Source organism: Globicephala melas, chromosome 18 (assembly GCF_963455315.2).
Source record: "Globicephala melas chromosome 18, mGloMel1.2, whole genome shotgun sequence".
Classification (NCBI taxonomy): domain Eukaryota; kingdom Metazoa; phylum Chordata; class Mammalia; order Artiodactyla; family Delphinidae; genus Globicephala; species Globicephala melas.
In genome coordinates, this window is record NC_083331.1 from 74,876,277 (window position 1) to 76,029,709 (window position 1,153,433).

A 1,153,433-nucleotide genomic window follows, 5' to 3' on the forward strand; every position below is an offset into this window, starting at 1 on the left:
TCAACAGTGAACAAGATACCGCCTACGCTCAGACCTTACTTACAGACAACACGCCTTTGTGTAGGCTCCAAGGAACACAGGAAGATAAGCTGGGATCCTCTAGACTCTTAGGAAGTGAAGAAAATGTTCAACCCAGTCTCTTCCACAATCCAAAAATAAGTTTGCAAATGCAATTTCAGCTGCTGTCCATCAAACTGCTACTTGTGGCAGAACTCGGAATGTGAATATGGACGTGGGAAATACCCAGGTAGACGTAGGGGATGATAAATGCCTAGAAGTTGTTAACCATATACACTGCAATTTTCTACATATTCGAGTGTTGCCCAACAGCCTCTGCAGTGGGCTTAAGTGCTTTCTGAAAACAGTTGTTTCAGTTCTCCTAGCCTATAAAAGTGAAATACTAGAATTCCCCCAAATTAACTATATCTTAGGGTTTTTTTTTCAAGAACATGGATTTTCGCATTCCCTTGCTTGAGACACTTCTGTGGATCTTACCGTATGAGATTCATACTCTAACAGGAAAACATATTCTTCGTCATCTTGCTCCTGTTGTCCTAAAATCCCTCCCCTGTCCTACACCATCTTTCAGCCATAACAATGTCTTCCCTTTTCCCTGGACACATATGCCTTTTCACACAACAGGGCTTTTACATGTGCTGCCCTATTTGTCAGAAATGCTCCATCATTTTTTTGTACTTGGCAAATTCCTATTCACTTTTTTAAACCTCTACAGATTATCCTGTTCTATCCTCTGTGACCTCACATACTTGCTAAGACCACTGACTAGAGTCCTGCCCAATTCATATAGTGAGGCATTGCCTGTTAACCTAACTGGACTTGAGTCTTCAGAGGCAGAGTGTTTTATTCGCTTTTGCATCCATAGCATATGTGGTCGAATCAAATGGATTGAAAGATTCAGGGTCTCTCTAAACTTCAAAGAGCAAATGTGATTCCAACAACAGGAGATTTTAAAAGGGAGAATGACTCAGGAAGGATGGGGGCTCTCATGACAAAATTGTGAAGATTTACTAACACACGACCTTACTAAGGAAAAATGATCTGTTTGAAGAGGAGTATGTAGTTGCCCAGGCTGTCCTCTAACGAGTTAAGATATCAGTGATTATGTATATAAAAAGGAAAAATAACTAGGTGCAGAGAAAAGATGGGGACTCGGGAGTAAGGTGATTCGTTCTGGGTCACTAGAATAGCCACAGAGCTTTTTTCTTCTGCAGGGAAGCAGGCTTCCTTCATGGAGAAGCAAGATGGGAAAGAAAAACGGCAAAGTCCACCAGACCACGGAAGATGAGCCCTGGGATGGTGTCACTATCCAAAGAGGCTGATTGAAGTGATGAGGTGTATTGATCAAGCAGGTAAAATTTCCTAGTTTCATGGGCTCCCAGTGGTATTAACTAGCATCCTTACAAGGTCTACAATTCAGGCCATACTTCAGTCCACATGGAGAAAGATTTGCAAAGGATAGACGGGTTACTAGAGCCACAACCAAAGGAATTCATGGAGGTCCTATCTCCAGCGAGGTACAAAGTACAAATCAGGGTCTGGGGAGGTCAGTTATTGGGCTGGGAAATTATAGAATGGGATATGAGGGTAAGTGGCTGTTGGGTGCTTAGAGATATAGGGGAGTGGAGAACAGAGGGAAAATCCCCACTAAGAACAAGAGATGCCAAACTTAAACAGCAAAATTATCTTCTCATAGGTGGAAGTGATTAATGTGTTATTGTCTGTGTTAGCTAGGGCCTCTGGCAGAGCGAGGTTAAGGAAGAAAAAAAGAACATAGGATCAGCAGTGCGACGTGGCCACTATGGGCTAACCCTCAACCCCAGTCTTCATGAATAAGAGTAAATTCATAGACATGTATTATCTAGAATAAAATATGTGATTACTACTTTTGAACTGTCATGTGCACACCAAGAATATCATATTATGTTTTCAGCGTGAAAGTTAAGATGGAGCAAGACACATGAACATATTGAAAGGAGGTTAATAGCCAGAATTCAGGATAACCACAAACTATACTATATAAATGCAGGCTTAATTTTTAGCCAGAAAAGAGAAAACCATGAATCATTATGGCACTGTTTAAATATGGAAGAGGGACCAACCCTAGAATTTGTGAAGCTGAAGCAATAATTTGAGGTTGGAGAGTTTACACTCTGTCGAAATGCAGACCTTTGTCCTTTTCTCCAGTAGCACAGCTGTCCGAACGAAACTGGAAAGGCCTCCCTCGTGCGACATGTACACACCAATCAAACATGCCTATTGGTGAGATATTTTGTTCAATATGCTGATAGGTAAGAAAAAGATTAGAATTTTTAACTCCGGGACATCTCTGACTTCTAAAGTCAAGTCTGTGTCATGGCAGACAGTATTGTGTGAGTATTAGGAATTCCTCAGGGGATAAGAGAAGGTGCATGCTGAGTCAATAGCAGGTATTTCCAGTTGGTTCTCCTATCAGCAGCATCTGAGTTTTATTTCTTCTTTTCTAAATTTTCTAAATTTTATTTCCTGTCTTTCTCCACTCTTTACAGTGAATAGAATTAGCAAGCACAGTCATGTTTGTCTCCTTGCTTACTTTAAGGGGAATTCTTCTAACATTTCTTCATTAAAAATTATGCCAGTAAGTGGGCTTCCCTGGTGGCGCAGTGGTTGAGAGTCCGCCTGCCAATGCAATGCAGGGGACATGGGTTCGTGCCCCGGTTTGCTACAATACCGCGTGCCGTGGAGCGCCTGGGCCCGTGAGCCATGCTGCTGAGCCTGCGCGTCCAGAGCCTGTGCTCTGCAACGGAAGAGGCCAAAACAGTGAGAGGACCACATGCCGCAAAAAAAAAAAAAAAAATTATGCCAGTAAGTGTTCAGTTACAGGAAATGGAACCACTCCAATTATTTTAAGCATAAAAACACTCTATTGAGTGTTGAGTACTGATAAAATATTTGAAAATGATGCAGTAGTGGAATCTTGAGTGTTCATCCAGGAAAATATATATATATATATTTATATTATAAGTATAATATATATAATTTATATATTATTTTATATATTATTTTTATAAAGTAGTATATTATATTTATATAATATTATTTATATTATCTCTCTCTCTCTCTCTCTCCTGACTTGACTTTCCAAAACATCCAGAAGTATAGCTTCCACCTAACTTCCACCTACCAGACCTCATTAAGTTTATGTAATTGAAGGAATTTAATTCACTTGCAGAACCCCTATCGATGAGAATGACTGGGAAATGCAGCTTTTAGATTTCAAGTCTTTGCAAAGGAACTCACTAGAAGAAGGCCAGTCCTGTGGTCCTCCACAGCTATACATACTCTCCCATGGACATTTGTGCTTTCAAACAGCATCATCCTGTTTACACTCCCTTAGAAGGGAAACCCATAGTCCTGTCAATCACTGGACACATCTCTGGATGACGTCCTTTCCTTTTCCAGGTAAGTCATAATCCCATTTTACTAGCCTGTAACCTAAGGAATTAAATGGCTAACCCCCATCAAAAGTTCTTTTTTTTTTTTTTTTTTTCCCGGTACGCGGGCCTCTCACTGCTGTGGTCTCTCCCATTGCGGAGCACAGGCTCCGGATGCGCAGGCTTAGCGGCCATGGCTCACGGGCCCAGCCGCTCTGCGGCACGTGGGATCTTCCCTGACCGGGACACGAGCCCGTGTCCCCTGCATCGGCAGGCGGACCCTCAACCACTGTGCCACCAGGGAAGCCCTGCCACAATTTTTATAAATGCTTTATGTTGCACTTGAGAAGGGTTTGTTTTATGTATATATAATGTGTGTGTGTATACAAATATATATGTATATATACACACATATTTTTAAACCAGGTTATATATACACAGTGTTTTTAGCTTTTAAAAAATTTTTTAAAAATAGTAAATACATTACAAACACTTGCCTTTAAAAACTTCAAGGCATGTTACTAAAAAGAAACCTTTTTAAACTTTAACACAGAACTTGTCCACAAAAGTTTTCAAAGTCCTGGAATCCTCTTTGAGATTTGTTGTTCTGGGACTCATGGATATCAGACACTGAAAGAAGTCTGTGTGTGGATGTGGATGTGTACAATGTTGTCACTGTCCCATACTGTTTGTGTTTGTTTTCTCTGCCTCTTTGTCCAGATAGTTTGGCAGAGAAATCTTTAGAGCATCCGTGCAAACTGGGAAGATAGGGATCCACTCTACACCAGGCGTGGAGGAGGTTAAACAACAACAGAGAATAAAGGTAAGGTGCTGGCTTTTGAAGGAGGGCAGAGGGGCTGAGCTCCCCTGAATCTAAAGAAAACTACGGGGAGACCATTTACAGACCATTGACAGAATGAGATGGAGCCTAGGACTCACTCCTTTCAGGCTCTTCCTTGTCTCTGCCAGAGTCTCTAAGAGAGAGAAACACATTCCAGGGCTGCCGGGGAGTCTGCACAGGTTAACCATTGATTAACACCCTTGCTAGGAACCAAGTCACGGAATCCTGCAACACTCCACCCAGATCGCGTAAAAATGAGCCCTGCTGACCAGCTTGAGAAACACCCCCTTTAAGTTTCCTAGAAGTCCAATGTTTGGTGTGATGTAGAGAACAGTGAGGCACCACCCCCTGCCACATGGCCTTAGAGGGCCCTTGGTCTGACGGAAGGTCGATCTTTCCAAGGCGTCACTAAACGTTTCACAGTGATATTCTCGACGTCATCTCTATGCCAGCTTTCCTGACAGTGCTCTGGATGAGATACTTACTCAGAAGCCATTTTTAATTTTAGCATCTGGAGGGCTGGGAGCCTTCCAAACTAGCAAGTCACGCTGTAGTTTTGAGAGCCTTTGCTTATTCTTGTCCTCACGCGTTTTTTTAATAGGCGATGGGAGCAATCAGGTAACACTTGACACAGCCTGGTCGAAAACCCCCTGGGATAAATCACCTGGTAAATTAGGTGTATTTTCTACCTTCCATGTACCTACAGGTGATGGTGTCATCCTTGTCATTTCAGATCATATCTCCGTTCATTGAATACAAGAGAGATTTTTGTCTCTAAAACCCCACATTAAGTTTCCAGGATTATCTCCTCAGCAGGTACCTCAATCCTCAATTAATCCTGTCACTTTCAGCCAATGGCCATATAAGATGAGGAAATGGGGTTGAGGAGGGAGGAGATGGGGGCGGTACACCAGGTAGGTGGATGATAAAGGGAGAAAAAAATCATGAAAAAACACGCTATGCCTGGCATAATGTTTCCAAGGGCCAGTGCAGAATCTAGACTAAATGCGTGATTTGCAGCATTCAGATCCTGCTTTATGTCTCAGCTCCACCCAGATCTGGCATTATGTCACTGTACGACTTGCAGCACATCTGTTGACCTGAGTCTCAAGTTTCTCTTCTGAGAAATGAGGATCGATCGTGTCCCTTTGGTTCTAAAATTCTGAGTTTGTGCTGCCTTTGGAAAACTTGTGCAAAGAATAAATTCGGCATTCCTTATTACCCTCAAAATCCAGGATAATCGATCACCTGTCAGAAAGCCCGTCCTCAGGGCCCCTCCCGACCCGAGACGTGGACAGCATAAACTTGCTCTCTGCATCATATCAGGATGAGAAATCGTAACTCCAGTAAGTTATCTGAAACATGGGCCATTTAAAAGGGAAGGAAGACAGGGCAAAACATCGGATGAATTGTGATATTAGATTGAGAAATTGAAAATATATATACATTTCCTATTTATATTTATTCTTATATTTGCTTTTATTCTGCAAACTGAAATATTAACCTCTGAGAAACAAAGATTTTTCTGTTGGTGATTCTGTTCATATGAGTTCAGAACTGGCACGTTCTTTAACAACCTTGTATGCTGCTAATTGTTTATTTGAAGAGAATAAGAGTGATAGAAGTATAATTTCGTGAAGATCAATACCTGAAGTCATTAGACAGATTAGTAAAATGTGTCACTAGCTGTGAGAACAGTCAGACAGACAGTGGCAATGTCACCGCATGGGTTCACCTCCCACCTGTCCTCATGAAGGTGGCAGGTAATGAACTTGCCAACTCTTCAACAGCTACCTCTATGTCAAGGCGATAATTTCTCGTGGAATTTGGTTGATTTCGTGACTACTTTTGACAGTTAAAGTAACGATATCTTTTGAACCCCTTACTATATTGAATATTAGCGTTTTATTTTTAATTTCATTAAAGTAAGTGATTTATTCAAGGTTACACAGCCAGTAAGTGATAGAACTGGAACCCTCATTTTAATTTTTTTCCACCACACAATGCTTGAGCATGTGCATGTGTGAACACACACACACACACACACACACACACACACACAACATTAAGAATGAATCAACCAATACAATAAACAAAGCTTTGAAAGTCAGTAACCCCAGAGGGTAACGTACTAATAATACCATCAACTCTTATCCCAGAACATGAGGCAGGGACCATACTAATTCCCACTTCCTTGATCCTGTCTATGCCCCACCATCAATTGCTTAATCTAGAAACTGACTTGGTTTTAGCCCAATTGTAGCCCATAATATTGCCTGCAATGGAGTGAGAAACACTTGAATTTTCTTAATTTCTTCAGAACATAACTCTGAAACATAAGAAAATTGCAGTGATGACTTAGAAGAATCACAGGTTATAATGCACTCAACTTGGTCAATCAATTTTATCAGCTTTATCCAAGCATGGTTGACCTACAGTGAAAATGACCAATTATAGATGCACAATCTGATGAATTCTCCAAATGTGAAGTCATTTAACCACCGTCACAATCATGATATTGAACATTTCTATCACCTCAAAAAGTTCCTTCGTGCCCTTTGGCAACCAATCCCCCCCGCCCCCCGCCGGGAATTACTGTTCTGCTTTCCATCACTAGAGTTTTGTTTCTTCTAGAAGGACATATAATTGGAATCACAGAGTAAGCCTTTTGTGTCTGGTCAATCAGTAACCTTTGAATATTTATTAAATTTAGGACCCAGGCAAATGCAAGTTCTCGGGGGCTTATTTAACAGAATGGATCACTTTACTAGCACCAGGAAGCAGTTCACCTAGAGATTATGTCTTTTTCGTGCATGCATTTTCAACCCTCTATGTGAAATACGACCTGGCTTCAAACAGTAACTTTCTGCAGCTCTGGAGGTTCGTGAGATGAAGGGAACACACTGTTGGTATTGGCAAACTCTCATTTAAGCCTTAAAAGATCACACAAACATTTATTCTACGTGTTAATGCAAAGGAAGCCAAAGGTGGTTTTGTGGACAAATAACAAAAGCATTTTGCTCTTGTTTGAGAAATCGTGGGAGAATAATATTACATAAATATCTGTAGGGCTGTTCCAATCTTCTTACATACTGAGATGTTATCAATTATTGTTTAAAATTTGTTTCTTTGTTTCCCCCAGTATTTGGTTTCATTTGCTGTCTGTGTTTCATTTGTGGTTCTTATTCTTTATTCATAATTGAACCAACGTCTATTTTATGACATACTGTCTCGGGCTGTGATCATAACCGTTAGGACAGTCTTTCTGGCAAGGCCAGCAAAACCGGAAGGGGTCATCTGAGGACCGAGATGAGGAGGGAACACATTCGAATAAAGGGTGGATTTTTGCTGTGCCTAAATCCATCCCCCGCCTCAATTAAGGACAAACCAAAGTCTCTCTATCCACTTCCCCCTCACCACAAGACCTGCATTTCTGAGCCCAAAGTAGGTTCTCCTTCTCTCAGACCCCGGGAATTTAGGGGAAAGGAGCCTGATGGTGTTAAATCACAACCTCAGGATTTATCAATCCAATCAGCAGACAAATGAGAGTCACAAAATGAAGCTGATCCTCTGTAGCGTTGACTGAAGGCCCCTCTGGTGTTCAAGACCTTGACTTTCTCTCGTTTATGTTTCTCACATATTTCTTAAGTTTATTTATGCACTGTACTAATACCTGGGAATTCAAAACTACAGAACATCATCCTTACCCTGGTGGGCCTCACAGAAAGAAGAGAAACATAAATGAGTACCTCTGGTGTTAGATGACCAGGACTACAATAGAGACACTTGTGTGCGTATGAATAGGAAGGGCCGGCTACTTGTGGACTCTGGGCAGATCAGAGAATGATCCAGAAGAGACGAGACATTTCAACTGAGACCTAGAGAAAAGACATGGCAGGAAGGAGTGCAGAAACACGAAAGCTTAAGGAAACTAATGAGTAATTCACTTCACCATTTTGCTACTCCTAAAACATGAAGAAGCTAAGTGTCCATTATATTCCCAAGCTAAAAGATGTGAGGTGATTAAAAGTGATTACAGCTCGTGCATCTGAAAAAGGAAACAAATTCTTAACCTATTTAAAATTATTATTCTTTCCTTAACTATCTCCAGTTAAATGTGCTTCCATTCTATGAAACCGGAAGCTTATGAAATTAATCAGCACATGTGGAGAGGCAGCGGACATCAAGGCGCTTTCTTCGTTCTGTTAGCGCTGGTCCTGCTGAGGGGCCTCGAGTGTGTGGTGCCCCTTTTCTCAACATTCCCTCCAGCTTCATTTTCATGAGCTTTCTCATCCTGCATCCCACAGTTGGCTACTGACATCATTTCCTCTTGCTTTTATTCTCTAATGAGGTCGAGGTCTGACTTTTGAATTCTTTGTTCCATCTATCCAATGTTAACATGCCGTGGAAGGTAGGGTTCTGATTAAGGGTCATTCATGATTAGGATAAAAATTTCCTTGTTATTTTCCCCTATCTTTTAAACACATAATGCCATTAAAGTACACTGAACTGTGTCCCACTCCCTTACAGCTCAAACCAGAAGATGATTCACGTGTGTCCCCAGATAGTCTTAATTTCAAGGACAAGTTCTTGTTGATGATAATTCAGAAGAGGGCTAAAGTGAACAGGAAAACAATTATAGCACCTAAAGTGATAGATAAGGCAAAACGAGACTCTTGTTCACAAATCATCATCACCATGCCCAAAGATTTACGGAGTGTGACTAACGTCTCTGCATTATGGTAAAGATATGGATATAAAACGAGACTCTTGAATTTGAAAAAGTTACAACCACAGTTAGAAATAAGACATTAAAATATAAGCCCTAATCATGAAGTATGTAAACAGTTGACTTTAATAGTATAAATACAATTAGTCACTTAATGAATTTTAAAAATAAAAATTATTGAGGTCCTCTGTAAAAAAGAAAAGAATTCCTTCAGGCTGACATGGAATGCACAAAATTACTACTCCCTTCCCTAAAACCTAGATTATCAAACACACAGTTTGCTTGTGCCTTGGAGTCACTGTCATTTTAGGTTGCCCCTAGCAAGTGTTCTTTTCTCCAACCATGATTGGGTCGAGCATGAGGGAAAACTAACACTGATTGAGACCATTCTTCAAGCATGGCATTGTGTTAATAGTAACCCAGTCATCCCTGAAATTCAGGTTAAATCGACTTAAAACCCATTTCAAATTCCTAAGGAGTTTTACCTGCGATTCCACTGATATTTGGCGGGACTGGAGAGGTGGAAGAGGGGCGATTTACAGCTTCATAAGCCTTCTCACTGCAAGCCCTTGTGATGGCCTTGGCAACTGGGCTCTCCTTCGGTCCAGTGTGCAGTTCAATCTGTGTGTCCTGGACAATGTGCTCTCCCATAAGGATGAGTCTCCATTAGAAAAATCTATTTCTTTCTTAAGGTCCTATATTCTGGTGTCTATCCTTTGCATTATAAGCCTGGAACGGCAGTGTGATGTTCTGTATTTTGTAACAATGCTGGTGATTTGCCACAGTATCTAGCAGACTTTACCTGATGGAGAAATTAACTTGTAGTAGGTCAAGTGACCAATATTTGGAAGTGTTACCACAACAAAGCCCAGTTAAATTCAATGAATGCTCAGAAGGTCAGCCTCAGATTTCCATCCTCACCTGCAACCGTTTCACCTTCCTTCTATCTTGAACAATTAGAGTTCTGCACCCATGGGCATGCTATATCCATCTTGCTCATGTGGCATTGTTCCCCGGAAGTCTTCCAAACTTTCATTGTTTACACAAACTCTCTCACGATACAGATATGGCATCACTTGGTCAGTGATGACTTCCTGAACCTTAGAATGGATTGAGTGCCATTTCACATCACCTGAGAAAGTCACCAACTGAGAAAAAAAACTCTACAATATTAAAATTATCTCTTTCTACACCTTTCTCTTCTATCAGGTTATAAGCTCTTTATATTATTTCAGATTTTTGTAATATGTGATTATAATATCTCAAGGGGTAGTCTCTGGGCTACCATATATAGGGATACTTTAAAAACCCCAAAGAGTGTGACATTTTGTCTTTTGCTTCTAAATTTGTGTCCCCAATCACCTTGCATAGTTCCAATAGAAAATGGGTGCTTAATATATATTAGTAGACCTGACTTGAATAATGAGCTATGTTATAATAGGGTTGTATTATATCAATAATTAAAGTTTTACTCAAATCCTGTGATAAAGAACAAGGCTTAATTCACCCTAGAAAGGGCACAAAGCCCTTGAAAATGACAAGATTAAAGGCTTATTAATATTGCAGAAAATGTGCAATCATTAACATTTATCTATGATGCCTCCTCGTTTTAATGCTATGTCACTTTAGGACTCGACAGATCAGCCCTATGAAATTCAATTTTCCACTTTTTTTGATTCTTATTGGGTGACCATTGGAGAAAAATAAGAGCAAATATGGAGCTTTGGGAACATACGATTTCTTCTCTAAAACAGCGTAATCCTGTAACAAAAGAACAAGGAATACAACAGAGCATCTATACATCAAACAAAATGTATGCATACTTGAGGGAAGAAACCTGAGTTAAAGGATACGTAACATACATTTAACAGAAATAGTCAAATAGGGAAATAATCTCTTAAAAATATCTAAAATCATGTTAATCATGGGTGAAATGATGAATGTGACCATAAAAATAACAACTGTTAGAAATAGGTTTTATAGGGAATTCCCTGGCTGTCCGGTGGTTAAGACTCCCGCGCTTCCACTACAGGGGGCGTGGGTTCGATCCCTGGTTGGGGATCCCACAAGCTGCACAGCCAAAAAAAAAAGAAATGGGTTTTATATAATGGAAAAAAATCTAAAAAAGGATATATATAGATATAGATATAGATATAGATATATATGTAATGTATAACAGAATCACTTTGCTGTACACCTGAAACTAACACAACATTGTAAATAAACTATATTTCAATAAAAAGTTTAAGAGAAAGAAATAGGTTTGAAACCAAGTCACCAAGATGACAACACATGTTATTTCCCTGCCGTCTGTTGTTTCCACGCAGCAGGATACTACCCGCTCTCTTGTGAGTGAAATGTAATTTATAGAACTCAAAATTCCTTTTCAGAGACTCCACTATGAGGATATAGTTCTATCAAGAGTAGGTGATAATTAGATGATTAATGAGGCACAGGATTGTTTTCACTACTTGTGTCTCTCACTCTGCAATTCCTGCTCATTTTGCTCTTCAAGGAGACATATTTCCCAAAAGCTGCTGATGGACAGGCCCACACTCAGATGCACATTGTACATTTGGTCTCCCATAAGCTTGTCGAGGAAAATGCTTCCTGCTCAAAGGGAGAATATGGTATTGAGCATATACTTTTATTAAAATCCCTCATCTGTTTGATATCCCATCTACAAAGGCACTCATTGAATTGCAAGGCAAAAAATACGTGGTGTTTGGGTAAGGATTTGTTCAGATCTTGGTCTTCAGAAATTATTTAACCTTTCACATGAAGCTTTCAGTGGAATCTTTCAATAATACAGAGCATTCTTGGACAGTGGCCTATGTAAGTTCATTATACAATTAATGTTTGTAATTTCTAGCTCAGGAAAGTAAACATTCTCAAATATCTACAATACTGCAAGGTGGGTTCAGTTTTTGACATCTGCACATATTACAGTGGGTTGGTTTGAAATATCACCGTAATCAAGAGAAAGGAGCAGTGCCTAGCAGGCTGACTGGCAGTTGGTAATTTAGTAAAAGCCATTACCGTGATCTCTCAGACTTTTCTCTGTGTGGCTCTGAGCTACATGCTCTAGATCTGTCCTCCCAGACAAATTCCTTTATAAGGCTTTTAGTAATAGCCCCACAGACAGGCCCCCATACAGTAAAAGGGAATCAGCATTAAAATAACCAAATTAGCCAGGTAGATAGAACACCTTGTAGAACATCTTGTAGAAAATCTGTGGAGTAAGCATATATGGGAATAAACATAAACTAATTGAAACACTAAATAAATATAAATAAACAATTCATACATGTGCAGTGATCTAAATCATAAAAGTAAAACGTAAGAGTAGTATTTAAATTACATAAATATTTTAGATGAATTCTTGCTAATTTAATATCACTCTAACATTTCAATAGAGCAAGTAACCTAAAAATAACTACCTGTTGATGCTTTTGTGAAAAGTTTTCACATGACACGACTCCATTCTTCTTTTAGATGCTCTATTATTGAAGTATTATGCTAATTCAAAGGGAACTTCCCTAGGTTTCCCAATAATTTATGAAGTTTTACTGTTCAAATAGAATGGTTGCTAGTGAGTGGGGTTATTAAGAGAACACAGTTTATAATCAGAAGACCTGGATGAGAGTACATCCTCCACCACTGTGTGAGTCTTGGAATGCATATTCGTATTGTCTGAGCCTCTCTTTCCTCGTCTGTTAAATGGACCCAATAATAAGATTTGTAGGGCTGTTGAAAAGATTAGATGATGTTTTTGTGTAAAACTTCACAGCACAGAAATAGCTGTTGTTACTATAGACCATTTTTAAAATCCAACTGTTAAAATAAAAGGTAATTATATTGTTAGTTTTATACCCTGAAGTGGCTCTGAGGACTTTTGCCTAATTGCTATGAAAGAAAGAAAGAAAGAAAGAAAGAAAGAAAGAAAGAAAGAAAGAAAGAAAGAGAGGGAGGGAGGGAGGGAGGAAGGGAGGGAGGAAGGGAAGGAAGGAAGGAAGGAGGAAGGAAGGAAGGAAGGAAAGAAAGAAAGAAAGAAAGAAAGAAAAAGAAAAAAAGAAAGAAAGAAAGCAAGAAAAGAAGGGAGGGAGGGAGGAAAAGAATGATCCCATTGTCCATAATCAAACAAAACTGATAGGGCAGGGGCCGCTCTACCCCCCCCCACCACAGTGCCCCCTGCTGTTCCTTTCTGGGGACGGCAGCTCTGCCCGTCCACCTCTGCCCGGCACCCTGGTCAGTCCAGCTCTACTGCACCCTCCTTCCTCACACACTCAGCTAGGGCTTCCCCTTTTTCCGAATCTATAATGAAATTCCTGACCCTCCTAACTTAATACTTCTAGATATGATCCTGAAGCAGGGAAAAGTGAATAAGCAGAGAGAAGGACTTAAGAAATGTCAACAAAAGAGAAGCAATAAACAAGACATTTAAGGAGTGTAAAGGAATCCAGAATTGCTTGGTGAGCAGAAAATCATTGTGGGTTCTCTACATACTTGTTAAAGGGGTAGGTGTGTGCTCACACGAAGAGTATGCATACAACACATGTATACTACATGTATACACAATAGTTTCTGCTGGGTAAATGCCCCACTAAAATGAGAAGTGTATGAACCTTTTTGAATAAGAGAATGATTTATAAATTCCCTTTGACCTCAGAAATTTAATAATCTGTCCAAAGATATCAATACTCCATTATATCAGAGGTTTTAAAGCTTCTTTAAGATGAACTCAGAAAGAACTAAGCAGTATTCAAATTGTCATTCTGACAATTTTTGCAGAATAAAGTATATTATGGGAAAAGTACACCAGTTATCAAAAGGAAATCCTGAGCTAATAGCATTTTTTTCAGAAGAACTGATTGCTGCCCAAAAAAGAACTAAGGTTCTTTTGTTTTCTTTTAGAATAATCTTACCTCATATATATTTTCCTAAATGTCTTTTTTTTTTTTTTTTTTTTTTTTTTTTTTTTTTTGCGGTACGCGGGCCTCTCACTGTCGTGGCCTCTCCCGTTGCGGAGCACAGGCTCCGGATGCGCAGGCTCAGCGGCCATGGCTCACAGGCCCAGCCGCTCCGCGGCATGTGGGATCTTCCCGGACCGGGGCACGAACCCGTGTCCCCTGCATCAGCAGGCGGACTTTCAACCACTGCGCCACCAGGGAAGCCCCCTAAATGTCTTTTTATTCCGAAGACATTAATATAATTTTATCTCAGAAAGCTTCCTTTAATACCTGGAGTTAGTTAAGAAATTAAAAATAATTATCACAGATTCCATCTTGAAAAGTGTGGAGAAGTTGCTGGTCAGAATTGTACTTGATTTTTCCAATGGTATGGGAAGAAATGAGTGCAAATAAGATAATCCAGTTATGAAAATAAGGCCTGGCCTATTTAGCCAAAACCTAAAATAAAATAAATTGGATTGGGCTCACATGAGCGAGTACAGTGAAAATCATGCTGCAGACCTAGAGGACTTGTGGCCACAGGTGAAGGAGGGATACAGGAAGGAAGACCGTGAGATCTTAGAACAATTTTCCCCCCAAAAAAGGCTTCTTGGATCCTCACGTAAACATCATGCCAAAATAGATCCCAGACAAATTCCAGTAAGACTCCACTAATCAAAACACTAAGTTATTAAGTAATCCATAGAATACTTTGAGGAAAATATAAGTAGGTCTTTAACAAACCTATTGGAGGAGGATCCCATTAACTTCCGCGTAACTCAAAAAGAAATCCCCCCAAATAGATCTATTTGGTGAAACTGGTTGAATCTAAGCTTGGATGTTTCCAATGGAACACACCAAGCCAACCACAAAGGTGGTTTACAGTGAGACTTGTTGGCTTCCTAGCACAGTTACCCATCCTTCTGGGACCACACCCCTGGGCCCATGTGCATGGGGCAGGACTGAGCCAAGCTCCGCTGTGGCGGTCAGGGGAGACTCCGATCGCCTTACACCAGGCAATGACGCCCCATTCCCTGGTCATAGCAGTTGGCTCAGGGAAAATCCAGAAGCCAAAGGAGAACAATGGGATGTGAGGAGACACTTGCTAAGGTCTTCTGGGAAGGGGCCAGTTCCTCTTCTCTCCACAGAAGCTATTAGGAGTGATCCTGTCTCCTCTTATGAAGTACATAATGTAAGGACTGAGGTCTGGAACTGTTGAGGCCCTTTTGCTGTTACATGAGGCGCGACTGCAGGGGAGAGTGGTGGGAGACGGCGCATCCCTTACAGGCTGAGGATGAAACCAGCACTGAGTGAGGCAGAGGGAAGAATCAGGATGAATCACGGCCCTGGGTATGTAGCTTGAGTTATTACATAAAGACTCTTTTCCTGATGCCAGATTTTTAGTTGCAAACCCAGTAAATTAACTTTGTCGTTTAAAACATTTTGAGTTGGGTTTTCTACAACGTGCCGCACAAAATATTCTAAATGATGCATATTTAAGTAGACATTTTCTCAAGGCATTTTTTGGAGTTTCAAGGAGGGTTTTTGAGTCATCCACAGAGAGCCTTAAACGTATGAAAAACAACAGGAATACAACAGGAAATAATTTCTCACTTTATAAAAAATTCATGATGGGTCTCTAATGAATGTAATCCACCCTAGTGCACTTAAGATAGAAACTGACTTATAAATATTTTATGTTCTTATTTTTTTTAGGTACAATATTATAATTTTTAATGTGCTTTAAAAAATTTTTTTAATAGATCTTTATTGGAGTATAATTGCTTCACAATACTGTGTTAGTTTCTGTTGCACAACAAAGTGAATCAGCCATATGCACACACATGTCCCCACATCCCCTCCCTCTTGAGCCTCCCTCCCAAAGTAAAAGCCTTCGTCTCTTAGGATTTTACAGTTTCTAAAGCTGTTTGGTGTGTATTATCTCACTGAATCTAGGAAACCCAAAGAAGCTTATGTTGGCCAAGATCCCAGGAGGGTACTTTTAGGAAGAGCTGATGTCCATCTCAACCCTTCTGACACTGATACTGACCCACTTCTCTGTTCTCCATCATCATGCAAGTACCATCCATCCATAATTACCACACCCTATCGTTCACCGGTCACCCATCTCTCACAAAGCAAACACACAGCATATTCTGTTTGATGGTCACTGGTTCAGTAGCCCTGTTGTCAAGTGGGAAGCTTCTGTGCTTATTGGGAGACACACTGCCCATGTGTACTAAGTGTACAACTAAGCTACAACATTTGGAAAAATCACTTAAACACTTTGAGCCTCTGCTTTATCACATGAAAGTGGAATAAGTGTCCACATCATAGACTTTTGAGTACTAAGCAAGATAATTCCTTCTATGTTCTTTTATTCTTCCTATGACCTGTCTTACCCTCTTCAATTCTCTGTTCATAAAAATTTGCATATTTCCCTGCTTTTAAAATTGATCATTTTATTCCCAAGCTTAAAATCTTTCAATGATTACTTGTTTCTAAAAAATGAAGCCTAAACTCCACATCAGGGCTTCCAAGATTACCCCTGATCTGGCCCTGGACCACCTTCTCACTTTCTGTCACTTGGTCACTCCAGGGTCTATGTGCTCCAGAGTCTAGATCCTGCCCTGGATGGCATGAATCCTGAATGTTCCCTTCCGTGTCAACAAACTTTAATCAGGCTTCTTCCTACTCTAGACCCTGACCTCCCTTTTCTTAGAGCATTTACTTTAGAAAACTTGTAAATTTTTTCTCTGCATCTTTGTGATGAATGCAAATCTTTTTTAGAGACTCTTGCAAGTTTTACAGCCCAGGACTGTTTTTGTCAAGGGCTTGGAGACATCTCTTTGAAGTATAAACGTCCAGGGAGATAGCACCCCATTTTCCAGTTTCTATCGGAGGTGTGGAATTAATTGGTGGGATTTGCTCCAAGTTTGAAAACTAACTCCTGTCACAAGGGTACAAGAAGGTTTGCTTTTTCTTTTGGTGAAGCTGATGAATCCTGACTTTGAAAATCCCCCTGCCCTGTTTCAGTGGAATTAAGGTCAGACTGAGTTCCGGCCTCTCTCTCCTATTACAATAGCCTGGAATGAAGTCGTGTTTGCCTGTCGACATTTGTCTGGTGCAATTTTTGCTTTGCCTATCCCCAAATGGAGCATGTGGTATGTTCACGCCTACCTTAGCCCGTGTTCTCTCAACTTGGAACCACTTTCTCTCTCCTACCCACAGCTCTTCAGGCATTCCTATGTCAAAGGATTTACCACACAGTTCACTGTGCTCGCTTCAGCACACTCCCCACTTGGGCGAGGAGCCTCTTGGGGACAGAAAGTGTTTCATTCAAATTTTTGTTCTTACATGTTAACCCAGTGTTAAATGCTCAGCAGACCCTCTGCAAATGCTTGGTGCCTACCAAGAAGAATAAACAACTTCTCATCCCAGCAAACTGGCTTTCAGCCTCTTATTTTATTGAGGCTGAAAAAGTAAATTCAAGTGAAAAAGGAAGTTGGAATTCAAAAGGAAATCCCACAGATAAACCAGGAACAAAATACTTGTATTGCTGGTCAGCAAAGATGTTGAGAAAACTAAACCTGTATGGTCTTTTTGTGCAGGAAATTAACTACCCTGGTCACGGGAAGTGGTGGTAAAAACAAAGACAGTTACTTTTCACGCTTCAAAAGTGTAGTTCCTTCCAAATAAAATGGAAATATCTCTTTAATGTTTCCATATAGGTTAAGACTTCAACACTTTTCCTAAGTATATTTTAGACATTAATAAAGCAGGTGTTGAAACAAGATTTTGGGTTGTGTGTAGGCAAAATCCTATCTTAGTTTGGTGACCATACCTAGCCTGGGGAACATAGATGCTCAAAGAAAAACAGAAGTGGAGTATACACACATTAAGCCAAAGTTATCAGCACTTCATTTACCTGTGCCCTAAAATATCTCAAAACTGAATAAATATGGATGAACATTAATTTTCTAGACAAACCACCTGTAATTTTTAGCAAAAGTGTTTTCAGATCAGCCACAACAGAATTTTTCTCCTCTAATTGAACATAAGTACATAGAATATTAACAGCAAAGAAAGTCATATTTTCCCAAGGAAAGGGCAATTCTACTCGTACAGACTTCATCCCAGTTTGAGAATGATGAGATCTGCAGAGGAAATAATTGCGTTCCTGTGGGGTGCTCTGACATCTCAGATTGCTCAGCACCTCGATATTAAATTACTCAGAGGTCCCACTGGTCACTGTTTGTTAATGCACATGGAGCCAGCAAGGGAACTGGCAACTGAAAAGTATTTTCCGAGGAAAAGCAAAGATACTCAATTAGAGTTTTAATAAGAAACCCAGGAAATCTCAACAAGAATATAGTTAAATTAACTTCAATTTTATTATGTTTAATCTTTTTCCAAGGTAGACAGGAAAGAAGCTTAGATGTAAAATAAATTAATTTTTACTGTTTTAGAGACTTCATGTAGATATTAGCCATGACCTTTAGGAGTCACATTGGTTTTATCTATTTTGGGATGACAGTAGCTAAAAGTTAAAAGCTAAAACTAATAGTGGGAAGGATAACTGAACTATATCCAATCACTTAAAATTTTTGATGTGAGGCAGGGACTACTGAGTCTAAGATCACATAACTAGCCTCTTTCATGTTACCTAATTGAGTAGAGAGTAGCCAGTTTACTTCTCAGTAAACTGTCCCCCACATGGAACACTTTGGGATAAATATTTTGAAATTTTTTCATGGTTATGTGTTCATATGTGTTTTAAAATAGTGTGAACTTTGGCAAGGACCATGTGCATCCCATTTATTGTGCTATGCATTTGCTAAATTGAATGGTTGATGTTTTGATCTTATATTATTGGACTTTTCTATAGAATTTGACACTTTAATGCTCTCCTAAAAAATGCTGTCTTCCAAATCCAAATATATATATATATATATATATATATATATTTAAATGTGTACTCAATGAACCCAAATATCTGTTTCTCAATCAGCTCAACTTCCTCTACTACTGAACTACTGAATTTTCTTCCCTTGCTCTTTTTTCCTTGCCAGGTTGAATTTGTGGTTCTACATTCCAAGTCTGGGACATTGTCCAACCTCCATCTCTTTTCTCTCCCATATCTAAGTTTTCTTGCAGATTTTTCATTGTACATCTCACAACTATTCTCATCCCTCCATCCCCGTTGTCAAGTGCTGCCTTGGGTCAGACTCTCATTATATGTTTTTCACAAGTCCCCCCCTGACATTATTACTTATCACCCATCCATCTACAATACTACTACCTGATTAAGCCTAAAATGTTGTTCTGATTGTGTTGCTATTCCATGTAAAACTCTTCAATAGCTTTCCATAACTTACACAGTAAAATCTAACTTCCTTGCAAGATTTTTTTTCCATTTTCCTTTTCATTATGGTTTATTACAGGATATTGAATATAGTTCCCTGTACTATACAGTAGGACCTTGTTGTGAGACCTTTAAAGATAGAGTATTGCCCCATTTTTAATATGCATTTACTTTCTCTCTTCTCCACCTGCAATTTATGCAGCAGTAATGCTGAGCTACTTATTTTGCAAATTCACTGTTACAGACTTAATATTAGTATACATTTAAAATCAGTATGTTGAAGCCCTTATCCCCAACATGATGGTATTTGGGGTGGGGCCTTTGGAAGGTAATTAGGTTTATGTGAGGCCAGGAGCGCGGAGTCCCCATGATGCGATTAGTGCCCTTATAAGAAAAGGAAGAAGCACCAGAGCTTTCTCTCTCTCTGTGCACATGCACCGAGGAACCTCCATGTGAACACACAGGGAGAAGGCAGTTGATCAAGCCAGGAAGAAGGTCCCCACTCCGGTCTTGTCAGTTTTATGGACATTATCCACTCTTACAGGTATGTAGTGAGATCACATCATTTTTCATCAAGTGTGATTTTAGCTGTGGATTTGGGGTAACTGTTCTTTGTCATATTGAGGAAGCCCCATCCATTCCTAATTTGCTGAGAGTTTTTATCATGAATCAGTTTGGGTACTTTTCAAATATTTTTTTCCTGCCTGTTCACAGAAAAATGGATAGGATCATAGGATTTTTCTTCCTTAGTCTGCTGATGTGGTGGATTATATTAATTAAACTATAAATTACATTGATTAAACTGTATCTTTTCACTAATGACATCCAAGATTCTAGTATGAAACAACTAGAATTAATAAGCACTTGAGGAGGTAGCTATATACAATATAACAACAAAAAATCAATTGATTCTATATATTTCATTGATGAGAACCTAGAAAAGGACACAGCAGAAAAAATTGACAATATGGAAAAAATTATAAAAAGTCTTAGGAATAAATTTAATAAGAAAATTATTAGACCTATATGATAAATATTCTAAACTATTTTTGAAAAGCAAAGAATGTTATTTGTTTTAGCTCTTCTGTATATCTTGCTTTCTCAAAGAACTTTAGAATCAGCTTGTCCATTTCTGCAAAAAAGGCAGCTGGAATTTTGATAAGGATTAGATTGAATCTGTTAAGAAGCAGAGAAAAGGAGAAATAAACAATAGAAACAGAACTACAGGTGAGCCAGACACTGGACTTATTAGATAGAGTCCTTGCAATAACTTATTAAATAGAGTGCTTGTCAGGTTCAAGAAGAGAATGACAACACGGAGAATTTCACCAGAGAATTATAGATTTAATGTTGGATATTTAGTATAAATAATTGTAGAGCATCTGTGTGAACACTTAGCTTTCGACAAGCAGTTGGAATAGAGAAAGATCCCCCTAATCCAACCCGGAATTAAGTTTTGCAACATGTGCATCTGTGTCTCCCAACTGAATATGATTTCATTTTCTCTCCAGTTTACGGCTGCAAGGGTATACCTCCTGGTTTTGAGGCAGGTTTGGGGCTGCAGAGTTCAGAGGTCATGGGTGATTTCTGGTTTGCATTTTCCTGAGGATGCAGTCCTTCTGGTATTCCAGCATCCAAGCTAAGAGCATGTAATGTTTGATAGGGTGCCTTGTCCTTGCAGGCCTGAGACTCAGAGTCTTGTCTCTAGCTCGTGAAACCTACGAACCCCTGCTTACTCCTCAGCCCCTGAGGAACCGGCCTCCCCAGTCCTAGCTGGTTTGGTAGCCTGAATTTCTCCTGGTGCTGTGAGATAGCCAAGCTCTGCGCAGTCGCTGCTCTCTGCTTAGATTTCTCCTTGGTTTCTCAGTTCCTGTCCAACTTACATATCAGCAAACACCTCAGGGGAAATGCAGCAAGGAATGTCAGGCTCGACTCTCTCTTCCCTCTCTGAGCTTGGACCCTCAATTTTGGCTGCCTTGGCTCCTTTCTGATGTCTCTGAACAGATTTTCTTTTGGGGGGTGGGTGTGGGGAGGTAGGTGAGAAGTATTGTTTTGGGTGTTGCTTTTCTAATTTTGGAGGATACAGAAGGCTTGCTTTGCTGGAATCTAGTCCCTCATTAGCTGGAAACACAAGGATCTGCTAGAATATTTTAAAGCAATTCCCAGTTACAGTATCATTTTGTCTGTAACTGCTTCAATATGTACTATTAGCAGATATGATATGTTTAAAGAGTTTAACACAAGTCTGTTATAAAAATAACAATAAATAATATAATCTAAATATCAAGTCTAGGTTCAAATGTTCAAAAAAAATTATCTCCTGAATCTGGAAGCAAATGAGGCCCAATCTTTGTATTTTGTTGATGTCTCTTTTTAGTCTATAACAATCCCCTGCTTTATCTCATGTTCATTTATAATAAAAAAGTAATCATTTTCATATAAAATTTCCCATATTCTGAATTTTGTTGATTGCATTCCTGTCATTGAACTTATCCTCCAATCCCTGTATAACTTGTAAATTGAAAGTTAGATATAGAGGTTTGATTATGATCAGGTTTTTAACAAAAATACTTCGGAGTACTCAGATAAGGTTTCACAAGCCTGCTCTGAAAGATGTCTTCCATTGATCAGTATGCCCAGGTGTTACCAGCACAAAACATTTTTAGGTGAAAAAAGACATTGCCAAAGACTTACAGTATACGCCAGTTTTGTAACTCCCCTGTAATCACGGTGGCTCTCTTTAGGTGATATTATCAGTGGCTTCATTTTGCTTAGTGTGTTTTACTTTTAGTTATAATTGCACTTTTATTCAGTTTTAAGGGACATGTAAATTCACTTCAGAATATTCAAGCACTGTTAGAGAAACAGTACCTGCCTTAGAAGAACTCACATGAGTAGAAAGAAAAAAAATAAGACACTATTTAACAGGGTAGAGTAAAAGAAACACCCACCGGAAGTCTCACCCTGACACAAGAAGAGTAAAGCGATGGCTCTCCAAGGGGTGGGACTACCCTTGGTGAGCATTGTGGATGGAATGTCATGTACCCCCTGCATGCATATGCTCAGATCCCAGCCCCTAGCGCCATGGTACTAAGAGGTGGTCTTTAGTTAATATCTGGATTCTCCTGAGTCCTACTCAGCTTCTGACAGCCTTCCTCCAAGAGGACGATCTACCCACTCAGCCTCCTCTTCTAGCCTGGACACAGGCTGTGCTACACGTGGACAGATCCCTCACACCTGGGGGTGCTTTGATTTCCTTTCCAGCCTGGGAGTGAAAGAGTGTACCTCCTACAGAGCTTTCCTGAACATATTCATTTTGTCAACTGTGACTTAGACAACCTGGTTATTGTCTTTGTAGCCATATTTTATAGCTGTTTATTCTCTCTCCCAAATTAGAAAAAAGAATCTCTGCTTGATTTCAGCTCCCTGTTGGCCCAGGGCTGCTAAGACATCTGGGTAAGAGGTGCTTGGGTCCAGCCAAGATAAGACAGGCGCCATACTAGCTGGACTTGGCCCCACTCCACCCTCTACGACCAGCCACTGATTCCTACTGGACGCAAAGGACGGTGTGAGGTAGGTGTGAGGTATTACCAGCTAAGTTTGGGAGGACCTTGAAGGTAAACAAAAGGTGGCTCCACCTCTGAAAGGAATTTACCACCCGGTTGGAGAAATCACGGTGACACCAGAGTTGACAATGCCAGGAGAAGGCTTCTCATCCCAGTGCTTTTGAAACACGAGCCACTATTTACCCCAGCCTCTCTGACAAGCCCCTGCCCTTATTTCTCCAACCTATCCATTCTGCCTCTCCTTTGGTCAATATTGACATTAGTCCAATAACCATTATTGACAGGGGCCTGGGAGATGGGGCTCCTCCAGGTTTGGGGAAACAAGATAAACCCACAGAAGTATAAAAGTGAGGGATGTATTCAGAGAATAGCCAGTACCCCACGGTGAGTAGGGTTTCAGGGAGAGAGACGTTAGTAGATAGGACAGTAATTAACTAAATAAAAACATTAAATCAAAGGTCATCTGTAAATCTCCTTACTCTTCCTAATCATCACACAAAGGAAAAATTATGGGTAAGTACAGATATTCTGTAAGCTCTGTCCTATTCCCCCACCGAGGGGTTATGTGCTCTGGCCACAGCACAGGTGGAGGTGATGGAGACCTCATCCTGGAATTAGATGGGCAGGGTGAAGCACAGGACACAGTAAAGACTGATTCCCTGGCTAATGCTCCATCCCGATCCAGAGCCTTCTCCACGGCCCCGTGTGCCCCTGTGACATTTTCTGTGCCCACACGAATTTCTCTTCTCTCTCCTGCCCTTACGTGTTACCTCTCTTTGCCCTACATCAGAGTGCTCTGATTCTTACCATTAAACTGCAGACCTCCTTGAAACCTCATTTTCTCTTCTAGTTTTATTCATTTCTTTATTTCTTACTGAAACACTCTTTAATGACCTAGTAATTTCTCCACCTTTTAACAATTACCTTTAATACTCAGGTATCTTTTCTGAAAACTCATCGTATTTTTCCTAGTCCTTTGAATTCTCATCAGTTATTGCATTTCCCACAATTAGCAGCATGACAGTGGTTCAAAGACTGGCCATTAGAGCCAGATGGCCTGGTTTAAAATTCTACCACCTCCACTTAGCAGCTGTGGAAACTTGGGCCAAGTCCCTGCCTCGGTTTTGTGGCCTGTAAAATGGACACAGTAATAATACCAACGGAAAGGTTGGTGTGAGTAATACATAAATGCCGCGTATAAAGTGCTTAGAACGGTGGGAAGCGTAGATTTAGCTCTCGATATAGTTTAGCTATTTTTATTATGATTGTCTTCAGCATGGTATGTTATCTCCATACTGAAAAGTTACTTTCATTGTTAGCGTGTACACGCATGTTACTTTCACGTTAAAGGTCGCGGGGCGGGCTCAGTCACGGTAAAAGGTGAAAGAACAGCGTGCTGGCGCTTAGATTGTTTGAGGCGATTCGGCCCTTTTGCGATATTCTATGCTGCCACCTGCTGGAACTCTCGGGAATTGTTCCCCTCAAGAGGAGGTGAACCTTGCCATGCTGTTTGAAATAATTTCACATTTACACAAAATAAAGGAAAATATATTACTCGAAGCATTCCGTCATCCAATATTCATCTGAGCAATCGGTCTCGCTGGGTGGCTCTGTGAATAACTAAATGTGATCTTAAAACGCTCAGAAAGGCATGTAGTCTGTGAAAAGAAGACACCAATGTGATTATGAGCATCTTCATAGTTATGATGACGGTAAATGCTCTCTTAGCTATAAGATCCACACTTCAGGGGACATTTTAATGAAAAGTGGAATGTGAGATAAATGTGACATTTAAAAGACTGTATTTTTTAAATTAAGTGAATTTAAATTATTGATATCATAAAACTGTTTTCCTCTTGTTATTTAGAAATACTTTAGTATAAAGTGAGGAAAATGATTAAACAAACAGGAGATACTGAAATAAAACATCAATAATCTCTATTCAGAATGTTAAGGAGAATATAAAATATATTAAAAAATTTTTTCCATTAGTTCCAGTAGTTATCAGATTTTTGTTTCACAGAGTCCAGGGTTCTGTAATATTTTTGTTATGTGCTATGGCTAAGCTATGAGCCAAAGTGAGAGACAAATCCATATGCAAGCGCAGAAAATAATATTGGAGAATTTCATAAATAAAGCTTAGAAAGTATAAGATCTCATGATTTTAAATTTCTTAACACCAAACAGAATCTTAGAACATGTGACATCTCTCATAAGCGCGTGAAGACAACGTGGTCCCTGTCCCTTGAAGCTCACAAATGCTAAGTAGTGGAGTGTTGGGACACATCTCTAAGACTTAGTAATATTAGCAAATTATCCTATATCCCCTAATAATCACTAAATCATTAAATACTGGATTCTGTCTAGAAGGAGCACAGGTGAGGGCCAAGAACACCAGGTGAGACGATGTGACAGCTCCTCTCCTAGCTTTTCTGCTGAAGAGGTGTGTGCATCTGGGCACACCTATGCCCCGCTCAGTACCCTAACCTATAGCCTGTGGGGTTTGTACCGCATGGTGGTTAATATGCTGGGTGTCAAGAATACAAGTGAAAGTCAGATGAAAGCTATGAAGCTCTTCCTGGAAAAATTCTCACGTCCATCCCTCACATACACACACACACACACACACACACACACACACACACACCACACACACACACACACACACACTCTTGCCAGATCCCTGAATAGATCTCTTTCTTAGATTGCTTAAGGGTAAAGAATCCATGACCGTATCATATGTAAGGAACTTTCCAGGACTAAAATCCAAATAGGAAGTGTAGGTATCGTGATGGCTAATGCTGTGTATCAACTTGACTGGACCACAGGACACCCAGACATTTGGTTGCACGTGATTGGGGTGCGTCTGTGAGGGTGTCTCTGGATGATATTAACATTTGAGTCAGTAGACTAGGAGAAGCAGATGGCCCCTCCCTGAGGCGGGCGGTCCTCACTCAATCCATTGAAGCCCTGAATAGAACAAAGAGGATGAGTGAGAGGCAACTTCACCCCGACTGTCTTCCAGCTGCCACATGGCTCTCCAACTGCTTTAGGGCTCGACTAGGACTGGAATGTACACCATCAGCTCTCCTCGGTCTCCAGCTTCAGAAGTGACTTCAGGACTTAGGACTTCTCAGTCTCCGCGGTGGTCTATATAATCTTTATAATAAATCATATACACATATGTGTGTATTCTGGAGAATCCTGACCCATGCAGGTATGTAAGAGGAGAACCCACACTCCTGGAACTGGGAAACTGGAAGACGGAGACAACTTAAATGTTGTGTGTGTTTCCCTCTGAAGCCTCAGAACGTCTACCTGGGGCATAGCAGGAGCACCTGCACCCAGGCATAAATGTGGCAACACACACGTTTGTCGGGAAGTACGTCTGTCCCACTCACAATTCCAACTTTGTCTGAGTCATTAAGTATTAGTTGGTACTTCTTATCCTTCACAGCCTCATTGTAAAATACGTGACCCCATTTATTCCCAACTTCCTGTTAGTGGTCTGCTGTGAATCCCCAATGCACCCCTGTACGTATGGCCCTTTTGGGTGAATTTCTAGACCAAAGGTGTACAGAGGGAGAGCCTGACTCCCACATCCTATCATGTAAGAGCACTCTGCCTTCCTTGTGTTTGATGCCTCAAGTTCATAGCCATGTTTATTTGCAGGTGACCTGGATCGTCATGAGGACACATGGACTGAGAGTGAGGGGAACCCCAGGACGGGCAGGGCTGCTTCTTCTCAGCAGGCACTTATCCTGAGCGTCAGGAGGCGTAGCTGACAAATGAGTGCAAGGTGTGCTCAAACTTATTATTATTATTTTAGTTATTTCTGATATACATTTTAAAGTAATAACTAGAATTATGCCTTATAACATTATACCAGAACATATAAGATTTTTAGAAATTTCATGTAATGTCTGAACCATTTATATTAACATATTTCCATACAAATAACCCCAAGAAAGTTTAGTATTAGTTGTTTTTGTTTGTTTGTTTGTTTATACTGCAGGTTCTTATTACTCATCAATTTTATACACATCAGTGTATACATGTCAATCCCAATCGCCCAATTCAGCACACCATCATCCCCACCCCACCGCGGTTTTCCCCCCTTGGTGTCCATACATTTGTTCTCTACATCTGTGTCTCAACTTCTGCCCTGCAAACCAGTTCATCTGTACCATTTTTCTAGGTTCCACATACATGCGTTAATATACGATATTTGTTTTACTCTTTCTGACTTACTTCACTCTGTATGACAGTCTCTAGATCCAACCACGTCTCAACAAATGACTCAATTTCATTCGTTTTTATGGCTGAGTAATATTCCATCATATATATGTACCACATCTTCTTTATCCATTCGTCTGTCAATGGCCACTTAGGTTGTTTCCATGTCCTGGCTATTGTAAATAGTGCTGCAATGAACATTGGGGTTCATGTGTCTTTTTGAATTATGGTTTTCTCTGGGTATATGCCCAGTAGTGGGACTGCTGGGTCATATGGTAATTCTATTTTTAGTTTTTTAAGGAACCTCCATACTGTTCTCCATAGTGGCTGTATCAGTTTACATTCCCTCATTGTCTTTTCTTTTTAAATAAATTTTTTTAAATTTATTTATTTATTTATTTTTGGCTGTGTTGGGTCTTCGTTTCTGTGCGAGGGCTTTCTCTAGTTGCATTGAGCGGGGGCCACTCTTCATCGCAGTGCGTGGGCCTCTCACTATTGCGGCCTCTCTTGTTGTGGAGCACAGGCTCCAGACGCACAGGCTCAGTAGTTGTGGCTCACGGGCCTGATTGCTCCGCGGCATGTGGGATCCTCTCAGACCAGGGCTCGAACCCGTGTCCCCTGCTTCGGCAGGCGGACTCTCAACCACTGCGCCACCAGGGAAGCCCTCCCTCGTTGTCTTGATCACTGTTTAATCCTCAGCATACACACCATGCCTGGTACACAGTTGGTGCCTGATAAAAATTTGTTAAAGGATATAAATTACTCATCTTTAATTAACTCTTGTGAAGAAAAATCTCTTCTTTAAAAATCCTATCTGTGGTTCACACTGAAACCACCTCTTCTGTGTATTTTCTACAAACCATAATATGGCTTAATCAATAGATTCATACTTCAATTTTAACAATTTAATAAGTCATATAGATTTCAGTTATTTTTCCTCCCTGAGTTTCTTCTCAAACACATCACAGCCTTTCTGACACTAGGACCCCATATTTGAACCATTTCTTTGTACTTCTTTGTGAAAATTCTTCCCTGACCTCCAAGACAGGATTAGATGTCTCTCATGTGTTCCTTTGCACCCTTGTCTCTCCATATACCCCTTTGATGTCAAGGCCTCATTTTGTCTTTCTGTTGAACGAAACCATGAACTCTTTGAGACAAGGACAATGTCTTATTTTTGTAACAGTAGTGCCTATCATATAATAGGCCCATAATTTATATCTGCTGAATTATTTAAAGACAAACATATAAATCAATGAATGTCAAAACAGCAAGACCAACAGAATGCATTCTTGACCAGTAGGTGGCAACAGTAGAAAAATGTCAAAAGAATGACCCCTGGGAGGTGACCAGGAAGCCTTTGGTGTGGGGTCTGAGCTGGGCTACCAGTTTTGCCAGAGGAAGTCACCTTATATATTAAATTTATTAATATAACTTTAGTCGCTCTTGTCCAGATGCCTTCCAAATTTGCTGCACCTTTCTCCAGCTCCAGAAATCTGAACTGGTTTAATTATTCCATTTGTAATAATATTTTTGTTGGACTTCTTTTCCGAGTAGCCTAACTTGTAAAATATTCATTTTCAAAGAACTGATAAAAGTGTTTATATATTTTTCTTATCTAATTAAGCTATAATTTGAATACATATATGATACATGTCCCGATTTGAAAGTATACTTTCCTATTCCTGAATATGTGTGGATTTGGAGAAATTCTGCCTTTAATAACAACCTGATACTGGAGGAAGATGAAGTTACCCAAAACAAGAAACCATTATTACTGAGCATGGAAGCAGAAATGAATGTGAACAATTTTCCCTTTAGGTTTAACCACGGTCCAAACATTCTAGAAGAAGGGGCACTCTGCAATAAAATTAAGAAAGAATGTTCCTCTCACATTTATTTACATAAATTCCCATCCTTCTAATAAAACTATTTAGACTAGTGCTTCTTTTACAGTGCAAATAAGTCACTCGGAGATTTTGTTAAAATGATGCAGGGAAGGGTAAGCTGGGATGAAGAGAGTGGCATGGACACATATACACTCCCAAATGTAAAATAGATAGCTAGTGGGAAGCAGCCGCATAGCACAGGGAGATCAGTTCAGTGCTCTGTGACCCTCTAGAGGGGTGGGATAGGGAGGGTGGGAGGGAGACACAAGAGGGAGGAGATATGGGGATATATGTATACATATGGCTGATTCACTTTGTTATACAGCAGAAACTAACACACCATTGTAAAGCAATTATACTCCAAGAAAGATGTTTAGAAAAAAACCCACAACAGCCTGGCCAGCCATATGACCAAGAAAAAAAATGATGCAGGGAGTCTGGGGTAGGGCCAGAGGTCCTGCATTTCTAACAAGCTCCCAGGTCAGGCTGAAGGTCCTGGACCATGGACCACAATCTCAGCAGCCAGGACCTAGAGCACAAGTATTTCCAGCACTTCCGGGACAAGAATAACCTGTGCCTTTATGTTAAGGTATCTGATGGCCTCAGGCTGAATCTTAAGGGTATGAATATTTCTTAGTTATATTTGACTTAATACACTTAGCTATTATGTTGATTCTTTTTTGCAAAGACAGTCATTCCCTGAAATTAATGTTAAATCTCTTCCGAAATTAATCCAACCTGCAATATTCTACTAATGCATAACAAACTCTCCCCAAACTCAGAGGCTTTAAACGACAGTAATCTCATTGTACCTCACAATTTTGTGCACCAGGAATTCAGGCAGGCATTGCCTGAACATTCAGTTAGTCTGGTCTCCAAGGTCCCAGCTGTCTTTATTTCCAAGTCTGGTGCCTTTAGAGCCATGGCTAGAAGGCTGAGCTCCTCTGCGCCCCTCTGCCATCCCCCAGTTTCAGGACATCTCTAGATGGTCTGTTCAGCAGGGCGACTGGACATCTTACACGATGGTTCAGGCTTCAGGATCAAGACGGAAAGTGCCAGTCCTCTTAAAAGCAAGTCGTGGCCTGTCAGGGCATCACTTCTACCGCACTCTGTTAGTCAAGCATGACAGGCCAGTCCAGGCTCCAGGGAAGGAGCAATAGGCTTTCCTCTGGACAGGACGAGTGTCAAGGAACGTGCACCCATCTGGACTCTCCCACAGCTGCCTAATCTCAGAGAACAGATGGACACCATGGAACCAGTGCACATCTGTGTGTTTGTGTTAAGTGGTAGGAAGAACTGGAATATTTATACTGTTTTTTTCCTCCTTATAATTGGTCATATATTCAAATTGAATTTCTTTGCATCTCTCTTCATTTCACTTGACTGTCATAAGATGGAACACATTCACGTTTGCAAATACATTTGTTAGTGTTGAGGTATGTATCTCTCTCTTGGTCTCAATTTTCTTCTTGTTAAACTGGGTAAGAACTTATGTGACTGCTAAGCCTCCTTCGAACTCCATGATTCCAAGATATTTAATCTCTTTTGTCATCTCGTGTAATATACTTATAGTAGTTTTTAAAAATATTTAATATATTTAATGTCTCAAAATTATACCAATCCAAACAAAAAAGTATGTACTTATATAATTATATATAATAATATTAATAATATATTATAAATATTATATACAATTACCTATATATATAAATTATATGTATATGAAATATATATATAATTACCTATTTATATCCTAACTCTCTGCCTCATCTTTATTTCTGGCAAGTTCTTCAAGAGCTTCTGCATAATTTAAGTATTGCTTACTTAAAGATTTACCACTTTAATTATAGCATCCTCCCTCTTTGAAAATCCTTTAGATGTTTAGGGAAATCTTACAGCTCATTCAAGCCCATATAATTTATCTATATAACATAATTTTAAAGCTTAACTAAAACCTTCCTCAGTTCAAATTATGATTGACTGTTTTAAATCTTTCGACCTTTTTCTATTTCGTATTAAACATACTCTTGCAGCTATAATTTCCAAAAAAATGTTAGAGCATAAAAAAAAATTGCACCCATTTACTACAACCTCTAGCTCCCTCTAAAACTGAGTGATAGTGAATCTTTGGATTGACATTCAAACCTAGAAAAAGGAAGAAAAAGAAGTTTACATTATCATAAAAGTATCACAGAATTTTCTAGATGTTTCTTTAAAACTGCTGGTATGTAGTGACTTTTCTAGAGAATGAAAAAACATGTTTGTAACTCACGCCAAAAAAAAGAAAAGAGCTGGGATTAAGGAGAACCAAACATCTGCAGATGCGTTAGGTTCAGGCAAAGAGCGAGATGCCTGATGAGAATACAATACAAAATAAGAGATGAAAGGTCAAGACGGAGAAGCCAAGGTGCAGAGGGAAAGGAGGCAGTACAGGGTCTGAAGATTCAAGGCTGATGCCAGCCAGGGGCCCGCAGGCGCCCTTCAGGAAAAGCAGGGACTTGCAGTTGATGTGCCCAGACTATTGTCCATCCCATTTTAGATGTAAAGTGGAAACACTTTAAAGATAGTTCTTAAATATACATGGTTTTATCTCCACATTTAGAAAGTAGCTGTTATGGGCTGAATTGTGTCCCCCCCCCATGCCAATTCATACGTTGAAGCTACCTTAGAATGTGACTATCGCTACTTAAAGAAGGGCCTCTAAGGAGGTGATTAAGTCAAACCGAGGCCCTAAGGGTGGGTCTAATCCAATCATACTGATTCTCATCTGGAGAGGATACACAGATAGGAAGACCCAGGAAAGACCAGATAGGCACCCAGGAAAGACCACCTGAGGACCTTGATTATCTGTCTGGCTGAGGTAGTGTCTCCCAGGTGTCTCCACCATAACATTACGCTTTTCCTTCTGTGTACACAGTAAGGAAACATTTCAACCACCCTGAACCTGTTTCTTACTGTTGTAAAATATGGACAAAACCCCCTCCCACTGTTTTGGAAGCAATTCTGTGGAATGATGTTTTCATTCTGCTGATGGACCCGAGCAGCATCTACTCTACACTTACCTTGAGCAGGACAGGGGAGCTGCCTGTGCTCACAGATTTCACACACACACACACACACACCCCTGCCCCCCAACCCACGCCGGGTCCAAAGCCAACAAGTGCCATCTGAAGCTCTCTCTTCCAGCCCATTCCCCATGAGCTGCAGCCCCCAATTTCAGATTCCATCCCCTTTAACACCTCTCCTCGTTTTCTTAGTCAAAGAAATGTTGAGTCGTAACAGTCATCACTTAATACAGTCTTCAACGGTACAAAAGTCTACCATACTCTCCCCAGTAAATCTTGTGGCCACTTCTATTCAAAAGTCTGGAAAATAATAAATAGCACTTTTTTTTTTTATCATCCCTTGTCTTCCTCTTCCACTGGTATCAGTTCCATCAGTTACTCATCAGCAACCTTATGGAGTATTTACTTAGCACCTTTTGGACACTCTTACTGTTTTTCATTCTAACACTACTAAGATAAAAATACAAATTTAAGAGTATAATAGCACATAATATCTAAGTAACTAATGATAGGAGTTTACTATATAAATTATAACTGAAAATTCCCCCCAAAATAGGGGTAAAAGATTAAATTTCCCTGAAAGAACTATTAAGACTACTACAGCTCTAGATAAAACAGAGTGCTTAAGTAACTTTTTTTTTTTTTTTTTTTTTTTTTAGGCTAGAAATACAGTAAGAGTTCAGAGAAAAGGAAAGATTAGAGAAGGCTGTTGTGAATGAAAATCTCACCTGCTATATCAGTAAACAAAGTATGTTGCAGCCCTCGGGTCACTGCAGCGGCCCCTATGGTGAGCCCTGAGGGGATTCGGGATGAGAAAGCACGGGATACTAACCCCAGAGAGCTAAGGTGCATATGAAAGGAATGATTTCAATGAGCCCAGACTCTTGCATTTTCTCATACACAGGAAAGCACTGAATTCCTTTACTTGAGATGTCTGGTTTTCTTTAATTAACAGCAATCTTTTGATGTTCCGACTACCTGGTCCGTGTTGCAAAACCCCCTATATATCCTGGTTCCTTCCTTACCTCTTTGGAGCCGTCCCTCAGAACTATCTAGGAGGATGCCTCCCGGGCTTAAGTCCTCAGAAAGTCTGCTGAATAAAACATAATTTGCAACTTTTAGGCTGTGTTTTGCTTCTTCAGCCGACAGTGTATGGAGCAGGTCAGAGTAGGAGTGAGCCACATAAAACACGATGGGTGTTTCCAGGCAGAGAGGGGGGTCAAGGGTGCTCTAACTCTGTGAACATAAGGAAGGGTGTATATAATAATGATACATAGATCTTTCCTGGTTTTTTACAGAAATGATTTATTATAGACTGACGGGCCACTGGGAAGCCTGTTGATTAGAACAAAGATTTCATGTTGAGAAATTGAAGCTTAATTTGAGCATTAAAGAGGAGGCTATGGTGAAGAGGTGATGGAGATTATTGATAAATAGAGAATGAAGGTTCCAGTGAAGATTCTTTCTTCCATAGAATGACAGGAAATGGCATTCTATGGTTTCTCAGTCCCGGGACATTATTTTTTCTAGTTGCCCTCTCCCTTCTAATTTTTATTTGTTGTCCTTAATAGGCACAATCTTCAAGCTAGATTTTTGATTAACACAGAAATGCTAAACTGTACTTGTCATTGAGCTCATAGTAGAAGTTCCTGAGAGAGGACTGAGGAAACCAAGAATCCTATGACTCTGGTACAATGCATTTGATATATGTTTCTAGCTTCATAATTTATACTTCCTATTATTTACACAAAGGACACCTGGTGAATTTTTACTTCTTATCTTACTTTATTCTGATATACTGTGCTACAAAATCAGTTCTTTGTTTAAAGAACGCAGAAGAATGTGTATGTAAGGTTCATTCTCATAATATTCTAGTAATTCTATTCTATTCAATTCTATTGTATTTAATTCTATTCTATTCTATAGTCTGGGCCCAGTCACTCTTTCCACATTAGCAGAAGGACTGGAGTGAGGGTCTGTGATACTACAGGCCCTATTTGGTATCAGCAACACCACCAATGAATTAGAACCAGATTATACCTAACAACTTACAATTAGAATAAAATATAACTCCTGCTTTCCCATTAGTAAAAAACTTGTGAAAGAATAAAGGAATCATTAGAAAGGAATCTGAAAAATTAAATCAGCCAAAATTTTTTTAAAAAAGGACATATCTTATGAATTCCACCAGGAGAGAAAAATAAGATTTCTGATTTCAGTGTTCAGTGTCTCATTTTTTTAAAGTTCATAACAATTTCATTTCCCTGGAACTTTTCCCTCAGTGCAAAAGTACTAAAAAATTTAGGAAAACACAAAGAAAGGGAAGTACTCATAATTTTTGCATTTACATATAATTGATGTTCATATTTTGATATATTATCCACAGGTTATATTTTTTTCTATGCAATTAAGTATTTTTAATTGCATACTGTTTATATCATTTTGTACACATTGCATGCTATGAAATCTTCCTCGATAATTTAATGTCTATCATATCATTATATGAAGTACTTCATTTTACTTACCCATTTAGATCGTTCCCCAATTTTTCTATTACCGATAGTATTGTGATAAGCATCCTTGCACATACGTCTCTCCATATATATGGAATTTCATATTGAAGAGTGATGTAACCAAGAATTAGATCATGAAAAATGTAACCTCCATTCTCACTATGTTCAAATAAATGAGTATGGTTAAAATTATGCATATCATGCCTACCTCTCCCATCAGGTATTGGATGGTAACTGATAATTAGCAACTGCTCCTACAGTGATCTCATTTACACTAATAACAAAATCAAATAAGGTTGAAACTTATTGTCCTGTTCAGTGAATCATGAGTCTGTCAGCTGCTCCCACCAAGGCTGGCGTTTGAGCCTGGCTATTAACAGACTGTCTGAAAAAGTATTTTGCTGATTACCTTGTAATGAACTTATTCTTTGGAGACAATAGTATAAGAAATACATAACCAGATTTCTCTACTGAAAAAAGTGTAAGCTGATTTTACATGAGGATTTCCTACACAAAAGGAGAGACTCCTTCAATTAATAAGCTTACATTGAAGGAAAACCAGGAAACTCTGGGGAACAGCCATTTTGAGATACCTTTTGGAGGAGAAAACTGTATCTTCTCCAGACATTTCCTCTGGTGATGTTGGCCAGAGAAAACAACACTGCTGAGTGGAGACTAAATCCATTTGGCGCCTACTGTGCCCTTTAATTTTCCATCTCATCATCTGAAATTACAAAGTATCCATTTTGAACAAGTCAGATCTTATCTTTTTATCTGTATTTACAATACAAGGACCAATATCTAAGGGTGTTCATTGTCGGTGCAAAAAAACAAGGAAAGAAAACAGTGGGTCTCTGTTGTAATTAGACAAGTCTCTTAGAATTAGCACTTATTCTTGAAAAACAAACACAAAGTATAGTTTGAATTTAGCTTGGCTATCGTGCCAAACATAAATGCCAGGTAAAATTAACCTTTATAAAAATGTGTCAAGAAAATAGTCAAGGCTTCTTCATCTAGGCTGTTTCAATGAAATAACATCCTTAACTCCAGTAATGTTTCTCCATGATTAAACTGGTATCATTTCTGTGCATTTTTTCAATAAATGAACAATCAAAACTACAATGAGGTATCACCTCACACCAGTCAGAATGGCCATCATCAAAAAATCTACAAACAATAAATGCTAGAGAGGGTGTATAGAAAAGGGAACCTTCTTGCACTGTTGGTGGGAATGTAAATTGATACAGCCACTATGGAGAACACTATGGAGGTTCCTTAAAAAACTAAAATTGGAACTACCATATGACCCAGCAATCCCACTACTGGGCATATACCCTGAGAAAACGATAATTCAAAAAGAGTCATGTGCCACAGTGTTCACTGCAGCACTATGTACAATAGCCAGTACGTGGAGGCAACCTAAGTGTCCATCGACAGATGAATGGATAAAGAAGATGTGGCACATACACACAATGGAATATTGCTCAGCCATAAAAAGAAATGAAATTGAGTTATTTGTAGTGAGGTGGATGGACCTAGAGTCTGTCATACAGAGTGAAGGAAGTCAGAAAGAGAAAAACAAATATCGTATGCTAACACATATATATGGAATCTAAAATAAATAAGTAAATAAATAAATGGTTCTGAAGAACCTACGGGCAGGACAGGAATAAAGACGCAGACATAGAGAATGGACTTGAGGATGTGGGGAGGGGGAAGGGTAAGCTGGGACGAAGTGAGAGAGTGGCATGGACTTATACACACTCCCAAATGTAAAATAGATAGCTAGTGGGAAGCAGCCACATAGCACAGAGAGATCAGCTCGGTGCTTTGTGACCACCTAGAGAGGTGGGATAGGGAGGGTGGGAGGGAGACGCAAGAGGGAGGAGATATGGGGATATATGTATATGTATAGCTGATTCACTTTGTTATAAAGCGGAAACTAACACACCATTGTAAAGCAATTATACTCCAAGAAAGATGTTAAAAAAAAAAGAATGGTAAAAGAATCTCCACCATGTCCTGCAGATTTCTTGTTTTATTCTGCTTAATGTATCTGAAAGATACTTCCCTACTGGTAAATACAGTAGGAAAGTATCTTTGCTTTTTTAAAAATAGTTTTATGTTATCATGGGCTGATATACCATCATTTATTTAACCAAACGTCTGTTACATTTAATTTAATCCCTCTCCTTCATTATAGTGTAATTTTGCAGTAACTATGCTATGCTTATAAATGTATGGTTTTGTATGTGTGTAACAACTTCTGAAAGATAAATCCCTGAAAATTCATTAAGTTGGCTAGAGTATAAATACATTTAAAATTTTGATAGATGTTGCCATTTCCCCCTACAGAAAATCAGTATATACACAATATAAATATTTGCATCAAAAAAGCATGAGGATAACTTTTTTTTCTCACATTCTTATGAGCACAACTTATTATCAAAGTTTTGGTTTGCAAATTTGATAGCAAAAAAAATACAACTTTAGATTGTCTTTGTAATGGATGGGGAGGATATCTTTTTATGAGTTCAAAAGCCTTGTGTTTTCTTTGACGTATCTTTGTATCTTTTTATATTTTTGAACAGTTTTACATGTAGTTTTATTTTTTATCTATTATCTAGTTGATAGCCTTTCTTATGGGAGCTCTTCATATAATAAAGAAAAAAGTCATTTTCCTGCTATTTTGGTACAAATATTTTTCCTGTGTCACCACCTTTGACTTATGGCAATCACTGTAGAGTATCTTTATCAATCATATAAATTAAATTTAGCAATCTTTTCTTCTCTGGCTTCTATTTTCATTTTTGTTTTCAATACTTAAAATACCCTTCTCCTAGATATGTATTATTTGTGTGGTTTTGTTTTCTTACTTTTAAATATCTGCTTTATCTGAGATGCATTTAAGCAATAAGAGAGGGTTTGTTTTCTAGATGATTACACAGTTGTCTCCAAACTACTTATTAAATAATCCATGTTTTCCCTCATTGACATGAAACGTCACCTTTATTAAACACTGAAGTTCACATGTGCGTCCATCAGAATTTGGCAAAGCCAAATCTCACAGCTAAGAATTATTTACCCCGGTATGTCACTACAGATACTTCATCCAGATTGAAGCTGAGTTAAAGATACATTGTTATTTAAATCTAGAAGTTAGATTCTACCTCCTAACAGGAAAATGGTCACATTAGGTAAAATCAAGAGCCATATTGAAATTTAAAGACATTTATTCTGTCAAAGGATAAAATTGTATTTATGGGACATGATTTACACTTCATACCTAGAGCAAAAAGCATACTGTATTATACTCAGTTTCTTGGTTTCTTCAGATTTTTGCAGTTCATTTTATTGTCTTCATTTTATCAGACCCAGCCCGAGTTACACAGTGACTCCCAGGCCAGAGAAAACCAGTTTATAAACATAAATAGTAGAATTTTTCTATAAATTAATTGTTTCTTTATAATAATTAAAATTGCATTATGGATTCTTGCTACTCCCCTCCCCCACCCCGCATACAGTGCTGTGAAATTGGAAGAAACTTACTCCTGTTTAGCAGACATATCCCAAAGCAAAACCTATAGTTTTCTTAGTCTTAATGAGCCAAGTTATATACAGTCACATCTCAGCCATTGAAAACTGGCTTAGGTCCTGATGCCCATCTTTCTCATTATAAATGTTCCAGCTTGTCAAAAATCACGCAGTGCCTCTTAGGCCTTTGAGGCTTGGCTGTGGTCATGAGCAAGGATCACAGCACGGTCTTCCAGAATGGTCATTAATAACACATAGCGTTTACATACGATTTTACATCTTCAAAGGACTTTGCAAACACTAATTAACCCACTTACGCTTTTAAAGGAAGAAGCGGGAATCAGCTTTCGTTTTATGAATGAAAAACTGGCTCGCAACAAAGCTGTGATTATGCACGGTCTTTTGGAGTTACTCATAAGTAATATAAGGTCTTCTTTCGTTACATTTCAGGTGACTCTGTCAGCCTGACCATTATTGACATTTTGGTCTGGATTGTAACTTGTCGGAGCTTTTCTGTTCGCAGTAGGATATCTAACGGCATACCTGGCCTCTGCCCACTCGATGCCAGTCACACCTCCCCCCCGCCCCCCCCCACCCCGTCTTGACAATCAAAAAGTCTCCAGATGTTGCCAAACCCCAGAAGGGCAAAAATCTTCCCCAGCTGTGAACCACTTCGTAGGAGAAAGGGCCAGAAAAAGTTTGGTAATGCCCATTACAGGGCTTTCCCTTACAAACACAGTTCTTTTCTCCAATTCACATTCTATTATTACCATGTATCACAGAACCTCTGCACGTATTATTTTTCCTTCTCACATTACGTACAAAAATAACTGATAAGATAGTGTTCTACACAGTCATAATATGTATGCACATGTGTGTGTGTGCACACACACACACACACAGGGTCCTTACAACCACCTGATAAACCAGTTACCACTATTACCCTATTTTATGCAAGAGGAAACTCAGATACATTTTCCTAAATGGGAAAAAATTTGAAAAAGAATAGATACATCCATGTGTTTAACTGAATCACTTTGCTGTACACCTGAAACTAACACAACATTGTTAACCCACAGTATTCCAACAGAAAATAAAAATTTAAAAAAAAAAGATCATGTTTGTTTGAGAAGTCAGGAATTCTACTATAAAACATCTTTAGATGAAATCATGTGATGTAAGATGACTTCAAAATAATTCAGAGGTCTATAAATATGAAAAAAGATTAATCATTGATAATTGTTGAGAATGGGTGATGTGCATGCAGGTTCATTATGCTATCCTCCTGGTTGCATTTAAAATTATTTCTATGATTAAAAAAATAAGTTACGGTTGGACACATTATGTTTGAGAGGCCCATGCGACTTCATGTGGAGATGTTATGTAAATGGTTAGATATGTGAACTAGAGTTAAGCAAAGAAATCGGGGCTAAAAAAAGTGGGTGTTATTAGCATATTTAAAACCACTGGGCAGGATGAGAACGCCTATGAATTGAAAGGAGAGAGAATGGGTCTAGTACTAAGAAACTGGACTCTCCAAGAAAAACCAGAAAGGCATCATTGCCAGAATTTTACAATGTGTCTCAAGTCACTGGAAAATACGTAACTATGAATCAGTAATTCCATTTCTACAAATGTAAACAACTGATTACAAAGCTCAGTAAAGAAGTGAGGGTGACTTAGTGACATAACCTAAAAGCCAGACAATAAGGGCCAGCTGGATACATTACAAACCAATCAATGGAATACTGTGCAGCAATTAAAAATGATGTAGATATAGTTTAGTGACCTGTAAATATTCTCACAATTTATTAGGTGAGAAAAGCTAGTCACAGAAAGCATTATAGCTTATTTTATATTTATTTGTTACACTGCAAATATGCATTTTGTGCTTTCCTTACCATCGGTAACCTAAAATAGATGTTATCTTTGGTGGTAAAATTATGCACTTTTCTTCTCACTACACATACCTGTATTTTGTAATTTTTCTCAATAGACATTATATAAAAATATACAAGTTTAAAAATTTTAATGAAGCTCATTCAGTAATATGAAATTCAAAGGACCTGAAATAGGAACTGACTTGAATCAAAAATTATATTAATATCATAATGTCTATTTGACTGAAATAACTATTATGAATTGTTTGAAAATAAAGATAAGAAATTATTTTAATAGTACATTAAATATTTTATTTAAATTAAGAAATATAACAAAATAACATACATTTGTTCCATGGGTTCGATAAAATTTTTAACTACTTACAAATAATCTACACACAGTTTCTCAGGTACCAAATTCCAAGTAGTTAACTGATGTCATAAAAACATATTTTTCAAAATGTACAGGCTGCGTTCCAAAATTTGGTATATTTTGGTATTTATATATTTGGTATATAAATCCAGACATAATATATATATATAAATACATACACATACTATACAAACTTTACATAACCTAAGGGTAAATAGAAGTCACTTTAAAAAGTCAAAGCAATGTACTTCTCTGTAAAGAAAGTTATAACACACATGCCATTCTGACACATTCAATGGGTTATACTTAAGAAAATCACTCTTTGTGGATACTATTTATACTGAAGTACAAATTCACATAAAAGTATTTTCTTTAAAACATGCTCTATTTTAGAAAAAACATTAAGTGTGGGCCAAGTACTTTTAAAATTGCAAGAGATTTTAAAACTCAAACTGATCCAACTTTAAGTTTTTAGACCATTAAATCTCATTCAACTTCCCCTGATTTAGCTAATGACATCACTAACAAGGTATGTATTCATGAGCTTGACTTAACCTTAAAAAATAAATTTGTTCACATTTCACATTTAAAAGAGGAATTTTAGCCTTCAACTTAAAAAGACATATATTTACAAGTCCAATTGTAACAATTCTGATTTTTTTCTTGCAATGCTTTTATTAGACAAAAACTATTATTAAAATTTTTATTTGACTTCAGAAAATCCTGTTAGGTCACTGTTTTTAATGACTCTAAAAGCTTCTAAATCTATTTTATTAATATCTGAGTCAAAATTCTAGATTTCTATAAGGAGACTGTTAACATTAAACATTTTGTTTCATCTTGGTTATAAAAATAATCAAACACTACACTGTTAGAAAATTTTCTTTCTTGACATTGGGCCATTGGGTGTCTTTTCTATATCAAAAGTTACGATTACTGTGTTTCTATATCTAATAATACTGTTTAAGCACAGATTTTAAGAGATTAAAATAAAATGTGGTTTAATGAGTCAGCCAGATCAGAGGCCTTCCCTCACTAGGAAAGCTAGCTTCAAAGCAAATATTGATTTTCCTCCTGTAATTCCCTCTTGTCTATTGATTCAGTTACCCAACGTTCTTGTAGGATTTTAAACTTTCTCTTAAGAGTTCTTCGAAAAGCTTTAAAGTCTGCAACCCGACTCTGATCCTCCCCAATGATGACATGAGACACTCCCTCAGCTAAGCATGAAACTACTTTTGCTCCATGAAATTGAAGCTCCAGGGCTGTGACAGCTAATCTTGCCCCCTCGATTTTAGTGCTTAAGTCATTAATAACAGTATACAAGTCCAAAAAAACGGTGTGGTGTCGAAACATGCTAAGAGGAGTGTTGTCCCAGGAATACCGGTGTTCCAAATCGGCAATCACAGGATCCATTTCCCCAGGAGTCTGTTCACCAGCATTTTTAATTCCCGAGAACACTTCCTTCAGTTGGTTCCAATCTGTATCGACAAAGTAACTATCCCCGTAGCGGTCGTATTCCCGAGCAAAGTGCTGTTTTGTTGACGGGCACATGTGAATCATGAAGCGAGGCTGCCACGGCACACAGCTTTTGGTCTCTAAACACTCTAACAGCCACTCGGGCTTGACAACATCGTGTTTATCAGAAGAGATGATGTTTTTCACTCGAATGTTCTCACACCCTGCGATCACACAGTATGTGTCTGGGCCTGGATTTTGGACTACGTAACCACCAAATTCTGCGATTCTGTTCTCCAGATCGGGCTTTGGATGGCTGTTGGTTCCACTCATGACACAAAACTCCACATCTTCAAATATATTAGAGACTTTGTTTACGTTAGAAAGGTTGGGTGCTTTGAGGTGCTCAATAATCCCAATAACTTTCTTCGTCTTTGGGGCAGCCTTCCGCTTTTTTTCTTGTGGTTCATCATCATCACCCACATAAAGGTGTTTAGACGCAAGCTTTCCGGAGGCTTTCCCTCGGAGTTGTTCTAAGTCCTCCAGAGACGTACATTCGTGCCATTCTTTGTTTTCTCTTATGTTCTCAATTCGTGGGAAACGCAACGTGCAGCCAGTTTTATACATGCCACTGGGGACAATCTCTGTGGCCTTAACCTGAATGATGACCGAGTTCCAAGGCTCGATGTAGACCTCTGGCTTCTCTGTTCCACACAAAATGCAACTGGGTGGGGCTTTCTTATGAAAAGGCTTCCAGTGTTGGGCCAACTTCAAACCCAGGTCATACAGTTCTTTCATGGTGTAACCTGAGCCAACGCGACAGAGAGTATGAAACACTGATGGTTTTTCACCAGGAGGTGGTTTCTCTGACACCGCACACAAAAAATGAGACATCATTCCACCCCGGGAACCTTTCCCCCAGTAGCCCCCCACGATTAAGATGTCCAGTTCATCCATCAGCCCATTTACATACTCTGGTTTAATTTTCAACCATCCTTCACCTCTTTTATCTGGCTTGTAAATGGACAGAGGATGTTTTATCATGATCCCCTCTTCTCTTTTATCTATTGCTTCATTCAAAGCATCAATTACTTCTTTCTTAGTATGAGCTTGTGTTTTTTGCACTATTTCTATTCTACCTGGTATTGGTGTAAAAACACTATTAAGAATTTCATACCTCTTTCTCAGTGTCTCCTGTCCTAGCTTTTTATCATTAACCATCAATACATCAAAAACACAGTAACAAGTGTGCAGATCAGAATCTTCTACCATTCTTTTAATATCAAACTTACTCCCCTTTTGCATAAAAGTTTGTGTATCAGGGTTGTAGGCCATCATCTCACCATCGAGGATGCAGTTTTGAACATCTGTTTTGAATGCATTATGGATGAACGGTGTCAGGGAACCTTCCTGTGGGGAAGAGCCAAACTGATCCTCATAGTTATATCCATTGCGGGAGAAGTACCGATACACGTCCCCATCCTTGTGCATCTGCATACGCTCACCGTCTAGCTTGGTTTCGATGTAGAAACTCTGGTGTTTCATGTCCTTCTCAATTCGCTCGATATCTGCTATAGAGGCCAGCATGGGTTTAAATGCAGAGAATAAAGTGATAGAAATGTCGCTGAGTCCAACTGAAGGATCATGCAGTTGCCTACAGACCTTTTCCAGATCTGTGGTGACATTATGCAACTCAGCAGCATCATTATGAAAGACAGAAAACACAGTTTGCTGAGTAAAACCAAGCTTCAAGTCCTTTACAATCATCCGTATCAGCCACTTTTGTTCAAGTGCTGAACTCTGAGTTATAAGCTGAAGAAGACTCTTCTTTACTAGGTCCTTCCTTTGGGCAGAATTATTGTTGGCAATGGAGTCTAAAAGGTCATTTACTTGCTGTATGGTTAAACTTCCCTTCTGTAAACATCTGGGTTTCAACACAAAGTATGCAATCATCGCAAAGTCTCCAGCATCTCCACGAGTTCCAGTAGGTGTTCTGTAGTTTAGAAGTTTGAGGGCATCTTTTCCTCCTCGAGGTAAGTTAAGCAACTCAATATAAAGCTTAGCAAGCATCGTTTCTTTGATGCCATAGGCCATTCTCTCTCTTTCCAGCTGAGGAAGAATAAGTCTCATGGCTGGATAAAAAGAATCTGTGACATCTTTTTGGTTCTTATGAAGGGCATCATGAAACTTTCTCCAAGAATCTAAAAATTCTTTGAAGTGTCTGATTTTTTCTGCACGTCCTTTACTTCTCTGTATTCGTTCTAAAGTTGAACATAAATCTGCAAAAGGAACGTGAGATGCAACAGTCTGTGAAGTTTGCGAGGCAGCCATGGAAGCGACAGCGAATCTTCTGGTTTATCTGATAAAGCAAAAAGAGAATAACTGTGAAGGATAAAATTCAACTAAATTTTAATGTAAAGACCTTACAGAAAGTGCCTGGTTCATAACAAATGTTTAATAATGTTTGTTAAATGAAAACAGACCAATGTTACAAACGATGTCTCTTTTCAACCTCTACATTGAATGATAATCAACCATTTTGTTTCAAACCCATTTCACTTCTGGGCTCCTGAGGTCTTTTCTTATATTTCTCCTCTTTTTCTTTCAGACCACCACCACACAGCACCAGAAACAAATTTTTTTTTTCAATTTACAAACAATTTTCCCCATTTTATTGTTTTATTTTTTATTGAAGTATAGTTGATTTACAATATTGTGTTAATTTCTGCTGCAAAGTGATTCAGTTATACATATGTATACATTCTTTTTTATATTCTTTTCCATTACGGTTGATTACAGGATAGAGAAGATAGTTCTCTGTGCTATACAGTAGGACCTTGTTGTTTACCCATTGTATGTAAAAAAAAAAACTTCCTAAAATCATGCTTTTAACAAAGCGCTAGCTCACTGAATTGGAATTTGGCTGAACTGCACTTCTACGTAGATAGGGTCCTTTCCCCCAAATAAGTACCCTCTTCTTCCAGACAAAGCCTATGACTATGTTTACTGTCACTTCTTCACTGCTATGACAAATCACTCTAGCATTCAAAACCCATATCAAAACATCCTCCCCATGAAATTCTCACTTTACCTATCTCTCTTTTTTTTTTTTTTTGTGGTACGCGGGCCTCTCACTGTTGTGGCCTCTCCTGTTGCGGAGCACAGGCTCCGGACGCGCAGGCTCAGCGGCCATGGCTCACGGGCCCAGCCGCTCCACGGCATGTGGGATCTTCCCGGACCGGGGCACGAACCCGTGTCCCCTGCATCGGCAGGTGGACTCTCAACCACTGTGCCACCAGGGAAGCCCCCGCGTTACCTATCTCTTAACTCTATTATCATAGTTACTTACAGTTTTATAAATTTAAATTCATTAGTGCACTTTTTTGGCCGATAATCCCATGCCAGTAATCCCCAAACCACTTGCTGACTATGTATGGGACATGCATTGTGCTATGGGCAAATACAGTATGTTTCTGCCTCAGGAGTACATTTTGCAATGAAAAAGAGATGTAATGGGAACAACTATAAAATGATAAGGGCTTTAACAAAAATATAGCAAAAGTAAAATGTCATGAGACAGAGCTTTTCACTGAAATATCTCCTGAAAGTCAAAGAGGAAATAATGGGGGCCTTATTCTAGACCCTGGACTAGGGTCTAGAATATTTGCTAAAGTGGTCACCACAAGCATAAAATTTCTTTGAAGTTTTAAATAATCATGCAAGTTCTATTAGAATCTATAAGATATCAGAACTAATATGGTTTAAATGGAACATTAAAATATACTAACTTCCAAAAAAAGATTCAAGTAAAATGTGTACTCTAGGAATTTAAGCCATGTTTTATCTTGTGGTTTCAGATACCTCCTGGCATATCCCCATGTAGCCCAGAGGGCAGGAAGTCAGAGCAGCTTCTGGGGAGTGGGGAGGTCTCTTGTGGTGCAGAGTCCATGAAATTCCCGGCCCAGCAAACGAAAGAGAATCACACAGTATTATCAGCACGAGGCTACACTATCTAGCAGGAGAAATCACATGGTTAACTACAACACCACGTTAACTAAACTGTCAGTCTCTGGAGGTTAGAAATCATGTTGTAATCTGTGCCACTAGCTCCTGGCACATAGTAGGTTGGTTTGTTGAATGAATTACTGAAACCTACAGTTGAGTTCCTGGAAAAGCACACTAGGGAAGGCCAGGAGCTGATCACTCACACACACACACACACACACACACACACACACACAAACACACGAGCGATGGGGTAGTTTGGTTAAAAACACCCAGCAGCTATGACTACTCTGGGGAAGGTTAACAAAATCCATTTGGGGGCCTATGGGGCAAAAAACCTCACCTCTCAGTCTAATTCCTGACAAAGGAAATCCAATTTCTACAGAGTCCATTAGGCCGAGATAAACCCAGGAGAGACCACAATCCTGAGTCTTTTATCTCTGAATACAGGAACTGCTTCCCCTTGCTGTGTCTCATTTGAATAACTGACTGCACCACCTGGTTAGGTCTGTTCACTCTCTCATCTCTCAAAACATGCTCCCTCAACCCAGTGCATTACAGTATATAATGCCCTGCTTACAATTCATATATAATAGATACCAAACGAAGTATGTTAAGAAATACTTCTTCGAATGTTCAAGACTGGTATAGGGTTTCTGATTTATCTGTAGATTCTATTACAGTCTCAAAGTCCAAGTTTCCCTGAACAAGTCTCAGGCAAAGGCTCAAATTACTTTATACTAATGTTGAAATCCACGTAATGATGTAAATATATATGCATCGTAAAACTGCTCCATAGATAACAAGGATTCCAAAATTAGTATAAAATGAATAGACTTCAAATATTTTTACTTATTAAAATAGTACAAAAGAGTCGAATATTACCATTTCCACTGCTTTTTACATACTCTTTTCATTTTATTTTCTGGATTCTGAGGACTTTGGCTGATGCTTTTGAATTGCGAAAAAGCAATACAAAGAAGTCTGTGGTGAGGGCTCAGGCTCTGGAGTCCAATAAATCTGAGTTTAAATGTGGAGTCTAACACTTCATAGCTGTGTGATATGGGGCAGCTGTTTAATTTCTCTACGTTTCAGTTTCCTTAAGTGTTAAGTGGGGTTGATAACTATGTAGAAATTAGGATGATGCCTGACAACTCACATAAGATGCTTAACACAGTACCTGGCATTTAATAAGCCCCTGATCGATTTTAGTACTATAATGCTTGTGAACCCAAAAGACACCGAACACATGAATATTACAAAATACTAAGCCGCTAAGAAGAGAGGGGGACGATTCATTTTGACAAGGATAAGCAAAGCTTTCAAGAGAATATATACGAATAATTGGTACAATAATGACTCATCATCTATTCAGCTGCTGCCTCTATACAACAAGACACACTAGCAAGGTTTTATTCGGTGACTATGGGAGATGATTCAATGCTCTTCTACTGGAGAGAAAGGAATGGCACAGGTGAAGTTTCCTTCGTGCAACCCTCGACAAGACAGAAGGGTTGACAGGAGCCCACCTTCCACAGCACTTCGTGATATTCTGGGAGAACCTCAGGAGAAAGAAATTAGTGGTGAGAAAAAGCCAGAAAAAGCTGTGGGAGGCAGGAAGTTAGTGAAAGACAAGGTGTAAGAAGAGAAACAAGCATACTCCCTCTCCGCAAAATCACTGGACGGTCCACACTACCCTCATCAGCGGATGCCGGGGGAGCCCTGGCCCTGGGCAAACCGTTACCTCTGAGTCCAGGGGTCTCCAGCTGGCGGGGCGGGCGCCGGAATCAGGCCATTCAAGCAGCCAACACGGCTCCTGAGCGTCAAAGGCGGGGGACACTACAGTCCCCTCGTCCCACGTCCCAGGAGGGGGGGTCCAGAGCAAGAGCCCGAACCGGGGACCGGGCTTCTAACGCGGCGGGTCGTCAGGGTGTCGGTGCCCCTCACCCGGGGACCCGATGAGGATGAACCGAAGGACGAAGAAGAAACCTGAACTCTTAAGACTAGCATTCCCTGCACTAAGAAGACGCTACGCGGCCCCCTCCTGTTCGGCCACACCTACCCAGCCTCCGCCTGCCCAGACTCCACCTCTGGATCCTCCGTGGAATCCGAGTCCCCTCCTGGGCCGTCACACAAACCGCCAACCGGGCCCGAAGCCGCTACCGCCGCCGCCGCCGCCAAACCGGAAGCGGGAGCACCGAGGGCCGGTTCCGCCAGCTGCTCCCTGCGCAGGCGCAATCGCTTCCTGCGGACGGAGCGGCCCTGACTTCACGCTGCCAATGTACGCGAGCGCCGTCGCCACCTGCGGGCCCAGAGGCTGTGACGTCAGGGAGATGATGTGCGCAGGCGCCGTACCTTTCCGGAGGCACTGGGAGGACCGCCCACCTTGGTGGGCTGCAGAGGCCCAGAGGGAACCGGGGTTACAGTGTGGTTACCAACACATCTCCGGTTGGCCTCAGCAGCAGGTGCTCTTTGCAAACGTTGGCCCACGAGAGTGGATTTCGTCGCTGAGGGAGACCCCCAAATACTTTGTCCACTGGCTCCTTACTGGGACTTTGAGCCTGAGCCTCTCTGCTTAGGCACTCTTAGCAAGTGACAACCTCTCAGAGTTCTGCTCCCTATGTGTAAAGAGTGGTACCATCACTCATTTCCGTGGTTGTGAAAGCACCCAGGGGAGAGGAGGGCATCTTCCCTCCCAAATCGTCTGCTGTTTCATTTAGGTGGAAAAATATGCTTTTGCAAAATTGTCTAAGGCAGTTCTTTCCTATTTGTTTTTCATGATGGTGCAACTGTGATGTCAGCTCTTGTCTCCTAACACAAATAATACATAATTCACAATAATACATAATTCATAATACAAACAGTTGCATACTCAGAAATCAACAATGGACTCCTAATTTCTATTCAAGGATTCAAAATAAAACTGTTCCACAAATCTCTCCTGAGCACCTACTATGATATTGTAAATTGCGCTACATACAGAGGATTGAGAAATGAAAACAACCCGAATCCTTTTGTGTGGCTTTCCAGGAGCTGTGGCTTTCTACCAGTATCTTGCTATGGCTTGTCCTCTTCCACCATGGAGAATTGAGAAATTATTCATAAACTGTAGGAAGAGACAACTTTTAGAATTACTTCATTTTAGCATAAAATATTATTGCTTTAAAATGAAAGTGAAATTTTGCTACAACAGGCTCTGAGAATACATTTTGGAGCTTTTAAGTGCCCTTAGGAGTTGTCTAATGTACAAAAGCCTCTTTTTACAAACTGACACACATTTAATCCACGGTACTAATTTGTAGTAAAGCTACACTTAGGGGTCCTTCTAGCTCAACAACAACTATATGTCACATCAGCTATGTTATCTGACTACTTTTCTAAAATAACTTGAGTCGTAAAGTCACATGGTACTGTTTTGTGGGTAATTTTTCCACCTACTAGTCAACTTAATTATCAATTCACTTTGGAGGAGCACCCAACAGTGTTAAGTTAGAGGACCCTCCACGTGCCCATCTTTTGCGAAGGCAGTTGTGTACATTTTTGTACCCTGTTCAACATCTACTGAGCTTGTATAATGTCGGAGATTGCACTTTGTATTAGTGATATAAGAGGGGAACAAGGAAACCAGACAAACTCCAAGTTGTTTCAAATCCCCATATCCAAGTTACCATGTTATTTTAGCCTTCTGATGCTTGGTTCACAGAGAATCGAGTTTTTCATTGAGTATCGTCTAGAGTTGCTTTGATTATTAGTTTATTTGTGTAAGTGGTCGGTCTACCATGGTGGGTGGTGCTTATCAGATGATGCACCACCTGATAACAATTTCTGATAAAAATAGGAATTATTATCAAGAGCCTCTCTGACCTGGAGCTCTCAATTTGGCAGCAGATTTCAAGCTTTAAAAAACATTGTTACATATCCTCTGTATATATAATACAGGGTACAGAGACTAGGGAATGACGGGGGTGGGGTTAGACATCGATAAACAAACAATTGAGTACAATTTGCTGCGCAAGGCGGTTGTCAGTGAAGGTAATGACACTCCAGCTTCAGGGTCCCATTTGTATGGTCACTTCCAAGGCCCTGGGAGGGGCCCTAGCAATGTCTTCACGGTCTTGTGCTTCTGTAAAATTTGCAAAAGTAAGGTAATGTTCCATTCTTTTTCTTTACAAGGGCCGTCTAAATGGTACAAGTTTCGGGCCTCATAAACCATGCATCCGCCCGTGACGGTCCACTCTGATAAAGGTAGGAGCGGTCTGGGTTGGGAGAAGACAAAAAGAGAAACAAAGTTAAGGAAGCGATTTAAGTGCCGGAACTCACTCCTATATCCTTAACAACCGACTGGGGCACACACCGCTTCTTCGGGAAGACATGCGTCCTACAGGCAGATCCGGCAGGCTCCGAGCTCTCACGCCGGAGGCCTCGGAGGCGGGGCGCGAGGCCTCCCGGTGATCGGAGGGAAGAGAGGCTACCGGACAACCCGCCGCTGGGTATCCGGCCCATCGCGAGCATGCGCGTGCCGGCGGCCCGTTCCCGCGGTATCTTGTCCGTCCGGGCCGCCGTCGCGGGTGGGGAAACTCCTCCGGCCGCGGTCTCTGCGCATGCCCGGGAGGGCGGGCCCGCTTCCCACTCCCGGGAGGAAGGCGAGAGCAGGTGATGTGGGAGCCGGCGGGAGTATTTGCCGGCTACACAGAGCGTGGGCCGGAAGTGGAGGAGCCGAGAGCGGCGCCGCAGGAGCTCCGGGCTACACCGTGGCGACGGCGGCGGCCCCTCGGCTGGAGGAGGACGATGAGGAGCGACGGAAGCGGCGCGGGGGGACGCTTCTCCGCGGCGCCGGGTTCCGAGTCCGCGGCCGACTGCGCAGCCTGCGAGCAGGTCTAAGTAAGTGCGGTGCGGGCCGCGGGGCCGCCGTGTCCCGGGGCCGCGGGGGGCGGCCGGCGAGGGCCTCCCGGGAGCGCGGGGCTGCGCGCCCAGGGCCGTGCGGGACCGGACGGAGCCCTCTCCGCAGCCTCGCCGGCCGAGGGGGGAGAAGCCCAAACAGACGCCGCTGTGGGAACCGAGGCGCGCCGATTCCCGACCGCCCTCCGGTGCGGCGCCGGGACGCTGTCCTAGAAGGTGTCTTAGAATTCGCTGTCAGTGGTGTTTCCAGTAACGTGTACAAACCAGCGCGTGGACACCATCCATCCCCAGCCTAGCCCTCCCCCGCACACAGGAAAAGTGCAGCGAAAATCCCAGCTGCCAGGTGTGAGACATGGAGTAGTCCTGGCCCACTCAGGTCAAGAACAGGTTTAGACCCTGCGAATTCCATGGCAGGAACTTTGGGGTGTTTATGAAACGGGGCGGGAGCACCCCATAGAATTAAGTCAGTTTTGCTGTAGAGTCTTGTCAACATGTGTTTTCTGCAAAATGCATTACGAGAGTTATTGCCCAAGGTATCAGAACCCCAAACAAAGTCTTTTATTCGATAGCTCTTTGGTTTAGGTTCACCATGTTACAGTTACTGCATAGAAAGGCACAAGAAGATGTGGGCTTTAAGTTTTGATGCTTGGCTTTTCATGGATCCTCTCCTGGTATCTTTCGGCACGCGTTAAGAACTTGTGCGCAAGCGTGGGTTAATCTCGTATCTTTTGCTGAGAGGTTAAGTTTTATTCCACGAGCTAAGAACTCGTGGTTGACCATCTAGTGGTATGTCATAATTGTCCTGCTTACGTCCTAGACTGCTCAATTCAGTAGTTGTTAATAGAGACTTACTGTGTGCCATGCATTGCTCTGTCGACGGAAAATACGGATTTGCATAAAATGATGTCACTGTCATCAAGGAACTCGCAGTCTCTGTAAAGCAGATGAATTACACTACGGCAGTGAGTGCCACCACATGAATTTGTACAAACTATAGGATGTGAAATGGTTGGCAGTAGGGAGTAGAGGACCAGGGAAGGCTTTCTGAAGGAGCTGCTACCTGAGCTGGGTTTTGACGGGAAAAAATAAGGCAGCGCCCTAATTCCTTCCTGTGTGCACCTACTCAGATAATCTCCAGTGAGTCCTACCATTATTTCATCCAGGTCTAGCAGACCTTCTAGTTGTACTTATTCTGCTCTAGTAGATAATAAAATGCTTTAACTTTTGTCTCGTACAAGTAGCTGCATGTATTAACATACTGTGTTACAGTTGATCGCAGCCGTGTTTCAATTACGTGTTTGACCCCCTTTTTACACACCAGGAGACATATATTTAGAAAGCTTAAGTGAGTTGGCAAAAGCCACCCAGCTGTCAACGTACGGAGCCTGAAAACACCCTCGTTCCCACAGCACGACGCTGCTTGCCATTGATAGGTCCTTTGGAATGATGAAAGTGAGCCAGCTTATGAATATCTGTACATACGGACCTTGGCGAGCCTCCTGGCTTCCCAGCCACACCTCAGGCCTGAACGAGAGCATTTACTAACCAAGCTGTCCTGGGTCAACATTGTGACTTTAGAAGTGGGTACAGGAAACAATCCAACCTAACCTTTTTCTGGGATCTCTTCTCTCCGGTCGCTTACCTCAGGAAAATCTACTTCTGTTTCTCTGTTTTTCTTTAATTTAGAACTTGGTTGTTACTCAGAGATTCTAAAACCTTTCTAATTATCGGTTAGTCACCTCAGGAATGTTTGAGGCCCTTATATACTCTTTTGAGAACAGACCTAAAAAAAAAAAGGGTTCTAGTTTTTCTATTTAAGATTTTTTCCCCCTCAAGTGATAGACTGCATAATAAATGATTACATTTTACGTTGCTGTTTCGTATAAGTCTCAACCCCTACAGCCGTATAGTGTACTGGAATTGCAAAGCTGTAGTGTATCCAGGGCGTGAACTGTGTGCATTTGTGAGCTGGCCTGAGAATCTTACTTCTCCTGTAACACTGATTGTATAAGCAAATAAATTCCAAGTTTCACCCGTTTAGTTAATAGTATTTAGAACACTATCCCGTCGTAAGTTGGAAAGGTCCTGAATTTCATTATCAGTTTTAATTCTTACGTCAGTGTTTGCATTTTTAGCCTTGTGGATCTATTTTTTTAACCCTTTTCTTTCTTTGATATTTATAATCTCAGAATAAATTGTGATTGACTTCCACAGTGACAAGAATCTGTTATCTTTGTTCTCTCAGAGTTGACTAGATTTGCGAAGTCTTCTGTGCTTCAGGCGAAAGGGAAAGCACAAAAATGCTACTAAGTTGCTGCCTGGTATAATGTTCCAGATGTCTGCTCGAGCCAATTGAAATTCCAGTTTAAATCCAGCATCTCCATAGGCAGTTACTGTTGATTTGTCCCATAGGACTATTAATACACACTTTTTCATTATTGATGACACGTGGGTAACCATTAGGGAAATAGATAATTCATCCTGTGGTGTCTCCAGCACACGGATAGTGGCTGTTTGTGTTTTCATTTCAGCTGTGCAGCTGGCATGGTTTCTTAACTTTCCAGTGCTTAGCAGAAAAGGAGATCCATTGATGCAGGAGGGCTGAATCTGCTTTCTCTGTTACTTGAAATGTGATTGGAAGCTGTGAATTCCCCCAGAGGATACCATTCTCCCCCTGTAATGCAGACGTTAGGTGTGACACATGAATTTGCTTTCCACTTTTTAGTCTTCCCTTGAACCTACACATGGTTTTGTCACTTGTCGGTATGTTTCTTTAATGTACGAGCAGTTTTTATTTTTAAACAAGATGTTCCTAAAATTATCAATCGAGATGGATATAAAGGCCTTTAAAATAATAGTACGTTTATGACTTCTTAAAATTGTATTTATAATTGGTTACTCTTCAGTCAGATTGTTTTTGGGGGAAGTCATATTTAATTCATGTATAGGTAAAACATCTTTTGTAGTTTTCAAAGACCTTTTACTGTTGGCAGAATCAGTAAATGAATATACACCGTGCAATACGATATAAACTTCCGCATTTAAAAAATAATGAGAATAATTAGCATTTACTTTTTTTTTTTGCGAGACAGTTCCAGCCTTCATTAAAGTATAATTTTATCTGCGATTGAAAGAGTAACATATTTGTTCAGTTTACTCTGCTAGTATTATTGGGGCAGTCATAATTAAATGTATCCATTCCCATAGTTTGAGCTTTAGTTCTTGATATATCTAAGTTGTTAATCTTTATTTATTTTAAATTTTTGGATAAAATATTGCTAAATGAATAAATAAGTGGCATAGACAGCTGTTTGATGGAAAGTAAGAGAAATTCTTAACCCTAGAGTTGTACTTTGTCCTGTTTTTTAAAAATTGGCAAAAATTTCCCCATGGTTTCTTTAAGTATTCAAGCATAATGAAATCCAGAGATTACTAAAATTATGTTGTGAAGGACACATAGTTAAGGTTTTCTTTTTCTTTTGCTCTATGTAAGGACAGTGTGATCTTTCTCTAATTTTCCTTGGCCCCTCTATAATTCAATTTATGTTAGACATATACAGTTACATATGCCCATGATCCCTGAGTAGACCGAGGGCTACTGAGTACATCATGAGCTACTTAGGACTAGGACTGCATACTTAACACGTTTTAAATAGTCTGTAGTGTCTGAGCACTATGATTCAGAGAGCAGGTGTCTGCAAGTATTGGTGGCGCTGTCTTTAATCTTGAAATACTATGATAAGATGCAATGGAATCTGATGAGGCTGGGAAACCAACCCTGGGACCATTTTGTGGTCTGGGCTGGGTTTGAGAACTCCCTTGGGGGACGTGTAGTTGTGTTCTGAGGACTCATATGATTGAAGGTGGGCATACGTTTGGTATTGATCTCTCTTTTTTTTTAAGCTTCAGCTTATTGAACAGTTATTTAAATATTTTTCCTTAGATATGGAACCATTTGCGATCCTCCAAGTACATATATGAGGGAGCACATAAGGTGATTAAAGGAGGTCAGATGCACATGTTCATCACTCACTCAGTTGACTGGTCACTCAGCTCACACTGTAACCAACATGGTGGTTCTGACAGCTTCACAGCTATAAATTGTTTATATTTTTAGCCTTAAATGGGTTATTGTATACTTATATGGGCTGATATTTAAAGATAGGAAGCATATGGAGCAATAAAGGTGAACAAAACAAGTTAATGACTATAAAATTCTCAAGATGAGCATCATCAGATTTCTACTTTTCATTCATTTGCTCAAAGTACTTATAGAGTATAAAAAGATACTACTAATATTTCAGAACCATTCTTTTAAAGAGAAAACAATCATAATTAGATTTACTTTGTCTATACATTACAATAAAAATTAGTCTTTTTTTTTTTTTTTTTTGCGGTACGCGGGCCTCTCACTGCTGTGTCCTCTCCCGTTGCGGAGCACAGGCTCCGGACACGCAGGCTCAGCGGCCATGGCTCACCGGCCCAGCCGCTCCGCGGCACATGGGATCCTCCTGGACCGGGGCACGAACCCGCGTCCCCTGCATCGGCAGGCGGACTCTCAACCACTGCGCCACCAGGGAAGCCCCTAGTCATGTTTTTAATAGATTATTTCTTGAGAAGTGCTCACTAATATCAGATGGCACCTCTAACCACTTCATCTAAATAAAAAGCACAAAAATTGTTTTTAAGGTTGATATTTTTTCATTCGGATATAAGATCTGTGCATGTTATAATAATGTACCTATTATTGATATTGTAACATAGTTAAATTTACTTTGCATGTTATTTTATATGTAGCCCTAGAATCAATTGTTTTTTAAAAAATATATTTGTTTACACATCATGCTTTTTTGTTCATAATTAACATAAAGCATGTAAAACATTAGATGAGGAGGATTTGGTTAGTTTTGGGTAAGTCTGTTGTTAACGAAGCATCAGGTACTCAAGGAACAGATAAATTGAGATTATCGATGGAGTAGACACGGAGAATGGGAATAATTCATAAACAAGTATGATGGTTGGAACCATGAGAAAGAATGAAATCCCTGAGGAAAAGAAAGGTAAATACACAGGGCCTTGGAAAATGCCAACATTTAGGGGTGGGTCAGAGCGAGAAACACAGGGATTTGATTATACTGGAAGCTGAGGAAGATTCCAGGTTTGGTGCTACTTAGGGGTACAGTGTTGCAGTGTGGATTGAGAAAAGTCCATTGGATTTATTAGTAAGTGAGGTTTGCTTTTTATGAGAGATCATCACAAGAGCTCATGCATCAGATCCTCTACTAGCGAGTAGTTAGCAGTTACTGGGGTGGTCGAAGCCATAGATAGATGGGCTTTAGAGACATTTGATATGTGAGAGCTGGTGTGATAACTTGGCAAAGGTAGAATTGAGAAATGAGAATAAGTGAGGTACTTATTTAAGACGTAGGCATAAGATTAGAAACAGAGTAATAATGTAGAAGAAGAATGGCAGATGAAGGATATTGGTTGACCGAGCTTCTTTGCTCTACAGGTCTAATGTTCTTTCCCTCTAAACAGCCTTTTTAATTAGTATAAACATTGATTTCACTTGGAGTACATTAAACTCAAATTTCTCTGTATTTATGATGCTGAGATGTTATCAGCAGGTGCATTGCAGCATGCAAAAGAACCTGGCAAATAACCCATCTCTTCTGGCAACACATTTCATAAATTTTCCTCATAGGATGTACTTTTTTTTTTTTGTTTTGCGGTACGCGGGCCTCTCACCGTTGTGGCCTCTCCCGTTGCGGAGCACAGGCTCCGGACACGCAGGCTCAGTGGCCATGGCTCACGGGCCCAGCCGCTCCGCGCCATGTGGGATCTTCCCAGACCAGGGCTCGAATCCATGTCCCCTGCAGTGGCAGGTGGATTCTTAACCACTGCGCCACCAGGGAAGTCCGAGAAAAGGTTTTGTTAACCCTTTATTCAAACTAATTTTTTGACAAAATAAGTGGAAAACTTACTGTTAGCTCTAGGATCTGTGCAGTGGACTGTACCGGCGGCAATGTTCATTTTTATTGATCATCATAGCATCTGGGTATATGTGAAGTTGTTTTTACATCTCAGCAGATGGCTTTAGTAATTGTACTTTGTTGATAGTTTCAGCAAATTTATCAAAAAAAATCCTTCCTATATTGTTTGATAGATCCAGTTCCATTAAGAGCATGGAGGTGTGATACAGAAGGAGGAGCAGAAATTATTGGCTAATTGGGTTATAGGAAAAATAAGGCAGTTCGTGCATGGAGGTCTCTTTCTAAACCGCCAATATGCCGTAATGTATTATAGAGAAGAGACACACACTCTAGAACAGTTTTTATTAACCTGTCCTTAAAATTGACATCCATTTGATATTCCTCAAAATGAATTGATTTTATTGACTTCCACAGTTTAACAATCCATTGCAAGATTACCTTTGTTTATCACAAAGTCATTTAATTAAGGCAGCTTTTCAGGAATGCTTTGTGGAAAACTGCAAGGTTAAATCCCTACTGTTCCTAACCAATAATGGACTCAGATATGCCATTTTTCTGGTGTCCAGTCTTAAATATATATGTCTGACGCTCAGAATGCAGTTGTGTTTTCTTAGAAATCTAATAATTCAGATACATTACTGGATTGTTCATTTAAAAAAAACATTTTAGTTTTAAATATATATAAAGTGCTGTACTACCCATGGGAATACAGTAGTGTAAAAGAAAAACACAGTTCCTGGCCTTACAAATTTAAATTCAATATTGTATGTTGAAAAGATTCTGAAGACGAAGCAGCTGTTATAGGAAATTACCAGTGATTTAAGAAGCATCCATACCATGAACATAATGAGATTCTAAGAGAATAGAAATAGATGCTTTGAAGTCAGAGATTAAGAGCTTTGGGTCAAAAAGGCTTGATTTCTCGTCTTGTCTCTAGCATTAATCAGCCTTGTAAACGTTAGCAAGTTGCTTCACCTCTCTACCTGTTTTTTTTTTTTTCCATCTGTAAAAGGGAAATAACATTACATGCTTCCTTAAGTTGTGAGGATTAAATGACTTAAATTGGAAAAATGAGTCAGCTGAAAATTAATGAAAATTGCTCAGACATTGTTACGCCCTCAGAGATGCCACCAGAGCATGAGGTATGCTGGGGACTGTGGTTCCTGACAGAGGAGCCCAGGAAGACGGCTGCTGTTATTCACTAACCATGATCACAGGGAGACCACACTTCTGTCCCAGCCTCACTTCACTTCGAAATATGTCATCTCAGCCAGTGAGCAGGTCTCTGGATATTGAGAGCTAGCGCATCAACAATTCCCTATTCCAGGGTTAAAATGCCCTTAAATATTTCTGTAGTTACAAATGGGAGAGCTGGTTGGATCAACAGTGAGATGCTTGAGCAGAACTTATTTCAGAAGCTCTCACTGATCATGGATCCTGTCCTGTTCCCATCCTCTGGAAGAAAGAGGAGAAGGAAGAGCCCAGTGCGAGAGACCAAAAGGCTGATCTCTGTACAGAGCTTGTGATTTCTGGGGAAGAGCTCAGAAACTTGTTTTCAGGAAATTTCTCAACAAAAGATTTGACTGTCATGTGATGCTGGCATTTCTCATGTTCTCAGGCATTTCTCATTATATGAGGTTAGATTTACTGTGTACATTATAGAAAGACCTTTAAAAAATAGATGTTTTGCCATAATTTCCTATGAATGATTATAAATATATGCAAGCAACTGTGTGTTTAAAAAAGCAAATTTATCTTTAAACATGTAGTTGCAGTTCCCAAGAAGGACAGAATGAAATAAGATGATGTAAAAACAAAGATGATGGTAATGATGACAGTCATGGTAATGACGATAATAGCTGTTTACTGAGCCTTTTCTGTGAGTGAAGTCTTGTTTTGGAGGCAGAAAAAAAAAAAAAGAGCCTACTTTTTTAAAAAAGATATTTTTTCAAAGTTTGAAAATCGAAAACTTTATATAGTTTAATCTATATAGGTGGTTTGAATTTCAAAATATGCCCTGTCCATGTATTATGAGGTTTATGTTTTATTTAGTGTTGTATTAGTTTTTTATAAGAACTTTGATGTGAAAACTTGAGTCAATTCACTCCTGATTATCCAGGTTGTAGGAGTGCTTTGCCATGCCCTTATCAAATTCCTATATATTTTTTTCTTATAGGTGCTTGGTAAGTTCTAATTTTTGATGTTAATTCAAGCAGAACATGGTTAAGAATGTAGTAGTACAGCCAGAAATACTAGTCACAAAAGCAAATGAAGTTAATATATCTGTAGCATTTGTAAATGCTTTTTTATTAATTAATTATTAATTATTTGATAATGCTGACCAGCTTTATAAATAGGCATTTTTAGAATTCTCATTCTACTGAAAAGGAAATTCAAACTGGAAATAACTGATAAACCCAAGATTATTAACAAATATATGGTAGAGCAGACTTTAAGGGTGATGGAATTTTAGTGTTTTTTTCCTACTATGTCACCAAATAAGTGATATTTGAGTTACTCATCTCTCTGATACTTCTGCCATAAACGATTGGCTTGACTATGAAAAAAAGTACATTTTTTCCCTAAAGAAATATCTTAAATGGTATCTTATTTTCCAAATGACACAGTGCCTTAGTATATTTGTATGTTATATCCCAAACCTTGTTAATCCTAATCATTATACAAAAATTATTTTATTTTGATGTATAAAGTAAATGCCAGTCTGTTTTCAAATTTTCCTAATATAACTTCCGGGTACAAATGAAAATCATTCTCTTAAAGAAATAAAATTAAGTAAGCATTAGATGAAAAATTTAAGTGCTCAGATGTGTTGTTCAGACTTATCCACTACAGTGAAGGATTATAGAGTAGCCCTGTATAATTTAAGCTGTTGATGAATAGTGGCCAGAGATTGTAAACAGCATTGATTATTGACCTGGAACAGTTATTCAGTATTCAGTGTAATTGGCTTATTTGGCTGCTGTAGTGTAGCCTCTTTCAATCTGGTTCTTATCCAGGTCTGACACCTAATGCTCAGGTATTGCTTCTCTAGTTGTTAAGCTTGGATTTTTGTTTTACCTCACATACCTGCTTTTCTCTGGCTTAACATAGTGCTTATTGTAATAAAACTTGCTGCAACTGGGTGGCAGTGTTGATTTTAGAGAAACTTCAGAAAAATGCTACACTGTTGGTTTATGTTCAAAGAGAGTTATTTGAACGCAAATTCAGATTCGAAGGTCCATGTTTAGCGGAATAGTAAAATATTTTTGATGAGATTATAATGAAAAATCGAATCTATTAAATTGTCTAACTCATCTTTGTAGCCAGTATAATTTAACTTGGTTTTCAGTGTTTAAATCTAATTTGATGAACTAAAATGCCACATTTATTAGCTTATGACATACAGTAAAATTTTATAAAGATAAGTCATTAACAATTATTTATTAAATTTAAGAATAACTTCTTTATGGTAGTTTTGTTAGTGAGTAAAAGAGAATGTAATTTTTAAAAATGGTAAATATATAAGTAAATGAGTACTACATAAGCAAAATTGTAACATCTCACCTCTTGTGCCTTTTTAAGACAACGCACATAAACTTTATTTGGTAACAAAAACAATGACTTCTGAAAGCTTTTCTTTTGTATTTTCTTTACATCAGTTATAGTTTTTAGCAAACTTTAAAATGATTTTTCTCCAGTAAGTCGTTTTCTTCATTTATCTCTGGTTCTGAAATAGAATTTCTGTGTCTTTGTTTCACACTTATCCCCCAAGTGTTCATGGCCTTATCAGTATACTGTAGCAATCTTTGTTGACCCGCTGGTATGAAATTGCAGTGAGGGCTCTATAAAAGATTGAGCATATTTCACAGTATTAACTATCTAAAGTTTCTTTTTAATCAGATATGAAAGACAAATTATTAGACTTTTTCTTAAAAATAATACAATATTAGAAACTAGTGTTCCATTTAAATTATTTTTTAAATTTAGCTGTGAGAACCTCCAAATAGAAGGGAACATATTTTATATTTTTTATTTTAGTTGAATTATAATTTTTTTCTATAATGTGAAAAAGAAAATTGACAATAAATTCTATTGGATTGGTCTTGATAGGTTAGAATCTGTTAACTACCTCTTTAATAAAATTTGCCCTCAACCTACCTAGCTCAGTAAAGTTGTTTTGGGTCCATCTCCTAGAGAAATGGAAACAAAAGCAAAAATAGACAAATGGGACTTAATTAAACTTAAAAGCTTTTGCACAACAAAGTAAATCATAAACAAAACGAAAAGACAGCCTATGGACTGGGAGAAAATATTTGCAAACGATGAGACCAACAAGGCCTTAATTTCCAAAATATACAAACAGTTTATACTGCTCAATATCAAAAAAAAACCCCAAAACCCTCAACCCAATCCAAAAATGGGCAGAAGACCTAAATAGACATTTCTCCAAAGAAGACATACAGGTGGCCAGTGGCACATGAAAAGATGCTCGGCATCACTAATTATTAGAGAAATGCAAATCAAAACTACAATGAGATACCACCTCACACTGATCAATCAAAATGGCCATCATCAAAAAGTCTACAGATAATAAATACTGAAGAGGTTGTGGAGAAAAGGAAGCTCTCCTAAACTGTTGGTGAGAATGTAAATTGGTGCAGCCATTATGGAGAACAGGATGGAGGTTCCTTAAAAACTAAATATAGAATTACTCTATGATCGAGCAGTCTCATTCCTGGGCATATATCCAGAAAAGACGAAAACTGTAATTCAAAAAGATGGATGCACCCCAGTGTTCATAGCAGCACTATTTACAATAGCCAAGACATGGAAGCAGCCTAAATATACATCAACAGATGAATGGATAAAGAAGATGTGGCGAGCACACACACACACACACACACACACACACACACACAGTGGAATATTACTCAGCCCCCAGAATGAATGACATAATGCCATTTGTAGCAACATGAATGGACCTAGAGATTATGATGTTAATTGAAGTAAGTCAGACAGAGAAAGACACCGTACGGTGTCACTTATGTGTGGAATATAAAAAAATTATACAAATGAGTTTATTTACAAAACAGAAATAGACTCACAGATATAGAAGGCAAACTTACGGTTACCAAAGGGGAAAGAGGGGGAGATAAATTGGGAATTTGGGATTAACAGGTATACACTGTTAGATAAACAAGGACCTACTATGTAGCCCAAGATACATTCAATATCTTGTAATAATATTATGGAAAAGAATGGAAAAGAATCTGAAAAAATTATATATGTGTGTGTGTGTGTGTATGTATGTATGTATCTATATATAACTGAATCACTTTGCTGTACACCTAAAACATTGTAAGTCAACTATATTTAAATTTAAAGAAAGAATAAAATACCAAGGAATAAATTTAACCAAGGAGGTAAAAGAATTGAACACTGAACACTATAAGACCTTAATGAAAGAAATTGAAGGATACACAAGAAAGTGGAAAGGTATTTGGTACTCATGGATTGGAAGAATTAATATTGTTCATACTGCCCAAAGCAGTCTACAGATTCAGTACAATCCCTATCAAAATTCCAGTGGCATTTATCTCAGAAATAAAACAAATAATCCTAAAATTTGTATGGAACTACAAAAGACCCTGAATAGTCAAAGTATTCTTGAGAAAGGAAAACAAAGGTGGAGACATCATGCTTCCTGATTTCAAACTATATTACAAAGCTATAGTAATCAGAACAGTATGGTATTGGCATAAAAACAAACACATAGATCAGTGGAACAGGATAGAGAACCCAGAAATAAACCCACACATAATATGTTAATTTATGACAAAGAATATACAATGAGGAATGGACAGTTTCTTCAATAAATGATATTGGGTAAACTGGGTAGCCACATGTGGAAGAATGAAACTGGACTACTGTTTTACACCATACAGAAAAATTAACTCAAAATGGATTAAAGTCATGAAATTTAGCACTAACTCAAAAAGATATATGCACCACCATGTTTACTATAGCATTATTTACTATAGCCAGGATACAGAGACAACCTAGGTGTTCATTGATGGATGAATGAATAAAGAAAATGTAGGATGTGTCTGTGCGTACACACACACAATGGAGTATTATTCATCCATTAAAAAGGAGGACATTTTGCCATATATAACAGCATGGATAGATCTTGAGGGCATTATACTAAGTAAAGTAAGTCAGAGAAGGACAAATACTGTATGATCTCACTTATGTGTAGATTCTGAAAACAAACAAAACAACCCCATACTCATAGATAGAGAGAACATATTGGTTGTTGCCAGAAGCTGGGGGTAGTGAGCAAAATAAAAGAAGTGGGTCAAAAGGTATAAACTTAACAGTTGTAAAATAAGTCATGGGGATGTTATGTACAGCATGGTGACAAGTTAATACTGTATTGCATGTTTGAAAGTTGCTAAGCGTAGATCTTAAAAGTTCTCATCACAAGAAAAAGATTTTGTAACTATGTCTAGAGATGGATGTTAACTAGATTTATTGTGATCATTTTGCAGTATATACAGATATTGAATCATTATGTTGTACACCTGAAATTAATATGGTATATGTCAGTTTTACCTCAAATTAAAAAGTTGCCCTCACCTTACCTAGCTGACCAGTGGGTGCACCAGGAGCATTAGAAGCATGCTGCTTGGTCTCCAGGCTCTTCTGTCTGCAAAGCTGGGACACGGCCAATCCACTTATGCTCCAGAGCGTTTGTTCCCTCATATAAAAAATTGGGAACGTGGCATCAACTTATTTTTCTGTCAAATCAAGGAGAATACATGAATGAAAGTACCTGCATTTTTTTTTAAGAAAATGAATATAGTTTGATGAATATTTGTGTTTCATATATACAGCAGTGGAGGGAGAAAGGAGACCTTGAGAACTGAAGGGATGAAGAAAATTAGAACAATCGATTTTGTGGATGGATTGATGTAGGTTTCCAAGGATTCACCTAGTACCATGATTTATTACATCATGGATCTAACTTTTAAAATAATAGATGTATGTTGAATTACTGATTCTCCCTATCTCTGTCTCTCTTCAGGACGCTTACGGAGAGCCACAATGGAAAAGTCCTGGATGCTGTGGAACTTTGTTGAAAGATGGCTAATAGCTTTGGCTTCATGGTCTTGGGCTCTCTGCCGTATTTCTCTTTTACCTTTAATAGTGACTTTCCATCTGTATGGAGGCATTATCTTACTTTTGTTAATATTCATATCAATAGCAGGTATTCTCTATAAATTCCAGGATGTATTGCTTTATTTCCCAGAACAGCCATCTTCTTCACGCCTTTATGTTCCCATGCCGACTGGTATTCCACATGAAAACATTTTCATCAGAACCAAAGATGGAGTGCGTCTAAATCTTATTTTGATAAGATACACTGGAGACAATTCGCCCTATTCCCCAACTATAATTTATTTTCATGGGAATGCAGGCAACATAGGTCACAGGTTACCGAATGCATTGCTTATGTTGGTTAACCTCAAAGTTAATCTTTTGCTTGTTGATTATCGAGGATATGGAAAAAGTGAAGGAGAAGCAAGTGAAGAAGGACTCTACCTAGACTCTGAGGCTGTGCTAGACTACGTGATGACCAGACCTGACCTTGACAAAACAAAAATTTTTCTTTTCGGCCGTTCCTTGGGAGGGGCAGTAGCTATTCATTTGGCCTCTGAAAATTCACATAGGATTTCAGCCATTATGGTGGAGAACACATTTTTAAGCATACCGCATATGGCCAGCACTTTATTTTCGTTCTTTCCAATGCGTTACCTTCCTTTATGGTGCTACAAAAATAAATTTTTGTCCTACAGAAAAATCTCTCAGTGCAGAATGCCTTCTCTTTTCATCTCTGGACTCTCTGACCAATTAATCCCACCAGTAATGATGAAGCAACTTTATGAACTTTCCCCATCTCGGACTAAGAGATTAGCCATTTTTCCTGATGGAACTCATAATGATACATGGCAATGCCAGGGTTACTTCACTGCCCTTGAACAGTTCATCAAAGAAGTAATAAAGAGTCATTCTCCTGAAGAAATGGCAAAAACTTCATCTAATGTAACAATTATATAATTTTTTTTTGATTAATGCACTGTATTTTAATTTGTGCAGAATGATAAAGAATGTTCCTTTCTAGAAGTGTGTTATATCTGTACTTGTCTGAAGAGTGACATTAAACTTTGAAAGGACTTCAGTGCTCCTTTAAAATGATCCAAATAGTTTTTTACATTTGAAGGACTATAATCATTGGGATTTCATACATTTTCATCGAACCTTTCAATATGGTTATGTATCCATATCTTTAGTTTAGTATGCTATCATAATAGCATATTCAGAAGTTTCTTGTTGCTGAAGTTGTGTAATCTACGTGACACTTAGATTAATGACTAAGTGTGGAAGGAGACATGTAAACAAGAAACCTTTGGGTATTATTCCTTTAGTAAATATTGGGACAATCATGGTAAGCAAACTTAGTTCTGTAATTGCATTTTTCACCTTAAAAATGAAATGCATGATGGTATTTTATTCCTTGACTTATGCAATGCAATGTTTTTAATGTAAATACTGGTCATATACCAATGTATATGGTAACCTGGGTTATATCTATTTTTATGTAAACTCTATTTTGTTTTTAGCAAGAAATGAAATTGAGGCCTATGTGCAGGTTGCCATTGAATTTTGCTCTGGTGAATGCTGAGATCCAGCTTTTTCTTACAAATAAATGGGACCCCATTTTCCAATATAAACGTACCGTGTTTTGTTAGGTACAGTCTGGATCATGGCATGTAAAAATAGAAATTGAGAATTTTACTGCAGCTTTGATGTGCATATTTGAACTTTTTAACATTTGTAATTTTGGTGGCAAAGAGAATTTTAGCTTCTGTCGATTTTGTAAGTCTACAGCTGAACCACTAATAGCAGTCATAATGAAGATTAGAATCTGTTTAAGAATTAGGAAGTCTTATCATTACATTATTGTACATACTATTTTACAAGAATTCCCACATTTCATTTTTAAGTCCAAGTATCTAGGTATATCTGTCCCACTAAAGCCAGGATATCATTTATTGGACTTTCTGAAAATAAAAGTTACAAAAACAAAAGTAAATGAAAACTATATTCTTTGGTCTGATATTTCAGTTATGAAATAGAAGAACTGCATCAAAAGACAGCTTTAGGAAGTCTTATTTATTTTCTACATGTGAGAATGTGCGGATAAAGGAACTCTAGAGCTTTTGATCACAGAACCTGTGACCACATTTAACAATTAAATGGCTGTAAGTGGGAAGTAGTATTTCGACATATAGAAGGTAAGAAAAATCTTATTTAAGAAAAGAGCCCCTTAATCCTTACAGGATTTACCTTAAGATATATAAGCTAAGTTGTTTCAAGCAGTCCTCAAAAATTAGATGTAATTGAGCTCTGTACGTTATGTCAGCTTTAACATATGATATTCTGAGTATTTTAGCTATATTTATTGGCTTTGTGCAAGCAGCTAGGGCAGAGAAATAATGGGTCAGTAATCTTGACCTTAATTGAAACTCTTTCCATAGAGATAGGGCTAGAAATACTTTTGCCAAATAACATTCTTATCATTCACTTTATGTCAGTATTTAGAAAAAAAATAAATTATAGCAAGTATGATTTCTAAAGGATAATGTTTTCTATAAATTGTAAAAACATCATGCGTTTTTAAAAAAAGTTGGAAACGCGTATCATGGAAGGTGTATTTTATATTTATAAATTCACTACAATTAAAGGCTACTTTTCATCTTGTCAATCATAGCTATATAGAATGACTATCCTAAATAGTAATGTATTAACAAGAACGTTAATACAACAAAATGTAGTGTATTTAGACATGAGTTTACATGGCACACCTTAGACTTGTATCATTCTTTAAAGTTTACAAAGTACCTTATGTTTTCATGTGATGGTTTAGTCTAGTACACTGTGGAGGAATTTATCAACTTTAGTTATAAATATTATGCTGATGAAGTATAAAACGCTTTTTCTTCATCAGTGTTTTGTTTTATGCTGCTTTTTTTTTTTTTTTTTTTTTTTAGTACTCCAGGTTTATTAACAATCCCCCCCTCTTCTTTTTGACCCAGGACTTCAGAAGTTGTGGAGTACATGTGTCCCATCCCTACCTTCATTCTCCTCTTTGGGTTGAGGAGCCTTTCTTTCTGCAACAAAAGGAAAAGGTGTCTAGGGTTGTAGCACATCTTTCCTTCCTAGTTTCCTTCTGTATTTGAGACTGGTTCCTTAGATGGGAAGAGAGTAGAAGACAAACTCCTATTATCAGGGGTCCATGAAGCCTGTGGCATCATTTTTTTAAAGCATGTCTAATATTGTGGCCAAAGCAATTGGTCTTAATAAAACATGAATTCTTCATGAGTCATACCTTCATTTTGGACTCATCTCTTAGTGGGAATAGGTGTGTGTCCATCTTGTTTATTAATTTCTGGCTCATTGATGTAAGAGCAGCTGTAGGAGTTTCTGAATGAGTTTTTAAGTTATTAAGCTACTGGAATTTGGAAACCCTAGAGTGATTTTAAATATGGCAAGAAAAAATCCGTTGAGATCAAAATCCATTATTTTAAAAGGGATTATTGGGGGTAAAATGGCAAAAAAGATCCTAAAAAAAGATATTACAAAATACAGGAAAAAATCATTTGTAACAGATAAAAGAATACTAATAGGATAGAAACAACTGGAAAGGGAAATGTGACATCGTTCTTAAATGTAGATCTAGGAAATAATTAGCTGGTGAGGTTGGTGAAAAGGAAGCATAACATGTAAAACAGATCATTTGAACTCAAGGTGTTTCTAACAGAGAAGGCAACTGGAGCACCTGATACTGCATCTACCCTATGTCTTTGCAAACACTTTGACTGTAAAATTGGTGGTTTCGTTAAAATGGTGTTCTGAAATTTGTTATGGGGCAGCTTAAATTTATCTTTTCATGACTGTAGACAGTTGAGAATAACCCAAATTCTACCTTTGGTAATGCGTCACCAGATTAATGATACCGTAATATTTATTGAGAATCATACCACCTGATGCTTTCATACTCATTTCTTTTGTTTATAAGATTTGGTTTGAGGTGGGTATGGGCTTGTTTGGTGGAATTAAAGAATGAAGGCCATACTCAGTTTTATATAAACTAACATGCAAGCCCAGCCAAAGTGTAGTTTTTGACTGAGTCCTGTCCTTGAGGTTAGGAATAAATAAGATAAACCTTAAAAGAGGGTGTCGCAGAAGTCACTTTTTAAATTAGACTATGATTGAGATATACTGAAAACCTCCACTGACCTCTCCCCTCTCTGTTTTTCTTATTATGTTTGACAGCAATTATGGAGAAGGAAATGTGAAAAGAATTAGTCATAATGCTTTTGGATTATCCTTAAATTTATGTATTTTCATATCACTCAGGTAAAGTTGGGAAATGGACAGAGCACAGACATATTTTTAAAATCGGAGTAGAAAATAAAAAGCACTTCTGTTGACTTATATTGCCATATGCGCACATCATCTCAGCTAATCAGAAATAGTATATTCATTTGTATGACAAAATAAATGCATTCATCCTAATAGTAGTCAACACATTTTGCCAGATGGTGCAAATATACCTCCATTTATATTTTGTATCTTAAAAATGTAGTTTAACAATAGGACTGTGTGTAAGAGACACTTTTTTTACGAAAAGTGTCATATATACATATGTAACAGGGATGAGTGTGTGTTGTTTAACATCATTTATAACAGAATTTCTGTCAGTACTCCATATACTGAAAATTCAAGTTGTTTTCAACTTCTTCAAATGCGTTCAGGATAAAATAAGTTAACCCAATTTCATAATGTAAATCATATTTTTGTTATTTGCCATATTTTATTTGAAGCAGTGATAAAATTTTATAACTCAAATCTGAATGTTATAGTACATTATGTGCTAATCATGGCAAAAGCGAACATTTACATTTGTGTTTTTACAATAAATTTCTTTTAAAATACACTTTCTATTTTTCTGTACTGACATATGCAATAAATTGATACATTAAAAGTTTGATTAATGTCTTAAGATAGTTTGTATTCAGTCTTTTCTATTAATCTAGATTATATGGTAGGACATTAAAGCTTCCTTAATGATCAAATAAACTCCTGAATTTGTTCAGAAATTAATTTTTATTGTACTAATGGTGTGAATAAAAAGTAGAAGTTAGATTTATTTTCCCTTTCCTCGTATTTTTCTCTCACATACATTTCATTTAGGCTAATATTAAATATTTTCTATATGTGAACTGCTGGTGAATGAATAGACCCAAAGCATTTGATTAGTTACATTAATCTAGGAATAAATAGATTTTAACTGTTCATGGTCATGTTGTCTTGAGATTTCATAAAGTGCCCTTTTATGAAATTATGCTTTTTTTTCTCTTATTATACTGTGTTAATGATTTGGGATGATTACAGAAATGGCCTAATATTCATTCGACCTTTAGGGGGCTGTAGCTTGCTTTCCTTAACCAGAAATTTGCATGCTTAAATAGTGTCACAACCAGCTGGATGATAGGAAATGTATGACAAACCTTAAATGGCCCCCTGTAAGTGCAGATGAAGAATTCACCTAGTGGAGACCATTTTTCCATGGGTAGATCTGGTGGGAAGAAGCATCCCTCATGTACTTCCCTGAGAGATCACCAACCTGAATCCTTTAGATAACTAGTTCTTATTTTCAAGTGATAATTTTTTCACATTCCTATTTCACTCTTCAACTCCTGCTTTACATCCTAAAGATGATGAGCAGTTGGATCTGGTTAGAGACTGTAACTCCTGTCTTATTAAGGGGAAGGGAGGGAAAAGATACCTTTTGAATACCTACAAGTGTAGAATGTGTTAATGTCATTGAACCCTCACAGCAAACTGTCTAGTAATTTACATATAAAACTCCCATTTCATAATAAACGAGCTCAGAGTGATTCAGTAATGTGCTCAAGATTACCCAGAATGGAGCTGGGATCTGAATGTATCTCCAGTTCTAAATCTAGGACAATTGCACATTCCCTCATTTACTCGGTGAAACAATTTGTTTTTATCCATGTTGGAGTTGATTTAAGACATTGAAATGAAATTAAAAGTGGCTATGTATAGAAAATTAGGAATATACAAGAAACTACACTTTTTTCAAAGTAGTTAAATATATGTTCCTGCAGGAAAATGTAGAAGTTAATTAACCTCATAAGACTTCTCATCCTCTTTCCTCAGCCTTTTATAGAAAAATTTAGGAGTCATCTTCCTCGTGAAGTGAAACTGATATATCTGATCTTGCTGTTTCTTTTTCCAATAAGATTTATTTTCCCAGCCTTTCCTCTATTACCATACCACCATACCAGTCTCTGGAATTATTTTATAATAGCTGACATTTTAATTGAATGCTTGTTATGTACCAGGTATTGTTCTGACTCCTTTTTGTCATTTATTCTTTTTTAAAAAAATTTTTGGCTGCCCTATGTGGCTTGTGGATTCTAGTTCCCTGACCAGGGATTGAACCCAGGTCCACGGCAGTGAGAGTGTGGAGTCCCAACCACTGGACCACCAGGGAATTCCCTGTCATTTATTCTTGATAACTGAATAGTCTATGATCTGGTGTCCAAATCCACTGACCCCACTCCTCCATGTTTGTCCTGTTCTAATTTGTCAGAAAAATCTGTATGCCTTTCCCTAAGAGCATTTAATGACTTCATTTCTCATTAAAGTCAAGACTTCTTGGTCTATAAGGTCCTTCACCAACTACACAATCTCGTTGTGAAAGAAGTTTTCTCTTTCTGTTTCATAAGCCAAATTCATTCCTCCTCTATGTGTTTACCCGTGTCCAGTGCTTTAACTGCTAGGTGGAATGTCCTCTCACCTTGCTAGGCTCCCAAGCTCATCACCCGAATTCAACATTGTACTGGAGGTTCCATGCAGGACAATTAGGCAGGAAATAAAAGGCATCTAGATCAGAAAGGGAGAAGTAATATTTACAGATGATGTGAGCTTGTGTATAGGAAATCCTAAGGAATCCACTAAAAATATGAGAACTAATAAATGAACTCAGCAAGGTTGCGGGATTCAAGATCCATATACAAAAATCAGTTTCATTTGTAGACACCATCAATAAACCCCCAAATGAGAGTTCTGTAGCTTGGATTATGTACCCCAAAAAGATATGTTGAAGTCCCAACACCTGGTACCTATGAATGTGACGTTACTGGAAATAGGGTTTTTGCAAATGTCATTAAGATGTAATGCAAATGAGATCCTTCTGGAGTAGGGTGTACCATTAATATAGTATGACTGGTATCCTTATCATAAAAAGAGAAAAGACATAGAAACAGACATACATGGAGAGGAGAATAACATGTGAAGACACAGCCAGAGGAAAGATGGTCGTGTGGCAATGAAGACAGGTTGGATTTATGCAGCAGCACCAAGGAATGGCAAGGATTTCTGTCAGCCGTTAGAAGCTAGGAGAGAGAGTATGGTCCTGCTGACACTTTGATTTCGGATATCTCTCATTCAGAGCTGTGAGAGAATGAACTTTTGTTGTTTACGTCACTTAGTTTGTGGCTCTATGTTAATGGCAGCCCTAATATATTTTTTAAACTTCCATTTACAATAGCACCAAAAATAATGAAATACTTAGGAATGTACTTAGCAATAAAGGCAAAATGTCTTCTCTGCAAACTACATAACATTTTTTAAAGAAAAAGAAGTCAAATAAATGGAAACTAATCACATATTTGTAGATTGAAAGATTTATTATTGTTAAGATGGCAATCAAGGGATCAATCCACGAAGAAGATATAACAATTGTAAATATTTATGCACCCAACAGAGGAGCACCTCAATATATAAGGCAAATGCTAACAGCCATAAAAGAGGAAATCGACAGTAACTAAAGTGGGACTTTAACACCCCACTTTCACCAATGGACAGATCATCCAGAATGAAAATGAGTAAGGAAACACAAGCTTTAAATGATACATTAAACAAGATGGACTTAATTGATATTTATAGGACATTCCATCCAAAAACAACAGAATACACTTTCTTCTCAAGTGTTCATGGAACATTCTCCAGGATAGATTATACCTTGGGTCACAAATCAAGCCTTGGTAAATTTAAGAAAATTGAGATCGTATCAAGTATCTTTTCTGACCACAACGCTATGAGACTAGATATCAATTACAGGAAAAAAAATCTGTAAAAAATACAAACACAAGGAGGCTAAGCAATACACTACTAAATAACCAAGAGATCACTGAAGAAATCAAAAAATACCTAGAAAAAACCCTATGGGATGCAGCAAAAGAAGTTCTAAGAGGGAAGTTTAGAGCAATCCAACCCTACCTCGAGAAACAAGAAACATCTCAAATAAACAACTTAAATTTACACCTAAAGCAATAAGATAAAGAACAAAAAGAACCCAAAGTTAGCAGAAGGAAAGAAATCATAAAGATCAGATCAGAAATAAATGAAAAAGAAATGAAGAAAACAATAGCAAAGATCAATAAAACTAAAAGCTGGTTCTTTAAGAAGATAAACAAAATTGATAAACCATTAGCCAGACTCATCAAGAAAAAAAGGGAGAAGACTCCAATCAACAGAATTAGAAATGAAAAAGGAGAGGTAACAACTGACATTGCAGAAATACAAAGGATCATGAGAGATTACTACAAGCAACTCTATGCCAATAAAATGGACAACCTGGAAGAAATGGACAAGTTCTTAGAAAAGCACAACCTTCTGAGACTGAACCAGGAAGAAACAGAAAATATAAACAGACCAATCACCAATTACAAGCACTGAAATTGAGACTGTGATTAAAAATCTTCCAACAAACAAAAGCCCAGGACCAGATGGCTTCACAGGCAAATTCTATCAAACATTTAGAGAAGAGCTAACATCTATCCTTCTCAAACTCTTCCAAAGTATAGCAGAGGGAGGAACACTCCCAAACTCATTCTACGAGGCCAACATCACCCTGATACCAAAACCAGACAAAGATGTCGCAAAGAAAACTATAGGCCAATATCACTGATGAACATAGATGCAAAAATCCTCAACAAAATATTAGCAAATAGAATCCAACAGCACATTAAAAGGATCATACACCATGATCAAGTGGGGTTTTTCCCAGGAATGCAAGGATTCTTCGGTACACGCAAATCAATCAATGTGATACACCATATTAACAAATTGAAGGATAAAAACCATATGATCATCTCAATAGATGCAGGAAAATCTTTTGACAAAATTCAACATACATTTATGATAAAAACCCTCCAGAAAGGAGGCATGGAGGGAACTTACCTCAACATAATAAAGGCCATATATGACAAACTCAAAGCCAACATCATTCTCAATGGTGAAAATCTGAAACCATTTCCTTTAAGATCAGGAACAAGACAAGGTTGTCCACTCTCACCACTATTATTCAACATAGTTTTGGAAGTTTTAGCCACAGCAATCAGAGAAGAAAAATAAATAAAAGGAATCCAAATCGGAAAAGAAGAAATAAAGCTGTCACTGTTTGCAGATGACATGATACTATACATAGAGAATCCTAAAGATGCTACCAGAAAACTACTAGAGCTAATCAATGAATTTGGTACAGTAGCAGGATACAAAATTAATGCACAGAAATCTCTTACATTCCTATACACTAACGATGCAAAATCTGAAAGAGAAATTAAGGAAACACTCCTATTTACCATTGCAACAAAAAGAATAAAATACCTAGGAATAAACCTACCTAAGGAGACAAAAGACCTATATGCAGAAAACTATAAGACACTGATGAAAGAAATTAAATATGATAAAAAACAGATGGAGAGATGTACCATGTTCTTGGATTGGAAAAATCAACACTGTGAAAATGACTATACTACCCAAAGCAATCTACAGATTCAATGCAATCCCTATCAAACTACCACTGGCATTTTTCACAGAACTAGAACAAAAAATGTCACAAGTTGTATGGAAACACAAAAGACCCCAAATAGCCAAAGAAATCTTGCGAAAGAAAAACAGAGCTGGAGGAATCAGGCTCCCGGACTTCAGACTACACTACAAAGCTGCAGTAATCAAGACAATATGGTAGTGGCACAAAAACAGAATTATAGATCAATGGAACAGGATAGAAAGCCCAGAGATAAACCCATGCACATATGGTCACCTTATTTTTCATAAAGGAGGCAAGAATATACAATGGAGAAATGACAGCCTCTTTAATAAGTGGTGCGGGGGAAACTGGACAGGTACATGTAAAAGAATGAAATTAGAACACTCCCTAACACCATACACAAAAATAAACTCAAAATGGATGAAAGACCTAAATGTAAGGCCAGACACTACAAAACTCTTAGAGGAAAATATAGGCAGAACGCTCTATGACACCTAAATGTAAGGCCAGACACTACAAAACTCTTAGAGGAAAACATAGGCAGAACGCTCTATGATATAAAGCAAGATCCTTTTTGACCCACCTTCTAGAGAAATGGAAATAAAAACAAAAATAAACAAATGGGACCTAATGAAACTTAAAAGCTTTTGAACAGCAAAGGAAAGCATAAACAAGACGAAAAGACAACCCTCAGAGTGGGAGAAAATATTTGCAAATGAGGCAACTGACAAAGGATTAATCTCCAAAATTTACAAGCAGCTCATGCAGCTCAATATCAAAAAAACAAACCACCCAACCCAAAAATGGGCAGAAGACATAAATAGACATATTTCCAAAGAAGATACACAGATTGCCAACAAACACATGAAAGAATGCTCAACATCCTTAATCATTAGAGAAATGCAAATCAAAACTACAATGAGGTATCACCTCACACCTGTCAGAATGGCCATCATCAAAAAATCTACAAACAATGGATGCTGGAGAGGGTGTGGAGAAAAGGGAACCCTCTTGCACTGATGGCGGGAATGTAAATTGATACAGCCACTATGGAGAACAGTATGGAGGTTCCTTAAAAAACTAAAAATAGAACTACCATACGACCCAGCAATCCCACTACTGGGCATATACCCTGAGAAAACCATAATTCAAAAAGAGTCATGTATCACAGTGTTCATTGCAGCACTATTTACAATAGCCAGGACATGGAACGACCCTAAATGTCCATCGACAGATGAATGGATAAAGAAGATGTGGCACATTTATACAATGGAATATTACTCAGCCATAAAAAGAAATGAAACTGAGTTATTTCTAGTGAGGTGGATCGACCTAGAGTCTGTCATACAGAGTGAAGTAAGTCAGAAAGAGAAAAACAAATACACACACACACATATATATATATATTCCATATATATATGGAATCTAGAAAAAAAAATAGTTCTGAAGAACCTAGGGGCAGGACAGGAATAAAGATGCAGATGTAGAGAATGGACTTGAGGACACGGAGAGGGGGAAGCGTAAGCTGGGATGAAGTGAGAGAGTGGCATGGACATATATACACTCCCAAATGTAAAGTAGATAGCTCGTGGGAAGCAGCCACATAGCACAGGGAGGTCAGCTCGGTGCTTTGTGTCCACCTAGAGAGGTGGGATAGGGAGGGTGGGAGGAGACACAAGAGGGAGGAGATATGGTAATATGTGTATATGTATAGCTGATTCACTTTGTTATACAGCAGAAACTAACACATCATTGTAAAGCAATTATACTCCAAGAAAGATGTAAAAAAAAAAAAAAATGATGGCCATACTCCCCAGTTTGATCAATGGATCAAAACACTCCCTATTAAGCCTGTCTCTTTTTTTTGCAGAAGTTAACAAGCTGATCTTAAAATTCATGCATAAATGCAAGGATCTAGAATAGCTAGAACGATCTTTTAAAGAAGAACATGGTCAGGGGTCTCATATATCCTGATTTTAAAACTTGCTAGAAAGGTATAATGGTCAAGACATACAGGCATGAGGATAGACGTATAAATCAATGGCCTACAGTTGAAAATCCATAAATAAATATATATTTACAGTTAACTGATATTTGACAAAAGTGCCAAGATAATTCATTGTTGAAAGGACAGTCTTTTAGCAAATGGTGTTGTGTCAACTGGATATTCACATGCATATGAATGAATTTGGACTCCTACATCTTACCATATAAAAAATTAATTAAAAAGGGAGTAAAGACTCATGTGTAAGAGCTACAGCTGTAAAACTCTTGGTAGAAAACGTAGCCACATCTTTGCGACCTTAGATTAGACAGTGGTTTCTTGGTATGACACAAAAAGCACAAAGGACAAAAGAAAAAAAATAGATTAATAGGGCTTAATTTAAAAAAATATTCCTCAAAGGACATTATACATTATCAAGAGAGTGAAAAACAACTTATAAAAAAGGGGGAAAATATTTGCAAATCGTATATCTGATAAGGAACTTGTTTCCAGAATATGAAGAACGCTTACAACTCAACGATATAAAGACAAACAACCCAATTTAAAAATGGGCAAAGGCACATTCTCCAAGGAAGACATACAGGTGGCCAATAAGCACATAAAGAGATGTTCACTGTCATTAATAATAAGGGAAGTGCAAATCAAAACTACAATGAGACACTTCTTCATATCCAGTAAGACGGGTATAATCAAAGAGACAGAAAACAATGTGTCAGCGAGTGTCAGCGAGGATGTGGAGAAATTTTGAACACTCACATTGCTGGTGGGAATGAAAAATGGAGTAGCCACTTTGGAAAACATCTAGCAGTTTTTAAAATGTTGAAAATGGAGTAGCATATGTCCAGGATCTGCATGACTGGGTATGTATCTAAGAGAATTGAAAATATATGTTCATACAAAAACTAGTACATGAATGTTCATAGCAGCATCCTTCGTAACAGCAAAAGAGTGGAAACAATCCAATAACTAATGATTGAATAAATAACATGTGATGAATCCTACAATGTAATGTTGTTCAGCAATGAAAAGAAATGAAATTCTGATAGATGCTACACATAGACAAACCTTGAAAACATGCAAAGTGAAAGAAGCCAGTCACAAAGGACTATTCGTTTGCAAAGTCCAAAATAGGCAACTCCATTGATATAGAAGGTAGATTAGTGGCTGGCTGAGTGTAGGGGTATTGGGTGAGGGGGAATGGGGAGTGACTGTTCATGGATATAGAGTTTCTTTTGGGGAAGATGATAATGTTCTAAAATTGTTGTGATCAATCTATCACAACTCTGTGAAAATACTGAAAATCATTGAATTGTACCTTTAAATGCATGAATAGTGTTGCATGTAAATTATATTCAGTAAAGCTGTTATAATAGGTGAGACTAGGAATATTCTAAGTAGAAACTCTTGGATTTAAATGATGGTAGTGGATCTCGAGAGAAGTGGATGGATTCAAGATACACTTGGTGTGTAAGCGATTGTCAGAGGTGCAGAAGACTGTAGAATGAATACATCTATATCTCTGCCTTTCATACCTGGTTGATTAAAAGAACCCAAGAATGTTCTGGGAGAAATATCAGGAGTTCAAGTTAAATTCGTAATGAGTTTGAGGTGTCTCCTGAAGAAGGTGTGAGCAGTCTTCATCCTTTTCAGCTGCCTAGCACCTGCCCTTTGCTTTGGCAAATGTTCCATCCGATGGGTCAGAGCTGGATGCTCCTCTTGTAGCTGTGATGACCCAGACTTGTCAACCAGGTAGAGGCTGGTGGTGTGGAAAAGGAAGGCCATTATCAAATCCATGCTAATGTGGCAGCAGCAGTGGAGCGCCAGCAACCAGATGCAGATTTCAGAGCGTCCAGCCCTATGCTTCTAGCAGTAGGTACCCAGAGCTATGACCGCAAGTGGTGGTCTGTGCCCAGCTGTAACAGCAGTGGTATTTTTAGGGGTTCACTTCTGTATCGTGATTGCGAGAGGTATATATATTCAATCCCCCAAACATGCTTAGGCATGATTCTCTAATTCTTTCCATAGATTCTGCAAGTTACTTTAAATCCTTTCAATGGAATCCTTTCTATCTGATTAGCTAGAGATGGTTTATGTTGCTTGCACCTAAGAGAAACCTGACTGGAATAACATCCAAAAGAAGATGCTGAAAAGGCCGTTAGCTTTGGGGAAAGAGATCGGAGATAAAGATACGAGTTTGAATAGCCATCAGTGATACTGTTGATATAAGAATTGGTGGTGCACAGCAGTGTGATTGTACCTAATGCACTGAACTGTTTATCAAAGGATGGATGAAATGGTACATTTTGTGTTATATGTCCACAATAAAAAAAAAAAAGAAGGAATGGATGAGAATGTTTAGGGCAAGAGTCTAAAAGGAAAGGAGAACGAAGGACCTAGGCTGAGGCATTTGAACCTTTAAAGGATAGGAGAAAGAGATATGTCCCTAGAGGAGAAAGAGAATGAGGTGTTTCATTCAGCTCTGCGGAGTAGCTGGCACTGGGTAGTCTGGAACAAGGTTTGTAGCCTTGTTCCAAATCTGAACGAATGAATGAGTTTACTCCTCAACTGGGGAGCTCCTGAGCTTGTTGAGTGTTAATTGCATCTTTAATTACACATGGGTTATAAAATTTGGTATATAGCATCATGGTGAAAAAGATTAGCAGTTGGGGTCATGGCATAGAACAGCTCCTTTTATTATAGTGCAGAGTCCACAGGAATCCAGGGTCCAGGACGGGGACTGGAAGACGCAGTACTGTTTACTCTGCACGTAATCAGAAGCAAGGCGCCATTGCCTGAAAACACTTTTATTCAGTCTTCACATACAGTCATATTCCCGACATACACTCTAATTCAGTTTATTGTTTCTCTGACAAGTGAGATTTCTTCATGAATGTGGGCCACGTTCTGCAGCTGTTATCAACAACCTTCACTACGATCGATTGCCACACCTTTCTTTACTTAGTAACATCCACTCCGCTAAGGTGGCAATAAAAATAATGACAAAGTTAAGTCTTATATTTTCTTTTTTCCCTTAGCTGGATACTTAGAGGTGGCAGAAGTGAACATATATATGTTTAGGATAAAGAGCAAGAAAGAGAGATGACGGCATTTAGGTTTAGATTTTCTGTTACTGTGAAATTTTAAGATTTGGAATTATAACCACTCATTGGCCAAGAGCAGATGAACAAGGCCGTTTTTGATAGTATTGACTCTGCTGCCTTTGTAGCAGCTGAGATACAGAGACAGACCAACACAGAGTTTCTGGCCTTTTGACTCTGTCCCATTGACTTCTCTACCTTTATTTCAGTACCACTCGCTTACCTATTAAAGCTTTCTAGAACGTTTTGAAATCGTTTCGTGTAAATCCTCAACATTTATTCTTTTTCAAGATTTTTTCACTATTCTAAATCATTTTCATTTCCATACGAATATTGAAATGTTATTTTCTTTAAAAAAAACCTTCAAATTGATGAACTGTTTGTTTGGGTCAAATAAATATCTTAAAAATATTCATCTTGAGGCGTTCTTTAAGTTCTCTCAGCATTCTTTTTAAATTCACAGTTTATCTTCAGATAATTTTAGACCTCTTCACGTGAAATTTGAGAACCTAAAAATGGTATGCTTATGTTCCTCCCCTTATTGCCTTTGTGCTATTTTGGTCATATATTTTGCTTCTGTATATGTTATAAATTTCACAACTGTAATTATTTTGTCATTAGTTATCTTTTTTTCTTGTGGTAAAAGTCACAAACATGAAATTTACCATCTTAATCATTATTGAGTATATGGTACGTTAGTGTTAACTATATGCTCTGTGCAATGGATCTCTAGATTCTTTTTCATCTTACAAAACTGAAACTCTCTACCTTTTGAACAACTTCCATTTCGCCGTTCCCCAAGCCCCTGGCAACTATAATTCTACTTTCTGTTTCTTTGAATTTGACTACTTTACATACTCCATGTAAATGGAATCATGCAACATTTGTCTCCTTGTGACTACTTCATTTAGCATAATGTCCTCAAGGTTCATCTGTGTTATAGCATAAAACAGGCTTTCCTTCTGTTTTAAGGCTGAATAGTATTCCATTGTATGTATACATCACATTTTCTTTATCCAGTCATCAGCCAGGTTGCTTCCACCTCTTGGCTATTGTGAATAATGCTGCAATGAAAATAGGTGTGCACATACCTCTTTGAAATCTTGTTTTCAATCCTTTGGGATATATACTAGGAAATAAGATGTGCTGGATGACATAGCAATTCTATTTTTAATTTTTCGAGGAACTTTCATACTGTTTTCCATACTACCTGCACCATTTTACATTCCCACCAACAGAGCACAAGGGTACCAATTTCTCTGTATCCTTGCCAACACTTTACTTTCTTTTTTCTTAATAGTGACCATTGTAACGGATGTGAGGTGGTACCTCATTGTGGTTTTGATTTGCATTTCCCTGATGATTAGTGATGTTGAGCATCTTTTCATGTGCTTGTTGACCATTTACAAATTATCTTCTTTGGAGACAGGTCTATTCAAGTCCTCTGCTGATTATTAAAGCAGGTTATGGGAGGATTTTTGTTGTTGAGTTGTAGATTTTTACGTATCCTGGATACTAATTCCTTATCAGATCTGTGGTTTGCAATATTTTCTTCCATCCTGTAGATTGCTTTTTCGTTTTGTTCGTTGTTTCCTTTGCTATGCAGACATTTTTAAGTTTGACGTGGTTCCATTTGCTTTTGCTTTTTATGCCTGTTCTTTGGGTGCCGTATCTAAGAAATCATTGCCAAATCCAGTGTCGTGAAGTTTTTCCTGTATGATTTCTTCTAGGAGTTTATAGTTTCAGGTCTTACATTTAGGTATCTAATCAACTTTGAGTTGATTTTTGTATATGGTGTAATAGAAGGGCCCCATTTTATTGTTTTTCTTGTGGATATTCAGTTTTCCTAGCACCATTTGTTGAAGAGACTATCCCTTCCCCATTGTGTAGCCCCGAAAACTTTGTCAAAGATCGTTTGACCATAGAAGTGAATGTTTATTTCTGTGCTGTCTCTTAAATGCTGTTCCACTGGTCCATGTGTCTGTTTTCATGCCAGTACCATACTGTAAATTTGTACTGTGTTTTAAAATCAGCAATTGTAAAGACTCTATAGTTTTTTGTTCGTTTTCCTGTGAAGACTCTAGTTTTATTTTTTGTCTTTCTTAAGATTGTTTTAGCTACTTGGAGTCCTTTGAGATTCCGTCTGAATTTTAAGATGGTTATTTCTATTTCTGTGAAAAATGCCATTGATAGTTCGGCATGGACTGCATTGAATCTGTAGATCGCTTTGAGTATTACGAATATTTTAACAATATTAACTCCTTTAACCCATGAACGTGGAATGTTTTTCTACTTATTTGTGTCTTGTTTGATTACTTTCAGCAGTGTTTTATAGTTTTCAGTGTACATGCCATTTACCTGCTTGGGTAAGTTTATTCCTAATTATTTTATTCTTTTTAATGCTATTGTAGATGGGAGTGTATTCTTAATTTCCTTTACAGACGGTTCATTGTTAGTGTATAAAAACACAACTGATTTTATATTCTGCAACTTTACTGAATTTATTTATTTTAACAATATTTTTGTGGAATCTTAGGGTTTTGTCCATATAAGATCATGTCATCTGTAAACAGACAGTTTTACTTCTTCCCTTCCAATTGGGAAGGCTTTTATTTCTTCTGTTTGCCTAATTGCTCTAGTTAGGACTCCCAGTACGGTTTTGAACAGAAGCATCAAAAATGGGCATTCTGGCCTTGTTACTAAGAGGGAAAGTTTTCAGTTTTTCACCGTTGAGTATGATGTTAGCTGTGGGCTTTTTAAAAAAATTTATTGAAGCATAGCTGATTTACAATGTTGTGTTCAGTTTTGCTGTACAGCAAAGTGATTCAGTTATATCAATACATATATGTATATTCTTTTTCATATTATTTTCCATTATGATTTATCACAGGGTATTGAACAGAGTTCCCTGTGCGGTACAGTAGGACCTTGTTGTTTATCCATCCTATATATAATAGTTTGCACCTGCTAATCCCACACTCCCAATCCTTCCCTCCCCCACCCCTGTCCCCGTCAGCAACCACAAGTCTGTTCTCTGTCTATAGGTCTATTTCTGTTTTGTATATAAGTTCATTTGTATCATTTTCTTTTAGATTCCACATATAAGTGATACCATGTGATATTTGTCTTTCTCTAAGTGACTTACTTCACTTAGTATGACAATCTCTAGGTCCTTATGTAACAACCTAAATGGGAAAAGAATTTGAAAAAAGAAAAAATACATGTATATGTATAAACTGAATCACTTTGCTGTACACCTGAAACTGTCACAACACAGTTAATCAACTATACTCCAGTATAAAATAAAAAGTTAAAAAAAATCTCTAGGTCCATCCATGTTCCTGCAAATGGCATTATTTCATTCTTTTCTATGGTGGAGTAATATTCCATTGTATATATGTATACAACATTTTTATCCATTCACCTGTTGATGGACATTTGTTTCCATGTCTTGGCTATTGTAAATAGTGCTGCTGTTTACACTGGGGTGTAAACAGACACTGGGGTGCAGATGCCTTTTTGAATTAGAGTTTTCTCTGGATATATGCCCAGGAGAGGGATTGCTGGATCATACGGCAACTCTATTTTTATTTTCTTGAGGAAACTCCATACTCTTCTCCATAGTGGCTGCACCAGTTTACATTCCCACCAGCAGTGTAGGAGGGCTCCCTTTTCTCCACACCCTCACCAGCATTTATTATTTATAGACTTTTTTTTTTGGCTGTGCCATGTGGCTTGTGGGATTTTAGTTCCCCAACCAGGGATCGAATCCGGGTCCTCAGCAGTGAGAACACAGAGTCCTAACCATTGGACTGCCTGTTTGTAGACTTTTTAATGATGGCCATTCTGAGCAGTGTGAGGTGGTACCTCATTATAGTTTTGATTTGCATTTCTCTAAAGATTAGCTGTGGGCTTTTCATATATGCCTTTCATTATGTTGAGGTAATTTCCTTCTATTTCTAGTTTGTTGAATGTTTTCAGTCATGAAAGAGTGTTGAATTTTGTAAGATGCCAACAGAAGCAGACCCTGCCATGACCATTTGATCAAAGAATCAATGAATGAAGCTTCTCTTTGGCTGTTCTAGAGTCACATGGTCTCATATCTCTGCTTCCTCTTAGCAGATCGACTTCTGCTCTGCTTGGACTTAGCCCATAATTGGTGTCACCAAAGACGCCTGCAACTCCCAGCCCCGTTATTGGGCTATGCATGGGGCAGATGGTCCAAGAAGGGGATGTGAAAAAGGAAGGAGGGCCAATTAGCATCTTTAGTACTAGTTTATTTCTTTGGAATGTATGAGTTCTGGGAGGATTTGTTGGTTATTATATTTTAAATCACAAGAATTTAATTTTTAGTGAAATTAGTATAGAATTAGGACTTTCTACTCCAGAGGTAGCTGGAATAACAGTTTAATTTGGTGTCAGTTTATAAACAATACACTGTTTTGTTTTTCAAGTTTAACAGGAACAAGATTTAAATAATTGATAAAATCTCATGCTGGCAAGAGCACAAGGAAGTGTTGCCAGCAGGATTGTGAATTGCTACACTTTGGAGACCAGATTGCATACATCTATGAAACATTAAGCTTTGTTTCATCACTTTTTTAAAAATTTTATTTATTTGTTTATGGCTGCGTTGGGTCTTCGTTGCTGTGCGCGGGCTTTCTCTAGTTGCAGTGAGCAGGGGCTACTCTTCGTTGTGGTGCACGGGCTTCTCATTGCGGTGGCTTCTCTTGTTGCAGAGCATGGGCTCTAGGTGCCTGGGCTTCAGGAATTGTGGCTCACGGGCTCTGGAGCTCAGGCTTAGTAGTAGTGGTGCACGGGCTTAGTTGCTCCGCGGCATGTGGGATCTTCCTGGACCAGGGCTCGAACCCATGTCCCCTGCATTGGCAGGCGGATTCCTTTTTTTTTTTTTTTGCAGTACGCGGGCCTCTCACTGCTGTGGCCTCTCCCGCTGCGGAGCACAGGCTCCGGACGCGCAGGCCCAGCGGCCACGGCTCACGGGCCCAGCCACTCCGCGGCATAGTGGGATCCTCCCGGACCGGGGCACGAACCCGCATCCCCTGCATCGGCAGGCGGGCTCTCAACCACTGCGCCACCAGGAAAGCCCCGGCAGGCGGATTCTTAACCACTGCTCCACTAGGGAACCCCCTGTTTTATCACTTTTAATCCAGTTTTCACTTTGGGAAATCTATCCTAAAAATATAATTAGATGAGACCATGTGTAAAATTATATACCAAATGCATTTATTTGGTAGTAGCCAAAACAAAGAAGCAAACAAACAAAAACCCTGAAAAATAGCTTGAAATTCCATCAGTGAGAAATAATAAAATAAGTTATAAAAGGAATTAAAATCTATATTTTTGATCTGGAAAAATACCTTTGATATATTTTATTGAAGAAAATCTGTTGCAGTGTAATGTGAACAGTATTAGTCCATTAGAAAGATATAGATATAATAATATGTATGTGTTTGTGTATATATGTATACATATAAAGAGAGTGGTGTTGGTATAAAAGTTGTTTGTATATGCTATCTGACTGTTTATATATTATACACAGTACATGCATTAAACTGTTGGTATTAATTACATATCAGGGAAAGATTGCTACAGAGGGGAGAAGGCAGGAAGAGATCATTAGTTGGTATAGAACTCAAAATTGTTTGACTTATACTTAGCATGCATTATATTGACAAAGTATAAGTGAAATAATTCTTAATAAAAAGGAACCTTTGGGGACTTCCCTGGTGGTGCAGTGGTTAAGAATCCGCCCACCAATGCAGGGGACAGGGGTTCGAGTCACAACTACTGAGCCTGTGCTCTGGAGCCCGCGAAGCCCCAACTACTGATCCCGAGTGCCACAACTACTGAAGCCCGCGTGCCTAGAGCCCATGCTCTGCAACAAGGGAAGCCACCGCAATGAGAAGCCTGCGCAGTGCAACGAAGAGTAGCCCCCGCTCACCGCAACTAGAGAAAGCCCTGCGTGCAGCAATGGAGACCCAACGTACCTTGGACAAAAGTGTGGGTTGTCATGTACTTAACACTGAAAAGATAAAGGAGAGTTTGTATATGATAGCTTTAATAACTTCCCCCTCCTCCTAGATCGTCAGCTGTAGCAAATATGCTTATACTTGTGAATCTCTAGATTCTCTGCATGTTAGAGGCACCTATCACCCAGGTAGATGTTACTACGAGAGCAGGTCTCAGACTGAATTCCTGTTCGTGCACAGACTCTAATTCACAGCCAGCGTGACACATTGGATAGAGGGGAAGAGGTTCTTTTCTCTGTCCTCTGCTCCTTCTAACACCTTGTATCAATGGGTCACTCCAACGTTATTTTTTTATTTTTTTGCGGTACCCGGGCCTCTCACTGTGTGGCCTCTCCCGTTGCGGAGCACAGGCTCCGGACGCGCAGGCTCAGCGGCCATGGCTCACGGGCCCAGCCGCTCCGCAGCATGTGGGATCTTCCCGTTCCGGGGCACGAACCTGTGTCCCCTGCATCGGCAGGCGGACTCTCAACCACTGCACCACCAGGGGAGCCCCACTCCAGCGTTCTTTGATAACGCTTTTGAGACAGGAGCAGCATGCTCTGTGGGTCAGCAGCTTAGCAGGATTTCTCTTGAAATAGAGAGACGCAAGGTTAGCAGGATCCATACTGCTGGGGCACCGTGGATGGCTGGGCTCGCCAGCTTCTTATCCGAGGACGTGCAAAGGCCGTGGGCCCTGCCGTACCAGGACTCACTAACACATATCTTGTAGTCCACTGATTTTGCCAATTAAGGATAATCTCTGACAATCTTTATGTTTCTTACCAAACCTAAGATGTAATACGGACGAGCTAACTCTTTACAATAATTACTCAACCTCTATTAACTAATTCTAATTAATTCACATATAGCACATTTGCCATACTGAGGTGTAAACAAATTACCAGAAATCCGAATGTATTGTCAACTGAAGACATGCTGATGAGATTTTGATATGGAAGAATGTTGAAATAATGTGAAATAGGGCAAAATAGCTGAAATGTTTATATATATATATTCCATTAATAAACAACTGCACACTTAGATAAACTAGCCTAAATTATTGATTGATTTATAGCCTAAATTATAATTATTGATTATATATAATTATACTATATATTGTATATAATGTACATAATATATAATAATATAATGGATATTATTTGTTTCATTAATTGTTTAAATGAATGGAGCATTTATAGTGTGTTCTGTCACTGTACTGTATTTTGGTTCCCTAAAGGCAAGCAAAACAGACACAGCTTCTGCCTTCATGGAATTTGGGAGATGAACAGTTAACAGGTAAATAAATATATACACATGCAGTACAAATAGTACATGTTATAATTAGAAAGAATAGATTTCTCTGAAAGAGAATGACTTCCTTGTACTTGGGAGGAGGAAAGATCATGTTTCCTTGTTTTTCTACATCAAATTAAATCTGACTCAGCCTTCACTCATCTTCCTGGCTGGATTGTTAATCTTGGTGATCAAGATGGTTCTGCTGTCAGGGTCCCCTAATCTCTTTCTTGAGACGGTTCTAGAGCCATTTGACTTATGGGATCTGAGACAGTTGGAGCAGTGCCTCAGGTTTTCAATATAATATGGTAACTGCTGGCTATTTAAATCTTGTTGGGTCTTTCTACTCCAGAGTTTGTTCTAAGGCGGCATCGTTCCTTCCACACCAGGCTCAGCCACGAGTCTATTTTCCACGGCTCCTAGGGACACTGTGTGTCTCTGGCCCTCACACAGACCCCCCATCAGAGGCCCTGCAGGTGGCAGATGCGGGTTTCCCTACTTGGCGGAAACTACCCCCTTTCCAGTCTCTGTCCTGAGTGCCGTTCTGTTGGAAACTGACGAAGATGCTGCATGATTTAAAAATCCAGAATCAGCAGAGCAGGTGATGGGCATAGATTCTGAAGGATAAGAGTACAAAGAAGCTGACCTGCCTTCTGGGAGAAAGGGCAGAAGCAAGAGAAAGTTTCATGAGAGCTCACACATCCTACTTTTTAGAAAAAGGACTGTTATGTATGTGGACGAAAGACAGAGGGGCCGCCTCCAATGTCTTCTTTTCACAGAACTTGTAAATAGAAAAAGGTGATTGACCTTTTGTTCCATTTGTGGGGTTACAAAGTTTTCATGCGTACGGAGCTATTGAGACAGTGGTAAAATGGATAACCGTTCACTTGTCACTTAGATTCAGAATTTGCTCATGTTTTTCTCCATATTTGCTTCACCTGTCAGTCTGTTACATCCATCAGATATCTATTATTTTACGTTGAACTATTTCAGAGTAAGTTGCAGGTACGATGACACTTTACCCATAAATACTACTGGATGCATCACCTAAGAATAAGGGTGTTCTCCTACGGAAGCACAATACCACTGTGACACCTAAGATACTTAACAACAAAGTAGCCAATCTGTATTCAGCTCCCCTCAATCTCTCCCCAAATTTCTTTGAGCTTGTTTATTTTTATTTTTTTTGATCCAGGATCTTCATCTGGTTATACATTGCGTTTGGATTTTCTGTTTTATATTATAGAACAAACAATAATAGATTAAACATATGCAAAGTCTCCTTAAAAAGTAGAATGTTTCATGGCACAAGACTAACAAATCCAAGAGGAAAACAGTGTCTCAGTTAGAGAGGAGTGGTCAGGAATGGGGCATGAAAAGTGGAAGTCACATTAGCAGTAAGTCTCCCACATGGCGGAGGAGACTGTGACCTAGAGAGTGGGATGTAAGGGCAGGTGTGTCCTTGTAGACAGTGTAGGTTTATTTTGCTAACATGGGTTGATAACAGTAACTGTGAAATTAATCCAAGAAATCTCCTGCTCAATTCCAAAACCTGTGCTTCTAATGTTGCTTCACTAGTGTATTTACACATGAATATCTGAGCATATTTGAGAAAATTTGCTGATCAATAAACAAGAACTGTATCTATAGTTTTTTTTCACATTGTTAATAGGTTAGCTTCTAAACGATTTTTTTAAATGATTTAGAAAATATTTATATTGGTCTTTGATCGGTTCCTGGTGCAGAGTTCCTAAAGCCTTTGGAATATCCTAGGTGATAGTAGTGTCTTTTGTTCTAATGAGGAGACTCTTGGTCACTGAATGAAGGGTGGTCACCAAAAAGACCAAGCCATGGTTAGAAGTTTGGAATTTTCAACCCCACTTTTCATTCTCCAGAGATGGGGCTGGAGCTGGAGTTAATGAGCAATCATGCCTGGTGAAGCTTGCAGGAAAGTTCCAGAAGTGTGGGGTTGGTGGCTACCTGGAGGTGCTGGGAGCATGGCGTCCTGGAGAGGGTGTGGAAGCAAGGTGCCACTTCCCACACGCCTCTTCTGTCTGCCTGTTCATATGTACCCTTTATCGCATCCTTTGATAACAAATTGGTAAACACTAATTAAACCATTTTCTTGAGTTCTGTGGGCAAATTAATCAAACCCAAGGATCGGGTCGTGGGTTCCTCTGATTTATAGCCAGGCTATCAGATGCACGGTGACAACCTGGACTTGTGGTTGCCATCTGAAGTGGGCTGGAGTTAGTCTTGTGGGACTGAGCCCTCAGCCTGTGGAACCTAAGACGAACTCCAGATAGATGTGTCAGAATTGAATTAAACTCTAGGACAGCCAGCCGGCCTCACAGAGGAGCGCCCACACTTTTGGTGTCAGAAGAGTTGAGAGATTGGTAGTGGTGTGACGGTGAAAAGATACATAGAAAGATAAAACAAACGGAAAACGAAATTAAAAAAGAAAAAAAATACATAGGAGGAAGATTGAGGTTTTCTTTACAAGCCTATTTGAGGAGATGTGCCAGTCAACGCACAAGAACTGTCTGTAGTTTTATTTCACATTGTAGATAAGTTAGCATTTGTGTTATTTTTTATTTATTTTTTTTTTTTGCGGTACGCGGGCCTCTCACCGCTGTGGCCTCTCCCGTTGCGGAGCACAGGCTCCGGACGCGCAGGCTCAGCGGCCATGGCTCACGGGCCCAGCCGCTCTGCGGCATGTGGGATCTTCCCGGACCGGGGCACGAACCCGTGTCCCCTGCATCGGCAGGCAGACTCTCAACCACTGCGCCATCAGGGAAGCCCTGTGTTATTTTTTAAAGTAAACTTTAAAGACCTTTAAAAAATGTCCATTGTTCATCACTAATCAGGGAAATGGAAATCAAATCCACAATGACATATCACTTCACTTCTGTTGGATGGCTACTATCAAAAAACAGACAATAAGAAGTATTGTCGGGGATGTGGAGAAACTGGAACCTTGAGCACTTTGATGGACATGTATCAATAAAATGGGTGCAGCCGCTACAGAAAACAGTATGGAGGTTCCACAAAAAATTAAAAATAGAATTAACATGTGATTCAGCAACTCCACTTCTGTGTATTTGTCCAAAGGTATTGAAAGCAGGATCTCAAAGAGATTTTGCACACTCATATCCATAGCAACATTATTCACGGTAGCTAAGATGTGGAAGCAACCCAAACTGATCATTGAGAAACCCAAGTTGATTAGCATCCATCATCGATGGATGAATAGATAAACAGAATGTGGTATTATATTAATCAGTGTTTTCCAGAACCAACAGGATGCGTAAATATACATGTATTCCAGTATGTGTGTGTGTGTGTACACACACACACACACACACATACATACATACATATTCCAGTACAGGTCTGAAGTCCTGAGAACCAGGGGATCTGGTATTGTAGGTTCCACTATGAAAGTTAGCAGCCTCAAGACCCCAGAAGAGCCAGTGTTTCAGTTCAAGTCTTGAGGCAGGAAAAGACACGTGTCCCCCTTAACAGGCAGGAGGAGTTCATTCTTACTCAAGGGGAAGTCAGCCTCTTTGTTTTCTTCAGGCCTTCGATGGATTGGATGAGGGCTGCCTACATTACTATCACAGGCAAACATACGTACATTGGAATATTATTCAGCACTGAAAAAGAATGGAATTCTGACACATGCCGTCCCATGGATGAACCTTGAGGACATAATGCTAAGTGAAATAAGCCCGTGACAGAAAGACAAATATTGTATGATTCCACCTATATGAGTATCTGGAATAGTCAAAATTATTGAGATAGGAAGTGGAATGGTGGTGACCAGGGCCTGAGGGAGGGGAAAGGGAGTTCTTAGTTCAATGGGTATGGACGTTCATTTTTGCAAGATGAAAAAGTTCTGGAGAAAGATGGTGGTGATGGTTGCACAACAGGGTAAATGCACTTAACACTACTGAATTGTACCCTAAAAGTGGTTAAGATGGTAGATTTTATGGCATGTGTTTTTAAACCACAATTTGAAAAAAAAAAAAAATCTAGGGCCACAGGAGACACTGTAGACAAAGGACAGTCCTGGGAATCAAAATGCCTTTCTCTGTACTGATTAGAGTGGAAGAGACCTGAAAGAGAAGTGAATTCCACAGAGGAATGAGATGAAACCCAAGGGTGAAGGGACCAAACCTAGACACGCAGCTGTAATCAGGACCCAGATTTTCCGAGTGTGGCCGGGGCTTTGTCCGCCATGCACTGCCGCCTTCTGGAGCCTGAGATGACGTGTACAGTGCCTCCTGCAGTCCTCTTCGTGTTGCAGATCCATGACCTACAGAAGTTTCCCCAAATGAGATATCTTTCCTTCTCTGGGATGGGGTGAGGATTATAAATTCAAAAGTTAACCATATTGGGACTTCCCTGGTGGTGCAGTGGTTAAGAAGCAGCCGCCAATGCAGGGGACACGGGTTTGATCCCTGGTCTGGGAAGATCCCACATGCTGTGGAGCAACTAAGCCTGTGTGCCACAACTACTGAGCCCGCATGCCACAACTACTGAAGCCTGTGCACCTAGAGCCCATGCTCTGCAAAGAGAGAAGGCACTGCAATGAGAAGCCCGCGCACCACAACGAGGTGTAGCCCCTGCTCTCCACAACTAGAGAAAAGCCCACGTGCAGCAACGAAGACCCAACAAAGCCAAAAATAAATAAAAAAATAAATAAATGTATTTTTAAAAAAAGTCAACCATATTAAAGAGAAGTTGAAAAGTGACTTCAAAAGGGTAACGTGGATACAAACGACTATATGTAAAATAAACAACAAGGACCTACTGTATAGCACAGGGAACTATATTCAGTATCCTGTAATAAACCACAATGGAAAAGAATCTGAAAAAGAATGTGTATATAGGTATAACTGAATCACTTTGCTGTACACCGGAAACTAGCACAACATTGTAAATCAACTACGCTTCAATTTAAAAAAAGGTAAGGTGATAAATTTTATGTTATGTGTATTTTAACACAATTTTTTTTAAATCGAAAAGATGTGGTACATATACAGTAGAATACTACTCACCCATGAGAAAGGGGGAAACTTGCCATTTGTGACAACATGGATGGACCTTGAGGGTATTATGCTAAGTGTGATAAGTCAGACCGATAAAGACAAATACTGTTTGCTTTCACTTACATGTGGAATATAAAAAACAAACAGACAAACAAAACAAAACAAAACTCAGATACAGAGAGCAGATTGGTGGTTATCAGAGGGAAAGGGGCTTGGGGGGGGGTGAAATGGGTGAAGGGGATCAATTGTACAGTAACAGATGCTAACTAGACTTACTGTGGTGATCACTTTGTAGCGCACACAAAGATTGAATTATGTTATACACCTGAAACTAACATAATGTCATATGCCAATTTTACCTCAATTAAAAAAACTCAAAAAGTGTCTACAGTTAATGGTTTAAGATTAGTGTTCTAAAATACTGAAGGATTTTAATAGTCACCAGCAGAGCCCAGTTTATACTTTATTTTATTTGACTTGTTATCCTTAGTTAATTATTACTAATACTGCTGGCTGATAAGTGATAGTGAAAATTTCACATGAATTTTGTACTGCATCGTGATCACTTCTCTTGAGTGTGGAAATACGAAAATGGGTCTGGATTGTGTTTAATTTTTGAAACTAGTAGAAACTCATTATTTAGTTTAAAATATGTAAACAGCTGTAGCTGTGAGATAACAGATTATGCTTTTGGTTAAAATTCTGGAAATCACCCTCTTTTTTTTATACCAGTGGTAGAAAAAAGAGGCTTATATTTAAAAGGAATAGACAAAAATCAGCAAATTCATTTTAAATGCAGTACATTCAGATGTAATTAACAATAAATGCAATTTATGAACTCTGACATATTAGACATGTTTTATGACACTTGACGATTATCTAATACAGCTTTTACAAAATTTCCTATAAAATTATATTTCTGTTGAGCAATCAGACTTGGTAATAAAACAATCTGAGATTAAGTGAGTCTTTATATTTTGAGTAGCAGGAAAACACAAGAAGAGAAGTTGCAGATTTCCAAGCCGCTCAGAGAGGGCTTCCCTGCTGGCGCAGTGGTTGACAGTCCGCCTTCCGATGCAGGGGACACGGGTTCGTGCCCCGGTCCGGGAGGATCCCACATGCCGCAGAGCAGCTGGGCCCGTGAGTCATGGCCGCTGGGCCTGTGCGTCCGGAGCCTGTGCTCCGCAACGGGAGAGGCCACGACAGTGAGAGGCCCGCGTACCGCAAAAAAAAAAAAAAAAAAAAAGTGACCATCCTTTCCTTTTTAATTCATCTATTAAACTGTTTCATTGGAAAATGATGGGGATCTCTTTTAGTTTCTAAGAAAACTTACTGCAGTTGAATTTTCTATTAATTTTTAGAACTCAAATTGTCCATCACCTCTGTTTTGCATGTTGGCAAGAGGATTCCTGTTTCTCTTTCCTTCTGTGCCTGTTCACCTCTCCTAAGCATCCTATCAGTTTTCTTTACTCACTCAACTGCTGGGAAACCAAGTCCTCTCCATCTGGATAAGCCGGCCTGGTGCCGGCAGAGAAGCTTGCCGTCTACTGATGAGACATGGGCGTTAGGGAGGCTTTCGTTTCCTCTCACCCCTTACGTTATCCCAGCTCCAGGGATGGGAGGAATACCTCCACTCACCTGGTTCCTCCATGCCGTCTCCAGGTCAAGGACACCTGGCACACTCATGGGGGGCTGATGGCCCCCACTGCCTGGGCCCACAGACTTCTGCTTTGCCATTTATTTGAAGATTCACTGAGACTCCAGTCCCAGACTCAATACTACCTAACCTTGCTTTGGGGGAAGAAGCCTCACATCATTTTTCTTGGTCTAAGAACTGTTAGAGCCCAACATCCAGCTGCCTATGGGTTCCTCTGTAGTTTGGCTCAAGAAAGATGGATAACTCAGAGCCTGTAGGAAGGAGAAGAAAAATGGATTCAGGCTGCATTTTTCTCAGAATACCCTGGGCTTCCTTTGGTTTTTCTTTAATTCGAGGTGATTCCCTCCTTACATGGTGACCCACAATTCTGATTTCCTATTTCCCTTCCTGAAGAGGTGACTGAATTTATTCTGGGTCCACATAGAAAAGACAGATCCCTTCAATACATCTCCACAGAATAACGCTTTTAAAGATGTTGTTTTCTTGTTTCCTAATTCCACTAAATAGTTGAAGTTATCAAAAAGTAACTTTAGAAATGGAAATAAGATTCTTCTTAGTGAATGAGCTAGTTTTTCCAGCAATAAATGCTAGATGAAATATAAAACAAAAATTTCTCTTTACATTGTAATTTTTAACATGAAGACATTTGGAAAAATTCGGGAAGAACATTCGAAACACACAGTTTTTGGGTTGTAGGAATATAAATATCCTCACGCTAGCAGAACTAGTTAGGATGTTTCGGGATCCATTAACGTCTACTCTTGTCTCAAATTGGCTTAAAGAATAAGGCAAAAGGATTACTCAGTATAAAACATCCCCAAATAGAGAACACGAAGAGTTGATTAATTCAGCAGTGCAATAGTGCAGTTAGAGACCCAGGTTTTCTTCCTACCCTCCACCTGTCGGCCTAGACAGCACAGCAGTTGGTAGATGGCCAGCACAGTTCTGTGTGGTCATATGTGAACATGTGGCAGTGCAGGAAGTATGTCTTTTTCTTGGGTTTCTCTTTAAAGATGATGAACTCTTTCTCATGAGCCCCCAAAGAGACCACCCCTCCCATCTGATTGTTAGAAACCTCTCTTATCCGTCCACTCTTAGCAATCAACGCTGATGCGGATGGAATCACCAGGACTGCGTTGCAGTGATTAGAATTGAAGCTTGCAGTGGGTCAGCATCCCACCAAAATGTCTATCTAAACAAAATCAGTTTCTAGATTTGGGGCAGGGAAGAGTCTGTTAAGATGGTAGAACAAGATTGGGCATACAGATGCGTCTGACTCCAGAGGCCATACGTCTCACCCCCATCATTTTACTTCTCACATTTAATAAGCAAAATTTCAAATAAATTATTAAAAACGTTTGCAAACTCTGCTTTATTCGTTTTTAAAGACAGAATTTCATAAGTAATGTTTCCTGCATGGATAGAATTAATCCTTTCTCCCAACATTTCTGAGATGGTCAAATCTGACCAGGTATTATTTGAGTGCCCTTCTGTGTCAGTGTGTATTGTCTGTGTCATGCATGTAAAGTAGAAAAATTAGTTGATGTATATGAAATAGACAGATGATCTGACACATATTCATCTTAATACTAATGAAAATATTCTCGTAAGTGTTATAAAGGTAAAGAATAACAAACTAAACTGCACTTTAATTGAAAATAGTATTAAACAGAAATTTCTTAAAAACACACACTTAAATAAACACTCAAGAGAATTAAATCTGAAAGCAGTTACACTGCAAATTGAGGACAATTCACAGATGAAACTGAATTCTTAGCGGCTTTTTTTTTCCCAAAACTGACAAAAATTAAGCTCCAGTAAATACATACACACTCCTCATTTGAATATAACTATTAAGAAATAAAAATCAGCATCGCAGGGACTGACATTATTTTTTGTATAAGAAATGACCAGTGTTGTCTATGTTTAAAATCACACCATTACTTCCTGGTTCAGTTTCACAGAGCAGATAGCACTTGGCCTTCCAACTCAAGTTTCACTATAATTATAATAGCAACTGACTGCATGTATATATTTCTACAAGGAAACAACATGATTTTTTCTGAAATTAATAATTATTTGCATCAAGCCATTTTCCATATTCTGAGCACCTGAGGAAGCCAGTTTTACCTAGGTCTATTTTTAGGTACATATGCATTTCTAGAAGAGCTGTTGTCTCCATGCTTGAGTTGTCCAAATCCTTATGAAAGACACTTTTTTCCTCAAAGAAATGGGTAAAGGATAGATTTCTCAAACCCGCCAATTCTTTATAGGATTGCTAAGCCAGAAGTTTAAAATTAAGCTTTCTGAATCTTTTTGAGGTTGTCACTATAAGAAGCAAGCCGTCAGAGTAGATGTTTGTTTTACGCTGTGTTTCATCCATCAGACAGACTCCTGACTTCAGTTCTTTTCAAATATACTCTCCCATGTTCCTATCTACTCTCTCCTGAATAGATGGGACAGGGAACGTGGGACTCCCTTTGTTTATTCAGTTTGTTTCAGCTCTGTTGCAGGAGGATGTTTTACACTCCAGTTGAGAAAAAAAAGTGGCTGAAAAGGAGCTGAACCGTGGAAGAGAAGTGTGGCTCAGGTCCAGCCCTAAATAAACATGAATGTGGTGAGCTAGTCAGTGACTATGGACGCGCTTGCTATCTGTTGAACAGAATTTCAGTTAAATTATTGTCACACCCTTTCCTCTGCAGGAAACAGATCCTTGATTGATGGAGTAATAACTTCCTTTTGTTCCTCTAATAAGAAATTCGAGAGCACATAAATGCCACTTCGTTTTCTACCTGTCTTCTGAGAAACTGCATCATGTGATGGCTGTGGAGGACATCACCCGGCCATGTCCAGTCTGGGCCAGCTGCCCTGCCGCCTTTGGTCGAGGGAGAACTAGCCCTCCTCTGCTGGGGCTGCCCGCTGGTGGTCCAAGACCAGCTCCTGGTTCCAAACTGGCCGCAGGCAGACTGCTCAGTGGCTCTCCCAGGAGAGCAGCTGAAGGCGAAGGTAATTCCCTAAAGCAAGTCATTCCCTCTCTCTTGAAAACTTTTATAGCAGAACACGGAGCGGAGTGGCCTGCCAGAAGGGGAAGAATGTCCACTCACAGAAAGAAGCGCTGGCTGCAGGTGTCCAGGGTGGAAAAGAGAGTAATTGGTTTCTAGCACTGCCTTGAATTCTTTTATTTCTCCATGTATTTAGGTACTAGGAAATGCACACACTTATAATCTGAGAGAGTTTCAATTACTTTCAGTCAGAAAGTAATCCCCAAACTAATCCTTTTGTAAAAAATTGAAATGTTACCTAGTATGTTTTACCGTGATGATCTGGAAACGAGGACTGTCACAAAGGAATTGTATTACAGTAAAGAGTCTGCACGCTTACTTATAGAAGACAACTTCCACCTGAGAACAGCTAACTGGGGGGACCACGGGAATCACTAAAACCTTTCTTTAAACAGAAAAAAATTTTAAAGTCATTTTGAAAGGTCTTGGAACTTGCAGATGCAAAGGAAAAAACAATCCCAAGAGGTAAAAATGAATAAGGTGGATGACATCGCACTTAGTGAGACAAGGACGAAACAGGCGGTCCTGGGAGGGAGCTCAGGAGACACCTGGTCAAGGTGACTATGTGCTCTTCTCCAGCAGCTGTGTGCAGCTGTGACCAGGGGACAGGTACAAAGACGTCTATTGCAGCACTGTTTGTAAGAATGAAAAAGATTCCATGGACTGAATAAATGAAACATTCCGTTCATAAAATGAAGGAATGAAATAGATTCCACATGATGAATGAATGGAATGAATGAAAAATGGGAACATCTTAAAGGTAGCTTGTTCTACATTCCTGTAAGTCTCCTTACAGCTCTCGGGGACAGTTATCACCCCATCCAACAGATGAGGACACAGAATCACAGGCGGGATTGGTGTCCTTACAGCCACGCCACGTCCAACAATAGAGATTTTTTTTAAAACTTAATTTATTTTTGGCTGTGTTGTGTCTTAGTTGCAGTGTGCGGGCTTCTCACTGCAGTGGCTTCTCTTGTTGCAGAGCACGGGCTCTAGGCGCGCAGACTTCATTAGTTGTGGCTCACGGGCTTAGTTGCTCTGCAGCATGTGGGATCTTCCTGGACCAGGGCTCGAACCCGTGTCCCCTGCATTGGCAGGCGGATTCTCAACCACTGCGCCACCAGGGAGGCCCCCAACAATAGAGATTTGAAACTAAATTCTGTCTGGGTCGAGTCGGGTCGTCTTGTATACAGGTTAGATTGGGGCAGAGTCGGCCTAATGTGGACGAGCAGATTAGCTGCTTTAGGGAAAGAGCAGTTAATGACGGGACCCAGGCATCTGGAGCTGAGCTAAGACCGATTCTCCCCCAAATGGTGTCAGACGGAGCAGGGACTTGCAGCTCCAGAGGTGGGGACGTCAGAGGTGGGACAGCTCCTGGGGACTGGCCATCCTGTGGGTGGCTGCCTCTCTAGCAGTGAGTCCCAGGAGGAAGAGGATTACTTAGAGTCCCTTTCAAAATGCATACACCTGCATATAGAGGATCCCCTGCACAGCTAATCTAAGTAGGTCCCCAAAATATAGGCACTTTCTTCTCATTCCATTACTAAGGTGATAGTGGGGACAGTACTCCCCGGCGGACTTTTATGCCTTGTCTAAGGACATTTCATTGTATTTCCCACTTAGAGACTGTTAGGAAATCACTCTCCAGCTGACTACAGTTCAATGCTGAAGTACTTAGCTTATCTGACCTTGGCATTCATTAATTTTATCACACCAGCAGGAACTTATTCGTATTCTTTTCCCCCTTCCCTACAAAGCCACGTGGCCCCAAGTGGACCCAGTTCTCTCCTAATGCCTGAGGGGGAGTTCCTTAAACACCTTCCTATCTTAAAAGTTGTCTGTAGTGTGCTGGTCCAAACCCCCAACTCCTTGCCGTTAGTAGATTTAAGGGGCCCTTTTGTGCATGAGTGTTCTGAGATGCCATTAAAATTCTTACAAAAACTGAAAGTGAAATGAGGAAGACTGATTGAGCAATCACATAGAAGGGCGAATGCCAGGAAGACCTATCATACAGTAGGGGCAGAGATGCGGCGGGGCAGAGAGAAGAAAATTCAGGAGAACTCTCCGGAGGGCGAGCGCCGAGCTGGGCCATGTAGTCAATGTAGGACATCAACAAACACAGATAACAGGAAATGATCCATTCTCTGTGGTCACTTATTCAAAGGGCCCGAACCTTCAAAGTTCAAGGAGGGAAATGGATGACTCCACAGGGGAGCAGTCACGCCTTTCTCGCCTTAAGACCAGAGACGAAATGAAACTGAAGGAGACAGTCTCCATCCTCCCCCAGAAGGAAAGCCCCTCTGTCCGCTTCTCCAAAGATGGAAAGCTGCTGGCCGTGACCCTGCTGCTGGCCCTGCTGTCCTGCTGCCTCACGGTGTTGTCCTTCTGCCGCCTGGCTTCCCTGCAAGCAGAGCTGGGAAGGCTCCGGGCGGAGCTGCGGGAGCTGCCCGGCGCCCCCCAGGCGGGAGCCGCAGCCCCCAGGGCCGCCCTGCGGGAGGCTGCAGCCGCCACCTCCGCCCTGAAAGTGAGTCTGCGGCAGCCCCAGCCCCACGCTCCCGCACCCAGACGCCCTGGCAATAACGGGGGCCTTTTCTCTTGGCAGGGGAGTTTTGCGCTACCAGCTCCCCGAGAAAGCAACTCCAGCCAAAGCAGCAGGAGTAAGCGTGGCCTGCAGGATGCAGAAGAAACAGGTATGTTGGGGGCACAGAAGCGGCTAGGAGTCAGGGATCCCAGTTCACAGGTGAGGAGCAGAGGGAAGCCAGACAGGACCTGGAAACTTGGACACTTGCCAGCTTGCCGTGCCAGCCGGGTGTGGCTCCAGGGAAAACCAAGCCCTGGCCGATGTGATAGGCCGACAGCACGTTTTGTCCTACGGTGAGCGGGTTTCGTGGGGAGAGGGATTTATCTGCGCGGCACTTTAAAAAAGGGGAAAGGGGCCCACATTTCCCCTCCAATAGATAGTTCACTCCTACGTCAGGAGCATCATCTGGCCGTGCAGGCACAAAGCACCACGTGCCAGTGTAGAATGAGCTTCTGTCAGAGAAGGGCAGCCAGACAGCATCTCCTGGGGGGCGTAGCCGCCGTGAAACCACGTGTAGATCACCCCGGAGGCAGGTGCGTGTTTGTGCTTCATTTGGTGTCTTGCTTTTTAAAAAAAAGCCTATTGTACACACACACTCACACACACACGGAGATTTTAATGCTTTTCTTTAACGTGTGCTTTTTCCTGGAGCTCCACACACGTTTATAGCCTCCTTGTAACAGTTCCTTAGCGATCGCTACCTTTCTTCCTGCTGCACGTGTCCCACAGAATTGTGTGCGTCCCGGACACCTCAGGTTTGGTGGGGCCTCCCAAGACGTGATTCAGCTCTAGTTCCTTCATCTCAAGGCTGAGAAAGAGCATTTGAATGGCGCTTACTAATATTGCAATTTAACAAATCCTTGGTGCTGTTTCCCTTTTATATTGAAGGAACCTTTTCTTGAGCCCCTAGAATGTGCCAGGCAGGCTTGTACTAGGAGAGGTATCGTCACACCTCCTGTTTCCTTTCATCTTCACGGTGAGTGTGAGGCAGACCCAACAGGTGTAATTATTTACATGTATTTGTACTTCTGAACAGAAGTGCATGAGAGACAGAATAGGTGTCCTATCACACCACACACACACACACACACACACACACACACACACACACAGGATGCTCCTTCTGTAAACTTATTTTTCACTAAATGCCTTATTCGTGGAAAAAATTCTTCCTCGTTTTATACAACTGTAAATTTTGTATCTGGTTATCATATCTTTGTGCCAATTATCAGAAACAATTGGGTTTAAAAATTTTAAAACTGGAAAACACTCATATTTTTACTATGCTTTAACACATCGATTATTTTCATGTTTTGCGTTTTATCGTCTATATTTTTTACATAATTGAAAAAATTCAGTGTATATACTGTGGTATATTTTTGTATTCACTTATTACACAATAAATGTGTTCCTTGTTTCTAAGTAATTCTCACACATCCATATTTATTTGTTATCATACAATTATTTATCATGATCATTTCCAATTTTTTTGATAGAATGGAACATGCCAAAATTTTTGTGCAGATCTCTTTGTTTCTGATGAATTTTATGCATATATTCAATATAATTTCCATACATGGAATGTCTGAGCCAAAGAGGATGAACATCTTTAGCACCCTTGCTACCTGTTGCCATACTGTTTTCAAAATGAATTACAAATGTATGTAGTCAGAAATGCAGTGTACAAGTTCTCCACATTCTTACAGCATTTTACCTTTAAAAATATATTTTGGCTAGTTTAGTAGTTGTAAAAGAATGCCTCATATTTAATTTTTTGCTTGCTTACAGATAAGAATTAACTTATTTCTGCATATTTTGATAACTTCTAATTTTATCTTCTACTAATTTTTATTTATAACTTCCCTCATTTGTCCTATTTTTAAAATAATTTTGAATAAACTCTATATTAGGCATCTTGTTTATCAAAATTTTGATGTAAATATTTTCACAATATTTTGCAGGTTTTTAAACTTGTACAGAGATTTTGCATCTGTATATTTAATGTGATACACTTTTTAAATTTTCTGTAATACATCAAAGCTAAAAATATATTTGTTCATAATCTCTTAAGTAGTTTATTCTTTTCTCTGCCATTTTGACTTTTTTTGTAATTTAGTGTTGTAGTTTGGTATTTAATCCATTAGTCCTGGAGTTTATTTTGGTAGGTCATGTCATACTAACTTCCTTTCTTTGGAACTTCCTTCCTTCCTTCCTTAACTTCCCCTTTCTTCTTTTACTTTTTCCTTCCAAACTATTGCTAAATATCTCGGCCAAATTCAGTAGATGATTCTTTTTAACTCATTTGCATTGGAATACTTACTATATTATATTAAGTTCCTCATTTATAGTTGAATCTATTTTGAGACTTTTTTTTCATTGATTTATTTCCTATTTATCTGTATTAAATATTTTAAGTAATTTTATAATAAAATGAGCTTCAATGCCTAGTAGGGTGAGGATGCCTCAATCTTCTTCAACCTTGTCTGCTAGTATTCCCCTGCCTCTAAATATTAATATTAAAACTAAACCCTAACTTTTCCATTCCAAAGAGGATATCGACTCATTACATCAGATTTAAGAAGGAAAGAATTGAGTAAGAAATCAGTAACTCCCTGAGTCCCACTTGACCAAAATATGTTCTACTAATATTTGAAAATTTCCTCCCATGTGAATATTTTTTCATATTTGTGTTACTATGGCATCCAAAAATTGTATACTGACAAAAATTTCCCCCCCCCAAATTTGCAATTTTTAGAAAGTTTGGAGAATAGCAGAAAGTTCTAACCAATGAATCAGAATGCACCGGGTTTCCATAGCCCAGATGTAGTCACTATGGTCATTATCATGGTTTGCCTCAGATTTTTATAAACCCTGATGTAGCATATATATGGTGTTTGTGTGTACATATATATATATATATATACTCTATAAATATACTTAGTACATATATATCTCTAAATCTCTCTCTACATATATTTATAACATTCATAGATCCCACATGAAAGGTTTGAAGACCAGAACCTTAGTGATAGGTAATATCAATTATTCCCGGTCAATGAAATTGGCTTGAATGTTGTCTTAGACACTATCCTTTTGTGCAGGGAAAATTTATTTTGTTTAGCCTTACTCCAAAATTAATGCATATATATATACCAAGAAGGTTGTCTGAGACTCCATGATTTTTGTTTGTTTTCTGTTTGGTAGGGTCCTTTTTTTGGAATTGAGAAAATTCTATGCAGTTTGAATCTAGCAACTTTCTTTGGTTTTGGTTTCCATTCTAGTTGTTGTGATTTATTTTAAGTAAAACTCAAAAGCCAGAGTTATCCCTTTTCCTTTCAAAGCATTAGTTTCTATTTTATTTATTCATTTTCTATAAACGTTTTTGTTGGAATTTTAGAAAAACTGTAACTCTGAAGAAGAAAATGAATTTTCACACTTTGAATTGATATATTCAAGAATTTTTAATATCTCTATTAAATACAGAAGTGTAAATTTCACAGTAAGACAGTTTTCCTTATATGGGTTTCACTATTCTTTCATAGTTAAATTAAAAAGGGTTTATTGCTATTAGGAGTCTTAGCATTTTCAAATAGCTTGTTAAACTGCTAAAAAACATAGAATTTGCAGTAAATGATTTAGTATTTGATCTCACGCTTATTTTTAAGCCACGTCAGTAGTACACTCAGTGGATCTATACTTAACAGATTTATAATATTATTCTAGACTTTGTCTAAAATACTCTGCTTTCTGTATATACTCCTCAACATCAGGTGGTCATTATTTTATAACTGTGTCAAAAAGGTTCACAGCTGAATATTGCTAAGTAACATACCAGAATGTTACTCGTTCTTATTTTTCTATAAACCCAACCCAGATTTCACCAGGCATCTCAATTTTTATTGTGTGGATATTCAGTTTGTAAGTAAATTCCAGTATGCCGTGGGCTAGAAAGTCGAACCTCCCCAGCACACAGCAAGCCTAGTTATTGCATTGGTATTTGATACTCATCACCTATTACCTAGGAAGGTGGTTTTCTTTTCATTTGTGTATACCCCGTCTGTTCAACTAAAGAGTAGAGACTTCTGTGGTCTGGTCCTATTTCTCCTTTTGTATATTCATCATGACACTTGCACCCTGTAGATATTCCACGAATATGTGTTCATCAGTTTTGGGCTCAATATCAAATAAGATAGAATGATTTGGTATCATTTTTAGGGGGAAGGGATTTTCCCATATTTCTTCATTTGTCAGGTTTTGATCAAAGGCCATCTTATGAATTTTTTTTAACTTGACCTTTAAAATAACTAATTAACCAAAGAATGAGCATGATCATAAGGCTGAAGTCGCAGGGGCAGTCTGGAAACCCCTTGCCTCAGACTCTGTTGGTGCACCAGGTAGAGGCACTGTTTGGGCTCATTGAAAAGTCATAGAGAAGCTCCCATATTCAGCAGCTTCTTTAACTATAATTTCCTGGGTTTTTAGCTTAATTCTTTAAAATTTTAATTGACGTATTATTTACACACAGAAAAGGGCATGTATCTTCAGGACACAGGTCAGTGAAATTCACAAGCTGAACAGCAGTAGGTGAAGGGCAGACATCACCGTCAGCCTACACACCCATTTAGTATTTCTTGCAGACCACCCCCGGAGTAAACGTGCTGCTTTGACTTCATTCTAGAATTTGGTGCTGTGGCTCCAGTTTTGTTTTTCTTAATTATGTTGTGTTTCAAATGAAAGTCTCAGTAAGTTTCATGTGTTTCATAAGATAATTTATGATTATAATATAACAAACAGAAATGTGGGGAAATCCAGGATTTAAATTGCCAAATGGCTTACAATAGCCAAAAATTCACTTTTAAGCCCATAAGTGTATTTGGAGATAGTCCCAATTAGAAAAAAAAACAAAAACAAAAACACTTAAGTGACATGGCTTTGAAAATATTGCGCATGAAAATTTCTTCACAGATGAAATCATGATGACCCACGTTTTGAACCTGCACTTAACTATAATTCTATTCATTTCAAGAATCTAAAGATAAGCATCTTCAGAGTCCATCAAGAAAGTGAATTCTTCCAAATGGGTTCCTACTGAATTAAAACAGTTTATTAATAAAATTAGGTGACCTTTCATTTTTTCCCTTGTTATTCAGTAGGGAATTTAAGTTATCAGAAACCCATGTATTTTAGATTATAGAAAGACAAAAATTATTTTTTTATTAATAATGTTTATTATACTCATCTCAACTGTAATATTAAAAATAGTGGTGAAAGGGACTTCCCTGGCAGTCCAGGCTTAAGACTCTGTGCTCTCAGTGAAGGGGGTGCAGGTTCTATCCCTGGTCGGGGAACTAAGATCCCCGTGCTGCATGGCACAGCCAAACAGCTAAAAAAACAAAAAACAAAAAAAGTCATGAAGTGGTGAAAGCATGAGCATTTCAAAGAAATATAAAAACAAGAGCAGAAAAATTTGCCCATATTTTATCTTTCAAATATTTATTGTAAAATTCTGACCAATCTACTTTATTTTTCTCCGTTTTTAAATAAACGTTTTAGTTTGAAATTATTTTAGAATTACAGGAAAGTTGCAATAACAGTGCCGTGAGCTGCCATATATCCCTCATGCCGTTTCCCCTAATGTTAACATCTTATGTTACCATGGTACCTTTGTCACAACTTAGAGACCAACATTAGGATTTAACTGAACTCCCGACTTTATTTGAATTTCACCAGCTTTTCTGCTAAGGTCTTACCATGTTCCGGGAGCCATCCAGGACACCAGAATGCATTTAATAGTTTTTAAAAATCAGAGTTTTGAATATAATGCACATAAGTTAACACCTAAGAGTATAACTAAAGTATTTCTCTGGGGTAAACATTTTTGTTGTTAAACATAAAGATATCAATACTATTAATATTTTTGAAATATTAATATTTCTTTCTTGAAATCCATAGTGCATTTCCTTTGCAAGAAAAGATGGGGTGTCTTAGGGGTTTGTAACATCCAGTCTTTGCTTCATCGGCATTTCGGGCTCAGCTGTAACTTACAAGGCTGTAAAGTGAGTGTTAAAAGCATGCAGTGTATAACTCAGCCATCCAGTTTGTCCCCAGATGAGGCTAACGGCAGCCTCTTACCCAGCAAGGGTGTGTTCCTTCCTAGAACAGAAACAGCTGGCTGCTGTCATGGTGACCTTTGACCAGAATCTTCCCTGAGTGTTATTTTTCTTTTCCCCTGCTTTAAATAAGGAGAGCCTTCTTTTCAGTGTTGCAAGAGCTGGATCCTGTTCAATTTCCACAAAAGTATTTAAAATGAAAATAGTGACCTGGTAACCAAACCTTTGAACCCTGTTCTTATCAAGTTTAAAGTTTTGGGAAACAGAAGAGCCAGGAAGCGAATCAACCAGTGAAGCCAGAGGCGATGTTGTATCTCTTCCAACCTTCCCTGACCTATAGGAGGTCCAAGCACTGTTCTAGTTGTTGGGTATTGATTATAAGACAAACAGATAAAAGTTTCCCGTGCATTGGAGATTACATTGCAGTGAGGTGGAAAGCCATAGAAAATAATCAATAAAAATAATTAATGAGGAAATTATAATACTAGAAAATGTCAAATACATTGCAAAAGTGAAAATTTTAGGACAGGGTTAAGAGAACCAGCAGAGTTAAGGGTGAAGAAGGGTAAGAGGACATGTCTGTATTTTAAGTAGGGAGGCCAGGGTAAGTCTTTCTATCTAATCCCTGAAAGCTCAATAATTCTTTATTGTTTCAACATTTAAAAAAATTGCAGACATTCCAGGTATTTTAACAATAAATTCATAACGTCGAGGGACGCATTCTCATTAATAGTTCGTAGAAATGGGTGATATTAGTTTTAACAGTTAATTATGCTTTTTATAGGTCAAGTCCTACTTACAGTATCTGCGTTGGGCAGCTGCTCTTTTGTTGTGGTGGGATTTTCTTTGACCTAAATAGACACTTCTCCAAAGAAGACATACAGATGGCCAGCAAACACATGAAAGGATGCTCAGCATCACTAATCATTAGAGAAATGCAAGTCAAAACTACAATGAGGTATCACCTCACACGGGTCAGAATGGGCATCATCAAAAAATCTAGAAACAATAAATGCTGGAGAGGGTGTGGAGAAAAGGGAACACTCTTGCGCTGTTGGTGGGAATGTAAATTGATACAGCCACTATGGAGAACAGTATGGAGGTTCCTTAAAAAACTAAAAATAGAATTACCATACGACCCAGCAATCCCATTACGGGGCATATACCCTAAGAAAACCGTAATTCGAAAAGAGTCATGTTCCACAATATTCATTGCAGCACTATTTACAATAGGCAGGACGTGGAAGCAACCTAAGTGTCCGTAGACAGATGAATGGATCAAGAAGATGTGGCACATTTATACAATGGAATAGTACTCAGCCATAAAAAGAAACGAAATTGAGTTATTTGTAGTGAGACGGATGGACCTAGAGTCTGCCATACAGAGTGAAGTAAGTCAGAAAGAGAAAAACAAATACCGTATGCTAATGCGCATATATGGAATCTAAAAAAAAAAAAATGGTTCTGATGAACCTAGGGGCAGGACAGGAATAAAGACGCAGACGTAGAGAATGGACTTGAGGACACGGGGAAGGGGAAGGGTAAGCTGGGACGAAGTGAGAGAGTGGCATGGACATATATACACTCCCAAATGTAAAGTAGATAGCTCGTGGGAAGCAGCCGCATAGCACAGGGAGATGGGCTCGGTGCTTTGTGACCACCTAGAGGGGTGGGATAGGGAGGGTGGGAGGGAGACGCAAGGGGGAGGGGATATGGGGATATAGGTATACGTATAGCTGATTCACTTTGTTATACAGCAGAAGCTAACACACTACTGTAAAGCAACTATACTCCAATAAAGATGTTAAAAAAATAAAAATTCCTCAAAGGACATATCAAAAAAACCCCAAAAGTATCCCCATTCTGAGAGTTAGAGAAGAAACAGACTCTTCTCAAAATAGAGGAGACACCTACTGTGCAAAGCTCTGAGGTAGGCTGTCCAGAATATGCAGAAAAGGGGAGAGAAATGAAATGAAATTAGCCGAGTACGGTCCATGTGAAAGCTCTGGGTTAGGCCCTGTGGGCCTATGATTATCATTTGCCCTCTTCGTAACCCTGCAGTGCTGGCATTATTGTCTGCATTTTAGGTGAGAGAACTGAAGCAGGCACAGCCAACCCCTCTTTTCAGAAACCCAGTACTGAGTTGGAGAAGTTTCAAAAAACTAATGTAAATTTCAAGATAATAAATAATTAAAAAATAACAATGTCTTTTGCCTTTACAAAACACATGCAAATTATGCCTTCAACTAATTCTCACAACACTATGAAATAGATAGTTTTTTTCAGTTTATAGATAAGAAAAAATATTTCAAAATTGTGTCAGTCTCATGATTAAATAGCTAATTGGTTTAAGAACTAAGGTTGAATTTATTATCTCGACTATAAATTCTGAGCTTTTTTGATCACGTGAGCTATATGTGCTTAATGTTCAAATAAAGCACCAGTTTTGAGAAAAGTTATTGGATCCTGGAGAAACCTAAATTATTATTATTATTATTACCAGTGAGAAGGATAGCTAGTTATGGAATCACAGGATGTCAGTAGTGGAGATCACAGACTGAAAGATTATCTAGACCATGGTCGAGAAGAGCTGAGCTGGGTTTTAAAGGTTGAGTAGATGTGGGTAAGAGGAGAGTGTATCCAAGGTATGGTAACAGTAATAAAACAGGAAATAGAAAAAATACAAGAAGAGACCTTATTATAGTAAGCGGCCATCTCCTTGGGGATTTTTGCAAATGTTGATTGATTGAAGTTCAGGCTTTCCTCTTCTCCTCTCCATCCCTCTCCTCTGACTATCCTGTGTCAGGTAGACAAAGAAATGGAAAATAACTGCTTCATGGTATCTGCTAACACAAGTTGTGAAGCTACACTTCAGCTCATCTTTTTTCTCTTCTATCTACTACCCTAGAACTTCTTCTGGCAACTAGAGAGTAAGAAATTCTAGAGAAATAGCACAAAACCATTTACTTTTAAAAATATTATAGCATGCTACAGTTCTATGGATGACGTTTCAAAAATTTATTGAGATTATTCGTTATGAAGAATGTTTTCCATAAAACCATGGACCCAAAGATTTATTGTTACAGAGTTCAGACATCATGGACATAGGTTTTTTTTTTTAATGGGACCTATTTTCCCTAAAACATTAATTTAATTTGATTTAACGTCTTATAAATTTGGATGTAAGGATGGGTTTTTTAAAAATTATTTGGAAAGGTTAGATGTTGGTATGATGTCTACTTTCTTTTCTAAATTGTTCCACAGATTTTTTTTTAATGTGCTGTAAATCAGACACTGCAAATTTGTAAATGATGGCCCTTAATATGAAGTGACTCACAGTCTAGGGATGGAAGCAGTTATGGAAACAATTAGTACATATAGTGAAATGTATTTCAATAGATGTACGTACAAAGTGTAATGGCATCAAATATTTAGCTAGAAGGATCAGGGAAAGATTTGATATGTGGCCTGAGCCCTGAAGCATGAATGAGGTTTCACCAGTTGGAAAGGTGAGGAATATTTAGCCGTAGGGAATGGCAGATACAAGGTCCTGGAAACATGAAGCCGACCTCCTGTTCTGAGAAGGTGTGTTTAAGTACAGCGGGGGTGGGAGAGGAGGGTCATGAGGCTGTGCAGGTAGGCTTGGATTTTGTGTGCAAAGAAATCCTTTGAAGGAATTATAAACATGATAAGGACAAGATAGGATTTGGGTTTAGGAAGATAATTCTGGAGGAAATGCAAGTGATGGACTAGGAATTGTAGAAAATGGAAGAGGCACAACTAGGTAGACTAAGGTAATTGTGAAGAATGGTGAGGGTAAAGATCTGAATTTAGGCTACGATGCTCTCCATCTTACCATTTCTCCCTCTTTCTCTCTCTGTCTCTCTGTCTCTGTCTCTGTCTCTCTCTCTCTCTCTCTCTCTCTCTCTCCTTCAGCCAAACTTGCCACCATTCAAAGAAGCCTTCCTCATTGGAACAGACATCTAGGCACTGTATCTCTCTTACAGTTGCAATTTTAATTCTGTTTTGGTGCTACTGATTCATGCCTGTTCTTCCCACTAGATTGTAAGCTCCATGGGGATAGGAATTATAGCTCCTTTTTTTTTGGTATCCCTAAGTGCAACATGTGACACAAATTTAGTGCTCAGTAAAATTGTTGAATGGATGAATGAGAGATGAAATCTTAATTGAACGAAAGTTAAAAGTTCAAACCATTAGAACTTGGTTATTAGTTGAATTTCAAGATTGAGGAGGAAGAAATAAGGCATGTTTATAAAGTTTCTAGTTTGGGCAACTCAGAGGACAGTTATATATCCACTAAGAGAGAAAACAGAGAAGGAGTGAGAGGTGAGTGTGTGTGGAGAAGATCAAGAAATAGATTTGAGGCAGATGAAGCTTGAGGTATCACTATGGCGTTCAGGTGGGAATGTCCAAGCGGGAGTTGAAAATGTAACAGCCAACTGTGCAATTTATTGCTACCTTTCTCCAGGTATTCAGGTGTATTTCTATTTTTGGTTTTACCTTCCTTGACTTCAGAGCTGTTTGCACGTTGTGTTATGAAACTAATGTCCTTCACTGGTAAGTTAGTGATACCCAGTGCCTTCTGAGTATGCGTCATTAATAAAGTGAAATATCCTGGGCTTCCCTGGTGGCGCAGTGGTTGAGAGTCCGCCTGCCGATGCAGGGGACGCGAGTTCGTGCCCCGCTCCGGGAAGATCCCACATGCCGCGGAGCTGCTGGGCCCGTGAGCCATGGCCGCTGAGCCTGCGCATCCGGAGCCTGTGCTCCGCAAGGGGAGAGGCCACAACAGTGAGAGGCCCGCGTACCGCAAAAAAATAAGTTAAAAAATAAATAAATAAAGTGAAATATCCTAAAATAATGCAAAGAAGTCATGACCGAAGAAAAAACATATCCTGTGGAGATGATGACAACTATAAAATTGGTAATTTTAAGTTAAAATATTTGATCATTTGCAAAATTAAACATTAGATGAAGATGGTATTTTTGGGGGGTTTTTTGCCTTTGTTACTTTACTCTTATGAGGCTATCCAGAGGGCTGCCTTCTTACATATCCTGCCTTACTTTAGTCATAGAACATGATTATATTATGAGTGGTACATGGCAACTTCCAGTTCACGTCAAGACTCTTTCTGTGCATGTATACACATAGAAAATCTTCAATTCAAATGTATTTCTTTACTTCTATCCGTTATATTTATTTTTACTTTATCAGCTTCATTCCAAGCCCTCCAAAAATTCAGCACCTCTTTCTCACTTCCCCAAGGCCATTATAGTGCTGCCATCTTTGTGAATTTCCCAGAATTGAAAACGTGCTTTTATTATTAGTTTTTAATTCTCCTTCAAGCACATATACTCATTAGTCAGAAACTTTTAAATTTTTTTCACAGTTTGTCTTGGGTGCTTCACTTATGTAATTGCATTTTAGACCAAATCACCCACATATTATATTTATTACCAGTCAAGAGCTGAACCGTGGCTTTCATTCTCCCTTTACAGCAGTTCATTCTACACATAGACACATGTATTGTCTTTCTCAGGCACAACATGTATCAGGCAAGCCCCTCTCAAGATTAAGAATTCCTAATATTTTTTCTATTTTCTAGTAAGTCAGATACAGACTTCTCAACCTAGCTCTCTAGAAATTCTTTCAAAACTCTCTCAATTCATTGTTTTTGTAAGTTACCAATAAGTAACTTAATAAATGTTGCCAGTTACACAAACTGCTTATCCCTGATCAAATAAAACTTTATAATCCAGTTTCCACCCCTAAAATTTTGTCTTCCCATTCCAGTAGAAATGTTTATCCTAAAACCATGATTTCTTTGATTTCTTCATAAATCTATGTCCAGCATTAGGTCAATATTTAGATCTGTAAGGGATTTCTCTTAACTAACTATTCCAGCCACTGATGATTTATTCAAAACTAGCTCAAGAAAATTCCAACTCCTACATTTGTCATGGCTTCCATGTACTGAATGAAAGCTCTACAGAAATGAAGAGAGGCATCATCTCCAGAGTCGTCATTCTTGAAAAAATGTACAATGTAATAAGTAAGGCAACAGAAAAAAGAAGAAAGATAAAAGAAGATGAAGGAAGGGCATCTCACTCAGACTGAAGAGCTTAGAAGAAGCTTCTTGAATGAGATGAGTGAGAAATATGGGAGTTAGTGGGTGTAGGTCATATGGACAGGACACGAGTAATGGGAAAAGCTCATGTGGGATGCTTTTCATGGGAACCACGCATAATCTGCAATAATTGCATTATTTACGGTAGTTTCTATTAGATTTAGCTTTGTGGAAATAATGTATAATAAACTGGATTCCAGTCTGAAAAGGTTTGGTTTCAACGCAGAAAACAATACGACAGATATTAGCAATTCCATAAACCTATAAATCTCTTTTCCTGATTAAAAGCCACTTTAAAAGGTGGCTTTCAATCTCAATCAGTCCAACCACTATTCTAATTGTGAAGTTGGTTGGATTTTATTATATCAAATATTGAGCAATAGAAAATGACTTTTGTCTAAAAGTTCTTATTGTAGGAATTCTCTTTTGTAAGCTAGTTTTGTCATCAATATAATGTTTTGTTTTTAGAAATATTTTTCACATGGTTTAATATGAGTAAATTTTCTTATGCTGTAAAAATGTACTTAAGATTAATTATCTGTGGTTCTCACATCATTATAATATGAGATATATATACATATATATATATTTAGAAATATGTGTCTCCCCATTGACACAGAAATGTTTTAATGTATGCTACTGCCTTGCTTAGTTAAAAAGATAAACCATTCTCAAACTCTTGTATAATTCCCCTCAACTGTAGCAGCAGGAAAGATGTGTGAAAGGCATTTGAAAACCAAACACAGTCAATTAATACTACAATTGTTATCAATATTATATTTCTTATATTAGACTATGCATTCGCAAAACTATTGTGGTTGGATATCTATGCTATTGGGAGATACAAAAAGAGTACTGCTCTCTAGGCCAACTTTTTGTGAGCAATAATCTATAGTCTAAAATCAGATCTATGTTGAATTGGAAAGAGAGTCCTCAAAGACTGAACTGGAGATAAGTTGATAATAGATATCAAATTTCCTTAAAAGGAAGAGTTGAAAGCTGAAGAGGTAAGTAGCACTGATAGGGTTGATGGGACCTGAACAGCATCTAATGAGGGCAGGATGGAAAGTCCTGTTCTTATTTCCAAGAACTTACCTCCTTGAAAAGCCCAGTGACTTTCTCTGGAATGAGGAAAACTAATGAATAGCACTAGCTTTAGTGAGTATAATTCAAACACTACTCTTGAGCTGTCATTTTAATATCTCATTTTCTTTTCTGAAGAGTATTTCATGAAATAAAAATTTCTCTCCATAGTGTATTTTCTTCTGAAAGTTAGATTTCTGCTACTATGTGATAGAATAGACCATAGTTTTTCAGTGTGTAGGTTGTGGCCAAGTTTTAGTTGGGCTTTGGAGATTAAAATTCAGATACTTTCGTATCAGTTTGGTAGTTTCCAGGCAGCACTCATTAGGTAAACCCCTTTCTGTCTAAATAGAAAAGGTAAGTCTCCCACAGGAGTTTGTGGAAACAGTCAAGGAGAGGGCTAATTGGAATAGTATTTCTAGGGACTTCCCTGGCGGTCCAGAGGTTAAGACTCTGCGTTTCCACTGCAGGGGTGCAGGGGGCAAGTGTTGGATACCTGGCTGGGGAACTAAGATCCCAGGTGCCTCGTGTGGCCAAGAAATAGTATTTCTAGTATTTCCTTGGGCCCTGTATCAGCTTCACTTGGTCTTCTTGCTCTCCTAATGTCCTTCCCTTGTGTTCCCAGTTTATTTGGTTCGATGCTACTAAGAAAAATACCACTAATAATAGCCAAGATTGACTTTGCAATTATTATGTCCCAAGTACAGTACTAAATGTTTCAGATGTATTATCTCACTTAATCTTTACAATATGCATGCACATGACAAAGGAAAGATGGAAAATTTGGAAATTTAACTTTGACTTTCGTCAAGATCCTCTTCTTTTTCATTGTGGAGGAAAGATTAGAGCTTTTCACGCTCTGATTGGCCCTTGCATCCCTCACAAAACTTATCATGGTGCCTTGTATGTAGTAATTCCTCAAGAAGTGTTTGTTAGAAAAATAGGTTTAATATGGTGACTCTAGACCTTGTGCTTTTCAGACTTTGGCTGCTTTGGATGTTCTGTGGTTCCTTTCTTTCAAGCTATCCTTATTCACAGCTATTCTGCCTGTTACGATGCTTTTCCATATTTTCTGTGGCAGAGGGTCTGCCATAGTAACTGCAGTGATGAGTCACATTTCCCTGTGGCATAGACATCGCTGCCATTGTTTTCCAGGTCAATAAAAGAACCACAAAGTGGCCAAAATGTTGTGCTCCTATCCAAACCATCATATTAACATAAAAATGTGTTAGAAAAGTCTCGTGGTTATAAAGGAATTGCAGTTTTTATCATTATAGTTCTACCTTTAAATACCAGGGAAGTTTCTTAGCAGATTTTCGTATGTGATCACTGCCTGTAACAGTATTCTTTTTAGGCCTATGCATTTGCACAGCTTCAGAATATTACATAATTATTACATCTGTTATTCCACGTTTTCCATTAGTGACTTGCAGCAGGAACTCTCCACTGTGTTAATAAGCTCCTGAAGTGTATACATTGCGAAGCATGTTTTTAAAGCATTACTTCAATGCAGAATAAAATACTTGCTATATAATAAACGACCTAAACTAATATTTTCTTAATTTAAAATAGGCATATACTTAGGTTCATGTTCCATATTTACCGTAGATCTTTGCTGCTTTGTTTCCTTTTCCTACAGGCAGTGTACCTATTTTGCTGTTACCCGAAGGCATTGTCTTTATTTATTAGCGTAGTTACGTATTCTTTGGAATACTCTGTGTTGTATTCTATATGTGATGTGTGATGTGAATTGATGCTTCCCAGAAGCTTTACTGGTGATGCAGTGTCAGGGAAATCTTCCATTTTATCCTAAAAAGACGTTGTAGCTCTCTTTCTCTTTCTAGTCCAAAACATTTTACCAAAAGCCTGACTTTGGTTCCACAGTGAAACAGGCGTGATTAAATTCTGGCCCTGTCACTTTCTATCCCTGGGGACTGGACAGGTTGTTTACACTTTCCATGACGTAGTTTCCAGTATGTAAATCTTGGAATTTTTGTGAAGTTGCCTGGATTTATATTAGCTCAATGCATTTTAGCAATTATTTTTATTTTCAGTAATGTTAATAGTGATAGTTTCAGTACTAGTGAGTTGTTACTTAATGTTAGATTTTTTAAAACAAAAAATCATTTTAGAGTAATCTGATAATTTGGCTTGTGTATTTGAGAGAATTGAAAAACAAATGACAGTGGCTAAACTTGCTTTCTATACAGGCATAACATTTTAGAATAAGTTAAGCTAAACTGTTCAGATAATATACTTACTGTATTTCAACAGTATATAGAGTTTTTCTAAAGCTTGAATTTCAAGTACATATTGTATTTCAAGTACGAGTTATATTAAGAACCTGTGGGCACATTTCCTATAGTAATTTTAAGAAGAGCATACAAGCAATATAGAAAGTATAACTGATTTGGTGTCACTGGAAGAGTGGGTTTACAGCTCTGTATTCTTGGTCATCTTTATTCCCTTACTATTTCTATTCAAGTAGCTAAAATGATATATTTTTGCTTTTCAGTCACTCAAGACTGCTTGCAATTGATTGCAGACAGTGACACGCCTACCATACGAAAAGGTAATAAAATATTCCCAAGAACGTTTCCACTTAGAATTCAATTCAGTCCAATTACCTGTACATTTCAAGTCTAAAGATTGTATTCAAACTCCATCTCAAATCACCTATCTGCCTCAAAATTTCTTACAATCAGATTTAAAATAATAAATTTATTTAAAATGATTGGGGAGTAAATATTTAGGCTAATGTAATAACCTAACAGAATTACCTTAAGGATACTAATACGTACAAATTTTAAATAAGTAGCACATGATAAGGCAAAATCAGTACTAAATCAAATTCAGTATTTTATTATTTAGAAATGATTTTGGCCTCTATAGTGCCTCAAGATCCTCTTCACAAACATTCATTCTCTGTTATATTAGGTTGTAGAATATTACAATAGGAAGAAGATAAAACTGAACATACATTTTATATTAATTTATCAATAAGTATATGTACAAATATAACATTTTTGTGACAAATCTCCAGTGTGAAATTGTTGCTTTATATTTTACATATACTGGTTAAAAACATACAGTGCTCCAGTTACTGTGTGGGTGTTGGGGCTCAGCAGTGTAACATATATATAGGTCCTCATTTTTATGGAATTTACCTTCTCATGAAGGGAAAACAGAAAAGCAAACAAATGAACGAGTAAAATGTAGAATGATAAAATTAAATGGTATGGAGAAAAATAAAGCAGGCGGGGGGGCAAGGGAATATTTGGGTTGTGAACCACAAGGGGGAGTTCAGAAGTGTCAGGAAGTTAAGCTGGGGGCCAGGAGTGGAGACACAAGAAAGATAATGAATTTGGATTGGCCTTTGCAGTGATTCCTGGGAACGCTACCTTTCATCTCTCTTTTTCTATGTGACTTTAATTATCCTAATGTAACCCAAATAATAAACTATTTGAAATTCTCTTATTATTTATTGTTCTGCATTTTCCAAAGTCATATGTTTGCAACTTTTATTAGGTAGTAAATTGTTCCCTAAGAATTAAAATAGAGCCAGAAGAAGACCCTAAGGACCAATTAAAAAATACAACTTGGAAAAGGTTTGTTTTACACATTTGGCCGAAACCAAAAATGCTATAAATCATGCAAAAATATGCAGCTGCTACTCCATTGTGAGCTTGAATTTCACAGAGTGTTATGATCTTCCTGGCGTGGTGGCTGCTCTACATTGATCCTCCTTGGAAGATCTGGGTGCTTATCTGGGTGCTTTGCCATTTGGGCTGATGCGTTGTGATGCCAGTAAACCTTGAACGTGTAAATGTTAGTGTGTGTGGACACTGCAGCAGTACTGCTTTACTGCATCCTATAAGTTTTGGTATGTTGTGTTTTCATTTTTATTTGTCTTAAGATATTTTTTGATTTGCCTTTTGATTTCTTTTTTGACTCCCTGGTTGTTCAGGAGTGTATTGTTTAATTTCCACATATTTGTGAGTTTTTCAAATTTTCTCCTGTTACTGATTTCTGGTTTCATACCATTTTAGTTGGAAAAGATGCTTGATATGATTTCAGTCTCCTTTAATTTGTTAAGACTTATTTTGTGTCCTAACATTTCATCTATCTTAGAGAATTTTCCTTGTGCACTTAAGAATGTATATTTTGCTACAGTAGGCTAGAATGTTCTCTATATATCTGTTAAGTTCATTTAGTCTGTAGGGTTGTTCAAGTATGCTATATCCTTACTGATTTTCTTTTGGGTGATCTATCCGTTGTTGAAAATGGGGTACTGAATTATCCTATTGTTGTTGTATTGCTGTCTATTTCTTCTTTCAGATCTGTTAATATTTGTTTTACATATTTAGGAGCTCCACTGTTGAGTGCATATATATTTATATTTGTTATATCCCCTTGATGAATTGATCCATTTATCATTACATAATGACCCTCCTTGTCTCATGTGACAGGTTTTGACTTAAAATCTATTTTGTCTGATTTAAGAAAAGCCACTTCTTATTTCTTGTTTACCATTCGAATGGAATATTGTTTTCCAACCCTTCACTTTCAGTCTATGTGTGTCCTTAAAGCTACAGTGAGTCTATTGTAGGCAACATATGATTGGATTTTGTTCTTTCCAATCCATTCAGCCACTCTGTGTGTTTTGACTGGGGAATTTAATCCATTTACATTTAAAGTAATTATTGATAATGAAGACTTATTATTTCCCTTTTGTTAATTGTTTTCTGGCTGTTTCACAGTTCATTTGTTCCTTTCTTCCTCTCTTAATGTTTTTCTCTGTGTTCTCTGATTATTTTTTGTAGTGGTATGCTTTGATTCTCTTTACATTTTTTGTATCTACTACAGGTTTTTATTTCTGCTGACCATGGGGTTTACATAAAACAACCTAGTGATAATAGTCTACTTTAAGCTAATAACAACTTAACTTTGATCTTATCCCAGAACTGCACTTTTACTTCTCCCTCCCCTACACTTTAGCTTGTTAATGTGACAACTTACATCAGCTTATCTTGTGTATGTATTAACACATTATTGTAGTCATAATTCTTTTTTAAAAAAATACTTTTGTCTTTTAACTTTTATATTTACTAGAGTTAAAAGTGATTTACAACTCATTATAGCCATTTCTCTCAGGTTGTTTACTGGAGATTTTTTTTCTTCCTTTGTGTTGTGTTTTCTCGATTCCTCATATTCCTTGTAGATTTGCTTTGTTGTCTGTGCATTTGAAGAAGCAGCTACTTCTCCCCATCTTCTTGGACTGATTTTGACTGGGATACACTTTCACTGTCAGCAGTGCTCAGTGTTAGTCACTCTAGGGCTGGGAGCAAAGCCCCTTTGCGTCCTTCCTTCCCTCCTGAGGAAAAGTATCAGTTCTCTGCTTTTCCACAATCACTGACTATAAGGGGATGCACTCCCCTTTTTTGTTTCTAACTGTCTCAAGGGACCAAGATCTTTGGTTGTTCAGTGCTCAGTACGAGGCAAGATAGAAACCAGTTCCTCAGAAGGCACCCTAGGAGGCCCTGAGGCCTTGTGCACAATCCAACCTCACCATCCCTCCATGCGAGAATCATGGGCTTGAGGCAGTCTTCTTGGGGTGGAGCTAAGCCTGTCTGGAGGAGGGACTGATGTGAGTAAATTGAAATTGCTTTTCTTACCTGTATAAATATGACTGCTTCTCAGTTTGTGCTCCTCTAGGCTGCTTCTACTTCTTAGTTGGATCCTGAATGTCTCTTCACGGTATTTTGATAACAATATTATTGTTAAATCAGCACTTCTGTGGAGGGATGAGAGGTAAGTCTCCCTACTCTACCATCTAACTGGCATCATTCAGAACCTTAAATATGTCATCCCACTGCCTTTTGATGACATAGTTTCAAGTGAGAAAACAGCTGTTGATCTTATGGAGCACCCCCTTGTACTTGAATTGCTTTTCTCTTGCTACTTTCGAAATTCTGTGCTTGCCTTTGTCTTTCAGCTGCTAGTTATAATGCATCTTGGTGTGGATCTCTTTAAGTTTATTCTCCTTGAAATTCATTCAGCTTTGTGGATATGTAGATTCATTCTTTCTACAAAGTTGGGAAGAGTTCGGCCATTATTTTTTCAAATATTCTTTCTGCCTTTTTCTCTTCTCCTTCTGGGACTCCTATAATGCATATATTAGTCTGAAGGAGAGTGTCCTATGGGTCCTTTATGCTCTTTTCACTTCCTTTTATTCCTTTTTATTTCTTCTACTCAGACTGGATAATTTCAATTGTCCTATATTCAAGTTTGCCGATTCCGTCTTCTGCCTGGTGAACTCTGCTGTGTAACCTCTCCAGTAAAAATTTTATTTCAGCTATTTTAATTTTTAGCTCCACAACTTGTTTTTAAAGAAAGAGTTTGGTTCCTTTTACAATAATTTTTGTCTCTTAACTGATAGTGTCTATTTGTTCATACACTTTTCTCCCAGTTTTCTTAAGTTCTCTGTCCATGGTGTCCTTTAGCTCTTTAAACATATTTAAAATATGTAATATCTTTGTCTAGTAAGTCCAGTATCTGGGCTTCCTCAGGAATGGTTTCTGCCAATTTTTTTCCCTGTGAATGGTCCATAATTTTCTGTTTGTTTGTATGCTTTATATTTTTCTTTGTAAATTGGACAATTTGAATATTACAGTGTGGTAACTCTGGAAATCCCATCCCCAGGGTTTGCTGTTGTTGATTGTTGTGGGCTGCAGTTGTCCATTTGTTTATTGAATTTTCCAAAATATTTTTTTAAAAAATAAACTGTACTCCTTGTTCTGTGTGGTCACTGAAGTCTTTTTTCTGTTATCTCTGCAGTAATCCTGTTGGGGATTCTTTTATCTCCAATCCTAATCCTGATAGAGATTTACTTTAATGCCAGGAACCAAAACCAAAACCAACAACAACAACAAAAACCAAACTCCCTTTTTCTGAGCAGATTATCTCTGGGTTGGGGCACTCCAACATTTAGCTAGGCTACCAGCAACTGTGCCTTAGACTTCCCATCCTGCTTGAGCAAAGAGCAAAGATCGACTAGAGATGTTAGCTTAGGGTTCTTTCAGGTGTTTTCTGAACATGCATCCTGCTCTGGTCATGCACAATCCACTGCAGATTCCTTGGTGTATGTGGTAACCCTTCAAAGCCCTTATTCCTTGAAGTATCTTCCTCCTTAGCCTCATCCTTCTCAGGCTTTTTGTCAGCCTGCTGCTTGCCCTGTCCACTGTTCCTTGTTACAGGTGGCTACAGGTAGTGTATTTCTGTAAAGCTTTGGACTGACACGAGCCTGAGGAGCTGCTCCCATCTAAATGGAAACTCCAGGCAGGTCAAAATCCAGAGTCACAATGTTTTGAGAACAAAGTGAGTATTGCACTTCCTGGCATCAGCAAGACACCAACTGGAACTCAGGCCACCATCTCCATGTCTGCCACTAAGCAGGAGAATGAGGGGTGGTACATGAGTAAGCAGAAATACCACAATACTTTCTTACTGAAATTTACACCTTTTGTTTCATTAAACACTCCCTTGGTTTCTATAAGTTTTTTACTAGATTTCATATATCCAAAAACATGGGTTCTGTAAGTTCTTGCAAGTTTAATTGCTGCCTTAGCAAAGGGACTTTTCTTTATCTTTTTTTGATTTTTGAATTTTATTTTATTTATTTTTTTATACAGCAGGTTCTTATTAGTTATCCATTTTATACATATTAGTGTATATATGTCAATCCCAATCTCCCAATTCATCACACCACTACCACCCCCAATGCCACTTTCCCCCCTTGGTGTCCATACGTTTGTTCTCTACATCTGTGTCTCAATTTCTGCCCTGCAAACCAGTTCATCTGTACTATTTTTCTAGGTTCCACATACATGTGTTAATATACAATATTTGTTTTTCTCTTTCTGACTTACTTCACTCTGTATGACACTCTTTAGGTCCATCCACGTCTCTACAAATGACCCAGTTTCATTCCTTTTTATGGCTGAGTAATATTCCATTGTATATATGTACCACATCTTCTTTATCCATTCGTCTGTTGATGGGCATTTAGGTTGCTTCCATGACCTGGCTATTGTAAATATTGCTGCAGTGAACATTGGCGTGCATGTGTCTTTTTGAGTTATGGTTTTCTCTGAGTATATGCCCAGTAGTGGGATTGCTGGGTCACATGGTAATTCTATTTTTAGTTTTTTAAGAAACCTCCATACTGTTCTCCATAGTGGCTGTATCAATTGACATTCCTACCAACAGTGCAAGACGGTTCCCTTTTCTCCACACCCTCTCCCGCATTTGTTGTTTGTAGATTTTCTGATGATGCCCATTCTAACTGGTGTTAGGTGATACCTCACTGTAGTTTTGATTTGCATTTCTCTAATAATTAGTGATGTTGCACAGCTTTCATGTGTTTCTTGGCAGTCTGTATATCTTCTTTGGAGAAATGTCTATTTAGGTCTTCTGCCCATTTTTGGATTGGGTTCTTTGTTTTTTTGATATGGAGCTGCATGAGCTGCTTGTAAATTCTGGAGATTAATCCTTTGTTGATTCATTTGCAAATATTTTCTCCCATTCTGAGGGTTGTCTTTTCGTCTTGTTTATGGTTTCCTTTGCTATGCCAAAGCTTTGAAGTTTCATTAGGTCCCATTTGTTTATTTTTGTTTTTATTTCCATTACTCTAGGAGGCGGATCCAAAAAGATCTTGCTGTGATTTATGTCAGAGAGTGTTCTGCCTATGTTTTCCTCTAAGAGTTTTAGTGTCCAGTCTTACATTTAGGTCTTTAATCCATTTTGAGTTTATTTTTGTGTATGGTGTTAGGGAGTGATCTAATTTCATACTTTTCCATGTAGCTGTCCAGTTTTCCCAGCACCACTTATTGAAGAGGCTGTCTTTTCTCCATTGTATAGCCTTGCCTCCACAAAGGGACTTATTTTTGAGCTTTGTACTCCATCATTTTTCATGATGTTACTCTGACATCTATAATTATATCTTTAGGTAATATATATTGATTGTCTATTCTGGTCTGTAATAAAATTAAATATGATTTTTCTTTATTTTCTCTATCATTCCTGTCCTCCACCATCCATTTTTTGGATAGTGGTATTACATTTCTTAATGCTTATCTGCATACTGTTACGATGTTTATATTTCTATTACTTGATCTCTCAACTTTATATGCTTTGAGCCCCAGCTGTTACAAATGAGGCAGTTGATGACTTTACTGTCAACATTTTTTTCTCCACTACTTCTCAGTATTTGCTAGTTATATAATCTCTACATTGTCATGGCATAAAACTGTTCTATTCTTTATCATCAAACCATCCTCTTTATGTGTTTTTACAGTAAATATGTTCAATACCCATTGCAAGTCCTTTTGCTATGGTTTCCTCATTCGTATCTTAGTTTCCGGGATTTTGTTTTCTACTAGTTTATTCAAAATCGCCACAGGAGAACAATGCTCTCTTAGTGTTTGCATTAATAGAGCTGTTTCCTTGTAGTTTTTATACTTTAAGGACAGATGCCTGGGTGTGAAATCCTCAGTTTACCCTTTCTTTACCTGGGTAGCTTGTAGGAATTTCTCCACTGTCTTTTGCCTTTGGCATTATATGCACTTTGAAGAAAACTAAAGTAAGAGAAAATTCCTTCTCATAAGTGGCTTGACTATCTTGCCTAGTTACACAAAGAAGTATGTATTTACCTTAAAGTTTCAGTACTTATTTTATTATGTATCTGAAGGTAGACTATTGTGGTGGGTAGAAAAATATTTCCTCAGACATGTCCACACTGTAATCCCTGAAACCTCTGAGTTTCTTACCTCACCTGGCAAAAGGGACTTGGAAGATGTGAATAAGATAAGGAATTCGGGCATATTATCCTGGATTATCCGTGTGGTCCCAGTATAATCACAAAGGTCCTTGTAGGAGAGAGTTAGCAGGGTCAGAGTCGCAGAAGGTGATGTGGCGATGAAAACAGAGTTCAGAATGTTGTGATTGCTGACTGGGAAGAGGAAGGGCCACAAGCCCAGGAAAGCAGGCAGACTGTAGAAGCTGGAAAAGGCAAGGGATGGACATTCCAGCGTCCAGAAAGAACACAACTTGCCAACACCTTGACTTCTGCCCAGTGAGGCTTCTGATGTTTCAAACGGGAGATAATAAATGTGTGTTGTTTTAAGCCACTAAGTTTGTGGTAATTTGTTACAGCTGCAATAAGAAACTAATAAAACTCTGAATCAACCTTCTCTGGCACATAATGGGCCTTTTAATTCTGCAGTAGCTCTAAGTGCTTGTTCTGCTTGACTTTTTGTTGTTTTTGTTTTGTCTCTCTGGGTTCCAATTATGTATATGCTGGTAATTCATTACCTATCTTTTATATTCTATAGTTTTACAATTTTTCTCAAATTCTTAACTCTTTTTTTAATTTCCATCTCATTTTGTTCTGTGTGAAACCTATTTTCCCTTCTGAAACTTTTACTTTCATTTAAGTGAGCACTATCCCCCCCTAATTTCCCAAATTCTTTTAGCTTACATTGACATTTGCTGTTTGTTTGTGTGTAGATTTCTGTGTGTGTGTGTGCGGGCCTCGTCACCTTTAGCGAGTTGATTTTGCTGACTCTGTGTGAACTTGGCTGTTCCAGGCCATTGACTATTTCCTTTGCTTCTTCTCTGCACTTTTATGCTCAACTTCAGTGTGATCTCAGTTGCTTTGGGCATCCCTTGCAGTTATTTTGGAGAACACACATCTATGTTTCTTTCATGGGATTTACAGGAGGTAAAAAAGGAGAGATGTGATTTCCACAATCACTGATAGTGGAAGTCTCTCGTTTATTCTGTTTTTCAACATAATTATTTCACAGAGGCAATGATGAGATTTAATCTCACAGTAGAATTTGACACTTGATGATTTCCCTCTTTTTGAAACACGTGCTTTTCTTGGTTTGTTTCTCCAACCATGTTCCTAGCTTTTTTGGCCACTGCTTTTTAAACTTCTTTGCAAATTATTCTTAAATTTCTTCAGTATTGATGTTTTTCAGACCGCTGACACAGTCCCATTGTCTTCGTTCTTATTTCTTTGGCATTCCTAAATCCTCCTGTGTTGTCACTTAACATGCATGTGTGACGGCTTAAATGTAGATCTTTAGCCCAGATGACTTTTCTGAGATCCAAGCCTATATATATACCTCTGTCTACTTAACATCTTTTCCTGAGTATCTTGGTGGCATATCAGCGTGAACTCTTTAGAACTTTTCCCCAAGTCTGGTCTTTTTCCAATGTCTCCTGTTTCAGTAAGTGCTGACCATGTCTTCAGCTGTTCAATCCGGAATTCTGAGTGTCATTCTTGACGGCTTCCTCGAAGTCAGTACGTTAATCTCAAAACTTTATCAGTGGTTCCTCATATGTATAATTTGAACGAATCTGTTTTTCTTCATTTTCATTTCACCATCCTAGTATAAACCACCATCGTCTCTCACCTTGGCTGGTTTCCTTGCCTCCAGTTTTGCACATTTCTTACCTGGTAACCACATAGAGATGTTTCTAAAACACAGATACAGTCATTTTCCCCCACTTCTCACAGCCCCTACAGGGCTTCTCACTGCCCTTCTGGTAGCTCAGCCTGCATGGCTCTGCCTGTCTGGCTTCTGTTTCTTTTGATTTTCCTAGTCCTGCCTCATCTACAGAATCAGGCATATGATTACGTGGATTTCACTGCTAAACTATATTTGTTCAATAAAAAAAATCCCTATTTCTTTTTTAAAAATCCCTATTTCTTAAATTGGTTTATTTAATCTATCTTCAAAAAATATTATTAGTATCTTCTCCCTTAAAACTATTTCCAGGAGTTTTAAGATAATAAAATAGAAAATCAGGAACAGTAACCAACTGTGATAGCTGTGATTGAAAGCTGCTCTCTGGAGCATCTATATTCAATTACTGTGGGAAATAACACTGGAGGTATAACTATCTGGGAGGAAATTTCCTATTCATAAAATAGAATAGAAAACAAATATTAATGAAATAGATCTGATTTTCCTATAAAAATTTCTTGTCCTAAAATTTATCTACAAGTCTTTCATATATATCAGTACAGGAAAGATCTACTCTTTCAAAAGCAGGCATTTTCAGAAATACATGTAAATTATTTTTACATTTAAACACTGGCATTATTTTTATTTAATTTCACATATTAATGTACACAGTAATTTATTAATTTTTCCAAAACATTTAAATACATCAAGTATTTAAAGCTGAGTGGAGCTGGGAAGTTCACACTTTATATACCAAGATATATCAGTATTTTAGCTGTTGACTAGCAAAATTAAGCATTAATACTCCTAGAATTTACCTCCACTGACTGAAATAAAAACACACAATATAAGATCTATGAGTTGGAGTTCATTCAGTGTCTTATTGAGGACTATAGCCCGGGAGACAGCCTCTCAGATAGCTGTGAGAAAGAGTTCCAAAAAGGCAAGGGAGGAACCTGGATATATCTAATTTTTTTTTTTTCTGGAAAAGAATGTTTAGTCGACCATCAAAAGAGTACTGCTAATCACAAAGAATAGACTCTCAGTTTAATGACTTTAGGGCTTTCCTGTGTGTGAGGAGAAGATGTAAGAATCTGTGGTCATTGAAATTTTTCCTTTCCGAATTCCTAGATACTATAAGGAGTGATTCACACTAGCTTAGATAAGCGTCCTACAGAGGAGTCATTTAGTACATATTTTCTTGTTAACATCTGTCTGTGGTCTAACTAGCAGGCAAAAAAACCTAAGTGAATTTTAAGATGTAGAGACATATTATAACATTTATGCTTAAGTTTATAACTATGCTTAAGTTTATAGCTTGTAATTAATTGTTCAGTCTGTTTTCTTAAATTAAAACTTCATGGAGCAGCACATGTTGATTGAGTGTATACTGTGTGCTAGGCTCCATTCTTGGCGTCTGAGTTTCCAGCTGTGACTACAGCATAGTCATTGCCTTGGCCTAATGGAGTGTAATCCGTGTGTGTGTGTGTGTGTGTGCGCGCGCGCGCGCACGCATGTGTGAGGCTGGGGTTGGGAGGAGAAACGTAGACAGTATATAAAGACAAGCAAATGTATACTCTCTCTCTCTTTAATAAGAATATTTCCAGCGAGGTATGATGAAATGCCGAAAGCAAAAGAGTAAATAAGAATACAAACCTAATAACTACTTGTTTTTCTTTCTATTGTGACAATACAGCAGTGGAATTTGGTAAGAACTGGCTAATTTTATAGATGTAAGTACTGTGTAAAGAAAGAGAGGATCAATTTCAGGTATGGCAAAAAAATTTTTTCACTCAATATCTCTAGTCAATATAAACAAGCAGTTTTAGAAATATGTGTTTTACTTCAAGAGTTCATATTACCTCTGTAGTGGAGGGTGTTTCATTTCCAAGAGTTTCAGAAACCAGGTAATAAAATGCTTTTAAAAAACAATCGAATGCTAGTGACTAATTGCCTAGCACCCCACCATTTTGAATTATTTTATGTTTAAAGTTGAATTAGTTAACTCAGTAAATATTTGCTGCATCTGCTGTGGGCCAGGTATCATTTTAGGCCCTGGGGAAACAGCAGGGAACCAAACAGAAACAGTCCCCAAGCTCAGAGAAATTAGAGTCTATAATGGGTATAGTTTTGAAGGGGAAGGAAAGCCCTTTGTGGTCAGAGTACCAAATAAGTATCACTTCCATGAAAACAATCACGTTCAGTCATCAGCTTACATTTTACAATAATAACAACCATGATATTAATTTTTCCTCATGGTTTCAGAACTCTACCTTAAAGAATGCTTTGGGCACGTGATCTTTATTTAAACAGAACTTAAAACTACGTCATTATAATCTTTTCACCGAAATAATATTTTATAAAAACAGGTGATGATGAGATTACCTCTGTTATTTGTAAATGAGGAGATCTTTATTCATGGACTGTCATTACCCAGTGTGTGGCCCTGGAGAGTTTTCATTTAAGGAAATGGTTTCTCAGAGACCGTCTTTGTGGACAGCAGATTGGGGGGATCAGACCTGCCTCATGTGTCGGGGGGAGCATTCACTCCTCCTGAGAGACGGAGCCATTCAGGGGAGCACAGGAGAGGAGTGGAGATCTGTGGGGTCCCCTCCTGCTGCTTCCTCTCTCCTCTCTCCACCCACCCCTCCCTCTCAGCTCCCTCCCTCTGTCTGTGGAATGTGATCCTGGAGGGCTGCCTTAAGGAATTGTTTCATTGTAACTTGAATTCACAGTATAGTGGCTTTGTTTGACCACTCAGGTTCTTAATTCCTCAGAAATATTCAGAAAATATGCGGTTCTTCCTCTGTATTCTTCCCTCGAGAATCCTATTTGGGAAAAGCTCAAGTAGGATGGTTTTGCCTTGGGGGCACCATTGAAGCGGGCTTGTCCACTTAGAAATTGTGTTTATGAACATGAAAGCATCGTCAACTATTGCATCCTAGGGCGCCGCCTTAGGAAAACCCGCAGGGGAACATTTCCTTTATTCTCAATCGAGGACAAGTTGTTCTTTTCTTGAGCTTCTGTCCTACCGTCTTGTAGACTTCTGAATTTTATTATTGATTTTGTTTCTTTTTTTGTTATGACCAAGGTGACGCTTGGGGACACATGTGATCCAACATTGCCAATTATATGGGAACATTTTTTATATGATTCTAGATGACCCCAGTTTCATTTTACTGTTTTTTCTTGTGCTGCCATTCCCCTAATCTTCGTTTCCCTGACTTTCTGCCATTTTATTTATACCCCAGATTTCCCAGCCCCTAGCCTCAGGGTCCACTGTTTACTCCACTATATGCATAACATGATGGTGGGAGCTCCAGTGACCTTAGCGTGTGAATTCACCGGAAAGCAGTGTTTACTCTTTCAGTGGGCATTCCGGCTCAGCCATCCGCACCCCTTTTGCCCATGCATTTCTTTGGCCTCTGTCTTCTCTCTGCCCCTTTATCCAACTCTTGAGAACCGTGGCTCTCCTGCCACTCCCCAAGTGATGTTTGAGGGATAGTGGAGGAGAATGGGTGTATTGAACAGAAACCACTTCAACCTGAACATTACGGATGGGTATCACAACATTCCTGGACCATTTCCTAGGAGAGGTTGCATCTCAGTAATTTCTCTCCCTCTCCTTAAGCTCTGTCTTATTGCCATGTTGGGGAGAGGGTGGCTTCCTCTCCATATTCTTCGCTAAACTCTCCACATACAAACTCCCTCCTTTCTGGGAACTGGAGGGGAGCAAAATTTGCTGCCCCAAAATGTGTCTCTTTGACATGAGGATTAATTTAGGCTGATTATTTTTAGCAATTATTTTTAAGAAGACGCGGGAAGTTTTTCTTGTTACCTCTCCCCTTAAGTTCCTAAAAGAATTTGGATAGAGGACTTGTTCCTAGAACAGAGCCATCCTGAGAGATGTCTGCAAAGAACATGGGCTGAGGGTAGTGGGGGAGACTCTGGTAGGGCTTAGCGACCAGAGTCCACTCTGTGTCCCACTGTCTCTGGTGGCCCAGCAGACATTTGTTTTGCCCACTTTGGGGGGTTACTCAGTCTTCCTGGGAGTCTCCCATGTATGCATATTATTAAACTTTTGTGTGATTTTCTCCTGTTGATCTGTCTCATGTCAGTTGAATTCTTAGACCAGCCAGAAGAACCAAGAAGGGTAGAGGAAAATCTTTTCCTCCCCGACAGAATCAAAGGAAAACCAAAAATTTCTCTTGCTGTGTTATTCAGAGACAGTTTGTCCATGTTTTTGGCCTCAAACTGTCCCATCCAGACCAGACTATATTTTGAAAATTGCTGAAATACAGAAGAAATCAAAACCCCAGACATTACATATGAAGTGTTTGCTTTCAAGTTCCTGTATCTGACAATTGCCTGGGTGAGTATGTAAATACGGCTGAGAAACCAGTGGAGGATTGTGATTTCTCTTCTTTTCCCCTTTTTTTAAAAGATGAAATTCTCCTCTAGGTTTCGGACTTAGTTTAGCAGCTAAGTGGAGGTGAAGAACTGCTTTTCTCAGTTTTTTTTTCTTATGAATGATTCTCTTCATTGTAGGAGCTTACACATTTGTTCCATGGCTTCTCAGCTTTAAAAGAGGAAGAGCGCTAGAAGAAAAAGAGAATAAAATATTGGTCAAAGAAACGGGTTACTTCTTTATATACGGTCAGGTAGGTTCCACCCTAATACCGCTGTCACTGTCCAGTGCCTCCCATTTTGTGCTGACTTCTGACAAAGTTCTTTGGTTTGTTTCTCAGGTTTTATACACCGATAACACCTTTGCCATGGGACACCTAATACAGAGGAAAAAAGTCCATGTCTTTGGGGACGAATTGAGTCTGGTGACTTTGTTCCGATGTATTCAAAATATGCCTGAAACACTACCCAATAATTCCTGTTATTCAGCTGGTAAATAATAGTTCTATATACATAGACAGAAAGACATTCCTCAATATACTGTGTGGTACTTACTATCTTGAATGATAACCTAGTCTGTGTTGATAGAGGCAAAATCATTATTAATAGGTTTATCATTTTTATATACATTTAGAAAGGGCAGTAACTTCACAGCAGTCCACACTAGAACAATTGTAAGCGGTGTTTTCTTCAACCTGTAATAACAATGCTGGAATAATACGAGAATGATAAGCGCGTGCCAGGCACTTTACCTGTGCCCCTTCCTTTAATCCTCCCTGTCGAAGGGAGGTGGGGTCTGAGGCACAGAGAGGAAGCACACATTGTCTTAGGCTGCACAGAACTTAGTTTAAACCAGCCAGTCTGACCCCAGTGGGACTCACAGAATCTCTTCTTCACCTCCTGCGGAAGAAGTACCTTTGGCTGGTTTGAGGGTCAGGTCCAGTGGCCCAGTGGCTTTGCTGGTGTCAGTGGACACCAGGTGGATGCGTTTGGGATGTGAAAGTGTAGGAGTGAGGCTGCATTTCAACTCAGAAAAGGGAAAGGGCAGGCTCGCTTCATTGCAGGTCTGTTTGGGCTGTAATTGCCATCGTAGCCTTCATCTTGTCTTGGGGTAATTTCAAATTAATCGAGGCCAGTATTTGAAAAAAAAAAAAATTGCCTTCGACACGTTTATTTCTCTCTGGTGATTTTGACAAATCCATTCAGGACCCCGAGGAATGTCTTCCCTTCCAGACAGTTAGCGTGAATGGCAGTGTGAACACGGGGTGCAGCTGGGCTGTGCGATTTGAAGCGCTATATTCCAAAGGCGTTTACTGACAAAGGCACGATGAAACAAGTGAGAAGGCAAAATAGTTCCCAGTAATGGAGACAAGTGTCATCCTGGATCCACAGCCACAAATAGCTTTGACAGGGTGATGAGGAAGTGTACGAAATTGGAATTCCCTAATTTTCATAGAGAATTGCTTCCCTGCAGCCAGTGGTAACCAGTATCTTGGTGTTGCAAAATATTTATAAATGGTGAGGTCACTTCAGTCTGTTATATGTATTTACATTAATTAGTACTTAGAGCTTTACAACACACTCCTTTTCAAATTTTCTAATCATCAGCCCCTCATGGTTACTTTCTCAGCCAGATTTCCTAGGTGCCTTACTTTTTAAGAGTAATTAACTTGACCTTTAAGATATTTCTCAGTGCTAGTAGCTTAGTATTATTTACGAAAAGTGTTTTCTAGGAGATTTCAGGTTTTCAATCTTTATCTGTTCTAGAACGAATTTGTTTAAAACCATTAAAAGCTACACATTGGTGTATACGTGTATAAAGTGCTTCCATAATAATCTGGAAAAAATTAAAATGGTCCATTTGAGGAGCCCAACGAAGCTGAATCTTATTATTTCATTAACAAATTGAATGTGTTTATTGTAGAAAAAGTTAGAGCTGATTGCTACACTCTGGAAGACTTGAACTAGCCAATAACCCAGTGTTGAAATTTTAAATAGAACCTACTTTGAAACGTAGTTGGTTCCCACAGACTTTATTTGGAGAGTTCCTGTTAATTAATGATCTGTGATCTATAGCCTTTGTCAAATGCTTAGATTATCTTTAATCTCTATGATAATGACTAATCCATTCAACAAGTAACTTCAATCTTTTTTTTTTTCTACTACTTAATGTAGTCATCAAATGCCTTGCCAATCCTAAAAGTGTACACTTTACCCTTAACAATACCTAGAACTATGTTCTTTTGTTTGTTGTCTGTCTTGGTCTATTAACAAAAAACAAGGTCCTTGTAGACAGACTCTTTGGTTATTCTCATCACTGCCCTATGAGGGCCTACGAAGGTGTCTGGTATATCTGAGGTGCTCCGTAAATAAATACCCGCTGGCTAGTGCTGCAGGACACCCAGGTGCTTTGGCTTGACAGTGGACTAGCGGTTAACGTAGATGTGTTCCTGTAAATACATTTTCATGGCATGTTAATGAAACAATGCAACTACTTTTAAAATTGTGAGTTGAACGTATTGACAATTTAGATGCTATTTCCTTTGTTATTTCGTTGGCTTTATTCTCTGCCCCTCCTCCTCTTTCTTTTTCTTTATCTTTTTCTTTTAAAATGATGTCAAGAATGACCTGATAGTATACTGAGTGTAGTTCCTGAGTTGTGTTTTGTATTCCTGAATCACAGGCTGCATTATTGTAAAATAGGCGCATGAATGAAGATTAGTTTATCAGTTTTGAGAAGCTAATTACCTTGTTGCTTTTGATTATAAAAACAAGTATGGAAACACAAATTATAGAGGGCTATAAAAGTAATCCAAATGACTTCTCATCCCGTAGTTTGTACTCTAGAGAAAGACTATGTTAGCAGATGTGCTTTGTGAATAAGTAGTGTTTTGTTTTTCACTTTTAAATAATTTATGCATTTTATATGCACATTTGAAAGTATATTTAGGACTATGCAGTATATATACGTGGGTGTGCTCATTTTTTTGTATTTTTATTTAACATTATTTTTTAAAAATTCCCATGTCAATAAAATGAAGCAAAACCATTTTTTTTTTTTTTTTTTTGCGGTACGCGGGCCTCTCACTGCTGTGGCCTCTCCCGTTGCGGACACGCAGGCTCAGCAGCCATGGCTCACGGGCCCAGCCGCTCCGCGGCATGTGGGATCTTCCCGGACCGGGGCACGAACCCGTGTCCCCTGCATCGGCAGGCGGACTCTCAACCACTGAGCCACCAGGGAAGCCCAAAACTACTTTTAACTATATAACATTCCATCAAGGGACGTGCTATGAATTCCTAAACTTTTTTCTTATAGTTAGATGTCTGAGTCCTGTTTAGATTCTCCATTTTACGAACAGTAGGTGATACATCCATTTATGTCTGTTATAACTCCTTCTGCTTATTTCTTTTACTTTTTTTTTGGGGGGGGTGGTGTTTAGGCAAATCATAACTGGTTTAGAAGTCCACTGGTGTAATTTGAAGGGTGAATGCCTACTGTTTTTTTCCAAAACAAAGTAGTTGTCTTTAATGTTCTCCCCTCCCCCTCCTTTCCGTGTACAACTGCTTAAAGTTCTTGCAAATCATTCTTTTCCAGGCATAGCAAAGCTGGAGGAAGGAGATGAACTCCAACTGGCAATACCACGCGAAGATGCTAAAATATCCCGGGATGGAGACGGCACGTTTTTTGGTGCACTGAAACTTCTGTGACCTACTTACACACCTTGGTGTGGCTGTTTTCCTCCCTTTCTTTGTACCTCTAAAGAGAAAACACTTAACTGGAAATACCAAAAGGAAAAAAAAAAAAAGGTAGTTACCATAGCCTGGTTTGCTGAAACTAGACCAAAACAGGAAATTTAACAGACAACCACAGCCAAAGGGTGTCATGTGAATTAAAGAACTAGAGCCCGTTTAAGGAAAAATAGAACTAGAAAGACTTTTCACTATAATGCCATGTTGAACACCTTAGTCATAGTTTCTTACCTTGCAAGAAGCACAGGATTCAAAGGGGCAGTAATCATTTCTTCAGAAATGGTATCCCACTGTTTGCTATGGGACAGCGCCCATGGCTGTAGGACATTAAGACATTTGGGGGAAACCTGAGGATTTATCCTCTATTTTTATGTTAAATACCCTTTCTCCATTTTCAGTTAATATTGAGGAAACTAAAAAAAAGAAAAAAAAAGTATAGAAATCTTTCATTCCATACATGAAAAAGTAACTAAAAGTTTAAATATCATTAAACAATCGGACTCAAAATAGGATATGGGTACTATTTAAGTCTTTTAGGTTTATTTCAAGTTTGCAGTTTTTAGCTCTAATATCATATATTACCTGCTGGAACACTCCTGGACATCTTTCACAGGAGGGAAATAATTCTCTCATGTGTTTACACTTAGGTGTATTTTTTATAGCTAATTTCAGTTACTTCAGAAACTTTTAATGTAGGGTAATTCCAATTCATACATATAAGCATTAATTGAAAGAAATAACTATAAGTGTTTTAACCTAAAAATAAAATCTGCCATAGAAGTTAGTAAGTACATTTGTAATAATGTAATATCATTTCCCTTTATTTCCTATCCTTCTATTTTAAACTGCTGGTATTGTAGTTCACATATCCCAGCCTTTAAAAAATACTCATGTTATTAGCTTTACAGAAGTTGAGGTTTAATGAAAGTTCTTGGCATCCTGAGTATGTTATATCCCATGTGCTTGTTCCAAAAATTATCACATGCCAGAAGACATTGTCCTAATTTTCATTTTATAAAGACTCATTTTTGAGAATGCTGTAATACTTATCTTTTATAACGTCATGTGTTTTGCTTATATTTTTAAATGTCATCAGTTTAAACAGTTTACTTCATTGTTTAAACAGATGGAAAAATAGACCCTGGTCTACACTAGTTTTCCCCAGTTTACATTAAAATATTTTTAAAGGTATTTTTTTCAAAACAAAATTATTTGTATTTTGTGCCTAAAATTAAACTTTGTTTAAAACTGATTTCTATAGTTTTGGCTTTTTGGTTAAAATAAAATACACTTTGCAGTTTATTCTGTTCTTCAATATTGTAATAAAAAAAGAAGTGATAGGTGAGGTAGAAGTTTCGATAATAGAAGGAAGTCAGAGATTTTCTTAGTGTTGCTGCTAAGTGGATTGCCAAATAAAAAAAGACACAGACACAGTTAGTGCCTTTTGCCTCATTTTTGGATTGTTTGTCTAACACTAGTCATCTTTTGGTTTCTCTCCATAACACTAAGTGTTGTCTTAAAAATTAGGTGCATGCAGGGAACTATAGTCAGTATCCGGTGATTAAACCATAATGGAAAAGAATATGGAAAAGAATGTATATATATATGTGTAACTGAATCACTTTGCTGTACAGAAATGAACACAATATTGTAAATCAACTATACTTCAATTAAAAAAAAGACTAAGTAAAATGATAAAAAAAATTAGGTGCATAAATTGTTGCACATGATAAAGTAGTATGTGTTAGGGTATGATATAAAGTATTTGAAGTCATAAATATTTTACATGTTTCAAAAAGGATTTGGTCACCTCGATACTATATATATGAAGTTATGGATTAAATATTTCTTAGAGCCCAGGTTAAACAAAGATAAAACTACATTGTAATAGGCTTGTGCCCTAATCTCTTGTGAACCTACAGCTTGCAACATTTTTCTCTCTAAATGGCTTAGCGTATTTTGTCAGCAGATGTAGAATTCAGCCACATAAAATGGTCTTAAGTCTTATTTTGCTCTCTGTTCAAACCAGCCTTAAAATGTGAATCTTATCTTCCTCGTCAGTGAAATGGTGAGGAAAATCAGACTTCGGTTGTGTCAAAGTTTATGCAGTTATCAGGAAGTTGAATTAAGTCAGAAAGAGAAAGACAAATACCATATGATATGACTTGTATGTGTAATCTAAAATATGACACAAATGAACCTATCTATGAAACAGAAGCAGAATCAGGGACATAGAAAATAGACTGGTGGTTGCCAAGGAGGAGGGGTGTGGGAGAGGGATGGGTTGGGAGTTTGGGAATAGCAGATGCAAACTGGTATATATATAAAATGGATAAACAACAAGGTCCTACTGTAGAGCACAGGGAACTATATTCAATAACCTGGGATAAACCATAATGGAAAAGACTATGAAAAAGAATGTAGATATATGTATAACTGAGTCACTTTACTGTACAGCAGTAATTAACATGGTGTTGTAATTCAACTATACTTCAATAAAAAATTTAAAAAAAGATTAGGTAAATATAGAGGTGTGGGGGGATGTGACTGCAACAGTGAGTGAGGTTGCCCAAGTTCAGCCTTTGCTATCTTTCCTCCAATTTATTTTAGCAGAAAATGGATGTTATCCTGGGATTTCCTACGAAAGAAAATTTCTAAGGTTTAAGTGTATGGGCCCAGGCCAGATACTCTTCTGTCTTAAATCCGAAGTCAAGATTCGTGATGCTACCTAATCACCCAGTGAGGGCCCTCAATGCATTAGCAGAACATCCTGAGGAAGTAATGTGCTGGCCTCACTGGCGCCTGGAGAAACGCCTCCACTGTCTGGTCACCGTGCAGAGAAGCTCCTCCCATGCACTCTGTTATGGGTACAATGACCTACTGATAGAAGGTCTTAATAAATCCTATTGTCATTCGAAGTCCAAACCAGAAAATATTACTCTGAAGATGTCCCTGCCCTAGGAGACCCGTGCAGCCCCCTGACGTGTTTGGTTTGGCTCCCATGTTGCTTCGCAATTTTTGAGTTCGTTTCTTTTTTCTTTTTTTGTATTGGAGTATAATTGCTTTACAATGGTGTGTTAGTTTCTGCTTTATAACAAAGTGAATCAGCTATACATATACATATATCCCCATATCTCTTCCCTCTTGCGACTCCCTTCCACCCTCCCTATCCCACGCCTCTAGTGGACACAAAGCACCGAGCTGATCTCCCTGTGCTATGCAGCTGCTTCCCACTAGCTATCTACCTTACGTTTGTTAGTGTATATACGTCCATGCCTCTCTCTCGCTTTGTCACAGCTTACCCTTTCCCCTCCCCATATGCTCAAGTCCATTCTCTAGTAGGTCTGTGTCTTTATTCCTGTCTAACCCCTAGGTTCTTAATGACATTTTTTTTCTTAAATTCCATATATATGTGTTAGCATACAGTATTTGTCTTTCTCGTTCTGACTTACTTCACTCTGTATGACAGACTCTAGGTCTATCCACCTCATTACAAATAGCTCAATTTCGTTTCTTTTTATGGCTGAGTAATATTCCATTGTGTATATGTGCCAGATCTTCTTTATCCATTCATCCGATGATGGACACTTTAGGTTGTTTCCATCTCCGGGCTATTGTAAATAGAGCTGCAATGAACATTTTGGTACATGACTCCTTTTGAATTATGGTTTTCTCAGGGTATATGCCCAGTAGTGGGATTGCTGGGTCGTATGGTAGTTCTATTTGTAGTTTTTTAAGGAACCTCCATACTGTTCTCCACAGTGGCTGTATCAATTTACATTCCCACCAACAGTGCAAGAGGGTTCCCTTTTCTCCACACCCTCTCCAGCATTTATTGTTTGTAGATTTTTTGATGATGGCCATTCTGACTGGTGTGAGATGATATCTCATTGTAGTTTTGATTTGCATTTCTCTAATGATTAATGATGTTGAGCATTCTTTCATGTGTTTGTTGGCAGTCTGTATATCTTCTTTGGAGAAATGTCTATTTAGGTCTTCTGCCCATTTTTGGATTGGGTTGTTTGTTTTTTTGTTATTGAGCTGCATGAGCTGCTTATAAATTTTGGAGATTAATCCTTTGTCAGTTGCTTCATTTGCAAATATTTTCTCCCATTCTGAGGGTTGTCTTTGGTCTTGTTTATGGTTTCCTTTGCTGTGCAAAAGCTTTGAAGTTTCATTAGGTCCCATTTGTTTATTTTTATTTCCATTTCTTGAGGAGGTGGGTCAAAAAGGATCTTGCTATGATTTATGTCAGAGTGTTCTGCCTATGTTTTCCTCTAAGAGTTTGATAGTTTCTGGCATTACATTTAGGTCTTTAATCCATTTTGAGCTTATTTTTGTGTATGGTCTTAGGGAGTGATCTAATCTAATACTTGTACATGTACCTGTCCAGTTTTCCCAGCACCACTTATTGAAGAGGCTGTCCTTTCTCCACTGTACATTCCTGCCTCCTTTATCAAAGATAAGGTGACCATATGTGCGTGGGTTTATCTCTGGGCTTTCTATCCTCTTCCATTGATCTATCTTTCTATTTTTGTGCCAGTACTATACTGTCTTCATAACTGTAGCTTTGTAGTATAGTCTGAAGTCAGGGAGTCTGATTCCTCAAGCTCCGTTTTTCGTTCTCAAGATTACTTTGGCTATTCGGGGTCTTTTGTGTTTCCATACAAATTGTGACATTTTTTGTTCTAGTTCTGTGAAAAATGCCAGTGGTAGCTTGATAGGGATTGCATTGAATCTGTAGATTGCTTTGGGTAGTAGAGTCATTTTCACAGTGTTGATTCTTCCAATCCAAGAACATGGTATATCTCTCCATCTATTTGTATCATCTTTAATTTCTTTCATCAGTGTCTTATAATTTTCTGCATACAGGTCTTTTGTCTCCTTAGGTAGGTTTATTCCTGGATATTTTATTCTTTTTGTTGCAATGGTAAATGGGAGTGTTTTCTTGATTTCACTTTCAGATTTTTCATCATTAGTGTATAGGAATGCAAGAGATTTCTGTACATTAATTTTATATCCTGCTACTTTACCAGATTCATTGATTAGCTCTAGTAGTTTTCTGGTAGCATCTTTAGGATTCTTTATGTATAGTATCATGTCATCTGCAAACAGTGACAGCTTTACTTCTTCTTTTCTGATTTGGATTCCTTTTATTTCCTTTTCTTCTCTGATTGCTGTGGCTAAAACTTCCAAAACTATGTTGAATAAGAGTGGTGAGAGTGGGCAACCTTGTCTTGTTTGTGATCTTAGTGGAAATGCTTTCAGTTTTTCACCACTGAGGACGATGTTGGCTGTGGGTTTGTCATATATGGCCTTTATTATGTTGAGGAACGTTCCCTCTATGCCTACTTTCTGCAGGGTTTTTATCATAAATGGGTGTTGAATTTTGTCAAAAGCTTTCTCTGCATTTATTGAGATGATCATATGGTTTTTATTCTTCAATTTGTTAATATGGTGTATCACGTTGATTGATTTGCATATATTGAAGAATCCTTGCATTCCTGGAATAAACCCCACTTGATCATGGTGTATGATCCGTTTAATGTGCTGTTGGATTCTGTTTGCTAGTATTTTGTTGAGGATTTTTGCATCTATGTTCATCAGTGATATTGGCCTGTAGTTTTATTTCTTTGTGACATCCTTGTCTGGTTTTGGTATCAGGGTGATGGTGGCCTCGTAGAATGAGTTTGGGAGTGTTCCTCCCTCTGCTATATTTTGGAAGAGTTTGAGAAGGATAGATGTTAGCTCTTCTCTAAATGTTTGATAGAATTCGCCTGTGAAGCCATCTGGTCCTGGGCTTTTGTTTGTTGGAAGATTTTAAATCACAGTTTCAATTTCAGTGCTTGTGACTGGTCTGTTCATATTTTCTATTTCTTCCTGATTCAGTCTTGGCAGGTTGTGCATTTCTAAGAATTTGTCCATTTCTTCCAGGTTGTACATTTTATTGGCATAGAGTTGCTTGTAGTAATCGCTTATGATCTTTTGTATTTCTGCAGTGTCAGAAGTTGTTACTTCTCCTTTTTCATTTCTAATTCTATTGATTTGAGTCTTCTCCCTTTTTTTCTTGATGAGTCTGGCTAATGGTTTATCAACTTTGTTTATTTTCTCAACCAGCTTTTAGTTTTATTGATGTTTTGCTATCGTTTCCTTCATTTCTTTTTCATTTATTTCTGATCTGATTTTTATGATTTCTTTCCTTCTGCTAACTTTGGGGGTTTTTGTTCTTCTTTCTCTGATTGCTTTAGGTGCAAGGTTAGGTTGTTTATTTGAGATGTTTCCTGTTTCTTAAGGTAGGACTGCATTGCTATAAACTTCCCTCTTATAACTGCTTTTGCTGCATCCCATAGATTTTGGGTCATCGTGTCTGCATTGTCATTTGTTTCTAGGTATTTTTTGATTTCCTCTTTGATTTCTTCAGTGATCACTTCGTTATTAAGTAGTGTATTGTTTAGCCTCCATGTGTTTGTATTTTTTACAGATCTTTTCCTGTAATTGATATCTAGTCTCATAGTGGTGTGGTCCGAAAAGATACTTGATGCAATTTCAATTTTCTTAAATTTACCAAGGCTTGATTTGTGACCCAAGATATGATCTATCCTGGAGAATGTTCCATGAGCACTTGAGAAAAATGTGTATTCTGTTGTTTTTGGATGGAATGTCCTATAAATATCAATTAAGTCCCTCTTGTTTAATGTATCATTTAAAGCTTGTGTTTCCTTATTTATTTTCATTTTGGATGGTCTGTCCATTGGTGAAAGTGGGGTGTTAAAGTCCCCTACTATGAATGTGTTACTGTCGACTTCCCCTTTTATGGCTGTTAGTATTTGCCTTATGTATTGAGGTGCTCCTATGTTGGGTGCATATATATTTACAATTGTTATACCTTCTTCTTGGATCGATCCCTTGATCATTATGTAGTGTCCTTCTTTGTCTCTTCTAATAGTCTTTATTTTAAAGTCTATTTTGTCTGATATGAGAATTGCTACTCCAGCTTTCTTTTGGTTTCCACTTGCATGAAATATCTTTTTCCATCCCCTTACTTTCAGTCTGTATGTGTCTCTAGGTCTGAAGTGGGTCTCTTGTAGACAGCAAATATATGGGTCTTGTTTTTGTATCCATTCAGCCAATCTGTGTCTTTTGGTGGGAGCATTTAGTCCATTTACATTTAAGGTAATTATTGATATGTTACGTTCCTATTCCCATTTTCTTAATTGTTTTGGATTCGTTATTGTAGGTCTTTTCCTTCTCTCGTGTTTCTTGCCTAGAGAAGTTCCTTTAGCAGTTGTTGTAAAGTTGGTTTGGTGGTGCTGAACTCTGTCAGCTTTTGCTTGTCTGCAAAGGTTTTAATTTCTCCATCAAATCTGAATGAGATCCTTGCTGGGTAGAGTCATCTTGGTTGCAGGTTTTTCTCCTTCATCACTTTAAATATGTCCTGCCAGTCCCTTCTGGCATGCAGAGTTTCTGCTGAAAGATCAGCTCTTAACCTTATGGGGATTCCCTTGTGTGTTATGTGTTGTTTTTCCCTTGCTGCTTTTAATATGTTTTCTTTGTATTTAATTTTTGACAGTTTGATTAATATGTGTCTTGGCATATTTCTCCTTGTATTTATCCTGTATGGGACTCTCTGTGCTTCCTGGACTTGATTAACTATTTCCTTTCCCATATTAGGGAAGTTTTCAACTATAATCTCTTCAAATATTTTCTCAGTCCCTTTCTTTTTCTCTTCTTCTTCTGGAACCCCTATAATTCGAATGTTGGTGCGTTTAATGTTGTCCCAGAGGTCTCTGAGACTGTCCTCAGTTCTTTTCATTCTTTTTTCTTCATTCTGCTCTGCAGTAGTTATTTCCACTATTTTATCTTCCAGGTCACTTATCCATTTCTGCCTCAATTATTCTGCTATTGATCCCATCTAGAGTATTTTTAATTTCATTTATTGTGTTGTTCATTGTTGTTTGTTTCATCTTTAGTTCTTCTAGGTCCTTGTTAAATGTTTCTTGCATTTTGTCTATTCTATTTCCAAGATTTTGGATCATCTTTACTATCATTATTCTGAATTCTTTTTCAGGTAGACTGCCTATTTCCTCTTCATTTGTTAGATCTGGTGGGTTTTTATCTTGCTCCTTCATCTGCTGTGTGTTTTTCTATCTTCTCATTTTGCTTATCTTACTGTGTTTGGGGTCTCCTTTTTGCAGGCTGCAGGTTCGTAGTTCCCGTTGTTTTTGGTGTCTGTCCCCAGTGGCTAAGGTTGGTTCAGTGGGTTGTGTAGGCTTCCTGGTGGAGGGGACTAGTGCCTGTGTTCTGGTGGATGAGGCTGGATCTTGTCTTTCTGATGGGCAGGTCCACGTCTGGTGGTGTGTTTTGGGGTGTCTGTGGACTTATTATGATTTTAGGCAGCCTCTCTGCTAATGGGTGGGGTTGTGTTCCTGTCTTGCTAGTTGTTTGGCATAGGATGTCCAGCACTGTAGCTTGCTGTTCGTTGAGTGAAGCTGGCTGCTGGTGTTGAGATGGAGATCTCTGGGAGATTTTCGCCATTTGATATTATGTGGAGCTGGGAGGTCTCTTGTGGACCAGTGTCCTGAAGCTGGCTCTCCCACCTCAGAGGCACAGCACTGACTCATGGCTGCAGCACCAAGAGCCTTTCATCCACATGGCTCAGAATAAAAGGGAGAAAAAGTAGAAAGAAAGAATTAGTAGAAGTAGAAAGAGAGAAAGAAAGGAGGGAGGGAGGAAGGAAGGAAGGAAGGAGGGAAGGAAGAAAAAAAGAAAGAGGATAAAATGAAGTAAGATAAAATATAATAAAGTTATTAAAATAAAAAATAATTATTAAGAGAAAAAAGAAAAAAATTAAAAAACGGACGGATAGAACCCTAGGACAAATGGTGGAAGCAAAGCTATACAGACAAAATCTCACACAGAAGCGTACACATACACATACACACTCACAAAAAGAGGAAAAGGGGAAAAAATCATAAATCTTGCTCTCAAAGTCCACGTCCTTAATTTGGGATGATTCATTGTCTATTCAGGTCTTCCAGAGATGCAGGTACATCAGGTTGATTGTGGAGCTTTAATCCGCTGCTCCTGAGGCTGCTGGGAGAGATTTCCCTTTCTCTTCTTTGTTCGCACAGCTCCCGGGGCTCAGCTTTGGATTTGGCCCCGCCTCTGCGTGTAGGTCGCCAGAGAGCGTCTGTTCTTCGCTCAGACAGGACGGGGTTAAAGGAGCCGCTGATTCGGGGCGGGAGGGGCACGGAGTGCGGCAGAGGCCGGCGTGACGCCGGCGTGACGCCGCACTCCGGGGGGGGGGGTCCGCGGTGTTAGCCGCGGCTCGCGCCCGTCTCTGGAGGTCCTTTAAGCAGCGCTCTCAATCCCCTCTCCTCGCGCACCAGGTAACAAAGAGGGAAGAAAAAGTCTCTTGCCTCTTCGGCAGCTCCAGACTTTTCCCCGGACTCCCTCCCGGCTAGCCGTGGCGCACTAACCCCCTGCAGGCTGTGTTCACACCGCCAGGCCTCTCCCTGCCTCCGACCAAAGCCCGAGGCTCAGCTGCCAGCCCCGCCCGCCCCGGCGGGGGAGCAGACAAGCCCCTCGGGCTGGTGAGTGCTGGTCGGCACCGATCCTCTGTGCGGGAATCTCCCCGCTTTGCCCTCCGCAACCCTGTTGCTATGCTCTCCTCCGCGGCGCCGAAGCTTTCCCCCTCCGCCACCCGCAGTCTCCGCCCGAGAAGGGGCTCCAAGTGTATTGAAACCTTTCCTCCTTCACGGCTCCCTCCCGCTGGTGCAGGTCCCGGCCCTATTCTTGTCTCTGTTTATTCTTTTTTCTTTTGCCCTACCCAGGTAGGTGGGGGGTTTCTTGCCTGTTGGGAGGTCTGAGGTCTTCTGCCAGCGTTCAGTAGGTGTTCTGTAGGAGTTGTTCCACGTGTAGATGTATTTCTGGTGCATCTGTGGGGAGGAAGGAGATGTCCGCGTCTTACTCTTCCGCCATCTTCCCGAAAGCTCTCCACCACTCAGCCTGAGTTGGTTTCTAAGATTCACTACATGAAACAGGACACTCATTTCTTTTAGAAGTACAGACGTTTTATTTTACAACCTTGGAGGGTGATATATAATATACGTACAATAATACTCAGAATCTTCAGGGCACGGTTTGGTGATGCATTTTTACAAAGTGGACCCCTCCTGAGGCCACCTCCGCAATCTCAGCACAGGACATCGCCAGCACCCCAAAGCCTGTCACGTCCTCCCTTACTTTAAGTAATCGCCATTCTGACTTCTGTCTTAAAGGAAGAGTTTTACCATTTGAACTTTATACAAATGGCACCTTACGGGATGTCATCTTTTGAACATCTGCTCACCACTTTGTGAAATCTTTCCACACTGTTTCCTGTAGGAAGCGTTCATTCTCTTTCTTTGCTGAATAGAATTTCACTTTGTGAATGTATCACAATATATTTGTCCATTTTACTATTGAAAGACCTTTGGGCTATTTTTAGTTTGGGGCTATTATGAGTTGTGTTTCTGTGAATATTCTCTGAAAATATTTTGGGGATCCTATGTACCTGTTTCCACTGGATCTATACCTAGGAGTGCAATTGTTACGACATAGACTGTGCATATGTCCGGCTTCAGTTAATACTGCTAAAAAGATGTCTGAATGATAATTTCCAGAAAATCACACAGAACCGGGCTATTCAAGGCCACAATTGGCAGGGCTAATTTTTCTCTGCCCACTGCAGCCAGACACGTGCTCTCTGCTTTGCTGCAGACTCCTGGGACTCTCTTTGCCCCCCTGTTATCTGTCTGGCCTGTGCTAGGATCCCGGGGATTATAAAGAGAGTTTACTCTGGATATCTGTGGGCTCGTTCACTTTTCTAAATTAATTTTGTAAATGTGCGTAAATCTAATTAACTTTCACAGATTCATCATGGTTAAAGGGGGTCCAAGATCTCTAGGTGTCCATCCAATCAGCTTCTCCTGTCTGGTTTCCCTTCTCCTGTGGAGGACGGGAGGACCCCAGGGGCTGGCATGGGGCCCTCAGCAACTCCAAACACTGGGGATGTCCCTGCTCAGCCATGCCCGGGCCATCAAGAAGCGAATGCAATTTTCTTTTAAGCTCCGTTTGAGGGTGTCTTTGATTTCCTCCTCACCTTCCCCATCGCTAAGTTGACTAAGTCTTTTGTTACTTAAAAAAAAAGGAAATAATGTTTAAGATCATTGAAAAAATGAAGATAATAAAATTGTAGAAGGATGTTAATAACAGTTACGAGTATCAATTTGTTGTTTATTTAGATTTATTTTACAATCTTAATGCTAGCATGAACCTCACCAAAAGTTAAGATCCTGTATTTAGAGTATGCGATACTTTTCCTGAATACTTAATTCTGTGCACGTGAAAAGATTTTAGGCATTTGTTTCGTTTTTGTTTTATCTTGTGTTTCTAGACCCTGCTACGATCACACACTGTATTTAAAACTAATCACAAAGGTGGGAACTAATGGGCTAAGATGGAGTGGGTAGCTCTGTGTGAGGGACTGTTAGGTTTGGTGTTATGATATGGAACTGTCAATTTAGATCTCCCAATGTCTAGTTAATTTGTCACTTTAAAGGACTAAACAAACAAGACCAACAACACAAAACTATGATATATCTGGAGTACAAGTTGATTAATTTTTCTGGGTCTTATTTTTTCCATGTGTTTAGCAACGATTTTTTTTCACAAATGAATGGGAAAACTCACAAAATCCATTTTAGACCACTTAGAGGGAAACACTGCTTATATTTTTACCTGTAGGCATGTATTTATAGTGGTAGAATATATTCTATGAGAATTTTTTGCATGAAACATTTTATTGTGTGTATATATATATAAAACTTCGATAGTCACTCTAGACCTTGTGCTTTTCAGACTTTGGCTGCTTTGGATGTTCTGTGGTTCCTTTCTTTCAAGCTGTCCTTATTCACAGCTATTCTGCCTGTGACGATGCTTTTCCATATTTTCTGTGGCAGAGGGTCTGCCATAGTAACTGCAGTAATGAGTCACGTTTCCCTGTGGCATAGACATCGCTGCCATTGTTTTCCAGGTCAATAAAAGAACCACAAGGTGGCCAAAATGTTGTGCTCCTATCCAAACCATCGCATTAACATAAAAATGTGTTAGAAAAGTCTCGTGGTTATAAAGGAATTGCAGTTTTTAACATTATAGTTCCACCTTTAAATACCAAGGGAAATTTCTTAGCAGGTTTTCATATGTGATCACTGCCTGTAACAGTATTCTTTTTAGGCCTATGCATTTGCACAGCTTCAGAATATTACATAATTATTACATCTGTTATTCCATGTTTTCCATTAATAGCAATTGGCGTATAGGTACTAAGTGCTTTTGCTTAAAAGACAGCCCCATCCTCAAACATACACATAAGAGGAGGGATTTGAACCAGAATTCGAAAGAAGGAAATAGACATGCACTATTCGGTTTTATTTTAGAAAAAAATATGAAAGTTAAATTGGAAGGAAATTGAGAAATCTAGTTTTATTATTTTGTTTTAAGATCTCTTGAATAGACCAGAAGTAAAGAAACCGAACCAGAGAGAAAGCAGCCCCCTGGGACTGGGAACACCTCTCCTGCCCTTCTTCAGCCCCATGGGAGCCTCCTTCTGTCCAGTAGTGCAAATGGAAAAGGAAACACACAGCTCTGACCACATCCTGCCCGGAGGCTACGTGTTTCCAGGGTTTAAGAGGCAGGTGGGGCGAGAGCTTCAGTGTGGAAGCGGAAGGTCGCCCGAAATTTAACTTGATGGAAGGAGTGAAAGGAACCAGGATTCAGGAGATCTGGGAGGAGTGGCAAGAAAGCAGAATAAGGGGGAGTTTATGAGAAAGAAAACGTCCATGGGAAAGAGTCTTTCCGGGGCCGGGGGCTGTCGTATGGGAGCAGCCTACAGGTCTGAGCTGGGGCAAGTAGGGAGATGGGGGCGTGGTCTGCTCACATCCCTCAGGACCGCCCCTACCTAGCCTCTCTCTAAGTGCTGAGAAAGGATTGATCCTTTTAAGGGGGTCTTGTCAGGGAAGAGCATAGTGTTGGGGTCCCTGGTCCCCCAGTGGAATAGGGGCCACACTCAATATGAACAGGACTGTGTGGGTAGAGAGTCACTTGGAAATGAAAACAGCCCACTTTCTCCTTCTGCATTTCAGAGAAGCCTATTGCATAATACATGACAATTTGACTCCCTTGGAAGTGAAGAAAAATTATTATTTTTTGTAAGTGTTAACTTCAGAGTTGACAGGGCTACTCTAAAAATCACAGTAAAAGTGAACAAGACATTTCTAAACAGCTTCCTGCCTGCGGAGGACTCTGCTCTGCCACTTTGGAAGGTTGTCATCCAGCCTCGGAGGAAACACCTCCAGAGAAGACAGCCTGCTTTAGTGCTGAAATCGCATCTCCTTCGGGAAACTAGGATGCAGTCTGTGCTTTCAGAGGTCCCTCTCCCCACATCCCAGGAGAGGAAATTCAGCACTTAGCAGAAGTTCTTTTTAACCCCCATTATCTGAGTGGATACGTCCAGCCATTTGGAGGAGTTTGCAAAGCTGCAAGAATTTTCATTTGTGAAAATTAAAACTAATTGGAGTTCTAGCTGTTGCTTGAGTCTTATCTCAGGGAATGGGTGGTCCACTTGGGTCTCATGTAGGAGGAAGCCTGCTTTTGCACATGAGGTGAAAGAGCCCCCGGATTTCCCACTGTCACCTGATAGTGAGAAATGTGGAAAAGGTCAAGGAAGGAAGTGTCAAGAAACTACAAATTTCTGTACAAGAGAAAAAAATGAAAAAGAAAGCCCCTGCCCCCAAAAGAAGTCAAAAAAGACAGAGAGGAAGAGCAAGGAAGGAAGGAAGGGAGGAAGGAAAGAAGGAAGAAAGGGAGGAAGGGAGGGAGGGAGGAGAAAAGGAGGGAGAGAGGAGGGAAGGAGGAAGAAACTTTTTCAATATTTAAAGAGGCATAACATGCTAGAGGGTAAAACTAGAATCAATGGATGGAACTTACAGAATTTTTTTAATTTTTATTTTATATTAGAGTACAGTTGATTCACAATGTTGTGTTAGTTTCAGGTGTACAGCAAAGTGATTCAGTTATACATACGTATATATATATATACACATTATTTTTCAGATTCTTTTCCCTTACAGATTATTACAAGATATTGAGTAGAGTTCCTTGTGCTATACAGTAGGTCCTTGTTGATTATCTATTTTATATATAATAGTGTGTATATGTTAATCCCAAACTCCTAATTTATCCCTCCTGGAATTTTTTCTTTTTTAAACAACTTTTTTAAGGTACAAATGACATACTATAAAATTCACCTGTTTAAAATACATTTGAAGAGTTGTGCAGAAAGTGACCAAATTTAATTAAAAGCCTTAGGAACTTGAAATTATAGTCTCAGGAAGGGAATGGAGAGGCTTAGAGAAAGATCTAAAAAGAAGAAGAAAAAGAATTTTCTGAGAAAAGATTTTGCGCATCCTCCTATATTAAAATGGATTTAGATTTACAGAAGGTTACAAAGATAGGATAGTGTTGTGTACACTCCTCACCCAGCTTCCCACAGAGTGTCATACATACGTGACATTGCCACAACCAGGAAACAAACACTAGTACGTTACTGTTAACTGAACTCCGTACTTCATTAGGATTTTATTGGCTTTTCTTCTGCTGTCCTCTTGCTTTCCTGGATCCAACCCAGGGCACTTCATTGCATTTAGTTGTCACACTCTCTTCGCCTCCTCTGATCTGCGACTGTTTCTCAGACTGTTCTTGTTTGCATGGCCCTGGCAGCTTTGAGGGTGTTTTGTAGGATGACCCTCAGTTTGGGTTTGCCTGATATTTTTCTCATGGTTAGGATGGAATCATGATGCCTTTTGGGAAAGAACACCAAAGAAGTACCCTTCTCATCACATCAAATCAGACAGAATCACCTGGCTAGGTAGCGCTTGCCAAATTCCCAAGAGATCCCTTGGAAATTCACGTTTCTCATTACTTTGGAAACACCACAGTGTCTTCCCTTTGCCTTGTTGAGATGTTGTACCCATGTACAACCACCAGAGGGAAACCTAGAACAACTAAAGTAAATTGTCTTTTCTTTTTTAAGTCTTTATTGAATTTGTTACAATATTGCTTCTGTTTTTTGTTTTGGTTTTTTAGCCGAAAGGCACGTAGGATCTTAGTTCCCCAACCAGTGATCCATCCCGAACTCCCCGCATTGGAAGGCGAAGTCTTAACCACTGGACTGCCAGGGAAGTCCCAAATGGTCTTTTTTTTTTTTTTTTAACATCTTCATTGGAGTATAATTGCTTTACATTGTTGTGTTAGTTGCTGCTGTATAACAAAGTGATTCAGCTATATGTATACATATATCCCCATATCCCCTCCCTCTTGCGTCTCCCTCCCTCCCACCTTCCCTATCCCACCCCTCCAGGCATTCACAAAGCAACGAGCTCATCTCCCTGTGCTATGCGGCTGCTTCCCACTAGCTATCTATTTTACATGTGGTAGTGTATATATGTCCATGCCACTCTCTCAGTTCGTCCCAGCTCACCCTTCCCCCTCCCTGTGTCCTCAAGTCCATTCTCTACGTCTGCATCTTTATTCCTGTCCTGTCCCTAGGTTCTTCAGAACCATTTTTTTTTTTTAGATTCCATATATATGTGTTAGCATACGGTATTTGTTTTTCTCTTTCTGATTTACTTCACTCTGGGTGACAGACTCTAGGTCCACCCACCTCACTACAAATAACTGACTCCAAATGGTTTGTTTTTAAATACAACTAAGTGGGTAGAGAAATACTGAAAATGATAAAACCAGGAACTGGACAAGCGTCTGTTTAATTTTAAAAATCATTTATATATATAACCGCACTAAGCCAATTTGTACACACTATCTAATTTTTAATTAAAAAAATTAATAGACAATATTTTTAGAGCAGTTTTGTGTTGGCAGAAAAATTGAACAGAGAGAGCCTGTCCACCTAATCATCACCACCTCAACTCCCCATGTTAGTAACGTATCGTATTTATGTGGTAAATTTGCTATAATCAATGAACCCACATTGATACACAATTATTAACTAAAGTTCTACAGTTTACATTAGGGTTCTTGGTGTTGGACAGTCTATGGGTTTTGACAAATGCTTAAAGCCATGTATCCACCATCACAGGATCACATAGAGTACTTCCACTGCTCTAAAAGTCCCCTGTGCTCCCCCATTCATCCCTCCACTCCCTTCACGCCCCACCCTGAGGCTCTGGCAACCACTCAGCTCTTTTACTGTCTGCTTAGTTTTACCTTTTCCAGAATGTCATAGAGTTGGAATCACACAGTGTATAGTCTTTTTTTTTAATGTTTATTTTTTTAATTCAAGTATAGTTGATTTGTAACATTGTGTTAGTTGTTTCAGGTGTACAGCACAGTGATTCAGTTTCACATTCTTTTCCCTTATAGGTTATTACAAAATATTGAGTATAGTTCCCTGTGCTATACAGCAGGTCCTTGTTGATTATCTATTTTATACACAGTAGTGTGTATATGTTAATCCCAAACCCCTAATTTATCCTCCCCCTTTCCCGTTTGGTATCCATAAGTTGTCTGGCTTCTTTCACTTGCAATATGACTTAAGATTCCTCTATGTCTTTTTGTAGCTTGACACTTGTTTCTTTTTACTGCTGAATAATCCTCCATTGTATGAATGATTGGCAGTTGTTAATCTGTTCACCTATGAAAGGACATCTGAGTTGCTCCCAATTTTTTTTAAGAAGATGTTGGGGGTAGGAGTTTATTAATTAATTTATTTATTTTTGCTGCGTTGGGTCTTCGTTTCTGTGCGAGGGCTTTCTCTAGTTGCGGCGAGCAGGGGCCACTCTTCATCGCAGTACGCGGGCCTCTCACTATCGCGGTCTCTCTTTTTGCGGAGCACAGGCTCCAGACGCACCGGCTCAGTAGTTGTGGCTTACGGGCCCAGGCGCTCCGCGGCATGTGGGATCCTCCCAGACCAGGGCTCAAACCCGTGTCCCCTGCATTAGCAGGCAGATTCTCAACCACTGCGCCACCAGGGAAGCCCGCTCCCAATTTTTGATAATTATGAATGAAGCTGCTATAAACATTTGTGCACAGAATTTTGCGTGGACGTACATTTTCAAATCACTAGGGTAAAAGTCAAGGAGCACAACTGCAGGAACGTGTGGTAAGACTATGCTTAGCTTTGTAAGAAGCTGCCAAAGTGTCTTCCAAAGGGGCTGCAGCGTTTTGCCTTCTTACCGGCCGGCAGTGAATGAGAGTTCCTGTTGCTCTGCGTCCTTGCCGGCATTTGGCGAGGGTCTCACTGTCAGTGTTCCAGATTTCAGCCGTTTAATAGGTGAGCAGAGTTGCCTCCTTGTTTTAACTTGTAGTTCCCTCCTGACACGTGATGTTGAGCACCTTTTCAGGTTTCTTTGCCATCTGCAGATCTTCTTTGCTGAGGGGTCTGTTCAGACCTTTTGGCCACTTTTCAATTGGTGTGTTTTCTTACTGTTGAGTTGTAAGAGTTCTTTGTCTGTTTTTAGTAGAAGTCCTTTGTCAGATGTGTGTTCTGTGAAGGTCCCCTTCTAGTCTGTCGTTTTTCTTTCTGTTCCCTTAAATCTAATTTAGTTTTCACCACAACCGTGGAATTGCAGGTGCTATTATTCCCTCTCTTTTATAGACGAGGAACTGGGGCCATATCTCATGCAAGGTCTCAGAAACTAGAGTATGTGCATCTGGACTGTGACCCCTGTTGGGGACAGGGTCTGCAGAGCCAACTGCTTCTTCACTTTCGTATTCAGTGTTTATTAGCTTTACACCCTTTTGTGCTCCATTGAGGTCAGTAGTGATGCTGAGACCCTGATATTGGTCCACTTTCCATTTATGTTGCCCTAGATACTGGTGCCTGCTTGGACATGCAGTGAGCTAGCAATAGTCAGTGTTTGAGAATAGACTTTGAAATACTGTAAAATCAAATCCAGCTTCCAAAAAGTTGCATTCAGACCAACAGCAGGGGTTTTTTCAATGTCAGAGAACAATGCAATGGTTTCTTGAAAGAGCAGGGAAAAATCCGCTATAACTTAACCCAGGGGATTTTCGTTTGGTCCTTGGTAGAAGTGAAAATGAAGCTTCAGAAGTCAGGCCGTGGGGTCAACTATCCTTACTTTTAATCACTTTGGCCTGGAAATTTCCCGGCAGAGGGCTAGACTATCCACTTCATCCAAACAGATGCATAGGAGAAAGGGTGGATGAGTAACACTGTGGGTATATTGTCGCCTCTACCGATCTTTCTTTAAAAAGAGAGAGAGAGAGAGAGGGAGAGAACTTGGGAGATGAGATGGGGAGGGCGGTGGAGGGCAGCACGAGTGGTACCTTCACGCTTTTTTTTTTTTTTTGCTGTACGCGGGCCTCTCACTGTTGTGGCCTCTCCCGTTGCGGAGCACAGGCTCCGGATGCGCAGGCTCAGTGGCCATGGCTCACGGGCCCAGCCGCTCCGCGGCATGTGGGATCTTCCCGGACCGGGGCACGAACCCGTGTCCCCTGCATCGGCAGGCGGGCTCTCAACCACTGCGGCCCCAGGGAAGCCCTGAACATACAAGTTTGAATTAATAATTGCAGAGCAGTGTACATACGTCTCTAAAATGGCAGTTGGGGTGGAATCATGTCCATTTTGCTTGATTAATTAAAAATTGAATACCAGTGTGTACTTGTCTAGGAATTTACTTTCTTTGCCATGAAGATTTTGCATTTCTCTCCATTTGGGAGTTGCTTAAGCCTTTTTCTGAAATGACACAGAACTTCATTTTTACCTGTTTGGTGTATCTTATTAAATTACCCTGAAAAGCAGTATAGAGTTGTGACAGGATCATGGGGTCCTTGGAGTCCAATGAACTGGTTTGAATTGCAACTGTGTTAATTTTAGATATGTGTTCTTGAGTAAGCCCTTAACTTTTCCAAATCTCAGTTTTTTTATCTATAAAACAGGGATAGGAATCTGTACAAAGTTGATGTGGGAACCAGAGATAAATTTATAAAACTTGGAAGCTCACTCAGTAGCTCAGTTCCTGCCCACGGCAGGTGTGGCAATGATCTCCATCCCACGTGTGCCTTTATTACCAGCTGATGCTGATCAGGGCAGAGGATGTCTCTGTCTTACCCACCTTTCTATCCCCCATCACTTAGCCCAGTGTTCTGCTCATAAAAGATATCAGCTTGCATTTCTTACTTGATAAATTAATTAAGGAATGTATTCACAGTAGCCAAGACATGTAAATAACCTAAATGTACATTGACAGATGAATGGATAAAGAAGATGTGGTACATATATACAATGGAATACTACTCAGCGATAAAAAAGAATGAAATAATGCCATTTGCAGCAACATGGTTGGACTTGGAGATTATCAGACTAAGTGAAATAAGTCAGACAGAGAAAGAGAAATACCATATGATATCACTTATATGTGGAATCTAAAATATGACACAAATGAACTTACAAAATGGAAACAGACTCACAGACACAGAGAACAGACTTGTGGTTGCGGAGGGGGAGGGAGAGTGGGGGAGGGATAGATTGGGAGTTTGGGGTTAGCAGATGCAAGTTATTACATATAGGATGGATAAACAACAAGGTCCTACTGTAGAGCACAGGGAACTCTGTTCAATATCCTGTGATAACCATAATGGAAAAGACTGTGAAAAAGAATGTATATATCTGTGCACTTAAGTCACTTTGCTGTACAGCAGAAATGAACACAATATCGTAAATCAACTCTACCTCAATAAAATAAATTTTAAAAAATTATTAAGGGCATGAAGCGCCTCCTAACCCCTAACTTAAGAAAATCTGGAAATCGGTGTCATGTCTACTTTCTTGCGCCTACATCAGTTTCTTTCCATATATTATGCCACTCTGTCAAGAGATGGAGGCCCTTTTATTGTGCATCATCTATGGTCTTACTGAGAGAAGCAAAACATTTTTGCATCTCCAGCAGATAGAGAAAGTGGAAATGCCCACAGAGAATTTGCTGAGGATGCTGTATTGTTTCCTGTGTCCACACAGCAGTTCAGTAGCACTTGTGGTCAATAGCTAGTAATAAAAATGACTCCGGCTGAGTGGCAATTCAGATAGCAAAGATTTGATGTAAAGTTGATATTGTTTGGGTTCCTTGGATTTAAACGCCATAGAAAAAGGCTAACTGGAAAAGTAATACAACTGTCTACATGTTTTAATGGAGAAACTGAGGGCATTTGCACCTGGCTTACTTTTCCCTCTGTAGTCCAAGCATCGTCTCCTTTGGAGATTTCTGATAATGATGGGAATTAACTGTTAGGGTGAGAATCGGAGAGCTCCTGTTGGCAGGAGTCTATCTTTCTCCTAAAAAGGACCAAGTCTCTACCAGACAAAGCCCTGGAAGGAAAAACTATAAAGACCAGACATGTACAAAAACTACCTGGAGGCCATGGGGGTGAGGAGAAGCCAGCAGACTCCAGGAGGAGAGCACACGTGCTTGAACTGGGAGGTGGAACTGTACACGGAGGCTTCTCTGGGGGGCTGGGGGGCACATGTGGAAACATCCAGAAGGATTTCTAGGAAATCAGAAATGAGCTGGTGAAACATGACTGTTGAGGAGTGTGGGGAATCCTGGAAGGAAGGCGTCTGAGAACGGATGTCCAAAATCTACCTCCCCATCTCTCTCTCTCTTTTTTTTTTTGCCCCACTGCTTGGCTTGCGGGATCTCAGTTCCCTCACCAGGGATTGAACGTGTGCCCCTTGCACTGGGAGCACAGAGTCCTAACCACGGGGCCGCCAGGGAAGCCCCTCTCATCTCTAATCAACAGATGCAAAGCACGAACGCTGAGGACAAAATATCTGAACTGAGACCCAAACTAACTGCTGAAGAAATCCAGTTTGTAGCCCAAACTCAGCTAACATGATTTTCTACAATTACTGACATTCACCTACCTATATACCTAAAATTATATATGCCGTTGTATATAAACACTATCTTAGTAAAAAAGAAACAATGAAGGTAAACTAGAAAAGCCTGATTTAACTGTAATTGAGAATTTGGTCTCTTTTGTGGGCTATTTTCAGCTAATTTAATCCTTTTTTTTTTTTTTAACAAGTAGCTTCAAAAGAAAAATGCCCTACCAGTTTATCTTTTTAGATTTTCATGGCAGTTTTCTTTGGTGGATTCATAATTTATGAAACCAATTTTATTTCTCTCTATATGTATTTTTTTACTTATTTATTGTTAACATTGTTTTTTCTGGAAAAAATTTAAACTGCACTTATGCTCTTAAATTTTGGTTTGATTACCTTCAGTGTCTTGTACTGGCATATACGCAATCATTTATCTCATTACTTAATGAATTAAACTTTTTCTGAGACAGATATACATCTGTTGAAAACGGACATAGTCTGGTGATGCGTAATTGCCATATCCTTTTGCGGGGGTGTCAGTGGTTTCTAACAATTAGAGGCAGGTACCTCTCTGCACCCCGGCAAGAGAGAGTATTGTGTTTTGCCTATAGTCACACGGTCAGTTCTCTGTCCTTTTCGGTACTTCACTAAGGACATTTAAAAAAAATTTTTAATTTCATTTTTTATTGAAGTGTAGTTGATTTACAATGTTGTGTTAGTGTCAGGTGTAGAGCCCAGTACTTTGCAAGAAAAGTTTCCTCAGATGCAAATTCAGCAATGTTCTGAAGGTGGATGTACCACATTTTTGAAGCTCTTGGTCACATGATTGACTAGGACTTTAAACCTTTGGCACCCTTTTGGAAAGTTAAGCTGCTTTACTCTCCAGGTTTTTCTACATGATCATGTAAAAGTTGAAGTGCCCCAAACATCTTTTGCAGCCATGCAGGGTGAACACCGCTCATTCCTCCCATGAACTATTATTTATTACATCTCTTATGTAGATTTACAGTCCTGCAGTGCAGAACGGAGCTGGCATCACAGGAAGAGCTGCGTAGCCCCCTGGAGGCTGGAATACCAACGAGGGTCTTCGAGTTGCCCGCCCGGAGTTTGTTTCCTGATTCCTCCTTGTTGACCCCCATCCCTCCCTTATGAACGAAAGGCAACTTGCACACACACATGTGCATCCTTCCGTCTGTACTGAAGTATATAAAGGAAATGATAGATGACATAACAACACTATCAGGTGAAATTCCCTGAGAACGCTGTTTTCTAGCACTTCAGATTTGATAGAAGGCTGACAGCTTGGGTCTGGAGCAAACTGAGGAAGAAGAGGCGAGGTGGCCACGGGCAACACTGGAGGGGAAGGGGTCACATTGACAGCAGGCTCCCGGAGGCGACCAGCAAGCACTGAAGATGCAGGGTGGCAGAGGCAGTAAGGCTGCTGCCAGAGAAGCAAACGTGGAAGGTGTAGGGCAAATAAAAAGTGAAAAGAAGAGGCATCATTCTACCTGTTAGAGATCAGGGAGGAGCTGCTTCCCCTCCCTTTTCTTAGAACATTTTCTTTAAAAAACTTGCAAGTTCTTTCTCTGTCTCTTCGAAGTATTTGTAAATCTTTCCAAAAGCTAAACTTAGGTTTCCCAGCCCGGGAAAGTCTTTCTCAAGGACCTGGGAGCCATCTCCTTGAGATGTAACATCAAGGACGGTAGGGCTCCATCTCCTGCCGTAGAGAGATCGGTGTTTGTTCTTCCTTTGTATAAAGTCAATTAACCAACACGGATGGTCACCCCAATTACCAGGTAGATTTAGGATGAATTACATGGGACACATGTTTCTGTCAAGTCCTGTTACTTGAGGACTAGTTACTGTTTATCCTGAGAACGTGTATCTAATGGGTCGCATCCGCTTGGTGACAGAAGAGGGCTTTCTGTCCTCGCAACCTCTTAGCAGACCACCTGCTACGTGCATCACATCACGTGCTTATTCAACAATAAAACTATTTTCTTTCTCTACTGACTTTATGGAGAGAATTTCAAGGTTGGAAGATTATTCTGTTTTAAATTATATTTCTCCACTAAAGGCTAACACTTGGGGAAAGTCTTCACGATTTCTTTGCTGTTTTTATTGCAGCACGATGATGACAAGGTGTTCTCCTCAAACGTTTTCTCTTTGTTTATAGGAATAGTATTTATTTTCTAGCAGGTGAGCATGTTGTAATGTGGTTGCCCCTTCATCTCTGATCAGTCTAATTCTTTTCCCTGGCTGAGCCCTGAGGTCTTTCGGTCCATCCCCCTGTGCTCATAGGTTGATCAATATTGTTTAGCCAAGTGTCAGCTGGGCCCCAGGATAATTTAGTCAAATCATAATGTTAGAGGTAATGATTAACATACAATATTCCTTGAATGGTGATACTTTTGGTGCCTCGCTGGAGTTTTGCACCTCTTTCTGTCTTTCAGTATTTCCATCGAATGTTTAGATCTTTACCGATAGCTTCAATTTCTTTTTTTTATAATTTTTCTCATTGATTTAGTTCTGTTTGTAATGCATTGAAGTAGAAAAAGAACTGTTCCCCCTCCAAAGGACATATCACAACATTAAAGCCCTAGAGCTAATCACCAGAAAGACTTCACAATTCTCCGTGTGTGGGTAGCTGGACTTCTCCATATTTCTGCTACTGCAAAGAGTGCACTGCAGTAATGGAAGAATATAAATTTTAAAAAAGCAAATTAGGAATGTGAACTAAGATAGTGCCGGTCATATCAGTAAACAAAGGGTGTGGCAGCCATGACGCCATCACAGGACAGGTGCCCGGATGGTGAGCCCTGAGGGAACTCAGGATGGAGACAAAAGGTCTGCCCACTGGCAAGTCCATCTAGCAGTCAGCTGCTGCAGCCACAGGATGAGAGAGCACAGGGTACCGGCCCCAGAGAGCTGAGGTGCACATCCAAGGAATGACTTCAGTGAGCCCAGACTCTTGCATCTTCCCATACATAGCAAAGTGCTAAATTCCTTAACTTGAGATATCTGGTTTTCTTGCATTAACGGTAACATTTTGATGTCCTGAATTCCTTGTCGTTTTATTTATTTATTTTTTTGGCCGTGCCACCAGGCATGTGGGATCTTATTCTCTCTTCCCTGCAGTGGTAGTGCAGAGTCCCAACCAATGGACCGCTAGGAAAGTCCCTGACTTCTTGTCTTTTGTTGCCCCAAACTCCTGTATATCCTGGTTCCCTCCCCTCCCCGCTTGCCTCTTTGGAACAGTTTCTCACAGTTTTCTGAGATGCTGTGTCCCTGGCTTACGTCCTCAGATTTGTCCACCGAATAAAACATAATTCTCACCTTTTAGGCTGTGCATTTTTTTCAGTTGACAGGAAGGAATAACATGGAAATCTTTGTCTCCAAAATTCTTAGATATTTAAGAAATCATCGTGTGAAGCACCGTACTAAAAGACAAGCGCATCACTGGAAGAATACTCATTTGCAGTTAGGCTTTTAAGCAGAACTTTCGGTTACTTTCGGTTCCATCACAGTGAGCCAAATTGCTTTGGCTAAATTGCTTTCAGCCTAATCATATGCGCTTTCTTAACACAGGGCCTTGTGTAGCTGCTACCAATTAATTGGAGTGATCTTAAAGGGCTCTTTTTCATTAGTGAGATTGTCTTTAGGGATAAATGAATCATTTGCTTGGAGTTTGTAAGAAAAAAAATCAGGACTGAGAAACAGTTTCCAAATTGCAAGACACTCCCGGTATTTTGTTGCTTTTGCTTGAAAAGTGTAAGCCTTTAGCAGCACCTAAACAACCAATAGGGTATTTACATAGACACTAGTGTTAGTAAAGTGTTAATGCCAGAACTTTAAATTCCTGCATTATAAAATTATATTAAAGATGCCTTCTCGGGCTTCCCTGGTGGCGCAGTGGTTGAGAGTCCGCCTGCCGATGCAGGGGACACGGGTTCGTGCCCCGGTCCGGAAAGATCCCGCGTGCCGCGGAGCGGCTGGGCCCGTGAGCCGTGGCCGCTGGGCCTGCGCGTCCGGAGCATGTGCTCCGCAATGGGAGAGGCCACAGCAGTGAGAGGCCCGCATACTAAAAAAAAAAAAAAAAAAGATGCCTTCTCTGAGAAGAGGGAAGAGACAATAAAAGGGAAGTCATGATTTATTGAGGCTAATCTTGAACTATGATGATCTTTGATAATTACCTCTCATTTAATTTAAATCTTCAAAGAAATACATTTCTTCCTCAAGTATCAGCCTTAAATTTCACTGGCTGATCATCTCACAGCTAAAAAAAATTAATACTTTTCCAGGTGGCTTACTTTATAAGAGGGAACAGTTGAAGGCACGAGAAAATTTGGCTTCAATCCCATCCTGGTCCTTGATCTTGAATCCAAAAAGCTGCTCTGTGTCTCAGCAGTGATGACCACTAGGTGGGATGCAGCAACAATGCCCGCTTCTCTGTTTCTTCAGTGGCTAATAATAGAAAGCATTTCTTCTCAGCAGCTGCAAAAACTGTACACTCAAATGCTCACATAACTGATAACCTGTCTTTTGAAAATGAGAGATCGATCATTTAATTGTCATTGAGTCCAGCCTCCTGTTTTACCAGTTCTGTGTGTGGATAGCCCTTTGCCCAATCCCTGCCCTGTCCTCTAGGTGCTGCCTGAGAAACAGCAGAAAGTGACCACAGTGCGAGGTAACCAGTGATGGCAGGACGCGGGTGGCGTGGGAGTGCTGGTAATTTGGGAAATCAGCACCAGGAGGGCCTAGAGTAATAATATCCAGATATTTTACCTACAGGCCAAAGAAGGGAAGCAAAGCTCAATGTTGATGTCTTGTCCTTGTTGCCAAGGAGATAAAAGGGAAAATGGAAATGGAGACGTGCAGGAAGAAACTGACATTTTTGGTTGACGTTGCAGAATCAGAATCGAACACTTTGCTTTGCTGCTAAGATGTCTAAGAACTGTCATAAAAGATACTGCGTGCCCTTGGGATAAACCAAAACTAACAGTTCACACTTATGGGTTCTGGAATGCCCAAAAGATAAAATCTTGACTATTTTGTATAAACTGGACTTCATAAAAAATTTTATCCCTGATTTTTTTTTAATGTGTTGGTGTTGGAACATAACTTTGTGGATATAACTGCTTGAGAATTGCTCCTTTTCCACCATGAGCAGAATAATATAAATGGACTAAGCTTGGTCATTTGCCATTGTTAAAAATATCTGTTGCATTTTATGTTTGGTGAGCCAGTCTTCTGAAGCCTGACTTTCCTAGAAGTCTTTGTGAAAAAACGCTTCCTCTGCTTTTTAAAGTGATTCTGCTTCTGAGTCTTCCTTTGACAAGACATACAGTGTGTCCAAAGATAAAGAAGAAAGCTTGCTTTTATAAATAACTTTGAGATCTTGACTAATCCACAGAATAGACGGTATTTCCATTGACCTCTGTAAGTCTTTTCACTACTTTTTCCAACCAAATAGTTGGAACCGCAGCCTATAATTATGTAATATCTTCACTGTGGAGCATTTTGCCAGTTGACCTCAATATCCATCCTCTCCTTCCTTCATAGCAACAGAAGTTTTCACCAGGTTAATTTCTTCTCAGAATAAATATTATGTTAATTAGCATCTCACACAAGAGATGGGTGGGGCCATTTAACTTAATTCTGGCCAAAAGAATGTAAGCAAAAGTACTTGGGAAAACTTTCTTAACAGGTAACTTGCTTATGCTCTTTGCCACTTTCTCCTTTGTCCAGTACTACTTCCTGCTAGCCGGAATATAGTCCTTATGGCTGGTGCTGCAGCAATAGTTTTGGTCCATGAGGTGAATTTAGGGAAAACATCCATGCCAAGCTGAGAAAAAATAGCTTGCCAAGCTGAGAATGTTATTGGGCAGTAAACCAGCTATTTACATAATATCCTTAGATTATACAAGAAATAATCAATTTCTGTCTTGTATAAGTCACTGTTATTTTGGATCTTTTATGGGTTGAATTGTGTCTTCCCTTCAAATTCATATGTTGACGTTCTAACCCCTAGTACCTCAGGATGTGATCTTATTTGGAGATACAGCCTTTACTAAGATAATTAAGTAAAAATGAGGTCAGTAGGGTTGGCCCTAATCTAGTAAGGTTGGTGTCCTTACAAAAAGGGGAAATTTGGAAACAGATATATTCACAGGGAGAATGGAATGCGAAGAGACACAGGAAGAAGATGGCCATTTACAAACCAAGGGGAGAGGAGTGAAAAAGAGCATCCCTTACAGCCCTGGGAAGGAACAGACTCTGTGGAACAGACTCTGTGGACACCATCCTGGACGTCCAGGTTCCAGGCTATGAGACAGTAAAGGTCTGCTGCTTAAGTCTACAGTCTGTGGGACTTTGTTCTGCCAGCCCCAGAAAACTAAGACAGGGTCTGAGAACCAAGGAGGATTTTGTCAGAGAAACAGAAATCACTCTCAGTGTTTCAAGGATTTAATATAGGGAATTGAGGTTATGGAAACTGCTAGAATGCCTGGGAGAGTGAGCCTTGATCACTTGGCTCAGGTGGTGTGTATCAGATTTCTCCACTGCAAAGTCATTGTTTTTTTAATCCCCTTGATGCTATATGCTTTGGAAGGAGATCACTGTTCAGCCAGTACCTCAGGAATGGAAGTTATGCTTCACCTTTTGAGGGTAGAGTATCTACACAGATTACTTGAAATTCTTCTTCATGGAAGATTTGTTTCTTCGCTCATATTCATTCAGTTTTTTATTTATAGCATATGGACTTATGCATGTTTACTCTATACTTCGGGTTATAATCCAATACTACTTGATTGCTCAAATGTTTTCAGCTTTGGCTACTGGAGGTTCTTTCAGTAGATTTCTTGTAGGCCTTTGACATGTCTCCATCACTGTGGGATTTCCTTACGTTCTGTTCATTGTGGGTTTTTTTTCAATAAAAAGTGTCTGGTTAAGGGGAAACTTACCTAGAATTGCACTTGAGATCTTTACCATCCTTACTGGTCTTTGGCCCACCAGCTATCTCTTGCACCAAGAGTGTGTTTCAGTCTATCCCGTGTCTTCCACAGTTTCTGTCTTATGAAGGAATTGTGTTCTTTAGAGCCTAGTTATTCATACCTCCTATATCTTAGTATAAAATGTTTAAAATAACGAAATGGCATTTAATTTATTTCATTTGCCGTTTTTAATTCCAATTCTGTTGTCTGCTCTCAGGATCAGTACCCTGATATTCTGTTGTTTCCACTGGCCTCGTGTATTTGCTTATCCTCTAGTTTGGCTTTGCTGAATCACTTTCTTTTGAGTGTGTCTCTTGCTTTGTGAACCAAATTTAAAATATTGATATGACTGATATGATTAGTTTCAGCTCTGTCACGTCATCTTTGTTGAATTTGTTGTGCTTTCCATTAATATTGTTTTGCTGCAGGCATAATATTTATTTGGTGCTATTTGTTCTTCTTTGTGATCTAAATAGTGTTTTGAAGGATGTGTAAAGTGGTTCAGAGTTAAGTGGCTGCCCGTCCCTCGGTTCCCTAGAAGTTCCCCACCAATATTTCCTTTTAACATTTATTTTGCTTTTCTTACGCTCCAGAATGCTATAAAAAGGCAGAATAGCTTTGAGATATCTGAAATGGCTACTATGGTTTGTCATACCCTTTTTGTAAAATAATTAACAGGACCTTGACTAAAGAAATTTAAATGTATCTGACATTTTCAAAAAGCCAGTGATAATAAAAGAGAATTGTCTACAGCACAAGTCAATTCTCTAAATATTACTATGTAAATTTAATTAAATTTACAATTTAAATTCCACTGGAATTTATCCAATTTGGAATTGGATAAAATGATCTTAAAATTCATATGGAAGTACAAATCTTTGGAGATAGCCAAGAAACTCTTTTTAAAACCTATCTGGCAGATGTCAACGAATACTATAAAGCCAGTAGAATCGACTCAATACAGTGTTGGAATACAGATAGATAAATAGATTAGTTTAACAAAGTGGTAAACCAAATAATTTTAACCAAAGAGAATCGAGAAATACGGTCCAGTATACATGTGATAAAATATTAGACATAAGTGGTGTTTTAGTCCGGTGAGGAAAGTGTGGCTTATTTAACAGACAGCGTTGGTACAACTGCTCATCCACATAAGAGAATATTTGAGGGGATGCGAGCTGAGTCCCACCAGTGACCCCACGTGTCGGTGTCTGTGGCCAGAAGGGAACAGTGAGGGGCTAAAGCTGGTGAGTGAGAAGGCTTTTAGACCATGCAGGTCTTTACACGTCACCTAAGGAGGGAAATTCAACCTTGTAGGAGAAGTGGGGAATCAGTTTTTCTATTAAGCAGAGGGAAGGCAGTTATGTATACGTGCTATAGGACAAAGTGGGCAAAAGTGTGAAGGATGTTGGAGGGGAGAAAATGAGAGTGTTGGAGGTGGCTAGGAAAAGAGGGCATGGGAGCCCAGAAGTGGAAAGACAGAAGCTTGTAAAAAGCAGGGGAAGAAAGAGCTCTGATAACTGGGCCGGCCGACCCCGTCATACTTGGCCTGCTTTACCATTTGCTTCCCCATGGAATTCCCTTGCCGTGTACATTTCAAATAGATTCCTGGTCTCATGTTCTATCTCTCCGTCTCTGTGGTTACAGTGATCCAGAGAGTGTATGATCTGTGTTTAGCCAATAGTTTCTCTAACACCATGGCCCTGCTTTGTCAGTTCCTGGAACCCCCTTTCATTATCCTGACCTCCCATCCTCTTTGCTGACCTGGGTTACAGCCTTCAGGTCTCCAGTAAAGTCCTCACTCAAGGGAAAAGGAAAATCTTGTGGTTCAAAACCCAACTGGAGTGTTCCCAAGCACAAGGGAAGGCGCACAATCGAAATATATGTCAAGAAGCAGTGGCACCAGCTGGCGGGGCTGAGTTTCTATCTGCAACTTGTAGCAGCTGTCAATTGTCTGAAGAGACAGGTGGAGCCCAGCTGGGACACAGCGGACCCACAGCTGTTTGACTAGGGTGGCTGAGGTGTAGATCTTTTAGAAAACAAAGCCTAGATTAGGTCTGAAGTCCCCTCAAACTGCATAATGCAAAAAGTCGTTGTGAAAACACAGGACATAAAGATGAAAGCAAGAGTGAAAATAAATGTCTTCATGTCTTCACGTTACATGAGGATTTCTGCTTTGTGCTTTACTGTCTATACCATGACTATTGCGTTGAAAGATTTGGGAAGCAGTGTCTTTTCTTTCTTCTTAGGTTTTTTGCCACTGCTGTTTTCTGTTATTATTATTATTATTATATATTATTCTGACGTTAGTTTATTCAGTAAATACTTTGTGCGAGGTATTCGAATAAGAGTATTTATTCTTCATTCTCAAGTCGTTTTATTCTCAGAACAATTTAATTTTATCAGCAAGATTAACTAATTTTTCCATAGTCACACATCCAGAAAGTGAAAAACTTGTCTTTTAATTCAAGTGTACACAAATACACTTGAATTAAATATGCTCTTTCTACATTATATTTCCAAAAAATATGCTCTTTCTACATTATATTTCCTCTTGATTAGGCAAAAGCAACTAGTTCGAATAGAGAAAGGTCAGAATCATTTTGGTAACTCTTTTTACCTTTCATGCAAGTTGCTTTTGTGCCTGCAGTCTTAATGGAGTAAATTAACCAGCCACTTTGATGTGAGCACTGAATCTGAAGAGGGTGAAACTGTTTCTCAGCATTTTTCCTTGTAGCCTTACTGACAGGGTTTAGAATCTGATAGTTATTAGATGATTATTTAGGATAAGTTTCTTAAATTTGCTGAACCTTGGTTTACTCATCTATAAAATGGGTTGTTCCAGACATTAAATATGAATATATATAAACACGTCTAGAGAATAATACTCACTAAATAAGTGACAATCTCCTTCCTCTCTATCATGCATCTCCTCTCTGCTCTATAGTGTCCTTAGACCCCTAAAAGTTTATACTTCATATTGTAAATAATGTTCTTGTGGTAAGGATGGCATTTGACCAAAGAAATAAATATGCGATAATTGAATTTTATTATTACAGTAAACAAGGAAAAATGATAAGCTGTAAGATCTTCTTGGAACATTCTCAAATCTTAGCAAATTGGTGTCTGTTTCTTTAAAAAGTACTGTGAAAATATACGTTTTGGCCACTATCCATTGACAAAGTTAGGCATTGTAAAATGGGAAGGAGCGTTTGAAAGGGAAAGAACAGGACGTGCACACAGATAGGTTAAGACAAATATTTTCCATATCAAAGCATACAAAAATTAAAAATGGTAAAAGAATAGTGAAGAAGTGAGAAATAAACCATGAAATGAACCATTTTGATAGAAAGCTTTGAATATTGCTCATGTTTAATATTGTCATTTTAGTCTCTTAAGGTCACAGTGTTAATGAAAATTTTTAAATCCATTTGGTTTGATATAAATCCACTAGTCACCATGGATTATCTCAGCCGGAGAAGCAAAGGGTGGAGTGAGACTAAAGGGTGACCTTCAATATGAAGGTGCAGAAGCTGGCTGCGTTCACCGTTCAAAGACAGCAGAACAAGAAGAGATGCAGAGAATGCAGTATTCAGGTTCTATTTTTTCTGAAAGCGACACATGAGCGTTGCAACTGTGTGCCAAGGGGAATTGTGCAATTCTTCCTCTAGAGATTCTGGCGTGGCTTTGCCAAAAAATAATGCATGACCCTACTATCACAGTTGCTCCCCTGGCCCTTTGGGGATATAATTCTTTATTTCAAGAGCCCAAGCTGCGTTCCGCTATGTTTCAAAGACTCTGGAATTCTATGACTGCCATGGGAAAAAGAATGTCATTGTGTTTTGGCAATTTGTCAGATTGAAAATAGAATTCAAAGTCTTTGTCAAGTTCACCTTTTTCTTAGATAATCCTCTGAGAGCTGTTGTATGTAAAGTTGAAACGGAGCGCTGGATGCATTGAACCGCTCCGTGGTGACTAAGAGCTCTCTCAGCTGAGCAAGGTACTTATGTCCAGAGTGATATACACGCGTATTCAAAACTGCCTCATGTCAAAGAAGACAAACTGTTGGAAGGATCTGGCATATTTTGAACTTTGTTTGACATACAGGAAATAGGGGAGCAAAAACGTCCTGTCATTGAGTCTCGGTAATTGAAGAATCACTGAGTTGAAGCCTGAATAGAAAGAAAGACAGGAAGATGAATTCAGCTTTTCTGTTCATCAGTGTGATATTGACAGTATAGCTCTTGAATGAAACATTGTAAGTAAGGCTGACAGATACACCGGTGAGGTCTGCTCTCCTGCTTCGTCCTGATGGGTTTATCTTTGGGGGGCACATCAGCTTTACTTAAAATATTCAATGGAAAGTTGAGATGCAGTAGTTTATTCTAAAAGCTTCACATGTCTCATTCCATCAACAATCATTGTTGAGTACATGCGAGATAGATGTCAGACTCACAGAGTTCAAGATGAAAAAGACATGGACCCTCTTTTCAAGGAAGACTGAGTCATCCTTTGGGGATGCTGGGTTCCAGCCCCCCAGAATGGAACTTCTGCACTTGTAAAATTTTAATCTAGTGAGTGATCAGCAACTAGGTTGCGATTCCTGTTGTGCTATTTGACTCTCACACGTTTATATTAAATCCTGTTCTGCTACAGATGAAACCAGAGAAGGGGTCATGGAGAAGGCAATATTCCTCCAAGGAGGGGGGTGATGAGCCCTTGCCCAGGCAATCAACACTCATTATTAATATTCCACTCATCTCGTGAGCAACAGAGTAAGATGCTCACAGGAAGGTCACCCAACACTTTCTTCAGCCCTTTGAGGAGCAGTTAGAGCCTAAGGCTCTGGGCAGTGAGGAACATCATGTACCTCCTTCTTTTGTAAGGCTGCTGTGTCAGTCACAGGGCTGTCGCCATGTGTGCATATGTCTGGTGTCCATCTCAGGGAAGGTGGTGTTTTGGCTTCTTTGACACTCCTCTTCTGTTTCTACTGTGGTAATAACAGATGAACGGATAACAAGAATCTACCCTCTTAACAAAATTTTAAGTGGAGGATATAGTGTTGTTAACTTCAAGCCCAATGTCCTATCTCTGGTCTCTAAGCACTTCTTTGTCGTCTTGTATAACTGAAACGCTATGTCCCTTGAACAGCAATTCCTCATCTCCCCCGCTCCCCAGGCCCTGAATGCCACCATTCAACTTTCTACTTATCAGAGGTATCGAAAATAGTCAAACTCATGGGAGCTCCAGATATTTTGGAAACATAACAGCTCATGACTCAGACGTGAAAAGGGACATACAGTCTATGTGTCTTTAGACTATTGAGTTAACTGATCACATGAGTGGATTCAAATATGAGTCAGCCTGTTCCTTTGCTCATTTATTTAACCGAATGTCCTCTCTTGATGGGCTGTTTTGGTGTTGCCTGTATAAAACCATAATCCCATGTCTTGCTATCTAGACCACAGCCCTTGAAGAGTCATCCTTAAAGCCCTGTAGACGAATGTGAAACGAATTTTAATTGACAGCCTGTCCCATGTCAGTCCCTGTTTTAGTTTTGGGAGATGTTGGAAGGAACAAGACAAAAATCTTCGCTCAGGGAGCTTCCATTCCAGTGGAGGACACAGGCAATAAGCAAGTTGAATACGTAAAGCAGACAGCGTATGCACCAGTAATAAGTGCTTAAGAGAAACTATCAAAGAGGGAGGTGGGGCTGTGGAGTGTTGGAGTCCAGGGAAGGAGTGGGTATTGACATTTTAGAGAGTGTAGACTCAGAAGGCCTCACGGAGAGAGTGACTTGTGAATTAAAACTGAATGAAGGAAGGAGCAGGTCACGTGGCTGACAGGAGGGGAGCAGGAAGGGAGGGGTGCCCGGCGTGTTGGGGAACTCGGCACCTGGAGAGCAGAGTAGCGGGAGATGATGTCAGACAGGCAGTGGGGGCCTCGTACGGGGTGGAAAGGGTTCTGCTTTTACTCCGAGATGGGACTCTCCTGTAGAGTTGTGCCTGGGGAGTGACAGTGTGTAACTTAGGCTTTGATAGGTTTGTACCGGCACTCGTGTTGAGAGTATACAGTAAGAAGCTGTGGTACAATCAGGGAGAAGTTAGATCAATAGTTAAACACAGGGTTCACGATGCCCTTGACCAGGGTGTCGGTCCTGAGGACAGTGAGAAAAGGCAACATGCTTTATTCCTGGAAGATATGTAGGATGTGAGAGGAGAAGCAGAGTTAAGGATGAAGGTTCGTAGCATAGAGTTCCCACTGCCTGAGACGGGGAAGACTTCGTGGGATAAGATCACATTCGTGGGAATATAGAAACTTGTTTTTAGATATAACTATTCTTATTTTTGCTTTATTTACTTTTAATTGAAATACAGTTGATTTACAATTTTATATTAGTTTCAGGTGTACAACATAGTGATTCAGTATTTGTATAGATTATGCTCCATGTCAGGTTGTTACGAAACAATGGCTGTATTTCCCTGTGCTGTGCAATATATCCTTGTAGCTTTTTTTCCTTTTCGTTTCCTTTTGTATTTTCTGTTTTATATTGGAGGCATATATTTGATTAACAATGTTGTGTTAGTTTCAGGTATACAGCAAAGTGATGCAGTTATACATATACATGTATCTATTCCTTTTCAAATTATTTTACCCTTTCGGTTGTTAGGGAATATTGAGCAGACTTCCCTGTGCTATACAGTAGGTCTTTGTTGGTTATCTGTTTTACACACAATAGTTTTTATCTTTTACTCCCATACCCCTATCTCATCCCTCCCCCTGTTCACTTTCCTCAGTGGTAACCACTAGTTTGTTCTCTATTATCTGTGAGTCCGTTTGTTTCATAGATGTAACTTTTTAATACTAGTAGGATTCTCAATGGAGGGACCAGTAGATGGGTGGACATATGGTTTCTGGAATTTGGGGAAAAGTCTGAACTGGAGATATATATTTGGGACACATCAACAGACAGGTAGTATTTAAAGCTGTGAAGCTGGATGATACCAACTAGAGAATTAGTCAGATTGTTTCCAAAGCCTCATCAGAACAGACAAAGAGGCAGAGATTGGAGCTGAGGCTGGCCCAGCCTGGGGTGTTCAGAGCAGGCCTGTGCTGGTGGCTGGAATGTCAGAGGAATTCCAGGCCCTGCCTTGAGAGCAGCTTCTAGTTAGGCTTCACAGTGCATCACTGACTTGCTTAAAGATTGACCTTGGCTTTGGCTGTTACATAACTGTGGAATCCGAGTCTTCATTGCATGGACAGGAGAGGGGTTGAAGTAGCAGAACTGTTCAGTCAGTAATTCTGCAGATGCAAATATTCCCTCACAAATATAAATAAACATATTCATATATTAAAATATTTTCCCCACAATTGAGCATTTTATTTTGTTCTTGTTTTATTCATTTACAATGAGATTACCAACTAGACAGTAAAGTGTTTTGTTTTTGTTTTTGTTTTTTTACAGAGAAAGGATCTATTTTGCACAATTCATAATAATGTTAGACACCTAGGAAGCCCTCAATGAATATTTTCTTGTTAGAGATAAAAATTTTATAACCATATTTTTCTTTTAGAACCATGATAATGGTCCTAATTTTAAACTATTGTTATAGGACTCAAGCAGAGATGAGATTCCTGAATGAATATGAGATTGAAATTGAATTCATGATTTCAATTTTCAGAAGTGTATCTTGGTGATTACTGATTGGCCCTCCCATCAAGGTACACTTGTCAACTGTGTTAGGGCCTATTACTTGCAGAGAGCATAAATTTTAGAAAAAGGAAAGAAACCCAATTCTCTTCTGAGAATCCCCATAATAATATTATCTTTTAACTATATTTTGACTCCTGCCTGCTGTATTTGGAGAGTGTGATGCTAAAAATACCATCTGGGACAGCTGGGTGGTAGATTACAGAAACTACAGCTGTTCTGGGGTAAACTTTTGATGGATGTCATCCAAGCACCAGTTGTTAAATACTACCATAGCAAAGGTTTTCTTTTTCCTTCAAAAAAAAAAAAAAACTGAAATGAAAGCCACAGAATTCGACCTCTCAAGCAGCATGGAATACTTTTAAAAAACCCTCACAGTATGATACTATAATATAATGAAGTATATGAAAGACGTGTCTGAATGGAGTGTTGCTAGAAGAATCAACAGCAGAAAAGCCAAATATACGTAGCACAGTTGCACAAGCTACTAGTGATGGATACAGACTCACCAAGACAAGGCAAACATGTGAAGCAGATCTGTAACTTGCATTTTTTACAAGGAGCAAAATACATGTGGCAAACACGAATGCTGATCATCCTACTGAATTGATACTGAATTGAACCGGGTCCTCCTTGAGTGCTTTCAAATAATACTATTTGCTGAGCACCGACTGTGGTCCAAGTGACATCCACGATCTCATTTAACCCTTGCAACAATCTTGGGAATGTGTATTGTTTTCCACATTTTACAGGTGTGGGGATATATTCTCACACAGGGCAAAGTACTTGCCCGAATTATCCTTCAGTTCTTGTAGATTCACAATATAAAATTAAGAGTTACAATTTAAAAGTTTAATTATAAGGAGTGCAAAACTAAGGACAAAAGACGTGAAGGAAATTTACATGGAGTGACCCGCAAATCCTCCCACAGCATAGCGGTGCCTCCAAGGGCACATCCTCCCAATGATAAGTCAGCGATGTCACCTACCTGCCAGAGGGACAGAGCATGGAAATGAAAAGTCTGCGATTTTAGAATCACAGGTGGACTGAAACTACTACGATTTTTGCCTCTAAATGGAGGTGACAATGGTACCCTGTGTAGCACATGATTAAGCAACTGTTTTTTTAACTGTAAAAGTATATACTTAGGGCTTCCCTGGTGGCGCAGTGGTTGGGAGTCCGCCTGCAGATGGAGGGGACGCGGGTTCGTGCCCCAGTGCGGGAAGATCCCACATGCCACCGAGCGGCTGGGCCCGTGAGCCACGGCCGCTGAGCCTGCGCGTCCGGAGCCTGTGTTCCGCAACGGGAGAGGCCACGACAGTGAGAGGCCCGCGTACTGCAAAAAAAAAAAAAGTATATACTTAGAAGGCATTTCAACCACAGCAAAACATTAGGAATAATAACGCTCTTTGTAGTGTGTCCATATACTTGCTCTGAATTAATTCTTGCTAGTGCTATTTTGCTGAAATGTTAATGAATTCAGTTAAGGCAGAGGTGTGATGCGGAATAACACAACGACAAGGATTTTCACCGAGCGTTCCTTCCTTTACTTCCTTTGCATCATCCCTAACTTTAATGGAATCGGTGTTCATGATGACAAATGTGAAGAAAAATAAAAACAGGAATCACAAAAATCGGTTTTCAAGTAAAAAGCAAAGCTCATTCTTGATCTGTAATAGACGGTTGACCTATAATTAAGGCTGGGCAGACACCTCCCTCATTGTCATCCCTCACATATGGGAACAAGTGTGACTTTGTGGGACAAGGTGACCTTGAGTCCTAAGACTTGACTTCTAGTCTCTGCTTTGTGCTGATCGGCTACATAACCCAAAGTCTCTACGGCCAAGTTTCCCAGTAAAAAGAAGGTAACACGGTTTATCTTGACTGCTTGTCAAGGATATTTGGAAAATCCAATGAGGGAGTAAGCGTGAGGGGAAGAACTCTGTCTCTGAGAGGGGTGAGTTAAGCAGGGGTTCCAGTCACCTGGGGTGGGGTTTTTAACATTCCTGAAGCTCCAGCCACTCTGCAGACCAATTCAATCAGAAACTTTGGGAGTGGGACCCAGGCATTCATGCACTGATACTTTTTGAAAGCAGCCCAGGGGAGTCCCCTGTGTAGTCTGAGAACCCGAGGGCTGGAGGGAGTTGAGAGCACCCCTAATGCACTGGAGCTTCTTCCTCATCCTGTGATGCGTCCACAGTCATGGGTGATGGACTGTTGACCCCAGATGATCACAATTGGGACGTATCATTACTACACCCAATGCTGTATCTCTCCCACTAGCAGATTGGCACAGATTTCAAGGAAAAAATGGGCTAACTAAAAACTTGAGACCTAAAGAGATGACCTTCAAAGGAGTTACAGCATGACATTTTGTAGACAGACACATTGTACAGTTTTTTCCCCAAGAGCCAGTACAAAATACAAATTATCTGAATAATGAAATGTTTCCGATCCACGGTAGAAATAGCCATTTATTCAATTTGTATGTGCACCTCAAGTTTCAATTTTTATTTTATTTAGACATTTTTTATTGAACTATACTTGACATAAATCATTGTATTAGTTTGAGGTGTAGAACGTAATGATTCTACATTTGTATGTATTTTGTGAAATGATGATCATAGTAAAAGTCTAGTTAACATCACCACACACGAAGGGTGTTTTTAAAAGATAATCATAAATTTAGGGAGTGGAGATAGTTATGACTTAAGTGTAGAATTTGAATCGTGTGGACATACTTATTACCATTGTGCTCTTACTAAGATAAGTAAATTATTCTTTGGATGACTACGGCAGGCTGTCTTTATGGCATTAGATGTTATGAAATTTTATATCCTGTGGGAAAAATTGTTTATTCACTCAATCCCTGAGTATCCACACGATCTAAGAAGGTTTAAAAAATGCACTTGAAAGAGACCAATTTATTTTTTTGCGGAGTCAGCCAGCAGCTACCTATTCATCAATGGAACAATTAACGTATAGCAGCCCCATTTTACAAGACAGGAGTTTTAACAAGACTATTTCACAGTCAGTCTGAACCACTAGGCAAAGCAATTTCAAAGTGGACTTTGATTTGCCCCCTGTCAGCGTTCATCACTTATAGCAACACTATTCATAGGAAGCGTATATACAGCATAAATATGACCAAAGAGAGTGGTCAGTTTCAGATATAGATCTGGTTGGAGAGGGTCTATCATTAATCTTTGAATTTTATTTTTGAGAAGGGTGAACAACTCAGTAATCATAGTAGCAAATGCTGAGTGCCTGAGACATGGTTTATACCTGTCCCATAAGAAGGGCAATGCGGGCTTAGGAGCTGTAATAAACCCATCTTGTATCGTGCACGCACTTGTCATTCACACACCTGAAACTCCTCTTTGCCCTGAGTTAATGAGACAAGTATAGACTCTAAACTTATTGAGAAAATCCAGATTCCCATAATTGAGGAAGTCTAAACTTATTGAGTTAAACTTAATAAACTTAAGTTTATTAAACTTAAACTTATTGAGAAAATCCAGATTCTAAACTTATTGAGAAAATCCAGATTCCCATAACCGAGGAAGTCTCTCTGAGTCCTGAGTTTTGTTTATTACTTATCCCGGTCACTTTGAGGAAACGGGTCCTAGCTTTCACCCCGTGGATCTGGTAACTGTTGGGGAAGCATGGGAAAACAAAGGCATTGGAAACCCTAGCTTTTATTCATCGCTCGAGAGCACAGAAGGGGTAGAGAGTGCTGGGATTTTCTATTAGGAGGAAGACTATTGAGTATTCTATATTTCTATTCCTAGACTACACACAGAGCTAACGAAATTTTTCTTCAATAACAAAATGATCAGGCAGAAAACGAGGCTGAGGGATTCTGAAAGACACTAGGGGATTCCAAGTGGGAGTGAAGCCAGTGATGGTGCGGAGTTGGCAGGTGGGAGGACCAGCTGAGGACACACATGAGTGGTTGGGGGTTGGATGGCAGGTCAGGGGGCTGGCAGATCTTGCACCTGGCACACTCAGCCCGGGGCAACCACACCAGTTGCTCAGCATCTTGGGTGGAGAAGAGCTGGCGGTGAGACAGGGCACATGAACAAACACCAGCCAGCTGACGTTTGGATTGCCATGTGCCAAGCACAGCAAGGAGTCCGAAAGATTTGATTCTTACTTATTTTACCTCTGTTTTCACTATACTAAAATATTTACAGAGAATGGATAGGCATGTATACATCAAAGAATATTTTAGGCTATGTGCTGATACAATACTATAGTTCCACAAGGGGATTCAGCAAATGTTTGAGTGGCTAAGTATCCCTGCATTCGAGTTTGGGTTCAAGTCCCCGCACGGCCACTTTCCCAGATGTGACAATCTCATAACCTTTCTGTGCTGAGTTCAATCACGTGGACAATAGGATTATGTTTATAACTACTTCATAGGGTTGTTGTGAATTTAAATACATTTGTTATGAAGAAAAGCACCAAACCAAAAACTAATAGCAGCTATTGTTTTCTCACAAGCCTTTTAACCAAGTGGACTAAAATATATCTTCAAGAAAGCACTGAATCATTAAGGTTTTCCATCCTAGCCACTTCACTGGGTGAACTGGCTCGGGGCAGAGGTATGGCTCTCAGAGTAAACTTCCATTATTGGGTTGAATTCATCTCATTACCAGGAATGCAGCGAAAACTTGAAAAGCTTTTTTTTTTTTTTAAATACGATTATAAGTACGTCAAACAAGTTATATGTATGTATAGGAAAGCGAATAGTGCAGAAGCACCTAAAATAAAAAGAAATTATCTCCTGATCCCATGTTTCTCATTCCCAGGCTTTCTTCCAAAGCAATAAATTTAAAATTTTGAATAATAGCATATGTGTACAGAAAAGGGCACAAATTATCAAAGTGCAAGGTGAATTTTTACAGTGAGCACACCATGTACCCACCACCTAGATCAGCTGTTGAGCTACCTGGTCCAATGCAGTAGCCATGGGCACTTACGACATACGATGTACATACTTAGGAGAACTGATAATTGATTCAATTATTGGACACTATTTAACTATATTTGGAACAGCTGTAGTATATGAATCTACTTTTCTGTCTGTAAAATTTACAAAATCTAAGTATCAGTCAAGAATTTCTGTTGAAAACTTAGTGTCTGAATTGAGAGCCAAACATGACTGCAAAGACACGGCACAAAAATTTAAAATATCCCAGTAAGTTTTATACTGATTTCCTGTTGGATTAAATAAAATCCACAAAAATAGTTTTAACTTTCTAAAAATGGGACTACTCAGTATTTTAAATCACGTGTACCTCACTTCGTGTATTTACTCTGGTCAGGGCTGATCTAGAACATTACCAGGACCCCTGACTCTGCCTTGCGTCCACGTCTAGCTAGTAGTAGTAGTTAGTTATCTTTATTGACCTTTAGCAGTCCATTGTTCGACAACACCACAATATATTTATTTATCCATTCTACTGTGAATGGTCCTTGCGGGGGGGTTGCCTTTTTTTTTGGTCTTCCTGCTATCTGGTTCTAGAAGCTAGGCTTCTGTAACTCTTCAAGGATCCAGTTTTTATGGAATTTCCCTATTCCTACAATTTCTGCACATGTGTTGTTCTCCAACTCTCTCTTGAGCTCACTTCTGTCTTACAATGTACGGCTAATGCAGCCCACTGCAACCAACATACACTTTTACATTCCGTTCTCCAGCTTTTGCATCACAGCTTGTACTTTTCCCAAATGTTTTTCTATCGCATAGCATGTATTCCCTGTGATCCGCCCCGCACAGCTGTTTCTTCACCACGACTCTTTTATTGCAATGCCAGCGCTACATACTTCAGATGTTTATTATAGCAGCATCAGTTTAAGTCAAGGTATCAGTTTCTATTTCAGTCAGAGGGTATGAACTGCTGGAAAAAAGCCCCCCAAATCTCAGTTTACCATAAGAACTTTGTATTTCTTGCACCCTCATAGCACTGGTTCAGTAGTGGACGGCTGGGGGGATGCTCGCCTCGGTGGTATGTCCCAGGAGAAAAGGAGTCATATGGGTAGTGCAAAGGTCTGTTAAACTCCCTGTGGGGTCTTCCTATTGAATTCATCTGCCCTTCAACTTTGGAGATGATCACATGTCACTCTTTGATAATTTATTTTCCCCTCTTTTGAAAAATTGCTATAAATTGTTAAGTTGTGCCTCCTGTAATGATAGTCTATGCCACTTACCTTTTCCTCTCATTTTTTCTTTTTCCTCTTTCATTTCTTGACTTTGTATGCACCTCCTAATTAAAGTTTTCTTTCTTGTTGTTTCTGTTCCTTGAAGTATATTCGTGGGCCATTTGGTTTTTTTCTTGGATTTTCCCCCTCATGTTATAAGGGTTCTTAAAATAACTGGTTCCTCATATTAAAGGAGAAGGTGGTAGAGAAGCTGAATAGAAACTCTGTGTTTGTTGGTGGGCTTATATATGGACAGACTTCACTCTGTGATGGTTGGAAAAGAGCCAGGACCCTCCGATATGAAAAGTTGGTTGTCCTTGTGCTGGGACTAAAACCGTCTCACTTCTGCTTGCTCTTCCCCCAAACTGTCTTCAGAGAATAGGTCCAACAGTTATCTACTGTGTCTTTTTTTTTTTTTTTTTAAAGAAGATGTTGGGGGTAGGAGTTTAGTAATTTATTTATTTATTTTTGCTGCGTTGGGTCTTCGTTTCTGTGCGAGGGCTTTCTCTAGTTGCGGCGAGCGGGGGTCACTCTTCATCGCGGTGCGCAGGCCTCTCACTGTCGCGGCCTCTCTTGTTGCGGAGCACAGGCTCCGGACACGCAGGCTCCGTAGTTGTGGCTCACGGGCCTAGTCGCTCCGCGGCATGTGGGATCTTCCCAGACCAGGGCTCGATCCCGTGTCCCCTACATTAGCGGGCAGATTCTCAACCACTGCGCCACCAGGGAAGCCCCTCTACTGTGTCTTGTTTATGCTTTGGGTGTTACCCAAACGCATGTGCTCTGTGTGCTGTTTCTAGAGAGTCTATTGGTTACCTTCTCCCCCTCGCCTCTTCCCACACTGAGGACCTCGCGGGGGCTCTGTCCAGCAGGTCGGCTGCTGCCGGTGCCATGTTGTCTTGATTAGAGTAGCTTTACAGTGAGAGTTAAAACTGAGTCATGGGAGTCTTCCAATTTTATTCAACAGCCAATCCAAACTTCTTTAAAGAAATAAAATGTGGTATGTGTGTTCTTCAAGTTTAGTTTCAGTTTTTTAATTTATGCTTTTATGGGGATTGGGGGCTCATGATTAGTTGTCAGTGAGTTAAGTCCCACCCTGTTTCAATTTTAGTACTTCCCCTGCATGGTCACAATATATGCATTAAGGAAGAAAGTATCAATTTGAGAACCAAAGTTTGTGAATACACCACAGTTGCACACTCTAAAGTTTTCTGGGGACACTTTGACCTCGATTTTCAGTTAAATAGGTTCATGCCGTGAAGGCTATATTATAGGACGCCCAGCCCCATGTGTCTCTGATAACCTTCACCTTCTAGAACCACCACATGGATTATACAGTTTTCGTACTCTTCAAGCTTGGCTACGCTGCCCTATTGGCTTGGGAAAAAGAGGTCAGCACAGGAATCATTTATAAAACACATGGATTTCCTTTGAAACCCACTGAGGGTCTGAGGCATGAACCCTCTTGGGTGGAGTTGCTCAGGCTGAAAACACAAGTGTCCTTTTATAGTCTCCACTGAATTGTTTCCACAGTAATTAATGGGAGGACAATTTCACTCGTGAACTACAGTGGCTGGATAATATGAGGCCGAAAACTGGTTGGAGAATGCATACAGTTTGATTTCCCGAACTATCACACCCTCCTTGAAAAATGTCTCCCTTGAAGCATTTACTGGCTAATTTGCGAAGTATATTTAGAGGATATCCGAAGTTGGAGCCTATTAAGTGACTAAAGAACTAGTTTATATTTTAAGCAATTGAAAGATTTTACAGCATTTCATTCAGATTTGTAATCCAGTTAGATGGGGTTTTCTCAACCAGGACAGTATTGACACTCCGGGCTGGGTAATTCTTTGTAGTGGGGGCAGTCCTGTGCATTGTGGGATGTTAGCAGCATCGGTGGCCTCTACCCACTGGACGCCAGTGGCTCTCCCCCTGCCTTACCTATTAGTCCTGACCATCAGAAATGTCCCCAGACATTGTTAACTGTCCTTGAGGGGTGGGAGCAAAACTGTCCCCAGCTGAGACTGAGTTAGACAATAGCAGCTGAGTAGTAACCTATGGTTGCAGAGAGTTAGTGACTTTGACTGGAAGCGAAGTTTGTTAAAGATAAAAAATCATGTTTCAGAAAACTTGTGTGAAAATCAGCACAATGAAGGTGAGCTATAAAATGCATTGACATCTATAATAAATGACATACTGAACTATCCCAATGCCATATAATTTCCTGAACACTCCAGTCTCTCCTTATAAGCATGGATGACATAAAAATCACATGTTGCCCATAAATGTCAAACTTATTTACATCTACGGGCTTCCCTGGTGGCGCAGTGGTTGAGAGTCCGCCTGCCGATGCAGGGGACACGGGTTCGTGCCCCGGTCCGGGTAGATCCCACATGCCGCGGAGCGGCTGGGCCTGTGAGCCATGGCCCGTGGATTATTTTTAGTTTTAGGTGGAATATCCAAAGGAATTAGCAGCTGAGCCTGCGCGTCCGGAGCCTGTGCTCCGCAACGGGAGAGGCCACAGCAGGGAGAGGCCTGCGTACCGCAAAAAAAAAAAAAAAAAAAAAAAAAATTATTTACATCTGCGATTTATTTTTGCCTTAAAATATTTACTCTTCTGTAAAGACAAGTTTATTTTTCTGGATACTGGCTATTTCTCTTTTATGCTGAACTCAACGGACTGTTATAGAGCAGCTATTTGTGGAATCATATCAAAAATATTTGAGTCATTTTATTTTAGAATCACACATCATCTTCATATTCAGTGCTGAAATTTTATGCAACTCACTTATGGAATTAATCTATTCTTCCAGTTATTTTGAAGTCATTTACATCCTTCGAAGTATCTCAGCAGGAAGTCTTTTATAACTGTTGTTTACTCTTTCTCTGTTTTACTTTGTTCATCTTCCTATAAGATTCTAGTCACCAGTCATGTAATGTTATCTCTTTCCCTCTCTCTTGTGTGACTGGATGAAGTTAGACTGATTTTTGTTAGATATAATAGGGAGACTAGAATTATTTGCTTGAGATAGTAACAGAAAATCTTTCATTCACGTTAGAGCTATTTAAGGGTATGATAAAAATGCAGTAGCATTATTAACAAAGAAAACATTTTAAACAATGCCGTAAAAATTATATACTTTAACATTTTCACTCCTAGATAAACCTCAGGTAATTTAGTAGTACTAATAAGAAATGTCTTCTTAACTTCAGAAAAGTACAATTAAAGTGAAATTTAATTATACTAAAAATATAATATTTTAATCAATTCTTTTAACAATTGTTTATTAAAATGGTATGGGAGAATTGGTAGCAAGATAAAACATTATTACACTGAAACTCCACCTAAAAATGGTTACTTCTTCCTTTGGAATCATGGTTAACAGAATTGTAAATACTGTGCTGACAGAGTCCACACTAGCTTTTTTTTTTTTGACCGCGCTGTGCAGCTCGTGGGACCTTAGTTCCCCCACCAGGGATTGAACCCGGCCTCTGGCAGCAAAAGCGTGGAGCCCTAACCACTGGACCGCCAGGGAATTCCCTCCACGCTAGCTCTTGTCACTAGAATCAGAATTCATCTTCCCCCAATTTTGGTGAAAGTGACTTTCAGCACCGTACTTAGACACAGTGACTTGCCCATTTCACAGCTCCAGATTTCAAAACAAAACAAAAACAAAAGCACACACCCAAGTAAAGAATGTCGTTTAGATCTCTCTTTTGCTTAAAAGAGTAGCACTAACTCATTCCTTCTTTCTGGTTACAGAGCTCACCAAAGGAGCCTGTTGGTGGCTGGGAATGATGACACCTTCTGAAGAGGCTGCTGAACTTTGAAGCCAGTGGACCAGGGAAGACACAGAACCGCAGGTGGGTTATGAGGGGGGTGTTTGGGGGGAAGCACTATGGGCGGGTGGAAGCCACGAATTCCAGGAAGCAGGAGGGACAGGGATTTTGAAGGTTTTTGTATATTTTAGGCCCACCTTCAAATGTTACAGTTTTAGGTGGAATATCCAAAGGGATTAGCAGACTTGAACAAAACTAAACTAGTCCCCAGAGATGACGACAGACACAGTTACACTTACACGTCCTGACAGACCTGTAAAAACATCTACAAATAGACGGGCTAGCACTCGCTGGCCACTTAGGTAGAGGCTTTACTGCCCTCACATTGCCCTCTCCTAGGTGCCCAGGGCGAAATCCAGAAATGTCCCAGGAAATAGGTGATCTTTCTTAACAGTCCGCATGGCACTCCCCTCCCCCTTAGTTCACAGCCAGTCGTACTGACTCTTACCCAGCATCCCACGATTTTCCAGCTGAAATACACAGGCTGGTAATCAGTGTAAGCGAACAGACTTTGCATTTTGCTTAGGTTTGGCAGCCTGCCTGTCACTGAGGTATGGGATAACATTGGGATGTTGAAAGGCCACCAGCCCTTCCTCTTGCCAAGGGTCAGTGAATTCCTTCATCCCTCCTCCACCCGCAACTTATGCAGACATTACCAATCAATCACTGCACTAGCCTCAGTGAGGGCTGGGCTCAGAGTCCTTCATCAAACAGTCCCCAGGGCAGTCAGTCTATTGCAGATTTACTAAGTTGGGGCTAGAGTTGAAACCTCTGCATCATCCTTATTCTAATTCTCTTATCTGTTGCCAACATTTGGTTTGACCATGAGCCAGCCTCACCCCTTGGCCTTGACTTTTTCATCTATAAAACACAAGGGGGCTCATTTTTCAATTCTATCATCATTAGCCTGATGGGAGGAAAGAAGGTGGAATATATAAAATTGAGGTTTCTTCAGATTCCCAGTTTTATCATGAAAAACATATAACATTAAATTGCCTGTGAGAATTGGAATATTCCACTTGCCTACCATGACCTACATGTGAGATGACTACATTAATCCAGGGTATCGTAGCTCTTGAGAAACATTTGTAACAATTCCGTTTATAAAGCAAAGCTAGATTATCACCCAGAAAGTATTTCTTGGTGCTAATAAGCAATTCAGTAAGTTAAGGCCAACTAACAAGAAAACAATGTCCTCTTTTTAAAGGACACATTTTTTTTCCAGCATTCCTTTCTGAAAATTTTCAAGTCTTAGTAATTAACTCTAGCTTCCAATTACTCTGTTTTCAGCACTCCGTGTTCACAGGAGAGCAATCAGACCAAAATTCACTTAACATATGGAGCCGCAGCTGTTACAGAAGAATGAGTCCGCGAGGCTCTCTGTTCACCTCCTAAGTCCCAGGTAGGGGAACTAAAATGCGAACTTCAGGGTTGCAATACTTTCCAGTTATGCAGTATTGAAAGAACTACCTTTGCTAGTGATTTGATTACGTAATAAGCACTCTGTTTAGTGATGCCTAGACTTTTGCAGGGAGGGACAATGCTGTGCTTATGAAGCACGAGGTCATAGTGCTGAAACCTACAGCCTCTGGAGACAGCCATCATGGTGCAGGCCCTTGTATGACTTTGTGTGACCTTGGGAAGCTGTGCAACCGTTTGTGCCTTGTTTTCACATGTGCAAAAAGGAGACGTCACCTATTACATGGTGTGCTTGTGTGCCTAATTTGGATAACATATGAACAGTTATTACTAACAAAGAAAATTTTTCCAGGTTGTTAGGTGTCCCCCACTGTGGACTGAGGCTTCCTGGCCCACAGCCATAGCGCCATAGAAAATAATTCCATGATCTTGTGTTTCTCCAAGGCTACCTATTAAATTTTGGCACCTGCATCAGTACTATCAGGGCTGTGCACACGTGTGGACCCATTTTTTTACTTTTTTTTCTTTTGGCTTACGAAGCATCTGCAAGGTTCAGAGTTTATGTCCCTTGGATATTACGATGGCATAGACCGGTCACTGGCACACTCCAGATGAGTCTGGAAGGCTGTGCCGTGGGAGATTTGCACACCCCGAGGCAGGGCAAGGATGGGGACGCTGCTGCTCTCCGTTCTCCTGTGGATCCTAAGCTCTCAGCCCTGGCAGATATCACGGTGCTGATGACCCGGAGCCGAAGGGATTCCCCTCCAGAGATGCACTCTGGCTGTTTGCTTTACTCTCTCAGGTGAGGCCTCCCTGCCCACCTCCCCCGATCAGGAGATCTGTAAAATAGCCTTACCCCATCTTTCCACTATATGACTGACACCCTTCTTCAAAAGAACCAAGCCGGGGCTTCCCTGGTGGCGCAGTGGTTGAGAGTCCGCCTGCCAATGCAGGGAACGCGGGTTCGTGCCCCGGTCCGGGAAGATCCCACATGCCACGGAGCGCCTGGGCCCGTGAGCCATGGCCGCTGAGCCTGCGCGTCCGGAGCCTGTGCTCCGCAACGGGGGAGGCCACAACAGTGAGAGACCCGCGTACTGCAAAAAAAAAAAAAAAAACAAAAAAAAAAACAACCAAGCCACTACCACTAGGCACAACTCAGGAAGTTTCCAATAATGTCTGATCTCTGGGCCAAGTCCTTACCTGTCACACTTGTCTTCAGGCCCCAGGGCCTACCCTCGATTCTGCGTCACAATGAGAAGGACAGGGGTCCTAGTTTACAAGCAGGAGACTGAACCTCGGCTTCCCTGACACACAGGCTGCACACCCGACCAGGCCAACCAAAACCAGAATCTCTGGCAGTGAACCAGTGCGTTGGGACTATTCCGACTTCCCCAGGTACATCCGATGAGCAGCCAATGCCAAAAACAACTTGCTTAATGTTTAGAACCTTGTTACCCAAAGTGTGATCCCAGTAGCCCCCAGGTTGACTGCATCAGAACCTGCATTTTAACATGATCCCTTGATGATCTGTATGCACACGAAGGTTTGAGAAACTCTGCTTCAGAATCTGCACTATAATTTAGCAGTTCTCGGTCTGCCCGCGTATTCAATCACCTGGACAGCATTAAAAGTCAATTTTTCTTTACGACTGTGTCTCTGGGAGCCACACAGAAAGAAGACATGTTTCTTAGGAAGGATTCTCACATTCCTGGTCCATAAATCTATTATTATTTAATAACTTTTAAACACGGTATTCATGGGAATTCCCTGGCGGTCCAGTGGTTAGGACTCAGTGCTTTCACCGCTAAGGGTGTGGGATCAATCCCTGGTCGGGGAACTATCCCCCATGGGGTCCAGCCTGAAAAAAAAAGAAGCCAGATTGCAGTGGAGCATAGGGTAAATGGTGCAGGGACTGGCCAAAGTGAAGGCAGACTCCTCTCTCCAGAAGCTTGGCTGAGAGAGAGAGCGATCATCTCAAATGCTCCTCTCAGGACACTGATGGCTTTTTTTTTTTTTTTTGCGGTACGCGGGCCTCTCACTGTTGTGGCCTCTCCCGTTGCGGAGCACAGGCTCCGGACGCGCAGGCTCAGCGGCCATGGCTCACGGGCCCAGCCGCCCCGCGGCATGTGTGACCTTCCCAGACCGGGGCACAAACCCGTGTCCCCTGCATCAGCAGGCGGACTCTCAACCACTGCGCCACCAGGGAAGCCCCTACTGATGGCTTTTGTTTGCTACATTAATCATAATTATCAATCATTTTGCTTTTTCTACTGCATTTGATATTGACCTGCTCCCCTTCCATATACTCAATTTTACTAAACCATTCACACATCTTCCAGGACAGGACTTGGAAGTCTTCTGCATCCCTGTCTTTCTGTGGTTCTAGCAACCAGTCAGTCACCCAATCTTGTGACTTTTCATTATAAATGCCTCCCCAATCCATTTTCCTCTTTCTGCCTGCACTGGCATGACCTTGGGCTATGCCCTCGTTTTCTCTCTCCTGGGTCGCAGATGAGCTTCCCCAGTGGTCCCTTGACACAGGCTGTGTCTCTCATCATCCTCTCCCCATCACCAACAGAGTGATGTTCCTAATCCAAGAACAGATTTGCAAGGTGTGGCATTGGGGGAAACTGGGTGAAGGGCACATGGGGTCTCTCTGTGTTATTTCTTACAGTTGAATGTGAACCTTCAATGATCTGAACGTGAAGTCTAAGGAAAGAGTACCACTTCCTCTTCCCTTATAAGATTTTAAAATATTTTCCAGAGTTTGCAGATCCCTTTCTGAACTGGCTTCTCTCCTTGTTCAGTATTACTTCCTGCTACATTCTGTCACTGTACTTCTCATTCAGCCAAGTAAACTACTTACAGATTCCAGAATCTTCTACATTCACTCACATTTTCGTCTTGGTAGACAATGCTTCCTTTGGCTTGGCCGTCCTTTGCAACTTGTCAGTTGCAAATCTTTGTTCAGATGCTGATTTCTCTATGGAACCTTTCTAGGTGGCCTCAAGCACACTTTAGGGAGTTTGAGATTGACACATACACACTGCTACATTTAAAATGGATGACCAACAAGGATCTACTGTATAGCACAGGGAACTCTGCTCAATATTATGTAACAACCTGAATGGGAAAAGAATTTGGAAAAGAATAGATACATGTATATGTATAACTGAATCAGTTTTCTGTACACTTGAAACTAACACAACATGGGTAATCAACTATACTTCAATAAAATAAAAAGTTAAAAAAAGTTTCATATTTGGAACTGTACAGCAATTTGTATATACCTCTACTTAGACAAATGTTGTGCTATAAAATAAATGTTTTTTTCCACATCTCCCTGTAGGCTTCCTGTGAACAGGAACTGTATCCACTTATCTCTGTATTTCTAGTAGCTGAAACAAAACAGAGCTCAATAAATATTTGTTATACAAATGAATGAATCCTCTTTCTTGCCTTGATTGACAGATTCAATATAAAATATATTGATATCCCTAAATGTTACTAAAATATTTATTATAATATTTCTGATGCTCTTGTCTATTCTGAAAATTATGTGTAAGTTTATAAAAAACAAACAATCTTTTATGCTTAAGATAAAAATGTGCAGATAAAAAGACTGCACAAAATATTATATATTCACAACATATCTTGTATTCTAAATCCTTAAGTTACATAAATCAATACCTAGCTGATTAAACCGTTTTTCATGAATATTTTATGTGAAAACTGTATCTTCTTTAGTATTTCCATTTTTTAATTTAACTTGAAGATTTTCCTATAGAATGATGAGATACAATAAACCAACATGTTTGTAAGCTGTATGCGTTGGTGATAAGAATATTGAGAATTAAGTACAAAAATAAGTAATACCACAAATTACCTTAAACAGTATTTAACATATTTAAAAGTATTAAGATATTTAAGTCTTTAAGCTTTCACTATGGATGAATGTAAATATTTGGTTAGTGGCGTAGGTGTAACAGGAGAGTAGGTAATGCAGTGCGTTATCTCAGCATCCTGACCTAAACCATTAAGATCACAAACTCCTCCTGCTGTAATTTGGTTTCCATGACATCCCACCTATGGGGCAAGGCTGATAATTGGGGAAGCCAAGTATCCCATACACCTGGTAGGTGTGTTTTTATGTAAGTGTGAGTTTCAGTGATGTCTGTGTGCTGGGACATGTTAGCCTCTGGGTGCATTAACCGTCAACTACCTAAACATGCGCAAGTGAGTACCAGACCCGGAACTGGGTGTTTATACTACGTTAGCTCCCCCCGAAGGACCCCTCCCTGGTGGGGTGACCAAAAAAGCTGTCACTAGTGAACCCTGATTTCTCCCACAAAACTTTTCTTTTAAGCAGAAATAACTGATGAGCAGACAACTACTGCGACGTTTTTATTGAGCAATCAAAAGAATGAAAGTGAAATTGAGCAACCAAAATTAAATCAAAATTCCCCCGTCACTTTAATTCAGTACCATCTCGTCCACATTCCAGGAGAAGATATTAGCTTGCAGTGGTTGTTTTCTTCTTCTTCTTACTATTTTAAACTTGGATATTAATAATGAATTATATCATGCATTAAATAGGAATTTTATAACTGAATACTTTGGCTTTTAGAAAAGGCAATTCAATTCAAATTAGCTTATATAGAATAATGGCTTTATTTAAATTAATGAAATCCTTCTATATATTTTAGTATATTAAAGCCATACATCATAAAAGGAATGTGTCAGATTATTATAATCAGTGATTGAAAATGAATTTAAATGTAACACATACCTTTAAAAGGCATAATAAATAGTTCTTTACAACATGTGTCTGAGTGAAAAACAATTTGTTGTGTTTGATGTTTACGTAAGAGGAGTTTCATATAGAATACTAAAATTATTGTGAGGGTTATTTGCAAAAATAAACCAACTTCTTTTTAGGACAGTGGCATACACATTCCTTTGAAAGATGCCTGATTGACAAGACTCCATGATATTCTGTTTAACGGAAGAACTTGTTTATTAAATGTACACACTGTATGTAACACACACACACACACACGTGTTACCACCAACCCAATGAAGGGTATTGAATAGATGGTGCTAAGTTTTGGATAATCAGAATAGTCAGTGAACTGAAAAATTAGGATAGATCACTGTTAGCTGAGGTACATGTTTTCACTTGCATGCCAGTGAAACAAAAAAACTAGACAAAATGACCTCAAAATATCCTGGGACTGGTTTGGGGAGCTTGATATTCTAAAATGGATTAGACACATATTAAAATAATGCAAAGAGTAAAAACGGCTATCCAGAATTGCATGAATAAGGCATGACTCTTAGCTAAATGTAAAATAAGCCCAAGATCTATCCCTTCATATCTCTGTGACTTTTACCTTGTTCTTTATCACCTCTGAGTCCATTTCTTCTTCTTTAAAGTGGAATACCCAGACTTCAATGCCTGAGACAGGCGTCTCTCTCAGGGAAGCCCCCTTGATCCCCAAAGACAGGGAAAACCCCTCCATCCTATCCTCTGTGTCTTTCAGATTTCTATTATTGTACTTGAAATTATCAAAGGATCTGGTACCTTTTCTATCTGCCATTCAACACACATACACAGAGCAAATAATATATAGAGAGAAGTATTACAAAACATATAAGAGCAGAAACAATGGAAGAACAAATTTACAATGAAGATGTAAACGTCCTGATTCTTACTCCAGAGATTATATGCTCCTATCTATACAGCTATAGGAAGGTAACATCAATGACTGAGTGATAATCAACAGTGCAGAAGGTGGCAGCAATGTGGAGCCCACATGACCTGCCCCAAGGGGAAACTAGAAACTAGACCAGGATTGTTGCTGGGGAAGAATATGAGCTCCGGGAAACCAATGCAGAGTTTTTCAATAAAACTGAATCCCCACATTTTTTATGGGAGCTGTCCCTACGTTTTCAGTATTGTGTGCGCCAAACAAAACATGTCTGTGGGCCATATGTGGCCCAGGAGAGCCAATATATAACATCATTCATGCACCAAATAAGGATGCATTAAATATTTATATCTGGAAATATTAGAAACACAAAGCCGTAATTACCATAAAAATCATATTTACCCCCAGACTTTGTCAGAACCAAGAGGCAAAACAAAAACAAGCCAACAAACCAAAAGCATATATATGTACACATGTACACAAATGTGAAATTGGGCCATAATCAATTAAGTTCTTCTGGATACACCCGTTTAACTCAACATTAGGGCATCATACATGAGATAAAATAAATCTTTTAACAGCAAAAAAATCATGGAGCAAAATCCTATACCCATTCCTGATATTTTAAAAAAGAATATTAGTTAAGTGGACCTGATGTTTCTAAGGACACCATCGTGAAAGTGAAAAGAAAATCCATGAAATGGAAGAAAATATCTGCAAATCATATACTTGATAAAGGAGTTGTATCTAAAACATATAAAGAATCTTACAACTCAACAATATAAAGAAAAACAACCTAATTAAGAGGAGCAAAGGCTTTAAGTAGACATTCATCCAAAGAAGATATACGAATGGCAAATAAGCACAAGAAAAGATACTCAATATCATTAGTCATCAGAGAAATTCAAATCAAAACCACAATGAGATACCACTTCACACCTACTCGTGGATACAGTAAAAGTGACAGATAATAAAAGTGTTGGCAAGTCTGAGGAGAAATTTAATCCCTCATTCATTGTTGGTGGAAATGTAAAATGGTACAACTACTTTTGAAAATAGTTTGGTGATTTCTCAGAAAGTTAAACATAGTATTACCATATGACCCAGCAATTCCACTCCCACATATGTCCAAGAAAATTAAAAAATTATGTTGATTAAAAAACATGTTCATGAATGTTCATAGCAGCATTATTCATGATAGTCAAAAAGCAGAAGCAATATAAATGTCCATCAGTGGATGAATGGATAAACAAAACATAGTATATACATATTACAATATTATTCAGCCATAAAAAGAAATGAAGTATTGCTACAACATGCATGAAAGTTGAAAAGAATTATGCTAAGTGAAAGAAGCCAGGATCTATTCTAGTCCGATTGTTGGTCAATCAAAGCAGAGACAAAAGATACCATTTAACTAAAAGGACACAACTTCTGAAGACTCCGACTTCTACCTCACCATGATTCACTACTGTTAGTTCACAGAAAGACTGTGGAAAGTTTCCAATTCAGTTGCATGTATGGATCAAGTTCAAGAAAAGGCCTTCAGATGTTTATCGAAAATAAAAAATAAACTAGGAACAGAAAGATGTTTCCTAAATGGGGAGAATTAACAGCAGGGGTTCATCTGCTTTTCATGCCAAGCTTCCACTAATACAACATTAAAGAAGGAAATGATATAGAGTGTTACCCGGTGGCCCACAGACTGTTTTGAGGGTACACACAATGTTTCAAATTAGGAAATCACCCTACTTCCAATCCCCCTCCCGCCCCGCATTGGAAAGACCTGAGACTCTGACAATGATCCCACATTCTTACTTTGATGCTGTTGGCTGGACAGAGTAGACCACATGGCAGCCACAGCCTTTAGGGGAAGCTTCCATAATTCCTTTCACTCCCTGTGCCTGTCACCCAGCCAATATATTCATTAATTTTATTTGCTTTGTCCCTTAGACATACATATTTATGACCTCTGTCGTGAAAACACAATAATGAAAGGAGCAGGAAACATGTTTGTCAAGAGAAATCCATAATTTCTGGAAGCCTGAACACGGTTGGAGGAGATATAACCAATGAAGTGGAGATGAGGAAGCTTCAGTCCAGAGTTGCAATTCTCAAATTGTCTCTGCTTTTAAAAAACCACCTATTAAAACACAGCTTGTAAGACGCCACCCCAGAGCTTCTGATTCGGTAGGTGCAGGGTAGGGTCTGAGAATTTATGTTTCTCTCAAGCTCCTCAGTGATGCTGTCACCTCATTCCACAGATCACAAACTGACAGACAAGTTAGAAAAGGAAAGGAATAAGTTATAGACAAGGACAGAGATGTTGGCATGACCCCAAGAGAGCAGTGGGTCTCAAAAATACCAACTTCAAAAGATCACTGTAGTAAGGCTTAGGGTATAAAATAGAGGATTGGTTGTTGGAAAGTCTGGTTTTAAGTCAGTTTACAACATCCCCTATCTCTACCCAGCACCCAAGTGCCTGCCCACCAAGCGAAACACTGTGTAGGTCTTTACTACAGAAAGTTGCCCCAGAACAAAGATGCTCACATTAGAGCCCTTCAGGTTACTTTCTTGCTTCTTGAACCGTTACCTAAGATGAGGATGTGAGTTGACAAGACTTGCCCGTACAAACAGAGCTTCCAAGCAGCTTTTATTGTTTCCATCTCAAATATGTGAACCATTGGATCACTTAATGAAATCCTTGTGATAGGAAAGACGCCAAGATTAACTAGGACAGCTGATCACGGAAGAAACTGATACTCAAGGAAACAGATGAGACCCAAAGAGAGAGAGAAAAATAATGTCTAGAGAGAGAGAGATGAGAAAAAAATTCATCTGTAAAATGAGAACAAGATAGTATTAAAAATTGAAAACAAAAGGACACTTGGAAATTAAAGCTATGATTTAAGTAATTTAAAATATCAAATAACAGTGGTGGGATTTTGAAAACCAAGGAAATACCCTAGGAAATTGAACAAAAATCAAAGGGGTGGAAAATGTGAGTGAAAAGATAAGCAAACTGGAAGATTATTCCAAGAAATTGAAACACAACTTTTTTCAGCAAATGGAAATACCGGGAAGAAAGGGCAAATAGAACAGGAATGAAAATAGAATGTTAAAATGGTTAAAAAAACAACAACACAAAATAGTTTCCCAGAGCCAAAGGTCAGGAGTCTGCAAATAAAAGAAGACTAACGGGGCTTCCCTGGTGGCGCAGTGGTTGAGAGTCCGCCTGCCGATGCAGGGGACACGGGTTCGTGCCCCGGTCCAGGAAGATCCCACATGCCGCGGAGCAGCTGGGCCCGTGAGCCATGGCCGCTGGGCCTGCGCATCGGGAGCCTGTGCTCCGCAACGGGAGGGGCCACAACGGTGAGAGGCCCACGTATCGCAAAAAAAAAAAAAAAAAAAAAAAAGACTAACAAATGTCCAACAAAATGAATGAGAAAAGAATACAATAATTATATCAGTGCAATAATAGAAAACAGAAAGTTTAAAGACAAGTTCCTAAAATTTCCAGAATAAAAATCACCACAAAGGGATGAGAATCAGAAAAGGATCTGATTTTTCCCATTAATAACAACAAAAACTTCCAGTTAAAGGATTAATACCTTCAGAATTGTGCATTATAAAACATTTTAACTTAGAATTTTGTTGCAGAAAGACTTTCAGTAAAATAAAGGAATTTTTGGATTACAAGGACTCATTTATTCCTACTGATCTTCACTTTAGAATATGCTCTTTGAAAATAAGGGATCATTCCCCAAAATGGAATCAATAATTGGATCCAAGCAATAGTAATCCCTCTTAGAGCAATGATGAAGGAACATAAAACAATAAGAGACAGGTGGTAGACACAGGAGAGAAAAATAGGAGACCAGAGAACAGAGGACTCCAAGAAAAAGCTATGCTGAAAAACATATGTGAGATTTTTGACACTCTATTTTAAAATTTGTAACACCTAATGAAACAATAAAGGCAGATAACATGAGGAAGAAAAAGTAACCAATCATGAAGTATATAGTTTTTGTAATAATTAGAGACAGTTCTGGAGAAACTAACAAATGCAGACACACCAGATGAAGATGAAAACTACGTCTCTAGATGATAGATAGATAGATGATAGACAGATAGATAGTAGATGATAGATGGATGGATGGATGGATGGATAGATGGATAGATAAAGATGAGTATAGTGATATAATTCAGAATTAGAGCAGCTTTGGAAAAAGAATACTGGTGAGCATAACAATTATTTATATATGGGAATAAGACTGAATACCTGTGAGAACTGTGGTTTTGAATTTCTTAAAAAATGGTTACAAACCTTAATAAAGCAGTAAAGTTATGAAAGTAATTATAGCTTCATGGAACTTTATAGAGAAAGAAATGTAAGTATGTTAATTTCTACAAGGAAATCAATAATGTCTGATATTGAAGCATAGTTTTAAAAAAGCCAAGAGAAGGACTCAAATTCTTAAATATTCTTGTAATACTTTTTTGCTTAGCCTTAATAGGATGGATTAGAAATCCATATCTCTTGTGGTAAAGGAACAATTATCTGAAGTTCAAAAATGTCCTTAGTTTCACTTTTTTTTCTTCTGTTAAATTCAAGTTATCTTACAAAGTAGCATTTTTATTAACGAATTTATTAGTAAAAATTCCTGGCTTAATAATTGTCAGATCTGGGATTCCACTTCTGAGGGATTTTATGTAAGGACATCATTTCCAATGCTTTCATCTTACGGAGCTTATTTCTAAAGTAAATTCAAGTCCAAGCCATCAGCCAAAGGGTAGAGGATTGAATTGCAGCTTGTCAGTGGTAAGGCATCTTGAGTGAAGAGGTTATAATTATAGAAAATTATTTGTCTTTTAGTTTAGAGGTCTTGTTTACCTTTAGTGTTTTATTACTCACCTTTCCAGATGGTAAAAACTTTGGTCCATCACATTCTTGTTTGATTTTTATGACATCACCATATTTTTTCCTATGACTCTTTTCTTCACTCAACCAGTTAATTGATTTAGCAATGTGAAAACCTAACTTCCAGTTTGAAGGTATTCATAAAGCTTCAGTCATGTAATGAAGGGTTTTGATCTAAAATGCTGATTACCACCAACTTAGTCACTTCAGCAGATCAATGGCAGGTCTGACTTTAAAAATATGATAGAGTTAATTGCTTGGCATTGTGATAAGCGCCAACCCAATCGCTTTACTGATTTCCCCCTTTTAAATTTGTTACATTAACGTCATGTTTTCCCAGACATAGAAAATTCTAGATCAATTTAGTCTTACATTTCGGATGTGTTGATACTACATTTCTGTACATCTAAAATGAAGCATAATAATACTTCAGAGATTTTTTAATACAAATTTAAATAGATGAGGAATTGAGTTTTCAGTAGTCAAAAGTCCAGGATGGAATTTATCTAATTGGTAGCCATTTGTTTTACTTGTAAAAACAAAACTCTGGAGATGTAAACTGCCATGCATTGGAACCAAGAAGAAATTAGAGCCAAGCACAGATTGATGCCATTTTAATAAAGTTACTTTTACACTGTCTTATGTTTCCGTCCAACTAGAAAGTTATACACACGTGCACATTTAGGTGTTTAGGTGTTTTCTGAGGTCAAAAATGCACATTATTCTATAATTTTAGGTAAGTGCAACAGTGACAAAAAACACAAAGACAAGGGTCCCATGACTCCTGTCTAATTCTGTTTAATTCTATTGAAAGTATCACATTGGTCAACAGAAATGCCACCAGTTGTAACCTTTGCTATCAAATGAAAGATCGACAAATTTGACTCCATAAAATTGTACAACTTGTGTATAGTAAGATCAGAAACAATGTAAAAAGACAGGCCTTCCAGATATGGCAATATGGCCAATCAGAAAAGCCATACAACATTACCTTTATAAAATGCTGGATAATACTTTCAGGCATTTTTTTTAATGCATGGCTAAACACCAAGTAAATACTAAAAGTTCTCAATTTTAAAGATTTTCAAAACCAAGTATGCAGAAAGGTGAGACAGCACCTTGCCTTGGAAAGGGCGCACATCAAATATTTCCCCCCAAATGCATCTGTAACCACAGGCTGTCCGTCCTGTTTCTATGGGGCCTGAATTCACACCACCTGTGTGCTTTTCATATTTTTTTGTGTGGGAGTATAAATTGTGCTAACTTTGTGGAGGTTGATTTGGCAAAAGCAACCACATTTTTTTTAAAAGTATGTATCTTTAGAGCCAGGAATTCAACTTCTAGATTTATCTACTCATAGAGGTGCACACAAAAATATCTTCAAGGATGTTTTTAAAGTAAAACACAAAGAAAAGAAACAACTGTAACTTCCAACATGTGAAGAACTAGAAAATTCTGAAACTTTGTGCTATTTGGCTTTGAGGAATAGCATTCAAAATCATTAAAGGCCGTTTGTAAACTGTGGCAATCAGGTTAAATAAGTTTGATTTCTGCTCTCTAGAATGAGCTCATTAATAAATGTATATGTGTTCTTCTGCAAATAAATAAGTTTAGAAGATTCACGCTATTTTAAGAGTGGTTACCTCTTAGAAAGAGTAGACTTCTCTTTGTAATGTGATTGCAATGATCATTTTAACAGTTAAAAAATACTCAAATCAAGATTGATGATGAAAATCACCTGTGCTCCATATACTTGTATATAGGTGTGTGTGTATACAGTTGACCCTTGAACAACACAGGTTTGAACTTCGAGGGTCCACTTATACCCAGATTTTTTTCTCCTTAGTCAATACTTCAGACCTACACAATCCAGGGTTGGTTGAATCCCCAATGGATGTGGACTGGTGGGCTTGGAGGAACCTCGAATAGGGAGGGCTGACCATAAATTATACTAGATTTTCCCTGGTGGGGAGGTGCAGCACCCCTGACCCCCACCTTGTTCAAGGATCAATTGTATATGAAAATATTGCATTCCAAGCAGAAAATAGAAAGTTCAACTTCATGTATTTTCAGGCTCTGAAGCAGTGTGTATATGCAGTCTTGTTGAGCATCGAGGCGATGGGGACGCCTTTCTACTCAACAGCCGACACAGTCATGGCAACACACATATGGCCCTGGCCCCCATGAGCCCAGTGGATATGCCAGGGGGCTCTGGGGACCTACAACCCCATAGCCCTAGGAACACAGACGTGATTTCCACATTAGTCGTGCCACCTGCAGGGGCTCCCGTATGGCAACCCAAGAGGCGTGGAGGCAGCAGAGACCCTGGCCAGGAGACCCTGCTCTCAGGACCCATAGATCTCACACCCCTTCCGGGTGTTCTGGGATTCCCCCACCCCATCTCCTCTCTCTCAAAGCTTCCCTCTTCTTAGGACCCTCCAGAAAAGTCAGGGTCATCTCCCCCATGGGTTCAGCGTTTTACAGTAGACAGACTGCCTTTGCTTTCGTGCCAGCCAAAATCTTGGGAGGAGGAGGGATTTATAAAATAATCACAAATCCTAGTTACTTGTTTGCAACAAGAAGAAAGAAAATTACAAGAAGTACCAGAACAATGTACTATGCCAATAACTTCTCTTGGCCACAGAATGAAAACCGATTTAAGCAAGTCAAATTTGAACCACAGTGAAAATGCTAAGGGCAAGAAAGCATCAGAGAAAACAAAGACTTGCTAATTCAAAATCAAATTGTAAATAAAACCATAACATCAAGTTAAAAGAGGAAGGCAAACAAGCCTTTCGAAGACCAGAAAACAAACTAACAGACACGGTAAAAGCTGCAGTTGAGCCCTGCTACTTCTCTGTATACAAAGGCGCCCAGCACTGATCCCTGCCCTGAGGGTCTGCAATCCAGTTGGAGACTCAGCCGCAACAAAGGAGCTGGGGCTGCCCTCTGCTCAGTCAGACGGGCGGGAAGCTGTTCCCAGCCCGCTAGGGATGCCCCAGTTCTCAGCGGGAGCCACTTGCTTAAACAGATCAGGTCCACAACGCTGACTCCTGGATTGACAGAGAGCAGGTGTTCCTCGTTACCGCCTTCTCCATCACGTTCGTTTTCAGGAAGAGCAATCATGTTTATCCCCACGTTGGAAAATATCAACCGGCATCTATAAGATGACTTTCTTTCACATCTCAGCACCCTAATTAAAAAATCAAAGTAAGCAAACAAATACAATTTATAAATACATTCCTGGAGAGAGTGAGGGCAAATGTCTCCAGGAGGTTTTGCTGAGAAGAGAAACAGAAAACTTGGGGGTTGAAACGAGACAAAGCGACTTTGGGGTTTTGGTTTTGTCTTTTTGTCCCGTTAAGAGAATTAAAAGCACGTATGTGCGCTGATGGGTAGGAGTCATAAAAAGGGAAAATGGATGAAGCCGAAGGGAAGGCAAGGGTTGCTGGTGTGAAGTCTTTGAAGAGTGGAGGGGGACCTTAGCCGGGGCTGCAGGCAGTTCACCCTTGTCAACGAGAAGACACAGAAGCATGCACACTGGTGCTGGGCGCTGAGAGGGGCGATGTGGGAGAGGTCTCTGCCATTTCTTTCTCTTTTCCTTGTGAAACAAGAAGTAAGAGCATCAGATACAAGCCAGAGAGAGAGGAACCTTCCAGCAGTTCCCCAGACGCCACTGCCTCCCATGTTTTATGAGTCCTTCACCCTTAACATACATGCCTCTTTCCCCTTCACCTTTAACCTCTTCTTCCCATTGACGGCCGTCTATAGAATGACATGTTTAAGTCGGCCTCCCACCCAAACAGCAACAGAAACAATTCTCCAAATCTTAAGCACTCAGGCTACTGCTCAGCTCTAAGCTCATCATTTGAACGTTGGATGAAATGATGATTATCTAGGAAAAATGAAAGATTTAAAGTTGACCTCAGAAAATAGTTAAGATCTAAAAGAGAAATTACCAAAGAAAAATTTTAAGAAAATAGGCAAATACCTTCCCCTGAGAAATAAATGAATACATGATAACAGATTAATATATCAAAGGAGAAAAGGCAACATCTTGATTGAGGCTGAAAATCTGATAAAAGTTTATATCATTCCTGATAAAATGACTTTTTATAGTAAGTCAGGTTATAATGCCTCTCTCTATAAATTAATCCAGTGGATCTCTTTTGCTTTTTAGAGATAATCTACCCACTGCTTCTACTAGCACGTGCACGTGCACACACACACACACACACACACACACACACACACACCCTTAATGAACTAGCCCTAGCCTGTCTCTCTATCCCTAACTTTGTACGTTTTGTTAAGCTTCAAGTGTGCTGAGGAGTTTGTGTTTCTCTGACCTTTCTATTTTCTCTCCATCACATTGTAAATGATGTCTTCTCTTGAGAAAGTCCTTTACTTCCTGTCTTCTTGCTAAATGCTTAACTCATCCTTCAAGACTCAGGCCTGGTGCCAACATTCATATGAACTGAAACCCGTCCTCATCGTAAGTGGTACACACTTCTATTTAAAATTTTATACTATCTTTGGGGATATTAGCACCATTCACTAGATTGAGTTCTTGAAAAACAACGATTTTGCTTTAATCATCCCTGTGTGCCCAGAGCAAAGCCCAATCCCTGGAGCTTGAAAGATGTGTGTGAAACAGAGGAAATTCGTCTTCATCTCTTGATATCTCCACTTTTGGAACTATCCTTTTTTCTAGATATCCAGGGCCCTCATATGGCAATTAGCTACAAAACATCCCATATAATTCTGTCTTGGGTAATTTATTTGCCTCTTCGAGATACTACGTTAATAACATCATCATCATTATTCCCCTAATGATTACAATTACATTGTAGCATGCCAATGGAATGACATTTTGTGGTTGATAGAATCTCATGCTTACCTCAAGCCATTAACTCAAATCTACTAGGTTTGCCTTGCCCACAGCTAACATTTACTTAGGTGATGGGAAAGGTGAAGGAAAGAGAAAGGGATGTCTTGGCGCAGAGGCAAGGACTCATTCATTGCTTCTATTGCTTATTTTTACTTCTTTATATCTCTGATGGGGGCATTGCTTTTGCATCCTCTCTGTTCACATCAGTGCGTTCCAGGTTGAAGAGTGAATTTTCCTGACAGGGTGGACAATACTTCTGATAAATAAGGAGACGGTTCTGTAAAGGTGGTACATTTTTCCCCTGTGGTTAGCGGGGATTGCTGTACATGGGATTTCTTTTTATCAGTAACACATTGACCCTTATTGTACTTCCTGTGACCACATCTGTTTGGTTCTCAGGGTAAGCTGAGTAAGGATAGCATTTCATAGTAACTATCCTGTTGTAGTCATTGCCTAATTCTTCCTTGTGCCGCGAGGGACTTGCAGGTTCTCATATATAATTTTCCCACTGTACTAGGCAGAAGAAATTGCCCAGTAAAGACAGAATAAACATACTCTTTAAGCAGAAGTGTTGTAGCCTAATTGATATATGTTAGTAATTTGCTTTTACTGATTTTGATCACCTATGCATACCCTTAAACAACCAGGCAAGTACTACTTAGGTTGTTTCCATGTCTTGGCTATTGTAAATAATGCTGCAATGAACATAGAGGTGCAGATATAGCTTCGAGATAGTGATTTTTGTTTCCTTCAGTTACGTACCCAGAAGTGGGGTTGCTGGACCATATGGTAGTCTTACTTTTAGTTTTTTGAGGAACCTCCATACTGTTTTCCACAGTAGCTGCACCAATTTATATTCCTACCAACAGTGTAAGAGGATTGACATGTTTTTCTGTTAATTCAGAGAAAACTATAAACAGAACAAAAGAGTAAAACCATAAAAAATGGGAAGAGTGTTCAAATATTGACAAAGAACATACTTGGTATTAATACCCAAATAAGTATAGTTGACTTGATAAGAGGGAAGTGGTATATTGTAGGATTTTTACTAATTTCAGAAGTTATGCCTGTGCCTTTTCTTTAAGAATTTAGCTAAATTAGTTTCCTCTCCTTGCAGAATTAGAATACATTATAAACATAAAAGAATAATTGTCTTTGACACAATAAATCAAATTTACATTTCTTTTCACTTGTTATTTTTTTTTTTAATTTTAAGATGAGGAAATATATGCTAAATCCTGGATCTAGGTTTACAAAAATTCTAATAGCTATAGACAGTACAGATTACAATAAAATCCCCATTTTTTCCCCCTGCAGTTTGTACAGCGGGCTGAACTACAGCGTTTCACATAAGACAGCAAGTACAACCAATCTAGCAAAAGCTTTATCAATCTCTGTATAAAAAGGAGCTGATTATATTGCAGTAGCTGGACTTTGATGTGCGAATGTTTTCTATAAACTTTAAAATCTTTGTTCTAATTCAAGTGAACAGGAAACTAGAAGTATCTTATCTAGTAGTAGGTACATGCTAACGTTTAAAGTGTTTCTTTTTATGTCTTTTTCTTTTTATCTTTTAAAAAATTACTTTGTAGTTAATATTTCAAATGCCTGTCTTGTTAAAGGTTGTAAGATGGAAATTTAACAATTTTTTACAATTTGTTTTAAATAATTTACAGTCATGCAAGTTTATTGAATCTTCTATCTTGCCTTCTGGGTCCCTGAGTAGAGCCAAGGTGAATATGCCCTTCTGGATCTTTCCCAGTGTGTTTACCAACACAACCCTGCTGGACTTGCGAGTCGCTGACCAGGTGTTTCTTGGTACTCACCACACCTTTCGATAAACTGATTCAACGCCAGTCATCAGGGAACTGCAAATCAAAACCACAATGAGATATCATTCTCACATCTGTCAGGATGGCTATCATCAAAAAGAAAACAAATAACAAACGTTGGCAAGGATGTGGAAAAAAGGAAACCCTTGTGCACTGTTGGTGGGAACGTAAATTGATACAGCCGCTGTGGAGAACAGTACAGAGGTTCCTCCAAAAACTAAAACTAGAACTGCCACATGGTCCAGCAGTTCCACTCCTGGGTATAGATCTGAAAAAACAAAAACACTAATCAAAAAGATACATGTGCCCCAAAGTTCATAGCAGCATTATTTACAATTGCCAAGATATGGAAGCAGCCTGAGTATCCCTCAACAGATGAGTGGATAAAGAAGATGTGGTATACACACACACACACACACACACACAAACACAATGGAATACTACCCAGTCATAAAAAAGAATGAAATTTTGCCATTTGCAGCAACATGGATGGATTTGGAGGGCATTATGCTAAGTGAAATAAGTCAGACAGAGAAAGATAAATACTCTATGGTATCACTTATATGAGGAATCTGAAAAATACAACAAGCCAGTGAATATAACAAAAAAGAAGCAGACTAAGAAATATTGAGAACAAAGTAGTGGGTGGGGGGAAGGCATAAACTATCGGGTGAAAGACAGGCTCAAGGATGTATTGTACAGCACAAGGAATATAGCCAATATTTTGTAGTAACTGTAAATGGAAAGTAACCTTTAAAAATTGTATAAAAATTAAAAAAAAATTTTTAATTCAGGCAAAATAAAGATATTTCATTAAAAATTTTTAAAAATTAAAAAATTAACTGATTCAAAGATAGTTTACGAGTACAGATAATCCCTGCTACCAAATACTTCAAAGAAAATGTCAAGGTGATAATTCAACAGAAGTTAATTGATTTGAGAAATGCTACAAATGAGCCCTGTAATTCATTTGGGCTCGAGAGTCTTTTCACTGCATAAAAATCATCATCATTTCTAGTACATATCCACAATAAGAAGGCTTGATTTATATCAGAATCTTCTGCTCTTCATGTGAGCAAACATAATAGTCACATAATAATGATTTACCACCAGGGTAAATCATGCAAAAAGCAGCATAACAAAAAGAGGGTCCAGGGGAGATTTGTTGCTTGGTTGGTTTGCACAGTATTTATTTATTATTGTTAAGACTGAGGAAAGTCATGCAGGAACTGAGGCGGAGACTCTGAATGAGCTGCTTCTGGGGTAGTAGGTGCTGCCTGAGCTGTAAGTGACGCTTGGGGGAGGGGCGGGGACACCCCTCACTTCCCCGTCAGTGGGCACAGGCTCAGACCTCCTTCCAAGGCAATGTAAGATTTTGAGGAAACACTTTGTCTGTCTTGTTCACCACTGTATTGTCAGTGCCTAGAGAACTGTTGGGAACATATTAGCCGCTCAGCCAATTCTGTGGAATTAATAATATCTATATAATATCTAAAATAACACCTATTTTGGACAAGTTAAAATGTTTCAATTAAAATTATTTTTGTCTTTCTGTTATTTAAATACATCATAAAGTCACTTGATAAAGAGCTGCTATGCACGTTCGCCATATTACTGAACATTTTGGCCACACTCTGCTTTTCTCTGTGAGCTCTTTTGTGTGGTTTAAATATTGCTAAGGCCTATGTGAAAAATCAACTGCCTTATGTTTGCCCCCCATTTTTCTTGAGTTTAGAGCTAGTATTACTGAAAATTGTATTCTTTTGAGATGTTTTCCACCCATTATTTTAAAAAGAACTCTTTTTTTCCCACACAATAGTATCTAGTTTTTTTGTACCCATGTAAAATCAATAGGAAATCAAAACTCCTTTTTTGTACATTGTATCTTTTACCCTTTTAGAACTTTTTTGTCTTTTGGCCGCACTGGGTCTTCATTACTGCACGTGGGTTTTCTCTAGTTGCATCGAGCGAGGGCTACTCTTCCTTGCAGTGCATGGGCTTCTCACTGCAGTGGCTTCTCTTGTTGCAGAGCACAGGTGCACAGACTTCAGTAGTTGCAGCACGGGGGCTCAGTAGTTGTGGCTCACGGGCTCTAGAGTGCAGGCTCAGTAGTTGTGGTGCACGGGCTTAGTTACTCTGCGGCATGTGGGATCTTCCCAGACCGGGGCTCAAACCCAGGTCCCCTGCATTGGCAGGCGGATTCTTAACCACTGTGCCACCAGGGAAGTCCCACCTTTTAGAAATATTAAATAAAATAAATTTCTATTCATTTAAAAATAAATGGATGGCTAATGCTTTTAAAAGGTAATTCTGATGGCTGAAACATATTAAAGCTGTATATATTTTCCTAAGATTTAATACTAGTTGCATTCAAATGGCCATTTTTGGATATATATGGTTTGTTGGTTCTAATAATGCTAACTTTCAATATTTCCTAATTCAGGGTTAGTGTAATCACTTAAATACATCTAGCTGGTGGATGCACGTGTATTATACATGCAAGAATTAGCTGCAAGGGGTTCTGGAAAACATGGTTTTAGCCTTGTAACCTTTATAAATAGAAGAAGCTGGGACTGGTATTCCAGAGAGACAATCCGGGCATCAGACACATTTGCCGATTGTTGACTGAAAGAGTCTGCCTCTACCTGTAGGCACTGCCTCTGTGTCCAAGACAAGATGAAAGGGCAAGGCCCAGTCAAGCTCACTCTGTCTTTTATTCATTGAACCAACACCACAGGGGAGATTCCCAGGAGTGTGATGCTTACGCCTCTGGTTCAGAAAGGTCTCTCAGGCCACATCTAGCTGCAAGGGAGGAAGGCAGAGGAGAAGAGTTTGGAAATACTTTACTCAGTCAACGTATAGTGTCTGCAAGAGGGCTGAAGTGTCAACAAGTAAGAAAGGACACTTTCAAACATTCATGCTTTTAGGGACTATGCATTCTTCTTGAAAGAAGATAAAAAATCTTTATTTGATAACAAATCCATCCAAGAGACGAAAGAAGATGTTGGAGTTAAAGATTAATGGTAGGCACTGAATCCATCTCAGTCCTGAACTAAAGGTTTGGGGCAGGAAGTAAATGACATAAATCACGTGACATCACATCAACCCAATCTGGAGACGGAAAGGGGAAAGGAGAGGAGGGGAGCCGTGTTCTAAGAGTCCAACATCTTTCATGGTGGGGAATCAAAAGAATTACCTAAAGCTGATAACATAATTAGTAGAAGTTTAAGAGCATAAATAAGTCCTTTGGAAAAACAAATTATGACAACATAATTATATTAGTGATGTAGGGAAGATGAAGGGAAAAGAGAAAGGAGAATAATTTATAATGTTTTCATTTTCTTATCTGGAAATTAAAGGAAACCAGATATAAATATAACTTTTTTTCTTATCATTGTTCACCAGTATCCCCTGCCTAAGTTTTTTTAGAGCATTGTGAACATGTTATTAACACTTAAAAAGGAATTTTCCATATGAAAAAAAAGCAGACTCTAATCCTTCTAAACACTCAGAGGGAACACACACACACACACACACACACACACCAAATTAAAAACACAAAGACCATGAAGTAAAAGAGAAAAAAATAGAAAAGTCATTCAAAAGGAAATGGAAAAGAAAATATAAGAAACATGGCAAAACTGAGATCAAACTTCTTGTCAAATCAACAGTTGTAAATGGGATAAGAAAAACTAATTAAAGCAAAATCTTTCTGGTTTGATCAAAAATAGAACCCTCATCTGTGTACACAAAGTGATGCATTCTAGAACAACCTTACAAAAACTTGCTGGACATAAAGAAAAGGAGAAGAATCACTGATAAACGTACACAAAAAGAACTCAGGGATCATGAAATTGTATTTGAATTCAAGGCAAAAATATTGGAAGACAGAAAGAGCTACTTTATGATGATTGATGCTCGACAGAGGATAAAGTCTAGAGCCAGCATGAATCCACGGTCACCACTATTGTTCATATTGCAGACTGTATTCCAAGCAAACGTCTCTTCCAAGGGTTGTGCCTTGGACTCTGATACAGGAGAGATTTTATTTTGTTGGCTGCATAGGGCAAGGGAGAAAGTAGATTTGGGCCACCCTAGAGTAGAAGTCTAGCATGAATCCCCTGAATAGAGCTGGCCCCAAAGTGTTAGCACACTTTCTATGAAAGAAAACAAGAAATAAATCTGCCACCCCAAAGGGGACAGGAAGGAAACTTACCTGGCATGACTTCAGCATCGAGTCATCACATAATTTGTCTCCAAAACTGGGGCACTTTTGGGAGGAAAGGTCACTGTTTCTAATTATGCTGTAACAACAGGCTGGGGATGTAGAGTCATTCTAAGTGGAAGGAAAAGGAAATCCTCTGAGAATGTATAACCACAACCCAGTTCTTCAGCCAGTTTTCAACATGAATTCACACTACCTACAAGGCTGTAAAAAACCTAAGCAAATAATTTAACTTAAAGGAGTCTCAGGATGGTAGTTATTCCAGGAGCCTGGAAAAACAAATGCCATTCCTCTTTGGAGAAATGTAACCTAAAACAGACCCCAGGGGATTTCCCAGATAAAGTGGAATACGAGATTAAGGGCAAATATCAGAAAACACATGAGGAATTAAACAAATTTTGAATGAAAACAGAAGAAAAACTCAACTTACGCAAACAATTAAAATAATTCTATAGAAAGCAAGACAAACAGATAAGTATAAAAGCTTCAATTAATTATCAATCCAGAAACATTGTAACTAATACACAAATTCAAGAACTGGTCATTTGCATAGCAGCCAGGAAGTAATTAGCTTAATCAAGATAAAAGAAACAAAATAAAACAACAATAAAGAGATACAAAATAAAAGAAAATAGTTATATGTGGTTACACTGCCAAACTCTAAGCTAATAATTTGAAAATTGGATGAAATGGTGATTATTTAGGAAAAATGAAATGTCTAAAGTTGACTTCAGAAAATATTTAAAATCTAAAAACGAAATTACAGAAGAAATTTTTTGAGAAAATACTCAAATAGCTTCCCCTTAAAATAACTGAATACATTATAACATAATAATGTATCAAAGCAGAAAAAACAAATCTGGATTGAGGCTGACATCTAATTAATAAAATTCTACATCATTGCTGATAAAAGTTACTAATAAATTAAGAATTTACAAGTGTGTATCTTAAAACCCAGCATAATGATTAATGGTAAAAGACAAGAAGATTTTTATTAAAGTCAGAAAGAAATAAAGAACCCCCAATACTACTATTGTTCCTTATAGTTGTTTGGAGCAACTAAAGTAATTTATTCAAGAGAATGAAAGTACATAAAATTCTAAAGCGGGAGTACACAATATTGTTTGCAAATAATAAAGGGAAATCCAAGGGAATGAACTGAATGTATTAAATGAACTTATAAGATAAGAAAATTTAATAACCTGGCTGGTTGAAAAATTAATATATAAAATCAATAGGCTGCATAAATACAAGCAATATCCATTTGTAAATATAGTGGATTAGAAGTTTTAATTTCCAAAAGCTATGTGAAAGCTAGAAGACCAGGACTGCGGCAGTTTTCCTTTTCACTCAGGGTTGGACATAAAAGTCATTTTAACAACCCTCCCGACCCTACCGCTTTACACAAGAGCAATTTGCAGTCCTAGGGTGGCTTACAGTGCCAAAGTCTCTACTCTCTCTCACCCCAGAGACAAAGTCCACCTGTAAATACCAATCCAGTGAGAAAAATGAGTTCACACGGCTATCGAAAGAGTGTACACAAATGTCACAGCATCTTTACTTATAGTCTCAAACTGGAAACAACCCAGGTGTGAGTCCACAGGCGAATGGATAAACCAGTATGGGATGTTTATACAATGGAATTCAACCCAGCAATGAAAAGGAAAAGGAAATAATGATCCCTACATGCAACACAGAAGAATCTCACAGAAATAAGGATGAGCAGAAACCTAGACGTAAAAGAGAATATACTCCTGGTCCTGACTTTATGCATTTCTGAATTTGCCGCAGTGCTCTCCAGGAGTGAAGATGTGTTCTCCTAAGGGCAACAGAATTATGTACCACTGTCCTTGTCCCTGGAACGTGTGTATATTTTATAAGTTTCTCTTTTAATTAAAACAATTTATTAAAATTTTTTTCATCTTTTAAAAGAAGAGAGAATATACTATACAATTCCATTTTGTAGTACGGATCAGGATCGGGCAAAACCAATATATAGAAATGAGAACAGTGAATGCTTTCAGGGTCCAGATGTTCACTAGGAAGGAGCGCCGGGGAATCGTCTGGTTGCCGGAAATGGTGTGTATCTTGATCTGCGTGGTAGTGATCTGAACATACACACACAAATACACACACATGCACACATATGTGTGGATATGGATGTCTGTGTGTGTGTGTGTGTGTGTGTGTAGAGAGAGAGAGAATAAATATATATATGAGTATATAATAGTGTGTGTAATACTATGATATATAAAAAGATATATATGTATATATAATATATAAAAAGATATATAGCTGATTCACTCTATACAGTATACACTAACACAATACTGTAAAGCAACTATACTCCAATAAAATTAAAAAAAAAAAGAAGGAACACAGCCCTGCCAATGCTTTGATTTTAGACTTATAAAACTCATTTTGTACTTCCAACCTCCAGAGCTATAAAAGAATAAACGTGAATTGTTTTAAGCCAAAAAAAAAGAGACATATATATGTATGTGTGTGTGTGTGTGTGTATATATATGAGAGAAAGAGAAAGTACTGAACATGTAGAGCTCCTGCTTGGCCCGCCAACTTCTCTGCTTCTTTAACCTACACCTGATCCATCGAAGCTCCCACATCTGCTTTTGCACCCACTCTTCTGAGCTGCAAATAAGAGTTTTGGACTTTTCAGTATGTATATATAGAGCATATAGTTTGCAAGCTCCTCCTGAAATCTCTTGGGTGACACTCTGCCTTTTTTTCTTTTGGTTGGGGGGTTGTTTAAGGATCCCCTAGTTTCACTGAAGATTGAAGATGAAGCTGACATTTCTGCTTCATGTTAATTGAAAGGCAATTAAATGATCAAACAAAAGGACTTGGTGACCAGTTGGATATAGAGGGCTGAGGAAAAGGAGAAATCGAGAATGGTGTGGAAGTCTAGTGTGGACAACCCTGTTGATGGCAGCCCCACTCAATGAGGAAGCAAAACAGAAAGATGGGAGTTTGGTGAAGGAGGGGTTGGGTTTTTCTGTGGAGCTTGTGGATTTTAAAGTATTTATGGGATATTCAAGCAGAGATGCTCAGAGGATATTTGCTCCTGAAGCTTAGGGGAGAGAATAATTTAACAAACAATGCCACACATCTTTTTAAGAGCCTACCGTGTGTTGGACTTTCTTTGGAAACTGGAGATAGATAAGAGAATAAATAGAGATTTGAGCTGGATCCAGAAATTTTGATGCCATCAACATATAAATCATATTTTAAAAAATGAGAATGTATATGACTGACTAGGTGAAGTATCCGGAAGGAGAACAGGAGGCTTTGAGCCAAGTCCCAAGGAACATCAACTACAGGGACGAGGCAGAAGTAAGGAAACAGCAAAGAAGGCTGAGAAGTGACCAGAGATGTAGAAGGAAAGTTAAAGAATGAGTAAAGTCAAGAGAAAATATATTTTCAAAAGAAGGAGATGGTAAAGTGCCGGATGCTTCACAGAGGATGGAAAAGAATTCATTGAATTTAGCAACAGGGCAGTTACTGCGAAACTCAGGGAGGGATGAAGGAAGAAGCTGGGGATCATGAACCTTATCTATTACTCTATCTCCTGCACCTGGAAGATTGTAGAAAATCAATAGATTTGGGGAATTAATAAACGAGTATATTGACAAACAGATTAATCTGAACAGAGCAGAAGATTAAGAGAGATTCACTTATTTGACAAAAAAATTATTGAGAGGATCTCTATGTGGCAGGATCTATTGTAGGTGTTGTTGTTAAAACAGTGAACAAAATAGAAAAAGCTCCCTCTTCTCAGGGAAATGCATGTTAGTTATGTGGAGCCAGAGGATGAATAAAAAATAAGTGTGTGTCATGTCAGAAAGGGATACACACTATAAAGTAGGGGGAGAAAGATCGGGAATGATGGCGGTAAGGATGGTATTTTTATAAATGCCCAGGAAATGACTCTCTGACAAAGCATCATCTGAGCAGAAAGGGAAGAAAGGGAAGATTGAGCCCCTGCCAAGGGGTCTGCAAAAGCAAAGGCCATGGGAGGATAACAAGAAACAGAGCGAGAGCTAGAGCAACGTGAGCGAATAAGAGACACTCCTCAGGGAAATGCAAGTTAAAACAACAATGAGATACCACTACACACCTGTTAGAGGGGCCAAAATCCAGAACACTGACAGCACCAAATGCTGGCAAGGACGTGGAGCAACAGGAACCCTCATTCATGGCTGGTGGGAATGCAAAATGGTGCAGACACTTTGGAAGACAGTTTGATGGTTTCCTACAAAACTAGATATACGCTTCACATATGACCTAGCAACCAAGCTCCTTGGTGTGCACCCAAAGGAGTTGAAAACTTACGTCCACACACACGTCCACACACAAAAACCCTGCACATAGCTTTAGTCATAATCACCAAACCTTGGAAGCAAGCAAGATGTCCCCCAGTAGGTGAATGGATGAATAAGCTGGGCTATATCCAGACACTGGAATAATATTCTGTGCTAAAGAGAAGTGAGCTATCAGCCATGAAAAGATATGGAAGAACCTTAAATGCATATCACCAAGTAAAAGAAGCCAGTCTGAAAAGGCTACACACCGCATCTTTCCAACTATATGACATTTTGGAAAAGGCAAAACTGTGGAGACAGCAAAAAGGATAAGTGGTTGCCAGGGACTGCGGGGAGAGTGGGATGAGTAGGAAGAGCACAGAGGATTTTTAGGGCAGTGAAACTACGCTGCATGACAACATAATGGTGGATACATGTCATTAAACGGCGGAGGCCATGCCTATCTGGGGCAGGGTTTATACGGGAAATCTCTGCATCCTTCACTCAATATTGACGTGAATCAAACAGTGCTCTAAAAAAATTAAGGCTATTTAAAAAACTCCTTTGACCACAAAGCACGAAAGTACTCAAACCAAAAAACAAACAAAAATTGTAGAGACCTGTCTGAAGGACCCAAGTGGTAGCATGAAGAGGTTCCTACTGGCTAAACCTAGAATTGGACTCTTTACTAAAGGACAAGCAGAACAAAACAAAAAGATTCTGCAAAGAACATTATTAAGACCTCTGACAAGTTTGAAATGTATCAGTATATGGTAGATTAGATTAAAGTGCTGTATCAAGGTTAAAGCTTTTGATTTGCATAACTATATGTGGTTACATAAGAAAATACCCTATTCTTAGGAAATACATGTTGAAATATTGAAGGATTGAAGGGTATGATGTGTCCATCCTAGATACCCTCAAGGAGACGTGGATGAAGTTACTTGGGAGCTCTGGCTATTATTGTCCAATTTTTCTAAAAGTATAAACCGGATTCAAAATAAAAATGAGAGAAAAATCCTTGTCTTCCTCTCCCGTGTTACAAAAAGCAAGTCACAGAATCCTCTCTGGTGGGGCTGAGCTCACAGTTTGCTGCGTCAGTGTGCATGTGTCACCAACACAGCACGTTGGTTTGTGCGCTGGGGCAGGTGCTGGGAAGCTGGGTGTGAGGTCCAGACTTTTTACGCTTCACATGCCAGCAGAGATGTTGCTCTGCTCACAAGACACAGCCTTGAAACTGATCAGAAAACCTTTAGCTTTTAGATGGAACGAAGTAAATAAACTAGTATAGAGCCTAATATCCAAAGGATGTGTGAGTGTGTGTTTAATGCTATTTTGATGTCTTCACTTACCCATGCTAAATGTATATCTAACCTGGTTAGAGGTCACCTTAACCTAGTCAACAACTGGTGTTTACCTGATGGCAGCTAACCAGAGATGCAGACAGAATAATAAAAAGAACTGAATTAGTCTTTCTACGACTCTTGGACAAATGCCAGCCCTTTAGGGGTTGCAGATGTGTCACAGTGATTTCTCAGAATCAAGCATTTTCTTGGCATCATCAGGTCAGTGAACTTGAAACAGGATGTGTCCAGGTTTTGCAGAGGCCCTAAAATCTGAGCGTTGTGTGAGAATAACAGTTACCAAGAGCACGCACACGCTAACAGGAATGCTTCGAGATTGTCAAGTTGCTCGGCCAGCCCATCACCCAATTCCTGGATAGAAAGGAGGTGAAATGGAAGATACCAGAAGTGAGGCAATTGTTGGAGCCCTAAGGCGTTTCCCTCCCGACCTGTGTGAGAGCGTAGGTGGGCTTCCCTCACCTCACGTCAGATGAGAGGGGCTCTGAAAGCATTTTGGGGAGCTTGGTACATGCCCCTGGGGTGTGAGAGTCATGGCACCTGACATCGGGCTGACACCCAAGAAGTCTAAAGCAAGGGGCTGGGAGGGGAGCTGCCAGCTGATGGCTCAAAATAGGGAGGGGATATGGGGATATAGGTATACGTATAGCTGATTCACTTTGTTACACAGCAGAAACTAAGACACCATTGTAAAGCAATTATACTCCAATAAAGATGTTTAAAAAAAAAGTAATCAGCAGCATATAAAGCAGCCAATAGAGCTTCCAATTAACATGAGAAAAATAGTGTTGCCTTTCGGAGAAGTTATAATTCAGCCTAAAGCAAACAAATTTGGTAGTTTTGTTCACTCAAGAATGTAATAAATGTTGGCACATTTATCAAAAAAAAAAAAAAAAAGCAAAGCAAAGGGGTTGCATGGGGCTGGCTCACACTTCCCCGGTGAGAGAAAATGTCTGAGTTCCAGGGGACCACATATGAGCCCTGCAGATAGAGGCTGGCTTGGAGTTGGCTAAAAAGGGATCCCACTCACAAGAGGGTTCATGGAGGAGGAAGGAGACCCCCAGCCCCACAAGGATGGGCCTCAGCATACCCAGGGTTGAAGGGGACGTTTCAAGCCATTAGTGAAAAAGTCTTGTGCCAAAGAAATGGCAGCTGGAGAACCCAGCTGGGCAAAGGTGCGAAAGCCAGGAAACAAGGCAACAGCAAAAAAAGACAAGGTGAGCTCTGGATGCATCCATCATACCTGCAGGGAACCAATGCCACGTGGAAGTAGGCGCTATGTAAAACGGTGTCTTTCCCCGTCCCGGAGGAGAGGAAGGTGGAAACCGGAAGCTGAGGGGAGGGGGCTGCGAGGGGAGAAGCTGCCAGATTCCTTTGTCCCTTGCCGACTTCCCAGCGGAAGCAGGCCAGGACTGGGCGGGGCGAAATGTAAATAGAGGAGAGTGTGGGGTTTTGGTTGTATTCTAACAAAGACACTTTTAAAGCCTAAATGAGACTGTGCTTGTGACTAAAGGCACCTGGGAAAGTTCTGAGGCTCTCCTGAGTGTTTTCCCAGGGCGGGAGAGATGGGTCTGCTGAGTGACTCTAATGGGCGGTGTGGTCTGTCTGCACCTCGGGAATCCAGCGCGTCCAAGACAGTGGGCAAATGCTCGGCGTCTTCACTCGGCAAATCCCACACAAATGTGAATATCAAGGTGCCCAGGCCTGAACGCTTCCCTTATCCAGATCTTCTCCTCCTCTTACCGTCCCCGTGACAATGAGGAGAACCGGTACCCCAAGCGGATGCAGAGGCCTAAGGGTGCACAGCACACGATTTTCTCCTTCCAGGCTGATGAAACCCAGATGAGTCGTGGACACCCCTGCAAGGCCCTTGTTCTACTAAAAAATCAGTTCAGGACAATTCTTTTTATCAAATCACGTATTTTTAGTTGAGATCCTGGGGCCCTTCATGCCAGACCCGATACACCTATTTCACGCGACCGCCACCCTTACGTCCCCTGCACGCAGACACCGCTCACTGCAGCCCCGCTGTCCTTCTTGGCGTCCCCAGTACACCGTGGCTCATGACCCAGGCGTCATACGTTCCGCTGGCTCTGCCTAAAACGGTCTCTCTCCCCTTCTTCAAATGATATCTCTTTTTTTGGTATTGAAGTATAGCTGATTTACAATGTGTTAGTTTCAGGTGTAGAGCATGGTGGTTCAGATATATGTGTATATATTTCAGATTCTTTTCCATTATCGGTTATTACAAAATAATATAGTTTCTTGTGCTATCCAGTAGGCCCTTGTTGTTTATCTATTATACACAGTAGTGTGTATCTGTTAATCCCAAAGTCCTAATTTATCCCTCCCCCCCTTCAAATGATATCTTATCCTACAAAACTCAGTTTAAGCGTGACAGTTTTGTAACCCTTTTCCTGACACTACGTTCTGATTGATGTGATCCAGCTTGGCCATCCCATCATAATCTGCAGTTGACATGACCTCTGCCCTTATCATAACCTTCCAGGAGAAATGATTTACTTATTCTCTCTCCCTCACTGTACTTAATGCTCCTGTATGTCTAGTTTGAGAAGCCATTCCCACACCCAGAGCAATGCTTGACACCAATTACATTTGCTAACTGTTGAAGAGAAGATTGAAGGAATAACGATGAACGGTTTTGTTAACGCAGTATATGATTATTATAGTTATTATTATGTTTAGCGATAACATGTTCAATAATGCCTTGTAGTTTGCAAGGTGTTTTCATATGCATCCATTATCCTATTTGTTTCTTCACCTTGTACAAAGAAAGAAATCAAAGTTATGAGAGGTTAAAAAGCTTACATAACGTATAAAGAAGTATTTCCTTTTTTCTTTGAAACAATCACAACTTTACAAAAAAGTTGGAATTACAACACAAAAAACTTTTTTTCCCCCAGGACCATGAGGGTTAGGGGCCAACCCATTGATTGCTCCAACAGCCCTTAATACTAGTGTTCCAAAAAGAAAAATAAAAAGTAAAACTCAACATCAAGTCAGAGTATTAATACTGATGCATTTCATTATTTCTTTAAAATCCTCAGGTGTCATCAGGATTTTGCCAATTGCACCAATAATGTCTTTATATCAAAGGATCAGAAGTGAGCATGGCAGTTGTCACAGTTTTTCAGGCTTCTTCAGCCTGGAAAAGTTCCTCAGTCTTCCTGGAATTTCATGATTTGCCCGAGTAGGGAAATCTATCCCTCTCTCCCATAACATTGAAAAATAAGTGGTTTACAAGGTAATTTCAGTAAACAGAATTTATGTGAAAGAAAAGCTTTCTGTGACAGATGGCAGGACAAGAGAAGCAGCCATATAATTGGGTTCTCTGATGTAGACACAAAGCCTCTTGAACACAATTCAGACAAACCCTTCTAACCTTGAGGTCTTTGCTGTGGTTGATGGCTCTGTCCAAAACAGTACACGTTCTACCGAATAGCAATTCATCAGAAAAGAACCCAAAGATTTCCATTTGGTGTGGCATTCTATTTCCCATTGAAATGAAATCTTATTCTTACAAACTGCCTTGAATAAAAATACATTTTTTTTTTTTTTTTTTTTTAGCGATTTCAACTGAGTATATTCAATGGGGTATACACAGCATCCTGCAAATAATTCTCTGATTTGGGTATGAAGATTTTTTTCTTTACTGAGTTTTTCACATAGCTTTTCTCCACCCCCTTAATTCTGTACAGGGTTTTCAATGCTAATTTTGTTGCCCTTCAAACAGCTACCTGCCATTTCTACACTTGTAGAAGCTAAAGGGCCTCCGTCCGCTTAATCTAGTGAAGCGTGAAATAGCCAGACGCCTTAATGTGTTTAATGGCTCATTTCAGGAACAACAAAATACTACTTAGGTTTTTCTTAAAGGGGTGTACAATCTGAAGAGGCTCACTCAAAGAATTAGTTACTTAAGTTATTTCCAATTTTCCTTTGATAAGTCGTGCTTCAACCAATATTCTTGTAAGAGAAATCTGATAATTTCCCTAGGATAAATTCTTAGAATGGAAATAAATTGCTTGGTCAAAGAATGAATATTTTAAAGGATATACATCTATGTCTTTAAAAATATTCAGTCTTTGAAATATATGCATACATTATTGCCCTAAAATTATACCCATTTTATTTAAAAATAGGTACAAAAGCAAAGCACTTCTTTAACCAACATAACTTCAGCACAAGATGGGGACTTGGTCCAGATGTAAGTTGATCATACCATTTGATGGTCAAATGAATCAAGTAAATAGCCTGATACTGAAATGTATGTTTATTTTTTTTGCCATTATTCAAACTGAAAACGGGACTCAGTCAAATGTGAACAGCTATGATATTTTTCTTATAAAAGTAGAAAGCAGGGCTTGTGATTTAAATCTTGCATACTCTCTGTTGGTGGGAATGTAAATTGGTGCAGCCATTATGGAAAACAGTGTGGAGGTTCCTCAAAAACTAAAAATAGAGCTACCATATGATCCAGCAATACCTCCTGGGCATATATCCAGGCACAACTATAATTCAAACAGATACATGCACCTCTACATTCATAGCAGAACTATTTACAATAGCCAAGACATGGAAACAACCTAAATGTCCATCGACAGATGAATGGATAAAGAAGATGTCGTATATATACACAATGGAATATTACTCAGCCATAAACAAAAACGAAATAATGCCATTTGCAGCAACATGGATGGACCTAGAGATTATCATACTAACAGAAGTAAGTCAGAAAGAGAAAGACAAATACCATACGATATCACTTATTTGTGGAATCTAAAATATGACACAAATGAACTTATCTACAAAACAGAAACAGACTCACAGAGATAGAGAACAGACTTGTGGTTGCCGAGGGGGATGGGGTGGGGGAGGGGTAGATTGGGAGTTTGGGGTTAGCAGATGCAAACTATTATATATAGGATGGATAAACAACAAGGTCCTCCTGTATAGCACAGGGAACTACATCCAATATCCTGTGATAAACCATAATGGAAAAGAATATGAAAAAGAATGTAGATATATGTATAACTGAATCACTTTGCCGTACAGCAGAAATGAACACAACATTGTAAATCAACTATACTCCAATACAATACATTTTAGAATAATAAATAAATAAATCTTGTGTACCCCGACGGTCTGTGTATAAGTGGCTCAACACCTCTCCTTGGACGACAGAGACTGTTCCTGTAATCATGCTCCCATATTTGCCTCATTCATCATCCACTTCTTGGCCACCGCATCGCATATCTTCTCAAGACAAAGAAAAGCCCACATCTGATTCATCAGTAAAACACGTACGTTTCTATCTTGTTTTAATATAAAGTCAGACAGAAGCATACAATTTAAGACTATAATAAGAGGGAGAGACTTGGTAATAAGTGCCAACAGATGCTGGTAAGAAGTTAGGAAAGCTACGGCTGTAAGCATTCAGGACAAAACTAATAAGCATCTCTCTCAACCAGGCTGTTTTGTGGTTGGAAATGGGATATTGCTCAACTGGGACTTCTGCCATGGTTACAGAAGACTGGCATCTTTTGAGATAGAATTATATTGGCTCGGGTCTAACTTGGCCCTGAATAAATGGTCTGTGAAAGGATTCGGTTCTCATGCCCATCCTGAAGCTGGGATGGACTCCACTGATTTGTCAGCCCATGAACCACTGGTTCTATTTGGCTTTCAAGTGTATCACAAGTTTCTCTCGATGGCTAAGGAATGCTAGCTGCTCTGTATTTTTGCCAAGTTTCTGCATTTTTTTCACCTAGGGCATTTTCTTTTGGAAACGTAACTATGTACTATTATACATGTAGTTGGTTGTTAATTTCTGTCTCTTTGATACTTGAATCGTAGATTGGAGTAGAAGCCATGGTGCCAGAGAAAGGCATCTTTCAAGCAGACCCGCTCCTCGCTGAAATTTCTATTACAACCAAATGAGATTAAGCCCACATTGGATTTGTATTTAGATAAACTTGTCACTTTCCATTACCCAATTCCAAATAGTTATGAATATGTGAGAGCCATCCTTGCCCTTCACGGGTCATGCCAATATCAGGGAAGTAAACACAGTGTCTACACTGAATCGTGCCATTCTCATGTTGCCTTCAGCAGATTCTATTCAAACAAGATGGATAAGCTAGTCTTGATTTTCTGTGGGATCAAGAGCAATCAATGAGCCTTCTTTGTTGTCATGTAGGTAGGGTCCACTCCTCTAATTAAATTGGACTTTGCAAATTGGAAATTTCCATTCTCCCATATGTAACTATGCTGTCTTTAACTGCACCCCACAGGTGCCTGTGCTCAACACAGCCATCTCCAGGAGCCAGGACCATTGTGCCACAGACAAGCAGGCTGTAAGAGAGAGCCTAGAGCTTATAGTATGGTCAGAGACCTGACGATTGCACAGCAGTGACAGCAACCAGCAATGGCACTCTTCTGTAAGCTCTGTGCAAATGCTTTGAAAGGTCACCTTTCCAAACAGCACAAACAATAAGGATCACAATCACTACAGTTCTGTCCCAATTTTGAGAGTGGCCATGTCACATCCCAAAAATATTTTAAAATAAGGCAGTAGTTTTTTAAAAATTTATTTATATTATTTTTAACATCTTTATTGGAGTATAATTGCTTTACAATGGTGTGTTAGTTGCTGCTGCATAACAAAGTGAATCAGCTGTACATATACATATATCCCCATATCCCCTCCCTCTTGTGTCTCCTCCCACCCTCCTTATCCCACCTCTCTAGGTGGACACAAAGCACCGAACTGATCTCCCTGTGCTATGCGGCTGCTTCCCACTAGCTATCTGTTTTACATCTGGGAGTGTATATATGTCCATGCCACTCTCTTACTTCGTCCCAGCTTGCCCCTCCCCCTCCCCATGTCCTCAAGTCCATTCTCTACGTCTGCATCTTTATTCCTGTCCTGCCCCTAGGTTCATCAGAACCGTTTTCTTTTTTTTAGATTCCATGTATATGTGTTAGCATATGGTATTAGTTTTTCTCTTTCTGAGTTACTTCACTCTGTATGACAGACTCTAGGTCCATCCACCTCACTACAAATAACTCAGTTTCATTCCTTTTTATGGCTGAGTAATATTCCACTGTATATATGTGCCACATCTTTATCTATTCATCTGTTGATGGACACTTAGGTTGCTTCCATGTCCTGGCTATTGTAAATAGTGCTGCAGTGAACACTGTGATACATGCCTCTTTTTGAATTATGGTTTCTTAGGGTATGTGCCCGGTAGTGGGATTAAGGCAGTAGTTTTTATAACATGCTAGCAGGGGTCGGCAAACTATAGCCTACAAACCAAATCCCAATTTTTTTTTTTTTTTGCATGGCCTATGAGCTATTAATGGTTTGTACAGTTTTAAATGGTTGGCATATATTAAAAGAAGAATTTATGAAACATGAAATTTATATGAAGTTTGAATTTCATTGTCCATAACTAAAGCTTCATTGGCACACAGCCATGCTCATAGCCTTGTGTATTGTCTATGGCTGCTTTTGTGACCGAAAGCGGGGTCCGGCCGCTCAAAAGCCAATAAAGAAGCCAGGTTGGGCTTCCCTGGTGGTGCAGTGGTTGAGAGTCCACCTGCCGTTGCAAGGGACGCGGGTTCGTGCCCCGGTCCGGGAAGATCCCACGTGCCGCGGAGCGGCTGGGCCCGTGAGCCATGGCCGCTGAGCCTGCGCGTCCGGAGCCTGTGCTCCGCAACGGGAGAGGCCACAACAGTGACAGGCCCGCGTACCGCAAAAAAAAAAAAAAAAAAGGCATGTTGGTGGAAAGGAAGGTTTGCTTTATTTCAGAAGCCAGCAACGGTTGCAGAGAGGGCAGATGCCTGTCCAAAGGCCGACTCCCCCGCGTTGACAATCACGGGGCAAGAGCTTTTATAGACTGAGGCAGGGGGCTACATGCAGAAACAGCACAGTCAGCTCTGACAGTCATCTTGATATTGGTCACTGGTGGTCTGACCAGCGTCATCGTGATTGTTTTAGGTACAGTTAATCTTCAATTCCAAGGTTGGTTTGTTCTCATTTCTTGGGGCCAGTTCTCGGAGTTGTGGCAGCTTGTGTCATGGCTACAGTCTGGTCATTATGTAGTTAATTTCTCCACCTGATGGGGTTTCAGTGTCTATAAGACAGCTCACAGGACATGGCTCAAAAGATTATCTATAGCCCTTGAGGAGGAACTAAAGGTCCTTGACTTCGCTTAATGACTAAACTATTATTATTTGGTCTCCTTGGACTGTTTTCCTTTGTTTCTGCATTTTCTCACTTCTCTGATTAAACTTATTCTTTGGCTAAAGTTTTTCCACAGACAAAAGGCAGGCTGAGGACATGGGCGGCATAGACCATACGGCCCTACTCCGTTTCACTTTCAGTCTACAAATGCAGGGGCTAGAACCAGTAACTGAATCAGTCTAGATCCAGAGCAAACTCTCTGAGATGGTCCCCATCAAACTTTGCCAAAAGACATGTCTGATCACCATTGTTTGCATTTTCATGATGAGTTGAGCTAAAGACCATGCCAGCTGGGTGGCTAATTAGTTACAGGGTCCCTTTGTGTCGTGACAACTCAGAAAATAGCACCAGGTGCTGGCACTCACTTGACCCAGATACAGAGGGAACGGCATCACAGGGAGAGGAGTTAATAGTGGCCATTACCATTAGAAACTGCCTTTAAGCCCTTTTTGTTATTAACAGATCACTTTCTTTTTTTTTTTTTTTTTTTTGCGGTATGCGGGCTTCTCACTGTTGTGGCCTCTCCCGTTGCGGAGCACAGGCTCCGGGACGCGCAGGCTCAGCGGCCATGACTCACGGGCCCAGCCGCTCCATGGCATGTGGGATCTTCCCGGACCGGGGCACGAACCCGCGTCCCCTGCATCAGCAGGTGGACTCTCAACCACTGCGCCACCAGGGAAGCCCAACAGGTCACTTTCTTAAAATTGGATGAGTAGTATATAAGGTCGAAATCCATATTTGCATGTTTGTTTTGGAAAGTAGTTACTCCTGACTCATCAGTCTTTCCTCAGGGTTACAGATACATCCTAAGCACACATCCCTCTGTGGTTGACAGTTTGACCGGGTGCTGTTAATCCTGGTCCAGCCTACATCACGCTGATGCATCCAACTAGTTTTAAGTGCATTTTCCAACTCACCTAAAACCATGGTCTGGTTTAAGGGGAGTGGAGTTAGGCAGAGATGAGCATATGCCTGGTCTATGACACATTGTGATACTGTGATTTATAAGGAAAAATATATATTTGGCCTTCATCCTTGTTACTGGCGCCGAGCTCCTAAAACCCTTGGAACTTCCTAAGCCTTGAGAGCCATAAAGGTGTCTTTTGTTAGGTCAGTGAGGTGACTTTTGGACCTAACCTAAGGGCTAACCTGTGCCAGGGGAACCAACCATCGATGGAGGGTTAGAACTTCCTGATTTCTGGGGAGGGGAGAGGGATTGGTGGTTAAATCAATCACCAGTGGTCATTGATTTAATCAGTTGTGCCTAGGTAATGAAGACTTATAAAAACCCCAAAGGACCGGGTTCGGGGATCTTCTGGCTTGGGGAATGGGTGGAGATCTGGGAAGAGCAGTACCCTCCAACAGAGCGTGGAAGCTCAGTGCCCTTTCCCTGTACCTTGCCCTATGCATCTATTCCATCTGGCTGTTCCTGTGTTACATTCTCTTATAATAAACTGGTGATCTAGTCAGTAAGACGTTCCTCTGAGTTCTGTGTGCAGCTCTAGCAACCTAATCGAACCCAAGGAAAGGGCTGTTGGAACCTCCAACCTATAGCTGGTTGGTCAGAAGCAGGTGGGACCCTGGGTTTGCGATTGGCATCTGAAGTGGAGACTGAGCCCTTAACCTGAAGAACCTGAGGTTGTCTCCAGGTAGATAGAGTCCTGGAGTTGAATCGAGTTGAATTGCGCGACACTGAGCTGATGCTGCTAGAAATTGCTTGATGGGGTGGGGAAAATACCCTCCCATCCCCCCTCCACACACACACACACACACACACACACACACACACACACACACATTGGAATTTGGTGATCAGAACCATCTTTAATATACACTAATCCCTAGAAATGACTTCTGGGGTCTCTGTACTTGAGGTTTGGATGCCAAGAGCAGAAACATACAATTCATGGGAAAGATTCAAATGAGGCATCCCGATTCCTCTTCCTTCTGTCGATGATCAATTTCTTGCCACTCTCAGTGTTCCTATTTTGATGGATTCCATGTCTATTTATAAGTTTCTAAATTTCAGATAGAAGACAAACAATAGAGGATCACCCAGAGATTACCCCCCAGCACACACACACACACACACACACACACACACACACACACACACACTCCTTAACAACCCAGTGCAAAAAGGAGCTCAGGAGCTTCCACGCAGCCTTTGCAGGATTTTTCATGGCAGAGAACTCAAGACCTTCCCAGGAAGCCCATTCCAGTTTCGTTATCTTTAGCTATTAGATCTCCTCCCCGCTTTATTTTACAACCACCTGGGTTTCCTCTTCTGTCCCGTGAAATAACACAATTAAGCATCATCCCTTTCCTAAAGCATGACATGTTAACATACACAAGGCAATTATTACATTATTACATTTTTGAAGCTTTAACTTTCAAACTAAGCACTCTCCTTTCCTTCAGCCTTTCCTCGTAAAGCCCCCTTTTCAGATCCCCCCGCAGCTGGACCCCCTCCTTTGGACACAACCCAGCCTGTTGGGTTTAGCGTGGAGTAGCTCAGAACAGAAATCCCTGTGCATTGATTACTGCAGGCTCTTTACAGACCCCACTGAGTATTTTTAATTACATACCTTCTCAGCACCTGTTTTCTTGACAAAACATTAAAAGTGAACACAAAGGCAGATCAAACTGGTACCTTTTTGGCACAAGATTTTTCTCCTAAACTCTTTGTTAATATACAGAGGAATCTGCAAGGACTTTGAACTCAAGCTTCAATATTTCCCAAAAACGTGGTACAAAGTACCTTGTAATTTGAAAACAAAATTCTTCTTTTCAAAGCTATCTCCTTCTGTGTAAGAAGATAAAGAAATGAAATTAGTTCAAAATTATGTGCTATGAAAGAGGCAAATACTGACAAATTCAACGAAATTATGATGTACTAACTTCAAGACATGTTATTATTGAAGACCTACGGGGATTAACACTGTACTGAATTTGTTATGCATCTTTATTTTTGGCTGGAAAATAAGGACAAACAGCAATGCCTTTGTTGCTTCTGAACTGATCCCAGTTTGGTAAGTGTTGTAAGTACCACCAAGGAAAGGAATCTAATATTTAAAAGGGAACAAGGGAAGTTAAACATACATATGGGAAATAACAAGGTAACGTTTAGCCTGAATAATTTGAGTTAATGGATCCAGAGACCAGCAATTCGTGACACCATCGATCAGCAGGGTAAGTGCTTAGAAGGTCATGGGCAGTAGTGCTGGGAAAGACCTGTTAGGTTGCAAAATAGACAGGGATTTGAATCAGAGAGAGGCAAATCCAGGGTGACTTCAGGCATAACCAAGGAATCATTGTACCCTGAGGTATTATAATTCTTCTGTCTGTCATACCAGTGAAGCTGGAAGGGTCTAAGTAGACAGAAATGAACTCTGCAACATTCAGTGTACCTCGAAGGCATAAAGATGTGATAAAATTTGAGAAGATCTAGAAATGTGAACATCAGAGGCAGAAAAGAACTCATTTAGCAGATATTTTAAAGGAACAGTGTCTACATGACGACTCTAGCCTCATACTTTTTGTGTGGTGGAAGAAATAGTGAAGGTATTTTTCAGGCAATCTTTTCCCAGGAGCACAATATTATGCGAATCATCTAATTGCATGCAAATGATAGATTCTGACTCAGGGTATGAGCAATTTGCATTCCTATCTCTAGTCGTGAAGCCTCCACTTGAAAATATTGGGAAGAAGTAAACAGGGAGGAAGACGGGTCGACTCTGTGTATTGGCAGTGTCAGAGTTTGAAATTCAGAAATGGCGTCTTATTGAGAATGCCTGTGTTTCAAGATAAGTGGTTTAAGTATTGTGCCTTATTTCAAATATATCGCAGCTTATTCCTGTTTTCTTTAACATCACCAGGCACACTGTACAAGACAGATGGCCTTAATGGCCTGCAATGCCAATATTCGAAATTCCCTGCCCAACTGTAACAATAATGTCCTTTCAAATTTTAATAACACCTGTCACCCAGGGGACCCATGACCCTCCTCCAGTTTCATTATGTGCAGCATTTCCATTAGCCTGGTTGTCTGTTTTGTTCTTCTCTACCAGGGAAGGATCATGTCATGGGTGTGCAAATTAGCTAACATTATGATTCAAATTAGTTAAAGTTTTAAAAATATCTTGTATAATAATTAGACTCACAACCCCCTACATTTTGGTTCAGAGTGCATCCAATAACCATGCTAATTTTTACTGACCAGCACCTTGACAATGAACGTATTTGAAGAATATAAACTCTAAATGAGCTTTGCCCTTCAAACATAAGCAAAAAGTAATGTCTTCTTATGTATTCATACTGGGCATGGCATTTTTATCATAAACTCTTTATTAATTTACAGGGGAATCTATAAGGACTTTGAATTTACTCTTTCACTGTTTCAAAAGACATGGTTACCTCTGTGAAATGCTGTCTCTTTGGAATCGAGAGATGAGGGAAATGGGGTAACCTGGATCACTCCCATGGGGGTATTCAGTGGGATCGTGGGTCCACGGATTCATTGAACAAAAATATTACTGCTGAAGGATACACAGGGCGATTTTGTCCCCCACCACCAGATGCCAGCTTCTCCTGTTCCCCTGTCGTCTCCCACTGCAACCTCACCCTTCCCCCAAAACCCTCAGGGCTTGTCCCTTCTTCTGTTCAGGATAGGCCATAATTGGATAAGGGGTCTCTTTGTAATGGTTAGAATTTATTTTGAGCACAACAAGCCCATCTATGTTCCAGTGATATGACTAATCTTAAGTTCTCACACAGCCTTAAATAGTAATGTGTGTGTGTGTGGGGGGGGGGGGGTGGTTTATCTAAGAGTTATATCACCAACTGGCCAAATTAGTTATTTCATTGCAAGTGTGTACAAAGTGACCTTGAGCCCTTGATGGGTTGGTTATATCACTTTTATACATGCAGCTAGGGAGTAGGGGTTGAGTGTTGGTCCGACAGGGTGGTTAGCAGTCTGGACTGGATTTTTTTTCCCTTACCAGTTCCGCAGTAAAAGCAACTAAACACAATAAAAAGGGCTGCTAACACGTGCACGCCCTTACCCATGCCAGGCAGTGACGAGCGCTAGGCCCATGTTAGTTTAGGGCACCCCATGAAGTGGGGCTTGTCACCAGCCCCATTTTCGAGGTGAGTAGACAGAGGTACAGAGAACCTCCTGAGGCTCTCACCCAAGGCACGTAGGCACCAGGGGGAGCCAGTGGCTTTCTTAAGGCTGTGCTGTGTCAACAATGGAAAGAACGTGAAACCAGGGGCCTGGAATAGCTGCATGGCTTGCAGGGCTCAGTGCAAAATGGAATAAGGGGCCCCTTGTCCAAATCTGATTAAGAATTTCATGACAGTGACATTGGATGGATAGTATAGAAGGTCGAAATCCATACCTGCATTTTGTTTTGGAAAGTAGTTACTTCTGACTTAACAATCTTGCCTCAGAATTACAGACACGTCATAAGCGTACGTCACTCCGTGGTTTATTGTTTTATACATTTACATACAATTTGGCTTCAGGGTCCTGAAGTTGCCTCAACTGACCCTTCGCTGTGCTCTCATGCACACACACATACAGACAGCACATTTTTCTCACGCAACATTGCCCTAGCCACATGAATCGGATGGTTCCAGCCCTAAGTACGTAGATTTTGCCTTTCTAAGGCTGATGGAACACGTATATCACCGATGCTGGGAACCTACAAGTGGTATTTATTCCAGAGTTTCCAACAGTTTATCTTTCTCAGAAACCCCAGTGACAGAGAACTGATGGTTTTCTATTCATATTTCTATTTCTTAATTTTCACAAATCAAGAACCTTCAGATTTATTCTTTCCTTGTTTCTTTCCTTGTATATTCCGAGAGATGCCATTTATCATTTTTTTTTCATGAAAAAGTGTTTATTTAGATTGGATGCTAGAGTGTGTGTCTGATGTCCAATTCAGATCTCACATCCAAAAAGTTAAAAGCGACAAGTGCTGCAGATTCTTTGCTTTCCACTTCATTTCACGGAGTCATGAATTCTCCAGCTGTCCCCTTGAACTAACCTTCCCGGCCACCTCCTACCAGTACAGTCAAAATACTGCTCACCCAGCTAGATTGCTCCTCTCGTGAGCTCCAGAAATAATAAGCATCACTTGCATTACCAAGAGTGTTATTTTGTGCTTAAACTTCCTTAGGTATCTCAGTTTGTGTGCTGAATAGTCTTTAAATAACGCCTCTATCTTAGTCTGTTCCAGTACAACACTCTTGAGGATCTTACCAATGTCTCTGCATCTGTTGTTTGACTGCTGCAAGTGACTTCCTTTAACCCCCAAACCCATGTGAATCTACTCCTCACCTTTATTCTATACCTGAAATTTTACTTACAGAGTTACAAAAGTAGTTAAGTTTGGTTGATAAACATCAAGATAAGGCAAATGTTCAACTTAGAATTAATTCACCAAAGAAGGTATTTGAAGAACAGCAAAACTCCTGAAGGATTTTAACCCTGATTTATTTTTTTTAGAATGAAAAGAAACAGGTGAGAACTCATTCCCCCTTGATAATATAAAGAGCAAATTTCAATGCAGTATTGACAAAAGCTGTTATTTTTAAAAGCATGTCCTTATTATTGGCTGCAGCAAACAGCCTCCAAGTGGGCCCCTCTTTGGTCAGCAGAATGCCCTCCTGTCTGTCTTTTGCCTCTCTCTCTCTCTTTTCTCTCTCACTCTCTCTCTCAAACCATTCAATGTGGTAGAAGAAGGCAGTTGCCATGTTGTAAGTACATGGCAAGTGCATGGCAGGAAACAAGTTTCTGGCCAAAGCTAGTGAAGAACCACAGACAGCCTCCTCATGACCACGGGAGTGAAATTAGAAGAAGATCCTCCAGTCTTAGTGGACCCCATTGCCTCAGCTGACAGTTTGACTACAACCTCAGGAGAGATTCTGAGCCAGACTAACCCAGTTTAGCTGCTGCCGGTTACATGAGCATAGGAAATGACGTGAGATAATAAACATTGCTTTAAGCTGCTAAGATTCAGGGACACATTTGTTACACAGCAATAGATAACTAATACACTGGCCCAATATTATTCTGAACAGAAAATAAAGAATAAAATCATATTTTAATAAATCACTTTCAATAAATCAATTTATTATAATCAATAAAATCATAATCAATAAAACCATATTTTAATAAATCATTTTTAATAAATCAATTTATTATAATCAATAAAATCACTCCCACTGAGGAGTTTCCTTTTGGCTTCTTTTTTTAGGGTTGTCTGTTTTCATTATTAGGAAATAGTTAAATCCAGAATGAATACATTGATATGGAAATAATTATATCCATGGCTTAGATATAATTTTCTTCATTATCCCAAAACTCATCAGCTAGGCTTTTCAAGTCTTTTTCAATCTTCCCCTGTCTTAACCTGTTTAACTTTGTTTTCCACGACCTCTCAGCAAAGTGCAGGGTCTGGCCATACTTTATTCTATACCCAGAAGACAATAAGTCACTCTCACATCTTCATCCCACCGTATAAAATCCTAATTCTCCTCCAAAATACTGTTCAGACACCACCCTGCTGGCCTGACCAGAGCGCCCTTCTTTGGACTGGATTACTCAAGTTTGCACCTGCTGAAAATCTGACCAGTTCATATGCTTTTCATTTAACATGTGTTCATTTTGATTTCTCTTTAAGATGATGGATTCCTAAAATGTAAGGATTCTGAGAGCAGCTCGCTCAGCACTCAATAGACTGGATGCACATAATTAAATTCTGGTAGATTAAAAGATGCGTTACGACCAAACAAGAAACACATACTGTGTAGTGCCTTATGGTTTGCCGGTAACTTTCACAAACTCTCTTTCACTTAACTCTCTTAACAACTCACTCAGCTAGGACATTGCCATGTGTCTCCCCCCCGCCAAATTCATATGTTGAAGCCTAACTCCCAGTACCACAGACTGTGACTGCATTTGGAGGTAGGGTCTTAAAGAAGTAATTAAGATAAAATAAGGGTATGGGGGAACCCTAATACAATATGATCAGTGTTCTTATAAGAAGAGGACATCAGGGCACAGACACACACAGGGGAAGAGCATGTGACGACACAGTGAGAAGACGCCCATCTACAAGCCAAGAAGAGAGGCCTCAAAGGAACACCTTGATCTTGGACTTACAGCCTCCAGAACTGTGAGAAAATAAAATTTCTATTGTGCAAGCCATCTAGTCTGTGCACTTTATTATGGCAGCCCTTGCAAACTAAGGCAGACGTTTCCACAGAGATGCTGTAACAAGGTTGACACCTTCTTACGGAGAAGTAGGCCTGGTCCCAAGTCCAGAACTACTGCCCCTGTTAAGGCCTCGGGCCATGTAAGAACTTTGAGCTTTAGAAACAGAAGTTTATTATGTTTTGCCTTTATTTTATGGTCTTGACTGTATGTTAACAGGCTCACCTTATAAATCTTTTGAAATACAGTTGATCCAGTCAGTTAGGGCCAAGCATAAAACCTTCCTAATTACTTCGTTCATAATGAAATGAATAAGGTTTGAAATAAGCAGATTCTGTAGGGCTTCCGTTATCTTTGAAGACTGTAGAGGGGAAAAAAATTTAACTGTACGCAATTTTTTACGTGGAAAATGATATGCAACCTTATAAGCCTAATATCTTCCACTCTGCTTCTTAATTCTAATCATCTTTCCAATACAGATTTATAAAAAGCAATTTATTTGGAACATTAAGAAGATGGTAAGGTTATCAGAGATTAAGTAGTGCGATGTCTGCTATTTGCTTTCCATGTGGGAGGCAGAAAGTGAGACTAGAAAAATATTAATAATAGTTCCAACGGGATGACAAATAGAAGGCATTCATTTGACTCTTGTGTATTATTTTATATAAGTTTCATATTTTTTCTAATGGGAAAATAAAGGAAATTGGAGACAAAAATCAGCTGTACAGTTGCTGACTTTAATATTTGGCAAGCTTAATTACCAGTATCCTGATGACCACAAATACAGAGAAACGATAGAGGTCCTACTTTGTTGCTGAGGCAAGAAGGGAAACTTGGGGTATTATCTGTCACCCGAGTAGGTTTCACCTACTTGCTAGACACGCTCATGAACTTTTTCTTCAACAATGAAGTAGTTTTCTTGGATAGGTCCTTCCCAGAAAATTAAACTCGTCGCTACTTAGACTCAGACTGTGAAGTGTGATGAGATTACTGGAATCAAGACAGGGTCAATGAGGAAAAAAATAACTTGGCAACAGCAGGTAAGGACTGGCAGTGGCTGGCTTGGCAGAGAATAGGGCTCCGGGCAGAGGGCAGCAGGCTCTGGGCAGGGGCAGCCATCCTTGACCTTACCCCTGGGCAGTCATTCCTGCAGGCGCGACACAGCAAGGGAACGCTATTCAGCTGTGATGGTATGGCCAGGTAGGGTGGTCGCTGTTGTGAAATCCATCTATAGATGACAAAATCCAAGCCTGGAGATTAAGAGAACAACTTCACCCTCTAAACAGGAAAGTAGGCTATGGATGTAGAAAGGATGACAGTGCCATGAATGACACATCCTGACCTGCGGCTGACACCTTATGCCATGGCTTACCGATCAGATCACTTTCCCGTCTCAGCCTTTTGGACATGATGCTCTTCCTGTCTAGAACCATGTTCTTGCCCTGGACATATGTTGCTTTTTGCTGCCCGTCTCCTCTTCTATCATGTTGCCTTTGGTAACAGCTGGTTTTGGCCCTTCTTGATTCAGCAGAAAGTTTACTAACATCACTAATACTGATAGGGGTATTTCTTATCGTGAGGACAAGACTAGTAAAATCAGGGTAAAAGGAAAGTGGAACTGAGGTCCATCGGTCAGACAATGTCCAAATAGGCTGCCAAAGTGAAAGGGAAGATCTGGAGAGACAAGTGATATTAAACAGCCAAGCACTGAGGCCACAACAGTGAACTGGGTAGGATCTGTGTCTTTAAGGAGTTTCCCATCTAGTGAGATACACAAGGAAATACATAATTTCCATGCAAAATAATTTTTAAAAATTTTTATTTATTCTTGGCTGCATTGGGTCTTCGTTGCTGTGCGCAGGCTTTCTCTAGTTGCAGCGAGCGGGGGCTACTCTTCATCGCAGTGCGCGCGCTTCTCATTGCGGTGGCTTCTCTTGTTGCAGAGCACGGGATCTAGGCATGTGGGCTTCAGTAGTCGTGGCCCATGGGCTCAGTAGCTGTGGCTCGAGGGCTCTAGAGCACAGGCTCAGCAGTTGTGTCACACGGGCTTAGTTGCTCCGCGGCATGTGGGATCTTCCCGGACCAGGGCTCGAACCCGTGTCCCCTGCATCGGCAGGCAGATTTTTCACCACTGCGCCACCAGGGAAGTCCCTATGCAAAATAATCTATAAAGAAATTACTGTATGGTGAACTTGAGAGAAGTTGATAAAAGGAAATCCTTGCGCTAAAGGCAATCCTGGTTATATCAAGGGTCTCTGCCATGACAATGCTGAGTACCAAGTGACTCTGGAGCACCGTAACTTAAAGTCACTAGTATCCATTTAGCTCATGACTTGGCAGGTTGGTTTAGGCTGGTCTCAGCTTGGCTTGCTCATGTCTGGAGTCAAATGGCCTTGGCTGACCCAGGATGGTCTCAGTTGGAGTCACTAATTACTGCCCCTCCTGTCTCCTGCCCTCCAGTGGACAAGCTGGGCGCATGCTCAGAGTGGTGGCAGAAGATGTTAGCAAGATACACTGAGCTTTTCAAACTTCTACTTGCGTCACTTTGCGAAACACTATTAGCCAAGAATGGGAGAACGCTACAAAGGACTGGAGAATCAGGCCATGGAGGTGGTCAGTCTACCATCCACCCTGGGGTACACTGGCCACCATCTTGGTTTTCTCATCAGCTCCCAGAGTGAAGAAAGGTATTCAATCCTGTTATCAATGAATACAGTATTTTTAAATATCCCTGTAAGGCATATTTAAATATTTAAATAGGCATATTTAAATATCCCTGTAAGGCAGATATAGATCTAAGGAGCTGGGTGGTCATACTTTTTGTGGCAGCCTAGGATGTATCATTTAAGCTGCAGGATCTCCCTGGGAGGTTCTGATATCCACTGTTTTGTGCTGATTTCCCCTTTGCCTCACAGCCGTCCCCAACATTGGATTCAACTGTACATCAGATCAGGAAAAGCGAAAGGTCAGCTGTGCCTGTGGGGAGGGGGGAGTGAGCAGAAAGGGCCCTGTCACAGCTGCCAAGGGCGCCATCACTGACTCATCTTGTAGCACCTTCCAGTCACGCAGGGACAGCGCTAAAAACCAGACCCAGCCAACCTGGGAGAATCGCACAAAATGACAGGCATTTCTCTGTAGCCAAGAAAAGAGCACTGCTATGACAACACCAAAGTAAGAGGGTGTCCTAGAATGCAGGGGCCCCTTATCGTCTGTAGATCCCATAATTAGCTCAAAGGAAACAGAGAATGAGAGGGCCCTGGTAAGGATTTATCAGAATAACAGACAGGTCCTTTGTTTCTTAGGGAAGATAAGCTGACCAACCATCTGTAAAGAAAGGTAACTGCCTGATCGCTCTTAGAATCAAAACCACATCAGTGAAGGGCAATAAGCATTTCAAAGAGTTACAGCTACTCAGTACGTGTAATTACACGTCTAAGCAGCAGTCCATATTTTGGATCCTTGAAATTATCATATATATGATAATTACATGCACTTAATTATCATATATTTTATATATAGTTGGAAATATTTTTATAATATATATTTATATTTTACACATCCATTTCATATATAGTATATACACATATGTATGTATACTCAGACATGTGTATGTGTGTACATACACAGACATATATTTCATATATAGAAAGTTCAATCCAATTAACCATGATTCTTAAAAATATGTGGATGAAAGAAACTAAAGGAAAACATAGTTCTCTCTCTCTCTTTTAAACAGATTAGTATGTCAGAGAAAAATCCATTGCCAATATGTAACTACCATAAGTGTGTAGGATAATGGTTAAGATAACGCTATGTATTTATCAGTTGTGTACACTTCAGCAGATTATTTTATCTTTCTAATCTACAAAATGGTGATATTAATTATACTTGGTTACAAGGTTCTTGTGAAAATTAAATGTGTTAACACGTAAAAATCTTAGCACGGTTCCTGAAACATTGTACCGGAAAGCACCGTTGTAGTCAAGAATCTTCTATTAACTTGGTGATTCTGAGGTTGAAATCCCCAACATTTAATTGAAATAACATTCCTGAAGTGCCTACTTTGTGCAAAGAAGTCTACCAGACTCTGAAGGGATAGAAAAAGGAAAGCAGTATACGCCCTGCTCTTTAAGAACTTACAAGCCCATGGAAGTTGCCCTTACATATATGAAAATGATGTAAAGTAATAAGATAATGTAAAGAAACAAAGCCTATGGAACCAGAAAGAAATGTGATCACTGCTGACTAGAGAATGAGGATGAACAGCTGAGAGAAGGTGGAACTCTGGCGTTCCTCAAGGGGAAAGAAGGGATTTTGAACAGCAACACCGGGAGAGAGAATTCCAGGCGGAGGAACAACTTGAGCAAATTTAGGGAAGTTTAAAAAACTCGTAGTACATTTATATCTTCGTGACCTCACTAAAAATCAGAGAAGTGACTTGTATGATATTGTTATAATTCATATCATATGATTCCCATACATAATATGGGAACAATCATATATAATTCACATATAATTAAGCAATGATTATGATTATTTACAGAGTCAACACACATTTCTATGCTTGGCTATTGTCTTCAGTAATAGTGAATACTGACCATAGTAAATGAATCCGAACGTCATTCCTTTATTAATTCAATTAACATCTATGTTGTGCTTACTAGGTACCAGGTACTGCAGTTGGGACTTAGATCACGAAGCAGGTGTGATGCAAGGTTTGTTCTCAAGCAGCAGTGGATAAATGGAGAGACAAGTTAATAGGCCATCAGGAGGCAGTGAGATGGTCTTGTGATCGCAGGATGCCACACCTTGGGGCTGGGAGAGATCCTAGGAGGGCAAGGTGGCTCAGATGATGGAGGGGTAGTGAGAAGGACAGAAATTTCTCCATGAGGCGACATATGGGCCCCATCCTCCAGGAAAAAAAAGGAATTAGATAAAAGTAAGGAATGAGGGGTCATTTATAGCTGCGAGTGGAATGTACACAAGTCTGGAGGCGTGAGAATAGCAAACTGCATGTATAATAATCTGTGGACTGCCTGAGTCAAATGAGAACAGAGGTTGGTAATATTTAAGCCTGAAAAAGAATCAAGGAACAGATAATTAAGACCCTTATATGTTATGCTAAGGACTTAGAATTTTATCCTGAAGGAACAGGAAATGAAGGAAGGGTTTCAGATAAGGCAGAAAAAATTTGCATTTAGAAAGACCACTTTGGCTGCACCATGAAAGCTGATTGGCAGGATCTACTGTAAAGGTGGGGGTAGCAGGGACTTCAGACTCCAGAAAGTGTTGCTTGACCTGGAATGCTGCTGGTCTGAGGATGAAGGGCAGTAGAGGACTCAGTAGTAATTGGATCTGGCTGGAGGGGTGAAGTGAAGGGTTTCTCTCAGGTTTTTACCTTGGTGTTTGTATCAGTCAGGGAAATTAACCAAAGCTTCAGTAACAAACAAGTCTAATAATGCAGGGCTCAACATGATACAGTTTTTGTTTGTTTAGCACTCATTTAGCATACAGTCTAACACAAGTGGGGCAACTCTCCACCAGGCTGTGTCTTTTCTCCTATAACAGGCCCTTCTAGAATTCTTCACTGTGGCCATGTGAGAAGTGTGTGTGGTAATGGGGAAAACCTTAGCACCAGGCTTGCGTGGAGCCTATGAAACTGCTCCCCATGGGCCTCTGCCAGAACTGTCTCAGGACCCCACAGTGCAGGGAGGACTGGAGAATAGGGCCTTCCTTTGTCTTGAGTTGGAAAAAGAAACAGTTTACACACAGCGTTGTCTGTGCCATCGTATCCTTTTTTTGAGATAGGAAACAACAGAGGAGGAACCAGTTTGGGGAATCAACTGAAAGTTCAGTTTTGAACTTACTAAGTTTGAATGACTCTAGGACATTATAGGTCTATAGATGGAGACATGAAAAATTAAGTCTTTCAGAAGCTCAGAAGAGGATTCTGCAATCATGTTACCCACTTAGGGATCCTCAGCTTATGTTTAGTGGAGAAAGCAGTTAGGATGTATGGGGGCACACAGGGAGAGCCCCGAAAGAGAGAGCCCTGGGGTTAACTTCTAAGGGCAGTGTAGGAAAATAGGAGCCCGTGAAAGAGAATAAACAAGCGTCTCCAGAGACTGCAGTGTCCCGAAGCGGAAGCCTGGATTAAATGATTAAAGAAGCAACAGAATTTACTAATATTTATTGTTGCAGAGAAGTGAAGAAGCTAAACCTGAAAAGTCCACTGGCAAGAGAGAGTCCATCAGCGTCCAGAGGGAGAGCAGCTTCTGTCAGTGTTGGGGGAAGTGGCCAGATTTCAGTAAATGGGGGACTGGGAGGTAAACCGTAGAACCAGAGGGATTAGATGACTCTTTCCAGTTTACCTGCTGCGTAGCTTGGGAAACAGGAAAGTTAAAGGGAACACTTTGCAGTTTTCTTTTCTGCCTTTTATTCTGTAAAAGAAGGGAAAGACCATAGTCATTTAAAATATTGATAGAAAAAATGAGTTGTAGAGAGAAAAGTGTTGAAAAGCAGGCCCAAATGGGATAAGTGATGAACTGATGACTTTGAAGACCCCAAGGAGAATAGGATGCTGAGGGTGAAAGGGCTGATTCAGGTGAGAGAAAGGCCATTTCCTTTCTGGGGAGGGGAGGAGGTGCTGACTGAGACCACAGGAATAAGATGCTCTGGGAAGGATAGGTCATCAGCTTTTCTAAAGGCCAGTACCCATCCTGTTTGGCTTTGCACAGGGCAGTGCGGAATTTAATGAAGAACAACTAGGAGACCAACACTGCTCTTCCCAACAGCTTTTCCAAAGGCAGAAAGAGACCTGCCTGCACAGCAGAAAAGGCTGGTTGTTGGTTCAATGAACCAAGTCATTTTAAAACTGTTTGTGAGTTGCAAACATTTGGTCAGTGACCTGTTTATCATGCATGTTGGACATCTGTAAGAGCAAGATTGGGTCAAAATTTATAATTATAAATGATAATTAACATAGTTAAAACTTTGGTAATTATGTTTTCAATTTTTTCTATGAAATTTTTACTGATGTTTGTGTTCACAGTAACAGTGCCAGCAACCATGGGGTTGTGAGTTCCTGCTTCTCCGCTTTGTCCATCTGGGATTTGATTTCTCTTTAAACTTTTATTGACAGTGAAAACTCATATCGCATTGTTACGTAACTGTATTTTCCTTCCTACTAGTAAAGGGAAGAATCTTTCCATACGTTCATTGGAATTTTAATTTCTTCTTCTCTGTATTATTTGGACAAATCCCTTGTTACTTTTGTATTGGATTATTCGTATTTTTTGGTCAATTTTTGAATGTTCGTTTAATTCTAAGAAAATTACCATTTACTCTTATATGAACGGCAAATATTTCTTCATTTCTGTCGTTTTTGTCTTTTATCTGTGAGAGTGGGTATAACTTTTAAAATCCCCCCCCCATGTGCTGCAAATTTCTTGCTAAGTTCATTAAGATATTTTAACCTCCCTTCTGGGGAGTATTATTGCAAATCTGATATTTTTCTTTCAATTAAAGCAGTATAGAGTGTTTTTGTTTGGGTATATTAATCGAACCAACCACTTTCTGACCTGGATGTAAGAGTTGTTACTGTATTTATTTTATTTGTGATTAATAGTTTTTTTTTTTATTTCATTCTGTTGCATTCAAGGTATAGAATTATATCACCTGCAAAAGATAACTTGGCCACGTTTTTTTCTAGTTTTACATTTTTTTTTCTTTTCATGTCTCTCTGAATTGACTAGTACTCCTGAAAAGACTATTAAGTGATGGTGTCTTGATCTGGCCTAAACCAACTGCTCTTAGCCTCTGCTTCAAGTAGGAAGCAGCGTGTGATTTCCCATGTGTTCTTCTCATCCAGTAAGGAAATAGTTAACTGCTCCTATTTCATAAAAATGTTTTTCTTTAATCAGGCACAGAGTTGGAATTTTTCATATGTCATTTCTGTGTCAACTGAAATGAAAAGACAGTATTTTCATTGTGATTGATAGCAGTATTTTACGTAATCTTTAACTACGATTGAATCCTGGAATAAATCCCTTTTGTGGCAGCCGTTGTTCTTTTCATGTATGTTGTATTCTATTTATTTGCAAGATATTCATCAGTAGCTGTGCTTTCTTTTTCACGCTGTAGAAGCTTCTTCAATCCTCACTCAGCCCTTGTGTTGCCAGAAACTTCCAGGGTGAAATAATCGTCTCTCTTTCTCCCTTGTTTTTCCCTGGACTTTTATATCTAGAGTGAGACCCTCTAACTGGTAAGCTTGAAAATCCTGTTGGCAAGAAAATACTGGAGAATGCAGTTCCCCAATTTTCCTCGGCAATGGAAATAAGATTTTTAGAACGAGCTGGTAGCTCAGGGGAAGAAATGAGAGACAATCATCACCATAGTTGTCAAAGAAGCCTTTCTTAGTTTTCCTTCTCTGTTTTACCTCCTTTTAAGTTTTAAGTTTCCAATTTACTGCCTTTGGTTTTTATATCATTAGTTCTTTTTTTGTTTGTTTTTTTTTTTTTCTTTTTGCGGTACGCGGGCCTCTCACTGTTGCGGCCTTTCCCGTTGCCGAGCACAGGCTCCGGACGCGCAGGCTCAGCGGCCATGGCTCACGGGCCCAGCCGCTCCGCGGCATGTGGGATCTTCCCGGACCAGGGCACGAACCCGCGTCCCCTGCATCGGCAGGCGGACTCTCAACCACTGCGCCACCAGGGAAGCCCTCATTAGTTCTTTTATCTTCTCCTTTTGTTTTATTCTAACATACTTTTCCTAAATTTTCAGGAAATGCCTTAGTTTAATTTAATACATTATTGTTTAATGACATAAATGTTTAGGTCAATGAATTTCATCTGAGCACTGGCTTACTCACATCTTAAAATTCTGTTACATACCAAATATAGTTCTCTTCCTCTCCTACAAATGCTACATGTCCTTCAAATTTCAACAAAGTACAACCAGTCACTACAAAAGGGATGAGGGGAAGCATTCTCTTTGTTGTGCCAGTGGGAATGTGAGTTGAGACACTCTTTTTATAATTTGACCATATGTATAAAATGCACTATAAATTTTATGTCTTTTAGTTCATTAATCACACTTGTACCGTATCCCAAGGAGATGATTAGAGATACACAAAGGGCCTTCTATAACAAGGATGTCAACCCCAGTTCTATCTACAAAATTTGGAAGCTGCAAAAATGTCAAACAATGGAACAATATGGTTAAATATAAGTTTTGGTAAAATCATGTGATGGGGTATTCATTCTGCAGTCAGGTATTTTCATTCTAGAAATGTTTACTAAACAACTAAAAGTTATCCTCTTAGAGAATATTGAAAAATAAAAATATATCATAAGAAAGTTCTTATGATATATTTTAAAGTGAAAACCGATGTTGCATCTCGTAAGAGCAATGTGTCTTCAATTTTGTAAGAGAATCATTTGTAAAATACGTCAGAATATTTACAATTATTATTTATGGGTGTTGAAGATATAGGTAGATTATATTTTAACTTTTTTTCCAATTCTCCACATTATTCATTCATAATAACACAGAAAAATAATGAACATTTTTCATAATATGTGGGAATAAATAGGCCCAGTTTAGGAAGCAACCTGGGCATACAACTTACTGTATAAAATTATCTGGAAAGCAGCCTGGTGCTGCTTTTATTTTTTTCTTTCTTTCTTTATTTTTGGCTGCGTTGGGTCTTCGTTTCTGTACGAGGGCTTTCTCCAGTTGCGGCGAGCCACTCTTCATCGCGGTGCGCGGGCCTCTTACTATCGCGGCCTCTCTTGTTGCAGAGCACAGGCTCCAGGGGTGCAGGCCCAGTAGTTGTGGCTCACGGGCCCAGTTGCTCCGCGGCATGTGGGATCTTCCCAGACCAGGGCTCGAACCTGTGTCCCCTGCATTGGCAGGCAGATTCTCAACCACTGCGCCACCAGGGAAGCCCCAATTTTTTTCTTTTTTAACATCTTTATTGGAATGTAATTGCTTTACAATGGTGTGTTAGTTTCTGCTGTATAACAAAGTGAATCAGCTATACATATACATTTATCCCCATTTCTCCTCCCTCTTACGTCTCCCTCCCACCCTCCCTATCCCACCCCTCTAGGTGGACACAAAGCACTGAGCTGATCTCCCTGTGCCATGCGGCTGCTTTTCTTCCAGAGCATAAAATCTTTAAATCTTCTAGGCTTCCTGTAGTGATCAAATATTTAACTTTCAAAATTATTCCTCAGCCTGCACATTGGATTGTTAGTTGAAAAGTTACACCAAGTTAATAGATTGTAACTGAAAGTAAACCAAGTAAATAGAAGATTTCTGGGCTTGTGTTTTATAGAAAAGAAAGCAGATGCCTTTTCAGACAGAAGAGAAGGAAATACCATTTCTTCTCATGATTAGCTGGTCTCTAAAATATTCATAGATATTATTCAGGGACCTGAATGATTGATAGGTAAGGTCAGAACCACGGGCCTAAGTTAGTAGGGAGAAGTTCTTCGTCAGATAAAAACTATGAAACCAATTTCAAGTTAGCATTCTTGGTTTTTCAAAGCTCAGTCTTAAAATTTTCTTTAAATTTTTATTAAAATAAAAGAAACCAGAAAAGTACTTAATGTTGAATCAAAGCTGCTCTCATGAATACTACACACAACGTAAACCAAAGAATAAATCAGTGCTTCTTTAGGACCTGAGTGGGTGGACAGGGTTTCTCTTAGCTTCTTGTAGCCATTTTGAGAAGAAAAAGAAGAAAAGCGGGGAAGTATTTTACAGTGTGGTTGAGTCCTATTTTTGGAGACTGTCTGGAAATTATTGATGCTTGAAAACTACTTTTTTTGTAAATGAAAACTAGATGACATGAATGAAATTTCTCTTTCTTGTTGAGAAATGTAAATTGTTTTTCAAAATCTAAACCACAAACAGAGGTGGCCTTCCCTAACAAACCTATTCAAAGTAGGTCTCTGCTGATCTATCAATCATAACTGCCTTCTTTTCCAGTCCTAAAAATTCTTAACCTTCCTTCCTTCCTCCCTTCCTTCCTTCCTCTCTTTCTTTCATTTCTCTCCTCCACTGAAATGCTTATTCTATGAAGGCAACTTGTCTACCTCTTATAAGGACTTACAAACTCATTACATAGCTATTTAATGAAAGAAGAAATGATATTTAAAATCTGTTCTCATAATCTCATGTATAACTGGATTACTTTAATCTTTTAACTGGAAAAGTAATTTCAATAACAAGAAAAAGAAAACTGGTTTTGAAGTAAACGATCTGGGCAGTATAAATCTTATTCTATTTTTGCCACAATGAAAATAGTCAGTCTGAGGCAAAAGACCTTGTATTGATCTGGAAATGGAATTATGAATAAAGTTCTAGGGGAGGATTGTTTATGATTCAGAGATGAACAGCTTCTCTTAGAGTCCTGAAAGTAGCAATACTTTTTATAATGTATTTTAAGAGTGATACTGATGGAGAAAGCAGTAGTGTGCAATTGCATTAATCTTACTTTGAAACAGCAAGTCTATTCTAAACTTCTCTAATAGTCGTTTTTGTTTCTTTTTATGAAACTAGTGCTAAAGCATGACAGAAATTATTGCTTCTAAACAGGGCTAAATGCACTTTCAAATGACATCTTGTTTAGAAGTTTAAGCCATGTCTACAGAAGCGCTGCATCTTGAGATTTTTTTTATCAATGACTCTAGGATTTCTAATAAAATTCCTTCTGTGTTTATCAGCTTGGGGTATTATTTAAGAGTGTGGACCTGATGTCCGACTAGCCCAGTTTGAAGCTGTGTGACTTTGGGCAAGTTACTTCTTTCTGTGTCAGACTTCTATTATAAAATGAGAATTAGCAACAGTGGCTGCTAATGAGAGGATTAAACATGGGGCACATTTGTTGGTACAGTTAGAACAGTACCGGTGCCTGGTAATGTGGCTGCTTCTGTGGTTGTGTTATGATTAGCATCTTTACCATGATTTGATTCTTTAGGAAGCTGCCGTTGATCTTGAGAGCTGACTAGATGGTCAAGGAGCATGTGACCAGGGCCATTCCTCTGCACTTACATCAAGGATTTCCCGTCTCATTTCTGATTTCCGTTCTCTCGCCTCAGGAAGTTCCCAGATCTGCACCTGTTCACTGATTTTACCTCTTCTGCCAGTAGAGACTATGGCAGCCAAGACTCAGTAGGAAACAAAATGGTCTTTTTCACCCAAATCATATTTCAAAAAGGGAGAGCTAGAAAAGTGAGACTATCCCAGTGGAAATGAAATATCTTCAGTAGTGGATAAATCGGCAGCAGTGGAACTCAACCTGAGTTTGTAGAGGTTAAAGGTCATTTTGGAGAGTCCAAGAATCCTGCAGTAATCCTGATACCAGTTTATATCCTTAATTTGCCCCAGACATGCTAGGAGGGCTTTACAGGTATTAATTCATTTGCTCTCTTAACAAACTTTCAAGGCAATTGCCATTATCATGCCCATTTTACAGCTGAGCAAACCGAGGCACAGAGTGTTTAAGGTACTTGCACAGGGACACTCTGATTTTAAGTAGCAGAAGTGTGGAACCACAGAGCATGCCATGACCAGTGTCCTGCAGCTCAAGGCATGCATTTACAAGCACTATTTTTATACAGGTTAACCCAGGGGCATCGTGACTTTTATTGGACTCTTGTGCTACTTATTTTTCTTCTGAGAGTTGGAAATCTCGGCCGTGCTTTTCCTCCACCGCACAATTGATAGTGTCTGTCCCTTCCATATAGCTTGACAGCTTCATGACTAATAGTTTATTTCTCAGTTTTTAAATGAATAGTGGTTTGAAGAATTTCTCAGAGTGTCATGCATAAGGCAGGCCACATCCAGAACTTTTTCTCTGACAAGGGGAACAGGCCTGAAGATGCAGTAAGAACTGAAATACAGAAGGAAGCCGGTGTGCCCATATGGCAAAGAATGCCCACCAGCTACTGCTGGGCACCTGCCGTCTCTCCCCGTAACTGCAGCTGCAGCACTTAAAAGGCAGCAATGCCTGTGAGCCCCAGGTTATCCTGAGGTTCCATGTAATAAAGAGCTGGGGGATCGCCCACCCCGTGTGGACCCCAGGCCCTGCAGCAGGTAAGAATTTGTCAGGAATGTAGGAGCCAAAGATAGCTCACACAGAGCCCACGCTTTCTGGATCTCCTGGGAGCCTTCATGCTGTGCACCAACCAGTTTGATTATAATGCTGAATGAAAGTAACCTTAGCTGCATTTGAGCTGTTCTTGTGGTCAGCCCTGGAACTGAAACCAGACTTTGTGGTTTGGCTATTTCTACTTATTTCTACTCTGAGTTGAATATAGTGACGTGTTCTGAAAACTGTAAGAAAGTCTTTAACCTACATGCCTGATGATCTGTTTAAAATTTTACTCTGCTACATTTGTTTTCATCTTTGAAAACAACAAGTAGCCCATTCCCCAAATGATTTTTGTCTATAAATGTAGAATAATGGGTTCTATCATTGTGAAATTAAAATCAGAATAATTGGATCACCAAAGCCCTTTTAAAGTGTCCCACATTAAAAAGTAAATGATCAGTAAAAGCAAAACTGAGCTGACTTTGGGTACATCAGTCGGAAAGAAGAAAGAGTCTGATGGCTTCAGCAAGTGGATCATCACTTTAGAGGAACGATTCTTTACATTTTGATAAAAAAAAATTCAGAGGAGTCCAAACACATAATTATATGAATTCTTTCTTGAAACTCACCGTTTTTTTTTGTGACTCCAGTCTAAAGGCGGTGGCCCTTCCTCATTCCTGACAAAAACGTTGAAACTGGGCTTCCCTGGTGGCGCAGTGGTTGAGAGTCCGCCTGCCGATGCAGGGCCCACGGGTTCGTGCCCTGGTCCGGGAGGATCCCACATGCCGCGGAGCGGCTGGGCCCGTGAGCCATGGCCGCTGAGCCTGCCTGTCCGGAGCCTGTGCTCCGCAACGGGAGAGGCCACAACAGTGAGAGGTTAGAAAAACAAAAACAAAAACAAAAACAACAAAAAAAACGTTGAAACTGGTTAATTGCAAAATAAATAAATTTGTAAAGGAAAAAAGTCACTGCATGGTCCCCTCTCTAATCCAGCAGTATCCATCTCAAGGGGGGTCCTTCTGAGACTGCTCAGAGACATTCATCTCTGGTTTTCTAGGTCCATTTCCTTCCCTAAACCATTAGCTACAGCTCAGCGGGGATGCAGAAGACTCTGCATCCCCTCAAGTTGGGAATGATCACCAAGTCCAAAGCAGGGGGGTGGCGTATTCAGGGAGTGACCTGGCAGATCCAGCTCTGCTCTGCACACCTGCCAGTCTGATGTCACTGTCAGGTGCTCCCAGCTGCTATTATGCATATTGCCGGTATTACGGACTTTCTGGCCCTCTTACTGCAGATCCAATATATGGCCTGGATCTTGCAAACCTCAGCTTCAACTTGCTGCAAATGTCTCAGAGTAGAAATGCCTACCGGAACTAGGATTCGGGGGTTTCATGCCAAATAATCACATGAGAGACTATTGAGTGCCTTGCTGAAGTCAAGATATACTACGTGATTTTGGCTTTCACTTTCTGTACAATAACATTAGTAAGAAAGGAAGTGATGTTAGTTTTGTACACCTTGCTTTTAGAGAACTTGCTTTGGTTCTGGTTTTAATGATGACTTCCTTTTTCAAGTAATCTGCTCCTGGGGAAGGAACTTGTTCCTCTCTACATATTGAAATCAAATCTACATCTTACCCTATGAGATCAGATAGGTCATTGTACTTGTGTCATTCATTCTTTTTTTTTTTTTACAGCCTTTTTTGAAAAGAGCAATTAAGGGGAATTTAAGAATCATTAATAGGACCAGACAATAGCAGTGTAATAAAACATTGCACTAAAAAAGGCCAAATATAATTAATAAAATAAAAGTAATTTCCAAATGACTAGAAGGAAAAACAATGCTGATTTTCAGCGAAGAGCAGTGTTGAACCCTAGTGGAAAACGTTCACTTTGGCATTTGGATTCGAAACCCTGTGAACCTTTAGAAAATATGGGTTTCAAGAAATAAAGAACGAAAAAACAAAACCCAAAAAACTAGGCTCAGAAAATGAGTGTTACCACTTTTGTAAATCTGCCAAGATTCTCAATACAACTGCCAAAGTTTTGATGTTCAGAAAAACGCAGCGGAATTGCTGACATGCATGCTGCATAAATGACTATTCATCGAATGAATGCTGCAACTTATATGTGACTGCTTTCCCTGGCTGACTAATATATCAAGCATGGTCCTTGTTTTGTGCTCTGACAAACTTTCTCCATTGCCATAGTAACCTCTACATGTTGGCGGAAGCTGATGTCATTCAAGGTATTATTCATTCCTAGTGAATTGATACTGAGTGCTAATAAGCCTCAGGGAGATAAAAAGAACTAAGTATACATACTGGTTAAACATTACTTAACCCTTTCACCCCACACCTTCCTCATATGCCCGCCGAGGGGATTCCTGAGGAAAGCTGAAAATGCCATCTGCCCGCGGGATGATTATACAGCAAGGGTCGCAGTTAAATTACAGCTTACTTTTCTCAGTAGGTTTATATCATGGTATCAGTCCGCTCAGGCTGCCATCACAAAATACCACACACTGAGTGGCTTAAACACAGAAATGGATTTTCTCACTGTCCTAGAGGCTGGAAATCCAAGATAAAGGCGTTGGAAATTTTAATTTCTGGTGAGAACTGTCTTCCCGTCTTGCAGATGGTCACCTTCTGGTTGTGTCCTTACATGGTGGAGAGAGAGAGTTCTGGTGTCTTTTCCTCTTCTTATAAGGACGTCAGTCCTGGTGAATTAGATTCCCACCCTTATGACTTCATTGAACCTTAATTATCTCCAAAGACAGTCACATTGGGGTTTAGGGCTTCAACATATGAATTTAGAGGCAAGGGACACAATTCCATCTTTAACAATTGTCCTGCCTCTTTTACATTCAAGGACAAAATCCTAAACAGCACATTTCTAGTGGATGTATGGTTTTCATTATTTTATTTAAATGGGAAGATAAGATCGGGTTCATGTATAATAAAGACCAAGATAACGTTGTATCTGAGCCTGAACACCAGGTTAGTATCAGTGTAAATATACCCCTGCATCTGTGTGTTGTAACTGTGTGTATACGTAAGTTTATGCTAGAAATATTAAAAATTCACTGGAATTAAAGACCAAAAGGAAAGAATAGCTACATTACATTTTGTTTTGTTCATTAATGTAAATTCAAACATGCTCTTGCATGAGTTTCAACTTAATTTAGTTTTACACTGGATTTGTCTCCATGTTAGATGTGTTTACTATAGTCTTCACAGGAACTTTAGGGGGGACAGAAGCTGGATTACCTTCCTACTGAAAATGTGCACAGACCCCATCACCAGTATATACCAGTTAATGAAGACCTGACCCAAAGTACACTGTGGGCAGCGTACAGAACAATAAGTAACACACAACCACAGTGATCCCCAGCTTCACTGAGTCATTCAGTAAATGTCTATACATTTGGTAAGTGGGCAATGACTTTCTAGGAAGGGAAAGAGAATATGTGAGAAATAGAGGCAATAATCAAAGATGAATTTCAGGAAAGGCAAGCAGTTGTCTAAGGTTGAAATAAAGAACAAGCATTAGAGACTGCTAAGGTCTGAATGTCTGTCTCCATTCACATGTGGAGACCTAATTCCCAATGATGGTATTAGGAGACCAGTCTGGAGGCTAATTCAACAGCCCCAGGCATAAACAAGTTCGGCTTGAACTAGGTGATGAGATGTGAGTAGCTTAAGAGATTCTGTCTGCGATTTGAAGGGAGAGCCAACAGAATTTGCCCCTGGGTTACATGTGTAAAAGAAAAGACCCCAGGTTTACTCTCAGGCATTTGGCCCAAGCAAGTGGAAAAAAGAGAGTTGCCCTGTACTTTGATGGTAAGACCAGAGATGAAACTAAACAAGCCTGGGTTACTGAAGAGGTTTGAGATGCTCAGGTAGCACCAAAGGTAGACATGGATCACGGTATTTTCATTCCTTCATGGAAAATACGTCTGCTTTATTAAACCTAATATCTGACTGGCCTGGACACTTCCTTCAGTGTTGGATAACAGACATTATCGAACAAGGGCTAAGTCTTGAACGATTCCCACCCCACAAATTACCATTTAGTCTTTAAATTACCACTCACAGAAAATTCACAGAAAAAAAATTCAAAACAGTTTAAACTACACATGAGCACGTATTCATTTTGTAAATTAAGTCCTCTAACGTTGGAGCTTAACAGCCATGTAAGGATTACTTTTTAAGGGAAAATGGGAATATTGTGGCATGCAGAGATGTCTAAACCTGCCTGCTTAGTTTTTCTGCCTGCCCTAGACTGCCTCCTGCTAAGAAACTGTAAATAACTTAAACAAGGACCCCTGTTTCAGGCTCTGCCTTTTTGGGAGCCTGACTTAAGACACATAAACACACAGACAGCTTTCTCAATCTTTCTGATTGTCTCAGAAAGCAAGCACTGCTTTTTACTGTATAAAATACAGATGACCAGAGGAGATAAGAATCACTTTAACCCCACTGCCCACAGATAGCCTCTACAGACATGTTTCGTATATTGGGTGTCTTCTCCACGTACAAAATGTATATACGATTAGATTACAACACTAACTATACTACTCTGCACTTGCTTATTCACTGAGCAATACACGTTAGACACCCTTCTCTCTATTACACATTCTTCTGGAGCTTCATGTATAAGGGCTGCATAGAATTCTATGATTTGGGCAATCGAAAGAGAAATCAGGGTCAGCCCGCTTTCTAAGCTGTGTATGAGATCGGCTCAAAATCCCCACATAACGGACGGGAGGAAGTTCAATGCCCTCACGAGGATTTCTGTAAGTCACTAGGGGTGTGATTTTCCCACCATCCGTCCCAAATGCATGTTCAGGCTCTTCTCTTTCTTTGTTTTGTTTTCTTTTATTTATTTTTTATACAGCAGATTCTTATTAGTTCTCTATTTTATACATATTAGTGTATATATGTCAATCCCAATCTCCCAATTCATCCCACCACCGTCCCCGCCCTGCTTTCCCCCCTTGGTGTCCATACGTTTGTTCTCTACATCTGCATCTCTATTTCTGCCCTGCAAACTGGTTCATTTGTACCTATTTTCTAGATTCCACATATATGCATTAATATATGATATTTGTTTTTCTCTTTCTGACTTACTTCCCTCTGTATGACACTCTTTAGGTCCATCCACTTCTCTACAAATGACCCAAATTCGTTCCTTTTGATGGCTGTGTAATATTCCATTGTGTATATACACGACATCTTTTTTTTTTTAACATCTTCATTGGAGTATAATTGCTTTACAATGGTGTGTTAGTTTCTGCTTTATAACAAAGTGAATCAGTTATACATATACATATGTTACCATATCTCTTTCCTCTTGCATCTCCCTCCCTCCCACCCTCCCTATCCCACCCCTCTAGTGGTCACAAAGCACTGAGCTGATCTCCCTGTGCTATGCAGCTGCTTCCCACTAGCTATCTACCTTATATTTGGTAGTGTATATATGTCCATGCCATCTCTCACTTTGTTACAGCTCACCCTTCCCCCTCCCCATATCCTCAAGTCCATGCTCTAGTAGGTCTGTCTTTATTCTCGTCTTACCCCTAGGTTCTTCATGACCTTTCTTTTTCTTTTCCTTTTTTCTTAGATTCCATATACATGTTATCATATGGTATTTGTTTTTCTCTTTCTGACTTACTTCACTCTGTATGACAGACTCTAGGTCCATCCACCTCACTACAAATAACTCGATTTCGTTTCTTTTTATGGCTGAGTAATATTCCATTGTATATATGTGCAAATCTTCTTTATCCATTCATCTGTTGATGGACACTTAGGTTGCTTCCATGTCCTGGCTATTGTAAATAGAGCTGCAATGAACATTTTGGTACATGACTCTTTTTGAATTATGGTTTTCTCAGGGTATATGCCCAGTAGTGGGATTGCTGTGTCGTATGGCAGTTCTATTTTTAGTTTTTTAAGGAACCTCCATACTGTTCTCCATAGTGGCTGTACCAATATACATTCCCACCAGCAGTGCAAGAGTGTTCCTTTTCTCCACACCCTCTCCAGCATTTGTTGTTTGTAGATTTTCTGATCAGGCTCTTCAGTTAAATTAGTTCCCCCTGAGAATCTTCCTGCCGTCTCCCATAAGACCTGCTCTGTACCACATGGACCCAGATATGAATTTCAGGTATTTTCCTTAATAAAAACATGAGAGGAAGCATTTGTGTGTGAGACTGACTGAGGATTTGGGGAGCTGGAGGGGTCCCCCTTGGGATAATGCAGACAACCTGATGCCTGACATCAGAAGTCACTGCTCATAACAAACATCCTGGTTGAGGACGTTTTTTTAAGTTCGAGTTTCAGTCTTTATGTTTCAGTGTTTCAGCACTTATCTCTCTTTCTTCCCCCTTTCCTTGCTTTTTCTGTGTGTTCACCTACTTTTCTGTCCCTTTTCTCTCCAGACCAACACCGAGTGTCTCCCTTTTACTGTAGGAAAACAGTTCATCTTTGGGACAGTAGCTTTCCTTCAGCTGAGCTGTGGCTCCTTCTTGGAACATTCTCTGACTTGGGAGAGAATCCGTCCACTTTTACTTCTTATTTAAACACTTATTTAGAAATCCTCCTGCTTTTACTTCCTATTTAGATGAGGGGTGTGTGTGTCACTTTTCCATTTACAGGATTCCTCTAATGTTGAATATTGAAAGCGTTTTCACTTTCTTGCCAATACAAGTTACTCTACGATATGTGTGTGTATATATATATATATATATATATATATATATATATATATATATATATATTTTTTTTTTTTTTTTGCCGTACGCGGGCCTCTCACTGTTGTGGCCCCTCCCGCTGCGGAGCACAGGCTCCAGACGCGCACGCTCAGCGGCCATGGCTCACGGGCCCAGCCGTTCCGCGGCATGTGGGTTCTTCCCGGACCGGGGCACGAACCCGTGTCCCCTGCATCAGCAGGCAGACTCTCAACCACTTGGCCACCAGGGAAGCCCCTACGATAAATATTTTTATGACTAAACCGGCTTCTACATTTTCAACTTTCTTCTTCCAGAGGCCTGGAATGAGGATTTCTATATGAAGTGTATGAGCATTTTTTAAAGCTTATCATACTTATAGGTAACCTGCTTTCTCAAAAAGCTTTACCAATTTCTACTACCATTAGTCGTGTATGTCTTCTATGGATGTTATTTTTTTTCCTGTTTAACTATCTGATGTTGGAAAGCATAATCTCACATGTTAATCAGTATTTCTTTCATTGCTAGTAGAGTTGAAAGTTTTTTCCCCATAGGTTTGGTGGGAATGTGAATTTCTTGTTTTCTGAACTGCTCTTGATTTCCTAGGAACTCTTTTTAAAATTTAATTATTTTTATTAAATTTAAGAGCTGTTTGTATATTTAGACCTTTAACAAGCTCTTTGCCAACTCCTCTATTTTTGCAGCCTGTTAAATGTCACACGTTTTCTAAACCTGCCCCTGTGTAAGCCGCTCCCATGAATACGGGCTGAACGTACGGACTTCTGATGAACAGAACATGGGAAAAGTGGTGGGATGTCTTTTCCAAGATTATATGACAAAATGCCTGTGGTTTTTGTTACTCTTCCTCCACCCTTTGAGGAAAAACCAGGAGGAAGCTCTATGGAGAGGCTGGGAGCTCCATGGGAGTGAATTTGGAAGTTCCCATCCCCAAATTGAGCCTTGAGATAACCGCATCCTGGCCGGCACCTTGATCGCAGACTCTGGTGAGGTGTGTTAGGACCACCAGGCTAACATGCCCAGCTCCTAATCCACAGAAATGGAGATGGTGCCTGCTTGTTGTTTCTAGCTGCTCAGTTTTGGGGATATCTGTGGCGCATCAGTAGATAAACAGTGGTTATCTTAACAAATCCTTAAACTCAACATTGTAAAAATCTCACCTATAATTTTTCCTACTTCTGTTATGATTTCATTTTCACGGTGAAATGTTTAACCCATTTGGAATGTATTTTTGCACTAGAGAGATTAGACTTTAAAGAAAAACAAATTATACGTTTTTTTCTATAAAGTTAGAATAACACTTTTCTATTTTCACTGGAGGATTTTGCATCAATCAAATGAGGAATTATTTGCAAAAGTGTTTTATAAGCATAATTTTTTAACATCTTTATTGGAGTATAATTGCTTTACAATGGTGTGTTAGTTTCTGCTTTATGACAAAGTGAATCAGTTATACATATACATATGTCCTCATATCTCTTCCCTCTTGTGTCTCCCTCCCTCCCACCCTCCCTATCCCACCCCTGTAGGTGGTCACAAAGCACCGAGCTGATCTCCCTGTGCTATACGGCTGCTTCCCACTAGCTATCTATTTTATGTTTGGTAGTGTATATATGTCCATGCCACTCTCTCACTTCGCCCCGGCTTAACCTTGCCCCTCCCTGTATCCTCAAGTCCATTCTCTAGTAGGTCTGTGTCTTTATTCCCGACTTACCCCTAGGTTCTTCATGACCTTTTTCTTTTTTTCTCAAATTCCATATGTATGTGTTAGCATACAGTATTTGTCTTTCTCGTTCTGACTTACTTCACTCTGTATGACAGACTCTAGGTCCATCCACCTCACTACAAATAACTCAACTTTGTTTCTTTTTATGGCTGAGTGATATTCCATTGTATATATGTGCCACATCTTCTTTATCCATTCATCCGATGATGGGCACTTAGGTTGTTTCCATCTCCGGGCTATTGTAAATAGAGCTGCAATGAACATTTTGGTACATGACTCTTTTTGAATGATGGTTTTCTCAGGGTATATGCCCAGTAGTGGGATTGCTGGGTCGTATGGTAGTTCTATTTGTAGTTTTTTAAGGAACCTCCACACTGTTCTCCATAGTGGCTGTATCCATTTACATCCCACCAACAGTGTAAGAGGGTTCCCTTTTCTCCACACCCGCTCCAGCATTTATTGTTTCTAGATTTTTTGATGATGGCCATTCTGACCGGTGTGAGATGATATCTCATTGTAGTTTTGATTTGCCCTTCCCTAATGATTAATGATGTTGAGCATTCTTTCATGTGTTTGTTGGCAGTCTGTATATCTTCTTTGGAGAAATGTCTATTTAGGTCTTCTGCTCATTTTTGGATTGGGTTGTTTGTTTTTTTGTTATTGAGCTGCATAAGCTGCTTGTAAATTTTGGAGATTAATCCTTTGTCAGTTGCTTCATTTGCAAATATTTTCTCCCATTCTGAGGGTTGTCTTTTCGTCTTGTTTATGGTTTCCTTTGCTGTGCAAAACTTTGAAGTTTCATTAGGTCCCATTTGTTTATTTTTGTTTTTATTTCCATTTCTCTAGGCGGTGGGTCAAAAAGGATCTTGCTGTGATTTATGTCATAGAGTGTTCTGCCTATGTTTTCCTCTAAGAGTTTGATAGTGTCTGGCCTTACATCTAGGTCTTTAATCCATTTTGAGTTTATTTTTGTGTATGGTGTTAGGGAGTGTTCTAATTTCATTCTTTTGCATGTACCTGTCCAGTTTGCCCAGCACCACTTATTGAAGAGGCTGTCTTTTCTCCACTGTATATTCTTGCCTCCTTTATCAAAGATAAGGTGACCATATGTGCGTGGGTTTATCTCTGGGCTTTCTATCCTGTTCCATTGATCTATATTTCTGTTGTATAAGCATAATTTTCAACATCTTTTATTGTGGTTATATGCAATGAAAGATAGAACCTTTTACATAAATGTTTTAATCTGCTATATACTGTATTGATCGTGCCTTTTTACTTTCTGTCTTTTTGATGCTTTGGGATTTGGGGGTCCTGAGGACCCTCGAGGGACTATTCCCCCCGGGGCTGGCCAATTGCTGGAGATCTCAGGGATTCCCCTGCAGTCTGCGCTGTCCCTGTCATATGCAAATCAGCCAATCCAGAACCTACAACCCCACCACCTCCTTCTTTGCCCTAATCACTCCAAGGCCAGACAGCAGACAAGTAAGGATGCCCCTACACCCCAGAGGATGCTGAAATTATTCAGACCAGCCAATCCTAAACCTGCTGCTGGCCTCCTCCATTTCTTCCTGCAGAATCCACAATCAAGGTTATGCCTTCTGACCAACCCAGGTGCTTCCCTCTGTGGCTCTTCCTGGCATGGTGTGCCCCCTCTTCTTGAGACCTGAGGTTAAAACAATTTATCTTTTCAACGAGTCATCTCCTGAAATATTGTCCTCACCATACCTGGATGATAATAATAACACCTATATTTTAAAACATTCATGTGTGTAACTATATATATCGTTGCTCTATTCCATCTTATGTATATGTATACACAATCACACATACACACGTACACATGTAAAATGTATATAGTCGCTCTTGCTAAAATTATTCCGTTAAGTTTATTTTGGGCCGAGAATTGTGCTCTTCTTTTTCGTATCCTCCATGCGAGGATGTTATGCAAACTGATTTAACTGGGGAAAAAAAGACAGTTTTGCAGAATGCACTATTCCTTTCTAAACCTTCTTTGGCAATGACAGGCCTCATTTGCAAGCTCATTATATTATTATGGACATCACTAGGTCCTCACCAGAGGATCCTGGATTGGAATACTACCTTGCTATCATTGTATATCATTGTCATTACAGCTTTTTTCACGGAAATTTATAGTGTTTCTCTTACGGGTAGTTGCCAGCTGCACCTTTTGAGCTCCCTGTAAAATGGTACTGTAAGCATCATTACTATCGTTCAACATTTATGAGCCGTGCCGCGGGAGGATGGGACCCCGGGGTGCAGCACTTTGCTGGGAGTCAGTCAGTCAAATGTAATATATTCTTCTGACTGTGATGAAGACAATCTGCTACAAAAATCACATAGGTGGGAAAACTTAGAAGATTAACGGACAAAAATATTAAAAAAACCCCTTCTGACCTATTGCATTTTTCCCACAAGAAGAAATAAGCACCTCAGAATGTATTTTTGACCACTTTGCTGATCCTACTGGAAATTTTCCTCTTATGTAGCTTTAAAGAGGGAAAGAAGGTGAAGTCGAAGTTATAGAAGAGATAAGTAAGGGTGGAGATTGTCATTAACTGGCAGCGGCGGGGTGGGGTGGGGGGGAGAGATGGACAGGAACGCAGGCTAAAGGAAGAGTGACCTCCGGAGAGAGAACGCGGGCAGCCCAGTGAGAACAGCTACTACTCTGGCCGTGACCTGGGAAGCGGGCTCAGAACAGGGAGTTGGGCGGAGTCTATCTCACCCTGGGGTCCCGGCGGAGAGCACAGTCCAGAAAGCTGCACTTACCAAGCGGTTCTTTTCAAGTTTGTCTTGTAAGGGGATGAGAGGGGACTTCTGGAGCAGAGGCCGGGAGAGTCTTCCCAGCCAGGCTGGGTCACGACGCCACCGGGTCGCCACCTCCCGCACCTGCTGATGCGGTGTCCCAGTGTCCTAGTGCATGACGAGGGGTCGCAGCACTCTCTCCGGGGTTGGCGTGACACTCTGGAAAGAGCTCTGGAATCAGGAAACCAGCCCTTGGTGTGACTTTATCATCGCCTCTCTAGCCAGCTGAATGGTTGCGAGCGCCCACTGACCTTGAGCGATTCTGTTTTATTGGTAAACTAAGATTAATAACAGTAATGCACAGCATGCGCATTAAAGAAGGTTGAAATTCCCCAAGGAGACACTTTAATCTGTAAATGGAAAAGAGCTACACAAGCTGAGAGTAGGGGAGTCCTGGAGATCAACAGGGCGCGATGGAAAACGTGACGGTATTAGAGGCAGGTCACCTCCCGCACACTGACTGAGTCAGACTCTGTATTTTCACAGGATTCTCAGGTGATTCACGTGCACATTCATGACTGAGGAAGAGTCTTCGAAATCACCTTGGTGGAAAGGAGACGCTCAGCTCGCTTTTCACACTCAAGAGAATTTCTTGGATAAATTATGTGCTAATAAAATTCTTCTCAATACCTTGAGATATACTTACTTCTGATCAAAATTCAGAAGAAAAACTTTTCAATGTAAATTAAAAATATAAATGATAGGTTTAGAATATAAGGATAACTTCATGGCTCAAATTCAGGAGAGGTGAATGAAAAGATCATACAATTTAGAATTTAGAATCATGGAACTCAAGAATTCGAGTCCTAAATCCTTCCCTCACCCAATTAGATCCCTTGCTCAAAAGCTTGAAGCCCAGGGACCTCAGACATAAAATGGGAGTAATGATAACCGTGGTTTTTCAAGAATGATAAGATTAAAAGACCAGTCATATGTAAAAGTGATCTGTAGGCTTTCTAGGGATGTACACATGTTAATTGTTATTTCTGTTGCTTCTATCTTGAAATACTTGAGATTTTCTAAACCTGGGTGCTACTACGGGTAAAGTTTGCTACAATCATTTTTTAAAAAAATATCTATTTATTTATTTATCTAGGCTGCGCCGGGTCTTGGCCGTGGCGTGCGGGATCTTCACTGCGGCATGTGTAGCTGTGGTGTGCAGGACCTTTAGTTGCGGCACGCGCACAGGACCACCAGGGAAGTCCCTGCTACAAACATTTTTAAACACTGCCCCTTAGATAACCTGGTTACATGTGTCTCTAAATAAAATGCCCCCATGGAAGTTATTTTTCCCAGACCAAAATAACAGGAAAAGAAAGTGTGCGTTCTCTACAGCAAATAGTACACATGTATCTGGTGAAAAATGCAAATGTTGACACAGACTATATTTACTTTCACTTTACTGCTTAGACTTAAGAGTGACGACCAGTTTTAGTGGGAATTCATGCTCACTATATTATTAATCAGTTATGCATTACAATTGCCATTCGGAAAACTTTACAGTACACAGGGCTGTGCACCAATAACTTCTCTCCTCTTACGGTTTTGCTTCTATTTGCCTTTGCCTTTAGTTTAAACCTATTCATCTCTTTCTACTTTATAATATTTCCCCTTGTAAGCTATCGGATGTCCTTTTGGAAGGAGAAGAATAAAAATAAATAAATAGATATCTCAGGATATTCATAAGTTCATAAGTTATGTTTGAGATAATTGTATTTCATATATATTTATAATTTATAAATTAGATTTATAAGTTTATAAAATAAAAATATATTTATAAATGTAATTATAAATATATAAATATGTATATATTTATATACATATAAAACATAGATTTTAAGATGCATTTTATGATGGAACTAAATTGAGAATGTTTAGTTAAGTAATTATCAGACAGCACAATTGTACTTGGTATTGATAAAAAGACAAGATGTAATTGTTAAAAATTCGAGTTTTGAACATTGTGGTTTCAGAGACCTATGATAGTTTGCTTTTATTCTTAGCAATTTTCTAATAATACAGGAATTAAAGAGCAACCACATGAAAATCTGATACTAAAACAAACCACTTTGGTCTCTAGGGATTTATTTGAAATGAGGCCTCAGTTTTTCTCTGGCAAATGTCTTGGAGCACAAAAGAAATTTCTAAAATGCCCAGAGGTGATGGCATTTACACAGTTGATTTGAAACAAAGCAAAATGATTGATTACAGAGATTTCAACATTGAGACAAACGGGGCCCCAGTTGCTAAGTGGCTTTCACATGTAAGATTTTAGGACCGTTAAGAGATGCCTGACCTTGGTTAAGAGTCTCGCTGGCCTCTGGTGCATCAGCCCTCAGGCAGGAGGTGGTTTTCTAAGACTCCTGTAGATGAGAGATGCTTTCTGGAGGAACGTCTCTCTGCCCTAGTCTCTTGACTAAGAACAAACAGGAAAATTCTAGAACCAGAGAAACTGGCTGTGGGAATCTCTAGCCTTTGTTCAGCTTGCTTCCACTTTTCAGTGGTCTCTTTTCTTCTCCACCTGCCCCAAGGGGTATCTCATGATTTCCAACATGGAAAAGACATTGAATCATCATTTACACTGATTCAAAGTGAATTTCCTGTCCTCTGTCGGCTCCAATGCCCTTAAACGTTTTTGTTTTTAAATATCTTCTGTTTACTTTTGGAAGAAATTGATTTCTTACTAAGAAATTTCAACTAATATGAAAGTAAACATTTTTTAGTCGGAGAAGAGTGATGGTCTTACTTAAGATCATATCATACTTAAGACCAGCCTGACACTGACCCTACTTACTTGTTTTCAAGGCTCCGTAAAAAGAGGAAGCAGAATCCGAAAGGTGTGCAGACTGCTGAGACAGTCTTGTTGCCTCCCTTTACCTTTCCTTCTTCTGCTTTCCAAACATGACCCTCCCAACCCATTTCTCCAAGCCCCCGAGACGTTTAATTTCAGAACCAGATCTTAGGATGCCTCTCAGCTGCCTGGTGCCTTTGCTTCCCATTCGTGTTGCTTCGCAAGAATGCTGTCTTTTCCTGGCATGCCCTTCCTACCATCTCAGCTTCGACAGTTTCTAGAACACCTGACATAGCCAGAGAAAGCAGGAGCGGTAGTTTAAGTGCCTGTCTGTTATGTATTTGGGGGACCAGGAAGAGGTCGGATAGACGCTCACAGATGAGCTTCTAAGATCATTGAAGACTCTAAGATCATGGTTAGAGGTAGGTTAGGAACAGGAGAACTCAAGACCTTGAAGAATAAATATCTAAACTGTTTTTGCCTTTTAAACTCTAGATGACAGAATTTTAAATAGAAGCTGGTTATCTATCATAAACCATATACCCTATTGAACTCATTTATAAGTGTTGTAATTTAAAAAAAAAACTGCAAGAGAGAAACTGAAAGGTGTTTGGTTACTAAAAATAATTTTAATTACAACAGTTTAGATGAATGTCTTACCTTTCTTGTCTAATGAGCATGAAACGCAATAATATCTACGTAAATCACTAGATCTGTCAGATTCAGCTGGTTGAAAGTGTTTTTTGCAATAATCAAGTCAGTATACGTGAACAATCAACAAGACTTGTTGGAATTGTAATAGGGTTGTATATTCACTTATCCTGGTCATTTAATCATATGTTTAAAAATACGAAGTTTTCACCGATGAGATGTGGAAAAGAGCCATGCTGTTTGGTGTGGATTAACAATACAGTCATAAGTAAAATACCCATGTCAGGGCAGAAATGAACCACAGAGTTATAGCTTAAGTGGATTTCGGAAAGATGGAGACAGAGTCAATTTCAACCCAACGACACTGATCTGGGAAGGAAGTTTTACTAGAAATAAAAACATGGTTCAGAGTCTTGGTTTGGGAAATGCATTTCATTTTAGGTCAGCAGGTAAAAATATGCCTATGAAAAGATTGGGGTAACTGAAGGAGTAATGAACCTGGAATCAGAGTCTGTGTGGTCATAAAGCCTGGATGGAACTGAGTCTAAGGTAGCAAGACCCAGGAGATGAGTATGTAGGACAGAACGAGGACCCTTGGAGGAAAAGGAGTCACTTTACGAGAAACATCCAGACTGCAGAGCTCATGTGACAAACACACAAATGGTGTCACAGTTCAAAACGCTTCCTACTCACACTAGGAAAGCAAACTGCCTTTTGTTTGATAAAGTGAAAAGTAGCTACATCTTAGACCCTTTGATGTAACTGAAATAGTTTTAAATGTAAACTCTATACTTTGTAGCAATGCTAACTTTTTTTTCTAATCAGGGAATTTAGCAGAAAAATGCAGTATCTTCTTTACTTCAGGAGTTTTCAGGACCACCTGACCACTGCCCTATTCTGACTCCTGGAAACTGAAAGGAGTGATGGTATAAAACTCATGGGTAATTATAAATGAAAGGTTAAATATATTTAAATCACACCTCTGTATAAATTGTAGTGGAACTCTTTTCGCTCCTGTAATAGTATATTACTGATTAAAATCTGTTCTTACCACTTGAAGAAAAATATTTAAATCAAAACAATGATACTTCAGAAAGTATTTTAAATATTTTAAAACTAAGAATGTTTCCAGATCATTCGTATGTTTATAAAATTGTAAACACTTTCATGAACAACTCAGAGATTTATAAATAGATTTCACCCCACATATGTGGTCTCAATAACCATGACACAAGGTCTGAAGTTTTCTAAGCCTCATCTTTTTGCCAATAAGCTCTGCATATACAAATGACATCGGTGTCTCCGTGGTAACTAATGTACCTTAATTATGGTTCCCAACTTCAAGGGTTCCCCAGGCGAAAGCTGAAACTGACACCCTCCTGGAGGGCAAGGAGACTGAGAAAGAGGCAGCCACTCCAGGCTGGTAGGTGGCAGGTGTAATAAGCAAGGAGACTTACCTACAAGGCTTGTCCTGGGGGCTGCAAGATGAACGGATCTCCGCACTTGCCCAGCAGAATCATAAAAGTTTATAGAAAGACCTTAACAGGGTTCAGGCACGTGTACCATCAGGGTGGTCTCAGCCACACAGCGCTCTCAGGACTGCATCCTTGAACACGGCTCCCACTGCCTGAACGGTGGGCAGAGCGGACATTCCAAGGGGAGGGGAGGGGGTGGGGAGCCCCCGATTCCTCGAGTGGAGCTCGAGAGTCAACTGGCGGTCACATCCTCTCCATGACCTCTTCCCACAGAATCACACTCTAAATGTAAAGGCACAAATAGTTTAAAAGTCAAAAGGTGGAATGAGACACCATGCAAACGCTAATTAAAAAATAAAGCTAGAGATATCAGATATCTATATCAGAAAAAGTAGATTTCATCTCAAAGAATACTAGAGGTAAAAAAAATCATTTCAAAATGATAAAGGGATCGATTCACCAGGAGTATATAACAATTTTAAACATTATGCACTGAAAACGGAAATTCTAAATGCATGAAGCAAAAACTGGCAGAACTGCGAGGAAAACTACAAAAATTCAAAATTATAGTTGGAGATTTCAATACCCCTCCCTCAATAATTGTTAGAAAAATGTCTTAGTTTGGGTTGCTGTGACCAATTAGCATAGCTGGGAGGCTTATCTACAACACAAATTTATTTCTCACATTTCTGGAGCCTGGAAGTCTAAGATCAGGGTGCCGGCATGGTTGGGCTCTGGGGGAAGGACCTCTTCTGGGTTGCAGAGGGCTCTCTTCTCATTTATCCTCACGTGGCAGACAGCAGAGAGCAAGAAGCTCTCCCGTTTCTCCTCAACACAAATAGCTTCCTGGGGGCTCCACCCTCATGACCTCATCACCTCCCAAAGGCCCCTCCTCCGAACACCGTCACTTTGGGGGTTAGGATGTCAACAGATGAATTTCGGGGGCACACAAACAGTTCATAGCAAATAAATAGAGAAACTGGACTTTCATACAAATTGGCGAAGCAGGAATTATAACTGTGCATTGATTTAAAAATGATGCTGTTTGCCAATAATATGAAAATTTCCTTTTGCTGTCGCATACTTTTAGGGACATAACTTTAATCTAGACATGTTGTTTTACAGGAAATGAATATCTCTGTTTCCCCAAAATGTTAAGAATTGGCAAATTTCCATTTTTAAGTTTCCAGTTCATTTGACAAAGGTATGTAAGAGGCACAGTGGATTATATGAGTGTAATAAAATACAAAGAATTCACCGCACACACTTTTCCATAAGATGAAGCTAATTATTTATGTTCTGAAAAGTGACAAAAACTTATTAGGATGTGAAAGTAGCTGTGTCGGGGCTTCTGTCTAAGGCAATCCTCTTTCACTACCATGTACCTCCTGGGGTTGCAAAGCTGGATAATGCCCGCTTCTGTGCTAGCAAAAGAATTGCTATTTCTAGAATCGGATGTTTCCCTGTAAACACAGTGCTTGCCAATGGTAAACCAGAGTTTATATCTCACTTTAAAGAGAAAAATTACCTCTGGGAACTGAACCAATATTGGCATTCTTAATAATATATTGCCTATATGCTTGGCTAGCAAAATCATTTTTTAAAACCTTAACAAAGTCAGTTGTGTACCTGAAGCCACTGTTATGACTACATGATGTAGAATGTGATGGGAATGGCTAGAATACAAATGTGATCTTGTTTACGATTTATGGGTTTTTATGTACATATTTTTCTTTTAGTTTCTTATAACTATAAGCTGCTAATGTAGAAACAGATATATGATAGGTACAAACATATAGCCTATATTTGAGAACTGTAAGGGTGGGTGTTGGCCGTACAGAGCATAAACGCTCATGCTGAATCCACGTTAGTATTTTAATAGGCCCCTCTTATTTGATGTGTATAGAGTGTAAGTGCTAGTTACCAGAGCTAACTTTTGGTAGGTTAGCTCTGGGGAAGGTTCTTCTACTATACAAATTTTACCATATGGAGAGAAATGGAATGGTTTCACATATTATACAACACAATAAACATAGAAATAGGGAACGGTCCTCACAGCCCACTTCTGTTTCTTGGTGCCAATGCATAAAAGGACAAGAAAACAATTAGGTGCTGAAATATCTTACTTTCAATTCATATTCATTCTTACTAGTCTACGTTATTCTTAGTACTGTTGTTAAATTGCTTTGACAAATTCAATGATTTTGTAAATTATTTTTGTAAGAATTAAACCTGACTCGGGCCTCTAATCTCGTCACATTATACAGGGAACGCATCTCCAGATAGACTCATGTAGTTACAAGATAAATGAATTCATTTCATTGATCCAATCTTGAAATTCAAAAACTGTATCTCAAATAACAGAAAAATATGAAATACGAGTGAAAATTAAATCGGTGTCTCAGAATCATTATTTAATCCTTTCCTGAACATGCAGTGGGATAATGTCATTTAAGAATGAAACTTACATTCCATGCAGAGATCTCTAGGTCTTCTATTCTTCATATACCCATGTATATGATTTATGCAAATATATCCAATAACTAATGATGAACACGGTTACGGTCTCATTGGAATAAACAGTTCTTGAGTATGTGTTATACACAAGACCCTTTGCTATTATGTATTATTATATATCTGTACATATGTTTTCATACACATCTGTACATATGCATATATATCTGTATATCTATGTATGCACACACACACACACATATATATATATATCTGTGTACATATATCACATTAACCCTAGAATTAATATAGAATATAGCGCTCACGGCAAAATGTGGGCAGTGAAACATGTTTACAGAACCAACCAAAAACAAGACTTTGGGGAGTGGGGAGGGAAGCTTTCTATTTTGTCATGAAAACTACACCTGAGAGCAGCTGCCTGGAGAAAGCCTTTTCCTTGCACGTGCTCGTCGTCCCACGCTGCAGTTCGTATTTTGGAGCAGATTTCAGGAGAATCTCAGAGGCTCTCAAGTACCAGAGGGAGAAGAGCTGTTATGGCCTCTGTATCTTTAAAAAGGGTCACTCATCTCCTCTGGTAACAACTGCCACAGTCCCCGAGGTGGCCTTTGTTTCGATTGGACTGCCCAAGGGGGATGCCCGCGCCAGGTCGCGGCTCTGGGCCACTGCGCAGGGGACCCGCGTCCGGGCCACCCCCTTCCCCTCCTGCTGCCTCGCTTCTTGGAAAGTCCGGACGGAAAAGTTTGCAGAGTGAGCCCCATTCTTACATTCGCAGCCAAGCGAGAGGCGGGAGAGCCCGAAGGGGAGGACCGGAGGGGCTGGGAGAGGAGAGAGAGGCGCGGCCTCAGCGCGCGAGAGCGTGGGAAGGAGGCGGCCGCCCTGGAGGGGCCGCCGGGCGGTCGCAGAGGGAGGCGTGAGAGACGCGCAGCGCGACGGCGGGCGGAGCGGCGCCCCCGGGAGCCCGAGCGCAGCCCGTGGCCGACGGGCGCGCGGGGAGGGGCGAGCGTGGCCGCGGACGCCGTGTTCCGACTGCTACGCCGGCCCCGCCGACCGGGCGGAGAGCAGTGGTCACTGGCCCCGCCGGCCGGGCTGCGCGCACCGCGCCCGCCCCGAGCGCGCCGCAGCCCCGGGCGCAGGGGACCCGCGCACCGCGCACCCTCGCGGGGCGCCCAGGAGCCGAGCCGCGGGGTCGCGGCTCCGGCGGACCCTTCTCCAGCAGGTAAGGGCGGCGGCAGGCGCCGTGCGTGGTCGCCGGCGCGGGGCCCTTGGCTCGGCAGCCTGGCCTCCGGGTCCGGAGGTCGGCGGGGCGACTCCAGGAGGGTGCGGGCTGCTGGCACCTGCGTCGCCGGGTCCCCAGCCGGAGTCCCAGGGCGGAGCGGGGGGCGTGGAGAGGAGGCTGGCGGTTGGTGTGTGGCCGCGGGCTGAGGGCAGAAACCCTCTGAACTCTGGACCCAGCCCCGGAAAGGACGAGGACCTGGCAGTTGAGAGGGGCTGGAAGCCTCTCGTTGCCGCGGGAGATGGGAGGGGCGGCGCGGTCCCCTACACGGCCACTCCTGGGGGGCGGCGGGGGTTCGTCCTCTTTCTCTTTTTCTTCGGGGACGAAAAAGAGCGACTACTTCAGAGAACAAAGATGTGGGAGTGAAAGAGGGCCCCCAGGCTGTCGCCTCTTCCACTGATCTACTGACCCCTGGCCGCGACCCCCGCGGGACAGTGTCAGCTCCATTGTCTTAGAGGCCCGGCGGCGACAGGGGGGGCCAAGTCGGCGGGTGGCGCGGTACCCGCCCCGGGCTCTCGGTCGTGGGTCCTGCTTCCCCCGCCGCTCCCGCCCCATCTTCCCTGGCTGGGGGAAACCAACGCGGTCTGTGAAAGCGCTGGGTTTAATTGGTCCCTGGTATACCCCCGAAAGGTGATGGAGATGATTTTCATCAAGTTCTCTTAGCGTTTCTGTCGTTTCTCGAAAAGCTGTAGCTACTCACTCGTGGCTCAGACCTCTGTTTGGGGGGAATGACCCAAGGGCATTTAAATTGGGTGTTCAGCGTTTGCCACTCGGAAGAATTGTTTAGGCATTGGGGGAGGAGGGGTTGTCTTTTGCTCAGCAGGGCCAGGAAAACTTAGCTGCTGTGAATTCGCCAGAGCAGTCAATGGGCAGAAAGGCAGGCGCGCAGGGCGGTCTTTATCCTCCCAAGTGCAAACTCTCCGGGAACCGCTGATCCTCCCTGAGTGGTGGCTTTCTTTGAGAAGCTCGTGAGATGTCTGGAATCTCTGCTCAGGTGAAAGTGAGAATGTCTCGCACATGTTTGCCTTCGGTTCTTGGGGGGTATTTATGAAGTCGCTACACTCCATCCACGAATTTCCTAGTGATGGCCTTAGAATCAAGAGGAAGAACAAGAGACTCCAAAGTTGTCCTTGAGATCCTGAAAGCAAAGCCATTGAGACTGGGAAGGGAGCAACCACAGACCCACCTGCCTCTTTATGGGATTACTGCATAGCGGCCAGAATAAATTAAATTTTGCTTTGGATATGTTTAAAGGCTTTGAAGGTAGTTTGTCATCCTTGGGTTAAGGGTCCTCCAGAACAGGTCTACTGGTCTGTGTGAAGTTGTTTACTTTATTCAAATTATACAAGCATATGCGACATGTACTTAACATTCGCTGCCATGGTCCCTAATCACGTGATCCACCTGTGTGCGCATGTGAGGTTAGAGTTGACGGACTTTTGGGAAACCAGAATGTATGCCATTGCTTTAAAGACAGTACTGATATGCCCCAGGGATATATGACTTGCTATAAAAACCATTCGGAGTGTGCTATTTATTTATTAAAGGAAAAATGAGCTTAATCAGTACGATTTTATCTAAAGTGCATAATAGTATGGTTGAACTTATCTGTGTCCTGTGAAAATTGGGGGAGTGAAATGATTTGTTTAGTACACACTAAAATAGCTAAAGTATTTTTTAAATTGAAGTATAGTTGGTTTACAATGTTGTGTTAGTTTCAGGTGTACAGCACGGTGATTCAGTTATATATGTATATAGATAGATAGATAGATAGATAGATTCTTTTCCCTTAAAGGTTATTATAAAATATTGAATATAGTTCCCTGTGCTATATAGTAGGGCCTTCTTGTTGGATATCTATTTTATAGATAGTAGTGTGTATATGTTAATCTGAAATAGCTAGTTTATTTTGCATGTGCAGTTAATACTTTAAAGATTTGTTTCCTCTGGTCCGAGAATGCTTGAAGATAACAGCTCCAGTAGCCACTGGGCCGGGCCATTAACGTGATCTATGGGTAAGTCAGCACTCCCGCAGATAAAGGAGAGTGTCCACTGAATATAAGCCCACTGCAAAGTATGAATGTTCTTGAGGGGGACTGAACAAAAGTAGAAACCTTTCCTCCTCCTTAAGAAATCAAGCAATGAAATCTGTTGAGTAAAACCGTAACACCTATAGTGCATATGTGATCGTGTATTATACATGCGTATATGTGCGTACCTATATGCACGTACGTGACTTGCAGATCATTAAATTTGTTAAAACATTGGCATACCTGACAAAAGATATTGCAATAGAACTGGGATATTTGAGTATGATGTTTCTTTGAATTTGAGCCTGTAGTTAGCTCAGTACCTCAAGTGTATCTGCCCCTTTGGGGTCTCATCATCAGGGCAAATCCTGGCCATTGACAGCTCATGTTTATAGAATGAGAAAACGCCGGGTGAGAAGGAACTTGTAAGATGACCTGCTCAAGCCCCAGTACTACAAATGAAAAACAGGGGGCCCAGAGGACTTGGGTCATTTTGCTCAAGATCACAGAACTCGATCTTGGCAAGGTTACTAGGCTTGCTCTTTCCACCGAACAGGAGTGTCCGTCAGGTGGGAAGGTAGGGCGTTTGTAGATGGTAAGTGTTTATATCAGTGACCTCCCTCTCCTCTCCTCCCTCCTTTGCCGTATGTTTATCCTTCTGCCAACCCTTCTTCTGGCCACTCCTTTGTTCTGTATTTTCCTCTGTACTAGGACTAACACACTCTTCTGTAGGAATTCCAGAGAGCAAAGAGTGAGCATGTCAAAAGAACAGGAAACCTTTAAATGAAAATTATTTATTTAGATTGAAAAGGCACACAGTTTACCCATGTGGGCCAGAAACAAAGACAAACACAAAATCCAAGTGGTAAAATAGGGCAGTTTTCTCCTGAAATGCATGGAGGTGAGGAAGCAGTCATAGGAAGTAAAGTGTCTTCTCCCTTAGAAACTGAGATACTCGTGGTAATAACATCTGATGGTTTTGTAGGAAGCTTTTCCACGGAAGATCTCCCTGGATCCTCACAACTGCCCCTGGAAGGGTGTGCGGTGGGCGTGGTCATTGATTCTGCATTTCCTATTGCAGATCTCTGAATAGCGTTCCTTGTCCCTTGTAGAGGTGCTCTTCCAGAGCTAACCTACAGGTGGGCAATTATGATGTAAGTTTGCCGTTCTCAGCTCTGTTTTCACCCTCCTGTCCCAATCGCGGGTCTGGGATGTGGTCCTCAATAAGAATTCAGTCAGTGCCTTTAGAATATATTGAACGTGTGAGTTTATTTAAACTGAGTGTTTATACTCAGCTGCCTTCTTGAAGCGTGGACTTTTTTCAAAGTCAGTGATTTTTAGACGAAGTAAAGTGGTAAATGCTTATTAACAGTTTTGTTGTGATGTCTCCTGAGAATGAGTGGCCTTTCGCGTACACAGTAACTTGACTTAGGAAGGAAGGTCATGGACCCCTAGGGACTAGGGTGACGTGCTAACTCTGGATCCCCCAGAGGTGCCTGTAAGAGTGGACTCCTTAGCCAGCCTCAGACCTGCAGAATCAGAGTCTGGGGTGGGACGTAGGGCTCTGCCCACCAGCCCCGAGGCATTTCCATGCCGACTGCCTTTGCCAGCCACGGCACAGTGGTCTTTCAGGAGTTCACACGGAGTCTCCTCGACCTGCTAGAGCCACCTCTTCCTTGCCTTCTATAGGAATCTGCAAAGATTTTCTTACTTGGTTTCTTTCATGTTTGATCATAGTAACCGGGAAGACTTGCCAATAAACCAGGCTATTTGTTTAAGGAAGTTTAGATTCACATTATCTAGTTGTAGCCAAAAGTGTGCATAAAAAAATATTGGTATTTTTGAAGAGATTATGAACTGTGGATGGCAGGATCTTATCAACCGATTTAGTTTAGGTCTTACACAGGATTACAATACCTTATGGACAATCGTGTTAAAAAGAACTCTTTTAAATAGCCTGGTCTTTATAATTTCTGCAACGTGTTTATTTCTGTGGATGTGGAAGAAACTGGGGCTGAGTGTCGGCACCACTCCACCCCATTAGAGTTCATCCCTCCACCCTTTGCCGTTCAGCTTCGATACAGGAGATGCTGCCGAACCTGTGCCCCCGCTTCTGTCCCGCGCAGTGGCCAGCGTTGGACAGCCGAGTCTCACCTTTCGCTGCCGCTGGTTCCTCCGTGTCTCCTTCCCTGGCTCTGCTTTCCTTGTCCATCTCCTCATGACGGTGCCTTCACGCTCTCCCTTTGGACCTTTGCTTCTCCTACATTCCATGTTGCACGAGGTTTCTCCTCCATTCTCTATGTGCGTGTGGCCGAGCTCCAGACCTGCAGCCCCGATCCCGACTTCTCTTTGTACTTTGAGACACATGTCTGCCTGCAGGACACCTTACCCGGATGTTCATCCTTCCTGGGTGTTCTACACCACATCTGACTTCACGTGTCCACCCTGGAGTCCACAGTCTCGCGTACTGTCTCCATGCCCGCCTCTGTGATTCCTGGGTTTTCTTTCCAGCCCCAGTGGTGGAAGCACCGTCCACAGTCTCCTCATTTATTCGCTCTTCCCTTTCCCTCCCCCAGCTTCCCACATCAGTCCTCAAGTCTTTACAATCTATCTTGTAAGTGTTGCTGAGATGAACCTTCTCCATTCTGACCTTTTGTGACCTTTTAGCCGGGGCTTCATCATGCCCCGCCAGGGCTAGGGATCAGTTTCTAATTCATCTTCCTGCTCTAGCCTGTCCCCTCACATCCAGTCTTACAGATGCCGGGGTGGTTTACCATAAATGTGAGTTTGGCCCTGAGACCTCCTGCTGAAAAGACCTCAGTGATTTCCTGTCACCCACCCTGCGGCGCGTGTGCTCCTCTGCACGACCTACATCATCCTTCATGACTCCATCCTGCCCACCCTCCAGCCTCCTCTCAACTCTCCTGACTCACGTCCCCTACCGGGACCGCACCGAGCTGCCTGTAATCCTCCACGTGGAACTTAGCATTTCTTAATGCACAGACTTTATTCATGCTGGGAATGCGCTGCTTCTCTCTTTGCTCAGCTGGAGTCAAATCCAGAACGTCTTCCCCCAGAAATTCCCGCCGGAGATGTCCCTCTTTTGACCTCTCCTTAGGCACATCTTGTGCTAAAGTAATAGGGAAGAACCTTTTGTATTCTGTTACAAGTTCATTACTAAAGGGATGTTGCCTGTAAGCTTAAATTCTACCTATGGGCCCGTCTCCGGGGACCCTGTCTCCCAGGTAATGAGCGTTAAGCTAAGATACCTCTGTTTGGCTCGCAGGAGACATCCTTACCAAGCTCACCTGTGAATGGCTGCAGGCAGGAAGAAATGAACACATCCCCTCCAAAGACTGATCAGGAAATGTTTGTTTGACTCTACTCCCTCCCCTTTTAGTATAAGAGAAGCCTGAATTCTATCTCAGGCAAAATGGTTCTTTGGGACACCAGTTCACCATCTTCTCTGTCGGCTGGCTTTCCGAATAAAGTTGGTATTCCTTGCCCTGGCAACTCATCTCTCGATTTGTTGGCCTGTCCTGTGGCGAGCAGTAGGAACTTGGACTTGGTAACACTAACTCTTAGTGCTACCCACTCTGGTTGAATGTCTGACTCACAGCTGTGCTGTGATTTAGACTTCCTTATTCATCTCTGTGTAAGTGTCTAGATTTTGTGGGTGTTACGTGAATGGGTATAAGCATTGCACGTGGCAGAAGGCAGGCTGCCTAAAAACACCCTTTGGAGATTCCAGCTCCCACAGCGCCCAAGCTCTGATCACGTGGACCCTCATCCCACTTTTTACTACAGCTCTCCTCTCTCCCATCACCCCACATCCCATTGATCTCTCTGACTCTCTGTCTCCTTCACCCTCCCATGAAAATCATCTGCTCATTTTACAGATAAATCAGAAAAGAAAACTCAGAGAGACTGAGTAATTTATTCAGAGTTGTACCGCTGGCTTGTGGGAGATCAAGTTGTATAGAAGTTTAATTATTAAACCTTGTGCTCTTATCAGTCAGCAAAAATCCAGGTTCTTTCTCCTTAAGAGAAAAAAAAAATTTTTTTTCCTCTTTAACAAGTGCCTTATAGGAAACCATCACAGCCAGGGGCAACAAACTGTAGCCCAAGGGCCAAATATAACTTGTGTCCTGCTTGTGTCCAGCCTGTAAGCTGGACACACTGTTTATGTTTTAAAGGATAGTAAAAACAAATAAACAAAAAACAATAAGCCAACAAAGGATGATGTGTGACCTACTGAGACCCTATGGCCCTTGTAGCCTACAATATTTACCATCTTGCCCTTTGCAGAAAATCTTTGCAGTGTCTGTTCTAGAGGAACAATGGGACCTGAAGTGTAATTAGTCAGATTTATATGGAAACTGACTTTGGTAAACCATTGTAATACCAGGAAAAACTAGACACATTAAGATAAGTTGATTTACTGAATTTTAAGAAGAAAAAATGAAGGCATAGCCCATACCTTATTCAGATGGTTGAGCTCGTGTATTTATTTCTTCAGCTTTTGATGCTTCTCACTTATCCATGAGTAACTACCATGATAGGCATCACTAGTATTAAGTAACGTTGCTAAATCAGATAAGTCCTTATAAGAATCACTGTGGGCATTTTTGGTTAAAAAATATGATTGTAGGTATGGATAAGGGTGAGTTTGATGTTCAAATTCTTATAAGCGGAATTGAATTATACATAAAAAGTAGGCATGTGGATATCCCTTTTTCTATAAATAAAGTGTTGAATGCATTCTTTTTCATTTTATTACTGGAATTAAAAATAAGCTTGGGAGGTTAAAGCCTCTAGCCTGTGGCACTGTGTGCCTTTAATGAACGCATTTGAAATACTAAATAATCCCTTTATGATGATAAAGTCCTATTCAGACTTACTCATTTTCTTTCTAATTTAGATTCTTGATTATAAGCAGCTCAGTAATATGTGATTGGGAGTCCCTGGGTAGAAATCATTTCATGAACTCCCAAATCTTCTTTTAAAAAGTGTATTAATATGCCTTTTATCTTTATAATTTGGAACAGCAAGTCATTCACTTTACATTTATTTCAGTGATTTAAAACTAAATGCAAAAGCAAGACCGAAGAACTTTGACATAAGGAAGAAAGAAATTCAGTTGAGCAGAGTACTGTGAAATATTTCATATGGTTTTAGGTTGCTATTTTCACTTTATAGCATGTAGAAAGGAATAACAGTGTTTCAGAGTGGACCTGAGATACATGATTTCTCAGGAAGGGGTTTGCTGAAGCTATAGATACATGACAGTTCAAATAAGGATGGTAAGTAGAGTTTTTCTAATATAGGGGGTAACAGAGGCATTGAGGCACGAAATCACAATGTAGTATAAATGGTCAGTGAGAGGGTGAATTTGAGGTGAACAAGCATGTGTTGGAATTCCAATTCTACTTCTACTTCTCTGGGACCATGTATACATGTGAAAACCCTTTTTAGGCCTCATCTGTGAAATGGGATGAGCAAAGCACCCGCATTGTAGGGTTAAACGTGGGATTAAATTAGATAAAAATGTCAGTATCTCCTTAGCTCAGGGCTTATCACCAAGCAGGACTTCGTGAACTGCAGGTGCTGTTAGCCTGCTGTGGAGAAGACTTTAATATATTAAGACTTCTGCGGAAAGTTTCATTCTGTGAAAGTCTAGGTTACTTAAAAAAGTTTGAGTTGCCTTCTAACAAGCTTATTGTTGCAAAATCTAAGTAATGAGAGGAAGTGCTATGGTGGATTTGATTATGATTAATAAATAAGAACTTGTTGGTGACAGAGATAATTTTACTTCTTCCTTTTCAATTTGGATGTCTTTGATTTCTTTTTCTTGCCTAATTGCTCTGGCTAGGACCTTCAGTACTATGTTGAATAGAAGTGATAGGAATAGACATTCTTGCCTTCTTCCTGATCTTAGAGGAAAAACTTTCAGTTTTTTCACCATTGAGTATGATGTTAGCTGTGGGCTTCTCATATATGGCTTTTTATGTTGAGGTAACTTCCTTCTGTTCCTAGTTTGTTGAGCATTTTTACCATGAATGGCTGTTGACTTTTGTCAAGCGCTTTTTCTGTGTCATTTGAGATGATCGTGTGAATTTTATCCTTTGTTTTGTTAATGTAGTTATTATATTAATTCACTTTAATGTATTGAAACATCTTTGCATCTCAGGAGTAAATCCCATTTATGCGATGGTTTATTATACTTTTAATGTGTTGTTGAATTCAGTTTGCTGGTATTTTGTTGAGGATTTTTACATCAATATTTGTCATGGATATTGGTCTGCAGTTTTCTTTTTTTTGTAGTATTTTTGGCTTGGTATAAGGGTAACACTGGCTTCATAAAATGTTCCCTCCTCTTCAACTTTTTGGAAGCATTTGAGAAGGATTGGCATTAATTCTTCTTTAAATGTTTGGTGGAATTCTCCAGTGAAGCCATCTGGTCCTGGGATTTTCTTTGTTTGGAGGCTTTTGATTACTAATTCAATCTCCTTACTAGGTAGAGGTCTGCTCAAATGTTTTGTTTCTTTATGATTCAGTATTGGCATGTTGTATATTTTAGAAATTTATTCATTTCTCCTAGGTTATCCAACATTGGCATGTAACTGTTCATAGTAGTCTCTCATACTCCTTTTAATTTCTGTGACATTAATTGCAAGATCTCCTCTTTCATTTCACATTTATGTATTTGAGTTTTCTGTTTGTTCTTAGTCTAGCTAAAGGTTTGTCAATTTTATTGATCGTTTCAAAAAACAACTCTTTTTTTCCATAAATTTTTATTTATTTATTTATTTTTGACTGCGTTGGGTCTTTGTTGCTGTGCGCAGGCCTGCTCTCTAGTTGCGGTGAGCGGGGGCCACTCTTTGCTGCAGCGTGCGAGCTTCTCACTGTGGTGGCCTCTCTTGTTGTGGAGCACAGGCTCTAGGCATGTGGGCTTCAGTAGTTGTGGCACGTGGGCTCAGTAGTTATGGCTCGTGGGCTCTAGAGGGTAGCTGTGGCACACAGGCTTAGTTGCTCCACAGCGTGTGGGATCTTCCTGGACCAGGGATTGAACCCACGTCCCCTGCATTGGCAGGTGGATTTCTAACCACTGCGCCACCAGAGAAGTCCCCAAAAAACAACTCTTGGTTTCATTAATCCTCTTTTTTTTCCCATTCTCTATTTCATTTATTTCTGCTCTAATCTTTATTATTTCCTTCCTTCTGCTAATTTTTGGCTCAGTTTGTGCTTTTCTTTCACCTTAGTTCCTTGATGTGTAAAGTTATGTTGTTGATTTAAGATCTTTCTTCTTTTTGAATGTAGGTGTTTACTGCTATAAACTTTTCTCTTGGTACTGACTTAATGCATCCCATAGCTTTGGTATGTTGTGTTTTTGCTTTTATTTGTCTCAAGGTATTTTCTAATTTCCTTTGTGATGTTTCCTTTGACCCACTGGTATTTCAAGTGTATGTTGTTCAATTTCCACATATTTGTTAATATTCCAGTTATTCCTCTGATATTGATTTTTTAGTTTCATTCTGTTTTGGTCAGAAAAGACAATTGGTATGATTTCCATCTTCTTACATTTGTAAGACTTGTTTTGTGGTCTAACATGTTCTAATATGTGATCTGTTCTGAAGAATGTTCTGTGTGTACTTGAGAAAAATGTGTGTGCTGCTCTTGCTGGGTGGAGTGTTCTGTATATGCCTGTTAGGATGTATTGGTCTATAATGTTCAAGTGCTCTCTTTCCTTGTTGGTTTTCTGTCTGGTTGTTCTAGCCATTATTGAAAGTGGGGATATATTAGTCAAGGTTATCCAAAGAAACTGAACCAATGGGATAGAAAAGGAGATTTTTTTACTAGGAATTGTCTCATGCAATTTGCAGGCCAAAGAGTCCCATGATACACCGTCTGCAAATTGAAGGGCCAGGAAAGCTGGAGGTGTAATTCGTTCTTAGTCTGCAAGCCTGAGAACTAGGTGAGCAGATGGTGTAAATCTCAGTCCGAGGGCAAGAGGAGATAAGATGAGATATTTCAGCTCAAACAGGTATGTAGGAATAAGGGATGAATTCCTTCTTCCTCTGCCTTTGGTTCTATTCAGGTTCTCAAGGGATTGGATGGTGCCCACCCACCCTGGGGAGGCCATCTACTTAGTACTGAGTCTACCAAGTAAAATGCTAATCCTATCTGGAAGGAGCTTCACAGACATACCCAGAAACAATGTTTAATCTGGGAACCCCGTGGCCCACTCAAATTGACACGTAAAATTAACCATCACACAGATATTGAAATCTCCTGCTACTTTTGGGTCACTCTTTTTCATGAAATCCTGTCAAAGTTTGCTTCTTATTCTGTCAAAGCCAGTGTCTCTGTGGGTGAATAAGGGCTGAGGCTTCTTGCTAATGTCACTGTCTTTCTAATGTCACTGTATAGACTGGAGTTTAGTTTGATTTTAACAGGGCATCCGGAAAACTTTCTTGTGTTTGACAGAAGGCATCATTGCCCTGATCGACTGTGGCCCTTATCTGTGAACAGGGGACCATGGTGAGGTAAGGGAGGTTGAACTGAGCCAGGTTGCCTGCAGAGCAAAATAGTTAATTGACTAGTGTCAGCTCTGGGCAATCAGAAATCAACTTTAATGAGACATAGTTGGAGAGATCTGATAATTATAGGAAAGATTCTAAGTAGAGGATTGATCAAGGTCAGATCATTAAGGAATAGGAGACGGAAACGGAAGTGGAATCCCAGACAAACATCACTCGTAAGACACACGTACAACCTGAAAAGAGCAGAAGTCACACTAATGCAGAAACCAGAGACACAGGTATGTGGCTGTTAGATAAACACCGCAAAGTCGGTGTAAATCAAAAGAAAAAAATGAAATAGTTTATATTCCCTCTACTCTATGGAAATGTACTCTTTTTTTATGGGAGTATCGTTGATTAACAGTGTTGTGTTAGTTTCAGGTGTACAGCAAAGTAATTCAGTTATACATATGTATATTATATATATATATATATACACACATGTATTCTTTTTCAGATTCTTTTCCATTGTATATATATATATATATATTCTTTTTCAGATTCTTTTTCATTGTAGATTATTACAAGATATTGAATATAGTTCCTTGCATTCTACAGTAGGTCCTTGTTGTTTATCTATTTTATATACAGTACTGTGTGGAAATGTACTCTTACACCTTGGTGTGTACCCCTCTGTAACGTTTTCTGTATGTATGGGTGTGTATGGTTATGTATACGTGTATGTGTGCGACGTGACTGCATGTAAATCACCATTCCTTTCACTCTTTTTTCCATTGCACAGTACGCACTTGGTTTGGGTACAGTTAACCCAAATCAAACTCTGGAAGTAGACCATGATTGGCTTTGGTTTCTCAGCATAATAATACTAATAACAGTGTTCCGCTTGCTCTGGTGGTTTTCCAGGGTTAAGAATGTGATCCAACCAAGTGTGGCTCAGGACTTTGCTTCCATTACTGAGAGCAAGAGCCCCACCCCCACCCCCCCCAATCCCAGACTCTTTCCCAGCCTCTCTCCCCCATGGACACACATTATCCCACTGTGGTCATTGTTGCTATCACGACAGAAATAGCCTATGAATAAAGCTACCACAAGACAGAGCAGAATTTGAATGAGCTGAGAAAGGGGCTTACACCATGATCAAACAGCACCTGAAACACACCCCTCACCACATACTACCTCTGACCTAGAATATTTGTGGGTTATAAAAGAATGACCATTCTAATTAATTCTTTTAATGTAGTCTTAATATATTTTGACAATTACAACACTGTAGAGAAAATGCATCTATTAAGAGTATAACAAATTAACAAATTTAACATACTTAACAAATTATTATAAGGTAAACTCACGTATCTAGAAATAAACTATTGTAAGCAACTCCGCTACTCACTGTCCGTCCTTTTATGGTATTTATTTCATTTCCTCTTCTGTAGAGTTTTATCATCTCTGCGCACCTGAACACTGTGGTCTTCTTCAGACTGATTGTGAACTTTATGTGAATGGAATCATTGATGTTTGTTGCATGAGTTGTAGGTTATTCAATTTCACTGATGGATATAAGTCTTCTTAGGAATATACCAGAACGTACTTATCCATTCTACTGTTGCTGGGCTTTGGAGTTTTAGTTTGCAGTTTGGGTATATCATGAATGGTTAGTCCTGGCATGTCTCCTACATGAATGGATGATGTATACCTAGGAGGGAAGGGCTGAGTTATAAAAATGGATATTTCAGATGATTTAGATAAACATTTTAAACATCTTGGTAGTTGATATTTGGGGCCAAGGTTGACAAGGGAGAATTTATCAGGGAGAATTGTAAGCCTTTTTGGTGGATTCAACATATCAATGGCACAAGTTTAGAATGTCAAAGACATGTCCTGACAACAGAACATTTGGAATAAATATGCGAGTGCTAGTTGTCTAATGCTCAACATATGAGCCCAGTGTCACCAGGATAAATGCAGATGTGCTATAGAAATTGAAACTAATATCTAATGTCCTAAGTAGATGCGTTCACATTCTGAGTAGTGTATTCATTGCCGGGGGTCTTATATAATTAAGGATTTGACAAGCTGGAACATGTACAGAGGAGATAAGCCAGATTGGTCAAACCTGTATAGAGCAATGGAAAAGTACATCCTGGGAAGGTTTACCCGAGAAAAGGGCAGGGAGAATGTTGTACCTTTCCTGTAGAAAAACTATTATTATACCTATTTTGTTATCTCTTGGTAGTCAACCTTGGACCAATGGAAAGGATGGAAGGAGATTGTATTAAGGCATACTCCACATGCCTCATCATTTAATGTAAATATGAGCTCTACTAAATCCAAGGAAAGGAAAAGACAATTTTCAAACATAGGGAGCTCGCTATCAAAAAAGTTTCAAACCGAAATGGGAAGAGCATCTCCCTAGAAGTTTCGATGTCCTGAATTTAGATGATGACTCTTTAAAGTCTTCTCAGTATATCTCCCTGTCAAAAGAGGCAGGAAAAATTCACAGCCCCCATCAGGGAAATCCTGGGCAACCTTAAATATCCTGCTGAAAGCATTTCTCTACAACTTGAACAGAGAGGTATTTCTTACCCCTGAATTATAGCTTCCATTTACTATGTGTAATGTGACTGAGACAGTTGCACCTGTTTTGTCTGTGAATAATTATTACTTGAAAAAGGGATAAAGTCAAAACAAAGGAAAAAGCAACCCCTAAGGATAGACACATAAAAAAAAAAGTTGTGCAAAATTGTATTCCAAAAGGAATAACCATTTATGGGACCTTCTTTAGAGCTCTATCTTACTTACCTCAGGATCATCTTGATTGATAGAAGTAGGAATTACAGTGGAGGGGGTTCGTATTGAGAAACAAGCGTGTCAGAATCCAAGATGCTTTGGATCTTGGTGATCCGAAGGTGAATATTTTTCTAAGTCAATTTAATAGAATTACATATTTCTATCAGGTCAAAGGATGGACATGAACTTAGTGATGGGACCTCAAATTGGTGTACTTAAAACAAGAAACACTATCCCTAAGCAGTTTGGAGTAGATTGCTGCTTCAAAAGTGTCAAGAAAATAGAAAGAAAAAGAAATCCTATTGCTTAAATATTTTTATATTCTCAAGATATCAGTAGCATAGTAAGTTTCTCAAATCTGCCTCAAGATCATCTTTCCAGAGGCAAGAAGTCCAGGTTTCGCACTGGTGAGCACAGAAGAGTTTCATCTTGCACAGCAGATGGCTCCGGGTCAGTGGCCAATAACAATTTGTAACACATCAATAGTGCTGTAAGGAAGCCGGCTCTCTCCTCGGAATGCAACCTGCTTTATAAAGACGAAACAGGCTGGTGACTGTTCTGTGAGAAAGAAATCTATCTCCTTCCTTCCTTCCTTCCTTCCTTCCTTCCTTCCTTCCTTCCTTCCTCCCTTCCATCCTTCCTTCCTTCCTTCCTCCCTCCCTCCCTCCCTCCCTCCCTCCCTTCCTTCCTTCCTTCCTTCCTCCCTCCCTCCCTCCCTCCCTCCCTTCCTTCCTTCCTTCCTTCCTCCCTCCCTCCCTCCCTCCCTCCCTTCCTTCCTTCCTTCCTTCCTTCCTCCCTCCCTCCCTCCCTCCCTCCCTCCCTCCTTCCTTCCTTCCTCCCTCCCTTCCTTCCTTCCTTCCTCCCCTCCTTCCTTCTTCTTTCCAAGCTCTGGATTTAACTACACTTCATTTATTCTTGCTTGGGTAAATATACTCCGTATATAAGCGAATTTATAAATGGATATCATATACAAATTTCAACAATGTAAAAAGTAGTAAAAATAAGATTTATTTGGCCAAAATAAGCAGTATGTAAAATCTTTCTCCTCCCCCCTGGCCTTTCCTTCTCCCTCTCGCACACACACATATATCAGGAAAAAAAACAAAACAAAACAACTTTTACCCAAAGGCCAAATCGTTTCTTAATAGTTAATAAAAGCTATGTCATAAATGGACATTATGTAAAAATAATAATGGGAAGACCATTTCTGAGATTCAAAGAAAATGTGCTAGGGAAAGGCTCTCTTCTCTCCTCTTTCCCTTAAAAGAAGGAACTGGCAATATTGGCATCACATAAATAAACTAAAAATACAAGTTGTGAAAAATTGAGCATCTGTACATTTTAGTACAAATCTGTTTTTAATAAAGAATTTGATTTAATAAACCACATCTAAAGGAAGCCTACCTTTTGTCCTTGAGTTTATGACTCTGGGACCATAAGTTTACAAGGTAGAACCTTACTAGAATTTTGAGAACATTGTCACTGGGGAAATAAGGTAAGTGAGAATAAAGCCTTTAACATATTCATTTTCACTAGTTTTCCATTTCTCCTTCCTTCCCTCTCTTCTATCTTCCCTCTCTCCTTTCTTCCCTCTCTCCCTATCTCTGTGTGACCTGGGGCCAGTCACTTAATATCATTGTGTGACTGTGTCCTACTTCAGAAAGTGCGTATCATAAGATCTGTCTGGTCTGCTTCAGTTTTAGTGAGAATCAAATGAAATGATGCATGTGAAAGTCATTTTCAAAACTATAATGTGCACCCTATGTACGCACCTATCTATATTTATTACTATTATATATCTCTATGAGTAAAAATATGCAGTTATAATCATAATGAATCCCTAGATCATTTTACTTGAAAAAAATATAATCTGTGTTTGTGAATAAAGATACTAGTAGACTATATCTATTATTTGGATATTCGAATTATTTTTTATATCTGCATTGTGAATTTGAGGTTCTTGTATTTTTTAAGAACCTTGCCAGTAAGCACTCATGTGGGGCAATTAATGATCTCGATGCCTTGAATTGATCAAATATGGCGCGCTGAACAAAATCAGTGTTTGTCAAAGAGAAAACTTAGCTAGTAAAAATCTATTGAGAATATGATACATTTTTACAATTCTATTAAATTGTAATATACATTGAAACTTTCCTCAGTCTCAGATACGTTTAAGTCGATAAACTTTTAACACACTCTGTGGTATGGACACGTTCAATTCATAAGCGTAGAAGACAAATTTACAATAGCCAAGACATGGCAGCAACCTAGATGTCCATCAACAGAGGAATGGATAAAGAAGACGTGGCACGTACATACAGTGGAATCCTACTCAGCCATGAAAAAGAATGAAACGATGCCATTTGCAGCAACCTGGATGGACCCAGAGATTATCATACTAAGTGAAGTAAGTCAGACAGAAAGACAAATTTCATGTGATATCACTGATATGTGGAATCTAAAAAAAATGATACAAACGAACTGATTTACAAAACAGAAATAGACCCAGAGAAAACATAGAAAACAAATTTATGGTTCCAAAGGGGAAAGGTTGGGGGGGGGAGGAATCAATTGGGAAATTGGGATTAACAGATATACACTACTATATATAAAAGAGATAACCAACAAGGACCTACTGTACAGCACAGGGAATTATACTCAGTATCTTGTAATTACCTGCAATGAAAAAGGATGTGAATCAGTTTGCTGTATATCTGAATCATTGTAAATCAACTATACTTCAATAAAAAAGAAGACAAATGAAACTTCAACCGGATAAAAGTGTGTCTTTTCAGAAGTTAAGCTATTTCAGAGGCTGTAAGCATTCTCTCTCCAGCGATCACTGGCAGCAGATGCTCTGACACGCCTCTTCCAGTCAGCAGGGGATTGGCGTTGATCAGGATCTGAGCCGATGGACTCAGTTTCCTCTGTGCAATGGGTGCATCCCCTGTTGCATGCGTGCTCCCCCGCCCTCATCTCTGATCCCTCATCCGTCCTCATCTTGCTGTCCCTCCTCTCCCTTCCCTGCTCTCCCCTCTCTCCTCCTCCTTCCCCCTTTCCTCCACTTGCTCTCTTTCCTTCCCTTTCTCCTTTATCCAGTGCCTGTAGCCCTATCGTGCCAGCTATGAGCTCCAACCAGCACGAGGCATGTTCTCTGACCTTCTGCAATTCACACTGTATACGGAGGGATGGGAAATGAGCAGAGGAAACAACAAGGCAACATAGGAGGATGTGTCCCAACAAGAGTGGGGTAGATCGTGAGTGCCAGAGAGACCCAGGTAAAGGGCAGATCAGTGAGACTGGAAGAGACCAGGGAGACTTCTTGGAAGTATTGTGGGTCTCCCGAGATGCGTGAAGGACAGATAGAATTAAGTTACATGGTTAATAAAACTGAAGTAAGTCAGAAAGAGAAAAACAAATACCGTATGCTAACACGTATATTTGAAATCTAAAAAAAAAATAAAAGGTTCTGATGAACGTAGGGGCAGGACAGGAATAAAGACACAGACGTAGAGAATGGACTTGAGGACACGGGGAGGGGGAAGGGTAACCTGGGACGAAGTGAGGCAGTGGCATGGACATATATACACTACCAAATGTAAAATAGGTAGCTAGTGGGAATCAGCCACATAGCACAGGGAGATCAGCTCAGTGCTGTGACCACCTAGAGGTGTGGGATAGGGAGGGTGGGAGGGAGACGCAAGAGGGAGGGGATATGGGGATAAATATATACATATAGCTGATTCACTTTGTTATAAAGCAGAAACTAACACAGCATTGTAAAGCAATTATACTCCAGTAAAGATGTTAAGAAAAAAAAAAGTAAGGGTTACATGATAAGATGTTGTCATTTACCAACTCTATTATGCAATTCAGTGTTAGGATGCAAGTAATGCAAACAATGAAACCTTTCACAGAGGATTCCTACTGAGTTTAATTGTCTGAAAGGCTTATTTCTAGCACAACTGTCTTTTCTAGGAGAGTCTTGTTTTTCAGTTTCTTCCATCTTACACATAATGGGCTGTAACATGAATGCGGTAGGTGTCTGCAGGCTGCTTTACTCCCATCACCTTTAGTGCAGCTGCCTGGTAAATAGCGCAATTCAAACTGATAACTGTCCTCTTTATGTCTGATAATCTGCCTCTGAGCCTGGTATTTGGGATCTTAAGTAGTTTTGCTCATAAATGTAATTATATTTAATGATCTGTTTCATATAAACACAATGGTGTTTCCTTTCTGTGAGTAGTCAACTGAATTTGAATGTGGACACAATAAAGGAAAGAAATGTGAGCATTGCACATTTCAAAAAATGTTCCTATCGTTGTGTATATTTTCTACTTTGGTCTAGATGTACGTTAAACACAATTTCACGATTATTAATCTCAAAGAACATAACTGTGATGCAGATTTTGATAAATGTTTCTTTGTAGTTTTTCCAACCTTTCTTCTCAATAGACTATACCCAGCACCGTATACAAAAGACGCTAAGTAAATGGTTATTAATTATTTTTAGAATGTATAAGCAAAATCAGAGTCACGAAGGGGAGAAGAAAACAAACACATACAGAGACTATGTTGCACAGTTACTGGTGACGTACTACAAGGATACTAATATAATACTAATACTCATACTGATGATATACTAAAAAGATGGCCTTTTTAGTCTGTGTGCTCTGATGTAGCCAGAACTGGGCCATTATTTTGAAGATGATCAACTTCTTTTCTATCCAGAAATCAGTGACTTTTCTGAACTATGTGATCCAAGTAACTCTTGCCCCTGGCAAGAGTACTCCTACTTGTTTAATGAATGAACAGATGAATAGATAAATAAATGACATTTAATATCTGTGACGTCTTTTCTCCATGGATTTAAAACTGTATTTCAGGAGTGTTCAGTTCTTGTATTCAGCCCGTAACAGTGTGTCCGAAAAGGTCCCCATCCTTTCTATGTAGGAATCATCGAGACAGAAGATGAGATTAAGTGCAGAACGTGAGACTTAGTAAGATGAATACTGGGATGTCGGGAGTCTCAGGAGTAGTGGTCATAATGATGACACAGCTGTCATGTCAGGTTGAGGAAAGTCGGGAAGTCTTTGCAGAGGAGATAGAATTTGAGAGTTGAAGAATGTGTAGGAATTCGTCTGGTGAACATGAACCTCAAACATACCTTTTCTGAAAGGAAGCTCAGTTTTCTAACTAAACTTGCAGCTGCTCCCGGATTCCCTAATTCCATTCATGGACCAGTGGAATCTGGGTCTTCTTGCTTCTGCATTATACTTACTTAGACCAGGAATCTCATAAACAACTTGTGTCTTTTCCCTCCCTTCCATTTCCACTGCTACTGCCCGGGGTCGGGCCTTAGTTCCAGAATGGTGGAACTGGTGTGGCTGGTGGTCTCCTGTGATACCCCTGAGTTTGTCATCTTCCCTTCATCATCCATCCTGTACCTCACTACCTGATTCAGCAGCTTGGTACCAGTTGGGTCATTACTCTACAGGCCCCAAACCTTCCATGTCTTCTCACTACCTACCAATCTTATTCAAGCTCTTTACCCCAGTAAGAAGTCAAACCTTTTCACAGACTGACCTCAGCCTACACTTCTCAGCTCAACATTCGGTTGGGTTAAGGAGGCTCAGCCTGGGAGTGGCCTTCAGAAGTCGGGGGATTTACCCTCTCCCCACCACGTGCATGCGTCCTTTGACAACATTCCAGCTGACTGGTCCTGCCTTATTTCTGTCCCTAGTTCTGGGAACTTTGCCGTTACACAGCTGACCTCTGTTCAGGACCGTTTCAAGCATGTGGCTGTGCTTTCCCACTTCTGCTTCTTTGTTTATACCAATGTTAAGTTGTCTTCTTTCAAGACACCTTCTCCCTTGCTGGTGTTCACCCCATCATTCAAGTCCTGGCTATCCTGCTACTTCCACTATGGAAAATGACTGTGGCAGTCAGATCATCGCACCTGAACCAAGGATTGTGCCGTGGTGACCAGGGAGGGACAAATGACCAATATAAATGGAATGATGGACTAAAGATTGAGATGGTAGTAGAATATAGGAAAATAAAATAAGTGGCATGTAGATGTAAAGTTTTTGTTGAAGGGTGACTGTTTTATGTATGATTTATTTTTGAAAGTGTGAAGGTGATTTTGAAAATCAACTTGCCTGTGTTGGATGATTTCTGATTTCAAGATCAAATGATCGCCCTATAGTTTATAATTTTAAAACTAAGTGAAAAAGTCAACCTGCTGTAATATGACTAGTCCAAGCACAGACATGAAATCATAAGAGAGGGGAGGTCCAGTGTGAGGACCACGGGTGCCCACAGAGCAGGCATAGACAGCACCCCTAGGTCCCATCGAGAGCCCTGATCAGAGCCACCTTAGGACACCAGGAGATAGAATGGGAATGAATTCAGGTGGTGCAAACCAGGCTTCCCCACTCCATTCACTTATCTCACCGATACATTTCACAGGGAGCATCGTTGCCTCAAAAATAGCGTTACTTAACATATATGTTAGGAAACAGCCTGACAGCTAATTTATTTGGATCAGCTAACTTTGAAGTAATCAGCGTTAGGCATTTTTTTGTTTATAATGGAAGTCATGAACTGGATGAAATAACACCTTTGACTGAATCGTGTGAAAGTTGTGCTCTGTTCACTGTCCTTAGACCGTATGGGGAAGTCGTCACGTTTTATGATTTCGTTTGAGCCTGAGTTTGAACGGTGTTTTGTCCCAGTCTCACAGTAGCCTTTTATGGTTTGTACTTTCCATCTAAGGAGGCCACAGGATGAGAGAGAGGCTCTCCTAGCCTCCAGTCCTGGCCTTGCCACCAGCTGGCCAGCTGTGGAACTTTCAGGCACACCCCCATCCAACTAGTGTTTCCTGATCCTATAGAAGCATCCCTAGAGAAACATAAGGTGGGAAATTCATTAGCATCTAGGATACCTACATCAGAGTTTCTCAACCTGGCAGGATCGACATTTTGGACCAGCTTATTCTGTGCTTAGGGTGCAGTGCTGTGCATTGTTGGGTGTTGTAGCAGCATCCCTGACTCTACCCTAGATGCTAGAAGCAACTGCCTCCTCCAAGTTTTAACGTCTTAGAAACGTCTCCAGGCGTTGCCAGATATTTAGGGTTCAAAATCACCCTCAGCTGAAAACCACTGATCTAGATATTAGCACCAACTCCATAATCTTACTTTCATTACACTGAGCGGCCAGCTCCTTTGTGGAGGACACCTGCTCAGTGCATCACCTCGCGATCGCTTTAGCGCGCTTCCTAAGTTTATCTTATTAGAGGGACTTTAACAAGAATCCTGAAACTAAAATCCACACGTTTATAATTCCTTCAGTGAGTGGATTGCATGTAACGCGTGATGGAGAATTAATTATTCTTTATTCATTTTACACATTTTCTGCGTGTATTGAGCAGATGATGCCAGTCTTTCCCCCTTTTTTAAAGTCTGGCCGCAGACACTAGTCTTCATCTTCCTACGACTGATTTTTCTGGGGGGAGGAGAGGGACAGGAGTGACACCAGCTGGTGAATGCAGAATTAATTACAGATTGTTTCCCTCAAAAAAAGACACACATGGATTACCAACCTCTGATGATGTGGGCAGCTGTTCCTGCCCTTTTAAGATTACCAGTAACTGAACGGATACTTTATTCTCTTTCTCCGAAGCGTATGTTGCAATTTGGGGGGATTTGGACACTGGAAGCTTTGTTGCAGATGCCACATCTAATGAAAATTTTAAACTGTACATGCAATTGCCTCGGAAACCCACTCTAAAATTCATTAATTCCTAACATTTTGGGAGTGCTTGAATTTCTGCTCAATACAAACGTATAAATATATTTCAAAAAAATACTGGATTAGTATTGAAGCATCTATGTCTTAAAAGTAGAAAATTTTCAGATAGATGAAGTATGATCTTTCCATTTATATTGGATTTGAAAAAGAGTGATCTCAATAATATCTAAGTGACCCTTAACATGTGTTGTGTTCATGGCAACATTTTTGGGGGAGACGTTTCCCCCCTCCAAATGCTGATCGCTTGCTTAATGGTTTAATTGCATTGAAGTAGAGTGTTTCAAAAAATGCAGATGGTTAAAATAAACAGGATCTTTGCTAAACTTATATTACTATATTAATAAATCTTATAAATGAAATTATTTTAACTTAAGTTGTATAGTTGAAAGGAAGGATACTATAGTCTTGAAAATGTAATCCACCTATACCATTTCCAGTTTTTCACTTCCCGTTTACTCCTCAATGCACCAAATTTGAATTTTGGTCAGTGTTTCATTAACTGGTCCATTGGACATTCCTGCGAATGTTCTATTTCACTTCTGCCTGCCTTCCCTAGTCACCATGCTGCTAATTTCTACTGTTAACATTCCCTCTAATATTTCACTTCTTTCATGAGGAAGCAATATAGTGTCAGGGTTAAAAGCACGAACTTACTGTCCAACTGCCTGGATTCAAATCTTCCTTCTGCAACAGGCTGGTCTCAGAAAAAGCCATTACAAGGTGTCGTCTTGTTCTCTCTCTGACAATTAAGGTCAAGTTATTAAATTTGGATGGGGTGACAAAATATTGTGAGATCACAGATGGTGAGTTAGTTATCATGAGGTTGGGGAATAAAATCAACCTTCTATGCCAAAATGGCTCATAACTTTAAGTGAACAAGTACAGCTTTCAAAGGCAAATGTCTAACAAATATAGCTTCTTATAACAAGCAACCAGAAATACAGTCCTTGGAACTTTAAAACTATCTAAACCTGTTTTTCAGTATCTATGGGAAAACTGTTTTTCCCATTACAAACAAACTGAGTTTCTTTAGAAATTCAAGTTTTCGATAGCAAGTGACAGATTAAGTGTAGAGTCAACTTGAGTTTAACCAGCAAGTAAATTTTGACAACATTTTTCTTATTTTTCAATAAGCTGTAATAGATAATGTATGCTTTGTTTCATCAAATTTCCTGCATCAATATTCTCTCAGTTCTTTTAATGCTTCCTTTCGAAACTATTAATTAAGGCCTGTAGCCTCTGGCTTCAGTTATAGTTTAGAGTAAACACCAAATCAAAGAATATGGGGCTTAAGTTTTCCATTTACACACTCACTAGAGAGATCATTTAGTACAGATTCCTGCAGGAGCTCAAAATTGTTTGGCAACTTGAATTATACTGTATATGAGTCATCAATCTAGGTAGCCTGGCTGCTCTAACATCTACGTGATAATAGTCTATGTCACGGAAAGGATTCTTTGAACAGGAGAGGGCAGTTTCACTACTTATTCATTTCATTTGTAAGGATTATTAACATAGGAATCAGTTCAGTAATAATCCTGTTTGCTTTGTCCGCTTTATTTAAAAACAATTTTTTTTCAGTCGGTTTTTCTAAAATCTTTGTGTTAACAAGTGCGCCAGTGAAAAGATTCTTTGAAACTGAGGGTGTTGGTTTTCCTAATTATTCATGGACTTCCAAAATATGCTCCTTGTTTTATGATTTCCTCGTATTCCATGTGTCTCTAGAGTAAACACCTCACTACAGTGACAGTCTACTCCTTGGGAACTGAGTCCATTACAGTTTTTAAAAAATTTATTTTATTTTTGGCTGCGTTGGGTCTTCGTTGCTGCACGCGGGCTTTCTCTAGTTGCGGCGAGCGGGCGCTACTCTTCGTTGTGGTGCGCAGGCTTCTCACTGCGGTGGCTTCTCTTGTTGCGGAGCATGGGCTCTAGGTGCGCGGGCTTCAGTAGTTGTGGCTCGCGGGCTCAGTAGTTGTGGTGCACGGGCTTAGTTGCTCCGCGGCATGTGGGATCTTCCCGGACCAGGGATCGAACCCGTGTCCCCTGCATTGGCAGGCGGATTCTTAACCACTGCACCACCAGGGAGGCCCCAAAACAAAAGATTCAAAAGAGTGTTTGGTCTCAAAAGGACAGGTCCAACTGGAAGGAGTAGGTTGAAATTGCAAGGTAAAGAGGACCTAATTTAGAAAGTGAGGTCCCTGGAAAAATGGAAGATATAGGATTCAGAGCAGCAGAGGCCAGGACCGTCGGCCTATGATTGGTGGAGAGATTCTTGCTTCATTATAGATGGAAGGAGAAAGAAGAAGAAAAAGAAGGTGCAGGTTGGTTTACAGATTTGTTGGTGGAAAGGTGAGGGGATTCCCATCTGATGCTTCCATTTTCCTTTTTTTTTTTGCGGTACGCAGGCCTCTCACTGTTGTGGCCTCTCCCGTTGCGGAGCACAGGCTCCGGACGCGCAGGCTCAGCGGCCCCACGTGCAGATCCCAGCGCCCTGTGGCATGTGGGATCTTCCCGGACCGGGGCACGAACCCGTGTCCCCTGCATCGGCAGGCGGACTCTCAACCACTGCGCCACCAGGGAAGCCCCATTTTCCTCTTAAATGATGAAGCATGGTTATCCGGTGAAAGTGATTGGGTATGCTGGTGAGGGGGACCCAAGGTTTGCAATGGAGGGGGCTTCCATAGATATGAGCAACTTATACAGTAAGAAATTTGGCCTGGACCAAAGAAAAGTCTGGTCTTTTTCCTGACTCCTGGGATGTAACCATTAAACCCTTGGAATTGCCTAAAAGATTGTGGTGTCTTGGTTTTAATGTCTTCGGTGGCCCCATGAGCCAGACCTGACGGTTTATGCTACTGAATGGCCACAGTGGGACTCGCCACACCACACAGACCCTGGGTGGGGACTGGCCATGCCAGAGAGACCGCCGTTTGGTTTGTGCTAGGGGCTTTGGGGATTAGTTCACCTAGAGACGGAGTTCAACCAGATGGGCAATAAGGTATCGATAGTGCCTTTGCAACGAAGCCTCAGTGAAACTCTGGACACCGAAGTTTGGGTGAACTTCCTGGGTTCTCCTCATGTACTTCTTATGTGTTGCACGTGGATTCTGGCCATGTAAGGTGTCCCCGAGGATGGTGGAAGCTTGTATGAGAATCCTCCCAGGCTCTGCTCTGTGCACCTCTTCTCTTGGGCGGTTCTTATCTGTATGCTTTCCTTGTAATAAATGTAACCATGAGTATAACATGTTTTAGTGGGTTCTGTGAGTCCCTCTAATGAATTGTCAAACCTGGCGAGGTGGTCCCAAGATCATCCTGGAGCAGGACCCTCATCTGGTGGGTCCCCATCGTCCAAGATGGTGGCTGCAGCTCCAGCGATCAGTCTTGCATTTCAGCTGTCCAGAGGGAGGCAAGCCGGGCAGAAGGCTACCTCCTGAAAATGGTATTCATCATTTTCTCTTACGTCCCAATGGGTGGAATTTAGTCCGGAATTTCACCTAGCCACAAAAGACAGTGGGACGGACAGTCTTTGTTCTAGGTGGCCATGTAGCAAGCCAGTACCGTATTCCAGAGTTGAATTACTTCACCAGAGTTTCGGTTTTTGAAGACCAGAGCTGTGCCTTATTCTTTTTTTCTGTACATCCAGTGGTTCCCAGCAAAACACTGAGCACACTTCAGGATTTTACGTGATGCTGGATTAATGGTTTGATTTGCCTTGATACCCTCTCTGTAGAACATTTGCAGTAAGAACCTTTTTAGAGATGTCAAGCAAGTACAGCAAAGCCTCACTTTTGTGGAACCCTGTGTGTTTACCACGTGTGTGTGTGTGTGTGTGTGTGTGTGTACTTTTGTTGAGTGCAAGAACATTGCTAGACTCAGCAATTTACAAGAACCAATGGCATCAGAATATACGGTGTAGGCCGAGTGAGAGAAGCTATTGATTAATTCCCTAGTGATTTCCCTCGGTTTTGCCGCAACTGGGTCAATCCAAGAAACCATTTGTCTTACTGTAACCTCTCTGGGATCAGTAATCAAAAGATTACAGCTGCCTTGTTATAGCTTAGAGATTTAGTTTTGCAGCTACCACACTGGACTTTCATAGCAGGAGGAGTTTATTAAATTACTGAAGCTGAGGAGGAGAAGAATTCGAAAATCGGCCTTCAAGAGACAGCAAACAGCTGAGAATATAAAACGAGTGGAATCCTTTTGTTTCTTGAAGCTTCATCCCATGGATTCTGGAGTCAGATTAGGGTTTGAATCTCCACAGTAACAATAACAAACTGGGCAACGTTGGTCCCACAGTCTCTCTCTGTCTTGATTTTCTCATCCACATATGGGGCCAATGAATGTATTATTCAGAGCCTTATTAATAATGAAAATCCGAGCTACAAATCGGTTAAGTTAACTACTTGGTAATAATTTTGGAGGAGGAGTTAATGAAGGCAAACTGAAAACTTGGAACATGCACTCGATTTTGTAACTTTCACACGTCTGATTTTCACTTTTTCTGTTATATTTATCAATAATTCAGTGCCGCAGTGAACACTTATAAAACTTAAGGAAGTAAGAAATTTTAAAAATCTAAACCTTTCATTTGGATGATAAAGGTACAGAGTGGTTGGGTGGAGTGGGATCCCAAGTAAATTTAACCGCAAGTCCATCATCACAAATAGCATGTTGACATTCCTGGGACTTCTGATGTTAACTCTTATGCCCTTCCTCTTTCTAATGGCTCAAAATGTCATTGTATATGGGAGATAATTTAGTCCATGAAGGTAGATAGAATAATATTGATAGTGTCATAGAGAAAAGGGCCAAGATAGGATCAGAAGAAATAATAATATTTTAAGAGTGGAAAGAATAAAAACAAATCTATAAAGTAGAGGAGAATTAGTCAAGAATTTAGAAAGAAAACCAGGAAAGTATAGTGTTGTGGGAAGAAAGATCAGTGTTAAAATTGTCAAATCATCCTTGGTGAGAAGTGAGCGGAATCCTTTACTTTGCCAATTAATTCCTTCCTGGTGTTTGGCATGAGAAATGTCATTGGTGGTAGGTGTGGTTGTGGGGTGGAGGCAGACAGAGCTGGAATTCAGTGGGTGGACGAGTGACCATTGGGGTGATCAAGGGGACACAGCACGTAGGGATAAGTCCTCAAGGAAGGCCTCAAAGGGAAGCAAGTGTCAGGAGCTAGAGGACAGTAAGGGTGACATTTTCCATGGGATCCTGTCACTCTGGGTCTACGAATTGGCGAGGTCCTGTTAGGCTTGATTCCTGTTGGTGCACTTGCCTCTGTCCAGCTCCATCAAAGGTGTGAAAGGATAGGTGCTGCCTCTTATTTATCCTCTTATCCCTAGAGCTGAGCACAGTGGCTAGAACACTCAAAATCTCTCTGTGGAAGGAATAAGAAGGTCTCACATGACACTTCAATATAAAGCTGGTTTTTGAGCCATCCCAGGAGCCAGTCCCAAGCTTGGATGTGGTCCCTGGTGTCTGTAAGAATATTTGATCTAAATTCCAACAAGAATGGACATTCGTTTTAAATGTTCATTTTTTCAGTTCTTTCAACTGGAAAGGACATGCCATCAAGTCCTGACTCATGCCCCTCTGTGCCCCTCTGTCTTCACGCTGGTGTTTTCCCAGCCTACGTGTATCACCTACAGCTTTCCTGCTACATGACCAGATTAAAAAGTATTATACACTATGCTGAGGTGTCATTTATCAGAAAAATGGCTTTTCAGTATTCCACATTCTGTACTTCAGTTAAGAGGAATGGATTTCATCAGTGTTTGCCGAAGACTCTCTTTCTAAGAAAATATCCTTCTTGACGTTAGTAATTTAAATGATGCACAGACAAATAATATTCATTAACTGTTTTGCAGAAGAGCAAGCTCTTTTATAGGCTAAGTCCTCACCGACGCACATCGCAAAGGAGAACAGACCCCCATTTCCCTGGTGTTGGTCAAACAGCAATCTGCTTGGATCCTTCTTTCAGTTCTCAGTTCTGAGTGAGCCGGCAATTGTATCCCTTGAGCAAATGAACGATGAATGAACTAAAATGCATATTAAGCATCATGGTTTATCCAGGAAACCAGGACAAGGAACTGAGAATTGATGATCTGTCTCCCCGCGGGTCAAATAACTTCTGATCCATCAAATAGTGAATGAAATGCTGTGGTTAAGAAGGAGTATTATGGTGGTTACGTGCAGACGTTTCTTACATTGAAAAATGGGTTTATTAATGGCCTGCTTAAAAAGAAAGTTCTAATCTGCGATTCTGGTACCATATTTAATTAACTAGTCAGCCGCTGAAGATCCATGAAGCTCAGATCTAGAAGTGAGTGATAATCAATTCTGGGTTTTGCTCTGTCCACGGCTAAGGAGATGGTTGCAGACCTCAGCAGGCTCAGTCCAAAGAGTAGATCAATATTTTATTTTGTCTTTTGTCACTGGCCATGTAGGGGGAGGAAATACACAAGTATTCTCCTTGCTTTTTTTTTGCTTTACACTTGAATAATTTTCAAGGAGGTGTAGGGCTGGAAAAAGAGGATTAGATCATTTGTGTCATTGTAAGATGATAGCTCCATGCCAAGAAGATGCAGCCAGTGTTTATCACTAAAATTCAGATTAATAGCACTGTGACAGGGGAAGTATATATCATCAACAGAAACTTCTTAAGAAAAAGATTCAAAAGTTTAGGAACAATGATCAGCTTGTTTTCTGTATGTATAGGACTAGCTTCATCCCTTTTCTGATACAACTCTTGAATTAGATTCTACATAAACGAGACTGTAATAAAGGACACAGGTGGGAAAATCTTTGATGCCGTCTTCATGTATTCACAGTCATGTAATGGTCAGCATGAATGGCAGAAATGCCAAGGGATTTGCGATGTAAATTTGGATTGCCTGTTTTTGTGGATTTTACTCTGTGGCAAAGCCAGTATTTTGAAGAACAATTAAATAACAGTAACTCTTGTGTAAAATGAGCATATTGGAAAACTTTCCTCTTGACCATTTGGAAGAAGCCTTTATTTTACTAACAATGGTGCCTGAAGATATCATCCAAAAGAAATGAGCTTGGCATGACCAAGAAACACCTTGACAGACCGTAGTCTATATTATAACTGACAGCTCCTCCCCACAAGAAAGAAATTATTTATAATTTGTATGAGTCTAAACAGTTATGTTCAAACCTCAGTTCTATTAAAGGCTAGGGAATTGGAGCTTTTTTTTTTTTGCCACTCACATAAAAGAGACATATAATAATTTTTGTGTTGCAGTAAAACTTCTTTAGTTAGGAGTATACCGTTCCCGTTTTTTCACCTATTCCTATATTCATCTTAACAGGAAAGTTGTAAAGAGTCTGTTTCCAAAGAGCGGCTCTTAGAAAGTAAAATGAAATGGCTTAGTTGGATCAGAAGTATATAAAGCTTTGTGTTGTTCCAGAAGCAGAACTATTGTAAGAAGGTAGCCTCCAAGTCAGTTAGCCAAGGAGGAGAAAGTTCTGTATAACAAAATTAAGCAAAATGTTAATCTTCCACAAGTTAAAAATAATAAAGCTTATTTGTATTATTCAAAATACACAAGGTAAGTGGAAATTTGAAGATTAGGAGAAATTTTAGGTGAGACACATACGGAGATAGAGGGTATGTTTTTTTCATTTGAGATCAGCTGGGACTTTACTTGCCAAGAAGACCACAGGATTTCCAAAGGAGAATTGGCATTATTGAATGCTTGTAACTGGAAATTCCTCAGCACCCTCAGATGACTCCTTACCACTGGCTATTTTCCACAGGATAATTCAAATCAAAATTGGGAAACTGAAGTAAAAATTCACACAGGTCCTTTAAGTGACTTTAAAGATCTCTGCTGTGTATATTGATTCATTATGCATATTTACATATATATTTGTGTCAATATTAAAATGAATACAGGCATATACACAGTATTCTACAAAGAATGCATTTTTTATGCATTGTAATATTCAATAGATAATCGATTTAGCTACTAGGCTATTTTGTTCCATACTTTTTATTTTATGCTTTAAAGGTCATGGATTCAACATTTTCTTTCATCTTCCTTTTCAGCATTTTATCATGAAAAAAATTCCAACAAACATTAAAATAGAGTTAATAGTATAATAAATCTTCTGATACTCTAGATTCAACAATTAATGTTTATTTCTTAATAAGAAAGCTATTGGGGTTTTGGGTTCTGTGACTTTCTTCAGTGCCTGAAATCCTGTAATATTCCTTGAGATGGGTTACATATACAGATTTATCCTTGGGATAAGTCTTCATTTTAAAACCTTATCTACAAATTCCCAGAAAGTAGTAAACAGAGTGAAGTTTATATAAATGTTACTACTGATATTTTGACAAGATATAGGAATATTTCCCATCATAGTATTAAAGAGAAAATTGATTATTTCAGATTATTTTTAAATAATATCAAAAAATTTAATAATATCTTGAGAAAGAGTTTTCTATGACTGGAGTAAATGTGTGAATTGGGGAAAATTATGAAGTTCATCTGGATTTTATGTCTTTATTAATTTTTAAATAAGCCATTAGTTGTTCAGTTAAGGTTTTATGTAACAGATGTGGTGTTTTCTTTACGATACATTAACACGTATCGTAAAGATGGTTGTGGACAGATAAAACATTGTTTTGTCTTCTACCCCAGAAATCAGATGTTTGATTTCATCCTAAAATATCATGCTTACTTGTTTTAATAAAAAGCATTTTTCAGTATCAAATATCACAAGCTTCTCTTTACAGGAAACATCGAATGAATATTTGGTAAAGATAAGCAAATTCATTATTAAAAGAATAAAATAAAGAATGATTCCTCAGAAAGGTTTGTTTGACGAAGGAGAAGTCTTCAAGTGTTTAAGGTTTAATTATCATAATCTATGTTTATTGTGATTGTAAAATGCATAAAATACCCAGTAAACAGTTTCAGCGTATTCTAAGGTTAATATACTTTTATAAAATAAGATCTTATTTGAGCAAAATAGAATCCCGGATTCTCTTCTTTGACCAAAGTAAAGGTACCAGGCACATTGTTTGCTGTTGGTTAATGCTTTTTATCACAAAAGAGAATGATACCTTCCTTAGTTTTTGGTTTTTTTACAACCCATGCTATACAATATTAGGTTTCAGTGGTTTGTAGGCACTTGTGTGTATTAATATGTTTAAATTAAAATTCCAATTTGTGATCGAATTTATTGCAGGAAGCATGCAGAAGTGAGTTCTTACGCTCAGTGGGTCTTCCTTTGGGCACAAGTCTTCAGAAATTTTCCAGTCATCTTAAACCTTAGCTATTAGATGAGAATACAAGGACTTGCTGGGTCATATTTTAGGTAAAGCAGCAGTGGAACAGGAACAGAGTTTGGTGTCCACCTTGGGCCAGTACCTGGCAGCAAGCAAGACCTTAACACGTGGGGTCAGGACCGAGTCTGGGTTCCAGTTTTGCCTCCTTCCCTGTGCTTGGCCATCTTAGTTTTTGTGAAATAGAGGCATCTACCTCACAGTTTCCTGGGGACCCCATGTGAAAATCTGTGGACAGTGTCTGCCACATAATAATCTTTCAGTATATGCCCTAGTCACTGACGGAGAAGGGTGCCGTGATGTTGAGATTGGGCCCTTGACCGTCGTGATACGATTTCCTTCTAGCTGTGCTGTGCCCCCATTGCTCTGCGTGAGCCCAGAACCGCTTGATGACAAGACACCCAGGCCTGACTGTGTTCTGTGTGTGAAAATGGCGGTACAGACAAAAGTGAGGTCAGGGGTCGCCTAGACGCGGCCTGGAGTAGCGGCATTTGGATGACAGTTCTAGGGGAGGCAGAGGTCACTGCTGGCCAGAAGCCCTTTGGGCTGCATCTGGAGCACCTAGTTCCCAGCGGGCAGCTGTCCATCTTCTATTCTGGTGTCTCGTTTTAAGAAAACTGAAACTGCCCACTTGGGGGGGACTGTTCTCAAAATAGGCTTTTCTAAAGGGCATTTAGTTTTAGTGTATTTAAAACAACATCAAGAAGACCTTGTAAAGTGTATAAATTGGTAGTGTAATATCAGATTTATCTTAGATCTCTCTCTCTCTCTCTCTCTCTCTCTGTCACACACACACACACACACACACACACACACACACACGCACACACACACACACACGGTCCCAAATGTAGCTTATTATAAAGCTTGCGGGCACTTACCAGTGCTAAATGTTTACTTCCCTCATTTGCTTTCTGAATGCTTAGCAGAGATAATCCTCACTGCCAGAGCATTTGACTGATATCTGAGACCCACAGAGCTTAATGGTACAAGATGTCAGAGTCTGTGTTTCTCCCATTAAAATACCAGTACAATACAGACCCCTCGATGGAGGTGGGAACTTGTGTTTCCACTTCTCATCTCGTTTGTATTTTTCAGTATAATCAAAATGATAGACTTTTGTGTTTGTGGTACCCATTTCAAAACTGATTTTCCAATCACTCAAGAGAATTCACGTGAGGTTGGTAACTGGTAACCATATCCTCGTCCAGAATAAAGGCAGAGAGCAGATATAAGAGCTGGTTCAGAATCCCTTAGCACTCATATGTCAGGGCTCAGAACAAAATTCAGGACTGTTGAACAGAAGGCCACTGTCAACTCACCTGTGTCTACAAGCAGCAGTGTCCATAATGCTTAACAATCGGCTCTTTCTGGGGGAAGAGGGGACACTAATAGTAGCATTTCCCAGCTCCTTAGGTACGCATAGTCCTACCATGGCTAGTTTCAAGCTACTGCCATGATGTCACTGAACACGGAGTTGGGAAGAGTTACACACCTCTTTGGATATTCAGTCAGTGACTCATTGGATCTTTATTTGGTTATTCCCAAGAGCAACACAATGCACTACAGCAGTTAGGAAGACGCAGAACATACACATACAGTATCTGTCATCCAAGAGCTTACAATAAAATTGGTAAACGGACGCATAAAAGGTGCACCATGACACCATTAGGCATTGGTTGTCCAAGAGTTGCCATACAAATGCCAAGGTGGGTCAGGTCATTCAGGGCTGGATGAGCAGGGCTTTGGCTAATAGAATTTAAACGAGTGGACCTCTCCCGTGTGCAGACTGAGTCACGAGGGCAGTTCCTATCCTCTGTTTCTAACGTGGATCATTCCTTGAGCTTGTCACCATCCCTTCTAGTTTCAGATACCACTTCATTTATACTTTCTGAGAGAGAGCGTGGTTTTGAGGAAGGAGTGCTGAGTCATCAAAAAGTCTAGGTTAAAAACTGATGCATTACTTTCAAACAGAAGGTGTTGGGCAGGTCCCTAAATGTCTTCACTGATCTGAGCCCAAGTTGTCTTCATATTCGAAATATACAAGGTAGTCTTTTAAAAAAAAATCTTGGTTTTTTTTTTTGCAAGCTTGTTTTGAGGGAAAATGATATATTCAAAGGATAAAAATAAGTTTACAAGTGGCCCTGCTGCTGCAACATAGGAAGATGGTATAAAGATGGTGATTATGATGTCGGTGATGGCATGGTGGTGTTGATAATTAAGGCAGTGGCAGTGATGATGATGATGACGGGAATGATGATGGGGATGGTGATGGGGATGATGGTGATGGGGATCTTAATAAATACCCTCACTCTGGCTGCCCACTTCAGTCTTTCAGATTCAAAATTAGCAAGTAGAGTTTCTTGTGAATTCATTAATTATTGTAACTAGTTGCACTAGTATAGATTAGTAAAATAAAATGGTCAAGGAATTCCAATGCATGCATTTCTCCTGGTGCTCAGTTACCAAGGTCCTGTTCTCCATTTTTTGGGAGGAAGCTCTGGTGGCATCAGGCCAACTGCAGTTTAATTTCATATAGAACTTGGAGATTCACCAACTTAGTGTACTTCTCTCTGTTCTTTGCCTTGGCCATCACTGGTGTGTTAAAATACTCTTGTAGGATGAAAAAGAAAGAAAAGGGAATTATCAGAAAAGAGATTCCATTCTATACAAAAAAGTACGTTTTGTAGGAAAGAAAAGTTATCGAATATTTACATATAACTTGTTCCTACCATTCCTAATATGGTTTCATGCCTGACACAAGAAATACTAAATAAACAGAATGTGGTTGAGAGACTAAGGTGCAGAAGGATGGTATTTAATGTCTGTAGTAAGTTTATGTCTATAAAGAGCTACACATGTCTTTCTTACCAAATAAGAACTTTGGTTATACTTTTTATGCAATGATTACACTTTATTTTCATTCCCTAGCACGATCTCATTTAAAAATTGTAGGTAACTACAATTTTGAAAATCTACCTTTTTTCATTAGAAACTTTTTTTTTAAATTATAGGTGATACATATTTTTAAAATTTTATTTATTTATTTATGGCTGTGTTGCGTCTTCGTTTCTGTGCGAGGGCTTTCTCCAGCTGCGGTGAGTGGGGGCCACTCTTCATCTCGGTGCGTGGGCCTCTCACTATCGCGGCCTCTCTTGTTGCGGAGCACAGGCTCCAGATGCGCAGGCTCAGCAGTTGTGGCTCACGGGCCTAGCTGCTCCGCGGCATGTGGGATCTTCCCGGACTGGGGCACGAACCCGTGTCCCCTGCATTGGCAGGCAGACCCTCAACCACTGCGCCACCAGGGAAGCCCTCAGAAACTTTTAAAAGACTAAATTGTATCCTTGTTACTTCCACAAGTGATGCCAGTTTCTGTTGGAGATGTGTGTACCTGGTGTCGCTGTGTGTGTGAGCTTGTGTGTGTATGAGTGTGTGTGTGCGTGCACACACTTACATACAGGCACTGTATCAACAATGATTCATTTCATTTGGGGGAGAATGGTAAAGAGGTAATCAATCAGAATCATTGATTGATACATCACAACAGTACTTCCAACGCCAAGTACACCCTATAATAGAAATCAGGTTTTAAATGCTTGCTTTTGTTGGCTAGGAATGGCTCAGAATATCTGTCTTCTTTCTTGCAAAGATTAAATGATAAGGTATGATGATTACTTACTGGTTCCAATTTATTTGCTGTCAGCTGGTTTTTGTTTGGTCAGATTTTATATTCTCCTCACGCAAATTTCCAGCCTTGCTGGGAAAGTCAGAGCTGTTTTGAGAAACTAATATTGCCTATTAGTAAATTCTGATATGTGTTTCTGGGATCAAATCAACCAAGAGTTCTATAGATATTAACAAGAAATTAAATATTACTTATTTTAATTATGAATTTTAGCTCATCTACTTACCTTAAAAACATTTAGCACGCCAAAAAAATCATTTCTCTTGGCCTGAAAGACCTCAGCATGAAAAGTTTCTTTATTTATATTTTGAGGCATAAGATAACTCATGGTCAATTATATTTTACGTAATATAATCTTTAGTATAATAGTATTTTATCTTATGTAATTTATAGTATATAAGTAAGCCTATAATTTTATGCTTTTTAAAATGCTATTTCAGTGTTATAGAGGATTTACAATACTAAAATTCCTGAAACAATGGTGTACACTTCCACTAGTTCAAGTTTACTTTTATGTCTGTCGGGAGTGTGTTGCAACTTTCCTCACAGATTTTGGTAATGTATTGTTATGTGTATATACACATACTCGTTCACACCTTTGTGAAACCTTTTTTTTCCAAAAACAATGGAGCATAGTACATTTGTTTATCATCTGTTTCCATAAAAAAATTATGTTCTGAGGAGAGAATTTGTTAGTTTTGTTCACCATTGGATCTCCAGTGCCATTAATGGTACGGGGCACATAATAAACACTGAAAATATACATTACTTAATTAACTAATTAATTAATTGAAGTATAGTGTCTGTACAGTATTATATGTTACAGGTGTACAATATAGTGATTCACAATTTTTAAAGTTTACACTCTTATTTATAGTTATTATAAAATATTGGCTATATTCCCCTTATTGTACAATATATCCTTATAGCTTATATCAAAACACACTTGAATAAATAAAAGATAGGCAAGCTTCTTCCCTTTCCCGAACCGTTCTCCTCCCAAACACATCTGTGCTTTCACACAAGGTCTTAGATGTTTTCATGATTGGTCTTTATTTATATTTAAGTTTATTATAATTGTCCCTGAGCAAATAAGTTCTAGAGCAGAAATTGCAGACTGGGGACTCATGGAGAATTTAGCAGACATCTTTGTTCCTCCCTGAACAAGTTTTAATAAGTCTCTTTTCAGTTGGGTGGTGCCCACAGGAACCCTGAGGTTTTGCCTGGCTTCCTGCGCCAGGACTCCCCACTCCTCACAGGCCCGGGCCTTCCTGCATACAAGCTCCCAAAGCCACAGGCTCTACTGTCCTTTGACCCTTCACCAGGATTCTTTTCCTAATCATTCTTCCCTTCTGGCCTTAGAAGGTATTTGCCCTTTCTGTCTGGATCCAGTGAATTTTCTGCATGCACAAGACAGAGAAAAACTGGCCTATATTAAGAGCTTACTAGGGGTCAGACAATCCTTGTAATATTATCTCATTTAATTCTCACAGTAACCCAGTAGGTCAGGATGTATTGTCTAAAACAACAACAAAACCAAACAAAACCCAGATCCGTAAGTTTCTTATGCTCTGTAGTAGCTGTAGCTTAATAATTTAACTGAATGCAGTCATTTTATTACTTATGAAATTAGTGGGGTTTTCAGCCTCTGAAAACCTTGTAAATTAATTTTTGAATATTATGTATTGACTCAAAACCATGTGTTTCTTGTGTCTCTTTTTATTCTCAGAACCCCGTTTAATTCTCTCTGCACTAAACGCACTCAATGAAGAATTGCTGGGGCTTATTCTGTGATAAAAGAGGCAGATGTGTGAAGCATTTTAATTCTCAAAAGGCAGTAAGTTATGATAAATATGTGGGTCACATCATGGGTGAATTTGTCCATTATATGACTTTTGAAGCAAGAGTTGTCCGGACATAGAGGAGGTGCAGCTATAGCGTAGGTGGGAAAGCACGGAGAGACTAAGCAAAGTTTGAACTTAACCTCAAACGAATGAGCCTGGCAAGTTTTCATGAAACTCGAGTCTTAGGTTGGCATCCAGGAAGAGGACTCAGAGTGGGAATGGATTGTACTTGGTGTGAATGAAACTACGGAAATGGAAGCCCAGGGTTCAAGGAGGCTCGTGTGTTTAGCCCTTCGGAACAGAAGGCAGCAGGTCAGGGAACTTTCACAAAGTACCTTTTTCGTCAGTGATCGATGTCTGTAATTCTTTATTACCAGCTCTGTCCTCATTCTACTGGACTTCTGTCTGACATCATCAAAGAAGCTTCCACGAGTAATTTATCCTCCACTCCTTCACTTCTCCTGAGAGCGCGTTTGTCCCCTGGTAGACCCTTACTTAGCCTTGGCAACTTGACAGCAAAATATGCATGAATATTTTCTCTTTAGTTTATCCCCACTGTCCAGCTTCTATGTCAAGACTCTGTCTTGTACCCAGACACAGCAGTTCCCTAGTCTCTAGTTTTCAAATCCACCCACCGCTTAGCTGTCACAGTCACCTGCTTTAAAGACAAATCATTCTCTCCATTTCCTAAAAATGAAATCACCGCCTTTTTAATCTGCAATGAGAAGAGACAGCACTTAGGCACTGCCCAGCCTTCCCACTGGCTTCTCTCCTCACCATCAAAGGTGGGCTGCGTCTAGTTTCTCCCTACAAACTGTTCAACCCTCCGCTCATTCCTCACCCCAATCCTTTTTTTTTTAAATTGCAGTACAGTTGATTGACAGTGTTGTGTTAGTTTCAGGTATACAGCAAAGTGGTTCATATATATATATATATATATATATGAATATATATATATATATATATCTGTTCTTTTTCAGATTCTTTTCTATTATAGGTTATTACAAGGTATTGAATATAGTTCCCTGTGCTATATAGTAGGTTCCTGTTGTTTAGCTCTTTTATACACAGTAGTGTGTATCTGTTAATTCCAAGCTCCTAATTTATCCCTCCCCCCACTTTTCTCCTTTGGTAACCATATGTTTTTTTTCTATGTCTATGAATCTGTTTCTGTTTTGTAAATAAATTCATTTGTATCATTTTTTTTAGATTCCACATATAAGTGGAATAAGATACCATAAGATATCATATGATATTTGTCCTTCTCTGTCTGACTTATTTCACTGAATATGACAATCTCTAGGTCCATCCACGTTGCTGCAAATGGCATTATTTCATTTTCTTTATGGCAGAGTAATATTCCATTATATATATATATATATGTATATATATACACACATATATATCACATCTTCTTTATCCGTTCACCTGCCCATGGACGTTTAGGTTGCTTCCATGTCTTGGCTGTTGTGAATAATGCTGCTGTGAACATTGGGGTGCACCCACTGTCCCTTATACAGTTGATTACTTTATGCAGTTGATTACTGTTCGTCCACTGGAAATCTGTCATTCACCCCATTACCCAGAAAGATCTGACTACCCTGGCATCCCCCCTTTTCAACTTTAATTATATGCTTCACTTTCATGATTCTGAAAAAAACCAATCAAGTATGATATATTGATATATCTATATATATCACAGCAATATCTTCCAACTGGAGGGCAGTATTCTTTTTTTTCTTTTTTAACATCTTTATTGGAGTATAATTGCTTTACAGTGGTGTGTTAGTTTCTGCTGTATAACAAAGTGAATCAGCTATACATATACATATGTCCCCATGTCTCCTCCCTCTTGCGTCTCCCTCCCACCCTCCCTATCCCACCCCTCTAGGTGGTCACAAAGCTGGAGGGCACTATTCCCGAGGACAGGAATTTGAGGAGTGTTTCGGCTGTTAGATTGCCATATGTGGTAGGCAGAACAGTGCTCCTCCAAAGATTTCCACATTCAAATCCCCAGAACCTGTGAATATGTTACCTTACATGGAAAAGGGACTTGGCATAAATGATTAAATGAAGAATTTTGAGCTGGGCAGATTATTTTAGATTATCCCAATGTAATCCTGAAGGTCCTTATAAGAGGAAGGCAGCAGTGTCAGAGAGAGAGAGATTAGAAGATACCACACTGCTGGCTTTGGAGATGGAAGAAGGCCCAGAAATCAAAAAATGCAGGCAGGACTTCCCTGGTGGCGCAGTGGTTGAGAGTCCGCCTGCCGATGCAGGGGACACAGGTTCATGCCCCGGTCCGGGAAGATCCCACGTGTCGCGGAGCGGCTGGGCCCGTGAGCCGTGGCCGCTGAGCCTGTGCGTCCGGAGCCTGTGCTCTGCGGCGGGAGAGGCCACAGCAGTGAGAGGCCTGCGTACCGCAAAAAAATAAATAAATAAATAAAATGCAGGCAGCCTCTAGAAGCTGGAAGAGGCAAGGGAACAGACTTTCCTCTGTGTCCTCCAGAGTGACCACAGCACTACTGACACTTGGAGTTTTTCCCAGTGAAAGCCACTTTGGCCTTCTGAAATACAGAACTATAAAATAATAAGTTTGTGTTGTTTTGCATCATTACATTTGTAATATTTTGTTACAGTAACAGTGAGAAACCAATACAAAATATATAGAGGAGAGAGTTTGTAAATATTTGATGTGGAAGTAAATGAATGATGGCATGGAGCTTATGATGGACATATTAGATTTCATATCAAGTGCATAAGAGGAGGTCAGTCCTTGCTTAGGGGATAGAAAGAAGAAGATATTAGTGGGGTGGTGTGAGTGAGGAACAGAGAAAGAAGACTGATGCTGGTAGGTATCTGAGACTGGAGACTTCCAGAATATTGAAATAATGGAAATAATATTAAAATGACAAAAAAACCCTTCCACTACACTAGGAGACATAACAAAGTGATTAAAGGTTAAAAAACTTTAGGACGTGGAGCAACAGGAACTCTCCTTCACTGCTGGTGGGAACGCAGAAAGGTGCGGCCACTTCCGGAGACAGTTTAGCAATTTATTACAAAACTAAACATCCTCTTGCCATACGATCCAGCAGTTGCCCTCCTTGGTGCCCCAAAGAAGTTAAACACGTATGTCCACACAAAAACCTGCGTACAGATATTTACAGTAGCCTTATAATCACCAAAACTTGAAAGCCACCAAGATGTCCTTCAGTAGCTAAGTGGAGAAATAAACTGTGGTCCATCCAGATCATGGAATATTATTTAGCTCTAAAAAGAAATGAGCTACCAATTCATGAAAAGACATGGAGGAACCTTGAATGCATGTTATTAAGTGAAAGAAGCCAATTTGGAAAGGTCACGTACTGCATGATTTCAATTATATGACAGTCTAGGAAAGGCCAAACTATGGAGACAGTAAAAAGTTCCGTGGTTGCTAAGAGTTGGGGGTGGGTACGAATAGGCAGATCAAGGAGAATTTTTAGGCCAGTGAAAATACTCTGTGTGAAACTATAGTGGTGGATAAGCATGGATAAACATCATTACACGTTTGTCCAAACCCATAGAACGTATAACACCAAGAGTGAACTGTAACGTAAACTATGGACTTTGGGTGATTATGATGTATCAGCACAGGTTCATCCATTGTGACAAATGCCCCCCTCCTGATAACGAGGAGGTGCTATGCATTGTGAGAGCAGTGGGGTCATGGGTGATCTCTGTAGCTCCCCCTCACATTTACTGTGAACCTAAAGCTGCTCTGTGGGAACTCCCTGGCGGTCCAGTGGTTAGGACTCTGCGTTTTCACTGCTGAGGCCCTGGGTTCGATCCCTGGTCAGGGAACTAGGATCCCACAAGTCACAGGGTGCAGCGAAAAATAAACAAAAACAAACAAATAAATAAATAAAGCTGCTCTAAAAATCTAGAGTCTTCATTTAAAAACAAAAAGTAAGAAATCTGACTTGAAGTAAAAGCTAGTTCTGGAAATGATGTAAAGCAGAAGCAACAACCCTGAGCCCACATTGCTTGCAGGAACTTTGGTGCAGACTCTCTGGTCCCTCCCTGGGCAAGAGACTTTGAATTTCTGTCTTTGACGGTCTCCCATGAGATTGGAACTGAATCCAGCTCTGTTTCGTGTCCATCTCTCTGATGGGGCCAGTTGGCTGGCAGACCGTGTCACTGTCTTTGTGCAGCCCCGGCCTACACTGCCGATGGGCAAGCAGTGGAGCATGTGAGCCGTGGGGAGAGACAGGCGACCTCAGGGACGGTTCAGCCACTGGCGACACCATGCCTCCCCCGTCTGCTGTTTGACAGAGATGCTAGGGGTGCCTCTTCCAGTGGCGTCAGCCTGTTGGCAGCTGTGCACAGGAGTCTTGGAAAGAACAAAAGTCTTTGCAGTTGCCTGTTAGTCCAGCTCCACTGTGCCTTTGAGCTTTTAACTCAAATATAACCTGTGGGCAAAGACACAGAGCACGTACGCTCGAGCGATGTCCGAAAATTATCCTCCAGCTGATGCTGACACTTTACTTAGACTTAACACCTTGGACCTGAATGTGGAGTTTTGAGTTCTTTAACGAAAGTATAAAAAGAGTTTTCCTCTCACCTGCCTAGAGTACAAACAAAATGTAAAATAGAAAAGCCAAGCTTTTGTTAGATCTGCCATTTATGTTGTCATGATTTTTAACTAAGGCAAATAATATTGAATCATTTGTAGCACTTAGAGGTTTATTTAAGTTATAATGTCAGTGGATATGTAATAGAAATAAACTAAGTTGAAAGCAATGATCATCATTTGTCTTTATTTTATTCTGCTTACCAGAGCTATCGTTCCCTTCTAAATTTGCTTTTTCAATTAAAAAGCATTTACTGAACCCCTGCTAACGCTTTGAAAATGAATTATTGCATTTGGGAGAAAGCTATCCCATTATTTTTCTCTTTTCTTCTTTGCCAGCAGAGTTAACTTGCTTTTTGAGAATGTGTCTTAAAGAGAAATACTGTATCCACAGCCATAACGCATGGCTAGAAATGAACCTAATATTTTACACATTTGATAAATACGACGTCAGGATGTCCACACTTTAGCACTTGGCATTGTGCCTTGCGCCTTTTTATGGAAACTTCTTCCTTGCCTTTTGTATAAATACCAAAATCACATTGTCACCTGTGATAGAGCAGCTCCTCCTTTCTTTCCCTTCACACGCTTATTTTTATCCATACTTTTCTTAAATATTGGGGTTCTAAAAAGCCATCTGTTCTTTATTCTGTTTTCACACTCCACAATCCTCTTGGATAATTGCATCTGTTCCCTTGGTTTCATCTTGCAACTATACCAGGTAACTTCCGTATCTCCTCTTCAGCCCAAGTCTTTCTCCTAAGTTTCAGACCCATCCACCCAAGAGTCTAGTAGACTCTGTCCTGTGGCCAGCTCCCGGGGTCTGAGACTGAACTCATCACGTAGCCCCTGACCCCCCAAATCTACTCCTGCTTCTTTATTCTAGCCCTGCCTGGCTGTAACTCTGATGCCTCCTTCTCAGTTCTCTCATCACCTGGTCCTGCTCACTTGCCATCTCTTGAGTCTGTTTTCTTGTCATCAGTCCTACAGTTAAGACTGTCACTTAGCCTTCTTTACTTCCCGCTGCAATTGTGCAGTACCATCTTAACTGTCCCTTCTACCTTGAGGCTGCTTCCCTTCCATTTCATTCTCTATAGTTATTCCAGAAGTATCTTACACAGCATCCCATTTTTGCTCTATGAAATCTCCCCATGTTTTTTCATAGCCTAGGGGACAAATTCTTCACCCTTAAGCTTTATGAATTGATCCCTGTCTATTTTTCTCAACTTATCTCTAGACTTCCCAGCTAACATCTACTATTCTAAGCACACTGTGGTTTCCTCATGGATACTATTGTTTGGGGAGTAAACCTGATGCAAGGGTAGCTTCCAAATGCACTGCTAGCCAGGCCATCCCAGAGGTTGCAGGGCATAAAAGCTGACACTCCAAATTAAAATGTCACTAACTTAATTTAAAACACACAGCAAGAGCGGGGGGGGAAGAGATGAGTGTGTTAATGTGGATAGAATAGTGTGCGGGCAGCCAGAGGACCGTACGTACTACTTGAGCCCTGGGACACAGAGGATGATGATGATGTGGTTATGCACCTGAATTGAAGGCTAAGCCCATGGATACAAGGTGCCCTGGGCTGATGCCACAGGCTTCCGGTTTTGGAGAACAGGTTCACCTGGCCACAGGTGTGGCTTGCTCATCAGCCTGCTGTCAGACGTGGGCTATCTCTGCTTTTCTAGGGTCTAGAGCACACTGAGGCCGGAAGGGGAGCATACTCGGTGACACTGGTGGGTGGCCACCTTCGGGGGGCCCAGAGCTGTCAGCCCGGAAGGGACAAGATCACGGTGTAGCTCTGCCATTGTTACTATCTATATGCAGTACTCCTATTTCTGGACACCGGTTTTTATTTATTCCGTCTGTCTTTGGCGCGTCTCACTCACACTTTCCTGGGTTCTGCCTGTGTTGCACTTTCCTCTTTACACATACCTGTAATCAACATATCCCCTGCATGTTGCCTTTATCTCTCAAAATGCCAGCTTACCTACAGTTTACATTGAACACTTTTTTTTTTTTAAAGGGCTTCAAGTGCTTGACTTTTTTTTTAATTAATTAACTAATTAATTTATTTTTGCTGTGTTGGGTCTTCGTTTCTGTGCGAGGGCTTTCACTAGTTGCGGCGAGCGGGGGCCACTCTTCATCGCGGTGCGTGGGCCTCTCACTATTGCGGCCTCTCCCGTTACGGAGCACAGGCTCCAGACGCGCACGCTCAGTAGTTGTGGCTCACGGGCCTAGTTGCTCTGCGGCATGTGGGATCTTCCCGGACCGGGGCTCGAACCCGTGTCCCCTGCATTAGCAGGCAGATTCTCAACCACTGGGCCACCAGGGAAGCCCCATTGAATACTTTTTATGAGTTTGTCCAATGTGTTTGTGTGTCTTGTCCTTCTAGCAGCATTGAACTCATTCTCAAATGCATAGGCTCCAATACTACACCATTCCAGCCTCGCACGATGATGTGTCTCCAGGCCCTCGCTCCTCCCTCCTGTCGTATCTATCTGCCTTCCATTTTCCAGGCTAATTTTCATTCACCCTTCAAGGCCTGATCTTGCTTCTCCTCCCTTCAGAAGCTTCCGTGAGCCTCCATTGCGGACCAAAAGTCCGGGAGATAATGCTTCCTTTCTCTTCGCCTGCTGTAGTATTTAATCACGGTTTACTGTAACTTCATGCTTACCGCTTCGTTCTCTCACGTTACACTGGAACAGCCTTGGGCAGTGATTTTGCCTTGTATCTGTTGGTATTCTGAGTTACGCCAGGCTGAGTTATTCCCGGGGTGGAAATATGAGGTGTGGGGTGGATAACTAACGGTCTTTCTGTATTTTCCTCCCACTCCCAGTTGCAAATATTCTGGTTCCACTTCAAGACTGTGATTTCCCCCAACAGTTTAAGAAATCCCGAGAGGTGTCTCACGTGCATTCACGGCACAGTCCTCTCAGCTGCCCCGTGGAAGGTGCCACCGCGCTTCTGCCCTCGCCTGGCTCCCCCATGTCATCTGCGGCCGACGACTCTAGTGCCCGAGGAAGGAGATGATACCTGTCCTCCAGGGTCCCAGAGCAGCTGTGCTCTCTCACTGTAGCTTCGGTTTCCTTCACGTGCCTTGAAGCTCCTTGGAGGGTCTCTTCGTTTGGTGGCAAATAGTCTCCTTTTACTTTATACTCTGTTCGTGGGTCAAGATCAGTGCTGTCTTCACTTGCCGACAATTATAGAAATTGTACAACGCTCTGGCGATACTTTTCCTTCCTGAAATGCTTGTAATCTGACTTCTGTGATCCTACCCTGTCATGTTACTCTGATTTCTTTTTTTCTTCGCTTCTTTCCCTGGGGCTTTTTGTTTTGCTTTTCTTTAACTAAAGCAAAAATCTGAGGTACCTGCTTATCTCCCAATCTTTTCTATAAATACCTGTCACAGAATTTTCTTCCATTCTTTTGCCTTGAGTTGCTACCTTCGCGGTGTTGACTCCCTACTCTAACTGATTAATTTTGCCATCTTATCCAAGTTTAGTCATGTTCTCATTATTGTCTGCTTGGGGGAGGATTTTAATATTTCCCAGATTCCACTGGCTTCTCCAATCTACATTAGCTGTTGATTTCTGTCCTCAAAGTGGGAAATGGTCTGTTTACTCTAAAACCTTAGAAGAGAAGTTTTCTATTATATAAGTACAATGGGTGAAAATATGTAAATAAATTATTCAGGAGAAGGAGTTGAAATGCTTACTCACTCAGCAATCTCTTTATCAAGGCAAGAGGGATTATGCCAGTAAAAACTTGAGTACTACACATGCATTTTCTCTCATTTAACTTTATTGCTAAATAATGATTAAAAGCATGTCTAAAATTGTATATCCATATATAAATATATAGGTAGATAAGTAGATAGGCAGATGAGAGATACACACACATACACGCATGTTATCACTTAGTAGGGCTACATGATAATTGGATTGAATCTAGCAACTAGCATCAAGTATCCCCTGAGAATAATTAAGGCAATCTTTTATTAAAGTCTCATTATTTTCATTTTTCTTAAAGAAGGATTCCAAATGTTAAGAGCCTTGCTGCAGTAAAATAAAAAGAATAATAATACTGTGATTTCAGTTTTCCACAAAGAGGGCTTAAATTATTCTCCTAGCAAAGATAATGATGGCAGGTGTCATAAACCAGTGGGTTCCCTCCTTCTCTATTCAAGGTGTTCATTGTACCAAGTTCGCCAGTTTTATATTGAGGTCAAATTGGCTTTGGCAATTCCTGCTGAGTTCCAGGCTCCCACTGATTTTTGCTTTTGGAAAAGTCTCTGGTCTTCTGCCCTCTGCCTTTGGGAGAGAACTTCCCATGGGCGTGAGCATCCTTGGTCCTGCTTCCTGAGCCCCCACTGTGAATCAGAGGCAAAGCTGCTGACGGCTGCCTGATATCCTGAGGGAGGGCCCCTCAACAGGGTCTTCTCGAAGAAAATTAGCAGCTGTGGAGAGAATTGGAGAGAATCGCAGAGTGGAGGGCTCTGCTCCGTGGGGTGTTTGCAGAGGAAGTGTGTGTCTGAGGGCAGTGAAGGGGGGCGGCATTCTTTGTTGTCCTGCCAAAGACACCGCCCACCCAGCTTCCAGGCTGGATTGTAGATGCTCTGCCCTCAGGGAGTTTTCCCAGCACCAGCTGGCAGAGCTGGTTCCTCCCTCTGCCCCGCCCCCCACTGGAGAGCTCCCACGTGGGTGGGAACCTGCTTCAAAGACTCAGGATGATGCCTTGGAGCGCAGCAATGTGCCAGAGGATGAAGCAGAATCCAAGGCAGGTGTCACCTCCGTCCCTTGGCATGGGCTAAATCATTTTCTCACTTGTTCCTGTATTGGTGAGAGCACAGTTGAGTCCTGTGCCGCCTGTCCACACGGGGCGGATGAAGCAGGGAGCTGATGAGACATTTGATTCTTCTTCACTTTGCATAAACGTTCCCTCAATAGCACCGTGGGGGGTTGAATTGTGCCCCCCCCAAGCTACGTTGAAATCCAATCCCCGTACCTCTCTGAATGTGACCTTATTTGGAAGTAGAGTGTTTGAAGAAGTAGTTAGAGCATCCCTAACGTGACCCGCCTTTGTAGGAGACACAGACACAGAGGAAGACAGCCTTGGGGAGACAGAGGCAGAGAGTGGGGTAGTGGCAGCTGCAAACCCAGGATGAGCAAGGATTGGTGGTAGCCCCCAGGAGCTGAGGAAGGCATGGAAGAGATTCTCCGCTAGTATACCGCCCTGCCGACGCCTTGATTCTGGACTTCCGGCCTCCAGAACTGTGAGAGAATTGTGTTCTGTTTCGAACCACCCAGTTTGTGGCACTTTGCTCCGGTAGCCCTAGGAAACTAATACAAAACACGTATACCGGGAAGATTCTGTAAGAAAAACAAGGAGCGGTACCACCATCATTTTAGAAAACTGCCTTTTATCTGAAAGTTTAATATTGTGACCTGTGATTCAAGCTGAATGCTAGTGACTGAAACATTGTTCAGGTAAACTACAGACCCTCTCACACCTGTCACAATGATAATACAAGTTAGCTCATGTTCTTTTCATTAGGGCTTTTAGAAGATTTTAGACAGGCACCGAAATGTACTCTGTAGCAAAAAGAATTAACCTTAAATTCGCTTTCCTAGTGCTGAATTACCACTAGTTGGTATTAAAATATCAGGCTAAGAGTGAGTGTAAAAGACCCATCTTTCTAGAAAGGCGCGGCAGTGCTGTTTGCAGGAAGCAGTTCACTCTCTACTGGGGTTGGAACAGCAGAGCTTGGCTGGCCTGTTACCATGTTGCAGTTGCCATAGCAACGTCAAACCAATGAATGGACCACCTCCCAGAGACAGGGAGGTGAGTACGTGTGAAATTGATTCCGTTGCACACAGGAATACGCTCAAGCCAAATTTGTCAGGATAGCATTTCTGGTAGGCAACTGCATTTTCAATTATATAGACATGATGAATATGATTTTAAATATTTACCTCGGATATTCTAGTAAAATGGTGTTTGAAAATTAAGTGTGCTATGGAAATTTTATGCTCTTTATATATGCTCTGCACTTGTTTCAGACAACACTGAATTTGTTTTCATTCATCTAAATTTGGATAGCTAAAGCAGAATTTTACATCTGAGATGAATCTTTTAAGTTATGTATCCTTGATGTTTAACTGCTTTTATTTGCTCATTTTAGATTAACATGTTTAGAGAAATGACTTTAGAAAATGTAAATGAAAGTTGTTACTGTATGGTTTTATTTTTAGATAACATCTGTAAAGCGTAAATTCCATTTTACATTGAACAGTGTAACATATAAGTAGTCTAAATCAGTGAAAAATAAAAGGTTTGCTATTTTAGTACTTAAGGAGCCCATGGTAAGGTTTTATAAAAATAATTGATTCACATGACATATTACTGAATTGTGTTCACACTCATTTTCAGCATGCAGTTATTAATATAGTGTTATTCTAGGTATGAAGTAGGTCTTGAACTTGGTCCATGTAATCCTTATGATAAATGCTTTATTTTGTGTAATCTGATAAAATAGACGTGGTTTGCTTCCTTTCATTTCTTACTTATAGTACATACTTGGCTTTGTCTCCCCGTAAGGTTGCAGAAACTGTACAGAACAGAGCAAGATCTATCTGTGATGTGGTAATTACTGAAATGCCTTTATTCAATGTGGTTCATATTAACAAAATATATTTATCAGGCATGATCAATTTGAAATTAGAACATGTCTAACCCCAGGGGCCCGGTTCATGCTAAGAGCTGTCTACTTTCCCATTAGTTCAACTTGGAGAACAGAAGAGCATGACTTGTTTACGTAACAGAAACCAATATTTGCTCTCTTTTATTCTCTTCTCTGCATAGTCTTCCAAGGGCAACGTGCGCCAGATCCTGGCAAAACCCTTGCTGACGATGCATTTCCCCTTGGGCGATAAAATGGAACTGTCTAAACTAAAACAATGCTGTCAGAATATTAGGACTTTCTAACAGTTCCATGTGGAGCCGTTGATTTTCCTTATGAAAAGATACAAGCGTTTTTTAATTCAAGCTGAGGTGAGGTATTATCAGATGTGTTCCCTTTTGCTTCATGATCAACACTGATATTTATTTGAAAGCACTGGCACACGAACGTGATGCGGTGCATCACACTGTACTTTGTACTGACACACGTGTATCCGTTCCCATATGAATGCTATTACCTATTTCTTGTGTGTAAACCCATTTAGACATTTGAGCACCCAGACTTAGGGGAAAAATGCATATTCAAAATACTAAATAAGACAAGCCATTCAAGCAGGTAAATCGAATAAATCCTCTGGTACAAAGTTACTTTGGGAATAATGGTATATTTTCTGGTACGAAGGTGGTAAGTAAGCACTGTTTAAAACAGAATCTCAGGAGACAAGAAAAATGTTTCTATATACAACCTCACTCCATCAATGTCTCGATAGCCTTTCTGAATCTGGGCTCTGTGATCAACCTTCTAGTTTTAATTGCCCAGGTAAGCTTTTTCATGGAAGGTACCCCGACTGTCAGAGAACATAAGGAGAGGTAGGAAGTGTAGAATAAGGGATTATTCATTTTGAAATCACTGTCACGGCACCCACTGGCATATCATTTGCTGCAGATTTTAAGGGTGTGACAATTTATTAGTGATGAGCTCCATTTCTGGGAGACTTACTGTGTATACTGCTTGAGATACTTGCATTTAAAAATGACATTCTAGGGACTTCCCTGGCGGTCCATTGGTTAAGACTTCGACTTCCAATGCAGGGTGTGCGTGCTCGATCCCTGGTTGGGGAGCTAAGATCCCACATGCCTCGCGGCCAAAAAACCAGAACAGAAAACAGAAGCAATATTGTAACAAATTCAATACAGACTTTAGAACAATAAAAGATGAATAAATAGAAATGACGTTCTAGACAACTGGGATAGTATTTTGGCATACTTACAGGGACCAGTAATGCTGACCCATGGATTTTATTGTTGCTGTTGTTGTTATGGGTCTGTAATAAGTACAGGCATCGACAGAATGTGCTTAGGAATATTCAGACAGTGTGGCGCTGCTGTGACATCCAGGGGACTGGTCAGGGGGGTCATCTCATCAGTAGGGACCACGTAGGGTACTGCTGAGCCTATGTGATGTGTTGCAGGTGGTGTGAGCTGCATACGTTAGTAGGACCACACTTTTTAAAGACCATTTTATTGAGATATGGTTGACATGGAAAAACCTGTAGATATTTAATGTCTACAGCTCTATGAGTTTGGGGATAAGTACCCATCCATGAAACCATCACCAAAATCAAGGCCATAGAGATATCCATCTCCTCCCAATGTGTCCTCCTGCTTCCTTTATTATTACTGTTGTTACCATTTTTTGTATGTGTGGTAAGAATACTTAGCATAAGAGCTACCCTCTTGGAAAATTTTAAGCATACGATAGACTGTTGTTCGCTGTAGGCACTATGCTGTGGAGTAGATCTCCAGAAATTAATTGTGTGGAACTGAAACTTTGTACCCTTTGACCTTCACCTTCTCATTTGCCCCTCCCCCTAGCCCCTGGCAATCCCCACTCTACCCTCTGCTTCTACGAGGTTGACTTTTTTAGATCCTGCCTATAGGTGAGATCATACGGTATTTATCTCTCTGTGTCTGGCTTATTTCACTGAGCATAATGTTACAATGTTTTCAAGGTTCATCCCTGTAGCATTGTAGCATGTCAGAACTACTTTGCTCTTTAACACTGAGTAATATTCCATTGTACAGATGTACCGTATTGACTTCTCCAATTACCAATTGATGGACATTTGTTTCTACTTTTTGGCTATTAAGCATAATGTTGCTATATGTAGTCATGTATGAGATTTTGTGCATGTAGGGTATCAGTTTTTGGGGGTATGTACTTAGGACTGTAACTTCTGAGTCATATGGTAGCTCCGATTTTAACATTTGAGGAGCTGCCAAACTGTTTTCCAAAGGGACAGCAGCATTTTAATATCCCACTAGCAATGGGTAAGGGTTCTAATATATTCATATCCTCACCAACACCTATTACGGTGTGAATCGTACCCATTTTACTGGGTGTGAAGTGGTACCTCACTGAGGTTGTAATTTGCATTTCCCTAATCACTAGTCATGTACAGAGTCTTTTCATGTGCCTGTTGCCCAGTTGTATACCTTCTTTGGAGAACTGTCTATTCATATCCTTTGCCCATTGTTTACTTGGGTTGCCCTTTTATTGTCAAGTTGTAAAGGTTCTTTTTATAGCGTTCTGGATACCAGTCCCTTATATGTTTTGCAAATATTTTCTCCCATTATGTTGGTCATCTTTTCACTTTATTGATGGTATCAACTACATGACAAGAGTTTGAAATTTTGCTGTAGTCCAAATTATCTCCTTTTTTTGCCACTTGTGCTTTTGGTGTCATATCTAAAGAAACCATTGTCCAGGTCAAGGCCACAAAGATCTATGCCTACATTTTCTTCCGAGAGTTTTATAGTTTTAGCTCTTATATTTAGTTCTATGAGCCTGTGATCCATTTTGAGATAATTTTTGTGTATGGTGTACGGAAGGAGTCCGACTTTATTCTTTTGTGTGTGGATACTAAGTTTTTCAGTATCATTTGTTAAAAACCTATTCTTTCCTATTTGCACCTTTGTCAAAATTTGACCATAAATGTGAGGGTTTGTTTATGGACTCTCGATTATATTTCATTGACCTTTGTGTCTGTCCTTATGCCAGTACCACACTGTCTTGATTACTGTTGCTGTTCAGTAAGTTTTGAAATTGCTAATGTGAGCTCTCTAACGTTGTTCTTTCTTTAAGATTATTTTGGCTAGTCTGGGTCGCTTGCCTTTTCATATAAATTTTATGATCAGCTTACCAATTTCTTCACAAAAGTCTGATAGAATTTTGATGGAGTCTGTGTTGAATCATTGTGTAGATCATCTGGGGAGTATTGCCATCTTAATAATATTTTGGCTTTCCATCCATGAACATGGAATGTCCATTTATTACAAGTTCTTTCAACAATGTTTTGCAGGTTTTATTGTACAAATCTTGGACTTCTGTTATATTTATTTCTAAGCATTTTCATTATTTTTGTTGCTATTATAAATAATTTTTCCCCTAATTTATTTTGATTTGTTCATTATTAGTGCACAGAAATGTAATCGATTTTTGTATGCTGATCTCATACCCTGGAAACTTGCTAAATTCAATTATTAGTTCTAATAGATTTTTTTTTTGTATGGATTGCTTAAGATTCTCTTTATACAAGAGGATAGCTTTTGTTGTTAGAGACAGATTTACTTCTTTCTTTCCAATCTGGATGCCTGTTATTTCCTTTTATTGTCTTATTGTCCTGGCTGGAACCTCCATTACAGTGTTGAATAGAAGTGGTGAGAGCAGACATCCTTGTCTTGTTTCGATCTTCAAAGGAAAACTTTTAGGTTTTCATCATTAAATATGATACTAGCTCTGAGTTTTTTGTGGATGTCCTTTATCGGATTGAGGAAGTTCCCTTCTCTTCCTAGTTTGTTGAGTGTTTTTAACAAGCATGTTGTTGGATTTTGTCAAATGCTCTGTGTCTGTTGCAATGATCATATGGCTTTTGTCCTTTATACTATTAATACGGTGTGTTGCATTGATTTCTTTTTACATGTTAAACCAACTTTGCATCCTTGGTATAAATCCTACTGGACCATGGTGTATAATCGTTTTTATATGTTTGCAAAGTTCATATGCTTATATTTTGTTGAGGATTTTTTTTGAATCTATATTCTTTTTTTTTTTGCGGTACGCGGACCTCCCACTGCCGTGGCCTCTCCCGCCGCGGAGCACAGGCTCCGGACGCGCAGGCCCAGCGGCCATGGCTCACGGGCCCAGCCGCTCCGCGGCACGTGGGATCCTCCCAGACCGGGGCACGATCCCGTGTCCCCTGCATCGGCAGGCGGACTCCCAACCACTGCGCCACCAGGGAAGCCCTGAATCTATATTCTTAAAACACTTGTCTGTAGTTTTCTTCTCTTGTGATGTCTACTATGTTTTGGTAATACTGGCCTCATAGAGTGAGTTGGGAAGCATTTTCTCTTCTTTCATTTTTTGGAATTTTTTGTGAAGAATTGGTATTACTTCTCCCTTAAATGTTTGCTCTAATTCCCAAATGAAGCCAGATGGGCCTGGGAAGCTAACAGTTAAGGCTAGATTTTTGTATCTCTTTGCCTACTTGGGTACAAGAGTCTGAAATACTTTGTAAGTTCCACCAAGTCCATGTATATGTCTGAGATGATAATATAGGCAGGGTTTATTTAACTGAGGACTTTGTGAAAATTTAAAAAATACATGGAGAATGCTCACATCTGTTTATGATTGTAAATGGCATGGTTATGGCTAAGAGCCTTGCCTCTTTGTTGATCTTGTATCCATTATTCTGTTTTGCAGCTAAGCTTTTCAGTGATCTTGTACCGAGATTAGGGCTTTCCTTTGAGAGGGCCATTATTTTGAATTAAAACATCTCTTGGGTCTATTAGTCACTTGCTTAAAGTTGTCTTTGAGGACAAAGCATTTATCAAAAACATTCTAAGGAGGTCTAAGGTGACGCTGACAGGTTATTGTAATTTTGGTTTTTGCTGTAAGTACATATGAGTAAGTCCAGATCTGATTATTTCAGGTTTTAATATTACTAAGGCAAAAGGGGGGAAAAAAAAAGATATAACGAGGCAAGCAGTTTGTGCTGTATTTCCCATTATTTTTTTTCTTCAGGCCCTAAGAAAATACTTCTTTGATGACTGAATCTCTGTGAGCTGTGGAAGTCTAGGAGTTGGCTCACCGGTTAAGGATAAGAGGATCCAGTGAAGATGAAAGCAAGGGCATCAGAGGATGGTTCAGAACTGAGGATTAGCCCTGGGAGGAAAAAGAGACAAAATTGTCAAGGTTGGTGAACTGCGGAGAGTAGAAAAAATAAAATCAGTGCCAAGCTGGGAAGCATTTCGGATGTTTAAGTCATGATATTGAAACTGATTTGAGAAATTTCTATAATAATAAAAGACTCATCAGGAGTGTTGCGGGGAATTATAATTTAAGGTTTTTGTTAGTCGTATGCCGAGAGTGAAACATATTTTAAAAGATTTCAAGTGTTCAGGACATGGAAAAATAGAAGAGGTGCAGCATGTAGGTTTTAGCTTCACACCTGCATAGAGGTTTGTGTATTTCAAAAGAAAACCAAGTAAGGTATCTAGTGCTTTTTTGTTTCTGAAAACAAAATTGGCTACTTGCAAATTCTTGTGTAATTATTTCTAAGTGTTTTCATTATTTTTGTTGCTATTGTAAATAGATGTCCTTTCCTAATTTCATTTTGATTTGTTTATTATTAGTGCACAAGAACGTAATTGGCTTCAGTACGTTGATCTTGTACTCGGCAAACTTGCTGAATTCAATTATTTAGTTCTTAAAGATTTTTTTTTGTATGGGTTTCTTAGAATTTTCTATATACAGGATGATGTCTTTTGTTGACAGAGGTAGTTTTATTTTTCCTTTCCAGTCTGGATGCCTGTTACTTCCTTTTAATGTCTGATTGTCCTGGCTGGAACCTCCATTACAATGAATAGAAGTGGTGAGAGTAGACATCCTTGTCTTGTTTTGTTCTTCGAGGGAAAACTTCCAAGATTTCACCATTAAGTATGATGCTAGCTAGCTCTGGGTTTTTTTTAAAATGTTCTTTATCAGAAAGTTCCCTTCTCTTCCTAGTTTGTTGAAAGTTTTTAACACGGAATGTTGTTGGATTTTATCAAATGCTTCTCTCTGTATGTTGCACTGATCATGTTTTTTGTTGTTGTTGTTGTTGTTTTTGTCCTTTATACTATGAAAATATGGTGTGTTGCGTGGTGTTCTTTTCATGTGTCAAACCAGCTTTGCATTCCTGGGATAAATCCTACTTGATCGTGGTATATAATCCTTTTTATATTTTTCCAGATTTCATTTGCTTATAATTGTTGAGAATTTTTTTGCATTGATATTTGTAAAACATCTGTCTATAGTTTCCTTCCTGACTGAACTGGAGAAAGTTTTAGTTGCAAGAACCAAGCATTCCTGGGGTATCAGTATTCCTCTGAGCATGCAGGTTCCTTGATGGGAAATCATGAAATAAACTTTAAAAGAAAGAAAGAAATTTTATCTCCCACTAAACTAAGGTTAAGTATACTTAGTGAAGACAGTGTCTCCTCTGTTGCTGGATGCAAATTCTGACGGGCTAGATGACTTTTCTAGTAACTCTTAAGCGACAGAAAGAGCCATATCACTTTAATTCTCAATAAAGTTTCAATTCATTAACTTAAAATGTCCAGGGCCAGAAAGTCATCAGTATTTCTAAGCTACCTTAAAGTTAAATCTTCTCCCTTCCTGAAGTTGGGCCCTGCTGAATGTTATTATATGAGAAAGAGAGAGAATGAAAGATTCTTTCTTTTCCCTCAAGAATTTCTTCTTCCCCAGTTCGTTAAACATAGTGTGTAATCACAGCAGGTGCTATGTCTGTGACTAGAGACAGGTTTAATTCAAGAATTAAAATACTAATAAGACTACATGTAACTGCCATTGGAAAAGTGGAAACTAGACAGTGAGAAACTCGTTTCTATCACAACTTTCCAGCTGCAGTCCATTTAACAGTTTAAACCCAAATGGGAATTATTACACAGAGTAAAATATCAAGGCAGCTGCCCATTGAAGACTTTGAGACTAGAAATGACCACTTAGAAAAGACATGTTATCAACGAGGTGCGTGACCTGTACGTCCGTATCTCTCTTTGTGGGATGGGTTCCGTTATAAAGCATTCGTTTTCTAAGAGAGCTGCCAGTGTTCCCACCAGGGCTCGTATCATCCAGAAGTGCTTCAAGTTTCCTACCAAGACGTCTGCTTGGATCAAACCTCTGGCATCCTGACGTCCGTGCAGTTTTTCACATTCAGCCTCAGAATGTGGGTGCTACTCGGTCTGGATGTTCCTCACTGAGAGCTCTGTGAGCTTTCATGTCATGTTCTCACAGTACCGCTCCTTTGCTTTCTTCTCGGTCCCCTGGCACGATTATCCTTCTGACTGTGTGTGTTAGGTGTATGTTTCCAGCTCATTGTATGTTTGTTATTCCAGCATCAGAACGTTGCAAACGTAGTTTCTGAGGAATCATATCTCTAAAGTTTTATTGCACGTAGGATTTATGGTAAATTCAAAAGGGGTTAATAATACTTTTTTTTTTTTCCTGGAGTTCTGAGGACTCTTTGTAACCAAAGTCTCATTTCCCTTGAGGTCTCCCTTAGTATGAAACATGCAACAATAATAAATAAAGCCAGAACCTAAAAACGTGGGTGGTTCCATGGCTTTCTAACAAGCAGTCTGACCCCATCTACTTTTGCTGCGCAACCGAATTCCTAAAATTAAAAAAAGAGCCGCGTGATGAAAATCGATAAGTAAGACTAAAGAAGGAGCTGATCTATACAACCTAAATGGAGCAAAAGCGTATAGAAGAGCTGTTTTGCTTTCTCTGAAGGAGTTCCTTGATGGAAGAGGAAACTATAAAATTACCTTCTTTAGGGATCCGTCTTTCTTTCCTCCCTCCCTCTGCATTATTTAGGGTTAGGTTCAGGAGCATGTGGTAGAGAGCCCCAAACTAGCCCGGTTTAACCAGGACAGACCTTTGTGACTCTGTCACACGCAAGTCTAGAAGAGGCAGCGCTGACTCAGAGCCACGGTCCTCAGGGAATATCTCTCCAGCTCACGGCCACGCTGTCTTCAGGGTGTGGCCCTAGTCCCGGGAACAGGGTGTACAAAGGATGAAGACAGACGGGCAAAGAGCAGGAACCGGATACTGAGTAAGGGAGGCCCTAGAAATCGCCACAGCTTCTGCCCCATCTGTCGTAACGTGGTCACATCTTCCAGCAAGGCGAGCTGCAAAGTGTGGTTTTGATGGGGCAGCTGTGCACAGGGGCACAAGGGCTGTCACCATCTGAAAAGCGAGTGTGGTCTCTGCCACCACTCTTCTCTTGGAGGCAGCGTGATTGTACTTAACGGCAGGGGTTTGAATACCGATTTTGCCACTTTTCTCTTGTAGCCTGAGGTCCTCAACCGTGAGGTGGGGACCAGACCTCATTCTCAGAACTACTGTAAGGTTAAAAGGCAAGGTCGTGTGTAAAACACTGAATACGGTATTATTTATTAGTAAATTATGGAAGTGATCATGTTAGCGGCTCGAGCCCATCTCTGTCATGCTTCCCTGACTTGCTGGTTCAGAGTGGTTTTCTCAGCTGCACTGCTTCCTGGTCCCAGTTCTGCATCCTCCTCCCTCTACCCTCCCTGTCTCCACCTGACCCCAGTCCCCTTCCTTCACCTTTCATTTTGCTCTCTCTCTCTCTTTCTCTTTCTCTCTCCTTCCCTCCCTCCCTCCCTCCCTCCCTCCCTCCCTTTCTCTCTCTTTCTCTCTCTCTCTCTCTCTCTCTCTCTCTCTCTCTCTCCCCCTCTCCCTCTCCCCCGTTCCCACCCGCCTTGCTCCTCCCTCATTCCATCCTCCTGGACCAACCACTCACTTCACTCCCTCTTTCTTTCCCCTGCCTTCCAGTTCTGGGGTAGTAACTATTGTGATGTGAGTCAGTAGAGAAAACAAGTAAAGCAGGATAAGGCAAAATACTGCCCTCCAACTGCCCACAGTGTGGAGGTAACCACACAATTACAGAATAACATGTTCTAGTTGTAGTCTCGGATCTGCAGGTTTAAATTCCACTCAGGGGTAGCCTTGCAGGGGGCAGGTATCACTCCAAGTGACGTTTGTGCTGGATATCGAATGCTGGATAGGATTTTATGCCCCCTGGTGAGGGGCTTGGGGGAAGGGGAGACAGAGGTCACAGTTTGCACAAATAGGTAGAGAAATCAAGGGAGAATTGAAGTTTGGACTCTCGGTCCAGTTACAATGGGAATGTAAATTGGTGCAGCCGCTATGGAGAACAGTATGGAGATTCCTTAAAAAACTAAAACTAGAGTTGCCATATGATGCAGTGGTCCCACTCCTGGGCATGTATCTGGAGAAAACTCTAATTTGAAAAGATACGTGTTCATAGCAGTGCTATTTGCAATAGCTAAGACATGGAAGCAACCTAAATGTCCATGGAAAGATGAATGGATAAAGAAGATGTGGTACATATGTACAATGGAATACTACTCAGCCATAAAAAAGAGTGAAACAATGCCATTTGCAGCTGCATGGATGGACCTAGAGATTATCATACTAAGTGAAGTAAGTCAGACAGAGAAAGACAAATACTGTATGATATCACTTATATGTGGAATCTAAAATATGACACAAATGAACTTATTTACAAAACAGAAATAGACTCACAGACATAGAAAACAAACTTATGGCCACGAAAGGGGAAAGGGGGTGGGGGAAGAATAAATTTGGAGTTTGGGATTAACAGATACAAACTACTATATATAAAATAGATAAACAACACATGTAGACAGTATAGACAGGGCTGGGTCTGAGCTGAATTTGGCCCATGGGCCGAGCTTACACTAACCTATTGAGAAACTCGTCGTTCGTCTGTCTTTTGTAAATACGTTTTACTGGCAAGCTGATACTCCCATTAATTTAGGTATTGTCTAGGGCTGCTTTTCCGATTTTGTAACAGAAACTGGGTAGACCACAAAATCCAAAAACCCTTACTGTCTGCCTTTTGACCTAAGAAGTTTTCCAGCCCTTGATGTAGAGTTTGGTCACTGGAAGCTGTGGCATAAGCAATTTGAGTTTCAAAAAATTATTTTGGAACCGTTATGGCAAACGTCTTAGAGCAAGGAAACTGTTAGAGAGCTTTGCGGTATAGATACTAGAGACTGAGGACGCTGGCTGTGTGTGTATGATTGCGGATGTAAGGAAGAATCAAGGTTCTGTTTTTAGGGGATAAGAGCAAAATTGACATTTTTAAGAAAACGGAATCGAGAGGTGTACATGTTCACTTGCAGTTGCATGTATAGAATTTTGCATGTATGGAAGTCATGTAATTAATCTATGTGGCAAGAAAACACATTCGATCAAAAATGATAACATCATCTGTCAGTTGATTAAGATCCAGTTTAAATCACTTTCCAATTGCCGTTCATTTAATTTATGTTTCTAAGCTGCAAAGAAACTGCATTTCTGCTGTGATATAGATACTTCGGTTTAGAGGCTAAATAACGTTACGGGGACGTATTTGAAATCAAGGTACACACACCTGAGCTTTCCACAGGCACTGGCTACAAAATTTTATGTAGTGGATGCCCTAGGATGCAAGTGTTAATATTCTTTTAAGAATCACGTGGTTGATTTTGACATAGAAATGCTGGTCTTGGCGGCTCTTTCCAGGAGCATGTTGTAACGCATTATTCCAGTTTTTCATACTCCTTCCAACGTGCTAGCAACCGCAGGCAGGATTTTCTGTCTGGCGACCTTGGTTTCAGCACCAGCGCCCTCTACCAATCTTCTCCCCCAGTTCTAGGGGTTATAGCTGCATCTTGCTGTTGCTACCTCTGTTTGATACTTTAGTATTTCCTTTTGATCTTTTCAGTCCTTGGATGTCTCATGACCAGTCCTTTACGTCTGATTGCCTGGAGACAGCAGCTGGTGTGGCTCTGTCTCCCGGTAGGCGCTGACCGACACATCCACCCTCTCTTGTCTCTACCACTTACGTCATGGGGCTGGAGGGGTGCTTGTTGGAGGGTTCTCTTACCCTCTTATGCCCCGTGGGGCAGGGGCAGAGGGAGAGGTTAGGATCTTTCACTGGGGCTGGAGGTCACTGCGCTCATGAGTGAAGAGAATCATGTCCAAGAAAGTCGTCAAAGCCAACGGCTTGAGTCAAGTACTGTTGAGGGTCTGCTAGGATGGGTCTGGAGAGCTCGTGCTGCCATGTGTGAAGAGCTGCAACACCTAAGAGATTGAGGGTTGATTTTCTGGGGGGATATTAGGAAATGTTCAGGAAAGTGCTATTCTCCCTCAGTAACTTGTTTTTGGGAAGCAGGGAGTACAGAGTCATGACGCCCAGAATAGTTACTTGTGGGAGCTGGGAGGCTAGGGAAACGCACAGGTGATATAACACAGCCCATTAGAGATGTAAAGGGGAGAGAGGTCCAAGGGGACCTGCTGGGCATCTTGGGACCTGGGAACACAGTGGTGGCCCATGCCCCATGCCATTCGTTATTTGCAGTTAAGACTGTGTATCCACATTGATGTGGACCTAACTTGTATCTTTTGCCTGGGTCACCTGAAGTCTTTCCACCAATCACCATTGCCTCTGAGACAAACTCAGGAACTCAAATTAGCAGCCATTGGACATTTAGTATCTACAAGGATAATCCCAAAGGGCAGTCAGTTGGAGCCTAGAAGAGAAGCCAGTCTTTATGCACCTTAGACTTAGGAGGATTCATGTGGCTAACTGAATAAATACTGAAGGCAAGTTTTCGGGGTCTCTTCCAAAGAAGAGAAGGCTATAAATTGCGTATACTGATTTGTATACATGAACATTTTGACGTAGGGCTTTCCTGAGCACAAGTGCACAGATTGGCAGCCCAGGTGCCTGTCTTCACTGAATCATACCCAGATTACATACCCTGTGATTTTGAGGTTTAAAATTCTTCAGGGGGCTTCCCTGGTGGTGCAGTGGTTGAGAGTCCGCCTGCCGATGCAGGGGACATGGGTTCGTGCCCCGGTCCGGGAAGATCCCACATGCTGCGGAGCGGCTGGGCCCGTGAGCCATGGCCGCTGAGCCTGCGCGTCCGGAGCCTGTGCTCCGCAACGGGAGAGGCCACAGCAGTGAGAGGCCCGTGTACCGCAAAAAAAAAAAAAAAAGAAAAAAGAAAAAAAAAATTCTTCAGGTCAGTCTAGAACTGAAAGACACACATGCAACAGTTTGAATGCAGAGTCTTTCTAGGTTATGTGAATTTCCCCTCAAGCATTAAAGTTGTTTGACCTCCAACTAACTGGACAGTATTCACTTCGGCAGCTTTGTGTTTGCAAAGTATTAAGCTTAGTTTTCATCATGATACCCCTATTAGTACCAGTTTATCTATTCATTTAGTTAAATGATGTAACCATAACAGGTACAAAAGGCACATCCGTATTTGGGACTAGGTCATGCACTCTTGGCGAGCTCCCGTCTCTCCAGGCGGACGGTGGTTACGGTGCCGCAACCGTGGATGAGGATGGTTCACAGAGGGCAGGGGGCCATCCCGTGAAGGGAGACCAGTTAACAACTTCTAGAGTAGCCACTTGTTTGGCACCATTTAGCCAGACAGAAAATAATGCATAAATGTCTTTAACATGGAGGCTGCATAGACAGTCTAAGAATATTGATGAACGTGAACGTATTTAACACACGTTTTTTTTCTAAAATGCATTTTAAAATTCTCTTTTCTATATGGCAGAAGATGTGAGTGGTATTTTCATCAAATTAACCTTCCATGGGCTGAAAATATAATTGCATCTTGATAAATACAATTAATACAATAAATGTAATCCTTTTAGGTCATCATTTTTGAGTACCTATTTCAGGTGAGTGAAAGATACACAAGAACTTATTAAGATTATTTATGATTCACTAGAGTCATGTGGCGAAAATGAAATATATGTTCCCTAACACACGTTTCTAAAAGTAGAATCACATCCTACTAATGAGAATATCATTAGAGATGTTGGTTGAAATTCTTTTGGACTGTTGGGACCCTAAGTTGTACACAGATGACATACCACGTATAATATGCAAGCTGAATTGAACAAAAATATTCAAACTCTGTTACTTTCTAATTCTTGTTCAAAGATGTTTTCCAGTAATTGAGGTGTCCTTTTTCTACCTATAAACCTAAACCTTTCTTCTTGCTTATTTTTGTATATAATGCCTGTATTTCTTATTATCATGTTCCCACTAGGGTTTACTCTTTTTCTGCCCTTTCTCATGGGGTAGCCCTGGGCAACATTCCAAAGTAGGCTTTAGTATGTCAGCACGGTTAGAATCAAGTGAAGCTGGTTAAACGCTTCCAGCATTCCCAATGTGTTTATTGAACTAATGCATATTCATTGTTTCCGTTTGAGAGACTGTAAATCATTTAGATACATTCAATAGTGTAGTTTCAGTATGTTTTCTGTGTACCATTAAGGCCATTCCAGGATAAGATGAAGACCTAAAGTTTTTACCTAATTTTTTTAATGTAAATTCGTTCCGATTCCCCAGTACTTTTCATCATGATGTTTTGGTTTTCAGGACTTGCTCTTGAAGGTTTGTGACTATTTCAGATTCAAAGAGATGACAGAACGTGGTGAAGCCATATTGAACTCAGTGATAAAACACCCGCTACGTCGTTTGTGCCTTACTCTTGACCTTGCATCTCAGTGAGTTTCCGTCCTGTCTGGTCCCACAATTACGCGTTCAGCCTGTTCTCCACGAGGCATTTGCACAGATACTGGGAGTACGAAGTGAAATAGACAAATGTCCCACACTTGAGGATTTTTAAGGAGAAGGAGGTTGTTCCAACCAGGAGAGGGACACACTTATTCATCACCCAGCCCCATCCCCAAACCCAGTCAGGGGAACCAGGAAGATATTTAAGCAGAAGATTTCAATTCATAGTGTAAATATTAGGAAACAGTGCTGTGGGACCAGACAGCAGGGACAATTAATTACCAAGCGTTCTTGTATGTCTGCGGTTTTGGGAGATTGCTTCCATGTCATGTGAAGGCTGAGTTGAATTTTGAGGACTGAAGAGGGACGGGCCAAATAAAGGATGTGAGCGTGTGTGGTGGGGATGGGGTCAGGGTGGAGACCAAGGTCCTGCATCCAAAAAGAAGACAGGCTTGCCTTAAGCAACATTATGGTGAACAGAGTCATTGCCTAAAAGTTTATGGATTTTTTGAGTGAAGAATGATTAAAATATTACCTTCTTTGTTGATCTCTAGAATTATAGGGTCATCTACCCCAAATGGGATCATGTATAGAAAATCGTTTTATTTTATTTATTTATTTTTTAAATAAATTTATTGTATTTTATTTCTTTTTGGCTGTGTTGGGTCTTTGTTGCTGCTTTCCCTAGTTGTGGGGGGCGGGGGCTTTCCCTAGTTGTGGGGGGCGGGGGCTGCTCTTCGTTGTGGTGTGCGGGCTCTAGGCGCATGGGCTTCAGTAGTTGGCTCTAGAGCGCAGGCTCAGTAGTTGTGGCGCACTGGCTTAGTTGCTCCGCGGCATGTGTGATCTTCCCGGACCAGGGATAGAACCCATGTCCCCTGCACTGGCAGGCGGATTCTTAACCACTGTGCCACCAGGGAAGTCCTGAAAATTATTTTAAAAACCACTAAATTGCAATAATTTTATAATGTTCAGCTTTAATGGTGGTATTTTAGATTCAGAAAATTTTATCAGTCAAGTTTAAGAGTAAATATTGGAATATTAAAGAAAACATTCAAAGAGAAATAATATTTGAAGATTGTATGGTATGTATTTTGGCTGTTACATTTTAAACAAAGTGATAGGGGCAAAAATGATTGTTTTGTTTTCATTTTTGCTTCTGCAAAAATGTAGGTAGGATTTTTCTTTTGCACGCATTTATTTTCTTCATATTTTTGATCAAAGAAGGTCTAGGATGTAATACAAGAGCTACTTTTGGGAGCATATCTGTAAATTATCCTGGGGATGGAAAAAGGACCCATAGGTCAAGTTGACAAGGTTGAAGGCATATTCCCTTGAATTCCTGTATTCAGATGCAAAGTGTTCTAGAAGAGAGATTACTCAGACAGAAAGCTTCCCTGTTCATAATTAGAATATTCTTTTGGGTTGCTAAAATTTAAATGTTAGTGCATCGTACATTTGAAGCCTGTATTTCAGTATGAATATCACAAGTAAGCAAAATGGACTTGAAATATTATAATCCAGTGATATATTATTATATTTGAATGGTTAGGAAGGTGGTATATTTTCTTTTTGTTACTTTTTCACAGAGACTAATTTCATAATTATTTTAAATGAAATTATAGCCTGTATTATTGCATTTACCTGGGTAAATATGGAAGAAGATTTAATGAATGAAAATGGATCTGTTGACAAAGTGCTGGGATGATGAATGATAATAATTTACTCATTTTTGGGTTTTTTATTCCTCTGTAATTTTTCTAAATTGCAAAGCCGATTCTGGCACAGTGAAGAAAACTTGGAAAACAACGGTAAGAAAAATGAAGGAATTAAAACCACTGTCAGTATCACAGTAACTGCTAGCTTTTTGGTACTTATCCACCCAGTCTTTAAAAAAAATTATTTTACATATAAGATATACATTAGATAATGTAAATATTGAATCATTTTTTGGTAACTTGCTTTTTCACATCATTTATTGTACTGTTTGATTTAATTAAAAATACTTTAAAATCCTATTGAGAAAACATTATTGGAACATAACAAATTAATGTTCAAAGCAAGGAGTGAATCTCTGAGATTTATTCTCTATTAAAATCAATTTTGAATCAATTTTAATGCATATAATTGGATAAAGTTGTTTGCACTATCTATGATTTCTGATAAAATATTATGTGAAGTCTGGTATATGTTCGTTAGAGCAACTTTAGACTAAATTTAGCGACTTACAGCTATAACAGTTATTACCATTACTCCTGACTTAAGTTTAATATTTTTATTTATTTATTTATTTATTTATTTTTATTTATTTATTTTTGTGGTATGCGGGCCTCTCACTGCTGTGGCCTCTCCCGTTGCGGAGCACAGGCTCCGGACGCGCAGGCTCAGCGGCCATGGCTCACGGGCCCAGCCGTTCTGTGGCATGTGGGATCCTCCAGGACTGGGGCACGAACCCGGGTCCCCTGCATGGGCAGGCAGACTCTCAACCACTGCGCCACCAGGGAAGCCCAAGTTTAATATTTTTAAAGAGTAATAATAAATTGAATTCTAGTCTTAGTGTTTGTCCAGTAGAGGTATAATTTATCAGTATATTTAAGGTGAAGTCTCAAATTCAATGGGTTTTCCCTCCTTTGCTCTGTAATAAATTGTTATTTAGTTATGAGCAAGACATTCATTTTCTCTTGTGGTTTATGTTTGAACTGAGAGTAATAGTGAACCCTTAGGAAAGTATTCTAGGGGTTGTTATTAATTGGATTTATTTGAGCTTAGATTTATATTTAGATAAAAATCTAAACAATTGTTTTCCCCAAATTATTGTGAATTAAAGGATGCAGCAATAATTCAGTTGCTATTTATAATAATGCTTAATCTTCAACTTATTATTTTAAACTTGCTGAGACTCAAACTGTAAACTGTAAACTGGATGAATTGTTGGAGGATTCAATAAGTTAATATAGAAATGTTTCTAGAATTGATCCTGGAACAGAGTTAACACTCAGTTATCACTATCTTAAATAATACTACAGTTAAGAAATGTAATAAGTTATGTAGTTGCATATGTGATATACACATTAAAACACACACACATACCCCAGATATACTAAGAAGAGATTATTTTTAAAATATGCTAATTTATAGTAAATGAATAAAGAACAATACATAGATTTGAACTAAATTAAAATGAGCAAAAATGTTTATAAGTAACCATTTTACACTGAAAGTGAAGAAATAACCTTTCTTTTTAAAATTTTTTAATTTAATTTAATTTATTTTTTTGTACAGCAGGTCCTTATTAGTCATCAATTTTATACACGTCAGTGTATACATGTCAATCCCAATCGCCCAATTCAGCACACCACCATCCCCACCCCCCCCGCCGCTTCCACCCTTGGTGTCCATACGTTTGTTCTCTACATCTGTGTCTCAGTTTCTGCCCTGCAAACCGGTTCATCTGTACCATTTTTCTAGGTTCCGCATATATGCGCTAATATACGATATTTCTTTTTCTCTTTCTCACTTACTTCACTTTGTATGACAGTCTCTAGATCCATTCACGTCTCAACAAATGACTCAATTTCGTTCCTTTTTATGGCTAATATTGCATTGTATATATGTACCACATCTTCTTTATCCATTCGTCTGTTGATGGGCATTTAGGTTGCTTCCATGACCTGGCTATTGTAAATAGTGCTGCAATGAACATTGGGGTTCATGTGTCTTTTTGAATTATGCTTTTCTCTAGGTATATGCCCAGTAGTGGGATTGCTGGATCGTAGGGTAATTCTATTTTTTGTTCTTTAAGGAACCTCCATACTGTTCTCCATAGTGGCTGTATCAATTTACATTCCCACCAACAGTGCAAGAGGGTTCCCTTTTCTCCACACCCTCTCCAGCATTTGTGGTTTGTAGATTTTCTGATGATGCCCATTCTAACTGGTGTGAGGTGATACCTCATTGTAGTTTTGATTTGCATTTCTCTAATAATTAGTGATGTTGAGCAGCTTTTCATGTGCTCCTTGGCCATCTGTATGTCTTTTTTGGAGAAATGCCTATTTAGGTCTTCTGCCCAGTTTTGGATTGGGTTGTTTGTTTTTTTAATATTGAGCTACATGAGCTGTTTTGGAGGTTAATATTTTAGAGATTAATCCTTTGTTGATTCGTTTGCAAATATTTTCTCACATTCTGAGGGTTGTCTTTTTGTCTTGCTTATGTTTTCATTTGCTGTGCAAAAGCTTTTAAGTTTCATTAGGTCCCATTTGTTTATTTTTGTTTTTATTTCCATTACTCTAGGAGGTGGATCAAAAAAGATCTTGCTGTGATTTATGTCAAAGGGTGTTCTTCCTATGTTTTTCTCTAAGGGTTTTATAATCTCCAGCCTTACATTTAGGTCTCTAATCCATTTTGAGTTTATTTTTGTTGTATAGTGTTAGGGAGTGTTCTAATTTTATTGTTTAACATGTAGCTCTCCAGTTTTCCCAGCACCAATTATTGAAGAGACTATCTTTGCTCCATTGTATATCCTTGCCTCCTTTGTCATAGATTAGTTGACCATAGGTATGTGGGTTTATCTCTGGGCTTTCTATCTTGTTCCATTGATCTGTGTTTCTGTTTTTGTGCCAGTACCATATTGTCTTGATTACTGTAGCTTTGTAGTATAGTCTGAAGTCCTGGAGCCTGATTCGTCCAGCTCCGTTTTTTTCCGTCAAGACTGCTTTGGCTATTTGGGGTCTTTTGTGTCTCCATACAAATTTTAAGATTTATGGTTCTAGTTCTGTAAAAAAATGCCATTGGTAATTTGATAGGGATTGCATTGAATCTGTAGATTGCATTGGGTAGTATAGTCATTTTCACAATATTGATTCTTCCAATACAAGAACATGGTATATCTCTCCATCTGTTGGTGTCATCTTTAATTTCTTTCATCAGTATCTTATAGCTTTCTGCATACAGGTCTTTTGTCTCCCTAGGTAGGTTTATTCCTAGGTATTTTATTCTTTTTTGTTGCAGTGGTAAATGGGAGTGTTTCCTTAATTTCTCTTTCAGATTTTTCGTCATTAGTGTATAGGAGTGCAAGAGATTTCTGTGCATTAATTTTGTATCCTGCAACGTTACCGAATTCATTGATTAGATCTAGTAGTTTTCTGGTGGCATCTTTAAGATTCCCTATGTATAGTATCATGTCATCTACAAACAGTGACAGTTTCACTTCTTCTTTTCTGATTTGTATTCCTTTTATTTCTTTTTCTTCTCTGATTGCTGATGCTAGGACTTCCAAAACTATGTTGAATAATAGTGGTGAGAGTGGACATCCTTGTCTTGTTCCTGATCTTAGAGGAAATGCTTTCAGTTTTTCACCATTGAGAATGATGTTTGCTGTGGGTTTGTCGTATATGGCCTTTATTATGTTGAGGTAGGTTCCCTCTATGCCCACTTTCTGGAGAGTTTTTATCATAAATGGGTGTTGAATTTTGTCAAAAGCTTTTTCTGCATCTATTGAGATGATCATATGGTTTTTATTCTTCAATTTGTTAATATGGTTTATCACCTTGATTGATTTATGTATATTGAAGAATCCTTGCATCCCTGCGATAAATCCCACTCGATCATGGTGTATGATCCTTTTAATGTGTTGTTGGATTCTGTCTGCTAGTATTTTGTTGAGGATTTTTGCATCTATATTCATCAGTGATATTAGTCTGTGATTTTCTTTTTTTGTAGTATCTTTGTCTGGTTTGGGTATCGGGGTGATGGTGGCCTCATAGAATGAGGTTGGGAGTATTCCTTGCTCTGCAATTTTTTGGACGAGTTTGAGAAGGATGGGTGTTAGCTCTTCTCTAAATGTTTGATAGAATTCACCTGTGAAGCCATCTGGTCCTGGACTTTGGTTTGTTGGAAGATGTTTAATCACAGTTTCAATTTCTTTACTTGTGATTGGTCTGTTCATATTTTCTATTTCTTCCTGGTTCAGTCTTGGAAGGCTATACCTTTCTAGGCATTTGTCCATTTCTTCCAGGTTGTCCATTTTATTGGCATAGAGTTGCTTGTAGTAGTCTCTTAGGATGCTTTGTATTTCTGTGGTGTTTGTAGTAACTTCTCCTTTTTCATTTCTAATTTTATTGATTTGAGTCCTCTCCCTCTTTTTCTTGATGAGTCTGGCTAATGGTTTATCAATTTTGTTTATCTTCTCAAAGAAGCAGCCTTTAGTTTTATTGATCTTTGCTATTGTTTTCTTTGTTTCTATTTCATTTATTTCTGCTCTGATCTTTATGACTTCTTTCCTTCTGCTAACTTTGGGTTTTGTTTGTTCTTCTTTCTCTAGTTCCTTTAGGTGTAAGTTTAGATTGTTTATTTGAGATTTTTCTTGTGTCTTGAGGTAGGCTTGTATAGCTGTAAACTTCCCTCTTAGAACTGCTTTTGCTGCATCCCATAGGTTTTGGATCGTCGTGTTTTCATTGTCATTTGTCTCCAGGTATTTTTTTATTTTCTCTTTGATTTCTTCAGTGAAGTCTTGGTTATTTAGTAACGTATTGTTTAGCCTCCATGTGTTTGTGTTTTTTACGTTTTTTTCCCTGTAATTCATTTCTAATCTCATAGCATTGTGGTCAGAAAGGATGCTTGATATGATTTCAGTTTTCTTAAATTTACTGTGGCTTGATTTGTGACCCAAGATGTGATCTATCCTGGAGAATGTTCCATGCGCACTTGAGAAGAAAGTGTAATCTGCTGTTTTTGGATGGAGTGTCCTATAAATATCAATTAAATCTATCTGGTCTCTTGTGTCATTTAAAGCTTCTATTTCCTTATTAATTTTCATTTTGGATGATCTGTCCATTGGTGTAAGTGAGGTGTTAAAGTCCCCCACTATTATTGTGTTACTGTCGATTTCCTCTTTTAAAGCTGTTAGCAGTTGCCTTATGTATTGAGGTGCCCTATGTTGGGTGCATATATATTTATAATTGTTATATTTTCTTCTTGGATTGATCCCTTGATCATTATGTAGTGTCCTTCCTTGTCTCTTGTAACATTCTTTATTTTAAAGTCTATTTTATCTGATATGAGAATTGCTACTCAAGCTTTCTTTTGATTTCCATTTACATGGAATATCTTTTTCCATCCCCTCATTTTCAGTCTGTAGGTGTCCCTAAGTCTGAAGTGGGTCTCTTGGTAGACAGCATATAGATGGGTCTTGTTTTTGTATCCATTCAGCAAGCCTGTGTCTTTTGGTTGGAGCATTTAATCCATTCACGTTTAAGGTAATTATCGATATGTATGTTCCTATGACCATTTTCTTAATTGTTTTGGGTTTTCTTTTTGTAGGTCCTTTTCTTCTCTTGTGTTTCCCACTTAGAGAAGTTCCTTTAGCATTTGTTGTAGAGCTGGTTTGGTGGTGCTGAATTCTCTTAGCTTTTGCTTGTCTGTAAAGCTTTTGATTTCTCCATCAATCTGAATGAGATCCTGGCTGGGCAGTGTAATCTTGGTTGTAGGTTCTTCCCTTTCATCATGTCAAGTATATCATGCCACTCCCTTCTGGCTTGTAGAGTTTCTGCTGAGAAATCAGCTGTTAACCTTTTGGGAGTTCCCTTCTATGTTATTTGTCGTTTTTCCCTTGCTGCTTTCAATAATTTTTCTTTGTCTTTAATTTTTGCCAGTTTGATTACTATGTGTCTCAGCATGTTTCTCCTTGGGTTTATCCTGTATGGGACTGTTTGCGCTTCCTGGACTTGGGTGGCTATTTCCTTTCCCATGTTAGGGAAGTTTTTGACTATAATCTCTTCAAGTATTTTCTCTGGTCCTTTCCCTTTCTCTTCTCCTTCTGGGACACCTATAATGTGAATGTTGTTGCATTTAATGTTGTCCCATACATCTCTTAGGCTGTCTTCATTTCTTTTCATTCTTTTTTCTTTATTCTGTTCCACAGCAGTGAATTCCACCATTCTGTCTTCCAGGTCACTTATCTGTTCTTCTGCCTCAGTTATTCTGCTATTGATTCCTTCTAGTGTATTTTTCATTTCAGTTATTGTATTGTTCATCTCTGTTTGTTCTTTAATTCTTCTAGGTCTTTGTTAAACATTTCTTGCATCTTCTCAATCTTTGCCTCCATTCTTTTTCCGAGGTCCTGGATCATCTTTGCTATCATTATTCTGAATTCTTTTTCTGGAAGGTTGCCTATCTCCACGTCATTTAGTTGTTTTTCTGGGGTTTATCTTGTTCCTTCATCTGGTACATAGCCCTCTGCCTTTTCATCTTGTCTGTCTTTCTGTGAATGTGGTTTTTGTTCCACAGGCTGCAGGATTGTAATTCTTCTTGCTTCTGCTGTCTGCCCTCTCGCGGATGAGGCTATCTAAGAGGCTTGTGCAAGCTTCCTGATGGGAGGAACTGGTGGTGGATAAAGCTGGGTGTTGCTCTGGTGGGCAGAGCTCAGTAAAACTTTAATCTGCTTGTCTGCTGATGGGTGGGGCTGGGTTCCCTCCCTGTTGGTTGTTTGGCCTGAGGCAACCCAATGCTGGAGCCTACCTGGGCTCTTTGGTGGGGCTAATAACAGACTCTGGGAAGGCTCACCCCAAGGAGTACTTCCCAGAACTTCTGCTGCCAGTGTCCTTGTCCCCACGGTGAGCCACAGCCACCTTCTGCCTCTGCAGGAGACCCTCCAACACTAGCAGGTAGGTCTGGTTCAGTCTCCTATGCGGTCACTGCTCCTTCCCCTGGGTCCCGATGTGCACACTACTTTGTGTGTGCCCTCCAAGAGTGGAATCTCTGTTTCCCCCAGTCCTGTTGAAGTCCTGCAATCAAATCCCACTAGCCTTCAAAGTCTGATTCTCTAGGAATTCCTCCTTATGTTGCCGGACCCCCAGGTTGGGAAGCCTGACATGGGGCTCCAACCTTCACTCCAGTGGGTGGACTTCTGTGGTATGAGTGTTCTCCAGTCTGTGAGTCACCCACCCACCAGTTATGGGATTTGATTTTACTGTGATTGCGCCCCTCCTACCGTCTCATTGTGGCTTCTCCTTTGTCTTTGGATGTGGGGTATCTTTTTCAGTGAGTTGCAGTGTCTTCCTGTCGATGATTGTCCAGCAGCTATTTGTGATTCTGGTGTTCTTGCAAGAGGGAGTGAGAGTGCGTCCTTCTACTCCACCATCTTGGTTCCTAATCAAGAAATAACCTTTCTTATGAAATTTCCTTATTTAGCTTTTTAAAAAAATATTTTTAGCTTTTTAAAAAAATGTTTTCTGCTTATAAAAGTTTCTCACCTTTATAACATTTTAACTTTAAAAAATATTATAAGAAAATAAGCTGGGTACTATTGAAACTGCATTTGACAGGGTGAGGCTCAGGAAGATTAAGTAATTTATCCAAAGAAACACAGCAAGTAGGGTTTTGGATTCATGCTGTCTGACTCTCACCTCTCTCCCTAGAAATAAATACAAAATTGCAAATATTCTCTTTCAATAGAATAATTACTCTTTTTTTCAAGTAATAGCAATTATATAACTAATGAATTAAGGTCCTGCTTAAGGCTCTCAGTTATCAGGGAAATTTGATAATTTTACCTGAAATTAGCAGACGTTGTTATGTTTCTACATTTTGAATTGAATAGCAAATTTTAGCAACATGTTTAGATACCATATTCCATAGTTTAGGAAGAGGATTTTAATTAAGGTTTAGAAGGTGCCCTTCATGACAGAGTATAAGGTGAGGTTAGTGTTTGCTAATTTTTGGTGCCCCTGAGAATAATGATTCACATGTAATTTTTGTTCACCATGAAACACCATACATACATAACCAACTTTTCATGTTAAGATTCTTGAAAGTGGACCTCCCATAGTACGTAACTCTATTTCTAGAACACCAGCTTATTGTAACCATATAATCCAGTGTCGTTCTAAATACAGCTTAAAGCCATAACATACCTGTGAGCAAAGATTAACATCTGAGCTCTGAGGTCAGCCTTCTCAGAGAAAGACAGATACATGTGAATATAGCCAGGACCTGAAGCATGCAAAAATTTTTTTCTAAATTAACAATTTAAATAAATACAAGTGTATCTGCAGAGTATCTGGAAAACAAACTATCTAAAGAAGGAAAAATAAATTTAAAAAATGGCCTGCAATACCATCGCTCAGGAATGACAACTTTTCAAACTTCTTTTTCAGAGCTTATGTATTTTACATGCCTATTACGTTTACATGGTAAGGGTCCAGCTGTATATGGAATTCTGTGTGTGTTCTTCTGATTAAATGCTACTCAGAGTCCATGTCTTGAAAGGAGCACCACCTGCACAATCACCAGTTGCTTGTTTGGGAAACGGATGTTTTCCTAATTTGTACTTTGACAAATGTGGCTCTTTTCCAGGCGGTCCTGATCACAGAGACTGCAGACACACCTCACTGCTTGCTGAGTGTTAAACAGAGGGGCTGGTGGAGAAACTGGCACGTGTACAATGTGGCTTGAGCTGCAGCGTTCTTGGAACGAGAGGAGACTTCTCTGCATTTATTAGCAAGTTATAAAAACAATACAAAGCGAGACAGAAATCAGAGAGAAGAACATACCTAAGAAAAGAAAGAGAGCAGACAGCCTCTCTTCCAAAACAACACACACCTCAAACTAGAAAGCTCTTTATGGCAAGAGCAAGGTTCGGGAAGATCCTGAGTGAGGAAGGTATTTTTATGGTAGTCATGAATGATTTTTTTGCAAACAGTTCCATTTCACCTCTTCCAGACACAAAGTAGGTCTGCACTTCCTAGGCCTTTCGAGGTTGGGTGGGTGGCCCCAGGTGGCGGATTTGGACAAATGAGATGAGACAGAAAGTGTCCTGTGTCTTGGCGTGGATTTCACAGCATGACTTTGTCCATTCTTACTCATAAGATGATTCAGTGTTTATGGGTTTTGTGTATGACCTTTTGGCCTAAGTATTGACTAAAAGTGCCCTCTTTCATATTCGATCATGGAGAGACCTAAGAAAGGTGTTCCAGAGCTAAGGCAGTGGCAGGTTAAGTGAAGCCAGGCACTGCGGTGGAGACAGTTAAAACAGTCACCACCCGTCTCGGGTTTGCGGGACAGTCCCTGATTGTAGCTGTTTGTCCCTGGGTGATTGTCATTGTTATTAGTAACCGTGTCTCCTCTCCAGCGTCCTGGTTTGGATGTTGAGTTATGTCCTGGTTCTACGGACATCACACGTTGACCTCTTCATCAATACCTGTTCTTGTTGCGTGTGTTGTGTGCCTTGTTGATTACTGTCAACCTGGTTGATCTGTTTGGCTACACGTCCCTGTTAGTACTCTTCACGTGTCGTTTTTATTCTGTCTCTTTCAGTTTCTAGCCCCTGCTGTTCTCATTAATGCCCTTTTCCTCTGGATGATTACATACCAGTATTTCTCTGGCTCCTTACTTTTCGCCATCTTGTAAGGAAAACCGTGAAATTCATTATTTCATAAAATTGTTATTACTGTGTAGCCAGTCGTCACGGTAACAACGAAGCAGATACCACCAATACAGGATTATCTTCAATCCGGAAAAGAAAATGACACCCAATATTACTCATTTAAGCTTTTCCAAAGTATTTTCTAGAGCTTCAGACTGGCTATATGTATTGAATACCTCATTCTTTCTTTTCTTTTCTCTTTTTTTTTTTTTTTTTGTCTTTTACCCAGAAATTGCATCAATCTATTTAAAAAATTTAGAAGTCATTCCAAGTGTTTTCTGAAATCGTGACTCTGGAAAATTGGGAACAGCTTAGAGGGAAGAGTCTAAATTCACTTTTGTCCTGTAGTCCCTTTGGAGCAAAATTAGGGCAAGACTCGAAAACGGTGTTAGGATATCACGAATGTAGTCATATTAACTTCCCAAGCTCAGATTTCTTCATTTTAATTCTCTCGTGTGCATTTTCTTCCTTAACCCTGTACTTTTATTTCTAAATGTCTGTAATGACTAGATATAGGAGTAACTATTTCATAACCTGTATTATGCCCATGTTAAAGAAATGACCAAATATCTATAATTATATGGATGAGAAACTTTTGGGTTCTGGAAGAGCATTATCAAAAAGCCTCTGTTTTTAAAACAGCGTATTTTTAGCACAGACTAAATTACCAGTATATTTTTCTCAATTCATGCTAAGAAAAAAGTGTAAACATTCCACTTAAAAATATGACACATTTTCCCAGAGCTATGCAATCTGAGTCTTATGCAGTGGTTCTCAGCCCTTGCCATGCACTAGAAATACCCGAGTTTTTAAAGACTTAGGAAGGCTTGGTTTTACCGGAGGGTCAGATTTGATGAGCGTAATTGTGAAAGCTCCCCAGGGGATTCTAATGAATCATCAGTGTGGAGAGAGACAGTTTTAGCAGATCCCAGACTTTGGTGTGATGTGCACACATTTTGGGTTGAATCGTGTCCCCAAGAAGGTATGTAGAAGTTATAACCCCTGGTACCTGTTGTGAATGTGAGCTTATTTGGAGATAGGGTTTTTGCAGATGTACTTGGTTAAGATGAGGTCGTGCTGGATTCGGGTAGGCCCTAATCCAGTGATTGGCACCTTTGTAAGAAGGGGGACATTTGGACACAGAGACACACAGAGCGGAAAATGCCATGTGAGGACACAGAGTCAGAGGAGACACGAAGCAAGAAGGCCACGTAGAGATGGATGTGGGGACCGGAGTGGTCCATCGACCACCCCAGGAATACTAGGGACTCTGCCAACCACACCAGAAACTAGAAGAAGGGAGGACCGGTTCTCCCCTGGAGTCCTTAGAGGCAACATGACCCTGCCAACACCTTGACTTTGTTTTTCTATAATTTAATGTTTATTTTCTTTTGGAGTACAGTTGATTTACAACATTGTGTTAGTTTCAGGTGTACAGCAAAGTGATTCAGTTATACATACACATATATCTGTTCTTTTTCAGATTCTTTTCTATTATAGGTTATTACAAGGTATTGAATAGAGTTCCCTGTGCCTCTTTGGCAGTAGGTTCCTGTTGTTTAGCTCTTTTATATACAGTAATGTGGATCTGTTCATTCCAAGCTCCTAATTTATCCCTGCCCCCACCTTTCCCCTTCGGTAACCATGTTTGTTTCCCAAGTCTGTGAGTCTGTTCCTGTTTTGTAAGTTCATTTGTATCATTTTTCTAGATTCCACATGTAAGTGATACCCTAGCATCATGGGTATCCAACACCTTGATTTTGGATTTCTCGCTTCCAGCAGGGTGGGCATGGATTTCTGCTGCTGTCAGCCACCCAGCTGTGGTGCTTACTTACAGCAGCACTGGGAAACTGAGACAGTCAGTGCACTGTGGCTACTTGTTGAATTTATTAAAAATAAAGAGGTTCAGTCCCTACCATCCAAGTACCTAAACCGAGTCCTGGGTGTGGGTCGCGGGTTCCTGAATTTTTACTTGGTTCTCCAGGCCTTGCATTAGGTGGCCAGCTGCGGCGACATCACCTGGGGCTTGGTGCAGGTCCTGAGCCAGATCTCTGGAAGCTGATCAGCTTTTGAACAAGACCCCTGCGTGATTCGTGTTGCTACACTGTGGTTTGAGAGGCCTTGCCTTGAGGAGGAAAGGAGGCGCCCCAAAGCGTGAGCTTGGTTGCTGTAGCCAAGAACATCATTTCTGAGATGAGTTAAGATCTTCAGTCTTCCAGGAAATGGACTTAGTGGATAAGAACAGTGTATTTTCCTAAACAGAAAGGAAAACATAGTTTAAAACTGAGTTCAGGGCTTCCCTGGTGGCGCAGTGGTTGAGGGTCCGCCTGCCGATGCAGGGGACACGGGTTCGTGCCCCGGTCCGGGAGGATCCCACATGCCGCGGAGCGGCTGGGCCCGTGAGCCATGGCCGCTGAGCCTGCGCGTCCGGAGCCTGTGCTCCGCAACGGGAGAGGCCACAGCAGTGAGAGGCCCGCGTACCGCAAAAAAAACCCACAAAAAAACAAAAAAAACACAACTGAGTTCAACAGAAAATATGGATTCACTTGCTTTGTAAATGAAAGTCTGGCCTTCAGGTTCATAAATGGTTAATGTTTCCAGCCTTGCGTTTTGAGTGCTAGGCTATTTTCTTTTCTTTTTCCTTTTTACCTTACAGTCAATGGCCTTTCGTAATGATTGGAAGGAAACATAGCAACAAAACCAATTGTGTGACTTATTTTTCCTGACAATACTGGGCAATGTGCTGTAGGGAAAAAAGAGCATTTGGATTTGTGTTTTGCTGTCGTTGAGCCTTCGTTCGTGTGTTCACCGCTTTCTCTTTCTTCTTCCTCGTCATTCTCACTTGTGTAAATGACCTACTTTGAAGTTTCAAATAAAAAGAAGTTAAATAGGCTTTTATTTGGCTCTTGATTCTGTCTTTTTCTAGCAAATTTGGAAAAGGTCCTGATGTTGAGTGTAACGTGGCTGAGTGTGGAGAAAAGAAAGAGCATTTCCTGTCTTCTTTTTTACTGGTCCACTCACGGGAACTTCTTTAGCTCCAAGGGAAAGCAGCAAACTTGCCAATATTTGCACTCTATGAATAGAAGTATTTGACGTAAAATATAAAAAATAAGAAATAAAAGATATTTACCCACTTTTTGAGACATAGGATAACAAATGTTTAAGGGAGCAAATCCTGTGTGTGTGTGTGTGTGTGTGTGTGTGTGTGTACACATGTACTTAGCTGCTGTACGGAGAAAAAAGAACTTCCCCTCTCCCCTCCTGAGTTCTTAACTGAGACCCCCTGTAATAAAAGACAGATTAACAAGAGAAAAACAAACAGAAGTTTACTAACTGTATACCTCTTTTATGCACCAGAGGGAAATTAGCAACCCAAAGAGGAGGCTTAGAATTCAGGATTCAATACCATTTTACAAGGGAAGGGGAGGGGGGTGGCCTGTGGAGGCCACAGGGGAGAGTGATTTTCTTAGGAAAGAGGAATGGGCCTTAGAAGAAGAAGTGGGAGGTGGGATAGTTTGTGACAGAGTTTGTCTGAGTGTGGGATCCACCTTCTCTGGCTGATGAAACTCCTGGGGCTGGAGGGTGAGGGGTGATTTATTATGACAGGTGAGTTTCCCTTGGAGGATCTGTCTTGAGGCAGATCAGGGGAGTTTAGAGAAAGCCTCCACCTGCAGCTGCTGTTCTGTAAAACAAGCGACAGAGCACAGAGGCACATTTTGGGGTGACACGTCCTGAACTGCGGTCACGTTCTGGGGCGGCTTACCGTGTTACCCTTCACTACATAGGATTCTTTCTACCTTCCATGCTTTGTTACCAGCGTGTGATCATTCTCAATAGGGTTTGATGGCCAAAGACTGTGTGTTTTCTTTTGTTTCTGCTTTTTAAAGTATTTATTTATGGGCTGTGTCGGGTCTTAGTTGCGGCACGTGGGATCTCTGGTTGCGGTGCACAGGCTCTTCGTTGCAGCGTGCGGGCTTCTCTCTAGTTGTGGCGCTTGGGCTCCAGAGCGCGCGGGTTCAGTAGTCGCGGCACTCGGGCTCTCTAGTTGTGGCGCGCAGCCTCTAGATCGCACGGGCTTAGTTGCCCCGTGGCGTGTGGGATTCCCAGTTCCCCGACTAGGGATCGAACCCATGTCCCCTGCATTGGAAGGCGGATTCTTAATCACTGGACCACCAGGAAGGTCCTGAAAGATTGTTTTTTAACAAAGACACAAAGTGTGCTGCTGTTGAAACAAAAGACTTTTATGTAATTATTTATTTTTCTGAATTTGTAAGCCATTGTACTCTTTTCCACAGGAAGTAATGGCCAGAAATCTTTCAGAATAAAACACCCCCTCTCTCCATAGAGTTTGCATCTGTCGTGGGCAAGACAAAAAGAAGGTCCCTCCTCTATCCTGTGTGAATACAGACAAAAACATGAGCATCCTTCAAGCCACAGGAATGAACCCCCCCACACACACAATGGTCAATATCAGTGATGCTGCGTCTAGAGCAATCACATCTTTGGTCTTGCCCCAGTCCTCCCTCCTAAGGGATAAGACTTTGGAGACCAGTCATAGAATGAACCCAATGTCCTGACATCATCTGATCCAGAGAAAAGCCCCGGTTCCTGGAACCCACTTCAAAATTCCCTAATGCAGGCCCCAATAGTGTAATGAGTCCTTCTTACTGAGGTGCCCCTCAATCCCATGGGGCATGCATTCCCCCTCCGTGCAGTGAGCGCCACCCAAACTTGCTCAACTTCAGGAGAATTCCTGGGGTTCCCGGCTGGAGGGCAGCACCTTTCTCTCCCCACCTTCACACATGCTTGTTTCCCTCGGCTTCTGGCTAATTAAGTTGCTTCTTGAATCCCAGCTGGTTTATTCTACTCTTCCCAGCCACGTGATCAGTGCCCCGCCATTTTCCAACAGACGTGTTGGAATCTGCACTGGGGAATTCCCCGTTCCCTGTTCCCCGATGGGACACTTGGGTGCTGATCACTTTCACACAGCTTTGGGACGCAGTGCTTGAGCCATCCCGCTGCGTGCAGCAGGGTTGGTCCTCTTAGGCTCCACCAGCCCTGTGTTGCGGAGCAGATGACCATTCCTGTACCATTACCTGTCTAATATATGACAGTCGTGAGCGCCTAGAAATATTCAGTCCTAGGCTGGATGGGATCCTTGTGCTGGGAAATTGGACCAGTGTTGGACCAGTCCTTAGTGAGCGCCCTTCTAAATCAAGATTCCTGTGATACTGTGACTCCTTTTCCTTGAGGAAAAGGAATCTTTTTTTGCTTCTTTGTGATCAGTTATGGACTGCTTTTGCTGAAAGGTAAGCCAGGGTGACTTCTAGATCGTATATATCAGAAAATAATTTATTCTTTTCTAGATTTTGAGCTCTTTTAAAATATATTCACTCTATATATTTCATGGATATCTTGACTGCGTGAACAATTCACATCTTGACTTTTCTTGAGAATTTGTTCTTCCTGCACATTTCATCTCTCCTTTTTAATCAACCCTAATTATTTTACACGTAGATATTTCTTTCTTTCAGTGACCAGAAGCTTGGATGGTCAGATTGGAAAACGATGGTTCACATTTTATTATTAATTTTGCCTTTATTAATTTTGCCTTGTTTTTTTCATAGGCGTCTCATAGGCTTGTTTAACTCCTTCTACAAAATGGAATGGATTTATGGAATCAGGTCAAATCTCCCCAGCCTGACATTCTAGAGAAAAGTCTGGATCTGATTCAGAGCTTGCGCTTAAGTTTTTTTTTTTTTTAAAGTTTCCTCAAAAACAGTTCTGAATATTATACAAGGTTATGCTCGCAAAGGATTAAAATGACGATTGCAGTTAAGGTGGCGTCACTCTTTCAGTGGAAACTCATCTGGTCTCATAAGCGCTGCTGCCCCACAGATGCTCCAGGCCTTGGGCTCTAATCACTGTGCTGTCAAAGCCCCTCTCCACCTGCTGGGGAGTGTTTTGACACAGAACAAGGACTTGGCCCTGGGCAGCCTCTGATCCCTCCAGCAAATAAAGCTGCTGATCGTCACACATCCACCTCCCCCCTCCAACTCCCCTCGGGTTCATTCTGCTTGACTCGTTTTACTGGTAAACCTTTAACTTGATTTCTTGTATTGATTTTGACGTTCATCAGGCTGGCTCCTTTGAGTGTTTCTAGAGATAAAAAGTAGTGCTCAAGTCAGAGTCCTTTGCCAAATTCAAGGCTTTAATGTTTTTTCTTACCTTGGGCACACTTAAGTCTTCTCTTCTTGTTATTTAAAGATCTGCACCATAATCACAAAAGAACAGTGGCCGACTGCTGTGGGTTGAAGGTGGGGCTGCCTTAGGTCAACCTGAGCTGCTTTGTTTTCTAGAATGACTTAAAAAAAAAAATTCAGGCTTTGACTTACAGGGATGGGCCTCATCGGCTGCCCGGAGGGAGGCAGGGAGGTGGGGTGTGTGGGGGAGGGCAGTCTCAGACCTCAAATGTGGACCAGATCTGCATGCGGAGACTAAGGAAATGCAGAGGAGAGATTTGCAAAGGTTGTGCTTTCCTTCTGGTCGGAGCCTCTCATCCACACTGTGGTAAGTGGGTCAACTCTAGTTCACGCTTCCTTTTAGGAGAGGAGGGAAAACCTGTGCAGAATTAACCCTGCATTTTCCACAAGCTACTTTTAAGTCCCTTATTTGAACTTTAGAATGTGTGTATTTCACTCTCAAACTTTTTTGTTTGTTTTGGTTTCTGTTTTTGCTTTTGCTTTTTTGATAGTTAGGTTCAGCATAGTTTAATGCAGTTGCTTTCTTGAAAATCTTACCTCTACCTAAAACTCAGAATAACAGCTGAATTCTGAAAGTCTTCCTGAGGGAATCATACATAAAGAAGGAGTTATTGGCAAAGGTCTGAAAGACAAAGAAGGAAAGAAGGTGATTTTCTCAGTAAAAAATGCTTTGGCAAATTCTTATGTGTAACCTAAGGTTGAAGCTTGTAGTGGAAAATCGTAACTTTTCTTCTTGGGGAACAAGTAAACGTACATTTTAAAGGCCACTGTAATGCATACAGTGCAACTTAAAATTACACACGTTTGTCTTTGTAGTCACAAAACATGGTGTAGTTTTTGTAGGATTCTAGCATCTACATTGTCTGAATGTTTCGACCTTGAAAATGACTTAAAAAAAAGTAATAGCTACCCTTTATTAACGCTTCCTATGTGCCAGGCTCTGCTAGTCCTTCATATGCATTGTCTCGTTACATACTCACAACAAACTCAGGAGTGAGACATTTTTGTTACTCCCTTAAAATATATTCATATTGAAGTCGTACATACCATGGTTAAAGTAAACCAAATGCAACTAAAGGGCTCATAATAAAAATCTGTCGTCTCTGGCCCCATCGTGTGTTCATCTAGTTTTGCACCCCAGAGACAACCATATTTATTTGTTTTCAGTTCTTGACGCAGTTACTTCCAGATTCCTAACAATGTACCAATATGGCAGTGATTTTATTCAGACACTGTCTGTTGATACCAGCTGTGATGGATGAGGGTTTAGTTCATCCCGTACCTTCCTTTATGCCTTCCTCTAGCTCCCTTTCGTAAATACATATATATTTATATGGTGTATAATATTTGTGTATATTGTGTATATTTAATATAAATATATATTCAACCGAGTGTGTATATATATTATATAAATATACGTAATATATATATTCAACTGAATATATATTATTTATTACTGAACATAAATATGTGTGTGTGCACATTAAAATTAACCATATAGATGGTTAATTTTGGTTTCTTTCCTGCTCAGTTATCATTGTAACCTCAAAAAAACATACTTAAACCTGCATCTATGGTTCTGTCGGCCATAGAGAATATTTCTTAACTGCCCATTTTATAAAATACAGTTGTTAGTTCTCTCACCCTTTCACGAGCTGTCATCCCTTCCCCCACTTTCCAGTCTCTACCAGCCACACCTTAATTTTGATCGGCTTGAAGCATATGAAACTGCTGACATGCCATGGCCTTTGACCTATAAAGATGGCAGTTCCATATGGTCATGTTCAGTTTGGCTAAAATTACATTGCACTTCATAACCATTGTTAAGGCTCCCATACTTACGGACGACCAATTAATATTAGGCATATTCTATGATGTTATAAACGTGTTTAGAAATAGGAACGCACAGTGTGAAAGATGAAGTCTTCCTTTTTACTAGCCCTCTACGTTCTTTATTTTAGAATGGTTTCTCGTTTGAAGGGTCCACTGTTTCCTTATCCAGAGATGCAGCTGCTCCACCTTTGAAAATACCATACATTTATTCAGTGCTACTCTCAGTACCGGCAAGGCTCGTCACTAGTATTTTGGAGACAGCTGTATCGGTGAGATAAATGAGGAAGGTGAGCCGTGATCAATATCGGTGTCACTTCCATTTACCTACTGTGCAGATACTTATGGAGCACCTAGGATGCACCAGACACCGCAATAAGGCAAAGAATAAATCAGACACAGGTCCCGGACTTCAAGGGGATGATACTCTAGTGTGGCCAAATTGAGGCATTCTGCAAAATAGCGGAGGGACTGTGTGTGTGTGTGTATTAAACTTAGGCTAGGATGCCATCCAGATTCGTTGAGATTTTAGAACTTGCTTAGGTTCTCCTGTGAGCTGTGACTTTTGGTTTTTTACCGAATGCTGATAGAGTACAAATAACTTTGTTTTACTCTAATAATAGTTGTGTTATCTCTAACACAGGGATAGTAAAATTCTCACTTCTATCAATGAATTGGTTCAGAAGGTGTCTCTGTTTCTATACATTTTTAAATTAAATTCCAAATTTATATAACAAACCCAAATTGAATTGTCTTCCTGTAGTTGAAAAAAATTTTTTAAAGGCTGCTATTAAAGTGATTGTTTAAGGTTATTTTTCTTACATTTTGTTTGTCTTCTTTAACTGTTCCTATCTTATATGACTTGTCAGTATCCATTTTTGTTGCTGGACCTGCTATTTCATTAAAGAAATGGTTTTCATGGCAAAATAGGCAGGAATGGACAAGTATGTTTGATTTCTTATGTGATTTGAAGAGACGCTTGTGATCTCCACTCACACTATTTTTACTCACTGGAACCTAAAACAATATTGCTGGCCGGACTTACACTCTGCCTTGAGAAAGAGAGCAAGAAATCGTTTACGTGATCAAGTGGATCATTGAACCAAGTTCCCTGTGGTTTCTTTGCTCCTCATGTAGCCATTTCGTTCTTATAGTGACCTTGGGAAGCAACAAGGGCTGTGCTTAGGTTACTGATTTGTAACCTCATGTCCATCATAGGACGCTGTCCATTTATGCCTAAGATGGACGTGTATCACGTGAGGAGCATCACGCATGTGGTAAGTGCTCAGTGAATATACTTGGCATCGGTGAATGAATAAAATGAACTGAAATCCCCCTCAGTGACCTAGGAAATCAAATGCCTTCCTAGAGATTTCTATGAATTCCTGGGGGACTAAAATGTTTATGGTTCCTTTTGGTTCAAGACCCCTTCTCACATCAATGGCTAACATTTTCTGATTGTCTCACAAAACTATGCATGTTTTCCCACTCTTGTATGAGGAGGGTTCAGAAATGAGATGAGACTCTTTCTTTGATTTCTCATACTCTTGTACATCATGGATGGAAAGGTCAACAAAAGAAAATGCATCTGTGATTATAGCAGACTTTATTCAAAGTTTGGGGACATTTTCTCAGTGTTTCTGTGCAGTGATGTGCCCATCCATTTGCAGTCTCCTCTGTCCAGGTGCCCGCCCCCCCAAGGACCTGCTTTTACAAACAAAATTATTCAAGTGAACAAAGTTAGGCCTTCTCCAATCATTCCTATTTACCCTAATTCTTGACTTTTTAAGACTACATTTTCTAGTACTCTGATTCTAATGCAGAAATTTTGGCAACATTGCCCTGGGAGTGTGGGGTTGCGGATTGAGGAACAAAAGTTGCTCAACAGTTTGAAATGATGTCCGACAGAACTGGGTTTGTACTTTGGCTCTGATGTTTACTGATCTTTGACATTAGTTAATTCGCTGAGCTTCTCTAAGCTTTATCCTCCTATAAAATGTGGATAATTATAACATTTTACCTACTTCGTAGGGCTGTGAACATAATGCATGAAAGGTGCATAGAACAGTGTTTAGTGCCTCAAAAGCAGCCAATAACTTTCTTTTGTTGCCATATTATTCATACCCCTGTTGTGAGCCCTGATTCACTTGAAGACTTTGTACTTGTTGAAGTTCTATGTTATCTTTAGAAATGTTCGCTACTATCAAACTTACTACCTTTAAAAATAGTTCCTTAGATGGGAATGAAGTAGCGGAACTGGAAATATACGTGTGCGTGGTGGAGAAAAAATGGTCCATTAGATTCCCATCATGATCGGACCACTTGCCTTTCTGTTAGAAATTCTAGTACTTTGAAGTAGAAATGCATTGAAACTCAGCAACCACCGTATCAACTGCAGTGCCATTTTTTTCTTTCATTTAACTGCTTTGAGCATTCAGTACATGGAGCCCATGACAGATCTCTGATGGTGAAATTGGTCTTACCTTAAATGCTGACCATTTACTCATTTCACTGTGGTTTTTATAAGTAAGTCAGCATTTTCAACTCTATATTTAACAGCAGGTCTTATTAAAAAAGGTATTTTTTGACTACTGGGAAACTGTGATACATTTTTCACTATCAGGTTTTTTTTTGTTTTTTCGTTATGGAAAGAAATATGGAGAGAGAAAAAAAGGAATAAGAGATCTTTTTCTACTTGAGCGGCTCTTCTTAGATGACTTTGAACTCAGTGTGTAGGTGTTTTGACCCATATAAAAATCTACAGGAAAAAAAGGAGCACGTTTTGAGAGGCAGGTCAGAGATAGTTGTGAATGTGTGCTTCCATCCAACACACATTTTCCCTTTGGAGATGTGTAGCCCGACTGACCATAAGCTTTCGAAATGAGTATCTGATGGACTTCAGACTGTGTTGTGAAAAAGTGGAAAATTAGAAAGCTTCCTAAAACCAAAGTTTGAGAATTGTTTTGCTATTTATTGCGGTTACACACCCTTGTAAGAGTAAATCCTTTGAGCTTTCAATGGGTTCCATCCCCATAGTCTTTTTTTTTTTAAACTAGTAGGCACATAACTTTGGGCTATATATATATATATATATATATATATATAACTTTTCCCATATATATGTATATGGAAGACTTCTTCCGTATTTAGAGAACTGTAAATCATATGGTCACCTAAAACTCAGTTTGGGGACTGGTCTTATTTGTTAATAATGGTTTGTGTCACGTGTTGGGGATGAAGGTGGGAGAAAGAGTTATTTTCCCTAATTACAGAAAATCCTGGACATACTTACATCATCGCAAAACGTTGTGATCAATCTCTGAACCCCTCAATGGACTGCTCCTCCTAATAGGGGTACTGCATGTGTTCTGAATGCTTATTGGCTCTGAGATTACTTATATTTTATTTCTAAACTGTGCCAAGGGTGGCAAAATTTTATGGTCTTAATCTATAATATTATTCCTGTAGTTAATATACAACTTCGGTGTTTTACTTTTTGTGATGTTAGATGTTGAAGGTTTTTTTTGCATTTTATTTTATTTATTTATTTTAAATGTTGAATTTTTTTTTTTTTTGGTGGTACGGGGGCCTCTCACTGTTGTGGCCTCTCCCGTTGCAGAGCACAGGCTCCGGACGTGCAGGCTCAGCGGCCATGGCTCACGGGCCCAGCCGCTCCGCGGCATGTGGGATCTTCCCGGACCGGGGCACGAACCCATGTCCCCTGCTTCGGCAGGCGGACTCTCAACCACTGCGCCACCAGGGAAGCCCTGAATTTGTTTTTTGTATTTTATTTTATTTATTTATTTTAGATGGTGAATTTTTTACTTACGTTATTTGAATTATTGACCGTCACTTCTGTTGATGTTTGGATTGGTCAATGTCTTTAAATTTAACTTGAAACTACTTATCATCCTTTGCTTTTAAATCATGCTATTAACTGATTTGGATTAATGTGTTAATTTCCTCTCAGCTTAAGCTCATTTGAATGGCTTATTTTGCACAGTACTGGCTATAATTTGCGATATTTAGTAGTTCAGTGGCTATGCTGGAACAGGATTAAAGGGACAGAAGCAGTTATTCAATCTTCTAACTAAACTTGACATCTGTTTTTATGCTATTTTCTTGTTTTTAACCCAAGCCTTAGTAAATTCCTCCTTTCCAAATCGTTTTTTTTTTTTTTCCTTAATCACTATGGATTTTTGACTGATACAACAGCTACTTTCAGTGAGTGTACTGAAGACCTACCTGTACTATGTGTAGTTTTTTAAGGGATACTAGAAATATTTTGGTGGAAAAGATTCCGTACCAAGGAGCTAACTCAGACTTTTTCTGGGAGGTCAGGGAGGAGTTAAAATACTAACTGTAACATATGGAAGAAGAATGCAGCAATAAGGATGAGGAAATGAAGTTAGAATTTAGGGGTGGATTGGTTGACATCTAGATGGATGCGTGGATTTGGAAGCCCTCAGCAGGACAATGCATTTTTGAAACATGCAATCCACGTATAAACGTTTCTACTTCTTCACGGGTTATCAGTGGACTATTCTGTGGAAAAGAAATCATGTCTGGTAGTAGTACTAGGGTTCTGGTTTTAATCAAATCTCTTGTATCCTTAATCATGGTCCTATATCATAGTTACATATTAATCTCATTTCTCAAAGGACCTACTCATTGACGCAGTATAGACTCCTGTGAAAGAATTACACTTTGCAGCTAAATATAGCCATCAGTGCCAAGAACATAATTCCCTATGTTTTTAAGGAGGCTGTCGTTGTAATATGTCTGAGAATATTTCCTTTTGTTTATGTAATAGGAATACTTGTCATCTGATGTACTCTATGTGCAGAAAAGAAATCCCTATGAATGTTCTAGAACCCCACTGTCCCACAGTGCTCTAATGTCTGACGGAGGATTGGTCCCCAGACTCCTAGATGTGTGATTCTGGCCTGAAAAAGCATTCCCCACGCCCTCACTGTCCCCCATGGAACTTTCTGGAACTGAGCTCAACATGCCGGCGTGTCCTCCTACTCTGGTCCACAGTGCAGTGGTATCAGACCCCGAGTATCCCTCCTCTGTCCTTCGTGGCCTCTGCTCCACCAGGCCTTCCCTCCTGGCTGTCCTCATGTGAGTGGGACCCTTTTCTTCCCTCCTCTGCCTTGCCCACAGTTCCCTGATCTGAAAGCGCTCTTCCTCAGCTCCATCTCAGAATGTCTAAAAACGGCCCAGTTTTGAAATAGCAGGCAGTGTAAACAGCATTAAGCTTCCCTTGATTTTCTCAGCTAGTCAGGATCTCTTTCCCACAGCACTTTGTAATTGTAATGATCGATAATTATCACTTTCAGTTTTGCAGATTTCTGGAAGCTCGGATGTTAGCTTCCATTGCTGGCTGGTTTGGAGGCTCCCTTTGACATTCGGAGTCCTGAGAGGCAGCCTAAGACAGTGTGTAAACGTGACCTTGTATCTACTGAAATCCATTAGGTGCCTATTTTCAGGCATTTGCAGTTCCTGCGTGACTGGCCTGGAACCTACAGGGATCTTACTTCCTCTCCCGCTGCAGCTGCCCTGGTGTTTTTTCAGCTTCTCTAGTAATAATTTGCCATTATCCTCCCGCTTGCCCGTGCCTTATGCAGCCGTGGAATTCACGCCGCGCTCCCACCTGTGCATCAAGCCCATCTCATCCCAAAGCCACTTCTCGTCCCCGCCTGGCCAGAGGCCCCTCCCCAACACAGTCCAGTCCAGCTACAGCTTCTCTGTTTGTTTTTTCTTTCCTGTTTCCTATTCTTGACCTTTATAGTATTTTCCACAAATTTCATCTCAATACATACCTACTTACCTGTGTATAAACCGAATAAATCTTTGCGCCAATTTGCCTATTCTATGCGGGAAACGGCATTTAAAAAATGACACCCTCGTCGTATGGACACCAAGGGGGAAAGTGGTAGGGGGTGGTGGTGGTGGGATGAATTGGGAGACTGGGAGTGACATATGTGCACTAATATGTATAAAATGGATGACTAATAAGAACCTGCTCTATAAAAAATAAATAAAATTCAAAAATTAAAAAATAAAATGACTCCCTCGTACCCAAAATCAACATGAGCAATGGAACCTGTGTAAGGAATTCTTTATCTTCATGTAGTGAAGGACCTTGAAAGGGGTCCATGGGTGGCCCCAGCACACTCCTCCCCAGCCCTCTTCCTTACTGCCTTGTTTTTCCTGATTTTCCCAGAAAGCAGTTGTGGACCAGCCAGGCAGTGCGGACCTTGCCCTGGGCCAGCCCGAGAGCTGTGTCTCTGATCGTGCAGACCTTGAGCTTCCCGACTGCCTCCGGGTCTTGTTTGTTTCCTGCTCTGCCCTCCTGAAGTTCCAGGAGCCTCTTTTGCCTTCCTGGGTGTCCTTTCCAGGGGCTGTGTCCCCTCCAGGCCTGGTCAGGCTTCTGATTCTATGATATAAACAGCTGAGCTGTGGGTCTCTCCATTGGGGAGAAAGTGCCCCAAGTGGGTGCACAGACAGAGGGACCCCTGGCCAAGAAAAGATGTCCGGGGATGCCCTCAGGACCTGGGTACCAGGTCCTTAATTCCCGTCCAGGTGGGAGACCGCAGGCTCCACAGGGCAGAGGGTGCCCAGTGGTGTTGGTTGATGAATAAATGAAAGAACAATTTTGAAGTCATTATGCTGTGGACTTGAGTGGCTACAGTACTGAACTGAGACACTAGAGGGAGATCAGAGAAGGACTTGAACACGATGGATACAGCAGGAGTCAAGTTTCGGCTGTGTTTGCTCAGATGGAAATGTCACTTCTCCTTCCTTGTCTTAAATTCAAATATATATATGGTGTGAAATCTGAACTGAATCTGATACAAATGCTTTCTCTGTTTTTAACACAGGCCACGATGACCCCTACCATCTGTAGAAAAAAAGGTAGGAATGCTGATGGACATTCTCAGATAAATACTCATCTGAGAAGTCTCATGAAATTACATCATATCATTAAACAGATGGGTTAGAATTAACACCACTAATAGTAATCGGAAATGACAAATGATAGACATGAAGGAATTCTGGGGAGAAAAACACTGGGCTTGAAAGGAAATCGCATAGCATGCCAGAAAATTGTGTATTTTAAATGGAAGGGTTCACTTATGTCCTCACAAATAAAGTCATTAACGTAATTCATAAAATAGATGGGAGAAGTAGGAAAGGACTTAGGATAAGCCTAATAAAATTCATGTGAAGCTTTGGGACACACTGCTATGCCCGAAACAGATATCCAGGGTTTCTTCTCTGTTTGACCTTGAACAATAACCTTTCTAGGCGCTGTTTCTCCATCTGTGAAATGGAGTATGTGTTTCACAGGGATTTAGTGAAGATAAAAGGAGAGAAAGCGCACATAAAGGCCTTAACCCAGCGACTGGCACCTGTGTCTTAAGAATGTTGTGCGTATGATAACTCTTGGGTGGTACTAGATACAGGCCTTTCTGTTCATGTACCGCATTTACTACCATTTCCCTGATTGGGCCATTTCCTCTCTCTGGACTCTGTTTGAATGATTATGCTGCGCTAGAAGTTTTTTGTTTTCTTGGACTGCTCCTCACAATGGTGCTTTTTGGGACTGTGAGTGTTTTGTAGGGAAGAGTGCGCTTGTGTTCTTTTTGTAATCCTCCCACGTGTTGGTTCACCTTGTGGAACAGACAGATAAGGCCTCAGCAGTGGTTTATGAATGATCGTGCAGAGCACTTCCATACAGCAGCAGATGCTGTAAGGAAGATTCCAAGTGTGTACGGAAAGATGCTGATGGGAGAGTTCTGTGTTGGAATTGTGTAAGCATTTAAGTTTCAGCTGCACTCACGTTGCGGCTAATAGCGAATCCTCCTCTTCTATATTTGCTTCACTCTTGGCTTCCGTTTTGTTGCATCTGGCAGAAGCTCTGATACGCAAATGGCTGTGCTATCCTCACAGGCACAGGTGACCTTGAGAAAGAAGGAAAGAGAAAAGCTGAGAGAGCTGAGTAGATGGTTGCCTCTTCTTTTACCTTGACTATATTAGAGTATTATTTTTTCCTCCATGTAAATAAAGATCTGCTGGAAGTTCATTTCCAGATGCTTCAGTAAAAAATTAAGTTGACTTATTTTAATAAAAAAAGATGATAGGAAAGCTCTGCAGTGGCACAAAAGCCATGATGTTTTGAATGATGAATTCTTACATGAACTTTAAAAATTAAAGATATCCACTGGGTATCACATATGTCATTTTGAAAATAATGTTGTATCTTGCATCTCAATTTGAAAGAAGTATCATTTCAGTGATCTAAAAATCCATATAACTTAGCTCTCCATAAGTAAGAATAAAACAGTTTAAAACATAAAGAGACACGAACATAGTAAAATCTTATAGACTTCTAGTTTCAAAGACCTGGGTGGTGGACCTCATCTGTTAGTTTTCACCTGCGTGCAATCACAGAAAAGAGACATACACACACACGCACACACTTTAAAAAGCACCAGTTCAATGAATCAAATTAATCATTTAAAAATTCTGAGTTGGAAAAGCACACTGAAACAAATAAGAAAGGAATTAATTTGGAACAACTAGAGAAATGACATGTAGCCAGTATTGGACTCAGTTCAGTTTAAAATCAGAACAACTTTTATATTTTACCATCTGCTTCACCAAGAGCCTTGTAAAATTTCAATACTACAATCTTTAGAGATTCCCATATGAGGGCAGTTTTTTTAAAGGCCATTTAAAGAACGCGAAACCAGAATAAATAATGTTGGTGCCTGTCCAGGAACTGAGGTTAGTAATTAGCGATCAGTGAAAAGATAAATCACATCTGTGAATTAGGGGCTCAAAAATTCCACTTGAACTTCTGCCCTCTACCAAACCTCACAGAAGTCTAGCAAAGGTCTTCCGTCCCATGTAACAGAGGAGCAAACAGAGACTGGGAGAAAGCAAGCAACTAAGTGACACTCATCTCACTTGAAAAATGCCTCAGAGCCGGAATCAAAACCCACAATTCTAAACTGCTGGTTTTAGGCGTAACACTTATTAAGCAAAATAGGCAAGCGGCATGGAACAGACTATATCTCTGTCTGCCAAGTTTTCATGTTCTAGTTATATATTCAGGTGAGCTGTATAGAAAGCAGGTGACATATGCTGATAAAGTATACGCTTTACTTTTTACCTAGACACAGGCAGGTATGTGTATGTAGAGGTTTTAATCAATTGTAAGTTTTAGTTTATGGATATGACTGAATGTTACAGTGTTTTAAGTGGCCGTTTAGTTAATTCTTCGGAAGCTCCCCCTGGACACAGAATGTAACTTATTCATCCTGCAGTTGTGTCTTGTACACTGCTTGTTTAATGAGTGAATGCATGTCTAAGGAAAGAAGGGATATTAAGAGAAGAAAAAGGGAACAGACATAAGCTGCTGACACCAGACAAAGAAGTACTAATATGCTTGAATCACGGTTTTATTGAAGCTGATCATTATATTAAAATATATGACTCTACGGGATATGGCATATTTGGGCGGTAGATACTGAGTTAGTTCTAGTTACTATCTGTGCGGTTTTGACAGAGGAATACCTTAATTTTTAAGAACTCTAGTTTGCTATTTACTAATTTAACATTTAACATGCACCAAGCACTGTAGTTAGGTTAAAATGTCAAATTAGACATCGTCCTTGTCCATGTGGAGTTCACAGAGGACTCCCAAGCAAACAGATAAATGGCATGTCAAGTGATGGATGCCAAGATTATCCCTACACCACACACAGGGGAGCTTAGAGAAGGGAGTCCTATCAGGCGTGAGGCAGCGAGTTTGGTTGGGTGAGGAGAACTGGGGTAGGCACTGAGCCATGACAGCTGATTCTGCAGTTCCATTCTCCCTTCCTCCTTAGTCTGTGGGACATGTAATGTAGGTCATCGGAAGTGATGTTTCATGTTCTTTTTTTTTTTTTTGGCGGTACGCAGGCCTCTCACTGTTGTGGCCTCTCCCGTTGCGGAGCGCAGGCTCCGGACGCACAGGCTCAGCGGCCATGGCTCACGGGCCCAGCCGCTCCGCGGCACGTGGGATCTTCCCGGACCGGGGCACGAACCCGTGTCCCCTGCATCGGCAGGCGGACTCTCAACCAGTTCTTGCTCCTCTGTTAGTAGACCCTATCTCTCCTGCTGAATGAGAGAAGAAACCAAGAAAAGTTAGCTCTTATTTTAACTAGGTCCTGAAATTAAACTAGGATGCAACTAGTAGAGAAGTAGCCAGGATCAGGAGAGGGGATGATTCCAAGACAGACTCTGAAGCAAGAAATAGGACTGCATATTTGAAGGTGATACACTATTTAGGGAGTGGAGCTGAAAGGGACCACAAGTGAACTTGACTAAAGTTGTAAAATAATGTTTACAGCTTGGAAAGGTGGGATTGATGATGGACACACTTAAAGGTCAAGAAAGTAACTTGGGCGCATTGTCTGAGAATGGCTAAAGTTCAATTAAATTTGATGAAAATGTAAAACTACTTGTTTTCAGCTTTTTCTAAATATAGTAGGACACATTTGGATGTCTGGGAAAATCTACATAATTTTTCTGGATTTGACATTCTGCCTGTAAAAACATTGGAAATATGTAAATGAATGATTGCATCCAAATGTGTCCTCATTTATGTATATTCTTGAGACATTCTAAAATTCATCTTTACTCCTTCCCTCTCTTTAATTCTTGACATGCAGATAGTTATCATGCCTGCCGATCATGTTCATGTGTGTTAGCTTTAATGTGTAACAAAACACCCTCAAAACTTAGCATCATGATAGAAGAGAAAGAAACACTTCCCTAATCATTCTATGAAGACAGTATTTCCCCAATACTAAAACCAGACAAAGACATTCCAAAATACTATACACAAACGCCCCTTATGAATATAAAAAGAAAAAGATTCAATAAAATACTAGCAAACCAAATCCAGAAACAGATAGAAAGGATTATACACCCTGACCAAGTAGGATTTATCCCAGGAATGCAAGGTTGGTTTAACACATGAAAATCAATCAATGTGGCATTAGTGGAACATAGGACAAAGACCACATGATCATCTCAGCAGACTCAGAAAAGACACTTGACAAAATTCAACAACTTTCATGATAAAAACACTCAACAGAAGGAAATGTCCTCAACCTGTTAAAGTGCATCTGTGTAAAACCCACAGCTAAAATTATATATAAAGGTTAGAGACTGAAAGCTTTATCCATAAGATGAGGAACAAGACAGGGATGTTTGCTCTAGCCACTTCAATCCAATAATTTACTAGAGGTTCTAGCCAGAGCAATTGGGCAGGAAAATGAAATAAAAAGGATTGAAATTTCAAAGGAAGAAGTAAAATGATCTATTCTCAGAATAACATGATCTTGCATATAGAAAATCCTAAGGAATCCCCCCACAGACACACACACATAACTAATACATGAGTGCTGCAAATTTACAGGATACAAAGTCAGTAAATGAAAATCAATTGTATTTCTATAAACTAGCAATGAACAATCCAAAAATGAATTTAAAAAACAATTCCACTTACAAACAGCATCAAAAAGAATAAAATACTTAGGAATAAATTTAACAAAAGAAATGCAAGATTTGTACATTTAAAACTACAAAGCATTGCTGAGAGAAATTAAAGAAGTCCTAAATAAATGGAAATGCATTTTGCATTTATAGATCAAAAGACTTAATGTTGAAAAGATGACAATGCTCCCCAAACGGGCCTACAGATTAAATGCAATTCCTGTTAAAATTACAGCTGCCTTTTTTTCATAAATTGGCAATCAGAGCTTAAAATTAATATGTAAATGCCAGGAGCCCAAACTAGCCCAAACAACCTTGAAGGAGAACAAACTTATAGGATTGATGCTTTCCATTTCAAAATTACTACAAAGCCACAGTAATCCAGACAGTGTGGTAGTAGCGTAAGGCTAGATATATAAATCAATGGGATAGAATGAAGAGTCCAGAGATAAACCCTTAGCTTTATGGCCAATTTTTGACAAGGGTGTCAAGACCATCCAATGGGGAATCAATAAGCTTTTCAGCAAATGGTGCTGAAACAACTGAGTATCCACATGTAAAAGAATGAAGTTGGACTTATACTTCACACCATATACAAAATTAAAATAAATCATAGACCTAAATGTAAGAGCTAAAACTATACAATTTTTAGCATAAAATATAGGGGTAAATCTTTGTGACTTTATTAGGCAATGGTTTCTTAGATATGACACCAAAATCAAGTTAAGAAATGATAAATTAAACTACATCAAAATGCATAACTATGTGATAGAAAGGGTACCATCAAAACAATGAAAATACAACCCACATATTGGGAGAAAATACTTGAAAATTATATATCTGATGAGGGGCTTTGCTCTAGTATATATAAAGTACTTTTATATATAACTCAACAATAAAAAGACAAACAGCCCAATTTAAAAATGGGCAACGAACTTGAATAGAGATTTCTCAAAAGAAGATATACAAATGACTAATAAGCACATGAAAAGATGCTCAACATTACAATAATTAAGGAAATGCAAATCAAAACTACAATGAGATATGCTTATCCGTTAGAATGATTAAAATCAAAAAGTCAGACAGTCAGACAATATCAAATCTTGACCAGGTTGTGAAGAATTTAGAGCTCCAGTACACTGCTGGTAGCATTGTTAAATGGTGCACCCACTTTGAAAAACAGTTTGGTTGCTATGAAGAATTTTAAATATAGGGTTATCATATGACCCAGAAATTCTACCAGTAGGCATATTACCCAAGATAACTCAAAAAATATGTCCACACAAAAACCTGTGCATAAACATTTATAGAAGTACTATTTATAATAGCAAAAAAATGGAAACAACCCAGATACCCGTCAGTTGACACAGGTAAGCAAAATGTTGTCTATCCGTACAATGGAGTATCATTCCACCATAAAAAGGAATATGTGTTGTTCCACGCTACAAACTGTATGAACGTTGACAACATTATGCTAAGTCTAGAAGCCAGACACAAAAGGCCACATATAGTATGATTCCATTTATGAAATATCCAGAATTGGCAAATCCAAAGAGATGGAAAGGACATTAGTGGTTACCAGAGGAATTCAGATTGTTCTGGGTTTAGTTTCCAGATAACCCAATCTGCAGCTATCTACATCCATACTGGGCAATCTGTTATAAAATTAAAACATGCATTTCCCTCTTTTCTGACCTGTTTATACTGTTCTGAAATCTGGACTTCCTCATCTTTCTTCCTTGCTTGGGAGATCCAAATAACTTATTTCCTGTTGGAATGCTTCCCTGAAAGTTCAAGAAGCAACCCTAAAACTGACCATCTCTGAAACTGAGCTCATCCTGATGTCTGTAGCCCTCAACCTGGTCCTCAGAGTGTCCTAAGCAGGCATGGTGATCTTGTTTTCTGTGATCTCTCAACCCACCGTCAAGGAATCCATCAAATTCTGGAAAATCTTCCTCCTGAATAGATTTGAGACTGCCTAATTTTCTCCTTTTAATTATATTTTTGAATGTGAATATCAAAAACCCAGAAAAGTTTATAGTTTAGTTTTCCCTGTTTGGAAAGTTATATTAATTTATATCATTACATTACTCAATGTACTCTTCTGTGTATTGAACCTTATTTAATAACATATAAAGTTCATCCATGTTATTGTATAGCTCCGTTTCATTAACTCTTCTGTTGAATAGTATACATTTGTTGAGTATATCAGTATTTGTCCATTCCACTGGGGCACAACTGATGCATTTGCCATTTGAGGCCACTGCAAACAATCTGCCTAGGATCATTCTAGAACCCCTGTCCTGGTGTCCTTAGGCACACATTTCATAGATCATCATAGGATCTGCATACCCTTAGCTTAGTAGATAATCCCAAATAATGTCATCTAATATTATTCATCCCAGTGTCAAAACCGAAGTTCAGGATAGCATCACCTCTCTGTAGACATACTGCTACACCTCCCCTCTTGGGTCATCTCTGTGCCCCGCCATGTGCTCCCACCCCAGTGCTGTCTTCACACTACAAGAAAGTGATCTTTCTAAAACGCGATTCTGTTCACTGTATTCAAATGCTTGAAATATGCGAATGGTTCCCCATTATCCCCCCAATAAAATCCAAACCCTACATACCATTTTGCCACCTGGTCTCTGACTAGATTCAGTGTCATCTCTCACTAGCCCACTCACCATGCTCCAGCCATGCCTAAGCTTCTTCAGCAACTGAATGAAACCTGGTTTTGTTCTGTTTCTCTTACAATATTTTGAATGTACTATTTCTCATGTGTTGCTCGTTTGTTTGTTTGTTGCCTAGAGCAGAGGTTCTCACACTTAATATGTATCAGAATCATCTATGAGACACCCCCAGAATGTTGGACCCTCACGCAGAGATTCTGATTCTGTACACGGGATGGGACTAGAGAATCTGCATTTCTAACAAGTTCCCAGGGGATGCCGATGCTGCTGGTCTGGGGACCACATGACAACCACAGGACTGGATGAGCCTTTCCTACCCTTTCCTTCCTTGCTTCACCTCTCTTCATCTTGCAGAATTCAGCTTAGATAACTCCCTTCAATGACTGCTGGACTGGGCAGAAGCCTTCAGTGTGCATCTCTGTACTTTTACACATTCTCTCTATGTACTTATCCATCTATCATTGTAAATGTCCAAGTACCCTCGTTTAAACTGAAAGGCACTCACAAGCGGGGGCTTTATCTATGCCGTGCTCGTACCTCAGGGCCTGGCACCTCGCCTCATAGTCTGGACCCCATAATAGTAGTTATTAAGGGATAAATAAAGGAAGACACGAGTGGAGGCCAGAATCCATATCTACTCCATCCTGTGTTCTCTCCAGCAGCAGCACAGGCCCTGTGCACAGCAGACACACTGTCAATATTTACTGAATTAACAAATGATGGTTTTATGGGGGTCAAAGGAGAAGACATTTTGAATATCTCCTAGATGTACTTTTTTATGGTATTGTGGAAATTAAAGTTACCTAGATTTTCTTACTGAACCAAACTTGGATCCACTCACCCACGTGCAGTAAAGACAGTCTGCTGACACCGTGTTGTGGTGAAGGAAAGTGTAGCGTTTATTGCAGGTGCCAAGCGAGGAGTCCAGGCAGCTGGTGCTTAAAAAACCCAGAGCTCCCGGGGCTTTCAGGGAAAGAGTTTTAAAGACAGGGTGAGGGGGTGATGGAGGGAGGTGGTGGGGTGTGTGATCAGCTCCTGGACGCTCTTCTGATTGGCTGGTGGTGAGGTGATTGCGAGGCAACATCATCAACCTTCTGTTTCCAACTGGTTTGGGGTCAACATGCTGATGGTCAGCATACAGTTAATTCCTTCTGCCTGGTGGGGGCTTGAGTAGCTGCAAAACAGCTCAAAGGACACGGCTCAGAATAGCACCTCTAGCCCTGGAGGAGGAACCGAAGGTCCTAGACTTTGTTTAATGGCTAACCTACTATTATTTTGTCTTGCTTGACTGTTTTCCTTTCTTTTTGCATTTTATCACTTCTCTGATGAAATTTATTCTTTGGAACTGGGAGGCAGCCTAGGAAGCTAAAGTTTTTCTACAGAAAAAGGCAGGCAGAGGACGTGGCGGGGTGGGGATGGAGGTGCGGGTCTGTCTCCAGAAGGTCCCTTAGGGTCCTGCTTGTTTACATTTTCATCCTCAGAGAATAACTTCTTGACTTTCCCCCCAACCACTCCTCCCTCCTCTGCTCTCTGATCCCACTCATGACCTCACTGAACAGCCAAGCCCCTCGAAACTGGTGGCCAGGCTTTCCTCCCTGCTCTGCTGCTGCCTCTCCCTTCCCATCCTGGCAACTCAACATCATTGCTTCCTGAAAATCTGCTCTGTCCCCTCTACCACGACTCTATTTCAAGCCCTCACGATGTCTGGCTTGGACTATGATAAGAGCTTTTAATTTACTTCCCTGCTGCTCACCTTATCTCCCTCACATCTGCCCTTCACAGAGTTTCAAGATTGAACTCATCTGTTTAAACTCTGCTAGCCACTCTCCATCAGCCTCAAGAGGGGTCTTTATTTTGAGGGTCAGGGACCCCTTTGAAAAGCTGTGCACCCTCTCCCGAGATTCTGTGGGAGTTTATGAGGTTCCAGATTCCATAAGCCTGGCTAAGATGATGAAGCTCTTTTTACCACCTGTGATGTCCTTTGTGATTTGCCCCTGTCCATCTCTACAGGTTCAACTCCAGCCACTTCTTATCTGCAGTGCAGGTGCCCCCGGAATACTAACTGGCTTCTACAGCAGCATCAATGCATGATGCCTGTGCCGGGGGGTCCCCGTATGCGAACAGTCTTTTCCAGGCTCCTTGTGAGGACCCTTCTTCCGTGAATGACATGCACCTCTGTGCTTTGATGATGCCCTGTGTGTAGTTGACCTTTTCATCGACCTTATTGTATTCTGACTGCCTATTTACCATGCTGGGAGATCACTCTAAGGGCAGCGACTGTTCTGTATTTGTAGGTATATGCATCTGTATAATATATGTAGCCTGTCAGTCCACGGTTGTTGAATGAATAAGTGTAGAGTGAGTTACCTTAGCTTTATACACCTTGGAAATCTTTCTTTTGCTATTACCTGTTGCTGCTGTGTTAGGAACTACATCACTTTCTCGGACACTTAAAAAGTTTGATGTAATTAGATAGACTCTTAGATATCATTTGGTTACAGTAAAACGCACAGATCTTACAGTTCAATAAATCTTTATATTTCTTTATATTTTTATATATTTATACTTGTATAATGACCATCCAGATCATATTGGAAATATTTTCATTATTCTAGAAAGTTCCCTTGGGCCCCTTTCCCATCAATACTCCAGTTTTAAAAACTTCTATCATCATAAATCAGCTTTACCTGCTCTTGAACTTCATGTAAAGGAAGAGCCATAATTTGACACCCACAAAATAACCCCCCATCAGCTTCATGTGAGACTTTTATTTCGCTGATGTGTCTTCACACCCATCACACTGTAACCTACCTTAAACCGCTTAGTTAACACCTCCATACTGGGGTCTAGAGATGTGTATCAACCTCTTCTGTGGTCTGGAAATAATTCTATGATATTAACAGCTTACGTATGATTTCCGGCATATATCCGTTAAACTGAAAAAAAAATTCTATTAAAGTTGTTACAGCTTAGCTGCTTCTTAAGAACCTAAAATTTCATTCCTCTACTCCCTTAATTCCCATATATAAAAATGTAGCCCTCTTTCCTCTATAAAATCGTACTTTCTATCTGTAAATCTTTTCGGAACACTTCTCTACGTTTATGGCTGACGGACCTCACATTGCAATGTCTGCCATGATGTAAGAGTAAACATCATTGTGTTAGCATCATATTAGCATTTTGAGAGAAAGCCCACATTGGACATAAATAAACCTTAATAGGATACAGAATCAGGAGGCATCACAGCAATAAGTCAGTGCAGCGCACCTAAGCAAAGAACAAAGGGGTGGGGGGCAGGGAAGGGGCGGCAGGTCACGCACCTATGGTTCTTTTTCGCTTATGTCCCCACCTCGTTTTACCCACCTTCCCACCTTCTCCACCTTTGCCTCTCTGGGTCACCCACTGGAGGAGTCTTGGTGATGAAAAGGATGTATCATCACCTTAGGGTTTCGTTAGCCTCACGCAGTATAGGCAGAATTGACCTGTTTTTATTGCTTAACTCTGAGAAGCTTTTCCAGTCATCCATAGGTGTGAAAAGGAGAGAGAGAGAGAGAGGGAGAGGAAGAGAGAGGAGGATGAAGGGGAAGAGAAGGAGAAAAAGAAGAGGAAGAAGAAGTAGGGAGAGGAGAGGAGAGAGAGATTCCGACAGGAAATACGAGGGGTCATGGATTATGGATCAGAGGACAGACTTTCTCCTCACAGAGCATCCTAGTGCTGGCTTTTCCTGAGCCTCAGTCCCCATAGAACAGTGCAGTGAAAGCCTCATATTACAGCGGGCACAGGAGAGGGAACAGAGTTAGAAAGCTCTAAGCTCTTATAGGCTCTTAGCACATTTTCCCATAGAGAGGGAGGGGGAGGGGGAGAGGGAGGGGAGGGGGAGGGGAGGGGGAGGGGAGGGGGAGGGGAGAGGGGAGGGGAGGGGGGAGGGGGGAGGGGAGGGGAGAGGGGGAGGGGAGGGGGGAGGGGAGGGGGGAGGGGAGGGGAGGGGGGAGGGGAGGGGAGGGGGAGAATGCAAACCTTCTCCAGAGAGGAGAGGAGAAAGTCACCAGCTCCGTCACCCTGAAAGTTAACCAGATGAGTCTGGGGAGGAGATAATTCTTCAAGATCTCCCCAGAGCTGTGCTATCTCTTGCCGCCCAGGCGTGTTTTTACACAATCATCCTTAAGCCAGGGTGGCCAATGCTCTTTGCCCGATGGTGCAGACTGTGTAGACATGTGAGAATAGTTACGGAGACCTGTCCCCCAAGAATGAGAGCTATTGCAACTTCTCCAAGAATGTGTAGCCTTTACGTTTGGGAAATAATTTAATGTTATTTATGAATTTGTATATTTCACTGTACATTTCTTTTTCCAAATCACTTTAAAATGCTGTTAACATTTCGTCCCTTCCAATTTAGAGACTGTACATTATCCTTTGAAGTCCAAAGTGAAATCTGGAACCAGGGAATTCATTTAGAAGAAGAAAATCCTTAGTGTTTAAACTTGCCCCCAAGTTGTCCTATGAAGCATATTAAAGGAGCCCTTCGTAGGGAATACTGAAAAGGCAAATGAATACGTTTCTTGCACCTACGCACTCAGATAAGAAGGCTGATCTTCCACTCCATCACTTGTCTCTTTTCCTTCTTTTTCAAGTAGAGTAAATTTTGTTTTCCCAATTGTTCAATAACCCTGCGTTTAATAAAATACTCCTCCAGACATTATGTGTAGTGCCCCAGAAGATGTTTTAGAGTATTTCTAATTCAGGGGTTCTTCATTTGATGACCCTTGAATATTCACTAATGTTTTGGACTTCATAGGGAATGAGAAAAGTAGAAAGTCTACACCTCAGTAAGTAATTATCTACTAAAAAGAGGCTTTTCATGCGATACGATTAAAGAAAAATTAAAGCATTGTATTATCAGATGCTAGATTGACTGGTACATGGAAAAGTGAATAGAGGGTTCAGTGCAGGCTAGGACTTATTTAGGCCAAAATTAGTCCAGAAGAGTTTGTAGGTTAAACGGGTTCAAAATGAATATCAAAGGATGCATACAAACTGCGTAAGTAACTTAGTGTGTATGTAGATAAGTGTATGGGTAGTTAGATTGTAGATAAGGACATGTTTTTTAAGAGACATATTATTTTAAAGGAATGTATGGGAATGGGAAAGTATGAAGGAGAGCCTCCAAATTGAATTGACTCAAAATTCCTTTCGTCCTCTTCAGGAAAATTGACATTATGTGTTAGGTCATTGAAATACTTCAGATAATTGTCTTCTAGTTGACAGGTGTGTATAGATCGGCCCAACCATCAGAGTCTTGTTTCCCAGCTCCATCTCGTTTCCAAGCTCTGTCTCTCTTAGGCCATCACTGATCGCTGTACTTAACCTTCATCACCGGTGGAAGGTCATTCATGTGTCTGTCCCACCAGTTACAGGAAGCTGCGTAGTCCTTCAAATGGATTGAAGAACAAAGCGGAGAATACTTCACTGTTTTCATACAAGCACCCATATTACACATATGCACACACACGTAGGTGCAGTCACACAGACATCCACTAGTTCTGTCCATTGCTTACTTACAGTGAAGGTATGAAACTCTTGTTTGCAAGGTCAGACTTTGGTGAGGCGAAACAGTATCTGAAAATCGGTGAGTCAGCCTAGATAGTTGTAACCTATGCTGGAGAGATTTCAAAGTGGTTGTTACCATTCAAGTGAATGAATTTGCAAAGATTTTACAAATTCCCTTTCTTAGAGACCCAATTTCATTGATACTCATTAGAATTCAAAGCATTTCATTTTGATTAGAGAGAAAAAAATTTGCAAAAGGAATGTGAGTAACCAGATGCCCTTATGGAGCAATGAGAGCGTCCCATTATAGCCTGCGTGTATGGAGACATCTCTGTCTATCAATCTATCTATCTGGATATATGCATATATTTCTGTATCGATACACATACATGCATATGTTATATTACTCTATCTTGCATTGCATAAAGAGTAATTTTAAACTTTTGTGGAACAAATTTAAAATTGCATTTTTTTTTACTTTACATTGCTGTTCTATGAAAATATTAGTATAAATGCTGATGAGTATTTTCTGACCCTTATATTACATATTCACATTGAGGCACTAAAGCAGTGCTCAGCTGAGTGAGTGCCCTCCCTGCTCTGCTGACACGGAGAGGGTGGTTTTTATTAACCTCTACTTTCTTTCTAGCCATGCAGATCAATATTATAAATTCCCTCCTCTGTTAGCCCCCCAATCGTCTACATCTAAGTTAAATGTCCACTTGTTCTGGAAGGAGACTTGTGAGGCTGTTTGAAGGTGAGGAGTCCTGTATCTGATAACCAGAGGTTGAAGAGTCTGGCAGAAAACCAAATCGGCCCCAACAGGCAGCAGGCTGTGGAAAGGGGATGTGATCAGAGAGGCCAGGATGGGATCAGTCAGGCAAGGCAGGCTTGATCCTGGTTCTGAGGCACCAGAGGATGACTAGTGAGGCTGCAAGTCTAGCAAGAACTGACTTTATTTATACCTTTTCTTCTTGACAACTCAGGATCAGTCCTTCTCTGCAGCCTTCAGGAAAGGGCCATTTAAGCCTTATAGAGTCTCAATGATTAAACCAGATTATTGTTCTCAGGAGAGAAGATCTTGACTCTATCTACTCAGAAGCATTCATTATTTGTGATAGGCGATACTATAAATTTAGTTTCCAGCCGTTCTGGGTTGGGGTGGATCAAGGTCCCTCAACCTGTATGTAATTTTCTTCATTAAAGTCTAATATTTCTAGGCCCCAACCCATCACCAGAGCAGAAGCAAAGACTACTTTGTCTCACGACTTGGAGTTGCTTTACAAGCAATTTGTGCATGTGATTTATAGCCTCATTTGGAATTTTTATAGCACCCTACCTAAACTGGTGGTGTTTGTAAAGTTGAGTTTTAATTCCATCATTTAATAAATTCTGAAAAAATGCAGAACTGTGAGGTTTGGGAATTATCTATCAAAAGACTGACGTAACAGATTCCCCCCAGATAGGGGTTGAGATGGAGTAGTATTTCACCTGTGAGCTTTCACTAGAAAAACTATTTTGAAGCTGTGTGTCACGCACATTCCATTTTTTTTTTTTTTGCTGTGTTGGGTCCTCGTTTCTGTGCGAGGGCCTTCTCTAGTTGTGGCAAGTGGGGGCCACTCTTCATCGCGGTGCGCGGGCCTCACCATCGCGGCCTCTCTTGTTGTGGAGCACAGGCTCCAGACGCGCAGGCTCAGCAGTCGTGGCTCAGTAGTCGCTCCGCGGCATGTGGGATCCTCCCAGACCAGGGCTCGAACCCGCGTCCCCTGCACTAGCAGGCAGATTCTCAACCACTGCGCCACCAGGGAAGCCCCACATTCCATTTTTAAAGATATTTAATAATCAGTGCTTGTCTGTCACCAGGATCATTCCAGTTTCATATTTTTTTTTCCATTCTGGAAATAATTCAGCCTTATTTGAAAAAATCTGGTGTATAACGATGCTAACCTTTAAAAGAAAAAAATCGTGTTTTTAATCAGAATTAGCGTGAATAGTGAGCAGCTGTTTGGTGTACAAAAGAGAAAAAAGAATTTCTTTATTATTCCAAATTGCTTCTGAAATATTGTGTGTGACATTCAGTGAGAACAATTGTTCATTGTAAATTCTGAAAGATAATCAAATCTTTGTGCTTTATTAGTGTGTATGTTATGTAGCAATGAAAAACAACTTTCAAATGCGCGATTTCGTTTTGCACTTAATGACCATAATCTGTGAAAAAAATTGTTAACATTATATCTAATCCAATCTAGGTCTTTATTGCTACCATCATCACCAACTCTGATGTTATATTTCAAGTATCAGATTCAGAGGACCCCAAACTGGTCCATGTGATGTCATAACACTGAGCTGAGTTTGGTAGAGTTGGGCAGAGATCAAGAAATTACAATCAATTGTAAATCACCATTAGTTTTCTACTTTATCAAGGGAGTGGAGTTAATAGAGTCAAAATTATTTTCCCTCAGTAATAATGCCTGCAATAGAAGCTACTTTTTGTTTGATAATGATGGAAAATATAAAGATGTATTTCTTTGTGGTTAAATGTAGTTCTTCCAGTGTTTTGAGCATGAGTATGTGGTTTTCAGAGACAAAAACATGAGAGAAACTCTTAATCTGGGGCAATTATATGCATATACAGTTCATGCATATGAACCAGATTCTAAGTATTTTGATAAAGCTAAGAATAACTTTCTGGGGATATAGCCTCCTTTAACCCTAAAGTGGATTGGATGTTGCTTCTATATACAGTCCTTGCTCTATAATTTTTATCACACTACACTGTGCTAAGCTTTGTCTATATCTCACCAGACTATAAGCAGTTTGAGGGCAGGGGTGAAGTCACCTTTCCCAGTGTACCTCCAGTAGCAAGAGTCAAAGACTTACCAAATGTTTGTGCAATGAATGAATAATAAACACTTTTGTAATGAGCCCTTGGTGTATGGGGAGAGATGTGAATTCTCACAAAGGACTTTGGTAAGAGTTCTTACACGAGGAGGGTTTAAGTTACTTCATAGTAGATTTTTCGGGCTCAAATCAATCATGTTTTCAATGGCGTATTTTCTTTGCCAAGCACACGTCATGCTTCTCTGACACTCATAACATTATTATTTTCCTCTCCATGCGTAAATGGTGTCATAGAACTCACTTGTCTGAAGATGTTTGTTGAGTATGAATTATATAGAGGTGTGTGGTAAACAAAGAAATACATGTATTTAAGGAAGGTATATAGATAACGTACCTATCTTTGTGTTGAGAGGAGGGGACAGGTGTACCTAGATGGATAGGACTTTCCCCCAAGAGATGCTGTACAGCATTCGCATAAAGTCATCATTACTGTGTGCATCTGTGAAGACTTGTATTGAGGTAGGAAGAGAGAGCCTTGTTGTCTTTTTCTGAAGCAGGTATAATTAGTTGTCTCATGGTTTTATTAGGAAACATTTCAAAACACAGGAAATCTTAAACAATAGACTCTATAATCCTTGTAGTTAGGGGGTATGTTTTAGACATATTTTTATTCCTGGAAAGCACTTAAAAATGGCAACTTGATAGCAATGACTGTCAGTAATTGACTGTGGAATGAATGACTAAACGAGGAATATGCATTGCTGATAATGGCTGAAAGTCCTCATTCTAATTCTTGGGAAGACAAGTCAAGGTGTCTATTGCAGTCGTTTGATATACAGCTAAGTATCATTTCCTTGTTACTGCTGATGGTACCTTTTTGTGGAACACCAACGATATCAATTAGAATTTGTATATGCATTTTTCTAACCTTCAGACTAAAGGTTAGGACTTGCACTTGCCATCTGTAGGTGAGGGAGCTGAGGCTCTCGGAGGCTAACTCACTTGTCCAGTTAGACACCGTGGTGAGGGATAGAATCTAGATGTGAACTCAGGCCATTCTGGTCCAAACCTTGAACTTGTTCTACGTCATACTGCAAAAATAGAACGACGCCTTGGTTAAAATTTAAGTCGTGGCCAACCCAATACATAGGTTTGAATTTTATAATCTTTGGGTTTAATAAAGGCATTTCTTTTTGAATTTTGCTTAGTAAGGGAAGCTAAGACCTAGGCTTCTATCTTAGAAGGATGTACATGGTTAAAACAGTGTTCATAGTTATCTTTCCAATGCCCTCAAAATTTGAAACACAACTTCTAGGCTATGTCAACTTGTTTTTTAGATGATCATTAAAAAGTATCAGTGTGTAAAAAAAATTGTCTTGCATTTATAAGCGACTTACCTATGACCTTTTCTTTGGCTAACGTGGCTGTTGCATTGTTGAGTGTACTTACTTTTGTTGCAGTAACGCTTGCAGACCGTACATTTCTTTCTTTCTGATTCCAGTTCGGTTAGAATTACTTTGCCCGCTTGTACAGTGAAATTCACTGCAGTCTGCAGAGGTAGCAGAAATCTAAATTTGTAAAGCTTTGCAAACCAAAAGCTTTTTGTGGAGCATTTAAGTTTTACATTCTGCTTAGAAAACCAAAAAGAGGTATTGTGAAGGATAATGTAATTTCTTCATTACGAGGGGCAGATCCTAAGACCTGGGATTCTAAGAGGTGGTTATTTTGAGATCCTGCTATCAATTTCCTATTCACACACAGCAACTGGTGGCAACTAAAAATAATCGGCTCGGGGACCAGCTAAGAATCTGGTCACATTCGGCTCAGGGACAACATGCAGAAATGAGATTTAGGGTCCCTCCTTCAGTCGCTTCTCTCCGGCCCCCTAATTAGCTAGTTTGCTGCCATCTGAAAGCTATTGAAAAGCCATTAACAGGCAGGACTCGGAGAGAGCCGCACTGCAGCACACCTCGGAGCCGGCAGAAGGTGGGTGCGTGTGAGCGCCAATTAGAGGGCACTATTCCCGGGATTGTGGCGCTAGGAGCCCTGTCAGTCAAGCGGCTACAATAGCACGTGCAGCAGTGGTGGCTGCAGACCCACGGGGAGGCTGATCTGAACTCCAGCTGCTGAATGAGAATGAGTTTGAAGCTTTTTGCACAACCGTGGAACAGAGCCTCGGTTCAATAATGCATCCCGAGGTAAACTGTTACCTGAGGAGAAGCTCTCAATAATGCATTTCCTGGGGACGACAGTTGTAGCTGAAGAGAATGCTGGAACCTGTAGCAAGATTTCTGTCTGAGATGGAAAGATGTCTCACTATCATTTTATCAAGTGCTGTAAGTAACCTTGCTCTTTTGCTCAGATGGTTATTTGTCTTCTTAAAATATTATTTTATGCAGATGCCAGCCTTAAGGCAGGTCTGCTGGCATGCCACATCTGCGTGCGTGACATAGAACGGTGACTTTGAAAGGTGTTTTACATGCTAAACGAATTTCCTCTTAATACCGGGTTCTGAAATAATTCCAGTGTGATCCAAATGCTGATAGTATAGAAATCTTTAGAACTCTGGCTTTTTAAGAAAAAGATACACACCCAGAGCAATTTTTAAAAACAATCCATAAAAAAGAATTTGATAAGGATATCTCCAGGTGTCAGCACATGTTAATGAAGTGTTTGCATACAAACTTAGTTCATTAATATATGACTGAGGCCATTCAGTTATTATTTTATTCTCGAGTTTTACTGCCTGTGTCTATGCCTAATGCCCAACTTGTAAGCTTCATCTCTGGGCTTATCCTTTACTGTAAACTTTCATCCTTGCATCAGTCACCTTGCCGTGATCAGGGACTGGGGTGACATCTGTACCAAATACTCTGCACTGATGCCAGTATGGTGAAAAATAGTTTGGCACTGGCTTTCCTCATGGGTCCATCAAGGATTTCTTCAATGCCTGAATTTTTAACAGGATTTTCTGAGCTAGACAAAAGCTGCATCTAAACCTTTTTTGGATGGTAATAATGAAGAGGGAGACATTTTTGGTAAAAATGGCTCGCTAGAGATGCATTTTTTCTCCTGTAGCACTTCTGCAAAGTTCTATACATATATGTCATTGTCTTAATGTGACAGGTGACATTGGTAGAAAATGGTTCCCTCCTAAGATGAGGGTTTTGTTGGCAGAGGACATAACAATGTTACCTTGGAGTAACATCATTCAGGGAACACATGTTTGGAAAGGATCTTGAGCTGTGCATGAAAAGGGAACCTACAAAAACCTTGGTAATCAAGAAGGGGACAAGATTCCCCTTTTTCTTGTCTTTTGTGGGGAATGCATATAGGAATAAAAACTCTATGATTAATGAAAATTAAAATTCCTTGCTCTTCAGCACACCCAGGAGAGGCATGTTTTTGGCTTGCAGGACAATTTTGACTCCAAAAAGAATTCCCTTGTAAAATCACTTGTTTGTAAGTTTGAAAATTAGCTCTCTAATTAATAAGAGTAATTTGTTACGAGGTGCAGCATATTTAGGAATTGTGAGGAGTCTTTGTTTTAACCCCAGAAATCTTGGGGTTCTCGTCGTGGTGAAATGTACCTAGGACCGCACTCTTGGCTGGTTTTGTGTTGGCCCTCATGTTTTACTGCACCAGCAGAATGTCATTATTTCTCCTCTCTGTGCTTGTGCAGAGGAAACTCCCGGAACCCTCTGCACCATTTCTACAAGGAACCTGGGTGCTCCTAGGCGGCGTGTACAAACCTGGTGGGAGGCAGCCGCGAAGCATGTGCCGAAGCAGAAAGGGACAGGGTGACATGAACTTGGAGGTTCAGGGAGCACTTGGTTGCCAAATATAGCATGAGACTGCCCTTTCCTGCCTTACTTTCGTTGCAGCCGAGGTATTTGAGTTTAGAATGTCAGAAAATTAGAAGAAGTGATGATGTGTGACCCAGGGAAGCATTTGAGAGAATTCTTGCAGTCCAGATGAAATCTAAAATTAATGAATAGTGACATGATCCAAATACCTGATGAATTTATCAGAGTGATTACCAACTTCTTACTAAAGATTCGACTGTGTCCTAAGTTCTGTGTTTGGCAATAGCTATAAAATGGAAAAGAAGCATGAATATTGTCAAACGCTAACTTCTCCTCAGGTGGAATGGTACGGCGTGCTGAAAGGAGTTCAGACATGATATGTCATCCTGTGCCACTAGTCAAGGGACATTGTGCAGTATTGACCTCGGTCTTGAAGAATGAACAGAACATAGAAGGAACAATGAGGGCATTTACAGCATCAGAAATGTTTATTGATAAGGATCATAATTCACAGTTTAATCATTATTCCTGATGCAGAAGATGTTACCATACTCTGTCCCCTTGACCTTGATGTTAGGGTGATGGGTTGGCGAGGTTAACTGGCTGCGCCGTTCTTCACACTCCATTCCTTCCTCGCATGAGCTCTGTGTCTTCCACGGGCCTGTCTTTTTTATCCTGGCCCTCGTTGGTCGCCGTATCACGTGTCCACTTCCAAGATGGGCAGCAGTACCGGAAGTGGATCAGTTCCAGGGAAGGAGCCAGAGCTTCTGAAAACGTTCAGCAACAGAGCCACATGGGATCCTAGGAAGGCAGCCTTAGGGTGGGATGTTGGGAGACCAGTGAAGAGTGCTTCCAGGGAACTTTTAATCATCTAGGGAAGTAGTCATCAGTCATCATTTAATGTTAAAGCAGGTATATACCAAAAGGTCTAAATGCCAATTTCAACAGTAGCTGCTAACTCTGCCTTATGGAGTGATCAGTTATTACAATTTAATAAACTGTAATTATAATTATAACTGGTTATTATAATTACAATTAATTAGAATCAGCCATCAGAATAATAATCACAGTTAAACATTTATACTTAAATATTTATATATTAATTATGACTAATTAAATATAAAATTCTTTATATGATAATTATAATTATCAGTTACTTTAATAAACTATTGTATATTTTAAAAACTGTCTACAATGGGCATGTTTTACAATCAGGAAAACAAAACTTTAAGACAGTATAAGAGACACTATTCAAAGACAGAAGTGGGTCAGACTCACATCACCACCCACAGTCCTTCTTGACTCCATGGGACCTGGCCTTATTCTAACGTGTACCATACATCTTATAGAGAAATGTTCAAAACTAGAGTCTAAAAATGTATTGTGGAAGCACTTCGTAGCAGGAAGGTTTAGGAACACCACAACAAAACGTGCTGGTGTTTCCTGTGTCTCTGTGGCCCGGAAGGATCTTCAGATGGGTCTACAGTGATACTGAGATAGTGAGATTCTGAGTTGTGCCTGGTGAGGGTGACCTGTGAACTTGGCCGGAAACCTCAGCTGAGGTCCAAGCAGAAATGAGAAACTAAGGAGAAAATGAGCTCTAGGGAGTCATGGGCTCCCAGAGTTCTAGTGCCTTGTGAAACCTTGCGCCCACACTTCTGGTTTCCTCTTAACGAACTGGAGCTGAAGCTTGAGGTGTGCCCCATGAAATTCCCTTCTGTGCTTGGGAATGAAAGTGTTGGAACAACTGCACCCGGCTTCTCTCTCTCCCGGTTCAGTTCTTCTCTAAGTATGTGGGGTTGGAGCAGCCCTCTTTGTGGTAGAAGGAAGGTTAAAGTTATTTAAAATGAATAGACCCCAGAACTTCTAATTCACTCACAGCAGCCGAGGAGGAATTAGACCAGAAAGGATGCTATTTTGCATATTAAACACGTTTTACAATATATCAAGGTCACCTCATTTTTGTTTTTCTGGTCACTCATTCTCGTAAATGCTACTTCTGCTAAGACGCTTTCCCAGATCTTGCATTGATTGTCCGTGCTCTTCACTTGTTTGAAGACCTCCAGCTCATTGAAACACCACCGTGCTGCTCCCATGCCTGCCTTGTCTCCCTCAGCCTGCTCTCTGCCCATCCCAGATCCAGGGTCCATCCCTGAAGCCCCTCCACTCCCTCGACCTCACCTCCCTTTGTTGCGCTCAAGGGACAAACGCCTCACCCAGGTCGAACGCAGCTTTCCAACTTGTCTGTCCTTATACCACAGCAGTGGACGATCCTTGATGTCAGAGCAAAGGCAGACAAATCTCATTTTAGTTCTAGACAGACGAGATCCTCCCACACTCTTACCATGCTTCCCTGCTTGGCATGATTGCTCAGACCTAGAGATTCCCTGGACCGCCCACCCTGAGAAAACAGAAACCGTCAGATGTTAACTCCTGCGTCTTCCCACCATTATGTCTACAAAGGTGCCAGCGTGTGAGTTTCTCTTTGCTCACTTCTGTTCTGTAGTCCTGAATTGTTCGTCCTTGTACCCAAAGCCAGTGTGCTCTGGACTCTACCTGGTTCCTCCCTCCTTCATTTACCCTTTTCTCTCCTGCATCACGGAGCTCTCTCCACTGCGCCATTTCCATCAGTTTGCAAACAATTGAACAGTCCCCCTTGACCTCCTGTTCCTTTCTGGCCACCACCTCATTTCTTTGTTTTCATGGTCACACCTTAGAGAAATGACACATATGACCTCTGACCCTCATCAATGTTTTTACTCTCCCAGTTGGTCCATTCATTACTTCACTGAATCCACTTTGGTTAAACCACCTTGATGTGGTTAAATCCCGCGGACGTTACTCCTTCCTCGCGTGAGTCAGTTTCTCACGTGGCTTTACTTCTTGTTTTACAGCTCTTGGGATTTTTCCCCTAAGTCCCTGGCATCTTTTCCTCTGCCCCGTTGCCAGCTTTCTCTCTTTAGAGTTTGGCCCTGACACTTTGCAAAATCCCTGGTGACCGCATCCGTTCCTGTGGTTTAAACACCATCGATATTTTCTCAAATATGTACCTTTAACTCAGATGTCCCCCCTTCTTCCTTAACAACATGGACATCTTTTCTGGCTAATGAAGATATATCTAAGCATTCTCTTTTTGATAGTTAAGTAACATTCTTTAGCATTTGTTAAACCATTTATTTATAAACTCTTTCCTTTTCGATAAGCATGAAAACTTACTTTAGTATTTTTGGCTTATATTACTAGAGTATTGATTCACAAAAGCAGGGCTGCTGAACCAAATGGCATGTGGATCTTTAAGTATTGTAGAAACTGCCAGATTTCTTTCCAAGTAGCTATAGCACCTCAGATTGCCACCACTAGCAGAGAATGTGCATCTCTGCATCTTTGCCAACCAGAGATGCTGCTGGTTGAAGATGCGTCTGTCTTCAAACGTTGTCAACTCCACGGTGGAAATACAGTTTCTGACAAGGCTCTGTTCTTATTCTACTGATAATGAAAAAGTTTCCCCCATTTTTATTAGGCTTATTTCTTCATATCTGTTTTCATTTTTATGTTGAATTATTTATCTTTTTCTTATCAACTTATATAAATATAATATTTTATATTAAGAAATATTCTTATTTCTCTGGATATGTGCTGAAGAGAGCCTTCCTATTTTTTTCTTTTGTCTTGGTTGGCATCTAATTTTCTTGTCATTGTATAGAAACGATGGCTCTCTTGTCTATTCCAGATTTTGGTTTTATTTATTTCTTTGGGTTGTCTGTTTCTACTGAAGCTAAGTGATTGATCTTTTCCATGTTATTCTAAACTTGAATTCTTACATTTTTTATTCTAATCCTTGTAAAATTAAGATGTTTGTGTGATGTAAGATGAGGATCACTTTTTTCTCGTTGCACTGATCCATTTGTCTAGTTCTTGGCCATACCCTGTTGGTAACTGTGTCTTGATAGTAACTTTAATATATAGTAAGGCAAGTCCCTTCTGATTTTTTTCATACCGTTCTTAGATATTCTCAAATATTTACCTTTCCTTTCAATATTAAAATTATTCAACCTGTCTTAAATTTAAAAAAATCCCTGATCAGGTTAAAAAAATTGCTCAGAAGTTTAAATGTAATAGTGTATTAGAATAAGGTCTGTAGATCGATAGTATCTATAATTCAATTAGTTTCAATATGTAACACAACTGCTCCAAATTTACCTTTAGAACAGTGTATTGATAATCTTTATATGACTATTTTATATATGTGTAAGAATATTTCATTATTTTTTCCACATTATTTTATCAAACATTTTTTAAATAAAATAAGTAAAGCTCTCATCTAGTGATAAATCTAGGACTCATAAAACCAACACAATTAAGAACAAGATAGAAATCACTAAATGTGCCGCTAAAGATAAATCTTTAGCGTAAGCTCTCTCTGTCTGTATCCAAATCTAATACCTCTCTACCTACCTACCTACCTATCATCTGCCTTTTATATCTATATGTATCCTTCCTGTATCATATCTATATCTATCCTTCCTGTATCTATCCTTCCTGTATCAAACCAGAGTTGAAGCCTATGTATAAAATGATAAATCAGTATAGTATATATCTATTGTTCCACATTTGACTGTACTGTTCACGTATTCCACTTTTATACAGACTCTTAGGAGTGTCAAGGCTCCGTGTGCCGGTCCATCCAGGATATATCTTTGCGCATTTCTGCAGTGTTGACCTTGCATTATTAAAGGCTTGTCATTATATCTGGAGGGTTCCACACCCACGTCCTTACCTGGCATCTGTTATGCTAATGTGATACGTTCCCTTCTGTAGGCTCTTTGGTGAATGAAAGGGGACTCTTTATACTTTCAATGGTTGACTCGCACTTAGTGTCCTTGAGGGGCATAAGCGTGCTCTGGCACCTAAACTGAGCTGGGTGGATTAATTTATTTTCATTTTCCTTCTGTCTTATTCATTCAGTAATTCAGATATTAATTAATTCAAGAAATATTTTTGAACTCCTAGACTTTTCCAAGCACTGATCTAAAGGCTAAGGATACAAGGAGAATAGAGCTAGCTCACATCCCTCACATTTTGAAATTCCCATGCCAGTGATGAGACAGAGAGTAAATAAGTAAACAGATGTAGATAAAAATGTTTGGGGGCTTCCCTGGTGGTGCAGTGGTTGAGAGCCCGCCTGCCGATGCAGGGGACACGGGTTCATGCCCCGGTCCAGGAGGATCCCACATGCCGCGGAGCGGCTGGGCCCGTGAGCCATGGCCGCTGAGCCTGCGCGTCCGGAGCCTGTGCTCCGCAACGGGAGAGGCCACAACAGTGAGAGACCCGTGTACCGCGCAAAAAAAAAAAAAAAAAAAAGTTTGGTATCAGCAACTGATGTGAAGAAAATTAAAAAGTTTAAAGATCTCATGGGTGGCCTGAGAACAGAACAATTTTAAGGGACAATTTTAAATAGGTGGTTAAGGGACAGCATCTCTCAAGAAGTGACCTCTGAGTGATTGAATAAGTGAGGAGGTGGGATGTGAAGATGTGTGGGAACAGTGTGCCCAGCAGAGGGAACAGCAGGTGCAAAGGCCCTGAGACAGGGATGAACGTGGTTCATGTGGTTGATTCAGAGAATCTAGGCTCTCAGAAATCAATTGTTTTGTTTAAAGTTTCATTAATACTTTCCAAACTTAGAAATAAATACTTTCAATGTTCTTATTTATTTTGATGTTCTTATCTACTCAAGTTAATATCCCATAATTCCACTTACCTCTACTTCCAAACTTCTTAAAATAGTTCTTTGTGTCTGCCTCTCAAATGTCTTGCCACCCAATTACTGCATTTTAGCTTCCATACCATCATTGCATTGAGATGTCAAACTCTCTTTTTTCTTCCCCATTTATCTGAGAATATTTGTCTAGTTCAGCTCAGCATGAGTCAGAGTTACAAGGATACTTTCTTTCAGGAGCGCAAAATGCAGGAAGACTTAGGAGGTTAGAGATGGTCACCTCTAAAAGGAAAAGGATAGAAAAGGCAGTTTGTGGACAGAGATGTGGTCTCAGAAAAGTCGTTTGCTTTTAAGATAGGAAATACTTGAGTAGGTTTTAGTTCACTGTATCTAATTCCTCATCTTGGTAAACTCAAATCCATCTATGCCTCCACACTTGCCGTCATTAAGGCTATGTGTTGGGGCTGTTTTGTGTTTTAAAATCTTCGGGCATAGTTTAATCGCTTGAGAAATGAAAATAATGATAACAACAACAATAATAACGTTGATGGCAATGCAGATTTAGAAGAGCTTTGACAGAAAGGAAACTTTGTTTTTTCATCAGTTGTCATAAATCAATTCATGCTAGAATAGTACCTATAGTATCATTGATTGTTACAGGAGAAGGACCCTTTTTGTGCCCTGCTTTGAAAACTTCTGTTCCAAACCACAGTTGCATTATGTTTTCCTTTCTAAGGAGAAAGCATCGTACAACTGCAGAGTCCATTTAAATGATTCTTACACTGTTGGGTTTTAAATTGACTTCTGTCTTTAGAAAACTACCCACAGCTGCTTATGGACAGTTCAGTAAATATGTTATCTCCACAGATAGTTGTGGTTAAAAAGGCTATTCAGGAGCTTCCCTGCATCATAAAGCGAGATGATAAAATGCAAAAGGGAAATTATCAGTAGCCCCTCTAGAACGGCCCTCAGTTCTGTTTAGTTCAGCTTGGAAAGGTCTTTTGCTCCTAGGATGTGGTCGAGGGAAGGATAAATAAGAGGCAAAAAAGCTTCAGGGTCTTTTGAATAAGGAAAGATGAAAGAAGCTTGAATTGTTTATTATCTGGAAATGAGGAGTGACAGGAGAGACAAATACGAATTAATGAATGGTTTTGTGGAAATCAGTTGACTGTTCTTCAATCAGGAAATAAAAGAGGAAACGCTCACTGAAGTGAGCTGAGAACAAATATGAGATTGATGAAGGGTGCCTCTTGGTGCGTCCTCTTTTAATCTTATAAAATTAAGTCAATTCTGTGGAGCATAACTGAGGGGAGAAAACCATTTGGAGGCTGAATCGTTTCCTAAATTTCTAGTTCATTGTTATTTATCTGAATAACTTTACTTATTAGGTTAGCTTTGGGGGGACTGAGTTGACACCATTTCCCCAGGGCACTCACTCATTTGTCCATCACGCATTCTTCCATCTCTGCTGTCAGCACTGGGTACTGGGTACATACATCCCTCGGTCAAGGTCAAGGCTTACCTACCCCAGGTCTAGGCTGGATCTGGAGGCCCTCAGGCAACAAAAGACTGATCCTTACAACAAACCTGGTTTAGGTTAAAACCAAACTTACATTAATAATATTGGACACATATTCATGACACAGTAATATTTGTTAAATGAAAATGAGTGATCAGTAGTAATCAGTTCACATAATGACTGTCATTAATATTCTGTAACAAAGCCGCCATGTTTTCACAATTTTTGTCTTTATTTTCCCAGTATCCACAACAGTCTTCTCTGCTGAAATGGCCTCCAAACCTTGTGAGGTTTAGTATGGACGCCCCTTATTTGGGTTTTTCTTGACGTTCAGGGATCTCAATCTTGCCCACCTTTGGTGAGATGTCCTTATACTACCTTCACCAGCAAACCTCCCACAGAATACGGGGCACTGTCTGAGTTACCAACAGTAATTCTGGGGGAAAGACCTCCAGCTTTCTGCAGTGCAGACACACCAAGTAACAAAGAACAAAGACCCACAGGGACAGGATCACAGGAGGACAGTAGCTCAGGAGGCTGGGAGCAGCAAAGAGGACGGGATTCAGCCCCAAAGGACAGTGGAACCCAACACTCCCCATCTCACCCTTTATCCCCTCTCAGTCCTTGCATGCCTCCACCTTGACCCCTGCTGACCACGTGAAGATGGAGGAACAGGAAAGGCAGAATCAGAGACTCTAGGCTTCCGAGTTCAGACTGAACAGGGCGCAGGGATCTGAGGGTTCAAGAGGAGGCAGGAAGCCCTTCTTAGGAGGGTTTCCAAGGTCGAGTACTCACTCCCAGCCTCACTGCCGCTCTGCCTAAGACTCAGGCTGACTGTACGTGACCCGTGTCCAGGGCTCCATGTATTTCCTGAATCCCCAGTTTGTGATGCCAAGTCTGTACGAGGAGAAAATGTTAGTTCCATGAAAGGAAAGAAGAAAATTAGAAAGAGGAGGGGCTTTTCTGTTTGTTTGCTTTGTTTTATCTGGGTTTTAGTGGCACATGTGAGGGAATTTTTGTTCTCCATCTTGAGCATAGCACATTTGGAGCACATACCATGAAGCTTTCTGAAGTTTGGAAACATATTATTGTAAAATAAATAATCTATAATAAATATCCAATATAATATAAAGTTGAACCTTTCCTCTACTGTGGAAATAAGGTGCACATTCATGGCAGAAGAGAAAGGAAGTGTATGGGTAAAAGGAATGTATCGTTTATCAGGAAGGAAGAAAAAATCTTCACGGACTAGTATATTTTATGAGTCTCTTGGTTGCCATCGACAGAAAATCCACTCGTAATAGTTTAAGTACGAAAGGGAATTCATTGGCTTTCATATCTGGAAAATGGCCCATATACCTGGAAAGTCTAAATTAAAGTGGCTTCAGGTACTGCTGGATCTGGGATCTGGAGATTTAACTGCTATTATTGACTCTCTCTGTCTCTATCTCTTTTTCACCTCTTTCTGTCTTTGCCTGTCTTTCTCTGCCTCAGAAAATATGAGCCGTATACCTACTTTCCAGTGAGTTGATATTAAAACAATGACTGGGTCTTTTTTTTTAAAAAAAAAAATCTCCGAGTGTCCATCTAGCAAATCTCATGGAAGGATCCTGAATTGTCCCTCTAGGACCGTATCCCCACACTAGAACAGTCACTGATCCTCAGTGTAGCGGCCATTGTGATGGACTCAACCTAGGTCATGTTTTCAATTCTGTGGGCAGTTAAATTGGACAACCTTTTTAATTCCCCACTAGGACCACATGAAGTGAGTTAGGAGAGTTGAAGCCCAGAAGGAGGGCTCCCAGAAGAAATGATGGGCCACGCTAGGTAGTTAATGATACTTTCAGATTTCATATAATGGAGTAGCCAGAAGACAGAAATGAAGATGGAAGGTATGTAAAAGTCTGGGGTTAATTTTGTACAAGGCATTAATTAGTAGTAATCTTCCATGGGCGAGGTGGAGCCTTTGATGATGGGTATATACGTTTTGACTAGTTGTAATAGCTATACCCTTATTGTGTGTTAGTTCTGAGATGAACATAATTTTGAAAAGTCTTCCCAGCAGGATGGAGCAGTGAGTGACCAAAGCCAAGGTTGTTTAATGTGATAACTAAGACTTGGGACAAGGGCAGTGATCATTTTGGACACACGGATGTTTATTTATGAATTGTACTCTTTGTTCTGACATAGGTTTTCAACTGACATTGAAGAATCTCTTTCATCTGTATATGTCTTACACATTAACGTGAAGGGCAGTGGTAATCACTTAAAAACACAAAATATAACCTAGAAACTTACTTAGCCTAGAAAGGTTAATAGAAATTTTAGCATCCGAATTTTCCCTAAAGTTTTCCCTTTAAAAAGAAAGGGGAGAACCAGACTCTATTAAAGCCAAAATTAAATATTAAATGTGAAACTCATATTTCAGGGTTGAAACTATTTTATACCAAAATAATGTCAGATATCAAATATTTTACATCAAACTAACATTTTAAATAGAAAAATTTGCAAGACTCAGGAAAATGATGAAATAAAAAAAATTATTTACAGCCATGAAATTAGAGTTGTATGGACACATACACAAGCTTTTGCATTAAAAAAAAGAAATTTAAAGAGGAGCTATTAACATTACTAAAGCACACATAACGTGTGCTCATTGATCTTGACCTTGAAGTACACAATGTTCATTTTAGAGTGCTGTTTCAGGACTCAGACTAAGGGCATCCAGGAAGCTGCATGACTGACCGGTGGGGTCCCTGAGCCAGTCACAGCTTCTGTTTCCTTAGGAGGGAACTCGTGTGTTGAAATTGGCAGGAATCCCATTCTAAGACAGTCTGAACACCAGGGAATTTGTCTATTAAACATATCACCTGGCAGGAATAGAGTGAGCTGAGCCTCTTCCGACCAGAATTGAAGATACTGACTAAGGATGAAATGTGTAGGTGTGGATTCAGAGCAGAAGACTTTTAAAATTTGAGGGCCCCAAAATGTGTAATTGGGGGTAAAGGGTCTAAATCTATTGTGTTGATTATGAGTCCAAAGAGAGCTTCTCTCTTGGGCTACACAGGCATTCAGCCTTCTCTGAGGCTGTTTTAATGTCACAGCATTGCCCTTTCTTGGAAGGGTTAGGGCAGTGATTTCAGTTCCAAATCTCGGAGAAATCCAGTGGCAGGGACATTCAGGAAAAGACAGGGTTTGTTTTCAGCAGTATGGCAGGGCGTTCCAGGCTTCTGAGAACAGTGTCAGTAGGCAGTTCTGATCTTAAAGAGGCTAGACTTCCCCAGAGAAGTTCTCATTAAGTGTATATGATAAGAGTTGACAGCCAGAGATGGGGCTGTAAGCCACCTGGCTCTGAAGATCCTGAGTGTAGCTGAGTTGTCTCTGAAAAGAAGCCTGGTCATTCAGTGCTCTAGGTATCAGGGTAAACCAATGTGCTGGGTATCAGCCCATGGGCATGATTGCGGAACTGTTGTGACACAGGACAAAGAATTCATGACATGGTACCCTCCATGAACCATGGATTTGATGAAACATGCAGGTTCACTTGGATAATGAACCAGGAACATCATCACCTTAGGGTGACAATCTTCAGTTTTATTATTTCCCTGGAACAAATCCTGAAAAGAATTATGACTGTAAACCTATTTCCACTGAAAAGTTATTTATCATAATCAAATCACTTGTTATTAAAGAAATATGATAAAAATATTAAAAGTAGAAAAGTATAGATTGGTGTGTAAAAAATAAATATACTTTAGAGTGCGCAGTAATTTTTGTGTCCTGTGTATTTGCTTCATTTCCATTTTCATTTAAAGAGAAAACATTTTTTCACATTCTTTCATTAGAAAAGTATGCCTTAATAATTGGATGGAAATCCCAGAAATGGCCTCTTGATACATAAATTAAAACATAAAATAGTGAGATGAAAGGTATTGTTGATTTTCTTGAGAAGAATTTAAATTATTTAAGTTTATTTCTCCATTTTTCAGAGAAGTGTTTCAGTGCAGGGTTATATGAGACAGGCATTGTCGACCTAAATCCTGAGATATTTTAGGGCATAACATCTATATCTTCCCCAAATATAACTTCTTTGTACTATTTTTTGCTCTGCAAAGAGCGATATGGACCTGCAGCTTGATTACTAGGATGTTAAAATCTAGCACTTTTAAAAAGACTTCCAAGCTTTAAAAGGGTGGTTTTTTAGGGTTCTGGGGGAGTATGTTGAAATTGATTATACTCTTGTCTTTGAAAATCCTCACTGTTCCTTTGTTTCATTGTCATTGTATATGCAGTAAAGATATCTCTGGAAGCATGTTATAACAATTGATTCTGAGAATGAAATTTCTGCTAGGAGAGTTGTTGGGTGCATAGATGTAATTGTGTGTGTGTGTGTGTGTGTGTGTATGTATGTGTGTCTGTGTGTAACACCTGTGTGTAAGCATGTTAATCTCCTTCCCAGGCAACTACCTTCCTGGAATTCGTAGAAAACATTTGTGTAAAGTGGAATCAACAATAAGTTTGCAAGTAAATTTTTCACAAAATACTTAAACTATGTGTATGTTTTTAAATCTCCTGTGATGCAGTGCTTTGTGTCATCTTATTCTCTCTCTTTTTTTCTACTTCTTTTATTGTGGTTAAAAAAAACTATAAAATAGAATTTACCACCTTAACCATTTTAAAGTATCCAGTTCAATAGTGGAAGCATATTCACATTCCTGTGCCATAGATCTCCAAAATGTTTTCGTCTTTAAAATCTGATTCTCTATACCCATTATACAACAACTCCCTCTTTCCCTCTTCCCCTAGGCCCCTGGTAGCCACCATTCTACTTCTGTTCCTGAACCTAACTTGGATCCCTCGCCCAATGTGCAGTAAAGTCTACCTACTGACACCAGGTTGTGGTGAAGGAGAGTATAGCCTTTATTGCAGGCGCCAAGCATGGAGAATGGGCAGCTCATGCTCAAAAGACCCAAACTCCCCAGTGGCTTTCAAGGAAGGGTTTTTAAAGGCAAGGTGAGGGAGGGGGTCTCAGGGTGCGTGATCAGCTCGTGGACAGTCTTCTGATTGTTGGTAGTGGGATAATTGGGTGGTATTTTGGGAGTTAACATCATTAACCTTCTGGTTCCAACCAATCTGGGGTCTACGGGCTTGTGGTCAGCATGCAGTTCTATTTTTAACTTTTTGAGAAACCTCCATACTGTTTTCCATAGAATCTGTACCATTTTACAATCCCACCAGCAGTGCTCAAGGGTTCCAATTGCTAATTGCTTCCACATCCTTGTCAATACTTCTTATTTTCTGGCTTTGTTTTGTTTTCTTTGGTAATAGCCATTCTAATGGCTGTGAGGTGATATCTCATTGTGGTTTTGACTTGCATTTCTCTGATGAGTAGTGATTTGGAGAATCTTTTTATTTGCTTTTTGGCTATTTGTATATCATCTTTGAAGAAAAGTCTGTTCAAGTCCTTTGCCCAGTTTTAAATTTGGTTATTTGATTTTTGTTGCTGTTGAGCTGTAAGAATTCTTTATTCTTTTTATATTCTGGGTATTAGCCCCTTATCAGGTACATGATTTATAGGCATTTTGTCCCATTCTGTGGGTTGCCTTTTCACTTTGTTGATTGTGTCCTTTGTTGTGTAAGAGTTTCTGTTAGTCCCGTTTGTCTATTTTTCATTCTGTTGCCTGTGCTTTTGGTGTCACATCCAAGAAATTATCACCAAGTCCAATGTCGTGAAGCTTCTATGTTTTTCTTCAATGAATTTAGTAGTTTTAGGTCTTACGTTTAGGCCTTGAATCCATTTTCTGTTAATTTTTGTATGTACTGAAAAATAAGGCTCCAACTTCGTTCTCTTGCACGTGTGTCTTATTATTTTTTGTGCCGCTATTATTTCTAGTTTTGAACACGTACATCATTAAGTATGCTCAGTGTGTATAGATTCTGTATCTATGAAAAAATTTTTTCCTTTTGGAGTAAACCACAAAAATTAATAGAAAATTAAAGTAAATATAGGAAGCCTCATATGTCTTAGATTGCATCCCCTAGAAGCAGATTCTGAGGGGGAGATTCAGGAGCACATCACAGTCTGTTGAGGGAATGCTCAGCAGGGAGAATCCATCAGGGAGTGAGGGAAGCAGGGCACGGAGCAGACAAGAGTAGAAAAGCCGTGTAGTCTTGTGTAAAGTCTGTATTCACCTCAATTCACTTTTCTCTAGGGTGTAAATCACATCATAGGGTCGTTTCCCCTTGGGTCAGCTGGACGTGTTTTTGGACCTCTGTGGAGGGCATTCAGCGACTATGGCTCATGGTATGTGGGTAGAGTCTTCCACTCCCTGGGAGACTGAGCCCAGCAGAGAACTCTCCAGGGAAGAGGACCAGCCAATACTCAGAGCAGCTGAGGATACAGGTGTACCAGCCAGGGAAGGGGACCTGGACAGGGCACCAGGAGCAGTGTAGCTTTCTTCTTCTTTGCCAGTACTGACTCGTGTTGACCGTAGTTCTGAACTATCAGTTCTAATAGCTGAGTCATAGAATGTGTGGGTTTTTTCTGTGTAGGTAGCAGTGTTTACAATGATAACTGATTTTTTCCTCCTCTTATCCATGTTTTATGTCCATTATTTCTTTTTCTTTTTTTCTATGTTGAGTAAAACCTTCATTTTGTGGTAGAATATAAGCGATGATAGAGGGCCTCCCTTTTCTAAATTTGAAACAGAAAAGAAACTGGCAACATGCATTCATAGATGTTTTAAGATCAGCCATCCTTTCATTCCATTAACAAATTGCACACCCCTGGGTTCACTTTGCTAATGTGCACACAGGCTATTTGCATGTGTGTGTATAATGAGATTGATCTATACCCCTTTTTTTGTGATGTCCTCATTTAGTTTTGATATCAAGTGTATGTTAGTCTCAGAAAATGAGACAGTTTCCATCTTTTCCATCCTCTAGGAGAGTTGAGGAGACATGCATGCTACCCATTCCTTAAAGGGCTGTAAATCATTTGGGCCATGGTTTCTGTTTGTTTGTTTGTTTAGTTTTTTTCTTTTGCTGATTAGATTGTAACGATTTAATGTAATGATTATAAATCTATTCAAGTTTGTATTTCTTCTTGAGTCATTCTTGATAAGTTATATTTTTCTAGATATTGTCCATTTCTCATGTCTTTCCTTATCTTTGTTCTTTCCTTATTTCAGTTTTATTCATTTATATCCTCATTTAATTATTTTCTTCTTTTTTGTTGAGCTTCTTTTATTGTTCTTTTCTAACTACGAATCAGATAGTTTTCTCATTGATTCTAAGACTGGATTCTTTTCTGACATATACATTTAAAGCTGTAGATTTATTTATATGAGCTAGTTTAGTTTCATCCATGAATCTGATACAGACTTTCTTTCATCAGTGGTTGGTTCTAAAAATGTATTATTTCTATCATGTTTTTCTACTTAAACTATGCTTTATTTAGAATCAGCTTTCAAGTTTCTTAATGGGAGGTGCGGCTTCATTTCTCTGGTTGAGATGGAGTTCTCAGCTGGTTAAGAAAATGCCTGTCTAACTTCACTTCTTCACTGTTTGTTGAAATTGGCTTTGCTTTGCTGCCTAAGACATAGTCAATTCTGTAAATCATCCATGAATTCTTGGAAAAAAACTTTTTTCCCTGAAAATTGGATGCATGTTTCTACTGATGTCCTTTAGATCAAATTATCTATGCCTTTACTCATTTTTTTTTTCTGCCTGTTGAATCGAGCAGTCATGGAGAGAGAAGCACAAAATTCTCCCACATTGAGTGTGCCATGGCCACGTGAAGATTTTGCTTCTAATTGAGATGAAAGCATTTCTGGTAGTTGTACAGTAGAATCATTTCAGGAGTTCATTTCCTAGTTCCCTTAACTTATTTTTTATATTTTTGGTTTGCTACAATATAAAGTCCTGAAGTCAACACATTGTGTGGGACCCTCCAAAGCCAAAGCACGGGGCTACTAAAGTTTTTAATAGATATTGCACATTTATTTCTGAATACAGATCTTGGCTTTTTCCTTTACGTGTTTGATCTGCTGGCTCTCAACGTTTGTCATATGGAGATGCACATTTGCAGAGTGGGGACTTCTGGCTGTGATACATGTCTGTACATTTTTATCTAGAATTGCAGGGCAGTCACATGTATAGGCTTCTCCTTCCCCACCCTCACCCCCAAAAAAGTCACATTGTAGAGCAGGAAATCCAATATGTGGTAAACTTGGCTACACTGTGTCTGACCAGATAATTTTGTGAGGAAAAACAATTAGATGAGAAGTATGGTGTCAGTGTAAAAACAATTAGATGAGAAGTATGGTGTCAGTGTAAAAACAATTAGATGAGAAGTATGGTGTCAGTGTAAAAACAATTAGATGAGAAGTATGGTGTCAGTGTAAAAACAATTAGATGAGAAGTATGGTGTCAGTGTAAAAACAATTAGATGAGAAGTATGGTGTCAGTGTGCCCTTCTGTAAGAATAGAAGTGATAAGCATTTATCTACTACACCTTGAATTCTGGATCTGGTCCTAGTATTATACATGATATTCCTGCCAACTGTCTAATGGCCCATTAAACAGTTTCATTTAACGACAGCAAAAATACTGAACATCTCCAGAGACTCAAGAATAAGCAGTGGATAAAACACCCCAAGTTCCTGACTTTGTGGTGCTTATAGATAAACGAGAAAATATGTACGTTTTTTAGTAGACAGCGTTAGTATTGGTATGAGTATACTATGTATTCTAAGTATAATAATTGCTATTGTAGAAGTGTAACTCAGACTGATAAGTACTAAAGGGGAAAACGTAGCAGCAAAGAGGAATTGGAAGTTTTATCAGGGGACATTTGCAAATAGATGTAAAGTGGGAGCCTGTGGGAGCCTCATGAAAAAGGGGGTTTTGAGTGCAGACCTGGGGGACAGAGGGTGCTAACTGCACAGTCTTCAGCTGTCAGAGCGAGAACATTCCAGGCAGAGGGAAGAGAAATGCAAAGACCTTGTGTCTGGAGAATTCCAGAAAATAAAGAGGAGAGGTATCATTGAAGCGCTTTGTGGGCAGTGCCTTTACCTCTCTCTGACTCTCTTTACACATCCCGTGTATGCAATAATTGGGGCGCATAGATCCTCATAATACATTCCTAACAGGAACAATTACCATCCATTGAGTCCTTTGTGCCAGACGTTGCTTTTTTGCAAACTTTCTCCTAGTTTTAAAATATCCCAGAAAGCCTGACTTATTAATTCCTTTCTATATACTAAAAGAAAAATCTTAGAAGTCTTGAGTACTTTGCTCCAGGACATAGATAGAAAATGCCGTATCTAAGATTGGAATCCAGTTTGAATTTCACTAGTTTTTGCACTGTGTAACATTGCCATCTATGAGCAGCTGATTTTGATGATTAAGCCATTTAAAGTGTATGGGTGTTTATCTACTTCCTATGGAAACTCAAACTACAAGTTGGTTAAATCAGTCAAACATCCCGAGCAAAGGTTATTACATATACGTCGTTATTTTCTCTTGAGAAGTGGGTAATTCTTGATGCTGTTTGCTTCAATCACGCCTTGGAAATCATGCTGGAATATCTTTCTCCAAGTATTTGTTTTTTCTGATGCACATACAACCCTTGATTCTCCCATGCGGGGAAGGTGCAGTGGTGTTCTGAAGCCGGCCTGCCCTGATTCTGGAGGGTCCCATCTCTGAGTTTAGTGATGTCACGTGGTCGGTTTTAATTGGCCATGCCCAGAGTATTTGTACCATGATGCTAGGCAAATGCACGATAATTCAAAGATTCCATTCCCACCCCACCAGAGCTGATTGTTAAAAATTCACCAGCTCTCCACTCGGTAAATAGTAATGGAGTAGTCTTCTCATTCAGAATTCTAGAACATTTTAATGTTTCCTTCATCACCACGTAGCACTGTGAAGAAAATAATTCCTCAATCAACAGCATCCTCTGGGTAGGGCGCTGCGGTTGTCACAGAGTTAAAACCCCAAATGTCAGTGGTTACACACAGTAGAAGTTAGTTTCTTGCTCATAAGAAGTTATGATAAGGGCTGATGCGTGGAAGGCACTTGGAGGAGCCAAGGCTCCATCACCGTCACCATCTGGGTAGGTGGCTCCCTCAGGCAGCAAGCTCCTGGGCACCAAGCTGGCAGAAGTGACGGAATGTGGCAAAAGGCATGTATTTGGGCATTTTTCATGAGCCTGGTCTGGGAAGCTCAAAAATGAAGTCCACTCACATCTAAGGAGAAGAGAAAACTGGTTTCAGCTAGTCAGTCTGCACGACAATGAAAATATGCCCTATCTTAATACATGCGTCTTAGTCATACTAATGAACTCATATTACTGTGAGAAAGAGGTTTGAATAATGTTGAAGTTGTATTAGTTCATGTGTGTTTTTTCCTAGGCAAAGAGAGTCAAAATAGTGGGATAAGAAGTAGGATAGTCAGCAGGAAGAGCCCCTGGTCAGTAACTGGGCAGGCGGAACCCCATCAACCCGTCGCACAGCTGGAAACCAGTGCCTGCCCAGAACTCCTGTCCCAGGAGCAAACTAGCCTGGCCCAGTTCAGACGCCTGTCCTCCGCCTGGGCCGTCCAGATTATCACCTGAGGAATTAGTTCTTGTTGTTCTTAGTGCCCTGGTGATGAAATTCTGTAGACTGAGTAGACTGCCTCAAAACTCTATTTCTCATAACTCTGCTATTTTTAGTGTGCTGTCTTAGAGATCCGTATAGCACATATACACGACATAGCTGATCCACCCATAATTAGCCAAAAGGAAGTCAGAGTGCCCAGTGCATTTTCAGAATATAAAATACATCAAAGTTTAGACCATTTAAAATCAAAGCATGTGGAATTATTTAACCAACAGTGTGTTAAACATCAATATTTTATATATGTATGGATTTGAAATTTGACAGCCCTGGCTTTTGATTTTCCAGATCATAAGAAAATTAATTTAGGAACAACCCTCGGTACTTCTGTTTGAGGGAGGAGAGGGATTGCTCAATGAATCACCAGCTATATCCACAGACGCCTCAAAAGTTAATTGAAAATTTCACCATGAGACCTTTCTTTAAGAGCGAAAAGCGAGAGGCCTGTTGGCTTTATTAGATTAACCTCCCTCTTGGACTGCACGCTGATAAGCACAGGATGCCCTGCGATGTCATTTGTTTTACCTCTTTAGGCTTTTCAGTGGCTCCAATGATTCCCTGGGCGCCCACTGACAAACCTGGAAAGTCACAGTTTCCTGAGCATTCAAGTTAATAAATCAAACCCAATGATATTTTCTAAACAGGTTTGAAAGTGGAGTGTATCTCCTTTCCATTATTAATGAGCCCTCACAGACAGTCATACTCCACAGCAATTTGTCATAATTTCAGAACCCCTGGTGTCCCTTTGTGTTCGGGTCACTGGGAAGGGAACGTTCTGTGAGTAGCTGTCTGATGCTTCTAACACCACTCTTGCAAAGACTGCTGAAGAGTTTTATGAAAACATATGATTCTAAAACACTGAGCTTTTGTCAAATGCTAATGAACAATGAAAACACAGTTCCCCAAGTCTGCTGCTCTCCCCTCTCCATATGTATACACATATATATGTAAAATCTGGCTTTCAAGAATCACTGTCTTTTATCTTGTCTTTGTCTTGAGCCTTTATGGGACATTTACAACTTTATCATGGTCTTGGACAAGTCACAGCCTCCCTCAACGTAGTTTTCTTTGCCTACAAAACAGGGATGGTTATGCCTGGTGTTTGCGAGAATAAAGTTTTGCCAAGTGTCAAGCGAAATAGAAATGAAAATAGCATTGTCACAATTTGCTGTGCTGTCAAAGGAATAGAGCATCTTTCCGAAGATGAAGTAGACCCTCATGGTACGATCTTTCCAGATGTGGCTTACAATCAGCCACATTTTTGTGCGTGCAGAGTTACTTTTACTTGCCGGAGACTTACATCAGATATATCTTAAGAGAAGAGCATACACACGGTTATCTGAACCTGTATTTGTGAGCCACATTCTAGAGTGTTCAGTGGTTCAACATTTATTTTCTGCCAATAGTAAAATTTTAATGTAGTGGTAAATATAGTGTTGTCAAGCCCAAGTTTGTGTGCCTGATGCCCAGTGAGGCCAAACAAGTCAGAGCTGGAGGAGCGAAGTGTTTATTGCAGGGCCAAGCAAGGAGAACGGGTGGCTTGTGCTCAAAAGACCCAGACTCTCCAGTGGGTTTCAGGGAAGAGTTTTTGTAGGCAAAACTTGCAGGGAGGTCTGCTGGGTTGTGTGACCTTCCTCTGATGGTTTGGTGGGGAGGTAACAGGGTGGTGTTTGGGAATCTCAGTCATCAGCCTTCAGGTTCCAGCCAGTGTGGGTTCCACATGCCTGTGCTCAGCCTCAAGGTACCATCCTCCGTCTCTGTGTGGGGGCTTAGTTCCTGTAGAAGAACTCAGAGATACGTATCAGATTGTTCTGTATATCCCCTCAGGAGGAACCAGGACCCTGCCCCATCCCTGCACTGTTCTTTCTGGACTGCCTTTCCCTTGTTTCTGCATTCCCTCACTCGTCTAGTTAGTAACTGCTTGAAACGCCCTTTGGAACTCAGGGAAGGTCTAGGAGGCTGAAACCTCTTTCCTACAAACAAGAAACAGGGGACACGGAAAGGCTTTTGTACCCAGTAGGGCCCCACAGGGTTCTGTCCAGTTTCAATACGAGTTTGTACAATTCCATTACAGGTGCTTTGGGTGGTGTTTATAGGAAATAGAAAGGGATGATTTTCAGGTCCAGGACAGACAACTCACTTTGCTAATCACTATATTCATAAGACAAAGGCTATGACAGCAACAATTCCATACACACAATTTTGAGTTGCCAAGAGAGAAATCTCTCTTCCATTGCACAGTCTTTATATTTAACCATCATTAGGTCTTTTGGGAATGCATGTCACTGATGACAAGGAAAAAGGCTCAGCAATAAATTGTGGAAAATGATCACTGTGTCATATAAACAATTGATGGCATACATATGTTCTGTTACATTAGGTTAGCAGAGTCATCACGACATGGAAAACCAATTTTATGAGGCTGTTCTCCAAAACTTGGAATGGCTTTCTGCCAAAATTTAGCATGTAAAGTTTAGTTGGCATTATTCAGTTAGAAGGGGCTTAGTGCCATGGTAAAGCATTTAAGCCTTTGGTAGAGATTTAAAGAAACAGGAAAGGATGGATTGTTAGTAATTATGTTGAGCAAAATTACCCATCTATATCTGTGTCATCTGTTTTACTACTATGCAGTCTTGGGTAGGACATCAACTCTCTTTGCTTTTCCTGCAATCTCTAAAAAGTGTTTGTATTAGTTGTCTAGCACAAAGAGGACTGAATGGGTTTCCAGCTTGAGTGATGGGCGATGCTTGCAGTGCTGCTATGTTGGCTGTAGCAGTAGGTCTAGTGACTTTTCCATTGTGTTTCTTTCAGGTTGCTTTCAGCTATGTAACATTTTTCGATCCCATGAAATGGAAATTGACCAGTGCTTGCTGGAGTCCCTCCCCCTGGGCCAAAGGCAGCGGCTGGTAAAACGCATGCGCTGTGAACAAGTCAAAGCCTACTATGAAAGAGAGAAGGCTTTTCAGAAGCAGGAGGGGCTCCTGAAAAAACTGAAGCGTGGGAGGAATCAAAAAGTTCATTTTAACCTTGCTGACATGATACAGGATGCGATTATCCACCATGATGACAAAGAAGGTAACGACAAGAAAATCGTTTTCTGATGTAGTGCTTCATATTTTTGGTTTGTTGTTTTTTGGTGGGGAAGTAGGAGATAGAATTTCTTTTAAATATTAGAGGTTTCTTTTAACTGTCTGAAGTATTCAAGAAAAAATTACTCGTTTCAGTGAACATAGTTAAAAGTCCCAAGTCTCCTCGTAAAAGTGAAAAAAAGGCGAAATTTTCGTAAAATCGTTGTATATGGTTTTTAAAGAATTACCTGCCTGAAAAGCAAGTTGTTGATTCAAATCGATGATGAAATTTTTTCCCAATGAAATTGTTTCCTTGATGATGAGATCGTGTTGTGAAATTTATTATTTCATACCTGGATTTATATATAGTGGTGAAGTCACTTCCCCCCAAAACTCTTAAGAGAGAAGAATCAGTCGGCTTATCCCTTAAAGTTGGTTGGCTTGTTGTATCAAATTTTATTAAGCATACTCAATCCAAATTTCAGTTGCCTTTACAAGATTATGAAGTTTCTTGATTTTTGTGTATCCTTTTGTATGAATTTTGTTTGTTTGTTTTTAGAATGTACTTTCCAAAGTTCTAATGTGAGAGACTTTCCAGCTGTAGGTATAAATGTAGAAAGCTTCAAAGAAGCAAATATATGTTAATTTATCTTAATTGGCTCTAAAATTACTGGTTGAGTTAATCGAAAGCAGATATGCAAAGAGTACAGACCCATGACCCATGAACTACATTTCAAAATCAAAATCTCTGAAAAACAAGGGTTTTTTTTGTAACTTGGGTGACAGTGGCAAAGTTGTCCCAGAGCTATTTATATTTTTAACCTGTCCAGTCTGCAAAAATAATAAATTTAGTAACATGGGTCCCAAAGCTTTCAACAGGAATTGTGGATCTAAGAAAACTGACAGCCCATCCTATACAATAATAGCAATAATAAGAAGACAAAAGTAGTTCTTTTTATGGTTTTGTGTGGGCATGCTCGTCAAACTAGAAGACTCTGAGAAGCTCTGAGATTTTTTTTTTTCTTAAAATGGAATGAGTGGCAGAGAATCTCCTGGCTGGAAAGGACCTAAGAGATCACGTCGTACAACCTCTCCTTTTATACGTGAAGGAACTGAGATGCAGCCAAGGTACCACATCCTCTAGAAAGCTGTCCCAGAGCACGTTTACCTCCTATTTTATTATTCTCTTCTCACTTATAGCTCTTCGTTGAATGGCCATCTGCTCTGTGAAGCTATAAGCCCCTCGAGGGGCAGGGGACTGTCTGTCAGGTTCACCACACCCCTTGCCCCTTCCAGGACTTTCCAGTAGTGTGGAGGGAAAGAGTGAGCAAGTTTACCCAGAGGTAAACTAATTGTTGTCTCTAACTGTCGGAGGAATCCTAAATTAGAACGCAGGTGGATTTAAGCCCTGTATCGATTTAACAGTAAAGAAACAACAAGAAAATATTTACAAAGTTATAAAAACTTCTGTGTAAAATAACTACAGGAGAAGAATAACACCTAAGTTAGTGTTAAAAAGAAATTAAGCATAGTAAAATAGTAAGCCCAGAGAACAAGAGGAATCTATTGTATATTATATTGTGTTATGTATTATAATATTTTGCAAAGACACTGAAGTCATAAAATCTGAGTTAATACTTTTTAAGGAGTTGCTATAGGCTTGGAACTGGGCTGTCACTTGGGTGACCAAAGAGCAGGAAGAGAGATGAATCCTATCTTCAGAAAGACTCCAGTCCAAGTACAAAGAGAGAAAAAAACCTCGATAAAATAGAAAACAATAAATGAGTAAAAATGAAGTCTGGTGGAAGTGGAGGAGTTAGGCAAAGTTTTTTGGTGACTGTGATTTTTGAGAAACTCTGATGTTGATGGTTGCTTAGAGCTTAGATCTTTGAAGGAAGGAAAGAAGAAAACCGTTGGGCAGCAGTGCAGGTGAACAGCTGCAAAGAAGTGAGAGTCCCACACAAGGAGGGTCTGTCTGAAAGGAGTAGAAAGTGAAGATATTAGCTGCAAAGGTGGTTTAAAGTAGATAACTTCAGTGGGGATGCTTCAAGTCTGGTCTTAAAGCAGAATGCAATGGGAATGATCGTATAGACCTGAGAAGAAAATTCATATGCTACAAATGGTTTTTAGCAAAGGTTAACCAGGGATCAATACCCGTAGGGATGCACTGAAGGGTGAGAATGAGAACCGGAAGCAAAGACACCCACTAAGAATCCATTGATGAAATGTTAATGGAGTGAGCTTGGTTGGGGTAGTAGCAGTGGGAATTGGGGCAAAAGAACAGACCCAACAGTCATATTCCATGGGAAAAGTACACTCATTCATCAGATATCTGCTGAGTCTTTCTTATGGTCCAGACAGCTATGAATGGAATAGACAAAATTGCTACCTACACGATGCTCAGCTGTCTTGTGTGGGTGACCACAAATAAAAAGATAAAGTTGAACATGTAGTTTGGTAAATAATGGTAAATGCTGAGGAGTCCACAGTTACCTCCTGAAGGTATATCAGGGAAGGAGCTTTTCAGGTGAGGTCAGAGCCCCTGCTGGAGAAAGCAGGGTGGTAGGAGCAGAAGGAGAAGAGCCAGACCACAGGGAGGCTGGGAGGGTCATCAAAAGGACTCTGGCTGTTGTCCCTAGTGCCTGCTGATGCCATTGGGAGATTTGAGCAGAAATCAGACCTGGTGTCACTTAGGAGTTAACAGAAGTAACCTGGCTGCCACATTCTGAACTGATTGAAGGATTTTGAAGGCAAAAGCAGGGAAACTGGTCGGGAGGCTCTGTTGATAAATTCAGCAAGAGTTGATGGTGGCTTGGACCAAAATGGAACAAGGATGTGGTGAGAAATAGTCAATTTGGGGGTATATTTTTAGAATAGAGCTGACAGGAAACGCTAATGAACTGGTGATTGGGAGTATAATAATTTTCTATTGCTGCCATAACAAATTGCTACAAATTTAGTAGCTGAAAATAACATAAATGTATTATTATATAGTTCCGTAGGGCAGAAGCCTGGTGTGGGTCCCACTGGGCTGAAATCAAGGTACCATCAGGGCTGCTCCCTGTTTGGAGTTTCTAGGGGATACTCTGTTTCCTTGACTTTTCCAGTTTCTGGAGGCCACCTGCATCCCTTAAATCTTTGCCTCGTCCTCCATCTTCAAAGTCAGCAACGGTAGATTGAGTGCCGCTCATGGTTCGAACTGTTGTTTCTTTCCTGTCCTTGCTTGCATCTCCCTGACCAAATCTTCTGCCTTCCTCTTCCACTTCTAGGGACTCCTGTGATTGCATTGGGCTCACCTGGATAATCCAGGGTGATCTCCCTGTTTTTAAGGTCAGCTCATTAGCGCTCTTAATTTCCTCTCTCCAGATAATGTAACATACTCACATGCATAATACCAGAGGGCAAAATTCTGGAATCAAAATCCTACCTGCCTTTTTAAGGAACCTCCATCCTGTTCTCCATAGTGGCCCAGCAATCCCACTACTGGGCATATACCCTGAGAAAACTGTAATTCAAAAAGAGACATGTACCACAATGTTCATTGCAGCACTATTTACAATAGCCAGGACATGGAACCAACCTAAGTGTCCATTCACAGATGAACGGATAAAGAAGATGTGGCACATATGTACAATGGAATATTACTCAGCCATAAAAAGAAACGAAATTGAGTTATTTGTAGTGAGGTGGACAGACCTAGAATCTGTCATACAGAGTGAAGTAAGTCAGAAGGGGAAAAACAAATACTGTATGCCAAGCTATATATATGGAATCCAAAAAGAAATGGTACTGATGAACCTAGTGGCAGGGCAGGAATAAAGACGTAGACATAGAGAATGGACTTGAGGACACGGTGGGGGAAGGGTAAGCTGGGACGAAGTGAGGCAGTGGCATGGACATATATACACTCCCAAATGTAAAATAGGTAGCTAGTGGGAAGCAGCCGCATAGCACAGGGAGATCAGCTTGGTGCTTTATGACCACCTAGAGGGGTGGGATAGGGAGGGTGGGAGGGAGACGCAAGAGGGAGGGGATATATGTATACATATAGCTGATTCACTTTGTTGTACAACAGAAACTAACACAGCATTGTGAAGCAATTATACTCCGATAAAGATGTATTAAAAAATAAAATCCTGCCTGCCACAGGGAGTGAGAGGTTCATGGGTAATATCAAGTTTGTTATGCCCTGAACAATCAGAAAAGCTAAATGCTCTTAACTGTGTTAGGGGTGCCTCTAGGAAGTGAGAATAAGAAAGGCGGTGTCGTGTTGGCTGGAGATACAAACTTGAGACACAGGAACATGTAAGCCCAACGATTCTATAATATCACTTAGGGAATGAGTTTAGATAACATTATAGGAAGAACAAGGACTGAGTCCCAGGGAATTCCAATATTAAGAATTGAGTGAGATGAGGTAGAACTACCAGAAGGGGAAAGGAGAAAAATGAGGTGAGGGTGCTTTTTTCTTAGAGCTAAATGATAAGAAATTTTCAAGGAGGAAAGAGTGATCAGCTATTTCCAGCGCTCCTGCTTAGTCCCACGGGAGGAAGACTGAGACTTGACCACTATGATTAGAAATACGGAGGTGATTAGTTTTGGTGCATTGTAAAAAGCAGAGATCTTAAAGGACTGAGTTCTAACAGAGGGGAAAACAGAAATGGACATGGAGAATATACAGAGCTCTTTAAAGGAGTTTTTTTTTTCAGTTGACGTATAGTTGATTTATAATGTTGTTAGTTTCAGGTGTACAGCAAAGTGATTCAGTTATACATATCTATATATATCTATATATATCTATATATATATTTCGAATTATGTTCCCTGATAGATTATTACAAAATATTGAGTTCCCTGTGCTATTCAGTAGGTCCTTGTTGGTTATCTCTTTTTTATCTAGTAGTGTGTATATATTTATCCTCAACTAATATATCCCTGAGGAGAGAAATGATAAGGGACCCCTACAGAGGGAAGAGAAATCAGGGGTCTTTTTAATGATGGGAGAAATAACAGCTTGTGTGTATGCTGAAAAAAATAATTCATCTGAGAGGGGAGAACCCGTGGCATCGGCATAGGGAAGAAAATTGCTGGAGTGAGGTCCCTGAGTTTGCAGATGCTGATGAGATCTGAGACCTAGGTGGAGGGTTTGCTTTAGCTAAGACCAACGATAGCAGTAGTTCTCAGCCCTGGCTGCATACTTGGGTCATCTGGGGAGATTATATTTTTAATTTCAACATCTAGGCCCTACCCGGAAAGATTCGGGTTCAGTGTGTTTGGAGTGGGGCGAAGGCAGTTTTCAAAAACGTCTCAGGTGTCGTGGTGCCCAGAGAGGGTTGAGAAGTTCCAGTCTAGGGTCCTGGGTGGAAGGATGTGGTGACGGGTGCTCATGGAGGCTCTTCCTGCATCATACGCTTGCTGATGGAAGAGCTGTGGCTGTCAGCTAAGAGTGGGGCTGGGGAGGAGGAATTAGAGCTTAAGGAAAGAGGGGAACATGGAAGAGTGGGGGGGATGAATGGACCAGAGAGAGACAGTATAAAAAAAGGACTTATAGATAAAATTAGATCTGAACAAGAAAAAAGAACGATCACGGGTTGTCACGGCCTCTCCATTTCTTAGTTTTTATTCTTAACTCTCTGATTTACTACCCTAAAATTTTCCTGTAGCTCCACGTTTTGCTTGGTCTAGTGACCCATGTATGGTATTCAGAGTGATGGGAACAACAGGAAACAGAAAAAAAAATCACACACACACCACAATATTCTTTGCACTCCTGCTATGCACGACGAACTGTAATAAACCCTTCCTATACGCTACCCTGTTTATTCTTTAGGGCAGAAAAACACAAGCATTTTCTGAAGATTCTTAGAGAAGAATGTCCTCCAATACAACTTACATAAAGTTATTTCTCCCAGGAAAGACTTTCTGTTACTGATGGAAGCAAAGATGATGTTCAGTAACTGAGGTCAGCATTAACATCAAATGGTGAAGAAATAGTTGAATGACTTAGAATTCCGCAAGAGTTTTAATTTGTAATAAATGATTAACATTTTAAGTATATACATTATTGCAATATAAAATAAAATTTCTGTCCACAGAGGTTGTCTTAGCTCAGGGCGCCATAACAAAATACTCTAGACCTGGTGGCTTCAACAGCGGACATTTCTTTCTCACAGTTCTGGAGGCTGGAAAGTCTAAGAGTAGGATGCTGGCCAGTTCAGTTCCTGGTGAGGGCTCTCTTCCTGGCTTGAAGGTGGCTACCTTCTTCTATCCTCACATGGTGGAGAGAGAGAGTGCTCCTGTCTCTTTTCTTTTCTTATAAGGGTACTAATCCCATCACGGCAACCCTATCCTCATGGCCTTACCCAAACCTCCCAAAGGCCCCCCAATCCTAATGTCACATTGAAGGTCTTCAATATATGAATTTGGGGGGGACACAAAAATTTAGTCTGTAACAGATGGTATATTCATTTCATACTTGGAGCTGACCCAAGAATGAAATATCTATCTATATCTATCACTTCTTTTGAGTCTCTTGTCTACCTTGGAAAATTCCACCTGAATACCAATATACCTCACTTTATCAGAGGAAAAATATTAATTCCTTGCAAATGGAAGATATTAAATTGCATTGAAGGGGTGAGTAATCTCTTCAGAGGCATTAAAACCTCTCTGGCACATGTTTTACTTTTTCTGGAAATGTATCCAGGACAAAGTTTTCGTTTAGTCATGGTAGTCATATTTTCATTTATTCTTAAGCTACCCAAATAGCCCAATGTACACATTTATACAACTGAGAAAGTTAAAAATATTGCCATAAGAAAAACTCTTTCCATTTAAATTATTGTTAAAAACTTTACAGAGTGTGTATTTGTATAAATTATTTTATCTCTTATTTTCAAGTTCTTTCACTGGCTTGCTGAGTGTAAAGGATCAAATGTACTTTTTCAAAGGACTACATGCTATTTGTGCTAAGGTTTATAGTATCTCATTAACAAGCAATTCACAGATTTTTGTTTAACTTTCTAAATGTTGCATTTTTGAAAGTGTAAATTTAGTATCTTCGACACTTTATTGTTCTCTTCTGAGAGCTGGTGATTTTTTAGTGTGAAATCTGTCATTTTAATGTACTCCATCAATCTAAAATGGAGTACATTTTAGATTCAATAATTGTTTTCCATCTAGAAAGGAAAATTTGTTCTAAATTGTTTTAGGGGTTTCAGTGTAACTGTCTTTGAGTTACACCACATTAGAGAGAGAGAGAGAGAGAGAGCGCGCGTGAGAGAGAGAGAAATTCTCTCTATATGCAGAGAATATTTAAATGAGAATGCAATTCCACTGTTAGAATTGCTACTCCCAAATATCATGTTTTACTAATTAGTCCACGATACGTTTTTATTAAAAGTAATATAAATGGCAATGGAGTGACTTCATTATGCTTTTACTATTTAGCATTCTACAGATGTTTTCAACACTGTCTGTGCTTTATATGATTTTAGTCACTTAATTCTTCCAGCAGCCGTATTCAGTAGGCAGGATATTCTCCCCGCTATGGGTGAGGATAATTAGCCTTAGAAGAACTAATTACCATCTCAGGTCTACACGAGTTGAGAAGCCATGTTTTTGTTCATAACACTACACTGTCTCTCACATTGATTTCTTTTTTTAAAATCACTTTATTGAGGTATGCTTGACAACAAAAACTTGTACACATTTGATATCTACAACTTGATGAGTCTGGAGATGTCTACCTCTGAGAAACCATCACCAGAATGAAGGCCATAAACATCTACCACCTCCAAAAGTTTCTTCCCACCCCCTTCATTTTCTTAATTAGATTTTTTTTCTTTTGTGGTAAGAGCACTTAATATATCACCCCTCAAGCTTATTTCTGATGCTAAAATGAGCTAAATCATCCACTTCACAAGTTGATTTCCTTCCATTTGCCGTTTGGAATTCTTGCTTTCTCTCGTCTAGTGGAGATTTCCGTCCACTGTTAAGGGGCCAAAGGCATGGACAGGTATTCTTTATGCTCTGGTGTTTTCCTTCCTCTTTCCCTGATCAGCTCCCCTCCCTTTTTTTCTTTTTACAATTTAAGATAATTTATTAATTTAGGTACCAAATATTTACCGAGGGCCTGTTTTACTCCAGATACACAAAGCACTTGCCAGCACAGTTACAGACCTGTAATGTCAAACTTCACTTGTACCTCCATTTTCCTTAAAATTCTGAGTCCTCACTTAGGAAAAGAGGAAACTATCAAATTAAAGCAATGTGAGACTCTGTTTCCTTCTCCTGTCTTTCCAACCCCTGGTCCACAGTTCCTTGGAGGGCTATGGTCTAAGGTCCATGGTCAAAACTCCGACCTTAACTCTTCTCTTCCTAACCATCCTCCCTGGAAGCTCTCACATTTCACCTACTCTGGTGATTCCCAAATCATATCTAGACTTTTCTCGTCAGCTCCAGATGCCACCATTCTGATGCCCTTACATTTCTAACTTATGACGTTCAAAATTGAGTATGTATCTCCATGTACTTCCCAAATCAAAACTTCTCTTCTGTTTTCTATTTCAGTTAATGTCACCACCATTCCCTTGATCTTATGGCCCAGAAATCTGGAGGTCACATTGATTTAGATGCACATTTGTAAAGTACTGAAGGTTGTACCTCCCCTGAATAATTTATGAGAAGTATCAGGTATCTGTATATTATCCTGAGCCTTCTAAGAATATGCCTAGACTGCAATGAATTCTTACCATATGTTGGATGATCTCCTGAGAGGCTCCACTTAGAATTTTGTAAGTAAATCGTTAAGACCAAGTGTGAAGCCTTGGGTCAAAGAATAGATTTCGTATATTCCTTAAGTGTTTTATATATGAAAAATTAAATGAGACTGTGGTTAACTTAAAGCTCATGAGTACTTAGCCCAGCCCTTTCCCTGCATTTACTAGATTGGCACGGAAGTTAAAATGATGAAGCGGTTGGCTACCACATAAATTTATTTAACTTTAAAATTTTTAAAATTTATATAGCATTTATATTTATTAGTATCTAGAGTATAAATGAAGAAGGAACTAATTATAATTTTTCACCACTACCATCTAACGATGCTGGCTTTATGAAGATGACACATGTGCTCTGGCACTGTTTCCCCAGTGGAGGCTGTGGGTTTCTACCAAATGCAGCCCCACTCTCTTTCCTAACCTCTCCATCACCAGCTGCACAAACAGGCAGGTAGAAAATAAGACAGTCCCTCAGTAAATTTAAGCTGATACCTACAGAAATTGATACTGAGACTCTGCCACCTTGAGAATAGTGATCAAATCCAGTAAGTAGGTACCCAACCCTTGTTCCCTACTTGTATTCATTCTGAACATAATTAGGTGTGATGTGGTTGAGTACTCTACAAGGATAAATATGTCTAGAACTCAAAGGAGTATATACTTGACATGGAATATAGGTAGACGTTCTCCAAAAGAGTTGGATTCAACCAATAGGAATGACTTGGGTATTAGACATTTGGGGTTGTAAAGAAAATGTAAAGCACCCTCTTGTCTTTAAGGAAGAAATAGGGAGAAAGAATATTCCCAGTGAAAAGACATAACAATATACTGTTGTCTGCATCTTCCGTGTTCTAAAGCAGTACCAAGCTTGGGCAGAGTGAGGGAAATGGGGAATTTATCAGAACCATCCCTGTCTTGTTAACTTCTCAGTGATACGGGAACAGACACCCTCTAAGCTAAGCTGAGAATGAACCTGTTCCTCTCACTTGAAGGGGAGTGGGGGTATGTGGGAAGATGTAACTCAGATAAGATATTTTCTGGGGCAGACACAGGAACAAAAGGACCACGTACAGATTTTAGAGAAAAGGGTGAGCTTTTAAGGTCCAGCTGTATGTCTGCATCAGAGATCTGGAAGGCTAAGTGTGTATAGCTTATGTCCATGCTGAATCCAGCAACCCCAGGCAGTTTTGAATTTCACAGAACTATGTTCACTGGACTGTGATTGTTTCCATGAAGGTAACAGCTGTTGGGTAATTAAAGGTGCCCTTTTCAAAACTGGTTATAAAATCATAAATAGCTGGAAATTAAGTGCCTTTACATTCTGTGGGATTCTGTATGAATTTAATGAGTGGCTTAATATTTTACCAATACTGAATTCATACTCCTGAGAATTATTAATTATTTTAACTGCCTGCTATGAAGTCAGAACTTTACTGGGTACTGAGAGTGATTGAAAAAATGTAGAGAAAAAATGTGCTTTGTAAGCACTTATAATCTAGGTGGAAAGATACACTGTTCTTTAAAAACCAAACCAGAGGGCTTCCGTGGTGGCGCAGTAGTTGAGAGTCCGCCTGCCGATGCAGGGGACGCGGGTTCGTGCCCCGGTCCGGGAAGATCCCACATGCCATTGAGCGGCTGGGCCCGTGAGCCATGGCCGCTGAGCCTGCGTGTCCGGAGCCTGTGCTCCGCAATGGGAGAGGCCACGGCAGTGAGAGGCCCGTGTACCGCAAAAAAACCAAAAAAAACAAAAAAAACAAACCAGAAGTCTATCCATTTAAAAGGAATTGCAGTGGGCATTTGTTGGAGTGAGGTGAGGAATGGGTGAATCTGAAACTCTTCTCTTTGGGAAATTTTTAGAGTCTGGTAAGAGGAGAGAAAAGGACTTTTTGGCTGTGAAAAACAGCTTGAGCGCAGGAACAGAGGCAGAGAAAAGCAGGTTTCTTACAGGAGAGCATCATGGTAGAAGCATTGCTGGAAGCTAGCACCAAGGGTTTTAACTCTGCTTTTGGAGGATGGGTTGGATCCCAACCTAGAACTTAGGAGCTGTGTGTCCCAGGTCAGGGACAGGCCACTTTCCTATTCTTACCTTCCTCTTCTGCAAATAAGGTTAAGAGGCAGAGGGGAACATCTCTCATAAGTGGTTGTGAGGATTAGTTAAATATTACATGCAAAGAATTTACATCCGTCATGTATCACTACCTACATAATAAGTAGCAGCTGCTGTTATGATTCGAAAGGGAATTAATAGATGCTATTGAAATAGGTGGAACACTCTGACCTCAGGACCTTTGACATCTCAAAATCAAATAGAAAAAGGCATTTCTTTTATAGGGAGGAGTCATCAGGGCTAGCAGGAACTTTCGTCGGTGGGAGGGCTCAGAGGGGGGTGAGCAGACAGCATGATGGGTGGCTTAACAGGACATCTTTCTCTCTGGGGGCCAGACTGTTTCTGGAATGAACTATCAGTAGAAGATGTCCATAACCTTAGAGTTGCTTAAACAGAATCAGCCAGAGTCCAGGGATCTGGGGAGAGAAGGGAAGGCTGAGTAGAGCTCCTAGATCTAGGCTGCCCTGGAGGTCTGCACAAGGGTTTGGAATTAATAATTAGCTGAAGAGCAAGTTGCTTTTCCTGATGATATTGTGTGATATTATACATGAAACATCAGGACCTTTTTCTTACGGTTGAAACCAGCCTCCTCACCTTCAGCAGATGTCATCCTACTCCTCTTAGTTTTTACAAAGAGATTTTAATATCAGTTAGTGAGTGGTAACCTGAGTATATCAGTGTTCAACATATCGAATTAATTAATTAACTCATTCATTCAAAATTAAGGGCCTATTCTTTCAAGTGTGTCCAACAGTGGCCTAAGTACTGGGGATGCCGAGAGAAATGGAGCCTCGTCTCTGCAGCCTGGCGGAAGGAGAGACGCTGCAGCAGACAGAGGCCGTCGGTGCTTAAGGTCTGCAGGGGAGGGTCGTTGGGCAGTGGGACAGTGGGGTCAGGGTGGAGTGGGAGGTGCAGGGGACAAAGGGAATGGCATCTCTTGGTTCTTCTGAGGCAGGAAAATAAGCTAAAACTAAAATTGGTCCAAGACCTGAAGTCCTGGAGGAGTGTACAATTTCAGAACTGCAGGCACTTGAGTATGACTGGGGTTGGGGAGCTTAACATTGGTCTTCAGAGACCATGGGCGCTATGCAGAGAGCTTGGGAGGTGGAAGAGACGAGACAGGGGATATTGGTCTGACCCAAATGTGTTTAACGGCAGATGAGCGCTTGAGACATTTATGAATCTTCACATTCCCAGTGTGCACAATGCCACCACTCTCCTCCCCCAGGACAGTGGCTTAAGGCTTTTCCCGGTTATCCGAAGGAATGGCAGCATGGCGGCAAGAGCATCAACATGGCAGCATGAGCTCTTTTAGGTGTCATTCCTTTTTTAAAAAAAATCATTTTCTTACATGAATATAAGAAAAACTGTAGAAGGGAAATACTGGATTTAAAAGCACATTAAAAAATTAACCCAGTAGTTTTCATATTTTAGCGAAGAAGAAGGCAGTAGTGAATTCTGGTATGTGCAGTGAAATCGTGTCTTATAGCTTTGCAGTCTCACTAGTGTATGTCCGTGTCTTGTTCCATATGAGGTTACTTCCTAGACCTGCTCTCTTCTGACTAAGGTCAATGTCTAATGAGAATTAGTGGCAGAACCCGAAATCTGTAATTTCTTACTCTGCCTACTCTCAAGTTTTAATTAAATTGAAACTGAAAAAAAAAATTTAGTTCACTGAATTAACGCTGTGGCTGTGGTCTTCAATCCATCACATTTTAGATAGTATTGCTGCCGCTGGTATAAACCAAGGGTTCTCTGAGTCATTGTGCTCAGAAAAGTCTATGAAAAAAGAAAAAAAAAATCACTGGTAATTTTCATAGGAAAAGAGCACAATCTGTCAGAGTCCCAGTCTGCTGCTGAGGGCACCAGACAATCTGTAGATCATATTTGGCTTTGACAGTATGACGGTTGTACGCTCCAAAGTAAAATGTTTTACAGGGAAAATGTAGATTTGCCATTTATAAGATCAGAGAAGTCATTTAGTGCATGCAGGAATGGACAGAACAGAATATATTATCAGAGTTTTTCTTGAGGATTTTCAATATGCAGGCAATTTCTAGGAAATCAGAACTTATAAATACTGTTTTGTAAAGCAGCTCTTTGGCGGCAAAGTCCAAACTCTCCCAGGAGACCCACTCCCTCTGGCCTTCTCAAGGTCATCATTCTCCCAGGTCCCCCTTCATTATCCACAGCACAGGATCATTTGCCTAGAAAAAAATACGTTGTAATATTTTCCAAAGTGATAAGAAAAGAAAACTGAACTAAGCCACGTCCCCTTCATTTCACTGGTCACTTTCTGACCCAAACTCCCAGCAATCCCACCAAGCCTGTACCTGCTCTTATCAACGGCCTCCTTGTTGCCAAGTGCACGGGAGGTTTCTAAGTCCCCACCAAGGTCATCTAGAAGCAGCAGATGCCATCCTCCATCATCCCTCCCTTCACTGGGCCTCTAGACCTCTTCTGGTCTCCTCGGTTCTCTCTCTACCTCACTGGTCCCATCTTCTCAGGCTTCTTTGCAGATGACTCTTCAGCCTTCCAAACTTTGAACTCCATAATTCCCCAAGACTTTAGAGCTTTTCTCTTTCTACCCGCCATCTCTAGGAAATCACATTCCATGCCATGTGTATTCTGTGGACTTTAATTTTTATCCCCAGCCAAGATCTCTTCCCTGGATGTCAGACTTCCTACAGAATATCCTGTGGCTTCTGGTACAACCTGCCCATCCCACACTCTTGGTTTTCCCTGACAAGACAGCCTCCTCCCCGTCTTTCCAACTCAGTGAATCACTCCATTTTCCCAGGTGTTCATGGCCAACTTCTTGGCATCTTTCTTGATGTCTCTCTTTCTCTCCTCCTCTACCTCTGAACGGCTTTCATAATTGGACCACCTCTCAGCACTTCTGCGGTCACTCTCCTCTAAGCCATCTTCATCTCTTGCCTGGATCATTGCAGTAGCCTCCTACAGTATCACCTTGTTTCAATCTATTTTTCCAGCAGCCGGAATAATCCTTCTAACACTTAAACTATTTTAGGGCCCCTCTCTGCCTACACATTTTCAGTGGCTTCTACGCTCACTTAGAAATGACATCTAAAACCCTTCCCACTGGCAAGAAGACCTTACAGCGTCAGCCCCCATCCTGCCTCAGTCCAATCAATTTTCTGATGTCAGCTTCTCCCCTTTTCCTCTTACACTCTCCTCCTGAGCCACTCTGGGCTTCTTATCTTTCCCCCAAAATGCCACACATGCTCCTACCTCAGGGCCTTTGCACCACCTCTTGTTCTAGTTCTGCATGGATCCTTCATTTAGCTCCCTCAGCCCTCTGCTAAAATGTCACCTGATCAGAGAGGTTTTCTCTGATCCTCTGACCTGAACCAGCCTCTCCCCATCCCTCTCACCCTCTCCACTCACCACGTTTCCTTCTTTTTCATTGCACTTATCACCATGCAACAAATTCCTTGTTTGTTTGTGTCTGTCTTCTCCCAGTGGAATGTAGGACTACATGAGCAAAAGCTTTCTTTGTTTCATTCACTGCTGTTCCCTCAGCTTCTAGAACACAGCCTTGCACAAAGTAGATAATCAACTGACATTTGTTTAGTGAATAAGTAATGAGTGAAGTCTCTTCCTAATACCTTTTTTTTTTTTTTTTGCGGTACACGGGCTTCTCACTGTTGTGGCCTCTCCCGTTGCGGAGCGCAGGCTCAGCGGCCACGGCTCACGGGCCCAGCCGCTCCGCGGCATGTGGGATCTTCCCGGACCGGGGCACGAACCCGTGTCCCCTGCATTGGCAGGTGGACTCTCAACCGCTGCGCCACCAGGGAAGCCCGACAATGGGATTTCTGAATGAAAAGTGTCAAATGTCTTTATGGCCTTTGGTCTCTTTCATGGGGTAATTTCCAAATTAGATTTTCCAAAGTCTGGTCACTATTCTAATCTTTCCTCTTGCATTTTTAATCAAAAACCACACAGGCATCTAAAAGTACTTACACCCAACAATGCCACCCTGTTTTTCTACATTCCCGTTCTCCTTGCTCACAGAAATGTCCTCCCCCGCCCTCTACATGCCCATTTGTCAATGTGTCATGGGTTTTTCCCGAATCTCCAGTTTGAAACCTAATAGTTATGTTTGATGTTTCCTGTCTAAACTGAACATGAGCCTTTACCATCCACTTTCCAGATCCCACTAGTGAGTTTCAGGAAAGGATTCTGTCCCCCTACCTGCATATTGTTCAGTTGCCGAAAAGGATTTTTACAGTTTTTACATCACTTCCCCTTGCTCTGTTGCCTGCTCTTCACTTCTGGTGTTGTATCAGCTCTCATTCGTTCATTCATTCGTTAACTTTTTTCATTGCATATAGATACCCAGGAGAGTGGTAGATGCTAGGCAGGTAAGAGTGAGCAAAGGTAGGCGGGGTCCTTGACTGATGGCGCTACGGCCCAGAAGGAGAATCCGTCCCCTTAGTCTTGATTTGTTAATAGGCCTCAGCTTTCTGCTTTCCTCTCATGGAGAATGTGAACGTGAGTTCCCTGTTATTACTCAGCCAGTAAGTGTAATGCAGTCCCACAGCGGTAGGATTTTATATATATATATATATATATATATATATATATATATATATATATATAGTGTTTTCTCATAAGAGATTTCTAAAGCCATCCAGGTGCTGTATGTTTCCTTCCCTTTAAGTTTTGAGTGGAGTAGCAGGAGTTCAGTTATAGGCATTTCAGAGACTCTCTCTCCCTATAACCTTGTTACTATTCATGGCCCTCCGTGATTTCGTCATTCTGATATTATTCTCTGTTTCTCTGTTTTGTGCGCCATTGACACACTACCCCAAGAGTGGTCCCGGGAGAGCAGCATCGCCCACATCTGGGAGCTTGTTAGACACATAGGCTGGCAGGCCCCGTCCCAGACCTGCTGAATCAGAAACACTGGGCTGGGGCCGGAAGCTGTGTTTTAAGAGGCCCTCCAGGGGATTTTGATGCCTGCTGAAGTTTTCCTTTGATCCTGGAGGTTCTCAACTGGGCATGTTTGTCACACTTAGTCTTGGGACTTACTGAAATTCTCTGTCCAGGAGACAGAGATGCTAAACATTGCACAGTCTTTGGGGCAATGACAAACAGATAATTGTCCTGTTTCAAACGCCCCCATCACCCCTGTGGAGAGCACGATGAACCTGGTCTAACAAAGATGTTGCCAGGTCTTGAGTATAGTGGCTGGCTTCCTGCTTCTCTTAATTTCCTCACTCTGTTTCTTATTTTTAACTCCATCTCCAAATGTCTACATTCTATTCATCTTTCAAGGCTTGAATTCAGTAATCTTCCCGGATTTCCTAAGCTGAAATAGTAATATTTCTCCTTGGCAATCCCAAAAAGCAATCTCCTTTGCATTTTATTCATGGATCTAGATTCTCTTACTTATATCTGCCTTCTAATATCATTCTTGATATAAATGCCTTATCTTTCCTCTTCTCTGCGACTCAGGACAAGGTTATGTCCTCAGTGACTTTCTGTTGCAAGCAGTGTCTGGCATTATGGTTTAGCGTAGAAACCTTCTCCCTTCCTTCCTCCTTGTAGTAGCCCCTGAGGGCAAGAATAGAGTGCTACCAACTTATTTAGCAATGTCTGGAAATACGAAAAAAAAAAAAAAAAAGGAAAAACCCACACATTACAATCCATGACCAAACTCTCATGGGAAGCAGCTACAAGCAAGAAATCTGTGTCTGATAAGTGAACCCCTTCATGCAGAATTGGCGCATGATATAAGAAGCTATAATTCCACCTCCCTCCAGCTGTGTAATTCTAGAAGCCATTTGTGAATACCCTGGGGCAACATAGATTTCTCAATTGCCTCTATTTCCTTCTCAATTGAAACTGATTCTATAAGAAAACAAGATTACCTTCTGGCTCTAATAAATTGAAGATCACAATTTGATGTCCAAGTTGAATTTTAGAAAGATAAAGCTTGATGTTAAACCTGAGAATTCAGGCCCTCGATGTTCATCCTCTGAATTTCCTATCCAAATGGGACAAATGGTAGGGAGCAGCATGCTCTCTGCCTTTGGAAACTCTGCAGGAGTTAAGATGAGTTGCCTTCTTCAAAACCACAGAAAGGGTACATGAACTGGATGACGAGGTGCAACTTGCGGAGGACTTTTTTCCTTTTTTTCACCTTGTGGGATTGTCTTAAGGAGGAAAGGTGTTGTATAAATCTGCTGGGGCTGCCGTAACAAAATGCTGCAGAATGGGTGCTTTAAACACCAGAAATTAATTGTCTTGCAGTTCAGATCAAGACGGGGTAAATTTGGTTTCTGGTGAGAGCTCGCTTCCTGGCTTGTAGGTCGCTGACTTCTCCTGTGTCCTCACATGGCCTTCCCTCGATGCCTGCAGAGAAAGTGAGCTCTGTGGTGTCTCTTTTTATAAGGACACCAATCCTATCAGATCAGGGCCCCAGCCTTATGGCCTCATTTAACTTTAATCACCTCCTTAAAACCCCACCTCCAAATACAGACACATTGAGTATTAGGGCTTCAACATATGGATTTTGGGAGGACACAGTTCTGTTCACAAGGGTGTATTTTGGTAGAATTCTTGTTTCAAGGAGGCTGTCTTTGTTCTTGGCCCACTGGAAGGTGGACACCGAGATGAAATTAGATGTGCCAGAGGTTTTGGGGAAAACACCAGCAAGAAGAAAAGGAGAAGGACCCAGAGGAAGCTGGAGGAGCTTTCAGAACACAATGCTAGTGTGACCCAGTTGTGTTAGTGTGCTCATAGCAAAAGACCACAGGCTGGGTGGCTGAATAACAGAAATGTATTTTCTCATAGTTCTGAAGACTAGAAATCCAAGATCAACAGGTCAGCAGGTTTAGTTTCTTCTGACACTCTCCCTGGCTTGCAGTTGGCCACCTCACTGTGTCCTCACATGGTCATCCCTCCATCCCTGTGTGTCTGTATTCTAATCGCCTCTTCTTATAAGGACACCAATTGTATTGGATTAGGGTCCACCCTCATGACCTTGTTTAACCTTAATTACCTCTTTAAGGTAATTACCTGTCAACAAATCCAGTCACATTCTGGGGTACTGGGGGGTTAAGACTTCAACATGAATTTTGAGAGATGCAATAACATCAGTGAAGAAGAGAAGGAAGCAGAGGAATTGGTGGGAGATTTTGCCTCATGGTTCTAAGAAAGTTCTCTAAGAGGCTGACAGCTAGTTCTCCAGTCAGATCTGTCCTTGTGTGGGAGGTGCATCTTGCACTACCAGACCTGCGTCAGTACCCCTGCTGCACATGGTCACTTTGCTAGGAGCAGACCATGAGCACAGTGGCCTTGGTGTGATGTGGGCACAGCAGGTGGGACCATCTGTCCGTCATGCTTCCTTCTGCAGGAGTTCTGAGTAGACATTTCCTTGGACACAGTAAAGCCTTCTGTCACATGTTAAAAAGAACTACAAGAGATTTTTAAGATAAAAGCCCAAAAGACTCCCGTCAAGAATAGTGATTCAGATAAGAATGTAAAGGTAGGAACTGCAATCAGCATGTAAGGTGAAGCAAAGTGAGATAGCACGTGTCCCCATCATGGGCAGACACGAGTAAAGTCCGACCTCAGATTCTGAGTACTATAAATCAGAATCAGAAAGAAGGGATGACAGTTATTATTACGAAAAACTGGTTACGGCCTAAACCAAACAGAGAACCAAGTTAAAGATACAATGAGATGTGTGCATCAGAATCATTCCCTAAATTTTAATGTTCATTTATGGTAAAGTCCTCACTTCCTGAAATTTTACAAAATCAATGTTAGAAATGAGCAAGAAGAGAACGGATAACAATTTGTCATGGGTGGTTTGGATATTCAAGTGCCTGACGGCAGTGGTAGTGGGGGAAGGCATGGTATATAACTGTGGGCTGGAATTGCCTCCTGGAATAGAACTAACTTTCTGTGAAGGAAATGGAGGTCGTATGTAGTGGGTGGTGCGGTGAGATAGGAGGAACGTCCAAGGTCAGGTAGCATCTTAGGAAGATACTGTGTATCCCATCTGCCCCCACCGGTCCTGTTACTTACTTGTGGATCTCACGGACGGCCAATTCTGTTGGTGATCCTGTGAAATTCCAATAGTCAGCTGTCCTTCACCAGGAACACTTGCCAAGTTGATATGGTCCAACCTTGGTTTAGTTGCTTCTTCTCAAATTTTAAAGTGAGTTATGTGATTTCAGGCTGTGTCCGGTAACACAAGTGCATATATGATGACTGAGTCTACACTCTGGAAGAATACTATGCAGTTAACTAAGGAGTTGCCTTAAGCATAAACATATGCACAGCAAAATAAAATTAGAATATAAATCCAGCTCCTCTGAGAATTTAGTAGACTAAGGGCAGTGTCCTACTTTGATAAACAGCTATGGCAGAAGTGAGTTAAGTCCCTGGCCTGCTCTGGCCTCAGGTGTTGGGTGTCCTAGATAATTGCAGTAATCACACAGACGCTTCTGTGTGTTCCCTGCAGATGTTCCCTTCACATGGAACCGTGCCAGGCTGGTCACTTCTTCCTAGAATCACAGTCTCTGTGCTCTTACACAGTCTCCAAGGTTCAGAATTCCTGCAGCTTCCTAGGAGCTTTTGTCCATGTAAACCAATTATTTTCAAGCTGCACTTTTCCTAAATTCATAGCTGGCATGAATGGCAAAGACCTTGAATGTAGAAAGAGAAGCTAAAAACAATTTGATGGATTTGAACAATGTAGTTAATCCACCAATAGGAAAATTAATAAGGGCAAATGTAGATTCCAAAATATCAGTTCATTAATTTGGGAGCTGTGGTTTGTTGTAACAATGTGATACGAGTCCATTAATAAAATGGAAGACTGCATTAACAGAAGCAGGGTTTCTAAAACAAGGGAAGCAGAAGGCCTGAGTGATATAATTTAATTTGAGGGCCTTGGTGCATTTACATGTAGAGAAGCCCATCAGGGACCATGAGAACAGGGAGAGACCTAAAACCATTTTACATGAGGAAGAGGCAGTGGGACTCAGGGTGTTTGGCTTAGAGAAGAGAAGCTCCGATAGGACAGAATAGCTCAGTTTGAAGTATTGCCACACAGAACTTACTCTTTTTTTCTTTTTTAATTTTTATTGGAGTAGAGTGGCTTTACAATGTTGTGTTAGTTTCTACTGTACAGCAAAGGGAACCAGCTATAGGTATACATATCCCCTCTTTTTTGGATTTCCTTCCCATTTAGGTCACCACAGGGCACTGAGTAGAGTTCCCTGTGCTGTACAGTAGGTTCTCATTAGTTATCTATTTATACAGAGTATCAATAGTGTATGTATGTCAATCCCAATCTCCCAATTCATCCCACCCACCCCCTTCCCCCTTGGTATCCATATGTTTGTTCTCTATGTCTGTGTCTCTATTTCCGCTTTGTAAATAAGATCGTCTCTACCAGTTTTTCCAGATTCCGCATATATGCGTTAATTACGATATCTGTCTTTCTCCTTCTGACTTACTTCACCCTGTATGACAGTCTCTAGGTCCATCCACGTCTCTACAAATGACACAATTTCATTCCTTTTTATGACTGAGTAACATTCCATTGTATACATGTGCCACACCTTCTTTATCCATTCCTCTGTTGACGGACATTTAGGTTGCTTCCACGTCCTGGCTATTGTAAATAGTGCTGCAGTGAACATTGGGGTGCATGTGTCTTTTTGAATTATGGTTTCTCCGGATATATGCCCAGTAGTGGGATTGCTGGATCATATGGTAGTTCTATTTTTAGTTTTTTAAGGAACCTCCCTACTGTTCTCCATAGTGGCTGTATCAATTTACATTCCCACCAATGGTGTAGGAGGGTTCCCTTTTCTCCACACCCTCTCCAGCATTTATTGTTTGTGGATTTTTTGATGATGGCCATTCTGACTGGTGCGAGGTGGTACCTCACTGTGGTTTTAATTTGCATCATAGAACTTACTCTTACAGCTTCTGTTTCTTCTGGCGACTTAGACTTGTTCACTATGGGATCTGATGGGTAGAGAAGGCCAGGGCTTCAAAACAGAAGTCAGCTCCACGTAAGGAAGTGATTTCAAGTCTTCGGAAGAAACTGCCTTGGTAGGTGGCGAGCAAGTTGGCAATTAACTAAAAGCTTTCAGTGCCAAGGTTTACTCATCTGCGATAATAGTACCTACGTTGTAGGCAGTGTGAGTGTCAGCCTGTAGTCTTGTTAGTATAGAGGCTACACCACTCATCAGTAGCCTTTTGTTATTATTTTGTGCATACTTGGATTGCTTGTTCTTTAAATTTTCGATATTATAGTGTGATTCTATAAGTTTTTCATAGGAAAATAATTGCGTTCTTGAATCAGAGCTGTAGGCTGCCGTCAGATTGCTCTAGGATCCTTGAAAACCTCAGGATCAAACCTCTCGTGAGTTTAACTTCAAATATAAGTTATTTTCAGTGCAAAAGTAGAAATGGATTTAAGCAGAGAACAGTCTCCTGTCTCTTGCTTTCTTTTCCCCAAACTTTCCTTGCAGGCTGGTACTTGAAGGGCCATAGGAAGAGGGTATAAAATTGTATAACTTCATTAAGGTGCTTTATGAAAGTATATCTTAGCAAAGGTGATAAGTTTTGGAATCAGCGGAGTGTGAGTTACAAATCTTTCTTGTGCTGCATGTTTATCTAACTTGATGGCATCATGCAAATCAACTTAACGTCTTTGAGTTTCAAGTTTCTTACCAGTTAAATGGAGGTAATACTGGTTTACAAGCTTGTGAGGATTGGACATTAGGTAGATACTGGTCAAATGGTAGCTTTCTTATTATTCGTCTATCGAGGGATCACTATAAATGTATCTTGTCATACTTATTACAACTCATAATTATTACAAGGAAAATGTGATTAAAATAATGCCATAAAATATTTTTTTGTTAACATCTTTATTGGAATATAATTACTTTCCAATGGTGTGTTAGTTTCTGCTGTATAACAAAGTGAATCAGCTATACATAAACATATATCCCCATATTTCCTCCCTCTTACGTCTCCCTCCCACCCTCCCTATCCCACCCCTCTAGGTGGACACAAAGCACAGAGCTGATCTCCCTGTGCTATGCAGCTGCTTCCCACTAGCTATTTGTTTTACATTTGGGAGTGTATATATGTCCATGCCACTCCCTCACTTCGTCCCAACTTACCCTGACCCCTCCCCGTGTCCTCACGTCCATTCTCTACGTCTGCGTCTTTATTCCTGTCCTGCCCCTAGGTTCTTCAGAACCATTTTTGTTTTAGATTGCCATAAAATATTGTGGCGAATTTAAAACTTTAGGTTATAAGCCTTAAGAGCATAGATTGTTGATTTGCCATTTGAAGAACTGAATTTTATTTTCATAGTTTAAATGGGTTTCAGAACTGCTAACCATGTCACGGTGAGTTAATTTTTAAAATTTTATGTTATATTACAATTTTTATCACAAATAACCTACAAAACTATATTGAGGATAACTGTAAATTTAGTTATTGCAATGTGTATGTATTTGCCTTTAAATGTCACAGTCAGACATTTTGTATCATACTTGCTAATTAAGTTAACAATTTTAATAGACCCCCAAATTTTATCATGAGACTATTATACAGTAGTAAAGATGACTTATTTCACTGAAATGCCTCATAAAGACTTCTTAGTGAGTAATAGCCATTTTTGATTATCTTTGGCATGATTCTATTTCATAAGAATTCAATAAATTTTCATTGTCAAAACATATCTTTGTTAAACCCAGACAAATAACCTATATCCTTGACTATTCTCTTTTTATTAACGGTCATTTCTTCTAAAGTGCATGAACGCACAAGTACAAAGAATCTCTGAAATCTGAAAGATAAAAAGAACAGTAGCAGCGAAGAAGTTAAAGTAGAAAAGTCCCCACAGTGCCCACCTGGACTTGGAAAAACCACCACAGCTAACATAGTTCTAGGTGCCTCATTTCTAGGAGAAAAGAACCAGTTAATTGAGGAGCAGAGAGACTAGCATGATGTAGAAACAATCTTCAAAATGAAAGTCAGTATTGAACAACCTGCAGTGGGGAGTGAGAACGTCACTATAGTTTCACAGAGTATAGTGAGTTACGGATGTGCCTGCGTGGTTTCACCAAGTCTGTCCATCAGCCAACTTGCGGCTCATTTTCTGCTGTTTTCTCCAACTGCTGTTTAAAACCTACACTTTTCAGCTTAGCAAGCCCAGAGCCTTCCACAAGATACAGTCCAATTCTGTTCATATAGAGGTCAAGCCTAGTGCCTTAGAACATGGATACGATGCAAAACAGAACAAAAATGCACTTTTATCGGAGCTTTTGTGAATGCTCAGTCTCTGGGGTAGCTTTGGGAGATGGAGTATTTCAACACTTACTTAGGTCTCTCTTCTTCTCGGCTTTTCCTTCTTCCTGCTCTTTTGCACAACAGTAATTAAAATAAATCCTTGTGGGCTTCCTTGGTGGCGCAGTGGTTGAGAGTCCGCCTGCCGATGCAGGGGACATGGGTTCGTGCCCCGGTCCGGGAAGATCCCACATGCCGCGGAGCGGCTGGGCCCGTGAGCCATGGCCGCTGAGCCTGCACGTCCGGAGCCTGTGCTCCGCGACGGGAGAGGCCACAGCAGTGAGAGGCCCGCGTACCGCAAAAAAAAAATCCTTGCTATTTTATTTGACAAGTTATCTACATCTTTTTTCCCCTACTTCCAAACTCACTTCCCACCCAAGAACTGGAAGAAGGGCTGCATGTAGATGTCGGACTCATTTTTTAGCCGGTGTCCGTTCTTTTTCATCTACCTCTATTTGGTGGAGAATCAGTCTTGCAGGATATCTGATAATCCCCTTGACTCTTTTTTACTAATTTATTTGTTTTCAGTCATAACTTAATGAACATCAATGACAAGTTGAAATAATCTAGGAACCGCCAGCTTATTGTCATCATTCTTATGTTTGGGCCACACTTATTCTGGAATGAGCTGGCCGGGCCGTAGTTATTACCGACCTGAACTATTCTTGAATGATTGTAATGATCTTCTACTGGGCGTTTCTACCTTCAGTGTTTCTTTCTTCCGAACCCTCACACACACCGATATATTAGTGTTGTTCCTAGAAGATCCTAGTGATTATGTCATTCTCACTCTCAGAAAACTGCCTGCCATTTTCCCAGAAGGATGAAGACCCTCTTCCATGTTGTGTACCTTCAAGGTTTGTGTAACTTAATCTTGCCTTGTTTTTCATCATCTGATTTCACTACAGCACAAGTCCCTGCTCTAACTCTTTTTTTTTTTTTACATCTTCATTGGAGTATAATTGCTTTACAATGCTGTGTTAGTTTCTGCTTTATAACAAAGTGAATCAGTTTTACATATACATATGTTCCCGTATCTCTTCCCTCTTGCGTCTCCCTCCCTCCCACCCTCCCTATCCCACCCCTCCAGGCGGTCACAAAGCACGGAGCTGATCTCCCTGTGCTATGTGGCTGCTTCCCACTAGCTATCTACCTTATGTTTGGTAGTGTATATATGTCCATGCCTCTCTCTCGCTTTGTCACAGCTTACCCTTCCCCCTCCCCATATCCTCAAGTCTATTCTCTAGTAGGTCTGTGTCTTTATTCCTGTCTTACCCCTAGGTTCTTCATGGCATTTTTTTCTTAGATTCCATATATATGTGTTAGCATACGGTATTTGTCTTTCTCTTTCTGACTTACTTCACTCTGTATGACAGACTCTAGGTCTATCCACCTCATTACAAATAGCTCAATTTCGTTTCCTTTTATGGCTGAGTAATATTCCATTGTATATATGTGCCACATCTTTTTTATCCGTTCATCCGATGATGGACACTTAGGTTGCTTCCATGTCCTGGCTATTGTAAACAGAGCTGCAATGAACATTGTGGTACATGACTCTTTGAATTACGGTTCTCTCAGGGTATATGCCCAGTAGCGGGATTGCTGGGTCGGATGGTAGCTCTATTCGTAGTTTTTAAGGAGCCTCCACACTGTACCTGCTCTAACTCTTTTCTCCAGGATTCTTCGGATGCCTCTTGCATTTTCTTGCTTCCCAGCTTTCTTCATGATACTGGTTCCAGTCAAAAGGCTTTCTTCTGTTCTCTCAACCTCCGATGTGTTCCCCCACTAAATAAAATTTCTGTAACCAAAAACCTTCCAAAATGTCCCATTACTTTCCTCTCTTTTCCTCTCTCTTTTCCCATCCATAGTCCAAAAAGTCCCCCATATATTCAAAAATTGTGAAATTATTTTTTCCTTGATTTGTAGACTTGTTTTCATGAATTGCTTTAGGCTAGCTTTATGAGTTTTCTACTGCTCTTTAACAAATTGGCATAAACTTAGCACCTTAAGGCACACACTTGGCATCTCTCAGTTTTTGTGGGTCAGGAGTCTGGCTGTGACATCACTGAGGCTGCTACTTAGGGTCTCAGGTGGCTGCTGTCAAGGTGAGGGGGGGCTGTGTTCTCCTTTTGGAGACTTGCCTGGAGAAGAACCCGCCTCTAAGCTGACTAGGTTGGCGGAATCCAGTTCCCTGTGGGTTAGGACTAAGGGCCCTGGCCTCTTGCGGGATGTCTCAGGTCCTGGAACCCCTCTTAGCTTCTAGCCACGTGGGCTCCCAGCTCAGTCGGTTAAGAGGCCAGATTGAAACAGAATCTCTAGAGTGAGTCTGTGGTCAAGACGGAGTCAAGGAACCAGTGTCCCAGCACTTTGGTTAGAAGTTGTCACGCCCAACCACACTCAAGGGGAGAGCGTCATAACAGAATATGAACCCCAGACGTTGGGTTACAGGGAGCACCCTAGGGGCTGTCTCCATCCATGATGCTGAGTCTTCTCCATGATTGGAGCCTGGTAATGAAGACCTATGTTTGTATTTCTGTCTCTTGTTCTCTCTCCATTTCTGTTTCACATACTCACACACACACACACACACACGCTGACCTTCCTTGATCACTTGAATTCCACATCCCTAAAGAGATTCATTTAAATTATTTCATTAATCTAAACCTTCTTTTTCATATAAAATTCCTTAAATGTATTTTCTATTAAATGACCTTAACTGCTAAATAGTTTTAAAAGGACCTTTCAGAATTAAGCAGATTAACTACAATTCACAGCATTTAAACTCTTACAAAATGTTCACGGTGTCGACTTTGAAGGAGAATTCTGCTGGCGATATATGTCACCCCCGTGTGCAAAATCATGGTCTTCACTGCATAACTTCTTTTCTTTCTTATTTCAGTAGTGATACGTAATTTGAAAACTTAAAATTAGACAGTTAACTCAGTTCATCACAAAGAATTTACAAGTATTCTCTATTATCCATGCAAACATTTATCCATGCTGTGGGTTATATTCTTATTTTGCAAATATATTTTAACTTAATTGTCCTTTCAATCTTGATTCTAAGTCACCTTTTTACTTTTTAAAATCTTTATTATAAAACCAAAGAAAATAGTTCTATTGAAAAACAGTAACTAGAAGATACTCTTTGTGAGATCAAGTTAGAAGATTAAACAAAAACTCCTTTGGGAGGAAAAAGAAAAAAATTAAAAACATTTTAAAGAATAGGCTAGTTAGATAAGACTAGAATGTTACACATGTGTTCCACGGGTCACCTTGACATATGAAATACATTGAACCAATTAGTATATCTGTATAACAGAAGATAATCACCTGTTGTTCTACATAAATTTTTCCTACATGTGTTCTGTAAATTTTGTTCTACATAATTAAGCCAATTTTTAAATTAAACTACTTGAACTGATGGCTCTGATAATCAGGGTTGATTGTAATCAGTGAAATGAAAATAATGATATTAGCAGAAAATACTGGATCTCTTTCTCTGTCTCACACACACACGCACACACTCTCACACTCACATAATCATGCTTTAAAATACCATGTGTGTCTGGCCTTGTGTGTGTGGGGGGGGGGAGGGAGGCTTGATCTTAGAGCGTTGCTGATGGAACATGCATTTCTTCTTCTCCACGCTGTAATCTGGGAGCTCCGTCACTTTGCTCAACAGCTGTACCATCTTGCATTTTCTCTACCTCTACATCTTATTGCCTCCCTGGAGTCATCTCAGCCCCTTCATTCCGTAGGGATGTCATTTGTCTGTTTTCTTTTAACTCACTCTTTAATCCCTTAATCTTCTAGCTAGCTGCCTATCTTTACTGTCAACTGTACTCTAGACTAAAGCTGCCAATGTATTACATGTCTCAAAGTTACTAAGTCTTTTGGATCCAATAAAAATAGAAAACATCATCTTTTTCTTAGTTTGGAGCTTAAATGTTTTTATTACACACATAGATATTTTATTATGAATTTTTATTATAAATCCCTTTTTCCTCAGTGAAAAGTTCCTGGGGCTGAAGAGCCAGCTGCATTGTTCCAAGCTGACTATTTTAGTGGCAGAATTTTGCCAAGGCATTGCCAGTTTCGGTTCCTCGACAAGCCTCATTCAACAGGGTCACCTTTGAATCTGTCAGCTACCTAGTACTCTTCCAATAAATATATTTTATGCTTCAAAAAATAAATCATTTTTCCCTAACCTCAGGTCTGTGATGATGATCTAAAAATACTTTCTGATGATTTGAAAATACAGGGGTCTAGTCTAGTCTAGTCTAATGAAACTTCTTACAACCTTGGGAACTAAAGTTTAAATCCAGTAGACAAAAATTTGAAGCAGTGATGAGCAATATATGTGTCAGGCCAAAATTCTGAACATTATTTAAGTAATTATAAAACGGTGTTTGTTAGAACTGAATGTACTGTTATCGTCTAAGAAAAATGAGATAAGATTATTTAACGCATGGGGCTGGATAATGGGCTAATTTGAAAAAAAATCATTTTGTAGCAACATTTATGGATGACTTAAGGTAAGAAAGGGAGAACATGTTTTATCAGATTTTCTTACAGGTGTTTTTCAAAGCACAACTTTCTTCCACTTTTGGATTTTTGTGAGTTCCTCTGGGTTGTGTGTTACCCGACATGCCTCTGCATAGCCACCAAAGTGATGAGAATGCTATGGGGCAAGAGAGCCTTAAATCACAGGGAGTTTTATTTTCTGCCATGGACTTAAGAGGCAGCTGAATTAATAAGTTAACTATAAAAAAAAATAGACACTTAAATATAGTTAGGTTTAACTGATTTCCTTTTGCGAAGGGCAGAGTTTTCCTAAAATAGAATAAATACGATTTAATATTTTTAAGTTTCTATCTCAAAGTTGGCAGTGAATCTCAGATTTATATAACAATTTGCATAACAATAGTCCATAGCAGGACTATTTTGCGTAACACGCAGCATCAATGTGGCCAAATGTCATATCACTACTATGTCTAAAATAGATAACTAATGAGAACCTACTATATAGCACAGGGAACTCTACTCAGTGCTCTGTGGTGACCTAAATGGGAAGGAAAAACAAAAAGGAGGGGATGTATGTATATGTATAGCTGATTCACTTTGCTGTACAGCAGAAAGTAACACAACATTGTAAAGCAACTATACTCCAATAAAAATTAGAAAAAGAAATTGCGAAATGTCAACTCATTCCACTTCTGTGTTAATAAATTATCGGGTTGGCCTAAAAAGTTCGTTCGGGTTTCTCCATAGATGTTACAGCAAAATCTGAACGAACTTTTTGGCCAACCCAATAATATTCATAACATACGATGTTTTTGAAAAGATTGAAAACTTTTATTGGAATTATTTTGTTTTTGAAAGAAAACACCATTTAACGAATAGTATCACAGCCCCAAACGACACATTCTGAATAGGTATGAAAACTGGTGGCCAGGAGAGTTTCAGTTCAGTTACACTGGTTCTTCACATTCACATTTTATCAACACCCCAATCACAGCTGTACTTAATGTAACTAAGCATTTTTATATCTCCTGAGTTACCATTCCCTCCTGTTTGTAAAATGATGATTCTTATTGTAATTGTAGATTTTGATTAGTTTTAACACAGAAAAATATTAACAAATTATTTACACAGGTTTTTCAATTTAGTTTCTCACATGTCCAAATTAGAGCCAACCTTTAATGTTTACCACAGACTTGCCGAATATTGGCATAGTTCTGTTTTCTGCATGTTTTCAGATAACTGTGGGCCACAGTAGATGCTTATGTAATCTAAATAGGGTGAGGCTTAGGAAAGTGTTTGACTTTACTTCATTTATTCCTTACAGAAAGAATCTATTTTATATGTGGTCTGACAATTTTTTACCTATTAGATGATATTTTAAATAACAGAAGGAAAAGCAGAAAACCCTCATGGTCTTGTCTGAGTAGTGTAGAAAAGTAGGGGAGGGTGGTGGAGATGGAGAGAGAGAGAGAGAGAGAGAGAGAGAGAAACAGAGAAGTCCTAGCACAGACCATTTCATCTTTTGGGTTTGTGCTTACTGTTGGTATGTTTTTATAAGGATTAACTTCATCTTGAGTCCAAATTGATGGAGGACGTACTTATTCAGTACTCCCTGTCACTTGCTTAGCCATTCTAATATCTAGCTAAATCAATTTTATTTTTGGTTTGAAGAGGGGTGACTTTTGCAGTCCACACTACTAGTTAGTTTTATAGTTGATGAACATGAATGGGCTAGAAAAAGAGCCAATACTATTACCACTGTCACATTTCTGAACTTTCAGGAAAGCATGCTCTACATGGGAAGAGACCTTTGTTTAGAGGCAGACGAGATGACAACCCAGGAAGTGCCCCTTTCAGAAAGATTTAAAAGCAGATTTATTATTTGTGTCTCTAAGTTAAAAGGCACTGCTTTCAATGACAATAGTTTGAAATATCCCTGAAGCCTGACTCATTGTACCCTTGCCTCTGCCTTTTTAAATTTTCTCCTCCCATTTAATAATGGATTTTTAAAACATAGAACATCGTGAATCAAATGTAAATGCTCAGTATAGATTTAAGCTAAATAAAGTCTTGGGCACCAGGAACAGATTCCTTTTCCGTACCAACTCCCCAAGGAATGATATCCATCGTTCATGCCTTATGTTTCCTTGATTTTTCATGAGACAGAAATGTCCTCAGCAGTTCTGGGACTAACAGAGATATTTGGTATTCATCAGAGTAATTGAGCCTGTGCACGTAACACGGAATTTCGAAGAGTGTTTAAGACACAAACTGAAATTGGTTAATTAAAGTGTGCAACATGCAAGGACATTAAAAACTGTTGATTTTGCATTTGTGGGGCAGTTCTTTAGTGCGAAGACCTAATGCTGATAGATTTTTCTGGCAGCTTCTGTGGTCATGAGCACCAGGGAGGGGGCGGGCTCACTCAATCTTGTTGAATGCTAAAGCCTCTGGCAGGTATTGAAATTGGAATTGATCATTTCCTAAGGGGCAGCATTTATCTCTCTTCCTTAATGTATCACCCTGTATATATTTTTCTACATGAGCTTCTCTGGGGACAACAGTTATAAATGCCTAATGGGGCATATGTCAGAGTATAAAAAAGAAAAATGTACTGATTAACAAGACTCAAAAAGGTAGGGGTGAAATAGTAACCTGGGAAATATCAGAGTCAAGTAACAACTAAGAGCATGTGGTTTATTTGATGCTGAGTTGAAAACTGTAAGAACTGGGGTCCAGGGAGCTGATAGGACTTGAGCAGCTCTGCTACGTCATTCTGAGTGACCAGAAACTATGAATTCGAAAGCGTTCTCAATGTTCATTCTTGAGGCTAAACATATATTTCAGCACATTGGCGGAACATTTTCCAAATGAATATTATACAGATAAGAAAGCTTAATTATCCCTTGAAACTGTTCCTTTCCTGCCTCAGAATTATTGAAAAACACAAATAAGATTTATGCAAATAAAAGTATTTGACATTAGATTTTCTGTATAGATAGTTTTATAAAACATGACTATAATAAAGTGTATATGGTTTAAGAAGGTTATAAAGTTTAAGAGCATCACAGTAGAAGGATTATAACTTTTTATTGTGATAAAATCCATCGAAAATAAAACTTCCCATTTTAATTATTTTAAAGTGTACCATTTACCTCATTCACAGTATTGTGCGTCCATCACCACTATTTAGTTTCAGGACATGTCGTCACCCCAGATGGAAATACTGTATCCGTTAGACAGTCACTCTCCATTTTCCTCTCCCCCCCAGCCCTTGACAACCACCAGTCTGCTTTCCATCTTTATGAATTTCCCTATTCTTGAGATTTCATATAAGTGAAATCACACACTATATAGCTTATTGTGTCTGGCTTCTCTCATTTAGCTTTTTAATGTCCATTTATGTTGTAATACATACTCCTTTCCTTTCTCATAGTTAAATAATATTCCATTATATAGATATAACTCTCTTTGTTTACCCATCAGTCAGTTGATGGACATTTGGGTTGTTTTCATCTTTTGGCTGTTGTGAATTGTGCTGCTATGAACATGTGTGAACAAGTATTTGTTTGAATACCTGTCTTCAATTCTTTGAGGCTTATATGTAAGAGCGGGTTTGCTAGCTCATATAGTTATTTATGTTTAACATTTTGAAGAAGATTTAAACTTCTACCGTGGTCACTGAACCATTTTTTCATTCCTACCTGGAATGTATGAGGGTTCCAGCATCTCCACATTTTTGCCAATACTTGTTGTTTTTCTTTATTTTTACAATTTACTGTAGCTGTCCAGTCATCCTAGCAACTATATTTGTGGAAGACTATTCCTTCCTCCATTGAGTGATCTTGGACTATCTTTGAAAATCTGTTGAACATAAATGTATAGGTTTATGGGTTCTGAATTCTTAGTCACATTTCATTGGTCCATATGTCTGTCTTAGGCCAGCGCCACACTGCTTTGATGACTATAGCTTTGCAGTAAGTTTTGAAGTCAGAACGTGAGTCCTCCAACTTACTGGTTCTTTCTTTTTTTTTCTTTTCCACTTCTTTCTTTTTCAAGATTGTTTTGGCTATTTAGAGTCCCCTATGAATTTTAGGATCAGCTTTTCTTTTTTCTGCAAAGGAAAAAAAAAAAAAGCTATGGGTTTTGATAGGGATGTATCTTGGCTTTTTTGATAAGAAAATGTCCTGGAGAATGAAGGAGGACTTTGCCATCTCATATCTTCTTTTCTCCCTTGAAGAGGTACTTTAGTTTTGTTCTCACTGTTATTAGTTTAGTGGGTCAATTTAACGAAGAATAGTCACTACTTAGTAACCAACATTTCTAAATTTTAGTATTTATTATTTATACAGTAATATAGGAAATTTTTCATTAAAATCTTTTAGTGTGAAATAAAGCACAGTAAACTTTGCAAAAATATGCAACTATGATTTGTCAAAAAGTGAGCAAGTAGATGAAAGAATAAAATAGAGTCCAGAATGAGGCCCACACATGTATAATCATATGATTTCCTACGAAGATGTAGTACAATGCAATGGCATGTGCAAAGAGCATCTCCAAGTTATGTAATAGAAATTGACAGTGGGTTATAGAGAAAGAAAATAAAAAGTGCAGCGTGTATGTATACTGTGTGCCTTCTGGATTTACTGTTTCCACATCAAGGTCTGAAGAAGTATGATGCACTTAAATCATGTTGTCATGAGCTGTCTCTCTGGGTCTGTTCTGGAATGTTTTGAGAGTTAATGATTTAGGATTGGCTTAGGTACAGGAGCCATTCCTGATTCCCACCAGACATATATACTGTAACATTGTAATATATGCTAGAATTCTATAGAACAGGTGAGTTTGATAATAGCATTTTTCTGAATATCTTTTCAGCTGCATGTCAGCAAGGTCCTTGAAGGAGGAACGGAGGAAATGGGTTACAAACAACATGTGAAGAAATAAGTGTCAAATGCTTTTCCAAAACAGATTCAAGATATTCAGCCACAGATTCTAGAAGGACTGCAAATCCCTCTAGTGTCTAATTATTTCTTATTTGTCTTCTGTCTTCTCCAGCCACCAGTCCACTAGATGATAAGCTCTGTGAAGGCAGGATTTTTTCCCATTTCTCCCCTGCCACACCCCAATTTCTAACATAGCACATAAAAGCACATAAAAGACACTCACTGGATTTTTGTTGCATTGGTCACAGCTGCATGACTGGGCTGGGATTGGAGATTTGGGTCACCCTGGCAATGGGGATCTTAGATCTCATGCTTACAATCTCTGGCCTTTTAGTCAGATCCAGTTTTAACCAGGTTGGGTAGGAAAGCAGAAATCTTAAGCCCCTTGCAAATAATATGGAATTAGTCTTAACTGCCCAAAGCCTGGTAGGTGAGTGTGGCTTAGGTGGGCCTCCACCCACTTGCTTCTCAGGCCCACCAAGCTGATGAGTCTGTAGCTCTCTGCTAAGTGTGGAACCCTACTGCAGCCCCGACCCCATCCCCCAACCTCAGTGGTCTCCTTTTCCAAGAGAGTGGCTGGTATAATCCTTGAGTGTCCTGATGATGCCCGTGGACCTGACCCAAATCAGAAACAACCACTTAAGGTGTGACTGAGCGACTCACCTGAGAATGGATTCGAGGCAGATACTCACCATGATCTTCAAAACCCATTAGGCCCTCTTACGATTATTGCCAGGCTGGGATGGAAACCAGCTACACAGTCTTTTGGATACTGGTTTCCACTGCTGCCTCTCTTCCCAGTATTATAATCGCTGAGATGCCCTGACATTAAAAATATATGTTTAGATGGGCACATCCTTGACCGACTGGACTTAAGAATTTGGTGACGGAACCTGGGCATTTATATCTTTTTTAAGTTCTACTAGCTGTCCTAAAGCATAGTGAGGGTTGAGAATCATTGCCCCAGGCTCAGGCTGTGTACTGACTGGAGGCCCCCCATCCTGACCTTCCTGACTGGAGGCCCCCAACACCCTGACCTTCTCCTCTCCAAATGCCCCCAAGATTCATGTTAGGTAGGCTTGGATAACTATGTATTTATTGAGAATAAAATTCTGTGTTCTGAGGAATACTGTGGCTCACCCAGCAGTGGGGACCAAGTTTTCAGTGGCCAATTCATGGGGAAAAAACTGCCATGAATTGTTCACTTTTCTACTAATTAATCCCTTTGCTCTAGTTGAGGTATTCAGAGGTAATTTGCTGAGGTAGTAGAATCCTAGCCGTCTTTTTTTCCTTTAGGAAACATCTTTAGAACATCTTTATGGGGACACTGGCACCAGAATCTCCTGGAGCGTTTCTTTAAAATGCAGAGTTTTTGATTTCATCCCTAAACTACTGAAGCAGAGTAACTGGTGGTGGACAAGGGTATGATTCTAAAGGGGGAAGAAACAGCCCGCAGAGGTGGACAAGTCGGTCCTTGAGGGAGAAATATCTTAACTTTAACGGGGGTCTGTCACCTTTGTGGGTCTGCAGTACACAGCAGACATCCAGAACGTATGTGGTTTTACAATTTCTTGGTGGAACTTAGTGGGAGAGAATAATGAAAAGTAGGTTGGAAAGCACTGAACCGTGAAAAGTGATTCAAAAAACCATCCTCAAGTCGTTCCTAGAGATCCTAAAATTCGAGTTCTCTGTAGGGCAGGGAATCTGCATGTTAAGCAGTGTTCTGTGCAAATAGGCATTTCTGTGGCATTGATAACATAGCTTCTCTATTCCTCTTTTTTGCTTCCCTTCTTTATTGACATATAACATCAGATGAACTTTTGCAGGCATCTCTCGGAAGACTGTCAATTGTCACGGAAGCTCTCTCCTACATTTTTAGAAGTCCTGACACCGATGCTTCTGTTATCATTGCAAGGAAAAAAATGACACTGGCTTTTTTTGTTGTTGCTATTCATTGTAACTTTTTATTTAGAAATGAAATTAAACTTACAAATCATACAAAGAAAGCCCATGTACCCTTCAACCAGGTGGACTGTTTGCTAACATTCTGCCACGTGATCTGTCCTTCCCTCTGTCTAAAAAATGCCTTTTTGCAGGGCTTCTAATGAGGACAAAATTTAGAGCCCATGGTTATGTTTTGTTTCACTCTTCCTTGGATCTGTTGATTTCAAACATGAAATCTTTGTGAATACTGACCCACTGTTATGAGAATCGTGTGAGAGCAGTCATAGACTGCTGTGCTTTCAGATGTCCACCGCAGCTCCTGTGATCGCCAAAGAGCTTTTACTGTCATCAAGTTGCTATCAAATTACTATCATCAGTGGTTGTCATCAACACAGATACATCACAGTCATATCTAGACACTTAAAGTGATAATTATCAGGTGGACCGCTGGGTTTGGTTATGGTTGGTGATGGTGGGGACATCGGGGAAGACAGCTGCAGATTCTATTAAAGATGATGTATTTTCATCCATTTTTACCCCAATAGCTGAAGATTTCGAGACTGAATGTTTCTTTTTAAATATCGAATCATGCCCCCCACGCAGACATTTCGACAGAGTTTCTGTGGCAGCCTGATGATGAAGCCACAAATATACAATAAATGCTGAATCAGTTCCAAGCAGCAGCCCTATAAAAGGAGGCTAAACTTCATTATTCTGTTTGGTCCCCAGATGGCTCTTTTTCCTTAGGCTGTTTCCTTGCAGATTTTATCGTAATGGAAAGACTCCCAAGTCGTGGTGGTGTCATTTCACTTGACTGTCGATTCCAACCGTGTGGTTCCAAAGTCGCTGTGAACCCATACCTTTTTGGAGCAAGTGTTTTAACCTAAATTTGGACAGTTTCCTACAAAATTAGTTATTGTGAGGACACTAACATAGATCTTGATTCCTGTTGTGGTTCCTGGGTTGAAGGTGACCCTTCAACTCCCTTGTGACATGAGAGGCAAAGTGTCCTGATGCTCTTCATGGTTAAGAACACAGTCCTTGGAGTCACACTGCCACACTGTTTTAGATCCACCACGCGACCATCTCATAATTTTTAAGCCTCAGTTTCCTTCGCATAATTTATCAGCCTTAGTTTCCTTATCAGTTGTATTGATACTAATACAATTATAGTATTTGTATCATAGAGTTGGGAGAATCGATGTAATTCTTGTACTAAAGTACTGAGAGCATGATCAGACCCTACGTACTTAGAAAAGCTCAGTGTGTACTTATTATGCAAGTGATATTTTCTTCGATATATTTTTACATCTCGGTACCTTAGGCAATGTCCCGTTTCTAACTCTTAGCAGAGACATAGAATTTAGCACAGTCTACAGTCTGTGTATGTGAAGAACACGTTTCCTCATTTAGTCAAAAGTTGATTTTGTCTTATTCTTGCGCTGCACCCATGGTATTTGGGGGCAAATACCGGTCTGTATCCAGTCTCCGGTTCTGCTTTAGTTCTATCTGATAGTGTGAACCATTTGTCAGAAAACAGTCTTCTACCTAGGAAAGGAAGATGCCAGATTCCCCCTCCTTTCCTCCTGAGGCTGATGTCTGGCTGGGTGAAGGAAGGGCTGGGGCTTATTCATCAGGAAGGGAGCTCTGCGGTTGCTGCGTACAGAGTCCTTCCTGGGCGCTCTTGGCCAATCCCCTAATCCACCTCGGGGCCACTCCCCGTACTGTGCTGGTGCTTTACTCTCATAGACCCTGAGAGCCGACTGTTGAAATGTCAGGAGTTCATGAATTGGTTGTAAAACGGTTAAACAAAGCCTGTATTAAAAACTAAAGTATAGCGCTTCCCTGGTGGCGCAGTGGTTGAGAGTCCGCCTGCAGAGGCAGGGGACGCGGGTTCGTGCCCCGGTCCGGGAAGATCCCACATGCCGCGGAGTGGCCGGGCCCGTGAGCCATGGCCGCTGAGCCTGCGCGTCCGGAGCCTGTGCTCCGCAACGGGAGAGGCCACAGCGGTGAGAGGCCCGGGTACCGCAAAAAAAAGAAAAAGCCACAGGATTTTAAAAAATAAATAAAAACTAAAGTATATAAACTTACAATTAAGTAGATTCTAATAAAAAACGACGGTAAAGCTCAAAGCACATCACTTCCTAATCAGTTCACTACATTTTTCTCTTCTTTATGCGCTTGAAGTTATTTACATCTCTTGTGTGTGTGTGATAGAAATGCCACAAAATTGTGAGCTGGGTCACATCTCCTCCCAACCCTGGGTTCAGTGGTGCCACATTGGTAGCTTGAGATCAACCACGGTGGGAGAATTACACCCCGAGAATTGGCCAGTGCCACAAACCAGGGCTTGATTTATTTATCTTCATGATTGTCTAGAATTAAAGGAGTGATGGAGGAAATGTTAATGATGCAGGTTATACTTAAAAATGTGTCAGTAGCCCCTGTACTGTGAACACCGCCAAAAATGTGGTAAACTATGGTTACGTTTTTCAGAAACTAATATCTGATTCAGCAAAGATGTCGCTCAGGTCATTGATAGATGGATGACGTTTTGACATCCTTCATTATTTCACTTTAATCTTACTCAGGAGTTAGGAAATCTTTTCTGTGAGGGTCAGATATTAAATATTTTAAACTTAGTGGTCACATACAGTCCGTGTTATACATTCTTCTGGACATTTTTGTTTTTTTTAATTATTGTTTTTCCTCACACACCCTTCAAGATGCAGAAATTGTTCTTAGTTCAAGGGCTATACGCTGGTGGCATTTGACCTCTGCCACTCATAGTTTCCTGCCCTCTGGCCCATACTCAGTAATGTCAATGAAAATATCAACCAAAACTTCAAGGTCACATTCATTAATTGTAACCATAGATTTGCTGTGGATACAGGAATTTTTAGTAAAAATCATCTAAATCATTCTGTAAGAATCAATTGGCTATATGGATATTACAATAAATTGTGGGCTGCACAGCCTTTATAGCAGTAAAATGTGTAGTAAATTCCTAAGTGCATATCCATCCATCTATCCATCCATCCATCCACCCATCCACCCATCCACCCATCCATCCATCCATCTATCCATCCATCCATCCACCCATCCACCCATCCACCCATCCATCCATCCTTCCATCCACCCATCCACCCATCCATCCATCCTTCCATCCATCCATCCATCCACCCACCAATCCATCCTTCCTTCCTTCCATCCATCCATCCATCCATCCATCATCTAAACATCTCCATCTCCATCTGCCCTTGAGCATCCACAAGCACACCACTGTGGCCCACCTGCTCCTGTGGAGATAACCCATGCATGTTCTGTGCTTTGTAAGTAGTCTCCCTGAACCAGATGGCTCAGTCCCACCTTGGCTGTCAGTGCTGCCACAGACCCCTCTTTCTGCAGTGGTGGCTCCGATCCCTGTTGTGTCCCAGGCTGGTTAGTCCATTTTGCGTCCTCTGACACAGAGCCATGAACCCTCAAGCTGCACTGAATCACCCCCCTCATCTGAGCCTGAACCTTTATTCAGGATTTAAACTACAAGTGGGAGCAAGAGACCCCCCTCTAGCCTTTGTGCTGACCTCTCTTATTGTCTTAGTCTGCTCAGGCTGCAGACTGACAAATATACAAATATACCAGAGACTGGGTGGCTTAAAAACAACTTTGATTTCTCACAGTGCTGGAGGCTGGGAAGTCCAGGATCAAGGCACCCGCAGATTTGGCTTCTGGTGGTACCCAGCTTCCTCATTTATAGATGACCTTCTTCTTTTGTCCTCACCTGGCAGAGAGAGAGTTCTAGTCTCTTCATCCCCTTATAAGGGCACTAATCCCGTCATGGGGGCTCCACCCTCATTACCTCCTAATCACCTCCCCAATGCCCCTCTTCCTGATACCATCACATTGGGGATTAGGCTTCAACATATGAATTTGCGGGGGGGGCGGGGGGGCACATACATTCAGTCCATAGCACTTACCTAAGGGATCTTTTCCTCCTTTGCTTAATATCCTGTGATCCTCTTCATTGGCCACAGAATGACTTCCAAGTCCTGTAGTGTGATGTAGAATATCCTCCACAACAAATTCCTCCAAGTCACACACAATCTGCCACTCCTAAGGGACTGTTCACTGCCCCTTACTCATCATTCTCCCACCATCCCCTGCATGGTCCTCTTCACCCTCTTTATCCTGCCTTAAACTCATCCTTCAATGAATATTGGTAAATGTGTGTTGCTTATATCCTACACTTAAATTCAACATTTAATAATCAAAAGGTTTTGAGAAAATTTAGAGTAAACCTTAAGATATGTGTTCAGTGGTATATTATTATGGGTTTCATGACTTATAGTAATTATGCTAATAAAAATCATTTAGTGAGCCTCACGCAGTGCCAGGAGGGTGAGTTAGCTTTCCCAGTGGGACTCGGCCTCAAATCTGTCTAACCCCAACGCCAGCGTGTCACAGATCTATATTATGTGTAATTCACCACATGTGTGCATGGTGGATTCTACGTAGAAATCTGACAGCATTTTAGTCATGTTTTAACTATATAACATAATCTTCCTCTCTATTTGTGATCACACTAGTACAGATTCTTTGCTGTAAAGAATACAGAGCACCAAATAGATATCAGCTGGTTCAAGATGAATGATTTCATTTGCTAAGCAAATAACTATTAGGGTAAAGGCGCTATTTTGATTCTGACAAAACCATTGGTAAACATAGTTAATGAACCTTCTGTTGTCACAAACAGACTTTTTAAAATTAAGGGTAAAAGTATGTGAGGGAACGAGATGCGTCTGCCCTGTGCCCAGTTAGAGCTGGGAAGATGGTGACAAACTAGAGATTGGAACACAGGGAAGATTTGGGGTGACGTAGGAAAGGGTATGTGTTCTGCCGACATTGCGGATTATGGAGAAAGTTAAAGGAAAGACAGTATGCTCAGTGAGGTATGAGTTTGAATCCGAACCATTTTGTACCGTTCTGTGTAATAAGGGACTAAAAGAGGAACTTTTGCTTTAGTTATTTGTGGACAAAGCATGAATGGCTTGTTATGAAAGCTACAATACTGCCGTTAACCGTGGAAACTGGGATCGTGTATTGGGGAATGGATGGACCTCTTGGAGCCCGTGGCAATTTGCAGAGAATGAGACATAATCCATCTCCCAAGGGCTTTCCATGTCCTACCCAGTCCACCTTTGCTGTTCAAATGGAAACATAGGTCACTTTCCAGCTGTGCTTTTATTCTGATGCGTAACATCTGTTTTGATTTGTCTGACATTACTAATTTAGATACACATGGCTTTGGGAGAATGATGGAAACAGGGCTAAGGGGTAATTGCAGGAAGGGAAGTTTAAACAGAGTGTGAACTTTTATTGTTTTAAGCCAATAAGTCCTAATGAGTTAAAAAAAAAAGTGAAGTGAACTAAAGCATACATGAGCCTAGTGGAGTCATTTCTTTCTTTTTATTTATTTATTTGTGTTCTATAAAGGGTGCACAAGCCAGGCACTTCAAAAAAACAAATGTCAAAGTGTGTTCCCCTTTCTGAGTAATTTGCATGGCTGTAATGGGTCCTGAGGCTGACAGACCAACAAGTAAGTTTCAATGTGAACAGAAACACCGCCGCTCTTAAATACACACAAAGGTCAGATGGCGATTCGCGCATCTCCTTTGGCTTTCATGGCTATTTGAGATTTAGATACTAATGAAGTGCTGCACCTTTTGATTCAGGATGTTGAAGAAGGATGCCGTGTAACTCTCCTCTCTCTCATTCTTCCAGCGCTGCGGCTCCTGAAGGAGGGGGCCGACCCGCACATGCCCATGTCTTCAGGAGGGACCCTGCTCCATCTGGTAAGAGCTGTGATGACCGGGTGAGCGTGGGTGACACCAAGTGGAAGGGGAACCAATTAGGGGCTCCAGACTCAGTAGCAAAATGCACGTGTAACTGATGATGATCAGAACGATGATGTGTTTCAAGTTAACAGGCTTGGATAATGATACATTAATATTTGTTAATTACTCACATTATAGTTCGTAAATAATGGAGTTCAAGTCTCTGCCCTAAAGAAGATGCTTTTGAACATGAATAGTATTCAACAAATAAGCAAAACAATGTTGTATCAATTATAGAGCATCAGGCAGCCATCCTTTCTTTTACTTTGACATCCTTTCTTTCACTTTCTTTATTGATCCAATGAGCTTGTGGCCCAGATCGTATAAATGTGAATAAAACTTTACTACGTTCTTTTGGAAACAAGCAGGGAACGATTAAGTGAATAAACAAGTAACCACATAAACAAATAAATACAGTAGTTTTACATGCAAGAACTTTTTGCTGATTCAGTTAAGGGCAAAAATGAAGTAAAAGGGGATGTCAATAATTATTCCATTTAGTGGTCTTCAGGGCTAATTTGAAGCTTAAAACTTGATTTTGAAAAACACGAATATTAACATAACATAAAAGCCTAATTGAGAATTGTCTACCAATATTTAAAAAATGCTGTATTTCCTCACATTAGAGCAATCCATGTTAAAGGAGGTCACGCATCGATCTGATGGAAGCTCCCTAATCTGGTATTGGGTCTCAGCCTTGTCTGCCCCCTGGAATCACCTGGGAGCTGTAAGATGTCAGTGTCTGCCTCCCAGCTCCCCCGCCAGCCTGGAGATTCTGACTCAATTTTTCTGGGATGCAGATGGAACATCGGGGTGGGGCACAGCTCCCCCAGGTGATTCTAATTTACAGCCAAGGTTGAGAACCACTGCCAACGAGAGAACCTTGTGTCTGCCCAAGACTGGAGGCATCTGGGGTGCAGGCTGTCATATGCATACAGAGGAGTGGAAAAATACCTCCGAATATTGATGGGGAACAGCATAGAAGAACGTCAGCCATTTCTCTCCAGCATTGATTGAGATGGAAAGAGAGATTTCTGGATTCCCTTTTCCTTCTCTGGAGTGTTTTGGTTTTGAAACCTCTCTCTTTTCTCCTCCGATCGTTACATAGCTTACCTGACATTTTCAAGGGCTCATTAGTCCTGGATCCTAGGTTTGGTTTTGACAAGCAATCTTAGACTAAGGACATGCTGTGAACAGCTTTCCATAGATAAAGATTCTCCTCTTGGTCACTCTCTTTGGAATCCTTACCAGGAGGTGCAGTACTTTATTAGGTAAGAAGCTGAGAAGTAGAAGAATTAAGCTCACACGGTAGTAGATAGTACTGGAGCTTAAACTCTGACCATCTAACTATAAATACTGTAGTCTTTCCCCAGTAAATTCCCCAGTGATACCTGGATTAAGTTTTCAGACAGCAAATTATTCCAGTTGGGCTAGTGGAAGACAGACCTTTGCTTTGAACAAATCATGTCAGTTCATTGTTGGTATTAACCAGAAATGTAATGTATTCTTACCCTGTGTGTGTGTGTTTGACAGAAAGAGAGAGAAAGGAAGAGAAGTATGGCCACTTCTTCATATATTGGACTGGCCAAAAAGTTCGTTCGGGCTTTTTCTGTAACATCTTACGGAAAAACGTTTTTGGCCAACCCAGTATATGATGTATCCAACTTTAATGAGCACCTAAACCTCAATCTTCCCAGTCAGCCGAGCAGCGGTTGCTTCCTTCACCTTAAATACAGCCAGAATGCTGCCGTCCCTCTTCACCTGGATAAACCACCCTCCCTCTTCCCGGGACCAGCAGCTTCTTCCCTCACCTCCCCAGCCCCGTCCCTGTGGACCCTACAGTCTGTTTCTCCCACAGCAACCAGATCGTGTCACTCCATCAAAATGCCCCAGGAACTTCCCTTCCCACTCAGGGCAAACGCCAGAGTCCTGCGACGGCCGCGTGGAACGTGCCCACACCTTTGTGCCCTCATCTCCAGGGACCCCCTCCTGCTCTAGCTGGTCCTTTAATATGCCCACCATGCCCCTGCCCATGTGCTTTCACCCTTATTTCCACTGGAACATTCCCTCGCCGAAATCTGCATGGCTCACTCCCCCGCTTGCTTCGCCTCTCTGCTCAAAAATCATCTAACAGAACAACGTTCCGGGGCTTGTCCCAAAGGATACGGCAGCCCATTCCCACCACCCCACCATCAGCTCAGCTTTTATCCGGTTGTTTGTCTCATTCCTTGTAACACAGTTGCCACCAAACAGATCATAGGCTCAGGTGATTATGTTCTGTTTCCCAGACTGTCAGCTCCAGGAGGGCTAGGACTTGGCCTCTCATCACTGTTATATCTGCAGCACTTGGGAGAGCGCCTGGCACTTAGTAGGTGCTCAGTAGATTTGTCTGATAGGCACATGAACCCGTTAACTACTTACTTAATTAATATATAATGCTGTGATAGATATTAGGGGCGCAAAGATGCAAAACACAGTCTAACAGAGTTTAGTTTTCTGAGGGAGAAAGAAAAGTAAACCATGGATTACAGCAGACCTGGAAGCAGGATAAGCAGGTGATAGAGAAAGAGGAAAATGATGAAACCACTTGGCCACCTTCAGAGGTAGTTCTGAAGCCTTTTCTCATGTTCCTGATAAGACTGAATTACTCTTGTATCTAAGGTCTCATGACACATGATCCTTGCTTCTGCTGTCGATCTTGTCACAGTGGATTGTAATTAATGGAGGATGTGCCCTTTTTCTCTGCTGCTGGACTGAATTTTCAGAAACTGTGATGTCTTAGATACTTTTATATCCTTAGCATGTGATGCATGGTAGATACTCAACACATCATAAATGAATGAATGAATGAGTGGATGGATAGATGAACTGTCAGAATATAAGGATCTTTTTGGCTAATGAGAAGGTCCAGGTAACCGAGTCTAAAGGCAGTAGAGTCAGAAGAAAGAAGAAATGAGAAGATGAAGGTGATGAGGTAGATGGGAAGTGCTGCATTAGCTCTGGGTCCAATGCAAACACACTGCATTTTTATACTGTTAGACTTTGTGAGACTAAGATAAAGTGGCTTTGAAACCGGAATACATGTAAGTAAACTTCCTGACGGCTACAGGAATGTGGGCTCAGCACTGAGCCTCCTTTTCCCAGGATTACTGGGGAAGGGTAAGCTGGGACAAAGCGAGAGAGTGGCGTGGACATATATACACTACCAAACGTAAAATAGCTAGCTAGTGGGAAGCAGCCGCATAGCACAGGGAGATCAGCTCGGTGCTTTGTGTCCACCTAGAGGGGTGGGATAGGGAGGGTGGGAGGGAGGAAGACACAAGACAGAAGAGATTTGGGAACATATGTATATGTATAACTGATTCACTTTGTTATACAGCAGAAACTAACAGACCATTGTAAAGCAATTATACTCCAATAGAGATGTTTAAAAAAAAAGGAAAAATTGCAGGTTGCCAGAGAGACAACATTACAGGGTTTCAAAATTCCTTAGGTACTGAAAAAGGCAATTTCGCCCTCAAAAATGTAAAGTGTGAGCAGCTCTGTGCTCACCCCACCTCTTGGGCATCCTGCAGTGTGAAGCCTGAGGCTTTATCAGCGCCGAAGCTCTAATTACATAATGTTAGAGCAGCATCTTTGAGAAAATGCCATCGTATGCGCATGCAGGGCATCAGGAATAAACTGTGGAAGTCGTTGAGATTCCCCAGAGTTTCGCTTGTTTAACTCAGTTATTATTCACTGAGCACCTCACTGTAAATGGAGGTCTTGGGAAGACTCCTGGTAGAAACGCCACAGTAACATTTAAGTTGGAGATTAATAATTCCCTCTGTATTAAAGGTAGACAATTGACAAACAGGTTTTAATATTTTTTCATCATATACAATCTGTAGTTTTATCATCTTTTAAAATAAACTTTCAACAGTAAGTCTGAATTTGCATGTTTATCTACTCTTCATTCAATAATTTATGAATCAAGTGTATCGCAAGTATCAGGTACCATTAGAGGGGAAATAATGCCAACAAGTAACAATATCTGCACCCTAGGATTTTAGTCTCTGTGAGGGCAATATAGAAAAAACTCAGCTGTAACTCTTTGGAAGGAACAATGCTATGTATGGAGTTGAAAACAGAATCACATGGAACTTTGCTAAAATGCTGTCCAGAGTTTTACATTATGACTTTTCATACATAAGCTATGAAGAAGGAGCTCCTGGTTGTAAGGAAACCCTCTTGCATGGAGTATGCAATGCGAGTTCTTTTGATTCTGTGCTGTGACAGCAGGAGACCATAGTGAAGCTTAAGTGAAATACATTAGAAATAGGAAAATCTTCTTTCTTTTACCTGGTGAATTTTCATTTTAACATAAAGGCAGGCATTTAAGCAGTGGAGTTCCACATCACTGATGAAAACAAGCTGCATTGGATGTGCAAATATGCCCAAGATATTTGGTAAATGTCACAAGCAGATTAGAGAATAGTATATATGTTACACTCAAGACAGGTAGACATGGTGGCAGGGAGGAGAGCAGAGAATCTTTTCAACAGCTGTGAAAATCTTGAAGAATAGACAAGGAATTTTTAACAGTGACAGGTTGGGGAGGAGACAAGATCTCATTTTTTACTCTTTTACATATAGCTTGAATGTTTTAAATAATAAGCATGTATGTTTCACATAATGAAAGAAATTACACTGTCGTGGGCCCAGGGTTCAGTCCCTGGTTGGGGAACTAAGATCCCACGAGCTGTGCGGCATGGCCAAAAAAAAGATGAAAATAAAACAAATGAAACAAATTAATACAAAATACTTCTTAGAACTATGTTTTTTTTAGAAGCTTAAATTCTAAAAGTTTCGATCACTATTCTATTCTTACAAGAATTCTGGGTCTCCAAATCGGGCTGTTCTTCGGGCTTTCTTCTAAGTTTCTCTGAAGTCTCAGGAGCTGTAAGAAGCAGAGATAATTAGCAGTTTACTACAGCAGCAGCAGTTCAATGGCTTCATATCTTTAAAATCAAACAGAAAATATTATGCTATGAAAAGAAGCAGAATATTAGGACTCTGGAGACAATGTTTAAAGGAATATCTTACTTTAGAAACCACCTAGGTATTAACAAAAAGAGTCCCTACGTGGAAGTTATCCATACTTTGCCCTGCTTGCCAGAGCGTCTGGGCGTTGACCATGTAACTCCTTTGCTTTCCCAGGAAAACAAGGGTAAAGGTTGCAGGGGTACCTTCTAGCAAAAAAAGGAATCCTACCAGAAGACAACATGCCCTCTCCAGGGGCTTTTCCTGGGGAGTTCCTTGGGGGAGGTGGAATGGGGGGGGAACATCCATCCAGGACAGTGCAGCAGAAAGAGAGGCAAACGAAGAGGCAAGATGGAAGTGAGAGGACGATGTCACTGAGAGAAAGAGAGCTGGGCCTTTCTGATGTCTGGTGAGACTGCAGGATGCTGCAAGGTCCTGGAATGGGAAGTAGAGTTGCCATTGGCTGTGAACAATGACTGCTTTATGTTTTTTCAAGGATGTGATTTAAGATTCAAATTCCCGACGGTGCTTTGCTTTTTTTTTTTTCCGTTACGCGGGCCTCTCACTGTTGTGGCCTCTGCGGTTGTTGAGCACAGGCTCCGGACGCGCAGGCTCAGCGGCCATGGCTCACGGGCCCAGCCGCTCCGCGGCATGTGGGATCCTCCCGGACTGGGGCACGAACCCGTGTGCCCTGCATCGGCAGGCGGACTCTCAACCACTGCGCCCCCAGGGAAGCCCTGTGCTTTGCTTTTTAAAATCCCACATGCTGCGGAGCGGCTGGGCCCCTGAGCCATGGCCGCTGAGCCTGCGCGTCCGGAGCCTGTGCTCCGCAACGGGAGAGGCCACAACAGTGAGAGGCCCGCGTACCGGAAAAAAAAAAAAAAAAGTCCCACATCTCTTTGGTCCATGAGAATCATGGCATCATAACTGGAAAGTCTGAGTCCAGGATGTAGATCAGTATCCAGCTGGATCCTGAATGAAAATCATACCTTTGTTCTGCAAACCGTGGGTGCATTTTTATTGTGATGGCCCACGTGCATGACCTAGGGGGTGAAAAAGCAATGGAAGAGCAAGCTGTGGAGATCCTTGGAAGGCCGTCAGAAACTGAAGGGAGTGACTTTTCCATTTTGAGTAAATAGATCACACAGAACTGGTTCATTCAACATCAATTATAAAGAAGAAAAATTCCCAAGTGAAGTTACTGGTGAGATTTTTGTTTTGTTCTGTTTTGTTTTATCTGTGCAACAATGGAATTCTATTTGTCAAGAATCAGAACCCTTTCTTACAGGGTGAAGGCAATTAGACACAGACTTCCTGGGACTGTGCTCCCCTCCAACAAAATTTTCAATCAACCAGCATTGAAACCACTGGTGTGGGTCTTTTTAGGAGAATTGGAGTGTTGCATCCTGAAAGGTTCTCCCTTAGGGAAGTATGAAACTCCCCCACTCAGAGAGGCCTTCCTTAAGCAAACAGTTCCAATCATTTAATTGACTCTCTAGACATGCCAGGTTTCATGAAATCCCACGAATGCCTATTTTCATCCCTTCTCAGTGTTTTTCAGACTGTTTCCTACTCTGGGCTCTCCTCTGAGGCAGCTCCCTGGCTGACTGGACTTGCGCATCTTCTCTCTCTTTTGACTGCCTCCTTTGACTGCCCCCTTGAATGTAAGCTGTTGATTAGGGAGGACATCTAGTTCATAATACCAACCCTCTGGCTTGGCGTATGGTGGGGATGTGGCAGGTCCTCAGTGGATACGTATTTAATCAGTGGGTTATGAATGTCTCAACCCCTGCCCCTTAATCCTCGTGTTCCCATACTTAATTGTCCAGTTCTTACCAGGCAGCTGGGGACCCTCTGACTCTGTAGAATGCTCTGTACACCCTCCATCGCATTGAACTGTACTGTCTGTTTCTCAAGGGTAATCACCATGTCATGGTCCTTTACGGATACATTGCCAGCACAGTGCCTGGAATACAGCATTGCCTAATAAAATCTTGGCGATTCACAGCGAAGCAAACCAGTGTTGCAGCTGAAGGAGCAGAGTGTACGTTCACGGAAAAGGATACCAGTGTTATTAGGAGTTTAAAATTTCAGGATGTGCATCAGGGGTACATCTGAACCCCTTTAGCAACGACCTGTTCCATAATTAGAGTCTGGTCCCATTGGCCGGAAGCTGTGCTGTTTGGAATGCCGGTAGAAATAATAACTGTACTTCAGTGCAGTATTCTGGATAGTTTATCTATGGCAAGGTCATCTGGAGTATAAATACTTACGAGAGAGAAGATACATGCAAAGCAAAAGTGATAAGAAGTATATTCAAGATGACACTGTAGTGAATATGATCCTTCAGTGTGATATAGTGGCAAAGAAATGGAAGTGACTTGGCACAGATCCAAGCGCTGGCTGAAAAGGACGGCCCATGGGATTGACCCAGAATGCACAGGACCATATGGAAGTTCCAGAGTGATGTCAAAAATTTTGGAAATTGCAACAGATTTGAATTCGTTTTGCTACTGATATAAATCTCTACCTCTCTGCCTCTCTGTATCTCTCTCCCCTCTCTCTGTCTCTGTCTCTTTCTCTCTGTCTCTGCCTGTCTCTGATCGTAGAAATGTTTTTGAACCACTAAAAACCCATAAACACAGGACAAGAAAATGGAACTTGGCTAATCCAAGTTGACTGTGTAAATCCTATTGCTTCTCCTCCCCCCAGAGCTGCCAGGCGGTGCAGAAATACAGTTTTTAATATTAGAACGACGCCTGGCACACGGTATCCACTCAATAAATGAATCTGCATCAAATTGGTTGTTGTCCTAGTACCTCTTTGCTGGTCTCCTCTGTCCCAACGGCTCTGTAATCAACACAGAGGCGGGAAAAAAGATACTGAAAATAGATAATCATCGAGAAAGCTTACGATACAGTAGATCTGACTCCAGTTTAAAAAAAAACAAACTGGCAACAGATAACTTACAGTTGTGAACCCTAGGATTTAGTGTGTGAACACAGTGTATATCGAATTTTTGATTTTCTGAGGGTAGATTTCAGGGTCGTTCAGGACATACTGCTCCCTAGCCAACCAGAACTAAAACATATAAAATACCCCTTATGATAATGTGGGGGGAAAAGACAACACATTTGAAGTTTAAAATTGTCTTTATTTGTGATTTGGTTTCTATAGTTTTCAGAGTCTTTGGGGCTGAATCGATAATTCGCATTGTAGTGGGTTTTTATACGTTGAGAAATACCACCTTTGTTTACAAACTTAAAAATGAGTGAAAGGATGCATTGCCAGAGAAATTGTGAACCACTGAGCTGGTGTTGAAAGTGTAAGTGGTCACTTTCTAACTGTGGTCAATTCCATGAACGTCTCAGAGGAAGGAGCTATCGGCCATGTTGTTTTCTAAGTGTACCCTAAGAGGCAGAATGGAATATTCCGGTCACGGATTGGGACTGCAGAATTTAATATTTCATCGTGGAGCTAATCTTGGTCATGAGGAATGGGCAACTAAAGTACAATGTAGGTGAAGATTCCTGAGTACTGGAAGGAAGACATTTTAAACTCTCGTATAGGGTGGGTGACCCAATGTACCTGATGCCTCATTGTTTGGTGGTGCTCAAAAGTGGAGCAAAGACCGTGGTCATGGTTCCTAAACCTTTGATGAAGCCTTGGACCAGGTTGGGGGAAGAGCATTGTATGTAAGGACAGAGTGAATCTTAGAAAGAAGCACGTGAAGGTGAACATGCAGTGATCTAGAAGAATCAATGATAAGCTGAGAAAATAATCCAGCTTCTTCAGGGTCCTAGGAAGGAATAACTTTACCTGCACAGGGGAAGGCTCCAGGAGAGATGTGGTGTTTCCAGAGAGATAGATTTCCACTTAGGTTCTCTGGACATTTCCAGATGAGGAACGTTTGCTTGAAATGGACTGTTCCAGAGGTCCAGTAGAAGGAAGAGTGTGTGGACATGAGGCGCCTGGGAGGCAGGTTGGTCAAGGGGCTTCAAAATTCAGGACAGGCTTCATGGCGTGTGCCTTGTACTTAGAAGGGCCCAAGCTTGCTTTCATGCTCTGCTATCGCCATCTTTAAATTCTTAGGAATATTTGAATAAAGGGCCCTCTATTTTCATTTTGCATAAATTATGTAGCTAGTCCTGCTTGGTACTTCAAGAAGGAGATGACAGTGACAGGAGGAGCTGGGGACTTGTCTCCAGGTGGAAATAACTGATGTTGTCTGAGTTCTGTTGAGGGTGACAGAGCGGGGCCTCAGCCATTCTTATGGTTCCATAAAGTGTCCCCAGAAATTGCTAAACATGGTGAAAAACTGCCTGAATTGGGAGGGAGATTTTCTAGCTTGATGAAAATTCTTTCTAGGGAGAATGAAGTTTACTATCTAGCAATAATACTGTAAGAACATTGTACCGGGAATATTCAGCCATCATCATCTTTGCAGACAAGTGTGATTAGAAGGTACTTATTGCTGTCAAATTATTATTCACGATCCTCTGAAATGTGAATCTAAAACTTACGTCACTTGAGAGGGCGGGTATCACTTTAAACACGGTATCTAATTAACTATGTTTGGTAAAAGACTGAAAGCTAAACCTTAGGTATGTTTGAATCATCACTGTGGATTTCTGATGTGCAGGTTGAGGACATCTTGACAGGCACAGAAGGATGAGGTCACATCTGGTTTGATTATGCAGGGAGCTTTCAAAACGAAAAAGAGAGAAGAATAGGAATTACTTGCATATGAATTTCTTAAAAGAAATTGGGTCCAGGCCCCAAATTCTAAAATGGATGTATTAGCTTTTATTCTCTGGTCCTCACCTTATCAGTCTTTGTACCCAAACCTGCAGTGAGTGTGGATGGGGTCGTGGTTCATATCATGAGGCCCTGATGGTAGGGACTATTTGTTATTGCTACACATGACATGGAACATCAGATACACAGATATCTTAGTTCAAAACTGAAGCTAATCCTTCAAAGTTCATGTGTTTGCCATTGCCCCAAGTGCTTCCATGTGTCCCCAAAGTGGCACCCCTCAAATCTCCTTCCATATGGAATGTGCACCATGGTTTTGCATTGTCCTTTTTGTACATTCTTGAGGGTACCAGCGAATGAAGAAAGATATAGAGATTCTTCAATGACTGTGTTATAATTGTGAACCACAATTCATGTATCTTTTTTTAAGTTGAAGTATAGTTGATGTACAATATTATATAAGTTATAGGTGTGCAGTATAGTGATTCATAGCTTTTAAAGGTTATACGCCCTTTATAGTTATTATAAAATATTGACAAAGTTCAAATCTTCTGCCTACTTTTTAAAATTGGGCTGTTTTCTAACGACTAATTATAAAGGTAATTAAATAATAACAAAACATACATATATCTCTGTAGTACCCATTTCCTGTGCTGTCAGTCTCAGGGGTTATCAATCAGTTTGAAGTTTTCCGACAACTCACTGAGGCTCCGTTCATTTATTTTGTCATTTTTCTCTCTGTGTGTCATTTTGTATAATTTATATTACTGCCTTCAAATGACTAATCTTGTCTTCTATAATATCTAGTCTATTTTTCTTTCCACTGTCCATGGATTCAATTTTCCTTTCAGTCTTACATGTGCTTCTTTCCTTGTAGGTTAGTTGGGGAACATGAATACATTCTTCCCCAGTTTAGCTCCACCTCCCAAGTTCAAAAATTGGCATTGAAGTTGTCTATCTATGGAAAGGAAATTTGGATTAGGTTTATTCCAAATAAGCCTATCATAGTTTGTTATCATAGTATACTTTCTTTTATTTCTTTTTTTCTTTTTTCAGTGTGCCCGGTATGATAATGTCTTCATTGCAGAGATCCTGATTGACAGAGGGGCCAATGTCAACCACCAGGACGAAGATTTTTGGACACCAATGCACATTGCTTGTGCATGTGATAACCCTGATGTTGTCCTACTGCTTGTATTAGTAAGTAAAGCAATTCAGTTTATTACCATTTGAAGATTTGATGGCATATAAAAGTCTGCATATTTAACCAATAATACTTCACAATATATAATACTTCAGGTGAGAAAAAAAATGTGTGTATATGTCATCACTTATTTGCCTGGAATTATAAGATAATTAGAGACTAAGGTTGTGGGTCACCACATAGTTCATAAAACAAATTGTGTAGATGTCACACCAAGCTCTGTTCCTCTTGCCTTTTTCTTGGAAATTATATGTCTTGATACCTCGCAAGTCAGTGCTAACTAAAATGGTTTGATAATTGTTGTTTTGTCTTTCAATTCATTCTCCTAATTTTTAGCCAGACTAGGTATATGATTGTAAGGCTATATTGGCCTATATTGGATCTTCTTCTCTTGTTTAAATCTAGCAAAGAAGTGTCTACAACTTTTGTTTACATGAAAGTGAAAACTCTAAGTATAAAAATCACTGGAGTTATTTGTCGTCATTGTCTTGAGTTACAGCTTAGACCCTGACATGGGTCCTCGCACGTACTATAATTATTTTAGAATTGAGATTCTTTCTGATTAGTTTATCTCTAACAAAGATTTTAAGAAATTATGCAGGATATTTTAGAAAGCATACTAGAATATAAGAGTAAGAATGCATGATTTGCTTTTTTTCCCTTTATTAATAAAAATTGCATAATTCCTTAATGATTTTGTATTACGTGCCTGGCTTTTCACATGAGCCCTCAAAATTTCACATACAAGCAAATTGTTGCTCAAAGATATTAAGCAACTTGCCATAGGTCAAAAAACAAACTATATCTCTGAACTTAAGGTCATTGTCCAAAGTCTGTCCTTTCTCCCCAGGGTCATGCTGCCTGTCTTAACAAATTACCACATACTTGATAGCTAAATACAAGAGAACTTTATTCTCTTACATTTTGGAGGCCAGGAATCTGAAATCAAGGTGTCGGCAAAGCTGTATGCCCTATGTCAGCTCTAGGGAAGAATTCTTCCTTGTTTCTTTCTAGCTCCTATGATCCCTTGCAGTCCTTGGTGGTCCTTGGTTACAGATGCATCACTCCAGTCTTTGCCTCCGTCATCACGTGACCCTCTTCCCTGTGTCTCTGTGTCCAAATACCCCTCTCTTTTCTTTATAAATGCACCAGTCGTAGGGTTTAGGGTCCACCTTAACTCAATACCACCTTATCTTACCTTGATCTGCAAAGACCTTATTTCCATAGAAGATCACTCACAGATAGTAGCCTTAGGACTTGAACATATTGTCCTTTTTTAAAAAACACAATCCCACTACACTGCTTTCTTCCCCCTTTTTAAACTCCTAAGCAGAAGTCGTTTAGGATGAAGACCATGAATGGAGATTTCCTTAATCTTGTAAGACGTTTAATTTGGTCTAGTTTAGTCTAATTTGTCCCTCAAGAATTTGTAAACTTTTTTTGTTTTTATAGTAGAAGTGTATTATATCACTAGAAATGTGTTCCTTTCAACTCCTGGAAGATGGCAGCTATAATAAATAAATAAGGAAAGGTAAAGGAAATAAAGACAATTTAGCTTGAAATAGAATCATTTGGGGGAACTAGTACTCTACAGGAAAACACATGAAAAAGTACTTAACTCATTTATAAGAACAAATCTTCACTTTATAGAACCTGAGCCTAAGAGGAATTAAACTAACAAGTCAGCACAAAGGCAGTGAGATCTACTTAGTATTTGCTTAGTATTAAAGGAAAATTTAAAACACATCTCAGAAGGGAACTCTGTGGTCTTTTGAGTGATACTGTGAAATCATCAACTGTGCACTTTTTGGAATTCTCAGAACTCATAGGACACCAGGCTAGATTTTTAAAGAAATGGCTTGGTCTATAGTAGTTGTTTGAAACTTTTTTGGGGGGTAGTTCAACCACTGGATGACTTGGGCGAAGCTGGGCTATAATTATATGAGAATGAGATAGAAGAGTTAGATTCATAGCTTTTGTGGTTTTCCTATGTTTTTATTTTTTTTTCTGAATATTAGTCGAGAGATTCAGAATATTAGTTGAGAGTCACTTTTTCAAGGCCTGTCTCCATTTAGTTTCTCTCAGTAATTATGATTAGTTACACCAAACCTTTGCCAAATTAGGCTTTCTATTTTCATTTCATTCATGCAATTCTCAGGAACCAATATTCATGCGACTGAGCTTGAATTCTTAAAATCCTTCTTCCATTTCCTCAGTGTACACTGCTGGATGAAGACTTCCCCTTCTTGAGTTCAGAGAGTTTGTCAGCCCTTAATTTCACTGCCAGCCAAGATTTCCTTCCTTCATTATAGAATATCTGTTTCTTATTTCTGATGGAACAGAGTAAGAGGATCTACCTTCTTTGTAGTGTCTGCGCTGAGTCCTGGTCTAGGCATCTCATAGGATTCTTACAATTTAATGTCACAGGGACAGCCAAGAGAAGGGCTCAGTACATGGCAGGGTTGTGATTTCAAGGTGCAGAAGCTATAACTACTTGCAGATGACTCCCCTTCAGCATATAGGGACTGTTGCCGGGAGTAGCATGGGTATCAGAAATACCACTGATAGACTAGAAGTAGCAAATAACTTGGACCACCCAGACGGCAGGAATGAAGCATGTTTATAACCAGAGCTGGGATTAGGGCAGCCCGTGAGGACTGGTACCTGGGGTGTCAATTACACTATAATTATAGAAATAAGTTAGACATATAGTGGCAAATTACTTAGGTCTTCCTTGTGACTCTTTGCGTAACTGAGGAAATATACATGTGCCTTGCTCCCGTTGAGGTTAAACAGTGTCTTCCTAGGAAAATCAATAAGCACTGGCACCAGTCCCATTTCCCAAAACAGATGCTTAGAAAAATAACAACAGTTTGAAGAAGTACTAAATCATTGTCCTGAACGGGGACACCCTCATGTCATTGTCAGACTCAATGATAGCTCCATTTTGATGAGGTGAGTTCTCTACACTCCTTTTTTTGTACTTTTATTGTATTCCCCTATTCTTTGGCATTTCCCCCCAGTTGCTGCTAGGATCGTCAGCATATTGCCTGAGCTCCTTTTTCTTTCACATTATCGTGTATGTTGTGCTTGTTTAAATACGATTTACTTTTCCCTTTGTTCTCGTGTGACACAGTTTCTGTAACTCCTACTTGTTCCCCTGGCAATAACTCAATTTTATTAATGGCCAGTTGCCTTTATAATAAATATCTCTTCTGCCTAGAACAATTTGATTTATATTCATTAATTATTTATCGAGCTTATATCAGTGGTGTTCATTAGGGAGCTCTAAGTTAGGCATTACCTAAATTATTAGCTTCCAGCAAGTCACAGAAGTAACTAGCTGGTGCATACACAGCTATTTGTTAAAACAGTGCCAGCACTTTATAGAGACTCAATGTATATATATCAGTACTTGCTGAATACATACACAAATGGCTGAAAGAATGGCAGGCCAATTTTTGGAAGTCAGCCTGAATTTAATATTGACATTATTAACTCATGTTATATCTAAAAAAGCCCTGTCTTATAGCCGCATTCATCTTCCTCCATATTCTAGAATTCTTCATCCTACTCATTCTACACTTGTATTTAGAAGTGCTTGCTTCAGCACACATGATCTCAAGGTCAGATGATATTGCTTTTCTTTACCAGGCGGAATTGAGAGCTAGAAACTGGATTTACTTCATGTGTAAACATAGAATTAAATCTATAATTGGGAAGAGGGTTATTAACATTTTCATGGTCTGCAATGCCCTATTTCTCACACCATAGAATAACCCAGCCTCATATGCAAAGTTATATATCTGCCCGTTGCTGTTATTCATTTACTGATGACTGTCTTTAATCATTAACTAATATTTATTGATCACCAACTATCTTTAACATAATTCCTGCCGTCAAGGAAGTTATTGTTTGTTCATTCATTCAGCAAATATTTATTGAGTGACTACTATGTTCTGGGTGCTACACAGTGAATAATAAGACATTTTACATTATAGAACAATGACAAAAACAAACCAAAGCAAGTAATGTACGTGTAACCACTGAGTAACTTGACTAATGGATTCAGCAAATCTGAGTAGCCTCATTACCACCATGTCATAACTAGCCCACCATCCGTCCATAGAAATAATTTGCTTTCAAGTAAATGTGGGTGAAATACATCATCATAAAAATCGTAATTACTATAGAAATATGTTCCCGCTAACAACCTCAAAAGAAAGATTTATTTTACTTCCAGAACTAAATGTCATCGTACGTTGTTCAGCGCTGCATGTCCAGTCTTCTTTCCATTTTCCAAACTGATGAGTAAGGGACACTGTGCAGTTACATATTTGAGTGCCTTCTGTTCTGCACTGAGGGGGTCAGCAGTGAATAAAAGAAGCACAAATCCCTGCCTCTTTGGAGCTTACATTCTACTGGGGAGAAACAGGAAAAAACACCTAAGTGGATGAAGTGTACAACATGTCAACTAAAGCGAAATGTTGGAGGCGCAAGGAGAGAGGGGTAGAGAGTCTTAATGGATGTCCTGATGGAGGGGTGACATTTGAGCTGTGAGCCTTGTGGACTGTGGGTGCATCGTGGGCTGGGCAGAGGCAACGGGTGAGGGCAAGCTGTGGGGCAGTGGCTCGTGTTAGAAGAAGAGCAAAGGAGACCCAGGCAGTTCTCTCATGGAGTGGACGCGGGCAGGGCAGAACGAGAAGTCAGAGAGGCGACAGGAGCTCATCAAGCCCCTTGCTTGGACGTTAGAATTTACTTTTACCCCAGGTGATGAGGGGGCCTGTGGAGGGTTTTCAGTGGAGAGGTGACGTGATATGACATCCATTTAAAAAGATCCACTCTGGCTGCTCTGTTGAAAATACACAAAGGGGCGGGGGGAACTCTTAGGGGACGCTGTCCCACTGTCCGGGCCAGACATGGTGCAGGTGGTGAGAAGTGGCCGACAGTGGGAGTATCTGGAAGGTCGAGTTGTCAGTATTTGGTGTGCGATTGGATTTGGGGCTTGAGAAAAGAGCAGGAGTCAGGGGGGGCCTCCACTTTGTTGGCCTGAGAACTGCAGGGTTGGAATCTGTGTTTGCTGAAATGGAGAAGGTGTTTAGAATAGCGTGAGGGGTATGGGGTTATGTTTAAAAAGGAATGAAAAATGTATTTGAATCACATTTTTTCAAGTTCTTCAGGAAAGCATTATCTGTAGAAATTTTCATTGATTTGCAAGGTAATTGTTTATTGTGAGTTTTTGTTAAGTGGAGATGTATGTGTGCGTCACCATCATATGCTAAACGGCATTAGATCGTTGCTATTTTAATTGAATCACAAATGGTTTCATGTTTTGGAGTAGACATAGCTACTGTGAATGTTGTCAGTACTTTTGCCAGATCTACAAAACTCTAGCAGATATTAATAATTAACTTTTATACAGCCCTCCCTATATGATGAGTGTTTTTCTACGTGCTTTATAATTATTAATTCACTTAGTCCTCACAGAATCCTATATGTATGTGCTAGCTTTTTCCACTTTTACTTTTTATAGGTGAGGCAACTTAGTGAGGCTAATCTACATGCTGAAAGCCAGTTGATAGTGGTAGAGGCGAAATTTGATCCCATGAAGGCCAGCTTCAGAACCTGAACCCTGACCGCTCTGATGTGCTGCCCTATTGCTTATGATAGAATTCACATGGAGCAACAAGTCCCCAAAGTGGACAAATAAGATCATTATTTCTATTGCAATATTATACATTTCCCATTAAAACACAGTTTTCTAACTTGAGTACTTAGACTATGGGAGGAAAGTTAAGAAGTATTATGATACATTGTAATACGTTATTCGTGGGGGTTCTGTTCTATAAAGTCATCACAGACACTGACTTAGTGAATACAAGACCAGGCTCCTAGGGGACTTACAGTGTTAGGTTCCTGCGTGCCTCTGCTCACAACATGTTCATCAACAGATCTGTACAGCTTTATTTTTTTACAACTGTGTTTTTAGCACAAACTTTATTTTTTGTGTGTTTCTGTTTAAAGACGCCTAATTTAAAATATGTTGTCGACTCATAAACCTTGAACTCACGGCAGTGACACTATAACTCGGGCCTGAAAAAAGCTTATGCAACACACATATTTTCTATTAAGGCTCATCACAGCCTCCTTGCCCATGGAAACACTAGACAGCACTTCTGCAGTACGGTTGGGGGCCACTTGAAACAGTGAAATCACCAAGAAAAAGCTCAAACACATGAAAAATGGCACTGAGTAGACTGCAGTAAGACCATTTTTTTACACTAAGAGAGCTGAAACAAGAAGACAGAGCAAGGCCTCATGGGACCTGAGCTTTGAATGGGCACCTTGGGTGGCTAGAATTTTCCACCACTCTGGGCATATGCACGGATGACCAGCAAAGTACCATCAGTGTTGATTTGGGATTACAAATTAATTCTAGCAAGTAGGCAAGTTCACAAATATAAAATCCATGAGCAATGAGGATTGACTGAATTTATTACTAAGTAAAACAATTGACCGATTTTAGGATTTTAATTGTGAAAAAGAAACCCAGTGTATTTTAGGAATTGGGGTGGCTCAAAAAATGATGGATTTCTACAGTATATTTTCAAGATTTAGACTTTTTAGTACCATTATTATTTTCACAATTTCCATCACATAGTTGAACAGGGTTTTGCAGTTTCCTAGAAGTTTCATAGATAGCTCACTGAGTATGTGGAGCACATCTATGACAAAAGCAATGCACTTAATATATTATCCCTATTTTTACATAAAGAAATCTAATATCAGAGAGGTTATGTAGTAGAATAAAATCTCAAATCTAAATGTTTTCATTCCCAGTAAAGTATTTTACTGCATTAATATTTTTATATTTAATGTAGAATTACATATTCATATAATTCTATATAATATACATTCTATTAAACAAAATTTGACCACAGAATTTTCACTTACCTTATTTTATTGAATATTTGAGTATCTCACATATGTAAGTTTTTAAATTTTTCATTCTACATTATCCAGTGTTTAAAATATTTTCTAACCAGTGCCATATTTGAACACCAATGCTCTATAACTCAAAATTTGTTAGAGTATTTTTTTAATAATTCTATAGTAATTTGCTATTTCTCAGACTTTAAGAAACTTTTCTGTTATCCAAGAGGAAATCACAAAGGCTGAAAAGTGGTTAACTCAAACCAGTCTTTTTAAAATTTTGACTTCCTATTTATTTCAACATGGTCGTAATATATGAAATATATACATATGTGTGTGTGTATATATACATATATATTTCTGGCATGTTGTATCAGTGCATCTATGCCTTGAATCAATACTTGTAAATATCAGAATCTGCTCAATCACTTGCCCGTGGAGAGAGGAACAATAGACTTTTCTTTGCTAGTTTGTACCATGTGATTTCACAGAGGATGGTTTCTTAATAGCATTGCTCAATTTTCACTTATTTACTGATATGACTTTGGATTACAGGGTTACATTTATCCGTGGCATGCTAGATCTGAATTTTCACATTTCATTTTCCGTTGTGGCCACAGTTGCTAAGCTTCTCTGTCCTGTTAGCAGTTCTAAAGCTGTGACAAATCTGCCTGTTTTAACAGCCCATTGCATTTTGGACCACAAGAAACAAATTAATTTTTATATTGATGTTAATTGTTTTAGAAGGAAAATAATTTATTTGACTAGAACACTGAATGATGCTTCTTTTGGGGTAAAATGATTACCTATGTTCCTGACTAACCATCTCAGGTTTTCCTCTTTTTTATTGAAAATTTTGGGAGGAAATGCTTTGATACTTCACATGTCTTAGAACCATTTAATAAACCTTACTATAAAGGGTATCTATAATACATGTCAAAAAATGACTAATAAATAACTGAAGGACAAAATGTTATTTAATTGTTGTATTTTTCTTAAGGGGTGACAGGGAATGGTGAATTGCTGAATTATTAGTATTACATATTACCAGGAGATCTTTTAAGATATTTTCACTCCCTGAAATCAGAACGTGTAGGAGGAGATATTAGCAAATCAATAGTCATTTACTAAGTGAGGCTCAGTAATATTAATACTATCATCGTTTCACTTCAGTACCAGTGGAATGATTACTTGAAATTGCAGTGAATGTTTTCTTCATCCTTGGCCTTTTGTGTTTGAACATCTGATGTTAGTAATTTCTCTGCCTGTTGGCTGGAGTGTGTCATGCTCTGTGTTTAATGGGCAGAGTGGGACTAGATCATTATAATGGGTGCTGCAGGCGACTGACTGCTGGAACCTAGCAATTCTGCCCTAAATGAAATAGCAAATGATGTTTCAAAAACACATATTGCTCACGTTGTGTCAGGTGGCCAAGTTGATAGATCAAAATTAAATTGTTCCAAAACTTCACTCATTCATTGCTTAGACTGTTTCCGGGTTAAATACTAGTATAAAATTTTTTATATTGTTTAGTTCTAAATTACCCTTTCCATCACTTTGATTTGTTAAATATTAGAACACAGGGTACCCTGCTGTTTCAGAACGTTGTACTCCTCCCCAGAAAATAAGCTAAAACTGAATAGTTCATGGTAAGTCTGATTTTCCAATAGGAACTGTGGCAGAACACCTGGGCATCACTCAACTTTTTATGTAAATGAGGACATGCACGCCGTATTTAATCTTTTTTTCAGATGTTGGGCTTGCCTTCAACCTCTCTGAGAAAATTGAGGTCTTCGGGCTTGAATGCCTTCAACTTCCTACTAAAAACTCTTGATTTCTTCCCTATATATATTCACTGGCTTTCTTCCATCCTTAAAGAGGTGTTTGTTCTCCTTTTTAAGCTAACTCCTTCTACATCCTCTTTAGATTCTGCTACTGGCCCCTTCTCCAAAGATTTCTCCTTCATCATTTATTGAGTTTTCATTTTCGTAGTCATTCCTGTATCCTTTTCCTTTAAATTAATTCATGGTTATGTTCTAGTGATTTCCATTAGTTAAAAAAGAAGAAGAAAAAAGCCTGATCAAACTTCTGTCCTCGGATTGTCACCCTGTTGTCCTCTCATGTTCATAGCCAAACTTCTCTGAAGGACAATATGCTTTTTCTGACCCCAATTTATGGCCCCTGTCGCCCCATCCAGACAATCTGGTCTCTCTTCACTCAGACCCCTCAAAATGGCCCTTTGCCGAGAATACTTTGACATTTTTGTGATGAGGTCAGTGGACACATTTCATGGTTTATCCTACTTAATGTATCTCACTAGGTCTAAAGCCAAGTTTGTCAAGAAAGGAAATGGGGCAAACGTCCAATTTTTTACCCAAGGTTATATTTTTGGGGCTAATCGGAGTAAGAATTTGAAGGAAGCTACTCTGGCTCCTAAGCCCTGTTAGTGACCATTGAACATTAAGAGGGTTTTTTTTTTTTCTTTTTTTCAGCTTTATTGAGGTGTAATTGATAAAACTGTATATATTTTACAACGTGATGATTTGGTATATTTTGTTAAATGATTACAACAATCAGGTAAATTAACACCTCCAACACCTCACAGAGTTAATATTAATTTTTTTTTGTAGTGAGAATGCTTAAGATCTACTTTTTAAGCAAAATTCAGGTGTATAATACAATATTATGAACGGTAGTCACCATGCTGTACATTAGATCGCTGGAACTTACCCATCTTATAAGTCAAAGTTGGTACCCTTTCAGCAGCATCTCCCATCTTCCCCGCCCTCCAGCCCCTGGTAGCCACCATTCTACTTTCTGTTTCTATCAGTCCACCTTTTTTTGTTGTTGTTGTTCTTAAGTCGTGTTTTTTTAAACCTATTGCTACCTAAACTTTCCCATCACTAAAATCGACGGTAAAAATTCATCCTATGTATGGTGAAAATTCTTACTCCTTATTCACAGTGATTAACACCATAAAAGTAGATTTCAGAAAACAAGCAATAAAGTGTCATTCGAAAAACGCATGTGGAGGATTTCTGGTTTCAGCTCAGACATGCTCAGACTGCTGTCCTTGCAATAAGGAAAAAGTTGAACCAATTGAAAATCAGTAACTTTTCTTGGACCCATCAGAGAGCTGAAGTTTCAGGGAAAATCCTATTAACCTCAAAACCCGGGAGACAGGTGAATCCAGCCAGTCAGAGCTAAGATTTGGGGCTGGATCAGAAGTCGCAGGAGGCATAATGTTTTTTCTTTTCCTGAAAAAAATTCCACACCAAGTTTTCCTATAAAAGGTCCCCACAAAACTATTTATCACATAGGATGATATCTATTTGTCAGTAGGGTGGACAAACTCTTACAAAGGGTAGACTTAATTTCATGAAGTAGTGATAAAGACAGGAATATTAAAATTCCTGTGGGAACTTTATAAGTGCAAATGTTACAGCCATTCTGAACCAGCAGAAACTGTAAAAGAGATTTCATTAGCCCACTGCTCAGTGACATTTAAGAGAGCGTATGCTGTTAAAGCTTGATCTGAGGTTGAGATTTCCATTTTATTTGGAAAAAAAATTGAATTTGTAGAGGAAAATAATTTTGTAAAGCAGTGTTCAATTTTGGGTTCTAAAATAAATATATCAGTCATTAAATTCATTAAAACACTAAATTACATCAGACAGTTAAATACATCGAAAAGGTTGATATAAGGGGTGTAAGAAATGGGACAGTACACCAATACTGTCAAATAAAACAAACAATAAAAGAGGCTTAGCAGCAATGATACGTAATCCTGCTTTTTTGGAAGGTTATATGTTTTGTATTAGTTAAATAGTCTTTCTCTTTGGAGTTATTTCTTTTCCAGAATGTCTTTATTGAATCATCCCTTAACCAAAACCATTAGGAGGCTTCTACAAGAGATCTACTCTTTGTAATATCTTTAACTCATATATATAGTCAAGGAAGCAAAATGGATTTTGAAGTAGATCTCAATAAAAAGCAGGATCCTGGAAATTCATTAGCTTCTTAAATTCTAAGACAATATAGAAACGATCAGTCTGCCACTGTAGCCTGCCTACGCTCTGAAATTACATTTCTGAAAATGAGTCCTCTTTGGGCCATCAGAACAAACCTATAAAGTGATAATTCACTGGGAGAGAATCAGGATCTCCATCAACTTGCACAAGGGTAATAAGAGTCACCTCCTTTTAAATTTAGCCACCTGAGTGGTTGCTACAAAATATATTCAAAAAAGAGAAGCTGTATTTTGAGAGCTGCAGAGCTTATGTAGTTGATGAAGTCTGTGTATTGGTGTTACAGGCATCACGTCATCTTCTTGGACAGTAATTGTATTTATATTATAAATAATCTTAAGTGAAAATATCAACAAGGATTTCTTGTGAAAGTCAATGTGTCCTGTTAGAACTGTGCTGTCACATCCTTCCCTGGTGTAGCATAAAGAAGAAGTAAGGAAAACATCTAAGAACTTTCTTAGGGAAGGAAACAAGTATTTACAAGCTGGACCTAGTCAATCAGAAAGAATAAATTCCTGATAGGTTATTGATGTAAATAGCTCTGGGCATCACTCAACTTTTTATGTAAAAAAGTTTTTATGTCTGATGGAAAGCGGCACTGACACACTGAACACTCTTTTTGAGTGTGGACAAAACTGCTAGTAAAGGCTTTGACCATGGTGGTCACAAACATAGGTATAAATATACCAAGAATTTTAAAGGCTTAAAGTGGAAGAAAGAATTAGAAGGAATGGTTCCTTGGTCTTAACGTAGGCGTAAAGCATCATGGCAACGATTTGAGCGTCAGGACCTCAAGTATAAGCCCTGACTAGTTCTCTCACTAGTTATGTGACTTCGGTAATTCCTTCATTACAAATAAACTCCAAAAACGTGGGAAATTTTTTCATGGTTCTGACCACAGTTCCTCCTGCAGTGGCAGTGGACTGTCACGTAAATTACTTACAAGTTATTTTTGAAGAACACCTGGATTTTTCAATTCAGTATTGCTCAATTCTCTCTTTTAACTTTATTTTTGCCACTTTTCTCATGATTGTCGACATGTATTTCCTTAAGTTACTGAGTGAAGTAGCCCATGCTTAATGACACCTCAGGGTATTCAGTATCAATACTGGATCAAAATGTAAAATGGTCCGTTCTGTTAAGATAGATTAAACGTGCAGGAATGTAATCAACCACAGCTGTGATTATGGCACAAAACTTAACACTAGATTCACAGTCCCTGGAAATGAAGTTTGTCTGGTTTCGAGCATGATTTTTGCTGCTCCCAGGGTTCTCTGATTGCATCTTTTACACAATAGGAATTGTTTCTACAAGAATATGAAAGACCTGCATTTGCACATATCATACATGTTAACTTGACTTTTCGTAACATACTGTTGTCACTAGTCAGCCTTTTCAGAAACTTCCACTGTTGATGATGAAGATTTTTCTTTTCTGACTAATGTCCGATAGAAGAAATACTTACTCTTTAAATACAAAAGCGTAAACTGAAAAATGTGTGCTTCATGGCATTTCTATAATTTTTACATAAAATTCTTTGAAGAACAGAAAAATACATACATTTTGTACATCTAATAGCAACATGGGTTTGTTAAGTTTAGGAAATACAGACCACCATCTGTGCTCAAGGTCTAAGGAAAACTTTCGTAGGTTTACCCTGTTTGATTATTTATGCTCCCATTTTTTGGTAAATTGTACTCCCTCTTTTCAAGTGTTTTTCATGATAAATAATATTTTTAATCTATATTTTAAGATAATTTAAAAAATCTAATAATTTACATTAATATTATAAAGCATTTAATTTGACTTCTGAATGTCTTTTTAGTAAGGTGTTTTCTTTTTCTGATTACATAAATAATGTTTGTTTTACAAGCATTGGAAAATACAGAAAAAAAAGAAGTCACTCATTAGCCCACTGGTCAGAGAAAAATCGGTGGTAACATTTTGATGATGTCCTAGGTGTGTATGTGTTGATGAGTTTTAAGTGAGAATCCGTGGCACGTGGCCAGATTGTCATGTGGAAATGATCTCCCTTTATGGGCAGGAGAGAAAGAATTGGAGGGCCCTAGTGGATCCTGTTAGCGATGTGAGGTTATTATTGTAGCTTAGGTCAGAGGAGGTGGAAATTTCAGCTGCAGTGATGATGGCCGTGAGCAATGGAACACATCTGGCAGATGGTCATAAAACAGACAGATAATATGATCCTGTTTTACAGAAAATAATATATTCATATGATCACATATATATATGGGTATTTGTACTTATAACTGTATATAGATATACTGTAGGTATTTTTATAAAACCAATATCATCATATTTGTATTATTTTGCAACCCAATAAATATATGTGATGGTGTAATATGACAACTTGCAAGGGTATACTAAAATTTACATAGCCCTTTGCTTATTTATGCTTTAAATTACAATGAGAATATTAAAATAGGATGCCCTAACAGGTGCCTTAGAGATTCTTGGAAATTTCTGAAACAGTGATTACTATACATATAAGAATAAAATTAACTTCTAATATTAACTTCAAAGGTTCCTAGAAACTTGTAATTTAAAAAGTGAGTTCTACCTATTGGGAAAAAATTGTGTATTTTAACGTGGCCCATTAAATAAAAAGGATTTTAATGTGATTAGTGCCAAGACAGTTCTGAGAGAAATGTGTAACATTAAACCAGTATCAATTAAGTGCCTACTCACTTGCAACCACATTATATCTGTGATACATTCAGCATGAGAGCAGTGCTTTGAAATGTCAGTCTTTGTTTACAGAATATCCCATTCCTAATGCAGGAAAATAATTTATAATAGGAGTCTCCAACACATTACTGATGGTTGGAAGGTGTAAATAGGTCAGACATATCTGTCATCTAAGATGGTAACGTCACACTTGGGGTTGATTTCATGATAAAATTAAAGTGTGATTATTTCAGTATTCAACTTAGTGCTGCTTTCATAGGCACTGCACCCTCAGAGCACACACAGGTGTTTAACACAAGGGAAATGCCACATCCCTGAGTCCTGCTAAAATAGCCAAGCTTCGATGGCTTGACCTTGCATTCAAATTGTATTTTTCTCAATTTTCATTCCCTGGAGGTTGCCGACCGGTGTCCCATGCACATTTGTCCTAGCTGTGTGTCCTCCAGGTAGAGCTTGTTTGTAAGTTTATATTTTCCCACCGATGACTTGTAGTGAACCACTTCTGTGGGAGACCCCTGTTATCAGGACCGCTTAGCTCTGAGGCTGTTTGGTTTTCCTAGTCCGTTCCGCTAAGGAGAAGAGGAGGGGATCAACTCATTCCCCTGTGTGCGAGCAAATGCAGAAACAGTGGTCTTTGCATTTCCATCATCAGAGCTCATTCCTTCATCCTGTGATTCCATTAGGGGAGCAGGTCCCCGCCATCTCACTCGCTGTCGGACGTGGGCGACTGCTCTTCTTTATTCAGTTCAGCACTTGTCCCAGGGAGCCGAGTGTGATCTCTGTTACTAGATAAAGCTGCACAAAATCAGAAACTTGTTCACATTTAAATTTAAAGAAACACTGAATCCTTAAACCACATTTGGAAAGTACTTTATTATGCCGCTGTAGTGTAAACTGCTCACTTATTTGGGGGCAACTCGGAAATATCAGACCAAGAACAGTGTATATTACTGAGTGATGCTTTAGTGTAATATCTTTGTCTCCATTTGTGATTCTCGACACCCTTATTTCTTTTTCAATATTTTATCTATTACCACAGCAAGATTTGGGTATTTTAATATTAATAGGATGTTAGGTCATTTATACTTCAGATATTTTATCATTTTCAAGGAAGATATTATGAGATCCATATTTTTAAAATAAGTTAATTTAGAAATCTCCAGCCAGGACTTGCCAAATGAAAATCACTCTTTGACAGATTTTGTAGGCTATATTCTCTTAATGATTATAGTCTGTGGGAAAAAAATAGTAACATCTAAGCCTTCTGAAGATTTTTACTTTGAGAACTGTACAACTTGCAGATATTTTAACGGAATTTCAGAATTCTATGTTAAAGTGTGAATAGTTAATTGCATTTATGTAGATGAAGCAGGAATTACTGTTTCATAAAATGCACACATTATGCCCTTGTTTTTATTACTATTCTGTACTTTTGATATTTGTTTGGTAGGCACATGTTGCTATGTACTCTTTGTCAAATCACTGGCAAGTTAAGACCCAGGAGAAATGCAGCAATCTATATATATATTACCTGGAAACTGAGAAAATGAAGAAGGTTATATGAAAGAAATGATGTGGAAAAGTGTCATACGACTACGAAATATATTTGAATTTAATTCAGTTTGACTGCCTTAGGAATTAGAATACACAAGGAAACTTAGTTTGGGAACAATTTGATAGACCAAAGTGCTTATTCCTCTTTCAGTAATAATAGAAGACTTTTAGTAAACACTTTGGGTTAAAACTTTAAAGACTGTAAGTCAGGTGGAAATGTATACATGAATAAACAATATATCTAGTAAAAGGTAAGATGATGGTTCTTTTTGGCCTGAGAAAGTAAATTTTAAAAAAAGCCAAGGCAAGATGGTGCCGGAGAAAACCCAGTTACCATTAGGGATTTTCTGTCAGCCAAGGAGAAGTGGAAGTGGAATAAATCTGTAAGTTAAATTTCTAAATATAACAGAGGCAAGAAAGACATTGATAGTCGTATTTATATGACTATAAGGTCGGTAGCAGCAATCAGATGACTTTGCTGGGAAAAAACGGCTGTAACAGCTGTGAGGTTGTCCAACATATAGTTCTCCTCTTGTGGGGCTGCTAGAAATACGTCCAACCTAACGTGCTCTTTTCCCTCCCTACAGCTGGTTTTCAGAATCAGCAACTATCAGTTCTAGGATTGCTTCCTTAATTCTGATACTCACCTGTCCTGCTGCCCCCGTTCAATGGCGACACAGTCATCTCCTGCTCCCATTCTTAAATACGTAAAACGGTAGATGAAAGGGGGTATCACAGAAAAGGGTTTCATGCATCTTCAGTCCAGGTGCATCCCAATGAGATCTTTCCGGATTGGGCCTGGTATTTCATTGTCTGGCTCAGCGGTGCCCAAAATATTAGGACAGGTTAGTCCCCATCTCAGCAGGACCCTTCCCAACATACAGAGGCTTCCCAGTGCTGTGATGGGTTTTGAAGTTCCAAGTAGAGTGTGCAAGGCTCCCCAAACACATTTGGCTGTGGACACCCCAGAAAAACATTCTTACAAGTGTAGTGAGCCGTAAAATGTAGATAAAAGCTGCTGAAACTTATCAGTGAAGCTGGGGACAGGCGAAAGAGCCCCTGCTTTGTGGGGAGTCCACTCTACCACAATCCAATGTCACCTTCTCTGTTACCAGAGATGAACATGTAGTGAGAATATATAAGGATAGAATGTTTGAGAGTTTCAATCTGAGGTTAGGGATAATTAATTGGAGAGTCACCAATAATGAGAAAATCTCAACAAAACATTTTAAGAGGCATCCACTTGCGTCTCATCCCAAAGTGAGGATGACACTTGATCATAATGATATTATTCCTTGAGTTTACAGAGCCAGTAAAGTTTCGGGGCTGGGGTTCACAGGGCTTTGTCTGTTTCCGTGTCTGTCCTTGTCTCTACCGTCTCTCTGGATCTACCGTCTTCTTTGTGCTGGTTGGCGCTGATGGGGATGATGTGGTGAATAATTACTCTTCAGGTCACCTGTAAACACCTTGAAGTTAGCTTCTTTGCCTTATACTTTTTATCTCACTTCTACATCCTCATCTGAGAACTGCAGACACTAAAATGCAAAAGGAGACCTCAAAAACGTAGAATTATGGGCTTTTAGAGTTTGGCAGGGATCTTGTCCCATGATCTCATATAAAGAGCTACTTGAACTGTCCCTGGTATGGCAGTGGTCAGGGGCCGGGTTTGGAGAGGAACCCATCTCTTCACCTGGCAGAACACCATCGCTAGATCTGCTCTGCAGTGGTCTTTGAATCCTGAGGGATTTAATGTTTTCCCGTGACGGTCAAATTTACCTGCTTTTCATAGATCCTGTTCTCTGAATTAATATAAATTCCAATGACTGCTTTAGAAAAAGAGATCGGTCCTCAATAAGTTGTAAGGCACACATTTTCCTCTCAAACTCAGGATAATAATGGAAACACTGTTTTCAAATGATCTCTGGTTAACTTACTATGAGAATCAATTCCTTCCTTCCTTCCTTCCTTTAACATCTTCTTTATTTGAGGGTCTGCTATGGGCCAGGTGCTGGGCTTGCTCCTGAGAATAGTAGGGAAAGTACAAAATGAGATTAAACACGAATTCATTACTTAGTGTATAATTATTAATACGTTTACATAAATATTTTTATGCATGTCATGCATCAAATCTTAGCTTTCAGTGAGTCCTGTGAGGAGCTAGTAAAGGGCACTCTGGAAACTCAAGTATGGAGTGTCTGATCTGGTCTAAGGCCTGGGCAGCAGTGGGGTAGACAGAAAGGGCATCTAATTGGAGGCACTGCCTTTGGGAGAACATTTCGTAAATCCCAGGTCAGGGATTGCGGGTTGAGGGTGGGAGCCATGAGGACAAAGGAAATAGTGGTGATATATTTTGAATTGAAATCAATAGTAATGTTGATTTTTCAAAGGTAGGCATTAAAGAAGGGGAGGGAATTTTAGAATGAACCCAAGCTTTCTGACTTGGGGAAATTGGGAGGGAGGGTGCAATTACAAAGAAAGCAAACACCAGCGGAAAAATCTTTCTACATAAGGACCATGCATGCCTTTTTGAATATATGAAGCTCAGGACCCACGGAAAGCATCCACCTGGAGGAATCTAGGAGGCAGTTGGTTCTGGAACTCAGGAGAGAGAGAAAAGTCTTATCTGCATGCACAGGGTAACAGAAGCCCTTGAGTAAATCAGATCAACCCATGAAAATGTGAAGTCCGAAAAAAAGAACATTTGAAAAAGGGTCCAAAGAAAGCTAATTAAAAGATTCCGAGAGAAACAGGAGGCTCCAAGGAAGACTGAGAAAGGGAAGCCAGATTTAGAAGGCAAACCAGAAGCTTGCACTGTCGTGAAAGTCAAGGGGAAAAATGCCTTGAGAGCTTCCCTATGGCGTTGGGGGGACTGTACTAATTACAGGGGAAGCTAGTCATTCAAACATGGAGAAGCAAACCTAAGAAATTTGCAAACTGCATCCCTAGATCAAATGTAAAAACATATTAAACCTTATGTGGTTTCCCTTGTGTACATACCTAAATATTACAGTGTGGAACATGAAAACTGTAATAGAATATTCTAGACTAAAGAAAGAAAAAGAGAGGTGCTGACATCATAAGGCACTGGAGATAAACACCACGCACGAAGGCCAGCAGCACAAAATTAAGGGACAGAAAGTATGAAAGGCCTGTATTTTCAGCTTATTGGTAAACAGACCCGAAAAAAGCTATATGTTCTCAGAGCAGGTATGAAGTGTTCAGATTAGTGAAACAGACTTTTTAAAAAGCAGAGTAAACATCAGACTGGTATTGGAGAATGATTCTGTAAAGGATGAATGAGGTGGGAGGGTCCTGGCTCTTTCATATAAGGTCTTAGTCAATAAGTATTTACTAAGTTTTGTGTGGTCCCCAAAAAACCTCCTATAGGAAGAAATGAGAGGCCTAGTAGGAAACGTGATATTTGCATGGGCCTTGAGAACTTACCCGAACCATACCGGGCTCTTTACTAACCCTAGAACCCGTGATTTCTTTTCTTAGCTTCTTTCTCAGAAATGCAGATTCAACAGGCTTGCTTACGAAATTGTATCTTTTAATTGGATGGCTGACCTTTATATTCAGGCCATGAATTGATTCAAATGTTACGTGCGCCAGGTCACTGGATAATTGTTAATTTGTCTCAAGTTTTACTCCTCACCCTGGAATTTAGTAGATTTGAAACTTGCCAGGGCCCCAAGAGAATGCTCATGTGTTTTCATCTTGTTTCATAGTTTTGTTCATTGTTTAGTTTGAAACACAGTTTTCTCAACATAAATATCACAGGTTTATTGTAGAAAATTGAAGGACACCCACAGATGTATAGAGATTTAGTATCACTGACAATTCCATCACATAGAATATATTTTGATGTATTTTTAAATCAGTCTCTCTCCCCTCTCCCTCTTCCCTACACGTGTGTGTGGGATCTTCCCGGACCAGGGCACGAACCCGTGTCCCCTGCATCGGCAGGCGGACTCTCAACCACTGTGCCACCAGGGGAGCGCTCATCACATATTTTTATGCAGGCCATTCAATTTTTTTTTCACTTTAGATTTTTACCTGTCATGCGTACCCATGTTTTTAAAAGCCAGATAGTTTTACAAGGCTTGTTGGAAGCTCTGTAAAACTCAGCCGTTCCCTTCAGCTCTACCCTTCGAATTTTTCTTCCCAAATACAACCACCTTCAACTCTTTTAGATGGTTCCTCTGACTTTTATATGTATTTCGTGTTAAATAACTATGTTAATATTGCTACACCTTGATTTTTCATATTCAGTCTAGAAGACAGGGATTCAGCTATTGTGTGACACTCCCAGCCCCCGCTGGATACACCCATTCTGCCCATGTGCCCGTCTTCCCCTTTTCATCACAGCAAACTTCTGTCAGGTTAGTATTAGAGGTTTCTTTAGCGTTGTAAATGCCATTCACACCCCAGTCCCTTGGAATTCTACAATTACCTTTTCTTTCTTACAGGTTTTCTTTTCTTGGCGTGGTTTGTTACTTAGCATGGCAGCCATGCTACACATAAATATTTATGTGCTCCCAAAGTAATAATTACTGACCTCAGGATGTTTGCAGAGGGGGCTGTAAAATGTGTTCCAGTATAATTTCAGCTGTTGTAAAATTTTAAATGCTTGTAACACAGGTTTTTAATTTTTTATTACCATAAAAAGTTGCAGTCATTAAAATCTCAAAGCACACTTTCATCATAATTAGCGCTGAATGCATAGTTCCTTAATGAACAAATGGATTCCCCAGCGGTATCACCTCCTATGTTATCTGCCCCAAAATCTAGAATCCAAAGGAAAATGACTTGCTCCTAGTTTTCTGTCGCTGCTTAAACAATGGAAACCAGTGGGAAAGTCTCTGCTTGGGACCAGAGATGCATGAAATTTCTGCTTCGGTTCACTAAGTTTTCATGATCTCAGGCAGGTAGCAGCTCAGCAGTCCTCTGGTTGGTCTGATTCAGATAACAGGAGGGACAGGAAGGCCTGTGCCCAGACAATGAGTCCTTCCTTCTCAGCCCTGTTCACTGGTGGCTGTCAGGGCTAGTTCACTCTCTTACAGGTTTCTGCTGGTACACGCCGTACCTGACAGCATCCCTCTGACTGCTGCAGGGATTTCAACTCTGATGTCTCAGCTGAGGTTTGGGGAAAGAGATTGCGATTCAACGGCTTGGGGTAGCCAGGTTTAAGTGTTTCTTCACCAGTTCCTTTTGGTGGCTTGAATATTCAGAATAAAATAACATTCTTGTCAACTGTCTATTTCAAGAATAATAAAGAGTATACAATGAAGCAGAGTAGAGAGGGCAGGTACTACACAGAAACGTGAGCATTTGTCATTTCTGACAGCATCTGCTTGCCCTTTTGGGTGATTATCTACCATCCTTTTTCTTCATGATTTTAGGTTTCAATTTTGGGGGACTCTTTGGGTTTGCTTGTCTTTTTTTTTTTTTTTTTTGCTTCAAACAGAAAGTCACAAAAATTATAATCATCCTCATCAGTTCACTCAGTCCCATGTAATTAATTTTTTTTATCTTGATCTTTTGTTAGCACTTTTATGAATTCATCAATTTTCCATTAGAGTTCTGAAAATGCTTATTCATGCAGTTCAGCAGTATAGTCAGTTACCAGAAACCTGTACTTGTCAGAGTCTTTTCCATGAATTGCTTGAAGAGCCCGTGAGCCACAACTACTGAGCCGACAAGCCACAACTACTGAGCCTGCGCGCCACAGCTACTGAAGCCCACGCACCTAGAGCCCATGCTCCGCAACAAGAGAAGCCACTACAGTGAGAAGCCGACGCACTGCAACAAAGAGTAGCCCCCGCTTGCCGCAACTAGAGAAAGCCCGCGCGCAGCAGTGAAGACCCAACACAGCCAAAAATAAATTCAAAAAAAAAAAAAAAAAAGTAAGCGGGGTGCAAGAGAGAAATCCAACCAAACCAAACCTGCCATCTTTAATATTTCAAAGAGCTCTGGGCTGTACGGTCCTATGTCTTCGCAAGTTTTTCATTCTGTCCCATTTTCCAGATTTTAATTCTTAAACCTAGCTAAAAACTGTGCTTGCCGAGAAGGATGGGTGATCTAATGGTTGTCTTTGCAAATAATATATATAATAAGATATTCTTCCTCTTCCAATTAATTATTAGGGTAGCTACCATTTGTTGAGTGCCTGGCCCTGGGCTGGGTACCGCATGGGCTTATACTGAAGATAACTCTCCTACACATTATAGACTCAGAGTTGGCTCCACTTTGCAAACTGAAGGGCAGAACTGGGTGGTTTGCCCTTGGTCGCAAAACCAGTGAGCCGAAACCCGGCACTCAGAGCCAGCCTTCCCTGAGGCCAAGCCAGATTCCCCCCATTTCTCCCGTTTTCCACCACCTCTAACCCACACCTCCCCATCCTTTGTGTTCCTGTGTTGCAGCTCCTTGTGTTCTAACGTTCCATTTTGTAATAGTTTCACCAAACTTTTTACCTTAATTAATGCAAAATAGTGGACAATACAGACGTACAAATTTACAGACTTCTTCTGTGTAAGAAACCCCATTTAGGTTTCTTGTTTTTATCTAAATATTTCCCTTTCTTTTGAGTGTGCATTGCTTGTAGGATAGAAAGTTTTCTTATTTAATATGAGACTCCATGAATAGTTCAGCAGTGAATATTATTGCATTTCCCAAACACAGGGTATTTTTGATCAAATGAATTGGAAAAATGTGGGGACAATTTTTAACTGGTTTCTTGGAGGTGATAAGCTAAATGTACCCCCAAATTTTATAGGGTATGGATTATAGTACAACGTATTTTACAATATAGTTTGCAGTCAGATTTAAATCAAACAATTTATGTAATGTGTCAGATGCTTATATTTGCGAAAAACATAATGAAAATCAAATTAAGTTGTATTAGCCCTTTTATTATGCCTGAATATGTAACTATGCCAATAGATTGGTTTTTACAATTTTTGCTCTTTCCTCCGTAGAGTTTGTGCTAAAATATTATAAGCACTTTAAAATATTAACAAAAATAATGTCCCAATTTTTACATAGCCGAAGCACTTGAATAGATTATTTAGAAAAGGGATACAGTAGCCATGAACATGTTAAGAAATAGATTTTCCTAGAATTAAAACTGCGAATTTTAAAAAGTTACAATTATACAATATATACCTATATCACATCATCACGTTGTACATCTTAAAATTACACAGTGTTCTATGCCAATTATATCTTAATAAAGCTGGAAAAAAAGAAAATAAATTCAAATAATGGAGCTCAAATTTTAAACAAGATTTTGAGAGCTTGTATTCTTCTGTGTTTGACATTCTATATTTTATTCTATTCCAAGGGTCTGCAAACTAGGTAGGCCCCATGAGACAAATCCGGCCCACTCTCTGTTTTGATGGCCTGTAAGCTAACATTTCCATTTTTAAATGGTGGAAAATATCAAAAGAAGAAGAGGGACTTCCCTAAGAGTCCAGTGGGTAAGACCCCACGCTTCCACTGCAGGGGGCACTGGCTCGCTCCCTGGTCGGGGAACTAAGATCCCACATGCCGCGCAGTGTGGCCAAAAAATAAAATAAAATAAAGTTTATTTTAAAAAAAAGAAGAATATTTTGTGATCTTTGAAAATTATGTGAAATTCAAATTTCAGTGTCCAAAATGAAAGTTTGATAAGAATAAAAAACAAAATGAAAGTTCTAACATTTCAAATTGTCAGTGATAAAATAAAAAAATATATAAATATAAAAAAATATATAAATACATAATTTAACAGTTTTAATAATTCATTCATTTATTTACTAATAATTGTTTTCTGAGCACGTAGAGCCTTTATTAGATCCCGGAGATATAGAAATATCAAAGTATTTTCTCTCATGGAGCTTGAAACCTAGTGTGGGATATTGTCAATAAGTACGTATGTGTGTGCTTAAGACATTGGATCATAATCATCACTGTGAGAAAATTAGAACAGAGTAAGGTGATGTGAAGTGATGAAGTATTGGGGGATGGGGACCTTTAAACAGCGATTCGATGAAGAAGCTATAAAGGAACAGCCATCTCAAGATGCCCAAGGGAGAAAGCGTTCCAGGCAGCTGGACCAGCAGGTGAAGGCAGTGGGAGCCGGGCATTACGTGAGGGACAGGAAGGAGACCTGTGTAGCTGGAGGGCAGTGAGCCAGAGGCCGGTGGAAATAAGGGGTTGGAGGGACGATGGGGTCCAGACGACGTGGCACTTGGAAGATGGAGGGAGATTAGAGACACTCTCTGGTCTCACAATACAATTCCCAGTGTCCTTAAAACAAAAACTTACAGGATGCCAATAGCATGTTCTCTGTCCTAAAATAAGTGCGTGTGTGTTATATATTAGTTTGGGATAACCTTTACCTTAGCACAGGAGTACAAAAATTTCCTATTCAAAGAAGAGAAACTCCTGGGATAAACAAGAATATAAAAAAGAATGTATAACTGAGTCACTTTGCTGTACAGCAGAAGTTAACACAACATTGTAAATCAACTCTACTTCAATTAAAAAAAGAAGAGAAACTCTCTGCAACTCAAAAGCACCAAATACCCACTCACATTTTTCTATTTTCCCTATCATGTTTGATGCCAGCATTTTTATATTTAAATGGAATATTTTGTGGCAGGGTGTTTGCAGACTGTAAATATTGTATTCCTCATCAGCGATTCTCCCAAACTTTGACCTTTCCAATGCTCCAGTATTTCCAATAGTTTTAGCATCCCCTGGTGACTCTCATCTGAATTATTACTCTAATGAATGCTAAATTCTAACCTTATCATTCCTGCTACATGTACCAGTTGGTGTTCTATCACAAGGAAGAGCTTTCTTCTCCCCTGTTGTCAGGGATTCATTTTGTTACTGATATCAGTATGAACCCATGGGTTCTCAGCTGCAACTTGACAGTCTAAAAACATCACTCAACCAAGTGATCAAAGTTACCTTCATCACCACCGGGATCAAGGAACATCAGGAGTCTTCTGGCACCTTTTTTTTTTTTTTTTCCCAAGCTGCCTATGTCGTTTATTTAAAAAACAAAAACTCTTCAAAGACCACATACCACTGGATCAGACACCCTAACCTCCTGAGGTAACAATATTCATGGGAAAGCTAGGATTCAAATACAGGTTGTGGTCCAAAGTCAATATACTTTCTACTACATTCTCTTCTCACCTTTACATCATAGTTACACCACTTGCCCTGATCCTGGTGTGCAAATTTTTCCCATGGTTGTCACTCATTCCAGGACGAGGGAGAAAGCCCTCTCCATCTTCATCTTCCAGTCAGACCACCAATGTAATGTCCCTTAAATCTTACTAAGAATAAAACCTCATTTAAACTAATTTTAGGGAAGAATTGACTAACAGGAGTAAAATCCAACTTCCAGAAGCAGATTATGTATAACTTACAGTAACATAGTCTGTTAGGAACTCTTTGGAAGAAAAAGGCACTGTTCCCTTTTTGTAAAAATGTTTTAGTCTTACGTGGCAGAAACGACTTTGCAAATGTGATTAAGGATTTTGAGGTGGGAGAGAGATCTGGGTGGGCCTTAAATGAAAAGGCACCATGGGAAGAACACAATATCCCCTCTGTGGTTGCCTGCCAAAAATCTCATCGGAAGGACCTATGAGAGAAGGTCTTAAAGAAGAAGACAGAAGAACTGTTTCAAGTGGAAGAAGGCTAAAGAGAAAGGAAAAGAAAATGCCCCAGGTAACCCCTCATTCTGTCCTGAGCCACGGGGTGATAGCGATCAAGGATGTCATTGAAAAAATTAATGAAACTTGGATGTGGACTGTGCTTTATATAATGGAATTTAGTGATGCCAGACTTTCTGATTTTGATAACTCTTACGCAAAAGAATATCCTTATTTTCATGATGTACATACTAAAATATTTAGGGGTAAAGGGACATGGTGCCTGTGACTCACTTTTACAAGATTCAGGAAAAATAAGAGAAACAGAGAAAGCAAAAATAGGGGAAAAGTGTCAGTAATTGGTGAAGTTGGGTAAAGGGTTTCCTAGCGTTGCCATTATGCAGTTCTGCAAACTGGGTGGTTTCAAGCAACTTGTTGTCTCACAGTTCTGTAGGCCAGAGGTCCAAAGTCGAGGTGTTGGCAGGGTCGTGCTCCCTCTGAAACTTATGGGAAAGCATCCTTCTGTGTCTCTTTGAGCTCTTGGTGGTCTCAGGTACTCAATGGCTTGTGGCAGTGTCACTGCAATCTCTGCCTCGATCCTCACATGGCTGTCTCATCCTCTGTGTCTTGTCCCCAATAACCCTCTTTCTGTAAGGACACCTGTCATTTACTTTACTCCAGAATGACTGCATCTTAGCTATTCTCATCAACAGTGGTCCTATTTCCAAATAAGTTCACATTCACAGGTACCAGGGGTTAGGGCTTCAACATTGCTTTTTGGGGGGATGTAATTCAACCCATAACAGATATGTAGGACTTCTTTGTACTATTCTTGCAACTTGGAGTAAACTTGAAGTTATATCAAAATAAAAAGTTACTAAAATTATTTGCATATAAAAAGTGGTATTTGTGTGTATAGTGTTAGGTAGTGTTCTAATTTCATTCTTTTACATGTAGCTGTCCAGTTTTCCCAGCACCACTTATTGTAGAGGCTGTCTTTTCTCCATTGTATATTCTTGCCTCTTTTGTCATAAATTAGGTGACCATATGTGCATGGGCCTATCTCTGGGCTTTCTGTCTTGTACCATTGATCTATATTTCTGTTTTTGTGTCAGTACCATACTGTCTTGATTACTGTAGCTTTGTAGTATAATTTGAAGTCAGGGAGCCTGATTCCTCCAGTTCCATTTTTCTTTCTCAAGATTGCTGTGGCTGTTCAGGGTCTTTGGTGTTTCCATGCGAACTGTAAAATTTTTTTTCTAATTCTGTGAAAGATGCCATCGGTAGTTTGATAGGGATTATATTGTGAGAGTAGCAGCGACATATATACACAACCAAATGTAAAATAGTTAGCTAGTGGGAAGTAGGCGCATAGCACAGGGAGATCAGCTCGGTGCTTTGTGATGACCTAGAGGGGTGGGATAGGGAGGGTGGGAGGGAGGCTCAAGAGGGAGGGGATATGGGGACATATGTATGCATATGGCTGATTTACTTTGTTGTACAACAGAAACTAACACAGTATTGTGAAGCAATTACACTCCAATAAAGTTTTATATTAAAAAAGTGGTATTTGCTTATTAAAAGTCCACCAGGTACCTGTCATTAAAATTTCAGTTTTAATGTGCTGGGGAATTATTACTAAATGAAACAATTGGCAAGTTTATTCATTGACATTAAATTGCTATGTAAACTAATAAAATATTTATTTACAGGAAATGTGCATTTATTTGTTCATATGTCATCTGACATGCAGTAAATAAGAATCCTACTTGAGAAGAATGAGGCATTTGAGTTCTATTTCCAATACTCCAGGCACAGAGTGTAGGACAAATTGGAGATGGGGTGGCCTTCCAGCTTGCATAATGAGAAAGGAAATGTATTCAGGGCTCCCAGTAGGAACTGTGCAGGCCTCAACTGCAAAAGCATTTGAGGAGTTTGCTTTTGCATAATATAACATTTACTTCCCTGATGAAACCAATCACGACGTGATTTATTTTCTTGAAGCCACAACTGAAGGACGTGCCTTAGTCTTAGCTCCAGAGGGACCCATTAACAACACATTACCTTCTGAGTTAGTCAGACTAAGAGTAATAATCAGCCATGAATCTTATCAATGGGGTTTTTGTATATATATGTACAATTTCAGAATTCTGAGTCAAGAAATACAGCTTTTTCAGGGGATCATGTAGATACATGTTTTGTGGCACGTGAATCAGCTCTTCTAGGGACATCTACTAAGACCAGATAGTTGAGTGGTGGGGGTAGAGCCACTGCAGCTGGGGTGTCTCACCCATGTCCAGTGGCAAGGAAAGAAAGAAAGGGAGGGAAGGAGGGGGGGAGGGAGGGGGGAGGGGGGGAGGGGAGGGAGGGGAGGGGGAGGGGGAGGGAGGGGGAGGGAGTGGGGAGGGGAGGGAGGGGAGGGAGGGAGGGACTGATGGAAAGGGGAAAGAGGGAGAAAAAGTCTCCCACAATTGTCATCCATCTAGAAAGAGTGAAGGCAGGAAACTTAAGTATGCATAGAGTGATTTTGTAATTTCATGTACATACTCTTAAAAATGAATGTCAGAAAATTTAGTTAAAAATAATTATCACGAAAAACATAATTCTTTGCCTCAATTTTTAGTAATTAGTTTAAGTTCAACGTTTGCTTATTTTTCAGTTTGTTTCAGTCAATTGTTTTTAGGGCCTAATAGGTCCCAGGCACCCTTGGGCATGCAAAGAGGAATGAGATGTGATCTGTGATTAGGGAAGTTCCCGACCCCCCCCAGGAAGGTCTCTACAGGAAATAACACCTGGTCATTCAGCAGCACAGACCAGTGGGGGATTAATGGGTTGAAATTTCAGTGAATGAACCCAACTAAAATATTCAGCACCGCATTTCAGTTTCACACTCTCTTTGAAAGAGCCTCATTACTCCTGAAAGACTAGAAAATATTCTCCCCCAGTGCCCCCTCTCCCTGGGCATCACGTTGCTCGCCTGTTTATTTTTGCTGTTATTGATAATACGTGACTCAATTATATTCACTGTCATCTGCCGCCCAGATGTTTGATATAGATAAGATCCTCTCTGAAACGTCTATGCCTTGGCAAAAAAGAGTAACCTGATTATCTCCCACCTCTTAGTGTTGAAATCAGCAAGGATGCCCTGTAGTTCTGTGTCTTAATTGATTCTTGAACCAGTGAAGCTGGGTAAATATGCAAAACGTTATTGTCCTGACTGGAGACGAAAGGAAAGGAATCATCAGCAAAGTCTACTTAAGACTGTTGCCTCAAGTAACTTCTTTTCAAACTCTGAATAACTGAAACGAAATGAAACGCACTAGGAAGATAATCTGAAATCTTTAGGACCTTGTAATGACGTTTGCCTTAGGTAAGGGAAATCTGAAATATCTAACTTGACCTGTTCAAATAAAGAAGTATCTTCATGTGGTTCTAGAAAATATAATGTGGTTCACTCTGGATGGTAAGGTGAGCGGTACAACTTACGTGGAGGGAATATGCTACCACTTCGACCTTTTTAATTTTCTTTTTACTATATTACAGCAGTCTTTTGGAAAACCTGTGCAGACTTGCTAAGGCATAGGAAAGCAGTATATAGATACACACACACACACACACACACGCACACACACACACACACGGCAAAACCCCACATTTTAATATATAAAGCTATTAATGTGATGTTCCTTTTTATGTAAAGTTATGAATTTGGATATTATATGAACCATATTAACTGTATCCACATTGCAATACAGACTCCTATTCAGGAAGAAGATAGGGTGAAACTTTCATTTGTTTGGCCTGAGTTTAGTGACAGGTTATTGGGAGGAGGCATACGGGAAATCTTGCCTGATAAATTTTATGGAGCTCATTAAAGAATGTAGAGCAAGGGTGACAATTGATGTGACTACATTTTTAAGAATGAAAGCGCGTCTATCATTGTATTTAGGCTGGGATGCGCCAAGAGTCAAGCGGTGGGCTCAGAGGTGCTTGAGGGAGAGCCCTTTGAAGCTAAAAGGTGTGTGATAGTCGTATGTAATATGTTCCATCCATTAATGTCTACAGATTATGCTTTTTGTTGGAAAACAGTTTTTGGAAAGAGGAAGACCAACCAGAAGCCATTAGCTCAGCCTTTATTAAAACGACTCGTGTGAGAACAGCTCTCAAATGAGTTTCTGTGGAGAGCAAGGAGCTTGAAGATTTAACAGGATAGTTTGGGGAAGACCAAAGTTCATACAGGAGTTCTCCGTTCAGACTCTGAAGGCAGGGCCACTTCTGTTGCGTTAGGACAACCAGGCATGTCTAGGGCAGCCAGCATAGAGGCGTGCCCAGTTTAGCAGCCAGGGATTGGGTACTCTGGGTTTGGCAAGGGGTGTAGGGAGGAGTGTACTGGCGGCTAGGGTCTTGCCTGTCAAGGGTCAGTTGAACCTTTTTGGACCATGAGAGTTTCTCACAAAGTATGTAATATAATTTGTCTTAAAAAATAATTCCAATTTGCTATGTGATCCTGCCGGCTGTATCTAATGTAAACTTTTCTGGGTCTGTTTCCTCAATAAGACAGAAATGAAAGTTTGGATCTGCCTTCTATGTTAACGGTATATATAATGTTAAATTTGTTCGGTTTCACTTACAGGCTGGAGCTAATGTCCTTCTCCAGGACGTCAATGGAAATATCCCACTGGACTATGCCACGGAAGGGACAGAATCGAGCTCCATCCTGTTGACCTACCTGGATGAAAATGGTAGGCAGATGCTTTGGAAAAACCATAGAAAGATAGAAGAAGAGGTAGGGCAGTAGAATTTAAGTGTATATATTTTAGGTGTGCTTACATGATTTCAGACGGACGTCGTTTCCCTCGATTGTGTGAAATGAGGTCTTGTTCTGTGCAGCGTTTCATAGTTGGTTTAGTCAATGCAGTTTTGCAAGCTGGCAGAAATCTGGAGACCAACCGTGCAGGGACATTTTAACAGGCATCCAAAGTCCATAATTAGCCGGACTGGGTTTGTAATTATAATCTGTTCTCCACTGGGAGGGGAAGGGAAGGGAAGCAGCACAACTGAATTTTAAGTTAATGAGCGTAAGGTCATGTGAAGTGTATTCTCTTAGGAGCATCCTGCCTCCGAAGAATCCCACTCAGGTGAGTGAGGACCAAAGTCAAGGGCAGTTTGCACAGCATCCCAACATCCACTCCTGGGGACACATGAAAACTCAACCCTTGTCAGAAGAGAGCCCCACGGTCATGGTGCCGGCTGAAACTATGAGGCTGGGCCCCCAAATGTGTTCGCTGACAAAGAACGTTTAATTGCACAGCCTGAGGGTATAATTTCACGAGTGAGTTCAGCCTTGGCGAAGTGTGAGGCGTTTGGAATCCTGAGCCCCATATGGCGTTAAACTAAGGGAGTATGCCCCGTCGTTTATTTTTCTTTCTTTCAGCTCTTCAGGTGTAAAGAACACCAAAGAAATTCCAGTTCCTTCAAGTATGATCTTTTGTCAGAGAAAAAGGTCAACCTATTTAAGAGGCACGTCGTGCCTGAGACCCTGTCCTTCTTGCCTCTAAGAAAAGCCTGCACGTCTGCCTCTTTGCTCTCTGTGCTCTGTACCTGCTCCAGATCACTTGTCTCCAAAGGTTTATTCTCAGGAGGGCTTAGAACAATAATAATTAGTGCTTAGCAGCCATGGGTTCTTAAAAAAAACTTGTCTCATTAATTCTGAAAGCAAGGTAAGCGATGTCATCTTCACTGGAGAAACTGTGAGCTGTGCCGTGGTTCTGAGGGTCACCAAGTCGTGGCCCCGGGTGACAGGCCGTGGGGTAGAGTCACTCCCTGGTACCCACTCCTACAGGAGGGACGTAGTGCTTTCTCGCATCTCGTCAGCTGTGACTTGTTGTTCCACTGCTGGGAAGGTTATCATTTGGATCTTTGCAAAACTTAACTTGGAGTGCGCGATTCTGAATCTGAGTGAGGAACGCGGCTGTCTTATTTATCTGTGCCAGTTCTGTGGGATCGTTTCCTGTTCTCATTGTTCTGAATTTGTAATAGCTACAGTCATGTATCTTTCCCTTTGGAAACTAAAATTAAGTATCTTTCTTTGCAAAAGAATGAACTTCTTCACCTTTCCAACTCATGGGAGCATTTTGTTTGCTAAGAACGCTGAGTGTTTGCAAGAGCAGTGTTACTATTCCATATAAAGAAAAATAAGTGTATTCCTTTAAGAGGCTGATTTAAAAATGATTAGGGAGGGCTTCCCTGGTGGCGCGGTGGTTGAGAGTCCGCCTGCCGATGCAGGGGACACGGGTTCGTGCCCCGGTCCGGGAAGATCCCACATGCCGCGGACCGGCTGGGCCCGTGAGCCATGGCCGCTAAGCCTGCGTGTCCGGAGCCTGTGCTCCACAACGGGAGAGACCACAACAGTAAGAGGCCCGCGTACAGCAAAAAAAAAAAAAAAAAAAAGAAAAAAATGGTTAAGGAAAAATTGAGAAGGAGATACTGACTCTGAATGGTTAGGAGAAAATCTGTCACGACGATGGCTGTCACAATCCGTTTGTGAGATACATGTTTGCCAGAACAAATGCACTTTAATATCTCTTACATTTTTAATTCTGTTTTCCATTTGTCCCTGCTGTTGCACTGGCCTCTGCCTTTCATCTCTCTGCACCTCCTTCACCCCATTCACAGTCTGGTTCCATTTCTGCCCACATCCTTCCTCCTTATCTGGATCAGCTGCCGTAGTTCCAGTAAATACTGTCTAATTCAATTTATTCTCTGCATCCTCCCCCGCCCCGTTGGTGCACTTTTAGAGTTATCGGTTGTGACAGCATGGGCTGATACTGTTAGAAATTTCTAACGTTCCAAGATGGGATTTTCATTACTTGGTGCACTGCGTTCTTCTAACTGGGCGGGGGAAAACCTTGAATTCTCACTCTGCATCGTTCAGCTTCAGATCGGAGTACTTATCACACTGTCACACGAGGACACATGTGGGAGAAGACAGGCCAGGTAGCGAGCACGCCGATTACATGGAAAATCGCTGGTCACAGGTTCTAACTGTACTGTCACCGCCGGCATACGCTGTACCCCTGGTCGCGGCAATTAACCTCAGCTCACTGCCTGAGCTTCCTGGGCCGGAAAACAAGACAGCAAGGAGTTCTGATCAAGCATCTGATGCAGATGAGATCTCCGGTGCACGACAAGCCAGCTGGCGTTCAAGGAAAGCCACTGATTATTAAATGAGCCAGCAGAGAAAGGGGAGAGCTGCGGGGAGAGCTCAAGGTGTCCAGGAAAGATGCTCACCACGGAAAACAACATATAGGTCTATGTTTCCAAGTCCCTGAAGAGTAAAACAAGCCCTTTTTACTTTGCCCTTCATATAGCATCACCCGTGGCCCTTTCTCCTGTCTTTCAAATCCATCCTTTGAGAAAAAGGGCTCATAATTCTTCTGAGTTCCTAATTTCCTCTCCTGAGCCCACTGAAGTTCTGCTTCCTCCCCTACCGATCTGGACACGTCCCTACGGTGATTGCCTCTGCCCTCGGCTGTCTATCCAGCTGTCACTTTTCTGCTCTCCTGCATCATCTCCCTGTGACGTTCAGTGACCTTGATCACACTCTCCTATGAAAAGGCTCACCTGCTCTGATCTTCCCATAGCTTTTCTCCCTTCTTTTAGTTTCCTTTGGAGGCACCACTTACGTAGTTGGTTGTTCGCAAGGCTTTGTCTTTGAGCATCTTCTCTCTACACACTGTCCCTGGTCATCTTCCCCTCTTCCTAGTGTCCTCAGCAGCTACCTGACCCCAGGGTTACTCTTGCAGCTTAGATATCTTTCAAGACCTTCTGCATTGCACCTGCAATTTCATTACGTGTCTTGTGTCTTTGACTTGTATGTCAGACGAGTTGAAATAACGTGTCCAGTGTGGACCTTCATGTTGTGCTTTCACACTCTCTCTGTATTCTCTTTACCTTTACACCCAGAAATCTGAGTATCTGAACATCACTTTTCTTCTCCTGAATCCCTCACGTCGAATTGTCACCAAATCTTACAGATTCTTTCCTTGACATCTTTCTAAGAAGTCCACATATCTCACCAGCCACGCTATTACTGCCCTAGTTAAAACCCCAGTCTTTCTATTTTGGAAGAGCCTTGGAAAATGGTCTTCTTAACTCCAGACTTAGCCCTCCCTCTGCATTTTTCAGAGACTCCCAGATTCATCAGTCTGCAAATGACCTTGAAGGTTTCTCCTGCTTAACAAAGTTCTTTCAAAATGCTGTTCCGTCACCAACCCCTTCAGAATCATCCCATTATTGGGGTGACAGTGATCCCGATTTGCCTGGGACAGTCCCACATTAAGCCTGTGGTCAGAGTTGGGGAACAGGATTCGGTAGAGGTTACAACACCATTTTGGCTTAAACTGGTTTATTTCTCTTTTGCTAGAACAACTTTCATCATTAGCCTGCTTAACTTTTTTGCTTCCCGTCAAGTCTTGGATCTCCTCGGAAGCTTCCCATAGTGACAAAAATTGAGATTAGATGCAATTCTCGGAGCTTAGGGAACCCCAGGGTACAACCATGGGGTGGGTCATGTCATAGCATAGTGATAAAATTATCTGTGATAGCGGCACAGAATACCCCGGATACAGGATGGATAATGGAGAAAAGGAAACGCTGAATTGTTACAAAACAATATTACCTTGAGAGGGTCAGTTAAGGAAGGTTAAGATAAGGTTCAGATTGACTTGAGATGTTAATGTACATTTATTGATATAATCAAATGTAATCAGGTAGCAGTAATTAGTATCACATGTAATAACTTGTGCATTTCAGGTAAATGATTGGTTTCTTATGTCCGAAATTAAACAAAAAATTACTAAATTCCTTTCAAAATAGTAAATCTAAGCAGGGCATGTATTAATTTTTTCAAGAAACAGTATGAAAATAAAACTGAACTTCTTTTCAGAAAGAGAGGATTGGCCCGTTATCCACTACAAAATAATAGATTTCTTATGGGCTGTAGTCATCTTGTTTGGCTTTTTTCCAGAAGCATCTTAAGAAATTTGACCAAGAAGTGAGGGAATTTCCATTCTATTGTCTTACCAAAAATAGATCTGTGGGTTTTTTTTCCCCGAACATGTCGGAAAAAATCTAAAACTCACATCTTAATCGGTATCATATTTGATTCAAAATAAAGTTTTAAAATAATGGGGTACAATGTCATAATATTCCCCTCATATCTTCACAACAGTCACCAGAAATAGATTGTTTCCACCTAATATGTTGTAATGTGCATGAGTCTGAAATGAGTGACAGCTAATCTCTTTTAATTTGTGTCTTTCATCTTTGAGCCCTATTCTTTTTTTATCACTCAATTTTAATTACATGTTTAAATAATTCTCTAAAAGATGCATACCACTTCAGTAAACACGCAATATTATAAAAGTTAAAATAATATGGCCTTAGAGTAGGGCAGCCATTAGGTTTTTCTGCTACTTCAGCATATGCAAAATTGAACACTGACATCTGAGAAACAGTGTTTTCCAGATATGACTCACGTGTCAAATTCCATAATCCTAAAAATAGGAATAGAGTGCCAGTTTCAGCTGGTTGTTTAGAAACCTCCAATGTGCCAATTAGGGAGATCTGTTAGTCCTTCTGCAATGGCTTCTGATGATGAGGAAGCTGAGATGTGGCTTTGGTGTTTCTCATTCATGTTTCACCTAAAATGGGTTTGCTTTGAACTGAGTGTTTGAAACAAGCTACACTATTCAAATACTGCATTTGGCTTTATTTTGTTTGGTTTTTCCCTGCCTCCTTATTGTAAAGAAAAACACTCCTGAATGTGTGGCAGGTGATCCATGTACCAGAAGGCTGACTGATAATGAAATGACAGGTCCCTTTCATTGAGTGCTTCCTGCAAGCTAAATCCTGTTTTATATGCTGTACGTGTTTTGACTCATTCTCACGACAACTGGTGAAATAAACTGTCAGCCCCTTTTGCAGATGAGGAAACTGAGGCAGAGGATAAGTTACCTGCCCCCACTGGCACAAATAGTAAGTGCAAGACACAGGCTGGGAGAACAAGGGATGCAGGGAGGCAGGCGTGGTGCGCTCTAGGGGGACATGACAGCCGATGGGCACCATGCTGCGCTGTGCCACGCAGACAGGTCTTGTAAACGCTGCCCATAGCTTTGTTCCTTTGGGATATGTATTATTATCTGAGTGACGGAGGATACAGACAGTCAGGCTAAGTCACTTTCCAAGAGTCACCCTGGGGAGGTCGGCCACAGACCAGGCACAGCCAGGAGGATCACTGCAGCCTTTTTGCTCTAGCCCACTGCTCTCTCTCCATGTTTGTGGCAAGGACTCAATCAGATAAGAGAGAGAAATTGCTCAGAAGTGTGGCTGGCTCATAGCAGACACTTGCTGAGGGACAGGTGTCATCTCCTCAGCAGCAGCAGAATCATCTCCATCAGCATCATTGATCTCACTATGACGTTATTATTACTTTCACTTGGAATGAGGTGGATTATTTCCCCTTAGTAAACACCTATTATGTCCAGGAGCCAACGTTAGGAACAGGGGATGCAGAAATGCAGAGATATACGCTACCATGGAGATTACACCACCATGAAAGCTCAGGATGAAATATATACTGGATAGAGGTATAAGCAGGTGAGCTGAACTGAGTCTTCTCTGCATAAACCACCCACCTCATTGAAGCCGGGCTATCAGTCTTCACTCAATTTTAGTTTATTTCTCCTTATTAACATTAAGAGTCATGAAACCATCATTTGGAACGTCCTTTAAAAAATAATTTGAAGGAAAGTTGCAAAAATAGTACAGAGAGGTCCCAGATACCCTTCATGCAGATTCCCCTAGCATTACAAATGTACACAGCCGTGCTGTATTCATCCACACTAAGAAGTTAACATTGGTACAATATTATTAAGTAAACTACAGGCTTTATTCAGAATTTTCCAGTTTTCCCGCTAAATCCTTTTTCTATTCCAGGACACTGCATTGCTTTTAGGAGCAGCTGTTTTAATGAGGAAAATCATAGGGAACAGAAAGTATGTCTTTACAACTCATTTCAATTCAATGCAGGTACTTTACCATACTTTGGGCAGTCTATGCTGATGATTTATACTAAAACAGAAATCCACTGAAAGCCTGCCATGGGTAAGGCATCCTATCACATTTTGGGATATAATAAGAGGAAAATTATTCAAGACTCTAGCTGGAAATAAGATTGCATGCCAAGAGAAACAATTACAGATGCTTTGAGTGAGAGTTCAAATTGGAAGAGGAGCTTCAAAGAGGAAGGAACACGTTGAAAAATATAAGATAAAATTAAATTTTTACCCCCTGCAGCTGAGGAGCAGTGTACATTCTGTTTGAAAAAGGCTCTTTCCCCCCCTAGGAGTGGATCTGACATCACTGCGGCAGATGAAGCTTCAGAGACCAATGAGTATGCTAACAGACGTCAAACACTTCTTGTCATGTGGAGGAAATGTTAATGAGAAAAATAATGATGGCGTAACACTGGTAAGTTCCACGCTTCACTAGGAGACACTGCTTAAGTTGAGAACGTACGTTGATTTCTAAAACATAGAATTATACACAATTAACTTCTAAATAATGTTTTTTATTTTTCTGATTTAAAAGTAATACATATTTATTGCAGAAATTTTGCAAAGAGGAAAATGCAAATCACTTATACCATCACCCAACGTTTATCTGTTGATATATTCTCTTTAAGCCTTCCTTGTATGCATGTTTTTCCTACAAATTTAGAGTAATTTTTATCCATTATTTTGTCAATGTGATTTTTGAGATGGAACTTACAGGAGAATGTTTTCATTTTAATTTTAAGCAAAAGAAACTGAATTACTCTGATGAATGAATTTCTAAATTCAAGCAAACTCCTGTCATTCCTTTTCTTTTTTTTGCTATCAGGCACAGCTGCAGAAAATTAAACACACAGCAATTAAATTGGGATTAATTTTAATGTAAACACAATGTCTAATCACCAAAATAAGAACGTTTGGTCCTATTGACCCATAAAAATTACCTGGGCTGGGCATGCTGGGGTTAAAATGAATGATTGTGGAAATACATAAATGTATTAAGTTTCAGGAAAGTAAATTAGGGCAGCAGAAGGGATTATGAGCTCTGAAGCATGGGGTGCATAGAATTTGGTTGGAACCAATTTTAGAAAGTGGTCCAGTTTCTACAACATGGGGAAAATATGGTGTGAGGTTGAGCACGGTAGATGAGGAAAGCAACGTAACCAAATGGATATGAATTGTGTGACACCTGACAGCTTTATAGACTTATTAAGTGCAAAGTAAGTGCCTTGAGACTTCTTGATAGAATCATCTTCCTAGATACTGATGTTGGCCTTTGGGATGTAAATTTCAGAAGACTATCAAAAATGTAACTCTAAGCTGTAGGAAAAGAAAACAGAGCATGTTTAGAGTTTATTGAAAAATAACACATTCAAATGGAAAAACATTCCAACTAGTTTATTGAGGAACTATTTACTGACCGTGACCTGTGAACAAAACCACAGAAGTCCTCTTGTCATGGGCTCACATTTCATTGGGGGAAGACAGGTAATATACAACATAAATGAGCTAAATATATAGCATATTACTAATAATAAATGCAAATGAGAAATAGTAAAACAAGACAGGGCATGCTGGGTATACAGTTGACATTTTGCGTAGGTAGACAGGTAAGTTCTCACTCTCGAGAAGTGTTCCGAGTGATGGCCTGAAAGAAGTCTGCACACACTGTAGGTGTGAAGGAGGAGCATTCCAGGCTAAATGGTGTAAGTGCAAAGGCCCTGAGGCAGAGCCAGGTATGGTGTGATTGATAAACAGCGCGGAGGCTAGTGTGGGTGAGCAGGGAAAACAGGAGGAGAGGGGTAACCAGGACCAGATCACACAGCATCTTGTGGGCCTGTGCGAGGACTGTGGCAGTTACGCTGTGTGAGATGAGAATAGATTGAAGAGCTCTGAAGAGAGGATCCTACTCCTGTTCTAAAAGAATCCCTCATTCTGACTGCTGTGATAAGGATGGACTGTCAAAGGACGAGGGTGAAGCTGAGAGTTCAGTTAGAAGGCTTTTGCTTTAATCTAACAAGCAATAATGCAACTCAGACCAAGATGGTAGATGCTGGAGTGACGAGAAGGGGCTCATTTCAGTCTACATTGAAAGAAGGTCCATTGGGATTTCCTGACCGGAATGTGATGAGAGAGGATGGAAAGACTTGAGAATGACTACGGTATTTCTAGTTTGAACAACTGGAATGATGGAGTTGACACCGAATGAGATAGAGAAGGCTCAGAACCGGGCTCAGAGCAGGGAGGATCAGGGTGGATTCTGGAAATGTGAAGTTAAAAGTGCCTCTTGGCCGACCTCATGGAGGTGCCGAGTCTGTGGTTGGATACTGGAGTCTGGAATTTGGGCGATGCCTGGACTGGACAAGCAGTTTGGGGACCTTTAGCACGTACGTACTGTTGAGGCCCTTGACCCTGCATGAAGTCACTGATTTGATACAGAAGGAAAGAGGATTGGGGACTGAGCCATGGAGCGCAGGAAAAGAGGAAGATCCAGAAATGAGATGCGAAGAGGAACTCCCAAGATGGGAGGAAAACCGAGAGTATATGAGATGTCCCGGGAGCCCAGTAAAGAAAGCGTGAGGAGGAGGGATGATTAACTATCAAGGTAACACTGCTGAGAGGTCAAGGAGACGGAGGTGGAGACTCAGCTGCCAGACTTGGTAACTTGGGCGTCCTCGGTCTTCTCATCGGGACGGCTTTGGTGGAACAGTGAGGTCAAAATCCAGACGAGAGTGGGCTATTTAATTAACAGCTCATTTAAGGCAGGAACTACGTTAATTAACATATCTAACGCGTAGTAAAAACCCAGTGGAGTCTGTGTTTCTTTGTTTGGCAGAAGATATTACAACTTCATGTTGTTGTTTTTGGAAATCACAGCTAAATAAAAACAGCACATGGGCTTCAATCCCCGCTCAATAAAAGGACCTGCATACCTCAGAAGATAAGCTATTAAAAGAATCAATACACAGCAATAAATTGCTATCATTTTCAACCATCTGCAATTTTGACATTCCTGGTCACTTTTTTTATTGAACAGAGAACACAAGTGTGGCATATCATTATTCTGTAATAACTAAATCTTGTTTTGTTATTGAGGTTGTGACGCTTTGTACGAAGAAAGTCACAGTGAACTGGAAGTCCTTCCCTGAGGATCACAGCACTTGGCAAATAGCAGATTCTTTGATTCTTTTGTCTGAGTTGGTTGGTCGATTATGTTAATAGCTGCCACTCCTGGAGCTGTCTTTCTGTAAAGGGCATGTGGATGGTGTGTTCCTGACTGTTGTTGCTGATCATGATAAGAAGACAGTCTTGGCCGCAGACGGATTTCCACATCCTGAGTTGGAATGTCAGTTGTGGTTCAAAATCAGGCACAGTGCCCCACGCTGTTACGCTGTATGTGCAAAAGAGGTGAAACTGTTAACAGAATACTCAAGGAGGATCAACTCCTAGTAAGATGGTTTTTATGTTGCTTTTTCTTCCTTTTTTAGGAACATGCAATAAAAAAACCAAATATAAGGTAGCTCTTTTTATTTATTTATTTATTTTTTATTTTTATTTTTTTTTGGTACGCGGGCCTCTCACTGTTGTGGTCTCTCCCGCTGTGGAGCACAGGCTCCGGACGCACAGGCTCAGCGGCCATGGCTCACGGGCCCAGCCGCTCCGCGGCATGTGGGATCTTCCCGGACCGGGGCACGAACCCGCGTCCCCTGCATCGGCAGGCGGACTCTCAACCACTGCGCCACCAGGGAAGCCCGGTAGCTCTTTTTAAAAATTTTTATTAAAAAAATTTTTTAGTATATTTGATTTACAATGTTGTATTAGTTTCAGGTGTACAGCCCAGTGATTCAGTTATCCATATATATATTATTTTTCAGATTCTTTTCTGCTCTAGGTTATTGCAAGATATTGAGTATACTTCCCTGGGCTACACGGGAGAACTTTGTTGTTTGTTTTATATAGAGTAGTGTGTATATGTTAATCCCAAACTCCTAATTTATCCCTCCCACCACCAAGATAGCTCTTTTAAAAAGATCTCTTAGTTTATGTTAATATTCTTCTTAAAAGAAAACAAAAGCTTCAGAAAAGGATAGAGTTCCCCCCAAAAAAGCCACGTTACAGAGCATATGAAAAGGAGTTCCTGAGTTCAGGTTCATAAATACTCTTTGAAAGCACTGATAACTAGTATATATGTTATCAAGAAGCTGGTTCTTTCCTGTCTTGTCACAGAATTTGATATATCACATCTGGCCTTGAGCCATATTTACTTGGTTTGTTGGAAAATAATTATCCATGAAGTGCAAAATATCAAGCAATTTTATTTTCGTTTCCTATTTTTAAATTTCGGTAGCACTGTTTCATCCTTACTTCTGGAAGAAGACTTAGCCAGTGTCATCAGTTTTCTGGTCACATCTAGGGAATAAAGCTTTTGTGGTTACTTTCTGTCACCGTACATAGCCTCGATTTAGAGATTAGAGTGTCTGGACATATATAATAATGAAAACTTCCAACTTGCATGAAGTCAGGCCTCACTGATTTTTTTATTAGGATGATTTTAAAATCTTCTGTTGTGATGAAGTGGAATGTCTCAGAGTTAGGTGTTTGGCTTTTGTTCTGAGATGACCTAGGATTAAATGTGCCAGCCGCCCTGGACGTCACTGGTAGCTCCTGCTGTGGCTAGCTTTGCTGCTAAGCAAGTCAAGAGGGTTTTCCTTTAAGTCTTTGCCTCATAAGCAGCTGAGGAGATGACCGGGTGAGAGTGGGGCTATGTTCTAAATGGTGGAACTGGAGTTTTGCTACATGGAAACGAATCTGTTCCTAAAGGGGTTGATCCTGTGAGCTTCGCATCATTAGTATGCAAGGTGGCAATAAGCCACGCTTCACACACACAGCCATGCCAACCTCGCTGGTGTGCCAGGGGAAACAAGCAAGTGTGTAAATTGTGCACGTGTTCTAGAGACGCACATTATAATACCGAATTGGTATGTGAGGCAGGGGAGGTTTGCAGGAAGAACATTTGCATGTTTAAACAAATAAATTGTGGAGTGAATGCAACGTTTGTTAGGAGCATTCACACTGCAGCGTTATCCTTGTAGCCCGGCCAACTTGGATGTCCACTCGCCTTTGCTGTTTCAAAATGTGAGTGCTGGACATGCAGAGGAACGTGGCTTCAGCCCACGGTGGCCCTGCTTCCCTGGGTCAGTTACCTCAGTGATCTAATCCACAACTTCTCCAGCTGCAAAATTGGGAGGGTGACTGTCCCATCGGTTGTTCTGAAGAGAAGAAATAATGTAGAACTTTTATGCGGGACGTTTGTGAAACCACTTTAACGTCCTGTTCTGTGTTGTAACTGGGTAGGTGATTTCCAGCTTGCGATAACTTTCCATGAGGACTGTGCTTCCAAAAAGCTGTTGCTAATTCTCTACGGGAACAACCACTGCCTCTGTGGTTCTCATAGCAGGAGAGGGGTATTCTAAGATGTCATGTGATCAACACTTACACATTCTGGCACCGATACCGTCCAGCCATGGTCAGGACAAGGCAGGACTATAAATTCCATTTCAGAAAATAGACACTTTTTTTCTTTTTTGCGGTACGCGGGCCTCTCACTGCTGTGTCCTCTCCCGTTGCGGAGCACAGGCTCCGGATGCGCAGGCTCAGTGGCCATGGCTCACGGGCCCAGCCACTCCGTGGCAAGTGGGATCTTCCTGGACCGGGGCACGAACCCATGTCCCCCGCATCGGCAGGCGGACTCTCAACCACTGCGCCACCAGGGAAGCCCAGAAAATAGACACTTTAAAAAATTTTTAACTTGAAGTCGAACTTCCATGATGAGAAATGGTACCCACCCATAGGTCTAGTGACTTAAGGATACAGAACTTGATTGCCAGTAGAATCAAAGTAATGGCTCTAAACTTCTGATATGTTACTAGGATGATTTTTAAATATTCTGTTATCTCTTGTGATGAAGTGGAGTGACTCAAAGTTGGTGCCTTTTTTTTAGATTCCACACATATGCCATATGATAAATGATACAAATGAACTTAAATACAAAACAGAAATAGACCCATAGACATAGAAAACAAACTTAATTACCAAAAGGAGAAAGAGGGGGAGGGGTAAATTAGGAGTTTTGGATTAACATATACACACCGCTCTATATAAAATAGACAAACAACAAGGACCTACTGTATAGCACAGGGAACTATGTTCAGTATTTTATAATAACCTATAAGGGAAAAGGATCTGAAAATATATACATATATATATATATAAATAATAAAACTGAATCACTTCTGTATACCTGAAACTAACATGACATTGTAAATCAACCATACTTAAAAAAAAAGTTAGGTGTTTTGCTTTTATTCTGAGATAACTGAGGATTAAATGTGCCTGCTGCCCTAGATGTCACTGGTAGCCCCTGCTTTGTATTGCTTTGCTGCTAAGTTAGCCAAGATGGTTTTCCTTTTAGTCTTTACCTCGTGAGTAGCTCAGGGGATGACTTGGGTGAGAGTTGGGCTAAGTTCTGAATGGTGGAACCGGAGTTTTGCCACATGGAAAACAAATCTACTCACGAAGGGGTTGATCCTACGAACTTCGCATCTTAGTATGAGGCGCTAACCAACCAGTGGACCCATTCTTCATGCAGGCTTATGCTACAAGTGAACATCTGAAATCCAGATGTTAGTGCATATAGCAGGGTAACTTGCCAGTCACTGACTGATTATTCAAATAATATGAAATAAATTTAGAAGCAGGAGAAAGATGAGTTCTTTAGGAAAATACGTAAAATCATATTTCTCTAAAATAGCTGTGGATACATCATTCTAGGGATGGTTTGCTGGAATGTCAACGAGATGAATTCTGTGTGTAACCAAGTGTGACAATCTCTTAATGTTTATACCTCAAGTTAGATTGAATTATTTGTTGTTCTAATGTAGTTGAAAGTACATACAAAACATAAATATATAAACGTCACTGTAGATTGAAGAGCATAATTAAGTCCAAAGGTAGAAAAGCAAACTTTTTTCTGAATTTTATCAAAATTAATGTTGAATAAGCCCTTTTGACTTTATTGTAATCTTGTCTTTGTAATAAAAATGGCAAGGAGTCGAGCTACAAGATTCCATGCTACAAAACCTAGAAGTTGTTTTTACTACTTTTAAATTAGTTCTTCTTTTTCCTTTCCTTATAGATTCCTCTTCTTAATTATTATGATTACAAATTGCACCATGTAGTTACTTAATAACCTAGTTTCAATTGAGGATGATGATAATTTACTTACAAATAAAACCTGTTGCCAAGAAACAGGAATTCCCCCATAGGAAAATTTGAAAAATTCCTCCAAACCCTGATCTCATCATGGTAGTTCCTGAGGCTTCATTTCTAAGCTTCAGTTTGCATTGAGAAACTCAACTGGGAGAATATTAAAATGATAGCTACATAATCATTTTAGAGCTTGTTGGCATTAATTCATCCTTTCTACTGCTCCTGTCCCTTTTTTTTTTTTTTTTTTTTTTGCGGTACGGGGGCCTCTCACTGTTGCGGCCTCTCCCGTTGCGGAGCACGCGCAGGCTCAGCGGCCATGGCTCACGGGCCCAGCCGCTCTGCGGTATGTGGGATCTTCCCGGACCGGGGCACGAACCCGCGTCCCCTGCATCGGCAGGCGGACTCTCAACCACTGCGCCACCAGGGAAGCCCCTCCTGTCCCTTTTACATGTATGTAGCCATGGCAATGATCACATTTCCTGTGGTCATTTATATCTTTGAGTCCCCCTCCTGTAACACCAAATACAGGGCTGGAATTTTAGAGCTAGTCAGTACACGTGTGACTTTGGGACAAGAAGTGGTAAATCACTGAGATATTATATTTTGTATTTACAAGTATTCAGATTATAGTAGAAAGGGGCACTGGAGAGCGAAATAGGAATTACATGGAAAAGTGCACATTGTCAGGGTCAGAAGGAAAATAATAAATAATTAACCTATAACCCTTTTTTCAAAGAATGATGACATCCACTCGTACCCAATAAAATTACATATGTGTTCTTTTTAAAAGGTCTCTGTGTTTTAGATCTGATACTTTATTAAATGGGTGTCTTTCAACCACTGAATAAACTACATTGCTGTCCCTGCTTTTTTAAGTTAAATGACAAAATATCTCTTCGTTGCAGTTGCATATGGCATGTGCAAGTGGCTACAAGGAAGTGGTATGTCTTCTCCTGGAACATGGCGGGGATCTCAATGTAGCAGATAATCAGTACTGGACCCCACTCCACTTGGCAGCAAAGTACGGCCAGGTAAAATAATGTTCTGGGTTAGTTTTAAAGAATTATTTTATGATCAATGCATCATTTCATATTTTGTTTTGTTTTGTTTTCAGATTATGTACTAACATTATGTAACTTGACTTTTAATGGACTCGTCTTACTAAACAAATATGTTTGTGGTTGAAAGAAAACATTTACTTTTAGAAGGACACATTCATAGCCTACATTCCTCAGAACTCTGCGTGTTGTAGTCAGAATCATTGGAGAAATAATCAAAACTTAGAAACATTCTTTATAGAATGGACTTAATACTATTTTCTTAATATTATATAGTTCTTATCAGTGTACAGTTTCATGAGTCTAGGGTAATTGTGTTTGTTTTCTAGAGTTAGTAGATGTAAAGCAAAGTTACATTTTATATTTTATTTTTTTCTATAAATTATATTTCATTTTAATGAATGAAGGATGGGTAGCAGAGTTCTTTCTCTGAATTGATGCTTGGCTGTAGCTAATATATCTTGAGTTACTACTGCACAAACTAATTTCTCACTAGATACTAATATACCATGAAGAAGAAGCAAACTTTAACTTCTAAATAATTTATATGGGTGAATGTGATCCAGCGGTGTTCATAATACTTTATTAATGTTACAATTGATTTACAAAAAATACATAATATGTTATGTTAGAGAAAGTCTTAGTGGTAATAGTAGAAAATATAACTCAGGTTACATATATATGGAGATTTAAGCTAAACTTGTTGATGTCCAAACATTAGCTTGTGGTAACAATCTCACTCACAGAATTTATAGTAAGTTAAATCCCTTAGATACTAACCAGTGTGCAAAATATCCATCATACAATTTGAGTCATGCAACTGTTGAATAAATTGAAAGCATTTGCATCTCAAGCATCGTAGGAAAAGCATATTGCTTGGGAAGGTCTTCCAAACTAATAAGAACGTTGTTTGTTCTGATGACGTTTCCTGTAGAAAAAGATTCATTCATTCAGAAAAAAGATTCATTCATTCAGTAAATATTTTTATCAGGCTACTGACAACTCCAAATCTGTGCTTCTAGCAAGTGAGCGTGTGCATAAGTGAATGGTTGGGTTCATGAGATACGGCTGGATGTAGCTGCAATCATTGGCCTCAGGAGTCCAGGTTTCCCAGGTCTCACTAGGATCCCAGGAGTATCGGGGCATCAAAAGTATACCATCAGGACATTAGTAATCCATGCTAGCACAGCAGCATCCCAGGATACACTGGGTGAGAAGTTTTGTCATCTGTAAAAAATAGAGAAGTGAACATATAAGCAAGTACTCTTTCCTTGAACACAACTTACTGGCCTGTGCTGATGAGGTGGTAATCAGTAAATTATCAAAATGTGCCCCTTGTAGTCAGAGATTGCTTCTGGAAGGAGCTAAATCTGAAAGTGAAAATGTAGCAGAACACTACCAAACTAGAATGAATCATTTTAACCAATTTTTCACTTTGACTGACTGGGCTTTTAGATTTTGGACCAGGTATCATTGCAAAGAGGAGCTAATTGTTTCCCTTTAACCACTTTCGTAAGAGAATCGACTCAGGGGAAATAGGACTCGATTTAACAAAAATTTTTTAAAAACATGCCTTGGACTAAATATGTCACTTTTCTGTTACCAGACATTTAAATGGTTTTTTTCAGGACCCAGTGTATGGTTTTTGTTTTATTTAACTGCAGGTCAAATGAAATATTTGGTATGAGTTGATGCATTTTATTTGCTGTTGTACTTTTCAGTTCTGTGATTTCCGTTCGGTTCTGTCTTATAACTTCTATGTCTTTGATGAGATGTTCTATTTTATCCTTTGTTTCAAGAGAATTTGTAATTGCTTGTTAAAGCATTCTTATGATGGCTGCTTTAAAATCGTCATCAAATAATTCCAGCATGATTCATCCTGCTCTTGGTGTCAGTTAATTGTCTTAGTCAAATTATGATTTTCTGATTTTGTTATGACCATGATGAGAGATTTTTAATTGCTTCTTGGACATTTTGGCTATGTTGCTAGGAGAATCTTGGTCCTATATACATCTTCTATTTTAGCAGGCAGTCACCCTGCTTAGGTTAAGCGTTCAGGTTCCAGTCTACCTGAGTGGGAGGTGGATCCAATGACAGTTTAATTTTCAGACCCTTCCAGGTATTATTTTGGTATGATTGGTTTATCTGGTGCCCCTGGAGTTCCTACTGGTTTCTTCTGGTGTCCCCAAAGGGGTAGAAGGCGTTTCCTCGGGCCAGGCTGCCCCGTGTCTCTGGGTGGGGTAGGAGAATCTCCACGGGGACAAAGGACTTTCAGGGCTGGAGGCCTCTGGAGTATGCGCCCCCCCCCCCCACTTGCAGGTGCCATCCCCTCCCCAGCCACCCTTGTCTCTCTTTGGGGAGGGGCATCTCGGTCTCAGTGGAAAAAGAGTGCCTGCTCTGACGCTTAGTGTTAGCAGGGTCATGGTGCTGTATTCACCTGATATTGTCAGGGAGACATGGTTTAAAAGGGGGAGGGATGCCTCTACCTGGGCCCCCTTCTGTCGCTGGGTTGGGCTGGGAAACACTGGGTCCAGGGTTGCCTTCTTCTATTGGGTGTAAGGACGTAGGCTACCCTGCCCGTCCATGGTTTCACCCTTCTGTGGGTCCTGAGTCACCTTTCTCCTTGGACTTTTCAGAGTTCTTCTTGGGTTGCTTGTTATTTCCAGGGTTTATTATAATTAGCAGAGAGGACCAGTAAGAAATCAATCTAAGCTGGTGTGTTTTAAAACAACTGCTTCTGTTTACAAAAATTACTTATTTATGAAAGACCTGTAAAACTTGATGTAAGGCACATAAGCCCAATACAACTGCTACTTCCTTCATAAAGCTTCCTGGAACGTTTGTCACACAAAAGCCATAAGATAGAAGAATCACTGATGGATAAGGTAGAGGATATCGGTATTCCACGCCATTACCTGTCACATTCCAAAAATTTCCCAAACTTTGGGTTTTCTGAAACTATGTTTTCAGCCTAGAGAAACATAGTCATGAACTTATATGGGAAATATGATTCAAAAGGTGCATTGACTTTGCAAAATGCAGAGCAATTAAGGTGAATGTTTTTATTACCGTATTCCCAGTGTACCAGCTACATTCCCAGCGCTTACCATTTATTAATGATTAATGGTAAATTAATGAAGAAACACTTCCCAATTGCTGCATTTTTTTCAAAACCAGCTGCACAATATCTGACCCCAACTTTTAAAAAACATAATTTTAGGGGGGTTCCTACTTTGTCTTCTATTTCCCAGACACTCCTCCCACGTACACATACACACCATAGGTCATTCTGCACATCTCGGGGATTCAACCAGCTTTGCTCTGAGGATTTCCATGGCCCGGCACTGGCTCTAGCACCAGCCAGCCCTCGCTGGCTGTAGGAGCCTAACCAGCCTTGCTGATTCTTCCTCCCTAGAGCCTGGCCCCAGGGTCTTCAATCACTGAGAACCATCAACTTCTGTTAAAAGGGGATTTTTACATAGCTTGGAAGGTTGGTGAGAATGATGGAGGTAAATGCATCAGACCATCTGTGCCCATGTGTCCAGGTCAATTGATCCAGCTGCTAGATTCACAGAGACAGATGTCCAACACACAGTTTTCCAGAAATGGCCACCAATAGTGTACAGATAAGGCAGATTTAAAAACCAATCTCACCTTTACCCTCTGCTTCTCTAGAAAATGACTCGCCATTAATTCAGTATTTTCTAAATCCTTCAACATTTTAGTGCCAAGGAGAGGGTCTGAAGATCATATGTCTTTTCCACTTTGCTCCATTAAACCTACTCCAATGGGGTCTCCACCAGAACGTAAGCTCCAACACAGCAGAGACTTTACCTGTGTTGCCCAGCATGCTTTCTTGGTGTCCAGCAGAGCAGCGGAAGGGCTTGAATGGACAAATCCACCAGCCAAGAACTAGAAGCAAAGCTTTAACACTGAAAGAGAGAGTGGGGCTTTTCCATTGGAACACATGACACCAAACCCAGAATACTCTTCCTCGATTTAGACTCAAAAAACAATGAGAGATTTCTGTTAATAGAGGATTTTGAGTAAACTGTATCTTGATTATTTTGTCCAGAAAATACCATAGGATGTCTTGAATTGTTTTTAAAAATTGTTCACCCGTAAAAATACCATTTCCTATTCATTTTGGAAATGATATTTTAGAAAGAGGTATTATTTGGGTATCAATTTATAGGCATGGGCGATTTATAATTCTCTAAAGAAATTTACTGTAAATAAATACACCTCAGTTCAGGGAAAAAAAACTTTAGAAATGCCAACATTTTAGAGAGACTAATGGCATTTTTACAGACCTTCATCGCAACTTCAGTTTCTTATAAATATCTTACAGGTATAAATGCCTTTTGGAGAAGGCAGTCCATAATTTATAACAGTATTTATAACTGACGTGTATACTGGGATTTATAACTGACATGCATACATATTTTAAAACTTGCCTTTATAAATATATTAACTTCTCCGGTGAGAAAAAAAGAGATGCCTGTTCTCGTTTAAAACTAGGAACTGAATAAGTTACGTGAGCAGTAAGTCCTTTGATTTTACAACTTTTTACGAGTTGTACATAAAATAAAATTCTATTCTAGCCTTGTACATATTTTTGGTGTTTATAATAGGATTGGCAATGCTACAACAAGAGATAAGTAAATAATTGTACAAATGCTAAAATCTAAATCTCCTTCCCTTCAAAAGTATCTTGAGTCACACAACCTGCATATCTTGATGTTCAAAGGAGTCGTTTGTATTCTTAAATACATTTTACCCAAGTACCTAAGAATTGAGATATATTCAGAGTTTTTATTCTTTAGATATGTCTTTTTCCATTGAGAAAAACAAAAAACACTCTCTGGTACCCCGCTGAGCATCAGCTATTGATAAACTCAGTGCTGGATCCTAGGTTCCCTCTCTTCTCAATGTTTACACGTCTTTAGGGAATCTCACACCTGCAACTTCAAATGCTCTACATGATCACAGCCCCCAAAGCCCTTTCTTGTTTTTCTCTCAAGTTCCCGGCCCATGAGGACCGCTGCCTGGTGGGTAATCTCTATCAGTCTGCCCTCAGACCCAACTTGGGTACAAAGGGAATTATCATCTTCTTTTCCCCAGTCTGTTGTCCCTTCTGTGTGTCACCATTTACTCGTCACAAACCTGGGCATTGTCGTTTTCCTGCCTCTCCCATAACTAAGAAGCCACTGAGCCCACAGACTCCTCCCTAGTGAATAGCTTTGAGCTGTATGAGTTATAACCGCAACCGATTAATCTGTACATCCTCTCTGCCTCTGCCTTCACCCAGAGCATCAGCATCTCTGCCTCTGGATCAGCTCATCAGCCTCCTAATAGAGTCCTCTCCCCCTCCTCCACTCCACTCTCAACAACGTGGCTACAGCGAGCTTTCTAAATGTAAATGTAATAGAACTCTTCGATCCACCATCCTTTCCATTGCTGCTGATATGAAACACCTACTCCATCACACAAGAGTCCCCATGGGCCAGGAATTCTGCTTAATTCTACCGCTGTTTTTCTCCTATTCCCCCCACCAGGTTGGAGGACATGGCTATACTGAACTTGTTTCGATTTCTGGAATATGCCACCATGTACATCCTTTTCATGTTCTTTGCTTTTCTTGAAATTGTTGAGTGGTTAAATCTTCCCTGCCCTGCAGGACTCCCCTGAGTTGTCAGTTCACTGGCTGTCTTTTCTACCTTCCTGGATCCCAGTGTGATGCCCCCGTCATGCACCCTACGTAGCACCTGTATCCCCCATACCACATCACTTATCACATGCTGGAATTATCTCTTATACTTGTTCATATTGACCCTCTAGTTTGTGAGAACTGAGTGCAGGTACAATGTCTATTTCTTTACCTGCACGGGGCTGGCACAGAGCACTCAGTTACTACTTATTCATGAGAGAGTCAGCGAATGTCCTGGTTTAGCAGATGCTTGTCTGTCTCAGTGCATCACTGAACACATGTGTGAAGAGACAGTGGGTGAGCACACACCTTGAGAGTGGTGGGCCAACAGGAGAAATCCTCAAGGAGATATCCAGGAGTACCTGGGCATGAGCAGGGCGTTGGGGGGCGCTGGACATAGAGATTTGTGATAGGTGACTCAAAGAGATCACGCACGGTGGAGGGGGAGTTCAATGAAGGGCAAAACAAGATGGGCAGCACCTCTTTAATAGTCTAAAGAGTTCATCAGAGGAATCTTTTTATATTTTAGATCTGAAATTTTTCAGATGGCTCTGAGTTAGAGGCATTTACCCATTTTGATGTAGAGTATGAACCCATGAGTGTAGGATATGCAAATTCTGAATTCCCAAAGACGTTTAACATAATTTCTCTTTATTAAGTGAAACAATCTCTTTTAGTTTCTGGACTAGGAATTTGACTATCTCTGAATGCTCAGTTTTTCTTTTTTTTACTTTTTAAAGAAGTAATTTAAATGACCATCAAGGAATTAATTTTGCTGAATTTATCCAAACCGAAATACAGTTGTCCAAAGAATGAGCAAAGTCCATAGCCAGTAATTTGTGTGAGTTTAAATTTCAGCTTAAATATATTTTCTGTCAGCCACGCAGGGCCTCCTTTGACACACACAGAGACCCCGAATCTCACACACACACACACACACACACACACACACACACACACACACACACACACTCACACACACACACACACACTCACACACACACACACACACAGAATGTCAGCCACCTTACCCTCTGATAGTTTTGGTGATTATAAAGTTCTTGTAATAGTGGAGATGAATCTTTGTTGGGTTCACACTTTACCTACTCACACTGAAGTAATTTACCTAAAGATCTTACCTGAGGTTAAAACAAACGTTGCAGACTACTCTGAAATTGAAATCAGTACTTGCCCTGCTTAATTTAGTTCCGGGGCACGCCTCACTGATTTCTAACTGGAAGCACGTGGGAAATACTGACTTGAAGAAAAATGGAATTCCCCAAGTGAGAGAATCTTCTTCATTCCACACATGAATGTTTGTTTTTACAGGCCCCAAAGAAAATGGAAGTCCTTTTGTGGTCATAGATTTTCATGTAGGAAACCATTTGCTTTGACCACTCCAGTGCTCTCTGCAGTTACAGGGGAAGCTGTGGAGAGAGGTGATTTGCAGAGAGATTGCCCAAGTTTCTCTTTGGAGTTCTGTAAAGAGTGAATTAAATTTAGAAATGCAAAGTAATTGTTAGATTCTCTTACAATCGGACATTTTTGTCATAAAATGAAAGCTTTTAGGTACTGCTGTTTTTTTTTCAAAATTGTGAAAAACAAGGGCAATCTTACATAATTCTTGGCTTCGCATGTTTTCTTTTCTTTCTGCTTTTCTTCTTCCCTTCATCCTTCCCTTCCTTGCTTTTTCCCTCCCTCCTGCTTTTTTCTTTTCCTTCTTCCCTTCCTCCATCCTTTCCTCCCTTCTTCCCTTCTTTTCCTATGGTTGAAAAGCAAGCAAATCTCTCAAATTTTTGATACAAAACAAAACTCCTTTCTATACCCATTTTGATGTCCTGGGACCCTGCTCTATATATTCTGTCTCTCAGATTTCGAGAGAGCATCTATGTCTTTAGTAAACTGTATATATTTGGAAATAAAAATAAACCCTAAATATAAGCAGTCTGCTGTAACATGATTTAAGTGTTATTGATATATTTTATTTTCTGTAAAACCAAACACTGATTTGCAGTGGACTTGTGGGAAAGCTAGCAATGGCACAAACTGTTTAAAATCTAATTAATTTTACAATGAGAATACTAACAAGAGCAGTGATTGATGGCTGGGGAGATGCTTTGGAGTGTCTGAGCAGAGTGCTTGCATGGGTGGAGAATGACTGACAAACGTCACAGAAACAACAAAGCCACAGATCAGAAAAGCCAGTCCCCTTCTAGTCAATATAATAAACCGAGAAATGGAAAGACAAACATAGGAAAAGAGAAAGAATAAAAATTCCAAAGGAATCTCCAAAATTAAAAAGAAAAATACCATTAAAAACAAAATATATAGGAATAGTTTTTACATAAGACATGTAAGATTTCTACACTGGAAACTATACAACCGTATTATATAAATATAAACAATATAATTTAAAAGTAAAGAAGACCTAAATAAATGAGGTGGTAAGCCATATTCACGTGTTGAGACAGTGACTATTGTTAAGATCCTGTTACCGACCCTTTCAAGTTGGGCCCCAACAAGGGTCCTCCTGCCTGGCCTGCTGACACCAATAGAACAGGACCGAGTTGGGTTCGGAAGCACAGGGAAGCTTTATTCTTTTTTAAAAATTTTATTGAGGTATAGTTGATATACAGTGTTGTGTTAATTTCTGCTGTACAGCAAAGTGATTCAGTTGTAGATCTATATATTCTTTTTCATATTCTTTTCCGTTGTGGTTTATTACAGGATATGGAATATGGTTCTCTGTGGGGAAGCTTATTCTTTGATTGGAGAACGGAGAGGTGTGGGTGTGGCTGGCTATAGGGATCTCTCAGTGGGAGGGGTTGGAGTTCTGTGCGGGGGCGGGTAGCACAGGTGCATTCGTTGCTCACAGCTCCAGTGCCGGGTGCAGATTTTTGCACACGGCCCACCACCACCATCTTGGACAAGGTGTGGTGGGCGGTGCTTCTGCGCACGGCCCTCAGAGCTGAGGTGTCCTGGGTGCAGCCATTTGCCCCCAGGAACTCTGGTCTGAAGGGCTGGGTGCGAGGCTTCTGCCCGCGGCTCCCTGTGAGCCAGTGAAGCTAGACTACGTACAGAAGAAGAGGTGAGACGTTATCTTATCCCCTAGGTTCCATCTAATTTTCCCCCCGGGACACCAGTGGGTTTTGCTGAGAATAGTACCTATGGAAGGTAGAATAGTGGCCCCCAAAGCTGTCCACACCCTGATCGCCAGAACCTATCAGTATGTTACCTGACAAGGCAGAACTTTGCAGCTGTGGCTAAGTTAAAGGTCTGGACGTGGGAAGGGATCTCCAGGTGGGCCCACTGTGATCACTGAGCCCCTAAGAGCAGAGACCCGTTCCTGGCCGAGGGTTGGTGGGAAATGCGACAATGGAAATGGTCGGAGAGGTGCGACACTGCTGGTCTGGGGATGAAGAAGGGGCCCCCAGCCAGGGAATGTGGGTGCCTCCGAAAGCTGGAAGAGTCAGGACACAGATGCTCCCTTGGGGCCGGAAGGAAACAGTGCTGCCAATGCCCTGGTTTGAACCCAGTGAGACCGGCGTCAGACCTCTGACCCGCAGAAGTGTAAGATAGTTATTATTTATTGCTTAAACTGCTAAGTTTGTGGTAATGTTTTATGGCAGCCGTGTAAAGCTAATCTAGCATCTGTTTACTTCACGCAATCCCCATCAAAATACTACAGCCTTTCTCACAGAAATTGAAAATTCATTCTGAGGTTTATATGGAAATGCAGAGGACCTATATAGACAAAATTATCTTGAGAAAAACATTAGATACTTTTTTCAAGAATATAAGTTTTTTTTACTTATTTCAAGACTGCCTCAAAAGCAGTTCAATAAGAAAAAATAGTCTTTTTAACAAATACTGCTGAGAAACAAAGGATGCTGGACCCAAATTAACCTTAAGTACCTTTAGGTGCCACTTACAAAAATTCACCTGAGATGGACCATAGACGTAAAAGTTCAAATTATAAAGTTTTTAGAAGGAAATGTATTATGATATTATCATGGCCTTTGAGTAGGCAAAGAGTTATTTGAACCTAAAAAGCACTAACAGCTAAAGAAAAAAAATATATATATATGAAAGTTATGCATAAACAGAAGTAAAACAAATTTTAAAAATCCTGTTCATCAAAAGACATTTTTAAAAAGATGAATAGGCAAGCCATAGAATGGGAGGAATTATTGGTAATGCTTATATCTGACAAATGTATCTAGAACATATAGATCAGTAATCCAAAGAAAAATACTTCAGTAATAAATGGGCAAAAAAATCTTGAACAGATTTCACAAAAGAAAATACAAGAATGGAAATAAAGCACATGAGGGGATGTGCAGTGTCGTTGTCAGCAGGGAAATGCAAGTTAAACTGTACTGGGCTACTACTTCTTTCGCAGTAGAGTAGCTCAATGTTTTTAAATGACAATATCAAGTGTTAGGGAGGATGTGAATCTAGCAATATGTAAATAGCTGGTCATAAAATTATTAAATAGAATGTGGAACAAAAGGAACTCTGGTTGGCAGTGGGAGTGTAAACTTGAACTCTTTGAAAAAAAAATTGGAGCTATCTCATCAGTTGTACATGACCAGACCTGTATGCCAGCAATTTCAGTCCTAAGTACATTTATCCTGAAGAAATTCTTGAACGTGTACACTAAGAGATATAAACTAGAATAGTTATAGCAACATTATTCTTAAATATAGGTAAATGGTTGCAATGGCTTGAATGTCCACTGAGAGGAAGGTGGGTAAATTGTGATGTATTTGTACAATGCAGTTCTGTGCAGTCAAACAAACAAATGGAGCTCGGTTAAACCCATCACCTCAAAAATGCAATGTTAATTCATGAAAGCAAAGCGCAGAAGAATATATACACCAGGATTTCATTTCTATAAATGAGACAAACAGCTGAAACCAAAGCGATGTGTTGATTAGGGATACTTCTTAAGTAAGGTCTAAGCTTACAAAGAAAACATAGTAATTGGTTAACATAAAATTCATGACGGTGGTCAACTCTGGGAAGTAGGAACAGGGATAATTTGGGAAAAGAACACACAAACACACTATGAATGACATTTAAAGAACTTGGGTGCACTGGACTCTATTTCATTATTTGCTCTTTCAACGGTACCTATCCCTTATACATATGCTTTGTATGTACGATGTATTTTATAATAAACTTTAAAAAATATATTAATCTCTCATCAAGTTGCTTTATTCTTATAACTTGAGATGAAGTTTTTCTAATTGTCCATTAGACCTTAGGTTCATATTGTCCATGATGCTGTAAATGGATGGGCAGTAACAAGAAGTGTGACTTTCATGAATTGTTAAATTAAAACAAAACACACTGTAACATGTGATTCCTCCCATTAGGTGCCCAAAAATCGATGTGAAAGGCGTTAAGTGAACCTTTTCAAATCCTCAACGACTTAACCCACTTGATGAGTAATTTTTTATTTGAATGCATTAATTGATAAAACAGTTTGAATGTCATTAAAAAAAAAACCAGGAAATGGAGAGAGTAAGAAACATTTAGCATAGCAGGTTACGCTAATGCATTCTCATTCCACCAGTGCCCCTGGAGGATAGCAACTTTGGATTCTTTACTGATGAATCTTAAGTATCCAGCATAATCTTTCCTATTTCAATTACCTTTAATGTTTCAGGCAAACCTGGTGAAACTTCTTTTGCTGCATCAGGCAAATCCACACCTGTTGAACTGCAACGAGGAGAAGGCTTCAGGTAGGTTGTGAGCATCCCGGACCCCTGAGCAGTTACTGTCTTCTTCCCATCATATTGACGTTGCTGACCCATCTCTGACACAGCTCCAAAGTGAGTCAGCCTCTCCTGAGATGCTCTGTGAAACCCAGCCCAGTTCAAGCCTGATTCACAAACTCCTGTGCACTGCTACGTTACAAGTACCTGTCAGAGAGCAGTTAAGTTTACAGGGACTTCATTGCAATGTGCTCTTTGGGCTTTAAATTTCCCGGCCAGTGATTCCTGCGGTGTCACTTACTTTAAAATATATTTTTTCTGTTATTTAACTAGTTTCTCACCATACCAAATACATGCTTGTTCATTAGGGTATTTTTAAATGGGAAAAGTATTTTTTTCTGTGCAGATATTTATACTGCAAGCAATAGAGACTACCATTCTCAACCTAATTTAAAACTTTGAAAATCTTAATGTTACTTATTTTTTAATCAATATCTTTTTGAAATTTTCTAGAGTCCTTTTTACCACTCTTTTAAAAAGTGGGTACTACGTTCATTTTCTAGTTTTTAAAACTTGACAACAGTGTTACTACCTGTAAGTTACTTTGGGTATATTAAAAATAAGAATTCTAAGTAACAAAGAGAAAAGTCTTGCATAAGTAACAAAATAATGTAAAAATGTTGAAGGTATTAATTGATCTGAATAACATAAATACACTTATTCTTCTTGTTTTTGTATCTCTACTAACCTGAAAGCACTTCACACCTGAGATTTCTTATTTCACGCGCTTCTAGGAGTATAGTTACCCGATAAACCTCCCGTTTAAGACAGAATGGGAGATTTGCTCTATTTCTTATTTTATTGGAATTAAGTATCATTGCTTAATGTTTATTGATCTTATTTGCTGAAAATAAATTGAAGATTTAACAAACTATAAGATGGCTTAATAGTCTCAAACTTTAGAACCACGCTAATTTTAATAATAGGGTAGTGACCTTACTATTATCTACAAAACTTTGCCTAATCGTAAATATTGGAAGAGTACATAGAAATTTGTAGCTTTCTCCTATCTTTTTTCAAAAATATTTTTATTGTACATATAAACCCCGTCCTCTGTTAACTCTAGATCTAACAGGAGATCACATTTTTCCAGATCGTATTTCTGGCTTTTTTCCCAGAGAATGGAATATATCATTGACCCTGGACTGCATGGACTCTGTCTCTCACACTTTGACCTTTTAAGTCTAGGGTCAATTTCACCAAAACAGACACTCAAGGCAATTGACAATGACAGTCCCAGAGCTCCGGGCGTGACTAAGCGTCTGGTCTAGATTCCGCCCTGGCCGCCACAGGCCTAGTGTCTGATGACTCTCTTAGACAATTTTGCCCACGTTGGTCACGCAAAGCCTAGCATCAGTATAATCAGTTCTCCACGCCATGTTGGTCATGAGAGACACAGTGATGGGACCACAGTAGGCTCTCAGTAAACATTTGTTGATTCGTTTCAGGTAGATGCAGGATATACCAACAACAAGAAGAAGGAACCACTTAAAATGATAGTGCAGAAGGCAATCAACTAGACACCCATATTGTGGCCGAGCACATGAAAATCATCATCACTGCTATATATTTAAAAAAAAATTTTATTGGAATATAGTCGCTTTACTATGTTGTGTTAGTTTCTCCTGTACAGCAGAGTGAATCAGCTGTACGTATACATATATCCCCTCTTTTTTGGATTTCCTTCCCATTTAGGTCACCACAGAGCACTGAGTAGAGTTCCCTATGCTATACAGTAGGTTCTCATTAGTTATCTATTTTATACAGAGTATCAATAGTGTATGTATGTCAATCCCAATCTCCCAGTTCATCCCACCACCGCTTCCCCCTTGGTATCCATACACTTGTTCTCTACGTTTGTGTCTCTATTTCTGTTTTCTAAATGAGATCCTCTATACCAATTTTTTCAGATTCCACATATATGAGTTAATATACGATAACTGTTTTTCTCTTTCTGACTTATTTCACTCTGTATGACAGTCTCTAGGTCCATCCACGTGTCTACAGATGACCCCTTTTATGGCTGAGTAATACTGTATTATGTTCTGGTTATTTTGCGCGTCTTGAATTTGAAGTGGACAAAAAAAAATTATCTGAGGGATAAAAGCAGTTTGAGGTATAGCTGTTGCTTGGTATGGAAATAATCTCCCAAGAAGAGGACGCTGAGCTGCTTCCTACTCATTACGTAGATATGATTTAATCTAAAGCAAATGATGATAAAATCCTGGCGTCGATATCTTCCTGTGGTGGCTGAATTACCTCACTCAGCCCACGAAGCCACGTAACTGAAGTTCACGGACACAAGAGGTCGCGCAGTTTAGTCGTGGGGCTTGGAAAGGAGTAGCCACAGCCGTTAGGTTCTTAGTTGCTATTCATGTGATTTTTCTTCAGGACGTATTGATTTTCAGTTTCAGTTGTGAGTAAGTGTAAATTTGATTAATGCACAGCTGTATTGCTGCTCAAATACGTTCAGATGTCACTGTTCACATGTCATTTGGAAGGAAATATAATTATTTTTATTTCACATTGAAAAAGAAATCCCCCCAGATCACAGAGAGAGGCCAGACCCACTGTTTTAAAAACACAACTGAGTAGTTATTTGTACAGCTACCCAGTTAGTAGAATGCTTATAGAATGCTTACTGCATGTTTTATAAGAGCCCAGTCCTTGGGAAGGTATAGCTATTTTCCTCTTTTTTTTTTTTTTTTTTTTGCGGTACGTGGGCCTCTCACTGTTGTGGCCTCTCCCGTTGCGGAGCACAGGCTCCGGACGCGCAGGCTCAGCGGCCATGGCTCACGGGCCCAGCCGCTCCGCGGCATGTGGGATCTTCCCGGACCGGGGCACGAACCCGTGTCCCCTGCATCGGCAGGCGGACTCTCAACCACTGCACCACCAGGGAAGCCCCTATTTTCCTCTTTTGATTCCCATTCATCAGGCTGAAGGAAGACTTTCACGGAGAATAAAACGACATTAAGTTCTCTCCAGCTTAGCTTCTCAGTGATTTCACATTTTACCTGTGACCACTCAGTGCGTATTATTTTTATATTATGTCATTTTATATTATGTCATGTAATTAAATATGCCACTGATGTAACATAAAATAGTCTTTAAAAATAGTAGCACTGCCATTTTATTCCCACCATAAACTTTTAGTGTTTTTTGTTTTGCTTCATGGGTTGATAAATTTTAGCATGTTACATATCAGAATTCTTGAAAGTAAATAGTTCTGTGGGATGTTCCCACTCACTGGCTCTGATCGCCTTATTGTTACTCGTAGATGTTGCCGCGTCTGAGTTTATTGAGGAAATGCTGCTGAAAGCCGAGTCTGCCTGGGAAGGAAGAATGCAAGAGTCTTCCTGTGTTCAGACCTTGGCCCAAGAGGAACCCTATGAAGAGATCATCCCTGACCTTCCAGCCCTTCCCAGCAAGCTGTAAGTGCCTTCTCCCTAGTGATAAAGTCGTAGACCTTGGTCCTTGAGGAGTTAGTTATTCTCCTTTGTCACCCTCTCTAGTCACCAGCCATTTTTCAATCAGTATTAAGTCTGTCTCTCAAGCAAAAGTTAGAAGATTGAAGCTGCGTATCAACATTTACCAAAGATCTTGTGGACGGCAAGGAGTTAGGCATGAAAACCCTCTGATTTTGACCATGTCAGTTCTTCCTTCCCTTTGTCATCACGAGACCAAAGATACTATTTTAAACACATTCCATGTTTTAAACTAAACTGATATATATGGTTTCCAATAACTATCATCGTAACAAAATTTCCTCAAGTAGGAAATACAAATATTCATTTTTTCTCTCAAGTATAAAACTAATGATTTCTTGTTATCTAAAATATGGCCTCAATCCTGACACATGCTATAAAGGAGATGAACCTTGAAAACATTATGCTAAGTGAAGGAAGTCAGACACAAAAGGCCACACAGTGTATGACTGAATTTATGTGAAATGTCTGGAATTAGCAAATCCATAGAAACAGAAAGTATATTAGTGGTTGGATGAATGAGGTGAGGGGAAAATGGGAAATGACTCTGAGTGGATATGGAGTTTCTTTGGGGGGATGATGGAAGTATTCTGGAAGGAGATGAGGTGGTTACACACATCGGTGAGTGTGCTAAAAAGCACTGACTTGTACACCTTGAAAGTGTGAATTTCGTGTTACGTAGATTATGTCTCAGTGAGATAAATAAATACATAAAGAAAGAAACATTTGAGGTCAAGCCCAAAATCTGCTGTATCTAAGCAGTGGGACCTTGAGGAAGGTACTTCCTGTCTCTGACCCTGTGTCTTACCTGGTGATGGAGATTACGTCTAACATTGGAGCATTTGAGGGTTCCCTGAATACAAAGCACCGTCTGGGTTCTGGACCATCTGAGAGGTAATCAGACAGTAAAGACGGAGGCCAGATCACCCCGATCAGGGATGCAGGATGCATCAGAGGACGTGACTGCGTGTGGTGGCTGAAAGGGTTTATAAAGTTATCCCATCATGAGGCAGTTTGGCCAAGTAAGTCCAAGGCACCTATGAGTCAGATGAGGTCTCCCAAGTGAGGGGCCCCCCAGACAAGGCTCAGGACAGGCAGGAGGAGGACAAGCTGTGGTCTCTGCAGGGAGGCTCGCTCCGAGAAGGGAGGGGCTGAGGAGACTCGTCCCCAGTTCATCCATCAGAGGATTCGTCCCACTCCCCAGGTGTAGAGGCAGGCCCAGAGGCAGGATGACTCGACTTCCCTTCCTAGGAGGCGGAAGAGATGCTCCCAACAGGTGCATCACAAGGCCGTGAGCCGGGGGGAAGAGGCTTATTTCAGAGCCTGTCCCATCCCTGGCATCAGAAACACATTCAATTTAAAACCTCTCTAGGTAACGCAGAGGCTCGAGTCAGACATAAATGCACTGACCTCTACTTAATACTAAAATATATTCGTTACTGGATTTGAGTTTTCAACTGTGTGGAAAAGGAGCTTCACTCGTGTGTCAGACGCCGTGCTAAGAATTTCATGGATTATTTTAGTCCATTTTCAAAGCCCCGTTAAGATTTTCTCACTTTCCCAAGGTTACAGAGCTGAGAAATGACAGGTCAGGATTTATAGCCCAGCAATCGGAGCCCAGATCATCTACACCTACACCACCTAACCCCTCTCCTGTGTTCGCAGGTGGGAAAAAAATAGTATCCCATTTATGTGGGAGAGAAAGTGAGAAAGCCATAGGTAGAAACAAAAGTTGGAGTCAAGAATGGTTACCTGATAAGATACATTCCAAGTGGCCTGGAACTAATGATTAGACTATGTTGACCTTGCTCTTTACATTTTTATATTCCTGATATCACTGGAACGAGAGGAGTAATACAGATACTTGCTATGGAAGAATTTTACTTTCCAGATGTTGATATTAAAATCCATACCCGATATGTTCCATTTTACTTTTAAGATTATGTCATGGGCTTCCATGGGAAGAGACATTAAAATGTAAACAGCATCAAACTGTGAGTTAAAACCAAATTCTTTCATAATAAGTTATTTTGGATAAATATTAACTTATCTCTGTGTCTATAGTTTTGGGTTTCTTCTGCTTTAAAAAAATAAAAGAAAGCAAAGCAACCGACCCGCCCAAAAAAGTACTTTTTACTGTTTTTTATATTTTGATTGAACCATGCGTTTTAAACGGATTAATCAGTGGCTTATTTGCTCTACGCAGTTAAGTATTATTGTTTTAATAACATTTTTCTCTTGTTGACACTGAGCAAAGCTTTCAAACTTTGAAATAAGTTTATATTGAAATGTAACCTCTTCATTGAAGTCTGCTGTCATCTTTCTTCAGGATAGAATTGAAAATTATATTAAAGAACAACTCATTATAATGTTAAGGTTTTTTTAACTCTAAAAAAATGACAGGGGCTTCCCTGGTGGCACAGTGGTTGAGAGTCCGCCTGCCCATGCAGGGGACACGAGTTCGTGCCCCGGTCCGGGAAGATCCCATATGCCGCGGAGTGGTTGGGCCCGTGAGCCATGGCCGCTGAGCCTGCGCGTCCGGAGCCTGTGCTCTGCAACGGGAGAGGCCACAACAGTGAGAGGCCCGCATACTGCAAAAAAAAAAAAAAAAAAAAAAAATGACAGGTAGACTTGTTTAGTTTAACAACTAAGCAACTTTGTAAAATTTCTTTTATCACTTATGATTTTATCTTTATAGAATTATTAACAAATGGGAACTGGAGCAAAGAGACGTGATGAAACAACTAGGTACACTTATGTTTTAATGCAGAAAAGCTTAATTTCTAGAATCGACTTGCAGACCTTGTTTTAGTATAAGAAGGAAAAATGGGGATATTTGAGGTCTCCTCTATAAACGAATCCACAGACATTACAAAGGACAACTCTTTCTTTAAAGCTGATAAATGCGTGTATTTTTGGAAAAAAACCCGACCAAACAACAACCACTTGTTGATTTTATCATAGTATCACGGTGCTGATTGATCTGGGCAACAGTTTACTGAGATATATCAGGACATTTTCAGAAATGCCCTTCTTTTGATAGAGAACATGTATGAAGTAAATCAGAGAATTGCCGTGATTGACAGGAAATAGAAATATAGTTAAAAAGAAATCTCTTAGGCGTTACTTACAAAGCAGCATTTCTTCACAAACCAGTTACGTGAGAGTCAGTGGTTATGTCCGATGTTTGGGGGGGGGTTCGGGTTTCTTCTCTCCTCCTCATTTCTGCAATTTTCTGCAGACTCTTCTTTTTGCCTATCTTCTTTCCTTATTTTGCCCAGGATAGAACAGGGTACATTCATTGATAGGAGAAGCAAAGAATTAGAAAGAACCTAAAACATCTTCTCCTCTCCTCTGTATAATCTATTGTTTCTCTTCGATAACCTTTCCCACTTTTTATCTCTAGTCCTCATTCTGAAGATTTAACATGTAAAACCTCATCTGAATTACAGTTGCCCATCTTTCTTCATTATTTTTAACCCCGGCTTCCTTTTTTTTTTTGCATTACAAAGTTGACTTGTTTCTTTTATCTTTTCCCTGAACGCATTTTGCTAAAATTTTAAAAAATAATTGAGTGGTTTACTTTCTAATATCTCAGCATACAAGTCAAATTCCCTTTCCATTGTCAACTTATATTCATTGTTCTGCAAGCATTTTGTGCCGTAAATCATGATTTAGCCCCAGTTGTGCTGCATGGTTTGTAGCAACTGCCTATCTTTGGTTCAACACTGAATCAATAAGAAATTCCTCTGTTATTGGGTTATCCCACATTTCATGGTTTCTAAGACATCTCCTATCCAGTGAACATTATTAAGGTGTCTATTAGTTGCCTGAGTTTCAAGTTCTTGTCTTAAAATGAGCAGGTTAGATTTAACTCCAGAGGTCCTGCCAACTATAGCATTCTCCATTGGGTCTCTACTACCTGTAAAGCTTTTAGGCTTCCTCTCTCTTCCTTAAACCCTCAACAGCTCTTCTCACACGTGACTGCCCCTCCCACTCTGTTCTTTCCCTCCTGCTGACGGGGTGTCTCCTCTCCGCGCTGTCTTTTCCATCCTTAGCTATCTCAGTGCCTCATTGACTGTTATTGCTGCTAATGAAACAGCGGCTGCTGAACGTGCCCTTTGGGGTTTGAACATGGAAATGCTCTCCTAGGGTTTTTAATCGCTGAGACATTCTGATAGATGCCCACTTTTGTTTCTGATATTCTCTTCCATGGAGTCCTTGAGTTGGAATACACAAAAATTCTGCACAGTGCCTACGTGGAGTAGAGTAGTTCACTAAACACTTGTGGGTTTTCACTTATTACTAATATAAACAATGATAACAACTGATAGTTTTTGAGCAGTTACCGGGCATCAGCACTTGTGCAGAGGGATAATTCCATTTAATCCTCAAAACAACAGCTGGAGGTACTTTTTATTTCTCTCTCCGTTTTATACATCCTTGTCCGACACTCAGAGCTTCAGTGACTGGACTCACGTCACACCCGTGTATTCAGTCTGACATTTTTCTGCGAGGAGGTCATTTTCATTGGTAATTCTAACATTTCTAGCTTGTCTTTAAAGAGGAAATGATTGATCTGAGTTTCAGTTATGGTTCGTCTGCGTTAGCTGTGGAACACTGTCGATTTAGGATACGCGTGTAGTATGACAATTGGAGAAGACAGTGCGGAATGAGGAAGAGATGTCCCTTCCACAGAAGTGATGAGTGAGAAGGTTACTCGCAGTACAATCCGTTGTGAATCTGCTTTCCAGTCAGAGTTGCGCACGGGAATGGAACAAGATGGGGCCACTGGGGGAGTTCCCCGGTGGTCCAGCAGTTAGGACTTGGTGCTTTCACTGCTGAGGGCCGGGGTTCAGTCCCTGGTCGGGGAACTAAGATTTCACAAACTGTGTGGCCAAAATAAAATAAAATAAAATAAAAAGACGGGGCTACTGTTTTCTGTCTGTCCACTAAGTTATCCATCCAGCCATTTGACCTTGCTCACTCTGTCTAAAAACCAATGATGTGACTTCAGACTGGAGCTTTGAGGCAGCCTAACTTCTGTTCCTGACTGGTAAACATATCAACATTCTGGGAGGACCATGTGCCCTTACTCCATGGGAAGAGGGCACCAAAGCTCTGAGCTCAGGACCCTCTAAGACCTTGCCCTGTGTGTCTGTTTGTTTAGCGGGTCCTGATTTGTATCCTTCACCATAAAGCTGCAATGGTAAGTATAGGGCTTTCTTGAGTTCTGTGAATCATTTGAGTGAATGCTCAAACCTGAGAAGGGTTGAGGGAGCCCCTGAATTTGTAGCTAATTGGTCAGAAGTGCAGGTGGTCTGGGGACGCCCAGACTTGTGGCTGACATCTGAAGTAGAGCAGCCGTGTTGGGGACGGTGCCCTGAACTTGCGGGCTTTGTGCTGACTCTAGGTGGTCCGTCCGTGTCAGAAACGCCCTGAAGTTCAGCGCAGGGTTTTGAGGATGGTAACTGTCTCGTGGGGTTGTTGTTTTTGTTGTTTTCTTTTTTTTTTTTTTTTGCGGTACGCGGGCCTCTCCCTGTTGTGGCCTCTCCCGTTGCAGAGCACAGGCTCCGGACGCGCAGGCGCAGCGGCCATGGCTTACGGGCCCAGCCACTCCGCGGCATGTGGGATCTTCCCGGACCGGGGCACGAACCTGTGTCCCCTGCATCGGCAGGCGGACTCTCAACCAGTGCGCCACCAGGGAAGTCCCCTATCAGTACTTTTTAGTGGCAAAGTTGAGCATCACTTGGGAGAATGTGGAGGAGGAGCCCCAGGGCTTTATTCGGGTTCCTGTGTCCAGGCCTCAGTTCTGGACCAAACGTGCAAAGGCCTCTCGGCAGAGCACAGGCCCTGTAGTAATTAGGGACACCCCTCCCCACCCCGCCGCCCCACCGTACACATTCCTGTGTTACTTGGACCAATTCAGCAAAACAAAGCGCTTGGCACAGTTTGATCCACCTTCCTTAGAAAGTAGGTTCACACGCTTCTTGGTGTGGCTACCATACTAGCTACTCATATATTATCCAATTTTCCCTTTACTAATAAGCCCCAAACAGTGCCTTTTGTTTGCTAAATCTAGTGAGTCTAACTGGGTAGGGCCGCTGGGAGCGCTGTTGTTCTCCTGAGTAAAGGGACGGATTTATCTGCTCAGCCTTGTTGTTTTGTGTCCTTCTAATACCATCCTACCTGGGACATAAATGTGTTACCTGGAGATGCCAAGTGTTTCTGAAACCAAAGGATGAAAGTGACTTGCTGAGGATACAGAACAGGAACCTACAAGGAATCAAGGTCCTGGAAGATCTCCTTGAGGTGGTTAGCATTCCTGAGCTGTGTATTTCTGGCTTTCTTGTTTTATGAGAAAAATAACCCTTCATTTCCTTACGATACTAGCCTTAGTTTCAGACTGACGCAGCCTAATGCAATACTGCCTGATACCATAGCTATTATACCCTTGGGGTGCCTTACTTGGGGTCCCATGCCCCACTCAGAAAACTTGTAGTAATGATAATACTCTGACTCTCCAGTGTGTCTTAATGTTCCCTGTGGCTTTTTATGACCTTAACGACTTTTTAATCCAACACTATCAGAAGTTTCCTATAACTTCTGATGTAGGAAGATGGATAGAGTGACCAAATGTCCTGGTTTGGTCCAGTACTAGTGAATGCCTACTTACCTAGCATAACTATCAATAAAGCTCTCTTTCAGCTTAAAAGTGTCCTGATTGGCAATTTATACTCTACTTATGTAGAATCAGGGAACACTGGGATAAAATTTCTTGTGTGCTTTCATTTCAGATTAATATTTTAAAGAAAGTAATTAAATGGACAGTTATCTCAACACTGCTAATTCATATTGCCCTTTAGAGTGTAAAGGGCTTTTGCATCCAAAACCTCATTTGATATATGTAAAATTCTTTCTTTTAGTAATAAATTCTACAAGACATCCAACCTGTTTCCTAATCAAATATTATGACTACATTGCTGAAAATCTGAAGAATGTAGCTACGAAGTTTTGCTAAAGCTGTCAGTCGATTCCCTAAGAATTTACGCTTAGAAAGGGATTCTATAGTCTAGTAGGGGACAGAGAAATGTCAGAATATAGGGACATAATGAGACGTTGAGAATTGTTTAATCTAGTTTCAGTTTAAACCATTCACACTATCCCTCAAACATTGTTGGGCAATTAGACAGCTTTCCAATATTGGTTGAGAAGTAGACTCTCTTTGGGTGAAGGTGGAGGGAAAGGGTAGACATTCCATTTCTATTTCTTTTCTACATTGGAAACAGCTCCATTGATGAGCACGCACTACCTTTTAAGGTGGCTTGTTCCATCCACTGCCACATACGCTCATTATTTTCTTCTCTTATATTATAGACTGAGCGTGAGTGTGTGTGTGAGAGTGTGTGTGTGTGTGTGTGTGTGTGTGTGTATTCTGGTGCTTTTGTGCTGCCAACTTAAGTTTTATCAAATGATATCAAATTTACTTATTAAAAATGTCTGAAAAATGCAGTATATCATTAAACATCTCTTTGATTTAAATAAATGATAACGTTATTTCATGTAAATATCATTCATTATGTACCTATTCAGCAAAATAATTGCATGCTAGCGAGTCACTTCTAGCAAATGTGACTCTTGACATATTTAGAGACTCCCTTCGTAATGCATAGAGCTTCTGGATTAAACTTATTTTAATTTAGAGATTTTTAAAAATTTCTTTGCAAATATCTGTTGAAAACTACTAAGATGAATGAGATGTCTTAAAAACAATATAATTTCCAATCCAACCACAAGTGACACGTTGACGTTTTAATTTATGTTTTAAAGACAAGTAATAGTTTACTAAAATGGTTTTTTAAATTGTAAGTATTTTCTCTTACAAAAACTAAAGTCATTTTTTGGGGGGGGCCAAAGATAGCAATTAATTCAAAACTCTCTAAGAATTGTTTCATTCAACGTAAATCTTTGGATCATAATTTTATTTTATTGATGCAGAGAAACCCCAATTCCCTTTAATAAATAATTTATGTACCTATGTTCCTAGGATTAAAATTGAGAACTGTCTATTTGGCCCATTACTTTAAACACCAAAATAACTGAGTCACATATGCCATTTCTTCATGTTTGTTTCTGTTAAATTTTTTTCCCTGATTGGCCTAATATATCTCAATAGAGTCAATTTTATTTGTTTTCTTTAGTTTTCTAAAATTGCTTTAGTTATAATGGGCCATAACTGTCGCCTTCATTAGTTTTATTATGTTCCTGTTTCGAGTTTCCGAAATAAAATCCTAGTTCCTACAGGCACATTTGCTCTGCATGAAATGCTTTTTATGTTATAGAAATGAGTAAGTCTTGAATACATTCAGTGGAGTTTAGAAATCGGGTGTCTGCTGATATAGTCCATCTGATTTCTTCCTCATCAAGTTAAAATTGTCTCACTTGCATTAATCTAAGGTACCCTTTAGATTTCACAGCTCTTTCGTTTTCTTTATGTATATGGAGTCTGCCTTACCAAAAGCCTTTTAGAAAATATACTATTCAATCCTGTTTTTTTCTTTCTTGCTGATAAATGTCTAGCCCTAATAATTACTTTTTTAATAATCAGAATATTTTCTTCCTTGAAGAAAATGTGGAAAGTGCAGAATAACATCTAGAAGCATGAAAATAATCTCTCATTAGTGTCGAAGAAAAATTGCACCAGAAAAGTTAAAGATACAGGAAAGACTTTATTCAAGAATATAGCAGTAGGGAAGAAATACTGAGCTCAACTCCCTGAAACTAAAGGCCAGAAAGCTTGTCAGCGCTGGGCTTAGAGGAAAACTGCTGAAGGAAATCATCCAGGGGTTGGTCAGAGTGATGAGGCCTGAGTTTGCTCACTGGTGTTTATGGAAGTTAGGCTCCTGGCCTCCCACAGAGACTGGGAGACAAGCGCTCCATCTTTCATGGTGATTGCTTCTCAAAAGGGTGGCTCTCAGGTCCTGGAGAGAGAATCCCCGGGTTGTAAGCCTGGGAGGGGCTTACATCTCAAAGGGGCGGAGAAAACAATTTATAATTGTAAGTTCTTTAAAGTAAGTTGTCTAAGAAGGGAGAGGTCAGGGCTGTAGCGTGGAGAGAAGCTTGTCTAAAGTTCAGTTAAGATTAGTCCTCCTTCCGCATTAGTCCACCTTTTTGGTGCAACTACTGTCTATTCATTGGACATATTTCTTTGTATCCTATATATATTTCTTCTTGTTTATTAAGTTGAATTCTTCTTCCTTCTATATAATTACAACTTTTTAAAAAATTAATCTTATATCATAAATATTTTGCCATAATTGATAAAGTTTTAATGATTATTAAAATACCAATGATTCCTTTCAGAGTATTCCTTTTTCTAGAAGAATAGCATTTTAATACATGTTTATATTCTACAAATGGATAATCAGTGATAATTTAAATATATAGAAGTTAACATATGCATGCTATTGTTAATCACAATGATTATGGATGAAATGTGTCTCATGTAAAAATTAGGATAGAAACCTAAGGAAAAAGTTCCATCTGAATGAGAGTGTTTGTAACCAGCTGCTTGCAGTTATTGTTAGTAGTAGATCCTAGAGGGTATAACGTATGACATTAGCGAGTATACATGGTGTTTTAAAATGCAGGTGAAAAAGCATGTAAAGAGAGATTATGTGTTAGCATCATAGAACTGTAGGACCTGAAACACATTTAGATATTCTAGTTCCCACACTTAGCAAAGATGGAACTGTGGGGAGATTTTGAAGTTCTTAGAAGGTCAGGTAGTAGCTAAATTGAGGTTAAAAACTGACTTAGGGGCTTCCCTGGTGGCGCAGTGGTTGACAGTCCGCCTGCCCATTCAGGGGACACGGGTTCGGGCCCCGGTCCGGGAAGATCCCACATGCCGCAGAGCGGCTGGGCCCGTGAGCCATGGCCGCTGAGCCTGCGCGTCCGCAGCCTGTGCTCCGCAACGGGAGAGGCCGCGACGGTGAGAGGCCCGCGTACCGCAGAAAAAAACAAACAAACAAACAAAAAACTGACTTAGAATGAGGTCACTGTATTCCTGGACCAATCTTCTTTTCAAGTGTATCTTTCAAGGAGCCTGCTATTAACACTGAGATTAGGTTTGGGATACAAAAGGAGTATTTCAGCTGTTTTAGGAGACTCACCAGTTCTTCCTTTTAGAAATCCTTTATAGTTGATTTTACTTATTTTATAAACTATCTTTCTAGTTTTTACCTTGACTAATCTAACTACTGCTTTATTAATTGCTATACACTCAGAAGATTCAGTATTTGCAAAACCTCTCTTTAGTTTTTTTGTTATTGTTGTTGTTTGCTTTTTAATTTCTTGGCAATGCAGGAAAGGGAGACGGTTGGTCTAAGGGGAGATAAGGAAGGAAATATTTCGGTAGGTGTGAGGGTGAACTTTTAGATGTAGGCAGTGTGACGCGGTGGTTGAGAACACAGACTCTGAAGCTCAAGTCCCAGCTTCGCTGCTGCTCACTGTGTGTCCAGAGCATGTTCTCCTCTCTGGTCCTCAGTTTACTCATCTACAGAATGGGCATAAATATAATGTATACCTTATGGTATTGTTGTTAAAGAGTTAATGTGTGTGTAGTACTTAAACAGAGATGGTCATACATTCAGTGCCATATAATTATTAAAGTGATTTGCAAGTGCTTTCCTCAAATTATAGTAAATATCAGAGAACCGCAGCTGTCTTCAAATAGTGGAAGGGCTCTCAAGTTGAAGAGGCACAAGGTGTGTTGCTGGAGCTCCAGGTGTGATGAGTAGAGGGGTCTTGTTCCAGCATTGCTCAGGAAGAAATACAGCCTCTTTGAAGGTTGTAAAGACCTTATTACTTGATGGTATTCAAGCAGATCTGGATGTGAGCATTTTTAAGCATTCCCTTTATATAGTGAATTTTTATTTATTTTTTATTTTATTTTTTTTTGCGGTACGCGGACCTCTCACTGTTGTGGCCTCTCCCGCTGCAGAGCACAGGCTCCGGATGCACAGGCTCAGCAGACACGGCTCACGGGCCCAGCCGCTCCACGGCATGTGGGATCTTCCCAGACCGGGGCACGAACCCGTGTCCCCTGCATCGGCAGGCGGACTCTCAACCAGTGCGCCACCGGGGAAGCCCTATAGTGAATTTTTAAAATGAATAATATAGCATTGGGAGGGACGCCCACCGTGGGCCGTAAGCCGCCTCCACCTTCTTGCCCAGTTGGTCACTGTGCAGGGCACATGCAGTTAGTCATACCAGCTGCTGGATGGCTGGAGGAGACCGCAGCGCCACGGCCCTGGCTTCTCTTCTACTGGGCAGTGTGCTGCTTGCTCAAAGAGTTCTTGCTTCTTGCCCAGTTTTCTCTCCTACAACGCGACACGATGCACGAAGTGTAGCCGTCCACTTAGCTCCATCTGTGTTGCCCGTTCCCGCCCCCCATGGCACAGGGGGCAAGGAGAACTGGTGCACATGGGCAGCGTGGATTCTGTCTGCCGTGAGCAGTAAGTCCTCCGTCTGTTATCCCAGCACCTCTCGTCTTCTGCGTCTGTCCATACAAGAGTAATAGGCTAACCTGTTAGCTTGTAAGTAGATCCCCAGAAACTTAAGCTAATACTGTTGCCTGCTTATTACCAGGGTCGTTGAGCTAACCCCTTGATGCGCATTATGTTGGTAACCCGTCACTCCCGGCCTGTTTTTCAGTTGCTTTTACAGAATGGTTATGTAACCAGCCCGAGGTGGCCGAGCCAGGCATCAAACTTCGTAGCTTTTCTGACTCAAAAATGTATGTTTGTTGCAGCTCTACTATACCATGCCGCCTCTTTTTAAGATATGATCCCCTGCCCTGTTGCCTACTTGAAAATACCGTCATTGACTACAAAACATCGTCATCCAGAGTTCAGAGGAAGTAAACTGACCTCACGTTTCTGTAAACGTGTACTTCAGCTATTCCCGATTTTGCCTCAGACCTGGACCTAATTCAGCCAATTCGTTAGTCTGTCTTTATTCCCATTTTCCTAGACTCCAGCATGGCTGGCAGGTGGCACAGAGATGGGCTGCAGAGCAGTGAATGAGGCTTGTGGTTACTGAAGGAAGTCCTTCAAATTATTCCCTTTTTCCCCATCAGGGTTAATCTAAAACAATCATTTGTATTCCTATAGACTAACAACCAGAGATTGAAATAAAAAGACACTGGTAGTGGGATAAAACATGCAATATATCAGAATACATCTAACAAATTATTTGCAAGATTTTAATGCTGAAAACTACAAAATAACTGATGAGAAAGTTAATGAAGATCAAAATAAATGGAGAAATATACTGTGTTTATGGATGACAAAATTTGACATTGTTATTAGGTAAATTCTCCCCAAATTAACTTATATTTTGAACACAAGGCTAATCAAAATTCCGGAAATTTTTATAAAAACTGACAAATAGATTCTAAAATGTATATGAAAATGCTAAACCTCAAATGGCCTCAATAATTTTGAAAAAGAAAACAAAGTTGGATGACTCACATTGCCTGATTTCAACCCTTACTCTGAAAGTACATGACTCAAGAAAATGTAATGTTGGTGTAAGAATAGGCTATTATATCAGTGGAATACAATGGAGTGTCCGAAAGTAGGCCTGCACATATATGGTCAGTTGATTTTCAATAAAGGTGTCCAGGTAATTGGATGGGGACAGATGTTCTTTTCAGAACTGATGCTGGAACATTTAGACAGCAATACGAAGAAATAATGAAACTCGACCCATATACAGCGCCATATAAAAAAACCTCTCATAATGAATTGTAGACCTAAGTGTGAAGCATAAAACTATAACATTTCTGGAATACAACCTAGGAGAAAACCCTACTGACCTTGGGTTTGGGAAAGAATTTTTAGATAAGATACAAGAGGCACAAACCATAAGAGAAAAAATATTCCTTGAAACTTAACTGTTAAAAAAATAAAAAGACAAGATACATACTGGGAGAAAATATTTGCCACATGTGTATGTGATAAAGGACTCGAATCCAAAATATATAAATTCAATAATATGACACCAAAGAATCCAGTAAAAAAAAAAAAAAAAAGGAGATTTGAACTTACACTTTACCAAAGAAGGGATTCTTGTGTCAATAACCACACTGAAATGCAAATAAAAGCCACAGGGAGAAGCCACTAACACACCCACTGGAATGGATTTCAAAAACAACAAAAAAGACAGGTTCTGTCAAGGATGTGGAGCAAGTAGGACTCCAGCCCACGCCTGGGGAAGCACCAATGAATGGTTCAGACCGAGGAAAGTGTGGAGTCTCTCCTAGGTACGCAGCCAAGATAAATGAAAGCATATGTCATACGTCACCACAAACACCTGTGCGTGAATGTGTATAGAAACTGCATTTACAATTGACAAAAACTGGACAAACCCAGATGTTTGGTGAATGGACAGCCAAAGTGCAGTGGATCCCACAGGAAGACACTACCCAGTGATAAACAATGACAAACTTGATACATGCAGAAACGTGAATGAATCTTAAAAACATGTTAAGTAAAGGAAGCCAGGAACACAAGGCTACATGCTCTGTGATTTCTTTCACATGACATTTTAGAAAACACAGAACTATAGTGAAAGAAATAATTAGCCATGGTTACAAGGGGCAGGGGGTTAGGGGAAATAATTGACTTCAAAGGGCACACAGAGCCACTCGGGGGTGACAACAATTCTGTGTGTTGCTGATTATGTGGGTTACACAAATGTATATACATATATATAACCAACTATATATGATTATGTGTATGTAGACAAAACTCACGCAGCTGTACATCTGCAGAGTGAATTTTACTATTTGTAAATACCTCCATAAAACTGAAATGTTAAAAAAACGACAAAATGCATTAAGCTTTAATTAGAATCACAACTGCTATTGTAAGATACATGAAATAATTATGTTTCTATATATTGCACTTGATTAAATATGTATGTATTTCTGCTTTATGGTCACATTTAGGAAAGTACATTTTTAAATTTGACTGTACTAAAGTGTTACAATACAAATTAAACATTCGGATTGCGTTTATGTTTTATGAACTTGCCTTTCTTTTGGCAACAGTGTCTATGGAAGAACAAAAAATGAAGTAGGTTTTATTTTATTTTTCTGCCTAGCCTGAGCTGTAAAGGAGTAATAAAACTTATTGTTTGTAACATTGCAGTCCTTAAGCACGTCGTTTGTTTTTAATTCCCCTATTATCATTTCTTCACAAACTCTTAACTATTGTCCATGATTCTATAACATATTAAAATCCTGTATGAACAGTATTTTACTTAATGGTAGAATTTTGCCTTCACTTGTTTGCATTCATTCACATTTAAATATTTTGCTTAGTTCAAGCATGCATTTCCACCTTAGCTTTTCAATTGCTCATTGATTTGTCTGTTAAGTCATATATCCATTCATAAACATTTTCTTCTCAGGTTGAAATGAATATATTTTTTCTTTTAAAGGTGAAATTGAACGAGATCTGGAGCTAATAGAAAAGTTTACAGATTTCTCATTGATTCTACCTGCAGTGTTGACACCGTTTCTTATCTGAATTAAACAACTTTCTATAATCAGCTGTCCAGTCATGGTAATTTTTGATTGATATGGCAATGTTAGAAGACTAATCATAGCATTGATTTTTTCCTCCAGCAGCCCCCTGGCATTGCCAATTGCCAAGCAAGACAGTATGCTGGAAAAAGACATTATGTTCAAAGATGCCACGAAAGGTCTGTGCAAGGGACAATCTCAGGACAGTACTCCCGAAAATACCACCGTGAATGGCCCCACCAAACCTGATCAGGTAACTACACCCTTATTGCAGGTCTGCTAGTGTTGCATCCTATTACATCATGCCTTAAAGTCCAACTTTTCAAAAACAAACACCTACTAATTTCAATTCAAATAAAAATTAATGAGTGCAAATGTTAATATTTGGTTTGAAATTGCCATACATAAATTGTTATGGTATTATACTGACCATTAACAAACTTAACTGCTATGTGTTTTTATAAGGATTTGAATTTTATAGTCTTGATTTACCAGGAATGGAAGTTCAGCCAATACGTTAATTCCTGAATATTTCTGCTTATGTCATTAGTCATCATTTTGATTATTATGTAGATAGTTTTCTGTTTCTTACAAATATCAGACATTTTACGTAACAAGAAGGACAAACCAGTCACTGAGTCACTTATCCTTAAAAGCAACTGTGGTGGTGTTTTGTGTGTGTGTGCCTGTGTGCCCCAGTGTCCAGATGATCAGAGAGCACTTTGAGGAGCTTTAGAAATTAATATATTTTTTGCTATCATTCCCACAGAAATAAATGAGTTTTATATGTTTCATGTTTTATAAATGGCAGAGTAATTTTCTGAATGTCACAGTAATCCCTGAAAATGTTTTGTTTCACTGTGTCTAATTTTGAATGTTTTAAGGACAATTTATTGAGGTTTTCTAAAGATTCTCTTTTCAAAATTTAAATTTCATTATTTTTTGTTATTTTCAAATAACAAATTATTTTTGTAATTTCGAAATACTTTTAAATTTTAGTAGGTATACTCATCAGCTCAGACTGCCGTAACAAAATACCACAAACTGGGTGGCTTGAACAACAGAGATTATTTTCTCACAGTTCTGGAGACTGGAAGTCTAAGATCAAAGCTCTGGCTGATTCAGTTTCTGGTGAATGTCTTCTTCCTGGCTTGCAGATGGCTTCTTTCTCTTCACATGGTAGACAGAGAGAAAAAACAACCTATCTGGTGTCTTTTATAAGGACACTAATCCTATAGGATCAGGGCCCCACCCTTATAACCTCATTCAACCTTTATGACTTCCTAAAGGCCCCATCTCCAAACAGTGTCACAAGCTGGTTAGAGCCTCAACATATGAATTTGGGGGGACACAATTCAGTCCATAGTGGTAGGCAATTGAGTGTTAGGTGAAATTTAAGGCAAAGCTTTTTCTTAACTTTTTTAAAGGTCCTATGAACTTTCTGTAAACTTACATACATATTATTAAGTGAAAGAGTCCAATCTGAAAAGGCTACATACTATATGATTCTATTATTTGACATTCTGGAAAAGGCAAAACCATGGAGATAGTAAAAATATTAGAGGTTACCAGGGGTCGGGGCAGGGGAATAAATAGGTGGAGCACAGGGAGCTGTTAGGGCAGTGAAACTACTCTGTACGACACCGTAGGGGTAGACATGTGATATTATACGTCTGTTCAAATCCATAGAACGTACAACACCAAGAGTGACCCTGATGTAAACTATGGGGTTTGGATGATGATGTGTCCGTGTAGGCTCGTCAGTGGTAACAGAGGTACCACCCTGGCGAGGGATGTTGATAACCGGGAAGGCTATGCATGAGTGGGGCCAGGGGTATATGGGAAATTTCTGTACCTTCCTCTCAATTTTGCTGTGAATCTAAAATAACTCTAAAAAATAATATCTTTTAAAAAAATGAGAGGACATTCACAGCATAACATCAAGTGTAATCCTTGCTGAATGACTTTTCAGTTTTTAATGTAAGCTCTTTATAATTGTATCCTAGACATTAAAAGCAGCTGTAATCATGTTCTATTGATCTGGTTTTAAACAAGGAGAGGCTAGTATTCAGGTTTCATGAGCATATATTATCTGTGTAATGTTCACTCACATCTCCCACTGTGTGCATCGTGCTGTCATTCACTCTTGGTCATGAGCTGCTTGGATTCTCCGCAGGGCTGTCCTCACTCACACTTCACAGGAGGGCTTTAGAAAAGCCTTGTCAAAGCAATAAACTTCCCGTTCACATTTTAAAGAGAAACTCATTGTGTAGAATTGAAGTTGAAACAAAACCCACAGCATCTCTCCTTTCAGATTTTTAGAAAATGTAGGCCTTATCAAATGGTAACTCCATACATGAATATTCAGGACTTGATTTAAACTTTTTTTGGTTCTGATAGTCACCAAAATTCATATTCGCTTTATAATATCTCTGAGAATGGAGAATTTTTCTTAAGAGGCTTAAAAACGTGCGACATTCTTCCTTCTCTTCACCTTTTGTTCTGTCTTTGGCCCATTCCTCCTCTCCCCTGTCCTCTTCCATTCTCTTCCTAATTTCCTAACTGCTTAACTTCTTCTTTCCCTTCCTCCCTCTCTTCTTTCCTTTCACAGTATATTTATTTAAATTTGGTTCCAGCTTAAAATTCAGGTCAAATTTTTATTCCATTTAGCGAAGCCATGTTTTCCTGGGAGTAAAGAGACAGGAGGATGGAATCAGGCAGATTTGCTCTGGCTCAGGTCTGCTTCTGGAGCTCTGTGACTCTAGAAGCCCCTTAATCTCACTAAGCCCCATCTGTAAAATGGGAACATAGTACTCACCTTATTTGGTTGTTTTGAAGATGACAAAAGACTAAGGCTATAAGGTGACAGCACAATTACCAAGAACAAACAAAAACTCAGCAAGACATATTTATTGTTTTTATTACTGTTATTTATATTGACTGACTGTAAGGTTTTGCCACAGTGGTTGAATCCTCTATCCACTAATTTATCTGCTCTTAATTCATGTAATTCCAGTCGACACTGGGTTTTCCTTTTTTCAATGAAAGTATAGATTATTTTTTAAAAAAATAATATAAAATAATCCTTTCAGAGCTGACAAATGCTTTCTTTCACCTATAATATCTTTTATTGAATTTTATTTATTTTTTATACAGCAGGTTCTTATTAGTTATCTGTTTTATACATATTAGTGTATACATGTCAATCCCAATCTCCCAATTCATCCACCACTACCTGCCCCCCAACGCTTTCCCCCCGTGGTGTCCATGTTTGTTCTCTACATCTGTGTCTCTATTTCTGACCTGCAAACCGGTTCATCTGTACCACTTTTCTAGGTTCCACATATAGGCATTAATATACGATATTTGTTTTTCTCTTTCTGACTTACTTCACTCTGTATGACAGTCTCTAGATCCATCCGTGTCTCTACAAATGACCCAATTTCGTTCCTTTTTATGGCTGAGTAATATTCCATTTATATATGTACCACATCTTCTTTATCCATTCGTCTGTTGATGGGCATTGAGGTTGCTTCCGTGACCTGGCTATTGTAAATAGTGCTGCAATGAACATTGGAGTGCATGTGTCTTTTTGAATTATGGTTTTCTCTGGGTATATGCCCAGTAGTGGGATTGCTGGGTCTTATGGTAATTCTATTTTTAGTTTTTTAAGGAACCTCCATACTGTTTTCCATAGTGGCTGTATCAGTTTACATTCCCACCAACAGTGCAAGAGGGTTCCCTTTTCTCCACACCCTCTCCAGCATTTGTTGTTTGTAGATTTTCTGATGATGCCCATTCTAACTGGTGTGAGGTGATACCTCACTGTAGTTTTGATTTGCATTTCTCTAATTATTAGTGATATTGCGCAGCTTTTCATGTGCTTCTTGGCCATCTGTATGTCTTCTTTGGAGAAATGTCTGTTTAATGTCTTCTGCCCATTAATCCCCAAAATTCTACTGTGGGCAAGTTATAATTCACTTTTGCTAGTTAACTGACTCTCAAGTTTCAAATTGAGTATTTAAACCAACCAAACTCAGACTCAAGAAAGTTAAACAAATTGCCTAGAGTCACAAGTGTTTCTTTTCTGCTGTATCCAGTGCTCTTTGGAGACACGACGGCAAGCTCCGGCTTCATTTCCCAGAGCCCTGCTGCCCTGTGACAGTTCTGTGCACAGGAGAGAACGTGTGTGTTCCATGGCTGCATGTGCATATAGGGAGTTTGAAGATAGGTGATGGTTCTCTTTCTGTAGTCCTTGGACATACCAGCATCCAGGTACACAAAAGTGTAAATTCTCAGCAAACAAAGGACCTGATATATTGCACTCTCTAAGAAACATCTCATAGAATGCAAAGCAGGTAAGAACAAGGTGCTGTGCAGGCACGGTGATGGGCTTCAGCTTTGGGAAGCTTAATATATATATATTTTTTTGCGGTGCGCGGGCCTCTCACTGTTGTGGCCTCTCCCATTGCGGAGCATAGGCTCCGGACGCGCAGGCTCAGCGGCCATGGCTCACGGGCCCAGCCGCTCCGCGGCATGTGGGATCCTCCCGGACCGGGGCACGAACCCGTGTCCCCTGCATCGGCAGGCGGACTCTCAACCACTGCGCCACCAGGGAAGCCCGGGAAGCTTAATATTTTGTCAGATCATCACCCCTTTCCCTGTAGGACCATCCTGGTCAGCTCGTTCTTTTCTAATTTCTTCTTTCCTCTTCTTTCACGCCTACTTCTTTCTTTCCTGCAAACAGCCTTTCCCCAGAATCTTCTTGCTCTTATCCCAATTGTCAGACCTTCTGTCTGCCCACTGAATTTCTGGTTCCTGGACATATACTACTTATGTCCTAGAGAGAGAAAACACAACCAAACACAACAGAACAAAACAGGAAATTTGACAGCACTGAAAGCAGTGTTGGCAAGTGGAGACGAGGAATCAGTGAATTCAGAGTATTTCCAAGGTGTAAATTCCTTTTGGGTCTTGAAACATTTCTCAAAGTGTTTCTCTAATTTCTTCCTGACTTTCTATTCTGAATTATGTCTGTTTTGTGTTTCAGATTTCTATTTTTGGAAATGTATACATATATATAGAGAAATGTATGTATATATATGGATATTTGTATATCTTCATAAGAACCATAATGATCAATCCTAGCGAAGATGTTAAGTTTTGTTTTTGTTTTTGTTTTTTACATATTTATCCCGTCTCTGTTTTGACTGTTGTCATAATTGTTTGGGAGACACTGGTAGCATACACGACTGAGTCTACAACTATGACATAAAAATATTCACAGACATATTATCAGCTGTCACAGCGCTTTAGGAATCTTTAGAAAGAATGTGCCCCTTGCTTCAGACTGATTATCAAAGCTTCATTCCTGATCATTTTGGAATCTGTTATGCTAACTACAAGGAATTCTTCCCTTGATCTACCCTAACGCTGTATTTTCACGTTTGGTTACTCCAAGCAGGCTGGGAAGTCTTCACATTTTTACTGTCAGCCTAGTAGTACTTTCTCTAACCCGTGCAGCAGCTGTGACTGGAGATGAAAACCCTTAAGAATTCCAAAGATATGCCGCAATAGCTCTTTCAGCCTTGTTGGAACAAACATGAAACTTCTGTTAGTGCTAGTTCCTGCTTTTTTTTTTTTAACGTGCATGCAGAAATTTGCCTTGAGCTTCTGAGAGCTGTGGATATACGAGGAATTTTATTATCTTAGCGTAAATCATTCCTTCTGAAGGAAAAAAAATTCCTGCTCTTGGTTTTTCTCCTTTTTATGATTGCTTTGGGAGTTCAATACGTATGCCAACTTGCGAGAGACCTTTGTCTATATAAATAAAACTAAACATTGCCCATTTCTGACTTGTAAATAATAGATTTTTATCTAATTTAAATATTTCAGATTTACCTTTTTTTTTTTTTGAAATATTGTCCAGTTTTTCAACTCTGTCACTCAATATAAAATTGAGTAGGAAAGCAGTGTTTTTCTTTCTGACAGAATCATCTTAATCTCATACTACATGAAACTTAGGAGTCATGTAGAACAGAAGAAGATACACAAGCCAGAATTCTAGAGAGGCTACTTTTAAGTTCCAGTGCCTCCCTCCATGTCTTCAGAAACTGAAGTCCAGGCACACTGCTTTCCTCCCATTCCAGTTTCGTGGTAGGAGTTTTCCTTTAGCTTTGGAAACACTGAAAAACGTGAGCTTTCAACAGCTGGTCTTAAAAAGGACTCAGCACAGTTCAGAGCTGTCTTAATCAGACTTCATGATTGGAGGGACGTGGGGTCACATGCAGGTTGTGTGTGTAGGTGCGTGTATGAGTGTGTGCCCTGGCTGGTGGGTATAGAACAGAGATTCTCACCTGAATACATTTCTGTGACCGTTGAATTTTTTGTTCCTTACAAGTGAACCATTTCATCTTTTAATAACAGTTTCGAATTCATGTGGTCTGTAAACTTTTGACATGTAATTGAAAATGGAACAAACAACTGTGAAGACAGTTGATTGGAAAGCAATTAGGATTGATCTTACCTATTTTTCCCCCAGGTCAAGCTGATACCTCCCGCTCCGAACGATGACCTGGCAACGCTCAGCCAGCTTACCGACAGCAGCCTGCTTTACGAAATTCAGAAGCGCTTTGGGAACAATCAGATCTATGTAAGTGCCCTTGAAATTGCCTTTGCACTGCTTTTGTCTTGCTGCGTATTTTCACCCGTCAGTGCTGCAAATGCGACAAGGAAGGGGCTCGTTACTTCTGGTCATGCTGAAAGCCTAACGTGGATTTCTCAGAGTTTGGGTCAATTCTTCTGATTCAGTTAGAAGGCAGTTTCTGCAAAGATTCACATTTCAGGGTTGTTAAGAGAAAGTTGGAGCCCTGAGGGTAGACAACTTTCCTCTTGTCATGTTTGCTGGAGAAGAAGATCTTGCTAGAACCAGCAGGATCTGCAGATCACTTATAAAAATGCTGTTTCTTTCATCTGCTTTAACTCAGCCTCCTAGATCTGGAGAACGAAGCCAAAGAGGAAAAGCTAAGTGTACGTGAGGGATGCCTCTCTATTTGCATGAAAGAAAAACTATTGTTCTTCTAAATTATCAGGAAATGTCTTTGTCTAGTAAATAATTTATATACACATCTCTGATAATAGCGTACAAATGTATGACTTAGATGGCAAACAGCACGGAGAATTGATTTGCTGTGGTTCTCTTCTGGTTTATATGTGCTATTTCTTCCAATACGTATATCAATTTTGACACTATGCACTCTCAGTGTCTCTCTCTCTCTCATTGATTTTGTTAAATTCATCTCAGAGCAATTCAATCAGAATGTCTATAGAGACATCTGATTATGCATATGTCTGCTATCCCTTTTTGATAACACCCGTTATTTTTCCTACTCTGCTGAGAAACTGATGAAGTAATTTTTATGTAAATGTGAAATCAGAGATTTCTTTACAAGTAATAAATTGTCAGGTGCTGATTAACCCATGAACATTCAATGCAGTGTCTTAATGATGGGATAAATTGCCCGCCACTGTAAATACACTTAAAATTAAATACTTCTATCAAAATTAATGGAATTGAGTCATCAGCAGAAAGTGGTGAAGCCTGATTAGTTTGGTCTGTTACTGCCCTGTTGCTTTTGTGTTATTTTTGTTCTCTTGTCTCTCCTTTTCCAGCATCATGTTGATTCTTCTTCATTTTAACTTCTTAATCACATTATCAGCAGACCACTGCTTGAATAGTTTTGATTTCTCTTATTTCTTAAATGCTTTTCAAGTGGCTTTTTATCTCCCAATATCTACTACTCTGCATCCTAGCGGGCACCATCCTCATCATCTTTTCTCCAATAGCCTTCTGACTTTCTAGTGGAAACTTCATAATGAACTAGAGTAATTTTCGTAAAGAACAAATGTAATCTCGAAACTCCCAGTCTTAAAACTTTTCTGAGGCTTGTCATTTTTCTTGGAAGGACAGCCACAGCCTTATTCATGATCTGGTCCCTAAACACTATCGTTGATGATTCCTAGTCACTGGTCGCTGCCCACCTTCCTGCATCAGGGATTCCCCTTAGACTGTCTTTTTTTCCATAAAGTTCTCTTTCTTCCTCCACATAGTACATAGTTTTATAAACTCCCACTCAATACTTCTTCAGTCTTCAAGTAATCCTTCCCAGAACTTCCAGATTAAGTCTCTGTGGACCATCTTTCTGTAGCACACTTCTCACCGCTTGTGATTATAAACCTCGGTGGTGGTTTGATTAGCTTCTTGCTGCCATGCTAGACTCTGAGCTCAGGGGGAACAGGACCCCTGCTGGTCTCGCACTTCCTCATCTGAAATGACAACTACTTCCCACCTGTTTATCGGAGTCATGTCGCAGACCCCACACAGTGGGCCACCTTCGTAGACTCTCTTTGCTAACTCTACTGGGTTTCTCTCTCTACCTGGATAATCAGAATTAGGGTTCCCTGCTTTGCTGAAGTTCATATAAAATACTATTAAAAAACAAAATTCAACTGAGTAAATTTTAGTGATCTAATTGGCTTTATTGAATGATTCATGAATTGGGCAACACCCCATCTAGCTAGCAGAGGGGAGCTCCAGGGGGCCACAGAAAGGGAAGGGTTTTAAAGGCAAGATAAGGAAGTCATAAAAAATATTGCTTCAGGCTTAGGTAACTACCTGTGGGGAACAGAGGGGTCTATGTAGCGATTACCTCATCATCTTTTGGGGAATGGAGAGGGGCATGTGACATATTACCTTACTGGTACCAAACGGAAAATTCCTGACTGTCTGGTCAAGACCACATTTCTGGGGGAGGTGGAAGCTTCAGTTAGGTTAGGTATTACGCCCCTGTCGGTTAGCCTGGCCTAGCATACGGGACTCTATTTTGGGCCTGTGGTTTTCTTTTTGAGGATATAAACTTTTCACTGTGTGAGGCATGATTTCCTCTTCTGTAGACCTGAAATATTGAAGAGCTGCACTACCTAGGATCAATTTTGTAATGAGTGCTCCAAGTTATGGTATTTGAATTTGCCTTTAATGGATAGACAAGCAATTTAAACGTTATTGATTGAATAGTAATAGGTGATTCTCGCAGTGTAGTCTCTGGACCACTGGATATGTGAACTTTTTATTACCAGTCTGCCCTCAGAGTAAGCTTTTAGAAACTCTTATAGCAATTTAATGGTTTAATTTCTGTCTGTTGAATCTCATAAGAATCAAGCCTTGCTTTTTGTATGTCTTTGTCTTTTTCAATTTCATTTTTCCAGGAGTTTTTTATTATGTTTTGCGGAAGTATTAGTCCACAGTGAATTGGAAATAAAAGTGTTCCCTCCCCACAAATACAAAAGCACTAGTTTAGTAGACGTTTCAACATTAAAATATTCAAATTTGGTTGTCCGTTCCCAACATGCCCCTCCCATCTCCGTTAATGACAACCTCTTTCTTTCAGTTTTCAGGCCAAAATGACTGGAAGAGTATTGGTGCTTCTTTTTCTTACATACCCCACATGTGATTTTCCTGCCAATCTCGTCAGCCCTGCCTTCAAAATGCAGACAGCATACCACCTCTGCTGCTGCTATCTGGGCCCATCAGCGCCCAAGAGAAAACACTGCAGCTGAATTAACTGTTCAACCAGGGTTTTCATCTCTTTTTGCTATAGTCCTATAGTCTGATTTGTTATATAAGATGATCTTTCGGAACAATCTGCAAGTTGCTCTTTTAACTGAGTGTATCGCCTCCCATTTGGATATCAGATTGGGAAGTTTCCCTCCTGTCTGTAGGAGTAGGAAGTTCCCGAACCATCAAACAGAAAGTGAATTGCAGGTAATGTGATATTCACTCACCAGGAAGTGCACAGAATAAATAACATTGTTAACATTCAAGTAATAGTTTTATAAACTATTTTTATCACAAAATATATTTTCAGATAGTCCCGGATTCCTTCAATATTTAGGCCCCCCCCAAATTATATCTCCATAAAAAATGCATTTTAGGGTATTTTTATTTTATTTTAATGTTCCTCATCTTTCTTAATTAACAGATTTCTCAATTCTTCCTCAATCTACTTTCTATCTTCATTTTTCTTCTCTGGAATTTAAGACTAATTTTCAGATACTTCACTAATAAAGTTCCCCTTTGGTTCAATTATTTCACTTTTATTTCCTTCCTCCTTTACTTGGCTATAAAATACTGGCCAATCCTTCTTTTAAGTGAATGCTGTCATGCATTATGACATATAAAGAGAATAATGCACAGTTCATGAAAGTATTGCTTCATGAGTTTTTATTTGGTGAACACACCTATGTAACCAGCAGCTTCATAAAGAAAAGGAGTGTAAGAAGCTCCTTCCCCAGTTTAATGTAATCATTACAAAAGTTTCTGGCATATACGCTTATGGATTAGTTTTGAATTTCTTTTAATTTTGTAGAAAAGGAATCATCCGGTATATTCTTGTTTGTGTCTGTCATCTTTCATCATCATTATGTTTCTGATGCTCATCTATAGTGTTGCTTGTAGCAGCAATTATTTGTTTTTATCCCTGTAAGTAAGCTACTGTACAATAAGCCACTGTATGAATATATCCTCTTTTATTTATTTACTCTACAATTGAGGAATCTTTGAGTTGTTTCCACTTTTTGGTTACTATGAATAATACTGTTATAAACCATGCTATGCCTTTTGGGGGGCACACATATTAAGTAGCTCTTGGAGTAACACACAGCCTCACGTCTTTTGTGAGGTGCTCACCTAGGACTACAGTGCCAGCATCATCAGGTGTGTTCAGCTTCAGGAGATACAGCCAAATAGTATCTCAAAGTGGCTACATGCCCAATACGGACATCTAGGTTTCCACGTCATGACCAACACTGGATGTTATCAGTATTATTTGTGTTATTAATTAAAAAAAAAAAATCTAGCCATTCTGGCAGTTGTGCAGTGGTACTTCATTTTGGTTTTAACTTACATTTCCCTGATAACTGTCAACTTTAATAATATAATAGCCGGTTATTTTACCAGCAAAAGCAAGTTTATTCAGGAAGAGCAGAGGAATTGAAATTCGGGTTGTGCAAACTATGGCAGACCACAGGCAAATCCCGAAAACAAGGAAGGGGTGCTTGCTTTTATAGGGAAAAGAGAGGGTTTGGGAGGGGCTGTAATAACTAAAGGATCCATTGGAGGAAGCATGGAGTCCAGAGCATGGAGGCTTCTCATTGGTTGGGCTGCTCCAGTCTCTGATGGGCTAGGCTGTCCTCAGGCTGAAAGATGTTTTTTTCTTTCTGTTGGTCAGTGAAATAGAGACATCTTTCTGTTATAGATAGATGTAGGGCTCTTCCTGTTTGGGGTAATTAAGGATGCATGGTAGGGGTGTGAAATCACCCCCTCCAGGCCTGTTACAAGTCCAGCTTTAGCTGAGGTTTTAAAAATTAGTTCCACATAACTAATGATGTTGACCAATAGGTGTCTGTTGCTGATTTGATTATCTTATCTTGTGAAGTGTCTCCAAATTATGTTGCCATTTAAAAATAAATGGGTTGCTTGACATTTTCTCCTTGATGTGTAGGGGTTTCTTAAATATTCAGGATATCCTTTCTTTGTCTGATATGTATAGATATAGATATATATTTATTGCAAACATTTTCTCCCAGTTTGTGGCTTGCATTTTAGTCTTCTAAAGTGTCTTTAGATAAAGAGAAATTTGCGGTTTTTACAAAGTTCTTTAGGGTTGGTACTTTTTGTGTCCTGCTTAAAGAATTTTGGCCTTGGTCCTGAAAATATTTTCTTATATTTCTTATATTTCCTTCTTGCAGTTTGGCTATTTTAACTTGAACATTTCAGGTGCATTACCAGTGTGGAAATGATTTCACAGTGGTAAAAGAGGAGGGTCAAGACGAATATTTTCCCATGTGGATTCCCCCCACGCATTGCAGTGAGACCTTTGTTATAAACAAACTTGCCATAGGGAGTGAGTCTCTCTGAAATTGGTCTTCTGTTGTAGGGATCTGTTAGTCTGTCTGTAAACCAGTGCTAAAATACCTTAATCATTATAGCTATATAATAAATCTTGATATATAGAAAGTCCTCTGACTTTGTTCTTCAAAATGTCTTGGCTAATGACTCTTGGACATTCATACATATTTTCAAGTCCACTTATCAATTTCCGTTGGATTTTCATTGGTATCGCTTTGAATGTACAGATTAGATGAGAATAATTGAGATTTTTCCAATATTGGATTTTTTGTTTCATGGCACGTTACTATCCGTCCTTTGGTCATCTTTAATTTTTCTGGAACATTAAAAAAAAATTGGTATAGAAGCCCTGTTTGCATTAGATCTATTTTAGGCATTTTTCAAGTTTTGATGCTATAATAAATGTTATTTTCTTATTGAAAATAACAAGCAATTGTGTTTTCTAATTGTTTATGGCTAATATAGAGATACGATTTTGATTTTTTGTAAGCACATTTTATTCATCAAACTTGCTATATCCATATGTAAGTATTAACTTACGTGGAGATTCCTTTGGCTTTTCTGCACACACTGCTACGTAGTCTCCAAATAACGACTTTCTTGTGTCTCTTTTAAATCTTGATAGTTTCTTTACTTTCTTTTCTTGCATTGTTTCATGGTATAGGGCTGTTAATAAAAAGATGACTGGCAGTGACAATAATTGACACTCCTGTTCTGTTTCTGATCCCAGAGTAAAGCTGTTTTATTATTAAAATCTGTGTTTTATCATTAAAATCTGTTTTTTATTATTAAAATCTCTGTTTTATCATTAAGCAAGTTGTTAGCAGTAGCTGTGCCGTAGGTGTAATCACTTTTTGTAGATTAAGGAAGTTCCGTTATATTAATAGTTTTCAAAGTTATTTTTAATCAAGAATGGGAATTGAATGTTATTAAATGTTTTTTGTCATTTATTGAGATGATCCTATAACTTCAGTTCTTGACTCCTTAGTATTGTGAATTACAAGGGTTATTTTTCTAATATGAAGCCAACCTTGGGTTACTAGAATAAAGCAATTTGGTGGAAATATATTATCTGTTGAGTGTCTTATTGGATTCAACTTGTCAACATTTTTCTCAAGATTTTAGCATGTCTTTTAATGAGAGAGACCAGCTATAATTTTCTTTTCTTTCAAGGTACTAGTTAGGTTTTTAATATCCAGTTTATTGAGGCCTCTTAAAATGAAGTGAATCATGTTCCCTCTTTGCTGTTTTCTGGAATAATTTTTTTTTTTTTAAAGAAGATGTTGGGGGTAGGAGTTAATTAATTTATTATTTTTGCTGTGTTGGGTCTTCATTTCTGTGTGAGGGCTTTCTCTAGTTGTGGCGAGCCCCCGGGGGCCACTCTTCATCGCGGTGCGCGGGCCTCTCACTATCGTGGCCTCTCCCGTTGCGTAGCACAGGCTCCAGACGCGCAGGCTCGGTAGTTGTGGCTCACGGGCCTAGTTGCTCCGCGGCACGTGGGATCTTCCCGGACCGGGGCACGAACCCATGTCCCCTGCATCGACAGGCGGACTCTCAACCACTGCGCCACCAGGGAAGCCCTGGAATAATTTGTATAACATTTGTTTATCTGTACATCAGCATTGAGAAGAATTCACTGGTGAATTCTTAGTTTTCTTTGTGGAAAGGTTTTAGACATAGATTCAATTTCTTGTACAAAAAATAATACTAGTTAGATTTCCTATACCTTGGTACATTTGTTTTGGTAAGATGGTGGATTGCTGTCCACATCATCTAAATATCCAAACTTAGTGACTAAAATATGATTCCTAATATCCTCTTCATCTGTTTTCATGTCAGTGGTATCTGTAGTGATGTCATATTTGGGATATTGGTAGTTGGTGCATTTCCTCTTGTTTCCTCAGTCAATCTTGTTAGGGTACTATATTTTTATTAGATTTTTCAAGATTGCCTTTTGGCTTTTGTTTTTTATTCCTTGGCATTTGTTTACTATTCCTTTAATTTCTGCTCTTATATTGGCTATTTAATTCTGCATAATTTGATGTAATTTGATGAGCTCCTTGAAATGGATACTTAGATCATGATCTGCCTTTCTTCTTTTCTAACATACACATTTCAGGCAATAATTTTCATACCAAGTATACCTTTAGTAGCATCTCACATGTTATGTCATAATCAAAATATTTTCTCATTTGCATTATGATTCCTTTTCTGGCTCATAGGTTATTTGCAGATGTATAAGTTCCAAACATTTGGTGATTTTCTAGATATCCATTATTAATTTCTATCGTAATTCTCCCATGATCAGAGAACATACTCTACGTGACTCAAACTTTGAATATAATGAAACTGGTCGGTGTTCAGCTTAAAAGAATGTATATTGTACGGTTCTTGGTAATAGTGTTCTGATAAGTCAGTTAGTCAACTTGGTAATTATTTATTTCAAAATTTTGTCTGTTTGTTCCATTAGTTACTAAGAAAAAATTGTTAAGGTTCTCCACTATCACTGTGAGTTCATGTTTCTCTCCTTATAGTTTTATGCTAGATTTCAGTCTCATAGAATTTTAGAATTGCTATATCTTCCTGATTTATCATTTTATTATTGTGAAATGTCCCTTTTTATCACTGGTACTGCTTCCTACCTTGAAGTCTATTTTCTATGAATTGAATATTGCTAAACCGCGTTTCTTGCAGTAATTACTGTTTGCATGTGTATCTTGCTTCATCCTTTAACATTCACGTTTTCTTAGTCTTTATATTTGAGTTAGCATTTTAATCCAGTTCATAATCTTTGTCATTTAATTAGTTAGTAGTTTACATTTGACATAATTACTGATGTATTTGGGTTTAAATCTAACATTTTATTATTTGATTTTTATTTGGTCCATCTGTTCTTTATGCCATCTCATTACTTGTCTTTTTTTTAATTAAAATTATTTTTATTTGCTTTTTGTGCTTTACTAACTTTTCTGTTATACATTTTATTATTATGCTTATGCAGCAACATAGAATTCATACCCCATTCACCGCCTCCACTCCATTTGGCCATGTGTTTTAATTCTGTGTGTTTTTATTCAACTGGTGATTATAAAACCCCTTTAAGATAAGAAATTCTTAGAATTCAGTCATTTCACTTGTTATGTGTTCAGTGGAACAAGCCTATTGGTTTAATTTTATTTGAATTTTCTATTTATTTACAAACTGTTAAAACAATTCACAAAATGGTAAAGTGTGATTTTGACTTATTCTCTATATTTTGCTCAGTGATTTTAAAATTATATAATTTTTAACTTTAAAGGTGCTATTTATATGGTCCAATAACTATTTATATCCTTTCCTTTTAACAGACTTTTATTGGGGACATCCTCCTGCTTGTTAATCCATTCAAGGAGATTCCAATTTATTCCACCATGGTGAGTATAAAATTTAAAATATCATTTAATAATGTAGAGTAACACTCACTAGACATGCCTGTTTGTATCAAATGATTAAGAAGCAAAAACCGAAACAGTAAGTAAAATCAAGCTTCTCAGAAAATCCTACACTGAATGGTTAGATAATAGTGACTTTAATTTCTTCTGAGAAAATATTGACAAGGAATGTTATTTTGTCAAAAGATTTCTTTGCGCTTATAATGCGAAATTCTTACGATTGTAGTCACTAGACAGACGTCTAAAATCAAATGTTACACTAACTCTATTTCCCATGTATTTTTGATTAATTCAAGGTCAGTTGGTTTAGAGGTCTTTGAACATCATGACCGCTTTCAGAAGAGTATTATGATGTTAAAGCAATGGAATAAGAAAGGATATGATACTGCGTTTATACATTTTTCTAAAAGACTTTCCAGCTTGAATCATGAGACTCAAAATTAAAAAGAAATTGCTTGTGGAAAATCATTCCAGGCAGCTGAAGACGCAGCATGATCTCTGCTGTGTTGTCCACATCACTGTGGATAGCGAAGCATATTGTCGTATCTCTTTGCCTAGTATTTTTGGATCAAACGCACTGTCGTGGGAGCTCTCTGTGTTTTGTGCAGCCACAAGGCTGCTTCCAGTCCGAAACAGAATCCCTAATTAGGAGCAGGGGATAAAAGGAGGAGACGTGTGTTCTTGAAGCAGGGACGCACTCGCAGATGCTGGAGGGGCATGGGGTAGGGGAGAGAAAGAGAGAGGAAGAGAGAAAGAGATTACTCTCTCTAAACTCCAGAGGACGCTACTAAGAATTATTACAGAGATGCTTCCCGGGTACGAGAGGACCTCCCACTACCCCACCTTCCACTCTTCTTACCAAAAGTCAATTCCACCATTGCTTTAAAACTGCCTTGGAACTTGCCCACCCATTCTTACCCCAGCCTCATCCCTGGGCTAAGTGTGTGTGGAAGCATGACCGACTAGGGCAAAAGGAATTACAGGTACCCATAATCATTTTGGGAGTTCTGTCACAGGAGCAGGTGCAGGAAAAGGAGGGGAAGGAGGAGAAGGGGGAGGGGAGGTAACAATCACAGGGAAGATGGCGTCATTCAAGGACCAAGCCTACGGCATTGGCAGAGCAGGGTTCAGAAAACCAACGCGCAGGCACACGTCTGAGAATAAATGCCTGGGCAGTGAATCTGCATCGGCTCTTCACACTCAGTATCAGACTTTTCTCGATTGTTTCTCACCATAACCTTTACTGTGGAGTTCACAAACCAGAGATATATCACCTTGAGATCTCAGTGTGCAAAAGGATGACGAATACCCGGGGATGACTTCTCAAGGTCCTGTTTTTGACTACACGCAGTACAAGACTGATCAGTCATCCTGAATCCTCGAATTACAGATGAGATTCAGCTCCTCCAAAGTGTACCACGACACCTAGTGTGGGAGGCCAGGCCTAGAGTTTCCTCTGCTTTCACATTCCATTGACTTCCAGATGCTGCGGGCCTCCAGATGTCCCCACGGCCGGCATGTTGGGGTTTGGCGAGTAGCTAGGGTGGCTGGGCTTCTTAGCCGTGGAAGGAGAGCTCTCCTGGGTTTAGTGTAGGGTTAGCACACAGCAGGCCTGCCGCAAAGGGCTTTACCTATGCTACCACGTTTAATCCCCAAAGGGACCCAATCAGTGTAAGTGTTATCGTTCCCTCTTTGCAGATGGATAAACTGAGACTTCAGGAGATCAACTAGGCTTTCTAAAGTTCTCTCATGAGTGGCAGAGACAATGTAAATCCAGGTCTTGTAGCCGCAGAGCAGATGCAGGACAGACTACTCTCAGGGACCCCAATGCTGAGCCCAGAGACATATAACTAGTCATTGTATGTGACTGTTTGTGTACAACAAACTTTTTTTTTCAGGGTGTGTCATCTGTATATGGGTATAAGATAATGAGTGGGCAATCCAATCGGGCAAGTAGAGTGACATGTTCATACTATGGTGTGAAAACAGCAGCCACGCCCCGTCGAGCCCTTGGCATCAGGTTCCACAGATTACCAGGACCCTGATGTTAGGGGCCCGTGAATGGCACTCTCATAAGCTACACGCTGCATGGCTGGCTTCAGAAATCAGACCGTGGCAGGATCCTGCGAATCTCCTGGATGTTTATTGACAGGTATCATGCACAGTGGAAAATAGGAGGGAATTGATCCGTAAAGAAGGACCTTACTTATTGGGCTCACAGAGTCCAGCAAAGACTAGCAATAACCCGAATGAAGCTTATGTGATGCCATCTCATTTGTGAAAGAGCACTTACAATGCCCACGGACCAAAATCCTCTTGTTCCCAAATGATACAGACATGGAGAGAATAAGGTGAAATGGAGAGAGATGGCCTGTGGGAAAGGAAGGGTCTGACCCTGACAGTATTTTCTGGACCAAATGGGAACATGCAATACTATTAGTAACGATCATGGTAACCAATGTGAAGTCGGTGGTTTGTCAATCACTCAGAAAACTAGAACGGCTTGGTGAAAACCTTCAAGGTTCAATATAAATAAGTGGAAAATGCTATTCTATTAAAATTATTATTTCATATTTACATTACTTCTTAAGTGTAGAATTAGCATCAAGCAAAGTATTACCAGGTGGTAGCAATGGAGTATTCTACAATACAAACTCTAACATGGCATGAAAAGAAGAAGCTTTACAGGAAAAGGGAACTGAGAAAGGTTATTGGTTTGATTATCATGAAAAAATTTTGGACACTCACGATTCTTTACCACATCTAATGTTAGTGAAACTTAGCCTAAGGAGAATACCGAACTCCAAATAGGTTTGAAGAAACACAGCAGGAATGTGAGATGAACCCCACGTACACGTAGATTCAGGCATGCTCCTGGATCTCTTGGGTCTCACTGTGTTGATAACATCTAACGAAATCCTTACTAGGACTTTACAAAAACAAATGGAGTTTAAAAGCATTTTGTCAAAATTAGGTTAGATCCAGGTTGGACTTGGGGAGAAAGTGAAAGAGTGTTAGTGCAAGTTTAAAAAACCCCAAACAAACCCCAAATAGAAATTCATCCTGCAAGAGAACAAAGGTGGGCTAAACCTTCCTAGCTGGCTTATGAATTATCATGTAGACGTCACTATCATTCAAATATCTTTTATATTTATTTTAAATTCTGGAATAATTCAAAATGCAAAAAGTTCAAGCGTAATAGGCAGTGTGTGCCCACCCCCCACACGTGTGTCCTATCGCTTAAAAATTTAAAATGAAACGTGCCTTATGTTTTCACACGCACTCCTGAGGTTGGGATGCAGCTTTAGAGACGTGATACCAAGACACCGTGTGCTAGTTTAATTGTAATGGTATTTTCTGGGTGGTACTGAAAATAAAGGTACGTTTCAATTACATGGTATCTGAGATTAAGTGACACTGCGTAATGTCAACACAGACTGAGTTCCACTTCAGCCTGTTCCTCTTCACAAAAGATGGCAATCACTACCCGAAGTTACCCTTTTTTTTTTTATGTACTGTTCTTTATTATCCGTTAATAGATTTTTTAACATCTTTATTGGAGTATAATTGCTTTACAATGGTGTTTTAGTTTCTGCTTTGTAACAAAGTGAATCGGCTATACATATACATCACCGAAGTTATCCTTTTATCCAATCTTCTGTCTGTTCATTCTGTAGACGTGCACAAATATATGTAATAAAAACCGCATGTGCCATTATTTTCTGTTTTAATTTACTCAGAGAATATACTAACTATATTCTTTTACAACAAAAATCGTCATGAATCATTATGCTTTCAAAAATTTTCCATGGGGCTTCCCTGGTGGCGCAGTGGTTGAGAGTCCACCTGCCGATGCAGGGGACACGGGTTTGTGCCCCGGTCCGGGAAGATCCCACATGCCGCGGAGCGGCTGGGACCGTGAGCCACGGCCGCTGAGCCTGCGCGTCCGGAGCCTGTGCTCCACAACGGGAGAGGCCACAGCAGTGAGAGGCCCGCGTACCGCAAAAAAAAAAAAAAAAAAAAAAATTTTCCATGATAAAAGGTTCGGGTCTAGCTAATTCATTCTAAATACCCTATAGTGTTTTATTGTTTTAATACACAATTATTTATATTTATTCATTAATCCCTATCATAGAATTACTTTCTTGTTTTCTGCTCTTACAGAGAGTACTGAGGATTGTTTGGTGTGTAGTTCCTGGTTCATGTTTGAGAATTTCTACAGAGAGATCGCTAGTCAAACCTACCTCCTTAAGTCTAGAGTTTCTGCCAAATTATACGTAGAATTTCTTAGAACAACACTCAGTATTATACATGTGTTTTTCAGCCCTAGAGAAAACTTCATTTCGAAGTCAAGCTCCACCACTAACTTGCCACGTGACCTTGGACCTGTCACTCGTTTTTCTTTGCATCAGTTTCCTCATCTGTAAGCAGGACAGTCATCCTCATATCCAAGTCTCGGGTTTCTAGGAGAATTGGATGAGTGAGTGTAAAATGCTGAGAAGAGCAGCAGGCATAGAGCAAGTGAGGCCAGCGCCGTCGTTACTAAGCTGCTATTGATAACGTTACCAATAGTTCACACGCACTGTATCACCTTATTGTTTGAAATAGCATTTCCTTGGTTACGAAGAGAGCTGGTTTTTCATCTTTTCTCACGTGGATTGGCCTTTCCTTTCCGCTTACACTCTTTGCCCAATTTTCTATTTTGTTTCCAGTTTTTCTTATTGATATGTGAGAGTCATTTATAAAATGCTGAGGATTTATGGATTGTATGCCCAGCTTACTTTCCTCTCTGTCTTCGCCTGAGTTTTTTTTATTATTATATGTGTGCTGTTTGTGGTTGAACAGGAGTTGTTAGCTATGATGTTGTAGGATTTTTCCCAATACAATTCGTGTTTTTGACCCCTATTCCCTTACTCCCAAATCATAAGAGTACTGTTTTTACATACTTTTCTAAATGTGTTAAGCTTTGCTGTTCATATTTGGAACTTAAATTCAGTTGGAATTTATTTTTACAGATGGCATGAGCTAGTGATGTTTGTTTCCTTTACAAATAATCAATTTTCTTGACAGCTTCCTTTAAGGATAAGTGACACAGCCCCTGTGGCCCCCACATCTCACCGAGTAGGCCTGAGTGGAGTTCTGTAGTCTGTTCCAGCGGTTCCTTTTTCTCTCTCTGCACCAGAAACACAATGTTTAATGACTTAGGCTTTTGATGTTTTTATTGGGATATAATGCATACACGACTTGTGCTTTTCCACGAGCACTGGAGGTAGAACATTCCCAGCCTCCAGAGCCCACACTTGCTCTTTCCAATCCCTAACCCTTTGCCCAAAGTACCGCCACGCCGACTTCTAACAGCATACATAGATTGGTTTCACCTGCTTTTTTTTTGCTCTCTGTAAATGGGATCTCCTAGTATGTTCTCATATGTATCTGATAGATTCCATTCAACATTATTTTTGTGAGAGTCACCCAATTTTTTCTTGTAGCTGTAGATCATTGATTCTACGTGAAAAAATTATTTCCCCTATAATTTGAAATAATTTTACACTTACGGAAAAATTGCAAATAATTAGTACAAACAGCTTTTTTCCTTCAACCGTTTTAAAATAATTGGCTGGCATGTTGCCCCGTCAACCCTGAGTACACGTACTGTGTATTTACTACAGACAAAGGCATTTTCCTATGTAACCTCCATACAGTCATCAAAATTGGGAAATTACGTTCCCATTTAATCAGGAGGCTTCGTTCAAGTCTTTTCCATTGTCTCAGTGATGCCCAAACAACCAAAGATCCAGTCCACCATCACAGGGTGCGCTGACCACTGGGCGTTTAATTTCCTTCCATTTGTCACAGCCCCTCAGTCTACTCTTGAACTTTCCAACCTTGACATCTTTGAAGATACAAGCCAGTTATTTGGCAGAATAAAAATTAAGTGTGTCTGATATTTCTTCATGACTCACAAGTCCTCCTATCATTTAGTTTTGATTCGAATATAACTCAATTCACTCGAAACTCGCAAGGACTAAAAATACTAGCACTGAGTCACCGTGGCGATCATTAAAAATCACCATTGCCCTGAAATCAAGTTCATTTTGTCTTTTTTCCGAGAAATTTGTAAATTTATATGTTTCAGATGCAACTGATTTCTTTTCAAATTAAATATCCTTCGCCGTCTTATGTTACTGAAATTAAATGTTGCTGAGAGAAATTGCATTTGATATAAGTTGCCGCCGTTTCAGCTTACTTCATGGAGAGCTACTGAACTGGATTTTGGGGAGTTGCTCTCTTTGAAGACAGCCAAGTGATTTAAAGCCTGCAAGCCGAATAATAAGGCTCAGATGTGTGTCTCCGTTTTGTCATTACGGATGCTTAAAATGTGCCGAGAAGGGCAGCATTGTGCAAATGTTTTGTGTTTACAAGTGAGACTCAGAATTAGAGATTTATGTGCTTCTGTGTATGGGAACTATGTCAGTAGCATCGTGAGGTAGAGGATCCTGAACCCTTTTCACGGACATTCCTGCCTGTGTGCTGCCCTGTTTTCCAGGTCTCCCAGCTGTACCTGGGCAGTGCGGGGCAGCCCTGCCCCTCTCTGCCACCTCACATTTTCTCCTGTGCGGAGAGAGCCTTCCACCAGCTTTTCCAGGAGCAGAGACCTCAGTGCTTCATTCTCAGGTGAGCCTGCCCCTCACCCCAGCTCCAGGCTCAGTTCTGCCCTGAGGGCTTGGCGGTAAAACCGTCCTCATTTCTTCTGGTTTACGTTTATTTACTCCCTCACCAGTTCGTGGTCCACTAAGTGTGCAGTGAGTACACTTGACTCGTTACAAAGGAGAAACACCTTTGTTGTTAGAAATGGCCCTGAGTGTAGCTGAATCGGTATCAACAAACTGAACCTGAAACTCATCTCAACCATTCAACATTATGTCTGCGAGAGTCATCCAATTTTTTCTTCATTTTGAAGGTTTACAGCTTAGAACTAGTGTCTTGCTTTCAAACCTTAGAAAACATGGGAAAGAGAGGCACCCGATAGTAGTACCACCCTTCTCCACAATGTGGTGCTGAGCAAAATACCATGCAAGGCCTTGCAGATGTGGGATTTCCCACCCGCTTCTAGGTATTTATACCTTTGCTCATATGTCAACAAAATTATACACTCAAATTAATTTTTTAGTGAAATGCAATGGTAATATTAGTTCATAAATACCAAGATGCTCAGGAGGGAGCATTTAGCTTGGAGCAAAAACTCTTCACGTCAAAAAGAAGTGTCCCACAAGAAGTAGGGATGAAATGTGATTATATATTGGTAGAGGAATAAAGAAATATTTAGGTATTAAAATCAGATCTGCGTTGAGAATTGTGTTTTATATCAGACCACGCTGCCGCAAGAGGGAGACTTTCATAAGTACCCCTGGCTTTGCAGAGGTTTCAGCAGTAGTGTTGGTTGCAAACTGAATGTGTGAATAAAGCTTTGCACAACCTGAGTCCAAGTGAGATACAAGAGTAACTATGGAAACCTGGAAAGAACCCAAATAATATTTAAATATTGAGTAACTATGGAAACCTGGAAAGAACCCAAATAATATTTAAATATTTAAATAAGCACTTCTTTATATACTGTTACGTTGTGAATTTAATCAAAAATTCCATGGAGGGTCACATCGATGGGTTGCAAACTTTAGTGTTCTGGTTTTCAAAATAGTGTGCAAATGGTTGTTTTTACACCTGTTCTGAAGTGTCCCCTGGGGTGGGGTGGGGGACCCGGGCATTCTTGAATCAAGCAACTCTGCTTTCATCTGCTTTATCTGTTGGGTTTCCTGGTCTCACTTACACAAAAAGAGAAACTTTTTAAAAATCGTGAGATGGTGGGGCGTGTGTAATAGTGTTGCCAATAATAACAACTCGTATTTATTGAGAACCTGCTGAGTGCCAGCGTCTCCTCTAGGTGCTCACCATGTGTCATCTGATTCATTGCTTTAGTAACCTCGTAGGATGGGTATCATCATTGTTATTATTGTCATTTTATGTATCAGGTGCTGAGTATTAGAAGGGTTAGCTAATTAGTCCAGGGTCTCCCAGCTAGTAAATAGTTAGCGTAGCTGGGATGTGAGCCCAATAGTCTGGCTTCTGAGCCCGAGTGAAGGTTATCCACACTCACAGCCAGACTCTAGAGCATGGCTCGCCCAGTGCCGCTAACCTAAGGAGGCTTGCAGAGGTCCCCCCAGACTCACCTAAAATGATGGTTACAAATCCACGGACTTAACTGAATTCTCATTGAGTCCACTTAATCCTTGTCAAAGACTTTGGACCTTAGCAAAGCTGTGAGGGGCCAATGAATCCCTATCCTTTGGGAACCTACCGATTACAGAGTTCACAATGCCTAGCATGTTCTTTCAGTGACGAAACCTGTTTGTCTTTGTTTCTACATGTACTTGCTCATGGAATTGTTTTGCTAACAATAGTAAGGTTTGTTAATATTCTGCAGAACTAATATTCCTTTGGGACATTTTTAAAGGCTAATAATGCCGTGTTATCAACCACTTATTCTGAAAAAACGATTTCTTCATTCACGTTTCGAGAAATGAAGAGCAGGGCTTCCCTGGTGGCGCAGTGGTTGGGAGTCCGCCTGCCGATGCAGGGGACACGGGTTCATGCCCCGGTCTGGGAGGATCCCACATGCCGCGGAGCGGCTGGGCCCGTGAGCCATGGCAGCTGAGCCTGCGCATCCGGAGCCTGTGCTCCTCAATGGGAGAGGCCACGACAGTGAGAGGCCCGCATGCTGCAAAAAAAAAAAAAAAAAGAAATGAAGGACAAGTCCATGATCATAAGGACTTATTACTAGCTACTGTCTGTCTTCTTTCGGAATTGGTGTTTGCCTGTAGCTTCTCAACCTCCTTGATTGTCTTGACTACGACAGGCTTTCTGCCTTTATACTAATACATTAAAATGAGTCAATTTAGAATTCAACTAAATACTTTGTGTAAAGATCATTTACAGAGTGTCTATTATGTCCCATGATTAGCATTTACAAAGAATAATTGAAGATTTGGAGATCAAAGTTCAAATATTCCTGGAGTAGGTGATTTACAGTACCAGGCCAGAGGATTTTTAATTTGATTTTCAAATTTTCATTTTATTTCTCATTTTCTTCATAATTATGGGCTCCCGTAACACACTAGGCTTCATCCTAAGGAATAGTTTTTAACAATTTTTAGATCTCTGTCCTGGGCTAGAACTGGGAGTTGGGAGCCCACCCAGTTCTACCTTTGCTTTAATTTTCTGAAGGCCTTGATAGATGGTTTTAATTAATTGTTTGAGCATGTACAACAAATATCCATTATCCTAACAGTATGCTGAGCAAACCTAAATTAATGCTTTATGCTGAATGTGCAGCTACCTTGTGGAACAAGCAACATAGGGTCTGCTTCTGTCGTGTACAGATTTAGCAGACAAGGCTGTTCATATTTAAGCTTCACATTTTGTATGGGTCCATGACCCATCAGCGCCGCCCCAAGTCTTCGGTCAATGTCTGGTTTAATCATAGACGTGGATTTTCAGATCAAGGAATGTTGCTTGAACACGTTGAACTAGAATTTTTAGTTTCAACTTGATATGCTATGAGGCCAAGACTATCATATCCATTTTTTCTTTTTTCTAAGATTTCTTTGTATTTTACTCAAAGTGAAATGTGGTGCTCGTTGTGGGATTTTATGAGATGGCAAAAAGCCATGTGATTCTGGCTAGCCGAGAGAGTCGATCATTTTCCCTACATGTGGTCACAGGGTGAGGGCAACGGTGGGGAGAAGGAAAAGGGACCCACGTGACCACTGGGTCAGCCCCACAGCCTCCCAGGCTCTGTGTCTCCAGATACGCAGGGACTCGAGACCCGCCCCTGTTTCGACTTGCTCAGTAGATGCTCAGGGAGTGTTGGTTGAGTGTTTAATGTTGCATAAGCACTGCCTTCTACGCTGCCCCTTCTCCAAGAATGAGCTCAATTACTACCTCACCCAGAAGTCTCCCCCGGCTTCTTCCCAGAGATGTACCTGCCCCTTCTCCCATGGGCTCGTTGCTAGCTGTGCCCACCTGTTATAATCGTACCTTAATTATGTACCTACTCCTTCCTCGAGAGTATCCCCAGGCCATGGTGCAGGAAGCGGTATCTTTTCACCTCTTTTACCCTGAAGACTAACAGACTCCAGCACGTAGTAGGCCCTCAGTAAGTCTCATTTGAAGGAACAGGCAATATTTGGAAAAGGAAAATGGTATTTTCAAGATTGATCCCTGAGTGAATGCAAGCAAAATCTCTCTAAAAACGAGACGCCTGACACATCAAGTTATGTTGCTGGGTAATAGAATTTTTTAACAGGGAATATAATTGTAGACGTTAAATTTCCATCATGAAAGATTTAGATTGTTTCTGCTCTGCAATTAGAAGGTTAAAAGGAAGGGTCTTTGAACCCAGAAAATGAGCTCTTTCGTATCTTCCGCAGGTCACTGTCACCTGCTCCCCTGAGGCTGCTAAGCTGGTCGCTCTAAAAGTGGTTAAAATGTTTATGGTCACAGATGAGGGGAGTAGACGTTTTATTAACAAGTTGAGACGTGAATAAGAGAATTAAGTGTCAGTTTCTTTCCTGGCAAACACCCTTTAATCAAATTCATTAGAACAAGTGCTCAAGGGAGAAACCTGAGAAAGCCCTAGCAAAAGAGCTTTATATGTATTTTCCACTTTTGGCTATCGATGAGTAAACACCGTTTTCACGAGTATTCCATCTAGATGCAGTAAAAGCCTTATTTCGTATCAGACCACGTTGGTTTAGTAATTATTGTATTGGAGTTTTATGTTAACCCTATATTGCCTAGTCTCAGGAATATAATACAATCATTATTTATAGGAATTATATCACTTACGAAGTATGCCTGGGACATACCAAAAGCACTGTCCTCATGCGGGACATATTTGGATGGTGCCTGTTCCTAGATTAAAGGAAAATGGAAAACACGAAATGTCCAAACTGACAGCAGCCTCAAGACGCATCAGGCCGTTTTCGGATCTGCTGGGCACCGGGCACTTACCTACCTGGTCGCTCCTCCATCAGGCCGTTTTCAGATCTGCTGAGCGCCGGGCACTTACCTACCTGGTCGCTCCTCCATCAGGCCGTTTTCGGATCTGCTGAGCACCGGGCACTTACCTACCTGGTCGCTCCTCCATCAGGCCGTTTTCGGATCTGCTGAGCACCGGGCCCTTACCTACCTGGTCACTCCTCCATCTTTACCGACTTAGTTGTAGGAGCTGCATGCTTGATGTTCACTTTGCAGGAAGGAGGAGGAAAGCTGAGAAGGACTGAATGACTTTTCCAAGGAAGATGTAACGTCTTTCCTGGAGGACTCAAAGATTTAATCAGGCCAGACGTGTGGCCCTACCAAATACGCATCTCGACTGTAGGGGACCGACACCTGGCGGCCACCCCACTCACCTGCACTCACAAAGCACGGGACAGGTGGAAGCGTCTTTCTTTCCAGCCTAAGGCCTTTCTGCTATAATTTACCTGCATCATGTGGTTCTACTCTGTAAGATACTGGGGAGCAGACGTGGCATCCTATTCGTTTATAGTCCCAGCATCGAAAACACCATATTGTGTGTACACAGGTACACACACAGAGGCACACAAACATACACACACACGTATTTATTTATTGTGTATATAGTACAGCAAAGGAGTGAATCACATGGAAGTGTTAAATGATGCCATCATCTCATTAAAAGTCACTAGGTCATTTCCTCACCTTCTTTGTGCCTGAGAATTGTCTCTGGTTATTTAATTTTTTTACTATGTTCTCCAAAACCATAAACTTGTGGTTTTTTTTTTTTTTTCTATTTTATTTTAGTGGAGAAAGAGGATCTGGGAAGTCTGAAGCCAGCAAACAAATAATGAGACACCTCGCCTGTAGGTCTGGTTCCAGCAGGCCTATATTCGATTCCAAATTTAAACATGTAAGTCTCTTGCTTGGGTTAGAAACTATGGAGAAGCAAGAAAAATGCAGTTTACAAATAAAGGGGGCATCTTAATAGGCCATCAGTTTAACCATAAGTTGACCAAAATTTGTGGAAAGAAAGAAAAAAAGACCGGTGCAAATGAGTATTGTTCACGTCAAGGTTTATTTTCTTGTATATATTTTAAAATATTTTGAACGTCATACTCTTTTTGTATTTGCTCTGAACAGTTGGATTGAAAATACGTAATACAGTTAGAGTTTGTCGTTGTTTACATAGAAAGGGACACTTTGGTGGGATTGGCCAGATAAGCAACTTTTGTGGGGGGATTACTGAGAGGTGATAATAAAGTTTCAATGTATGTAAAAGAACTGGTAACAGTCAACTTTGATGACATTAATAGGCTGGTGATAAACCTTCAACCCCAAAATTGGTATTTTGACATATAACATTGTATTCGTTTTAGGTATGCAACATAATGATTTGATATTTGTGTATATTGCAGAATGATCACCCCACAATAAGTTTAGTTAACATCCATCACCACACATAGTTACAAAATTTTTTTTCTTGTGATGATAACTTTTAAGATCTAGTCTCTTAACAACTTTCAAATATACAATACACTATTATTAACTGTAGTCACCATGCAGTGCATTACATCTCCAGGACTTATTTATCTTATAACTGGAAGTTTGTACCTTTTGGCTCCTTTCACCCAAATTAAGACTGATTTTAAATTATATGCAGTAACATTTGCTTTTATATGAAGACACCTTATCCTGCTACTTCATAGACCTAAAATACTGTCAGGATTGAATGAGGAACCACAAAGTCCTATTAGCAGCTAAGGGAAAGGTCAAACTTCACACGATAAAACTCAGACATTTGACTCAAGGAGACACCTGCAAGTAGACGGATGTTTTCACACTGTTCTGTTAACAGGTGTTTTCCAGGCCACAGCGGATTAGAAGGAGAAACTCTCTTTTCAATTCTTCTCTTTACAAAGAATATATGATAAATCAGCTCTACAATGCATGTATGGTATTGTATGTGTTCATTAATGACTTTAATTCATAGCCATCTATTAAACTCGAGCTATATATTGGGCATGTGCAGAATTCTACAGCACAGCTCAAAGTAATTTAACATTTTGGGTCAACTTGGGAAAAGTAGTGTAAACTCTTTGTTCAGATATTGTAATATGCTTACTAATGACACTTAAGGATTAGAGAATCTATAAAGCAATGCGGTTATACAGTAGACTCGGGTTACCTAATAAAATAACAGGGTCTGCTGGCTTAATTGTAATGACAAGAAACCGTAGTCTCTGTAAATTATAGACTAAAGCACTCATTTATTAAAACAATGCTTTGAGAAAGAGCAGAGTGTGACTTCTAAAATGCATTCTAGATTACTTTATGTAAATTGGCTTTATGTAAATTGGGTTACTTTATGTAAATTGGCTTTATGTAGTGAATACATTCTAAGCTGCATTTTTTTGGATAAGATAGATACAACTCTTCCAAATCAATTAGCATCTGGGAATCCATATTATAATGTCAATGCAAATTTCAAGTGAAACTATTCCTAATTCATTTGTTCATTTTACTCCTTTCTCACGGCAAATTGAGGGTGTCATAAATAAGTGATTTCCAGTCTTAGGTTTGAGTGTGGCTTAAACTTCATGTCCATCATGCTTCTTTCGGTCTCCCTTTAAATGATCATCCACATGCATTTATTCAGTGTACAAGACGTTCTTGAAAATTACCCAGCCACAGTCTTTGCCCAGCATCCAAGTGTGTGTGCTGTGCGGTAATAAAATACACGCACTGGAAAAAGTTATGAACTGACTGCAGATCATTATAACATCACAGGTGTTCACTGAAATTATGTCTGTTTAAGAGGTGGGCCAGTACTTTCTGCATGAAAGAAAAATTGTGTTTAGGAGGTGAGTAGAAAAGAATATCCTTGATACACAGAGCAACGTAGTAGAAGGCTTTATGTTCAGGGCAAGGTGAGAGGAAGGTTCGTTGGTGGCCCTGAAAAGAGAGGAGTGAGTGAGCAGAGTTAGATGGTGGAACAACCCCTTGGAGGTACCGCGGGGCAGACACGTGCAAGATGCTGCCCCGAGGGGCCACGTGCACAACAGACACATGGTATCTTCCACTGGGAGATACTGGTTGAGTCTGGACCAAATCATGTTGCCCTACATCTTAGCATATGTGAGAGAAGAACAGTCATTGAAGGTCATGCTGATGAGCAGTTTCCAAAGAATAAATAGTAGAAGAACGGTAGCAACATAACAGGAAGGACATATCGGTAGGTCTTCAGCACAGAATCGTGGAGAAACTGAGGCGTAGAGAACGTTTTCCTTGTGGTTTACATCGATGGCAGAATTAAAGATTTATAAGTTAAAGGTTATTATCCGGAGCTGGGGTGGGGGCTGGGAAACACAAAGGGAAGGGGGTTGGGAGGAAGCTGGCCATTTCTAGGTTCCGTGCTATCACGGTGAGCAGTGTTCTCCACAGAGGGTGCAGAGAGGGAGAGAAAGAGATTTAACTGGTATCTGAAGGTGAGCTCCAGAGATGATTTTTGGTAATTTTATGCAGGTAATGCACATATATTTTCAAGGACACACAGCTGTAACTTTTCTGGATTTTAATCTTATACTTCAGTTGTCCGTCTTGAAAGTCTACGTAGGTTTACGTTCTGCCTTCGCGATGGGCTTCAGAGTGAGCTCTACCCCATGGGCAGGTGGGTTTGAATCCTATCACTGTAGATACTGCTTTTGTTTCCCTGGACAATTTCAAAACAGCTGAGATCGGTTAAGAGGGTGGTTGTTTGTAGTCGCATTATTTGAATTTCAAACTGTGGAAGCAGGGACTTTCCATGGCAGTAGGTTTATTGGAACATAAAAGTCATGTTTTGGGAAAAAACACAATTGCCTGGGACTTTTCACTAATTCTGGCCCAAATGAGTTTCAACTTTAAGACATTCAGTTCCATTTAAATTAAATAAATGTTTATTGAGTAACTGCTTTCACAGAGTGATGGGGGTCACCTTGATTAAGCCCTTATTTTTTATTGAGGAGGCTACAAGTTTTTACTTTGAGCAAATCCAGCTGACTAACTCCTACCAGGATAAGTGCGCGTAACTTCGAGTGGCAGAACTAAGAAAATTTTATAGAAAAAAGTTCCAATGTAAAATAGGAACAAATCATGCCAATAAAATTTGAAACAGTAAATACTGAGGAAATGTATACTTACTTCCCTTTGCCTATATTTTTATTTAAAGTTTTATTATGGCACAATATTCTCATTATTTTGTTTTAAAGTTGAGCAGCAGAACAGTATTGGTTTTGCATTTTTTCTGTATTTCTCTTAACACATTTGTTTAGCGCCACCTATTGGGCAAATGGATGATTAAAGATTAAAAAAAAAAAAAGAACACCTCACTTCAGTTTAATCTTGAATCGTGGACCCGCAGTGCACAATGAAAGAATGCCATGTGTGTATGTTTGTTCAGTAGTTTTAGGTTTATGCTAATTTTCTGCCTTATGTGTCTTTATCATTATTCAGATACGGTGATTAAACACACCGATTCTGCAAGAGATTGCTCGGGTTTCAATCCCAGCTCCACTATTTATAAGCTCTGAACCTTGGGAAATTTACTTAATCCATCAATTTCCTTTTCTATAAAATGGAGACAGTAGTTGTGAGAATTAAAAGAAGTTATTTATACATATACACGCATATACGTTCGTACATAGATATGAATGTGTGTGTACGGTTAGATATAATTTATATATAACTTTATATATGTATAGTTCCTGGCACATAGTAAGTAAAGTATAAATGTTTTCTACTATTATTAACAAAAGCAAAACGAATCTTTGCTATTTGTTGAATGCTTACCATGTGCCAGGCGCCAAGCTGAGCGCTTCATACGCTGGACTCTGATAACCACTGAAGGGGTTATTCTGCTTAGAGTAAAGGAAAGGAGGTTTGGGAATTTATGAAACTTGCTCACGGTGGTAGAACTTGTCATTAGCAGAGCGGGAAAGGGGGGGGCAGAGCACATGCACCATGCCGTGCCGTTCGTTATCCTGGACTTCCTGTCTGGGCCTGGATCATTCATTATCTTTTATATTCATTTTCTATTATAATAAGAAATTAGTGTGTTATCAGATACAACGCCAACCAACTAGAAGCCAAAATATTTAAAAATGTTATTTTATTCCTTTTTATGAATTTTTTAAACAATTGCTTATTGTCATATTATAAAGGTTTAAAATGTGATATAATTGCACTATTAATTTTGCTATATATTTATTTCATATTAAGTTGTTGGAAAAGAAGCAAAACATAGGACCTTCATAAATACTGTTTCAAATTATTTTTCAGAAACATTTCTGCCATTACTACTATCAATGCACTATTATGATCTTTAAAATTAGGTTATTGTAAAGAGACCTAAATCATAGGGTTTCTGTAAAGATTCAGGGTTTCTCTCCAAAAGTTCAAACTTCAGAAACAGACGTTTTAATATATTTTGCTGTTTCCACGATGTTTAGCTCTGTGACTTGTGATTAGAATCAAAGTGTTGTTTTATAATCTTTCAGAGTATGAAATACTTCCAGGTGAATTGAATGCCTTAGTAGAGCAGCATCCAGAAAGTTAAAAAACAACAGCAAACTTATTTTTCTAATTTAGAATCAAAGTCTCGAAAAATACTATCATCAGAAATTATAAGCCACCACCAAGTGTATCAAGAAGGTATCATAGTGCCCATCTTGTGGTTGATGCAGGAACTACATTTAAGATGTCAGTATCTTGAAAGATACAGAAAAGTACCTTTGAACCTTCCAGATTTTCATACATTTTGGAGAATTGCTTGGCCATCATCATTGTCACAGGCACAATCGGTTGTGAGAAAAAAATGACATTCATCCTATAGTCAGTCTTTAAGGAAATACGTGAAGAATTTCAGATGCCAGGGTTGATCCGTGGAGCTGTATTAAGAGCATTTTAAAGCTGCAAGCATCCATCTCTACAAGAGCACCTCGTGATAAGATACACTGGATCCAGTGGCTTCATCTAGAATTCTTATTATGGAGCAAAAACAGGGTATGGGAGGGTTATCTAGGGACTCGGGGTGCAAAAGAGTATGTGGCAAAGTAAATACGGGTTCAGAAGAAGGTTATAAACAAATGTTTACGTGGATTTGTTATTTTTAAAGGAAATTCTGACTATTGCTTATATTAACTCTAATTCCTCCCTCCAAAGCCACAGAAGCACTTCTACTATTCTATTCAAGTTAAAAAGCCCAAATAGCATGTGCTGAGTTGTGTGCATGTGTGTGTGTGTGTGTGTGTGTGTGTTACACTGAGAGGCTAGTGAAAAAAAGGGAGTCATGTACTCTGTGCATAATTCTCCTGTTACTGTTAGCTACCGTTTGAGAGGGAGAATGCTAGCAGTTTGCATTTGAGAAAAGAATGACCTTAAAATTGCAATGTGGTGTTGTATGAACAATGGAGAACCTCTTAGCTGAGGGAATATTCCTGTCTCTCTGCTATTATTACCCAATTTTATTTAAACAGACGGGTAACTCAATAAATGTTTCCCTTTAAAGAAAAATAAACGTTTCCCTTTTGCTACAGGTCATGAGCATCTTAGAAGCCTTTGGACATGCCAAGACCACTCTTAATGACCTGTCCAGCTGCTTCATAAAGTATTTTGAACTACAGTTCTGTGAGAGGAAAAAACACTTAACTGGAGGTAAGTGTAAAATTAACAAAGGAGATCTCTGGAGCTACCAGAAGGGGGCAGAGAAGCACCAAGCACCGTGGCAACAGTGACTGGTGCGTGTGCGTGTGCGTGTGTGTGTGCGCGCGCACCCACATGTGGGTGTATCAGTGTGCACACCCAAGGTGTCAAGTTATGAGTTCTAAAATTATTGTGAATTGAAAAATATTCTGAAATGCAAGGTGAACCTTTCAAGGCAATTTTTGTGTAAACTAATACGAAACCAAACCGAAAATAGCTGAAATGAATCACACTTGCTGAACACAGAAACAAACTTAAATATCAAAGTAATGTGTAACTTGAGTACATAATTCCTTCTTGCAAGATACGTTGAAACTTATTTTAAATAAAACTGAATCTATTTAAAAATGATTGAATTAAAACAAATCAAAAAATCAAAATGATCATCCAACTAAACCCAAACTGAACTATTTCTTATTTGATTTAAATATTTAATGTGTACTCCATGAAAACCCCTTATTTGAAATTCAACTAGTTTAGAATTCACTTGGGATTTTACATCTTTCAAATCAAAACGGATTATCCATGCAAATTAATAACGTGAATATAACTGTAGTTAGAATGCCTGAATCTACTTGGAGGAATAGAGTCTTTTCAAAAGTTTTGTAACAGCTGTTAGCACACAAACAATTGTAATTATCTTTGAAAGAGATCAGTTTTATTTGGTGTTTCAAGTTACACTATCTTCCCTTCAGGAAACAAAAGTCACTTTTGACCATAGTTTAGAAACAAATAACCTGTATTTTGCAGTGAGGTATGTCCAAATCCCATTAGTACTAAATGAAATTTGGTAAAAAATATGCATAAAGAGAGTCAGAAAAGATAATTTTAGATGTTGATGTTAGAGGCTTAAATTCTGCAAAGGAAGGCTGTTTTGTTTTGTTTCTCACTCCGTGGCTAAGAGCTCTGTTTGAAGATCTACCATTTTAGGAAAACCTCAGAGGAGAAATGTCTTGAGCCTCAAACTCTGGTTTTCACATCTTTGTTTGTAACACCCCAGTGAGACTATGCCTCCAAGTGGAGGGCACAGCCTGGCCACCTCATTTTGTGAGCATGATTTCCCCTGAGCTTTCCGGCACCAAGGGTTGGAGCCATAGCAGCTGGGAGATTCGGGGGTTCTGAAGGTTGCACGTCCGAGCCCCTTGCTACTCCAGGGGGACCCGAAGATAACTAAGGACACTGTGTAATCTGGGAGCTTGTTAGAAATGCAACCTCCTATGCCCCACTGCAGACCTCAGGATTGGGACTTGAACAGTTCCTGGCAATTCCCTGGTGATTCAGACAAACGCTGAAGTTTGAGAGGGACGGTTCTAGCCCAACCCAAGTGAAGCCGGCTGCTACGGCTTATGCACAGTTGGCTCTGAGGAGATACAGCGTGTTCTTTTATGGAAAAGATGGAATAATTTTATTCATTTATTTTTTTGTGGTTGTAAAGTTTATACTTATTTTTTTAACCTTTTATTTTATATTGGTATGCAGTTGATTAACAACTCTGTAACAACCACATAGAGAAAAGAATTTGAAAAAGAATAGATACATGTATATGTATAACTGAATCACTTTGTTGTACACCTGACACTGATACAGCTTGTTCTTGATTCAATAGTTCCTTTACCAAGGCGAAGATAAGTGGCTTCTGACGGTCTTACCCATTCCTAATCTTGTTTACTTTCTCTTCTGGATAGAATTTAACATGTCCTCCTCAGGAACGTTAATTTAGAAAATAATTGTACGCTGCGTAAAAGCAGGAGGCGACGGCTTACTTGTGGCGCCTTCAGTGAATCCTCAGGCAGCCCCATGGAGCTCCAGCCTAATCAGACCCACAGACACCTCTCACACAGCCTCTGCAGCCTGCACACTGTGACAGGGTGACAATAAATATTCATACAGATGGATCTGAGGCACTTCCAGGTCCTGAAACGCCCTCTGGATTGTGAAAGAGCTGTGAGCATCAGTGTGCTGCCCGCCTGGCACATGACTTCATTTTCAGACGAGGTCACGTGCACAGGTATGGGGGCTTGGGGCTTAGCCATATCTTTTTGTGGGACACAGTTCACCCCATGACAGAGAATAAGGAGAGATCTATTGTGTCTGTCTTTACTTTTCAAAATTATTCTCAGTCTAAGCAAACGTATCATCACCACCTCCAAAAACAGGCACTGTTAAAACACCTTAAGAAGCTGTACGTCAATGGGATATATCCTTTTCTGAAAGAAAAATTTTAAAAAGTATCAATATAAATTACCTTACATGTTTTTTAAAGACAGCTGAGTCCTTCAAATTAGTCCTGTGTAAAAGCCTTCTGAATTTTAAGTGTTCACTAAAATAGTAAACCAAATTGGACTAAGGTTTTTACACCTCAAATTAGGTAAAATATATGTAGGTTACAGGTTGATTTCATGCTTCATGGTAGTCTAGATATTCTTAAATTATCAACATGTAAAATAGTTGTAAGGAGTTTATTGTACCGGGAATGTTATATTACTACTTTTAAGGTTGATAGATGCTGTATATTTCCTTTATCGACATTATTGCTTATACTTTTATAATTTAATGCCAACTCCTTGATCAGGGATGCAACCACCAATTGTAACAAAGAAAATACAGGTCTCAGTTTTATGAAACATCAGCTACAGAAAGTCAGGATTGTTTCTTATTTTGAAGAAAGTTTAATTAATAAAGAACATTCTAACCTAGGCTTTCGGTCCAGGGTTTTTTCCCATCTGATTACTTATTTAACAGTGTAATCTTTCTAAGTTCCCCAAGCCCCTGTTTCTAACGTGCTCCCCTGATTCCAGCTCTGTTGACTGTAGACCAAGTCGTCCCCCTTATTTCTTCCCCCGCACTTGTCACAATCTGAAAGCGCCCTTTCCCATTGGTCTGGTTGTTGTCTGTGACTCCTCTTAGGATACAGGTTTGCTGATGGCAGAGCGCTTGTCTGTCTGGGCGCACAGTAGGCCTGCGTTCCGTATCTGTTGGATTACAGACTGAGGAGTGGCACTGGGGAGCGATCACAGCGGAGCAGCCATCGTTCAGTTCAGGGAGGGGGCTGTGTAAACGCCTCGGGAACTCATTCATGCCAGCAAAGAACACCTATTATCGAGAGTCTCCAATAGTCAAGGAAAGTTATCAGCATTTAACTCTGGATTATTTTGTGTAAATAGAGCCGATTCTCTTCATACTGAGAGTTTGTGTGTGCTAAGGGTAGAACCATTATCTGCTTCCTGAGTGTGGAGACTGGCAAAACAAACGTGCTGAAGGGTCTACAAAGGTAGGAGGACCCAGAACCCATGTGTGGGAAGGCAAGAATAATTGGCTCCTTGTCTTTTCTGTGTCTTGAAGACACCCAGGCTTATTGAAGTGGAAATTGAAATTTACTAACAGTCAGAGGTGTTTCCCAGTAAATATGCCAAGGCTGTGTTATCTACTTGGGAAAGTTAAAACGTAGAGTGAACACAAAGACATGGAAAATATATTAAGATGTTGGCACTTCATTTTTTCAAACCTTAATTTTAAATAGACAAACAAATAAATAGTTTTCATCTTCATTGATGTCATCGTCAACTATCCTTAGTATTATACTCTCGGTTCTTTGAAAAGTTTCAGAATGACCATCATCAAAAAGTCTATAAATAATAAATGCTGGAGAGGGTGCGGAGAAAAGAGAACCCTCCTGCACTGTTGGTGGGAATGTAAATTGATACAGCCACTAAGGAGAACAGTATGGAGGTTCCTTAAAAAACTAAAAATAGAATTAACATATGATCAAGCAATCCCACTCCTGGGTATGAATCCAGAAAAAAAACATTGTTCAAAAGGATACATGCACCCCAATGTTCATTGCAGCACTGTTTACAATAGCCAAGACATGGAAGCAACCTAAATGTTCATAGACAGATGAATGGATAGAGAAGAGGTGGTATATATACAATGGAATATTACTCAGCCATAAAAAAAGAAACAATGCCATTTGCAGCAACATGGATGGACCTAGAGATGATCATACTAAGTGAAGTAAGTCAGACAGAGAAAGACAAATGTCATGATATCCCTTATAGGTGAAATCTAAAAAAAATGATACAAATGAACTTATATACAAAGCAGAAATAGACCCACAGACATAAAAAACAAACATGGTTATCAAAGGGGAAGGGGGTGGATAAATTAGGAGTTTGGGATTATCATATACACACTACTGTATATAAAATAGATAACCAACAAGGACCTACTGTATAGCACATGGAATTATACTCAATATTTTGTAATAACCTGTAATAGAAAAGAATCAGAAAAAGAATATATATACATATATATATATACAAAACTGAATCACTCTGCTGTACACCTGAAACTAACACAACATTGTAAACCAACTATACTTCGATTAAAAAAATAGTTTCCGGGAATTCCCCGGCAGTCCAGTGGTCAGGACTCAACGCTTTCACTGCCGAGGGCCTGGGTTTGATCCCTGGTTGGGGAAGTATGATCCCGCAAGCCATGTGGTGTGGTCAAAAAATTTAAAAAATAATTTTTTTAATGTGAAAAAAATAAAAAGAATATTTCATCGTGCTTTAATTGATTGCATCTCCTTTGAAGAACAGCATCTTTTAGTGCAAGCAGTCTGGGCTTTGGAGATAAGCCAGTTGGGTTTAAATGTGAAAAGGCCTGCAGCAGGATTTAAATGAGGCAAAGTTGGAAAAACACCTAGCACAGTGCCTGGTACACAGTAGGTACTTTAAATGGTGATTCCTCCTCTTGGGATCCGGGAAGCCTGGGATCTTTGTTTCTTTTTGTCCCCACTAACGGATGGGGAAAGTGAAGTTGAGAGGGACATGTAGATGCCAGTATCAGATTCAGGACCGGGGACCGGGCGTTTCTGGGAAGAGATCTTATTAGTCATATACTGATGACCACTTGGGTGGGCAGAGTGAGAGTGGGTGCTGGAAGTTTCTGGAAGCCAGTGGAAGGGCAGCTGGAGCACTTGACCTTCTTGAAGGAGAGGGAGGTTTATGTCTTCCACCTCCTTTCATCTTGAACGAAAATGGGTATAGCTCTATAAAATCCTTTCACTGCATATTATGTTACATATAATCTGCAAACATATATATTTTTTCAGTAGCGAAACGTTTTGGAAGACCTGCTCACATAGATTTCTGGAAAGATGGAGGATCACAGGTATACTTCCAGTCAAGAATATTTCTGACATAAAGTATTTTTTAAAATGTACAAGTCTTCAGAAATCAAGAAATTCGTAGAAACTTTCTGTGCATGGACACTTGCATGAATGAGTCAGAAACATTTTTAACTTCAAAACCTATCACTTTCCTTCCATTATTCCAGTTTCATTTTAAACACAACAGAAAGGCCTGCATTTTCCCCATTCAGAAGAATATTAGAGTCTCACAGAAATTTGAACTTTCGGTTGTTCTGAATTTTTGGTGGTTTTCTTCCATCTAAAATCTCCTTAAAGATGGACTTCTTAAAAAAAAATCCTACTGATCAGAAATTCTTCTAATCCACAGCAATTTTATTCACTGCTGGAGATGAGCTAACTAGGATGATACTGGTTTTGAAAGATGAAAGGTATTGAAGTCACTCTATGATGTGGAATTTGATTAGTTCTGAATACTGCTTTAAATTAAGCTTGTGTGTTGGCTTGAACAAGTGGGCATAAGGTCAGTCTTTTCTCCGAGTATAGAAGCTTGATGGTCAGAAGGTCACCACTTGGCCCTCCATTTTCACCTGATATTCCGTTAGTTGGTGACCAGAAAATAACAGTGGGGACAGCTATGACAGTTTATTTGCTATGGGTACAGATGTTTAGAAATATTCTCTTGAGCAGTTAATTACTTCAGGGTTAATATTATCCATAACAAATGGAACATGTTTTCAGCATTTTGCTTAAGAAGGAAAAAGTAGGAAAGAAAATTAAGACCTCAATTTGAAATTACCTCCTGATTAAATACTCATGGAGAAATGGAAAAGAAACCACAGCACCTCATTCTAATTTTGCCATCACCTTCGGGCTTTAATGCCACTAATTGAAGGGATATTTTGAAAGAATTTTTCTTTATGCACTTCTGATAACTTCTCTAGAAGGTGTCTAATGAGACAACCTTTCTTAATAAGGTTTATTAATTTTGAGATTTTTTTTAAGCACTGATCACCATTCTGACTGACTAAATTGACCACTTACAAAATTTTTAGGAATAAAGCACTGCGATAGTGGTTCCATTTGTTCAAGTAGATTTGCTATGTAAAAGCCAAATTGGGAGACCTCACATGTTTTGCTTTCAGAGGCTGGACTCTGGAATAATTAACAGTAGGCTCGTTACACAAAATTTGGTTTATAGTTCAAATGGAGGGAAAAATTAAATTGATCTTCCTTCCTAAAACTGCTATTTTTTTGATCCCCAAAATTATCGACCATGAGTTCTTACTTCAAAGTGGAAAACTATAGTAATTCACAGTTGCATTTAAAATTCAAGTACAGAACTGTTTACTGACCGTTCATAGTGATAAGAATAGACCTAAGCTCAAATACAAAGAATCCTCCAGAAACAGTAGGATTTTCAGCATGCCAAATATATGGTCCTAAGTTCTGATTAACATTAGATTCTGAATTTCCAGTCCTATCTTTGAAGCAAAACTGGGATTGTGATTCCCAAATTGCATACTTTCGTCATTTCTCACGTACTATGAACGAAATTTCAACATGTATTTACGATGTGGGTTATTTTTTCTTTTGCTTTTGTAATGTTTAAAGGCAGAGGAGCAAATAGTGAATCCTTGATATGAGTCCTCCTAATACGTGTGAGGTCACAATAAACCAGGAAGATGACTGGACACTATTCACATTGTGCCTGCATTACTTACAGACACATTACTTGTTTCCTCCCTGACTAGAATGTAAACTTTATTGTTGAAGGACCAGTATCATCATCTATCACTGCACTACAAACCACGATTTAGCTCCCTCTTATAATTCCAGTATATTAGGTCTTGAAACCTTTACCATTCTGTATATTAAATTGTATCTTCATGAATTCACATAGTATTTGCCTTTGCTGCAGTGAGTTTCTTCCAGTGTTTCCAGCAGTGAGAGACCATTGTCTGTATCTCTTGTCCTAATAGTGCAGCTATAAAAACCTTCTGAGCTGTTTGACAGTAATACTTGCTAACGTCTACAGCAGAGCATTTAAAATCAATGTCTACTGATATATACCCGAGCAATATGTACCTGCAAATTTTGAGACATTAATCAAGAAAATTCTAATACTTATTTTGGTGGCTTTGTTATAGGCAAGGACATGTCTTGTTTCAGATTATATTTGTGCACAAAAGTATACGTTGGGTCAGGAACAAGGTAAGAATGTCCCCTCTCACCACTCTCTTTCAACATCATACTGGAAATCCTAGCTAATGTAATAAGAAAAAGAAAAAACAAAGGTACACATATTGGGAAGGAAGAAATCAAGCTGTCTTTGTTGATCTGATTTTAGAAATCCAAAAGAATCATCATCAACAGCAACAACAACAAAAAGCTCCTGGAACTAATTAGTGATTGTAGCAAAGTTTCAGGGTATAAGGTTAATATACAAAAGTCAATCGCTTTCCTATATATCATCAATGAACAACTGGAATTTGAAATTAAAAACACAGCACCATTTCCATTAGCACCGAAACAAAAATACTTAAGTATAAATTTAGCAACATATGCACATGATCCTCGTAAGGAAAACTACAAAACATTGATGAAAGAAAGCAAAGAAGATCTGAATGGTGAGACACTCAATGTTCAACGGATAGGAAGGCTATGAAGACTCAGTATTGTTAAGATGTCCGTTCTTCCCAATTTGATCTATAGATTCAGTACAATTCCAATAAAAATCCCTGAGTTACTTTATGGATATCAACAGGAGGTTTGTATGGAGAGTTGCCATACACTGAAAAAGAGCCAGCACAACACTGAAAAAGAAGAACAACATTGGAGGACTGGCCCTACCCAACTTTAAGACTTACTGTAAAGCTACAGTAATCAAGACAGTGATTCAGTAGCACTGGTGAAAAAATAGACAAATAGGTCAATGGAACACCAATAGAGAGCCCAGAAGTAGACCCACATAAACGTAGTCAACTAATCATTGACAAAGGAGCAAAGGCAATTCAATAAAGGATCGTCTTTTCCACTGATTTTGCTGGCAAAACAGAACATCCACAGGCAAAGAAACCCACGCATGTAGCACAAAGATATCATGAAAAATAGCTCAGTTAGATCATAAATCTAAATGTAAAAACAAAACTGTAAAACTTTTAAAAGAGAATAGAGGAGAAATTTTACGTGACTGTGGGTTTGGCAATGACTTTTTTTAAAAAAATAAATTTATTTATTTTATTCTTGGCTGCGTTGGGTCTTCGTTGCTGCGCGCGGGCTTTCTCTAGTTGGGGCGAGCGGGGGCTACTTTTTGTTGTGGTGCGCGGGCTTCTCACTGCGGTGGCTCCTCTTGCTGCGGAGCATGGGCTCTAGGCACGCGGGCTTCAGTAGTTGTGGCTCGCGGCTCAGTAGTTGTGGCTCACGGGCTCTAGAGCACAGGCTCCGTAGTTGTGGCGCACGGGCTTACTTGCCCCCGTGGCATGTGGGATCTTTCCGGACCAGGGCTTGAACCCCTGTCCCCTGCATTGGCAGGCGGATTCTTAACCACTGCGCCACCAGGGAAGCCCGGCAATAACTTTTCAGGTACAACACTAAAAGCACAATCCATGAAAGGAATAATTGATAATCTAAACTTCATTAAAATTCAAAATTTCTGTTCTGTGAAAGACGCTGTGAAGAGAATGAAATGATGAGCCATAGGCTGGGAGAAAATATTTGCAAAAGACGTATTTGATAAAAAATTGTCTAAAATATATGGAGAACTCTTAATATTCAACAGTAAGAAAACAACTCAGTTTTAAACATGGGCAAAATATCTGCACGGACATCTTACCAAAGAAGACAGACAAATGGAACTGAGCACGTGAGAAGATGGTCCACGTTATACGTCATCTAGGAAATGCAGATTAAAGCAAGGATGAAATACCACTGCACGCCTGTTAGAATGGCTAAAATCCAAAACACCAACAGCACCAAGTGCTGGCAAGGATCTGGAGCAACAGGAATTCTGATTTATTGCTTATGGGAATGCAAAATGGTGCAGCCGCTTTGGAAGATAGTTTGGCAGCGTCTTACAAAGCTGATCATAGCCTTGCCATACGATCTGGGAATCACATTCCTTGACATTTACTCAACTGAATTGAAAACCACATCTGCACGTAATGTAGACATAAATGTTTATAGCAGCTTTATTCATAATTGCAAAAACAGGAAGCAACCAAGGTGTTTTTTAATAGTTGAATGGATAAACAAACCGTAGTATATTCATGCAATGCAATAGTATTCACTAATAAAAAATGGGCTATAAAGCCATGAAAAGACCAAAAAGCAACTTTAAATACACATTATTAAGTGAAGGAAACCAATCTGAAAGGGGCACATACTGTGTGATTCCAGCTATATGACGTTCGGGAAAAGGCAAAACTATGGAGACAGTAAAAAGATCATTGGTTACCAGGGGTTGGGGGCGAGGGAGGGGTGAGTAGGTGGTTCACTGATTTTTAGGGCAGACTACTCTGTATGGTACTGTAATGGTGCACACATGACATGCAAATTTCTCAAACCCCATAGAACTGTACAACACCAAGAGCAAATGCCAGTGTAGACTACGGACTTTAGTTAATAATAGTGTATCAATATTGGTTCATTCATTTCAACATATGTACCACTCTAGCGCAAGATGTTAATAATAGTGTAAACAGCGTGTGAGGGAGGGGAGAGAGAGGGTATGTTGGAACTCAGTACTTTCTGCTTAATTTTTCTGGACTTAAAAAATTTCTCTAAAAATAAAGTCTGTTATTTTGTTTTTAAAAGGTCTGTGCTGGGAAAGAAGCTGCATTATTATTTCTTCTAATTAATCTGTGTCAATTTATGGAAATGAAACTCATAATGCCATTTGACAGAATCCCTTTTCTTTCCTTAACCAGCCAGAATTTATACATATATGCTAGAGAAATCCAGACTTGTTTCACAACCTCTTGGCCAGAGCAATTTTCTCATCTTCTCCTTGTTGATGGATGGGTTATCTGCTGAAGAGAAGTATGGACTCCACCTTAACAATTTATGTGCCCATCGGTAAGTGATTATACATTTTCAGCCTGGTAGTTCTGTCTTCAAATTGTGGTTGCACTTTAGCGGTCTTAAATTTTCTTCTTATTTTTCAGAGAAGAAATGGTGACTTCTTTTAGGAGAATAGTTGGATATACTATTAGATTAGAACTATCTGTATAACAGGGCTGTTACCGTTTATTGAGTGTTTAGGTGAAGTTTTGTGTATGTGTATTAACTTGTGTTTCTATTTTCCTAGTTTTCAGATCAGAATAAAAAATTAGCGCACATATAAACTTTTATATTCCTTTGCCGTATTTTGGATATAACATTAGCTATGCATTCCTAATTTTCAGTAGTCTTTTGAAATAATGGGACATAATATTTGAGCAATTATGATTCATTAGTAACAGATGAGGTTACATAATGGCTTCAGATGAACAATACACATAAACTGGGGGGCTGATTTTCTGCAATGGAGGAGGAAAGTGTTTGTTAAAATGAGGATGCCTTGGTCACAGGAGGGCCGCGGAGGGGAGAATTCTTAAGACAGTGAGCTGAGGGGTGTCTTTGCAATGTGTGCATGTCCGCCGACTGCCTGATCCGGTGTGTCTTCCCACAAGGACTGGTCCGGATTTGGATAGGATGGGAGCGAGCCAATAAGGAGAGTAAACCCCATTCAGAGGAGAAGTGGGTGAGAGATAGGACAGAGAGGGAGCTGGGTGTGCGGGTCCACACACAGCAGTGAATTCCTGGCAAAGCAGGGAGGAGCTGGACTCTGAGAGAGACGTGGATTTACTTCAGATATCTATTGACACCTGATTTATTGTTTCCTGATTGTTATTGGATTCGAGAAGAATGGTGTGAGTGGTCATGATTTTATGAGAACTTTTGTGAGAGAAAATAAAGCATGCTTGGGGAGGCGGATCATGGCCTGAGGACCAATCATGTTGTTTGAGAGTTGAAGGTGGAGAGCTGATTGGACAAGTAGGTGGAGATGTCAAATGCAAGCTGAGAGATGGGGGATTTTCCAGGGGCGATGGGGTCTTAATGGAGTGGAACCCCTAGACCTGTCCGAGAAGGGACAGAACAATATCTGTGGTCGCCATTGTCTGGGTTGGCGGGGGGTGAATGATGTGGGGCGTGGGACCGGGGGAGGGGAATGAATTGGCCGTATTCGAAGTCACTGTTACATGATTAACAGCTCTTATTCAGTTTCTTTGAAAATATTACATCCAGCAGTATAGATACACTTTATCATGTCAAACAGGAGACATGAGGTAAGAAGGCCTCATCAAAATTGTTTTTTATTCAAAGTAAGAGACTATTTGGAGATTTACTGTCCCCCCCAAAACAACAGAAATTCAGAAGAAGAAAACACCGATATCAAAGCATGATTGCCCAGACGAAAGTGATTTAAAAATAGAAATTCTAAGCTACCAGAGCATTAGAAGTGTTTTTTTTTTTTTAATCCCTTCATTTCACGAAGGAGAAAATCAAACCCAGAACCATAAGGAGGTCTATACCGAAGTGAATATATTATACAACAGCAGTATTGAGAAACCCCATTACTTGGAATTCATTTTTTGTTTTTCTACATCGCACATCTCTAATGGGAGGAAAAGCCTCAGATTGGGGACCGTGGGGTAGGTGTTCAGGGCAGCCTGTGAGGAAGAAAAGTCTTGGAGTTTTGTGTTCCTGATCTTTCTTATTAGCAAAAGCTCAAAGCTGATAGCAGGCCATTGGCTTCGGTGCGTCCGCGCGTGTGTGTGAGTGCATGTACATGCGTGTGCCCGCGTGCACGTACACGCGTGTGCTTGGCATTGCAGACGCGGAGCCACTGAAGAACAAAAGGCAACAATCTAATCCAGCATTCAGAGAGACAATTCAGCTTCTTGGTCTGTGGCTTGGACCCCTCTTTTGAAGTGTGAGAGCGTGTAGGAGAAAACAAGCATTTCTTTATTGACCTCCATTCCAACATCCGTTTCTCTTTGCAAAAGAGGGTTTGGAATCACTTAGGCTATTTAGAAAGTCAAACGTCAGGGGTTGCTTTGTGAGAAGCTCCGACAGGAAAGAACTCAGAAAAATCATGAATAATTCAAGTCCCTTGAACAAAGAAGTTATTTTATTAAAATGAATTATAAATATCTAATGGGCACAAAACAGCATTCCTCAGTAAAAATGTACACCGCCACTCCAGATTCATAAGCCATGTCCACTGGAACATTTGTACAATGAGAATTCCACAGACAAAATATTCTTTCATAATAAGACAAGCTGCTTTGCAAGTTATAACGCATTGTACATCCCAGTGTTTTTGTGATATATGGACCTTCCAACAGTTAACAGTATTCGTGGGTTTTCTCACTTTTACAGTGCTGGTCAGGCTTGAGGAGCTAATATTTGTATGATATTTGAATTTGGGTTGGGGTATCATCTTTGCTTAGTAATTACACATATTAGGTACCACAATTTTGGAAATTGTTTGGCTGGTTTACAATCAGTAGTATGAAGTTGAACTTGTTAGCCTTCTAACCTTTCACAAATTGATGATCCTTCTGAGTTTCCTCCTTGAAATCAGTGTTCATAGGTAAAGTAGATCACTGTGCATATAAAAATATAAACATAAACAATATATAAATAAATCTGTATAAACATAATATAAATAAATATATAATATTGCTTATATATAAACAATATTATCATCACACCTACTTATCTGATTTTATTTAAAAGATGTCGATATGTCTATTAAATAGAGCAAATCAGCACCTCGATTACCATCTGAATATTCCTTTGCTTATTCAATACTTATTCCATAATATAGCTTGTCTTGAAATTTTGATGAAGTATGTTGAGTCTTAAAGCAAACGTTACAAAATTTTGCAAGCCTGCCTCCTTCAAATACATCTTTTCTTTATTACTACCAATTCATTACCCACATGAAACATAAAATAGGCATGGAGCAGGAGTTGCGAGCTGAAGGCATATCCAATGTTTATCACGTGTCCTTACATGATTAGAACTCCAGAGAGAAGAAAGTATTGTTGTAACTAACGCTACTGTAATTAAAGCTACAAAAGTGTTTTGTTTTTCTTTTAACTTTGACTCTGTTTTTGGAGCTAAAAGTTTTCAAAGTCTCACATGAAAATTTATGCAGGTTTATTTCAGCGTTAAATGCACCTAAAAATACTTCCTTGTTTGTAAAATTGGAACAGTATCTAGAACAAGCAGATAGCACTCTTGCTTATGGAATAGAAATGGTACAGATATAGACATCAGCTCCTACAGCTTAACTGAACGCAAACAATATTTATAACACTTTGCATAAAATCTTCCTGGACAGATTGTTGAAACAACGGCAACAAGAAAAATGTCTATAGGTCTCAGCATTTTGAGCAGCGGCAGTAAGGGTGCATTGGTTGAGAATTCCCACTAGATGGCAAACTCTCCACAAAGTTAGACAGGAGCAAAAAAAAAAAAAAAAAAAAAAAAAAAAAAACCATCATTAAAGGTTTCTTTTTTATTTATGGTTCTTCCTATGATTTACTTTTTCTTTTTCCTGGATGTTTGTTTTTCAAGTTTTATCTCAAAAAAATACTAACATTACATCGGGGCAATAAATGTCATTTATGTTTCTGGGAATTGAGATTTAATGAAAGTTAGAAATAGTCATTAATTGCTTATCTTCAACCTACTTTAAACAGCTTTTATGGATGTAGTCCCAGAACAGTTGGGCTCTGAAATACAAAGAAATTATTCCGAATCTCCCTTCATATTGATTAATGATGGAAATGATTGTGGTGCTACATAAGAACATTCTCAGCAAAGGTCAGATTTTGAATTACAAGCTGAGAGCAAGCGATGTTTGACTCAGTGCATGACCTGTTTCTAACCTTGTGTGTTCGTGAAAGGAAACTCTGACTCACTGAGTACTTGAACTTGTAAGTGCTGCTGGGGTACACCTGTCGCAGTAGGTGCTGCAGCAGTGAACTCTCAACGAATGTTCAGTCTTTGCTAAGGCTTTGTTACGTGCATTGAACTTCAGTTGAGAAAGACACATAATTTTTAAAAAGGTAAGGGTAAACTTAAGTATTCTTTGAGGATGATCTTGTCATATAATACAAGCTTTACTCAGTACACATTTTAGGCATGCATCCTTGAAGGTAGGTGCTCCCAAGACAAAGATTTGAGACAGGAGGTATTATATGTTTTTTCTTCTTTAAAAAATTTTTTATTGAAATGTAGTTGATTTACAGTAGCATGTAGGCTTCAGGTATACAGCACAGCGATTCGGTTATACATGTATATATATTTTTTCACATTCTTTTCCCTTACAGGTTATTACATAATATTGAGTATAGAATTCACAGATATTTTCATTTCACACTACGGTGGTTATAGATATCTCCAAGTGTCATTTACACTCTCACTGCTTTCGATTTACAGTAGTTATGAGGCTTGTGGCTAGGTCTTGTTTTTGTTTGTTTGTTTTTAATTTAATTTTTTTTACAGCAGATTCTTATTATTTATCTATTTTATACATATTAGTGTATGTATGCCAATCTGTAATCTATTTCTAACTGATTCTATTATTAATTATTATCTAAATGATAATCACAGTCGTAATGTATGCACCTTACGGAGCGCTTAGCATAGGCCGGTCCCTCTCCTAGTTTTCCCTTGTCTCGGCGAATCCTCGCCGGTAATTAAGCAGAAGGTGCAGGACCGCGTTCTCATTGGATGGCCCAGGACATGAGGATGGAGAGGCCAACCAGGGGCCCAGTTTGACTCTTGGCCACAACCCTGTATTGTCTCTGCAGCAACGTTGCCTATAAATAACACCAGCTGCCTTTGCACCTTTGCATCAAAGAGATTTGAAAGAAAATGAGAGGGGAAGCACCAGGTCAGCCTGTATGTGTGTTTTTATTTACAGTCGGTTCAGCAAAACTAACTTAGGACATGCTAGAGTCTGTTCCCTCTAACTACCATAAAAAGCAGTTCTGGGTCATTTCTTTATCCAGCAGTAACATAAGAAAAATTCTGAAGTGCATTCATTACGCTAGCTGAAGGTTACATTGACAATATAAAGAGGGTTGGATCACCCCTGCCAATGAGCAGGTAAATTGCACTTGTGAAAAGCCAGCAGGAAGAGGTCAGGGCCCGTGGCTTTCTAACTTCCTTCCATTCGTGAGTTATGTCCACCCAGCAGCGGAGGGGGCAGACGGAGGAGCCGCAGAAGTCAGGCACTGCCCTCGGCCTCTAGCTTGTCCTCAGAACCCTACGGAAGAGCGAAGGGGAGCTGCGGTAACCTGAGTTGTGTTAGTAATAAATACGAAGCACAGATACGTGCTACTTAGCTCGTCGCCTTCCTCAAGGCCACTTAGCTGGTAAACGTAGTCAGTGAAAGAGCCTGGTTCCAAACCCAGGTATATGTGGCTTCCAGTTTTCTGTTCATCAGAATTGCTTGATTCCTCGTGTCAGATGCCCAACTCTCACACACTTAAGAACAAAAAGAAAAAAGAAAGAAGGAGAAGGACTCAGAGGGTCACGTAACTGGAGAAAAGAGAAGTTATGCTTGGGTGGGATAACTAGACCCAGGAACTCAAGTGCTGCCTCTGTGTCTCTCTGTCTCTGTCTCTCTCTGTGTCTCAGTCTCTGTCTCTCCCTTTCTCTCTCTCTGTGTGTCTCTCTGTCTGTCTTTGTCTCTCTGTGTCTCTCTGTCTCTGTCTCTCCCTCTCTCTCACACACACGTCTTTTTTTGTTGGCTTGTGTTTCTAACATGGGGGAGAATCCAACACAGGCAGCCCTAACCTTCCACATCTCAGGAACCCCGGACGGAAAGCAAAGCTGTCTTTCTCAAAGACGCCACCTTGGCGCCCAGCACAGGCTGGGCCTGTGTCTCGTTTGCACAGCTTCTCATCTGTGTGCCTCTTCAATCCCACCCCTTACACTCAGGGCAGATCAACATTGGATAAGTTCCAATTTAACTATAAACTTCCTAGCTCCAAAGTCTTTAATAAATATTGCTTTTCTGTCATATCACGTGAAGTCTCCTGGCCTTGTTGCAAGGCAGCAGAGCCGACCAGGCCTCAAGGAATTTAGGGGAAGGGGCTGTTAACGTGTTCTTCGAGGTTCTCTCTGTAGTTGCTCAGCCTATAGGAGTGGAGGTGAGTATCAGTCAGGTGAAAACTTAGTTGTTTGCTGATTGAAGAAAAGAAACTTCCAAAAATCCAAAGATCTAATTTTTAATATATATATTTACATATGTATACAAATAAATAAACACACACACACACACACACACACACACACACATGAATAAAGAACGTATTTTTTCCCCAGAGTTTAGGATGAGGGCAGTTGCGGCTTGTGTAGTGTATCTTGCATAGGTCTGAAAACATGGCAGTGATCGTTTCTCACCTAAAGGAAGACTCATCCGACCTCAGGACCACAAGGCAAGCACTCACTGAAAATGACCTTCACATCTGCTCCCGTGACCTTCCTCCCTCCTTCTCAGTCTCTCTTTGTCTCTCTCCCTTTAAAGTTATTTCCTCTTAGAAATTGCTGTATTGTATTCTACTTTATGAGGAACTGTGTCGAGATGCTAAACAGGCAAAGCTGTAGAGAACAATCCAGCGTAAATGGGGGCGTGGCTTTCGCAGGCTGCAGAAGCTTGTAGAGGAGACCACAGTCTCCCCAAGTGCTTGTCTGGTGACTCCACTGCCATTTTGGAGAGACTTGTTTCCAGTTCTGTGTGTGTGAATATGTCTCCTTTCCAAACCCTGTGACTGTAGCAGACGGCACCCCGCGCTCGGCTGTGACGCGTCTCCAGTTCCGTCCGCCCACATCTGCCCTGCGGATGCAGTCGGTGGTGGTCCTTCATTGGGTCTTCGTTGCTGCGCGCAGGCTTTCTCTAGTTGCGGCGAGCGGGGGATACTTTTCGTTGCAGTGTGCAGACTTCTCATTGCCGTGGCTTCTCTTATTGCGGAGCACGGGCTCTAGGCCCACTGGCTTCAGTAGTTGTGGCACGTGGGCTCAGTAGTTGTGGCGCATGGGCTCAGTTGCTCCGCAGCATGTGGGATCTTCCCGGACCAGGGCTCGAACCCGTGTCCCCTGCCTTGGCAGGCGGATTCTTAACCACTGCGCCACCAGGGAAGTCCCAATGACACAGTTTAAACCTGCCTCTTGCCGGCTGGGTAATTTGGGAAAATCGGGCAACCTCTCTCTGCTTCTCTTTGCTCCTCCATGACAAAGGGCTCACCTCGGAGCACTGCTGTGAGTGAGGACTAAACAGGCTGCCTCGAGTAGGTCCTAGAAGGCGGCATACAAGGAACGGCAATGTTGTTGATATTATTATAGGAGGCTCTTTCCCATCAGAGTCACGTGGGGACAGTTGAAGGGATAATTGTTTGGAAAAAGATGACAAGCTAGTGTCAGAACTTGAGTTCTTGTAGGAGCTCTGGGTCTGGGGAAGGCTTCTTCCAAGCCTGTGTCTCTGCCCCCATGCAGTTGGGCCCAGGGACCTTCCCCAACTTCTGCTGTGTGAGTCGGGCTCTGAGTCTGTGGTCACTGTGATGAATTAGTTGTTTCAGTTATCGAAACGTAATTGGATCTTTTGATGAAAATCAGCACAGCCCTTTTGAAGAGGTGAGGGCGGCTGAGAGTAGGTGTGGGAAGGAGGACAGGGGTGGGGGGTGGGGGGGAACATGGCCGCAGCGGGTGCTGATGGGCTGAGAAATCAGAGGGTCTCCCATCAGCCCCGCGGCCGGGCTTCTCCGACAGAGAGCACCTCGTTACTGTTACTGAGATACCAGGGAAAGTGCAACCCTAGGCAGAACCTGAACACTCCTGGAGAACTTCCTGTTCACATTTTCCCTGTGGCAGAAAATCAATTCAGATGCTTCCAGTGCTTTGCCTTTCTGTACCAGCTAGAAGTAGAAAGAAAAAAAAATAGAGATTTTCTTTAAGTTCAAAACCCTGCTTTTATTTAATCAGAGATGATGATGACCTCAATAAGATTTCGGAATGCACGATTTGTTACCAATAATCTGTCCCCTCAAGTGGATTCGGCTAGTTCAAACCAGATGTGCGTTGTGCGTATTACAGGGTGGGTTCTGAAACTGACAACACGATGTGGATATTTATGTAGAATCCTACGGTGAAAGGTGTGTGTTTACGTGTGTGTACACAAACCTAAGATTACATTCCAAGCCGTGATAAGAAGCAGCATTTTGAAGCTAAGGCTGTTTATTCTTGTAACTCCACAGGGGAATCTGAAGGCGTGTGGGAGGAATAATTAAAATCAAATAACCAACATTTGCTTGTGCTAAGAACTTGATGTTTATCATCTCACTTTATCCACAGCCCAGCCTGACACAAGGCTGAGTGAATCACCTAAGGTCCCATCCTAGGAGCATAAGGGTCTCTCTTAAACACCTCACATTTCTGCCTCTCAAACCCTGATGTCTTGATAACAGATGAACGATTTCGCAGAAATGTTTGAAAAGGAGCCACAAAAGACCACGCTACCCGGAGAAAGGCTCTCTGACACCTGAGGGGAGGCTGGGGCCCCGAGGGCACAGATCACAGCTGCTCCTCCGGTCCGGGTACCCGGCAGCCCGCTGGGAGGATGCCAGCTGACCAAAGGATGCAGTTAAATGTGGTCCAGACTGGGGTGAATTCAGACACAGAGAAGAATGAAGAGATACAGGAACTGGTGATAAAGTGAAGACAGGGCAGCTAAATGAGTGTCTAAGGGTGTCCAACTCCGGCGGGATCACCGCACAGGAAGGGGGCTGCTGACTGCTGACGGGGCGACTGCTGAGGGCTGTGAGGTCTCATTCCCAGTGAGGATGGAGAGGGAAAGAGAAACTGGACCTCTGGCCTGTCTGGCCCCGCCCCGCCTGCCCCAGACCACCTGTCCACCAGCACCACGGCCACTCTCCCTTCCCCCAAGACCCAGGCTTCTCAGGCCTCTGTCTGCAGCCTTTCCTCACCTGCTGCAGTCTCTGGGCCCGCTCTTTCGTGCAGATTCAGAATTCTCAGAATTCAAGCCAAGCAGTTTGGGGTCCTTTGTTTCTTGCTTGTTTGAAGGTTTCTGTCACCCCAGGACTTTGTGTTAACCTCATCGTTAATTAAAATCAGATTTTTATGGGCTTCCCTGGTGGCACAGTGGTTGGGAGTCCACCTGCCGATGCAGGGGACGTGGGTTCGTGCCCCGGTCCGGGAAGATCCCACATGCCGCGGAGCGGCTGGGCCCGTGAGCCATGGCCGCTGAGCCTGCATGCCTGGAGCCTGTGCTCCGCAACGGGAAAGGCCACAGCAGTGAGAGGCCCGCATACTGCAAAAAAAAAAAAAAATCAGATTTTATGGTTACACGAATTACCCTGAGCCACACCTTCCCCACCCAGCAACTGTTTACTCTGATCTCAGAACCCGGGTGTGAAGCTGTCCGCTGTGTCTGTTAGTGGGGACAGTGGGGACAGTGGGGACAGTGGGCTCTCTCATCAATGAACTCTCTCAGCTAGCTGCAGCTTCATCCCAGAACCTCAGAAGAAGCAAAGCCCTTCTCCTGTCCTCCACCACCAGTTTATGGCTTGGTTGGCTTAAGAGGAATTAGCATATTAAACATTTGCATGCTGGCGCTAATACATAAATCAGATTCTGATATGAAGCTATACTTGCCCCCCTGGGCACATGGACATCTAATAGAAATCTCCAACTGGACGTGTTCCGTCTGAGCTCCTGATCAGCCCAGCCCCCCGCCCCCAAACCTGCTCCATCCTCCACTGGCAATGCCGGCCTTCTTCTCACAACCACAGGCGACCCATCAGCTGGCCCCACTTCCCACTCCCCACTGCCGCCACCCCAGGTGTCACCCGCGTGTCTCCTCTGGATGACGGCACAGGTGTCCCTGGTCCCCGTCAGCGACCAGTCCTCAAGGCAACAGCCAGAAGGCTTCTCTGAAGCCCTCCTCTGCCAGCCCTGCAGTTTTTCCTCGTTCCCCTAAGGGTAGGGAGCCAGCAACGGCCTCTGAGGCTCTGTGATCTGGTCCCTCGGCACTGACCTCCCTGGTCTCCCCGAGGCTCTGTGATCTGGTCCCTGGGCACTGACCTCCCTGGTCTCCCCGTGGCTCTGTGATCTGGTCCCTCGGCACTGACCTCCCTGGTCTCCCCGAGGCTCTGTGATCTGGTCCCTTGGCACTGACCTCCCTGGTCTCCCCGTGGCTCCCTGCCTGGCCACACCGTGGCCTCCATGTCCCGCTTTGAGCCTTTCCACCCAGCTTTGCTCCCGCTGGCCCCTCTTCCCAGAATGTTCTTCCTCCAGACTCCACCTGGCTCCCTCCTTACGTCTTCAAGGCTTGGCTCACATCTCCCCTTCCCAGCGAGCCCGGCACCCGCAAGCCCTCTTCATGCTCTGCGCGCTTCCCTCCGTAGAACTCAGCACCTTAACACACGCCAGGATTGACTTGTTCAGGGTACCCCCCGTGCCTCGTCTGCCCCCACGGGAATTTACACGCCATGAGGGTGTAGGTGTTCATCTGAGTCATTGACCAGTTGAAAGTGGCTGGAATTGCTCTTGGCACAGAATAGGCTCTGAGTAAGTCCTTGTTAACTGTGGCACATATGAAAGTATCTGTTTAACTAAAGTCACTGAGAATGTCTTATCCTCCCGTTATTGCTTGCGCTCAAGATAAAGAAGGTTTTCAAAATGATGTCATGGCTTTCCTCATTTGGGTTACTATTTACCGTAACCTGGGGCTTTCCAGCACTCATCCTGAGGGTGTTTATTTTCAGACTTTGTATCTGTTCTGACACGGCTGTCTCTTTTGCAGTTTGAACTCTTTCGGCTGCATGAAACTTCTTAGAGAACCTTGGAGGAAGCAAAGGGTTTCTGCTGTCTTCACCGTCAGTTTAGGGCCATAGAGTCAAAACTTGTGTTTAAATATACCCAGTCGTCTCTGTGTTTATAGAGAGAAAAGTTCATTTGGATAGGATGCTGGCTCGTCCATCCGCCCCGCTGGACGCCCCTGCTAAGATGTGCGAGGTGTCCTGAGGGTTTGTAGCACGTAAGTTGAATCGAAGGAGCGGTGAGTGGGTGGGATTGACCCCCCATCGTGGCTTCCTCCAGTCTCACCAGTGGCCCTGTTGGCTGTCCCTCCTTTCCCCGTGTTCCTGCTGCCGCCCTGGGCTTGGCTGTCATCCTTTCTCACCTGACATTCTTCAAGTCTTCCCAACACCGACTGGCCCCGTTACCATCCCTGCCCCGCTCTCTTTCGGAAGCAGCAGTCAGATCCCGCCCTTCCCGCATCCCTTAAGACCTCCTAGCGTTTTTCCCTGGAGGACAGAATGGACTGCAGTCTTTTGCCTCCCCCCACCGCGGGGCCTCCAGCCCAGCCTCTGCCCCCTCGTCCCCGGGAGGCACACGTCTCCGGGAGCAGCTGCGGAGGCCTCGTGGCCGGGCTGAGGGGAGAGTGAGAAGTGGGGGCTGAGGACGGAGAGGTGGATACAGTGCCACTAGAAAGAGAAGCAGAGGTGCCGGCTGAGTCTAAATGTCCGTGGAGACGGGAGAGCAGCACAGCAAGCACCTAGAGACCAAGGGCCACAAGAAGAGAAACAGGACTGGTGTTTCCTAGTGCGGTTTCTGGAGAGAAATAGGAGCAAGACCACAGACGAAGGCTCCCAGGTGGGCTTATCCCAGACAGGCTCTTTCCTCACCTAGAGAACACGCCCTTCACATTGACAGATGCTCTGGACTGTATCCAATTCATAATCAGGACACCTTTTGAATTTCTGGTGCCAAAAACATTTAGACGTGGGTGAGGGAGATTAAGAGGTACAAGCTTCCAGCTGCAAAATAAATGAGTCACGGTAGGAAATGTGCAACGTGGGGATGATAGTCAATAACTATGTAACGTCTTTGTACGGTGACAGATCACAGCTAGACTTCTCATGGTGATCAGTTTGAAATGTAGAGAAATATCGAATCACTGTGGTGTGTAACAGGAACTAACATAGTGTTGAAGGTCAGTTATACTTCAAAAACAAACAAGCAAACAAACTCAAAGAGATCAGATATATGTTTACAGAGGTGAGGGTTTGGGGGAAGGGGAATTAGATGAAGGTGGTCAAAAGGTACAACCTTCCACTTAAAAGTTGAATAAGAGCCAGGGATCTAATGTGCACCAGGATGAGTGGGATTCACACTGCTCTTTTTATATATAAAGTTCAGAGAGTAAATCCTAAGAGCTCTCATCACAAGAAAACATTTGTTTCTATTTCTTTTATTTTTTAGTTGACGTGATGGAGGTTCACTCCACTTACGGTGATAATCCCTTATGATGTATGTACATCAAATCATTGTACTGTGCACCTTAAATTTATACAGTGTTGTATGTCAGTTATAGTTTTATTGAGAAAACTGGAAGAAAAAAATATATTAGAGAAATAATTTATTGCAGATTGTAGCTCTGTCCGGGTTACAGGCACTGTGTTGGAGGCTAAGAATACCAAGACGTAAGGTAACCTGTGACTGAATTTCCAGGGTCCTCCTGTGAAAAAGAACCACAGCCAGATGTAGGTGGACTTTAGCCTGTGATATGACAAGTGAGGTTCAGCTGTGGACCTCAGCCATCATCTGGACAGCACGATGCCCTAGTGATTGGAGGAGCAGGTGTTCCCCAGATAGAGAAGGTCCCAGATGCAGAAATAACAGAACCCAAGGACACTTAGAGAAAATGAGTGTCTTGCCCAAATACCAGTGATCTTCCTACGTGAGGAAGTAGGAATGATGCACTGTATTTGTACTTGAGCGTCTCTTTCTCTTACGCCCTCCTCTGCACAACAGCGAGACTGATCTTCCTTGAGTGACTTCCCGCATCCCTTCGGGAATGTCGAACCTACCTGTGCTCGACCCTTCCTGGAGATTCTGATGTTATTGGCCTGGGGCGTGGCCTGGCATTGAGACTCGCCCCCGGGATTCGAATGTGCCCTAAGGAGAGCCATAGTCTTGGGTGAATCAGGGCTCTGCAGGTGCCGGCCGTCCAGAGGTCCCTGATGACGCCTAAACAAAAGTCCAGCTTGTGAAATGGACTCACAGACAGGCCCTTCTGATCTGGAAATGTATTTATACTTTACAAGACTTTGGAAATTTCAAAAATTTTCTTTGAAGATGAGGTCAAACCGGGCAGGGCAAATATGCTGCTGTGTGGAATCCAATGAAACAAATGGACTTAATATTCCCCTGGTGCCAGGGCAGGAAAGGGTTGAGCACATCACGGAAATTCAAGGCTACCTGAGTTCTCACACACCCCACAAGGCAGCCTTTCCTGCCTTCTCAGCGATAAGGAAATCAGCAAAACTCAGAGGGACCTGAACCCTGGAAAGTCTGAAGCCAGGATGACCTTCAGACCCAGAGTGCGACTGCCCTCCATGCTGAGCTGTCTCTGACTGCCACCGTCCTCTCCACCAGGCACATCTTCCGTAGAGTGCCAGGCATCGCCTGGGAAGCCCCTCAGTGAGATTTCTAGAACTTTCTCTCGTGTTAGGAATCCCCCAGCCCATCTCCGCTCAGCCCAAGGTTGAAGGCGACACTGCCTGTGCTCGCCTTTTGTGTTTGCTCCTCTCCCCAGCTTTCCAGGGAGGATGCCTAGGAAAGAGGGATGGGAGAAGCTTGAACAAGAGAGGAAGCTAGGATGGATTCCTGAGGCCTTCAGGGAAAGAAGTGAGGAGAGCAGGGGAGCAGCCTGGAGGCGAGGAAGGGTGGGATGATGGGCAAGGTGGCCCATCCAAGTGCCAGACACGTCCTCACACCTCCCATCAGTACATGCGTTAAGGTAGTTGTTGTCAACAATTATGTGAGATTACACTGTATCCATCATGTTCTAGGTAAATCTTATACAAAATATTGCATATAATTATATGTAATAATATGATTACAGATATACCTAATTTCTTTTTTTTTTTTTTTTTTACTAAGCCATTGAAGTTTTATTTAGCTTTAAGAAGACATACACTAAAGAGTTCAACCTTATAAGAGTACCTAATTTCTCATGCTTTATATTTGAGCAGCAATGTGGCACTCGTCTAGAAAATCATGTTGCATTGATGTTAACATATAAGAAAAGAATGGCATGATACATGTGAAGAACTGAACATACAAACGGTTGAAAGGAGAATGGAGTGTAGTTTGTTAGGTAAAAGGAGTGTGTGTGGACAGCTTACACAGGTTAGGTGAGGGACCACACAAACAGCACTTCTGTAAAATGAAAATTCATAGAGCCTGAAGCTGTACTTTTGAACTGAAATGACCTAAAGTAAAATGACGAGCAGAGGTGTATCAGGTAAGCACGTGAAAGCTTGTACCGAAGTCTGTGCTTTTCATGGAAACACTATATTTCCGGCGTTTATGGTATACTTACTAAAACATTGAGCACATCTTAGGCCATAAAGTAAAGTTTAATAAATTCCCAAATTCCAAAATTGTACAGGGTTTATAGTCTGTCTACAGTGTAATAAAATTAGAAACAAAATATGGAAGTAAAAGCAAACAAACAAAAGGTCACTAGAAAACTGAATATTGATCGTTGGTAATAGAAATAAAGGGTGTAACCACGGAGGCAGTGACACGAAATAAATAAGAATCCTTTGACGTTGACTCTAAAAGAAATGAAAAATCCAATGAGCTGAGAACCATAGAAGGAATCTAGCTGGTTTCCATCCCAGAAAGAAGCCATGCCCAGGAAGTTCCTAAGCGAGTTCTTTCAGACCTTCGGAGAACAAACAATTGTTTAAACCATTGCAGAAATGAGCGACTGGAGAAAATTCTTTGTTCCTTTTTCAGAAGGCAGATTATGCAGAAGAGAAGCCCAGAGTTCCAATACTCACATGAAAAGATGCACATTCTCACGAGTAATCGAGGCAATGGAAACTGAAAGAATAATTAGGTACCATTCCACAATGAAAATATTTGCAACAGTAAGAAAAATCAGATAATACAAAGGGTGAGGCATTCTGACACGCTCCCGATGAGAGTTTAGGTTAGTACAGCCACTTCGAAGCACAGTGTTTGGTCAAGTTGGACACGTGTATAACATACAAAGGCAGGTGGGTGTTACTCCACAGGCCGCTCTTGGCAATATCTGGACACATCTTTGGCTGTGACAGCCTGGGGAGGGGTGCTACTGGCACCTCGTGAGCAGAGGCAGAGGGAGCTGCAGAACGGCCCTGCCTTCCCCAGGATGGCCACACAGCAGAGAGTCATCAGATCGCAGAGCTCAGCAGCCCCGAGGTGGAAAAACTCTGCATAGGGAAACCCACGCATGTGCGTAAAAAACATGGACATGGGTCTTCACCGGCACACTTTGCAAAGACGCAAATACACAAGTAGAAAAGAAAAGAAATGATGGGATCTGAGGAAATGCATAAATTAATCAGGCAGTGGTCATGGTAGAGTATTTTAAAATAATGTAAGTAAATGAACCTAAACTGTATGTAAGAATAGATCTTATAAATCTAAAGTTGAGTTAAAGCAATTTGCTGAATGGTACATATAAATAATATTTATATAATTTTAAATACAATAATATTACATATTTTATAGATACATACATTTATAATTTAATTTTTTTTTTTTTTTTTTGTGGTACGTGGGCCTCTCACTGTTGTGGCCTCTCCCATTGCGGAGCACAGGCTCCGGACGCGCAGGCCCAGCGGCCATGGCTCACGGGCCCAGCTGCTCCGCGGTATGTGGGATCTTCCCGGACCGGGGCGCGAACCCGTGTCCTCTGCATCGGCAGGCGGACTCTCAACCACTGTGTCACCAGGGAAGCCCCTATAATTTAATTAAAAAAAATACACTGAAAAGATAGACACAAAATTGATCATACTGATTTCCTCTGATAAGGAAGGGTGAAATGGACAGATGGGGATGTTAACTTTATCTGTGAAATTTATTGGTAAAAAACAAAGATTTGAACTAAATATGTCACAGTGTTGCTATTTTCACATCGTTGAAGAACGATCCATTGGCTATCTGTATGTTCCACTTTTAAAACTTTTATCAGTGTCAAAATTTTAAAAAGAAATTTAAATCCAGAATATCTATGATAAATATCAAAAGAACTACCGATTAAAGAAACAAATAGAAATTATCTGACTTGTAGATATACAGGCATAAATAAAATATTAGCAAATAGAATCTAGCAATCCATTAGAAGCTACTCAGTGATCAATATTAAGAAATTTAATTATTAGTACTATACATCACATCAATAAGTAAAAAGAGAAAAATCAATTGACCATTTCAGTAGGTGCCAAAAGACAAAAACATTCAACTCCCAAATCTTTTTTTAAATTAGAAATTAAAGGAGTCTTTCACATGAAAAAAATTATTTATCTCAAGATATCATATTTAGTTGTGAAATAAATCCAGATTCTTTTTAGCATTGATCCTAAAGTTGTAATCATTGTGATCAGAGAAGAAAATTAAGAGGAATAAACATTATCAAGGATAAGACAAAATTACCATTATAAGTAAAATGAAAGCTCACCTAGAAAATCCAGTAAATCAGTGGCAGAGTATTTTCTCTAATAATATATTTCAGTAATGTTTTGAGTTACAAAACAAACATATGCAAAAATAAAAAGATCACATATGTACCAGCCGTAACCACTTAGATAAAATAGATGAGCAGAAGTAGTCCGTTTAATAGAATGCTGCTGAAGTATAAAATCTCTGTGAATAAGAATGACCTAATAGAGACATTCACTCATAAAATGCAGTCACGAGAACAGGGACCTCGGAATCATAGGGCTCCAACTGTGAACACACACACACACTTACACCCATGCACACTTAAATACACACCTCCTCTTTTAACTGAGCATCTCTGTTTTACCTGTTTTATATATTGGAATCCCTTAAGATTAGTATTCAAAGTTTTCATGATGGAAAAAAATTCTAAAACCATTGCTCTCAAGCATTCTAGTCTGCCTAAGAATTATTTATGCATATCTCCATCTGTTCCTGGCCACGCTAATCTCCTCCCCGTTCCCATGAAGCGTTCTGTCCTCCTGCAGAAAGAATCTGGCCAAACGTGTTCAGTGGATGAATGAGGGAACGAGGGAATGAATGAGTGGGTGAATGAGTGAATGAATCAGTGGATGAGTGAATGAATGAATTAGTGTATGAAAGAATGAGTGAGTGAATGAATGAATGTGTGGGTAAATGAGTGAATGAATGAATGAGTGGATGAATGAATGAATGAGTGGATGAATGAATGAGTGGGTAAATGAGTGAATGAATGAATGAGTGGATGAATCAGTGAATGAGTGGATGAATCAATGAATGAGTGGGTAAATGAGTGGATGAATGAAAGCCTTGACACTCTTCCTTCTGCCTGGGTTCTCCTCCTGCACCTGGAAAACACTCATTCTAAACATTAATCTCGAGTCCCTCTGTCCTTTGGCGCTTTCCTGACTCCTTCCTTTGTCCTTAGTGGTCACAGGTAGTCTCTCCACGTTCTGTGCTTATCTCTACTGTGGACCTCATCATGGTTACATATTGTGTGCTTACATCGCTGTCTTTCCCTAAGAAGCAAATGTTCTAAGCCTCGAGACCATGACTTAATCAACTTAATGCCTCTAGATCCAGGCAACATCATTGGCACAGAATAGGTGTGCGATTAAATGGATGTATAAATAAACATTGTTATGAGCGTGTGTGTGCGCGTGTGTGTATAGATTTCTAATTTTATAGCAGTGATTCTAGGTGTAAATTTTGCTTTGTTTATTCTTCTTGAGACTTCGATTTGCGAATCATCAGAGGCATGTATTTTACCAAGTATGAAAAATTCTTGGCCATCATCTCTGTGAATGTTCCGTTTTCCCTCTGGAACTCCTGTTAGATGCATGCTGTTCCTTTTCATTTTCTCTCTCCTCCTCTAACTTCTTTCATGTTCTCTATCTCTGTATCTCTCTGTGCTTCGTTCTGGGTAATTTCTGCAGTGCTTTCTCGTAGTTTACTTCTCTGTTTGGAGCAGCTGTTAATCTGATGTTCAATGCATACTTTGCATTTTAATTTCGGTGACTTTTTTGCCATTTCTAAGAGTTCTACTTTGTTCTTTCAAATCAAATCTGATTTTTCTTAAATACGGTTTCTTGTTCTTTTCTCGTATTATATTTTCAGTTCTTTAATTTGTTTTAAACATATTTGTCATACCGTCTGTAACCAGTCATTGTATTATCTGGAGCTCTCAGGCTTCTACTCTTGCTGTCTATTACGTCTGATGACAGCTGCTCAGGGAACGTTATTTCTCCTGGTGTTTGTCCTTAGGGGTGTGAGTTGCTGCCTCTTGGTGGCCAGGCTGGGAGAGTCCTGCGTGGCCTGAGTCAAGGGTTACCCTCTAGAGGGTTTCTCTCCCTTTGGTCAGATGCTCAGGGAGTGTTACCCACCTGGGACCATTTTTATGCTAATTCTTTAGTTAAAATGTCCTAAGGACACACATGCAGTCTGAGTTTAAACCTCTAAAACCAAGAAAGGGCTGTCTGTGGGTATAACTTTTGTCTCCCAGAATCCCCCCCAGTGAGTTTCCCCAGTGAGTTGCCTGTCTTGTGTCTGTGGGGCAGGTATCTCTTCCCTAAGCCCTTTGATTGTCTAGCTTTATGTACTTTCTAGGGCCAAAACCATGTTCTCCTTCCTGTGTGGACCTTAGCCCCTTGGTTAATAGAATACACCAAAGTTCCTGTAAACCCTAAGGTTCAGGTCACGGTTGCCTCTGGGCAACCCAGGGACTGCTCCTTTACTCTCATGTGTGCAGTTTCTCTGGTCCACACGGTCCCAGAAGTGCACTTCCCTAGTGATATATTTCTGTCTTGGAGAGATGAAGAGACTCCTTTTCTTCACTATAGATCCAGAGTGAACACTGGCTTTAAGTTATTTTAAGATATGTGAGCTGTCTATACATGTAGAATAGATCGCGTCGAGGTGTGTGTGTGTGACTGGAAGCATCTTTACGTTCACCCAGGAAATGGATATTACTAAATTTGATTATAGCTAAATATTTGGACAAATCCTAAACACTTCTGTACTTATTTTGGGAGTATTGTTAGAGCTAGCTAGTCCAGAGCTTTAGCTTTTAGACAGATTCATCTAACACTTTTATAGGAAATAAAGTACTCAAAACATCAATATCAACAGGAGGCATGATACATGGTGATGCTGTGCTATTGTTGACAACCGGTTGGGTCATGTATAATATGATGTGTGTGTGTGTGGTGTCCAGGTGTAGAAGAGCTTGCCCTTGGGATGCTGCGCACTCTCACCTGTTTAAGCATTTCATGGTAAACAGAACATTGTGCAGTGACGACTCATCTTATTTCTCAATCATCTCATACATCAAATGCATTAGCTTGGGAAAATCACCCACGTGTTGTATCTGTAAACCCTCACCATGAATCTGCTGATTGCTGATAACCTTTGTGAAATGCATTAGTAATAAAAAGAGACCCTGAACACTCAAAACAGCAGAGGACACACGTGACTGAAGTATTAAAGTGAATGAGATCTATCGGATATAAATCTGCTATCACATTGAGCTGTTCTTCACAGTGAATCCTTTAAGAATGAAATAAAACTCAACTAGTTTGATGTAGGTTGCACAGAAGACCGTTTTTACTTATTTTTCACAAGAAGGATTACTTGCTGTATGTTCTACTGAACACAAGCCCCCTCCCGATTGTGATGGGGACTCTGTCCTGGGTCCTCGGTAGGAGCCGCGGCTGGAGATGCTCGGCACACACACAGCTTCCCCGGAGGACTGGCCGCTGGTGCCTGATGCAGGAATGCTTCTGGTGGAATCTGCAGGACTGAACCCAATTCAAGTAAGAAGCAGCCAGAATGGAGAGGTCCTCAGAGGTCAATGGCAGGAGACAGAACCTGAAGATGGACAGACAGTGAGCCCCTGCCCCCTCCCTCTTTGGAAAGCATCTGGAGAGAAGGAATCTACTCCATGTGAGAGGATCACCTTGGAAAGAGTGAGCTGCAAAGATGCATGAAGTAGCCACAAAACGGACAAGCATACACATTTGCCCTTTTATTTTCTTAAAGAATGTTCCCCAGACACTGATTCCATTGAGAGAAATGCCCTTTCTTGTAGGCATTGCTATGGAAAGCTCACTGCAGCAATGAAAGTTCAAATTCATTCAAAATTAGCATATCCTGTCTTACTGCTTTGGGTACTACAAACACATCTTCCTCCTTGTCTCAAATCAAATTAATTTTGTGTAATTAACTTTGAACTTGCCTTAATATCTAGAAGTCAGTTTAATTATGCATACATAGAATAATCTATTTTGTGGCTTAATTGGCATAAATAGACCGTGTTTTGAGTTTGTAGTATAATCAATTCCTAGCTTCCAGAGAATACCAGCGAGGCCAACAGGTCTGCATTTCATGAATAGTGCTTTGTTTTATCTCTTCTTTGATTGGAGATTGTTTTTTTTAAAATCCTCTCTTATTGTTTCAAATAGTAACTCTATTTTTGACTATTTTTCTTTGTCTTGCATAATAAAATTACTATTACAAGCACATTTCCTCTAAGTATCCGCATTACTTCTAAGTTCGCTTCCCTTAGACAAGGGATTTTTTTTTAATGTTTGAAGAATCCCCAAGATTATAAAGCCTCTTAGACAATATGCTGAGAGAGTAAGTGCATTTACAGAATTGCTAACATTTGACTCCGTTATTAATTGAAATGCTCATTGAGTGTTTCTGATCCAGCCGATGGTGGATTGAAACATGCAGGAGCATTTCAGGATTCAAAACACCACAATGTTCACCTCTTCAAATATCGGTTTGCCTTCCAGACTTAGTAAGTCATCATTGCTATTCTATATGTTAGTGTTCTGTATGACGTAATGTGTCACTACACTGCTACAGTTTTATCTGTGTGCTTCTGTCTCCCCTGCTGACTGTGTAATGTTCCTGGACATGAACTTGGTCTCTTCCATCTTTGAATCCCAGTCATCGCAATCCTTGACACATGTATACGCTCAGTATTTTCATTTACTTGGCTAAAGCCTTACTATCTTAACTTAGCAGTGGATAATAACAAAAACATGGGCTCTGTCTCTCACGAGCATATAATTTGTTCCAGTCTGTCTTTATAAATCTTCTCTGAGTCACCAAAGGAGCCTAGACCTACAGCAACAGGGTTATCTCTAACAGAGCAATTTTGATCGTCTAAATTTTTGTTTGAAACCTTCTCTATTAGTGAGGAACGAGGGTGTAGGAAACCTGCTTTATTCAGGCCTGTGGCCCCAGTAAGAGAGTGTGACTCGTATTAAATTAAACGTCTGAAGATACAGTGAATAAACTGATGCATGAACGAAACTCAGCGTATTTGCAGTGATGATAAGAATGTCCATCCAGTGATAGAAACGACTATTTTGGCCCCCCAAAAGGAAAAGTATAAAAACATTTATATGAGTACCTGTTGTCCAAACATAAACACTGTATTTTTAGCATCGGACGCTGGGTAAATTAAATTATGGTTGATAAAATGTTGCCTTTAAATTTCTGCTGTAACTACAAGAATATTATTTACTGGGATCACATCATAATATACAGTGGTTGCTGAAATGCAAAATGGCAGCATGTCATTAAACCTTAGAGCAATTTCCTGCTCTAGATCATCATCTAGACGCAGTACCGTTGTTTAATGTGGTGTCGTCAACATTTTAAACGTCCTGCCGTATCTGACCTTTCCAAATGGATCTTGATTTCTCTTTGGCTGATAACGTGGGATTGATTCCATTTAGTGGAAGATTTTCAATTTCAGCAGGAAGAGATCTCTTATCTGAAAAGGGAGATCAGTGGGAAGTGAGAAGGAGATTTAGAGCTGGTAGCAAAATCAGCTGATTAAGGTTCGAAGCCAGAGGAATAAAAACAAAGCACAGAAGAGATAAAACCTACGACTAGATGTTTTCTTCTTTGTGCTGTGCCTCCTTTGGACTTCTTTCTCCTCTGTTACCACGGTGCTTAGGACAGGAACATCATTCTGGGAGAGGAGCTGAAAAAAGAAAGAAAGTGAGAAAGAGGCCATCCTACCTCATTAACAAATAAAACGTTCCGAAATTCATCACATCGGGGAAATCGGCCATGATCCCTCTCATTTTTAAAAATCATGACAACTGCGGTTTTAGTTAATTTGTGTAATTTAATTTTTGCCCCGCCCCCCCAATTTTAAGTTGTCTGTCTTCTAACAAATGAGAAGTGAACAGCTACTGATTTTAATCTTCTTAATTTTAGAAGCTTTTATTTTCATAAAATTTAAGATTTAGGCTTAACTCTTTGAAGTGTTTAATACCTGAAATATAAACACTAAAGTTATTAGAAGCAGCAGATCGGGCAGAAAGAAGCTATCAGAGGGATTTCTATCCTGTTTAAAGAATCCGCAGTACCAAATATCCATTTCAATTCATTTCTAAGGAAGTGTACGGTTTTGTACATTTGAAAATTGAAAATAAATTTGACAGTGAAGATGCATCTGAGCTCCATCATATTTGTCCTTAAAATGTTACTTATTAACATTTTCAAGAGTGGAATTGGTTTAGAAAACTATAAATTTATTTCTACAAAGAATGACAAAACAGTAATAGTGGTAGTAATAGTGAAAGAGGGACCTGATTTCTGGTAGGTCACTGTATCATTTCATTTCCTCAGTACTGGAGGGAAAAGTTAAAACAGAATGTTAATTATTCCACCAGAAGGATGAACATATTAAGACCAAAATAGTCATGACTACTGGTCTTGAAGATTGCAGAATCCATCTTTGGAAAAACTAGTTTTGAACATTTTTTTACTGATTCTGTACCTTTCTATGTAACTGGTTGTTTTTTAATATTCTTGTGTAACTTTTTGGATTTCTCATATTATCATCTCACAATTAGACTGTTACATGTGGAGCACAACATTCTGACCTTCAACAATAATGTTTTCAGAACGTTAGACTTTCCGTTAATTTGTAAATGTAAAGATAAAATGACAGGCAACGTGCCTGGGCCTTTTCTGTACATGTTATTTTTCTATGTAGAAGGATTTTGACCTAAAAGCACAATGCAACACTGGTGAGCTCATAGGGGTCACTTATTTGGACTTATCTGAACGCTTATTTGAACTCAGTTACTTCACGAGTAGTGTTTTGTTTTTATTAATAAGTAGTTCAGATTTAGCATACAGGTGGAAATAGTGGCGTAGTTCAGAGGAGTTTAGAACGGGAACTGAGGATCAGCAAAGAGCTCACTTTGAGTGCGAATGGCTTAATTCCAGTCATTTTTCCTTTAGGTTGTCTTGGCTCTGATTTTTTAAATTCCGTGTTGTAATATTATATGTGAACTATATTTTTATATAGTATATAATTTTATCAAAAATATGTAGCACATTTATAATCACAGGGACAGGTCCAACAGACATATTTTTCTAGAAAATATTCAAAAATAGCAAAAAGAGGTACAATAGAATAGCAGGTCCTGGAGCAGAAGCCACATTTTCCATCCCTTTTTTCTTGACGTCATCAGGGTCAATTATGAGTAAAGGAGTATTTTTGTGTGTGCTAACAATCAATTTTATTTGGCTTTTCAATGAGAATTGATATTTATCAAAAAAACCGGGATATTTAGTTTCATTTATGAATCTCTCCTGAAATAACCAGTTCTAATATTCCATTTCTGGAATCATCTAGTTGCATACTTAGCCTTGGACAGGATTACTTTACTAGATATTACCTGCCTTTTAATAAGGTATTGTGGTTGACATTTTCCTGAATTTTATTTTAAAATTCTTTTTAAAATTATGGATGTAGTGTATTTTTATTTTACTCATTTTAACTTCTTTAAAAAAATCCCAGTTTGCTAAAATGGAGATGCTGGTGTTTCTTACTAATATGACAGAGACATTCTAGCATAATCTTTGGATGCTATCGTGATGCCAGGGCTGTGAGCTTTTGTACATGGGATTTGTGTCTCCCTTCATGCTTGTGGACATGCAGTTTTTTCCAGAAAGGTTAAGTTTGCTATTTGTCTAATTACATTATCCAGAAAGGCCATCAAACTAATTAAGTGAACGATTTATTTTTCTCTTTAGAAATGTTTTGCTATTTCCTCACTCCTCCCCTCCCCTCCTTTTTCTCATACTTCCCTCCTGCCACTCCTTAAAGAATTTAAGGCAGGTTTATCACCTCTGGTCACATATTTGCATGTTTGTTTCTTATACTAAGCTTTTTTTCACTAGAACATTTCCCAAAGAAATTCCTCATTGTAGTATTTCTGGGATTTTGTTTGTTTTGGTTTTATTTTGGCAAAAGAATGATTGAATTTCATAGCATCGACTTTTCTCTTACTTTTGCCAACCTTTGGTCAAAGAAAAAGAGTCAAGTTTGTGTTCACTACTGACTTATCAACCAACTACCAACTACTTTGGTCAAAGAAAAAGAGTCAAGTTTGTGTTCACTACTGACTTATCAACCAACTACCAACTACTTTGGTCAAAGAAAAAGAGTCAAGTTTGTGTTCACTACTGACTTATCAACCAACTACCAACTACTTTGGTCAAAGAAAAAGTAAAGTTTGTGTTCACAACTGACTTATCAACCAACTACCTCTGGCTCCTCTCAGGCACGTTGGGAACCTACCAGGTAAAGCAGAACCAGCCAGGGGCATCTGAAAATGTGGAGACACGTATGGAAACGTTCAGGTTTATATGAAAACGACCACACAATCAGTACTGATTTAGGTTTTATAAGACTGTATATCAGGGGACTTCCCTGGTGGTGCAGTGGTTAAGAATCCGACTGCCAATGCAGGGGATATGGGTTCAAGCCCTGGTCCGGGAAGATCCCACATGCCACAAGCAACCAAGCCCTTGCGCCACAACTGCTGAGCCTGCGCTCTAGAGCCCGCGAGCCACAACTGCTGAGCCCGTGGGCCACAACTACTGAAGCCTGTGAGCCTAGAGCCCGTGCTCCACAACAAGAGAAGCCACCGCAATGAGAAGCCCGCACACCGCAACGAAGAGTAGCCCCTGCTCGCCACAACTAGAGAAAGCCTGTGCACAGCGACGAAGACCCAACGCAGCCAAAAATAAATAAATAAATTTATTAAAAAAAAAAAAAGGAAAATCTATATCAGGAACATGGTTGACATGATCTCTATCGAAAAAGAGTCAAATTATTGACATTTAAGTTGTATATGTTAAATGAGAACTATTAAATATTTAAGTGTGTGAATGTGTGAATAAGTGGGGAAGAACAAATCTCTATGTGTGTATATATATGTGTGTGTGTGTGTGTATATGTGTGTGTGTGTGTGTTTATATAGACATACATATATATACGTGTGTGTGTATCTAATTGATTTCCCACAATTATGGGGCTGAGAAGTCCCAAAAGCTGCAGTGAGTGAGCTGGAGCCCCAGCAGAGCTGATAGTATACGTTCCAATCCAGAAGCAGTCAGGCTCAAGACCCAGGAAGAGCTGACGTTTCAGTTTGAGTCTGTAAACAGGAAAAGACAACGTCCTGGCTTCAGACAGTCAGGCGAGGGGTCCCGTCTTACTTGTGGAAGGTCAGCCTTCTTGCTCCGGCTGGATGAGGCCTATCGAAGTAGAGAGCAGTCTGCTTTACTCAGGTCAGCAATTCAAGTGTTAATTTCATCCAGCAACACCGTTCCAGACACACCCAGAATAATAATGGTAAATAATAATAAAATATGTGGACACCCTGTGGCCCCGCCAGGTTGACACATAAACAAGGCAGAGAGTATGGCTAAAACGGAGAGGGTTTTGTTTCAGGTGTGTGGCCTGGTCTGGCCTTGGCACAGGGGTCTGGCAGGAAGAGAATCCTGGTGGGTTGTGTCAAAGCACAGGCGGTGGGTCAGGGTCAAGTTATATGGTGGCCAGCTGCAGTGGGAGAGGAGGGTGCAGCACAGGAAGTGCAACAGAATAAGCATCGTCTGATGGGGTAGAGCTGTGTTACGGGGAGTTGTGGAAAACAAGTAGGATTTATTATGCAGGTGAAATACATACAAGCAGAGAGGTGACATGATGGCAGTAAGTAAACTTTGGGAAGATCGATCTGATGGAGAGCACACGTGTCCACTCATTCTCTCCAATCCAGACGGACAGCTACTTGGCCTGCTCCCTACGGGTGGGATGTGAAGACCGGCCTTGCCTTTTTAGTGGGAATACCGATCTGGGCAGTTATAATAGGGTCTGATGAAGCACTGCTGTGAAGGAGGTGCAGAGTTTTGCAGAGCTCATAGGAAGGACATCCAGCCTCCAAGACTCCCCAGAGCCAGTGGCGTGTGAAGAAAAGCAGGACTCGTCCTGGGTTTCGGATGTGTGTGGATTATGTTCCGAGTGAGGAGCACAGGGTGAGTGAGGACACAGAGATGGATGAGAGCGGGGTCTGTACGAAGGAGGGAAGGAAGTTCTGTGCGGCGAGAGCTCAGAGGGAACGAGGGTGACTTTGTCAAGACCGGCAGCTGGAGAAGGGCATGGATTCCACTAGGGAGTTAGTATTGCAAAGGCAACTGGAAGCCATTTACGCATTTTGATTTGGGAAGAGAGTTCACTAAATTTCCACCTTGACTGCATGGAGGAAAGTGGATTGGACGTAAGATTGGAGACAGAGGCTCCTGCAGTGCTTGGGTGATGATTAGAATGGGTGGGAATGGAGACCCTGCAGCCGCCTCCCACCAACCCTGGGGAGTGGGGGGAGGTGAGCTGAGCTGATCTCCAGATGCTGGAGACTGTGGGGATCCTGGAGGAAGGTGCGTCTGTCAGATTCACTGTGAATGAAACGTCAACCCTGGTAGTCAGATTTCCACCCAGCAAGGGAGGAAGGAGGATTTGGACATGGTGGTTATCCTGATGAGTGAGACTGGAAGGAAGGAGGGCAGAATAGGGTGGGTAATAGAAGTAATTCCCTTGAGAGGAAATGAAAATTGCCTTTAGACCTGCCAACTTGCAAAAGCTTACTTGATATGTTGGTAGGTTACACGCAGCGTGGAGTTTTCACGTAGTTAGCGCTGCACGAACACCCATGCGAGTGCGTGGCGGGTCCCAGGAGAAGCCGGAAACCATGCATCCGTAGTAACTGTCCCTAAATGGTCACGTGTGGGAATGTCATCTTCTGGAACATTTACAGATTACAGACGTTTCGGTGCAGGTGTCTACCTCGCTCAGTATTTAAGACACAGGGTTACCTTTGGGTTTATCCCTCATCACGGGTGCCATGGATGTGATCTTATACACAAGGCCCTTTGGTGAGATTTCCCCTGAGCAGGATTTCTGCGCCTGTTCAGCCTTGACCAAGGCCTATTTATATGGACACACCTGCTGCCCCTCCTCCCACCCAGAGCCAGAGTTGGCCTGGGGTGAGCTGGACTCGGGGAGGAATACAGAACGCCCCTCCTCCACCCGGCAGATGCAGCCCCCAGGCCTTGGCCAGTTAAACAGGTACATGAAGGCCAGGCCCAGCCACCTGCTCTGAGCAAAAACTTCTCTTTCTCCGCGTTTCACTGATTCACTCATGTAATCACTGCTGGTTCTCTGTGTCTCTGCAAGAAGGAAAAGACGCCCCTTCCTTTGGCAGGAGGGGCCCCTGCCGGACACAAGGCTGAGAGCAGGGTGCTGCCTGGGGTTGGCCCCCTAGCACGTGTCCTGGGCCCTTTGGGCGGGAGGCAGCCGCTCTGTTCTGATGTCTCCACCTTTGTTTTCAAGAACTAAGTGAGTTCATCAGAAGCACAGAGGCATTCTTACCAGGAAAGATGGTAAGAGTTTAGAATTTGTTCCGCCAGATGTTTTGAAGAAATATTCCAACTGATTAGAAAAATATGGACAAACTATTCCGGGAATGTCACAAGACCCGAAGTCGCTCTGAATGCGTGATTTATTAAATGGATTCTGTTCTTTTCCTGAAGACCACTGGCAGGCTTTCCTCTCTCCAAACTAAACAGTTTGCGGCTAATATATTAACATTTTCATTGGGGGAGAATTATAGATCTGAACCTGTGGTTAATAAGAAATCTTATTCAGATTCCATGGAGGGGGGATTTAAAATTAGTTAATACTTTCCAGATAGTTTCAAAACAATAAAGAAAAGAATTTCCTTTGAGGAGAAAGGTGGGGTCGGGGTGCAGGAAGCAGCAGGTTACCATCTTCCTTCATAAACTAGTAAACAGGGCTGCCTTTGTTGATGCCAACTGCTTGGTTTTGCCCTATCTGGTTTCTGTTTACATATTAAACTTCCCCGAGTAGAAGGCAGCTTTGCCCGTGGTCGAGAAGACATTGTTCTTTTGTGTTTATGCGGCAGATCAAACACCAGCAACAGATAGTGTTTGTGGTCTGAGAGCCCAGACCCCGTGAATGGGCCCGGCACATGGTTTGAGGTAGTGAGCTTTTTTCTTTCTTTTTTTCTTTCCTTTTTTTTTTTTTTTTTTTAAATTTCTATTTGAGCCTTCATTCCCCATGTGTCCTAGGCACACATGCAGCCCCACAAGAGTCAGCTCCTGTCGGCCTAACAAGGGTGCCTGGTGAGCACAGGCAGGGCAGCTGTTTTTGTTTGTTCATTTATTCTTCAAGTAATCAGTTAATTTTGGAGATACAATTGACATATAACATTGTGTAGGTTTAAGGTGTACAAGGTGTTGGTTTGATACTTTCATGTATCGAAACGTGGTGTCACTCTAGCGCTAACACCTCCATCACCTCTCATAATTATCGTTTCTGTTTTTGTGGGAACAGCTGTTAAGATCCAGTGTCTTAGAACTTTGATGTTTATAACAATCACCGTGCTGTGCATTACATCTCCAGACTTAGTCATCCACCAATTGCAAATTTGCAGTTTTAATACGTCCGGCTCGGCTGTGAGAGAGGAGGGTATGGGTGCCTGGAGGGGGACCCAGGCCCTTGAAATTTTTTTTTTTGCAAAAGGTCATTGTTGGTATGTGATATTCAGATCAAATCACTGCCACCTTGAATGATTCCCAGTCCTCTTGTCCGAAGGGTGCCTTATGCTGGGGAGCTAGCATTTTTAATTTGCCCCTCTACACAGAAGAACTTTATTCCAGGATCTGTTTTCCTTTGCCACAAAGCGTAAGTATCAACACACGCGTGCCCCCCCCAACACCTTCAATCACACACTCACAGGCATATATACCACAGACACACACATGATTTTGACTGTAAATTTGACCCACCTTAGAAGCTGTATTCCTGGAATGCTGTTTGTTGTCATGAAAATCAACAAGTTGGAACAATGGGACAGTTGACTAGAAATAGCACAAGTCAACAGTTGTTGTTACTGACTTATTTTAAATAAATTTAACTGTAGTGAAAACCTTTTCTTATTCAAGGCCCAAGTAGAATTTTGCACTGTTCAATTGTAATATACATTCGTCTGGTTTGCTGTTTTTTTATGTAAGTGAAAACAAAGTTATTTGTATATTTGGTGCATGTGTGCTTTTCTCATAGTGATCTTTAAAAATGAGATTTATAAACTTAGTTGTTCAAAATAAATCACCTTCAGGTTTTGTAAAAAAAAAAAAAAGTTGGGGGGAGACCCAAGGAACCTATCAAAAGCAAACAAACGAACAAAAAAAGCTTTTCTAGAGCTACTAAGTTCGTTCCTCAAGTCGCAGGAGTGTGACTGAACCGACCATCACAAAATTCCATTGTAATGTCAAAGATGCTTCAACCACGCACCCGCTTCTCCTGGAGGCCTCCCCATGGTGACAGAGACCCTGCCCAGAGACTCAGCACGTGCTCGGAAGCATTTCTCAGAAGCTTTGCTGAGTTGTGAGTTTGTTACCGAACCAAAGTTGCGTCCGCTTGCCTACACACAGTGAAGCCAGTCTGCACCACGATGTCGTGGTGAAGGCAAGGGCAGCATTTACTGCAGGCCCAAAGCAAGGAGTCCAGGCAGCTCATGCTCAAAAGACCCAAACTCCCCGTTGGCTTTCAGGGAAAGTTTTTGAAGACAAGGTGAGAGAGAGGGTTGCAGGGTGATCAGCTCATGGACACTCTTCTGACTGGTTGGTGGTGAGGTGATTGGGCATCAACATCATCAACCCTCTGGTCCCAGCCAGTCTGGGGTCTATGTGTTTGTGGGCAGCATCTAGTTAATTTTCTCCATTTGTGGGGGGTTTCCGTATCTGCAAAGCAGCTCAAAGAACGTGGCTCAGAATAGCGTCTGTGGCCCTTGAGGAGAAGCTAAAGGTCCTTGACTTTGTTTAATGGTTAAACTATTATTATTTTGTCTTACTTGACTGTTTTCCTTTGCTTCTGCATTTTCTCACTTCTCTGATTATGTTCATTCTTTGGAACTCAGGGAAGACCTAGGAAGCTAAAGTTTTCCATGAACAAGAGGCAGGTGGAGGACATGCCGGGGTGGTGGAAGGGAGTCTGTCCCAGGAAGGCCCCATAGGGTCCTGCTTGGTTACAAGCTACTCTGTTTCATGCCTGTAGTGCAAGTATAGAATTGAGTCAGAAGAGAATAACTTAATCATAAAATATCCTATGAGATCTTAAAACCTCATGAAACTGCATTCTATTTAAAACACATCCATGTATAATAATAATTCCACTTGTTATTTACCTTCCCCCTGCATTTTTAAGCAAAATTTTAACTTGAGGAAGATGCCTTGTGATGCTATGCAATTTTCTTCCTCCTCCCATCCCTCTGCGGGAGACTTGTGACTGAGCTGAGAGGCCCAGAGGGGTCAGGATGGAGCGTGTGTCCCTTGGCCAATTCCCGGCTTGGAAATCTTAAACAAGCTTCAGCTCCCTTGTAGCTTAAATGGGCACAATGATAGCTCTGCTTTTCAGTTTCCATGTGACCATTAACTGGGACGTGCTTCTGAAATATCCAGTGGAGTGTTTGACACATTCTCAGTTCTCACCACCTTTCCCTTTGAGTAGAATTAGTCAAACAGCATTAATCCGTCTATGATTTTTAACATGCACAGCCTGTTTGTTATAGTCTTCTCCATGGTGGAAACAACATCTGGGGCATCCCTTGATGTGTCAAATCTTTTGAAAACAAAACAGCAACGATTCTTGGTTCCACAAATGCTAAGTCTCTGATGTTTCTGGCTCTGGACACTGAGAGATTATCTATACGTGGCCAAACGTTACTGTTCCGAGTTATGTATGAGTTAAAAGGAGATGATAAAGAAAAACAACAGATTGTTTGAGCTATAAGTGTATGATTTTGAGACATGAAAGATAATATAAAAGACATTGAATATTGAGTTCTAAGATTTGAATACTGGGAATTGTGGAACCATTAATTAATAGGTGACATAGTTGGAAACTGTCAGATGAAACACTGGTACAGATTCACCTCGGTGGGTTTCGACCACTTTGTTGAGGTTAGGGGGGAAACATCAGCGGAGCATGGCTAGTCTACAGGGATGTCTATAAACCATGGGCCACGGTCATTCTTACCAATTTTCAAGTGTTAAAAACGTGGAAATGCACGTGTGACTGTAAACCTTCGAGTGATTCACAATGGGAAAAAATAATCCAAAAGTGAGAGCTATGAACTTTTTCTTCTATCTATTTACTCCTTTTATCTCAGAACAGACAAGCGTATTTTATAGTTTAAACAATTCTACATTGTTAATAGCATGGGTTATAATTTCTCAAAATGTTCCTTATTTCATTTGGCTTAGTTATTTATCTGATTAAGAGATTTGTTAATGACAGAGCACATTGACTAAAGCTCCCCACATATGCAAGATATATTTTTTCCAGGAAGTGCTCTAATTCTGCATGCACATTGCAACCTGAATATAGAAAGCACATCCTTATTGAATTATCATAAAATCCTCATGAACTAGAAATGGAGAGTTTACTTCACTTTTAATCTGTTTTTACTCCATTTTATAGATACTAAGATAAAAGTTTAAAATGTCATCAGAAAGGGTCAAATAGAACTCACCTCTGTCTCAGATTCTTGGTTGTAATATTTTACTAGGCCTATTTTTCTAGGATTACTTTGTCCTGTGTGTGGTTTCACTATTAGGTGATGTATTTCAGAGGGAAAACAAGCACTTTTCATCTCCAGAAAGTAAACTTTTAGTTTTTTCTGGTACTAATTTTCCCACTTTAAGATACAGTTTTGCTGATCAGTAAGACCTATATTTCTAGTGAAATCGACCTACACATTATTGAATAGTGGGAGAAATGTAAAATTTGCATAGGAGACATTGAGGTCTGTGTTTTTGGATCATCCTCATACCAACAAGTTTTCTGATTACAGAGGAAAACACAGTGAATCTTAAAGCATCATTCCTGCCATCAGGCCAACTGCCCTCTAAAATCCCCTAGTTTGATTGGGTTTCTCCTGAACCATTACAGACTTAATAGCCCTGTCTAAATTGCCCAGATTAACTTCCCATGGCTCCTTCTGCCCAGAATTTTACTGTTACATTCACACTGCTTCATGGGAGCAGGTCAGAGCTGCTGTAAATTCCCACCATATGCTGAGGTTTAAAGAAATATTTGAGTTCCCCATAGGTGGAGCTTGTTAATTGATTAACTTTAAGAATGTGAAAAGGAACCATGGTGTTTTGCATATTTGACTTTGTAATGTTACCAGGAGCTAATTACTCTTTGCAAGATGTCAAGTGGCCACTCTGAATGGAAGTCTAACCTATGTTGTGATCAACAAGTGGGAAAGAAAAGATGACACCAGGAAGATGGATGGAAAACTGTTGTGAGAACAAGAAAAATTAAGAGTCATTAGAACTGCTTGTCATTAAGACGTTTTAGTCACTAGAATTTTGTGAATTTTAGGCAAGATGGCTCTGACCATCCTAACCCAACCCCTTGCTAATGTGGTTGCCCTTGACCTTTACCTTTTGTTCCATGGCCCCAAACCCCAGCTCACTCATCCTCTGGGGAAAGAGAAAGCCCCCAGGAGCTGGTCCTCAACTCCCCCTTGGTCCTCGGCTGCATCAGCTAAACCTCCTGTGTCCCCCTGCTTGGCAGTGATGTCCCTTCTCCACAGCCAGTGTCCTAGATTCTCATGACCTTCCTCAAGGCCACTTTGCCTCGTCATCTAAACCTCAACTACTTTCGCTCCTAAAAAACCGAAGCCACAAGCAGTGGTTCCCCCACTCCCTGAGATGCTTCTGGCCATTGGACCATATTAGTCCCCTGACCCAAATGTGGAGAAGGCAGTGAGTGTCCCTCCACTGTGCTCCGAGCCCAAACCCTCTTCCTTCCTCTGCAACTTCCTTCTCCGTTTCTTTTAAAGTTTTTTCCAGTCTTCATGCGCTTCTGCCTCAGCTTATAAGCTCCTGAAGTCTCTCGCAGTCCCCGCCTATTCCACGGGGCTGTTTCATTAGACCCCTCCCAGCCACGGTCAAGGACAAAGAAGTCCTCCCAGACCCCACATCCACACCGACGGAGTGTGCTTCGAGCCCACACCATCCTGTCCCTCGCTCCTATGGTCTCCTTGCTGTTAATTCTTTCTTCATCCCTAAAATGTTAGCGTCTCCTTTCTGGGGAGCTCATCCACTTCCATGGCTTAGTCATCTGCATGTTGATGACTTCCAGACCTTATTTTCTAGTCTTTTCTGAATTTCAGGTCCTTATAGCCAATTATTTCTTGGAACACCGCTTGAACTTCAGCAAGCTGTTCAAAGTGAACACGACTGTGGTAAAATACAACCTTTCTCAAAACCACAGTCCTCCTCTTGGGACGCCTCTCTGGATGAATGAGGCCCCCATACACCCCGCTTCCCCAGACGGAATCTTGCAAAGCGTTCTTGACGCCTCTCTTTTCTCCTCCCCTGTGACCAGCCAGGCCCCTCCTCCCAGCCATCTGCCTCTCCATCTCCTCTGCCTCTCTTCCCTGCTGGTCTCTCACTGGGTCCACTGGCTTCTTCAGTTGCCTCATCTCTTTCCAGGGAATCTCCCTGGGCTACGAGAATATTCTCTCTCAAACTCCAATCTGCTCATACCTGTTCTTTGTTTCAAGAACTTCGGGACAGCCCATCCCTTCCAAGACATCATGGAAACTCTTCTGCAAGATACACACAACTCTGGCTACTTGTCCGACCTCATCACCCACGGCCCCTCTCACTAGAGGCTCGCATTTGGCTGACCTACGCGAGTTCCCCACGTACATCACGCGTGCTCCAGCCTCTGTGCCTTTGTAGGTGTTGCTAATTATTCCAGGGACACCCTTGAGTCTTGGATTTGCTTGGGAAAACCTTACTCAGGTGTCACTCTTGGAACCGAAGCCTCCTCCCCGCCCCTAGCTTTCCTTCTTGTCCCCTTCCTACACTCTCAAAATCAGGCCAAGTTCATCTCTGTTATCCTGCTTCCACGCTGCGTCACAGCTGTGCCTTCCCTTGCGTCTGCCCACGGACACACTATCTTTGCTCTTGAGACTCCACGATGACTTCCTGATCCTTCTATCCTCAGCTGCTAGTATTGTGTATTTGGTACGTGATTCCTTTGCGTTTATTGAATGAAAGGAATAAATCAATGCATTCATCAACCATTTCGTAATTAAAAGATATTGACAAAAAGAAAGAACAAGTGGCTCTAAATTTAAAATCCTGACTACAGATATTAATTACAAAGCATACAATAGAACCTGCTGGATTTCTATATGAAATACACAAAACACTTGTGACCTTCTCCGGGAAAGGGTGCAGCTCAAGGGAGAACTAAGTAAGACTGTGTGAATACGTTCTGGTACAGCAAGAACTTTTCTTCCTTCCGGAAACATCATGTGCTAGTATGGACCAAAGCCTTATAAACACATGGGGACACAATGTCCAGGTGATTTCCATTACCCTGGAGACCAAATATGGCTGAAGTGACTTTTAACCACTGGGGTTTGACCACGCACCTAGCCATAAAGCTCTGTGCTTTTCCCCCTCACAGGTATTTGAGCAAGACCCTTCGAGAAGAAGTATCAACAGCAGAGCATTCTCTGAACAGGGAGAAATTCGCTGTTTGGAAACAAGCCCTGAATGTAATTGGCTTCAGTAACTTGGTGAGTCATGCCATAAATATTACACTGAGAAAACCAACCCTCTACTAATTTATAAAAATCATTCATTCAAAACACTTCTGTGCTCCTGGAGTTCGCATGCTAGGGCGGGATAGACATAAACAAGGGTACGCTCAGGGCACAGGTGCCCTGGAGACAGGCAGAGGATGGACTGCCGTCTTCAAGGAGGTGGTGGAGACCTTTGCCCATTGGAACCATGTGAGCAAAACACATCAAAGAACTTTGCTTTGACTCAAGAGAAGACTGGCAGATCCTGGTGACCGTTTACTGCCAAGAATCACTTTGACAAGTAATCTGATCACCTTATTAAACTCTCTTCTTCAACAACATGATTTAGTTTTTTCATTCTTAAAGAATTACCAAACACCTGCCAGCATTACAAAGCTGAAAAGTACTACTTAAAGGGTTTAAACCCACTGCTGTGCGGTGGAAATGTCTGTGATTCTGGAAATGCCCTAGGTCTGTGCCGTACGATATGGCAGCCACTGGCCACGTGGGACCGGGGAGATGGAGTTTTAATTTTTCTTAGCTCTGATTCCTTGAAATTGAAACAGTCTTGTGTGGTTCGTGGCTCCTGAATTGAACGGCGCAGGGCTAGAGAATAAGAGATAGGAAACGACCTAAGCCCGAGACCTCTCAAATTCCCACCAGTCTCTTTCCTTCACACATCCTCTCTGTGTCCCCTCATTCAACGTGGCGTCAATCTGAATTACAGCCAATTCCTCGTTAGCGATCAGTGTAAGATCGCGTGGGGGTAACTTAGGTATGCCCGTAGCTCAGGAGCCCAGTTTTAGTCACAGATCTAAATATGTTTTTTTTTTTTCCTTAAACCAGTAAGTTGATTGATTTGGGTCTTTGTCTTTTCCCTTGTCCACGTGGCTCATGGGGCAGGGAGTGGGTGGAAGGGGTGCAAAGGTGGCGAAAAGGAGAGGGTAAGGAGGTGGGGACTCACCCTCAATGAATTAGCTCGGGGCCTTCACCCCGGCCTCACCCATTCAGAGACTGGATGGGATTCTAGGCACGTGCGATCATATGGTACTTCGTTCTTTGTTGCTCTGCTCATCCAATCTCTGTATTACTGTCTTTCCCTAACTCCTACCCGTTTGTACTTCTCTGTCTTTGCACTTGCTACTGTTGTGCTCTTTTCTTATTGTTTTTCCCCTTCCTAAGTGTCTGAAACCTCTGCTTCCTTATGGGAAACTGGGGTATAGACATGGGTAAGGAACCATTCCACCAAAAGATCAGTTGCTTGGAAACGGGGCTTTAAAACTCCATGATGGATCCTCAGAGGCAGGGCAAGCAAATTATACCTTCCACCTAAGGCAGCGAGTAGGGAGTTTAAAGTTTTTTGGTGAAAGAACTGTGTGCAGTTAAGCAAACGATGTGAAGGTAATCACTTCATCTTGATCCTTTGGGGTGACTGGGACGGTGTCAACTTGGTCCACACAGGAGGAAAAGATCATGTCCCATAAGATTGGGAGGAAGGTATTTCTGGGCTGGCAAGACCCTTGAATCAAGGCTTATGACTGTGGTCCTAGGAGATCTGACCACAAAGGAGCCTCCGCCCGTCTTCCATCGTGGACACAGAGAAGCAGCCCCTGCCCCTGCCCCCTGAGCAGCTTATCTCCACCTGCCTCTGTCGTGGCATCACCACGCTGTAATCCATGTTCGGGCTACTTTTCATAGCTCTGCCTACTTCACTGAACTGGATGATACTTGAGGACACAGCGAAGTCTTGCTGTCTGTATCCAGAAGTACCTCTCTCCTAGGGCACTGGGACATTTAATGAGGAGTTACTGGATTTATTTTTTTAAAAAAGGGGGAGAGGGAGGTGTCAAGGAGCTTAAGATGCTCGGAAAATGTTATTCAGAAAAGCACAAGTAAATACAATTAGAGACACTAGTTTGTGATGTGGAGGTTACCAAAAACATTTCTAAGTAATGCCACAAACATAGAGTATTATACCTGAAAATTATAGATTATCCTTTTCAATGCTCTCATTTTAAGGTCATAAAACTATCTTGTCCTGAAAACTAAAAGTTCTGGAGGAAATTCATAGAAGTCCCAATGACCATATCGTGTCAACTGTGTATTTATAAAGCAAATGAGAATTGTTCTTAGAAAAACTTCCACAGACAGGAGCTTTTCTTCCCAAATTACAAATGCGGAAACTGGGAATTTAAAAGGTTATGTCACTTGCCCTAAATGAGACTCAACTACTTTTGCTATTGATAGCATAACACTAAATAGTTGTGATTCTGGGGAAGTACCTTTTAACTTACAGCTTTTCCTTGACTTCTTATTCTTAACCCCAACTGACTGTCCAAAGCCAAATCTGAGGTCTAATTTCTTTCTTTATGCAGCCTTCCAGGTTCTCGGATATTCTTTCAGCAAACACTCTCATCCTTCCTGCTAACGTCCATTTTTTTTTCTGAGTTTTCCTTAAAATACTTTTAAAAATTAGCATTTTGTTTATTTCGCCATGGATGTTTTCATCAGACCTCCATTAATTTTCCAGCAGAAATGAAAAATTCTGTAAGCATAATAGCAGTTTATTTCAAAACAGAGAACTAAGGGATGGACTCTGATGCTCTCTGGGGAAGCAGCCACGTGACCCTGAAGTCGGCTAAGCCTCCGGTAACAGTTCTGCCAGCCCTGGGGGGACACGTGTGAAGTCCGACCCTATAAGTGATGTCCAGCCAGTCAGACCATGGTTACACAACCATTCATGCTTCATCCTGATACTTATCCGGAAACCATTCATTTATATCAGAACACGTCACGTCCTCACTGTCTCTCGTTTAAGGAACAGAAAAGTCGGCTGCAGAAGGAACACTGAGTTTCCCGATTTTGATTCTGAGCTAGAGATCGGTAGTTCTCTAACGGGACATTCTGGGTCTGAAAAATCACAGCCCCCCCCCATAGCACGCACATCATTTCTTAAACCTACTTGGAGGTTTTTCAAAGGATTGGTCTTTGAATCTTTCTTCTGAGCAGCGCCGCTCATCTCCTCTATTTCTCAACCGTGTAGGAGGTGGAGAACGTGTGTGTGATTCTAGCGGCCACGTTACACCTTGGAGACATCCGGTTCACTGCTCTGACCGAGGCCGACTCCGCCTTTGTGTCTGACCTCCAGCTTCTGGAACAAGGTCAGTGGGACAGATCTAGCAGTAACCTCATCGATGTGCAGCTTTGCAGACTGGCCAGTGGATGGCGACACAGTACAGAAAAGTCAGGTGGAATCAACCCTTTTTTGCTGGAGTGGGATTCAGTGAGGGCGGCGGAGGGGAAAAAAAGAACTGTATCCTCTTTCTTCTTCTTTCTTCTTTCTGGTTATGTGAATGACTAAGATGTACGTTTGTGTCACAGTAAGAGCGGTGGTGCTTCGGCACATAATTGGGTTTATTTATATCGTTCTAAGTATTCTCCGCCCCGCCCCGTGCCATCCCGTATATTTGGGGAGCATGTTATTAGCTGAACATTTAAACAGAACACAGTTACGTCCCTTTAAAGATTTTGTCACAAACCTCTCTCTCCCTTGAAATTACCTTGTCAGTCACTCCCAGGTTTTTTCAAAACGCCTTAAAGCCACAGGTTGTCGTGACCAGCATTATCTTTGCCTCATATCGAAGTAATTTAACCAGGAATTGGGAAAAAGCATTCAGGGCCATTTGTGAGGGCAGGAGGGAAAGAATCCTGCAGTGATTTAATGCAGGAGCCCTGAGAACTCATTAACGTTTCCATTCCTCTAAGCCACTGTTTCTCTAGCTGAATTTGCCAATTGCAGTGGTAGTTTGGTTTCTTTAAGGCACACATTTTCTAATGGGTCTATACAAACTCCTCAATTATACAATGCCATGTTCTCGCTGTCAAAAATACGTATTAACTTTATGCTTTCGTTTAGTGGCTGGAATGTTGCAAGTATCAACGGATGAACTGGCATCTGCTTTAACAACTGATATCCAGTATTTTAAGGGTAAGTTTCTCTGTACTTTGCCTTTCACCTCTGTGAGAATCTTTACACTGCTGAGAGGCCATTCTGATGAGCTGGTCACCTTTTTCAGCTAGTGACTCATTTTAGACAAATAAAGTCATCAATCCAAGAGGATTTATTCAGTTGGAACATGGGATGCGTTAGTGTGTGCGGTGCCCGGCTGCGAAGAGCATCCTTTTCCCTCTTGCTCGTCCGTCAGGATGAGAGCTGCCATTTACTGGGCACTTACGAACTGGAGGGCATTGTGGCAGGTGCTATAAATGTTGGAATTTTTAGTTCTTCCAAATTGCTAAGGGGTGGGCTTAACTATTTCCATTTTAAGGAATGAGAAAACTGAGATTCAAAGAGGCTAGATAACTTTGGACGTGAAATCACCAGTAAATGGCATGCTTGGAATCAGACTCTAATGCCATCTGACTCCCGAGATGAATCTCTGCGCTGTAGGATCTCCACTCGGTGGCAAGAGGGTGCCTTTCCTAAATGCTCTTCACTCATCCACTACAAGTCATCGCCTCACCAAGCTGCCTCTTCATTGTAATTTTGAGGACTCAGCGTCCATCTGATATTGTTTATTCTCAAAATCACTGCTATTCTTACCTTCTGTTCCCAGTGGCCCTACTTGCAGATACGTTGGCATGTGGCTTGCAAATTCTGCCTCATCCCTAGAGTTCCCCTTCCACGTTCCCAAGCTTTATGGATCTCCCCATTATCCACTGAGTTACCCAAAAGCCATTCCTGACACTTTGTCCTCCTCCTTCTGCACTGAGTAGATCAGCCACAAGCCAGTTCTACCCCATAAATACTTCCCATTGTCACTCTCGTCCCTTCACTTTCATCCCCACTCCCTTAAACTGTCTTTCTTAGGTGATGGCAAGAGAATCTGATCAGTCTTCCACCTGGCCTTATCTCACTCTACCTTCCTTCCGCACTCTTCAGGAATAAGCTTTCTGAGATGCAGATATGATTTTCACCCATGGATGACAGCCTTGAAAGGATGCGCCAACTCCTTTAGAGTAAATATCATCCCTTTCGGAGGTCCTGAGAGGCCTTTATTATTGGGGCCAAACCTCACTTTTATGCTTCATCCTCAGCTGTTTTCCCGCCAGTGACCTTGCATCAGGAAATACACTTTCCTGAAGTTCTCCAAAGGCATTATTCTTCCTCACGGCTTTTTTTTTTTTTTTTTAATTGAAGTAGAGTTGGTTTACACGGTTGTGTTAATTTCTGCTGTACAGCAAAGTGATTCAGTTATACCTATATATATTCTTTTTCATATTCTTTTCCATTATGGTTTATCCCAGGACATTGAATATAGTTCCCTGTGCTCTACAGTAGGACCTCGTTGTTTATCCATCCTATATGTAATAACTTGCATCTGCTAATCCCAAACTCCCAACCCATCCCTCTCCCAGCCCCGTCATGACTTTTTAAAGAAACATTGAACTCCCGATTAATATCTGTAATTTAATATATCCAGGCCTCCCTCCTTACTCCCCAGCCATGTGGGTGAGAACCCCACCGTCACGTTGGCTCTAGAGACCTCCATCCTATAGCATCACAAGTGACACCTGCTTTCACCGCCACTTCGTGAGGTTCCATCTCAGCGGCATTGAACTCGTGGCCGCTTGACTCTTCGCGACCTGCTGGTGCTTTTTTGTTCGTTTGTTTGTTTGATCTCAGCTTGCCTCAGAGGCCGTTCTCCTTTACCTGTGCCTCTGTTGATTGACAGCTCACTAAGTCCTCATTTCCCATGGTCAGCATCCTATTACCGGACTCCCTGTGGGTTGAGTTGCAGTGGTACCCAGGTTGGCCGAAGCCATAGAATGTGAACTAGATTCTCACTCCCTCTCAACTCTCCAGCATAAGTGCTGGCCTAGCCTCAATCCCAAATCATCTTTACTTCTCTTTTTCTTGGTTTCTTCTCTAGTCTATTCGCCACTCAAAAGGTTATCACTCAAGATTTCAATCACCAGCTCTTTGAGAATAACATAGAAATTTCTACCTTAAGGCCCAATCTTCCTCTCAATCTCCTGACCCCCACTTTGGTTAGCAGGATCACTTCTTTGAAAATATTGAAAATATAACTAATTTTCCAGTCCTTGAAGAGGACTCCATATCCAATGCAGTGAGCCGTCATCAGAAAGCTTGTTAAGAGGGCCCTGCACAGAGTCGGTTCCCTCACTGAAGGGAGATGATGCAGCCTGCCCCTCCAGGCTGTGGCCAAAAGCTGTGGTCAACATTTGCAGCAAACAAGATCGAAGTGTGCACGGCACTCACTTTAGAGAAATGTGTTTTCGTAATCACCGGCAGAGGCTTCGTTTATTAGAGTCATAATATGTTTTTGAACATCTTCTGTTGCACGTGGATGTGGAGGGATAACTAGGAGGACACAGCTTGGTGGCTTCTGAACGAGGGAAAGTCTTGTGCTCATGCCTCCTCCCCTTCCTGCTCTCCCAGGAGAGATGATCACACGGCGACACACCGTGGAGATGGCTGAGTTTTACCGGGACCTCCTGGCCAAGTCCCTGTACAGTCGTCTGTTCAGCTTTTTGGTGAATACGGTGAACTGTTACCTTCACAGTCAAGAGGAGCCCAGCAGGTAGGTGTGATGGACGATTACGGTGATTCCCACAATAGAGACTTAACTAGGCTCGCTCTTAAAGATGCTTCATAATCCCGTGTCACCCAGAGGTTAAACTATCATTAAAACATTTCATTTTAGCGCGATGATTTTACTTCAAGGATTTGAGTGACTAATTTTAAGGGATTCAAGCCCCCTCTGCCCATACGCACAGCCCTGAATAAATTAATCAAATCATCCCTCGTGCATAGAGACGCAAATGCATTCTCTCTGGACTGAAGGCATCTATGGCCTTTTAATCACCAAGAAGTATAAAAAATGTATAAATCTGGGAAGAAGACAGTTCAAGAATATCTAAAGCACTTCAGTCCGTTGAGAAGCCCATGTCTCTCCAGAAACAATTTGATGATGTGTTTCAGCTCGGCAGTTCCTCCTGTTTTCTTCACTTGTTTTGTGGATTATTTGATAAAGCGTCTCTATGGTAACCATCTTGACTCCTGGCCTTAGTCATCTTTAAGGAGTAGTGTTTCAGGGCTGTTTGATCATCTAAAAATGATAGATCTTCTTGGCATCTTGTCAGTGGAAAACTTTGTTAGTATTCTTGTCTCCAGTAATGACCTTGGGCAGGGCAGGCCATTGGGAGCAAAACTGCATCCAGGAGTCTTTACACGTATGCTGGTCTTTGAATGAAACCTCTTGAGGATTTCTTTGTTGTCCAAACAGACGTCACCAAATTCCTGAAAATGGCTCCTTTTAGAGGTCACTTGGAAAACATTAGGACTAATACGTATTAATGGGAAAGTTCTTAAATAAATACAGATATCTCAGAAGATTTCAAGGACAAAGGCGTACTAAATTCTCATTAAAATATACACATTAAAAAATCCACTGCTCGTTGATCAGCATGTTCAATATATAGCCTGTGACTTGAGGGTCGCTATAGCGTTACCTATGTTTCAGCAGATATACATTGATATTGGATGTGGTGAGGATTCTGGATTTTATTATTTCTTACTCTCAATTTGTGATTTCCCTTTAAATATGAAGATTATTCACAGAACAGTACTAGTCGGCTAAGACTACCAAATTAATCTTGTATAAAATCATTGGCAGCTCTGCTGAAGTTGACATTGAAAAAATTAACAAATAAATCCAGCTGCACGTAAAAACTTTTAGAAAATTTCCATTTGACATTTAAATCTTACAGAGCCTTAAATTATATAAATGAGAAAACTTATACAGAGTCAAGATTTTGGACTGCACACAGAGAAGATGAAAACATAAACCTTGGAAAACACACTACTTCCCTTTCAGTGGGAATGTTGTGTCAGTGTGCAAATTTATGATATGAGTCTTGTCTTTATGATTCTCTACTAGGCAAATGAATAAGGACAAGGATTATTGGAAAATTAGAGGTGAATTAATGTATCGTAAGTTTAACTCCTAAAAGACAGTTTTCTCATTTGAGTCATAACTCCCATGTTTTCTTCTCTATTTCTCCCATGGGTCACCCAGACCTGAATTTAAATCCGAAAATAATGCAAAGAAAGGTTATGTTTGCAGTATTTCTAATTCACGGAAATTCACGGAAAGCTTAAAGATTTGCAGATTTACGGACCCATTTCCTAAGTCGCAGAGAAGTCTCAACATTTGGATAAACTTAGAATAGGCTTTTATTGTTTATGAATCCCCAGTTTCTTTTGGAAATTTTATAATTGTGTTAGAAAAGATTATATTAAAATATATATATATTCCTGTGGTTAACATGGGCAGGCACGCTCGATGTTGATGGGAAATATTTTTCACACTAGGTAATTTTTGTAAAATTTGCAAGAGAGAATAAACATAAATAGGATATACTCTAACAAGGTATAAAGGGAAGACAAGTGAAATTTAAGCAGATGACATGTTTGTTCTTGGAATGCTGGGTTCATTTTCTGGATTATAGCAAAATAGGTACAATATAAATAATGTTACACATTAAAAAAAATTCTACTTCTTCTACCTAGTTTCCAAACAGGTTTATCATCCTTGTGATTGTGAAATGAGATAGAGATTCTTACTAAGGTGTAGCGAATAATAATAACTTAAAAATGTTCAAATGATAAATAATTTTTGCATCTCCTAAAATAGGACCTGTTTCACAATTGCTGCAGTTACATTCCCAGGATTGAATTATCAGTGTTAAATTTGAAATTATTATTTTTCCTGAATCGAGATCTTCAGTAGATTTTTGGTGTAAACTTGCCTATTTCAGAGGCACCTGTAAGTTAAGAGAGTCTTGGACAGGCAGAGGGGTTGTGGAAACTTCGGGAGACGTCTCCAAATGTCTTCAGACACAGAAACCTACAGTTTATTTTAACTCATTTTCATCATGAGTTCTGACTGCAATGGTTTATATATACGGGGACACCTGAGAAATATAACCTATGGAACAATCCCCTTTTTATCATAGAAGCACCCTAACAATAAGTAGACTGAAGGTTATAAATAGATGAAGTTTAGGAGGTAACTCGCTAGAGGGGTATTGGAGATATACTTTATTCATTCATTCATTCATTTATTCATTGATGGCTGAATGATCTGAAATCTACATTTTTGGAGAGCACAATTTGGCATGCAAATATAATACAGTAAATAAACTGAGTTTCAGGCATACATACGGAGTTTTTTTGTTTGTCACTGAGCCTTCGGGGTCTTACATATGCTTGTACTATATTACATTCTTTTGATATTTTAGTTGAGCTAAACATAAACATGTTAGTAATTTATGATTAATTACATTCCGCTTCAATGAATTATAGGAACTTTGGGAGAGTTCTCCAACTGTCTTCAGATACCAAACCCTACGATTAATTTCAACTCATTTTTATCCTGAGTTCTCCTGTGTCCAAGCCTGTTCCTTTGGACGGCACCTGATTGCAAGAACTTTGGTTGGTTTCCAGGACTCTGTGAGGATAAAAGAGGTCACACAAGGCTGTCCGCACAGCGCCTGGTAAAATCTTTGTGGTCGTGGCTGGAGAGAAGACTTCCCAGTTTATGGCCATTTATTTTGGGGAAATGAGGACTGAGAAAAAATGCAGAAGGAGGCCATGGTAGAAACCCTAGATACAGTCCAGTCTTTTCGTTTTCTGTTGCTTCGGTAATCTCGGTTCTTTGGAGAATAGCAGATAAAGGAAATAATTTGTTCTTTAAGAATACGAATGCCGCTACGCATGTACACTGCTGGGTAGTTTTGTTTTAAGATTCACATATCAATGCAGTGATTTAATTCCTGAAATCATCAGTCGGATATTTTTGGCATCTTATCCTGTTTCTAAATTCACATGGTTTAATTATAAGAAAATGATTTTGTAAGTCAGTATGGAATGTCCTAGGCATCCAGCAAGATTTCCATCAACTTATTGCCACGTGGCGCGGGTGTTCCACAGCAATCTGGCTGAGTCATCGTAAAGGATGGAGATGTTAATAGTGGAGCCCGATGTCTCACAACTGACAACTCACTCTCTGAAACGAGACAAAAGTGCGTGTGCAGTAGGATGTGAATGTAAGGTCCTATCGGGGTGTCAGGCGAGCACGGTCCTCTCCAGCATCTGACAGCATCAGATGCATCAGAATGCATGTAGCGAATCTGCGCTAATAAGATCGGAACCATCAGTTTCATATTCAGAAAAATGACACTTCTTCATAGGCGAGACTTGCTGTTCGCTCTTAATTAGAGGCGACAAATGTTTTCTGTAGGGAGAAAGTAAGGATAGCCTTGAAGAATCTGAAGCCTCGTTTAATCTGTTGGGTAGTCTGTATCTGGTCTAAATACTGCCTTCCTGAATGGCAGAGAAGGCTGATCTCTACTTTGATGCTCTGAAATGAATGTAAGGTGAATTAGCCGGGTTAAGGGGATTTACGGCTTAAGTTTTCATTTGGGAATTCTCCTTAGATTTGTTCTACTGAGAATTCAGTTTGTACACTATTAGTTATGAACAGTTAGTGGTGTGTATGCACGTTTGTTGAATTTCCAAGGATTTTAAACAGAAGAGAGTGTTTTGCTGTATATTATATTGAAATGATATCCAAGTTTCTTATGATTTCCATTTGTTTCTCATTGATGCAATCAGGTAGCACTTAATGTACTTACGGAATGTTATAATGTATTTGGACCTTTTTTTAGGTCGAAGTCCAATTTGAGAATCTGATGAATGGCATAAACTCACACACAGTTTTCCATATAATTTGGGGGACTTATAGACTCTCCCCTCAAAGAAATAAATGTTCCTGGACTGTATTCACTTCTCAATTTGTTGATTAAACAGGTTAATAAATTCTGAAATAATACCGCCAATGTGGTTCATAGTCCCCTGGTAGTTCTTGAGGATTTTTAAGTCAAATTTTTTTTTTTTTGTAATTACTTTGTTGTTGACCTTTTCTTAAATAGAAAATTATCTTTTTAATTTTAGATAAAATCTGTGATTTTTAAAAACCTACAGAGATACCACCTGATAGACGAGTAACGTAATTTTTACTACACTAATATAACAGTAAGAATGTTAATCTTTTTAAGATTATTTTCAGCGGATTAGATTTGCAGCTCTAACTGAGAATTTGTCAAGGATCTCATCCATTAGAGACAGGAAGTCAGTATCTTACTCTATGAAGCTCTAGGGGCCTGAAGATAGAGCATCGTCCTCTGCACTGCAGGCAAACCATCAAAAATATCTCCTGGATTATGGTTTATACCTACACCGTTTGCATAGATCACCTGTAATACTTTACCTGGCAGCTTAGGGCAGTTTTCGAATTCCATCCATAGGTTGTTTTTGCTTTTTGTGCAGGGGGATTTGTCATGATTTCTGTACCATCTGGATTTCCCAGGATGAAAAAGCCTGAAATTCAAATCAAGGATGTGTGTGTGTGTGTGTGTGTGTGATTATTTTCTTCTTAAATTATTTAACCAGAAGGCTTTTTAAAAAAAGTCAGATGCCGTCTATGACTTATTAAAAGGACTAGATTGTAGCCATAAATAGTTATAAATGTTCTTACAAAAGTATAATTTGTTTTATCTTTTGCAAGGAAATGAGGTCCGTCAGGTTAACTCTCTGAGTTGAAAATTTGAGGATTAATCCTCTCCAATGGTGGCAGTCATTGGGCGCATCCCAGGTGATGAAAATCGCCCATTATTGGGACTTGAAATTCTCCAAACGACCTAAGCTCTTAAGCCCCCCAACCCGAATCCCGCCCTGCTTCCTTATAGATGGGCACCTTCGCCTTAGCTGAGGGCTCGCCGTCATTCTCTCCAACAGGAAGGGTTAAGGTGAGCAATGTTTCCCTCCTTCCTGAGTCAGACGGTGAGGAAAGATTTTATTGAAAAGGAGCCACGCGATTTGTCAGATGTCTGCATGCCCCTACCCCCAACCCCACCCTGCCACATCTGTAATGGAACTTGTGTAGTTGTCACCTAACTCCAGATTTAAGTATTTTTTACTCCCTGCGACTGTCCGCATCATTGACTAGCTGGTCTGTATGAATTCTCGTTAATTCAGGGTGGGGCTCAGTGGGGCCCTGTGACCACTGCAAAGCAGAGGGATATCAAAATTAAATACTTTTTCCAAACCACACACCGCTCTCCCAGTCCATTCAAGGAATCTCAGTGAGGGATTTTACGGGCTGCAATAGGTTAAGAAACTATCTAAATGGTAGGCCGGGTGATAAGAAAGTGAAGTGTGGAGAAAATGTCTAGAAATTAAATGTGTTTTTTTCACTGTTATTTTGATAAGAAAATTGGAAATTAATTTCCCAAAGAAAACATCTGAGCATACGATATATTTAACATCACTTGAGAATCCTAAGTAAAATCTCATTCTCTGTCTCTCATTCGATATATATTTTGTAAACTGTTATTAAAAGTTCAAAAAAGGTCATGGAGATTATCTGTCCTCATTTCAGACACAAAAGTACAAAGTGAAACCTGAAGGAGGGACTGAATGTGTAAATAAATCTGATTAAACCCCAAATATTTACTTATTAGTTTCAACTTTCCCCCTTAGCACTTTACTAAAATGATTATAAAGATTTAAGTTCTTTGATGGATATTACAAGTCGAAAAGAAAAATAATCTATACCAACAGTCCATACGTAATTAAGAGTTGGTAAAATGATATTTTGTACATTGCCTTATTAATTGTAAAGTACTTAATTCTTAATAAATGAATTTATATCATTAATTCCCAAATGCCTTATAGAAATACTAAAACAGCTGCTGTGCATTTGTGAGAAAATGAAAATAGACATTCAGTATTTTTCCATTTATTGTGTGATACCTTTCTTCATTAACTGTATTTGGGGGGGTGAAAGATTTAATAATCAAGAAGAGTACAAAGGGTTATAGGCAAGTCTTACCTATTATCTAACACGATTAACATTTGTCACTTTTGCTTCCGATTTTTTTTAATGCAAAAGAAATAGAAAATTGCAGCTAAAAGCCGAAGTTACTTTCGTTTATCTACATAAGTCGATTCCTCTCCTTCCTGCCCAGAGACAACAATATTATCAATATTTTGTAAATTTTCCAGTTTTAAAAATTAATCTAGATATTGGTGTTTCATAACGAGTATATAACACTGTGAGTCATTAAAGAATTAAAGAAATGGTATCATAGAGTACATTGTACACTGTACTTCCCTTTTTAACCCCACATAGTTTTTGAGATTTAACTATATTGATGCGTAATGAGCTAATTGATTCTTTGTAACTGCTACACTAATTCCCCTGAAGAGAAACCACAATACCCTCATCTATTTCCTTTTAGATGGACACTTACGTCTGTTTTCATTTCAATTACAGTGTCACATCCTGAGATATATGTTTAGAATTATCCCTGGGGTATATATTTAGTAGCAGAATTGTGGGGAGAATATTAATTTGCATTTCCCTGATTACAAGTGACGTTGTACATGGCAATGCAGATTCTACACTGCCCGGTGGTGATGTGCTCATATGTGTGCGGTGATATTTGTTCAGTTATATACAATGACCTGGCTTCAGGGACTTACCATGGACATTCTTGCCCTATTCCAAGGTCATCTTACATTTTTTCCTAAACCTTTCGATTTTCAATACATCGGGAATTTATTTTTGTTTATATGAGAAATTGATATAATGTTATATTTTAAATGGATATTCAACTATTCCTATCCCATTTATTAGAAATGCTTTTTCACCTCCTCCTGATGTTTAATCTATTTGACTAAAGCTGTATCAATAATATATTGTTTTAATAAGTTCTCATAATAAGTTCTTACTTTTCTTATTTGTTTTGGTTTCTCTGGATCTTTATTTTTGCATATGAATTTTATAGTCATTTTGACTTAGTCCATAAAAGAAATTCATTTGAGATTTTGATGAGAACTACATTTATAGATTAATTTGGGGAGAATTGGCCTTTTCAGACTGTTGATTCTTTGCTTCCATAAATATGATCTATATTTCTTTCTGCATACATTCTTTTATTTCTTAAATATGTTTGTGTTTTTTCTATCAATTTCTTGCACACTTCTATTTGATTATTTTCTAAGTACTTTGTACTTTCTCTTGCTATGATGAGTGCTATTTTTCTATTATATTTTAATTTGTTTATTGGGATACTCAATCTTGAGTTTCATATGTTGATCTTATATCAGGAAACCCTGCTGACTTTTCTTATTAGTTCTAATAATTTTCCTGTGGAATATAATAATGTAAATGATCATAATTATCTTTTTTGTCTTCCTTATCATTTATGTCTTCTATTTCTTCTTATTTTATTGCATTGGCTAGCACTGCCAATACAATGTTGAAAATTTGTGGTGTTAGTAGATATTCTTGTCTTGTTTCCCAATTAATGTAATACCTCTAATTATTTGTCAGTAAGTAATCTGTTTATGTAGAGTTCCAGTAGATAATCTTTGCTAAATGTTTTCAACCATAGATGTATGCTGTTTCATTGAATGTTTTTCTTTTATCTATTAAGATTATTTCTCCTTTTCTTAGGTTATGTGGCAAATTTTATTGATGTATGTTTTTTGATGTCGAATAATTCTTCATTTTTGGTGTAAACCCTATTTGGTCATGATGAACTAAATTCAATTTTCTAGTCATTATTATGGATGTTTGCATTTATTTTCATTAGTGCGATAAGATTTTATTTATTTGTTATACAGTCTTTTGCTATTACGTCTATGTTAAAGAGTAAGCTGAGAGCAATTCTGTTTTTCTTCTCTTCTAAAATGGTTTGTGTTAGATGAAGATGATATATGCCTTGAATGCCTGGTGGAATTCTCCCTAAAAATTTTTGGGGAGGTGAAGGGAGAGTTCACCTATGAATACTATTCTAAAATTTATAGGTCTAATCAGATTATTTTCTTTCTTTTTAAAGTCATATATATTCTAGACAGTCGTCCACTTTAAGATTTTAAATGTATTCACCAACTAAATCACACTTTTGTTTTATTTATAATCCTCCAATCAATAGCTCTTATAATTCTAGTTTGACAACTTTACATTCCTGACATTCTTTATTTATGCCTTTGCTCCAGTATCATTGGTAAGTCTTGCCTGAAATTTGCTTGTAAGAATTATTTATTTTCAAAAATCAATTTATTTTTCTTGTTGTCATTTCTCATGTTTATGTTATTTATTTTTACTAAGCTCTGCAGTTTTAGGACACCCTATTTTAACTTTCTTTGAAATTTTCTCCTTTTTTTTTTTTCCTGACTTCCTGACTGAAATGTTTGTTTCATACTTTCTGTTGATTACGTTGACCCTGAGCCTATGAAGTATCTCCTGAGTACCTCTTGGTGCATTCCAGGTGATTTATATGTAGCACTTCCTTCGTTTGTTTAGTTCTAAATATTTTGTCTTTATTTTTGTTTCAGAGATGAAATAACGAGCAGTTTGTCAGGAAAATAAATTTTGCACACCATGTTTTTCCCTCCTTCATCCAAATTGGGGAACTTTTTCCCATTAAATAATGATATTGCTTTGATTCTTATGAATATGGTACGAGTGACTTCTATTTCTGCGTAGACATTTAAATCATGGTGCTTATTGTCATGACAACCAAAACTACACAATTTAGCGAAATATCTAAGACAAAACCTGCTTTCTAAATAATTCTCCTTCTGCTTCATTTCGTTACCAAAACACCCATATGTGTAATGATTTCCTAAAGAGCTAAGAACCTTTTCTCTGTAATTGCACATTTGCTTTTCATTTTTTTGTGAGATACTTTTTTTTCAACTAGAAGGATCCAGAGAAATAAAAAATATGAGAGGCTTACCAAAGTAGATGTATATTATATTACTCAAAAATTAAATATTACATAATAAATACAAAATGATGGTTAAAAATTTACCACCCTTATTATAAAAATTACCACGTACTATGGACACAATAATGGTTAAATATAAATATTAATCATGATAATGTGATAAACTGTTTCAAGAATAGTGCAGCTTATTGAACCAATGAAGAGCTACATATTTTTCCCTTAAGTGCACGTTTTTAGGCGATGGGAGGAAAAAAAGAGATTTCTTTCAGATCTATGAGAATATGGCATTTTTAGTATCCAACAGTAGTGTTTTTCCTTTTTGATAATGGCTGTTATGCGATTTGCAAATATTATTTGAGAGTCAAATAGATTCAGTATAGTGTGTAAGAAATTCAGTGATTTATAAGGCTACTACAAACCCGCGAGCATTCCTCTCTAGCTCTTTCTTGAGCCAAGAGTGCAGAGGCTAAAGCTTGTATATTTTATACAAAGGATAAAATTCATCGCATTGCTGGCCGTGCCCACACTCTTGTTTCATTTCTCACTGGGGAAATGCATTTGGCCTCTTTTCAACCCCCTGATACCCTGCCCTGCTGGATAGAGTTAACCAAATCTGTATTTATTATGCTCTTCTGTGCCTGTCATTTGAGTGTAGTGGCAGTTCTGCCAAAATAAATAACGCCGCCATGCAGCTCAGAGATGAGAGGAGGGTGTCCCATTCTGGGTCTTGGTGACCCTGCCGCTCCCTGAAGAAAACACCAGGAAGGAAATGTCAGTCCCACAATTTAAATCTTGTTTGCCTTTCCTAATATAATTTTCTCATCGAGAAGGATGGGCTTTTCAACGAAAGGACATTTTTAGTTTTTGTTAGCTGCACGCTTTTAACTTTTCTCTCTTCATGTACAGTCTTATTAAAAATACATTTTCCAAGCAGACGGGAGAAGTGGAGAAGGTGCATTTATTGTGGTTATTGTTTACTGGATGATACCTGTAAGCGAGCCGGGCTTCGAGCTGGAGATTATTACATTTAATATTGACGTTGGCATGAGGAAGGAGTTATTGTCTCCCCTCTTCAGATAAGGAAATCGGAGTTCAGAGAGGTTGAGTAATTGGCCCAAGTCACACAGCCAGGAAGAAGTGGTCGATTTGGAGTATGAACCCCACTATGTCAGACTTGACACCTGAGTTTTTCCAAAAATGTCTCCCACATTGAAATGGTCAGAAAATGATTTTAAAAAGCATCGTTGTAAAGCTACCTTAAAAAAATATAAATGGTTTCTTTATTTCCCTCCAGAATTATTATTTAAAGTTTAACATATCTATATATCGACATGGCCCTGAGGGTGCGATTGTCCTCTGTTCTTTGTATCTGCGTCTCTAGCACCCGGCAGAGTGCTTTGCAAAAGTAGGTGCTCAGTACCTATCCATTCAAAAGGTGGGTGAGCTAATGAAGTAGTTCAAAGCCACTCTCAAGTGAGGCAGTGTTGGTAGATTGCAAAAGTGGCCCCAACTGCTCGTTCTCTGCATCCACGCCCTGTCCAATACAGCTCTGACGCTTCTCTGATCAAGGGTTTAGGTCCGTTTTCACTTCCTTCGAATTTGAGCTGCCCTTGTGACTTGCTGTAGCTGAGAGAATACAGCAAAAATGACGGTGTGCCAGCTCTAAGGCCTCGCACTAGTCTAAGGTCCCGGTCATTGCCACTCGCGCATAAGCCCGGGCTCTCCTGGGGACAGTGAGAGGCACTGTTAGCCAGCCAACAGCCGGCCAACCCCAAGGCATTGAGCGGAGGAGGTTATCCTGCACCTGCCAACGCCCCCGCCAGGCCACCCACACTGACAAAAGGACTTAGAACCATAATAAGTACTTCATGTTTTTGGGTGCTGAGTTTTGGGGTGGCTGGTTACCCAGCAATATCCACTTGCTACAAGTCACTATCTCCTTAATTTAACTTTGAGCCACAAGTTGTGAGCACGTATACTTGAAGGTGATTGCTGGAAAGACAGGTGTCCATTTCATAGGTGGTCGGAGGGATTCTGAGATGATCTCCCATCCCAGTACTTTCACACTCTGTCTCCATCATCTTCTGGGGGGCAGTAAAGTCACAAACCTTTGGGTAATAAGAATTTATGATTTTCAAACCTTGCTATTAAATTGCAAAGGTATCCTGAAGTGCTCTTTAAAATCTTAAATAGCAGAAGCCTCATAAAAAGGGGAGGAGGGCGGTGTATTCAAAGAGAATTCTTATGAAGGGAGAAAAGGAACCCTATTAAGAAAAGCATGATCGTTTTGCAGTTGTGTAGCAAATCAGCAGGGTGTATACCTTAAACTGACACAATATTGTATGTAATTAAATCTTAGTGAAGCTGGCGAAAAAAAAGAAAAGCGTGATCAGTGAAAAATGAAACAGCACTTTTTACTGTAGCTTACAACTAGTGGGTTGAAATGTTATGTAGGTCTCATGTTTTGTGTATGTGTATGTATGTTCAAGTACATGGTAGTTAATTTATGAATACAGCAAATTTACCTTTTAGCTGTGTTTTCATTTTTTAAAAGGGTGATAGAAATCAAGAGATCTGGATTTCTATTCTGCGCCTGACACAACATTAATGAAATTGTTAGTAAGACCTTTATGTCTCGTGAATGTTAATTTTCTCAGTCTCTGAAACTGTGATGATCGCATTTCATTTACCTACAAATGGAGCCTTGGCTCATCTCTCTGGCTTGGTTTTGCTTTCAGGACCCGTGAGTCTGTGATTCCTGGTCAGGGTATTTTGGAAGATGTCAGTCACATCCAGATACCTGGTGGCTCACTGCTTTATGCCCGGGGGTGAACTCTGAGTCAGACCCCTCCAACACAGGTTATGCTGAAATGCGTCAGATTCAATGGATCCTTGAGTCTTAGTAGAACTGGTAGTACCACTATTAATAGGTGAAATTTAAAGGCTGCAGATCAGATCACACCTGCAAATTCTCACAACCATGCCTGGATTAGTTCAGCTCTTCCAGTGGCTCTAGCCTAACAAGACCAGGCTCCAGAGAAGGTCAGGAACTCCAGGGAGGGTCAAGACTTTTGCCTGTGTTGCAGGCCTCATCCACAAGTATTTGTGGCAACGCATGGCTGGCTTTCTCTGCAGAACAGTGTGTGCCTGCTAGCACTTGCCCACCCGTTCACATAGGGCATTCACGTAGGGGGCACTCCCCTCCCCATAATTAGTAATCATCCCTTTTCTAAAGATCACAGAAACTGCAGATGAAGTACTTTGATGGCATTCTGAAAACTACTCCCACCCAACTTACCTGGATTACCCACCCCTATGGAATCCTGCCTTTACTCTGCCTTCCAAACCAGACCCACCCAATTGGGTTTTATACCTTTTGAGTTTCCCTGCGTCTATCCAGAGCATCCCCTGCCTGACCTTGGCCACATACCTTGACTCACAATCTCCCCTGTGAACCTCGGGCTTGTCTAAAGCCAAAACGTGACCTTCAGATACACCTTCAGAGTTCACTCTTCTTCCAAGCCTGTCCTCTACCTGATGCCTCCTTTGGGTCAGGTGGCGTGGATCTCCCAAACACCCGGGGTCAACCTGATCTGACTTCTGAATCCTGCTGTTGTATTTCGTCTTGCAGTCATCTACCAACTGACACAGACCAAAAGGAAAGGAGACATATCTGCTTGATATGAGACTGAAATATACATTTCCTGGGAAAGACAAATAAGCTACAGAATTCCCGCATCTCTGTATAGGTTTTTATTTTGACAGTTGACAGTTTACAAAAGGTCGTTCAAAAGCGATGATACAGGGTCCTAGGTTGGAGGCATATGGAGGTAGCAGCGCTTGTTATTGTTTGGCGTATAGAATATGGTTGGTCCCTGACTTTGAAACAGCAAGGATAATGCGCAAGTAACCTACAGCTGAGTTGATTTCACGTCGTTGCTTTGTTTTTCTTCTTTGAAAACCTTTCGGGCATGGTGTGCTTCTTTGGTTGATGTGTCCCTGAAGGAGCTCCATTGCCCCTCCTTACACCTACATACATCAGTAACACGGAACCTCCCTCTAGCTTCTCTCTGACTCACTTATCCAGAGAATTGGTTGAACACAAGAACTTACTTCTCTTCATTTTTGTTGGAGGGACTAAGGGCACTAGTCTGAAGGCATCCCCAAGAAATACAACTCTGCTTTCGAAGAGTCAGCAGACATGGGAGGACGTTAGATACAAATCTCAGACACACATGGAAACGATAGCGGCATAAACGCTGCTGTGATTATATTCAACTGCTAGAAGAATGTATTTCCATCTCAACCTCAGGGTCACTCAGACATCTTGCTTGTAATTTTCTTGCCTACTCATGTCTTTATATTAATAAATGGCTCTTGTGGGAGCCAAGGCCAGCCATAGGAAGGGTCACTATTCCAACATCATGGCGGACGGGGCAGTACCAAAGCAAGCATGCATTTGAGTGCTTCTGAGTTAACAAATATTCAGCCCCAGGTCTCTCCGTCCCTGTGCATAGCTGTGATCCTAGCGAGCGTACCATTTTCTTACTGTTTTATTGAGGGTTAACAAGGCTGAAGTGCACGTATTCTGTAGAGTTCAGCGATGTTACACATGCAACCTGGCATATCCCCCCCCCCCCCACAGAGCTAGATGTGGACTCTTCCTCTGCCCACTGGTTTACGTCTGGCTTCCTTTGCTGAATGTTCCTTATGTGAGATGCATCTACAACGTTGAGTGCAGCCGTAACCCATCCTTATTCTACTTCCGAGTAGTGTTCTTTTGTAAAAACGTGCGTGGACATACCACTAGTTAGTTCCGTATTCAATTACTGATGGACACTTTGGTTGTCTCCAGTTTTGGGCTCTGTAGATAAGAAGCCATGTATGTTCCCATGCATGACTTCTAGGGGACAGGCACTCATTACCCCGGATACCCGCCCGGAGTGGGATTTCTGGGTCATTCAGTAGATGTGCATTAAGCTTTAGTAGACGAGGTCAAACCATGTTCCAAATTTCAGATCTAAGCTGTGACCAGCATCGTGTGAGGGTTCCAGTTGCTCCACATCCCGTACATACAGCTTTGCATCTGGATTTTTTCACTGTGGTAACTATTTATCCATATTTCTATCTAATCTTCATAACTATTGCTTTTAATAACCACAGAATACTTAGGAGGAGCAATGATGTCATAAATTAGTTAAATGGTCTGCATTATTCTCAAATGAGGGTTATTTCAGACTAGGAAGGTAAGAGTTCATATAAACTAAATATCATTTGTGGTTTGAAAGAAGTAAAGTATGTGGTAGGTTATTCTTGTTTCTAAAGATGCTTTTGTTAACAATACACGTGTGTGTGTGTGTGTGTGTGTGTGTGTATCTCACTGTTTTAAAAGCAGCTCGTAGTGAATGAGGACATAGGTTTATTAAAAGTACTAAGTATTGGTGCTTTTCAGCTGTGAGTTGTAGCTTTCACTGATAGGAAGGGTTTAAGTGATTTTTTTTATTATTTGTGCTCTTACTACCCCTAGAAAGGGCTCCCTTCCTGGTTTCTCTGTAGGTCAGAACTAGCTTTGTTTATAAGACCAGCAATTGGAAGTGGCTTTATATGATACTGCATCAATAAAACATTAGCTCTGGTTTTCACCCTCATGCCAGGATTTCTGTGCACATCCAGGCTAATTAGCTACAGTTTTCACTTCAAGGGCTCTCCAGTTTTTAACTTCCTAACTTGTATTTCCAGTGGGGGGAAAAATACAAAGGAGGACGGGTTTAAGAACAACGTTGGTATGCATGAAGCCATAGGCTGGTTGGACGCAGAGGGCTGCTTTGGTAACCACTAGCCCCACCTGTCACCCAGCTTCTAATGAAACTTGTCAGCAACTGCAGACTTCTTCCCTAATTTCTGAGGTGTTTTCAGAAAATGGTAAGTCTCAGGTACTTTCTTCCGTCGAAGAATAAAAGGCAGGAACTTCTGAAAATACGCAATCCTGGAGCCACGTCTCCATCCCAAGTTCCTCTAAGACTAGAGAAGACCCTTGCAGAGTCAGATAAGCTGTGTGGGCAGAGGTAGCCACCGTGCGCTTTGCCGATTACAAACAAAGCTTATTTTAACCAAATTCTTCAGCGTATTGGTAGTAGAGCTTGCAAACGCCATAGCATAGCCCAACTTCTCCAGGGACGTTGCACCACTAACCTCTGCGCAAGGCCATCTGGTCCCCAGGGCAGTGTGTCTGGACAGCCAGATTGCTCAAGTCTGGAATGCTTTTATATTTCACTCTTACCCCATCTGGAGTCTGACCCGTCAGTGATCAGCCAAAGAGGCTGATTCAGCTCTGGCTCCATCTGAGGGTTTTGTGCCAAACAGGATTCAGCTCTTCCCTAAACTGACTTTTAGTTACTTAGTTCATCTCCTCGCCTGGGGACGATCGAGGACAAAACCTGATGTGTACAAATCCCCGGACCTCTCTGCCCAAATAAAATTAGTTCATCCACGTTCCAAAGTGGACGGTCTCTTTGATTCAGACTTTCCCCTTTCTCATACCCACAAACCTGGAAGGCAAATCAAAATGAGACAGATGCCTTGGCATTTAACATTTTGTCTGATGTAGAAGGTGGTGTATTTTACTAATGAGTTAATGTGGGTTAGAGTTTTGTTAACCATCAGGAAAGCCCTCAGGAGAATTCTAAGGCAGAATTTGAACTAAAACAGATCATCTTATTAATATGTTAATTTTGCCTAATGGATTGAATCCCGGTTCATCTGATGACCTCTGTCTGCTCCTCCGTCCTAGAAATTGGATGTTGAGTTAAATGCCTGTGTAGTATGAGTCAAGATAGCAGTAAGAGAAATGACAGAATGGGCATTTTGCTGGCTACATGTTCTTAGAACCCTCCTGCCAAGGCTGCTATTGCCATAACAGTCACATCTTTCACTCAATCATAAAAGATGAAATAGATTTTTGAAAAAAATGAACACCTTATATCTGTCAGTAGTTGCAAAAATAATCGTTAAAATGCATTAAACCTGCATTAAATGTTTTCCTGACAATGGTTTTTCCTTTCTTCCCATCTTTTCCTTTTTAAATTTTTATTTTGTAACCAAATATAGTTTGGAATCCAGTGTGTATGAAATGTGAAAAAATCATTTAAAAGGAGTGTTCTTTCAACCAAATATATGCTACTCTAAATTAGTAATTAATTTACTGTCCCCAACCTAAACCAGAATCTTTCAACATTTTACTCACCCACGCACAGCTGGCTAGCCTCAGCATCCTCTGCTGGTCCACACGAAGCCACAATCCTCATGAGAAAGGGAAGGACGTATGTCATGAGGTCCTGCCACCCATAGCTCTTCTCCTTACCCCTGACCTCTGTCAGTGTTGTGGGCTGTCACTACAGGACCCCTGCTGCCAAGGCAGCTGGGAACCAGGCAGGGGAACTGGGTCTGAGGGCCTGAGAGGGAGGTCCTGGTACACGCTGGCAGGAGCATTCATGCTTTGGACCAGCACGTGGCCTTCAGGAAGCCCCTCTGCTCCCTCTGGACTCCTCGGGTCCCTGCTGCACCTCCCGTCCCTGGAAAACCAGACACTTGTCTCTACCGTGTCAGCGGGGCTCCACTTTCCTCTTTCTGCCCTGAAGCTTAGGGTTGTCCTTCCTCCACCAACTCAGAAAATGCCCAACGTGTGTTTAGTCATGTATGTTTTAAATAAAGGCTAAAGATGGAGAGTGCTATAATACCCACTACAGAACATTTTAAAAATTAATAAATCACCGCTAGGTCTACCATTCGAGACATTTCCAGGTCCTCTTCTCGGGTGACTGCACTTCTGTCTAAGTCTTCTGGATGTGTAATTGGGGTTATTTATACAGAATTTATAAATTGATTTCTATTAACTTGACAGTTTCTCTAAATTAATCCGTCCTAGGATGGATGCTGTTTAATTAATTGTGTCTTTAGTGTAGGGTATTTGTTATTTCTTTTTGTTGTTTTACTATAATTAAGATAACAATGAACATCGTTATTCATGTCTTTAATTGCATTTCTGATAATTGCCTTAGTATAGGTTCCTGCTTATGGAAGTCCTGGTGCAAATGATATGAATATTTCAAAGCTTTGCGCCACATAAGCACGTTGTTTTTTAAGAAGGCTCTACCAATTTCAACTGCCAACAAAAGTGTATGGGGATGTCTTTCCCATCATAATTTTTAAAAATTATTTCTTTTGCAATTTTCATGAGATTGACATTTTAATATGCCTATTAGCCATTTATATTTGTACTCTTAGCCACCCTCTGTATTTCTATAGCAAGTTTAAACAACTATTTTTAAAAGCAACTTTCAGTGATTGGAGACACACTGTGTACCAGCTATTATCCTAGAACTTTCTTTACATTACTTCTAATTGTAGCGAATATCTAGGTGGATACATGTGACTTGTTATCTCAGTTTTATAAATGACGAAACTGCAGCTCAGAAAATTTAAGTAACTTGCCCAAAGTTATCCAACTAAAAAGTGTTTCAATCAGGATTCCTACCAAGACGGAACAACTCCAGAACTTGACAGGCTTCATCACTAGGCTCCTACAAGTGAAACGATGCAGCTCATTACATGGAATGGAAAACACATTACATTACATGGAAAACACACACACACACACACACACACACACAACAGAGCAACAAATCAGCCTAACCCTCAGCACCATGGTTCCCACCGAGTGAACATCATTCCCGATGTCTTTTTGTGCACATTATAAAGATGGTGGGATGGGGAGAGGCGTGGATGGGTGGAAGATGATGTATGGCTGGACACATAGTCTAGTAGATTGAGAAAAATCTATGAAAATGAAGGAGACAGTGCGTTTTTAAATAATACTTACCTCTAACAGAACTTAATTTTATTTTTACAGTTTATCCTGCAAAAGAATTTCGTCTTTGCATAATCATGTTTTTGAGTATTTTCTTTTGACGTTTCCCAGAACTGAAAGCAGAAAAAAAATGATCACATTTGTTTTCCTGTACGTGTTTACAGTTTCTGGTTCTAACATTTGGCTCTCTAATCCATGTAGAGTTTATTTGGGCACACAGGGTGAGATACAAAGCTAACTTTATTTTTTTCTTCTAAAATACTGAATCGATTACCTAGAGACATCCAATGAATGCTTCTTTCCTCCCCTCACTGACTTACACTCTTTGCCATGCGACGTTTATATCAAGGGCTTTTAAAATGCTCTTTCCTACTTATGACGTTCATATTTTGTACCATCTACAACAAATAATCTTAGAGAAAGGATATCACAGAATCATTAGCTTGCCCTTTTCTAGAGAAAAAAGTGGCCATGTAAGTGACAAATTATAGCCCCTAATGTACTGTGATTACATCCTGCTTGTGAAAACACAATATAGGTACAAAAAGGGAGTTGGTGGCCAAGGGGGTCTGCAGTTTGGGTACATCAAATTGAGTGAAAACAACAGCAAAACATCTGCACCAGCAGGGAGACTGGTAATGAAACAACGAGCACCATCGTGATGAGGAATCATCGCTTCCACTGGCAGAAAATGCAGACAGCAGTCCTCCTGATGACGCGCTAGACCAGAGACATGGGAGGGGTGGGGTGACCAGCGTTCTAGAATCATCTGGAGCTTTCTTTGCAACAAGCACCTCGTGCACACACCCCCGTGCCGCTCCCATATCCCACAGAATCCAGGTTGTCAGGGTTCCCGGGTCACATGAGGTTTCATTCCTCCTTTCCTCACTTACTGTGTGTGTTCCGACATCTGTGATTTGACCATCCAAGACTGTAGCAAATTCCAAGAGCGATAGTTTACATGGAAGAGAGAAGTCGTTACTTAGATGGATTTCTTTCCCTTTCGCACACGAGTTTCATCATCTTCATTGTTCTTTATTTATAGGGCCTCCTTTAGGAAAGTCATAATTTTTGGAGTGGCTCAAACTGATCTATCAAAAAAACATGCACATGGCTTAATTGTAACTTGACTTGTATTGTACTTATGTGTAATGGAGAAATGGCTTGATTTACTGCTGGTGAGACCCACTTAACAGGTCGGTCCAAATTCCTTCAGAGAAAGCAGGTCTATTTGAAGGAGACAGACAGAGAGGCTTTCAGAGAAGTAAATATTAAACTACCCATATATCATTACATTTTATACTTAGAAATCAGTGCATTTTTGTTAATGAGTTTGTGTTTGAATCAAAGCATTAAAAGAACACTTTTTCTTCCTAATTTTCAGTTTTCCACCAGGTTACGATAATCATTTGTGTTTTTACTTCAAGTTGCCAGTGACACGCTATGTGGCTGGATTTCTCCAACCTAAAGTAGCAGTGGGAAGCGTTAAGGATGCCTGTTCACTGTGTCCTCTTTCATTTCAGCTCGCAGACATGGGATATTGGAATATTGGACATCTTTGGTTTTGAAGAATTTCAAAAGAATGAATTTGAACAAGTAAGTGGGTTTCTTTTGAAATTTTGTTAACTTGAATGGTTTTTTCAACTAATAGGTTATCTCTCGTTAATTCAGTAAAGGCTGTTTGCACTGTTTCTTGGGAATATGTAATTAAAATAAGGAAATAAGGACTCTGCAGTCCTGTTTTAAATTAATGTTCCTGGTTTGTTGACATAGTCATCATTTTTATGTGGTCTTGTAAACTGGCATAATCCTTTTTTTTTTTTTTTAAACAGAGGCACTTGTTTTAAAAGATGGCGTTAGATGAAACCAGAGTTGTGCTTATGGAAATGCCATTTCAGCAGGGTCAGAGACTTGGAGGGTGTCTATTTGAAATCAGTTTGAAGGTCTTTAGAAACTCCAGCCAAAAAACAGGATGGAAATACTTTCTCATGCTAAATGTTCTTATTTGTAGTTTCAACTTTACGTGACATGCGTACATATGACTATGGCCAACTCATAAAAGTACTTTACAGAGGTGCTGATTATTTTTAATCTATTTACAATTTAGGGCACTTGTAAAAGCACTAAATTCTTTAGGTATCTTAATAATATAGTACGAATAGTTTAATCGAATTAAGTATATCTAAAAATTAAGTGTTAAGGGTAGAAATAAAAGTTGCTTTAGCAGAGAAGGAAAACTAAACCTGTAAGATGGTACAGGTGGGAGGAGAGAAAACCATGCTGCATTAAATTACACGAAGAATTTCAAGTATGCAGTGTTTAGAGTGGCTACTGGCACTGGGTAAGGGATTAAATAGAATGAGGTTGAAACCCAGTTCTGCGACTTGTACTAGCAGAGCTGTCCTGGCCAAGATGAAGAATCTATAACGAGCTTTGGTTCCTTATCTGTAAAATCAAGATGGTGATAGACCTATGGAGCTGTGAGAGTGAACAAGATGACTGTTATAGAGGTTCTGGTGTCATTTTCCAGCTCACTGTACACACGTAAGAAATGGTGGTAGCTACCTTCGCTGCTGTCAATGGGAACACCTGAAAACCTTTTCAGATTTGGCCTTTTTTCCTCTAAAAAAGTGGTTCAGGGTCCTCTGAGTAGATCTTAATCGTGCCGACTCACTTAATCTAGGGTGAATCATCGTGAATCATTTCTCTACAAAACTTTACAGGAAATCTCGCCTAAAATAAGAACAATGAGACCGAAGATTTCTCCTCCCTTCATGATGCTGTGTCCACGGATTAATGGAAAAGGGAGGACTTTGTGGTTCTGTTTATTTCTTGCTTATTGTTAAGAAAAATAGTGATGCACATAGGAAGAGGGCAGTTGAAAGAGTCACCAGCAGGATGTCCAACGAGAAGCATAGGTCTGCAGGCTGCTTCTGGTGACGGATTTCTCAGTGCAAGTATTTGAATGTTGTCTGGCAGTCTTATTGATTCCTTCCACTTTTGCCTTAGAAAACATGCAGGCTCGGCTCTCTAGTGAGACTCACGGTTTCTGCATCTCCCGGTTAAGTGACAGGCAGAAATCACAAGTGGGAGCGTGTCTGCGAGGGCTGGGCTCCCAACCTCCTGCTCCAGACCCAGACTCAGTATCTTATCAAGTCTGTGCCGGCAGCTGAAATGTGCAAAACATTTATGTTATCTCCTGATTAAAACTTCCTCATTTACTATAATTACGTATACCCCTTATCATTCTTTCTTGCTGTTAAATATTTTAATTATATATTTTAGAATATATTCATGGCCTGAGATTTTTATTAACAAAGAATGGCATTTTAGATTTTAGATTTTTCAACTCTAAAGAACAAGTCTCTGTTAAATACTAAGAGCTAGTTTTAGGTGCTTATGGGTAGAAGCTCAAGACCAACTTTTAGACCTTGATTACAGAAACAATAAATATTTTTAAAGATATACCTTTAGTTTGCTTGGCAGGTTTGTCACGCACGTTTAGCAGGTTTGCTTAATTATTGGGCGCAATATACCCAGGCACCATTGAGAAGGATAAAATGATTTTCTCTGTGGTTAGTCCAAATCTCATCTTACAGGGTAGTTAGCAAATTCCTCCATTTGCCTGTGAGCTTTTTAAAGGCCATTGGTTTGAATGATATGTTCTAGATTCTTGAGTTGCTAATAGAATGGCGAACTTCCTCATTTCTTATTCCACTGAAAACTTGCAACAGAATGATTAGCAGATCAATATTATATTCAGAATCAAACCCAGAAGAATATTAGTGCCGCTATCGGCTATTCAGTAGAACGTCCACGCCCACAGGGCTGCAGTTGGGCGTGGTACCGCACTGTGTATATGATAGGAGCTTAACAGATGCGTTTCAACTGAAATTTAAAGAGTAAACTCATAAGGAAAAAGCCTTTAGTGGATTTGCTAGGGGCTTCTCTTGCTCAGGAATAGATGTATACTGCTTGACAATCATTCATCCATAAGAAATTCGACAGGAACAATCTGAGGAGATACTAAGAAGTACTCCAAAGCATCAGCATGTCCAACCTCAGTTTGCCCAAGTAGCTCTAAATCGTTCGATGGAAGCTTGTGATACTTTAAATGAGAATTTGTTTCAGCTCATAGGAAATGCTAGTCCTGTTTTCTCTGACTTGTAATAAGTCATTTCTATTCAGAACTAATTTATACATTATAAAAAGATAATTTTTAGAGTAAAAAATGTAATATAATATATAACTCAACAGCAGTTTGATGGTTCAGTGGAGGGGGCGCTAAATTATCTGAGTTCCAAAGTACAATTCGGGAGGCTCTGAATCTGTCGCCCTGATTAGTTATGTAATTACATCATTACCAGGTCCTCTCTGCCATGTGATGCTTACATCTCATGAATTCTCATTTCCTTTATTATGTATCTAGCGCTATGAACATATCTCCGAATGCCCTAAAAGAAAAGCCTCTCTGATCAACTCTTCAACTTGACACAGCCAGGGAATTCCATTTACGATGCTTGATAATCAGAAAGAAAATAACCAAGACAAAAGTTCCCTTACACATCACAGTGCCAATGATGTTAGAAAAGTGAAAGCGATTCAAGGCACAATGTGGGAAGGAGAGGCAAAAATACTTTTAGTTCCAGAGACTATTAATATTTAGAAAGCTGAAAAGAAAGAATGAAACATGAGTACACACAAGGTGAGAATTTGGTAAAGTAGCCAGTTGTAAATCAGCATGCAAAAGACTTTTATATGTTCTGAAACTAGTTTATCAGAAGACATAGAGGAAAAGAAGAAAACATTCACATAGTCAAAAATTAGTAAATAGCCTAAATGAGGACTAAAATACTCCCGAAGTTTGCGTAATTACAGTTAAACGTGGAAAGATATGCTGCATTCCTAGAAAGGCTTGATAGTACAAAGATCCTGATTCTCCCTAAGTTAATTTATAAATATAACCTGATGCGGTCTCACTACAAATAAATGAAGAATGAGTGACAGAATTAGAGCAAGTCAGTTCTACAGCTCCTAAGAAGTAATGAATCTATGCAACGAGTACCAATCACAGCTAACATTACAAGAAGGGTGACAGTATACCAGATGCATATCAAGTGTTCCTGCCAAGAAAGAAAGAAAAGAAGGAAGGAAGGGAGGGAGGGAGGAAAGAAGGAGGAAGGAAAGTAGAAAACCTGAATATAATGAAAGATATTGATGTAAGTACTAATTAACAGAAACTGAGGACAGAGAAACATGATAAACTAAACCACAAGAATTCACTCTGAAAACTCCAGACTGTGAGAAACAGTACAGGAGAAATGACCTGATCTCGTCAACATATAAAATGCAAGGATAACAATGTAAAAGAACAAGGTGCCTGGTAGGTTGAAAGAGATCTAGGAGACTTATGAGTCAGTGAAATAAATGTACGGACGTTATGTGGATCCTGATTTGCTTAAGTATAAAAAATTATGAGTTAATTAGTGTCATGTGAAATCTGGATATTGGACAAAATTAAAAAATTATCCTTGATAAAAATTACGTGACATAAGGGTACTATGGATATATTTTTTAAAGTCCTTGTAGCTTCGAGAATTATACTAAAATATTTGCCAATTAAATGACACAGTGTCTGAGAATTGCTTCAAATGAATTTAATTTTGAGGGTAATATGGAAATGGGTGAAGCAGAATTGGCCATGAGGTGGTAATTGTTGATAATTGTTGAAGCTGGTTGATGAAAGATGAGGTTTAGTACATTATTCTCTTCACTGTTGAATATGTTTAGAATGATCCGTAATATACATGTACACCTCAGAGATTCGCAGGTTCGGTTCCAGACCACAGCAATAAAGGGAATATGGCAATAAAGCTAGTCACGTGCCTTTTTTTGGTCTCCCAGTGCATATGAAAATTATGTTTTTACACTATACTGTAGTCTATTAAGTGTGCAATAGCATTACGTCTAAAAAAATGCACATCCCCTAATTATAAAGACTTTATTGCTAAAAAACGCTAACCGTCCTCTGAGCCTTCAGCAAGTCTTAGTCTAAACATCAAAGATCACTGATCACACATCACCGTAGCAGATATAATAATAATAATAAAAGTTGGAAATATTGCAAGGATTACCAGAACGTGATACAGAGACAGGAGGTGATCAATGCTGTTGGGAAAATGGCGCTGGTGGGCTTGCTCGACCCAGGGTTACTCCAGACCTTCAATTTGTAAAACACACAGTAGCTGCAAAGCACAGTAAAGCAAAGCACAAAAAAATAAGGTATATTCCTGTGCTATTTAAAATAAATGAGAAAACTTTGAGATTATATAAATATTATTTTAATAAATGCTAGAATATGTTCTGTCCCAACAGTTGTAAAAAAAACGCCAAGTTCTGCAGACTACAGCTCTTCACAAAAGGCATAAAGAACAAAGTAGTGGAAACTAATGATTTAATATTCAATAATTTCCCCCAGTTTCCCACTAGACACATAACATGCAGCTACATATAATGAAATTTTTGAAGCTATGGAATCTAGTAAAATTGCCTATCAACAATTTACTATAAGACTGCAGAGAATTTGGAAAGAGAACACGTTTGTTCAAAGTAAAAGCTTTGAAACATTTCCTTGCCTACAAATTCTTTTCTAAAGTGTGAGATTTCCTGGAAAGTCCTGGCGAACAGGACAAGCTTGGGCTAAGTGTTCAGTGGTTTGGAAAAAACCAGATGCCTTGACTTCTAAAGTTCTACGAAATAAGATTATATAGTGTGTCAGCCTCAACCTCAGAAAAACCCCATAAAATCCTTAGCTGTGAAATCACTATCCTAGATATGATACAAAGATAAATCAAAGAACATATTAACGACCATCGGTTGAACTCATACCACGTACTGTTGATGTAGATAATTCCATTTTACAGATAGGAAAACTGAGAGTGCTATGGTCTCTGCTCTGTGTAAGAATGTGTTTTATCGGTACCTAGAAGGATGCATTTGTTCTGGCTCATTTGCATCAGGGCACTCTGTGGTTCATTCATTCAATAAGTAGTTTTTGTATATGTGCCAAGTTCCAGACCCTGTACTAGGCACTAAGAAATGTACGGACATTATGGTGAGGTAGGTAGGGTACAAATATGAGAAGGACCAATTCTAGTTGGATATCTTGGGAGAAGGATTAGGAAAACCTTAATGAGGAAGAGGCTGCTGTTTTCATTCCTAGCATGGCAAGTCCCATGTATTTTTTTTTAATTGAAGTACAGTTAATTTATACAATGTCGTGTTGATTTCAGGTGTACAGCAAAGTGATTCAGATATATATATATATATATATATACACACACACATATATATATAATATATTCTTTTTCAGATTCTTTTCCATTTTAGGTTATTATAATACAAGATGTTGAGTAGAGTTCCCTGTGCTGTACAGCAGGTCCTTATTATTTACCTAGTTTATATATAGTAGTGTGTATCTGTTAATCCCAAACTCCGAATTTATCCCTCCCTCACCCTGCTATCCCTTTTGGTAACCGTAAGTTTGTTTTCTATGTCTGTGAGTCTATGTCTGTTTTGTAAATAAGTTCATTTGTATTATTTTGTTAGATTCCACATGTAAGTGACATCACGTAATATTTGTCTTTCTCTGTCTGACTTACTTCACTTAGTATGATAATCTCTAAGTCCATCCATGTTGCTGCAAATGGCATTATTTCATTCTTTTTTATGGCTGAGTAGGATTCCATTATATATATATATATATATATATATATATATATATACATATATATATATATATCACATCTTCTTTATCCATTCTTCTGTCAATGGACATTTAGGTTGTTTCCATGTCTTGGCTATTGTAAATAGTGCTGCAGTGAACATTAAGTGCATGCATCTTTTCAAATTAGAGTTCTTGTCTCTTCCAGATATATGCCCAGGAGTGGCATATGGCAACTCTATTTTTAGTTCTTTAAGGACCCTCCATACTGTTCTCTATAGTGACTGCACCAATTTACATTCCCACCAATGGTGGAGGAGGGTTCCCTTTTCCCCACACCATCTCCAGCACTGATTATCTGTAGACTTTTTAAGATGGCCGTTCTGACTGGTGCGAGGTGATACCTCATTTTAGTATTTAATCGTAGCTCATGTTCTGATAGTGATAGCTATTAGGTATCAGTATGATCTATTTACTGCTCAATGAATTGATCTATAAATATAAAAATATTTTATTGTTAAATATGCAGATTCTCAAATCATGCGTACCTTAAATATCTAACTCTGTCTTAACACATTTTCTGCTCTCTGATATTGAATTTTCTGAAATCTTTTCAGGAACTCACCAAGCTATTGATAACACAGTTTAAGAAAAATATGAATAAGGAATTTTTTTTTTTTTTTACATAGCAGAACCCCAGTGTAGTGCTACTCAGGTTTCTATAGAAAACGACACAGAGTAATTAAGTAATGAGATGCTATTTTAATGTACTTCTTATAATAATATTGGATTCTGTGTTTAAAAATAGTGTGGTTAGAGGTCCTCAGGCTAACAATTTCTGAAAACTTGTTTTGAGGAAATAAAAAATAAAGTAGAAGAAAGCAATTTTGACCATGTAAACTGTACATTTAATGACTTTTTTTCTTGAAAGCTTTTAACTTAAACAATATCACCATTTTAGAGCTAAAGAAACCAAGGCTCAGATAATTTAAGTAACTCAGGGAAGGACATGTAGAACCAAGATCTGGTTCCAGAACCAATGATCTGCACTATTTCCAGCTTCAAAGGTTCTTTGAAAGTTAGACTTAAAGATTTATTACTATTGTAAATTTTCTCAACTTTAATTGCTTCCCATTCATAAGTATATTTTTTGTATTTCTCTGAAGACACAATATTATTTATTCTATTAAATATAGAAGCAATAAACTTTGAATAAATTTTATGTGATATTGTTCTTTTTTCCATAGTGGAGTTTTTCACCAAATGCATTTATTTAATCCGAATAAATAAGTTAGAGAATGCAGGTATATCTTCTTCCTTGTAAAGTGAAGGCTGACCTCCTTTTATTGCACTTTGCTTTATTGAGCTTCACAGACACTGCATTTTTTACAAATTACAGTTTGGGGGCAACCTTTCATCGAGCAAGTCTACTGTCACGTTTTGGTAATCTCATAATATTTCAGATGTTTTCATTACTTTATATTTGTTATGATCCGTGATCAGTGATCTTTGATGTTACTAATGCAACTTGCTGAAGCCTCAGGTGATGGTTAGCACTTTTTTTTCGCAATAATGTATTTTTTTAATTAAGGTATATACATTGTTTCACACATAATGCTATTGCACACTTAATAGACTATAGTATAGTGTAAACATAACGTTTATATGCGCTGGAAAACCAAAAAATGCATGTGACTCGCTTTATTACCATATTCCTGTTGTTGTCATGGTCTGGAACCAAACCCGAACTATCTCTGAGGCCTGCCTGCACCAGGGTGGTTAAAACGAGGTGTTACAGAATGTAATAAGGAGAATATATGGATTTGAAAATGTATATCAGGTCACTTTAGAGAAGAGTGAATCGAGTTCTTTTAATGACAACTAACCAGGAAGAAGCTCAGCTTTCCAGCAGTGGCTGTGCAGGTGCAAAGTCCCCAATGTGCTGACTACGAATATGGTTCCATTTAGTTTTCTGCTAATAATCACCAGTGGCTACAATTTCTAGAGCCCCTGCTATGAGTCAGATGCTTTTCTTGTATGATCACTAGCTCCTGCGGCAACCTTCTCAAAAAGCTAAGGGACGTCCCAGAAGCCTTTGCGGGGCCACGTGCGAATTCAGATGCAACTCCATCTGGTCCCAAATCAGTGCTCTTTGTGCCATTTTCTTTCTTCCTTTGACACCTCAGGACCAGGGCTCTGCAGTCTGTGCTTTTTTTCAGTATCTCGAGGCTTTGCATTTAATCCTGGATAATGACAGCTCTTTGAAAAAGACAATGATTTCAGTAGCATTTGTAGTTTTCAATCTGACGTTAGCAGATTGTTACGTAGAAAATGGCAAGAAAATTAGCCAATAGGTTTATTGTTGGCTGACCCCTTCAGTCAATCCCTCAAATCCCTGAACAGTGGTGGTTTTTATGTTAAAGGAGATGATAGGCATGAGTTACACGCATTAGAATATTGGATTTATTTTATGAATCTATGTTGCACTGAGTAATAGAATCCCTAAAAGAGATGCTGGAGAGAGAGAAAGTGTTTTTTTTTAATCTGTGTAAAACCAGCGTCTTTATTCCTGTGAAGTAGCCTCTGTGAGCTTAAAACCTATTGCACAGAGTTTGATTTGAAAAACCTCAAAGAGAAACCAGGGGAGGAAAGGGTGTTTGGTTCCTTTAAGGAACAGTAAAATACCAAAAAGGGGTGGAAGGTAGTTTGGTTTTGGAAAACCAAAAAACAAGCAAGAGCAGAAGCAGGTCCCCACAGTGCCCTGGGCCCGGGATCTGGGGATGAGGCTCCTGACACAGGACTCCAGCAAGGGAGCAGCCCTTCCACGCCGCGTTCCCCAGGCATCAGGCTCCTGTATTTATGGAATAACATCAGGGTCTTTATCCGTGTCGAGTCAAGGTAGACGGTGCCGGGAGAAAGGGAACATGTCCTTTCCCACACAGGGATGGAGAGAAGAAAGGCTCTACAATAATAGGAATTTCAAAGAAGGCAAAATACACTATAGAAGTTTAAGGCTGAAACAGATCGGAGACATACTCCTCCCTCATCACCCCTACCCCTGCTGAAATCAGGAATGACTGATTGGTTGGGGAAACTATATACAGTAGTCTCGAAACCCAAAGAAGCGTTCTTCAAAAGAGTAAGTTGGAGATGCAGAGTACACTTGACACAATGAAGGCCCCAGAAAGGGCCCCTGCAGAGAATACTGTTGGCTTGGCCTAGTGTTTAACAGGCTTCTCTTGTGTTGTTTTTTAGACGATAGTAATTGACGTCTCATGCAGTTAATGTTCTGCTGAACGTATCTGAGAACTACCGAATATCTGAAGCCTGACCTCATTCCTGCCGCATCAGATAAACATGGGTTAGCAGACATTTGGTCTCGTCCAAAACCTCCATAGGACATTTAGTTCACATGAAAAGGTCCTTGACATTTGGTCCCGTCCAAAATGTCCTTGAATATATTTAGTCTATGCCAAAAGCTCTTGGACAGGACCAAATGTCAAGGACCTTTTGGCATGGACCAAAGGTCTTACGGCCAGATATCTGAAGGACATTTGGGACAGGAACAAACGTCCTTTAATGTGTAACTGTATGATATATGCATCATGTGCATATATGCATGTGTGTGTGTGTATGTATATATAAACGGATGAGGAAACCAGGTAATGGATTGTGTATGCCATCATCTATCTCCCTGTGTTCAATCATGTCTCCATGTGAGAATCACCTGGGAAGCTTTCAAAATCTATCAGTGCCTGGGCCCTACTCTGATTTAATTGGTTTGGGGTCAGGCCCAGACATCAGCCTTTTTTAAAAGCTCCTGGTGAATTCTAGTGTTCAGTAGGATTTCGAATCCCTGTCTAACGCCTGGAGCTCTGTCTTCAACTGGAATGAGCTTCAATTAATTTCCACTTTAATTCTGTGAGGCATACATCATGCTTTATTATATTTTTGCTTCAGATAAATTTCACTGAGTAATGAAAATAAAGGGAGAACAGTTGGTGAAAATTTACTCAAGAAATTAATTTTGTCATTAATACAAATGATAGGCCATCTGGATAAGCAATGATAGTCTGTTACTAAAGAGTGTTTTCAAAGGGTGCGTGATTTTTATTATTAAACCACTCAGCAATGGCACCTAATGTACAAAGCATGTATTTGAATCAGAGAAGGCGCATGCTAATTAAACAGCTCTTAATAACTGTTCATTATCCTTTATGAATACCTACCTTTTACCCACATTCAAGTCTCCTCTGAGGAATCCGTGGGAATTTAATGAAATCCCAACATAATTCCGATGGATAGAGTTAAAAAGTAAAAAGAATGATCGTGTTGCATTGAAGTCAGTGATATACTCAATTACTGATGGAGATTCATGCTTCCAGATACATAAACTAATTTGCCTTACAAACCTTTCATTCTATCTTTCTCTGATGGTGTTTAAACACACCCGCCTATGCACACACAACACAGACAGCTCAGTGAAAATAAACCAAGAACGTGCAAGTTTTTGTCCTGATTTTGGCCACCAGTTGCTTGGCGGGATGTATTTTTCCACTTGCCAGCAAGGTGGCTGCCACAGGGCGATATGCCTGCATTCGTCCCCTTAGCCACCTTTCCTGGTAGTTCTGAAGTTCGTGCTATTAGCACTTCTTTTATATTTTAACTTTTGTTCAAACAGTGAGTGCTCTGAACAGTTTAGAGCAGGGAAAAGCAAACTGTTTTAGTAAAAAAGTTTAATGTACGCCTTGCTTCAAAGTGAGTTTGAAAAACAGCCTACTTCAAACTCCACGCGTTCCCCGTGATTTCCTCTAACACCCAGCTTTGCTCGCCTCTCTTAGAAATGCAGGTCCACCTTCAGTTTCAGGAAGCACCCCTGTCCAAAAAGCTACGAGTCAAAAATCACTCCACAGGCTGCTCAGCTGTACACATCTAGCTGGATTTTTCCTTGGGATTTTAATAAATGACTTCTTATTTCTCCCCAGAATACAAAGAACACAATGTACAATTAAAGGTTCAGATATATTGTAAGGATCAGCCCATGTCACCAAGCCCCACCGGACACTGCAGCTTAAAAATAAAGCTTTACTTAAAACGTAAAACTCAGGAGGGAAGCTATATGTTTTATGAATCATTTTGACCAGGAAAGCATTCAACTGAGTTGCTCTGTTCAGAAGCACAGGCCAAATCATTTTTTTGTTATGCAAAATTTGGTACTCTGCTGTAGACTTTCCTTCCTGGGGAAAAAAAAAAGTAGGAAAAAAAAAAGACTAGAAGGCCTTTTCCAGCTCTTTCTCGTGACTGCGGCTTTATCATCATTCACACTTGACATCACCATTCTTACTAAAACAGTGGATCAATTCAGTGAAGCCAATATTCAGTTCAGTAAAATATTAGGGAACAAAACCAATTAAAATGTCCAGTTTTTATTATAAAAATGCTTGAGTCAGCTGAAACACTACAGCCAGGTTTATATACAGAGATGGTCAGATATAAAGTCAGAAGCAAGAAGATTTAGTCAGTTGTCATCAAAAATAATTTTTGTAACTGCAGAGCTGAGCTCTATCCTGAATGCAAAATGATAAGAGAATTATATTTTACAATATAATTTATATATTTTAATTATATATAAATATATAATTATATATTATATAAATCATATATTATATAATTTATATATTTTATAATAATTATATTTATAATATTTTTATAGATTTTATAATATTTTATATATTTTATAATAATATAAAATTATATATTTTATAATTATTATATTTGTAATAATTTTATAATAATTATTATATTTAATGTGTTTGAGACATCCACATCCACCTAGGTATTTTCAATCAGAGCATCTCAAAATGAGGGGAAAGATAAGTGTCATATAATTTGGATATTTCTTCTACAGTAGAGAATCAGCCATTGGTGGTCTTATTTCAGAATCCTTTATCAGACGTTTTTATTTTTTCCTGCAGTAACAGACATCATGTTATTTTCATGGCTTCTCCGTTTATTTCTTGAGTAACCTATTTCCCAAAATATATAACATTTAGCCACACTTTCCATAACTACTTTTAAATCAAACCGCTGAGATGTAAGATCTATTTGTGTTGTTTTAAATGATTCAGTGCATATTTTAATGTCAAAAAGTTTGAAAAATTACAATTGTGTGTATCATCTAATCAAAGAGAATCTTTTCCAGTGGTTTCATTTCATAATGGAGTCATTTATTTTCTGTACATTTACTGTAAATATTTCACTCCAAATTGAAGAAATTTCTTTATAGCATTTCTTAATCTTTGGTAAAGAAATTATCTCAGGACTAAAGGAGTTTATCACATTATTAGATGGGAGGAGCACCTCAAAATATTAATTTTTAAGCAAATAGAATATTTAAACAAATTTTTCATTTTTACCCTAACAACAATTTTCAGAAGTTTCTGTTTTTCATTTATGATTAAAGTGACAGCAACAAGAAAATGTATTCTTTCACAGTGGGCTACTACTAGGGACAGATTCCACACAGTGTTATAGAAAATGACTTGTCTTTCCAGAATCATTCCTAGAGATTAATACACCATAAGTAAGATTAACATAGATCTTGATCTACTGATATCACTTAGTTTTTTTTTTTTTTAACAACTTTATTGGAGTATAATTGCTTTACAGTGTTGTGTTAGTTTCTGCTGTATAACAAAGTGAATCAGCTATACATATACATATATCCCCATATCTCCTCCCTCTTGCGTCTCCCTCCCACCCTCCTTATCCCACCCCTCTAGGTGGACACAAAGCACCGAGCTGATCTCCCTGTGCTATGTGGCTGCTTCCCACTAGCTATCTATTTTACATTTGGGAGTGTATATAAGTCCATGCCACTCTCTCACTTCGTCCCAGCTTACCCTGCCCCCTCCCCATGTCCTCAAGTCCATTCTCTATGTCTGCATCTTCATTCCTGTCCTGCCCCTAGGTTCTTCAGAACCTTTTTTTTTTTTTTAGTTTCCATGTGTATGTGTTAGCATACGGTATTTGTTTTTCTCTTTCTGAGTTACTTCACTCTGTATGACAGACTCTAGGTCCATCCACCCCTCTACAAATAACTCAATTTCGTGTCCTTTTATGGCTGAGTAATATTCCATTTTATGTATGTGCCACATCTTCTTTATCCATTCATGTGTTGATGAACACTTAGGTTGCTTCCATGTCCTGGCTATTGTAAATAGAGCTGCAGTGAACATTGTGATACATGTGTCTTTTTGAATTATGGTTTTCTCAGGGTATTTGCCCAGTAGTGGGATTGCTGGATCGTATGGTAGTTCTACTTTTAGTTTTTTAAGGAACCTCCATACTGTTCTCCATAGTGGCTGTATCAATTCACATTTCCACCAACAGTGCAAGAGGGTTCCCTTTTCTCTACACCCTCTCCAGCATTTATTGTTTGTAGGTTTTTTTGATGATGGCCATTCTGACCGGTGTGAGGTGATACCTCATTGTAGTTTTGATTTGCATTTCTCTAATGATTAGTGATGTTGAGCATCCTTTCATGTGATATCAGTCAGTTTTGATGGGACAATTTAAGGGGATGAATGTGCTAGATTGTATCAGGTATAAGGAAGGAAATATGTTTCAGATGATATTTAATTACTGAATTCCAGCCCTTCCTTTGCCAGCTCTCATGTGCAGAATTTATGGGTCTGTATCTGTATTCAAACTCTTTTTGCCTTAACAATCAAGCATTTAAAGTTAAATGTCCTATATGGTATGTTCTCAAATGAAGTGACTATATTTTTAATATTTTTATATTCAGGGAATTGATCCACAAAAGTGTGAGTTTATTTAGGAAACATTTAGTTTTAAATTTAAAGAACTTTCAGCTTTGCATATATCTCATGAAATCTAGTTGTCAGGGAGCAGAGGGGGAAAGCTCTGGTTAGCCACTGGCCAAATCAGATAGAAGGAAGAAAATTAAAAAAAATTTCAGAGATCGTGGATGGAGTGGTAGAGGAAGAGACGATGCAAAAAAAAGGGGGATTTTGCAAGTTTGAACAAATTCACTCAAGGTCTTCAGGTTTTAACATAGCTTCCAAGACAGCAGCAATGTGGCATAGTTATTTTATTTTTAACTTTTTTTTCAGGTTTAAAAAAGGAGGGTTTAGTTAATTATATACAAGAATGAAGCCCGACAGGGCAGGGGCAAGGAGTCACCGGAAAGCACAAGTCCCCTGGGGCCCTCCCCTTCCCCTACCTGCTAAATAAATAGCTGGAACCAGGTCCCAGGGACCACCGGTCCCTCCAGGCCCCTGGACACCCAGCTCCCTGGGTCCTCAGACTGCAGTCCACCTGCTGCAGACAGGCACTGGCCAGGGCTGGCACAATCAAGGGGACATTCGGACAGACACATTTTTTTTGGTTGTTTTATGTCAAGCTATTTAATTGGGAATGGGAGATACAGATAACAAGTTTCCCTCTTTCTTGTTAATTTTCTTAAACAGAATATCTTATTTTGTAATAGAATGCAGTAGGGAAACTTATTCAGTCTACAGACATTCGCTGATCACCAAATTTACAGAAACCATCTTTTACTATGAAACAGAGAAACAAGAAAAAATATTGGAAACAAGGGCAGTCGCCCTGGGCCATCATTTTTGACCTGGAGCTAAGAATTATTTTGGTTTTTCTTCGTGTGTCAATATATGGTATTTAGATCTCATTTAAATATGTTATTTAAATATCGTATTTGGTATATTTCTACTATACTCTCCACTTACTATATTAATAGTGAAATATCGATGTATGTTCATCATCCAAATAACGTGACTAGATTAGGTCATAAGAGCCTCTACATTTTCAGGTCTCCAGCTTCTTCTTCCATCAGGGTAGTCCCGCGTCTGCAATCCTGTTATTCTCCAATCACCCTGTTTCTGAAGATGTTTGAGCTGCCTCTACTTACTCAAAAAATTCTGGTCCCGGCAAGAACTAAAGAATAGAACTTCTCAGCAAACCATTCCAGCCTCAGGACGAACTCCCTCTGTGTGCTGACCCATGCCCTGCACTCCAATATGTTGCTTCTTTTCTTCTCTGAAAAAATTTCCCTCTAAGATTTCTTTGTGTCCCTAGAATCTCGTGAATGCCCATCCTCCCAAATAGCTAGGTCAGTGAGAAAGTGGAAAACTATGCATGTGTTATTCTTAATTTATTAATTGCCACACCTTTATGGGCATGCCTAGACCACCACATAAGGGCTGCTCTTATGTGTCCAGGAGAGAAGCCATGAACTCCCAGCAGAGGGACAGGAATGTCTGAGAGGAGTCCTACTTAGCAGGTGTGGTGATGATACCAGACCTGGGGAAGAATTTGGGCATGGGGACAAGAGGAACCCAGGGCGGTCTCTCTTTTTTCGGTTGACTGTTCCAGTCTTGTGCGATTTACAATAACTTTGGCATTTACTTTGTATAAATACATCCCATTTCACATTAAACATAATCCTAAATATTGTTCCCTTTGCAAATGAGATCTGATTTCCATTTACAAACACTTTATCGGTAACTTCGATTTATATAAATTATTCATATTTAATTATTTTCAGTGAGTTACAGAATTCTAAATATTTCTAAGTGACTTTGGATTCTACCTAGTATAACATAATGCAGATGGGGGAACAGGATGGTCTGTGAAACTTCCTGAGCTCACAAAGGTAGTAGGTGTAGAGATGGGCGACAGGAGGCCCTGGGCGGAGTGCTGGACCACTCCAGGATGGAGTCAGAGAAGGAGATGGACAAGGGGTGGCCAGTGAGGTAGGAACCAAGAGAGTGGATGTCCTGGAAGACAGCGGAGGCAGTGCCCCAGGGAAGTAGAGGAATCGGCTGTAGATTTCACTGGGAGGTCAAGGAAAATGAACACGGAGGGTTGAACGCTGGATTTAGAAATGCATATATCACTGGTGACTTCTAGAAAAGCCATTTTGCTGGAGCAGTGAAGGCAAAAATGTACTGGCGGGGTTTGAATAGTGGGGAGGACAGGAATTTGAGAGAAGAAAAGATAACTCTTTGGAGATTTTTGTTATTAAAAAAAAAAAAAGCAGAATATAGGAGAATAGCGAGAGAGAGTCATGGGCATATACACACTAACAAACGCAGTAAGGTAGATAGCTAGTGGGAAGCAGCCGCATGGCACAGGGATATTGGCTCGGTGCTTTGTGACAGCCTGGGGGGGTGGGATGGGGAGGGTGACGCAACAGGGAAGACATATGGGAACATATGTTTGTGTATGACTGATTCACTTTGTTGAAAAGCAGAAACTAACACGCCATTGTAGAGCAATTATACCCCAATAAAGATGTTAAAAAAAAAAATTCCCCAGATTTGACCAGTGGGATCCTCTAAAAAAAAAAAAAAAAAAAAAAAAAGAATATAGGAGAATAGCCCAGGGGGAAAGCAAGACTTCATCTTGGGTAGATTTGTGTTATTTTATTTTATTTTCTAATATCTTAAGATATTTTTAAGTTAAATTAAAACTGTAAGAAATAACACATTTGTTAACAAGTGTTGGTGGGGTGTGGAGAGAAGGGAGCCCTCCCACACTGTGGGTGGGAATGTAAATTGGTGCCGCTACCATGGATTTCTCAAAAAACTAAAAATAGAGCTACCATGTGACCCTGCAATTGCACTCCTGGGTATATACCTGAAGAAAACAAAAACACTAATTCGGAAAGATACCTGCATCCCAGTGTTCATAGTAGCTTTGTTTACAATTGCCAAGATATGGAAATATGGAAGCAACTTAAGTGTCCATCAAGAGATGAATGGATAAAGAAATATATATATAATCTTTGCTGACAAGAGCCCCAATATATATTCCTTTTGGAAATATTTTTTAAATACTCAAATATATTTTAGACCCCAAATTTGTAAGTTAATGCTGTAATTATACTTCTTGTTGTTTTTAACGTGCTCATCTTCAATTGCGTAATCAGACCGTATGAAGTCAACAGAATCAAGTGAAGCTCTTTACTTTGGCTTCTCGGGACGACTGTAGTGCGGCATCTATAGATACACTAACTGTGCTGACCGTTCTTGAGTCAACATTTCACTGGTCTGAGATGTTTCCTGGAACCATGGATCTGCATGCCGAATCATCTTGTGAATTGTTTCCTCTTTCCCCACAATAGCTCTGTGTCAACATGACCAATGAGAAGATGCACCACTATATCAATGAAGTGCTTTTCCTACAGGAGCAAACAGAATGTGTACAAGAGGGAGTCACCATGGAAACGGCCTATTCTCTTGGTAACCAGACTGGAGTTTTGGATTTTTTTTTCCAGGTATTCACATAATATAATTAGATACTTTACAGGATGCATGCATTTAAAGATACTGGAGAGAAAGAACTTTCTTTTACGGGGCCTTATTTTGAGGATATCTTTATGGGAGACTCAGCAATTTCTAATTTACTTATAATCTTTCAGTGTTGATTGAGGGGCACACGACCTTTCTCTGAAAGGGCGTTTGAAGGATTACCAATTGATTAAAAAGACAACAGGTATCAGATCATTTTGTTATAAAAAATATTCAGCTGCAGTTATGTCGCTAAAACTCTCCTCTTGGCATAGTTATAAATACCCATTGTACAAATATAATATTTTATAAAGTAACTCTAAGACTAGCAAGACCATAAAACAAACTCAGCAGAATCTTGTTTGTCTCCACATTTCTAAGTTTGAATATGGAAAACCTTGGCAGAAAAAAATATATATATACGTACATATCATCTTAGTATTTCTGCAGGTGTTTATGCTTATCTTTATTGTTTCTACCTTACAAAGCAAGAATCTTTGCCTCAATATCGCCATCATAAAAACAAAACTCTATCACACAAACATCAGTCTCTATCTACTAATATAAGGCTTTATATAGATTCACCAGTAATATTTCTAAAACACTTGAACATTGTTTAAAACTGATACCATTTAGCTATTGAGGAGAATAGTATATAATTTTCTACCCTTTATTTTTATAAATGTATATTTACAAATTACTTTATTCATTTTCCGAATATGTGCAATGTTCTTGTTTCTGGTACCAACTTGTCAACATTCCTTGTTTTAAGTACAGAAGAAGTTCTCTTCCTCCAGAAAGCCCTCCCTCATCATGACACACATAGTATACAGTTTACCTCCTTAAGGTTATAAGATGGGTTGACAGTAATATATACCTACCTGTATATGGGAAGCCTTGGGTACCCACTACCCCACTTCTCACTTGCTGCTATGTCCTTGACTGCTAAACCGTGGCCAGCAGAATGAAGTTATTTCTGTCTCTTTGGTTATCATCCTTGGGGTCTCATCGTTGGAATGGTTATTTCAATAGTGGGACCTCGTCAGTATGAACTGGAAATGTCAGTGGATATTTCTGCTGCCACTCCTCTTTGATACCCCCCAAAATGAAATGAAAAGACATACCAAGTATAGGGTGAAACTTGCATTTTTACCTATAAATAGGTAGGTCTATATACCAGAAAGAAAACATACAACTTTTCTGTAGTTGGAAATTTTATTAAGGTGAGAATATATATTTTAACAACGCCAGTGTTTTAATGACCTTAAACGACACTTATTTATTTTCAATTCCTCTAATCAATAAATACTACTGAGAACCAACACGACATCAGAGGTTGGCTAGGTGGGGCGGATACAGCAATGAACAAAAATAGACATGTATTGACAATAAAGACTAATTTATTTTCTCAGTGCTTGTATGAACGTGATGAGGATGTAAATGGTATGCATGAGCAATAACAAAGATAACAAATTGAGTAATAGAAGGAAAAAACTCCTCTTCTTAACTTTCAGAAGCCTTCTGGATTTCTCTCTTTATTGGATGAAGAAAGTCAAATGATTTGGTCAATGGAACCAAGTCTTCCCAAAAAGCTACACAGTCTTCTAGAATCCTCAAACACAAATGCAGTTTACTCCCCCATGAAGGATGGGAATGGGAACCTCGCCCTCAAAGACCAAGGCACAGCTTTCACCGTTATGCACTACGCAGGACGGGTGAGTTCAGAGAACGGAGCAATTTATGGTACGCGCTAATGGGCCAAAGGTCTTAAGAACAAGCCTTAAAGGTTTTGCTATTTTAGAGTTTTGATCATTGAAACTGGGTGAACAACCCACAAAATGTTTCTTTCCTAAGCCTGATAAGGACTTAGCATTTCAGAATGTGGGTGATGAAGCACGTGGTATGATTCTTCTCATGATGTTTCCATATTTATAAGTTAATACGAGCAAAAGAGACCTGGATTTAATACAAGAGCTCTTCTGTGAAATTTGGGATATTTTCAAAATCGAAAGAAACATTGGACATCTGAGTTTACTTACCCTCAATATAGTTGTTAGTATTAAATTACTTTTCCTAAACCTAAGGAAGAAAGCAACTCTCCGATCCCTCTCCATTGCCTAACCGGCTTTGTAAAACATGCTTCCTTCTTCAAATCCTTCAAGGACCGACTCTTATCTGCCTAAAACATGTCACAGTCCTGAGGCCAGCCTCCTATTGGGCTTCTCCGAGCTGGTCCCTGTCACTTCTTCCAAGGCTTACCTGCCTCAACTCTCCTCTGCAAAACCCCTGTTCAGGTTCTTTTTTCCCATGCACTCCCTGTTTTCCTGCGGATCCCGCCCCCCACGCGTGACGCCTCTTCCCACTCAAGCTGGAAATATCCTCCCTGTCTTCTTCACGAGGTCAAATTTTATCCATCTTTTAATGCTCACATCCACATCCCACTTAATCTCCAATCCAGCTTCCATCTCTAGTTAATTCTTCCACTTTTGAATCTGTAGCCGCCAGACTTTCCTCCCTGTTTGGGATGTAGCACAAATACCGTTATTAGGGGGTGAAATCCCTAGTCACTCTCTCACTCTCCGTGTATTTCAGTTCACTTCAGCCAGTGTTTACTGAGACTCTACTATATGCCAAACCTAGAGCACTAGAGAATCAAAGATGAATAAACCGTGTCTCTTGCCCTCAAACGTGTCACAGTCAAGTAAGGAAAAGGAAAGTTAACAAATACTTCCGCTATAATTTGCTCATAGTAATATTAGTCATGTTAACAAAATTCTCTGTTACCACAAAGAAGAAAGAATTTATTTGGCTCCAAAAAAGAGTGTAGAAATGTTTTCAAGAGGAGGTAAAACGTGACCTTGGCGTTTAAGGGGATGCTGAGCTGCCTGAAACTGCGAGGCAGGAACACCCCAGTAAAGACAAGGGCTTGTGAAAATGAATGGACCGTGCGTCTATCTGGATTCGGTTGCAAAGGACAGAATCCCGTGTAGCTGTTCAAGCAGAAAATCACTGTTGGGGGGACTCTAAGTTGAACTTGCAGAAATGACCTTAAAACCACCCCACAGGACAGGGCTCCCTCGGTAGTTAGGGCCACGTCTTTGATCAGGAAGCCTGAAGCCTGATTGAGAAACTGCTGCTACAGGTACTGACTCCCAGTAACTGCTGTCACCTAAACCAGTAAGAGGCCCATTCCCCGGCACTCAACAAGGAAGAGTCAGTGGCTGAGCCTGGAGCCTTCAGTGCTGGAGAAAACCAACATCTCCTGGACGTGCTCACCAGGTAAAACACAGACACAGCAGAAATGCAGCCTCCGCCACTTCAACTTTCTAAATCTCAGGCAGTAGTTCAGACAAGTGGAAGCTGCAGAACGAGCGAACCCTAGCTGCAAGGGAGTCTGGGAGAAGTAATATTCGCACTTTCCAACATCTGCAGGACAGGAAGTGACCAGGCTACACCTAACACTCCGCCATTTCCAACCACATCGTAGTTGGGAAATGGTACCAGACGTTTGGTCAAGTGTATGGAGGTTGGTAGGAGAAAAGTCTAGGAAGGTTGTTTGTGGTGAAATCATGAATAAATATGCATGTACACCTCAGGACTTTGTCCTCTTGACAGTGTTAACTTATCGGATGTTTTTAGACAGGGTGGGGGATGAAGTGACAAAACCAGAGGACATGATGTAGGTAGGTTGGGAAGAAAGGAAGGGGGATATGGAAACACTCCAACAAGGACTGCGTTTGAGCCAGAGCGGCAGGACAGAGTGGTGGCATTCCCAGGGAAGAGTGAGTGACTGAATGTGTGGAGCCAGGGAGGGGACACAGCTGGAGATGACCCCGAGGGCCACACCCTGTTGACTGATGGAGGCTATTTTAGGCCAACCAAGAAGGGAAATCCTGGAGAAGGAGGCTGTTTGGAAGGAAAGATATTCCACTTCAGATGTTTGGAATTTGAGGTTTTTAATGGAAATTCCCATGAGATGCTGAAAATACTTGACACTGGGAGGCTGGCTGTTTCTAGAAACCTAGTCATAGTTTGGGAAATGTGTATAATTGCACATGGAGAAGAGGGAGAAAGATGTCGTTAGGAAAGAAAAGTATCACAGAAACGAAGAGAAAAGAGACGTCCGGGTCAACAGGAAGTGAGCCTTGACAGGACCCTTAGGCCAAGGAACAGCTTTGTGAGAAGTTCTGGTGGGACGGTGCCATGTGATGGCTTAGTGGATGTGGGCGGAAGTCAGTGGATGGTTTTATATAATAGATATTCTCAGAAATTATCAACTATCCTTTAGAGTTGAGAGATTTAGCCTTTACATTTTTTTTATAACAGTAGCAATCTTTTAGTCTTATGTGCAGATTTTTTAATCTATATTTTCTTTATATTAAGAATTTACTAAAGAATATAGAAACAAAGATACTTGCATAATAAAATAACATGTTATTTTACTTTTCAATTCAAATGTTAGAATACTTTTCAATTCGAAAGCTTTTGTGTCAGAATTCTTTTTATTGAGGTACAGTTAATTTACAATGTTGTGTTAGTTTCAAGTGTACAGCAAAGTGATTCAGTTACACATAAATATATATATATATTTTTTCAGAATTATAGGTTATTCTAAGATATTGAGTGTAGTTATTCTAAGATATTGAGTATAGTTCCTGGTGCTGTACAGTAGGTCCTTGTTGTTTATTTTATATATAGTAGTGTGAATCTGCTAATCCCAATCTCCTAATTTATCCCCCGCCCCTTTCCTCTTTGGTAACCATAAGTTTGTTTTCTATGTCCGTGAGTCTATTTCTGTTTTGTAAATAAGTTCATTTGTATCATTTTTTTAGATTCCACATATGTGATGTCATATGATATTTGTCTTTCTCTGTCTGACATACTTCACTTAGTCTGATAATCTCTAGGTCCATCCATGTTGCTGCAAATGGCATTATTTCATTCTTTCTTATTGCTGAGTGATATTCCATTGTGTATATGTACCGTATCTTCTTTAGCCATTCATCTCTTGATGGACATTTTATTATGCAAGTATCTCTGTTTCTATATTCTTTGATAATCCCCAGTGCCTGGGAGAGTATCTGGCACATAAAATGCACCAATACATATTTGATGAATAAATGAATTATTTGATACTTAAAAAATAATTTATTGAATTCATAGGATTTAGTTGAAAAATTACAATAAGGTATAACTAATGATTTTGGAAAATTATTTTTCTGTAAGTTTCGTGGAAGCTATCTTCAGTCGGTATATACCTGACCCGCTTTGTAAGTCTGTTCGTCTTGTATCTTGAAGATATACTAGATGTTCAGTAAGTGAAAATTGCATTAAACTGAATGGTACCAAGCTTTGGAATAAAATTTTGCTTACTAATTATTGTATGTTTGCATTTAAAAAGTATTCTACAAGCACCTAGTAAAGTGTCAATGGTTTTAAGAAAATCTGGGGAAAAACAATGGAGAGTTTGAGTGAATGGAATCATTTCACTGAGTTCTGATAGCAATGAAGCAAAGCAGAGAAAGCCAGTTGATTAGTTGCCACGTAGCCAAAGCCCTGTGGAATCGCGACATTTCCTGTAAAAGCACCTTTATATTTTAAAGCAGGATTTTCCATAATTGGAGTCAATTTTGCGGTTTTATAAAAGTCTTTCATTTCACTGAGATGTACTGAAGAGTCTTAGCCCAAGGACTCCCTGAGGACTCATTCACATGGTAAAGTCTAGATCCTATGTAATTTGTGGCAATATGTCAAACCATATGCCATTCTAATCATCAGACGTAACTTTGTGTACTTAAATTTTGAGCTATTGCATTTTCAAGGAAAGCAGCACTTTCTGCATTTTATAAATCAGGAAATGTAGCAAAGAGCTCATTGGCTTAAAGTCACCAGGCAGGGTCTAGTTTGGACAGTAGGATGAGCCATCCTGAATAGCTCTTTGATGATCAAGTTGATCCCAGAGGAGACCTCAATGGCTTTGGGGTTCGTGGGTTTGTTCGTAGTCTCCTCTTGTCCGGATGGATGTTCTAGAGAGTTCTTATCATCACTTGCCCCTCCATGCCTGGTTTACCTAGTTCTGTTAGTAAAAACATGCCGTATCTCACAGGAAGAACAATCATTACTGCTGGTGATGATATTGACATCCAGCCTCCCGCCCCCAGAGACCCACACACCTGACTGTTCTGCTCTGACTGCGAGACCCTGCCATGTTTCTGAATCTCATTTGGGGCAGAGGCTCAGAAGTCCTTTTAGAAATGTTTAAGCAACATTATTTAAATTATAGCTGACGATCTTCCCTAAACACATTTGAATTTTTCATTACTCATAGGAGCGTGGTGTATTTTCCAATCTCCATTACAGAAATATTTTAAAGTAAATGGGATGAGGCTGTACATGAAATATTAACAGAGTTTCACTAATGAGCATGAATTTGAATTAAAGAAGCTGTGAGTTGTGTGTTTTTTATCATTGTTATTTGTTTTAGCAAATTTTAAACCTTATATGGGGTTACCTGTTTTAGGAATTGCTCTTAAACTTCTTTTAGTGATTTAAATGATGGATAAGCATTAAATCCAGAAGTGTGTCTAATTTTATTGGCTTTTAAAATTAAGAATCTTGAAGGAAAGAAGAATTAGGATTTGGCAAAAGACGTTGGTTCTTAGGAAAGTTGAATTTCCATGAAGGTGATTCCTAAACCCTAATAGGAAATAGTATTTTGAAGTTCCTACATTTTTTTTTTTCCTGCGGTACGCAGGCCTCTCACTGTTGTGGCCTCTCCCGTCGCAGAGCACAGGCTCCAGACGCGCAGGCTCAGTGGCCATGGCTCATGGGCCCAGCCGCTCCGCGGCATGTGGGATCTCCCCGGACCGGGGCACGAACCCGTGTCCCCTGCATCGGCAGGCGGACTCTCAACCACTGCGCCACCAGGGAAGCCCTGAAGTTCCTACATTTTAACACGAGCAAAGGAAATCGATTAAGAGATAGTAAAGCAATCTGAAGTAATAAAAGTTAAATTCATGAAAACAGAGGTCAAGATTAATAGCTATAAAATATATGACACACATTTGACCTTCTTTGGTGTCTGCTCATAAGGTCTTTGTCTGAACGTTGTTTATTATGATCATTTCTTTTTTGGCATGAAGTAATTCTTTGGGGATCTCAGATAAGCGTCCCATTGTATGACTGGCCTTGATGATTTATACAAATCATCCTGGTGGTGTTGCTCTTACCTAAGGTGATGTGCCTGTGTTTTAGCCTCCTTCTGTTTCCAAACCCATAAGTATCATCGTGGATGGAACGGTGCCTGCCCCTCACAAAAGACAGGCCCTCGGGCTCATGCCTGGAACCTACGACTGGGATTTTATTTGGGAAAAGGCCCTTTGCATATGTAATTAAGTCAAGGATCTTGAGACAGGAAGGTCTTCCTGGATTATCTGTTGAGCGCTAAGCCCAGTGACAAGTATCCTTATAAGAGCGGGGCCGAGGGAGATTTGAGAGAGAAAAGCAAGCGGAGACCGGAGTGATGCTGCCACAGGCCAGCAGAAGCTTGGCGAAGCAGGCAAGGAGGGCAGGGATGCCAGGTTCCAGAGTGGGTGCTGGTTACAGCAGCCCCAGGAAGACAATGCACGTGTTCATTGGGTCAATGTTTACAGACTAGAACAGCAGTGAGGAGTTTTAACTCATAGCATTGTAGTTTTTTTTTTCTTTTAACACATCTGATCCATTTGAAAATGACTCCTGCATTTCTCCATCTCTATTTTTGCTCACATGGTGTCCTCACCCATAATGCCCCTTTCCTCTTTCTTTCCAAATCGTACGCATCTTCCCAAGGCCAAGTTCTTGTCCTGATCCGAATTTCCCTGCTCTGTCTCTTCCCTCATCCATAAGCACACCTGATGCTTACCTAGCAGTGTTCAATTTGCAGAGTGCCTGGGAAACATTTTCACCACAACCGTCTTTGTAAATATTACTGTGTCAGTTTTCCGGTGAAGTAAGCCTTGGTGGAGCTTAGTGGTTCAGCAAATATTATACAGTTATGTGTGAGTCTCCTGGGGGCATCATTACGATGTCCCCCATCCAGCATGGCTTAAAACCGTGCAAACGTATCCTCTCTCACAGTTCTGGCGGCCGGAGTCTAAAATCAGGTGTCCGCAGGTTGGGTCCCTCCACAGGCTCTGAGAGAAATCTGTTCGAAGCCTCTCTTCCAGCTTCTGGGCTTGCCAGCAGTTGGTGTTCCTTGGTTTGTAGACACAGCACCAAGGTCTCTGCCTCTATCTTCACGGGGTTTTCTCTCTGCGTGTGTCTTTGTGTCCCTTTCTCTTCTTTAAGGACACCAGTCATTGGATTTAGGGTCCCCTCCCATCCATAGGACCTCGTCTTAACTAATTACCTCCACAAAGGTCTTATTCCATAAAAGGGCACATTCTGTGGTTCTGGGTGGGCATGAAGTTTGGGGTCACACCATTCAACCCACTGCAGACTAGTAGGTCACAATACAGTGTCTCAGCTTTCTCATCCCCCCACTCCCATATCTTTCTCTCTCCACCATGGTATGTGCTGAAATCTTAGTGTTTATTATCTCAGTCATGAAATCTGTGTTGTGTAACAGAGAAGACGCACTGGGGCACTTGGGGCTCCCTTGCTGTGACTTTGAGGGATACGCTGACCCTCAGCTAGCATACCCATGGGGTTTGTAATTAAGGGGAATATACTTATGAACCTCGTAAACTTGTTCTGAAGGGTAAGTGGTGGGCAAGCAATCAGTGCAGGTACAACTGTTTGGAGACGTTGTCTCAAAGATGCGAATCCTATTTCCCCAACAACTGCTGAAGGTCTTTCCAGGCAGGAATACCACCATATCTGGCAAAATTTTAAACTCATCAATCACAAGTGTCGAGGTCCTGAAAATATTTCGGGAATCACCTAATCAACTGGCTGTATTGAGAATACTAGAGGCCCAACTGACTTTCTCAAATTGAGTCATTGGTAAATGTCCTTGATGAGTTAAGAAAGATACTTGTTAATTCTTGTGTGTTATAAATGTGCCCACGTTGCATAAATAAATGTTTTATAAATGTGTTAGAATATCTCTTTTTATTTATCATGATGTTATTCATAGCGCTTTAGCAGATGATAAGGAATACGTAACCACCAAAGTTATAGTACGGTATTTTCTTGTACTTCCTATCACACTTGAAAGACTTCAGTGGAAGGTAAGTGCAGGAAATTGAGATTGTCTCGATCTATGGAAACTATAATATTAAAAGAAAAACTATTTAGATAAATGTTTCACCTTATGTTAATGTGACATTCTGTTTTTCACTGACTATACAGGTGGTTTTTGTGATGGGTAACGCTGCCTTGATTAAAGAGAATTTTTGTAAAAAATTATATTCTTTACCATTTAGCTTTATGGCTAATAGTTTAATCAAGCACACAGGTGTGTGAAGTTTTACTGCAGATTTTTAAAGGTCCTTTCAATATCACTTTCCTTGAGAAAATTGAAGCGCTCTCTGCAATTTACATACATATTCCAAGATGTAATTTACAACAGAAGGAGAATGTATAGCCCATTATATAATGTGCTCGTGGGTGTGTCTTTACAGGGGTGGGGTTTGCTTGTATTCATCAAGGTTCCTTTTCCATCCTCCTAAATCACGTCCTGGTGAGGCGGATGAAGTCCTAATCCCAGACTGTAGACCCTGATCGTCATCATCATGTCACTGATTTCCACAGACCTTTCCGGGAACCCAATTACTAAAACATTGCTGATAGGAGTGATGTGTGGAAGAGACTGACTTCTGGCCAGTCTATAAAATACCTGAACTTTTCTTCCCTTCTCCTTGAAAAGGATCTCCCCCTATTGTGGAATAAATGAAGTTTGAAATATGTCGGTTGAGATTTACGGTGTTGCCCAGACGTCTGAGAAGCAGAGATCTCTATCTCATCGAGGCTGCAGAACGTGCTAGGTGACAGAGGGATGAAAGCCGACCTCTCTGTCCTCAGATGTATTTACATAACATGTATGTGGGTGAAACCTCGGTCCCTTCAATCTCCCTGTGTCACCTGTGTCAGGAACACCTTCTGTAGTTTGTCTCCTGGCCTTCATCTCCAGAGATCGGTGGGGGACACAGTGTTCCCAAGAAGACTCTGAAATTGAACCTTTAAATCAGCGGGAACAGGAGATGAACTCATCAATAGGGAAGTTTCCATTTATTTCCCTCTTTCTTTTCTCCAGGCAGAATCCCCAGACATAACAATGAAACCTGTCTGGTCCAAGCCAAACTGATACTATTAAAGGTTATTTGACAAAGACATTTTGACCCACACAAAGAGAGCTTAATTTACATCTGTATTTGTTCACCTCTTGGGCAAACTTTTAGAAGAATAAAAATTAACTCCCCCAGGCCCCTTGTGCTCCGTTTCTTCCATCAATTTCACCTTTGGCATAAATACATTTTTGTAGACTTAATAAATGTTTCCTTATCCAGAGTTTTATTAGGAAGAGAAAATGCAGGCTCTTATTTAGGGAATCTTACCGTTTTTTTCAAAGATTTAACTGGTTCTTTTATCTTCATGGGTTGACAGACATGTATAAATAGGGAACTCTAGATTTCCTAGAATACTGATATCTTATTGTAAGTTGATTGGTATTTTTTCTCCTTAAAAGGAACCAATGAAGCATGTTCATAAATTTCAGTTGTGGTGATTTTAATTCAATGCCCATATCCAGAATCTAGATATCTAGATAAGGACTCTTAACAGTAATACTATGTGCTTCTAATAACTTTCTCTGTTGATTAGTACTTATCAACTTAAAGTGGATCAGAATGAGGGCAAGCAAAACTATTAGATGGAATCACTTAATGGAAAAGTAAAAAACAGAAACCTCTGCTTATAAATATTGATGCAAGAGAGAGATCAATTTACCACCACGCATGAAATCCAGACATTTTTCAGCAGACCTCAGATAGAAAGCTGAAACCAGGCATGAAAAATTATCAGACCCATTTATATTTACCAAAAACGATCTTATTTCTTTTGCTAAAATCCAGTCTTTACACACATTCTAATGTGCTATAGTGAACTCAAGAGTCTATCTCAAAAGTTGCCCATTTTTATCAGCTGTGAATCCCACCTCTTTCCTAGGGGTTATATTTTGCATCATGTAAATAGCATGGTGGAGAAGGGGGTTATGAATTTGACTAATGAGTGAATTTACTTCCATTCTGTAAATATTGATGATTCCCAGCAGAGTATTTTATGTCTCTTTCTAGGAGTTTATATGCTCTCATGATTCAGTTTCGTAGATGACACGGCTCCCATGTCTCTCCAGTCTGTTTCTCTGTGGGCTTCACACCTACAGGTCTACTTTTTAGTATCTCTGCTTGAGTGGCGTCTTCACGTTAACAGATCCAGTGGCTAACTAAACTAAATTCCCAAACACTCTCTCAGCTGACTTCAAAAAAGTAAATAAAACTGATTTGCTGTATTTGTCCCGCTTTTCAACTCATGGTAAAATCAGAAACCCAGTTAATTACCAAATGCAAGCTACTCTCTCCCCACCTACCCTTAGAATCCAAATAGCCCTCATTTGTATTCCAGCGCCCGAGGTCACATCACCTCCCCCTCTTGGGTCCCTTCAACAGTGTCCTAACACTAACTGATGGAAGAAATGCGAATTATGAATAAAGGGATGAATGAATCTCTTTACTTAAAGGCATATGAACTGCTTTTATTTCATTTATCTTCTTGTTTCCCTGGTGACACTGTCCAGGATTAAATGTGATTATTCTGATTTGACTTGTTAATAATAGTCCTGAAACAGTGGCGGTGACGCCTGCCTTCTTTGCCATATTTTTACCTCCCAGTTTACCTCCTTTGGTAGAAGAATAAACTCTGGTTTCTCTTTTAAAAATCAGATCTTCCAGATCGTTTTAACACTCTCGTTCTTCGTGTATCTGGTAGTTGAATATGCACAACTCGGGAGATGTAATCAGGATTCGATTTTTGTTTTGGGTTCACACCACTTTTTAAAATATATTCAGCTGGGCCAACCCTTCCTTTTAACCAGAAAAAAACCCAGGCAGCTCCAGCGATATTTCTGGTCTCTTCTAAGTAATAGAAAGTCCTTTATTTGCTTTCATTGGTGCTCGCGGACTCAACTCAGAGACGAGGAGTTTCTGGTCCTGTGTAGTGATCAGAACCACGAACTTTAGCTGACCGTCCAGTCCCGTCAAGCCTGAGCCACACAGGAGACACTGTACCGTGGCCTGGAGCATCCTGTTTCTGTCTATTCTTGTGCTGGGTCCTCTCATTTCATCCCAATATGGCTTCACGCACACAGCTCCTTTCGGTATTTAGGGCTGATGCTGGCTTGGGTGCTTCCATGCGTCCCTGAGATGCTCCCCTGGGAGGGCTTTGAGGCCCTTGCCGTGCCCTTGGTGATGCTGTCCCCCCCTAACCCCCCAGCTGGCTGCTCTCCTGGGCCCTGGTTTCTGACGCTTTCCACCGGACCCCACTCCTCTCAGCCTCACATATAGCCTCTTGGGCAGGATGTAACCCAACTTGGGATTGTGGACCAGATGAGGAAACTTCATCACACCCTTTGTAGTTCATCAAAAAACGTAATATGTCCTGCTCTCCACTTTCTGGAGCTGACACACAGCGGCCCTTCCTCTTGCAGCAGGGCTGTGCCTTCCCTCACACGCACCCCATCCTTCTGCCCATTTCTGACTTTGTGCTACTTAGTGGGGGTCGATCACCCGTTCCCAGTGTCTCCCTAAGTGCTGGGACATTGTCCAAGTGTGTGAGGGCGTTCCATGAAGTCTCCTCCCTCTTGGTTTAGGTGCTGGGGGAAGAAACTGTGTAAAAGTATTTATGGCCCTATTTGCCTGCTGTATAAAGCAATCACTGCTCTGCCCTCAAATTGGTGTGAGAGCAATAGGTCCATAGACCCATAGATAGACAGAGATGTCCAAGTCAAATACCGTCCTTAGAGAGATATGTACACACACACACATATATAAAGGCAATATCAATGCCGCCAGAAGCACACGTAAGCTGTCCATGCTGTAGTCTGGGATGTCCTGAAATGCCTTAGTTATCACTGAGGGTAGCTTCATTAAAGGAAGTTGAACTTTTAGCACTTAACCACATACAGGAAATACAGATTTCCACATCGGAACTACATTAATTAGGTGATACTATAATTAGCAATTCAGTTTGTCCTTTACATTTTGCCTTGCGAGGTAGAGTGTCCACTCTGGAAAAGGCTCTCATCCTAATGCAGTGTTTTATATGTTAATATGGGTAACGTCTCAGCCCAGTAGGAGAAGGAAGGACAAAGAAGACGCAGGAAGTCTAGGTAGCGAATTCCTAAGAATTCTCCACCCTTGTTTTCCCACTCAGGTGGTTTCCTGTTGGCCTCCTGATTCTGGCCTGAATGGAGAGTTGGTTGTGACATTTACGTTTCTAGCCTACAGTGACATGCTCTATTTGTTTCCATTTCTTTTTCTCTAACCTGTGAGGCCTCGCTGCAGGTACGCTGAGACCCCCCCGCTCGCTGCACGTGGTTCATTTCACGGGCTGCGATGCCATCTCCTTGCACCCTCAGTCTTCTCGGAACGAGTAGTTTTTATCGCTCTGTCTGCATCCATCCTTCCGCCCTTCTAGGACTGCCTTGCTCTCCTGGCTTTCCGTCCTACCTTCAAGAGCTTTGTTATCTCTCGTCAGGTGTTCTGAACAGTGATGAACACGGTATCTCTCCTTGTCCTTTTGAGCTGCAGAGCAGGTAGAAGCAGCTGAGCTGTCAGCACCAAGACAGGAATAGACAGAGCGAGAAATTGGGGCTGGTGGAGGTCAGCCGGGGTCTAGCCTGAAAAAGAAACTGCTCCACATTTTCAGGCAGAAGAAAAGGAGTACAGGGATTCGGTTCCCCAGGAAAAGTTGAGACAGATGGGAGACGATGAGGTGACCCAGAGACGTGTGAAGCAGCTGCCTCCTCTGAGGCTGGAGATGGGAAGGGAGGAGACTGTTCTACGGGGAGTGGAGCTGAGGGCAGCTGGTGGGAGCACGGCAGACTGGCACACCTTCCTTGACCTCGCATGGCCCTCCGCCCGTGTGCCAGCGCCTGGAGCGGGGCTGATGAGACCACAGACGTTAGGATGTTAGGCCCCAGCTCGGGCAGGCCCCATGCTTTGCTTACCCACGTGGAGTAAGCCAACTGCTCTCGCTTTAATTCAGGGGATTCAAATCAGAGATGGCGGATGGAGCCGTTTCCCAGGAGCGCGCTCGCGCCTGCACTTCAGTTTCCTTGGAGACGAGCCAAACCTGAGCCTGACAGTCTCCAGTTGGGAAGACAACGCATGTGCTTTGGCCTTTCGTAACTTTTCTTTGTGGACCCGGGAGACTAAGTATCTTGATGGACTGTGATTCACACCCATGGCGAAAGTTTTATAACCCCTGTTTTTATATACAGCGAACGTAATTTTTCTTTTAATTGTATGTATTGCAGTGCCGGAGCGTTACAGCAAGTACATCCAAAAAGGGAGCGCGTGGCCGCGGTCCCTAGCTTACACCCTTCTCACTGGGCATCCTCACCAAAGCGTTTAGATGCGTGTGCTAACTGCTGAAACGTGAGGAAAATGCTTAATCTCCTTTGGAGCCATTTTATTGAACAGAATCATTCCAAAGGAAACCTTTGACTACATGACAATTCCCTTTAAGATTTGTATGGACCTGTATGCATGTAAATTTCTCTGTTACATGCATGAGGGATGCTGTCACTTATATCATGAATCCTTAAGAGGAAAAAAAAATAACACCTGAGTTTCAGTTATGTAAAGACAGAGGGGGAAAAAGAGCCTTTATCCTGGCCTCTATCTTTTGTGCTTTCAGGTTTTTTCTCCTTTCATCCCCCAAACAATAAACCAGCAGGAAAAGGAGGTGTGGGGCTGAGAACAGAGGAGCTGTCTTGAGTGACCTAGAAAGGCCCATGCCTGAAACCTGCTCCTGCCATTCCAGTAATGCCCGCTACGTCCCTCCCGAGTGGCACAGCTGAGACAGGACAGGCCTGATCTGTCGCCCTGGCATCACAGACTCACAGAGCTAGGGTGATTCCTAGGGTACATTGAGTTTTTCTCCTTGCTGTTTTCCCATTCATACAGATTCCTCTGTCCATTTAACTAGGCTCTGAGGCCCACTGCCCTTTGAATCACCAGGAGCCCAATGGGGTGGCAGTAGAGAGGCACGTCAACCCCTTCCACCTGCTCACCCTGCAGCCAGGGAAGTGTTCCTGGAGGCCCAGTGGAGACCCAGGACTCCTGCCCAGCGGCAATGAGAATCCCCTCTTCTTTTGTGTCAGAGGAGGTTGAGCGGGGACCCCGAATTCTCCACTTGACAGTAATGAGGCTGTGCCTCTCTTCCCCTGCTGAGTCAACTAACCAGAAGGTTAAGTGGGAAACTTCAACGTCCTCTTCTCAATTGATAGAACAGCTTTGTGGGAAATCAGAAAGGATGTAGAAGAACTCAACACCATCAACCAATGGGATCTGCTCACTTATAGATGTGTAAACCAAGAGAAGCAGAATTCTCATGCTTTTCAAGTCCATGCTTCAAGAAAGACTATATTCTGGGCCATAAACCAAACCTAAAATTCCGAAGGATTGAAATTATACAGACTGGGGCTTTCCTATCACAATGGACTCAAACTAAAAATCAAGAAGAGAAAAATAACAGGAAAATCTCCAAATACCTGGAAACTAAAAAATGCCCTTCTAAATCATCCATAAATCAAAAATGCAGTTTCAAGGGAATTCAAAAATATGTTGAACTGAATGAAAATGAAAATACAACATATCAAACTTTTGAGACAGGCCTAAAACAGTGCCAAGAGGAAAATTTATAGCACTACATACACATATTAGAAAAGAGGAAAGTCTCAAGTCAGTCATCTAAGCTTCCACCTCAACAACCTAGAAGAAGGAAAGTAAAACAAACCCAGAACAAGCAAACAAAAGGCAATCCAAGAGCAAACCCAGAGCAAAATGCGTGGAATTTTTTTAAAAATAGAGAAAATCAATGAAACAAGGAGTTGGTTCTCTTAAAATAACCATAAAAATGACAAACCTCTAGTAAGGAATGACAAGGAAAAAAGAGAAAAGACGCAAATTGCTAATAGCAGGAATAAAACAGGAAATATGAATACAGACCCTGCAGTCAACAAAAAGATCAAAAGGGAATAAATACTACAAACAACCATCACATATAAATTCGATGACTTAGATGAACTGGACCAGTTCCTCAGAAAACACAAATGACCTCAATTCACCACATATGAAATAGAGTCCTGAGTCTTCCCTGCGCTGATGCCGATATCCTGCTGGTGATGGTTTTGTCCGATGTTATCACTGGCGGGAATGGGGTAAAGGGTCCACCGGCTCTATCGCTGTTACTTCTTACAACGGTGCATCTACAATTATCTCAAAATTAAAAGTTTAAGAAGTATTTAAAGGGGATGCGAGCAGGTTATCTATGGACATAATAAACGGGCATGAGTGGATATCATTTATTTAGATTTTCTAGTTGCCTTTGACAAGGCCAATACCAAACTTTATTGGATTGAGGAAATCATCATGATTAAAAGACCAAGTCTGGAAACAGATTGTATTTTACCCTTAAAAAGAAAAAATAAACCCATCTCAGATGTATGTGCACACATATGTGTGTTGTGTGCATGTATTTCTCAGCTCGTCCCCTGAAAAGTCCGAGAAACACTGACTAGCTTGATAATACTATGCTATTGTGCACCTCTAGGTCTCTAATTACAATTTTCCTGTAAAATATGAAAGGGCTCCTTGAGGAAATACTTGATTCCAGATTTGGGACCAGGAAAAAAAAAACATGATATGGAACCATGTGTTATTAGCATTCCACTAATGCCAAGTTTATGTAACACAGAGTCGTTAGCATTATTGTATTAATTATGATAAAATAAGCTATCTTGGGGGGTAATGTCTAATACTTCTGTTGAGCTGTCAACTCAAATCCTGTCAGGACTGTAATCATCCCTGTCTTAGGAATAGGCTCAGAAGCCCTTAAGCTTGGAATGCCTTTGCAGAATATTAATTTAACACATAAAGAAAGACTCAAAGAGCTAAAGCAGTTTTCCCATTGTCACAAAATAATTAAGCTCACCTGCTTCAAGACTTATTAATTTTATATGAAGTAAAAACTTTTGCCCAACGCCATGCTTCCTACAAGCACCAAACTGCCCTTCTCGAGTGTTTGCACTTGTATGGATTTTGTTAAATATCTTTTCCACGTAACTTCTCTAGCTGGTGTCTCCAACTGGGAGGTTTTGAACTTTAGTTTTAACGGGAGACCTTTAGCTTTTTGTCTAACTCTCCAAGTACAACCAGGACGCCATTCATGAGGACTTCCCAGAGCACATGATCTTGTGGTAATGAAAGACTCATCAACATAATCTTAAATAAAAAGGGGAAGCTCAACGTTATGCTATATGTGGTCACAATGTAATGAAACCTTTTAGTTCATTTCACCAAACATTAAATGAATCTTCCCAGTGGACACAGCATTTTGCCTGTTGCTGCAGAGACAGAGCTGAGCAAGCCATAGTCACTCCCTCAAGGTACAGCAGGAAGGCCCATCACAAAGCAAGACACGACAGGAGCAAAGACAGGCAAGGAATGTACTTAGAAAAAAGCAGGTAGTCCAACTGTGTGTGTGTGTGTGTGTGTGTGTGTGTGTGTGTGTGTGTGTGTGTGTATGTGTTTACTTCAGAATCATCAGATGCCCGTGAAAAGAAGAGGCTAGAATTATAGATTGGAACCATACAGAGGAGGACCCTACAATGCAGGCTCAGCTCTGGGACATCAAATAACCTGCCAAAGTCCATATAGATGCAGAGCAGCTTAGCTGGGTGTCTGTGGTCTCTGGGCACTGCTGTCTCTAATACAGGAAGGCGTGTAGAAGCCAAACTCCAGGTTAAGGTTTCTCAACCCCAATCCCATGGTCATTGGGGGCCAGATACTTCTTCACTGTGGAGCTGTCCAGGGCACTGTAGGACGCTTGTACCATCCCTGTCCTTCCAACCCTTCAGTTGTGATAAACGCAAAAGACTCCAGGCACTGTAAGTGTCACCATCATCCCTGGTTGAGAACCACTGCTCTAGATGATGTAAAAATTGTTTATATTCAACAATGTGTAATATGTAACATGATATATAGCTTACATTTTAATATTGGCAAGCCATGTTCTGGCCTAGGGGCAAACAGGATAATTAGGTAATGATTGAGAAGTATCTTAAAGTTGTTTAGTTCTTTGGCTCTTAGCTCAAGCAGTCTTCTGATCCAAATTCATGTTGGAAAATCTGGGAATCTGCAGGGTATCTTGGGATTTCTGTGCCGTTTAGGCTCTTGTGACAGGAAAGAATAAAATCCCAGCAAGGCTTTATTGTAAGGATGACACAGTTAGGCATTGGAACTTGAAAACCCGCTAGGAACCAAGACTCACTGGGGGTCATCTGGCCTTTTTCTAGCTTCCTCTCACTGGCCACTCAGCCTCTTTCTCATGGATTCTTTCTGTCTAGTTCCATCTTGCTGCCAATGAGACAATCTCCTCTGGGCCATCCAGTTAAAATTCCCCAAGGAGTCGGGTGACTGTCACCTGCACTGGTCTAACCACCCACACTCCCTCATGGTGATGCAGGACAAAGAGACATCACTGACCAGCTGCCCTCCTTGGGGTCAGTCCTGGTCTACCCGGGGTAAAGGACAGCCTGTGACACCCAGCCGTGGCGAAGCAGCAGCGGCTGTTGAACCCGATGAGCCTGTGGCTGTTCTGACCCTCTGGACCCCACTTGGGAGCTCACACTTAGCTGAGGCTGAGAGAGACAATAAAACCACGTCTCTCTTCAAAAATCAAGTCTCCCAGGCCAGATGGGAATACCAGCAAAACCAGACAATAAAGTCATTTAAATATGTTCGTGAGTAAACTGTGACAGAAAAAAACCTGTTCTTTGAATAATCCAGAATTAATTGTTTCCTGATTTTCTTTGTTTTAAGGACTTCAGATTTTATTCACTGCTTAAATTATCCAAAGGAATGCTTTTTTTTTTTTACTGAAGTGTAGTTAATTTACAATGTTGTGTTAGTTTCAAGTGTACAGCAAAGTGATTCAGTTACACATACATACATATATATGTACATATCTGTTCAATATCTACTCTTTTTCAGATTCTTTTCCATTATAGGTTATTACAAGATATTGAGTATAGTTTTCTGTGCTCTACAGTAGGTCCTTGTTGTTTAGTATTTTCTATATAGTAGTGTGTATCTGTTAATCCCAAACTCCTGATTTATCTCTCCCCACCCCAGCTATCCACTTTGGTGACCATAAGTTTGTTTTCTACATCTGTGAGTCTATTTCTTTTGTAAATAAGTTCATTTGCTATCATTATTTTAGATTCCACATATAAGTGACATCATACAATATTTGTCTTTCTCTGACTTACTTCATTCAATATGAGAATCTCTAGGTCCATCCATGTTGCTGCACATGGCACTATTTAATTCGTTTTTATGGCTGAGTAGTATTCCACTGTATATATATACCACATCGTTTTTATCCATTCACCTGTCAGTGGACATTCAGGTTGCTTCCGTATCTTGACTCTTGTAAATAGTGCTGCTGTGAACATTGCATGTATCTTTTGGAATTAGAGTTTTCTCTGGATATATGCCCAGGAGTGGGATTGCAGGATCATACGGTAGCTCTATGTTAAGTTTTTTAATAAAGACAGCGCTCCGTTTCTCAAACTGACGCCTCATTTCCTTCCCTCCCAAGGTGTCATGAAGTCTTCCTACTTGGTTTAGAGAGTTTTCTGAGCAGGTGAGGCTTTTTCAGAATAAACAGGCTATGATGGCTCGGAGTCAGCACCCCTTTCTCCTAAACTCGCGATTGGAGGAGGGCCCCGGCGATCAGAGCCTGGGAATGGGAGCTTTGAACTTGCCTGTAGCGAGAACTCTAAGACCTGAAGACACTGCTCTTATGAATAATTTAAAACTGCCGCTGAGTCAAGTTATTCTTTAAAGGAAATTACTTTCGTGGTCATGTTTAACCATTAGTAATTATGCTACTTTCTTTTATTATAGGTAATGTATGAAATTGTTGGAGCAATTGAAAAAAATAAAGACTCCCTTTCACAGAATCTTCTATTTGTAATGAAAAGTAAGTGTTCCCCGTACGGTTAAAATGCCACACATTCTTTATGTCTCTGTCTCTGAACATGGCCCTATAAAATATGCCACCAGCTAAGGATAATTGAACTATATTTCGTGTTCTAATGCCCAGAATAATAAGGAATGGAGCTTGCCATGCTACACACTGGTTACAATTTAATTTAGAGTCTAGAAGAAACCATAATTTAACTAAGCTTTTAGCGGATAGAAATATAAAACACCTTCACCAGTTTGGCATGTGAATATAAAGAAGCTCTTGTGTGAAGACTGATGAAGATGCATATGGCTTCCATACAGCAGGGTGAGTTTCATTACTTAAGATGACTCTGGAGCACAGCTAAGGGTGGTATTTTATTCTTGTGTACTTTCAGCTATAAAAAACTAATGCTTACAAAGTAAAATGAGGGTACAAATTGATATATACATACACACATGCATATATGTATATATCCATATAAATTTATAGGTGACATCTACTTAGTGAACCTTAGTACTTTATATACATATCTCTATGCATATCTCTATAATTCTATACTATATGTAAAACGATGTACTGGGTTTATATGTGGTATAATTATATATATCTCTGTATTTACATATAGAGCTATAAATTTACGTATATGTATAGTTCTATCTCCTCTAGTAATTATTTTCTTAGTAGAAGTTCTGCAGTGATTCACATTTTCTTACTAACCTCTTCAACGAATTAAAATGTATCATCTTTGTGCTTTAAGTTGCTCTAAGTGAGATGGAGCCATTTATCATTCCTGGGAAAAGAAGCATATCATAGCCTTTCATGAAATAGTTGGATGCCTTTGAGCTGGAAATAAGACATCCATATCACTTCCGGCTGGAGGAATATATTTACCTTAAATCAAATAGTAGAGTTGCAGTATATTGCTTTTCATGGGGAATGACTCTGCTTGCCTCTCAGAATGTATGGTTATTGAGTTCTCTTAAAGGCTGAGACTAATGATAAAAACATGGACTTGGAATAATACTGTGTAAAAAGAAAGAAGTGAGATAATTGATCTTCTTGATTATCACTGGAAATATCTTCCTTCTAGTTTTCAAATATTTGGACTTTCATTCATAACATACTTAAAATTGTATAACTTACATAAAATCCATGTATTTTATGAAGAACTAATATACAGCATGTTTTCAAAGTTGGCACTAGGCCTCCTTTTTTTGTATTTCACGGTGACGGAATATGTATTTAGAAAGAAAACATGATGGCTTCAGATACTGCAATTCTGCTTATCTTAGCAGAGTCCCTATATCTTAAAGTCATTCTTTTGTGTATGCTTGCTAACAAGTGCCAAGAGAAAACAGGCGTATCTTATTTTATTCTAAATATTTTAGACTATACATACATCTGAGCAAGACGACAAAAATTGCAACGTGCCCTTATGTGTTCATATAAGAGGTGCGAAGCATTTTCTGCAGAGGGCTAGAGAGTAAATATTTCAGACTCTGCGAGCCGTAAGTTCACTGTTGCAACTACTCAACTCTGCTATGATAATGAGGAAGCAACCGTAGACAATACAGATGGATGTGGCTGTATTTCAATAAAACTTTATTTACAAAAACTGTGGCCTGTGGATTTGGCCCACAGGCCACAGTTGCTTACCCGTTCTATCACACAAGCAAAGATGCATGGTTGTGATAGTATTTTATGAATCTATGGAATGTTTTGGCACTGCAAATAGTTATTAAAAGCAAGCGTAATTTATAGATAATAGTGGTAATTCCTGTCTCCAGGCACCTTGCTAAGTACTCTGCTTACAGCATCTGATTTAATTCTCATATTATCCAAAAGCTCCCAGGTGTGGAAGGAGGCAGGGTCTGTGGCAGGATCCCTACAAATCCAGCTGTGTCTGTGACACCCCTGACCAGTGCAGACAGGGAACTGGGTGGCACAGCTCACACAGACAGTGCCCTCGTTGATGCCCAAGATGGGAAATCAAGTCCACTTGACTCAGAAAGAAGCAGGTACAGTCCAGACTCTTAAGTCTACTTATGAGTAGAGGAGATTTTACTATTTATTGTCGGTGATGCTGTTGGCATTTCTGCAGACCTGTTCATAGACTGTGGGCACCTCAGTTAGCTCAGCCCGTTTTACGGGCAGAAAGGCGCCCAGTGCATTGTGTCTAGAGCCCAGAGAGGGATGCTTCCCATTGCAACGTGTATACAGGGTGACATGAAGAAAAATGCCTGCAGCAAGTGACTCCTAGAAATAGGGAAGGGAGGCCAAAGCTGTCTCTTCGCTAGGGACTTCCTTCTCAGGCTCTAGGTGGCAACACGATGGCCGAATTTCTCTTTTTAATGTGCCGAGGAACCTGCTCTCACCTCCCACTGGCTCAGCTTATGGGCCGGGCTCTGCTGTTAGGGGTGAGGCCTGATGGCATCTCCATCGTAGGGGGATGCTACCCCTGCTTTACCTTCATGCAGCCTGGGTGTGTGATCCAGAGAAAGGACAGAAACAGGTGACTTACATGTTTCGGTTCATAGTTATGTCTAGTGTTTACAGATGTAGTAAAGCCTTTTTCCACAGTTATGGGAGTACCAAGTTGCACTATTTATCTGTGGTCCCGTCCATCCACAGACTAGCTAGAAATATAAATAATATTTTTAATTAAGTTACATAGGCCATGGTATTATATGTTTATTGTTTCACTGTTTTTAAATGATTTCAAACTTAAAGTCACAAAATTAGTACAAGGAACTCCCGTGTGCTCTTTTCCCAGATTGACTTTTTTCATTTCCTTTCTCCTTTTCTCTCTCACTCTCTCCTTCCTTCCATCTCCGTGTGTGCGTGCATGTGTATGTACGCACACTCTCTGAGCCACTAGAGAATGGCCAAAAGTGTCTTTGTGCCTAAATACTTTGGTCCCTATCCTAAGACCAAGGACATGATCGTAGATATCCTCAGTAAATTATCAGATGATTAAACATTGATATGATACCAATATCTAATTCAGAGTTTATGTAACACTTTACCAATTATCCCACTAATGTCTTTCATCATCATTTTTCTCCCAATTCAGGACCATTTGCTGAGTTTACTTGCCATTTCTTGTCAGTCTTCTTTAAGCTGGGACATTTCCTCAGCTTTCCTTTTTCTTCATGACATTAATATTTTAAGAAGTGGAAGCCCAGTTTGGTCATTATTTTGATACTAAAATTGCCCAAGACTTGGCCAGTGAGAACCCCTCCAAGCTAGTTCCTATGTCCTTTTGACAGGTTCTCATGTCTGTTGGGGTACTTTCTTACATTCTGGCTTTCCAAAGTGTTCTGGGATCTTCTACCTTGCCTCAGATCCAGAATTGGCCACTTATCCAAGAAGACTTGATTTATTTTAGAAGTGAATGGTGTTAAGAAACACTAAGAAATGGGGGCAGGGTGAGCTCATTGCAACTGGCGTGTCATTGCTTTTAGATCCTTTCAGAACTAGGAAATTTAAGATATAGGCATAGATTTTGCATAGATATGTGTGTGTGTATATATAGATATAGATATGGATAGATATATCGCAGTATATTATCGTGATACCTATAATTTCCAGCCAACACCACAGGGCTCCTTTTTGCCTTCCTGTAATCTATAATTGTATCTCCCTTCTCTGACCCTCCTCCTAGCTCCCTATTTGTTTATTCATATAGCGACTTTTCACTCAAGGCACTGCTAATAAATACATTAGCTGGGCAAACAAAATAATCTGAGTGCAGAAATGGTGGAAACTAAACCACTTTGCTCCTGAACGCTGCCAGCTGTCCGATGAATGACTTATGCATGTTACATCACACTTTAATCTTGCGGGAATCCACAGAGTAGGTACTCGGGTGGTTATTTCACAGAAAAGGAAATTAAGGCTTAAAAACTGTCCACATACAGATAGAAGTAACCCAAGAAACATGCCTTCTAGATCCTTAACCGTCACAGACATGGTTTTCACTTTGCTATTCAAATGTGTCCATCCATTCATGAGCCCATTTCTCCCTGAGGTGTCAAGAAAGACATATGGACCCAGAATTACCAGAATTTTTATAACCTAACACCTAATATATCAACTTGCTTTCACCTTTCCAGCTTAACTGGATCAGAAAAAGAGGCACTTTTCCCCCTAACAGCTGAGACAGTTGAATGAGACAGGGGCTCCCCAATGTCTGCATTCCACTCGGAGAGAGGTTCTTCCTGGGGACGTGTGTCCCCAGCAGTTATTTTCCTGGAATGGAGAGCTGCTGACCAAGACCATTTCATGACTTGGTCAAGTGCACTGAGGCCCCTTAGGTCTGAGCAGGTCCGATCCGGTCTGGCTGTTAGGAGAGCAGTAAGAGCCACTCAGTTCTAGAGCAAGGGATTCAGGGCTCAGGTGGGGGACGGGAGAGCATGGGATCTGGCCCAAGGGCAAAAAAAGGTCAGAATTTATCAAACAGCGTGATGAGTAGTGGGGAAAATGAAAAAGAGGCAAAAGGAAAGGCAGACTCCTAAATTCCCTCCCCACTCAGAATGTTTTAGTGGTTAGAACGCTTGGATGACGTGTGAGCTTAACGCTTGCATGAATTACGATTTTAATGCCGCTTACAATCTTCATTTATTTATTTCCTAGCTAGTGAAAATGTCATGATCAATCATCTGTTCCAGTCGAAACTGTCACCAACAGGAGCCCTCGTACCTTCCTCTCCTTCTTTTAAATTCAGAGGACATAAATCTGCCTGGCTCAGTAAGAAAATGACAGCTTCTTCAATGATTGGAGAAAACAGGAATTATCCAGAACTTAGTAAGGTAGGAGTTTTTATGATTCGTGTCTGGTTGTTTTGAAGTTTGCTTATTAGCACATTTGCTGCTTCTTTTAAAGAAAAACAAGCACAATCCTCAATGCTCATGGAAATAAATTGATATTTTAATTGAAAACATTAAAGGAAAGCCTGCTTACCGAAAGTACAGCCCTCTGAGAGAGGACAGTTATAAGAAAGTGCAGTGGAGTGAAAATTTGACAGCAAATAGAGTAGCAGTCATTTTAGTTGTTGTCTGTGCAGCACCCTTTTTACATCTCATCCTGTGACTGTCTTTTTGATGAATGGGACGTAACTTCAGGGACAGTAGGATTAAAGGGGATAAACTGAGCTACCTTATTCTGTTGATATTAATCACTTCAGAGGCTTCAGGTCTCTAAACAATAAATTGTAGTTTCTCATATAGACATAGTGTATTTTTCAGGTCCTAGAGTTCCGTAGATTTTTAATTTATTTCAGCATTATACTAATTTTTTATTGGGGTATAGTTGCTTTACCATGTTGTGTTAGTTTCTGGTGTACAACGAAGTGAATCAGCTGTATGTATACATAGATCCCCTCCCTTTTGGACCTCCCTCCCCTCCATCCCACCCCTCTAGGTCACCACAGAGCACCGAGCTGAGCCCTGTGCTGTCCTGCAGGTCCCCACTAGCTATCTGTTTTACACATGGTGGTGTATTTATGTCAAACCTAATCTCCCAGTTCATCCCACCCCACCACCGCTGCCCTGTGTCCACACGTCCGTTCTCTACGTCTGCGTCTGTATTCCTGCCCCGCAAACAGTTTCATCTGTGCCATTTAACGGGTATTTGTCCCACACCAGCGTGGTTGTACTTACAACCTAAAGATTCTGACGATTTGTAAAATAGAACAAAAAATACAGTGAAGAGTTGTTTCAGACTGAAATGTTTTATGTTTATGAATTCAGTGCCCAGTCGTAGCCCAGTTTGTTTTGCTTGCCTTTATAAAAACTCTGAAAAAATGAGAAATATGGTTGGGAAGGTGTCCAGGACAATCAATCTTAGAAATTCAGTCACTGTAGCTTGCTGAACTGCATTTTAACTTACCAATTAAAATAAAAGCATAATTAAAGTCAACTGTATTATAGAAGAATGGCAGAAATGTGTGTAGTGTATTAGAAGTGTGTGTGTGTGTGTGTGTGTGTGTGTGTCCTCCTGAGTGTGTGTGTATATGTTTAGCCATTAGACCCTAGATTTAAGGGTCCTTTGATATAGTTGTTCCAGAACTGGACCATCACAGGAATTCAATCTCACTGCATATAAAATGGCATCTTTTACATAAAAAAGACAAAGTGTTCCCCTTGTAAAGCTCCATCTCTATTCCTGGTGGTTTCGCTGAAACTTCTGGCCTTTCCTTTCGCAGTCACCCTGGAAACCATGAGCAAGAAATCGCCACACACCTCCAAACTGTAATTTTTAACCTTAATTATTAAACATTACCAGGCATAGATGCCATTAGTCTTTTCCCTGAAGGACTGCAAAAGCGAGATAATTCACAGCAGTTCCTCCACCCGGAAAGGGAAATTGAGTGATCAATTTCAAGGGATGAAGATTTATTTATTATGATTTTTCCTTAAGTGTTCCATTCCTCTCTTCCCTCCGAGGGTCCTCACCCCTGCACACCCATCCCTGTGACCAGCAGGGTAGCCATCTACCCACCCTTCAACTGAGCATCACGTTCGGCTTTGTGTTTGTAGAAAACAAGTTGATCTTAGACCAGTCGCTTCGTTTTCCATTCCCTTGTCAGTTACAATTGATCTTTTCAGCTTGACAGTTCATCTCGACGGAAGGAAGTGAGCTATTGCCATGATAGCAATAGCACCATATTGACAAGGATGTTTCATCAAATTTTTTGTTCTATCGAGACCTTTTATTTTAAGATAAATGATTTTGGATCGATAGATCTGTTGGTCTCAGTCTGTGTGATTTCGTGAAATGTAATAGTACATTAGTGGCTGAGGTTTCTTTTAACCCCTGGTGGGATTTAATTAATTACTTTCTGCCTTTCGTTCTTCACCCACTGGCTTCATTTTCACTGACTTCTTTTATCTGCATTATTATTTAATCTTTGCTACGTATGAATTATTTTCTTTTAAGAGCTATATGTAACTACTTATCGAAGAAAACAGTCTACTGTCATTTTTCACAGGCAAGTAATTTACTAACCCCTTTTAGTCATTAAAAAAGAGAAAAAGAAAAGGAAGGGAAAGAAAAAATGAGTAGGACACTGATTATAGTTAAACTTACGGAACAAACCAGTGATTGTTAAAACATCCAATCTTTGTCATGTAAAATATCCATTGTATCCTTTTACCGCAGAGTAAGCTACATTTCATGATAAACATGCACAATTAGTAATACAATCAGGATACCGGGGGAGTTTACTGTACCACCAAGCAAGTCAACATCTGTCTATTCTCAAATGAAAGTAGATGCAGGTTCGTGACAGCCATGGACTTGAAAGCTACAGAAATGGTTACTTTACATGTAGTTGCCCATTTTTCTAGCTCGTGGTACCATTACAGAAAATCATTTGTTTTAAAAAAACTGATTTTTATAGTCTGTTTTAAATCTACATCTGCCTGTAAGTGAGTTTATATGAATCAGAGGGTTCATTTTTTTCCCTCTAAACTGGAATTTAGTAAAATAAACCTGCTCACCCTTTCCTTTTGTTTTCATTACAGTTATTAAAAAAGAAAGGAAATTCTACATTTCTTCAAAGACTAGAACGGGGAGGCCCGGCCACCATTGCATCGCAACTCAGGGTTAGTGAAGTTTTCAGATTTCAAAAACTTCCATTTTGATTATATCAACTGTAGAGGGTTTACATGGAATTCTCCTCCATTTTCAGCACTTAAGGACCTTCCAAAAAGTAAGCATACACACACACACACACACACACACACACACACACAAAGCAAGTGAATGCATAATAAATAAGAATCATGGATTGAAGATAAAGATTTTTATTTAAAAATTGCTTTACCTTGTCAGTCGGTGTCCTCTTTGGGGAATCAGTTGTGCTTTACTTCTCTCCTTAGAAAACTCTGACGGATATTACTGGAAAACTTCAGAAGTGCACTCCACACTTTATTCATTGCATCAAGCCCAATAACTCGAGGCTACCAGATACTTTTGATAATTTTTACGTGTCTGCTCAGCTGCAATACATTGGGGTCCTGGAGATGGTGAAGATCATCAGACACGGATACCCTGTCCGCCTTTCCTTCTCGGATTTCCTGTCAAGGTAGGTTCTGCTCTTGTGTCCACTGTTCCCAGGACCATGTTGATGATATTGTAGCGTGGATCTTCTGTTTTCTTTTCTGGCATTTCTTTTATTATTCATATTCTTTTACCCTGAGTAGACAAAATACTGTGGGAAGCAATGAAATACGCTGACAAAGCTTATATAAAAAGTTACTGGGCTTCCCTGGTGGCGCAGTGGTTGAGAGTCCGCCTGCCGATGCAGAGGACGCGGGTTCGTGCCCCGGTCCGGGAAGATCCCACGTGCCGCGGAGCGGCTGGGCCCGTGAGCCATGGCCGCTGAGCCTGTGCGTCCGGAGCCTATGCTCCGCAATGGGAGGGGCCACAATAGTGAGAGGCCTGCGTATCACAAAAAAAAAAAAAAAAAAGTTACTAAACTTTACTGCAGACCCGATAGCTTGGAAACAATTTTCGTGTTCCCTTAAATTTAGGTTTCCTCGGATTTAAACATTTATAAAATTGTTGCTTATAATATTGACATAAAATTATAATTTGATATAAGAAACTAAGTATGTGATTATTTTCTCCTTTTATATGTATGAACAAATTTTTTTTAGGTCAAGTGTCGGCAAACGGCATTCATGGGCACATCCAGCCCACTACCTATTTTTTGTAAATAAAATTTTATTGGAATACAGGCAGTGAAAATAATGAGGATATCTGTTTTCAGGCAGTCAAACAATAAAAGGGAGGATGGGCAAAAAGGAAACAAGAAAGTATTTGGTCATCTTATATAAAACCATGAAATTTAAAAATAACATTGACATAAAGTAATATCAATATTACAAGTATAAAATCTAGCATTTATGGTTAAAAACTAACTGTACAAATAGTATGGAGAAATGTGTTAGGCAAACCATTCAGCTAAAAAAAAGAGATTTTAAGGTTTTGTTGACCAGAAGTTCCATTTGAGCCACTGGTTTGAAGAAGCTGCTGAATTCAGGCAAAGAAATCAACCAAAAAACTGAAATCAGCAAGTCGGAAATAATCAGGACAAAGGGTTCGATATTTAAACTATGACTAAAATTCTACGTTTAATTTGTATCACACTTGTTTTTCCGGAGGATAGAAGTAGCATCTGTTTATTGTGTATTTTGGTAAATTTCACAAAGACACAAAGAAGAAAATCAACATCCTATGAGCCATTCATTCTCAAAGAGCTGATAGACAATTCAGAAGGGAGGAGATAAAAATCCACCACATTTCAGGATAAAGTATCTGGAGAATGAATATGTTTAACCTGCAGAGTGTATCGTGCAGATAGACAAGATAATTGTGTTTAAAAACTTAAAAGATGCTAATTCATGAGCTCATAGACACACTGTCTACTATTTATAGGGGAAAACTGCAAAGTTGGGCGTTACACAGGGATACATTAAGAATTAATATGTACTGAATATAAGAATTAATTTGTGCTTTTGTTGAGTAGGGATGGTGGTGTCACATCACTGCTTATTGTACATTAAGAGGTGTCTGGTAGGGACAGCTCTGATCTGCCTCTTTCTGTTCCCTCAGTGGACGTCCATTTAGAGTCTCCAGAAATGTTTGGTCTGTTATGAGTATATATTTCTCACACTTTACAGTTTAAGTATTAAAAGTCAGCCTTCCCACCCCTTTAAGTCCAAGTGGTCTTTGATTCAATGAGTTTAAAACCTGCCCATAAACAAGTTTAAAGTAATAGATTCCCACATTTACTCCGGACCTTCTGAATGACAGTCAACAGAGAGTGGGGTCCAAGGACCCCCTGGTTTGTCTGATGGGGAGGGGTGTGGTGCTGTTATTGCTGGCATCATACGGTCTCAGAGGGTCACCATCCTTGATAAACTGTAGTTCACTCAGCAGCGCTGACTCCCTTCCCAAGCCGTGCTGAGAATCATGGTTCTGCAACGTTAGTGTCCATCATAGGCTTGTTAAAATACAGATTCCTGGGCGGCAGCCCCAGAGTTCCTGGTTCAGTCGGTCTAGGTGAGGTCCGTGAATCAGCATTTTTAGCGAGTTCCCAGGTGATACTGATGTTGCTGGTGTGTGGACAACCTTTTGAGAACTACTGCCCTAGAACATCTACTCACTTGGGGATTACATCTTTGTTTGGTTTTGTTTTTCCCCAGGCAAGGGTTGAAAGTAGGTGAATGACTTGATAAGCAAAGGGAACTTGTCGAGGATGCAAAATCTCAGGCATTTACTGAATTAAAATCTGCAAATCTGTTGAGATTTCCAAGTGATCCGGATGCAGTTTCAGAAGCACTGTGAGTGGATTCCTGCACTGGATATTAAATAGGGTTAATCTCACCCTATGAATATTTTTTAAAGTGCATTCAGTGCATTTTCTGCTGTTTATTTTGTTAGAATGTCTTCGACTCATGGAATCAAAGAAGCTTGGCATTAAAGTGTCCCTCAGAGTTTCTCTGGTATAATCTTTAGTAGCTGCATGGATCTTCCTTACAGCTACTCCAACAGGCAGTCACTTGAATTGTCCTATTTTCCCAGAAAAGGGTGGAGAACATGGCTGTGTGTGTACATGTGTGTACATGTATGTACATGTGTGTGCAGGTTCCCAATATTATATATCATAATAATTAGAAAATAATTTTACCTTTGTTATTTGTATTTGTCTAGTTTGACATATATACATATATACCTACCAGAATTTCTTATCTCTATTACAATAGTGTATGCAATGATTATCTTTTAAAATTAAGTACAGTCTTCCATATATATGCATTTCTTGCTTTACTCTGACTTCTAGGCAGAGGCCACGTCTTATTCAGTCACAATACCTGTGCGTTTTGGGTTTTGGTCAATGTTTTAGGAATGAAGCTGGCATTGGGGATTAATAGCTGTTCAGTGTAAAGTAACGTTTCTCCATAACAGAGACGATAGATGCACTATGTTTGTTGAAAAGAATAGTGGGGATGGGAAATGATACTTTTCGGTAAATCTCTGCTTTTCTTTAACCAGCCCCTTACGCAACAGGAGATGTGATTTCAATTTATCATCTTTATTTGTAATTGCACATTAGTAGAAATGGAATTATTAATGTACTTCAGTGGGAATTTGTCACCGTCACTCTTACATAAAGGATGCCTATCTGGAATATTATCACAAAAACACTGATCTGTAGAGAGATTATCAGCTTCTACAGAACTTGAATAAAACACAATCCACACATTGTCACATCAACAAGTAATGTATTTTTTCAGAAAGCTCATCAGAACCTTGAAATCCCCCCGGGCAATCAAGCTTCGTTGTATAAACACAGCCTCGAGGTGCGATTTAATAGTTTTGGTTGCCAAAATATCAGATAACAGTTCCTATGTAAAACATTTCTTTTCTGTTTGTATCACCTTGTCTTAACTGTTAGAGAATAAAAACCAATCAAACAAATTACTTTGTTTAGTTTACAAAGAGGAATATGGTTACCACAAAAATGCTGGACAAAGAGGAAAAATATGTCCAGTTTTGAAACCAGCACCTACTCATCTCAACAGCATTTATCGCTTCTGAAACCCAACATGACAGTAAATGTGGATAATGGGCAGTTCTGCGGAATCTGTAGGTGGACGTGATGGTATTGCAAATTCGCTTCCTGGTATCCTGGCTTTAATAACTGTCCATCATTCTGAGTCTTCCTAATCAAAACCGGAGAATTGTGTTTGTCGAGAAATCCTATTTTGATTAAATGAGAAGCATGCTTGTTGAATTTTTTCCCTAATAGCATCAATAGTTTCTGAATGGGGTAGTAAAAATGCAAGTTCCTATCTCCATGGCAAGAAACCTCACAAGTTTGGGTATATGAGGAAGAAGGAAAGGAGCAATAGAAGTAAATTATTATGTGCAAATCATGATACATAATTGGATCACCTATTGCCGTGGACTGAATTGTTCCCTCCACAAAAGCTCATACATTGAAGCTGTACCCCCCAGTGTGACTGTATTTGGAGATGGGTTCTATAAAGAGGTAATTAAGGTTAAGTGAGGTCCTAAGGGTGGGGTCCTGATCCAATAGGTTTGGTGTCCTTATAAGAAAAGTCACCAGAGAGCATGTCCTTCTTCTCTACTATCTGAGGATGCAGTGGAAAGGCAGCTGTCTGCAAGCCAGGAGGAGACCTTGGTAGAAACTAACTGGCCCACACCTTGATCCTGGACTTCCCAGCCTCCAGGACTGTGAGAAAATAAACTCCTGTTGTTTAACCCGCCAGGTCTGTGGGATTTTGTTATGGCAGCCTGAGCTGGCTGCGAATACCTGTGTTCGTAGGTGTGTGTTGATATGGTCTCAATGGGTAGCGTAGCTGGACAAGTTATGCTGGGAAGTTTTTGGGACTTTGTTCGTATTATGTGCTACTCTTGCGCTAATGGGAAGAAGTCTAGTTTACATGCACATGTCATGTGACTTAAAAAACTTGTGTCTTTGTTCATGGAATCATATTCTTTCTATCTCTTTCTCTATTTACTCAATGGCATTTACTTGATATTTAAGATTCACTCAAGCATCCTCTCTGTTGAAAAGTCATTTATAAAATCCCCAATTGGTTTGTGTCTCTTCTCTAAGCTTCAAAAAGGCCTTAAGTGTTTTACTTATTATTTGCTCACTGGAAATACTCATTTATGTGAATATGTAACCACTTAGCCACTAGAGAAGAGGTTAGCAAACTATAGCCACCAGATCAGATCTGGCCTGCCACCTACTTTTGTATGACCCGAGAGCTACGAATATCTTCTACATTTTTCAATTGTCAAATGTTAAATGGTTCTATATATACCTACGTAATCTCCTCAAGTTTGCCTCTTGGCATACAAAACTAAAATATTTCCTCTCTGGCCCTCTACAGAAAACAACTTGCACCCCTGTCCTAGACCACATGCTCCTTAGATGAAGGCAGGTATTATTGCCTGTGCAGATGCTAACATAATGCCCACCAGCCGTCATCCTTCTGGGTCCAAACTCTATGGAACTGAACAAAAAAGATCTGACATCCTCTTCCATTTCAACAACTGTCTCTAATGTTGGACGGATTCTTCAGTTTGTGAGAATTTTTCTGATGGCATTGTAAAAGACAAACTCTCACCAATACCATCTGTAGAACATAAAATTCCAAGTCAGTGGCTTGCAAACAACGAAGGTTCCTTTCTCTTCTACATTATATTTGACTGTGTTTAGGAGTTGCACACCTAAGCTCGAATCAGCTCTGATTTGGGCCTCTTTTTCATGATGCACCCCAGGGTTCAGGAATAGCCCAGATCTAGGACATGCCCTTTCTGTGCTGGGGGAGAAGAGACATGGCTGAGTGGCTGCTACAACTTGTGCTGAGATGCAGCATCTGTCACTCTCTTATATTCCATGGGTTAAAGGCAGTCACATGGCCCAGGCCAACATCAGTGGGGTGGAGAAGTGTCTTATTCATGGGAAGTACCCCAGAGCACGTAACAAAGAGTAGGGGTGTATACGCTTCTGGCTCGGTTAGCAGTTGCCCCACAACTTAGTGGCATAAAACAGCAATGTGTTATTTCTCCCAGTTCTGTGGGTTAACTGGGCTTAGGGGGGCATTTCTTGCTTTGGGTTTCTCCATCCATTGCAGCCATACAGCAAGAGGTTGGTGTCAGCTGGGCTGGATGGACAAGACGGCATCTTCATCCCTGTGTCTGGTGTCTGGTTGTTCCTTCATGTGGTCTCTCTCTCCAGCAGAATAATCTGGACCTCTTACCTGGTGGCTCAGGGTTCCAAGGGGCAAGGAAGGAAGCTTGCAGTCCTCTTACAAGCTGGGCTGGGAACTAGCACAGCATCACTCCCCCTGTATTTCATTGGTCAAATCAGTTGCAGACCAGCTGAGATATTTTCACTGGGAAGCAAGCAAGTGGCCAACTTTGGGACAGGCTACCAAGTCTTCTTGAAGGGAGAACATGCAAGTAATTGAGAATGATGCCTAAAGCTCTGCCTATGTGCACCGGCACTGAATCGAATCTCTGTAGACAGAGTTTTGGGTGAAGTAGAAGAGAATAGCTTTATTGCTTTGCGAGGCAAAGAGGGACACAGCGGGCTTGTGCCCCTCAAAAACTGTGTGTCCCAACCTGGGAGGATTTGGTGAGGAGTTTTATAGCAATAGTCAAAGGGCAGGGTTGCTGGTAAGATGCAGGGTGTGTAGGGCCTGCATTCCTTTAATCTGGCCTCAGATTAAAGGAATGGCCTGATGGGCTTGTGAGGTTCCTTTAATCCGGAATGAAGAATGCTAACATCTTCCATTTGTTGGGGGTTTTAGTTCTGTAAAGCACTCAAAGATACCATTATGTGCATCCCTTGAGGCGGAACCAGGACCCTGCCCCAAGCCTGTGCTATTGATTCCTGACTGCTCCCCACTTGTCTCTGCATCCCCTCCCTTCCCTGATTAGCAGCTGTTTGAACCTCCCCCTTGGAACTCAGGGAAGGTCATGGAGGCCGAACAGAGAGGCTCCCGTGCCCAGGAGCCCCATAGGGTCTTGCTCGGTTTCAGGAACAACAAAAAAAATTTCGATAGTCATGCCTATACCTATGAATTGCTATTATATCATCCTTCACCAGTAAGTGTATGTGCGTTTGGTGTGCTGTAATACCAGAATTTTTTTTTTTCCAAACTATAGAATTGAGGGAAAGAATAATGTGAGGGAATGATGATGAAACAGTTTTGAGGTGTCTTTAAAGGTAAGGTACCATGCCTGGTACCTTGCATGGCACTGTACCACCGTTTTCAAAGCTTTCTTCAACACCCTGTATGCTTGTCACATTATAATTATCATGGCTTTTTAATGGTCATCCAAGCCTGGGCCAGATATTAGTCCTTTGTGTCTCTACTCTTCTCGGGTGCTAACCTTCTAAATGTTCGTCTTTTTCCAGATTTAGAAGGGACATCTTTTGGAATCTAGCTGTGGGTCTTGGGTGGCAAGTGTGGAAGGATCACATCATTCATCTGTGGACTTCTTTGTGGTTGGCAGGGGAGAGCAAGACAGCATCACCACGGGGAGAGGTTGACCCTTTAATGAGGCGCCCTTATGTGGAAAAGACAGAAGGGCTGGTCCAATAAAAGCACCCCAGGGACTGGTCTTATGCTTGGCAAGGTGAGGGCACGTGATCTGTTTTGAGATTGTTACTGGATGAGATCCCTCGCAGAAATAGTAGGAGTCATTTAGCTTGTTTAAATGACACAGTTGTCGCTGAAAGGCCAGGCTGTGAAAGAACGTAGCCATGATGTTAAATTGGGTGCGGGGAGAGGGATGAAGGGACACACTTCAGCTGATTGGATTAAACTAATGGGCAGTAGCCGCCCAGCCCAGCAGAATCACAGCTACAGATCTGGGTTGGAATCATCGAAAAGTTTTCTTTGTTCCTTGGAAGTGATGTCAGTTACTGTCAATACATCTTTTTTTTTTTTTAATACATCTTTAATAGAAACGTGAGTTAATACGTTCGAGAGCTGTTAAATATTCTAATTCAACTGGCAAAGGATACATTTTCTTCTGGGTAATTTTGCCAAGTCTCAACGTATTCTTCCTGCTAAAACCACTCTGCAGGGCTGGCTGGTTGTCTAAGGTTTAATGACATTTGGAAGGAAAGAGGGCCTGCTACTTTTCAATGAAATATAAAATAGGAAAGAGAAGTATAATAGATTCTCGAAGCTATTTCAATTTAAACATAATTAAGTATCTTTATTGGGAATTTGTTATACTGTTCAATGGATTAGGAATCATAAATTACCCCGTGATCCACTCCAGACATCTGAAAACTTTTTCTTTAAGAGACCAAATAGTAACTATGGTAGGCTTACAGGCCACAAGGTCGCTGACTTACGTATACTCAACTCTGCCTCATGGCAGAAAGTAGCCATAGACAGCAGGTCAACGAACGGGTGAGGAGGGGTTCCAATAAACTTTGTTGGCAGAAGCAGAGGTGGGTGGTTTTGACCCAGGGGTACCTAACCCTTTATCTAGTCCCACCCCTCCTCTTTCTGATAGATTTGGGGGACATTTTTCCATAGAAAGGGGGACAGATGATGAAAGGTGACGATGTTTGCTTTCGTACATGCATCGTTGGGCTTCCATCCTAATTTCTACTCTGATAAGCTGGATGGTCTGCCATGACAGCATTCATTCACTCATTCCTTCACCATTCACTTCTTCATTGTTATTCATTCACTCTTATTTTATACTAGCATTTTGTGGAATCAAAATGCCATTATGCCTTTAATTTTTAAATTATAAGTTATGTCAGGGAAAACATAATCGCAAGATGACGTTGCTTGCGGGGGCCAAACCAGTTTTAAATAATGACCTATAAGTTGCTTGTTTCATGATCATAAATCATTTAATTCTGTTTATCGGGCAACAGTGTTATGTAGTGGGATCATTAGTATATGATAGTTTTCATTCATGGTATCTAAATGGTCCTCATAACTCAGGAGTCGACAGAGCAGCTCAGGTCATCATTAGGACTTTTGAGGGGACCTGATTCGTATCATTTTTCTTACCCAGTTCTTGACCAAAGTGAGAAGACAAAAATCATCAAAATGTCATCTTTCTTGCACGTAAAGTCTAGGATGAAGGACACTGCTTGGTGTGAGAGGCAAAGTGTCTGCTAATAGAACCCCAGAATTAGGCAGAATTGCACACACAACCCCCAATTACGGACAGTTTGGGCTCAGGCAGACCTCCCAATGAGGGATGCTGTTCAGGCAAGGCTGGAGAAGGGAAGGAAGACAAGCATTCCTTTGCAAGCAGTTTGTTCGCAAACAGCTGAGAATCCCCTGTTGTTTTGTTTTGTTTTCTCTCCAGAATTACCAGTTAGATTAGTCAGTCACTTCGCCTTCCCTCATGGATTGTGAAGAATTAGAGAGTGACCCAGAGTGTCATCCTACCTCCATGTCTAAGGAAACATCAGAAAAGAAGAGGCACCGCCCTCTGCATTGTTTTGTGTTCTGAACCAGAGGACGCATCCAGGAAGCCTGCTCTTGGGGGGACGTCTGAGTCTCTCAGAATATTCTCCCCCATCTTCATGAGCACCCACTGCTTTCTGATGGATCTTTCTGGGACCACTGAGAAGCAATATAGATTTTTGTACCCAAAGATTCTGCAGTGGGCCAACAGTGCATTACTTTAATTGATTTCAAGGCCACTCTGTATTCAAGACTATAAATGAATTTTATTTCCCATCCCCAGCCCGTCCTGACACATTGTCCAACAGAGCCCATCAGGGATTCTGCAACCAGAATAAATGAAAATATTAAAACAAAAGAGCAACTCAAATATAAAATCCCAGTGGCCTAAATATTCCCAAACTTGACTATGAATCTTCTTCCGTTGTTAAATTCCCAGTGAGAAAAGAAAGTTCAAAGATTAATACGTCTTATAAATTCAAGTCCAGAGATACTCAGTTGCAAAGGAACTGAAATCCCAAACCTGATTATCTTGACTTTCTGAATTAAATGTCCAAAATTCCATATGCATATGAAATTACTATTTCAGAAGCATTCTTTCCATTTTTCTAACTTGACTCAGACTTAGCTAAAAAGGTTCCATATGTCTTGGTGGAGCTGGGGACTCTTCAGTGTAACATTCTGAGCAGTTAGTCATTATATTAGTCTGTTTGGGCTGTCGTAACAAAATACCATAGTCTGGGTGGCTTAAACAATTGGCATTTATTTTCTTACAGTTCTGGAGACTGGAAGTCCAAGATCAAGGTGCCATGGAGACAGAAAGAGACAGAGACAGAGAGAGACAGAAAAACTCTCTCTGGTGTCTTTACTTCCAAGGATACTAGTCCTGTTGGATTAGGGCCCCATCCTTATGAGCTCATTTAACCTTAATTACCTCCTAGAGGCCCTATAGACGAATACAGTCACATTGGGTATGGGGGCTTCAGAATATGAGTTTTTTTGCGGGGGGACAGAAACATTCAGTGTGTAGTAGTCATCTTAATGATGTGACTAATTTAGCTCTCTTTTGTTGTGTATATCACTGCCAAATCGCTTATCAATTTCACATCAAGTCCAGTGAGTAAATACTAACCATAAGGTTATTTGGATACCAATGTCATACACACTAAATTTAGAACTAACATACACACTAAATTTAGAACTATTTCCCTAGTCCTAGAGCAGAATATTACAGGAAGAATTATTCTAGAATCTAATATTTTGTGTTGCCAGAGACAAGGGTGATCATAATAGTATATTGACCAAGCCAGGGCATGTTTAAGAGTGAAATGGGGCCACTGTTAATAATTTTGACAGAAATACAGGTATAACCTGGGACTGTCCCTGGCAAACCAGGACATTGGTCACCCGAACTATCTGTACCCTGCACTTAACCTTCTCATGAGTTTCACTGCATTTCATTACCAGGAATCTTTCATCTCTGTCATTCCCAGTAGATTATAAGCCCTGTTAAGGAAAACCTTCCACTATATGCATGTAATAGGTGGCCAACAAGCATTTGTTCAATAAGCTAATAACGTTTTAGTTTTCTGTATAGTTTTATAGTTGAGCTCTACATCGTGTGTCCAAGATGTAGTATTCATTGATAACCTATGATGCGTTCCTAACTCAAACCAGCTCTGACTTTCAAACTACCTTAAAATACATGGTTTCATTATACCTAAACATTTCCTTTTCTTTTTGGCCGTGCCACGTGGCATGCAGGATCTTAGTTCCCCAACCAGGGATCGAACCCATGCCCCCTGCAGTGGAAGCACGGAGTCTTAACTATTGGACCGCGAGGGAAGTCCCTGAACGTTTCCATTTTAGGGTAGCCATTTAAACGTTAGGGTGAGATAATGATCCCGGTCTTGCCTTTGTCACAGTTTAATAATATTCTCACTCCTCAAAAAGCCCTGAGTCACTCTCTGAAATTCCTAGCCATGACTGTACAATAATTCACGGATTCGTGCTCTATATTGATTTTTTAAATGGCTTTCAGTTGACGGTCCTTTCTTTGGTCTTTGAAATGCTTTGTTAACTGAAAGTACTCTCTGTTTTACTGCAAGGGGAGGATCAATTTATTCAGTAAAAATATTTTTAGGAATAAAAACATCACAATAGACACTGGATTGATGATCTATGTTTAGGGGAGAAGCTGCTGCTAACTAAGAGTAAGTTACAAGTCGGGCTGACCCATTTAATACTATTTCCACATATACTCACTTGAATCATTCACTACAACTACTTTATTGTGAGACCCTATTACTTAAACCTGAAAATTTACTTCTGTGGCAAGTTAATAAATATTGAAATTATGTGAAATAAAGATTTCTACATTTAGTAGAAATCAATTTTGAGATAAAAGTAATTTGGTTTATTATTAGGAAATCCTTACTATTTTTTAATCCATGGTTTTAAAAGTACGGTGATGACGTTGTGTTTTTAAACTAATATTCTTACAGATCTCTCTCCACTTAGGACCAAAAAAAAATCCCAGGGTATTTCTGTACATCATTCTCAGCTATTTTCTTCACAGCTGTCAAAAATGGGATAACTTATATTAGGAAGGAACTTATAATGTATTCAAAACAATGAAGTTTGCAGGAAAATGAATCATGCAGAGTGACCTGAAAATTATCAATGCACATAGCGAGGGACTCAAGAAGAAAAAGATTTTAATAGGAATGAAAAGCCTTCTCGACAACTGACAGATGGTTAGAGATGGGGCAGTGTGACTTTTTTTCCAGCTCTGATCATCATGACACTAAAAATCAGAGTCCCACTCAAGAACTAGAATACCAAATGTGGCACTCAGCAAAATTACGCCCTCCCCTTTCTTTGAAGAAACTTCTATTAGATCTCTACAAAGCTGAGGAATAGAAGTAGTCATTTATACATTAGGTTTAATAAAGCAATGATTATTTAACAAAATAATAAAACAAGAAAGCTATATCTATACATTTCCCATTAGAGATCACCTACCCATCATTTCCAGATTGAGTTTTACAGATTTATCAGGAAGAGACTTATTAAGAGGAGTCATTCCATGGCTATTTAAAACTCTGCTGCTCTTGTCCCAGTGAAAGATGTATTTGGAGCAGGTACAGATGCAAGAGAATTTACTTTCTATGCCCGATACACCTCACTGTCAAGACCAGCATCGACAGCGCAGTCATCTTCCTGCACTTGAACATCCGAGCGTTGTTTCATTAGGTACTTTTATATGGTGACTTCTCATTCGTTATTGTGTTTTGATCCTTACTCCAAATAAAGCGTACACTTGCTGATAACAGGACCTGCATTTCCCCAGCGCGTAGCCCAGCACCCTTATTCATGGCAATTGACTGACAGCCTCATCCAGCAGCAGCTTCTGGGTCCTAGTTGTGTTTCTTGTTTCATAGTATGGGTTGGACCTGCTTAGTGAATCCACTCCTGGTGCACGCCCGCTGAGAATGGGTCATTTCTTCATGCCATGCTGTAAAGTACCTTAGAAATGCAGTGTCAAAGGCACCTTCTCCCATCCCAACTCTTATTGGGATAGGAAGTATTGGAATAGAAAAGATCTGGAATAAAGGAGTTTGGTCTTCCCACTCTACCAGGATATCGCCTTACAGCCTTACCTAGATGGAACCTTAGTGACATATACAAGTGTCCTCTCATAGATTGTGTCCCCGGCACCTAACACAGGGCCTGGTACGAGGCTGGTGGCTAATAACTATGCTGTTGCTATTGAAGTGATTAATAAATCATTCAAGCCATTTTGCAGGGAATTTTCTTCCTCTTTATGCCTCCACTAACGTTTATAAATTCTGTGTCACTAAACACACACACACAACACACGTACGCACACCAAGCACTTGTCAGACCAGATTCTTTAAATCAGTACCTCTCAACCATGGCAGCTCAGTAGACTCACTGGGGTTTAAATCTTTTAAAAAGTACAGATAGCTGTGTTGGGGCCTGGGCAGTAGGTAAGGTTGTCAGATAAGACACAGGATACCCAGTTAAATTTAAATTTTAGATAAACAACCAAAGTCAAATCCATTTTCCTTGTTTTTTTTCCATCAAGAGGAGATACTCCTCTGGTGTTTACTTACATACAAACTAAATATCAGAAGAAGCGAGAACTTTGGTTTCTATCGTAGGCGTCCAGAACAGATTTTTTGTTAAGTTTCTCTGAATTCTTTTCATGAAGATGAATTTATTTATTTCTAAAAAACTTTTAACAGTTTTAATAAACTATGATTGACGTACAATAAGCTGCACCTGTTTTTTCCGTTTAAAAAAAAATGACAAGTTTTGACCTAAACCTACATCTCAGAAACCATTTCACAAATCAAGATGGTGAACCTGTCCATCGGCCCCAGAAGATCCCTCCTGCCCCTTTTGTAGCCTCACCTTCTTACCCATCCCTGCTTCCTCATCCCCAAACAATCAATGATGCTTTTGTTTACTAAAAATTCGTTTCATTTTCTGAAATATTTTGCAAATGGCATCATAAGTTGTGTCCTCTTTATCTGGCTTCTCTTGCTCAGCATAGTAATGTTGACATTCAACCATGTAGTTGTGTGTCATCAGCGGTGTGCTGGGCTGTATTTCTTTTTAATGTTCACTCACCTGTTGATAGGTATTTAGGTTGTTCCCAGTATTTGGTTATTACCAGTACGGCTACTATGAACACTTGTGTCCCAGTCTTTACATGGACATGTTTTCATTTTGGCGGTGGAGTTGGGGGTAAAAATATGGGAGTGGAATGGCTGAGGCATATGGTTAGCATACGTTTAACTTTTAAAAATACTGCCAAACTCTTTTCCAAAATGGTTGTACCATTGTGTATTCCCACCAGCAGGGTATGAGAGTGCCAGTTACTCACATCCTCTCTAACACTTGGTGTGATCAGTCATGTCATTTGTTACATTCTAATGCGTATAAGCTGGTATCTCATTGTGGGTTTACTTTGCATTTCCCTGATGACTAATGATGTCAGCCATCTTCCCATGGACGTGTTCGCTATCCATACACTTTATTTGGTGAATTTTCTGTTCAAATGTCTTGCCTAATTTTTCAGTGGGCTGATTGATTTTTAGACTTCTTTATAGGTTCTGAAGACACGTATATATTAAACATTTAATTGGCACACATTTTCTCTAAGATTGTGTCCTGTCTTCTACATTGTGAAAAAGATTACATAGAATTGGTGTTAATTATTCTTTAAATATTTGGTAGAATTTACTGGATACACCATTTAGGCATGGAGATTTCTTATTTGGGAGGATTTTAAGTATGAATTCAATTTATTTAATGGTTCTCAGGGTAACTAGAGAAGGCCCACGCACAGCAACGAAGACCCAACACAGCCCAAAATTAATTAATTAATTAATTAATTTTTAAAAATGAGTAAAATTTTAGATTGTCAAAAAAAAATAGTTCTCAGGGTATTCATGCTGCCTAGTTCATCTTGGTTGGATTTCAGTAATTTGTAGTTTTTAAGGAGTTGATCAGATTTATCTATAAAGAGTTGTTCGTAACATTCCCTTACTACACCTTTGATATCTACAGCGTCTGTGACGATATTCTCTATTCTGATAACTTTATCTTCTTTTTTTTTTCTTCTTTACCAGTCTTGCTAAAGTTTTATCAATTTTATTTATTCAAAGAACTAGCTTTTGATTTTGATTATTATTTTATGTTCAAATACTTCCACTGATTTCATCTCTTATATTTATTATTTCTTTCCTTCTGCTTGCTCTAGGTTTATTTAGTTCTTTTTTTCTCCAGTCTTACAGTAGAACTTTAGCAATGTGAAATCTTTCTTCTTTTTGAATATAAGCATTTAATATGAATTTCCCTCTACTTGTCGAAATATCATCACTGAGCTGATGATGAGTTTCCCACATTCTTCCAGTAGCCACTGGCCTGGAATCCAGGGAGCTATAAACCCAGAAGTTGGTATTGGTGCAAGTGGAAACAGCTCCAGGAGAAGCCCTCTACTCCAGGCTCAAGGGGCAGGACATGAAACTAGTAAAGATCCAAGCATGTGGAAAGGCACTGTTTTTATCCCCTCCAATCTCTCATGCCTCATCTCAAGCAGGCCTGTGGCAGAAGGCTCATAGGCAGCTAATTCTCTGAGGGAGGGGAACTTTCTTCCCCAGTCAGAAGAGCTCCCAGGAGGGTGGGATGAACCCCTATTGATCTCCTCTCTTTCCTGTCAACCTGCAGCTCAGCCCCAGATGCAGGCACAGTCAAAGGGATGCACCGTGGAGGGGATAATAAAGCCCCAGACTTCAGGCTGGAAGACAGGAAAGGGGAGACTCAAGGAGCAAGAAAGTGCTAGTGAGACTGGGAAGGAGGGGGAGCCCTGGAAGGTGACACAATAAAGCCTTTTAAGAACCCAAGGCTCACCTCCAAACTATGTGTGTGAGGATCACAGATGTATTTCCCTTTTTTTTTCCATTCAATTTATTTTTTATAGACTATATTTAGAGCACTTTTAGGTTCACAGCAAAGTTGACTGGAAGATAAAGAGATTTCCCCTATGCCCCCTGCCCCCCCCCACATGCACAACCTCCCCCATTATCAACATCCCCAAGCAAAGTGGTACATCTGTCACAATAGATGAACCTGCATTGACACATCATTGTCACCCAAGGTCCATGGTCTACATGGTTCACTCTTGGTGTTGTACGTTCGCACCTTCATTTTTCAAAGATATTTTTACAAGTTAATTGAGTAATTCGAGTATGATGCATCTTGGAGAAGTTTTCTTCGTATTTCCTGTGCTTGGGATTCAGCAAGCTCCTTGGATCTGTGAGTTTCTTGTATCTGTGAGTGTGCAGCTTTCAGTAAATTTGGAAAAATTTTGTCCATATTTTCATGGAGGATTTTTTCTTTCTCACCTACGATTGCCTCTCATTTAGAATCTCCAATTACGTGTGTAGTAGGTCCTTGAAGTTGTCCCACAGATCACTGATGTTCGTCTCTGTTCAGTCTTCTTTCTCTGTGTTTCATTTTGGATAGTTTCTGTTGCTGTGTCTTCAGGTTCGTTAATCTTTCCTTCTGCAGTGTCTAACCTACACTTAATCCAATCCAATGTAGCTTTTGCTTCAGTTGCTATAGTTTTCATCTTCAGAAGTTCAACCTGGATCTTTTAAAAATCCTTCATGCTTTTAACATATTTCATCTTCATTTTAGTATATATTAGTCTACTAATGCCATTATCTGCCATTTCCAGGTCAGCGTTGACTGGTTAATTTTTCTCTTTATAATAAATCATATTGTTCCCCTCCTTTGCATCCTCGTCATTTTTGGTTACATACCAGATATTGTGTTAGTTTTTCAGGGGTACGTATTTTTGTATTTCTGTAAATATTCTTGAATTTTGACTAAGAAACAAGTAAGTCACTTGGAAAAGTTTGTTGTTTTGAGTTTTTCCTGGCACGCTTCGTTAGTTAGAACCAAACCAGTATGTAGTCTGAGCCTAATTACTTTATCCTACGGATGCAGGACAATTGAGTTCTCTTTCCAGCGCCCCATGAATTGTGGAATTTTTCACTCTGGCTGATGGGAGTAGCCCAACCTTCTTCCCGTCTTTGCCGTGAGGATGGTTCCCTCTCCTCCACTTGGGTGGTTCTTTCCTGGGACATTGGTGGTTTATTCACATGTATGTGGTGGTCAGTATTCTGCTTGAGACTCAAGGGGGGCTCTGAGGATCTCGGGACTCTTCTCTCGGTACAGCTCTGTCTTCTCAGATTGTCTGCTCTGTGAACTCAGGCTGCCTTGGCATCCCTCATGTCCCAGCACCATCTCCTCCACTCGGGGAGAGCCTCAGGCTTCACCTGGGATTCCTCTTTGAACCACAGCCTGGAGCCTCCCCCCATGAAGTAAGCTGAGGGACTCTCAGGGCCTAACTCATCTGTCTTCCTGTCTCTCAAGGATCACTGACCTTCATTGTCTGGCGTCCAGTGCCCTGAGAATCATTGCCTCACATATGTTGTCCAGTTTTAAATTGTTTGAGGATGGCAAGTAAAACGAGTCCCTACTCCTCCATCTTGACTGAAAGCAGAAATTTATAAATTGATTTTTTATATTGGATTCCTACTGGATGGGCCTTTTACCTATTAAATTTTTCCTGGGCTAGGTTGTGAGCACCTATAATCTATTCTTACAACAGAGAACTTCCTAAAACGAATGGTATTGTTTGAAGGCTTGTATTTTTTAGGTAGTTTTTGATACTCTGGGTAATAGTAGACTTTTCTCCTTTGATCTTCCAATTATGTATACCAACTTTTCCTAAACAGACTTGTATCTCTGTAGAAAAATTAACATAGAGCAGCTGGTATTTTATAAAATGATGATTCTAGACAAGAGTTTGGATAGGAAGTGGAGGTGAATACTATATTTGCTTGAATGTGCCTGGGATTCTAATTAAGCTAAAATTAAGCATGTTACAAATTGTCCAGGAAGCTGATGACTTTTTTCTTATTCTTAGAGAATTCATGGGTTGGAAGTTTCTATGACCAAAATGGCTAGAATTGCATATTTATGTGCACGGCCCTGAATAGACTTAGGAACATTCTACCCGACACCCTGTGCCAAAAAATAAAATGATTTTGACTCAAGAAAAAAGTTCCACCTGCTTTGCCCACAGTAGAATTTTGAGAGTTAGCAGGAAATCTCCCATTCTCTCATTGATGATCTACCAGTGCTTTAACCTGGGGAAACCCTGAGACATAAAAAGATCCTAAGGTATTTCAAAAATTAGTAAGTGACAAGGGTAGATACCTTTCACTTACATTTCTCATGTTATCTCAGAAATCTTTACAGCCATTACCTGAAAATATTGCTATAAGCATTTATCAGATCAAGAGTAAGACTCAGGGCTTCCCTGGTGGCGCAGTGGTTGAGAGTCTGCCTGCCAGTGCAGGGGACGCGGGTTCATGCCCCGGTCCGGGAAGATCCCACATGCCGTGGAGCGGCTGGGCCCGTGAGCCATGGCCTCTGAGCCTGCGCGTCCGGAGCCTGTGCTCCGCAGCAGGAGAGGCCACGACAGTGAGAGGCCCGTGTACCCCCCACCAAAAAAAAAAGTAAAACTCAGAAAGTTAAGACTTAAGCAAATGCCTCTGGCCTTTACTGTGTACTATTGCCGTTCCATTTCAGTGGTCTGGGAATATATAAACATACATATGTAGCATATATAGTATAATATATAGAATACTAACAATAATTGATCTGTTTCAAAGAAACAAACAAAAAACCTAATCAAGACAGGCCTTGAAAGGTATATATATATATATATATATATATATATGTGTGTGTATTTATTTTATATATATATAAATAAATGAGTATTGTACATTCTTTCCTCAGGATTTTCATGTTATACATTCATTTACTTAAAAAAATAAAGTCTTCACGTGAAGCTGCAGGTACATCATTCATTGACGTATTTAAAATTAAGAAACGTAGCAATCACACATGAAACCTGACAAAGTGCAGTGTTACATGATGCCTGTACTTCATTTCCCCCGAAGGTTATTTTATTTCTTGCCTTAAATCTTACCCAGGACTTCTCTAAAGACCTACAAGCTTGAATGCTCAAACACATCTCTAAAACGGTTTTCCATTAGAGTTAGTATTGAGTTCCTACAAATGACCTGAGGCCCTGCTAAGTGTTAAGGATAGAAAGATGCATGAGTCTTGCCCAGATCTGAAGTTCCTCCCAGGTAAGTTGGGGGAAGAGACGCAGGAGATGGTCCTGGGGTGCTGTCAGAGCCTATAAGTAAAGCCCGTTACCCCCCCAGAAGGAATTCCAAGAGGACTCTTGAGCGATGATGGGAAACAAGCTCGCTGCCAGAGGTGACGGAGGAAATCCCAGACTTAGAGGGAGACCTGAGGATATGATGTGAACAAAGGGAAGGAGGGAAGAAGCATCAGAGGGCGTCTGGGGAAGACATTCTCATTGCAGTAGCCTAAGTGCATTAGGGAAAACGACAGCTGAGAGGAAGGCAAGAGCTGTGTATTTTAGGTACAAACTTGGAATTTATCCTGTAGCTAATAGGCACTAAATGTTTAAAACCATGTGATACTGTGGTTTCATTCCCCTTCAAGCTAGGTCAGGGGTTGGCAAACGATGGCCCACGGGCCACATCCAGTTGGCAGCCTGTTTATTAAAGTGTTTTTGGCACCTGGTACCCCATTTGTTTACGTGCTACCTGTGGTTCCTTTCACATTACAAAGGCAAGATTGAGCCTAAAGTATTTCCTGTCTGGCTCTGTACAGTAAAAGTTAGCTGGTCCCTCCCTGAGCTAGACTTCTCCAGCACACTTCCTTCACCTGACACTGGACCAGATCATTGTTTTGGGGCAAGATAATTGTTTGTCATGGTGGCTGGCCTGTGCATCGTAGGACATTTAGCAACATCCCTGGACCCTACACACCGGATTCCAGGAGCTCTCCCCTCCCCACTCATGACATAAAAACATGTCTCCAGACATTGCCACATGTGCCCTGGAGGACAAAACCACTTCGGGTTAAGAACTGTCTCTGTGGATAAGCATCAAGGTCCTACTGTAGAGCACAGAGAGCTATACTCAATATCCTGGGATAAACCATAAGAGTATGAAAAGAATATGAAAAAGGACGTATCTACGTGTATAACTGAGTCACTGTGCTGTACTGCGGAAATTAACACAACCGTATAAAGCAACCACACTTCGATAATTTTTTTTAAAAAAAGAACTGCTTCTCGTAGCTAGGTTTTAGTGAATATGACCTTAGCTAAAGTTGAAACAGTAGGAATTTGAGGGAACTGAAAAGACAGATGTGGGGAAAAAAACATATTTTGGATGTGGAAATAGCACCACTTAGTGATTATAAACACGAGGCTTCAAGCAGATGAGCATCAGGGATGACGTCTGTAGGTCTGGCTTGGGTGCTCGGTCCGGTGCCTTGGGTCACAGTTAGGTGTCCTTCACTGAGATAATCACAGAGGGACAAGCAGGTATCAGAGGGAAGAAATGAGTTTGGCTTTGGACACAGTAGGTTCAGGTACCTTGATGTGCTCGGGTTAAAGAAAGCTAATAACCTGCTGAATATGAGAAAATTCTGGCAGACGAGGTATATTGGAATGTCACTAGATTGTGGTCAGGGTTGAAGAAAACCAGAGGGTGCAGCGTCAGCAAAGCCATGAGAATATGAAGCCTTTGGGAACTGCGACCAAAGGAATTTCTGCAGCAGAGAGAACCAGACAAGGAGCACAGGTTGTCTGCTGTATCTCTGTGTGAGAGAGAGATGCACAGAGGGTGCCGGGCAGAGGAAAGAGTGTGTACATTGAGTTGTGGCTGAGAGTCCAGGACTTTTGAAAGATAGAATGAGAAGAGGCCAGACAAGAAGAGATGGAAGGTCAAGAGCTCCATGGCCTCCAAGGAACACTGTAAGGAGAGGCAGCACTTAACGTGGCCTGAAACCTTCCCAAGACGAGTGTAGGTGAGCAAGACACTTTGCTTAAATGTTGTATAAGGCCAGGTTCCTTATAAATTAACTCCTAGCGTGTACAGACATCGCACTTGGCAGGTGGCAGTTGTGACGGCAGGAGAGGGTTTTCACGGGCAGCAGCATCACACCGGGTACTGGCAACAGTTTGTGAAAGAGGTGAAGTGTCTGGGGATGCAACTGAAGTCGGAGCTTGCATCTTTCTCCTTTCGTAACATATCTAGGGTCACGTGTGCACTACACAGCTTTCTAGAGCAACACATGTATTATGTGTTACATGTAAACACAGGTTTAAAATTAATCCATTTGTCATTTTCACTGAAATTGATCCACTCAGCAGTCCTGTTTTTAGCTGGTTTGGGGATAGTTTAAAAATGGTTTTAAATAAATCAGCCATGGGCTGCTTTTAATACCACCCAGTCAGAAGGTGTAGAAGAAGACACATCTGAAGAACAACGGGGACTTGAAAAGTGTTTTAAACGATCCAATGAATAAGAGAAAAAGTGTGCTGCTAGGTAGCACTTGTGCAGGTGCAGTGGCCTAGAGAAGAAAAGATCTTTGCTGATTTCTCCTCATGACCACATCTGCTCCCCCGGCTTGGGTCCGATGCTGCTGAAGTAACCAGCACCTCTTTGCTGCTATGAAGTGAGTCCGTGCAAAGGTGGACAGTGAATTCCACCTCGGAGATGGTGACCATGCGCCAGCTAGACAAAAATGGCCAATTCCCCTTAATACATGTTCCAAATACAAATAAGAAATAAGTGACTATGAAACTGTGCTTTCACTTGATGTCTAACATGCGATGTGATGGTACCATCATTGGTTTTTATATATTTCCATAAGGGGATGGTCACCAGCAAAGCAATATCCCTGAGTTATTATAAAAATAATATTAAATATTATTTAAGTGCATTTACTTTATAAATGCGTATACTTCTATATAAATATTATAGATTTAATTATCTTACTATATAAAATAATATTTAAATGACCATTAAAATTTTATTTTCTCCCACCTCCTCTCATTGCTTTTCTTCCTATCCTTCCTTTAGTCACTCAGCCAGCAGTAGCTTGTGGAATGTCTTCAACATAATAAATACTGTGCAGTACTTTAGGGAGAAACATATGGAATGCATAGAATATTCTCCTTTGCCTCGGAAGCTAGGGAGCCCGAGGATGACAAAGGGAGTGATGCGATAGAGGAGGATGCATGCAGTGTCTAGTCCAGGCAGGTAGGTTTCCAGGGAGAGGGTTCACAAAGTCTCCTGGAGTAGATGTCATTGACCCCAGGCTTGAAGACCACCTAGGATTAACCAGAAAAGAAATCAATGAACAGTTGTCCACACAAGCAGGTGCAGAAGCACAACAATAAGGATGAATTGTGAGTTCAGTAAAATTCAACGTGGCAGGAGTGTGTGATCCTGACGGCCGGGAGATGTTTAACTAGGGAAACACAAAGCCTGTAAAAAAAACTAGGACCGCATGCTGAAGGTGGGGAGTCCCCGAAAAATGCTGAGAAAAACGGTGTGAGGATTTGGAAAGACGGGCAAAGCAGGCGCAGTTAGGAGGCTATCGATTCCAGGAATTGAGACATAAGTAGCTGAGGCTTTACGGCGAGAACTTAATTGAGAGGAAGAGGACAGAAACTAGGGATGTTTAGGATGTGAAATGATCAATACACGTTGATGGACCTGTCTTTAGAGACGTCCAGGTTTCCAGGTGAGGAGGTGGAAAGACGGTAGATCCCACGTAGGAGGATTAGGAGGGAGTGTGGAACTTGGGGTGTGCGTGGGAGATCCACACTGGCTGTCCAGGAGGCAAGGGGGCGCATTGGTGTGAAGTTCAGGAAAGTGGTTACTGTGTCTCACAGACACACAATTTTAACATCAGTTTATAAGGGATCCTTACAGCCTTGCGTGTTTTGAGACGGCTCAGGGAGAAATTCCAGGAGGGGCAAGAAGCACGTGCTGAAAAGCACATGTATTGATGAGAAGGATGGAGGGGATGAAGTGTATAAAGGAGGCTGAGAAGTTGTGGGACAGCTTAGGGGCAGCCTCGAAGAATAGCAAGGAGACCATTTCAAGGAGGAAGGAGCCAATGGTTTCATATGCCACAGAAAGGCCAAGTTATATGAAGACAGAAAGGGTCGCAGGAGAAAAAAGCCCTGAAATGCAGCCATTGGATTTGACAGTAGAGAATTTGTTAGCTATCTTGACATATGAGGTTTCGATAAAATGATGGGCACAAAAATGGAAAGTGGATTGCAGAGGTTGGGGAGTATATTGGGATGAAGAAGAGAATTGGATTCGATTATTGTTCCAATGCTAACCCACCCCTTGCTAATTCTCAGTTACCACATCACATTGTGGTAAAACACAACTTTCCAAAGGGGAAAATCATGACTGTCATACAAATGTGTTATGAACACCTCTCAAAGATTTTATTCAGTTCCTTAGGTAAAGAGGAGACTAATAAGGTGCTACAACCAGATCTGATTTACAAGTGAAGAATTTATTTACAGAGATTATATTCTCTAGGGGCAAAGTTTATTTACCCCGCCATGACGAACGTCCTTTGTGTTGCTTTGGACAGAAACTGTCTGCATGTCATCAGTTTCTGTAGTTTAAGTTCTATCACAGCAGAGCTGCAAAACAGCTGAGTTTAAAGCAATCAAAGATTATACCTCTATAGAATTCGGTAATCCCCAAGGGTCCACTGGACAATGCCCAGAATTCTTTTGAGAGGACATGCAAAGGCAAGACCATATCTTGTTCACCATTTTTCCCAGTATCCAGCAAAGTGTCATACACACGTTAATCTTAATGGTAATTGTCAAGAGAAGTGATAGAAAAGCTAGAGATGATTAGAACCAGAGCTTTTAAGTGTGTGCAATGCCGAAGGTGTATATGTGTTACTGGACATGAAGAGACAGGGCATTTTGCATATTATTAATTCCTCTAGGGTTCTAGTCAATCCTAACTTTAATCATGCCTTCTCTGAATTAAAACTTTCATTAGAGGCATCAGCACCTAATGGTGAGTGATATACTTAAATTTCCAAGATATCTCAAATAGCACGCATCTCACATCATTTGGACTTCTCCAGCCAATATTTTCAAATAGTAATAATAAGTAATCAATATTTAATATGACAATGATGTGCACATTTTATTTTCCCTCAAAATATGGGTGTACTGGGTTCTAATTCAAAAATGTTAGTTACCCTTCACTATTTGTTATATCATTCAAGAGTAACATTACCTGTATTTAAAGTGTCTCATTAAAAGAGAAAAAAAAATAGATGTTAAATTTTTCCTTTTGATCCTATGTTCTTAAAAATGTTCATTCCTTGCATTTCTTGGCTGGATGACAACTCAGTTAACTGACATTAGAATTTACTGCTGCTAATTTTCCATGACTCACCACAATACAAATGTCAATTTTGTCTTTTTTTCCAGTTTCCCTTTTTCTTTTTTTAATTTTCACATCATTTTTAAAGTTTACTTTCCATTTGCAGTTATTACAAAATATTGGCAATATCCCCTGTGCTGTACAATACATCCTTGAGCCTGTCTTCTACCCAATAGTTTATACCTCCCCTTTCCCCATGCCTGCATTGCCCCTTCCCCCCACTGGTAAGGGTTTGTTCTCTATATCTGTGAATTTGCTTCCTTTTTGTTATATTCAGTAGTTTGTTGCATTTTTTAGATTCCACATGTAAGTGATATCATATGGTACTTGTCTTCCTCCGTCTAACATTTTACTCAGCACAATGCTTTCCAGATCCATCCATGTTACTGCAAATGGCAAAATTTCATTCTTTCTTGCGACTTAGTAATATTCCATGGTGTGTATGTACCACATCTTCTTTCTCCATGCATCTATCGGTGGACACTAGGGTTGTTTCCATGTCTTTGCAATTGTAAATAGTGCTTGTCTGAACATTGGGGTGCATTTATCTTTTCAAATTAATGGTTTTGTGTTTTTTGGATATATATACCCAGGAGTGGAACTGCTGGGTCATATGGTAGTTCTGTTTTTAGTTTGCTGAGAAACTTCCATACTGTTTTCCATAGTGGCTGCACCAGTTTACATTCCCACCAACAATGTAGGAGGGTTCCCTTTCCTCTGCATCCTCACCAACGTTTGTTATTTGTAGACTTTTTGCTGCTAGCGATTCTGACAGATGTGAGGTGATACCTCGTTGTGGTTCTGATTTGCATTTCCCTGTTGATAAGCAATGTTGAGCATCTTTTCACGTGCCTGTTGCCCATCTGCATTTCCTCTTTGGAAAAATGGAAGTATCGGATGACGGTATTTTAAATTAATGCTTTTTGTGTGGTATTCACATACAATGGAATATATTATTCAGCCTTAAAAATGAAGGAAGTTCTGCCTTTTGTGCGAACATGGATGAACCTGGAGGACATGATGCTAAGTGAAATAAGCCAGACACAAAAAGACAAATACTGTATGATCTCACTTATATGTGGCTCTAAACAGTCAAAATCATAGCAACAGGGAGTGGAAGGGTGGTTTCCAGGGGGTGGGGGGAGGGGAAGACAAGGAGGTGAGGGTCAAAGAGTACAAAGTTTCAGTTCTGCAAGATGAGTAAGTCCTAGAGGTCCACTGTACAGCATTGTGTCTATAGTTATCAGTACTGTATTGTTATCTTAAGAATTTGCTAAGAGGGTAAATCTTATGTAAGTGTTCTTATCACAGGTAAATAAGTAAATAACTAAAAATAAAGAAGGCAGAAGGAAACTTCTGGAGGTGATAGTTACGTTTATGGCATTGATAGTGGTGATGGTTTCACAGAGGTACAGTTATTTCCAAAGTCATCCACTTGAATGCTTAAATATGGACACACCTCCATAAAGCATTTTTTTTAAATAATGCATACTTTCCAAAATTAACAAACATTATTGGGTTCAGATACTGAACCCCAACTCTTCATTCAGCTCTTGTCACACATTTTCAGAAGTAGACATTCAAAAGAAAATTTCATCACTGTGCAAATCGGGAGATCTAGTTTCAGTGCCAGGCTCTTCCCTCAGAGCTCATCATAATTTCATTCTTCTTCATGATCTGCTAACCAATTCTAATAACAGTGATATTTGGAATAGCAGGTTCCTATGGTTGTAAGTAACTCAATTCAATATCTGAAATCGACATAAATGTATTGAAATCATAAAATAACTGGCATTAGCCACCAGTCTTCATAAAATGTTTTAGCCATTTACCTGGAGAAGAAGTGTCTTCTGTGTTTAGTAGGGAGAGAAAACACTGGAACAACAAATTTTTCCAACAAATAAATCAACCTGCCTTGGTTTCCTGTTCCTACTCAAAGATAGGAGATCAGACTAACCTCAGTGGGTATTTGGTTAGGGAGCAAATTGCTTTAGGAACAGGATAATGTTACTGAAACCACAAAGCTTAGAGAGGGCTCTCATTTAGGCTTAAACAACAAATGAACAGCTGTTCTTTTCAGTTTAAGGAAACAAGCTGTTCTGGTACCTGAAGAATACAGGCTATGGCTCAGCCAGTAAATTCTGCAAAGTGTGGAGGGGGAAGGGTGGAGCACGTCAGCTTCCACGTCCTCACCGACTGCGCTAAGCATCCTCTTGGGCGTGTGTAACGGGATCTGAAAACAGCAGCATTGGGTCCTTCTCCTGCAACCCTTAGCTCAGCTCCATCGCAGATTCAGTCCCCCGAGAGGGCCCAGCCTTGAAATGTCCCCACAGTAGATGGCCCTGCAGTGCCGTACATGCAGGGATGGGATTTCTGTGTGGAAAACTATCTTCCGGCCCGATTAGGCCAGGAAACAGGTTGCCTGCTGCAAAGGCTGCTCAGGAAATGGAACTCGGTGTATATTTCACACCAGGACGCTCGTAATTGAGTGTTTCACCTCCATACATTTACTGAATAATTCGAACGTTCTTCCGTTGTACAATTAGAATGAAATGGTGGGACGGGCTTGAAGTAAGAGAACTTGAGAGCATTGTCATGTAAATTCTAGGCAGGTGCTCTGAATCCGTTTTTTATCTGCAGAGTGGCACTGGCTAACCCCAGGAGCCAAGGTAGAATTTCGCGTTCTTTTTTATTACTGAGCTCCCATATTGTCTGGGATGAGAGCCTCCGGCTTAATTACATGAAGTGCCTGAATGAATGCCACACAATTAAGGCCGCATCCCCGGGCGGTCTGCTTGGCCGCGGGCTCCGGACTGAGATGCTTCCGAGGAAGGGACCATATGGCGTGAGTGGATTCGTTTTGGTTGTCTGGTCCTCGGCACCCACCGCCTTCACCGTGCCGGCAGCTCCCAGGCTGCAGCCGGTTGGCACGTTAGCAGTCACAGCCGAGGGAAACAGCACACCTTCGGTAGAGCTCACACAAAATCATCCCGGGGGTTTTCAGATGAAGGCTAAAAAGGCTTCTCCAGGGCCTCTCAGCTGGCCCAGGAAGTAGGGTGCAGGATTCCCCTCACTCTTTTTGTTTTTGTTTTTGCGGTACGCGGGCCTCTCACTGCTGTGGCCTCTCCCGTTGCGGAGCACAGGCTCCGGACGCGCAGGCTCAGCGGCCATGGCTCACGGGCCCAGCCGCTCCGCGGCATGTGGGATCTTCCCGGACCGGGGCACGAACCCGTGTCCCCTGCATCGGCAGGCGGACTCCCAACCACTGCGCCACCAGGGAAGCCCCCCCTCACTCTTCTGTATTATCTCCTTTCTCTTGCGTCTGCATCTCCACCAGCAGTGATGTAAAAGCCAGGCACTGAGTTTGAATTTTGGATGCTGTGTTTTAGAGTCGTAACAGATAAACGCCTAATAAATGTGGCTGTGATGACAGTAAATAATAGCATAATAATGGCATCAAAATAACAGTAACAAAAGCAACACACACACACCCAGCATAATGAGGGAGGAGGAGAAGGAGACAGAGAAGGGGAATATCATCTTGCCGTAGGAGGTGTGGAATTCAAGGCAGTAGCGTGGGGTCCTGCTCTTTACATGTCCTGTTTTATTAATAGTCCTCATTTATACATTAATCTGTGTGACGGTTACCTTCATCCTTTCAGGCTCCAAAACAAAAGGGGCAAGTATCTGTGTTTGTCCCATCTCTCGTACACATTTAGTAGGAGACATGTTAGACTCAGAATTCTATACCCTAGACTAAGAACCTAGCTTTGCTGTAACTTCTTGCAGTTATCATGTAATCTCTGTAAATGTCGTTCTGCGGTTGCTGTGAGAATTCAGTGATGATACGGACTGATCCATCATCATACCTGGAATCTTTAGGCCCTGGATAACTCTTCCCTGGTGTTTCTCCCTTCCTTCCATCTCTCTCTCCCCACCTTGCTTCTCCCCTGACCCATTCTGAACTCCATAGAATTGCATGTAGAAGTTAGGGATGACCCTGGCCAAGCTAGTCACCCAGCCTCGGACAGAACTGTCACGTGGGCGTGCAGCTCTGGGGTGACATCAATGGGGCAGCTCTTCCACCACTACCGCCCACCTTTCCCCCACCCCCACCGCCGGCAACTCTTCCCAAGGACTCTGCTCCTAGGGGGCTCTTGAACCAGGAAACCCATGGGCATGTGAAGGCCACAGTGCCTTTGAATGGTGTAACCATTTTCGAAAGATGACAGCAGCCTAGTTACCATCATTTGGAAAGAGAAGAGAACTGAGTCTTGCACAGTGGCGTGAGCAGTAGGTCTGGAATTGTCAGAGTAACGATGGAAAGACTTTTCCCCTTAATAGAGTCACATGTAGATCCTGAGGGGCTTAATGATAGTCCCAACAGATGCAAAAGGAAACTCAAGACCAAATTCCAGTTCTGAACACTCCAGGAGACCCCAAGCCCATGGCAAAAGACAGCGAACGACCCCTTCCAGTTCTTCCTGTAAATATACAGGGAAAGGGCGTGCCTACTGAGGAGGGGATGTAGGTGAACCCACTGGAAACTGTCAGGCTGACGAGGGCACAGCAGGTGCAGAGAGATGTTGGGGGGGCAGACGGGCAGGTGCCTGTGGTGAAGACTCCACGTGGTCCTCTGAGCAACTCAGGCTTTGCTCTGCCGCGGAGGAGATGGGCGTGGCGGGTGGAGCAGAGCCCGCCCATCACAGGACCGGCAGCTCCGGGGGCTAACACCCAGACCCACCGACAGCCCTAGCTGGGATTTCTAAACCTTAAGACTCACGGAAGAAGACAAAGAATGGGTAACACTTAACACAATGGATTTTTGTGTGAGCTAGAGGATTTTGGACGTTTTGCTTTCGCATCCTTTTCTTTAAAAGGAAAGGAAAGGGATCCTCTTTAGTTGAAAAGCACTTGTGCAAATCCTCTCTCTCTGTGTCTCATTTCTCCTTCCTGTCCTCCCCCCAACCTCCACGTTGAAATAGATTCTATTTCTCTCTCAAGCCCACTTGTACTCCTGCTTCTTCGTACTTCTCAGCATCTTCATGACGTATGTCAGTCCCGTTGCTAGGCGGCTGTTACGCTCAACCCACCACTCAGCATCCTGAATGCTGGAAATTGGCCCCAGATAGCTAGAAAATCACCCTTCTGCACCTGCACTGCGTTTACCCTGAGAGCAGGAATATGAACAGTACAATGACAATCCAGGCAAGTTTGTGGAAGGGGTAAAATGCATCCCCGTTTAACCATAGCCAGACGGCTACGTTCGTGCTACACGCCAGGCAGACAAACCACCCAGGGCCCTGTGGGAACATTTCAAGGGAATGGTTAGAGAAGAAACTGTGTCCTCGTCCTATCAGAACTAAACCTTAATGAGCGAGATAACCTGGAGGAAAACAGAAATACACAAAAATTAGCATGGATAGAATGTAGGACTCGTAGATTTCTACAAGTGTTGCCCATGCTGTCTGAACATTCTTCCTTGCCGCTGAAAAGCAAAACACCCCCAAAACTTTGCTTGATTCTGTTTCATGCTGAAGCTGATGACCTTTTCTTTATTTATGCCACGAACCACGAGAGCCCGGTCCTCGGGCTTCTCCACCATCTGCTAATGTCTTGAATCCGTAGAATTCTGGTTTCTTCTGGACGTTGCCTCAAGTCCTCCATCACAAATCCAGCAGCCCCTTGTCAGTGCTGACATGCTCGCACCTCTCCACGAGGGTTAGTGCTGTGGACCCCATCTCCCACCCTGCCTTCCCCGGGCTGCTCTGAAATCACACAGTCCCAGCCCCACCTGCCCCTCCCCCCCCCGCACCTGCCTTCACCTGCTGTCCCTGTCCATGTTTCCTCCGACGGAGAGTTGCCTCCATGCTCCATCTTCCTCTTTCTGTGGATTATCCAGGCCTGTCTCAGGTAGAAGGAGGTTAACGGGAATCCTCAGGCATTCTTTTGTTGTTATCAAATAAGTAATTAAAATATGTCCCTACTAAGAGAAATGTCATCAGGTCTTGGTTTTCTTATTTCAATTTCTTATTTCTTGGTTTTCTTGTTTAAGTGGTTTCGGGATTGAAACTGTCACGACATAATTTTCTTTGAGAATGAAGTCCATATTCAGCAAACAGAAACAATTTCAGAGAAATTGCATCTAAGTTTTTTTTTTTAAAAGCACTAGCTTAATATATATCCCTTGCATCTTTCTAAGGCAATGATTCTACAATTTCATGATAGTCAACTAAGAGTCACTACAATGTTTAACCAGACGTCTACGGTCACTGCATAAGCCCTTTTTTTTTTTGTCTCTGGGACCATGAGGGATAGAATGTCAAGGTTCTCCTTGAAACTAGAAGGAACAACCACTTTTGAAAAGAGGAGTATTTATTTCATCACTTTCCTTAGGTTCTATTGTACTTTACATTTCTTAATTGTTAGCTTTTTCTCTGCTACTTCAACTTCAATCTACCCATCTTAGAATACAGAGACCCCAAAATGAAAAGGACCAGTAATGAGGTTCTTTCACTTATAGTTTTGTACGGTGTGGTCATGTCTGTTATTCTTCTATTGTCATCATATTCTCGATTCTGTGAGTGCATTGAGGAGAGGTTTCATGAATCCTTGATGTAGAAAGAGCACTTAATGACAAGTGTGTGTGTTATAGAATTTTTCAGTAGCCATGATGGGACTTGCTGGGAAACCCCACACTTATATACTGGCAACTTAGGATGTAGACTGGCAGGAAGGGGAGGATGAAAGTCGTCAGAGACACGTTCCCAAGAGAAGTGAGGCAAATGGAGCGTCTAACACAGTTATAGGTTTCAACTGTGTTACCCCGAGTAACAGAGAACCCTGAGTATTCAGAACCGTAATGGAAAGAGGACCAGTTTCCCACATGGTAAGTACTGTCCTGTTCGGTCAGACAGAAGGTCGTGACAGAGAAGAGACTGACTCTGGCTGAGGAATTGACAACCAGGGAGGCACTAGGTCTGGTTCGGGGGTGTTGGTGACATTGGTCTATACCTCCTTTGGGAGTTTCACCTCCACTCCCCGTTTCTGGTTCTCCTGAGTTGCACTGACCGTTTCCTTCGGTTTATGCAGCATTGGCCCAGGGAAATAACTACTCTTCCCAGACTACTCCATCTCAGTAAATGTCAGCATCATCCTCAGTCTCCTAGGTCAAGAAATGACGTCATGCTCTCTTCCCTTCACATCCGCATCAGTGCACTGGGAAATCCTATTGGATCTGCCTCAAATATGGACAGAGTTCAACCAATTCCTACCATTCCTGTTGCTTCCATCCTGGGCTGTGGCAAGAGCGTACAGAGGGTCTCCCCAACCCCCCACTTGTTCCCTCTGCCTGCTCTCAGCCTCACAGCTGTGACGATTCTTTAAATGTCAAGTGATGTGACTCGTCTGCTCAAAGCCTTGCTCCCCGGGACTCTCAGAGTCAAAGCCAAAGTCCTTGGAATCACCGGTGGGGTCTTCGTCCTCACCCTGTGTGGATACCTCTGTGGGTCCATCTCCTCCATCTTTCCTCCCTCTTTTCTGCTCCAGCCATGCCTGCTTCCTTGATTCCCTAAGCAGGTACCATCCCCCCCCAGGCTTCCAGACCCCATGCCCTCAATTTGGATCCCTGTTCCCCAGAGAGAGCCATGCCTCCTTCCTCACCAGCAGGTATCTGCTCAGCCTGAAACCTTCCCTGCTCTATTTTTCTCCATCTCTCTTGTCATATCTGACATCCGTCCTCATTTACATTTCTATTATCTCTCTCTCCATCATGGGATGTAAGGGGTATAAGGATCTGTTTTGTTTCCTGCTGCATTCCCAGTATCTATTTTGTGCTCAGTCAATATTGGTTGATTGATTGAATGAGCCCGAGTGAATGAGCCACACGACCCAGATTCTGGACGTGGAACTAGGTGCCAGTCACGCCCCTCACGCCAAACCAGGATGAGACAAGAGTGAGTCAGCCGGGAGAGGTAACATTGACTTCAGAGTCGGCTGGTTTATCTGGGATGCAGGGCAGGTGTCAGCCTGAGGATAGGGAATCGTCAGTGGATGGAGGTGACCACCTCTTGGGCAACAGAGGCCAGGAGGGTGTGGGGAACGAGAGCGAAGAAGTGCCTTCTCCAGTCACACCAGCACTCTCAGGACCATGTGCAGCTCCAGGCTCGGGCTGGTTATTTCCATTTGGTCTGAAATTGAAGTTTCTGTGAGATCATGCTTCAGTGCAGTGATGGGCCCGTGACACCACCCAGAGATGACACTCACATTCCAAAAGACAAGATGTTTTTAATTACACTAAAATAGAGTACCTCACCCTGTCTAAGGTGACGTTTTTGTCTTTTCGGTTGAAATGTCAGAATTATACCATTTTAGGTGTCAAAAGAACAATATAAAATGAGAAAAAAAGGCACCAAGTGTTAAGGTTTTTTGTTCTGACTTGTTAATACTGTATTCAGATACTTGAATTATGTCAATTCACTTCTTGGTAATAATTAGCAAAGTTCCAGAATGAGACAATTATAAAAGAATGAGAAGATAATTTGAGTGATTTCATTGCATTGTGTGACTCTGGCTAAGTGGTGGAAACGCGCTGATTTTCCTGAGTGTTTGAATGAGTCTGTATGTCATTATGAGTTTAGTTTACTGCTAAAGAAAAGCTCAGTCACCCAAAGGTCAGAGAACCAAGAGCTCTTATCTCTGCCTGTCCCGTATGCTGATGGTTACTGTGCGTTTGGAACTTGAATGCTCAAGCTCGTCTCTTTCACTCTGGAACTCTCCGGGGCCAGGGCTGCTTCCTTCCCGCCTCAGCCGGAGCGATGGTGGTGGAGACATTGCCTCCGGAGTCAGGCTGCCCCAGGTTCAATCCCAGACCCTTCCACCATCTGTGTCAGGTCCCTAGGACTGCCCTCACAAAGCACCCCAAACCGGGGTGCTGCGAACAACGCAGATGTACTTCTCACAGTTCTGGAGGCCACAAGTCCAAAATCAGGGCATCGCCTGGGCCCTGACCCCCTGAGACTCTGGGTGGACTCCTTCCTTGCCTCTCTGGGCTTCAGGTGGTGGCCCCGCAGTCCTTACAGCTGCGTCACCCCACCTCCATCATCACGTGGCATCCTCCCTGTGTCTCTGTGTTTACGTGACATTTTCTCTTCTTATAAGGACACCAGTCCTGTGGGATTAAGGCCCACCCTGCAGACCTTCTCTTAACTGCATTACATCTTCGAAGACCCTGTTCCCAAGTCAGGTCACGCTTCTTCTGGGGAGACACAATTCAACATCATCTGTGTGAACTTGGGCAAGTGACTTAATTTCTGTGACCGTCAACTTCTCACCATCAAAAGGAGATTATCATCCGTGCCCCCTGCGTCTTGGAGGAGTGTGCGAAGTGACTAATGAAAAGTCCCCTGCATTCATTCGGTGCTCAAGAAGTGTCATTCCCCATCCTCCACTCTCCCAGCCCAATTTCTTCATGTATGCATACTTTCTACACGCATAGGCAATGGAGCAGACACCATGGGATGTGCAGAGATGACCCCGAGCCCTGGGGAAGCTCGCACACTTTGAGGACAGATACAAATTAAATTAATGATTACAACAGAACCTAGAATTTGGGTCGCACACACGTGCGGTACTGAGAGAGGGGAAGATTACCTGCTCAGCGCTTTGCCAAGGGCCTCACAGCAAGTTTGCTGCAAAGCTGGACCTGAATCTTGGTTTAGATCCCCAATCCAGTTTCTCTCCTATTCACATGCATTGCACGGTTATGTCAGTTATCACCTTTGAACCACTTAAACATTATAACACATAGTCCCTGTTTGCCCGCTGATGCTCCGATGTCATGTACCAGCATCTTTTGGGGATGCCCATCACCTTCGGGTGGTCCCTCCACTGCCCCCGTACACTCTCCTCCCGGTTCCCGGCCTTCCGCACACTGCAGAGTAGAAAATCATATTCTTTGCCTCTTATCAAAAAAAAAAAAATCACTGAATACTTCCATCATCTATAGATCATTTGAGACCATTCAGTGTGCTCAAAACGATGAGCAAGATTCTTCAGAGCCGTGCCTCTAGCGCTACAATTCCTGTTCAGTCTCTGTTGCTTGCTATTTTTACCCCCTCCTGTACCCTGAGTTGATACATGAGCGAAAATCTATGTGTGAGAAGGGAGGGTGTTGCTGATGCGGCCGTATTTATTTTGTCTGACTCACGGCGAGCAATATCATGACAATTCTCAATCCAGGACAAATAATACGGTAAGTTTTCGGTGACAGTATGCTAAAAGGATTTTAGAGGGGAAATGAAAGTCTGCTACTGAAAAAGTCACACAGGTGTATTTTCTCAGGATTCATGTTATACCCCAGACCCACAGTTCCTGCCGCGCTTCCCCCTCCAACCTCGCTTCTCTACCTCACTTGCAGAGATAAAGATGTGCGGTGGCCGCCAGTGGGACGCGTCCAGCCCTCTCAGTGCCCGGCTGGATGGGGGTGGTGAACCGGGTGTGTGGGCGACACACCGCCTTCCTTAGATGTCCTCAGGAAACAAAGGACTCATTTGAGAAGATGCCAAATTTGCTGCAACAAACTTTAGATGAAAAGCTGAGATATTTTACAGAAAATAACAGAAAACTTAGGTGATTTAATTATCACCTTTGAGTTCCCAGGGCAGCCCAACGTGTGAGGATCATAAACACACCAGATGCAGTTAGATTTTTTTCTCATTTCTCCTGTCTCTCTCCTTCCCCCTCTTCCTCCCCCTCCCCTTCCTCCCCTCCCCCTCTTCCTCCCCCTCCCCTTCCTCCCCCCTTCCTCCCCCTCCCCTCTTCCTCCCCGTCCTCCTCCCCCTCCCCTTCTTCCTCCCCCTCCTCCTCCCCCTCCCCTCCCCCTCTTCCTCCCCTCCCCCTCTTCCTCCCCCTCCCCCTCCTGCTCTTCCCCCTTCTCCTCCTCCTCCTAATGTGGTTTGGCTTCCATGTCAGGCTAAATGCCATAAGTGCAAATGAAAATTTCACATAGATTTTTTTTAATGGGTCATATAATTTTGAAAGGCATTTTTTTTGGAAACCCATAGGAAAACTTTATATAGTCATGAATTTCAGCCAAAGAGCGAAATTTAATTATTCTGAGGAACTTTCCAAAAATAAAATGTCCTTCTTTTAAAATACTCAGTATCTACTCCATGGGGAGGAAGCTTCTCTACCTCTCACTTAAATAAAACTTTTGGGTGTTCTGGTGTCCCTTTATTATAGATACTAACTACCTCTAGATTCACTCTCGAACACTAACAGAGAATGTGGGAATACCTTCAAAGGTGTATTTTAAGAGTATTCTACGAATTTAAATGAGAACTAATAGATTCATATTCTTCCTCTTCGAAGTTTCATTTGATAAATGGTTTGCATCACTCCTGATAATATTAAAGGTACATTACAGGATTGGGAGATATATTTGGTTCCTTTTAAAATCATTTTCCTTGTAAAGGACAAGGGCTGTTTCCTAGTGGTCCAATGTGAAATGCACAATGGATGGAGATTTGGGGGCACGTAGGATAAAGTAAGAATGGGAAAAGTTTAAGAAACAGGGTAACAAAGGCAACCCTGTTGAAGCTAATCCTTTGATGACCAATTCAGTCATGGCTTTCCTGTCCCCACTGCTTTTTGCAGGTATAAGCCCTTGGCCGAGACCCTCCCGGACGACAAGAGGATGCTGCCGGCCGAGGAGAGATGCCGACTGGCTCTGCAGCAGTGCCCGTTACCAGGCTGGCAGGTGAGTGATCTACAAGCTCCTACCAGAGCAGTTGGGGTTTCCAGTAGCGGGGCCGAGTCCCCACGGGGAGCTGCCCCAGTCTCACTGGCAAAAACAAATTGCTGTGATGTGTTTGGCAAAGAGAGATGCTAAGTGTAGTCCCTGGAAGCATATCAGTCCTTCTGACTCACCGGTTTCATCAGCAAACGCAGGATGCAGGAAGCTCGGAGCCTCTGTTTACAGTGCGGGGAGAAGTCCGGAAGCCCCACTAAGTTTGCCCACATCCCAGACCCCAGTGCTGGTACCAGAGCTTTCTGGAGCGTCTGAAAGGGAGCAGAAGTCGGAGGAACCAAAACGGGGGGGATTGGAAGAGCTCAGGGGTCTGCTGGAGGGATAGCCAGGCTCCCAGAAGGAAGAAGGAACAGGAGACAGAAGAGCAGGGAGATGCTCCCCACAAACACTAGGGCACAGTTTGGATTTTGTTTAATCCCTGAAGCAACTCAGAATGCCACCGTGACTAGGGTTAGGAAGAGAAAGAGGAATTTGAAAAGGAAAAGAACTGAGAAGGTAATGTTAGAGCAATAACAGGAAACAGAATAGAGTCCACCACACCAGGAATTATTGCAGGTTCCTAGATATAAAACATCTGCAAGTGCATTGGTGGCAAAGAGCTTGGTGGCCAGTAGCTTTGGCAAAACATAAGCATTACTGGAGAGCAGACATACATCTCATTTTTTAAAAATGAGAGGGAGATAGAGCATCTTCAAGTGAAAATGCATGATAGTTGATGAGGCCAGAAAAGAGTACGTCAGTGCAGAAATGACATGAAGAGAAGGTTCAGAATTGCTGACGTGTCTGAAAGCGGCCCCATGTGGGTAAGACAGGTATTGAATCCTGGATTGACACTAACACCCTTATCTGTCTACGACGAAGAACTAAGAACCTCGCATTTTAGCATCGATGAGTAACGTTTTCATCGTCTGTGCCACCCAACCTCTTTCTTTATTATCCTGTCCCCTGTTCTTTCCTTTTTTTACCTAATAATGGAGTTGAGCTTCAAATAGCGGTCTGAAGGAGGACGCTCACACAGTCGGTAGTAGGCATGAATGCACACTTGTGCCAAAAGATTGGATAAAAAAAGGAGGAAGGAGGACTTGCTAACACAGAGTGATGTCAGCTAGCCCCGCTCCAGTCAGTGGCATAAGATGTGGGCTCACATGCAGAATTGTTCCACAAGCCTGTAGGCGGTGAAGTTATTTCAACTGACTCATTGTCAGAACTTTTAAGCCAGTACCTGAACACTAGTGTTTCCTGAATATAGAACACGAAGATTTTCTCGTTGCATTTTGTTCCTTAAAAAAACACAGATAAGAATAATTTACTTTATTAATGTTGAGAAAGAAGGTTGACTTGTCGAGACAAAGTGAGGGAATCTGGAAGAATTCTCCACTGTGAGAGTGACCAGCAGGGACCATAACACCTGACCAGCCGTCGTTCCTCCGAGACACCTGTGTAGAGTGTGAGGTCAGACGTGAGGCGGCAGGGGGCTGGGGAGCAAGCCAGTGCGCGTGTGCTAGGACACTTGACAGTGCAGCTGGGGACGGTATGACACTGAATCCCACATACATTGGGACTTCGAAAAAGTGCATCAAAATGCAGAAGAGTTCCCATTTCATTACACTAGTTTATTTTCCCTCACTCTTTATCTCCCCAAAGGAGGCCAAAAATACAAGACAGAGAAAAAAAAGAAAGGTATTCATTTGCTGATCATGTTTGCTTATACGTTCCCTACGGAATAGTTAGGAAAGACAGCTTTCTCCAGCTTCTCCAAGATGTAACCTTTCATATACTTGATGCTATAAGGCAAATCACTGACTTCACAGAAATAAAGCTTATTCATGTTTCACTCTTGTGCTAGTCAAACAGCAAATGAAGTTTTTTAAAAAATTATTTATTTCTGACCTAGAAAGGCAGACCCCTCCGTTTCAGAAACAAAGCATTTGTTCGAAACGCAGTGATAGTTACAGGCAGAGTTGTTGGCGCTATCTTCTGGTTGGTTAATGAAGACGAGGATTAACTAGGAGCTGTTTGAAACAACAGCAGGTCGTAACGGGTGGTTCTTGTATGGGCAGATCTGAAATTGCTGAGTCCAACGTACACTTCCTGTGAAGCCGCCCGTGTTCATCCTTTGGCTGGGTGGTTAGCGTGAGATTAATAGCTATTCTTTTTTTTTTTTTTAAAAGCTTTTTTTTTTTTTTTTTTTGCGGTATGCAGGCCTCTCACTGTTGTGGCCTCTCCCGTTGCGGAGCACAGGCTCCGGACGCGCAGGCTCTGCGGCCACGGCTCACGGGCCCAGCCGCTCCGCGGCATGTGAGATCTTCCCAGACCGGGTCACGAACCCGTGTCCCCTGCATCGGCAGGCGGACTCTCAACCACTGCGCCACCAGGGAAGCCCAATAACTATTCTTCTCCAAGGTTTTTAGAAGCGATGCTAGAACATAAAGGGATCGGAGTCATCCTTTGCTGCGTGAATCTGCGTAGAGTGTTAGCTAGAAATTCGATTCTCTTAGCTAAAAATATGATCCTTTAACTGTGGCCCTGATGGGTCTTGGGGATCTTGTGAGAGGGCTTCCTTTCTCCCAGACATCGATCAGAGCCTGTGCAGGAAAGCCTCCGCGTCATCCGTAGCGGCATTCTAGCCCCATCGTTCCTGCTCTTTTGCGCGTTACAGCAATTCCATCAGCGGTGCTGAACCCCGGGATTTCCTTCTGTTTCAGACGAGGAGAGACGTCTTCCCTTCAGTGTTGTGCGTTTGTTTACCAATCCACGTGTGCTGTTTATTGTTTATGTAGCCGTGGGTTTGGAGTCGGTACGTGAGGCCCTGGAAATCCTGATATTTCATAAGTAACGCTTCCTCTCGTCCTTGGAATTTGTTACAACTATTTATAGGGTTTGTTTTGTTTGCCTTATTTGAGTTAAGCCCTATGACAATTCCATGCAGAAGAAGGAAGGTAGGCAGTGAACAGGAATAACCTCATTTCAGACATGAGGAGGTCGTCTTAGAGCGAGGCGTACTGATCAAAATACAAGGTGCGGCGAATATTCCGTTTCGGTGGGGAGGCCCCTTTGCTGGGACCAGACCCGGGTCTTCTGTGCTGTGTTCTTTCCACAGCACTCGCCTCGATCTGCCCCTTTTAATGTAGCTACCGAAAGCCCCTTTCCTCAGACTACAGAACTTGAAAGGCATGGGTTATGCGTCCCGGCCTGAGCTCCGATCAGAGGCACTGGTAGCTTCGTTTATGAGTCTGAGCTCCGATCAGAGGCACTGGTAGGTTCGTTTATGAGTCTGAGCAGACTGCTTCCTGTAGTTCGTGTCTTTTTTCTGTTTCTGATTCGCCCAGTAGATGGAGGTAAAACAAGCTGGCTGCTTCCCGTTGCTGGCGATTCTGATCGGAATGTTTCTTATGCACGCGTCAGCCCACTGACCCTTCAGCAGCCAGGGCTTTTGGAGGCTAGGTCCTGACTGCATTTTGCAAAGAAAAGGAGGAGAAGGAGAAAGGGAGAAAAGAAGGAATTGGACTCAAGGGAAGAAGTGTTTGACTCTGTCCAGTGTTTAATGTCAGCTCTAGTGTGAGAGCGGAGACCTAGATGCTCCGGGCATCCGGAGGAAACAGCAGGTGTGGTGACGATTCTCAGGCCAGATGCGAGTCCAGGGGACGCTCGCCTCGGTTCACCCCTTGGGCAAAGGCAGGTGGAGAACAGCCCTGCTGAAGCGTGCAGGTTGCCAGCTTTGCTCGCGACCGAGCCCCCACCTCCGTGTCCTCTGCTTGTTCTCACTCCTGAGGTTACCCACCTTCGACCACGTTGCTGCCTGTCTGTCCTCCACCAGCGAGGAAGTGCATCCTTGGAGGCCGCGGCTGCCCGGTTTGCTGCTGTGTCTCCAGCACAGGTGACGGAAAGATGCAGGCAGACACTGTGCAGATTTGCAGGGCCAATAAGTGAGTCTGTGTCAATAAGAAGCCACCAAACCTACGCCTATAGTTTAGATACGAGTATACACAGACATATAGAACCTGGAACCTGGAACCTGTTAGAACCTGGAACAATTCACAAAAACCTAACAGTGCTCATATCTGGGGAATGGTTTTGGAATGAGAATCAAATGGAATTTTTAGCTTGTATCTATGTTTAGAAGGTACATGTATCTATGCATTACTCCTGTAATTACAAATGACTTTTAAAATTTGTAGCCACTCCCTAAGTACAATTTAAGTGGAATATTGTGTAGGGTCAACTTAATTATTTTAAGCTTTTATGAAAAAAACGGTAAGTCACACTGACAGTGCTTTCCCTAAAGCAGTTTTGTTTCCAAATAATAATTAAGCTATTGCATAATTTACACCCCCGGCCCTTTCTTCTCAAAGGCATCTTCACAGGATTCGAACGGGTCCCCACAAGTTCGGGCGGACTCACTCAGGCCATTACTCCCTTTACGTACTCAGCATCACCGTTTTAACAGAAGGGGGTTTTAATTTAACGAAAAGTGGAGAAAAATCATGAGGCAGTGATGGTTGGAAAAGCATCCTGTTCGGTGGTGGTTTCTTGTTCATGTTGATGAAATGACATATTTTAAAAATATGCTAAAAATATGCTGAATCAGAGCTTTATCCTTATTTCAAGGCAGAATTTAAGTTGCTCAAAAAGAAGTAGAAGGTTCTTGAAATGATTTGAGTGGACTCTACATGACTGCCTTCCAGGACTGTATTCTGTCTCACCAGAGCTATATTTTTCTTTATGAAACAAAGAGCCTGTGGCGTACTTTGTTTGTGGTGAAAAAAAAAAAATCTACACAGTTTGAAAACAAGTGAAATTAAGCTGCTAGTTATTAACCTTCTACTATTTGGTGTTTTTTAAATTATTCAGGTATTTCATTTATTTGAATATATACATTTTTAATTCAGTCCCACTTTAAAGGGTAACTTTAAAAATAACCCCTCCGGACCGTGTACATTTAATCAAACACTTTCTGCCCTGATTTCCCCCAGCCACAGACCAGCGACCGGCAGGCACTTTGGCTCACGTGAAACATGCGTGTTTTGCCATGTTATGTCATTTATATAAAGGGAAAACTTTTGAAACTAATTCTAAGTGGAAAAATAAATGGTATCATCTGATTTTCACACATTTTATATGAATCGACTGGTTAGAGGATGCTTTCTTCTGTGAAGTTATTTGAATGCTATATTCATTTTAAAGCCATCTGGAGGGTGACGAAGAGAGAAACAAATCTGTTAGAGCCCGTTCATGGGTGCCAGGGGTGCCGTGCAGCCCCCAGCACTCGTAGGGCCCAGGGGGAGCCGGGCTGGGGGATGGCTGACCCCCACTCAGCAAGGCTTTCACAGGGATAGGTTGCCCTGTCGTTCCAGACTTTTCTAGAACTTTGGGGTGAGAGGAGCTTTGCGGACAAGCAGAGTGTCCTGTGTGACACCTGTTGCAGGACAGCGTGGAAGGAGAAATTTTGATGATAACCTGAGAGGGACTTCACGTTTCCTCTAAGGCTGTACGAATGGGGGGTGAGACACGGGAAGGCTGCCGGTGACTCGCTCAAGATGGTACAGACAGGAAGTAAGAAACGCAATTAGAACTTGAACTTGACCTCAACGACCCACCTGATATGATTCTTGCCCTTGTGTGCGTGAGAGAGAAAGGAAGAGAGATCTGAAGGAAGTAACAAAGGGCAGACTCCACATTCAATGAAATACACGTTTCCTGTTTGTGCTTATTCACTAACAGAAACAATGACAGGACTTCCCTGGCGCTACCATTGCAGGGGGCGCGGGTTCGATCCCTGGTCAGGGAACTAAGATCCCACGTGCCAAGTGGCGTGGCCAAAACCATAAATTAATTAATTAAAAAACAATTATAATAATTATTTTCTTCATCATCATCCTTTAATGTAATTTTCATTCCTTATATCTTCTCATGTAAGGCATGGCCTAGATTCCGCTGCATGTCTCTCTAAAATATACAGCCTTGGAAGGATTCACTCTGACAGTACCAAGAATTACAAGATTAACGTAACGTTAAATAAAATCATTGGATGAAGGAGTGATTATTTCATTAATCCCAAATAGTCCAGTAGAGAAAAGATGATAAAAGAAAGAGCGAGAAACTGTTAAAAGTTTTAAACATGCTCCACTTTCTGTACATCTTTGAAGACGAGACCATTGTATAAGGGCCCTTGGCTCTCATTAGGACAATAAATTAATGGTTTATAGCCTTTGTTTTATTACTCGAGGGGCACTTCATAAATCAACCGTAAGTTCAAGCTAGAAAATAGCCTATAAAATTACTCTTTCTCTCATATTCCTCCTCTTTCTCTGGCATTATTAATGTTGAAAATAATCAAAATTAGGGATCTAAGAGTCTCTCTTGGTACTATGTGCGTTGTGACTGGGAAGTACTATATATATGCACGTATATGTGTTTCCTTTTTTCTCGTGTACTAAACACGTACGTATACACATATATATGAATATAATTTTGTTATAGTGTTCAATCTTTACAAGAAACTTGAAAATTAGAGAAGAAAATATAGATCACCCACAACTGAACTACCTAAAGATAATTACTCCAAACCCTTGGTGTGTATTCACTCAGTATTTAAAAATAACATTACAGATGTTTGATTCTTGGACAGTGTGTCTCCCTTTTCACTCTGAACTTTATTGAGGACAAATATTGCATCTCTTTTTTTCTTATATATTTTCACACACACGTGTGTGTGTGTGTTTCACGATCACGTCTCCTGGGGTCTGGGTCATAGTAGACAACCAGTGTTTGTTGAATGAATGAACGAACGAATCTCCTACCTGTTATCACGTTTCTTTTGGAAATGGAAGTATCCACAATCGAGTCTGGCTGATACGTGCGATAGTCCTTTTTTAAAGTCATTTTATGTTTTCCCTCTCAGCCTCATTAAGCAGAAGGCTCAGTGTAATGTCTGGCACTCAGCCGTTGCTAAGTGAGAACAGGGTACGCCTATGGCTAATGCCATTTTCAGGTCTTAGGAATCAATCTACTTTCTTGTAACTCCAGGTCAACAGCCTTACTGAGCATCGTTTGTGTCCTGAAATTACACAGGCAGTTGTGATGCAATGTTAAGGAGGAATGGCCTGTCCCCCTCACAGGGGTCTTACAGTCTAGTCTGGAGGGGGATGGGAGGTCTGTACCGTGGGCAGTGAACGAATAAATAATTACAGGTTAGGGTCCTGTAACTCCTCACTGGTAGGGAACCAAGGTGGACACTGTGATGGTGAATCCCAGGGCCGCTCAGGTGGGCGGCCATCAAAACAGGCATCTCCACAGCCACCACGTTCAGGCTGAGACCTGAGGGCTGGCAAGGAGCCAGTCACGTGATGGGGCAGGAAGCAGGGTGGGGTGGGAGCCCTCTGTGCTGTCCCAAGGGGAGGGCAGCCCAAGAGAAGAACTCAGATGGGAGCAGGATGGTGGAGCCCCGAACACCCACCAGTGACAAGGGGAGAGACCACACCGTGGGGCAGAGTTTCTCAGCCTTTGTTATTTCACTGTTGCTCCCCTCCATGGAAAAAAATGAATGAGGGAATGGGACTGGAGGACAAAATCTTAGCTGTTACAGTAGTTTGTGGCCCTTCAAGGATCAATCTTCCTGGACAAGCTTGGTTCTTGACAACTACTGAAAGAATGGTGGTCCTGCCTACACCCCATCCAAGTCCATCTCTTCTGCATCAGTCTAGTGTTCCCCACTCCAGACTGAGGTGGTCATCCAATAAGCCCTTATTAAGCATCTGTTGTATGCCACCAATCTTGTCATAGCTAAGCGGGGTTTTGCCCATCAGAAGCCAACGTCACCCTCTGAGGCAGAATCCACCTTGCTGAGAATGGACGCTTAGAGGGACACAGGGGCCAGAACCAGGGGGACTTGTATGAGCAAAGCACAGTGTTCAAGTTCAACGTGAAGCCACTGATGAGCTTTAAGGAGGGTGTTAACATGATCTGATTTAGGCTTTAAACATGAAAAAACGTATCAAGCAAGACTAGAGCTGGGAAGCCAGGCAGTGAACTTAAGGTCGTGACCTACGTGAGACAGAGCAGAGGTAGACGGATAGAGACGGTAGCTGAGGCAGAGAAGGGACGGAACCTCACAGGGACCTTCAGACAACAGTCTTATCACATTTAACTGACTCAAAGAGTGAACTCTCCTTTAAAACCGGCACATTAGTTTAGGTCAGGAATGGGCTCCAGCTCTTCTGTGCAGGTGTGAATTTGCTGCACAAAATATGTGTGGCGCTCCAAAAGATGGAAAAGACCATATGATATTGCTTATATGTGGAATCGAAAAAGAAAAAGAAAAGAAAAGGTACAAATGAACTTATTTACAAAACAGAGATAGAGTCACAGATGTAGAAAACAAACTTATGGCTACCAGGGGGGAAAGGGAGGGGGAGGGATAAACTGGGAGACTGGGACTGACATATGCACACTACTATATATAAAATAGATGACTAATAAGAACCTACTGTATAGCACAGGGAACTCTACTCAATACTCTGTAATGGCCTGTACGGGAAAAGAATCTAAAAAAAGTGGATGTATGTATATGTCTAACTGATTCACTTTGCTGTACACCTGAAACTAACGCAGCATTGTAAATCAACTCGACTCCAATAAAAGTTATAGAAAAAGGTGGAAAGGACCTGGCCCTGCTGGAGTTGAAAGCAGAAGACAGTTCATGAAAGTAAACATAGATGAGTCTCAAAGCAAGCGTGATCACACCACAGAACATTAGGAAAGCTCGGTAACGTTTCAAAAATCTAAAACTCTACAGATACTCTTAGAGAAGATGATGAGGATGAAGGGCTATGAGGGTTCACATTTTTAGAAGTAAAGCCGACATCCAGGTACATAAACGGCAGTAACGTTTCTGTTGCTGGCGGTGGCCATGCTCCAAGTTTGTGTCTGTACCCACCCCGGTGAGCACAATGGCTCCGATTGTGTTTATGCTGCTGTTAATCATTTATAACATCACATTCCACAGGGCAGGTGAATATTATTGACATCATTGAGCCCATTTTGTCAAAAAGACAGAGACTAAAGGTGCTCCCTAAGTGAATCCATTAACTTACCCCGTGCACTTTCCTCTGTGGTTTTGGAGCTAATCAGCCTCGTCTGGGATTGGCACTGGTTTGGTTTGCACAACGTGTCGCTATGGGGTGAAGAGATTTGTTCTTTCTGTGAAGCACTCTTGACCATACTGGTACGATTTCCATAATGAAATAGTACATAGGATCACATAGTGCGTAATTCACTCGTAAGCACAAAATAGTAGTTTTCATTCATCACTGCTTGCTGTACAGGTCATACTGTTCCAGGTGAGAGTCATGAATTTTTCTTAACCTGTAATTATATGTAATTCGAGCCAAACCACTTTCTTCAAATACCAGAAGATACAGTACTCTTTTAGATGTGTGTAGCTGTAATTATCTTTTCTGCATTGAAGTTAAACTTCAAGAATAGTCTATTTATAACAAAGAGAAAAGAACTTGTATTTTAGTACAAATGTATCCTTTGAGGATGTTTAAAAGTACAGTCAGAGCCAGACTGAACATTAGAATATTTATATTTAGTAGTTTTTCAAAGCCAGCATGGAAATGTAAAATCCCGTAGTATTATTAATAAATATAAATTTGCAAAATAGTGGTCTTCTGTAGAGACTTAAGGAATCAAAGAAGCAAACGGGGGAAATATGTGAATTCAGCCTGAAAAAGATGGCTGTTAGTTAAATGGTTGTTTTACTGAGCTTCCTCAAAGGGTGAAGCAGATTCTATCCATCCTTGTGGTCCTAGAGCCTGGCACAGTGCCTGGTATTAGGAAGGCCCTAGGCACATGTTTGATTTGTGACTGGAGGGATGGAGGGGTGGATGGAAGAATGGAGGAATTAAGGGAGGGGTGGAAGGATGGATGGAGGAATTAAGGGAGGGATGGAAGGATGGAAGGATGGATGGAGGAATAGAAGGATGGATGGAGGGATGGAAGGATGGATGGAGGGATTTAGGGACAGAAGCGTAGATGGATGGAAGGATGGAGGGATGGAAGTATGGATGGAGGGATGGGTGGAAGGATGGAGGGATGGAGGGATGGATGAAGGGATTGATGGAAGGATGGAGGGGTGGATAGAGGGATGGGTGGAAGGATGGAGGGATGGAAGGATGAATGGAGGGACGGGTAGAAGGATGGAGGGATGGGGAGATGGATGGAGGGACAGAGGGGTGGATGGACGAATGGTGAGTGAATAGATGGATAAGACAGACAGATGGTAGGATAGGTGGGTGAATAAATGTGAGGCAGGAAAACCAGGAAAAGATATGAGATACAATGCACCTAGGTACTACATGAAAATGATAGCTAACCAGGAATGTGTGAAGGACTGTCCATAGCATGCCTGTGGGAATGCTGGGGTTTGGGAGGCTGCTTCTGTTTGAAAGAGATTACCTGGTACAGAAAGGAGAAAGATGTGTGTTTTAAAGGAACACAGTGACATTCTCAGATCAGCAGGAAGAAAAACAAACCTGATGGGAGAGAGACACAGACATCAGAACACATAAAAAAGTGTGTTGTTCTTATGATTTTGCCAATAAAGCTATTTTAAAAACTGAAGAGATTGACATTGGTAGCGCACTTTAAGAGATAGATACCAGGGCATTTTTGGAAATTCTAATATTACAGTAAAAGAAGTTGACTACTTTTAATCTAGCTATGATATATCTTGTCTTTAAATGGGAAGTATTTGTTTGAACAATGCTTAATGTTTTTAGAGCAAAGGAGATTAAAATTTTTAAGCATAATCTTTTGTCTGTAATACGAGCATAAAGCATTTTGCAGCAAAGATATAAGCATCCACAATAAACTATTTCTCATTAAAATATAATCTGGTAATTATATGTGGTAGTTATTAATAAAAAACCTTCCAATAATATGACATACGAGACATACGAGATAGCATCGCACATAACAATGGCAGCAGCGGTGACACCATTCAGTAAGAACCCTGTGCTCAGATGCTGTAGGCCCTTGATATTGTCTGCGCAAGCCTTCAATTGGTTTCTGCTCTCAGGGAGTATGTGGGAAGTTAGAATAAGAGTCAATAGCATCTCTTTTAGAGGAGTGAAATGTGTTAGATCTTCAGAGATTAATAAAGATCATATTATGGAAGGCTTTGAATACTAAACCCTGAAGTATGCATTTTAGCTTAGAGGCAACATAAAACCACGGAAGGTTTCTGGAATATTAATGAACTGGAGGCAGTGGGCAAGGTGAGTCCAAGAGTAGGTAAAGAATTAGAGGATGAAATAGGTCCTAGATTTTGGTTTACAATTATACCAGAATGTGATGGTACCAGAAGTATGAAACTTAACATCTTTGTTTCTTGAACTGCATGAGATGCATTTTTATAAAATGAATGAATTCATATAGTTTAAACAGATATAATTTTTTAAAGATTCATTTATTTGAAGTAAATTAAATTTTAAATACCTGAGTTCATGTTGTAGCTCATGTCCCTGAAAATCACTTTCTTTGAAATTCTGCTTTTTCCATTTTGTCATTCCATCTACTTTCCTTCACCCAATATGTCTAAATTATGACCTTTATATTTTTCCAACATTATTCTAGTCCACAAATACTTCACAGTCAAGTTGAACATTCAGACAGGTATACCAATAATGACAAAACCGGGAATTCAGTGGTATTCTAGAGATATCTTCAAGGTACATTAGTGACATAGACACACTACTGTAATGAATTCATTGTTATAAAGTATACACTAGACTGAGAGCTCATGAAGCCATCTGGGTTTTGAAGGATGAACAGGGGCTTATCGAGTAGATGATTCAAAGAGAGATGAAGACAAATACACAGTAGACGTTAAGCCAGAGGAAAGAAACAAGTTCCCCTTTTGGAATGGTAAGAACTATGATATAGTTTGAGAATAGATAAACTTGGATGCGTTGAAAGAGGATCTTACTACAGAAAGTCTAACAAACATTTCAAAAGAGTTTGAGCAATATCCTGAAAATCATGACCTGCTATTAAATAATTTTTTTTTGCGGTACGCGGGCCTCCCACTGTTGTGGCCTCTCCCGTTGCCGAGCACAGGCTCCGGACGCGCAGGCTTAGCGGCCACGGCTCAGGGGCCCAGCCGCTCTGCGGCATGTGGGATCCTCCCGGACCGGGGCGTGAACCCGCGTCCCCTGCATCGGCAGGCGGACTCTAAACCACTGCCCCACCAGGGAAGGCCCTATTAAATAATTTTAAGCATGAAAGTAACATAGCGAGATTGATGTTTAGAAAGATCACTCTGGAGATAGTTCTGCCAGTGGTCTGCCAATCAGTGAGGGGTGGTCAGATGGGGGATGTCCCTAAAAAGGTGAGGCCAGTGCTGTGCGCATCCTGCCATGGAAACGGGAAGTATGGGTCCCTTTACGCTCCCAAGAAGGGCAGCCCTCCTCTGCGTCTGCCTCTCTGTGATTGAAAGCAGTAATCAGGGATGATGGTGAAGGGACGGAGCGCCAGGGGAGGAACCCCACAGGTGCCTCCACATCTCTCTCTACTGCAGCGTCCAGTCCGCCTACACTCCATGGCAACCGCCCATCCGGCCCTTGTCTGTCCTCCTACAGCCTACACCTCTAAAACAATCCCTGGAAACTGTAGCGGTAATCGAAACTTTCGAAGTCATCGATGACAATTGTGTTTAATCTTTTAAAATCTGTCACTTCAAAGAAGAAAAAACAAAAGACCTAATGGTTTTCTAATAAAAATAGCGAAGACTCTAATTCACAGGTGGTTTACTTTTACAGGAGTCAGGATGACATTACCATTTTCATCTCACATAGGAGATGACGCATCTGGGAGTTGCACTTTGCATCTAGGGAACACAAGCAGAGGACTCAGGAGGAGGACGTGTCAACCTCTCCTTTTCTCTGGTTGTGAGAGCATCTTTTTATAAGAGAATGCAGCCAAAATCAAGAATGTAGGTGATCTGAACATTTGGTCTCATTCAGATGAATCTTAATTTGTTGGATTTGATATAGCATACTAAGGCACTGATTACAGAGAAACGGTACATGAATTCATCACGGAGACAAAATTAAAATGGCCAACACTTTTCTCCTAGTCAGTGTCATTAATAGTGTAAATCCTTGAAAATGTTGGGATCTTGTCTGGGTTTTTCCTGATGAAGATAGATTCCTAGATTTATGTCCCACTAATCCACAGTATCAGTGAGAGCAGAGGCCGTAAGGACTAAAATGTATTATTCAGAACGGCGTCTGAGGAAGGAATCTGAAATACTACTAAATAGCTAATTTCATTCTTTAAGGAGAAAGAAACATTTACTAAAAGACCAGCACCGCCAAACAAATGCTAAAATTTCTAGCGAGCATCTCCAGATATAGGCGACATAAGTCATGTGGTAAGCAATAAAAATAAAGAATGAATGAATCTACCTATTGGATAACTGTAAAGTAAACCCAACTAGCTAAATAAAAATTTTTTTTAAATCATCTGAATGCGATGGCAGTACAACACCCAGCCGTTTGCACAAAGTCTTCAGCTGTGTCTTAGCAGGACACTTGCAGTGTGGATTCAGACTCCCTTCCGCCCCCCCTCCCACTGGATCAGAAACCCAGAAGCCCTCCTCACTCACAAAGCCCTTGGTTTTACCTGCGCAGGGAGAATTTCCATGAGTGTAACCACACCAGAATCTCACCAGGAGCTTGGGAGCGGCCCCGTCCTCTGGCTCCCACCTTCCCTGTGTCTGCCTGTCTAGCATCCCACCTTCCCTCGTACGTGTCCTGTGACTCACGTTCCCATCCTCTCCTCATTATCCCAAACCGTGGATCCCAGCAACACCTCCTTTTTTTGCTGCCTCCGAGTCTGGCCTGACAGGCAGATCTGCCATGTGAAACACTCAGACCACTTCTTAACTACCCACTACTGAGTCCTGTGAAATTCCTAATCATTGCGAGAAAATCCATTTCATCCATGTTTACTCCCCTTCAAGTTTAGCTTTCCTATGTGACCTGACAACTGCCTATTTCCTGAAAATACTCTACTACGAGGTTTCACTTTTTCTCATCTTCCTTGTCTTGGTGGAGGAGAGCAGTGCAGCTGAATCATTGCCCCGACGTTCTATCTTATGCTTTTTTTCTTTTATTCCCTCCATGGTTTATCCTATCACCTACTGAGTTCCAGGACTTATTTCCAGCTTGATGAATGACTTCCGGGCCTGGCTTACGTGTTCGTCGTCCATCATACCTTCTTTTCATCCTTGAGGACATTATCATCTGTCTCGGTGACTCATCTTATCCTAAGACCTCAGAATTCCTTGTCTTCTGTTTCTAATCTGAATCCACCTTCCCCACAACCCCACCACTTGTGAAGTGCAAGAATTCATATTCTTCAGGAGATGTAAATATACATGTGCAATGGCAAATACCTAATGCAGGACAGTAAGTGAAAGAAAAAGTCATTCATAGCGTGCTGTGGGAACACAAATGAAGGTCACCCAAGCCCTACTGGACGTGGAGAAAAGGATATCAAAAATCCACTCCTGGGGGCTTCCCTGGTGGCGCAGTGGTTGAGAGTCCGCCTGCCGATGCAGGGGACACGGGTTCGTGCCTTGGTCCGGGAAGATCCCACATGCCGCGGAGCGGCTGGGCCCGTGAGCCATGGCCGCTGAGCCTGCGCGTCTGGAGACTGTGCTCCACAACGGGAGAGGCCACAACAGTGAGAGGCCCGCGTACCGCAAAAAAAAAAAAAAAAAAAAAAAAAAAAAAAATCCACTCCTGGAGGTGGGGTAAAAGGTAAATAGAAGTTGGCCAACAGACAAGCAACAGTTATAGAATCTTCCAAACCCAAATAATTGATTTCATTATACTGTCCTGCTCACAGCCCAGCCCAGCAACCCATTTCTCCGGCCAGTTTTAAGCAGGAACTTTATAAATTTTGAATACAGTTTCCAAAATTATTTTCATAAAAGTTAGACGGGATCCTCTTTAAATCTTTTAGTGTATACCCAGTGTTCACAGGAAAATGTCTGTTCTTCACTATGTGGCCACCGGTTACATGTGTAGCCCCTTCCCTCATCACACTGCACAGGGCTGCACCTCGAGATGGTTTGTCGTCTTCTGTTCCTTGCCTAGTTTTTCTGTCCCACATTCGTCTTTTCCCATCATCCCTGGAAAATTTTTATATCCCCAAATCTAGCACAATTCTCAAGATAAACCTACTTTGATTTTTGGAACGGCTGTTAGAAATGTCACTAGATGATCTTATTTGCAAAGCAGAAATAGAGACACAGACGTAGAGAACAAATGTATGCATACCAAGGGGAAAAGGGTTGTTGGTGGGATGAATTGGGAGATGGGGATTGATACATATACACTATTGATACTCTGTAGAAAATAGATAACTAATGAGAACCTACTGTAGAGCACAGGGAACTCTACTGACTGCTCTTTGGTGACCTAAATGGGAAGGAAAACCAAAAAAGAGGGGATATATGGATACGTATAGTTGATTCACTTTGCTGTACAGTAGAAACTAACACAACATTGTAAAGCAACCGTACTCCAATAAAAATTTTAAAAATAAAATAAAATAAAAGTTGATTAAAAAAAAAAAAAAAAGAACAGGGTAAGGAGTAAAAATAAACTAAAATCCAATCCAAGACCAAAAAAAAAAAGTCGCTAGAAGAGATCTTAGTCATCCCATGCAGCTGTCTTCCTGCCCGGGGTCTCCACTGAATGAAGGGAGTAGAACTAGAATCCAGCTCTTCCACCACCATCCGGAGGTCTTGTCCCCATGGTGCGCTCCCTTCATACGTTAGTTCTCCCAGAGTGGTCATTACTGCTTCTACCCGTTCTGTAGTATCGCTGCCTCTAACTCTCTGGGAGTTTCATTTCGGAACCCAAGTTTGCGTGAATTTTGCTTCGGGGATTGAGTTTCCTGCAGCGAGTTACATACCACAGTCGACAATGAACAGAAAGATGACACGCTCCCTCCTTCCCAAAGCCTGCCTCACAGATTTGCTCTGTGGTGCTCACAGACAGTACCAACTGTTCTTCCTGTTGACTGCCAAAATCATTCAGCAGTTGGGAAGAAAAAAAAAACTCTATGAATTATGGAAAATCACTAGGGAGAGAGAATGGCACTACAATGGGGGGAAAAAGTGACAATTCTCTGTGGCCACCCATTCAAGTACCCGCCTCGAATCTCAACCAATTTAAAGAAAACTAAATGAAGAAGGACATCTAGTCAACCAGGGGCCTCTGAAACAGGAGAGCGGTTGAGGGCTTGTCCTGTCCACCCAAGTGGCTAGCCCGACTGCCATAATGCAAGATTTGAGTCTCAATCTCTTGCAAAACCGCCTGCTTCATCAAGACGACAAATCTTGGCTAAGGGGAGAGCTACATAAGATGGGAAGTGGCAAAAGATGTTCGGAGTAAACTCCGTTTCCATGTGAAAAGCTTCATAAGCTACCTCTGGCCAAGCGCTCTAATGGCAAGTCTGACCTGTCAGCCTTTTTGGTACCTAATGGTGTGTATAAATGCACCAGCTTCGGGTGCCCCTTTGACGTCTGACACAGGCTGCGGGGGTAAGTGGTGGTGTCAGCATTTTAGTGTCCGCAGCCCATGCTTGGGAGCACACGTGTTGGTCTCTCATCTTCACGGTGTTTGTCTCAAGTGCTAAGAAGACGACTATGAACGTATCACAAGGTTTGCCTGAGCTGTATTTTTTCCGGATCTAACAGGACGTCACCTCTGTGTGTCCACAGCTCTTCATGTTAGTATTTCCCAGGCTCTTCTGCAGTTATTTACGTCTGAGCATTTCCACTGTGAGCGTTTCCATTGTGAAGGGCATTCCTCACACCTACCACAGCCCTGTGAATTCTTAGAAGATAAGCACAACACACCAGAAAATTATTTTGAAGACGCGTGGCTATGGCTTATTGTTATGTGTTTTTCAGAACTTTCTTTGACAGTGCTTCTCATCAATAGTGGAACATTTGGACTGGCTTGCACACCACCAGGGCTTTTACTAGAAGCTGATTCGGTAACATGCTGAAATTCCTTTTTTAAAATTCTAGACACGAATGTTCATTGTATAGCTACTGTTTAGGCAGGCGTCTAGAAGATTATTGCTCAGAGATGACGACGTGAAGACTTTTTACTTTTGTGCTGCGGTTCTATCACTGCAGTTGTATAAACATTTGATTTATAATAACATATGGTGTAGTAGAAAAAAAATCATTGAAATGAAACAGTTTTGCGCATCACGTTTAAGTTGTTTTTGTTTTTGGTCTTTTTGTTTGTTCACGTTTCCTTTTCACAGACGCAACCTCCCTGCTTTGAGTTGCGGAAAGAAAAGGATCATAAAATAAAGATAAGGGTTTAGCTCTGGGATTTGGGAATTCATTCATGGGAACGGTTGTATCTTCCAATGAAGAGTGAAGGCCCGTGTTTTCCCTTTGTGCTGCAGGGGGCAACCACGACAGCTGTGGTGTATGGGTATTTGCAAATATTAGTGACAATGTATACACACAGCAAACATACTTATTAGAACAAAAGCTTGGGGATTCTCACAAAATGTAGAAGTGTTGCAAGAATACGGCAGATGCACTGGGATAACTTTTGTGAGCTTTGCTCCTTCAAATCCTTTTCTGGAAAAACCTCTTGCCTGATTATTTTCCCATTGTTATTTTGGCATCTTCATGCTGTTAAATGTTTCCCTGCTGTTTGCCTTTTAGATCGGTGTTCGAAAAGTATTTCTGAAATACTGGCATGCCAACCAGCTAAACGATTTGTGCCTACAGCTGCAGAGAAAAATTATCACCTGCCAAAAAGGTAACAGTTACACACGTCACAGTAACAGTTCAGTGACATTTCTGAACTTTGATGAGTCGGAAAATACAAAATCATTTAGTGAACCCCCAAGTTTAAATGTTAGGGAAACCTAACATTTAGGTTAACCTAAATATTAGAGTGGACCCTGCCATGGCCCTATGTCCATCCATCCCATGGCGCTACCTTCAGGCAAATAAATAGGTTTCAGGAGTTTCAGAAGCACTGTAGCTAAGTTGGCTATTTACTTGTCTCTAGATCAGAGTGTGCGGCCACAGCTCGTGCTTTATCTCATGATCATTCTATCTGTAATTCTGCATCACATTTTCACCTAAGTCATAGTTTGGAAGAGGGGATATACGTACCTTGTAATTTATGCATTCCTCACCTGTAAAATATTCATGCTTGCTGATCCTCCAAGAAGCACAGGACAAGAAGAGTGTGCCTTTGAACCCACAGTGGGGAAGAAAACACAACCCATGTGACACTCGGGCGCAGCTCTGGAGCCAGACTCCTAGGCCACGCCAGTCAGTGCCCCTTGGTATGCTAGAGTTTGGAGGACTGCCACAGCCCATTAGCCAATGTATGCCTTGGATTTATGTATGCCTTGTAATTTAAGTAATTCCATGTATGCCTTGGATAAATGCTTGACTATTTTTCCTTCGTGAAGGGATAATAATATTTGGACTGTTAACTTTGAGAGCAGATAGCATCTATTTCATGTTAACTTTGAGAGTCCATTTAGATTTTTTTTTTTCTATCAAAACCCAAGTGACCGCCAAAAATAGGTGCATTTTAAAAATCGTAACTATGCCTCACATAAAACATACATACTTAATAGATTTTTAATTTGCTTAATAGTTTAATTGTATTATATATCTCTAAAGAAAGGTAAAAAGGGGAGAAATTAATCTACAGGCTAACTTTTGGTGGAAGCAGCCGTGATGAGCTTAGCTCTCTAATCTATCTGAAACTATTAAAAACAAGTGCATCTCAGAGAACACGGAAAACTGCCTCACCCTGTTCAAGCCTCTGTCTATGCGAGCCCCTGGGGGATTCCTTCAGGCACACCCCTGGCTGAAACCTCTGATGGGTCCCATCATTTTCTGATGATAAAAAGTCCTGCTGTATGCTGGTCCCTCAAACAGACTCGGTTTAGAATTTAGCAAGTCCAGTCCACGGGAAGGTCAAAAGTCAGAATCTCATTCCAAGTTAAATCGTCCCTCTAGGCTCCCACCCTTACTTAGGTGCCCTCCGGGGGGGAGGGAACAGGTAAGGGGACAGGGCCGCCCCTCAGTCCGACCCACACCCATGTGACCTGGCCTGGGGCTTCTCTGGCCAGCAGGCAGGCAGGGGTTAACAGGCTCTCTGCATATGTGGGCACCTTTCAGCCCTCACCTGTGCTACCCACCTGGGAACCGCAAAATCTCTCCTTTGGGTGCCACTTGGACCTCCCCGTTGACACTGCCTGTGGGCCTGGGTGCTCTCCAAGAGGAAGTCTCTTTAAATGACTCCTGGCAGGCGTCTCTGTCTCGATAAACAAGGTCTGGTGTCCTAGAAGCACAGCTGGGGACCCTGACAAGTGAGCCTCTCCCCGTAGAGCTGCCCTGCATTCAGCCCCTGGCTGTGTCGGCCTCCCAGGCCACCGTGTCCTCCAAACTCCAGACCGTGTGGCAGGGTCTCTGGCTGGTCCCCTGAGGCCACTTTCACCAGCCTGGTGTTCAGGGGCGGTGGGGGGAGCCCCGGGTGAGGGAGGCCCTATGCAATCCTCGCTTCTCTCTGGGTTATAGGGTCATTTGCCTTCTCTGTCCCTCATCAGTGTAGGGAAGGGCTGGACTCACAAATCTCCTTTTGACTCTGTCGCCTTTGCCATTCCTTTCTGTGTGGTCAGTCCAGGCATGCCCTGGGAGCTGGTTAGAAATGCAGAGTCTCAGGCCCTGCCCCAGAACTCCTGAATCAGAATCTGCATTTGTAGCCTCAGGCTGAAAGTGGGACGGGGAGAGTCCCCTTTACAAGACCAGTGCTCTACCCCCCGGGCTGTGGAACCAACCGAGAATTCCATTTAATACCGCGTTTATACATACATGGAGCGGGGTATCACTTTCTCCTGGAACTTTTCCTACATGTAGTTAGAGGCGGCGTACTCTGTCTTCCATCAGGGGTGCCCGCTAGTAATGTCTCCTCTGGTTGGTTACAAATGTTAAGTCGCTGTGCCCTATGGACCTGAAACAGAAGAAATTAGCAGAACTGTAGTTCTTTCTTCACCCCTAATGATAAAAATTGAGAATGGTTCTTAAAAAATGGATACAAACCACAATTTCCTATTGCATAAATGAAATAATGGCTGTTAAAGCATTTTTTTAGATTATAGGCTCTTAAATGCAAAGCATTAGTTATTGATTTTTATTTTTACATCTCTTAGAACCATTGCTTCGGTCCTTTTTGCTAGTTTGAAATTCATTCAGCATTTATATCATCTGGAGTCCTTTCCAGTTTTTTAAGGGTTCTCATTTTTTCTTTGTAAATATTGGGTGGCAGAGAGCTGTAGTTACACCTCAGTCTTAAATTTAATCATTTCAATTTCAAATTATTCCCAACAGAAGTTTCCTCTGACTATATACCTTCATTTTATCCTGCATGAAATTGTCAGAAAGAGACAAGTATTAATGATCTATTTGTGCCAAATTTATTTGTATGAATTGTCTCTTAGTAAAGGTACCATGTTTTAGCAACTAGTATAAATTTTTTTCTTTTAATTTTCAAAGATTGCTAGTGCAAAGTGTGAGAAAACAGGGTCTGGACACAGGACAGTGGATTCCCAGGTCTACGTGGATCCAATGAACAGTTCTGCTGTAGTTGGAGGTCAGCAGTCTGGCCTGTCCACATTAATCTTCCCTTTATTCCAAGAGATTAAACATCTTAAATATACCTCCCATTGTCAATGTCTAGATTTTGTTTAATGTAACAGGAATGAGCGAATGAACAGAGAGCAGGCCTTCTGCCTCTCTCTCTCACTGTGCCTGTCACGTGGCTGAAATTTCTACATTTTATTCCGCATTTTTGATTCCTGGGAGTCTGATTGTACCTTGAGCTGTTTAATTTTTTTCTCTTTTAGATTAGTTCAGCATGACTGTTTTTACAGTTATCTTAATACACTGCATTCCAAAGTCACTAAAGACTTAGTACTGCCATCGGAGAAAAAGTCTTGAGCATTTTAGACGTCTGCATATTATTTGCCTCTGAAGCCATACTTGTGGAAAGTTGCGTTCGCCCTTCCATCTTCTAATCGAGTAAAGACATCTAAGTGAATATCCTAGACATATATAGACACCCACATATTTATTCTCCTATAGCCGGGAATATTTTAAAGCACCTAATATTTTATAGGAGGAGAAGAAAGTGTCTTTGTTACCCACATTGGTTTTCCCTACAATTATAGCTCTTCCTATGATCCGAACAACTGCTTCTAATCACAGAAACTCAGAATGAGAAGGGACGCATCCTAGCATCAAATCAGCATTGCTCCCACTCATCTGTCAGAACACCCCTGAGCGGGGGCCATCCTGTTTCTTGAACTTGCCTGGGTACTGGGAGCCGACTCTCTCCCATGAGATGCCTGATCTGTTTACAACCTATGCTCATTGTTAAAACGCCATCTTCGTATTGATCCCAGATGTGCTTCCTGCACCTTCCCTGTTGTGACCTGCTCTCTGGAGAGCTACAGATTTGCATCCACGTGGCTGCAAGGTAGAGTCTGGCCTCATAAGGGCAGAGGTTTGAATCCCCGCTCTACCGTTCTTTGGTTGTGTTTACCTAGAGGAATTTTCTCAGCCTCACTGAGCTTCTCTTTCTTGGGGTACAAGATGGAGATACTGGTACATTAATGGCCATCGAGTTTGGGCACTGAAAGATGGGTTGGAGCGCCTAGCACGTGGCAGTGCCTTTACACGGTGGGCGTGACTTTTATTTTCAAGTCTTGCATTTGTTACTGACACGTAAGTGATTTCAAAGTGTGTTCATCCACCTGTTTCCCCCAATTGTTACACGTTTTTCTAGCCCTGCTTCCCCAGAAAGCAGAAGGATGACCCATATTTCTACACAGTCTCTTTCCAGAGCCTTAAATGCAGTGTTAGTTTTTCTAGGAGTTAAGTCACAATCCTGTTAGCAACATGTGCATGGTTTTCAAAGACTACATCCGTGAGCCTCAGACGTTTCTGTTATAATCTGATATAAAATAATGTGATTGGTGCATCCCCAAAACAGTCTGATGAGAGCCACACCCAGAATTCTCTGGGGTTTGGACTTAGTTCTTTCCATCAGTGTTCAGCCTGTGTTACCACAAGAAGGAGGGAAGCTTTATTAGAAAATAACCTGCACGATCTCATTCAGGGTGAGGATTTTTGCCTCCACTGTTAACATTACTGAATGTAGATATCTTTTTTAATGCAAGATTAGAATGTTTTAGTAAAGTCCTAGACTGGGTTAAATATATTTTATTTTAGAGCTGCTCCAACATAATGTATTTGGACTTGTTGATGTACATCTGGGTTTTTTGCTTTTGCTCCTCTCGTTGACCCATCACTTTGTTCTTTTACTGAAGTTATCAGAGGATTTTTAGCACGCCAGCACTTGCATCAGAAAAGGAGCATTAGGCAGCAAGAGGTCACATCCATCAACAGCTTCCTGCAGATTACAGAGGACCTGGGGCTTAAGACCTATGATGCCCTGGTCGTGCAGAACGCCTCGGACATCGCCCGTGAGAATGACCGGCTCCGGAACGTAATGAACGCTACTTTCCACAAAGAGAAGTTGGAGGCCAGGAACAAGCAAGAGGAAGGAACCAAAAGGTAAAGGCAGATAGTGTGCAACTTCGGTGACCTACGCGATTGATCCTGGGGCGTCAAGAAAATGCCGATAGCCCTTAACGCAAAGTTCAATCACTTATGACCGTAGGGAGAGGAACAAGCACGTATGCATGCGCAGTGCGTTACGTGAAACCTCCTGACACCTGAAAAGATGCTTTTCCTGGGCTTTCCTTCCACAAAATAGATGCTCTACGTGTTAGTTTAGGTCCCATGAAATAATTGCTTCACCTACCGTGCTTGCGTCACTGACCATCTCAAGCACAAAGTTTTAAGGCATCTAACCTTTACGTCTTCGCAAAGATACATAGCTTGGTTCTCGACATCTTTATGCAAGTGTCACGTATATAAATAAGGCTGACTCCTAGAAACTTCTGAAAACCTGACCCCCCAAATGGAGAAGACACTCTAAAAACACAAGAGCAGTGAAATCAATGAATGGTTGCCTGTATTATATTTCCCTTAGGAAACTGTCACATCTTCTTTGCCAAAAAGGAAAGCTCTGGGGAAAGATTTTTATTTTAAAGTTCACGTTGGACGCTGAGCTTGAAATAGACATGTGAAGAAAACTAAGTCCTTCTCCACTTTTCCACTCTTGTCTCTCTGTGACAGACGAGGACACCCATGATTTACAATCCTCCCTGGGTCTTTCCATCCTAATTTGCTGTCAGGGAGATGTTTGTTTTTCCATAGGAACTTAGTAATGTCTAGTTGTTTCTCCCTGAAAGTGACCCCCCTTTGCCTTGACTGTGATGTCGAATGATTTTTTATTAAAGTGGAAGTGGTGGTGTGTCTCTCCCTAATTAGCCTCAAATATCTCAGTGATTAAATACTGAAAAAATTCCCTTTGTACGGAAAACTGTAATTAAACATTACAGGGAAAACAAATTATCCACCGAGTGCCACGCTTTCGTCTTCAGCTAGTTCATTTCCTATATGGGCGTCTGGCTCTGCCTGGCAGTAGATCCCAGCTCTGTTGGTGTTCTGCCACACAAAGATATAATTATAAAAACAAATGCTCGGAGACTCCTGGTAAAATGAATGCATTGGCATCTCCCTGGCACATGATTCCATTGACATGTGAAGCCAGAAGGAATTGTTTTTAACCAGATAACTATTAATTTTATAGGACTTCCAGAATAATATTTATTATTTTCTCTGCTGGAGCTAAACAGCCACCCCAATTTCTCAGTTTCATTATGTATTCATTTGCCTGATATAAAATTAAGTGAAGAAGTATTTGTCTATTTATTTATTGAAAACCAGCAGTTCACTTGGCATTGGGCAACCAGATGGAATAACAGAAGAAAAATAACAATTCTGCACATAATTAAATAATTGCTGATGGAATTTAAATGGCAAGGGAGAGAGAGAGAGAGACAGGGAAAATGAAAATCTTTGATCGTTTTAAGTAAAGCATCTGCTCTTTTGCAAGGGCAAACAGAGATAACTCCCAGCATCTGATGCATCAGTAACTCTCTATTAAGATGGATTTCCCAGAAATTATCATTCAGATTGAAATCCTGGCTTTTTGATTTGCTTAATAATCAGGGTGTGAAAACTTCACTCAGCGAATGCCTGATAGCAAATGTGGCATTCCTTACGACATCTTGGGTTCCGGTGAGATTTTTTTCTAAAGTAATAATGAAGAGTCTCGAACGTGTTTATTTATCACGAAGCAAGGCTGGAAGGATGAAGTGGCTTCCTCTGGATGCGCTGGATACCAGAGCGCTGCACGCATCCTCCAGCCTCGGCGGGAAGGCTGTTTACCAAAAAGCTGTGATTACGTCTGCTTGAGCCGGTTCATTGTTCCCATCTGAATAATGCATCTGGGTCTCTCTGGCGGGGCTGTTTGTGTTTGTTTCCCCACGCACACCCAGAGCTGAAGACAAGGGTGGACCCAGGCGCCTCCACTGCAGCTTCGTCCCAGTGTCCATGGCGGTAGACAGCCTGGTCCAGTCCCAGGCTGGCCCATCCACCCCGTCTCCTTCTCTGCACTCGGTGCTCAGCCTGGATGACAGCAGCGGCCTCCCATCACCACGGAAACAGCCTCCGCCCAAGCCAAAGAGGGACCCCACCACGCGGCTGAGCGCCTCCTATGAGGCCGTGAGCGCCTGCCTGTGGGCTGTCACCAAGGACTCCTCCAATGAAGGTTAGCCTCGGGGAAGGGGGACCCCGACCCCCGTTGGGTTACTGATGCTTGATTTCCGGTCTTTGAGTGCGCCGCAGCAGTACTTTGCCCTAATATATTTTTAGTAGAATTAAATCCGTTGTTGGCTTGCCAGGGCCCCCCCCCCCTTTCTTTTTAAATTTTTATTTATTGATTTTTGGCTGCGTTGGGTCTTCGTTGCTGCACGCGGGCTTTCTCTAGTTGCGGCGAGCGGGGGCTACTCTTCATTGCGGTGCACGGGCTTCTCATTGCGGTGGCTTCTCTTGTTGCGGAGCACGGGCTCTAGGCGCGCGGGCTCAGTAGTTGTGGCTTGCGGGCTCTAGGGCGCAGGCTTAGTAGTTGTGGCGCACGGGCTTAGCTGCTCCGTGGCATGTGGGATCTTCCTGGACCAGGGCTCGAACCTGTGTCCCCTGCGTTGGCAGGCAGATTCTTAACCACTGTGCCACCAGGGAAGCCCACCAGGGAAGCCCACCAGGGGCCCTTTAATCATTAAACATAAATAATATTAATTCTAATCTCTAAGCCTCTTAGGGAAAAGCTACTTATATATCATTTCCTTAACTCCTCTCCCGACTTCCACATTGAATGAGGAGCCTCAAACCAGAACAATTCAGAGAGTCGGTTGCTCGTCCACGTAAACTTTTGTGAATTAAAAAGCTAAAAAGATTCATCTGGCTTCCCTGTTATCACAACTTAATTAAAAATTAAGCCTGCTTTGTCCCCACACAGTAAAGTGAAACGATTCATGCAGAGGAGAATCATGACTCAGCAAAATTCAGTGAGTGAAACTTTGGGGACTAGACAACAAAGGTCTCTGCATCAGTGGTCTAGACGTATTTATGCAAAACCACAGTTTATTCTCAATTAATTCTCTCATAGATTAGTTCATGTGATATTATTGCTTAATTTTTAATTTTTAGAATTGTGAAAAGCAGAGGAAGTCCTTCTTTGCAGAACATTTACTAACTTCACAGATTTTACTTATCACCCATGCGTATGAGGTCCTATTCTAGGCCCAGGAAGGTACACAATAAATAAAACAAAGTTATCTTCCCCCATGGGGTTGGCATTCTAGTGGGGAAGACAGATGGTAAACACAATAAACAAATAAATACACGGAATAGCTTAACTGTTTTTTGTTTTTTTTTTTGGCGGGGCCTCTCACTGCTGTGGCCTCTCCCGTTGCGGAGCACAGGCTCCGGACGCGCAGGCTCAGCGGCCATGGCTCAGGGGCCGAGCCGCTCCGCGGCATGTGGGATCTTCCCGGACCGGGGCACGAACCCATGTCCCCTGCATTGGCAGGCAGACTCTCAACCACTGCGCCACCAGGGAAGCCCCGAGTCAACACCTTTTATGCCCAGTCCTGTTCTTATTAACACGTGCCTTTCCTAGAGGTTTTCATCCAGTATATACGGTCATAGTGAAGAGAGGCCGGCCAGAGGGCTCGTTTTTCTTCTCTACCTTTGTGCCTGAAAAGCTGGAAGCAATTTTATGGGCCAGTAAATTTTAACACTCGTTTGCAAACTATTAACAAGCGAGAGCCAACTATTTGAAAGTGTGATTTTTAAAAGTTCGGGGTTGCTTTTTGCAAACAGAGACTAGGAAAGGAAGAACAGAGCCGTGACTTCTCTTCTTTGCAGGGAAGCTCCCAGCTGAGGGCTTTGCTGAAGAACTGAGTATCTAAACCCAATGTGACGGCTTTCTCCCCAACACAGGGACCCCTGGATGGTGAAATAGCACAGGACAGGTTTTGGGGGGCAGCTCTAGGCGCCCCCACTTACGCCTGGTGATGTGAGATGCATACCCAGCCTCCCTCAGACTCCAGCCACCCGCTCCTTAGAAATAACACCCGAGGAATCCGTATTTCTTAGAATTGCCGTACAGCTTCCCTTTGTAACAAAACACAGTTTATATGTATAGACACGAGAATGGTTCAGCTGTGTGGCTTCATTTGGAAATAGCGTTACGTGTCATTCCCTTTTTTATTGTCTTGTTTATAAATTTATTCTAGAATAGCACTTGACACCCAGTAAGCACTCAGTAAATACTTATTGAACAAATAAATCAATAGAATAGAAAAATATTTCTTTGTGCTGCTTTCGTGAAAGCGGAACTAGCTTCTTATCAGTAAATCGAAATGAGCACAATTTGGCAAGTTTCAACATGTACCCTTGAGATTTGTCAGACTTTGTCAGCATTATTTTTAACAGAATCCCCTTTATAATATTTTTTTCTCTTACCTGAAATTTGATGAAAATTAGGTCCTCCGTGAACGCTGCCCTGAGAATGTGTGACGGGGCATAACAGGAGAACATAATTATGTTTCACAACTTATGGCTCATTTGTCCATTCAACACATGTTAATTCAGTGTATTCCACTCCTCCAGGGCCTTAGAGACCAGTGGGCTAGGAAAATGGGCAAACAAATTATGAGAGAGGCAGAGTAACAGCAAGGGCACCAAAGAGCACAGAGCAGGAGGGGCTAACCCTCACTGGGACCTGTGGAAGGGGCCGAGAAGGACATTTAAGAGGCCTTACACACGTGGAGGGCAGTCAGTGGGGAAAGATGGGCCGAGAGCAAAGGTAACAGACTCCTCCCTCAAAGAAATGACCTAGCAAGGTTGTAATCTATCGCAGCTCAGTAGAAACCCTTCTTGTCCAGTTTGTAAGCTGGTTGCAGATCGATACTGACCTCACTCAAGTATGCAACAGGCCCACCAGCCAGGGAACTGGCTTTATCTAGGCATCCTTCACGTCTTAGGTCCTGAGAAGGGCACACAGTTTGCTCTGAAACTGGGCAAAATCACACTGGAAGAGTTGGAAAACAGAGGATAACAACACACACAGATACAGGTATTTTCTTGATGAACGATCTTCTCATTTCTTTCTTCTCATAGATTTAACATGTAGGCATCTTATTCTCAGTGAGAATGGGGCCAAGTAACTTGTGTCTTGAGGCAAAGTCACCGACATGCCTTAGCAAAAAACTCAAAGGGAAACTATTTTGTACAAGAAAATGTTTACCTCCTAACAGAATCTAAAAATGACACGAGTCTCTAGATCATTGCACAGTAACTCAGATAAGAGTCAAGTTTAAGAAAAAATGAGAGGGCTTGAGAATGTGGGATTTATCCCTTAAGTTACTGTTAGGACACTAAGACTTGCCCTCAAGGTGATCTATAACCATGAAATGTCTCCCTGATCCCATCTCACTTTTATCCGTAAATTCAAGGACTAAAAAAATTGTTAAGAAAACTCTTAATATAAATTCACTCTTAACAGCCCTTAAATCCTTATTTGCAAATGAACAATTAGCAAGGACTTGTGTGGACACACACACACACACACACACACACACACACACACACAAAGGAATAACCATAAAACCAAATTAGACTCTTAATTCTCTAACTGTGGTATTCTAATTTCACTTTATGAAGAATGAAGCTTTCCAGTTCCCGGCCCAGATATTCTAATTTGGTAGTTACAGACAAGGCCAGGAACTGTGCTCTTTACATCCTCAGTAAAGCACCCCAGGTGATCTGATAGTGATGAACTGCAGACCACGCCCTACAGAACCCTGTTCTGTGACTCATGACTGATTTCTGGTTCTGTAGTAATAATATGATGTTGATGGTAACAGCTGACACTTACAATTGTTTGTCATGTGACAAGCCCTATGCTAAGTATCTTCAAGCTTTAGAACTACCTGATGGGGTGGGACTGTCACTGTGACCCCTCTGTAGATGTGGATGTTGAGTCAGGGGAACAGTGGTGTATCCTGTCCCATGCTACACACCCAAGCAGTCAGCTTCCAGAGGCCAGTCTCTCAACTGCCTCCCGATAACCCATGCTACTTTTATTTATCATCGTTTAATTCAAAAAAGCTTTTCTCTGCATCTAAAGCAAACCTTGAGGGAATATCATATCAGCTATCTATGGTTGCTTACCAACTCCTCCCAAACTTGGATATTTAAATAAAATACGATTATTTTATTACTGTCTCAGGTTCTGGGTGTCAACTGGGCTCATCTGAGTGGCTGTCCCTCAAGGTCCTCCATGAAGCTGCATGTGGTGGCTGGAATCGCCTGTAAGCTGGTCACTTGCATGCCTGGTGCCCATAGATGTCTAAGGACTGGGACTGCTTGGCCAACTCTGTGTCTAGGTGGTCTCGCCACCCAGTTTGTGCAGCCTGGCAGCTTCAGGGTAGCTGGACTTCTTACGTGGACAATCAGTGTGTCCCCGGCGCCTGCTCCAGGAAAGAGAACGCCGGGCGGTCACTCTCTTACCTTTGACGAGCAGCCTTGGAAGCCACACAGCATCACTTCCACCACTGCCACCAGACAGTCTCAGAGGCGCATCCAGGTTGAGGAAGGTAAAATAGACTCTAACTCTTGATAAGACTGGGAAAACTATTGTGGCCAATTTTTGGAAAATACAGGCTGCCTTAATCCATCCTCTGGATCAAACAATTCACATCCCTCCCACGTGCAAGAGGCACTCATCCCTCTCCCATGCTCCCCAGAGCCTTATCCCATCATCACATCGGGCTCAGGTCCAAGCCCCAAATCCCATCATCTAAGTCAGGTCCAGGTATCCTGGCTGCTCAGGTAAGGCTCCTTAGTTGGGCAGCTCCTCCAGGACTGTCCCTAACTATCGAAGACAAGCTGCCTATTCTCCACACAACTAACATGTTGCTTGTGCCTTGGTTAGGTTTTAGTCCTGGTGCCCGGAAATTATTTTCCATGGCCATTAGGTCCGTGCTACAGAATCTGGGCTCATCTTTGGATGTTATTTCCTCGTCCACAAGAGGTGACACGTTTGGGGCCGGTCGTTTTCTCAGCCTGATTCCTGCTCATAAACTTTTGAAGCACCAGAGCCTCTTTATTTTGTATTGATCGTACCTCTTTCAACGCAGCCGATACAGTTCCTTTAAAAGCTTTGCGAGTTTCCTGTGAATCAATTTATAATCTACCCCTTTAGTCAAAAGCCACATCCACAAATCTCCTTGAGATAATCTCCTCTTGACTTTTTCTTTTCTGCAAGATTTCTGTGGGGCAGTACTCTTGATATCCTTAGAAGTCCTGTGGTTTTGTTTCTTTGAAAAGGTCCAGTGAAGCACCACCTGACATCTTTCTGAGGTCTTAATAAAGGGGTTCATAGTCATGACCTCGGCTTCAGCGTTAGATCCTGTTTTCCTGAAAATGCCCCAGATTCAATCTCTGCTTACAAGTCATTTCTTAACTTCGGAGTTATTTACTATCCTGATGGCCCAGTGAGAAACTATTTTATTTTCAAACTCAGAAAGCCCAGGCTCCTTTATAGATAATCGTTTGTTCTTTCTGTAGCTTATCTCTTTACCCTCATTTTCCTGCAGGAAAGTAGAAGAATCCAGGAGGCTGCTTGTACACTTGGTCTAAAGATCTCCCTCCCTAGATCATCCAGTGCCTTAAGTGTGTTGTCTGGTTTCCGCAGTACCGCAGGTGACAGTGTTGCTAAACTTTCCACAAAGGTATAAAAAGGGTTATGTTTCCCTCGGCGTCCAGCATATTTCTTACTTTCCTTTAAACATCACCAGGAGCTTTCCTGGGCGTCACGCTTCTGCTAACAGTCTCTTCAAGACCTCTCCTCCTTCCCTGGTGGTCCAGTGGCTAAGACTCCACGCTCCCAATGCAGGGAGCCCGGGTTCGATCCCTGGTCGGGGAACGGGATCCCAACGTACCGCAACTAAGAAGTCCGCCTGCTACAACTAAACATGCCACGACGAAGGTCCCGCCTGCCTCAACTAAGACCCGGCACAGCCAAAATAAGTAAATGAATAAATAAATAAATAAATATTAAAAACCAAAAAACAACAAACTCCTCCAACTTCCCAAGGCTACTGCCAGGCTTTTACAGTTTGGGTTTTTGGGCTTTATGGCAGCACTCCACTTCCAGTACCAATATCTGTATTAGTTGTCCATTGCTATCTAACAAACCTCTCCAAAATTTAGTAGCTTAAAATGACAAAGGTTTTATTATCCTCTCTCTCTGTCTCTCTCCTTCTCCCTCCCCCTCCCTCTCTCTGTCTCTCTCTCTCTCTCTCTCTCTGTCTCCCTCTCTCCCCATTCTACTAGTTGGGTATCAGCTAAGCCCTTCTCATGCGAGCTCTGTCACAGCTGTGGTCAGACAGCGGCTGGGCCTGGGATGGTCCGCAGGCTCAGTTCATTACATTTCTGGTGTCTAGGCTGGGGAAACCTGGACAGCTGAGGGCTGGAGCAGATGGGGTCCTCTGGCATCTCTCTCACCTCTGTGTGGCCTCTCCACATGTTCTCCACAGCATGGGTGCTTCAGAGTAAGCAGTCTTCTCACATAGAGATCAGGGCCACCAAGAGATGTGTCCCGAGAGAGGAAGAGCAGGCCAGAAGCTGCACTGCCCCTGACCCAGCCTCAGCAGGCAGGCGGCCTTGCTTTTGCCATGTTCTACTCATGGGGCGGTCACAGAGGTCCTTCCCGCTTCAAGGTTCTAGAAGAGCACGAAGGACTAGAAATATTGTTGAAGCCAGTTTTGTAAAATACAAGCTGCCACAAGTCCTTTAACTTATTCAGATCTTCAGAACAACTCCATAATACTAATGTTAAAATTTTGTCTGGTTCATTAACTTTCCAGGAGAAGCTTATGCGTTGCTGTGTTTTCGTACATCGAAAGCCTTTGCGATAATGCTCATTAATTACAGAATTGTGCATTTGGGGTATTTTCTACTCCTAAAAGTTGGCTGCTTTGGTGAACCCTGTACAATACTGGCCTTCAAAGATAGCCATTGAGTTAGAAAATTAACTTGGTTCTTTTCCATTCTCATCTGGATGTCTCCCATTTGTTTCATGTTTGCGAAGCACTTTACATACATTGAGCTAAGCACTTTACATGCATTATCTTATTCCTCTGAGATGATTAGTGATATCACCATTTTAGGCATGACTGTACTGAAGCCCAGAGATGTGACCAAGACCTCTTTTAAAATTATAATTTGCACCGATGCCACCACGCAAACACACACACACACACACACACACACACACACAGACCCAATTCTGTGACGATTATGGCCTGTAGTTTCCCACCTCATAGCATGTATCATGTTCTAACATGCTATGGAATTAACTCATTTGTTTTATTTACTTTTTTTATTGTCTGACTTTACCCAGGAGGGCAGAGGAAGGAAGGGGACAATTACTGTATATTCACTAATGTGTCTCTGAATAAATACTGGTTAAATGCACGACTAAATGAATGATAGCATGAAAGGGTGGTCATGCTGGGGTTTGAATCCAAGCCCAGCTGACTCCAAAGCCTTTAATTTTAACCCTAAAAGTGGAGTTGTCACTCCGAAAGTGGAGACGGACACTCTCATATATGCAGTCATAATGAGAGAAAAGCCTGGCTGCCTTAAAACTCAGGAACTCAGCAAAATTAGATGTGCTTATTCAGATCAAGAATTCCTACAGATTAGCAAAGCACCAAATTGGTAAAATAGTTCAAGATATTTGAGAAGTTTTGATATTTTAGTAAAACTGTGTGTAATTTTCTAAAATTAACATCTTGGCTCCAGAGAAATTATATTTAATAAAATCTATAATTTACAGTAAAAAACATTAGAAAAATAAGTCTTTTAGAATTTTTTAACTTAAACTTTAATAAATGTTTTGAGTCATATTTAAGTAGTTTTTCTGCCTCTTTAAAAATTAGTTCTCGCTAATATTATGCTCTTCTGTTTTTCTAAATATCTTCCTTCTTTTCAATTTACGAAGTTGCCACTGAAGTTCTTAGTGAAATACAACACTCTTGATTTCCCTGTTAAGTGTGTTAGGATTCAGATATATTAATTAACTGTAAAACAAGCCCTTGGCATCATTTTAACAACGTTCTTTTTAGGAAAATAATCTTTCCATGCATGTAGTTGTTTTCAGTGGTGTTCTGTCGTGTTCGTTTTAGACCATTTAAATAATCCAGCTTAGGTATTTCCTACAGGAAACACCCGCAGGGCACCAACCCGCTAATTTGCTGGTTCTCTCCAGGCTCCTATTTTCTCTTCTCTAAAAGCCATGAGAAGCAGTTCAGCCAGTACTTAGTCCACACGTGTATCAGGCCCTCAGAACCCAGGCGTAAGCAGGTGCCAGTGCAGATGGAAGGCGCCCACCCCGCTGCATCCCATCCCTTCCCGCTGCAGGCGGCTGGCAATCCTGGGCCTCCCTACTGGCCACCTTACCTCTTCCTTGACTGGTGGCAGTTGTCCTCCCCCTCCGAGATCAAAACTGGCTTTTCCCCATGGCAGTCGTGTGAAGTGCAGGGAGACACGGACCCAGGAGGGTGGGGAGATGGGGAAGCTGAGGTTGAAGAGAACCAGACCCTGGAGCGGGGAGCGAACTGGACCCTGGAGGGTGGAGGGACCCGGACCCCCGCAGCGGGGGAGCGACCTGGACCCTGGAGGGTGGAGGGACCCAGACCCCGCGGGGGGGGGGGGAGAACTGGACCCTGGAGGATGGAGGCCGGGTCCTCGCCAGTCGCGGCGCCGGGGCAGCTCCGCGCGCTGCGCGAGGCTCGGGCCGGGTCCCCCGCTAACACTGCCGCCCCTTCTCCGCCCTCGCCCAGTTCTCAGCCGGCCCCGGCCGCACAGCGACGACTACAGCGCCGTGAAGAAGATGCCGCCTCGGAAGCCCACGCGGAGCCCGCACACCAAGCTCAGCGGCTCCTCGGAGGAGATCTCGGGCGCCAGGCCGGGGGCGGCGGGGGCCGGCGGTGCGCGGCGCAGGGCGAGCGGCCCGCAGCGCGCCCCGGGGATCCCCGCGCCGCCCGCGCCCCCGGAGCCCGAGCCCGTGTACATCGAGATGCTGGGCCGCGCCGGCAGCCCCGAGCCGGCGGAGGCCGTGTACGAGGAGATGAAGTACTGGGCGCCCCCCGAGGGCGGCGGCCTGGGGGCGGGCGTCTCGGCGTCCGCCTCGCCCCCTCCGCCGCGCGACGGCCGCAGTCCCCTCCCCTCGGAGGACGGCGACGCCGGCGGGCCCTGCCGGGACGCGTGCGACATCCCCGCGCCCTTCCCCGACCTGCTGCCGCACCGGCCCCCCCTCCTCGTGTTCCCCCCGACGCCGGTCACCTGCTCCCCGGCGTCCGACGAGTCGCCCTTGACGCCCCTGGAGGTGAAGAGGCTGCCGGTCCTGGAGACCAGCCTCAGGTACCCCGTGCAGCCCGAGGGCGCCGGCCCCCCGTCCCCGCAGCACCCCAAAGCCCCAGAGGGCGACGGCGACCGGCCCGCGTTCGCCGGGCCGCACGGAGCCTCCCGTCCCCCCACGCCCGCCGCCGTCCCCCGGCCGCCCGCGCACTTCACCTCCGCGCCCGAGCCCGGCGCGGGGAGGCCGGCGGAGCCGCCCCGGGGCCCCCCGAGGCCCACCTCGGCCCCCGCGGGCGCGCCCTGCAGCCCCGGCCTCAGGAGCCCGCACCCCCCCGGGAAGGCGGCCCGGGCCGAGCCCCGGAAGGCCGCCCCCGGCGCCCCCTCTCCGGCCGCCTACAGCCCCCCGAACTGCAGGCCTGTGGGCAGCCCCCTGGACGAGCTGGCCAGCCTCTTCAGCTCGGGAAGGAGCGTGCTCCGGAGGTCGGCGGCGGGCCGGAGGATCCGCGAAGCCGAAGGTGAATTTCGCACACGGAGGTAGAGGCGTAGCTGCAGACGCGGATGTGTGCCGATGTGCCGTAGATACGGTTTAAGGAACGCTTGAGGTCATTGCGGGGTCGTTCAGAGCAGGTACCAACTTAAAAACAAACATCTTATGCAACCAATATGGCCAGGTAGGTAAGAATGAATCTTTCCGTCTCGTAGGTAAAAGTTCAGGATACAACAGCCCACAGCGCTAAAACTGGGTTTAATACACCCTTGTGACTTGAGAAGTATTAGAGCAGGACTCGGCTTGAGCCGCTGATTTCCGTTTCCTGATAATATTCACTTGCAACATGGAAGGGGCACTTTTGTCACATTATGCTGAGATGCCCCTTTGGTTTACAGCTCACGGCTAACCCGAGTGTCCTCCAACCTGCTGTCCATCTCACTTCCACTCCCGGCATCTGGGACGGTTACCTGTTGAGTTACTCTCTTACACTCACTCAGTACCACTTGCGCTATGTTGTTCTGAATGAATGATTTTTGTGCTGTTCCTTTGCCACCCGAGGAAAATTTTAACTCAGTTCTGTTATATCTGCATCTTCTCATTGAGCAGCTCTGTCTCATAACTAGTTAGCTGTTGACAGACCAGTCAAGTGAGCTCAGGGCTAAGCTGCGGCAGCCAGAGGCTGTTGCCTGTATTAAAAAGTATTTATTTTGTGTCCGTATAAAAGCAGAAGGTAGCTAGCAAAGCAAAAAAAAAAAAAAAAAAAGCCAAAAACACAAAAAGCCCTCATTAAGAATTTGTGGCTAATCTCTTGTAAGTAGCTCACCATGTGCTAATTCATTCAGACGAGGTTGCCTTTGAGCCAGAGGCGCCATTTGGGCACAGATACTCTTAATAATCACAGAGAATGTAGTCATCTTCCAAAAAAACATCTTTTTATACAGAACCAAAATATTTTCCAATGTTCTGTATTTGGGAGGGGAATTACGTGAATACAAAGCATCTTCTCTTTAAGGAAATTGTAGCAGGTCCCTCGACCATGATGCCATTAACCCGAATGTCGATGGCAACTACTAGCCTCCCCACTTTACAGAGATGGGAAACTTCAAGGTCAGGAGGTTAAACACCTTCCTTAAGGTCAGGTGGTAGGACTGGAAATAAAAGCTTATGATGTGACGTTTTATGTGCGCGTTAACCTGCTCTTTCACCTAAAGAAAATACATAAATATATTGGCTTTCATCATTTGATTAGGTCCAAAATCTCTAGAAAATCTAGAAAACATTATCAATAAGTGAAAAGTAGGTCAAGACTAAGAACACTTAGCAAATGAGTGAATAACCTAACCCCCATTTATTCTTTTTTTTTTTTTTCGGTACGCGGGCCTCTCCCTGTTGTGGCCTCTCCCGTTGCGGAGCACAGGCTCTGGACGCGCAGGCTCAGCGGCCATGGCTCACGGGCCCAGCCGCTCTGCAGCATGTGGGATCTTCCCGGACCGGGGCACGAACCCGTGTCCCCTGCATCGGCAGGCGGACTCTCAACTACTGCGCCACACGGGAAGCCCCCCCCCCCCATTTATTCTTCAGTCAGATAAGCTAATTGTTTTTTTAGCTAACAATTTCTTCTTAATTACAGGCCATTAATAAATGAAATTGTCCTTGTAAGTAGGAGATGGCTTGAATTTCACAAGTCATATGTTTCATTCCAAGGAACAAAATGGACTCTAGGAGAAAAGCCTTAAATGAACAAATTACTATTTGCTTTCGGAACTAAAAGTTTATTAAAACCAAATTTTACTATAGATGGGAATTGGATGAATTCTTCTCGGCTGTATTCAAGGAAGTGAAATTAATGAATTTGTAGACGGCCGTCATCATTTGGAAATCCCTAAGTCTAGGGCTTGAGGGGAGGATTCCAGTGAGGCCTCCAGGCAGGGTGCGTGGATGTGCTAATATTTACCCTTGGTAACATTAACCGGTATTTGGGAACATGTATCAAAACCTCAAGCACAACATTGTTAGTGCAACTCTAAAATTATAAAATATCTATTTTTCTACTGTGGGCTTTTACAAAACACTCTTTATTTTGAAAAGATTGTCTTGAGCCACTTACGACTTTCTCATAAATGTATGAATTGGCAGCTTCTGCCCCAGCACAGTGGCTGTAATAACAGGAAGCTGCAGTAGGAGATGGCTCGTCCCCTCGCACCAGATGACAGGAGTCCAACGGTGCAGCTGAGACCGGTGTGATTCCCGAGGGTCCGTGATGTAGCAAACACGTTGACCAGCGTGCAGGACGTGTCCTCCTGGGATCGTACAGGCTATTCTTTTAGGATGTCAAAGGGGCTTAAAGAGAAGACTTGGAAGAAAAAATAGTCTTGATGCTGGAGCTAATCACTGGAGCTGCTTATATGATTATTAGGGTTTACACCATGTGATCCCGGAGCCAGTAATCCGTCGTCTTCTGAATGAATCGCATGGCTGGTATTCGTGATTTACTGGAGTCCTGGGACTTCTCCCCTTTAAGATTTTAAATCTTCTTCTTTACCCTTTTTATATTTCAACATATTCTTCTCTTCACCTGAAATAGCTTCCTTACCAAATAATCCAGTGGGCGGCTAATTCCGCCTCAATGCACCTGAATTAATTACAGCTCATTTCTTGGACCGTTGTGATATGGGGAAACTGCACTGCAGATTTGCAGAAGGGTTCAAAATATTCCCCTCGCTTCCTTAGAAAGTGACCTTGAAGAGATTAAACTGCTCCTTATTACCCTGCTAAAGGTATTTCCAGTTAAAATATAAAGGATGGTGAGTTGCGTATAGAAAAGGGGGTCCTTTGGTGTTTAATTCTACAACGTCACTACTCCATAGACTTAATATCCACGTGGGATTTTATAAATATCATGTCCCTCAAAACAGTTCATTTTCTATAGACTCTTGGATCTTCAATTTGAGGTACACAGGTCACAGAAATTCTAAGAGTCCGGGATGCAGGTATAGACAAAATGTGATTGTGCAGGTGACAGATGTGACTGCAGTCTGGGAGGGGTAGTATCAGCAGCAAGTAGCTGCAGTGCTTACTATGCTCCAGGCATTGTTTTAATAACCTGTTTAGTTCTCACAAGACTAAAATGTATCTGCTGTTAGCATCCCCATTCTACAGATGGGAAAACTAAGGCACAGAGATTAAACTTTCTCAAAGTCTTCCTCCTTTGAGAGAAACAGCCTGACTTGAATGCAGTGATTCTGGCTCCGGGGGCATTTGTCTTGGCTACCTGCCCAGGACTGCAGAGGAAAAAAAAAAAAAAACAGAGGATAAGCCTTTAAAAATTCGTATTTGCTCACCTGAAGTGCAACCACTAAGAGTCCTACAGTTTGGACGAAGAAAACGGTTTCATAAAGTCAAAAATTCCAAACATGTACTTTACAGATCGCGGATGTAAACAATTGTGGAATACCCACTGGGCCCTTAAAATGAAGAATGACTAAATGTTTAATTGTCTGTGACTTCCTGGTTATCCCATTCATTCACAAGGTGTTTTTCATCTGATGCCATAATATGATTAATATTATTATGCTAATTATTTATAGTTGCCTAGTTTCAAAAATTATGAGACCTAATTCAAATGCAGGGGCAGAGTCATTGGCTTCTTGGGGCCACGAGGGTGCGCCATCGTTCCAGATGGCTCCGTGGCAGCTGGTTGTTTATCTAGAGCATGAAGTAAAGTGAGCATGTTATTCTGTACCCGTTGAAAAAGATCAGATGATAGGGCTTTGACAACAACGCAGTACACCTCAGAAATCTGGAGAAGAATGTGGAGGAGTCTGAGTTGCAGAATATTCTGTGAAAAAACATTACTTTGTTACTTTCTGATACTGTGCATCCTTAGTTTATATGATATAAATAAGTAGTTAAAAATTATATTGACAACCAAAAATATAGAGAGACAATATTTCTTCGCATATAATAGGTGTTCATTAAATACATTTGATGAAAACCTACCTAAAGAAGAAAAAGCAGTTTTACATATAAGTATATTTGTTAAACCTGTGGCCCTTGTGGCGTTTTTACACATAAGAACCACTGAAGCCAAATGGTAATTACTCTTAATTTCAAATATTTCATTTCATTGCATAAACACTCCAAGTAAGAGTATTTTGAGTTTTTACATCAAAATATTATTTAAATGAAATTTTTACAGCATGATACTTGATTCCATAGGGCCATTTATTTTCCAAAGAATTATTTTTAAAGTCGGCTTCATGGAAAATTTCAAACATACAAAAGTAGAGAATAGATGAATGACCTCTCTCTGTGGCCAGTCTTAGCTCATCTCCAGTTTTCTCCACCATCAATGGATTATTTGGAAGTATGTCCCAAGGTCAAATCAATTTACTAATAAATATTTATAAACCTTTTATTAGAAAAGTCCTTTAGAAAAAAAAAGGTTTATTCTTCAGTCACTTTAATTAGTACAGACCAGTCAATCCTTCTGAGCCTCGTGACTGTGAGGTTGTTGCTCAGGACAGAAGCCGCCTCCGGATGCTGGAGACTCGTTTTTCATGATACAACCAAAATAATTCTCGGGAGTTAGCTTTCCACCAAAACACCGACCTGCGAGATCTTCCACAGGTTCTTTGAGCACAGCTCCAGACGCGGGCAGCTGTGCAGACAACTTTTCTGCTACAACAACAAGCGTGGATTTCTAAATATCGCATCAAACAGAACTAAGTATGAAAGATCAAGGTCCCAAAAGACATACGGTTGCATCTGAAATCAACATGGTGTGAGGTTTTGACGCCTCACTGCCAAATTAAGTACAATTACCTATGCGTTGTTCAGCCACAAGAAGATGCCTTAAAATCAGTGAGCTATCACAGAATTACAGGCAGAAACCTCTGACCTGCTCAAGGACAGTGTTGGTAAATTGTCATTCTCTGCTCCTGGCGTTTGAGACAGAAGTTTCGACACCATCTTCATTTCATCTGTGATGCGTTGTAATGAAATTGCGGCATACGGAATTGGTCCTCCTCGTGCAGATGTCTAGATCCCATCATGGGATGCAGGGCTTGACATCCCGGAGGCTTCTTGCCTCCATGCAGCCTCTACTAGCAGTTTATCCGTGCCGAGCTGTTAATCTTTCTCGCTCCCCAGCCGCTTTGCTTTCTCTCCATGGTGATTTATTTGTGAGCAGTGGTGGCCTGAGGCTTCATGAAAATTATAAAGGGCGTGGAGAGCAAGCACATAGTTTACTGATGTGTAGTTGAGCGCACTCCTGCCTCTCATAAAGGTCTCCCTCCTGTGAAAGGAAGGAATTCCGCGGCCTTCTGGAACCATTTTAAATCAACCCTAAGTTTCCCTCGTTTTCCAAATGAGTAAGTCCTCCGGGAAGACGAGCTTCACATCCCCAGAGAAGCAAGCTGTCCATTTATCATCTATCAGGCGAGGATGAGCTATAGAAATGGCTCCCCCTGCCGTATCGGTGAACCTGAGCTTGCACAGAAGGAGAGTAGATCTCTCTGTGAGAAAAGGACGTTTTCACCCAGTTCCTGGCCCTGCTGCAGTAAAGGAGAGTATCTGTGTTTGGGACTGGCAACCGGACATTGCAGTGTCTCTAATTCCCCAGATGTGCAATAGAAATAATACTTTGTCTATCTCCGCTTGGAAATGAGCTTTGGTCAGTAGCCAAACATACCTATGTGAAGAGCACAAAGCTCCTTGTCTTCTATGTTAAATTGGACTGTTGAAAAAATGCCTAATATTGGTTGTGAATGTGGTGACATTTCTCTCCCAGTTTACGGCACCTTCTCTCTCTAAATGCCCAAGAATTCACACAGGGAAATGGTGCAACCAGGGACCCATAAACAGGACTTGTATTAACTTGTAGAGCTAATTCCCTTGTAGTCATCATTAATGTGAGCACGGGGCTTGCCACAGGGAATCCAAAGTAGAGAGAAAGAAACCCGTGCGCCCTGCCCTGTCCGGGCAGTGCAGGTGGCAGGGGGGTCCACCCCATTTCAGTGAGAGGCTTTACGTGGAGGCTATAAACCATGAGTGCGTCTGTGACTGAACCCCCAAGTGGCCCGTGAACCCCAGGGGTTTGTCTGTACCTCGTTTAGCGAGAGGTTGCACAGATTGTATCACAAAGTGTCGGTGAGCAGGGCACGGTGCAGGGCCGCTGCTGCAGATGTGCACAGCTGGCGTGCCCGGCAGCCCAGAGGGGAAGTGCGTGACGGCTGCCGTCGAGGAGAGCCTCACGCCAGGGCTGGCACGTGGGCAGGAAGGGTGATGGGGACAATGATGGGGTGTGGAGTTAGTTTCCCGGGTGCAGAGGGGAGCCGGTATGGCAGCCAGAGGAAGCCATGTGTGGTGAGCCCTGCCTCTGAACGTGAGTTCAGGGTACCTGGTCCTTTTAGCATCTGGCCATGAGCCTTGAAGGAGAGAGAGAGAAAACAGAGGGTGCACGGAAGCAGGGCAGGATGAGCTTCCCACCTGGAAGCTCCACGACAAGGCCTGGAAGCATCTCCAACATTCCTCTTCTGTCCCGCGAGAATTCAGCATTAACCCTTGGGATCTCCCCTACAAATTAAGAGCCAAAGGAAGAAAGAGAACCAAACCGATAGTAGCAATTCTGGGTATGTGCCTGTGACCTCAGAGAATGGGAACTACTCAGAAACGCTCTGGAACATTGGTCATGGTGTTCTGTTAATAGTGTTAATAGCTAATGCTTATAAGTGGCCCTTTCCTGTCGGCCAAGCATGCCGACGTGCCTCTTCTCCCCGGGTCCTGTCTGTGAAGCCAGAGGTGCAGGTGTCAGCATCTCCATCCACCAATGAGCAGCCGTAGACTGAGGGATGAAGTGATTTTCCCATAATCGCAGAAACTGATCAGTCCCAGAGTCAGGAATCAAACACGTCTCTGTTCTCCCAGACCCTGGGTCTTTTCTACTGTGGCATTCTTAGTCTCCAAAAAACAATTAAAGTGTAAAAATGATACCCAGTCCCTGTCTCAGAAAGTAATTCCCTTCTGAAGTTAAAGATAAACTCCTTACCAGGAAAAGATATGGGAGGAGGACGCATAAAACTTTTCTTTTTGTAAAAAACACAAAAGCCAAAGGCCACATAAAACTGTTGGAAATGTTCCTAAGGGACACGGAAGTGTCGGTTTTGAGCTGAGGGCGTGTTCCTTGAGTGCCCCTTCGCCTCGCCCTCACCTTCCTGATAAAACCCTTTCTACTCTCTGGTCCCGCAGACTGCCCTCCCTAGTGTCAGGGACCCACAGCACACAGGTGGGGCCGGAATAACTCCTCACATTCAAAAGGATTGTTGGCTCGCTTTCTGTCTCCCTTTGACTCAGCCTCTGTGAGGCTTTGCTTGGGAACAGTTCCTAATTACAGGTGAGCAATCACTCACAGCAGTTGTTTTCACTTGCAAAGCGCTCACCCAGCATCTTTCCTTAAGGAAGTATCTGACTCTGTGGGATGTGAGTGTCCGTCCTGGGAGTGGAGCGTCTCAGATGCCTGCTCAGGACCAGCCAAAAGGTAAAGATGTCGTGACCTCTCACCCTGTCCCAGGGCCACGCTAAGGGCTGCACAGATGATCAGAGGTGGTTCTCAACAGCCAGCATGATTGGGGCGGGAGAAAGGCACACCCAAGAAAGCCCTCCTCATCTGTGTCTCTATGGCAACTTTTAATTTCCTAAGTTACGTGGCTATAGAGACAGAAATATAGATAATGGCAAAATTAGAAACGTGGCTGAAAAAAAAAAATAGTGTCAGGCCCGTACTCAGAGCCCCTCAATAAATGTTTGTTGGGAGAATCTTAAACTCAGAGGTGTCCTGAGCTTGGGACTTCCACTAGGCACAGCTGCTTCATTCTTCCTTGAAACCCAGGAGCCAAACCAACCAGAGAGTTGTGACAATTAAATATTTAGATCAACCTGATCAAAAAGTGACCCTTCGAATAGTGTGAATTATCCTGGGAAATGAGCTTAATGTCTTGGCTGTGAGTCTACGGCTGCCAGCATGCCTTCAGACCAGAGATAGGCATCTCACACAAATGGTTCATCATGTTTGAGATGAGCCGGAAGAGGCAGCGAAGCCATCCCAGCTCGGCTGTTCTCTAAGGCACAGTCAGTGGGAGGAGACTCTTTTGTACCTGGAATTCTGGAAGAGAGGGCAGTCTTTTCAGAAGTGGATTATCTTTCCTAACCAGTAAATATTTTTCATACCATCAAGCCGTTAAAGCAAGCAGCCATTGTGTGTTGGGGGTCTCTAGACTAGATTTTGAATTAAATGCCCACTGGGGGCTCCAAAGAGAAACCCAGTGCTTTATCCTCTAAGCCACTCAGCAACCCTCCCAAAGCAAGTTAATAAAGACCTTCCTGGCTCTCCGCATCTCATTATTGCCACAGAATACAATATCCCGGGGTTTTCTTCCTTTTGTGAAGAAACTCTTAGAAGTGGCAGGGTACAGGGAAAGTTTCCCTAAAGATGAGCTGGACCGCTGCCATGTTCTCTCTGTCCTTAAGAGGATTGGAAGAGAAAAAGATGTTTCTTAATTACCTAAGAGTGTTTAGGTTCTTTAGGCTGACTTGAATCATTTTTATGATTAATTCTCAGATTAGCCTAGAAAATTCCTCACCACCTGAGAGCCAGCTATATTCAATGTCATTTTACCCACTGCCCTATCCCATGAGTCACCCGCTGTGTGTGAAGCTTCTGAGACCTTTTTCTATGCTGGTTTTCACTTCTTTCTTCTTCTGGTTTCTCCTTGAAACCAGAAATGTTCATACTTAGACATTGTACACTGACAATATGCCGGGCGATTGCAATTTTACATTCACTAATACATGTTAATTGTAATAAGTCAAATCAACGACAATCTAGTTCGCTTTCCTCCCCACACAGGTGACTCGGTCCTAAAATATGCAGGGACCGAAGCATGGCAGCCATGAGCTGGAGCCCAGGTGATACACGTTTACAGTGGAACACTCACGGTAGCATACCTGAGAATGTGTGTATTACCAAAGTCCTGCAAGACCTACAAAAGAGCTTCTTCACACCCAAAACTCTGACTCATGATCAAACATACTCGTCCCCCCTGCTCCCCTGGCCGAAATGTCCATTTTAAAGAATGGAAGAATTGGCATATATGCACTGTAGGTACAACAGGGTAATTCCCAAGCAAATAGGCATGTTTTCGATCTTAGTTTTACTATTCTCCTTTGATGTGGAAAGATCCAGGAAGGAGTAAGTAAGAGACAGAAGACTTGAGCAAAGCAGTGGGTGAAAACTACCCCTGTTCAGGCATTTCCATGTTACTGAAAAGGGAACCAAAGCTTGCAGCCCTTAAGTTACTTCCTGAAGTCACATCTGTTTGTCCGAGTTATGTTTGCTTAATTCCAGTTCTCAGGTGAGATCACCAGCCGGACAGGGGCCAGGCTGGTTTTAGAAGCAGGATGGAGGGCACCCATTTACATCCATTTACATCCATTTAAAGTAGCCGAATGCGCGCCATACCCTTAGCAGTTCACATGTCTTTTTTCAAGTAAATAACCAATGCCCAGCAGCGGATTCTCTAGTGCAGAAGAGTATAGTTGTTTTTAATTTTCATGAGAATTATATTGACTTTATTTTGTCTCTTGGTATTTAACCACCTTTATGTATAGCTTGTAATGGAGCCCCTCCTGGATTTTTAATAGAAACTTGTGTTAAGAATAACTACTTCAGGGCTTCCCTGGTGGCGCAGTGGTTGGGAGTCCGCCTGCCGATGCAGGGGACGCGGGTTCGTGCCCCGGTCTGGGAAGATCCCACATGCCGCGGAGCGGCTGGGCCCGTGAGCCATGGCCGCTGAGCCTGTGCGTCCGGAGCCTGTGCTCTGCAGCGGGAGAGGCCGCAACGGTGAGAGGCCCGCGTACCGCAAAAAAAAAAAAAAGAATAACTACTTCATGGACCTAGAGATTATCATACTAGGTGAAGTAAGTCAGAAAGAGAAAGATAAAATATCATGCAATATCACTTATATGTGGAACCTAAAATATGACACATGAACTTATTTACAAAACAGACTCACAGACATAGAAAACAAACTCATGGTTACCAAAGGGGAAAGGGGGGGGGGCGATAAATTAGGAGGTTGGGATTAACAGATACACACCACTATATATAAAATATATAACCAACAAGGACCTGCTGTACAGCACAGGAATTCTACACAGTATCTTGTAATAACCTACAAGGGAAAAGAATCTGAAAAAGAATATATATATAACTGAATCACTTTGCTGTACACCTGAAACTAACACAGCGTTGTAAATCAACTCTACTCCAATAAAAAATTAAAAATTTTTTAAAAGACTGAAAGAAAGAATAACTACTTCAGTCCTTGAGAAAAATATGTAATCTACGTTTGCGCCATTTAAGGGACTCCTTTGTGCTCCCGTCGTAACATGCTTTCCAGTGCCTTCTGTCCATCCCCTACCCACCACATGAAACTTAGCACAACCAGATATTTTGTTGAATTGCATACGTGTCAAACGAGACAGTAAAACTCTAATGGCTGGCGTTCATTTCACTGATGTAGTTCACTTACCCAGGCTGGGAATCATGTCTAATCTCCAGAGGCTGGGACAGCGACACGGGGCAGAGGCACTGGGCTTCTGTGTGGTGATGAGGGATTATAAAAATGTCTTTTTAACCTGATGATCATTAGGAAACCCAGCGATGTGGTCCAGCTGCTAATCAGAGAGCATTTCCATTGCTGCAGGGGTCGAATCCATCTTAAGGAACCCTCTGTAATGATTTTAGGGAAAAGGTTCCATTTTTCAGACAATAAAATCATTCTATGACATCGCCCCCAAGACACAAAGTCCTTTTCAGGATTAAAAAAATCGGAGGTTAACTTCAGGCAAAATGATTCAATGAGTAACAATATTTGTGTTGCTGTTTGCTACTTGACTCCAGTCTTCAAAGAGGTTTGGAAAAATCGTTACATGAGAAGGGCGGGCTTCATTCATGCATTCAAAACATGCATTGAGGGTGTGTTTTGTGCAGGGCGTTGTGCTAAATTGTATGGATTTTAGAAGTAAAATATGGGATCTGCTCAGAAGCAGCTCACAGCAGGGAAACACGAGAGATCCGAGGTACCCAGGCTGCAAGAAACATTGTCCGGGAAGATGCTGCTTGGGCTTCTCAAACTGCTTACCCTTAATGCTTGTGAAATGCTACATTTTTATTCAATTCATTCTACTCTCTTTCGTTTTTAAATGCTTATCGTGACCCACTAAATTGATTTTCCAACCCATAAATATGTCCTTTGAAACACTGATCTGGAAGGTAGGATTTATCTGGAGGGAAGGAGGAGAGTGAAACCCAAGCAGTGGGAGAAACAGGCTGAGACCAGTGCGTCTCGCACTGTAAGAGGAGGGTTTGTGCAAGGACGCGATGGCGCCACCAAGTGATGTCTTGGAGGAACTACACCAGGGTGTGTGAAAAGGGCTTTTCTACATTCATGTACTTGTAAACGTATATTCTTTAAAGTGAAGGATGAGAAATGCTTAGCTGTGGGCACATGAGGATGGGACCGCCACCTCCTGACTGGCTCCGAGGGGCTTTCTTCCTGTAGTTCTGGGTGAGATGAAAGCCATTGAGATCAGCTCAGCCTTTCCGTCAGTGTCCCTCCCAGTGTCCCATCCTTCCTGGGTGGCCGACATCTCTGTGATGTGACACTGCCACTGCGACGGCTCCGGGGACATTCAGTCACACAGGCACATAGGGTTTGAAGGCACAAGGAATTAGTAGTGTCCGCCCGTCTAGTTCCGTAAAGGACCCAATCATGGGAACCATCAAAGAAACAGGCCACGTGGCTTGGGGAGAATTCTGACAAGACTTTAAGTCTGTATAGATATTTTTAATTTGTTATGTAAGGCCTCAGAGCTGCTGCGTAGCAGCCACCCGGGGTGGGCAGCGGGGCTGATCTACAGACGTGCAGGGCACCGCCAGGCTGTTAAAATGTGGCCATGTCTCTGCACCAGTGGAAATCACTGCCGTCCTGAGCCCTCCGGGGCTCCCAAGCCCCAGCCCCGGAGGTCTTGCCCCAGGCCTGCCCTGTGTCCTCCTCGTGAACTGTGCCCACAGGCAGAGGCTTGAGGTCTGTGACTCCTGCCTGTTTTTATTGGTCCTGGCTTGTGACCTTGGGGCTCTTAAATATCTGGGGTGGATAAAGTTTATAATTAGTTCTGAGCAAGGATTTTGAAAAGACTCAGTTTACACCACTGCGTTTTGGCTTTTAACTTTTGCTCATTTTACTGGTTCTCTCTGACCCGGCTGCAACTACATCAGTGAAATGAATGCCAACAATGAGAGTCTGTCTCGTATGGCATGTAAGTGATTCAGCCACCTCTCTGGTTGTTCTGAGGTTCACGTCGTGAAGGTAGGGGATGGACAGGAGGCACTAGAACAGCATGTTGTGACGGGAGCACAAGCTGGTGTCCCTGAAATGGAGCAAACGTAGATTATATATTTCTCAAGGATTGAAGTAGTTGCTCTTCAACAATTTAGCTAAACATTAAAAATCCAAGAAGGGCTCCAGGACGAGCTAAATATAAAGGTGGGGCTTCCCTGGTGGCGCAGTGGTTGAGAGTCCGCCTGCCGATGCAGGGGACACGGGTTCGTGCCGCTGAGCCTGCGCGTCCGGAGCCTGTGCTCCGCAACGGGAGAGGCCACGACAGTAAGAGACCCGTGTACGGCAAAAATATAAATAAAAATAAAAAATAAAGGTGGTTAAATACCAAGAGACAAAATAAAGTCAATACAATTCTCATGGAAATGAAAACATAGATAACCAGTTCTTATTCTAAAGGGATCTGCTGCTGGGTGTTGGTTGTTCCCGTGAGAAAGGAGGTAGAACCTGATGGAGGTGTCTTGGGGGTACCCTCCTTGTTTTTTTCCGATAGTAGGTATTACCAGTCTCCCATCCATGTGACACCATACCAGTGTCAACAAATACCGAAAGCTCCCAATAAAAGAAAAGGAATATCGTCCTCTCCATCTTTGCTTTCTGGAGAAAACACACACCTAAACCAGGACATACACTGTCAATCTTGTGCAGCTGTGCAGGTGTGGCATTCCAGGCTTCCTGGATTTATGTTACCACCTGGCATTGAGGAAGTGTAAAAATACCAGCTATATAAATACCCGCGTGACCCATGAGATTAGACACGAGGAACGGGTCTCCAGGCCAGGCCAGGCCAGCTTGTTGTTTAGATGTTGCATATTCAGCTCATTATAGGGGAGGCGAGCTCCAGGGAAAGGAAAGGGTGGCCATGCTTCTTCCCGCGATGGCAGGGACCGGAGAGTTGGGCCCAAAAGGAGCCACAGCTCGTCAAACTGAAAAGAAAGTTGACACAACATAATTCTCTGTGCCTTTTTGGGTTCTGCAAACCTTATTTATACTGACAGTCATTTTTTAGCTTTACTATGGGTACATTCTTGCCCTGCTCAGCACATATGTTGTTGAAGATATCACTCTATTTCCTGCCTCGGTTGGTGTTTTTAGCACAAACCATCTCCTAAGACTTGGCAGGGGAGTGGGTGGCGGGAGCTAAGGCGGGGTGGGCAAGGAAGCCCTTTCCTTCCACCCGACTTAACCCCAAGCATGCGTCTTGGTGACACTTTCTGCCGCAGAAGACTGCTCAACATACAAGGTCAAGAGCAATCTTGATCTATTCAAGAATGATGAATTCATAAGGGGTTTTTTAAAAGTAGGGAGGAACACCGGGGCGCCGGCTCTAGCCTCTTAGGGTAAGAAGCAAGTCCAGCTAATACGTGTTTTCAACCCACCCATCCTTCCCAGTCGCCGCAGTGTTGTACTTTTCTGCTTCTTGAGTAATCAGTTCTTATAGCCGTATGACCATGTTGTGGAATGCGGCTGCCACGGGAGTCATCGCATGGGGACCTCATGTGGTCCCCAGCACCCGTAGACACGGAAGCCCTCTCTTGATCCATTTCTGGGACTATTAGCAAAGGGGTGATGGAGTCTGGTTCGCGTCGCTTAAGGTCAGTTAGACTCCTGCTGTTCAAAACACACGCCTCTTCCGTGTGCCCTCCTGACCACACCTCTTTGATAATGTGCCCTCTGCTGACATCTGACATCTCCTTACACAACGCCACACGTGGAATCTCTCTTCCTGTTTGAGTTTAGGACCAGCCACTGTGTCTACCTGAATCCCTACCCCTGACATTTGTCTTTCTCTGAGGCGATCTGCCAAACGTCTGGGTTATACTCTCATGGATAAGAAAAAAGTCTTATTCATGTCCTAGAAGCCTGTCAGAGTGCAGGGGGCCTGGGGAGTGATCTCTAGATCCTTATTTTTGTGCATGTGTTTTTTCCTCTTGTGCAATAATGTAAGATTTCAGAGAAATAAGAGATTTAAAAGCCATTGTTCCTTGGAACTCAAAGTAGATATGGTTTAACACAAGCTGGATGCCGATTTCGGGTCTGAGCGGTCCTGCCCATGCGTAGTGACACACCATCTATGTGTGTCTGTCAGCAGAGTCGAGCTGCGACTTCTCAATTTTAGAAACGAGAGGCTGAGAAGCAGCAGGACCATGCCAGGCTCCTGTCTCAGACTTTGTACTTTTCCTTAATGCCAAATAGGAAAAAACAAGCACATTCCTCCCTGCAGTAGCCTTTCTGGAGAGGAATTTTCCTATAGAGTTGCGGAATGAATGATAGCCAGCATGAGTAATGAGTTTAAAATGTATTTTCACATTTTTTATGCCTTGCATAGCACTCTCAACCTTAAATCAGTCGAACAGCTATAGTTTGTTTTTCTCTTGCGTTCCAGAAACCTGGATCTTAATCTCATCCGTTTCCAAAATACACCCTAAAGCTATCTCAAATCCAGGTAACCAAGAGAGAAGTGATGTTTTTAAGCATTCTTCCTAAAGAAACACTCCATCGCTCAGTCCTTCCTCATTCTCCTTGACCTTTCTGTGGCATTTGGTACCGTGAGCCTCCCCCTGCTTCCAGAAGCCTTTCCCCTCTGCCAGCCACCCACCCTCCCGTCCCGCGTTCTCCCCCCTCCATGCTTACATCTGACCGTTCGTATCCACTATCACGTGTGCTCTGCCGTCTGCCTCTCTGCTTGTAGGAATGTCACCTTTCCTGGAAGAGATCCTCCCTCTCGAGAGATTTTTTTTTTTTTTGCGGTACGCGGGCCTCCCACTGTCATGGCCTCTCCTGTTTCGGAGCACAGGCTCCGGACACGCAGGCTCAGCGGCCATGGCTCACGGGCCCAGCCGCTCCGCGGCACGTGGGATCTTCCCGGACCGGGGCACGAACCCGCGTCCCCTGCATCGGCAGGCGGACTCTCAACCACTGCGCCACCAGGGAAGCCCCCGAGAGATTTTTAAGTCTCCCCTAGACATTATCTTTTCAGTCCTAACAAATGCTCTTGTTCAAATCATCGCCGCTCGGTTTAACCCTTGGGTAGGCGGCTGTCACTTCAGAGTCCACGTTCGCAGCCCTAACGGCATCCCCATCGCTGGTCCTGGCCGACTCCCAGGGATCTGTAACTCGGTGAAACCCCACTTGCACTGCTCCTGCAGCTGCCCGAGTCTAAATTCTCACTGCTTTTCCGTTTCCAATCTCTCTTCGAAGCTGGTCAGCTGTACACCTTTGTTGCTGGATGAATAACACTTTACAGATACAGCCTCCTTCCGGGCACACCCTCACTCGGATACTTGCTGGAACTCCCCGTGTGATGCCCCGGAAGGTCCAGGCTCCTCCCACACCCCAGGGCAGAGCTGGGGCAGAGCCCACGAGGTGCTCACTCTGCCGCTCGACATTGTGGCTTCCTTTTCCCTCCTCCTCGCCACATTCTGTCCCTGCTTTTGCAAATCCAGTGTTTTCTCCCCATGCCCGCCCTGCGGGGCTCACCTGGCCACTGAAGCCCCCGCCTCTCCTGTGGATCCCTGGGCATTTGCACGGCTTTCCTTTCTGCCCCTGGTCTGCTGCTGAAGGTGCTCTGGAGACGATCACCTTCGAGTTGATCACCTTGCGTGTCGAGTCGCCATCTAGAAGCCTGAGAAGAGGCACCTGTTAGGATGCACCCTGGGTCTCCTGTACATGCTGGCATTTTAAGTGTCAAAGGCTTTAACACACACACACAAAACCCAGCCAACATTAACTCAGCTGAGTAGAATGAGCATCCCACAATGACGATCACAGGTTATTCATCCCTACATCCCCCAAGATAGTTGGACAGTCATCCGTGCTTTTTCTTCTTGCACTTTGTCAATTGTTTCCATCCATTCCTGTAATTTATTGTGTCTTATCACCCCTCTAGAATGGGAGCATTGAAGGAATCATTTCTTTTAGTTTATATTTCTAAAAGCTCTTGGCGAATTCTTTGCATACCAATTGAACTGTGTAGGACTTGAGAATTACGTGTTCCATCCCTGCAGAAGCCTCGTGGTGTAGAGGAGGAACGTGTTGGCCCACGGCTCATCACTCTGCATTCCGCTCACACAAAGCCCCCAGAGTGGCCGCCAGCTCAAGGGCATCTCACTGTTTCCCACGGATGGACCAGCCCCTGTACCTTTTGCCACTTTCCTCTGGCTGTAGATTTGGAGGGAGTTCTCTGAGTCGCTCACCGCACTCACGTGTTTCTCGAGCGCCCCAAACTTATTCAAGGAGTCATCTTCCTCCCCAGTAAGAAGCTTCTCTCCTCCCCTGAAAATCTTTGCATCCCTTTCCTGAGAGACATTCCTCTGCTTAGCCTCCATCTCCCAGCAAAACCCTGCTTCCTCTCCTCTTCCAGACATGTCCCCTTCCGTGAACTTACTCCTCTGACTCCCAGGTGAACTTGCACTCCAGTCCTGTGACCAGTGAAGAGTTAGGCTTTTTCTGCTCGGACATTGCTCTGAGGATCGCATAACACAGCAGCCAGCTTTCACGGAGTATCAGTGAGAGCCAGACGTCATGCGCCCTTGTCACCTTATTCAGTGACATCTCCCAGCGAGAGTCAAGTCCTAGGAGCCAGGACTGGATCAGGTGCATTGCTGCCAGGACCCTCTATGTTTGGGACAGGTTCTGGGTTTTTTTGTTTTCAAGAAATTGAAACTTATGCAATTGGGGGCAGGAGAAACTTCTTTAAGAAAAAGAATAAAAATGACCAAAATTTAGGGAGCAAAGTGGACATTTATTTAAAATGAGAAGATAAAGCAAAGCAAAATACTCATTGTTCTGTGCTTAGAACAGTGCCTGCGCACACTAGATGCTCAATAAAGATCTGTTGAAAGGAAAAGAAAGAAGTAACAAAAAAATACTACAACAACATTGCTGTAGAAATTTTGTCAGAAAAAGCTGTCAGGCACCCAGATGTTAACTGTGGGTGTTTTGCTCGACTCCCACGGGCCTTAGCAGTGGTCTTTGAAAGTGGCGTGTGGTTTGGAGCTTCCCCTGTAGACTTGGGGTCAACCGGCTTCCACCCGTCTCCAGCCTCCAAGATTCCAGGAGTCAACACTGACCAAATCGATTATCATTTCCTGACATTCGACATTGTAAAACCATGTAAAGTAAGACTTTTAAAAAAAGCAACTATGCGTGAACCTTGTGTATTTGTAGGACAATAATGACATAATTATCAGTGGTAATTAGTGGGAAAATAGTGAAAACATGAAATTTCCTACTGTCGGTCAGGAATAGACTTCCAATACTCACAAGTGTTTTCTTCTGCAGGTTAATGCTCTTAGGTTGAAATCAAACAGCTCTGGCCCTTTGATGTTGTTTGTTGTTTAAAAGCTATGACATTATTATTGACTCTATTCCCCACACGGTACATTTCATACCCGTGACTCATTTATTCTGTAACTGGAAGCTTCGCTCCTCTCAATCTCCCTCACCCATTTCTCTCATCTCCTGCCACCCTCCCCTCTGGCAACTACCTGTTTGCTCTCTGTATCTATGACTCTGTGTCTGTTTTGTTATGTTTGTTCATTTGTTTTGTTTTTTGAATTCCACATATAAGTGAAATCATACAGTAATTTGTCTTTCTCTGTCTGACTTATTTCACTTAACGTGATACCTTCAGGGTCCATCCATGTGGTCACGAATGGCAAGATTTCATTCTTTTTATGGCTGAGTAGTATTCCATTGCATGTATGTACCACATCTTCTTTATCCATTCATCCATCAGTGGGTTGCTTCCATATCTTGGCTACTGTGTCTTGTCCAGTTTAACACTCTTAGGCAGAAAGCAAACAGCTCTGGCCCTTTGAATGAGTAAAACATGTTTACCACACACACTGAAATTTCCTTACCTTAAAATGTTAAGTAAGTGGCGATTAGAACTCAAGGCATGTCATTAACAGTGGAAATCCTTCTATATGTTTCCAGTAATCTCATGTGAATGGGGAGAAATGATTACTGTGGTGTATGATTTCTCTGTAATAATTCACATGAATTCTTCAGTTGGTGAACTTGTCAACTATTTCGCAGTTACACAGAGTGTGGTTTCTTTAAGAAAGTGGATTTTTTATAGCAATGTTGTATTCATTTATTATTCATTCTTTTTTCTCTCTCTTTCAACAAATACTTATTGAGCACCTACTGTGTGCAGGCACCCTTGGAGGCACCAAGATTGCATTTGAGCTCGTGGTGTCGATTTTCTGGAAGGTGGAGACAGAAAACAAACGCTTGAAGCGTAACATGTCATGTGATGAGAAGGACCGTGTAGAAAGATAAAGCAAGTTGTGAGGACAGAAATTGACCTGGGGAAGGGAGAGGGGTGCCGTTTTCCGGAAGGTGGTTGGGAAGGCCTTTCTGCTCGGGGTGGTTTGCGCGGAGCCCTGAACAAAGCGCAGAGCCCCTGGCTTCGCTCCGGGAGAGTGAGAGGATGAGTGGAGGGATGCAGAGAAGCCGGTGGGGCTGGGGACGGGTGCGGCAGATGGGCAGTTGGAAATGAGGTCCAAGGCGAGCAGGGAGCGGGGTCCTGGAGGGTCCCTCAGCCTCAGGAAGCCTTTGGATCGTGATCTGAGCAAAGTAAGAAACCGGTGGAGAGATGTGAGTGGGACATGGTGTGAACTGACTTAGCTTTTTTTTTTAATTAAAAAAAAATTTTTTTTCTTCTGGCTGCGCCACGTGACACGTTGGCATCTCAGTTCCCCGACCAGGGATCGAACCAGCGTCCCCTGCAGTGGAAGCGTGGAGTCTTAACCACCAGACCACCAGGGAAATCCCATGACTTAGCTTTTAAAGCAGGATTTGTCAACCTCGGCCCTATTGACATCCCAGGCCAGGTGTCTTGTCCCCCAGTCTTCATCCTGGAGGCCTGTCCTGTGCATTGTAGGACGTTTTGCAGTGTCCCTTACCTCTACCCACTAGATGCCAGTAGCACCCACCTCCCCGGTGTGACAACCAAAAATGTCTCCAGACAGTGTCAAATGTCCCCTGGAGAGGTCGTAGGTGGGGGGGACGGGTGTGGGGTGCAGTATCATCTCCTATTGAAAACCACAGTTTTCGAAACATCACGCCCACCCAGCCTGATACTCTGGTTATATAAAAGCTAGCACTAGGCTACTGAATTGTCTTTGCATGCATATTTCGAGATTTGGTAGAACTGTCTCGTTCGACTCATACTCAACTTGAATGCGTCTTCATTGCGTACTTGTGTTCAATCATCATATCTTAATGTGAAGACTGAGACTGTATCTTTGAGTCACATCCCCCGATGTGATTCATCTTTCCTGTACCTGTGAGAACAGCACCAGGAAGCAGGGGGCGGTCACAGAGAAACCCTGTTCACAGGCTGCAAGAAAATTCCACAGGAATTCGAATTAGCTAATGTTACGATTCGCCCATCAGAAGGCTGCCCCTGAAATACACAGGCCACTGATTTCACAAGACGCAGAGATACATAAAAGACTCAGACACACCCTTAAATCTCTATGTGGGATTTTCCAGCCCTCACTTCCCTACTTGTTTGCTTAGATTCATCGAGAATCTCAAATATTTTCTTTTGGTGTGACTTTTCTTCACCCTCAAAACCCTGATGACCACGGCTTGGAGGCATGAACAAACCTGATGACTGTATTTGATCTGTGTTGTTTTTTTAAATTTTCCACAAAATCTGCATCCTGAACCTGCACTTTTATAGCTAAGCCTTCTTCAGACTTCATGCCAGGGTCCTCTTGACGGGATGCCGTTGCAATTCCTTTGGTGTTTAAATAATGGGTGTCCTTTTGACGAGGAATGTTGCAACCGTTCTTGCATGAAACTGACAACTTCACAGCAAAATCAAATTTTTGAGAGTCAGAACCTCATTGGGGTTGAATCGAGAAATGAACAAGTTGGGGCACAGGCTCTCATGCACGGGTTCAGCGTGGAGTCAGGGTGTTATGAGAAGAGGCTGACACAGAATGTAGTGACCAAGAATCCCTCGGTTAATATTCATGAATGAGCATAACCCCAAAGTGGCGATGTCGAGATTGATGTCGCAACTCTATTTCAGTGTCTAGAGGACAGTTTTTCAAGCTGGGGTTCCCAGTTCATTACCACTGAGGCATGGGTGATAAAGGCACAGAAAAGAAGATGGTTTATTCTTTACATCAGCAAAGGAAATAAGGAAGAAAGCCTTTACGGAAGGGGCCAAGCCAAAGAATGGGTGTGGGTGGACGGCAGAGCCCTGCACACCTAGGTCTAAACCCAGCGGCAACACACCGGCTCACTGTGAAATGTTCGCGGGTAAATTCACCTCCTCAGGCCTCAGTGACCTCATCTCAAAAACAGGCGAGGGAGTGACAGCTCTTCAGAATTGTTATGAAAATGAGAAGTAAGTCAAGCCCCACCTCTAGCAGGGGATTAGCACATAATAAACGTGCAGGAGATGGTAATTACCGTAAGAACAGTGTGAATAATTGTCATCAGGTTGACCACTTATTCTTCCATCTTAAGAATGACTCGCTCCCTTATTCCAATCCAGAGCCATCCTTGGAATAGACAGACGTGCGCTCTTACGATAAAAACATAGAGAAAATATTAGTAGATAACGTAAGGATCACAGCCTAAGTTTTCAAACATTTTCAAACATTTTTTGGCTACAAGTGAACCTGCTGATTGGACATATGAAGATTTTTTTTTTTAACTTTCATAGCAAAAATGGAGGGTTCGACTATAGTTTACATATAGCAGTTGTTTATGAGATAGAAATCCATTCTGGGGGAAGCTAGCATCACATACTCGTACCAGGAGTTCACACAGTGTCTCAGAGTACTGGGTCCTGTACCGCCAGACCTAAGAGGACGTCCCTGTTACCTAGGTGCTCCGCCCTGCTTCACGCTCTGAGCCTAAACAAGACCCCCTGGAGAAGGTTCCCTGACCCACTGCCACCCAGCTGGGAGCCCACCAAGTTCCTTCATCTTCTTGCTCGTTCCTCTGCTTGTTTGTTGTCAATCACGGTCCCGCGGGCGACGCTCCAAGCTACCTGTCTGCTCATTTCTGGACCTCCAGCTAGTGGAGAGAGTCTGGCCAGAGGAAGCATTCAATAAACAACTGAATTAAAGAGTGAAAAAAAAAAGCTTAAAGAGAAATAAAAGCAGGTGAATGTCTGTGTCTTGAGATAGCTTTAACACCAAACCTGTTTTACTAATTTTCAGAAGATGATTTTTAAAAAGGCAAAATAGAGTTGACCAAGTTGAATAGATACTCTTTCAGTTCCAGCCCATTCAATAATCTCTGGCCATCAAGAGCTGAGATGGTGAAGCTCCCCCGACCTCTCCTTGGCTGCGATGCCCGCCTTGGCCTGGCCAAAGCCTTTTTACTTGTTTTTTAAATGCAAGGAGTCTGGAGCTACTCTCTGGGTCGTGGAAATAGAACCTCTTCCACCTGGTTGTCAAAGCCCTGCTCATTTTGCCCTCATTCTATCTGTCCAACTCTTCCTTCTCTAAGCCCCAGAACGGCCTCCTGTCTGGGCACACCAGACCCGCTCACTTGTAAAGGAGCGGCCACTGCGCTGCACAGAAGATGCTCTGAACAAGATTACTATGGTGGGGAGGGAAGAGGGCTGAGCGGGGAGAGGGGTCCCAGGCATAGGGAATGCGCAACCCAAGCATCAGAACGTGGCAGTGTGAGCATCTGGGTAAATGCTGAGGGCCTGGGTGCTATTTGAGTGCAAGTCTCAAGGGCAAGGGGAGACAGCATCCAGGAGGGAGAGCTAGGATGCTGTCAAGCCCAGCCTTGGAGATGAGCTCTGGGGGGGGGCTGGCCCCCTGCTTCCTTCTGCCATCACGGTGGGTGAACTGTTCCTCCATCCGTAAAATATAATAAGGCATATTACATTTATGATCCTTTTTGAATCATGTATTGGCCTAAAACTTCAGAACAGTCTGACTAAGAGATACCCAGAACCTACTAAGCACCGCAGACAAGGGGCAGAAGCAACATGGCAAATCCCTGATGGTGAACGGAAATTCCCCAGAGGGTGGGAGCAGCTTTCAGCTCTTCAGCCTAATTTGGACAGTGGCGTCTGTGTTCTTCACCTCAGAGAACTCAGTACAGCACATGCGTTAAACATTTAGGTAATTTTGTTACTGTAGAGAATGCAGAAGTAGGATTTTGAAGTTTAGTATTCCTAAGTGGATAATAAACTTTGTAACAGTAGCGAAAATATATCTGTTACATTTTTTTCAAAGCTATAAGGTTGCCTCAGCTCCACTTCATTTAAAAACTCAGAAAATTTCTGAAACATGAATAACTTGCTATGCTTCTTTTAGGAGATAACCTTCCCAAGATAGGCAGTTCTGTAATGACAAGTAATTAGACGTATGACATCAAAAATTCTTTATAGATTTCATAATAATGTTTGAAAATAACAAGTTATGAAATTCATTATTGCCACTGAATGCATCCCATTATGTTTAACAGTATTATGTCAAAATTTGGTGAATATTTTGTAAGCTATACGTTTGATTAAGGGTGATTATTAATTTACTGTTTCAAACATAATTAATGTTTGTTTTCATAAGTTTTATTATTTCCTTCCACTATTTGATTCAACTTGCTCAGTACACTTTATCAGAAAAGAAGAATTGTTTTTACAATTTGTTTCAGGTTTTGAAACTAACATGAACCTTACTAGCCGAGATGATCTTGGTACATCAGAAATTGCATCAGAGACCCAAGATAGAAATGCGAATAACCATGGGATTCAATTATCTAATTCACTCTCCAGCGCGATCACTGCCGAAAATGGAAATTCCGTCGCAAACGGTAAGCACTTCGTTACACCCGGAAGTAAGTAGATATACGTTCTAAGTTGTATCAACTTTCTAGGGAGAATGGAATTAAAACAAAAATGAAGTAGGCTTAAAAACTGGAAAAGGGTATAAAGTATGAAATATCACTCTAGGGTGTGTTGTCAACTTCTTATTTTCAAGTTAAAGAATTCAAATTGCATTCGGTATTAGTTGACTTTTCAGAGATTTTTATGGAGTATTTGGTCTGTGGAAACCAGTATAAAATGAGACGTATACTGGGCAGAAGGAGGCGATGGATGCTCTAACAGTATTTTTAATGAAAAATATATCTTTTTCATTTCTTTTAAAAATTTATTTATTTTTTAAAAATTTTTTATTGCAATATAGTTGATTTATAATGTTGGTTAGTCTCAGGTGTACAGCAAAGTGATTCAGATATATATGTGTGTGTGTATATGTGTATGTATATATATATGTGTGTGTGTGTGTTCTTTTCCCTTATAGATTATTACAAGCAATTGAGTATAGTTTCCCGTGCTATACAATAGGTCTCTGTTGGTTATTATTTTATATATAGCAGTGTGTATATTTTAATCCCAAACTCCTAATTTATCCCTCCCCCCTCCCCTTTTTCTTTTCATTCCTCAAAAGTGTGAAGGAAAATAATACTGAAGGAATGGTAAACACCACACTGGCTTTAGGTGTTCGATGTGAGTGTATCAGTGAAGGTATCCTGTAGAAATTGGCTTGACTGTGTGTATCCAAACCCTGTCTAATAGTGGCTTAAACAAGTAGCTTATTCCTCCCACACTAGAAGAAGCCCAGGGCTTCTAGTATTGTCTGAAGGGAAAATTCAGACCAATCTGTTCTTGAAGAGACTGAGAAGGTGGGCATGGGATGCAATGAAGGCCAAGCAAAGAAGCCTATATTCTAGGCTTTTCTCTGAAGGACGTTGGGGGCATTCACTGAGTCCACAGGAGGTAGCTGAGAAGCTTGGCTGTGCCTTTTAGGATTGTGGGGACAGGCTGAGTCCAGCACCTGCCAGGGCCCTGGGGTGAAGCCTTGAAGGGTCCATCCTGAGAGTCAGAAGAAAAACCAGGAACCCCAGCTCAGCTATGAATCTTCTCAATCCCTGGGGCAGGAATGAGGTCCTCCAAGATTGACAGGGCCCACAGGTACCTGGGAGAAAAAAAGTATAATCTATCCCAAAGGACAATTACAGTATTCTAGACTTCAGAATGTTCTTACAAACCATTTTTCAAATACCAAGTTCAACACATAATCAAAAAGAACCAGGCACATGAGGACACAAAAGCAGATGAAAATTACAAGCAGAAATAGCAATCCATTGCAGTGTATTATCCATGGGGGTTCAAAAGATTGGAGTTCAAAACCATATACTTTAAAATAAGTATGTTTACTAGGCCTAAGGAGATAAAAGAATGAGAATCTCAGCAGAAATCAGAAACCTTGAAAATGTGTTAAATGGAAATTCTGAAATTGAAAAATGCAGTCATAAAACTAAGTACAATAGAGGATGAGGTTAAAGTCAATCAGACACAGCCATTAAAAAAAATCCTAGGGAAGTGGAAGACAAGTCAGAAAATATCAAGAATGAAACGCAAAGAAGCAGAAGAGTGGAAATTCCAGAAAATGGTTTAGAACCTATATTCCAGTAACATAGTTTAGAGACCTGAAGGATATGCTGAGAACTGTTTTTGGAATTCTGGGGAAAGGAGAGAGAGTCTGTGGGCAAGAGAAAAGATGTGGTGAGAAATGGGAGAGAATTCTCCTCTGTGGGCAAGAGAAAAGATCTGGTGAGAAATGGGAGAGAATTCTCCAACACTGATGAAAGCACTAAGAAACAGGTTTAAGTTGGCAGTTTCTCATAAACATACGCTTTCCATATGACCCAGCAGCCTGGGTGTTTACTGAAGAGAAATGAAAACAGCGTCCATATAAACACCTGTATGCAAATGTGTATCCTACCTTTATTCATAATCACCTAAAACTGGAAATAAATGAATTGTCCTTCAGTTGGTGACTGGACTGTATTCGTTATTAATTGCTGTGTAAAAATTACCCTCCAGAACTTAGAGGCTGTTGTTTTGTAGTTTCTGTGGGTCAGGAATCTGGGTGCAGCTGAGCTGAGTGCCTTTGGTTCAGGGTCCCTCACGAGGAAGCGATCAGCTATCGGTCAAAACTGTAGTCATCTTGAGGGTGGTTGGAAAGATGGTCTGATTTCAACATCACTCACAGGAGCATCTCCACAAGGGAGACCTCACAACAGGGCGACTGGCTTCCCCCAGAGCAAGCGGTCCATGGGAAAGCAAGGAAGAGCACCCAGGATGGAAGCCACGCCCACTGCACGGCTGCTCTTGGAAGGGACAGCCAGCACTCCAACCTCATCCGGCTTGTTGGATTCAGGCCATATGTCCAGTCAAATCGTGGGAAGAGGTTACATGAGGTGTGAGTGCCTCTGGGTGGGCCCATCAGGAGCATTTCACAGGCTGACCAGTGCATGGATCAACTCCACAATAAAAAAGGAGGAACCATTATTACACGTGACAAAATGGATGCATCACAAATGCATTGCACTGAGTGAAAAAAGAATCAAAAGACTCTAAGTATGATTGCATTTATATGACATTTGGGAAAAGGCAAACTACAGGGACAGTAAGAGATGAGTGGTTGCCAGAGGCTGGGTGCAGTGGCCAGAGCTGGGCTGTGTAACAAAATGTCACAGGCCAGGGGGCCTGTAAAGGGCAGTGATGTGTTGGCCACAGTTCTGGAGGCTGGAGTCCAAGGTCAGGGTGCCGACACCGATGACAGCCCTCTTGAAGGCTGCAGATTGCCAGCTTCCTGCTTGCCCTCACATGGTGGAAGGAAGGAGCTAGCTCTCCGGGGTCCCTGTTATAAGGGCACTAATCCCATTCATGGAGCCTCCACCACATGACCTAATCACCTCCCAAGGGCTCCACCTCCTAACACCACTGCACTGGGGGGTAGGGCTTCAACATATGAGTTTTAGGGGGACACAAACATTCAGACCACAGCAGACCACAGAGGGGCATGTGGTGGTATTGACAAACAGGAATGAATGTGTTCCTATAAATTTATAGGCAGGTGCATAGAATAAAGGTGAATCTCTCTTTCTGTAAATGTCACTTTTGTTTAAAAAAAAAAAAAAGCCTGAGTAGAATAAATACAAAGAACAATACTCCTAGGCATATCATAGTGAGACACTGGTAAGCAAGCATGAATCTTAAAAGCAGCCAGAGGTTAAAAAGGAAAAAAAAAGACAAATTACCTTTAAAGAAGCAGTGGAAGTCCAAAGACAATGAAATAACATACTTAACATGCTCAAATAAAGTAACTGCCAATCTAGAATTTTACAAACAGTAAAATACTTCTGTAAGAATGAAGAGAGTTAAGGATATCTTATCAAAACAAAACAAAGCAAAAACTGAAAGAATTAAACATGGGCAGACCCAGCATGCTCAGGTAAAAGAAGGAAAAATGAACAATAAAAAACTAAGTAAAGGTAGGAGGGGGTAAAAATAATATTTACTATTATACACTGATAAATCACATTAACAGGTTATAATTTCAAAGGTAACCACTGAAAGAACAGTAGAGAGGTGTATAATTTCCAAACTATTAGAGTAAAATAGAATAATAAAAAGTCAATCAACCTAGAAGATAGCAAAAGGGGTAGAATAGGAATATCTTCAAGGTACGACAAATTGAAAAGTCTCAGATGGTAGACAAAAAAGCATACATGAAAGTAATTTAAACTCAATTGAATTCCATTAAACTTTAAAAGACTCTTATTTAGTGTAAGTTCACATTAAAAATCAATTAATACAATATTTTAAAGTTTCTGAAAACATGTAATACATGAGGATGCTGAAAATTTAAATGTGAAGGGATAGAAAAGGAAAAGATATAGCATGCACATATTAAAAACAACAACAGTTCTGTTTGGAAGTTAAAAATTACATTGCTGAGTAATCAATAGATTCAAGAAAGACAAGAACCTAAGTTACTGAAATATAAAATAAGCAACAAAGTCAAATGTTAATTCTTTGAAAAAAAATCTTTGAAGCATTAATAAAATTGAGAATTCTCTTTCAAGGGTGATAGAGAAATAAAGTGGACACAAGTAGCCAATTCTGTGATGAAAAAGGGGACCCACCACAGATCTTCCAGAAATTAAAAAAATGATAATGATTATATTATAAACAGCTTTATGGCAAAATAAATTTGTGAATTTAGATGAATACTTTTCTCCAAAAAAATTACAACTAACCCAAAATAGAGAAAAGAAATAGGAGAGCTAAATAGTAATGTAAATGTTAAATTATTGCGTTTGTAAATGAATACTTTCCTACAAGGAAAACTCTAGGCCCAAATGATTTTTCTGGTAAGTTCTCTCAAAATTCTAAGGATGAAATAATTCCACTGTTATACAGACTCTTCCAGAGAATAAGAATGAAGAAGGAGAAGAAAAAAAATTAAAGCAGAAACCTCTCCCAGCTTGCATAAATAACCACTTAATTTATGACAGAATTGGCATTGGAGGAAGAATAATCAATTGCTGTCCACGTGAGGAACAAAAATGAAACTTGACCCCTACCTTACACTATACACACACAATCCCTGGTAGATTTTAGATCTAAACGTCAAATGTAAAATAAGCTTTATAGAAGAAAATATAGAATAATAATTTTTTAACCTCAGAGATGGGAAAAGAAAGGACTTCTTAAACAAATTAAACAGGATACAAAAAAGTGCTAACCGTAAAGGAAAAAAAAAAAAAATATATATATATACACACACACACACATATATATATGTATATGTATGTAATGGGATAAAATATTTTCAACACATTTAACCAACAAAGGGCCATATTCAGAGTTTACTTAAAAACAAACAAAAACTACTGAACAGAAAAACAGAAAGGACAAATGAAAAGGCATGTCAACATTTTTAATGATGTCCAACTTTATTCGTAATTAGAGAAATGCACATTAAAACCGCCACGTGATCCTACTACAGACCCTATAGAATTTCAGAACTGGCTGACCGGGAGGCGGAGCTTTGTGAAAGGATCACCAGGAAGCTTAGGGCAGGGATTTCCTTCGGAGGAGAAAGAGCCAATACCCATTTGAGAGAGAATGTTGGGAGCTTCTGGGTAACGGACAATGTTCTCTTTCTTGACTTGTGTGGTAGTTACAGTTCCTCACTTTAAAAAAAAAAAAATGGGAGAGAAAGAGGGAGGGAGGGTATTTCAGAATGGCTGTTAGGTAGGCAGGATGGTGGTACTCCATGGCCGTCAAGAGATTCAGGCTTCACCATCCTATCTCTGGCTTCCCTCCAGGTCCAAGTAAGGTCGGGGGATGTAGTTTTTCATCTGAGCACGTTGCTCGCCCAAGGATGTTCATTGCTGACCCAAGAATGTTCATTGCTGACCTGCCCAGCAGGAGGGGGCGAATGGGTCTTGGGGAAGATCTAGCCAGGCGATTCTCATCACAAGTCGCGCTTTACTTGGAAGGAGTCATGGGGTGGATAGATGATTAGGACAGGGCTTGTTCAAGCTTAGCATCAAGGACCCCAGGGTAATGCGGGAGTGTTCTGTTGGCACGCAGGAAAAGGATTGTTTTCATCACACACACACAGAGAAAAAGCCCCAAAGTGTTTCTGAATGCTTCCCCTCCCCCCATATGAAGCAGGGATTCCATGTAACGATTGGTTGGAAGTATTTGGCTCGTAAGACAGAGGCTTTTTGGTACGATGGGAGGAAATGACACTGGGAGGATACAGAAGGATTTTTATACCTGCGGTAAAGATTTCTAGGGAAAGGAGCTGCAGTTACCAAGAACAGACAGACGTACCGGTTCCCAGGTTCCCAGAGCATGGGTCTTTCCTAAGTTTTCTCCTCTCTTCTTCAACAACATATTACTATTCATCTGGCGTTTTAATTTTATGCAGGCTATAAAAGCTGTACATGTTTTATGTGACAATTTGGAAAATACAGGAAAGAATAAACAACGAGTAAAACCTACCATTCCTTGTGTTACCCAGAAATACCCAAAACGTGTCTAATATTCCACTGTGTAGAACTCTGGTTTTTTTCATACAAGTATATGTGTGTGTTTATATAAGATGTTTGGTTTTGTTTTTATAAAGCTTGAGTTATACTGTACATGTGGTTTTAACAATCTGCTTTTTTCCCTTAGAAATCTCACGTGGTCTATCTCTAGGTCAACAAACGCAGATCTGCATTGCTTACAGTTGGCCGTTAATTGTACAGGATGCATAGCATCTCATCAGATAGGACGAACATGATTTAAAATAACCCAGCCCTATTTGTTGGATGTTAGAATTACCTCCTGATTTTCTATCCTTAAAATAAAACTGAGTGTTTATGATGGATTACTCCAACTTGATTAAAATAGACATTTTGTAAAACTTTCCATGTTAATGTGTCACGTTCAGATTTATGTGTGTGTGTGTTTAGATGGAAATATGGAGATATAATCTTTCTTTTAAAACCATTGCTTTCTGAAATCTCTGATGATAACCCTTTACAAAAAGGATAACAAAAACATTGTATACCCTTATACTGAAATTCAATATTCTTAAAATAATAACAATGGAATTTGAGTGATAGCAGTAAGTCAACAAGTATGTGATAAGAGAATATTTCACAAAGGTTGCATGTATCTAGTAAGAAGGTAATTAATTCATTTTTTATTTTCAATTTTGGAGTATTTAATGATAGCTGCTAAACAATAAGGGAATTTAAAATGTATTGGATGATCAAAACTGAATGCAAAAACATTTAAAAAGGTAACCATATATCCTTTCATTTTTATTAAATTTTTACTCCCCGCCATCCTCCCTAGCTCACCTTGGGTGATCTTATTCTACCACAAGGAAAGAGAAAATAGGCACTCCCCTTTACCAAAATATTTAATTTGTCTGTGTTTTGAGTCAAAAGCCAAAAGCTATGGCTTGGTAAATGGTCCTAGAAAACTTAACACAAAAAACTCTGAGTCTTACTCTAAAAATCAAAATAAACCCCAAAACCAACAGAACAAACCAAAAAACCCTCTAGACCAAATGGAAATTTTTGTGGAGTATGTTGCCTGAAATTAATCATATAAAATTCAATATTTAGGAATATCAGGCTTCAAAACTTCAGTATGTAACTGATAGCGTATGTTCAAACCCTGAAACAGAGATTTACACGTTATCCCTTAAATGCTCATAGAGACCAGATTTTAAAATAGAGCTAGTTCTGCGTTGTTGTTCATTGAAGATCACTTGAAAATCTCGAGTTATGCGCACAAAAGGAAAATTATTTCAATTGAGATTTCAGTCTTTCAAAGCAACACGACATGTTTATTTTGATTTACCTGTGTGGACACCATGAGCTTCTGGGCTCCTGAAACCTTCCCATGACTATTAAAATACCGGCACAATGCTCTGGGTATTCAGGCAGGCACTCAGTAACAGCATTTACTGATTGGAATCATGTTGCCTATTTCATAAGAACCAGTAAGTCCTATGCTGGGACCAGAGTCAGAAAGCCTCTCCTGGTCGGTATGATAAAAACTGATCAGATGTTATATATGTACAGCACATGATATATACATGGTCATTATAACTCAAATCGGTTAGTCGTACTGGTTCCCAATTCACAGCGTATAGTCAATATGCTTACTAAATAAAGGCACGAGATGGGAATAAATGTTTAAAATAACTTGAAGTTTTCATTGAATCAGAAGTAGTGTTATTTTCAAGGAAACGATTTCTCTGGAATGCCAGTATCTGCGTGCTACCTCTGCTTCCCAGAAATAATTATCTGTTTGTTCATTTGCTGAAATATAGTTATGTGTGGGTAATTATAGCTATCACTTACTTTAATTGCCATCCTTTTACTGATGCGAACACAGACTTAGATCTTTTTTTGTATATTTAATTATTCCCTGGACTTGTGGTTATTTATCATTATTTATCATAGAGAACAGTTTTTATTGCTAGAACGTTGTAGTTATAGCAAACAAAATATTGTGAATCTAAAGATGTTTAGTGGGGAAGTAAGGATATGACAGATTCTATCCAGGCCATTTTTATGTTCAGTATGATTTTCTTTCTTGCTGCGTGATGACTACACATTTTATGGCTGGGCCTCAGAAAAAATGACAATTAAAGGGGCTTCTCTGGTGGCGCAGTGGTTGGGGGTCCGCCTGCCGATGCAGGGGGCGCGGGTTCGTGCCCAGGTCTGGGAGGGTCCCGCATGCCGCGGAGCGGCTGGGCCCGTGGGCCATGGCCGCTGAGCCTGCGCGTCCGGAGCCTGTGCTCCGCGGGGGGAGAGGCCACAGCAGTGAGAGGCCCGCTTACCGCAAAAAAAAAAAAAGACAATTAAAGAATACAGTTATTACATTTGATTTTCCATTTACCGTTCTCTGAAGATTGTCTTTCTTTATTTGTGCTGTGTTTGTCCTCAGTGCATTGTAAGGATAATCTATGGTGATAAAGTACTGGGTGAGGCCATTTACCAGACCGGAAGCTCTGCATTCTTATAGACTCCAAGGCCACATTGAACCTAGTGCTATTGAACCAAACCACATCGACTCTGGGAACTTTGTAGAATGGCTTTTTCCACTCATGCTCAAGAAAGATCCAGACCCCTAGCGAAGGAGCCCTTGGTTAGAATCCATGAAATGTATTCAAATATAGGTTTTACAACCTCGTCTTTTTTATAGGAACTGTATAGATTCTCTGGAATTCGTACTGCTTTCTGGTTCAGAGCCAACCCGCCAGGGGAAGGAAGTCTTCACTTGACAATCTAGAATCTGGTGCAATTATCTATTTTGAGCAGCAGAACGTAGGTTTGTCAAGAAAGCAAGCTCCTCAGGCATTCAGAAAGCCCTGCTCCACTCCTCCGTTTCATTAAAGATACTTTGAAGTCATATTGAATAATTTCTAATTTGGACTTCATTTAATTCAGTGTCCTCCGCTGTAGTTGAGAAGTCGGGTTGAAAATGGCGGATGGAACTGCTGACTCTGCCATTTCCTAACGGTGTCGCGCGGCTCCTCTCTGCCTGGGCTCGGACCCAGGGCTGATGCACGCTAACTCCATGACCCTGAGAAAATGACTTAACCTCTCCAATTCTCAGTTTTCTCAGCTTAAAAATGGGGACAATCAAAGGACCTGCCCTGTGGGATTGTTATGAGGATTTAGTATCAGTACGATGATGCTAGCTAAAATTAGCTAAATAAATATTAGCTAAATAAATTAGCTAAATAAATAATAAATATTACCTATACACAGATATCATAAAAGGCTTAGATATTTTAGAGCTAGAAGATCCCTGAGGATTTATCCAATAAAAACTAGAATTATGTACATGACATAGATGAGGTGTAAGGCAGTGAATTAATTCCTCCAAGACCACACAGGCTATAATACTAGAATCAATGCCTTATAACTCGTTTACACATAGACCCAAGTACCCACGTGTGTATAGTCAAACACGCAGGTCATTTTGATGGTCTACACTGGTGTTCAGACATTATGATTCGGAGCCTCTGGCATGAATGGAAGTCGGGGTATGTGGGTAGAGTTCAAGGGAAGGGAAGCACACTGTTGCTGCCGCAGAAAGAGTACGTGGAAGGAGGGGCGTAGAACAGTGTTTGCTGGGAATTATTGCCCCAGAGTCTGGTCTGGGAGAGGGCTGTGCCCTGAGAAAACTAGAGCAGGTTTATAAGTATGTGTGAGAAATGGTTCTGTGATGGACGCCCCACTTCCGATGGAAGTCAACAAATAAGGGGCTTCAGATGAACCTTGAATGTGCTGCCAGCACCAATCAGGGGTCTTCAACCCCGTGGGAAAGCACAGTGGGATTCTCTACCCCAAGGCTCTGGGGTTCTTCTGATGCCTCTGTGTAACAATGTCCCTTAGCTACATGAGGGACACGAGTTCAAGAATTTACAGGTGAAATAATATAATTTCTGTAATTTTTAAAAAAGATAATGAGAAGTAGATGAAACAAGACTGAAATACTGAAAATCCTGAAGCTTGGTGATGGGTCCATGGAGTTTCACTCCATATTCCCTTTGCTTTTATATGTACGAAATTTCTGTAATGAAGTCTTGAGATATTTGTTGTCTTGATAGATAAGATGGGTTAATTATTGTAGTTTTATGTGCACTTCTTGGAATACTTAATGAAAATAAACTTGTTTATTAGTTAGTGGTCACTTAAAGTCTCTCATTTGCTGTACAGAGCCTTTGCCCATATTTTAAAATATGAAAGTAGGTCCTTTATTTTGACTTGTAGGATGTTTTAAGAATAATAGAGCCTTTTATTTGGTGTATTTAAATGTTCTATGTTGTTCTTTTTTAATTTGCAATTTACTTTTTTGATATTTTTAAAGTATATTTATTTTTAAGGTTCGAATAGAAGGATTGATACATTTTCTTTTCCTTCATGGCGTGTGTCTTTGGTGCCATTTTTAGATCATTTGCCTTTAAAAAGTACTGCTTCTAATATGGCAACAAAATAAAAGGTTTTGTTGGCCAAAAAAAGAAACCCTGCCTTTTCTAATCTCCTTTGCACCTTCAGTGCTTCCAGCTATTCCTTTGCGCCTCCGGGTTCACACTCCCATGCGTATTCGCCATAACGGGGCTTTCTCACCTCCCTGCTATGACCTTCAGGGTCAGTGCTGCCCCAGAGTCATCTTCCCCTGGAGCCCCCTCACCTCCTGCATCACCAAGAGGAAATGACATTCCCAGAATTTCTCCAGTGCCCCTTTCTTCTCTGTCACTCTCTCTCTGTCACCACCCAGCCTTCCATCCCCACCCCCGACACTGACTCTGTCTGTCCTGACCCTTCTTTAGTCGACAGGTAAGAGATGCCTTTGCACCCACCACTTCGGTACCCTGGTGCCACAGCCCTTCTCAGAAGTCTACAGTGCTACCCACTGCCTTCAGATATCGCCAGATTCTGTGAAGTGTTAGGTGACGCCTTTAATTTCTGGACTACACCCTCCAGGCCCCCTACTTCGGCCATCTTACAGGCCACCCCCAGGACGTGGTGACATCTCGTGTTCCATGTTACGATGCTTCAGCGCTTCCGTTCCCTTGGCCAGGCTGACCTTCCTCAACCTCGCTCACCTTTCAAAATCCTCCCCATCCTGGAAGGTCCACAGCCTTTGGCATCTCCACCGTCACTCTTCCTCTAATCCCTCACCCAGAGTGAATCCCTGCTTTCTCCAGATCCATCTCAACGCCACCTGTGCCCTGTGGAACCCTTAAGTCATTCTGTTGTGTATTCTGCTTAAGAAGCATTACCGTGAAGATTTGAGATCCTCGGAGGCAGACCTTTTCTTGAGTCTTGGCGCATTTCCCAGCGCCTTGTTCAGAGGGTGACCTAGATATTCCCTAACTTTATTTAGTTGACACTGTGTAGAGCAGTTCATGCTAATGACTTGGCTCTGAGTTTGGATCTGCACTAAGCTGACTTTCTGTTCGGATTCAGCGAGCAATCTTCTAATTGATCATTTCGTTTTAAAAAACGGATCACAGCACTCTTCTCCTTCCCCAGGTTCCTAGTCTCTGTAAGACGTCCAGTGAACCGGATTCTCTAGCAGCAGACATTTGTCTTGCTTGTCAATTGGCCCTTCATCCCCGTCTCCCATGAATCCCAAACTCTTAGCTTTGCCCTGCTACCTGGACATACATTTTATTGTGACTATGCTTATCTAGTTGCCTGGAACGCCAACCTGTGTGTGATCTTGGATTTCCACCCACCCTTCCTCTGTATTGATTCCGATCACTCTAACACTCACTGCTTGATTGGACCCTTCTCCACACCTGCTACCCGGATCTCGATACAGTATTCCCCTGGGCAACTTTAGACATTGCTATTACTTTTGACCAAGACCCAGTCCCCCCATGACCACACATCCGTATGTCTATCACTTCCTAGATACTGGCTGTCTCCTGCCCAGTCTCAATGAACTAACCCTTCCACGCCAAGGTATTTGTATATATATCAAGATCAACTGGGACGACTTCTTATGTGTTAACAGGATGTCGTGGACTTCTCTGCAGAACTAACTCTCTAACTGGAAAACTATGAGTGATTTTCTAATGATGTTTAAATCAGGAATCATGTACATGTTTAATCCGTTATACCATACTGGTTAATTACGATTTCAGATGAGAGGAGCAATCACTTCAGAATCTAAAGTTGTCTAGGTTGAACTTTCATTGGACAGTTGTTACTCTTTAGTCCATTCATTTTTATCAGTAAGTCACCTGATTGATCCCTCTCTCAGAGTGCTTCTCAGCCAGGGATGATTTTTGCCTCCCAGGGGATATTTGGCAATGTCTGGGGACATTTTCGGTTGCCACAACTGAGTAGGAGATGCACAGGACAGACCCCCAGCAGAGAATTACACAGCCCAAAACGTCAGCCAGGCTGACGATGGAAAACCCTGCTTGGGTCACGAGGGATAATTACTATAACCTGTTGGAGCCTCGAGGGCACTTCTGTATCGTGGGAGATATAAGTTGCCTCAGACCTGCCACTGAGGCTATAGGGTTGGTTATGTATTGGTCTGTTGTGATCGGGCAGCTACCCTGACCTTTTCTGCGTGGAATTTCACCCAATCTCCTCCTTGCCTTTGGGTGTAGAATGAACGATAGTCAATACAATTCATCTGACACGTAGACTTGATGGTGTCTTATCTTATCTGTCTTCCATCCCTTCTCAGCCACCCTGCTACCCCACAAATGGGAAGCAAACTGTCACCCCAGGGACCCATTTACCCTTCGTTGCCCACAGGCTTCTCTTTCCCCATCAGTGTTTCAGCAGACTATTTGCAGCCTCTAGCAAAGTTTTCCTTCTCCCCTCCAGTACTTCTTTGCCCACGTCTGTGTTATTATGACATATTTCTTCATGATCATTTCAGCTTTTTTTGTCAGTACATTTCCTCTTTGATTAGATGGAACTCCAGCAGTGCTTGGTATTACCATGCTGCCTTGGGAAATTTATTTTTCAATGAGTGTTTACGGACCTTCATTTCAATCCGTGAAATGTCACCATTTTAATTTGTTCAGTAAGTACACGACTTACTTTGTTTGGGGAAAGAACACACAACTTAACGGCTATTTTGTGTTGACCTCCATAGGTTTACCTGAAGACGATGGATTCTCCAGGTTGTCTGGGAGTGGGACCTCCTCCCTTCAGAGACATAGAGAGAGTCACACCACTCAGGTAATGACCCCTCAATGCTTACCTTTGCTATGGTAATTGATGTTAAATGCCTACAAGAGATTCAGGAAGGTGTGACCAAGAATGTTTGTTCTTATTGGACTAGGGAACACAGTTATTTTCAACTCTGCTGTGAGTTTCTTCACCTCAACATTCTCTTTCCCTTTGTATCAGCTGACCGCTCTCTATTTTCTGCTGGTTTCAAAAAAAGAAGAACATTCAAAACAAATAAAAATTAATAGATGGTTTCATATGAACTGTTCTGACATAATTTATGTAGTGGCATTTTAAAGTCACTGTCAGGTGAAGGGTATATTGCATCTGCTGAATGGCATTAGTATTTCCTGCATTGGACCTCAGCTGAAATAGGAAGGCTGTAAGTGAGGACAACATGGAAAGAAAATGCTTGAAGTCCCTGTGGTTTCATGGCCATTATCTCTCAGTTTCCACCTCAAATTCCATGTAATCCAAATTCATTTGTAAACTATCATATGATCAGAACACTGCAAAATCAAAATGAGATTGCAGTTCACAAAACTGTTCTGATGTGCTTCAGTAATTTCACGTGTATGTGCGACGTGTTTGGCCTCAAAAATTTTGCCAAAATAAAGAGGATTGTCACTTTAAAATAAACTCTGGTGTTTGTAGAAAGAATAAAGGATTCATATCAATAGTTTAGTGTCCTTTTTATGTTGAGTTTTAAAATACTGCCTTCAATAAGTATCTTCAAAAAATATGACTTTGCTTTGAAGGTGGTACACAACCAACAATGTAGCAAAGATTTTATTATCAATATATTAAAGATTATTGCTTTAGCAGCAAGATTATTTTTTATGAAGTTACAGCACAACTTTTGCTTTGTCAAATATCTACATTAAAATCGTTTAAAAACTCAGTCAAGTATTCAGATGTTTTCATGAAACCAATTATCCAGCCAAAGATCTTTTTTCATCTGAACATTTGACATTATATAGGCACGGTTATCTTATCAGCTGAGATTTTTAAAATAACACTGATGAGCTAGTGGGAAAAATCAATAATTTAATCTTAAAAATAAATCTTACAGTAGACAATATGCTGAAATCACTTACGCTGATATATAGGCATTGAAATAGAAAAAAAAATGCTGATTGCTTGCAATAATAGATTGTCCTAATCTCCCCTCTGTTCCTTAGAGATGCATTTACTTTACCCTGTAAGCATTACGGCTGCTTTATCTATGATCATTCACGGGAGAACCTGCTTGTAGAGAACATTGGCTTGATTTTTATTATAGGACCGTCTCCTATACGTTAGAGCACAGTGATAGATACAGCCTTTCCAGGGTTCATAGAGAAAAGGGTTAATTTTGAAAGAAGGTGCATAAAATAGGCATCTCTGGAACTTTCCCTCTGATCTTTCATGGATTTGGCTAAGATGCAAAGAGAGATGGGAAAGACCACCGGGAATAATTTTCCATTCCCAGTTTTCAATGAGGGCTTGTTTTCAAATGCAAACAATCTCCAGTTATCTCACGGGGCATATTTTCAAGGAAATGGAAAACCGGGCTCATTTTCTTCCATGCCTGGTGTGGGCATTCTCCTGGCAGGACACACGTGTCAGTGTTGGGGACCTATAACAGTTATGTGGAACTATGCCTTGAATGGCCACACATCTCTCAGCATAAATGCTTCTTGTATGACATTTATATAGGAAATATGGACACATACAGGCATATTGAATTCTAGACTTTCTAGTAATGCTACTAAATAAGAATTCTATAAAATCAGCCCTGAACTGATTGGGCATGTAGCAATAAAATTAAATGTTGACTAAAAATTGAATTCCTATTTGAGGATGTCTATGTTTTAATTAGCATCATCAGTGATTTTAGTGAAATCCCTTTAAGGAAGATAAAATGTCTGGGTGTTACTGTAGATAAAGAAAACAAGAAATAGATTTAGTAATTTGCCAGAGGTCATAGGGAAAACGCAGTGTCCACAGTTTGAATGGATGTCAAGCTCCTATGTCTTGTTTCTGAAAGTGAGCTTACCATAACATTAAAAGCAATGGAGGAGTCATCCAACTTTTACATAAAATTTAAAGAAGTTTTGGTCAAGGTGAAAATCTTAAGTAGCTGCAGTGGACATTTGTGGTTTGTATTCTTAGCTGCTGGCCACATAGTTAAGTTTCTGGCCTACCACCATGATAATATAAGGAGAGAGATTTCACCTTCCTCTCTTCCTTTGAGAGCTGGATAAATGCATGTGAGATGGACTCTGTCTATCCACCATGGGTTATGGGTTGAGAGACATACGATGGAAGGGACGAGGATAGATGTCGCCATGGGGGTGTCATCTGGCCACAGTGGTTCCCTCCAGTGACCAAAGATGTTAGCCTGTGTCTGTGACCGCCGGTCACCACGTTCACCTTGGGTGCAGCCCATGTGCCAAACCTGTCCTTAACTTCACGTCCAATTATTTTGCTTTCCAATAAATCTTCTACCTGTTAGAGTTAGTTTCTGTTGCTTGCAAAGAAGAATTTTGACTGACACACTAACCTGATTTTACTGTTATTATCTATAAAAGTTACTTTATATCAAAGGGTTTTTTTAAAATTTTATTCTCTATTTTTTTAAATTGAAGTATAGTCGATTTACAATGTTATGCTAATTTCTGCTGTACAGCAAAGTGACTCAGCTATACATATATATACACTCCTTTTTTATTTTCTTTTCCATTATGGTTTATCACAGGATATTGAATATAGTTCCCTGTGCCATACAGTAGGACCTTGTTGTTTATTCATTCTAAATGTAATAGTTTGCATCTACTAACCCCAAACTCCCAGTCCATCCCCCTCTCCCTCCGCCTCTCCCCACTGGCCACGGCAAGTCTGTTTTCTATATCTGTGAGTCTCTTTCTGTTTTGTAGATACGTTCACTTGTGCCATAGTTTAGATTCCACATAGAAGTGATATCATATGGTGTTTGTCTTTCCCTTTCTGACTTACTTCACTCAGTATGATCATCTCTAGTTGCATCCATGCTGCTGCAGATGGCATTATTTTGTTCTTTTTCATGGTTGAGTAGTATTCCATTGTATACATGTACCGCATCTTCTTTATCCATTCATCTTTCAAGTTTTACATAGAGCGTGCATTATTCTTAATGTAGATGTAAACAATTTTCTAATAGGGGTAGCACCTCCATAAATAGCTTCTTTTCTCAAGGTACAGAATATAGAAAATGTAGTTTATGTTCTATTCCATCGTATTTTTAAAATCAATTTGCAAACTGTAAGGACTTTATGTAAAAGTAGTAAAAATCAATTTTGCTTAAAATATTTGGAACTAGTAGAAGCTGAGACACTAGCCGGATCGAGTACGTGGCTGTGATCACTTATGCTCCTTATGTAGAAGGCTTGGTAGGTCCAGGCCGTGAACCGAGGCGAACTATTCATGTCCTTCTGCACCCCAGGGCACAGGTAAACCAGCAGTGAAGGTGTGACGTCGTGGAATCCCACATCCTAGTCCTGAAGGGGGGCTTTGTGGCATTTCCCAGTTCTCAAAACTGGAATCGCAGAGGTTGAGGAAGCCACTTCATGTTGGTTTTTGAATTAGACAGTGTTTATAAAAATACCATGCCATTTATCTACTTGCCATTTTGTAACATGTGAAATCATTGTTTTTTAAGTTTATACCATTTGGCATGATGCAGTCCCTTAGAGGTAAGTCAGTGGGGAGAAGAGACTCAGCACTGAATGAAATACTGAGAACACACCCACCAGCCTAGAGGGACCTATTTGTGTTTGTGCTGAGACTGCAATGCTGACTCAGGGGGCCAGGTAACCTGACACAGGGAGCCCACGGATTATAAATAGAGCAAAAGCCTGAGCAGAGCAGAAGAGGGCAGGCCGGAAGGCAAGAGGGCAGCAGAGAGGATGGATGAAATAAAGCGCTCAGTGCTTGCCCTCGGCATAAAATCGCTATTTACACATCTGTTTAGGGGTCCACACTTGACATTGAAAAATGAGATTACTTTTTACTTGAGCATAGTTAATTTGTATTTACATTCTCATTTTAACTTTACCAGGTTTCACTTCCTGACATTTTATTCCTCTCATCTATCTGTTCTGCCCAGTAATATCGTGTGGTTTACAATCTTCGATCTTCGTTGTGGCCATTTATTGTATTTCTTGCCAAACTTTTTAAAATATTCTTTGGCTTTTTAAAAGAGCACTAAAAGTTGTTCTTCATATCTGTAATATTCAAATATTCAACGTAAGAAATCATGGATGGTTTCTGATAAAATAGTGGCAATCCAGGGCCTGAGAACTTAATAAATATCTACTCCTTTCCATCACAGCCGCCAGTGAAAGCCCTAACAGAATCAATATGCAGTCGATCCACACCAAGAAGCGAATTGTTATGTGGTTTGTTTTACTGAACCATCAAAGGAGCCTTTTGGTAATGTCACATATCAAAGAAATGAAGAGTTTGCAGAGCACTCAATAAACCCAATGCCTTCTTTCTGTATTCATTTTATTTGTCACATGGACTGCTTGAACTATATTGTGGCATGGAAAAGAAACAGTGTGTTAGATAAAATAACAAAATGTAGACACTTTTCCTTTAATGTTAAGGGGGTAATTCTAAAACACATGATGGGGAATAGAAATTAGATAACCATTTCCAAAGGAAATATGTGTATTTCACTTGTAAGCTACAAACCGAAGGAGATCTATCATAGAAAGCTCTTCCCACAGCTGAGGTTTCGGGAAATCAGTATGCACCACTCGTGACTTCCATATTATGGGCAAGCAATGAAGGCAGTAAATTAATTTTATGGTTAAGAGTTAAATGGCCGTGTTTTCAACAGGAAAGGGACATGTCCTGTATAGATATATAGAAGCTTGGAAAATAACACAGACAAATCCTATAGTTTGTATGTTTTCCTTCATAGAATTGCACCGTATGTGTATCCTAAATGTATTTAAATGCAGACTGTTTTTCCAGTGATGACAATGACTATTATCAATGAGGAAAAATCAATTTTAAGAAATATGAAAGGAACGAGAACGCAGAATTGTGACTATGTGTTTTTTGTTTGTTTGTTTTGTTGAAGTATACATGGTGACTATGTTTTTAAAAAGGAGAAGGGTCTTGTGATATCTCTGCAGGCTGAGGTCAGGGGAGCACTCCAGGTGGGGAAGGAGCAAAGACCCTGGACAGGAGCCGGCCTGGATCGCAAGATGGCCAGCGTGGCTGGAATGGAGTAACTCCATTCTGCAATATGGCTAGATGTCTCCTTGAAGAGCAGTAGAAATTACCATTAGCTATAAGTGTTAATTCTAGAAAAAGGGAACTTTTAAGTTATAAACGACAGCAAGAGGCTAAATGTAAAATCCCAGTTATGACTGTATTACCTTGTCTTTCTTCAAAACCGTTAACCAGGTTTGCCTTTTTTTATAAGTGGAAAATATAAGACAAATAGCTCTGTTCCTGCTCCAGATACAGAGAACTGGAAGATTGATACCTGGGAACCTGGGCCCCAGAGTTTCTGACTTATTAAGTGTACTACTCTGTACATTAATGGGGCCTGACAACTTTGAAAGAAAAATTTAGGCTAAAGGAACAGAAAGTTTTCCATGGTGCTGAAATGTAATCTAGCCAACCTTGGTAAAGGAATGTATTTTATGACCTTAGTAGACCTCCAAGACCTGATTTTTCTCTGATTTCTATGATTACACTATTATTTGAAACTGTCATTTCTGACAGAGTCAGAAATAGGTTCTAAAACAGATGAACTATGATATTGGGAGAAGTGTCATAAAGTCAATGACATAAAAAGCCTAGATTTTGAAGCCCAAGTGGATTTAAATTAATTGTATACACTTGCAGGTGATTTTTAATATCTATTTTGGGAAAGGAGTCTTGATTAAAAAGATCTGCTCTTGTATGTTGCCTACTTTGGCAGAATCTTGTCTATTTTCCTTTCTAATGCTTCCTGACATCTCTTTTCCTTTCTCTATTTTCTCTAGCGTTTGTACCTGCATGCTTTGCAATGACTGTGTCTTAAAGACACAGTCATTGACCCCTAGGCACCACCCCTGGCAGACACAGTGCCCACCAAATCCATTTCTTTGGAAGCGCCTAGCTAGACTACGTTTCCCAGCATGCTTGTGATTGGGAGTGGTCATGTGACTGAGATACAGCCAATGGAGCAGGAGTACTGATGTGAGCTCCCTCCAGCCTTGGCCCATGCAAACCTCCCTTGGACTGTGAATGCTTTATGCCCTTTCCCATCCGAAAGCTGGATACACAATACTCCAAGACCCAGGAAGATGCAGAGTACAATTGTGACAACGTGGAGGTCATCCATCCACTGATCAGAAACACCCATTTTAGCCTTAACATGAACAAGGCTAAAATGGGTGGATTTTGTGTCAATCCACTGGTATTTGTGGTTTGCCTGTTACAGCATCTTGGGTAATGTAAACTGCTACCCTTTCTCATTTATTTGGCCTAATGTTTCAGGGGTTGCTACTGAGCATTATTTATAGTCCTTAATTCACTAAGTTTAGCTTCCATTATTATTTAGCCATCTTTATTCTTTAAGGTGGTAAAAATCATGCCTGTTCATGTCTTCTGATGATAGGATTATTGGAATGTTGCTTGTCAGACATTTTAATACAAAATAATGATCACTGGTGCTCCCACCGAGTCATAAATATGTAAAAGCAAAGCTTGTAATTCTTAACAACTGGTCACACAGAAATCCCTCCAAATCAATAGAATTTATTTTACTCAGGGATAAAGTGAGACCCCTATAATAAACTGGGCATCCTGAAGAAATTGTCTAATACTCTTAGGACCTATTTGTGCCTTTAATGATTAGAAGGAATTGCCTCTCTTATCTCTCATTCTCAAGCAGGTGGCTCTAACTGGTAACTAAACTTCGGAGGAGACTCAAGGTTGAGGACAGAGAAGATGTTTCCCCCATGCTAAACTATGCCCCTTTCTTAAATATAGTTGATTCTTAAAATCCATCTGGATTGGGCTCATAGTTTTATTAGCATTCAGTTTCACGAAGTGGTTTTCCTCATTCTTATTTAATTATATTTAATACCATAACACAGATTGTGATTGTTTCCGGAAATAAGTATTTTGAGGAATGAATAAGTTAACAGGTAAACTGTGCCCTACACAGCAATGCAAGTGAAGACACTGGCCATTTGGACAGTGAGGTTAAGTATCCTTGGACTTGGACCCTCCATCCTCTGGAGGCTGTGGAGTGCTTATCTGCCATGGTCGTGACCCTTGCTTTCCTCACTTTCATACCTATATCTTATCTCCTTTCTGACTTATTCACATCTGCATTACTAGTTCAAAGCTAACTCTCAAGTTGTATACCACATGGCACAGTGTTTTCTCTCTCTTTTGTTCTTCGGTCATTGTCGATGTAGACGTGAACAAAAGTGTGGACACCATTCCTTATCCCACTCGACCCAAGTTGCCTTTCTTCTTTGTGTGTCCGACTCATCCTTTTAGTCCAAAACAAATCCCACAGCCCAACAGAAATCTCTTGGCCGTACTGACTTTGAAATGCGTCATGTCTCCTCTGTATCCCAACAACAGTCATTGCGTCTGTAATTTATTAATCAGTTAATGCTGTGCTTCCTCATGAAGTTTTTGTGCTGACATCCTGTTTAAGCTTGTTTGTTCATCTGACTCTTTACGTTTTTATGTCCTGTTGCTCATACTCAGATGAAAGCCTCTTGAGGGAGCAGGTCATACCGCGCGATTCTCAGTCCCATGGACCCCATCACGGCGCTTTCTGTCTCATAATCATTGAAAGCACATGTGTTCATTGATTAGCAGACAAGAAAAACTTCTTGGAAGTCAACGTGATTAAGAAGGTCGACTAAACTCAATGTATTTGGGTTTGAATCCAGACTCTACCACTGACTAGCCAAGTGAGTTTGGGCTTTAAAGATGAATTTCAGCATCTATGGAAAGAGGCTAATAATCCTTAACCTGCTTATTTCACATGGTTATGAGATTTTACTAGAATAACCTGTGACAATGCTTTAAGAATATGAAACAAGATCATGAAGGTGATGCTTGAAATGGGCTCTGGAAACCTTAGAGCTTTCTGTATCTGGGCATACAAACTGGGACTGTTACAGAGAAGATAAATAGAATTACAGAGTGTGTTCTGGGTACATCTGATTGAATTGACGTATAGAGTCTATGTGAGGGTGAGTGATGATGAAGCTGGAATAATTAGTGTGGTCAGAAAATACAGGGTTTTCTGTAACATGCTAAGGTGTGTGGACTTGACTCTTTAGGCTAGAGCAAGGCAGCAGCATTGAAGATTTTTGAACAAGCAAATTTTATAAACAGACTTATTCTTTAGAGACAGAAAATCTAGTAGATTATTTGTCCTTAATAATACCTCCTGGTATTTGCAGTGAGCCTCCCATATAATCCCAAGAAAAATACTTTTAAAGGAATTGTAATACTCTTACTTTCTATGTTTCCGTTATAATAGATTTATATTTTCCATGTATTCTCTGTATTTGAACCCATTAATGTAATATGTCATTACTATAAATGTACTCTAAATATATGCTATTAGTTTTTGCTACAATCTTTTAGTCACTAATACTGGTACTGCCATGTTTTTAAGTGAATTGAGGTAAGAGACCAGAACTCATACAAAATCCATATCCTGAAATGTCACAAATTAATTGTCGTGTGATGCACAATCATGAATTTCTATTTTATAACTTTCCATCGGTAGGAAGAAACATGCATCCCCTCATCAGATTCGATTTTTATTCTTAGCTATGGACCTAAAATCAGCTCAAAATGCAAATAGCTGTCCATTTAAATTATAGTAAATGTGCTCCAATATAATATTACTTATTATAAAAATAAAGGACGGTGGTTAATTTTTTTTAAAGAAATCAACTTGCACAGATAAGGTGAAAAAATTAAAATCCTCTCTTCCTTCCCTCACTGCCTGTTGTCCAGATATACTCTTGTTTCCAATAGAACCTGTTCCTTTTAAGGGATATTTTCCCTTTTTTAACCCGTAGGCGAAAAAGGAGACAAAATAGCAAGAAAGAACTTAATTGGATTGCTGTCTAAATGACTATTTCTGAATTAAGAGGGATCAACTCTCTTCTGCCTAAACCAGAAATGCTGTTTTGCTCTCAGATCATTTTCTTGATTTTTTTTTCTAAAGATACACAACGCTTTAATCAGAGACTTTTTGAATCAAATTTCATTTTAAGCCATGTCATTGGGATCTATTTAGGTAAACTTCGGTTTTATAGACTGATTTTCAAATTTCATTTTTTAATGCTTTTCCTCCAACATGTTGTTAGCATGAGTGGAAATGGAATTTGCATTTGAAACACTGATATTCACTATTCAGTCAGCCAAGAGGCTGTCTTCTTTTAATTTCCATAAATGTCAGTAAATGCCTCTTTTCACCTTTGGGTGAATAGTCAATAGAAAAATCAATGCTGTGACAAATGAACAGCAACATGATTTTACATATGAATTATTTAACAAATACTATTTTTATCCTAGAAGGGAAAGACTTAAGGTAAAAATCAGCAGCAAATTATTAATTTACATTTATTAATATTATTCATAGAAATGCATAACCACAGGAAGTGAAGAAAATTTGTATCTCATTTTTTAATTAGTTCATGTCATAGGACTCTGTTAATGACACAATAGAAAACCATTAAAAATTAGCAAGTAGATATATATGTAATAAACCTCATTAAGCCTTTACATAATGTTGTGCTTCCCTCTGGGTTGTGAGAGATTTTGTGGTTTTTAACCCCTGAAGGTAAGTGCACAGATTGTAAAAGTCCCACTTAGGGATGTAGAACTTGCAAGAGGTCACTTAGTCAAATTCTATCTTCACGTCTAATTGCCGTCTCCTAGACGTTAGAAGACACAAAAGAGTTCACAAACCTGGAGTTGGGGGGTGGTGAAGAGGATGGAGTCTAGATTCATGTCTTTTAAATACCAAATCAACAAGACTTTTCTCAATAACAGGGGGAAAAAACACACATTATTTTTAACCCCATCCTGAGTTGTTCAGGTCGTAATCACCGGTGTCTTAAGTAACACTATTTTCTAAGGATTAATTTCAATGAAGGAATCTTCTTGTTAAAAATCTGCTGAAAGGAAGGGATTTTGTTCCAGGACGAGGATCCTAGCCCATAGGGAATTGACTTCAGACTGTGATCATCTGTGTGTCTGTTCACATGTTCTGGGAGCTTGACATGGGCTGATGAGAGGCATGCCTGTTTACTGAACATGGATGCCTTAGCTTCTCCCTTGCTCGATCCTTCCATAAGGGCAGAAGGGAGAGAGTGGGGCTATATATGCAAGCCAGGCCACGTTTTAGGGGGTCTAAACTGACAGGAGGGTGTCAATTTAAAATGCTGACCACCCCTTAAGTGCAGCCTACCTGCAGTGCCTCAGGTGTTGCTTTCCAGTGGTGTTGGAAGAGTCACATTATCCCAGCTCCCAGGAAATACTTAATCCAAGTGGACCCTAAGCTCTGAAGTTTCCAGATCTCTTCCAGGTGTCAAATTTTCAAATAAAAACCACAGAATAATTTCCAAGTGTATTATTAGATCCTCCACCAAACCATTTGTTTTCAAAGACATTTAAGCTGACAGATAGTGTGCGCCCTTTTCTAGAAGCCTGAGTTTTGCACCTGTTATAGAACAGTACCATTTTCCCCATGACACCCAAAAATAATAATTCTGGGCATAAGATGTCTTAGTCCATTCTGGCTGCTGTAACAAAATGCCACAGACTGGGTGGTTTATAAACAACAGAATTCTATTTCTCACAGTTCTGGAGGCTGGAAGTCTGAGATCAGGGTGCCAGAGTGGTTGGGTGAAGTCTGTTTTTCAGGTCACAGACTTCTGGCTGTGTCCTTACAGGGCAGAAGGGGTGAGGGAGCTCTGTGAGGTCTCTTTTATAAGAGCACTAATCCCATTCATGAGGGCTCCACCCTCATGACCCAATCACCTCCCAAAAGCCTTATTCCAAATACCATCACTTTGGGTGTAGGACCCCAACATGTGAATCTGGGGGACACACATTCAGACAGTAGAATAGGATAAGCCTGTTTGATGGCTCGAGGCATTGCATCGTTTGGCCACCCTGAAGTCTAGGGTGACTGTCCCACGCTCTTCAATGACCCCTCTCACCAACCATTCAAACCCATGTAGGCAGGTCTGAATTCAGAGTAACTAATGAGTCCGGGGCGCCTCACACCCTGTGTGATTTCAGAGCAGCAGAGCATTTTGAGTACATTCCCAGGGCTTTACAGTGTTTGAAAGGGTCTTATCTGAATCCGTGAGATGTGAATTACATCTCAAGTCTGAGAATTCATCCACAGTCCATCTGGCATTGCTCAAAGGCGCTCTCTTCCTTTCCCTTCCCAGGAACTGATGGAGGTGTGGTGCTCAATTGCCCCCCAAGTTTACAAAAAAGTGAAACCACGAGTCTGATGCACTGTGATGACATTTGTCCCTTTTCTCAAACATGCATCTTGGCATTCATACACTGACTCCATCCAGACCCTCTACATAAGTGCATTGAATGCACTGTGCTGGGCAGAGATTAATTTACTAATTTACCAGTTTTAGACTCTAAAGGACACCCATAGTCTTGTCAAACAGGGACTAATTTTACTCACGGGGAATTCTACCCACTTAGATCAGCATTTTTCCCCCACTTGCATATTATAATATATATGACCCTTTTTAAATAATAAAAATTCATCCTTGACTCTTAACATTTCTTAAATTATTTCACTATAATGTTAATTAAGTGTATACACATGTCATTACTGTAAAATCTCTTTATCCTTTTAGCTTTTACTACAGCTATAAAATCAAAGCCAATTTACAAATTGAGTGAAACAAAAACCTACAAAAGCAAGAAAACATTAAAATTCACAACATTTATGTTAGGTATGATTTTCTTTAGATGAATTACTGTTGCAAATATGAATCTGGTACTGACTCAAATCCATGAACTTTGGTACGGATCTGCCATCTTGTACCTTTGATTAATCCCAGTCTATCACTTCTATTTGAACTGCTAGGCAGCCTACCCTACGATGTCAAATCACTTAGCTTTTTATTGGAGGAAGGTGCCTTATTTGAATATCAAATCCATCTACCTTTTTCTCATTAACCTGAAACAATATAGACAATATTACCTGTGTCGATCTGCTTGTAAATAACATACGAAGTCAGAAAATTAAATCTCACTGAGCGCTAGCTTAAAAAGTAGGTATTCAAGTGATCCAAAGCACATACAAATAAAAAAGCAAAAAATTTTAGGCTGTCCCAAGAACTTGAGGACCCCTGAAAATACATATACAAATCCCAGTTTCCAAAACATTTAACTGTTATTTAAACTACTCACTACTGCCCTTTATATCTTACTCTGAAATTCAAAAAACGTCTAGATCTTCTTCTTGCATAACTTTCTTTAGTTGTAAATCATATATAAATCCTAGTTATGTTATAAGTCTAGTGTGTTGCTCAGTATTTTGAAATCTTCTCGTTACTAAGGAAGGAAAAGACTACTGTGTATTTTTATAGGGCCACAAATTGTGAGAAGTACTTTCCTTTAACATTATCTGATTGAGTCATCAGGATAATCATAGTTCAGAATGTTTAGGGATTTTCTCAAGTCAAAGAGCTAACCATGACGCAATCATAATCGCCCACATTTATAGAGCACTCGTTACATTTTTAGGGCGCTCTTAAGTAGCCCAGATCCGTCCTTTTGAGGTAGATGATCACCGTGCACCCACTCTACAGGTGAGGAGGCTGATGGGCTTGCTCAAGGTTACACAACCATTAGGTGCCAGATTCAGGATCGCAGCCCGGGCACCCTGGCTAGAGAGTCCTGGTTTGTCAACCATCCCACCCCTGTTCACACCAGAATCAAAGTCCCTGTGGGTGTGTGATTCCCTGTTAGAGAATGAAGTTCAGTGTCATTCCTGGTGCTTGTCTACATCAAGCCCCGTGGAAGTGCCTTCTTTCCCCCTTTCTACCCGGGGCTCATTTCATTTTTCAAAATTCACATCAAAGCTACCACCTCTGTGAAGTCTCTCCAGACCTTCCTCCATACAGCCCCCTTCCCCAGGTAAACAGTGAAAAATAATTTTTCAAAAAACCTCCCGCTCGTGGACCTACCCCATCTCCATGCCCCGTGCAGCATGTCAAGGCACTGACGTCATTGGCATGTCTAAAAATCCCTTTAAAAGCAGGGTTCAGTCATTTTCATGGCACACAGAGGTAGCGCCACGTAGAACCCAGGGGTTCCTAGGTGTGGAACACTTCTTACTTTCCCAACTACAGCTCTTGCCGTCTGGTTCTGAAAGAGACTGTTTTCATGTACAAACACTGGTCTATACAACATGCCAGAAAAGAAAATAAGTAAGGAAGTAGCTATCCGAAGTGGTGGCATGGGCTGTAGGTACACATCTTTTAAAGCAATGGGGAGCACGACTTAAGTTAAAAGACACCAATAAGACATCCTTTAATCTCCGAATAAATCAGGATCAATGAGACCTGGGTGAAGCCAGCTGACTCCAGACCCACACTGCCAGCGGCATCCTTAAGCCCCAGAGTCACTTCTCTTTATGAAAAGAAATGGTTCCCTTTCGATACCAAAGCTATTTTGTGTTACAAAATCATTATTGCCTTTTTAATGATAATATTTAACTTGTTGTGAAATAACAAATAATGGTAAGGGAAGCTGTAATGGTTTTTGTTACTACAAATAGGACATGAAATTTAAAGAATGACGAAACACTGATTTAGATGTTTTTACCGTGCTAGATAATATCGCAGATACATTTTATTCCTCACCTATTACTTGACCACAACTTAAAAAACATTCATAGTTGTATTTGGTCGCTCTTCTAAAATAGTAAAACTCTTTCACTGCCTGTGACAAATATGACTCTTGTGCCTCATAACCTGATACATTTAATAAACCTAAATAAAGCAGATTAAACATCATTAGTCAGGGCATCCTGTCTTCATCTTCTGATCCGTTTATTGTCTCACAGATCAATTTTTTAAACTACCCTTTGAACTTCATTGTGTTGAAAGTAGTGACCTATCAAATATCCTTACACAGAATTTTAACCTTCATTTAAAGCATAACCTGTGAAGATTTGTGTTTTTTTAAAATGGAGATCAATAATGTTAATATTTTAGCATCTCATTTATGTCGTTCCAGCAACTATCTTTCTATACCTATTAGATTTTACTCAATACCTATTAATCTCTGTAATACAAAGTTTCATGGGATCTCTCAAAAGGAGAGTGTATTCTGAGCATTAGTTTGATTATTGCAAACATCAGTCAAATTTTTGCTTATCAAGGAAGCTTGGAGAGCTCTTGGTGGTGGATTCAAAGATGGTGTTCTCTACCCACTACATTATTCAGGACATCAATACCCTCATTAAGAAAGTGCTTTCTAATGCTTTGTGTGTATAAGTTTCACCTTTTATAATGTGCTTGGGAATTCAGATATTTTTAGTAAACGTTGAGAAGCTTTGAAAGGATAGAGAGCTTTTCTTTTTTTTTTCAGCGAAGCCGTGACTCAGGGGATTTGGGACATTTTATGTCAAAATCGCTCCCCACAAGCCTAATTCAGATCAGCAGCTGCTGAAAGTCACTCTCAGCAGATCGGGCTGCTTCTGTGGAGTGACTCAATCTCTAAATCTTTCCTGTTAACGAAGGTCTTAGCAGAGGGTCACACCTAGTGTATAGTTTTGGTCATTATGAAAAGCTGCTGAAAAGAGTTTTGGGTTGAGGATAACTATAGCATAGGTGTATTTTGTGCTTGATAAGAGGTCAGAGCGTGTGGTCACGACAGCATGAGAATAAATACAGCACGTGCCAGCCGGCTGCAGACGAGCAGCATCAACTGCAGGGTGGAGACTTGGATTCCGTTTTTACGCTTCACTGTTTTGTTCGGAATTGACCTCCATTTATAGATACAGATGTAGATACTTGCATCTTTCTTTTAGATGAATTGAAATTTATTATTTCATAATAATTTGTTAATGACACATCCTATCATTATTCTTTTTGTACGTGCCTAGAGAATAAAGCATGAAGCCTTGATTTCTTTCCTCTTAAATTTATTACTTCTGTCATTTCCCTAATACTGCTAGAACCTCAGAACCTCTGAACTCCATGTAACCCCTCCTGACTTTTGCAGTTAGGGTTGGCGCGTTGTTCTACATATGACTTAAAGTCTATAAGACGTTTTCCAAACGCATAACTTGTATTTACCCATGGATTTAATTCCAGTGTCCTTAATCCTGTCTTAAATTTCCTTTTTTTTTTTTCCATCTAGGATCATTTTCTTCACCTTAAAAAAAATAGTCAAGACCTGTGATAGCAAACTTCCTCGTTCTTGTTTGTCCAATAACATTTTGTTTCACTTTCATTTTTAAGGGATTTTTTTTTTTTTTTTTGAGTCTAGAATCCTACAGGTTGAATTACTTCCTTTCAGTACTTTAACTTGTGATTCATTGTTTGCTGGCTTCCAGTATTTCTGTTTAGGAGTCAGCTTCCATTCTCATTGTTGCTCCTTTGAAGGTATTGCGTTTTTTCTTGTAGATTTTGAAAACATTTTTTTTTGTCATTGACCTTTGGCCTTTTTAATATGATCTGCCTTCTTTTCTTATTGTTGGTGGTGGAGTGTATTTATCGTGCCTTTTCCAAACTTCTTAATATGTATGTAGGTGCCATTCATAAGTTTTGGAAACTTATCTCTGAATATTGCTTTGCCACTTTCTTTATATCTCTTCTATCAGTACTTCTGCTACTCCTTTTCTGTTTATGTCTACTCTTCTATTTCTTTATTTGTCCATCTTTTTCTCTGTTCTTTTAAACATTTAATCACAGGTATTTTAAAGTCTTTATCTGCTAACTCTAAACCTGGATCATCTGTGAATCTGTTTTATCTTTTGATTTGGGGTAGATTTCCTCGTCTCTTCCCATGTATAGTAATTTCTAATTGCACGCTAAGCATTGTGTGTAAATCAACACTACTGATGATGTTTTCTACCTGAGGCGATTCAACACAGCATCCACTGGTGGAGAAAACAGAGGAACTAAGAGATGTTAGTGAAAGAAACACACAGATTTCACGCAAATCCCAATGAGAAAAAGAAGTAAAGAGGAAGATGATATAGGGACGCTGGTCTTTGGCATATATCAGGTCCTGGACACCGGCTGTTGGGCAAATGACAGGCACTGTGGGGTAATAGGAAGACGGACTCTGGAACCAGCCCGCCTGGTTCCACCATTTTCCGTGTGACTTTGGGCAAATGATTTAACCTCTCTGTGCCTCAGTTTCCTCACCTGCCAGATGCTAGCTCCGCTTTGTAGAGCTCTTGGGAGCATTGCGTGAGTTAATATTTGTAAGGCGCTTAGAAAAGTACTGACGCATCTTCAGCATTCTGAAGTGTCTACTAAATAACTAATTTTATGCACACCCTCCACCCGGCTCTCCTGGCTCACTTCCCTGACAGTAGAGGCAATCTGGCTTCCACAAGAGTCTCCCAGCAGGAGGATTCTGACTTCCAGGTCATTCCGGTGCAGTCCTGGAGACTAGGGAGCAACCCCCTTGTAAGGGGGGCTATACTGCTTTGGCCACTCACTTTCTCTCAGTGCCTGGAGGTTGCTTTGGGGATTGGACGGTCACAGGCCTGTTTTGCACAGTTTGTCTAGGCTTCAATTGGGAGAAATTTCTTTTGCTAATAACCAGCCCAGGAATCCAGTTATGCACTTCAGGTATGGGTTTGACCCCCCGGCTTCTGTGTTTTAACATCGTTTCTTGACAGTCAGCCCATTTCTGTGATTCTAGGCTTTAAAATCTTCTTCCTCAGGTAAACAAGAGGCTTGGGCGTCCAGGTGAAGGTGTTGGCTTTCGAATTGTATGGAACACGGATGGCCTTGCTGTTTTCAAGTGACTCTCCTCACATAAGCCAACCACCATGCCCTGCTTTGTTTTATTCCCATTTATCTTGATGGAAAGGATGGAAGTTATGTGGGAACAAAGTAGTAGGTGCCCTGAGGCCATCTCGTTCCCTCTGAATTCCCCCCAGTGGTCCCGTTCTGATGTCCAGAATCTCATTTTGTGAAACCAGCGTACTTACTACGGAACTGACGGCCAATTTGGTTTCTGCCACATGCAGCTGCTCCAGATGACTGTCTGCTGGCAGAGCGCAGAGCCCCCAGCCTGCAGCCTGCCACACGCCCTAGCTGTCCCTGGGGGCAAGCTCTGCCTCCCCTCAGGGACTCCAAGGAAGCCAGACCGAGCAGCCAATACACTTGCACGCGGTGATGCCCTCCTGCAAAGACCCCTGAAGTTCCCATGTCTGTGGACTCCTGGGGCTAACGCATGATGGTCAGAGTTGGGGTCACATGACCTTCAAAGGTGTTGACTAGTAACTGTGCGTAGACAGAGGGGTGGATCCTGGAGTGGGATGCAGCTGAAGAAATCCAGAAACATCTATTATAGACAGAATTACAATCGTCCTATATTCAATGAAGAAAAAGTCCAAGATGTCGTAAGAATGTATATAACAGAGAGGGCAAAGGGCAAACAGACATGTGAGTCTTTCCTGTACCACTGGAGGTACATCGCCTGTTCCCCAGGGTACTTACCCTAACTGATTTCCAAGTTCCATTCATCGTCCTAATTCGGCAGTTCACAGCCGACCTGCATTGGATGCCGTTTCCCAGGGCAGCAGAGCCAGGAGGTTCTAGAGTGGATGTCCAAGCTCTCTTCCCACCCCATCAGAGCCTTGGCGTCCAGGTGTTGCTCTTATACTTCTCATTCATTCACAGTATTTGGTGCTACTCTTTTTACCCCCTGCTTCCGTCCCCCAGGTAATCCATCAGCTGAGGCTGTCCGAGAATGAGAGCGTGGCCCTTCGGGAGCTCCTGGACTGGAGGCGGAAACTCTGCGAGGAGAGAGGAGACTGGCCACAGATCCTGCGCCACGCGGAACCCAGGGCACCTCCGCCACCTCCGTGCAAGAAGCCCACGCTCCTGAAGAAGCCCGAGGGGGGCTCCTGCGGCAGGCCGCCCCCCAAGTTCTGGGACACTACCCTGTGATGGGCCCCGACTGCAGACTCACTGCCTGGAGATGCCAGGTTCACAGACAAAGGCTGCCCCTGGTACATGCTAGGGGCTCTGTCCGCATCTACACGAAAAGCACAGGACAGCCCAGTTAAATACACGAGATTCCCTGAGTGTGTGAGTGTGCGTGTCTCTGTGTGCGTGTCTGTGTTTTCTCATCCGTTCTGCGGGGATGCACTCTGATCTTCAGGCTCTGTGGTCCTAGGGCCGTGCTACCCCGAGGTAGCGAGAGAAAGGCCGGACAAAGTGTGGCTGAGCAGGGAGAGGATGATGGCGGAGGGGGACCCCTACACCGCAGAGTTGTTTTTATAGGGTCCGACCACTTGCATCTTGCCCTCCAGTCATTTTACTCTCATACACTCTCCAGGACCTAGGTTTTATTTCTTTGTAGGTGTTTGCGTTTTATTGGAATTACAAGCCTGTTAATGATTTACATGTTTGTTATTGTATTTTATAATTTTATGCAATGGGTGGTGCTCCCTTTCTTCAAAATACAGACTTTAAAAAATCATTTCTAGAACTTTTCTTTTCCTACATACCTGGTTTTTTTAAATGTAGAGTACCGAAAAATCCCGAGGCTGTGTTGCTGTTTTAGCTTCACCGTTCCAACCTCTGCAAACGTACGGCTGGAGTCCGATGTCTTGTGTTTCATTCACTGATCAGGAGACGGTTCCTTCCTGTGCCCTGTGTTTCCAGGCGCACGGACTGTGAGCTCTTTATTGAAATCTCATCCCCTGACTTCAGTAGAGGTTACAGGAAACGATGCAGCACCCCCTTAAATGCATATGGCTTCAGAGTCATAGCTGGGGGTATGCAGGGGGCGTATCCATTCAAAGGTCTACGCAGTACCAGTAAGCATGCTGAGATTTGCTGGTCCGAGCCGTGGTGCTGCCCCACAAGACGCTTGTCCTCTCTGAGCTCCACTGCATGTCTCACCCACTTTATGTCCTCAACCCTCCTGTGATGCACCCGCCTTGCTTATCCATGTGCTTCTGTTGGCCTCAGACCACGGTGTCTTGCTCCTTGGAACTTTGTTTTCATACCAGCCTTGGCAAAGTTACTGTGCCAATAAAAGGGTACAACTCTGTTCTTCTGTGGTGTTATTTATGTGCCACTGTTGTTTTCCACAAACACTTCCGTTCCTGGATCAGATCAGTAGGGGCGAGGAGACCTCTGTTCGTGTGTTCTTCTCACAGCATCTTGCAAACTTTAGGATCTACGGTTTGTTTTGAAAGAAAGATTTTTATGGTTATTCCTACATAACTACCAGGTGGGCCTACGTCAGTTGTAGGAAAAATATGTCAATTATTCAATTATTTAGGAAAACTAATAGGCCAGTAAATCAGGAGAGGACTTCCATTGAGAAGACGGCGTGTGACGCTCACAGATCCCACACCGAGCCAGGGAGGGCCACACGGAGAAGCACCTGGGTGCGGCCAGAGGCAGAGGAAGCAGGGGAGCTGGTGGGCTGGAGCTTTTCCTGGGGTTTCTTGGGCAGGAACGGGCGAGGCAGGTGTGCATGTGTGGACTGACGGGCTTGGATGGTTTCAGCCCCTCTTGGGCACAGAGGCTGCCCCTGGTCCTCTGGTTGCTGGCCCCTGGCAGGGGGATGGTGGCCTGGAGTGGGAGAGGTGGACGAAGGCAGTGGATGGGCTGTGGGCTCTGGAAGGGTCGGGGTTGTCTTCTATCTCTGGGACTTGGCCAGCCCTGGGCGGGGTAGTTCCTTCAGCCTCAGCCAGGGACAGGTGTGGAAGCGTCAGAATGCAGAAAATTAAAAGACGTAGTTGAGACATGGTTAAGTGGCGACAGGACTGATGTCACCCAACAAGTTTGGGGGGGCCGCGTGGACAGCCACCCGGCCTCACTCCCTGCTCCTTCTTCGCACTCTCGCCGACATCCAACCTCCTAACCCCAGTCCCTAAGTAACCGCAACACCAATTCCCTTGAGACACCTGCTTCCGTGGCCAAGCCTTCACACTGACCTTGGCTGCGTTAGAAGTGGGAACTGGATTTCTCCTGCTAACACACATGGTGTTTTTATTTAGACCAGAATGAAAAGTGAACCGTCCAGGCATTCGACTTGTGAGAACTTGTTCCGGATGTGCATTGAGCACTTGCTGTGACTCTTTTAGTTGCTTTGCACGTAGTATTCCAACCCTGACAATGACATATGCCTTCCTGATAATTCTCATCTCCTGGGTACCGACCCTGATGTTGAAGCTCAGTGCTTTAAGGAGGCTGTCAGAATATAAACCCTCATCTTTATGGCTCCAAAGCTCATGCCATTTTAACTTGATAGACAGAAATTTTATACTTATTGTATGGAAGTCTAGCTTGAAAAACTTCATTAAATGATATTTTGGGGGGTACACCGCTGTGGGAAACTCTGATGGGCGCCTATTGCAGGGAAGGTGTACGTGAAGCAAGCCACCCAGGCACATAGGGTCCACATGACACACCCTCTGTTCTGTTAATCTGGTCACAGTGTGGGGCCTGTGTAGTTATAACCTGACCCTGACCATCACCTGCTCAAGCATCAGGCAAGAGTAAATATTTAGTCTGTCTAGTAATCCCTTCATCTCATCTAAGGCTGTTCATCTTCCAGAGCTAAAGGCCAAACCCCTTGAAGATTTTCTGACACACAGTCTCCTGACTCAGTAAGTACAGCCTTTTGCGCATTGCTTTCTGCTCCCCACAGTGGAGAGATTGCGGTGTGTGTTCATCAGTAGCTTACAACCAGCTGATTGTACCTGTTCCACTTATATGATGGAAAAATCAACTCAGACTCAAAGCATTTCATAGCCAGGAGAGTATTCACAACATTAATAGTCAAAATAATATGAGATAAAGTCCAAGTCTGTGGGGATATTAAAGGTACTCTCAGAGTGGTTCTCTAACAATTACAACATTGTCAGGATAATGAACAGGGGTGCTATTCTGGGTAATAAAGCACGGAATGTTATTCCACATAAGCAAGATTTCAACAATTGTGTATGTTTGCAATATATTTAAAGGTGGTATTTTAATTGCTATCAGACCATAAGGTATGAATTATGATATATTATCAGGCCTGAGACCTTATGTTTAGCGATATAAGTGGTGTGAATTATTACCCTATGTTAAGACACTGCCCAGTCTTATTGCTTTAAAAAAATGCTTTATGAGAGGGCTGTAAAAACTACTATCAAAATGTTCATAGTGGGGCTTCCCTGGTGGCGCAGTGGTTGAGAATCTGCCTGCCAGTGCAGTGGACACGGGTTCGAACCCTGGTCTGGGAAGATCCCACATGCCGCGGAGCAACTAAGCCCGTGCGCCACAGCTGCTGAGCCTGCGCGTCTGGAGCCTGTGCTCCGCAACAAGAGAGGCCGCGACAGTGAGAGGCCCGCGCACCGCGACAAAGAGTGGCCCCCGCTCGCCGCAACTAGAGAAAGCCCTCGCACAGAAACGAAGACCCAACGCAGCCAAAAATAAATAAATAAATTTATTTTTTAAAAAAATGTTCATAGTGGGTTAAAATGATTTAAAATTCATTTTCCACGGTGGAAAAATATATCATTAGTATTCTTAAATAGTGGCATATAATTTAGTAGAATTATGCTACCCAATGAAAGCAACAGCCAATTAAAATCTTAGATTTGTAAATGAACCTAACACAGAAACATTACACAACTTGGACAAAAAGTATATTCTGAATTCCATAGTCTAGAAGGTTGGATACATATCTGGGAAAATTCTATTCCTGTCCATTTTCAGCCAGACATCAAACTCAACTCCTATCACAGTAAAGGACATGGAAGTTATTACGTAATAGCATTCTACAATGGGACACATTTTACCCCCTGGCTATTACTCTGCACTGCTAATTTTTTTTGCACTATGCGGGCCTCTCACTGTTGTGGCCTCTCCCGTTGCGGAGCACAGGTTCCGGACGCGCAGGCCCAGCGGCCATGGCTCACAGGCCCAGCTGCTCCGCGGCATGTGGGATCTTCCCGGACCGGGGCACGAACCCGTATCCCCTGCATCAGCAGGCGGACTCTCAACCACTGCGCCACCAGGGAAGCCCTGCACTGCTAATTTTGTCCCAACTTTTAAATGTATGTCTTTAGTTAGAAGTTAAAAAGTTTTATTTTGATTTTGATTCTCATTGGGAAATTCTCAACAAAAAACATTCAAAGCTGGAAAACAAACAAACACGGTGTTCCAAGTAAAAGTTCAATGTAATTTCATTACGTTTTTCAAATTGCTTATAGCTTCACATAAAAATCCAGGTAATGGAGATGAAAGCCATAATATTTCTATTTATTGTGCAATGGTACATACTCCACAACGTTCATGGTTTCCCAAAACAGTAGCACTGCTTTCAAAAAACTGAAAAATATATTCTTTATCCCCGTTGTACTTCCTTTACATCTTATTCCTAAGCAATGACTTTATCAAACAAATTCTACAATGTTCTACTCATATGAGTTACAAAGTTACCCACCTAGCAAAGGGTTGTAGCATGCTGAGTTACAGCCTGGAAGAATTACCTTTGTAGTTTTTCTCTTTACCTAAGTACCCTGGACCCCCGGGATGTTCCATTATTGTGGTTTCAGTAAGTTTCTCTAAAATCCAGGATGCTTTGTAAAACTTTAAAGATGACTTTTTCAAAGGGTAAGTCTTATTGGATTGCCTATAATACATCTCTATCACTGTTCTAATTTCTCAGATCACTTTTCAGATTTTTAAAAAAAATCTATACCTAAAATATCATTTTTGTATGATCTGACAACACAATATAACCTGAATTTTATGTCGTTTACCAGATCATTACAATGGCAGAAGAAAATCTTGATGCTTTCTCATAAGAAAATATCAAAGGTGAATAAATCTATGCGTTTATTTCAATTTTTGTTTTATAATAGGAATGCATCAGATGTGTCTTCTCTTTCCTTTGAATTAGTCATCGACAGACATCCTGGCATATCTGCTAGCTTGCCTTTTCCTACAGCCCCAGGGAGCGTGCGTTGCTTCAAAAGAAGGCTCCAGAGCTGGCCCAGATGACATTTTCCTGATGTCACCCCTTAGTTTCTAAAGTCTAAAGAAAATGAAAGAGAATGAAACTATTGATAAATTCCAAAGGGGGAAGTTCAAATCTCTAAAGAAAAATGGAATAAAACCAAATTCAATTGGAGGTTTTGATCTTTTAAGGTTTCTGCAAACAAAGAGGCTGGAGGTCCCTGATCTAAAACAATGGGTTGAAAGTGTATAAATTCTGTCACATTGTGAAGAGTGGTTTTCTTACTGAACCTATCTTGAGGGCTCTATTAAGCTGAATCGCATCAAACCAGGTCTTATACGATAATCAGAACGGATTCACCCAGCAAATTCCCTGTTGTGGTACACTCACATTATTGTTGAATAAAATAATCAATCTTAATACTGCAAAATATTAAGCATTTTGGATACTTTTTTATATAAATAGGCTGTACATACATGTGTGTTTTAGGGGAAAGCGTTCTTCAGAAAATTCTGCATTTAGAGAACTGTTGTCATTCCCTTGGGCTCTGAAGCTGTTATAAGGGGATAACATTCCATATTTTAAAAAGCAAGAAAAGTTGCCTAGCAGAAGAGATGAGAAGCCACAGGAAATCCACATAGTCATGACCTCAACTCCTGAAGGCTGTCAAGGGCAGGGAAATAGGGAATTCAAGGTGACAGTTGCGTAACTGGGCACCAGGAACGTCCACCTTCCAGCCCCTGGTGAAAGGCAAACCCTACAAAGATGGAATGCTTAGTGCCCAGAGCATCCAAAAGCCAAAAGGTGGCTCACAATGACTCTAAGAAAAATCTCATTAAAGGTCCAAGTTTGGTAAAGTTGCAGGATACAAAATTAATGCACAGAAATCTCTTGCATTCCTATACACTAACAACAAAAGTTCAGAAAGAGAAATTAAGGAAACAATCCCATTCACCATTGCAACAAAAAGAATAAAATACCTAGAAATAAACCTACCTAGGGAAGTAAAAGACCTGTACTCAGAAAACAATAAGCCACTGATGAAAGAAATCAAAGATGACACAAAGAGATGGAGAGATACACCATGTTCTTGGCTTGGAAGAATCAATATTGTGAAAATGACTCTACTACCCAAAGCAATCTACAGATTCAGTGCAATCCCTATCAAATTACCAGTGGCATTTTTTACAGAACTAGAACAAAAAATCTTAAAATTTGTATGGAGACACAAAAGACCCCGAATAGCCAAAGCAGTCTTGAGGGAAAAAAATGGAGCTGGAGGAATTAGACTCCCTGACTTCAGACTATACGGCAAAGCTACAGTAATCAAGACAATATGGTACTGGCACAAAAACAGAAACATAGATCAACAGAACAGGATAGAAAGCCCAGAGATAAAGCCACGCACCTATGGTCAACTAATCTATGACAAAGGAGGCAAGGATATACAATGGAGAAAAGACAGTCTCTTCAATAAGTCTTCAATAAGTCTCATCACTAATTATTAGAGAAATGTAAATCAAAACTACAGTGAGGTATCACCTCACACCAGTTAGAATGGGCATCATCAGAAAATCTACAAACAACAAATGCTGGAGAGGGTGTGGAGAAAAGGGAACCCTCTTGCACTGTTGGTGGGAATGTAAAGTGATACAGCCACTATGGAGAACAGTTCCTTAGAAAACTAAAAATAGAATTACCATATGACCCAGCAATCGCACTACTGGGCATATACCCAGAGAAAACCATAATTCAAAAAGACACATGCACCCCAATGTTCATTACAGCACTATTTACGATAGCCAGGTCACGGAAGCAACCTAAATGCCTGTTGACAGATGAATGGATAAAGAAGATGTGGTACATGTATACAATGCAATATTACTCAGCCATAAAAAGGAACGAAACTGGGTCATTTGCAGAGATGTGGATGGATCTAGAGACTGTCCTACAGAGTGAAGTAAGTCAGAAAGAGAAAAACAAATATCGTATATTAACGCATATATATGGAACCTAGAAAAATGGTACAGATGAACTGGTTTGCAGGGCAGAAATAGAGACACAGATGTAGAGAACAAACATGGACACCAAGTGGGGAAAGTGTTGGGGGGTGGGTGGTGGTGGATGAATTGGGAGATTGGGATTGACATGTATACACTAATATGTATAAGATGGATGACTAATAAGAACTTGATGTATAAAAAATAAATAAAATAAAATTCAAAAAGAAAAAAAGAAAAAAGAAAAAACCAACAGGTGCAAGTTGCTACATCTCCCAATTTCACTCCCAACAGTTGGTATTTGGTCTTCCTTAGTGAGCAGTTGTCTTGAGTCTCCACCTACGTATGTTTATTAATCAAGTAGGCTAACTGATTTAAAAAACAACCACAGAATCTACTGGCTTCACACAATAAACCTGTATTTCCATTTTCATTTTCTCCCTGAAACCCCAGTCTTCTGCACATTGACCTCAAGCAGTCATCCAGAGACCAAACGTCCTTCCATCTCTTGGCGGCAACCTTCTCCGGGTCTTTGGAGGTCAGCCAGTGGATGGGATCGGAGCCCAGAGAGTGGTCCATGGAGGACTCATGGCTTACCTGGACGTGGCTCTTGTCAGTGGCTCCATGGTGTCACACCTGGGGCTGCAGTCCCATTAGGCCTGGGCCAAGTACCAGCTCTTTGTGTCTTCCTGTTCACCCATGTCCCTGGGGGTCTCAGTGAAGCCCCTTTCATGAAGTCCAGCACTGAGAGTTAGCACGCACCCCAGACCCCCTTAAAGGTGGGGAGGGGAACTTCCCCTCTGCCCAAAGGAGCATCAGTCTTCCTTGGATTCTCTCTCACATTTCTTTTCATATCTTTAGTCTTGCTGAGGGCCCAGGAGACAGCCAGCCTGTTTTCCTTCTTCTCCCTCGTAAAGTCGGCGTGTGTTATCAAGTGTCTCACGCTCACAGTGGCGTCCCAATCACTGTCATCCTGAGGTTTAGTGCAAATGTGGAAGAAAGTGTCGCAATTCAATCCCCTGTAACAGAGACATCTTTAAAAGTATGTAAAATACGAAATGTCCTCAAATGCTCCAAAAGTCTCCGCTAATTCGGAGGGGTCTTGCCCCCATGACACAGCTGAAATGTTTTGCTATTAACTGCAGTGTACATGGCCCCCTTAAGGATTTTCCCATTTTTATTCTCCTGAAGCTAAAGAACTCATGACGCACACATGACAAACTATCCTCGACACTCCCTGGGCAGAATGATGCCACCAAAACGTTTCTTCTGGGTAAAGCTGGGAGCTGAGAGTTATCATCTGCATTAGACCAGGAAACCGCTAAGTCTTATGCCCTCTGTTCTCATGGGAAGCACCTCATGCTTAATTCCAAACGTTTTTCTAGGCACAAGTGTCCACCAAAACTTTTAATTTCTATATGTGTACACTTGAGTCTGGCTTCAGAGAGAGTCAATAATGAAAAAAAAAACACAGTCAAAATTGTTGGTTTTTTTTTTTTTTTTTTTAGTTGTACGCGGGCCTCTCACTGTTGTGGCCTCTCCTGTTGCGGAGCACAGGCTCCGGACGCGCAGGCTCAGCGGCCATGGCTCACGGGCCCAGCCGCTCCGCGGCACGTGGGATCTTCCCGGACCGGGGCACGAACCCATGTCCCTTGCATCGGCAGGCGGACTCTCAACCACTGCGCCACCAGGGAAGCCCGAAACATGTATTTTTAAAGCTCCTCCTCTGCCTATGTGGTCTTGTTCAAACAGACAAAATTCCTGCTAAGAGGTTACAGTATAGTGGGGAGAAAAGAAGTCAGACAAATAATTCCACATACCTGCTATTTCGAAAATAATGTCAAGTGTTATGAAGGCGAAGTGCAGGGTAGTATAACAAATCTAAAGGAAAACTTAACTTATTTAAAGGAGTCATGGAAGTATTTTCTAAAGCAGAATTTATACCGAGACATAAATGGGCAGATATGGGAGGAGAAGAAGAGTTCTGAAAACTGTTCAGTGTAGTAAATACTTATTAGTTACCTTCTATTTGCTTATAAGAGTCTCTCAACCAAACCAAGGTGTACAATACAAGTTATTAAGTGATTTTACACTTTCTTGGGTAGTTTTCAATGAAATCATTTTTGCGGTAAGTAGATACGTAATAAGATATAATATTAAATTTAAAAAAAGGCATATGACTCGATTGCCATGTAGAATATAGAAAGCCCCAGAAATGGGAAAGAAACTCAGATGTACTGTATTCTTCTAAATGCCTCTTCCTTTCCAGAAGCTCTGAGTCCTCTGCACACACCTTCATTATAGCTCCTCTCATGATTTCTAACATTTCTACGGAACCGTGGGGACTTAAGCAATCTTGATATTCCTCAGATTCTAGCAGAATCTTTGGCACACAGAAAGCAGCAAACTACTCCTCATGGACGAATACATGCAGCAATGCATACATGAAGGAACGAAAGCCAATGGAAGTGTTTTCAAGGCATCAGACTGTCAAGATATCCTGCTATCCCAAATCCCTATAAATAATATAAAAATATATTTTTTTCATACCTGAATCATTATGTAGGACTTTTGGTGGACCAGATAATGTGAGAAATGCCAGAAGCCTAGAATAGAGGGACAGTAGAATTGCAAAAGGGAACCACAGCCTAACACGGATGCAGGACATACAGGACACCTGCCACAGTACCTCATGGACACACATGGTAGGGTCTGGGGCCACCTAGAAGGGGCTTAATGGGATAGTCCAGCAGGAGAAGCCAGACACATTAACCCATGATGCCTCTTTTCCCACTATCGGCCACACAGAATTGATAGCATGAGAATAATCTCAGGAGGAAATCACAGCTGCACACTTCACCCCTTCCCTCAGGTGCAGCACAAACAAATTCAGCAGAACATCTAACTGCCACAGCACCATCGAGGGTCACAAAGGATCAGAGAAACGAAAGACAATAACTTCAACAACATAAAGAAATTTTGCCCAAAGAACAGTCACTGGGACAAGCAGAATTATGTTGATGTAAGTAACCAGTAGATAATCTCGGGGACAGCTTTCCAGCTTGGCAGGTGGGGCGATGGCTCTGGAGCTACTTACGGATTCTGGAGGTGTCTTTGTGATTTTTGTCTTATTCAGCCAAAATTCAGATTCTTTAACCCATTTAATATCCCGGGGAAAATCTGGGAGAAACTAGCTGGTGTTGGCTGTTACCAGTAGAGTAGCTGGTACCAGAAGTAGGATGACAGACGCTCAGGGAAATAAGAATCTGAAACGTCTGATCTGATCTGTTAGACTTGAAGGCAGCAAAGATTCCTCTAGCACTGAAGGATGGGACACTGGTGTTCTGTGGCGTCCAGTGATGAAGGAGACACTTAAAGAGTCCCCCAGAGTTGTGGGAAATGAAGTGTCCATTCAAGGAACGGCTTTGGCTTTGGTGGGCTATGCTGCTGTCACAAACGTGGCAGGATGAGGAATACAATGGTTATGGGCTGTGTGTGGTCATTTTCAACTGTTAGAGATCACAAAGGTAGATGATGAAAGCCTTAGGGCTTTTCATTCTCTGCTTATGGAAATAGGACACCAGGAAACTTCTCTGTTTTCAAGGATAGCTTATCTTTTGTAGCCATACGGCAGATGTAGTACAAATCAGCATCTGATCATAAGTCTGGGGTTTGCAGGCTCACTTAAGGTTAAGGCATTGGTCACAAATATGTGAGACCCAAAGTACTAGAATGGGCACGAATGGGAGAAATAAATTACTCTAAATAACCAAAGACCCCTGAACTCCTGAATGACCCTCTCCCCTCCTAGCAAGAGATGCCTATTAGATTTGCAAGCATTCAGAAGTTATTAAAAAGTTATAAAAATGTATCTTTTTTAAAAAAAGAATGAGAAAGATCTCTACAAACTGGTATGAAGTGATTTCAAAGATCCACCATCTCATGGCAAAAGCAAACTACAAAAAAATACATGGTATGCTATATTTTATGTCAGAAAAAAGGGAAATAAGAGTAAAAAACTCAAACCTAGTAAAATATTGCTGACGGTCCCTGATTTAGGATGATTCGACTTATGATTTTCAACTTTACAGTAAAGCACAAATGATACGAATTAAACCATACTTCAAATTTTGAATTTTATTTCTCATGAAGTTGGGCAGTAGCAGTGGGCCACAGGGTCACAAGGGTAAACCACCAATACTCTTACAGCAATTCTGCACCCAGACAACCATTCTTTTTCACTTTCAGTACAGTATTCAATAAATTACACGAGATATTCAACACTTTATTATAAAATAGGCTTTGCGTGAGATGATTTTTCCCAGCCGTAGGCTAATGTAAGCGTTCTGAGTACTTTTAAGCTAGGTTGTGCTAAGCTATCATATTCAGTAGGTTAGGTGTATTAAATGAATTTTCAACTCACAATATTTTCAACTTACGAAGGGTTTATTGGGATGTAATCCCATCACATATCAAGGAAGATCTGTATAGGGGATTGGCAGAAGTGAGCTCAAAGAAATAGAATCAGGTATAATAAATCCGAGTATCTTTTTTATATAATTTTGACACATCTAAGTGTTTTACATATTAAAAAGTAAAATTTAATCAAAATAATAAAAAGTGTATCTTGAAATTCACTACAGGTACAAATGAACCAAGATGCATATCAAAATAATAATGTAATCATATATTAAAGGAATTAATTGAATGAGTATTTTAACTGTACATCTCTAATAGAATAGAGTCCAAAGACGGAAAGAATTTCAAAGATACCTTGAACTTTACTTAATAACTCTGTTGATAACTTGGTATTATGAAAATAATTCTGAAGTACTTTGCTTTCATGGTAGGATCAGTCCAATGAGTCGACATATTAATGTTGGTGGGAATCATCAGAAAAGAAGGGTACAAACATTGAATGAGGAAATGTGAGAAAGAATTCTGTGGTTTCAGATTTGATTTTGCTTTCAGAATAAAACATTTAAAACAACCCCCAGCTCTATCCAGTGAAGAAGTCACCTAGAAATAAACCCTATTAGCAGTGACTACACCAAGCACACAGATCTAGGTTTCTAATTGGCAAATGTCACCCCTGGGGCAGAGAGAATAAGAGGTGAGCCCGGGTGGTATTTTGTGATCAGAACACAAGGAAGTGCTCACATCAACACAAAACAGGAGCTGACCAAATTTGAGGCTCTTCTATTAAAACTATAGAAGAAACACTACAAGGAATGATATAGGTAGTTTACATTTTAAACAAATAGTGGAAAAATTTTAAACCTAAAAAAGAAAACTAACCTAAAGCACTTTGTGACTAAATCACAAAGAGGCAGGACGCAAAACATCAATAAACAAACCCAAAGCATGGTCCATTACAAGCATAAATTAAGAATACCGGAAATCACACTAAATGTGAACAGATTATGTTGAAAGGACAGTGAAATTCAAAATGCCCTTGACAGAAAAAGAAGGACGAAATTAAATAAGGAAAGGGAAAAGAAAAGAAATCCAGTTCGCTGAAATGGAACTCGCTGTCAGAGTATGTTGCCTTCTGTGAAAAATTCTTTCAAGTGTCATGACCCTTAATCTGCTCAACAATGAAAGAAGGGTAATATAAAGAAGTGAGTATGATATGGAATGACACATGTGAGTGTAGTTTGTGGACTACGCAAACGTTAACTGCCATTATTTTACCTAGAATTACTGCTTTGGACTTAACTGCTTTGTTACTCACTTTTTGTAGCTCTTGGAGCAGCAAAAGAATACTTAACTTTTGCTTTTCCTAATACTGAACTTTTGCTTTTCCTAAGAGATCTTAGACAGCTTTGAGGCAAAGAAAGCAAAAGAATAAATACGGTTCCTATCTGTTATTCTACTTTACCCCAGGAAAGATAAAAACTAAGAGGCCAGTCCCTACGATGTGCTGAATGGAGGGGTTTGATATCCATTCATTCCTAAGGAGTATTAGGCTGAAACTATAGGGACCCAGGTTCTAAGTCCTGGCTTAGTAGTTAGCTTGTCTTTTGTCAGTGTGTGTGTGTGTGTGTGTGTGTGTGTGTGTGTGTGTGTGTGTTTGGAAGGCAGAGAGGTGAGAGGAAGTGTAGTAAATTACTAAACAATAATTCTAAAATGTTATGATTCTCATCATAATTGGATAATTGACATTTTTGAAAAAAACACGATAGAATCGCCAAAAGATTATTTTGTCCCAACCAGAAAATATAAAAGCGATGGTCGACCACTAAAGGAGAGATGGCCTGTCTCTGGTCAGAGAGAAGAATGAAACACATCCAAGGTACATAGTCAGTTTTAAAAATATATACATGTTAAAGAAACAAAACACAAAAGTGACTTCAGGGATTCACTGTGCTGGAAACATGAGCCCATTGTCTTCAAAGGATGCTCTGACACTTATTCCCAAGACGTGGCATTTCTTTTTCTATGATGAAAAACAATGATTTGAAATTGTAAATAAAGCCCTCCCCCCCAATGATTTGACAACATTAGACCTCGTCTCGGGCAAGCCCAAGGAAAAAGACAAAGAAGCACAAGGAACTCCGAGCGCCAGAGTTTATCAAAGTCAAGACGGTATCTTTTTGAAAACTGCAAGTAAGATTTAAAAGATGATTTCATAGAAAAGAACATCCAACCTGACCAAGTGCGGGTGTTAGGAGGTCCTGAAATGCACACTTCTTCCTAGCGGGGCCACACTTGTGGATCCTCTGAAATCTAAAATTGTGGCAAGAACGGTGAAGCGGGAATTTAATGAATTTGCACATGAGTCTCCATAAAACCTAAGAGGTTCCTGGAATCAAAACAACTGAGAAGACCCCTAAGCTGCTGTCTCATCACACACTTTAAATACATAGGCGGTTATCAAAACAGAAATCAAACAAGGCAGATGACATAACTTTTTTTTTCAAGTAAAACTATTATGTGTTTGTTTTGTATATACTAATCTTTCCCCCTCATTAAACTGGGGGAAAAAGAAAAGTAACAACAACAACAAAACGAATGGCTTCCTAAATAACAATTCCAAAGAGAATAACTTAGGTCTTTGATACAATCAAACAATTCACATTTTTGAGAATTTATTACATGGTGAGCCTATAGTTGTTCCAGGGTTTACAAAAACCAAAAACTCCAGAGCTCCAGGTCTTGAATATGTAACCATCTGGACCGTTGAGTAAAAGAGTAGCAGCAATAAGACTTAAAGCCTCAAAATCTAGCCATTATGAGAACAGGTGGCTTGGAGATAATAATAAATTAACTCTATGACATGGAAGGAGAGACAGGTGCTTCTCCATCTCACCATATGCCATCCCAAACCTAGAAAAAGCAGAAACAAAGTCAGACTGACGAGCTACCTTAATGTAAAATCTTGTTTTACGTCTGGAAAAATTCTTAAATTTTGTGTGCTGGATGCCAAAGGGAACATCCCTTTGAATAGACAATTAAAGAAATGCATTAACTAATGTCTAACAGGAACTAACGTAGTGTTGGAGGTCATTTATACTTCAAAAGCAAACAAACAACATAGAAAAAGAGATCAGATTTGCGTTTACAGAGGTGGGTGAGTGGAGGAGGAATTGGATGAAGGCGGTCAAAAGGTATGAGCGTCCAGTTATAAGATAAATAAACACTAAGGATGTAATGTACAAGGTGATAAATATAATTAACACTGCTTTGCATTATGTATGAAAGTTATTAAGAGAGTAAACTCTCAGACTTCTCATCACAAGGAAAAAATATTGCTTTTCTTTTTCTTTTATTTTGTACCTATAGGAGATGATGGATGTTCACTAAACTTACTGTGAATGTAAATTTCATGATGTATGTAAGTTAAATCAGCGTGTTACACACCTTAAACAGTGCTGGGGAGTTCCCTGGCTACCTAGTGGTTAGGATTCTGAGCTCTCACTGCCGTGGTCCCAGGTTCAATCCCTGGTCAGGGAACTGAGATCCTGTAGCAAGCCGTGCAGTCAAAAAAAAAACCACTTAAACAATGCTGTATGCCAGTTATATCTCAATAAAACTGGAAGGAGATTCTTTTCCCATACTGGTTATCACAGAATATTTATTTATTTATTTATTTTTTATTTTTTTGCGGTACGCGGGCCTCTCACTGCTGTGGCTTCTCCCGTTGCGGAGCACAGGCTCCGGACGCGCAGGCTCAGCGGCCATGGCTCACGGGCGTAGCCGCTCCGCGGCATGTGGGATCCTCCCGGACCGGGGCACGAACCCGTGCCCCCTGCATCGGCAGGCGGACTCTCAACCACTGTGCCACCAGGGAAGCCCCAGAATATTAAGTAGAGTTCCCTGTGTCCTTGTTGATTATCTATTTTATATACAGTAGTGTGTATAAGTTAATCCCAAACTCCTGATTTATCCCCGAAGAATCTGAAAAAGAATGAATATATGTATAACTGAATCACTTTGCTGTACACCTGAAACTAACACAATATTGTAAATCAACTATACTCCAATATAAAATAAAAATTAAATTTTGAAAAAACTACAGCCCTATTTAAAAAAAAAAAAAAAAAACTGGAAGGAGGAAAAAAAACAACTAACGAGGGAGTGAATTATTTTATGCCATCATAGGTTTTTTTTAAATGTTACCTTTCGGGGTTTCATTCATGCGTTTATTTTAACTCGCCCAGGGCCCTACCTGTGTTTCTGTGCCCGGAGCTGGCTTTTGTATGAGAGGCTGAGGGAGTCTGGCCATCCACACCCTGTTTCCCTTTTTGAGTTAATCCCAACCTCAGTAGCAACAAAAATGCTCTCTTTTTGACCAGATGGAAATCTGAGGCCAGTATTTCCTGAGACAGGCATTTCCACCCAAGGGTTCATTGTAGAAAGCTTCAGATTAATTCTCTTCAGTGGATCAAACCGGCCCTGTGGGAAGCAGGTCACCTCCCTTCCCTCTGTATATATTATTTAAAATCAGTTGAGGGTCAGCCCCGGACTGTTTCCATGAGGTCATTTCTTGTTCATCATCCACGGAGATGTTTGCCCACAAGCAGTGGTAAAAAGCACAAAGGACAGACGGCCCTCAAAAGGAGAAAATAAAACACAACTGAGCCAACCACATAGTTTCCATGTCACAATCCCCAGAGCTCACATTCTGTTCTTGTTGATTAGGAAGCAATATAATGTAAAGTCCTGTCACCATGGCTATTAATAACTTGGAAGGCATCCAGACCCACACGGGTACAGGGGAATATTCTGTCCTTAGTAATCACATCAGTGTCTAGATGTTTTCTCTCTGAGACCAGGCCTCTGTGTCTCCTGCAAGCCACGTGTGAAGCTTCTAATTTTCCAGTCACACATAAGCCCTGATTAGTGGTGATAAGGACCGATGTTTTTTAAGAGACTTAAAAAACCACAAAGAACTCGGAGTTCCAAAACACTCCATTAGCACTTTCCAGTCCTCTTTTAGGAAACCAATAGGAAAAATGTAAAATGGAGTGGGTTGGAAAGGTTTTTCAGCGAAGTAGAGTTGTAATTTTAAGTGGGAGTTTTGTATTGAAACCCCCGATGGCAAGCATGATTAAGAGAAGCTTAGCTCCACTGTTTATAGCAAACCTTGATTAAATACAAACAAATGAAACTAAAAAAGAAAGAAAAGAAAAAAAAGCCCCTTCCAGAATGTTCTGTGGTCCTTACCCAGAAGAATTATCTTGGAGGAAAATAAAGCAGAGATCCGTGGACTTAACCATCGGTCTTGGTCCCCCTTCCTCCCTATTTGCTTCAATCCTCCGTCCATCTGTATGACTTGCCGACTCTGGTCTGTCTTTTGGGCTTCAGCTTTTCAAAGAGCAGATACCACACCAGCTTATTTTATGTTGAGCATCTCTCACTTGGGGCTTTATTAAATGCTAAGGAATAATAAGACTTAGAATTGCACTGTGATTCCCTGGGATTTTTTTTTCTGAAGTAAGGAAGGCTGAACATGATGTGTCTGCGTTTTCCTCCAAGCCTTTGGTACCAGGAGGCCCAGGGCATTAAAAACAGGACCACCTGGAATGGGCCAGGTGACTGTACACTCTTGGGGGCTCCTTTCCTACAACCCTTTCCCCCTGCTCCCTTCTGTTCCTCGTTCTATAAAAGGGGTAAGCGCAGGGCAACCAGCCATAAATCAACATCAGAAAAGCAGGAGGAATTCACCTGTCAAGAGGAGAGATAAAACCTGTTATGACTACAGAACAGTTACAGCACAGTGAGTAAGGAGTAGAATTGCTGGCAGTAAATGGGACTCGTTTTCTTTCAAGTGGTGCAACTCTGAGCTAAGGGGAAACGTGCTGAATCTTTGAGAGGCAGAAGCGCGATGGGGAGAGTACGTAACCTGACAGCATCCCAGGTGGCATCTGGGGCCACGCCTGCAGACAGGAAGGCGGAGGGAGGAGAAAATGTCTTCTCATGACTCGGAGAAGAGTCAGTGGGAGAGTCGACTCTTATGAAAGAGAATTCTCATATTCAGGAAATAGTTTCGTCAACGTGATCTCAGTTAAGCTGCAGCTTCACCTATTCTCTTCCTCTTCCCTCTTCATCTTTCTCCTACTTCCACCCTCCTTTTCTCGTCTTCTTCTTGTACTGAATGAAATAGGAGTGGTCCTCAGGAGAGGGCAGAGGACGTTACGCAGTCGTCATCTGCTGTAAAATGCTCATGCAAAATGACCTTTCTAATTTCAAGAATTGGAAAGGTCACTTTGAGTTCAAGTGGATTGTTTCCCCCGCTCTGCATTTTTCACCTGATAGAGAGATCAGATCATACATGACTCTGCTTATGGTTTTATGTTCTTTTCTTTACAATGAACCGTTTCCCGAGTTCTGGGAACTTGCTGACCTCAAGTCAGCAGAGCAGACTTTTGGGAAAGGAGGAGAGAATGGAGTGGGGAAGACGGGACTTCCTGGAACCAGCCAGGGTGAGTGGACCCATAAGGATGGACAGGAATCTTCAGTTTCTCACTGCCTATGATCCTTCACCGTTACGGATAGGGATGCCCTTTGGGAGAAACTGACCCCTTTGTGGTACAGAAGAAAAGAAAGGTGATGACCATGGTCTTAATCCCACCTTCACCTTGGTTTCACTTGCAAAACATTTTTTCAAATGCTCTCATCTGTCAGAATTTCTCTCTCATTACTGCCCAACATTGGTCTTTTACTCCACTCTTTTCCTCATCACTCTTTACTGTCAACTCTTCCAAAGTTTACCTCTAATACTCCCTGAGCATGTAAGGATCCAGGCACAATATAGTATATGGTTTTGCAATTTTTAATATTCTATATATTAATGCTTATAGTCCTGTGGGGTCAGAACCATGTCTCTTTGTTTCAAGTCTTTTATTTAGAAAGTGAAAACTCAGTAGACACGTTTTGTCTGACTGATGGGCTAAAGGCGCTGGGAAGTCTGGCAACCTCCTTTCTTGTTGATGTTTGAGCAGGTGCCAGATTTAGTCTGACTTCCCCGTCTACAGAGGCAGTGGGATGTATTCAAAGTAACACTGGGAGTTTTCTAGATCAATATGGCTAAGTGTTCATTATCGAGAATCCCCTGAATACCACCTGCAAGTCTGAATTGTTGATTTGAGGAAGCTAATTGGTTTCTTCCAAGTTCTTTGAATTAATACTGGCATTATTTTCCAAGTGAAACTACAACCACAATAGTACACAAGGGCATTTTATGTGCTCATTACAAGACATCGAATAAGTGTAACACGTTAGAGGTCATTTAAATGAATGAAAGGGTGTAACAGGAAAATCCTGGGTAGTCAGAATGACGAGATCATAGAGGATTTTCTTCTCTGACAGTAGGTTTTAAAAAATTCATATTGAAGATCCGATAGAGATCCAGTTGGAAAGGATCACAGAATATTGAAAGATATATTCTCTACTGAAACATCAACAAAATTGTTTCCTCATATTAAAAGTATAATGTGTGGTTCAATGAAAGGGTCTGAAATACAATACAAAGATTAGGAACTACCTATTAAGAAGCTGATCAGATTTGAGAGAGAGAGAAAAGTTCAGATTGGAAAGGAAAACAGGCAGCATTTAGTCTGATTTAAACTCTGAACTGTAGTTTTGTAAGTCTTCTTCCTCCTTCACCCAAAGTGCCAAAAATAAAGCTTTATTATTTTGATCAAGAGTGCTGAAGAATAAAAGAAAAAACAGTGTTCCCTCTGTAGAAAGGCAGGAGTTGGTCCAAACTGGGACAACAGAGCTTACACTCAAGGCGATGGCTGGAGTCTATCCTGAGAAAGTTCTAGGTCATCTTCAGTCGTTACATCTCAAGCGTTGCAGGGCTGGAAGCAAGACCCAAATACCTTGAGAATATTTCTCCCTGTGGCTGGATTGGCACAAGTTGCTAGGACAAGAATAAGAGCTTTTTGTTTTTGGGGGGTTTTTTTTGGTTTGGTTTTTGCTTTGTTTTTAGGAAACTTACTCTTTTCCAAGCAATTTTGAAAATTCAAAGGAGATGCTCAGGAAGTGATGGAGGGCCTGTTTCCTTAATAGGTTACTTCTGCTGAATCTACCTGGCAACCAATCAGCGCATCACTTTCACACCCTAAGATTCTCCTGGCGGCAATGATTTCTTACACTGGGGAGCTTCAAGATGGTTTATTCTACTGCGTACGCTCATTCTTTACCAAAATTATTAAAAATGAATCTGATAAAACCATAGTCCATATAAAACGAGTGAAATACTTTTCTAAAAAAGCAAAGGAGAGGAGGGATAAATTAGGAGTTTGGGATTAACAGATACAACTCCTATATATAAAACAGATAAACAGCAAGGACCTACTCTATAGCATAGTTATACGTATATACGTATAACTGAATCACTTCGCTGTACACCTGAAGCTAACACAACATTGTAAATCAACTTACTTCAATAAAATAAATTTTTTACAAGTCAAGTAAGCAGGAAGAGAAATATAGACATCAAAAAAGAGGTGATGAATCTAAAGTAAAAGAAATAATAATCCTCTAATAATAAAATATTATATTTGGGGGGATTTGTTTTAAATATTTTATTGTGGGAAATAGCAAACATAAACAAAGTAGACAGGATGATAAAACAAATCCTCAGGAACCCATCCCCTTACTTCAAAAATTACCAACCCGGGCTTCCCTGGTGGCGCAGTGGTTGAGAATCTGCCTGCTAATGCAGGGGACACGGGTTCGAGCCCTGGTCTGGGAAGATCCCACATGCCACGGAGCAACTAGGCCCGTGAGCCACAACTACTGAGCCTGTGCGTCTGGAGCCTGTTGCTCCACCACAAGAGAGGCCGCGATAGTGAGAGGCCCGCGCACCGCGACGAAGAGCGGCCCCCGCTTGCCACAACTAGAGAAAGCCCTCGCACAGAAACGAAGACCCAACACAGCAAAACTAAAAATAAATTAATTAATAAACTCTTACCTCCAACATCTTCTTTAAAAAAAAAAAAGTGGCCTCTTAAAAAAAAAAAAATTACCAACTCAATGTCAGTGAGTTTCACTCCTACCCCACCTCCTCCCCTCTCTTATTATTTGGAAGAAAACCCAAGACCCATCATTTCATCTTAAAATATTTAATATGTATCTCTAAAAGATATGAAAATTATTTAAAAGAACTAATCATAGTATTATCACATCTAAAAATTATCAATAATTCTTTAATGTTTTCAAATATCCAGTTAGTGTACAAACTTCTAATTTTCTCATAAATGTCACATTTTTTGTCATTTGTCTGAATCAGAATCCAAGTAAGGTCCATGATTGCAATTCATTGCTGTATTACTGAAATATTTTATAATGTATTGATTTCCCCTTCTGCCTATTAGTTTTTCCTTGTAAATTCTATTTGGAAGAAACTAACTCACGTGCCTTCTAAAATGTTCCCCTCTCTGGAGCTTGACCTTTTCCACATGGTTCACTCAGAGAAGGACTCATGTCAGTGCCCTCTGTTGAACTTCAGGAGCCAGTTCTGTTTACTTTGAGTTCACTAACAGTAAATTTTTAAAGGGAAATTGTCATTGTCACTGAACAATTATTTTTTACAGCATTCTTGCTATCTAGATAGACAATTTCAATTCTTTTGTTTTCCTTTGGTTTTGTGGCCCATAAGGAAACTATACTTGTCTGTTTTCTCTTGAGAGATATTCCTAAGGAACATCACACTAAATGTGAATAAAGACTTGTTGCAGACATAATGCTGTGTTTTCATTGAACTCCATCCCATTTTCCCCTCCCTGGGCCCACCAAAAACTACATTATCCAGTCTCTCTTATGTATGAAGCCAGTGACCAGATCCCGGCCAATGGGATGTGGGCAGAAGCTGCTTCATAGCCTGACTGTAAAAACCTTCCCACATGTTTAAGATGGCAGAATCCCTGGTCCCTAATACACACTTGTGTATTCGGGGCCACCTGACCGCCATCAGACAGGGGTCAAGAGGCAGGCACAAAACTTTGTGTTACTCCAAGTGAGATTTCGAGATTTGTTACGTAGCGTAGTCTGGCCTCATCCACCCTGACTGGTACTAGAACTGGAGGCACTGAAAGGCACATACAACATTTACAGTCTGCCTGAGAATATTACAAAATCCCTATTTGAGTAAGACTCCCCATTTCTACTTAAGTAGATGAATCAAAACAGAGTTTATATATAACAACTCAATTATAGAGTTTTATATACATCTACTTATATACATATATTTAGAAAACAGTAGAACAGAAACATTTTCATCCCATTTACTCTAAAGTCTACATACTTATTTGACATCAATATATTGAAAGGGAACAAAATGTGTATGGGATATAGGGGCCACTGCTCCCTTGGTTGGTATCAGATCAGCAGAGAAGAAAACGTTTTAGCTAAATGTTTGATTTTAATGCAATTAGTTTTCAGCATGGAGGGGAGTTTTCAGCGAAGTAATCAATTCCTTTGAAACAGGTAGCTAAAACCAACTTCTCATTATATAAGTTCTTCCAAAAATCAGAAGGAAGAACTTATGTAGTTTATTTTGATGGAGTTCTAGAGGCAGCCAAGCGATAGCCATGTGACCCAGGGAAATCTGTCATCCCTGAAAGGATTCTCTGGGACACGTGGGGTTCTCCCCGGAGCCACCCTTTAAAAGTCCATTCTTACATCCACCGGAGTTCACTCCCAATAGAGCATACTAGGTTATTTAACCAAAACCTGTTTCTATTGTCTTGTTGATTGTGAAGTGGACAAGCAAACATATTGAAAGAGAACATGCATTTTAACCAAATGATACAAGACAGACACACAGAAATTTAGCAATGGGAGAACTTAGCGGTTATGTCACCTAAATCGTTTATTACACAGATGTGGGAAATATGTCAGAAAAGCCTAAGAGGCTTCTACAAGGACAGAACCCAGCCAGGCAGCTACGGACACTGACTGCTGTACCCAGTCGTCTGACTTCTGGTTCTGAGCCCCTTTCGTCTCACTTTAGATGGAACACAACTGGCATATAGGCTAAATAGACTGACTCATTACAAACCCGATTTAAATATTCACGGGACTCAGAATAAGCATTCCTGTCGCTAATGGACATGGGAAGCCATCTCTTTTAAAATGTAGAATAAACTAATAAGAGACGGATTACTAAAAGAGTAAGAGAACGAATTACTTAGATTATATGAAGCTCAGTCTCCTCCTTAATTAAAGGGGGATGATACTACTCCCATGCAGAATTACTGTGACAGCTATCAAGTCCTCAGCACTAAGGAGGCGCTGCCAACCACTGCAGTCCTTACCATGTGGCAGAACGAAAGCTTTCCATAAGTGCTGGTGTTGCCAAAGGGGTCTCCATTTAAAATCTGGGGACTCACACAGTGTTCATTTATCACCAGTTGCAAGTTTAAATTTTGAGCATCCTGGCAAACAAACCCACAATAATCTATTTACTAAACCACTGATATAAATACATTTTCTAGTGAAATCAACACTGTGTATTTTCTAGAAACATAAGTCGACCAAACACTATCTTGCTTTCTTAGCAACTGAATCGCCGCAAGAAAACTCCATGTTAAGCTTAATTGCTTCACGGTGGCAAGAAATATATAGAACATTATTTGTTTAGGCTGTTTGCAAAAGGAAATACAGCCTTCACAAGGCGAATTCTGCTGATGTGGTAAGTGGCTACACATCAGGAAAACAGAAACTCTCAAAACTGTGTAACATTGAGTGAATCCCTGGTGTGATGAAGTGTGAGACAAACTTAACACAAAACTCAAAAACCAACAGAAACCAACACTTTCACTCTAGTGAGAAATCTGTACTAGACAGGAACCTGGGCAAAAGGAAGTCGGAAATGACATGACAAAATTATTCTTTCTCTGGTCATTACTCCCTTAACCCTTACTTTTGCTTTCTACTGACAAGCATATACTTTTTACATAGAAATAAATATACAAAGTTACAAAATATTATTTTATCCCCACTAAACTAAATACTACATGCACAGGGCAGTAATACAATTTTTTTAGCATTTTAAATGCTAATACCTAGAAATATGAAATTTGTTCCTCCTTTGAAAACAAAAAGTTTAATTTTGTTGTTATGTGGGACTTAGATAAGCCATCATAGGGGCTACTCTGAAAAATAGAAAAGATGTGTGTTAGATTCACAAGTATAACAGAGGCAGTAACTTAATATTTTGTTGTTAGAGTACCTTAAGTTATGTTTTGCATTAATACTTTTAAACTGTGAATGATAGAATAGATCTGGATAGAAAAGAGCTTCAGTAAAAATTTAGTTTTCTCAGGGTGGTTTTTGTGTGTTTGTGTGTGTGTTTCGGCTTTTGTTTTTGATTGTGTGTGCGTGTCGAGGACCACAGAGTTTGACCCATATTTGACCGTGCTAAGGCAACCTGAGGAAAGTTAAAATGCGTCCAACCCTTTGACTTTCCAAGTCAGACACCAAACAAAAACTACGGGATTACATCAGAGAGCATACTAGAGATTCCTGGGTTCAGGGACATTGCTAACTACCATGATGGGGCATGAACTATAGAAGGAAGCTGTCATCACCACTGACAAATGCCTGTTATATGAGGTGTTGGATTCCCTATAAAGAAAGCAAATACCAGTGAATTCAAGTGTAAGCAACCCAAGGCCTGAGATTGGAGTTACCCTGGATTTTCCTGCGTGTTTCCACAGAGATAAGAATCGAAGTCTATAATGAAACGGAACATCCACGTTGGCACATAACTCCATGATAGGACATGTGAGCACAAATAGTTCAAATGGCTCAGAGAGAGAAAGCCAAGTGCTGAGCCATCTAACTCTTTGGAATGTCAATGTGGTGTATGAATCACCTGACAGGCTTTGCGTCGGTCCATTTAAAGACATTATTCAAAGAAACTCCGTCTGCACATCACTGCCCCAAAAGGAGACTTTTCTCTTTCAAAATTAATGAACTCCTCAACCAATTTCTTAGCAGCAGGTGTCACGACTACTGAATGTGAGATGATCCTCCACGTTTTCAATCCTCGCGGGGACTACAGATCTGCAAAAAGCACGGTATGCAGAGACAGAAACCCTATATTCTAGAATGTGCCAACCCTTTCCCAGACAGGTGACCTTGAGAAAGTACCTTCTTAATCTCTCTGAGCTTTCTTTTCCTTCTTTGTTAAGGAGTCCCTGAATTTTCCTTCACACACGACTTTCATGAAAATCAAAGGAGATAATTTATAGAATAATGTTTGATGAAGTCTACTGCATATAGGCATAATAATTAGAATAATTACTACAATATTTTTATGATTATAAAAGCAGAATCTTCTGCAAAACCAAAGTTTTACTTGAAGACATAAGAGTCAATGAGGCTGCCCAAGAGAACGTTTGGTGTCAGCCAGAATGAGGAAAAAGAAATAAAAACCTTGAGGAAGACTAATACTTAGGAATAAGGCCTAGCCAGGAGCCAGCAAAGGAGAGTAAGAAGTGATGGTGGAAGTGGTGGGTAACTAGGTGTGGCTGGTGTCCTGGAAACCAGTGCCGGAGCCGAGTGGCCGTAGGCGTCGTGCAACACGATGGCAAGTAGGAAGATCACAACTGAATTGAAATCTTTAGGTTTGACGATGAGGAAGTCACAGTTCTGTTTCTATTAACTAATTTTTCTCCTGGTCTCGGGCCACGTGTCCTGCTTCTCCACATGCCTAGTAATTTTAACCAGATGCTTGACATTGTCCATATTGTCCAGTGCCTTCCTTTCAAGATCACTGGGCTTTGTTCTGGACGGCAGTTAATTTGAGTAAGATTTAAGCCTTATAACTCTTACGTTTTAATGCTTTGTTAGAGTGGGTTTAGAGTGCCTTTTTTCAGGGCTGCAGTAGCCTTACTCCCAAGGTATGGCCTTTCTGGAGCCTCTACTGAACGCCCTGGGGGTTCAACAATGTATTTCCACTCAGGCTGCGTGGAATTCAAATATCTCCCAGCTCTCTGGGATCCTCAGTAGTTTTTTTCAGTTCGTAGTTTCCTTTCTTTAATAGTTGTTCAGACTAACATTCAGACAAAGACTCAAGGCAAACTCTTTCTCTACAGACCTCCTTGCCCTCCACCATTCTGCTCCACAAATTCCAGGTGTGCATTACCTGTGAAATTACCTGGGAACCAGCGATCTCAGCTTCCTGAACTCTGATCTCCATCATCTCATCTCAGTGGGGCCCTGTACTCTGCTTGGGCTCCCCTTTCCTGGGTCATGATCCAGAAGAATCATCCAGGCAGAAAACCAAGGCATCCAGCGATCCCTTCATAAGTGTCTCTCCTGCCATGGACTGTATTCCTGTGCTACCTGAATACAATGTTGTTGGGTATCTGAAAGCCATATACTTTGTACAGTTTTTGTAGCTGTTTATGGCTAGAGGGCTGGTCTACTACCAGAAATCAAGAAGCAAGACAGGCCCACTGGACTCATGACCAAAAAATTCAGGAGACACCTTCAAGAGGCTTTCACTACCCAGTACTGGGTAAATCTGAATAAAAATGTAAGATTAACAAATATAATAAATTGAAGTACATCAAATATATTAATTCATGTGTTTATAATAATACTTAAATCTCGTTGGTCGTATTTACAGAATGCCAGGAAAACGACTCGTTATCTTGAAAAATAGTAAGAAGACATAACGAAGCACTTATCTTGCCGTTTCTGAAAGAATTCTACCTGAGGGTAACGGAATAATATATGAGGGAAAGACACATCATAGAAAACAAATTAAAAAGGAATGCTCAAATTAAGATATCACCATTTTGCAACCCCTAAATTATTTTAAGTCTATTCTAGACAGGTTATTAATGGCAGCTATCTTTGCAAAAAGAAAGATAGCTGGACATCATGTATCTCCTGATAGAAATATATAATACTGCCTATGAGACGCTATGCATAAAAAGTAAGATAAAATAAAACTATAATCTAAATCTCATCAAAACTCTAGGTCTAACTACCAATTTACAGAACATACGGGATTCAAGGGAATTACACAGCAGGTGTACAGCAAAATGTGGACTGTAAAAAAGTCTCTTCAGGACAGACAATCCAGATCCTTCAGCAAATAAAATGCAAGGAAAAAAGGAGGGGGCTGTATTTTTATGAAAAGAGACTTAAAAGTCAAACAATTGCAGTGTTTGGAGCTTTATGGAAATTCTGAATCAAACAAACTGTAAGAGAAAAAAAAAAAAGAGAATCGGAAACATTTAACACCAACAGGATTTTAATAATAGTAAGGAACTATTCTTAATTTCTGGATGCAATAATGGTATTGAGGTTACATTTGGAAGAGTCCTATCTTTTGGAGATGCTAATTGAGATATTTATGGAAGAATTGTTATGATGTATAGGATTTGTTTCAAAATAATCAGGGACGGAGTGCAAGCTAGGATTAGAGATGAAGTGAGACTGTCCTCAAGTTAAGTTTTGAAGCTGGGTCATTTGTACATGAAGTTATTATAATATCCTCTCTTTCTTCTTCTTATAGCTTTGAAATTTCCATAATAATTCTTTAAGCAGTGTCTTTAAACTTGCCTTACCACTGATATTAGTTTAAATAAAAGAAGTTTTGTGATCTGTAGCAATATATAGATTTCTTGGTAGTAAAAAGATAGTCAAGAGTTAACATTCTCTAAATTCCAGAAGCAAAGAAAGAAGGAAGGGACAAAAGAAGGGTGGGAGGGAGGGAGGAAAATTAGGAAGGAAATATGCAAGGAAAACCATACTCAGTGCAGCGATCTTTTCAGTTTGTATAGAGCTTTAAAAAGTCATGAAAATAGTAAGTTTAAGTCACCCCAAATTACTACAAATTGCAGTCAATTTTAAAACATTTTTACTTACACCTTTGATAAGATGCCCCGAGGTGTAACCGAGAAATCATATGTAGAGGAAGAATAGCTCCCTGAATTTCTTTTGATAAGCTCTTTTGCCATTGCCCAGACACAACCAACACTGGCCCATTTTTCGTGGGGTTGTGGTCTTCCAAGTGGGCAGCCTCCCTTGGCATCTCCTGCATGTACAGCTTTTCCATGGCAAAGGGTCAGGGCTGCTGCCTACAGTGGCACATGCTGGGTGGTACTCCACCAGGCCACATTCCGTGGGGCCAAGTTCACATCTAAACAGGATGGACTTGCATCCCCACACTTCCCAGTATGAGGCAGCAGTGTCGTCTTCTACAGAGTCATAAAATGTCTTGGAGACGTTCCTTTCTCTAATTTGTGTAAAGACCCCTAAAGACGGTCTGGCTTCCCTTGTGATGGACTCTCTAAAAGGTCCGCAATTTTTACCATAACCCTCGATTTTTAAGACCAGAGGTTTTTTTTTTTTTTAATCTCACAGACCTGGATTTGTATATCACCATCCAGTGGTTAGCCTTGAATTTTTCACCCTATTTTATTGTACTTTCTGAAGTTCTAGGGATTAGATATTTACATATATTAACGATCTGCTATTTTAAAAATATAATTGGGAAAATATCGCTTGGCCCAATTATAGAAGTCCAGACCATATATGCGTTGGGCAAATCACTTAACCTTCCTGATCATCGTTGGATCTATTGTTTAAAGAGGGTCATAAACCCTTGCCTACCTCTTAAGACTATTTTCATAGTCTTGTGATCCTGTGATCCTGGATAGATGTGATCCTGTGAACATGTAATTACCGTTGATGTGCACAACATTGTAGACAGTTGAAGGCAGATGACAAATATCTAGTTGGTATTTAATGAGCACGTTGGATTACCGGCGAGATTGAGCAATCACTAGGTGGCTGGACTTATCAGCAGGGCTTTACGCGTATCTCATTTAATCCCCAAACAATCCCACGAGGGAGTGCGAACATCTCCTTTTTAAAGATGAGAAAACTGAGGCCATGAAAGGTTAATTAAATTGCCCTGCATTACGCAGGGTCAGCATTCCTAGCCAGGCAGCCTGTGGTAAGTGCTACGTTGTACTGAGTATTCATTTGATCACCGATATTTATTAGCAATCAATACTGATGACCGATATTTATTTGAAAGGCCCGGTAAGACAGAGAAAAGGAAAGGCAAGACCAGATGGAAACATCTGAGTACCCTGTTAGGCTAGCAATGCGGCCCCTTGGGCGATAAAGATTCGTTAACCACGTATTAAGAGAAGCCGAGTACAGAACAGGGAAGAACAGAAACAAGAAAAAAGGACCACGTTTACTGTCCCAAGCACTGGACATCTTCACAGCTGTTGAGTGGGCTTAACAGAAGAAAAGCCCTGAAGTTACAAGAGAGAATGTTACTCTTATATGTTACTACTCCAGCATCCCCCTTGAAGGGATCACTCCCACAACCAACCCAGGGACTTTTATCCACATATTCTTTCTAACCAAGTGTAGGAATCTGTCAAGGAGACGTGGTGGAGAGGAAAATATCTCCATTGCACTATCTCCAGGGGATGTTTTGACATTCCTTAGAAAGTCCATCATGGGCAGCTACCCACCGGACTTGGCTTGAAAGACAGGTTCCCTGCTAACCGAGAAATTGCATCTAGTTCAGGAAAGAGCTGTAAATAGCTAACAATTGTGTCACGTTCCAGAGTTTCTTTAACTGTAAATACTTTCTCTTGGTGATGGTTTCCGTAATCACGTTGACATCATCTTTTCCCTCATCTCTTCCATCCAGTTAGCTGCTTTTGGAATTCCACTCAGATCATCTGCCACCCTCTCTTCCTCTCCTTTCCCAGGACCATTGGATTCATCTGGGGGCAACCCCTCCCACCCCTCGAGGAATTGGCCTAAGGCTGCCTGCTAAGAAAAAATAACCAAAAGCAGGCGTGATGAATACGACTTGCTGTATTGGATAATCAACCGAGAAGTGATCTGCTAATAAGTGACCGAAATGCTTAACACTTATCTGTGGAATTCTGAGGACTGCTTACATTTCTAGGTCTGATGACTGATTATATCTCTAGAGAGTAAAATATTTGAAGTCCGAATAAAACTACAAGCAAATTTTAATGCTGCTTCCTGTTTGGCAAACTTGTGGGGAAGAAAAGAAAGCATCCTTAGCCAAGAGGGGCGCAGAGGTGGAGAGCGTCTGCCCCTCCAGGGAGAAAGAGAGAACGATGTTGGCGTTACCTGCAGCCATGGGTCCTGGCTGAGTCCCCTTTCATGTAGACAGAGGGGCGACACTCCTGCCATCTGCTCCCGGCAGCTACAACAGCAGTAGCATCTGCTGGTGGCAGGTCTGAGGTCTCATGACTTTGAGGAAGGTGGGCCCTCAGACCCTCTTTTCTGAGAAATGACCCAACAAGTGGAAAGGACACTGTCCCATAGGAACCCCTATCAACAGAACCTCTAGAACTCCAACCAAGGTGACCGGTTCGAGGTGGAAAATTAAAATGTGACTCAAATCCAGTCTAGTGAAACCAAGACCTTATCTGGAAGCTAACTAGGCAAAAACCAGCCTGGATTCTTGGTGAGGGAAGTCCTGAAAGCCAGAATTTCCCCATACTTATTCAGAGAAAAGAGACAGAGTGATGTGAGATGGCTTTAACACATTAATAAAGCAGTGGCCTCAGTGGTCAAATCAGGGCGGCCAGATGTCATGCCTGGACACCACTCTCTTCCTCGACCCCTTCTATGCTCACCTAACAACTTTCAGATTCACCCAGTGTCTCGGATATGGTCAGGCTGCTTCCTGTCCTAAGGGGGATATAGGAATGGGAGGGCTTGAGTACAGGACATGAAATTTCCCTTTATGAATTCACCTTTCCCTTTAGGAATTAAAATGTTGAATCCAAATAATCATGGGAAGACTGACAGGTTTGCTTTTCCAGGAGTTCAAAGCTGAGGGCAAGCCCCTGACCACGGTGACTCTATCTGGGGAATGCCACCCTCTGATGCCAGCCGGGGTGTCTGGGTGACATCCTCCTCCAGCACCAACAGGTAGTATCAAAGGTCTGTTAGATGTCACTTCTGCTTCGTAAATTTGCCAACTAGTGCCACCTCTGGACCTCACTTTCCTCAGCCGTAAGTCACTGGGTTGGCCTTGAGGTTCTCAGAACTTTCAGTCTCCATGAGGCTCTTCGTCTAAAATACCATTGACTTTCTTGTTTCTCTCTTCCTCTTTCTTAGTTTTCTTTCACGTGTCGAAAAAGCACAGTCTCTTGTCAAACTTAAACCTTGGGGCTTGTTCTTGGGTTTAACCTACTAAACAAATGAACTGTTTTCAACTAATTGATCATGTGCTTCAGTCGCCATTGGAGTGTGGGTTAGTTACGCATGAGAAGGTCTGCCAGTCTTGACAGGAGGATGTCTCTCAGGTAGGCAAGCCACCTGTGATGAAGTGATCCATTGAGAAAGCCTGTTCTCTTGCTGCATAGAAACAGGCCTGAAGACAAGACAATGTGAGCTGTCATACACGGACCTCCCCAAATGCAATTCCGGGGAAGTGACATGCCGCCATCGTTCAAGTTAATGTCTATTTGTGCAATGATATTGTTTGAAATAATTGACCAATTCATCAAAAGGGAACAGCAGACTTTGGAGGAGGGGGAGAAGGGGCCTTTTTCAGGACTAATGAAAGAAATGACATTTCTGTTTACCCTGTGTCAGCTTCAAATAGTCAACAAACGTTTGTAATGATTTCCAAATTTTGAGATGGGATTCACTTATAAGGACATGCAATTTTTAACATTTATGGACAGGGTGTTTCTTCCATCAACGTTCAGCTTTGATAATTATTTGAACTATTCGTTATGTCTCAGAAGTTAAATGCGTGATAAATGGAATGCCTCTTATTGGTTGCAATTTTCCAAATGGAAAGAATGCCTATTTCCTTGGAGGTCAACTCAAATAATATTAATAACAATTGCAGAGCTTCTGGGGGCGCAGGTTGATAGTAAGCCTGAAAGCATAGAAGAGTATGCTTTTTATATTAAGATTGGTTTCATTCTCAAAGCAGGCACAACCACAATTAGAATGATCTTAGTGCTTCCAGCGACCCTGCCCCCAGAGTCCTGATTGATAACAGCTAATAGGGTCAAATATGTCCTCCTACAAGTCAGAATGGCAGCTCCAAAGCAAGCTCCGCTCTCTGCAGCTCAGAAACCCAGCTGAAACCTGGAATCCAAAGAATGTGTTTGCATTGTCCAAGATCTCTCCCATTACCTAGGGGTCCACCCTGGGATTCCATTCTAGTGACTTTACAGAATGCATCTAATTACTCATTAGTTAGTTCCCACGATCTGCTTAAGAACTCGTTTACTTGTTAACAGAGAGGGTGGGGCATCTAGCCTTCGGAGTCCATTGAACCTCAAAAATAAGATAAACTTGTCTGAAGTGTGCACACTGTTCCCGGACGGTTGAGCTAGAGGTAATCAAGAGATCACCGTCGCCCTCCTGATTCTGCAAATAAGCTCATGGGGAAGGTCATCGGAAAGTCTGTCTGGGAAACTTGCCTGCGTGGGTTTCCACGCACAGCTCCCGACTTGTCCCGAGATGGTGCTTCATGGGTGTTTGTGGAACTGAATGAATACAGCTTGGATTTATACCCTTGCCTGTCAGATATCTAGTTCTAAAAAAATAGAGACCTGTGCTTCCACGCAAAGCCATTAAGATGTTTCCTGTTGCGCTGTGGGAAAAGATGTCTCTGGCCATAATTATCACCATTAACCACTCTCAGATGTCAAGCAAAACTGCAGAAGAACACACACACACACACACACACTCACACACTCACACACACACACACACACACACACACACACACACACGTCCAGGTAAGCTCATTTGCAGTCATCACATCTCACACTGAGTTCAAAACATTTCATCCACATTTTATTAGCAAGAAAACACCTGAGGGACCACACATCCTCTTGGACCTGGTACAGAAATCCCTGAGCGCAGATGTTGGGTGGTTCACGTAAATGACTCTGATTTCACGGAGGCAGGTTCCAGCGTGGCGTCTAAAAACCATCCCGTAAGATATATTCCCCCAATAAACATGGTTTAGTGCCTTTTCAGTCTCCGTATTTTTAAAGCCCCCTGTAGCCGCTGTGCCACGTGTACCAAACAGTAGTTCATTACCACTCAGTAAGGTCCTTGCGCTGCATTTACTAATTTTATACCAAGAGCATGAAACGATGTTGTCTAGGGAACAGGATAAGAGGAGCGGGGGGGGGGGGGCGGGGGGGGTTTAGGAACCGGGAATGTTATTCTGGCTCCGCTGCTAATTCTCCTGTGACCTCAGCCCAGCCCTGAAAATTGTTACTATCTGCAAAGTGAAGATAATGGACAGGCCCTTCCCATCCCACAGGAAAGGCTGGAGATTAATTAGGCAGTTCATTTGAGATTCAAAGTGATGTGAGCCCACAGGAGAAGTGATGCGGAGAACAAAGGCGGGACTGGCGCATCATTTTAGCAGACCTGGGGCCACACCAGAGACAGTCCTGGGACTCCATTTGGTGACACACCAGAACTTGTTAATTAACTGGTATTAGGAAGTCATTACGGTTAGCGGGGGTTAATGGAAAGATTGAACTTGCTAAAATGGGCCTAGAGAGGTGTAAATCCAGGGCTCCTTTGCAAAATCTTTCAGAAACCCGAAGCAGGTAGTCTGCAGCGGGCACAGTTTTTTTTTTTTTTTTTTTTTTTTTTGCAGTGAAAAATGAAATCTTCTCATTCTTACTATGCCAGGAACAAAAATTCCTTAAAAAAATGTTTTTAAAGGAAGAGAACAATTAATACGCCTTTCATAGTGCTTTTGGGGAAGAGTTTCATCGAGTATTCACATAGTGGGTGCTGTGTGAGCACACACACACACGCGCGCACACACACACACACACACACACACAGAGCCAAACAAGAATTCTAGCAAGAAACCAGAATAACATTCCGGGAGGATCCCAGAGGAGTCCTCAGCCTCCCAGGGAAGGAACGAATGGGGAGCACACAGCGCAGAACGAAACAGATCTGGAATTTTCAAGGCCCCCGGCTCAGCTCTGCAGGAGAAGCCCCGGTGAATGCAGACCGGTCAGAAAGTGATGGAAGGAAATGAAATGTTTGTCTTGTTATCAAAGGTGGGTGTCTGAACGTTGTGAGGGCTTTTAGGAGGGAGGGAGAGGCGTTGATCAAGACCCTCAGTACAGCATCCCTGGGCTGGGTCCCACCTCATCCCCCCGGGATGGGGGGCCGGGGGGCGCCCAAGGTGTGAAGTTGACCAGATTCGCCTAAAACGCAGCCGCCTCTAACCAGTTCCAACTGACCTGTTTGAATTTGCTCATTATAAACCATCAGCGTGAACAGCAATATTCAGGGGACCCTTTGCACCCTAAGGGCACCGCCCTTCTGCCTCTGCAGCCAGAGAATCCCATTCTTACAAATGTGAGGAAAAGGGGGAGAGAGAAGGGTCAGAAGAAGCAGGATTAAGCCATGAAGCAGGAGGAAGCCCCCGCCAGGAGGGTAGAGCAGATGCTTTCTCACCACTCCACGGGCCCCTGTACAAGGTTCAGAGCTCCTTGCAGAGTATTTGACGAGTTCTCACCGTGTGGACCTCTGGCGCAGAGCGTAGCCGCCTTCCAGAGCAGGCGTGATGACCTGGCATTCTCGGCGCCGGAGACGCCCACCGTCTCCCACGGGGACATCTCTGGGAACGGGGACCCCAGGCCCCACCGTCCTCGCAGAGGGAACCCCTGACTCTCCCCCGGAGGGTTCTCTGCAGAGGAAAGACCCCCGTCTCAGGATAAGCTACGCCCCCGCGGGGGAGCACAGAGGGCGCGTATTTGGTTTTCCCTCTGGTCTTGGAACCTCCCCGTCTGGGCGGGCAGGGGGCGAGGGAGGCCTTGCCAACACCTCTGGCAGCCTTTGGATCTCTGGGCCCGGAGCCCCCCGGGGTGGGTAGGGGGAGATGCCTGTGGGAACGCGGACCTTCCCGGGGAGGCTTGAAGCCACATGTAAAGGCCCCCTCGCTCCTTCCAGCTCAGGCACAGCGGAGAATAAGATGTGAATATTTAAGAAAGGAAGTCTCTAAAGAAGGAAGGCGGGGAAGGGGGAGAGGGTCAGGGGTGCAAGAGTGGACACAGGGGTCGTGCACCTTTTGACAAGCGCCGGGCCTCTCAGTGTGTCTGGGAGCTGCGTCCCTGTCCACCACCCCCCCGCCAACCCCCAGCCTCCTCCCCTCGGCCCCCAGCCTCTTTCCACCCTTCTCTGCTCTGCTCTGCTCCCCCATTGCCCACCACTCTGCTTCCTGATGCACAACGGTGGATGAAGGAAGGTGGAAGTTCTCCCGCCACCAAACCTGTGATGGGGTTCAGGACGCGCTTCCTCCCAAATCCGGCACCTCGACACACAGGGTATCCGAGGCTGAAGGAGTTTGAGGACGGGGCACTAGCAGGAAGTTGCTCTGACCTTCTTTCCCCGAAACAGGTCAAAACCCTCCTGTGAGGGGAGCTCTCCCTGTTCCTCAAGGGAAAAAGCATCCTTAGCCCGTAAGACAAAGGGACTCGGAGAAGAACCGCACAAACAGGCTGCACGTCTGTGCTATTCCTGCCCTTTCATCTTCCTCCACGACCCTCACTCCTTGTGGAACCCAGCGTAGAAACACTCAGCTCTGCCCCTTCTCGTCCTCCCTGTCTCATGAAGGCTCCCGTGTCACATAAAACTTATATTCAATGCATGTGTGTGCTTTTCTCCTGTTAATCTGTCTTTGTTGGTTTCATGTTCAGACCCAGCCAGAGACCTTAAGAGAGCCCTTCCCCCATACCCCACTCTTCACATGAAATGTGACTTTCTGGGTCCTCTGACTCCACAGGAAGGTGGGAGCTGGACCAGCCGCCTGTTCCCAACACCCGCCCTGCTCCTTGTAGAAAGATGGCAACATCACTGTGCCACTAAGAGTCCTTGACAGGCTAACTGCGTCCCCCAGAGACAGTCTGTACCATGCACTTGGCTTTTGAGATTCTTCAGGACCCAGCTCTGCCCTGCCTACTCAGAAGTGTTTTCCATCATTTTCCAAAGGGCCCTGGGGCCAGGCGGCCTGCTGGTTTTCCTGTGTTGGCCCCGTGATGACACCGTCCACGTGTCCCTCAGCTGTGGTTGGCCTTTCCCGAGTGAGTCAGACCCACTAAATCCTCCCAGAAGGCCTTTGCGGACCTTCCCAAGACTCGTGGAAGTTCCTTGGCTGGGATCTCTGGGTCATTTATATGGTCCTCTCACTGTCTTTCCTGATCCATTCCCGGAGAAGACCCTGCCCATCACCCTCTTTACCGTCACGTTGCTTTATTTGTCGTCATAGCATTCTTATTGCCCAAATTAATTGCATGGTCATTTGTTGAATGGTTTGTCCATCTGCCCGGCAATAGATACATCCCATGATGGCCTGGACCTCGTCTGTCTTGTAAACAAGATGTGTCCCCACCATAGAGGACCGGGCGTGAAGCGCAACAACAAAACCACAGCCACAGGCGTCCCCGGGCACTGGTCCAAGGGCTTTACCTACGCCAGCGAATTTAGCCCTCCCAGCAATCGGACGAGGTCAGTGAAGTTACTACCCATTGACAGGTGGGGACACTGAGTCTCGGCAGGTAAAAACACCTGTCTGGACGCACACTGCTGGCATGCAGCTGAGCCTAGGCTCAAACGCAGGGATTTGGGTCCAGATCCCATGCTTTTCACTGACAGACGCTGCATCATGAAGGCTTAATAATTACTTGTGAGTGGTTGATTCAGTGAATTGTTTCCATCCCCTGTAAGCTCCTGGTGGAGTGGAAGCAGGCAGCATGCTTCTCTCTCCCTCTCTTCTCACACACACCTCAGACCCAGGCAGGTAAGGGGGCCCCTAATTAAATGCCGTGCCCTTGGCTGACTAATTCCACAGAGGCTGGCCCACGAGGATGCTCTCACCTGTCCAAAAGCACACCTGAGAAAACTCGTCAGTGACTCTCCAGTCTCCATTCTGTAAATCAGGAAAATTTGAGAAGCACCTTTCAGAAAGAACTTTAAAAACATAAATGTCGCTCATTAGTAAGGGTTTCTCTAGGGCACGCGACTTGGAGAAGCATGACGGCAACTGCAGGGCTCGGAGGCCAAGTGGCCTCGGTCCTAGTGCCCAGGACTCGCTAAGTGGCCCTGAAAAGACTTGGAGTCACATGCACACCAGGTCTTTCTGTGAACTTTTAGTACCATGAGGTACCTCCTTCTAATGTCTCTGTGCCTTGAACACAGTAAGTACTAATAAACATTAACAATCGTAATCATCAATTATCATGAATGGTTCAATGCCGCTCAGATGAGAGGACATTAGACAAGTAGTTATAAGAAATGATGTCTCAGGACTCTTTAACCCTAAGATTTTATGATTATTTTATATTAAATAATGCAGTTCATTTATTCATTCCACTAACATTTACTGAGTGCCTGGGATGAGAAGGGGTGACCTATAGGGATAGGTCTTAGTCATCATTCCTCTTTTATTGTTATTTGGATACCAGGAAAATGCCACTGACATCCCTAGGAGAGAGCAAAAGGGGCTGCCAGTCATATGGGGGCAGAACTGAGGGAGACAGACATCTAGAAACAAAAGGCAAAGTGATAAAGGAAATGGCTATTCAAAGTAGGAAAGGGTTCTCTGAATTTAGTAAATATAGTGACAGCTTATCCGCAACCATTTCAGAAGGAAAGTGGGTCCTGATCTCGCAAAGGATGTAACTGATAGAACATACGGTGGAAACCTTTCAGGGCTTCATTCATTCGAGGTGATGCGAGGGAACGTGATGAGGTTGGTGGTGGTTTCATCCCAGCTTGGAACAATGCCCTAACCACAAACCAGCCCTTCCCGTGAAGGTCACCATATAAAATACACGACGGCCAGTTACCACTGAACTTCAGCTACACAACAGGTGACTTTTCGGTGTAAGTATGTCCCAGGTACTGCATGTGATGTGCTTATACTAAAAACGTATTTCTTGTACATCTGAAATTCGAATTGAACTGGGGCTTCCTGTGTTTGAATTTGCTAACTCTGGTTGGGCCACACTTTTCAGGATGTCTACCTTAAGTCTTTTTTTTTTTTTTTTTTTTTTTTTGCGGTACGCGGGCCTCTCACTGTTGTGGCCTCTCCCGTTGCAGAGCACAGGCTCTGGACGCGCAGGCTCAGCGGCCATGGCTCATGGGCACAGACGCTCCGCAGCATGTGGGATCTTCCCAGACCGGGACACGAACCTGTGTCCCCTGCATCGGCAGATGGACTCTCTACCACTGCGCCACCAGGGAAGCCCTACCTTAAGCCTTTAAAAGTGAAACAAGAAATGGCAGATCACAGGATGGTAGGTACATTAGTCAGGTTTCTCCAGAGACACAGAACCAATAGATGGTTCTGGAGAACATGACATTATTATTAGCACTGAGACGATAAGAGCTTTTGGAGCAAAGACAAAATCAGCAGGGTGGGCTGGCAGGCTGGAGACCCAGGGGATTATTGACAGTGCAGTCTGAGTCCAAAGGCCTCTGCTGGCAGAATTCCCTCCTTCTCTGGAGAAGTCACTCTTTTCTCTATCCAGACCTTCAACTGATTAGACGAGGCCCACCAACATGATGGAGGGTACTCTTCTTTACTCAAACTGTACTTTGCTACAAATGCTAATCTCATCTTAAAAATACCTTCCCAGAAACCTCTAGACTAACACTGAACCAAAGATCTGGCCACTCTGGTAGACACAGAGAATTAACTGTCACCTCAGGAAAGGCAGCTGACTGGGGCATTGTGTTTGAAAATCTGGTGGATTTGGAGCAATTCCCTACACATGCAGGGGAATCTCATCCCAGAAGTATGTGTTGAGTCATAAAGCAAAGCAACAGACGTATGCCCTGCCTGCTACAGTCCGCAGAGCTCCAGGCGTACGCTGTGCTCACAGGGAAACTGTCTCATTCTTTAAAGAACTGGTTGCCTAGAGATGTTTTGTTTTGCTTTGCTTTTTCCTTCTATCTTTTCTTTTCAAACAACACTGATCCTCTGATGAAGAAAGGGAAGCTCACTCTTTGTTTTCTCTCCTGCCCCCAACAGAACAGCTGTGAGAGGAATCGTGAATTTGAAAGGGCGGAACTCTCTGAAGCCCATCAGATCTGAAATCTCCAGAGATCACTGCAGACAAAACAAGTCTTCACAGCCAACTCTTACTCATTTGGTCGCAGAGGACCCTGCGTGGCCTCCCGTCCAAAGGCTAAATTTAGGGGAACAGCTCTGGCCAAGACTGAAGACGAAGGTTCACAAGGGCAGCCGAAGTCCAAGTTGATGTCCACTTAACTGTTTCACGGCAAGAGGCTTCACGGGCAGAGCGTCCAAATTCCTAGGGGTTTAAAGATTCAAAATCTGAGGAGACTCTCAGCGAAGAAACCAGAGGACCTCTCTGCAGATTCCTTGTCCATCTTCACCCACTTGGCTCACAGCCTCTGCAAGGCTTCCTAGGAATCTGCCCATCACCAAACACATAGATTCTGTGGAACAGAATCGTCCCCCAAAAGGAAGTCCCTTCTTCCGAATTGCCTCTTCCGTGAGGGACCCAGGAGTGTGAACAGTTAGCTCTGAGGACTTCTGCCCACCCCGGGTTTTCCTTCATTTGCTTTCTTTGGAGATCGAGGAAAACACTTTCCCTTAGATTCCAGAGGGAGACCAAGGGCCATATTTCCCTGAGCCACACGAGGGAAATGGGTGAGTCTGAACTCTAATGAGAGCTGGGTGAGATCTGCTTCTTCCCAAGTCACCCACTCGAGGACGTTTCCCCAGTCGGATCTCTTTTCTTGTCTTATTTAATCCGAGAGACGATTTCATGATGCTTTTCGCTCCATTCTCACTCCAGCCACAGACCCACATAAGCATTGTTATGCTCTGTGGAGAGCATCGCAGTAGGAAGGGTTTTGTTCTTATTTATGGAGCGACCACCATGAGCCAGATAGTGTTTTAAGGAATTTACACATATTCACTTATTGAATCCTAACAACACCCCTATGAGGCAGGCACTACAGATGGCATCCGGCTTCAGAGCTCACTCTGTCTCTCACGGAAAATCAATTTTTGGACGCTTTATAATAATAACAACTGACATACAAAAGGCTCTATAAAGCCTTAAAAAGTATTTTCACAGATCTCATCCTATTTCCCCTTTGTTGCTGCCCGTGAGATAAAGCATCCCTTTTCTTACCAGCCTCATCATCTCCATTGGAAGAGGGAGAATATCAGACTGGGAGAGGTTGCAGGATTAGCCTGGCCTCACCTGGATTTTCAGATAAGCTGTCCGGCTGGGTAGCAGGTACTCCGTCTGCCTGGATACAGTTCCCCCCACTTGCAGGCAGCCAATGCTGTGTCAGAAATCCAGTCCCTGGCCAAGCCTCAAAGTCTTCCTGGACTCAACCAAGCCAGAAAGACATTCATCATCTTCCCTCCACAAACCATCGCTCTCAATGCTCCCCGCCTTGTCGTGATGTGATGGCCATCTGTCTTCTGGTCTCCCTGTTTCAAAACCTAAGAATCATCTTCAAGAATCACTCTCCTTCTTCCTCTCACATCCAGTGTGTCCTTTGAAACGCATGTGTCCAATTGGTGGAACAGGCTAATCCTGGAGCACTACCACGCTGTGCTGTGATCAAGGGACACGACCGTGGGGGAAGAAAGGTGGTGGTGGTTTTATAGTCTTACAGAAACTGGTACATAGGTTATTATCATTCAAGGTAAGAAATGACAGGGGCTCAAGACAGGAAGATGAAACAGCTCCTTACCTATCAGATGAGGGGCTTCAGAAGATGACTTCCTCACCTCCAAGTGGCCAAGACAGAGAAGTGAGGCATCATTGGAGCTAAGGCTTAAATGGCTCAGAACCTAAAACACAGGGGCAGGGCTGGTGCTCAGAAGTCGGTGTCAAAGTCGGGAGTAAAGAATACCATCTTGGGCTTCCCTGGTGGCGCAGTGGTTGAGAGTCCGCCTGCCGATGCAGGGGACGTGGGTTCGTGCCCTGGTCCGGGAAGATCCCACATGCCGCGGAGCGGCTGGGCCCGTGAGCCACGGCCGCTGAGCCTGCGTGTCCGGAGCCTGTGCTCCGCAATGGGAGAGGCCACAGCAGTGAGAGGCCCGCGTACCGCAAAAAAAAAAAAAAAGTACCATCTTGTGGCTGATTTTTAGGCGAGAATGAAAGAGATCTAAGAAACTAGATGATGAAATGAAAATTTCTTTGAAATTCCTTTCTTCTTCCTCTAGCTGCACTTTGAGCCCCTTGTTTCAGGCTTTTCTCACGTGCTGATGGCAGTAATTCCACGGCCTCCCTGTCAGTCACAACGCTCCCGGCTCTCCTCCTTGCGGAGGATGCCGCAGGTGACGTTGGTACCATTCCTTCCATCGAGGGCATCCATAATTTATTATTTGCTAATAGAGACCCTGGCACTCACTCTCCTCCTTCTCTCTTGTTACACAGAAGACCTGTCCCACTGAATTCAAAGACTCCTCTTTCCCTCGTGCTTTGGATCCCATTTCATCTCACCTCCTTAGTAACCAGAGTGTGATGAAGGATAAACAGTTCTCTCTTGTGTAGTCAGGTCCCCCTCCTTGCTCCTGGGCCCTTCGCATCATCATTTAAATATTCCCAAGGCTTTCTCATTAAAAATAATTCCTCCCAGAGCAAAATGGCCCAGTTACCACTCCCTCAATCCTCCCCGGAACTTCTCCCCTCGTTGCATCCTGTTTCAACTCCATCACTCCCGTGACCCTCTCACTCACACTCATTACATCTCATCACCTTTTCTTTATTTCTCTGTAGTCTTTTCTCAATAATTATGATGTCTGTGGAAACTTAGGGGGAACAGAGTGGACTTCTTTCGGTGATGACAACCCTGGAAGAAGCTGGTCTTGAAGACAGACTAGGTGTAGATGTATTGAAGGTGCAGAAGGAGGGCCACTGAGTCAGAAGAGCCCTCCGTGGTCCTGTCATCTTTCAATTTAAATACCCTCTTCCCCCTCTACCTGGGATTACCACGGGGTGATCTTCTTGTGGGGCTATTTGGTTATAAACCTCTGGTCATAGGAATCAAAATTCAAATGTCAGCCAACTTTTGGCCCAGGAACTGCACTGGCCGATATTGATCCAAATAAATAAGAGGACAAATGCATATATGTGTGTGTGAGAATGTTCACAACAGTGATTTTAAATAAGAGATATTAGAAACCGAATTGACCCTCAGTAGAGGCATTGTTAGTTGAATTACTGTAGATACTTCCCAGGTGTGTTCTTTAAGAATGAGAAAACAGATTTACGTTTATTGGCATGGCAACATTTATAAGGCAGATTTTTAAAAAAGTTATAACCTAACCTTTTAAAAATTATACATACAAACGTGCAAACATGGAGAAAATTCTGGAAACAAATATGAAGCAATGCTATTAGCCAGCAGTGGCTTTCCCTAAGAGATGACTAGCGATTTTTTTCCTTCTTTATAATTTATAGTATTGTTATTTTTTTTCACAATGGTCATGTTTATCACTTATATGATAAAATAAGCTCTTTTAATCTTGGAAAATTTAGGGTCTCTCCTCACCATGCCGTCCCTATTTTTAAGTTATCAGCCCAGGTGTGTGTGGCTTGGAGAGAGCCTGGCGGCCTCAGGTCCCAAAGCAGCGGTCCATCTCTGCTACGCTGGTCATTCTACACTTTGGTGTTAATTTGTCCTAAAGGAAGGGAGAGGAGAGAAAGACGAAGAGTGAAGGAAAAAGGGGAAGAGAAAGTGGGCAAAACAAGGAAGCGATCTGCTGGTAAGATTCAGCCCAGTCTGTCTTTCCAATTGTTTGAATTCACACTGCTGGTCTGTGACACCAACAGCACGTGTGTAAATTCACATTGCAGCATATTATGAAACAGTCGATACGAAAACCCTGAGGAACAGTCTGTGGATGACAAACGCCAGTGACTGCTGGTGTTTTCTCATGACCAGAGGTGATAGACAGATGGTTCCCTCAATCCTTCCAACTTAAGACCTGGGTCATTCCAAATATAACTGGTCACTGCCATTTCCATAAGACACAACTTTGGGTGGTGCTCTTCCTTATCTAAGTGGAAGGCAGTGACGGATTTCTAGTAGATTTTTCATCCTTTTTGCAAAATCTATTCTGGATGGGTTTCTGTGTTTGCGTGGTTTTTGAGGTTATCCCTCAGAGAAAATCAATCCAAATAGAAAAGCCTGGTAGGTTCTAATAGGTAGGATTTTTTCCTGAGATTCTGCTTACTTCTGTGTCACACTGCCGGTCAGCCACTGAGGGCCCCCGAGGACACCCGTGTCCCAGAGAAAAGCCATTCTGTCCCCAAAGCTATGACAGTTGAAAGAGAGGAATCCACTTTCTAGCTAAATTCCAGCGTGTAATAGCGATGACGCCATCCTGAGATGAAGAGGCCAGGTCTCAGTAAAAGTGAGCTAGCCTCTGTCTCTGAGCTATTTTCAGCCCTGCCTCTCCTGCACGTGTGGCTGTTTGTTTATTTTTGTTAGAAAGACAGACTTGTTCTTTTGCCAGGAAACCCTCTAATATCCTGCCACCGGCATCTGCACAGAATAGAACACTCTGGAGGATCGGATGGAAAAGAACCCCAAAACCTTCCCTCTGAAAGGGATGAGGAAGAGAGTAGTGTTTCTGTTTGAAGCCACAGAAGGTGTGAGACAAAGTGCAAACTGGGCCGCACCAAGGAGCTATTGTGAGGGGCTGGTCCGGGAACAAGGGTGAAGGGGACCCAAGGTGACTGTGCATCCCCGCGCCCTCGGCATCTGCCGGGCAGAACACAGCGCCTTTCTGCTGGTGTTCAATACGCTCCTTGTGTCCAAGAGCCTCAAAGGGCACTTTCAAATGCGGTCCACTTATTTATACGTTGTCTCCTGCATCAGATTGTAAAGTCTACGAAACAGAGAATGTCTAATAGACTCACCCGTACAGACGCGGTGTTTGCCCCATGGTAGATACTAAACAGATGGTTGAGGAAAGGAAAGAAGAAGGGATGGGGGGAGGGAGAGATGGGGGAAAGGAGGAATTTGTGCCTTTGACCGATGACGCTTCCAACACCCCTCGCACCAGCCTGGTTGCTGTTCCAATGCCTCCTGCCGTTCCAGGCAGGGCCCAGCAGTGGGCGTGGCAGAGAGGAGGACGGTGCTCATCAGATTCACAATAGAGTAAAATTGATGTCACAGTAAAAAAAAAAAAAAGAACGTTAGTAACTTAGTGTCGACATGCTTATAAATAAGTACTTTACATGAATTAGTTTTATAAAAGGGAAGTTTTGGAATGCATTCTGAGAGTTATTTTTGTCACTAAGTCCTCTAAGCACGTGGGATCCACACCAGCAAGGAGACACCAACACAGAATCATCAGCGTGGTGTCAGGTGGTACGTTCAACAGAGGGGCGGAGAATCTGTTCTCCTATTACCTAATAGGAGAGTTTCTCCTATTTCACCTCGTTTTCCATTTACTTACCACTCCAAAGAGGCGTGCAGGGTAGTGGTGACAGTGTATAATATGGTTTCTCACATCACCCATCTTTCTTCTGCCAGGATATTAAATTGGCTTCTTGCTACACCTGGGCCTGTCTTCATTCATTCGTTCATCGAGTCATTGCATGACTTAGCTACAAAACAGGTAATGAACTCACAAGGCGCCAAAGTCCCAAAAGGGAAAACATTTTTATTTCTCCCTTGTGTCCCAGCCAACAAGTTCTCACGCCCACACAAACAACGGTCATCAGCTTTTTGCCTCTTCCTGTGCTACCAGATTCGCTTTTCAGGGCCCCCTGGGAAACTGAGTGGCCATGTCTGGATGGCGAGTGCCTCACTATAAATGCCTCAGTGCTGCTGCCCGCACTACGGACACCCCAAACTTATACCACACCTTCCATAGCTCCCACTCGTATTTTTTCCATCCTTTGTGGGTGTGATGAGTAGAAAGCAATACACTAACGATTAAACTATGTTGCGTGAGACTACAACTTCTATAGGTAGAATTTTGTCGTAAAATCAACTTTAATCAGTTTTTATGATTGGAAGGAGCTTGTTAAGACAACATGCAAGCCCTGAAACAACCTCTAGGCTGGCATCGGTCATGAAGTGTACCAGAATATGCTGCCCAAAGTATGCCTGTTTGGCTCAGGGACTAGTTGAACTAAAGGCAACTGGACTGAGCGCCAGCAGACACAGGGAAAGCTCTTTACCTCCCACTAACCGCCTGAAAATAGAGGATAAAATTCTCTTTTCATCAAGGAAACTCCCACGGGTAAAGACGTCTTCCTACCAGGAAGAGAGCTACTCCGGACACACATCTCATCGCCGGAGAGACTCTTTTCTACATAACAAGACAATCTTCACTTACCATACGTGTTCTCCCCTCACCTTCCCATGACTTGTCTCCCCATCTCGGAAGTTCAAACCCCCTTTCTTTCATTTGGCTTGAAGTGCGTATAGGCCCCCATCACCTGGCTGCCTTCTTGGGGCTCATTTCTTTGTAAAACTCCCCTGCCTACGTCCTTAAGGTCATTTTTGTAGTAAAGTACCTATCTTCCGTTTCCTGGAATTTATGTTGGATAAACTTAATATCGTAAGCCAAGCGAAGAGGCAAGATAGTGGGTTCCTGAACTCTCTTCTTTGCCCAGGAATGGGATGAGTTAGGCCAAGGGCTGCAGGAAAAATGTGCTGAGTCAGGAAATACTCTGAGTCCCCCAGCTGCAGTCCCACCGTCACATTCAAGCAAGCGGAGTTCTGCCGTTGAGTCCCACGCTTTAAACACACACACAAACACACACACACGCACACACACACACACACACACACACACACATACTCTACAAAGTTGTTTAAGAGCACATGGGTATCTCAGTCGCTCAAACCCAGTGTTCTGTGTTGACAACCACACCTTAAGCATCGTTCTCATGACAGAGGCCCATCAGGCCCAAAGCAACTTGTCTCCACATCTCTTTCCCTTTGTCCTTAAAGCAAGAAGCTACTGTGTCCAACTGCGAAGATTTTGGGATGAGCCATTGTCGTGTGAGAGACAGACAGGCTCCGCTTATGTGGGCAGAAGGATTTACATGGCCCCTTGGTAAGAGGAAAGACAAATCAGCTAGGATGCACTCACCCTGTGTGGCCGAGTTCCTTTCCCAGGAGGGCTGACCATCTGTTCTCACGCCCTGCCCAACCATTTTGTGGGTCTGAAGGCCCTAGAAACCAGTCCACACTCACAATAGTTGCAGAGGAGTAGTTTGCAATACCAAAATATTCAAACTGCTACTCAATTGTTGTGTTATGTGCTTGTATTTTATTACTTATCTAAGTATCAAATGTCACTGTTGTGAGAACACCCAGACATTCACAATACTAATTAAATTACCTCATCTTCCATAGCTTGCTGACATTCCATGCTTAGCATCATGGATTTGCGTAGTTGTTTATTTCATTGGTATGTAGTTTTTTTTCTCACATATGGGGAAAAAAACTCAAAAAATCAATAAAGTTTCAATTATAATTATCCATAGATGCTTTCAATATATATTATTTCATTTACTTGCATGGTAGCCAAAAAGCAAATTACATGTGGAGTACAATTATTCATTCTGTGAAATGCATTAACTTTTTTTTTTTACTTTTTATTTTATATTGGAGTATAGTTGGTTAACAATGTTGTGTGTGTTTTAGGTATACAGCAAAGTGATTCAGTTATACATATACATGTATCTAGGGAAGCGGGGGGAATAGAACATATTTTATTCAATGTAATTTTGGAGCATAACTTAATAATCTTGAGACATTCCGGACGTGTGTTCGCCACTGGTATTTTGCCCTGGACGAGCAGAACCAGTCTCTGAGGTCCCTGATGTTCATCACGGGGGCTTTCCCACCCCTCTGCGTACAATTTTTGCTGCTAGAATGTCTTAATTTGGTCTTACCATTAAGATAGTTGTTGATAATGACTACATTACCTTCCCCCAAGATTATTTTCTCTGTAATTGAGGGAGATCCCTGAAATTTATTTATTTATTTTTTTGCGGTACGCGGGCCTCTCACTGTCGCGGCCTCTCCCGTTGCGGAGCACAGGCTCCGGACGCGCAGGCTCAGCGGCCATGGCTCACGGGCCCAGCCGCCCCGCGGCATGTGGGATCTTCCCGGACCGGGACACGAACTCGCGTCCCCTGCATCGGCCGGCGGACTCTCAACCACTGCGCCAGCAGGGAAGCCCAAGAGATCCCTGAAATTTAAACAGCCTTCCAAGAGCTAAAGCAGAGCCCATAGGCAGGTGACCATACCACCAGGTGCAGCTGGCGTGTACAGGAATTTTGGCTCTCTCCTTACGCCGAGAAAAGTACTCGCGGAGTACTTTTTTTTTTGTAAATTTGTAAATATCAGTAAGTACTGATATTTACAAATCGGGAATTTTCACACCAGTCCTCAAAAATTAGATCTGAAACCCCACTCCAAGGCAGTGAGTGGCACGAGCCATGTCCCCCGGCCGCTGCTGGACACCAAGCCATAAGTCAAGGACTCCGCTGCCCCTCATCTCAAGATGGAAGCAGCTGCCCTTCATTCTTCTTCCTTTGCTGTTCACCAAAGGCCGGGTCCGCCCTCTCAGAGGCTCCAATGCCTCTGAACAGGGACATTGGAGCGTGTCGTCACAGATGAGGGCTTTCTTAGAGGAGCAAAAAGCTGGGGGGCGAGCTGTTGTAGCCTGGTCTCCATGCCTGGGATCCCTCCAGCTGGAATTCTGGGATTCCTGGAGTTTACAGTTTACACGCACAGGCAACGTCTGCACACTTGCCGGAGTGTGGTCGGATCCCAGTAGGGAGCATCAGGCTGAAACAAAAGTGGATTAACAACCGAATTTTTCTGTGAAACCTGAATTTAGTTTCTACTAGTTCAGCGTTCACTCCAGCAACAGGAATAAAGTACCAGAGGAAAAAATGGGAAAAAAGATGAAATGCTTGCACTGACGTATTATGACAAGACCTAGCTGACATGATCTCAACACCGAACCACACTTAGAAACAAGCTCCTTGGTTTCCTCCTATAACCTGTGTGAACTTTGGGGTTTTATTCATTTCCAATTAACCTTCAAGTCATCCTTGGATTCTGTATTTCGAAAGCCCAAAAGCATTTCTTCCTCTCGCTGGCAAAATCCATCCCAGCTATCGAGTGCAGGCTTCTGAGATCCGGCGTAAGCAGAAATTCTGCTGGCTTGCGTGCATCTGGGAAAGGAATCAGAGCCTCTGTTAGAGGCGATTGCTCTTATTAGCGGATGTGACTTTCAGCCTGGCCTCTGGGGTATTTATCACTAAGGCGACTGCGATTAAAGTGCAGGGGAATCAAAGATTCTTGTTTTTCTTTAATGAAAGAAGTGAAAATTTTATTTGAGTCAAATTGGAGGATAACCCGGGAAGAGCCTCTGAGAAAGCTCTGAGAACTCTTTCCTACTTCTTACTTTCAAAGATTCTTATTCTAGCAATGGAAATGAAGAAGAAAGCAATACGAAATACTTCACTGTCATTTTGATGACAAAGAGAAGAGGAGCTTGGGGCTGAAGTTGCCACACAAGACGACTGGTTGTGACTCTGCAAACCATGTCATCAGACCGATGTTAAATTCGCAATGCAACTTTAACGCTGTCACGAGTTAGCAGAGGTCATGAAATGGCTGTATGTACGTCAACCAAGCCTGTTTTTCCAAATTTCTTTTTTTAAATGCAGCTCTACTTCCCCATTCACCTACTGCCTGTACCTGCTCTTGCTGATGGCACAGCTGAGTCGTTGTGACAGAAACCTTATAAACTCCCAAAGACTGTCCCTTTACAGAAAAATTTTGCAAGACTAAAATTCCAACTGATTTGAAATCATTGATTGTGGGGCAGTTCCCTTGTCGTCAAGAACAAGCGCGTGCATTGGAGGAGGATGGACCTGATTTAAAATCTGACTCGTGTATTCATCCAACCAATATCAGTGCAATGTCCACTCTGTGTCAGGTCCTAATCCAGGTATGACAGTGTAAGCAAGGCAGGACGCTCGACCCTCGCGGACCTTACATTCTAGGTGTACCATCAATCACTAGCAGAAACTAGGGGGAAATGATGTGTCTGAGGGTCAGATGCCTTAGTAGTAGCAGTGGCCTACACTAAGTACCTCATTTGTAGAGTTACTTAGAGGATCACAGGAGAAAATTTATGAAATAACACAGTGCCTGGCACAAAGAAATAGCTCAATAACTATTTATGATGATGATCTTACTCTCAGTAAATAGATGGATGAAAGATTACTTTTATTATTCCAAGGTCAACTCATCCAACAGATCATGTAATATGGGGTCGTGTTGCATGCTAGCCAACTGCGTCGCACAGACGGCTCTTAGGAAATGAAGTAGGTGGCGTTGGGGTCCGCCTGTGGAGACTTGCATAGTTATGGTAAGAGGTTTGGATTTCATAGATGAGGGCTCGATGCAGAATTTGAGGAAACTGTTCAGATGGTGTGGTGATAATCAGATCTATGGTTTAGAAAGAGAGTCTGAGTACATGTGTGGGTGACGGGCTTGACTTGATCATCCTAATCGTGTAAGACACGTAACTCATCTTTACAAAGGTGACCACTGAATCCCCAGACCTGAACTGTCAGTACAGTAGCCGCTAGCCTCTCGAGGCGATTTCAGTGTAAATAAATTGAAATTCGCTCAAACTAAACATGGTTCCCTAGTCCCAGGGGCCGCATTTCAAGTGCTCAGGACCCACCTTGGGGCTGGTGGCTACCATACTGGACAGTGCAGACGCGCGATACTCCTTATGGCAGAAAATTCTATTAGATGGTGCTGGTTACACTTTGGAAAACCTGCAATTTAATCAGATTCTATAGTCGTTTGGGGTCAAAGGATCTTGCTCGATGCTTCTAGACAGTTGATCACTTTTTAGTTACACCTTAGATACACTTTCTGAGGTCCTATGGGATCACCTGGTCTCCAGCCACACAAAGTAGACAGCAGTCATCAGCCGTGGAGGCGGCTACAGGGGAGACAAGAGGAGAATCCGGGAAGGGAAGAGCATGGTGGGCTGCTTCTGGGCCACAGTGAGTTCTCCAAACACTTGCAAAAGTAGCTGGGAAAGGTATTGAAGTGAGTGGCTATCTACCAACTGATTGGGTTATGTCACACACCACAAACACTCAGCTATGAGACAGGACACACACTCATTGTGCAGTCAGACTCGGTGAGGTCTGGTACACGGGACTTATTTATTCTTCCTGACAGTCTATTTGAAGGTCTTTTTGCATATCGAAATGAACAATTCATAGTTTTTTCTAGAATATAATAAAGTTGCTTAATTGGAATGGATGACTCTCCACCGAGCAGACTAAATGACCTGCTAGCCATTAGTACATTTCTCTCTCTCCCTCTCTCTCTCTTTCTTCTCTTTTCGTTTTGTTTTGTTTTTTTTTTAAACCGAGCTATGTGGCTTGTGGCCCCAACCAGGGATTGAACCCGGACCCCGGCAAAGGAAGCACGGAATCCCAACCGCTGGACCACCAGGGAATTCCCTCGTTCTTTTTAAAAATACCTTGAATCAGAAGAAGTTTGGTTATTCTGCCCAGTTCTCCTGCATCATTTCTCTGATAGACAATTACAGGTTTAAAAAAGGTTTTACTTATTTAGTGGGAATAAATCATAGGGCTTAATGTTGGACAGAATGAAAGCCATCCTCTCCTTAGGTATATGAGAATGTGTGTATGACCTGGGTTTAGGTAGTTTCTAAAAGATCCCCAGATGATTGTAATGTGTGGCCAGGGTTGAGAATCACTGCAGAGCAGGACAGGGATCCACTGAAGAACCGTGAGTGAGATCCTGACGCTTCTCCACGCGTGCTTTTGAAAGTTTATTCTCATGGTAACACGGAGGAAAGAACAAAAGCAGGTAGATTCTAGTGACTTGTCCATAGTCATGGGCCTGAACTGTTGGGAACTTTAAATAAATCTTTGAACAAGGAGAGCTACATGCTGGGGACAGGCCATTAGGGCCACACAGCCCTGAGTTCTCCCAGTTTATGAAAGTAACGTATGGCTTTGCCTCTAAGAAGGAAGGAATGTGTCCTCCAGAGAACACATGTTTTTGGGAACTTGGCACTGCCTTTGGACAGGGAGGTGCTGGTGTCCGCCTGGGAGAGAAAAGCTTTACAGAATACACACAAGGTCACAACCGTGCCCTGGAAATCAGGCTTTGGATCCCAACACAGCTAGGCCCTGGGACTTGAGAGCATGTTCTGAGCAGCGCCCGACCCCTGTGGCTGGGATGGATGGCGTGTGCACCCCAGGGAGAACCCTCAGCATCTGTTCAGCATCTGCTGGGGAGCCGTGAAAGATCTGAGCCTCACCTTAGGAGACAATGATGCCGACGGTGCTAGTGTTGGAAATAAGCATATGTGCAACCACCTTGCAACCATCTGTGGCCAAAAGCAGTGATTCTGACCAGACACGAGATCCAGACCTCCAGCCAGCTATTCAGTTTGACAAAATGGATCTTCCAACAACCTACAGGAAGTCAGCTGACCATCTGTGTTTTTCACACAAGGCTGCTTTTCCCCAAAAGAGCAGGGGTCTGCCCTGAAACTCAGCCCCTAAATCCTCCAGGCTTCAGGGAGAGACTTGCTGTGAATCAGCTCTCCTGGGAAACCCTGATCCTCCCGTTAGCCAGCGGCACTCACTCCTGGACCGGCTTATTATCTGCCCACATTTGGTTTTGTTTAAATCTGGACAAAGTTCATGTTGGGTTTTGTTATGGGGAACGCAGTGTAGGTTTCAGAGTCTTGGAGGGACCGTGGTGCAGAAAGCCCCCTATAGAAAAGTCATCCCTCTATCCTACAACCATATTTCCATATTATCAGTCCTAAATTTACAAAAGCAATGTGGAATCATATGTTATCTTTATGAATAGACGTATCGGTCTAAAAAGACCTGCAGAAATCTGAACTACGTTCTGCACTGGCAATCATCACTTTTATTCTCTTTCCTTCTCATTGCCATTATTTCCAAAACTATACACACATCCATAATAGATACTTTATTATTTTGATACAGACCATTAGAGTTTTATGATATACTGAACTGTCATTGAGTTATAAGATTTTTTAAATGAAGTCTTTTCAACTAAGATAAAAGCAAGGTTAGATGTATCAATGTGATTCATACTTATTTGAACTCATATGAAATTTTCATAATCAAGTTTTAAAAATATATTGAATATCCCTTTTCCTTTTGGTCCAGTTAGGTGGGAAAAATTACTGTCCTTAGCATCTTAATTAAAATAACATTATAATGTTAGCAAAACAAAAAAAATCACTTGACACAGTCATATGGTAATGACATTAAAAAAAGATTACTCTCCATTAGTCTCCCTGATTGTACTAAGCCATCTGTGCTTGTAAAAATAATAATAAATAATGAATTTCATACACCATATGTACTTTGCTGTTTAATAGTAATTCAGCAATAATCCCGAAGCAATCACTTGTTGACTGTGTTAATTGCTTAAAGGTAGTTATTTTGTAATAAATGATAATCAGTTATTTATAATATTAACAATAGTTTTCTTAATTTTTTTTTAACCTTTAGAAATTGCTGTTGGCCATAACCTATCTTAGCATCTGTGCTGGAAAGTAATTCTGTTGTGTTAATGACAGATTTTCCACAAATCAAAATTCTAGTTATGGTCTGTTAGGTTTGTAATATGTCTTTATAGTATTCAAAAAAATGAGACTGCTATAAATATCTCGCTCACCTTATTATTATAAATAAATGACTTTAATAAAACTTCTAGGAAATGTAAAATGTGGAGTGATAGATAGTCCAAAACACAACATGAACATGAAAATAGCAGAGCATTAGGGCCTAAGTAAGAATAGGTTGACAGAAAACCAAGTTTGATCTGGGAGAAAAGAAAAAAAACATAAAATATAACTGCTTACCAACCGTTATATACTTTTCCAAATGCATCATTACTGATTTTAGCTTTAGACAGCCAGGTCATTTCAAGAAATGATATACGATATAAAATAAAAGTGTGGCATTTCTAATGACAGAGACGTGACTACATCATACATATTTTAGCAATAAAACAATTTAGATGTTTATGATTCAAAGCGACTATTTTGTTTTATTTTTAATAGAGCAATGAGGAGTGCATTGGGCTAAAACCACTCTTTCCGAATTTCACATCCGATGAACAATGGTACATTGTACAGCTGTCCCCCTCCAGCCTTGCTTTTGCTTTCTACAGTAGCAGTTACCTGCAGCCAATCACAGTCGAAAAATATTAAATGGGAAATTCCAGAAACGAATAATCCGTAAGTTTTAAACGGCACATAGTTTTGAGTAGCGTGAGGAAATCTGGCACCGTCCTGCTCCATCCCACCTGGGATATGGATCTTCCCTCTGCCCCGCATGTCCCTCCCATTCGTCACTCAGTAGCCCCTTGGTTATCAGATCTACTAGTGAGGTATCATGGTGTTTGAGTTCACGTGACTCTGATTTCCCAAAGCACAGCAATGCTGGCAACTCAGGTACGCCAAAGAGAAGTCATAAAGTGTTTCCTTTAAGTGAAAAAGGCAAAGTTCTCAATTTCGTAAGGAAAGGGACAAAAATCAGTATGCTGAGTATAAAAAATGTATAAAAATCAGTATAGCTGAGATCTACGGGAAGAATGAATCTTTTATCCATGAAATCGGGAAGAAGAAATTCATACTAGTTTTGCTGTCACATCTCAGACTGCAGTAGTTACGGCCACGGTGCATGATAAGTGTTTAGCTAAGATGGAAAAGGTGGGAACTTTGTGCAGTAAGTTATTTTGGGAAAGAGAGAGAGACAGACCACATTCATGTAACTTTTATTACAATATGTTGTTATAATTGTTCTATTTGATTATTAGTGATTGTTGTTAATGTCTTCTTGTGTCTCATTTATAAATTAAACTTTATCATAGGTATGTATGTAGAGGAAAAGACACAGTATATATAGGGTTCAGTGCCATCTGTGGTTTCTGGCCTCCACTGGGGGCCTTGGAAAATACCACCTGCGGATAAGGAGGGAGCGCTGTATGTGCTTCTGCCCCTTAACTGTGGATTCCTCACATGACAAGGAAATAACACGTAGAATAAGTTTAACTGCCTCTGGGTTAGAGGTTCTCGACTACGGGGTGATTTTGCCCTGGGGGGACACTGGACAATGTCTGGAGACATTTTTGGTTGTCATGGATGGGGAAGGATGCTCCTGGCCTCACATGGGTAGAAACTGGGATGCTGGGAGACATCCTCCCGTGAACAGGAGCCCCTTACAACAGAGAATGATCCAGCCCAAGACGTCAGTATTCCTGAGCTTGAGGAGTCCTGGCCTAGATGAACTCTTTCGCAGTCAAATAATTTATAAAAGAAACCAAGCATTTCAATTTTGAAAATTTCAAACTGCAATTAAAAGACCAACCTACCAGGAACTTTGTTTCCGGTCCTTTTCTACCAGAGGAAACAGGAAGTATCCTAGAAACCAAAACTTCTCCCTCAAAGATCTGGTACCAACCTGCGAAAGCCCAAACACCCCTCTGTTTATTTTAAGCCAAAAAGAAATAAGTTTATTAAAGAAAATTAAGTAGCTCAAAAAATTGTCATGAGGGCTGCTTTAAGAGGGTAACCCTGAGCTCCCATAAGGGCTGCAACCACATCTCCGAACAGGCCTGACAGAGACTGTCACTTCTGCTGCTGCAGCTAGCGGAGCTGGTGCCAGAGATGCAGCCTCTGTCAGCATCTCTGGGGACAGAGGGCCATGCAGGGGCCTTTCGCTCTGTTTGCAAGCTTTACAATCAGTATCTGGGACAGGCACATCTTATGGAGGACCCGTGGGGATGCATGGGTACACTGCTTCAAGGGTGGCTGCAGAAGAAAAGTATCTAGTCTCAGAAGACGGGGCTCACGACCTGGAACCCCCCAAAGCCAGTGGAGTTAGGCAGAGATGACTTGAGCCTCAAATGGCCATTATGCTTCATACCTGGTGTTGGGACCAGAATTTCCATTTGTTTTTGGAAATAATAGGGCCAGCAACATTAAATGCCAATATTTCAGGGTTGGAGGAGAGGTAAGGTGTTATCTCTTCTGACTGCATGCCCTCTCCACCCTCCCCCACTTCCATCTAGTTTATGTCTCTTATTTTTTTCTTTCCTTCCTTAGCTGTCAGCCAGCATTTATCTACTGAATATGTATTTTGTGCTAGGTGCTGTCCTAGAAGACACTGCTGTGAGCAAAACAGGAAAACCCCATGCATTTACGTTCTGACTTAAGGAGAGCAACAAGCAAAATAAGTGAGTAAATGTAGTAACGATCCCTGGCTTTCCAAATTCGGGAACTGCGCGTATACAGGTAAATATTTCATTAAATCTCTTGTTATCCAAATTCTTGTTACTTGCCATCTGAAATTCAGGCACCAAATAAATTCCAATAATGCCTTATCTCCTGCTGTTCAAACTCAGCACCCCAACTAGGAATCACATAGCCCTAAAGTGACGGGACTGTTTCTGTAATTTGTCAGATGGTGATAAATGCCAGTGAGAAAAATGAAACCGGGAGAGTGGTAATGACAGTCTCGGGGAGGGGCGGGGAGGAATTGCAATTTTAAATAGTCACTCTATGAAAAGGTGATATTTGGGAGAATTTCCAAGCAGAGAGAGAAGCAAGGGCAAAAGCATTGGGGAAAAGGAACCTATTGCTTGGTTTAGGGAACTGCAAGGAAGCTCGTGAGGTTTGAAGGATGTCATGGAGGTAGAAATACAGGGCCCTGATCATGAAGGGCTTTGCCCACCAGACCATAGTAGGGACTCTAGTTTCAGAGAGGAATGGAGAGCAATTGGAGGGTTTTGAGCGGAGGAATGACCATGTGCTGACATACCGCAAAGGGATTGCGGTGTTGAGCGTGTTCTGTAGGAGGGTTAGAATGGACACTGGGAGCCCAGTGAAGAGGCTATGGCAGGCAGTGACCTTCTGGAGATGTGATGGAGGCTTAGACCAGGGGTCACAGTGGAGATGATGAGGTCAGATTCTGGATATACTGTGAAGGTAAAGCCCAATTAATTTCTGATGGACTGGATGTGGAGTGTGCAAAAAAAAGAGAGGTCAAAGATGAGAAGTTAGAAGGATGGTATCCTGAGATAGAAGATACCACAGGGAAGGAAGGGTGTGTGTGTGTGTGTGTGTGTGTGTGTGTGTGTTTGGGTGTGTGTATTGTGTGTGTGCACATATGTGTGCATGTGTGTGTGTGTGCATGCGTGTGTGTGTGCATGTGTGTTGGGAGCAGTGGTTCTGTCTTGGACACCTTAAATTCAAGATGTCTCTCTGGCATCCAAGTAGAAATATTGAGTGGAATGTGAGTCTGGGGGTTAGGGGAGGGGTCTGGACCTAACAGGCATTTGGAAGTTCTCAAGGGTATGGTTGGCATTGAAAGATGTATACTTAGTTGAAGTCATGGAGTTAATTCATGTAAAGAAGGGGAAAGGACCACGGACAGAATCCTGGGACACTCCCATGTTAGGGAGTTGGCCTGATGTGGAATAACCAGCAAAGGAGACTCAGAAGGAATGACCTGGGAAGTAGGAGCAAAACCAGAATGTCTTCTTCCATGGGTAGAGTAACTGAGTGTGTCAACCAATGTTGGAAACTGAAAGAGGTGGAACCTGCAAATTGTTCATTGTGAGCAGCAGCATGGAAACCATCAGTAAACTTTCAGGAGTCGGGGAGGAAGGCCCCGCTGAAGTCGGTTCAAGAGCAAGTGGAAGGAGCATGGGAGACAACAGTACAGAACATACAGGAAGAAGAGAAGTGGGGAGGTAGCCAGAGCAGTAGCCAGAGGAAGTAACTGCATGTTTGAATGGTAGTAAGAATGGTCCAGGGGAGAAGGACAAATAATGATGTAGGAAAAAGGGTTTCTAATTAGTCAGAGGAAGACCCCAGGGAGCAGGCCGATTTTCTGCTCGTAATAGGTCACTTCCCACCTGTGACTAAGGACTTACACATCTTAAAAGGTCCCAAAGTCCCTTCCCCATGGTACAAGCATCCTTCCAGCTCTGGTTTGACCTGCTGTGAAGTAACCTCTGAAGTGGGAGATCTGGTTCATTTCCTGGATTCTCAAATCGCATGTCTACTCCGCATCCATGACCAAAAGCATGACGGAACAACCACTTCATTGATTCAGTATTGTCTTAAAATTATCCATAACATCCCTTTACCCAACACCCACTCTCACGGCTTCTACTCATATTATTTCTCTAGACCCTCACTCTCTCTGTGCCATTCCCACCATGGATGGTTTCAAGCTACCAACGTGACTTCCCTCAATAAAGGATTGAGACAAGATGTGCACAATTAGCTTTTGTGGGCTGGTGAAAGCCAGCTCCAGCCCACCCCTGGAGTAAAGCATACTTATTGTGAATGTCTTAGGTCTTATGTCTTAGGTCAGGTTCTTGCAGAATCGACCAGGAATTGGACGCATGTAATTTATTAAGGGTGTGCTCCCATGGGACACCGGGAAGGGAGTGAGTACAAGACAGGGATGGGTAAGAAGGTGAGCAGGGAAGTAACTGCAGAAAGATGATGGCTTCAGCGTGGCCCCACGAGGGACTGTGGAGTCTGGAGTCTGATATGTCCCTCCAAGTTGTCCCGGTTTTCACCCCATAAAACCAGTGCTCCATGGATGTCACCTACTTCTGTTTGGTGGTGGCAGTCGGTGAACTATCCTCCAATTCAAGATACAGATGAAAGAGTGACTCTCTTCACTAGCAGTTTGGGAGATGGAAGGAGCAGGGATTTTACTGCAAAGTTGAACTCTGTGATGGGCTTTAAAGGGTCCATAGAGGCTCACCTAGAAGACAGAACTTTGACCGAGGGAATTTGAGAAAAAGCATAGCCAATACCTTGTCCAGAAGAGTGTAGCTCCAACCCTGACTGCACGTCGGAATCACCCAAAGCCCTAAAAGGCAAGTCCTGCTTGGACCCCGCCACCCAAACCTGGGATTTGAGTATTTCAGACAACGGTAATCTTTAACAGATAAATCAGTGGGGTCAAGGTTGAGAATTAGTACAATAAAACTCTGAAGCAACTCACAATTGTTTTTGAGTTCTCAAATAGTTCAGTGTTGCTGGAGCATACAGTGCTCTGCGTGTGTGTGTGTGTGTGTGTGTGTGTGTGTGTGTAACAAAGTACCTTCAGTAACAGTGTTGTATGTGTTACATTCTGTTGCATTTTGTGAAGGAAGAATTTTTGGCAAAGCTACACACACACACACACACACATACACACACATATAGATTTTTGTCAAATAATTTTTGGCAATGTTGACATATAATAATAAACATTAAAGATGTATGTAGCTTTGCCAAAACTTATTTGCCAAAAAAGAATATGTATATTAATGAAAATTATTTGCCCCAAATTAATAAATATGGAATAAAACTATTTCAAATCCAACTCAGTTTTTGCCTTCTTTCAAAAAAGCCCCTCTTCTCTTATTCAGTGCTCCTTAACATCTCTTCTCATAAATCTGGTCATATTTATAGTCGGTTAAGGGCTTGACTATCTACTAAACTGTATTATTCTCTAATTACTTCTTGCCCATAAATCTTCTCATCCAGGTTTCAAGTTCTTCCAGAGAAGTACGATGCTGGCATACTTCCTTGTATCCTCCACAAGGAAGCCCCAACTGAGGTTCCACAACTGAGCCCCAACCGAGAGGTTCTTTCTTCCAGGGGTCAATGAGGGGGCTGGCAGGTTGCAGATCTACCTAAGATCTCCATAAGCTTCTATGGTCACCCACCATTCCCATCTTAATCCAGCATATCATTGTCATATAACTCAACGTTATAGAAAAATAGGACAGCAATGTGATGGTTGGGACTCTCCATCTTAAAGTAATTCAGAAGTTGGGTGAAGTTAGAAGTCTTAGTTGCTTTTATATAACAGGTATAAAGCCCTGCTTGTAGATCCGGCCAATATTAAAGACTGGGCTATGGCTATGGTTCTGTCAATCTCACGCTCTGGTAACTTCACACTGACCTTGATTATGATCTGCTGGGGGACCCATATCCTACGACTGCATTTACATCACACTCAGTTAAGTGGAGTATGGGCAAATACTTGGATAAGATAAAATGATCAACTATGAAAACAATAAAAACAGTCAATACAGTTACCTCTTGGTAATGCTTTCAGAAAGTTTCACTTGTTCTTAGAAGAAGATGATCAGGGCTTTATCAACTATGCCACACACTGACATAATGTGGAAGAATGTGCTGAGGCCACCTGCTGGAAGCAATCAATCAGACAAGTGAGGTGAGATGACGTTATCACGAAGATGGGGATCATGACAGGGTCCCCCATGATTCCCACCACTTCCCAGCTCCAGAGCCCTGCGCTCTGAAGAGCTAACATACGCCTTGATGGTTTTGAGTGTGACTCAGCAGGAGATCTCCCTGAAGGAACAGGCAGACAGCACAGCTCCCCTTGATAAGGTAAATACTGTGTTGAGAGAACTGTTAACTTTGGAATGAGCCCCACTGTAGGGCAAGTTTAACCACCAGCCCAAATTGCACACATCTCTCTAATTAAGCAAACCTCCCTTTCCCTGCAATACGGCCTGTGGAGAACAAAACAAGGATAAAAGAGACCAGATTATATATTAGAGAAAAGCTCTGGACCATCTTCAGGATAGGGTGTGGGAAATTCTCCCACATTAGTATCACATGTATTCCTGGAATTTCACCAAATATTTAATTAATAACTACAACCATTACTTGATGACTTAGGATGTGCCAGGGCAGTGCTTTACAAATGTCTTACATTTTACTTGCATCTCACAAGCATCGCAAATATGGAAACCCTGAGAAGCCAAGAGCACCCTCCTCCCGGAAGCCCCCTCTGACTGCAGAACTGGAGTAAGTCGCCCTTCGTGGCAGCTTCTGTGGCCCTTATCGCCTTCCCAGCACTCTGGAATGAATTTTCAAGTTCTCTTTATACTTTCTTTTTTTTTTTTTTTTTTTTTGCCTGCACCATTCAGCATGCGGGATCTTAGTTCCCCGATCAGAGATCGAACTAGGGCCGCCTTCAGTGGAAGCATGGAGTCCTAACCACTGGACTACCAGGGAAGTCCCAACTTTGATACAGCCTAAGACCTCATCTTCTGCCCCAGCCCTTATCTTTACAGGCATTACTATGGGATTATAGGGCGGGAAGACCCTGATACTCAAAGGTAAACCAAGACTGATAATATTTATTTAACAAATGACTTGAGTACACATTTTGAAACAAAGGAAAAAACTGTAAACAAAATAAAATACATATTTGAAAAGTGATTCCCTTCTTCAAAGAAACCCAAACTGTTATGGAAAACTCAAGTTTTCAGAGATGAAAATTCAAAACAATTTTTATTTTCCCCTTTGGTTCGGGACAAAGGAATTGATTTCTTCTCCTTTCTCCAAACCCTTACCCCAATCTTTTTTTTTCTTTTTTATCTTCAGTAAATCTGTATTTATTTCCACTTTGTAGAAATTAAGTTTGGATGAGCAAATCCTCAGACTGTGATAAAGCTGCCTCGCGAATTTCACAAGCATTAATTTTGTTTCTGTAATGAATTACCCAATTGGAAGCTGAAAATTGGCCAGCTGTCTTCTACTTTGCCTGGGAGCCAGATAAAGAGTGTTTGGGTTTCCTCCTCTCCTTCGTGGGATTTGGGGGCTTGGGAGAGAGGAGTCCTGACATGGGGCCTGCCATCCCACAGGCAAATCCTCCATGCACAGCTGGGCCCCTTAATCCTCCACTGTAGAATTTTCTCCCAGTGTAGAAGCTTTGTCTTATGGGATTATCTCCGGAGAAAATGAAAATAGACATATAGCCCTGCAAATTAGCCTTGAATCAGGAGTGTATTAAGATAATTGTGCTTTAGCCAGGCTTCTCTGTCCTGCTCTCACTCTGCAGGGATCGTTATTTCCATTTGGACTACTGTTTGAAAGTGCCCATTACTGATACCTAAAGTGAATTAGACAGAATACCTCCAGAGAAGATAATAGGCCACTGGTGGTCACTAACCACAACAGTCATATGGGTTATTATTTTGAGCACTGCTTGGGGTGAGGCTCGATCATTCCGGCCTTTGGAAAGAAGGTTAAATTCCCATGCCCAGGAATGCATTTTGCACTTTTCAAACCTCTTGCAGAAATCAGATTCTATAGTTTACGAAGGATTCTCTATTTATTTGTAAATTTATGGGGAAAAATCAACAGTCCTGGTGAAAGAAAAAAAACAGGAATGTGGATTGAATGTTAGCTATTTATGGGCAGCTTCAAGTTCAGAAATAGAGTGTAGGTTTTATTTCAATGTCTGTATGTTTGAAAGGACCCAGCTCTGCCTGCCTCTTAGAGAAGTTGGTCAGTTTGACACATTCGTCTTCCCATTGTCTATAATAAACCATTTTTAATATAAAAGTCACTGGATAAACCTTTCTTCTGCTCACTTAGTCACGTCCTCCCTCACCGTTATCTCTGAATTAAAAATTTTAGAGGCTTCCCTGGTGGCGCAGTGGTTGAGAGTCCGCCTGCCGATGCAGGGGACGCAGGTTCGTGCCCCGGTCCGGGAAGATCCCACATGCCGCGGAGCGGCTGGGCCCGTGAGCCATGGCTGCTGAGCCTGCGCGTCCGGAGCCTGTGCTCCGCAACGGGAGAGGCCACGACAGTGAGAGGCCCGCGTACCACAAAAAACAAAAAAAAGTTCTGGTCACGGAGAGCAAAGGGCAATACTAGTGGTTAAGGATGGCTAAGGACAGAAACGGTTCCAGTGGCCAGGTCTCCAGGTGGGGGGGTCTCTGTCCCACATCTGCAAAGTATCAGGTCACCACTCAGGCCCTTTGAAAACGTAACTGATTGTGTTCAAATGGGCCTAGATGCCAAACTTACATCTGCTGTTGACCAGTTGTATAACCTTAGACAACATGTCTGTCTTTTCTGAGGCCCAGTTTCCTCATCTGTGAAATGGGGCCAATACTTATTCCTGTCTCCCAGTGGGTAGTGAAGGTCCAATGACTCACGTCCAGCTCTTAATTCTGTGCCTCGTACCTCAGATACTCTCAGGAAATGATAACATCAGACATTTGGATGGACCCCCTATAAAATATACAGGGTTTATCCTTGATGCATTGAAAGAAATACATTTAACTCTTCCTCCAAACTAGCTATTCTTCAGAGAACCAGCTGTGGTCAGTGAAGAAGCAGCCGTGGAGAAAGGCCCTGCCGTGGGAAGGCCACCCGGGGGGGACTGTCACCACCACAAGAAAGGATTTTTCCAGCACACACCAGAAAACAGGAAATGTACCAAGTCAGGGGCCCCAGAGGATTCAGAATCTGACTTCCACTGAAACTCTGATAGACCTTTGAAATCAAGGTCACCTATCTTCTGAAGGTCTCTGCTGTGTCCATTATCATGTGACACTTGAAGGAAAGTTAACCGGGAAAGCTAAGAGACCAGAACTTGAGCTGTCTGTTCTCTTGTCAACATTAAACAGTTTTAAAGCTAAGAAGCTCCAATTAGTATTTGGATTTTTAGAGTAGCAAGTATCCAAGTCCTAGACGTAAAGGCAGAAGTTCAGACCCACAGAAGAGATAAGAGCAGAAGCATGGACAGTGCACTGGGTATTCCTAGGACTGGAATAGCTCTTGGTTGGCGTGAATCCAGGCAAAGAAAGGCAGGCCGGCCTCAGAGAGTCCGTGTCAGGATATGCCTGGTTCTGCCGCAGTAACGAACAGCCCGGGAGTCTCGAAAGCGTAACAGCCATCAGTTTATTTCTCCATCTGCGTGCCCACACCCACCATCTAGGGGGTCTCCTCTTATAAAGCATACTCCGTATTCTGCACCTGAGGCCGAGACAGCAGCGACCCTGCTTGTGAAGGTGGCAGAAGGAAAGGTGTGCTTTTCTGGGTGAGGGATGTTCAGCCCCACAAGGACACAGCTCATCACTCACTGGCCACCTCTGTCACATGGCCCTCGCTCCACAGTGAGAACCGGAAAGGATGATGCTTCCAAGTAGCCAGAAGCGGGAGGACTGGCGTACAGCACAGATGAGGCTGCATATCTTGCTTTATGATGCATACGCTATAGTCCCAAAGCCAGTGCCACAGGCGATGGGTGAGGCGGAAGCAAGGGCGGAGACCGTGGCAGGAGAACTGAATGTCTTTGCCAGGGGTTAAGACTTGAGCAATTGTAATTCGGTGAGGGCTGAGCAGTGTTGCTTATGGACCATCCGCCAGACACCTCCAGGGAGTACACCCTCAGGACACTTCACGACACCTTCCTACCCCCTGGGCTGTGTCACCAAGAACCAGCTACAGAAAAACGATCATTTGACTGGGGGAGGTTGGGTCATGGAAGTCAATAGGTTGTGAAATTACAACATCAAACTATCACGTATATTATGAAATTGCAAAATTGTTGTGTTACACATCACAATGTGTATATTTGTGTGTCAGTGAACCCTAGTACCGAGATTCTCAAAGCCTAGTCCCCAAAGAGTAGTATCAGGACTATTTAGGAACTTCCTAGAATTTGAGTTACCAGGACCCAAACACAGGTAACTGAGTCAGGAACTCAGAGGGGCTGCCCGAGCCACCTGCCGGGTACCAAGCCCTCCAGGGGATCCTGGTGTGATGTTCTCAAGTGTGGGAACCACTGCCTTAGGACACATTATTTTAGGATGAACAGAGATTTTAAGAGTTTAGCTAGTGGTACAGTAGTTCTGAATCCTGGATGCAATTAGAAATATCTGCAGAGCCTGTAAGAAGTACATCTGCCTGGGTCTCACTCCCGGAGATTTTAATTCAGTGTGTCTGGGATGGGACTCCCGCATCATGTTTGTAAGAACACTTCCCAGGTGATTCCAACGCACAGTGTGGGTTGAAAATCACCTACACACAATATCCCTCATTTTCCTGACACGGAGGAGAAGGCCTGGGAGGCTAAGCGGCCCGAGCCCACAGCCCGTTAGGTCCTACAAGAGCATTTAGCAAACACTGTGCACTGGATGATCATACGCTACCAAATAATCAACGCATAGTTTCAGGATTCGTCATCTGGTTTTGACCCGGATGAGTCACAGCCGTGCATCACTGCTATTGTTTCTACCCTTAATTAACGTTCGCTTTGCTTTCACAGTGATCCCGGATTTTTTTTAATATACAAATTTGTTCATCCAGCAAGATGACAAATGGTTGACGTAATAATGATGCAAGCAACGGACATGCAGGTCATCATTTTCCCGTTACGTTTAATCAGGGTTCCCTCCTGTGTGTCATGGGCAAGTCGATAATCACGGCATCAATATTATATTCCGAGTACAGAGATTCTGCGGTCTTTTAAAATCAAAGAATGGATCTGATTCTGACCCGGATGGCTCAACCCTAAATGTCACGTTCTTAAGTTTTCAGAGACAATTGGGTTTTACAAGAAGGACCGGACAACGTTTTCTTTGCTCCCGATAATCGGCTGTGGCCAAGGGAGTGGGACTTGGAGGCCACTGCATCCCTGGGCACCTCTAAGTGTCCATACTTTTCCTGCCCCCTCCACCTCCCGCCTCCCTGGAATTCCCAGCGTCTGCCGGCCACTCCAGCCACCTGTGCTCCTTCAGCTCCTCTGCATGGGTGCTGAAGCCCGCTATGCACAAGGCACGTGGAAAGGGAAGGCAATGTGTCTCAGCCGCTATGTCTGTTTTTCCACCTAAACACAAAAGAAAGGTTTCCCAGGTTGTATTTCTTCTTTCCGACATTTACAGTTTAAGGATAATGGCTGTACAGGGTAGGAAACTGACTCAGCACCTCCGGAAGACCAAAGCACTATTGGAGCGGGATTGCTGGAGGACGCTTGCGATCGATATTTGCAAACCTGTGCTGTAGCGGTGTTGTGACGTGGTGCATCTCCTTTCCAAGCTGCCGAAACCCTCTGTGCTGGGAAACTGGGCTTTCCTCATTCCTCAGTCCATCACACGGGACGCTGGCCCGGGGAACCTGATCTTTTCTCCATTGTCACGCACTGGGTAACCGTCAGCTATCTGAAACTGGCTAGAGGTTACCATAGCAACGCCACCCAAACTGCCCTGAGGATGGAGGCTCTTGGACTGGGAAGTGTTGTCATTTCAACCCCTGACTTTCATGGTTTGGAACCTGACTCTAAACCCACGTATCAGAATACAAGACGTTTCAGAAAGGCCTGGAGCTCCGGGTGTTAACTTTCCAGACAGGACTTAGAGGCTTCCTATAGAAATCAGCTCATTACAGAGGTCATAAAAACCATTTCCTGCAGCAGTTATAATCTGCAAAACAGGGGTCTGACCTCCCCTTGAAAGCGCGGGCTCGAGGACTTTGGGAACAGAAAACAGAGGATAGGTCAGGTCCGATGGGGCCATGCTGCGGCCAGGGCGCCTGTGAGGACAGCTCGGTGGGTGACAGGACTGCCTGGGTGAAAACGAGGCTCGGGTCTCCTTCACCCCCGCCAGGCAGCTTCACTGTTCTAAGGGATGCTGGCGCTCATCTCTGACTCTCCCGCGTCGTTTACAAGCCGCTCCCCTTCCTTTATCTCTCGTTCCTGACTCTCTAATATTTTGTCTTCCTCCCTCGACTGTTAGCAGAATCTTCAGCTTCGAGCTTTCACTGCGGCCTCTTGCATCTTTATGAAATGTTTACTAAGCGCTGCACGTCCTGGGGCATGGTGGAGAGAAGGGAGGCGTGGCGCCTCTCACGGTCACACTTGCTCTGGGCTTACATTTGTGGGAGCTAATTCCTCCACCTGCCCTTCCCTTGCTTGGAACGACACCCACCCTGCAGCGCTTGCAAGGAAGAAATGAGGTAATGAATTTGATGTGTGACCAGAGCGCGGACTCTGGCCAGAGCTCTTCCGAGAGTCGAGCTTACAAGATCCAACAGGCGAGGATAGGCCATGTGGCCGTCACTCTTCGGCCTGGGCAACAGAGCTCCCTCTCCTGACCTTTACAGTCCCTGCTCTGGTCCTCCTCTGGCGTTGTCCTTCCAAAGGGCAAGATGCCGAATGGGCCAAGGGCCCCTGCCCCAGGAGCCATGCTTTCTTTTCTAGTCCACATCCTGTACACCCCAGAGCCAGAAATGCCAAGAAAACAGTCTTGAGGTCACGTCCAAGGCCTATAACACATTCTCATCCATCTTCCTGAGGGGACACGCGGCCCCAGGCAGCTACCACTGTTTGTGGGGAGTGGATGGAAGCTGGACTTGCGGGCTGGGCACCCACCTGCACACCCAAGGCAGGCGAGGGGCCGGGTGATGGAGCCCTGTCCTGGTTCTAGCTCAGAGGTTGGAGGAGTCTGAGAATCCCCAATTCAAACCTGCCCTTTCTGGTCATTAGTTAGACATGCGTGTCAAGGTAGGCAGACAGAATATGCCTTATTTCACTGTCTACCAGCTTGATTCGTAACTTTGTGATATTTACACAAACAGTGTGAAGGCTCCATTTGCACTGTTGACTTGGCCGCCGCAAGTGGCAGTGGCGGGCTGCACACACACACACACACACACACACAGCACGCGTGTCACAAGGGTGTGAAGCACCTACACGGACACCGAGAAACTACTCTATGCAGCCATCACTTTGACTTGTTTATTTTTGTCCTTTTTCAAAGGGATTTTTAAAAAATTGTGTCGTGATGGACCAGGTAGCATTGGAATGGACATGTGATACACAGAATAATAAGAAAATTGGAAAAGAGGTCAAAAGGGAGGGAAAAGGGTTAAAATTTATTTCTGGTTAAAAAAAAAAAACAAAAAACAAAAAAACAAAAAAACCCTCCTTCTTCCCTTCCTTCTTCCCAACCAGTTCGCTAGAATTTCTAATCCCAAGGAAAATCCGACAGTAATGCAGAGAACCAAATATCCGGGATTTAACAAGGAGACCATAAAAGCAGCCTAGTGGATGTTCCGTTTTATATTAAGATGCATTTGAATTGTTTTTCACCCTGACCTGAGACTGTCTGCCTGTGATCCGGATCCACCAGGCTGAGCTGAGTTAAGCCGTGCCAGTGATGGATTTTACGGGAAGAGCAGGTGGTTGCCTAGGGCAGCGAAATGTTTTAGGGACTCTATTACGGGTGGGTCTGTAAGCTGTGAGGGGGCAGGTGGGCTTGTGGCTCTTTTCTCCCCATCTTGCCTACGGCAGCAAATTCCCCCCACCACCCTAGGGTGTAACAGGCAGAACGTTTGAATATATTTACATGACTAATTGAAACGGGGGCGGGGAGGAGAGGAGAGCATTCGTTTACTATTTCCTGTGCTTCTGATGAGACTTGAACTTTCTCTCTCCATCCCCATGCATCCCTCCTGTGGCATTTCCTGGCTGGGAGAGATGCTGACAGAGGCAGGCTTTAATGAAGGTCACATCACCAGCACGGGGGTGTGGGGATGCCAAGCCAGGCAGACCAGAGCGACAGCTGGCACCCCTGCCCACTCCCCTTTTCTTCCCGCCCCTCACTGGAGACCGTCTACACTGTCGTAACAATACGATAGACCTCCTGAAGCCGGGCCAAATCTGCACCTGGTTCCCCCAGCTGCCAACACCATCTGTGCAGGTTGTCACCGCAGCTCAGGTTGTCAGACCCCGAGGAAGCCGCGGTGGGACAGAGCCCATTCTCAGAGCAGACCTCACTCTTTTGTAGGGCTCCTTCCCTTTGTGATGGAAATTATTCACGTGTCTGGTTGAACTGGAGTCCATGAAATGCAAGTCCACTCCACTGCAGCATAAGGTGCTACGCAGGGAACAGGACGGCCCAGGATGGACTCTGGTCGGAGGCTGGTTATGAGTTACGTGCCCTGTACTATGTAAAATTATCACTGAGTAGTTCAAGTGCAGCACTGTCCCCATGAGCCAGCATGGGGCAGGCAGACAAGCTACCCAGAGGAAAATAAGGAAGCTTTCGACCATTTGCTGAAAAGTGACACTTTTAGGAAATACCAAGGAAGGGTATCTTCAATTAGCCAAGATCCTTGGAACAGTCACCGGAGTCCATTAAAGGCCACAAGAGAAATCTTCTGAATGAGACGCCCCTGGGGACATTCACAGTGAGCCCATGCTGTGTACAAAAAGGGGCCGGTACAGCCAGTGCAGGGGACCCCCTTTTATCATCACAGGCAGGGCACAGGCAGAGAGACGGTTTTTACCCGAGGGGGGCTATGGTCAGTAGGAACTGGGAGAGAAACGAGGAGGCTGGGAGCAACGAAGGTACATTTCCTCCTGGATGCCTCTTATTGGGAAAAACATTCCATAATACTTTGGAAGTAAGTTTGGCATCCTTTCAAACGCGATCCTTCCCAAGTCAGCACAAGATTTTTCCTCTTTCTTCCCAAAGTAATATTAGTTTTTTTTTCTGATTTGTGATGTATTTGTTTGTTTGTTTTTTTAAGTACTTCCCATTAACAAATGTTCTCTACACACAGAGCCCAAGGGATCTATTCTTATGTCAATATGTCCACATAATTCACCATTAATGGGAACTAAACATGCACATTGATGGAAGAAAGGAACCCTGCATAACCAAATGAATAAACCTCATTAATGCAAAATGATGGCTGATTTTTTCTGAGAAAATGCATTTAAGCCTAAGGCTTCAGGATAAATCTGCCAGCAAACGACGGACACAAATTTAGCCCAAAGGCATTTGAAAGATAATCCAGGCAGGACTGCAGTGACTGCCTTGAAGCCCAACATCCAAAGCTTCCGGGGAGACTTTGGGACCTTGAGTCAATAGCAAATTGTTCTGCAGGCAGGTCTCCCTACAGAGAAGGGTGATGAGGACCTCGAAGACCAGAGGTGGACACCTATCAAAATGCTTAATTTTGCTGCAATAAAAAAGTAACACCGTCCACAATATAAAGTGGCAATTTCCCTGCCATGACAAGATAAAGACGTTATCTTTATACCTCTGTAAAATATGCCCTTTATGCATCCTGGTTTATGGTCATTATTAAAATCCTGGGGCGCTCCTGTGAAAAGGAGGACAATCAAATTTGGACTTGATTTATTTGTGTGTGCATGAAAAGGTAAGGTCAGTACATGGCAAAGAGCCAAAATGGTACCTCTGGGGCGGTTTTGCCATCATTCGAGGTTGCTCATTGCTACATGCCTCTTGTGGCACTCTGAGTGGCATTTCCTAAGACAACTGTGAAAAGCTGTTACCAGGTGATGAGGAATATTGGGTTTTTCGCTTTGACAGTAAAAATGTCTATGGCTCTTTGGAAAGCGAAGGGCAATGTAATCAAATCCTCCCAGGAAACAGCAAACCATGGTGCCTGGAGTTTTAACGCACCTGTTGAATTTAGGGCCATGCAAAGTTGGCCTCGATGGTGAGCCAACTCGTGGGCCAAAAGCCCAGACAAAGATACTGATGTGAGCCACTTGCTTAATTGCACTCTTTCTCTTTCTGTCTCTCCTTTCTTTTTTCTGATTCCAGTTGCAGTGATTCTATTCTTGGAATTCAATTCATAAAACGTCACACTCTTGTCCATGGAATTTTTATCCTCTATAGGCTTCCTTTGCCCCTAGGAAGAAGAAAAAGAAACAAGAAACAAACCAGACAGTTCATTCTCTCATGTATTTTAACTTGTATAAACCTCGGTAGTTCACAAGGAATAAAGAAAACACATGCAAAACCATTTCTCAAGATGTCGATAATTTTACTGCCAAAAGTCTTTCTTTCATGTGAGTTTTTACCCATGCTCAGTATCTCCATAGGGATGTGCCGCCTTCTCCAAATAGTTTGATTTTGAAGATTGTCATACCAATTGGCTGGCTGTGGGAGATCTTTGAGAAGATCTCATAATGAAATTCCTGAAAATGGCTTTGAGGGGAAGCTCGCCAGGAGAGTAAGGGTCCTAGCTGCAGCCTTGCATTCTGACCCTAATATTTACTAGTGTTTGTGTTAACCTTTGCAGAATCACTTTTATCCACAACTAAAATGAAGAGGGGAAGGATGGGCATCAGCAGGGTCACTGTGTTTTCCAAAGTGTGTCCATTGTTATATGCGCTCTGGAAGATCACCTATGAACAAAAGATTCTCGTTTCTTAAATTAGGAAATACTGTTTACTGTATTTTCTTAATGACTTTCAGTGATTCCTTTTCTGTTAAAAAATCTGAGATATCTCCAGTTAAACATTAGTTTAATATTAACTCATTTTTTTTCCATCTCTTAGTTGCTGAAAAGCCTTTAACAAAATTCAATACCATACCTATTCATGATTATAAGTACTCAAGAAAATAGAAAGATGTTTTCTTAATAAGGATATATATACCATTCACACACAAACAGATATATAGATACACAGATAGATGGAGATATAGTCCAAAGTCCACCATGCTATTTAATGGGGGAAATTCTAGAGATTCTAGAAACATTTCCCCTAGATTAGGAACAAAGCAAGATGCCTCACTATGTCCACTACTTCTCAGCATTGTAGTAGCAGTATTAGCCAGTCATACAAGATACATCAATTAGAGACATGAGAATGGGTAAAAAAAAGAGTAAAATTTTCTCTGTGTACAGGTGTTGTGTTACTATTCTTTTAAAACCCCAAAGAATCCATGCTAAAACTAATTCCAATAATAAAAGAATTCAGTGATATAGTAGGATATAAATCAACACATCAAACATCAATGGCCTTCATATGTACAAATAATAAGCAGTTAGAGGAAGTTCCATTCACGATAGCAGTAAAAATTGTAATACTTAGAAATAAATGTCACAAGAAATGTGCAAAACTTACACCAGGAAAATTTGAAAGTGTTCATGAAAGTTGACTTGACCAACTGGAAGGTCAGTCCTATGTTTTGAATAGAAAGACTCAATATTATGTACATTCTCTCTAGGTTGATTTATAAGATCAATGCAGTATCAATAAAAATACCAACAAGTTATTTTATAGTATTAGACGACTTGATAAAATTCATACGGAATAACTGACATGCAAATACACCTATGAAAACACTGAGGAACAAAAAGGGTTGGTCTTGCCCTATCGGATATTAAAGCATACTATATGTCTCTCATAACTAAAACAATGTGGTACTGGCGTGGAATAGACAAATAGACCAGTGGAAGAAATATATAAAATATAGAATTAGATCCCAGTACATATGGGAATTTAGTGTATTACAAACATGGCTTCTCAAATCACTGGAGAAAAGATGGACTTATTAATAAATAGACCTAGAACAAATAAGGGTAGCCATTTGGAAAAAGATAAAAATTAGATCTACATTTCACACTATACTTAAGAATATACTCCAAACTGATTAGGGAACTAAATGTAAAAAAAAGACACGAGTACTAGAAGACGAATGGGTAAATTCTCTTTAAATTTGGTGTAGAGAAAAACTTTCTAACTATGGCTCAAAATTCAGATGAAAAGATTAATAAATTTGACTACACAAAATACACAAAAAGTTATATGTCAAAAACTCACCATAAGCAAAAGACAATTGAAAACTGGGAGAAAATATTCCAAAGAAATAACTCAAAGAGATGATATCCCTAATAAACAAAAATCTATTAAATATTGAAAGACCAAGGGCAAAATATGATAAATGTGAAAAAGGCATGAACAGACCTCTCTCTCTGACTCTTTCTCTCTCTCTCTTTTTTTCCTTCTCTTTTTTAATCTAGCTAGAGGTTTACCAATAATATTTGTCTTTTCAAAAAGCCAGCTTTTGTTTCAATGATGATTTTCTTGATTGTATTATTGATTTCCGTTCCTTCTTTTAACTTAAGTCTACTATTTTATTGACTTTCCATTCTTTTTATTTTATTGATTTCCATTCTTTCTTTTTCCTTATTTCTATTTTGGCTTTGATTTGATCTTCTTTTGATCTTCTTAAGGTGGAAATTTAGGGCATTGATTTTGAACCTTTCTTCTCATGTCACCGTTTAAAGCCAAAAAATTCCTTCTAAGCATTGCTTTAGCTGCATCTCACATATTTTGGTATGTGTGATTTCCAGTTTTTCTCGTCCCCTTAATTTTAATGAATTTTGTATTTATATCAGCTTTAGAAATACAGTAGAATTATCTTAATTGTACTGGAGAGAGCTCCCATGTACTGGTACATCCAGCCTCTCTTGTTATTAACACCTACGATAATATGGTGCACTTGTTACAATTAATAAACTGATGATGAGTCTCAATAATTAACTAAACCCATAGTTTATTCAGGTTTCCTCAGTTTTATCTAATGTCTTTTTCTGATCTGGGATCCAGTGCAGGATCCCCCATTGCGTTTAGCTGCCATGTCTCCCTCCGCGACTCTTGGCTGTGACGGTTTCTCAAACTTCCCTTGGATTTGATGACTGTGATAGTCTTGAGAACTACTGGTCAGGTATTTTGTAGAATAACTCTGCAGAGAATGTGTCTGATGTTTTTCTCATGATTATACTGGAGTTATGGGTTTTTAGGAGAACTACTCCAGAGATGAAGTACATTTTCATCACAGTGTAAGATGGGTCCACACTATCAACAGGACTTATCACTGGTGATGTTGAACTTGACCACCCGGTTCAGGTAGCACTGGGTCTCTCCACTGCACAGTGGGAGTAACGCTCCCAGTCCTGAAGGTGAAGACTCTACGTAAAGTATTTGGGATTCTTCTGCGTGGGAGAGTTGTCTATTCTCCCCAGTTTATTTATTTAGACATTTATCATTTATTTATACGAGTATGGACTAACTGATATTTATTCTATATTTGGTTTATAATAATAATACTTTATATATTATATTTTTTCATATTATCTTGCCAACATGTAAGTATATTAGTAGAATAAATTTCCAGAAGTGGAACTGTTGAACCAAAGATTACGTACACTTCAAATTTTGATAAAGGATCAAACTGCCCTCCTGAAATGTTATTCACATATATGCTCTCCCCAGTAAAGTAGGAAAATGACTGTTTCATGGCAGCTTTGCTAACACTGTGTGCTACAATCTGTGCTGAACTTTACCAAAAAGTATCTCACCATGATTTTATCGCGTTTGCTATTTTTTTTTAATGAACTCTAACTTACCAACATGCGTTTGTGTGCTTCCTCTCTCAGCCAAATTTCCTCAGAGCCAGACTCATTCTGGGGTCAAGACAAATGGGTAAATTCTCTTTAAATTGGTGTAGAAAATAACTTGCAGATCTTGTGGGCATGAGGTTGGAGCTGGCCCCCGGGGTTGCCATTTACTGTGAACATGTGGACTTTGTTGAACTTTTCTGGAATCTGAGACCACATCTGTCACCTTCCATGACTTCCAAGTTGGACGTCCATTGCTTTTGACAGACTAATCTCCTAATTTTCCCCTCCCTCCCTCCTTCCCTCCCTTTCTTCCTTCCTTCCTTCTTTCTCCATTTCTTTCTCTCTCCTTTCCATCTTTCTTCCTTTTTCTTTCTTTCTTTCTTTCTTTCTTTCTTTCTTTCTTTCTTTCTTTCTTTCTTTCCTTCTCTCTCCCCTCCCTCCTTTCTTTCCTTCCTTCCTTTCTTCCTTCCTTTTCATCGATGGTGAAATTTACTTATTTCTATTTTTGCCTCTTATTTTGAAGTTATTTCTTACAGGAGGAATGCCAGCTTCCTTTCACCATGGTAAAAGCAGAAATCCTTGCCAACCTTGAACTGATGGGCATACACCTTGTTTGGAAGGGTTTCCATAGGAGGAGTTTCCCACATTTTCTTTTTAACTTCACTCTGGCACATCTGGGTTATTTGAATCTCGATGCAGTCATCTGCTGTAGTAGATTCTTCCCCTGGATCATTAGATCACTGTCTAATTTGAGGAGCATGTTTTCTATGCCTTCAAATAACTGAATGATAAAAGCGTTCGACTGTACTTAATCACATCAGAGCCTTTCGACTTGCTGCTAATAACTTCCTCTCAGGTGGCTATCAGTACATTAATCACCACCTTTTTTTTTTAACGGTTATCCGCTACTTTACATTTCATCCAATTTTACTATCAGTCAGATCATGGCATCCTGCTGTTCCATGAGCATTAAAAAGGCTCCATCACATGCTCTGATGAGACCCAGATACACCATGTCCATGTCATCTCACTAGCTGCCAGACTAGTAAGAGCATCAGAAAGAAAATGAGGTATGACTTGCCGGAAGCAAGCCCCTGCTGACTCCTTGGAATCATTCCTTCTTTATCCAAAGGGCTAATAAATCTATCATCTGATAATTCACTCTCCAATTTTACCAGGAATTGTCATCAAGTGTCTCTATTTGAAGCTTCCGGTACCCATGGCTTTGCCCTTTTACTTCATTGCAATTCTTCAAATGGAGCTGAAATTGGCTTTGTAATCACATATTTATGTTCTGCACACCTTGCAGTAAAAGTCCTCTGGACCTGGAGAGTCCATCCCTGTCACAGGACCAGCCCTCTCTTACCCTCCCCTCAGCTGTCGGGGACGCAGCTCCTGTTTCCTCCCAAAGCTTCACTGGAAAGATCCATCTTGCTAACAGAAAAGGTTGGAAAAACCAAGTAGGGTAGAAGGAGTTCTGTCTTCTATCATCTGTTAACACTGAACCCAAACCTAGGGCTCCTGCCGGCCTTGAGAGCACTTCCTGTGAGCTTTCTAACCAAGCTCCTCCGGCTGTTAGTCCTTTTGGCAAATCATTTCTCCTATGGCCGCTCCATCCCACACTTTCTGAAATGAGGATTAGAGTACTACCAGAGTACTACCTGATAGGGTTCCTCATGGAAGTTAGAAGAAAATCACCTGAAGCCAGCAAATACATGTTAGTATTTACAAACACACATGAAGCCCTGGAGGGGTAAATGCTGCATCCAGAAATGGGAACAGCTTTCTCATGGGCTATGACCTGAATTCTGTCCCAACCTGGCCACTGATACCTAGGCACAGACAGAAGGGACTATTTTTATATTCTGTGTCGGTCACAGGGCTCTCTGTGGAAACAAATAACGACGATTGTAAACTTGTTGAAATTGCTTAAATGTTAAGCACCTAATTACTGGTTTTCTGAAGACCTTTACGAGCAAGAGTACCCATCCAAATATTGGCAAACCTGGATAGCTGTGCCATTTCTAATGGTGAGGGATGTTCAATGTCATACTCAGAGGACGTTTATAAAGGCCCACAAAGGAGTAGCTATGACACATTTTAAAAATATACTACACATAGCTAAAAATCAATACAGGTTTGTTCATTCACAGTTACTGCTGGGCCGTGGTCAGAGAATATGGCGGAGGAGAAGGTGATTTTGATCAAGAGTTAGGAGACCGGGGGTCAAATCTTGCTGGTTGCCTTCCAGAAAATAACTGTAAAGTGACCGTCGCTAGTTCTCTAGGTCGTCACGTCAAGAGGGCCGAGTAGACGCTCTCCTTTACCAGGTATAACCAGGGACCCTGGATCATGTCCAATAGGCCTAAAAAATTCCAAGAGATCCCTGATTTTCCCTAGTACTGTCATAATAAAAGCATATGAGAGCTGGCATGAGAAAATATAATTTCTACAAAATACTTGATTTGGAAAAACAGTAGGAAAACACATAATGGACTCAGTCCTAGAAGCTCCAGAGTGGGTAATACCCTTGGACTACAGGATCCTGGACATCTTTATCTAATTCAAGAATAACAAACAGAGGTCCAGTGATGGGACATCTGTGCGGAGACGTGGGGAGTGGGCTGGGGGGAGATACATGAGCCAATCTGAAGCATGGCTTTTATGATCTGAGCTAACATTTTTTTCCAGCTTAGTGTAGACCAGCACAGTGAAGCTGCTAACTGTTTGGAATCTTTAGTCCAACAGATCCTGATCCCTGTGTCTGGAAGTGAACTCCGTCCCTTCCAGATCTCTTTTAGTATCAAGATTGTATTTTCTAATCTGAAGGTATGATCGCCCAGAGGGGGCAAATCACACCTTCCATGTGATTGAAAGAACATAGAGATCCTTGACCCCAGATCCAGACCCCAGCCAGAAACTGACTTTGTGTGTAGAGGGCTTATATCATTTAGAAACTTCAGGCCTTGGAGTCTGCCTTAAGTGTACTATTTCCCAAAGTTCTTGGCCCCAAACCCCAATCACGTAGGGTCCTGTGTGTGAAAAAGTGTTTTGTGTCTGTCTGGGTCCAGAGATTCTGCCCATCAGTTTCTAAAGATATATATATATATATATTATATATATATATAATATATATAATATATTATATAGTGTTAAATAATATGTATGCTATATCATATATATTACACATCACATATACATACATTACATCTTACATATCACATATTATATATATTACAAACTTACCACTATACCTTAACTTGGAAAGGAAAAAATGTGCCTCAGAAAACGATTTTAAAATATATTCCTATAATTAACAATAACACATAACATTTTGAGTTTTTAATCTATACCATGCGGTCTTCTAAGCTTATTGTGTATTTTTTTTTTCATCATAAAATCAACCCTATATGCATTTGTCAAAACCTATAGAATGTACAGCACAAAGAGTGAGCCCTGATGTAAACCACGGGCTTTGGGTGCTAATGACGTGTCCATGTAGGAGGGGTGACAGGAACTCTCTGCCCTTCCTGGTCAACTTTGCTGTGAAACTGAAACTTCTCTTAAAAAAATGAAGTCTATTAAAAAAAGTCCCTAAGGTAGACACCATTATTATCCCCATTTTAATGGGAATAAGGACTAGAGAGATGAGAAAAACTAGTTACAGGAATGTCTGGCATCTCCCTCTGTGTTCACACACCAAGTAAGTGGCAGAGATAAGGTTCAAACTCACCCAGCCAGCTCCAGAGCCCACAGCGATCTGTATAAAGTAAAAATAGACACTGATTCCAATTTTTTAAAACCTACATCACTAAACTCTTCCTTTCTGTGTTTGCTTTAAAAATAATCGAGATGTTGGAGATTGAAAAATGATACCTAGGGGTTATTGAATATTTGTCTTAAGATTTTTAAGTTCACCAATGAATGCCAAGTAGAAGACTCTTATTTTAAAGACATAGGATAAGAAAGATTTTTTTCAGCTTTTGCAACTTTTTTTTTCTCTGTTTCTTTGACGGCTCTTTCAATACCCACTCTTCCTGATGAGAGGCCGCCCTGCTGTATCTTGGAACCAGTATTATTACTGTATTTCTGCTTAAATAACTATATAGAAATTTCCCATGAATCCATAGTTTAATAAGACTACCACTGTTTTACCTTATTTTTCTTTTTATTAAAATTAAGTGCCAACCACTGTTCATCTGCTTTTCCTCAAATATTCCCCCTGCCTGGAATGCTCTGTTCCTTTCCAGGTTGCCAAGTCCTGTTCATCATTCAATCACAGTTCCTCCAAAAAGCCTTTTTCAATAACACTCACAGAGGGAGACTGCTGCCCTCTCTGAAAGTCCCAGCACTGACCGTGTGCTCTGTGTGGACATCACTGGGGACCAGCCATTCTCCACATTGTAGACAAAGGCAACTTTTCATATTCCTTACATCCTCAGGGAGATCGTCATATCTCTTCACATATATTACGCTCTTGATTCCCACAGAGCTGCAATATGTAGCTTATACAAGGTAGCCTAAATATTTATGCTGATTGAAAATGCTTCCTTGATCCAGTAATCCCACTCTCGGGCATATATCGGGAGAAAAACATGGTTTGAAAGGATACGTGCACCCGATGCTCATTGCAGCACTATTTACAAGAGCTAAGACATGGACACAACCTAACTGTCCATTGACAGATGAATGGATAAAGAAGATGTGGTACATACATACAATGGAATATTGCTCAGCCATTAAAAAGAATGAAATAATGCCATTTGCAGCAACTTGGACAGACCTGGAGATCATCATACTAAGTGAAGTAAGTCAGACAGAGAAATACAAATACATGATATCACTTATATGTGAAATCTCAAAAAAATGATACAAATGAACTAATTTAAGAAGTAGAAACAGACTCACAGACTTAGAGAATGAACTTATGGTTACCTGGGGGAAGGGTGGTGGGGAGGGATAGATTGGGAGTCTGGGATTGACATGTCCACACTGCTATATATAAAATAGATAACCAACAAGGACCTACTGTATAGCACAGGGAACTCTGCTCGCCACTCTGTAATAACCTAAATGGGAAAAGAATTTGAAAAAGAATACAGTAGATACATGTATACGTAAAACTGAATCACTTTGCTGTACACCTGAAACTAACACAACATTGTTAATCAACTATACTCCAATATAAAATAAAAATTAAAAAAAAAACCAAACCAAAAAAAAAAAAATCCTTGTGAAATTGTCAGGAAAACCAGAGCAGGCAATGTTTCTGGGCAGTTTACTCAAATAATACTAAAATAATTAATTGGATTTAGATGGAAATTAAGATTAATAAAGTTTTTTATACTTTTTTATGAACATATTTTCGGGTATATTTGACTAATTAAAAGTACTATAAAAAACTTTATTTTACTGTGTTCAATTGCTTAATTTCCGTATGTAATATAAATAGACAGAAATCATTTTTCTCTACACATGGAAATTTTAAATTGTTTTACACCCACTGAGACCTTTGGCCAGGTGTAGGTATTTCTAAAGAGCTGAAGCTATTTTGACTAGTGAAATTCATCCCTAATGCATTCAGTTGTCTTATCCTTTTAAAAAGAAGTTTGTATTTTAGCAATGATACACCATTCAAACTTTTGAAAAGTGAGGCTTAAAAGCTGTAAGGTATTTAACCTGTTCTAAAGAAATATATTTGCAAACATTTATCTAAAGAAGTTTCATTGAAAACAATGTCATCTGTTTTCTTTTCAATCATCGCCTTCCAGTTTTTCAAATAAGAATCGGAGAAAACATTTCCTCAGGACCAAGGTTGTCCAAGATGGACGTCACTAGACACATCAGTCTGTCAAGTTCTTGAAATGAGGATGGTGAAGTTCTGTAAGTGCAGAATACAAGAAGGGAAAGTAAAATAGGTATCTTACAACGTTTATGTCAATTATATGTTGACAAAACTCTTTTAGATCTATTGGCTTAAATAAAACATTATTAAAGCTAATTTCACATACTTCTTCTTATTTTTGAACGTGTGTCTACTGACGATTTAAAATTGCTTATATGGCTCACATTCCATTTTTATTGGTCGTCACATTTCAAGACAGTAACTTCTAGGAAGATCTTATTCATCCTCCAATAAAGAGTTGGAATTGTATTGTTCACAAAAAGACTTGATTTTTCTGAAATACACTAGCATAAGGCTTTCCTTCATCTGATAATAAGAGATGATGAGGGTAATGCGTGTTAGTCCAAACAGGAAAAAAAAGTAGAAAAAAGAAGAAAAAAGCCATTACAGTTTAATTTCTTTCAATTATTTTTAATATATGATTTTACAAACATGCCACACGAACACCCCAGCTTTTAGCTTTGGGTGGAAAAATTGATTTGAGGGAGGAATTGATCCCTTGTCTACCAAGATGACGAGTCCAAAAATAAGTAGATTAACCATATCAGCTAATAAGGATGCAATTCCATGGGCGCTCCGGAGCAGATGTTTTCTTCTGTGCCACGTTGATCGAAAAACTGACAAGGGACATTTAAAATTCGTTGCTGGGAGACTCCATATTATAATGAATCTCATTAATAGTAATTAGGATTTGTTTCTTCCAAGCCACCAAGTCTGATATTCTCCCTTTTATCAGTCAGTAGAGCTTAAATGCTGTACAGCGCCCTAGCAACTGACAATATCATTTTGTTTCTAAGAATATGCCGTAAGCTGTAAGCCACTTGTAAGCAGAAAATGTTTATTTTCTTCTTGCCCAACGGTTCACATTGGCCTGACAACAGCCATATCACAGAGTTTTAAAAATCATGACTGGAAATAGGACATAACATACATGTCACAACATCACCGGTGACTTTTAATCACAATTATAGACAGACCGCAAGTCAAAGCAAGCACTTTTCTTGCCTTGTCTGAAGAGTTCACTTGGAATTCATTATGGAAAATCATGACCCTTGTCCTGTGAACATCGTCTGGGAAGAGTGGGATGTTTATTTATGTAAATGGGCGAGACGGACGATTTTCTTGCATCAGTTCCTCCAGAAGCACGGTGATCTGATTAGTCCTCGCTTTCATTTACGTGGGCAGACGTTTGCTCCAAAGATGGGCAAGACTGCTTCTTTTGACAGAGTCTGCCAAGTGGAGTCCTACTGTATTGGCAGACTGTGAATAGCACAGATATGCTGGCACAGTGACAGGGGCACGGGAGGCCATGCTCTTAGAGAAGGGTTTCTGCTACATCACCCAGACAGCCTGCCCTTCACAAGTGTCCCAGCCACCGTGCCCCTCCCAGACACACAGCCAGCGAATATGAATGCCAACCTAATTATATATTTTGGCTTCTGTTCTCAAAATAAGCTGTACTTAAGCAAAATTTAGTACCGTCTTATGTGTTCCTACAGCTGGTTAATTACAAGACATTTCAGTTTTCGGAGTAGGAAATTCACGATACGAAGATCGCCCACTATTTAAAGAGAGTTGTTCGCTGCACTTCCAGGGACCCACGACTGGAAAGCATGTTGAACACTCTGAAGATGGTCCTGAGCTGGGAGAGAGAGGAGCATGGTTTTGATTCAGAGTCCAAAGCATTTTTTATGCTTTAGGTCAGTGTACTGTGAAAGACACTTGCTACAAAAAACATGTCTTTCTGATAATACTTCCCCTAAATCCCTCCCAATAAGTGATTCCTAGATGGGGGTTGGCTGGGGAAGAGATGGGCAAAGCCAAAAGCTAGAAAAAGAGAATGCTTGTCCTTCAAAGTCCCTCGATGAGGGGAACAGAATTATAGAGCATTAAAGACCGGAAGAAACCTTAGGAATCATCCAGTTAAGGGGTATTGAAATGCTTCTTTTTTATCGAAGTAGAGTTGATTTACAATGTTGTGTTAATTTCTGCTGTACAGCAAAGTGACTCAGTTATACATATATATACACTGTTTTTCATAATCTTTCCCATTATAGTTTATCACAGGATATTGAGTTCCCTGTGCTATACAGTAGGAGCTTCTTCTTCATCCATCTTATATCTGATAGTTTGCATCTGTAATCCCAAACTCCCAATCCACCCCTCCTTCCTCCTCCCCCTCCCCTTGGCATCCAAGAGTCTGTTCTCTATGTCTGTGAGTCTGTTTCTGTTTTGCAGATATGTTCTTCGTTTGTGTTGTATATTAGATTCCACATATAAGTGATACCATATGGTATTTGTCTTTCTCTTTCTGACTTACTTCACTTAGTATGACAATCTCTAGTTCCATTCACGTGGCTGCAAATGGCATTATTTCATTCTTTTTTATGGCTGAGTAGTATTCCATAGTATATATGTACCACATCTTCTTTATCCCCTCATCTGTTGATGGACGTTTAGGTTGTTTCCATGTCTTGGTTATTGTGAAGACCACTGCTCTGAGCATAGGGGTGCATGTGTCTTTTTCTAGTTTTGTCTGGATATATGCCCAGGGGTGGGATTGCTGGATCTTATGGCAACTCTATTTTTAGCTTTTTGATGAAACTCCATACTGTCTTCCACAGTGGCTGCACCAACTTACAATCCCGCCAACAGTGTGGAAGGGTTCCCTTTTTTCCACACCCTCTCCAGCATGAAATGCTGACTTCTGAAAGACAAATACATCTCTCTAAGCAGAGGTCAACCTGTAAATCAGATGAAGTTGGGTCTGCCCTGGGTCCTGGAAGCTCCCACAGCCTTAAGGTAGGAAAACCCCTGAGCAGTACACACAGCTCTTTTCACAAGGAGAGAATGGCTTTTCTGATATAACTATTATAATTTCAATATTATGTGACATCAAAGGCTAATGTATTAGCTGAAGCCTGTTGGCTAATGCCCAGGACAGAAGAAAAAAGAACTTATGTGCGTCACAAGCTGTGCTCCATCCTACGGTTCCCTTCCCAGATCAACACCTGAAATAGGCTGTTTGCCTTGGTGCTAAGTCTTTAGAAAGTAAGCCCTGTTTGCCTTGCAGACACTTTACAGGTTAGAGTCAGAATCATTAAATGCTTCGTAGAGCAGCAAGTGAGAATATTTTGAAAGGACGCTTGTATTAGGTAAAATAAAGTTGCTATGTTAATAAATAAAGATCCTTGAAGAAACAGGAAGGCAAACAAGTTATTTTAAATGAATTCCTTAATTTTTCTTCCCGGATGAAGCAGCTTCTTGGCCTTTGTCATTTAGCCTTTGGCCTTGACATATATCAGAGTAGGAATAATGGTTATCACTGCAAACTCTTCTGAAGCAATAAAAGAGTGTCTGACCGTCCAGGGGACGGTGGAGCCTCCTGGAGGGTCACCTGGGCTTTCTGCTGAGCTGCGCTTCTCTGCTGTCGTGTTCCCCTTCTTGCTTTTTCTTTGTTTTGTAAAGAAGTGTATGTTCAATAAGTTTTCACGTGTGAGTGTGTGGTTATGTGGCTGTGTGTGAATGTGTGTGTGCTGATATGTCAGTGGGTGGTTGTGTGTGTGTGGTTGTGTGTGTGTGTGTTTACATGTGTGCGACTGTGTGTGAGTGTCTGTGTTAATGTGTGTCTGCCTGTGTGTGAGTGCGTGTGTGTGTGTGTGAGTGTGCGTAAGTGTGTGGTTGTGTGTGTGTACCCAGTTTGTTAGGTAGAGCACGGGCTTTAGAGGGAGAGATTTGATTCTGCTTCTCTCCTCCGTCCCCCCGAGGATGTCTAACCCACCTGTGCTCACTCTGGATCCTGCATCAGCATCCTCTGAAGTTGTGATGCTCAGGGCGCCGGGTCCACCCCGCTGACTTCCTGATTCACTAGGTCTGGGGCGGGTCTGAGAATTTAGATTTCTGGCCTTTTCCCAGGCGATACTCTTGCTGCTGCTCCATTCAAAACTTTCTGTTACGTGTACCTGTAGATAATAGACCTACGTACAGCCAGAGCAGTTGTAAGGAATAAAGTACGCAAGTGGTCTGGTACCACGCGTAAAATAGTAAAAAAGGAAAAACAAAAGAGCTACTGCCTATTGGTGTTCGTTTCCTGCGGCTGCCGTAACACAGTACCACGAACTGAGTAGCATAAACAGCGAATATTCATTTTCTCACAGCTCTGGAGGCCAGGAGCCCGAGATCAAGGTGTCTGCAGGGCCGTGCCCCTCTTCCTAACTTCCGCTTGTGCCAGAAGTCGTTGGTGCTGCCTGGCTTGCAGCTGCCTCATGCCATGTGACCTTTCTCCTTCTGTCAGGACACCAGTCATTGGATTAAGGCCCACCTCGATGACCTCATCTTGACTCGACTGCCTCTGCAAGGACCTATTTCCAAATAAAGCCACATTCCCAGGTACCAGAGGTTAGGATTTGGACATTCGTTCTGGGGGGACACAGCTGAACCCACAGCACTATTACTGTCCATGAATCAAGGAACATAAAACACGAGTGTTTCATATCTTCTCTCACTTCTTCAGTACTTCAGAGTGTCGTGGAAGTAGATGATCGATTAGCCTAACTGAAGGAACAGGTCTAACCTGCTTTCTCCCTGTGTTCACTGGGGTCTTGACAAGTAATAAGAAAAGAGAACGCCACCATTGGGCATGACTGTGTCCTGTGGTTAAATGCCATTGCTTTTTCATCTGCAGTCATAACACAACAGAGAAAATGACCAGTTTTGAAGAGCTCCAAATCACGCACCATGGGAAGTGGATAGAGAAATTCTGGATTTTTATTGCAAACCAAAGAGATTGTTTTAAAAGCCATTTTAGGGCTTCCATATAACATATGGTAAAGAGGTTGCCTCAGTATGTATAAACTAGGTAGTTCTACTTCAGATGATGACAGATATCATTTTCTGAAAAAGTGTAGATATGCTGTTTCCTTTCATAATGCAGTTCAATCATCTACGTAGTCTAAGACACGTATAGAGAGATGCCTTTGGCTTTTTGTATGATGGTTGTCTAACTGCAATGATTCCATTTCTTTTTAATTGAAGTATAGTTGATTTACAGTGTTGTGTTAGTTTTAGGTGTACAGCAAAGTGATTCAATCATACATATATATATATTATTTTTCAGATTCTTTTCCCTTATAGGTTATTCCAAATATTAAGTATAGTTCCTTGTGCTCTACAGTAGGTCCTTGTTGTTTATCTATTTTACTTATAGTAGTGTGTATCTGTTAATCCCAAACTCCTAACTTATCCCTCCCTGCCCTTTCCCCTTTGGTAACAATAAGTTTGTTTTCTATATCTGTGACCCTATTTCTGTTTTGTATATAATTTCATTTGTATCATTCTTTTAGATTCCATTTTTAAGATTATATATAATCTTATATAAGATATAATATGGTGAGTGTCTTTCTCTGTCTGGCTTACTTCACTTAGTATGATAATCTCTAGGTGCACCCATGTTGCTGCAAAAGGCATTATTTCATTCTTTTTTATGGCTGAGTAATATTCCATTATATACATGTACCACATTTTCTTTATCCATTCATCTGTCGATGGACATTTAGGTTGCTTCCATATCTTGGCTATTGTCAAGAGTGCTGCTATGAACACTGGGGTGCATGTATCTTTTTGAATTATGGTTTTCTCTTTACTATGGGAATTATCAGTCTCTAACTTGCAAGTATATCTAGTGACTTTCCGAAAGGCCTTTATAAATCCTCCCTCATAAAGATGAGGGCTGCAAGCCCTAAACTGGAAAGCTCTGCTGCCGGATGAGCATGACATGGGGTGTTGGCAATTGCAGCCTGCTTCAGTATCTTACACTCAGTCTAGTATCGTTCCATGGTATTTTGGCTTTAAAAACAATTCAGAAAAAATTACACTAAGGCAATAATTACAATTGAAATATTTCTCTCTTTTCTGACTTAGAACAATACCTTGGCCACCGGCTAGTCATCTTCTATTTGAGGGAGTAGAAAAAGTAAACAATTGACAACTTTACTCTTCATCTCCTACTTGGAAAATGTTTTCAGATTTCAGATTAAGATTTCCAATCATCTGAGCTCGATAGTACAAGCGTCATCTAAGTACTTTTATATATTTCAATAGTATTGGTTTAAGATCCAATGTAAGTACTGGTCTTTTCTTGTGCTTAAGAAAAAAAAAAACACAACAATGTTTCAAAGTAATGGCCTCAGAAGCATGAAATATTGTAGCCCTTGATTAAATTTTGTGGCCTCCGATTACATTAGAGCTATGAAATATGGCCCACTCACTAGCTGGCAATGGATAGGTTGTTAATATATCTGTATTGCTTCCATATTCAGGTAGAACCAGAGCCCTCTGTCTACTCAGAGGTAGATAAATGAGGAACGATGCCATGACCATATAACACCAAGGTGTCAAGAAAACTAAAAAGAGAAATTCAATTACCTTCCTAATCCTTCTTACATTTCTCCTTTACATAGCGCTTCATCATTAGAAGAGGCCACTGGTTCTTTAATTCACTTTTCTTTATAGACTGTCTTGTCATAGACTCCAACTCAAACTACTTACCTGGCCACGAGGTTCCAATATACCTTCAGTAGAAGCTGTAGATCTTGCTTTCTACAGAATTAACATGACCCAGACCCATCAGAATTTCCCCCTGTATTTGTAGATCTAATCTGAACTACTCTAAGAAATAACTATAACCAGGCCCATAGGCAAAATATTACTTCAGGTACAGACTCTATGGTATTTATTTATATCTTCCTATCCCAGGCACCTGGTACTTAGCCAGTTGAAATGATCTAGTTAGATGTACCTATGAAAAGTAAGTTAGAGTTGACATTCAGTTCTTCCAGTTATTCAGGACATACAGACACATTCACAGAAGAAAAAACAATTTTGATATCCTATAATGACAGATGGCCTTGAAGTTCCTCATTGATGCTAAGATCTCCCTTATTCTGTCAAATACTTATTAAGTCTAATTCTCCTTTGGCCTTGCCCCTGGTCCCGGTTCAATTTTTAGCTCACCTGGTCCCCACCTGCTATTTCTGCCTGGACCCATTAAATCAATATTTCACATAAAGTGGTAAGGGTAAGGTTGATGCTACACGGCCAGGCTAGCATCCACGTTTACTGCACACACACTGAATACCAGGCCTGAGACAGCAGGATTAATCAATCCCATTCATAACCTAAAATGTCTAACACTTTCATCAGGAGATTAAAGAAAGAAATATTTGAAACTATCCATTAAGATTAACACTAGGGGCTTCCCTGGTGGCGCAGTGGTTGAGAGTCTGCCTGACGATGCAGGGGACACGGGTTCAAGCCCCGGTCCGGGAAGATCCCACATGCCGCGGAGCGGCTGGGCCAGTGAGCCATGGCCGCTGGGCCTGCGCGTCCGGAGCCTGTGCTCCGCAACGGGAGAGGCCACAGCAGTGAGAGGCCCGCGTACCGCAAAAAAAAAAAAAAAAAAAAAAAAGATTAACACTGGGAGGTAAACGGGTTGAAAATAAAAAGCAGAAAATCAAAGATGATTCAACCTGAAGGCAGGTCACAGCTCCCTGATCATTTTATTTTTAATTTGTGCATTCCTTTTGGTAGAGTCAGTTGATAACAAACAGGTTGTAAAATCTATTGATTTTGGCGAAAACGGAGGGAAGAATCAAATTACATGTTTGCCACTTTCGTCCAAGGAAAGGACATCCAACACCCCCTACCCCACCTTGGTCCACCTGTCCTCAGGGGAATGTTATGGCCACCCCCTTTGACACCTACGTCCCTCACTCAGCATTCTCTCTCCAAAACAGATAAAACACTGCTTCCCAGGGTTCCTTCTGTGCTCTCCCCTTCATCTGAAAGCATCTGACATGTTTCTAAAAATCTGATCGATGAAAAGATAGTTCATTGAGGTGAACTTTCCAGTTACTGAACATGCAGCAGAGTTGTCTCCAGCAGAAAATGAGCAAAGAGATCTCTGCTTTGCATCTTGGCCCCCAAACCATTCCCAACAGTGATCGGTGGGGCAGACAAGTGTCCACTGTGCTGCAGGCTAAGATAGGTCCTAAGAAAAATTCAAAGGTATCTGCCGGCAGGTGTGGGTGTCACAGGAAGAGCGAAGGATCCTCAAGGTAGAGCTTTTCTGGTTCCCGAAAGAGCCACCTGGGAAAAGGCAGGTGGTCTGTCTGTTGTTGAAATGATCAACCACACACAGAAAAAGAAAAAGATGATTATTTTAAAGTAAAAGTAATTTCTAAACTCTAAGGTATGATACCAATATATCACTTGGTTAATTAGTCAAACAGTGAAGCAAAAGATGTGAAATGATAAGTGACCATTGATTTGAACTTGGCTTTGAGGGAATTAGCAGGAAAAGAGGGAATCAAGCGGGAATGCCCTTACCTGTTCAGGCCAGAGCTCTCAATTCTCAGCTTCCCCTGTCTTGCTTAACAGATCAGCACTGGAGAGCAGACCCGTAGACCCAGAACTGTGCAGGCTGCCCGTGTCACCAAACAGAAATCGACGTGTGATCTGCAGCCCATCAATCAACCAGAATTCCGCCTGGAGTCACAGAAAACTGAGTCAGCATGCACCCCATCCGCCATTCAGTCCCCTCTAAGTCACATCCAGGGGGCGACAGGGTGTATTATACCACGATCAGTTTGTCATTCCTAGAAATTGCTGGAAAAACAAAAGGACAAAATTGATGAAATAAATAAATGAAAGAACCTGAGTCACACAGTATTAGAAAGATACATCTTCATACACGAGTCACAAAAATGGATCACCCTTTCAGCGTGTGATAGCCGCATAAGCATATATTATCACATCTTTTACTGTCTTGCCTTTGCAGCGTTAAGGTGCTTGGAATGCTTGAGTCCGTGTTTTGATGGTAAGCAGCCTCACATCCACGTTGGGAGTAAATGGGATAGCAATCAGAAATAAATGAAATCTGAATCTGCTGGGTTTTCTGTGGGTGAGTGAAGATGGGCAGCCAGTGTCCCAGCGCTGGTTTTAAGGATGAGAAAACTGGGTGTAGTTTAGCGGCAAAATCGTTGCAAGAATCAATCTATTCCTGTTTTATGAGGTAGATTGTCTGAACTTTAAAGATGGAGCATAATGCAGTGGATACATTAATTTGAAGAAGGTCTTCTTTTTATTTTTATTTTATTTTTTTAAATAAATTTATTTATTTGTGGCTGAGTTGGGTCTTCTTTGCTGTGCGGGCTTTCTCTAGTTGTGGTAAGCGGGGACTACTCTTTGCTGCAGTGTGCGGGCTTCTCATTGCGGTGGCTTCTCTTGTTGCGGGGCACGGGCTCTAGGCTTGTGGGCCTCAGTAGTTGTGGCTCACAGGCTCTAGAGCGCAGGCTCCGTAGCTGTGGCGCACGGGCTTAGTTGCTCTGCGGCATGTGGGATCTTCCCAGACCAGGGCTTGAACTCATGTCCCCTGCATTGGCAGACGGATTCTTAACCACTACGCCACCAGCAAAGTCCCTGAAGAAGGTCTTCTTTTTAAATTTTCCTTAACCATTTTAAGTAACATTGTTATTATTCTCATTTTTGAGATGAGGGATTCAGGGCTGTCATAGACTTTCTGTATGTGTGTCCTGGGGCTGCCTTAAAAAAGTCCGACACACCAGGGGGCTGAAAACAACAGAGATCTATTCTTTCATCTGTCTGGAGGCCAGAAGTCCAAAACCAAGGCGTCAGGAGGGCTGTGCTCCCACTGAAACCAGGCAGAGGATCCTCTGCTTCTTTTGGCTTCTAGGAGTCCCGGACATTCCTTGCTTTGCAGGTCCCTCCCTCCAGTCTCTGCCTTTGTCATCAGAGGGCTTCTCTCTGGGTCTGTCTTCACAGGCTGTCTCCTTATAGGGACACCAGCCTCATACTGGATCAGGGCCCCCCTTATTCCAGCATGATCTCATCTTAACTCATTCTACCAACAATGACCTCATGGCAATGAAGGTCATACTCTGAGGTGCTGGAGGTTAGGACTTCAACCTATCTTTTATTTTGCAGGGGGAGAACATTTATTTTAACCCAGAATATTTATCTAAAATAATCAAGCCAGTTAACTGGCTTTGATCTCTCACCATATTATCCCTGCACCCTTTCCCCGGGCAGAGCAGAAAAGATATTTGGGAACAGGAGGGAGGGAGCAGGCTGGTGGGCACAGACACATATTTTACAATATTGAGCCACCACAGGCCAAACAGGTGAGGCCGGATTCTGGGAGCAGGAAAGACAGCAGTGAATGTCGGGGACACTGGACCCAACAGCAGGCAGGTGACAATTTCTTGAGGAAGGAGACCAACAAAACAAACAGCCTGTCCATCAGACAACACATAGAAATGCGAATTAACAGAGAAGGGTTGGTTCACGATAATCACTATGTAGAGAGACAACAGCCGTATGTGATGGGGCATGACTGGACGCTCCTTTAGCCCGGGCAGCCTGGGCGTAGCTAACTGGGGTCATTGCAGGTCCCTCCATCAGAAGACACATACGTGCTGTCTTTAGCCTTCAGGGCACTTTGCTAGTTGACATTGTCACAACTTACAAGTAACGCATCTCACATCCCTTTGTCCCGACAGTGACAATTCCCACAGTACTACTTGTGCATCACATGGAGGTGGGCTCCATTCCATGGCCCCTCTGTGCAGCCAGCGATGCCCGCCCTGCTCATGCAGCATTTAGGCTGTGGTCCAGTCCTACCGTGCACATTCTATTGCAGATCAGGAAATGAACAACTGAACTCTCAGGCAGGATCTTACAAAAATCAAAATCTCAAATTCTGAGCTCTGTCTTTTCTAATCCAATCCTTTCTTTGGTACAAGAGTTCCACTGCCCCACAATCACGGGCTGGGTGGGGCTGGAGGACCTTGCTGAGAAGAACTTTGGCTCTGAGATACCTTCTCTGTGTGTAGATAGACTGTAATCAGATCTCTTGTTGCCCCATGATGACCTTAGCACTCTCCCACCATGTGCTGTGTGACAGTCAACATCTGACAGCGTGCTTAGCAGTGATGATCTGGATCAATGAAAAAGGAGGAAAATTTTCAAAGAGAGCAGCGTGCAGATGTCTTGACATTCAAAACCCAACTGAATTAAGAAATTTCTAGCATCCGATGGGGAATCAAGTAAGGAAGTGTCTGCACACCAGAATTTACCAGGAGATGCTCTAGCCCTTGCCCTATTTCCCCTTCACTTTACAATCAAGCTCTTCACCTCTCACTCACTGAACAGGAATCTTGTTTCTGTTCTTAAACCATTGAAACTTGTCACTAAGGATTTTCCAAAAGCCCAAAACTTACCTGATGTCTCTATTGCCTTTGGCATCGAACACTATTCCAACCTAGAGAAACTCTTTCCTTCGATTCTGGGAGAATAGTAAATTTCCTCTTATCACTCCTACTGCCCTGACTTCTCTCCAAGGTTCTTTTCTCTGTCTCACCTCTTAGAAGCCTGGTATCCTCCAAGGATCTCTTCTCTTCTCACCTTGCAGACCTGAGTGTGAATCTTGGCAACTCAATGATGAGCTATGTGACCTTAGGCAACTTAACCTCTTCCAGCGTCCATGTACCAGTTACAACATGGAGAGAATCAGAACAACTTCAGTGGAACAGAACAACTTCAGTGGAACCATCAGGATCAGAGAAAGCAGAGCCTGTGTCCGTAGTTACAGAGCACAGAGCAGGCAGAGAGGATGGTTTATCTCGGGTCCAGGCGTTCACCACGCAGCTTCTATTTGGTAAGCTGTTCTCTCCACCCTGGTCTTTTGCTTTATCTTACTTGTTTGTCTCCCTGTGTAGACTGAGATTCTTATGGGCCAGAGCTTTTATCTTGTTCCACCCAGTTCCCAGCCCAAAGGGAATGTGAATGCAGAGTTTGCTGACTGCTGTATTAGTTACCTATTGCTGAGTAACAAATCACCCCAAAGCTCAGCAGCTTTTATCAGTCTGTTGGGGTCGCCACAACACAGCACCACAGGCTGGGTGGCTTAAACAACAAAAGTTTATTCTCTCAAAGTTCTGGTGTCCAGAAGTCTGAGATCAGGGTGTCAGCAGGGTTGCTTCCTCCTGAGGTCTCTCCTCAGCTTGCCAACAGCCACCTTCTCACTGGGTCCTCACATGGCATTTCTCTGGGTGTTGCTCGCCTGGTATCTCCCTCCTCTGATAAGGGCACCAGTCCTATCAGATCAGGGCCCCACACTTAGGACCTCATTTTTAACCTTAACTACCTCCTTAAGGGCCCTCTCTCCAAATATAGTCACACTGGGGGTTAAGGCTTCAACATATAGATTTTGCAGGGACAGAATTCATCCCTAACAGAACGTAAACAGCCTTTATCACTCACAGTTCCCATGCACCAGGAGCCTGGGCACTGCTTAGTGGATCCTCTGGCTCAGGCTGTCTCTCAGGCTGCAGCCCAGATGTCATCCAGGTCTGCAGGCATTGCAAACTCTACCGAGAGGAGAGAAGTCTCTTCCAAGCACACTCAGGTGGTAAGCTCCCTCCTGAGGGTCCCTCTCTGGTTGTTGGCCTGAGGCTGCTCTCAGCCCCTTGACCTGTGGGCCTTTCTAGCTTCATCAGAGTCAACGCTTGAGAAGAGACAGAGGAAGAGAGAGGAGAGGAAAAGGCAGCAAAGTCACACCCTTGATAAGCTGACTTCATGCAGTCCTTCTGCTGGACACACCCCTCATTAAGAGATGGAACAAAGTCCAGCCATACGCAGGGGAGGGGACCACAGAGGGCATCAATCTGGGGGGCAGGGGGCATTGGGACTTGTGTGACGATGCTGCATGCCCAGCCAGTCCAGGCCTGGGAGCACAGCTACACAGGAACAAGAGATGGTCGCTCTAGCAGTGTCGAAAGAAGAAATGGAAATGTGGATGGCAACAGTGATAGCGTCATGGTCCCATTTGTGTCACAGTTTAAGTGCACCCAGTACTTTTGTAAGGATTATTTCCAAGAAATTGAACTTTGGGAAGAACACACTGCGTTCACCTCGAGAGCCCCGAGTGAAACTGAAAGTCATGATAAGGTTTGTCCACACAGAACTCACACCTGCCATCTGGTGGAAATGGTACTGGTTTCATTCTTCATTCTGTCTTTCTTGTGGACTGGCTGCCAGTACCATGGCTGTAAGGGGAGCTGCTTGGAGAGATGGGGCTTCCGGCAGGCTGAGCTGCCCAGGGCCAGAGGCCAGCCTGTCCCAGGTGAGATTTAAAGCGACGGACACATCTTTGCTTTATAAACCCTTTTAACCATCACCACACTCTGAAGCCAGGACTGTACATTCTATGATCAAGTGCGAAACATAGCTATTGTAAGTTCTTAAATATTTAATGTTTGCCAGGGTTGTTTGTTCACGCAAACTAATTATGTACCAAGCCTTTTATTGCCAAGAACTATATGCTGGTAAAACTAATTAGCATCACAATAATTGCGCCTTGTGTAAGTAGGGTTCTAAAAGATCAAGATAAATATTTAATCTTAATGCTGTTTTGAAGCTCTCCTCGATTATACAATCAGCTCTCTCCGGGGACCTCAGAAGCACCTTCACAGTAAATAAGGGACACAGCACATGTCACCGGGGCAAGTCGTGGGCTGGCCAAGCAAAATTTTCATTGGTGGCTGTTATGGGTTGAGCAGTGTCCATCCCTCCCCCACCCCAAAAAAGGCATATGTTGAAATCTTAACCCTTAAAACCTCAGAAAGTGATCATCTTTGGAGGTCGTCTTTACAGAAATAATCAAGTTAAGATGAGGTCATAGGGTGGGTCCTAATCCGATATGACTGGTGACCTTATAAAAAGCGGAAATCTGGGCACAGAGAAGTCCACGTGAAGATGGAGGCGGAAATGGGAGGGATGTGTATCCAAGACCAGGGACACCTAGGATGACCAGCAAACCATCGCAAGCTGGGAGAAAAGCTCCCTCGTAGCCTCAGAAGGGACCAATCCTGCCTTGATCTCAATATCCTGGCCTCCAGCACTCTGGGAGAGTAACTGTCTATTGTTTTAAACTGCCCAGTTTGCGGTGCTCGGTCACAGCAGCCCCAGAAAACTAATACAGTCCCCCTACTACTAGCCAATGACCAAGGCTCTGGAACTGAGGGCCAGACTCACTTCAGAACAATCTCATCAAGCCTGTGACTCCCTGTTCCCTGTTGAAAACGGCACAGACCCTGCTGCAGGGCCCCGTGGAACCTGCCACCTCATTGTACCCTTTCATTCCCAGAATTAAGGAGAATAAATTTCCCAGGATCTGGTCCCCAGTGGGCCCTTTCCATGACCTCCTCACTCGGGTAATTTCATCCTCAGTTTCTTACTAGCCTCTGAACATATTTAATAACAAGCATGTGTAGTGTCAGGAGAGGCCCAGAGGAGGAGACTTATAACCATAGCCTGTCTTTCTGGCCAGGCCCTAAGTGACAAGACAATCCAGTAAGAAGAGAAAACTGTGGACAGGTTTGCCTCTGTGTCATAAAGGACAAACAGGATGCAGAAAGAAGAAAAAGACAAGAAAATGCAAAGAAAGGTATTCAATTCTGTGTCCATTCACTGGAGAAGCGTAGTTTCAGCACGTGTTTCAGGCCGGATATCATGCGAGGTATCGAGGGCAGGGAAAAGAAGGCAAAGTCTGCGTCGAACGCTTCTGATCTGTTTTGTCTCCTTCATCATTTAATTTCTAGATGGCTTCTGACAACCAGAAGCTCCCCTGGGATGCCAAAGGATGTAGCTTTCCCTCTGACCCCGGACGCTCTGACCTGGGCCTCGACCGGCCGAAGCAAGGGGAACCCTGATGTCATGTTTTGGGTAAATCCCAGCTAACCCGCCTGTCCTACTGAAAGATTATCTCACCTCGCTCTCCAATTCGGTTAAATCCATCAGATAATGTCTCAGTCTCCCTTCCCCTCAGTCTACCTAAGCTTTGCTGAAAAGTGTTAATATTCCACTTTAAATCAACTTTAGTGCTTATTCAAAGTTCCTGTCATGAAAGAAAATTTCCGAGTGTGTGTCTCCTTGTACGTTTGTCCTGTTTACAAAACCTCTACAGCTGATGTTTCAGGCCAAGAGGCAGGTTAAGTTTTCAGAGATCACTGAAGCAAGAATAAAAGTCCCCAGGATGCTACTTATAGCACACCAGGCCCTGCATCCCCACCCCAGGGACATAAAGTATTGCAGGCTGCCAGAGAAAAGATAACACACCCAAGAAATATGCTGTTCCTTTCCCATTTTGATTTCTCTGGTGCCCTGATTTAGAACCTGGCCCTGGCGCATTATGTTTGCATCTCCATCTAGGCAGCAAGGGATGTCAAAAGAGTCAAAAATGCTAGAATCTGTTGGCAGCAGCAGAGGCAGCGGCAGAAATAGAAAAATCCATTCAAAGTCTATGGGTCAATGGGCTCAGACTTCCCAAATTGAAGCCAGCTCAAGGGAGGGGCTCAGGCAGCCCGGGGCTTCTCCCCGCCCAGCAGAGGCGGGGCACCTCTGCTGGGATCCTCACGGGGTCCTGGGTGTGCCCCCTTCTCAGGCCATTTCTTCCAGGCCAGGAGCCCCTGACCCCCCACCAGCCTGGAGAAGTGCTTCTGGGGGCCTCATCTTCCTCCCCAAACCCGAGGGAAGCTCTCACTGTGCCGGGATCTCCCTGCTGGACTCAGAGGCAACCGCTGCTTCCAGTTGGTATCCGGGACACAAACAGCACTGGGTCTTGCTCTCTCGATTCTTTGCTGAAATGACACCTCAGCTTGCAAGTCAGAGGCTGGCTCAGCACCCCGGGTCACCTCCGTAGGGAGACACCAGCTGACAGTGATGGAGAAGCAGCTAGAAGGCACAGACGCAAACCAACAGCGTCCCCAGTGGGGCTACCCGTGTGCCCCTCAAAACTGGAGGGAAACCCAGAGGCTGGAGAGGGAAGGGATGCGTCTCCCACTGCACTCAGAGCTCAGCTCACTGCCATCCCAGCTGTCACCCCTCCCTTGTCCCTGGTCAGATGCTTTTCCCAGTTCCTGGGGATGCAGTCGCAACCTCCACCCTCTCCTCGGCGTCCTTACCCCCAGCATAATGGGAGATAACCGCTTCAATTCACACCCACGTTCAGTCCCTCAGCTCATGACGCGCACTTGTGTTTCCCTGTTTTCTCTCCATTCTCCTAGAAAGAAACTCACCTGTGAACAGCACCTGTCAGGGGCCACAGGCGTTACTTCTCCGTCCTCACCGTGTCCTCTGTGTCCTGTTACTGTGTCATCAAGCTGCATCTCCAAAGGCAGCTGGAGGGCAGCCAGGGTTCGCTGAGTGTAACTATGTTCCTTAGTTACTGTTCCTTCCCTCTCCAAGGCAGCGGATGGATACACAGTCTCAACACCACTGCATCCTATGCTTTCCCACTGCGTCTCCCCATCGCCGCTCTCACGGGTCATGGCACCTGGGAAGATCCGTGCCACCTGCTTCCCAGCACCTGCCTTTAGTGTTTGTACCCCGGGGCTCGTTCACGGAAGTATGAGGCCTGGGCCAGGAGAGCAGGACCTTTGCTGGAAAGCCAGGCTAGGAGAAGAGATGGAGCCTTCACCATTTGCTGATTCACTCGTGTGTCCCCATTTCACAGAAGAGAAGTAGGTTACTCAAGCCCCGTATCCAGGGGAGGCTGATCTGTCATATTCCAAAGTCCTCTACGGGTAGGGGTCTAATCACTTTGTCTGTGGGATTCCTTTGCAAAGCAAATAAATGTAGAGATGTCCTCTTGGTGAGCAGCGTCCTGAAACTTCCTGTGGGTTCCTTCCCGGCATAGCTGTGCCTATCTGCCATGGAGAAAATTCCCCCCAGGGAGGAAGAAAGAATCGGGGACCCTCACTGGGCTGGATGTCAGCCCCCAAAGCTGGGAGCCTTTGTACGGGGCATATGGCTGTGTAAATTATACATATATGTGGCAACAGGGTACTGCGCTTATTAATTTACACTTGTTAAGAACAATATTTCAGAAACAGTGTTTTATTGGGTCAGTTTCATATCATCCTGCACACATTCTAACGTAACAGAAAAAAAATATTTTGATATGTTTCCCATTTTTAAGCAAACATCTTATACACTTTTATTCATTGTTCTCTACATTGTTTTACTTTTTACATTTGATATTGCATTTAAACCATTTACCATATGATTTCAATATTATTCTACCTATGTTTCCATATTATCGTAACATTTCTACAATCATTAAAAGGACAGCACAGAATGGATAAATGAATATGATTTTAATAGTTGCTCCACTGTTTTCCCTTTTCATCCTGTAAACAACTCCATTAACTATCTTTCTTCACCAAGAAATGTATTTCAGGGCCTCGCTGTAGGCCCCTATTTATAACGGGTAGGCTTGGTCAGCTCAGGCTGCTATAACAAAATACCATAGACTGGACAGCTTAAACACAGACACTTATTTCTCATAGTTGTGGAGCCTGGAAGTCCAAGATCCAGCTGCTGGCAGATTTGGTTCCTGGGAAGGCCCTCTTCTTGGCCAGCACATGGCCATCTTTTGTCCATGTCCCCACATGGCAGAAAGAGAGCCCTGGTGCCTCTTCCTCTTCTTGTGAGGGCACTAATCCCATCGTGGGGGCCCCACCTTCATGGCCTCAGCTAAACCTAATCACCTCTCAAAGGCCTCTCACCTCCTAATACCACCATATCGGGGCTAAGGGCTTCAACATAGGAATTTGGGGGACACAAACAATAAGTAACATAGGCCCCTGACTTTCACACTTGTCTTAATTTAATCATTCTTAGGCTTTCACTGTATTTAAGGCAGGGTTTCTTATTTGGGGCCCTGTTGACATTTGAGGCCTGATGGTTCTTTGTTTTGGGGGGCTGCCTTTGACCACAAGTTCCCCTGGAAGCAGACTCAGAGATACATATTTGCATGAAGAAACAACACTGGGGAGAATAGTTGGGAACAGCAATCACGGGGGAACCAGAAAGCAGGATTGTGTGCAGGGGAGGTTGAAATGTGTTGCAGCTGCACTGATCTTACAGGGAGTCTAGGAGCCGGGACAGTGCTTGGTGATTGTCAGGAGTTAAGGCACAAGGGGCTGAGTGTTGTAGGCCTGCCTTGACCACTCACTTGACAGACGTGCAACGGACTGAACCTTGTTTCCTCTCAAGATTCATACGTTGAAATCCTAACCTCCAAGGTGATGGAATTAGAAAGTAAGTCACTGGGGAGATGAACAGGTCATGAGGGTGGAGTCCCCATGAATTGAATTAGTGCCCTTGTAAAAGGGACGCCAGAGAGTCCCCCATACTCTTTCTGCCTTGTGCGGACATAATGGGAATTCGGCATTGTGCCACCCAGAAGAGGGCTCTCAGCAGAAACCCACAATACAGTTACCCTGGCCTCCAACCTCAGGACCCTACCATGCAGTCACCATGATCTCTGACCTCAGGACCCCACCATGATGTCACACTGACCTCAGACTTCCAACCTCCAGAAGTGTGAGAATTAAACTTTTATTGTGTACACTCCCAGTCTGGGGAATTTTTGTTAGAGTTGCCCAATGGACCAGACAGAGGTTGCTGCAGGGAAGGGCTGAAACTGGCCAAGGCAGCTCCCTCCAGCTGAAGCCATTCCAAGAGGTGGATTCCCAGCAAAAGGGGATGGGCACCCCATCCTGCAGAGCCCCTTGGGCCTCTCTCCAAGGCATCCATCACCTGAACCTCTAATTGTATTGGCTCCAACCAAATAAAGCCACACCTATTCCAATGACCCTTGGCCTTCATTCTCACTGCCTCTGACTGCAGCTGGCACGGCCACGTTCTCCTCACCATGGGCTCTCAGCCACCAGCGTGATCATCCCCAGGCCTCCTCCAACCCAAATGATGTTTGTTTCACAAATAAGTGTATGGACCTGTGAACAGCAGAGTGTTTTTCAAGCAAAATAGAACAACTCCTTCCCTGTTTACAGAGGCTAATTATGAAAGACGGAAAACATGTTTTCTCCTTCTGTAAAGTCTCTCTTGAGCTTAGAAGCCACATTTGGCTTTTTTTCTTTCTAGACGGGGCTCCCTCTGTGCTCTTCTTCGAAGTCTCTGCGGAGACCGGGGCCACGCAGCGACGGCTCCTCTCTCTGCTCTGTGCATTTCAGGAGTGTCTTGGGACACATTCCTTTGGTGCCATATGCCACATGCACTTGTGAATTGAACTTAAAAGTACAGCATGAACACATTGTCTAATTAATTAACATTTAAAGGCTCTTTGAAGAAAAGCTCACTGGGCAGACAACGTGACACAAGAATGTGTGAACGATGAGCCACCCAGATTTGGGGAATTTAAAATATTATAATGGGCACCCCGTTTACGTCCTGGGTGTATCCGTTCAACGTGGCCTCGGGCTCTGGGACGTTATGAGCAGGTGCTAGATGTCAGCCCATTTTCCAGTCCAGGCTGGAAGCCTTGAACTACCCAAAGCCAGTCCTGAAGAATGTATTTTTATTCCTTGTTAAATAAACCATTGGTCTATTTTCTCTTACCAAAAACCTTCTTATAAGAAACATGATAATGAGCATGTGTGCCGGGTGATGGTACCGGGAGAAAGGAGCTGAGAACTACGGTCACAGCATGCGGGGACTCACGATCAGGATGCTTCCCGCGTGGTGTTGTCCTTCTGAGTTTGTTCTCACTAAAACAAGTCCCCAGTGTAGCTAGGTGATGAAAAGATACATATTTAGGAAGATGATGTGAGAGACTGAAAAGTTCCCAATTGCCTGAGAAAGGCACATCTCTCTCTGATTCTGGGGGGCCCACCTGTCGGGGAGCCAGCCACCCTCTATTTGAGTCTAGTTGAGTTAAAACCATGGTTTTGGGAGTTCACCATGTGGGCAATTGAGTGAGCAGTGCCTGGGGACTTAGCAAGCATCCTCCACTGTTTCTGCCCTGGGATGACCTCGGTGATGTCATTTAATCTCCAGCTCTTAAAATGTATAGTAGACAAAATTTCGCCACGTTCTCACTTTGCAGCCATGTGGCACTAAGACCTCATCCTACCACCTGTGGAAATACCTGTAGAAAATGACATTGGAGGGACCTTGGAAGACTCTTGTAATGTCCCGTGCCTATTGCATCTGCTCATGAAACACTAATATGGTCTGATGGTGGATGCCCCTGGGCAAAAATACGAATGGAAGCTTGGAAGGCTTCCCTTTGGCAGTGCCCATCATCCTGTGCGCCCATGGGTGAGAAGTGGAGAATTAAGCTGATTATCCTGTGAATGCAAAAAGAAAAGTAAAACCAATTTCCCCTCTTTCTTTCAGAGCATATCACCTCAATTCTCTACCTGACTTTGCCTGGGTAACTTCTGAAAGCAAGAGTCCCATTCATCACACATCAAGAGTACTCATATTTAACTGACCATCTTAAGAAAACAGCTCATGAACATTTTGAAATGATACACAAATGCCACAGGTGGGATGGTGACAAGCTTACTCATCAGCACATAAGACAGATCAACCACTTCACGCTTCTTTCCATTCAGGAAAGGCCAGAAGGGTCACTGCTGTTCTTCGCTCATTCTCTATACCGACTCCAACAAACAAAATAATTAGATCAAAATGATCGTACTATCTTTTAGCTGAAGGGGGTTTCCAAATATAAGAACCCCAATCACCTGTTAAGCCTTGATTCACGCCTTTGATTTGGAAAAGGGAAAAGACCCCGGAGGCTCCTGCCAGGTCTGATGGAATAAAAGTTTTGTTGTTCTGCTTGGTTAAAAATGCTCGGTGAGATCACAAAACCTCTTTGAAAATGGACAGTGATATCGATCTGGGTGCATCTGTCTCTCTCAGCAGCTGAAAACGACACCACATGTGATTTCCTGTCACCAAAGCCCGGCAGACATGGCGGGGTCCAGGCTCGGTGGCCCGCGCGGCTCCCATCAGTACCTAGGGCCAGGCATCTTCTTGCCTTTCACCGGATATGCCTGGGGCTCTGCTGCACAGCTCTCTAAACAACTTGTTACCTCCTTCCAAAGGTAGGTTCCTTTTACTTCCATTGGCTGCTGTAGCATAAACAGAACATTTTATTTTTATTTTTATTATTTATTTATTTTTTTGTGGTACGCGGGCCTCTCACCGTTGTGGCCTCTCCCGTTGCGGAGCACAGGCTCCGGACGCACAGGCTCAGCAGCCATGGCTCACGGGCCCAGCCGCTCCGCGGCACGTGGGATCTTCCCAGACTAGAGCACGAACCCGTGTCCCCTGCATCGGCAGGCGGACTCTCAACCACTGCGCCACCAGGGAAGCCCTGGAACATTTTTAAAAAGTGAAAATCTTACAAAATAAGCAATCAGGAAAAAAAAAACAAAAAAAGCAAAACCTTCCAGGAGAACAGATTTGCTCAAGCTTTGCTCCCCAGGGTAAATGATATGATTTATACCTGTTGTTTCCATTTCCAGTCCACGGTCGCGTCAAAAACATTACAGCTTAGAGAAAAATAAAATAGCATCAGCCCTATTCATCCCTATGCCCTGGCAGGGGAAATTAAACTGTGTGGAAGGCACCCTGAACTTTGCAAACCCACGTTGCGTCCTGGGCAGATAAAACTGTGACGTTAATTTTTTATCTCATTGTACCTGAGCAATGGATCTGAAGAAACAATGGTCTTGGAGGAAATCCATGTCATGACTAATTGTTACTTTCACCCAGTGCTTTCAAAATATTTTATAAAAGTTCAGTGAGAATCTTAGGTTGAATTAGAAAGTTAAATGCTTAGAGATGAGAATGTAATTATTTTAAGAGACATCAATTTGATGTATGCTTTATTTTTTCTATATTTTAATGTGAGGTGATATGTGTATTTCTTTTTAGAGGAACTGTAATATGATTTCTACTCTGGTGATAATGGCAAAGCAAGAGAATAAAGAGAAAAAGAACAATAGCAATGAAAGTAACACTCATCTTTGAAGTTTAAATTGTGGAACTACAGAGCTAAAAGTTGGAGATCATCTTCCCCATCAAATACCTGCATTTTATAGACAAGGGAGTCAGGTGCTGTTCTGAGTTGAATTGTGTCCCCAAAATGGCGTGTTCACGTCCCAACTCCCTGTGCATGTGATCTTATTTGGAAATAGAGTTTTGGCTGATGGAATACAGATAAGATGAGGTCATAGGGTGGGCCCTAAAAATCCAATGATTGGTGTTCTAATAAGAAGAGGGAGGGCTTCCCTGATGGTGCAGTGGTTGAGAATCCACCTGCCAATGCAGGGGACACAGGTTTGAGCCCTGGTCTGGGAAGATCCCACATGCCGCGGAGCAACTAAGCCCGTGTGCCACAACTACTGAGCCTGTGCTCTAGAGCCCACGAGCCACAACTACTGAAGCCCGCACACGTACAGCCCATGCTCCACAACAAGAGAAGACACCGCAATGAGAAGCCCACGCACCACAAAGAAGAGTAGCCCTGGCTTGCCCCAACTAGAGAAAGCCTGCATGCAGCGACAAAGACCCAATGCAGCCCAAAATAAAAATAAATAAAAAGAAGAGGAAAAATGATACAGACACTGACATGTAGTGACACAGACAGAGATTGGATATCCCCCTACAGGCCAGGGGATACCCAAGACTGCCAGCCACACAGGAGCCCAAGGGACAGGCCTGGAACAGACTCTCCCCTGAGGCCTTCAGAACCTTCATGGCTCTGCCAACACCTAGATTTCAGACTGCTGGTCTTCACATGGTGAAAGAATACATTTCTGCTGCCTTAAGTGAACCAGTGTGCAGTGATCTGTTACAACAGCCCTAGGAAACTTACAAGGGCACCAAGGAATTAGGCAGTGGTGGAACCGAGGCCAGAGTCCCATGAGCATCCTTTCCACTGGGCCCTAGGGCCTCTCTCAGCTCAAGCAATTCTACAGAAAAGTGTGAGTTACCCTAAAGGCAGAACCCACACTGAGGATTTGAATAAAAGTAACTAATGTGAGAGGCAATCCACAACAGGCAGGGTTGAGACAGGGACGGTGCAGGTGAGTGCTGTGGCTGACAGGGCAATGTCCTGCTGGGATAATGCCCCAGAAACATCCCACTGAGGGGTGGGGAGCTGGGATGACTTATCACTCTGCAGGTGTTATCTGCCTCACTTCTGGTCTGCCCTCTGTGGGTCTAGCATATTCCTCTGGACAGAGAATGTCCTCGGGCACGTCTGCAAGCTGTATTTGGGATGGGCTGGGGGATGTGTGTGGGACACACCAACAGCATCCTCTGACCTTCCTTTCCCATCACTGAGTTTACATGTTAACCACAAACAACCAGAATGCAATCCTTCTGAATTAGAGGGTTGGTGTGGAGAATAAGAACCAGAGGAACTGTTTTTTTTAATTCCAAAAGATTGTTTTAAGAAGATAAAGTTGGGCTTCCCTGGTGGCGCAGTGGTTGACAGTCCGCCTGCTGATGCAGGGAATGAGGGTTCGTGCCCCGGTCCGGGAAGATCCCACATGCCATGGTAGTGGCTGGGCCCATGAGCCATGGCCGCTGAGCCTGCGCGTCTGGAGCCTGTGCTCCGCAACTGGAGAGACCACAGCAGTGAGAGGCCCGGGTACCGCAAAAAAAAAAAAAAAAAAAGAAGATAAAGTTAAGTAAGGAAGGCTGGAATATTCAGAAGTGACAGAATCAGTATTGGCAAAAAATGTATTTGCCGATATATTTAGTACAGAATATATAATAGTACAGAATAGAGATGCCTTAAGTGGTTCTTTCAGAAGTACAGCTGATCCTCATTAGTCACAGATCCTGTATTTGCAAATATGTCAACTCATTACATTTCTTGGTAACCCCCAAATCAATACTGTGGTACTTACTCATTCACTGACATAGACTTAGTGGCAAAAATTCTGAGCTGCCTGTTGTGCATGTTCCCAGCTAAGAGCTAACAAGGGATGCCCTGCCTTCTTGTCCCAGCTCTCAGACTGTAAACAGGGATTCTTTTTGTGCCTTTTTTGGTGATTTTGCTGTTTAAAATGGCTCCCAATGGTGCTGTAGTGCTGTCCAGTGTATCTAGGGGTGAGAAGGCTGTGATGAGCCTTGTGTAGAAAACCTGTGTTAGATCAACTTTGTTCAGGCCTGAGTTACAGGGCTGTTGACCACGACTTCAATATTATTATTATTAAATCAACAGTATCTATTAAATAAGGTGTCTTTAAACAGAAACATACATAAAACAAAGGTATGAATTGATTGGTTGGCGAGAATGTCATCAGCAGAAGCCTGCAGGAACGTAACCCTATATTTCCTATAGGAGCAATGGCTCAGTAGTCACTAATTTTGTGTTCACAGTGACTACAGAACTTAACCACCATGAATAACAAGAATCAACTGTATTATGAAAAGTTTTCAGCAAAAGATACTAAGTTAACTCTCTTTGTCCAAAATACAGCTATAAGTAGCCTTTCAGTAAAGATACTATCTGACATATCATTACTCCATTTTATTCTTGTTGTGCCATTGATTTTAGATACAGCAAAGGGTGAGAATAATTTTTCCCATTTTGCTTAATCTCCAGTTCACACTGGTGAGGTCCTTGGGATTTATAATAAATTAATGCATATATGCAGACACACATAAATGATGCTATACTCTTTTGTTTTAAGCACAAGGAAAAGTAGGTTAAAAGTCAAGTCATATGTTCATTTATTCCAATTAAGGAGGCTGGAAAAACAACACATGAATGAAAACAGTTCATCATTTGGTACCTTATGGAGGTTATTCTCTAAGAAAGTAAACTGGTAAACAGAGACAGAGAAATTCAGAAAGAAGTTATTGCAGAAAGTCAAGGGCAGGGAAAGGATTATGAACATTTAAGACCAAGGCTGTGTTTAACGACAGATTTCAAATCTCTTAGATATTTTATCTTGAAGTCCCAATTTCCCTCAAGGCAAAGTACTGGTGTTTACGATTCCTAATTGCTGGTTTTAGCAGTTCTTCAGGGGGTGAAGGGAAACCTATAAGCGTCCAGCCAGGCGGAGGTTCACGTCTGTTCCGTAATCCTGGGTGTTCACCCAACATCGACCCCCAGCTGCATGCTTTTTAAACTTCATATGGTTGGAGACATTCAGAGCAGGGACTTTCTCCATTATGTCGGCACCCCAACTTGAGAAAGACAGAGCATTATTGTGTCAGTGAGTTTTCTTATTGACTTACCAAGTAGAATGTTCGTATTGTTTCGGAAGGTCTCAAAATGAAGAAGAATCTTGAGATCGTTGAGATTCAGACTGTGCCAGCCGGTTGTGTTTTTGTTCTTGTTGTTGTTATTGTTTCTAAAATATTCACCAAAACTTCCTCTCCAGAAGCCACTGCACGTTTGTGTGGGACCCCAGATTGCTTGGGTGGATGTGATAAGAAATACATGTGGGTTTTGAAGAATGCGGTCTTGATTAAATGTTTCCCTCTGTAAACAGAAACCTATCCCTTGCCCCGTGGAAGGGAGCCGGGACCAGCTACAGGATATCCCCTCTTCTTCCCCAAATGCTTATGATACCCGACTCTTCTCCTCTCTCTGGCAGGCTTCCCCCCCAACCCCCATCTGAGTCAAAGTAACCCCAACCCACATTTCTACTTTTCAGGGACAAGACAATGCAGTGGCAAAGGGCCTGCGTGTGTGTTGAATGAGGTTGGAACGCTGCTAAATGTTCTAGGTCATCGCCATGGACTGCAGGGTAGAGTTGTGAAGAGTGGAAATCTTTTAGTGTTTCTGTGAGAAAAGGAAAAAAAAAAAGGACAGTTAAGTGGAAGCTACCGAGAGTGGAGAGCTGGTTAAGGGGCCCATTAGAAAGGAGAAGATACAGGAAAAGGATAACAAGTCAGAGAAGAGCTGGAAGAGGTTTAAAGTATGTGTTTGAGAGTCTGGAAAGCCAGACCCACACTCTCTGTGCCTCAGAGTGACCACTGGTAAATAAGAGAAAAACAGGCCCTGCCTCACAGGGCAGTGTGAGGACTTAATGAGATTGTGCTCTAAAGTGTTCAACATGGTGCCCCTTCCCCCTCCCTCCCTCCTTCCTTTCTTTCCTCCCTCCCTTCCTCTTTCCCTCCCTCCTTCCTTTTTTCCTTCCTTTCTTTCTTTCTTTCTGGCTCCCTCATTTAAAAAATTTTTTTTATCCTGAAGATAATCTTGGAAACAATGATGTGCTGATATAAACGGGAGGTCAGCAGCTCAGGGCAGCATCAGAAGACTAGAAACCCAATGTGGGTAAAGCAGGTAGACAGCCTGTGAGCTCCCTAAATGAAACTCAGGGGCCAGAGGACTTTTGTAAATGTGATCGCTGAGACATCTGAGGGATCTTTGAAAAACAGAGAGCAGAAGGAAAGATTGCCAAAACCAAAAGTGAATAAATGGCATTTCAAAACCCCAATGGAAAAGAAAATTCACTTAAGGCAAACTACAGGCTAGTGAACTTAAAGTACATCCCTAGAAAGAATCTAGACGCTTATTATAATAATGGTCTGAGAACAGCTAAAGGGAAAACAATGGTAACTAGGATCCAGTAAGAGTCAAGAAGAATAAGTCACGAGTCCTTTCTTGAGAGGATTACTAAACCCAGATTTCACAGAAATGTTTTAAGAAGCAATTACGTGGATTTCAATCAACTATAACATGGTATTTTGTAATACCCTTACAGATTAGATGAAATTTAAAAATAAAACGTTTTGGCAAGCATCTCATCCAATCCACATCTGTTTGTAAAACGCCTGTTGGTTCTCGGCCCTCTGCTTAGTACTAGGGGTACAAAAATGGGAAATGCAGCTCCCACCCCAGGGCGCTGGAGCTTTGGCTAAGAGAGGAGAACCAGTATCAAGTTCCATAACCATTAGTGTTGATCTTGTGCAGGGTCTTGTGCAGGCTTCAGCTTGTGCTCTCTTTGGTGCTTTTATCAGTGACTTGATACAAAGATGGAAGACATGTCATCAAATCTGCAAGTCCCAACAGCGTGAGGGTTGGCAAATACAATGAATTTCAGGGTCTGAATCCAAAAACGTCCCAAGTGCACTGCAGCAGGGGGTCCTATGCCACAAGCTGGACAAGCCACAGTTTGACATGAATGAGTGTGAAGTCCAAGCCCAGAATAGGAAGGCCTGGGAGCCGGGTTGGGCACCTATCAGATAGGGGGTGAGGCTTGGCGACAAGGGGCCGTCTAGGCTAACAGCACCACACTGCAGGCTCTGAGCCGCTCACGCCTCCAACTGAACAGTGACTGAGAGTGAGGGGGACCCCCTGAGCTGCTCAGACCATGCTGGGGGCGGGGGTGGGAGGGGAGTGTGTGTAGGGGAACATCACAATCTGAAGGGTGCCTTGGAAACTGGAGGAGGTAGAGGGGAAATGATGTGTACAGGAAAGGGAAACCAATCCGTGTCAAGTGAGAAGTTACGTTAAGTGAGAAGAATGGTTAGCCTAACCATCAGATAGGAAGCTAGTAGAAAACAGAAGATGGACAGAAACTCCAGGCAGAGAGATGCCAGCTGGAGAGAAAACGAAAACAAACAAGCACAGTTACAAACAGAACCTCAGGGCATGCCCACGTCTCTACACATGAAAATGTCTGTTCTCAGAATTGGTGAATTAATGATACAGGAGTTAAGATAAACAGCTTGAATCCTTAGCAGGAAAAGGTAGAGGGAATCTGAGCACTGGGTGTGGCTTACGATACTGCTTCCTTGGAGCAGATACTGGCCTAGAGGAGACCTGAGAGGTTCTGTTTGACTTCTTAGCAAGATCGATGCCTGACCTGGGGCTTGTGGACACGTGCTTACTGGTCCATTTTCCCCATCCACTTTCTTCAGTGAGGCCCTGGGGTTATATATCTGTGACACCTCTGAGGACAAGACCATGCACATTCTCCAAGGAAGAATGAAAGTGAACTCTTGTCCCTCTCCTCACAAAATAAACTTTTCAAACAACTCTCTTGTGGGCTTATAGGAAGTCTTAAACCTCCCACTTGTAGCAGATCATTCAAATTCAAAGTGTTTCAGCTCCTGGAGATAGCTGATGATGTAATATAGGAGGATTGGATTATCTTACTGATGCAGGCTACCAACCACAGACCCCAAATCTAGCCTAGCCTACTCAGAACCCTGGATATACTCTTCACAACCCTTTTTCAGGGTGAGTCGTTTACAGCTCCGCGCAGCAGCAAGCTGATGGAGTTCCCATGGTTCCAGGGAACCACACAGGCTAATAAGGTGGCCCACCGTTCCTGTCCTCTCTCTGGACCCAACAAATGTGTTAAATATGCAGTTTAGCACACAGCCCACTGGTCCAGGCCCAGAGCGGTCTGCCCCTGCACTCCTGTGTATATTCTGATTTCTTTCTCCTGCCTCGTAACAGATTCCTTCTTGCCCTTCATCTGAGCTATCGCCTGCATTCTGACTGTACTTACGTGGCCCGTTCTCTTCTCCTCAAATCATATTCTCTGGGACAAATTCCCCCCCAAATTGCTTCTTTGTCTTTACCTTAACTGAAGCCACAGGTATGTTACAGGGAATTTTATACAAATGAAAATTTTATCAATTTTTTTCCTAGCTGTAAGTATTGTCTTTATGATATGATATGATATAAAGAAGTCATGACATAGTTTCTTAGATGCTTATTGAGTTAGTGAATAACACTGAAAAGGCATACAGAATAATATTCAAGGAAAGAACCCTGATGTGAAAATGAAAATTGTATATAGAATTTGGGGGGAAATCAAGTGAAAAAAATAAGCTATTGCACATCAAATACATAGCATAGTAGCGGATACATAGTACTTAATAAATGCCAAGTCTTAGTCTAGCTGTAAACATTGTTTCATTTATTAAGCTGCTGTCGCAGCTGACATCATTTACTTTGACCAGTGGAATTTGTACCTGCATCGCCTGCTGGTGTGGTCATGGGTGAACATCTCATTTGCACTGTCACACACATTTCTCTTTGGTCCAGCAAGATGGACTGTAGGAAAGGGTAGGAGATGGAAAATGTGTAATTCACATAACTATGAGCTTTTCCCCCTCACAACCAAGATTTTCTATAACATCACTGTTCCTTATTGTTTAAAGGCATTGTTACGGCATTGTTTACTCTTAAAGCAGAGGATGAGTGGGTACATTTGGTCCTTTCTATAACATTCCAGCAATCGAATCAACACTGACAGAAAGTTGAACAGCAGTCGCCTGGGGAGGAGGCGGGGTGGGGGGCGCGGTGGGAGGCAGAGAATGACAGACGATCATGAGGAAGCTTTGGGGATGATGGATGCGTGCATCACTTAACTGTGGTGGCAGTTATGGACGTGCACACAGGCGAAACCTTAGCGAGTTGTGCACTTTAAATATATGCATTTTATGATTGTTAATCATACTTCAATAAAGCTGTTAAAATTACATCTGTATTTTTCTTCTCACAGTATGAGTTGGGTTTGGATATATCACCAAATATGCAAAGTAGTTTACCAAATCCAACATCTTGCCAACATGTCTCCTATCACTTAATTATCAGATCAGAGTAAAATTTCCAGTGTCTATCCTGACACCCCGTCGTGCTTTCTAAATCACATAACCATTTTCTTCTTCATTGTCATTACAGATGCTTGATTCATGTTTCAGTGATGTATTCTCAATTTTACTCTACTATCTTATGAGTTTTCATACGTGTGAAGTGGGCTAAAATGAGCAAACTGGTTCTTTCTTGCAAAGATCTCTCTCATTTCCTGTGTTTTGGTTCCCCAAATGGAGCCTTATTCGGTTATACTGCATCTATACTAAGTTTACTCAGTTCTGTTTTAAGCACCACCGTCCTTACTTTCAAGGAAGAGCAGCAGAGAAGGAAGATGACATCAGCAATTTAGTAAAACAGAGGCTTTCCACGTGGACCCCAAATCCGCTCTCTCTATGTGGAAGGCACTAATGAGATTTCAAAGGCACGGATGACTCAGAGATGCTCTCTGGGTCCTGACCAAAGCTGCTGGCTTAGTTTGCTCTGAGGGGAAATGGAGCTGGAAATGTCCTCTTGAATAGGGGGTGAAGGATTGGCTTCACTGGGCACCAGGCACCCCAGCCTTGGCTCCCAGATGTCCTGTCCAGGCTCACACGAGGGATATCCTTGTGACAAACCTGCTGCCCTTGGCAGCACCCAGATGTTTACAAAGGAAGGCTGGTTCCTCGTCAACAATAATCAAAACAGTGAGCGCTGTGTGTGATCTCTCCCACTTCCACAGGGAATTTGAATAAAACTAGAATAGGATTAGAAACAAATATCCAATTGACTAGGGGCTCAGTTCCCCTGTTTGGGGAGAAATCTGAATATTTAACTCATTTTTGGTCCTTGCATTTTAACAAGCAAATCTGATCAAACTAAAATTCTTTTTACTATAAAAATTCCCCTTTAAAAATACTGTGTATAGAAAATATTCCAAGTCTTTGAGTCAGCATTTTGTTTCTGGGAATCTGTCTTAATTTTGCAATCAGAAACACACTTGAGGATTTATGAAAAGTAACTGCTATAATATTTCATCAGAATAATATTTGTAATACAATTATAGTAGGTGACAGTATTTACATTAATGAAAAATTGGAAACATTAATTGTTTGAGTGACATAAATCTGCTCTGGTATATATCTATCCCATAAAAGGCACAGGCATTAAAGATCATATTTACTAAGAATTTTTAATGATAGAGAAAAGCATATACAGAAGAATGTTAAAAAGTCATAATAAAAAATGCAAAGTCATGCAGAAATGGATGAATGAATTAGTTGATGCTGGTAGAGTATATACAACTATGCCTGACACGTGTGCAATCAAAGTTCACTGTTATCTCAACCAATCTATTGAATACATTTGCATATTTAAGAAAATCCAGAATATGGAACAAAGTCTTCAAAATAGGCTTTCAAGTAATTTTATTCTTATGTGTTGTCTCAATTTTCTGCAGTGAGTTTATAAGGCATTCGTCATTAAAATAAAATCTGTGACAAAGAGGAAGGAAATTACATCTGCACAGTCATACATTGTTTGTAAATGACAAAGAGTTAATTCTGACATTCACAAGATGAGATGGGCAACGAAAGCAATCATGCAGTGAAAAAACCCATAATATAGCCTCCAAATTGACAAATTTTCTTTCGGAAGTAGTTATTAGTTTTATTGGATGACTTAGTTGTTCTTAGTTATTTAAATTGGCTGATTAATAACTGGGAGCATAATGGTTAAGAGAGTTGTGACTTTCCAAAATTTATGGATTGGGAATAAGTGTGTGTGTGTGTGTGTGTGTGTGTGAGAGAGAGAGAGAGAGAGAGAGAGAGAAAGAGAGAGAGGGAGAGAGAAAGAAAGAGGGAGAGAGAGATGGAGAACATACCTACATTCATGCATTTTCTTTTCAACTCATGTATTTTACCTTGTTCCGGGAAGTATTTAAGTCAGATCGATTCGTGATGAGCTGTCAACAATTATATGTAAGTAGTAAACAAAGTGACCTGCTGGGAAAAACGCGCCTTCCCTCCGCACCTCTCAGGAGGCCGTCTGATGTATCTTTACACTTGGCCTGGTCTTTAACTCTTGAAGTTCTGCAACGTCTGCCTCTTTCGGGGTCAGTGAACCTTTAGTGGCTTCACTGACGCTTCTCTTTCACGATTGTGGTGATGGGAACACCACCATTCAAAATGCTGAGTGCGCCTCTAAAAGTAGGGACAAATTATGAATTCTTGTAAAGACTGTTGTTTGCAGCATCCCTGTGCAGTGGTCTGCAGGCACCCTTGTCTCCCTGTGTCGAGTGAGTCTCGCTGACATCGGTGATGTGTGCCCTTCTGAAAGTGGCATTGTCTTCTCCTGAGCTTCTGTCCATGAACTGTTTCACCCTAAATGAGAGCACTGCTTAGGAATGACATTGCTAAACGGGGAACATTTGATTCTTCCAGTCGATAGCAATTCTTGGAATATGGGAGGGAGTTTTCTGTTCCTATTTTCATTTCCTGACACTTGTAAAGAGCTTTCAATCAATGGATAAACCACCCGTAATAATTAACCAGACAGAGTGAAATCATTTGTTACTCAACCTACATTATTACCAAGGGGAAAAGCCGCTGGCCTCCTACAGATATTGCTACATGATTGCAAAGGAGCAAGTGGGTTAAAGTTGTATTTTTTTCCTTCAGAAACTCTATTTGCCAAAGCCCACAGATTGCATTGCGCCATTCCCGCCGCTCGTGCTGATGATGCTGCAATACGGACTGTTTTCATAGGCAAATGAATTTGCAAAATCAGACCTACTCTTCCAGATTATGCTGCCATAGCTACAAACAAAAACAAAGAGTCAGCAAAGAAACAAGTCTCAGAGGAGCTTTCCAGCACGTTCTGCGAGCATCCTTGGGTTCCTTTGGGAAAAATCATACAACCGTTGCTTCTTCACCCATCCCTTAATAAATCAATAAATTTGGATTGAGAACCTACTGTGAGCAAGGTGCTCTGCTGGGTGAGAGAGAAAATGCAAAGACGGGTAAAATATAGCCTGTGATGTGGAAGAGGACGTATATATGGAGATGTCTAAGGAACAGAGAAGATAATTCCCATCTAAGGGAAATCCCAGTGAAGCCAGACCCCCCACCCCTTCCCTGACCCTCTGACACTACATCCTGGCACCTCTTCCCCCTCCTCTGTGGACCAAATAGCACCGTAACAACCTCCCAGGTGGTCTTCCTGTATCCACCCTTGTTCAATTCCAGTAAGTTCTCCCTACAGAGGTGTCATATTATAAAAGCCCAAATCTGATCATTGAAATATCTGCATAAAACTCTTAAATAGCTTCCCATTCCATTTTAGAGTAAAGGACAACATTTCCACCGTGACCTCCAAGGTCATGGGGAATCTGGCCCTGCCTGCTTCTGCCGGCTCCCCCTGACCACTGGTTTCCTCCGCTCGAGCCACAGTCTGTGGCTCTTCGAATGTGTGCCTCCTCTCCTGTCTAGTGTCTTCAGAGTACTGTCCCCCCCACCCTACCTCACCAGGAACTCTCTCTTTCCACGGCTGTAGTAAGCTCCAAACCCTCCTTCTGAGCTCAGCTACAAGCCCCGGAAAAGCTCCTCTGAGTTGCTAGACCGCAGGACATGAAACGTTCTGACAGCATCCTGCATTTTGGGTTATTAGCCCTTATTTTATTAAGATACAACTGTGTATGATAGAAAACTTGAAATACCAGTGGCTTAATAGATCAATTTCGTATTTAAAGCGTGCAGAGCTGAAAAGAGAGCTCTGTAAGAACCAGGGACCCAGGGTCCTTCTAGGATCTTCCTCAGATCAGATTCAGCATTTGACCCCACCACGTTGTCCATGATGGCTGATCGAAATCTGGAAGCCAGAACTACATTCCAAACAGCAGAATAAGGAAACAGAAAAGAAACAAAAGAAGGATGCCCTCTCACTTGAAGACTACATTCCATAAACTATACACAATGCTTCAATGTACAAACCATTGGCTAGAACGTATTCACATGCCACAGCTAGCTGCAGGGAAGTCTGAAAAATGTAGTGGATGCTGAGTGATCCCTGCCCAGCTAAAAATAAAGGGATGAAGGTATAAAGTTACTGACGGCATCTGCTCTGTCATAGTCTCTTCTAGATTGTAAGCATGAAGACAAGGACCAGGTCAATTTGCGCACCCCCCTCCCATATTCTTGGGGCCTGCCTGGCATGCTTCCAGCACATTGCTGAAGATCCTGAAATATTATTGAATGAGTGAATGGATGGATGAATGAATGGGTGGATATGAATGAATGAGTGAAAGTCCTATGGGATCCAGAGACAGAACTCGTTCATTTCAGATTGGAGGGGGAGATGGCGGTCATGAGGAAGAGCAGAAGTTGTGATTTTTGAGATCACACCTTCATTTTGAACGTGTGATCTCAACTGGGATGAAAAGAATTAACCCACTTCCCTTGGAGGAGTAGGCTATGAATAATCCAGCCAGGAAAATGATGGGAGCAAGTGCCCAGAAAGGGTAAGGCTCAAGAGAGGAACAGAAGACGGAAAGACGTGGCGACATGGACAAATGTGAGAAAACACTGGAAATGTAGACTGGGCCGAGACTGCATGTGAACATCTGGGCAAATCACCTCTCAGCTCAGTAACCATTGGGGACTTTGATGGGGTAGTCACAGCACACAGGGCATCTTGTCCAGACAGTCCAGAACCACAGGCACGAAGTCACCTTAGGATGTATGACTCACGGTCAGATCAAAGTGGTCCCCATTGAACCTCTGCAATACAGCATCCTCCTAAAGCTTGTATCTGTTGATCTCGCTTGATCCTTCATTAAGAAACTAGAAGGAAATGGAGAGGAATCCCTCATCTTACTGCCACCAACCCCACCAGCCTAGCAAGCTCAGCGTCCTCCCATCTCTGTGCTTGCACTCGGGTTTCAAAGGATGAAGGGTTTTCTTTTTGGTTTTTTTTTCCTTTCAAAGGTCAACCATTCATTTCTACTCCACACCATCACCTCTCCTTCTCCATCATTGCTTTCTCTCTACTGGACCATTTCTATCTGCAAACAAATGGGTTCCGGCTTCTTTTAAAAAAGAAACAAAACACCCTTTTTGATTTCCTGCTTCCAACTAGTAAGAGCTCCATTTCTTTGCTCCTGTAGACATCAGTTTCCTGAAAGAATCTGGAACCACTTCCTTGCCTCTCACTCTGCCCCAAACTCTCCCGTCAGGGCTTCTGGCCTCTTCCCAGGAGCTATCCTGGTGATGGAGATGCAGAGGTCGTAGCTGCTGGTGATGGAGATGCAGCTGCTGGTGATGGCGATGCAGAGGTCTCTCCCGTCTCCCAGCCTGTCGGCAGCATTCAGCTCCTATGAACGTATTTTACCTCTTGAAACACCTCTTCTCTCAGTTTCCATGACGCCCACTCTCTTGCTTTTCCTACATCATATTCTCCTTTGCTGAGCCTGGATGGGTTTTTTTTTTTTTGCTATGCTTTCCTTCTAGATTATCCAGTTCTGCCCAATAACTTCAAATACAGACTATACACCAATACCTCTGGCTTTGACTTCTGCCCTGAATCCCAGGCCTGTGGATCCAACAGCCAGCTTTCCATTTGACATCTCCACTTGGAAATCTACTGGGATTCATGATTAGTTAACATGACAACACAAAACTCTCAGTTTTCCACCTGCCCCCAGCCCACCATCTGCCCTGCTAGATGCCTCCTGTCAGTCCATTTCCTCCGGCCAGTTCTTAGGGTGCATACTTGATCCATCGTTTTCCTCTCCTCCTTCATCCAGCTCTTCAGCAGGTCATGGTGAGATCTCTAACTGGCCTCTCTGCTTCTCCCATTGCCTTTGTCATCCTATTCTGCACGAAACAGCTAGAATATTAGTTCATGCACATTGTGACATGTCAATATCGCAAGAAACATACTCGCCTGGAGGCTGGTCTGAGCTCTTTGCCACGCCCCCTCCCTACTGCTTCCTCAGCCCCAACCTGACCTGTCTCTCTCTGGCCTCACCCCCTGCATGCTTCCACTTTCCCATGAAGTCCAACCTCACTGGTCTTTTTTCTGTTTCTCAAATGTGTCAAGCTCCCTCCCCCTGAGGACTTTTGCTTTCATGGTTTCCTCACCCTGGAATGAGTTTGCCATTCATCCTCCTGTGACCGGCACCGACTTACCATTTGGTTCTCTTCCTAAATGACTCCTCCTCTGAGGATGCCTCCTCGGTCTCTCATCCTGAGCTATGCTCCGTGACAACTTTCAGTTTCTATCATATCACTTTTTTTTTTTTCCAAAAAATAAGACAATATTATCTGATTTTTTGGATTTAATTATTTAACTCGTTATTTTGTGACGCTACCTCCATTCCCTGGAATAAACATCGTGACAGTAGAGGGTTTATCTGATACACTCTGATACAACTTTGTGCTCAGAGCAGTGTTTGGTACACAGTCTGTGCAAACATAATAAATGTGTTGGGGAAAGGAGGAAAATAAAGACTACGGTAGTCATGCTGACAAGTCCAGAATTATCCACAGCTTCTGAGTGAATAGCAATGGCTAGAAAAGTTTAGAAGACTTTAAAGTGTTTTTCTCACCCTGGTCTGTCATTTAGAATCATCTACTAGGACCTACTTATTACTTAGTGTTTGGTTCAGGGTTTGGTCCCATTTTATGATTTCATCCATGACCAGGGAGGGTGGCTGTAAATTAAGTACCTACCCAATCAGTCTTTCCCTGGAATAAAGAGTCTCAGAAGTTGGTTATAAAATCTGAGAGAAGTCATGATTTTGGGTAAGGAGACCACTATAATTTTCATTTCAACGCCTTCCCTTTTCAATGGGAAAAGGGGGGAGGGGGAACCACTGGGAATGACAGTAGGGCAACAGGTAGAAAACCAGGACTGTTCTGGGCACCATGGAAGGTTCTGGTAGGAAAATTAGAAACAATATGAGCAGAGAAGAGAAAGACAAGGGTATGGTGAAACATCTTGAAATAATGTTACCATGAAACAGCCAGTGAACAAACATATTCCTAAGGAGCAAACAGGCTAAAACCCATTGTAAAAAGATGGAGTAAAAACATAAAGGAAACCTAGGAACAGGCCAGCACTGGGAGCAGTAAACATCTCTGGAAATGGGCCACCGCTGTAACCACAGGGCAGAGAAACAAACAAACAATTGCACGCGTCCTCATTGTAGAAAGGATAACAGGTTCAGAGTAATTTATTCCCACCACCCGGAGCATCATCTCAGCGTGAAGGACTCATACGTTTACACAAACAACAGGGCAGATGACAACCCAGACACACCACGCACAGAACATTCTTTCCAGACATTAATCCTCAGTTCATCTTGAGCCAATATTAGGCAACAATTTGTTTTCTGATTATTCACTTAAGTCAACTCAGGTAGAAAGCCACAGACAGCTTCCAAAGATTTGGATCATAGTCCGATGAGAAGTGAAGTCACATAAGCAAGGAATCGATGATTAATGGTAGGAAATTGTAAAACAAACAGAGAGGTCAGATGACAGCTTGCATACAGCAAAGGAGGGTGGGTCAGTTATCATTCCATCCTGCTGCCCTTGGCTCTATTGATTTTTCCACTCCTTACACACAAAAACTGAAGGAAGGCAAAGGGAAGGACTCTAACAGATTTTTTTAAAAGAAGAAAACAATCTTTGATTTGAGCTAAATCCGTCAGGGCCATTCCACCTGATGTACAGACGAGCATGTGGCTCTTTCATTCAGTCACAAAGTTATACCTGCATTGCTTCCTTTATGCCTCGGGAAATAGCAGTCATTAGAATTCCTCAAAAATGTGTTTTTGGGAGAAAGAAAGGGGCTTGTGCAACAGTGGATCTGGTGATGGGTGCCCTGAGCTTCAGGGGAAGTCGAGCAAAACTCTTGCAGCTTTGCTGCTATCAGGAGGGTCCAGTAAGCACGTGGTAGAGCCCTTCCCAAGTTTGCTTTAAGAAAATGACAATTTTCTCCCACGAATCATGTGATATTCATTTTTACCCAATACCCACACATGGCCTTTGAAGGTCAAAGAATTGGCTGGGTTTGTTTGTTTGTTTGTTTGTTTCTGGTTTTGCCTTTGAAGATCAAAGAATTAGCTGGGTTTTCTTGTTTTTATTTTTGTTTTAAAGTAATGGTCACAAAGAAAGGCAGGGAACGTGGGAGAGTATTATGCCTGTTTTATGATGTGCACTGTGATTTAGAGACACTTAAGGAAAAATATCAAATGTAAAGTATTTAATGCAAAGCTAAGCAGACACAGCTTTTCCTTAGAAGAATCATCTCAACGATCATATTCAATCCCCTGGTCTACCAAAAATGTTTAAGGTATAATTATTATTCCCCAAATTTAATTCTGGACTGGATTTCTTGGAAAAGTTCCTCTGAAATGACGAAACCCTGATAATACTGGGTCACTTTATGTTTCTAGATATATTCTTATTATTTCCATCCTTATTATATTATTTCCAAAAGGCTTTTACATGAATATACATAATTCTGAGAAAATAAACATAAGTCATCAAGACAGGCGAGTCAGAGCTGAAGCTAAGGCTTTAAGGATAGCATACATGTTCCATGATGTTTCCTCTATTTTTTCCTAAATGTCTGCACAGAACTGTGCTCTGGGAAGGCCGCCCTGCTTGCCCTGCCGGGTCTTCTTGCGTTAGTCAGCACGGAGACAGAAAACAGCAGGGCCTGACTCCAAATAGCCCTGCGGGGTTATTTGCCAAGTGCAAGGGCAGCCACAGGGCACAGGCAAGCAGAAAAGGACATGCAGGGGAAATAGTTCTGCCATCAAGTGCCAAGCAAGTCTCCTAGACTCTCTGTACCTCAGTTTCCCCATTCGTAGGGGTTGTACTAGATCTCCAACGTACTTGGCAAAACTAAAATCCATTATTGCTTAGTGCCTCCGGAAGTTGCCTAGAAAGTCCTTTTTCTTAGAAAAGATTCACCAATGAACAATGCATGAGCCTGAAATCTTCATATACTGAGACGAGACCAAACCCAAGACATGACACAGAGAGACAAATGCATAGTCATATGTCTAAAACCTGTAGAAAATGGAAATCTAGACCTGCTCCCCAGCCCACCAGGCTGGCCCTTCTCTGAATCGATTTCTAATTCTTGACATTGCCAGAGAACCTGGAATTAGCTATAAGAAGCTAGGAAAAATCTCATCAGTATTAAGGACATAAGATAAACCTTGAGAGGGTCAGCAAATAAAATTAGAAGAGACCTGTGATTAACTCTCTTAAACACAACTTTGCTGGCTTTCACCGCCTTCTTCTCCAATACCTGTACAATTTCTCTTTCACAGTAATATCAGATAATGACCTAGTATCTTGAACTCGTGCTCTTTACTTTTCTTCTCTAAATGATCTACCCTTAGAAACGTTATTAAGTATCTTTGAAAGTATAATTTCTGTAGCAACAAAAGAATCCATTATAATTTTAAAATTTGAGTATTGGTTATTTTTATAATTTTACTAAAATAGCTAACACTGTGACAAACACCCTTCTAATAACTCTTTGCTTTAAGATGATTTATGATAAATTACTGTTAATTTTTAAAAATTCATGCATTCAGACTCTATTCAGATTGCCAGTTCTCCAGGCTGCAAACCATGTCATATATCATAACCATATCATGTAATATTTATATTACAAAATCATTGATAAGCTGTGGTCTATAATGGGTACCGCTCAGGAATTTGCATCTCAATCACTTGGACTTTAAAAAATTAAGTTTTATTTTAGAGATTCCAGCCATGAAATAAGCACATATCCAAGCAGAGATAGAAAATCAACTTAAAGAAACAGCACAGTTCTCATGCCTACAAAATTTAACTTCACGGTGGTGGAAGACATTCCATGGAAGAAAACCATTGTCAGGAGGATGAAGGGGATGGATGGAGCTATAAACACAGACAAAATCATAGTAACTGACACAAAAGTAGACTTTGCTTATCCATTGTTTAGGGAGTCAGAGCTTTATTCAAATACTTCAAAGCATTCTTTCTTCATGAGCAAAACCATCTAGTTTAAAGAATTAACGCTAATCCTTCTCAAACTCTTATAAAAAATGGAAGAGATAGGAACACTTGCAAACTCATTTTACGAGGCCAGCTTTACCCCAGTACCAAAGACAGATAAAAACACTACAAGAAAACTATAGACCAATATCTCAAATGAACATAGATGCAAAAATTCTCAGCAAAATGTTAGCAAACCACATCCAACAACACATTAAAAGGAAAATACTCTGTTACCAAATGGGATTTACCCCTGGCATGCAAGGATGGTTCAACATATGCAAATCAATAAGTGTGATCGATCCCATTAACAGAATAAAAGATAAAAATTATATTATCATTTCAATAGATACAGAAAAAGCATTTGACAAAATACAGCACCTTTTCTTTATAAAAACCCTCATGAAATTTGATATAGAAGAAATATACCTCCCTTTATAAAGGCCATATATGACAAATCCACAGCAAATATCATACTCAACTGTGAAAAGATATGAAAGATTGAAAACTTTCCTTCAAAGATCAGTGATAAGACCTTGCCCTCTCTCACCATTCTTATTCAACATAGTACTGGAGAACCCAGTCAGAGAAATTAGGCAGACGAAGAAATAAAAGGCATCCAAATGGGAAAGGAAGAAACAAAATTGTTATCTGCAGATGATATGACCTTATACATAGAAAACCTAAAGACTCAAACTCAACCAAAACACTGTTGAAATGAATCAATGAATTCAGTGAAGTTGCAGGATATAAAAGCCACGTGCAGAAATCAGTTGCATTTCTATACCCTAACAATGAAATATTAGGAAAAGAAATAAAACTACTTCATCTCTGTAGTTGGCTGGGTGCCTGAGGACCCTCAGTTTGAGGAACTAAATACTAGATTCTTCTCACTTTTCTAGGTCTTGCAGCCTCCTTCTGATGTGATTTGGTTTCCCTTGTTGGTCCCCAGGGGAGAGAAACCTGATAGTTCTGACCGGACCCTGGACCTTGTGAAGTTATTGCTCATAGAAATTAAGTTGCAACATAGAGTAATTCAGTGAGCAATGATTTTGTGTGCAGTAGCCTTTGCCAGGCTCTGGTCAAGCCTTGGGGGTGTAAGGATGAGCAAAATAGACCTTACCCTTGGGAAGCTGACTGTCTGAAGGAGACACAGTGGGGTGAACAGGCCACTTCACTACAATGTGCTGATCCCCTTGACGTGTTTGTCAGTCCGGGGGCCGTGGGAACCATGGGAGGGGCCTCTAGAGAGCTGGGTGGGAGCATCAAAGGACATTTCTATGATAAGAGAACAAATCTGGATGAAAACACATAGTGAGTGTAAATTAGAAGGTAAATGGGTGATGTTTTTGTGGCAGGGGGGTGGGGAATGAGGCAAAACTGGCTTCCAGATAAGAAAAAATGAGCGAGTCATTTTGTGTTCAGGAAGCTGCAAATCACCCTGCGTGGTTGGCACACAGACCATGAGATTATAGGCCATGGAAAGAAGAGGCTGAGCCCAGGGCATGAAGCTCTCACTGCCAGGCTAAGGAGCTGACTCTGAGGTTTGTAAGCAAGGAAGTGACTTGGTCATCACTTCCTTCAATGTCCCTATAATTCATTATGTGCCTCCACTACTCAGAAAATACAACATTGTGCTACAAGATGGGAGTTAGGAAATGGAGCCCCTGGCTGTCAGGTCTCTCTTGGCCAGAGTCGTGCTGATGGTAGCTGCAGAGCTGGTGCCTGGCCCTTGTCTCCCTGACCCTGGGGTCTTCCTGTGGCAGAGTCTTGCCCAGCAAGGGACTGGACCTGGAAGTGAGGTGGACTCTGCATGCAGTCAGTCCTGCTTCTAGCTGAGGATGACCTCACCAGGTCAACAGTGACAGTCAAGGCTCCCCACTGCCAAAGACTGTGGGTAAGATCCTGCTGGGTCTAAATTAATCTGTTTTTATTCACTCAGTTTTAGCTCCAGGCCCTAGCAGATGTGTAGTTTAAACAAGGCTGAGATGGAAGTACGTATGGCCAAGGCCATGGGCTAAATGCGGCAGTGGGTCACATCTGGAGTAGGGAGGCTTTGCATGTGTCCTAAAGAGTATTTAATGGCAGGAGAGAGTGCTCTGGACACATTGTTAAGTGAAAAAAAGGAGGCTGAAAAATGGATGTGCTGTATATCGCATATTAGGTTTTACACACACATACACAACAATGTATAAATGGAAAAACACTGGAAGGGAGTGTGTCAAAATATAAACAATGTATAAGAGTAGCAGATTTATAGATGATTTAAAATCTCTCCTCTATATTTTCCAAATTCTTCATAATGGACATGCATTACATTTACGTTAAGAAATTTTTTTCTTCAAAAAGTTGTCACCAGATACTTACAAAAAAACACCTTTTAATTGCAGTATGCACTAATAAAAGTTCACAAGTCATACCTGTACTGCTGGACAAGTTCCCCAAGGAGATGCCTCTATGGAACCAGCACCTGGACCAAAAAAGATCTCATTACAGCATTTCCAGAAGGCTCTCTTGTGCCCCCTCCAATCATTACCTCCCTTCAAAGATAAATTCTAACACTGTAGAATAATTGGCTTGTTTCTTGAATTTTACTAAGTGGAGTGCAGTGCAGTATGTACTCTTGCCCCTGGCTTATTTAGACAAACACTGTGCTTTAGAGAATCCATTCCTGGGTTTGCAGGTAGCAATGACTTTTCATTCTCTTTGTTATATCACGTCCATTGTGTAAACTTGCTGCATTGAGACTGTTCCCACTAAGGAGCAGCTAGGGAAAATGCTGCCATGATCATTCTTGTATACACTTTTTGGTAAACTTACAAGTGCATAGCTTTGGGTCCATCTCTATGAGCGGAATTGCCGGGCCATAGTCGATGCATGTACTCTACCTTGGTAGGAGTTCCAGAGTCTCCCTAAGTGATTACGCCTTTTACACTCACTAACCATGGATGCATGGTCTGCTCGCTCTGCATGCTCACCAACACTTGGTGGTCCCAGTTGGTGTGTGATGCTATTGCACTGAAGCAGTTTGCATTTCCCTCATGAATTATGAAGTTGGGCACATTTTCCTACATTTAACTGCCATTTGGATTTCCTCTTTTGAGATGTGACTATTAGAGCTTTTTTAAAAACATAATTTATTTTATTTTATTTGTTAATTCCAAAGTCCTAATTTATCTCCCCCTCACCCCCCATTATCTACTTTGGTAACCATAAGTTTGTCTTCTATGTCTGTGAGTCTATTTCTGTTTTGTAAATAAGTTTATTTGTATCATCTTTTTTAGATTCCACATATGCATGGTAGCATATGGTATTTGTCTTTCTCTGTCTGACTTACTTCTCTTAGTATGGTCATCTCTAGGCCCATCCATGTTGTCTTGGAGATTTTTTAACCCATCTCTCTCTTGGACTGTTTGTCTTACTGATCTGCGGGACTTGTTAACATTTTCCAGATACAAGTCTTTTGTGTAATATAGGGAATTGCAAGCATCTTTCTCTACTCTGCAGCTTCCATTTTTACTCTCTTAATGGTCTCTTTTGTGATATGAATTTATTAATTTTAATGTGGTACCATTTATCATTCTTCAATGATGAGTGGTTTGGGGGTCCTATTTAAGAAGTCTTTTCCTAGTCAAGGTCATGAAGAGCTTCTCTTATATTTTATTCTCAAAAAGTGTATTATCTTACCGTTCACATTTTGATATGTAATCCATCAGGAATTGATGTTTATATGTAATGGGAGGTAGCGGTCAAGATCTGTTTGGCCACTTTTTAACATCCCCAAATTAATTACCTAAACATAAATTTAAAAATCTGTATAGCACCCCATCCCTCCCCCTTCCCAAAAGACAACCGTTCTTTCTGACAAAACACTGGTAAACAAAGAAGAGCTCCCAGTTAAGGATAAGGGAGGTGGAAGCCATCAGATGAAAACAACCATCTACACTTTGCACATGTGTTCCTCAGAGCAGCCCTGTGAGCTGAGTTCTTATTTCCACCTGATAGACGACAATAATAAGAGGAATAAGCCAACTTGCCCATAGTCATATATTTAATAAGTGGAAGAGGCAAGATTCGAATTCACATCCTATCTGACTCCAAAACCCTTGCCTTTTCCCTATTCCCAACGCACAAAGTCAGGGAGACAGGCAGTGATTATTCACTAGGAGTTGGTTTAAAACCTCCTTCCACCAGGAAAGCCTCCTTCCACCAAGACAATGATATACAGACTCACTTTTGTGTTTCCAACCCTCCAGATCAATAGGCGGGCCACTGATTGGATTGACTATATTCAGTTTGATTTATTTCCTAAAATGGCTACAGTAACTGGATTGATTCTGCCCTGGTCTAGTTATTTCGGGTATAAAGACAGTCCCTAGGCCTGCATGATCTAGCCCGAATTGTCTCTCTGATAAACACATCAACACTGCATTTGTCACTTGCACCATCTGCATTTGAATGAACTTTTCAGACCATTCTCAGGAAGCAAAGAAGATCCCGCACATAAACATAACTCGGCCACTTTCACACTCACATTGAAGACCCATTTCTCTGAAAGCAACCCTGATGAGGAGCATCACTGGCCTCATTACTGTAAATATCGGAGCTTAATCTTGTGTTTTCCTAAGCCCTCTTCCCACAAACACATTAAGAGACAATTGCTACTTTATGGTCTCAGTCATTTAAAAGGGAGGATGCTAAGGCTGGAGAGCATTTGTGTGATGCGCTCTTGTGACAGAAGCAGGCAGCAGTGGATAAGATGAGTGGTTCTCTGAACCACGCCGTAAATCGGGCTGATGCCTGGCTTAGAACTCAACGTTTCCCCCACACACCCTCCTCCTTCTTCTTCTCCAGCACAGCACGTGGCATCTATCTGCTGGAATGGTTTTCTCTTCTCGTGACGTTAATATTCTAAACAAACAAATGTATTACATCCATCCAATCAATATGCTCTGAGTCTCATGACCATCAAAGTTATGGAGATGTATTTCGTACCTCTTCCGTGTTCAGCTAAAAAATCAATAAAATTACATTATCTGATATTTCAACTGCTACACACCAGAGAAATAGTTAGAAATAAATCTCTCCAAAGAAAAATTAAGCTGTCTTACACGACTACTAATTATTGACATTTACTTCTTATAATATCATACCTGGTGGGCAATTATTGGTAATTAAGTGCATAGCAGATCAGCCTCAAAGGAAAAGAAATGTTAAATAGTTAGACAGACATTTCGTATGTGTTGCTGACTGTTTCAGTGAATCTTTAAGAAACACATACAGGTTCAAGATTATTGGTTACTGTTTCTAAACATTGATTTAGTTTCAAAATGTGTAACTAGGCATCACAGATAACTAATATTAAGTTAAGGAAAATAAAATACTATAACAAACTAAAACTATGCCAGGTTGAGACAAAAAGTAAGAGTGACACAAAGATGTGTAGCTATTTGAAGAATAACATCTAACAAACATACTCAATGAAACTGGGAAACTGAAGAAAAAAGTTGAGATCAGATGAACTATTTGTTGGGAATAAGAAATTCTTAAGCTGAGAGTGGCAACAACAAAGGGATGTTGATTTCTTTAAGGCACTCCCCACCCCACCCAAAGAGATGGCCATACAGAGTAGGTATTTCATATATAAACTTTACAGATGTGCTTTTTAGATGGAGGAATGAATGCTCAAAGACTTTGAATGACCTGACTGGAGTCACTTAGTCAGCCAGGTTTGCCACATGAACCCCGGATGACGTTACCCTCAAGACCTATGCTTTTCAACTCCATTGGGACACCTTCCTATCCAACAATTCTTTCTAAAATTCATTTGCATTTCCATGTCATTTATTATTACCTTAGGCCTGAGATGCTTTAAATCTGGGACAACTGCTTGGAAAACAAGACGTTAGGAAAGATATGGCGTATCCCAAAATTCACAATGAGCAATCCTACTTGGCCCCTTAATGGTTCCCAAACCTATTTACAAGCAGTCTTAAACATTTATTGAGAGCTCCCTATCCATTCATTCACCCAATAAATATTTATTGAGCATCTACCATGGGCCAGGCACTGTGCAGAAGACTAGGAACAGTACAATGAATATAAAACACGCCTGCCTTTAAGGAGCTCAAGATGGAGGGCAGAAAACAATGGCTAGAGGGAATCACATAGGGCGTGATAAACTCTGGATGGGTTCCCAGCGCAGTTTGCAGGGCTCAGATGACTCTTTTTTGGAGGATGTGGCAATAGATCTGAGTTTTGAAATAAGAAGTGGGAGTTTTGTTAAGTGGATAATGGAAGCAGGGCTTTCTGGGGAACTGGGGACGCTTGAGAACATGGGGCTCCTTATAGAAAAAGCAAGTATTTTCGTAACCTTACATTTCAGGAAGTCTAGTGTTAGGAGATGAGGTTGCAGATGATGGAATTTGCTGGCTGGACCACAAAGTCTGAAATCATCTCAGGACCATCTGGGGCCATTGAAAGATCTGACACAGAGGAATGACCTGATCAGATTTGGTTTTTTGAAGAAGTCAGTCTGGCAGCCTTGAGAGAAGGTAAGTTGGTAGGAAACGAAGATGAGGATGAAGTTTAGGAAAACCAATCCAGAGGCTTCTGGCAATGCTGAGGGGTGAGAGCCCTACAGTAGGCGGGGCCGGCAGGAAGTGATGGCATTGCTGAGGGCAGATGCAGAGCGGACAGTCAGGTTTCGTGTCGAAGTTGCCCCCATTGGAGGGCAACTGCAGCGAGTGGACAGGAGCATATACACGATAGAAAGAAGTCAGGTGAAGCAGGTGAACTCAGCTTCGAAAGTTGAGGCTCAGAGGTTTTTGCGACATGCCTTAGGGATTCCATAGCGGGGAAGGGCCAGTGTACGAGGCTGGCTGACCATTCAGCCATCGAGGTAATAAGAGTATAAATAGTCAATCAAATGTGACAGCCATGTGCTAGGATTGGGGGCATAAAATGAAGAGCCCCACAGATGGACCCAGTGAACAGTAGACACTGGCCTGCCCAGAAGGTGGAGTCTGAGAAGGAGTTTGGAAAGTAGCATCCAGGGAATATGGTGCAACTCAGGCCCCAGAAACCAAGGGGATGGGGGCAGGGAGAAGGATGTATTCTCTCCAGCCCAGCAGTATGTAGTCTCTTGTTTCAAGTAAGTATTCTTGGGCTTCCCTGGTGGCGCAGTGGTTGAGAGTCCGCCTGCCGATGCAGGGGACGCGGGTTTGTGTCCCGGTCCTGGAGGATCCCACATGCCGCGGAGCAGCTGCGCCCGTGAGCCATGGCCGCTGAGCCTGCGCGTCCGGAGCCTGTGCCCCGCAACGGGAGAGGCCACAACGGTGAGAGGCCTGCGTACCGCAAAAAAGAAAAAGAAAAGAAATTTGTAAACCAAGATTCAAAGAAACCAATTTTTCGCCTTTTCTAAGTCAGGTATAACCTTTCTATGTTTCTCAAACCCATATTTGGAGGACCAATTTCAGTACCATAGCTTTTTCTTGCGATTTGTGTAATGTAGCTATTATTGTGTGTATTGCTTTGTTTGTTTTTATATCTTTCCCCATTCTAGTAACCTATCTCTAGGCATTTTTTCAAGAACAATTTTAGATTATATATCAGGCATAAAATTAAGTACCAGTCCACATGCCCAGAGCATACAGAATAGACTAAAATAGACTCTCAGCTTCTGGTAGCCATCTGTAGCTCGGGGAGTCGTTGTGTGTTTGGCTGTGCAAATCCTCAGCTTCTCCTTAGCTGGACACTGTAAGGAGAGGTGACAAAGGACACACACAGACCCAGCAGGCAGGCCACCAGCCCTGATGTCAGGAAACCAGACTGCCATGTGGGGCAGGAGTGGAGAGTCATCTTCCTCAAGACCAAGGTGCAGCTGAGGCATTTCCTGGGCACATGGAGTGGAATCTCTGCTCACCTTTTCCCAGATCACCTCCTGCAAGACCTGGAGAGGCTGTCTTCCTGGTGGGCCCAAGTCTGAACTTCCACTTGATCTCACAGTCAGTGCCCAGGTCCCCCATGTTCTGTACCAGAGAATCTGTGCTTGCCTGGAGATCAACTCCTCCACTGAGTCCACGACTGCCGGGGGTAGGAGGCCAGCTCCCAGCACAAGCCACCCCTGGTCTCTCTCCTGCCCCTGGGCACAGAGGAGCCAGATGGTGTGATGCCTGCCCCATTCCTGGTCACACCCTCTTTGGCCAAGAGAATAACTCTTTTAAACAAGGGTACATTCTGAAAGATTTCCTGTGAGGTACTTTTAAGCAGATTCACCTACCCACTGAGATACAAAATTTCACCTGGAAATCACAGTGGCAGAAATATCTACATTCTTATATTTTGAAATTCTCCAATATTTCAAGGGAAGCAGTGAAAATCTTCGGGACTCTGGCTGAGTTCCACAGCCATATTTCACGCAGTGTTTCTCAAATCTGTGTCAGCTCTAGACAAAGGCAATGAATCGCACTAGTCTATAAGCAGAGGAAGCAATTTCATCATTTAATAGGGGCCGATCGAATAAACTCTGAGATAATCTGTGACTGTTTTCTCCACATCCAAAGCGGCACATTTAAGTTGTTTAAAGCCAAGTACATTTTACTGTTCTCTTTAGCAGAAAAATATCCCGAAAGGGACTAAGTTACTACTCTCTGTGGTCTTCGGTAGGGGTGTGTTTAAGACAAAGTAAGACCTTAAGAATTAAATGTATCCCCAATTCACACAGCCTTTGCCTTGGGTCTCCTAACATCCGAGAGCTGCTTGGAATGATAAAGGGGTACCCATGTCACAGGAGACCCAGGGCACTGCCACAGGGAAGCCAAGGAATCATTGTCTTTTGTGGCTGTGAACCAGGTGGGAAAATGAGGAGAATTTTTTTTTTTGAAGTGTGAAATTTACCAAGTCAAGATTTAAAACTATACCCTGTCCCAATAACATGGGTTCTGAACCATTTTTCTTCTGAATCAAAATCCAAGTAGAACTTAGATGTTGCTGACATCATGGTTGGAATTCTGAGTTTGAAAACTGATGTTCAAATAAAATAATGAAACCGAATTGTGTTTTCCATTAGAAGCAATCTGTTGCTCAAAATAATTTTCTCTGTGTATTTATAGCATTTAAACATCCACGTGGATTGCTGTTGCACTGGGCTTGTGTCTGAATTTGTGACCCAAAACACGAGCCCTGTGCAGAGAACTACACACACACACACACACACACACACACACACACACACACACACAGCCCAGGCTGTCTGCTGGGCTGGCCCTGTTAATCACCCCGAGGACACAGCCGTTGTTTTGTGTGTCGTGTTTTACACCAGGGCATCGTGGCACTCTCAGCGCTGCGGTGCTGCACTGACTGTCTGGCCTGTGGAGACCTTTCTGTCTGGGACAGTACCATTCTGTCTAGACAGGGAGAGACAACTTACTTTGGTTGTTTTTCCCAACACCAGAAGCAGGCTCCTGCAGCCCTTCGCTGAGGCTTCCTTTCACAAACGTTTAAATTCCCAAAGTGCTTGTCACTGCAATGCTGCAAAGGTCGCACTGCGACTCCTGACCCTGTGTCTGTCCCCGGATTCCGTAGAGCGCTCGGCCCCTCCCGCCCCGAGCGGCTGGCTGCAGGCAGAGCCTCCTGCAGCCCTTATCTGTGAAACCGTTTGCTTGCAGATGAGGAACACAATTTTCCTTGCTGGGAAGGAGAGTGAGCCTGATTGTCCGAAAAAGACAGAGGTGGGTAAAACGCTGTTGCTTTAGAACAGTTCTGGGGTTCCCGGTTCCCAGTGAGGCCGGGCTGTAAAGGCACCAGCTTTAACCTTAAGACTCAAAACCTTAGATGTGCACCGTGATTGCAAAAAACATGAAGCATCGAATAGAAATATTATAATCCACGCGAAGCTTATGGCTCTGCAGGTGTTAACCCAGCCGTTCAAAGTGCCTTCTCCTATTTAATGAAGGGAATTAGCTCCATAAAAGTTTATACGCTGCGTGTTCCCCATACTGTGTGTGCATTCTTTCTGTCATGCGTTATTCTACTTGCTATAATGAAATCTTCAAAGAACTAAAATGCCCCGTGGCTAACAGATTTTCCAGATCAGACACCGTGGGACAAATAACTTGCCCTTTTTTTTGATTGTACAGAGTGAAAGAGTTTTTATTTTAGTTTTCATTGTGCTTAGACAAAAATCTAGAACTCAGACTTTTTAAAGGATCTCTCAGGAAAAAGAAACCATGGCCTGTTCACTTTGAACTAATCATAAATTCCTATTTCAAAGAACTAATATTCCCCAAAAGGTATATTTTGAAGAGATATTTGGCATAAGAAGTCTTACTATAGCTCATCGAGAACGAAAAATAAAGCCCCATTCCATAGAATTCATCTATTTTTCTCAGAAGATATGCTTTAAAGAGAGATCTTTTTTTTTTTTTTTTTTTTTTGCAGCACGCGGGCCTCTCACTGTCGTGGCCTCTCCCGTTGCGGAGCACAGGCTCTGGACGCACAGGCTCAGCGGCCATGGCTCACGGGCACAGCCGCTCCACGGCATGTGGGATCTTCCCGGACTGGGGCACGAACCCGTGTCCCCTGCATCACCAGGCGGACTCTTAACCACTGCGCCACCAGGGAAGCCCCAATCTTTTCTTTTTTGTTTAGAAAAAAGAGCCAACTATATCCCTCTACGCCAGGAATGTATAAGAAAGAGTAGCCCAATTTGATCTAGGGTATCTAATTCCTTATCTACATTTGCAAAATTAATTTTAAAGATTCACACTGGTTTTGCTAGGGGTCCACATGGATGCATGTTAAGGCCCTGACCTGCTGCCCAGTGGTAGGGAGGGCACCTGCCGCCCGTCCCTCCGATGGCCCCATCTTCTCAGCTAGTCTTTTGCACATGTATATTTGTGTCACCACAGCTTTGATCAATTTATTAACAATTTGATACTTGAAGATGTTAAAGTGAAGTCATTTGCTTTTTTGGCTCCCATCTGACTGATGATGATGATAATAATAATAATTTATAATAATGCAGAGAGATGTATGGTTAAGACTCAGGATTATGCAACAAGTTTGAGAATAGGAAAAATTGTAACATTTTTATGAAGATCCTAAACTTATACGTCCTTGCTTCTGTCAATTCTAATAATAAGCATATTAAAAAGTATCATTCTTGTCCTGAATAGTGCTTTGCACTTTGTTGGCATTAAATTGTGTGTGTGTGTGTGAGTGAGAGAGAGAGAGAGAGACAGAGACAGAGAGAGAGGAAGGAAAGAAGGAAGGAAGGAGGAGAGTAAAGGATGGAGATATTTAACCACAATTGCTGGCCAGTTGTTCCAAGTAGTAAATTCTTGGGGAGTTGCAGTCATTCCCAACTAACAAAATGAAAGCTTACGGATACAAAACAGTTTCTTGCAGAAACTGCGCTTTAATTTGGCACCTTAACTGACAGTTTTGGGAAGAAAATGGATATCGTCATATTTGAAAATTTCCAAATATTCTCTCATGCTCAGCTGTCTTAGAACATGTATTCAAATGAGTCACATCCTGAGAAACTGAGGCAAAAAGTGAACTCAGATTATTTGCATAAAATCAAGGAAACATTAGGGAAAAAAAAAGCCTTTCCAGAATTCTTGTGTTAAGGCACCTTATCTTTTAATCATGCCATATACAACATAATTTCCACAGTTTATCCTGAGGTTTCTTTTCCTTCTTCTGTTTTGATAATAAATTTCCCAGGAAATTGCCCTATAACTGCCACATAAGGGAGACAGATGTTCCAAAGAAAAGAGCAATTTTATTTTACAAGATATCTTTTAACATATGCACGTGAAGTCTCGTAAATTGTCAAAAGAGTAGCAACGTTGAATAAAAGGTAAGCCTATAACAGAATTCAGAAAATGTGACTCTGCAGAAAGCTAATATAATATAATTACGTAAGGATCAAAATTTATCAAAGCAAAGAATTTTGAGTACCTAGAGAAATGATGGGCAACGTACCTCTTATGTAGTCTTGTCTCATTTCCCCGAAATATAACCTCTCAAACTTGATGTTCTATCACCAGGTATGACTCTGGTCCCTTTGGGGAAAAAAAGGTTTTTTTCCTTGATTATAAAAGTAAAAATATTTTGGAAAAAAATAATAGCATAAAAGGAGAAAGTAAGAATTTCTCACCATACCATCACTTGTATAGAACCAATATTAATGTCGTGTTTATTTCCAGTTCTATTTGTTCCTAGAGAAATAGGAGGAATCGTTTGACAAACATAAATATGAATGTGTTTGGTTTCTCTCATTTTCATTTGTGAGACAGTCACTGTAGTCTCCCCAGGACACAGCTGCCTTGAGGAAATGAAGATTTTATGTCAGAGATGCCCAGAGAAAGATGCAGCTTCTGACACTCAAAACGGGCCTCTTTCCCTCACATAAGACACTGCTGAGAAAGACAAGGATTTTGTTTGTTTTCATCTCAGGCTCAGAGAGGTCAGTGATTTGCACTTCACAGTTCTCGGGGCATTTTCATCATCCTTCTGCCCTGAGAAAGGATTTTCTCAATTCCTCCATCTCCACCTTTGACGTGTCAAGCAAGTGTCAGGCTTGGTGGATTGGGGTTCAGGATTACACTGGAGCCTTTGAGCTCCAGATAAACAGGAACGGCAAGGTGGGAGTCAAACTTTTCTGGTGGGGTCCATGTGGGGGGAATGAGTAGAAAATCAAAAGGTTTAAGACTTGCTTGCCAAGGGAGAGGAGGGATGGGGGAGGGATGGATCGAGAGTGTGGGATTAGCAGATGCAAACTATTATATATAGGATGGATAAACAGCAAGGTCCTACCGTACAGCACAGGGAACTCTATTCAATATCCTGTGATAAACCATAATGGAAAAGAATATGAAAAAGAATGTATATATACGTATAACTGAGTCACTTTGCTGTACAGCAGAAATTAGCACAACACTGAAAATCAACTATACTTCAATAAAATTTAAAAAAAAAAGAAAGAAAATCAAAGGGTTGAGAAGTAGGTGCAGGCTTGAGAGGGACACCTCCTCTCCACCTTTCCTCATCCCACTCTATGCCTGGAGGTTGGCCAAGGTTGACCTGGATGGACCACATCAGAGAGCTTCCTCTCCCACCAAGTCAGCCACAGGAAAGCAAGAAATGAGAAAGTTGGGGAGAGTGAGGCGGGTCTTTGCCCCCAGGGGCCCTACCTGCCCACCTCTGAGAGTTGAGACATCCCTCCACCGCAGACCATGGCTCCTATCTGCTTCATGAGCTACCCTGTACCCCAGTGCTGGACACCACTCCCTCCTCGGAGCCCCTCCATCCCGGGGACCATAAGGGCTTTGTGCAGACACTAGTCCCAGAATGACTTCCCTTTTTTTGGTAGTTTCTGTAAACCAATATGTTTCAAACCCCATGTTTGAAAATAAGGTTTGTTCTATTAAACTCACTCAGATTTTGCATTTGCCTCCTGGGGAGGATCCTGATCTGTACAGAGCAGACACGTGGCTTCCAACTGTCCCTACAAAATGCAAACCCTTTGGAGGGGCAGTGTAATGGAAAAATGGGGGACATCACAGGTAGACAGACCCTCTCTACCTCCCTGAATGAGACTGTTGGCACAAACCTGTGGGGCCCACGGTCAACCTGACCCAGATAAGAAGTCAAAGAATTGGGCTCAGACCACCATCGGAATTAGTTTTCACTCCCAAGCATTCCTGGATCCACAGTCCCCACTGCAGTGTGGTGTGGCTGCCTCTACCATCTATCTATCTCTATCTATCTATCTCTATCATCTATCTATCTATCTATCTATCTATCTATCTATCTATCTATCATCTATCTCTATCTATCTATCTATCTATCATCTATCTATCATCTATCTCTATCTATCTATCTATCATCTATCTCTATCTATCTATCTATCTATCATCTATCTCTATCTATCTATTTATCTGTCTTTATCATCTATCATTTATCTATTTATCTACCTCTATCATCTATCTATCTATCATCTATTTATCTCTATCATCTATTTATCTATCTCTATCATCTATCTATCTCTATCATCTATCTATCTATATCTATCTTCTATCTATCTATCATCTATCTATCTCTATCATCTATCATTTATCTATTTATCTATCTCTATCATCTATCTATGTCTATCATCTATCTATGTATCTATCATCTATTTATCTCTATCATCTATCTATTTATCTATCTCTATCATCTATCTATCATCTATCATCTATCTTTCTTTCTTCCTATTTATTTATCTTTCTATAAATATTTCTATCCACCTCTCCTTCAATGTATCTATTCTTCTCTCTGTACGTCCACAAGAAATATTTAAGTATAGTGTATATTGTAACCTGCATGGGTATCATGAAACTTTTCCATGTCTAATGGTTAAGTGGTTTAATTCTTGGAAAATATGGTCATCAGTAGCTGTTACTTTGATCAGAGGCTGTTTGTACAGAGGTTTTGTGTGTGTGTGTGTGTTTATGTCAGTCTTTAGAACGTCCAGAGGAGTCCCAGAAGCTCTGAAAGCCCCAAATAGCCACCGTGAGGTCTGAGTCGCTGCCTTTTCTCTCTTCCAGGTGTGTGATATTCTTTAAAGTCACAGGATTCATCTGAACACGGCAACTGAACAGCAGACCTATTGAATAATGGAAGAGATCCGAACACTTTCCACTTATTTCTGTCTTTGGGTGTGTGTTCTTTTGAGGCTCTTGGTCTGGTTTCGGATTTTGCTGCATAGAAAATCCCCACCAAGCTCCCAAATATCATGTCATCAAACAATATTTAGACCCAATTTTGGTTGCTTCTGTGGCAGTCTTTATATAAATCTACTGCATTTATATAAAAATAAAAACACTGTCATGAAAATGTTTATGATGTGTTTTTTGCCTACAACTCTGATTCTTTCTTTAGGAAAATTGTCCAGTAGAGTGAAGTGGAGAAATGCTGAAACACTGTTAAGTGTCTTGAAGTAGGTAGATCAATAAACTATTTTCAGAAAGTCCTATGCATTCACTTCCTTTTTAATTTTTTTGTGTGTTGAATTTTAAAATTTGAAAAAATATGATAAAGAATTCCTGTATATCCTTCACCCCAACTCCCCTTACGATAACAGCTTAGGTAGCCACACTGCAGATACAAAAATTAGAAAAAGATAACATTGGTACACTACTGTTATCTAACTTACACATTTCATTCAAATCTTACCGTTGCATTAGTGTCCATTTTCTGGTCCAGGATAGAATTCAAGGCCGAAAGTTGGTTGCGTTTAGTTGCCATGTTTTGTTAATTTCCTTTAATCTGGATATTTTCGGGGTCTGTCCTTCGAGACCTTGACACTCTGGAGGACTAGTGGTCAGCTGTTTCATCTAAGTTCCTCCGTTCCGGTTTGCTGGGCATTTCCTCAAGACTACATGTCAGGGTTGCATTCTCTACAGAAGAGATGTTAGGTCCTTGTTGTATCACACCTAGAAACACGCCAATTTGCCCCATTGCAGATGACGTTAACTTTGATCATTTGGTTAACGTGTCTTCTGCCTGGCTTCTCCACTGATGGAAAAATCTGTCTTCACAGTAGAATCCCAATTAATACGCATAGAAAGAAAGACAGAAATAGAAAATCACCATTTGGTAGACACCATAGGTGGTGGTGTCTGCCAGCTTTCTCCACCAATGGAGAAATCTGACCTTTCAGTAGAATTCCAGTTATAGAAAAATGATGAATGTAGAAAATCCCCATTTGGCAAACGCCACAGTAAACATTGTTTCAAGCAAAAATCATCACTGGATGCTAAAAGTAGTTCCCAAAATAAGATGAGAATCAAGGTATTTCCATAATCTCAAGTTATATCTCTATGTGACACATTAATTACAAAGGGGAAAATAGTAACCTTACAGTGGAAAACATACCAAACCACAACATATTTTTATAACCATCCTCAGGGGAAAAATATTCATTAACATGATAGAAAAAGTTGTTCACTGAAAGCAAAGGTAAGATGATTTCATATATACTGGTTATAAGCTTTTCCTTTAATACACTGCCTGTTCACATTCCTTGCAGACTCCTCTCCTAGGTGCACTATTATCTCATCTATTGATTTATACCCTGTTTTTCTGCATAAAGGACATTAATCTATTGGTTGCCATGTTTGCTGCAGTTCTTCCCTGGGTTGTTGTTGCCTTTTAATATTATTTATGCTGATTTGTGAAATAGAGAAGCTTTTTATGTAGTTGGCTGTATTGATTAACCATCACACTCTCTTCCGTTGCTTTGACTGTAAAATTCTTGACCGTCTTGAGAACAGAGAAATATTCCCCCTGCATTTTCCTCCATATGTAACGATAGACTTGATCTGGTTTTGTTTTTGTTTTCTCAGCAGATAATACATTGTTTCGGAAACATGTAATCCTTCTGTTTTTCATAACTTCATGGTGCTGTTAATGTTATTTACTGTTTCTGCAAGATGTCACTGTGTTTTTAATTCATCTATTTCATCCATTGATCCGTTCACCAGGATCAAAGTGAGCTGTCTGTCAAAGCTTAATGTATGGAGAAAAATGCTTCTGGTTTCCTCTTTTTCAAAACTTTATTCTTCAATTTCATATGGCTGGTTTTCCTGATCATCTTCAGAATCACTTTGCCTATGACCCCCCCAAACTTTCCATGGGGATTTTGTTTGGTATTGCACTAAACTTACAATAAATTACACTAAACTCATTTTGAGAAGAAAAAAAAATTACTCAGTCTTCTGAATTCTCAGTTCTTATTTATTTGTTTTATGTGCACTTGGGAAAAATGATACTTTTTATGATATTACAAATTTTAACAACTGTTATGATCATATAAATTGTATATATATATATGAATCATATATATTCTATCTTCCTTTATCCATTAACTACTTGAATTAAACGACACATATTTTTTAAAACCTTTACCACGTGATATTTTAGCATAACTTTCTCCAAAATCATCATACTAATTTCCAAATTATTGGTTGATAGTCGAGGAATAGTTTCTGTAATCCTTTGACACTACTATCATTAGGTCAGTGGAGACCCAGTCCGTCATGATGTGACAGAGATGACTGCATCAAGTCTTCCAAAGACAGCTCCATTCACTGGAGAGTCAGTAGATTACTTGTAGCCTCAGGAAGTGGAGAATTTATATCACTGTCCACGTTATTTGTCCTGCTGTCCAATCCTTACGTTCTCAGATTTTTTTCACAAACAGCGATGTTAAGCAAAGCATTTTCTAGCCTCAGTTATAGTCTGAGGTTTACATATATTAACTACCTCAGTTATCAAAGTCACAAACATCATTTATTGGCATGTCCCATCCATTTGTTGACTTAATTTTATTAATAGATCACTCTCAATCCATAGAGATTTGCAGGAATAGATCAGCCTTGATGACTGAAAACAAGTCTTTATTGTTAAGCCAGAGAATAACTTTAATGCTTTTGGATGGCTATTAAGAAAAATAAATGGTTTTATTGCTTTAAAAAAAAAAGAGAAACATCTTATTCAGAAAGAGTTTCATTAAAGTTAAATGTCAAAAAGAATTATTTTCTAACATTTGTTTCCACATTCAACTACTAATAAAGTGAATGTAAAAAGTGTGACGTAATTTTCAAATTATTTTGGCAACTTCAGCACTGATATACTATTGGCATTTAATTGTCTTCCAGTTTTCCTTATTTGAAGCCCACTGTTTTCAGATATATTAGTTAATTTTCTCCAGGATTTAATTGGTACATCGTACAAATATGAGAGTTACCTGGAGTAGTGGTAAAGAGACTGATAATTTATATCTTTTATAGCACAATCAGAGTAGTGATCTTGTCATGGCTTTAACGTAGCCAAATTTAAAAGCATATGTTTCTAAATTTTGGCTGAAACTTCAGATTTTCTCCATAGCTTTATCTGGATAACATCTGTACAAAATCCAATAAGATTTTATTGTAAACTTTTCTCTTTAAAATATATTGCCTGTGTACTAAGAACAAGGTTTAATTTTTTACAGCTAACATTTCTTGCATCTCCCAAGATCCCTAGAAAACATTACTAAGCTCAAAAATGTTGAATTGGGCTTCCCTGGTGGCGCGGTGGTTGAGAGTCTGCCTGCCGATGCAGGGGACACGGGTTCGTGCCCCGGTCTGGGAAGATCCCACATGCCGCTGGGCCCGTGAGCCATGGCTGCTGAGCTTGAGCGTCCGGAGCCTGTGCTCCGCAACGGGAGAGGCCACAGCAGTGAGAGGCCCGCGTACCGCAAAAAAAAAAAAATATATATATATATATTGAATTGCACATGAAATTATTTAAACACCTTTAAGTGAAAACTTGCCATCAATAATGTCTGAAATTTTACTGCCTCGATTTTTATGTTTTTCCAAAAATTCAGTATCTTATTTAGAAAGATCAAAGTTTTGTGACAACAAGGACTATCACCCTGGTTTTCAATGAAACACTCTTATTTATAGGAATATTTTTAAAGTCCATTTAATATTTAGTGTCTAAAACACACAATCATTTCTAACTATTAAATAGTGCTAAAAATTCTGGTGGTTCACTCTATTTTCATTCGCTTTATTAACATTTTTTTGATAAAAATTTTCAGTTTTGATTTTTCAAATACTTTATAGTATCAGAATGAGTCATGATGTTATCTTAATTACTCCTTATTTAGATGTGTTGCTTTACTGGGAGCTTTTTGCCAGCAAATAAGAGTGAAGGAAAATATTGCCACCAGTGTGTGTGTGTGTGTGTGTGTGTGTGCGTGCGCACGCGTGTGTGTGCAGATGCTATTTGGATTTATTTCTGTTGAGTAAATTCCAGAAAAAAAATTATATAATTCATTAGTTATCAAACCATGAAAAGATTGCTACCTAGAACCTCAGAATTCTGACCATGGCCCTGCTCTGTCTGATATTCACTTTCCGAAACAGGTTTATTGAGATATATTGGGTTGGCCAAAAAATTCATTCAGGTTTTTCCAGATGTTGTGGAAAAACCTGAATGAATTTTTTGGCCACCCCAATAATTCATGTACCATAAAATTGAAGTTTTCTAAGTATACCGTTTGTGGTTCCTAGTACAGTCACAGAGCTGTGTCAACATCACAGCTCTCTAATGTTCATCCCTACCCAAAGAAACCCCCTACCCATGAGCTCTCACTCCTCAGAGCCCCACTACCACCCCTTCAGCTTCTGGCAACCACCAATCTACCTTCCGTCTATGGATTTGCCAACTCTGGGCACTCCATGTACATGGGATCATACAATATGGGGTCTTTAGCGGCTGGCTTCTTCACTGAGTGTAGTGTTTCCAAGGTTCGTAGATGTACTGGTGCCTTCTGCCTTTTGTGACCCAATCTCCTCCTGCCTTTCCATAAATGCTTCTGTGGGGAGGTGGCTGTGTAGGTAAAGGTGGGTCACTTATTGCCGACCCCTCCCCACCCCTCCCCAGCTTGGTCTCCCATTTGTCTCTGATGAACATCTCAATAAGGATTCAGACAACAGGAACCCTTAACACAGAGTTTACCTTGCTCACCAGAGAATACAATTTCAATTCAATGCTCTCATTTGTTTCGTTAAAATGGTTATAAGTTGGACGATCATCCTGAGTGAAGTCAGAAAGAGAAAGACAAATTCCATAGGATATCACTTACATGTGGAATCTAAACTAGGACACGAATGAATTTATCTATGAAACAGGAACAGACTCACATGCATAGAGAACAGACTTGTGGTTGCCAAGGGGGAGGGGAGTTGGGGGGAGAGATGGAGTGGAAATTCAGGATTAGCAGATGCAAACTATTTTATATAGGATGGATAAACAACAGGGTCCTATTATATAACACAGGAACTGTATTCAATGTCCTGTGATCAACCATAATGGAAAAGAATATAAAAAAGGATGTATATATATATATAAATATATATATGCGTACAACTGAATCACTTTGCTGTAGCAGAAATTAGCACAACACTATAAATAAACTCTATTTCAATAAAGTAAATTCTTTAAAAATGGGTATAAGTTGAAAAGAAAAGCTAAAATTTATTGAGCGGTTATTATGTCCCAAGCACTGTGATTTCCATGCACATGTCACGTGAATGAAATTTCAACCACATACACGTGGAGGAGGAGCTGTTGTTACCTTTACTCCTCAGCTGTAGAAAATGAAACTTAGTGGGTATCAGATACCTAACCCACAGTCAGCTAGGAAATGATGGAGCTGGACTCCTAACATACAAATCAGCATCTCTGCCTAAGACAGAGGAGGAAGAAGAGGCAGGGAAGGAAGAAAAGGGAAGAAGAAGGAATAGAAGGAAAAACCCAGGTTCTGTGCCAGGTACCTGTATTCATCCTCTGTTAATTGTTGGGGCCTGTTAAGGGTTCTTGAGCTCTGCTCACAGGTAGATCCTCTGCCTCTTTAAACACACAAATAACACCTCTTCCAGAACAAAGGTTAATTTCTGTATTTCTTTTCAATCTCTCCACAGGCCCTAACATGACATTCTTCTCCATGCAGATAAATAAATGACGCTGACAAACACCCCAGGTAAACAGGAGACATGTGTCCTCTCCAGGGTGTTATATGAGACACGAGAGCCACGCCAGGATGAAATGCTCAAGCATTTAAAACCATATTCTGAAATTTATGAGTTGGTGTTTAAAAATAACAGCCCCCAAATGCCTCAAAATGTGTGTGCACCAAACAGAATCCCCCCCTCTGTATTTATTGCAGGGCAATAAAAATGAGTAGAAAAAGGGTTTGATGGCAAACAGTCTTATTAAACCCAGGAGCCATGCAAACAGCCGGGACATAGCATCGGGCCCCATAACGCACACCCAGCTATAATTCTGTCAAGGAGGGCACGTAAACAGCCCTGATGGAATTAGAGGCTTCTACGGAATGCTAAATGGACCTTATTGTTTATAAATATAAAGCCAGATTTGAACGTGTGGATGGCCGTCGTGTCTGACTTATCAGAAGCAAAACGATATATGGAATTCTTTACTTTTTCTTAGGAAATGTGAACGTGAGACACTAAATGTGGCTAAGCTTATGGGTATACATGCAGCTGAGTGGAATGAACGTGACAGGGAAATTCTCTTCGAGGGAAACATACAAGCAATACAAAATTACCAGCATTAAAAAAGATTAGCTCTGACACGGGGTAGGGAGATTTTTTTTTCTTTGTCATTGTTCAAAGCTGAATAGCAATAAGATTGTAAACTGCGGCACTTCATAATAGAATGAGGCCCCCTTGTATAATGAGGTTCATTATAAGTGACATGCATAATTCCAGCCCTGTTCTGTGTTGATTCCTTCTTTTGTTGTTGAGACAGACGGCTTTAATGGGCCCAAGGAACCACGGCACACTTTAAACACACTTAAAACTATTTTGCAAGAGTGTTTTGTTTTCTTTCCTTTTTCAATGGGTCAAAATTTAGACAAAAATATCCATCTGAAGACAGTGTCTTTGTGTAAAAAAATGCATATCATTCCGAATATTATTTTAAAATTCTCCAGTGATGAAAGTGTGTGTGCGAAGATTTCCTGGTGAGTTAATTTCATCTGTTAGTAACCAAAATATGCAAACGACATAGGGAAATTGTTTGATTATGTGGATTTTCAAAGCTGAATATTTATGTCTGCCAGTCCACCGCCACTGCCAGTGCTTAAATCTTCTGAGAAAATCAAACACTGTGAAACATGGTGTGGCCTCTGCAGAGAGATGAAAGGAAACAGCACAACTACAGAAGGATAAATAAAAACAAAGATGATGCAAGTGAAATATACATGTGAGGACCTTAGCAAAGGATTTCAAAACTCCTCTGGGTTAAAAATGGGACAAAGACAAAATAAACCCATTGTAGAAATGCCCACCGCCTAATTCTGCCTGTGTCCTCACACACGGCTCTCCCACAAGCCCTGTGGGACACCAGAAAGCACACCCCAGTGATCCAGTGTCTGGAATAAAATGTCTGGAAGGTCCGTGACCTGCTCTGCGTTCTTTTGAAAATTATTTTTTATTTTAATTAATTTATTTTTCATTGAAGTATAGTTGATTTACAATGTTGTGTTAGTTTCAGGTGTACAGCAAAGTGATGCATATATATATATATGTATGTGTATATATATATATCTTCTTTTTCAGATTATTTTCCCTTATAGGTTATTACAAGATTTTTTTTTTTTTTTTTTTTTTTTTTTTTGCTATACGCGGCCTCTCACTGTTGTGGCCTCTCCCGTTGCGGAGCACAGGCTCCGGACGCGCAGGCTCAGCGGCCATGGCTCACGGGCCCAGCCGCTCCGCGGCATGTGGGATCTTCCCGGACCAGGACGCAAACCCCTGTCCCCTGCATCGGCAGGCGGACTCTCAACCACTGCGCCACCAGGAAAGCCCTTACAAGATATTGAGTAGAGTTCCCTGTGCTATACAGTAGGTCCTTGTTGGTTATCTATTTTATACATAGATGTGTGTATATGTCAATCCCAAAGTCCTAATTTATCTCTGTCCCCCCACAGGTTTCCCATTTGGTAACCATAAGTTTGTTTTCTATGTGTGTGGGTCTATTTCTGTTTTGTAAATAAGTTCATTTGTATTTTTTTTTTAGATTGCACATATAGGCAATATCATACGATATTTGTCTTTCTCTGTCTGGCTTACTTAACTTAGTAAGATAATCTCTAGGTCCATCCATGTTGCTGCGAAAGGCATTATTTCATTCTTTTTATGGCTGAGTAATATTCCATTGTATACATGTGCCACATCTTCTTTATCCAATCACATGGCGATGCACACTTAGGTTGCTCCCATGCCCTGGCTATTGTAAATAGTGCTGCAATGAACGTTGGGGTGCATGTGTCTTTTCGGATTACCCTATGATCCTGCAATCCCGCTCCTGGGCATATATCCAGATAGTGCTGTGGGCTCTTTTATCTGTTCCCCAGGTTGTCTCCTCTGCTGTTTGATTAGACAGAAGCAAAGAGCAAACTATCCAGGCTTCAGAAGTCCTCTGCAGAGTGTGCTCTCTGGGCTGAGTATATCTGTTTTAAGAACTTCCAAAACTGGCACAAACACAAGCCAGACAGCGCAAGCTCTTTCTGGACCATTTCAAAATCTTCTGAATTTCACTGGAGACGAAAAGCTACCAACGGTCTGGGATACAGAACATACTCCCTCCTTTCTGCAATAACGCGAGGTGTTTGCCTAAATACTGAACGTGAACGTGATACATCAGATCCGGTCAGGACCGAGGAACAGAATCACAGATTCCATGGCGACATCAGCACATTCCTTTGGCTTGATGCTCTATATCATTTCCCTCTATTTACCCATAACAAGCTTTTTTTTATGCTGGTCACAGAAAAAGAGTTCTCTCTTGGGTTTCTTCCTTCTCTATTAAACGTACAGTGTTGCTCGGGAGAAGTTTGCAATTTACAAAATGTTTCCTGAAAGGACTGATATCAAAGTTTGGAAAAAGACCCGAGAGGATTGCAGAGTGGAGGGAACAATGGCTGGGTCACAAGTCTAGCACATTTATGTTGGCAGATGAGAATAACCACAGGAATGAAAATGACTCTATAATTAGAGTCATATAAATTAGACATGAAAGAGACCTATTAGTTCATCTCAATCATCCCCAAAGGGACCAGCGTCAGACCGTTCCCTACAGAGCGTTTCCTATACTTCGTCTATATCATTTTTAACAGGCTTATAGGATGATGTGCTTTCGTTAACTGCATGGACAGGCGCTTCTCTGTGATTAGATAACAAGGAATCTTTGATCTTAGCAGTATGAGCACTGAAATTTTAATACGGAGTTAATGCTTGCAAGGCGTATGTGAAAAACAGGGTGAGGTGAATGCTTTATGGCTTCAAGTACACTTGAAACATCCATACACACATGGCCATTTCCCAAGCCCCGCTCCCCTCTGCCCCCCACACACATGGGGACGCTCACTCTTTTCTCAAGAACCCTGAAATCAGTAGTCGCAGGAAATCATCTCTTGTCTATGAAAAGGTGAAAACTGGCGATGGGTCGGAGATGACTTCCTTGAATTATTGATCCCAGGATTCCTGGGAGAGAACAGAAGAGGGAGCCTGGGGAAGGGGCGGGTCTAGTGTCTCCTCCTGAAGACAGCGGCAGGTGACTCACCAGGTTTAAAAGGACCCTTTGGTTCTAGCTCAGGTGCTCTAATCATCTACAGAGAGAGCAGGGATCTTCTATAGTAAACGGAGTTGGAAAGTGGGGACGTGACTACGGTTGAAATCCAACACACATTTTGAAAGGGGTGGGAGGTGTGTCCTTACACAGGAAGCGATGGTCCCTGGAAGCTGAGAATTCTCAGGTCAGACCACGAGCAGCCAGCAGGGGATCAGGAAATCAGAGCCATTGTCCCAGTGGGGCTTTGGAGACAGGGTGGAGGTGCCCACCCTTTTACTTACTAGCTGTGAGATTTCTGGCAAATTGCTTAAGGTCTCTCAAGCCAGTTCCTTCATTTGTAAAAGTGATTTATTTTTCCTTTCAGCAAATGCTTATTAAGTATGTACCAGGTGTCTGGTCCTCTGCGGGGTGCCCAGAATACAACAGCACACAAATCCAACAGCGTCTCCTTCCATAAATACACCGAGATGTGTCAGGGCTATGGCCGGGATTAAACTAAGTCGTGTTACAGAGCGGATTGCCTGACACATACAAAGTGCCCAGCAGATATCCACCTAATTGCTGATCTTACAATATTATCTGGGGTTGGGTAAGGAGTTTTAATGAGACTTCTCGATGCTTATCTCTGAGGACAGGATGAAGGAATATGGAGTGTATGACAACCTATTTGGGAGAATTAGTATCTTCACGCTTCTGTTTCCTTAAATAATCACACTGCATAAAGAATGGGTTACTTTTGCTTTCTCTAATCCCTTCCCCTCTCTTCACTTCCTTAATCCCTGGTGATCTGGGTCTACGCATCACTAAATTTTTAGTTTAACACGTATTTATTGTGTACCTACTGCATACGAGGCACTGTGGGGATATGAGACGCTGCAGTAGGCGATCAGGACCCTCTGAAAGGGGGTCACTGGGAGATGAGTAGGAATCCGCCAGGCGAAGGGCAGCGCCCCTGACAGAGGAAGGAACATGCGCAAATGGGGTAGGATGGGCTGGGGGGGGGAGGGGGCGCAGGAGACCAAGACAGCGGAGAGAGCGGGGAGGAGAGTGTTCCCTGGGGCCCGGCGTCAGGCAGGGTCTTGTAGGGCTGGGAGCTGCGTACGCAAGAGCGTCACAGGCTTAGTATAATCCCCGCTCACGGTCTCCTCTTGGCAGGTTAAACCGGCCCCTCCCGTTCCTTGCTGTACTATAATGTTTCACAGGCATCCTTACTGTCTGTTCACTCCCCTTATGACCCTTCTCCTTCCCAGGGTACGTTCCTCACTCTCTCGTTGTTTGTTTGTTTGTTTGAATTGACACCTCTCTGACTGCTTCTTTAATAACTTTCCAGATTTTTCCTTCCCCTGACTACAAATGTTTATACTTGGGTGTTTCCCAAGTTTAGTTTAGTTTCCACGCTTGGTTGTCTTCTCTTTTTTTCCCCAAGATAAGCCTCACTGTGCTCAGAGCGTGTACAACACCTACTTTACCATTTCTATTTCCATCCTAGAGCTTTGCTGAGGTCCATACGCACATTTCTTTTATGTACGCATGCATGTACGCACCCACCCATCCATCCGTCCGTCTACCCATCCATCCACCCACCCATTCATCCACCCGCCCATCCATCCACTTGCCCATCCATCCATCCATGTATTCATTCTACAACCATGTGAATGGGCAGCAACTCTGTGACAAACACAGTTCTAGGATTTGGGGACATGGTAACCAGGAGGGTAGACAAGATTCCTGCATCCATGGAGTTTCATTCTAGACGGAAGAGAGAGATGATTCACAAGTAAACAAATGTATACAAAGAAAATCTCCATTAATCATTGAGGCAAAGAAAACAAAATGTTGTGATATGATGGATTCCTGGAGAGCACAGCTAGATACCTCCACCTGGGGCTTTCAAACACTTTCGAAATGAATTTTCAGTCATTCAACAGATATCAAACTCAGACCAAGTATGAGGAAGCCCCGGAGGGTCAGACCCATCAGGGTCCATCCCTGGCGCGCCCCCTGCTGTGATGAGGGGAGGGGACCATTCTTTGTTCAGTCAATCTTCTCAGAAACTCCAGTGTCACCCTGAACCAAGCCTTCTCCCCATAGCTCATGTCTCATCAATTCCTACTTCTGTGGGTCCTACCCTGAAACATTTTTCGATTACAACATTGCTTTCATCTCCACCACCATATTATCAGATCAGACCTCGTCCTCTCCCCACACTGCAGGGACTCAGCACTGGACAGTCACTACTGCCTCTGTCTAGGGTGTCTTGACCTCGGCACTGTAGACAATTGGGGTTGGATAACTCTTTGTTGAGGGGAATGTCCTGTGCATTGTGGGCTGTTTCACAGCCTCCCTGTGTCTACCCACTCATTATCAGCAGCCACACCCCTCCCGGTTGTGACAAGCCCAAATGTCTCTAGACAAAGCCAAAAGTCCCCTTGGGGGCAAAAGCAACCCCAGTTATGAATCACTGCAATGGTCTCCCCCAAATCCAACATGTTCTATTCACTCGCCTCCCCCATGTATCTGCTCAAGGTCACCGTGTTGTCGAGGTCACACCTGGCCATCTCGTGGAAACGCCACACATCCTGCACCCATACTGGACTTTCACCGGCAATCCAGCTCATTTACCTCCTTTATTTTTCTCCCTAACACGTATCATCTCCCGATCTGTTTACCTCTCTTATTTGTGCAGAATCTCTCTCCTCCCCAATAAAAGAAGTCAGCCCCATCTGCATCTCTTTTTTTGGGTGATCGATTCACATTATGCCTCCTTGGTGTTGGTATGATCCCCCAACTCCCCTTTTCCCCAATCTAACTCCCAAGTGCCAGAAGCCTCTAGTCATCATTCAGTCATGAAAATGAGATAGCAGTGCCCTGCACATAGCATCTTACAGCATCCAGCATCCACAGACGACCCTTGGAAACCTTCCAATGACCAGTCCTGCAGGCTTTCAGCCTCCGCCTCTGCCTTTCCATCCTCCGACTCACACTGCCATCCCCAAACATGTGAGACTGGTGTCCTATGACCTCTGGCCTTTGTGCATCTTTTCCCCAGCCTGAAAGGCCCTCATTCCATCTTCCCAACAGGCAACTATTTTCTCAATGGCCTCTAAGGTCCTTGAATGAGGAACTATGTACTTTTATATCGTGCTGCGAGTCTAGCTTTGGGTGGAGAACAGCACTCAATAAACGCTTGTCAGATGCAGGAATGAATCTTCCTCTGTACATCATCTTGTATCAAGCATTGTGACGAAAATTTATATTGCCCTGGATCCATGCTTCTCAAACTGTATGCTGAGGGGCCCCCAGGGAACGCCAGTGAACAAGGCAAACCCAGGATATCTTGCACATTTGAGGGAAACACTGTCGTTTTCCACCTCTGTTGGCCATCTCATGAACGACCAGCTCTAAGTAATTCAGTTTCAATGTTAGATCATGTTACGCTTCATTTGATGACATGGTATTGCTGTAAAGCTGGATTTTGGGCTATTGCTTTGATAAGAAAGCAAATTCTACATGAATGTCAAGGTGAACAGGAAAGGAGGGGGTTGTAATCAATCCAGTCCACAATTAGACAAGTTGTACAGTGCCCAACAGGCATACACGTCCTTTAGTAAGTGATTTTGTTTATTTAAAAGTGAAAGAGGCTCCCCTGGTGGCGCAGTGGTTGAGAGTCCGCCTGCCGATGCAGGGGACACGGGTTCGTGCCCCAGTCCGGGAAGATCCCACATGCCGCGGAGCGGCTGGACCCGTGAGCCATGGCCGCTGAGTCTGTGCGTCTGGAGCCTGTGCTCCGTGACGGGAGAGGCCACAACAGTGAGAGGCCCGTGTACCGTAAAAAAAAAAAAAAAAAAAAAAAGTGAAAGAAATACATTTTCTTTTAATATATCTATATATATTTTTTCAAATCATGACAAAGTTGTCAGGATATAAATATATAAATACTTGTTAAGATATTTTAACTTAACTGCTTAGTAGATATTGTGTTAATAAATATTTAATAAATATATACTGTTAGATATTTCTTTTAGCTTACGCATGCTATGAAAAATATACTGACCCATTTAGGTACCACGAATAAAGAAAGTTTAGGAAGCTCTTCCTGAGAAAGAGAATTGCTGCTTAGAGCCCTTATTTGTAAATAATAGAAGCTGATTCCTGCTGATTTCAGAAAAATAAATGAATTCATTGAGACCATGTTGTGGGGCTTTACCAAATCACTGGAATCGCTTTAAGCCTAGGCTTGGGGCTAAAAGTTTCCAGGAACAATTTCTAAAACTACATCATCTAGAACTGGTCAGGAGAGCAGTTGTGAGAAACTCAGTACTGCCTCTGAAGAGAGAGAGAGAGAGATTGAGACGGAGAGACAGATAAAAACAAAGAGACAGAGAGATCTTGAGAAAGATACACACACACACACACACACACACACACACACACATACTCACTTTGGTTTACCATTCTTGCCTCTCCCATCATTTGTTCCCAAGGCTCATCCCAGGCAGCCACATCTGGCTGGTGCTGAATCCCACGCCTTTGCCTGCAGTGGAAGTAGAAGAGGGGCTTTCCTGCATTTTAAGCTTCTATAGATGCGTGTTCAGATTAAAGGCTCAAGTCTAGTGGGAAAATTCTGAATCATTCCATGTACAGAGAGAAAGGAATTGGGGAATTTGAGTGCAAAAATGTTCTGAGTGTTACCTTCAGGTGAGGGAAACTCTCTGAGGGGCAAGTGGTTTGGGCTTGTTTTCTAAGGCTGTGTAGACACAAAATGAAAAAAGAGAGAGAGAGATTCAAGTTCAGGGTGGTGAATACACTTCCGGCGGGAGGCTGTGTGAGGGCAGTATGGACGCCTCCGTCAGCTGTGCCCTCTGTCCCTGTGATGAGCAAGCTTAGGGGACGGGGACTTGGGGATGTGAACAGTGGGTCCCGAGCAGGGGAGGGGACAGGGGTGACTTACATGCTTGTGGGCCTCAGACACCAAAGAGCATAGACGTTTGGACACATAACGTGTAATGCAAAATAGCATGAATAATTATAATACATTCTGGAAGGGGTTTTCCAAAAATGTACTGTCAGTTTTACACTGTCCTGCATGTAGTGACAGACTCTCACTGGCGACAAATGAAGCATGTTTTTTTTACATACAAAGGACTATTATGAAGCCTTTATTTTTCTTCTAGTATTTTCATCTTTTTCCTTCCAGTTTTATTGAGATATAATTGACATACAGAAGTAAAGTTTAAGGTGTACAGCATAGTGACTTGGTTTATATACACCATGAAGTGATTATCACAATAGGTTTAGTAAAAATTCATCATCTCATGTAGATACAAAATTAAAGAAATAGAAAAAAATTTTTTCCTTGCATTGAGAACTCAGGATGTACTCTCTTAACAATTTTCATATACAATGTACGGCAGTGTTAATTACACATATGAAGCATAAATTTTAAAATTTATTTTATTGAAGTAGAGTTGATTTACATTGTGTTAATTTCTGCTGTACAGCGAAGTGATTCAGTTATATACATATATATATATATATATACCTTCTTTTTTATATTCTTTTCCATTATAGTTGATCACAGGATACTGAATATGGTTCCCTGGGCTATACAGAAGGACCGTGTTGTTTATCCATTCTAATATAGTAGCTTGCATCTGCTAACCCCAGACTCCCAATCCTTCCCTTCTCCCCCTCCCTCCTCCTTGGCACCCACAAGTCTGATCTCTATGTCTGTGAGTCTGTTTCTGTTTCATAGATAAGTTATGAAGCATACTTTTAGTGACAATTTTCTCTCACCTTAAAATAGCCTCTCGCTGAAAAATTAGACGTGAAAAGAAAACCCAAGTCAGTGACTATTCACACCATTTGACACAGCAAGGTAAATTTTTGGATTATTTCCCTCTAGATTTTTTTCTCTGATTTCATTTTCAGAGCTGTGATCCCATTTTCCTATCTTTTTCATGTATCCTGCTGTAATGGACCAGTGTATCACCCAGGAGCAAGAATTACTGGATAATCAGTATAAATATTTTAACAATAGAGTTTCTTATTTGCTTTATAAAATGAACTCCAGGTTATCATAAAACTATTATTATTATGAAATCATATAAACATATCAAATAAATTCTTAAGACATTCAAATAAACATTTTAAAGGATTTTGAGACATATTACAAAATAGATTACAAATGTTTGTAAGGTAAAAAGGAATAGAATTTGATTTTCTGTGCTATAAATGACATAAAGGAGAGAAATGCATAATGAATACGAGTTGAAGTATTTCTGCGGATGATAAAAATGACGGAACTCTTAAAAGACAAGAAAAGTGATTTTTAAAACAAAACTGCGCTCCTTTCCAGAGAGTGGTGTTGACTGCTGAAATTCTTAATGGCAGCTGTCTCTTACAGGATGGTCCCCATGTCCGGTGGAAACAGGTTTCATGCAGGCAAGGATCCTTCTAATCATGTTGAACAAAATAACAAACGAAACAAGAATCGACTTCTGGTGGGCTGGGAATAAGAATGTACTTCCTGGGAAAGAACGACCCTGCCAGGCGTCAGTTTAAGTCACATCCTCTGGCAGGAGTCTGGCTGGAGTTCATTGAGAGGTATGGAGAGACTGAGAAAGATGCTTGAGTGAAGACGGAGAATAGGAGGGCCACTGCCTGCTCTCAGCTTCGGGAAGTTCTCTGACAAAGGAAGAGCGGGGGTGTGGTCAGTGATGAGTCATCCTGATGGACACCGTCACCAGCTGTCCAGAGACTGTGGTCTTGTTACCAAAAGCGGTGTCTGCTGCTAGCCGCTCAGAAGCCAATAAAGAGGCAAGGTTGGAGGAAAGGAAAGTTTGCTTTATTTCCGAGGTCGGCAACCTGGGGTTTGGGGGTGGGTGGGTGGATTCATGTCCAAAGGCAGACATCATCCTCCACTGACAGTCAGTGGGCAAGAGCTCTGAACGGGGAGTTTCAGGAGTGTGTAGGCTGAGGCAGGGGGCTCCATGCAGAATCAGCACAGTCAGCTCTGACAGTCATCTTGATATTGGTCACTGGTGGTCTGACCAGCATCATCTTGCTTATTTTCAGTACAGTTAGTCTTCAGTTCCAGGGTCGGTTTGTTCCCATTTCTTCAAGTCCAGTTCTCGGAATTGTGGCAGCTTGTGTCATGGCTACAGTCTGGTCATCATGCGGTTAACTTCTCCCACCTGGTGGCGTTTCAGTACCTATAGAAAAGCTCAAGAGTTATGGCTCAGAATATTACCTATAACCCTTGAGGAAGAACTAAAGGTCCTTGACTTTGCTGAATGACTAAACTAAACTAATGACTAAACTAAAGTATTGTTTTGTCCTGTTTCACTGCTTTCCTTTGCTTCTGCATTTTCTCACTTCTCTGATTAAACTTACTCTTTGACTAAAGTTTTTCCACAGACAAAAGGCAGGTGGAGGACATCGGGGTCAGGGACCATAGGGTCCTGCTCCATTTCAGTTTGAGTAGCTATTGGAACAGAGGAGAGCAAGCTAGAGCCTGCATCTCTGTTGCTAGATTCATCCCAGGCTGGAAACGTTCAGCCATTGGGCAATGAGTTAAGTTTTCTGCTCTTTGGTTTTCCAAAAGAAAGCAAGTCAGGCCGCGTCCAAACAAGCCTCCTGGTGTGGTGCACACCCAAGGTTCTGACCACCGATATCAGCCTCTGCACAATGAACTTACGAGCTCTTGGGACTGTTCTCCACATGTGTGGGGTGCGGCACGTCTGTCCCATGTAGGTAGGGTAGACAGTCATCTGTCTGTTAGACAGGGGGCTGCAGTTTGTGGACTTCCTGCCAGCGAATGTTCCAGAAGCTGCCTGGGTCATCGACCATGCCTGGAGAGGATGAGAAGTTCTTACCATTGTAACACTTCACTATGGAGAACAGTATGGAGATTTCTTTAAAAACTAAAAATAGAACTACCATATGGTCCAGCAATCCCACTCCTTGGTGTATATCTGGAGAAAATTCTAATTTGAAACAATACATGCATCCCAATGTTCACAGCAGTGCTATTTATCATACCCAGGACGTGGAAGCAACCTAAATGTCCATCAACAGACGAATGGATAAAGAAGACGTGGTACATGTATACAATGGAATATTACTCAGTTATAAAAAAGAATGAAATAATGCCATTTGCAGCAACATGGATGGACCTAGAAATTGTCTTTCTAAGTGAAGTAAGACAGAGAAAGACAAATATCCTATGATATTGCTTGTATGTGGAATGTTAAAAAATGATAGAAATGAACTTATATACAAAACAGAAATAGACCCACAGACTTAAAAAACAAAATTATGGTTACCAAAGGGGGGGGAGGGATAAATTAGGAGTTTGGGATTAACAGACACACGCTACTATATATAAACTAGATAAACAACAAGGACCTGCTGTAGAGCACCGGGAACTATACTCTATTTTGTAATAACCTATGGTAGAAAAGAATATGAAAACGAATATATATATATATATATATATATATATATATACGTATGTATAACTGAGTCACTTTGCTGTACACTTGAAACTAACACAACATTGTAAATCAGCTATACTTCAATTATTTATCTATATAGATATACATGTATTATATAGATACAGATATACACACACATGCCTGAATCACAGAAAAATTAACAACACTTCAGTTCTCCTTAGTGGAGATGCTCTCGTAAACCAGGAGTCAGAATGTGGCTCTCTCCATCATCCCTTCACCATTTTGGCCATTGTCATGAGCAGTACTGATTACTCTGACCAACTCAATTGTATAAAGACTGCCTTTGAGCTAGAAGACACCCTAAATTATCGGCATGACTGTGCTAAAGCTATCAAGCCTCAGCGGGTTGCTGTTTCTAGTTACTCACCTAAACTAGCAACTAGTTGCTTAACATTGAGTAAGCCTGTCTTACTACAGGGTCTGGAGGAAAGAGCACCAACCTGTCAGCTTGGAGACCCAGGTTTGAGCTGAGAGTCAGATGCCTGCTAGTTGTGTGACTTTAAAATATCTCTAAGTCACCCTGGTCTCAGTCTTCTGTCTGGAAACCAAAACCAGTATTTCCTCTGGTTTCCTCTCTTAGGCAGTGAGAATTTAAAAACCTGCAAATTCTCAGCCATCGAGTTTTGTACTCGACCCTTTTGACAGCCTCAGTTCTGTTTATCTGATACGATTTTTAATTTCCCTTTTATTCTGTGTTCATCTCTTCAGTCTTATTGCTGAGTGTTTTTCATGCCATGTAACATGTTCGTAGTGTTTTTTGCTCTTATTAGCAGGTGACTTACAAATAACAACGAAACTGATATCTGCCTTATCGTTCAAATCAGGTGTCTGCAAAAATAGAACGTAAGTAATGGATGTGAAGATATTTTGGAATTGCCAAGCGTTTTATATGTACAGCGATATATAATGCAGATATTGATACATGTGTGTATGAATATACATATGTATGTAGGTTTAAGGTTTGCACATACGTCTGTGTGCATGTGTAGGTAGTGAGAGCGAGAGAGAGGGGGAGATGTTACCAATGAGAGTCCAGAAAGACAACAAAAGAAACACTGTCCTCCTTTATTTTTGCTCTGGCCTTGAGCACACTCTCCCAGCCTAACTTACCCATCGCATGGAACAGAGGCAGCCTCGGTGGGGGAAAAAGGAGAATAAGGCACGTTGTACTGTGTGGGAGGGGTTCGGCTTCACACCCAAGGGCACAGGGGAAGTACTCCTCCCTTGGCTGGTCACCTGGCCACCGGGGTATCTGTTACCTCTGTGGTCCACCCATTCTATAGTTTCCTTGGATACTCTGATTAAAGAAAGCAGTCAGGTGCCTCAGAACAGCAGTGCTGCCTCTACTTTCGTTTCTCTAGTAGGTTTCCTTATTATAAATTAAATCCGTATATTCAATAAGCGATCAGGATAGATCTGTGAGCTGCACGCTAAAAGACGTTTGCTGACCTTTTTTGGGGGATGGGGGTGTCACTAGTGTCTTGCCTGTTGGATTACTTTAATTTTCTGTTGGTTGGAATGTGGTGTTCAGGTGTTTTGGGGAAGATGTATCCCTTTAGAGAGGAATGATTTTTTAAATGAGCACCTCAAAAAGCCCCGTGAATATAGAAAACAAACACATTTACCAAACGGGAAAGGTCGGGGGAGGGGTAAATTAGAGTGTGGGATTAACAGATACACACTACCCAATATAAAATAGATCAAAAACAAGGACCTGCTGCACAGCACAGGGAACTATATTCAACATGTTATAATAACCTATAGTGGAAAAGAATCTGGAAAAGAACGTATAGAACTGAATGACTTTGCTGTACAGCTGAAACATTGTAAATCAACTCTATGTCAATAAAAGTAAATAAATTTAAATTTTAAATTAAATTTTATTTATTTAATTAAATAAAATTGAAGCCTGTGATGAACAGGAGAAGTGGTCCCTGGGACCGGAGTTCCTGCCCTGACAGATGTGAGGATCCACTGACCTCAGAGAGGAACACGGAGACCAGTATCCAGCGTTGGAAGCCATAAAGTAACCACCATCATTCAAGGGTGGATCAGAGCCATAACGAAGTGATGCTCAAGACCAGAGGAAGTCCAGAAGAAGAGAGTGTGTCCACACTTGCTGAACCAGGTGACTCAGTGTCTCCATCCAAAAATGCCAGTCTCTAGGTGCTATCAGAGCTGCAAAGGGCCACAAAAGGCCTGAGATGTTACCCTTTTCACAAGCCATCAGGTTAGACGGGCAGAGTTTCATGTATGTTGGCAGGAGACACAGGACTCCTGGGTCAGAGGCAAAGACTTTATTATTATTCATGCACGGCAAGCAGCATGAGCATTTGCCTGTCTACACCGATTTCCTTTGCTCCCATGTCCACAGGGCAATGCAGATGGCTGCACACAGCTTTCCAAGAAGAATGCTAAGGCAGAAAGGACAGGTCTTTGGGGAAATTCGGTCATGTTCTTATAGAAGATAAAGACATATTGGTTATTAGCGTTTCACGGTATGACCTTCCACACCCTACACAGGTGTGCACATCTTTCATTTAATACTCTACGTTGTTTGTGGTGTTGAATATTCTTCTTCAACGCTGTTGAGGGGCTACATGGCAAAGCATGGATAGATGTGCTATAATCGTTACAACTGAACCCCTATTTTTGGATATTTAAATTGCCTCTAATTTTTTGCTATTATAAATAGCTCTGTAAAGGACATTCTTGTCATCCTTCAGATCTGTTTCCAGACATGAATTTGCTGATTCAAGGAGAATCCAAAATTGGCCTCAAAACATAGCGTAAAATTGTAAAAATAATTTTTACACGAACTCTGACAGGCTCCATCATGCTGTGGGCAGTATATATATTTAGAATATTTTAAAATTCAGTACATGTACGTGGCAAACAATCTTAACAGTGCAAAAAGTCAGATAACACGTCCGACTCTCACAGCCACCCCCTGCCCCGGCCCTCCAAGTCCCTGAGTCTCCTTCCCTGGATGTTGATTCAATGCCGAGATGCTGATGGGTATTTGCACTGTTTCCAAGTTTGGGCTGTTATGGATAAATCTTCTACAAACATTTTTGTATAAATTTTCATGTGCTCTTTGTAGTGAGGTGGATGGACCTAGAGACTGTCATACAGAGTGAAGTAAGTCAGAAAGAGGAAAACAAATACCGTATGCTAACACATATATATGGAATCTAAAAATAATAATAATAATAATAATGTTCTGAAGAACTAGGGGCAGAACAGGAATAAAGACGCAGACATAGAGAATGGACTTGAGGATAGGGGGAGTGGGAAGGGTAAGCTGGGACAAAGTGTAAGAGTAGCATGGACATATATACACTCCCAAATGTAAAATAGATAGCTAGTGGGAAGCAGCCGCATAGCACAGGGAGATCAGCTCGGTGCTTTGTGTCCACCTAGAGGGGTGGGATAGGGAGGGTGGGAGGAGACACAAGAGGGAGGGGATATGGGGATATATGTATACGTATAGCTGATTCACTTTGTTATACAGCAGAAACTAACACACCATTGTAAAGCAGTTATACTCCAAAAAAGATGTTAAAAATTTTTTTTCATGTGTTCGTTTGTTTCCTTTCTTTGGGGAGTGGAATTCTTGGGTTATAGAGTAGATTCGTGTTCAACTTTTCCAGCAATGACCAAATCATTTAACACAGTGGTTCTACCATCCTACACTCCCACCAACCACGAATGAGATTTCAGTGGATCTGCAGCCTAACAATTATTGGTTGGCAGAGTTCTAAATTAGCTACTTTAACGGTTGTGCAGTGGTGTCTCATGGTGATCTGAACGCTCATTTTCAAATGACTGATGACGACACGGTATTCCAGGGAGAATAAATAACTTTTGTGAAGACCCTAAACCAGAAAAATGGTGCTTTTTGAAAACTTCTTATAAATGATCTTATAGAAAATACAGACATAAACAGTATTAGCATTCTGGGTTGTGTATTTCCAGACTTCTCCTTTGCACACACACATTTAATATGATGAATATTTGCCGTGGGCCGAATGAGCCCTCTCAAAATTTACCTGTTGAAGTGCTAACTCCCAATATGATGGTATTTGGAGATGGGACTTTTGGGAGGTTATATGGTTTAGATGAGGTCGTGAGGGTGGGGCCCAGTGATGAGATGAGTGCCCTTATAAGAAGAACATGAGTACTGCTATAAACATTGGGGTGCATGTGTCTTTTTGAATTATGGTTTTCTCAGGGTATATGCCCAGGTGTGGGATTGCTGGGTCGTATGGTAGTTCTATTTTTAGTTTTTTAAGGAACCTCCATACTGTTCTCCATAGTGGCTGTATCCATTTACATTCCCACCAACAGTGCAAGAGGGTTCCCTTTTCTCCACACCCTCTCCAGCATTTATTGTTTCTAGATTTTTTGATGGCCATTCTGACCTAAATGAGAAGGAAATCCATAAAAGAAGGGATATATGTATATGTATAACCGATTCACTTTACTGTACAGTGTAAACTAACACAATATTGTAAAGCGACTCTACTCCAATTAAAAAAGAAGAGGATGAGGCACGAGATCCCTCTCTCTGTGGACACACCTCGAGGAAAGGCCGTGTGAAGTCAACACCAGGAAAAGGGCCTTCACAAGAACCCGACCATGCTGGCACCCTGATCTTGGACTTCCAGCTTCCAGAACCATGAGAATAAACATTTGTTGTCCAAACCCCGCAGTCTAGGGCACTTTGCTTCAGAGGCTAAACTAACAAAGACCACCTTTTCACGTTATTAAATATTCTTCTTCAACACGAGTTTAACAGCTCTGTAGTAGCTCAGTGTATGAGTAGCCACAACTGGTACATCCACCTCTTTGCTGTTTCCTGGCACCTTGATCCCTTCAAGGTTTGTTGTAACGTTTGTCGGGACAGGACTAGAGTAACCCTCTCCCATGACATGGTTTCCTCGGGTGATGATTGAAGGCCCTGAACATTCTGTGAGGCATCTTCCTTCTGGCTGTCTGGACCTTCTGTCCCCAGCTGCTGTCCTGCCAGAACCTCTTGAAGCTCCAGGGGCCCCACCATACACAAGTGCAGCTTCACATTCACCCAGAGACTTGAGAGGACCAGACGCATTTATCTGGGGCTCTTTCCTTGCACGGTTTCCTTTCTTGGGTCCTGCCCACAAATTCCAGCCACTCAGCATCCCCCAACCCTGCTTCCCTTGGGCTCTGCTTCCCTGCCTTGGGTCCACGCTGGGCCTCTCAGCAGAAAACGGGGGCGATCCAGGTATACCTTGTGTGCTTCTCTTCTCTCTCTGAGGACAGGCCTACCCTTCCTGTTGTCCGAAAGCTGAAAATGGTTGCGTCCTCATTTTGTAGTTACTTAGGCCAATGGGGTTACTCTGGCCCCAGTTCCTTTATCATGGTCCTGTCCTATTCGTGAAATTGTTCTGCTATTACAAACAAACTTTCATGTGCCTATGTATAATTCTCTGTATACAGGTACCTCAAATAATTTTCTTTGGCTACTTATTAAAAACAATAATGTGAAGTCAAGATTTATAGTTTTTGTGATGTGTTCCCTAATTGTGCTATTCCTTTTATCAATAGTTACACCCTAAAAAAAAAAAATTACACCCTGCGTATTTCATTAGTAGATGGGAAGTTTTAGTTAATTAGTTTTACAACTAAAAGAAACACATGTATGTTGTATACTTCCCCCGCCCCCCACAGAGTCAAGTAGAATAATAAAGAAACAGAAATCTTTCTCATGTACCTATATCATCATCTTTGGAAGAAACAAAACTTAACAGTTTCTTTTGTATCTTTCAGAATTTTCTAAGTCCATAAACACCTATATATTTTTTTCCTTTCCTTTTATTATGATACAGATGGGAATATATTCTTTGCATCGTTATGCATCTTTTTAAAAATTAACAACGTATCTTTCATGAATTTCTCTATTTAAATTGCTAGATTTTATTTATCAATCACATTAAAAAAATAGCTCTACTTTCTAGGTGTACCACAATTTAGCTAATCAAGTCTCTGTGGAGACTTCTAGTGTTTTCACTTTCAGTGTTTCAAGCAATGCTGTGAGGAGAATCTTTGTGCAGGCCCTCATGCAGGTATGAGTGTATACCTCTTAGGTAAGTTACCAAGGTGATGTTGGGAGGTCAAAGTAAATGTGCCTCTCATTTTGCTGGATGTTACCAAAGTGCTCTCCAAAGACATTCCATCAATTTTCAGCCCCACCAATAGCCGAAGACACCATCTGTTTGTCCACGTCTTCTGTATACTGTGAAATGGCGACTTTTCAGTCTTTGCCCGTCTGATGGGTTAAAAAAAATAACATCTCATTTTCATCGGTTGTTATTTAATTATAAGTAAGGGGGTGCTCATCTCTCTTTCTTTATATTAGTATTTACATAAACTGCCCCTTCATGTCCTTTGAATAATACCCTTTAGGTGGGATCAAGTCGGGCCAGGTAACCGCTGCTAATTTTACGGAGTTACATGAGCCATCTCAGGAATCATGTGACTTACCCAAGAAGATATTTCCAAAGCTGTGTGTTTTTCTGGCATTTATGCAAGCTTTATTTTAATGAATTTTATTTTCTGAATTCTTAATTCACATCATTTCTCTTTATAGTGTTTGATCACACCAGTGTTTTTCCTTACTGTTATATAAAGAATGGGAGGTTACTTCCTTCTTAACCAATCAGGTTGCAGGAAAAGCAAAGCTCTTAGATCATTTCTGGACAGCTGATCCTAACTCAATTTCCTTTCCACCTCAATGGAGATTAGGGTAGATGTTGGCACAGTAAGAACTGTCAGCTTAAAGACAGGAGGTTTGTATCTCTGATCACTACGAACGAAGTATGAAGGCATCTCGGAGCAAGTGTTATTTGTGTGGCTAAGTGAACAGATTTCCACCTCTTGTGGGATTTGAGTACAAGCTGACTGCAGGAATGTGTCCCTTGGGGCCTGTTCCCAGGTTCCCCAGGAAGTACCCAGCAAGGCTCTGGGACCTGGTGAAGACCATACTTGAACTGTGTAGACCAAGCTTCAGACAGAGGCTGTCCCCGACTTCTGCCCTAAATCTTGGGCTTTGGCAGCCCTGTGACATGCCAACATAATTAACCTACTCATGATGTCACAAGAAGCAGAGAACACTATAAATGGCACCCAGGGTCTCCAAGGGCTATGAAATCCAAGGGTTGGTACTGCTGGCAACATTTCTTGGCCCAAAGAAGGTCCATGGTGAGAAGACAGAGCTGAAGTGTAAGTGGGGCGACTCATTTAAATCCGTAAGCCTCACCTCATTAATCTGGGTGATCGGGACATCAGACATCAGACCACCTCCTATGAACAGGCCTTTTTGGTTGATTCTTAAATAGCCTCCTAGCCTCCATTGTGGCTCCATAATTGTGACCTTATAACAGTTACCATGGAAAGAATTCCTAGATTATAAATAATGGCAATGTGAGTTTCCTAGTTACCAAGTGTATTTATAAAATGAATTCCAAAGGTACATGACATTTAATTCCAGCCTATTTTTAGAAACTAAAGGATAATAAAGGAAAATACCTTTTTTTTTCAGAAAGAAAGAATTGTACTATTTTTCCAAATGTAGTTATAGAGCAGTAGATCTATATGCCTATTGGGAAAAATCAAGTGTTTTTAGTAATACACTATTCATGGGGGTTAAGGAAAGCATTTGCCGTGACAGATTTCAGGGTTAAATCAAATTACTGTGACTGTGTATTGGAATCAGATTTATAAAAATTATCTTGGAAAAAACACATAATGTCCCTTGATGACCTCATCAGACATCTAAATATTTTGCAAAATATTTTTATTAAAAGAGAGCCATTATTTCTCATGCAGACCTCTTGAAAACAAAGGCTTCCCGAGTCTGAGGAGTCATGAACCATAAAAGGGGAGAGAGGATTCCTAAGGAACTGATTACGTAAGAAAAGCCACCAAAAGGGCTTTACATCACTTTTTAATGTGCTTCAGAAATGCAAGTTCAAAAAAATATTAAAGCAGTGGAAATGTAGTCATTTCAATGCCTTTCAAATATTTTGTCTTTTCTGAACACTATTGCAGGAGATACTTCAAAAAAGTTGGTGCATAATGTTTCTTCAACATGGTTGCAAGTTCTCATAATTGGGGGATTTTCTCCTTTGAGAATCTTGAATTGAGCTGTATCTTTTTGTCTCGTTCTCTGAAACATGACGTTCAGAAACTTAATAACTGGAACCTCTTACATTAAAATTCTTCTCTTTCCATGTATATTTAATGCATCATATATATTTGCAAGTTCTTTCAGTTCAATTTCAATAAATATTAGTTTTCTGTGGCTACGGTAGCAAATTACTAACAACTTAGTGGCTTCAAAGAATGCAAATTTATTATCTAGCAGTTCTGTAAGTCAGACGTCTGACACGGTCTCACTGGGCAGGGCTGCATTCCTTTGGGAGGTTCTAGGGCAGAATCCATTTCCTCGTCTGGCAGCTTCTAGAGGGGCTGGCATTCTTTGGCCGACGGTCCCCTTCCTGCATCTTCAAAGCCAGCTTCGGTGGGTTGAGTCCTCATGTCCTCACATCACATGAAGAGCCTTTGTGTATCTCCAAGGCTATCTAGACTTCAGTTTAAAGACCACCTCTTGTCACCGTCTTCTCTCAGCTGGAGTATCACAGCATTATCCTTCCTGGAACCCTGGATGTACTTTCCTCCCAACCTTCTTGCCTCCAATATTATGCTTATTGCAGCCAGAGGGACATTTTGTAAATTGAAGTCATGCCTTTTTTCTACTAATCCCCTCCGAATGGGTTCCCACTGTTCCTGGGAGAAAGATGAAAATTCTCAGCATTGCCTATGGGCCTTACATGGCCCAGAACATCCTGGCCTCTGCAGGCACTCACCATGGAGAAACCTCCTGGACTGTAGCTCTCTCCCTTCTGCCTCAGAATCTTCCTCTCACTGCCCTCCTTCTGGAATGTTCTTTCCTCCTTCCTTCTTTTCCTGCTGTGCTCTATTCAAATTTCAGGACTTCAGCTGGAATTTTGCTTTCTTGGGAACATTTTCCAGATTCCAGAGAGGTTAAATCCTCTGTAACAGAGGTACCCAAGCGTCCGGGTCTGTCTGCACAGTCCAAGTCTGCACCGGTTGTCTGGTGTCTGCCCCTTCTCTTTCACTGATCTAAGGCACCTGGTCTCAATCTAGAATCCACTTTAATACATGCTGAACGTACACTTCATCAGGATTATACCAACAACTGAAAGTGCATATTATTTTATTTTTTAATATCTGTTTCCTTAGAATACCTGTAAGAAATAGGAAGGCAATAACATGTGTGTTGTGTCCATCATGGAATTCCATACCCAGCAGAATGGAATGCTATTCTTTAAAAAAAAATTCCCAGGGATAAAATGGTTGCTGATCTTGCTTTACTTTGCATTTCTTTGGTAACTAGGAAGATAGACATTTTCTTCTTACTATTTATATTTCATTGTGAATTTTTTATTCACATCCTGGGCTCTTTCATTTAATATGGTCTTTGTAATGTTATATCTCTGAAGACCTCTATTTATTACAGGTATTAACTCTCTGGTTTACTTGACATCTTCCCTATTTTTTTTTCCTTATTTCTTTCATTTCTGTTGCTTTTCACCTTTGATGATTAACATTTTTATAGTAAAATGTCTGTCAACCAGTTCTTCCATAACTTCATTTCTTGTCTGACATACGTTTTCCAAAATTGTGGAAAATGTGTTTTAAATTTTTTTCTAAAATAAATTCTATGTTGATTTTTAGCTCTTAGTCTATGTTTCTTTAGACATATACTACACAATGTGGATTTAAATAATTTTCTCTCCATTTTCTTTGGCTACATAATAAATTTTAAAAATAATTAGTTAAGAAAAAAAAAAAAAAAAACCAGGGGCTTCCCTGGTGGCGCAGTGGTTAGGGATCCGCCTGCCGATGCAGGGGATACGGATTCGTGCCCTGGTCCGGGAAGATCCCACATGCCGCGGAGCGGCTGGGCCCGTGAGCCGCGGCCGCTGAGCCTGCGCGTCCGGAGCCTGTGCTCCGCAACGGGAGAGGCCACAACAGTGAGAGGCCCGCGTACCGCAAAAAAAAAAAAAAAAAGTGTATACCTTTTTAGACCAAGTTGAGCTTTAACACAAGGTTGAGTTTTCTGCTCAGGGCATTGACAAACCATATGCTGACCAAGAGCATATTCCTACGTCTGACTTTTGACCATTAGTTTCCCAAAGCCTCATGATAAACCTCATTCGTATTCTTTCTTTTTCTCAAAGAACTAAGTAGATTTCAGCCCATTTCTTTTCATTTCTTTGAAATATGGATTAGGGCTCTTGTTCGTTTTACTGCTTTCATTTTTGAGAGAAAAAATGATAAAGGCACCCATGCATTTGTTCAGCACAGCGTGGAGATAGGAATTCTTCATTAGCTACCATATAGCCATTGTATTTCTAACTCCTTTTCCAGTTATTGGAACAAAGCTTGCTCTTATGGATGTGAATAACTGCTATATCCTTTGTGATGACTGTTGTACTACTTCCTCTGTTCAGCTGACCTTGTATTTTATTTACGTTTTACCTTTTTTTTATTGGAGTGTAGTTACTTTACAGTGTTGTGTTAGTTTCTGCGAATCAAAACTACAGTGAGGTATCACCTCACACCGGTCAGAATGGCCACCATCAAAAAGTCCACAAACAGTAAATGCTGGAGTGGGTGTGAAGAAAGGGGAACCCTCTTCCACTCTTGGTGGGAATGACCTTGTCTTTTATATGTGATGGTGACTTCATTCAGATGGTGTTACAAAATGCCAAACTTGAACATGGAAATAGAAATTGTAAAAAAAAAAAGGAAAAAAAAAGCAGTTTTGTCTGCTTTTTTAAATTTACGATTTAAGGAGACTTTTTTTGAGTAATTAATGCATTGTAACCTGAAGGACAGACTCAGGTTATATTGAATCACACTTTTAGAAAATGTCCCCTAAGGCTTGCTTGCCCCCCCCCCCGTAAAATGCATACCATTCATTCAACAAATCTTTACTGATTGTGTCAGTCATCATAGTAGGCTTTGGCATTACAGCACTGAACAAAAAAGACAGCTATCCCTGACCCTTTGTCTGGGTTTGGGGTAATCAGCAGATGAGATCCTCTACATACACCCGTCCCATGTTCCGTTTCTGTAGCCCAGAGTATGCTGGTATCTCTCTTATTTTCTTTTCTCCCAGCCTTTTTGAGGGTGATTTTAATAGTGCATAAAACTGAAACAGGTAAAAAGATATCTTTGAGACCAAGGCCATTCCCAGAAGACGTCGCAGTGTTTAAAGCTGAGGCCACTGGGGCCGACGCTCAAGGCGCCAAGGAGTCCTCCCTATTTCCAAAAAAGGGAGAAAACGTAGGTTGCTCTGGGGCCTCCAAGTAGCAGTTTAGGTCAGACAAACATCCAATTTTTAAAAAATCATCTTTATAATCTAGTGTCTACAGTGAGTCTAATGTCGTCATGTCCAGCATTTAAGTGTTTTACAGATTAACCCATTTGTAATCAAAAAGAAAATTTTCAAAACATCATGAGGCATTTACCAGGCCATTCAGACATGTCGTCAAATTTAATTATTCCAACCAACACTGAGAACAGACTTCTTTACACTTGAGACTTTGCTCCAAACCCACATAGTTAGGGCCGTCATGGATCCTGCAAAAGCAAGTCCAGGGAAGAGGGACTGGACTTTCAGGGAGTCTCTAGTGGGAACGGGAGCCTTTTCCTCCCCAGATCTAGGGGAGGGCTGCACATCCCAGACCTTGTACCCAAGGGCAAGGGTCAAACTGAAACCCAAGTTCAGGCTCAGGTTATGGGAAGAAGACGGGACAGCAGTAGGGAAAGGAAGGGGGTGATGGGCTTCTCAGATCTGTCACCTGTGCCCACGACTAACATGAGGGGCTCCGTCCCTGACAGCAGATCTGACAAGAATGGGGTGAGGGTGGGAGCAAGCCTTGCCGGGGGCCTAGGACAACCCCGCAGGGCTCCAGAGACCCAGAAAGACATACACTCGGACGCTCTGTGTCTGAGCGAGTGGGGGACTTGCTGGAGGTCTCTTCAGGGCATGTCAGCCCCCAGGCACCAGAGCAAAAGACATTTTCAACCCCATTTTTTGTGAGGAAGAACAAATATCCAGCCACTCGCTTTGGACCCGAGGAGAGCAGCCTTAAGTGTGGTCGGTGATGGTGGTGAAGAACTGTCCACATTCAAACCCAGGTCTGGTGAAATGTGATTCCCCACATGAACCCAGGGCTAAAATGCTCAGCTTCCATCCAACCAAAGTTGAGTGTGAGCTGACTCTGACCAGGCCCTGGGGGGCAGGCCTGGGCTCCGATGGCACTGGTCCAGTTCCCCAGGGGAGCTCTAGGAATGGGAGCAAGTTCTCCTGTGTGGAGCCTCAGCGAGAAGTTCTGAAATGATTGGGAGGGATGTTGGAAGTTTGGACAGGTTTCGTTAAGGTACTCTTGTCATAGACAGTGGTGTATTTCTGAGGGCAGGGGCCAATGGATGAAGGGAAATGGTAGTAGAAAACTCCAGAAGGATTCGGCACTGAAGTTCTCAAGCCTTCGGGACTGTACCACCCTCTCACTCTTTGGTTTTTCAACAACCCTGCTTCCCCTGCATAAATCTCTTCCTCCATGACTGAGTGGATTTGTTTTTTTAAATTAAAGTGCATTAAAATACATTTTAGTGATAATAGATTGAGATGTTTACAATAAATATAATTAAAAATGTACTGTGCTATCGCAAAGCAAGATGGAAATCACTAATGTACCAATTTAATGCTGCTATAAATAAATAGAACAACTTAAGCTGATAGGCTGAAAATTTCCTACCCGCATTTGAAAAAAAAATTAAATACAATGAAACGCCCTTCAGTAATGTTGTGTATTCTCAGCCCAAGAAAACATTATCTTGATTGAAATTTTTTTCTCTTTGTCCATCTTTCCTAAAGACAAACAAATCTGAACCTGAAGACTCTCTTTCTGGTTTTAATAGCCAAAGAAACTCTCACACTCGGTAAAGGAAGTAAGAGATCTTCTTGCGAGAATTTTTATTTGGGGCAGATTTATGATGTTTGTTTCCTGATTCTTTGGCCCCCTATTGGCTTTTCGGTTGACCCCCATATACATTTCTAACTTGCAACCATCCAGATGGGTTTTATTTAAAGTATTTCACCCAGAGATGTTGAGGAAGGATGACCTTCAAGTACTTCCTTGGTGTCCCCACTCTGAAGCTTAAGCATCATGCCAGACCCGTACTGGGTCCATATCTGTTCAGTCGCATGTCATCTGGCTTCAGTTAATTCTACCCCAATGTTCACAGCAGCACTATTCACAATAACCAATACATGGAAACAACCTCAGTGTCCACTGACAGATGAATGGACAAAGAAGATGTTGTACATATAAAAGCAATGGAATACTACTCAGCCATAAAAAAGAACAAGAAATGCCATTTGCAGCAACATGGATAGAACTAGAGATTCTTATACTAAATTAAGTAAACCAGACAGAGAAAGACAAAATCACATGGTATTTATACGTGGGATCTAAAAAACATGATACAAATGAATTTATTTATAACACAGAAATAGACTCACAGACATAGAAAACAAACTTAGGTTATCAAAGGGGAAAGTTGTTGGGGGAGGGATAAATTGAGAGGTTGTAATTAAGGAACACACACTACTATATATAAAGTAGATAAGCAAGGACCTACTGTATAGCACAGGGAACTATACTCAATATTTTGTGATAACTTATAAGGGAAAAAAATTTGAAAAAGAATATATATAACTGAATCACCATGCTGTACACCTGAAACTAACACAACATTGTAAATCAACTCTACTTCAATTGAAAAAAAAAAAAAACGCTGTCTGAGCTGCAGCAAGAGGAAGGTGGCTTGAACACTCAGAGACAGAGAGGTTTGGGGACATGGGTGAGGTCTCCTGAGAACTGATCTCCAGGTTGACAGAACAATGTTGTGTGGGTCACTGGCATTCAGCGCACTTGGCCTTGTTAAGCAGTAGACAGGAAGGTCAGGCAGAGGGAGCAGGGAGCTGTGTGTTCAATGATTAAACCTTTGCTGTTTACATACGTTTTTGCGTCAAGACCTCAACTGCAAACCCCGGTAGACCCGGGAGAAGAAGGGCGATGAAACCATTGCTGCTACTGTCATTTCAAGAAGTTGAAAAGAGGAAACAAATGAGACATGTTTGTTCTTCAAGACAGTTCTTGCTTTGTCCATAAGCACAGAGTAAAATGGTTTTTATTAAGCAGAGATTCGGGTCTGTGTTCCCGTCTCTCTAATGTCATCACCAGCGAGTCCTGGCTTAGTATCAAAAGGGAACATTTGAATGGGCCTCAGTGCTGTTCCATCAAAGCACTCATTTCCTGGTTTATCTGTTTTTGCCAACGTGATCAAGTTCTCTTTGGGAACACTGTGGTCCAACATTTGGTAACGGCGTTTACACAACACGCACGGCTATTCTCTCAAAAGCCCATTTGTTTATCTGTTTGTTCTTCCCATTCATTCCTTTCACAAACGCTTATTGTGCCGAGAACTGGGCTTTGTGTGGGAGAAAAAGGAGGGGCAGAAACAGATTCTGTCTGCAGCAAATACATATGTCAGCTGAACTGGTCATTCAGGGAACAGTGGCGGATTTGTTTCATTTTGCTTTCGGTAAACTGGAAAGGTTGTCGCTCTGTGGTCCGAGCGCTGAGCTGTTGATTACAAGTTTCGCCCTTTTCTTTGCTCATTTCACGGGCTTAAACCAGAGACTCTTCCAATTTCCTCATCTATATAACTGGGGAAAATAGCCCTAAACTCTCAAGGATTAGCCAACTAGGGATTTCAAAGGATTTGAAAATCTCTTTCATGGTTTTCCTGTATTATTTTACTAGGAGTCTTATTAATATGCTTCATCAGTTATAGTTTGTAAATTATGAGCAATAAGTGACCTGTCCTTTGTTACATTCGCCACTATTGGTCTTTATTCTTGATTTAAATTTGCTGTAAAAGGAGTCTTTTTCACGCTTGGGATTTTCCTTTCTGCTCCAAAGATTTCCTTAGCATCAGGAAAGCTATGCCTTCACAGGTCCGCTTCCAAAATATATTGTTTTTGTAGTTATCTAAGGGTTTTACATTATTTCACTACAGGGGAGGGCAAATTTGTTCAAAAGGGAGAGTGAGAGATGGAAGGAAGGAAGGAAGGAAGGAAGGAAGGAAGGAAGGAAGGAAGGAAGGAAGGAAGGAAAGATAAACATTTAAATGCCCCTTACAGAAGATGAGAGGTCTAATAGCAGACTGCCTGAATATATAGATGGTGCAATGTATTTGTATATGTTGAAGATAACAAAACAGAATTGATGAATCAAATAGTCTAATAAAATTCAGAGTCAAAAACATATCTACTATGTGTGTCCAGGAGCACACAGTACAATGAAAATAGTTCGTAAGCTGTAGTTAAGTAATGAATTATATGTGACTGAGCTTTTTAAAAAGTAATATCGTTTATTATTTTTTTAAGTCGTTATTGAATTTGTTACAATATTGCTTCTGTTTTATGTTTTGGTTTTTTGGCCACGAGGCATGTCGGATCTTAGCTCCCCAACCAGGGATCGAACCTGCACCCCCTGTATTGGAAGGTGAAGTCTCAACCACTGGACCGCCAGGGCAGTCCCTAGTTTGTTTATAATAACATCTTTTTATAATCTCTAATTTCTAAGTATTGCAAACTAAGTCACCCAACTAGCACATTCTATTATTACTGATTTCCTGTGCCTCATAGCCAAAGCATTCTTTATTGCATTTTAAAATCATAAGCATATGAAAACTTCTTTCACTGACAGCATTTTTCTACGTTTACTAATAGCGCCTAGTTTTCCGTATGTCCTGTAAGACTATACAATTTGTTTTCATTAGTTATGCCAAAGCTTTATCCCTTTATGGCATCATGGAAAAGATATTTCCCCTTTTTTTTAGACCAAAACACAACATGCTCCATTTTTATCCAAGAATTTCATGGCTCTTTCATTTAACTCACAAACACATTCATTCTGTTATATAGCATGTCCTGGGAATAATTCCAGGAAGAGTCAGCTTCGTTGCTGCCTTTTTATTTTTAAAGCAACTTTATTTACTTGTAAAACTCTCAAAAGGGCACAAGCGGCCCCACAGCCTTGATCCAACCATAACCTCTACGCACTGCACAAGTTCCTCATGCAATATTAACCAGGTTTGTTTGCGTCTGGGGTGAAGTATGGGGTCCTGGGGTGACAGCGATCTGTGTGATCAATGAGGGTTTCCATTTTATGCCTCAGAAGATGCAAGAAAAGCAGTTCTCTGGGCTTTCCTTCTGAGGGCTAACAGGACCAGAGAGTAGGGTGGTGTGAATTCACACACCAACGTGTAGCATCCTAGGTCCATGATTGAAATATCTCCTCCCCTAACCTTTTGGTCCCTCCTACTTCTTTTCATATATCAGAGAGGAAGAAAGAGCCCATCCCATCAGGACTGGCCCTACTACAAGGTGTGATGAGACTTTCGAAGGGAAGAAATGGTGCTGTTATGGAAAATAACAGTGGAAAACACCTGACGTAAGGAGGCCTTGAAGCTGAGGTGGGAGGAATGAAGAGACCGCAGTCCCGTGAAATGCAGAGCAGAACGTTTCCGGGTGAAGGTAAAGCGAACGAACGGAAGGCCTTCTTACGGAGTAAAACCCCGTGTGTCCGAGCAGAAAAAAGGACCGTCTCTAAAGGCCCATCATTGAGTACCAAGTGCCCTGACGTCGTTTTCTTCATGTTGACTTTCTGTGGCTGGGTTGGTCGAGCTGTTTGGGTAAGTGACTTTACAGACTTCGTCCAATTTGGGAAATTTTCGCATGTTATTTTTTTCAAATACTTTTTCTGTTCCTCTTCTCTTCTCTCCTTTGGGGCCTCCCGTTATACATAAATGAGCCTGCTTGACATTGTCCCACAGACCCCTGATTGTGCTCTGTTTGTGTCCATCTTTTTTCTCTCTATTTCATTTTGGATAGTTGCTTTTGCTATGTTTTCAAGTTCTTTTGCTATTTTTTCAAGTACTTTTCCTCTGCCATGTCTAGTCTGCTACTAATCTCATCAAGTATGTTTTTCTCCTCAGCCACCATAGTTTTCATCACTAGAAGTTTTGGGGGTGTTTTTGTTTGTTTGTTTTTTCATTTGCAGTGACATGGAGGGACCTACAGATTGTCATACCGAGTGACATAAGTCAGACAGAGAAAGACAGATATCATATGATATCACTTACATGTGGAATCTAAAAAAAGGGTACAAATGAAGTTATTTACAAAATGGAAATAAAGTCACAGATGTAGAAAACAAACTTATGGTTACCAAGGGGGAAGCGGGGGAGGGATTAAACTGGGAGATTGGGATTGACATACACACACTAGAAGTTTGATCTGAGTCATTTTGTATCTTCTGAGTCTGTTGTTAACATGCTCGATTTTTCCTATACTGTAGTCTCTTGAACATAGAGGACACAGTTATAGCAACTGTTTTAATGTGCTTGTATACTAATTCCATCATCTGTGTGATTTTTAGATCTGTCTGGGGTCTGTCCTATTTATCTGCTCCTTTTCATAATGATAATTTTTTATTGAATGGCAGACATCATGGATCTAGCCCGTGATGAATGTTTCTAGATCCCTATGAATATCCTTGGGCTTTATTCTAAGACACAGCTACATCACTGGGAACAGTTTGATCGTTTCACGTCTTGCTTTCAGTGGGACCAGAGCAGCCTTGAGTCCAAGGCTAGCGATGCCCACTTCTCAGGCAAGACCCCTCGCAGAGCCCTACCGATGCCCTATGAATTAGAACTGTTTTTCTCTCCGGTTGGTGGAGAGCCTTGTGTGAGCTCCAGAGACTACTGACTATTATCCTGATGCTTCTGGATAGTTCTTTCTGCAGCTGCGGGGGGTTTCCTCGTGAGCAGGCAATGACCCTCAGCTGAAGACATGTGGGGACCACTCTTCAGACCCCTCCCTCACTCTTCAGCTCTCTTCTCCCTGGCACCCCTCGGGGGCGTTATCCACTTTGGACTCTATGGATTGTCAGCTCCACCTCCTCAACTGGGGGAAAAAAGCCAGGCTTCTCCTGAGGTATCGCCTTCCTACCCTGCAGCCAGAGACATCCTCCTGGCAGGAAATGGTGGCAATTACAGAGCTTATCCTGTGTGCTTCCCATCTCTAAGGATCACTGTCTTGTGCTGGCTGATAGCCAATGTCAGAAAACCCTTGTTTCATATTTTTCAGTTTCTTCTGTTGTTTCAGGTAGGAGAGAAGCCCAGTCCCTGTAACCTCCTCTGGGCCAGAAGAAGAATTGAAAAAATCAAGACCTATTTTTATAAAGTTATAAAAGGCCCTTAGGTGAGTGCAAGGAGGGGATAGATGGAGCAAAGGATCATCAAAAACTGTCTCAAAAATGACAAAGTTAAATAAAATCACACAGAGAACGACAGAATTTATTAATGTCTTTCAGAGTGCCAGTGCCTATTCTAAGCACTTATATAAATCGTCTCACTTATTACTCTAAACAACCTTTTGAAGTAGGTACTTTAAAAACTTCCATTTTATAGAGGAGAAAACTAAGACACAGAAATCAGGTAAATTGTCCAAAGAGCTGGGAGTTGAACCCAGCTTACCGAGCTTAAGAGTCTGGACTCTAACAGGGCAGAATACCTTCAAAAGTTACTTAGAACTGAATAGTAGCAACTAGGACGCTAAGGAAGAACATGGCCTCGAGCTGGCTTTGTTAGATATTCAGCATTATGATTATTAGTCACACCCTTATTTTTTTCTCAAGGCCATTGCCGTCTAGGGAAACAGGACTCTGCATCATTATGAAATCATGCTACTGGGCTGTCCCTACCCCTGGCAGGCAGGCAGGCACACTTTTCTCCATCTCTCTGAACACTGCCGTGCAGAAACCTTCTTCCTTGCTTCTCAAGTGACAACAACAACAAAGTTTCGTCTTTTCTGCCTATTTTATGAGCTGTTTGTGCTCAATGCACCTGTCAGAATCAATGCACTACACTATATAAAGGCATGCACAGACAAACATCTTATGCCCACAAAGTTTATGCAGTAGCTCAGTTAGGAATATGATTTTTTAAGTAATTGAGGTCCACCCACCCAGCCCGTCTCTGATGCTCTTGAAGTCATATGATATCTGCACAATGGTATGGATGGATTTCATTTACCATCCCCCATCTGTTACGCTTTGCTATAAAGTTGGACGGGCTGCGGTAGTAGGTGGAATGTAAACTTGTGGTGGGATGTAGAAGGGCACATGGTGTATGGATTTGGAGTCTGAGAGATGCACACACCCTGCAGTAGAGCCCTGAGGTCACCCAGCTCCACCTGGGAAGCCCCTTCTCAATCCTGTGTCTTCTGCACCCTGGGTATGGACCCTTCTCCGAGTCACACCAGCACCGTCTGGGTCATGCTCCTTCCATCACCAGGGTTGACATCCCTTAAACCTTTCTTTAAGAGTCATCGTACAACTTTGTAACAAAAAAAACATGTATCTGAATATTTACTGAGGAAGAGAAATAAAACTAGGATCCTGTAACTTGAGGGACAAAAGAGAATGATTCAGAGTGACCCCAGGTTCAAAGGTGTGGTAACTCTCCAGGTAACACTCACAGATTAGAAAGTGTATCAGTCAGGATAGTGTAGGGTGTGCTGCTTACTAACAAATACCCACACACACACCTTCTCGATTATGTTGCATGTCCATCTGGGGTCAGTCTTATCAGTGTTATCCTCAATCTGGGACCTATCCAGATGGGGCCACTCTCTGGGACTTAGTCAGTCTTGACACAGGAGGAAAAGAGAGTCAATGGGAGCCGTGAGCTGGCTCTTAAGGCTTCTGCTCAGAGATGATGTATGTTACATCCTCTCTCATTACACTGTCCACACAAATGACAAGCCACTCGGCCAGGTTGGGGTTGGATTTACACAATCCTCCCAAGTCTCCTCTCAGAAGAAACACTTACGATGCCATGGCCACACCTGATGTCCACGGGCAAGGAGGTGTCACCGCCCCAGGGAAGGAAAGTGAGTACCTTGAACAATAATAAAATCTATCCCCCAAGAGTAAGGGCTTTTTCCATCAAGACAGGCTTCACAGGTGACTAAATACTCACGCTTACAGTCCCCTCCAGCGATGAAAGAGCCGCAAACTGCAAATCCCCGGGCACAAAGTAAAATGCCGTCGCATACATGGAATTTCAAGAATTAGCACTGGAGTGGCTAAGCTGCTGCTTTCATCAGGATGTTGGCTGCTGGGAAGGAGAGCGGGACCCTCAGTCCTCACATCAGCAATTATCACATGGGTCTAAATTATTCAGACTGGCATCCGCAGGGTAACACTCAGCTCCCGCCCCATCCTGTCCTTGTAACGCAGGCATGAAACATTCAGAACATAGATGTCAGTCAATAAAGAGAATAAAAGCCATGCTCCTATCAGGGGCTCGAACAAAGATGTTCTCTCAGTTTAAGACCCTACCGCCCTGGGGAAACAAGGTAAAATAGAGTTTAACTGTCTCATTTAAGAAACTGAGATTATTTTATTCACATAAAAATGTCTTAGATAAAAAAAAATACAATTGCTGAGACCAGAGACAACACCCAAGGGAGGAGCTCTCTGAATCGGCTGCAAGTGTTAAAAGCTTCATTTCCCTCTGCCAGATGTGGGCTGAAGATCAATTGAGATACAGAATTAAGAACAAGTAGCCGCAGAGAAGACTGGACAGTGGAGCCTGCAGGGAAAGCCTGGCTCAGAGGAGAATTCTGGACGCAGTGGAACAACTTTGAAAGCAGAACACGTAGCATGGAAATGTTGTAATTGTCTTCACAGCCATTGCAGACAACATGCTGATGCATTAAAAAGTCCCTGGCAGAGAGCATCAGATTCTCAGGGCATAGACTCCACTGGCTAACCATCAATTCCAGAAACTGCCACTTCTGCAAAGCTTTCGCTGACTGGGATGGGGCTCTACACGGGAGAGCCCACTATAATGCTGCTGTGATTGCGTTCTTGTTTACGTCATCACAAATAGTGCACTGGCACCGCGTGTAGGCTGTGCAAAGCGTGTTTACATTATTCTGTTACACAGACAAGAGAATGTCAGGAACTCTTCTTCTCTAATTTTGTTAAGATCCTTGTTTATTGACGTATAGCTGAGTTATGATGTTTCAGGTGTACAGCAAAGTGATTCAGTTATGCATATATATATATCTATTCTTTTTCAGATTCATTTCCATTATAGGTTATTACAATATATTGAATATAGTTCCCTGTCCTATACGGTAGGTCCTTGTTTTTTTATCTATTTTATATACAGTAGCGTGTATATGTTAATCCCAAACTCCTAACTTAACCCTCCCTTTCTGGTGACCATTAGTTTGTTTTCTTTGTCTGTGAGTCTATTTCTGTTTTGTAGATAAGTTCATTTGTGTCATATTTTAGATTCCACATGTAAGTGACATCACATAATATTTGTGTTTCTCTGTCTGACTTACTTCACTTTGTATGATAATCTCTAGGTCCATCCATGTTGCTGCAAATGGCATTATTTCATTCTTTTTTATGGCCGAGTAGTATTCCATTGTGTATATATATACCACATCTTCTTTATCCATTCCTCTGTCGATGGACACTTAAGTTGCTTCCATGTCTTTGCTACTGTAAATAGTGCTGCTATGAACATAGGGGTGCACGTATTCTTTCAAATTAAAGTTTTTGTCTTTTCTGGATATATGCCCAGGAGTGGGATTGCTGGATCATAGGGTAGCTCTATTTTTAGTTTCTCATCTGGGACTTTTTAAAAGAGCGATTGGAAGAGGGTTGTGGTCCAGTCTCAACTGCCGAGTCTGGACAGCCCCCCGCCACATGTTGACATGAGGTGTGCACTGTGCCAGGCACAGTGGGTACATCTATGCAGCAGTCCTGGCCTTGTGGAGCTTCTGCTCTAACTCTGTGATTTCCTAGACTGCGACCTGTAAGAAGAAATACACTTCATGTGGCAGAACCGTATGTGTGTGCATCTGCACACACACACACACACACACACACACACACACACACACAAACACTGGAACAAAAATTTCACCAAGTAATGACTGTCTTTACCGAATGTGATAAACGCTGACTTCGTTTCTATCCTATTCAATTTGATGGAAAACATAATGATCATGACCAACTAAAGTGATTGCACAACAACCCACTGGGCTGTAACCCGTGTGGAGAAGCCCTGGCGCCAAGCCTTACCCAGGGCGTAGTTACCTGAGGATGGCGTGACTGCAGCAGACAAGGATGGACTGATGGACAGATGAACAGGGCAGGGCCCCGGGGGTGTGGGCATGCAGGAGCAGGAAGGATGTGCTTTCTCTCCCCTCCTGAGCCCGTCCCACCTCCACTCTGCTCTTAAACACACGCCACCCATTTCGTTACTGTGCACGCTTCCTCGGGGCCACAGGCAAAAGTTGGAGAAGTCCACGGTTCTCCCAGAACCTGACACCAAGGCAGAGGGAACAGACCCAGTGTTGACCCAGGAGATTCTCCATCTGGTCCTGGGGGGGAAGGAAGCCTGCTTCCTGTGCACCCCACCCCGCCCAGGTGCTGCTGCATCTGAGACTGTGTGCAGGGTACACACGTGCATTCCTCTACGAAGTTCAAAACACTGATGGACACAGCCTCCCTGGAAATCCTTGCAGACCGCGGGCACGTCAGGGGACCCTGGATAACAGCGAGGTCTCTCTCCTCCTCCTTCCTGGGGGCACACGCATGCACGGCGCACACTGAGACACCCGCTGGCACAAGTCCACTTAGGGCTGCCCACATTCCGAGGTCCACACTGTCCAGATTCATTATTCTCTCAGCCTCTTTTTCCCTCTCCCTGCTTCCAGCTGACCTGGCAGTGAACCCAGGCTTGAATCCTTCGGCCATTGTCTATTTAGCATTCCGTCCTGGTGGAGAAGGTTCCACTGAAACAGAAGCGCAGTGAAACAGGGGCAGCTGGGAAAGGATGTTGACAAACAGGCGAGGACACATCACTTCACGACAAAACCGATCTCCTTCCCACATGTACAAATGCAAGTAGAGATATTTTGGGTTCAGACCAAACACAAAATAATTCTGCAGGGCCACTGACCACAAAAGTCATCATCGAGTGGACCACATCCTTTCCTCTCTAAGTCAGAAGAAGGGCCTGGGATCTTTCTCAGAATAGATGGTCTAAAGAACACTTTAATAAGATTAAAGACTGATTCCCCAATTGAGGTCAGACTTGCTTGAATACACCATTCCTGACATATACGTACATGAAGGAATTCTAGGAAGAAACCCCAATGCACTGTTAATTTGATATAAATATTTATTTTGTGGAGAAATTGTGATGCTAAGCCCAGAACCTCCCATAACAGATGACATTTAATGAGCATTTACATCACATACGAGCGAGATGCCATTGGCTCGATTTCATAAAGAAGAAATGGCGAGACACAGAGGTTAACTAACTTGTCCAGAAACACACGGCGAGTGGTAGATTCAAGGTGTGAACCCAGCTCGTCTTGCCAGTCTGCACGCTTAACGACAAAAACACATCCTCTCCGGATTGTACCCCACTCTAAGGGGCTGAGAAAGAGTCACTGTTTATTATTGGCCCATAATTATTGTCCTATAATGTTGCCCTGTAAGCATAATATAATGACTTGAATACTGCTCTATTAAAAACAACCAGATGCTGTCTATCTGGAAAAGAGCATATGAAACACGAAGACCATTATCTAAATGAATTCCCCAAGCCCAGGGATAAAACTAGCTTCACTGGAAGGCTTAGGATAAATGGCTTTGTTCATTAACAAATACAGGCGAAACGATAAAACAATCGGCCATACTGCCTTGTTCTGAGGCATCATCTCTCCTGGTGAAACATGGCTGCACAGGTCCAAACCTGTGCATCCAATTCTTCTGTTTATCATCAGATCCATCAGTGCGTTTGTTGGGTGGAAAAGAAAACTCATTTGATTTTTCTATTGGTCGGCAAGGATAAGGGATTATATGGGAATAAGCTGCAGTTATTTTATTTGTGGGCAGAGGAAAACAATCTAGTCTCTGTCTGTTATTCCTCTGGCTTTATCTTTTCTCTCACCTGGAAACTTTGATGTCAAAAATTTATCAATTTCCAAACAGTTCTGATAGCCAAGCAACGCACACCTGAAGGATTCACTGTATAAGAAGTAGATACATAGCCTTTTTCTAGAAAAAAAAATACCTTGATTTTACTAGGATTAGAGAGTCAGTGTACAGTACAGTTGCTTAGAAACTTTCCTTTCTCACACGCAAATGCAACATAAAATAGCTTCAAACAAAGGGATCAAGTGTTTCTAAATAAAAGATATCTTCCCAATGACCAAATCCTTTGCCAAAGGTGACAGATCCTTTAATATCTCTGTTCTCAAAGACAATCTTTTGTCTTATGTCATGGATACAAGCTGGAACCATGCAGAGATGTTACCTTTGTTGTTTATCTTAAAAGCACTTCCAATCACTTTGCTTTCTAATTCATAATACAAGCTTAAGGCATCTAGATCTGATTCAAGGCTCATTTATAAAGTTTTCTTTTTTGCCAATGCTGTTAGGAAACATTCTGGCTGAACTTTTGGCCATGTTTTATCTTCGGCTGCATTTTAATTTGAGATTTGACTGGTCGAAAACCTGTGGGACACAAGATTATAACAGGGTGCCTCTCCTGTTCCTGACCCCGCAGGTGAGTGTGTGCAGAATGGGTTTTATTACGCCTGCAAATGGCTATGGTTATTTTCAGGTCTTTGCTTCAGGGATAAACATCTTTGAGTGTTTTACCTCTATTTTCAAATTGGTCTGAATACTGAACAAGATTCAGAAAACCATTTAACTGGGTGAGATCTCAGGTTTCTGAAATTTCCCAAGCTCGAATCTCACCCTACACCCTGGCTCCCCTTGGCTTTCTCTCCGGGACAGTATTCAGTGTTAAGTCAGTGCCTGTCACATCTGAAAGGCTCTTTATATAATTGCTGAATAAATACAGGGATCAATATAAATTACATTTCATAGTTACTTTTCTTTTATAGTATAGATTATTTTTATCATTTTAAAATAAAACGTATACACAGAAAAACAGAACAAAGGCACAGCTCAGTGAAGGATGGCAAGGTGCACACCCACCCTTCAGGTATGAAAATAGACCTTTTTAGACGCTGCTGAAGCCCTTCCACAGGGCCCGTCTCCCACAAAGACCCCCTCTCCACCCAGACTCTAGTGGTCATCACTCCCTTGTATTTTTTTATGGTTTATTCACCCCAGTGTGCACCCTACCTGCTACTGTTTAGGTTTGCCCATTTAAAAATTCAATTCATCTTTTAAGTCTCTTTTAAGTCACGTTACCTTGCTCATCCCTCTATTTTCCAGGAAACCTGGGAAACACCATTAACCCAGTAATGCTCCCCACAGGCTGGTTCTTGCTGATTGCATTGCTTTCGTGCCGTCCAGCAAGCTCCCTGCCCTTTGTAGCTGCTGCCCACCAACAGCTGAATCTAATGTCTTGGTCAGACCTAGCTTTGATCCCTTTGGCAAGAGCGTGGGTAGCACCGTACTGTTTCCTCAGGAGGCACATACCATCTGAAAGTTCACTCATTTTTGATGGGAGCCCTTATTAACCTAGATGCATTCCTTCACTGGGGTTGCAAAATGATGATTCCTAATTCTATCTTTTTTAATTACCTGGAATAATTTTACAGGGAGAAACATTCTCTCCTTTCTTACTTGGTTATCCAACACTACATTTTGTACTTTAAAAACCAGGACAAATGCCTAATTCTTTTCTTACACTTACCCAGTTTTCAAGCCAAAAAATGTTTCCCTGTTAGCTCCAAAATGCAACAAATTCTTATTTTTTAATATTATTATGAACTCATAAATGTAAACCTATTTGATGGATTTAATTCATCACAATTTTTATCTTTTTGCAGCTCAAATGGTTCCATCTTTGTGCAGTAGGAGCCTTTTAATATTGGTTCCTGAGTGTTTTGACCTGACTGTACTACCCTCTGATAGTTTCCTTCTGCCTGTGTGCCAAGATGTACCAGCTCTACATCGAAGGTTGCCTACTTCACACCTGGAATCAGCCATTTCTCCAAGAAACCCAGCTTTCTTTTAAGAAAAATAATAATGCAAGGCCACAGTCTTGGCATTAGAAATGTTTGTTTGTACCTGGTTGGTACATGGTTTTTAGGTCTTTCTATTGGAAAGAGTTAGGAAAAATGATGGAGAGTAGATAACTTAATTATCTATTTAAAGATAAAATACTTCTTGAGCGCATACCAATATTTCCAACTTAAATTCAGGTCTAAAGAGTTTATATTTGACCTACTCTATGTGAACTCTCTGGTTTCTTTCCTTCATACCAAGAATCCTGGGTCTCAAAGACAATGATGACAAAATATTTATAAAATCCCATAATACTCACTGCTTTTCCACATTACAGAAATAACAGTCTCAGAATAACAACACTTAGTTACCACTACCAATTTTGATAATTAAAAATAGTTTAGAATTCATATTGGTACCCAAATTCTCTCTCCAGTGTTTGTTTTGTCCTTTATTACATGGTCATGTCATATACCCATTTCATACTGTGCTCTCTCCTTTATTCCTCATCCAGTCTTATTTTTAACAGTGATTATACACTTAGTTCTCTCTACTAGTTCTTATGTTAATTTTTCTGTAATCATTTTGGTTTGAGAAGCTCATTCTCCAGTAGATTCTGTAGGAAAATATCAGGGAAGAAAATTCTCTAGAGTTTTCAACGTTGATAGCAGTTTGTGCCTTGTATATTCGAAGGTCTGTTTGGCTATAGATAGAATACCCTTGGCTCACATTTTCTTTCCTTGAGTATTGTAAATATATTACTCTTTTTTTTTTTTTTTTTTTTTTTTTTTGTGGCACGCGGGCCTCTCACTGTTGTGGTCTCTCCCGTTGCGGAGCACAGGCTCCGGACGCGCAGGCTCAGCAGCCATGGCTCACGGGCCCAGCCGCTCCGCAGCATGTGGGATCTTCCCTGACCGGGGCACAAACCCGTGTCCCCTGCATCGGCAGGCAGACTCTCAACCACTGCGCCACCAGGGAAGCCCAGAATCTATATTTTTTTAATGGAAGAAGATTCTTTATCTGTTACAATTTTCAGCATTTGTATTGTCTCTTGCTTTGATTTCACACTTCAGAGACTCCTATTATCAATATATCAGACCATCTTTGCCCATCTTGGATGTTTGTCAGTTTCATTCTTTTCATTATCTTCATTTCTTGTCCCTTTTATTCCTTTTCACTTTCTATTTCTCTTCAGGCAGCGTAAGGTATGTACATTCAATCCTGTGTTAAGTTTAGTCTATATTTCTAAAATTTTTATTTCCTATTTATAATTATTTCCTGGGTTCTTTCACCTCATTTCTGATTTTTAATAAGTCTGATTTATATTCTTTTATGTCTTGTATGCTTTTCTTAAAACATTTATCTGATTTCAAAATTGTTCCTTATAGTTTCATTGCATTTTCTGAGACTGTCTTTCTGCCATGCTTTCATTGTCTATAGGAACATTATTCTAATTCTTTTTATTTTTCTTAAAGTAACTTCATGTAGAATTTAACCTCCATATTTCCTGTTGCACTTTTTACATGAATTTAGTTTTCCTGAATTCTTAGACGGAGGCTTTCTTCAGACTGACTTTTTAACTTAGGAAGAGCTCTTTCTTATGTTGTTTTGTATTTTCTTTTAAAAACATGGCAGCTTGCTTTTTGACATTCGGTGTCTCTGTCCCTCTCCTCCACGTGAGCCTGGACCTTCTGTTTCTTTCTTCTCTGCTGTCATTATCTTACTCAATTCTGATTCTTCTCATTGGTTCCTCCCCAACGTGCTCTGATCTGGAAGGATGCCCTGGAAGATCATTTCCAAGGGTTCTTAGAGTTTAGATCCTGTGTCTTCAGATCTTTCCACAGACCCTTTGCACTCAGAGTCAGAAAAACACCTCTGAGGTTCAGCTGCCCCTCCCAAATCAGCACACCTCGCTTTCTGTGCCGGCTCTTTGGGGGCTTCTTCTGTCCACAGTCCCTACAGCTTTCTTACACTGCTTCGCACACAGATGTTGAGGTTATCTGGATAATGAAAAGTTGCTAGAATTCGTCTACAGACCTCTCTGAGCCTGCTGCATTTTGGGAGATAGCTCTTTGTCAACTGTGCTCATTTCTTCCTTTCATAATTTGCTTTGTTTATTCCTGTCATTTGGGGTCAGTTTTGCTAGTGTTCCCAAACCATCCATTTATTCTCACGTTTTTGTGCATAGGTTTGTTACTGAGCGTTTTCTAGGCACTTACCTACAAATTTTATTTAATTCTCAAAATAACCCTATGAGGTAGGTATTTTTATTATCCTAATTTTACAGATGAAGAAGTGATAATAATTATTTTATTAAGCACTGCACACATATTAACTAATATACTTCTTATAACAACCCCGAGATGTAGGTCGTTTTATTTTCTTCATGTTATAAAGAAACTGAAACTTTAAGAGACGGCCACCTGGCCCGTTTTACAGCTGGTGGGTAGCAGCCAGATTTCTAACCCGATTAGGGCTAAATGTCTCCAGAGTATGAACTCCTAACTCTCAAGGCCCCTGAGTTAAACAGACCCAGCCTTCAAAATCCTCACACTGGGGACTTTCCTACTTGTCAACAACACAATTTTGAGAGCGTTGATCGTGGAAGACTAAGAAATATAGGAGGCTTTCAATGACGCTGTTTCTTTACATCTGATGAAGGAGTCCCAGCTGAAATGATATGGATGTTGAATGTCCACGCTGGACAATTTTTAACTGTCAGCCTCACGTTGTTTGCTAGAGAAATGTCTCCATTTCAGAATAACACACCGTTCTGAAATGTTTTCTCGTCTCAGTGTTGCAAACTTCTGATTATTCTTGTCAGGCTTCCTGATGGCTGGCCAGCCTGGTAAACATCTTCCAGTGTGTGTGCAACAGTTATATGGCAGCAGATGTAACTAAGGATATCATGTTATCCCCCAAATATAGAAAGAACCGTATTGTTATCATGGGCACAGCTGTCAGCTTGAAGTGTTGAGAATACCTGGATGAAGGTGTCGATTCTAACGGAGAGCAACTGGCCCAGAAAAGATGATGGATTTAGTTAAAATCAGGAGAAGATATCCACAACCAAACCAACTCAGAGAAGCGAGCACAAGAAAGTGATAGAAGAAGCCCTGTCAAGCAAGCTAGTAAGACCGTCATCAAAGCTTCCATCCGTGTTGCTCTTCATTTGGAAAGTGTCTTTGCTGGATCATTAAGGGTCACTTTCACTGGAATTAAAGAGATAATAAATTAAGGTTCTACGATTCTCAGGGATCAGCATCTATATTTTACCACATGGTTTATTCACAGAGACATGGCCATGTACTGAGGGAAGCCCTGCAGGGGTTCAAAGGCTGGACCCAGGTCCCAACAGGTCATCATTCATGGGACCTTGGGCCATTCATCCCACACCTCTGCACCTCATATGTAAAACGGGAGACTGGATCAGTCTAATGGGGTGGAACTTAGTTCTAAAAACCACCAACCCCCCTGGCATTTGACCAGATGCTTTTCCTCTGGTACATGCAGTGGTATTCAATAAATGTTTTTCCTTTTCTTTTGCACTCAAGAACCGTTGCTCACCTGGGCGTGTAGCTATCACTGAATTTCCCTTCTGACCCAGTGATAAAGGAACCATCACTCTGTCCCTTCCAAAGGTCAGGCAAGGGTAAACACAGGCAGAAAGTACTGAGTCTCCAACTATTAGATAGAACTTAATTTTACTTCCTGATTGAGATGACCTCAGGCTTGGGGTTCTCAGATGGGCAGGACAGACTCCCCACCCTCTCACGTATCTCTTGGAAATTGTGTGTTTCCATCAAGCTGGAATCTCTCCTCTCCTGAAGGTGTCATCAAATGCCATAAGGTACACGTATCTTATTTGCCGACGATCACTTAGCAACGGAACCCTGTGTTCTGCCAACTTTCTTTTCATGCTGACAACCTAGATTTCACAGAAACTGTGTTTTCTAGAAGGCTTTACAGCCTGGGAAGGGTGACGAAGTGATGTCTCATCACAAACGCAGACGGACAAGGGCAATGGCTGCTTCTGTTTCCGGTGTCTGGGGATATTTTCAAAGTTATGATCATGGCCTGCCATTCAAAAACAATTTATTTTAATCATGGGCTATTAATCTGCTGTGGATTGATGTCAGTTACCTCATAAAGCTGATGACATAAAGTGCTGGGTTTGTGAAGAGGTATCAACTTGATTTTAGCCACGAACATTAAAAACCAGCATAAAATGAATGTGCTACCAAGGTGGTGCTACTGCACTGGGGATGTTTACTCACCTTGTAAAAAGTGACGCCGTGTTATTTTTCAGGAGAAAATACTCACTGTGAGAAATTGGATTTGTCCTGTGGGGCGAGGGATGAAGTAGCGTATCTGATACGTTATTTTCTTTTCCTTCTTCCATTTATCTTTACTCATGCTCTATGGGTATAGGAGGAAAATATTGTGAGACACCTGACAAAGCAGAAGAGAATTACCTACGTTTGAATGTAATAAGTGCTCCTCATTTTAATGGCAGGCCCTTAAGAAATGATTTAATATATACGATGTATTTTAAAAGGGTATCTCATCATGGCAATAACAAAGAACAGAATAGACCCAATACTGTTGTACCTTCTATGAAAATCCCTGCTTTTCATTCGTGATTCAATCTCCCCACCTTACAGACACTCTATATAGTTAACTGATTTTTCCACACGTTTTTTCATGTGATTATTATGTGATGATAAGAAAGAAGATGATATTGTTCTTTTTTCCAAACCAGTCACACCTAAATGTGGGTCCCAATTAATCATCGGGGAGTTGGTATAAAATTATTCACCAATTTCGAGAATTCCTCCCATCAGCCATTACAATAAATGAACAGAGGCTCCTGCTGGTAAGTTTCCAGACCCATTTAAACATTGCCACACTTCTCTTTTAGGTATACAGGACTAAATGATTAAATGGCTTGTTTTACACCCAGACCTTCTGGGGATGAAATTCATTCACTGATGGCAGTTGGGCAGCTAGTGGACAGCCAAGCTGTTATCCGTTTCTCCCAGCCCGTGCGCTAAAACAGGCATCTCTCTGGTGTTTTCTTTCCGACACGTTGTTTGTTTCTGATGATCATTCTTTCTTACCTGCTGTGTGCCAACCTAAGCAGAGATGGGAAAGTGGTAAAGAGCTTCTGCTCCCCTCGCCACGTGGGGGACAATGTCCCACTCCAACCAGCAAATGCGGAACACGGGGTAAAGTCAGAGCGGCCAGGGCTCCAAGAAGATGAAACAGCGTAGCATCAGCGTCACGATTCCCCCAGCGCGAAGGATGCCGTAGCTCGGGACGGTCTATGAGATCTGAGACGCAGCATCACCTGGGTGTTGCTGGAATGGACTCCTTGGAGGCGTGTGTTCGCGTCTGCAGGCTTCCTCTGGTGCCATCTGAACTCTCTGAACGGCGGCATCAGATCCAACATAGGAACACCAGGTGCCCCACCCACGTGCACCCACTGTGTGAGTACAATAGTCACCGCCCCCCCTGAAAGATACAAGACAAAGCGTGTTATCCCTCCGCATCGTATAAGGCACGCGCTGTGAACAGTGACACGAGGTGCTTGGACAGAATCAGTTTCAGTTACGTCTGCAGGGTTGCAGAGAAAGCCCTCGAGCCCCGTTCCCCTTTTTTTTTTTTTTTTTTTTTTTTTTTTTGCGGTACGCGGGCCTCTCACAGTTGTGGCCTCTCCCGTTGCGGAGCACAGGCTCTGGACGCGCAGGCTCAGCGGCCATGGCTCACGGGCCCAGCCGCTCCGCGACACGTGGGATCTTCCTGGACCGGGGAACGAACCCGCGTCCCCTGCATCGGCAGGCGGACTCTCAACCACTGCGCCACCAGGGAAGCCCTCATTCCTCTTTTTGTATTTTTTTAAAATAGATCTTTATTGGAGTATAATTGCTTCACAATGCTGTGTTAGTTCTGTTGTACAGCAAAGTGAATCAGCCACATGCATCCGTATGTCCCCATATCCCCTCCCTCTTGAGCCTCCCTCCCACCCTCTCTATTTATTTCCTACAGTAGCTCTGAGGAAAAGAGCTTGACGGGAAGCAGGAGGATGCTGGAAACAAGAAAGACCCAAGTGTGATCCACCCAAGGGTATTTATTAAAGAACCTGTGGGTCCTGCCTTCCATGAACTGTTAGCAAGTGAGTCTGGAAGGGAGATGGGGTCGCCAGCCCCAGGGCCTGCTTGGTTTACTCAGTACCCCAAATCTAAGGAAAGTACGTCTGGACAATTTCCATACATTTTTGTTTTGAGTAAATGCAGATAAGAAGTGAAAAAAGAGAGGGAGAGGAGAAAAGTTTATCTCATTTGCTCTGTTCTCTCTCTCTCTCTCTCTCTCTCTCTCTCTCTCATACACACACACAGATACACACACACAAACCGTTAACAGACTTCAAGTCATTAAGCAAACTGAAATGTTCAAATACTTACTCTATGGAAATATTTTGAGTTTTTTCGAGCTGGAGGATAATAGCATGGTGGTGTGAAGCTATAGGAGGGAAGGGTAGACCTTCTCGGGCCCCAGACTTCAGGGCACCCACCTAACCTCAGTGTCTTTTAAGGCTCTTTTAACTTTTAGATTATTTTTCCCTTTTTTGTTGTCAGTTTGGGGTTTTTTTTTTTTTTTGCAGTTTATTTGTTGGAGAATGTTGTTGGTTTTGCCAGTTGAACTCTTACGGTATCGTTTACCATGTTTTTCTGTCACCCATACTTGCGAGAAACTGATGTTACCTGTGATTTTTAACTGCTCCCTTGTTTCATTGTGGGTGATAAATTGGCGATGTACTGTCTTACTTTTTGCATTCATAAGCCAGAAAACATTCATAAAATGAAACTTCCCCTCATCCACTCTCTGATTACACTGTGTTTATTTAGGAAAGACAGGATAAAGGCTTGAGTCTTTCCCTTTACTTACCAGTTTCCCAAATTGTTTGTTGCTTCTCCAGCATCTTTTTTTTTTTTTTTTTTTTTTTTTTTTTTGCGGTACGCGGGCCTCTCACTGCTGTGGCCTCTCCCGTTGCGGAGCACAGGCTCCGGACGCGCAGGCTCAGCGGCCATGGCTCACGGGCCCAGCCGCTCCGCGGCACGTGGGATCTTCCCAGACTGGGGCACGATCCCGTGTCCCCTGCATCGGCAGGTGGACTCTCAACCACTGTGCCACCAGGGAAGCCCTCTCCAGCATCTTTTAAACAAGCAAGAAGGCCAATGAGTTCTTTTTTAAAATATTTCTATCATTATGAACCAGTGGATTTAAACATATTTAATGTTTTTCCATGCAGCTGTTATTATTATCGATGTTCATATTGTTTATTGGCCAGGAAAACCTCTTCCAACGGACTCCAGTGTCTTTCTAACTTTACGCCAGTCATCTTTGCAGCTGCCACGCTTAAGCAAGCCCAACCTGGCCCATTAAGTGACTCTACGCGGGGTAGCCCCGAGATTTACATCAAGAGAATCCCAGCTGCTCCCAGAGACTCCATTTCCTGCTCCAGTTCCAGACGGCATCTGACTGGAACCCCACGAGAGACGCTGAGCCCAGATTATCCAGCTGAGCCCTTCAGCTGGTCCACAGACTTCCTGAACCACAGAAACGGAGAGAGAGATGAAATGATTGTTGTTATGTTTATGTCATTTAGTTTTCTGGCAATTTCTTGTACACTGATAAATAACCAAAACAAAATATGTTAAATATATATGCATGTATATATATATATATATAGGTATACCTATATACATACATATATATGCAAAAATGAACAAATAAGCCAATATCTATTTTAAAAGGCTATCTATAAATGGAGAGAGAAAAGGAAATAGAGTCAAGAGGATTGGAGCTAAACTTCTTTGTCTATACTGTATTTTGTAGACTTAATTTTGGAACTATGTAAATGTGTGTGTAATAATACATAATTTTACAAAGCAGCACCTAAAAATGAAAATAAAGTGGAGTATAAGAACCTAACTGTGGGGCTTTCCTGGTGGCGCAGTGGTTGAGAGTCCACCTGCCGGTGCAGGGGACACAGGTTCGTGCCCCGGTCCGGGAAGATCCCACATGCTGGAGCGGCTGGGCCCGTGAGCCATGGCCGCTGAGCCTGCGCGTCCGGAGCCTGTGCTCCGTAACGGGAGAGGCCACAACAGTGAGAGGCCCGCGTACTGCAAAAACAAAACCAAAAAAGAACCTAACTGTGCATGGAGATGGAAGAATAATCACAGAGAGAAGAGTTATTTCAAGTGCCGTTTAAAACATGGTGATTTCACTGTGCCTTCTCGGTGGCATATAATGAGAGGCCAAAGGGAACTAAAAACAAAAACAAAATGAAACAAAAAACCTTAAACTGTTTTCAGAATCATATTATTAGTAAGAATACCGCTATTATTTTGCTAAAAGAATTATTATACACTGGACAAGAATAAACAAATATATTATTCTCTTTTGAAATCAAAATTGATAACGTAAAAGAAAAGAGGAACAAATATAAAATCAAAGAAGTCTGTCTCATGGCCTGGGACCCTAGAAACTCACCTGCCTGCTAAAATGAGCCAGTCCTGTCTCCTGAGATGCCATGATGGGGATGACGTAAACACTCCCTTCATGCCCCAAGATGGGAGGCAGAGGAGTGGGGCATCCAGAATATCCTTTACCCTGGCTGGGAGCATGTTGATGTGACAACTGTTCTGATCTCTTTCTGCTTCTCTGGTATTCGATAATGACAGCAGCTGGAGTGGATGGAGTGGGGGGAGGGCAGGGAAAGAATACAGGGAACATGGGAAAGGGAAAAGCAAAGAGGAGGAAGAAGGAAGAAACGAAGGAAGGAGGGAAGGAGGGAGAGAAAGGAAGGGAAGGAAAATAATGCATAAGAAAGAAATAAAATAATAATTAAATTGGCTACTTATTTATTTATTTTTGCGGTACGCGGGCCTCTCACTGCTGTGGCCTCTCCCGCTGCAGAGCACAGGCTCCGGACGTGCAGGCTCAGCGGCCATGCCTCACGGGCCCAGCCGCTCCGCGGCATGTGGGATCCTCCTGGACCGGGGCACGAACCCGCGTCCCCTGAATCGGCAGGTGGACTCTCAACCACTGCGCCACCAGGGAAGCCCTTGGCTACTTTTTAATTCAGTGTCAGTTTCAGCCTCTGTAATGGCACCAAGGGATGCACACCAGTTCATTCTTCAGGCTGTCCATATCTCAGAGTTGCAAACAATAAGAAACGTAGCACCTTAAAGAGCTTGAACCACTTTTATCCTCATCCCTGGTATGTGAGCTAAAGCTTAGCCCACACTTCCTCATTCCTCCAATAAAACACCTGTGAAGTTATGAAGATGTCTCAGAAACTGACCACAGAAGTGAAGGACACTTCCGGCTGTGCCCCCTCCATGGTGGCTCTCAGCTTGGCTGTGGTGACTGGATTGTGTGCCTAGATAATCTCTTCTAATTTCAGTTCCCATTTGTAATAAAGCTCTGCATAGTCTACTCCCTTTGAAGGGAGAATGAAACTGACAAGGCTAGAGTAATGGTTTGTTTGTGTTTACAATGCCTTGCTCCATGGAGTTGAATTTCATACAAGCTTCGTGCAATGGGTTCCCTGTGCTGCTGCAGCCAGGATCCCGGGGCTCGGTTTCCTGAGCAATGGCTGATTCTCAGTGTGGGTTCTCATAAGTAATTCAGTTGCTGGGTACATTGGTTCCCAATGTGCAGAGTGGAGAAGCGAATGCTTTCCACCGTCCACCTACACAGGACTTCAGCCCCTGCTTGCTAAACAGCAGCATTACGTCCACGTTTCGGTATTTCTTGGTTCATGTTCCAAACAGAATTTATCAGCCACATCTACGTGTTCAGCGCTGTTAAAGTATAAGTCCAGCATGAAAGAATTGCAGCCACAAACAGGCAAAGATCTGAGATAAATATTCTGATGGAGGAGAGACTTTCCTTGGCAACGTCCAGCATTTTCAACAGGATGTGTTTTGTTACTCTTGTGTTTGAGTACGCTGAACCATCCATTGGTGATCGTTTTCTGAGTTTCTGAGTTTCTGAACTGATCACTGTGGAGCTGGTTGAAATCTGCCTCTACACAGGGAAAGAAAAGGGCTCAGGACAGTTACCGAAGGATCTGAAGGAGGTACAGCACGTCCAGAGCTGGCAGAAATATGACCTCACTCGCATTCCTGAATTCCTGCCCGACCTCTACATTCTGCGAAACTAACCTGAGGCGAGTTCGTGCCAGGGTATCACTTGAGAAGTTTATTAGTCTCTTATTTCAGAGGTCACTGAGTAAGCCTGTACTTCTATTATAATACCTTCTTCCTTAACGGAAGAGTAGCTTAAGCAATCTTGATCAAAACCAAGCCTCTCTATATTCTATTTTTGAAACGATGCATGGATTTATTCCAACCCATTTCCTGGACTGGGGCTCTGACGATTTTTGTTACCTTTGAGTAAATATGTTTTCTTTCCGTCACTACACAAACACCCGTTGATATTTACAACATTCTGAAACACCCTTTCTGAGCTGTGAACTTTGGCTTTCTTTAAACTTCCATTCTTCTCATGAAATCGATGTTAATTTCTCTTCCAAATAAATACCTGTAACATATCTCCTGACATCTTGTAAGATTTGGAAAGAGAAAGTAGTGTCATAATTAGCATTGCAAAAATTCCCATTCTCTTCCTGTTTATTAAGCCAATGTTCTTGGAAAGGCCCTTAAATTATGATTTATATGTTGCATTTTACATACACATTCTTGGAGCCTAGATTTTTCTGCATAATTTTAATGCCTTAAAATGCTTGCATTTGCATGTAGCTACTCTTCTGAAGATTAATAGAACCAGCAAAAATAAGCAAATCATGAATGATTTAACTATAGAATTTGGAACATATATGGCCATTTTTTTCCTTTTCATTTTTCTCTGCTATGGTTTGGCCTGAAACTTCAAAGATTTGAGGAAAGGAAAAAAATCTAAATTCCAAAATAGTCTGTATCTTAGTTTTTTATCTCTTCTTTCTTTGTCCCTTTAGAACAACACAGACTCAGTTCTGGCACGAAGTGCTCGTGATTACTCCCAAAAGGCAGTCCTTGTAGGGATACCTAGGAGATAGAATGATAGGCTCGGGCGGGGAACTCTGCTGAAAAAAGGGACAAGGACCCCGTGCTTTCCAAAGGACACGACTGGGTGAGGCAATGGCTTTCTGGTTCCGAGAGAGGGGGACACACTTGTTAACTGGTCGACTGAACCACAGCAAGATCTCTCTCCTTTTTTCAATTCTTAGTAAAAATTACTCTACTTTAATAAGCAGACATTCTCTTCTCAGTTGGATACCAAAAAGAGCTATGAGTGAAAGAAGAAGAAAAATGAATGGCTCCCCCTTTGTCTGGAGAAATCATTCCCTTCCATGGAAAGGTAAATACACAAGCACAGGAAGCAAGAGCACCATGAATCACCAACACTAATTTGGAATCAGAAAGGCAGGATTGGCCAAAGGCGTGCTCCAGTTTCTCATAACCCACATAGCCATTAATATCAACGGCACACAGATCACAAGGTCCAGCACGGGTTCCTCTGTTCTTTCGATACTTGATCCGAGAGCAGCATTTAACCCCGTTATCACAACTTCCTTCCTGAAGCGCTCTCCCGTCTTTGATCCCCATGACTCCGTATTCTTTGGTCTTCCTTCTATTTCTTTGTTGCTCCAACTTCTAAGTGTTGAAGTCCCTTAATCCTAAATCTTTTCTCTGCTCTCTGTCATCTTTCCCTACTGATCATCAGCAACAATTGATGTGCTTCAAACTTCCATCTATTCACAGATGACTTTTAAATTCATATTTCTGACATAGCTCACCTCTGAGCCCCAGACTTGGGTTTCCCACTACTATCTCCGCCTGGCTGTCTCAGAAGCACACCAAACTGAATAAAGTTTTCCCTTCCCTTCCCCTCTCCCCTAACTTGGTCCTTCTCTACTGGTTCCTATTAGTGAATGGCCCCTCCCTCCATTTGTCCATCCTTGATTCCTTTGTTTTCCTTACATCCCGTATCTAATCACTAAGCTCTGTCCTTTTTCCTCCTGAATCTCATCAGCATCCCTCCCTACATTTCCTGCCCCACCTCCATCCTCATCCAAGCTACAGTCACTCTCACCTGGATGCACGTGATGGTCTTAATTTGTTCTCCACGTTCCTTGATCTGCTCTATTCTTCACACCATAGTCAGAAAGCGTTTTAACAAAGGACTAATTGGGTTGTGTCCTTCCCCCTTTGAAGCCTTTGAATGTCTAAGTCCAAGCATAGTCATCCCCCGTGAGATGCTGGGCCTGTAGACCAAAGGTTGCCCTTCCCCCCCGCCCCCTACCTGCACCAGACCCCAGTTCCACAGGACACCCTGCCCCCTCCTGAGTGGGGAGGGACACGTGGACATCCGTCCGTCTGCCTGATCCATCTTCTCTTCCTTTCCTCGACTGGCTCGCTTTTCATACGTCTTTAAACCTCAGGTCGAACCTTATTTCTTCAGTGTGGGCTTCCCTAACCACCAAGCAAAGCCAGGATTCCCATTATATACTTTTCTAGAACCCCAAGGACCTGCAAGATCGTCCTTCTTGTCACGGCTTGCACATCTGTACTTATTCGTGTGGGTTTTGGATTGATGCCTGTCTTTCTGAGGAGGCTAGAAGCTCCAGGAGGACAAAGACCAAGGCTGTTTGCCCCTGATTAGGACCAACCCTATGCCAACTGGTTCTCAGCAGAGATGCACGGGATGGAGGACAGAGTCAGGAACCCAAGGCAGGGAGGAAGTCCCATCATCCCCAGGATCACTGTTGATCCTTCCCTGCCCACCTGCCTTCTGCATGTCCCCCCACACTTGCCTGTAGAGATGCTGCAAAAAAAGGTGATGAGAAAGGCAACGGCCAGGAAGCTGGAAGGCACAGCTATGAAAGCTAATTCCGCCAAAAAACAATTCAGGATGTGAATTGGGTTCGCCAGTATCATTACTGTAATGTCGGGGAATTTCACAACTGTTCCTGAATGAGATTTCTCTTTAATGTTTTCATTCTCCCCTTGTTTCATTTTGATATCAAGAACGATTGGGGGAGTCTTCATTTTTTACTTTCAAGAAGAGTTTGTAAATGTTTGAAACTGAGGCTTCCTGGAAAACTTGGAAGAATTTGCCTGTAAAATAGCAGAAGCCTGGTATTTTGTTTGTGGGAAGATTTTTAAATATTCATTCAATTTGTTTAATGCTTATAAGACTGTTCAGGCTTTTTAATTCAAATACAGATCATCTCAGAATTTTAAAAGCCAATTTTGGTATATTTCTAGGAATCTGTCCATTGTGTTTAAATTTTTATAATTTTTAAAAACTTTTAAAATCTTCCCCTACGTTCCCTTTGCAGCCCTATTATTGAATATTTTTGCACCCCACCTCCAGCTTTTCTTGGTCAGTGTCACCAGAGGATTATTTTGCTGTCTTTCCCAAGAACCGGTTTGGACGTGGCCAACCCTCCCAGTGCTGCTTTTGCTATTTTATTCCTCTCTATTCTTACATTTACCATTATTACTTCTTTCTACATTCCAGGCTTGCATTGTTTTGTGGGTTTTTTTGCGGTACGCGGGCCTCTCACTGCTGTGGCCTCTCCCGCTGCGGAACACAGGCTCCGGACGCGCAGGCTCAGCGGCCCTGGCTCACAGGCCCAGCCGCTCCGCGGCACGTGGGATCTTCCCGGACCGGGGCACGAACCAGCGTCCCCTGCATCGGCAGGCGGACTCTCAACCACTGCACCACCAGGGAAGCCCTGGTTTTCGTAACTTCTTAAATGAGAAGTTTAACATTAATACCTCATTAACTTCTTCCCTAGTATATTTCTCTAGATCTCCTTGGAAGCCTCATCTGAACTGTCCCACATATTTTGACAGGTGGTGTTTTCATTACTGTTTAGTTGTGTTCTTTTTATTTGTGTTGATTTTTCTTGAATTGATATTTGACATAATTTAGAAGTTTTTTAAATGTCTCAATATATGCAGTTTTCAAAAGTTATCAGCCCCTCTTTAATTTATAACTTGATTGCATTATAATCAGAGAGTGTGGCCTGCTTTTTAATTCTTTGAGATTCATTTTGACTTATTTTGTGGCCCAGTGCATGGTATTTGTGTAAATGTTCCTTGTAGCAATGAAAATAATGGTACTCTTACACTGTTGAGTGGAGTTTTTATTATATGCCCATTAAATTAAATCCAGCTTGTTAATTGTATTGTTTAAATCTTTCTATCTGTACTAAATATTTTCTGCCTGACCTGTCAATCGCTAACCAAGTTATGAGACTATATCCAAATATCTTAATGAATTTGCCCGTATTGCCATGTAATTCTGTCCATTTTTTTGTTTTTATATTTTGTGGCTATTTTATCACACCCATAAATATTTAGAATTTTTATACCCTCCTAGGCAATTTAAACTGAAATCAAGATATAATGACCTCCTTCATCTGTAATAGCAGTTTTTGCCTTTTAGCCTTTTTTCTGATAGTAACATCACTGTGTTAGATTTCTTTTGGTCGTTATTTGCCCTGCATAGATTTTTCAATTAATTACCTGAGCGTTTCTATATTCTTACGCTTTAGGCATATCTCTTGCAAAGAACACATAATTTGATTTTTTAAATTCCCTCTGGAAATCTCATTTCCCTAGCAAATTTATTTGTTCCGATTACTAATATATTTGGATTTATTTCCACCATCTCATTTTGTAATTTCTCTTTGTCACTCTGCTTTCTGTTTTATTTCTTTTTTCATTTATCTTATAGATTTATATCTATATGTACAGGTATGTACACATATTCACTTAAAATATAAGTCTAAAGTTAATTCGACATATCTACTCTTCTCATGGACAAGGCAGAGAACTTAGGAAACTCTTACCATCCCCATCTGGCTTACCTGCTACTGCTGCCCATCTGATCTCAAAGTACTGATTTTACCCCAGTAAGTTAGACGTTTCAGTTATCATCCCATAAGCCAATGATGACTGGACTTTCCCACGTGCCCCGAGGGCCCTCCCTCCTCACACTGTCCTCTGAGGTACCTCTCGTTCTCTCTGAAGTCGATCCCACCATAGTCCCTTTAGGAAGGATCTGGGGTTATAAGTTCTGCAGCTTTTGTTTTTCTAAAAAGTATTATTATTTCACTCTTGACCTTGAGACATATTTCATCACATACAGGAGCCTAGACTGAGGTTTTTCTCACTCCTTTAAAGATGCTGTTTAACTTTTTTTTTCTGGGGTGTACCCTTGGTTTCGTTTCGTTTAATCAGTTCTGAAATTTCTCAGTTATCAGCTCTTCTTTTTTGCCCTCCCTCGGATTCTTGTTTCTTGGTCATTTTATATGTGTGTCTTATCCTTATAGTTTGTGAAGTCTTTGTGAATTGAGATGAGTCACTTATGGCTTCTGCTCATTCTTCCTCGTGTGTCCTTAAGGTATGGTGATTTGATCTTGTTGTGAGTTCATATTTTGGCCAAATGTAGTATATGGAAATCCCTGGGATCCAGGATTGAGGATTATTTTCTCCAGAGAGGATTTGCCTTAAAATATACTGCATGCCACTGGAAATGTCCCTGTGGTGCCTTAGCCTGGGGCTTCCTTGAGCACAAGTGATGCCCAGTAGAGCTGAACTCCAGATCCACGTGAGGCCAAGCTCAGGATCCCATGTTCTCAGAGGAGATGAGTTTTCCCTTCGGAAATGGACAGAGTTAGAGATATTCTTAGTTCCATTGCAGGCAGTCAGGGTTTTTTCACCCACCATTCCTCTGAAGCTATCGTTCCTTCAATTGTCCTAGTTTTGTGTAGAAGGCTTGACTTCAACTACAGGACTTTGCAAGCATACCCAAGGTCCCATCCAGAAATGGCCACACCCATCCCCAAAGCGAGATTGCCAGGGTTGTCATTTGTCCCCAAACTTCGGCATATTAGCTTCACACTTGCCTTCAGCCAGTTCTGGTTTCATTTTATTCATATTTTTTCTAACCCTTAGAGAGTTCTGGGGTGTGTGTGTGTGTGTGTGTGTGTGTGTGTGTGTGTGTGTGTGTGAGATGTATTCAGCATGAGGACATTTTAGAAAGCCTGATCCACTCCCCCTTCTCTCAGCTGATCTCCTTGCAAACCTCTGCTCTTCTGGAAAGGAGAGGATTGGGCAGAATCCCTTTAGCTCCTAGTTCCTATAGAACGGCTGAAACCCAGTTGATTCTGGACATGATAGGATGTTATGTGTTTAAATCAGAGACTGATTCCCTGGCAGCCCACTGGTTAAGACTCCGTGCTTCCATTGCAGGGGCGTGCTTTCCATCCCTGCTTGGGGAACCAAGATCCCACGTGCTGCATGGCGTGGCCAAAAAATAAATTAAATAATAATAATAATAATACATTAAAAAAAATAAAACAGACATTGGGTTAAGAGAATTGTGAAATTTTCTTTTTGTTTTAGTTCTCTCTCTTTCTTTCCCACCAGTGAAGAGAGTGGAGGGGGTCACAGCGCACTGTGATTACTGGTCTATCCATAGGGCCTCCTGTTTCATTCTGTTTCACCGTTTTCCCCTTCATTGCTCAGCACGGGCACAATCGTTTCCACACCAGGCACCAGCTTAAATGTTTCTATTCAATGTCCTTGGATACAAATGTATCCTTGAAAGACATACAGTATAAATGTGATCTTAAACTACACGAATAATGTTGTGCTACAAAGCCTGTTTTGTTTTTCCACTCGATGCTGTGTTTCAAGATTTCTCCATGTTGCTAAATTTTGCTTGATTATCCTTTTCTTCTAAGGGGTCTACAGCTGCTTTATTTCCTGCTAAATGATTGCTAGGAATAAGAAGCGGAAAGATGACATGAGGAATTCTAGAATGAAGGCGCTAGAAGATGATGAGGGGTGAAATCGTGCAGAGCTGGAACCATTGGAAAACTTTTCCCCCTTAAATGTTGTAATTTTCTCCCTGAGCAAATCTCAGCTCCTTTCTTCCCTCTTCTCTACCAAGTACATGTTGCCTTCTTGACATTGAGCAAAGCTCACCCTCTTAAAGGTTAAAAGTCAGAAATGTGTCTCACTGTCTGCGGGGCTGGTCCCTTCTGGCGGCTCCAGGGGAGAGGCCATTTCCCTGCCTTTTCCAGCGTCTAGAGGCTGCTGTGTTCCTTGCTCCTGGCGCCTTCAGGGCCTGCGATGGTCAGCTTTTCACATTGCATCATTGAGACGCTGAATCTCCTGTCTCTCTCTTTCCCTGTAAGGACCCTTGTGGTCACCTTGAGCCCAAGCAGATAACCCAGCGTCATCTCCCCATCTTAAGATCCTGAACTGTGCACGTCGGCAGACACCCTTTGGCCGTGTAAGGTGATGTAGTCACAGGATCTGGGGAATTGGGATTTGGACCGTTTTGGGAGGAGGAGAGGGCATGATTCTGCCGGCCACCAGTGAGTGCAGAGGCCGGAAGCTGTCACAACTAGGTCCCCTCGGAAACAGTGGCGGCTTCTCCTTGGCCAAGCGCTGCAGAATCCGAGGTGCCGGTGCGGGGGTAGGAGTGGGGCATGTGTCCTTTCAAAGCCCTAAAGAAACGATACAACAACAACAACAAACAAAGGCTTCCATGGAGAACCGTCGGACGCACAAGCGAGGGGTGGGTGTTCAGGGAAGAGCCCCAGTAGCCGGCAACAGGCACCGTGAGTCACCAGCGCCCACACCAGACCATGAATAAGCACCCAGCACAGCACTGGGAAAGGTTACCGATGAATATTCAGGGACTTATTATCCTCCAGAAGAAACTGAACAAGCCGTGCTGGAAAAAAAATCATTGTTTCCTATTGCCAAGTGCTTCACGCCCCAGTGGAGCTCAAAAGTCCTTTGCTTTCTCCTCTTTGCTTGGGTTTCAGCCTGAGTCTCGGCTTGCGGGAAACTTGCCGGGCAGACAGGGGCACCCAGCCTTGCCCCCCAGAGGCCTGGTACCCCTCAGCCAGAGGTGCATCTCAGAGAGCCCAATCTGGGCTGGGCTGGACCCCTGAGAGGGCTGGAGCTGAAGAGGATGCGAGAGGTGGTCCATGCTGGCCCAGGGAACACCTTCGGGAAGGAATCAGCGTGGCCTTAGGGCTGTGTACCATCCCGGGAAGCAGAGCCCTGCAGCAGGATGCACGCCCACCGGCCGCTCGCTGGTACCTTTCAGGCTCCTTCTCTACGATGGGTCAGAGTCCTCCGAGTCTCTATTTCTTGTCAAAACTGTCTCAGGCGCCCTCCCTCACAGGTGCCTCCTTAGTACCGCAGCCTGTCCTCCCTCCTCATCTGGTCCGCAAGGAGCCAGGGAAAACATTCTATTTTTTAATGAAAATTGCCTTTCTTTGGGGGAAGCACATGGCGGCTGAGAGTGATGGATTAAACAAGATGCAAAAGGGGTGCCGATCGGATAACAAACGTTAATAGTCCCTTCAGGAATCCAGCTAGTATGTTAGCTTTAAGTGAGAAAATCAAATCATGGAGTAAAACGTCCAAAAACAAAACGGGAGGAAAAATAAATAAATTTTGAGCTAGATTCTGGAGTAACGTGCTTAGTGATATAAGTAAAGAGAAAACAAGAGCGTGTATCTACTCTGTGTTGTGCGTTATTCTGAGAACTCTTCACGTATTATGTCATTTGATGCTAATAAACTGTAAAGAGGGTTGATTATTTCCATGTACCTGAGAGGAAGTGGAAGCACAGAGATGTTAAATCACTTTTTCCAAGGGCATGCTTGTTAATAAGTGACCGTTTTCAGAACATACATTAACACTTAAACGCCCTCTGTCTTTGCACGACTTCCGAAACAAATGGCATTTAGAAAAGGAAATTTTCTGGAAATTTCAAAGCTGTGATCATGTCTTTTTTTCCCTCCTCACCAGCAGGAACATTTTGAAGGAAACTGAAATATTTGCACTATCGACTTCTTGGAATTCTTTACAGATTAAGTCTCTGAAAGCCTTTTCCAACATTATAAGAAAATTAAGAGTCACTTTTGCATTCGCTGTTCAATGCAGTTTCTCTCTGACTTGGAGGAACTTTTTATCAGACCCAGGTCAGATTTTCCTTGTACACACTGGGAGGTGGATTAGTGTCCTAGGGCGATTGCAACAAAGTGTCACCAACTGGGTGGCTTAAAGCAACGGAAGTGTATTGTCTAACAGCTCTGGAGGCCAGAAGTTCCAAATCAAGGTGTCTGCAGGGCCGCGCTCCCTCTGGACTCCGGGAGGAATCCTTCCTGGCCTCTTCCAGCTGCTGGTGGTGGCCGTTGAACCTTAGTGTCCCTTGGCTTCCAGCTCTGAGCCAAGCATCCCTCCAAACTCTCCCTCTGTCATCACGGGAGGCTTCTCCCTGTGGGTCTGTCTTCACATGGCCTTCTCTCCTCCTAGAAGGGCACAGCCATAATGGAATAGGGCCCATCCTGTTGACCCCATCCAAACCTGATTACATCCGCAAAGACCCTATTTCCAAATAAGCTGCATTCACAGGTACTGGGGGTTAGAATTTCAGCATATCTGTTTGGGCAACAAAATTCAACCCACAAAGGGAGGCTAGAAAGCCTTCGAAGTACAGCAATGCATGAACTGCACTGACTCATTGATGTTACACCTACGCACATGCCTATTACATACAGGCTTAGGCTCTTCGGGGAATTCAGCTGGGAATAAAGTCTGTATCTCCCTCATGGTGATTTCAGGCTAGCGGGAGAGGCAAACACATAATCACACTTGTTTGTATAGAACTGTGTGGTTACAACTGGTTGAGTGCTTATTACCATTCAATCCAGGGGGACAGAGGTCAAGAAAAGCCTCCCCAAGTTGGAGACGGTTTAGCTGTCTTGAAAGGTGACTAGAGCTCACAGCCGCTGGGGCTGTAGGAGATGGTGAAGTCAGCCAGGTGGGAGGGAATAGAGTTTTCCAAGTCCCTGAGGCAGCAAGGACCATGGAAAACCAGTGAGTAGGACTGCACAGGCAGCTAAGAGGACATGGGGTTAGAAGAGACCAAGGGGGTGAGCTGTGCCCACCCTGATGGTGTCTTGCAGACCCGCGGTCCTCACGCTGGGCTGTTCCTCAGGGTCACGTGGGCCCTCAGCAGAGCACACAGGCCCAGGGGCCCCTTAGTTTCAAACTGGTCCTCGAGCTGATGCTGTGAAACCTTTCTCATTCACCTCGTTACTTTTAAGATCATTGGGAGGCCATGGAAGAACTTCACGACGGGGCATGAAAAGAGACAAGTCTCTGGACTCCTTCAAAGCTGCCTGCCTTGGGTGGAAGAACATCTCTGTTCTTGGCTCGGGGACCTTTACCTGTGTCCTTCCAGGGCCCTCTGTAAATGCACCCCCACCTGAACCCTTAAAGGATACAAAGCTCACACTTGATAGCACCACCGTGATTCTCTGCTTTACTTACAAAAGGACCAGCGTGGACACCTTGCCCTACATCTGTAACTGCAGGATAGCAGGTGATGAAAGCCAGGCCTTCTACAAGGGGCCGGATTCTGGCTGTGAAGCCAAGTGTTGGGATCTTCTGGCTGCCTTTCCTCCCCCCAGAGGAGGGCAGACCAGGTTTATGTCCCACTGGAATGAAATGGATCAACGGCCTTGATCCATTGCTCAGCCTGGTTACTTACTATCTGTTCGGAAGACAATCTCTTCACCTAGAGAAATCCAGCATGAAGCCTTGACCGTCCTGAGCTCTGCTCCCTGTCAACAAGTTAGGAGTCATGCTTTCGGGGTTGTGTGTACAAGAGTGTTGGAAGAGAAGACAGTGAGCTGGAAAGTGGGTGACAAATCGATCCCGCCCACCTCGTGCCTGCTCTTTAGCCTTTTCCCCTGAGTCACCGTCATGCTCCCAGCATGAATCACAGCAGCTGATTCAAGCATCCATCTTTCACACACAAACTCCATCCTGCCTCCACATGGTTTCAAGGCTACCAGTTAGTTGAATATACCTACAGCAATCAAAGTGTCCCTCCGGAGGAGGCATGGCACCCCTCAAACCAGCTTGCCTGGCTCCCCCCTTGAGTCCCCAAAACATTTCTAAACCCTGTGGCTGCAATGAGCATAGAAGAAGACTTTTGACTCCATGGTACTCTTTAAAAGCATCTTCACTCATCTCTGTCTTAAATTATCTTCTCAATCTGCAGATTGATAGGCATTGGACAGAAACACTCCAAGCTGTAGACCACAGACAGAGCCCAGCTGAGCGGCAACACGACCAAAACCCAAAGCATCGCGTCTGATTTTCAAGCAGAGCCGAAGTCGGTTGCCTCACCTGGCAGGCGAGAGGAAAGAAGCCAGCGTGCCTGGTGTTTGGAAAGTCTATGACATTTTAGCTCCATGCTGTATCTGCATTTTTCAAATCTATGATTTTTTTTTCTTTTCACGTGTACGTTGAAACACCTTAACTGAATAATATTTATGCCGCTTCTTTTCTTTCTTCCTCCCTTCCTGCCATTCCGCCTTCCTCTTTGCATTCGCCCATGTATGTGTTTTGCATTTACCTATTTTTAGACTCAGTGGCCCATGATCGGCGTTTACTTTTCAGTGTACGTAATCTGAGTTTTTATCTCTTAATAAGGTATTTCAAATCACTTCCATTATTTTTTATAAAAGGAGTAATACCAACATATCAATGACCTTATTTACTGTTTCTTTTCTTATACTCTTCTTTTCCCTTCCTGAGTTTCTCTGTGCTGTTCATCACTTTCCCCACCCCTGCATATTCCCGGCGTAGGGCGTAGTAGGATTCTTTCCCCTCCACAGAGGTAGCACACTCCCCCTAGCCTTCTGTCGGCCATGCGGCACTGCCTTCGCTTGGAGAACGCTTACTCATCCTTGAGTCTCGTTTTAAAATGATTTTGCCCTGTGAGAGCCTCTTTAGCCCTCTGCTCCCTGGCATACTGTCTTTCCTGGTCTTGTATGATTACACGGTCTGTCAACCTTCTTTGCAACAGGAAAAACTCCTTAGAGTTAGGGATGATTTCATAACCAAGCACTTAGCATGGTTTCCAGGACAAAGTGGACTCAATAAATATTGGTGGAAGTGTTGAATGAATAGTTAATTAGTCAGGAAGCCCAACTAGCCCACAGATTATGGAAGATCCTAGGAAAGAGTGACAGCCTCTGCTGTGGGAGCCTCATCTTTGTTTATCCTCAGCTTTCTTTTGTGCCTGAAATCAGCTGGTGGTCAATCTCCACGCCCATCTCAAGTTGGCCCCTGGGGAATGCAATCCCGCTATTTCAGTAGATCATCTTTGCAGCTGTGGGTCAGGCTGGGAGCTCTGTCAGCGTCTCCAAACTCTTCGTGCTCTGGCTCTGAGTTCAGCTGTCAGGGTTCACCTCTGTCCGCCAAGTTCTCATCCACCAGGTGAAGAAGAATGGGCAATGGCCCTTGACCCACTCCCCTGAGATGCTGGGATATCTATAGCTTTAGTTTCCTACTCGAATCAAGCCACACCATCAGAGGCTCTCCCCCCGGACCCCATTGCTTTGGCTTTTCACAGAACTGCATGGATGGACATTTTAAGACCCACCTTCCTAAAATGTATTATTAAAGCTCTTTAAGCTGTAAAATCCCATAATTTCACACCTGCCACTTTTGAGGACCCATAAGAGAAATTCCACTTGTGTATAAATAAGAGAAGAAGATGTGTTCTACCAGCCTGGATCTCTACTTGCCGCTGTTTATTCTTATCCTACTACAAGCCACATATTCACAATTGACTTGGCCGCTAAAAATCGTGGAGAAAAATAGGCCTCCTCCCTCCCACCTCTGTGGCTTTGTTATTTCCCAGCAGTTCCCTACTTCTGAACTGTGCTGTCCTTTATAAAACATAGCAAATAAATTTCTCATAGGCAAATACACTTTATAAAACGTAGCAAATAAACTTCTCACAGGTCACTAATGTTCACAAAGAAATTTCCTATCTCTTTTGACAAACACAATAATGCCCTGAGGTTGTTATTCTCACCCTCACTTTTTCACGTGAGAAAACAAACTCAGATGGGAAGACCGTGGGTCTGAGATGTTGCTTAATTTGTCTGAGGACGCACGGCTGGAAAGGGGCAATCTAGTATCTTGATCGAAAGTGCCGTCTCCAGATTTGGGTAGAACCAGGCTCACATCATAGCTTCTGTATTACCTCTGTGTGGCATTCTACTTCGGCTCTTTTCCTTCATTCCACTGTAATAAATAGGGATAATTTGCGAATCTGTTTTAGGGATGATGTGAAGTTGGTTGACATAACGAATGTAAAAAGCTAAAGTTCAATGTCTAAAACAGCATAAGCTCTCAATAGACGTCTGTGTTGTTTCATAGTTTTTATTTTAAATTGGACTGAAGTTGATTTACAATGTTGTGTTAGTTTCAGGTGTACCGCCAAGTGATTCAGCGATACATATATATATCGATCCTTTTTCAAATTCTTTTCCCATTCAGCTTATTACAGAATATTGAGCAGAGTTCCCTGTGCTGTAAAGTAGGTCCCTTTTGGTTATCTATTTTAAATACAGTAGTGTGTATATGTCAATCCCAAACTATAGACATTTGTTTAAAAGACAAATAAACACTGGATTTGGATCTAGGAATTTGGATTCCAGATCCGGTATCCCTTTTCATTAAAGCAGGTTCTCAGTCTAGAGATGACTGAGAGAGATTTGTGAGCCAGGTGGAGAAGACCCAAAGTGGGTGACAAGGTGTGAAACCAGAAGCCACTTCAGCTGAACCCACCTGCATCCACCAACAAAGCTTTTCTGATCTTGTCATGTGAACCATGGCTGAAAAACACATTCTTGTAGAGAAAGTGCCTTCCTTCCCATGGGGCACCACCTTCATTTTGATATTACAGAAGCACACTGAACGGTTAGCCTGTAGACAAAGGACACTCGGTTGTAGAAAAGTGTAGACCTGAGTCTCACTGTCTATACACCACACATCAGTCCAGCAAGGAAGGTCTAAAAAAGGCTTCAAAACACTTGACTCTTCAAGGGAGAATAGAATAGACCAGACCAGACCAACTCATTCAAGTCCACAGTTACCCAGAAGAAAGACTTATTGACTTTGATTAGCTATAACTGAGATGCAGATCAGCTTCTTCCATCAGTGGCTTGTGGCTAACTGGAGTTCTATGTCTTAACAAACTCTTTTTTTGTTTGTTTGTTTTTCAGCCTAGTCACTGTAACTATGGCAAACCCTAGCATTGGCATTAATAAATTCTTAAATTGTGTTCTAGCTGAGTAGAGAAGCTTTCACCCCTCAGTGATGTCTGCCATGAGCCCAGATTAGGGGAAAATGTCAGAATTGTGCAATCTTTGGCCTGGAGATGACATTTCCCCATCATAATCCTTCATCCTGCCTATTGAGTCATCTTCAGTAACTGGACAGAGGGCTGTGTCCTTCCTCTGCCCCTCCCATAAATAACAGAACACAGCACAGTAAAAGCCAGGTATCAACAAGACAACATTCATTATATTTTTGGTTGGCATCTTATCCATGCAGCTCTTCTAATAATTCAAGGACCTGACCTCTGCAAAGCGATTCTCATTGGGAATAAAACATTTGCTTCAGGAGGTTCTAAGGTGAGGGCAAAACCATTTGTATTTGTTTAAAAGCTAATGTCATCCATAATTAATGGGATGACTCTGGCTCAGTAGAGCTTGAAACCACTGTGTGTATTTGAAGCTGGATTTCTAGTTCCTGAGATGAGGAATACATTTACCCTTAAGCTTTTATTTTATTTCTTCACGGAAAAGATGATTTCCAGTGACTGAACATTTAGTATCTTTTCAGTATGTTTTTGATGAGTGCTTTTTGCTCTCAAGTGGTAAGAACAAGGCCAATCTGCTTTTAAACAGTGGCCCTGAAACTTCAGGTGTCAACTTGGGTAACCGTGGGTCCTTATGATGTCTTTCCTCCAGGCCATCATTTGAACTCTTGACACAGTTTTTGAAAAGGTTTTGTTTTTGTTTTGTTTTGTTTTTTTAAAAAAACAAACAAACAGTTAAAAGGCTTTTTGTCTATCTTGATATACATTCAAAAAATAAAAGTTTTCCATTTTGTACGTCAGCGTTCAGAAGAAAAATTATGGCTCATTGTAATATTATTGAAACCTACTCTTCAATAAATGTACATCTAAGTGCTGCTACATCCATACAGAATCGTCCATACAGAATGACCCCCGAATTTCCCTTAGGTGATCATGTCCCAGCAGAAGCCTCAGTGAATCTGTGTAGGGGGAACTGTGCCAGGGAACATGGGAGGAGCAATTTTCTCATTCGTTTAATCAGTCCACCCTTCAACGCTTTTTAGTTTTCCTGTATGTAAGGCTTCATGCTTTGACCTCGTTCATATACAGAAACTGATCTATAGAAACACCCAGATAATTCCAACACAAATAAGATTGTGCTGAGTGTCTTAAAAACAATGTAAGTAGAAATATCATCAATAATGGTTCAGGAGGGCAGGGATTCGGAAAGGTCCCACAGAAGAAGTTGGCGCTTGTGTTGTAGTTGAAAGGGTGGTACAATTGTGACAGAAATAGATGAGAAGAGAAAAGGTAACCCAGGTGTACAAAATGGTTGGAAGCAAAGGACAAAGAGGAAGTAGCCTCAGGTAATTAGCGAAGTATAATTTATTTACCCCACATCAGTCCAATAAGGCAGTAATGGGGTTTGAGATGGTCTTGCAGGGACTCTTGAATGGCTAGCAAACAAGGTTGAAATGGATTGCTGACATCATAAGTCTTTACGTTTGTTTTTTGAAAATATTCTGATTAAAACTGTGCTTGGTCATAGTCATTCGATAGGGGTGAGAACTCAAGGCACATAAAAAAGGAGAAATTGGCAAACAATTTAAGTCAGTGAGGGAAAGAGTACCCATCACGCTCTTTCAGCTTAACATCCTCTGGAAGCAGTAAGAAGTTCAGAGCATCCTACTGCACAAACTGCGCCAACGACGTAGAGAAGGACAAATCCACTCCTTCTAGAAACTGATAACTAAGTCGTATTCATTTTCAAGTCTTTTGGTTTCCAGAGTGGGTGTTCTTTAGAGAGCCCGCCTTTCCTCTAACGTTTACCTGATGGGAGGGATGCAGAGGAAGAGATTGATGAGGAAGATGGTGGAAACTGCTGGAGAGACAGCCCTGAGTAAGAGGAGAGGATGAGACGGAATTCGCAAGGAGAAGGACTGGCTCAGAGGGGAGCGGAGGGTCACCCACGGAGACAAGCAGGATGACAGGCACGTGGGGCTGGGGCTCACCTCAACGTCCAAGTGCTCACAGAACATCTCCACTCCAACATCAAAAGCCACGGATCAAAATAACACCCCAAATCAGACTCACCTCTATCGTTTTTCTAGTCCCTGCCCCCCCAGTGCACTCAACGCATCTGGTCGTTTATGAAGGTGTTTTGTTATTATCTACAGCAGAGCCATCATTGGCCAGCAGTCTTCAGAATGGGAGGGCGTGTTTCCCTGGGTGTATGAAATTTTTAGGTAGGAGGCAGGGAGGAATGATTATAATGGAATCATTTTTCAGATCCTTACTTTGTAGAGATGCTCTTTGCTTTAGCTGGAAACATCTTCCCCCCCACAATCCCCTCTTCACATTTGTCATCTCCCATTTTACCAAAGATACTCAGACATACCCATTCTAACTGGACTGGGGTCAAGGTAAGACCAAAAACCCTCTGAGCACTGAACAAAGGGACAATAGAACAATCATAGTCCTTTGACCTCATGTCCAGAAAGCTTAGGAAAGACATACCGCGTACATCAGCGCCTGACGCCATGTAGGTGGGTGACACCCTCAGGGCAGTTCCAATGCCTCTGCGTCTACCTATCAACTCCCCCCAGGATGGAACTCAGAATGGACATGGTTGCCATGGGGACATTCTTAGCTAAGTAAAAAAATCAAGGCAGCCTTTTTCTGGCAAAAATTAAGTCTACTCTAGCAAATCAGGTTGACCTTGAGAACTGGCTTATTCTGTTAGATCGTGTGATAATCATTTTACATGAATGTGATGAGAAAAATCTTCCACTCCAAGGTTTGAACAAATCTATGTTTAGAACAAATAGACCTCCATACACATTATAAGGGGAAGTTCATCCTGACAACAACACGTGAGAACATCTCATTTCCAACTTAAATGTGGAAGGAGGTACGTCCATAGCTTTTCCAAGTTACTTTAAGGGGTGCGGGAAAAACATCTGAAGATCACAGGCTGGCTTATCCTCTCATCCAAATGAGGTTGCATTTTTCCCTTCACAAAAATACCATTGGAATCAAAGAAGACAGAGTAGGGGCTTCCCCCAAAGCACAGAAAAGGTGTGTCATGGCTTCTGTGGCTACTTGATAGTGAAAATTTGACACGTGGTGGAATGTGGCCTGTAAGTGGCTCTCACGCCACTTAGCTGGTGGTAACATCCTGGGGAGAAGCCCCCTGGTCCTTCCTGCTTCCAGTCACCATGCACTTCACACCTGACAACTGGGAACAGTCAGAGATGCTCACACCTGTTCCCATCCATCCCAGCATCCACAGACGGAGGTGGCCCCCCGCCAGGAAGAGACAGCATTTTGGCCACTGCTATGTTCTCACTACCATTCGATTCACATTTTTTTATTTTACTGAAGTATAGTTGATTTACAGTGTTGTGTTCATTGCTGCTGCACAGCAAAGTGATTCAGTTATACATATATATTCTTTTTTTTATATTCTTTTCCTTTATGGTTTATCACAGGATACTGAATAGAGTTCCCTGTGCTCTATAGTAGGACCTTGTTGTTTATCCATCCTGAATATAATAGTTTGCATCTGCTGCTCCTAAAAGATTCATATTTATCAAATGAGTATTTCCAATGCCCTCCCCAACACAGGGCTCCAGGTATCCACTGAATTTCTAGTATCATAAAAAGTTCACTTTCTCTTGTACCACTCTACTGCCCCACATGACAGCACTGAAGAAAATTCTTAGAATTAGGCATTTCTCCATGAGGGTGTGGGCTTCCATGAAAGTAAAACAAAACACCTATCCTTTTTTACTCAAAATCGAGAAAACCATGGGGGAGGGAAAGATTGGGAATTTGAGATTAGAGGATGCAAACTATGATATACAGAAGGGATAAACAACAAGGTCCTACTGCATAGCACAGGGAACTCTATTCAATATCCTGTGATAAACCATAATGGAAAAGAATACGAAAAAGAACATACGTGTATAATTGAGTCACTTTGCTGTACAGCAGAAATTAACACAACTTTGTAAATCAGCTATACCTCCATAAATTTTTTTTAAAAAGATAGAGAAAAACAGACTCAGCTGAGAGCATGGAGAAACCACCATGCCACGAGATGGGACACTCACGGCCGGGTCTGGCGTCTGCGGGGCCAGGAGGGCAAGTTTCCAGAATGACCTGCTCCTCGTCCAGGGCACAGAGACAATTACCCTGAGGTCTTTCTATTTGTTTTTCCTTCTGTGATATGACAGCCAAGAGCTACGGGAAACATTCACCAGCATCATTGTAATATCCTGAAAAGCCCGAAGGGAACAAGAAAAAACAAATCCGAAACACTTCAAAAGGAAGGAAATGTGGTCTGGGGAGTTGTTCGTCGTTACTCAAATATACACACGGACTATATTGGGTGAAGTATTTGCCTCTAATTTTAAAACATACCTAGTTTGACGGAACAAAGTTAACATTCTCTTCTTCCTGCAGCTCAAGGGCCTTTCAAGTTGTTGCAAAGCTTGAGAAAAACACCTCATGAGGCCCTCTTGCCATCTCTGTAACTTAGGACACTGGTTAGCAAATGTTTAGTTGACAAATCATAGTATCTGTTGCCATTAGAAAGGCAAAGGCATGTTCATCTCGGTTTGCAGCCTCACGGAGTTTACAGTGTAGCAGGAGAGACAAGGTAATACTGTGATGGGATCACTGAGACGTTTCCATTCGCCTCTAACATGAGACCAACTTATAGGTGGAATCTAAAAAGAGGATGCAGATGAACTTATTTACAGAACAGAAACAGATGCACAGACTGAAAACAAACTTCTGGTTACCAAAGGGGAAAGGGGGGTAGGGATAAATTAGGAGTTTGGGATGGACATATGCACACTACTATATATAAAAGAGATGACCAACAAGGGCCTACTGCACAGCACAGGGATGTCTACTCAATACCCTGTAATGACCTATATGAGAGAAGAACCTGAAAAAGAATAGATATATGTATATATGTATAACTGTACAGCGGAAACTAACACAACGTTGTAAATACTCCAATATAAAATAAAAATTAAATTAAAAAAGTAGGAAGTGTTACCTGGTATTATACTAGTGGTTACCAGTGGGGAGGGGTGAGGGGAGAGGGGCAAATTAGAGGTAAGGGTCTAAGCGATACAACCTACTATGTACAAAATAAATAAGCTACAAGGATATATTGTATAGCACAGGGAAATATAGACATTATTTTGTAACGACTTTAAATGGAATACAATCTATAAAAACACTGAATCACTATGTTGTACACCTGAAACTAATATAATATCGTAAATCAAGAATATTTCAATAAATAGATAAATAACTAAATAAAGGGAGATGTGCACATGAATAAAAAAATAACAAATGAAACCCATATTCTCCAGGTGGGCCTTAGGACACACAACGTCCCCACCCCCGCACGGGCCCTTCACACTCGACTTGGACCACACACGTTGCCCATCTCTCTGGAATGCGCCATCTCCCTCCCTTGACTTGGATTGATCCAAACCCCTCCCCTCCTTTGGATCTCAGCTGGAAGGTAACTTTCTCAAAGACAAGCCTGACACTGAAAATCAAACGGGAGGCTGGTGCTAACCTTCCTCTTTGTGCCCCATTCACACGTGCTTGCTTTCTTTAACTTCAAACTCCGTGAGAGAGGAAGGGAACCTGTTATGTTCACATCATTGTTCCTGGTCCATCACAGACCCTCAGTAAATAGGTTCGATGCATAAGCAAATGCATGTAAGCAATTCGTATCCTAAAATTACCTGCACGTCACCATATTGCCATGCTGGGGTAAACATTGTCATTACCGATGTACGCAGATGGAGACACAGAGGCTGAAGGAGGTCTGATGACTTCCTGACCATTGTTTAATTAGTATCTGGATTCTGGGAAAGTGCTCTTTCCGTAGCTCCATTAAGATGTAAATGTCGGGCTTCCCTGGTGGCGCAGTGGTTGAGAGTCTGCCTGCCGATGCAGGGGACGCAGGTTCATGCCCCGGTCCGGGAAGATCCCACATGCCGCGGAGCGGCTGGGCCCGTGAGCCATGGCCGCTGAGCCTGGGCATCCGGAGCCTGTGCTCTGCAGCGGGAGAGGCCACAGCAGTGAGAGGCCTGCGTATCGCAAAAAAAAAAAAAAAAAAAAAAGATGTAAATGTCTTAACAAAAAATATCTGGGTACCTAAGTCAGGGAGCAGAGGACACTTAAGAGGGACGAATGGGAAAAGGTAAATGGGATTGACTCTGCTCCCAGGTGCCACATCTTCCCGGAGATGGACCTGGAAATAGGAAAAGATGGAGTTTAAAGAACACACTCAGCTACTACTTGGTGAATTTCCAAGAAGCCTCGGGCTTCTTCTCGTCTGTAAAATGGAAATGTTGACCGTGAGGGTGGAATGCTGGGGGACAGCGATGAAGACCAGTTTCCTTAATTCCACACGCTTTGATCTGAGGTTAGGACAATACCCAAGGCCATATGTGGAATCTCACAACAGACAAGACTTGCTCCCCATGTGGTGTGTCTGTAGTAATGTTCTGGGTTTTTTATGATACAACTCAACACACCCAGGCCCTACCCATCAACAGGGAAAAAGGACAAGGAGATACAACTTCATGTGACAGGTATGTCCCCCCGACACCAAGTCTGATTCCTCCAATGCCTGGGGAATTTTTTTTTCAGTTTCATTGAGAAATAATCAATATACATCACTGTAGAAGATTAAGGCCTCCAGCCTGATGGTTTGATTTACATATACTGTGAGATGAAGGCCGTAATACATTCGGCTAACATCTATCTTCTCATCTCCATGTACAATAAAAAGGGAAGGAAGAAGTGTCTCCTTGTGGTGAGAACTCTTAGGATTTTCAATCTCCTAACAACATTCTGCCTGGGGAATTTTTATTTTAACGTTTCTAATTCCAGCTTTACCTTCAGAAACTCAAGTGGTCAAAGACAAGAAAACTATTCATTGTGCAACAGCCAACAGGATCTATCAGCACGGGTTCTAAACTACAGAATGTTGAATGGAGGAAGAGTGGCATTTGGTGAAGGTCTGTTCCCTGGTTGCTTCTGTAAAATCTATGTTTTTGTCTCTAAAACAGGAACAAGTGTCCTACATGAAATTATCGGGCTCCCTGGTCATTGTCACAACTTGACAAAGAATCGATTGAGGAACCAGGTAAGAAATTGAACTTTTAATATTGCGTTAGGCTCACGCCTCTAAAATGTCATCCTCTCTGTTTATGGAGGCGGAATCATCTTTCATATTTGAAGTAACATCTTGCTTCCAGTACAGGATCTTCTCCAGACACCAGCTACGTGTCCTCTCTCCATCCAACTCGTGTCTAAGGCAACTTTGTATTATGAGTGATCAGTTTAGTGGAACAAATGCTGTTCCTGTCTCGATTCTAAGCTCCCTGAGGGCAGGATAATGTGTTTAGAGAAATCCGGCTCTCGTGTTGACCTCCTTATCCCCTCATCCTGACCGTAGTGTGATCTGAAGCTGGGGCTCCTTCTCTGGGTCTCACCAATGGAGGGAACCTGAGCTCTGAGTTCTCTCTTTCTCTCTGTCTACCTCTGTTTATCACACACACACACACACACACACACACACACACACACACACACACACACCCTCTGAGCCACCCAACCACATGCCACACTTGGATGAAGCTGTATCTGATGGGTGAGACCCTTGGCCTAGCTCCACTGCTGGGCAGGACCCCGCATCCACCAGCCACTCCTCTGCTTCCCCTTTTGCCTAAAGTCACTTGGGGGGGGGGCCCGATCCCTCGGCCTTTACGGATGATGAGACCTGCCACACCAGATGGAGCCAGTCTCCCAGCACCGGCTCCCCCGATACCCCATGGGGCCGAGGCTGCCCCGAGTCTGGTTTCAAAGAAGAAGGAGTAGGAAGCAAAAAGCCGTGCTCAGTTCCCCTAACTCTGCTTAATCATTAACCCAAACTGTCGAAGTTAGCATTCACCAGACATCAGGGAGACCCACGGAATTGCCGGGGTCTTGGTAAAATACTGTTTCGTTTCACTTTTAGGTGTAGACGTTTTCGAGGGTGGCAACCTCAGCAGGGATACCCCAAGGGAAGAGGCACAAGAAAGAATTCTGTGCCCAAAGCCCACCCCCAAATTCCTGGAATTCTTGTACTTAATAAATATTGTTAAAATGAAGATCTGTCTTAAAATTACAAATATTAGAAAATAGCACATTCACAAAAGTAATGTGCTTGGAGGCACTGGTATCTGAAGATTTCCCACCTACTGAGTCTCCCTAAAAGGTGGGCTACGGCATTTTCTGGTATTGGGACTGCATTTCACTTGCCCCTGAAAGGGCAGCATGTTTGATAAACACTCACTTGCTCCTTGAGGTCAGAGATCTCTGAATGAGCGTCTCCATGGGTGTAAGCGGAGCAGGTGCCCTTCCCTTCATGGACCAGATGTTTATGCAGTTGTTCATTATATAGGTCACATTGGGTTATGGCTTTTGTTAACAAGTCACATTGGAGTTTAATGGTGGCACTCTGTGTGTGTGTGTGCGCGCGTGCGTGTGCATGTGTGTGTGCACGCGCGTGTCTCTCTGGGCTGTGAACTCTCTGATGGGAGGAATCATGACGGCTGCATTTCCATGTCCCAACACCTGTCCCAACGTCAGAAATATAGGAGGAAGATCAATGAACCAATGGCGGCCACCAAAGCTGTCCTTACTCACACACGTGCCAGCCAGCGATGCTTGTTGGTTGCCGACGCTGCCCCCGGGCTCAGCCACGCAAGAGACTGTCCCATCAGAGAGCCCACGTGTCTGCCCCAGGACCACATGCAGGCAGATCAGAACCCACCCTTGGATCTTTCTACCGAAGGCATCAGTAAAGACTGTCCAGTTCTGTGCGCATCACTAAGCTAGTAATCAGTTAAAAATGATGAGCGAGCCTCCAGCCTGCCAATCATCTCTCTGCCCCTCCCGGCCGCCATGACGCTAGTCCAGGTGAGCCCCACCTCCTGCCTACTTTCCTGTAAGTTTTCAAATCGCCCCTTGACTGGTTTGTCCGCTTGCTCACTTGGGTGCCCCCAGTCAGAATCCAACTTCTAAAACGCAAAATGTGATCATTGTACTTCTGCTTAAAAACCTTTCAGTGACCCAGGCTAAAGTACCGGCTCCTTAAACCGGTCTGTATGATGACACATCACGATCCTGTCCACGCCCCATCTTCTGCCTCGTGCCCTCCACTCTTGACCTTTCAGTGTTGCCCCAGCCTTGTGGGTTGCCTGGAGCTCCTGGAAGACCGTCAGTGTCCCCTAAGAGACAAGAAATTCCTCCTCTCCCCTCCTCCGATCAACACTCTGTTTTATGTCCCCATGGGGCTCTCTGTGCCCCTGTTTTGACACTTCCATCTCACTGCAGCCTAAGTGACCCATTTCTTATGGATGTGTCTTGCTGAGGCAGGATTGCATGGCCACACTGTATTAACAACTCCAAGAGCAAGCCCAAGGGCCCTGGAGGTGCCCATCGGTGATTCTAAAGAGATGGGCTGAATGAGAACCTGCCTTGGGAGTACTCCTATTATGGTTCAGGTAGGAAAAGAAGATGAGGCAACAGCAGCACCGTTGGAGATGATGATCCCAGAGACAGTTGGCAGACAAGGCATGTGGGGCTTGGAGGTAGAGGGAGGGGATGGCCCAGCCTCAGTGGGGGAGGTTCCCCCCAGGGACAGAAGGGTCCCTTGGATCTGGGTCCCTGATGAGTCTCAGTGCAGGGATGCTGTGGCAGTTGGACCGCAGGGGCTATAAGATGTGAGATCAAGGCCATGAGGAAGGACAGAAGAAACGGAGGAAGAGCAAAGGAAGATGCAAAGGAGGTTTGTAAGTGTCGGCATGATGTTCACAAGCCGTGTTCATCAAGCTTCGGGCTAGAAGTCAAATTCCAAGTTCAGGACTGAGGCAGTCGTGAAGTGGCGGGCCCGCCTCTGCACACGGCCGGCCTCGAGGGAAGGCTAGGGACAGCGTGGACAGTAGGGTGGAGGTGAGTGCCACCGGAGAGGGGCGGATTCCCAGCTGGACGGAAAGAAGGGAGGAAGAGGGTGCAAGTAAGAAAGACAAAAATCAGTGGAGGAGAATGCAAACTAGCAAGTAACCTGGTAGGTTTCTCTCAGCGGATTTGGGGGGGAGGCCATCTGTTGAGAGTTATCAGGATTTAGGTGGAAACCTGAGAAACGGGGAAACATTTGGTGTGGGCTCTGCGCCACAGATGCTCCAGGCTCTGCCTCAGGAGAATCCGTTCTTGTTCTTGGTTCCGTGTGAAGGGATTTGTGAGAAGCAAATTCACAACGGCACCTCCAGATAAGATAAACTCCACAACGAGGACTACTGTACAGCACGGGGAACTCTACTCAATATCTTGTAATAACCTATAATGGAAAAGAATCTGAAAAAGAACGTATGTATGTGTAACTGAATCGCTGTGCTGTACACCTGAAACTAACACAACATTGTGAATCAGCTATACTTCAATTAAAAAAAAAAAAAAGGCAAACCCCACCATGCCCCTGAAGGCTTCCCAAAGACGTCAAGTAAATTCTTTTATAAAACAAGGATGTGTGTGTGTGTGTTGTAAGCAGGGCTTTGTAAGAAAAATCTCCCCAGTTTTCTAGCCCTCCACCCCCCAAAATGGGAAAAGTTTTTATTTGATTGAAAGGCTTGAGAATCTTCAAGTAAAATACTGTTGCTTGAAAGCATTTATGCAAATCTAAACTCAACCATTCACAAACATTCGCAATGAACGATTACTCATATCTGTAGTCCCTAAACGGAGAGAGTTTTCTTTTTCTGAAATACATGAGTTGCATTTCAGGAAAAATAAAATATATAACTCACCAAAAGAAATCATCAGACAAAACTCTAGAAATCTATCTGAAGCAAAGAGTGTAAGTTCAATTGGATCGCATTGTAAAAGTCGTCATAAAAACTGCATTTTGGGGTCATTTTACATACCTTCTTCCATGTACACAAGACAAACTCGAGATGGCAGACCCAGATGTATGTTTCTGGACCTTTGACCTAATGTTTTTAAACATCTTTGTAAGTTTGTTTTGCACATGTAGAGTTTTAAAGCATTGGCTATGATTGCTTTTGACTTCAAACCCTTTTTGCGAGCTCTATAAATGGAAGGTATTGATGTTTTTAAAAGGAGTTTTCACTGTCTTGCATTTTCCCCAGGGAAAAGCTGAGCTGGGGAGCGTGTGTTTCTGTCTCTGCAACTACAGCTGCCCTTCACCTTGGGTGCTATCATTCCTTCAAAAGAAGGAACACAAAGGAATGCATCCAGCTTGTTGAAATGCAATCTCTTGAAAGTGGCTTCCCATTTCTTTTAGAGCTATCAGTCCCCTGTACTGCCTAGCTTCTAAAAGATGCTAAGAGCAGTGCAGACTTGGTCTCCCCCAGGGGAACAGAGGGTCTTGCTTCTGTGATCACGGGAATCCCTCTCCGCCCAGGGGCGCAGGAATCAGTCACTTCCTGAGAGGGACCCTCTCACGTCACGTGGCTTGGCTTCCAGCTTCGGGAGGACTTAACAAATATGCATTTACGAATGCATCCCTGCAGCGGGGCTGGCGTAAATCCCCATAAACTGTCTCTATGCAGAAAGTCAATGCTGCAGTGCGTGCCACGAGGACTGCCTCTTCTCTCCTCCAATTAAAACAATTTCACCTTTTTTCTGAACCCAAGCTTCTCCCTCTTTTCCAATTTGATGTTATAACCTTGCAAATTTCTTCCAGGGACAAGGTATTTCGGTCCCAATCTTGTCAATATTCTCCAGATCGCAGCTTGTTCACCTGCATTCCTTGCCTGCCTCTACAATACGCATTTTGAAATAATGTGCAGGGGAGGGTTCTCCACCATTATCATTTCCATGTACCATTGAAAATATCTGCTCCCTGGGAAACATTACGAAGGAATTTTTGTAAGTTGCAATACTAGATGGGAGGATAGCGTCTCTTCTCAACTGCGGAAGTGAAAGAGAAACACAAGGGGATATTGCAAATTACATGTATAGCAAACAACAAAGGTGGAGGGAGAAATTAGCCGCCATCCTTCCTCCGCCCCCCATACCCACCCCTCCCTCACCCCACCATCTGTGCTGGCTCCAAACTGGATTTCTCTATTAACAAAGCCCCAGCCCACTGACTCTGCTTGAACATTCACCACCCTGCCCCCTCGCTCCTTTTGCCCCCCGTAAACACAATCCCTAATGGTGATCCCTTTGTCTGCTGAGTTATGGTCTGAAAAGCCATTTCCTCCCCTTCATGGCGGAGGTTTCCAATGTCATCGGGTTTCAAATGTTCACTCAAGTTACCAATTAGGAGAAAAACTAAGGGTGTATCCCTTTCGAATTTTTTCCCAACAGTTTCTGGAACCCGCAGAAGAAAGAACTCAATTCAGATTGCACTTAGCCCAAGAAAATAAGAACGCCCTTCCCACGGACTACTGGAGCTTATTAGAAACACTTCTTCATCACACAATCAGTATTTTATTAAAAAATTAATGCCTGTGAAATGAGTTTTTGATACAAAGCAGCATGGCTGTGACTTTTGGGGGGGTGATTAAAAACATTAATCTCTTCAATAATTCATCTTTTATTCCTTTAGCCTTACTAAATATTAAACAGGTTAAAGTTAAATATTTGAAAACGAAATGAAGCTGGAGTCTCCCAGGGAGGGCAGATGGGTGAGAGGCTGCAAGGTCGCTGCCTGCTGTCGGTGTTTCGTAAGACGTGGGGATGGGGCACTGTTGGCAGTTGTGGGTCAGGTATTTTCTTTGCTTGGATGGTACCTGGTGGGCGATTGAGGTGTTCATGCCTTTATCCTCATCTAGGAGCTGCTGACCACGTCACAAAGGGTTTCTGTGATTGACAACAAAAGTGGGAATCTGGAAACGTGAAAGGAGAACCCAGGTCACCGGTCCACCCAGGTCAGAGAGAAAGGGAGGGTTGACCGTCTTTGACCGCGGTCAGCATGGCAGGCAGCCTGGGTTATCAGACCCCCTGGCTTTTGTTCATCCACCCCCAGCCCCTCAGTTGCCACCACTTGCCCCCGAGTCTGGTTAATGGCAGCAACAGCAGGGGCCCTGTCTTGCTAAATCATATATATACATAATGCCATCTGAGTTGATCCAAGCAACTCAGAGAGAGATAAATTCCTCTCTTATTTGGCCCCCTGATAACACACATCTTTTAATTATTAGCAGTATTGTTTCCTTTAGAGAAATTAATTTTAGAATGAGTGCTTGGGACATCCCTTCCCAAGTAATTTTCCTCCAGTGCTTTCTATCCAGTTTATCAGCAAGGTCTCATCTCTGTGACACCGTGTTAAGAATGATGACAATTACTACACTATCCGTGTGGAAAAAAAAGAAGAAAAAAACCCTCTTTTCCTTTGAAATGGTATGTATGTATGTAGGGACTGAGATTGCTTCAAAGTAAGAAGCATCTTTGATTGTAAAAGTCCACAACAGCAGAAATGCATGCTTGTTCTATGATGGTCTCCCAGAAACCTCACCCCAGAACAGGAAACTTGCATCTACCGCTCACCAACCGACACCCCAGAACGAATCACTGAAGGTCAGATCTCGCTGTGGGGATGATTCTGAATCCAGCCACGAAAAAATATCTCAACCTATTAGAAGAGGGTAAAGTTTACCGTATCTAAACTTGACCTTCTGCTTAGCGAGCTTCCGTAAACAAGCCCAGAATGTCATCACCCGGGAAACAGGTGGGCTGGACTTGAGGCTTTTTGAGGCACGTAGGTACCGGGATGTACCGGGGTGGAGCGGGGCGGACCTACCTGGGCTTTCCCCCCTTGTCCCCTCCCTCCTCCTACATGAGCGCTGCCAGCCTCCCGACAAGCCAGCCCGTCAGCACACACTGTGTTCAGGCTGGAACTCTCACATAGAGAAGCTTTCTGAGGATGGCAACACGGGTTTTCACAGAATAGAGAAACTGTAAGCTGAGAATGGACTGGAAATACAATGAAAATGCTAATGGGCGACACTGATCCACTTTCATGTTTTATTAATGACATCTGCACCATATTTGTCAAGTAATTTACATAATATGTTAATTCTCCTAAAGAGGGGAGAATGGGAGCTGGTAATTGCATAGAAAATCAGCGCTTTCCCTGCCTGTGCGAAATCTACATAATGATTCCGATATGTCTATATATTAATAGAGACCCTTATTGGGCTTAGGTTACATTTAAAAGTCAGTCAAGATTAAAATTTTAAATCTACTTTTTGGGACAGAGACTCATTAGTAAATGTCTATCTTGGCTTTCGACCTGGTATAATAGTTTTAAAGAACTAGGAGAGGGCTTCCCTGGTGGCGCAGTGGTTGAGAGCCCGCCTGCCGATGCAGGGGCCGCGGGTTCGTGCCCCGGTCCGGGAAGATCCCACATGCCGCGGAGCGGCTGGGCCCGTGAGCCATGGCCGCTGAGCCTGCGCGTCCGGAGCCTGTGCTCCACAACGGGAGAGGCCACAGCAGTGAGAGGCCCGCATACCACACACACACACACACACACAAAAAAAACAACAACAACAAAAAAAAAGAACTAGGAGAGACTCAGTAGCAAACGAGGCGCCCGTGAAATGAGATACAAGACTGTTTTGAGCTCAGAATCTGGTGGCCAGCACTTCTATGTGAATTCTGGAATCTCCCGTCATTTTATTGGTTAACGTTTCACTCCGACACTTTTTTTTTTCATATAATATGGAAATGCCACACTATGACTCCCATCCTTAAGAAGAGGGACTTGTCAAGTTTTTCTAGAACTTTCTATGGAGGCAATGAAAGCACCAGGCAAAGGAACCAGTTTAAGGAAAATCGACTTTGGGCCATCCCTGCCCACGTGCACATGGTAAAGCCAGGAGAGATGCTGGTTCAGGGAATTTTAAGTAACACTCGAGTGTTGCTTTTTATTTTAAAGATGCTGGGTTACAGTGATGTCCCATGATGCTCCATGAAGCTTCACTTTTTTAAAGTCTAACAAGTTACCCTTCACTTAACATTAATGAGTGCTGGTCATCTAGGGAAGCCCAATTCTGTTTTTAAAAAATAAAATTGGATTTCTCCTTCTTCCCAGCCCAAGTTAGCCAAGTTCATTTGCAATACTAGGAGACTTCCAAGCCAGTGTGCTACAACCTATTAAAGGAGGCTTTCTAGAGCACATTCCTCAGGCCCAGAAACATGGTAGTCACTGAAAAATCTAAGTGAATTTTTCTCTGCATTCACCTCTTTGAACTTATGAGGATCAAATAGGAAACCGGGGATCCCTCTCTTTTTTGCCTTTGAATTCCAGAAGATGCTGCTTAGGGAATCGAGGCAATGTTAAATGTGACCACATCTGTAGTGATGATAACTAAATGCTCTAAGAAGATGCAGAAAAAATGAAAAACCTTGTTTTGATGAGTCACCTACTCCTTCCTCTATGTAGGGAGCTGAGTGGCCTCCCAGTAGCATAAGTATTGGGAGGAAAACGCTGGACTCTTCAACATTGGTCCAAAGAAAACACTAGTCACATTGCTACTTGGAGAGACACCAAATTGACCTGAGTACGTGGTTTCTCACTTCACCTTTAATATCAAGCAAATTTTAAGCTCCTTTGAGGATTCAGAATATTCTAGTTATGCTATGGGGTGATGCTGATATACAAGTTCATTTCACCTGTTCCTTTGTTTGTTCATTGAATGCCTATATGTGCCAGACTCTATGCCCCGTGATAGCACTGATGTCTTGAGATGCTGCCTCTCTGAAGATTGGGGGTAATTAATTAAAGTTTAATTACTTCATTAATTAAAGTTCCCCAAACTCTAGTTTTCAGTGACAAGTTTCTGAGGCCTGATTCCTGAGTCCGCCTTGTCTTTGACAACCTGGTTTCTCTCTGTGAACACGGGGACATGAAATGGGATTGTCTAGATTTGTACTATCCTGGTTTACCTCTACTCAAACCCCTGTAAACTCCCCTGACCTCGGAACCAAGAAGCTACAGTGAATGTGGTGGGATGCCTACTGTTTTTTCAACAGCAGAATTAAATCCTTCACTGAAAAGGTCAACAGACAATGGATTCTTCAAACACCCTCCCCGATAACTTCCTCCAAACAAGCCAAAGAACCTGACACCAGCCTCAGTTCTGGTGGAAGCCTGTGCACGTATCCCTCCAGGCTCACCCCTGACATAGGAGGGCTCAGCATAAGAGTAAAAATCAAAGCCAGCACACCATGTCTCAGTATTTAAGAGACACAAATCAAACTAACCACTATGGTCTGAGTGTTTGTGTCCCTTCAAAATTCACATGTTGGAATCCTAACGCCCAGTGTGTTATTAGGAGGTAGGGGCCTTAGGGAGGAGGTTAGGTCCTGGGAGCAGAGCCCTCACAATGGGGTTAGTGCCCTTATAGAAGGGACTCCAAGAGCTCCCTGGCCCCTTCTGCCATGTGAGGACACAGTGAGAAGTCTGCGACCAGAAGAGCCCCCTGTCCTAACCACGTTGACACCCTGATTTGCAGATGTCCAGTCCCCAGAACTGTGAGCAATACATTTCTGCTGTTTGTAAACCCCCCTGGGGTTTGGGGTATGGGGTATGGTATTTGGTTACAGCGGTACACATGCACTAAGACACTGACAAGCAGCTAAATCAAACGCACCTATCCTCACCTCGACAAACATGTCTCTATAATTACAAAGTAGATGACACGTGCTCAGTTCTAGACGTTCTGCTGACGGACTGGAGATGTTTGGACGCGTGATAAAGTAGTTGTATATAAAATGAATCAATTATGATATGTTCTATTTCATATACAGAAATATTTTATATATAGAATATATAGAGAGAGATTTATATTTTATATATAGAAAATTTTATATAGAGAAAATATTCTCTATTTTATATAGAGAAAATATACTATTTTCCTTGCCTTTATGTTTAAAAATTCACTCATTTGGGTGACATCATGAAGACGTTTCTCACATAATTTGTGTTCCGCTGACAGTAATAGCGCCCTGAGCTGTCGTTCTTGGATCTTTGTAGTTTTCAGATTTCCGTTGGCAGTTTTTGTTATTTCAATTTGGGAGAATATCCCACTGCTGGAACAAAAGAAACTGAAATTATAAATAAAATTCTTGAAGCAACTCCTAGCTTTGAAAATAAGCTATGAGTTTTACCTACCATGTGGAAACACTGTAATGTGGTTATGAGGGGTGAATCATTCATCATGGCAGATAATATAAAATATTTTAATTTTCTCGTACAAATGACTATTATTTATATAGCAATGTTTACTTAAATCAGTAGCTGGATCCACAAAATATTGCTGGAGTCCTTTCAAAGGTTTCAATGCAGGGAACGTTTAAATTCAACCAAAAAGAGATGTAAGCTGTTTGTGATCAGAGCGGTCTCCTTCAAAATTCATTTGAGGATTTTTGCATCTTCCTCCTAATAGTCCTGCAAAGCATGAACCATGGATTAGTGAACAACAACATTTTACATCAAAATAGTGAAACGTGCTGAAATGCGCTTTTGAAAATTTAATACAAGTCTTATTAACTACTTTTACTAAAAATAATTCACAGTTTTTTGTTTAATATCCATTGAGTTCCCAGCTAAAATATTGGTATCATACTTCGACCTCATAACACCTAGACCTACACACATACACATTTAAGAGTAACTCGATTATTTAATGTGGCAAAGTGTCCCCTGATCTGTCTTTTACGACTTCTGTGAAATCGGTGCTGATTCAGAAATACCTTTGGGGCAAACATCGGTACCTAAAGCCGAGCAAGGTGACGGAAGCCGCGCGTTACTGGGAGCTCATACCTCGCTATGCAAACACCTATTATCGCATCTGTGCTGTCCGAGAGGAAGGATCTGACAAGCTACTTAATTTGTTTTTCCTTTTACCTCATTCTTTCTGCCTCAAATCCCCTCTGCTTGAGGAGCAGGGCTGTTGGACAGCAGGACCACCATAGATCTCTGTGCATTCGGCCGCCTTTTATGTCAAAGATGCAGCGGCCGATGCAGAGAAGGGATTCCCGGGGTACACGTGGGCCGTGATGGGATATTCAGAGGCCTGGCTCTCACTGGGACCATGCTAGCCTTCAGCAGCTGGGCACCTGGCAAACAGAGGTAGGGGCTGCTTTACTGCTGGACGGCCAGACCATTCTGTGGCAGATGAACACCACATTTGCCTCGCACCTTCAAGGCCCTCAAACAACATGTTAAATGGATGAGTAACAGACCGGAGGAGGGCAGAAGAGATGAAGAGAAAAAAGGGCCCTGCATCTGCCATGAAGACAGACAGCACATCAACAATCGCGTGATGATTTGGGGAAGTTTATCAGGTATAAGTGGACAGGAAGAGGCATCCAACCTGCCGAAGCAGGTGCTCTCTCCTCCCTGGACCTTTGCAGATGGAGCCATATAGGTGAGCAGGTAGGGCTTGACCTGGCCTCCTCATGCCAGCTGGGGACTTCCTGGTCACAACACTGTCAACTGTGAAACGTTCAGTTAACTATTTGAGGCTTTGCTTCTGAAACGTCAATACGTCCTTTGTAACCCCAAAGAAAATACCAGAATACAGCCAGAAAGGGAGGCTGTCCTGCTGGGGTTTCCACACCCGCTGAAGATGGGAAGCCAGACCGAGCCAGAGCCTCCCGCCTGGAGCTGCCCTGCTGAGGCCTCTGCACCCACCACCTTCCTCCGGAGGGGTGAGACGTGGGACAGAGAACAGAAGGAAAGAGAAGCTCAAGAAATTAGAATGGATCTAGAATAGAACAACACCAATGTGTGGTCATAACAAACAGAGATTTCAGAGGAGCCCTGAGTACACCTGTCTGTCATGGGCTTACCTGCCTCTGTCACCAGGTGCTCAGCTCTGTAAGGAGAAGGACTAAATATTATTCATCTCTGAATCCCCAGAGGTTCGTATTGTGCCTGGAAAGTAACAGACATGCAGAAACGTCTGCTGTTGCCTGAATCTCTGTAGCCTCTGAATTGCACATTTTGAGAACTCAACGTTCAACTCTCCTGATACCCAGCATGCCCTGGGGCTTAAGTAATGTAACCTCACCTCCTCTTTTTGTACCAAACAGGCAAAGTTTTAATGAGGTTCACATCTCCCAAACTCTGGTTCTAGAACATACCTTGGGGCGGGGGGCACCTGGATTGTGAATTTTTTGAAACAACCTATATTACATTAGGGTTTTCAAACCAGAACTTGATACAGAAACAGCTCAGAGTTTTATTATGATGGAGCAGGAATGGTTATAAGAGATAAATGGTTCTAGTCTCTCCCTGTTTTCCATAAACACGGGTTGAACATTCATCACATCAAAGCAAAGATATCTCCACCGTTTACGTGATAAGCATGAACCTCCTTGGTAATGAATTCTTCCCGTCTGTCACAGTGGACACCATGTGCTCAGGGAGCTGGGATGATCTTTCATGCGTCTCTGCAGCCTAAGCACCTCATGTGGGTTCTCGAATATAGTAGTTGCTCAATAAATGCACAAAGGAGGAAGAGAGAAAGGAAGAAATAAAGGAAGGGAAGAAAGGAAGAAATAGAAATAAGGGATGCAAGGAAAAGAGGGGGTGCTTCTTTCTCTGCCAAAACGGCAAACCAGCTCTGCAATGTTTTTCAGGCTATGGTTACTTTGGTCAATGGTTATCAAATTTCAGACTGTCCGTGAATAACTGGGGAGCATGTTAAACTATCCATCACCCCGCTGTTGGCCTCCCTAGTCAATATGTTTGGAGGAGTGGCCGGGAGTCTGCTCTCCTCACGAGGCCTCCAGGTGACAGTGATGGACATGGCTGAGAACAACATGAGGGAACCATAGCTTTCTCTCTCATCTACGTCCGCTCTTGCTTCAGGTAGTTAAAAGCCCCGTGAGGTGCGTGAGACTTTAGGATTGTCATGTTGTCTTGATGAATCGGCCCCCTTATCATCACAACTGAGCTGTTTTATCCCATAAGTGTTTTTGTTTTTTAAAAAAATAAATGTATTTATTTATTTTTGGCTGTGTTGGGTCTTCGTTGCTGCGTGTGGGCTTTCTCTAGTTGCATCAACTGGGGGCTACTCTTCCTTGCAGTGTGCGGGCTTCTCATGGCGGTGGCTTCTCTTGCTGCGGAGCACGCGCTCTAGGCCGTGGGCTTCAGTAGTTGTGGCACGCGGGCTCAGTAGTTGTGGCTCATGGGCTCTAGAGCGCAGGCTCAGTAGTTGTGGCACACGGGCTTAGCTGCTCCGCGGCATGTGGGATCTTCCCGGACCAGGGCTCGAACCCGTGTCCCCTGCATTGGCAGGCGGATTCCTAACCACTGCGCCACCAGGGAAGCCCCCATAAGTGTTTTGATGGCTGAAATACGGAAGGGTTTTCACTGCCCCTGATGCCAGAGGAATAACAGCTAAGGTCACACACGATTAGGGCACAGGCTGCCTGACCCTCAGCGCCTGGCAGGTGCGTACAAACGTCAGAGATGTTAAAACATAAAGCGTCAGTGTGTGCTTAGCACTGGTGACACGCAGATGTTATACAGTGTTTGTGAAACTGATTATTTTTAAGGGAAAATCCCAGGAATAAAGTAAGTCCTTTATTCATCTTGGGTTATGACTGCTGAGATAGTCTGAGCTCTTTTCAGCTGTGCAGTAGAGTGATGTGGAAGATGAGAAATCCTGGCGTGAGTATCACTGTGTTGAAATGAGAGTGGGGTCACGCGTCTCTGAGGGCAACTGACCGGGTCCTGGGCTCCAGCTGCCCCTGGATAACCACAGGATACACTCCTGCCTGCACCAACCTGGAGGGCTCTGGGTTTTATCTTGCTAACGAGTTCCTTACAGGCGTAATTCCGTCTGCATTCTGGAAATCTCTTTGTGGAGGTTCTCAGTGTTTCAAACGGAAGATGACCCAAATCAAAGTCTTTATCTTTCCCTCAGGGTCTGTTCTTCCAACTCTTGTCGCATCTCATTGAATGAAATAAGCATCTATACAGTCACATACATGTATGTGTGTGCAAGTACACACACACACACCCTGCTCCACAAAAACCGATCCCAATGCCACAGGAGTTCATCTGGTCCTGCAGAGTGTTGCCCCAGACCCTCCCACGGACCCCGTCCCATCTCACCACAGCTCATGCCCTCCCCGATAGCACCTTTGCTCCAGTCACCCTGATGTTCTCATTACACCTCAGGTGTGCATTCTCCTTTCATTTCTCTCTACCAAGAATTTGCTTAACTTTTAAATTTACATCCAGAAAGTTCTTTCTCATCCTCTACGACAGAACCCCAATTTCTCTCCTCGGCAGAGATTTCCTACAGCCCCAGAGCAAAGCGAGGGACCCCCCTGGTGCCGTCCCAGTCCTGACTCATCCCTGAATCCAGGTGCAGTGAGTCCTCTGTTTCCGGTGCTGACTGTCTGCGTACCTGGCTCCCTCTCTGGGCTGTGTTCTAAGGAAATGGACCATATTCTATTATCTGTTCTTCCTCTGGTCTGTCATTCCGTCTCAACTGATAAATGCATGTGTGAGGGCTTTCTCACCCTCCGCCCCGGTCTCAGTTTTCTCTCTTTCCTGACGCTCCCCCAGCTGTAACTCAGGAGCCTGGGCAGAATCTGTCTCCCTGGTCCTCCTGCACCTGTGTAGCATCTCCCCTCTTGGCAGGCCCCCAGGTCTGTGGGCTGCCGTATCCGGCTGCCTGTCGGTGTCCTACGTGCCCTCAGCCTTCCTCGTGACGTGTTTGTGTCTCAGGCATAGGCACACCCGACACTGCCCTTGGGTGTGTACCTGTAGTTCTCGGGTCATCTTACTAACTCTCCCTATAACATCAGGGGATATTGCTCTACCCTTCGGAAAAAAGATTCTTTCTGGGAAAAGAGTCCGGATTCCTGGCAGAGTGTTACCAGGAGAGCCATTGCCCTGTAAACAAAATCACATCCTGCCACACCTCAGCAGATTGTCCAAAGGGACTGTGTGCCCGAGAGCCAGCCCCGTGCAAGGGGGGTGGGATGGGCAGCCAGTGGTCACGAGGACCCTGGCCGTGCCCACCTGCTGCCCAGAGCACCACGGGCGCTCAGGAGGATGAAGCTAAAGTAGTGATTTGTTCACACGGAGAGATTATGACAAAATGAGAAACTAGGAAACTAACTAGGAACACTCAGCCTGTACACAACTAAGATTATATTTTCATGTCCTTGACCTCTAATTATGGCCACACTGATCAAGTCTTTTGTAAATCAGTTTAAAAGATAGCTGATACTCAAAGAAGAGAATTCATTCTTTTATATGTTTCCGTTCATTCCGTCTAGTCAAATATAGGTCAGTTTCACTGCTGGAGGCAAATGGAAATGAATAGAGCTTGATTCAGGGGTTTCCAAAACAATTTAAGTTATGGTGGCTTGATGTATCGTCCCAAAGTGGGAACTTTTATGATAAATCTACTTATTTTAAAACTCCGGAAAATCGCAGTTTGGTGTTGGAAGGAATTTGCCTAGAGCCTAAGTCGATATTTTCTTTTTTGCTTGAAGGGGTTCTCCTGGACATTTTCAAAGTCAGCCAGCTTTTACAAAAGGACAAATGTCCCCCAAGTATCCTGTGTGTATGTATGGAAACCCACACCTGTTAGATTTAATCCCCAGATCATATTATTAAAGAGAAATTTTAAGTAGTTTTCGAGTATTCCAAACAAGTATGTCTACAGTCCAAGTAGCCTTGTACTTTTCATTCAAATGTCCAAAGCTTTCCAAGGAGCCATGTTCATGTTCTGAAAAGAAAATATTTGAACATATTGACCCAAAGTAAAGTATTTGGATTTTTACATTTAGTAGAGTTGGCTTTCCCATTAGAAAGAACAATACCAACCTCCAGGAGAGAAAGTAATACAGTTCAGAGGATTTCTTTCAGCTACGTAATTTTCAGTAATTCATAATGATTTAGGATTTATTTTTTTTTTAAAAAAAGTCTTCACCAGATTGCTTGTGTTAATTCCTGTGAAGTCAGATTCAAAATTCATTCTGGGCTTCTGACAAAGCTTTTATATTAAGGATGTTGTTTCCACTTATTAAGTTCATTTATGTGAGAGTTAACAAAAGCTGTTTACTTGAAGCTTTACACAGTGTACAATGTTGTCAACGTGTTGGAAAATTTGTGTTATCTTTGCCTTTGAATTAAAAAAAAAAAAAAGAAAGAAAGAAAGACAGAACAGACTTGTCAGCTGGTCTATCTCCTTGGAAGTTTATAGTTAATTTCTGGTCCTCCGTTGCCCATCTGTGGCCCCCCAATCCAACAGAGATGTTTTCAAGAACAGTTTCTGCTCCAACAAAACAAGAGTTTATGATTCACTTTCAGACTTTGTTCTTTCAACGGACTTGTTTGTTCAGGAAAACAGATTTCTAAGACCTGCATACACAGCAGGACACTTTGTGCCCGTGTTTTCACTCCTGTGTTGCTCGGATGACATGGCTTTTGGCTCATAAAACATGCGTTAGAGGTAAGTGGAGAAAAACACCATCACCTTGGGATGGTTTTGTCCAGTGAAGCGCCCTTCTCAGGGTAGGACAAGTGCAGGCTGACTCAGTTGCATCCCCTGCTCCGTGCCGGCTCCCAGCTTGGGCTGGAATCTTTGCCTCTTCTGTTCCATTTGCTTACAATTCATCCCCATCTTATCTCCCAGACCTCCACCTACCCTGAGCTCTGGACTCAGTGTTTATGTCTTCAAGTTCATTTAGAAAGAACTACTTCCTACATTTCTAAATGTAGGAAGTAAAACAACCCCAGAGGGTGTACGCCCTGCAAACTACCCACAGGTAGAAGGCTCCCTCTGTGTATTTCCAAGCAGTGGAGGAAAGATAAGAGACAGGGAACTCAAAACACCTCTTCCTTCAAGCATGAAAAAGAAAGAGCAGATACTGCTGGTAAGTTAGCGATTAGCCTGCACCAATATTCCTCTGGGTCACGGGCGCAGTGTGGTCTCAGCCAGCATCCGTGCAGATCTAGTTGCTGCCACGGCCAGCGGGGCACTCAAGGGCCTCCTGGGATCAGCTCGCCACCCGGGAAGGAAATTCCAGTCGCCTTGAAACTAAGCCTTCACATCTGATTGGAACTTGAGCTCTGGCCCGAGTTAGGCAAGAGAAGGAAACTGAAAAACCCAAACCACGTTTGCCTCGGGGTTGGAGGCAGGATTTCCCTTATGTGACAACTCAGGGGCAGCTTGTCCAGTGGGAGACCCACGCAGGGCCCTCAGCCTGGCTCTGATCTGCGTTCAACCCCTCCATCCATCATCTTGGGCATCTGCCCCCGGGAAGGCCTATGCGGTGCGGTAAGTGCCTTTTGTGGGACCTGCTGAACAGAAAGCAAAACTTAAAGCACCATCAGAAAACCAGGATGCTGGCTTCTGGCTGCAGCTCCTGGCCGGGGAGCCAGAGGAAGGTCCTGACCTCCTGGACCTCAGGACTCTCATCTGTACGCGTTTGTTGACTCATGGTCTGCTGCCCTGGCCAGATTGATTGAGGATCAAATAGGAAAGAACTTCTTAAAATAAGGACAAAATGCCATGTGGGTCTTCCCCTCCCTTTACTGTTCAGTTTCTTCTCTTTCTCCATCTCCCCATCCTCCCCCATCTCCCCATCCTCCCCCATCTCTCCATCCTCCCCCATCTCTCCATCCACCCCCATCTCCCCATCCTCCCCCATCCTCCCCCATCTCTCCATCCTCCCCCATCCTCCCCCATCTCCCCATCCTCCCCCACCTCCCCATCCTCCCCCATCTCCCTTCTTTTTTGACCTCCTCTGCTTTATTATCTTCAGTTTGTTCTTTGTCTTCTGCAATTTCTTCTTTTCTCTCTTCTGTCCCTATTTTGTGTTCTCTGTTTTCTCCATTCTCTGTATCAGTGAATCTAGGAAATGTGAATAAAAGAACATCTTACCATTTTACCCTAACTGGCAAGAAAAGGAAGGGTAGAACCAGATTAGTCTAAATTAAAAATGAAATAAGCTTCAAAAGGTATATGTAATTCTGCCTGCTAGGGAAAGGACAGGACAGCACCTCTTGTAACTTTGCTAGTTGACAAGTATCGTGTATAGTTATCTGCTAAAAGTCTTAGGCTAAAAAGAAGTTTATCCTAAGAAACTAGATTCATTTTCATTTAATACACAGACCAACTACAAAAAGTGTGTGTGTGTGTGTGTGTGTGAGAGAGAGAGAGAGAGAGAGAGAGAGAGAGAGAGAGAGAGAATCTTTTTCTCTATACTGCAATTGACTGAAACAAATACTTGCAGGCCACAATGAAAAAATAAAATATAATTTAGAAATCATTGTTAGTATTATTTCAATAAGAACCAAAAGAGGAAGTAGTGGGGAAGAGAAAAGTGAGAGAGAGAAACAGAAAGAAAACTACCGAAATGGAAATCGCTAGAAGCATAAGGCAGGACACTAGTTCTCAAAATTCTGTGTGTAAAAAAGTTGCCAGAAAAGCTCTACCTAGATTTTAAATCCAGATCCTTGGCTTCTACCCATCTGTTCTGATTTATGAGATCTGGGGTGGTGTCTGGAATCTGTATTGTTAACACGTCCCCTAGGAAATTTTGAAGCAGGTGGTCCACTTTCAGGTTAGTGACGTTGTTTCGAAATCCAATTTTCACGTTAGATTCTTTGAGGGAACATTGAAAATAAGCATGCTTGATGAGGTCCAGGCCTCAGTCCTTAGAACTTCTTCCTGGGTGATCCTAGTACTCAGCTAGGGTATCGACTTTGGGCTCAGAATATCTAGGCTCGTAACCATAGCTCCGACACTGAGCTGTGCAACTTTGGACAAATGACTCCACCTCTCTGGGCCCCTGTGTTCTCTGTGAATTGGGGGACAACCATTTCCACCGCAGGGCCTGGAGTAGTGGGCTCTCAACCTGGCCTGCATATCACAGTCATCTGCAAAGTTTTAAACCAGGTTGGGTCCCTCCAACTGAATCGGAAAGTGTGGCCACAAACTCAGGCTCAGGGTTCAAGACCTTGTGAAGTGGAGATTCAGTGAAATAACGGTATCAGTGTCCATACTCTGCTAAGAATGCACGTCAGAGCCGGCATAGGGTGTGTCCTCTCCAGGCGGGCAGGGCTGCCCTAGCCTTTTACATGGGATGCCTTTTTCCATCCCCAGCTCTCCCAGGAGATAGAGTCCGTATTTTTGTGAAGCATCTCCCACAGTTTCTGGCTGCTGGGTAAGTTTCCCTTTCCCAGTGTAGACAGAAGAAGGGACAAGGTATGTGATAGCAGGTGTGCCCTTGGTCCCCTGGCAGCAGCGCCCGCGGATGTGGGCGGCCTGGACCAGCCACATTGGCTGGTGGCTGCAGGGCCGCCGGCTGCAGGGGACCAATCATCTTTTGGAAGCAGGCAAGCGTCCAAGTGGAAGAGAACATTCAGGAGAGACAAACAGAGGGTCTTCTTGGGTCTATGACAAGAGAGGAGAGACTGAAAAGACTGTATTTGGTGTCAGTCAGCAAACACTTTGGTGGTGCCCAATTGCCATTTTGTAAAAGTCTTGGGTTGAGGGGTTGATGAGAAGTTCGGAGCATCTCAAATTCTCCTCTCCACTTTTCAACTTGCACGTTTTCTCTTCTCAAGAGAGTTACTAACACTGCCCTTCTCAGTCTTCCCATCTGTGACATGCATATTGCTTTGGTACCCATCTGGCCTGAGAATAGCGTACACCAGCTGTGAACCACCCAGCCTATGACCAACGGACCATCTCTCACATCTCAGGTGAGAAGGAAGGGTTCCTCCCACTAAGGCGATCTAATAAAGGAAAGAAAAAGACAGCCTTTTGTTTTCTCCACACCTTGGACGTAAAGACCATGTGTGCATTTCTACCAGAGTTCCATGTGAATTTTACGATCGCTACCCACTGTAATCATTAAGTAACCGAAAACTTTGTGGAAGATAATTTTTCCCCCCAAATCAAGACACTGATAATGAAACAGGGCCAGTAATCTTGCTTTCATGAAATGGGGAGTCTAATCCAGTACATTTGGTAAAAGTGCTAAATCAGGGAAAGCAATAAACTGCGTTCCCACATCAATAAAACACGATTCTTTATGTTCTTATTACGTAAAACGGGAAGCCCGGCTCCCTGAGGAAGATGGCGCTGGGCCCGATGGTGCTTTTATCACGAGCACCTCACAGCCTACTTCACAGGCAGCCGGTGAACAAACGGGTCTGTTTACGAAAAATCTGTTCATTACACCATTAGCCGCATGCATGGCATTTTCGGTGGTAAAACAATTTGCAGCACAGATACGTGTTTATGGGAAATTGGGGGGATGGTAGAGCGAATGCATGAAGGCAAGAAGGAATGAGAGATAGTGGGGTGTTGAAGCCACACTTCCTGGCCATCCTCTCGAACCTGTATTTCATCCAGAAAGCTTTTGTTTTAAAACCAATTTAAAAAGTCAATAATCATGAAATATGCAAGGACATCCGTGTGCTTCCTGCTTTGTGTTTTATTCCATATCAGGCTGTCAGCATTTAGTTTGTTTGTTGGCTGCCTGTGTAGGAAACAGGGGGAGGTTAGCACCTATTACCCTGAATTCCCAAACACCAATGGTTTTCCTGTCTTTCCCATAGAAGCCACATGACACCAAAAGCAAAAGCTGCTATTGCTTCTTTGGGCCCTTGAATAACTAAATGAGAAGCCAGCTCTCAGCTACCAGCGTTTGCCAATTCCAGAGCTTTCCAGGCTGCCCTAGGCCGGCCTTCCCAGGATGGCCTTTCTCAGACATCTGCCAGGGCACACTGCCTCTAGAAGGCTCTAGAAGGCCTCCCCTGTTCCTCCTGCACCCGCCGATTTTAGTTTGCCTGTTTCCAACTTTGACATTTTGACAAACTGACAACGGCCCAGGATTTTTCTTAAGCTCCTTCCTCGAGTTTCCGTCGGCCCCTGGGGATTTGGAGCTCGGCAAGGTGACCCTATTTTAAAGGCATGTCCTGAGGGGACCCTGAGTGACCTCACCTTGACCAGGACACACTGGGTACAGAATATGACTTCTTGGTACTTGGCCTCTGCAGCCACTCGTTCATTACACAAAGTCTTTATCTGAGTGCATATCCTGGAATAATACTCTTAAATAAATACTCTCTGAGGCATTTTACTCCATGGTTATTTACTTGGCATTTCCATGATCTCAATGGAACACAGGAAGGGAGGAGATAGAAAGCTTGGCAAACAATCATTTGCCACGATCTACGCACAAGGGCACAACCGGGAGGCATGTTGTTTTGTTTTAAAAGAGAGAGACGTCACTGACTTGACACAGCGCATCTGTGTGCCGACCAGAATCACCTTGAAAATCCCACTTGACGAAGGACACGAGATAACTTCTATCTCGCGAGAACGGAGACCACGTGGCTTTGGAGTGAGAGGACCCGGTTCCGTCCTCCAGACCGACCCTTTCGGCCTTGAGAGCTGAGTCAAGTCGTTGAGATTTTGTGCGTCTCGATCGCATCCTCCAGTCCAGGGATACCGATGGGCCACCAGCCCCTTCGAATTGTTTTGTCTTTGAAATGAGGGCTGTCCCCTGCCTCTGCCAAAGTCTGAGAATCCAAGGAAAGAAACGCCAAGGCACAAACGAGCAGCCTGCCTTTACGAACCCGAACGTTGTGAGCTGCGATTACCAGCGGCACCATCGCCGTGTTACTGTTATCCGATTTTTAAAGACCTTATGAGGGTCCATGTATTTTGAAAGGTCGTTAAGTCCACACAAAAAATCTGTTTTAGAAACACCCACTTTTGTCAATGAACCCTTTCGTGCCTGATTTAACTGCCTCTTCCTCCTACTTCTTTTCAATTCACTATGAACACAAAGATCTGTCCTCAACCAATAAACACAGATTCCCGTGAAATGCTGCCAAAAGGAAAAACAAAAGAGGAAAAAGATAGATGATTTCTCAAGGTTCACTGCATTTGTTGCTGCTTAAGCCAAACAGACTTCATTCGTATCCAGAGAAAGCACTGCTGATTTTTGTAAGTACAGCCGGAGGTAGGCAACCCGAGAAGGCACCAGACATTTTCCCAGCGGCCCCGGTGGGCGGAGGAGCGAACTTATTGCTTATTTTATTTATAGACAGTGGAGGGGAATCCACGATTCAGATCCTGAATCTTCCTATGATGCCCCATGAGTGGGGCAGGTTGGAAAGAGTCATGTGTCAGGTCACAACCGGGCCCTTCAATATCCAAAGGAGAGTGGGGTACACATGCCGGGCTCTGCCCCGGCTCTGGTTCCAGCCCCTTTCTCTTTACACACCTTGGGCTGCCATGGTACAGAGGAGGATGTCCTCTTGAACACAAACCTAGGAGCTTTCGAGCTAGTCCGTCAATGGCCCTGTGATCCCCAGAGAGGCCATGATTTAATTCAATTGGCCTTATTTCCTTCAAAACATTCTTGGAACTCATCTTTTGAGAATTCTCTTCAAAGGGTGCAGCCTCTTGAATATCCTGAGCGAATGAAATCATCCGACTTTGACGGAAAGTTTAATTTTGGGCAACTATAAAAATATTGATGCTAGTTTATTAAAGTGATCAGTTGTAAAGCCAAATAATATAGTTTATGGTGTGAAGGGAAATGTAGTTATAAGTAAAGGGATTTGCCTTGGAAATGACTGGAAAATATCTCTGAATAGAGATGTGTTTTAGAGATAGCAGCATCTCAGGGAGAAGTTTGTAGCATTCCAAAGTGACTCTTCCAACTGGACCAACAATTTAGTTCTGTTACTCTGCAGTGGTCACGCAGTTCATTTAATAACAATGGAGATCCTTCTTACAATAGTTAGCAATGACATAGCATCTCTCTCTGCCCCCGCCCCTCCAGCAAGTTCACAATGGTCATAGAGTCTGTGCAAGGTTGCAGAGGAAAGTGGGAAAAAAATTCACGACCAGGTAGAGCAATTGCTTACACGGCCCTAGTGGGGAAAATCTCAAGGACGCCAAGACCTTATAAAGAAGGAACGCAGTAGCCAAGACATGGAAGTAACCTAAGTGTCGATAGACAGAGCAATGGATAAAGAAGATGTGGTGTATATACACACACTGGAATATTACTCGGCCATTAAAAAGGATGAAATAATGCCATCTGGGCAACCATGGATGGACCTAGAGATTATCATACTAAGTGAAATAAGTCAGACAGAGAAAGGCAAATCTCATATAACATTATATGTGGAATCTAAAAAATATGACACAAATGAACTTATTTACAAAACAGAAATAGACCCACAGACATAGAAAACAAACTTGTGGTTACCAAAGGGGAAAGGCAGGGAGGGATCAAACTGGGAATTTAGGATTAACAGATACACACTATTATATACAAAGTAGATAAACAACAAAGACCTACGGTATAGCACAGGGAACTATATTCAATATTTTATAATAGCCTATAATGAAAAAGAGTATGAAAAAGAATATATATATATGTGAGTCACTGTGTTGTACACCAGAAATGAGCATAACATAATAAATCAACTACAGTATACTTTAATTTTAAAAAAAGAAGTAATGTAGCCCAGAAATACCTTTCTGCAGAGCACCCCACTTCCAAACACTTGGACTCCCTGTGAGACAGTGCACCCCTAGAGAACTACTACTATGGTGAGCAAAATGCAGTATGTGAGCTATGATGTCATCGGAACTCTTGTCTGATATTAAGGGGAATCATGTCAATAAATCAAGTAACAATTAATTCAAGTAATAAATGATTTTACGGTTGAGTACAATATTAAAATACTTGTTTTGAAGTCTGGCTGACGTCTGTTACACTAAGGCTTTTTTTCAGAATTCCATTTTATTATAATCCACAGTATTTATTTGAAATATTGGAGGGGGCCCTGATAACCATTATTCAGAATAACTTGCCAAGATCTACCCCTGGATCTTTCATCTAAGACAGACCCCCTCGGGAGGGAACAAGTAACAAAGGTACACACGGAAGCAGACCCGCATAAAAGCACTGCTAATCCCAGATCATAAAACAAAAAGCAAACTTCCGTTACATGAAAGCAATTTGCTGGGGGATCTTGGGATGCAAAGTGGGAGCTCGAGGTGACTGCTAAGCTGCAGGGAAATGGGTGAGAGCCATGGTCTCAAATCTGGCTGGGGGCCAAGAGAGGCTTAGGCAGAGGTAAATTTTAGGAACTATAGAAACGATGGCAAGGAGGAACCCAGCCAATATCGGCTCGGTACAAAGGAATTAATTTAAATTAGTACAGTCCCCTGGGGTCCTCCTAATCACCTACCATGAAGAGAAAGGAAATTGTCAAAATGGTACCCAGGAGTTACTTTATCCAAGGAAAAGATCTGAGTTTTGGGTAACAGTAAAATAGTAACACTATAGATTTCTGTAGCGCTCAAGCTATAGGGAGAGGAGCAGAGGTTCTATTATGTATGTGACAGCAGCCCCCATGCAAGGAAAGGTGAGCTGGGAACCTCACTGAAAAAGCCTCCCTAAACTGACAGCTCTCACAGAATACACCGGAATTGGGGGTAAAGATAGAATCTTCCCTCGGGTTTGAAAAACAACTCTTATTCACATTTTCTATTTTCCCATTGACATGAAAATTGCCTACGAAAAGTAGAAGTCCCGGGGGTACGTGGGTTTTCAACTCGTATCTTTCCCTTCCCTCCTCACGTCTTAGTTGCTCTGTGTGCACACACGTGTGTGTGCATGTGTGTGCATGAGGGTATGTTTCTCCACGAGAGATCCTTCTTCACTGCAGGCCGATGACCTGCACCAGCGGGAGAGTTGAAGTGCATTTCCATCCACACCAGCCCCGTCCTTCTCTCGGAGCATGGCTGGTTTATCTTGTGAAACTGGGCAGACATATAAGCAGCATGTAAATTGCCTTTCCCTCCGATATTTACTCCCAGGAAGGAGAAACGTTATGAAGAATAATTTCAACACTGCTTGGCTCACAGAGGTTTTAGAATGTGCCCAGGGCTGTTTTCAGAGAGAAGTCTTCGAGTTCAGGACACAGGAAGACCTGTGTGTCAGTGTATTTGGAGAGGCAAATTATAGTCCATGTACTTGCAGTTACTTGGTGTGCAAAACACTGTAAAAGCTTATTGTGAACTTGCTTGTTTAGATCACATATTTCATTAATGTCACACACACGATTACCCACAGTTCACTCTGTCGGTGGGTATCATCCATTTCCTTATATACCTAACAGATTCCAACAGAGGCCTGAGAAGGAGATGCAACCCTCTTGTTCTACTATTAAAATATCTTTAAAGGAGCTAGGGATTGGGGTCGGGAGGTGTGATGGTTGATTTTACGTGTCGACTTGACTAAATCACTGGACACCCGGACATTTGGCCAAACGTGTTCCTGGGTGTGTCGGTAAGGATGTTTCCGGACAAGATTGACATCTGAACCAGGAGGCTGAGCGAAGCAGATGGCCTTTCCTCAATTCTGTCTTCACCCCCATCCAAGTAGCAACACCATGAGGAGATGAGAACGATTGGGACACCATGATTAGAAGCGACAGGGGTTAGGAATGCAGACGAGAGGCCAAAGAAAGGTCATTTTTCCCTGATGCTTTTTTTTACGGGGTGGGGTTGCTGTTGCTCGTCGCTGCAGCTTCTCCATGCTTTGTCTGGACATCCTTCCTGATGAGCACAAGTTGGATACCCTGGCGAGGAACCTGATGAGTACCCAAGGCATTCTGACATCTTCTGAGTGAATAAAGCTTATATTCAATGTGGACAGACTCTTATTTACGAAAGCATGTTCTCAGTTAAGGATGGAGTAAAGCTACAAGGAAAGCATATGGGAAAAGAAACCAATGAAGAACAGAAGAGATTGACAGACAGAGGTGGAGACAGTGCTGGAGGTGGGGTCAGGGTCGATGGGGGATCACAGATCAAATGACCTGTTACCTTAGAAGGGGGAGCACTGGCTGAGATGAGCCATTGGGGTAACTTAGGGTCTGTGGCTTCTCTCTCTCTTTTGAATGTTCCTATGTCTACATCTTGATACCAATTTGAATTTCAGTGCCTTCAATTTAATCTTCCAACGTGACTATCAGCCATTAATATGCTATGCCTCGCTTTATAACCAAACCCACTTGGAGGGAAAAGAAAAGTCAATTTGCTGCCAAAAATGTGAGCGTCAGAGTCACCGCGACAACCTAATGCAAACAGTAGCCGTGACCGCTGCCCAAAGGACATTCGTTACGCACCTGTAGTCCATTAGGGCTGCCAGGTGCCTCACCTGACAGGTCCAGCCACTCCGGTCCCCATGAATTACTCGGCGTCCATAGTATCATCTTTCAGTGCTAGAATACGTCGGTGTGTGAACCCAAAGGTGTGGTACCCACAGATCTCTTACCAGATTAACACTTTTGTCACGGATATGTGAAAAGCAAACAAAAATGGGTGGCATTTCTGGCGTCGGCTTACTGATTTTCGATGGCTCTGACTCCTCTCAGAGGTCATTTCCTAGCTCGTCATGTCTGGAAACAGTAATTTGCCATTTATCCGTCACCACAGTTTGAATGGCTGTAATGACATACTTGGGATCCAAAAAAAGGTCTCTCCGTTTATATTCAATAGTGGACCCCCTTCAACAATAACAGATACACACTGGACTAGTCCTTTTCCCAACTGGCCCGCTTCGGAGGTGGCAAATGTCCAGACTGTCAGCATTGCAGACAAGAGTTTCCCCTTCTCCAGAGGAGTTGCCCCAGAAGCCCGATGCCATGTCCTAGTCTGGCTCTCCGGTCCATCTTCAGAGCTGACTGGGAGTGTGTCCTTCTATGAATACATAGTTATGGACATTTCCTCCAGAGGACAGAAAGAAGAGGCACATTGGAAACTGTATTCCATTTCAAGAGAGAGAAAGTTTTGTGTTCTGACTCACATGGGAAAGCGATAGCAAGCTGTAGACTGGTGTCAATGAGACCAGTTGAGTTGTGTCTTTCTCCTTTCACGTTATGCGGAGAGAATGAAGGATCACGAAGGCATCGCAACAGATGCGCTTGGACTTGAGGTGTGTTTGAAAGAAAGGAAGTAGATTACAATTGGGAGATTAACTCAAGTGATGTCTCTGAATCTTAACAAGTGTTGACAGGCACCATATTCAATTGTTTAGAAAAGAAACAGAAGGAAGAGGGCTAGCTTTTTTTTTTTGCGGTACGCAGGCCTCTCACTGTTGTGGCCTCTCCCATTGCGGAGCACAGGCTCCGGACGCGCAGGCTCAGCGGCCATGGCTCACGGGCCCAGCCGCTCCGCGGCATGTGGGATCATCCCAGACCGGGGCACGAACCCGTGTTCCCTGCATCGGCAGGCGGACTCTCAACCACTGCGCCACCAGGGAAGCCCAGGGCTAGCTTTTGAAACGTGAGGGAGTTTGATTGGTTTTTTTTTGCTTGGTTTTTCTTTAAGTCAAGTAACTTGAAAGCCAGCCTCTGAGGCGGTCTCCCCTGGGCTGGAGACTGGCTGGCACCCATGACCAGCTTCTGCGGAGAGAACGCTGCCTAATTTGTGGATGTGCTTGAACGTCTACATGCCTCTGTCACTGTCCTTTTGAGCTGACTTTCTTAATGGACAGAGTCCCATCGGGGGTTTGTACCAGACATAATCCCAAGCCCCACAGAGAAACAGACCACACGTGTGTAAAGAACAAGAAATAAACACAAGCACTATCCACTTTAGAGTCACCCACAAACTGAGAGCATGCAGTTTGGCATTTATCTGTTCATTTTGGTTTTATTATACTGAATTCAATTCAACCATTTGAATGTTCCTACAGAAGCTAAATCAGAATCAGTGTTTCCTTCCGGTCCACACAGGTGTGACCCTGAAGAGGCACATTGGAAACTGTATTCCATTTCAAGAGAGAAAGAGTTCGCTTGCTTTCTCTTTATAGTCAAGAGTAATTTAAAAATATTTTCAAGCCACCGAGTTTCGGCAGTATACTTTATTTTCTTGAAAACTGATCTTCAAAGTATAGCCATTAAAATGATTCTATGGTTTACATACGATGTTACCTACGGATAAAACATCTCACCTAGAGCCTGGAAAAATACCTGCAGTGAGGGTGGAAGAAATGGAGAACTAAATATGCAAGTTAAGAACCCCAAATGGTGACATAAGTGTTCAGATGGAGAACGCTTCCCATGGAACAGATGGTAGAATGATGGTTGCCAGGGATTGTGGGGAGGGGGAATTGGAGAGATGAAGGTCAAAGGGTACGAAGCTGTGGTTACGCAGGATGAGTGAGGCAGGAGGTTTACTACTCAGCGTGGTGCCTGCCGCTAACAGTACTGCACTGTATACTTAGAATTTGCTAAGACGGTAGATCTTATGTTCAGTGTTATTTACACACACAGACACACACACTAGCAATAATAATGATAATGGGGACAGGAGGAAACTTTGGGGTGATGGAGCTGTCTGTGGCTTTGGTGGTGGTTTCACTGGTATATATTTATCCCCAAACCCACTGAGTTTCATACATTAAATACCTACAGCTTTTCACATGTCAATCATACCTCAACGAAGTGATTCAAAAATTAAAAAACAGCATCAGTGGAGTTATGTGGGGAATGAGACAAGGGGAGAGGCAGACTGAGTTCAGAGTTTGGTAGGTTTTGAAGACTGGACAGGAGAGGATGGATAAAAGCAAATTTTAGGAATGATTAACCCCAAAGCCATGTTACGGATGAGGTGCAGAGAGAAAGTGAAGGCAAATGGGTCAGTCCCGAAGGCAAGAGGATGAATACAGATGCTGCGCTCTGCGACAGCTATGAAGCGTGCAGATGCGAGATACGTGGCGGTTAGCAGAAAGGACGAATCAAATATTTAACCTCATGTTTTTAAATGTGTATGAGTTGGAAAATGTCGCTACCATTGCCACACGTAGGGAAATCCAGGGAAGGAGCTCATTTTAGTAGGAAAGAGATTCTGGTTTTCATTGTGTTGAGCTGAATCACGAACCCATGATGGTTCCATATTGGATATAACAACTCTGACTCCCCAGAGGAAATATTATCGGCTCAGGCGGGAGGGGCCATTCTACGGCCCACAGGCAAATCCTACTTGCTGAACCTCTCTATGAATAAAATGTTATTGGAACATGGCTTCCCCATTCATTTACACATTGCTTCTGGCTGTTTCTGAGCTACAACAGCAGAGCTGTGCAGGCGTGACAAAGACCACAGGACCTGAAAGCCTAAAACTTCCTCCCTGGCCCTTTAAGGAAAAAGGAGTGCAGACCCCTGGACTGAAGTCGCGTAGGAGTAAGATCAGGTAGGAAATACTTGTGGTGTGTCCTCAGATACATCCTATCAAGTTGAGGGCTCCTGACATAAAGACGATCCCAACACTGACCTGTGTGAACATCGTGAAGATGGAAGAGTCCCATCAGAGGCTGGGGTCCTCAAAACAGTGAAAGTCCTAGGGTGCTGAAGTTCCAGCCACTATGTTCTGGACATTGTCCGTCATGCAAGACGGGAAAAGAACAGGGGTTCCAGAGAAGAGCTTAGCAACGTGTGTCCTGGGAAACGTTGTCTCCAGAGGGCAGTGTTGGTAAGATGCCCAGACGTTCTCTCCAGGCAGGATTGTGGAGTACTTGTGGCTGGAGGCCACACGGGAGGCAGCCTCTTGTCAGGTGTTCCAGTGACAAAGTAGTGCAGCCTGCTGAAACAAGGATCAGCTCTTGGGGGCTTCCCTGGTGGCGCAGTGCTTAGGAATCCACCTGCCAATGGAGGGGACACGGGTTTGTGCCCTGGTCTGGGAAGATCCCACATGCCGCGGAGCAACTAACCCTGTGCACCACAACTACTGAGCCCGTGGGCCACAACTACTGAGCCCATGCACCTAGAGCTCATGCTCCGCAACAAGAGAAGCCACTGCAATGAGAAGCCTGTGCACTGCATCAAAGAGTAGCCCCCACTACAACTAGAGAAAGCCCACCCACGTGCAGCAGTGAAGACCCAATGCAGGAAAAAATAAATAAATTTAAAAAATAAATAAATTTATAAAAAAAAAGAATCAGAAGGTGGCTTGGCGTTGAGCTGGGTGGTCTTTCTGCTAGAGATGCATGGGAAGGTAGTGTCTGCCTGAGAGTCAGCTCCTCTACGAGGGGCCATGCTGGTTAAGGACAGGCAGCAAGCCGGATGCTCAAACAGAACTCACGAGTGAGGAGGAGATGCTCAGCTTCACTTCCTCTCCGTAAGAAGCTGCCCTGAAAAGTCTGGTCCCCCGTCTGCTGTCTTTCCTGGCAGGACCTGCAGGTCTAGCTTCCCTGACTTCTGCAGGGAGGGCTTCCTACTCTCGGGTGAGGTTAGACCTCTCTACCTAATAATAACTAACACTTGGAGACCACTGGCTATGCACTGGCCCTGTTCTAGGAATCTCATGTGGATTCATGCAGTCAGTCCTTCCAAAAACCCTATGAAATTTTTACTCATATTATCCCCTTTTAACAGATGAGGAAACTGAGGCACAGAGAAGTTAGGTGGCTTATCTATGGTCCAGGTCTGGTGAGGAGAGGACGGGGCTCCCTCCACTTCCCCTTCGGATGTGTTCGGTGTCATCTCTGCTACTGAGGTTAAGCTCCGTGCTAGAAGAGGCAGCAACAGATCTGGTCTCGTTGCTCCTCCGGCTTCCGGTGCCCAGCCTGGCGCGTGGTGGGTGCTCAGTGCAACGCAGAAGGATGCGGATGCTGGGGTGCTGATGTCTTCAAATACTTACGTAGGAGTAAAAGAAAGAGCAAAACAGGAGTGTGCACTTGTATGTCTATTGGGCAACACCCAATGCATAATAAATAATGTGAATTTGAGGCTATCATTTAAGGTGGTAAATGTAATCTTACAAATGACATGGAGCTTTGGACCCAGTGGGATTTATGACTAGAGTTTGGTGACAAAGAGTATACACTCTTAAAAAAAGCAGGTTTACACACTCTTATGGGTTGAATGGTGTCCTCGGAAAGGCTAGGTTGAAATCTTCAAACTCCCGGCACCTGTAAATGTGACCTTATTTGGAAATAGAATCTTTGCAGATGCGGATCATCTTGAGATGAGATCATTAGGGTGGGCCCCTAATCCAATATGACTCATAAATAGAAGAGAGAGACACACCTGAAGTGTCATGTGAAGACAGAGACAGAGATCAATGCATCTGAGAGCCAAGGAATGTCTAGGAACAGCTCCCACTGAAGCCGAAAGAGGCAAGGAAGGGTTCTTCTACCTACGTTTCACAGGGAGCATGGCCCTCCCAGCATCTTGATTTGGGTCTTCTGGCCCCCAGAACTATGAGGCAATAAATTTCTGTGATTTTAAGCTTCCCAGTTTGTGGTCCTTTGTGACAACAGCCGTAACAGATGGATACGCCCATAAAAAAGATGGAGCTGTGCTTTGAGAAACACTGCGAGCTCAAGGGTTGGGCGTGTGGGAGAGGATCTCGGTGAAGATCAAAGGCCGTATTAATATGTCAGAGAGCACATCACAAATCACTCACTGGATGAAAGAGAAGAGAAAACTCAAGGCTGTGATCCTGGTATAGCTTTTAAGTTTTACACAGAGGGAAAATAGAGAGGTGGTTGGAGAATTCAACTCTTTAGAACTGTCAGGCTGAACGCAGAGGATGCGGCCAGCTGGTCCTCTCTCCTCATACTGATGAGTCATCACCCCAATTTTAGAAGAGACATTGACAGTGACTACTCGTTGATAAAGAGAAAGAACTGGGTGCCCTGGGGAGGTGCAGAGACAAAAAAAAATGCAAAGGCCCTCCAGAGTCGCACGTGTAATGGGAGCATCAGTAAGGCAGTTCAACATTTCTGATGGAAAGGTAAGTAGATCCCAAGAAACGAGACTTGAAAGGCAACCCTGATTCAAACGAAGAAACATGGAATGTGTCTGAAACATGAAATTGACTGACAGGTATCAGCCAGATAGATGATCTACAGGCTCAGATTCCTGGCATTTCATGGACATGATTTTGCAAAATGGTATATAACCGAAGATAAGTGTAGGAAAGAAAGGCGGACCTCTGGAACATGGCCACGAGGCTAACATTCTGAAGAGCTGGACTTACAAAATGTTACCAGGCAATAAAAGACCTTTTAGCCATAAGCAGAATAAAACAGAGAAGCAGAAATGTAGACCAGAATGCAGAGAAGAGCCCAGGCTCTGGAACGGGTCAGACCTGGGTTTGAATCTTGGCTTTGTCCATCTCGTCCCCAATGAACTTGGGTCGGTTTTGAGCCTGTATACAGTGTGGCTTGGTCGTGGTTTTCAATTATAAAATGCTGATGATTAGCAGAGGATGGATGTGAATGGAATAGGTTTGGTACAGCATGTGGTCTATAACGAGAGTTCACACCTAACACCATCATTTATTTATTTATTTATTTATTTATTTATTTATTATTTATTTTTATTGAAGTATAGTTGATTTACAATGTTTCAGGTATACAGCAAGTGATTCAGTTATACATACAGGTATATTCTTTTTCAGATTCTTCTTTTCCATTATAGGTTTTATATATATATATACATATATATACACACACACCACATCTTCTTTATCCATTCATCTGTCGATGGACATTTAGGTGGCTTCCATGTCTTTTCTAGTGTAAATAGTGTTGCTATGGACATCGGGGTGCAAGTGTCTTTTCAAATTAGGGTTTTCGTCTTTCCTGGGTATGTGCCCAGGGGTGGGACTGCTGGGTCACAGGGCAGCTTAGTTCTTTAAGGAGCCTCCACACTGTTCTCTAGAGCGGCTGCACGAACTCACATTCCTGCCAACAGTGTAGAAGGCTCCCTTCTCTATCACCGTCATTAACTAGAATCATTTAAAACGTCTCTTGAGAGCATTTTAAAAAGGGAAGCGTAAGTTTTTAAAAAAGTAAACTATAGCACTATGATATATATATATTGTATATATATATATATATATAATATTTTTCCTGGATTTATTCAAGTATAGTTGACAATTAAAAACTGTATGTTCAGGGCTTCCCTGGTGGCACAGTGGTTGAGAGTCCGCCTGCCGATGCAGGGGACGCGGGTTCGTGCCCCGGTCCGGGAAGATCCCACATGCCGCGGAGCGGCTGGGCCCGTGAGCCATGGCCGCTGAGCCTGCGTGTCCGGAGCCTGTGCTCCGCAATGGGAGAGGCCACAACGGTGAGAGATCTGCGTATCGCAAAAAAAAAAAAAAAAATTGTATGTTTAAGGTGTACAACTTGATGGTTGATGTACATAAAAACTAGTATATCCATCAAAATGGTAATTTTAAAATATTAGTGTGGTAGGTAAAAAATAGACTGGAACCTACTAGGAGAGAAGAATCATATCTTATGAAGAACAGTTGAAAACAAGGATGTTTGAAAAGGCAGGGAGTTGATAAGAGGGCCCTTCAAGGGTCAGCATGGTTTTGTAGTTTGCAATGAAGTTACAGGGATCCACTTTCAGGTCAGGAACTGCTTGTCTGAGCTTCCTGAAGGTGGCATAAGCCATCAGACGAGTTCGTGCGATGCCCCAGCCCCACACTACGCGAGTTCTGTGCGTTGTCTCCTTTAATACTTACATCACTGTAGGGGGCTGAGATTTCTCTCCAAAGGGAAGAGTCCTGGGGAATTGGAGAACCTCGCAAAAGAATGTTGTATCGACAATTCCAGAATAAAAAGGTAACAGAATCAGAGAATCTGTAATATCCATTCAAAACCCCCGGGCTTTGGCTGCCATGATCCAGTCCAGGGGGGCAGAAGGGAACCAAGAGCAGTCGCTAGTAGGGACCCCAGAGTCCACGGGTACGTGGGGGTCAGTGCAGGAGCGGGACCTCAGGAGACCAGGCCTAGGTGTACACCCATCCGAAGAGCTGTGGTACATCATGGAAGAAAAGCGCTTCCCATGGGCAATTCCATTTATGGAGGCTTCAGACCCTGTACTCTTGGCAGGAGGAGAAGAGAATATAGGTTCTAGAATTCTTTTAAAAAAATATTATTCACCTAAAGGAAAGAATGTCCTTTAGGAGACACGTGGGTCCGTATTTTCCGCCTTCCCGTTTCTTTATTCCTTTTTTTCCCCATGCTTCAACCAGGTACCGGACACTTCATGACCAAAGGCTCCTGGAATTAATGTGTTTTTTGTGTGTTCGTTGTTGTTTTCACTGTCCACAGAGGCAAGACTCGAGGACCATGGTTGGGGAGGAGGGGATGTGGTGGGAAAGAAAGAGGGGCTCCTTCTGTCTTGTCCCCCAATGACAAGGCTAAGGGACCATTTCTCAAGCATTGCCATTGACATGTGACCACTTGAAAGCCCTGTCATCACAAGGCCCACTTCCTTTGCGTTTCCATGACCTGTTCTGTGAGTTCCGTGAGTCATGGAAGCCTGCCTGCCTTCTGGTTGGCCCACGGATTTCTCTGTTGCCATCAGTTTTGTGTCCACCGTGGGCTTCCTTCCCCCTTTCCACACCAAGAAGTTTGACCGTAGCTATACTTTGGTTGACTCTCATGCAAAGGAAAGAAATGGTTTTCTTACATGACTTGTAAAGTGGTCCTCAATGATAATTCCTAAAATTAAGCTTCAGAAGTGCTCCAACCTACAGGAAAACTACTGGAAAATATTTGTGTAATCTTCCAAGCAGACCACATGCATTTGGCTATGTCATTCAGCACATCTGTGAAAAAAAACAAAAGTCGTTCTCCTTTTTTAATAGTCACTTTTATTCCTAGGCTACTCTGAAGATGTGACAAAGGGTTTTGTTTTTATTTTTGCAAACTGGGTATAACAGACTTTCCACCTCAGTGGCTGCCATGGCTAATTGCCCTCTCATTCCCACAAGGAGAAGATGTACAGAAAGAAAAGCGATGTTCCCTCGGTGGCTTCTGGGAGTAGGCGCGCATGAAATAATCTACTGAATGGAGAACAGAAGAGAATGAAAGAAATACATAAGAATGCTAAGGGTGCCTTTCAGTGACGGATGTATATATGTTACTAACTTGCGGGTGTAGACACAGCCACCCCAGTCCGACTCCAAGTATCAAACAAAAACCCCTCAAAGATATAAAAGCCCCCAGATAGCACCCAGCTCTCTCTTATGACTAACATTTAATTTTGAAAAATGTGCCTTTCTTCTGTGTTTCCCGTGCTCTTTTACAAACCTGTTTATCACATGTATAGAACATTTTTGTTTATGATAGCTTATGATTAATCATTTACCAAGGACACGAGCCCTTTGTACCTATTACTGTCATGCATTTGTTTGGACTGCGTTTGACCCTTTGTACCCAAGTGGTCTGTGTTGGAACCTTTTGAAAACAATCTACCTGGTTAAATGTGTTTATGGTACTTACGGAAATCCTGTGGCTTGGTTGCTATCACATCCTGCTACGTAAGGGAAACCAAAATTACAATTTCACTTGCAAATTCAAATTTACTGTCACCCCAAGATAAATACATTCATCCTGGCTTCCTTGGAAGCATTCTGGAGTGAAATTTTAAACACTGTTTTGAGCAATGGATGGCCACTTTGTGACCAAGGGGTGTTACATAAAGTATGCCACTTTGCAAAAAACAAGGGAGCTGGTTTCAGACCTGTCCTCATCTTTGCTCTGTGTGTGACGATCAAAGTTCTCTGTGGGTACATCTCAAGGGAGTATATCTATACATCTGACCACCTAGTGACTGGAGGACATCAACTTCCAAAACAACACCACGGGTCGAAAGAAAAAATGGAATGTGTCCTGCGTTGGTTTAATCATTCACCCTCAGACACCTCGTAGTTGAGGAACTGCCTCAGTGTTCCCATCCTCTCCTCTACTCAGGCAGGCCACAAACAGTCACTGCAAGGCTGCCCTGTGCGAAGTGAAATCACGTGCAGAAATCCACTAGGATGGTCTGTGAATTCCAGGAATGTATCATCTCGCTCTGGGTACAACATGCCACCTTTAACTTCAAAACAAAGTTGTTAACGTGCTTGCCACGTGTCCGATACTGAGAATAGTGGCTCACAGTTCGGGGGAGGGTGATATACTTGTAATCTGTTATTCAGAGACCGTTTTACAAAAGACATAGATTTGGGGTGGCGGAATGGCTCATGAGATTTTGATGGGAGGAAAAATGCCAGGATGTGGAAGTAGAGGCAGCGAAATCAGAGCGTCGAGAATTAGAGAGTTTGGCTGGCCGGGAGCTCATGAACTAGATCAGGTGGAGACATCACTGAGAATGGAGGTGATGGGGGTCTCGCATCTACTATGAGTTAGGATGAGCTCTGACAGGATGAGAAGAAGGTACCGCAAAATCAGGCAAATCTACAACAACCGTTTAAACTCTAGAAGTAAGAGAATTAGCACACTGTAGAGTTTTCTACCTGTAAAACGCTCTATGATATGGACTAATATTATAATACTTTCATACCTAAGTTTAACTCAAGAGTTTCCCCATGAGAAGTCTGACATGCTTACCTGATCTCGGAGTGTACAAATCCATGTAAATAAACCCGTAAGGAATTCTCAGAATGTTTAAACATCTATTGATCTGACCGACATTTCTGCCCTCCTGGGCTATGAGCTCTGACCTCGTGAATAGATGCTGGTGCAGCCAACGGCTAGTGTGAACTGACTCATTGTTTGTTGGTTATTTTAGAGAAAGTTCAATGATGACCTTCATGTTCTTTAAATCAATAAGCGATCAGATTCTAATAACTATAAACTTGACCAGTTCAATACCATGAGGGAAGACTGCTGATTTTTGCTTAAAAATATTTTCAAAAAGGCAAGTGACTCGAAACGTCACAGGGATCTCAAATAATGAAGAGCATAGGATGATAGTCAGAAACCACGTTCCCCTTGGTTTCCATCACCCCCTGCACACGACATATGCTTCCCTTTTGGGGAAATTTTAAAGTACATATATTTTTAGGGAATCTTGTTTTTCCTGGGCTTGTAAGGGAAAACCAACAGTTAAAGACTGGTGAAAAGTCCCATGTTGACTCAATGTAACTGTACTTCCTATAAAAGCATTTTCTAACCTCATGATATAACTGGGAACCAGGTTTCACTCCCAGATAATGACTCTGCAGGATACTTTCAGGAAACATTGTTCTTGCTTTTGGTTTGGAGGGCTGCAGCATGCCATCCATGCCATCGAGTTTGAAGCTCTTAGCATCACTGATGATGCAATTAGCAAACAAGAGAACATTTGATACATTCTCTGCACCTAAACCAGACCACAAATATTTGTGGATCCTTTCATTTCTTAAAAATGTTTCAAAATTCCAATCCATTACATTGAAGGCAAAGGAGAAGCTAATTTTAGAAGTGCACTGGGGCTCTGCTCTGACAGCCACCGGTACAGACGCCACACTTATCTGTTCACAGGTTTATTACTTCCTACAGGCCTTCATGAAACATTTACCAAGTGCCTACCACATTCTGAAATGGGCGATTCTTTAAGATTGTATTATCTCAGAGATAAAAGGATATTTATTTTATTGCTGGTTGAAGGTGCCCCCTCAGAAAGCGATAACCCGTTTAATCCTTCCTTCAACTAACATGTAATCCTTGCCCTGGAAAAGGTAAAAACAAATAAGAAATGCCCCTCGGAGAACTTGCTCTCTGGTCTCATCCCCGACCCAGGGTCTCACAAGTACACTCTAACTCTGTAAGTTTCTGTATCTATCATCACCCGGAATGTGTTTGAATAAGACCATCTGTGAAAGCACTGCAAAAACACATCTATTATCATTCTGATTCATTGATGGATGATTCCCTTCCGATGTTTGAAAACATGGAATTCCAACACATGTGGGGGGAAAAAATCACTTCTTATTGCTTTGTTGTCTTTTAAAATTTTTTTTTATGTTTTATTTTATCTTCAGGCTATAATACATCTCAAAGCAGCCAGTTAAATCGTGATCATTGACAGGAACTTACAGACACACAGGCTTGGACTCTGGAAAGCAACTCAAAAAGATTGGTGATAACTGCTTTATTGATATATAATTCACAACCTCTAACTTCACTCTTTTAAAGTATACAATTCAGTGCTTTTTAGTATAGTTGTGGAGTTGTGAAATCATTATCACGCTGTAATTGTCATCGTGCCAAAATAAAACATTACAGTCTCAACCCATTTCCCTCCAAAGTCCTCCCAATCTCCTGGCAACCACTAATCTACTTTCTGTGTCCACAGATTCGCCTTCTCCGAACATATCGTATAAATGGAATCGCACAGTATGTGGCCTGTTGCTGCTGCTTCTTTCACTCAGCGTAATGTTTTCAAGGTTCATCCATGTAGTAGCATGTATCAGGGCTTCATTCTTTCTATAAAATATCGACTACTCCATTGTGCAAATATACCACGTTTTGTTTATCCAGCCATCTGTTGGTGAACATTTGGGTTATTTCCAATTTGGCTATTCTGAATAGTGCTGCTAAGAACATTTGTGTAAAGATTTTGCCTAGGCAGTTTTCACCTAACAGTTTCCAGTTCTCTTGGGTATATACCTAGGGGTAGAATTGCTGGGTCAAAGGGCCTATGTAACATTTTGAGGAAATGCCAAACTGTTTTCCAAAGTGGCCGCACCATTTTCCGTTCCCACCGCAATGGAAGGAGAATTCCAATGTCTCCACATCTTCACCAACATTTGTCTCAGGAAGATTTTTGTACTGGCATGTGAAGAATATGTCTTCATTTCTCAGAATTCATTTCAGAAAATGTGGCGGCAGCACATGCTGACAATCTTATTTAAGAGCGGTGAGAAACGGTACCCTTTTTTCAATGCTGACATCTTCTCAAATCCCTGGGCCACCCTGCAGGGCAGGATTCCAGGATTCTAGGAAGGGAATTCCTTATAGCACTGTGTACATTCTCTGTGACAGAGTCATTCTCTCGAACTTCCCTGGTGCAGGAAGGATGATCACTTCAGGACCATCAGTGGATCTCCCCTAATGCAGACAAAGAACACAGCGTGCAGGGGGGCAGGAATCAGTACTCTTCAGGGCTGTGAAGCTGAAGAATGCACGACTTGTCTCCATTTCATAAAGACGACATATATTCTAATTGGAAAATTTGACTTTTCTTATGATTGCTATTGATCTTGTATGAGGCAAATGACCAGGTGTCTGATAAAGGTTCTATGGGGTTAATGGCCAAATACTTCCATTAGGCACATTCCTTAGACAAAATTAAGATGCAAAGCATGATTCAGGATTATGGCCAGGAACAACCAACTCCATGCGTCTTCAGAAATTCATGATTTGAATAACGTGTTCAGTTTACTCCCTTTTTTAAAGTTAAGAAATATTGCAAGTGACCTGCAAATGCTTGAACATCTATTAAAACGTTATCATGAAAATGTATAACGTGCTTTAGGGAAAGAGTTATGCATAATGGCGCCAACATAAGTAGACAACCATAGGAAGTGCGTAACTGTAGATACCAGTGTGTATGTGAAAGTGAGCCTGACCTTACGAGATGAGGTGAAAGGTTTTAGGTATATTATGTTGGGACGTAGACATCACGTGTTGCTATTTGAGACTGTTAAGTCATACACATACACACACACATTCAAACATACACATGCATGCACAAGCACACACATATGTGTGTGCACACACATGCAAGTACACAGTGGTGGACCACACCATCCATAGGGTCTAATTTCCAACACACTGATGTCACGAAGTGCTTTGCAGGCCCCGGCATGTTTTAGCACTTCAGAAATATTTGCTAAGTACTGTGAAACAGCTGCTAAAATCACGAGACTATACAATTCTCAAAAGTACTAATTTCCCCTTCGTTGTCACCTTTTGTACTCTCATCACTCTAGATATTGGGTCAAGGTCAGGGTCTGTCGCTGATGGATGTTTTCATGAGCAGAGCAGGGGGCTAGTGGAAGGAGGTTTCAGTCTATCTCCAGAGACCTCTAGTTTCTTGTACTTTTACCTGAAGGGCATTGCCCCCATTCTCTGCCTCCTGGGGCTAACCTAGAGCTTTCCATTAGAAGGAACAAGCCTGGCAATGCCTTGTCATAGTCGCTTATAACAGAGATCACGGTTCTTCTTGGGAAAAGACCACAGCTAAAAACACCGAATTGCCTCAAGTACACGCTTAGAACTGGGGGACTCTTTAGACATGCCTCCAACCCACGCAGATTACCTTCTAGAAGAAGACAACCCAAGAATCCAGAGTGTTGAGTCCTCTGTGAGGGATCCAGGCAGGACTGCACGCCCACCCCACTCTCAGGGGTCTCCACCTTGGCAACCCTCCGCCCCGTGCACTCACCTGTTTTCAAGCCCACCTCTCTCTAGAAGGGAAACCTTGGGCCAAGGACCAGGTCTTAACCATCTTTGCCCATTATCTGCCCTATGGTAGGTATTTGATACACATGTGACTGTTGGCCACCACCATCCCTTAAGTCCCCTGCAAGAGAAAGAATTCTATTAACACTTCCACTGGGCTGCACCCTCAAATTTGCCAGGGTAGGAGAGGCAAAACTTTATCCTCTTAGGGGCTCCAGCTGGGCCCAAGAATTAAACTGACAGAAGACAGATTAACAGGAAAAAAGCATACAGACTTTTACAGGTCCATGGGAGCCCTTAGAGAAAAATGAAGACCCAAAGAAGGGGCAAAGCTCAGTGCCCATATATCAGGGCGAACAAAGAGAGACCGTTGTGGAAAAGTAACCAAAACGCACGGAGAGCCAAAGGAAGGTGAGTTATTCTGAAAAGGTCGGTCTGTACAGATTTCTCCAGCTGCACTTCCAACTCTGGTGAGAAGACTATTGCTCTCCTCCCGGTACAAGGAGGACACCTTCCACATGCGATTTTTATCTCCTGCTTTCAGGAAGGAAGGGGAGAAACAGAGCACCCTTTTGCACCTGCTCTTTTCCAAGTGCCTTTAGCTCAAAATACTCCTTATGCCAAAGTAGCGTATTTTCAGGTGACACATTCTGTTACCCTTCATTTATTCAGGCACATGTGGTTGTATGCCCTTCATAGGGTTGCTTGAGAGAAATAAATGAATTATATGTGTGTGTTTGTGAGGGGCCGTTGGTGTATCTTAGAACAACGCCTGGCACTTAATAAATGCTATGTAAGTATTAATTATCTCTTTTAGTTTAAGGAAGTGATTTGTGTAGGTTAATGATGTTTCCACCAAATTTTAGTCCAATCTGGCTCCCTGATATTATACCCCAAAAAAAGTGTGAAAATTCAGACGTATTTACCTTGCATGCAAACTCATGTGACTTTAAGCTGAACATCTAGCCTATAAAAATAAATTATTAATTTAGTTGGTAATCAAAGTCCAAACAAATCCCTAATCATGAAATTGCTAATTATTCTTTTGTTCTTCCCAGCAACAGACATTAGCAAACGACAGAGAAGAGGGTTGGGCCCCGGGAAACTCTGCATGTGACCTGTTTATATGTAATTACATTCTCTTATTATCCAAGTATTTGTCTGGGACTGTCGAAATTATAAGCTTCGTGACTGTTTGCCTCATTCAGTACTGAGATAGGCACCCTAGAGGCTCTCAATAAACGTTAATTGAAAGAATGATTGAAAATAAACCTCCATGCCTTTTCACTTAGATCCAACCCTTTGCTAAGTTTTGACTTTCTTGATCCATATAATCACTTACTATTTACAAAAAAATCTAATCAGTGAGAGTCACTTTTCATTGTAAATGCCACTTGTAATTTCTGTTTCAAGCACAAACGTTACAGGTTTGATATGACTTGTGTATTGCCTCTGTCAGGTGGCCGGTGGACCAGGATACTGTGCTGGGGAGATGCAGTTGGGGGCAGATGCCCAAGGGTGAGTTCAAAGCATTGAATAGTTGGTGAAACAATGGTGCATACTTTTCATTCTCAAACTGCCAGCATTTAATGTCAAATTCTGTAGCAAAAAAAACTTAGATCACAGTTTGCAGCTGAAAGAAGTGGCCAGTTCAGGGTCACAGAGCCTGCATGTCACCCAGGGCTGCCTCTGGGGTGAGTCCTCACCCGAGGGCCATTTTCTCCTCCCTGGAAACTGGCCCCATTTTTCTATCTGGCTCATCATAATTTTGTGAACACAAACCAAGAGCTCTATTTACGTAAGAACAAATTCATGTGTGGAAGAGTCTGATCGCAAAAAAGCAGATTCAAAACGTGCTAAATTAATACATCAATAGAGCGCTCCAGCCAACTTTATAAGACTAATCAAAGTTGGCACTATAAGAGCATTTATTGTATAGGAAAATCTCCAGGAGGTGTCCTGTGCTTATTTTCTTTTCACATAGAATAAAATCTAGGTAAGGGCAGCTGCTTACTGAATTCCACAAATGGAGAAGGAAAAGAGATTTTCTTTTGCAGACGAAGGCAGAGAAGTCATTTTTTATTTGCATCATTTGAAAACAACTTGACAATGGAGAATGTTTTTCATGCTCTTACCAGGTCTATGCCCAGAAGAAACGACTCTAACTCACTAGTGCTGGGTGATGGATAAATGACACGTTCCACGGATGAAGCATTCTGGAAGAAAGCTTCATGTATCATCTTGCTACACATGCTCAGCAGCCAGACAGCCCTGCCCCATCTCCATCCCATGCGCTATTTATGTGTTTCCATTTACATGAATCTACTCTACGGTTTTACCCGGTTGATTTTTCAAGTTAATGATAGGACACTTGGGGAAAGATTAATGTCAGGAATGCAAAGGTTCAGCAAATTGTGGAAGAGTTTCACCATACAATTAATCTCTCTCTTTCCTACATTACAAAAGTGCAAGGGACAAAAGCCGAGAGCTGTGATCATGCAGATATCACAGGTCCGTCTGCGAGAGCTGAGGACTTGGCTGTAAAACTGATAGGAAGACGGCTCTCCACTCTAAGAAGGATTTATAAATCATTCCCTGCTCCCCGCGACATCCGTTCTTGCCAGGTCCTTGTACCTCAGTCCTGTTCAGCTCTCATCATCCCAAGGACAGTTCCGTATGCTGGATGGTAGGGGCAAGTGGAGATGGCATCTCAATGAAGGCAACGCCATGCTCTTGAAGCTGAATCCGGCCTCTGTACCTGACACCGAATTAATTCTCAGAGACAGAGTTTTGGGTGAAGTGGAAAAGAATAGCTTTATTGCTTTGCCAGGCAAAGGAGGCTATAGTGGGCTAGTGCCCTCAAAACTGTGTCCCGACCTGGAGGGGGTAGTGAAAAGTTTTATAGGAATGGTTCAAAGAGGATATGATCAGCTCGTGGACATTCTTCTGATGGGTTGATGGGGAGGTAATTGGGAGGTGGCGTCATCAACCTTCTGGTTCCAACCGGTCTGGGGTCCCCGTGCTTGTGGGCAGCATGCCCTTGACTTCTCCCACCTGGTAGGGGTTTCAGTATCTGCAAAAAGCTCAAAGGTATTGTTCTGTGTATCCCTTGAGGGGGAACCAGGACCCTGCCCCCAAGGCTGCACTATTGTTTCCTGACTGCTCCTCCCTAGTCTCTGCATCCCCTCCCTTCCCTGATTAGCAACGGTTTGAACGTGCCTGTTGGAACTCAGGGAAGGTCATGGAGGCTGAATGAAGCCCATTTCCTGTAATCAAGAAAGGCGGGACACAGCAAGGCTTTTGTACCCAGGAGGCCCACACGGTCCTGCCTGGTGTCACTCTCATCTCCTCGGATGTCCCTAATATTGTCTCTCTATGGCCAGCTTTCTGGCTGCGAGCAATACTCTTTGGATGAGGTGTTGTGTGAAACACATACCTCTTCCCTCCAAGGCCATGTTGTATAGCAGACCAGGGTGATGTTCCGAATAGTTGACTGGTCCAGCACAGAAGCAGAGAGGCGAGAAGGATGCAGATGTCAGTCAAATCCCTCTGAACCCCGTCCTCACTGGAGGGTCATTCCCCAGTGATGCAGGGGAGGAAGAGGGAAGACAGATGGAGACAGTGGAAGTGAAGGGTCAGTCTCAAGATGCCGGGGGCAGAGCCTGGTCTCAAATGGGAGGATGTCTTGTCATGGGTTCTCTCAGCCCCATCCGTATCCCTTGTCTCTGTCTTTCAGTCTCTTAACTCAGCATGCCCAGGGTTGGCCCTCATGGGCATCCCCCTCAGATGATAACCCACCAGGAGCGGGGAACTTGCTTGCTACTAGCCTCCTGAACAAGAAGATGGTGCTTTCCAGGCTACAGAAACTTTCCATACCCAGCCGTGCTGGCCATCCTGGCTCATGCCGACCTGCTGTGGGCAGAGGACTGGCAGCCAGAGAGGTGCCCAGGGAGGATTGTGGGAATCCCAGTATGAGTTTTGCTTTCTGAGAGAAAAACAAAATTTTTCCTCTTATTTCAGATGGGTAGTCATTCTGGAAGGAAAGTTTAAAACGTGGGGGCTACGGAGATGGAAACAACCTAAGTGTCCATCATCGGATGAATGCATAAAGAAGATGTGGCACATATATACAATGGAATATTACTCAGCCATAAAAGGAAACGAAATTGAGCTATTTATAATGAGGTGGATAGACCTAGAGTCTGTCATACAGAGTGAAGTAAGTCAGAAAGAGAAAGACAAATACCGTATGCTAACACATATATATGGAATTTAAGGAAAAAAATGTCATGAAGAACCTAGGGGTAAGACAGGAATAAAGACACAGACCTACTAGAGAATGGACTTGAGGATATGGGGAGGGGGAAGGGTAAGCTGTGACAAAGCGAGAGAGTGGCATGGACACATATACACTACCAAACGTAAGGTAGATAGCTAGTGGGAAGCAGCTGCATAGCACAGGGATATCAGCTCAGTGCTTTCGCCTGGAGGGGTGGGATAGGGAGGGTGGGAGGGAGGGAGATGCAAGAGGGAAGAGATATGGGGACATATGTATATGTATAACTGATTCACTTTGTTATAAGCAGAAACTAACACACCATTGTAAAGCAATTATACTCCAATAAAGATGTAAAAAATAAATAAATAAAATAAAATAAGATAAAAAAATCTGTTCACAGCAACAAACAAACAAACACAGTTTGTAGGGAAATGACAAATTTCAGAAAATTCAGAATCTGAATACACTGTATACATAGCTTCTAGATGCAGACACAGAGAATTGCCAGACACTCAGCGGCCCCCTGGTCCCATTCCAGTGACTCCCCTTAAGGTTGAATATTGTCTGGTATCTAACAAAAAGGTCACGTTCCCTGTATTTTGTACTTTATACAAATGTAACGGCACAGTAAAGTCACTTTCGATTGGGCTGTTATAGTTTCTGTTGTCTGTGAATACGCCTATGTGGTTGCCTGTTGTTGTCGTCATGCGTTGCCACGGTTGCACAGGATTCCACAGTGTAAATACTTAACTATTAATTAATTTTCTCCAATGTGTATTACAATGTGAGTGATTTTCAGTTTGTGTCTATTGAGAATAGCACTGGTATATAAACACTAGAACTTGAGCTTTGGTGGTGTGTGTATAAATTATTGTTCAGTATACATGTAGTAGTAAAATTTTTGAGTCATAAAAAAAAAAAGTGGGGGCTAAACCACTCTTGTTCCCAGGATGAACAGGAGTGAAGGAGAAGTGGAAACAGCTGGAAATACGGGTGCCAGGCTGGTCTCCCAGGAGAGGGAAAGGTCTGCTGGGGTCCGGGAGCTGGGCATTCTCACAGCTTTAGCTCCCTGCAAACGGGTCCCCTTGGCATTCATGACGTGTTGGTCTATCGTTCAACCCTTGGGCAGGCGATGGTCAAGCACAAGCGGTGGACAATCAACTCCCCCGAGTCGGAGGACCACCTCCATCCCTGAGGGCGGTACAGCCATCGGGGCCACCTACACGGCTCTGAGAAGCTCTGAGTTGAGCTCTTTGATCCCCTTTGCCGTCCTCCCTGAGATCTCGGGGAGGCCAGCGTTTGACTCAAACCAACAAGGTTCACACGATCCTGCCAGGTTCTGTGTCCAGTTATTCCTCTTATCTATGAGCTCACATGGGCTTCTCAGCGGGGACGAAATTGCACTGGAAACACTGCCGCCTCGCCAGGACCTCAGTGGCCAGGTGGACCCCTCAGGGCCTCTCGCCTCAGACCGTCCACCTCTCCGCAAGCGGCTGGCTGCCGCGCACTTGACTTCAGACCTGTGTGTGTGTGTTTGTGTCCTTGTCCACGTGTGTAAATCAGAGCTGAGAGCTGGGCGAATCCTTGGAAAGGCCACTCCTTCCATTGCTACCTTCACAGCCAGAAAGAAAAAGATTCTGAAAATTCAGAAGTCTCTTTATTTAGGTAGGAAATAAAAAGACGTACGGGAAAGGTGGGGAGATTTCTGACACTTCGCCTTCCACTGAAAGTCTCGTCTTTCGTTGGCTAAGAGGTTGCTTTGGTTGGTCCGTGGTTAAGTGGTGACCCATTCATCACCCCCCTCAGATTTCGGGGGGTGGATTCTGGTGGGCATCAGTCACGCCCAGCGAAAGAGGACGGGACCAGACACAGCATCACCTGGCCAGTCTCTGCCTGTCAGAGCACCCCCGATCTAGACTCGGGGTGGAAGCATCTCAGTACCTTGTCTATTCAGCCACCGCTACAGGCAACCATGGCACAGTCACGGGCACGTGCCCAAGTCTCCAAACCGCCCTGTCGTGTTTGATGCACAGTTGGGGGGGGGGTCTCTCCATTGATCGTCACAGGAATCCTGAGAGGCAAGGCATTGTCGCCTGAAGGACATGGGGTTTTGGGGAGTTGAGTGAAGTATTTGTACCCGCCTGCTTGTGAGCTACGGGAGCCCCTCCACCCAGGGCTTGCCGTGGGCTCCCAGGACAGCTTATGGGGCGTGGGAAAGCGAGGACATGCAGTCAATTCCGAAATGTAGTCCTTGCACTCTGGCCTGTAACATTCGTTCAGTGTTTGGAGTGCTAAGTACCTCTTTGCAGCGATGCCAGTGAGATGAAGGACCCTGCCAGGAGCCCACGTGCCCGACCTTCCAGTCCCTTCCCCCTGCTGAGCCACACTCCCTGCTGAAGCTTAGCTCCACCTATAGCAGCCCCTCTGCCCCCGAGTCCACTGCCCCCATCAGGGTCTGCCTCCCCCAGCTGAGGAGAACAGGAGGTAGCCCCATCCCAGCAAATCAGACTCCCTCCCACCATCTGGTGTCAACGTACAGAGCCTGAGTCCTCAGGAGCTGCAAAGTCATAGACAGTAGACCCCCATTATTCACGGATTCTGTACTTGCAGATCTGCCTACTCGCTAAAACTCACTTGTAAACCCAAGGTCAGCACTATAGCAGTGCTCTCCTGGTAGTTCATGGACACAGGCGGAGCAGCACAGTCTCCGGTCACCTGAGCTTCACGTGCCCACCTGAGCTCAAAGGCCACGCTCTGGTTAGATTTGTCCCCAGGCATCACGCTGGCGTTTCAGGAAGGCTGGGACGTGCCTCTCAGAGACAACAGCGTGTTACACGAGCTTTGCCGCAGGCCTGGGTTCCGGCACTGACGGTCCTGAGGTCAGTGTTAGTTAATCAACAATGCAGACAGAAAAAGGTGTCTTTAAACAGAAACACACACAAAACGACGCTATCGATCAGGTGACGAAAATGTGCCGACACAAGGCTCGCGGGACCTACCTAGTCCTGTATTTCCCTGGGAGCGAAGGTTCAGGATTCCCTAGTTCAGTGTTTGCGGCACCTTTATAGAAAGAACGTCAGCACTTAGCGTGTTCACCGGGCACCAGGGTCCTGTTTCCGGTCAGGCCAGGTAGGAGCGAGGGTGTGGCCGGCAGGGAGTGCTGATAGACGGGGTAGAGGAGAGACCCTGAGAGCCTGGGGAGGGGCAGGAGTGGAGAGAGAAACTTCTTGCTTCTCCCTTTCTGGTTCCCTGGACTCTAGCTGTTCTGGTGTCCGTGAGATCCGCCTCCATCTGGCTGTAAACCCACAAGGACTCGAGCAAGCCTAGCAGGGATGCTCTTCTGTTCCTAGTATACACATTTCTATAGATTAAAACTACCCCAATGTCACCAGCGAACACCTCAGAATAAGATCTACAAACTGAGTCCTAGATGCAAAGTAAACATCCATCAGCTAATAACAGTCATTCTCATCCTGAACAGTAATGAAATGGAAGAAAACTTCAGCGGAGAAGGTTTTAGACCCTGATCCATGACCTAATAACGCAGATGTACTTACTTAAATTTCCCCCCTTTTCCTTCCACTAAAGAAATATCTTCTGCCTTTCCCACTTGACCTTGGCCAAAGAACTGAAATCTTGAGAAAAATATGCCGCAGATCCTGTTCATTTAGGAGTCAGGGGTCACGTGTCATCAGAGCTGATCGATAGCCTCTTGATTCGATGGTTTTACAGGAAAGGCAAACTTACTCAGCTCTGCAAAGCTATTTTCATTTCTTCGCTGTTTAGTATAGTTTGCACTTAGTGCTACAGATCAAAGGCAAAGCAGAAGAGACCCAGCAAATCTAACGCTTCTTTGTTTAGTTACCGGCTGTGATAAAGGAAGTAACCATTCCTACTGTCCCTAGAGTGGCCTCTCTGCCAGTTGCGCCATATCCACGGTGGATACACTTGGTGATCTTGCAAGGTGACCAGGACCGCTCTGCTCCACAGAAGGAAACCCAGGATCCCCACAGGTTAACAAAGCCCTCAAGCAACATAGAGGCAGAGCTGGGATTACAATTCACATCTGTTTAACTTCAAGGTAAGTCGCACCGTTTTCACTTTGCTGTGCTAATTCGTGGAGGTGGATGGGAGACAACCCCACCTTCCCATCCTCCACATGGATGTCACATCTGGTCCAGTATGTGACACCCGAAGACGGACATAGAAGAAACTAACCACTGCCCAACCCCAATGACACTAGTCCTTCCATTCCCAGTGACAACCATTATTTCACCCTAAGAGCAGGAGACCCCATTTCCAAGCCCTGGAAGGCCCCCTTTGCCCACCTTCCCTCTGGACGGTCACAGAGGTCTGTACTCAGCCCTTCTCCCGGAAGACGGCTTCTAACTTCTTAAGGTTGTTGCTTTCATGGATGGGAAAGTATCAATCAGGAACATTCCATGTCACAATCTTTAACTTGTAGCAGCTGAATTGGAGTAAACTGGGGCAAGTCTTACTCGTTTTTTAGAATAAATATGTTACACTTTATCCACGCTAAGAAGCACATGGCTTAAGTTATGGGCAGAGTATAGGCAGTGGAGCGCGTACAGCTGGAAAGGTTTCACCCCACAGTTAACGTAGCATGTTTGGTGCAGAGCATTGTACTATAAATACATGAAGTGTTTATGTAACCCATCAGTTGCCGTTAGGGCGCCAATAAAACCCCACAAATGGCAGAGTTTGGGATACAACCATACTGGTATCCATGTACGAGGTATTTATTCATGGTATCTCTCCAATCCAGTGTTTTGGGGACCTCTCTTCTCCGTCTTCCATACATGAAGTGCATGTGTGTTTGGTGGCTAGCGTGTAGAGGAGATCGATTGAATGACATCATTCTATAAGAAAAAAGCAAATGAGATCAAATACATACCTGTAAATTCTAGTTATAAAACTACTCTGTGATTTCTGCAATTGTTTGTCATCAAATGTGCAAACACTGTGATTAAACATCCTTTTAACTTCTGTTTGCCAGGGAGCACCGGGTCCTGAGCATATGCTCCACCCACTCCGCAGACACAGACAAGACCCGGTCTCTTTGCAAGACCTGAGCCCGGCAGGCAAGCTGCTCGTGCTTCCTTTTCTCTGATCCCATTGCCTGAGGAGCTGCCTTTGCCAGTAGGTCTGGGTAACATCCCCCAGCCCCCCAGCATCTTAAGAATCTCTGCAGAGTCTCAAAATAGCCAGCCCACTCTCTCCTTCATTTTTCAACAAAATACAATGTCATAAAGCAATTGTGCCCTTAGTTTTCTAAAATTGCTCTGACTGCAATTTGATCTTTCACCTCTAAACCTGACATTTCAAAACCTCATTTACTCTACAGCTCAACCCTCTGTTCCTAACCGTTCATACCAATTTCTACTGCCCTCAGCAGGAAAGAGCTCGTTTACATGAAAGGCACTCTGAGATCATAGCACGAAGACGGCAACTTCCATGTACACACCCTGCTTACCACTTCCCACTCAAGCCAGAAAAGATTTCGGGCGCTTCTCTCCCCCATTTCCCTCGTCTTTTTTTCTTTTCTTATCCCCAGGGTACAACTGCCTACTCATCTGTCAGGGAGAGAGTGGATACACATGCTTGGAGCACCCTCGCCCCAGGGCAGAGCTGGCCTCCTGGAACCATCCTCTTTGTAACGCGGCTCCATCTTCTTTAGTTTGAACTGAGGGCTACATGTCTTCCATGCACAATGATACATTCTGATTCAGTGATCATGTAAATTACAATATTCGGATGTGTTGCCAAATTCTACAAAATGGAGAAAGTGTGAAAAATTGGGGCTGCAAGCTTAGTGGGTATATTGAGAAGAGCTATACTGACAAAGCTGTGGTTTTCTGTAGGCAGATCAAGTGTGGGGGTCGTTTGCACCCGCGCTAAATCAGAAGGGCTTGGGGGACCTCCAAGAAAATGATAGGCAAGGTGGACTCTATCAGACCGAGTTTTCAGTTCCAGGGAATATGAGGACTTTTAAGATAAAAATTACACTTGGGGCTTCCCTGGTGGCGCAGTGGTTGAGAGTCCGCCTGCCGATGCAGGGGACGTGGGTTCGTGCCCCGGTCCGGGAGGATCCCACGTGCCACGGAGCGGCTGGGCCCGTGAGCCATGGCTGCTGAGCCTGCGCGTCTGGAGCCTGTGCTCCGCAACGGGAGAGGCCACAACAGTGAGAGGTCCGCGTACCGCAAAAACAAACAAACAAACAAAAAAATTACGCTTGGAAAATTGTACTCCAATCCACACATTTCTTTGTTTTACCTTCTTCATCTATGAAATACTGTACCATCTTCCTACCCAGTGGCGTTATAAAATAATCAGTGAGACATAATACATTTGAATTATTTGTGCACATCCTGAATCTCCAGTAAATAATGGAGGAGGGCGAGGGGGAATCGGAAAGCATCCATGGGTAATAGAACCAGGAGCCATGATCACCAGTGTTTGTAGGGCACTAATCATTCCATAGACAATTTGATTGCTCACGTGATAGAATTACAAGCTTTACAGATGAAAGCAACGTAGTTGATGCATGTCTAGAATGATGACTATAATACATTTGATACAGTGTTGCACAAAATCCCACTTGCAAAATCCATCCGTGCAGGTTGGGACTGTCACTGGAACAGAAAGCCAAGGAGAGATGGCCAGCGATCGAGTAGGAATGTATAGAACTGTCTCTTGGGTCCCTACCTTGAACCCTGACTTTGTGAGAACAAAAGTGACCTTGGATTTGGAGTTGAAAACTCTTTAAAAACCAACAGTCAAAAGATGGTCATACAGGTTGTCCTTGTTGAATGTTTGGAATTTCAGAAATGGTACCAAAAAATGGTAGGACCACGATCCCCAACCACAGATTCTTGAGCAAAAACTACAAGTTATGTACACTCTGGCAAAATATAGAAGCCTAGTGCGTGAGCTCTGAATGAGGACAGCCTAACTAACGAGCTGGAGGCGTTCACTAAAAAGTGACTCCCGGTGAAATGCAATGCATGCTAAGGAGGACACAGGAAAAACAAGGGAGAGCTTCAGAGTAGAGAAGGATGTAGAGGGACACCTTAGCGTGAGTCTGTTGTCAACAGGTTCACATTGCTGTGAGTGTGTGCAAGGAGGGCGCAAGGTATCTTCCGTGATCACTCAGCCCCTGCAACACTTTATAACACGCTTGTGCAGGTGAAGTCTACGCACAGAACTCAACAGAAACAGACACATGCTCAGACATAGAAGTCGGAAGGCATGGGGCTTCCCAACGGCAATGTTGGATACTAAGGAGAGTGGAGTGACGGATGCGTTTAAAATTCTGAGAGAAAATAATCTCCAATTTAGGGTTCTAAAGTCAGTCAAAATAGCAAAGTGCAAGGAAAGAATGGTGACATTTTAAGACATTCGGGGGCCTGGGGATAGAATTCAAGACAGATGAGGTTAAAAATAAAGCATGCCTCTCTACTTTAAAGGGTAATACAAGAAAGGAAATGCAATCATAGTACACTACCTGGCTCTGCAAAGAACAGTGCACACGTGCCCATGTAAACAGGGCTTCCTGACCTCTGCAGACGTCGTGATACGATGTCAGTGTGAGAATGTGAGAGCTGAAGGAGCTCAGGGGAGCTCATTCATCATAACAGAAGGAAAACGGGTCATGCCTTAAATTAATGAAGGAAGAATCAAGGTTACAAACACATGGAGAAGGTACATAGGGAAGACGGCTATAAGGACCGGAGTGGATGGAGGGATGCAGGAAGTGATGGGGCAGGGGGTTGCTGGAGTTTGTTATACATCTGGAGCTTGTTATACTGCTATTCGACTTTATTTAAACATGCAGTTCTTATTTGGGTAAAAATAAATGTTTAAAACATATATCAAGTCCTACCTAGGAAAGAAAAAAACAGAGAGAAAGAGAGAGGGGGAAGGGAAACATCACACGGCTGAGGATGTGTGTACGAAGGGACATTGTTGAGAGCAAATCTGTCGGTGGATGTTTTCAGCGGTATGGGCCTGGACACACCACAGGGGGGCCCAGATCCACAAGTCCAGATCCAGCCTTAGGACTGGTTGATAGACAGAGAAGGTGGAACCAATGATTGTCTTCAAACTTTGGCTCCTGGACCCCTAGGAAAAGATTGATATCTGTATTTTTTTTCTTTCTTTCTTTCTTTTTTGATGTTTTTACAAAAAACATGGTTATAGTATTATAAATATCGTACTTTCACGTTTCTGCACTTACAACGTCTTTTTTAATTTAATTTTTATTTTATATTGGAGTATAGTTGATTTACAACATTGTGTTAGTTTCAGGTGTACAGCAAAGTGATTCAGTTATATATACACATAGATCCATTCCTTTTCAGATTCTTTTCCCGTATAGGTTATTAAAGAATATTGAGTAGAGTTCCCTGTGCTATCGGTATAGGTCCTTGTTGACTACCTATTTCTATGTCTGTGAGTCTATTTCTGTTTTATAAGTAAGTTCATTTGTATTATTTTTTAGATTCCACATATAAGTGATATCATATGATATTTGTCTTTCTCTGTCTGACTTACTTCACTCAGTATAATAATCTCTAGGTCCGTCCACGTTGCTGCAATTGGCATTATTTCATTCTTTTTCATGGCTGAGTCGTATCCCATTGTATATATGTGCCACATCTTCTTTATCCATTCCTCTGTTGATGGACATTTAGGTTGTTTCCATGTCTTGGCTATTGTAAATAGTGCTGCAGTGAACATCGGGGTGCATGTGTCTTTTCTAAGTATGATTTTCTCTGGATATATGCCCAGAATTGGGATTGCCAGATCATATGTATTTTTTTTTCTATTTTTTTTTTCCAGAAATAATCTCTCTCATGAGATACTAGTAAAAATAAAAAATAGTTCCAATCTTAATGTAACATGCACGGAGTTCCTATTGTAGGCCAGACAACGACCTAAGCACATCTCCGGTATCCATTCCTTCACTCCTGACTGCAGACCCGTGAGCCATGTCCTACTCTCACCCGTAGCGTGGGAAGCTCTCAGCGTCCTTCCCTGGCCCCTCACCACTACATGTCAGGGATGCACCCTCCCCCTCCAGTGGCCTTGACCCCTTGGGAGCCACTGTTGCCAGAAGGTTATTCCTACCCACCTCCACCTCCCAAAGAGGCGGCCTGCAGCCAACTACCACAGGCTAGTTCCTTGCCTCGAACTGAGACAACTCTGTACTGCAGCTCCTTCTGCAGAGCTCCCCGTGGAATCAGAGGGAACACAGACTCTAGCTGAGACCACACACTTCCTTGCCCAAGGCTGGTTTCCTTCCCTGCCTCCTTTTCTCCCGAGAATATCCCTTCAGTCAACAAAACGTATCCTAACCCCTACCCCAGGCTCTGCTTCTAGAGAACCGGACTTAGGATGGGGGTTATAGATGAGGAAATGGAAGCCCAGAAAGGCTCAGTAACTTGTGCAAGGGCCATGCTGTGAAATAGCAGAGCCACAGTCAAACCCAGGCTGCCCGTGTGGGAGCCCTGCAAGCCCAGTAAGAATGAGGCTGTCCTACGGGGCCGGCAGGGACGAGAAGCGGTGCTGATGCAGGGATGAGAAGAGATACTGATGCAGCTCAAGCCCCGGCTCCATCGTCCCTGGGTCCCTATTGCCTTTGCCCTTCAGGCGGGTCCATCACGTGAGGCCATAAACTGTCACTTGACTACATCTGGTCCAACTGAGTTTCTGTCGCTTGCAACAGGGAAACCTAAGGGGGCACCCTTGACATAAATAAGGAAGTTCGGGGGCAAAGCATTGTCTTGTTTTAGAGACAAGATAATGAGCTTGTTCTCGGACACATTTAGGTGGGGATGCCCAAGGAAAGAAGAAACGTGCACAACAGCCCTTTGCTAAGAGAGAGAAGAATCGATGATGTGAAAAAGGGAAATAAATCTTAGGCTGGGTACTGATGCTTTGCGCTGAAATAAAGATATGGAAGGGGATATTCCCAGGCAGTTGTTCAGACACGGATATTAAGTAGGGTTGTCAGAGTCTCTAAGTAAAAATATCGTGGACACCTAGCTTGGTATGAATTTCTCTATGAACAGTGAACAATTGTTTAGTGTGAGTAGACCTCAGGCAATGTTTAGCACAAACAACACAATTTTTTTCTTTGTTTCATCGTTTATCTGAATTCCAAATTTAACTGGGTATCCTGTATTTTTTCTAGCAATCCTGTCACTTAGGCTCCTCGGTAATTGAAATACTAGTTGAATATCTGAGACGGCTGGATATCACTATTCTTTTTACCTTTTAAAAAAACAATTGCTTTGCTAAACTATTGAGTAGGTACTGAATAAACTGTATGGATATCATAAATAGCGGGGATGGGATGCACGTCCTTGTGCCTACTACCCACGAGGTTGAAATAAGGAGCAGCCCCTCTAGCATCTGCAGTCCTGTCTGTCTTCACAGTCTGATTCTTGGCTCGTTACACAGAATAAACAGCACCTTAAATTATCTACCTACCAGTCCCTTGCATTTTTCTTTTAATTGTGCAATTGATCACTTATATGGAATACTACGTAAAACACATGTACGGTGTAAGGAATCACACAAACACGTATAACCGCCATCCGGGTCCAGAACGGGCTCACTCACTGTCAGCCCCCAAACATCCTCTCTGGACTCTTCCCACGTCGTATTCAGCTCCCTCCATTATCTAGACTTTTCAGGGAAATCATCTCCTTGCTTTCCTTTATATCTTCCTGTATATTCTTTTTTTTTTTTTTTTTAACATCTTTATTGGGGTATAATTGCTTTACAATGGTGTGTTAGTTTCTGCTTTATAACAAAGTGAATCAGTCATACATAAACATATGTTCCCATATGTCTTCCCTGTTGCGTCTCCCTCCCTCCCACCCTCCCCATCCCACCCCTCCAGGCTGTCACAAAGCACCGAGCCAATATCCCTGTGCCATGCGGCTGCTTCCCACTAGCTATCTACCTTACTGCGTTTGTTAGTGTGTATATGCCCATGACTCTCTCTCGCCCTGTCACAGCTCACCCTTCCCCTTCCCCATAACCTCAAGTCCGGTCTCTAAGAGGTCTGTGTCTTTATTCCTGCTTTACCCCTAGGTTCTTCATGACATTTTTTTCTTAAATTCCATATATATGTGTTAGCATACGGTATTTGTCCTTTTCTTTCTGACTTACTTCACTCTGTATGACAGACTCTAGGTCTATCCACCTCATTACAAATAGCTCAATTTCGTTTCTTTTTATGGCTGAGTAATATTCCATTGTATATATGTGCCACATCTTCTTTATCCATTCATCCGATGACGGGCACTTAGGTTGTTTCCATCTCCGGGCTATTGTAAATAGAGCTGCAATGAACATTTTGGTACATGACTCTTTTTGAATTTTGGTTCTCTCAGGGTATATGCCCAGTAGTGGGACCGCTGGGTCATATGGTAGTTCTATTTGTAGTTTTTTAAGGAACCTCCATACTGTTCTCCATAGTGGCTGAACCAATTCACATTCCCACCAGCAGTGCAAGAGTGTTCCCTTTTGTCCACACCCTCTCCAGCATTTATTGTTTCTAGATTTTTTGATGATGGCCATTCTGACTGGTGTGAGATGATATCTCATTGTAGTTTTGATTTGCATTTCTCTAATGATTAATGATGTTGAGCATTCTTTCATGTGTTTGTTGGCAGTCTGTATATCTTCTTTGGAGAAATGTCTATTTAGATCTTCTGCCCATTTTTGGATTGGGTTGTTTGTTTTCTTGTTATTGAGCTGCATAAGCTGCTTGTAAATTTTGGAGATTAATCCTTTGTCGGTTGCTTCATTTGCAAATATTTTCTCCCATTCTGAGGGTTGTCTTTTGGTCTTGTTTACGGTTTCCTTTGCTGTGCAAAAGCTTTTAAGTTTCATTAGGTCCCATTTGTTTATTTTTGTTTTTATTTCCATTACTCTAGGAGGTGGGTCAGAAAGGATCTTGCTTTGATTTATGTCATAGAGTGTTCTGCCTATGTTTTCCTCTAAGAGTTTGATAGTTTCTGGCCTTACATTTAGGTCTTTAATCCATTTTGAGCTTATTTTTGTGTATGGTGTTAGGGAGTGATCTAATCTCATACTTTTACATGTACCTGTCCAGTTTTCCCAGCACCACTTATTGAAGAGGGTGTCCTTTCTCCATTGTACATTACTGCCACCTTTATCAAAGATAAGGTGTCCATATGTGCATGGGTTTATCTCTGGGCTTTCTATCCTGTTCCATTGATCTATCTTTCTGTTTTTGTGCCAGTACCATACCGTCTTGATGACTGTAGCTTTGTAGTATAGTCTGAAGTCAGGGAGCCTGATTCCTCCAGTTCCTTCTTTCGTTCTCAAGATTGCTTTGGCTATTCGGGGTCTTTTGTGTTTCCATACAAATTGTGAAAGTTTTTGTTCTAGTTCTGTGAAAAATGCCAGTGGTAGTTTGATAGGGATTGCATTGAATCTATAGATTGCTTTGGGTAGTAGAGTCATTTTCACGATGTTGATTCTTCCAATCCAAGAACATGGTATATCTCTCCATCTATTTATATCATCTTTAATTTCTTTCATCAGTGTCTTATAATTTTCTGCATACAGGTCTTTTGTCTCCTTAGGTAGGTTTATTCCTAGATATTTTATTCTTTTTGTTGCAATGGTAAATGGGAGTGTTTTCTTGATTTCACTTTCAGATTTTTCATCATTAGTATATAGGAATGCCAGAGATTTCTGTGCATTAATTTTGTATCCTGCCACTTTACCAAATTCATTGATTAGCTCTAGTAGTTTTCTGGTAGCATCTTTAGGGTTCTCTATGTATAGGATCATGTCATCTGCAAACAGTGACAGCTTTACTTCTTCTTTTCCAATTTGGATTCCTTTTATTTCCTTTTCTTCTCTGATTGCTGTGGCTAAAACTTCCAAAACAATGTTGAATAATAGTGGTGAGAGTGGGCAACCTTGTCTTGTTCCTGATCTTAGTGGAAATGCTTTCAGTTTTTCACCATTGAGGATAATGTTTGCTGTGGGCTTGTCATATATGGCCTTTATTATGTTGAGGAAAGTTCCCTCTATGCCTACTTTCTGCAGGGTTTTTATCATAAATGGGTGTTGAATTTTGTCAAAAGCTTTCTCTGCATCTATTGAGATGATCATATGGTTTTTCTCCTTCAATTTGTTAATATGGTTTATCACATTGATAGATTTGCGTATATTGAAGAATCCTTGCATTCCTGGAATGAACCCCACTTGATCATGGTGTATGATCCTTTTAATGTGCTGTTGGATTCTGTTTGCTAGTATTTTGTTGAGGATTTTTGCATCTATGTTCATCAGTGATATTGGCCTGTAGTTTTCTTTCTTTGTGACATCCTTGTCTGGTTTTGGTATCAAGGTGATGGTGGCCTCGTAGAAGGAGTTAGGGAGTGGTCCTCCCTCTGCTATATTTTGGAAGAGTTTGAGAAGGATAGGTGTTAGCTCTTCTCTAAATGTTTGATAGAATTCGCCTGTGAAGCCATCTGGTCCTGGGCTTTTCTTTGTTGGAAGATTTTTAATCACAGTTTCAATTTCAGTGCTTGTGATTGGTCTGTTCATATTTTCTATTTCTTCCTGATTCAGTCTTGGCAGGTTGTGCATTTCTAAGAATTTGTCCATTTCTTCCAGATTGTCCATTTTATTGGCATAGAGTTGCTTGTAGTAATCTCTCATGATCTCTTTTATCTCTGCAGTGTCAGTTGTTACCTCTCCTTTTTCATTTCTAATTCTATTGATTTGAGTCTTCTCCCTTTTTTTCTTGATGAGTCTGGCTAGTGGTTTATCTATTTTGTTTATCTTCTCAAAGAACCAGCTTTTAGTTTTATTGATCTTTGCTATTGTTTCCTTCATTTCTTTTTCATTTATTTCTGATCTGATTTTTATGATTTCTTTCCTTCTGCTAGCTTTGGGGTTTTTTTGTTCTTCTTTCTCTAATTGCTTGAGGTGCAAGGTTAGGTTGTTTATTCGAGATGTTTCCTGCTTCTTAAGGTGGGCTTGTATTGCTATAAACTTCCCCCTTAGAACTGCTTTTGCTGCATCCCACAGGTTTTGGGTCGTTGTGTCTCCATTGTCATTTGTTTCTAGGTATTTTTTGATTTCCTCTTTGATTTCTTCAGTGATCTCTTCATTATTAAGTAGTGTATTGTTTAGCCTCCATGTGTTTGTATTTTTTACAGATCTTTTCCTGTAATTGATATCTAGTCTCATGGCGTTGTGGTCAGAAAAGATACTTGATACAATTTCAATTTTCTTAAATTTACCAAGGCTTGATTTGTGACCTAAGATATGATCTATCCTGGAGAATGTTCCATGAGCACTTGAGAAAAATGTGTATTCTGTTGTTTTTGGATGGAGTGTCCTATAAATATCAATTAAGTCCATCTTGTTTAATGTATCATTTAAAGCTTGTGTTTCCTTATTTATTTTCATTTTAGATGATCTGTCCATGGGTGAAAGTGGGGTGTTTAAGTCCCCTACTATGAATGTGTTACTGTCGATTTCCCCTTTTATGGCTGTTAGTATTTGCCTTATGTATTGAGGTGCTCCTATGTTGGGTGCATAAATATTTACAATTGTTATATCTTCTTCTTGGATCGATCCCTTGATCATTATGTAGTGTCCTTCTTTGTCTCTTTTAATAGTCCTTATTTTAAAGTCTATTTTGTCTGATATGAGAATTGCTACTCCAGCTTTCTTTTGGCTTCCATTTGCATGGAATATCTTTTTCCATCCCCTTACTTTCAGTCTGTATGTGTCTCTAGGTCTGAAGTGGGTCTCTTGTAGACAGCATATATAAGGGTTTTGTTTTTGTATCCATTCAGCTAATCTGTGTCTTTTGGTGGGAGCATTTAGTCCATTTACATTTAAGGTAATTATCGATATGTATGTTCCTATTCTCATTTTCTAAATTGTTTTGGGTTCGTTATTATAGGTCTTTTCCTTCTCTTGTGTTTCTTGCCTAGAGAAGATCCTTTAGCATTTGTTGTAAAGCTGGTTTGGTGGTGCTGAACTCTCTCAGCTTTTGCTTGTCTGTAAAGGTTTTAATTTCTCCATCAAATCTGAATGAGATCCTTGCTGGGTAGAGTAGTCTTGGCTGCATGTTTTTCTCCTTCATCACTTTCAGTATGTCCTGCCACTCCCTTCTGGCTTGTAGGGTTTCTGCTGAGAGATCAGCTGTTAACCTTATGGGGATTCCCTTATGTGTTATTTGTTGTTTTTCCCTTGCTGCTTTTAATATGCTTTCTTTGTATTTAATTTTTGACAGTTTGATTAATATGTGTCTTGGCGTATTTCTCCTTGTATTTATCCTGTATGGGACTCTCTGTGCTTCCTGGACTTGATTAACTATTTCCTTTCCCATATTAGGGAAGTTTTCAACTATAATCTCTTCAAATATCTTCTCAGTCCCTTTCTTTTTCTCTTCTTCTTCTGGAACCCCTATAATTCGAATGTTGGTGCGTTTAATGTTGTCCCAGAGGTCTCTGAGACTGTCCTCAGTTCTTTTCATTCTTTTTTCTTTATTCTGCTCTGCAGTAGTTATTTCCACTATTTTATCTTCCAGGTCACTTATCCGTTCTTCTGCCTCAGTTATTCTGCTATTGATCCCATCTAGAGTACTTTTAATTTCATTTATTGTGTTGTTCATCGTTGCTTGTTTCATCTTTAGTTCTTCTAGGTCCTTGTTAACTGATTCTTGCATTTTGTCCAATCTATTGTCCATTCTATCTCCAAGATTTCGGATCAACCTTACTATCATTATTCTGAATTCTCTTTCAGGTAGACTGCCTATTTCCTCTTCATTTGTTAGGTCTGGTGCATTTTTATCTTGCTCCTTTATCTGCTGTGTGTTTTTCTGTCTTCTCATTTTGCTTATCTTACTGTGTTTGGGGTCTCCTTTTTGCAGGCTGCAGGTTTGTGGTTCCTCCTGTTTTTGATGTCTGTCTCTAGTGGCTAAGGTTGGTTCAGTGGGTTGTGTAGGCTTCCTGGTGGAGGGGGCTAGTGCCTGTGTTGTGGTGGATGAGGCTGGATCTTGTCTCTCTAGTGGGCAGGTTCACGTCTGGTGGTGTGTTTGGGGGTGTCTGTGGCCTTATTATGATTTTAGGCAGCCTCTCTGCTAATGGGTGGGGTTGTGTTCCTGTTTTGCTAGTTGTTTGGCATAGGTTTTCCAGCACTGTGGCTTGCTGGTCGTTGAGTGAAGCTGGGTGCTGGTGTTAAGATGGAGGTCTCTGGGAGATTTTCGCCGTTTGATATTATGTGGTGCTGGGAGGTCTCTTGTTGATCAGTGTCCTGCAGTTGGCTGTCCTACCTCAGAGGCAGAGCCCTGCCTCCTGGCTGGAGCACCAAAAGCTTTTCATCCACAGGCTCAGGATAAAAGGGAGAAAAAGTAGAGGGAATTAGTAGAAGTATGAGGAAAGAAAGAAGGAAAGGAGGGTAGGAAGGAAGGAAGAAAGAAAGAAAGAAGCAAAGAAGGAAAGAAGGTAAGAAGGAAAGAAAGGAGGGAGGGAGGGAGGAAGGAAGGAAGGAAGGAGGGAAAGAAGGAAAAAAGACAGAAAGAAAGAAGATACAGTAAAAATAAAATACAGTATAATAAAGTATTGAATTACAAACTTCTTATTTAGAAGAAAAAAAAAAAAAAAAGGGACGGAAAGAACCTAGGACAAATGTTGGAAGCAAAGCTATACAGACAAAATCTTACACAGAAGCATACACATACACCCTCACTAAAAGAGGTAAATGGGGAAAAATCCTAAATCTTGCTGTCAGATACCACCTCCTCAATTTGGGATGATTCGTTGTCTAAAGGAGGGAAGGAAGGACGGAAAGAAAGAAAGAAAGAACGAAGGTAAAGTATAATAAGGTTATTAAAATTAATTATTAAGAAAAAAAATTAAAAAAAAAAACATGGACGGATAGAACCCTAGGACAAATGGTGGAAGCAAGACTATACAGACAAGATCTCACACAGAAGCATACACATACACATTCACAAAAAGAGGAAAGGGGAAAAAAAATCATAGATCTTGCTCCTAAAGTCCACTTCCTTAATTTGGGACGATTGGTTGTCTATTCAGGTATTCCACAGATGCAGGGTACATCAAGTTGATTGTGGAGCTTTAATCCGCTGTTTCTGAGGCTGCTGGGAGGGATTTCCCTTTCTCTTCTTTGTTCTCAGAGCTCCCAGGGCTAAGCTTTGGATTTGGCCCTGCCACTGCGTGTAGATCGCTGGAGGGCGTCTGTTTTTTGCTCAGACAGGATGGGGTTAAAAGAGCCGCTGATTGGGGGCTCTGGCGCACTCAGGCCGGCGGGGACGGAGGGGCACAGAGTGCGGGGCGGGCCTGCGGTGGCAAAGGCCGGCGTGACTTTGCACCAGCCTGAGGCGCGCTGTGCGCTCTCCCGGGGAAGTTGTCCCTGGATCCCGGGAACCCGGCAGTGGCGGGCTGCACAGGCTCCGCGGAAGAGGGGTGTGGAGAGTGACCTGTGCTCGCACACAGGCCCCTTGGTGGCGGCAGCAGCAGCCTTAACGTCTCCCGCCCGCCTCTGGGGTCCGCGCTTTTAGCCGCGGCTTGCGCCCGTCTCTGGAGTCCGCGCCCTCAGCCACGGCTCGCGCCCGTCTCTGGATTCCGCGCTTTCAGCCGCGGCTCGCGCCCGTCTCTGGATTCCGCGCTTTCAGCCGCGGCTCGCGCCCGTCTCTGGGGTTCGCGCTTTTAGCCGCGGCTCGCGCCCGTCTCTGGAGTTCCTTTAAGCAGCGTTCTTAAACCCCTCTCCTCACGCCCCAGGAAACAAAGAGGGAAGGAAAAGTCTCCTGCCTCTTCTGCTGGTGCAGGCTTTTCCCCGGACTCCCTCCCGGCTAGCTGTGGTGCACTAACCCCTTCAGGCTATGTTCAAGCCGCCAACCCCAGTCCTCTCCCTGTGCTCCGGCCTCAGCTCTCAGCCCCGCCCGCCCCGGCGGGTGAGCAGACAAGCCTCTCGGGCTGGTGAGTGCCGGTCGGCACCGATCCTCTGTGCGGGAATCTCCCCGCTTTGCCCTCCGCACCCGTTGCTGTGCACTCCGCAGCTTCGAAGCTCCCCCCTCCGCCTCCCGCAGTCTCCGCCCGCGAAGGGGCTTCCTAGAGTGTGGAAACTTTTCCTCCTTCACAGCTCCCTCCCACTGGTGCAGGTGCCGTCCCTATTCTTTTGTCTCTGTTTTTTTCTTTTGCCCTACCCAGGTACGTGGGGAGTTTCTTGCCTTTTGGGAGGTCTGAGGTCTTCTGCCAGCCTTCAGTAGGTGTTCTGTAGGAGTTGTTCCACGTGTAGATGTATTTCTGGTGTATCTGTCGGGAGGAAGGTGATCTCCGCGTCTTACTCTTCCGCCATCTTCCCTCTTCCTGTATATTCTTAAGCAACATAATTTAATTTTGCCTGCTCTTGAAACTTACATAAATGGAATCGTTTATTTAAAGTATGTATTCTGTATGAGTCGGTAAGGTTGCCATAACAAATAGCGCAGACCCAAAAGACAGAATTTTGTTTTCTCAGAGTTCTGGAGATTGCAAGTCCAGGATCAAGGTGTTGGCAGGTCTGGTTCCTCCTGCGGTTAGAGATGGCTGCCTTCTGCCCGTGTCCTCACGTGGACTTTTCCTCTGTGCCGAGGTTCCCTGGTGTCCCTTCCTCTTCCTATAAAGACACCAATCCTACTGGCTCAGGACCCACTCCTCTGCCCTCACTCAACCTCCATTATCTCTTTAAAGGCCTTATCTCCAAACAGGTACATTGGGGGTTGCGGCATTCACACATGAACTTGGGGGACACAGTTCAGTCCATAACATATTCTTTTGTGAATTCCCACGCCCCAAACTTGCATTTGTGGAGTTCATCCATCTTGTTGGAAACAGGTGTAGTCTGTTCATTTTCATTGCCTTATAGACTTCCATGGTACATACTTGAACAAATTTTACTATATCCACTTATAGTTGGTGAACATGAAAGTTATTTCCAAGTTTTGCTTTTATAAAAAATACTACTTTGTATGTTTTTTCCGATGTGTATCTGCATGCACAAATGCAATCCTTCTTCTAGATATGTATTTAGGAGTAGAACTTTCGGGTCAAAAGGTAGGAACATCTTTAAATGTGTTAGAGAATGCCAACCTGCTTTCCAAAAACGTTGCGTGTGAGATCTCTTCCCCACCCACCCCCTCAATAACAGTATCTTCTCTGACTTTTTTTTTTGCCAATGTGCTTGGTGAGTAATGGCATCTCATTTTGGTTTTAATTTTCATTTCTCTGATTAATTTTAATATCAATCCTACTTTAATACGTTTGTTGGCCATTTGGAGGTGTGTGTGTGTGTGTGTGTGTGTGTGTGAAGTTCCTATTCAGGTTTTTGTCCATTTGTCTACTAGGTCGTCTGTTGTTTGTTTTCTTTATTATTATTATTATTATTTTTCGACGTACCATGCAGCATGTGGGATCTTAGTTCCCCAACCAGGGATCTAACCTGTGCCCCCTGCAGAGTCTTAGCCACTAGACGGCCAGGGAAGTCCCTGTTTGTTTGTTTTCTTACTGATTTATGTGTTCTGGGTACTAGTTTTTTGTTGTTTAGCTATAGTGTAAATATCTTCTATTAGAGTATGACTCATCTGTCACTTTCTTAATAGTGTCTTTTGATGAACAGGTGCTGATAACTTTAATATTGTCAAATCTATTTATACTTTCTTTGACAATTAGTGCTTTTCATGCTTAAGAGATCCCCTCTCATTACGAGGTCATAAAGACTTCTCCTATATTACCTTCAAACGATTTTATAATTTTCCCCTTTAGGTACTCAGTGACTTGCACCTGAGGTTTATGCTTGATGAGGTAGGGTAGGGTACATGTTTCTTTTTATTCCTTTCCTTCTTTTTCCAAATGGGTACTCAATTGTACCATTAGTTGAAAAGTCAAAACTTTCCTGCACATATCTGCAATACCATTTGTGTCATGTATCAAAAGACCACACAGTCTGTTTGTTAACTTGCTGTGCTCTTTTATTGGTTTCTATTCCTATCTCAAAACTCACAGTACACTCTCCTAATCACTGTAGCTTTTGAATAGGTCATCTTGTTTTCTTCAAGTGTGTTTTTTCTTATTCAAAGTCTTTGTGCTTCAAAACACATTGTGTATGGAAGCTGTGAAGCTCCTAAAAAAAAAAAAAACAACGAAAGAAAGAGAAAGAGTAATGGGATTTTGATTGTGACTATACTAAGTATGTCAATCAATTATGAGAGAATTAAAATATTTTAATGAGTCCTCTAACAAGGTAAATGTTTAGATCCTTCTTTTTATATAGGTTTTCTTTGATATTTCTTGGTAAAATTTTATTATTTTCTACATAGTTTATACTTGCACAAATTGTGTATGAAAATACTTTATATATTTTTTTTTTTTTTTTTTTTTTTGCCCGTGCCGTGTGGCATGTGGGATGTGGGATCTTAGTTCCCTGACCAGGGATCAAACCCGTGTCCCCTGCATTGGGAGCGCGGAGTCTTATCCACTGGACCACCAGGGAAGTCTCGAAAATACTTTATATTTTATGTTCTTTTTTATTTAACTTTTTAATTTTATATTGGAGTATAGTTAATGAACAATGTTGTGATAGTTTCAGGTGTACGGCACAGTGATTCAGTTACACATATACATGTATCTATTCTTTTTCAAGTTCTTTTCCCATTTAGATTGTTACATAATATTGAGCGGAGTTCCCTGTGCTATACAGTAGGTCCTTGTTGGTGATCCATTTTAAATATAGCAGTGAGTACATGTCAATCCCACACTCCCTAATTATCTCTTCCCCCAACCCTTCCCCCCCGGTAACCATAAGTTTGTTCTCTAAGTCTGTGACGTGTTGTTATTGCATTTTCTAATTCATTGTTGTTGGCACATAGACATGCAATTCTACCTAGGCTCCATCAACTTAACCAAGTTTTTCGTTAATTCTAAGTATGTATCTATAGAGCCCTTGAATAGTCTATTTACATAATCATATAAAATGGAAAATTGAAACTATCACACTTCCATTTCATCCTTTCCAATTCTTATGTCTTATTTTTCTGGCCTTGCTACACTATGTAAAACCCTCAATACACAAGTGAATAAAAGTGGTAATACAGACATCCTTGCCTGGATCTCAATCTTAAAAGAAAGCTTTCAATTATGTCATTAAATATTATATTGGCTGAGATGAAAAAATCATTAGTTACATGGGACTGAGTGAACTGATGAGGATGATTATAATTTTTGTGACTTTCTGTTTGAATAAAAAAAAAGATATTATATTGGCTGAAGGCTTTTTTTTTTTTAGATAGTAGAGGTTTTTTTCAGCTGTGGTCTTTACTTTTTTATTTTTTAATTTTTATTGAAGTACAGTTGATTTATAATGTGTTAGTTTCAGGTGTACAATAAAGTGATTCGGTTTTACATATATAAACAAATATTCTTTTTTTACATTCTCTTGCATCATAGGATATGAAGGCTATATTTTGATGTGGCTCATGAAGTAATGGAAGCTCCATTTTATCTCCAGTTGGCTAAGAGATGCTTTTAAAAAATATATAAATGGTCTTTAATACAAATGGATGTTAACTTTTTAATCATATATTTTTTCTACATCTGTGGAGATAATTGTATGTTTTTCCCTAACCTGGTAATAGAAATTATATTACTATTTGATGGAAATTATGTTGACTAATTTTTATCAATTCTGCACACATGAGATAAATAAACCCAATTTTATCATGATGTGTTATCTCACTAAAGATATTGTTGGATAAGACAGAGTACGATTTTGTTATTTCCTAATCTGTGTTTGCGTATTAGATTGGCTTTCAGTTTTTCTTTATCTCACTATACTTGTCAGCTTCTGGTACCAATCCAAGCTTCATTAGCCTCAAAGGAAGATTTACCAAGATGGTAATGAAGCTAGAGCTTTGGGGATTCTCACTTGCACAGAACATCAAATGCCTGCTAAATAATTCTATATTTATAATTTTATATTATTTTCTTATAAAAATTCTCCAAAATTTGGTATGTGAAAGGTTCCACAAAGCCTGGATTGTTCCACTGGCTATGCTCATAAAATAAATAATGAAGTATATCTTCATGTTCTATCTGGAAATGTTTGTGTAACATTGGAGATATTTGTTATTTTCCAAATGTTATGCCTGATAGATCATTCTTGTGTAACCATTTAGGCTACTAGTTTCTGTTTGGGAAAATTTGTTTTTACTACTGTTTCAATCTCTTTAAATGTATAGGACTATTCAAGTTTTCTATTTTCTCTTTAGTCAGTTCAGGCAAGTTATATATTTTTAAGATTTTTTTCCTTTTAAAATAAATGTTCAAATGTATTGTTATGAAGTTATTCTTTTTTGTTTTATCATCTTTTTAATGTTTGCAGCAACTATGGTTATATCTCCCCACTGCATTCCTGATAGTTGCATCTGGGCTTTATTTACACCTTTGTTAATTCACCAGTGTTTTGTCAATATTATAACTTTTTTTTTTTTTTTTTTTTTTTGCAGTACGCGGGCCTCTCACTGTTGTGGCCTCTCCCGTTGCGGAGCACAGGCTCCGGACGCACAGGCTCAGCGGCCATGGCTCACGGGTCCAGCCGCTCCGCGGCATGTGGGATCTTCCCGGACCGGGGCACGAACCCATGTCCCCTGCATCGGCAGGCGGACTCTCAACCACTGCGCCACCAGGGAAGCCCAGTTCTTCTTTCTAATGGTAAGATTACAAGTGACTTCTGTTTTCTCCATTATGCTTGTATGTGTTTTTGAAATTCTCTGCAGTAAAACAGGTATTACCTACCAGAAAATATTGATATAATAAAAAAACTTCACTCTCTGGTGTTAACCAGGCAAATCTAACACCTCACTCTGGTAGGCAGGGGTCCATCATGACTAGACCTCTCTAAGAGGTTTCCTGTAACAATTTTCAAAAGAGGACCTTTAAAAACAAGTACTGTCACACCCAGACATCACTATCTTTCTCAAAGCCATTTTATTGCTCAAATTCCTTCACCTGCATTCTTATCGCTATCCTTCACAATATCTACCAAATCAAATGCTTTCACCTAAATACCAATTTCATTCTATTCCCAGTAGTAAGACATTCTTATCTGAGAAAACACAGAGTTCTTTATTTTTTCCCCCCAATCTCTACAGCCCTGAAATCTCACCACACAATTTGGTATTGAATTCAATAAGAATCTGTAATTTTTCCTGGTTACTATTTGCAGGTTAATCCAAAACCAGTGTGTGCCTACCAAAAGTCCAACTTTCTCATTGTCTTCAATGGATTTTATGTTTCTCATTCCTTTTATATCTTTGTTACTAGCACATTCCATAATTCAATATACAAAATCGATAAAACGGGGGATAAACCTAGTTCATTGGCTATTAGTAAGGAAGCAGCCCTCTTAAAAAAAGAAAAAAAAAAAAGCCAACGCATTATTTGGATCTCCATTACAGAGAGACAATCACTAAGAATAAAATTTAAAGGAGAAGTACACCACAAAACGATGTGTGCTTTCAGTAAAATTAAACAGACACGATTTTAAAAAGTCACAATGTAAATAAAACATTATCAACTTTTCATTTGGGTTATAAAGGAGCTTGGCAGACAGGTAACAACAGAGAAACAGTAGTCTGCTGGTAAGGGAATTTGATCAATCAAGGCATGAACCTAAGGAAGAAACCAGAAAGGAAAGGCCTTACGTTGTGTATACAGTAGGTGACTAATAAATATCTGAGTACGTGTGTAAATCAAGGTCCCAGCCCATCCTTCAGAAAAATATGATAACCAAAATGGAGTGTGGTTTGGGTTTTCTCCTACGTTACCTGATTATGTGCGTTAATGATTCTATTCATCCTCTATGTTTGGACCGCTTAATCTGCCCGTGGCACAGATCACGTGAGATGTTACTCACACCCAACATTCATGAACCGCGAGGTCCATCCTCTCAGTTTTTTTTTTTTTTTCATCCTCCCAGTTTTGAATACTACCATTCTTTTCTGCTCACAACAGGAAAAGTGTCATTAAATATCAAAGACCTTTTTTTTCCTGTCTTTAAAATGCACTCGTATGATGAGTACATACCGTTTTTAACATGTTAGTCCCTATAGGTGTTTTCACATAGTAGCATCATGTATATATAAAGTTTTTTTACATTTAACATGACGTGCCGCTTCTGCATATCTGATAAAATTGAATATTTGGTGTATTCCCTTCCTCCCTCCCTCTCTTTCTTCTTTTCTAAAAAAGGCTTAATTATCACTATTTTGCAAACTGAATAACTGAGGCAGAAAGGTCAAATGACTGGCTGTCAATTTGCTGTGACTACATTCACAAATATCACAAGAAAGGTAGGCTCAAGATAGAAACATTAGCCCAGAAGACTTGGGTTACCCAGACCGTAAAAGAGAAAAGTGCTCAAAAACCAATTGAATTATGGAGAGGAATAAATGATCGTTCCCAATGGAAGCCAGAGCTTCTGAAAGTTAACCAAATAGACTAATATTATCTAATTTGTTATGTGCTTCCTAAACTAAGTGGAAACATACAGACGTAGAATGCTACAGGAGAAAAATGTGTGAATATCTAATTTCACATAAAACTTGTATTAAGATCTGTGGAAATGTCCATCTGATGATGTCATTTAACAACCCCTCCCCCAGCAAGGTGCTTGAAGTTGGGAAGCATGGGTGATTTGTTCTTTCATTTATTCATAGAAGCCCTGGCACAGTGATTTAACTTTCTGCATCATAATTTATCTGTATTTGAAATGGGGATGTAATATCTACATTAATGACTTCACAGGGTTGGTTGGGAGAAGGGGGCACATCCAGACAGTGGAATATGATGAAAGAACTTTTGAAGGTACCAGCGCTATTTTGCCAGATCTAGTAGATTAGAAATAGTCCCAAGATTATGGTAGCCGGAGGAGATGTCGTATGTAAACTTAATGACGTACCTCTTTATCTCCAGCTACAAGTTAGACAGATGACAGGACAGGCTGCAAAGATAAGGACTCTGCTCCCAGCCAGGAGAGGAGCTTGTTGACAGCACAACCCTTCCAAGAACAACCATAAAAGCTGACTAGGGCTTCCCTGGTGGCGCAGTGGTTGAGAGTCCGCCTGCCGGTGCAGGAGACGCGGGTTCGTGCCCCGGTCCGGGAAGATGCCACATGCCACGGAGCGGCTGGGCCCGTGAGCCATGGCCGCTGAGCCTGCGTGTCCGGAGCCTGTGCTCCGCAACGGGAGAGGCCACAACAGTGAGAGGCCCGCGTACCGCAAAAAAAAGAAAAAAAAAAAAAAAAAAGCTGACTAAAGCACCAAAACAGAAACGAAACATCGGTGTCAAATCATTCAAAGAGCTACCAAGGCAGCCAGAACCGGAGGGTCTCAGATTCCAGAAAGAAGGAAGGGCGCCGAGGGAGGCTCCGTTCCACCGACTGCTTTGTCCCGGTGACCTTTGCCATCTGTCAGCTCTGCCAAGGCCGAAAGGATGGGCAGAAATCGGTGGCTACAAATGTCCAGTATCGCAAAGGTCCTCGCAGCTCATGTGCAGGTGACTACCCGGATTCCTGAGGGCAACACACGCGATGTGTTCCCCAAATTCACATCCAACCACAACTGCAGGATGTGACCTTATTTGGAAATAGGGTCTTTGCAGATGCAATTAGGTAAATTAAGATGAGGTCATACTGGACCTAAATCCAAGCGTCTCTATAGGAAGAAGAGAGGATGCAGAGGGACACAGAGGCAGACAAGGTGAAGATGGGACACCAACTGGAGAGGTGCCTCTATGAGCCGGGAACACCAAGGACCTTGGGGGACGCCGCGGTGAGGCGGGGACACTCCACCCTCCCCTCACGCATTCAAAGAGACGTGGGGCTGCTGAGACCTTGATGTTGGACTTGCAGCCTCCAGAACTGTGGGACAACAAAATTCTGTTGTTTTGAGCTGCCCAACTTGCAGAATCGGTACTTTGCTACAGCAGCCCTAGGAAACCAATGGGGGGCTGCAAGTTGATAGCTTTATTACCATTATTGTCTGATTTAACACAGGAAAACACTGAGCCCAGGAGAAGCCCAATGGCTCACCCAAACCCAAGCCCAGCCAGCCAGGAAGGAGAACGTAGCAAATCAGAATCTCAGGCTCTCTCACTCCATCCATTTCCATTTCTGCCGTGGGACTCTGACACTGTCACCTTTACATTTCAGTCTCTTAACTAGTGCAAACAGCTTTTCTTTAACAAGTTGTTTCCCAGTGAATGGAACAATAATTGAACGCGTGTCTCTTCCTTGAGCAGAGGAGGGGAATTAGACCTCTTATGCCTGCCATCTGTCTTTTGTGCTCCTAAATTATATTTGATTGCTAGTGATTTCATTTGCAGGAGCAAAACTGATCCCCTACTGTACATCTGACTTCACTGGGGTTGTACAATATTGTTGATTTAGACATTGAGCCTAATATCTACTAGGGCTCCTTCACTCTAATCGTGTGTTTAGATTCATAAATTGATGATGTTGATAGTTTTAGTTGAACTAATAAACTTTTCATACTGGATGAAAACGGGGGTGCTGCGATCTCATTATTATGCCCATGATGGGTAGACTGAACTGAACTGGGTGCAGCCTGCAGCGTCCAATAATATTTGGTTACTGAGGAGCTGTGTGCTTGATTTCTGATTTATAATAACTTTATAGTCTGCTCTGTGCAGAGTTTGTAATGTTCCTGGCAGTTAACAGGAAGCCATAATTCACAGAAGGAAGCTTTAGAGTTTCTAACGTTTTCAATTTTGGAAAGACTGGTTGCTGGCATTACCTAAACTCAGACATTACAAATTCCCATCGAGGCTGGGTCTGCAGCTTCTACTTACATGTAAGCCTCATCAAAGTCAATTATTGGAGGGAGTCACGTGTCTCGCCAATTGTCATTCCTATTCCTCCATCTTTCACCAGAAGTGTCTGTTGACCATTTGCCTTGTTTATTATTCATTGGCCCCAATCCTCTGAGTCTCAGAGTGAGAGGATTGCATTAGGTGAGCTTAACAAAATCAGAGCAAATATCGTTATGCTTTGATATGTACTGACATCGCCTTGTGTGAAGAATGTCTATGCCTTGCATTTTCATCTATTTTTCTATTTGCTTACAGGTATTCTTCAAGAGAGACTGTTTGTCTTTAACTTAAATAGTATTGAATACTTAAATATTGTCTTTCATTCACATGAGCTATTCCTGAATCACTCTGTTCAAAACAACAACAAAATATTTTACTCTACAAAGATTATTGAGCATAGAATATATGTCATGCTCAGTGCTTGTTCATGGATGCTTGAGGACACAAAGATTTAAAAATAAAGCCCCTGCCTTTGAGAAACTCAGTCTAGGGAGAAAACAAACAAATAAAGAAATAATTCAAATTCATTATGCATCAGTTAGGAGTTGGTTCCACTGAAAATAACATTAACTTAAAAAAATAAAAATTCTCTATCTGTCCAGGGCTGATGTGGTAGCTTAACCACCAGAGACCTTAGAGACTCACCTACTTCCAGCTTACCACTCCATAATGTCTAGGGTAGAGCCCTTCTCCTCATGTTCCAAAAGAGTTGCTAGAGCTCCAGCAATCTTAAATGCATTCCAGGCAGCAGGATAGAGGGACTATAAAGAAATATCACAGGACATGAACAAGCTATCTTTTAAGTAAGATTCTTAGAGGCTGTCGGTCAATACATCTGCTTACATCTCATTGGCCAGACTTAGTCATTTGAGCACACTTGCAAAATGTAATCTTTCTAATTGGCAGCCACTGGCCCAGATAAATTTATTTCTATTAAAGAAAAAAATATAGACAAGAAGGGACAACCTTTTGGTTGCTAATATGAAATTGGTAACACTTGACTATTTTTGATCTACAAAAAGTCAAACATGGGGGTCAGGATGCACAGTGAGAAGTGGTTGGAAGATTGATGGGACCAGCCTGGAAGTTTTAGATGTCACGCCATGGGGTGGGGACTTGATCCCATGATCAGGAGGGATGGGACAAAGTTGGATTTCATAACTCTTAAGGGGATGATGAATGAAATCTACAACTTCACATTTTTTAACTTCCAGAAAGGGTCTTTTTAGATATCTGTAAGTGGTCAGGTCACGCAGGTTGGAATGGCTGGTTTTATTCCAAGCATGTTGTCTACCTCATTTTAACGAAGGACGATGATACGGAGAGAGAGGCCATGCCCCTCTGCTTCCACTGAGTGTGAAATCCAGCCTGGCTGCTGGGATCCTCAGCCTGTGGGGGACCCAGGCCAACAAGGGGCGCTGGGCCAGTAAGAGGCATCCAGCAATCCTGGTCAGGGAAGTGCTTACGTCCTTACATCAAAGAGAAAATTGAAGCAATCCAAGCCTTCCACGGTTTAAGGAGGGCAACCCAGCCCGCCAGGGGATGGGCACGTTCTCTGCATGGGAGCCTCACCCGTTCCAGCTCCTTCGTGCCACAGAGGTCTCAGACTCACTGGTCCCTCTTCAGGCCCTTGCAATCACATCACTGTATTCAAGTTCTCTGTGAAAGTGCTGCTACTTTTCCCTGTTTTCCTTATTTTATTGGCACGTTGAGTATTGTCCATCTTTTCCCACAAGAATAGAAGCCCTGTGAGGGTGGGACTATATCTGTCTTTTTTTTAGTCTATTGAAGCCCCCAGGAGAGCACTTGGAATGTAGTTGCCATGGGAACATCCCCCAACTCTGAGACTTGCTTCCATGACTCTTCTGAAGAGTTTTGCTGAGGGTCTTGCTAACCGGGTCATGGTCTTCCTCACCAACAAATCTCACAGCCCCCATAAGATTCAGTGTCTGTGCAGACAAGCCATCAGGACTTTGACTATGTGGTCTCTTTACTCATTTCCACTTGTTACCCCCTGAAATTGCTCTGCCACTAAAATGAGACATTTTAGTCCCTGAGAACAACTTCCCTTCACCCTCCTCCATCCTATCAGTCCAGTTACAGCTCCACTTCTCCCCTCACCATCATCTCTCTCCCTGTTCACGTTCCCACTTTCCAGCTTATATTCTCTTGTCAATAACTTCAGCTGCTCTCTTCCCAATAGGCTAAACTCCTTGCCCAGGTTTCAATCCGTCAAATCTGCCTAGAAAATGATCTGGGGGAAGTGAATCCAAATTTCCATCTTATCTGCACCTGTACTGAAGATACTGAATGATGCTAGAGGATGTCCCACAACTGGGTACCTTGGTACCACAGGAAACCCACGGCCACAACCTCAACTGGACACATGCACCATAACACAAGTCTGTGGTCTCTTTAGCCAGCACCACTGTCCCAGCTGGAGCCAGCCACCACCACTTTCACCTACGGCCTGTGTCTCTGCAGCTGCTCGCCACCTACATTCACTCCTGGGTCCTCCACTTAGAAGCCCCTTCCCGGCCAGGGCTTTCTCTGACCCCTTCAGCTGATTTAGGGACCTCAGTGATGGCACTTCCATTGCATTGTTTACCCTTTGCTACATTTATCACATTTTCATGGCGTGTTTAATCTTCAACCTCTCTGCTAGGCTCTAAGCTCTGACGTTCCCTGTCTGGGTTCCTCTCTGCTCTCTTCCCAGATGGAAGTGAATTGATGGAGCGGAAGATCGTTTTGGGGGACAGGATGCCCTCAGGGTCCAATTTCCAAAACTGTGTGATGACCCTCAAGAATCCCTTGATAGCACTGCCCTTAGTGCCTGAGAATTCCATTTTGGCGCAGGTATATGGTTACTCCTTGTGTGAGAGCCAGGGATGTGGGGTGGAGAGCGTGGAGACAGGTGGGTCTTCGTGTGCAGAACCCTCTGATTGATGCTTTACCAAGTTTCTCTGCAACGTAGGGCCATCTGATGACCCCCATCCACGTGTATTATGTTGACACCGAACGCTTACTCATGAGACCGGTGAATGACAGCAACCGATCTCAAGGGCACACTAGCAATGTAAAGCAGCACTCTCTAGAAAGATTAAAAAGTTTGTGATCTTGTATATTTAAACTGGAAATTTTGCACAGCTTTGGAACTTGAGGAACGTCACAGGCCTTATGTATTTTTCGTACCCAAGATCACAGAACTCGAACCCTGGAGAACGTTGCTGATGATGCCATAATACGTGCCTCTAAGTTCCCTATAGAATTGCTATCATTTTACCCCCACTGCCCAAAGCGGAAGTGATCTAACTACTAAAGTAGAAGATCTTAGCGAATCAAGACTTGGTTTAGTTAGGAAAAGAGAGCACATAAGCTAACGCTGTCATTTTGCATTTATAATGTGCTACCAACAGGTTTTCCCAAGAGCTTCTGTAACTTGATCGATAGCGTTCCCAGCACCGGAGTGAAGGAACAGAGAATGGTGTAGGCGTGGCTGTGGAGACTCGCTTGCCGGACGGTATGAAGGAGGAGCCTGGAAAGCCAGTGGTCCGCACAGCGTAAGTGCATTTTTGTGTCTCTAGAGGGCATAGACTAGAAGACACAGGTCTTCGGTTCCAAGAATCCGGGGTCCATTGTAGGTGGGATACCTGGCAAGGAAGAGGGAGGAAGGAGGATGATTCTGAGTTAGTGAATGAGAGCTGGGAAAGGAAAAGGTGAATGGGAAAAAGCTTAAAGGGATGTGGTCAAGGGGGAGACTGAGGTCAGAGCCGTGAAGACAGTGAGAGGAAGTTCACGGTGGTGGACACAGGGGAGATGTGAGCGAGGCCTGGCTGTCCATAGCTCACACCAGCTCGGGTGGCTTACTCAAGAGAGAGGAAATGGTCAAGATGGGTCAATAAATGAAGGAAGGAAGGAGGATTCTCAGTACCGTGCTCTTCACTCAAGGAATACCCGCCTGCTCAAGAGTGTTGATGTTCTACTGCCTCGTTTGATTTGCTTAGAAAGAAACCATAGAGATTTTCTTCACGATGCTTTCTCCTTCGTCTTTCTTTTTTGTTTGGAATGTGTATTTTAAAATATACATTGAGACAATGGTTGTAGCTCAGCTGAACATCTGAACTAGACTTTGGTCCAGCCCAACCGTTCCCTGGAGCTCTCTTCACAGTCAATACCAATCAAATCAGTCCTGCAGTGATCCGCAGCCGTAGCAAGAATGACCAAACCGCAGAAACAGCCAAGCTGCAGTCCAAGTTCAGGCCAAGGGACAGAGCCTTGCTGTCATCTGTAGCGGCAATTAAAACTGGCACAAACCACGTTTAGCACTTCATCACGCTGAACAGCTAAATGTCACTTATTTTAACATAGCTGCATGAAGACACAAGCATAGGAAGATTAGGCCCTTAGAATAAATAGGGGAAAAGCGCTGGACCAGGGAAGAGTGTCATTTTAAATGTTCTCATTCTCACTGGTCAGGGATTCACTCAAATCTGTGGCCCACGACGCAGAAATCTCCTTTTAAAAATCTCCGCTTTTAGAGAGAGGCCATCTCCTACTTATCAATATTTAATAGCGTTGGAAAATCGTGGGTTATTTTGCTGTCCCTGAAGGAATTACACATTCAGAAAGTTGTAAATATCCACACATCTCGAGCTCCCCTCTGCCGTGCAAACAAATCCTCGGTCGCCATTTATTCCCGAGGTTATAAACCAGGTTCAGGGTTGTACCGGTGACATTTCATCCTCGTTACTGCTCCCGCCCAAGTCTATCGCTGCTTCTCCCTTGGAGGAAGGATTCTTTTGCTTGCCGTGTCCACCCTCCACATCACTGTGTCCTAGCATCCCCTTTCCTAGAGGGATGCCACGGCCTCACTCAGGAATGCACTGAAGCAACTGTGGTAGGATTCTCTGAAGTTGGACTTTGCCCTTTGCCCAAACTAAACAGGAAAGGACAAGAAGCTGGGAGGGACAGAACCATGCCCCTCTCAGACTCATATATTGAAGCCCTAAACCCCATGATACTACTTCAACTTACACTAACCTGGATTTCCTTCGCCCTTGAACTTCAGCCATGACTACCAGTGAACTTGACCTCTGGGTCAAGTTCATTGCTTTCCTTCATCCCACTGTTGGGCTCCACTGCCTTGTTCTCACAGAGCTGTTTGAACTCACTAAAACTGCATGTTCTCTACTTTTAATTGGCCCTTACGACTGCACTGTGACTTCCTGTATGTCTTGTTCTTGCCTTTTCTCCTTAACTCATAAGCTATTAATGACCCTCCCCATCATCAGTTCAAGTTCCCAGTCCTCCGTACCCCTCCCAGGTAAGTGATTTTGTCTCTAACTTATTCACAAAACCGGCTTAGAGGCGTGAGAACTGCACCCCATCTCCTTCCCCTTTTCTAAACAACTACCTCTTTATTCTGCATCTTTTCAGTCTCTGGAAATGCTTCGCCCACAGTGTGCAGAAGCCCTCATTCCTGTTGTTGCCAAATTTCTCAACGATCACTGCTTATTCATACCCAAATCTAGCTGCAAACTTCTAGAATTATTTATAATTATTGGCTTCCTGGCTAGCTGAGTCTGGCTCTGTTGCCACCACTAGAGAGAAATTGCACCAATGAGGAGCCGTGAATTCCTCTCTCCCAGTTATGTATTTATTCCCCATTCACTGCGACTCCTCGAGATCATGTGACATGACTAGTGTATTTCTTTTGAAATTTTGAGCTATTTATTTGACTTCTGTGACCCCGAATTGCCTTGGTTCAATCGTGACCTCTTTGGCTTTCACTTCTCTATCTCTTTATTGACTTTTCTTCCTCTTCCTCTCTCTAACTTCTTCTTAAATATGAACATTTCCCTAAGCTAATTCCTTTATCTCTTACCAGTTTGTTCCTTTTTTTTTTCTTCACTAGCAAATTCACCCACTAGCAACGTTTCTCCCTCCAAGACATTGAGGAAAATTTCCATTTTTACTTGAGTATTTAAATTCAACCCACCCATCCCTAAATAGGGATGGTAAATGTCCCTTCTGTTTCCTTATTTCTGCTAACGGCACCCTCATCCTCTCCATCTCCCACACCAGAAACTCTTCAGCACCTTGGACTCCCCTCTGTTTGTTCTTTAGGGTCCAGGAGTCACCGACCCTGGTCCATTTTCCCATCTATCTCATATCTAACCCTTCCTTTCTAGTCTAGTATCACCTCCCTAGCCCAGATCTTTTCACCTCATGGGACACTGAAACTCTCTTAACTAGTTTTCTTCCTTTTTTTTTTACTCTTTTGATATATTTTACACAATGGCAATTTTAATGCTCTAGGGCACTGCTTTGTAGATCCTACTCCTTGCCCACGTCTGCTTAGCTAGGAGATAGGTTGAGTGGGGAAGAGCTGAGCCAACATTCCTGCTGGAGACAGCGTATCCACTAGGTCTAAGCATCCAGCTAGGGAAGGGTGATGGAGCTGGGACCTTTCTAGCACTTGGAAATGTGAGTCTGGAGAGCTGGGCGGCAGCCAGAAGATTGTTGGAAGGCAGGTCAAGTGCATGTGAAGTGTGCAAGCCATTCCCCCAGAAGCCCGGCCCTGCCCACGGCAGTGAGCCCGGCATGAGCCTGTAACCCTAGAAACCAGCAGGTTCAAGCAGGTGGGCAGCAACCTTTGGGGAGATACTGCAGCAGACACCGAGTGTTGATTTAGGGACAGATTGGGGCTTGTTGGCAGAAAGCCTAAACTCTGGAGAGGCTGAGCTACGCGAGGGGTAGCCTGGAAACAGAGAGTACAATACACTCCAGGGAAGTGTTTGCCAACCTCAGAATAGAAACTAGAGCAAAACTGGATGGTGAGCTGATGAACTGCTGAATTAGGACTCACCGTGCCCGACCCCAGTGGGGGAAGGTGGCCCAAGGGTCATCATTCAACAGTTGTCATTATTTTGAAAGAACTGGGAAACCAGAACCCATCGAATATCTTGAGTGTCTATTCCTTTCCTATAGGATAACGTCCAAATCCCTTAGCATTTCAAAAGGAACCCCCCAGAATGTAGACTCATTTATCTTTTAAATCTGGGATCCCAACTTTTTCCTTCACAGCTTCCCCATTTTAGTCAACCCCCTAAACCCTCAAGTATACATTTGAACTTTTCCATAACCCTTACTCTCTCTGACCCATCCAACACCATCCACCATTAAAAAACAAAGTCTACAGACCCCTTCCCCAAGGAGGCCTTTCTTGAGCAAACGTTGCCCATCGTAGCTCCCTTATCTGGGTTCCTGTAGCACCCGTTGCCTAAATAATTTATTTCTCAGTCCATCACATGCGTATTACGTTAAGGGGCTCATCTGTCTGCTGTGATTACATCAGCATTCCCGGATGGAATGTAAGGTCCTTGAGACCAGGAAACAGATCCATTTTTGCCTTGTACCTCCTACGGTTCCTACAGTAAGGTTGCTCACCCAATAAGTAATGGTTAAATATTTCATTGTCACCGCCTCCTTTCAAAGGCTCGGACCCAAGAACGAAGAATGTTTTCCTGCCTTTCTGTTTTCGCCGTACATTTTGTGAGTTCCTCTCATTTACATTCGTCTTCCGATAAAAGCGTTTGCCATAGTAACAGACTTGCCTGGTGAGGCTCAATCGTCAGGACGAAGCAGGGATGCAGATTTCTTGGCGGAAGCAAAAATGCATACACTGACAATTAAAAAGCCAATATGTTGGGGAAATATACCGAACGATTATTTTTCTTTTGTTTTTCCTGAGTCTTTATTTAAAGGTCTTTTCCAAAAGATAAATATTGTCACTCATTGACTGTGTATTTCAAATTTGCTGGAGGTTTTAGGGTTTTGCTTTTCATGTTTGTTTGGTTTGTTTTTTTTTTTTTACACAAACCCAGGCGCTTTGAACAATTGAATCTACTAGGTTTGGCGAGAATACCCTACAACTTGATATAAATCCTTTTTTTCCTTCCTTCAAGATGAGAAGCCCAGGGTGGAAAGGAGCTCATGGGGAGAGGGAATTACAGACAGAAGACAGATGAAGGCTACATTTTTTTCTCAATAAACCACTGCATGGGAGTTAGAGTACCCTGTCCTGTTTCTACTCCCCAAACTCTCGGGGCAGGGGAGGGGGTCTTGGTAATTTTCAAGTAGTCTATTTATCAATCACAGAGCTCCTTGAAAGAGAGCTAAGGAGATGCTCTGACCTCTGCTGGCCTGCATCCCCAAGGTATCTCTTCTGGTGCAGAATTATGTCCCTCCCACCCACGCGGGCCCCTGTGGATTCCCTGCCTGACCCACCCTCCACAGAGGGCAGCAAGGCGGTTTCCAAGGTACCAGAGGAAGCTCATCTCATCAACGCAGGCTTGCTTTCTCCACCTCCTCATGACCAGGCAGGCTAAGGAGCTCTCCTTGTCTTTTAAGAAAATGTGACCTCCAGAGGCTAAGCTTCCTGGGGGCATTTAATTCTAAAAGGCAGCCTGCGTTCCTTTTGGCTTTTCAAAATAAGCTGAGTTTCTTGCCGGTGGAGAAAAACAAGAACATATTGACAGATTGATTTCTTTTCATAGACTGATTCCCATCCTAACAAAAAGCCTGTGCCGTTCAGAAGAAACACAGGCACCAATTTGCCGTATTTCACGTTCGTATTTCTGCGCTCGTGGCACGTTCAAAAGGGACACGCGACGCGGTCTGACCGAGGCTGAGGCGAGGGGGCGGAGTCCCGTGTGTTTTTCCCCAGTTCATTGTTTTTCACACTGACAACCACTGGCTTCTTCTCACCTCTTCATGTTGTGGAATTGATTTGGACTTTCTCTCTCCGTGGATTGTTACGTTTTTGTTAGTTTCACTGCATTTGCCAATTCAGATTTTGCACATGGTGGATGTAGTTTGTCCAAATGAGCTCCTCTCTGGGAAATGAGGTCAAGTTAGGTCATGCAAATATGACAATTTTCTGTTGGTGAAACCATTTCCTCCCGCCCCATCCAGGTACCTCCACATCAGGGGCAGTCACAACTAATTATAGGGTCAGTGCAAGGAGTTCAGCTTGTGCAGTACGGTCCCCCACACACCAAAACAATATTTTTATTTGTTTGTTTTGATTCAGTGGTTTTGCTTATGTAATTGCTAGCAGGCTAAATGCTTCTGAACGCTATTTACTACTCGTGTTAACTCATCCAGCTCAGGTCTATAAACGAGTCTGGATCAGCGCTCCTAGGTCAAAAAATGAGAAGCCCCCTGATTTCTGGCATTCCCAGACTGTTTGCTCTACGTGGATAATGATTGCCTCGAGAGGACAATTGTCCTGTCAAAACTTCTGCGTTGTGTTACACCAACATACGAACTGGTGCCTAGCAACTCGCAAAATGCTTTAGCACTAAAATATTCCCCCCTTTTTTTTTTTAAAAAAAAGGAAGATTGCACAAAGACATTAAAAATGATTGTCAAACGTAGCCCGTTTTGCTCGACTTCATTTTATGTGATCAGTAAATTGCTGGAGAAAATCAATGCATTAAGAAGTATACATTTTCCTTATTGTCTCTACATAGAAGACTATTGATTGTGACAAGAGAGTTGATACATATTTGTAGGCACCCGGAGAGCTCAGGAAGGTTCGTCCTGGTGATAAGGTCCTTCGCTGAAATCCTGTCTTGACCAGAAGAATGGTCAGGTGTTGGATGTCCGGAGATACAGTGGTACTCAAGCACGAAATGGCAAACATCTTTGATGCTCTATCAGGCTATAAGCTGAAGTTAAGATTTTTGCAACAGAAAGCAGTGCGTCTTATTTGCACCCTTTGAAGGCCCAGAGCACGGGATGCTCCCCAGATGAGGCTTGTACTGGGGCTGGACTGACATCTCAGGGGAGCGGGCATTGGGGTACAGCAGGTTAGATCCTTCAAATATCCCCCAAAACAAGACTCAGGTAAATTTTCCCAAAGTTTCTAGAGACAGAGAACTATAAGAAACTAAGAAATTAAATTAAATTAGCTATGCATTGCACTAAAAATGCACAGTGAAGAAAAGAAGAAGCCGTTTCCACGTCCTGTTCGTAAAGCTACCCAGGAATTGGGATGCTGGTGGGATACAGGCCCTGACCCATCCAGGACAGAGCAGTAGCAGGTGACCAGTGGTCCCCAGCAGTAACAGTGAGCATGAGTATGTGGGCAGGGCCTGGAGGAGGGTGAGGCCCGGCCCCGGCAGAGGTGCAGGGAAGCTGCTATGCCGTAGCGCCAGCAGGACCCTGGACGGCCTGAACCCGAAGGCCTGATCAGCCCTGCCCTCTGCAGCTGGGCCATTTCACTGAGTGATTTTCCGACTTACCTTAGGGGGGGATCTTCTGAGGGCAAAGGTCCCACCTCTCCAAAGCTAGAAGCTCTGCGTCCAATGCTATGTCTCCATGAATATCACCACGTGCTTGTCTTCTCCAGGGCTAAGAAAGAAAAAGATGTTCCCCAGCCTGGAAAAACAAAACCTGAAAACAGGCACACCTCAAAATACTGGGAGTTTGGTTCCAGACCATTGCCATAAAGCGGACATTACAATAAAACAAGAATTTTTTTGGTTTCCAGGGCTTTGTTTTTTTTGTTTTTTTTTTGCGGTACGCGGGCCTCTCACTATTGTGGCCTCTCCTTTTGCAGAGCACAGGCTCTGGACGCGCAGGCTCAACGGCCATGGCTCACGGGCCCAGCCGCTCCGCGACATGTGGGATCCTCCCGGACCAGGGCACGAACCCGCATCCCCTGCATCGGCAGGCGGACTCCCAACCACTGCGCCACCAGGGAAGCTCCCCAGGGCATTTTAAAGTTATGTTTACACTAGACTGTAGTCTATCAGGTGTGCAATAACATTATGTCTAAAAAAAAAAAATACGTTAAGTTTTTTTTAATTAAAAAAAAACTTTATTGCTAAAACATGCTAACCATCTTCTGAGCCTTCCCCGAGGCGTACTAGTACCATCAAAGGTCGCTGACCACAGAGTGCCATAACAAATACAATAATAATAATGAAAAAGTTTGAAATATTGCAAGAATTACCAAAAGGGGACACAGAGACACCAAGTGAGCAAATGCTATTTGAAAAATGGTGCCAATAGGTTTGCTCCATGCAGGTTGCCCCAAAGCCTCAATTTGGAAAAAAAAAAAAAAAAAAAAGCAATATCTTTGAAGTGCAATAAAGCAAAGCATGATAAAAGAGGGTATAACTCAGTAAATAAGCCTGTATAACTCACTAAATAAGCAAGATGGACCACAGAAAAATGTTAATCTAAAGTAACTAAGGTAAACTAAAAAAAAGAAAAAATTAGAGTGGAAATGGAGAAGTGAGTGAGGTAGGAGTGACAACACCTCCTCCCGGACTTTTCCAGACGTGAAATTGACAAGTCGAGGGCAAAACGCTCTCTCTCTCTCTCTCTCTCCTCCATCCTGGGGTCACCCCAGCCTTTCGGCTCAGTAACCGGCACCTCCCTCTATGCAGTGTCTAAAGCCAGAACCCCAGGAAGCCCCTCCCTTCTGCTCACCTGTCTCCACCGCCATCACCATCCCCTTCTCTCCACTAGCCCCGCTCCCACCCGCAGCTCTCCCAGGACTCCCCAGATGACCTTGGCAGCCTCGTTTCCTGGCTTCACGCTTGTCCCCCCGCAGTCTGCCAGCCCGTAGCGAGCCCACTCGCTCCTGTCTGCAGGCTCGACGGCACATCTGTCCCGCTGCCACCATGTGGACAGAGCCCCTGGCCCTCCCACCTGGGCATGGCAGTGGCCGGCTGCCAGGTCTCCTCGCCTCTTCCTACTGTGCTCACAGCCCCTCACCACCCAGCAGCGGGAGACCTTCACAGAACGCAAATCAGAGCATACGAGCACACCGCTAGGAGAGCCGTCCCATGACACACGGGGCCCTGAGGGCGCAGCTGCTGCCCAGCCACACAAAGTCCTGCAAAGTAGGCGGCCACGAGGACACAGGTGTATTCTTTCAGTCCTGCAGGCTAGACGTCCACAGTCAAGGTGAAGGCAGGGCCGGGCTCCCTTTGAAACCTGGAGAGGAGGAATCTTCCTCCCTTCTTCCCGCTTCCGGGGGTTGCTAGCCATCCTTGGTGCTCATTGAAACGTGGCCACCTTCCTTTCATGTGTCTGTGTCCAAATTTCCGTCTTCTTACAAGGATGCAATCATTGGATTCGGGCACAACCTAATCCACATCCTCTTAACTTGATCACATCAGCAAGACCCTATTTCCAAGCTCACAGTTCCAGAAGGACATGAATTTCTGGGGAACCGTTCAGATCAGCACAACACTCAAACTTTCCTTGCATCCGCCCGGTACCCTGGGCATCCTTTGGGTCCCACTGTGCGCATCCCCTATCCCCGCCCCCGAATATGCTGGCAAACCCCTCAGCCTGGGACCCTCTCCCCTCCCACATCACAGCGCTCCCTGTCAACACCCAGGTTCAACTTCAAGCGTACTTCCTCATGGAAGACTGAAGGGAGGTCCAGGCTCGGCCACCGGCTGCACGGCGTCCCGCTGTCTGACTTGTCTTTCTACTTCTGGTGCCACTTTCAGAGTAGTGCACAGGGAAGCCGCCCAATGAATGCTGGCTGAAGAAAAGAGTGAAAGCAACTCTCAAAACCACCCTACGTGTTCCCCTAGTGAGTTTCTAGTTTTTATACAAGAAGTAGAAGCAGCAGCATCGGGTAAGAGTGAGGGTTGGGTGCTACGGTACATACTCATTGGATTCTCTCAGCAGAAAGGTGAGGAAGGTAAACACACACGATACCCCGTTAATATGAAACAATGGCGACCTTTAGAGCTTGACTCATTTATTTACCAGACAGTGTGTTCAAGAGCAGGGGGTGTAGGGAAGGTTGAGTGGAGCCACTGCAGGTCTCTGGTGGAGCAGGGGTGAGGCTGGGGGGGTCTTGTTCTCACCCTGGGAGATGAGCGATCATTGTCTCAGCTTGGAAGCTTGGTCCAGATTCTGAGATAAAAGGGAAAGTCTCGTTAAGCATCCTGCTACAGAAATATTAAGCTCCTGTGATTCGGAGAATATTTCAAATATAGCTAACTATCGATGTGAATTAAATGAAAAACCATAAATTCCATTTCCCAAGATTTCACTCTTGGTAGCAGGAGTCAGTGAGGTTTCTCCAAAAAGGTCCAAATAGTAAATAATTTCTGCTTTTCAGGCCCTGCAGCCTCGCTCCCAGCTATTCACTTTGCTTTTGTAGCATGAAAGCAGCAGTAGACAATGCATACACAAATGGTCGGGGACATGTTCCAATAAAACTTTATTTACAAAAACAGATGGGTGCCCATATCAGACCCAGGGGCCACAGTTGGCTCACTCTTGGTTTATAGCATTGAAGCAAAACTGTTATAGTAAACAGAGTATCCATCCAGAAAACACAACGTAGAAAAATTTACGTGGTATATATGATATACACCCTTCAAATAAGTTCAAAAGTAAGATTTTAAAAGATGGGCTCACATTCTGAGGTGCAGACAGTCTTTGAATCTCTTAAAAACTGGAAGCAAAATTTTGTGTAACTGTGTATTTTTCTAGGGACCCAATCCATAACCGCCAGGAGATTCCCAAAGTGTTCAAAAAAAACTAGGCTAAAAATCACTGATTTAAAACGAAACGTTAACCCCCAAATGGACAATCTCCAGTTTTCTTTCCAATAATGACTGTACCAATCACTCTATCAAACTCTACTCCAGACGAGGATGTGTTAAACCACTAGCAATGACGTTCTCTAGTCTGCGTGATTTTCCCAGTCACATTCCTGGGCCCAAGAAACTCCACAGACAAGGCAGGGGAAGAAGAAATCAAGCAGTCTGCAATCACAAAGCGAAGCTGTCAATTCCTTCTTCTGTAATACCAACGCTCACCAATTTTTTTTAGCTCTGTCATAAACTGCAATTTCCTCGGGGTCCCGTGAAACCTGGGGGTATTCCTAGGAGGATCAATTCCTTTCAGACAGGTCAAGCACAAAATAAAAAGAGATTACTCATAGGTGAAAGAATGTTCTTAGAAATTCCTTTTTACTATTGTTTGTTTTTTTACTGAACATGCCAGAAACCACACCTTGTAACTCTGAAAAATACATTTTCCACAGCTATGGAGACCCCAAACTGTGGCTCCTACAGATGCTAACTGGGGCGTTAAAAGCTTCCAGAGACTTTTTTAAAACAACCAAATAACAGCATTGTGCACATGGTTCCCTGACAGGAAAAATGAAACAAAATCAAGCTCTGAGTGAATTCCAAGGAAGCTCAAAATAGAGGGAGGGCTTAGGGCCTAGAAAAGAAGTAACGATTTCCAAGGAATTTATGTGTATTAATTAAAAGCCATATGTATTTTTACTTATAACACACAAAAAAGAGATAGGTCTGAAGAATCCATATCTCAAAATCTTACAAAATTTAAAAAAATTAATAAACCCAGAACAGCATCCCAATATTTAAGAAGAAAAAAGTCAGGGGACTGATACCACCCAACTTCAAGATTTACTATAGAACTACAGCAATTATGACAGTGTGGTATTGGCAAAAGGACAGACAAAATAGATCAATGAACAGAATAAATAGCCCAGAACTAGACCCATACAAATAAAGCCAAAGGCAAAGGCAAATCAGTGGAGAAAGGATAGTCTCTTCAACAAATGGTGTTGAAACAACTGGACATCCACATGCAAAAACAGAGGTCTAGACACAGGCCTTACACCCTTCACAAAAATTAACTCAAAATAGATGATAGAAATAAGTGTAAAATGCAAAACCATAAACTCCTAGAAGGTAACCTAGGAGCAAATCTAGATGAGTTTGGGTTTGGTGATGACATCCCTAAAAACATGTACCAAGAAAGAAACAATGAATAAGCTGGACTTCATTAAAATTAAAAACCACTGCTCTGCAAAGGACACCATCGAGAGGAAGAGACAAGCCACAGAAGATTGCAGGGAAGTATTTGCCAATGACACATCTGGCCAAGGAATGGTACCCAAAATATGCAAAGAACTCTTACAACTCCACAATAAGAAAATGAACAACCCAGCTTTAAAAATAGACAACATATCCGAACAGACACCTCACCAAAGAATATATGAAGATAGCAATAAGCATATGAAAATACATAAACATCATAGGTCATTAGGGAAATGCAAATTAAGACAATAATGAGATGTCACTACGTACCTATTAGCATGACCCAAATCCAGAATGTAGACAAAACCAAATGCCGGTGGAGACGCGGAGCAACAGGGGCTCATCGCTGGTGGAGACACAAAATGGTCCACTTTGGAAAACAGTTTGTCGGTTTCCTACAAAACTAAACATACTCTTACCATATGATCCAGCTATCACACTCCTTGGTATTTATCCAAAGGAGTTGAAAACTTATGTCCACACAAAAACCTGCACATGGATGTTTATAGCAGCTTTATTCATAATCGCCAAAACTTGGAAGCAACCAAGATGTCCTTCAGTAGGAAGATGAATAAATAAACTTGGTAGATCCCGACAATGGAATATTATTCAGCTCTAAAAAGAAGAGCATTATTAAGGTACAGAAAGACTTGAAGGAAACCTAAATGCATATTACTAAGCAAAATCTGAAACTGCTCTATACTGCACGATTCCAATTATGAAATTCTGGAGAAAGGCAAACGCTAGAAAGATCCGTGGTTGTCAGGGTTGAAAGGAGGCGGAGAGAAAGGGATGAATGCATAGAGTGCAGAGGATTTTGAAGGGAGTGAATGGTTCTATGTCATTATACGTTTGTCCAAACCCCAACTCTTGGTGTTCACAACACAAGAGTGAACCCGCCTGTGAAGTATGGACTCTGGGTGATGATGTGTCAACGGAGGTCCATCAGCTGTACCATTCTGGCGGGGGTTGTTGATGGTGGATGTATTGATGTGGATGTCAGGGTTCTCCAGAGAAACAAGACCAATAGGATGTGGATGCATAAAGAGATTTATCGTAAGGAATTGGCTCCCATGTTTATGGAGGTATGATTATGAAAATCTGCAGTTGACACTGGAGACCCAGGAGAGCAGATGCTGTAGGTTCCACTCCAAAGGCCAGCAAGCTTGAACGCAGGAAAAGCCAATGTCCCAATTAGAAACCAGTCAGGCAGGAGGCATTCTCTCCTACTTGGGGAAGGTCAGCCATTGTTCTATTCAGGCCTTCAACTGATTGGGTGAGGCCCACCAACATGGGGGAGGGCAACATGCTTGACTCAGTCTACCAATTCAAATGGTAATCCCACCCCATACGCCCTCGTAGACACACCCAGAATGCTGTGTGAGCAAAGATCTGGGCACCCGTGGCCCAGCCATCACAGTGGGCACAGTGGGGGAATCCGTGCACTTGTGCGAGCAGGGGGCATATGGGGACGCTCCGTACCTCCAGCTCAATTCTTCTGTGAACCTAAAAGTGCTCCCAAGAATAAGAATAAAAGTGCTCCAAAGAATATATTAAAAAAAAAAAGAAAGATTAACAGTTCAGAATGAATAGCACGCTTCTCAAAGAAGTAACCTCCAAACATAACTACATGAAAGGTAAATGAATTTTACAGAAATAAATTTCAGTTAAATGGAATTGATTAGCTAGATTCACCAGACGGTTTGTTCAAAAGCATCCCCCAGCCCAAGCAGGTATTAACTCATACCCTTAGGGCATGACAATAATCATGAATTGGCCATTTAAATTTGTATAATGATTGTTCTGTTGCTATTATGGGAGAGGATTTCTGGGTGTAGATAAAAGTAGACAGAGAATCCTTCAGTAAAGAGAATTCTGCCACCTTCAGTCTGGACCACAGGAGAGAGGGGTCTATTTAGCTGTTCAGCACAGAGCCCACTCGCTCCAGGGCATAGGAGGACCCTAAACACTTCGGCAACAATGAGATAAGGTAGGTTTTAGTGACTATTACACCAGGCTGGATGGTAAATCATAGCTCACTGTTGCCTGAAACTCAGATAGGGCCACCTCATGTTTTGCAAATAAAGTTTTATTGGAACACAGCTATGCTCATTTGTTTACCTATAGTCTGTGACTGCTTTTTTTTTTTTTTTAACATCTTTATTGGGGTATAATTGCTTTACAATGGTGTGTTAGTTTCTGCTTTATAACAAAGTGAATCAGTCATACATAAACATATGTTCCCATATGTCTTCCCTGTTGCTTTTGCGCTGCAACAGCAAAGGCACATGGATACAAAGCCTCACTTTACTATCTGGCCCTTTGTAGAATAATCCGGCCAACCCCTAATAAAACTCATCAATTGCTATTTTCTTAGGGGGGAAGTTTTGCTCGTTTAATTTTATGAGGGAGGAAACAAAAAAACAAAACACCCAACCTCTTCTAAACAAAATATGGTATCCTGAATTAAATCCTGGAAGAGAAGAGGAACATTAGTTTAAAAAATGGTAAAAGCTGATAAAGTCTAGAGTATTACAGCAATGTTAATGTCAGGGTCTTAACAAACATGCCATGGTTACACAGGATATTAACATTAGGGAAGTTCTCCGAACGATGCATGCCACTTTTCTGAAAATCTAAAATTATTCCAAGATAAAAATGTGTATTTAAAGAAAAATTCTCTGCAGACAGATATTTGAAATAAGCATGCAGAGTGTGAATTAAGTCTGTCTCCAATCACAGCAGCGAGGTGGCTATGGAGATCAGTCATTCATTTATTCAATAAACATTTAAACCTTCTTTGGTTTAAATGTTTATTGAATAAACAAGAAGCCTCTTTTAGGCACCTATGGATAAACCTCAGCTGGCTTCCCTGATTTTGGTCATTTTATCCAAGCTGAATGTTGGAACCTGTAAAAATCTTCCTGACACAGATGGCAAGTGCATTGTGGGCATGTCATCGGAGGTCTGGATGTGCAGGTAACAATGAATTCAGAGGCTAAGCACTAATAAGACCTTTCCTTTTTAACCTTCCCAGAGGAAGTTTAAAAAAGAAAAAGAAGTATGAAATGAATGCTTCCTTAAAGTATTGATGAGAGAAGGAGGTAAAAAACATCCTTGAACGTCTGCTGTTGGCATGGGTTGTATATTTCCTCTGTTGGCTGGCTTCCAGATCTGAGTGCCATGAAAACATTAACCTAGACTAAATCCAAACGACTGAGGCTGGGGGACCAGGCTGGATATATGCTGCTTTGCGACAGCACATCAGAGGGAAGTTGTTTACACTCCTGCCAGAAAGATCATGCCACACGCAGACGGGGTTCTGGGTGACTGGAAGCCAGACACTTCAAAAGGCAAAAGTGGGTATGAAATCACGCACAGGGAGCTACCAGAGCAGCAGCGCTCCAACCTGCCCTTGAGCCGGTCAGACAAACTCCAAGACGATGCGCAAGATGGCAAGGAGTGCCTGCATACGGGGACCCTGCCACGTCTTGGGGTTTGATGTTTTTATTTGAACAACTGTACAGAGAAGGAAGCTTCCTCCTCCCTTTTCTCCTCAGTGAACGTCCACCCTCACAGTAAGGGCACATCAGGGTAAGGAGATTACAGCTGTTAAGAGGAGTTTGTTACCCGGTCCTGCTCCTCTAAGGTTCAGACCGTAGTAGTTAAACTCTGCAAAGTTGCAGGGAAATAACCGTACCTATCCTCCCTCCGCTTGCTCAGTCGTGGTTTCATCCTCTGCAAAGTGAAGGGATTAGAATAATAACATCGAATGTGCCCTTCCACTCTGAGATTTATGACACTCATGCCAGACCAATGAGTTCTGGCATCCAAACGCTCCCTTTGACCTCATTAGGGATGTGTCCGCTGGAGAGAAAGTGAGAGAGTCGAGGGCTGGAGCCCCGGCTTGAATGATTTGGGTGAGATAATTCTGACATTCAAAAAGTAGGCATTACTGGAACGCACCGGGTGCTCTCACGGGTCCAGCCTTTGGAAACCAGTGTTGTACGCGCCAGCAGAGATTCAGCAAAGGCTACCACAGTGATCTCAAGGAGGAAACTTGAGTCTGGGGGAAAAAAATCGTATTGTTTGGATTGTATTTCCTGTCATAAAGTTGGAGTCACCGTTTTCGCTCCCAAGCCGGAAACGAACTGTTTCCTTATTGCCAAAGGCCTGAGATATGGGGTTAAAAGTCCTAGCATGGAAAGTAATTCGGTGGCAGTGTTCCCCAGAAAACACTGACCGAATACTCCACAGGTGATGTGCTCACTGCTAAAAGCTTTACAGGAGTTTTCTCATTCAACTCCCACATCAGCCCTAAGGATAAGAGATTGTCAGGACTCCAACAGGAGGAAACTAATTTTCGGGCTAAATAACTCACCCCAAGTCATACAGCTAACAAGGACCTCGAACTCAAGCGGTCAGAACCCAAAATCTACAACCGTCAACACCCCACCTGGAGCCCAAAGACATGGGATGTGAATGTGCAGAATTAGTGTCAGAAAATGCCCAGCTAAGTGACAATTTGACTTTCCTTCTCAGAAATGAAATGACGAAGGTGCATCTAAGGTTTGTTTGCCACAGTTCTAGAAGCTGAGTCCTAGCATCCCTCTGTCCCAGGGGATCAGTAACCTGTGTCCTTTAGCCACTGACCCATGCCAACAATTGACTGTGAGCTCTGGGTGTTTCCTCAGACAACTTGACCTTGGGAGCAGCCCGCTAGCTGAAAAGTAGGGTTAAAAAGGCTACACAGGGGCTTCGCTGGTGGCGCAGTGGTTGAGAGTCCGCCTGCCGATGCAGGGGACGCGGGTTTGTGCCCCGGTCTGGGAAGATCCCACATGCCGCGGAGCGGCTGGGCCCGTGAGCCATGGCCGCTGAGCCTGCGTGTCCGGAGCCTGTGCTCCGCAACGGGAGAGGCCACAACAGTGAGAGGCCTGAGTACTGCAAAAAAAAAATAAAAAAAAATCTACACACCTTCCCAGTTATAAGAAAAACTCACATGCAATCTGGAAATGGAGTAACACTTAAAATCAAAATACTTCATCTTCACACAAGAAAGATGAAACTACCGTTTTTTCCCGTTAAATTATAGTACTATGTGTCTGCTATTTCTGTGGTTCTTATTTAATCTATCTTTCTGGGTCTCTGATGAAAATACTATATGAAACTTACAAAAGAGCTTTTCCTGTTCAGGAGTATATTTTGCCTTGTGTAGTAACTACATTGCCGTATTTTATGAATATCTCAAGAACGTGATAAAGTTAAATATATTGCCCTTTCCCTAAATGTGAATATCTGCTCAAAATATATACTGTACTTTTGTATATTCTACTAAAGTTCATGCTTGGGAATTCCCTGACGGTCCAGTGGTTAAGACTTGGCGTTTCCACTGCAGCGGTCACGGGTTCGATCGCTGGTGACGGAATTAAGGTCCCGCCCACCTCACGGCCCGGCCAAAAAAATAAATGAAAAATAAAGTACATGCTTGCTTGTGCCATATAAATGGCTTGTCATTAAACATAAGTGTCCTTGTGTAGAAAGTTTGCATATATTCTTATTTTAATTCAGCTTAATTCACTGAATACTTTTTAAAGTTTTATGCTTTGTCTCAAGCTAATTGTCACACGTCTTACAATAATGTCAAAAGTCAGACTCTCCTTCTATCTGACATTTCCGACGCATGGAAGCTTATCTTTAATAATGAGGCATATAAAATTGATGGTATTCAATCACTGTCACCTACAAAAAATGATATTTTCATACAGTTTTACCGAACATATCTAGTTGAACAAAAAGTAGAAAACTTTGCAAGTATTACCTTGAAACTAATGAATGAGAATATTGGAGTTACACTGTATATATTTCTGCAAACATATTTTCTACATGCAACCATATAGATACAGAATGATGTGCACTCCGTCAGACTGCCCCTCGTGTTCTCCGCAAGAGGAGTAAAAACCACAGTTCAGTTGCGTATCAGAACTGGCAGGAATTCTTTCAGTCTGAGGAAGCGATCTGATGATAGCAATGTTGTAAAAAGTCTGTGGTGAGTTCACTTAAGACACAGTGTTCTGTTCTTGTCGGTTCCTGCACTCCGAAATGTAGCTTTTGCAACCAGGGAGAGAATGAAGGCAGCAATCTATGAAAACAGCTTGTGAGAAAAAAACCAAATAATATGGCTTGCAAATGTTGAGAAGGAAGAAGAATGTACCTTCTTAAAGACGTGCGACCAGATGTTCCAGGGGAGCCTGAGTGTGTGTGTGTGTGCGCGTGTGTGTGTGTGTGTGTTCGTGTGTGTGTGTGCACGTGCACACCTGTGTTTGAGTGTGGTTGAGTGTGCATGTGTGTGCTTTGGGGGGGCATGCATGCACATGTGTGAGTATGTGTACCTGTGTGTGGGTGTGGGGTGGATGTGAGTGTGAGTGTGTGTGTGTGTTTCTACATTCACAGAAGATGAGCCAGAGGATGCCCATTGATTCCGACTAAACTGGCTTGAACTTGGACGCCCTGGAATCGGATCAAAGGCATCCCCAGAGATGCTGGAGAGGAAATGAACCAAAACCTCTGTTTCCAGTTAGGGTGGAATTAACTCCATAATTGAGTCTGGCAGAATGACTCTGCAAGCCAGGAATTTTGATAGATGGTGTTGTGTGAGCTAAGTCAGGCTGAAGTTTCAACATAAATAACACGCTTGTTCCCAGTTTCAGGGGAAGAGCTAAATTTTAAACCAAGGTTGTCTTCATTTCCCTTTTTTCCTTCTCTTTCTCTTGAATTTAGCAATAGCATGCCTTCAGATGACAAGTGAGGGATTTCGCAACGGATCTTTCCAAAGCAGCGATGGATACAGGAGAAAACCATGGATGGCGAGTAAATGGATGGGAACCAAAGTCGTCCCAAAGAGAGTATGCAAAGCTGTATTAGGATTACCTGAGCATCTCAAGCCCTCCTACAATGAGCCTCCTGGGCAGTCCTCTCCGAAGTCCACTTGCAGAATCCCTTGCTGGCTACAGCCTGACACCCTCGGATCCCAGGTCGGTTCCTGAGAGGCGCCCTGGGGCCTTCAGGCTTGTTTCTGGGAACTAACTTCTCACAACAGGTCGAAGACCTGCTCACGCATGGGAACTGTTCAGGTTAAGACAGAAGGTCTGGAGTCTACTGCCTTGGTTGGCATCTTGGCTGCCCCCATGTAAAAGTCACTGGGGTAAATTTTGACCTCTCTGGGACTTTCCTCTTTATAACAGGGGGATTACATACAGTGGTTTTTGTGAAAAAGATGAGAAATAGAATACAATGCTTAGGGCAGGACCTTGGCCTTATGAATAACAAGTGGCTTTATGTGGACTGTGCTGTCCATCTGAAATTCTCTGGAGGAATCAGCAGCCTGGAAGTTTTATCAGCGAGAAAACTTGCAAAAGCTCCTGGTGTGGAGAGGAGAGAGCCACCGGGGCATCAGACAGAAGAATCCTCAGTGGGACAGGGCGGGGAAAGGTGCAAAACCAAAAAGAAGGAAGGAGGTGACCATGGAGGCCTCCACAGTCACGCAGGGTACACTGGACTTCTCCAAAATCCCGAAGGGGTGAAATGAGATGACTGCTTCCCATGTACTCAGAATTTCTCTTCTGCATTTTCTCTTAAACCGTGGGGGCGAAAGGGGATCTGGAGAGACTTCTGCCAAACCAGATGACAGGACAAGAAGTCGGCCGGTCCGCTGGTGATGCCGAAAGTGGTAAAACTCCTTTGGCCGTTAGGTCCTGTCTGTGCTAGTTTTGATCTGAAAAACCTGCCCCACGTAAAAACCACAGTTCAGAAGAACCCACAACGTGGAGTGCGTCTCTGTGAGATGAGCTGCCTCTTATATTATGTAGCCCCCCTTCCCTGTCGCTGTTTCACTGAACCCCTGAGTGTTTATTTCCTACTTGACATCTTCCTTCTTCTGCCTCTGCCCCCTCCTTCCCACTGTCCCATCTTTGTAAGAAATGCCTACAAGAAAAAATGGCTGTCATGACAACCAGAATGAATGAACAAGCAGAGCATTTGTCATCGAATATGTCCTCAGGTGGCCGTGGAGTCCACCATCCAAGGGTTGGACAAGCCTATGAACCACGGCCCATGCTGGAGGCCATCACCCAGTCAAAATCCAAACGCTGCCTGTCTGCGGGGTCCTGAGTCTCACATTTGCAATGTGGAGTCTTGGTTTGTATTTTTAAAAGAACCAAGCCCTATGAAAGCATATATAGTCAAGATGAAATTATTTAATTGGACAGAGGAAAGAGTCTCGGGAGATTCAGGGGATGGGGGTAGAACTTGGTACATTTTCTTTGTTCTCTCATCTTAAACCCTGTATCAAAGAGCGTAAACAAAAGCTTTTCTTTTTGTATCGATGTGCACCTGCCTAAGTTGGCAATATCACGATGCTGCACACGTAAGGGTATATATTTGCTTACTGGGATTTACTGGATTAAACACTGTTCATCTTTTGGATGGGCTCTTGCAAGTTACAAATTCAGAAATCCTAAAAGCAAATCTTAGCAGAGCAAACACATTTTCTCTCTAGAAGTGCTGTCACAGGAGGGAATGCAGTCCTCTGGGACCAGTGCCCATCCACTTCAGCTATAATTTTAGAACATCATTTTAAAACAAATATATATATGTATAATCTCCAAACTCACTCACACCAGCTCAATTTTGATTTTGGTAATGCCTTCCAACAGTAGGAAAAAATTACGAGTGGATCTGGTATTTGTCCCTGGTGAATGTTGGTGCAGATAAACATATCCAGTTTCGATGACTAACTCATAATTTCTCGTTGCTGCTTTGAAACAGTGACAGCCAAGGCTCAGGAATACCCCTCACCTGTCTCAGGAGACCAGGCTCCGAAACATCCTTAGCATTTAACCTTTTCAGGGCATAGTCAAAAGAGTCAAATTCCAGAGACAATGGTGGGAAATCCAATAAATATACATAGCTTTTTTTTTTTTCAAGAGATCAATCCATTTTAGATATCAAATAACAGCCCTATTTGTTCCCAAATGGGCGCTGTAGTTTTTTTGTTTGGGGTTTTTTTTGTTTAACATCTTTTTTGGAGTATAATTGCTTTACAATGGTGTGTTAGTTTCTGCTTTATAACAAAGTGAATCAGCTATACATATACATATATCCCCATATCCCCTCCCTCTTGTGTCTCCCTCCCACCCTCCCTATCCCACCCCTCTAGGTGGTCACAAAGCACGGAGGTGACCTCCCTGTGCTATGTGGCTGCTTCCCACTAGCTCTCCATTTTACGTCTGGTAGTGTATATATGTCCATGCCACTCTCTCACTTCGTCCCAGCTTACCCTTCCCCCTCTCCGTATCCTCAAGTCCATTCTCTAGTAGGTCTACGCTGTAGTTTTGAGTTTCACTGGTCATGACTGTAGTTTGCGCAGTACTTGGTGGGTCTGGAAAGAGCAGGTATCCCAGAATTCATTCAGTTTTAGTATGTAGCCCAGTTATTTGATACAAACATAGGAAGTGTGTACAACGTGTGCTTCCCATGGCTTCCACACATCCATACCATGCAGTGCTTTAAGTGCTGGACCTCCAGGCAAGTCTAAACTATAAATTTTTGAAATTATATATATGCACACACACACACACACACACACACACACACACACATTTATAGTCACTGAGTGAGTGAGTCAGCAGATATAAACATATATATATCTCTCACAAATACAAAGGTCAAGAGTGTACCAAAGATTTCAAAGAGGGATCCTACAGAGCTAATTAAAATAGTCAGATATAATCATAGGGAAGCACTTAAATAAATAAGGATATATTCGACAACTGAACATCGCTGAGCCACCGGAAGAGTGGACATAGTTATTTGCTGACAGAAAAGATATTCCTTAAACGGTGTTACGTGGTGGGAAGAAATCAGGCCAAGTACGATCGTCTTTTTGGGAAAATAAGCAGAATGTGAACGAGAATTCTGGAATACAGACCAGCAGAGTTTTAACTGATTATCTCTGGGTAGGGGAATTATGGGTCGTTTTTTCCTTCTTTTTGGTTGTCTGCATTTTGCACTTTCTCTATGTTGCATGTAAGTGGTTTTTTTCATAAGAAGAATGATCTTGAGCTTTAGAAACTGTATCCCAGCGCCTTCGGGGTAAAGAGGACAGAAGACGGCTCACTCTGGGGACAGGAGTCTGAGATTTCCCAGTGAGCCTCTGGAAAGAGGAGGAAGTTTCAAAAGTTAAAGAAGCTATAAAATAGGAAAATCTTTCTCTTCTGAAAGCCTTTCTCCGAAAAGATGCACCATGCACAGACACAGAAGCATCTCCCCTCCTCCAGGTGTGTACACCCCCAGCTGCAGGCCAGCACTCCCCGGAACCCCGCCAGCCACAGTGGAACTTCCGTTCCCTGGTGTACCTACCCCTCCAGGTAGGCTAACTCAGCCTCCACTCATTCTCTTTCCCCTCTTACTTTTCAATGTCAAGAAAGAGAGAAATATTCATCCTAAAGGTGACCAGGGCCACATGGCAGTTATTTGTACAACCAACGGTTTCTTAAAAAAGGTACTTAAAAAAAACTCACCTTTTTAGGAAAAATACTTTTTGGCACAAATGACCATCATGTAGTCGTGATTTTGCTCCTGCTGGATGCCCCGTGGTGGCCCACGTGGTGGAGAACAGCACCCAGGCAGTGTCACCCGAGCACTTTACTGAAGATGAAAGTTCCCACCAGAGAGCCAGTCGTGACCAGCCAGACCCAAGCTGCTGGCTCTGGAGAAACTGGATCAAAGCCACACGCTGCACTGTGTCCCGACCAACAGCCCAGCATCCACTGGTCCTACTCAGAGGGGGCTGTCCTCTCGTCCCCTCCCCACTTCCTATACCTGCTCATCATCTATTCCTTCCCTCAGTGGATATGATGAGCTAGACAAAGGTGGAACAGTGAAGAAATAAAAGTAAATAACATCCCAGTCCCACTTTCAAGGAGCTCTCATCAAGCGAAGGGAGAAAGACATACAAATAATTATTACGAAGCTGCGGCTCCCTGACTCGGGTTTCACAGGCCCAGAAAGAAAAAGAAGAATAAGAGGAAGATTTAGAGCTGCCAGTGAAGGACAGTTTTCAGAATGAGGACAATTCCCTACCCCCCTTCCTGATAAATACTAAAATCTTTTTATTTCAAAAAAAATTTTAATGTGACAAACAGGACGTAATCTCAGAATAAAGAACCGTCCTTGTCAAGAGAGCATAGTTAGAAAAGCTACTCTGATCCATCAGTCAATCAATCATTCTGTCTAAAGCTCTAGGATTGGTCATCTTTTTCCATTTTGCCTTGGATTAGTGAGCATTTCTTGATGTACCATCATGGGTCTGTTCATGGGTATTTGGATCCAGGGCAGGATCCGATATAATGGAAGTCCCCACATTTGAGTGGGACCTGTGCTCGGTGGAATAGAGTCCCCCCAAAATTCATGTCTATCCAGAATCTCAGAACGTGACCTTATATGGGAAAAGGGTCTTTGCAGATGTAACTTTGAGATGAGGTCATACAGGCTTAGGGTGGATCCAATGACTGGGGTCCTTATAAGAAGAAAAAGCAGAGGCACAGGGAGAATTCCACGTGTGGCGACCGAGACTAAGTGGTGTGTCTACGATCCAAAGAACACTAAGGATTGCCAGCAGAAGCTAGGAGATGGGCGGGGGCAAACTCGCACTCTGAATCCTCCAGAAGAAACCAACCCTGCTAACACCTTAATTCTGGACTTCCGGCCTCCAGAACTCTGAGAGAATTCATTTCTGTTAAGCTAACCGGGTTGTGGTACTTTGTTAAGCAGGCCTAGGGAACTGATACAAGGGCCAATGAGGAGACATCATTCACTTGACATCGAGGATGTGGAACCACAGAAAAGGTTTGTAGGGATGGAACATTGGATATGCACCTTCAGAGAAAAATATCTTTCAATAGCCAAAGTGGGGGGATATCAAAGATCGGGGGTGGGGGCATTTGGGATACAGGGACGGTGTGAACTGGGTCCAGAACTGTGGTGATGATGACGGTGAAGATGATGATGACGATGAAGGTAATGATGATGTTGGTGATGATGATGACGGTGGTGGTGATGATGGTGATGATGTTGATGATGATGATGATGAAGGTGATGGTGATGATGAAGATGGTGGTGATGATGATGACGGTGGTGGTGATGAAGGTGATGGTGGTGATGAAGGTGATGGTGGTGATGAAGATGGTGGTGATGATGATGACGGTGGTGGTGATGATGGCGATGGTGATGATGATGATGAAGGTGATGATGGTGATGAAGGTAATGATGATGGTGATGAAGGTGATGATGGTGATGAAGGTGATGGCGATGATAGTGGGATGGTGATGAAGAAGGTGATGGTGGTGGTGGTGATGATGATGATGAGTAACACTAAGGCGCTGATTTGGGGGCACTTGGAACTTAGATTTGAATTTTGTCTTTGACACTAACTGATATATGAAATCTGGGGCACCAACGCTTCATTTCCTCATTTATAAAATGAGGATAATAATAATAATAAAGCCTAAGACATAGACTTATTGTGATGGTTGAATAAAATTCTGTATATATTACACTGTGCCTGGAATGCACTCAGTAAATGTTAGCTACTGTCATTTTTATTCTTTTTTTATTAGATGGATTATTTGATAGGGAGTGAACACTTACGGTAGCAAACTAGTTGGAAAAATTTATGATACGTTTTACCCAAGAATAGCTTGTGTATGGTCATGAAACAAAATGTAATTCAGATTTCGTTGGTGGGGTTCCTGCGTTACCACGCCCTGCCTGCTAGGGGGTTGGCAAAACTCCTGACAAAATCTGAGAGTTTTTCTTTCATATCGTTTCCTTGCAACTTTTTCTCAGCCTCGTTTGTAAGTAACACCAGAATATGTCACAACAAACTATGTCAAATTGAGACTCTACTTACACCAGGACTGACATATCAATTTGGAATATCCGTCTCTCCTTCTGTAGTTGATCAAAGTTCATTTAAGCCATTTCCTATTGTATTTGTGTTGTTCTTAGCCTTGGAAATTTTCTCTTTGGGAACGATTATCTTTTTTTTTACTGACTGGCAACAGATCTGCCCAAATGAAGGCCATGAACCATTTGCCCAAAATGCTGTAGATATTTACCCTGTGTCTGTGTTTGTCTTTTCGTTTCACTCCTGCTCTTGGGTTTTGTCCATGTAAACTTTTGTATTTCATTTTTACAAAGTCAAATCTGTGACTATTCCTTCTGTAGTTTCTTCCACTGATTCACGCTTAGAAAAACGTCCTTCCAAGGTTAGTTATATTTCTACCTGTATTTTAGTTTAGATCTTCATATTTTTCTTTTTTATATTTGACTCTTTAATCCATCTGGATTTTTTGTAGTTTCTTTGAGGTAAGAATCTAAGTTTTGTCTGTTTATTTGTTGCTTTGCTGTGTTTTACAAATATTAGCTGATGTCCTAGCATTATCTATTAAATGAAAGTGTCATTTCCCACTTGATTTGAACACGCTTACTTTATCACATAATAAATGTTTTATCTAAGGGAAGTTCTCCCTGAAAATACCCTCTTAAATGACTGTCAACATCTACAGATGAGGTGGGAAAAGTCGAGAACTTACGTGACTCGAGAAGAGAAAGAGGCAACCATGCCTCAGCGAATCTCTCGTGAGAAGCGGTCCCTTTCCCACGGCTGTTTCCCCTCCCTGGCTGCATGAGGCCCCTTTGCTAATAGGTACTGGGCTCAGGAACCTTTTTGCTGGCTGGTTGGCATTTCCTGAGTAAACACTGCACTCACTAAACAAGTTACTGCATATTGAAGTGTTTAGCAGATGCAAAATCCGAGCCAGAGGGAGCGCACCCAGCTCAGAGGGTCCAGCCTCTAGACAAGTCGTTTCTCAAGGCCACGGGAAGAATCTTGAGAGCATCGCCCTGGGCCCTGACCACCCTGGGGTAAGAGCTGTCACACTGCCTTCACCTGCCCGGATGGATGTCCAGAGACACCTAATGGGTCAACAGGAGTGGTTAGAAAGAAGGCAGGGGACTCCATCCAACAAGAGTACATCCGATTGCAGATGCATGTACTCTTCACGTGGAGGCTCCTGGTGGGGTCACCGCGCTTCTATCCATGACCCATGGCATTGCCCACCCACCCCAGTTACACCACCAGAGGCATTTCTGACCGACAGGCAGATCTGGGTGACGAGATATCTCATCCTTACCGAGCTTCATGCCTATTAATACCTAGAGCATAACAAGGTGAATTTTTAGGGTGCGTTTTTAGTAACACTGTTCTAGAAATGAGCTGAAACTACCAAAACATTTTTGGGAGTCTCCCTCTTTTCTTCCGTACCCTTCCCTTCTCCATCAATTCAATCCTAAAGCCACTCGGTGGGTTGGAGCCAGGTGGATGTCCATGCTGGGTGGAAGGAGCCACAGAGGAGCAGGAGGGCAAGGTGGCATCTGGTGAGGCTCACCGGAGCCTGAGCCGGGTGTGGGGGTGTCCCCGGGGCTGTGGTGCAGCCTCGGTGCCAGGGTCCGGCAAGACGGGGACTGGGGCGAGAGGTGGGGGAGAAATGGGACCAAGGGCAGCCTTGGGGGTTGGTGCATGCTTGGCAGCAGACCCCAGTGGGACGAGACGGGGGGCACACACGGGTGCTGGAACCCTGGGTACTGAGCAGGATGGAGGGTGTATCCGTGTGGGAGGGGCAGGCCCAGGAGAGCTCACAGGTGGGGGGCAATCCAGACAGGGTGCTGACAGGTGGGCAGAAAGCCCACGTCGGGGTGCAGTCTGGCAGAAGGCCAAACAGAAGCTGGCGGTTCCCGTGCAGGGGAGGGGCGGCTGCGGTGGGAGAGTGCGGCCAGGGAGGCTTACCATCAGGGAGTTACAAACTCAGGACGAAAGGTGACGCCAAGCCTGTGACGCTCAGCTTGAACTCGGGGTCTTCAATACGAGTAAGTATGCGTAGAAGCAAACGTGGATGGAGCTGTGGGTGCCTGCACGTGCCGATCAGCTTTGTCCGCTGACACCGGCTCCCACTCCAGAGCTCGCTTCCAAACCCCATCCTCCCCTCGGGCGAACCAGTGCTTCTTGGAGGCCAGGGCAGGGAAGGGCCAGGGTCCGCCTACAACCTGTCTTCATGCTGACGGTGAGTACGTGCCTAAAGAGTGCTGGCACGTAGGCTCCACGCTCAGATTCCCCCAAAGCTGGACACATTGGAGCATCACGATAAGTGATGATAATAAAAGATTATACTCCACTGAGTGAAATGGAAACCACGAGTTCATACCAATAGAGGCAAACATGGAAATGAACAGAGTAAATGTTGGACAAGAAGCAGGTTATGCACAGTTTGTTTTTTGTTTGTTTGTTTGTTTTTTGTTTGTTTGCGGTACGCGGGCCTGTCACTGTTGTGGCCTCTCCCGTTGCAGAGCACAGGCTCCGGACGCGCAGGTTCAGCGGCCATGGCTCACGGGCCCAGCCGCTCCGCGGCATGTGGGATCTTCCCGGACCGGGGCACGAACCCGCGTCCGCTGCATCGGCAGGCGGACTCTCAACCACCGGGGAAGCCCCTTATGCACAGTTTTAAGGTGGTTCCCACCCGACTCGTATTAGTCACGAAGGGGAAGAGGAGTGAAGATGCCAGCAGACGCCGTCTCATCAGGCAGTCAGTGACCGTCACCATCCCTCCTGTGTCCTTCCTGCCAGCCTCTGGAGGAGCTGCCAGCATCACGAGGGGGCAGCAGGCAGCCCCAGAGTCTCCACAACGCCGGTAACCCTCACAGTCAAGGTCACCAGAGTCAAAGACAGGTCCAGGAGCTCCTTCAGGGTGGTGAAGACAAAAGAAACGTGACGACTAAATGCAGCACGAGGTTCTGAAGCGGATCCTTTTGTTTTCAACCACTTTTTAGGGCAAACGTGAGTGCCATCTGGGGACCGGTGATGCACCCTGTTAAGTGTGGTTTTCCCGGCTCTGCTGAGGTCACGTGGAGAATATTCGCATGTTTAGAAGATGCAGACTACAGTGCTCAGGGATCTTAGGACATCACAGAGGCAACTTGTTCTCAAAAGTTTCAGGAAAAAACATTATTTGGGTGGTACTTTCAACTTTTATATAAGTAGTTTTTGCTTGTTGAAAAACTCAGACTTTCTATAGGGGATTCCTTTATGCACAAAGGGAGGATAAAAAAAACTTCGGATGAAAATAAGTCCCCGGACCCCTGGCAGCCTGTGCACCCGCATAGGGTCATCCTGTCCCCACTCCCCCAGCTGGCATGGACCGTTCCCAGGTCACATGAGCACGACCTGTGATGACACGTGCGTGCCCCGGGCTGCCAGCGCAGCGCACGGTGACGAAACCCCCTGCAGTGTGCCAGCACCCTAAATAAAGGACGGTGAGACCCACAGATGACATCCCTGGGCTGCCAACCAGGAGGAAGGGAGAGGCTGACTGACGACCAGAGCGGGTCAGGAAAGGTCTGCTTTGGGAGGCCGGCGAGATGAACTTCCAATGAGAAGCGACCAGGGGATCTCAGGACAGGGATAATGGCAACACTAAAAATAACCAGAGCGGCTGGGCTTGCTCGGTGCTAAATCCTCGGCTCCAGCATCTCATGTGACCGTCGCCAGCATCCTGAGAAGTGAGTATAATTAGTACCCCCGAGGGAGGAGGAAACCTGAGGCCCGGAAGGTTGAAGGACAAGGCACCTGTGACCTGCTAACTAGACTGGCAGCAGCCAGCATCTCATGACACGTGCAAAGGTGGCCTCGTCGTGCTGCACACCTGAAACTCGCAGAGTGTTGTGTGTCCATTACAACTCAAAGGAAAATTAAAACATAGACAAACAAACAGTGTGGCTATGGTCATTCTGCTATTTAAGCATCACAGTGGTCCTAGGAGGGGGCACGTATTCTCTGGCTCTCACAGATGAGGACCCCGAGGCAGCGATGCTGGGGCCTCCCCCGGGGTCACAGCCTCTGATTAGGGAGCTGGACACCCAGCTTTCTCATTCACAGGCTGCTCTCTGAGCCTGCCTGCCCCAGACTCCCAAGACCTGTGTTGAGGGCTGCTTTCACAGACACAGCCTTTGTCACGGCAAAACTTGGTAGAAAGTCCTGTGAGCACGTTTCAACACCAGCAGCTTGACAGAGGGGAGGAGCTTCCCAGGGGTCACGCTCCACGGCCGCCGGCCTTCTGCACAATTCCCTCCACTCCTCCTGGGAGCCCACAGCCTCCTCCTTCCCCACCTCGCCGATGTCCCTGCTGAGCTTTGAGTGACTCTCTGGAATCGTCACCTTTGAGGGGGTAAAGTCACATCTTGTCTGGCAAGTGGAACCACGCACCCAACACGGCCAGGATGAGGGGCCCGCGGTGTGGGCTCTGCGTCGGGCATCCTTGCTCTGGTTGAATAGTGATGACGTTCAGGCTAAACACACAGCCATTGAATCCTCTAGGACCATCTCAGTGACTGTCACCAAGGGGTGCACAGGGGACACTCCCAGGCATGCGGGGGAGGCCGGGCAGCGGCCAGAGCCCCGTGGCCAGCCTGTTGCCGTCACCAGCCAGGCCATCTGGTTTTAACATGGGGTTGATGCTGTATCCGCCCCCCCCTCCCTGTGACTGAGTTGTCCCCTCCGCGTCTAGCTGAGCGGGGAGGCTGGGGTCCGAGGGAGGGAGAGCCTGGGGAGGGCCGGTGCCTGGGGGCAGCCCCAGGGGTCTCTCATCTACCCCTTTGTCTTCCTATACGTGCAGAGCACCCATGATGCTGCAAAGGGAAGGAGACGGGGACCCCGTGTTCCCAGGAGCCGAGCCACCGGATCTTCAAGGACCGTCCTGCACACACAGCCCTCTCATCCGTACGAGAACAGGGCTTCGCACGTGTCTTAGGACAGGGCACGGAAGGCTAGGATGAGAAGGGGGTAGAGCCCACTGCCCGGCCTCCGTAGCCGCCGTGGGTCTGGGTGGAGGCACGATGCATCTGTACTCCTCAGCCCAGTTCTGCTCGGCGCTCTTCCCTCTGCCTTGGCCCTCGGGAGGCAGGAGGCCAGATCTCAGTGCTTCTCTCTCCATAAAGATGGGAGCCACTCTGGCCACGCTGGGACGTGGCCTTGCACACTCACGCCTCCTCTGCTGCGTGTGTAGGCCCAAATGTTTAAAGCAGACGGGGGTATAAAGGGAACACAGAGTGTACAAAGTGCTATAAAACACAAGGCGTAAACGCTGTCACGCTTGGTACTTTTAGGAGCGTGAGGGGGGATGACCAGGAAATAAACTAGGCGCAAAGCCAGCTCTTGGATCTCCTTGTTATAGCCTCTTCCACTCATCCGTGTGCTGTGCGTTCCTACCCGCCCTAGACCTTCCGCTGTTCCCATCCACAACTGGAAGCCGCCGTCTGGCTCACAGGGCACCCCTGACCTTAATAAGGAGGATGACAACACCGGCTCATCACCATAACAAAGACTGTTTTCATCTTTTATGGTGTCGCCCAATACAGAACACTGGCATTTCTCTGACTTTTCATTCATGATCCGTAATCGTCGCAAGATTCTTACTGTCATCAACAGAGGCCACAGGTCACTCACCAGATCTGAGATGTTTCATAGCCAAGGGCCGCCCTTCCCAACCCCTGAGGCTCACCAGTCAGGGCCCCGTGGAAGAAGGAAATAGACACCCTAGGCTGGGCCCCAGAGGTTCCCACCCAGTACGTCTCTATGGGGTCCCACCTCGCTGGGTTGAAATCTCTGACCCAGCAGTTTAAATAACTGTCCTCCTTTCCTCACCTTTTCAGGGTGATATTTTCTGGCCTTTATAGAAGGCTCCACTTCCCTCTGCATTAGTGGCTTCCTTACAACTCTAGAACATTCTCAATTAACAGGAAGTGGAGTCTGTCTACACGGCACCAAGCGATGTGCGCGTGAAGTCATCAGATCTGCGTGGATAGAAGTCAGGAAGCAGGAGCCCTGAGGGGCGGGGTCCTTGTCAGCTACTGGGAGATCTGGGGTTTCTTCAAAGACAACCTCTGGAGTTTTCACCGCTCCGTTACTGGTGGCTCCGAGAAGGCCTCACGCGGGCTCTCCTGCCTTTTGGCCGCACTCCCTCGTGTTTATCCCTCCCAACTCAACCTGGCTGTAAACTCCTACTAACTAAAGGTCACTACGTTTGAATTCAGCCTCTCTCTCTCTCTCTCTCTCTCTCTGGATTCCTTCTCTTAATAACACGTTTGACTTTAAAAGGAGAACACAATTCTTTCACCAGCTCATCACGCAATTCACTCCACTGTGAATCTTATTTCACATCCGAGGGCATCTAAGGGCTTCAGTGCCAGGTTGCCGGGTGACCTTGTCTCTCTGGCCTGTCTCAAACGCACAGCTCTCCCTCCGGTGGAAGCTGAGATCCTTGTGGGAGGCCCCGCACGGAGGATTGCTTTTGATTTTCTGTTCTCAAGTGCGTGCAAGCGAATCAAGGACATCCTGACGCGGTGGGATCTGCGGTGGTGGCTGAGTGCCGGCCTCTGGGCTGCTGCGGGCTCAGCACTGTTTCCCAGGGGCCGCGGACCAGCGTTTCCGCCACCAAATCCATTTGGCTCTATTTAGGAACTAAGTACAGGAAGGTAGTTATTGTACGAGATTAGTTTCCTGTAGGCCATAAATTGGCAGTAGCAGAAAAATACAGGATGAATTTATTAGCGCGCAAGGTCAACTAAAAGGAAGGCGAGGCTGGCGAGGGTGCTGTGTTCTTTCTTTGAACCCACCTCCCAAACTCAGCCAGGCTGAAAAAGACCCTTTAACTACTTAATTACTTCTTAATAGTTTTAAGCAAATTCAAAAGACTGTGCCCGCCTTTGCTAAGTGCCTGGAGGTAGAGCTGCCTGGAATATGTCAGGAATTCCTGTTGGGACTGGAGTTTCTGAAACCCGATTAAAAGGCCCTACAATCTATGGCCTTGTGAGAGGGGGGTTTTTGTTTCTGTTTCTGTTGAGTTTTTTTTTTTTTTTTTGGTTGGGGTGCAGGGAGAGGAAGACTTAGCTGGTGTTGATTGGCTAGGTATTTACTTTGACCCTAGATTTTTGTATTTGGGAATCAAAACCAGCTTCTAACAGTTAAAAAAAAAAATTCAAGTCAAAAATGTAATTGTTTCCAACCAGAGATATGCTCATGTGACAAATGTCCCTGCAGATATTTGCTTTAGAAAGAACAAGTCACTTTTTTTTTTTAAGTGAATACTTCCTTGAAAACACAGAGTTGCAGGTAGCCGCAAAGGTGGGTTACGCTCCTCGTAAAGACACTTGTACGTTCTGAGAGATCCTTGGCTGGCCGAGCCTCCCGGGCTGGAGTCATAATCCTCCCTTTTCCCTTTGGAGATTTTTCCAAACGCCTTCAACCTGTCAGGTAAAATTAGGCCCCGCTGGTATGAGATGAAATACTTGGAGCCGGTTTTCCAACGCTTTTGCGTGAAAGGCTGTAATTCACATTTTAAATACACCGGAGATCTACAGTGACTTATGGACCATTACCCTGAGACCCTGGCCCACCAACTCCCCACCCCGTGCTCCTCTGCGGTGTCACAAGGGTGGACGGCAGGGATTGAGGAAGCAGATAAAACAGCTCAGTCCTTTCCACCCCTTCCCAGCAGATGACAGTCCTGTAGAGTCTCCAATTTCTTGGGGACCCGTAGCACTTTATGTAGCAAACGGACCAGATGATCAACCTGTCTTCACGTAGCAAGGGCCCAGTTAACATTCACTGAAGGAGCCTCGTATGTTCCCTGGGGTTTGCTGCCCCCTGTCCCCTGGGGCAGCCCCTGCTGTGCCCTGCAGCCTTGGGGGCCTGTCACAGGACAGCCTGCAGGACTTGCAGTAGAGAGGGGGGTCCCGAGCTGCGTCCAGTTCAGAGGTTCAGACAGGCGCCTGGGCTGCGCTGCCTGATGGTTCCAAGCAAGTCAGGGCTCAGTTGAATTGCGTCCACTTGTCCAGACCATGCTGCCTTTAGGGACACGTCTGAGAGAACGTCTCCTACAATCGGGTCTTACTCAGATGTTCTAGGTCTACTTCGTGGCACCCTGCCCCAGAGCCCAGGAGAAGAACCACGGAGCACGCGAGCCAGCCTTGGTTCCATGGTCCCCTGCTCGGCCCTGCTGGGGGTAGGGGCGCTGGCACTATTCCTCCATCCTGTGATTTGCTGAAGGTTTGGATAAGAGCAGCTTGGCTGGACATTTGATCCTCCTTCCTTCCCCCAAAGAGACAAGGGTCTGAGGCGAGTATAAGCCTCCACGTATGTGTCCGGCATCAGTTGGGGTCAAGCCAGACTCAACCTCCTGTGACCTTCCGTGAGCCACTTATCACAAAAGAAATCCAGAAATTGAGGGGGAAGTTCGCATCCTAAATTGTACCAGCGAGAGCCTTCCCAAGGCCACCCGGGGCCAGACCCTGGCTGGCAGTGTCCTCACTGGCTCAGCAGGGCTCGCCTCCATGCAGCCCAGATCCAGGGTCCCCAAAACGAAGACGATGCTCCCTTCCCGTGTTGCTCTGAAGTCAGTGTTAGCCAATCCTGTGAACCTCAATCCAACAAATATTTAGAGCTCATAATAGCCACAGGCCCAGCTCTGCTCTTGGCTCTTGACGACTGAGACAGTCCCACCCTGGAGCTCCTGGATTTCTTCGTCAGGCACCTTCAGAGACAAGCTTTGTTCCCAATTCTGTTCTTGTAGAAAGGAAAAAAAAAGGGGGGGGGGAGAATTTTCCACTCAGAGCCAGGAATCTTTTTTTTTTTAACATCTTTTTTGGAGTATAATTGCTTTACAATGGTGTGTTAGTTTCTGCTTTATAACAAAGTGAATCAGCTATACGTATACATATATCCCCATATCTCCTCCCTCTTGTGTCTCCCTCCCATCCTCCCTATCCCACCCCTCTAGGTGGTCACAAAGCACCGAGCTGATCTCCCTGTGCTATGCGGCTGCTTCCCACTAGCTATCTGTTTTATGTTTGGTAGTATATATATGTCCATGCCACTCTCTCACTTCGTCCCAGCTTACCCTTCCCCCTCCCCGTGTCCTCAAGTCCATTCTCTACGTCTGCGTCTTTATTCCTGTCCTGCCCCTAGGTTCTTCATATCCTTTTGTTTTTTAGATTCCATATATATGTGTTAGCATACGGTATGTGTTTTTCTCTTTCTGACTTACTTCACTCTGTATGACAGACTCTAGGTCCATCCACCTCACTACAAATAACTCAATTTCGTGTCTTTTTATGGCTGAGTAATATTCCATTGTATAAATGTGCCACATCTTCTTTATCCATTCATCTGTCGATGGACATGTAGGTTGCTTCCATGTCCTGCCTATTGTAAATAGAGCTGCAAAGAACATTGCAGTACAGAGCCAGAAATCTTCGTGACAAACTTCAAAAATGATTCAGCAAACTCTCGCAAGACATGTGGCATAGGGTGCGCTGAGCTGGATAAGAGTAGAAAACACACAAGCCTAGGAGGGAGGAACCGCTGCCCTCTTCCCAGCTCCGGGCTGCACCCGCGAGAACAGCAAAGCGTGGCTGGGGCGGAGGGTGGGAGGGCCTTTCCTCCTCTGTAAACCCACGGAGGGGCCTCGCCTCCGTCTCCAGTGACACTTCCTCCAACCGGTGAGTGATGTGGCTATGGGGCCGCTGAGCACATGCGGTGGCTTCAGCTGAACTGAATCTTCTTACCCAACATGACCAGGCCCACCATGGACTCTGCCCAGCTGGCATGCTGCATCCAGGTGGTCCTGTTGAGTTCCCGGTCACGTCAAGGCGAGAGCCCCTCGACCCTACAAGGGTTATTCTGGGCGTGACCCCGCCAGGGACTCAGCCTAAGATCATCGCATGACTGTGAACTTGTGAAGCCAGGGATGGAAGGGAGGAAACAGAATCTTTAGGACCACTCTGGAGGCTCTGCTCCATGGCTTGAAAGATTATCAGAAACTCAAGAGTTCTTTCCACCCCCTCACGTACCCTCCCACACGCCATGGCTGGCTCTCCTCTCGCTGCAGAGTACGTGCTGCCATGTCCTGGAGCTAGAAGATGCTTTCCGCATCGGTGAGTTCAGAAGACCCTGTGTTTCCCCAGCGCAGAGAGCGCATCTCAGGGAAAATCTGAAATTAGCAAGGCTAGACCAACAACCACGTAAGCCAAGGGCACCGTCGAAGCCACTTCTGGGTCTACAGAGCAGACAGAACCCAGGCAGGACGAGAACACGGCCAAGTAACACCACTGAGTAAGCACACGAATCACCAAAGAAACACAGGAGCATCGGGGAAACGGCCGGGGGACAGCCCAGTCATCACGGTGTTGGCGTAAATACGTTTGAAAAAAACTGCACATCGCATTGGCAATCTAAAAAATAATCGCCTATTATAAAACCAGAGAAACAAAATGGGGTCTGTTGTACAGTGGAATACTACCCAACCATAAGAAGAGTGAAGTACTGATACACACGGACAAGCCCTGAAACATTATCTAAGGGAAAGAAGCCAGGCGGGAAGGGCCACATGGCGTATGATTCTATTTATTTGAAATTTCCAGAACGCCAAAGTCAATAGAGGCGGAAAGTAGATGGGTGGTTGCCAGGAGCTGGGGGTAGAGAAGCGTGGGGAGTGACCGCAGATGGACGCAGGGCTTCCTTTGGGGTGATGTAAATGTTCTTGAATGAGGTAGTATTGATGGTTGCTCAACGTCATGAATGTACTAAAGACAATTGACTTGTACACGTCGAAGGGGTAGATGTTACGATATCTGGATCATATCTCAAAAGAAATAAAATAAAATAAATGAGGGGCAGTGGCAGATGGGAACAGAAATGACTTCCCTTACCCATTATGCCTTCCAGCAAGGCCTCAACGTTGCACCACTTTCAGGCAATCATCTCTTTGGAGGCAAAGGTCACTGGGATTTGGACGAGGACCCAACATTACAATAAAACTTTCTAGAGGACCTGGTTTTACTCAGTTTCCTGGCTAAGGCACGTGTCCCTCTGAGTTTCAGTTTGAATGAACCTGCAGTGGAAATAAGAAGCATCTAGAAAGAACCTCCAACTTGGCCGAGACTTTAGTTGTTTGAATAACTTTGGCCTGGAAACTACGCACGTTCATCTATTTCATAACTAATCCTCAACTCAGTGAACTGTGTTTGCAGTTAACTCGTGTCAGGGGATTTGCCTTCTGCTGTCTATAGGAGAACGCAGCCTTGCCAGCTTGGGTTGGGCTGGTAGGCAAGCAGATTTCTCAACCTAGGTATACTTGCTAACTCTCTGTGCACATGTCCATGGCCTGATGGCAACAGAGTCCCCGGGTCACATCCCCAATTTCCACATCAGTAAATGTTGAGTAAGAAATTATGTTTCTTAATTGCTTAGACACCAAGGACAGACATACAGGGGAAACGGCACGATGTCCCTGTCACCACAGATCTTGAAGACGTGAAGTGGACCTAAAGGAATAAGAGTACGAGTAGACAAGGGAGACTCATTCTCACCAATCCTCAGGCATCTCGACGGCTCTGCCCTTTCTTGCGGACCCCACTCAACAGTGGCAGGAAAAGTGGCAACGCACAGATCCACAAGGGCCCCAACTCTGTTAGAACTCACCCACAGATGTCTGCCCCTTCCTGCCCGTATGATGCAGGCACAGGCTCCTCTTTGCTTTTGGACCCCCTTCCCCTCATTCTCTGATTGCAGCTCAGCCCAAGCATCGTTCTGTTGACTCTTCAAGTGCCTCTTGGAGAGACTTAGCCCCAAAGCTCTCAGCCTCAAAGGAAACTAGCAGATGAATTCCCTCTTCATCGCGCCGACTGTCCTCAGGGAGGCGCCCACCTGATAAGACTTGAAAGGAGGAGCAGGGTGAGGGCTGGGGGCAGGTTCCTCGGTTGGTAGGCTGCTCGCTATCTCGGTGGCCTCTCACTAATCCATCCTCCCTCCCCTAGATTCCAGGACCCAGACGAAAAGGCCTGCCACCTGTGTGCTGAGTTAACAGATGAAGGTGAAGAGCCTTTCATAGCTCAAATTTGAGACTTACATACAATGAAGTTGTAAGCCCCAGAGCTCCTTAGATGCTAAGCACTATGATTTCCAATCCAGAAGCTTTCACCCCAATGGTGAGCCCGTAGCTGGGAGCCGGGGGACCTGGGCTTGAATCCTGGCTGCTGCCGCTGGTCTGCTGGCCTCAGCAGGGATGTGACTGCTCTGTAGCTGAGGTTCCTGGTCTCTAAGGCAACAGGATCAGACGGAGGCAGACGGCCAGACAAGTTGAGGTAGAAACGGCCGGGATTCCAGGAGACAGTGTGCAAAGCGGACATGCAGAAGGAAAGGACGGCAGGTGGGAGGGTTGCTGATTTGCAGGTGAGAGTGAGCTCCCAGGTTTTGAGTGGTTCCTGTCAAAGGTCAAAGCAGGTGCTCAGGCAGGGAGGGATGCCTTGTAGTTGAGAGGGAGGGACAAGCCTTCTGCTGCTGTCAGAGGGACTGGACCAGAATGGGGGCATCACCTGCCTAGAAATGAAGGCTGAAGCCTTAGAAATGGGTGTCATGGCTCTAGGAGAGAGTGGATCGAGAAATGAGGGTCAGGGAAGGACCCCAGGAGAACAACCACCTCTCAGTGTCGGAGGTGGAGAAGAGGCAGAGGAAGCAAGAGAGGATGAAGGGCCAGGTGACCCCAGGGTGTCAGGAGCCTGCGGGGGAGGGGCTTTCCGGGAGGGGAGAGCCGACAGGGCAGGGATGGAAGGGCAACAGGGCCAGAAAAGGCCATGAGAAGATGGGACAATGGTGTGGTCCCTGGTGACACTTAGGAGGGTGATTCAGTTATTCAAGGCGTGGAGGCGAGGAGATGGGAAGGAACGGCACGTGGGTCTATGGCTCCCACACTACAGTGATGCTGGCCCGGGTGGTCCCCGGGGCAGCAGAATCTGCAACACCCGATAGAAACGCGGGTGATGAGGCCCCGCCCCGGACCTGCTGTGTCCGCATCTCAGGGCTGGGCAACCTGTGTGTGTGCGTGTGTGGGTGTATATGAGTGTGTGTGAGGAGGGCATTCGAGTGGGTGTATGATGTGTACGCTATGTGTGGGGTGTGAGTGTGTGAGTGTGTGTGAGAGCCGGTTGGGGGAGGGGGATCTTTCTGTTTGAAAAAAAATCTTTGAGAAAACATACAACAAAAAGCTACCATTAATTCAGCAATGTTTGAATACGGTTTATAGTCAGTTGGTCATGAGGCTATCTACAGATATTTGTAAAATAGTACGTTTGTATCCTGTACAGAGAGGTACGAGCAAAATTGCGGAAATCCAAATACGATTGGCAGATTTTGTTGATGCCAACTTCCTGGTCGTGATATTTGACTACAGTTTTGCAAAATGCCACCTTAGAGGAATCAATCTGGGCAAAGGGCATATGGGGTGTCTCTGTATTATTTCGTACAATTGCATGTGAACCTACAATATCTGAATAAGAACTTCTATGTAAACTAGGGATCTTGGGTCATGGCTTTACATATTTTTTAATTTAATTGTTTTGAAGATCAACTTTTTATACTTTTCACTGCAGTGGCGTGGAGTACAACGAATGCAAATGCTGTTTGCTAACACGACGATTAGTCACCACAAAGACAAACAACAGTTAGAAGCATAAGTCGAAGAGAAAAATCAGTGAAATTAGAACAGCAAAACCACATCCAGACGGATGAGGCAGCAGACGAGGAAGATGACAGAACAGGAGAATCCAACCAGATACATCTATTAGATAAATACGAGATACGCAAATCCTTGCTTGAAAATTAAGATAGATTCAAAGCCCTTTATTAGAGTATTTATAAATCTTCCATTTATAATAAAAACTCCACTACACTATTCAATTAATTTCTTTGTTATCTCCAGAAGCGTTATAATGCAGGGCTAAAGAAAAAGGCACAGTTAAATTATGCTCAAAGCCCACACAAGCCTTATTTATAAATTACGTTCCACATAGAATTCTTTCCCGTTACACCCTGAACAATTGTAACATTAGACGCCAACTTGGCTACGTTCTCTCTCTTTCTCTCTCGTAACTGCCAGGGTGTCTCAGTAAGGTTCACCCTGGCCACCCTGTTTAATAGCACAGACCCCCTACCCTCTGGGGCTTTCCCTACCCCCTCACCTGGCTCTCCTTTCTCTTGTTTCAACAGCACTTATCATATCCTAACATTTATTATGTCTACAGTTAACATCTGTCTTCCTTCCCAGAAAATCAGCTTTATGAAGGCAAAGATTTTCTGGGGGTGGGTTGGGATGGGTGGAGGAGACATACGCTGATGTACCTACAATGGAGTTGGCGCACAATGAATATCTGTTTACTCAGTGAATGAATTTTAAGCATTCGGTGGTCTAATTTTTACTTCAAAGTTTTTGAGTAGAGACTAAAAAGAAAAATAAGGAAAGCTTTGTGTGTGGCTTGTCCCTTCTGGGGGCGCTGCTATGCAGACAGCGTGACGTGAGCATTCAAGGCAAGGTGGGAGCAGAGGGTCAGCCTTGCATCCCCATGGGGGTGACACTGGCCACCTGCCGTGGGCAGAATATGGTGATGAACGCAGCAGGGTATTGAAATAGGACCTAGATGAGGCCACGTCCTCGGCCGTTTACAGTCCAGAAGGGGTGCAGAAACACATCCGTGGATGAAGACTAGAAAACTGTGAGAGATGGAGGTGAAAGTCACACGATTCTGCAACAGAGAGGTCTGACTTCCAGGGGGATTCCCGTGGGATGCACTTGAAGATGGAGGAGACGTTCTGCAGGAGGACACCCGAGCAAAGACATGAAGCTGCCCCTGGGCGGCCCCTAGGAGGAGCTTTGTCTGAAGCAGAGAAGGTGTCAAGAGAAGGCGGAGACATCATCGTGGCGCAGATAAAGGGCCAGGATGGCACACAGTTAACTAGCAAACGTGCATTTATAATGAAAGAGGTTAAGCCGTGGGGAGCCTGTGCCTCCAGGTCTGGAGCCAGGATCGGGAGAGAGGGGAGGGGACCAGGGCTACTGTCTCCAAGGAGAACCGTCTTCAAGTGTGTCCACAGCTCTTCCCCTCCCCCAGAGGGATCCAGAGCCACACCCGGGGCCCCTGGAGACCCTAAATGCTCCTTCGATGTCTCCCTTGGGGATGGGGAACCAGGGGCTGGAGAACCATGCCGTCTCCAGAACTCCACATTCTTCACACCTGGCCACACACACGCACTGCCTGGAAAGTTCTGAAAACCAACTAGTTCAAAGGTACTCTTTCTTTCTTCCAAAAAGTTCCTTTCTCTCCCCCAAAAACTGTTACTTCAAGCAAAAGACACTTCGGGACCGAAATGGCGTCTTTCGAACAGTGCCTGACCCACAGCCACTTTCCGTTTCCTACCAGAATGAAAACACAGAAAAGGAGAAAAACAGCACAGGGAGCTAGGGCGGCCGTCCACCCGCCGCCGGCATCTGGGAGACACGCCAACGGAGAAGCAGGATAATGCAAGCGGGTTGAGAAACAGCCCTCAGCCCTGCCAGCCGGGGCCCAGGGTCCAAAAGCCAGCAGCCGGGGCTGGTGGCGCAGGGCCGCCCCTTCCCGCTGCTGCCCTCCCGCGGGCTTCTCATCGCCTAGGAAAACCGCTCGTCTATCCTCCTCTGGCACAGCCGCTATTTTCTGAGGAATGTAGATTGATAACTAACATAGAATTGATTGTCTGTGATGTAAACCCGTTGCAAAACCAAGGAGAACGCGACAGATGTCTCCCCTCCCCCCAACCCGTGCAGGCTTCCTCTCTCTCCAACCTCAAGTCCACGCGGACCTGCGGTCAGCTCCGCAACCCCACCATCAACGCCGACACTCAGCGCCCTAGTCCTCACCTGGGTCCCTAGAAAGGTTTCCCTCCTCCGGTGTGGCCCCATCCCAGTGAACTCTGCACTGAAACCAACAGGGTCTCCATAAATGCCAGCGGGAACACCCCTCTCGAGGTCTCCCCATAGCCATAGGCTAAAGCTGGAGTTCCCCTTGGTCAGCTCACCTCCCCCTAGGCCACACCTGGACCACCTTGTCCTCTGAAATTCTCTCCTGCTGGAACCTCCCTGGACACCCCAAGCTTGAACTCAGCCCCTCAGCGCTGAGCCTCCGTCTTCTCTGTCTGCCTAGAATGTTCCCGCCCCCTCTCTCCCCCTGCACCTGACCCATCTCAACCCTGAGGGCACAGCTCAAGGAAAACCTCCCCAACAGCCAGTGATGGGAGAACCTCCCGGCACAGCACGCGCTGAAGACCTCCGTCAGACCACTTCACAGGCACAGCTGGGCAATGATCCGTTTCTCTTGTCTCCTGCACGGCGGCCCCGGGACGAAACTTCAGTCATTCGTTCCAAAGCGATTTATTCAGCCCCAGTACCTACCAGGCACTCACTGGGCACACTCACCAGGCACACAGCAGGGAAGGCACAAGTTCTGGAATTTTGATGCTTATGAATCAGCGATCCTATAAATCAGCCACATGATTTCCGAGAAGGATGGGTAGGCTGCGACTGTGGCTTTTTCTTCTCTATCCTCCAACATCCAACCTAGGTTTTGACACAAAGGACACGCCCCATAAATTGCTTGAATGAGCGTGAAATGGTAAGTATCGGTCTGATGATGATAATGAAGTGTTCAGTATAGAAAAGTGTGTGTAGAGAACATGGGACAAAGAACAGAAAAGGGGAAGAGCAGAACTTCATCAACTGATTAGCTGATGAAGAGAAAGGCGGTGGTGAGCACTTCCTTGAAGAGTGACAGGATGTCTTAGTCAGCTCAGGCTGCCGTAACAAAACACCATAGCCAGGGTGGCTCAAACGACAGGAATTGGATCCTGTAGTTCTGTGGGCTGGAAATCCACGATCGGGGCGCCTGCATGGCTGGGTTCTGGTGGGAAACACTGGCTTGAAGAGAGCTGCTTCTGCCTCCCAGCGTCCTCCTGTGGTGGAGGCAGAGCTCTGGTGTCTCTTCCTCGTCTTATAAAGACCCCAATTCCATCATGGGGACCCCACTCTTGACCTAATCTAACTCTAATCACCCTCCAAAGGCCCCGATTCCTACTACCAGCACACTGGGGGTGGGTAGGGTTTCAACATTAGCATTTGGGGAGATGCTAACATCCAGTCCATAACAGAGGCACGACCTCCCCTGCCATGAACTTCAAAGAGATGTGTGAAGGGATAGAGTCGTTGGTGGGGAGGGGGTCTGCAAGGCCAGGGCTTGTCCTGCTGACTTCTGTTTTCTTTGAAAGTCTAAGTCAAGGTCACCTGCTCAGCTGAGGGGAGGGACAGGTTGGGGAATTGCAGGGAAGCCATTAAAGTGTAAAATGACCCTTGAAGAGCATGGGAAAGGCAGCTTTTTCCAGAGGCCAGAAGACGACCCTCCCCCAGCCCCGCAGCACCGACGTCCAGCTGTTTGGACATCACTCAACACAGTTACATGCTTTTCCGGGAAGGCCTGGGGGCAGAGCGGGAAACAGAGAGGTAGAGAGAGGGGCTCGCGGCTGAGAAGATGCTCATCACCTGGGCAGGGGAGTCAGGAGCACAAGCAAACCACCTCAGGGCTGGCGGCTCTAGAAAGTGGTCCAGGTCTGGTGTCTGGGTATGGAAGTGGGGGAAGTCAGCACCGAAAGAATGATGCCGTCTGAAAGTTTTGCTTTCTAAACCAAAGAAGAGTCATTAAACTATATAAAGTCAGGTGAAAATGTAACATGATTTGACCCCGTTCCCAGAATACTGATGCCCAACCCAGCAGCTTTCAGTTCTGATTTGTGTTTATTGTGCGTCAGAAATATTTCCTAACGTTGTTTCATGGCCTAGGGAACCTGCCAGCCCTGGACTTTAATCTCCAAGAGGCAGGATAACGCGTCTGTGTAACACGGCCCCTCCAGGACGAACCTGTAACTGCTCCCAATGCTGAGCCCTCGGGGTTCATGGGCCTCCCCGGAACACCTGCAGGACTGGGCATATCTAAGTCAGCCCGCTTGGAAAGGGGCGTGTGTGGTCAGATGGAGAACCAACAAATTTTTGAAAATGGGACACATGAGAAATGACGTTTCCTCACATTAAATTTCACTTAATCGAAGTAAATGTGGTATGGTTGTCTGTGGCCCAGAGGATAAAAAGCCTTGGGTACTGTCTCTGCCGGCCTGGGTGCCCACCCCCGCTTGGAAAGTCGAGCTGAGCGTGGGGCAGAGGATTTGCTCTGTTGTGAAAAGAACTGGGCTCATGGTCAAGTCCAAGTGTGTAATCTGAGCAGGAAGGGGTGGGTGTGTTTTGTGCGCACCAGCAGGTCGACTGGGGAAAAGGTGATGTTTACTGCAGGGCTCAGGAAACGTGAATTTTCGGCAGCTCAGGAGCTGAAATGGCAGCAAACGAGGAGGGGACACAGCAAGCGGCCCCTCCCAGCCAGCCCTGCACAGATGGGCCGAAGGGGACAGTTAGGCAACCGTCTGAAAAAAGGGAAGATTAAGATCAGGACACAGAGCCTGGGGCAACAGGCAAAAAGGAAGGAAAGGGTCACGAAAATGGACCGGGAGAAGACACCGGTGCCAGCTGGACTGCCCGGTGCTGATTAAATAGACTGGGATCCGCTCAGGATGGATGCCCAGGGAGGGAGGCCATGGGGATAGACACAGACCCAGCGGCTCTGATACAGGGGTCCTCGAGCTCCAGCGTTCGTCTGTTTCTGCTCCTGAAAAGTTGCCACTTGCTGACTGATCGCAACCAGCTCATTACAAATCTCTTGGAGCAAATGGAGCCTTTCAAGGCTAAATATAAAAGACGTTGGCCCAAAGGTTCTGGGGCAAATCTGGACTTTTGTCTTGAAAGGGTAACGTAGTTGTTGATATTTCCAACTCTAACAGAATGGCTGACATAACCCAAGTGTTGAACAGTTATTTGGGGCAATTTTGGGAAAGAACTCATCTTTATCACCCAGGAAAAAAGAAAGATGGGCAGTATCAAGTAAAATGGACCCCTCCTTATTTTCAATAACACATTTCTGGGCATAAATTGTCTTGGAAAAAAATGCCTCAATTTGTGTTTTTGACTATCCAGTAGAGTCATTTATTTAAACAGGGGTTCTTAAAATTATTTAGGGAGTGAACCACCAGAAAGTTACAGAGCCTAAGCAAAGATTGATGTTCAACTCTATTTTCAAAACTAGGCTTTTTCCTTCTTAGTGTTTAGAAGAATGTCAATATCGAAAGTACCAACACACATTCACAACTACGAAGACAGCTCTCTATGAAAACCCAGCTGTCAAACGACATCCCTGAGCCATTTCCAAGGGATTCTGCTCAGGGTTTGTACTCGTTCCCTCCTTTCTGTATCAGTTTAAGTGTTTTCTGGCAGAGAAGCCATAGAATGTGCAAAAGATTTAAGAAAAAGTAGCTGCGGGAACTTTTTAAATTGAGAAATTTCTATCCATTTTCTCAACCTTGTGTGTGCCGTGAGAAAGGGCCTTTGTTTTATTTTAACAGTAGAAACCTTGGTTCAACCCGTAGAACACATGCTTTCCACAAGAATACCGATGGAGAACCGTTGTCCTGAGATGTCTTTGACTTCCGACGTTCTGTCTTAGAATATATTAGAAAGTGGTTTCTAGCAGTGGTGTTTTCTTCCTACAGGATTGAAGTTCTCTTCTTTTTCACTTGGCTCTGACCTCATCATCTGTTTTGATCTTATTGCCTGTACATTTTGTGAGACATTCTACATCCCTGTTGAAAAGAGGTGAAAACTATTTAGATAAGACGCGAGAACAAAATTCGACGACCACACCCCCCCGCAAAAAAAGCAAACTTTGGAATCAGAGGATTTAGAGCTTTCAGAGTTCTGTTTCCTCATTTTTGTCTTTCATTTATTCAACAAGTAATTAATGAGCGTTTATTCTACCTACGCCAGACACTATTTGAGGGCTGGGAATATAGCAGTAGATAAAACACAACAAGTTCCGGCTCCATGGAACTGACATTCTGGAAGGGGTAAACAGGAGACAGACAATTAAATCACCTTTAGTAATACAACATGACAGGTGGTAGTGAGGGCTATGATTAAAAACAAGCAGGGCACAGGGGATGAGAAGGAAGTTTTACCTAGGGTGCTCAGCGAAAGTCCCTCAGATAAGGTGACATTTAAACAGGAAAGTGAAAGAAAATTTCAGGGCAAGGCCTGAAAGGTTCTCTGGGGTGAGAGCATTCCAGGAAGCGGGCTGGCAGGTGGCTGGCTCTGGGCGGGATTTACTCTTTAACCCTCCTAGAACCGATGTGTCCATAAAGCCTTTGTAGGTTTATACATCGAAAGGGCCTCCAAATGAGTTCTTTGATGGGATAAGTATAAAGTCGAAGCCTTTAACATTGAATTTTTCTGTCTTCAGGCTCCCCATCTTACCTCCACCGGGCACCCCTGTGTCCTCAACGTCGGACACAAGTTCTCAAAGTGTTCTTTCAATGGTTTCCACTCATGTACTTTCACTGCACGGGGGGCAGAGAAGACTGAGCTCTGCAGCAAATTCACTGAGACCGCCGAGCACATCTGCTTGCAGACGTTTCCTGATTCCCGCCAAGGTCATCTTGATATTTTCCTGAAAATTGTCAGAGAGCTTCCTCAGTGGACCCAGATTTCTTTGACATCGACAGGAAAACCACTGAGGGAGGAGGGCAGGGTCCCGGCTCCACTTGGACTTGGTGTGGGAACAGCAGCCATTCTCAGAGCCCGGGCCACAGGGTCCTCCGCAAAGGCCTGGGCTCCACGGTGCCGGGTCAGAGCCCCGTGCAACTTGCAGTAAAACCAGCCACGGAGAAACCCAAATGCTGAGGCGGGGCGTTTCCGCAAAGACTCACCTGTGCCGTCGGCATGATGGTCACACCTGCTCACTTCAGAACACCTTGCCCCGCCTGTACTTCATCCCTCGCTGCAGATGGCAGAGGGAAGTCCCTCCCTGTCCCATGACAAGCCACAGTCTGCCTGTGAACAGGGCGATGGGAACGGGCTGGCAAGCTAGTTGTGTAACAAAATGACACAGAGAGTAGGATGCAAACCCCTGCATGGAAATGGATAACTTTATCCAGCCATCCAATCAGAAAGAGCCCAGTGGCCACTACTACAAAGTTACCTTTTCACAGAAATGCAGAAAATACAACCACAACCTTCATGGGATTGAGGTCGTATAACCTTTACATTCAAGTGGCTGGTGCGGTCTGTCAGGGCCTTCCTTTCCCACCTGACCACAGAGCCGTGGGTTCTAGGTCATGGCCAGGTCCCGGTGGCCCCAAACAGCAGGTGCTACCAGGGAAGAGCTGTCCTTGTGTTAACAAATGTATCATCTCGGTCACAAAACCAAAAATAGGGCTGAAACAGAAAAGACATTTGTTTGAAATCCACATGCATGTGAATGTCACACCCAACAGGCCTTGTAGCTCCTGTATTTCACCCTCAGAGAGAAACCCCTTGGGCAGAAATGTCAGGCCTTTAACTTTGCTGCTTTACCAAAAAAAAAAAAAAAAAAAGAAAAGAAAAAGAAAGGACCATTTAAAATATTTCAACCTATATGGGAAAAGAATCTAAAAAAGAGTGGATATATGTATAACCGATTCAGTGTGCTGTACACCTGAAACTAACACAACATTGTAAATCAGCTCTACTGCAATAAAAATTTAAAAATAAAATAAACTATTTCAGAAGGGCTAGTAATTAGTAGGATGGGCTTCTGTAGAATCTAATAGGTTAATTCTTTAAAAGCTAACCCAAGCAAACATGGTAAATGCTAGCAGTGCTGGGTGGTGGGGACACAGTGTTCCTTGTATTAGTCTAGCTTTTCATACAGACATATTTTAACAAGAAAAAAATACATATTTAATAATGAATATATAATAAAAGGTCATCACTATTTAATAATAAAATATATTAATGAAAATGTTGCTGGATGCTTTGAGCTTCACTAATATATAGGGTGGAATACATCTGTGTAGCATTTATGTGTAATATTTGCTCTTCATGTGTAGACTCCTCCCTCCTCTCCACAGAGGTTCTAGAAAAGCAGACCCCATACCACTTCACAGCCAGCATCTATTTGTCCTCAGGTGATGACGTTATAAGAGAATGCCGCTAAAGCTTCCATGACGCTGTGGCATCCCGCCGCCATGCTGGGGACCAGATACTTCTTCCCCTGGGCTGAGATTCGCCTGCTGTGTGGACACCTAACAGCCAGCCGCCACCAGCGGGCTGTGGTCCCCAGACCCAGCAGCCAGGGGCAGCTCTGTGGCCTGGCACCAGCCAGCAGGCATCCCGGTCCAACTGCAGACGCCCGCTCAGGGCTGAGACACAGAGGCAGGAGACCGGTGGCCCCAGGCTGCAGCGTTTCCTGTTTCCGTCAGTTCTCACTTGAGCTGCCCCCAGAGAGGCCCTCCCAAGGAGAAGCATCAGACTGCATCGTGTTTCTCCACCTCGATTCCTCTCTGCCGTCAGCACTGACCGCCTGGACCACGGGCCAGACCATCCTCCGCCTCTCCTCGCAGCCCTGCCAGTGCGATGAGGTCTCTGATGCTCGAGGAGTCTCGGTCCGCATCCTGCGCAGAGGAAGCCACCGCCTGCACTGGGCACAGTTCACCCCTACCTGAGGAAGGACAGGGGACACTCTGCTACGGAGGGAAGACTTAGGGGGTCGGGGGGTCGGCCGGGCCGCCTGGGCACGGCCCACCCTCCTTCCTGCCAGTCCTCTGCACCCACAGTGACCCGTCTGCCTCGGCCAGGGGTCAGGGACAGAGGGAAGTTGAGACCAAACCCCACCATCTTAAGAGGGCAAGGAAGGACGAGCTGGAAGTTGCTGGTTTTCACCTGTCCTGAAGTCACTCTCACCTGGACAGGACCTCAGGGTACCTGCCAACCACAGCCAGGGCAACTTAGCGGGACGCACTCGGACCTCGAGTTTGTCCCTTCAAAGGACAGCTGGGCATGAGGCAGCGATCATGAAACATCTGTCCACACACTGTACGCTCCTGTGCTGGTATTCTGCTTGGAGGAGAGGCGTTTCTTAAAGATGGGCCAGCTGGCTGGAATTTAACACACACACACACACACACACACACACACACACACACACACACACACACACATATATATAAAAACACTCTCAGTATCTATTCCTAAATTCTAGTTGGGGCTTTTTGAAAACTTAAGAAGCCCTCGGGAGGCCATCTAAATGCAAAATCTTTCTAGATCTAAATGCAAAGTCTTTCTAGATCTGGTTGCCTCCTTATTTTCCACAATTGCCGCACCTACACGTACTTAGAAACAAATGTTAGTGACTCACCCATGTTCTCTCCAAAGCGTTAACTTCCTGGGAACGACTTTCTTCTCCTGTGACAGCTCTTTGTGATGAAGTATGGCCACCTAGTGTAGCTGTATGTTCACGCGTGTGACGAAAAGTCACAAGATGCTGTACCTACTATAAGTCACACACTCTGTTATTCTCCATGCTAGTCTCATGGAGTCGAAACAGATCTATTTGTTGTTGTTGTTGTTGTTTTTGTTTTTGCGGTACGCGGGCCTCTCACTGCTGTGGCCTCTCCCGTTGTGGAGCGCAGGCTCCGGACGCGCAGGCTCAGCGGCCATGGCTCACGGGCCCAGCCGCTCCGCGGCATGTGGGATCTTCCCGGACCGGGGCACGAACCCTTGTCCCCTGCATCGGCAGGCGGACTCTCAACCACTGCGCCACCAGGGAAGCCCAACAGATCTATTTTTTAAATGCAGGTCATGACCCACTGACGTGGTTTAATGACCTGCAAATAGGACCCGAGCCTTGAAAAACACTGGTTTGCGGCTCTGAGTTGACATCGGGTGAGGTATGGGGGGCCTTCTCCCGTCCCTTCCTCCCTGCACTCTTTCCCACCTCCCTGTGATGTCCAGTATCTCAGAGGATGGAAGTATCAAGGATATTGACATAAATCCTGAAGTCTGAGTAGTAGCTTGTTTTGCAAAGATATAAATGCTCACAAATTTTCCATCAAGACAGAAAATTAATACACAGAAAACTTCAGTGCCTCTTCCTCCGTGCTGTCAGCGCTTACTCTGTTCTCCCAATTATTTTTTTCCTCTAAGTCAGAGGAAAAGACGACATGTCTCATTGCTTTGAGATGCACCCTTTCCACCCTGTCTTAGTTTAATTTGTTTATTGGTTTAATGTCATGACACAGGAAAGTAATTTCAGGCACCTGGGATTATGGTCTATTTTGTGGTCTCCTATTTAATCTTTAAAGTATATGTAAAATTCACAACCTGCTTCCTACTGTATTTATGTTAATATTAAAATTGCTTATGGTCAAGTAAAATTCATAGTCCAGGAAGAAAAGCGGTGTTTACTCCAGAGCTTCAAGGACCCCAGAACAATAGGCCACCATTTCTCTTCATGGTGTTCTGGTTCTGTTTGAAAAGTACGGCCTTAAAGCAAAAGAAACTACCAGGAATTTCAAGCACCATCATAAGCCAGCTGAAGAGGTTTGGGTCAGTGGCTCCCAAGGGCCACGACAAGAAAACCAGATGAAAATGACCTGCTTTCATTATTACCGTAAGCTAATCATTGTGAACACAGTGATAAAATCCTCCTCCACACACATAAAAGCATGTGTCGATCTAATAACTGCTATCAGTCACTGTTGAGCTCTGTGTGTGTGTGTGTGTGTGTGTGTGTGTGTGTTGAACTGTGTCCCCCCAAGACTTATGTTCACATTTTGACCCCTGGTACCTGTGAAAGAGTCTTTATTCTGAAAGAGCATCTCTATAGATGTAGTCAAGTTAAGATGAGGTCCTACTGAAGTACCCTGAGCCCTGAATCCAATATGACAGATGTCCTTATAAGAACAGAAAGGACACAGACACAGGGACAAGATCACGTGCAGACGAAGGCAGAGATTAGAGCCACGTGACTACAGCAGCCAAGCAACTCCACGTACCGCCGGTCACCAGCAGGGCCAGGACAGAGGCCAGGACCAGATTCTCCCTCATGACCTTGGAAGGAACCAACCTTGGCCACCAGCTTGATGTCATGCTCCTGGCCTCCTGAACTGTGAGAGAATCAAATTCTGTTGTTTTAAACCACCCAGTCTGTGCTAATGTGTTACTGCAGCCACAGGAAGCTAATACGGACGTGTAAACTCCCATGAATGCATTTGTATTTTTATCATTTAATAAACGTCCATTCTACGTGAAAGTTCACCCAGAGAACCCCAGGTTACACAGTGGCCCCTGCGCAGGAGGACCAGCTCCTGTCTTCGCTTGGTGGGGAGGAGCCTGAGGGTAGGAACCAGGTCAAGCTTGTTCTAGCTGCTTCTCCAGCCCCTGTGTTTAGACATACTCTTGCAGTTAAGTCTTAGATTCTAAGTAAGAAGTAATAGTACATTGACCATAACAACAAAGAAACATACTTGAGTTATTTTAATTCTGTCTTTCATGGTGACCTTTTTGAGCTTTTATTTATGGTTAAAATTTAAAACAGTGGGACAGAGGATGGACTGCAAGATGGAATATTTCTGTCTGGTAAATGCAAATCTCAGTTCATTCAATATTTTACTGAATTTGGAAAACATTTTTTAAAATAGAAAGGTACTATCTCAACTGCTATTTGTTTTAAAACTAAAAAACAAATCAAGAAAAGCATAATTATCACTGACTACGGCACCCTTTGTCACCCCCATTTTTGCACCAATCAACAAGTATATCCTGGCACTCAGCTAGGTCTGGGGGATACGGAGATTACAAGAATAAATACACACAGTCGCTTTCTTCAAGCACCTTATAGTTTAGGGGGGAGACCAACATACATGGATTACACCCAGCCATGGTTTCCAAACCTACTGTAGAGTGTTTGCGTGTCCCCCAAAACTTGTATGTTGAAACTTAACCCCAATGTGATGGTATAAGGAGATGGGGGACCCTTGGGGAAGGTGATTAGGTCATGAGGGTGAAGCCCTCCTGAATAGGATTAGTGTCTTTACAGAGAGCTCCCTCACCCCTTCCACCAGGTGAGGACACATGGTGAAGATGGCCGTCTAGGAATCAGGAAGGGGACCCCCCACCAGACACCAGATCTGCCGGCACACTGATCTTGGACCCTCAGCCTCTAGAACTGTGAGAAATAAGTGTGTGTTGTTTATAAACAGCTAGTCTATGGTCTTTGTTACAGCAGCCTGGACAGACTAAGAGAACACCAGAATTAACTAGGAGTCTTCAAAAACAATTACAGGCACCCACTCTGGAAGACAGCTTTATAGGTTCTTATAAAGTTAAACATACCTTTATCATATGACCCAACGATCCTACTTCTGAGTATTTACCCTAGAGAAATCAAATGTGTGTTCACACCAAAAGCTGTACTTGAATGTGTACAGCAGCTCTATTTATAATTGCCCCAAACTGGAAACAATCAGAATGTCCCTCAACGGGTGCATGAATGAGCAAACCGTGGTATCTTGGGACAATGGAATACACCTCAGCAATAAAAAGGAACACATCTGTGACACACAACAACTTGGGTGAATCTTAGAGGCATTGTGGAGAGTGAATGAAGCCAATCTCAAAAGGTCGTATTATATTTGCACGATGTTATTGAAAAGACAGACCTATAATGGTGAAGAATAGCTTCGTGGTTGCCGGGGGCAAGCGATGGGGTTGGATATGACTGTAAAGGGATAGCCCCGAGGGAGGTCTTGGGGATGATGGAGCCATTCTGTGTCCTGACAGTGGTGGTGGTCACGGGAATCCATACATGTGCCAAAACTGATAGAACTGCAACCCCCCCCCAAAATCACCATTGCTGTGTGGTTGAAAGGTCTTAGTGGTAGAGAACAAAAGCTTGAGAAGCAGGTGAAGACGGAGCTGTGAAGAGCTGCAAAGAGGTTGTAAATGAATTTTGAATGCGATGGAGAAACGAAAGATTTTTAATCACGAGAGAAGCATGATTAGATTTGGGTTTTAGTAGGGTCATTCTGTTGACAGGATGGAAGACGGATTGGAGAGGGTTACATTGAAGGGGAAGAAATCAATTAGTATTCTATTGCGAGAGATCAATTAAGGGCAAGAGATAATGATTTCAGCTCTGGACATTCTGAGTTAGAGACATTTATGGACATTGAAGCAACGATGTGTATAGGGGGTTGAATATATGAGTCTGAAGTTCAGAAAGAGGCCTGAGCTGAGACTGTCAGTTTGCTAGTTGAATTCATACGTACGGATGAAGTTGCTTTTCATGAATTGTACACAGGGTCGCAGGGGGGAAACAAACAGTTTGGGAATGCAGCTAGGGGGATCACAGTATCTGAAAAGAACAGAGAGAGAAAGGAAGCTGAGAATGTATGGCCAAAGAGAAAAGGCAAAGAACCAGGAGAAAATGACGTCCCAGAAGCAAAGGGGGAAAGAAGAGAGGATTCAACACGCTGTGTCTGGTTTCTTATCACGTGATAGACGGATGAGCGACCCAGCCGTTCACAGAGCCAGGAAGTCATCTGTGTGTCCCCCGGTCCACAGCCTCATTTCACAGCTAAAGAAACCGAGTCCTAGGGATGTTACTTGGCTTGCTTGAGAATCATGGCTAATTCACGGTCAGGTTATCCCTGGCAACCAAAACGCCTGGAGGTTGGAATGAATAGTTGGATTTTTCAACGTCTTCCATAAAATATATCTATAAATATATATTTTAGTCAACACATTTCCCCATCAGTTTTTGTTATGTCCACTTACGGGAGAAAAACCTCATCTATCCCAAGCCAAGTAAGTCAGAGCCAGCATGAGTGGGTTGATTCCATTTTTCTGTTTTTTTATGTGAATAATCGCCAGCCTACCTGGATATTTCATTTGCCTTCCGCTCCCCATTCCGTAGAACAGAAACATCACTTTTGAACTACCCATAAAAGCCCCAAATTTGGCTCCTAGGTAGGTTTCTTAGATAATTATGACGGAAATTCCATTTTGCCCCAGCCTTGACTTTTCCATTTTCTTTCCCAAAATACTTGCCACTTGCTACCCCACCAGGGTATGGAGACACTCTGAAGTGTATGGGATTTCCTACAAACTGGGATAAACTACCCAGGCCTTCCAATAGCTTGAACACTACCACATAGCTTTTTTTAAAAAAAAAAAAAAAAAAAAACCTTATATGTGTTTCAAACCTTACAACTAATCTATTATACAACTGAAATTATTCTATCCAGAAAGGTTAAATGTCACACATTAGAGCCTCAGATTCTCAGCGCACTCCGTTCTTCCCAGATAAATCCCAGTAAGTGAAAAAAAAAAATACATTGCCGACATGCCAAGTTTGCTCCCTGATTTATAGATTTCTTAAGAATTGGATTTTGCTTAGCAAGGTTGGAAGAAAGAAGAACATGGCATCCAAACACGTGGCGAAAGGATAACTAGTCTAGAACTGAAGTTATAGACATTTGGCGTAGTACGAAGCCACTCGATTCTTTCTTGGAAAAGGCAATAATGAGCATTCTTTCCCATGATGTCATATCTTTTAGAAGCGAAGTTTCTCAACCGCCGCTGAAATAACGAAAAGCAAGTGGATGACAAAATCAAGGTGGACCAGAAAATGCAGGGTAAGGTATCCGATCCGACCCCAGGGCTTGAGCTGCAGTGCCGTTCTGTCAGGCACATCCAGCCCACCACTAAGTATGGGGGTTCTTTAGGTATGGCAGAGAAATACTGTTTCCTCTTTTAATTTACTTGTATTTGGGGGTTTTTGTTTTCTTTTTAAGTTGAAGTATAGTTGATTTACAGTGTTTCAGGCATATAGCAAAGTGATTCAGTTATTTTTATATATATATATATATCTATTCTTTCTCAGATTCTTCTTCTGTTATTAGTCCTTACAAGATATTGAATATAGTTCCCTGTGCCATGCAGTAGGTCCTTGTTGTATATCTATTTTATATACAGTAGTGGGCATCTGTTTTCATCTTTTAAACAGCTACTAAGTTGTTAGGACATAAGTAGTTAATAAGTTGCTTGAACCTAACTACTTATACAAAGAGCAGTTAGGACCCACTATTGGCTTAGGAGTTGCTATGAAAAATCACTGAGACACGAAGGGGCCAAGAACCGAGGAAGCAGGGAAATCTCTATGCTCTGTTATCAATGCCCTGGTTTGGCACTTGGCCCGGGAAGGGGAGGGCCCCAGCATGCCCACTTGTTTTTCCTACTGTTGGTGCCTCACCCACTTCTATGGGGCCTGAAATTCGCCAGTCACGGAAAATGCCTGCTCAGGAAACAGATGTGCAGAGGCTGCAGAGGAAACCCACAATCACCGCCCATGTGAACCAGCCCAGGCCTCCATTCATAAAAATTCAGCAAACTGAGGGCCACGAGACAGGAAAACACCAGCACGGAAGATAATGATGAACAAATAAAACAGCTCTGTGGAGAGAAAACAGAAATAATCATAATAATGAAAGAAATCCAAGGGGCTTCCCTAGTGGCGCAGTGGTTGAGAGTCCGCCTGCCGATGCAGGGGACACGGGTTCGTGCCCCGGTTCGGGAGGATCCCACGTGCAACAGAGCGGCTGGGCCCCGTGAGCCATGGCCGCTGAGCCTGCGCGTCCGGAGCCTGTTGTCCGCAATGGGAGAGGCCACGGCAGTTAGAGGCCTGCGTGCCGGGAAAAAAAAAAAAAAAAAAAAGAAAAATCCAATTTGATCTTGAAAGGTTAGAGAGGGAGTTGCACCCATAAAATCAGAATTGGCTGCAATTAGGAGCAGGAAGGGGGAGGGGCAAAAGAAAACGAGAAGAAGAGAACAGCACCCACAGAAAAGGAAGAGACCCTGGAACTAAAAGTAGGATCGTAGGATCAGCAAAATAAAAATGGATGGAAACACCAAGCTGGTTATCTAGACCAGAGCCCTTCTCCACTGTGCAGACCAGTCAGCAGATACTGTCAAAGCAATCTCCCAGATCCAGAAGCAAAGATAAACAGACAAGTGAATAAATGAAAACTTAACAGTCTTGCGAGATATATCCAGGAGGGTCAAACTAATAGAGACTTAGAGACAGAAAGGTGAGAAAGAAATAATAAGAGAAATAATTGAAGCATCATTTCCAGGGCTGAAGTTTCTTAGATAATGGTCCACCAAGGCCAGAACAGGATGAAGAAGAAATACATCCACATTCTGATAAAATAGAAGAACACCAAAAGTAAAAGGAACATTCTAAAAGCTCCCACAACAAAAAATAGAAGAGGGCCATGTGGTATGAATGAACCATTGGCAGCCATGGGAAGCTAAGAAAATTCACAAGGAAGTTTAAAGGAATCCAGGAGCCCTTGGCCTCGGCTCACTCTTCTTCACGTGGTTGGACTGAGTGACGTGAATTACATCGCCTTTGCGACAGGTTCCACCACCTTGTTCTGAAGAGGTTAAAATTGAGTAATTATAATAGTACGTGCTGCCATGCAGGGACGTGTACTATGTGAAAGAAACAAGTTGCAAAACAAATGGACCATCTTATCCTATTGAAGCTAAATACACACACATGCACATAAAAACTGGACAGATAGAGATGAGGATGATGAAGATAGATTAGATAGTTAGAGATAAACATTTAACAGGACAGAGTACACAGGTGGAATTTGGGAGAATACATTGGCTTTTTATCTTCCACATTTGATACTTTCTTTCTCTCCTTTTTTTTTTTAAGAAGGAGTACAGATTACTTTTGAAAATTTTTGTTTAAAATGGGGGCTGAAGGAGCATGGCGTGCTCGAGAAGTGAGGAAAATCCGTGTGGCTGGGGAAGGCCGAGAGTGGAGAGCCAAGCAGGAAGATGCCAGAGCTTTGGGCAGAGAAGGATCAGGTCCCCACGTTCAGATGCGGCCAGAGAGGGAAGCCAGGAGTGGACAGAGTAGGGAAAGGATGACTTAGCTCTGGCCCGGAACACGGAAATGACACATCTGACCCTCGGCCGGGTTTGTTCTATGACCTAAGTGCATTCACCCATCGTGCAGACAGAAGTCAAGAACTGTGAAGCCTGGATCGATTGTTTGGGGATCGACTCCCTGCCCTAAACCTTATTTCTCTACACGGCGCCATTCCTAGTGGGGGGTTAAATTCCCGGACATGCTCAGAACCAAAGCAAGCAAAATGAGGGTCGCTAGCCACACAATTGTTCTTGCCCTCCATGACTGTCCCATCAGCAATGGCACCAGCTACCCCTGGGTCTGAAATGCAGTTGAAAAAATGCCCCCAAACATGGTGGAAAACTCTAGATTATCTTGGGAGAGCAGGGCATTTGATTGAATCCCCAATCCCACCCATTCCTGGTCTTCCGTATTGGGGATGCCCCTCAAAGAGGTGGACATGTGGGAGTGAGCTAGAGTCACAAAGGCGACCACAGCCCCGAGGTTCCAGGATGGCCCGGCTTTGCCATATCCCTGAAGAAATTATGAGTGGGGAAGGAAACGGGACTAATTCTTATTTACCCTTAACCGCAGACTGTGAGTTATAGGGACAGATCATGGCATGGGATTTATTTTCCCACTCTTTTGTGTTTGTGTTTCTCATGCTCAGAGGAGTTTATCACACTAAAGACTCCCATAGACGTAACCCCACATCTGCAGCGGGCAGGTCCCCAGACTCTCCAAAGGGCTGCACAGCTGAACCTCGTGCTCTGAGCAAAGACCTTAGCCGGTTCCTGGGGATTTCCTTACCCTCCAAGATCTTACCTTGGCATGTTGACCAGGATATCACTACCGAAGAAGTATCAATGTGGGTCAAAGTCTCTTTTCTGAAATGTAATCAAAGCACCAGCAGAAGAAACCATGATTAAAAAAAAAAAGTATTGATAAGTACAACTCAAGTCCTATTGTTGCCTTTGTTTAAAAAAACCCCACAAAACCACAGACAATTTTTGTATATAAATTTTTATTTCAAAGCATCTGATCCCCAGAATGTATTCCACAATAAGTGATTTTCTTAAACAAATCAGGACAGTCATCAGTAGGATATTAGTTCTGGGGTGAAGTTTTCCACAAGGTTCCCCCCGTACGTACTGTGGATGGTATTTTAATCATCTGTCCTGGGAAAAGCAGGAACACAAAATCAAGTCGTGTACTGAACCTTGAATGTTATTCTGTAAACAAAATGAGTTTTAAGCCTCAGAAAACACTTCAGAACAAAGAACATGTTTTTAATGCCCATGAGAAAAAAACAACTATGATAAAGATGATGGGTGTAAAGGATGACTGTTTACAGCCGAGGTAGACGTTCTCCCATCGAAATCTCCACCAAGTCTGTTGCTGTGAGTCCCCAGGTCCTGGGGGAGGACACTTGGTTTTTTTTCCGCTTTCTGACATCATCTGTTGCAACCTGATGCAAAGCAGCACTTAACTTGTCACAGGAGGAAATAACTCCGCAGCCAGCACGGAACGTCTCAGGGAGCCCGGGGGCTGGGAGGCCAGCAGTCGAGGGTGGGGCAGACCGCCTCTTGGGGGAGCTCACAAAAACAGTGCTGCGGTTCCAAAGAGAAAGCAGGATCCAGTCATTAAAGAAAAGGGTGGGAGTCCTTGCAGGCGGGAGTCATGATACAAAACTTCGGATAAAATGTCAAGGCTTATTTCAGAATGGCTGTGCGAATGCTCCGTGCTTCATGGGAAGAGGGCTTGGAACAGAGCATCCGTAGATACAAGATCCCCTAAGAACGGAGATAACAGGAGCGATGCTGGTGGTCCTTTGTGCCCCTTCTCAGCCTGGGGGCCTCGGGGGCAGGACCGGGAGCGTCTTCTTCCTTTCCTTGGTTCCCAAGGAGCAAAGGCCAGCCTGGTGAATGTCACAGCAGGTGAGCGCTGGCCAGGCCAGAGAAGAGAATGAAAGCTCCCTGAAATGTGCCCTGCATCGCTGGGGCCCTCGGGATGGCTCCGTGAAAACAGCATGTGAGCCTCCTGCAGCCTACAGGGCCCAAGCAGGGAGACTTGCTCTCCAGGCCTTACATAGATATGTAGCACGTAGCACGCTGCTTCTCACAGAACATGCGCTCAATTAATATGTATGAGCACACGCATGAGAAGTAGCTATTAAAATGGTTTATTTTATCTGTGGATAAATGGATGAACTAAATAAAGGACAAAACACAGACCAGCAAGATACTTCATGACGTTACTATCGTATTATAAAATTCATTTGTGCAATAATAAAAACAAGCACGTGTGCCAGGACTGATGGAACAGCTTCGTGGGTTTTGAAGCACATCAATCTTCACGCCATCCCCATTTCACAGAGGAGGAGACTGAAGCCCCAGAGTTCAGGCAACACGCCGAGAACAGAGCAGCAATGACGGGCAGGCGGGATTCGAGGCCGGGGAGTCGGAACCAGTCACAGCTCTAGACCACTCTGATGGGCAGCAAAGCCACAATTTCAAGAATCCCTGTCTTTTCCTGGTTGTCATATTTGCTTCATCTTGTTCGTTATGTATACTCCAGATGTCTTTCAAGCTTTCAGGTTACGTGGTTAACAGCTTGGCCAACAAGAACCAGACCGTGGCCTGTTTATTGCTCTCTACGCAGCTTTACAAAGATGGGTGTTAAACCTAATTTCCTCGTTGCTAACTGTGAGAGAATACTTAAGCTTGGAAACCTCCTACCTCACTGTTTAAGGCTCAGACAAAACAGGATCCATGAAACAGTTTCAAATGCCTTTCAGGGGTTCTGAACCCAGGGATTACCATCATTGGAGGGTTTTAAGATTTTATTTCAGTTGAAAGCAGAATTAAAAGAAAATAATTTTTTAAAATTTTTTGAGACATTTTTCTCCACTGAGATTGTGAAAACATCATTAAACAAATTTTATATACCTACTAAGGACACCCAGGTGTTTCCAAATATCTAAGCATTTGGAATTGTATGTAATTAAGAATTATCAAAGAATACCTTTGCTGTGATTCATAAAATCTTTAGCAATTGATTAAGTAATTTTTAAAAATTATTAGCTCTTGAAAAAGACCTGAAAATATAACTGTTTCATAAATTGAAAATGGAATCCTGCTAATTGAAGATCTTCTCCGTAAATCACACCTGGGGAGCCATGGAGGAATTAAAGCTTTTCCGCAATCTTCCCCAAATGCACACTCAGGTAAAATAATATTACAAGACAGGAAAAGAGATGAACTTTGATCCACCATCAATCATTTACTGATCGTGCACCTGGGACCAAGCATTGTGTTGGTTAAGCTTGGGATTCAGAGACCAGTGGGGCAAACTTCCTGCCCACAAACTTACTTCCTGTTCACAAGCTACTTCCTGTCCACAAACTTACTTCCTGTCTATAAACTTAAATCCTATCTACAACTACTTCCTGTACACAAACTTACTTCCTATCCATCAGCTTCCGGGTGGGAAAGGGAGGTGAGAAGGATCAAAGTAGTGGTTGCCATGGGAACCAGGCCAGGGAATCTCTGGGAGAGAGGACACCTGAAGATGGGCATCTGCACTGAATAGGAAGAGGCTGCAGTTCCTGGGAAAGCATGAGAATTGGGGTCGGGGGGCGTCTACAGAGGAAATGAGAATTGTGCTTGCTCTTGGAGAACAGGTGGAAATTGGATGCTCAGAGGGAAGCAGTGAGGGCCCAGGAAGCAGAGGGGACTCCTTGGTGATCCAATGTCAGGGTGACAATAATAATAGAAATCATTGTAACTGGAGAGAATGACTTCAGGAAGGGAGAAGGAGAAATGTAAGTTAGAAAGGCAGATTGGGGTCAGAATGTGGTCATTCTCAAATGTTAGACTGAAAGCATTATCCTGTAGGTAACAGTGGATACTTTGGGAAACAATATTAACATAAAATAAATCACTAAAAACGTACTATCAGAGCTGGAAATGGCTTTAGAGAATAACCAGCCGCCACTCCCGCTCCTCTAGATTGAAGCCCCTTGTGTCTAGAAGGCTGATTTATTTTCCCTGTATCCCCACAGTGCCTGGCAGAAAGTACTCACTCAATACAAATTTAATTTTAAAATGAAAGAATAGGAAAGTGTAGCCCACAGCAATTGATTTAGTGACTTGCCTAAAGTCACCCTGCAGGGAGCAGACCCTAGGTTCTCTGTTCATCCAGGACCAGGACCCATTTTGGCTTCATTCGGTCTTAAACATAAGCTAGATATTTTATCCACACAAAGACAGCTATCTAGATATATGCACTTCCAGATAGTTGACTGTATTTTTCCAGTTGACACATGGACATCTGATGTCTTTCAGATATACACATTAAGTCATTAAGTTTAACATTAAAATATAGGTGTAAAATTTTCTGGAGTCAACCTTACCATACTACTATTACAAGGGTTCACAAGCTATATGATATATTAAAATACATTTAAGAGGAAGAACTGGGCTTCCCTGGTGGCGCAGTGGTTGAGAGTCCGTCTGCCGATGCAGGGGACACGGGTTCGTGCCCCGGTCCGGGAAGATCCCACATGCCGCGGAGCGGCTGGGCCCGTGAGCCATGGCCGCTGAGCCTGCGCGTCCGGAGCCTGTGCTTCGCAACGGGAGAGGCCACAACAGTGAGAAGCCAGCGTACCGCCAAAAAAAAAAAAAAAAAAAAGGAAGAACTAAGAAAGCCCTAATCCTACAAATCTCTTTCTCTTTCCTTCTCTCTCTCTCTCTCTCTCTCACACACACACAGAGGAACACACACACACACAATAACTGCTAAGATTATTAATTCATTAATTCTCCCCTCTTTCAAGCACTTCATTTTTCTACTGTAACCCTGGGTGGAGGGAAATACGCGAAGCAAGATTGGTCGTGAGTTTATAACTGCTGAGACTAGGTGACAAATATATGGCTACTCCTTAGACCTCGCTCTCTGCTTCTGCCCATTAAAAACTATTTCTCATTAGAAAATGTTTTTTAAATAAGTGTGAAAAAGTAATATCCATTAACAAATAAATATTTCAGGCCAAACTGGCTTATTGAGCAACATTCTGATGGAAACAATGAAAATGGAAAACTGGGTGAACAGGGTATCATTAGAATGGTTTCCTAGCAGGTGGCTGCAGGGGTCTGGATGCACAGAGTGTAGGTAATTTGGGAAGTTATCACCCTAGAAGAGGAAACAGAGCTGTAGGACTTTCTATCCTATTGTACAACTGCCTGCTGAACAGAGAGCTGCCACGTTGTTTCAGAGACAAAGCCATGTTTTAACCCCAAACTTAAAAACAGCGTTATTATTCAGAAGAGATTAAAAGGATTTCTAGCAATGTGAGTATTTGAAAACTCAATGACTAGGAAGCATTCACCAAATTTTATAAATCGAGACTTCTGATTTTGTTTTTGCTTGTATACCAAAATAGACCTTTCCACGTGGGCACAGCTCCCCGCAACCCATAAGCAGGAGCAGGTTGGGAAAGCCAGCTGCCATGAACCCCATGAACCCCTTCACTACTAGTGCAGTCCATAAAGTTGACCATCTGTGCCTGAAGATCTGTAGTGCCTATGTGTGTGAATGTTAAACATACAGGACTAAGCCCCTTTAGACGGTATATTCTCATCTTATTGGCTATAATCCTTGACCAATCCAAAACAAAAGTAGATAGTTGTAACCCTAAGGACTAAAAGAATCTAAAACTGAACTTACCTCCCTAAATTGTGAGCACGATTGTCTGTCTTCATTTTATCATTTGCTATTTTTGAAGGAGAAAAATGGAGAAAGATTGAAATGTGATAAGACAAACCGTCAGAACCTAAAGTTCTATGTATACATTCCTGGTTGTATAACCAATGTCAAGGGTTGGCTGGGCATAGAAAGAACTCCAGAAATGTCTGCTCTTACTAGTATATATAGGATGGATAAACAAGGTCCTACTGGATAGCACAAGGAACTATATTCAATATCCTTTGATCAACTATAAAAGAAAAGAATATGAAAAAGAATATATATGTATAACTGAACCACTTTGCTGTACAGCAGAAATTAACAAACATTGTAGATCAACTATACTTCAATAACAATTTTTTAAAACAAGAAATGTTTGCTCTTGAGCATAGAAACCATTGTTATCAATCTCATTACATGAGAATAAGTTGAAAGTATAGGTACATCCTATATACATCTTAACACACATAGTTATATACAGTAGACAAATTGTTCATACAGACGTGAGCAGCAAAAAACCCTAGTGAGTAAACCCTGGCACACTGGATGCTTCATATTTCAGTGTGTTCAGATATCTGGGAAAGTAGGGAATTGAATTTGTAATTGCATTTTATTTTTTTTGCGGTACGCGGGCCTCTCACTGTTGTGGCCTCTCCCGTTGCGGAGCACAGGCTCCGCGGCCAGGGCTCATGGGCCCAGCCGCTCCGCAGCATGTGGGATCTTCCCGGACCGGGGCATGAACCCGCGTCCCCTGCATCGGCAGGCGGACTCTCAACCACTGCGCCACCAGGGAAGTCCCTGTAATTGCATTTTAAACGCAAAGCCTAAACCATATTACTATGTTTATAAGGCATGAATAGTTATAGCAGGTACAGGGTCCTGGAAATACCAATTCTTTCTTCACAGGCCGCTGAGGCATCCTTTAAGAATGGAATAGTTTTCATGTTTCTATTCGGGATGAAATCAACCACACTCAGCCAGAGTCTGTAGCTAAGACAAGGTGAGTAAACTGGATTTTAGGCTGAAATTATTGTGAGGTGAAGCTTGAAAGGCAGGAAGTGTCTCTCAGAGTCCTGAGCTCTCGAGATTGGAGGGAATTACGTGCAGAAAGGCCCTCAGAGGGGGCTCCAGCTAAAGATGGAGTTAAATGGCCTGGAACTCAACTTACAAGTAAGTTAAAAAATAACAAGTGTCCTCCCTTTTCCCTGTTCCTTTAATTGAAGTATCTTCTATCTTGGAGGCCTCTTTTGAAATGCAATACTCCTGGGAGTGTGGTCACACCTTAAATTATCAGCTGACACTTTCGGAGAGATTAGCGGCAGCCCACAGAAAGAAAGAATGGGATTTAGGCAAAGTGCCTGGGAGTGGAGGGAAGGCCAGAGACAAAGGGGGGAAGAAAGCTTAGTTGATAACCAGACAAATTCTCCTAGTCAAGAGCGTTCTGGTCTGCAATCCAGACTCCTAACCTCTGAGTGCTGTCCTTTGACCAAAAAGATAAACGATGGCTCACGTGTTGCTATGTAAGCTATTTCGGCACAGTCTCCCAGGTTATCTTGGAAGCAATTCGAATTCCCTGAGTGGGGCAGGCAGGACAGCAAACGAAATAAACCCTTAATACAATTGAAAAGCATTGACTTTTTACTTCAAACATATTTAGACAATCCCTGAAGGGTGTTTGTACACTTGAGATCAGACTTTAGAAAAACTATAAATGCACTTTAAGGTAAAGACATAGTCAACAGAATAGCAAGTACTGATAAATCTCTATCCTGAAAACTCATCAGCTTCTTCTAGCGATGCAACTAAGATACTCTACCAAAAACTATGTTGCTGAAGGGTTAGAAAAAGAAATTTCTGCTTCAGGAATCTATTCTTTTTTTCCTTTTTCAGATGTACTTTTAAGATTTACTCTTTTAGCAGAATGAAATAATGCCATTGGCAGCAACATGGATGGACCTAGAGATTGTCATACTGAATGAAGTAAGTCAGACAGAGAAAGACAAATACCATGTGATGTCACTTACATGTGGAATCTAAAATATGACACGAATGAACCTATCTACAAAACAGAAACAGACTCACAGACATAGAGAACAGACTCATGGCTGCCAAGGGGGAGGCAGTGGGGAAGGGATGGAGTGGGAGTTTGGGATTAGCAGATGCAAACTCATTATATAAGATGGATAAACAACAAGGTCCTACTGTATAGCACAGGGAACTATACTCAGTGTTCTGTAATAAACCATAATGGAAAGGAATATGAAAAAGAATATGTATATGTATACACATATATAAGTATATATATTTATAACGGAATCACTTTGCTGTATAGCAGAAATTAACGCAACATTGTAAATCGACTATACTTCAATAAAATAAATTTTTAAAAATACTTACTCTTGGGCTTCCCTGGTTGCACAGTGGTTAAGGATCCGCCTGCCAATGCAGGGGACACGGGTTCGAGCCCTGATCCGGGAAGATCCCACAGCCTGAGCACCATAACTACTGAGCCTGCACTCTAGAGCCCGCGAGCCACAACTACTGAGCCCGTGGGCCTAGAGCCCGTGCTCTGCAACAAGAGAAACCACCGCAATGAGAAGCCCGCGCACCGCAACGAGGAGGAGCCCCTGATCGCCACAACTAGAAAAAGCCCGCGTGCAGCAACGAAGACCCAACGCAGCCAAGAATCAATAAATAAAATAAAATAATTAATTAATTAAAACATATATATAGTTACTCTTTTAGCAACTTCCAACTAGGTAATTCAGTATTGTTAACTATAGTCACCATGCTGTACATTACATCCCGTGTCTAAAAATGATCTATTTTTAATTTTTCTTAGTACCCTGGCTAGAGTATTTATACATGACCTTCAAATATCGGCTTGTATCGATCAATTTACGACAGAAGCTCGTCGCAATGCTTCCTTGGAAACCTACCACGCAGAGAAAATAACCTGTTGCGTTTTTTTCACACTTCCTCCTATAGACTTCCTAGAAGCGATAGCACGGAGCAAGCTCTTCAAAGTTTAATTGACCTCACTGGGTCTGTGACTGCATTGGTAGATCCTAATGGCCTTAAGTGCTACCAGAAGTTGCTGAGCACAGGCTTTGGAAATACATATTTTGTGAATATTAGCTCCATTTCTCCAGGTGTGATAAGGGGCAGTGTGTACAGCACAGAGAGAAGAAACCAAAAGTTGCCTCCTAACTCCACTTTCACATCCATTTGTGTCTCTGTTGCCACGAAATTTTTCACCATCACTAACAATGAGCAGCAAAACAGATGTGACTTTTAATTCATTTTCCCTATTTTCACACTCAGGTGACCATATTCATGAGCAATGGAAGGGTCAAAACTATTAGTATCCTTAGATGAGCATGAGAATCATTTGAAAGTGAGCGTGAAGGGAAAACAGGTTTGTTCTTTAAGCTTTAACGTGGCAGATGTAGCTGAGCTCCTTTTGCGCACCAGACAGTGGGCTTGAAAAGACAGGGGAGGGAATACGGCCGTCGCCTTTCAGGACAGTATCATGTGGCCATGTGCAAACTGGGTCTGATTTACGAAATAACTAGTAACAGTGGAATTGTGCTGAGAAACATTCAACTAATGATCAGGAGACTTGGTTTATGACCTCAGTGTTGTCAATTACTAGGTGTGTGACCTTGGACCAGTCACAATGTCTGTCTCATGGGTTTCTCCCCGTAAAATGTGACATTTGGCCACGGCGAGATGGTTCCTTTCTGATCCAGAACTGTCTGATTCCATGTGAGTCAAGTCCAGTGAGGGAGCAACCAGGGTTCATGGCTAGAGCACCTGTCACCCATTGGGTGGGTGACATGTGTTACATCCCTTAAAGCACCTCAGTCCCGTCCACACCTCTCTCTGCCGAAGGTCCTCAGTTTAGGCTCTTAACTGCTAAGGAAGAATAATTATTTAAATGTAGACCAATTGGTAAAACCAGCATATTTTAGAAAAAAGGGGAGGAGAGCTCAACTTCTCATTATGTAAAAAACTCAAAGTATCATGTCGGATGAGGGAAATGTATAATGCGGACCAACACAGCCCCTGGTTAGTACAAGAATTCCACAAAGCCAAACAGTGATTCAACTGATCTGATTTGATTGAGGCAACCAAAAATGAGGTCTTCTCTTGCTATTAGATTTTGGACTTTAAACAATTTTAGGGGAAACTTCTATTAGTTAGCCGTATAAATACTATAAATCTACTCTGATTTCCCTGAATCTTTGTATGAGAACCTGTGTGTGTAAGGTCAGTACATCTTAGAGAAAGCAATAAATATTGAACAATCTGAAAAGGTAAGTCAGAGAAATCTAATTACAAAGGCCACAGTTCAACCCCAAATGGATGTATTTGAAAGGAACGTGGCTAACACAGGCTCGTCAAAATGAATGCCGCCCAATCTACAGTGTCTGATTTTCAAAGCCTCACTCTCCTTCTGCCCCCATGGCCATTTCTAGGTCTTTCAAGAGAAGAAGGTCTTCTTCAGCTTCCTGGGGTGAGGGGTGCAGGCAGAAGGGAGCTCCTCCATCTCCACATGAACCTCCATCTCCACATGAACCCTCAGAGATAGGCTGCCTGCCACCCCAGGCTCACACGACGGACAGGAAGCCACGCTGCTTCCCAGGCAGCAGTCACTTGTGTGTTGTAAACAGTGACCTAGTCATTAAAAGTATATCCTACGTGGCAGCCACTGGCTTTGTTTAGGACCCAAACCCTCCGTCGCCAGAGATACCAACACCCCTGTTTGCTCGTCAGCTCCAAGGTGATGGCCTACGGATGTGATGACCTTCTTCATTTTAACAGATTCTCCTGCTGTTTGGAGACTAGGAATGAAGAACCCTACTTAGTTTAATGCCCCCTGAACGTTAGACTGATTTGAAAACATCATCGTCGTTTTGACAAGGATGTTGACATTTCAGACAGAAGAGCCACGCACAGTGGGGATGCCTCGGGCTCAGATCCAGCAAACTGGAAGGACTTCACGCAGCCAGGCTGGGGGTAGCGGCTCTGGAGCACGAGGTATGGTTTCCACCCTCATTTCCCACCTCCACGCTGGGTGGTCTTGGACGAGTTTCATCATCTCTAAATCTTAATGGCACTGGAAGCGTAAAGATCACTGGGAGGTTTCTATGTGACAATGCACTGAAAGCATTTGCTCTACACCTTAAAGGCATGCGGTACCTGGCATATATATAATAGATATACAATATACGTAATAATAACTAATAGTTAGTGTTGTTTTTATTCCATTGTCAGGGCTGCCATAACAAAGTACCATAGACAACAGAAATGGATTCTCTCACAGTCTGGAGGCTGGAAGTCCAAGATCAAGGTGTCAGCAGTGTTGGTTCCTTCTGAGGCCATGAGGGAGGGTCTGCTCCAGGGCTCTCTCCTAGGCTTGCAGGCAGCCATCTTCTTCCCGTGTCTTCTCACAACATCTTCCCTCTGTGTGTGTCTGTCTCTGTGTCCAGATTTCCCATTTTTCTAAGGCCACCGGTCACATTGGATTAGGGTCCATCCTGGACCTCCTTTTACCTTGATTTTCTTGTTGAAGATCCAATCTCCAAAAACAGTCACCTTCTGAGATGAGGACTTCAGAATACGACTTTGGAGGGGACACAGTTCAACCCATAACACTGTTGCTATAAATAACAATAATAATAATTGATATTTTTACTGTAATTATCATGATCCTTTTTGGAGCAGAGGTCATTCATTCCAGGGAAGTACATGATGTCTTTGAAACTGAGAATTCTTACCCACTATCTTGTAATAGCTGACTGAGAAGGGGGTGACTGGTTAAATGAAAGAACGAGTAAGTGGGTGAATTGTGGGCAGGATGTAAGTACCACTAAGGGTTTATAACCAACAGGACTAACAGAGCTCCCAGCACCCGAGGGAATGAGTCACAGACACGAATAAGATGCCCCATAAGGAACCTGCAGTTCCAAGCCGACGGCAATAGGAGGACAAAGCAAAGACGTCTGTCTCAGAGGAACCAAGGTCAGAAAGAAAGTGGCAGCAAAGCAGGCTTGAGGACTTCCCTGGCGGTCCAGTGGTTACGACTCCACACTTCCACTGCAGGGGGCACGGGTTCGATTCCTCATCAGGGAACTAGGATCCTGCATGCCACGGTGCGGCCAAAAAATAAAAATGTATTAAAAAAAATAATTCTTATTAAAAGAAGAAAAAGCAGGCTTGAGGCTGAGTGGGGCTCCCTTTCCCCTCCCCCACTCCCCAGCTCTGTACTTCACCTCTCAGTACCTCAGGGTCCACGGAGTTGAATCTACGGGTAACTGTAAAATCATCCAGCTCAGAACCTACGCATCACACCATCATATGCACACAAGCATGTTAGGTTTTTTTTTCCTTCCTGCAATTATGTGACGCTTCCCAATTCTGGACCCTTCGGGATGGCCCCGGGAAGCCCAGGGATCAGCAGTGGAAATCCTGGAGGAAGTGCCCAGGGCTCTCCTCACTGCAGCAGGGGCGGGAAAGCCCTCCAAGCACAGAATTTCCATGGAAACCACCCTGAGGCGTGACTCAGAGGACAGGGGCCTGTTTGACTTAGGTTACACTGTCGCCAGGTTGAGAGCATGGGGGCAACATAGCCTACGGTGCATAAGAGACTCAGTGGATTTGGGATTATACTTAGAGGGTTTGTTTGTTTGTTTGATTTTAGTATAAGAGAAAATTGCTTTATTTCAAAGGCCAAACTCATTTTCCTCAGAAGTCAAAATATTATTTAATATATACCTATTAGCCAACTGGAGTTGAATTATAACTTAAAAATGAGAAATAAGAATGTCCTTTATGAAAAGCAATAGGGGGGCTTCCCTGGTGGCACAGTGGCTAAGAATCCACCTGCCGATGCAGGGAACACGGGTTCTAGCCCTGGTCCGGGAAGGTCCCACATGCCGCGGAGAAACTAAGCCCGTGCTAAGCCCGTGCGCTACAACTACTGAGCCTGCGCTCTAGAGCCCGCGAGCCACAACTACTGAGCCTGCGCCCCTAGAGCCCATGCTCCGCAACAAGAGAAGCCACCGCAATGAGAAGCCCACGCACCGCAACGAAGAGTAGCCCCCGCTCACCGCAACTAGAGAAAGCCCGCGCGCAGCAACAAAGACCTAACTCAGCCAAAAATAAATAAATCAATAAATAAATTTCAAAAAAATAAAAATCAGTGGGACACACACACTAAATCTAAATATCTAATTCAACAGGCTGATTGTAAATATGATTGTAAGTAGCCTGTGGGCTGCACCTACTTCCAACAAAATATGCCTTCTTCCGGGTGACAGCAAACTCAGATAAACAGACACAGGGAGTCTGACTGATTAATAGGAAAGGTGCTAGAAGGGCAGAACTTCGGAAGAAGAGAAAGTAAAAACGCCCCCCCAAAAGGTATTATCAGTCTCCTACTGATTTGACAAAACAGCCTCATTTGTTCTTGGAACTCGATTCACAGTTGATGGTGAGTTACAGAAAGGGCAAAAAGATGAAATTCCTTACGGTATAATTCTCAAGGGTATGGAAAGGATTCAAAGAACCCTGTGAAACCGAACACATATCGTGCTTTGTCTTCAAGGAAAACCATATTTGAATTACCAACCTAAATATTTCAGTACACTTTTATGAGACAAACATTTTCTTGGGATGATAAAATATGCATTTTGCAAAAAAATAGGAAGCATGTCCCAAAGGACCGAAATATGTATTTAGGGGGTGTGTGTGTGTGTGCACGTACACACATATGTACTTATATAACACAGACATCAATATGCATACACACCACATACATGCCCTGTATCACATTCATACACTATCTATCTATACACATACACACTAGTAGTCATTATTCATACCAGATCTATGTCTGAATACTGTGATCCAGCCTCACAGCCCCCACTTAATGGAGATGCACCACCACTGTGCCAATCACCAGGGTAAAACGCTGTGTCTAGAGTTAAAGTTTAGTTTTACACTTAGAATTCACAGCTGGTCTCACACACACAATGGGATTTGAGTATTTAACCCTTCTCAGAACTTCATAAAGTAAAAGAGAGATCCCATTGCTCTTGGAGAAGGAGAAAATGAGTGGTTTGTGCAATGTTTATAATAAACGTAGATGGAATCCCAAACAAGAATTTGTCTTTAGGATGAACAGCTGAATTGGCAATACCTGGGCTAACAAAGGGTCGTGAACTCCTCGACCGTATTCTGTTCAAGGACTTTGATAAAGGACCGGTCATGGGGTTTTGAAGGTCCAGTGATCTCATCAGGGAACATCCGGCTCCCACTGCGACACTGCCCACTGTGGACAACGGACCCTCTTTGGAAGAGCTTGGACCTTGTTAGGACAGAGAACGGCTGCACCAGGGTCAGACCTGAGAAACCAAACAACAGCAACGCACCCGCTCCCAGTCCCTGACCAGCCCGGGCGTCTGGAAACACAGAACCCAGAGCAGAGGTCAAGTCCTCTGCAAACTGGCAGCAGGCGTGGCTCTGGGACGATTCCGCAGACAGCCCAGTCACCCTCAGCTGGTTGGCTGAAGGACCGAATTTTACCACTTGTTGGAGACAGCGTCTGATTTTGTTCCAATATCTGAAGAAACTTTTAAAGCCAGAGTGCAATCACGTGGCCTCCTTTCCACATCCAGTGGGGGCTGGGAGGGCAGAGACAGACACGAAGTTGTCCTGCTGCCTGCAGTGCAGACGGTGTGCCGCGGACAAGACGCATAATGGGAGACTTAATCCAATTTCAGTTTTCAACTCTGAACCCTGAAAGGAGCCCGCCTTGTCCCCAAGTCATCGGCTAAAGAGAAAAGGCTACACCAAGTGACCACGTGGATACGCTGATTGCTGACCTCGTGGATGTCGGACGTTGGAAAGGATCAGGGGGTTCGGGGGTTCCCTGAAGAGGAGGGGTCCCAGCAGGGCTTTGAAGGAGACGTAGGGTCCATGAAGGCAAAGTGAGAAGGGAGGTCTTTCAGAGCCCCACCCCCAATCTATAAACCAGTCTTTCCCATTTTCTCATCAGTATTTCTCAGCATCATTTACCTTGAAAATTCTGTGCAAACGAAAACCATTAAAAGCAGTTCAGTTAATTCAAGATAATTATTTCAGTGGAAGAGATTTTTGTTTTCCTAACCCCCTCTCTGTCTGCAGAGAGGCAGCTCTTGGTTACACCTACCGCGGAAAGCCTTCGCTCTGCTTACTTTAAAGAATAAGCCACTGTTTGATTTGCTTTCTCATTTTCAATATGTAAACCCTGGTCTCTTGTGTCTCCATTCCAGGAAGGAAAAAGAAAAGAACAAAGCTCTTTAAATATCAGAGTGACGGCTGCTTCCAGAGGCACACAGCCTCAATACTTCATATAACAGCAGCTTAGGAGGATGCGTGAGAATTTCCCGGCTGGCAACCTCGATTTGACAGGTGAACCTCCACTGAACCAATCACTTCTTATTTGGCTGCAATTTGTTTCGTTTTGCTGGCTGCATTGCAGGAGTGTGCATTTATTCCAAAAGGTCGTTCACCTGTTCCACGGTTCAAAGGGACCATTTTGTTCATTTGAAGGGTGACTGTAACGATATAGGAAGACATAGCCAGGGAAGGGGAGTTAGAATCGTGAGCCAACTTAGTAGGACAACTTAGGAGTATAAACCACGAAATACAAAAAACAAAATAAAAATATCATTCCTTCGTTTAAAAAAAAATGAAAAAACAAACAAAAATCAAAAAATCGCTAGAGCAAACCACACTGCGAGAGTTTTCCTCTATCCTAAAAGTAATAATCACAGCTGCTGTAAATACTTCGTTTATTTGTTTGATTCATATTCTGCATTGGCAACATATTCTGTCTGCTTGATTTAACTAACCCACAGCAAATGAAAATAGAGATTCACATAAATTTGTACCTAGATTGTAATGGAGTCCCTACCTGAACTTAGGGTTTACTTGATTGGATGAATAGTGACGTGTCTTACCCACCTCCTGCCGTACTGCTTGCCACGTGACAGGCCAATAGGTCAAGAGACCAGTTGTTGGGACAAGGAATAGTGACTTTATTCAGAAAGCCAGCAGACTGAGAAGATGGTGGACTAGTGTCCCAAAGACCCATCTTCCCTGAGTTAGAATTCAGGCTTCTTTTATACTAAAAGGGTAAGGGGTAAAAGTCCTGGTTCTGGTAAGACTTAGGAGGGGATATGTTCATTGCTTCCCTCCTGCAGCCATTCACAGGTGGGCCTGGTCAGGATGTCTCCTGTGAGCTAGAAAAAGGTATCTTAGCTTAACGCTCATAACCTGGGAGGCACACGTCCCAGAGATGGGCCAGTAGGTAGGAATTAAGCTTACAAGCAGCATCCCCTTAGTGATGACCTCACAATAGAATACAAAGGTTCTTCTCTGCTACATGAATAGCTTTCCCTACCCCATGGGTCAGCCCACTTCCGATGAACAAAAAACTAGACTGTGGCTCCACCGTCTATCTTTTCTTCAGAAAAGGCCATGCTTGCAGCAAGGATGAGGGCAAGAATTTCCCAAAAATAGCGGGTTGACTAGCTACGATCGTATTCGACAAAAACCTTGCTTGGCCAATCAAAGGCTATCTTCAGGTAGGACAGGTGGCTGTCGTTGGTTGTACCACATTAAAATATATGATTTACATCAGGTTTTTATAATCATACTGCTGTGGTTTTCACAGATGTTTGGCCTGTAAACATGCTGAAGTTTATAATTTATGTGCTACCATCTACCTGTATCTATGGAGGCTACGAGAAAGAAACCAGAACCACTTGGGAGCCGAAAAGCATCTGAATGAACTTCATCACGGACTGCCATAGGACTTGGAGATCTGAGTCCCCTCTGAGTCTGATTTTCCTCAAATGTGAAAATGCAGACAATATGACCTGCAGCAGAGCTGGTGGAACTGCCAGGTTCACGTGGGTGGAAGAAGGGCTGAGCACGCTGCCTGGCGGGAGAGAGGCATTCGGGGATGCTAACCAACGACTTCCCCTTTAGAAACCTCCGCATCGTCCCGATGGCAAACACAAGCACTGACAGGTGTGTGTCCGACCCCTCGGCAGGTGTGCCGGGCTGGGAGCAGAGGTCAAGCATCTGGACGGCTGTATTTATCCACTAACTGACACCCTTGCTCTCTCTCCTTAGGCTCAGCCTGAATATCTAGGTGGAGAAGCCCGCTCTCCCCTCGAGGTGGGAACGCAGAGTCACGGACGCGAATGCAGACGCGGTGGGGTGATTACAGCTGTGTGCTGCCCATCAAGTCTTTCCTGTTATTTACATGCTCAGATGAAGTGGGCCCTGTTCACAACCATGGCATCGACCCTGGGACTTGTACCAAACAGAGCCTCAAACACAAACCAGAACCAACTGCGCTAATTTGCTGAACCCCAAATGGATCCAAATTCAAAGCTTTTATTTTCGAAAGTGCCAGTAGAGAACCACAGTTTCAAAAACACCAGGAAAACAGTCTCAACAGGACATCACTACAGGAAAGTTTCCGGCAATCTATTTCAGTGTGCTGTGGGTTTTCCTTCTTCTACTTTCTCAAATTGCTGAATTCGTCATTAAAACAATAACTGAAGTAATCTGACGTCTCCTCCATGGAGCCACGCTTTATTGACCCTAAGATCTCTCAATCAAATGGAGATATGATCCGTGTGATCAATTGAGAGATTTCTACGGCATCTGTTCTGTGACATAGTAAATCTATGTCTCTATGAGACAAGGACATTGATTTTTTTCCAGAGCAGGATTATTTTTTTCAGTTCTAAGAAAGAACTGCTGAGGGCTGCAGAACTGAGCAGATCGCCCCATGGAAGAATCTGCTTGGTTGATAAGATGGTTTAGAAGAAAAATCACCTTACTGCACATCCTGAATAACTGTCAGACTAGGTCACAAACGCTGTTTGACTGGACCGTACCAAAATATTTAAGGTATCGAATTTTCCAGAGCTCAAGGTAACTGTCTTGCCTAAGACCTGGACCTCAGCTTAGATTTTCCCATCATCCCTTCGTTCACAGCGACCGGTCTGGGGCCATGTCTGCGGATCCAGTCTTTACTCTGTTGACCACACAGGGGTCTTTGTAATCATACCGCGTTTGATCTGAGTAAAAGGTAAACAGTAAAAGGTGCTACTGAGTGCTGGGTGGTCATCACCTGAAGACAGGGTTCAAGGACCCAGCCAAGACCTGAAGCTGGATATGACTAAGTAATTCTGTAAATCCTCAAACAAGTGCAGTGAGGTGTTTATCAGAGCAAAGAGATGCTCCTTCGCAAAAGAAAAAACATTTTCTTGATCTGTGGAAATGGCAGAACGTCTCCCCTCTACCATGATGGGCAGCCTCTGCCTTGAACAGCAAACTTGCAGATTAATGAAGGTAGTAAAATACAGCACATCGTCCTGCCTCCAGGTATAATATTTTATTCATAGAGGAGCTGTGTGAGCCTTGATGTATGTGGACTTCCATTAACAGGCAAAATTCAATCTGAAGGTGTCACCTCCAGGCTCCCTTAAATTCTCAGTCAGATGTGCTGGGCGTCCCCGCTCCTCAGGTAATTCTTCCCAAAAAAGAAAAAGAAAAAAAGGGGAAAAGGAAAGACAAGCAGGTTAGAAACAACTTGAGCACCAGTATAACTTATGCGGGTCCAGGTAGAGCCCTGAATCTCCCAGTCACAGAGAGAACAGCTCTAGGTTCCAGTAGAGCCATTTTATTTCATTCTCTAAATTTGTACTCCCAAGTTTATTTATTTATTTTATTAATCGAAGTATAGTTGACTTACAATGTTGTGTTAGTTTCTGGTGTACAGCACAATGAGATATATATATATACACAATACATATATGTGTGTATATATACATATGTATATATTCTTTTCCATTATGATTTATTACAAGATATTGAATATGGTTCCCTGTGCTATACAGTAGGTCCTTGTTGTTTATCTATTTTTTATATAGTAGTGTGTATCCGTTAATCCCAAATTTCTAACTTATCCCTCCACCTTTCCCCTTTGGTAACTGTAAGTTTTGTTTTCTATGTCTGCGAGTCTGTTTCTGTTTTGTAAATAAAATTCACTTGTATCATATTTTTACATTCTACATGTAAGTGATATCACATGATATTTGTCTTTCTCTGTCTGACTGACTTCACTTAGTACGATAATCTCCAGGTCCATCCATGTTGCCGCAAATGGCATTATGTCATTCCTTTTCATGGCTGAGTAATGTTCCATTGTATACATGTACCACATCTTTTTATCCATTCATCTGTTGGTGGACATTTAAGTTGCTTCCGTGTCTTGGCTGTTGTAAACAGCGCTGCAATGAACATTAGGGTGCGTATAACCTTTCAAACCATGTTTTTTCTCCAGATATATGCCCAGGAGTGGGACTGCAGTATTATACGGTAGCTCTATTTTTAGTGTTTTAAGGAACCTCCATACTGTTCTCCATAGTGACTGCACCAATTTACATTCCCACCAACAGTGTAGGAGGGTTCTCTTTTCAGAAGAGCAATTTAAAATCTTGTCAGATAGGTAATGTGTGGTGTCAGATACACCAAAATTTGTGATTTATTTTCTCCATAAATTGTGAATGTTTTCCAATTACCCCCAAACCTTTAAGAAGCTCTAACTGGCCTTAAATAAAAATTCAATTACACATTTATCATCATTTCTATTCTCAAGTGTTTGATTTCTTTAGGTTCAGAGCCTTCATTCATCCACTCATTCATTCATTCACTTCGTTCCGAGGCTGACATCACACAAAAGCAGAATTGCAGGAAGTGTATAAAACCATGTAGGGACCCCCAAATGGATTACTTTTAACTTTCTTAAACCATTAAGATGTAACTCAAGTACATTAATCTATCTGCCAGGAAAGGAAGTGGGGTGTTAAATTTTCTGATATATAGGACAGGATAGTGGACTCCTTGGGATTTGAAGCCCAGTATTTTAAGCTTCCGGCCATTCTAAGCCCTTAGCACTTGCCCATGACGTTGGTGCAGGACCCTCGACCCACCCCAGAACGGCTCCAGTCTGGGCTGAGGGCAGGGATAAAGGCAGAGCTGCCCACCCCACAAGCTCACCGCTGGCTGCCACTCCCAGAGAAAACAGAAAGGTCAGCCCTTCCTTATGCGACTCCTAAAATTAATTTGGTGCTTAGCCTCAGAGGTGGATCAAAGGGTGGATTACCTGAGGTTGCCTCTGTACTAACAAAGGCATCTCTTCAGCATGGTAAATCGGTGTGATGGCCCTGGGCCCAGAGCAGCGATTTGAGAAAATCACCCATGGCAACAATTAGGCCATGAGTCTTCAGTGACTGCCAGGAATCTCACTGAATATTGGAGGGAGAGAGAATTTATATGTAATCCAATTTAGAACAACAACATCAACTGAACATTCCCTGTTCTGCGAGGGCGAAACCCAGCCCAGGTCTGAAGGGACCCGATGGCTGTGCCTCTAGTGAGACATTTATCTCACAAAGCCTTGGCTTCCTCGTCTATAAAATGGGATATCAGCCTCACAGGCTCCGGGAGGCTTCAAGGCCGGCACAGAAGCGCTCAGCACACAAGACAGTATTATTATGATCCTTCAGGCTGCTGTGATAGAAGGAAGTTCACACCAAGAAGCAAAGGCCTCCCGAACAAGGGAGCACCCTAATTGCCCTAATATAAGCCTCACAGAGATGCTCTCCGTGTGGAAGCTCAGAGGAGGGACCTGCAAGAAAGAGGTACAGAGCTGACATTATCAGCTCCAAGAGGAGGGAAAATTCAACCTCACAGCCTTCTTGCAGACCTGTGAATATCTGAAGTCTTTGAGAAAACTTCAACAAGGAAGAAATAGCAAAGCCACAAGAAATGAACTTTAGCAGCAGGAAGGAGCCCCTTTGGGCCCCAGCATCTCTGACCAAATGGAAGCAGATCTTGACGGGTGCTAATTGGGTGAGTGTTTCTTAAACATATGCTTCATTTTCCAGCTGAGACCCTCAGCCCTCACATGCATGGATGGAGGGCTGTGGTCACTGGTCGAGGAGCAAGAGATGGGTGAGGACGAATGATGGGGGAGGTTATCCTCAAGGGGGCTGCACTCCGTCAGTTCCCAGGCATCTAAGGAATCCGCTTTACTGGGAGAGGTAGGGGTCCAGGACGAAGCAGTCGTCCCTTAATAACTATCTATCTTTTATTCTACATATTTTATGTGGCAGGCAGCGTGGTGGCTATTTGAAGCAGGTGATATTTCTAATCCTCTCAATGGTCCTGGAATGTAATATTATTGAATCAGTTAGCTGGATAAGTGAAGTGAGGCTCTGTGAGACTGAGTACCTTGCCCCGCTCAATACACATCGATACATATAATATTTTGTCCACCCTAACGTCCTTCCTTTCACTAGGATTCTGAATGCGGGTGGGCAGGAGAGCTGTCACATAGGGTGGACGCTGACCCAGGCTGCGGCATCAGGCTACCCCACAGGGTCCCCCGGTGACTGGTCTGGGAGCGAGCATGCAACCCATACAGAACCAGAATCATCTGGAGGAAACTTTGTACGATGTTGGGAAAATCTCTTTTTGAAATTGCTAACTCTGAAGGGAATGTAGGCCTGGGGCTGCCGGGAGCTTACTGTGTCCGGACTTCAACCCATAGGAATACAACACGGAGAGGTGAGGAGAGAAATAGACTCCTAGGAATTTCATCCCTGAGATCCAGCAGTGACGGGATCTCTGGGCCAATGGTTCTCAGAGTGGGATCCCCAGGGCAGCAGCAGCAACACCCCTTTGGACCTTGTTGGAAGCGCAAATTTCAGCCACCCCAGACTCAGTGAATTGGAAACTCTGAGGGTGGGGTCCTCCAGGCGAGGCTGATGCAAGTTCCCCTAGAAAACCACGGCTCTAGGTCAACCCCGGAGTCTTTACTTTCATGAGCTAACAAATGCCCTTTCTTTGCCTAGACTTTGATTAAAATAAAAGAAACAAAACCAAGATAGTTTTGAATTATTTTCATGAAAAAGTTAAAGTCTTTCTGTACATCCCAAGCAAACAATTATTTTCTAATGAGAAGCTTTTCACTACAGAGGTGCCTTGGGGGGTGTTTTCGTTTTGTTTTGTGTTCGTTAGTATCTGCCTGATGCTTACAAGAAAGAGGAAATTTGAAGCTCCACAGACAGAAGTCCTATTTGACGCCATGAGTGCTGAACTGCTGAAAGCACCGCTGGGGATGTGGAATCTGAGTGGCTGTCATTTACACAGGAAGCAGTTAGCAATAGGAGTCCAGGCCACAGAGAAAGGAGGGGGCTGGAAGCGTAGATGTGGCCACTGGAGAACACCGCAATTCAAACAACACAAAACTCTAGTAAAGAGGAGAAAAATGACAGACGATGAAATCTTTGAAGAAAAATTTGAAGACTTGGAAATGACATGCATCCTTACCTTTGCTAAATGCATGGAGAAAGAATGGCCGAAAAAGATATCACAGGAGATGAGAGCAAAGGAGAACAGTGGATGAGGGGACAGTTCTCACGGGCAGTGGTCACTGCATGCGGTGCTCCTAGAAAAGCAGGATGTGGCCGGTGGTTTAAAACGCCTCCCAGAGGTCCAGGGCTGTGGGCCTAGGAGTGTCCTTTGGATCTGCCCATGGAGAAGACTGGTGAGCTGTTTCAGCAGGGGATGGAGACGGGAGGGAAACTAAGCTGGAAAAGGAGTGAGTAGATGCTACCGGCAGTTGTCCTGGGGGTGGGGTGTACACCCCAGGGCACAGGTTGTGGATGGCAGGTGGCTGACGTGGAGGCTGGAGGAGGGCGTGTCCTAGGAGGATGGATGGCCGCATGCTTATAAACTGAGTGGAGGGGTGAGTAGGAAGCAATGGAAAAGAGAGGAGGTGTGAGGTATCCTATGAGGCAACCCTCTTGTAAAAGTGGGGAGGCTCACGGCTGCAGAGGTGTGAGAGAGAGAGAGACAGAGGCATCACAGGGCTCTGGGGCAGAGCTGGGCTGGAACTCCTACCTTCTGGCTCCTGGGTTCCGTGCTTTCCACCCATAGGTCTGCACGCTGTTCCTCCAGAGTCACCCATCTATTCATCCAACAAATGTTCAACGAGCACCTTCTACGCCAGGCAATGTGACCATGCACAGAGACATAGCAACGCCCAAGGCGAGAGTCGTGTGACCACGGCTGTCGCCCCAGAATCATACCCCTCCCCCCCATGAATAGAAAACAATTACTGTTATCCAAGTTTCAGGAGGAAGCTACAAAGGGAAAAAAACAAGAACTGGTTCAAACCACCGTGACCCAAGATGGCAGAAGATCCGACTTCCGGTGGACCCTGAGCCTCATCACAGGCTCACTGCGATGCATTAGCTGAATGACACGCCCACCAGCTGCACACGGTTGCCAGTTGCCATGACAACAACCGGGAAAAGCCAAAACAAGGACTGAAAAGGACGGTTGCATCAATTCTGGGCCCAAGCCACAACGCTGTTTCCAGATAACTCATGTGTTCCTCCCACTCTTTTCCAAACCCCTCCCTTTTACCTCGACCTTCCTATATACTTGGTGTCTCCACCCGAACTGTGTTGAGAAGTTGATTTGCAAACTAGGTTCCCACTTCCCCATCCTTTGGCCGCTGAATAAACCTGGTGCTCTTCCAGTCTCAGCATCAGTTTTGTTATTGGCTGCGTGAATCTGATCGGAAAAAGAACCTCCCCAACCGAGACAGGTCGTCTCCACCCGGGCTACGACCCCAGCATGGGTCTGGTCAACCAATCTGGTAACAGTTGCAGGGTAGGGTTTGGGGCCTTAGCTCCTGCCCTGTGTAATCTCCAAGCCCTCAAGCCCCCTCAAATAGATGCTGGATATAAGTTAGAAGATAGCATTTGCCATGAAACGCAGCTTCCAAACAAGTGCCCTCCTCAGATCACCCTCCCCACAGGTCCTCCCTGTAGAAATCCGGGGCTGCCCCTGCCCTGGGAGGTTTAGAGATGAGGACACCAACCACAGAAACTGTGACTGCAGAAGCCCAAGGTCAACGTAAGGAGGTAGTGACGATGCTGAACTGTGTAGAGCAGAGAGGTCGACCCCGGGTGCTCCTGGGAGGCTCACGAGTCCATCGGAGCATGGAATTCCCGGAGGGAGCGAGAAGGGCCTGTGCCTTAGACCAATAGGAGCTACCCAGTTGGAGGAGGCGACTCACAAGAGGCAACAGGATGTAGCAGGAGGAGAAGCAGGAGGGCAGAATGACCAAGTGCAGGAAAACCCGGGCCATTTGGCATCCCCAGAGCAAGGGAGGAACTCCTGGGACCGGGAGGCCAAGCTGGCGCTTGGGCTTCATCGTGAAGGCCATCGGGAAGCCCGGGGCACACGGCAAGACACCTGCCAGCATCGCGGATGGAAAAGAACCAGTGCCAAGGCTGGAGGGTGAGAGTCACGATCCAGGCAAGAGGCAGGTGGCGGGCGGAGTTGCCAACGGCAGCAGTAACAGAGGAAATGGGACAGCGGGGCAGAATGTGCAGGAGACAGCGTAACTGGGTTACAAGGGGGCATGTGAAGAGCTGTGACAATGGGGGCAGATTTTGCATACGTGTGCAAGTCTGTCTTTCTTCCTGGGGACAGTTTTCATTCTTAAAGATGTCCGTGACCCAAGAAGACGTCCTTATCTAATTTTGGAGATGCATACTGTCCATTGGGCGGGATTGGGTGTTTTACTGGTTAATGGCAGGTAGGAATGGGGCGTCACTCTTAAGGCTTGTGGCTTCTCTCCAGGGAGCCTAGGGGGAGGGTAGCCTGCAGACACGCCAGGGAGAGGGCACACGCGTTCACAGGTCGGCAAGTCTTAGGTGCACATGTTCTTTTGTGTGTTTTTTGATGTATCTATTTATTTCTTTATTTTAAACATCTTTATTGGAGTATAATTGCTTTACAATGCTGTAAACATTTAGTTTCTGCTATTCGTATACATATATCCCCATATCCCTTCCCTCCCACGTCTCCCTCTCACCCTCCCTACCCCACCCCTCTAGATGTGGCTATGTATACAAGGGAATATTACTCAGCCATAAAAAGAAACAAAATTGAGTTATTTGTAATGAGGTGGCTGGACCTAGAGTCTGTCATGCAGAGTGAAGTAAGTCAGAAAGAGAAAAACAAATACCGTATGCTAACGCGTATATATGGAACCTAAAAAACAAACAAAAAAATGGTCATGGAGAACGTAGGGGCAAGATGGGAATAAAGATGCAGATGTAGAGAATGGACTTGAGGACACGGGGAAGGGGAAGGGTGAGCTGGGACAAAGTGAGAGAGTGGCATGGACATATATCCACTACCAAATGTAAAATAGGTGGCTGGTGGGAAGCAGCCGCATAGCACAGGGAGGTCAGCTCCGTGCTTTGCACGTGTTCTTTAACTGGGTTAATCGGTCCAGCGCGGAAGGAAGCTGTTTCAGTTCAACCCAGAGAAGACTCGTCAGCTCTGCTTCTTCAGGCATCTCACCTTGGAGGGACCACGTGCTGCTCAGCACAGTGAGGTTGTGATACCCTCTGCCCAGGTCGGGGTTGGAGACCTCAGCCCAGGAAAGAAGCTACAGTCTCACCCCAGGCAAGTAGGGTCTCCTGAGCCCAGAAAGACGACCTGCTTCACACGTTCCAAAGGTAGCCAGCAGCAGCGAACAGGAAGCAGCAGGAAAGAGAAAGAAAGGCAGCCGCTCTCCCCCCCATCAACGCGGTTTCAGGCTGGTCCCAAACAATCGCCCAGAGCCACTGGGAGGCCCTCTGATGGCCTCACCGAGGGGAGGGTGCATTGCAGATTAAAAACAACAGCCTGCCCGTCAAAGGCAATGCTGTTCAGCATAAGAAGAGGAATGCCACGGCGGGGAGCAGATCAAAGGGCTCTGAGCATCGCAGAAGCGGCTCACAGACTCACAAAAGCACCTCTGTGCCTTTAACAGCAACCCCTAGAAGGGTCCCCGGGTTGCACAACCCGAATGCTGCCCAGTGATGTGGTTTGGAAATTAACCTGGCTTTTCTTCCCACTGCTGTTTTACATATTAATTAAAGTGTTTTCCCTGGATCTGGAATGCCTGCAGGCTGGCTGGGCTCTGCAAAGGCCCTTCACTCCTCCGGCTCTGCCCTGGCCCCAGGCTCCGTCGTGCAGGGTTCCGGGATTAAATCTCTCCCGAATCTGCAAGGGACCCTGTCCTCCCTGGCTGGTACCGTGCTAGAGAACACACACTCCAATAAGGCCTTTAAAAAGTCACCCGTCACTTCCCCCAAAGATGACTGTGCTGTGCAATTTAAGGGAGCTGGGCCGTAGGAGAAATTGCTGGAATGGCCTCCATCTCTCTCCTCCCCGCCAGCCCATTCCTTTCTTTTCTTTGCACGAGCCTATTCCTTTCTTTTTCTTGTTTCCTATTCCAGCAGTGTTTGGAAAAACGTGCAAACAACTCACATTTTAAGAATAAGCTGACTTGTTTTAGATCATATATTTTGAGGGAATCACAGTGGCTTAACGTTTAAAACCACGGAAACCTGAACCCTCAACATGCAGAACTGTTCCGCAGAGCTCAGCTTCCATCCGCCTGCTCCCATCTCAGGCTCTGTGTCCCGACGTGCACCTTCGAATATCATTTTTTTTTTTAAATGGAAGATTCACAGTGCTGCTTCAGATATACAGTAATGCCAGGATTTTCTAGTTAGATACATGTGGTTCATATATCTGTCACCAGGGTAATAAAATGAAGTCATAGTACTTTTAGATGGTTCAGCCTAATACATCCTTTTCAGTTCTGAATTATAATTTGGACTGTATCCATGAACTTCTTGGATTACGTTAAGCTTACGTATTTCTTTGTGATTTTAGAGAACTTCGTTCCCTATAACATCAGGCGTCAGGTGATTTAAACTCAACAATGCAAAATGTAGGGCTCATTGGTCATCTGTCACAAAGGCAACTCTGTTTCTATAGCAAAGAGAAGATTATTCCAAAATTTATCTAACACGTGGAAGTAGATAGCAGTATACATAAGGAAATCCAGTTGATTTATTGAAAATAAAATAAAGCTACTCTCTCTATTTCCCTACTTAGCGTTCATTTATAAAATTCAAAAGAGATCGGAGAAGGTCAGGATTCATTGCAACGAGGGTTTAGGGGTGCCACGGAAAGGTGGCCTCCACACCAAACGTGAGCTGTAGCAGCAGAAATTCCATCACCGTTGACGTATTCCTTGGAAGTACGTCTACAGTATATACCACACGCTCACCTCCACCTCGCCCCTGTGTAGTGAGAGGGCACCAGTGAGGGTGGCAGAAATCCTGTACCAAACTGGTTTAATTAATAAGGAAACGTAGCGGCTCCTCCGGACCATCAGTCCAGAGGCAGGGCCTGCTTCGGGGCTGGAGGGGCCGGGAGTCCTGTGTTGCCCCCTCCCCTGCCATCAGCCTAGGTCTCCATTCTTCTGCTTGTTCATCCCGCGTTAGCTCCGTCCCGGACTGACACGTCTTGCAGTCCTGGGCTGAATGCCTGAGATCTTACCTACATGCACTGAGTGAGCTGCTTCCAGAAGGTTCTCAGCAGTGCTGGGGAAACCCTTCCATGAGCCCTAAGCTTCCCTCACATGCTATCCGGGGTCCCGAACCACCCAGCAACGAGAAGGCAGCCCCCCTGGAGCTGCAGGGGGACCAGCCTCCTTCCGGCATAAGGTCCGTCGGGGCCTCAGCGTTCTCTTAGAAATGTCTGTGGAATGAAGCAGGGGATCTCTAGCAGAGGAACAGCGGTGCGAAGTTGCAAGTCCCCATCCCGAGAATAACTCCAGGGGACGGAAGTGATGGATTCCCAGTCGGGAAGTTCATCCCAGGGTTTCCGTACTGAGAGCTAGGACTCAAGCCCATCTGAGGCTTCTTCCAACTCCAAGAGCCTGTAACGTTACACCTGTTTGAAATGTCCCACTTTGTCAGGACGGAAGATTCACAAAGGATTTATCGAATGCCTACTGTGTGGAGGGGACTCTTCTTCTAGGGTCTGGGTAGCAGGAGTGAGCAAAGCAGACCTCACCGCCCAGGTCACTTACCTTCTGGCAGGAAAGACGGACAACACACAGGGTCAGCAAATGGAACGACGGAGGGACAAGCGTGAAGAAGCAACAGATGGGAAAGCGGATAGGAAGTATGGAGGCAACGCTGGAGTTTTCATTTTAAATAGTAGCCAGGGAAGAACTGACTGTGAAAATAACCAGCCCCCGCAAGGAGTTGGGTTCGATTCCTTTATCCGGGAGGCAACTCCAGGAAGCCCAGCGGGGAAGTAGGAGGTGAGCAGGGAGCCTGGAGAGTGAGCTGCACTGGGGCAGCTGGGACTCAGGGCGGCTGAGGACCAGAGGGAACATGGGGAACACAGCTCAGGATGCCCCTCAGACAGAGGACCGGGGGGGACAGAAGGTTCTGGAGCACAGGGGGCTGCCCGTCGTGGTGAGCACGGGGGCACTCGCTGGGCACCAGGCCCTGCCTGGTGACTTTGGGAGATGCCGTGTGGCGTGGCCTGGGGAAGCAGAGCTGGGAACGGAGCCAGGAAGGTTTTCAGGACACAGACTTTTCCCCCGAGTCAAGTGGGGACACATCTGACCTATTTTCTTAACAGGGTCACAGTGCTTCCTAATGAGGAATGAACTGAAAGGCAGTGAGAGCGAAGCTGGGGGGTCAGTCCGGGAGGAAACCAAGGCCCAGGTCGGGGAGTGGGCTCTTCTGAGGACCACGTGGAGAGGTGTCAGCCGGGCAAAAGTTGGGTCAGGGGGTCCCAGGCAGCATTAGGTCAAGTCTGCATGATTGGAATGTCTGCAGGAAGAGAGAGAGCTGGAAACTGGAGAGAGGGAGAGAGAGAGACGGAGAGAAAGATGGAGAGAGAGACGGAGAGAAAGATGGAGAGAGAGAGGAGAGAGACGGAGAGAAAGATGGAGAGAGAGAGATGGAGAGAAAGATGGAGGGAGAGAGACGGAGAGAAAGATGGAGAGAGAGAGAGTTGGGGCAAAAGTACAAGGAAGTTGGAGGCAGAGGGAGGAAGTGTGAATTAAAACAAATCTTGTGTCGCCTTGTTTGTGTGTTTGCCTTTCTGACGCCAAGTCGGGATTTCAAACTTTAAATATAGCATAAGAGTGTGAAACATGCAGCTCACTGGAGTAAGGAAATCTTTATATTTGCTGCTGATGGGGTAAGAAATGTGGGTCTGGGGGATGATGTCCTTTTCCATTAAGATACCTTGGCCTCAGGGAGGGAAAGCTGGACTCCGCTACCCGCCACCTCACACCCCCGCCACGACTCAAATTGTTATTTTATTCCTCGTCATGTCTCCACATCATAAAAAAAATGACTGTGCAGGGCTTCCCTGGTGGCGCAGTGGTTGAGGGTCCGCCTGCCGATGCAGGGGACGCGGGTTCGTGCCCCGGTCTGGGAGGATCCCACGTGCCGCGGAGCGGCTGGGCCCGTGAGCCATGGCCGCTTAGCGTGCGTGTCCGGAGCCTGTGCTCCGCAACGGGAGAGGCCGTAGCAGTGAGAGGCCCGCGTACCGCAAAAAAAAAAAAAAAAAAAAATGACTGTGCATATTATGGGGTTTAACATAATTTTCAATGAATGAAAGAATTTGGGGAGAGCGTTTCTCAAAATGCCAATACCCATTGGTTAGATCTTCTAAGGATACAGCTAGGATTCTCCTATGAACAGATTTATTTAATCTGAGAGTCCAAATAAAAGAAGCGATACACCCTTATGATATGTTTGTCCGAGTTACACATAATCCTATCATTCAAGAACAGACCTGTCAAAATAGAGAGAGCAGAGTGCAGCTGGCTAAGCTGACCTGGCCACAAAAGTCATTTATCAAGATCCAAAGGTAGCTCCCCACAGGACGGCCTTTTCACACCAACCCGCAAGTCCACAAATGATTTTGAAGACCCAAACTTTGACATTCTTTGAGATCCAGTAGCACTGGGGCGAACACTTTGACCAGGGAGAGGCCAGCCGTTGCTAGGGTTAATCCCCCAGCAAGCCGTTCGCGCTCAGCGCCCGCGGAGCTTACCTCCCCCGTCCACTCTTCCGGAGTACGTTCACGCCTCTAAAAGGACTATCCCTGAGTTATAAAACCACAGTTACCACCATACTCTCATTTTGAGTCAGTTTTCTAAACATTTACGCCCGTGAAAGTCCAGGTTCGGGGTAGGCTGGACATTCGTCCATCCCTAATCTCGGAGAACATACACTTTACTAGAGGGGTGACCAGGTACCTCAATTCAGGGGCAAGCATGAGCCGCCGCAGCCACCCCCGTGCCATGGGTCCGTCGTACGTTTGAGGGAATCAGGGAAGTCTTCCGGGAGGAGGTAACAGTGGCGAAAGGCCTTCGAGCACGGCTAGGCTTTTAC

General features: G+C 41.7%; 4 protein-coding genes across 9 annotated transcripts; 3 read left to right on the plus strand and 1 right to left on the minus strand.

Annotated features, from left to right (window-relative positions):
• Positions 1-40,293: 40,293 nt before the first annotated feature.
• On the minus strand, positions 40,294-48,222 carry LIG4 (DNA ligase 4). Its single transcript, XM_030856765.2, has 2 exons — positions 47,894-48,222; positions 40,294-44,185 (listed from the first exon to the last, which is right to left on the minus strand). The coding sequence occupies exon 2, from the start codon at positions 44,155-44,157 to the stop codon at positions 41,422-41,424; it is 2,736 nt and encodes a 911-aa protein (XP_030712625.1). The 5' UTR covers positions 44,158-44,185; positions 47,894-48,222; the 3' UTR covers positions 40,294-41,421.
• Positions 48,223-50,471: 2,249 nt separating this feature from the next.
• On the plus strand, positions 50,472-68,853 carry ABHD13 (abhydrolase domain containing 13). Its single transcript, XM_030856767.2, has 2 exons — positions 50,472-50,712; positions 63,811-68,853. The coding sequence occupies exon 2, from the start codon at positions 63,831-63,833 to the stop codon at positions 64,842-64,844; it is 1,014 nt and encodes a 337-aa protein (XP_030712627.1). The 5' UTR covers positions 50,472-50,712; positions 63,811-63,830; the 3' UTR covers positions 64,845-68,853.
• Positions 50,609-132,780, plus strand: TNFSF13B (TNF superfamily member 13b). 3 transcript variants are annotated; one of them, XM_030856770.3, is made up of 8 exons: positions 50,609-50,712; positions 95,558-95,861; positions 98,082-98,441; positions 98,520-98,607; positions 114,353-114,409; positions 127,920-128,032; positions 128,120-128,270; positions 131,374-132,780. In XM_030856770.3, exons 3-8 carry the CDS (start codon positions 98,112-98,114, stop codon positions 131,484-131,486), a joined length of 852 nt encoding a protein of 283 aa, XP_030712630.1. In that variant the 5' UTR covers positions 50,609-50,712; positions 95,558-95,861; positions 98,082-98,111; the 3' UTR covers positions 131,487-132,780. The 3 variants fall into 3 exon arrangements, with proteins under 3 accessions (XP_030712630.1, XP_060143989.1, XP_060143990.1); XM_060288006.2 differs by lacking the exons at positions 50,609-50,712; positions 95,558-95,861 and having other exon boundaries at positions 97,962-98,441; XM_060288007.2 differs by lacking the exons at positions 50,609-50,712; positions 95,558-95,861; positions 128,120-128,270 and having other exon boundaries at positions 97,962-98,441; positions 131,374-131,485.
• A 122,583-nt stretch (positions 132,781-255,363) lies between these two features.
• Positions 255,364-785,560, plus strand: MYO16 (myosin XVI). Of its 4 annotated transcripts, none has more exons than XM_030856764.2 (35): positions 255,364-255,415; positions 383,183-383,446; positions 423,888-423,958; positions 434,837-434,980; positions 464,489-464,597; positions 471,263-471,387; positions 479,144-479,269; positions 490,681-490,756; positions 494,067-494,220; positions 508,970-509,120; positions 515,409-515,519; positions 524,180-524,245; positions 530,811-530,938; positions 536,147-536,252; positions 541,915-542,032; positions 552,161-552,308; positions 587,245-587,356; positions 590,406-590,523; positions 591,279-591,350; positions 593,826-593,967; positions 613,640-613,712; positions 631,007-631,159; positions 632,687-632,887; positions 651,347-651,422; positions 656,046-656,221; positions 658,937-659,017; positions 659,294-659,499; positions 695,011-695,113; positions 712,938-713,034; positions 717,632-717,878; positions 719,774-720,045; positions 728,693-729,724; positions 752,808-752,966; positions 766,168-766,253; positions 784,220-785,560. In XM_030856764.2, the coding sequence occupies exons 2-35, from the start codon at positions 383,221-383,223 to the stop codon at positions 784,445-784,447; spliced, it is 5,493 nt and encodes a 1,830-aa protein (XP_030712624.1). In that variant the 5' UTR covers positions 255,364-255,415; positions 383,183-383,220; the 3' UTR covers positions 784,448-785,560. The 4 variants fall into 4 exon arrangements, with proteins under 4 accessions (XP_030712624.1, XP_060144063.1, XP_060144065.1 ...); XM_060288080.1 differs by lacking the exon at positions 255,364-255,415 and adding an exon at positions 307,923-308,053; XM_060288081.1 differs by lacking the exon at positions 255,364-255,415 and adding an exon at positions 360,480-361,005.
• Positions 785,561-1,153,433: the final 367,873 nt, after the last annotated feature.

Excerpts from the sequence above, each read along its gene's own strand:
- ABHD13 (XM_030856767.2), top strand. The coding sequence starts at position 63,831 with ATGGAAAAGTCCTGGATGCTGTGGAACTTTGTTGAAAGATGGCTAATA.
- MYO16 (XM_060288080.1), top strand. The coding sequence starts at position 307,978 with ATGAAAGCAAGGGCATCAGAGGATGGTTCAGAACTGAGGATTAGCCCT. Across the intron at positions 383,447-423,887 it reads CCACCATGATGACAAAGAAG|CGCTGCGGCTCCTGAAGGAG; the intron begins GTAACGACAAGA and ends TCATTCTTCCAG. Across the intron at positions 542,033-552,160 it reads GAAAAAACACTTAACTGGAG|CCAGAATTTATACATATATG; the intron begins GTAAGTGTAAAA and ends TTCCTTAACCAG.
- TNFSF13B (XM_030856770.3), top strand. The coding sequence starts at position 98,112 with ATGGATGACTCCACAGGGGAGCAGTCACGCCTTTCTCGCCTTAAGACC. Across the intron at positions 114,410-127,919 it reads CACGCCTACCATACGAAAAG|GAGCTTACACATTTGTTCCA; the intron begins GTAATAAAATAT and ends TCTTCATTGTAG. Across the intron at positions 128,271-131,373 it reads TAATTCCTGTTATTCAGCTG|GCATAGCAAAGCTGGAGGAA; the intron begins GTAAATAATAGT and ends ATTCTTTTCCAG.
- LIG4 (XM_030856765.2), bottom strand. The coding sequence starts at position 44,157 with ATGGCTGCCTCGCAAACTTCACAGACTGTTGCATCTCACGTTCCTTTT.